At 45.1% G+C, this 887,954-nt stretch overlaps 1 protein-coding gene and 1 long non-coding RNA gene across 2 annotated transcripts; one reads left to right on the top strand and one right to left on the bottom strand.

Annotated features, from left to right (window-relative positions):
- Positions 1–75,310: 75,310 nt before the first annotated feature.
- LOC138510328 (uncharacterized) lies at positions 75,311–821,587 on the bottom strand. The gene is made up of 15 exons (XM_069625883.1): positions 821,469–821,587; positions 777,027–779,349; positions 763,911–764,025; positions 693,421–693,503; positions 670,007–670,147; positions 622,966–623,027; positions 581,057–581,210; positions 457,664–457,833; positions 409,897–410,051; positions 393,067–393,144; positions 252,164–252,353; positions 209,331–209,458; positions 182,524–182,640; positions 108,249–108,359; positions 75,311–75,711 (listed from the first exon to the last, which is right to left on the bottom strand). The coding sequence occupies exons 1-15, from the start codon at positions 821,481–821,483 to the stop codon at positions 75,585–75,587; spliced, it is 3,969 nt and encodes a 1,322-aa protein (XP_069481984.1). The 5' UTR covers positions 821,484–821,587; the 3' UTR covers positions 75,311–75,584.
- A 95-nt stretch (positions 821,588–821,682) lies between these two features.
- Positions 821,683–870,542, top strand: LOC138511029 (uncharacterized). The gene is made up of 2 exons (XR_011280547.1): positions 821,683–821,746; positions 869,869–870,542. It is a non-coding gene; the product is annotated as an uncharacterized lncRNA (long non-coding RNA).
- Positions 870,543–887,954: the final 17,412 nt, after the last annotated feature.

Raw genomic sequence — 887,954 nt, 5'->3', positions numbered from 1 at the left:
CACCACCGCAGTGATGCTTTTGTCAAAAGCTTTGCTCAGAGGATGGCCTTAAATAGATCGCAGCAAGGTAGCTGCTCTGCTACTTATGATACCCTGACCCAGAATAAGGTTATCCATGAATGATTTAGCACCAGGTACCCCACGAACATGCTGTGCACTACAGGTGAGATAAATGGTCCCCTTCTGTCCAAACTGAAGTTCCACGGAGAGCAGTTCTGCGCAGCAGCCCAGAGGCTGGCGTTCCTATGCCAACCGAGGCTCCACAGCACTACAGTATCATTACGGTTCAGAGAGAATTCTGACTTAAAGGTGTTCAGTCATAATCCCTCAGATGGTAACTTTGCCCCATTGGATCCTCAGTCAAGCACATACACCAAATGTCTGACCCTGCAGTTCCTCTCACACTGAGAAGGATTACTATTGCAACAACACACCATCAGTAGGGTAAAACTAACCTGCCTCAGGATGCTCTAAATCCAGCTCACGTTCCTAATTAGTGGGTGAAAAATCCAACAATTGGTGAATTCTGCTTTACACTGAGGAGCCAACAGGATCAAAAGCATTTTTGCTTCTGAACGGCAGTCACCCATCTCTTATGATATGATATGATATGATATGGCATTTGCAACGTGCCTATACACAAGTTGTTCTTAGGAACAACTAACCCATGTTTAACTGCTGTTCACATGGAACCCTTCTCTACTTAGGCCTTCAAAGTTCTTGTTTGAATATTTGTTAAAACTACCAAGATCTGCACCTGCAGCGCCTTCGCCCTGGGCTTCTGTGTGCACCGGAGTGGCCCTCCTACTTGTCGCAGCTTAGCCTGCGCATCTCTTAGCACTCCGGCAATGGGCAGGTATAGGCACGCCACTCCAGCAGCCTTCATTTTCAGGGCTTGTTGATTCAGCAGGTGAGTTTTTGCACACTCCTTAGCGGATTGTGACTTGGCCACTTTTCTGCTGTCTATATCAACCAAAATCTTTTCTGGGGCCTTATAAACAACAGCATCAGGCACATTAACTAGGCATTTGGTTCATCCCATGGCACCAGTTCTGCTTACAAAAAGTGGCCCACTGCGGACTTGTGTTCTATGACTGGCTCCAAATCAGCAAGCCAAGCTTCTTACCCATTTAAAGGTTGAGGATAGGTTGTGATAGTTTTGTCCCACTGACCTCTAATAATTTTCTTTGCTAGATAAAACTGGGGTTTCTGAGTGCCAGCTATGCTGAGGCGAAACTCGAGAAGGAACCAGCTATTGGATGGTTTCATTAGTCTTTTGCCCCTATACCCAAGTCAGAGGACCGATTTGCACGCCAGGACCACTACAGACCTCACCAGAGTTTTAGCTTGCTTCGCCCTGCCTAGGTATAGTTCACCATCTTTCGGGTCATATCACAGAAGCTCATGCTCCACTTTGCCAAATGAGCAGGCAAGATGGGCCAGTGGCGTGTCTGCCATTACAGGACCCTACCTCACCCAGCACATGCCAGACCTCACCTTCATTGTGCCACAGGGTTTCTCCTGTGGAATCAGAAAAAATACAATATTAAGGCTGTTACACCAAGCAAAGGAAAATACACCGACACAGGCTTGTAAAGATTCCCAGAATCTTTATTACAAAAACTGAACAGTATTGCACAGAGTACACAAATAGCTATTTGGCTGTGAATATATCAAAGAGACCACCAGCAGTGTTCAATGTGAGCAGTGAGCAGAATTTAATTGCTGGACATCGGCGTATTTATACAGTTTGTTATAATGATGTCCAGCCTCTTACAAGTTAATAATACATTGGGCTAAATTCACGCCAGGTTCACTTTCCTAATTTACATATCTCGTGCATGTGGTTTACTTTTGAATACATTTACTAACACACTCTATTATTCTTTAATTTAACGTTACACTCTTTATGTATCGTTTTAATACAGTTCAAACAAATGTTTCGCATATCGTATTTGGATAGCATTACTGTTCTTGTATACTTGTAGTTTAACATTGCTAATTTAAGTAATCCCCTGCTCCTGAGGTCAACAAAGAACAAGGTCTACATGACCCTAACATGTAGCCTGAAGGCAGGTTGGACATTAATCCTCCTACAGAGGTTGAAGAGGTTAAGGCAAGAACAAGAGCACACGAGACGGCCATTTTAGACTACAGGGTGACTTTTTACAAAAAATTAAAATGGCGATTCTAACCTAAAATGGAGGCTTGATTCACTTGAGGTCACAACCTTGTAATACGGGTTTCCTCACAAAAGCAACTGGGCATAGGCCAACATATACGATGAGGACGAAACAATATTATATCAGTTCTAACAAACCCTTCTTTTGGCCTATGCCAAGCGCTAAACTACCTTCAATCACTTTGCGACTAACTCCACATTTCAACATCTATACATCCCGAATCATTGTCTGACATATCTATTGCCATTAGATCTGACACCAGAGTTTCTTTCAACACATACTCTTGGGAAACCTTCTCTGGGGCGTATATTTTATGCCCTAATACACTTGTTGCTTGCGCGCAACATCCCCCTAATACTGAGCATATACCAGGGAGACACTGTATACAACAGCAAAGAAACAGAAAACTTCCCAAGATAATCAGCAGGGCCGAGAACAACTTCCATCCCCATGACTGTAGGAGGTCCCAAAACCATGCACTAAGTTCCCAGTTCCCCTCAGGAACATGTACTTCTAAACTAAGAACATGTAGATTTCGGATAGCCCTAAAGATTGTCGGAGAGGATCTGGTATGTAAACGCAGCAAGCGGACCCCACTAATTTACATACTCCTTCACGCTTGGCCAGAATGACATCTAATGCCATCCGGTTCTGAAGAGCCACTAGTCTTATCGCTTTCTGTTCTAAAGTCATATTATAGAGTATGTCAGTGGTCCGATTGATGGTTCTCTCCAATACTCTCGCTAGTCCCCTGATATCTTCTGAATTCGTAATTTGCCCAAAAAATGGCACAAAGGATTTCATGATATCTCCTAGAGTCTGCGCTGGAGTATCCCCTTTCACACCTCGTCGTGGACGAGTTTTTGAAACATCTGCAGTACTGGCGATAAATACCCCAGGTAGTAGAATCCCTAAATAGCAGGTTCCTTGCCAATCCCTGGGCAACCATGGAAATGCCACATTACCGCAAACAAAATAGACAGGTTTAATTAAGGTTTGTAGCCAGCTAAGCTCTACCTAGGTGACATGAAATAAGTTGTAAAAATGGACGTTAAGGTTGCGAGACTGTCAGCATGAGCGTACCCATACATTTGCGTGGCTACTGCACAAGCTAAATGAAAAAATAGATTGATATATGGGAATAAGGTTACTCAAATGCGCCAGCTCATAAGAAAATGAAAAATTTCTGTTTGGTGAGTCAAATTAGGTTTATTCACTTGATTTTCAATTCAGAAATCTATTCACAATGCTATCTTCACATTGATTCCAATAATTTCTTGGATTTTTTTTGCAGAAATAAATCCTCATGTCAAATTAAATCAAATATCAAAAACAAATCTCGACACATGTTTCCCCATTGACAATTACAATGGTTCCTCAGGAGAAAGTGAGATAGTATTGTTCTCCACTTAAGATGGCCAATTTACTTGTTGTTGGTTGTGCTTGATATCATGAGTCAAAGGTTGATATATTTGTCCCATAAATTTATACTTCACTATTATTTTTCAAGTTTTTTCAAGTTTTTTTTCCAAGTTATTTTCTGAAAAAAATGTGCCAATTTTCCAATAGCAGTGGCTAGACGAGGCTATGGTGAGCCACGCATCCTGTTCTGGTGCTTTCGCTGAAAAACTTGAAAAATAATAGTGAAGTATAAATTACAAATATATCAACCTTTGACTCATGATATCAAGCACAACCAACAACAAGTAAATTGCCCATCTTAAGTGGAGAACAATACTATCTCACTTTCTCCTGAGGAACCATTGTAATTGTCAATGGGGAAACACGTGTCGAGATTTGTTTTTGAGATTTGATTTAATTTGACATGAGAATTTACTTCTGCAAACAAAATCCAAGAAATTATTGGAATCAATGTGAAGATAACATTGTGAGTAGATTTCTGAATTGAAAATCAAGTGAATAAACCTGATTTGACTCACCAAACAGAAATGTTTCATTTTCTTATGAGCTGGCGCATTTGAGTAACCTTATTCCCATATATCAATCTATTTTTGAAAATAGACAGGTTCGCCTACGTACAGAGGTCTGTTCTCACTAGTAAAATTCGCAACGTTGGTGCACTTTCTAAAATTACCCATTGACGGTGTTGCGTTCCTCTGTATGCAGAAGGATACTGAATCGGGGCTATGGTTAACAGAATAAGATGGAGGCGTGGCATCCTTATTGCCTATAGGAGCCAGTTTGAAAGAGATTAAAGACTGAAAAGGACGAGACAATCTATCAGAGGGCCTAACATAAGCAATGTTTGGCTTACTTCCATTTGCAAAAAGCGAGCATCCCAGGGACATCAAAACATGCTTTTCAAAGCTATTTAAATGTGTACCGTCAAAATTGCCTGAGATGCTGTCATTCCATCGGCCAAAAAATAGTGCTCTAAGATAAGCGTAACAGGCAGTTGTCAAAGGTAAAGGATGAATATACCAACCTAGCCCCTTATCCCCATGTTGCGGTAGATGTGAACAGATCCAACAATTGGTCTTATTTAAAATTGCATGAGTGGCATTCATAATTAACAAAAGGGTATTATTCTGATAGTTCCGTCTATGCAAAGAATCTCTGAGCGATAAAGTATGCAATTGCACGGAAAAAGTGGGGACAACAGATACATTTTCAATAGGTAAAAAGTCCTCTAGCGGATATGCTTCCTCCAGATACCATAACCCAAAACCAACAGTTACTAAAAATCAAGTAATTATCACAAAAAGGCAACAATACATGTTGGGGGTCCCTTTACATGTTTGATTATTGTCTCTGCTAGTCACATTTGTATCTAAAAGTTCGGTACAAGCGGTAGCGGGTGCAGGCATTGTAGTCTTCAACTGAAAAAACACCAATTGTTTGTTTGCTGGCGACTCCAGTCGCACGTCTTCTTAATGTCTTTCCCACAACCCTTAGCCAACAGAAATCTTCCCGTACAGTCGGGCCAAAAGACAAGCCCTGAAATGATTTTTCTTCCCAATCGCACAGTCAGACCATGCTGTACGTTTACTTCCTTGGACGCAAATTATATTTCACAGTTTCTGGTGAAGACAAAGTGTCGTCACTTCCTCCTGCAAGTGGCGAATGAACGGAAATGGGAACAGAAAAGGATCGATCCGGAAGTTCCACTGTTGGAGAGTACGGAGACAAGATGGCCGTTTTGTCTGGCCTTGCGGATTCCGGAGCGGTCTCCGATTCTCCCTTGTTGGTTGCTGCTGTTTCAGGTACACTAGTTACAGCAGTGGGAAGGGATTCTGTATCTTCTGTATCGTATGGCACATGTTGTGGGATCCGTTTGGTGTGCGTCGCATGGATCCAGTTCTTACAACCCGCTACCAGCACGGCAGTCTGAGTGACTAGCAGGACTTGGTAGGGACCCCTCCACCGAGGTGCAAGGCACGACAACCTCTCAAAAACCTTCGTGAGGATCCAGTCCCCCAGTCATAGACTGTGACCGGGACCCTCATAGCGTACAGGTAATGCCTCTCGCACCTGGTGATAAATTGAAAACAGATTTTTAGTCAACTAGTTACAGTAATCTGAAAGAAGCACATTTTCTATGTCCCGCAGCGAACTGCTTTTTGGCAAACCCCAAATATTAGCAGGTCTCCCCATTACCACCTCAAAGGGAGAGAGCCCAGTCTTAGTTTGAGGGGTTGTTCTCATCGACAATAACACGATCGGTAAGGTGTCTGGCCATTTTAGCTTGGTGCCAGCACACGTCTTAGCGAGTTTATTCTTTATAATGCCGTTATGCCTTTCCACTAATCCAGCACTTTGGGCATGTCTGGCCGAATGGAACCATTTGTCAATCTGTAATCCTTTGCAAATTTGTAGGATTACAGTAGCGACAAAGTGTGGCCATTCCGACCAGATGACTCTCGCAGCCCGAACCTAGGAAAAAACTCTTTCAACAGAGTTTTTTGCCGTGGTTATGGCCATTGCATCTCTAACCGGGAAAGCCTCAACCCACTTACTAAAGGCACAAATGACAACCAATACATATTTAAGATTGTTACAACATTCCATTCCAATAAAATCAAAGTGAATAACCTCAAACGGGACAGAAGGTGGAGCGAAACTTCCTCTAGGAGTCGAGGTACCTTTTCCTACATTATGCTGCAAGCAGATCATGCTCCCTTGGACAAAACGCTCCGCGGTTTTGAAAATCTTATCATTGGCCCATACACTGTGTAGCATTTTTGTCAATTAACGCGCACAAACATGTGTCGGACCATGAGCCATAATAACCATCATTGTAATGTAGGCGTCAGGGAGTAACCATGTTCCTCCAATATTGTCCACCCAACACCCATCATCATCCAATCTCCCTGCGCCCTCGATCCATCTCTTAGTTTCCTCTATGGTAGCATCTGCTTGAATGTCTTTTACTGCATCGAGACTTTCACCCAAAGTGCAAATATTTACAGTCTCTTTTACAGCATACATTTCTGAACTAAAATCAGTGGCAGTTGTTTAGCTATCTGATCGGCGAAAGCATTTCCTTTTCCTTTATCATCTATAACCTTTTGATGTGCTGAACATTTGATAATAGCTAACTGAACAGGGAGTGCGAGTGCTGAAAGTAATCGCACTATTAAAGTGCCATGCTGGATTTTCGTTCCGTGCGAGGTCAAGAAACCTCGTTCTTTCCAAAGTCTACCGAAATTGTGGACCACCCCAAAAGCATACTGACTATCGGTATATATATTTACTGTAAGCCCTTCAGAAAGTTCACAAGCTTGAGTTAACACTATAATTTCTGCGGCCTGTGCAGAATTATGCATAATTCTTCTGGTTTCCACAATCGTGTTTAAAGTAGTGACAGCATAGGCAGCCGTGGATGTACCGTCTGGAAGTTTAAAACAAGAGCCATCACAAAATAACTCTCCTTGTGGGCTATCCAAAGGCGTGTCTTTCAGATCGATTCTGCCCTTAGTCTCTTGTTCTGTCACAAAAAGGCAATCGTGTGATGTTTGGTCACCATCAACAGTATCTTGCGAGACAGGTAATAGTTCAGCCGTATTTAATACACAACACCTCTGAATTTGAATGTGGGGGGCAAACAAGATTAGTTCATATCTTGTCAATCGTGGAGAAGTGAGGTGTTGCGTTTGAGTTCTATTCAATAAAATATCTACAGAGTGAGGTACCGTTAGGGTAAACGCATGACCCAGAACCATTCCCTCACTCTGTTTTACAGACGCAGCAGCAGCAGCAACGGCGCGCAAACATCTTGGCAAAGCGCATGCTACAGGATCAAGGGCGGAGGAATAGTAGCCGCATGGCCTATTCTTCCCTCCATGCTCCTGCGTTAATACAGCCAAAGCACATCCATCACGTTCATGCACAAACAATACAAAGGCCTTGTCATAATTCGGAGTTCCTAAAACCGGCGCTGAACGCAGCACGGATTTGAGCAAATCAAATGCTGTCTGGTGTTCCAAAGTCCATGGCAATGGCAAGGAAATGCCCTTCTTTGTCAAAGCCAGCATTGGTTTAATCGTTAACGAAAAGTTAGGGATCCACAATCTACAGTAAGAAGCCATACCTATCAGGGCTCTAACTTCCTTCTGCGTATTTGGGACAGACATGCCAGAAATAGTTTTTAATCATTCAGGTGTCAACCGTCTTCCCTCCTTTGACAGGAGGTAGCCTAAATAGGCCACTTCCTGACAACAATATTGGAATTTTTTAAGTGAAGGTTTGTGGCCATGTTTTGCTAGATGACAAAGCAACAACACGGTGCCTTCTTTACAGGCGCTCTCAGAATCAGCAGCCAAGAGGAGGTCATCTACATTTTGTAGTAATGTGCAAGTAGTAGGCAACTCGAGAGTATCGAGCTGCTCTTTCAATGCCCTACTATAAATACTTGGACTCTCAGTGTACCCTTGTGGTGCACGAGTGAATCTAAACGAGCGTCCACCTAGGGTAACTGCGAACAAGTACCTGCTATCCATGTGTATGGGAATACTGAAAAACGCGTTTTTGAGATCAACAACGCTAAAATGAGTGGCAGAAGCCGGAATCATGGTCAGTATCGTTGTAACATCAGGTACAATAGGACATTGAGGAGCCACAATTTTGTTAATAGCACATAAATCAATTATAAAACGAAAGGGAATCGTATTATCACCTTTTTTGTAAACTGGCAAAATGGGGTTGTTACATAGGCTACCCGTAATCTCCTCAATTACTCCACGATGTACAAAATCAGAAACTATACATTTCAAAGCCTGTTCGCCTTCAACTGAGATCTTATATTGCAGGATGCGAGGCAATTTTACTCCATGTTTCAAAATAATTTTAACAGGTTCAATTTGAAGAACGCCCACATCATTATCATCAATTGCCCATAAGCATTCTAGAACATTACTGAATTCTGACGGTAAAGGTCGAGTCAAAAACTGAGAGGCGAGTGATTGCTGAGGTGAAATCGTTAACCGAACTCCGTCTGGAGAACAACATATTACTTCATGCAATGCCTTCAACAAATTTAGCCCCACCAAGTTCTCCCCACAGTTTGTAGTAAGTAGAAATGGACACTGTTCCGTGAAGGGACCCAGTGTTATCGGTACCGGCAAAGAGACCGGACAAACTACAGGTGTGCCTGAAAACCCTACGGAAACGTTGGACTGCCCTGACAGGGGAATATTTGGAGCCTGTGAATGATCAATGGAACATTTCTGTGCTTCCGTATCTACTAAAAATAGATGCTTCCTATTTCCCACCACCATCTCAACGTAGAGGCCTTTCTGATGAATGGGAATAGGCGTAGGTTCCAAATCCTGCTTCGGGCAATCCTAGCGAAACAGAATATTATCAAAAGGAAGCTCTTCAGAGAGATATGCGGCAGAAGGGTGATCAAAAATGTTTCTATTATCCACATTCGAAACTTGCTTATCTTGTGAGGGAGGTTGCAGTGGTTCTGGTGCGAACTGACCTCTGCCAGGGTCCCCTGCACCTGGGCGACCTCTGGATAGTCTACCCATGTTCCCAAATGACCTTTGCTGCAAGGTCGGACATTGTGCGCGCCAGTGGCCTTCCTGCCGACAATAGGCACACTGGTTAATGGTTACCGGAGCCAACGGCGCACTTCCCTGTGGAATGTACTGACCTCTAAATTGGTTACCCTCTCTAGGGCTTTTAACAATCTGTTGCAATAAAACATTTGTCTTCAGGTCACCCTTTTTTTTCTCAAGTTTTTCCTTTTCGGTATTCACACGATTTTCATAGTACTGAGCCATATGCAGTACTTCTGATTGAGACTTCGCCTGCCAAGTGCTTTCAGAAGACATAATCTGTAACTGGATGTCAGGCAGCAATCCACGTACAAATTTGTCGACAAACAGCCTTTTCCCTGACTCTGTGCTTAAATCCTGTACACTGAAATCTGAAAATACCTGTTTCAACCGATTGAAGAAATCGGTAGCACCCTCAGACTTTCCTTGGACACAGGCCGTAAGCTTGTCCCAAATGATTCTTTTTTCAGGAACTATAGTTTTCAATTTTACAATGATTCTATCAGGCAAGGTTAATATCACTTGAGGCGGATGTTCGCCATCTGGTCTTTCTCTATCTAGCCTGACCATGCTATCCCATGTATCTCCAAACCCAGGTATGTCATCTATAGTCCTAATCCGTTTCCACAAATCGACTGGCAGGAGTACGGGAAATAATAGGTCAATATCACTTTAGGTGAATACCGACGACTGTAAGACCGATCGGATTCTTTCTTATATCGGGAATAGATTGTTTTATGGTGTTCACTTCCTGTCTTGAAAACGGGACGTGAACAAACTGTGACACATAATGTGCAGGAATATCTTGAGCAGCTGCACCCGTTGCAAGATTAGCCAGAATCTAAACCTTTGGGACAAATGTCGGAGGAACCTCTCTCATAGGCAACTGAGATGTAGGCAACTCCGAACGCTTACTAAGCAACAGAGCCAAGTCGAGCGCTAAAGCAGTCGAAGAAGTATCAACCGAAAAAGCTCTCTTATAAACACTCAACAATTCTGCGGGACAACAAATCTTCCTATTTACACACTCATTCTGCAGGTACTCTACGATCACCTGTATCACTTTCTTTTGCATTTCTAACGTATACTGACTATATGTGTCATATACTTCATCTGGAGTTATCGACATATCCGAAATCCATCTTATCGCATCCTTTATACAAATTCGCGCTTCCTCACCTTTTAATTCACGGCGAGGAGAAAACCATTTCTGGAAGTACATAATACCTAAACCACCACCATCTGCTTCCTCATTCTGTAACCCTTCCAACTCCTTCCTATACTCAAAAATCCTCTCAACATGCTCATATACCTTCTCCACAGTATCTCTAGACAACGCTAAAGCGTTCAAATCCCATAACCCTTGTGGGAAATCTACATCATTTAATCTATTCCACATTATACTCAAATGAGTCCCTAATCCTTCAATAAAAACATTTTTCTCAGGAATACCTTTTAAATTTTCGAGTGTGGAAAAAACATCGGCTTGTTCACCCTCCTCCATACAATGTTTAGCCCAAGCAATCAATTCATTCTTTTTTTCTGGGGGCACAGTGTTACAAGTCACAACCCTTGGTCTCGCTCCCTGGTCTACTACAAGCGATGCAGAATCACTTGTTAGAAGAAGAGTAGGCACATTCTGAATATCAACAGGTGGAGGCAAGGGGGCAGGCAAAGGAGCAACAGCTGGGAGAACAACAGGAAGAACAGCAGCGAGGATCGGAGGAACTATAGGAGGGGGAATGACAACGGGAAGGGGCAAAGCGCCGGGAGGAGGGACATACGGGGGTGGCGCGGAGGCATCGGGCCTTCGTTCATGCAAAAGTTTATTAATCAATTCATCTGACGTATGAAAATCTTTTGAAGGGTAGATTTTTTGAATGCCTAATTGAAACGCCCTGTCCGTGTTCCTAACTAACTCCAATTGTTTATTTTGATCATATAACCGTGCCTTTTCGACACTTGTCATATGTCTACGCATATGTTTCTCTCTACTCTTTTGTTGCTGCAAAGCATCTGTTTTCCAACTGTGCAATGCGTCAAATGTTGCAGGTCTAGCCTTTTTCTTTACTAATACAGACTCTAAATATTCTATACGAGGGATATCAAAACTACCATTGGTTGGCCACCGAAGATTAGAATTATGTCTGATCTGTCTGTGCCAAATGTCATTAAATGCTATACTACCAAAGCCTTTCTTACAGTACATAGAACATACCGGCGACCCCCCTGTGGTGCGGGACGGCTATCTTCCAAAGATTGTCTGTCGCTGCGGAATAATGCTCTAAAGCAGAAAGACAATTATCCAGGCATATCAAAGTTCTGGTGTTACCTGGTTAAATAATTGTGCTCGCGAGTACAATGCTCCAAATTCAAATTGTCAGGGTTAGATTAAGAATCGGGACACGATTCACCTGACCAAAGGACTGGGAGGGCCGATCGGGTTACTAAGGACAATGCTAAGGACCCACGTGTCTGGTGATTTTTGGCAAATTTACCCACCTCGAATGTATGGACCCTCGTCAAGACGTCGTCTCGGGCTGCAGCTCACCGTTCAGGGATTTGATCGTGCAGTTTCGTCGAGGAATTCGCTTCTCGTCTAGAGTGGCCGTTTCTGTTGGCACCGTCCGATCCTGGTCCGATAGCCGTGCCAACCTTCAACGAGACGAAGTCAATCTTGAGGGTCCCTATTCGGGCACCATCTGTGGAATCAGAAAAAATACAATATTAAGGCTGTTACACCAAGCAAAGGAAAATACACCGACACAGGCTTGTAAAGATTCCCAGAATCTTTATTACAAAAACTGAACAGTATTGCACAGAGTACACAAATAGCTATTTGGCTGTGAATATATCACAGAGACCACCAGCAGGGTTCAATGTGAGCAGTGAACAGAATTTACCAGCTGGACATCGGCGTATTTATACAGTTTGTTATAATGATGTCCAGCCTCTTACAAGTTAATAATACATTAGGCTAGGGTCACGCCAGGTTCACTTTCCTAATTTCCATATCTCGTGCATGCGGTTTACTTTTGAATACATTTGCTAACACACTCTATTATTCTTTAATTTAACGTTACACTCTTTACATATTGTTTTAATACAGATCAAACAAATGTTTCGCATATCGTATTTGGATAGCATTACTGTTCTTGTATACTTGTAGTTTAACATTGCTAATTCAAGTAATCCCCCGCTCCCGAGGTCAACAAAGAACAAGGTCTACATGACCCTAACATGTAGCCTGAAGGCAGGTTGGACATTAACCCTCCTACAGAGGTTGAAGAGGTTAAGGCAAGAACAAGAGCACACAAGACGGCCATTTTAGACTACAGGGTGACTTTGTACAAAAAATTAAAATGGCGGTTCTAACCTAAAATGGAGGCTTGATTCACTTGAGGTCACGACCTTGTAATACGGGTTTCCTCACAAAAGCGACTGGGCATAGGCCAACATATACGATGAGGACGAAACAATATTATATCAGTTCTAACACTCCGATCTCCAACTCGCTCAATTTTTAGACTCCCTGTTTGGGGTTTCCCATATATCGCTGAGCAGCCTCTGGGAAACAGAAGTCTTTGGGTTCCGTGGGAGGAAACACTGCCTGATTCTCTTGTGCAACATCACTAGAGGGAAGCAGATGTTGGTGAAACAGCTTGCAGAAAAGATTACACATCATATTCCACAGCCCTAGCTTCTTTAAGCATAAGCAATTGTGTGTTTTTGTACATACTCGTACGTTTATTCACGTTATAAATGCAAGACTAGAAGCGAGGATTGACAGATTATTTTGCATCTGATAAGGGCCAATTTGAGATTGCTCTAAACTGCCTTATGGATTATTTTACTTTTAATACACTGCCCAGAAGTGGCTGCGTGATTATGTTACCTGCTTTAGTTAATTGCTTAACAAGGCTTGCAAATTATTGTTTTTAATGATGTGAAAGGCATACACAAGTTCACAAAAAGTGAACCTTTTTGCATTTAATAAGGTACTATCATGGTCTAATTGGCATTTCAAAGATTTAAAAATGAAGTTCAAGTTATTATTCCATTTACTTTGCATGTCGTAGAGTCAAAACCTAAAGTGGGCTTGGAAATCCAAGTCTCAATGGAATTGCAAATTACCAATCATTAACCTTAATAGAAGCCATTTGGTCAGAGAATAGGATCTCCCCAACACTTTGTTCATCAGTAATACAAGTATCTCTGCTGCAGTAGGCCACCATTAGCAAAAGTACTACCTAAAGTAAATATTGTGTGCAAAAGACACAGTTATAGTTTTCAGAGTGACATAAGCTGCGGGAGCGGCTTCTGACAGCTTTGCCTGGGGCCACTTCATAATGCTTTTGTCAACATTATGGGAGTTACTTCTGTCTAGGACAGATCTCTTTAAAGTCCTATTAGAGGATGATATTAGCTTGTTAAATGCAAAAAGGTTCACTTGGTATTGCACTGTGTATGTCTTTCACATCATTAACAGCAATAGGTGTCATGCCTGTTTCAAACAAATAATTAATGTAGGTGATTTAATCACACAGGCTCTTCCCCCAGCAGAGAGACATAATCAGAACCCATGATCCGGTTCCCAGGGAACCCAAATTAGAATACCTCTACGGAAAGAAACCAATCACCTGTTCCTCAAGTGAACTACCAAGACAAGTTTCACCCACCTCCAGGCTCGAGGCTAACCGATCCCAATATCACGATGAGTAGAGGCTGAGCAATTCATACACCAGTTATCAGAATTATAAGAACTACTACCCTAGAAGACACAACTATATCCCATGGGATGAAGAGAGATAAGACATAATGCCAAACCACTGTTAAGTGGGTAGAGAAAATAGTTAGTTCCCTGAAGTGACAAGTCTAACAATTGGCAGAGAGCATTGGTCAAATAATGAGATACTAACAGGGAAATCCTAATTCTAATACTCCTAGAAACACTGTGCAAACTGAATTAACAGTTCAGACTGGGGAATGAGAGGAAGAACATATTACAAGTGAAAATACCCAAGGAGAAGAGGAATAGGGGGGAATAGAAGGCTTATAGGATACTGTGTTTACTCCCCATAAAAAGACACCTGTATTTGCTGAAAACACCTCCTCATTCCTTGAAAATAATATAATAAAAACAATAGTGTGACGTTCAGTGAAGAGAAAAATTTGAAAGTCACATTTGAGAACACATACAATCAGTAAAGATAGAGCTAAGCATATTCTCTTTGAAATATGCATTGCCAATTCCAAAAGAACATTAGATCAGACTTAAATAGACAACTGACAAATAATATAACAAGAATGTGACTGACCAAGAACCCCTGATCACAAGACACAAAAAGAAAAACAGAAATTACATTTGAGTGAGAGACCAAAAAAGAAGTATTCCTTCATCTCCAGATTTCTCCAGAGACTGTACTCGAAGCAGAAGGAGTGACCTGGAACATGTGGTGGGGGCAGGGCTTTAAGTGGGCCGGGGCCTGCCGGGGCTGGGCCCTGGCAGGCTCCGAAATTTCGTTTTGAGGCGGGGCCCTGCCGGGGCCCACTAATCTCCCCGGGCAGCCCCGGCCACTACACGAAAAGGCATTTTTTTTCTACAGCCTGAAGCTCTCGCTCGTGTGCGAGAGCTTCAGGCTTCAGAAAAAAATGCCTTTCAGCTATAATGGTGGCGCCGCACCTGCGAGGCATCCCTTTAATCAAGGGATGCACGTGGGCCGGCGCCACCATTATGGAGAAACGTGAGGCCGCTGGAAGCAGAGGCCTTGCTTTCTAAATACTGAAGCTCCCACGAATCCGCGGGAGTTTCAGTGTTTAGGAAAAAGGCCTCTGCTTCCAGTGGCCTCACCCTTTCAGCCTTAATGGTGACGCTGGCGAGGGGCAGCACCACCATTAAGGCTGAATAGGCGAGGCGCTGTCCCCTGACAGGCAAGCCTATACAAAATAAATGCAGAGATCAGCACCCTCTCCCCCGTAGGGGAGAGGGTGCTAATCTCTACAAAAGGCTGCCTGGCAGGGGTGCCAGTAGCCCATTGAGCCGGGGCTCGTCAAGGGGGCGTGGCCTAACGGCCCATCAAGACCCCGTTGTTAAGCCACGCCCCCTCGATGGGCCCCGGCTCGATTTGTAGTGCCACTTAAGGCACTGGGTGGGGGAAAGGAAGCCCCTGTTCCATTTGTGATTTCAAAATGTATTTTTGTTTCTACAGAGTGTTTGACCCACCCACCCAAATCTGAGCATGAGGAAAATGCCCACATGCTGGTGGCCAATGGTTCAGTAAACAAAACCCCAAACTCGAGAAAAATACATTCATAACTATCCACTAATTCACACTCGCTTTGTAAATTGGTAAAGAAAAATGACACGTTTGTCATTATTATCCAAGTTCAGGGACAAAGAGACGTATTGGTTCTCATAGATACAGGATATCAAGGGACCTTGATCTCTCGAGAAGTACTTGACACTTTGAACCAAGGAAAAGGTGAAAATAATTGCATTACCCTAAACCCCTTTCTTGGTGAACTACACAACTCTGATTGAAAGGAGATTCCAGTAGATGGAATTACCAAAGAAATTAAAATTGGGTGACATCGACTCACAAATCCAGTGTAAGTCATGGTTCCCTAGAGGACAACTGTCTTACTTGGCAATTATTTACTTTAAAGGCTTTGACTCTTGATTTGTTATGAGAATGAGCACCTCTGGACACAAACTAGTCACCTGATCAAGTTAAAAAGAAGTGACAATTATTTCAGAATTAATGGTACTCGTTATCTAATTGTAAAGCATCCAGACCAAGTGGAAATTAAGTTCCAGCATACCCATGTTCCTGACAGCACTATCATATCCGTGGAGGAACAAGATGAAAGCAAAGTGACTTCTATTGAACCGACAAAAATAAATCCTCCACTAAATAATGAGTTCTTCTCCACTCTGGGTGAAAACACATTGAAGTTCTATCCACGTTGGACCTCATACGGGCTCTAGGTCATCCAGTAGATAACTCAAAAGATAACCAGTCAAACTACTATTAAGAAAAGGAGAGCATACTGTACCCTTATCAAAGCAATGGAGATAAGGATTCAGTTTCTTCAGTTCCATCAAAAGTCACTTTGACCCAAGAAAGAAGTTTAATCAGTAAGAAACTGCTTAGATAATTACAGAAACATAAGAAGATTCACACATTTAATATGTTTGATAAATGAGAATTAATCTTGATACCGGATTACTAGCAGGTGCACATTGACGATCAGGATTGGATAAAAACAATCAATAATAGTTGCTGGGTCGTAAGAGATTTGATTTCTGATATTGGTAATGACATACTACATTGACCAGCAATTAGAATCAGTGAAAACCCAATTTATTTTAATCACCTTAAGAAAGCATTTTAGTCAGCACAATTGCTACCTTTGGTGCTGAAATCAAAGTGAAAGAATGGGTTACCATACCTGGAAATACCCGACAAAAAAACCCAACAATCATATTGGCCCTCATTACAAGTTTAGTGGTAATTCTGGGGTAAATCTTCCAAATTACTGTTCCTCCCACTTGGTCCTGTGGAGTTACCACAGTATTATAAACTGTGCTAATTCACCATTTATTGAGTACATAGGACTCCATAGGAATGTTTGGGTTCATTTACCTCTGGTCGAATTAAAACACAATAAATCCACAGATATTTGATGGTAAGGATTTACCTCTAACTTTTTCCTAGAGGAAAATCTTCCTCCCTGCTACCAAACTCTTAGTGTAGAGGAGCCGCATTGCGTCAGCAAAGGGCTAGTAACAAAATGACTGCCATTTTACCATAGTTTTTAACCGCAATGCAGTACTTGTAATGAAGTCCTATACTTTGCTGATAAATATCAGGAAAGGAAAAACCTTGTTTAATAAAGAAGCTTTCACTCATTTAAAATTCAAATGATATTCTTTAACAATAAAGACTTTCTCTACATCCAACTCATTGGTAGATTTCAATGATGATGACATTCAAATATTGATTGACAATATGATTCCAAAAGCATCATTCTGTCTCAAAACAACTTTATTGTAATGGTAATCAATTGCAAACATTTTTGAATGGATTTAGCAAATCATATCATTGGTCAAATAGCTCACGAGTGTTATAATTGTTATTAGTACCCGGCGAGAGTCAAGCAGAATGCAACACGCATTCTGATTGGCTCTCGCTGGCTCCTTACCCGGCCAAGAATCATTTGATTCTCGGCCGGGATTCCAGCCACCTTGTCCTCGGCGGAGGGCGTGGCAGCCCCTCAGCCAATCAGGAGGCTGGAAGTGGGGCCATCCCCACTCCGAGCCTCCCTGCGGCTGAGAGGCTGCCTTCGCCCTCCGCCGGGAACTCAGGAAAGGCTTTTTTTTTTATTCCCTTTCCTCTCTCCTCCATCCTCCCCCTACTTACCTTCTTGTTCCTGCTTCACCGGCGAGGGCCGAGGGAAGCCTCCAGCCGTGTGGAGACTCGGAGCGGGCCATCTCCCATGGAAATAATTTCACAAATGCAATTAAATAAGCAACCCTGTTCCGGCTATGCAAGTTATTCAACAGATCTTTCAAAAGGGTACTCTATCAAACCATTATTTTGTATTCACAAATGTCAACTCTTAGGTGATGTAACGCAAGATACTACAAGACAACATGCTTTAAACTTTCTTCAGCATAGCCATGGTTCCAGAAATGATCTATTCGAGACAAAGGGGGGTAGTACATTATTTCTTAAGCAAAATCTTTTCCTAGTTGGGATCAAATTAAGCTTCAACCTCATAAAAATATTTCTGACCTTGTGATCAGGGAGGTTTTCCAAATATTTCATGGTAATACCGAATTTTGTATTTTCCCATTCCAAATCCTTATACCATTTATAATTGTGTCTCCCTTCACAAGGCTTACACCAATCGTCTTGGTACAATTTCTTTTTTACCTTATTAACATTTGTCATTAGATAAGTACGGTTTTGATTTATTGATTCTAGGAGATCTAGACTTTTTTTTCAAGCACACGCAATAAACCCTCACTGTTATTAAACATTGGGTATGGAGGTCACTGTATGAGTTGTCTACCTCAGCCACAATAACACGCCTATACAAACTTAAAACCCTCCATAAATAATGCACAATTAGTGATCATATGCCTAATTCATACCTCAAAATCACTATTTGTACACAATTAGGCAAAGACAAGTCTGTACTCTTAATTTTGACCTCGATTCTCTCCAAGAACCGCAAATCCAACTGTTGATTCAAAGCCAGTCCATACATCACAATCGGGACAATCTTTGCGCGATAAAAGTTAATCAGCGACACTACAGTGAACTTGCCAAATCTAAATTTCAAGTGTTTCATTTGGGCCCTAAATTGAGAGATGTTTGCCACCAACCTGTCTTCTAAAATGCTTTTGAGTGGCTTTGACACCAAAGAAAAACCCAAATACTTAGGTTTGTGCACCACCTCCAGTTTCTATGTACCCAAACGCAGTTGGAAACTAGATATCCCCTTGCAACTGGAGAACTTCATAATTTTAGTTTTGTTTACATTTAACATTATTTTATTTTTGGCAGTATAATGGCTGAATTGATTGATTAAATGTTGAAGTACTACTTGTGTGTGGTCATTAAAATTATATTCTCAGCATAGGTAATCCAAAACATTCTTGTGTTTCCCAGTCTGGGTAGAACAAATGCTCAATTGTGCAAATATTCACGCAAATCTGACATGAATAGTTTAAATAGGCGGTGTCCAGTCAAAGTTTCGAAACAATAGTTTCGAATGTCAAAAGTTTTGACACATCCAAGGAGAAGCCCAAAAATTCATTACAGACTGGGGAACAGCACAAAAACATTTGCAAAGTGACTATTTGCTACAATGGTGCCCCCACAAAATCAGCATTCTGGACATGTTTAATTAAATGAAAACTTTTGAGGCCTCCATGTAAAATCAGGGACATTAGTTGTATTCCGGTGGGGTCTAGGGGGAGGGAAGGGAGGGAAAGAGTTAAGGGCTGAAGGCCAGTCCTATTGTTTTACTGTTTTGGTTGACTGTTTCAATATAAAAAACTAATAAAAACAACTTGAAAAAATAAATAAAATGTTCTGACACAAAAGTGTCGAAAAAAAAAGTTTTGAATGTATTTTCTCAGTTTCTTCTTCTTGTCTTAAAGAGAGAGGGTATGAATCTCTCAGATTCACCCCTGGAGCCACTGTTAAATTGTCCATCTCGACACAGCTCTAAGCCACTCAGATCGGCCTGTAGTATACGCAGCTCCATAGCGGCATCAACTCGTGAGCTAGCGATGGGCACTTCTCCAGCTGGCCGCCCCATACCATGTCGCACATGATGTCAACAGCCTCTGATGGTAACCTGGCCATAGAGAAGTGCCTTGGGGCCCACTGAGTGGAAGGAGGGGGCGTGAAGCCCCCCCCTTATTCCTATGATTCCTGGGGAGGCCCAGTCATGGCTGCATTGGGTCCAGGGCCCCGGTCCCGAGGTTCACATGAGCACCCTGCCCATGAACACTGGCCTTCCGCCTCCACTTGCTAACTCAAGATGCTGTCCGGAGCCAGGGCTATCTGTCTCTATGAACCTGCCCCGCACCCCACAGACCTCAGCCATAAAAATATAATCCCTGTGTACCCGAAAGAAGGGTGAACAAGTCAAAAGAAGGTTCTTAAATCAGTAAATCTAAACTTATCTTTTAGTCTTATGTAAAACATATACTAATGTGTCGATGAGCTGAGAAAGCCTTCGAGTAGGCAGTGTAAATACTATGCATGAATGACTGGAAGCTTTTATGTTCACCTGCTATATTGAAAATATAGTCAATGCTGACCTATATTGTTGAAGTTCCTGTAACATGGCTCATTGTATTACAATAGCTAGCAAAATGTATGTGTTTATGTGCTCACACTCTGCTACCTCACCTTTGACAAAATTAAATGCAACAGGATGAATGCAAATTAGAAGTTAGCCCATGAATCAATGGATTGCCCTTGTCATAGAAAAGACAGGTAGTCAGACAAAAATAAAAGCCATATCTTTTAACGTGTGATAATTGAGTACGAAACAGCCAGCCACATGGAGGAGACTGAATGCCAATCATGCTCTTGAGAGAAATTAAGCTATTGTGTAGTGCAAGACTAGATTGCAAAGGAGGCCCCAGTTCACCCTATTACCTTGACCCCAATGAAGAATTATTGATGTTTAGACATCCAAACCCTGAACCCCCATTAATGTAATGTCCATTTACCATGATATATGTTTTCCTGTAACCCGGCCAAACTGGCCATGCGTTTAGAAGTTCCCCATGCCAATGAAGAACAGACACCCCCGACCACCTATTGACCCCTTAACCTCCACCCCTTGTCTAGTATATCCTAAGTGTGTGTCGGTAGGAAAGCAATTCTGCGAGTGACAAGAAATAATTCACAATATCAAGCTTGTCTCAGACTCATGTTTTCTCAAGTGCAATGATACATGCCTTACCACTGGACAACAAAGTAAAGTTCTGGATGAATGGGAATGAATGGCCACAAGGGCAAATGTTGCAGATAGGGTGTCTACACGTCACTCTCAGGATGTCAAGACGCTGAGCCCAGCTGAACATTTGATCCGAGCATCATGTAATCTTGTCACGTGCCCATGGACCAATCCACCGTCTCCGACCCTACAGCAGCTATAGGTGCCAACCCTTAGTGACCAATCCCAATTGATTTTGTGCCCAGTAGGCCTTCCCCCTCCTGAATGGAAAAACTTGTATAAAAATGCATTGCAACATGTTTTCTGCAGAGTGCTCTCGGCGTGAGAAGAGTAGATTCTGTTTGCCCTAATTTAGATAAAACCTTTAACCGCACTCCCACTTGGTCTTGGTCTCATTCCCTTCTGGGACGTGTCTTAAATGACTCTGTTGGGTAATGGCCGGCAGGGCTGAGGGCCTCTCACCTTCATTGGTGACCCTGACGTGATACAGTTCTTTTCCCGTCCTTCTGGCACGAGACGCCCTGCTGCTTTGACCCTGAGTGTGCTCCTTCAAAAGCTACCCGCCAACGGCAACCGGTAGACAAGCGCACGCAGTCAGGGGAGTGGGTACGGGATCCCTCTTAACAAAACCCATATGTACCACTCGCTGGAGCCGGGCATGGTCTTTGAGCGAGGAGCAGTGCCCTGCCTGATCGGGTCCAGAGGGTCTTGGATCAAGACAGACACGTGAGTATCAAGTGCGAGTGATATTAAAGGCACGGGTGGGAGTCAGGTCAGGTCGTCTGGGGATAAAACGGTATAATTTTTGATAAAAAGTGTGAAGGGTTGCATCTCAGGGAGAGTGAAGGGATTCTGGGAGTGAGGGGCTCTTCTATACTTCCTACTGTTCTTATTCTATCGCATATGGCCATTAGGACTGTGGTAACGAAGTACAATGTTAAAAGAGGTTGGCAGGGATCCTATCTCCGTGGGGGGGCAGAAGACGAGCCGCATAGTGCTATCCCGATTAGTACAGGATATACGGGTATGAGAAATTGAGAAAAAGAGAAGATAACGTAGAGGTCCAAGGGGAGACCCGGAATAGTATTCACTTTAGGAAATTTTTTTTCCAACCTTTATCTCATCTATTCTCTCTCCCTCTCTCATGTGGGTGAACTGGAAGTAGAGTGGAGGGAGAGGTTAAAACTCAGAGAAGAACGGAGAACTGGACAAAAAGTAAAAGGGGTATTAGGGATGGTGGGAAGTAACCTGGGATGTTTTTGTTTGTCAGTGTCGGTGTGAATTGTTAACTGTTTTGTCTTGTGTCTTGTATACGGAAAGAATATTTTTTGCACAAAATGGTGAAACGCTGATTTGGTATTTGTACAATAAAAAATTGCATGCATGAGACTGCAGTTTTTAAGATATTGAATAAGAAAGCGAACACCCAGTTTAAAGTGGAAAGAAGTGGAAAGTGTTTTAAAGTGATTACAGGAGAAGTAAACAGGAACAAACAGAAGTGTGAGTTAAGGTGGACTGAAAGTAAGACACAATGGGTGCAGAAACGCCCCTTGCCCATATTTGTAAAACTCTACCAGGGTATGCAGATAAAATCAAAAAGTACCATGACCAGTGGGTTGTGGAGCTGAAGGGGGAGGGACTCCCCCAGGTATGGCCAGAGGGGGGCTTTTTTGATAAAGAGGTGTTAGGCATGGTTGCCACATGCCTGTTCATTAAATACAAGGGTAAACAATTGCAGAACCAATGAGAGGTATTAGACTTGTGGTGCCTATTTGAGGAGATTCCGCTGGAAAAGGGCGGCAAACTCACCACATCTCCTTTGACAACAGCTGGCAGTGTAGGGTCACCCACGCAGGACGAAACACCAATAGATGTTACGCACGTTTATCCCCTCCTATCAAAGCCAGTACCTGCAGAAGGGTATAGTGACCCTGAATATGTAGCACAGCCCACGGCATCCCCCACAATCAAACCATCCGGCATAGCGCCACCACCATACGAGAGTGAGAGAACAGTGAGACAGGTGAGTACTCCCTCAATTGACATTGAAATGCTCACACAAGATTTAGACTTGCATCTGACGATGGCTCAGGCAGAGTTGTCTCGTCTAAGGGCCATGGGCGAGCAAGGGGGGCCACTCACGCCTCGAGTCGAACGTAATGAGACACCTCAATCAAACATGGTGACGGAAGGGGACGGATGGAAAAAAGGTGAGATACCTTTTCGGATAAATGACACCCCTATGCGAATAATAGAAATACAACCAGCATACAGCGGTCGGGAGATAGGGGAAGGTGGGGCAGTGTCGGACCAGGAGGAAGAATGTTGGAGTGACATAGACGAACAAGAAGAAGAGAGGAGAAGATTAGATTCAGCCACTGGTGGAGTTTCCGGGCGGGAGGGAACGTCTCCCTCAGAAGAATGGAGGTGGAGGATAAGAAATAGGGCAGGGCGTATGGCAGTTGTCAGAAAGGCAGGGAAGAAGGTGAGTACCAAAAAGGGGGGAAAAATGTACAGCTGCCCTGATACACAGAGGAGCTGGAAGGCCAAATTACATACCTTGGGCTCAGGTGGACAAGGCCAACTTGCTTAAGCTGTCGAAAGAGAAAGTATATTGTGCCTCCTATTCTAATAAATATATTAATATTGGCCTACGCCAAGCTGCTCGAAAGTCGCTTGTGAAAGAAATCTGTGTTGCAAGGTCCTGACCTTAAATCCATGTACGCCGCCATTTTAGGTCAAACCGCCATTTTAGGATTCGTTGTGCAAAAGTCACCCTGTGAGCTAAAATGGTGGACGATGTAATTGCAGAATACAACATGGCCGTCTTGACCTCTGTGCATAGCTAATGTGTAATTTTCCTGCAGGCCACTTGTTGAGGTCGTGAACTGAGACCTTGTCCTTCGTTGACCTATGTGTAGAAGGATTACTCGTGCAATTAAACTAATCCACGAGCATATGTTGAGACAACGTATTCAAATACTGACCGAAGAACATCTGTTTAACTACATTGTATTAATGTTTAAGAAGACCTTCATGGAAAACCTTAGCATACAGTTATTGCATAGGCTTGTTGATACATGTATTAAAGGCAAACCAGTTATATGCGGTTGTTTGAGACTTGGCACGAACCCTAGATCGGTGATGTATTAAAAGGAATTTTAACCCAAAGTGGGGCGGACATTGCGCCCACCAAATGTATAAAAAGCGAATGTATTCTAATGTACAACGTCTCTCACTGAACACACTGAACCACGCTGGAGTTCGTTGTGTTGTACTGAGGGCCGATAGCTATCTGATTTTGCTCTGTTTTTGTAACAGGATTCAGTATAAAATAAAGTACTTTGTATGTTCATTTGTAACCCGTGTTCAGTGTATTTCCTTTTGGGGTACTCAGCCTCGATATTTAATTTCTGTTTTCACAGTTGGCGCCCGAATAGGGACCCTCAAGATTGATGCCGGATTGTTGACGGTTGATGCATGCTATCGGACCGGGATCGGACGGTGTGTTATAAGGGGCCCCCTGAACGAGACGCGACACCTCAGTAGCGCTGCACGACCCGATCCTTGGACAATAAGGGTGTGGTCCGAGATGGCATCTTGACGAGGGTCCACTTGTCGAGGCGGGCAGATTTGCCTAAATCACCATACACGAAGTAAGATTAGTTAGGTAAGATTCTAAGAAGTACCGATCGGTCCTCCTTAGGTTTGGTCAGGTGAGTCATGACCCGATTCTTAATTTAACCCTGACAATTTGAATTTTGGCGCATTGTATCTGCAGACACAATTATTGACCAGGTAATACCAAGAATGTGAGATATGCCTGGGAAATTGTCTACCTGCTTTAGGGCATTATTCCGCAGTGATAGACAATCTTTGGAATTTAGCCGTCCCGCACCACAGGAAGGGTCGCCGGCATGTACTATGTACTGTAAGCACGGCATTGGAAGTATAGTATTTAATGATATTTGGCACAGACAAACAAGACATGCCTCCGAACTTCAGTGGCCAATCAATGGTAGTTTTGAGATCCCTCGTATTGAATATTTGGAGTCAGTCTTGTTAAATAAAAAGGCTAGACCTGCAGCATTTGATGCTTTGCAGAATTGGAAAAAAGAAGTTTTGCAACAACTTAAAAGTAGAGAGAAACATGCACGACGTCATACAACGAACGCTGAAAAAGTGTTGTTATATGATCAAGACAAACAGTCTGAGGTGACTAAAAATATGGATAGGACTTTCTCACTCGGAATTCAGAAAATGTATCCTTCTACAGATCTTCATATTTCAGATGATTTTATTGACAAAATATTAAATGAACAAAGGCCTGGTGCCTCTGCGCCACCTCCGTATGTTCCTCTTCCCTCTGCTGTACCTCTTCCTGCTGTTGTTCCTGCTCTTCCTGCTCAACCTGCTGTTCCTATTCCTCCGGTTGTTGTCCCTCCACCTGCTCCTCCGCCTCTTTTTATCGCACCAGTTATAGTACCTCCATCGAATTTGCCTGCTCTCTCTCTTCCAAGTGGTCCTGAGCCGCTTGTAATCGATCGAGGTACAGGAACAAAGGTTGTCACTCGCAATACTTTACCGCCGGAGAAGAAATGTGAGTTAATTGCATGGGCTAAGCATTGTATGGAGAAGGATGATCAAGCTAGCGTTTTTGCCACACTTTGTAATACGGATAATTTTCCTGAGAAAAATGTTTTTATTGAAGGTTTAGGGATTCAGTTATGTATAATGTGGGGAAGATTAAATAATGCAGATGTTCCGCAAGGGTTAAGGGATCTAAATACTGTAGCGCTTTCTAGAGACACTGTGGAGAAGATAAATGAGCATGTCGAGAGGTTATTTGGGTATAGAAAGAAGTTAGAAAACTTACAGAATGAGGATGATGGAGAGGAAAATATGTATGTAAAGAAACGGTTACTTCCGTGTATTAAACCGATATCAGAAAAAATGCGAATTTGTAAGAAAGACGCGATTAGATGGATTTCAGACATATCGATAACTCCAGTTGAGGTATATAACACATATAGCCAATATACGCTAGAAATGCAGAGGAAAGTGATACAGGTAATGGTAGAGTACCTGCCGGATGAGTGTGTAAAAAGGAAGATTATTTGTCCCACAGAGCTATTGAGCATTTAAAAGAGAGCTTTTTCACTTGACACTTCTTCAACTGCTTTAGCGCTCGACTTGGCTCTGTTGCTTAGTAAGCGTTCGGAGTCACCTATTTCTCAGTTGCCTATGAGAAAGGTTCCTCCGACATTTGTCCCGAAGGTTGAGGTTGCGGCCGATGCTGCGCAGGGTATAGTTGCTGTGAACATTCCCGCACATTATGTATCACAGTTCGTTCACGTCCCGTTCTCAAGACAGGAAGTGAATGCTATTAGGCAATCAATTCCTGATATCAGGAAAAATCCGACAGGGTTCTATAAAGAGATAGAATCCGTTTTGCAGTCCTCAGTGTTCACCGTAGGTGACATTGATTTGTTGTTCCCTGTACTCCTGCCCGTAGATTTATGGAAACAAGTTAGAACTATTGACGGGGTTGGGAGATACATGGGTGAATATAACTAGACTCGATGGGTAAAGGCCAGCTGGTGAAAGACTGCCTGATAGAATCGTTGCTAAATTAAAAACCATAATTCCCGAAAAGAGAATTATTTGGGACAAGCTTACGGCCTGTGTCCAAGGAAAGTCTGAAGGTGCTACCAAGTTCTTTAATCGGTTCTAACAGGTATTCTCGGATTTCAGTGGACAAGACTTAGGCACAGAGTCTGGGAAAAGATTATTTGTGGACAAATTTGTACGTGGATTGCTGCCTGACATCCAGTCACAAATGATGTCTTCTGAGAGCGCTTGGCAGGCGAAATCACAATCAGAAGTACTGCACATGGCTCAGTACTATGAGAACCGTGTCAATAATGAAAAAGATAGGATTGAAAAACGGAAAGGCGATTTAAAAACTAAAGTGCTATTGCAGCAAATTGTTAGGGGCCCCAGAGGGGGTAGTTCTCAGGTTAGAGGTCAGTATGTCCCACAGGGGAATGTGCCCTTGGGTCCTGTGAACATTAACCAGTGCGCTTATTGTCGTCGAGAGGGTCATTGGCGAGCACAATGCCCCGTCCTTCAACAAAGGTTGAATAATACATTTGGTAATATGGGTAGGTGATCCAGAGGTCGACCGGGCGTATGGGCCCTGGTAGAGGTCAGTTTACACAGGTCCCTCAGCAACCTTTTTTTCGCAGGACAATCAGACTCCGAGTGTGGACACCAGGAACATATTTGATCATCCTTCTGCTGCATATTTATTTGAAGAGCTTCCTTTTGATGATATTCTGTTTCGTTAGGATTGCCCGAAGCAGGGTTTGGAACCTAGACCTATTCCCATCAATCAGAAAGGTCCCTACGTTGAAATGGTGGTGGGAAATAGGAAACATCAGTTTTTGATAGACACTGGAGCACAGAAGTGTTCCATTGATCATTCGCGGGTTCCAAACATTCCACTGTCAGGGCAAACCAATGTTTCTGTAGGGTTCTCTGGTACACCAGTTGTTTGTCCGGTTTCTATGCCGGTACCTATTTCTTTGAGTCCCTTTACGGATCAGTGTCCATTTCTGTTGACTTCGGATTGCGGAGAGAACTTGCTGGGGTTGAATCTGTTAAAAGAATTAAATGCAATGATTTATTGTTCTTCTGATGGAGTGCGCTTGACGATTTCACCACAGCGATTTTCTGCCTCGCAATTCTTGACTAGACCTTTGCCTCCAGAATTCATTGATGTACCAGAGAGCTTGTGGGCTGTCGACGACAATGATGTCGGCGTTTTACAGATTGAGACTGTCAAAATAGTTTTGAAACATGGAATTGAGCTGCCACGCATTCTCCAGTATAAGATTTCGGTTAAGGGCGAGCAGGCTTTGAAATGTATTGTTTCCGATTTTGTGCATCGCGGGGTGATTGAAGAAATTTCAGGAAGTTTGTGTAACAGTCTGATTTTACCTGTGTAAAGAAAGGCGATAATGTAATTCCATTCCGTTTCATAATTGATTTACATGCCATTAAAAAAGTTGTGGCACCACAATTTCCAATTGTGCCTGATGTAACGACAATCCTAACCATGATTCCAGCTACAGCTACTTACTTTAGTGTTGTGGACTTAAAGAATGCATTCTTTAGTATTCCTATACACAAGGATAGTAGATATTTGTTTGCGTTCACCTTAGGGGGACGCTCGTTTACATTTACTTGTACACCTCAAGGGTACACAGAGAGTCCTAGTATTTATAGTAGGGCTTTGAAAGAACAACTTGATACCCTTGAATTGCCCTCTACCTGTACTTTGCTTCAGTACGTTGACGATTTGCTTCTAGCTGCTGACTCTGAGAGTGCCTGTAAGGAGGGCACTGTGTTATAACTTATTCACCTAGCTAAACATGGTCACAAAGCTTTGCTTAAAAAATTTGAATATTGTTGTCAGGAGGTCACCTATTTAGGCTATCTCCTGTCAAAGGAGGGAAGAAGATTGACACCTGAAAGAATAAAACACATTTCTGGCATGTCTGTCCCAAATACACAGAAGGAAGTTAGGGCCTTGATAGGTATGGCTTCTTACTGTAGGTTGTGGATCCCACATTTTTCACTAGTGATCAAACCGATGTTGGCTTTGATGAAGAAGGGCATTTCTTTGCCATTGCCATGGAACGCGGTACACCAGCAGTCGTTTGACTTGCTTAAGACTGCATTATGCTCAGCACCAGTTTTGGGCACACCAAACTATGAAAAGGCCTTTGTGTTGTTTGTGCATGAATGTGATGGATGTGCTTTGGCTGTATTAAACCAGGAACATGGAGGGAAGAATAGGCCGCGCGGTTACTTTTCTTCCGCCCTTGATCCTGTAGCATGCGCTTTGCCAAGATGTTTGCGCGCTGTCGCTGCTGCTGCCACGTCTGTAAAACAGAGTGAGGGAATGGTCCTAGGCCTGATGGTGCCTCACTCTGTAGATGTTCTACTGAACCGAACTCAAACGCAACACCTCACTTCTGCACGGTTGACAAGATATGAATTGATCTTGTTTGCTGCTCACATTCAAATTAAGAGGTGTTGTGTCCTTAATCCGGCTGAACTCCTACCTTTTCCGCAAGATGCTACTTGCGGCAATGAAGTACCACATGATTGTTTGTATACGACCGAACAAGAGACAAAGGGTAGAATTGATTTGAAAGATACTCCCTTGGATAATCCGGAAGGAGAGCTGTTTTGTGACGGCTCTTGCTTTAAACATCCGGATGCTACATCCAAAGCCGCTTATGCGATCACTACATTGAGCACGGTTGTGGAAACTAAGAGAATCACGCATAATTCTGTGCAGGCCGCAGAGATTATAGCATTGACCCGAGCTTGTGAACTTTCTGAAGGGCTTGCAGTAAATATATATACTGATAGTCAGTATGCCTTTGGGGTGGTTCACAACTTTGGGAGACTTTAGTCAGAGAGAGGGTTCCTAACTTCGCATGGCACCAAAAACCAGCATGGCTCCCTAATAGTACAACTACTCTCAGCGCTTGCGCTCCCTACTCAGTTAGCAGTTATGAAATGGGCAGCACATCGAAAGATTGTAGATGATATTGGAAAAGGGAATGTTTTCGCTGATCAGATAGCTAGACAAACTGCCACTGATCTCTTTACGGAGATGTATGTTTCAAGAGAGACTGTATATGGCTATGCAATGGATGAGGGTGTTGGGTCTGTACGGGATATCCAATCTAATGCCACAATGGAAGAGTCTAAGAGGTGGGCTGAAGGCTTGGGGAAATTTGATGATGATGGGTGTTGGGTGGATATGGTCGAAGGGAAATGGCTGCTACCTGACGCCTATGTCATGATGATGGTTGTCATAGCACACGCCCCTACACATGTCTGTGCCCAGCAGGTTACGAAAATGTTAGAAAAAGATTGGGCAAATGACAAGATTTCGAAAATTGCCCAGCGCTATGTCCAGAACTGCATGATTTGCCTACAACACAATGTGGGAAAGGGGACATCAACTCCAAGGGGAAGTTTTGGGCCACCTTCCGTCCCCTTTGAAGTTATTCACTTTGATTTAATTTAAATGGAACGATGCAACAACCTAAAGTATGTCCTCGTGGTCATTTGTGCCTTTAGTAAATGGGTTGAGGCTTTGCCTGTTAAAGATGCTACAGCCATGACCAATGCGAAAACTATGTTAAAAGAATACTTCCCCCGGTTCGGTTTGCTGAGGGTTATCTGGTCGGACAATGGTCCACATTTTGTCGGCGCTGTAATTCTGCAGATATGTACAGCATTACGAATTGACAAACGGTTCCATTCGACCAGACATGCCCAGAGCGCCGGGCTAGTAGAAAGACACAACGGTATCATCAAGAACAAGCTCGCTAAGACGTGTGCCAGCACCAAACTAAAATGGCCGGACGCCTTACCGATCTTGTTACTAGCCATGCGTACAACCCCTCAAACTAAGACTGGGCTCTCTCCATTTGATGGGGAGGCCTGCCAATATCTGGAACCTTCCAAAATGTCGAACTTTAAAGAATGTTGAAAATGTACTACTTTCAGATTATTGTAGCCAATTGACTAAAAACCTGTATTTGATTTATCACCAGGTACGAGAAGCTTTACCTGTATGATAAGAGGGCCCAGGCCACGGCATACGGCCTGGGAGTTGGGTGCTCGTCAAATCATTTGAGCGCACCTCCTGCCTCGCGCCTCGCTGGCGTGGCCCATTCCAAGTCCTATTAGTCACCCAGACAGCGGTGCGGGTCGCTGCACGAAAGAACTGGATCCACGCGTCGCACATCAAGAAACTTCCTCACCCTGTGCCACACGATACAGAAGAAACAGAACCCCTCGCTGACACTGCAACCAATAATCCCAAAGCAGTAAGCAGCACTGAGAGTGTGTCGGAGAATATCTCTGAGCCCGGGAGGCTTGGGGAAGCTGCCATTTTGTCTCCGCACTCTCCACAAATTTTGCACCCGGAAATGGCTGTTTTTCGAATTCAGCCCCTTCACTTGCCTCCGACACGTTTCTTCCACCAGGAAGTGACGACATATTGTTTCCGGATCAATCAGCACCAGGAAAAGTATGATATAACCTACGACCATGAAGATAGACTTATGGCACGGTTTTGGCTATATTTGAGAGGTATTAGCAAAGTTAAAATGTAAACTTTGGAATGATTCAATGAGTATTGTGTAGAATTCGAATGTTTATGATGCTTTCACCTAAAATTGGCAACACACGAGGAAGATACCTTTGTGAATATATGCAAGGCCATTCCCCCTCCCTCCCTGCGAAGCCTGCCAGACGAGAGAGCAGAAGCCTGCGCCGCGCTGCTCCACCTCCCCCAACTAGGCTGGAGCCGCTTCAAAGATTTGTAGTTCCCTCTGCAGCACCCAAGGCCACGGCCCGCCACCTGCATTATTTACAGCCCAGCAGTAAACCTCTGCCTGAATACACAAATCCAGAGGCCCCCTCTCTTAAACCCCACAACCCACCGGATCACCTTAGGTTAATGGCCCCTGTAAAATTAGGACACCCAATATTATGGCAACATTACAGCAACACATTCATAACGACTTCTAACAAGACAGGAGGACATGTACCGTCTGTCCCATGCCCTGAGACCCAGCCCCACGACCTATGGTACCCGGTCAACAGGACACTGGTAACCATGTACTGATGAATCACCATCAAACCCCTCTCAAGGTGCATTCCTCCTGTGTTGCATTAACCTGTAGAATAACCTATTGGAAGATTTACTAAAGAAGATAATATTGCAAAAGACTGAATGACTGCAGTGTGCATGGCATAGGGCAGAGAAGTCAGGAAAAGACATTCATCTCTGACACTGGCCACAGTGGCACAACGACACCGCCCGGATGAACCCAGCTGACCCGCCAGGCCCACCCCATCCCACGAGGCTGACCAGTGACGTCCTCCAGCCAAGACCAACCACATCACAGCAGTACCTATAGCTAGTCGTCGCCACCCAATCCCATTGAACTTGTGCCCCCTATAGTGTGCAGGGTTTTATGACGTTTTTTGTAAATATATATGCCTGTCTTTGCTATTGTCAGACAGAGCGCTCTCAGAGTTTGCAGAGTTCTTTGCATGCCCTATTCTGATTGATAAACTCCCATTTACGCTCACCCGCACTTTGTCTTGGCCTTATTCCCATTCTGGGAGAGTCCATCATTGTCTCTCATTGCGGGGAGGATCGTGCTGGTTGGGGACGCTTGCCTTCAGTGGTGACCCCGAAAGCGTGATTATTATTTTCTCCCAACATATCCCTACCGTCCCCTTTGGCACGAAAATCTCTGGTCGAAGAGGGATACGCATGGTGCGCCGGCTCCGGGAGGCTGCCGCCAACGGCGACCGGTACGCTCAAAAGTGCGCACTCAACAGAGAGAGGGTACGGGATCCCGGTTGAAAAATCCCCTTTGAGTACCGCTCGCCGGAGCCGGGGCTGACTGTTGCGCGTACGGCAGCACTGCCTGGACGGACCCAGTTTCGGAGACTCTCGGTTCACGACGGGCACGTGAGTATTGAGTGCGAGCGATCATAAAGGGAGTAGAGGAGGAGATTTAGGACAGGGAACGAGGCGGAGTAAAAAGGGGGCACGTTGGGTCTACTAAGGACCATCTTAAACTTTCTTTGCTTTTTCTTTGCATATGGCCATTAGGATTAAGAAGTGAATAAGAGATAAAAGTGACGGGAACCTAGCTCCAAGAGGGGGTGGAAGACGGCGCGGCATAAGTGAAATCGCCGGCACAACCGCCCGTGAGGCGGCTTCATTCACTTTTATAAGGAGTGCTGTGTCTTCTCATTTCTTTCACCCTGCGCACCCCGTTGGCAGCACTGCGAGCGTTGCTCTTGCTGCAGTAACCGCTTCCTGGAGGGGGCGGAGCTGAACTCCGACACGTGTTTGGTCACGTGACTTCACCCAGCAGTGAAATCGCCGGCACAACCGCCCGTGAGGTGGCTTCATTCACTTTTATAAGGAGTGCTGTGTCTTCTCATTTCTTTCACCTTGCGCACCCCGTTGGCAGCACTGCGAGCGTTGCTCTTGCTGCAGTAACCGCTTCCTGGAGGGGGCAGAGCTGAACTCCGACACGTGTTTGGTCACGTGACTTCACCCAGCAGTGAAATCGCCGGCACAACCGCCCGTGAGGCGGCTTCATTCACTTTTATAAGGAGTGCTGTGTCTTCTCATTTCTTTCACCCTGCGCACCCCATTGGCAGCACTGCGAGCGTTGCTCTTGCTGCAGTAACCGCTTCCTGGAGGGGGCGGAGCTGAACTCCGACACGTGTTTGGTCACGTGACTTCACCCAGCAGTGAAATCGCCGGCACAACCACCCTTGCGGCGTTAAGCCCTGGAGGCAGTAAGGGCTGGAGTCGCTGTTGTGCTGTTTGACTCTGACCTGGGCAACTGGCACGAGCTAAGTTCTTGAGAAGTATTGTTGCCTGTTAGCACACAGTGCTGAATTCTTTGTTTACTTTGAGAAGGTTGTTACATCACGTTTTAATTTCCTGACTCATCATTAGGAAAGGTGTTTCCTTTTTAAGTTGACATTTTGTAAAAACTATTTTTAAATTTGGTGTACCTCCTCTTTACAATGGCCAATGGCCTGCGAAGTGGGCGTTGCATTGAGGCAATAACTAACATTTTAACATCTTCCAGCATTGACTCTACGGTATGTAAAGGTCGAACTTCATATCATGAAGTGCCATTAATTGACATGGTAGATGAGAATATTCCTATTGTCCCTGAGGTTTGTTTAGATACTGGTAACTGCTCTACTCATGCAGCCCAAGTGCATGCTACTTCCTCTGTTTGTATGTATGCCCCAACAAAGGTTGAGGAAAAGGAGATTGTAGATGTAAATATGAATGATAGTACGATTCGATCGGATTCATGTACCCCTAACAAAGTGCAATTTAGCACTACCTTGCAGAAGATGGCTGCATTAAATGCACAAGTCAATCAAACTATTAGTATGATGACTCCATTAGTATATGGTACAACAAATGTGGCCACCATAGGAAATACTAATAGGAGTTATCGTACTAAAATAGATGATGATGTATTGGATGAGGCACCAATTGGAGCAATTCCACGCACGCTTTCATTCTCGCCTGATCAATTTAATGTTTCAAATAAATTACCAATTGATGATCTTGGAGTAGGTACGAACAGTGTGCGCGGAATTGAAAATCAATCCCCAACCCCTCTTCCGGTGATCACCAAAATTCTAGATCTTCTTGATAAGGGTCACGAGCTCACTCATCTTGAATTAAAGGAAACTAAGGCCATCTTGCACTATCTTTGCTCCAAAATGGATAAAATCGAGGGGTTTATCACTGCAGTTGACACCCTAAGATCCATTCAATCTGAAATTAGCGGACAAGGCCATAGTAATGAAGAGGCAGGGAGGCATGATATATATGTAAATAGCTTGGAACAGTGCAATCAGGACGCATTAATTGAACCTGTGAAATGTAAGTGCGACAATGACTTGAAAGAAATTAAGGCATCAGTCGATGCACTGAATTTCACAATTGCAACTCACTTCTCCAAAATGGAACCTTTAATGCGGTTCCCTGATAGCCCATCTGCTCTCCTTGAAGAAATTGAATTACAAAAAAAAACAGAGACTGAACACTGCGTTACTGAGGAACCTTTTACTTTTATGTCCCGTCGAGTTAAAAAAAATCACTTGCGAGCCGTTAAGAGATATGCTAAGCGTAGGAAGGAAGCACTATTACATAAGAAAGATGGACGTGGAAAGGATACTTACTCGGTTCCTAGTACAGAAGTAACCGATGAAGATCATATTGATGTAGGACAACTGTCCAAAGAAAGCCAAGATGCTCTTACCCCGGTTACTAATTCATCGGAGGAAGTAAGTCAAAACGGTATTATTACCAAGTCACTAATGATGGGTGCTGCTCCTCCTAAGATTGCTAATCTTAAGTCTGGCATCGTTAATCCAGTGAATAGTACTTCTGAGAAAATTACGATTTCTAAACCTCTGATCAAATCAAAATTATGTGAAATGTCTCTAAAGGTGTTAGAAAATCAGGACAATGGATGTGCAACAACTCTAACCGAACCTGTTATTGGCTCTGTAGTAAAAAGTAACTTAAGGGACTTTTTCCCGATTATAGGGAGATGTCGTAAGATGAAAAATAACATTATTCACCTGGGCCCTCATGGTAGTGATAATTCGATTTCACTAACTAGGAAAACCTATAGTGAAGTATGTTTGAGGGATGTGACTACTGAACTCTCTGCGAACAATATCTCCGAACAGCCCAAAAACAAACCCTTAGTTGCTGTAAATGGCATTGGTAAAACAGGGAAGGTAGAGGTAGATGAAATAACTAATACCATAGAAGAGGAGGTGAATATGACCAAGTCGGTAATTGCAGTAAATGGCACGGGAAAAAGAACTACATTGGTTGAGGCATCGGCCGTGCTTCATAAGGAGAGTCCTAAGTTCAGTTGTTCCGATCAAGCTGGATCAATTGATAATGTAATGACTCCAAATCGTATATTTATACATGGCCCTGCGCAAAGCAGAACACTACCACAAAATATGAATACCAATCCTCTCTTGTATAAAAATGGCGAAGCCTCTGTAGCTCTGAGTAAAACTCTCTATGTGGACAATCAGAACACAAACAATTATAGCAAGACCTTATTAAAACAACCTAATAATTTATTAACCAATCCTGCTGTTGAAGCAGTAACTCCAGTTGTCTCAGCGTCAATCCCAGACAGGCCCTTGCAGTCAGATGAGATGAAGGAATACATTATAGGATTTGAAGGAAATGCTGAGGAACTGGTAGATAAACGTATTAATCGTTCATTTATCTTCTCCCTTTTCTCAAAAATACCTCAATTGAGAATGGTTAAATCTAATGATATTACCAGAGTCTCCCTGGCCAGAATCAACAACATCAGGGCCCTATGTTATCTTAGTTCTGAGGCAGTAATGAAATTTATTTGGTTCAATCGGGAGGAAATAAAAAGAGAGGGCTTGGTATTACTTACCTTCGGAACCGAGGATGACGCTGCTCTATTCCTAGATCCACCGAAGGTGATCGATGGAAATTGTATTGATATGACCTTACCCATTGTTAAAACAAATATGGGCTCTGAACTTGATTTGGCTGAGATTCTGAAAGTTGTAGCTCAAACAAATGGCCTTCCTTGGCTGGAACCCATGCTTTTGGCCATTTTGTCTTCTAATACTACCTCATTACCTATAAAACCAGTCACATAGCTATCTAATCACAAAGAACTTAAAATTATATCCTGGAATTCGTGTGGCTTTGTGAATTAATGAACTGGCATCTCAATCTTATAAGCGATGAACGACCAACGATAATCATAATTCAAGAGTCGATGAAAACAGAACCTCTACTTATCCCTGGTTATATTACTTTTAACTCATTAGCTAAGAGACATTTATCAGGCCGCCCATCTGGGGGCTTATCGATTGCAATAAACACTTCATTTAAAGTTCAACCTAATTTAGTTTGGAACTCTCCGAGTTTATTAGGGGTTCATCTTAACATACCCTCAATCAGATATTCATCATTAATTATCATCTCACTATATTGGAATCCTGCCAATTTAACTATTGATGAGATGTTTGATGACCTTGAAGCATGCTTAGAATTTTCCGCTAGTATGTATCAGAACTGTGAGATCATTCTTGGTGGCGATTTTAATTGTGACTGTAGAAATGTGAATGAAACTAGTCTATCTAAATCCGCAACCTTAGCATGCATTAGAGGAGCCAAGTTTAGAGAACTCTTAACTGATTGGGACATGGATCTCTTGGTGACATACGATATGAAATCAAAAATTACATGGGAAAGAGGAGTTAAGAATTCAATGATAGATTTTATCTTTGTATCTCGTAATCTTATAGCTTACATGGCCCCATTAGTAATAGATCCTATATTGATTGGTGATCATGCTCAACTTATAACATCATTGAAATTGAAATGTCAATTGCTAGGAGCAAATAGTTCACTAACAGCAGTAGAAATTGATCGCCCTCAGCACTCAATCAGGTGGAACAATGGGTTGTGCGATCAGATTGTTAAACATATATCTCGAGAAACACTGCGAGTTGACCAATATGGTGCCAATTTAAGAATAAAACTATCTGATAGGGATTACTCCAAAATAGTTGACACCGTTTTGCTCAAATTTTGTAAAAACCGCAGTTGTGTGAAACATATTCATATCTACGATCAGAAATGCAAACTGTTGAAAAGGGAAAAAAATAAAGCCCTAAGACAATTGAAATACAATGATTTAGGTACTGAAAGACTCAGAGAAAGGCGGAATCAAATCATTTCTCAGTACAAACAAAACTTAAGGTTCGCCCGGATCTCAAGACATAATGAGGAGAACTGTACTCTAATCCGTGCCATCACGTCACATGACACTCGAGTTATATGGCGTACTCTAAAAGCTGACCCAAAAAATGCCGTGTTATCTATGCCGAATTGTATTTCTGATCAGACATGGCAGATGTATATAACTGCCAAATATCAACTACCTTATAAGTTCCAATTTCTTCCTGGTATATTGCTAGACTCTACCAGGATCCCTCGGTTTAATTGGAGCATTAGTGACATAATTTGGGCAATCTCGAGGCTGTCGTATTCTAAGGCTGCAGGACCAGACGGGCTTCCCCCTTGTCTAAAGCGGATCCTGCCATGTGGGCAGAAATTATAAATACCAAATTCGAAACCATCTTCAACTCTGGGGAAATTCCATCATCTTGGTTAACTGCAAACATAGTCCCCATATTTAAGAGGGGTGATCCTTCCTGTCCTGAAAATTACCGCCCGATTTCCCTAATCGATACTGAGGCTAAAATCTTTGCGATTTTACTTCTTCACGATTTGGAGAAAATTATTGAGACCAAATTATTGAGACCAAGGGTCTTTATTCTAAATTTCAAACGGGTTTCAGAAAGAATATGAGTACCACTCTAAATGCAATTATCCTTGCGCACGTTATTGCTGGAGCAAAAAATAAGAACTCTAATCCGGTATATATCGCAATGATTGACATGAGTGCGGCCTTTGATAATGTTGTCCGCAACTTATTGTGGATGAAAATGTTGGCTTTCGGAATTCCAAATGATTTAATGTATTGGATTATGAAATTGCACACCAATACAACTTATAGAATAAAAATATCACAGGACGGGGGCACCACAGCTCCAATAGGAACAGCACTGGGTTTGAAACAGGGCTGCAACCTTGCAGCAACCCTGTTCAATCTATACATGGCGGATCTGGATAAGAACTGGGAAAATATGAACCTGTTTTCTGTGAAGGTTGGGAGTATATCTTTGCAATGGATTGCCTTTGCAGATGATATTATCTTGTTTGACCCTACTCCTGTAGGTTTACAAATGAAATTAACACTCTTTGAGGAATTTGCAAAGGATCACAATTTGACTCCCAACCCGGCAAAGACTGCCATCATGAAATTTGGAGTGAAGCAGAAAAAGGGCAGTTTTAGATGGCATATTATGGATACTCAGATATCTTGTATTAACAACGCTATTTACTTGGGGTATCATCTCTCTGATCAGAATTCCATCAAAGTATGGACAGACATTATCAAATGCAAAACCAGGCCACTCCTTTCGCAAATGAAAAGGATTTATACCCGGTTTTGCAAATTTTCATTAACTCCGTTAATTGAATTTATGTCCTTGAAGACTGAGAGTGTCATTCTTTATGCACTAGACATTTGTTTGTGTGATATGTCTAATATGTTGGATTGTTTACAAGGTTCACTTTTAAAAGCAGCAATGTTCTTGCCAATGTCCATTCCAAATGCCATCATCCGTCATGAATTGGGGTTGGTGGCACTATCGTCTAGATGGAAATGGAGACAGTTATCTCATTTTGCAAAAATGAATTACCCACCGACTAATTCATTATATGCGGATTTGAATAAGATGCTGGGTACCCACTGTCCTCTTTCTTTTTATAATTACCAACTGAAAATGCAACAACTTTTAAGTGAAGTGAATATTACAGTGAATGATGTCCATCTTCGCCCTTGCTATGCTAAAAAAAAACTTTTTGATTTAGACTGGTGTGTAACTATTGATCGGATTATGACATATAAATTTTATGAAGAATACGGTGCCTTTGTTAAACAGCGCATCCCTCGCTATGCACATATCACTTTATTCCCCTGTGAAACTACCAGGAAGGCATATATTCGATTTAGATTTAATCTTTACCATACTAGAGATAGAACTAAGAACTGGCGAACAAATGCCACCACATTTGCTGTGGGATGTCGATTTGATGAGTGTAATGAACCACACAAAACATTGAAGCATTTCATACTCTATTGTCCCCATTTAAAAAAAATTCGTACAGCAAGATTTATGAAATTTGTTGATATAGGGTTTGAGGATTGCCTCAAGTTTTTATGGTCTCGTATGATGCAAGGAGCTCACAACCGTCTAATTTATGAATTAGTAAGCTTTTGTAAGCATATAGAAAAAGAACTTATTTTGAGTGGAGAATGAAATGCTTAGTTGGTAAATTGATTGGTATATTTTCTCTTGCACCTGTATTTTAAATCATATTTTAAAGTATTGTGTGCTAATGTAAAATAATGTAATTTCAAATGTTTACATTTTTTTTCTTTACATGGATTTTAACTTGTTCTTTTGCAAAGGTTCTACTCGAAATTATTCTTGTAAATGAACTAAATGCAAATAAAAAAAAAAATGCTATCTTGACTAGTACTGGGAATATATGAAGAAGTGGAAAATAAGATAAAGGTGTCTGGCAAAGGGAGACACGGAGAATATATTAGTGACTGCTATTCTTTCTATTCTTTTCTTTAGGGTTATGGGAAAAATAAAAGTGGGTTAGTACAAAACCAAAGAGATAAGGTAAAGAGACAGAGAGTTTTACTCTAAAAATTGAAGATCAAACCTATATATATATATATACATATATCTGAATAAGACGGACAGGGACAGCCGGCCAGGGAGGAAAGCGAGGACAAACTGAACTGTGAATAGAGTGCTACATAGGGGTGTGTGAACATCGAATGTGTCAGGAGATAATTTGGTATAATGGTTATGTAAAAATGGTCAGAAATGTATAGCCATTGAGTGGTCATGGTAAGTGTAACCAGACAAAGTTCCATAAAGACAAGAGTAATGTGGTGAAGTGAGTGTGTACCTTTCTGATTTTTGGGTTAACATTGTTGAGATTTCTGACAGTTTGCTCTTGTACGTGCCCCCCAAAGAGAATAGAATAGAGGCTGTGCGCAGCCATTCTTATGGTGTGCAGGCGGGGGGAGGAACACGAAGGCCCCCACGATTCAGTAAGACATAAAATACGAGGACTCACATGGTGATACGTTTATATTGAATTATCGAGATACATAGAGATACACAAGTACCAGGAGGGCACAAAGTATGGGGGCAGAAACACCCTTATCACATATTTGCAAGAACCTACCTGGGTACGCGGAGCGGATTAAGAAATATCATGACCAATGAATCACAGAGTTGAAGAGGGAGGGGTTGCCTCAGATATGGCCCGAAGGCGGTTCATTTGACAAGAGTGTCCTAGATATGGTAGCCACATGCATTTGTTTGAAATACAAGGGGAAGCAGTTGCATAATAGGAGAGAAATATTAGACCTCTGGAGACTGTTTGAAGAGATACCGCCGCCTAAGGCAAGGGTATTAGATCCTGATCTACCGTCTACCACTGATAATCCACTAATGATACAAAAAGATGATAAGGTATTGCCAGAGGAAGAGCCACCGTTAGAAGTAACCAGGTTGTACCCAATACTAAACAAGCCAGTGCCCGCAGAGGGATACAGTAACCCTACTTATGTGCCCCCACCGACAACTATCACAACACAACCCAAGGGCCAAGAGCACCCCCTCCATACAAGAGTCATAGGGAGCGAGCTCAGGTGAGCACACCAATGGTGGACATAGAAAAACTAACAGACGATCTAGAATCAAGGCTCTCTATAGCCAAAGATGAGCTCTCGAGGATAAAAAGTATATGTGAGCGGACTGCACTTAATACAGCCAGATCAGAGCATGCGTCTAGAGCGCAGAGCGAGAGTAGAACATTTGAAGAAGGGTGGAAAAAAGGCGAGATACTGTTCAGAATAAAGGAAGAACCAACCCGAATAATTGAACTAGAGGCAAGAGAGGGATGTGCTGACAATGAAGAGAGGCCTATAGGAGACAGGGAGGAGCTACTGTGTGATATAAGGGATGATTTGGAAGAAAGCGACAGGTTGAGTATGGCAATGGGAGGGGGAAGCGAAGGGTTGGATGGTGCATGCTCAACGAGGACACTGGATGATGAGTGGACGGGGCGATTAAGGAACCGGGTGGGGAAAATGGCATCATTAGGAAAATCAGGAATGAAGGTAGTTACAGATACGACAACAAAGGGAAAGTTGCAGCTCCCGCTAATACATAGGGGAGGAGGGAGGCCGAATTACATACCCTGGGCTCAGATGGATAAGGCCAACTTACTAAAGTTATTGCCCCTGTTATCAGGAGGGGCGAGCAAGTGGATATATGCCTTTGAGAAACACACAGCCGGGGTACCCGTAGCAATAGGGGATGTGAAGAGCTTGCTCGTATCAGCAGTGGGGGATCAGGCCGACAGAGTATGGGTCAAGGCTGGTTTCCCGGGAGTAACATTAGACTGCGATCGCCATGATGGGGCCTCCTTTAACACAGTGCGTGCAAGGGTGTGGGATGCTTTGCGGGAAACGTTTCCAGATACCCCAGACTTACAGTCAGTAATGCAGTGTTCAATGAATGACGGGGAAGATGCTATGGATTACATTTTTCGGGTCCAAGAGATGTGGAGAGCAGAAACGGGCACGCCCTGGTATCAATCGACAATGTTATTTTACTTCATTATAAAGAGGGGGCTCCCAAAAGAGGTGCAGAAGGCGCTCGACAAGATAGCAGGTATTGAAGCAAAAGGATGGCCTGAGATTCAGAGCATAATAGTGCACCACTGTAAGCGAATAAAAGAAAGGGAGAAGGAGGTGGCGCAGAAAAGATTGGCAGACGAAGCGAAACTAGTGCAAACAAAGTTGGTGAAGGTCGCAGCAGCAGTAGGCGCGCTCCCACACAGCAGGGAGGGAGATGAGGAAGACGAGGGGCTGGTAGCAATACAAGGAAGGATGGCAACTAATTGGGCAGGAGCAGGACAGCGGCAGTGGAACGAGCAGGAGCAGGGCGGAGGTCCACAGTGGCAAGAGAGGGCCCCTCGAGGGGGACGAGGTGGGTACAGGGGCCGAAGAGGAGGTGGACAAGGGTACGGGGGAATGGGAGGAAATGGATGGCAGGGTCCCAGAGGTGCGCAAGGGAGTTGTTGGAACTGCGGGAGGTGAGGACATTACTCTAGGGAGTGCAGAAGCAGACCAAACAGCGGATTTCCAGAGGTAGAACATTATGGCCATCCCCATCCGGGGAGCCCATGTGGTCTCCCAATGGGACAACAACAAAGAAACACAGGGCAGGGGTACAATGAGCAACAACAGGGACACCAATACAGAACACAGAATCACCCACAAAACAATGACACTATGCACTACATGCCAGGCAACCCTTTCGCGACAACAGCAAACGGAGCCCCAGCACCAGGCCCTATAGTGGCGTGTCAGTGGTTTCAGGGAGCGTGTTCAACTAAGGGGGGGCAATTAGACACCCCGCATAGGACAGCCCACAGAGAACACTTGCGTGTCCAGGTCTATCTACCACCTACGATGCAGCAGAGGAACCATTGGTAGGGGCGCAGATAGGAGACAAGCAGTTCATATTCATGGTGGATTCGGGAGCGGAGAAATCATGTATTAGGGAGGGCCGGTTCCCGTTATGTAACCGGAAGTTAGAGACGCAGGGGTTCTCTGGGGCTGTAATTGAAGTTCCTTATACAGAAGCATTGGATGTAACGGTAGGGGGTAAAACTGTAAAAACACCCTTACTGTATTATGAACATTCGGCAATAAATTTACTAGGGAGAGATCTTCTTAGCAAACTCAACATGACGATATCATTCACTGAGAGAGGTATAGTGTGTTCAACACCAGGAATATGCCCATTACGTGTAATGCTGGTAGTACAGGCTCACACAACCGCACCAGAAATACGTGGTTTGCCAGTGGACGAGAGAATGTTTATTGAAGGACTAAAGACGCTGGCCCTCATAGTTCCTGAGCTAAAAAGAATGGATTGGAGAATACCGGCAGAATTCCTCTTCCACCCAATAGCACCCTGACATAGCACCAGGATCAGTGGTATCATTAGACTTGCACGCTGAACAGGTATCTGCAAAAAGGATCTCTGTGATTGGAATGGATATAGAAGGATGTGAGTGGCGTACAGTACTGTGTACCAATGCCAAAATTGCCCTGCGAGACTTAACTGATGAGGATCTCTTTTCAGATTTGGAAGGGGATGGTGAAATAGTAATGGGAATAGCAATGCCCTGTAACATTTTGATTCAGGCTAGAGAAATTCCTGTCCAGCTGATGGCAGTGGTGGGAGCACCACCGTCATTCTTCGATGATGACATGAGGCTAGTACCAAATAATTTGTGGACAAGAGGCCCCCATGACGTAGGGTTGTTGCATGGAGTACAACCACTGATAATAAAGCTCAAACAAGGAGCGATTCTACCCGAGTGAAACAATATCCATTGTCCGTGAAGCTGAAGAAGGGCTAAAAGAGACAATAAATGCACTACTAGCACAAGGGATAATAGTGCCTTCAAACTCCCCATGTAACACATGCATTTACCCAATTAAAAAAGCAAAGGGAGGGTCCTGGAGGATGATCCAGGATTTACGCCCCCTAAATGATGTAATACAGAAAGAGTTCCCTTTGGTCCCGAATCCTGCATCAATATTATGCAGCATCCCAAAAACAGCATCACATTTCACGGTGGTCGATTTGAAAAACTCATTTTTCTCCATCCCCTTGGCTGGAGAGAGCAGATACCTGACAGCATTTACACTAGGGGGGAAGAGATATGAACATTGTAGATTACCACAGGGATACTGTGAGAGCCCGAGCATATTCAACCGCATACTACATGAAGACTTAGGAAACTTATCAGTTGAGAGCACAATTATTCAGTACGTAGACAATTTACTCGTCTGTGCACAGGATGAAGAAAGATGCCGAAAAGATTCGATAACACTCCTGACCCTGTTGACTAATAAGGGGTACAAAGTAGACAAGGAAAAGCTACAATATTGTCTGATGGAAGTTCTATACTTGGGACAGCTAATATCAAAAGATGGAAAAAGAATAACCCCCGACATGGTAGAAGCAATAAGATCAGTAAGAGAACCCACAAAAGTGAAAGAGATGCAGAAATTCTTGGGAATGTGCAACTATTGCCGAGCATGGATATTAGATTATGCAGAATACACCAGAGCCTTACTGCAAATGCTCAAGGAGGCCCAACAGGAGAACAAGAAAATAGAATGGTCAGAAGAAATGAGCGCCTCATTCAAATCATTAAACGAGTTGATTTCAAGCTCTCCAGTGCTCGCAAATCCTGATTATGGACGCAAATTTTACCTGTTCTCACACTGCAAGGGGACACTCATGACAGCTGTACTGACACAAAAGACGTCCCTAGGACACAAACCATTGGCTTACTATAGTGGCACTTTGGATGCTGTGATGCAAGGACATTTTGCCTGCGAGCAATCGCTCGCTGCAGCCGCGTTCGCAATTGAGAAAAGTGCCACAATAGTAATGGGATGCCCTGTGACATTGTTTGTGGAGCATTCATTATTCGCAATACTTGAAAGGTCAAAGAGTACACTGACCACACAGCGGGCAACCGCTTATGAAATAATATTGTCCAGCGCCAATATCCATGTGGTGCAGGACAGTGAATCCGGCAACATTCATTACAGAAGCATGCACACTAGAGGACATGCAGGAACACGATTGTGCTATTTACACAGGAGAAAGAGGGGAGGACACAGTGGTGTGCGAGAATGCCCTGACAGAGTGGGAAGTGTACTTTGTAGACGGATCAGCATCAATTGACGTGGACACAGGAGAAAAACATGTGGGTATGGCAGTGGCGAGATTAGAAGACGGTGAGTATGAGACACTAGTGCAGTACCGCCTTCCATCACATTTCTCAGCACAAGCAGCAGAACTCATTGCCCTAATAGAAGCATTACATGCAGCTAAAGGGTGCGCGGTGACAATTTACACAGATTCAGCTTATATGACGACAACGGTACATGGAGGTCTGGCCAGATGGGGGCGGAGGGGGTTTCGACGAGCAGATGGGACTCAAGTGCAACATGCAGATTTACTGAAGGAGTTAATTGAAGCCCTACAAGATCCCACAATGGTAGCAATAGTGAAGTGCCAAGCACATACGTCCAACACAGACGTTGTGTCTTTGGGAAACGCGGCAGCGGACGCGGCCTCCAAAGAAGCCTCATACTTTGAGAAATACGAAGCAGGTGAGTACATGCTGCAGCACAAGACAAACGAGGAGCTTCCAGAAGGGTACAATGCAATGCCTATATCACAAATACTAGAGTTACAGGAAGGAGCAAGTGCAGATGAAAAGGTGATGTGGGTGAAACGAGGGTGCAGCCAATCAGCAACAGACTTACTGTGGTGACAAAATAACTCAGGAAAAGTTGTAATGCCAGTAAAATTATTAGAAATAGCATTTCAACAACTACACTTCCCAGCACACAACACAAAACAACACATTGCAGCAGAGATACAGGAAGAGTGGTTCGTGCCCTGTCTTCAGGAGCACTTATCTAGATTGACATTGGAGTGCACAACATGCCAGATATACAGTTCAGGAGTGACATTACGTACACTAAGGGGAACAATTCCAAAACCGATTGGGCCGTTCAGAGAGCTACATATCGACTACGCGGACAAGGGAGAAAGGTGTAATGGGGCACGTTACATGATTGTTGTGTGCCCATTTTCAAGGTGGGTGGAAGCAGGCCCATGTGCACGACCTGATGCTAAAAGCGCTGCAAAGTTCCTAGTGAGAGAAGTATTTCCGCACTGGGGAATTTGTGACGTGATTCGCTCAGACAACGGCACTCACTTTGCGAACAAACTCTTCAAGGAAGTAACGACACTATTGGGAATAAAGCATAAACTGTGCTTGATTTATCATCCTCAAAGTAATGGCGTGGTAGAAAAAATGAACGGCCTGTTAAAAGGAAGATTATCGAAACTATGCTTCTCATTAAAAAAGAACTGGATTTACTACTTGCCCCTTGCGCTGTTTGAACTGAGAAATCAGCCAAGCAAGGACCACCATTTGTCCCCGCACGAAATTGTGACCGGGAGACGAATGCACACAGCACACTCCCCACTGCGCGAACACTCAGATGCACACAGATGCGTTGCGATATTGGGAGATGAGTTCACGGACTACTTGAAAAAATTAACAAGGGCAGCGCGCGCAATATCAAAGCAGCTTTCACCACCGTTCACGAGAGAAGAGGGGAACACAACAGGGTCAGTTACGGAGCCTGAAGCCCAGGTACAACTGATGCCGGGTGAATTCATTTATGTCCGGAGCTTTGTGCGCCGGTGGAATGCACCACAGTTCCATGGCCCATACGAAGTGGTATTTTGCACGCCTACGGCTGTAAAAGTGAAGGGCCTAAAATAATGGATACATCTGACGGATGTACGAAGAGCATATAATAATGTGCAGGAAGAGGTGGATGAGGGGGCACAGACAACAGCAAACAATGCAAATGAAAAGAATGAGTGAACATGAACTTGTGTGTGGCAGAAATGCACTTGATTGAGAAAGTTGCTGACAAGTATAATTACATTTAAGGGTATTTAAAAAAAAAAGATTTTGTGAACTTATATGTAAATAATGATGTGATAAAAATATTTAGTGTCTACTCCCTTGTCTGTGCATCCCCAACCCTACTGCCCTACCCGCTTCCATTCCCTTTCAATATATACTGGCACTGGTAGTGCCAACAAAATGTTTACATTCATGCACTTAATGCACTTTTATATCTCAAACAGGAGCTACCATGGCATCTAACGGGCAGCCTGCAACGGATAGATTTATTAGATATAGAGAATTGTTAGCTGAGAGATGCAGATATTCATATGAGTGTGGATTGTCTGTGTGCATTACATTGTTTTTTATAATCATGTTTGGCCTGGTTACATATTGGTTCATAGCGTTCATCTCTATCGAGATGAACGAGGGGGGAGGGATTAACAGCACTAATGTGACCAATGCAACAGCAAGTGTAAATACTAAAGAAGGTGATTTTTTGGTATGGGACGGAACTAAACTTGTATGGGGATATTATACCACACCATCCAATGCTGTCATCTCGAAAAATGAAGGGCTGCAGGGAGAAATGCAAAACAACACAGTGTCTCCGCCAAAAATATCTAATTACAATGCCCGCAGTTTAAATGATCGAAACCCCTCCGCCATATCCTGGTTGTATAACACCCCCACCAGCCAGCCTGCCCCCATAGCCAAAAACACACTGTCAGGTAACATAAAGGAAGAAAATGAAAAAATGACAGCAACACATGAAATATTATATGATGATTGGGCAAAGGAGGGCGGGAAGGAGAAAAGGGGGCCCACTTTGTCCATCGCCCATGAAGCCGGGAAGTACATTAGGAACAGAATTAACAGACGGAGAAGGGAGGCGGGGAGGAGGAAGTATGATGAGTATTATGGGTTAGGACTAGATAAAATTAAAGTCCTGCGACACCCCCACCAGACAAATAAATGGTATGCGGATATGAGTGCAACAGCTAAACAAACAACAAATGAGAGCTGTTATGTCTGTTCCCTCATTCCCCATGCTTCAGGCACGCCCAAAGTATTGTTACCCAAAGAGTTGCCTATTGTAGATGCCCAATGTCTCCTTCATCTCACATTGTGCAGAATTAAGAACACCTTCCAGGCACATGAAGTTACTTTTAGAATGCTGCAGAACGAGAAAACCTGCTATCCAAAGACAGTAGGAGTGGTATGTCTGGAAGAACCATTTTTTATAATACAAGGGACACTTTTTTCAGACAACAAGTGGAAGGACGAAGAAGTAATGTGTAAGGCTGAAGCGCTGAGGGGTGTGGCACCAGAGAAATTGCAATGGATAGAAGAAACGTGCACACCAGTATGGAAGGAACACATTTCAAAACTAACTTGGGTAACAGCCATTGAAAAACCCTTCAAGCTGCAGAAGGAAATAGACTATGAACTGTGTTTTAAAGGAGAGGGGAAAGCCTCCATGGGGACAAACAAGAACTGTAACAAGACCCTCACCATCCCAGATTTAAGAAAAGGGACAGCGGCCCTGATGGGCACGTATTGGGTATGTGGCAACCAGGCATACCTGCACCTCCCACAATCATGGAGTGCCAGCTGCTCGATGGCCACTCTGCACTCAGCACTAATGGTAATCCCGGAAAGCCACATTGATGGGAGCAAAAGGATGCGAGAAAACAGCCAACTGAGTGCGGCCCAGCCAACTGCAGAGTCACAAATCTATGTCCTGTCTTCCGGGAACAAGGAAGAGGTGCTATCCCGAAACAGACGAGCATCGAACTACATATCAAAGGCATCGTCAGAGTTGTTGGCACAGATCCCAGACAGGTATCGATTATTTAGCTCGGCAGAAACATTCTTCGCCTCACTCATCCCCAGTATCCAGGCACGAGCAAACACAAAATGGCTCCAGATAACACGTTGGGAGCTGATCCAGCTGGCAAATGACACTGAAGAAGGGTTCAACGTAATACAAGTGGAACTAAGAGCATTACGGCTGATGACCATGCAAAACAGGTATATCTTGGACCTGTTGACAGCGATGGATGGAGGTGTTTGCCGAAAAATCGGAAGTGCCTGCTGCACTTTCGTACCTTCCGAAGATGCAGACAACGGCTCCCTGTCCCATGTGATCGAAGCAGTACATAATCTAGGAGAAAGAATGAGAATGGAAGGTGGTGCAGAAGAAAGCACTTGGTTTGACAATATTTTCTCCTGGGTTCCATCATGGCTGGGAATGACTGTGAAATTTTTGATGTGGTGTTCCTCCTCTTTATTTTTTGCCTGTGCCAGGTGGGTCTTCGATGTTGTGCTAACGCAGTACCGAATGGTGCAATGATGATGGTGACAATGGGCAACACCCGTGGCACAATACAAGCCATGCAGGAAGTGCAGGTACAAACAGGAACTGATGACACCCCAAGATATCAGCTAGTGCCTAGGTATCACAACAAGGACATAGTAGATAAACTATGGCATACTACCATTAGAGAGCCCCGTATACTAGAATGGTACAAGGAGGTATGGGTAGACTTAGAAGGAGAGAGCGGATGTATATATCTGACGTGTACCCCAGATGAATATGCTAGGAGAGGTGAGAGCTTAAGGGGGTGTGCAGAGCATGGATGCCCATAAAAGGCACACCTGCATGGGATGATGCAATAATTGACGAGGAAGAGTGTAGGAGATTGGAGGATTTAAAGAATTTGTTACTTAAGTAACGAAAGGGGGGAAATGTAGGGGAGGATTGGTCCAAAAAGACCCCCCCTCGCCTACATCCCCTCCCCGGTGAGGGCCATGGCTCATCAGGCGTACCCCCCTTACCACCAGGGCCCAGGTGGTGGATGGCTCACCTGCTGAAGACATTGCCCACACATATTGAATTTAGCTAGGCCTCAGAAACCATTTTGTCTAATAACGATGGTGTGAGCTCGGCGCACTGCAGCGCGACCCCCACCTTTGGAGAGTTTCAATTATCCCTGTGGCCGCAGCTCCCTGGCAGATCCGCTGAGAGCCCATTCCCAAGAACAAGACAGACATGAGCTAGTGTAAGATACTAACACTGTAACATTTCACCTTGCGCAGTGTATCGCTGCTCCCAGTATGACCCGGCCAGCAGAGCCTGGGTAGGAAAAGAACAGTAAAATGGCCCTCAGATAGATAAAAGCAAAAGTTCCCAAATACTAATGACAAAACTACCTGCAATGGACGCATTTTCTCCACAAACCTCTTTGACTAAAAAACCCGTAAAATGTATAGATATGGCAGAATGCATGTTCATATGGCATTAGCAATGAAGCACCCACACCACGGCAGTTATGTACAAATAGTGAAAGCGTCCCGGGGGATTATGTGTTATGCGTATCATTGAAAAGTTTACACCCCACAGTCCCGCGCCATAACCGAACTAATGCTGCTAGAGTGCAGAGAAAGACAAATGCAACCATATTGAGGGCTCATGTAAAGGGCGCGCGAGAATGCACCTTTCAAGTGTGTATGTCCAAGCCCCTTATGTGCCACTACCGTCACGTACGGTGGCGAGTCGTTTTCTATGTGCTCCACCAACCTCACTACTACCTCACTTACTGCAAATGTATATGCATATAACAAAATGTTGTAGTTGTTAAAACATAGTGTACAAATAATGTGCTCGGACTGGCTATATTTGAGAGGTATTAGCAAAGTTAAAATGTAAACTTTGGAATGATTAAATGAGTATTGTATAGAATTCGAATGTTTATGATGCTTTCACCTAAAATCGGCAACACACGAGGAAGATACCTTTGTGAATCTATGCAAGGCCATTCCCCTCCCTCCCTGCGAAGCCTGCCAGATGAGAGAGCAGAGGCCCGCGCCGCGCTGCTCCACCTCCCCCAACTAGGCTGGAGCCGCTTCAAAGATTTGTAGTTCCCTATGCAGCACCCAAGGCCACAGCCCGCCACCTGCATTATTTACAGCCCAGCAGTAAACCTCTGCCTGAATACACAAATCCAGAGCCCTCTCTTAAACCCCACAACCCACCGGATCACCTTAGGTTAATGGCCCCTGTAAAATTAAGACACCCAATATTATGGCAACATTACAGCAACACATTCATAACGACTTCTAACAAGACAGGAGGACATGTACTGTCTGTCCCATGCCCTGAGACCCAGCCCCACGACCTATGGTACTCAGTCAACAGGACACTGGTAACCATGTACTGATGAATCACCATCAAACCCCTCTCAAGGTGCATTCCTCCTGTGTTGCATTAACCTGTAGAATAACCTATTGTAAGATTTACTAAAGAAGATAATATTGCAAAAGACTGAATGACTGCGGTGTGCATGGCATAGGGCAGAGAAGTCAGGAAAAGACATTCATCTCTGACACTGGCCACAGTGGCACAACGACACCGCCCGGATGAACCCAGCTGACCCGCCAGGCCCAGCCCATCCCACGAGGCTGACCAGTGACGTCCTCAAGCCAAGACCAACCACATCACAGCAGTACCTATAGCTAGTCGTCGCCACCCAATCCCATTGAACTTGTGCCCCCTATAGTGTGTAGGGTTTTATGACATTTTTTGTAAATATATACGCCTGTCTTTGCTATTGTCAGACAGAGCGCTCTCGGAGTTTGCAGAGTTCTTTGCATTCTGATTGATAAACTCCCATTTACGCTCACCCGCACTTTGTCTTGGCCTTATTCCCATTCTGGGAGAGTCCATCATTGTCTCTCATTGCGGGGAGGATCGTGCTGGTTGGGGACGCTTGCCTTCACTGTGCATCGGATAGACTTACGGCACGGTTCGGCTGTGCATTCGGAGAAAGAAAAGAGTCATCGAGGGCTTGCTTTTTACCCAAATTTTAGAAAGGGGATTCTGTTGGCTGGAGTAGTGGAAGGACTAAGAAGTCACTCGACCGGGAGGTCGCCAGCAACAAACTTTGGAGTGTCCGTTTGAAGACTACGATGCCCGCCACCGCTACCTCTCGTATGGGACTTGTAAATAAGGGGGTGACCAACCGGGACAATGGACAAAATGCCTGGGCCCCGAAAACGAATTGCTGTATTCTTATAATGATATTTGGGTTTTTAATAGTCGCTGCCTTAGGATTGTGGTACCTCGAGGAAACTCACTCTTTAGAACTTTTGTTGCCTACTGAAAGTGCACCCATTGTTTCTACTCCCTTTGTACATTTGCATACTTTATCCCCTCGGGATTCCCAGCACAGACAAAGGTACCACAATAACACTTTACTGCTTATCATGAATGCTACACATGCCATTTTTAATAAATCTACCTGTTGGGTCTGCTCACATTTACCGCAACATGGGGATAAGGGGCTAGGTTGGTATATTCATCCTTTACCGTTGACAACTGCATGCTATGCTTCTCTTAGAGCACTGTTTTTTGGCCGATAGAATGATAGCATCTCAGGAAACTTTGATGGCACCAATTTGAATAGTCTTGAGAAACGTGTTTTGACTCCCCTGGGATGCTTGCTTTTTTCAAATAGGAGTAAACTGAATGTTGTTTCTATTAGGCCTTCTGATAAACTGTCTCGTCCTTTCCAAGCTTTGATTTCCTTTAAAATGGCTCCGGTAGGCAATAAGGATGCCATGCCTCCTTCTTACACTGTTAACCATAGCCCCGATTCAGTTTCTTTTTGCATACAGAAGAATGGAACTCAGTCAATGGGAAATTTTCTAGGTTGTGCCAACGTTGCAAATTTGACTGGGGAGAACAGACTTTTGTATGTAGGCGAACCTCTACTTTGTCTGCGGTAATGTAGCATTCCCATGGTTGCCCAGAGATTGGCAGGGAACCTGTTATCTGGGGTGTTTATAGCCAGTACAAAAGAAGTTTTGAAGGCTCGTCCAGGTCGGGATGAGAATGGCGACACCCGAGCACAAGTTTTGGGAGATATAGCTAAATCAGTTGTGCCATTTTGGGGGCAGATAGCGAATTCAGAAGATATCAGAAAACTAGCGAGAGTACTGGAGAGAACCATCAACCGGACCACGGACATACTCTATAATATGACGTTAGAACAAAAGGCGATAAGATTAGTAGCACTTCAAAATCGAATGGCATTAGATGTCATTCTAGCTGAGCGTGGTGGAGTATGCAAATTAGTGGGGTCCGCTTGCTGTGTTTTCGTACCAGATTCCTCTCCAACTATCTTCAAGGCAATACAGAATCTACACGTCCTTAGTTCCGAAGTGCATGTTCCCGAGGGAAACTGGGATCTGAGTGCTTGGTTCTGGGACTTCTTGCGATCTTGGTTTTGGAAGGTACTTTCGGTTTTACTAATTATTTTGGGAATCCTGTTGTTTCTTTGTTGCTGTATTCAGTATCTACCTGGTATGTGTTCGATGCTAGGGGGATGTTGCGCACAAGCGATAGGTTCGATAGGACATAAAGTGTATGCCCCAGATAAGACTTCCAAAGAATATGTATTGAAGGATATTTTAGCGAATGACCTAATGGCAATAGATATTTCCGATAGTGATTCAGGGTGCATGGACGATGATGCATGGAGTTATTTGCAAGGAGATTCAAAGTAGTTTTTAGCACTTGGCATAGGCCAAAAGGAGGGTTTGTCGAAAGAGAAAGTATATTGTGCCTCCTATTGTAATAAATATATTAATATTGGCCTACGCCCAGCTGCTCGAAAGTCGCTTGCGAAAGAAATCTGTGTTGCAAGGTCCTGACCTTAAATCCATGTACGCCGCCATTTTAGGTCAAGCCGCCATTTTAGGATTTGTTGTGTAAAAGTCACCCTGTGAGCTAAAATGGTGGACGATGTCATTGCAGAATACAACATGGCCGTCTTGACCTCTGTACATAGCTAATGTGTAATTTGCCTGCAGACCACTTGTTGAGGTCGTGAACTGAGACCTTGTCCTTCGTTGACCTATGTGTAGAAGGATTACTGGTGCAATGAAACTAATCCACAAGCATATGTTGAGACAATGTATTCAAATACTGACCGAAGAACATCTGTTTAACTACATTGCATTAATGTTTAAGGCCTGCATGGAAAACCTTAGAATACACAGTTATTGCATAGGCTTGTTGATACGTGTATTAAAGGCAAACCAGTTATATGCGGTTGTTTGAGTCTTGGCACGAACTTTAGATCGGTGATGTATTAAAAGGAATATTAACCCAGAGTGGGGCTGGACATCACGACCACCAAATGTATAAAAAGCGAATGTATTCTAATGTACAACGTCTCTCACTGAACACACTGAACCACGCTGGAGTTCGTTGTGTTGTACTGAGGGCCGATAGCTATCTGATTTTGCTCTGTTTTTGTAACTGGATTCAGTATAAATTAAAGTACTTTGTATGTTCCTTTGTAACCCGTGTTCGGTGTATTTCCTTTTGGGGTACTCAGCCTCGATATTTTAATTCTGTTTTCACAAAGCCGCTACCCCCACTATCCGGCGCCAGCAAGTGTATATATGCTTTTGAAAAGCATACGGCACGAGTGCCCTTGGCAGTGGGGGATGTTAAAAGCCTGCTGGTATCTGCGGTGGGAGACCAGGCCAACAGGGTTTGGGCAAAGGTTGGGTTCCCGGGAATAACATTAGATTGTGACCGACATGATGGAGCCTCGTTTAACACAGTACGAGCGCGCGTGTGAGATGCACTGACGGAGACATTCCCAGACACTCCTGATTTGCAGTCAGTGATGCAATGTACCATGAATGATGAGGAAGATGCGATGTCCTTTATTCTTCGGGTGCAAGGTATGTGGAGAGCGGAAACGGGTACGGCCTGGGATCAATCAACGTCCCAATTTTATTTCATTGTGAAAAGGGGACTCCCCAAGGAAGTGCAGAAGGCCCTTGACAAAATAGCTGGGATAGAAGCCAAGGGGTGGCCTGAAATTCAAAGCATCATAGTGCACTACTGCAAGAGGATCAAAGAGAAAGAAAAGGAGATAGCACAGAGACGGCTGGCAGACGAGGCTAAATTAGTGCAGAGCAAACTGTTGAAGGTCAGTGCGGTAGCGGCTTCCAGCGCAGCAGGACGGGAGCGAGAGGAAGAGGATGGACCGATGGGGATCCCAATTCAGATGATGGCAAATTGGACAGGTAATGGCCAAGATCAATGGGCAGGAGAAAATCAGTATGAATGGCAACAGTGGCCGCCAAGAGGGGGGTGAGGCAACAGAGGCGGATTTAGGGGATCAAGGGGAGGGGGTACAGGATACAGAGGGCCAAGGGGGGGATGCAAGGACAATGCTGGAACTGTGGGAGGTGGGGCCATTTCATGAGAGAATGTAGAAGCAGGCCAAGTAGCTCATACCCAAACGAACTCCAAGGTGGACACCCCCACCCAGGAAGCCCATATGGGCTGCCAATGGGAGGGAATAAATAGATGGGATGACCAACCCAATCCCAGGTACACGAGTGAGCACCCAGTTCCCCCACAAGACATATCCCCACACCCCCAATGCCATAGTCATACCGCCTCCATGCGCAATCACGCTTACGCCACCACAGCCAACAGGGCGCCAACTACACCATGAAGGGGGACAACCATGGTAACGGGAAACATTTTTGATGTAGATGAACACCCATGGCACTCAGCATAGGACAGCCCACAGAGAGCACTTGCGTGTCCAATACTATTGATAAGGCACGACGCAGCAGAGGAACCACTCGTCAGGGCAGCCTTAGGTAACAAACAATTTATTTTTATGGTGGATTTGGGAGCGGAAAAATCGTGCCTCAGCAAAGGCAGGTTCCTGCTTTCTAATTGGACCTGGGAAATGCAGGGGTTCTCTGGGGCGGTGGTCGAGGTTCCATACACTGAAGAATTGGACATAATGGTAGGAGGAAAAACCATTCGCGCCCCCGTGCAGTATCACGAGGGTTCGCCCGTAAACCTGCTGGAAGGGACCTACTCAGCAAACTTAACATGTGCGTCTCTTTCACTGAGAGAGGAATAGTGTATTCTACACCAGGCATATGCACACTCCGTGCCATGCTAGTAATACACACGCAGGCAGAGTTCCCACAAACACGAGGAGTACCGGTAAATCCATACATGTTTTTTCAAGGGCTGAGAGTGCTAACGCGTGTAGTGCCAGATCTCAAGAGCAAATCTCAAGAGCAAAAAATTCAGAGTTCCTTCAGAATTCATTTTCCGGCCTGTAGCAGACACAGAAAAAGTGCCAGGGTCCTTCGTGTCCTTGGAAATCCATGCAGTACAAGTGTCGACCCAGAGAATAGTAGTGATATCAATGGACATGCAGGGATGCCAGTGGAGGACAGTACTGTGCATCGACGCTAATAAGGCCATGCGAGATTTAACTGACGAAGATCTTTTCACTGATACAGAAGACGATGAGGAAATAATAATGGAGATTGTGATTCCTTGTGATGTCATGTTCCAAAGGCGAGAGGTGCAGCTATCTCTCGTGGCAATGATCAAAGGCCCACCAGCATACTTCAAGGAAGACATGTCCCAAATATCACAACAGATGTGGACTACCGGCCAACACGATGTAGGGATATTACATGAAGGGACACCCATAAAGATCAAACTCAAACAAGGAGCTATCCTACCCCGAGTACATCAATACCCGCTATCCAGGGAAGCAGAAGAAGGAATACAAGACACAATTTGCGCACTAATGGCACAGGGCATAATGGTTCCATCTAACTCACCTTGCAACACTTGCATTTACCCAATCAAAAAAGCAAAGGGCGGGGCATGTAGGATGATCCAAGACTTACGCCCACTTAATGACGTGGTACAGAAGGAATTCCCTCTCGCCCCAAATTGCCTCAATCCTGTGTAGCATCCCTACCGAAGCCACCCATTTCACGGTGGTGGATCTAAAGAATGCATTTTTCTCAATCCCACTTGATCGAGGCTCCTGGTATTTGACAGCATTCACTCCAGGGGGGACAAGATATGAACATTGCAGATTGCCCCAAGGGCACTGCGAGAGCCCCAGCATTTTCAACAGAATATTGCATGAAGACCTTGGAAACATACATACGACCAGCCCCATAATTCAGTATGTAGATGATCTATTGGTCTGCGGAAGAGGTGAAAATGAGTGCAGGGGAGATTCTATTACTCTCTTGACACATTTGGCACAGAAAGGCTACAAAGTAGACAGACAAAAATTGCAGTATTGCCTACCGGAAGTTTTATACTTGGGACAGCTAATCTCCAAGGAATGTTAAAAGAATCATACCAGACAGAGCAGCAGCAATAAAAGCAGTAAAAGAGCCCAATACTGTCAAAGAGATGCAGAAATTCCTCGGCATGTGCAACTACTGCCGTGCCTGGATACTTGACTATGCAGCTTACACCAGGCCCTTATTGCAAGCACTGAAAGAGGCTCAAAGAGATAACACTAAATTGAAATGGACACAGGAAATGCACACAGCTTTTAATACACTTAAGGAACTAATATCCACTGCCCCAGTCCTCGCGACCCCAAATTATGAGCAAGAATTTCACTGGTTCTCGCATTGCAATGGCACGCTCATGACAGCAGTACTGACAGAAAAGACATCCTTGAGCCATAAGCCTTTGGCGTTCTACAGCGGAACGCTTGATGCAGTCATGCAGGGACACTTCACGTGCTAACAGGCTCTCGCAGCCGCCGCATTCGACTTAGAAAAAAGTTCCACAATCATGATGGGATGCTCCGTCACGTTATACGTGGAACACTCCTTGTTTGCCATCCTCGAAAGATCGAAGAGTACACTGACCACTCAAAGGGCTACAGCATATGAACTGATTATTTCCAATGCCAACATTCATGTCGTGCGTTGTAAAAGTGTAAACCCAGCCACCTTTATCACAGAAGCATGCACTGTGGAAGACATGCAGCTGCACCATTGCACCACATACACAGGGAGTGATGATGACACTCCCAAAGCACATGAGGTTGCCTTATCAGAGGGAGAAATTTACTTTGTGGATGGGCCGCGTCCATAGACTGTGAAACAGGAGAGAAGCATGTAGGTGCAGAAGTAGTGCGGGTAGAAGATGGAGAGTTTGAAGTTATCATGCAGAAGAGGTTGCCATCACACTTTTCGGCCGAAGCAGCAGAACTCATAGCACTCATCAAGGTGCTACATGCAGCAAAAGGGTGTATGGTCACCATCTATACAGACTCCGCCTATATGGTGACCATGGTACACGGGGGACTAGCACAATGGGAGACAAGGGGATTCCGGAGAGCAGATGGGACCCCAGTACAACATGCAGCGCTACTCGGAGAGTTGATTGATGCCCTTGGGGAACCCACACTTGTCGCAGTCGTAAAGTGCCAAGCCCACACCCGAGATGATGACGTCATCTCATTAGGGAATGCGGCCGCAGAAGTTGCAGCAAAAGAAGCCTCATATTTACCGAGGGAATCTACAGGTGAGTACATATTGCAAAAGGTGATAGAAGAAACAAGGCCAGGGGGATTTAACTCACTACCAATTTCGCAAATAATTGAGCTCCAATACGATGCACCCAGACAAGAGAAAGAAATGTGGGTAAAAAAGGGATGCAGCCAGTCACCCACTGATTTATTATGGAGACAAAATATTACTGGCAAGGTGGTGATGGCAACAAAATTATTAGAAGTAGCATTCAAACAGTTACATTTCCCAGCTCACAATACAAAGCAACACATTATCACGGACATCGAAGAAGACTGGTTCGCCCCCGGGATACAGGAACACGTTACCAAATTGATAGTGGAGTGTATCACATGCCAGACGTACAACTCAGGCATGACTCTGCGAACCCTCAGAGGAAACTTGCCAAAACCAGAAGGGCCGTTCAGAGAATTACATATAGATTACGGCGACATGGGAGAGCGGTGTAATGGGGCCCGATACTTGATTGTTGTTGTATATCCATTCTCCCGGTGGGTTGAAGAAGGACCCTGCACACACCTCGATGCACGACGTGCTGATAAATTCCTAGTGAGAGAAGTGTTTCCCCGTTGGGGCATTTGTGACATCATACGGTCTGACAACGGCACTTATTTTGTAAATGCCATGTTTAAAAACATTACAGCAATGCTGGGCATAACCCATAAGCTCTGCACGATTTATCATCTGCAATCGAATGGGATTGTGGAGAAAATGAACCGGCTACTTAAGAGCAGGTTATCCAAACTGTGCCATACACTGCAGAAGAACTGGTTATACTGTCTACCCTTGGCACTCTTTGAAATGAGGAACCAGCCTAGTAAGGACCACCACTTGTCACTGCATGAAATAGTGACAGGTCGAAGAATGCACACAGCCCACTCCCCGTTGCATAGACAGTCAGACGCACACCAAAGCGCCACTGTCCTAGGTGAGGAGTTTCAGGAATACCTCTGAAATTTGACAAAAGCAGCATGTGCAATAGCAAAGCAAATGGCGCCCCCCCTTCATGCACGACACCTCGACAGACACAGGAGCCCCCACCACAGAGAATGCAGATTGCCAGCTGCTGACAAGTGACATGGTGTACGTACGAAGCTTTGTACGAAGATGGAACTGGCCAAAATTCTGTGGCACATACAAAGTAATATTTTGCACGCCCACGGCCATTAAGGTCCAAGGATTGAGGTACTGGGTACATCTGACAGATGTACGCAGAGCCCCTGGGGGAGGGAATGAACAAAGCGTCCGAGAAGGTGAGGATGAAAGTAGCACACAACCATAGCAAACAAGATGCTACACGGGCCAGATAATCAGAGGCGCAATGAAAAGGTATGAAATGACGTATGTAAATAAGGGAATAGTTTCTTACCTGTAACTCCATTTCTCCAGCATTGGTATCTTTCATGGATTCACATGCTTAGAATATTCCCCGTCGTCAGGCTGGGAATCCCCGGTACATTACATTATATAGACCCTTTCCCGTAGGAAAACTTTTTCGACGCTTATGCGTCCTATCCGCCTCGTTTTGTATCATGCATGCCCGCGGCGTCAGGACGCCATGATATAAATACAGGACCCTCCCCCGCGCTCCCTCAGATTTCGGCCCCCAAAGTAGTGGGGGAACCGGTTTGCATGTCCAGGGGAGGCAGGAGGGCGCATGTGAATCCATGAAAGATACTAATGCTGGAGAAATGGAGTTACAGGTAAGAAACTATTCCCTTCTCCAGCATTGGATCTTTCATGGATTCACATGCTTAGAATAGATTACATAGCAGTACCATCCCTAAAAGAGGAGGCGTGCATGCAAAACCGCATACTTCTCACAATGCCCGTTCCTTATGGTCGTGTACACATCATTAATCATTAGCATAGAAAAACGGACAATATTGAAACACAATTGCAACAGGATCTAACCCCTCAGCCGGGGCTTACCTTATTGGAATAGGTGTCGAAGCACCGCCTGTCCCATCCGGGTATCTTCGGCATGTTGTTGTGACAGGCAGTAATGGCGGGTAAAAGTGTGTGTAGCCGCCCAGGTTGCTGCCATGCAGATGTCCCCCAGCGGGACTCCAGACCACAGCGCCGTCGACGATGCCGCCGCTCTAGTTGAATGAGCTCTTGGCCGTCGTAGAAGAGGCTTCCCTGCCTTGGAATGGCAGTACGAAATGGTAGATGACACCCATCTTGACAGTCCTTGCTTTGAAATGGCTTTGCCTTTAGCACCCAACCCATAGGCCACGAACAACTGCCTCGTTTCTCTGAAAGGTTGCGTGCGATGAAGATAGAACTTGAGAGCCCTTTTTACGTCCAGTGTGTGTAACGTACGCTCGGCTCCCGAGCATGGTTCTGGAAAAAACGTAGGTAAGACAATAGAGGAGTGTTTATGGAACACTGATGGAGCTTTCGGTATGAACTGTGGGTTAGTGGCTAGGACCACCTTGTTCTTGAAAAAACGTAAGTACGGTGGGTCTACCATTAGAGCTTGGATTTCTGAAATACGTCGGGCTGAAGTGATGGCGACCAGGAAGGCCAACTTCCACGACAAAAACTTTAGAGACGATGATGACATTGGTTCAAAAGGAGGTTTCATAAGAGACGCTAACACCAGATTGAGGCTCCACGCCGGAGGAAATTTCTTCTCTGGAGGAAAACTCCGAAATAGGCCCTTAAGGAAGTGCTTAATCAGGCGGTCGCTGAATAATGGTGTGGAATGTCGTTGACGTGTAAACCTGGAAATGGCGGCCAGGTGTACTTTTATCGACGATACCGATAGGCCCTTTTGAGCTAAGAACAGCAAGTATGGAAGGAGCTGTTCTGGCTTGATCGACTGCGGAACCAAACCTGGTTGATCCGAGCACCACTGACAGAACCTCCTCCAATTGTACGAGTATGAGGTGTTTGTGGAAGGTGCTCTTGCCGCTTGCAGAATACGCTGACATTCCTCCGGAATCGTTAGCTGACCAAATTCAGCGAAGTCAGGAGCCAGGCCGTCAATTTGAGGCTGTCCGGGTCGTGATGCCAAACAACCCCCTCCTGTCGAGACAGAAGGTTGGGGGTCCTCTGGAACCTCATCGGTTCCGCCGCCGCTAGGTGCAGTAGGTCTGAAAACCACACCTGTCTGGCCCAGTACGGGGCCACCAGAATCACCCGACATGGGTACTTGAGGATCCATTGCAACGTCCTCCGGATAAGGGGAAATGGAGGGAATGCATAGAGGAATTTGTTCGTCCATGGAAAGGAGAACGCATCCCCCAGAGAGCCCTGCTGAGGCCATCTGCTTGCATACTGCAGGCATTTCCTGTTGTCCCTCATCGCGAACAGATCGATGGAGGGATGTCCCCACTTCTTGAATACGTGTTGTATTTGCTGGTCGTTCAGCACCCATTCGTGAACATCGTTCAGTTCTCTGCTGAGGGCATCGGCCTCCACATTTCTCACGCCTGGCAGGTGGAACGCCAAGATTTGCATGTTGTGTTGCAGTGCCCAATGCCAGATTTTTTGTGCCTCCGTCGACAGGGACCTGGACCGTGTCCCTCCTTGCTTCCTCAAGTAAAACATTGTAGTTGTGTTGTCCGTCATGACACGCACCACCGAGTTCCTCAACTGAGGAAGGAATGATTTTAGAGCCCAACGCACTGATCTCAGTTCCAGCAGGTTGATATGCAGGGAGGACTCTTGTAACGACCACCGGCCTTGTACCTGCAACGTATCCAGATGAGCTCCCCATCCGCTCAACGATGCATCCGTCACCACCGTCTTCTGGAACTCCGGTTCCACCAGAGGCATTCCTTTCGTTAGATGAGAAGACGCTTTCCACCAGCAGAGTGCTTATACTAGTTGCTCGTCGACGACCAGTCTGTCGGACCAGCGACCTTGACTCTGCGACCAACGGTCCGCTAGAAATTCCTGGCAAGGCCTCATAAACAGACGGCAGTTGTTTATCAACGGAATGCAGGATGACATAGTCCCTAGCAGGGACATGTATTTGCGCACCGATACCCTGGTACCGCATTGCCATTCCGACGCCTTGCTTTGTAATTTCTGTACTCTCTCGCTGGATGGTCTTACAAGGTTTGTTTGCGTATGAAACTCCGCTCCTAGAAAAACCAAAGTCCTCGAAGGCTCTAAGGAGGATTTTTTGAAGTTTATCGAGAAGCCCAGTTTCTGTAAGAGGGACAACGTGGCCCCCAGACTGTTTCGTGTTTTCTCCGTGGACGAACCTCTGATCAGCCAGTCGTCTAGGTAGGGATAGACGTGGTGACCTTCCTTTCTTAAATGGGCCACTATAGGGGCCAGACACTTGGTGAACGTCCTGGGGGAGGACTTGAGACCGAACGGGAGGACCTTGAACTGGAAATGCTTTCATCCGACGACGAACCTTAAATATCTCCTGTGTCGTGGACGTATTGGGATGTGAAAATAGGCGTCTTGAAGGTCCAACGACGACAGATAATCCTTGGGTTGCACCGACCTGATAACCTCCTGGAGCTTTAGCATTTTGAATTTTAAGCTCTTTAGCCATTTGTTGAGTACCCTCAGGTCGAGAATGGGCCTCCATTTTCCATTTGGCTTCTTGACAACGAAGAACCGGGAATAAACTCCGTTTCCTTCCTGTGTCACAGGAACCTTTTCTACCGCTCCATTTTTTAGCATAAGCTCCACCTCTTGTCGTAGGACCCGAAGGTGGGGCTGGGCCGAAAACACCGGCGGAAGACGTGGAGGCTTGTCTTTGAATTGCAGCGCATGACCCATGCGAATCGTGTCCAGAACCCATCGATCTGTGGTGATGCATTTCCATTGGTCGATATGATGAGAGACTCGGCCCCCCAGGACGTTCCGAAGGCCGTCTTTGGTTGCCGGTTTGCTTGCCCTTCGTCGAAGAGGAACCCGAGCTACGTCTTCTGGAGGCTTGATAATCTCTACCTCTTCGTGCCGACTGGGATGCACGTCTGAAACCTTGTGAAGAGTACGAGGACCTGTTAAATCCACGGTCCCTAGAGGCTCCAAAGCGGGAGTTTCCAGAAGCACCCCTGAATGGGCGAAAGGAGCGAAAATTTCTACCTGTCTGGAGGGCTCCCAGAGACCTAGCAGTATCCGTGTCTTCCTTCATCCCCTTCAAGGCTTCATCTACCTTTTCTCCGAACAGATGTTCTCCTTCACATGGCATGTCAAGGACTTTGTATTGGACTTCGGGACGGAAAGTAGTACATTTGAGCCACGCTTGTCGACGAAGTACTACGCCATGATTGATCTGTTTGAAACCAGACTCTGCTAGGTCAACTGCAATATTAATTGCGTGGTTCGAAGCCTCTTCGCCATCTCGTACAAGTAACATGGCTGCTTTTCGGTGTTCTTCTGGCAGATGTTCTAGGATAGGGGCTAGTTTGTGCCACATTTCTCCATCGTATCTTGATACGATAGCCAAAGAATTGGCTGCCCTTACCGTCTTCGCGCCAACTGAGAGCACCTTTTTTCCAAAGGCGTCCTGCTGCCTGGCCTCGCTTTCTGGTGGGGTCGAACATTTTTGCTGTACTCTGGCCTTCCGAGCCGCTGCCGCCGACACCACGGAGTCTGACAGAGGTTGTGCCGTTAGACATTTTGGAGTGGACTCCGGAGCTTTAAACTTTTTCTCAATACGCCCCTTGATAGCCGGCTCCGAGAACGGATGGCACATCGTCTCGAGGCCTTCTTGCCACACGTGGTCCAGAATTGGGATGGCAAAAACCGATTTCCTCCTTTGACCCATATGATCAAAAAGAAAACAGTCTTTCTTTTGTTCCTCAGGAATCAAGCCGAACTCGGAACACGCCTTTCCCATCATGGCGTGGAAGGCTCCCACATCATCCGGAGGAGACGGTTGTGCCTGGATCCTCGTAGCCTCTACCTCCACATCCAAATTCCATGTTGGGTCTCTCGACGGTGACAGGGAAATGTCTGACCCTGAGTCACCCTGGATAGAATCCAACTCCGATAGCTCACCCTCCTCCTGCGCTCGAGGACGATCCTTTGCCACCTGGGAGGCCGATGGGCTTTTGGTCGTCGAGCGGGCTGTTTGAGCTTGTTCGTCGACGGAAGGTACAGGAAATAGCGACGATGAGGTCCCAGGTTGAGGGATCTGCGTATCCAGACGCTGTAGGAGCTTCTGCAGCGTATTAAGCACATCCAGAGACAAGACCGTCTGGGGGGTCAGCAACGTCGAGGATAGAGGGACCATACCCCCACTCGCCGTCGTCGTCGACGAAGTGGAAGGCCGTAAACCCAAATCCGACGGCTGTAAAACCATGCCACATTCCCCTTCCGCCGACAGCGCCGACAAGGCCGTGTCCGGCTGCAGTAAGACTTCAGGGGGGACCGGGTCGTAGACCTCTGGTTGCCAAGCCATAGACTGAGTCGCCCTCGACGAAGGAATCCCCACCGCTGCAGCCTGAACAGTAATAGGCATCGTCAACGACACCGGTGTCGACGAGCAAGTAGCCAGCGCCGAGACTTTAGACTTGGAAGCCGATTTCGATGCCGATTTCCCGGCTGAAGAATCCCGACTCACGGAAGACCTATGACGGTCCCCTGAGGAGGATTTTGACGTCGCTTGCCTCACCGACTTAGATAATGAGGAGGAGGAGGACTTTTTGTGGGATGAGGAAGACCCAGCATGCTTCCCCGTATGCTTGTCATCAGGGAGGTTGTCGACCGGCCGTACCTTTTTCGAGGGAGGTTCCGACTTGCTCCTGGAGGCCGTTGAGCCAACTTCTGATGCCGGATAGGCACCCGCTCCATCGTTAAGCCAGTCGACCAACCTTCTTTTTCTGTCTTTAAGGTTTTTTTGGGAGAAACCCTGGCATATCTCACATGTATCCGCCGTGTGGTGCGGGTGGAGACAGTAGATACAATCCATGTGGGCATCACCTTCATAGACTTTTTTGAGTCCACATGTCGCACAAGGGCGAAATAACGCTTTTCCGGACATAATTCTCCAGAATATAACGTCGCCGAAGCGAAAGAAAAAACAACCTAATTTCTACTAGTAGTAACCACGAGGATCCCACTACTTTGAAAGACGGTTGAAATCTGAGGGAGCGCGGGGGAGGGTCCTGTATTTATATCATGGCGTCCTGACGCCGCGGGCATGCATGATACAAAACGAGGCGGATAGGACGCATAAGCGTCGAAAAAGTTTTCCTACGGGAAAGGGTCTATATAATGTACAGGGGATTCCCAGCCTGACGACGGGGAATATTCTAAGCATGTGAATCCATGAAAGAACCAATGCTGGAGAAATGCATAGTGCAAAAAGATTGAAACATGAAGCTAAAATCTTTGAAATCTCATTAAGGTCTATCATTCTATCGCTCTATCTCTCCCTCTCCCTCTTTGCTCATCTCAAAATGGTTAAGTCCAAAATGTAAATAACTGTTTGTAAATAACATTTTTTCCTCCTCAGGTAATGAAATTATGTGGTTGCATGTTTGCCTCCCTCGATCTTCCTCCCCCAGACTAATAGTGTGGGGAAGGGAAACAGAGGGACGCAGCATGGCATAATGCACACTGTGAAGGTGGCTTAAAATGAATGAAGCGTAGAAGAAGATAAGATAAAAAAAAATGTGTTGAAATAATCAAAGGTTGCGTTTGTAAAAAATGTACATATGAATGATTAACAAATGCTTATATCTCCTTTATTAGGAATATCACTGGGCATTGACGAGCCCCCGGCAGCAGCAAGTGATAGAGTAGATAGAGTAGACGGAGGAGAGAGGGATACCCTAGCTATTCATATGAGTGCTTGTTGTTTGTGTGTGCAGTAATATTCTTCTCAGTATTGTTTGGCTTGTTTCTGTATTGGGTGATTGCATACATTTCAATAGATGCCAGCCAGGGGGGTGCGGGCATCGACACAATTACAAAAGGTTCCCACCTAATTTGGGATGGTGCTAAGCTAATATGGGCCATTTGACCCCCAAAATTGAACATAATAACAATACTAATAACACAAATGTCACCCTTAATGCAACGACACAGAACACACCTCCACCCCTTAAAATGAACAAGTTTGATGTATGTATACACGATGAATGACAGAACTCCTTCAGAGCTCACATGGGTGCAGAACCATCTTTACCCAACAACTATATCAACATTAGCAGCAGCGTTGCCCACCAACTTGACTGCCCGAGAAGGAGGATGTGATAAGGGCGAGGCCACGTTAGGCTCCTACTACAATTTATACAAGTTATACAATTTATACAAGTTTGAGAATGACAAGCAGAGGCGGTCAGTTGAAGAGGGCAGGCTTAGGAGGAAGCGGAGAGGGGCACTGGTAAGTGACTGGGGAGAAGAGTATGATTTTGGCATGGATACAGTCGATCACCCCCAGCACCCTCACCAGTCAAACAAGCGGTATGCCGACATGAGTCACACAGCACAACAAACAACTAATGAGAGCTGCTATGTCTGCTCTCTTATTCCCCATGCATCAGGCACCACTAATGTACTTATGCCACAAGAAATACCATTTGCAGAGGCCCAATGTCTCCTACATCTCACGCTGTGCAGAATTAAGAACACATTCCAAGCCACACAGTCTCTTTTGAACTACTGCAAAACGAAGAAACATGTTACTCCCGGCTGCAACGGGCCATTTGTGTGAAGGAACCTTTGTTGGTGATAAAAGGGACACTGCATGCAGATAATAAATGGCAGAAAGAAGAAATATTGTGCAAGGCTGAAGCATTGCGGGGCCTGCCCGAGGAGAAGCTCGCCTGGATACAGAAGATGTGCACCCCCATTTGGACTGAACATATAAGCAAACTCACATGGGTCACTACCATTGAGAAACCCTTCAAGTTACAGAAAAATATCTCATACGAACTGTGCATTCACAAAGAAGTGAAAAGAGACATGGGGAGAACCGAGAACTGCAGCAAAACACTCATAATACCTGAAATGAAAAAAGGAACAACAGCGCTGATAGACACGTTTGCGGCAACGTGGCGTACCTGCATCTCCCGCAGTCATGGAGAGGAACATGCTCCATGGCGACACTGCATTCCGCTCGAATGGTGATCCCTAAAAGCCATGTTAGCAGAACGAACCAGCAAAAGGTGATTGAAGACGAACCATCCCCGTCACCACAGGAGACGTTTCATGTGGACACCATAACTAAGGAGGACAACCAACATCCAGTGAAAAGAAATAAATGATCATCCAAATACATTTCTGCCAAGTCCTCTGAACTCTTAGCACAAATCCCTGACAGATATCGGCTATTCAGCTCTGCAGAGACATTTTTTGCGTCCCTCATTCCCAGCATGCAGACAAGAGCTAATGGCAAGTGGCTTTAGATCACCAGGTGGTAACTCATTCAACTGGCCAACGACACTGAAGAGGGGTTTAATGTTATCAAGGTGGAACTTCGAGCCCTGCGGCTGATGACAGTGCAGAACCGATACGTGCTGGATCCACTAACAGCGATCAATGGAGGTGTTTGCTGAAAAATCAGAAGCGCATGCTGCACATTTGTACCCTCTGTAGCCGCTGAGAACGGCTCACTTTCACACGTGGAATGATAGCTGCGGTACACGACCTTGGTGAACGCATGAAAGAGGAGGGGGGAGCACAGCCCAGCCACCTCTCTTGACAGTCTTTTTTCTTGGGTACCGTCCTGGCTTGGAATGACGGTAAAACTCCTCGTACCACTCATCAGCTTTTTTCTTTGGATTTTTTGTGTGTGCCAGCTGGGACTCCGATTATGTACAAATGCAATACCAAACGGCACGCTAATGATGGTGACAATGGGACGTGCAAATGGTGTGGCACAAATTAAACATGAAGCAGAAGTACAAACTGACAACCACCCCGAACCCAAATATAGAATGACTGCTGTATACAGCACAGGACACATAGTAGATAGTTTATATTGCACTACCATAAAAGAACCCAGGGAGCTAGAATGGTATAAGGAGACATGGGTAGATTTAAAGGGTGATGGCGGGTGCATTTACCTAAGCTGCACCCCGGATGTATATGCAAGGAGGGGACATCGTCTCAGAGTGGTGTGCAGGGCATGGATGCTAATAAAAGGGACACCAGCATGGGACGAGGCAGTGGCGGAGGAAGTAGTAAGAAGAAGAAGTGTAAGAGATTAATGAGGTTACAGAACTTAAGTAACGAAAGGGGGGAATGAGTGGAATGAGTGGAAGGAGGGCGCGTGAAGCCCCTCCTTATTCCTATGCTTCCTGGGGAGGCCCAGTCATGGCTGTGTTGAGTCCAGGACCCCAGCCCCGAGGCACCCGTATGGGAGCACCTTCAGGAACCACAAATCCTTTAATTGGGAACTATCTCTGGATGCCACAAGGTTCATGTGAGCACCCTGCCCATCAACACTGGGGGCCTCACAGACTCCATTTTGCAAACCACAGACTCCATTGGGGGCCTCAGAGACTCCATTTTGCAAACCACAGACTCCATTTTGTAAAGGTAATGGACCAGCAGTGGCTCTCCAATGCTTGCAGCCGCTCCTCCGAGCACACACACACAGCACGCAAAATGATCCCCCCACCACCTCCCTTCTGCCGTCCACATAACTGCTCGGTTCCCATGAGAAGACTGACTGCGAAAACGCAACAACATCCACACTGTATCAATTGCCTTCCACCTCCCCTTGCTAACTGAAGATGCTGTCCGGAGCCAGGGATATCTGTCTCTATAAACCTGCCCCGCACCCCACAGACCTCAGCCATAAAAATATAATCCCTGTGTACCCGAAAGAAGGGTCAACAAGTCGAAAGAAGGTTCTTAAATCAGTGAATCTAAACATATCGTTTTGTCATATGTAAAACATACTAATGTGTCGATGAGCTGAGAAATCCTACGAGTAGGCAGTGTAAATACTATACATGAATGACTGGAAGCTTTTATGTCAGCCTGCTATTTTGAAAATATAGTCAATGCTGACCTATATTGTTGAAGTTCCTGTAACATGGCTCATTGTATTACAACAGCTAGCAAAATGTATGTCTTTATGTGCTCACACCCTGCTACCTCACCTTTGACAAAATTAAATGCAACAGGATGAATGCAAATTAGAAGTTAGCCTATGAATCAATGGATTGCCCTTGTCATAGAAAAGACATGTAGTCATACGAGAATAAAAGCCATATCTTTTAACATGTGATAATTGAGTATGAAACAGCCAGCCACATGGAGGAGACTGAATGCCAATCGTGCTCTTGAGAGAAATTAAGCTATTGTGTAGTGCAAGACTAGATTGCAAAGGAGGCCCCAGTTCACCCTATTACCTTGACCGCAATGAAGAATTATTGATGTTTAGACATCCAAACCCAGAACCCCCATCAATGTAATGTCCATTTACCATGATATCATTTTTCCTGTAACCCGGCCAAACTGGCTATGCGTTTTGAAGTTCCCTGTGCCAATGAAGAACAGACACCCCCGACCACCTATTGACCCCTTAACCTCCACCCCTTGTCTAGTATATCCTAAGTGTGTGTCGGTAGGAAAACAATTCTGCGAGTAACAAGAAATAATTCACAATTATCAAGCTTGTCTCAGACCCATGTTTTCTCAAGTGCAATGATACATGTCTTACCACTGGACAACAAAGTAAAGTTCTGGATGAATGGGAATGAATGGCCAGAAGGGCAAATGTTGCAGATAGGGTGTCTACACGTCACTCTCAGGATGTCAAGACGCTGAGCCCAGCTGAACATTTGACCCAAGCATCATGTCATCTCGTCACGTGCCCATGGACCAATCCACCGTCTCTGACCCTACAGCACCTATAGGTGCCAACCCTTAGTGACCAATCCCAATTGATTTTGTACCCAGTAGGCCTTCCCCCTCTTGATTTGAAAAACTTGTAAAAAAATGCATTGCAACATGTTTTCTGCAGAGCGCTCTCGGCGTGAGCAGAGTAGATTCTGTTTGTCCTAATTTGGATAAAACCTTTAACCACACTCTCACTTGGTCTTGGTCTCATTCCCTTCTGGGACGTGTCTTAATTGACTCTGTTGGGTAATTGCCGGCAGGGCTGGGGGCTTCTCACCTTCACCACCAATCCCATTTTGCAGATAAAGTGGCCACAGGACATGCTCAACTGTTCCCAGAGGACTCCCTTACAGGAAGGGCAATAGAGGAGATCCATGGTGAGTAGCGTCCACAAGAGGCAATGGGGATACCATACCGATAGCAGACGCCTGGTGTGTCAGGCTTTGGGTGTGCAAGTAGCGCTGCCATGGCCATGGAGGTGGGAAAACATGGTCCCACAATCCCAATAAGAAATGCTTTGACAGCCAAGCGAAGGTGAGGATCAGGTGGCACCAGTGGTATGGGCATGCATTTTTGTGCGGGCAGAAATACTGGGGACCTGCATTCCTTGCATTGATATGAATGCAGGCTCCTGAGCGGTTAGCGGCTACTGGCACTTCTCCTGGTCTAAACACTGGCTGGCTCAGGGATTTAGGGTCAGAAAGTATGTGCCTGCCAATCAAGAAAACAAAATTACAACAACAGACCCACCCCTAAACCAATGTTCTCCCAGGTCTGCCCCATCACATATTTGCAACTCAATGCCCACCATGGACTCCTATGCAAGTCGACAAACTGATGTTTGTTAATGTTAAAGGATATTTGTACTGCACACTATCACCACCAGAGTGGTCCCCTGGCGCTCTGGAGGGTCTGAAAAAGGGAAGGGGGGGTGAGTTAGTGGGAATAAGCTGGAGAAGTGCAAGAGAGCAGTGATGTGCTGTTTGCGGCCTCAGCCCGGTGGGTCCGTTGGCTGGGCTTGGGGTGCTTTCCGTTTGGTAGCAGTCGTGTACTGTTGTGCGAGTCTATGGCCCTCATTACGACCTCGGCGGTAGCCATGCCACCAAAATTGCATCCGGGTCCGGGTCCACAGAATGAGGAATTACCGGGCCAGTCCGAGTTCGGAAGGCCTGGTAATTCCTCCCTCCAACGACCCGGACCCGGTCCTTCCCCATTACCATTTCAGCCCCGATAGGGCTGAATGGGAATGGGAGAGGGAGCAAACAACGGGCCATTACGTGTTGGCCCGTTGTTTGCTCCCTCTTCTCCTCGCAGGACCTGGTAAGCATGCCTGGTTTTACCAGGCGTGCTTACCGGGTCCCTCGAGGGGACCTAGTAATGTGGCAGAATGGGTTTAACGGGTCTGCATCCTTTTGCGGCACCCGTTAACCCGTTCCGCCAGGGTTGTAATGAGGCCCTATGTGTGTTTTGTTTTGTTGTTGCAGTGTAGTAAAGTTTGTGCGGTTTGTTGTGCTATAGAGTTGTGGTTGTGTTTGTTTAGAGTTTGAGAGTTGTATGCAGAGGGGTAAGATTGTTAGTAAGTTGGTTATTGACTCATGATTGTACGCATGGTCCAGGCTCGGCAGGTGAATCGTATGTCAATCATTGAATCACATTTCTATCTAGATGCAATGCAGGCTAAACTCAAGAATTCCATCCAAGTGTGGCACATGCCAACATTCACACTTCTATCTAGATGTGGCACATGCTAACATTCACAGTTCTATCTAGACGCGATGCAGGCTAGGTTGAGGATTCCATCTAAGTGTGGCACATGGACTCCTGGGCAGAAAACAACACAGAACACAAATGGAAAATGACTACAGGCCAAGGACAGGGAGGCCCTGTCCCTCCAATGCATTTCCAGCATCAAACTCTTGCATGGAGATTTCTGGTGTGAGCCCCATCCCTTCAGGGACGCGTCCGTCGTCACCGTCTCCTGATGGGCTGGGGTCTGGAAGTCCATGCCCACCACTAGATGCACGTGGACGCCCCACCACCGAATCGCTAGACGGAATATCTCCTTGAGGGCGATCTTGTCCTCTGAGCTTCCCAATACTTGGATCCAACGGGTGTCGAGGAACTCTTGCAGTGGCTGCATCCGCAAGCCTGCACAGCCGAACGAGGTAAATGCATGATGACATCATGCCGAGCAGGGACTTGATGGACCTCACCCTGGCAATTTCCATGGTCAACAGCCGTTTTACCTTGCCCAGGTTGGCCTTTATCCTGTCCTCCGACAGCGAAGCCAGGTGCGACACAGTTGATCCTGGACCCCAGAAACCGAGCGTCCTGCGATGGCATCAAGCAGGACTTCGCATAGTTTATTGAGAACCCCAGATCCGTGAGCAGGCGAACGGTCCTCGCTGTGTGCTCGACGGCGAGTTCCCTTGACTTCGCTCAGATGAGCCATTCATCCAGGTAGGGGTAGACGTGGACCCCCTGCAGGTGCAGCGCCAACGGCGCCAGTCACTTGAAGATCCTCAGCGCCAACTTCAAACCGAAGGGAAGGGCCTTGAATTGATAGTTCTGCCCCTGGACCACGAAGCGTAGAAACTTTCGATGCCCCTTGTGGATGGGGATGTTAAAATAAGCATCCTCCAGGTCCAGTGACGACAGGAAATCCCCTTCCTCTAGTTGTCCCAGAACGTGCTGAAGGGTGACCATCCGAAACTTCTGGGACTTGATGTATTTGTTGAGGCGGCGGAGATCCAGGATGGGCCACCAACCGCCGGCCTTCTTCCTGACGAGGAAGTACTGCGAGTACACTCCGGAGCCTTTTCGGGACGAGCTCTATCATGCCCTTTTTCAGCATCGCTCGTACCTCTAGAAGCAGTTGTGGGACGTGGTTTTCTTGCCTGGCTACTGATGGAACGTGGGAACACTTCCTCTGGAATTACAGGGTGTGTCGACGAAGTTTGCCAGCCGGCTTCCCACCGGGGTGCTCGCGTGATGTCCCTACGTCACGGCCGGTTCAGTCCTGCTTTGTCGTGGATGTCCCACCTTGGGGGCCTTGGCGATGACGATTTACTCCGGCTTTGCTGCGGCCCCTGTAGGCTTCCTGGGCGGAGGAATGGGGTGTTTCACGGTACAAAGAGAAGTTGCCATTGAATCCTTTGGAGGCACAATGGGACTTGCCTCCGGATGCCCGAAAGGACGGCCATCGCTGTTGGTGTGCCCAAGGCACGAGCCGTCTCGGTATATGCCTTGATGGTCTGCAGAGATTCGTCCACCGTCTTGCCTAACAAGTTGTCCCCGTTGTAGGGCATGTCCAATACCCTTGTCTGGACGACCTGACAGAAATTGGTGGCCTTCAGCCAACCTCGCCGACTAAGGCAAATGCTATTGCCCATCTGACAGAAGCCGGTGTCGGCAATGTCCGTGGCCACCGTGATGGCATGGCCTGATGCCACCTCACCTTCTTTAGGATTTCAAAGGCCTCCGCCCTCTTGTCTGGAAGGAAGTCCAGGAGAGGGGCGATCTTAAACCAAAGCTCCCTGTCGCAGCGGGCCACGATGGCAAGAGCGTTAGCAACCTTAATGGTCGTTGCCGCCGACGAGATGACCTGTCGTCCCATGGCGCCCAGCTTCTTTTCCTCGCTGTCCGGTGGAAGTGGATGTCAAAGCCGGTGACCCTGCAGATTTCTTCATGGCCCCCGCCGAGACAGGGGACGGCTCAGATCTGAGATACTTCGGTGCAGAGTCTGGCACCCTGTATTTCTTCTTGTACCGATCCCTCTTTGCTGGGGCCGAAGACTGGATGTCATCCAACAGCGGGATCGAGAGCACAGTCTTCCTCTTGGCCTCTAGGCACTGATAAAGGAATCCCTCCTTTTCCTCGGGGTTCAGTTGAAATTGCGCAGAGGTCCTAGAGATCATGACATGGAACGAGCCGATCTCATTGACACAGTCAAGGAACTACTTTGCACTAGGGTAGACCGTATCAATGAAACCTGAGCTGCCTTTGGGAGCAAGCCCAATCTTGTATACCAGCTGTTGGTGTGATCTCCGTCCATTTTTGGGATGCCACTCCAAAGGTTTTTGGGCTGGGTTGTGGCAACCCTTTAAAGGCGAAATGGAGGCCTGTGTTGTCATGCTCAGGGAAGTACTTATTTCATCTATCCGCATTTTTCAGCCTCTCAAAAACTGTGGTACTGCATAGGGAAATGGGTGTGCAGGCAGCACTTGCACCAGTGTATACAATCATCTATGAGATAGAGGAAGAGAGTAATAGTCAAAGAGAGACAGAGAGAGAGAGAGGGAGAGAGAGAGAGAGAGAAAGAGAGAGGAGAAAGGGAGAGAGAGCTAGATAAAGGGTTCTATGTGAAAATACCTCATTTTAAAGGTCTCAAGACAAAAGGAACGATTTATAATGCCGGATTTTCTTTTGATCGTAAAAACAGTATTGTAGTTATTTTTCTCATGAGACCTTTAAAATGCGTTAAAAAATATATATATTTGAATGGTTTACCCCGAACCCCCCATTGTTCCTCACCCCCCGACACTCCACCCTAACCCCCACCTTCTCCCACAAAATTTCAGCCCGTGTGCGGCAGGGGCGTGACAGCTTGATTTAGAAAGACGAGCACAGAGCGGTCTTTCTAAATCTGTCTTTTTTAGTGAAAAGATCTTTTTAAAAAGATCTTTTCACATAGGACCAGATAAAGATTTAGTAACTGAGTTGCAGAGTTAAAATAGGAGCTGTTTGCAGAGGCTAATGGGAGGAATCTGTGGCAGTGAAGGTGCAGAAAGGGGATTGGGTGAGTGGGAAAACAAAAGAGCCATAGAACGCATTACCAAGTATCTGCATCATTGACAAGTTCCAAAGCTACGTTAAATAGGACATGAACACATAGTATGACACTGTGCACTATAGTCCCATGGATCATAGTGCCAGCACCTGCTGAGATTCAGGAATGATGGTTCTCCTGTATGAGAGTAATATGGTCCATTATGTGAGACTCTTGCTAGAGTGCACAAGCCACCGTTACACCAGGTTAGCAGAGCTCCATGGACCATTATATCCAACTCCTCCCTTAGCTCATGGATAACCAAAACACTCGTTCAGTGGAGTCATATAGGAGAGCTGCCTTGCTGTGCCTCCTGTCTAAAAGAGTGGAGGGCACCAAAGTCTTAGTGCAGTGTGTAAATACTAGCCCACTGTGGCAACATTGCTTCTGCTCTGCAGGAATACAAGGGTGAGTAGTAGCTAAACTGCATACCCAGCCCCCACACTTCCACAAACCAACAGTGATCCTAATCCTAAAGGTAAAGCAGGCACAACCAAGATATATAACTCCTTCACCTTTTGTGGCAACATGAGCCGAGGGAAGGCTATACTCTCAGAGGGGTTGTGAATGTGATCCAAAAGCAACCCCACCAGCAATAGCACAACAGTTCCAAAATAAAAGAATGTCCAAAAAATGTTCTATAAAAAATATATACTTTAATTAAACAAAACAATTATACAACGAACTATTAAAAACACGACCAAAAATCGGTATATCTCTCTGTTCTACACAATAATGTGTCTCTTTGTGCTTCGAGCTTGAGAGAGCAAGTTCAGCACTTTTGGTTGTATAAGTGCCAACTAGCAACTTGGGAAAAAGTGCACCTTTTCTTCAGAACATGATTAATGCTAAACATTTAATAATCACATTGGCTCTGCCTCCTTGCAATGACTATGGTCCCTTAGGAAGCAGAGTTCCACATCATGTCATTCCGCCATGGTATTCCAAGCTGGGATGGAGAGGTCATGGTACAGTTTCACAGATTTGTTGATCTGTTTTATAGAGTGCAGGTCAGGAGTTATCCGACAACCATAGAGATGAAGCGTCTTCAGCCTAAAGAGGAGACAAAGCCATGTTAAATTAGGTAAAAGAAACATGTTGACTGTTCCATAATGATGAACTATTCAACCATTTACTGGAATCGGTGAGAAACACAAGCACGCCAGTGGAGAATTTTCTTTAAACAAGAAGAGCAGAACATGGAAACTGAAATCTTTTGTTAAATGAAATAAAATAGCTTTTGATGCTATGCCTTCTCTTTGCATATTAAGTCACCTTGCTACAGCAGAACAACTTAAGGATAGTTTAAAGCGTTTCATCTACATGTATGCAGTTTAAACCATCATGTAAATGGTCCTTGGGTGGCCATCAGTAGGTGCTGGAGATGGTACCTACCGCAAGTGAAATAAACACCATTGCTTTTGATGGCGTCCTAAAGCAGCACCAGGGCTCCATTCTGTAAGTGACAAAAGGCTATCAAGCCATTCTGTCCCAAGTGATGTAGGGCTGCATGCAGATGGAGGTGGTTTGCAGAGCACACTTTGCTGGAAGGGGTCGGTGGCTGTGCTTAGCTGCATGTTGCAGAGACCAGAACCCTTGAAGAGGCCTCTGCTTGAGTGCAATGCCCCTACTGCCTTTTCTTTGGATACAGCCTGAGCTCTTGCTCTGATTTCTGACCAGTCCAATAACCAATCACTATCGGTTTGCAATTTATTTTTTATTTCCCATCATAATTATAAAAGGAAATATTATGAAACCTGAGAAATAATACCAAGTCAAATCAGTACTAAATATATTACTATATCATAAAAGCTGAGATCAGTACTTTTTTGCACCGTAAAGAAGATGGATGTGAGATCATCTGACCTGTCAGCAAATCAGGGTGATCAAAAAGCGGGCTTTATCAAATTGTACTGCCCACCTTCCGTTCCCCCGAACAGCTGGATTCTGCCATTTTCCTCCCGGGCCCCAACAGTTGCCTGGGCAACCACCTCGTTTCTACCAGGCCCCAAATCTCTTCGCCCCTAACCCCGGTACCTCTATGCTCCTCCTCTCCTACAGGTACCTCTGCAACCTCTCCATCGCTGCTCACCCACTTGCCTTCCCGCACCGTTCCTCCTCCAATGCCCACCATTGCAAATTAAGGAGGCACTAGTAGTAGATGCCTTCTCTTCTTTCTATGGTGGGCACGCAGTCAACTTCTTTTGTGGTTTCCTTAACTTGATAAATGGCCATCGTGCCTTGGTCAATCATGACAGGGTGCAAATAACCTGTGAAAGTCAAAAAGCTAATAGCTATAACCCCTTCAGTGATGGGCATTAAAGGGAGGTAATGGCACCAAGTCTCCTGCTAATAGCCCCCACAGAGGGGGTATTGGTTAAAAACTGCATTATATACCAAAGATTGTTTTAAGAATGCATACATGCAGTCAGACTATAAGGACTGCCATGTTAAGACATTTATACCCAAGATCAAATCAATCACAAAGTCGGCCTTCTATGAACTAGGGCTTTTGAAGGTTAAAAATGTCCGACTGGATTTCTCTGGTGGTCTTTGGAGAGCAATGTCTCACCTTGGCATCTTCATCAGTATCTATAAGGGGGACCCAACTAAATCACTGCACACTTTACAAATAGACCACTCCATCTTCCACATAAAACAGATGGACCACATCTCCCTTGCTATGAAATCCGTATGATGATTCCTGATGAAACACAGTCATAGTCAAAACTCTGCCCTGTGCATAGAGCCATCCATCGTCTAGCTCTAGGCTTTCTAGAGCACTCTCCTACTATCTGCTGCCAGTTGCTCAAGGTAGACCTCCAAGTACCTGCTTGTAAAACACCTGCGGTTTTATGAGCCCTTGTAGGCTCACGTCTATAGCGCCTCTTTCTGGAACTCTGCATACGTGCATGGAACCAAACGTATAGAAGTTAAAGAACGTGTTATAAAACACACATGGTATGCCAAGAGGGACTGTTGATGTCTCTCCGCAGTTGGCAGGCAGCCCCTTCAGTTGTGCATAATTCTGAAGGATCTGATTGCAAACACAAAAACATAGAGTGTCTTCAACATATTAGTCAAATGTCTTTATCCAGTGGAACACCTACCACAGCCATAGAGTACAGAGTCCAATGTAAGTCACTTGCAAGGCCTCTCACATGTGTCCTGTACATAATTGCATAGGTGTTGCATAATACTTTGGTACACATTTCATACTGATATTTAATCATTCACACTCTTAAACATTCTTTCATTTGGAGCGGCAATAGCATAGCTGCCTAGAGTTGAACCAGATTTTGATAAACTTTCATTTTGAATAAATGTAATATCTTGTTCTGTGCTGAGGATGAACACAGGTCATGTGTGAATGAAACATCAGAAGCGGAACGGCAGCGAAGCCTAATGATTGGTTGGCACTCAGAAGGGAAAGCTCATTGGACTGTGAGATGAGAATGCAGCAGGTCCTCAGAGCGAGACTCTGCTTCTGAAAGCACGAGGAAGGTATAACATGTCAAGGAGCGTTATGCTCTCGGTGAAACATTTATATAAAAGTGTGCTGAATCTTGGCGGTGGTAAGCCAATTGATCAAAATGGTTTGCTATGCCCGATTTTGTTTCCTTGCATTGCAATGAAATAAAGTTGTTTATCTTCAACACTGGCAAACTTAAACAATTCTGAATAGTACATAAACAATGGAAACTGAAGAGGTACCAACTGCACTGATAAGCGAATTTCTTTCTGCAAAAGGAGCTACTTTGCAGTGTATAAAATATTGTCACGTTTAAAAGCCGACATAAAACCAACAAAAGCCCACTTTTAACAGTCAATGGCCATCCTATAGCCCCACACTCATGCCATGTCATTTATCCTACATGCCTTAGTTTTTGTATTTGTATTTTGTTTATTTATTTAGCGTGCCGGGCCCAAAGGCATCTGGGCGTATATTTGTGCATGGGTCCTGGAATAAAGGCGGTCAGAAATGAAATCACGCCAAAGTTAATTTGTGAAAAATAATTTGATCCATAGTCTCCATGGTGTCCATTGTGGAGGTGTCCTCGGGCAAGAGCAGAAGTAGTCCTGGGCATCATCTTGCAGAGGACCCCTGTTTCGCCCCCAGTAAGGGTCTGAATCCTCCCCATTGCGCCTCAGGTAAGCCATCGCAAATGTGCACCAAACAATACCTAGCCTGCCCATTTCCTGTCATCACTTACATATGTAAACATCAAACTCGCAACTTCCACACATGCACTATCACACCCTACAATCGTGCAAACATTCTGATCCCCACCACTCCCTCGCTCTCTCAAAATAGAAATGACAATTCATGAAAGACAACATACACAAAGTATTACTTCATACCATAGGCATTGCTGTCAACAATCACTCTACCTTTGAACATATCATGGACACTCTCATCGGCACAGGCTACAACATAAAACACATTAACCACAGCAGCAGGCCTGCAGGACGCTTGACAGACCCACGTGGCAATGCACATTCTAAGAGTCCTCATCTCTGAACTCCATGGCACTTCTCACCTGTCATGTGATGACCACAATCACTTAGACCACCCCATCCAATAATATAGAGTCCCATCTAAAGAGCCTTCCTTGATGAAATCACGGACCCCCTCACATCCTAAAGCACCAACCACTCAAAGCAACATAGTCTTCATGAATTTCGTCATCCATGGGTAGTCTACCAGCAAAACGCTGATGCAGCACTCCTCGATTCCCTCGACATCTGAAACATCAAATTAGACTTCAGCATCAAATGCAATTCCCTGAACCAGATATTCACCAGATCAGCATCCATCCTGGGAAAACATCTAATATCACTGAACTCCATAGAATCTGTTGCAATCCCAAGCACCATCACCACACATCATAGTCAAGACAAACCCACCATGACACAACACCTTTCCTTGATGAATTTCGCCATCAACAAACTCAGACACAGACCTAACCAGCGCAGCTGGTGCATGTGACCCAACATCATCAATACTCTCCTGGACTCACTCAACCTCAGCTTGTCCAATACCATCTACATTCATGGTTTGCTGACACAGTGCTCAATTAAGAGGAACCCCCCACAAATACGGGTGTGTACACCCATGACAGCAAAGACATTCCTGCATAGCAATGTCATCACCGAAGCCACTTACTATAAGAGGCCATAGGCAAAGAAAGCAACACCCAGTAAGCCTTTCCTTAAGTAATTAGTCCCCTACCTGCATAAATATACCCTCTTCCACATGCAAATATAATACATTTTCCAAATAATAAAGGCATGATTGCGTTTCTTATCTACAGTATTAAGCAAATAACGACAGCCCACACAATTTGTACCTCACTGTCAATGGGTCAACATCCAAGACATTTTCATTCAAATATTTAACCAACACTGTCACACCTCAAGGAAATCATTGACAACGATGACATCTTACCAGCCGGTTTGGTGGTGTTTGATCGTCTGACAACTGATAGCGGCAAACAGACCGAAAATAAGCTGCCTGCATGCAAATAATTGTCAGAGGATCAAAGCGCAAACCAAAAGCGCACACACCAACCCACACCCCCACCCCACTCCCATACTGTTCCCTTCACCCCTGCAGCATCTGATCCGATGCCGCAGGGTCCCTTTTTCTTTTCTTTTTTCCCAGTCCCCTGCCTCCCACGTTGAGGAAGCAGAGTACACCCTCGCAACTCCCCCAGGCTAATACATAATGATAATAGGGAGCGGCGGATAACCCTGCAACGCCCGCTCCACATGTTCAGTATGTATTAGCCTAATTGTTTGTTTTTATTCGGTCAAATGGTACAGGCCAAATTCGTTCAAATGTAACATTGGACCAAATAAAAATGATGCTAATACCTACCAGCAACCATCATGAAAACCATCATGGGTAAGGCTCTCAAAATTCTCCTCAATATTTTCAACTTCACATTCACCCAAGCCTTTCACCGACTCACTGAACACATGACAGATCCTTCCACTGCTAACGGATCACACTCGACCTTTACACTCTTTGAAAGTACTGGCTTGTCACTCATTATTGGTAAGAGGGTTTATGAAGCAGTTGTGATACAGCTACAGGAAATAATTGAGCACTACTACTCCTACGTGAGTAATAATCAAACCAAGATGCAATAGCAAGGCTTACGCCTGTTCTTTTTAACTGGTTATCATCTTAACCTAACAATTGTAACCAGCTTATCCTAATGGGCCCAAGCATAAGCAAACAATGAGTAACTCACAGAGTACTCTGAATGTCCATTCTCTCCATGTCATTTTCAGCCTATACTAAAGCCACCTTTTGCACCATTACCCAACCATGACAGGAAAATCTGCCAGGACAGAGACGACAATAACTTATACCTAAAGCTCACCTCTGTCAATGGTATTTATGACCTCAAACTCTGCCTGGAAATCATCCAAGCCTAGCTGTGAAGGACCTACCTAAAACTGATCACCAGAAAAAGAGAATCAACCCGCACCACCAACTGTCCAATGAAATCTTTCTAGAATTGTCCTTCTGAATTTACGCTCAATAGATTCACTCCTCCACTTGCCCTCAAGCCTCTAGGATCCAACATAGAAAGGGAACTTTATTACACGACACACAAAATCAAGAAAGCCCAAACAGCCAGAAACTGCTTCCCTTTTTTCTGGAAATATACCTCAGGATCATCATTTTAGCCCTGTGGATAGCAGCACCACTCCCCTTGTCAATCGCCTTGAGCACACTGGCCCACCTGAAGAGCCAGGCTGAACCAGAGATTAAGGGAGTTCAACAACATTGCCTCTACCCTACAATGTGCACTGGCTCCTCTTGCAAGCATGCATCACCATCACAACCACCAGCATCACCTACAAAGTAATGACTCTCAAATCACCTGCTCACCTGGCCATAACAGGAGGACAATGAAAATCAAGAAGACGTGACATATTTTTGACTTGAAATTAAGAACGGTAAAAAGGAAAAGGCCAGGAAAAAGGCCTCTGCAAGCTATGTTCCAAGTCTTCCAAATGGCATTTTTTACCACATCAGAAAAGCCCCATCACTGCCGCACAAAAAGAAGGGACTGAAGATGCAAGTCTCCAAAGAGCACTACATCAGCTCTCAATAAGGACACCCCGCATGCCCAAGCCTTGTCAGCACTACATGTGCAACAACCCTACCTGCTCATCGCTTCCAGCTTGCCTATGATCCTCTGCTGTACAGGACCCTGAATCGTCTCTCCCCTCTTTGCACATGATTTGCTGAGGATTGCATGATTCAAATAGCATGCATTCATACCTTTTATTTTACTTAATTTTATATTTGCTCTCCAACCTCGATTCCAACACCCCTTGTGTCCTCATCTTACTTGATCTCTCTTCTGATTTGACATGGTCAACCATGCCATCCTGCTCAACCACCTGCGTGATAACCTGGGTATCACCGATCAGGCCCTGGTTTGGCTGACTTCTTTCCTCTCCGATCAACCCTCCCAGGTCCAACTTGGGTCCTTCCTCTCCTCTATCTCTATATCTCTACCTGTGGTGTTCCCCAGGGGTCTAATCTCTCTCCCTGGCTGTTCAACCAATACCTGGCACTTCTTGCTAACTGCATTGCCACCCTCTGCCCCAACTTTCAGTGCTATGCAGATGCCACCCATCTCATCTTCAGGCTCCCTTCCGCCACTTCTTCTCTTTGTCTCTTCTCTGACTTTCTGTCTGTTACCCAGGAGTGGTGTGCCACCAATGATCTCTGCCTTGATGCCAGTAAGACTGATATTCTCCTCATCGTCACACCTGCTCCCTCCTTTCCTGATACTCTCTGACCGACCTCTCTTGGCCCTCTTCCTGCTCCCACCTGTGAGGCTAAAAACATTGGGGTCATCTTTGACTCCACACTCTCCTTCTCTCCTCACATCTCTGATGTCTCTAAGAAGTCACATTACAAGCTGCACCTCCTCAGAGTTATCCTTCCTTTCCTCTCCTCTCCTCCTCCCAGAAGCTCACTGTCTGCAGAGCTCTGGTTCTCTCTAGGATGGACTACTGCAACAGCCTCTTTCTAAATTGGCCTGCTTCTACTCTCTGCAACTGATCCAGAACAGGACTGCGAGACGTGTCCTTGGCCTCAAGTCCAGTGATGGTATCTCTCCAGGACTGAAATCTCTGCACTGGCTCCCAATGGCTGCGAGCATAAAGTTCAAAACCATCTGCATTGTCCACAAGGCCTTCTGGGGCCTGGGGCCTCAATACCTTCAACACTCGCTTCCTAAATATCTTCCCTCTTGAGTTCTTAACTGATCCGCTCCAACTCCCTCAGGGTCAGTCGCTTCTCCAAGCAACAAGTTGGTGGTAGATCTCTTTCTTCGGCTGGGGCCTGCATCTGGAACAGCCTCCCTGCCTCCCTGAAATGTGAGAACCATCTCCGAGTCCTCAAGCACCTCAAAACCTTACTCTTTTCTTCTGCTTTCTCTCCTCCTCTCTCCTGCTGAATACTGGCTGAAATTGCACTGGTGAACTGGCTACCCTCTGATATTGGGCCCAGGTCTCCTCCTCCCCCACCAGTTGCACCTCTGCACTGCCTCCCGGGCATCCTCCGCACCTGGAGACTGTTTCTGTATCCCTATAGCCCCCTACCAGCACTTCACTCCTGATGCCTGCACTTACCCTTGCAATTGCAACCAGCTGGCCACCCTTTTACTTATTGCTTTATTTATTCTTTTTATTTTACTGTCATTCCCATGTACTGCACTGCTCCCTCCCCCTCCCCCACGCACTTTTCCCTTCCCCTTCACTTGCACAATCTCAATGTCACCTGGCCTAGTAAGATTGTTGTCTCTGTGTTCCCTCTGTTCCCCCTCCCTTGCCTCATCGTGCCTTGAAACACTTGTGTATAGGCGCGTTATAAATATCATATCATATCAAAACCCAAAGGATTCCACCAAGGGTTGTACATTGAATGAGATGGGCATGTTCGTAGCAGTAGCCATTAAATAGTGAGGTCTTGTCTAACCATCAATATCATCAGCGGATTGAAGGACTATGGAAAAGCGACAATATTGCACATGGAATTGGTGATGATGTTAAATATTCTGGGCTAGTGTACAGACCCGTGTACACGGGCCAAAGTGCAGGTTTTCATTGACACAGTAGGACTACTACATATCCTAAGCCTACAGTTCCCTCTAGCAGTGACAACAGGTGAAGCTATGCAAATTGGCATTACCTCTATCTATCTTAAGGCAACAGCTCCCTCTAGCATTGACAAAAGGTGAAGCTACTGTATCGGACAAACATACAGGGACAAACACACTTCTGGCCTTTTATTATATTGTTAGACATACACCTTTTTTCAGTCCAGTCGCAGATTAGCACTAAAGCAAGCGTTTTTTGTTGTATAGTATATTTTCCGCAGTTGGCAAAGGAGAATACACAATGCCTGCGCAATTAAACAATCACTTGCCTCGCGTTCACCAGTTAGTCGTGTGAACAGCAGCACATGCTCTTCAGGGATTATTTTACAGTGCATTATGGGACTGTCAATAATGGCTAGTAAGCATGATCACAACTACTGAGCAGCAGAGTTAAATAAAGTTTTTAGAAACACTTTACCACTTTTCACATTCAGAAGAACAACAAAATCCAGAAAACTGATAATAAACCATTCAAATCCCCAAGTGGAGCACGCGTAACAGGAAATAGTATCAAGCGGCAGCGACGAAGAGACAGCTGACAAAATGGAACCGAATCATGTTAGAGTCATTTGCTCTTCAAAATCAACTGATAACTGTATTGGGGGATGTTAGAAAGACAGGCACATCTATAGATTTTGATTCAAAACCAATGACCAATAAAGTGGATTATTTAGAAACCAGTACTTTTCGATGTCGGCAGAGAATAAAACGTCACTGCTTATGTCACACCGAATGCATCTAGGATGAGAGAAGACCGAATGATTGATGACACCAAAATAAGACCAGCCCGTCTAAGATTTCAATAATTATTACAAGGACAAGAGATAAATGCTAGGCCTAGCAAACCACAGGTGATGGGCAACACTTGGTTAACTAAGAGAGAGAGATATGGCACACCTCAGACAACAGTGGAACTACTTAAAAGTGTGTACATTGAGAAGCAATTAAATTGAAGCATGTACGGAAAGGCAACCACACAGCCATCGTCCAAGATCTCGCCAGATGGGTACTTGTCTAAAGGAAAAGTAACAATGGCATTAGAAGGTTCTCAAAGGAGCTAGGTATAGCAACATGTCTGAGTTCATCAGCCCCTTTACAGACTCATCGCCCACCAGTAATCAAATATGTAGACAGAAGCAAAAAGACATGATTTTTAATAAACAGCCACAAGGGATGTTAGAGGAATGTGTCCACGTTATTAGAGTTGTTTTACATCCCCGGGGTAAGGGTCATTCCCCAAGAGAATGTCATTTTCGCAGCATTGTGCCGGATAGAATCAGGGGGCCCTGACTAGCATCCGTGGATCCAAGATGGCAGTCGGACAAAAATGTAAACATTTGCATCAGCCAATTACATTCCTAAATTCAGAATTAAATTTGAAAGATGTGATCAGATGGAATACCTGATGGAATGAGGGGGAATCTGAGGGCCTGGGATCGCCACAAGTGATCTTATGTGCTACCCACATACGTACACATGGGATCCTTCCTACCACTGCGCCCTTCATGTCTGATGAGAGGACGCCCCACTAGTAGCACGCTGAACCAGCAACTACCCTTTCCAAGTTAACCAACCAGTTTGCTATGTCTGGGAAGCAGACATGTATTAACCATTAGCTCACACACTGACGGCTTCTACTCCCAAACCATGTTGTAGTATAATAATGGACCAAGCAAAATGATCAATCATAACTAAGGGATAGGATGCAATGAGAAGGACAATTAATTTGGAGTCTTACATTTTGATTGTTCAACTAGGTTATAAAGGCTACAGAAATGCATTATTACTTTTATAGCGAGTGCCCACCGAGGGCAGAGAAAGCTTTGCCCCCACATTATCTGTTCACTAGTTTCACAAGCCACTAGACCTCCAGGATAAGTTTGGTGTACATCCAGCCAGCGACTTACTGGGAGCAAACATTCCCTGTCAGAATTTTAATGTAAAATGCGGTTTTTGAACTGCATTCCTATGACTTTGCCCGTAATCCCTGCTCGGAGCTTTACAAAACTTTCCTCTATGCAGTTTAATCAAACGCAGCCAAAGTTATTAGCATCCCAAAAAGTGTTCTTTAATGGGGAGTTCAACTTAACCATAACCACAGAGTCACTGGGCCCGATTCATGGCATATTTGCCCGGTTCCAAGTGAATTTGCACTGCCGACACAATCCCTGATTCATGGAACCGTGCAAAGTGTATTTTTGCCATGCAAAGTCAGCGCATAGTCATTTTTTTTTTGCCAGTATTCCACGGCTCAGATGGGAGAGTTCTTCTGCGAGAAAAACCTAGAGGGGCAAGTTGGTCGGCAACCGACTGAGACGTTAATTGATAATAGGCGGTCAAACCATTTACCTCTGTAGAATTAGGTATTGTGCAAATTATACCAGAAGAGTTTAAACCCTCACTTAATTCAGTAGCTGAGACATTAGTAAAAACTTTGATATACTATCGGTGTAAGATTCCAGATCATACCAAGTGATTGGCAAACCAATTGAAGCATTGAGCTAAAATCTAAGGTAATATGAGCAGATCCAACATATTTCCAAATGTGTGGGTAGGTTAACTAATAGATTGTAACAAATCAAGATTGTTTTAGATGGATGACAACACATGGATGTACTATGGTCGTATGAAACATCCAAGTGAAGATTCAAATCTCCAAGAAAAAGATTGTTGTAGTGAGTTATAGAGTTGGTAGACAGTAATTCACATATAACTTGAATGGTATTCAGAGAAACTGCAGGGGGGCATAGCAAATAAATAAACATAAAATCTAGGGGAATGGGAAAGCACAGCAGCGAAGAGAACAATTAGAAATTAACTATTTTTAGATTAAAACTACTTCTTTTTTTTGTTATTCAAACCTTTGTTTGTAGTTTGATTAACACACTTTTACAACTTTCATTATTCATTTACAATTTTCAACAACAGATCTTCATTACAATCACTTTAAAAAAAGACAAAGGAAAGAGAGAAGGAACTCTTATAAAATATCTAGAACATCACAAGTGGCACTCCCTAAAATTGTTTCACATGGTATCTATGATAGCAACTTCTTGGTGGAATTCAACATCAAAGCCCCTTGCATGTTTGCCCATGTGTGTTTTTTCCTTTTAGCAAAGTTCCAGAACCTTCAACAAGAGCATATGTTGGAAAATTTCAACAATCAACAGTCGATATATGAAATCAAAATTGGGTCTTTACAACAAATCTGTTGCTATTATAGCAAGGTCAATTTTCATGGTAAACATTTTGTTTATCGAGTTCAACATTCAATATGGATAGAAAACGCATAAACCGTAATATGGCTTTGGTAGAAGAACCCCACATACATGATAGCCATAACCACTCACTTGCGGGACCCTGTGTGCCCAATAATTCATTTCCCAATATTTCTTTTCGTTGCTCTTGATAGTAGGCACAATCTGAAATCAAACGCTTGAGCGATTCCTGCGTGTTAGGCACCTTACAAAATCTGCATTCGTCCCCCGCTATTGCCTCATTGCAATTCAACCATATTTTTGCTCGTTCTAAGGTAGGAAGTTGATTTAGTTTGAACCTTAATATAAATCTCTGGCTTTAGAACATGGAAAATGCATTAGGTAGGGTTTGTGCGGTGTGCGTGCTGATACAAATTTAGTCGCCTCTTTATATGTTTTAAGTTTTTCCATGGCATTTATAGTAGCACACCAGTCATGCTCAAATAGGCGGTGCTTAACATATGCTTGGTGAAATTCCAAATCAAGAGGTGTAAGTGCTAGCTGGTGCAATATAGCACCCATTTTCATGTAGAAGATTTTGATTGAAACTAATTCTGAAAATTACAGGGAGACCACCCACCATTCTAGGGCAGAGCTCCTTTCTGAACTATTTTGTGCAAGAAGTGACTTGACTGGGGAAAAAGCTGGATAGAAATAGGCAGTGGCACCAGGACTTCATCATATTAAAATGTGCGAAAAGTACAACAGGTACAATAAAAAAAACACAGGAGATGCATAATATTTGACAGTGCCTTTGGCAGAAGGCTAACGGCTGTGCGGTGTGCGTGCTGATACAAATTTAGTCGCCTCTTTATATGTTTTAGGTTTTTCCATGGCATTTATAGTAGCACACCAGTCATGCTCAAATAGGCGGTGCTTAACATATGCTTGGTGAAATTCCAAATCAAGAGGTGTAAGTGCTAGCTGGTGCAATATAGCACCCATTTTCATGTAGAAGATTTTGATTGAAACTAATTCTGAAAATTACAGGGAGACCACCCACCATTCTAGGGCAGAGCTCCTTTCTGAACTATTTTGTGCAAGAAGTGACTTGACTGGGGAAAAAGCTGGATAGAAATAGGCAGTGGCACCAGGACTTCATCATATTAAAATGTGCGAAAAGTACAACAGGTACAATAAAAAAAACACAGGAGATGCATAATATTTGACAGTGCCTTTGGCAGAAGGCTAACGGCTGGACCTGGAAAGCTCTAAAAAGTTTTGTTCACCAAGCAGAAAAATATAAAGTGTCTGAGGACATGAAACACGTCACGCGTTGCTGTTGTTCAGTTCCTCTCGCTGTTGATTATGTACATGCGTTATGTGGGTACGGGAGAGGTGTACTATGTGTATTATTATTAGTAGTTGTTCCACTTGCTGCAGGATTTGGTGTGACTTTTAGATTGTTCTATAGGAAGTGCGTGAGCATGAAATGGCTCCCTGCATTTCCGTGGCTTCTACTCATATCAAGGGGTTCACCATACTAAAAATAAAGGCAAGGACTCGCCCCCTTTGTATGGAACCCTAAGAAAAACACAAACGTCCTCACAAATCCGTGAGGGCTTCAAACTCGAGCTCACCTCCTGCGCCACGACCCTCAGTTCCCTCAGGTTCCACATCAACAAACACCTCTCAGTCAAGACACACATAGCTAAGAAAACTCACACATCTTGGTATCAGCTCCCCCTCCTATGGAAAGTCAAGCCCTTCCTCCGTCCAGACGGCTTTAGATCCACTGTTCAAGCACTGGTCCTATCCCACCTGGATGGGGCAATTCCCTCCTCAAATGCCTCCTGTTGTCATCCCTTGTGCCCATGAGAAGTGTTCCACATGTGGCTGCATGCCTCATCAAGAGTCTTTTTTTTTATTTTTTATTTTTATTTATAGTTACGAAGTAACTTTTACAAAAACATCTTTAGGTTCCAACTAAAACAATACCAGCCTAAGCATGGTATGAACATTCATTACATTTTAGACGTGACATACAAAAGACAATATTGACATTATTTTCCAACCTTTGCTTAATAACAATATATCGACATATTTAAAATGTAAAATGATGCGATTCTTCATCATGATAAAACCATTTTAGAAAGTATAAAAGATACTTAAATTCCTATGAATAATGATATTTATCTGCCCTTCATCTCGGCTCGTTATTTCAAATTATTCCCCAAAACCTGGATTTCCCAGAAGATTAATGCAGGAGTATATCATATTGGAGTGCCAGATGGTTTTGTGATATTACTCACGTCACAAAACAGGAACCTAACAACCGCAATCTGTAGAGTCACTCTTTCCCCATATAACATTTCACACCACAGGAGCTCCAATTCAACTCGCTCAGTATTGGGCACAAACTTACTAAAATACTCAATACGCTCTTCTCTGGGCCCATCACATGTCGTCAGCCAATGGCACAATGATTCCACCTTGTCTTTTTGTTTACAAAACTTACAAAAGGAGTGACCTTTATGATTACCGTTCCTGATGTCCAAAATTTCTCCTGTTTCTAAGACATTAAATCTAAACCTCATAAAGGCCTGCCTCCAATCTCTGTTCGGAAATTTTAGTAAGTATGGAGCAGGTTCACCCGTCTTTTTATGGACATTTATGATTTGAGAATAGAGCTTGGTCTTCTGAATCTCATCGACAGTAAGATTCCAATCTGCGTGTGCTAATAGTAATTTTACTTTCATACGATTACTGATTAGGAGGTCTCTTGAGACTCCCAGGTTGTCAAGTATGTTGTTAACTTCCTCCATCAAATCCTTCAGATAGATAGATTGAGGAGGGAGCGCCTTTCTTGATGTTCCTTCCCAAGATATAATAAAGTGTACATTCTTGGCTCGTCATCAGTTTCCGATATAAGCATAATCTTCTCCATTCAAGAATACTCCTCAAGGAGTGAAGGCCTAGCTCGTACCTAATTGCCCCAATAGGGATGCATTTAGGAAGGCAACTTACCATGGATCTAACCAGCTTAGATTCATATTTCCCAACCTCGTTTCTACACCAAGACGGTACCAACTCCAGTCCATAACAGAACTGTGCTACGATTCTGCTGTTATATAACCGAATGATAGGTAGGAGGGAAAACTTGCCGTATTTCAGATCAATTTTACAGAGTTGAACAATCATATTTCTAGTCTTGGTTTCCAAGTGATCTCTTAAATTTGCTTTTTTTTTGTTTCCAAATATGGGATAACCAAGATATTTAAAAGAAGAACACCTTAAAAGTTTTTCGTGGTTTAGAAACCACGAGAAGTATTTGGAATTCTTCTTACTAGACAAGCATATTATTACCGTCTTAGTGAGATTGATTTTTAAGGCATTTTGGTTGATGTATTTACTAAAAGCTGATAAGAGTCGCTGTAGACCAATCGGGGTGTGGTCATATAAGGTAACGTCGTCGGCGTAAGCCGTCCACATTAGCTTACACCCTTCTATTTGGGGTGAAAAGACATTAAGATTTACAAAGTTGTTGCCTAGATCTGAAAAGTATAGATTAAAAAGGGTAGGGGCGTATATGCACCCTTGCCTAAGGCCATTTGTAACCTGAATCTCCTGGGTTAGGGTTCCCTCAGCACTAAGTCTTACTTTCAATCTGGAGTTTACATGCATGTAGTAAAGGATCGATAGCAACTGAGGCGGCATTCCCAAAAGGTCCAGTTTAGCCCACAAAATTGATCTGTCTACAAGATCAAATGCAGTGGTCAGGTCAATGGATGCGGCATAAATTGGAGTGTTGCCAGGAGTCCATGCAGTGTTTTGTAGAATGTTAATTATTAGGCCTCCTGCATCAGTGCCTACATTCTTCCTAAATCCGAATTGATATGGTGATATAATTTTAAATTTGTCAATCCATGTCTGGATATGTTCAAGGACAATTCCTGCAAAGATTTTCGAGTCGACATCTAAAAGGGCTATAGGCCTATAGCTAACCGGTACAGTCCTGTCCCCTTTTTTATATATGGGAATAATATAAGACATTTTCCAACTGGATGGCAGAGTCCTCGTGCGAATGACGTCTTTATATAACAGAAATAACATTTTAGCCCATAGTCTAGGGTTGTCTTTCATGACATTGTTACTAAGCCGATTCGGCCCCGGCGCCCTCGAGAATGTGCATCTGGTAATTCTATTTTCAACATCTTTAACCCCAAATGTGATGTTCCATTGGGTATTTACAATGTAAGACGAGGGATTCCAGGTTCCGGTTGAAGTGGAGTATAATACTCCAAAATGTCCTACCCATTTCTCTGCACTTACACAAGTTGTTAGGGCTTTGCTCTGTGAATACCCAGGCTTATTAATTAATGTCCTGAACCTGCCGGAATTCACTTCCTTAAGTGAAGTCAACATATCTATAGCGTCCTCCTGATATAATTGAGCACGTAAGAATTTAGCTTTTGTTTTCCATTTATTTTTTGCACTATTTAGATCCCGCCAATCTATATTCACTAGGCCTTGTTTGTGGGCACTTAGTATGCCCCGTATTTCGCGATTTTGTTTTTTTTAAGGCATTGCATCTCTTCCGAGAACGCGTGTTTGTGAGGCTCTTGTCTCCTCAAAACTATTTTATTATTTTTTTTCTTTAGTTTTGAGTGAATTGCAGAAGAGACGTACCCCGAAAAAGAGTTGTGGGTGTACAATGATTTTTGTGCCCGAAAGTAGAGCAATCAAAATCCTCCTGAAAATATCTATTTATTTTGGCTATATTAGCCTTGTGCCACACAACTCTATTGTGTTAGGCGTTAAGGAGTACCTGAACATCATAAACGGGGTCCTCACCCACGCTTTCCATCATTGCCATTGTAACAGTCAGCATCTTGTGATCACTTTCCATGGAGTCAATCAGGGTGAATCCCTCAATAAGAGCGAAGGTTTTTGTACAGACGAAAATATAGTCTATAGAGGAGCTCTACTTCCCACTTGACCATGTAGTAGTGTCTCCCAATCCCTCCATCAAATCATTTGCACATCTCATCCCCCAGCCTCCAAGAAACTGTGCCCATAGATTCCCTTGAGCAGATTTTCTCGCAAACCACCCTTTATTTTTACACATACTCCCCAGGTCACTACCACCTTCCTCTTCAATGCAAATTTCTGAATTGAAATCTCCACATAGGATGTAATAGAGCTCATTATCCAATTCAAGGCATTCATCAATAATAGAGCCAATCGAGTCGATAGAAGACTTTAGGTCCCTTCCTGGTTGCCAATATATATTGATGATTAGTAGGTGCTTCCCTGCGCCCTTCCTGTCCACCTTTACAAGGACCCCTATGCAGCTACTATTTATCTGAAAATTCTTAATAATATTAAGATTAATGATGTTCTTAATGGCAATTAATAGGCCCCCCACAGGTCTACCCAACGGTTGTTTAAGGGCTAGTTCTTGGAAAATAGTATATCCATCTAGTGATATGTTATTTACTGCCCATGTTTCCTAGATAGCTGGTATGGAGTAATTAAGCAGGTCCGTACAGACCTTACCCGAATATAGTAGCGGGCGGGATCCTAGAGAATTCCATGACAGCAAGTCCAACCTAGTAGTGCTTTAGTTGAAATTTTTCAATACCTGTATCTTCCCCAGGGCTTCCTTTAGGGACTCTGCCAACATTTTGAGTTCTGACACTTCGTTTAGAACTTTCCCCGGAAAAGTATTACACTCATCTGTGTTGCTCTCATATGGCCTTAAGGGATGACCCAATTTTTCCCGGGCCCCATCGGATTCTCTACCTTTACTGAAATCAACTATATCATATCCAAATCGTTGTAGGGCTGCCCCTTCTACCAAAACAAGTTCATAGGTTACCCTTGAATGAAATACGATCCTCACACAATCATATCTTGTGGGGTGAATAAAATCTATAAGTTTGATGTCCCCTGAATTTATTAAAGAGAGATGTGGGATTTCGTTGAACAAGGAGAGAATTCTCCCTCGATGTAAAGATGGCGGCCCCCCAACTGTAAGTACAAAGTTCAGCATCACGCTGGGATCTTCAGTGAACTTTGGTTCCCTCCAGTCTCTAATGTTTTCAAAACCTACCCCTTGAGACATAATGTTAGGTTCTTCCCACTTCATTTGTCTACCATGTCCCCACCTACTCCCGACCCCCCCTCGAATCACAGGCGGGCTGTCGGGCTCGTTATTGGAGTCTCTTACTCTTTCCCTGTCTTTATCCTGATTCCACAAATCAAATTTTTCTCTGATTCTGTCCTCAAAATCCTTATCTCCAAAACCAAAGGTACCTCCCCCCTGACCGTTCTTAGCCGGCTTGGGCGCAGACACCGGAGTCCTTTCTGGCTTCACTTCCTGATTTGTTACTATATCAGTTACAGTTTCCATTTCCCCAGATGTTTCTTCCTGGGAGGTTTGAGGTTTAATTGCTTCTCTATCCATAACAGGATTGTCCCTCCCCTGTTTATCTACCTGGCATTCACAGTCCAGCTGTGGCAACAGGCTCGATAAAGAAGTACCATGATTAGATGTATGCTGGAGAAGTTTGACAAGAGCTTCCTGCACCAGGTTTTTTATATCCTCACTGGGGGCCAAGGGATGCACCTTTACATTTATATCTCTCCCATCACTTGAACTTACATCTTCACTCCCCTCTTTCATATCCAAGGTACAGGGAGTCTCTATCTCCTTAACCAAAGCCGTTTTTACCCTTTCCCCTTTACCTGTTGTTTCATTTACACTCGGGGTCCTATCTTTAATTTTAGTATTAAAGAATTGTTGAATACTTCGCTTGTCTTTACTTATTTCCGTTTTATTCGAATTTGCTGTTATTATTATTTCATTCTTATTCTTTTTAGATACATCACTTTTTTGATTTTGTTTTGCGGATTTGGTGATTTTCCCTTTATGATTCATAGCCTCTGATAGGGTGTTTGTAGCTTCCCGAAACTCAGGCCTCAAAGAGTCTACCATGATTGATTTCAAATGGTTTCCCTCCATCCCAATCGGCGGGGTCCCTAAGACTACCTTTACTTCGAGGGCCAACTTGCTTTCTTCGTTTAGTTGAGTCAAGGATTCCCTCTTCCCCCGAGAGGGCACAGATGTCTTTGATGTTTGAGGTGGAGTTTTTTATTTTTGTAGCCGGTTGGTTTTGAGTTTTCTTAATTTGCATTTCTTTCACTACACCCTCGCTCTTTGCCCTTCTTTTGAGTGCCCGTGCTCTCATTTTCTTTTCTCTACGAGATATAACATGCACATATGGGTAGTCTATCTCCTGATTTGGTTCTTTGTTCTGGGCCACCTCCTTCTCTATTACTTTCAGTAGTGTGGAGGGGCTATCAGGTTTATTCCCGGGGCTTGAATCAGGAGTATTTGTAACTGTGTTTCCATTAGATTGCGGTGTACAGGCCCTAGAAGCTTCCACCAATTTGATTTTTTCTGAATTAATTAATATGAGTCTCAGCAATTCCTGTGTTTCTCCCCCCTTATTTGACAGCCATTGGTAGCTTTCCCTAGAGTCAGGGACAGTTTTAGTCTGATCTAAATTCTCCTTGGGCAATTTACAGTTTAGCCAGGGGTTTAGGGAGTATCTCATTTCCATATTCCCACCATTTGTTACCATCTCCTCTGTTTGAGACCCTACTTCATTTTTCGACGTTTGGACTATTGGGTGTTGTGGGGTAGGGTAGATGCTTTGGGCATGTACAAATCCTTCCAGTCTACTAAGTTTCCAAGAACACTCAGACAACATATGTCTCAGTTCTTGTATGTCACCATGGGTTCTTTCATGCCCTTTGTCCAAGAGGTTCAAAATCCTAGCAAGGACAGGAAAGGATTTCATTTGTGATTCATACTCCTCCGCCAAAAGTTCCTTTTCCAGCTCATTTGAGGACGATTCCCTAAAATCATGTTTTTGGGAGAGAACGGATATGGTAGGGCTTGAGCATGCATGGGAGCCTGGCTTGGTCACCCCTGTGTTAGTAGAACTAAACGTGCAACGTTCTCCTTTCAATGGATGCTCATCTGAACACATTTCCTCCTCTGGGCTACCCATCTGGGGTTTATGAAGATGTACGTTGTCAAGCCCTGCCCTCCTTCTCCTTACCGGTGTTGAGGGGGCAATTGAAAGTCTTACCCTTCTATCCAGTTCAGATGAAATCACTGGTGCAAGGAGGGATGTATCCTGGTGTGATATACCTGGTAAGGAGTTGTCCAGATTTAATACAGACGGTCTTACTGGGGGGTCGAGGCTATTCATATACTTAGGAGCCTCAGAGTCGGGTTGGTTATTACCGTCTTCCCTATAGACTCTTGGGGGGGTTCCCCCCGGATTTGGCAGCGGGGGGAAATCGATGTTACTCAAATCCCACTTTGCAGCCGCCTCCTCTCTCAGTTTTTCTTTTAGTTCAACGGTACTCATTGTCCCATCAAATGATACAGTTATCGAGGAATTAAGGGTATCTGGTAGGTTTGGGAATACGAACGTTCCGCAAGCAATTTGGGTGGGTTTTTTCCCTTGTTTATTGTTTTTTTTTTTAAGTCCCCACCCAGCATAGGAATCGTCCCACTCCGTAGGATTCCTACCATGCTCTGCGATGGGTAATACAAAACAGCCTTGGGAGCAGCACTTGCTACCACTAACTATATACAGTATTATTCATTTCCCCTCATAATTCACACCAGGTTTCGAGCATAGGCATCAACACATACGTGCCTTTCGAACATCCCAGTTGCATATACTGTAGCTTTGGCAATATGAAAAAATAAAACGCCCCTACTGCTAACTACAGATCACCACAGCCGCCTAGTCATAACTGGGTGAGAGTATAACCGGACAATAAGTCAAAATTGAAGTAGATCCAAACTACTCAGGACAACAATTCTACGTGCCATGCGAAAGTAACCTATATTGTCCTAAAAATACATTTTAACTTTTTACACAAATCCCAGCGCCCCGCGCCACGCACCGCGAACAGCAAACAGTACTTGCAGTGCTTGATTGGTGCGCGTGCGGGTGCGCTGGTGCCTGTGTTTTTATGCTCCTCCTCTTAGGGTGAGCACGCACAGGGGGGCGGAGTCACCACACTCTGGTCGCCCTTAAACAAATTAGAGAAAAGATGAATCAGCACGATGCTAAATAAGTTACAGCACAACGTGCGCAATAGGCACCACATGCACAACGAGCACAACTCTTAAAAGCTGCACAACGTGCACAACAGTCACCTTCTTTTGTTTCTACGGGTCAGGCAAGCTGGTGTAACTGAAATAGACGTCCTGTCCTCTCACTCAAGACGGCTCGGCAATATGAGCTTGCAGTCAGTGACCCAGTCCAAATCCAAACCCAGAAAACAAGTCTTCCAAGACACGGCGGCACCCGACGAGAATGCTGCCCCAGCAAACAGTACTTGCAGTGCTTGATTGGTGCGCGTGCGGGTGCGCTGGTGCCTGTGTTTCTATGCTCCTCCTCTCAGGGTGAGCACGCATGGGGGGGCGGAGTCCCCACACTCTGGTCTCCCTTAAACAAATTAGAGAAAAGATGAATCAGCATGATGCTAAATAAGTTACAGCACAACGTGCGCAATAGGCACAACGTGCACAACGAGCACAACTCTTAAAAGCTGCTCAACGTGCACAACAGTCACCTTCTTTTGTTTCTACGGGTCAGGCAAGCTGGTTTAACTGAAATAGACGTCCTCTCCTCTCACTCAGGACGGCTCGGCAATATGAGCTTGCAGTCAGTGACCCAGTCCAAATCCAAACCCAGAAAACAAGTCTTCCAAGACACGGCGGCACCCGACGAGAATGCTGCCCCAGCAAACAGTACTTGCAGTGCTTGAGTCTATGCAGATACAACTGCCTCACCCCGGTCCTCATCGGCTTTCACTGGTTCCCACTGCACACGTGAATCACCTTCAAGTCTTGCTGCATCATCTGTAAAACAGTCACCTCAAGTCACCCAGCTACCTCACAGAGAAACTCAGCATCTCCAACAGACAGCGCAACACCAGAAGCCAGGACACATGCAGACTTGAAATCCGCTACTACAAAAAGGAAAAAAAACAGAAAGCAAGCCTTCTTTGCCTACACTCTTGTCCCTGAAGCCTTCTAACTGCCAGGGAGACTTATGTCCAGCACAGCTTATAAAAGACGCTGCCCGCGATCTCTCCCCATTTATCACAAAGCTAATCAATGCCTCCTTCTCCACTGGGTCTATCCCAACCAATCTAAAACAATCCTGGGTATTACCATTACGAAAAAAACCTACACTTGACCCAGCTACCCCTACCAATTACATACCTATAACAACTGTACCATTCCTCCTGAAAATCCTGGACAAGGTTGCCTATGTTCAAATACAGAAGCACCTGGAAAAACATCACCTGTTAGGAGCCAGACAATCAGGTTTCCGACCCCAACACGGGACAGAGACAGCTCTTATTGACCTCAAAACACAAAGTGATCTGCTCAGAGACAATGGCCAAGCAGCCTTACTCCTCCTCCTCAACCTCTGTGCAGCATTTGACCTGGTTGACCACTCGGTCCTATGCACTCACCTACATACGGCCGCCCACTTCTCCCCCGAGGCCATTACATGGATCAGATCTTTCCTTAATGGCAGAACCATGAGGTTTTCTCGCCCACAGATGCTGCAGACCCCATACCCATCACCTGTGGCGTACCACAGGGTTCCTGTGTCTCCCCTGCACTGTATAACATATTTACCAAGCCCCTTTTCGATGATCTGGATCATCTCGGTATCACCTACACTAACTATGCAGATGATACCCAGATCCTCCTTCCGCTTTCTGGAGATTATGGAAAGGATTTGGCCTTGGTGAATAGGGTTTACATCATCATCCGGGCATGGATGGCCATTCATGGACTATGCCTGAATGATGATAAAACTGAACTCATCACCTTGGGTACCACTGCCAGCCTAAAGAAATTAAGTCCAGCCTACTCATCCTTCTTGATCGATGGCAACATTATTAGAGTGGGACACGAAGTCAAAACATTGGGCTTCTACCTGGATTCCAACCTCTCCTTCAACAGACAGGTGAACTCACTAGCCTCCTCCACGGCTTACACATGCAAATTGATCCGTGCAGCCAAACCTTTTCTATCAGAAACCAGCTGCCTGACCCTGGCCAGAGCCCTCATACTATCCCGCTTAGACTATTGTAACGCGCTTTATCTGGGGTCCTCCAAAGCCACCACCAGTAAGCTACAAATCCTCCAGAACAATGCACTAAGAGCGGCCCTGGGCATCTCAAGAAGAGACCACATCACAATACATAGCCAGCAGAACAATTGGACCCCCATCATAGACAAAATTTCCCTAAAAACTGCCTCACTCATCCACAAGTCCCTCAATAATGCGGCCCCCATTTACCTGATTGAAAGATTTTACAGACAGACACCTTTGAGACCGATAAGGACAGCATACAGAGACTGCCTCTCCGTCCCTCACTACAAACACACAACCATAGGAGGCAATACTTTCTCAGTGAAAGCGGCTAAACTGTGGAACTCCCTACCACCCACTCTTAGAATGGACTTACCCTACCAAAATTTCCGTTCTAAGATGATGTCTTGGCGTGAAACAGCCTCTGTCTAAACATACGTATTGGACATACCGGACACACTACTGTTAATTGTATATATGTACATTCTCCTCCATTATTACTGTGTATATGCCATGTATATATCTTATTGTCTGCAACTAAGCTTCGCAAATTCCTGTATCTGCTGCGCCTTGTTACCTTAGGGTATTCCGGCGCATTACAAATAATAAACAAACAAACAAACAAACTGTGGAAGCTCCTTCCCATCCGATTCAGACTCACCCCCCACCCTCCTACAATTCAGAAAATAACTCAAGACCCACCTCTTCAAGGAGTCCCTCCTCAACACCTAGACCATCATGTCAGCCCTGCGCCACCTGACTTGGTAGACACCGCCCCCTTCACCTCCTCGCCACCCTGTACAGCTGTACCCCTCCTCTCTGCAACTCTGTATCCTACCCCAGCTGTACATCTTTTCTGTTGTTACATCAGAAAAACTCTCCATTTTGCATCTGTACTGTTGTACACCTCTGAAAGTGCTATGTTGTGTATCTGTATTGTTGTATACCTCTGTAAAGCACTCCATTGTTTCTCATAGCTAGGTCCGTGCTCAATGAAAACCATAATAATAATAATAATAATAATAACAATAATAATAATAGGTAAGGCGCGAGGGCAGAGGGTGGGTGTTTTTTCGGTACCTGGGCTGCATCTGTCAGGTGCAGCCTGGGCGAGGAGGAGAGCGATGCTTTCAACATGGCTGCCAGAGCAGCACTCCTGTGAAGAGAGGGAGATCCACGCTCAGAGCCATGTGGTCAGTGCTTCCGCGCAGTGCACCCTCCCTTCTCAGGAGTGCAGCACTGAAAGCCATGTGATGTTGGCAGCTTGACTGTAAGTGTGGCGCTCTCATGATGAGAGGGACCACCAAGCTGAGAGTCTTGCCACCAGAGCAGCAACTGAAGGAGAATGGTGATGCTTCCGTTATTGGCCGGTATGGATCAGGAAATCAGTATAGCCTGCAAACTGGCAAATGGGGGAGTGCCACATCACACCCCTGCGATATGATACATCTTATGGTCCTGATGAAGGCAGGTGCTGGGAGTCTGGGACACAATTTGCCAAAACTGGTTGGCCAAGATGACTCCATTAAGTAGAATTGGTCATCAGAACTATTTCATTATTGTGACCTGATCATGAGACAGGAGTGATTTTCTTTATATATCATGAAGGATGTATGGCAATTGGTACCTTGTTATGTATATGTATTGAGGCGTACAGTCTATTTGATTGTTTTGATTGAATTGCTGAGTGCTGTTTGCATATGATATGTGTATGTGTGTGACTGTACATACTCTTGATCTTCGGATGCTGTCAGTGTTATATGAATTTGTATAGTATTTTTTGATAAAAATAGCTTTAATATTTTTTGGTTTATATCCGATTCACTTTGTTTATTTTGATCATGTTGTGCGTGTATAGCCATTTCTTACTTGGGAGGTGAGAGAACAGAGGTAAATATTTCAGGAATTATTCCTGAGACTTTGTATATCTTAATGCACTTCCCTGTTGTTTGTTCATTACACATGGGAAAGGCAGGCCTCTGGACATCCAAACATTGTTCCCGGGCTTTCAGCTCAGCCGGGGAACCTCTCAGCACAAAGGGTTACATGATCCGCAGCAAGAGTTGTTAGTCTTGAGAACGAGTGTTCACTGAAGATTTGCCTTTCAGGCTATTAGAATTTGAATGCACAGATTTGCATATTTGAAATGTTCTTTTCAATTGTTTTGAAATGTACTAAACCTATATGCAGATCCTCTACTATTGTAAGAGTATGTTCCAAATAATAGACACAACTCTTTGCTCGCTTATAGTTGGCTTCTGTAAAATCTGCTCGACTAGTATCATTCTGCCCTGGCTCTGAAGGCGATGCATTGGGTTGAAGAGCCAATCTGCAGACAGGACAATGGCAGATGGCAGCACACCCAATGTCTGTTGAGTTTCCAGCGTTCTCATATTTACAGAAACATCCAATGGGGATAATTACACACTGTACTATTAATCACAAATTATTTTTCAGAGTATTTTTCAGTTAATGAGCAAAACTGGAAAGAACGGGCTTAACTGTCTGTAACTCTTACTCACCAGTTTCTCTAGAAGACCCAAATGGTAGATTGTATAAAACAATCGCGAAGGTAAACATTTTTGCAATACACACATGAATTGAATAATAAACACAATTATGTTAACTAAATTCCAATAAAATCATATAAAAAAGCATATTTTTTACACAAGAAAATATACACGACTGACATTTGTGACAAAATTCCATCAGTACAATCCGTATATCTCAGCCTTTCATAAACCATGCATGAAGGCTGAGGGTCATGACCTCTGGATGGAGAACCCGACCTTCCTCTTGCGACAGAAGATCCTCTCTTTGTGGAAGACGCATTGGAGGGCAGATGGACATGTCCAGAGAGTCCAGGTACCACGTTCTCCTGGCCAAATCTGGCGCAATTAGGGTCATGGATTTCCCAATTTTTCTCAACCTCCTGATCATATGAGGAATGACAGGGACTGGAGGAAGTGCGTACAGGAGTGGAAATTCCCAGTCCACCACAAACGCGTCCTTTAGAGCTCCCCTTGGAGGAAATTCCCTGGAGCAAAACAAGTTGCACTTCCGGTTGACACTGGTCACAAACAGATCCACTTGAGGGGTTCCCCAAAGGGTGAAGATCTCTTGAAGGACTTCCTGAGCTAGTCCCCACTCATGGGGGACTGTGCTCTGCCTGCTCAGAGCGTCCGCCGCCGTGTTCTCCTGTCCGGCTAAGTGAATTGCTGATAGGGAGATTCCTTCTTGAATTGCCCAGAACCAGAGCTGGATTGCCTCTTTCCACAGTGATAGTGACCCTACACCTCCTCTCCTGTTGAGGTAGTACTTGGCCACTGTGCTGTGCGTCATTATCAGGACATTCTTTCCCCGTACAGACGGCAGACAGGCCTTCAGCGCTAGTCTGATTGCCCTCAGCTCCAAAAGGTTGATATGTAGATTGGACTCTGATGGAGACCAACGACCGGTGATTGTCAGATCGTTGGTGTGGACTCCCCATCCCGTGACTGAGGCATTGTCACTATTGTTATCTCCGGCCATGGTTGCCAAAAAGATTCTCCCTTTAGAATGTTGTCCTTTCAAGACCACCACTGAAGTTCCTGAGAGACTCTGCTTGGAACCTTCAGGTGGTCTGACATTTTGCCTGAATACTGGGACCATTGAGTCCTGAGAGCCCATTGGAGGGATCTCATTCTCAGGCGAGCCTCTGGCACCAGAAAAATGCAGGATGCCATGAGACCGAGCAACTTCAAAAATTCGAATGACGGAAGATGCTGGGCTCTCTGGAATTCGGTAACCATCTGCAGAATGTGTTGAGCACTCACCTAGGGTGGCGAGGCTTTCCCTGAGGAAACATCCAGGACTGCTCCAATAAATTGGAGTCTTTGAGATGGTATCATGTGAGACTTCTTGTAATTGAGGGAGAAGCCCAGTCTGTGGAGAGAGTGACAGGTTACGCTGAGATGTTCCCAGGCTTGTTCGGGTGAACAAGCCCTGATCAGCCAATCGTCTAGGTAGGGGTAGACATTAATCCCCCCTCTCCTAAGATTCGCTGCCACCACCACCATCAACTTGGTGAAAACCCTTGGGGCGGAGGTCAGTCCGAATGGCAGAATTGGAAACTGATAATGAGAACCACCAACCGCCAACCTCAGGTACTTTCTGTGCTTGGGATGGATAGGTACATACATCTCTCGACTCATCAATCTTTCTCGTAGAACTCTGCGAAGGAGACTTCGAAGGCAATCTCCCCACTGCCAATTTACCTTTACGCTCCCTGAGAGCCTTTTCAGTCCTCCCCTGACAGGAGCCACAGTCGGCAGTACTGTCTAGGTGCCAAGACACTAGAGACATATGCGGTGGGGGGCGGTGATCGACATCTTCAATGCACATTCTTGGCACTTCTTGAAGCCCATCTAGGCATTGAAAGAGCCGACAGGGAATACATTTTTTTAAACAAAAATAACAATCGAAATTCACAGAAGAAACAAAGAGCACTGTAATTCTCTTGAAGCGTTAGCTCTGAAAAACAGAACTCAAGCCAACGGGCGCTGCGTGCACTACTTATACTGATGATGGCATTGACAGTTGAACGGAGGCCCTCGAGGGACATCAGCGAGACGAGACAATACACAGCGCCCCCTGTCGAAATACATTTCCGAAGAAGCTGAAGCTGGAGGGATAATTATCATAAAATGAGGAATACGTGGGAGGACACAATCCATTTGAAACCTATATACAAAGAAAACAAGTAAGCAAATGAGTAATGAATGTATATATGCAGAAATGCAAGGTAAATGAGCCATATAGAAGCTTGCTGCAGTAGAAAACATAACACGGGTGAAGCAGCCATGTTCAAAAGATGGACACCGGCTCTCAATGCTAGTAAGCAAAGAGCTTGAAGGAGAGAGACCAGAGCTGCAGAGCTGACAGAGGCTGTAAATACAAATTCATGCATGAACAAAGAATAGCTGCGGGCCAGAGATCACGGATGCCACAGCAAGAAGCTACTGAAGGGTACAAGGGCAGTTAACCAGGATAAACAGCGTACGCAGCACATATTTCTCTTAGATTAAGTAAATGGGCAAACATTTGCAAGTGCCAAGTATTGACAATGAAAGATGAAACAACACTTATGTGAGGTAGAGCAACCAAGTCTCCAAAAGCCAAGAGGACTAATGACACCCAGCTTAATTTAATTAAATAGCATTAAATAAAAGGTTGCAATGGACAAAATCATGGTCTCCTCACACACAATTTAGAACTCCAATTCAAGGCATATTAATTAAGCTCCAAATGAGGAAAGTGGTGTACCTACACTCCCTTAAAAGTCTCAGAGAAGAGAACAGTCTGCAAGGTTAACTACAAAGAAGAGGCCTTGGCTTAGGGCCTGACCGATGAGAGATGATGGACTAATTGGGCAAGTGGGTAGCAGACTGATGTTTCTATCTGCACCTGAGCTTTGTTTTGATTACGTGCTGCTAGTGAGCCGAGTGTCCAAGGTTGTGAGAGGATGCCAACCTATCATGAGGGCCTATGCATCGATGAGCATACAATGTTGCATGAGCCAATCCAATACTGTTATACTGTAATAATCTGTATTATATGTAGTTAGAGGGAAGTTCGAGGCTTGCTCACCAGGGAGGAGCAGCCAATGAAGTAACTAACACTCATAGACTCGATAAGTAGATATGATCCCCTAACCAATCCCCAAACCCAATAGGCTTTATTATTTGCCACGTAGGATGATATCATAGCTGACGCACTTTGAGGTATAAAGCCTTTGCTAACCAAACTATCAGTGTGAGTGTGTGGACTATGAACCGTTGTTTGCAAGATTGCCCTACTTTATTAGCCTGATAATAAAGTAGTCTTTGCCATATTCTTTGAGTCTGTCTGATCATTTGGGTCCAAGACTGTTTATTATGGTAGTCCCATTCTGTGCGTAGATACGCCCAAAATGTGCTACTGAACAATTGCATTGTTGGAACCCATCAACACTTATCCCAGACAGTGCTGAAAGCACCCAGGCTTCTTGTTCGATGGCAAAAAGCCTGAGTCTTGTAAGAAAGGCATGGTATCAAAGTAAGACAGACACAAGTGATCACAATTCAAGGGTATTTATTAAACTGTAAAGTGGGTGAGATAAACGCCTAATCTAACCCTAAATCTAAGATGGGCGCAAACTACGACCCTCAAATCATAATAATCCAGTTCTAGGGGAGTCTAGTCAAATAAAAGGGCCTATACTAAGAAAACCTAATGCCAATCTTTACCGGTATTCTATAAAAGAGTATGGGATAATATTCACAAGAAAAGAAAGTGTTCACAAAATGATAAGTCAGGCTGTTATGGCCGGGGTCTCCCTTCCCCACGTTTTTAGCACGGGACAAAGTGGGACTCTTGAGCATAGAACACTCCTGGGCTTCTCTGGCATGAGCTTACAGTTCCTTTTCTCTATATCGGGGCCTTCTGTATCCAAGTCTCTTTTCAGACAAAGTCTCTTGCTTCAGAGGGCCTGATATGTTAATCTTCACGTTGGGTGATTATCCTTAACCCTTGGATCCCCCTTAGCCGGGATACAATACTTTTCTTAGTCGTCAGCCTCTCTCAGTCAGGTTCAGACTTTACCACGCTTGCCAATTGTAAACATAGACTTCCGAAGGGCGATCACGTATCGTCGGGTCACTCTGTTAGCTTGTGGCAAGTGTTGGCTTCGCAAACTTATTGTTCGCATAGCGTTCACCTCAGCAGGGCGCAAACGCCTGTTTCACAAATTCTCTCAATCAGGCTCACAGTCTTGCAATCATCAAAACTTCTGTAACGTATCAAGGAATTTCTATTGTACATGGGATTTTAGCTTGACCATTGTATGACCACCTTGACACTTCACACCGGTCTTCCCTATGGCCTCTTGGTATTCATATTTCTGATACTTTTGTAGCTTTCACATTCTCTTTGTTCATGAGAGGGGTACCAGCTAGAGACCTTCGAATGAGCGCCCACGTGACGCCGGACCACTCTATCTCTGGCACTAAGTTCGTTCACAAAAAAAAGACCTTTGCCCGTTTATCTTCCTAATGTTGCCGCTGCAACCTTGAGCCCAACACAGTCCGGTCCCCTATCAGGTTCTTTTGACTCACCTGCTCCGCTGAACTCGTTGGCATTTCTTCTGCCGCTGGAGTCAAGGATGGTACCATGATAGCAACCACGTCTCCCCGCCTTAGCTATCAGTGCGGGAGGGTTCCATGTACTGCTAACATCTGTCACACCATTCGCCAGCTGTGATTCCCGGTCTTATGTTTTCTTCATCAGAGGCTTTGCAGGCCTGCGTTGGATAGGGCAAGGGAAACTCCCTACTTGGCGTCAATTTCAGGTCTCGTTGCTTTTCCCCTTCATTTGAACTGCCGTCCCGGAATAGCTGCTTCCTTGTGTGGTCTGCCTTGCTCTGAGTGTGTCTGTAGTTGGCGGCAATTGCCTGACTACCTCACTCTTGTGTTGGAACATGTCAGGTAAACGGCTCTGGTCTTAATCCATTGTCGCTCACGTTGTGAGAGCGTGTTCATGTTGGAGAAGGTGGGGGGGGGTAGAGTTTCAAAATATCCTACCTGCCAGGATGGGGAAAAGGTGTCATAAGGAAGGGGATACCACGTCTTACACTTCGGTGTCACACTTCCACTCCCCGAAGAAACAAACCACATCCAGGTGATCCTCCCTCACTGGTCCACCCCAATGGACTGGATCCAATAGCAATGGCTATGTCCTGGCCACCTGGATGACAGAACCCTGGGGACTAGCGAGTGAGACACCTTCAGGTTTCTCACACTCTACACTGTTGAGCCCTGAAAGACAGGAACTAAAGGCATCTGAAGAGGCCCTGTCCCCTTGTGTGCCTTAACGGACTCTAGTGACTCTTAAGCCCCATTCTCTACCTTTTGAAAGATACATTAACTTTTACATTTTGCTACTGAGATCTTTGCTTGAGCACCCCTGACTACAAACCCAGAGTGCCACTTTATTCTTAAGTCTGCTTTCTGTGCGTTTCACTTACCGAGGTGGGCCAGTACTGTTAGTTAAAGATCCTATTTGTATAGGCTCTTGGTTGGACATTGTTTTATTTTGGTACCACAGTACTATTATCGTGTGGATTGCTTCTTTGCCAGCTAACACCCCTCCTAAAGAGTAAAGTCTGCCATCGGCCTGTGCTGCCCAAAACAGAGAAGAAGGTTGGCTTGCCTGTTTCACCTTTAGGAATGTGATCACTTCTGATTTGGTAGTAGTATGGAGCTATGCAGGAGCATTATTCACTACTAATCCCTGTACAACTGCAGAGTAGAAATCACTTCATCCCATCATTTGAAATATATTCTGACCAATAACAAGCACTAACCTGAAGGTATAATGCAAAGGGCATGGCAGGATTGTCACAGTATACATTTGACTGTCTCCCCGTACCTTTCTCTTTTAGGCTACATGAATGCAAACATTTTACACATGTCAACAACTATTATCGTAGTCAGCACTTACTCCCCTGTTGCCTTGTTCAGGCATTAACAAGTACAATCATTAGTGTTCAACCTAAATGTTTTCAATCTCTTGCCCAAGATTCTACCCAAAAATTGTTGGCAACCTTTGCTAAAGAATGATTTGTATTTTTGGTATCTTCGACCACTGAAATGCTGTCTATTCAAAAGATTGAACTATTTTGAAAACACGTATTTCCCCCAAAAATGAGGTCCCCAATGATGTATTGTATTGTATTGCATTGGTTCATTTGCATAGCGCCCTTCGCATTAGATATGGTCCCAACGAGCTGTAGGTTGAACGCCCTCGGTGGACCTAAGTCCAGGTATGAGAACATTCGAGAAGTGCTAGTATGCATGTCTGCATAACGGCCAGTACGAACATTTGAAGGGGAGGGCAAGTCTCTACTAGCCACCCATGTCGAGCTGGCATGTGGATGGGGGCGAGAGGCAGTCTAGAGAAGTGTGTGGGCAATTCTATAGTGCGTTCTCGTGTTAGTATTCAATACCCTGTCTTAGTCCTCTCTTTGTGCCCAACAAGATCAGAGGTGGTGGGTTCTGTAACTCGGTCACAAACCACGGCATACAAAATGGTGCATAGTTGTGATGTAGATCATGGTCCCTAAAAATTATAGGGATGTATTGATAAAGAGGAATGCAAGCTTTCTGCCCTGTTCTGCAATGGTCCGTCCATCTGCCTCTGACGTTTCCACTTTTAGGCCCGAACTTCTGGTTCACATCTGCTTATCTTATCACCCAGGAACACGGTTGCACCTAACAAAGACTCCTCCCTGAATAGGTCCTGGTGGGCCATAATGCAGATTGTGAGCTCGATGTGGGACCTGATTACTTCTGAGGTGGTGCATCTTTGCTTGGGTAGCCTGATGATGCTCCTGGCAATGGTATACTGGGCATTCTGCAGTTGGCTGTTAGCATAAGCCATTCAGTAGATAGTTGGTTTACACTTAACATCAGAGTAAAACAGCCATGATTTGGTGCTTATTGGTGATCAAGAATCAGCGTGATACTGAAGTGTGGGAGATCACCATTTGGTTCACAGGAATACTCTTCTCATTACAGTGGGATTGCGTTGCATAACTTGATATCAAGCAGTCCTTGGACTGCACCATGGTGTACCTGTATTGCCACGGTAATGAGATAGATACACGTTCAGTTGAAGACTATTATGTGCAAAACTCGACCAACTAAACTGCTGGTAGGTTTGCCTGGATTTAATGAAGGGCAAATATTTTATTTCAATAAAACACCCATATATCCATTATTAAAGCCATACAAAGCACTAAAATTAATTATTTACAACCTCAGAAACATCATAATGAAGAGCACGCCGTCACCAACTCCAACTCACATCACAATTTGTCAAATGCTGCCCTCCTCACTTCACAATAGAGACTCTAGTGTGCGCCCAGGGTATATCTGAGCTCCTAAAGCTGGAAGCTGGCACCAGCTTACCTTCTGCAGTTTTTGCAAAGCTTTTCCACGGCATCTGCGGTGACTTCGGTGCAGAAACTGAGTTTCAGGCATTCGAGCGTGCTGTGACAATAGCTGGCAAGCAAGCACACACTGTTGGAAATCAAAGAGAAACAAAGATATCAGATCTCATCTCTCAGAAACCATTTACTCGCAATGACCTAAATGAAAGTTTATACGCATAAAACGAAAGCATTGTTTCAAATCTGTTCAGAGTTGAAATGGGGGCATTTAAACCATGTCTAAACAGTTTGCACAGGGTTTGATGCCTACTTTACCGCCCTGGGCGATTTTTCTGTGTTTTCAGTAGTATTCTGTAACCATTGTAGCTTGTTTTCATCAAGCACTTACTGTAACCATATTCTTAAGCTAATGCGCCTAGATGCCTCTGGGCTTTGTGCGCTACATAAATAAATAAATAAATAAATAAATAAATAAATAAATGAATACATACATTTTGCCACCCTCTTCTGCTCCACCTGTGAACTTCTCCAACAACACCTGATTATGATGCTGACGGAAATGCTCTGGAATCATATGGAATCTGCCAAAGGTGGAGGATTACATATGAATCCGTGTAAAGGCCTCCTGCTCCATAGTTACTTGGTGGGGACACCTTCAGTGCAATATGTAGATGGTGTAAATGTAGCATGGAAACCAAGGTCCGCCAAGATTTTTGTGTTCTCTTTATATCCCCTTAAAAATGTATCAAAATTGCATCGAGGGGACTGCATGCACGGAGGTGCATATGGACGCGGTTCTCTACATGCACTTTGTGGGAAACCGCAAAACGACTCCCATAATGCCTACCAGCTGCCACAAAGGTTTTCTTATCTATCTAAATTCTCTGGAATCCTTCTTGTTGGGGGTGCATAGATTTCATGCTAAATGTGTCTTACTATGAGTCATTGGTATATATAGACCAGTTCCTCCAAAGACAGTGATGAGATTATTCTTTTGTTATGCCAGTGGATGGTTTACTTGCAAACTTTTCGAGACAACAGTGATCCTCCTCTGCGGACTGAAGCAACCAATGGAAAACAAGTTTAGTCTTTTCTCTACTGACCTGCATGGCCAATGCAAGGATTAAATTTACCTGCTTCGCGCAAAGTGCCATTTTGGAATACCCACCATTAAATGACAAAATGGCACCTTAGATCACTGCCTAGAATTGTTTTATTGTAGCACCAGCCTTGCCTAGTAATCTTTGATGAGAATTCCTTTTTAAAAAGACAAAAGCGCAATTTTAAGTCTTAGCTGTAATTTTTAAATAAAGCCCAGATGCCCTACAGAGCAAATCAGGATACGTATGGAATGTTGCATATCTTAACCATTTCTGCCAAATCTGGGAGCCAGCTTTAAGGCTGGGAGAAACTGAAACCCTGCCGTGCTCGCAGCTAGAACATAACAGGCACCTCTATTTTCTCGTGCAATCCCTTGTGATCTGTCCGCAGCCAAGAATGCTGCCCCTTATGCATCCTGCAGATTCGGCAGGGCAGAGTTCTGTTCAGCGAGCTAATCAGCAGTGGCGTGTCCAGGGAGGGGCTTAGGCTGGCACATGCTTCCCTGGGAAATCTGATTGGCCACCACAGGTGCCACCCCATTATCCTAAACTATGATCATTATGTGTGTGTGCACTCGTACTTCATGCCACCCCTACATAAGTCAGTACCCCACTTGGTCCACCCCATTCAAAAAGAGTCTGGAGTCGCCACTGCTAATCTCTGACGAGATTTGCTGTGCAATGAGAGGTTCCCCCAAAAAAGGATCAATTCACTTTCCCCTTCTACTCATGGGTTTGCATGGCAATCCTACAACTGTGTTTTAGAGAGGTTTTGTCAGATTGTGGGGAGAGTTTGTAATCTTTTTTGACAGTGCTTTGTACATGATTGTTTTTTTTTTTTTTTTTGCTTTCTGTTTATCTCCCTTTTTTCTGTTTGGGTATGTATTAAGCCCTTATGTTGTCTTACCTTTTTACTCTTGGTTTCCCTCACCCCAAAACGGCTTCCCTGTCCTTTCCCCGTTGTTTCATCCCAAAAATTAAAAGAAATAAAAAACAAATCCTTTTTTTCCCTTTTGTATTTTTAATCCTATTTGGCGCTGTGTGTTTGTCCTACTGGGACTTGTGTGCCATGCTTCATTTGTTTGCCTAACCTTTCCTTTAATCCCACAAAGAAACACACAGGAAAAACTGTTCCCTTTTCTATTCTCACTTGTTTGTAAAACCTAAATGGCAGCTTTCTGCCCGGCTTCTACATAAGGTATTTTCAGGTCCCTCTAATAACGACACAGGTGGAGGAAGCCTGTTAAAACCCATATGTAGAATAAAGGCAGAATGCTGCGATTATAATACATTTTTAAGGAAGACCTTGACTTTGTGACATAGGTACATCTTCATAAATAAGGTAGCACTGTTTGGCTCTGTCCCTCCTTTGCGGCCCAACCTGGTCTGTGGCCACGCCCCCTGGAGATCTCAAAACCAACACGAAAGGCATGCCAGCACCTGCACCAAGCTAGGCTGCACTGTTCAGCTGGGGCGCGGGCCAGGCTGCAGAGAGAGTGCCTCCGCGTCGGGATGGTACTCATCTGAATGTGGAATTCGGAAAGATAATGCTACAAAAAAGATCCTACTTTAAGGCCAAGTGCACTGCAGTACTTAATACGAACAGGCTCCTTCCACCTACTATAAAAGATGCACGGACGGGTCTTAGCAGGCGAGGTGGCACCATATCCTGGACCACGTTTTAGGTGGGCTAAAGTTACAAAGCGGGCCATTCATGCATGGTGGCAGGGGAAGCAGCTAAAGGATTTGTACCCAGCCCCACCTGCAGAGAGGGGATTTCCTTACAGGTAATGAGATTTGTGGCAGAAAGGGAGCCTGCGAGGTTCAGCGCAAGGTCAATGAAATTAGGTGGTTTGGATGGGCTGCGGGTGGGAGCAGTAGTGGGAACCTGCCTGATTACCCAATGAGTGAAGTGAACAAGGGAAGGTTGTTTTGCTCTCAAACTGCGCACACAAACAAAGTTTTGATAGCAGTTGCTTTTGTTGTAGGTTTAATCAACACAGTTGCAGCCTGACACGTGTTTCGAGCACCAAGCTCTTCGACTGAAGCTGCATAATGTTACATATAATTGATAAATGCCAAATAATACAGTTGATTACACCAAATGACAAAATTAAAACCTAAACCCAAAGAAACCGGGGAATTGTGATGGTACAAACAAACCAAAAACAGGTAAACATTGAACATATATATGCAATTTTTTCAAATAGAACAATTCATAAGAAGTTCAAAGGATATAATGTAGCGCAAACCAATTCATAAAAAAGGAGAAAAAGGTATAAGGAGGGAGAAACAAAGAGATGAACAAGTTACTTCTTACCTTGTAACGTTCTTTCGACGGGATGTTCCTCCGACGTATTCCTTATCTTAGATATCTCCTTCCAGCTCTGCTGGCCTCGGAAAATTTTTTCTCTCTAGAGGGCGCTGCGCGTCGACGTCCTCCGAGTCGATGTCCCTCGACAGCCGCCGTATCGACATCGACGTCATCCTGCCTATAAAGGCTGCGCGCAGCGTCCGTTGCTCGGTTCCGTTTTGTAGCCCACAATAATACTTTCTGGACTATCTAATCACCCTGAAAGAGCGTAAGCTGCAACAACAAGGGAAGTAGAACTGCGGGGATGGATGGGAAGGGTCGATGAGGAATACGTCGGAGGAACATCCCGTCGAAAGAACGTTACAAGGTAAGAAGTAACTTGTTCTTCGAAGGGATTGTGTCCTCCGACGTATTCCTCATCTTAGATAGGCTCCCATAGCAGTATTCTATTATCGGAGGAGGGAGTACTGACTTCACGCTGTCTTCTATTGATGAATAGAATGCAGTACAGCCCTTCCAAACCTAGTCTCTTGACTGGAGGAGGAGTCCAAATTGTAAAAACGTGTAAAGGTATGGACAGACAACCATGTAGCGGCCGCACAGATGTCTTTAACCGGCACGCCTCTTTTGAGGGCCGATGAAGCTGCAATACCTCTGGTCGAATGAGCCCTAAGGTTTTGAGGGGGCTCTTTCCCTGCCAGTTTATAACATTCCAGAATGGCTAGAATGATCCATCTGGAAATGGTCTGCTTAGTTATTGGTAACCCCAGCTTGTGACCTGCGTAACCTACAAACAGCTGGTCTGCCTGTCTTTTCCTGGCTAGTCTACTGATGTAAAAACTTAAAGCCCTCCTAGGGTCTAGCCTGTGTAACCTCTCTTCCTCTTTCCCCGGGTGAGGAGGAGGATAGAAAGATGGTAGAGTAATCTTCTGAGTGATATGGAATTCAGAAACCACCTTTGGGAGGAAATTAGGCTTCACTTGCAGGACAACTTTGTCTTTGTGAAATATTGTGTGAGGGGGTTTACAAGAAAGAGCTTGTAATTCGCTCACCCTTCTAGCAGATGTAAGTGCTATTAATAAAACAGTTTTAAGGGTAAGGAATCTTAACGAACAAGAATGGAGAGGTTCGAAAGGTGTGCCCATCAGGAAAGTTAGTACTAAGTTTAAATCCCATAGGGGAACTTGGAATGGTCTTGGGGGATAAACATTGGTTAACCCCTTTAAAAACTGTATTACCAAGGGTAATTTGAAATAGGATGGTTCTTCCGCAGTACGCTTAAAGATGGATAGCGCTGCGAGATAGCCCTTAATGGTGCCAACTTGAAGGCCTGAATTTGCCAAATATAGTAGGAAGGACAAAACCATTGGTGTACCACATGAAAAAGGGTTGATATTCTGTTCTCTACACCAGCTGCAAAATCTGTTCCAACGGCAGCGGTATAAAGACTTTGTTGCTGGCCTCCTTGCCAAAAGCAACACCTCCATAACATCATCAGGGAGGTCCCAATCCTTGTACCTCAACCTTTCAGAAGCCAAGCGTGAAGGTTGAGGGTTTTGATGTCTGGATGGAGAACCTGACCGCCCTTCTGTGAGAGTAGGTTCTCTCTGAGTGGAAGTCGAATTGGAGGGCAGATGGACAAGTCTAGAAGGTCCGGGTACCACGTTCTCCTGGCCCAATCCGGGGCAATTAGGATCATGGTTCTCCGGAATCTTCTCAACCTCCTGATCATTTGAGGAATGACAGGGACCGGTGGGAACGCGTACAGAAGCGGAAACTCCCAGTCCACTATGAACGCGTCTCCCAGAGCTCCTCTCGGGGGAAATTCCCTTGAGCAGAACAGGTCGCATTTCCTGTTTAGGCTGGTGGCGAACAGATCTACCTGAGGGGTCCCCCAAAGGGCGAAGATCTCTTGAAGGAATTCCTGAGCTAGCTCCCACTCGTGGGAGACTGTGTTCTGCCTGCTCAGAGCGTCCGCTGTCAAGTTCTCTCCGGCAAGGTGAACTGCCGATACAGAGATTCCTTCTTGGATTGCCCAAAACCAGAGCTGCATCGCCTCTCTGCACAGGGGTAGTGATCCTACGCCTCCTCTTTTGTTGAGGTAATGCATGGCCACCGTGTTGTCCGTCATTATCAGGACGTTCTTCCCTTGTACAGCTGGCAGGAACGCCTTCAGCGCAAGTCTGATGGCTCTCAGCTCTAACAGGTTGATATGTAGTGTGGACTCCGATGGAGACCAACGACCGCTGATGGTCAAGTCGTTGGCGTGGGCTCCCCACCCCGTGAGTGAGGCATCCGTGACTACTGTTATCTCCGGCCAGGGTTGCCAAAACTGTTCTCCTTTCAGAATGTTCTCCTGACAGGCCCACCACTGAAGGTCTCGAGCCACCCTGCCGGGAACCTGAAGAAGATCTGTCATTCTCCCTGAGAATTGTGACCACTGAGCCCTCAGTGCCCACTGGAGGGATCTCATTCTCAGGCAAGCCTCTGGCACTAGGAAAATGCAGGATGCCATGAGGCCTAGCAACCTCAAAAAGTCGAAGGCTGGGAGACGTTGGGCATGTTGGAACTTGGTAACTGTAACGCTCACCTGATTCCCACGGAGGCGCGGGTCTTGGCAGGAAGCTGTCTGTGACTCGAAAAGTGATGTTCAGGACTCGATTGGCTTCTGGGGTCGAACCTCTTCGCACTGTGTGTCGGACTCGAAGAGTGAGGTTTCTGCAGGTGAAAGAATATGGGGGTTAATGGTCTGGGTTGTTGAATGTCCCTCTCTCTCTCTCTCTTTTCCCAGCTTTTTCGTAGAGCCCCCAGGTCAACGTGCTCACCTTATATAGGTGAATGCTGGGCTCTCCATCTGCGTCTGGTGCAGGGTGCCGTTGCCAGTTCCTTCACTGGTGAAACACAGGCCTCTTGAATTTAGAGGATGGTTACCGTTGTTATCTGCACGAGCGGTGAGTTTCTGGACACCTTTTGTCTTTATAGTCTTTACATGCGTGGCACGTTTATGCAGACTCTGTATAATGCCTTTCCCTTATGTATTGCAGGGCTCTTGAGATGAAAGATGAAGTGAAGCGCCTGGAAGTTCGTAAGTATGGCAAGCGCTCTAACTGTCTCTTTCCTTGCAGCTTAGTTCGTGTTAAAGAGACGCAGGAGTATTCGCAGGCGTTTTATTGCGACGAGCGTGATGGACGTAAGTAAATACCTGCTTAATGTCTTTTCTTTTGCCTTTCAGATGTTGGGTTGTAGGGCCGGAGTCCGCGGAATGCCAGTAAGTTGTTAACGATACTTTGTCTTCACAGGCGGCGATGCAGAACGAAGAAATCCGGAATTCACAGCGTGCCGGTAAGTATGGCAATGCTTTTGTTCTTGCAGGTGGAGATGCGGCGTGAAGAAACGGCTGCCGCCGATGGATCAGGTAAGTAAGCACTGCGTGTAAAGTTCGCCTTGCTAACCTGTTGTTTCAGTTCTTTGCAGGTGCTGATGATGTCTGGATACTGAAATGGTAAGTAGGATTCTTGCAGGTCCAGGATCGGAAGAAGAAAGGCCGGAGCAGACTCGGTGAGCGTTCTGCTGCAGATGCAGAATAACACGAAGCACGCTTCATCTATCGGGTGTGGTTTAAATAGCCTTGGAGTGATGAGGCGTCTTCTTCCACGGCCCCGCCTAGGTAAGAAAAGAGTTCCAGTTTCCAGAAGAGTTCCAGTGCTGTATCCAGGGAGTGGAGCTGCCCCACCCAGGTAAGAAAGTAGTTCCTGTTCTCAGATGGCTTCTAAGTGGCTGGTAAGTAAGCAGCATGGTCTGCTGCAGGTACGTCCACCCAAGCATCTTCACACCTATTATGAGCCCGGCGCTTCCAGTGCCGGGACCAATGGTTTTGATGAGCCTGGTGCCACCGGCGCCAGGACAAGGTCCAAAAGGTCCCAGTGGGGACCGGCTGGTGCTTAGGATTAGGGTTAGGGGCCTGCTTCCAAGGACGTTGGGCTGGTCCTGGCTCCTTGGAAGCAGTGGAAGCAGTGATCATGACAGTAACCATCTGTAGAATATCTTGAGCCCTCACCTCTGGTGGCGAGGCTTTTCCTAGGGAAGTGTCCAGGATCGCTCCTATGAACTGGAGTCTCTGGGATGGTATAATTTGTGACTTCTTTAAATTGAGGGAGAAGCCCAGTCTGTGAAGGGAGTGGCACACGTGATTTAGCTGGATCTGAGCTTGTTCCGAAGAAACAGCCCTGATCAACCAATCGTCCAGGTAGGGGTAGACATGAATCCCTTCCCTCCTTAGACTTGCAGCCACTACCGACATTAACTTGGTTAAGACCCTCGGGGCGGAGGTCAGCACTCGAAATTGATAGTGAGAGTTGCCAATTGCGAACCTCAGGTATTTCCTGTGTTTGAGATGGATAGGCACATGGAAATAAGCGTCCTGAAGGTCCAGAGATACCAACCAGTCCTGGAACTGAAGGGCCTGGAGGATCTGAGAAAGAGTGACCATCTTGAATTTGTCTTTTCTGAGGAATTTGTTCAATTCTCGCAAGTCCAAGATGGGTCTCAGTCCTCCGTCTTTCTTTGGAATGAGAAAGTAAGGGGAGTACCAGCCCTTGTTCCTCTCCGCTACAGGTACCGGTTCTATGGCACCTTTCTCTAGCAGGTCCAAAATTTCCTGCAAGAGGAGCGGATCTGGAGCTTTCTGAGAGCTGATCCCCGGTGGATGACTTTGAGGTATACGTAGGAAAGGCAGGCAGTAACCTTGGGCAACTGTTTTCAATGCCCAAGCATCTGACGTGATAGCCTGCCATACCGCCAGATGTTGAGTCAACCTGCCTCCTACAGGTGTCCTGTGAGGGAAGTCCTCAGAGTGGTTTTGGTGCGGCTGATGCAGATGCCGATGGTAAAGAGGCACCTGCTGTTGCTGCGGCTTTTGAATATCTACCCCGTCCACCTCGGGTAGATCTTCTTTGTCCCCTTTGAGCCGGTCGTCCTCTACCTCTTCCGAATGCGGAGTAGAAGCGAAAGGACTTGCCCCTCGCAGAGGTTCCTGTGGGACGAAAAAGAGTCTGACGGATTGCAGCTCCTAAGGATTTTGCTGCTGCTTTTGAAGTTTGCAGTTTCTCTAAACTGTCATCCGCCTTTTTCCCGAACAAAGAAGAGCCATCGAATGGCATGTTCAAGAGCCTGGCTTGCACATCTGGGGCAAAACCAGACTTTCTCAACCAAGCGAATCTCCTGGTTGATGTACTTGCCGCCATTGCTCTGCTGATACTGTCAGCCGAATCAATGCCCGTCTGGAGGGATTCGCACATAGCGTCTTTACCGTCCTGTATAATATTCAGGAACGCATCCCTTTCTTCTCCCTCCGGGATGCAGTCAGCCGCTGTAGAAGCACACTCCGAAAGTGTATGGCTGAACCTAGCAAGGGTGCAAGTAGCATTAACAGATTTTAACGCCATGCTACATGCTGAAAAGACTTTCTTTGCCATCATATTTTTTATCGTCCCTGTCCTGTGGGACGGTAGGATAAGCCGTCTTGACATCGGTAGGGGATGCTGCCTGTACCACCAGACTTTCTGGGGATGGGAGTTCAGACAAAAACTCCGGGTCTGTAGAAGATACCCTGTACTTTGTAGACAGTTTTTTATTTACTGCTGGTACTACATCTGGGGTTTCCCAGTTTGTCATGATCTTCCTCTGAAGAGCTTTATGAAAAGGCACCACAGGATCCTCCTGTGGGCCTTTGTCAAGAATATCCGTGAGGTCATCTTGTTGGAAAGATTGTGAAGGTGCAGACCATTCCATGAACTCTGTGATCCTGGCCATTAAGGCTCTATAGGGGGTTTCAGCATGCTCCCCCGGGTCTGGCCTAGCAAACTCCACCTCAGGGGAAGTGTCTAACCCACTTGCCTCATGTAAGGAATCATGAAGATCCTTTAACCTGCGTTCTTCAGAGGAAAATTCCTCTCTAATTGGGGTTACAGGTCCCTGCAACTCAAATGTGTCTTCCTGTTCAGACAATTCACCCTCTTCCAAAATTGAGGACATAGTTCTCAATTGTTCTGAACTCATAAAGGGAGTAAATCCCATTTCCAAGGCAGAGGGTGCCGAACTTGTCATTATCGGCCTCGAAAATGTTGATGTCGTCGACGCCGACGTCGAAGGCTTCGAACGTGGCGTCGAAAACAAAGGCGGAGGCCTCGAAGACCTCGACAGAATTGGAATTCTACTCGACAATCTCGAAGCCATCGACGTCGAGGACCTGGGGATAGTCACTGGGTGTGTCGTAACCGTGACTTTTCTTGGCGTCGACGCCGGTGTCGAAGCTGGCGTCGAGTCGACAGACCCGTGTGTCGAAGGTCCCTTCGACAACGGCGTCGAAGACACCGACCTCGGCGTCGACGGAACCCTCGTCGACGGCGTCGACGGAACCTTCGAGGAAGGTTTGGAGGTCATAGTCCTACTCGAGGGTTCGAGACGCGCTCGAGAGGTTTCTTTCGCTGGGTACTGCGACTCGCGGCGTTTTTGACCTTCGGTTCTTTCGACCAGAGCATCGCTCTCAACAGTCTTCGAGGGGGTCAAGGCCGCTTTCTCGAAGATGCTCATCATATTTTTGCGGAATTCCTCCCATTCAGCCCGGGAACTATGTTTCGTGGGGCAAGGGATTCTTTTTGGCGAAACAGAGGAAGAGGAAGACGGAGAAGGAGATCTTCGACATCTCCTCTTCGAGTGCTTCGATCTCGAGTGATGGGACCCACTCTGAGACCTGGAGCGCGAATGGTGATGAGGAGACGAGTGTCTCGACTTCGTCGACGAAGAAGAAGCTTTAAAAGTCTTAACTTTCTCCAGCTTCCCCCTACGCTCCTTCAGGGCCTTAGCTGTCATGGACATACAGTCCTCGCATTCCGAACAATGGTGTTCAGCTCCCAAACACCACAGACAAACTCTGTGAGGGTCAGTCAACGACATCTTTTTCCCACAATCTCGGCATTTCTTGAAGCCGGATCGAGGAGTTGTCGGTTCCGACGAGGAAGCCATCGAGTACGGATCGAATGACTCGAGGTAAATAGGATTAATCTGACTAAGAACTGAGCAACGGTATTCCGAGGCACTGAGTAAGCGCGGAAAAACGGAACTGAGCAACGGACGCTGCGCGCTGCCTTTATAGGCAGAATGACGTCGACGTCGATACGGCGGCTGTTGAGGGACATCGACTCGGAGGATGTCGACACGCAGCGCCCTCTAGAGAGAAAACATTTTCCAAGGCCAGCAGAGCTGGAAGGAGATATCTAAGATGAGGAATACGGCGGAGGACACAATCCCTTCGAATGTTATTTTACCAAAAGCTATATAAGCTAGTAGTACAATGGTGATCATCCACTCAATACATGTGTTAAAGGATTGCCATGAGGATTGTACCTTAATCTTGGCTTCTCTTAGCTGAACACTAGGAGATTAAAATTGACAAAACAATTAATTAAATGCAGTAGTGGCCAGTGTTAATAGATTTAAGATGCTGCAGGCAAGTTCAAAAAAATCTGTTTGAACTATAGTGAAGATGCACGGCCATAGTTAAAGAGTTATACTCACTTACCCAACAGTTGGTATAACTAGGGTTAAGGATTAGATTTTATCACAGGCGCCACTGAAATAAAGTGAAAATAAATTGGCCGTTTGGATAGCGAACTAATAACATAAACAAGCACTATTGGATTGTAATGAAAGGTATTGACGATTAACATGTACCAATTAATTTGCAGTAGCAGGGACAGCTTTGTTTGTAAATTATTGCTTGTGCTGGTTTGGTCAAAGAGTTGAAGGCAAGTATCTAAGCTGAGCGAGCGCACAGATAAGAGGAAGAACAAAGTAAACCAATTAGCATTGTCATTCCGGATGCCCTCTAGACGCGCAGCTGATCTAGCGGAGACCCTCCAATTGTGTAAGGGGTCAGCAAAAAGTGCGTTACTCACCAGCGTGTATGCTGCAAAGTGACGAGCAGGAGCCTAGCGTTCGTGGCTCTTGCCGTGTATAACAACTTACGAAAAGCGTGGCAACGTAAGAAGATGGACGGCAAAAAGTCTCAAACGTACCGCCATCTTGGACGTATATGTGCCCACGATATTCAATGCAAAGTAAGTAGATCTATGTTAGGTGCTGGATCCATTGCACATAGCGCGGGTAAAATGAAGCAAATTAGTTAATATGAAATATAATGTTGAGACAACCACATTATATGTACATATTGTACAAGTTAGAAGGTATATATTTAGGGTTGCGAGGTCCTCGTGCTAAGGTCAAATCCACATAATCACAGCCCCTATGTGAGGGAAATAAGTAACTGGATGCATGCATCCACAATTTAGAATTGGTTATTTTTGTGAATCTAATAGCAAAGCACAAATAACAATGAAAGCAAAGTGCTGGGAATTGATATGCACACAGAAACCTGTGCATGCTAGTGGGTCATGCTTTGGGATCCTCTTTCTCCATTCCAATTTTTGAAAGTATATATATTGAAAAACACATGAGTTAAAAAACATAAGGACTGGCTGGATGGCCACCACTGGGTGAGGTTGATCAATTATGATACTGTGCAAGTAGACGTACGGCAGTACAGCAAATAAAAACCTTGGTCTATGCAAGTTAATACACGACCATGGTTGCAGATAAGTCACAAGAAAACAGATAGTTCATGGTCTGTGTTGAGGCCATTTTCAACAGTCTGATATTGACAAGCATTATGCAGCCCCAGTGGAAGAACTTGGTCCTCGAAACACGTGTCAGGCTGCAAATGTGTCGATTAAACCTATCACAAAAGCAACTGATCTTAAACCTTGTGTGTGTGCGCAGTGTGAGGGCAAAACAACGATTTCCTAACAGGGCCCACCTCTACCTTCTACACGCCCATGTGCGTTCACGATGGAGCAAGCTATACCGACCTCTCTTGAGGCTGTGTGGTGGATGAGGAAAAGGGAAATACATTTATTTAGTCATTAAATATTACATTTTTTGTTTAATGATTATTTGAAAATGCCACCTGTGATGTTTGCCACACCCACACTGAGTAAAAAGGAGTGCCCAAACAAACTGAGGTACGTTTTAAACATTATATATGTGTGATTAGGGATGCATGTGTTTTGGGTGGGGAACAGCAATATCCATCAGAGTATCTGACCACAAGTGTTGGGGTCAACAACGGGATCATCATGGGATTCCGGTTAAGGAGGCCTCAGTCGGTTTGAAATGGGGTAACTGTGTCCTTCTGGGATATGTCAGACCTCCCTTTGCCTAACAGCAATGCTGGGCTTGCTTGTTTTTGAAGCCAAGCATGAGCTTAAAGGTTAAACTGGAGATTGCATTTGATGTATAGTTCTAGAATACTTAGCGTTTGAAAGTCCAGCTCTTTACAGCATCCCTGTTAACAAGCGGGCTTAAGCCTTCCTTAAAATCTAGGTGAAAGAGCCTGATTTCAGGCACGAAATGCTGAAAAAAGTGGATGGTAATTCTCATTGAGGTCTTCACTGCTGGCATCGTCTCCAGCTGTCAAATGTTCTACTTGATAGCTTGTGGCCGGCGTGTTGTGAGGATATCTGGGCTCAGGTACCAGAAGCTCTGTTGAGGTCAGCGATTGCCACTGTAGTGCTCTGCATTTACCTGTGGCTCTGCTGGCTTCTTGTGGGTGCTCTCAAGGCTTGGGTATATGGCACAGCTTCCGGGCAGGTGAGGACAAATCTAACAAACAATGGCACCGCATGGCTGGTTGATATGCATCAAATGTCCTCAATGGAGAGGCTGATTATGTACAGGAATAAGAAGAGAAACCTCGATGAAGGCATTTGGGGGAGGTTTTTGGAGTTAAGTGCCAAGGACAAGTATGCATGATAGCCTGGCACTTAAGGGGTTCATTGAATCTCTCTCTCTCTCACTCTCTGTCATAGATACATTGTACCCCATGAGCAACAAAGCAAGTTGGCAGCTGAGGAAAAGGGGCTGTGTGGAAACTCAGACATTACCATAACCAGCCGTGGAGGGCGTGCAACTTGAATTTACGGCTGCACGGGGGTTGTAAAAGTGCAGCCGAGAGTTGTGCCAGGGCCCTATTCTGGTTCCAGTGCACCTGGAAATGTACTCCTTGTAGATGGCAGCTAACCAACCCCGGTCTCTGCATAAAGATGGACTAGGCAGCCAAGTAACCTCTTACTGTAGAAACCTGAAGTGCGTCCTTCTCTGGAGACAGTGTGGAATCCAGCACTCTATAACCCAAAGCAGCTAAAGGATAAAAACTAAACAATCTACAGGAACATACCCTGCTTTGCTCTCTAGTGCTCCACTGCGTCGTCTGAACTTTTAAAATCGCATGCAGGAGGGAGACGCAGCAGAACATAAGTGCTAACAGCGGCTGTCCCTTGCATGCAATTCATATTTTTTAGGAAATGACCCTGTCAGCTTACAAACTGGTGTATCCTGCGGAATAGTTGTGATGAACACTATGGAATTCCTCCGATGATTATACCTATAAACAATGGATGCAAAAGATGAACTAAAACGTGTAATTTGGCCATAAGATTGCACGTGCCCAAAGCCTTCGAAGGGTGCGCAACAGCATGCTCTTGTGTGGCCAATGATTCCGAAAGAAAATTCATAATAGGGAAAATTGAACTGTTGCTATCGTAACTCTAAAACCACAATCTAGCACTTAGTGCTTGGTTGCTCAGGATTAGAAATGGAAAGTGGACCGAAAAAAAAGCACTCCGGTTCCTTGCCCAGTCTCATCTGTATATTTTAATTAGCAGGCTCTTGGCTTCTGAAAAGATGGCAGAGTAATGAAAAGAGAGCTCGCTCTCATTACACCTGCTGATATTGAAGAATTCTATTGCCTCTGACGCATGTCGGTTCCTTAAGGAGGCACGATCTTCTTTTGTGAAGCAGATCATTCAGTGGTCAAAACAGACATAGGGTGAATCCCACAATCCCACGTCCCAAAATCATCAGGCTGCACTTGTAGCGCAGGCAACCGAGTTTGAATCACTGTTATGCTGCTCCATGTGCTAATCAGCACACTAAACCCTGGCCAGTTGTATTGCCATTAACATCCCCCACAGACAGCCATTGTTGCAGATGTTCGTGTCTTCATGTCGCACCAAACAGGGGTTTATTTTTTGTAAAATGTGCATCGCGCTGCAAGGTGCTGAGCGAGATTGTGAGCAGAGATTCTATCTGAGCCTATTTATGGATATATATGATTTATTCCAGGTGTTTTATATAGTAATGCATTCAGAAATACCCAGACCAAGCCTCTGTGGAAAGCATTGGGACGCACACATATGGCACTTCATTAATCTAACTTGCCTATTTCCTCTGGGCAAGTATTCAAGTTATGAACAGATTGCTACATTTTTTTGGCGCAAAGCAATGCTAATTGGATTGGATGCTTAGGCCTTCTTTATGGGATTTTGTGGAATTTTGTTCAAAGAAACTGCATGCATTAATTACGGTTACTACCTAGGGGAGGAGGGTTTGAGGATCTGCCTGAGATTATGGTTTTCATCCCCCAGTGGGTGGGGTGACATGGTCGGTAACTGCCCGTCAGCCCGAGACATGGTATGGCCGAGCGCAGCGTGGTCCTCGGCGAGGGCTGTTGGCTAACAGAGATAGAGGTGTCTATTGCTATTACATAGGCAGGACCCTTCCAAACAGGTGCCCAGGGAGGACCATGCCGGACACAAGTCTTACTCTCTGGTGAAATCTTCAGAAGTGCAAAAGCAAAACAAGGAATTTCCTATTTGAAGGTACTTTTGGACTGGTGCTGCAGTCTAAGTAGACTTTCACGCACAGGCACTCATGTACAGGCGCTTTATAAATGCCATATCATATCACTCCTCTTATTATGCTCATGGGGTATGGACCATCCTAGTTTTTGATGCACACCGCCTATGAGAAGAAGTCGCATTCTTTCCATACACCGCCTTCTTGATAGGGCATTTATCGGTTTTCTCTTATTTGACATTTAAGCAATATAACGCGTGCGGCGGGGGCATTACTGACTACACTCCAGTCGGTAATGCCCCCGTCGCGAGGGTCATATTGCTTTTAGTACCCCGGCCTACAAGATTTGTGCGACCAAGGCACTAAAAACATTTTTTTCTGTCCCAAAACGTTTCAGGACAGAAAAAATAAAAAAGACCAAGAAAATGGCAGCTGGGAAAGGGAAAACGGAGTCCATTTTCCCTTTCCATGGCGGCCTTTGGGAGCGGACGCGCTGGAAACAGAAGTGTTCCCAGTGCGTCTGTTCCCGAAAGAAGACTGAAGTGGGAGAATGGAATAACACCCTTCCCCCAATCTCATCCAGACCGTGGCCTAGGGGACCACGGCCCTGGCACCCCCCACGAGGGGAGTTTGCTTACTTACCAGATGACAAAGTATCCTGCTTCAAAAGAATACACATACGAGGAGTATGCCCACTAGCACGCCCGGGTCAGGCCGATGCCTGCGCCATGGACCAGCTCAATCAGACACCAACCAGGGAAATCATCATCGTTAGAGATGCCATGACAACATAGCCAACAGACAAGGTCACTCACACACCAACCAACACGAAGAATATACTCAGTACTATGACGTAGCAGACTGACATACCCACGGACATGCATCATTGTTATTTTTCACATATGCCTTCTACAGCACCGCAGAAACGCAAGACGCCTGAAGAGCTTGTGTATATGCTTGCCGATGCTTTCTCGCTACCTATCACTATGAAGATGCCACCATGTATCTCTAATGCTGCATATGACACTCTAGTATGGATTATGTACCGCCACCCATGAACTAGGCAAAAGTAGGCCGCAAGCAAGCATCCCCAGGCAGGAGCCTCGCAAGCGAAAATCCTCCCCGAACGAAAATGCAAGTGCTGACCATGCAGAACGAACCCCCAACGAGAGCCCACAGCCAAGGCCACGATGTTGCAACTCGCATGCCGCGCGCCCAGCGTCAAGGTTATACCTGCAGGTGCCCATCCCTCAGAGAGAGAATACAAAATGTAATGCTCATAATTCTACTGCAGCTGCGATCTCCCCACACGTGACCAAGCCAAACTGACAAGGTGCCAATCTTACGAGACAGAGAACCGCCAGGGTCCCACGTCTGGGACACAATTTGCAACAACGAAGCGACAAGTTGGACACCTACAGCGATGGGAAAGACATGCACACCAGCCCGTAAGCAGACCTGTCCATTGTCTACCACAACCACATAGTTGCACATTGTTGCTAATGTCAGGTACACCGCGAGCTGGGAATGGTGATGGTCCCAGCCTTGGGGGCTCGCGGGGGAACCAAATCAGAATACAGGGGGCTCAGCACTGACGCCATTACTCTTAACCAATCACCAAGGGTCCCCTTGTAACAATTCCAAGGTAGCAACTGTTAGGGACAGCCCAAATGTACCTCCTGACCCGTCCTCATCCACTAATATTTCTTCCCATAGGGTATCCATACTAACCCTACCACTCGGGAAACCAACCCAAAGTGGCGATAGGTTTTGTGATGATTTTCCCAGTTGATGCAAGTAGCGCGTCATACTGCTGTAAAAAGGGCCTGCGAGCCCCAATAACGATGAGAGCCTCTCCGGATGCATACGGTCTGAGCGTATCCCTGCCGTTGCTCTAATAACCAGCAGTAATTACCTTGCTCCTTGTGTGTATCTCATACTCCTTTTGGGATGAGGGAAGAGTTGGGGCCTCCCCAGCCCCGGAGGTCCGCGGACGGCTCTGCCGGCCCCAGGAAATCACCCCGACAAGTTGGAGGCACTGCTGAGATATGTTTGAGGTCTAGTCCCCTGAGAGCATCATTCCAGGGCCTCTTGCAGCGAGGCAACCCAGCAGCACGGCCCCCTCTGCCATCGCCCCCTTTTGAAGACTACAGGACCATCGCGGAACTGCGAGAAGACCGGACAGCGCAACCCGGATATTGCCCCTCGGGAGCCTCCTAGAGAAGTATCCCGCCCGCGGTTGGCGAGTGTCCAGGAGTGGTCCAGACGAGGGGAGGTGGTGAGCCGCTTTGGAGGGGTGCACGCGGTCGAGCGGCCCCGCCTCAAGAGGAATTGGTGAGTATGACACACCCAACAAGCAAGACCGATTGTAATAAGTTTCTTGAGTGCTGCATCCTCCACTATTGGCAATGTGGGAAGACAGCTGTGCGGTTTACGGGTAACAAGATGGTTAGAACATATTGCATGCTCTTTTTGATGTCATAAAAGTTTCCTTACCGGTAGTAGTTTGCAGGAGTTGGTGACGTCACCCGTAGGGCTTGTATAGGACACTGCGACCATCTCGTGTTGATCAAGGGGTGGCCAGGGACAGGAAGTGGGAAAGGGCGGGACAAAAAGGGGAGAGGTGGCCGTGCACGGTGAACGCTGATCACGCTCAGCAAGGGGTTGCTAAAGGGGAGGGAGAGATTTGACGAAGAAGAGAAGGTGGGGCAGCTGTAAAAGCACGCCACACAGGGCACACAGGTGCAGGGGGCTACATGCGCCACGGCCGCAGGGGGCCATACTAGTGACATCAAGGGGGACAAATAATAAAGGAGAAGGAACTGTATATTTGCAATTGTATTACTTTTCAGTGGACAGTCCGAAGTCCCCAGAATACGGGGCCAAGTAAAGAAGGTTGATATTGGGAAAAAGAAAACTGTAACATGGCCACATACTACGGGTCGGGGTCTGGAGTGAGGGGAAACGCTTTAACTACACCCCTCCAGCACATTTGCACGTCAGTATCACCACACAAGGAGAAAATTATCAAGTACAGTATTGACTGGAAACAAGGGACAGACAACAAAATACTAACACCGTGGCCGCCTAACGGCAGCTTTGACTCATACACCCAACACTCGCTATTGACATACATACACAACACGTACAAAGGAAAGAAATTAGCTCACCATATAGAGATGTTTAACTTATGGAAGATGTTCCAGGGAGCCAGGCCAGCGGCAATGGGAATGTTTACTATGGAAGGGGCAACAGAGGAGAAAGGGAGCAAAGAAACGAAGGAGAGTAAAGAGGAGAAAGAGAACGGAGGGGGCGTGGACAAGGTGAGCAGCAATGCACTATGCGCAGAAGAGGGAAAGAAGGAGAAAGAAGGATCGGCTGCAGAATCAGAGGTAAAGGTGAAAAAGGAAGGGACAGACGATACGCCTCTGGCTAAGGTAGTAAAAAAAGAAGAAGGAGGGTTGTGCCCAGTAACAGAATTAAGAGAAACAGCCAGACAACAATTAATAGCCGCTGAGGGGTACTCAAACCCTGTGTACAGCCCTCCACCATACGCCCCTACAGACAGTTATCAGAGGGGGGCGGCGGCAACGGGCACGATGGACTTAAGCACCACACAGGCAGGCATGGGGGGAGGGAAGAAAAGTGGGGAACACATCGCAAACATAGGACCAGATGAACGGATAGCAGCCCAGGTGCTCCTAAAGCTCCGAGGGACGCTAACAGGGGAAGAAGAGGACGCAGTGAGGAAGGTGAACAAGGAAGAAATGGACAACACACAGACAGGGACCGAGGTGAGTAAGACAAGAGAAGGCCAACTGTCACAGGCAGAGGAAGAAATGTTGGAGGAAAGGTTGGCTGAATTAAGAGAAGTACGAAGTGCACTGATCAGACAGTTAGAGCAAGAAACACGAGGAAGGAAGAAGGAAAGAAAGGAGAATAGGGAGGAGCAGGCGAGGATGAAGGAACGAACAGAAGAAAGGAAAAAGGAGGAGGAACGGTTGAGGGCAATAGCAGAGAGGGTGTCACACGCGGAGCAACGGGAAATGAAAAGGAAGGAGGGAGAGAAGGACAGGGAAATGGAACTGTGGAAAAAGAAGATATTATCTGAAAGTGCCCGGAAATATGAAGAAGGTAAGGTAATAGAGGGCATATTAAAAAGAGAAAGGGCAAAATGGGGGAGGAAGGAAGATGAAGAGAGGATATTAGTGAAGGTAAGTGCAGAGGTGCTGGAAGAGCTACACAGAAAGAGAGCGGAAATAGGTGGTGAAATAATAGGAAAGAAGGAAGAGGAGAGAGGAGATGGGAGAGTGGAGCACGGAGTAAGAACATACACACGCCAGGACTCGGAGGTGGCTACAACGTCAACAAAGGGGACAGCTGTTAAAGGAGGTGAGCACAAGGAAGTGGACTTAATAGATTTGAGAACGGTAACAGTGGGGGGAAAACACACAGAGTGGGGATTGTGTTTTCCTGATGGATTTTGCAGCGAGAAATAAGAATGTTTGGGAACAAGTGGAAGAGATGGCAATAGGGAAAGTTTAGATAAACTGTACATTACACGCACCAACTGCGAGTCACCATAGTCGTGCGGAAGAAGGGAAGAAGAAAACACAGGTGAAGGACAGGTAAGAGAGGTAGCAAGGAGAACGCCAGAACCATTAACACAGACACCAGTACAAACACCATGCCCTCTAACACCACCACGCCCACTGACACCAACCCCTGCAAACACCCCATATGTCAGCAGACTTAGGAACCTCCCAGGACACAGACAGGAAGAACGGGCAAGCACGCCCACAGTGAGAGGAGAGGGTAAAAGGAGAGGGAGGAAGGATGAAGGGGACGATAGAACAATCAACTGTAATATTGATATAATTGCAGAATTACCCGACACAGAGGAAGAGGATGAATACACAGACATAACTCCACGGGGGAAAATGAAGGAGTACAATTTAATGCCACTTCTGGAAAGGGGAGGGGCCAGACCACAATATGTCCCCTGGAAGCATGCCGATAAAGAGAACATAAAATGCAGACTCCCATCGCTAAGTGGAGGAGCAGGAAAGTGGATATATGAGATGGAAAAACACAATGCGTGGCAAAAATTAGCGGTGGCGGACGTGAAGGGACTCCTAATATCCATTTTGGGGGATGCTGAATATGGAATATGGAAAAGGGCGGGCTTCCCAGGGGTCACAATAACCGACACATCACATGATGGAGCGCCATTTGCCAACTGCAGACATGCGCTGTGGCAGGCTCTAAGGGTTCAGTACCCAGACACGTCAGACATAGGAGCTATAACGTCATGCAAGATGTGTGAGAATGAAGATCCTGTTGATTACATCCAGGAGATTCAGGAGAAGTGGCGCCTGGAAACGCGGGAGCTCTGGGATAAAACACTAGCAATTTTCTACCACATATTAATACAAGGGGTCCTGGAGCAAGTACAAAGGCAGCTGAAGAAAATAGTGGGGATGGAAGTTAAGGCCTGGCCGGAAATACAACTAACTATAGTCCACCACTGCAGGATGTGGCAGGAAAGGATGAAACAAAAGGAGGAAGCTAGAAAGGCAGAGGAGGCAAAATTGGTGCAGAAAAAGTATAAATATGCCATGGAAGGAGCACTAATAACAATGCCCGTGGTAGCAACACCAACCCCCACGCAAGTAACGGTTGCACAAGACACAACACAACAACAGGGAGCACAATTACAGCAGCCAACACAAATAATAACACAACAGATGCCCTCGCCCCCACCATACATGGCATACGCAGGAGGAGGATATATGCAGATGGGAAATGGGTACTCAAACAACTACAGGGGGAGGGACGGTATGATGAGAGGGAGGGGCTATGGCCCGCCTGCACAACAACAAGGGGGAGGGTTCCGGGGCTACTACCCAAACGGACACCAAGCATCCCAGCGGAAACGGAAACATCCCACACAGCTTTCAGAAAAGCTCTGAAAACTACCCTATTTAAGTAAATCCAGTTTCCAATTTTATCGCATGCAACAATGTCTGTAAATTACAACTGTATCATGATTACGGTTCCCATGTAACTTTGGAACCACAGCCATTCCTGTAACCGAATCAACATGCCAAGTAAACCTTCTTGTAACAGTGCCACGATGCCCGAGGGCAGCTGCTGCGCTTTAAAAATGCAAATAAATAAATAAATACCAAGACAACACAGGGGTTTCCCATAGCAGGCCAGAGAACCACCAATATGTTGGATTTGCGGGATGGTGGGAAACATGTCACGCACTTGCAGGATGAGGCCCACCCAAACAGCTTGGGGGGAACAAGGGCAACAAGGGCCTATGGGGGAACAAGTTTACCAACAACAACAAGGAATACAACAATGCCTTCCACAACAACAAGCACCACTGCAACAACCACAGCAACAGGTACAAACATATACACCACCACAGCAGCAGGTACAAACATACACACCACCACAGCAGCAGGTACAAACATACACACCACCACAGCTACAGGTGATAGCAACGCAACAACATCAAGTACAACTGGTACTGCAGCTTACACAAATACAGGACAATGCAGTATCAGCAACTGATGCACCACTACAGCAGACACAGCTGGGAAAGGTGACAATATTGGGTCACAACCCTTACACAGGAAGCGGTCAGTCACTATATCCACAATAGGACAGCCCACAAATGTCTTTGATGTGTCCCATCCTATCAGTAACACCTAATACTGCAGAGGAACCATACATACAGGTGATGATAGGTGACAAAAAATGTTCCTTCCTAGTTGACACTGGACCACTAGGTCTTGCATAAGGGAAGGAAAGTTTAAATTGTCAGGTGAAGCCATGCACACTGAAGGATTTTCTGGGGCTCGAGGCTTCGTTCCTTCACTGACAACATCTCCTTATCTATAAGAGATCACGACATGTCTCTTCCACTTCTGTACTCGAAGCAGTCACCAGTAAACATACTTGAAAGAGAAATAATGAGCAGATTGAATATGACCACCTCCTTCATGGAGAAGGGCATAATTTGCTCTACACCAGGCATCAACATGCTCACAGCACGACAAATATTGCAGGCTTCCTGCGGCCAAACAGTGGCCCGGGCTGAGCCAGTAGACAGAGACCTCTTCCAATATGGGACAGACATGGCAATAGCATGGTTGCCTGGAATTGAGGGCAAAATTTGGAGGAGGCCAGAAGCTTACCTATTCAGACCTGAAACACCAGCAAGTGAAAAGAAGTGGAAAAGGATTTCAGTAAGCATCGAGAGCATTATGGCAACTGCAGACTATATTGCAGTACATGCCCAGGACAGGGAGGGGAGGGTCTGGAGAGCTGTAATAGCACTGGCAGAGGGATGCAGGCTTACGAAGGTGTCTGAATGAGGAGCTCTTCTCAGATGACAATGGAGAAGGAGAGATGGTGTTTGGGATGAGCATTAACATTTGGTTGAAGGTAACATACAAGCAGGTGGCACAAAAAATGGCAATGGCACTGGAGGCACCTGCCCCTACACCAGTGCCATTTTACGAAGAAGACATGGCAGCTGTACCAACATCACTGTGGACCACCAGTCCATATGACATTGGCTGCATCAAAAGCATTGGAGGCGTAAAAATTAAACTGAAAAAAGGAGCAATGCTACCAAGCGTGAAACAATACCCACTATCAAAAGAGGCGGATGAGGACATATATGAAACAATAACAGCCCTAATAAACAATGGTATACTAGTACCATCAGAATCACCTTGCAACACTGCTGTGTACCCTGTACGCAAAGCAAAAGGAGGGTCTTGGCATTTTATCCAGGACCTGAGACCCTTGAACTACATTGTAGAAGCAGAATACCCCATAGCAGCTAACCCAGACACCATACTATGTGGGATACCAGCAGAGGCATCACGGTTTACTGTGATTGACCTAAAAAATGCTTTCTTCTCGATACCTTTCCACCCAGACTCACAGGATCTGACAAACTTCACATACCGCAATACAAAATGGAAACACACAAAGTTGCCCCAAGGGTACTGTGAGTCACCATCCATCTTTAACAGAGTGATACAAATGGATTTTGGAAACATTGAGATGGAGAGCACGGTGCTGCAATATGTGGATGACATAATGATCTGCAGCACCACAGAGGAGAGGTGTAGGAAGGACTCAGTAAAGATGCTCACAGTGTTAGCTGAGAAGGGGTACAAGGTAGACAAGGAAAAGTTGCAGTACTGCCAAGAACAGGTGTTCTTCATCAGTCAGCTCATTTCACAGCATCAAAGGAACATTGCACCACAAAGGGCACAAGCCATAACAAACACACCACAACCACATACAGTGAGAGAACTACAGCGGTTTCTGGGCCTATGCAACTACTGCAGGGCGTGGGTTTTCGACTACAGCTCATACATAGTACCCCTGCTGGAGGCCCTCAGAGAGGCACAAAAAGGGGACAAAAGGTTGGGGTGGACAAGAGAAATGAAAGAGGCATTTGACGAATTAACACACGCCATCTCAACAGCACCAGTGCTGGCCACTCCAAACTATGAACACCAATTTTTCATCTTCTCACATTGCAACTCAGCAGTAATGAAGGCAGTACTGACACAAAAACAAGCATGGGACACAAGCCTGTAGCATTTTACAGCAGACACTTGGACCCTGCAATGTTAGGTCACTTCCCTTGGGAACAGAGCCTGGCCGCCGCAGCCTTTGCGGTGGAAAAATCATCAACAATAACAATGGGGTGCCCTACCACACTATTTGCGTAACACGCCCTCTTTGCCATACAGAACAAGCCCAAATCAACATTGACCACACAGAGGGCATCAGGATATGAGATTATTTTGTCAAGACCAGAATTAACAATTGTTAGATGCAGTAATGTAAACCCAGCAAGATTTATAGCAGAAGTAGCTGAAGATGGTGACTACGCTCATGAGTGCCCACAGGCCATTGAAATTTACTCCAGCACAAGAAAGGTTGAGGAAAATGCCCTAGAGCGGGGAGAGATAATGTACATTGATGGGACCTCAACAATTGACCAGAGTGATGGGGTAAGACGGACAGGAGCAGCAGTGGTCAGGCTGACAGAGAATTGGATGTATGTACCAGTTACATGTGTCCAGCTACCACAACATTACTCGGCCCAAGCAGCAGAACTAGTGGCCCTAATTTTAGCACTAAAAGAGAGTAATGACAAGAGGGTAACAATATAGTCGGACAGTGCATACGTCACATCGACGGTGCACTCAGGGCTAATAAAATGGCAACAAAGGGGGTTCAGAGGAGCAGATGATACCCCAGTACAACATCCCCTCCCACTCGCTGAACTGATTGAAGTAATTAATGACCCTAGAGAAATAGCCCTGGTGAAGTGTCAGGCACACACTAACGGGGACAACCCTATCTCAAAAGGTAATGAAACAGCAGACGCACATGCCAAACATGCTGCGTACTTTGGCGAGATATGGACACTCCCAGAAAAACAAAAAGATAAGGGGAGGGCGGGAGCAAGACAGATGCTGATGAAGGAGCGGTACACACACATCCCTGAAACCCAAATCATGGAATTACAGGCAGCAGCACCCACGGCAGAAAAGGAGCTATGGGTCAAAAGAGGGTGCACAATGACACCCACAGATGCATTGTGGCATCAGAATAATACAGGCAAGATAGTGATGCCCCTAGCCCTATTGAAAACAGCCTGGCTCAGCTACACCATCCCACACACACAGGAAAGGAAGTGATTGCAGCACGAATAAAGGAGGCCTGGTTCTGTCCCGAATTCAATTCACATGTTGCAAACTTTATGAGCAAATGCCTAACCTGTCAACAGTTCACAGCCGGTCACACACTGCAAGTGATAAAAGGTACTATACCCCGGCCAGAAGGACCCTTTCTGCACCTGCACATTGACTACGTTGACATAATCAATGTATGTCAAGGACACGATACATGATCTTAGTGATATGCCCATTTTCCAGGTGGATAGAGGCTGGGCCCTGCTCTCATGCAGACGCCTTCAGAGCAGCCAAATTCCTGGTGAGGGAGGTCTTCCCCAGGTGGAGAGTTTGCGAACTGCTGTGGTCAGACAATGGGCCGCACTTTGCAAATGAAATGTTTGAACACGTAACTGCACAATATGGCATCAAACACAAGTTTGCATGCACGTATCACCCACAAGCGAACAGTTTTTGTGAACGTCTGAACGGACTACTGAAAGAAGAAATTGCTAAAATTCGGCAGACAACAAAGAAAAGCTGGTTCTACTGCCTCCCCTTGGCCCTGTTTCAATTAAGGAATAGGCCAGGGTCAGATCACCACCTCACACCCCACGAGGTGGTGACTGGATGTCAGATGCACCTTCAACTAATGCCACCATCAAGGGCCATGACCGATTATGATAGCTCTGCAAATGTCTTTGCTGATGAAATGTACCAATATGTGTCTTCTTTGATTACTAGTGTCGCCTTTATCTCTCAACAGCTCGAGCGCACGCAGGGCGGGTCGAAAAACACTCAACAAGAAGAAACAAATGAGGAACTGGGACAACAAACAAACTGGACTGTTGTGGAAGGGGACCACATTCTCCTCTGCAACTTCAACTGCTGGTGGAACAGACCCCGCTTCACTGGGCCCCACCAGGTGGAAGCAGTAGCTCCTAGAGCAATCAAACTGCGTGATAAGAGAGTGTGGAACCCCTTACACAACGTCAAGCCCTACGAAGATCAGACCTGCCCTTGCGTTGACGACAGGGCCAACGCAGCAACAACAACAATGAAGGACAACACAGCAGCACCTGCAACAAAAGACAATTGTGACATCGCCCCTGACCCCTCCCCAACCACAGACTATAAAATGTTTGGACATTCGCCCACAGCCCACCCCATGGCCACGAGATACCAGACCAAACAAAACCCTGCCCCGGCCAGCCCGGCCCTGCCACAACCCAAATAAAGGACATTGCCTAACAAATTGTCACGTTGCACCACACTTGTAGACACATGCATGTTATCTTTCTCTTTTTTTGTCTCGCACATGTAGGTACTGCACACAACTGTTTCTGTATAAGGAAAAGTGAAGAACTAACATTGCGTTTTGCTCAGGGGTAAATGCTACCCACAGACGATAACACCCCTGAAGCTCTGTCACACCAATTTGTATACGCTATATAAAGACCAAAATATCTAAAGAGGAGAAGGATACGTGTATATTACAACACGTTAATTTTGGCCATAGAACAATCATTCCCACACTCCACGAGCACTTACCAGCTCTGAGAGATAGGTCACTGAGATTAGCATGGGAACAGCTTTTCGCCGGGGCATTAAACGACTACCTGATAACCCACCAAAATTGCTTGAAATAGCCATTAATTGGCTTCTTTATGCCGATGACATGGTTCTTTTGTCTAAAACACCAGCAGGCTTGCGCACTATGTTGAAGGCGTTAGATACATATGCCAAGAAAAATTACATTAGTATTAACACTACAAAAACACAAGTGATGCAATTTGGTGTTAAAATAAGACAAAAATCATGTAGTTGGCAATTACAAGATACCGATCTTTTGGTTGTAAAATCATATATTTATCTAGGGGTATGTGTGAATAGTCATACACTTGACAAACCGTATGAAGATTATCTTCAGATGAAACATTTTAGTGCAATATCACAAGTCCGAATAATTCGGGCAAAATATTGTAAATTCACCATAAACCCCATGATTATATATTACAGGCAAAAATATATCCCCACAATTCTGTATGGGTCAGAAACAAAAAAATGTCAAGCTTATCACTATTGGACCAAATATGAAAGTTCTTTTTGGAAAAAATCACTCATGTTACCCAATTCAGAATCCATGCCGATTATTAGACATGAAATGGGTTTAATATCAATCTATGCAGTATATAAATGGAAAGTCTGCCAATTATACAGAAAATGTATTATGAAAGATAACACTAATGGGTTACTCGCCATCATATCTCGATATCTACTGCTAGCAAATGATATTTTTGCAAACGAATGGCGCAACTGTGCTAAAAACTTTCTACAAGGGGCTGATATCACTGAAATTTTACTTATTGAAAACCCAAATAAAGCCAAATCTAAACTATGGAGATCCGATTGGATTAAGACCAGGGAAGCGTGCATGAAAATATCGAAATTCAGTTTGAATCCGTTTGATTTAAAATCACAGGGACTTGTAGAGCAATACCTGAAGCAATCCCCTGCTCCTGGTCATCGATCGGATTTCCTACGCTTTAGATTGAATATATGGCCCACAAGAGAGATATTATACAGATGGAAGAAAATATCAGACCAAAATTGTCGATTTTGTAATCAAGAGATAGAGACGCTAAAACATTTGGTGGTTGAGTGTGTCAGTTTGTTAACAAAGAGGATATTCTACTTCAAACATTTGTTTAATAAACTGCAGTTATTATGCAGGAACAATTATGGTTAGTATTGTACACAGGACATTTAAAAAAATCAAGGTATGCAGTTGTAAATTATCTAAACTCTCTGAAAATTAAGATACATGATACAGACGATGGCTAACCATATAATTATACTTATACAACTGTTATATATGTGAAGTTGAATGAAAGTGAGAGTGATTAATGTAATGATGATCAATATTTTGGTTCATTGATGTATTATTGTACTTGTGTAAGAAATTAGAAAATGGTTTTGTCTTACTTAAATTATTCTGTAATAAATTTGTTGAGAGGTCAGGTCTAACTGACCAAAACAACAATAATAATAAAAAATAAAAAAGACTACCTGATAGAGAGAGCTTGATTAAAGAAAACTAACAAATTAACGCATATTTTCAGGAATTTTTAGGCGGGCATCTTTAACATCACAAAGAATAAGCTGCAGGACTGCAGCAAAGGTAAGAGCAAAATGCCAGTGATATTAGCTATCGTAATAAAGATTGTAGGAGTGTTGTCATCACTGGTCTACTTGCTGCCTCTGTCTGGCAGACACACTATGCTTCTTGAATTATGGCTGCACCTAAAATTAATGTTCCCCCTCCCACAGCTGCAACAGGTACGGTGTCAGGTGGTACAAGTAACCCAAGAGGTAATGGGAATAGGGTTAAACGTAGCACATATGGAGATAATAATGGGATCAATACATATCTCACAGATTCAGCACACGTCACGAACAACATGTGGTATCAGCACATGTCCAAAATTGGTAAGCAGTCAACTAAGGACAACTGCTATGTGTGCTTGTTGATCCCATACGCCATGAGCGCATCAAGGACGTTTGTAGCTACTGAAGTGCCAGCGAAGACAGTAGAATGCCTGATGTATCTGGCACTGTTTCAAACAAAAGGATGATTTAAAGGGACAGTGGTATCATTGCAATGGAAGACGAGATACTCATACCCATATGAAAATAACTTCAACAAAACATGGATGTAAAACAGCTACCACCTACAAGCTCAAGGGTTCAGATATGTGACAGATGGCCCTGAAAAAGGAGAGACGCAGAAAGTAACGTGAGAATACCTGCCGTGTGATTGGTATGCAAGTGAAGTTGCTGGTGAACAAGGTTGTTGGGAAAGAGCTCTCATTGTAATATATAGGAAGATATACACAAATGAAGGATGGACAGAGGGAGTGGTAGGGAGCAATATGGTAACAAATGAAAATGTGAACTCAATAAACGAAACAAAACACAAATGTTGGATGGAGTGGGTAAAAAGTGTACCACTGTTAACATGGCTGGAGAAAGACGAAGACCCAATTACTATACTACCGCTAACTGCACCCACACTGTGCTATCAACACAACAGCGATGTTGATGTTGCAAATAACAACAACTGTAAAAGTACAATATTGATACCTGAGGGGGGTGCCGGCACTGCAGTTCTAATGGACCACTATTGGGCCTGCGGCGATAATGCATACCACACATTACCTCCATCATGGAATGGAATATGCACTATGGTACACATCAACATACCATCTCTGGTTGTGCCTAAGAAACATGTCAACATGGCCAACTTCCCCAAGATGTAAAAGATCTGTGACGTTTGAAGAAGGTGACAAGAACAACGACACAAACATTATGTGAAAAGACAAGGAGAACCACTGACGGGAAACTACCTGTGGGGAAGATCGGAAACAGCTCTCACTGCCATTCCACCAGGACACAGGCTATTGAGAGCAGCAATGTTCTTCTCATCAATAATACATCCAGGACTGCAGGCATATGCAAATGCAAAATGGCTCCAAATAACCCGATGGGAGCTAATGATGACCATTAATTCCACCGTCAATGGATTCAATGCAATAAAAGAAGAACTGAGGGTGGTATGAATGGTAGCACTACAAAACAGATATGTACTAGACCTCCTTACTGCAATGGAAGGAGCAGTGTGTGCAAAAATTGGAAAATCATGTTGCACATTCAACCCAGCTAATGATGCAGACAATGGAATACTTACTGAAGCAGTATCACAACTTGCCCTGATGCACTCGAAAATGGTTGAAGAAAGTAAAGGAGTAAAGAAAGATGGCAGCTGGTTTTCCTTTTATCGTCATGGATGCCCTCATGGCTGTCAGATGGACTTAAATTGATAGTTGGCTGTTTAATAGTAGGAGAGGCTGTGTTAATAGGAATGAGGTTTTGGAAAGCAAGAAAAGCACGTACAACGGATGAGGTGATGGAAATGGTCGGCATGCACACCCTGCTACCAGCCGAAGACAACAAGCACACAGACATTATTATAGAAGAAAGAGAAAAGGTTTGCAAACAGATACTTGAAAATCACCTAGACCCGCCATCTGTGAAGGTGGAGAACCCAAGCAACCCGAGGAGCTATGTTGGAAGATCGGTATACTGTAAACCCGGCGGCGGCTGCATTTATATGTATTGGTCATTTGAAGATCATGTCAACCACTATGGACACCTGGCTGGAATAACGAAAGTATGCAGAGTGAAAGGAGATAAGGAAAAGGATGATTTTGTGGTCAACAAGTCGACCAGAGGGGGGACTGAAGTGGGAGAATGGGATAACACCCATCCCCCAATCTCATCCAGACCATGGCCTAGGGGACCACAGCCCAGGCACCCCCCACGAGAGGAGTTCGCTTACTTAGCAGATGGCAAAGTATCCTGCTTCAAAAGCATACACATACGAGGAGTATGCCCACTAGCACACGCGGGTCAGGCCGATGCCTGCACCATGGACCAGCTCGATTAGACACCAACCACGGAAATCATCATCGTTAGAGATGCCATGATGACATAGCCAACAGACAAGAACACACGTGCCACCATGCACACTGGTCACTCAAACACCAACCAACATGAAGAATATACTCAGTGCTATGACGTAGCGGACTGACATACCCACGGACATGCATCATTGTTATTTTTCACATAGGCCTTCTACAGCACCGCAGAAACGCAAGACGCCTGAAGGGCTCGTGAATATGCTTGACGATGCTTTCTCGCTACCTATCACTATGAAGATGCCACCATGTATATCTAATGCTGCATAAGACACTCTAGTATGGATCATGTACCGCCACCCACGAACTAGGCCCAAGTATGCCGCCAGCAAGAGTCCCCAGGCAGGAGCCTCGCAAGCGAAAATCATCCCAGAACGAAAATGCAAGTGCTGACCATTCAGAACGAGCCCCCAACGAGAGCCCACAGCCAAGGCCACGATGTTGCAACCCGCATGCCGCACACCCAACGCCAAGGTTATACCTGCAGGTGCCAAGCCCTCAGAGACAGAATACAAAATATAATGCTCATAATTCTACTCCAGCTACGGTCTCCCCACACGTGGCCAAGCCGACTGACAAGGTGCCAAGCTTACGAGACAGAGAACCGCCATGGTCCCACGTCTGGGACACAATCTGCAACAACGAAGCAACAAGTTGGACACCTACAGCGATGGGAAAGACATGCACACCAGCCCGTAAGCAGACCTGTCCATTGTCTACCACAACCACATAGTTGCACATTGTTGCTAATGTCAGGTACACCGCAAGCTGGGAACGGCGATGGTCCCAGGATTGGGGGCTCGTGGGGGAACCAATCAGAATACAGTGGGCTCAGCACTGATACCATTACTCTTAACCAAACACCAAGGGTCCCCTTGTAACAATTCCAATGTAGAAACTGTTAGGGACAGCCCAAGTGTACCACCTGACCCGTCCTCATCCACTAACATTTCTTCCCATAGGGTATCCATACTAACCCTACCACTCGGGGAACCAACCCAAAGTGGCGATAGGTTTTGTGATGATTATCTCAGTTGACGCAAGTAGCGCATCATACTGCTGCAAAAAGGGCATGCGAGTCCCACTAACGACAAGAGCCTCTCCGGATGCATACAGTCTGATCGTATCCCTGCCGTTACTCTAATAAACAGCAGTAATTACCTTGCTCCTTGTGTGTGTCTCATACTCCTTTTGGGCCGCGGGAGGAGTTCGGGCCTCCCCAGCCCCGGAGGTCCACAGACGGCTCTGCCGGCCCCACGAAATCACCCCGACAAGACAGAGAAGAAGGTAAGTGGGGTTGGGACAGAGGAAGGGAGGAGGGAAAACAAAAAAAAAAGCCTTACCCGAGTCCCCGACGGGGGGCAAAGCCAGCCGCGAAGACAGCCGCTCAGCTGGTGGGAGGCTCGCAGCGTGGATGGCCCAGCTTTGAGCCTCCTCATTGGCTGAGGGGCTGCCACACCCCCCGCCGGGGACAATGGCCGTGGAAGCCCGACGAGGTCCAATCAGAATGGTTGTTTCATTCTGATTGCGCCCTCGCCGGGTACTAAACTTGATTACTATAGCAATGTTCTTGTACGGTTGTACACTATTTCTGCTCTGTACTAAACGTTGCCAGCTTTTGGGCAGACATAGGTGGGTAGGAAAGTACTCCTGTTCGCACCACAGTTGATAATTGACGGGTTGCTAGGGCATTCCCATCATCTCTACAGCCACCACTTTCTGTGCCTTTAGATGATTTTCTGATACACAATCCCAACTTTGTGGACGATTGTGTAATGCAGTGTAATACTATATCTTATTAGAATGTCCGCAATGTGTTTGGCACATTCACCCATGGCGGTATCCTGAGCTCTAAAAAGCGTGGTAACGAGTTGATTTATTTGTGGTTCGACTACAATTGTTTTGGCCATTACAGATTGGTTCCTGAAATGTGTGCATTCCTTATTTAGAATTGTAGTAAAATAATGAATTTACTGGCCATTAGAATTAAAATGGCTATTATATATGCAGTTGCCAGAATTATAATTAAGATGGAAAAATACAACAACATTCTTGCACTATGCCTTTTCCTGCTTTATCCAAACACAGTAAACATAACATTTCTGATTGACTGTATGACAGACCTCACTCAATGCCTCCAGAATTCAGACACTCGGGCACCTCTATGACAGAATGCTGCCTTATCATTTTTTTCAATCCTTTTGCTGTGGCTTTTCAATACTTCCAACGTTTTAGGCCCCGACTTGTTTAGCTTGTTGTTTCTTTCAGTTCATAGAAAGCTCACTGGTGTAGCCAGGGAGTGGGACAGGAAGTTGCCCCTTATCCCCATCTATCCAATCATCATGCAGGAGTAAGTGACTGCTTACTTGAGCCCACCGACCGTCAGATAAACAAGCAGAGATCCCTCCTGGGGGCCCCAATTGTTCCATCTAGTGTGCTGGATGTCCACAACCTGGATCAAGTAAAGACCGAAGCAGTAGTGTGCAAAGGTACATTTAAATTCAAAACAGTGTTTGTATGTGTTTGACTGTAATGGGGTGCGTGTGTGTGGGTGTGGGTGTATGTGTTTGTGTGTGTCTCTGCATCTGTGTGTGTATGTGTGCCTATCACTAGAAAATGAAAGGTGCCAGGGTGGTATGTTTGGATGTCCTGGACACCCCCACTTGGTGTTAACTAGGGAAAGGGCCTTGTTAAGAGAAGTAGCCCTTACAACTGGGAAACAGAGATCACATGGGATGAGGGAAATCAGACTCTACCCAACAGCAAAGAACAGTGATTTTACTTCTCCTAAAGCTAAATGCTTTGTAGTTAGTACCCCTTTAAGGGAAGTGAGGTACAGTGGTCCTGAATAAGCCGACATTACGACCCACTGAGCTCCCTTTGTGCGGGTATTGTAATCCCATCTTAATCTACAGAGGGAACTAGAGGGGCCTGATTTAGAAGGGAATTTCAGGAGTCATCCAGCCATTCATCACACAAGGTCTCCACTCCCCAACAATGTAGGATAGGGAGTCTACGCGATGGGCAGGGTTAGAGTGGGACATCCAGAGAGGGTATTGCTCAAGAAGAGAGACTAGTCACATCAGAACTGGAAACCATCTTCAGGCTGGTGCCCTAAGCCAACCAGAACCCCCAGCTATCGGAGGAAACACACTTGAAGCTCCTTTTACCTGAGAGAGGTTGGAAAGCAGGAAGGGAGCACTATAAGAAAACACAGCCCCTGTCATTCAGTGGGGGAAGTTAGAGTAGGAGCTGGGAACTGGAAAGTGGAGACAGGGACTGTTTGGGAGAAGGCTGTGAGAGAGAGAGCAGGGGCCCAGGAGTTCAATCAGAACCCAGACATCTGACTGAGAACATAGAAGGCTGAGCCACACTGAAGCCTAGGAGTAGGAGTAGAGACTCAGGGAGACAACTTAGAAATCAAGAGATCTGGGGCTGCTACTAAGGAGCAGGTGAGTGGTGGACAAGAAGGACAACACTAGTAAGAGGGGAAGATGGAGATAGAGACAACTGTGCACAAATTGGTGAAGAAAGTGGGAATTGTGAAAACGCGTCCCACAGGGGTGAAGAAGGGGAGGACAGTGCCGATAGTGTCCAGAGAGGTGAAGAAGAAGAGGACAACAGCAGCAGTGCCCAGAGGACTGAAGAATCTATGGGAAGTGATAACAGTGGCAGTAGTGGAGAAGAAGGTGACAGTTATACTCAAAGGGGTGAGTGGAGAACGGGATCCAAAGAAGACTTGGAGTGTCATGATCAGATGTGGCTACAGAAGAAGAGAACCACGAAGAGGAGAGATAAGAAGAAGAGATTGTAATAGAAGAGTACACCATTGATGGGTGTAAAAAGGCATGTGAACGTGAGGGGTGAAATGCAAAGAGCTGGAGGGGGGATGGACTGGTAGATGTGAGGAGGGAGGAGAGGAACCCATGGAAATAAAGTGGCTTAAAGATGTTGAGGCGACCAAGAGGGAGTATAAATCTGGGCATTTCTAGCAATCAGGAAGATTGCAGGTTATTTGGACACCTTCAGACATGACATAGGAAAATCAAATATCTCGTTCCAAATAAAACATAGGAAAATTTAGACGTTTTCTACCAGGGACCCTCCCTAAATGTCTGCAAAGTGTCTGCCTCCATACAGTCAATACATAATTAGCATCAGTTGAACCAATATGGATAATCTTTTGACCCACTGAAACCCAGTGGATACAATTATAAAAAATAATGCATTTTTCATAGTATCCTTTATTTGGTGATCCTGAGAGATGATAAATTATGAAGCCGCTCCATGGTGAACCAGACACTTTGGGTGGCAAAGAAGATACATCTATTATCGTTAGACTTTGTTTTCCTTTTTTTAGGAGTTTAATTCTTGTCAATTCCCCTATAAAGTGAATTTAATAAAGAGCACAAGGTACATTATTTTTGCTGTGGAATAACACACCAATTTTAAAAAAATATAATGTTTTTTCTAGGCTAAATGAGTCAGATTAAGTGTATCATATTTTTCGGATGTATATATGCCTTGATGAAGATGCAGTCAAAAGATTGGCAGGCCTGGGGGTTAAAACTGGTCGGCTGTGAAATGGTTCCAATGATTGGAATCTGTTTGTACAATATTTTGACACTGTGTTCTGGAATGTTTGATTTCAAAGTTTCTTTAGTTCACTGTTATTTTCCTTTGCTGAACAATTATGATGATTTAGTTCTGGTTTCGATCATGTGTTGTATACATTACTTTTAATATTGTGTTAAATGTTTTGTACATAAGACTAGGATTACAATAGGTTTACCTTTGTATTTACATGATTTATGCTTTTAATTTGTTTTTTGTGATACTGTTTTATGTTTAAAGAGACGGGAATAAATATTTGGACAGAAATATGAATGATTTGATTTTGAATTACTCAAGAATGTAGTCATTGATTAATTGCTAAAAACCTTGTTATTTCTAATTTATGCATTGTCCGGGTGACATTAAAGGGACTTAAAATTTGATTGCAAGCATATACTGGTTTACAGTGGCAATGCTGGCATATTCTAGCACAGCTTTGTGAAAGTTATATAGAATGACAATACTGACATATGTGGACAGAGCTCCATAAAAGTGAACTTAAGTGGCAATGCTGGCAAATATTGTGGTTGCCGGATGTAAGATTTATTGAAAACCTTTCAGCCATCAAGCCTTTTATTTTGCTATTGTCCCCCCAATGGACAGGTGTGCCCAATCATGAGCCTTCTCGGCTTAGACACCAAAGTTACGCCTCACTTAAAACACCCAATGAGGCTAGAAATGTCTAGTTTTGCTTGTGGTATTATTCAGAAAGGGGTGGGACCAAGCAGTTCAGGCTGGACAGGCACTTCTGGGTTGGGACCAAGCCTGATTTGCATATGGTCATTCACCCTTCTATAATGGCATGTCAGACTGAAGAACAATGGTCTGAGGGGTTTTCCAAGAGCAACAATTGATTGAAAACCTTTAAGCCATTACTCCTTTTGTTTTGCTTTGCCATATATTGCGGGTGCAGTTTCATGAAAGTGATTTACACTGAAAATTATGGCAACATTGGGCCTCATTAGGAGTTTGGAGGTAGCCATGCCGTTCTTACCGGCATGGCTACCCCCAAACCGGGTCCCAAAAATAGAGAATTACCGGGCCATGAAGACTTTAGTGGACCCAGTATTTCCCATTCTCGGGACCCAGACCCGGTACATCCCCATTCCCATTTGAGCCCCCATAGGGCCCAATGGGAATGGGGAGGATGCTAACAACGGACCCATTAATGACGGGTCCGTTGTTAGCATCCTGGTTTGCTCGTGGGTGGCGGTATGCATGTCTGGTCTGGACCAGACGTGCATTCCGCCACCCGCGAGGAAACCCGTAATGTGGCGGGCCAGAATGAACAGTGCCGGTACCATACCGGCACTGTTCATTCCACGCCCGCCAGCCTCCTTATGAGGCCCATTGTGTGGGACGCTTGCTGAAAGTGGTATACAGTGGCAATGCGCTATATCGTGGGGGTAGCATTCTGAACGTGATATACAGTGACAATGTTGGCATATATTGTGGTTGCAACTTCATGAAAATGTTGTAGACGTTCCTGTGTACTGTCGGTCATCTGGAATCTATTGGCTGTTTTGTATGTCACTATTTAGAGCCAATTGTAAACTGTATGGCATTGCAAACCAATTTTCTCAAAACCTGTGCTGTATAATGAACCACTTAAAGCAATCATTTAAAAGGAAATCTCAGGATAAGACCCCCCTGAGCCCTCTCTACATTACTAAGAGCTCCATCACTATGCTCGGAGGTGCATGCTAATTCGAGGAGGATACTGATGCCCCTGCACTGAACTAACAACCACTTTCCTTGAGTTGTTTGCAATGCTGGTCTCCCCTCGGGAGCCACCTGTCTTCTCCTGGCACGAAAAGCTGCCTCCTTCATTGATCAAGCTGTTAAGACGTAAAGGTTTTAGTCAAAACCTCATGTCAGCCAGAGGTCATACTCACACAAAAACAGCCTTATCAAAACCACGGGTCCCTCAAAGTTCAGAGTCTTTGATTCAACACAACTGCTTCGAACATCTGAGAGCTTAGCTTTAACAAGAAAGTTGTGTCTTTGGCAGACCAGGAAGGGGAAGAAAATGTAATTGAACGCCTCTTTGCATAGTTTCTGAAAGTATATTGCTTTAAACTGTGTTTAATTAAATAGTCTAACTTGTTCCACATTTAAAAGCACATTGTGTCAGTGCTATCATTTAAACATTAAGGATATTTAGGGTAATGATCAAAATGAAATTCATGACAGAGTTGGTGGTAATGGGGCCATTGTGTATGCCTTTAGTTAACAGGCAACATTTCATTCAGACTATTTGGTTTACTTAAAATGGTGTTTTAGCTTAAGTGGGTATTTCGTTACTAGGCATTATGTCAGCTGTGTTCTTGAGAACGACCATTTCCTAGTTAGGCAACAGAAGCTAGATGATTTTATTTTGTACCTGAACACCAACCACTTATAGACATACACCAAATCCTGCGTTAGTAATCGTAATTACCCGGCCGTGTGGTTATGGTTGAGTTGCTCAACTCATAGGAAGAGCACTTTCTGGGCTGCTTATAACTTCACTCCCCCTGGACGAATCCTTACCAAACTTTGCAAAAAAGTATATGGCCCGCTCTGGATTTATTTGGAAAGTTTGGTGAGGTTTCGTCAAGGGGGGGCAAACGTATAGGGGAAGTCCCAAAAAATATTTGTTTCCATAGGCGCAGTGGAAAATGATTTTGCTCACGCCTACAGCCTAAACCGCAAGACGGATTTTCACCAAATTTATGCCAGGAGCGATGGCTTGGTCCTCAAATCGTGCTTTTGTAAATTTGGTGTAAATCCTTCCAGTAGTTTTCTTGAAAACAAACTAAAAGCAGGTATAAATAAATTAGTAATATCTGGGTTTGGACCGCAGACTTGTTTCCCTGTTCGGTCCACGGATGGGCATCCGATGGGCCTAGAGGGTGACGTGATATCTGTGCACATCGGACATGCCCACTGATTGGACGGTGAAAAGAGTGAAGTGCTTTGGAAACGCCTGCCATGTTGGATTCGCAGACAGTGGCCGATGTCTGTGGACATCCCAGTAAAAACATATTAAAAAACACAACTTTGCACTTGTCAAACTTATCAAACAATCTCTGTGGAGGTGAGGGGTGATGGGGATGGGATGGCATATGGCTGTAAGAAGCAAAAAAACTGGTGTTTATCACCCAAGAAGTTTGCAAACAGTCCGGATGTTAGGGGCAATCCTGTGATGTTCGCAAACGCTTCAGATGTTCGGGGGACATCTATGCCTATTTTTGGATTTCAGGGTTGGGGGAAAACAGTTTTTGGATGGCTATAACTTTGTCTCCACTCAATAAAACTGCATGTAATTTTAGATTTCTCTTCTCGACCTGATTCCGAATGGTTTTGCACATTTTGGTTGGATTCCATTAGAAGGGGGCAAAATTGGAGGGGGTTCCAAAATAGTGTGAAGGCTTATAAATGTGGTGCCATTTGACGAATCTACACAAAGTTAGCAAAAACATTTTAGATCTGGATATATATAATTTTCTAATGTTTGGTGGGATTTTGTCAAGATGGGGCCAAATTAGAGGGGGTCTCAACATTTTTAAATGGCTTATAACTTTGTTGCCGTTTGACGAATGTGGACAAAAGTGTCCAGAAAGATTATAGACCCAACCATGTGTAAAGCCTGGATGGGTTTCGTCAAGTGGGGGCTAGGTTATGTGACTATTGTATGTACATACATTTTGACACTTTTGAAAAAGTAAAACATGGACCGATTTCCAGCAAACTCATGTAAGGAGCATGGCATGGATCTTAAAGCATGGCTTTGCAAATGTGCCTGTGTTTTATATTTTGACAAGTGTCATAATGTAGGTACAAAAAATAGTGATATACATTTGGTGGCTGAGGCCTGTGGCCATGTGCAGTGGCCAGATGGTCCCGGTCGTGGCATAAGGTCATGACCAGGACAATCTGGCTGCTGGCCATGACCACGAGGGGCGACAAATGGGGTTAAAGTGGCCATGTCAACCTGGGACCGGATATGTGGTAAAGTTATTCGAAAGTGGGATAGGTTTGAAAGGGAAATATAATTGTGCTTGTGGTAATAAGGTCATAGGGTTCTCTCTTTGCTTTCTGCAGGCTACCATGGAAAGGGAAGAGGGGCTCTGTACGGAGCCCTGCCTTCCCTTTCCATGGTGGCCATCTTGGAAAAGGATTTTCCTTCCTACAGCGGGATGCCACAGGCGTCCCGGGGTAGGAAGAAAAATCCTTTATTTTATTTAGCACCACGGGTTACCACTTTGGGAACCCGGGATACTAATGGTCTTCATCTCCCATTGCCGGGGCTGGAATGGGGGATAACGGTCCTGAGTCCTCATTATCTGCCCTTGCTTCACTTGGGACACCGGGCCGTTATCCACTGTTCCAGTAACTGGAACAGGGGATGAACGCCACATTATTCACATTAGCATAACACAAAATGCTAATGGAAATGATGGAAAATCCTACTGAGTGTATGTAGTATAAGATTTATTTTTAGGTCTATTTTTTTACTTTGAAACGTGGTTCCTAAAGGAACCTTTCTTTTATTGTTGTTTGATGTATTTTCTGTTTTGTAGGAGAGGTTAGAACTTAAGGTGGGGAGGGAAATGAGGGAAGAGGCACCAACACTAATATGGAGGGGCAGGTGGACAGGGGAAGATGTTGCGCATGTGTTACTTCTATGGTAGGGGCAGTGTTTCTCATGCTTCTTGATTACAGCTTCCAAAGCACTTTGAAATGGGAAAGATATGGATCAACAGCCTCTTTTATTGCTTGCAAGGTAGCTGCTGGGAGTTTGTGTCCCACAGAAGTAGGCTGTGTGGTTACAGTATTGGTTTAGGAAGATGAGGTGTAGGAAGACAGCCTACTACTTGCTAAGAAAGGAGAAACCTTTCTGAGAGCATAGCAGTGGTAGGATTGGGTGTGGTCGTGCATGGAGGTGATCCCGTAGGAGTACTCTCCAGGTAGTCCACGAATGAGTGCACACTCAGTGCATTTCACTTTGGTAGCTTTAGCCTTTGGTACATTCCCAACAGTGGTAAAGAACTGCCACACCCATGATTCTCTCTGAGTTATAGAGGTAGGCACTTCCTCTACCCCATGTTCTTGGTCATCTTCATTGTCTTTGGTAGTACTGCGCTTTTTTTGTTGTGTAGGGCCTCCAGCTGGTGGTGGCTCTTGGGGGGGAGGGATGGCAATATCTGATGCCATTTGTAAGATAAATAGCAGTTGTAATAATATTCTTCCATGTATGTGCTTTGTACTAGATTGTTAATGGATAATGAGTAGGTTTAGGTGTAGGAGCTGTGCAAGGGTACATTTTGAGCTTGAAAGTTCCAAGATTGGTAGAAAATGCAGTTCCGTACTGTTCGCCAAGCACGGACCTGACCGCGAAGTGCAGACGCGTTCGCGGACACGTCATCATGTCACGCACAAGTGCATGGACACGTGACAATGTCCAGAAGGTCTGCAATGACGTCAGACGTTTGCGGATGTCAACGAATGCAAAAACAGTGGAAAGAGTTGCAAAAAGTGCATATAAGTGTTAAAAATGATGCTAGAAGGTGGGAAATGGCAGAGTTTTAAGGTGAAACTTTATAAACTGGACACACATGTTGCTATATTGGGGTAAGTATTATATTAGTAAGTTGTATGAAATAACATGCAAATAACATGCACTGGTAAAAACCCATGAAATTCACAGAAAAAAGTTTGTTAAAGGGTCGTTATGGTTAAGTTGCACTAATAAAAACCTATGAAATTCACTGAAAAAACATTGTAAAAGTCACATTATGGTTAAGTTGCACTAATAAAAATCTATGAAATTCAATGAAAAAACGTTGTTAAGGGAAGGGGACGTTATGGTTACAAGTAAAACCAGAAATTCACCAGTTATGGTAAGCTAAGCAGCCATAACTTGCGCCACCACTGTGCACTGCTAAGACTAACACCCAGGACATCAAAGATGACATCACAAATGTCATTGATGTCATCACTGATGACATCACATGTGAAATTAATTTTGATCAAAAGTCTCTACAAGGGGTTGTGTTTATAGTTTTGTTTCAGGGGTGATTGGGAGACCTATCATGAACTACTTGATCTATTAAAGAATGTACTCATCTAAACAACATTGTATTGGAGTTTTGTTGTTAAAACAGGAACCTAATCATACATAAACATAGGCAATGGCTGCAGTATGCAACATAGAAGTACACTATGTATAATGTTGTAATTTTGGATAGTAAAATAATGAATGCTACCTTATCAGAGTTCTGAGTAATGTTAAACATGTTAAACATGTAAATATGTAATAACTACCTAACAATTCAAGACTCTACACAGTTGTGATAGTACAAACAATACATATGAAGACCCACAATGCATACAAATCAGAGGCACATACAGGGAAACTAAAGTAAGAAAGAAAGAAACAGCATCATCAGAAAATGTTAATAACATTAAAGTTTATCTTCATGTATAAAAATGAATTGTAAGAAAATGTGACACGGTTAACGTCTAGATATATAGCACCTCTTGAATTTTAATATTCTGACTGAACAAAACAACCTGGCCTAGATATGTCAGTGAACAAAAACAAGTAGCCCAGATATGTGATGTCATCAGTGATGTCATCAATGACATTTGTGATGTCATCTTTTATGTCCTGGGTGTTAGTCTTAGCAGTGCACGGTGGTGGCGCGAGTTATGGTTACCAAGTTTACCATAACTGGTGAATGTCTGAGGTTTTTTGGTTTTACTTGTAACCATAACGACCCTTTAACAACGTTTTGTCATTGAATATATATAAATCTAAATTGGGTGAATTGCCTTACAGTTGTAAGTGAAGAAATGTTGGCTTCATCCTATAGAAGGCACTGTGAATAGATATCCTGTATACTCCTTTTCCATGATAACAATGTGTGTCAAGACCAGGTTTCTTTGGCTGTCTATAGAATTCAATAACCTTTCTGTTACTTTTGGCTGAGACCTGGAATTTGGTGGGTGGTGACAGTTTCTTGGGAGCTCTGTTCACCAGCTCGAGCAGCTGGTAATGTTTATGCTGGCATTCAGAACCGGTTTGGACAGACACAAGGCACTTCTGTGGGCTCTTCATGGTATATATATTCTATATTCCTTAGCAAGAGTTTCTGAAGGGGCCTTGACGTGTTTCTAGTTACTCTTACCGTAGGGATATGTTTGGGCAATTCTTTTTGGCTTCAGCACCAGTGATTTACAGTGAAATACATGCATGGTAGAACAAATTCGAACTTCGAATGAGGTTTCATTTGCATTATGTTTGTTAAAATGAAAGGTATGCAAATCTAGCCACTCAAAATACATAAAGTTTTCTATACAGGTGTAATTTAAATGTATTTTCTCTGTGCTTGGTACTTTGGAACAGAATACCGCATATGGCTGCAGTAATCCTTATATTTTGTAATGTTCTGTACTGTAAAATCCATAGTGAAGATATGATATGGCATTTATAATGCTCCTGTACACAAGTGTTTCTAGGTGCGACAAGACAAGGAGGAGGAGACAGAGGGAGGACAAAACAACGATCTTACTAGGCCTTGTGTCATTCAGATCGCGCAAGTACAGGGAAGTGGAAGGGGAGAAGTGCCAACAGAGGCGGGCGGTGGAGAAGTGCAGGTAATCAAAAAGTGCAACCATCAGGGGGCTCAGTGCAGGTAATCAGAAAGTGCAGCCAATGGGTGGCTCATAAGTACATAGAGAAGGGAGTGTGGGGTTACAGATACAGACCACAAGTGCTCGCAATGCCAAGAGGCAGTGCGAGGTGCAACTGGACAGGCAGGACCTAGGCCCAAGTTCAGAAGGTGGCCAGGTGACCAGTGCGTGGAGCAGATGGGTCATCAGCAGGGGAGAAGAAGAGAGAAAGCAGAAGTGAAGAGGAAGATCTTGAGTTGCTTCTGGAACTGGACATGTTTCTGCTCAAGTTTGAGAGAGGCAGGGAGGCTGTTCCAGAGGGAGGCCCAGCCAAAGAAAGCGATCTGCTGCCAACTCTCCGATTGGAAAAGCAACTGACCCTCAGAGAGGTGGATGAGCGGAGAGCTCGAGAAGGGAGATGTTTAGGAAGACGAGTTGGAGGTAGTGCGGTGCCAAGCCCCATAAAGCCTTGTGGACAATACAGAGGGGGGTCATTATGACCCGGGCGCAAAGGGATACCGGGCACCGGTAATGACACCGGTGCCGGTAATCCCTTTGCACCCTATTCCGAGGTCCCTTGCGGGTCCTTCCTTAATGCCTGGTTTTAGCAGGCATTAAGGACGGGACCCGCAAAGGGTCTTCACAGCTAATAATGGTACCGTAATTTACCGTACCGTTATTAGCACCCTCCCTATTCCCATTGAGCCCTATGGGGGCTCAATGGGAATGGGGAATGCAATTTTCAATGGGGACTTACCGGTCCCGCAAAGGTCGGACTAGACCGGTAAGTCCCCATTGAACCAGGGCGGACACGGTAATAGCGCCATGACTAGCACCAACCTCAGAATGAGGCCCAGAGGGTCTTAAACTTGATCCTTGCTGCCAATGGGTGTCAATTAAGAGATTTCAGAGCTGGAGAGATATGATACCTGGGCTTGAGGCCAAGGATATGTCTCGCAGTCCTGTTCTGGATAAGTTGAAGAGGACAGAGAGTAGAAGCAAGAAAAAGGCTGTTGCAGTAGTCCAGCCTTGAGAGGACCAGAGCTCTGGAGACAGTGAGCTTCTGGGGGAAAGTGAGGAAAGGAAGAATACATCTGAGGAGGTACAGATGATTGTTTGACTTTTTAGAGATGTTGGAGATGTGAGGTGAGAAGGAGAGGGTGGAGTCGAAGATGGCCCCTGGGTTCTTAGCCTTGCAGGTAGGAGCACAAAGAGGCCCCAGAGTGGACGGCGAAAGAGAGAGAGGAAAGGAGGCAGCTGGTGTTCCGATGAGGAGGATCTCCATCTTATTGGCATTAAGGCAGAGATCATTGATGGCACACCACTCCTGAATGGTGGACAGACAGTCAGGAATGAGAGAAGGAGTAGAAGCGGCCGAGGGAAGCTTGAAAGAGAGCTGGGTGTCATCCGCAGAACACTGAACGTTGGAACAGAGAGCAGCAATGCAGTGGGCAAGAGCTGCCATGTATTAGTTGAACAGCCAGGGAGAAAGGTTAGACCCCTGGGGAACACCAGAGGCAGAGAGAGAGATAGAAGAGAGGAAGGACCCCAACTGGAACAATGAAGGTCAAGATAAGGGGAAAAGGAGAGTCCAGGCTACCTTACCCTTGAACCTCCAAATATAGTTCATAGTTTATCAGTTGCATAGTCCAACTCAGAAAAGACTGATCCATGCCTCAACAAACTGTTTTTGTATATTAAAAACTGTGATAAACTATGATAAACTATGAACTATATTTGCATATGTTTCCGCATACACCATGCTGTTGTTATAATCTGCTGTCACAATTTTTTCCTGTTTTAGAATAAACATTGTTTTAACTATATGTGTGCTACACTAGTGTAATCTAATCACGATACCCTAGCTTTCTATTCAGGTGTATCAACGATCACCATAGCGCTTCAAGTGTGAGGTAGCCTGGACTCTCCTGTTCCCCTTATCTCTGTTACACCCTCATGAGCCAGGCCCCTCGTAACCAAAAAAGAGGGTATATAGCCTATTTCTTTCTCACTATGAGGGCCATGAGAAAGGAGGTCAGCCAGGCCAGGGCCTGATCAGTGATACCCAGGTTATCACGGAGGCGATTGAGCAGGATACCATGGTTGACCATATCAAAAGCAGAAGATAGATCGAGGAGAGGAGGACAGAAGGAAGGTTAGAATCAAGGTTAAAGAGCAGGTCTTCACGGATGTTCAGGAGAGCAGTTTCCATGGTTCTGGCCGCTCTGAAGCCAGATTGAAGGTCATGCGAAGGTTAGGCTAGGAGATGGCCAGATTTTCCAAGAGTTTGCCCAGGAAAGGTGTGATGGAGATTGGGTGATAGTTAGCCGGATAGGAAGGATCACGGAGGGGGCTTCTTTAGAAGGGATGCACAAGGGAGTGCTTCAGTGGGAAGGGGAAGGTTCCAGTGGAAACAGACTGATTGCAGAAATTGGCCAAGGCTGGAGCAAGGTTGTTGATGTGGTCCTTGATGATTCTGGATGAACAGAGAAGAACCTGTTTTGATTAGACTTTCATAGATCAGACTTGTCTAGAAACGTCATCAGGGGTGAACAAGCAAAAGGAAGAGAAGGTAGGAGGAGAGGCAGCGGCAGGCCAGGAGTGGAGGAGGTGGAAGAGGAGGAAGAAGAGGAGGAGAGGGAGGACTGGATGTCCTGAGTTTTTTGGTGATGAAATGAGAAGCCAAGGCCGTACAGAGGGCCTCCGAGGGAACAGGAGAGGTAAAGACTGCAACAGGATTGGCCAGCTCCTTGCAGATTTTGAAGTGTTTGGGCGAGTTGTTAGATGCCGCAGAGATGCAGCTTGGATGTGTGCGCTCTTCTTGGCAAGCACAGAGAGTCTGTACTGACTTTGGAGCAGGCGGCAGGCCATTTTGTCAGAGGGTGCACCTTTTGCCCTCCACTTCCTCTCAGCCACCCTGCACTTGCATTTGAGGGTGACTAGGTCCGAGTCGCACCAAGAGTTGCACTTGGATTTGGGCTTCAAGCGAATCCTCATGACGGGGGAAAGTACATCAATAGTGTCAGAGATAGAAAGATGAAGGTCAGAAAGGGCTGTGTCAGGATGTGAGTCAGCCAAAGGTGCAGAAAGAGGAGAGAAAGTAGCAGCGAAAGCCTCAACTGACACACATTATTGGGTTCAAATCCCTCGTGAAAAGTATTGGTCCCGTCTCCTCGTGTCGGCTGATGCGAAGAGACTGGACCAATACTTTTCAGGAGGGATTAGAACCCAATAATTTTCGAATATGACATGTTATGAAGATGGGAAAACAAACCATCAATCTGAGTTATCTGAATCTGGTCCAATTAAATTTGCCCTGATTTGAAAAAGGCACAATTCATGCTGAAACACGTGTAATCCAAAGGGCTTAACTTTTTCCTGTTATAATTAAAAACAACGAAGACCTCGTTTTCTTTGAAACATAGTGTGGTACATTTTTTTCTTTATGTGAGGAAACAATCTACTTGTCTTCTTAAATAGAGGTAGGGAACTTTGCCTCTTTTTTTCTTTGTGACTCCATAGTCAATTATAACTTGAACCGTGGGCGCAGGACCCTAGAAGGGTGGCACGACAAAACCCAAACTAATTTAATACAGTTAACCAAGAAGGTAGATGGCAGTGCTGGAGTCGGCTTGGCCTGAGTAGTAGAGAGAGAGAGATGGGAGGAAAGGAGGAAGTGGTCACTCCAGGAGAGCGTAGTGGTGAGAGGGTTGGAGAGGGGTAGTCTGAGGGGATCAGATCATCCTGGGTGTGCCCTGCAGGGTGAGTAGGGACAGAAGGAAGAATAGAGATAGAAAGAGAGAGCGAGAGTCACATAGGTTGCAAAAGAGTCCTGCAGAAGGACATGGAGCATTTAACTGGATGGTAAGGTCTCAGAGGAGGAGAAGTTGAGAAGTAGAGGTAGGAGGGAGGAGGAGCGGTCCGCCGACTCAGAGAGAAAGGAGGCTACCTGTCCAGGCAGACAGTAGATAGTGGCCACAGTGAGAGAAAGGCCAGGAGAGATTGAGAACCTGCAGACCAGACATTCAAAGGAGGAGCAGTCCTGCATAGGAATGATAGAAGAAGGGATCCATTCCACGATCCACTGGAATGGTTGGTTCTGGGAGCTGAGAGGATCTTGAAGCCATCAGGAAGGAGAGTGTCAAAGCTTGTGACAGAGTTGGCTGTGAACCACGTTGAACCACGTCTTGGTCAGTCTGAGTACATCCAGATCAAGTTCTTCCAGGAGACGGCAGGTGTCAGAGGAGTGTTTGACAACAGAGAGTTGATAGTAGCAATGTGAAGCAGGTTTCCCCCTTTGAAGGACTTCCGTGGAGGGGTACAGGTCAGAGGTATGCCCTGCGGAACTGTTGTAGGTGCCCGGGGATGTGCAGATGAGGAAGGAGGAGAGGGCAAGGTAGCCAAGGAGGAGGAATTGAGTGCCATAGGGGTGACAGAGGAATGAGGCAACAGGGTGGCTGGAGAAGCAGCAGAGGCTGCTGTAGAGGTGGCAGAGGATGGAGGAGGCAGAGGAGCCAGAGAGGGGAAAGAAAGGACAGCAGAAGAAAAAAGGAAGTTAACAAGATGCGGGAAGCGTCTTTCAAAAAGGATGGGGTTGGGCTGAGGGCCTTGGACCAAGACAGTGCTGTTTAGGTAAACATTAATGATGGTGTTTGAGGAGGGGCAGGGGGCCAGAAGGGCCTCCCATCGGGTGCCACCATTAATGGGTGAAGAGGAAAAGGGAGGAAGAACAGAGAGCATATGGGGGTCCATAGGCCTGGAGAGGGAATGACAAAGAGGATGTCGGTAAGGGTCTGTCTGGAAGAAGCACTAGTGTAGGTATTAGCAATAGGGAGGCCTGGGTTGGAGACCAGGACATCCCTTTTGAACTTCTCCCTGCCAGACTTAGTGAAAAGGAAAGGATAGTCAATAGAAAATCAGTTAGAGAGAATAGGTGAGACAGAGAGCATCATAGAGGGCGCAGAGAGGAGAGTGGGGGGAAAAGAGAGCCGACAGTGCAGGGGTGGTGAGCTAGAGAGCATCCAGGCGGGGGGGCACACTAGGGCAGGGGGGGCACATAAGGATGAGCGGCACACACAGGACAGAACGATGACAGAAAATCAGATGAAATATGTCAACAGAGTCAGTTGCCAACGGAACCTAGAAGTGAAGAATGAGCACAGCAGGGATGCAGGCTGTACAATGTAGCAACAAGCCAAGGAGAAACAAAAACGAGAAGAACCGAACAATCACTTAGGGAACCTAGACGTAAGGAAAAAAAACAGCAGGGATACAAGCAGAACAGTGTAAGCAAACAACCATGGATGACAAAAAGGCCAAAAAAAGGAACAATCTACCAGGGAACCTAGAAGAAAAGAATTAACATAGAAGGGATCAAGGCAGTCCAATGTAAGCAAAGAACCATGGAGAACAAGACCTCAGAACAGTACACAATAGGTCTGGGGAAGGGGGCTAGGTAAGGGGAAGGGGGCTAGTAATGGGGGAACTAGACGGTCCGCGGGGATGGTAGAGGGCGTGCAGCTGAGTGGAGAAGACCAATCTAGAGTTGCGAGGGATTGCACGCTATCAAGGATTGCAAGGGAACGCACATGGCCTAGGAAGCCGATGGAGTGCACACAGCCTAAGATGCGAGTGAGTGCATGCAATCTAGGATTGAGAAGGAATGTACGTGGCCCAGCATGCAAGGGAGTGCACACAGCCAAGGATGAGAGGGAGTGCACGCAGTCTAAGATGTGAGGGAGCACATGCAATATGGGATTTCAACGGAACGCACCTGGCCTGGGTTGCGAAGGAGTGCACTTAGCCTAAGATGCAGGGTAGCATACGCGGCCTAAGGTGTGAGGAGCATGCATGGCCTAAGATACGAGGGAGAATGCGCAGCCTAGAATACGACGAAGCACGAAAACCAAGATACGAGGTGGCGCATGTGGGCAAGATGGGAGAAAGCGCACGCAACCTATGATGCGAGTGGGTGCAAGTGAGCAGAGGGCAGGACAGGTCTCGGGAGGAAAACAATGCATTTGCAAGAGTGAGAAGGGGCACCAGGTCAGGGGAGGGTTACGTGGAGTGAAGCAAGCTAACTCTCCCCACAACTTATTACCTGGCCACTGCAGACACGAGGGTGAGCCGTCCACACTCACTGTCTATGCCGCGGTCCCATTGCCACAAAACACCTACATCACTCAACACTGTGGCCTTGTCCTGCGAGGGCTTTGCCGCAGAGGGTCCATACCTCGGTTGTTATAGGCATTGATACGTGGACATAGTGAAGCGAGCTATGCATAGTCAGGCAGCGTCTCCTACGCACCTGCGTATCTCAACACTGTGGCCTTGTCCTGTGAGGGCTTTGCCACAGAGGGTCCGTACCTCGGTTCTTATAGGCACAGATGTGTTGACGTAACAAAGCATGCTTGGCATAGTTGGGCAGCGTCTCCGGCGCACCTGCGTCGCTCAATACCGCACCTTTGTCCTGGGAGGGCTTTGCCGCAGAGGGTCCGTACCTCAGTTCTTATAGGCACAGATGTGTGGACGTAGCGAAGCATGCTACGCATAGTTGGCAGGATCTAAAGCGCACCTGCATCGCTCAACACTGCGGCCTTCACCTGCAAGGACTTTGCCACAGAGGGTCTGTACCTTGGTTCTTATAGGCACGGATGCCTGGACATAGCGAAGCATGCTATGTATAGTTGGGCAGCGTCTCCTGCACACCTGTGTCCCTCCACATCGCAGCCTTGTCCTTAAATCACATTTAAACTACACATATATCACAAAAGAGACTTGAACCATTACATAGTTACCCGTACTTAATATACGATCCCTATGGTCAGCATAGTTCCTATGTAACGGATCCTAGAGGATATGGAAATCCATCATGTGAGCTTGTCATAGATGTCAGTATTGTCCCATGTAGGGTGGGTTAATGACGACGCCCTAGTGCAACTATTAGATGCGGCCCCTTCTCTGGTATGATATATTTTGTTTTTCGACTGTTTGAGTAACCTGTAATATTGTCTGAGAGATCTACAATATTGTAACATTTACCAGTCCTAAAATTGGGTTGCCCTATTTAGAGAACAGTTGTAATAGGAGTCTTAACTGAATAATGCTTATTTGTATTTGTATTCCTATATGAGATTTACGCACTTAAATTACATTCTTTTTTCTTTTTTTGATTTAAATTGTACATAATGAACTGTTCCTTTTTATAATAATTATATTGAAAAGTTGTATAACAACTATATCAATTAAAAAAACAACACATATATTTTCTCTACACAGGGCATGTTTGTAATGCAAATGGATGTTCCTTGTATGTTTGATTCCAGGAACACTGCACTGCTGATGAAATGCCGGGTTTTTCCTGTATGTATGCCACGTTCTTCAGCATGCATTCTGAGCCTGCTTAATTACATTGGGAAGTCAATGAAATTCAAGGTTTTTGAACTTGTCTTTCCCACATGTGCCATAGTTCTTTTCTGGTTCTCAGCCTTGCTTTCAGTACTAATAAGCCAGTCTTGGAATTCAATGCAGTTGAGGAAAAATACACCTCCCACTAGTCCCTTTTATCTTGAGAGCAAGCTAAATGTGCAATTCAACAACATGCTCTTTTGAACAATGCCTCTGTTGCTTTTTGGTGAGGCTTTCTCGGTTCAGCTTATTATGGGCTATTATCCCTCACTCCAAGGTTTATGGCATGCTCTGAACCATAATTGGCCTGTGTTATATTACATCCATGTTAGAATGTGCAAGACATACAACTGTACAATATGTTTGTCATGTTTCTTTAAATAGGCGAGGAGACCTTTTTATTCTGACAGGAACTTTCTCATGATATACGTTTTAATGTCATACGTGATGTAATCTGTGATGCCATCAGTGTGCTCTATTTTGCAGTATTGTTATTCTTTATGTCATAAATTATGTTATTTGAGATTTCATCAGTAATATCAGCTGGCACGTCATCACTGTGCTTATAGGCTGTACAACGGGAGCTCAGAGTTAAGGTGGCATGGCGTCCAACACTAGCCGAATTTCATTGGTTTTGCTGCATCAAATCATCACCTTGATGTCACTTCAACTAACATTTTCAAACAGAATTTGAGTTTTTGTTTCATTGAACTGTTTCAACTTACTTTTCTGTCTTAACTAAAGTTTTTAGAGTGAATTTCAATGGTTCTGTTATGCTATGTCTCACAACACCTGTAGTAATGAAGATTGCTTTTTTCAGATCTCAAAGATATCACATTAATCATTAGCACTCTCTGAGGCTGCGAACGGCAATCAGGTTGCTTCAAAGCCAGACTCTGTCTATCGATGCAAGCCCAGGGACAGAGCTCTTCTCACCCACCCTCCACGGTGCCACTGTTTTCCCTCCCCTGTCTGCCACCCCCCCATCCAGCCCCTCAACAGCCCCCACCCCAACCAACTTACCTCAAATGGGCTCTTCCGCCAGCTCAGCCCATTCTGGTCCACTCCATCACCTAACTTCCCGGTAAGCCATGGAAATGGAAGAGCACCTTGAGGATTTGCCTCTAGGTGTCCATAGCAATAATCTTGCATTCTACCAGCTACAATGGCCTGGTAATGGCACCGGGCCCAGAGAAACGTTTGCCCATTATGGATCCGTGGCCATAGACCATAATCTTTGCCTGTGGCCAGTGGCCACTTTGCGATAACGAGGAACCGAGACAAGAATGCATACATTCTTTGGTATATTTTATAACACATTTTGAAAGGGTTTTCTATTAACCCCTTGTGTAATTTTATAATGAAAACTAAACACTGTTCCATTTATTGTGCAAATTTACTTTTGAAGCAAGACATGCTGCCCACGCATGATCCTCACGAATATGCCATTTATAATCGTGAGAAGACAAAAAAAATAAAAAATGAGCCCAACCAACGGTTTAGGCTGTGCTCCTGTTTAATGGCTGCTCATTTTCCCTATCAGAAATCCAATGCAAAAAAGTTTTTTTAAAACCCCTTTTTTCAATGCTTTAAAACTTTTAAACTTTTAAATTGTAACAAGAATTTTCACTGAACTTTCCAGTTTTGAGGGACTAGGCCGAGAAAGCATCTTTGAAAAATGTCAAACAGATCCGTCTAACGCAGGGGTGCACAACTGATTTTGACAGAGGGCCGAAAGTACCTTACATGAGGGCTATAGTAGGCTGAAAAGTAAAAGTGGGCGGGGCAGTAGGCGGGACATATCAGGAGGCTTTTTCAACCCCCAATTTGTATTAAACACATGGAAAAAGAATATGTTTTTGAGGGGTAACGATTTTTATTGCATTTCAAACTTACATTTTGTACTACACATTTTCCATTGTTATCATTTATTTCGATTTAGTTATTGTATATCGTCTGTTTAATTAAATTATATATATTTTATTGACCCTTGATTGGACATTCCGTTATTTTGGACTGCTATAGTTTGCTGTTTGGGTTGCCCAAGAGGAGTATGGCCTTCGTTGAGTCAGGTTTCCTCAAAAAAGCAAAGGATGAACATCTCCTAACTGTGCCTGTTTTAGCTTTATTATTGAGCTCACTCTTGGAGTGCAACACTATGCCCCATGGCTCCCACCCCCAACCAAACACTATGCCCCATGGCCCCCACCCCCAACCAAACACTATGCCCCTTTTCCCTCACCCCCAACCAAACACTATGCCCCATGGCCCCCTAAACCCCAACCAAACACTATGCCCCATGGCCCCCTCACCCCCAACCAAACACTATGCCCCATGGCTCCCACCCCCAACCAAACACTATGCCCCATGGCCCCCACCCCCAACCAAACACTATGCCCCCTTTCCCTCACCCCCAACCAAACACTATGCCCCATGGCCCCCTAACCCCCAACCAAACACTATGCCCCATGGCCCCCTCACCCCCAACCAAACACTATGCCCCATGGCTCCCACCCCCAACCAAACACTATGCCCCATGGCCCCCACCCCCAACCAAACACTATGCCCCCTTTCCCTCACCCCCAACAAAACAATATGCCCCATGGCCCCCTAACCCCCAACCAAACACTATGCCCCATGGCCCCCTCACCCCCAACCAAACACTATGCCCCATGGCTCCCACCCCCAACCAAACACTATGCCCCATGGCCCCCACGCCTCAAGCAAACACTATGCCCCCTGTCCCTCACCCCCTACCAAACACTATGCCCCCCTTCCCTCACCCCCCAAGCAAACACTATGCCCCATAGCCCCCTCACCCCCAACCAAACACTATGCCCCATGGCTCCCACCCCCAACCAAACACTATACCCCCTGTCCCTCACCCCCAAGCAAACACTATGCCCCATAGCCCCCTCACCCCCAACCAAACACTATGCCCCATGGCCCCCTCACCCCCAACCAAACACTATGCCCCATGGCTCCCACCCCCAACCAAACACTATGCCCCATGGCTCCCACCCCCAACCAAACACTATGCCCCATGGCCCCCTCACCCCCAACCAAACACTATGCCCCATGGCCCCCTCACCCCTAACCAAACACTATGCCCCAAACACACTCAAGCATGCACCCATACAGACCCGAACCCCCCCAATCAGCACACTCTCAAACATGCACCCATACAGACCCAAACCCCTGAAAGCAAGCGTCCCCAAACAGCACGATCCTCATCGCAATGAGAGACAATGAAGGACTCTCCCAAAATGGGAATAATGCCAAGACAGAGTGCGGGTGAGCGTAAATGGGAGTTTATCAATCAGAATAGGGCATGCAAAGAACTCTGCAAACTCCGAGAGCGCTCTGCCTGACAATAGCAAAGACAGGCGTATATATTTACAAAAAACGTCATAAGAACCTACACACCATAGGGGGCACAAGTTCAAGGGGATTGGGTGGCGACGACTAACTATAGGTGCTGCTGCGATGTGGTTGGCTTCGGCTGGAGGACGTCACTGGTCAGCCTCGTGGGTTGGGCTGGGCCTGGCAGGGTGGCAGAGTTCATCCGGGCGGTGTTGTTGTGCCATCGCGGCCAGTGTCAGAGATGAATGTCTTTTCCTGACTTATTTGCCCTAGGCCATGCACACCGCAGTCATTCAGTCATTTCAATATTATTTTCTTTAGTAAATCTTTCAATAGGTTATACCACAGGTTAATGCAACACAGGAGGAATGCACCTTGTGAGGGGTCTGGAGGTAATACGTCAAGACATGGTTACCAGTGTCCTGTGGACCGGGGCCTTAGGTCAAGGGGCTAAGCTTCAGGGCCTGGGACGGACGGTACAGGTCTTTCTGCCTTGTTAGAAGTTGTTATGGATGTTCCGCTGTGTGTTGTCAAAGTGTTGGGTGTCCTGATTGCACAGGGCCATAAGTCTGAGATGGTCCGGTGGGTTGTGAGGTTTACGAGGGGGCGCGTGTGTTCAGGCAGAGGTTTACTGCTGTGCTGTAAATAATGCAGGTGGCGGGTGGCGGCCTTGGGTGCTACAGAGGGGGTTACAAATCTTTGAAGCGGCTCCAGTCTGGTTGGGGGAGGTAAAGCAGCGCGGCGCGGCCTCTGCTCTCATGCCTTGGCAGCCTTCGCAGGGTGGGAGGGGGAATGGCCTTGCACGTATTTCACAAAGGTATCTCCCTCGTGTGTTGCCGATTTAGGTAAAGACATCACAAACATTTGAACACTCTATAATACTTATTCAAAGCAATACAAAACATACATTTAAACTTTGCTGGATGTGTCTCGATTATACCCAGTCTGAGCACCTTATTCATACATTATGTTTTAACAAGTACAGTATTTAGTTATATGCATATATATTTGCAGTAAGTGAGGTAGAATTAGGATTGGTGGAGAACATAGAAAGTAACCCGCCACTGTTCGTGACGGTGGTGGCACATGTGGGGCCTAGACATGCACACATAACATGCGCCTTCTCGTGCATCCTTCACATGGGCCCTCTGTATGGTGTAGGGGAGGACTGGCCGCGAGGCCCTCCTCACCTGCAGCCTTCTCCCCAGGTGAGGACCATGACTCGGTGGCCGTCCCCTCATGCCACCCGGGCCCAGGTGGAGGAGGGTTCACCCACCGACGACATTGCCCACACGTATCCGTTCCCTGCATATACCAAAATTCAGTTAGGCCTAGAAGCCATCTTGTCTAGCAAACATGGCGTGAGTTCAGCACACTGTAACGAGGCCCCCACCTTTGGAGGGCCTTTCATGCATCTCTGCCGCCGCAGTAGCCCTGGTAGATCCGCTGCGAGCGCGTTCCCATGAGAAAGTCGGGTATGAGCTAACCCAAGATGCTAACACTGTAACATTTTATCGTTCACAATGTAATGTTGCACCCCGCACGACCTGGTCCGCGAGGCCGGGGTGACGGGAAAAAAGCTGAAGCATCACTATCTGAAGAAAGTAGAAAATAATTCAAATATTGGTATTAACGAACTACCTCTGTTTAAACAGATCCTGTAAACTGTGAATAAACCATAGAGATATAACGTTACATGATACCACCCCAGGTCTGGACTAGTGCTGCTATAACCACAGAGAAAGATGTCGACCAAATGTATAGCCTTTATCTGTATAAGTGTTCTTACAATTTTATGTAGAAACCTGAACTCATATATGTTTTCTTAAATCACCTAAAGCAGCGAGCATCAATCTCTGTAGGCCATAACCTAGAACTACCTCGTGTAACGTCTAATGTACATAAAATAATCACACCATGTAGTAAATATAATGTTAGGTAATGAAAAGGTACTCGGACCGACTGTATTAAAGAAATGTGTAACGAAATTGAAATATATATGTGTGTTTAAATAACATCAAAGTAAGGCGGAACATTATAAAAGTTCTGCATTCAAAAGTTAGCAACGCACGAGGAAAAAACCTTTGTGAATATATGCAAGGCCATTCTCCCTCCCACCCTACCAAGCCTGCCAGATAAAGAAGCTAAGGCATGTGCCGCGCTCCCTCACCTCCCCCAACCAAGCTGGAGCCGCTTCAGAGAGTCAGAGGCCCCGGTACCGCACCCAAGGCCACAGCCCGCCACCTGTGTTATTTACAGCACGGTAATAAACCCACGTTTGAATCTACTGATCTACCAGCACCCTCTCGTAAATCCCACAACCCCCCCCCAGACCACCCCAAGAATCATGACCCCGTGCAAAGACGACCCCCATCACTGGGACAAGACACAGAGACCCATTTATATAATAACTTCTAACGTGGCAGACAGACATGTATCATTCGGCTCAGGCCCCAGAGCCCAGCCCCTCGACCTAAAATACCGGTCAATAGGACACAGGTAAATCTCACCCCAACCGACAACCACCGGACCTCTCACGAGGTGCATTCCTCATGTGTTGCGTTTATTTTATAAGACAAACTGCTGAGCGATTTATTGATGAACTTAGATGTCGGTTCTTGAATAACTGCAGTGTGCATGGCCTAGGGCAAACGAGTCAGGAAAGGTATTCATCTTTGTCACAGGCTGCCCCAGCATACCAACACCGCTCGGATGACCTCAAGCTGGCCTGCCAGGCCCAACCCAACCCACGAGGCTGACCAGTGACGTCCTCACGCCAAGACCAACCACGCTGCAGCAACACCTATAGTTAGTCGACGCCACCCAATCCCAATTAACTTGTGCCCCCTATAGTGTGTAGGTTCTGATGACGTTTTTTGTATTAGAAATACGCCTGTCTTTGCTATTGTCAGACAGAGCGCTCTCGGAGGTTGCAGAGTTCTTTGCATGCTCTATTCTTTGGATAAACTCCCACTTACGCTCACCCGCACTCTGTCTTGGTCTTATTCCCACTACGGGAGAGTCCATTATTGTCTCTCATTGCGGGGAGGATCGTGCTGAAATTGGGGGCGCTTCCTTTCAGTGGTGACCCCGATAGCGTGATATCTCCAAATTATTTTTCCTAACTCCTTTTTAACGACCCCCTTGTGGCACGAGAATCTCCGGTCGAGAAGGGATACGCACGGTGAGCCGGCTCCGGGAGGCTGCCCGCCAACGGCGACCGGCACAATAAGAAGTGCGCACTCAATGAGAAAGGGTACGGGATCCCGATTGGAAAAAAATCCCCTTTGAGTGCCGCTCGCCGGAGCCAGGGGCTGACCGTTGAGTTACCGGTGACACTGCCTGGACGGACCCAGTTTCGGAGACTATCGTTTCAAGACGGGCACGTGAGTACTGAGTGCGAGCGATCGTAAAGGGGAAGGGAGGGGAAATTGTGAACAGAAGAACGGGGACAGGTAGAGGAGAAGAATAACGGGGGTCTACTAAAGACGGGTCTTGAAACTTTCTTTATCTTTTCTTTGCATATGGCCATTAGGAGTAAGAAATAAGTGAAGTGGTAGAAGTGACGGAAACCTAGCTCCGAAAGGGGGTGGAAGGCGGCGCCGCATAGTGCTATCTAAACTAGTACTGGGAATATATGAAGAAGTAAGAAATAAGTTATTGGTGTCTGGCAAAGGGAGACACCGGGAATATTTTTTAGTGATTGCTACTCTCTCTATTTCTTTTTTCCATTCCACGGGGCAGGGGGAGAAAGCGAAAAGGGTATAAGATAAATATACTTGTAGAAGAACTATAAAATAGGGAGCACATTTGTAGGAGTGGGGATTAAGTAGTGGCACGTACAGACGTGAACATAGTAACTTTAGCAGAAAAACAGGGACAGCTGGCCAGGGAGGAAAGGGAGGAAAAAAAGACGAGGTGTGAGTGGAAAAGCATTGTGAAGGGTGCGCGCACCGTGTGAGTATTGGAGACGAACGGTTGACCGCGAGGTGGTGCCAGAGAGTGTTGGTCATAACTAGTAATTGATCAGTTGCAAGTGTACCACATGAGAGTGTATGGGAATGGGAAGGAGATGAGCTATGGTGAGTGAGAAAGGATTTGCGCAGTGAATAAAGTTGGGTGATAATTTTTGAGACGTCCGCTCTTGTCTGTGCCATAAAGGTATACATACACATATCTACACCTAACTAAAAGTAAAAAAGGTGGACACGGCTGTGTTAGTGATTTAGAGTATGGGGGCCGAAACTCCCTTGTCACATATTTGTAAGAGCTTACCGGGATACGCTGAACGAATAAATAAATATCACGATCAATGGGTAACAGAATTGAAAGGGGAGGGTCTGCCCCAGATTTGGCCCGAGGGAGGGTCTTTTGACAAAAGCGTTCTTGATATGGTACGAGCATGCATTAGCCTCAAGTATAAGGGGAAACAATGGCAAAATAGGAAGGAGATATTAGACCTCTGGAGATTGTTTGAGGAAGTACCCCCACCCAAAGCTCCGGCACCAAATATTGATCTACCGTCCACCACAGATAATCCACTGATGATTCCAAGAGAGGAAAAGGAACAGCTAAGTACAGAACAACCTGCGGAGGTGATTAGTTTGTACCCGATATTACCTAAACCAGCCCCCGCAGCAGGATATAGCGACCCTACTTATGTGCCTCCCCCCACAACTGGTACACCACAAAGACCAACAGCCCCCCCGCCATACGAAAGCACCAGAGAGCGCGCCCAGGGAAGCACACAGAGGGTGGATATAGAGAAGCTAACGAGTGACTTAGAGTTGAGGCTTACTGTGGCAAGGGATGAACTCTCAAGAATAAAAGACATATGTGAGCGCACAGCGTGCGCCCCTACACAATCGGGACGCACGTCTAGAGCGTCGAGCGAAAGTAGACAAATTGAGGAAGGATGGAAAAAGGGGGAAATACTGTTCAGAATTGAGGAAGAGCCGACACGAATAATAGAGGTAGGAGCAGTAGAAGGGAGCATTGGTGATGTATCACGAGAGAGAGGGATCAGAGAGGACTTGTTATGTGATGTCAGAGGAGGGTTGGATGAGAGTGATAGGTTGAGTATGGCAGTAGGAGGGGAAAGCGAGGAGGTGGACGGTGCATGTTCGCTAGGGACTATAGACGACGAATGGATGGGACGACTAAGAAATAGGATGGGGAAGATGGCGTCATTGGAGTCAGCAGCGACTAAGGAAAGGGAGGGTGCAACTGCAAAAGGGAAGTTACAACTTCCATTGATACACAGAGGGGGGGGGAGACCAAACTATATACCATGGGCTCAGATGGATAAGGCTAATTTAATGAAATTATTGCCCCAGCTGTCAGGAGGGGCGAGCAAGTGGATATATGCATTTGAGAAACATACCGCCGGCATACCGTTGGCAGTAGGCGATGTGAAAAGCCTACTAGTAACCGCAGTAGGAGATCAAGCGGACAGAGTATGGGCTAAGGCTGGTTTCCCGGCCGTGACGTTAGACTGTGATCGCCATGATGGGGCTTCCTTTAATACAGTACGAGCAAGGGTGTGGGACGCACTGCGGGAGACATTCCCAGATACCCCTGATTTACAGTCAGTAATGCAATGTACAATGAATGACGGGGAGGATGCTATGGATTACATTCTCCGGGTGCAGGAGATGTGGAGAGCGGAAACGGGCACGCCCTGGCACCAATCCACATCTCTATTTTATTTTATCATTAAGAGAGGGCTCCCAAAAGAGGTGCAGAAGGCACTCGATAAAATAGCGGGCGTTGAGGCAAAGGGGTGGCCAGAGATCCAAAGTATAATAGTGCACCATTGCAAAAGGATCAAAGAGAGAGAGAGGGAAGTAGCACAGAAAAGGTTGGCAGACGAGGCAAAGTTGGTACAATCAAAATTGGTGAAGGTTGCAGCAGCGGTAGCAGGGCTCCCACTCATGAGGGAGGGAGAGGAAGGAGAGGAGGGGCAAATAGCAATACAAGGAAGAATAGCAGCAAATTGGACAGGACAAGGACAACGACAGTGGACTGAGCAGGAGCAGAACGGAGGTCCAACGTGGCAAGAGTGGGCCCCAAGAGGGGGAAGAGGTGGGTACAGGGGCCGAAGAGGAGGACAAGGGTATGGAGGAATGGGAGGAAATGGGTGGCAGGGTCCCAGAGGTCCACAGGGGAGCTGCTGGAATTGTGGGAGATGGGGGCACTACTCAAGAGAGTGCAGGAGCAGACAAAACAACGGGTTCCAGGAGACAGAGCAGTACGGTCACCCCCACCCAGGAAGCCCCTACGGCCTCCCCATGGGACAATACCAGCAACCAGAAAATGTAGGACAAAGAAGTAACGCACAACTACACGGACATCAGTACAGAACACAAAACCACCCACAGAATAATGACAATATGCAATACACGCCAGGTAACACTTTCGCCACAGTAGCTAATGGAGCGCCTGCCCCCGCACCTTACAGCGGGGTGTCAGTAGTTTCGGGGAACATTTTTGATCAAGGGGGGGCAATGAGACACCCCGCATAGGACAGCCCACAGAGAGCACTTGCGTGTCCAGTACTATCTACGACCCACAATGCATCAGAGGAACCATTGATAGGAGCGCAGATAGGAGACAAGCAGTTCATATTCATGGTGGATTCGGGAGCGGAGAAATCATGCATTAGAGAGGGCCGGTTCCCGTTATCTAATAGAACGTTAGAGACGCAGGGGTTCTCTGGGGCTGTAATTGAAGTTCCTTACACAGAGGCATTGGATGTGACAGTGGGGGGCAAAACAGTGAAAGCACCCTTACTGTACTATGAACACTCTCCCATTAATTTGCTGGGGAGAGATCTCTTAAGCAAACTAAACATGACAATATCATTCACAGGGAGCGGTATCGTATGTTCGACACCAGGCATATGCCCCCTCCGCATATTAGCAGTAATACACGGCCACACAATCATGCAAGAGATCAGAGGGTTACCAAGAAACAAGGAGATGTTTGTTGAGGGCATGAGAACATTGGCTCTCATAGTACCAGAACTAAAAAGGATGGATTGGAGGATTCCAGCCGAATTCCTTTTCCGCCCCATAGCAAGCCCCGACACTGCTCCCGGGTCAGTGCTATCGTTGGATTTGCACGCAGTACACGTGTCAGCAAACAGAATATGTGTGATTGGCGTTGACATGGAAGGATGTGAGTGGCGGACAGTACTGTGTACAAATGCAAATATCCCACTGAGGGAGCTCTCGGACGAGGAGCTATTTTCTGACACTGAGACAGATGGCGAAATAGTGATGGAACTAGCAATGCCGTGCGACATTGTAGTTACAGCCAGAAAAACTCAAGTTGAATTAATGGCAGTAGTAGGAGCACCACATGCATTCTTTGATGACGACATGAGGTTAGTACCCACTAACATATGGACAAATGGCCCCCATGATGTGGGGTTATTACATGGGGTTCAGCCTGTGGTAATAAAACTGAAACAGGGAGCAATTCTACCCCGGGTAAAACAATATCCATTGTCACGCGAAGCAGAAGAAGGGATCAGAGAGACACTAGATGCACTGCTAGCACAAGGAATAATAGTGCCCTCAAACTCCCCATGCAACACATGCATTTACCCGATTAAAAAGGCGAAGGGAGGTTCATGGAGGATGATACAAGATTTACGCCCACTCAATGATGTGATTCAGAAGGAGTTCCCTTTAGTCCCGAACCCGGCGACAATACTGTGCAACATTCCGAAAACGGCATCCCACTTCACAGTTATTGACTTAAAAAATGCATTTTTCTCGATTCCCTTAGCAGAAGAGAGCAGGTACTTAACAGCGTTTACACTAGGGGGGAGGAGGTTCGAACACTGCAGACTACCACAAGGATATTGCGAGAGCCCAAGCATATTCAACAGGGTACTACATGAAGATCTGGGGAATTTGTCTGTAGAAAGCACAGTGATTCAGTACGTTGATGATTTATTGGTTTGTGCACAAACTGAGGAAGAGTGTAGAAAGGACTCAATAACACTCCTGACATTATTGGCCAATAAAGGGTACAAGGTGGACAAGGGGAAGTTACAATACTGTCTGACAGAGGTCCTATACTTGGGGCAGCTGATATCAAAGGATGGCAAGCGGATCATACCAGACAGGGCCCAGGCGATTAGAACAGTTGGGGAGCCCAAAACAGTAAAAGAGATGCAGAAATTTCTGGGTATGTGCAACTATTGCCGAGCATGGATATTGGATTATGCAGCGTACACAAGGCCCTTGTTACAGGCACTAAAAGAGGCACAGCAGGAAAACAAACACATAGAATGGACAGAAGAGATGAACACAGCATTTAACTCACTAAAAGAGCTGATATCAAGCGCTCCAGTACTGGCAAATCCAGATTATGGGCGCGAATTCTTCTTATTTTCACACTGCAAAGGAACACTGATGACAGCAGTACTGACACAAAAGACATCGTTAGGGCACAAACCACTGGCTTACTATAGTGGCACCCTAGACGCAGTAATGCAAGGTCATTTCGCGTGCGAGCAATCCCTAGCTGCAGCCGCGTTCGCGATTGAGAAAAGTGCCACGATAGTGATGGGCTGTCCTGTGACACTGTTTGTGGAACACTCACTCTTTGCAATATTAGAGCGATCAAAGAGCACATTGACGACACAACGAGCCACAGCATATGAAATAATACTGTCCAGCGCAAACATCCATATAGTAAGATGTAAAACAGTGAACCCGGCCACATTCATCACAGAGGCGTGCACCGTAGAGGACATGCAGAACCACAACTGCGCTACGTACACAGGTGACGAAGGTCAGGATCAAGTGATTTTTGAGAATGCCCTGAACGAGGGAGAGGTGTATTTCGTGGACGGGTCAGCATCCATAGACATGGAGACAGGAGAGAAACATGTGGGTATGGCAGTTGTACGATTAGAGGAAGATGAATACGAGACACTAGTGCAACACCGCCTCCCATCACACTATTCAGCCCAAGCAGCAGAACTAATAGCGCTAATAGAAGCATTGCATGCCGCCAAGGGGTGCGCAGTGACAATATATACAGACTCAGCATACATGACAACAACAGTACACGGCGGGTTGGCACGGTGGGGGCGGAGAGGGTTTCGACGAGCAGATGGAACACCGGTTCAGCATGCAGAATTATTGAAAGAACTGATTGAGGCCCTGCAAGACCCCACGGCAGTGGCCATCGTAAAATGCCAAGCCCACACCACAAATACAGATTTCATATCTTTGGGGAACGCGGCAGCAGACGCCGCTGCCAAAGAAGCTTCGTATTTACAGAAAGGTGAAGTAGGAGAGTACATGTTGCACCACACAGCAAGCCAAGAGGTCCCCACAGGATACAACATGATGCCCACACAGGAAATAATAGAGCTGCAAGAGGGAGCTAGTGCAGAAGAAAAATTGCTGTGGACTAAGAGGGGATGCAGCAAATCGCCGACTGATTTATTGTGGCGACAAAAAAGTTCAGGAAAAGCGGTAATGCCAGTTACATTGTTAGAAATAGCATTTCAACAACTACACTTTCCCGCACATAACGCAAAGCAACACATAATGGCGGACATACAAGAAGATTGGTTTGCACCTTGCCTCCATGAACACATCACAAGGCTAGCTTTAGAATGCACGACATGTCAGATTTACAACTCAGGTATGACATTGCGCACACTAAGAGGAACGATACCAAAACCAAATGGCCCATTCAGAGAGCTCCACATTGATTATGTAGACATGGGAGAAAGATGTAACGGGGCTCGCTACATGATTGTGGTTGTATGTCCATTTTCGAGGTGGGTGGAGGCAGGCCCCTGTGCGCGCCCTGATGCGAAGGGCGCCGCGAAGTTCCTAGTGCAGGAAGTATTCCCGCGCTGGGGGATTTGCGAAGTTATTCGCTCAGACAACGGCACGCATTTTGTTAATGAACTATTTAAGGAAGTGACTACGCTATTGGGAATAAAGCACAAATTATGTTCAATTTATCATCCTCAAAGTAATGGCGTAGTGGAAAAGATGAACGGTCTGTTAAAAAGCAGATTGTCAAAACTGTGTTTTTCCCTTAAAAAGACCTGGATGTACTGCCTGCCTTTGGCCCTGTTTGAGTTACGAAATCAGCCAAGTAAAGACCACCATTTGTCCCCGCATGAGATCGTCACGGGAAGGAGAATGCACACAGCGCATTCGCCTCTCCGTGAACGTTCTGATGCACACAGAAGTGCAGCGATATTGGGAGAGGAGTTCACAGAGTACTTGAAAAAACTGACACGGGCAGCGCGCGTAATTGCAAAGCAACTAGCCCCCCCCTCTACAAGAGAGGAGGGGAACACAACAGAAACAGAGACACTGCCTGAAAAACCATTACAACTAATGCCTGGTGACCTTATATATGTCAGAAGTTTTGTGCGAAGGTGGAATGCGCCACGTTTCCATGGCCCTTATGAGGTAGTGTTTTGCACACCCACAGCAGTAAAGGTGAAGGGCCTACGATACTGGGTGCATTTGACAGACGTACGCAGAGCCTATAGCGCCGTGGAAGGTGAGGTGCAGGACGAGGCACAGGCAAATGCGGACAATGAAGTTGTGCAGAATGAATGATGGGAATTTTGTGTGCATTAAGTGATGAACATTGAACGCGACTGGCGCACGACAAGTGTATTGAAATAAATATGTATATATATATATATATAATTTTTTTTACAACTTTTGAAGGTTTTTTGTGGGTTTTTTTTTGGTTTTGGAGAAGTTTTTTTTCTCTCGACTTTCCTTTTTATATATATGAAATAATGTACGGATAGTAATGATTGTAAAGTTACCTTGTCTGTGGACACACCCCCTCCCCCACCCACTCCCATACTTTGTCGAAACAATGTCACAACGTTAGAAATGTTTACATGCTTGTACTTAATGCACTTTTATGTTTCAAACAGGATTTACTATGGCATCGAATGGGCAGCCTGCAACTAATAGATTTGTTAGATTTAGAGAAATGTTAGTAGATAGATTGACATATTCATACGAATGTGGTTTATCAATGTGTGTTATTGTGTTCTTCATCTCAATATTTTGCCTGGTGACATATTGGTTCATAGCGTTCATCTCTACCGAGATGAACGAGTGGGGAGGGGGGAGTAACACCACCCTTGCCCCTGGCACGAATTCAATTACAAGTATGAATACTAGAGAAGGTGATTTTTTGGTCTGGGATGGATCACACTTTGTATGGGGTTACTATACTGCACCACCCACTGCTGCCCTGTCACAATCAAGAAATAAAGATATGGAAAATGACACAATGTTCCTACCTGAAATATATAACAGCCCCACTACCCTTCCCGCCCCGATACAAAACAGCGATCTGTTGTTTATTGAGGAAAATGGAAAAGTAATTACGATGACAGAACACAAGTTCCGATATGAGGAATTGGAAAAGGGGGGTGGGAATGAGAAAGGGGGGCCTATTATTTCACCTATCGAAACTAAAAGGTATAGGAGGGGGGAGAAAAGTAGGCGAAGAAGAGAGACAAGTAGGAGGGGGTATGATGAGTATTATGGGTTAGGATTAGACAAGATGGAAGACCCACGACACCCCCACCAAGCAAATAAATGGTATGCAGATATGAGTACAACAGCTAAACAGACAACCAATGAAAGCTGTTATGTCTGTTCGCTCATCCCCCATGCATCAGGAACACCCAAAGTGTTGTTGCCAAGAGAATTGCCCATTGTGGATGCCCAATGTCTCCTTCATCTCACGCTGTGTAGAATAAAGAACACCTTCCAAGCACACGATGTCTCTTTCAAAATGATACAGGACAACAAAACGTGCTATTCAAAAGTGGAGTGGTCTGTCTTAAAGAACCTTTCTTTGCAATACAAGGGACGCTGTTTTCCGAAAACAAATGGAAAGATGAAGAAGTACTGTGCAAAGCGGAAGCACTGAAAGGTGTCCAACCAGACAAGCTGCGGTGGATGGAAAAAACGTGCTTACCAATATGGAAAGAACACATCTCTAAACTAACATGGGTAACAGCGATGGAGAAACCCTTCAAGCTACAAAGTGAAATACAAAACGAACTATGTTTCAAGGGAGAAGGAAAAGTGGCAATGGGAACGAATAAAAACTGTAACAAAACTCTCACCATCCCAGACATGAAAAAAGGAACAGCAGCACTAATGGACACATACTGGGTATGCGGGAATCAGGCTTACTTGCACCTTCCCCAGGCATGGAGTGGCAGCTGCTCAATGGCCACTTTGCATTCGGCCCTAATGGTGATTCCAGAAAGTCACGTCGACGAAAATAAAAGGACGCAAGGAAACGTGAACCAGGATGTGACTTCTCCCACTGCAAAAGCGCACCTCTATGTCCTGTCCTCCGGAGGGAAAGAAGAGGAGCTATCACGGAACAAGCGAGCATCAAACTACATATCACAAGCATCATCCGATTTATTGGCACAGATCCCAGACAGGTATCGCCTGTTCAGCTCCGTGGAAACATTTTTTGCCTCACTAGTTTCAAGTGTCCAAGCAAGAGCAAATGCAAAATGGCTCCAGATCACACGGTGGGAACTGATTCAGCTGGCCAATGACACTGAAGAAGGGTTCAACATAATAAAGGTGGAACTACGAGCTCTGCGACTAATGACCATGCAGAACAGGTATGTTCTGGACCTGTTAACAGCGATCGATGGAGGTGTTTGCTGAAAAATAGGAAGTGCGTGCTGCACGTTCGTACCTTCTGAAGACGCAGAAAATGGGTCCCTGTCCCACGTCATTGAAGCAGTACATAACCTGGGAGAGAAGATGAAGATGGAAGGTGGGGCTAAAGATAGCTCATGGTTCGACAATATCTTCTCCTGGGTTCCCTCATGGCTTGGAATGGCAATGAAGTTCTTGATACCAGTTGTGGTGGTCCTCCTCGTGGTGTTCTGCCTGTGCCAGGTGGGCCTCCGATGTTGTGCTAACGCAGTCCCTAACGGTGCAATGATGATGGTGACAATGGGCAACTCTGGTGGTACAATTAAGGCGACACAAGAAGTACATGTACAGACAGGAATAGATAACACTCCCAGGTACCAGTTAGTGCCTATGTACCGTGATAAGTACATAGTAGATAAACTATGGCACACCACTATCAAAGAACCACGAGACGTGGAACTGGAATGGTATGAGGAGGTCTGGGTAGACTTGGAAGAAACTGGTGACTGTATATATTTAACATGTACACCAGATGAGTATGCTAGAAGAGGTGAGAGCTTGAGGGGGGTATGCAGAGCCTGGATGCCTAGAAAAGGAACACCTGCATGGGATGACGCAGTGATAGAGGAGCAAGAATGTAGAAGATTAGAAGAGCTAAAGAATTCGTTACTTTAGTAACGAAAGGGGGGAAATGTAGGGGAGGACTGGCCGCGAGGCCCTCCTCACCTGCAGCCTTCTCCCCAGGTGAGGACCATGACTCGGTGGCCGTCCCCTCATGCCACCCGGGCCCAGGTGGAGGAGGGTTCACCCACCGACGACATTGCCCACACGTATCCGTTCCCTGCATATACCAAAATTCAGTTAGGCCTAGAAGCCATCTTGTCTAGCAAACATGGCGTGAGTTCAGCACACTGTAACGAGGCCCCCACCTTTGGAGGGCCTTTCATGCATCTCTGCCGCCGCAGTAGCCCTGGTAGATCCGCTGCGAGCGCGTTCCCATGAGAAAGTCGGGTATGAGCTAACCCGAGATGCTAACACTGTAACATTTTATCGTTCACAATGTAATGTTGCACCCCGCACGACCTGGTCCGCGAGGCCGGGGTGACGGGAAAAAAGCTGAAGCATCACTATCTGAAGAAAGTAGAAAATAATTCAAGTATTGGTATTAACGAACTACCTCTGTTTAAACAGATCCTGTAAACTGTGAATAAACCATAGAGATATAACGTTACATGATACCACCCCAGGTCTGGACTAGTGCTGCTATAACCACAGAGAAAGATGTCGACCAAATGTATAGCCTTTATCTGTATAAGTGTTCTTACAATTTTATGTAGAAACCTGAACTCATATATGTTTTCTTAAATCACCTAAAGCAGCGAGCATCAATCTCTGTAGGCCATAACCTAGAACTACCTCGTGTAACGTCTAATGTACATAAAATAATCACACCATGTAGTAAATATAATGTTAGGTAATGAAAAGGTACTCGGACCGACTGTATTAAAGAAATGTGTAACGAAATTGAAATATATATGTGTGTTTAAATAACATCAAAGTAAGGCGGAACATTATAAAAGTTCTGCATTCAAAAGTTAGCAACGCACGAGGAAAAAACCTTTGTGAATATATGCAAGGCCATTCTCCCTCCCACCCTACCAAGCCTGCCAGATAAAGAAGCTAAGGCATGTGCCGCGCTCCCTCACCTCCCCCAACCAAGCTGGAGCCGCTTCAGAGAGTCAGAGGCCCCGGTACCGCACCCAAGGCCACAGCCCGCCACCTGTGTTATTTACAGCACGGTAATAAACCCACGTTTGAATCTACTGATCTACCAGCACCCTCTCGTAAATCCCACAACCCCCCCCCCAGACCACCCCAAGAATCATGACCCCGTGCAAAGACGACCCCCATCACTGGGACAAGACACAGAGACCCATTTATATAATAACTTCTAACGTGGCAGACAGACATGTATCATTCGGCTCAGGCCCCAGAGCCCAGCCCCTCGACCTAAAATACCGGTCAATAGGACACAGGTAAATCTCACCCCAACCGACAACCACCGGACCTCTCACGAGGTGCATTCCTCATGTGTTGCGTTTATTTTATAAGACAAACTGCTGAGCGATTTATTGATGAACTTAGATGTCGGTTCTTGAATAACTGCAGTGTGCATGGCCTAGGGCAAACGAGTCAGGAAAGGTATTCATCTTTGTCACAGGCTGCCCCAGCATACCAACACCGCTCGGATGACCTCAAGCTGGCCTGCCAGGCCCAACCCAACCCACGAGGCTGACCAGTGACGTCCTCACGCCAAGACCAACCACGCTGCAGCAACACCTATAGTTAGTCGACGCCACCCAATCCCAATTAACTTGTGCCCCCTATAGTGTGTAGGTTCTGATGACGTTTTTTGTATTAGAAATACGCCTGTCTTTGCTATTGTCAGACAGAGCGCTCTCGGAGGTTGCAGAGTTCTTTGCATGCTCTATTCTTTGGATAAACTCCCACTTACGCTCACCCGCACTCTGTCTTGGTCTTATTCCCACTACGGGAGAGTCCATTATTGTCTCTCATTGCGGGGAGGATCGTGCTGAAATTGGGGGCGCTTCCTTTCAATGGTTACATTCGTCTTCTTGTGTCCTCTAGCAGCATTAGTTCAGTTATGGCGCAAGCCCATGGGGTGTAAGTTTCCCAGTGATACACGTAACAAATAGATTCCTGGTGCGTTCCTTTATTATTAGCACCCAACTGCAATGGTGTGGGCTCGCCATTGCTTATATCATGGAAGCATGCTTTCTTATGTTTATACATTTTACAGGTTTTTGTAATATAAGGGATTTTGTGGAAGAAAGCATACTTTGCGAGTGGTCTCAACATTAATATATAAAGACTGTCTGCCACCTGATAACTATTTTACTGTTCTTTTCATTGCCCAGCCCTGCTGGCCGGGTCATGCTGGGAGCGATGATACACTGCGGGAGGTGAACTGTTACAATGTTAGTGTATTACGCTAGCTCATGTCCGTCTTGTTCGTGGGAACGTGCTCGCAGCGGATCTGCCAGGGTGCTGCGGCAACAAGGATGACTGAAACCCTCCAAGGGTGGGGGCCGCGCTACAGTGCGCTGAGCTCACACCATCTTTACCAGACAAAATGGTTTCTGGGCATAGCTAAATTTTAATACATGTGGGCAATTAATACGTGCGGGCAATGTCTCCAGTGGGTGAACCCTCCACCACCTGGGCCCGGGTGGCATGAGGGGACGCCCAAAGAGCCATAGCCCTCACCTGGGGAGAAAGCGCAGGCGAGGGGGGTCTCCTGGACCAGTCCTCCCCTACACCCCCCACCCCCAACTCAGCACACACACTCTCAAACATGCTCCCATACAGACCCGAACCCCCACCCCCCAACTCAGCACACACTCTCAAGCATACACCATGAACCCATACAGACCCAAAGCCCCCACCACCCCAACTCAGCACACACTCTCAAGCATACACCATGCACCCATACAGACCCGAACCCCCACCCCCCAAATCAGCACACTCTCAAACATGCACCCATACAGACCCGAACCCCCCACCCCCCAAATCAGCACACTCTCAAACATGCACCCATACAGACCCAAACCCCCCACCCCAAACTCAGCACACAAACTCTGAAGCATGCACCCATACATGCATCTCAACATACACAACACGAACATTCAAAAACAAACATTCATGCACATCCGACACCCCCCCGCCCCCCATCTCAACATACACAACACAAACACTCAAAATCAAACATTCATACACATCTGACACACCCCCTAACCCCCCATCTCAACATACACAACACAAACACTCAAAATCAAACATTCATACACATCCGACACCCCCCACGCCCCCATCTCAACATACACAACACAAACACTCAAAATCAAACATTCATACACATCCGACACCCCCCACGCCCCCATCTCAACATACACAACACAAACACTCAAAAACAAACATTCATACACATCCGACACGCCCCCCAACCCCCCATCTCAACATACACAACACAAACACTCAAAATCAAACATTCATACACATCCGACACCCCCCCACTCCCCCATCTCAACATACACAACACAAACACTCAAAAACAAACATTCATACACATCCGACACCCCCCACTCCCTCATCTCAACATACACAACACAAACACTCAAAAACAACCATTCATACACATCCGACACCCCCCACTCCCTCATCTCAACATACACAACACAAACACTCAAAAACAAACATTCATACACATCCGACACCCCCCCACGCCCCATCTCAACATACACAACACAAACACTCAAAAACAAACATTCATACACATCCGACACCCCCCACACCCCATCTCAACATACACAACACAAACACTCAAAAACAAACATTCATACACATCCGACACCCCCCACTCCCTCATCTCAACATACACAACACAAACACTCAAAAACAACCATTCATACACATCCGACACCCCCCACTCCCTCATCACAACATACACAACACAAACACTCAAAAACAACCATTCATACACATCCGACACCCCCCACTCCCTCATCTCAACATACACAACACAAACACTCAAAAACAAACATTCATACACATCCGACACCCCCCCACGCCCCATCTCAACATACACAACACAAACATACAGCAGAACAGACCCGACACACAAACAAACAGACCACTTACCGGAGACGTGCTGGAAGGCAGGTAAGCTGGAACGCTGGCGAGGTAAGTGGAATCGTACTACGGCTGGCGTGGCCAGCAAGGCTGAAATGCCTTCCGGCATCAAGCCTTACTGGCCTCGATAGCCGTAGTGCTGGCACTCCATTGGTGCAGCACACACGCACTAGGTGGCTGATAGGAGCGACGTGGTGCGTGTGTGCTGAGCCAATGAGGGCCAGTGTTTTGTCCGGCCCAGAAGACAACAGAGACTTTCCTAACGGAGGGCGACCGATGCTGCTTGCGGGCCGCACTCCATTAGGAAATTCTTTGTGCCTTGCGGGCCGGACAAAACAGCATGGTGGGCCGCAACTGGCCCGCGGTCCGTATGTTGTGCACCCATGGTCTAACGAGTTAAATGTTTTTAGGGACAGAATTATTGCAAAGTCAATGGATCTAAGGTTTCACCTTGACTATAGGAGGACGCCTGGCAGCCTGTTGCCGTATATAGACAGGTAAACAACTCACTGTTCCTTGCATGAGCATCCGCAATGTGATGCAATGCTGTCCTGTACTCATTCCTGTGGTTTGAGGGGGTTCCACTGTAACCTCACACTTTATAAAAACGTCAAAATAAATAAATACATACATGCTGAGAATTCAGACGTCATGACTCCTTTGGGTGAGGATGACAGAAAGAATTTAGGAGGAAATCCCTCAAGATTGAAGACCCAGGCCAAATGCAGGACAGAAAGGAATAGAGGAAAACACATTGCATTGATCAGTCCTAAACTCTCAAACAATTTCCTTTGAATATGAGATTGCAGAAGAACCATGTGAAGTTTCGAAGACAATACTTTTCCATCAAGCGTTTTGCCACCTACTCCAGACCTCATTGGACTACGAATGGGACAGAGACCTGAGCAAAGCTTGCACAAGGGATTCGGTGTTACATACCTATACGGGTAAACCTGTTTATCCCTGAAAGATCGTTCTTTATCCCCTTCCTTCACCCTTTCACTCTGCCCCCCTTTGGACTCCAACCACCCTCCCTCTTCTCCCAAGCCATCCCAAATCCTCTCTAGTACCACTTCCTCCTGCCTTTCGCCATGATTCGTGCCGGACCTCTATGCACACTTCGTGCTCTAAAGAGAATGATGTCAGGTGGTGCAGTACAACATTGCAGTAACTAAATAAATAATTATAGCAAATTGTGTATATTTCCATATTCAGATGTAAAAGTGATATATAGGGCTTTTTTCAATGGGTCAATCAGGGCCATAGTCTTTATATAACAAAGAAGGTTTTGGATCTTTTTGGAACAAAGGGTTATGCATTCTGAGGAAAAATCTATAGAATGCAGAATATCCAGCAATTTTGTATGATCTCAATACATTTAATGCATTTTTATTTTTGCGGTGTTGTGTGCGTGAAGCTAACAACAAAGCTTCATGAAGCACCAAACAAGGATATTAACACCCCAAAGGGATTTCATTACACATTCAACATAATATAAAATGTTACTTAGAAAGCTATACGAATGTTTAATGACTGTCTTAAGATAGGTTATTTATAACACGCTTAATACCCATAGGTTTCTAAGCACGGAAGGCTATATGGCCATTTTAACATAATAATACATAGGCCGGCAACATAGCTCAGCAGGTTGAGAGCTTGTTGCTACAATCCATGTGTGATCTGCACGTCACAGGTTCAAATCCTAGCAAAGCCAACATCCTTCCGAGGTCGATACATGAGTACCACCTGTGTTTGGTAGATAATAATTGCATGCAAATGTTCTGTGTACAGAGCTTTGGCAAACGCACTATATAGATAAAAAATCAAAATCAGAAGGCAGCCAATCAGAAAATAGTTCTGTGATAATATTTCCATAAATTGAACCTAAAATGCACCAGGGACATTTTCTGTTCCAAATCAGGTAGGGTTTTAATTCCTTCCTAAAGGAAAGAAGGGATGGCCAGCAAAATATGGGCATACTGGTGAAACATGTGTTAACCTACGGTATCTCAGGTCTTAAAATATTGGCACTTTGAAATGTTCGGGTACCATGAGAGCTGCGATGCTTTTCAGCCAAATATGCGGGTTTTCATGGACATTCTAGAGGTTTCTTTATGGGGACTGGGAAAATTCAAAAAATGTAATTTGAGCAATTAAGAAACAGTAAATGCAGTGAAAATGCGTGTATAATATAAAAATGTTTACGCAGGCTGTGGTGATTTATTAACTAATGCTCATGTCATTTAATGCAGAAAATGCTGGTTTGTTTTCATAATGGAACTCAGAGGGTTTCTGAAAAATGCCAACTTTCAACCGTGTATATTTTTTCTGCAGTTTACTCATCATTCTTCTCAAACATGTTGTTGCAGCTGTGAAGTGGGTGTCAAACATTCTGAGGAGAGACTAGCTCAGGCTTCTGATCTGATGTCATTGTCATGACCCAAAAAGAGCCTGGCCCACAAATTGGTAACCAATGGAAACCAATGGTAATCCAAAGGCTTAAAATGGCGGCTGAACTATCAATATACGCACTGCACTAAGACCAGCATCTCGCAACAACAGACAGAACCAGCTCATTATTCAGGTCATGGCCTAAATATGTGTTTCTGTCGAGAATGTCTGTTCTTTCAGAAAGGTGTTCTTCACACACATAGGAGATCATATTTGAGTCACCGGTATTTCGGCAGGGGGTACCTGTTACGGTTTGCAGTTTTGCTTGCAGAGGTCCCCGCCACCAAATGGTCCTCATTTGCAGGGTGGCGTGCAAAAGGGGAGGGTAAAAAGCTAGCATGCAAGCAGTAAGCATGGCAGGTGGAGTTTACAGTGGATTCCTATGGACTTCACCTAGTAGGTGGCCTCTAGAGCAATTCACAGCATAAAAATGCATGCTGGCACAAATGCTGGTGTATTTGTGTGGCGGAGGGGAAAAGAGGGAGGAAACGCAAATTATCATCCACCCCTCCTCTCTGACAAATGAATGCATGTAAATGAGCTGTGACGTGAATGAAAGGCGTAAAAGCCTTGCGCAAGTCTTTTATGCTATTCAGTTGCGTTACGTGCTCATTTAAAAAGAGCTCCATATTGTATTGCATGTCCCATCGCACAGCACTGCGCGTTGCTCAGCAGTATTTCAGTACACATAACTTCAACATCATTTCTTAAATCACTCCTTATCTGTTTTTCAGATACTTTTACACTGGACTGCTGCCACCACCTAGATTCTATTTGATATTGCGAGGCATGCCGTCCTGGTATTGGACAAGGGCTTGAAAATCCAAAAATACAAACAGCAAAATTAATCAGACTGTCCACTTACGCCAACCTCCAAATAGCAAAACGAATGTTTATAACAAGAAGAGACGTGGTTATACAGACACAAGAGCAAACCGTGAGGTCCGTACCCCCTTTTGCCAGTTCCTGTGGAGCTGAGGTCGAGATAGCCAAGCTGGTGGCAGCTTCTTGCTAGCGCCTGGATCCCAGTGTCTGTCACCTTTTTGCATCCACTCACATCAAGATATCTGTCGAGATTAGATGATATTCGGATTGTAAATCTTTGCATGTTTCAGTAAAATCTTATAAGAAACACAAAGGCGCACTTCAATTCGAATGCATTTGTATTTGGGGTAGAAATAGCATCGCTCTCATGCTGGCATAAAGTGTCTATAACAAACTACTTACGGTGAATACGCTAAAGGTAGGTGTCCTCTTGACCCACAGAAACCTGGGGCAAAATGTAAACATAAGAACTAGAAAACTGAATCCACAGGATACATTACATTTATAATACAAAACATTTATTCAGACAATGTTCAAAACAGAACTATAGAGTCCACAATGGAGAAGAGCTGTGTGTATATTCGATGTAATATACACGTAATGCGTTTTAACAGAAATACAGTAAACAGCATGTTAAGGTGCTAGGCGAAATATAAAGTGCATTTAGTATAAAGTGTCAGTAAATTCACTAGATAAGTGCCAATGATCAAAAAGTGCTGTTGCATAAAAAGATGTATTGGTCATCGACCAACACATAAATTGCAACGTCTTTAGAAATGCAAAGACACAGTTATTCATAAAACATGGTATAACAAGTCAGAAGTCTCCTAGCTGAGACATTCAGCCTGGTGTCTTCCAATGAGTCTGCTGGCGATGGCCATTTTAGAAACTCCAAAGAGCTAGTTTTGACAATGGTCATTGCACAATATGGATTAGCTGTCTTCTTCAGGAGAAAGACTAATGAAACAAAACAGGGAAACCTGTTAATCTCCCCATTGTGGCAATGTAATTATTATTTAAGATAGAGAATACATCATTATTTACCTCTCTGAATTAATCCAAGAGGTTACATTCCTAAGGATGATCCTTTTCTGTAAGCAATACCCCCCAAGTGAACAAAGAAAAGAAGAAAAAATATTGTTTTTCACAAGGGGCTCAATTAGAGTTCTGCCTGGGGACTGAAATTTAGAAATACGAGAGATGACTATAGATAGCTCTCACTTAATGCGGTGGGAATCCAATGTTCATATCATTAGCCGCAAACGTAATGAAGCATCTTCAATTGCTCGCCTCATCGATCTAGAAGCCCAACCGAGGTGCATATCAGTCGCAATTCAGCACACTATAAAAGACACGCAAACAGCGGCTAATCTATCAAGGTGGAAAATAGTTGATCTGTACAAATTGAGCGGTTATTAGTCTGTCCCTCTTTAAATTCGAGTACTGGGCAAGCTGGATATTTCTCAGTGCACGGCAAATATCGCCATACTTCTGCACTTAGTTCTGTGGCCATAAGTGCACAGGTGTGCAGTTCAGGATTACAACTTTAAGAGTGCCCACAGACCAGAGAGCTGGGCCTACACATATTTTGCTTAGAGGGAGTGCCCTGAATGTAAGCAGGGGGGGGGGGCAGAACTTCCTGCCAGACCCCCCCTCACGCCTCCAACTGAGAATGTACATAAAATGCATTGTGGATAAGCAAGACCACTTCTTTATGTGGTGCGTTTTTATACACGTCGTATCAGCATGCAATGGGTTAAATCTGATGCCATGGTGAGGAATTGGGGTAACACTGTTGTTTACCAATGAATACGGAGTGTCTCTGGGGGAATGGCTCCCAACCAATGGACGGAATATCAGCCCGGGATTTGCGCAACATCCATTTCCACATTATTTCCAACAATGGAAGCCTCTCAGGCAGGGGCGGCGGACGCTCTGAGTGGCGCTTCACGTTGAATACAGAGAGCAGCAGAGCAGAACATCATGTTTGGCATGCGCGTGGACGCGCGCAATGCGCTTCCTTGGTGAAGAGGCTCTTTCAGCAGCACCCGCCTAAACACTCCAGAAACTCGCAAACCAATATGACAGGACAGTAGTCATAGCTGGGAGCGCAATGTTTCCTTAACAGCACACAAAATGCCGAATATTGGTGTGCGTTATATTCCAAAGTACTCTGTGATGTCCAGTCATTGTGATGTTACAATTGGCCTATAATAAGAAAACTACGTCACTGCTCGGCAGTAATCACCCATACTAGGTAAATAGTTGTGGCACAGGGTCCCTTTTGGCCTCCAGCACACAGGCTACAGCCCCTTTCCCTCAGACATTCATGGAGGTGATGGTGAGTGGTCGTCTGGTAACGGTCTCTGTGTGACTGCCATCATATGACTGTGGTCGTCATGTAACTCGTATGCTTCCTTCAACAAAGACTGCTTTATTGTGCATGGTTCTCTAAATTACACTCACACCCTCCATCAGGATCACTCAGTAATGGCAGAAGGTAAATGCACGTGTCTGTACTGCCAAACACACTTCACTTGATTTATTTGCTTCAACAGATGCCAGCGTGATAAATCTCTGCGGCAGCAAAACCGGCAACCAACGCTGTTCCGGCCAAACATACCACTACAGAGCACTAAGAACGGATTTGCTACGTTTGAGCAACTTATAGAATACAACAGTCCCCAATGAATTGGAACTGAGCAAAGAATACACTTTGGGTGTTTTCCGTGGAAACAGTATCAATTACAGGTTTTAAATTCTGGTTGTATGTGTAATACATACCCTTTTGAGCACAAATTGTTGAAGAAATTGACATCTATTGAACATCCCCTGATGAATGTTCGACCAGCGTGGTAGCCACGAAAAGAAACATGTTGGGACTTTAATACCAAAACACTTTAGGAGTGTTCAAGTTTACATTATTATCATTGTGTATTTTGTACTTTGTGAATGTTGATACATTTTTTATTTTGTTTAAGTGTATTGAGTGATGACTCGCTTTGTGGCTTGTATAGGTTTTAACATTGAATTTTTGATTGTGGTATGATTTTTTCAGGACGTATAGCTGCGAGAGAGTGTCTGCCCGTTTCACCCTTTATGAGATAGTTATTTTTTAAATTGATGTATCCATCTCTTCTTTTATGCATATATATATTACATGGCCACGTTAGTGGCCATGTAGTTATGGTTAAGTTGCTGTTTCCATAGGAAGAGCACTTTTTGGGTGGCTTATAACTTCGCTCTCCCTGGAAGGATCCTCACCAAACTTTGCAAAAAAAAGTAGTTGGGTCACTCTGAATTTTTTTGCAAAGTTTGGTGAGGATTTGTCCAGGGGGGGCAAAGTTATAGGGGGGGTCCCAAAACTTTTTTTTTTCCCATAGACATAATGGGAAAAAACTTTGCTCACGCCTACAGCCCAAACCGCTGGACGGATTTACACCAAATTAGCGGCAGGAGCGGCGGCTTGGTCCCGAAAGCGTGCTTTGCTTTCTTTGGTGTAAATCCGTCCAGTAGTTTTTAAAAAAATGACAAAAATGTAAGTGAAAACAATTAGTGATATCTGTGTTCGCTTCGCGGACACACTTCCCTGTTCGCTCCGCGGACAGGACGGTGATTGGGCCAGCAGCTTGTGTGATGTCCGCGGACATCTGACGTGCTCTCTCATTGGATGCGTGGAAGCGTGCAGTGCGCCTGGCTTCAGAGACGCCCGCCATCTTTGTTCCTCGCATGAGAGGCTTTGTATCCCGCCTGCACAGTAAGTCCCCCACCCCCGCTCATGCCCGTGTCTGTCTCCTGTTCCTCCCACCCCTCGCTCATGTCCGTGTGTCTTTCTCCCTTACGCCCACCCCCCGCTCATGCCCCGCTCGTGGCCCGCTCATCTCTCCCAACCGCCCACCCCCCCGCTCTTGCCCCGTGTGTCTCTCCCCACCCGCCGCCCGCTCATGTCCGTATGTCTCTCCCCACCCGCCGCCCACCCCTCGCTCATGTCCGTGTGTCTATCCCCACCCGCCGCCCGCTCATGTCCGTATGTCTCCCCCCACCCGCCGCCCACCCCCGCTCATGTCCGTATGTCTCTCACCACCTGCCGCCCACCCCCGCTCATGTCCGTGTGTCTCTCCCCACCCGCTGCCCGCTCATGTCCGTATGTCTCTCCCCACCCGCCGCCCACCCCCGCTCATGTCCGTGTGTCTCTCACCACCTGCCGCCCGCCCCCGCTCATGTCCGTGTGTCTCTCCCCCTCCCGCCCACCCCCCGCTCATGCCCCGTGTGTCTCTCTCCCTCCCACCCCCCGCTCACCCCCCACCCATGCCCCGTGTGTCTCTCCCCCTCCCGCCCACCCCCCGCTCATGCCCCGCGTGTCTCTCCCCTTCCCCCACCCCCCGCTCATGCCTCGTGTGTCTGTCTCCCTACCCCCCACCCCCGCTCTTGCCCCGTGTGTCTGTCCCCCTCCCCCCCACCCCCGCTCTTGCCCCGTGTGTCTTTCCCCCTCCCGCCCACCCCCGCTCTTGCCCTGTGTGTCTTTCCCCCTGCCACCCACCCCCGCTCTTGCCCCGTGTGTCTTTCCCCCTCCCGCACACCCCCACTCATGCCCCGTGTGTCTGTCCCCCTCCCCCCCACCCCCGCTCTTGCCCCGTGTGTCTGTCCCCCTCCCGCACACCCCCGCTCTTGCCCCGTGTGTCTTTCCCCCTCCCGCCCACCCCCGCTCTTGCCTCGTGTGTCTTTCCCCCTCCCGCCCACCCCCGCTCTTGCCCGGTGTGTCTTTCCCCCTCCCGCCCACCCCCGTGTGTCTGTCCCCCTCCCGCCCACCCCCGCTCTTGCACCGTGTGTCTTTCCCCCTCCCGCCCACCCCCGCTCTTACCCCGTGTGTCTTTCCCCCTCCCGCCCACCCCCCGCTCATGCCCCGTGTCTCTTTCCCCCTACCCCCCACCCCCGCTCTTGCCCCGTGTCTCTTTCCCCCAACCCCACCCCCGCTCTTGCCCCGTGTCTCTTTCCCCCTCCCGCCCACCCCCGCTCTTGCCCCGTGTCTCTTTCCCCCTCCCGCCCACCCCCACTCTTGCCCCGTGTCTCTTTCCCCCTCCCGCCCACCCCCGCTCTTGCCACGTGTCTTTTTCCCCCTCCCGCCCATCCCCGCTCTTGCCCTGTGTCTTTCACCCTCCCGCCCACCCCCGCTCTTGCCCCTTGTGTCTTTCACCCTCCTGCCCACCCCCGCTCTTGCCCCTTGAGTCTTTCACCCTCCCGCCCACCCCCGCTCTTGCCCCTTGTGTCTTTCACCCTCCCGCCCACCCCCGCTCTTGCCCCTTGCGTCTTTCATCCTCCCGCCCACCCCCGCTCTTGCCCCTTGTGTCTTTCACCCTCCCGCTCATGCCCCGTGTGTCTCTCCCTCCCACCCCCCGCTCATGCCCTGTGTCTCTCTCCCTCCCGCCCACCCCCCGCTCATGCCCCGTGTGTCTCTCTCCCTCCCGCCCACCCCCATGTGTCTCTCTCCCTCCCCCTACCCCCGCTCATGCCCCGTGTCTGTCTCCTGTTCCCCCACACGCTCATGCCCCGTGTCTCTCTCTTGTTGCCCCCCACCCCCCTGCTGATGCCCCGTGTTTGTCTCCTGATCCCACCCCGCGCTCATGCCCCGTGTCTGTCTCCTGTTGGCCCCCACTGCCCCGCTCATGCCCGTGTGTTGTTCCCCCCACCCCCCGCTCATGCCCCGTGTCTGTCTCCTGTTCCCCCCACCCCTCGCTCATGCCCCGTGTCTGTCTCCTGTTGCCCCCTACCCCCCGCTTATGCCCCGTGTCTGTCTCCTGTTGCCCCTCACCCCCTGCTCATGCCCCGTGACTCTCCTGTTGCCCCCCACCCCCCGCTCATGCCCCTTGTCTGTCTCCTGTTGCCCCCCACCGCCCCGCTCATGCCCGTGTGTTGTTCCCCCCACCCCCCGCTCATGCCCCGTGTCTGTCTCCTGTTCCCCCCACCCCTCGCTCATGCCCCGTGTCTGTCTCCTGGTGCCCCCCACCCCCCGCTCATGCCCCGTGTCTGTCTCCTGTTGCCCCTCACCCCCCCGCTCATGCCCCGTGTCTCTCCTGTTGCCCCCCACCCCCTGCTCATGCCCCGTGTCTCTCTCCTGTTGCCCCCCACGCCCGGCTCATGCCCCATGTCTGTCTCCTGTACCCCCCACCGCCCGCTCATGCCCTGTGTCTGTCTCCTGTTGCACCCCCGCTCATGCCCCGTGTCTGTCTCCGGTTCCCCCCACCCGCTCATGCCCCGTGTCTGTCTCCTGTTGCCCCCCACCCCCCTCTCATGCCCCGTGTCTGTCTCCTGTTCTCCCCAACCCCCGCTCATGCTCCGTGTCTGTCTCCTGTTCCCCCCCACCCCCTGCTCATGCCCCGTGTCTGTCTCCTGTTGCCCTCACCCCCCGCTCATGCCCCGTGTCTGTCTCCTGTTGCCCCCCCACCCCCTGCTCCTGCCCTGTGTCTCTCTCCTGTTGCCCCCCACCCCCCGCTCATGCCCCGTGTCTGTCTCTTTTGTTCCCCCCCACCCCCTGCTCATGCCCCGTGTCTCTCTCCTGTTGCCCCCCACCCCCTGCTCATGCCCTGTGTCTGTCTCCTGTACCCCCCCGCTCATGCTCGTGTCTGTCTCCTGTACCCCCCCACCACCCGCTCATGCCCCATGTCTGTCTCCTGTTGCCCCCCTGCTCATGCCCCGTGTCTGTCTCCTGTACCCCCCCACACCCCGCTCATGCCCCGTGTCTGTCTCCTGTACCCCCCCACCCCCCCGCTCATGCCCGATGTCTGTCTCCTGTTGCCCCCCTGCTCATGCCCCGTGTCTTTCTCCTGTTCCCCCCACACGCTCATGTCCCGTGTCTCTCTCCTGTTGCCCCCCACCCCCCGCTCATGCCCCGTGTCTGTCTCCTGTACCCCCCCACCCCCCCGCTCATGCCCTGTGTCTCTCTTCTGTTGCCCCCCACCCCCTGCTCATGCCCCGTGTCTGTCTCCTGTACCCCCTCCCACCCCCCGCTCATGCCCCATGTCTCTCTCCTGTTGCCCCCCACTACCCCGCTCATGCCCCGTGTGTCTGTCCCCCTCCCGCACACCCCCACTCATGCCCCGTGTGTCTGTCCCCCTCCCCCCCACCCCCGCTCTTGCCCCGTGTGTCTGTCCCCCTCCCGCTCTTGCCCTGTGTGTCTTTCCCCCTCCCGCCCACCCCCGCTCTTGCCCCGTGTGTCTTTCCCCCTCCCGCCCACCCCCGCTCTTGCCCCGTGTGTCTTTCCCCCTCCTGCCCACCCCCGTGTGTCTGTCCCCCTCCCGCCCACCCCCGCTCTTGCACCGTGTTTCTTTCCCCCTCCCGTCCACCCCCGCTCTTGCCCCGTGTGTCTTTCCCCCTCCCGCCCACCCCCCGCTCATGCCCCGTGTCTCTTTCCCCCTACCCCCCACCCCCGCTCTTGCCCCGTGTCTCTTTCCCCCAACCCCCACCCCCGCTCTTGCCCCGTGTCTCTTTCCCCCTCCTGCCCACCCCCGCTCTGGCCCTGTGTCTCTTTCCCCCTCCTGCCCACCCCCGCTCTTGCCCCGTGTCTCTTTCCCCCTCCCGCCCACCCCCGCTCTTGCCCCGTGTCTTTTTCCCCCTCCCGCCCACCCCCGCTCTTGCCCCTTGTCTTTCACCCTCCCGCCCACCCCCGCTCTTGCCCCTTGTGTCTTTCACCCTCCCGCCCACCCCCGCTCTTGCCCCTTGCGTCTTTCACCCTCCCGCCCACCCCCGCTCTTGCCCCTTGTGTCTTTCACCCTCCGCTCATGCCCCGTGTGTCTCTCCCTCCCACCCCCCGCTCATGCCCTGTGTCTCTCTCCCTCCCGCCCACCCCCCGCTCATGCCCCGTGTGTCTCTCTCCCTCCCGCCAACCCCCGTGTGTCTCTCTCCCTCCCCCCACCCCCGCTCATGCCCTGTGTCTGTCTCCTGTTCCTCCACACGCTCATGCCCTGTGTCTCTCTCCTGTTGCCCCCCACCGCCCCGCTCATGCCCGTGTGTTGGTCCCCCCACCCCCCGCTCATGCCCCGTGTCTGTCTCCTGTTCCCCCCACCCCTCGCTCATGCCCCGTGTCTGTCTCCTGTTGCCCCCCACCCCCCGCTTATGCCCCGTGTCTGTCTCCTGTTGCCCCTCACCCCCCGCTCATGCCCCGTGTCTCTCCTGTTGCCCCCCACCCCCCGCTCATGCCCCTTCTCTGTCTCCTGTTGCCCCCCACCGCCCCGCTCATGCCCGTGTGTTGTTCCCCTCACCCCCCGCTCATGCCCCGTGTCTGTCTCCTGTTCCCCCCACCCCTCGCTCATGCCCCGTGTCTGTCTCCTGTTGCCCCCCACCCCCCGCTCATGCCCCGTGTCTGTCTCCTGTTGCCCCTCACCCCCCCGCTCATGCCCCGTGTCTCTCCTGTTGCCCCCCACCCCCTGCTCATGCCCCGTGTCTCTCTCCTGTTGCCCCCCACCCCCTGCTCATGCCCCATGTCTGTCTCCTGTACCCCCCACCGCCCGCCCATGCCCTGTGTCTGTCTCCTGTTGCCCCCCCTGCTCATGCCCCGTGTCTGTCTCCGGTTCCCCCCACCCGCTCATGCCCCGTGTCTGTCTCCTGTTGCCCCCCACCCCCTCTCATGCCCCGTGTCTGTCTCATGTTCTCCCCACCCCCCGCTCATGCTCCGTGTCTGTCTCCTGTTCCCCCCACCCCCTGCTCATGCCCCGTGTCTGTCTCCTGTTGCCCTCACCCCCCGCTCATGCCCCGTGTCTGTCTCCTGTTCCCCCCACACGCTCATGCCCCGTGTCTCTCTCTTGTTGCCCCCCACCCCCCTGCTGATGCCCCGTGTCTGTCTCCTGTTGCCCCCCACCGCCCCGCTCATGCCCGTGTGTTGTTCCCCCCACCCCCCGCTCATGCCCCGTGTCTGTCTCCTGTTCCCCCCACCCCTCGCTCATGCCCCGTGTCTGTCTCCTGTTGCCCCCACCCCCTGCTTATGCCCCGTGTCTGTCTCCTGTTGCCCCTCACCCCCCGCTCATGCCCCGTGTCTCTCCTGTTGCCCCCCACCCCCCGCTCATGCCCCTTGTCTGTCTCCTGTTGCCCCCCACCGCCCCGCTCATGCCCGTGTGTTGTTCCCCCCACCCCCCGCTCATGCCCCGTGTCTGTCTCCTGTTCCCCCCACCCCTCGCTCATGCCCCGTGTCTGTCTCCTGTTGCCCCTCACCCCCCCGCTCATGCCCCGTGCCTGTCTCCTGTTGCCCCTCACCCCCCCGCTCATGCCCCGTGTCTCTCCTGTTGCCCCCCACCCCCTGCTCATGCCCCGTGTCTCTCTCCTGTTGCCCCCCACCCCCCGCTCATGCCCCATGTCTGTCTCCTGTACCCCCCACCGCCCGCTCATGCCCTGTGTCTGTCTCCTGTTGCCCCCCCCGCTCATGCCCCGTGTCTGTCTCCGGTTCCCCCCACCCGCTCATGCCCCGTGTCTGTCTCCTGTTGCCCCCCACTCCCCTCTCATGCCCCGTGTCTGTCTCCTGTTCTCCCCACCCCCCGCTCATGCTCCGTGTCTGTCTCCTGTTCCCCCCCACCCCCTGCTCATGCCTCGTGTCTGTCTCCTGTTGCCCTCACCCCCCGCTCATGCCCCGTGTCTGCCTCCTGTTGCCCCCCCACCCCCTGCTCCTGCCCTGTGTCTCTCTCCTGTTGCCCCCCACCCCCCGCTCATGCCCCGTGTCTGTCTCTTTTGTTCCCCCCCACCCCCTGCTCATGCCCCGTGTCTCTCTTCTGTTGCCCCCCACCCCCTGCTCATGCCCCATGTCTGTCTCCTGTACCCCCCCGCTCATGCACGTGTCTGTCTCCTGTACCCCCCCAGCCCCCCGCTCATGCCCCATGTCTGTCTCCTGTTGCCCCCCTGCTCATGCCCCGTGTCTGTCTCCTGTACCCCCCACCCCCCGCTCATGCCCCGTGTCTGTCTCCTGTACCCCCCCACCCCCCGCTCATGCCCGATGTCTGTCTCCTGTTGCCCCCCCTGCTCATGCCCCGTGTCTGTCTCCTGTTCCCCCCCACACGCTCATGTCCCGTGTCTCTCTCCTGTTGCCCCCCACCCCCCGCTCATGCCCCGTGTCTGTCTCCTGTACCCCCCCACCCCCCCGCTCATGCCCTGTGTCTCTCTTCTGTTGCCCACCACCCCCTGCTCATGCCCCGTGTCTGTCTCCTGTACCCCCTCCCACCCCCCGCTCATGCCCCATGTCTTTCTCCTGTTGCCCCCCACTACCCCGCTCATGCCCGTGTCTGTCTTCTGTACCCCCCACCCCCCGCTCATGCCCCGTGTCTGTCTCCTGTTCCCCCACACCCCCCGCTCATGCCCCATGTCTGTCTCCTCTTGCTCCCACCCATGCCCCGTGTCTGTCTCCTGTAACCCCCCACTCCGCGCTCATGCCCGTGTCTCTCTCCTGTTGCCCCCCACACCCCCGCTCATGCCCCGTGTCTGTCTCCTGTTGCCCCCACCCCCTCGCTCATGCCCCGTGTCTGTCTCCTGTTCTCCCCACCCCCCGCTCATGCCCCGTGTCTGTCTCCTGTTCCTCCCACCCCCGCTCATGCCCTGTGTCTGTCTCTTGTTACCCCCCACCCCCCGCTCATGCCCCGTGTCTGTCTCCTGTTCTCCCCACCCCCCGCTCATGCTCTGTGTCTGTCTCCTGTTCCCCCCCACCCCCCGCTCATGCCCCGTGTCTGTCTCCTGTTGCCCCCACCCCCGCTCATGCCCCGTGTCTATCTCCTGTTGCCCCCCACCCCCCGCTCATGCCCTGTGTCTGTCTCCTGTTGCCCCCCACCCCCGCTCATGCCCTGTGTCTGTCTCCTGTTGCCCCCCACACCCTGCTCATGCCCCGTGTCTGTCTCTGTTGTTCCCCCACCCCCGCTCATGCCCCGTGTCTGTCTCCTGTTCCCCCCACCCCCTGCTCATGCCCCGTGTCTGTCTCCTGTACCCCCCCACCCCCGCTCTTGCCCCGTGTGTCTGTCTCCCTCCCGCCCACCCCCGCTCTTGCCCTGTGTGTCTGTCTCCCTCCCGCCCACCCCCGCTCTTGCCCCGTGTGTCTGTCTCCCTCCCGCCCACCCCCGCTCTTGCCCCGTGTGTCTTTCCCCCTCCCGCCCACCCCCGCTCTTGCCCCGTGTGTCTTTCCCCCTCCCGCCCACCCCCGCTCTTGGCCCGTGTCTCTTTCCCCCTCCCGCCCACCCCCGCTCTTGGCCCGTGTCTCTTTCCCCCTACCGCCCACCCCCGCTCTTGGCCCGTGTCTCTTTCCCCCTCCGCCCACCCCGCTCTTGGCCCGTGTCTCTTTCCCCCTCCCGCCCACCCCCGCTCTTGCCCCCTCCCGCCCACCCCCGCTCTTGCCCCGTTTCTCTTTCCCCCTCCCGCCCACCCCCGTGTCTCTTGCCCCCTCCCGCCCACCCCAACTCTTGCCCCCTCCCGCCCATCCCCGCTCTTGGCCTGTGTCTCTTTCCCCCTCCCGCCCACCCCCGCTCTTGCCCCGTGTCTCTTGCCCCCTCCCGCCCACCCCCGCTCTAGCCCCGTGTCTTCCCCCCTCCCGCCCACCCCCGGTCTTGCCCCGTGTGTCTTTCCCCCTCCCGCCCACCCCCGCTCATGCCCCGTGTCTCTTTCCCCTACCCCCCACCCTCGCTCTTGCCCCATGTCTCTTTCCCCCTACCCCCCACCCCCGCTCTTGCCCCGTGTCTCTTTTCCCCTCCCGCCCACCCCCGCTCTTGCCCCGTGTCTCTTTCCCCCTCCCGCCCACCCTCGCTCTTGCCCCGTGTCTTTTTCCCCCTCCCGCCCACCCCCGCTCTTGCCCCGTGTCTTTTTCCCCCTCCCGCCCATCCCCGCTCCTGCCCCGTGTCTTTCTCCCTCCCGCCCACCCCCGCTCTTGCCCCGTGTCTTTCACCCTCCCGCCCACCCCCGCTCTTGTCCATTGTGTCTTTCACCCTCCCGCCCACCCCCGCTCTTGCCCCCTGTGTCTTTCACCCTCCCGCCCACCCCCGCTCTTGCCACTTGTGTCTTTCACCCTCCCGCCCACCCCCGCTCTTGCCCCTTGTGTCTTTCACCCTCCCGCTCATGCCCCGTGTGTCTCTCCCTCCCACCCCCGCTCATGCCCCGTGTCTCTCTCCCTCCCGCCCACCCCCTGCTCATGCCCTGTGTGTCTCTCTCCCTCCCGCCCACCCCCGTGTGTCTCTCTCCCTCCCCCCACCCCCGCTCATGCCCCGTGTCTGTCTCCTGTTCCCCCCACACGCTCATGCCCCGTGTCTCTCTCTTGTTGCCCCCCACCCCCCGCTGATGCCCCGTGTTTGTCTCCTGTTCTCCCCACCCCCTGCTCATGCCCCGTGTCTTTTTCCTGTTCCTCCCACCCCCCGCTCATGCCCCGTGTCTGTCTCCTGTTGCCCCCCACCGCCCCGCTCATGCCCGTGTGTTGTCCCCCCCACCCCCCGCTCATGCCCCGTGTCTGTCTCCTGTTCCCCCCACCCCTCACTCATGCCCCGTGTCTGTCTCCTGTTGCCCCCCACCCCCCGCTCATGCCCCGTGTCTGTCTCCTGTTGCCCCTCACCCCCCCGCTCATGCCCCGTGTCTCTCCTGTTGCCCCCCACCCCCTGCTCATGCTCCATGTCTGTCTCCTGTACCCCCCACCGCCCGCTAATGCCCTGTGTCTGTCTCCTGTTGCCCCCCCGCTCATGCCCCGTGTCTGTCTCCGGTTCCCCCCACCCGCTCATGCCCCGTGTCTGTCTCCTGTTGCCCCCACCCCCCTCTCATGCCCCGTGTCTGTCTCCTGTTCTCCCCACCCCCCGCTCATGCTCCGTGTCTGTCTCCTGTTCCCCCCCACCCTCTGCTCATGCCCCGTGACTGTCTCCTGTTGCCCTCACCCCCCGCTCATGCCCCGTGTCTGTCTCCTGTTGCCCCCCCACCCCCCGCTCCTGCCCTGTGTCTCTCTCCTGTTGCCCCCCACCCCCTGCTCATGCCCCGTGTCTGTCTCTTTTGTTCCCCCCACCCCCTGCTCATACCCCGTGTCTCTCCTGTGTTGCCCCCCACCCCCTGCTCATGCCCCGTGTCTGTCTCCTGTACCCCCCCGCTCATGCTCATGTCTGTCTCCTGTACCCCCCCACCCCCCCGCTCATGCCCCATGTCTGTCTCCTGTTGCCCCCCTGCTCATGCCCCGTGTCTGTCTCCTGTACCCCCCCACCCCCCGCTCATGCCCCGTGTCTGTCTCCTGTACCCCCCCACCCCCCCGCTCATGCCCCATGTCTGTCTCCTGTTGCCCCCCCTGCTCATGCCCCGTGTCTGTCTCATGTTCCCCCCACCCGCTCATGTCCCGTGTCTCTCTCCTGTTGCCCCCCACCCCCCGCTCATTCCCCGTGTCTGTCTCCTGTACCCCCCCACCCCCCCGCTCATGCCCTGTGTCTCTCTTCTGTTGCCCCCCACCCCCTACTCATGCCCCGTTTCTGTCTCCTGTACCCCCTCCCACCCCACGCTCATGCCCCATGTCTCTCTCCTGTTGCCCCCCACTACCCCGCTCATGCCCCGTGTCTGTCTTCTGTACCCCCCACCCCCCGCTCATGCCCGTGTCTGTCTCCTGTTCCCCCCACCCCCCGCTCATGCCCCATGTCTGTCTCCTCTTGCTCCCACCCATGCCCTGTGTCTGTCTCCTGTACCCCCCACTCCGCGCTCACGCCCGTGTCTCTCTCTTGTTGCCCCCCACACCCATGCTCATCCCCGTGTCTGTCTCCTGTTGCCCCCACCCCCTTTCTCCATGCCCCGTGTCTGTCTCCTGTTCTCCCCACCCACCGCTCATGCCCCATGTCTGTCTCTTGTTCCTCCCACCCCCGCTCATGCCCTGTGTCTGTCTCTTGTTACCCCCCGCTCATGCCCTGTGTCTGTCTCCTGTTCTCACCACCCCCCGCTCATGCTCCGTGTCTGTCTCCTGTTCCCCCCACCCCCCGCTCATGCCCCGTGTCTGTCTCCTGTTGCCCCCCACCCCCCGCTCATGCCCTGTGTCTGTCTCCTGTTCCCCCCACCCCCCGCTCATGCCCTGTGTCTGTCTCCTGTTGCCCCCCACCCCCGGCTCATGCCCTGTGTCTGTCTCCTGTTGCCCCCCACCCCCCGCTCATGCCCTGTGTCTGTCTCCTTTTGCCCCCCACCCCCTGCTCATGCCCCGTGTCTGTCTCTGTTGTTCCCCCCACCCCCGCTCATGCCCCGTGTCTGTCTCCTGTTCCCCCACCCCCCGCTCATGCCCCGTGTCTGTCTCCTGTACCCCCCCACCCCCGCTCTTGCCCCGTGTGTCTGTCTCCATCCCGCCCACCCCCGCTCTTGCCCCGTGTGTCTGTCTCCCTCCCGCCCACCCCCGCTATTGCCCCGTGTGTCTGTCTCCCTCCTACCCACCCCCGCTCTTGCCCCGTGTGTCTGTCTCCCTCCCGCCCACCCCTGCTCTTGCCCCGTGTGTCTTTCCCCTTCCCCCTCCCGCCCTCACCCGCTCTTGCCCCGTGTGTCTTGCCCCCTCCCGCCCACCCCCGCTCTTGGCCCGTGTCTCTTTCCCCCTCCCGCTCACCCCCGCTCTTGGCCCGTGTCTCTTTTCCCCTCCCGCCCACCCCTGCTCTTGGCCCGTGTCTCTTTCCCCCTCCCGCCCACCCCCGCTCTTGCCCCGTGTCTCTTGCCCCCTCCCGCCCACCCCCGTGTCTCTTGCCCCCTCCCGCCCACCCCCGCTCTTGCCCCGTGTCTGTCTCTGTTGTTCCCCCCACCCCCGCTCATGCCCCGTGTCTGTCTCCTGTTCCCCCCACCCCCCGCTCATGCCCCGTGTCTGTCTCCTGTACCCCCCCACCCCCGCTCTTGCCCCGTGTGTCTGTCTCCCTTCCCGCCCACCCCCGCTCTTGCCCCGTGTGTCTGTCTCCCTCCCGCCCACCCCCGCTATTGCCCCGTGTGTCTGTCTCCCTCCTGCCCACCCCCGCTCTTGCCCCGTGTGTCTGTCTCCCTCCCGCCCACCCCTGCACTTGCCCCGTGTGTCTTTCCCCTTCCCCCTCCCGCCCTCCCCCGCTCTTGCCCCGTGTGTCTTGCCCCCTCCGGCCCACCCCCGCTCTTGGCCCGTGTCTCTTTCCCCCTCCCGCCCACCCCCGCTCTTTGCCCGTGTCTCTTTTCCCCTCCCGCCCACCCCCGCTCTTGGCCCGTGTCTCTTTCCCCCTCCCGCCCACCCCCGCTCTTGCCCCCTCCCGCCCACCCCCGCTCTTGCCCCGTGTCTCTTGCCCCCTCCCGCCCACCCCCGTGTCTCTTGCCCCCTCCCGCCCACCCCCGCTCTTGCCCCGTGTCTCTTTCCCCCTCCCGCCCACCCCCACTCTTGCCCCGTGTCTCTTGCCCCCTCCCGCCCACCCCCGCTCTTGCCCCGTGTCTCTTGCCCCCTCCCGCCCACCCCCGCTCTTGCCCCGTGTCTTCCCCCCTCCTGACCACCCCCGCTCTTGCCCCGTGTCTTCCCCCCACCCGCCCATCCCCGATCTTGCCCCGTGTCTTCCTCCCTCCCGCCCACCCCCGCTCTTGCCCCGTGTCTTCCCCCCTCCCGCCCACCCCCGCTCTTGCCCCTTGTGTCTTCCCCCCTCCCGCCCACCCCCGCTCTTGCCCCTTGTGTCTCTCCCCCTCCCGCCCACCCCCGCTCTTGCCCCTTGTGTCTCTCCCCCTCCCGCCCACCGCTCATGCCCCGTGTGTCTCTCTCCCTCCCCCACCCCCGCTCATGCCCCGTGTGTCTCTCCCCTTCCCCCACCCCCCGCTCATGCCCCATGTCTGTCTCCTGTTCTCTCTCAACCCCGCTCATGCCCCATGTCTGTGTCCTGTTCCCCTCCACCCCCCGCTCATGCCCCGTGTCTATCTCCTGTTCTCTCCACACCCCGCTCATGCCCCATGTCTGTGTCCTGTTCCCCCCACCCCCCGCTCATGCCCCGTGTCTATCTCCTGTTGCCCCCCACCCTCCCGCTCATGCCCCGTGTCTGTCTCCTGTTCCCCCCACCCGCTCATGCCCCGTGTCTGTCTCCTGTTCCCCCCACACGCTCATGCCCCGTGTCTCTCTCTTGTTGCCCCCCACCCCCCCTCTGCTCATGCCCCGTGTCTTTTTCCTGTTCCTCCCACCCCCCGCTCATGCCCCGTGTCTGTCTCCTGTTGCCCCCAACTGCCCCGCTCATGCCCCGTGTCTGTTCTCCCCACCCCCCGCTCATGCCCCGTGTCTGTCTCCTGTTCCCCCACCCCTCGCTCATGCCCCGTGTCCGTCTCCTGTTCCCCCCACCCCCCGCTCATGCCCCGTGTCTGTCTCCTGTTGCCCCTCACCCCCCGCTCATGCCCCGTGTCTCTCCTGTTGCCCCCACCCCCCGCTCATGCCCCGTGTCTGTCTCCTGTTGCCCCCCACCCCCTGCTCATGCCCCGTGTCTGTCTCCTGTTGCCCCCCACCCCCCGCTCATGCCCCGTGTCTGTCTCCTGTTGCCCCCCACCCCCTGCTCATGCCCCGTGTCTGTCTCCTGTTGCCCCCCACCCCCCGCTCATGCCCTGTGTCTGTCTCCTGTTGCCCCCACCCCCCGCTCATGCCCCGTGTCTGTCTCCTGTTGCCCTCCACCCCCCGCTCCTGCCCCGTGTCTGTCTCTGTTGTTCCCCCCACCCCCCGCTCATGCCCCGTGTCTGTCTCCTGTTCCCCCCACCCCCCGCTCATGCCCGTGTCTCTCTCCTGTTGCCCCCCACCCCCCGCTCATGCCCCATGTCTGTCTCCTGTACCCCCCACCGACCGCTCATGCCCCATGTCTGTCCCCTGTTGCCCCCCGCTCATGCCCCGTGTCTGTCTCCGGTTCCCCCCACCCGCTCATGTCCCGTGTCTCTCTCCTGTTGCCCCCCCACCCCCCGCTCATGCCCCGTGTCTGTCTCCTGTTGCCCCCCACCCCCCTCTCATGCCCCGTGTCTGTCTCCTGTTCTCCCCACCCCCCGCTCATGCTCCGTGTCTGTCTCCTGTTCCCCCCACCCCCTGCTCATGCCCGTGTCTGTCTCCTGTTGCCCTCACCCCCCGCTCATGCCCCATGTCTGTCTCCTGTTGCCCCCCACCCCCCGCTCCTGCCCTGTGTCTCTCTCCTGTTGCCCCCCACCCCCCGCTCATGCCCCGTATCTGTCTCTTTTGTTCCCCCCACCCCCCGCTCATGCCCTGTGTCTGTCTCCTGTTCCCCCCACCCCCGCTCATGCCCCGTGTCTCTCTCCTGTTGCCCCCCCACTCCCTGCTCATGCCCCGTGTCTGCCTCCTGTACCCCCCCACCCCCCGCTCATGCCCCGTGTCTGTCTCCTGTACCCCCCCACCCCCCCGCTCATGCCCCATGTCTGTCTCATGTTCCCCCCACCCGCTCATGTCCCGTGTCTCTCTCCTGTTGCCCCCACCCCCCGCTCATGCCCCGTGTCTGTCTCCTGTACCCCCCCACCCCCCTGCTCATGCCCTGTGTCTCTCTTCTGTTGCCCCCCACCCCCTGCTCATGCCCCGTTTCTATCTCCTGTACCCCCTCCCACCCCACGCTCATGCCCCATGTCTCTCTCCTGTTGCCCCCCACTACCCCGCTCATGCCCCGTGTCTGTCTTCTGTACCCCCCACCCCCCGCTCATGCCCGTGTCTTTCTCCTGTTCCCCCCACCCCCCGCTCATGCCCCATTTCTGTCTCCTCTTGCTCCCACCCATGCCCTGTGTCTGTCTCCTGTACCCCCCACTCCGCGCTCACGCCCGTGTCTCTCTCTTGTTGCCCCCCACACCCCTGCTCATGCCCCGTGTCTGTCTCCTGTTGCCCCCACCCCCTTTCTCATGCCCCGTGTCTGTCTCCTGCTCTCCCCACCCACCGCTCATGCCCCGTGTCTGTCTCTTGTTCCTCCCACCCCCGCTCATGCCCTGTGTCTGTCTCTTGTTACCCCCCACTCATGCCCCATGTCTGTCTCCTGTTCTCACCACCCCCGCTCATGCTCCGTGTCTGTCTCCTGTTCCCCCCCACCCCCCGCTCATGCCCCGTGTCTGTCTCCTGTTGCCCCCCATCCCCCGCTCATGCCCTGTGTCTGTCTCCTGTTCCCCCCCACCCCCCGCTCATGCCCTGTGTCTGTCTCCTGTTGCCCCCCACCCCCCGCTCATGCCCTGTGTCTGTCTCCTGTTGCCCCCCACCCCCCGCTCATGCCCTGTGTCTGTCTCCTTTTGCCCCCCACCCCCTGCTCATGCCCCGTGTCTGTCTCTGTTGTTCCCCCCACCCCCGCTCATGCCCCGTGTCTGTCTCCTGTTCCCCCCACCCCCCGCTCATGCCCCGTGTCTGTCTCCTGTACCCCCCCACCCCCGCTCTTGCCCCGTGTGTCTGTCTCCCTCCCGCCCACCCCCGCTCTTGCCCCGTGTGTGTCTCCCTCCCGCCCACCCCCGCTATTGCCCCGTGTGTCTGTCTCCCTCCTGCCCACCCCCGCTCTTGCCCCGTGTGTCTGTCTCCCTCCCGCCCACCCCTGCTCTTGCCCTGTGTGTCTTTCCCCTTCCCCCTCCCGCCCACCCCCGCTCTTGCCCCGTGTGTCTTGCCCCCTCCCGCCCACCCCCGCTCTTGGCCCGTGTCTCTTTCCCCCTCCCGCCCACCCCCGCTCTTGGCCCGTGTCTCTTTCCCCCTACCGCCCACCCCCGCTCTTGGCCCGTGTCTCTTTCCCCCTCCCGCCCACCCCCGCTCTTGGCCCGTGTCTCTTTCCCCCTCCCGCCCACCCCCGCTCTTGCCCCCTCCCGCCCACCCCCGCTCTTGCCCCATGTCTCTTGCCCCCTCCCGCCCACCCCCGTGTCTCTTGCCCCCTCCCGCCCACCCCCGCTCTTGCCCCGTGTCTCTTTCCCCCTCCCGCCCACCCCCACTCTTGCCCTGTGTCTCTTGCCCCCTCCCGCCCACCCCTGCTCTTGCCCCGTGTCTCTTGCCCCCTCCCGCCCACCCCCGCTCTTGCCCCGTGTCTTCCCCCCTCCTGCCCACCCCCGCTCTTGCCCCGTGTCTTCCCCCCACCCGCCCACCCCCGATCTTGCCCCGTGTCTTCCTCCCTCCCGCCCACCCCCGCTCTTGCCCCGTGTCTTCCCCCCTCCCGCCCACCCCCGCTCTTGCCCCTTGTGTCTTCCCCCCTCCCGCCCGCCCCCGCTCTTGCCCCTTGTTTCTCTCCCCCTCCCGCCCACCCCCGCTCTTGCCCCTTGTGTCTCTCCCCCTCCCGCCCACCGCTCATGCCCCGTGTGTCTCTCTCCCTCCCCCACCCCCGCTCATGCCCCGTGTGTCTCTCCCCTTCCCCCACCCCCCGCTCATGCCCCATGTCTGTCTCCTGTTCTCTCCACACCCCGCTCATGCCCCATGTCTGTGTCCTGTTCCCCTCCACCCCCCGCTCATGCCCCATGTCTATCTCCTGTTCTCTCCACACCCCGCTCATGCCCCATGTCTGTGTCCTGTTCCCCCCCACCCCCCGCTCATGCCCCGTGTCTATCTCCTGTTGCCCCCCACCCTACCGCTCATGCCCCGTGTCTGTCTCCTGTTCCCCCCACCCTCTCATGCCCCGTGTCTGTCTCCTGTTCCCCCCACACGCTCATGCCCCGTGTCTCTCTCTTGTTGCCCCCCACCCCCCCTCTGCTCATGCCCTGTGTCTTTTTCCTGTTCCTCCCACCCCCCGCTCATGCCCCGTGTGTCTCCTGTTGCCCCCAACTGCCCCGCTCATGCCCCGTGTCTGTTCTCCCCACCCCCCGCTCATGCCCCGTGTCTGTCTCCTGTTCCCCCACCCCTCGCTCATGCCCCGTGTCTGTCTCCTGTTCCCCCCACCCCCCGCTCATGCCCCGTGTCTGTCTCCTGTTGCCCCTCACCCCCCGCTCATGCCCCGTGTCTTTCCTGTTGCCCCCACCCCCCGCTCATGCCCCGTGTCTGTCTCCTGTTGCCCCCCACCCCCCGCTCATGCCCCGTGTCTGTCTCCTGTTGCCCCCCACCCCCCGCTCATGCCCCGTGTCTGTCTCCTGTTGCCCCTCACCCCCCGCTCATGCCCCGTGTCTGTCTCCTGTTGCCCCCCACCCCCCGCTCATGCCCCGTGTCTGTCTCCTGTTGCCCTCCACCCCCCGCTCCTGCCCCGTGTCTGTTTCTGTTGTTCCCCCCACCCCCCGCTCATGCCCCGTGTCTGTCTCCTGTTCCCCCCACCCCCCGCTCATGCCCCGTGTCTCTCTCCTGTTGCCCCCCACCCCCCGCTCATGCCCCATGTCTGTCTCCTGTACCCCCCACCGACCGCTCATGCCCCGTGTCTGTCCCCTGTTGCCCCCCGCTCATGCCCCGTGTCTGTCTCCGGTTCCCCCCACCCGCTCATGTCCCGTGTCTCTCTCCTGTTGCCCCCCACCCCCCGCTCATGCCCCGTGTCTGTCTCCTGTTGCCCCCCACCCCCCTCTCATGCCCCGTGTCTGTCTCCTGTTCTCCCCACCCCCCGCTCATGCTCCGTGTCTGTCTCCTGTTCCCCCCCACCCCCTGCTCATGCCCCGTGTCTGTCTCCTGTTGCCCTCACCCCCGCTCATGCCCCATGTCTGTCTCCTGTTGCCCCCCGCTCCTGCCCTGTGTCTCTCTCCTGTTGCCCCCCACCCCCCGCTCATGCCCCGTGTCTGTCTCTTTTGTTCCCCCCACCCCCCGCTCATGCCCTGTGTCCTTCTCCTGTTCCCCCCACCCCCCGCTCATGCCCCGTGTCTCTCTCCTGTTGCCCCCCACCCCCTGCTCATGCCCCGTGTCTGTCTCCTGTACCCCCCCACCCCCCGCTCATGCTCGTGTCTGTCTCCTGTACCCCCCCACCCCCCGCTCATGCCCCATGTCTGTCTCCTGTTGCCCCCCTGCTCATGCCCCGTGTCTGTCTCCTGTTCCCCCCACCCGCTCATGTCCCGTGTCTCTCTCCTGTTGCCCCCCACCCCCCGCTCATGCCCCGTGTCTGTCTCCTGTACCCCCCACCCCCCCGCTCCTGCCCTGTGTCTCTCTTCTGTTGCCCCCCACCCCCTGCTCATGCCCCGTGTCTGTCTCCTGTACCCCCCACCCCCGCTCATGCCCCATGTCTCTCTCCTGTTGCCCCCCACTACCCCGCTCATGCCCCGTGTCTGTCTTCTGTACCCCCCACCCCCTGCTCATGCACCGTGTCTGTCTCCTGTTCCCCCCACCCCCAGCTCATGCCCCGTGTCTGTCTCCTCTTGCTCCCACCCATGCCCCGTGTCTGTCTCCTGTTGCCCCCCACCCCCTGCTCATGCCCCGTGTCTGTCTCCTGTTGCCCCCCAACCCCGCTCATGCCCCGTGTCTCCCTCGTGTTCCCCCCACCCCCGCTCATGCCCCGTGTTTCCCTCATGTTACCCCCCGCCCCTGCTCCGTGTCTCCCTCGTGTTCCCCCCACCCCCTGCTCATGCCCCTTGTCTCTCTCCTTTCCTCCCCACCCCGCTCATGTCCCGTATGTGCCCTGTACCCCCCCGCTCATGCCCTGTGTCTCCCTCCCCACCCCCTGCTCATACCCCGTGTCTCCCTCATGTTCCTCCCCACCCGCTGCTCATGCCCCGTGTCTCTCTCGTGTTCCCCCCACCACCGCTCATGCCCTGTGTTTCCTTCCTTTTCCCCCCCAACCCCCTGCTCATGCCCCGTTTCTACCCTGTTCCCTCTCACCCCCCGCTCATGCCCATGTGTCTCCCCTGTGCCCCCCCAACCCCGCTCATGCGCTGTTGTGTTCTTTATACACCCCGCCTTCCCTTTCCACGGTGGCCATCTTGGTAAAAGATTTTCCTTCCTACACCGAGACGCCGCAGGCGTCCCGGCGTAGGAAGGAAAATCTTTTTGTTTTTTTTACCACCCGGCATTCCCACTTTGAGGACATAAGATGTTAGTGGTCTTCATCTATTGAAAAGGATGTTATGGTCATGTTGTACTAATAAAAACCTTTAAAATTTAGTTTAAAAAAATGTTACAGGGACGTTATGGTTAAGTTGCACTAATAAAAACCTATGAAATTCAATGAAAAAGCTTTGTTAAAGGGACGTTATGGTTAAGTTGCGCTACTAAAAACCTATGAAATTCAGGGAAAAAACTTTGTTAAAGGGACGTTATGGTAAAGTTGCGCTACTAAAAACCTATGAAATTCAGTGAAAAAACTTTGTCAAAGGAACGTTATGCTTCCAAGTAAAACTGAAAAACCCTTGAAATTCGCCAGTTATGGTAAGCTAAGCAACCATAACTCGCGCCACCACCGTGCACTGCTAAGACTAACACCCAGAACATCAAAGATGACATCACAAATGTCATTGATGACATCACTGATGACATCACATGTCTGGCTCACTCTTTTTTCTTTTGCTGACATATCTAGGCCACATGGTTTTCTTCAGTAACAGTCAGAAACTAAACATTTTATTTTATTTGTAGATGTATCCTTCAAGTAGGTTCTTACAGTAATTCTGTTAGAGTCCAGTCACATCATATGAAACATATACATACAGGAAGACACAAGCTTGAAAGACAGCAATCCTGTTTGTGCATAAAGATAATCAATAGACTTATGAGCACTTTCTGATAGTTCTGTTGTTTTTTTTATGGCTGTACTTTCCCTGTGGGTCCAATCACATCAAGTGATACATATACATAGGGTGAATAGCAGCTTTGAAACAGAGCAATCATTAATTTGCATGAAAATAATCAGTTAAGTTATGAATTGTTTCTGCTACTACTTGTGCTTTTTTGCTAACTTCACTTTCCCTGTATATACCCATATTGGTATGTGTTCTTGTGTCTTTGTGTTTTGTCTATAGTAATGTTTTATTAGCTACGTATTACATATTTCACAGTACACAAAAATCTATTAAGAAAACAATTATCATTTCATTATTCAACATATTAACATTATGAATATTATACCTTCATCTTGTACACTGCACACCATGTTATGTTTCTGTATCAGTAGCTTAGTATACTAGATAGAACCCCATAATAGAATGCTATTTATATCAATGCATCGTTCAATGCACTAATTAGGGTATGATATTTATTGCAATGATCCTTGACACTTGTTTCGCAACATTATAATAAGAATCCCTTGTACACATATTTCATGAAAAGTACATACACATGTGATGTCATCAGTGATGTCATCAATGACATTTGTGATGTCATCTTTGATGTCCTGGGTGTTAGTCTTAGCAGTGCACGATGGTGGCGCGAGTTATGGTTGCTTAGCTTACCATAACTGGCGAATTTCAAGGGTTTTTCGGTTTTACTTGGAACCATAACGTTCCTTTGACAAAGTTTTTTCACTGAATTTCATAGGTTTTTAGTAGCGCAACTTTACCATAACGTCCCTTTAACAAAGTTTTTTCGCTGAATTTCATAGGTTTTTAGTAGCGCAACTTAACCATACCATCCCTTTAACAAAGTTTTTTCATTGAATATATATATATATATATATATATATATATATATATAGGTTTACCCCGGACCGTAGAGTTAGGCTGACTCTTTTTAGGAGTCAACTTTTGGGGTACTGTATCTACATAATTTGGGGTGGGGGATGTCATGTTGACAATGAGGTTCCTGGGCAAGGGGGCAGGATGGGGCGGTGGCAGGGGCGGGAATGGAGTGACAGGGATAGAGGGGCACAGGCTTAGGGTTAAGCTAGATGTAGAGCAATAAAAATGGGTTAACTCGCACTTGTCTCTGTCCCGTCATTGTACTGTGATTGCGCGACTCTGGGTCGGGCGGGCCCTCACCCAGAGGGAATCCGACAACCGTAATGAGCACTTCACGTGCCATAATGACTGGCAAACCCCCGACCTTATACTCAGGCCTATCACTTCTTTATTCCAGCAGATTGCAGGAGCCCCTCGTTGTATTCACCCTGCACGGCGTATCAGCCACTACATAAAGTGGGTGAGCCTACCGGCCAACTTCCCACGACACTCTTTAGAGTAATGTGCCTTCAGAATGTTCACTAACGTGGCACCCGGGAACACATGGCATCGCATGGTTGGAAGCATATGAATGCAGAAGCTTTCACCTTTTTCTTGTCCTGCAGGCTACGAATATATATAGCTGCTTGTTTACAGTATGCCCAACAGGCATCATCGTTACACACTCGTGGAATTGAGATCACTAGTCATTCCCCGTAAGAATATCGATTTATATAGCACAGAAATACTTCACTTGGCACAGTTTATCTGGGAATTCCTAACGCATGTTCTTCTGCACACAGGCTCCCTAGAAGCATTCGGCCACTCAGGTATGGGGAGGTCTCCAATAACCGCCCATTTCAGCAATTTGACCGCCCACCTATCATCTGGACGGATTGCGCATAAAACTAAAAACTCTGATTTGCAAATGAGTGGCCCGCATTCCACAGGGTCACCCACAATGCCCCTAGCTTGGCACTGCATCCTTTAATCATAGGCACTACTCACGGGCACCCGCCTCGCTGCACGGGAAGCGCCACACCTCCGGTGCTGTCAATATAAGATTCCCGTTGAAGCATGCATCAGTCTGCAATGAACAGCAAGCACATTGTGCAACAGGGACGCGAATATGTCTGTCCATCCATTTTCATTCAGCTTTAATTAAAAGGTATCGAGCTTAGCATGAAATTGCAATATTGCAATTAATCGAAGAATGTTTTTCTCTCTCTCTGGTTCATTCTCCATGTTTTTGTTGCGTTTTGGTTTATGTTGGTATTTGCCCAATCGTCATTCGACTTGTAAACCGAATAATGATGTTACATTTCTTATACATTTTTATATTTACTTATTTCTTGCTTTTACATATCCTTGTCTGACATTATATTATGACTGTATAGCACAGCCCTGAAGAATAGTGGTTGCTAGAAACACGTGCTGGATGGGGAGACATGTTTGAACAATCAATCTCGCTTAACACGTGGCATTTCTTAGTTAAAATGTTTCTTTACATCATATGTTGGACAGCACCATGTCAATTTCTGTATCATTCACCCCCGTTATTTATTGACATTGTTTCCTAGTGCATTCAGCCATGATTTGGGCTCTCAAGATATATATAAAATTGTTTGCATAAAGGTACAACTTCAGAATGTAAGTCATCATTCTTGGTATATTTGCGTGAGTCGCTAGGTGTGACAGTGTGCTTGCACTACCCTCTGCCTTGAGTTACGAGAAATGGTACGCTGATTATCGGGGTGCAGTTTTGAGTTACTGGGGTTTGTACGCAGTGTCGCCAGGATGCTGCCTTGGTTGCGGGGGCATAGGGGTGGCCTGAGTATTGCAGGGGTGCTTGATGGTGGGGATAAGGTAGGCACCAAGGTTGGTATATGTCGCTAGTTTTGGTTTGCGTGGCGGCGTGTCATGGGAGTTCTGGGCGCTACTCTATTTTCTTTGCGCCTAGGGTTACTTTGCGTTTAGAATTCCATGAATACGCAGAATGCGCAAAACATACTTTTGCCCGCAGTTAGGCGCAAAGTTGTTTTACGAGCAAAGTACTTTGCAGGGACTTTGCACTTTTTCTATGAACCGGGATTTTTAGAAGGTTGAAGGTCCAACCCTTCATGTAATCCCTGAAATGTTTCTGAAGATTCACTGATAGTCCCCCTTAATGTTTTGGTGTTCGACATAGAGCCGCTCAACGGGTGGCCATGATTGTTTGCTGCGCTGGTTTTCTGACGTCCCCCAATTGTGCTAGATAGAAGAAAGAAAGGGACGCTGCTGTGGTGCCCTTATACTTCTGAAAGACGTGGTGCCGGTGGGATCGATGGCCGCCACAGTGCTGCCAGTCGTAAAAAGCAGCACTAAGTGTCCTCTCTCTGTGCCTTACGTCATTCCTGGAAAGGACACGCCAGAGTCATCTGGCCAAGCGGCGGGTTACTGGAAGCTTCTGTCCAGATGTAGCCATCAATGATTATGGATCCAGTTCCATACAGAGCGTGTACATATTTATGTACATTCTGAAGCCTGGTTTGTAACAAATAACAATCGAAACCCAGTAACAATGAGAGTTGCCATGTCTTTGGTGCTGTTTATTGTTTTATGAAAATGATGCCAATTAATGTCTGTATGGAGGTGGCTTTTCAGGGCAGTGGTCACTTTCTGGGCTCCTTACTTGCCGATCTGGTAGGCGGAGGCGTGTTTCTTTATATGGACAGGGGGGCAGGTAGGTGTTAATGTAGCAAATGGAATAAGCGTGCAATGGCAGGTGGCTGATGCGATTCTCACTCGCCCCTGAGCGGAATCTACATAATGACTGGAAAATGGGGTATCATGTGTATTAGGAGTCACCCAGGAGATTTATGACCATTGCCTCGCAAGGCTGCAGGGTGGGTGCCTGCAAGCGCAGTCCTCTAAAATGGCGTCTGATCTCCTTGTAATGTGCATTTGGTGGTGCTGTAATCGGTTTGGGTACTTTTGGCCATCTGAGAACTGATTGCGGCAAACTGACCGGAATAAAACAGCCTGCATGCGATCAGTTCTTAGAGGCTGAAACGCAATCAAACCAAGACCCCCACCGCCATCCCCTTCCCCACTTACCTGATTCCCGTAGCCTAGGCACTTCTTCAGCCCTGCGGCGTCAGATCAGATCAGATTTTTTTTTGTTGCCGTTACCCACCTCCAATATCGAGGAAGCAGGACACCCCTGCAACCCCCCAGGCTAAAGCACACGGAACATGGGGAGCGGAGAACACCCCCGCAACCCGCGCTCCACATTTTCTGTATCTATTAGCCAATTTGACCGAATATATTCGGTCAAATAGTACAGGCCAAATCCGGTCAAATGTACCACTCGGCCAAATGTATTCGGTCAAATAGGCTAATAGCCTGTATTCGTTTGCCAGATGACTTGAGTACTACATAGGGATATATTATGGTAAATTATGAGTGTGGTGTTAAGTGTGCCAGGAAATGACATTGTCACACGCTGACTGATTACCCACCTATTTCCAAGAGGGAATTAGACGAAACTCACCGGATCGTGGGCAGGTAGGTGCTGATCTCTACCAGGCTTACATCCGTCACTTGGGAGCAGGAGCTGATGGTCAGTGCTTCCAGCCTGGGACATTGCTTCACGATGTGATGGACAACCCGATCTCTAACCTAGAAAACCAGATCATAAAGAGGAGTTGTGGCAAGCTGTCTGCTGGTGTCTGGAGGAGTGCGTGCTACAGCCGTGCATTCAGAATCAGAACTCGTGCACTGGGATTACTCTGAGGGGCGCTGTTAGTCTGAAAGGTGCATTCCTTCAAGAGCTTATAGTAATAATTCCCTCTACATAATCACATTTTTCCCCAGAACCTTTTATTCAGTAAGATAGTAAACACCTATGACATGCAGGGCAACAGTTCAGTTAACATGAGTCTAACCATTTTTCAGAATGATTGTATAAAGCCTCCCAATACCCGCATCCCAATCCCCCCACCCCCAAAACAACAACACATGAAGCCAACTTAACACACGTTGGCCAGCAAAGTACATGTCTATAAAGCATACAATGAAGCGCCTCCCCTTACCCAGGAACTGCAAGAAAGGAGACCAAGCGGCTGATTTACAAAGTGTTTCTGAATGGGATTTTCAATTGCAAAAACGCTTTTATAAATCAGGCCCCAAGTGACTAGAAACATTTGGTTACAGTGCCGTAGAATTCCATAGTTTTTAGTTTGGCCTAAGCCTAAACTGTTGCATTGGAGTACAGATAGGGAGAAACAGCATATGTGGAGGGAAACAAAGCCAGGCCCACGCCGTTCCTGCCCCTCCGCTGCCAAAACACCTCCTCATGGCAGCGTCGGATTGGGTCGTCGGCCAATCGGCCCGTGGCCGATGCAAAATCATGGCCGGAGACCTGGGGGCCGGTTCCTGAAGCCCACGTGGGCCGGTTTCAGCCAAGGCGTGGGCTTCACACTTCAGGAACCTGCCCCCAGGGCCTCGGCCTCGCCAGGCGGATGCAAGTTGCAAAAGATCTGTAAGTAAGTAACTTACAGATCCTTTGCAATTGCAGCCCCACGCCCGCCTCCGCCGCCGGGCCGCCGCAGATGCAGAGAAAGGTAACACTGAAGTATTACCTTTCTTTGATAAATGCGGCGGGCCGGCGGCTAATTGCCTCGGCCCGCGACACCCTGGCACCAGCAGCAGTCATTGCTACAAAACACTGGGAGGGACGGGCAGGGCTGGGCGGGGCTGCCTCAGCCCAGCCTGCTCCCTCCCAGTGATTTGTAACAGACTCTGCTCGCCTCTCCACCGCACACCGCCACTGCCGCCGGCACCATAAGTTGCAACTTGCAGCAGTGAGCTGCTTTCGTCGCCGGAATGATTTCTGTGTCCTCTTTGCTCCACTCAGGACTCAGGAGGCATAGAGTGCCTGCCTGGGACCCCACAGGGAAGACCCCTAAGCGGTCCTAATGGTACGGTAGGCGGGATCTCCCTCCGTAACCGCGACTATGTATTTTGCTTTTCAAAAGTTGCAGTAATAGCATGTTTTTTCTGCCGTTGTCTCTGTTACGATCATACAAGACATTCCATCTCTTTGTCCTCAGTCACTTGACAAAATCCTTGTGCCTAAAAGCTTGTGTACAGTGTACAAATATTTGACCATAGCATCACGTGTTTGCATTATGCAGGCACCGTTGCAGTGGGTGCTTCTTTCGATCCAGTGTGTTTGGGGTTCAGTTTCACTGGTGGGTGTGCACGCAAACACAGTCACAGGGGGTTCGCTGGGAAGGGGGGTTGCTGGCGTGTAAAATAAAAAACTGATTTTGTCCAAAGAAAGGCCTTGATTCCGGCTGGATGTAATTGGTGTTACGTGAGGGTGTTGGATTGGGGGAGTTTTAAACATTATGTGTATGCAAGGCTTTCTGTGGGGCATGGTAGCCTAGTTATGTGCTAATTAATGGTCGCGTCCCTCGGATGTAGCCGTGATGTGTAGGCTACCAGTTTGAGTTGACACGAAGGAAGATCGATCCGGGAGGTGGAACTCTTGAGGGGGGACACGGGATGGCTTGCAGTGCAAGACCAGACTGCTTGGTAAGCCGTGCTGGGGGGGCGCCTTGAGTTGCCCCATGGCCCTAACTGGCATTCATTCCAACCTGGCATCCGAAACCCCCTCTCCTCACCCCCCCAAAATACGGGTAACTGTTGTTGTCCTAATGCTTGCATGTGTGTATGTGCGAATCGCCCTGGACTAGCTTGGGAGTTTAGCACTGCGTTGTACGTGTTAGAGTGGCTGCTCCACAATGCTTTGCATAGACGGATGTGGCAGGATACAGGCAAAGGCTTAGGGGGCCAGCACAAGGGTTTAGTATAGGGAATTGTCACCAATCTGCTGCAAGCTGGGACAGTAACCTCCTCTCCTCCTCCCGCAGCATTCTCCCAATCAGTGCCAGGAAGCCCCACTAAGGCGCGTGCTAACAGCACCAGATTTACCCCACCCCCGGAACTACAAATAAAATAATGGATTGGGGGAACACTCCAGCTAACCTCATCTGCCCAACCCAAAACATTTCAACCATTGGGGCTGAAAACAAACGACAGTGGTACATCTTGGAGTATAAGCCGTGGTGGTGAAGGCAGGCAAGGAGACGAAAGCAATAACTGCTTACATAGCCATACTTTCAATCATTTGCTACGATTGTGCACAACACTTACACTTTCATTCTGTAGATTGGTAAAGTGTGTTGGAGTGTAGAAGCATTAAGAACTATCAGGAACAGCCAATGGGATTCAGGTGTTACTGTGGTATAGAATTAGAAAAGGTCCCTGTTAGGCTATAGCACCACCACCACCATTTTAGGGATTTGCCTGGTCTTCTATTAGAATGGCCATGAACGGGTTCTAAATGTGCTGGAATAAACTTTGATGGGTGACATATGAGAAGGGTTCCAACTCTCTTTTCCTGTCCTCTGTTTTCAGATACACTCCCAACAGAACCCAAAACCACACTTAACCACAACCGCACAACACTGGAGCTATGGCAATACTCAAAGTATTGGGTAGTTCATTAGGGGGCAACTGGTGTGGGATAGCCCATCAAGTGGCTTACCGTTGACTTCAGTGTGCCAAAATTAATGTTTTGTAGTAATGTGGCTATTTTTCCCATCTCCCTGGCATGCTGTTCAGAATGTTTGTTTGCATGTATGAGGTAATGAGTGCTCAGAGTATTCAATGTCCTATTAGTACGCTGCTTTCCCTATTACGCCAACCTCTGAAGCCTGAAAAGTAGATGCATGCATGCGTGACATGCAGCCAAATTTGCACCAGACATGCAGATGAGCTAAACTGGTCTGCTGTTAAATCTCAGTTACCAGTTTAATGGTATTCACACTGCAGAATAAATGCTCATTTTACTCCAGCCGATATGATAGCTCAGTGGGTTGAGTGCTCGCTGCTGCGATGTGTGTGTGATCTGCAGGTTGCAGGTCCGAACCATCTCAGCCTTTCATCCTTCTGAGGTCGATACTTGAGTACCAACACAGGTTGGGTGATATTGTATGCAGATTTTGTTCTATAAAAAAGAGCTTAAGCGTAAGTGCTATACAATAACATATTATCATTTGGCCTTGGACGTCTGCTTGCATTCACAGTAATCTGACAATATGGATCCTACACACAGATATTAATGGTACATATGGTGATCCATTCTTGTATGAAATGTATGTCACATTAGTGAAATCATAACCATATTTTTCGTAGTGTACTTAGGAGCAATGCTATTTGATGCCACTTCCTGTTTTGTCAAGGGGTGAAAGGTCGTGTTCATGCTACTCCTGCTCGGAGCTGTGGACCCTGTCACAGAACTTTATGCAAAGTTATGTTATTTTATGTGTTGTAATGTAACAGACACTTGAACCCTCCATAAGTAGCATTTTCTGTAAAGTCATGAATTGACGCGATTCATGGATGATGGTTTGAGGGCCACTTTTTTGAGGCGAGGGGAGGGCCACTTTCTTTTGGTTGTCCGGGCCTATTTCTTGTCCCAGTCCGACCCTGCCTCATGGGAACTCTTTGAGCTAACTTTACTGAAGCCTTACCATCAAACTGCACTCGAAAATGCCTGCCAGTGTGTTTTCAAATCAGTCTTCTGATAGTTAATGGCTTAGTTAGAGTGTTAAACCCCTTATTGATGTATTACAAATGTCTTTACCAGGTTGCCTTCAGTCACTCGATTTATAAGCACACTTCGTGTCCTTCACTGAAGTCCTGTTAAGAAGAAGCATTGGCAAAGCAAACAGTTTTGGCTTGTATACAGTTATTAGGCATTTGCCAGGCACTGCTATTAGTTGCCCAGGGACTCACACCATTTTCTACCTGCTACCATCAGTGGCCAGCTGATACCACTAAGGCTGTGGCTGGCAAGTGCCTCTCCCATTCCTACACAAAACCCCAAATGCTTGTTTCTCTGGCCATAACGTACCACACCCTTGCTAGCCACTTTAGGGGAGATGGTGGTTCTGGATTTTTCCAGCATGCCGCCACTCTTTTGCTGCAATGAGGAATAGGCGTAACAACTTTCCCTCTCCACCACCCACCTTTGCTTCTTGTCTTACATCAACTCCTAAAAATATGTAGGCAGGATCCTCCAGAATTTCCTTTCTGATTATTTTCTTCGTTTTAGAACGTACTTCCAACCAACAGTGTTAAGGTTTAGGCCATGCCTAGAATATGTAATCACATTTAACAGAGCACAGCAGATTTTACTTCTGACAGAAGACATATGCACATATTCAAGCAACTGCAACCCTGATTCAGAATTGTATTCTTCTTATCCTGTTATTATCCACATAATGAAAATCAATTATATATATATTTTTTTTAATTTGAAGATTTTAGAACACAGCACAGAGCCATCAACCTGATGTATTTCATTGTGACTCTACGCGGCTTAGTCGAGTGCCTCCTCTTGAGAGCCTTGTGGAACGATGGGGTGCTGCTAACAGGCGACATCCTGTCCACCGAGGACGACCAAAACTCTTTCCGCTGAGCCACAAAGCCCAGGATGAGTGGGAATACGCAAAAGGTAATCCCACTCCAACTGAGTGAGTGGCTAAATGGCCACACGTCTCATCAACTGTGGTCCGAAGAGCACAAAATCCTTCTGTCAGCAGGAGGTGACCATGTGGAGCAACCCTCCATTGGAAGAGACCTTGATGGCCTCCCTTGTGCTGGGGGCAGGGCCTCTGGCAGTTTCCCATACGATGTGGGTTCAGGGAGAGTCTGATCAATGTTAGACCTACTAAAGTGAGTCTAAAATTGGGCAAATTTCCTTCCAGCATAATATCAATTTGCCATTCAGACCATGGCTCCACACTGTGAGGCAATTTATGGTTGTTTCATTGTGAACCCTCCTCAGTTGCCAGGAAAGCACAGGCGCTGGTCCCAAGTGTACTGCAGCTAGGTCACCAAGCTACACCACACAGGTGATGCTCATGAGGCTGCAACATGTGTGTTGGTTGCTTCCTGTCCCATGAAAAAGGGATGTGACATGGCTGTTCAGGCTGCACTGCCACTCTAGGAGTGGGACTGAGGCGGAATTGCATATAATTGTTCCCTTCTAGTACGTCACAGAAGTCTAAACAAAAGTGCAATGGAAAGCTACATATAGAACTTCCCAGTGATTGATTCAAATAATGTAATCCATCACATTTTGGTTGATTTGGTGATATCCCATTTAGAGCAAAGATGCACAGATATTCATAGATGTGGATCTTTACAAAAACTGTGAATATGGTCTCAAGCTACAACTCGATCATAAAACTCTACATGGTCAACATCTTTCTAGGGGTACTTTTGGTCCAGTGCAAAACGGAAGCGACCAGCAGTTTGGGTTGTACTGACCTTGTGGAGGAGGGAGCAAGGCAGGGCTGCATACTGTGTAAACACATTGGTCTCTATAAAGATTACTTAAGATGCAAGGCAAGGGGCCAGATTCTCAGAAAATAGTGCAAATGAAAGGGAGCGCAGCGAATTCACGCGTTTCATTTGTGCTATTTTCAGAAATGCTCAGGTCATCCTATTTACAAAGGTGAACTGAGCATTTCTGGAGGGGCTGAATAGTGGCACAAAGATACACTGTCCAGCCCCCTTGCATAGATTAGGTTCAGGAGCTTAATGTATGATAGGTTTCCAGCAACCATGTGGTTCCTGGGAGCGCATTTTGCTAAGACGGGCTGTTAAAGGGCTCGTCTCGGGGAAATGACAAAAAAAAGCATTTTCATCTCAGTTTGGTGGGTGGAAATGCTAGTGTGACATCAGCAGTTTAACCCTTGTCTCTCACAAATCAAAAACAATTCATCACAGGTCCAGCAATAACCATGCCATGATTTTCACCTCCCCTGCCCCTGTTTCAAAAGGTTCAGAGGATGCCCCACTTTTCTGGGCTTTTTAAAGTGCATCCTGTCTGCAAAATCGGAATGTGATTTGAAATACCCTGAAACGCCCCCTTATTTGTACAAATGCACAAAGGGGGAAACAGGCATCTGAATCAGCGCATTCAGATGTCCTTTGTGACAAAAGAAGTTCTGAATATCTAGCCCAAGGTCTCTGACATGGTGCATCGAGATCCACAGCTGTGTCTGTTTATTTCTCCCTTTTCAATGCTCTTCTTTGCTCACCAAGTTTGTGTGCTTTTAAAAAGAGTTAATTTGAAAAACAAATGAAAGATGTAGTTTTTCTTCCTCAAGAGACTGTCTTTTGGGAAGGGTGGCACTTTGTATGATTAACACAGACGGTGGAGCTTGGGGTAACTGCTGGGTCACAGATCACTGACACATTCAGGTGTGTGCAGTAAGCAACCTTTTCTTCTTAGCATAAGGTGTGATGGTATCTCATCTCAGTTGAATTAGGGGACTGACAAATGGGGGAAAATGAACAAGCCATACCCCTTCATTGGCTCTTAGTAATAACCAACCCAACCCAACGAGTCATTTTAGCAGTTAACCCCTTCCCCTGCCAAGCAAATGATATCTTCCTTGCCACTCAATATCCTCTCACACCACTAAGCCAGCAACACAACATGCATCTTTTGCACCACACCTCTTCTTCATTGCCCGCTACATTTGCCCCTTTTCTAAGTCAACGGGCCTCATTATAACTCCGGCGGTAGCCGTGCCGGTAAACACGGCAGGCTACCACCGGAGTTATGCTTTTTTTCTGGTGCCTGGCTTTGGGGAATCAACAGGGCATTACAGCCCGGGCGGTCCCTGAAACCAGGCCCCGGAAAAGGTAACTCCCCATTCCCATTCGAGTCCCATAGGACTCAATGGGAATGTGGAGGACGGATGCACCGGCACTGTGTGCAACAGGGCCGGTGCATCCGTCATAGTCTGCGAGCGGGTGCCTTTCCGCCCGCCAGGTTATACCTGACGAGTAGGAAAGGCACCCGCACACAGAACTCGGAGTGTGCCGGTCCAGTAACAATTGTGCCAGTAGCTTACTGGCACCGTTGTTACCGGACAGGCATACTCACAATGAGGCCCAACATGTTTTTGGATAACCTTACCTTCAGCATTAAACATGATTCAAAGTTCTTTGAAGATGTTCCAGTGTCCTGATACCATTTAAAGCAAGCTAGTCTGCCACTCAGAGGTTTAGACTATGCTTGTCCAATTAGTGATATCTATATAATGATTGGAATATAGCAGTGCAGTTCGCAAGATATAGGTTTCTTTAATAATAGCGCTAAGCCGACAAGTGTTTCGACATCTTATTATTCTAAAGGCTCCATAGATGAGTCTATGTCTGTCCTGCTGGTGATAATTTGTCCTGGTGTTTTATATATTCAAAATAAATAAGGCCCCTGATATTAGGGTTGTGTCCAGCATTCCCTTGTGCTGGTTCTCTTGATTCTCACAATGGTTTTCCAGTGTCCTCTCCATTAATTGTTAATAGAATTTAGTATATTATGGATAATTTCATGTACAGTGCTCTACTTGCAGCTTTACTGCAGCTTTACGTGATTCCTTACCGGACACCTGTCAGGAAGCGCTGGATATGGAATAATCCATAATCTACCTTTCGTCTGAGGTCCACACCACTGACAGAACCAAAACAAATGTGCGCTTATGGGATTCGACCATGTAGGTCACCCTTATTTGGCAGGTCCAATGTTTCACCGATTTGAATGGAAATACTACCCTAATAGGTTCCACACTCTTTAACAGTTCACCGTCTGGAACGTAAAACTTCATACTTGTTGGCAGACCAGGTGAAAGAAGTGTCTGTATCATTTATCCAGTGAAGGGACTTAACCTTAACGGGAGACTTGTTAAAGTCAAACATAAACTGTAGCTGTAGAATGACATGTGGACTGGGCAGGGAAGTGGGAAAAGTAGTAATAAAATGGGCTGGAGGGAGGCAAGAAGAACCCTCTCCCCTACGCACCACATGTTCCTACATGTGATGGTGACACAGAAAGTTCCTCCACAACCTCTCAAGGAAGGGCTGTCCAATAAAGTATTTTTTATTTCTTTCAAACTCGGGGCAGACCACGTCCGTAGAAAATGAAAGGCTATTGCAACCCCCTTCCTTTATTACCTGATCCCCGGGCTTTTCGACCCCTCAGTGACCCACTGGCCCAGTTGACAAGGCAAGACAGTGTTGCCATTGCAAGCACAGAAGCAGGATCCTCAAAGTCTGCAGCAGATCATAGTTGAATCAGAGAATGACTTGCTTTGCCACAGTGGTCAGCATGGGTTGTGGGCAGTAGTGGTGGCTACTGTTACATTGATACTACTAGCTCAGGTGGTGTGGATGATGGCGACAAAGTTGATGAACACACATTTTGATGATTCACCGCCCAAGAGTGTGAAGTGCATAATGCGCAACATTGTGTGTGTCTACTATCAATAGCACAGGTGTGCATGATCAACTTACCATAGATGTTCCATTGATGAAACGGTAATTCACACACTCAGTCTTTATGTCTCTCCTGTCTTGAAAGGGATGGGGCACACCCTCAATTTTTATGACTCTCCTTTCTGTCAGGGTTGACCACTCAAAATCAATGTTTACATGTCTCACATAAGTGGGGGCATACACTCAATTTGTATGTCTCTCCTGCATCACAGGGGTAAGGGCACACACTCCATTTTTACATTCCTCCTTTCTCAAAGGGGTGGGAGCATAGGTTCAAATCTTACATCACTTCTATCTCACAGGGGTAGGGAACAACCTAACTTTTTACATCTCTCCTGTGTCACAGGGTGATGACCCACAAACCATTTTAATGTATATCCTGTCTCGCAGGGGGTGGGGGCACTGCATGCATTATTAGATCACTCCTGTCTCACAGGGGTGAGGGCACAGATTCTGTTTTTATGCCTCCCCTGTCTCGCATGGGTGTGGGCATAGCCTGACATTTTTCATCTCTCGTATCTCATAGGAATGGGGCCACACATTCAATGTTTATGATTCTCCTGCCTCACAGGGGTGAGGGCACAGACTCAATGTGTATGTCGCTCCTGTTTTGCCTGAGTGGGAGAACACACTCAACTTGTATCTCACTCCTGTCCTGCACTGGTAATGGCATAGTTTCAATGTTTACATCTCTCCTGTCTAACAAGAGTGAAGGCACTGCCAGAATGTTTACATCTCTCCTATCTCATAGGGGTAGAGGCACACCTAAATTTATGTGTCTCCACTGTCTCGCTGGGTTAGGGCTCAGCCTGAGTTTTTTCATCTCTCTCAAGAGACGTGAGCCTGAAACATCATTAAGCATTCTCAACAAGGCACACTACATTATTGCCAGAGGGTAGACATGCTAACATCCTGAATTATTAGCCATTTTTGTGCTGGAAATAATATGCGGCCGGATACCTCCGGGTCTGGCGCTCGCTATAAATAAAATAAACAAACAAACAAACAAACTGCCCTTATTTACAGGCTCTCTCCCTAGACAACCAAATGAAGCACCACCTATCAAAAAGATGCTAGAGAGACTGAAGTCTCAGTGAGTGTCAAATTAATTACAATCTTTTCCAAAAGACTTCCATACTGAATACTGAAGTATGATATCTGTTTTTCAAATGTGTACCCTGAATTGAAGTTTTCTTTTCAAATGTTGATCTTTTGTAGTTTTTGTTTGAGGGAGGTAAGAAGAAAATGAAAACAACATAAATACCCCCTCCAGAAACAAAACGTATTTACAAATGTCCCCTGTGCCATGCCTTTCACAGCAAAACTCTTTGCATTTTTAAACGTTCTCGGGAGGTGGTTCTCAAAATGATGCTATACACTGACCATTATCTCTTCGTGCACCAATTCTCCTCAGCTGTAGATATGCCAGCACACCAGGCACAGTGTCCCAATGTTGCACATGGCATTGCCTTCCAGGACATTAACCAAGTCTCACGCATTCCCTATTATGGCACCTTGGGCTGGATTGGCCCTTCTGAGGGCAGGTACCAACCTGTCACTGTGTGTGCAGGACCCACTCATAGCTGGGAGACGTGAATGCTTCTGATGATGGTGTTGCCTTTCCCTGGTTTCCTCCTGGCAGTCTCATCATTATCATATTCGCGACAGCCACACGGCTGTATCACCACATTACACACATCAGACGAGACATGACTAGTCCCTTTTCTGTCTCTATGCCTTCGGTTTCATCACAGCCAGCGGTGACCGTCACACACACCGAGACTGCCAGAGATGCAAGAGGTAGCCCTGGTCAGATGTGAACACGACAGACGTACACGCAGCCATCCATGACATAAGTTAAGTCTAGCATCTGCTACACAACACTTTGACTCGATAGTCCACTTGATCATCCCAGCGTTACTACGAATGAAAAGTGCACTATTTTCTAAACTTGGGCACATAAACAACTGTGTCATTTTGAGTATGGTGTTTCACACACAGCGAGCTGTAACTACAGGCAGAGCTGTATGTTTTTCAGATCACTACAGATCGGGACATTTTGAAACCGCACCAGATTCAACCTATCTATAGTGATTGAAGCGCACCAAACACGACACCGGGACTCTTGATCTATACGACCCAGGCATACACTCACAAGTGAATATCCTTTTGTGAGACACAAATTTATGTGATCAAGGATATGGGCGTTTTATCGGACACAAAGGCCCTTGTGTTTGTTTCTTGCTCTGTAGGTGCGATTGATGTTGCCATCGAGCCATCTCTTGCCATAGTACATTTGAATTCCATGGATGAACATCTACAAGGCTAGACTTATTCCTAGCTGGAAGCACTAGAAGTAATTACCGTTTTGTGTAGTAGTATTCACGTGACCTAGGCAGGTCACAACATCGGACTAGTTGTTGGTCCTAAAACAGGCCATTGTGGTCTGTTTCTATTCTGTAGGAGTGTATACAGTTCTCTTCTACACCACATCACAGAATATACAATAAGGATATATCCCATTATCAAGTCACAGTCAAAGGAAATCCAGTGGAGGTGAGTCTGATATGAGCAACATATGGAGACGTTGTTGTTCACCCACATTAAATGTTTTACAGAAATTACTAAAGATGACAGACATTGGAACAATAGATTGTAATTAGTTTATCAATTTATTTTATAGATTTGTTTGGCTCATCCCATTCTCTCAAGAGGCATCGCACATTGGACAGTTGCACTCCGTCCTGATAAAGGTTGGCTAGAATATTGGGGCAAGGTGTTTCCCGCCCACAGTGGACTACAACCGAAACATGTGTCGACAGACATACAACCCCTGCAAAAAATACAGAGGGCTACATCTAAAAAGCACAGGCGTTTCGAATTTGAATTTCTAGTTCGGATTATGTTATGGGAACATTAACAAACCCAGATATGGAATATTTGTTGGTATGAAGATGGTATATATGAGTTATGAATGAGTCATGAATGATGGGATAAGTTTGTGTTGAGCATTTCTAGTGTGTTCAAATTGTATTTGATATGTGATATAAATATTATGTATTGTTAAGATTTGATAATTTAGTTGGAATGTTGTCATTTTTGTTCTATTGGTCCATTTCTCTGTTTTGTCCTAGTCCATTGTGACACAGGATGTTTGTAAAAGGTGGGTGCAAGACCAGTTGGGGCCTCCTCAAAACAAATCAGTGGTTTATTAAAGATAAAAAAGCATTTTTATTGTGTGCCACGTTCATTGTCAGGGGAAGGAATCCCTGGCTGGAGTGTGCAGTGTTCTAAAACCGTGACAATTGTGTTACTCTGAGAGGCTCTGATTGAATGTTCGTGTTTTAATTACATGGTAAATGTGTTCTGAGATGCAAGCCAAAACGGCATAATGTGGTATTGTAAATAAGATACCAGAAAGGGGATACGTTTGTTGTTTAGAGCGCATTAAGACCAGTATTTGCTTACCGTTAGTGATCCCGGTATAAGAACTATTATCAGGCAGTACTCTAAAGTTAGGCTCACCACTATACCATGAAATACCAAAAATACCACCAACCAAAGAAAACGCCCAATAATATCTCTTACAGCTTGGTGCATTGGCCAGGAATTCCTAAAACAATTATTGGGCGTGGCCTTGCATCATAAAGCATAACCATATTGTGCGCTCATTCTACAAATTAAAACTTTAAGCAAAACAACTGTGCTGGGTACACATCGACTTTTATTATTGTGGCATTAGCACTATTTCGACCATGTCTCAGATTCAGGCTGAATTTTCGGAATTATCAGACTATGTTGAGGCAAAATGTTTCGCTTTTGCAAACTGGTCATCTGAAAATCTGATAACATGGAAATACATGATTAATACTGAAGTGAAAAGAGAGACCCCAGAAACATATTTGGTAAAGGGAACATTATCTAGAAATGTCTTCTTAGGCCTTTTCGAGCATCAGAGTATAAAGATGAGAGAGATTGCATCATTTTATTATCTGCAAAATTATCGGTTTTGTTACATAAATTTGTAAAATTGCAGAAAAAAGATGCTAAGGTCATTCGCAAATTAAAGTGCAGTTTGGACAATGAATGTGATCCGGTGGAGCAATTGAAAGCAGAATTAAAACACAGAGAGTCAGACACAGTTCTACAAGCCCAATGTAGCAACCTCGATGCTCACTTGGCTCAGAGGGATAAACAATTTAATCAAAGTGAGAAAGAGTTATTCATTTAAAAACAGAACTAGATGATTTAAGGCAAGATAAATATGTTGCAATTTCATAGATCCAAGCCATTAGAAAAGATTATAGTCAGAAAGATAAGCACGTCTGTGCCATGGAACAGGAGGTATTTAAATTATTGGATGAACATTAAGTAAAAGCTAAAGCAACTGATCATTGTCAGACACAGATAAAGGAATTGCATGCAATAATCAATAAGATCATGGACTAGAATTCCGCCCTCTGCCATGAAGCAGAGCAGCTTCATTGACAGTGCAAAAACCTGGAACAGCAAATATTTAATTTCAAGTCTCAGGAAAAGTGACAGTATACCACATTCACTAGAGCTGAACTTAATCACAATCCTAGGCAAGGAAATTTACTAGCAGTTGTTTACCTGGCTGTTGTTTACCTGGCCGGTTATGATCCAATGTTCGATGTTTGGGTCTGAATCACCTGCAAATACTCACACACATTCTTACCCACAAGAGAACAGAGATGAGTGACAAAATGGCATATACCAGAATGCACCATGTAGTCGTTTAGAAATTAAGCAATTTAGCAAGGCCTTGATTAGACTGTTCAAAAAATGAGGAGATTGTTGCATAGAAGATCATTTGGATGTGGTCCATGATATATTGAAGACCCTTCAGATTCCTAGGGAACAATATGGACAGTATTTTGACCTCACTCTAGATGCGGCGTCTGCTAGTATCATCCATGGTCTCAATGAACAGGAACATTTGTCATGGGCAGACTTTGAGAAAGAGATTAGAGACCAATGCTCCCATTATCAGTCTGTACAGTAAACAAAGAAAGTGCTTATAGCATGGCTGCACAACAAAATGAATCCCCTCGTCAATTCTTTCAAAACTTAAAAAGGGCATTTTCACGTTTTGATGTGACCTTTATCCTAACTCAAAATAATTTAAAACAAATATTTTTATGGGCTCCAAAAAGAAATTGTCTCCCAATTGATTTGTGAATTTGACAGGCGAAAACAATTATAATGGATCATCGAATAGGCAACCAAGCAGTATGAGGTTATATTTAATCAGAAAGAGGAGGGCGCTAGAAGTAAAGAGGCAAAATCCAAGTCTAAGGAATCCACGCCAGCGATTTTGGAGGAAAAGTCTGTAAAGAAGCCGCTAGAATCAGCGCAAACACAGGCAAAGAATGACATGACACCTAATCAAAGGGGCGTGGCTCCACAGAGGACATCACTCCAGACTCCTATGTTCCAATCCATTGATCCCAGCGACAGAAATTTCTACATTAGTCCTTGTTACCTAGGTAGTTTCCCAAGGGTGGGTTTTTGCCATGATATGCCAGGCCTAAATAACAATCAAAATCAAATGTACAACGGCCCATACCAGACATAAGGGGCCCAGAGTAGATTTGACTCAAACACAAGACCAAGATATGGGGATAGATTCATTGAAAATGGAAATTCGCATACAGAACAGTTCCCATAAAATGAAAGGCAAAATATGAATAATGTACCTCGCCAATATAAACCATCTCCACCACAGTGGTTCGATGTTTTAATATCCCTGCATAAATATCGCCATACAAATATATAGCCATTTTTTGCAGCTATATTAAGGCATGGAACCTGTGGGGGACACCCCCTCAACCCCGGCATTATTTTTAAAGGAGCGGGGGACACCACTGCAACCCCTGCTCCCAAAAACCCCCAAAATTATCCCCCCAAAAATATCGTCTATGGCCGTTCCAGAAGACCATATATAGAGCGATATTTTTGGTGGGGATAATATGTAGTGATGCTCACCACAGGTTGACCATGGTCAAAGGATGGTCACTCCACATTCCCCACCTCCTGTGTCACTTGAATTCAGGGGAAACACAACCAGAAATGAGTCTCCTGAAAAATACCATACTAGTCCTAATCAGGGTGAGTTTAATCATTACCGACCCAGACCACAAAAAGAATAATTCAGAGAAATGGACAGGTATCAATGCTTAGAGGCCCAAATTAAAATGTTGTCTGAGCAAATAGTAAAATTATGTACAGTTCAAAAGCAACAACCAAGTGAAGGTGCAGAAAGTCATAGGAGTGTAGCGAAAAGTGACTAGCTAATCACCTCTGCCATGATCAAAACACAGATGCCCATGAATCACCTTTGAATAACAATACTGAATTGCTTGCCGATTCAAAAACAAGAAAACAAACAAATGGAAGTGGGACAAGGAATTATAACACACACAAAAAGGGAGTGTGGTTTAACTTGGAGTTGAACCAGACCATTCAGGTGTGTGAAGGTGAACAACAAAAAGAAGAAAATGAACACGAAGCACCCAATGAGCAGAGAAGTAGATTTAAAAAGAATATGCAAGGTGAAAATGAAAAACAAAATGAAAAGTCAGGATCAACAGATAGTTTATCCTTACTTGATAATCAAAATACTGTCGATACCCCCACAGAAAAAACAATTCCCCAAAAGGCAGGTGCAGGTTACTCACCTCAGGTGTATTATGAGCCACAGATATTCCAAGGGACAGAAATGACATGTGCTGTACAAAATGCAGATAAGTGTCACATACCAGAAATTGACATGCTGTCATGTGATACTTGTGAAAATAGACCGCCAATAGGTTGCAGTGTAGTAATAAGCAGAGAGGACCCAGGCAATGGGGAAGGCATAATGAGGAATTGGGGTGTGAACACTAGTTGTCCCAAGTTAGAGGGGCAGTCAGTGGCTACACCTCAAACGGGTTCTGAGCCAAGGAAAATAGACAAAGAAATTTAAAAAGAAGTGGGCAAAAAAAAGGGCAAACTATCATTTCAAATGCCTCCTTGCCTAGCAAAAAGTAAAAATGACCTAAGAAAAGTAAGTCCTGAAATTAGTAAAAATTCTCATTTTTTATGCATTCTAGAAGAGGTTGAGGATAGTTACCATACTCCTATTACTATTGAAGAAAAGTGCAATGCATTTGCAATGATTTAAACAGGTATCCAAGCAACAATAATCTCAAAGTAACTGGTGCAAAGTATCAAGCGATGGGGGATTCCCAGAAAACCATGTAAATGTGAGGCAAAGTGAATGACCCGTGCACATTTTCAATGGGGAAGAAATACCTATGGAAGGTGTTATTGAGGTTGACATAAAGATAGGGAAGCATAGATGAGACAGGAAGTGCTGGTCACCCCCATTAATGAAATACCATTCCTCACAGGGGCAAATCGCCTGAGGAGACTGTCACCCCTCATTGATGGGTAAATGGTGTATTGCGGTTCTTAGCCAAAAAATATTGAAACCTATACAAATAATGACCCAAAGCAACAGTGAAAAAGAATGCCACACTGTTGATAAATCAGAAAGTGCAGTGGAAGTATATCTTCAGAATGACTGTGTGCCTAGTAACACTGTCATTCTCATGTGTCAATGAAATGAGAGGAGAAAAAGAGAAGCAGTCGCTGGAGATTTATTTGGACCCTAAGAAAAACTTTCAAATAGAAATAGATGAAAACATGTGTTTTTATCTATATTAAGAAAGATACAAACCAAATATTACTCCAGATTCAGAACAAGAAAAATGCATTTCAACAATCGCAGAAATTACACATGGGAGAAGGGCAGCCATGGATCCCTATTCATGTGAATGGACATTCTAAAATGATTGAAGCCACTTTGGTGCTTGAGCAAGAAAAGAGTTTCATAAATGAAAAGGTACTCATGCAAATATTGGACAGAGAGGCGATCCCAAAGTTTAAAATAAAAAATCAACACATCTCTGGCCTAGATGACCCAGAATTGGGACAAAGAATTGTGGGAAGGTGCATGCTAAAGATTACAATTGGTTCCAAAAGTATTCATCACAATGTGTGGAGAGTGAGCGGAACACAAAACAAATTCTATTTGGGAAATTACATCATGCACAGAATGTGGATGGTGTTAAACTGTCAAAATCCAAATGTCTGGTCCAGATTTATTGGAGCTGCACCCAAATTTGAAGACAAGAAACAAGTTTACCATTGTGGCCAAATGATGAGATATGCAATTGAACTTCAGGTGAAAAATTATGTTACAATTCTGCGTTTACCAGACAATTTACAGTAGCATTAAAATACAGGAAGGGATAGCAGATGAAAGATTCTGGTGCATTTGTGTGCCTAAATGAATCCATAAACGGGCAAGGATTAGAATGTGAATATAGACCATTGGTAGAGATTGGGGATGGATCCATTCAAATCCTGGAGGACAATAAGGGGAGTCAAGACATTGATTTGGAAGAAAATACAGCATTAGGAAAGGCAGTGCAAGGATCTTGCTACACTGCTGATTTCAGTAACCCAGTGATCAGGACCATTCCTGAAAGCTATGTGACTGCAGAGTGTGAATTACCTGAATCATTGGATTCTAAACCAAAAGGAATCTTTAAAGTTCAGTCTGTGTACCCTTATCAGACAAGTGAAATCTTATGCTGTCGTCAGGATGATTGTGTACTATTTGAATTAGGTGAATCTAAAAGAGAAAAGCAGCAAATTGAGTAGAGGTTGTTAAGACGGATTTCTGAACTCTGTCCTGGTGGCGCAGAAGTTCAGAAGGCCAACCTAATTACTTGGAACAGGGTAACCTCTGGACGAGCCAGACCAATCAAGGTAGCGATCGCGGCGGTCAAGACTAGGTCTCAAGAGGGGTGAGGGTGACTGAAAGCCCGCAATGAGCACACAAAGCAAGAGCGCTTACAAACTACTCCAAACAGTTGTTATATCAAAAATATATACACATTTATTTTAAGGCCTTTAAAATAATGACCGTAGCGAGAAAATCACAATATCACAATATTAAGCCAACACATACCATACCAATACAATATATATACAAATACGACAGTCGCAAGCGTTATATGCACGAAATGTGTAGTCCACCTGCAAGGGAAGGAAAACAGGCAGTGCGATACAATGCTTTAGACTCAGTTCGCCTTCAGAGGCACCTAACTAGATGGAAGTCCGAGCCCTGCGAAGAGTGGAGCTTTGTGCTCAAAAGTACCTGCACACGCTGGTGCCAACGGGCAAAAGGAGAAGCTCTTCGGAGGAAGTCAGGCAGTTCGGGTTAGTGCACAACAGAAGAAGAACAGGTTCCGCGACTCAAGCGCAGCCTCCACAGTGAGCAGAAGCAGAGCGCGAGTACGGACAAAAGGGTGCTGTTTTTACACAGCGGGGAAAAGCAATGGGCTACTGCAGGAGGGCGACCAGATCCTAGCTATACTACTCACCGGTCCCCGATGCAAGCAGACCCAGGCTTCTCCACGTTAGTTTCAGCAGCTGGCAGGTTCAGAAGAGCCGGGAATGCCTCGTCGTCGTGTAGAGAAAAAAGACGTCCCAATCGAAGAAACCTGCACAGTTTTGTCACCACAGCAGGGCAACGGAGCGGCCGTGTGTATCTGAACCAAATGTACACTACTCACTTCAGACTTGGGAACGCCAAGTGTACGAAGCGTGTGAGAGTGACCAGGACTCGAAATACAACACAACCTGGCGGCGGTTACAGAGCAAGACTCCCTTGTAAGCTGGTCAGTCCACTGGATGGCCCAGAGACGCTTCCGAAGGCTTACTGGCAGGAGATGATGAAGTCGCCGAGAATAGCTGTTCCTGCTATTCCAAAGGTCGAAGCACCAGTACAGGCCTTCTGGTTCGATCAAAGGAGGAAAGGGTTTCACAGGACGACAGCAGTGCAAAGGAGGAGTCCTTCAGCGGGTCACCAGCGATTCCTCGGTCCAGCCTCTTGGTTGCAGGATACTTGGCTCCTGTATTCCTTCGTTCGTGAGAACTCAGGAGATCGACATGGTAGTGGTGTTTCCAGCCCCCTCTTATCCACGGTTCCCTTCGCGCCAAAACGGAGGGGAGCCAATGGGAGATCCGCTCATCAACACACACACCATTCGTGGACCAATCACGGACCACGGTGGTCCCAGGCATTCACACTACCCTAGACTCTCTGGCACCCAGGATGTGTATTGGGACCAGACATCCCAGCCCACACCCTGGAGGCACACAAAAGACATGTAGAAGCCCGCGAAAGCATCCATGTTTCGCGGGAAAGTACATGCCCAAATAAGGAAGGCCCCGGGTCGCTCGACCTGGGGAAGGTGAAGGGAGCAAGACGGTCAGTGGACAGGACAAAGGAGCCTCATGGTCTGGCCATTTTGGGAGCCAGGCCACCATTTTGGGTTCAGCGCGAAAAATGCGCTCAGAACGCCAAAAGGAGCTCAAAATACACAAAACGATCGCTGCCACCATTCCAGTCCCTGAATGACTTGCACCGATCAAATACCATCCTAAACGAGTATCTAGGGCCTGTAGAAGGCTAGAGACCCAAGAGAGCTGTAACTTAACTTACAGTGCCCTCTTGTGTCATGTTGCACTAAAGCCGCAACATGATAAAAGAAACTACAAGAAACAGCGTTCCCCGGTACTGACTGTCTTAAGGGCATGTCAGTTTCCCCATAAGAAAAGGAGCGAAAGCCCAGAGGAGTGCGGCAGAAGGCTGCACTTCTCTGGCAAAGTCAAGAACAAGGTGAAAAACAACAGCAAAAAGTTTAGGGGTTGCCACATGGAAGGAAAATTACCTACAATTACGAAATCTTTCCTAACACTCGCCCCTCCCAGACTATGGACAGGGGGAACTAATCCACCCCTGGATGAGTCTCTTGTTCAGGTCGGTTAAACATTCTGGACAACCCATCAGCATTGCTATGTTGGACACCTGGCCTATGCTCAATAGTGAAGTCGAAGCCTTGTAGACTTATGGACCACCTAAGCAACTTTGGATTCTCCCCCTTCATGTTCATTAGCCACTTTAACGGCTTATGGTCAGTCTGCACAGTGAAGTGGGTCCCATAGAGGTAGGGCCTCAGCTTCCTTAGGGCCCACACAACAGAGAAACATTCTTTCTCTACCGTGGACCATCTGAGCTCTCTGTCCTTAAGCTGGCGACTAATAAAACCGATAGGGTGTTCCTTACCCTTCTCATCTACTTGTGATAGTACAGCTCCTATCCCAGTGTCAGAGGCGTCTGTCTGCACGATAAAAGGTCTTTGATAATCAGGGGCCCTGAGGACAGGGGCCTGGCACAAGGAGTCTTTTAAGCCATTGAAGGCCTTTTCACACTCGTCGGTCCAAGTTACCTTCTTGGGTTTCTTCGGAGTTGTGAGGGCAGTCAGAGGAGCAGCTATGGTGCCATAGTCTGCCACAAAATTGCGGTAATACCCCGTGAGTCCTAAGAAGGCTCTCACTTGGGTTTGCGTAGTGGGGGTAGGCCAGTCTTGTACTGCTTGTACCTTACTGGGTAGAGGCTGTCTCCTCCCTCCACCTACTTCATGTCCAAGGTAAACCACTGAGCCTTGTCCATTTTGGTGAGGGGCCACTCGGACACCCTCAAAAGAGCTATCTGAAGGACTGCTTGGGAACAGGTCGGGGAGAGGTTCAGACTCCTCTTCCTCAACATCTGAAGCCAGTAGCAGTGCTGCGATTTCGACGCTTGGGACGAAAGCCTTCAGCCTATTCACGTGAAACACTTTTGGAGCCTGTCCAGGCCTTCCAAGGTCCACTGAATAGTTAACCTCACCCAGGGGCTCCACCACTGGGTAAGGGCCTGACCATTTGTCCTGGAAAGCTCGAGGCCTTATGAGATTCATGATCAGGACTTGCTGACCAAGTGTAAAGTTGATGAGGGAAGCTTTCTGGTCGTACCAATGTTTCACCAGCGCTTGCCCTGCCTTCAATTTATCACTAGTCAAGCCCATAAGAAGTACCATCCGTTTTCTGAGCCCTAGCACATAATCAACTACGTTGGTAGTAACAGGGGGAGTGAGCATCTCCCATCCCTCCTTGACGATGGCTAAGGGTCCCCGTACGGGATGACCGAACAGAAGTTCGAAGGGGCTGAAGCCAACACCCTCCTGTGGTACCTCTCGGTAGGCAAACAGTAAGCATGGTAAAAGAAGATCCCATTTTCTTCTCTGAGGCTCCTCCAGAGCCCCAATCATGCTCTTTAACGTTCTGTTGAAACGTTCCACCAGACCATTGTTCTGGGGGTGGTATGTAGAAGAGAACTTGTAGGTGACCCCACATTCTTTCCACGTAGCCTGCATATACTTCGACATAAAGTTGCTGCCACGATCTGACACAACTTCTTTAGGGAAGCCAACCCTAGTAAATATGCCAAGTAAAGCTTTTGCAACTGACTTGGCAGTTACAGTTTTCAATGGGATGGCCTCAGGATACCTGGTTGCATGGTCGACCAGCACCAGGATAAACCTATTGCCCGAGGATGTTTGCGGGTCAAGGGGACCAACGATGTCGATCCCTACCCTTTCAAATGGTACCCCCACAACTGGGAGCGGTACCAACGGAGCTTGGATTGTCGCGCCAACCTTACCAAACAACTGGCAGGAGGCACAACTCCTGCAGTGACTTTCTACTTGCACCCCCATCTTGGGCCAGTAGAAGTGCATGGATAACCTTTGCTTGGTCCTCTTCATACCAAGGTGACCAGCAAGGGGAACTTCATGCGCCAACTGCAGGAGGAAGGGCCTAACAGCAAGGGGAACCACCAACCTCCTATGGTCTCCTTCTGTAGACTCTGTGGGCTCACTATACAGGAGTCCACCTTCCCAATAAATCCTATGCGTCCCAGGAGGTTCACCCTCAAGCTGGGAGCAGGCCTGTCTCCTTAGGCCTTCCAGAGATGGGCACTCACATTGGCCTTTACTGAATTCGTCCCTATCAGGACCTCCTTCAACTAACAAGTCTTTTAGTTCAGGATGATCGTTGGGGTCGAATACTTCAGGCATCGCCACCTCCTCGTCAGGCCCGGGCGATTGACCAACTTCCTCCACCGCAGTGGTAGGCGAGCTCGGGGGAATATTCTCTTTCCCTCGTCGTGACTTGTTGACTCCTTTCGCCTTGGGTTTCCCCTTTGGCTGGGGCGGCGTATTGGACTTGGCCAATGCTGCCCGTGCTTGAGACCGTGTGTAGGGTCTTTCGGCAGTGTCTCCTACGAGCCCTAAAGCTCTGAGATCATTACCTAATAAGACCTTTCCCGGGACGTTTCTCTGAATGCTCACTGGAATCCTGACTGCTGTACCATTTAAAGTAAGATCTACAGGTATTACTGGAAACATACGGAGGGGGCCGTCAGCCAACTTAGTGGGCATCAGAGTAGCTCTGGCAACTTCCTCTGAGTCTACCAAGGTAGAATCCACTACAGTGCGACTGCACCCACTATCCCTAAGAGCTGGAGTATCCACTCCATTGATCAGCACACTGTCTTTAAAGTAGTGCTTGGTATTATCCGGAATCCTAGCATAAGCCTCTGCGACTTTAGGTTCCCAGGAACCCAGGGACACTAAAACTACCTCAGCCTCTATCCCGCTGGGAAATGAGTCTGAGGAGAAGGATGCTCCTGTAATCTCTTCTTCCTCGTAGGAGGAGAAGGCCAGATTAGCGGAGTGGACCCCCAAAGGTCTAACCTTACAACAGGGATCCCCCTTCACATGGTCAGTTGCTCCACAAGCAAAACACGATCCATTGGGTCTGTTTACATAAGGAGGCTTATTGTAACCAGAGTTCTGTTTCGGAGGCTGACCTCCACTACCCTGTGAGTTCTCTTGTGTCTTACCCTTATTTTTCTTTTTGTGGCCCTTTTGAGAAGAAGATTTATCAGATTCTCCACCCTCCTTATCTTTGGACTTTTTCCCTTCCTCCTGCTTACCAGGATGAGTTTTGTCCTTATGGGACACTCGATGTGACACCCATAAGTCTGCTGCAATGGCCAGCTTCTTAGGATCTATCTCCTTCGAATCGGCCAAATGCTGCTTAAGCTCCGGGGAAGAAGAAGCAAAAATGTGTTCCAGCATGACAAGATTTATCATGCCTTCGAAGGTAGAAACCTTATAACCTTTGACCCAGCCAGTTAAGTTTTTCAAGGATTCAGTGACATAAGATACCCAAGTACCACCTTCCTTTTTCTTATACTCTCTGAAACGTTTCAAATATTGGGCCGGAGTCTTCCCAAACTTTAAAATGAGAGTTTGCTTTAACATTGCGAAATCAGCTCGCTCAGCCTTCGACATTTCCATAATGGCACTACAGCCAGAATGGGGCAGTCTGCTGAGTAACCAGGCAATCTTATCAGCATTGTCAGCTTGTTGAACTTCGCATGCATACTCAAACGCATTCAGCCAGTCCATAATGTCATTCCTTTCCTCATACACACTGAGCAGATCTTTCGGAAACCGTGGATGAGAGGAAGCCCCAGACCCATGTCCAGGACCCTTGGACCCATTTGCAAACTGAAGCTTGGCCAGTTCCAACTGGTGATCCCTGTCTTTCTGTTTTTCTGCCTGTTCGATTTTTAGTTTGGCTATGCTGAATTCAAGCTCCTGCTGCCTAAACCGCAGCTCTTGCTTCTTGAATTCAAGCATAGCCTCCCCATCAGCACTGCCAGAGGAAACATTAGACATCTCGCCCTCCCTGTCCTCGTGGTCGCGATGGATCAGTGCGGCGGCAGAACCATCGGTTCTACCAGTGAGAGCAGCCCCACCACCTTCCGCACTGTCCTCAGAAGTTATAGCGTCAAGCTGCGCTTCTTGCCACGCCACGATTCTTTGGATCATTTCCAATTTCGTGCCTTGAGAGGAAACACCTCTCTCCGCACACATCTTCTTCAATGTTTCTGATTTGGAAGCATTTAAAGTTAACAAGGTATTTGTTTCCATACTGTTAGATAGGACTATGGCCTTTTTAAAGTTATACTACAACAATTCACTACGTGTCCTGGTTGGAATAACCTGAAATGCCTTAGTTCGTGCGCAACACTGGATACCTTCAGTCGTATCCCACCGCTGTACACCAATTTGTTAAGACGGATTTCTGAACTCTGTCCTGGTGGCGCAGAAGTTCAGAAGGCCAACCTAATTACTTGGAACAGGGTAACCTCTGGACGAGCCAGACCAATCAAGGTAGCGATCGCGGCGGTCAAGACTAGGTCTCAAGAGGGGTGAGGGTGACTGAAAGCCCGCAATGAGCACACAAAGCAAGAGCGCTTACAAACTACTCCAAACAGTTGTTATATCAAAAATATATACACATTTATTTTAAGGCCTTTAAAATAATGACCGTAGCGAGAAAATCACAATATCACAATATTAAGCCAACACATACCATACCAATACAATATATATACAAATACGACAGTCGCAAGCGTTATATGCACGAAATGTGTAGTCCACCTGCAAGGGAAGGAAAACAGGCAGTGCGATACAATGCTTTAGACTCAGTTCGCCTTCAGAGGCACCTAACTAGATGGAAGTCCGAGCCCTGCGAAGAGTGGAGCCTTGTGCTCAAAAGTACCTGCACACGCTGGTGCCAACGGGCAAAAGGAGAAGCTCTTCGGAGGAAGTCAGGCAGTTCGGGTTAGTGCACAACAGAAGAAGAACAGGTTCCGCGACTCAAGCGCAGCCTCCACAGTGAGCAGAAGCAGAGCGCGAGTACGGACAAAAGGGTGCTGTTTTTACACAGCGGGGAAAAGCAATGGGCTACTGCAGGAGGGCGACCAGATCCTAGCTATACTACTCACCGGTCCCCGATGCAAGCAGACCCAGGCTTCTCCACGTTAGTTTCAGCAGCTGGCAGGTTCAGAAGAGCCGGGAATGCCTCGTCGTCGTGTAGAGAAAAAAGACGTCCCAATCGAAGAAACCTGCACAGTTTTGTCACCACAGCAGGGCAACGGAGCGGCCGTGTGTATCTGAGCCAAATGTACACTACTCACTTCAGACTTGGGAACGCCAAGTGTACGAAGCATGTGAGAGTGACCAGGACTCGAAATACAACACAACCTGGCGGCGGTTACAGAGCAAGACTCCCTTGTAAGCTGGTCAGTCCACTGGATGGCCCAGAGACGCTTCCGAAGGCTTACTGGCAGGAGATGATGAAGTCGCCGAGAATAGCTGTTCCTGCTATTCCAAAGGTCGAAGCACCAGTACAGGCCTTCTGGTTCGATCAAAGGAGGAAAGGGTTTCACAGGACGACAGCAGTGCAAAGGAGGAGTCCTTCAGCGGGTCACCAGCGATTCCTCGGTCCAGCTTCTTGGTTGCAGGATACTTGGCTCCTGTATTCCTTCGTTCGTGAGAACTCAGGAGATCGACATGGTAGTGGTGTTTCCAGCCCCCTCTTATCCACGGTTCCCTATGCGCCAAAACGGAGGGGAGCCAATGGGAGATCCGCTCATCAACACACACACCATTCGTGGACCAATCACGGACCACGGTGGTCCCAGGCATTCACACTACCCTAGACTCTCTGGCACCCAGGATGTGTATTGGGACCAGACATCCCAGCCCACACCCTGGAGGCACACAAAAGACATGTAGAAGCCCGCGAAAGCATCCATGTTTCGCGGGAAAGTACATGCCCAAATAAGGAAGGCCCCGGGTCGCTCGACCTGGGGAAGGTGAAGGGAGCAAGACGGTCAGTGGACAGGACAAAGGAGCCTCATGGTCTGGCCATTTTGGGAGCCAGGCCACCATTTTGGGTTCAGAGCGAAAAATGCGCTCAGAACGCCAAAAGGAGCTCAAAATACACAAAACGATCGCTGCCACCATTCCAGTCCCTGAATGACTTGCACCGATCAAATACCATCCTAAACGAGTATCTAGGGCCTGTAGAAGGCTAGAGACCCAAGAGAGCTGTAACTTAACTTACAGTGCCCTCTTGTGTCATGTTGCACTAAAGCCGCAACATGATAAAAGAAACTACGGGAAACAGCGTTCCCCGGTACTGACTGTCTTAAGGGCATGTCAGTTTCCCCATAAGAAAAGGAGCGAAAGCCCAGAGGAGTGCGGCAGAAGGCTGCACTTCTCTGGCAAAGTCAAGAACAAGGTGAAAAACAACAGCAAAAAGTTTAGGGGTTGCCACATGGAAGGAAAATTACCTACAATTACGAAATCTTTCCTAACAGAGGTCAATATCCCAAAATATCTGAGGGTAGCAGCTCTCCAAAGTGACACTGACACACTGTTAGAGGAAAGTACAGAGGTTCCTCCTTTGGAGGATTTTCCAGAGTTTTCTAAAATGGTTGAGGATCAGATTCAAGCTGTCGATGCTTGCACAGAAGAAAAAGACCAAACGAGGAAAATATTTATGGAGTTAAAACAGGTTTTAGCCATAGATGCCTATGTCTGTGGGCTGAACAATTTGCATGCTGCCACACTACCAAAAGGACATAGTAGAGAGCCGGTATTTTTGCAGCAATATAGGTTGCCCCGGGCATGCCTGGAGACACTGGCTGAAATAATAAAAAATGTAGAATCGAGAGGAATCATTAGGCCTATTCATAATAATAATAATAATAATTTGGCATTTATATAGCGCTACGAACCCTCAGGTATCTGAGTGCTGCTTATTATTACCCATGGTGTGTGGCGCTCATTTATTGACCACGGAAGGATGAAAGGCTGAGCTTGGCCCTGCCGGGATTCGAACCTGCGTTAGCAAGCTCTGCACACAGATGTCAAAGCGAGCGCTCTACTCGCTGTGCCACTTGACTGACATAATCAAATTCTCCTACTGCCTGTTCCAAGGTGGCCCCTACCATTTATTGATCAGGGCCTTGCATAGGTTCATGGGTCAAAGGTATCTAACACCTTGGATCTTACAGCTGGATATTGGTGTGTCCCACTAGCTGAAGATATGAAAAATGTATTTGTATTTTCATTTGACAAATCACAATATGCATGGTCCCAGACCCCTTTTGGGTATGGCAATAGTGGGAGTGATTTTGGGATATTCCTGAGCAAGGCACTCCAGGATGCAGCGGAAAGGGGAACAATAGTTTATGTGCTAATTAAAAATGAAGATTTGAAAAGCCATTTCAATGGATTAGACATGTACTCAGTCAGCAACAGATGGCTGGGGCAAAAGTATCTTTACAGAAGGCGCAATGGTGCAGAAAAAGAGTAAACTTCCTAGTGACAGAACATGGATTAAACCCACAAAAGAAAAAGGTAGAAGCAATTCAAAAACTAAAAGATCCCATTAATTTGAAGAGTTTGAAAAGTCATTTGGCAATTAACAGTTACAACAGAATGTTTATTGAAAATGATGCAGAGATTACACAACCTTAGATGAGATTATTGAAGCAGGGTGTACCCTGGAAATGGTAAAAGGAGCGAAGTGAGGCAATAGCCATGTTAAAAAGTTGTCTAATGAAAGTGCCATGTTTGGCATATCCAATATAAAAAAAACAGTAGAAATAAGATTTACAGATCAATGAATGTCAGCAGTGTTATATTAAAAACACAATGCAAATAACAAAACCATTACATATGCTAGCAATGCATTGTCAGAGGTAGACACCAAATTCAGTGAATGCAAAAAAGCACTTCTCACCACTGTCTGGGCCTTACAATATTTCCGTCTCATAATTCAAGGGGAGCTGGTGATTGTTAAAACAAGTCACCAATCTTTTCAATTTTTGCAATCTTTGCTAAATAAAAGGATCAGATCAAGGAATTTGTCCCAGTCAAGAATCACTTCCTGGACATTAGCACTTCAGGGGATTTCAGTAGAAGTGAGATATGGACAGAAACAAGCGCCCAGTGAATTGCATGATTGTGCAGCTGTCTGTGCGCCTGATGACACAGAGCTAGAGACAAGTTTAAATTAATTTGAGCAATCCCCACACAAGGCTTTCAATGAAGAAACATGTAACGATTTACCAACTGTGTATGTAGATAGATGTGCATACCATGTAGTAAAAATGATGCTGAAAAAGAACTGGTGGCAGGAATAAGAAATGTGTGGTTTAAATGTGATGGCATTCCAAGAGAAAGCATGAGGATAGGCCCCAAATAAAATCAAGTTGCAGAATTGACTGCAATATAGGGCAATATCTACAGCAGTAGAAAATAGACTTAAAGAAGTAGTTTTAGTGACTATAAGGAAGGCATGGCATCAACAGTAAGGCAGACACAAATTACCACAGTTCAAGGGTGTTTATTGAACTTCAACACGGGTATCTAATCTTAAATCTACAGATGGGAACAAGCTACGACCATAAAATAATAATAACAGAGTCCTAATGGTGTCTTGTCAAATTAAAAAGGCCTATTCTAAAAAAACAATTACCAATCCTTACCTCTAAATATAAATAGTGTGGGGGTAGTGGTTATGAAAAAGAAACAAGTGTTCTCAAAAATGATATGTCAGGATTTTCAGGCCATTGGCCTCCCTTCCCCACGTTTTCAGCACGGGACAAGATGGTTCACTCGAGCGTAGCACAATTTCTGGTTTCTTCGGCACAAGGATATAGTTCAATCATTAGCATCAGGGCCTTCTGTGTCCAAGTCTCTTTACTTATCAAAGTCTCTTGATTCAGAAGGCCTGATGTACCAAGACAAACAAAAAGTTATTTTTCTCTTACAAGTACTCAATTCAGGTGATTCACTTCCCTCCTTTCAACCCTCTCCGGTATTGCCATCTTTCTCCTCATATTAACGTGCCATCTTGGAACTGTTGCTGCCTTGTGTGTTTTGCCTTGCTTGGAGTGTGCTTTCATGCTCCGCCTTTTATCCATGCGGGGAAGTGTGATGGAAGTCAGGTGTGTGTAATTATCAGTAATTGCTTGACTCTGCCTGACCATTGTATTGGGACATGTCAGGTATACGGCTCGGTGTTAGTCTGTTTTCTCTCACAGTGAGCTGTCATGAGAAAGTTTTTGTGCCGGGAAAGGGAAGGCGGTGAGTTTCTAAGTATCCCACTTGGTAGGATGGGGAAAAGGTGTTACAGGAAGAGGATACTGCGTCTCGCCATCTGGTGTCCCACTTCCAGTACCCGAAGACCCCTCATCCAGGCGATCCTTCCGAACTGGTCCACCCCCAGGAACTGGATCCAAAAGTGATGGCCGTGTCATGGCCACCTGGATGACAGATCCCCCGGGACTAGTGGATGAGACACCTTCAGGTTTCTCACAAATTCTTCCCCTATGTGATGTAGCCGCATCTGTTTCACAAGGAAACCAAGAAAGGAAAGCCTTTTCGGTGCTCCACAGTGAAACAGTAGGGTTGCAGGTCTAAGACTCAAGGGTCAGAATCTTTCTGTTGGCTAATTCAATACAAGCTAATCGAGAATGATTGTGACGAGTGTAAACTTTCTTCCTACAAGGTATTATCTAAGGTGGGTAATGGCCCAATTGATGGCAACGGTCTCTAATTCCAGAACAGAATAATTGTTTTCCTTCAGGGAAAAGTTTGCGACTTGTAAATAAGAAGGGACGTTCCATTGCGTCACAAATTTGTGACAACATTGCTCCTACCCTGTAAGGGATGCTTCTGTTTTGAATACAGATTCCTTTGAGAAATTAACTACCTTTAGGATCAGGTTCTGGCAAAGGGTTTGTTTTAGGTTGTTGTAACATATATCATCCTCGTCAGTCCAATGAATTTTCTGGGTTCAGCGTTCTTTACTTTGTCTGTCAGCCTAGCTGTCCTGTCCGAGAGGTTTGGGATAACCCTACGATAATAAACGATCAACCTTAAGAACGCACTGAGATCTCTTTTAGTTTTAGGTTTAGGGGTATCTAGGACGACCTTCACTTTCTCGCGTTGAGGTTGGACATTACCATTCCCTACAAAGAAGCCAATGTATTTCAAGACTGATTGGGCCAGTCTGCATTTGGATGGATTGGCAGTTAAGCCAGCTTCTCTGAGGGCTAAAGAGATGGAAAAGATGTTTTTCCCCGGTTTTACTATAAATTACCATATTGTAAATATAAACTCCACAGAAATCACAGTACGGCTGTAATATTTTGTCCAAAAGTCATTGGAAAGTGGATGGAGCACTGTGTAAGCCAAAAGGGAGGACTTTGAACTGGAACAGTCCTAGGGGTGTTGTGAAGGCTGCCTTTTCCTTATCAGGTCCATACACTGGGACTTGCCAGTACCCTTTGGTTAAGTCTAGGGTTGATAGAAAAGTGCTGTTTCCGACTTTATCAATCAGGTTGTCGATGCATGGCATGGGATAGGCATCAAAATCGGAAATGGCATTAACTTGGTGGAAGTCTATGCAAAACCTCCAGGAATGGTCAGGTTTGGTAACCAATACTATAGGGGAGGACCATGGGCTTGAAGATGGCTTGATAATATTTGCTCTTAACATTTTATTCACTTCCTCACCCACTATCTGTTTATGGGCTTCCAGGAGTATATATGGTTTAAGAGGGACCACTTTTCCCTTGGGTGTTCTAATGTAGTGATAGTGCCTTTCACTTTTCCTGGTTTCTCCGAGAATACATTGGGAAATGATATAACTAAATCCTTTAAATCTTCTTGCTGTTGATTAGCTAGCTCTTGAGGAATTCATTCAAAGTTATCTATTTCTTCAGGTACCAAACAGGATAGTATCGTGACATTGGTGTCAGATTGGTTTTCCTTCCACTCTTTTAAGAGACTTAAGTGATATAGATGGATCTTCTGTTTCCTGTCAGGTTGTGCTACCTTATAAGTACAGGTTACTATTTGTTCCAATATTTCATATGGCCCATGCCACTTAGAGACAAGTTTGTTTTCCGAGGTAGACAAGAGGACCAATACTTTTTGTCCTATGGAAAATGATCTTAAGTTTACCTTTTTGTCAAAGAGGGAGTTTTGTTGGATTTGGGCCTTTTGCATTTGAGTATATACTAGATTTCGAACAATTCTCATATGCTGGTAGCAGTTTGCAAAAGGGGAATGGGTGCCTCTTCTCTTTCTTTGCAGGTCTCCTGGAGCATGTCCAGGACATCTCTAAGTTCTCTTTCGTAAAGTAGTTCAAAAGGAGAGAATCCAGTGGATGTCTGTGGGGCTTTCCTCACTGCAAATAGTGCCCAGGGGATCATACAGTCCCAGTCCTTTCCGTCCTTACCTACCAACTTTCATAGGATCATTTTTAGTGTTTTGTTGAATATTTCTACCAATCCGTCTGTTTGGGGATGGTTAACTGAAGTGTGTGGCGTGGTTATATGGAGCAGCTCCTTGACTTCACCCATGAGCCTGCTCATGAAATTGGATTCTTGATCTGTCAGGATTTCATTAGGAAAGCCAACCCTGGAAAAATATGATAGGGCATGTTTTAGAATCTTCTGGGGAGTGTTGTTCCACATAGGGAATGCCTCAGGGTATCTGGTTGCGTAGTTGACAATCACAAGGACATATTTATTAGCCATTCTAGATGTTTCTAAAGGTCCAATGATGTCCAACACAATTCTTGAGAAAGCGACTTCTATTATTGGTAAAGGATTTACAGGGGCAGGCAAGGGGATTTGAGTACTGGTTTTCTGACATATTTCACATGTCTGAATAACATTTTCTATATAAGCATGGATACCTGGCCAGTAAAACGTCCCACTTATGTGTGCCTGGGTCTTGGATTGTCCGGAGTGTCCCGCTGTCAGATGGGAATTCACAATCTCTAGTGCGATCTTCTGGTGGGTTTAGGGGATTACTTACTGAGTTTTACTTAGGCCTTCTGTGGAGGTTTCTTTTCTATACAGCAATCCTTGCTTTAAGGAGAAAAAAGTACTTCCCTACTCTACTCCCTCTCCTTTGGGAATTGTTTGTAAGAAAGCCTCAGCGAGGGCTGGGTCATTTCGCTGTGTGAAAGCCAGGTCAGGAAAGATGGTAAGCTCTCCTTCCCTTTTTTCTTCCATGGTAGATGGCTCATCAGCTTCCCCAAAGCCTAAGGTACTTCTCTCCATTTCCTCTGGTTCACTCTCTTTAAAATAAGGAAATAGGGCTTTTTCAAGAATTCATTGTGCAATTTTGTCCCACAATGTATTAAAAATGGGATTTCACCATCACTCTGTAAGAGAACCTTTATGTCTCCCTGGAAGTCAGGATTGATGATGCCTGCTAGAACGTCTATACCGAACTTTCAGGCCAGACCAGATTTTGGGTCCAATCTTATATAACACCAATGAGGGGATATCAAAACTAAGTCTGTGGGAATCGTTTCCCTTTTCCCAGGGCTGCTACAGATGTTAAACCTATTGATTCTTTCATAGCAAAAGAGGGGTATGAGGCTCTATGACTGAGCCTTTTGAATTGTAGGGTTCCCCAATTTGTTTCAATTGAGTCACATCCCACTCCTGACACCACATGTAAGGAATGCATGGCAACAACAGTAAGACAGACACAAAGGTCCACAGTTTAAGGGTGTTTATTGAACTTCAACACTGGTATGATAAACACAAATCTAATCTTAAATATACAGATGGAGCAAGCTACGACCATCAAATAGTAATAATCCAGTGCTAGTGGTGTCTTGTCAAAATTAAAGGGCCTATACTAATAAACCTATTGCCAATCCTTACCTCTAAATACAAATACTGTGGGGGTAGTGTTTATGAAAAAGACAGAAGCAGTTACAAAAATGATATGGCAGGATGTTCAGGCCATTGGCCTCCCTTCCACACATTCTCAGCATGGGACAAGGCGGTTCACTTGAGCATAGCACAATCTCTGTTTTCTTCGGCACAATGGTACAGTTCAATCATTACCATCAGGGCCTTCTGTGCCCACGTCTCTTTACTTATCAAAGTCTTTTGATTCAAATGGCCTGATGTACAAAAACAAATGTAAAAAGTTATTTTCCTCTAACAAGTACTTAAGTCAGGTGATTCACTCTTCACCCTGGATCCCCCTCAGCGAGGCTCTGATCCCTTCAATACAATGATTGATACTTTGGATCCCTCTCTTCCGCTCTCAGATCCCCTTTTTACAATGTTCACTTGAGTGATTCACGGCTCACCCCGGATCCCCTTCAGCCAGGCTCAGATGCTTCCTCTTACACAGGTAGTCCCCCTCAGCCAGGTTCGGACCAATTAAAATTAGTTTCAACTATCAAAGACCTTCGAATGTACACAGGGTTTAGCTTGACCCATTGCAGGACCACTGCAATTCAACAATTCCTTTTACATTTGCCACCTCTCAGTTGGATACCTAACAGAGACCTTTGAATGAGCACCCATGTGGCGCTAGACCACTCTAGCGCTATCTCTTGGGAGGGTAGCACAGGGGCAACATGCTTGCCTTGGAAGCAAGACGACATGGAGCACCACATGTGTGTGTGTTTTGCCTTGCTCAGAGCGTGCTTTCATGCTCTGCCTTTTATCTGTGTGAGGAAGTGTGATGAAGTCAGCTGTGTGTAATTGTTAGGGAGATTTCTTCAGAATGGCTAATTTCCCTTACCTACTGAGTCCCTCAGCAGCTTTGCTGGATTTCTAGGATTTATTTTTTTCACCTGGTAAGAATGTGGGCCTTTTTTCCCACTCTTACATGTGTTTTGCTGTGTGTGCTTAACATTTTTATGTTCAGAGACTGTGGAGCTTCACCTACTCCATAGGCATAATCTTTTTACTGTGTGTCACACAGCACCTTTAGTGCAGTGACACAGGGTTATCTTTTTCAGACTTCCCACTCCGACTCCATTTTCTGGGACTGACTACTGTCTCCCAGAACATGTAAAGTTGCCATTGACTTTATTAGTCTTTTTAAATCCACAGACCCAGTACAAGCTATCTTACATAGAGTTCTGGAAAGGGTTAATAGTTTCCCTTTTGTCTGTTTCTCATGGAACGTTGTTTCATTCCCTTTTCATTAAGATTTGGCTGGTAGCAGTGGTAACTACCCTATTTTTCCGACTGCGGTTATTTCAAATAGCCTTGGTATTGTTTTAGGCTATCTTAGTAGCCTCAAACTTAAACCCACTGTACCACATTTATTTTTATATGGTTCCGGCTGGGTTTATTCACCATTTCTTTTTGTAAAAGTCTTTCTCGTGTTTTATTCTGTGCACCAAACCAGGTTTGGTTCCTTTGTTCGCCGTCCTTTGGCGGGCTTCTGTACAGAATCCCTCGTTAGGCGCCTGAATGTCTGAGGGGGACAGAATGTGAGGGAGGGGTTTCAGACTCCCTGCACAGGGTCTCCTTGGAGACCCATGTTGCACTCTGGTATGATTGGGTGAGGTGAATGTCCTGCCGGGACAGCCACCCTGCTGTGTGATTGACAGCCAGGCTGTATGAATGGGGGAAAACTGCATAAAAAAGCAGGTCTCATGGACTGAGAAGGCAGAGTCGCCACTGGATCGAGAGAACCAAAGAGAAGCTGACAGAAGAGGACCTCTACCATGACTGAACCTCCCGGTGAAGCCCTGCTGCGGGTCCAAATCTTCAAACTTCGATGACAGGGAAGACCTGCAGGGAATCTTCTCCCCCTGAGCTGGTGGGACCTGCAAGCCAGGCCTCCCTCCTCTGGTCGAATTTGCTGGGCACAGCTACAGTGAACCGGAATAGCCAGAAGGATCGGTCCCTGCTTGGGTTTTAAGGAGCGCACCTTCTATGTGTTGCTTTGCTCTGCTGCTGATTTCTTCCATGGGCAGTGCAGGACCCTCCAGTCTTCCTACTTCGTGTCAGTCCAGCATTCACTTCAGGAACCGTGAGCCTGCAGGACCTGCCAGGAACGTCCACCTCAGCTAGAGCCTTCTTCGCCATTTAAGGTACTGTTGAAATCCGGTTGTTCGTTCCGTCCGACCACAGTAAAAGTGCTTGCAATCTTTTGCCAATCCGAGGGCTTGTCCTTCTCTATTATTTAAAGTAACTTTTCATCCGACCAACTTCGTTCTGAGACTTAACCGCAAACTACTCTGAACTGTGTGATCCTCTGCAAAGACTTTGGTCCATTGACTTTGGCCCAGGCCTCTTGATTTGATTTCTTCACTGTAGTAACTTTTTCTAGATTGCCCTGCTTACTTACCTGTTGGTGCTGCTCAACTTTTGTCTAACTTTGTCTTTCCCTCTCTTTTAAATTACTGGAGTGCCTTTGTGCTCACACTTCATTTTAAGCTTAGTTTGTCCAGAATCTATTGGGTGTGGTGTAGTGTATTAAGATTGTGACATTTCAACTGCTTGATAAAAGTGAAAAAGTGAAATGTTGTATAACTGATGTGTAAATAAATGTATATTCTTTTACTCAGATACCTTGAGTCAGTGTTTGTTTGAACCATAGTAATTGCTGTCCTTTGTGTAACTATTGATACTGCTCACTTTACTCTTGAGATAACTCTGGCTGCTCAGCCATCGCTACCACTTTACTGTGTAGTACAGGATTGTACCAAAGGTGAATTTGTACTGTCACTTGTAGTCTTAATTGTGCGTGGTGTTCCCAAAGGGTAATGCATATGATTCGGCCTAATAGTAATGATCAGTAATTGCCTGACTCTACCTGATCATTGTATTGGGACATGTCAGGTATATGGCTCAGGTGTTAGCCCGTTTTCTCTCACAGTGAGCTGTCTGTGAGAAAGTGTTTGTGTCGGGAAAGGGGGCGGGGGTTGAGTTCCTAAGTATCCTACTTGGTAGGATGGGAAAAGGTGTTACAGGGAAGGGGATACAACGTCTTGCCGTCCGGTGTCCACTCCCTGAAGAGCCCTCATCTAGGTGATCCTCCCGCACTGGTCCACCCCCAGGAACTGGATCCAAAAGTGATGGCTGTGTCTTGGTCACCTGATGACAGATCCCCGGGGACTAGCGGGTGAGACACCTTCAGGTTTCTCACATCACTGATTCCGACTATGCACAATATAGTTTTGTGGAGTATTTACCTCGAAGGAAGGTGAGAGGTATGCTCACATATAGCAAGAAGCCACTTAAACATGGCACGATGATTCAAGCTGTGGACAAACTTGTTTCAGAAAATGACCTGATCATCCAAGTACTTGGTCATTTGAAAACACCAAGTGAGGATAAGGAAGGACATGACAAGGCAGATCAATTAGCCGAAATTGGAGCTGTAATGGGCCTTATTTTCTCTTGAACACCTGTTTGGTGAAATACAGGTAGATACGATTACAATCTCCAAAACTGTGAAAACAGTTGAACAGCTCATGGCACAATGGAGTTGTTATCCTCCTGATCATTACTTGATTAAGGCACAAAAGGAGGGTCTTATTTTAGGCCCATTTTACAAGCATTTGCTAGATGCAGAACAAAATCCTCTAACTGAAGAGGACTGCAAAGGGAAAGAAGAATTTAGGGTGTTATTAAAAAACAAAAAGAGAATTAGTTCACAGAATGAACTGATGATTAGGGAATCCTTGACAGGCCAAATCCAATGGGTAGTACCTTTGTCATTTTGGGGATTGATGTGGCATCATGTCCATGATGTGATAACTGCAGGCCACATAGGTTCCCAGAAAACACTGGACATTTTAAAAGAGTATGCCTATTGGCCACACATGTCCCAGGATGTTGAACTCTACACCAGAGGGTGTTTAGTGTGTGCACAGTTCAGCCTGCATCACTGTCTCACAGAGCACCATTAATGAAAAGGGGTTCGATACTCCCATGGTCTGAAGTACAAGTCAATTATGTAGGGCATGAGCGAAGACCAAGGGGAAACAGGTACATGTTAGCGGTCATTTGTTTAATGTTTAAATGGGTGGAGTGCATTCCAGCCCCAGACTGCAGTGCACAAACGGCGGCCACTTAACTTGTGAATCATATCTTTTCAGGATTTGGTTTAGCTCAAAGAATAGAATCGGACCATGGAAGTCATTTCACTAGTGCAGTAATAACAAAAATGTGGCAAATCTTGAGCGTGAAGAGGAAGCTACATATTTCTTACTGGCCCTTCACTTCAGGGGGAGTAGAATAGTGTAACAGATCAATAGTTGACATGTTAAAGAAGTTTGTAGCTGAAGCAGCATCTAGCTGGGATATGCCACTTATTTTGGTATTAATGTCTCTCAGTTCAATGCCATCTAGACCGATAATTATTTATTTAAAAAATCTTTATTTTGACATGTAGGAAAATGGTTTTGCCACAAGACCTACTTACAGAACAAATGAACAGGTCCTTGTAAATGCATCCACAATCCATGAATATGTGGAAGAATTGAGAAAGCACTTGCAATATGCTTTTGAATTTGGACAGCGAAATTTGGAAAAAGCTGTGACAGTGCAAAGTCATATTACTTTAGGACGACATCTGTGAGAGAATATGAGGTAGGCAACCAGATGTATAAGTTTAATTTTGGGAAAGGGAAACATAAAAACTCTAAATTGCTTGCATCATGGCACGGACCATATAGAATTGTAGATAAGGTTTCACCTGTGGTCTATAGAATTGCTAGAAAGGAGGGAAAATGAACAGTGGAACAACTTGTCCATGTTAATCAGGTTAAGCCCTTCCATCCGAAGCATGAGGTGAAAAGGCTAGAGCAAATTGAGACTAGCAGGGAGTGAAACATGTGATGGTGTTCTGAAAATAAAGCATGTGCACATTAAATATACATACCATAGCAAGTAAATAGGTGTAAATATTTAGAAAAATGTCAAATTGGTGTATAAAGGGGTCAGAAGGGAGAGATATGTCAGGTGAGTACATGAATGGAAATATGAGCCCAAAGGGTTCAGGAAGTAAACAAATATATAAATAGAAACATGGGTGTTGTGAATAGGTACATGCTTTGTTAAGTTGTGCTATTTTTTCATTAATTCTGTGTTGAGATTGCTTGTGTTTGAAACATACGCCTGGAAGAGTGCTGTGTTATGTTTGTGTGCTTAATTTATCTTATTTTCAGATGGCCCCGAACAGATGTCCTTGCTACATTATATTGTATTTTGTGTATAATGTGCATTTGTCTGTATAATTAATTTTTGATTTCAGACATCCAAATTAAAAGGAAAAAGTGAATGGTTTGATGTACTTGATTCTTAATTATTATTTTTTTCTTTGCCTTAGAAATGAACTGATTATCCCCATAGCGCTGTGGGAGTTGGAGTGCTCCGGGTCCCTGGAAGCCCGCCATCCATGGAGACCCCTGGAAAAAAACCCTGACTGAAAAATGGGGGGAAGATGATGACCCCAGAAGGAAGTCTCATTGCAGGGGATGGAGGTTTACTTCACCCAATACTATTTCCACAACAAGAGTATGACTGGATATTCTGACTGAATTTGCTGTGGCTTGAAGACTTTCCAACATCATATTTTATTTTTATTATTTTACACACATTGGGCCTCATCACGACTTCAGCGGTAACCCTTAAATCCCGCGGTAGCGCTTTTACCGCCGGATTTAAGGGTCTGCCGAATCAGGGCTTTGGTGGATTTCGCCCAGCTCTGAGCTGGGGGGAAATCTGCTGAAACTGTGCGCTATTACCGCCGGCGGTAAATCCACCGGCGGTATTAGCACGAAGATTCCCCATTGAGCCCAATTGGGAATGGGGCATTCCCGAATGGGCTCAGTGGGGAATGGGGACTTACATTACCGCCGAACTCGTGATCCGGCGCTATTAGCGCCAGGGAGTTCGGCGGTAGGGCTAATACCACCCGTGCTAATAGCATTACCGTTACCGCCCAAGTCGTGATGAGGCCCACTGACTTTTATGGATTAGTTTTATGTTTCTGATACAACTATGTGTACCAAAAAGATAAACTTTTTTTTAAAGATAAAAAAGGAAAAATCAAATAGGAGATCACTAAATAAAAGAAGATAAACGATAAAGATGATCAAAAGAGCATACTATAAGATAAAAATGTCAAAACCTATTCACAAAATACTTTAAAATACATATATATTAAAAAAAGAAAATATATACATATATATATATATACAATGTTTCCTTTCTTAATATGTATGAACGTTATCTATTGCATGTTTGTTTGATTCTTATAGCTCTATTTGACTGAATTAACTGTTAAAATAAAGGTACAATGGATTTCTTGTTGTGTGCCCAAGATCACATGGATGTATTGAAGCTGAGATTATTGCATGTTTGTTTTTTCCTGCAGTGATTCTTGGGTTTACACAGCAGAAAAAAAGGAGGGTGTGTAGGGAGATGTAGCCTGAAGTTCAACTAGTACTACGCATTTCAACAGGAGTAAAAGATTGGTCCCAGTTCGGGTGAGCAAGAGTGTGAGACTCATGTGTGAGACTCAGGCTGAATCTAGCAGATGTCAATATTGGAAATGCACAGAACACATGCTAAAAAATAAAGGTTTTGAATTGGGCATTGCGTAACAGGGTGTTATCACTTTGCACCACAACACAATTGCGGGCTGAGATGCATTAAAATAAAAACATGAGATTAACATACACTAATTTACCATATCCATCTAACATATAACATATTCCATAACAATCAGTGCAAATCAGTTCATGCATTTTAAGCTTAGTGCAGATTGATAAATGCAGATTGATAAATCCAGTGTGCAAGGCATTGGGGCTGTGCAGGGTTAGCTTCAAAATGCAATATATGTACAGAATTAAGGCTGTGCTGTGTTTGAATGAAGACATGACAAATCAGAAGTGTGGAATGTGAAATCTCTTCTGCTAAAGACACTGTATTGTTTAAAAGACTTTCAGAGCAGAAACACAACACTGAGGTGTAGCTATTTGCTTCCATTACTACCATTATAAGCAATCAGGAGGAGCACAGTCAGGGTTTTTGAAAGGGCTGGATGATCGACAAAAAGGGAGTTGGCTTAAAAAGGCTGGTCAGGAAAGGGCTAGGTCTTTTTCTCTCACTCACTGGCTCAGGAGCTGGTAGCTGTCTAAGAAGAGGTTGCAGTCCCAGGCGCTCTTATCCTCTGGCTGAGTTTGGGAGAAGCGTGTGGCAGAAAGGCTGCTAACGGGTTAATTCCAGGCGAAAAAGGAGTGGACCAGATAAAGAGTTCTTCTGTCCGACAACTAGACTGTAGTCAAAAGCAGTTAAGGACACACACACGATTAAAGATTATTCTGGTAAATTCAGTTAATTTGACAAGCATGCTACTGAGTGAATGCTTAATAATAGATAGCGTGGAGCGGGTAAATCATTTCATGTTTAGGTGCTGCACAGTGACATTTTTAACATGCATAACTGTGTTCATGTTTCTCCATTAATGTGATAAAACTCAGATGTGTCAGAAGCTTGTGCTCTGACAAGTTTTGTTGCGAAATTGAAGGCCAATGTTGGTGGAATTCTGGGCATTAACGCAAATAGAATGCTTTGAAACCCATTGCAGGAAAGGGTTAGTTTATGTTAGAACTGCAACATGGATGGCGTGCATTGTACATGTCATTCTGTGTAACTTGCATATTTCTAACTTCTGATGAAGAATAACAATTTGAAAAAGGTGAATTAGCCTCAGTGTACTTATTCTGTGCTCAGCTTAATTGAGTTGGCACACAGATAGATGCAGAACGTGTGGTAAAATATAACAGCAAAGTTAGTCACTGTAAATTGTGTTACTCCGAGAGGCTCTGAATGAATGTTTGTGTTTCATTTACATGGTAAATGTATGCTGAGATGCAAGCCAAAAGAGTGTAATGTGGTATTGTAAATACGATACTGCAAATGGGATAAGTTCACTGTTTAGAGTGTACTAAGTGCAGTATTTGCTTACCGTTAGTGATCCCGGTATAAGAACGATTATCAGGCGGTATTCTAAAGTTAAACTCAACACTTTACCATGAAATACCAAAAATACCACCAGCCAAAAATACCACCAACCAAAAATACTGCCAAAAAATATCTCTTACACTCACCCTTTCCAGTCCTCTGCCTCCATTTTTGCTCCTTTCTCCCGTTTTTCTACTTTTTCTCTCCTTTCATCCCTTTCTCAAGCCTTTGTCTCCAATTTCATTCCTTTCTGCTGTTTTTTCTGCTTTTCCACTCCTTTCACCCCATTTCTAGGCCACTGCCTCCACTTATGCTCCTTTCTCCTGCATTTCAGTCATTTTTGTCCTTTCATTACACCTTCTTTGTTCACTTTTCCAGGCATATCCTGTACCCGTTTTGTCTGGCAACCTCTGCCCGGCCCTCTTTCCCACCCCCGCCCACCTCCCTTTCCCTGAATGGGTCCACTTCAGAGGAATCAGCCTCTTAAAAGTGTCCCTGAGGGCAGCTCTGCCCCAGCAGCTCTCGGCTAAGGGCCAGAGGCAAACAGCAGCTCCTGAAGAAGCAGCTCCAGGCCATATTTGCCTTTGTTCAACTGGGAAGCATGTAGCTGTAAACCAGCAGCGACTGATAAGGTAAATGTGGTGTAGGTAGCGGGTACAGCCATTACTGTACTCAATTTACTACCCCAACTTGTATATAAGGCAGTCTTCTGATTCTAGCCTCAATATGTAAGATTATCTTACTTAGCATCATGACAATTAGGTTAGTCAGCCACAGTAAATGTTGTGCAGTTATGGATGGGGTAGAAATGTGTCACATCCAGACAGAATTGTGAATATTAGCTTGTGTCACATCTAGACAGAACTGTGAAGACTTGTCGGTGTCACATTCAGACAGAATTGTGAATATAAGCTTGCATCACATGCAGACAGAATTGTGAATATTAGCATGTGCCACATCTAGGCAGAATTGTGAATATTAGCTTGCATTATATCTAGACAGAATGTTAGCTTGTGTCACATCCAGACAGAATTATGAAGATTAGCCATTTTCACATCTAGACAGAAATGTGAATATTAGCATGCATCACTTCTAGATAGAATTGTGAAGATTAGGATGCATCACATCTAGATGGATTTGTGGATACCAGCATACGTCCCATCTAGATAGTGATGCCACTTAGTAACCCCACTAATAAAAAAAACTCACCCCTCTGCGTACACCTCTCAAACTCTGAACTAAACACAGCCATGCCTCTAAACACAACAAACCGCATGCACTTCATGACACCGCAACAACAAAACAAACCACACAAAGCCTCACTCAACAGCACATGAAGGCTACAAACCTGAAAAACACACCAAAGCTCAGCGAATGGTGTAAACCGACCTGAAGCTGCCAACAGCACATCACAGCTCTTTTCTCTGGTTCAGTCCTACTAACTTGATTTTCAGATCCACCAGAGCGCCAGGGTACCACTCTGGTGGTGACAGGGTGCGGTATAAATATCTTTTAACGTAACATAACAATAATATTTAGTATTTATACAATGCTTAGAATTTGGAGGAATCCAACATGATGCACTATATAAAACCCTGTTATTGAGGAGATTCAAATCCATTTTAGTCAACCAGGCATTTAATCTAGAGCACAACTAAAGTACTTAATGAGCAACAGGAGAGTTCAAGTCAAGACTGCTATTATGCCAATTGTATGATTCTGCTTTTTAATGAAGATAGATACGCCCTATTTTCTCCATATTCACCCTCGGGTAAATTTAGCTTCCTGAGAAATGTTATGGTCACATCCTGGCAGAGAAATATTTATTTTTCAACTATCATGGAAGATGTCAAGAAACACATCAATTTCTGGTGAGGAAAGGCTGCTTCTTGAGCAAGAAGAACTGATTTGTATGGAGCTCCTCAAGTTGATTCTCATATATAGGAAGTGCCTGCAAGCAAAGTGTCCACAAAAATTCTGGGAGCATTTGAAGGGAAAGTATTTCATCGATAAAATCTCAAAAATTATTTTTTGATATTTTGGGGATAGAAAGGCATCAGCTCTGATAAGATCAGGAGTTAGTACCACTTTTAAGAGTAGTAAAAAAAATCCTTGCACGCCAGATGCGCCACTGAAGCTCATCTCATGCTTTAAGGCCCACATTAGTTTGCAGTTGCAATACATACAGAAAGGATTTTTGCACTTGGATAGCAAACTACACACACACATCTGCATATATTTTAGTAGAAATAATGGGTCAAATTAGAGGGAAGGAAGATGAGAAGGAAGAGTGGACTTACCACATTGAGCCCTGTCAAATTGAGTGTGGTCAATTGTTTCAACGCAGCGGCGATCTTTGTAAGGCAACCATCAGTAACTTTAGGGACTCTACCAATGTTCAGAGTCTGGAGATGGATGCAGTCTGCAGCAACGGAGCTTAAACATTTTGGTGTTAGGGCATGGCAGCCAAAGACTTCCAATTTAGTCAAGCTGGAATAAAAGGAAGCATCCAATTACATTTCATGAATAGTATTTCTTTTTTAAGTTGAAATCAAATTAACAAACCCTGAGCTGTGTACAGACAGGCAATTTTACATATTAGTCTCACATGCAAATGTCAATATCTGCGTACAAATCACTCACCACAGCTGGCTGCCCAAATTATGTTGTAGTCTAGAAAACAGTCCTTTATTGTAAAGAAAAGAGGCCTGGGTCTGTCTGTACACCAATCACCAAATGAAATGAACATTGGACCACCAGGCTGGTACCTGTTATATGAATGGGGAATTTTCCAGTATGGTGTTTGCAAGGATTTGGGACATTCACAAGTTTTTGCATTTAAAAGGATTTCACCTCAGCCAGTGGAAATATTGTCAATGTGTCAGCCAAACTTTTGAAATCTGAATTTCCATTTATGTTTGTTTAAAGCAAGGACCTAGTTCGAGAGCATCAGAGCACTGTACAGTGTGTGAGTAGCCAGTGTTTGGTCTGAAATCTTGTTACAGCAGTGCATTACTGTGACTTGTGGTCTGTGCGTCATTCTGTGTGTCCATTGGGATTAGTACTTGGCCAGTTTTTGAAAAAACATTGTTTTGAGAGATTTGCCAAATTGGAGAATTGTGAGGGCATTCCTAGTCGATTCTAGAATGTTGTTTAATGGGTGAACCAAAGAGGACATATTCAGTCTTCCAGGAGTTATGTTTGGGGTAGGCAGTCAATATCCAGGACTGGATGATAGAAAGGTAATGGCAGAGATGACTGATGTCCTGTGGTATTTTGCTATCATGCACATTTGAGTATTCTCAGCATATTGGTGGGTGTCTATATAGGGATCTTTGAGGAGTGTGCCCAGAGGTTCCATGTAAAGGTTTAAAAGGATGAGTGCAGGAATCGAGCCTTGGGGAACTTTGCTGGAGCCTGGGGGTAGGATAGAATGGAACATGTTCATCTGGACGGTGTGGTGTCTGCCTGAGAGGTAGGAGTTAACCAATTTACGACAGTGCCAGAGATACCCATCTTGTTGGTGTGTAGGTAGAGGAGGATGTGATGGTTGACAGTGTTAAATGCAGCCGAGATGCTTAACATCCCGCAGAAGACACCATTAAAATACAGATAATTTCTCTTGTTCTGCACATGTATGGACAAACACTAGTCCCTCACATTTGCATCGAATTATGAAATCTATTTACAGGTGAAGCAATGCTGTACAAATTCCTTGGTTTGAGTTTGTTGTAAATGAACAACACAGTATCATACATATTAGCTGGAAGGAATAATAAGACAATTTGGACAAGGTGATCTGTGTAAAAGATTAAAGACATTTTTATACAGACTGGTTAAACAATTGTAGACATAATGCTGAATTTTTGAAATTATTTTTCTAGCTTCAATATCTAGTAAGGATGGTTTACAAGCTTATATAAACATGTCCAATTTAATTAAATTTAGAAGAATTATTACAAATTTGACAATGAATTATTTGGAATCAAATGCAATAACAGCAAGACAAGGTAAGAGAATCATTAGAACCAGCATTGTGCTTCTTTCGTGAGAGGGGACCAGACATTTTACTGCAATTTTTATTATTTTGTAATTCATGTAAGGCAGGTCACATTAGTCCCTGAGAAAGAATGGGTTTTTGCAATGCTATCCTCTGCTTGTGTTTATGTTATCAGTTTAGACTCAGGATGGTATGTGGGCTTTGTCCCTGTACACTAGTCATGCACTAGCCAGGAGGAAGCTGCATATTGAAAATCTGTCTATACTGACAATTATAATCAAGAGCTCTTGGCTAGTATATATTATTAGTTTGTGATTGTGTAGGTTTAAAAGATAGAATTTATGGACTAAACTGAGGGACAAAGTTTGTTTCCATAAGAAGTTTTATGACATGTGTGTACATATTTGTTTTTATATTCTTTAGTATTTTGTATTTTAGGATATGATTGTTTATGTGTTCTTAAATAGGATATCGTTCTATTGCTGCTCATAGAATTATTCATATGTCTGCAAAGTCTGCCTATGAGTGGGCTTTGTATTTGATGTAGTTAGGTTGGTGTATTGTTTCTTTTTGATCCGACCTTTAATGGGACAAATTATCCCGAAATAAAGAATAAAATGAATTGAATGTCCTGGCCCAATGTTTAAATCAATTGTGCAAAGATCCCTGGACAGTTCAATAAGAGGGAGGATAGTGTGTCTGTGGCTAACTATAGCACGTCTTTTAAAAGTACACAGAGATGAAAAGATTGTTCAAAACACAGCTGAGAACAGTTCTGTGGAGATATATGGCGTGACATTGAATAACAGCAGATGACCATACAGGTATATTAAGAAAGTAGAGAAGAAATTCAGGAGAGCAAAGGATTGCTCCCAACACTTCTATAAGACGTGTTCCTTAAAACTATGTGGCTATTGGAAGCACGTTTCACAGCAATAGACCCTTAAAAGGTTCATTATTGGGAGACAAAAATTCTATCCCTTTTTGGGGGATATACATTCGAGTGTGACAGCAGTGGTTCCTACAGCAGTAGGGGAATGTGCTTGTTTTCTGCACACCTTTTGTGAGTATTGGATGCATTATGAAATGCACATAAATGTCCCCCGACTTCCACTATGGGTCAGAAGGGCATCTGAATCTATGGTGCCCTTTTTGGACAGACGCCAATGCTTCTTTGCTGCAAGGGTGGGAGATGCACCGATCCATCTTATTGCCTGTGCCAATAAATGTTTTGAGAATCTACCACAGACTGGTACTTTATTTAGCCTGTGCGTATGCTACTATTATTCAATCCAATCGAATGTATTGCATCAATCTCTTTTGTGCATGACACACAATCAAGTGGGTGCACACCGATCTCTACATTAGATGCATTAACCCACAGTAGGCGCATACTACTTATAATAAAGACAAGGAAACTGCAAGTCCCAGAATGCAAACATGCAAAGAGCTGTTGGCCGAAAAGACAGAAATGGCTCATGGTTGGCACCTTAGCAGCGTTGATGGTAACTTGGTAAGTAGTTCCTCTACAAAATTAGTTGTTAGGTTTTTGTGACGAAATAAACATATCTAGTTATATTTACAACACTGCAACATTTTAAAATAAAACAGATTAATGTATGCATGTTTCAAGCTCAGTTTTGACATGCACCTTTAATCATCTGCACGCATACAGCAAGTACACAACTTAAGCCTAAAGCTAAACACACTAATAGTGAAGTGTGGATGATGGAGGTGTCACAAGAAGTTAACACTGATGTTCGTGGAGGGGCGTGGCCAGCAGCCGAGCGATGAAAACGTGAGCTTGCATCGCTCCCGGGCCGCCAGCCAGATCCTGAAACAATCCTGTTTTTCCTGCAAGACTAAAAGTACACAAAGTGCCTACTCGATGTGGGAACTTCTCTTGCACGTCCCTACCTGCTCCTGGTGAAAATCGGTGTCGGAAGACCCACTTAGCGAGACTTTCAAGAAAGCAAGCTTGTGCGCCACAGAGCACACAAAATGGCCGCTGTAGACCGCGGATGAACGGAGGACACCGTGCGTCACCACCAAACCCTGCCCGAGTACCGGCGGCTGGCGAGTGGAGTGTGGGGTACTGTGCTGAGCTATACGGCGGGCAAAGGACCCTAAAATAGAACCGAGTCACCACCGGTGCCGCTCCCGGACTGCGGGGAGCGGGACCCCGCTGGGTGCCTCCCCGCCTCCCACCGGTGAAACCCGCAGAGCCGTGAAAGTTCCCTCCAACGGCAGATCGAGGGGCGGAGGGGATACACCCTTGGAAGCAGCGCCGGCGGCTGTCGTTCACAGGCAGTCAAATCCGCACCAACGCAACGACGTACGCGCCCGTACACTACTTCTGCCGGCTGGCGCCATCGGGACGCCCGGAGCTGCCGGAGCTCCTCGAGCGCTCTACTTAGCGTTGAGCGCCTACCAGACTCCTGAGGTGGCCCCCGCTCACTGTCGGACAGCTACTACCTCAATCTTGTGGTAGGGAGAAGGGGGGACGGGAGAGCAGGCAACACACTTACGTGCTTCCCCCTCGCCGCCAGTGGGCCCTCTACAGGGACTCTTCCAGTTGCCCCATCATAGCGAAACAGATATGTCATACTGAGGCACACAGATATCCTTCATCCTCAACGAGAGCGAACGCGGGCTGAATTCAACGGACCCCGAGTAACCTGCATCTTCACCCCCCCACTGCCCAAGAGAAATGGTCGTTGTGGCCCCAATAGAAGCACACATGCTGGACTTACCACCACCTTCCCACCGAGCATAACGGAAGCGACCAAATTTCGACGAAATAAGCAACACTGGGCAAGGTGATCAGAACATAGTAGTGCACGGTGAAACTGTCTTACGACGCACCTGCCTGTGTGGGAACGCCGATACAGTTACGCCAAAGAAGTGCTGGAAGGTGCGGTGTGGAACGTTGTGTAATCCCAAGGTGTCACCAAACCCGGCTTCTGGCGCGGTGTTACAGTACACAGAGATGATACGATACACCCGCCTTCACGCAGGAAAACAAAGAGGAACAGGAAACAAAACACTACCCATATTGTGCCGGTACAGACCCGTGAACACTCCAAAAGACAAGACACAAGCCCCCTGAAGGCTAAAACTAGCTGCACATCAAACCTAACACAGTATCCGGCAGATTACACCCAGACCGGGGAAAAAAGTTCTATAGCGGAACAATCGCTCCCAGAACGGTCGCAACCCGCCTCGGATAAATAGGCAGAATGCGCACCGAACTGCCCACCGATTAACGTTACAGACCATGCCAGCTGCTATGGGGAAAGTTAAAACAAGAAAATTGACAAGTCAAAGCAAAATGGACCAATTCACCACGGCCACGGCGAGCACACAATTGGACCACGAACAATCAGACACCATGTTAGAAACAGAGCATAACATATCCCTGAAGGATATCATGGCTGCAATAACAAACTCCAGAACCTCCATGGAACAAAAGATGGATAGCATCAGCACAGACGTTTCGCTCCTCCACCATGATCTTCAGAAACTGTCCTCCCGCACAGGAGAAGCGGAACAGCGGATCTCTGGGACTGAAGATGGGCTGTGCACTATGGAACAAAGGATGGCTGGGGTAGTGGCACGTCTGAAAACACTGGAGGAGAAAGCAGAGGACAGTGAAGGCCGATCAAGACGAAATAACGTTCGCATCCTGGGTGTACCGGAAAAAACGGAAGGCCCTTCCATGGAACTGTTCCTTGAACAATGGATAACCGATATGTTTGAACCCCAGACATTCTCGAAGTTCTTTACAATCGAACGAGCGCACCGTGTGCCCACTGGAAGACCGATACCTGGTGCACCTCCACGCACCACAGTTGCAAAACTGTTGAATTATAGAGATAGAGATGTGTTACTCCAGACGGCACGGGCCAAAGGCACACTGACCTTCAATGGATCCAAGGTAACATTCTTCCCTGACTACACAAGGGAGGTTCAGAGAGCCAGGCAGTCTTTTGATCAGCTCAAAAGACAACTCCAGACCCTACACGTGAAATACGGCTTGCTATTTCCAGCCCAGCTCAAGATCTATCACGGCGGGACAGCGGTACACTTCACTGACCCAAAAGAAGCGTGGAACTGGGCAGAGAAACACATTGAAGGCGACTGGAGACTTGCAAGCAACAGAAGCAGAAACAGGAACCGGCGTGAGCCACTAGACAGAAGGCGCCCAGCTCCACAACCTCTGATGCAGGAACCACCACAACAAGAGGAAATGGGCTGAAACAGTGACACTAACAAGAAATACTACTCCGTCGCGGCCAATTAAAGGGACTATCATGCCACACCAATATAAATAAGGCATGCGGCACGCGAGGAACGGGAGTACTCATTGTATTGGCCAAAGCCATGCCCTCAACTCAAGACTTGAGACTCGGAACACCAGACTTGCTAAAGAACGGTAAGTCGAGAGGAAGGTGTAAACAGTTCACACTAAGTTAATCTGGCAATATAGTTGTTTGGCGCCAGTAGAGTTAGGGCGGCAGATACTTCATGTTGGGGAGGAGTATAGGAAGGGGGGGTGGGAATTTGTTTCATGTTAGTTATGTTCCAGGAAACCACACCATCTATAATGTTAAGAAGCACACCATCCCTAGCACACCAATTGTCACTCCACTCTTGCCAGCAGTCCACACAACACAAATGGAAACACATGTCCTGACAGGTAACCAGCCTGCTCTTAGCCATGGCAGATATTATTATAGCATGAAATACCACAATACTATCGAGGGCCCAACGCACACAGTTGTCATCCATACACGTGTCAAATGGCGGGAGTCACTAACGTGAACAAAAACAGGACAATCCGAGTGATGACATGGAATGTAAATGGGCTTGGCAATTGTATTAAAAGACGTCTAGTACTGCAAACACTGAATAGACACTCCCCGGATGTGGCAATCCTGACGGAGACACATCTAGCCGGTACCAATTGCTCATTCTTTAGAGGCACCAACTACAGACTAGAATTTCACGCCGGTTTTACCATGGGGTCACGAGGGGTACTGATCCTAGTACACAAAAGACTCCCCTTTGTGCCCGCATCCATTACGCAAGACACGGGAGGGAGGTTTGTGCTCACAACAGGTACAATTGGGGAACGCTCTGTGACCATGCTGGCGGTGTATGCACCTCCTAACCTACTGACCCCCCTGACTAATGACATTACGCCTCTAATTATGAATAATCTTGCAGACCTTACGTTGATTGGGGGAGACTTTAATGAGGTAATGAACGTGGACCTTGATAGAACGCATAGAAGATCCAGAAACTCGAACACACGTACAAAACTTGCCACATTCACTAGCGCATTGGGGCTGCAAGACGTATGGAGAATGCTGCACCCTGCCACAAGGGAATACTCATACCATTCTGAGCACACGCTCGCTGTGTAGGCTGGACTATCTTCTACTGCCACTAAATAACATGCACAAAGCATGTGAGGCACAATTTCTCCCCAGAGGTATATCGGATCATTCCCCACTTGTAATAACACTTAACACCAGCAGGACGATCCCCCCACCCAGCTGGCGATTGAACAGCTACTACCTAGGCTTTCCAGAGCTAGTTAAACACGTCCAAAAGACCACCGAAGAATATTTTGAGATGAATACTGACTCAGTGGATAACCCGGTAACATTATGGGAGGCATTCAAGACAGTACTCAGAGGGGAAATAATAGCCTGGACCACAGCCCATAAAAAAAACAATTAGAAGCAATACGCCATGCCGAAGCAAAAGTGCAAAAAGCAGAGACCGATCACCTAACCCATGACAATTCGGAAACGCATCGCGCACTACAACTAGCGCAGACACAACTTCAACACATAGCCCTAGACAATGCAAAGCAGGCACATACTGCGATGCGCGCAAAGATATACGAAATATACGAGGGGACAAAGCCGGAAAAATGCTGGCATGGCTGGAACGTAGAGACCTGGGCTTCAGCCAGGTCAGGCAACTGACAACAAAAGAATCAGAACTATTAGTGACAGACATAGACATAGCGGAGGGTTTTGCAAAATACTACACTGAGCTATACAAAGCACCAACCTCACCACCCGTAATGGACATCCTGGAGGAGATCACTCTCCCCACCCTAAACACAGAGCAGTCTACTCTACTAGAACAGATAATCACTGAGGAAGAACTAACCTAAGCCATGTCAGAACTCCAATCGGGCAAGACCCCAGGCCCGAACGGCTTCCCCATTGAAACATGGAAAAAAATAGGAGCAAATGTAATCTCCCCACACTTACTTCGTTTACTACAACACTCAAACTCACAGGGCTGTCTCCCTCCTGACTTAAGGAAAGCCACAATTATAGTTCTGCCCAAAGCAGATAAGCCACCCGATAAATGTAGCTCCTACAGGCCCATCTCTCTCCTAAACTGCGAGGCCAAAATATTGGCAAAGGCACTAGCCAACCGGCTCCAACAAGTCATACACACACTAATACATCCCGACCAGTGTGGATTCATGCCACAGAGTTCCACTAGACAAAATATATATAGGCTACACACAGCACTGGAGAAGCTACCTGAGATACAGGACCCCCTGGCTTTACTCGCCATAGACTTCGAGAAGGCGTTCGACTCTGTCTACTGGGAGGCAATATGGGCTATTATGCAACGCATGGGCATAGGACCGTACTTCATGAGTTGGGTCAAACTGCTATACAACCGCCCCGAAGCAGTCACAAAGGTAAACGGGCACGTCTCCAATCCCTTTCAACTAGGCAAGGGCACGAGACAGGGTTGCCCCCTGTCCTCCCTAATCTTTGCAATAGCAATTGAGCCACTAGCAATTCTATTAAGATCTACACAAACATGGAGCGGCTTCAGATGGTCAGACGACTGGGAGGACAGAGTATCCCTATATGCAGACGACTTGTTAGTATATCTGAAAGACCCACGCAAATCCTGCCCCATAGTGACGCGATTACTAATAAAATACGTTGCGTTTAGCGGCCTTCGCGTCAACTGGACTAAATCCATACTATTCCCACTGAAACAAATAGATAGCGCAGTGCCAGATGAGTGTCCATACTGTGTGGAAAAGGAGCAATTCAGATACCTAGGCATCCAAATTACGAATAACCTAACAGACTATGTGCCCAATAACCTGTACCCAATAATGACGAGATTTAAGGAAGACGTCCGTCACTGGATGTCCCTACCACTAACACTACTAGGCAGAGCCGCACTCTTAAGATGTTGGCGCTCCCCCGCTTTCTCTACATACTTCAAAACGCACCACTACCTATAGCGCCCAACGAATTCCATAAAATAGATCAGACGCTCAGAAAACTGCTATGGATTGGAGGTCACCCTCGCTTAGCATTAACCACACTACAAAGATCTGTATGGGAAGGCGGAATTGGACTGCCCCGATTGCAAACCTACTACTGGACTAGTCAGGTGGCAATAGTGAACGACAGACTCCATGCGGACATAACATTACTACACAACAGAGAACAAGATCCTAACCGAAATGAAAGATCCGTATTAAGATACCTCTACCGGAAAAAAGACTGATCTGCTGCCCCTTCCATGCTGTCACACATATCCCTAACATGGACAGACACCCACAAATACTTAGGCTGGGACAAAAAGCTGACCCAAGCTCAACCGTTCTGGAATAACAAACTACTCCCGGAAGTGAATAAACTTCCAAAATGGCACTCTTGGACCCAATCGGGCATCACTAAAATTGGCCATGTAGTGAAAGGGAACAAAATAATACCATTTGCGGACCTAATCACTACCTTCGCTCTGCCGATAAATGAGCAGTATCACTACACACAACTCCAACACGCACTACAGGCCCATCTCCCTGAGATGATTGACATGCCTGATTATACCCCTTTAGAACGTAACCTATTCCCGGATATGATTAAAAACAAAGTCACATCCACCATGTACAGTGCCATAACATCCTTTGCCACCGGGGAGCTATCGAGCCTGAAAGCCAAGTGGGAGGGGGACGTGGGTGACATACTCCCAGAGGAATGGGTAACTGCCCTGATGTTCCCCAGAGAAACAGCAATCTCCTCCAGGCTAAGATTGATCCAACTTAAAGTACTGCATAGAATATACTACCCGCGGGTAGCACTATTCAAATGGGGTAAGATCTCCTCTTCAGCCTGTCTGAGATGCAAACGAGAAGAGGGCTCATACTATCACATACTATGGGACTGTACCATAATCCAACAATACTGGCAGCAGTGCTGCGATGATCTCTCAAGGGTACTGGGTAGAACGATCCATAGAAATGCAAAACTGTTACTGCTGGGGATAGATGATGAGGTCGAACTGTCATGCTACGAAAAACTGCTCTTATTCACAACCACTGCGTTAATCAAGAGAAATATAGCGCAACTCTGGGGCTCTGAAACGGCACCAAGCTATGAGCAATGGACTACGGATGTGAACAGTTGTATTGCAATGGAGAAGAGAGTCTACACGGCCAGGGGCTGTCCTGAGAAAGGCCCAAAAATTTGGCAAAAGTGGGAGGTCGCACACTGAGAGGTAGCCCCGTCAGGAATTGGGCTGACATCCAAGGACATGCACAGAGATTGAAAATCACATACTACTGGCATAACAAAGGCAATTGACAGTGCTAAGAAGCTTCATTGTAATGGGTACGTGGAATGCGCTTGTTGGTGGGTGGGGAAGGGACATAACCTTTATCTCGCTGCGCGAGACGTATGTTTTCTTTATGCGTAAAAAACAATAACACATGTTGTATTAAAAAAAAAACAAACACTGATATTCGTAAGTTTCTGCTTGCCTCCTTGACTGAAGTCTGGGATGTGTGTTCATAATCTGAAACACAGAGTTCTCACTGGAGGAGGAAGGGAGACATGCTATGAATATGTATACAATTAACAGAATCATTTGAACGACAGTGTCTGTCAGTAACTGGCACATACAACCAAGAGCACACAATAACAACAGGGCTTGTTTCAATAAGAAAAAGCAAAAAAGATGACTGCTTTCCCTAACCGTAACATGAAAGTTGTCGTAACACAACCTACACGGTTCTTTGGGAGTAACAAGTGCAAGAAAAGGTCACATAAATGACAAACAAGGCAAGTAAGCATTCCACATGGGGAAGACGATGGCCTGTCTAGCCGTGAAGAAGAACACCCTAGCCCTAGCGGGGGTGCCTATCCCTAGATGGCGGGTGGTGCACCGCCTATCTAAAAGGAAAATGTCCCGTCTGATCAATTGTGTGGGCAGGACTCACACCATATAGTGTAGTCACAACAGAAAAAGCAGCATTGTCCAGAGTGAAACCACCATTTGGGAATTCAACAGCAAGTATTGTGATTAAATCTTGCGATTAAACAGCTAAGCTGAACATGTGGTTAGTGGTGCGATGGGAATTTCCATATTACATTTATTCACCCTAAGGCTGCCACTTATCCAGATGTTTGTGGTTTGTGTGTGAAACAAGAAACTCAGTGAAACAACAAGTAAAGTAAAAGAAAAAAGTAAAAGACTGGTCCTAACTGAATGTGGGATATCCTTGAAAGGCTCCCTCTGCGTGAGGAGAATGTACTGAACACTAGGAGTATCCCCTCCAACTCATGGGAATATCTCATAGGTTTATGTAAGCAATCACAACCCTAAAAAGGAGGTCGAACGGTTTCGATGGTGCCAATAATTTCAGACCATCTTCTTCAGGACTGGTGACTTTATGGAGAGATCAATACAGGTTCCAGAATGTCTCAATTACAGGATGCCTGGGCATGCTGCTTCGTTCCCTGTAAGGAAACATAAGAAAACAAAAGGGAGGCCAGGTCTTAATTCACCAGCAGACTAGTCCACAGTCATAACAATCCACTGACTTAAGTGAAAGACGGAAAAAATATCCAAAACAACAAAGATCGTGGGCATATGACTATGCTGCAACTTGTTGTGTGGCTAGGCGTATATATATAGTTCCAAGAAGTACCAACCACAAAAGGGGGGGTGGGTTGGGGGTGAGGTTTATTGAGGGGAGGAAGTCCAAGGGAGGCTGTGTACTAAAATGAAGCTGCCAAGCATACTGGTGCTGTCTGGAGGGGGGGGGGGGGAGAGAGTGTAAAAGCCACAGTTAACATCCTGTGATGTAGTGCAGGACAAACAAAGACCCAGCATGTTGTCTCACCTGCGATTAAGGGTCCGAAGGGTCAAAAAAACGGAATTTGGGTGATTTCCAGACCAGCAGCAGGGGCAGAGATGCGAGGGGACATAAAATAAAGAGACTAATGTATAGAGCGTTTGATGGTAAGTGTCCTTCTCTAGTCAGTGATCTGGCAAAAGAAGGCAAGCTACTGGATCCGTGCTTACCTCGGCAGGAAAGAAAGGAAGGAACAAATCCTCGATGCAACCGCCGTAACCGTAGCTGGAACGCATCCATAGTGTGGTTTATGGATGCGTTCATGAGCATAAAACTCTTCTGTGTATGACATGGTGGGCGGGCGTTCAACGTGGCCCTGGTGGGTACGCGTTCTGATTGGATCAGGCATATGGAAAACGAAATGCCCATCGGTGTGTCACGATGGGCGTAGGGGTGTGCCCTTACGTTGGTGTTTCTTATTGGATCAGACCTACCCATGTACTTGGTGCTTCCGTGTTCGTCATGGAAGGTGCAGTGTGAGATGTGATGCGCTTGGCCCTGATCATGCTGGTTGCTAGGGAACGCCCAGCGAAACAGCTGATCAGTCCGGGGAGCGTTCGAACAAGCCAAAATGTAACGAGAAACGCTTATTTGTGTAATGCCAGGAGGAGCCGAGGCACATGCTCACTGGGAGGTTGTACATGTCTGGGTGTGGGATTGCCTTGGCGCATGCTGTAAATCTGGTGACATACATGTTGGGAATATGCATGCAAATATGTGGTAAAGGTCCCGGGTATGAAAGTACCAGAATGCCCCAGACATCAGTATGATGTAGCGATGGCATCAAATATCATACTGCTGGGGTAATGATGAATGGTGTATTATGGGATCAGGCAAGGGGTCCTACTGTGGGGACCACTATTGAGTGGCCACAGTTATTAAGTGGGCACAGGTGTGTCTGCATGTCCAAGGAAAGATGTCAGACTGCTTGAAACATGTCCCTGGCATAGGGGGGTGCGTAGTGTTTTGGCTGGGGTGGTCGAGGAATGGGTTGGTCCTAACGTCATTACAGCAGGACACGCAGGGCAACGAGTGCTGGTCTAGCGATTGATAACTGCCAGTTCCTGCCACTGTATAGCCTCATTGAGCCCGTGTTGGCACGTATTGAGTTGAAAAATCCACCTTTGTTCTTGCCTGAACGGAATGTCATGGAAGTTGCCCCCGCGTATCAGGGGTTTGACCTTCTCGAGGACGGTCCATCTGAAGTTGTCCGCAGTGTGGCCCTCAGCCATAAAGTGTGACACTAGTGGTGCTGTAACTTTGCCAGTTCTGATGCATGAGCGGTGCTCTACCATGCGTTTTTTGACCTCTTGCAGGGTCATCCCTATATATCTAAGATTGCAGGGACATGTTATCATATAGATGACACCTTTTGTGTTGCATTTTGTAAAATGTTTTTGAATCCATGGGGTTTTCCACAAAATATCCACTGTGGTGGTCCGTGTGGTCTGGGTGCACATGGAGCATTGGCCACATGGAGAGTGACCAGTGCTGGAGCAAAGTTCCATAGAGTGGGCTGATAGCAAGAGGGGCCAATGCGATTGGTAGGTAATGTGTTGACCAATGTGTCTCTGATGTTGCGTCACCATTTGAGGGCAAAGAGGGGAGACAGTATTTGAGTTTTCCCAGTGTTCATAATGAGCCACAGCTTTTTGACTTCTTTTTTGATTTTGTTAAAGAGGGGAGAATAACTGAATACTGCTGTGACGGATGGATCATTCTTCGTTTTCTCATGTTGTTCCAAAGTGCAACCCTGAGAGATGTTCTTGGCCCTTTTGCACATTTGGTTGACAATTTTCATGGGGTAGCCGCGTTGACTCAGCTGTTTTTTTAAGAGCTTTCGAGTCCACTGTGTAATCTGTTGTCTTGCTGCATAGTCTCCGGTATCTGAGAAACTGACCAAAGGGTAAGTTGTCCTTGAGTGCCTGTGGATGATAACTTGAGTAACATAGGAGGGAATTCCAGTCGGTTGATTTCTTGTATACCCTGGAGATGAGGCCTCCGTTGTCTGTGGAGATGGCCAGGTCAAGAAAGTGTGTTCCATTCTTGCCCATTTCCATGGTGAATTCTAGGTGTGGGTTCTGCTGGTTTAACCACACATGAAAAGCCAGCAATTTGTCTTTTGTCCCTCTGAAGGTGATGAAAATGTCATCAATATAGCGACACCATATCAGGAGTTGGGCAAGAAATTGATTAGTATCTGGATAGATATACCTGCGCTCGAAAAGATCTACATATAGATTTGCCAAACTGGGGGCAAATATGGCCCCCATGGCTGTCCCAGATATTTTTTGGTAGTAGTAGTTGTTCAAAAAAAAAAATAATTTATGGTCAGAGCAATTTCGGCCAGAGAAGATGGTTCTATGTCATTTCATTGTCAGGCATTTCAAAGCCTGCAATTTAAACGTGTTTGACAGTAGTTTTTTGGCAGGAGGGCCCCCCAATTCCCCTCCTGCACCTATTTTTACCTATACCCAATCCCCCAACCACTTATCTGCCCTTTCCCGCCTCCGCCCCCCAAAATTTGATGAACTGGCAAACATGTTTAAACTGCAGGCTTTGAAATGCCTGACGATAAAAGAACTTCGTACCGAGAAAATATAAAGGAGGACGGGACTCCATAAAGATCGATACCAGAGTCTAGCAGGAGCTGGAGCACTTCCAAGGTGTCTTGCTGGGGAATTCTCGTATATAGAGATTCAATGTTGATAGTCACCAATCCAATCCAGAGCAGGGTCAAAAGAAAGTGAATCAAGAAGGACCAGCATAGCTGTGGAGTCTTTTATGTACGAGCGCATTTTTGGAATTTCATTCTTGATGAAATAATCTACATTCTGGGATAGGGGCTCTAGAATGGAATTTATGCTCGAAACGATTGGCCTGCCAGGAGTGGGGGTGAGTCATTTGTGAATCTTGGGGAGTGCGTACATGGCTGAATTCTCAGATGCGTGGGCATCAGAAATGCTGCTTACCTTGAGCTAATGTAGCCTTCCACTTCTGCCTCCTCAATAATTGGAGAGATCTGTGCCTGTAACCTGGATGTTGGATCTGTAGCAAGTACTCGGTAACTAGAGTTGTCACACAAGAGGGTTTTGACCATGTTGTTGTAGTCTTCAGTATTTTGAATGACAATTGCCCTACCCTTGTCGGCTGGTTTTATAGTAATCAGGGTGTTGGCAGCCAAGTCTGACAAGGCCTGTAGTCTTTGCTGCAGTTGTTGTGGATGAAAGGAATATTCATTTCCAGTTCTGTTATTTTCTTAAGGAGAGCCTGTTCAAAAGTGATGGATTCTGCTGTATTGGAACAAGAGGTTGCGCAGAACTGGGACGGAGGGCGTAGTCCTGTGACATCATGCTGGTCATAGTATTTTTCAGAAAATAATTGCGTTAGGCGAATCTTCCACAAGAGTTGTGTGCATTCCACCCTCATCTGGAAGGGGTTGTATCTGGCTGTTGGTATAAATGTGAGACCCTTTTGTAAAATGTCTTCTTCGTGTCATGTCAAGGTGTATTCTGACTGGTTTACAATAAGGGAGGGAGTAGAGTGGTATTGTCCCTAGTCCCCTGCTGCGAGTGACCACCGATAGTTGTTGCAGGGTCTGCCATCTGGGCTTTCTCTGCCCTCTTCCGCGTGGTCCTAAAAAAGGAACCGCAGTATTGTTATTTTGGAATGGGCCCATGAAATGGACCCGGTGATTTTGCTGGCCATAGTTGCCAGAGCTGTTGCTTGAATTGGAGCTTGAATTGGACCAGGATAGGTTGGTGCCTCTCTGAGTATTTTGGAAACGGAGTTGGGCAGCATCTCTTCTCGCTTGTCTGGCTTCATCCGTGATGTATTCATCGGTCACGTAAGGGTAAATCTTAACGTGTGTAAAGGCTTGTAAATCCTTCTTCAGTTTGGTAATTATCTATTCAAGTTGGTGTCTTTGAATTCTTTCAAGGATGTCTCGAAGCTGGCCAGTTTCACTGTGTAGATGTCCGCTGCTAGTTTGGTCTTCAGTAAGTCACTTTTTTGTAACAGTTCTGCTACAAGTTTATCGGTCACTGATTTAGCCGTATTAACAATCAACACTAACCAGTCTCTGGTACATTTATTGGCTATAAATGATCAATCCTTCCGAAATTGCAGATTGTCTAAGCGAATTTGTGGCTTGATGTGTATTATGAAGCCATTTGGTGCTGCATGGGCCCTTAGATATTCTGTCATTAGGGCCCCATGGAGTTCAGAACGTATTATTTTCTTTTTCAAGGTCTCAATATGATTCCATTCATCGGTATTTCCGATGTTGTTCTGAGTGAGATCCATCCCCAAAAGAGATGGATTGGCCAATATCCCATCGACCAGTTCCTCTGCAAAAGCTAAATAATATCCTTCTGTCATTTTGTATTGGCAAGACGTATGAGGGGGAGAAGTGAGTGTATAAAGTGGTGATTGAAGAAAATATATATTACGCTCTTAATGAAAAAAGTGACGAAAAAAGGGGTGCACCCTCTTTCCTAAACAGAGTTATCAAAACCCAAACAACTCAATGAGTTGCGCGAAGAGCACAAAATAACAACAGGGCTTGTTTCAATAAGCAAAAGCAAAAAAGATGACTGCCTTCCCTAACCATAACATGACAGTTATCGTAACACAACCTACACGGTTCTTTGGTAGTAACAAGTGCAAGAAAAGGTCACATAAATTACAAACAAGGCAAGTAAGCATGCCACATGGGGAAGATGATGGCCTGTCTAGCCCTAAAGAAGAACACCCTAGCCCTAGCGGGGGTGCCTATCCCCTATGTGGCATGCTTACTTGCCTTGTTTGTCATTTATGGTACCTTTTCTTGCACTTGTTACTCCCAAGGAACCGTGTAGGTTGTGTTACGACATACAACCAAGAGCCAGCCTTGACTCTGCAGAAGAGGACATAGTAAACATTTGAACAGTTGCTCAAATGTGTATTAAAATTGTTAAGGATCTAAAATCAATGGACATGGCAGACTCTCCTACTGGTGACATGCCTCCCCAACTCACTAACTTTCTTTGAAGAGGCGTGACACGAATATAGGTGCTTAAGTGACCAGATTGTTTTTTCTGAAAATAAGAACACTGAGTGGCAAATATGAATGTACCGGAGGGGGTGGAGTGGAAACAGAACGGATAGGAGTTGTGGAGTCAGGGTGGGGAAAGTAGTAGGCATAAAGGCGGATAGGGGAGGACGAAAGAAGGCTGCAGAAGAGTCTGGAAGATACATCTATGGTATTCAGATTATGCCGTACACTTATTTTGCATGCAATGAGATATTTAGCAAGTTAAGCCCTTGCCCGGAAGCCTGAAGGCCAGGTACTAATAAGGCAGAATGCCCAATTTTATATCTTGTACAGGACATATGTAGGTTCAGTACACAACGGCCAAAATCTTCAGCATTTTTTCAGTGCCACATGTAAAAATGTGCAGGTGCCGTGCAAAACTGGTGCTTATACGCAAAAGAGCAAAATGCACCACTCGCTGCTGGGTGTGGTAACAGCCATCGCACCTTTATGCTTCCGAAGCTTTGTTAGAAGCAAGTGGTCCAATATTGTGAATAAATATCACTTTGGTACGTTGGTATAGTCCCACTTTCACGTGCAAATGGCATGTGTTCAGATGTTACCTACCCTCGCCTGTGTCTCTTGCATGCAATGCCTAATACATGTTTTTAAATGTTTATTTATTGTGCATTTGTAAGGCGTTTATACAGCAAGTAAACACTACCAGTCGCCTTACTCAGTATTAGCCAGACCTCAGGCTTGGTAAAGGATGGTAGGAGTAGGACTTTCATAGTCGAAAGGGTTATATGGAATAAGTACCCTGTCAAAAATATCCCAAACATAAAATGAAGATGTAAAAACAGTCACAAATATCTAATTTCACACTGAAAACAATGTCAACAGTAAACCATAAAGATATTTTTTAATAAAGAAAGTAAATGTAGTAAATGTTAATATTTCACGTTTCTAAAAGGTATGACCAACTACATGTGCTTTGCTCTAAAAATATACATTTTCGTTGTGCTTTGTGCTTCCCTTCTTCTGCACTTGCCTATTTCCATCCATGAAAGCTACATATTTCAAACACGGAGCACCCCCATGACCCATAGGTACACTTCCTCCATCCACATCTGTAAAGGCTGGAGGAGAGGGGTGTTATCTGTACTCCTGCCCTCTATATGGCAGGGTAGAAGCACAGAGCACCCCAGCCAAGGTTCTCTATTGTGGTAGCAATGGACGAGCAACCAAGGCTTAAGCTCTCAGGAGGTGATGCAGGCTAGTTCTTAAGTGCAGTGTAGTTCCCAAGCCCCCACAAAGGAAAGTCCACACACTATTTTAAGTGCTAACACAGTTCTCTATATATAAATAAGGATCAAGTCATATACATCAATTAATATCACACTTTGTACTCTGGCAATTCTAATATGGCAAATATATACAATGTCTATGTGGTACCACACTTAGCATTGATTCCTTTAAAGTGCATCAACTGCTGACAGTTATAATGGCATACAAATCATATAACAATGTGTATCAGCGTAGATCATAGGAAGGAAGGTAAGTTAGATAAAAGAATGGCAGAATGGTTCTTTAGCTACTAAGACACAGTTCTGAGTGAGGATCCCCCCCACCTGGGCAATCTGTAATAAAGAGTATTAACATGCCCAGTCTATTCATATTTAAACAGTCTTGTTTTCTGGTTAAAATGCTCAACTACCCCAATGTACCTAAGTTAGAAGACTTTCTTCGATGGTTCGTGGACAGATCCCTTGAGAGTGGACTCCCTTTAAAGCAGGAGCCACAGGGTGTCGAGATTCCTCAAAGAAATGCGAACACTTACATTGAGATGGCAGCTTCGACCTTTGCGGTTCTCTTTAACGATCGATCGTGAAAGTCCTGTGAAGATGAGGCGTGCGGTCCACCTCGATGCAAAGAGTTTGGTGCTGCAAAGAAGACTTCGGTGAAGAACGTAGGCCCAGCAGCAGGCATTGCGATAGCTTTGGTGATAGGGACTCGACCATGGGTTGGACTTTGGACCTTCACTTGTCAGCGCATTTGTGCACTTGTGGTGGCGGGAAACCCACCGGCGGACTTTCCTCAGTCGTCAACGACCTCGACTTTCTCCGGTGGGACAAAGCGGTCGAAGGTGATGGCAAGGGGGCCCTTCGTTCAATGTTCTTAGGCAAGGTGGAGTGTTTTGCGGCTCCGGTCGTCAAGCAGCACAGCGTCAAGCTGTACCCGCTTCTGGAAAACAGGCTTTGACTGGCTTCCAGCCGTTACAGAAATCCTCCAAACCGCCGGTCGGCGGCAATGGACTTTGATTGGCCTCGATGTCCTGGTGCTTTACTTATAGATTCTCAGCGGGTCCCGTCTACGGTCCACAGCCTTTCGGGACTGGCTTCCAGGGTGCTTTGATGAAGATCAGCTTCTGCACGATGTTCCCTCGTAGCTGGGGAGAGGTCTCCTAGCCAGGTCCTCTCTCGGGTCAGTCCACGACAAACTTGACAGCTTTTATATTTCATCGAAGGAAAGCAGCAGCAATTTTTCTTTTTCTTCCAGCTTGGCTTCGAGGATAAGCAGCTTCAAGTTTCAACTTCAGATTCTGAACAAATTGGGAAGTGAGAGGTCCCCAGATATGCACATCTGTCCTTCATTCACACTGCTGAACCAAGCTCAGTCAGCCAATCAGACGGAAGGGCATTCATGCAGGTAGGCAACCAATCAGACTCACAGGCCTTCAGGCTATTCACTCCCACCCATACAACCATAACAAGGAATGTGGGTTGGAGCAAGCACCCAGCCTTTCAGCACACCATACTACATTCATGTCAGTTTCAGGCAGGGCTGTCTCATTCTTTGTGTCACTCACACAGAAACCAGACATCTATAACATAGAATGCGTATTGGGCGGACACTCTATTCACACAGGTCCCACCCCAAGGGTGTACCCACAACATACAGTCACTGGGAAGGCTCCAGTTGGTCTGGCCTTACCTGCCCCACAATACCATATATGGTTCTTTCACCCAACAGCCAGTCATGGGAAGGGGCAGAGTCAGGGCTTCCCAGGGTTTTGAGAAAACAAGGTAACAGGCAATAAAATCCAAGAGGCCACCGGGGCCACCTTGCCTTCCATCAGGAATCCACTGATTCTTATGGCAGGGCCTGGGTATCACAAAATGGAGGACACTAAGAGCACCTGTCAAATTTAGCATGGAGCTGCCACCAGCCCAGACTCTGCTCTGTGGGCCACACACGGGGGTCCAAAAACATACATAAGGGTATCCCATGGGTCTCTGTTCACCATGACCAAAAAGAGGAAGAGCTGCACTGCCAGGAGTCCCAACTAGACTCCTGTGCAGAAAACATCACAGAACACACATGATAAGGGAGTACAGAAACTGGGAGGCCTTTCCTTCCAGTGCATTTCCAGCATCACAATTTCTGCCCCAACTGCTCTAAACCATGTTCTTTCTTGCCAAAAACATTTATATTTTTATTTTGATAGATTTTTTGGATTTTTTTTCTATTAGACATTAAAGGAGAGTTATTGTTGCTTTCTTTAATTTTTGTAACATATTCATTTTCTATAAATAATATTTCTAGCTCTTTGGTACTTTACTTTTTAGAAGTTCTTTTTACTGTGTTGCACTACAGGTATAGTTATAGTGTGCCTGTGAGGCTTAATGTTCTAGGAAGGGAGAGAGCACTCAGTGTCTAAGATCTCTGGGAGCCACAGTATTTCTCTGCAGGTTTCTCTTCATAAATATTTTGCTTTTTTATGCGTTCAAGGAGTCAATTCACAAAGCGATTTTTCAGCTACATATGGATTTGTATGTGAAGTGAGCAGCAAAAAAAGCCTGTTTCGACTGGTCGCAGTGAAAGTGCAGCTAGGAAACGGTGCCGCAATTGCTCAGGCAGATGTGTGTATTTATGAGTGGAAGGTTGAGTACGGGTAGGATATCGCCATTAGGCCCCAGTATGATTTGATCACAAAGAAATTGACAAATAATCTTCTTGTCATTTTAGATCTCCAGGTTATACAGCACTCCAGCAAATATCCTTAATTTCAGCACAAAGAGACTGGTTCACAAAGCAGCCCTTTGGCCTCAAGTAAATTTGCGGATGCACTTTGCACCGATTAACAAATCCGCAAAATAGGTCACTTACGACCAGTTCCACAGAAAATTAGTTAACATGCACTTTTCATGTACAAAATGGGTGCGTTTGAAACAGTGGCAATGCAATGACAGACAAAACAACAAACACTGATGGAGCAGCTTGGTTTACAAAGAAGTAGCAAGCCATTTGCAACTATAGCAATCTACACCTTTTCCCAAATTTGGGACTGGAGTAAATTGGCAGGGACACATTTATTTTAATTTTATTTTTTTTATTTTTTTATTTGTGTTTAATCCAAATGGAGTTGAAAATAGCAGACATGCTTAGAGTAGCATAACTGTTTTCCTGAGAGTAAAGAGAAGAAAGGTCTTAAGTGAATGCAATCGGACCAGTGGTTGAGTCTTGAGGGAGAAGCATCACTTTGGTGATGTGTTGCATGATGTTTACTGTTGCCAGCAGCCAAGTTGGTTTATCCCCTCCGATCAATTTGTACCAACAATCTTCCTCGTCCTGAAGGGTGAAGTTGGAAAAGATGTTTTCCAAGTATAGCAGGCGGATGTCCTTTGTCACAGGGCAGGTCAAAAAGAGGTGTCGGATGGTTTCCTTTTTCAAAGTCGATTTGCAAAGCCGGCAACAATTTTCCAAAGATAGGCCTCTAATTGCCAGAACTTCATTTGTTTCCAGGCGGATTTTCAGAAAGAAGTTGCGTGCTGCTCTACTCGGGAACAATCTGAGGTAGGTTTGTAAATCGTCTAATTTCTTGAAGAACGGGGGAGATGAATAGCCAATTTGTTTTTGTTTGCTGTTTCTAAGGTCTTTATCCAGTCGAGTTCCCGGATATTTTTAGTGACTTTGACTGGATTGTTGATGAGTTTGTCATCGTTGCTTTCCACTAAATGTAGAAGAGCCATGTTCCTGGTTTCCCATTTGGACAACATTTTGCAGGATACAAGGCAAATTTCTTGATTTATCAAGCGGTTCAGGATGCATTTTCTGTATAGCATGATACTGTTCAAGTCTACCATTGTTTCCAAAGATGAGAGGCTGAGTTCACGTCTGATAAGTACGACAGAAGTTGATTTGGCTAGACCAAAGATGGATCTCCAGAAGATTGCTTCTAGTTTGGACCATAGCTCTTTAGGGAGATTAGGCATTGCTTCTGAACAGTAGGTTACAGATGGTATAACTTTCATTTTGTAGAAATCTCTAACCGGAATCGAGGAATAATGTCCGTATTTGATGTCGATGGCTTTCCCTTTCGTTTTCTCTTAATTTATTTCCAGATTGTTTTCCACCATGTATTCTTGTAAATTGTTAAGTTGACGTTGGAGGCCTAGTGGGGTGAAATCTAGGAGGATCAGATCGTCGGCATATAATAGTCAACTGATCTGATCTCCTCCAAGTTTTGGTGGAAATGATCGAATTGCTTTTTCAGATTCCTGGAAGTCGCCTAGGTATGTCCAGAACAGGGCCGGAGCCAAAGGGCAGCCTTGTTTAACACCTCTGGCTGCGCTGATCTTGTCAGAGAGGGTCCCTTGTTGGTTGAGTCGGACTCGCATGGAAGTGTTGGAATATAGGGCCTTGATCGGGTTAAGCAGTTTGTGGGGACATTTCCAGTTAGAGAGTTTCTGCCACAGTCTTGAGTGATCAACTCGGTCAAATGCCTGAGTTAGGTCCACAAATGCGATGAAAATTCTGGGTTGGCCTTCTAAGATCTTGCTTTTTAGCGCGCTCAAGATGAAGACATTCGCGTTTGTACCCATATTCTTTTTTAATCCAGTCTGTAGGTGGTCTTGACAGGGGGCGTTGTTTACCCAGACTGTGAAGTGTTGGAGAAGGAGAGACTCGAAGACCTTGCCTATGGGGTCTAGGAGGGCGATTGGGTGATAGTTTGCTGGATCAGCCCTATTTCCTTTTTTGTAGATGGGTACGATGTTTGCGCAGTTCCGTGATGGCATGATGGTGGGATGGATTTAGAGAAAGCACGGCGTCTGAAAATGACACTTAAGAGTGATGACCAGGCTTCAGGGTGAGTTTTCAAATCGAAGTTAGTTATACCATCCGGACCAGGAACGTGAGATGGTTTTAGTTTTCTTATCAGGTCCAGGATGTCTTCTTTGTTGTCTAGCTGTATCCATGGACTGTCGTGTGGGCCGTGTCCTCAAGGGCGGTTTTGGGGGGTTTGAAGATGGAGTGGAAATAGGCTTCCCAAGTAGAGTCTCCAATTCCGTTTAATTGAGAAGGAGGGGCACCTGCTGATGTTGAGTGTAAGAGTGACCAAAGTCCCTAGCGTGATTCCTGTTAATTTCTGCAAGAATGTTTTCAGCATCTTGTTGGTATAGAATGTGACAGTAGCCTCTCAACCAAGATTTATAGGATCTTTGTGCCTCACAGACAACGTTTGCTGTGATAGATGGTACTAGTTTGCGAGCCTGTCTCTTTGATCTTCTAAGGTACCTCTTTTTTTCCGCGATCAGTTTGTCGTAAACGTGTTTCTGTTGTGGCTTAAGGTGTTTCTTCTTTCCGTGCGGGACCCTGAATGTGTTCAGTAGCAGGATATAGTCCACTGCCATGGGGTTTTCATGATTTTTTAAGTCCCTGTATGCCACCGTTAGGGAGCTAATTGCTTTTATTGACATTCAAAGTCTTGTGGCTTGGCTGATAACCTCAAGATTAGGTGGCATGGTTGGATTTTTTGGAAGGTTTGAAGACCAAGAGGTTTGTAGAAGATTGTGATCACTTGCAGGTGTCCTCACCACTTCGAAAGATGTTATTTGTGGTAGTAATGATCTTGACGCAAAGATATGGTCGATTGATGATTTTGAGTTTGCTCTTTCCCAGGTCAGGGGTCTGTTAGGATCGTGGAAGACCGAATCTAGGTTTGAGAACGATCTTGACTTCATCCATTTCAACCATTTAATTGCCCTCTGGTCAAGTTGCGATGTCTTTGGCTTACTCATGGAAGTTATATTATTAACCTGACAGTTGATGTTGAGGTCACCGCATATCGCAATGTGGTCAGTTTTGAGGTTGACTTGAATCCAGTCGATTTCCATCTCTATCATGTTAATGAGTTTCGTGCAGTCAATAATAACAGGATTCCAGTAGATGTTAATAATGACCACCAACGTTGTCAGGACTATGTTTCTTTCCACATCAGTTGTTGACCAGTTTAGTTTAACCATCAGCATGGAGTTGTTTTCTTTCAATTTTTGAGTGCTCGTTTAGCCGTGTCCATTGCGTATTGCAATTAGAAGTCCCGCTGACACATTTAACTCTTTTACATTTTTTCCCTGAAAGTAGTTCACTATCTCCAAATGTCTAACGTCACTTACCGAAAAAAACATTTTTTTCCACTTTTCAAGTGATAATGAATGTTACTTCCAGGGACATGCGATTGGTGATGTGTTCTTTCTTTGTATTTCAGTCACATTTCCATGTACATGTACATGTTATGCCTGAATTGGGCATTGTGCATATCAGATGTGTTGTGAATTGCCATGAGTGGGCAAGTTAAGTGAGAACACCTGGGCAAATTGTATACATTCGGACTTTGCCAGCACACCTTTACTTACTTATGCCATGCAGTGATTATTTTTTTTAACTCATATTTTATTTTCACGGCTAGGCGACAATTGGTACCCAGTCAATATACCAAAAACATTACAGAGTGGTACATTTCAGACTGGACCATAATACTGAAGACAATGCAAACATTAATTAAATAAATAAAGGGTAGTGGGGTAAAGGGGTTAAAAATGGGTCAGGTTGGAGTTGGGGTGGCATTATAAGGGTAAACAAATGGGGGGCTTGAGGGGGAAAACCCCTCCAATTAAAATGTTATCCGCAATCAAATTTACCACTCTGTAATTGTGGTCAGTAAGATCACATATAACCACGACAATGATATGTTATGATACATCAGTGAAAACACTGCAAGCACTCACACATGTTACCATGGCTGTTCTGTTACGTTATTGGGATTTTTACCCTGTGGTGCTGCCATTTGCATGCTCTCCAGGCACGCTGGTGGGCCTCAAAGGAAGGGGGTGGATAAGTTTGAGAGAAGAGAGAGAAATTGTGAGAAAGCTTTGCACATGGATTGATGCATGCAGACCAGAAGTAACCTGAGCTATTTGTGCCGATCTGTTTGTGTGCCATCTCTATCGAGAGCATAGAGGAATTTGTGTCCTGAGGGGAAACTTAGGTGCCTGTGGTGCTAGGGTGCATTGCCAGAACGTTATGTGTAAGCTGATTGCAGTGGTGTAGCATTCTGTTGTTTAATCACTTTTGGGAGGCTAATTCAATTGCTGTGTGGTGGTGGCTTAGTTGGCACATGTACATAGTATTTCAGCATAGAGGTTAAGCATGTTAGCAAGGGTAAGTTAGTGGATGGCCCAATGGGGCTTGGAGCATCCATCCAGTGTGGCCATGGCGACAACTCGGTATGTTCCCCTGGAGGCTCACTAGTGGGGCCTTTGATTAAGGTACTTGTGCAGAGATGTCCTGAGGCACCATGGAGTGGGCTGGTATCTCTGGCAGTGAACAGCGACTGGTCAGGGCCAGGAGCAGGTGGAAGACACAGGAGGATATAGGGAAAATACAGCAGTGAACATGAAATAGACAGTGGGAGAGAATACTTTCTGAGGAAAGTTAAAAGTAAGGACTCCGTAGAGGGCAGTGTCCTGGTGGGTTTCGTAGGAAAAACTCATCATGCTACCAGGTTAAGGTGGGATATCTAGGAGACAGTCACATGAATTACATTGGCCAACAGAGAGCAAAAGCACAGTAGGACACTGATTGTATTAGAACCATTGGGTGAATCACAATGGGAGCAGCACCCCAGAGGGGCAAAATTAAAAGGAGACACAGAGGATCAAAATTACAAAAAGGACACCTGGGAAGCGTTTTATTATGAGGTAGAAAGTGGAATGGCGATCAGTTAGTGAGGGGGTAAAAACAATCAAGCCACATATAGCAAAGCAGTGCAGAACCTTGCAAGGCATGGAAAGGCATAGCAAGGCAAAACAACACTTCCCTGTACCAGACTCTTTCAGTTGCTGACATATATACATTGTCGTCTTCCTACAGCAAGGATCTGGGAATTGGCAGATGAGGAGAGGAGGCAGACTGTGGGCTCCATGCATTACCCTCAGCAAACTGCTAAGGGTTATGGGAGGAATATACTTGTTGGTTTAGAGAAAGAGTTGCCTGGGATATGAAATCCACAGGTTGGACTACGCCTTCCATATGTTGTTGGTTGGCAAGTTCAGTGCTGTCTGAGACCTCACTCTAACTTGCTCGGCTATTACGCTCAGTGGGACCTGCTGGGACTTTTGCCCATCGGGCAATGGATTACATGTATAAGGCATTCTTTAGGTCGATCTGGGTGAGGGCCATCATACTAGGCAATGAAATCTGACAGCTCTCACTGGAATGCTCTGCAAAAGGGCAAAGAAAATGAACCCTGGCAAAAGACAACAGGACTGATGATTTAATCACAAACGAAAACAAGATCTTTTACGTGAGAGGCAATGAATGTGAAGTCTAATCACATCAGGTGTCGGGTCATGACTGCACCTATTATTAAAGGAGGGTCGCCAATGTGTTCCACAAAGCAGAGTGCCTCGCCCCTCAGCATGGGGTTCGATAGTTCTCTAAAGCATCATAGATTCTCAAGTGGGTATGCAGTGTTTCTTTCATTTATAAGGGTTTGTCCTTAGGTAGCTACTGTCAGATGGTATCTGCACAAGCTGTTAACTGTCTCCAAAGGGGGTGTCCTGGTATCAGGGAGGAACCGCCTCACCCATTAACTAATATGTGTACTCAAAAAGGGGGAGGAAGGGGCAGGATTTCTAAAATATGGTGGTGCCTAAAAGATATATCGACCACAATATGCATTTATTAACACAATTTGGTATGATTTCTTGGATGACAGTGCAAAATGTGCGTGCATTGTTCTGAAGCTAGTGCCAAAAGCTACGAAATAGCATATGTTTTGCCATATGGGATCATTTTGATTGCATGGTCATATTCACATAATCCTAAAATCTCTTCAATCATGAGTATGTCATTGACTGTGGCATAAAGTTGCACATGGAAATATCCCACGTGGAGATTTGGACCTTCGGTTGGCATTTTGGCCCTCTGTGTCAGGCCAGCGTTTGTGAGATTCACCTCTGCCCCGGACGTGTCAGGCTTATATCAAAAAGTTCTTCGTCTCACCCGTTTGGAACCAGCCAATGCTTGTGCAACCCCCTCCTCATTAATTATGCAGATTTCAGACTTCCCCGAAACCCACATTTAAGGTGTCATTCCTTTAGCACGTCATCATATGGAGTGTTATTCACTGTTTATCTTATGTTATGCTAATCAGCTTTTTTACTGCGCCGGCCCCTTTATTGAGATTCATAATAATTGTCTTTCTGTACTTTACCCAAAGTGACTACACGAAGCATGTGAGGCAATAACTACATTAGGTGCTCTTACTACAGCATTCAAGCAGTGCTTGCCATATGTTAGGTTATGTTATGTAATGTTATGTTATGGGGATTTGCGCACCGCTGACAATCAGAAGACACGTCATTACTGTCATCATAAACCTGAAGTCGGTAAGAGAAAAAAGGAAGCATTGGCAAAGGTTTTTGCTTCTGTGCAGGCATGGGATACGCCTTTGCCAAGCACTGCCATAATTTTACTATTCGGCCATAAATTGGCAACAGCTGGACATATGATGAAAGTGTTTGGCAAATGCCTATCTGATACCAATATCAACACACACGCCAAAACTGTTGGCTTTGTCAATACTTGTTTTTAACATGACTTCCGTGCAAAACAGATACAAATCAAGTGGCTGAAGACACACTTAGTTAAGGTATTGTAATTGCACTTCTAGAGAGTTTACAGCTGCAATTTAGCAATGAACTGTTAACCGATTGCATAGAAATAATATGGGCAGGTCAAAGGTTGATGTTACTGCTTAAAAGAGGTAGGTAAAAGAGATCCCAGCAGAAGGTGTTTTGGGCAGAAAGGGGTAGGTAGTGGGTGGGAATGGCCATAGGGATTACCATGGCCATGGGCAGTGAATGAGTGGTTAAATAACCAAACAAGACTCACAAGCTGTGTACCCCACTGCACATGTCATCTCCTTGGATCCAAAATTATAAAGGGGGTAGGGGAATAAGTGTGATGGGAGAAAACTAGGATGAAGCTGGGTGAAGTTGCGAGATCCAATGGGCACATCCAATGGGCGCATTATATGTGTATCTGTCTTGAATACTACAGCAAATGGTATATCACACTAAAAGCGTGGACCAGATCATTTCATATTGTCTAATAGTGTTCTCTAATGCCATGGATAATCTGTTTCATATTCATGTAGAGTTGATGTTCTGTGCTAGGCGCTACCTTTCAACCACTTGAGAGCAGCATGAAAGAGGTTTAAACTGAGAACTGCTGCATGGGCAGGCAGGTCCTGGCGTGTGTCTGTGTCAGGGTCCCAATTCTGATGGCGAGCAGCTGGGCATTGCCCTCTATTAGCTCGTGCCATCCCCATAGAATATGTTAGATCTGTGGAGACAGATTAGGGTGGGAGGAGCCCAAGGAGTGTTAAGACTGAGGGTGGGACTGCGTCTTCTGCAGAACATATTAAAATTGCCGTTTTGGCGTATAATATTTACTGTAGGTGCAACTAATTCTGGTCTAGGCTGTAAATGTAAAAATCCACCAATTCCTCATTTTTACAGACAGGAAACGAGCACTGCGACCACCAATTTATAAGGTGAATTGTAAGGAATGAATCTGTTCTTTCTTTGCCTTTTGTGGGTGCATTTCCGAAATGTTTTGCCCATAAAATCATGTTCTTTACCAAGTGTTGGTGGCAGAGAGGGTTGAAAATCGGAGTGTGCAGCGATATATTGAGAGGCCACCCTTAACCTGGGGAGTTCCTTCTCCACCCCAATCAAGAAGCCCTACAATGATTTTCTTAAGTTATTAGCGCTGGCCCTATGGACGACTCATACAGAGCCATGTAAATCTGCCCCCTTGTGCCAACAGTGAGCCAAGAACCAGGCCGGGGTATAGAAAGAATGGGAGTAGTTTCTTACCTGTAACTCCATTTCTCCAGCATTGGTATCTTTCATGGATTCACATGCTTGGAATATTCCCCGTCGTCAGACTGGGAACCCTCGGTACACATATATATAGTCATTTCCAATAGGAAAAACTTCTGCCCTATACCCGTCTGCGTCCTCTACGGGGCCGCCCACGTACGCCCCGTTGGACGTGATGGTATATAAGCCCCGCCCCCGCGGGTCCCTTCAGATTTCGACCCCTCCAAGATAACGGGGGGAAAACTTGCTTACATACCAATCTTCCACATTGCAGTCCGGGGAGGCCGGAGGGCGCATGTGAATCCATGAAAGATACCAATGCTGGAGAAATGGAGTTACAGGTAAGAAACTACTCCCTTCTCCAGCATTGGATCTTTCATGGATTCACATGCTTAGAATAGATTGTAAAGCAGTAACATCAAGAAGGAGGTGAGAGTGCAATGTAACTTACATTCGTAGAGACACCCCCAAACACTACCGTTTACACCATGTATGTAAGCAACAACTTATTATACTGATACGAAACGGATTTTCGCCATACAATGCTATGTCATATGACTCAGTATGCACCCCTTGCGCACATATCTACCCAACCACTTATGTTTAGGTCAATAAACTATGCACATTCATGTATACACTCTGAAAAACCAGCTGAGGCCAAATAATAATAGGCAGCATTCTACTTGAAACTTTGGCTTACCTCATTGAAAAAGGTGGCGAAGCACTGCCCTTCCCATTTGTACCTCATCCGCGTGCTGCTTTTCCAGGCAGTAGTGGCGCGTAAACGTGTGCGGAACAGACCATGCCGCCGCCTGGCAGATGTCCGTCAGCGGAATTCCTGCCCATAGAGCCACGGAGGAAGATGTCGATCTCGTGGAATGGGCTCTGGGACGATGTAGTAGAGGTCTCCCGGCCTTGGAATGACACAGGGTAATCGCCGAGGAGACCCAGCGAGCCAGACCTTGTTTGGAGATAGCCTTACCCCTAGCCGAGGGGCCGTAGGCGACGAATAGCTGTCTGGTGGCTCTGATATCTTGCGTTTTTTGTAGGTAAAATTTTAGTGCCCTTTTGACGTCCAGAGTGTGAAGAGCCTTCTCCGCCGTCGACGAAGGAGATGCAAAGAAAGTAGGGAGTACCAGGGTCGAGTGCTTATGATAGACCGACGGTACTTTTGGGATGAATGAAGGGTTAGTTGATAAAATAACTTTGTCCTTAAAGAACCTCAGATATGGAGGGTCTATGACCAGTGCCTGTAGTTCCGACATTCTTCTAGCCGAAGTGATGGCAACTAGGAACGCGAGTTTCCAAGATAGAAATTGTAGAGATGAAGAGGACATTGGCTCAAAGGGAGGCTTCATTAAGGCAGCTAGAACCGTGTTCAGACTCCACGACGGTGGGAACCGTTTTTCCGGAGGGAAGGTTCTAAACAGACCCTTCATGAAATGCTTCACTAGCCTGTCACTGAATAGTGGAGGGGACTGTCTTCTTCTGGTAAATCTCGAAACAGCCGCCAGGTGTACTTTGATTGACGATGATGACAGTCCGCTTTCTGCAAGATGAAGAAGATACGGGAGGATTTGCTCCGGAGTTACTTCCAAAGGTTGTATATTTTGTTGTGTTTGACACCATATACAGAACCTTTTCCATTTGCTTACATATGATTTGTTAGTGGACGGGGCTCTGGCCGCCTGCAGAATCCTTCGGCAATCAGTCGAGACTTTTAGGTTCCCGAACTCCGAGAAGTCAGGAGCCATGCAGTTAAGTTCAGGCTGTCCGGATTGTGGTGCCACACGGTCCCCTCGTCCCTGGACAGGAGGTTCGGTACTTTCCTGAATGGTATCGGCTGATCCAGCGACAGATGAAGGAGGTCTGAGAACCATGGTTGCCTCGGCCAGCGCGGGGCCACTAGGATGACCCGGCAATTGTACCTGTGGATCCCCTGGATCGTCCTCCGTATGAGGGGAAATGGAGGGAAGGCGTAGAGGAACTTGCCTGTCCACGGAAACGAGAACGCTTCCCCCAGGGAGTCTGTTTGGGGCCATCTGCTCGCGAACTGAGCACATTTTCGGTTTCTTTCCGTGGCGAAGAGATCGATCGACGGGGTCCCCCATCTTTCGAAGATTTCCCCGAGTTGAGTGGAGTCCAGCTCCCACTCGTGTATTTGTGACATAGTCCTGCTCAGGGAATCCGCCTGTAAGTTCTTCGCTCCCGGTAGGTGGTATGCCACTAGGGAGATGTGGTGTTTTAAAGCCCAATGCCAGATCTTTTGAGCTTCCTTCGAGAGGGTCCTGGATCTGGTGCCACCCTGTTTTATCAGGTAGAACATAGCTGTCGTATTGTCCGTGAGCACTCTTACTTTTGACCCCTTGATGTGTGGGAGGAAAGATTTCAGGGCCCATCTCACCGCCCTTAGCTCCAGGACGTTGATATGTAGGCGAGATTCGGTCGACGACCACCTGCCTTGGGTTTGGTGACGTGACATGTGTGCTCCCCAGCCCGACAGAGAGGCGTCTGTAATGATGGTGTTCTGAAATTCCGGCTCCTGCAAGGGGACCCCTCTGTCCAGGTTGCACGCCACTTTCCACCATCGGATGGCTTTGATAACTCGTTCGTCGTCGACTATTATCTTGTCCGACCAGCGGCCTGTGGCCTGCTTCCATCTGTCTGATAGGAACTCCTGTAGAGGTCTCATGAACAACCGGCAGTTCGCGACTAGGTGGATGCACGATGCCATGGAGCCGAGGAGAGCCGCATATTTTCTTACTGACAACCTTCTCTGTAAACGAAGTTGGCTTGTCAGGTGTTTGATTTTCAACAACCTTTCCAGGGATGGTTTCACTAGTCCCGTGTGGGTGTCGAATTGAGCACCTAGGAACTTCAAGCTCTTCGAGGGCTTTAGTGAAGACTTTTCGTAGTTCACTGCAAATCCCAGACGCTGTAGCAGTCGCAAGGTGGTCAATACGCTGTCGTTGGTCGACGCTGGGGAGGATCCCCTCACGAGCCAGTCGTCGAGGTACGGGTAAACGTGATGCCCTTCCTTCCGCAGCCAGGCTGCTACGGGTGCTAGGCACTTTGTAAAGGTTCTTGGGGAGGACTTCAGGCCGAAAGGGAGCACAGTAAATTGGTAGTGTGTTTGGCCGACTAGGAACCTCAGGAACCTCCTGTGGTGAGTGCGCACCGGAATGTGAAAATACGCATCTTGGAGGTCCAGAGACGCCAGGAAATCGTTCTTTTGGACCGATCTGATTACCTCCTGTAGAGTAAGCATCTTGAACTTTTGACTCAGCAGGGTTTTGTTGAGGTCCCGTAGGTCGAGGATGGGGCGCCACTTCCCGTTTGGTTTCTTTACTACGAAGCAGCGTGAGTAAACCCCTAAGCCTCTCTGTGAAGCAGGGACTAACTCGATGGCGCCTTTTTTTAGCATGAGCGCAACCTCTCGACGCAAGACGCTTAGGTGTGGTTGAGACAGGCGTATCGGTGGACGTCTTGGAGGTCTGGATTTGAATCTTAGGGAATGTCCCAGTCTCACCGTGTCCAGAACCCACCGATCTGTCGTAATTGACTCCCATTCCTCGACGCAACTTGACACTCTCCCTCCTAGAACGTCATTGTTGATCTTTTTGTTTTCCCGTCGACGACGAGTAAGTGGGACGTCTCTTAGAGGCCTGGAAATTTCTGCGTCGGGTCGAGGACTGTGAGGCGCGTCTATAGCCTTGGGACGGATATGAAGACCTCCCGAATGCTCTATCCCTGGATCCCGCAAATCGTGCGTTTCCCGTAGCTCCTCTAAAGGGGCGAAAGGAACGAAAGGGCTTACCGCTTTGGAGAGAGCCCAGCGAGCGCGCCGTCTCAGAGTCCTCCTTCATTCCTTTCAAGGCCTCATCCACCTTTTCGCCAAACAGGTGGTCACCTTCGAAAGGCATGTCGACGACCTTATATTGCACCTCGGGTCTAAAGTTGGTGCACTTGAGCCAGGCCTGGCGTCGTAGAACCACTCCATTGTTAATTTGTTTGAACCCCGAGTCTGCCAGGTCCACCGCTATATTGATAGCATGGTTCGAGGCTTCTTCTCCTTCACGAACCAGGGACATAGCTGATTTTCTGTGTTCTTCGGGGAGGTGGTCCAAAATGGGTGCCAGTCTGTGCCACATCTCCCTGTCATACCTGGCCATGATTGCCAGGGAGTTCGCTGCTTTCACTGTTGACGCTCCCACTGACAGGATCTTCTTACCGAAAGCGTCTTGGCGTCTAGCTTCGGAGTCCGGCGGGGTAGAGCACTTATGCTGGGCCTTTGCCTTTCTCGTCGCCGCCGCCGATACCACCGAGTCAGGCGTGGGTTGCGCAGAGAGGCATTTTGGCGTTGAATCTGGAACTTTAAATTTTTTCTCTACGCGGCCTTTGACAGCAGGTTCCGAGAATGGATGCCGCATGGTTTGGACGCCCTCTTTCCATACGTGGTCCAGTATCGGTATCGAAAAAACGGAACGCCTATTCTTGCCCATGTGGTCAAAGAGGAAGCAGTCCTTCTTTTCTTCTTGTTGGGTCAAACCGAACTCCTTGCAGGCTTTTTCCATCATGGAATGGAAGGCCCCTATGTCATCCGGTGGAGATGGGTGAATGGGACTTTTCGGAGGATCCACCTCCACATCCGAAACCCATGACGGGTCTCTCGACGGCGAGAGGGAGATATCAGAAGCTGACCCCTGTTCAGAGAGGGAGTCCGAGAGCTCACCTTCTTCCTGGACTGTTGGAGCAGTTGGGCCCACGACCGATCTAGTCGGGCGGTGTGAAGGTCCGGGCTCGTCGACGAGGGGAGTCGTCGGAACAGGCGGGAGCCTTTCGTCCAGGGACTTCAAGAGCGAGTGTAAGGAGGAAAGTACCTCCATGGAGAGAGTAGCCTGGGCGTTTGGAGGCTGGGTGAAAACTTGAGAGCAGGTTGCACCAGAAGGAAATCTGGGCCGTAGCCCCAGGTCTTCCGGGCTCACTATTCTGAAGCCATCGTCTTCTTTGGAGGCGATCGAAACTGGCTGTTCTTGTAGCAGTGTGTCGGGTAGCCCCATGTCGAACGTTTCTGGCCTCCAGGCCTGGAACTCCGTCGACGAGGGAATCGTCGTCGACGATGAGCCCGTTTGAAAGGCGGGGGACTGTGACGGAGTGGGCACTTGGATCGTCGCCGTCGTCGTCGTCGACGGAGGGCCTGCAGGTGGCTTAGGCGGTCCCGCCTTCGCGGAGCTCTCCCTGTGTTTATCCGCCTCTCTACTCGTAGCTGATCTTTTCTGATCGCTCGAGGAGGATTTTGGCCTGTCCTTGTCTTTCTTCGACGAAGAAGAAGAGGAAGATGATTTCTTCGTCGATTCTTTCGATGAGGCCTTAGAGGAATGACTTCGAGGCACGTCCTTCCCCGTAGGTCGTGATTTTTTGGCCGGAGGTTCCGACGGATGTGAGCGTCGGGAGGCTTCTGATGTTTTCGCTGAGGCGATACTGCGCACCGATCCTACCTCCGACTGAGGGTACGCTCCAGCGCCGTCGTTCAGCCACGAGACCAGTCGCCGATTCCGGTCCTTCAGGGTTTTTTGGGAAAACCCCTTGCAGATATCACATTGGTCCGCCGAGTGGTGGGGGTGAAGGCAGTAGATGCAGTCAAGATGGCCATCCCCTTCATAAACCTTCTTTAGACCGCACGTGGCACACGGGCGGAAAAGAGGCTTACCCGACATTATTGCCAGACTAACTAACAAAACTCGTAGGAGTTGGAAGCGGACCAAACAGACCAACTCGCAGGAGTTAGAAACAATCGATAAGTATTTGAAGAAAATACACGAGGAGATCCCACTATCTTTGGAGACGGTTGAAATCTGAAGGGACCCGCGGGGGCGGGGCTTATATACCATCACGTCCAACGGGGCGTACGTGGGCGGCCCCGTAGAGGACGCAGACGGGGATAGGGCAGAAGTTTTTCCTATTGGAAATGACTATATATATGTGTACCGAGGGTTCCCAGTCTGACGACGGGGAATATTCTAAGCATGTGAATCCATGAAAGATCCAATGCTGGAGAAAAATAATTACTTAAATAATAAGCTCAATGAATAATAACATTACTTAAAGGTCCAGTAAAAAAATGTATTTAAAAAATAGATAGGCAACATTAAAAAAATAATACTAGCTCTTTTTTTTTTTTAAACTTCCTATGTAAAATTTTGAGCTATTCAAGCTCAAAATTCGCAAAAGCAAGCACATGGGCACATCCATTTTGTGAAATGGATGCCCGCCTGTGCTGGCTTTTGCTTTTGCGGCACTAATGAAGGAAAAGCCAGCCAGCTGTAGTAAACAAAAGCTACCGCTGGGTGGCTTTTCCTTCATTGGTGCTGTACGCGTAGGACGGGGACTGGAGACCAGAGCAGGAAAGCTGCAGCTGAATCTCGGTAAGTGCTATTTATTTTTAAAAAAAAATAAGCACTAGCTGCGTTTTTTTTTCTATGTTTTCCGGGCTGGAGGAGCCCGCAAAACTTAGAAATAAAACTGCAGCTTTAAAAACGTTGTATTTATGTTTGCGGTCGCTTCAAACGCTTCAAATGCTGCGGTTTTTCTTTCCGAGTTTCTCAGGCTCCTCCGAGCCGGAGGAGCCTGAGAAACTTGGAAAGAAAAACCGCAGCGTTTTCAAACACAATAACGTTGTATTTATGTTTGCGGTCGCTTCAAAAGCGACCGCAAACATAAATACAACGTTTTTAAAGCTGCGGTTTCATTTCTAAGTTTTCCGGGCTCCTCCAGCCCGGAAAACTTAGAAAAAAAAACACAGCTAGTGCTTATTTTTTAAAAAAAATAAATAGAACTTACCGAGATTCAGCTGCAGCTTTCCTGCTCTGGTCTCGGGTCCCCGTCCTCCGCGTACAGCACCAATGAAGGAAAAGCCACCCAGCGGTAGTGTTTGTTTATTACAGCTGGCTGGCTTTTCCTTCATTAGTGCCGCAAAAGCAAAAGCCAGCAGAGGCGGGCATCCATTTCACAAAATGGATGCGCCCATGTGCTTGCTTTTGCGAATTTTGAGCTTGAATAGCTCAAAATTTTACATAGGAAGTTTAAAAAAAAAGTGCTAGTATTATTTTTTTAATGTTGCCTATCTATTTTTTAAATACATTTTTTTACGTGACTATCCCTTTAATTACACACATCACCTCTCTGTGGCAGACAACAAAGCTTCAGTTACAAAACAGATAAATAGTAATTCCTGATGTCTAGAGTAAAACCAAAGCACCGTTTTAACATGAGAACACTTTACAACATGGTACATGCAGTCTGTTGTTTACTTTCCTGAACACTTTAAAATGCTTGAAGTTTTGGAAACACAGACCTGGACAAATGCATGTGGCAAGAGCACCCCTTTTGTTTAATGCAATCTTTAAGGAGTGGAGACAATTTAGATTTTCGTTTTAGGATGAGTATATCTTTTATTTAAAAGCAAGGTTTGGGAATGGGTATCAATTTGGATTTTAGTTTTAGTGACAAGGACCTTTTTGTTTTAAATAGAATGTTTAGGAACGGAACAAACACCTTTTTGGTCAAAAGGCAAGGTTTGGGAATGGTGCAAACACATTTTTGTTTTAAAGGCAAGAGTTGGGAATGGTGACAATTACAAGTTTCGTTTTTGTGGCCAGGACACCCCAATTACTTTATGTGACTATAACTTTGTTCCCGCTAGGAAAACGTTTGGAAGTTTCAAACACTTCCAAGCTCCCCCCCAGCATCAATCTAATTTGGAATTATTTACATTAATATTCTGTCAAATATGCTAAGGATCTATACATTTGGCCCCCCACTCACTATTAAGGGAACAAGATTAAGCCAGGCAGATCCCCCACACATTTAGCTTCAAATATATCAATTCAACTTACATTGGATCTCTGTTTTGGGGTACACAGGAAGGACTTTTCTGTGAACCCAGAGGGTCTGGTCACTTCCGTCCGCTGTTGGTTTCCCCAGTTTCTCTCTCCGAGGCAAAGTTTAAGGTCTCTCAATGTGAAGGCCTCTCCGCCCAAGATGGTTGTAGGCAGCTGTCTCAGGATACCCCCAGGGGAAGTTCTCCTTCATGATGTTTAGCAGATCTCTTTCCAATATGGTTTTTAAGCAGGATCTCCCCAGTTCTGTCCCCTCTTGCATAGAGCAAGTGCTTTTTTAATGTATAAGCCACACCTCTGAATATTACAATTAGGAGGTGCCAGTTGATTGGTGCTAACATTTCATTGGATGATTATCCTCTCTTTCACCTCCCATGAGCCCACCCCTCCCAACGGATAGGCTAGGGGAGTTCTGTGATTGAAGTGGAGAGGTACAAATCTCCTATCAATTGTATTTTTTTTTTAACATGACAGTTTTACACCCAAAAGTCCCTACGTGGCAAGATTTTGTAATTTACCAATAAATGCCATGATATATAGATCTTAATATTCCCATCCTCATGACGGATCAGTAGAAGTTATTTTGATTTCGGCACAGTGTAGCATGGGCACGCTATGCTTTTTTGCCATTTACACAATAAGTATAATAGTTATGAACATGAAATTTAATATCCAGATACCTAATTTAACAAGACATCGGGCCTCATTACACGGTAGGCGGTGGGCCATGGCGCTATTAGCGCCATGGCTCATGCCGGTAAAATACCGCCACCACCTTGGCGGAAAGGGGATTTACCACCCCATTCCAAGGTTGGAGGGGCGGTAAATCCCCTTTCCTCCATTGCCCTTCCCCATTCCCATTTCTGCCCCATAGGGCTCTATGGGAATGGGGAAGGCGCTAATTACGGCACCACAATTTTGCGGTGCCGTTATTAGCTCCGAGGTCCCTTAGCGGGTTGGATTTTAACGCCTGCAAAAAGCAGGCGTTAAATCCCCCAACCCGCAAAGGGACCTCGTAGTAAGGCGGTAAGGATTTACCGGTACCGGTATTTTACCGGTACCGGTAAATCCTTAACGCCATCCGTGTAATGAGGCCCATCAGCTTACTAATGCAAGATATTTTTGGGGAAGCTGAAAACACATTTTAGGTGGTAACTGAAATTCCCCAAATACCACATGAATGGCAATTACATCAATAGCGCTGCCTTGAAATTAGCTTTACAATAACACTGGAATTAACTTGGTGTGACTTATCGTTGCTGAGAAAATCACCAGTTATGATAGTGCATTTAAACTAATCGGAAATCTTCAATATTTATGCAAATCTTAACTCCCATTTCTCCACATAGGTTTAATTTCTCTTGAAATGCTCCCCCAAGCTTTGCGGCCTCATTGTTGGTTCAGCCTGCAGTACATCAATCACTCTTGTGGATCCCAAAGTTTAGTTAAAGGAGACAGCAAAGATTGTATCTTCTTTTATGGAATGCCCTCCCCAGTGAAGCTAGGACTTAGTCCACCAAATTTCTTCAATGGGCAATCAAGTTCAGCTTCACTTGATTGCAGCCTTTGTTTGTACATCCCATTAATAAATACCGGTCACGGGCTGGCCACATCCTTCTGCTTAGGCCTGAAAGGATCACAGCAATTGTTTATCAACTGGGGAAGGCTGAGTAAAGCCAGGAGTGGGGGAAGTTACAAAAGCCTTTCTCATTTCACCTGAAAGAAATCGCCTGTTCACTCTGTGACCAGTATTTTGCATGAGAAACCTATCATTCATTGTAATACATTGTACCTCACTGTCACACGCCAAGCCTTTTCCCTGATATTTGTATTTTAGCATATGTGATGAATCCTACGGATCCCTCACTAAACCCCTGCCTAAAGTCTCCTCCCAGGTGTCAAGGGTGTCTGGGGTATTCTGTCCCTGACCCTGGGGGTGGTGTACTGCGGGAAGATCACCTAGGAGGAGACACAGCCCAGGAAGGTGAGGAGATCCCGTGGGATGTGACACGTATTTGTCCTTTAAAAGGGTGAACCTCTTAAAATTGCCAAAAAAGGTAATGGTGTATTGTCATTATGATGTATCTGAACCACATACAAGATCTCTGGTTATGGGTAAAAATGACATGAAACATAAAAAAAATCTACCCTTAAAAGCAAGACGTTACCAAAAAGAACTGATTTTGTTGTTGGAGACTACAAGTCCCATAATCCTGTAAGCACTGGGACAACCAAGGCGGCTGAATAGTCATGTTGCTGTAGTAGTCAGGCAATTAAGCCTGATAGCCCACACCCGAGGGAAGCTTAGAGACTTAAAAGGCCCCCTAAGGTGCAGGCAATTAAAAGGAGCTGGAACTGTGGCTGGAGTGTATGCAGCAGTAGTAGAAGCAGAAGGAAGAAGGCATGGTGTTGGCAATCCAGGCAGAGGTGGGAGAACCAAAGGGACGTCAGGACTCCGATGCAGCAGATTTCACCTGCTTGTCCTATGAGGGACTTGTTCCCCCAAACTTTAATGTCCATAGGCTGCACAGTGTAAGGCATGCAGGAAGGCTGCCTTTCCCCATGTGAACCTAGTTGCAGAGATTGCGCAGCAGGAAGCATATCAGACACTGTGGCAAGAAGTTGTTGTGATGCTGTTAGTCTCAGGAGCGAGTGTGGCTCCGTAATATAGTGTCCAGACCAGAAATCCCTTCAGTGAGGAAGGGTGTGGGTCCTATTGAAACCAGATATCTTAGAGGTTGTGCAGCATGCAGATAAAGGAATACAGAAACCGGTGAGTTTAACCAGGTGTTCTGATTCCTACCGCAAACACTTCTTGCAACAGTATCCAGCTAAATAACCACTCATGTAGGAATAGAAGCGATGCAAATTTGATCATTAAGTATTTGACAATGGAACACTTGAATTGTAGCACTCGTGTTTGATCAAGCATTCTTCCTTTCACTTGCGTGATGAAAAACGCAGTGAAATTACATTGTTGAACTTAAAACATTGCAAAGAACACAAAGAAGTGGTTGTGCGTGCCTAATAAAATATTCTAAGAGTAAGAGTGACCTCTGAATCTGTAAAGCAGTTTACTATTTATAACAAGAGAGATCAAGTGTTTAAACATTGATATTTCAACAGGGAGAAAGCAAGCATTTGCCAAGCCAAGAGCAAACAAGGTATTTCCCCAATTAAGGCTGAAACCAGCCTTTCCCAGTGCAAAGTACAGTCTAAACCTTACTGTGAGCCAAATAAATAGCAGCATTGCCTAATACCAGGGTGTGGAAGCGTTACCTGAAGCCAATAGAGTAGCAACTAAGCTTCTGGGTAATTATTCTGGTTAACAACAGGCAGAGGGATAAAGGCAAGGTTGGGGAAGGGAAACCTGCTACCATTAATTGTTCTTCAAAGTGGATGCAACCTACATTGCCAATTCCAATAGGTGGAAGAGAGAAGTGTGTCCAAAAGGTAATTCTAGCTTGTTAGTTGTTGCAGACAAACATGAAAGGCCAAGAGGCTGCCCTTCTGGAAAAGGAGTAGTCAGAGGAAGAGTGCCTTGCCTACTTGAAGGTTTTGAAGAACAAGAAAGTGAATCTTGTTCTATCTGAACACTGTTCAAGATTATAACGTATGGAAACTGTGGTAGTGCATTATTGCAGACAGACAAAAAAGGCAAAGAGGTTGCCCGTCTGTAAAAGGGATATTCAGAGGAAGAGTGCCTTGCCTACTTGACGGAGCAGAAGTACCCGAAGGTGAATCTTGTCATAACAGAAAGATCTTTAGAGTCACAAAGTACTGAAGCTGTAGTAGTGCATTTGGTTGTCAGTAGATTTTAAACTTCAGTAGAACACTTGAGGGTGGAATATCATGAGGCAGAGGAGTAGATCCTCATGGTGAACTCGAGTAGACGTTGTATGAATTTAGATGTTGTTGAAGTGGAAGTAGAAGTGCTGTGAAGCTATCCTAACAAATACATCTACTGTGGCATCTAATTTTGTAAAGAGAGATCTACTAAGTTTTAACAAAGAACTGTGTTTCATTAACATTTGCAGACATTATATTTATGTTAAACTAACAAAGAACTGTGGTATTTCTTCTTGGACAATTGGAAGTTGTGGCAAGGTATTGTGGCTGGGAATGACATTCATGCTATTTTGAAGAAGTGGAAAGTCTGTATTTCACCAAGAAGAGAAGCTTTTCTGTTGTTTGAACTTTGGTTAACAGAACTTTACCATAACACTGAAGCAGTCAAGAACTGAACTGATACTGTATTACAAATACGTATTTCCTTGTTCCTTTTTTGTTGAACATTGAACTGAATAACCTTCAAACCTGGAGAAGGGAAGGTGACCCAGGTGACCAAGAGAGACTGTGAGTTACTGTGAATTGACATATATTTATTTATGTATTTATTGTGAGGGCCAGATATCCGATGTTAGAATGCTTTCCTTTAGTTTTGATAGGCAGGGAAATCCTCATTAGAGTACAGATAGTGAAGTGTTTTGATATCCTTTATGATTTAATAAATTGGCATATCTTGACACATAATCCTAAAGTTGTTCGCCTCACATTTCTGAACCCTCCCACATGGGAACATTTTTCTTCATGTCTTGATTTAACTGCATGTAAAAGTATTGTTACACTTTTTGCATTCATGCGCCAAAAAAGCAAAGAAAAATTCCACTCAATAGGAATGTAATTATTAAAGTTGTGTATTTATATGAACGAACGCCCTTTATGATGACACATGTTTCGATGGACTTGGCCGTCTTTTTCAAATCAGGGCTGAATTTTAATGCAAATTAAATGCAAATAACAAGTATAGCCATTCATTAAGCATTATACCATCATTGCAAAGAAGAAAACGTCAAATGAAAAATGAAAAACAGACATCAGGGGAGGTCTTGCACCAAAGGAAATGAAAAATTAATAATCGTTTACACCACAACTAATGCCTGAGAATCTAATAGATGCATTTTATAAATCAGTGACCAAGGACCTAAATGATGCCTTCGATGCAACAATAAGAAACAGAACATCCAAAGTCAAACATAAATTTGACAACTTGTCAAGAACAGAAAGGAAAGCTCTTCAAGAATTACAACAAGATTCCAAATTAACGATAAAGGCAGCCGACAAAGGTGAAAAAATTGTAGTGATGAACCGTGAAGATTATTTAACAATGGCTTATAATCATTTAACAATACCATCATGCTATGTCAAATTACCATCAAATCCTAAATTGGACATCGTCAAGGAACTTATAGAAGCAATCACATGTTGGCACCGTCAAGGACTCTTAACAGATGAAGAAAAACAAGCTTTGGAAATCAAATATCCCATATTACCAACGATGTACTTTCTACCTAAAGTCCACAAAACATTTGATTGAATTCCAGAAGGGAGGCCTATTTTGAGTGGAATAGGTTGGGCTACCGTCAATATGGCTGAATACATTGATAACATCCTTAGACCTAAAGTCAGCACAACTAAATCATTTCTTAAAGATACAACATCAATCATCAACAAACTAATAGGAATTGATTGGCAAGCTGGATATATCCTAGTTACATGGGATGTTACAGCACTTTACACATCGATCAAGCATGACACAGCTTTGGATGCAATAGATTACACTTTTTCTCAGGACACAGCATCAAGCTATCAATCTATACAAATGCTCAAAGATATGTTGCTCCTAAAATTGACCAATAACGTTTTTCTTTTCAATAAGGAGTATTACCGACAAACATGTGGCGTAGCTATGGGAGTTAAATATGCCCCAGCTTTGGCTAATCTTGTAATGGCTATGCATGAAGACCAACACATATACTCAGATGCAGACTATGAAGATAATGTTGTGCTATGGAACCAATATATAGATGATGTTTTTTTCATCTGGAAGGGGAATGATGACCAACTGCAAGCATTCAGACAAAGAGCATACCAAAACACCTTGTGAATAAAATTCACTGGAACCTCTAGCATATCAGAGGTCACCTTTTTAGACCTAAAAGTCTATATAGAAGAAAAAAAAAACAACTGATGACTAAAACCTACAGGAAACCAACAGAGGCCAACTCAACTCTATTTGCAACAAGCTTCCATTGCAATCCTGTAATCAAAAATATCCCAAAAGGGGAGTTTATACGAGCTCGAATAAACTGTTCGGCAAAAGCAGCCTTTGACGAAGAATGTAAGTTGCTCTCAACACGTTTTTTATCCAGAGGATATGCCAGGAAAGATATCACAAAAGCATGCTCTCAAGCGAGGGAACTTAACAGAGAGAATACATTGATCACCAACAAGCAAATCGGCGGTCAGCCAGAACGAATTAGATTCATCACAACATATTGCGCCAATAATTCAGTACTAAAAAAGATCTTAAAAAAGAATTGGGAACTTCTTAAATTAGATCCCCATATTAAAGATTACATTGAAGACAGTCCTTCAGTGACATTCAAAAGAGCAAGAACGCTGACAAATATTCTAAGCCCTTCACTTCTACCAGAAGGAAAAAGTACAGAAACAACATCATGGCTACCCCAGCTACCCATGGGCTTTTGAAAATGCAGCTCATGTTCCATGTGTCAATATGCAATGGACAATACAGATATATTTGAAGATTCCTTTGGCACTAAGTACAAAATTACAGACTTCATAAATTGCAAAATTAAATTTGTAGTTTACGCACTAATTTGTCAGTGTAAAAAAAATGTATATTGGAAGCACTATTAGAGAGATGAGAATAAGAATTCAGGAACATATGTCGACTATCGGAAGTCAGAATGTAAATTTACCCCTGGCAGCTCACTGGCAAAGAAAATATCAACTTAGCAGTAAAAAAGACATTAAATATTTGGCACTAAAGAAAGTAACCCTTGGACCAACAGGTGGAGATCAACAGATGAAATTAAGACAAGAGGAAGTCAAATTAATATGTCGTTTTCGAACAGTAGAAAGAGGTCTTAACTCGGACAATGAGATGTCCTCCTTCCTATGAAACAAGGAATTTTGGAATGGTTTTGAACTATATGTCATTTACAATCTATAAATTCAATATATATTTGATTTACCTCTCATTTCAACCAACGGCCCCAAAAATAAATAATATAATCTCAGCACATGACTTTAGAGTTTTGTATCTCAGTAGATCAATAAACAAGTGTTTAACCATTTAATCTACATCTGACTTAGCTTCTTGTATTGATTAGGAACTTCTTACATAATAATCAATCCCATTGGTCGTCTTGGCAACAATCCACGGTTCTATTAAGTAGTAAACATAAACCTTTATAGTCCTATATTCCTGTGATATATTTTTAATCGGATAATCAACACACATTATCTTTCAGACAGAAATACTTGTAACGCTTAACTGTATAATGGACATTATACCTAGTGTTTTGCAGGGATTAGCACTCTTTAACTGATTAACTATACTATTGGTCATCATGACAACTCCCAACGCTAGTATTTGAGATCAGGGACTAACCTTTGCACTTCCTTTTCCCCTCTTTAATATTTGTTCATACAATTAACACATTTTGAATTTCGGAAGAGGGTTAGAAGTTAACTGTAATACCAATAGACAACACGATCCCCAGCATAAACCACATGTATTCCGCTTCACTTTAAAGTATGGGCTTACATGAGGGAAACTAGTACTTTTTCTGTTTTCCAACCCCAAAAGATGGCGCCCGGAATAGAAACTGAAAAGGGACCATTACGGTCGCCGTAGCGACCGCACTAACAACAGTTAAGGCTTCCAATTTCTAGTCACACTCGAACGCGGACAGTTTTGCACGGAGCTGCTGTTTGAAAGACAGAGTTCAGACACAGGATGCCTGCAATCGTAGCTCGCATGAGAAGCAGAGCAATCAAAGAAACCACATTTACTAATTACTCACTTAACAATATAATGAGATAATAAGTCCACTTTAAGTGCCAAAATGTATAATCCTCGCTTAGCCTTGTGACCCACTGAATGGCACATGCACAAACTTTAGATGCTGTAAAACCCCCCATTTTCTTATTCACACATGGGCACGTTTAAACTGAAAGTTTAATCAAGAAAGTATTAGCACTTTGATCTATATATATATATATATATATATATATATATATATATATATATATATATATGCCAAACCAGTTTAGTGAGTTTAGAATTAATCACGTCAAGTTTAATTGGCAGGTTGGGATTGAGCCCATGACTTGTATGACTTGCTGAAAAGCTGTATTCCAAATTAGAAAACATACCATTTGGTAAGATGAATCCCCTTTTTGCTCTATATTTCAGATTACCTACTATTTGTCTTCAATTTTGCAAATGAATACCCAATAGACACATGAACTCACTATCATTTTTCTTTGTTCGTTTTTCTTTGTTCGTTTTCCCTTCCTCCCATTTGTCAATGGTTTCTCATTATGGTTATGTTGTTCATTTTCACATTGCGTCAAATGCTTCATGACTTATTTTCTATCCAAACCAATCCTCCCCAAGCACACATGTAAGACTCTTAATTTCTGGGCTGGTGAATGCCGCATTTCCCATGAAGAATGTTCCTTGTGTCAACTGCAGAAATACCCAAATTTAGATTTGTTAGGCCCATTTTGCAGTATTGAAGTTTTAAGGCAGGCTTTTCATTCACCAGTGGGCATAGCCTGGCCTTTCAGTTATATATGTTGGGGCTGTGATTTAACTCCACGAGTGGAAGTATGGGCAATAAACATATCTGGCTCTGCTTGATTTTTGAGCCAAAAGGTACCGATATATTGATGTTTACACTGGTCCTAGTGTAAATTACACACAACAAAAACACCTGTCATTTTGTATTAGCTGTGCTTGCATCCAATACAAGAAAAGACATGGGGGGTCGCGGGGATTGGGGAGGGGGTCTGGGGGGTAATTACAGAAACCGTGCACAAGTGCAAGTGACATTAGCACTAGGACAAATATTGCCCGTGTGTAACAAACATATTGGGTCAGATTTGAAAAAAGGGTTTTTCAATGGGGAAATCCCATTAAAAGGATTTGGCAAATCAGATCCATTGCCTCAATGCGTTTTTTCAATACTGTAAAGGTCTAAGACTAGGGCAAAGATTGCCTTGGTGCAAAAATGCATTGAAATCATTTTTTGGAACTAATGTATTTTTACCCTATTGCCACCTGCACTCCTGCACATTTTCTGTAATACAGTCCATGGAACTTAAGAGGAGGCAGGATACAATGCTGAGGCAAACTGTAGGTTATGCCCCAAGGTTGTCCTATGACCATCCCCAGAAGAATAGAAAACATGCATATAGTACAGATTACCAGCAGCAAATGCACAACTTTCTGACATGTGAGCACCTTTTTCGTAATTGAAAGAAACTCCCAGTAAATTGCGAAAATCTTTGCAGGCGATGGAATTAAAGGGACCGGTGATGTATGCACGACAGCAACGTGCACTGAAACTCCAGGCACAGACTAATGTTCATAAAAAGTGTCAGAAACCAATGTTGTTACAGAACCCTTGCAACATTCCCTCTTCACCCCACATAGAACGAGGCTCTTACTGTGTTGGGTGTGTTATATGTATTTGACCAGAAGGCAGGTGCAATGACAGCTGGCGAATGCAGTGGAGTGTCTTCCTGGTTAGGACCTGGGAGGGCTGTTCCATTTAGGGTGTTTGGACACCATAGGCAGGGCAAATAAGAAGAGACCTCAGGCATTTCTGATATTCTGAAAAGCTAGTTTTAGTTTTGCAGGTGCGCCAGTATAATCCAGGGAACAGCCCTATAGTTGGAGTCATTTGCACCTGATTCTCTTGTGTCTACTGGGGTGGACGTAGACTCTGAACTCTCTGGATGGATGGTAGCATTGAAAGACACTGAAATGGTAAGTTACGGTGTGGCCAATAAATGTTGTTTGGACCATGCACATGGTCTTGAATTGTGCCCTTTAGCTTTTTTCAGAGCCAGAGAATGACTGCCAGTAGAAACGTGACATGCACCACAGGCGAAAAAAGCAACGAGCAGTGCCATATAGGACTGTTTGGAGTTTAGATATAGTCTTCAATTGAAGTCAATGGATATATGAATGTTCAATTATTCAACTTTTGTTAAATAGAGGGCTTTTCAGAGATTTTCTCTGATGCAATAGACACAGTACAATAATGAGAACTTGTCTGACAGGTCAGGCATGAACACGCTAAATAGAAGTGTGTTAGAGGATTTGAGTCTGTTATGGAAGATTGAAAATATGTTAATTTTGAGTAGATTTTGAAATGCGTAAAGAAATGATAAGGCACACTTCATATTGAAGGAAGAGAATACTGTAGCAATTACCCATGCTTGGGGGGGGCGTAAAGGGAAGGGTAACAGCCCATCAGCCTGGCTCTGTATGCCCGCCTAAGCGGGGGTGATTTCTACCCACACCCCGGGTTTCATCTGGGATGCGAATAGATTAATTTTTTTATGGGACGTGGGCTCAGCACGTATTGCGCACGCCCAATATTGAATTAGAAAAAAGATGGCTGCTGCCATAACAAAATAGAAAAGGGACTGAGTCCCTTTACTATTTCCTAGGTGGTCGCGGGCAGGACAGAGCACAAGGTTTGGAGCACAAAGTGCCAGACCAGCAGTTAAGTGGGAAGGGAGGAGGTGGAGGTGGGTGCCAGATGTCTTGGGAGTGGGGGGAGAGCGGGGGTATGGGCAGGCAAGAGGGAGAGGCTTCCTGTTGCCTCCCCACAATCAAGATTGAGGCACACAAGGAATAGCCTTGGGTGACTGGAGAAAGGCAGGCGGTACACTGTCTGTTCACGCCCACATTTCCAGCTCCCTTCCCTCGGTGCGAATCAGCCATTTGTAAAGGCAATATAAAACCTAGGAACTGGCACTGATTTATGAGACATAGTGGAAGCATTGCTTACAACAGCTGTGTGCCCGACTGCAAGGTGGAGTCAATCATCCGATTAAAATATGGTTCCCCAGATTCTTTAATCGCTCTGGTGGAAGTCCTTCCAACCGGGGGAATAACTTGTGTAGCCAGGTGGCCACTCATGGCCATCTGGTAGTGCCCAGGCCACGGATCGGCCAACTTAGAGCCGGCGGGGGCAGCCCCCAGTCCACATCCTTCCTAGGATTAAGAGATATGTGCATGTAAAGGTGGAAGGAATCCCTTTGGATTGCCCGGGGCCTGGGGAAAAGTGGAAAGAGATTACCATCAGCCTGAGGTTGGTGGGACCGGTAGATTCACGACCAGAGACCAGGGTTCAGTACAAGACCCGGGAAGGAACAGTAAGCCTCAGCCATTCCAGTTTAGATGAAAGTAGAAAGCATGAATGCATATATGAGCAGGACAGCGCAAGTGATGATTTTATTTCCATTCATCTGATTGTTATTGGAGCACAACAAAGTGCTATATTTTCTGTCTTGCTTTCACAAAGTAGAACATCTTGATTATAAGTATTTTTCATGGATGCAAATTACTAAGCTATTGTTATCAACATGAATATCAATAGTATTTACAATATTATTATTAACAATGATAATAATAATAATATTAATAAAAATATCATGAACCATTGTTGTTGATCTTCCTTTATTTTCCTATCCACTATTAGTAATCTGAAAGCGCAGGCCTTTCATTAACCCATGGAGAGCTTTGAGAAGGTCACTACAAATGGGAAAAGCACTTGGCAAAGGCACTTCCCAGAAAGCATCAACTTCAGGTATGGCTGCAGCCAGTGAATAGAATGGCTCTGAAGAGCGCGCGCTGAGTCATCCTCTGCATCAAAAGAGCGCACGGCCCAGAAGCCACTTTGATCCTTGGAGTGAGTAGCGCATTGGGTAATCAATGAGCCCATTAACAGAGCGGAGGCTGAAGGGGAGGGGACGGGCTGAGCAGCTGCACAATCTAAAAATAATTGCCAATGAATATGACATTTTCCAGAAACCACAAGAGCTGCCCACTCTCTTTTCTCCCCCAAATCTCTCTCAAGATCACAAGATGAACACTTGTTGCTCCTTGGGTGAGTTGTTCATTTGTTGTTGATCTCGTGCCTGCCTGTTGTCTTTTGTAGGGACTATTTTGTCCAAAACCTGGAATGCTGCCATGGGAGCATCATTTAGTGGATTAATTAACGTGATCACAGAAAGAACACATTATCTTTTGCAACAAAGTCACAAGTACAGAGGGGTCATCTCGTGCAACATCCCTATCCACTTGCTTGATTGTCTCATCTAACTTTAAATTAAACCATACCTTTTAACGGTGTTCACATAGTCAGAAGCAGGCAATGTTAGTAACAACACTACATTAGTATTGTTTCTGTGTGAGTATAGTTTCCATACAAGTCTTAGTACGGCCATTTTCTTTTTCAGCTGATCTGTTCCTTTGCTAGATTTTTCATACTAAAACTATCCTTCGGTTTTGATTCGGCACTCTCCCCTTTATTTGGCGAAAATGCATATTGTTCTTTCCATGATGACATACAACTTTGCATGATACCGTGAGGGGGAGAGTTGGAAAACACAACTCAATATGTGCCTTCAGCATCAGGCATGCAAGAACACACCGTACAACTCATCTCCATCCACACATGGAATAACACATCTAAAAACTGCTGCCCCATCCCCTACTCCATCTCTCCTCTCAGCCATCAAATCGTCGATCAAACCTCCATCTATAAATCCCACCAAAGCACCAGCCAATGGCATCCACTCATTGAGCACCTCCTGAATCAGATCAATCCATATGGGAAACCCCATTAAACGAGCTGCCTCTTCCCACCATATCCTGAAAAGAAAGATAGGGTCCTGAAAAAAGTTAACGGAAGTCTTCTTTTTCTCTGAAGACAAAAATAAGTAACTCATCAACAAATATTGTTACAAGCCCCTATCTCCGCAGCCCAAATCGAAAATGTTTATAACATCAACCGAATCTTTAAGTTTAAAACCCCTAAAGCTGAGCCCATTCAAATGCTTTAAAAAAGTCTCCAAACCCTCAGCCTCTGCAGATATTGGCAAATCTTCTTAGAAAGTAAGATCACAACCAGACAGTTCTGCACTTAGATTGTTCTATCAATCTAAGTGCTAGGCACCAACAAACCCTCTTTGTTGAAATACCCACTCTAACATGGAGCTCTAGGAACATAACCGCAACCAGCATCTTACCACTGTTGGACAAGATTATCTTTCCCCTGACTCCGGTGGACTCATTACTATGGCTATTAACACTGTAACTCTGTTTATCCATCCAAAAGCCAAACCCCTATTGCACTGCAATTCTTGGTGCCCCCCCGGACCTTAACGCCGTATACCTGAAAAAATGAGAGGCTGGGGCCAATTGGAGGAACTTCCCGTCGGAGACTAACAAAGACTACAGCGAAGGCCTATAAAAATGCACTTCTCGTAGCCAAAAAAGGCACCTATAATGTAAGAGTTTCTATTGCTAGCTCCAGTTCCCATTAGCTCTTTGCTATTCTATGGGAATTAGAACCCCCCACACCTCTCACATCAAGCTGCAACAAACACAGCACATGGTGTGTCAATACCCAAAATGCCCTGGTTGATAAACTGGCCTCGCTCCAAAAGAAGATTCAAATTTTAAAAAACACCCTTGCTTCTACCCCCATTGATAGGGTAGCTTCTGCCCCATTAGCTGTTTGGGCATTGAACTTTAAACCAGTCACGTAAATAGAGACTTTAAAAATCATCAAAGGCCTTAAACCTTTGAGATGCCAAGACGATCTCTGCCCGGCAGCAGTGATTAAGGACTGCGCTGAAGCACTGGCACCCTTCTTCACTTCTCTTTTTAATGCCTCTTTAGCCACTAGCACAGTTCCAGCTAACCTAAAGGATGCTTGGGTCCTCCCATTATTCATAAACCAACGCTAGACCAGAATATCCCCTCCAAATCATCGCCTTATCACTACTGTCCCTTTACTCCTCAAAATACTTGACAGAGCACCACATATCCAAATCCAGTAATTCCTTGAAGCAAACAACCTCTTAAGTACTACGGAAATCAGGTTTTAGACCATGCCATGGCACGGAGTCGGCCCTATTAGAATTGAAAAACCAAATGAACGAAGTCAAAGACTCTGGTAAGGTGTCCATGATACTCCTGCTAGACATGTCAGCAGCGTTTGACCTCGTGGTTCACAAAATCTTGTGTCAACACCTTTCATCAGAAGCTCACATTTCAGAACAGGCCACCATCTGGATCTCCTCCTTCCTATCTAACAGATCATTCAGAGTCTTCTTAGATATGGCCTCTGTCCCACCTGCCCCATCTCCTACAGTGTCCACCAAGTTACCTTGCATAACATCTTCACCAAACCCCTATTCAATATCCTAGATCTGCCTCTAATGCACTGCGCTCTATTTACCAAACCATCCAAACTTGTTATGCCTCAAGAATGATAAGACAGAAATCCTCTTGACTGGCTCACAAACCACTCTTAAAAAACTTGACCAAAAATACAAATCCTTCAACATTGATGGCATCACAATACCAGTATCAAGCTTTGTCAAATCCTTGGGCGTTTACCTAGACGCCACTCTGTCACTAAACAGGTAGGTCAACACCATTGCATCTTTTGCTGCACATTCTAGGAAACTGACTAATGCCTGCAGCCCCTTTCTTTTGGCGGACAGCTGCCTCACTATTGCTCGGGTCTCATAGGGTCTAGATTGGACTACTGAAATGCACTTTTTGCAGGCACCTCTGCTCAAAATCTCAATAACCTGCAGATCATTCCGAATAATGCTCTCGGGGTCGCTTTGAACATCCCTAGTTGGGAGCATATTACTGTTGCCAGACAAAATGCACACTAACTCCCTATCCGACAGCGGATCATCTTCAAATCACTGCACCTAGGTACCTGTTCCAAAAACTTGTAATGACCGAATCAGCTAGGCCTACATAATCAATCTATACCAACCAACTGGTTACCCCAAGATTCAGACTTAAAAGATCTGGGCACTCAAGCTTCTCGCTCATTGCTACTGAGAATTGGAATACCCTTCCCCACAAGCTTAGATGTGAACAATCATATTGGGTTTTTCAGAAAACACCTTAAGACTTCCATCTTCTGGACCCCTTCCCTAAGACTCTGTGCACCCTCATGTTCTGGAACAAGTTATCCCTGTTATAATGTTCTCTGATGTTTTGCATCGCTTGTACGCTTGTAAGCATTGCCTTCATGGCTATGGGTTGGGTGTGCTTTATAAATGCTAAAATAAATAAATAAAATATTGAAGTCCAGGTCCACAAACTTCCCTCCTTCTCTCCTCTGCTGTCTGACCAGTTCAGGACTCATTTCACCAAATGCAAGGATCTAAATTCCCTAATCAGTTGGTCAGGTACGTAGGACTGCTTTGGTACAATGCTTTTGGGGTGCTAAAAAAGACCTCCAACCCCTTCATTAACATTGTGACCCACTCTGTGACTGCTGGATTTGTGCCCTATCCCCTAAACAAAAAGCTATGGCTGCATAACTAAATGGACTCACTGAGAGAGCCTCTGAACAAGAGAGCATCTATATTGGCCAATAATCCCCAAATGATCATAGCTTTCATGCCCCAGCTGGGGATTGGGCATGGGCTTTAACAGCCCATTCGCTCGGGCCTCAGCTTGGCCTGCGGACTGTTGAATCCCATATCTGCACCAGGGTGCGGAACTTTTTCTTTTTTTTTTCCGTTCGACAGGAGTTGAGCTCAGCGCAAGCTCATCTCCCCGTTGGAGAAAAAATAAATTTTTAAAAATGGTGGCGCCATTAAAATAGAAAAGAGATTAGATCCCTTGTTCGCATGACGGTGGCCATGGAAAACATGTTCCAAAACGGTTGCCGTCATCCGGAAAGGGGCCAAGTCCCTTTCTATTTTAATGATGGCGGCCAAGCGGGAGGAACATCAGGGCTTTGATTCCGCAGGTAAATTGGTGTGAGGGGAAGGGGAATTGTGTTTTTCTAATGTGGGGCGACAACAGGAAGAGCCTCCCTGTTGCCTTCCCATGTTAGAAGACAATGGAAAAAAGCACCATCTGGAGACGTGCCACGGGTGGCTGGACCAACTGGCAGGGATTGCGTATTCTTGCCTACTGTTCCAGCCACCTGATTCCCCGGGTGCAAAAACAAATTCGCTCACTGCTCTAAAAGCTAAAAGCATTACTCAATAACATAGAAATGTGAATGTCTCTGATACCAGTTTTCGGAAATATGTAGGCTGACTTACATTGAACATAACCCCGTTGCAAACCATACAGATACGGTAATAGGGCAGATACAAGAGCATTTGGTAATGTTTCTATGTCATTTCATCGACTCCCGTTTTTACGACAGGTGTTTGCCGCAGAACTTTTGCTCAAAAAACGTTTTGAAATGTTTGTAACATTATTTTTGGTGGGTTCCCCCCAATCCCCTGTCATTTAAATATTTCTTTTAGTTCCAAAAAAAAGCCCTAACATTTTATATGCCCTTGCCCGCACCCCAAAATACATTCTCAAATCATTTTTTTTTGGCAAACAAAAAACACCCGTCGTAAAAAAGGGTGTTGATGAAAGTATACTATACCTTGGTAATAATGTGTGGCCTGTCTAGTCTTCTAGAATGTTTATTTAGGTTTCATGTCACTCCATCAAAAGTAATTACTTCAATGCATTTGGGGGATCCACCGTCCCATATCCCCCTATCCTTACACTACAACCCCTATCTCAAGCCCCATCCACCCCCTTTAAATCCCTTTAACAACCAACCCTTATATGTTTCAGAGTATTTCCGAAGTAATTACTTTGAAGTAAATTACTTTGAAGTACATTTTTTTGAAGTGATTACTGTCGTTAGAACAATTGGAGACCATTTATTTATGAATATAATAAATTGTGTTTTCTAATGAGCTAAGATGCTTGCTAAAGCTGCTTCAGAGGGCAGGGAAAGAAGAGAAGAGGTCCTTGGGGTTGAGGAGCCAGGGTAATCAGGGCAGAAAGATTGGGAAGGGAGAAGCAATGAGGCGGAAAGGAAGAGTAGGTGGCTTGCACAACATTTCAGGTGCTCAGGTGTTTCACTGAGCTTTACAGTGCATGGCCAGAACTTGGAGTGTCAGTGGAGTTTCACTGGTTAGCAGGGAATGATTGATTGAGCAGATATAGTTTTGCTGCCTTTATGAACTTTAGGTGGTCTTCCCTGTGCCTCAATCAACCAGTAGGTTGTCCCACCACATCATTCCAGGTGATCCTCATCGTTTTACCATCACCTCAAACATGGAGTCACATGTGTTGGCAGAAATGCTCTTTCAGCCCGAGTTTGATTGTTCTTTGGTTGTAGAGACCTTGTGGTATGATTTAAATCCGGGATATTTATTCTCCTGGATTATGACAAAAAGACTCACCTTTTGATATTTCCATACCCCGTGTTTCCTCCCACATGTCTTCTTCACAGGTAACGGGGAAGCTAGCATTATGGTTTGGTACCTGTGGACTCTGTAGTCTTGTTCTAACTTCCAAAATCTCTTGGTAAGGTAGGCTGGATTGCTTTGGTGTAAGTCATTTTGGATAAAGAAAAACAACTTGAAAGCAATGGAAAGCAGTCATGGATGGTAGCATCTGACTTTTAACGTGGGGTGATAAGTGTTAATTCTGGCGGCATCAAATATCACATGCATTGACGGCACATGAGCCAATAAATATTGCATAACGGTCTTCACATAAACAACCATGCAACACGCCTAAAACGGCCTTGGTTGCATTTTTATGTGAATGTTGCTGGCCTGAGTCCACTCCCTGCATCATGGCACTTTGACGGGTGAGTGGTTGCCCACAGTAACAAGTTCAATATATTATTATTGTGTGGCTGCCACCACTTCCGAACACCTTTTTCTGCATTACCAACAAAGATGGCGCCCTTGTATGAGCATCCAGAGGGTGCATCCTAGACACATATCTGGTATGTATTGCAGTGCCCACTGAAGTCATGATGAAAACAGAATTGATCTATAGAGTGTATCATGCATTTGTCTATCACACCCATGCACTGCATGCTCATTATATGTACATAGCAATGTTGACTTGGATGCTAGAGGCGAATTTTCATGCGACACACACATTTGTCCATTTTGCAGCACACACAGACAGGGAACTATTGCAATGTATAAGAATGTTTCACATCCCTCACCTCTATGCAGAGGAGCATATAACGAAATGGTGCAGATGCATTAGGTCAGGAAAGGACAAGACTAGGGAACCTCCTCCCCATCAGCATCACACTCACCCCCATACTCCTACAATTCAGAAAAGAATTCAAGGCCCACCTTCAAGGAGTCTGTCCACAACACCTAGGCCTTCACGTCACCTCCGTGTCACATGACTCGCTAGACATCATCCACCCCTCTGCTCCCGCCACCCTGTACAGTTGCACCCCTCCTCTGTGTCCCTCTGTATCCTACACCACTGACTATCTGTTCTGTTGTTACCTCTGAAAAGCACTCTGTTATGCATCTGTACTGTTGTATACCCCTGTAAGGCGCTCTCTTGTGTATGTGTATTGTTGTATACCCCTGCTAGGGCCATGCTCAATTAATAATAATAATAATAATAATAATAATAATAATAATAATAATAATAATAATAATAATAATAATAAGTAGTATGCATGGTACAAGTGCAGGTCCACAAAATGACACCTCTTCAAACAACAGTCATGCTTGCAAACAGTGTTGTAATGTGGCATGAGAGAAATCCAGCTGCCAACTATTGTCACTGAATACTCTGAAGGTGACATGCTCCTCCTGCCCTTGGCATGGGATATCTGGACCTCAACAAGGCAGATCTATTGCTGTTATGCCAATAATAGATGTAAGCGTTATGCCAATATTGCACTCAGCTATAAAATTCTAAGGAACTGTGATGGGCATGCAGATAGAATAGGCAAACTACAGGCATTGTCACTGTTACAGTTGCCATTTTTGAGTGCCACTCGAGTGGTCCATTACACACTCTGTAGCACCAACACTTGATACATGGTCCTTATGAGGGTCAACTGTGTCATTGACGGGTCACTTAAGCAATAAGCGCCGAGACGGGGGCATTACTGTGTCAGGTAATGCCCCGTGGCCCATAGTTAACGAAGTCCTCGGGGAATTACCCAACATGGTAATGCCCCCCGTCGAGGGGATTATTGCTAATAGTACCTCCGCCCATTAGACCGGGATACTAATAGTGTATTTGTTAGTTGTGAGACGCTCTGGCGTTTCGTAACTGAAACCATTTATAAATAAATGCCATGGAATGGAAAACTAAGTCTGTTTTCCCTTTTTATGGTGGCCATTGAAAACGTTTTAAAAAACGTAAACAAAGAAAATGTCCACCAAGGAACGGGAGAGGGACAACATGTAGTCCCTTCTCCCTTTTCATAGCGGTGTGTAACACATTGGGAGTGGAGGCGCCAGGGACAGTAGTGTACCCGGCTCAACCGCTCGCGATCGGGACCAAAATGAATCTAAGTGGGGCGGGAGCAGTGGTCAAAGTGTACGAAAAGAAGTAGTGGAGCTATGTTCTCTGCTAGTCTGCCCCGCTCCCCACACACCCCATCCCTGTGCCCCCTCCCACACACAATCCAAACCCCCAAACAACACACACCTGCTATTTATGAGAATGTGCAGTGAATTGAACTTAAGTGCAAGCTTCAACTTCTTCCTACACTTTTATTTTAAAATGAAACCATTCCAAAATGGTTTCTTTTTAAAATCAAAGTATAGGAACAGTGAAACTTGAAAATAAAAAGTATGGGTCCTCTGGGCGGGAGGTGGAGGTAGGCAAATATGAGGTAAAGAGGGGTATGAGAGGGGAGGAAAGGGGGATGGGTGACGCCAATTACCTCATTCCCCGACTGGGAAAATGGTGGCCGCCATGCCCTGAGGAGGCTCAGGGTGGCTGATTTACCGTCTTGTAAGGCTCCTGTTCCGTGCCGCCTCACTGGCTGGGAGGCCGCCACACTCCCCTCGCTGGGTACTAATGTACAAGAAAGCACCTCCTCTGCTGGACAGTGACCTGGTTCTGCACCTGCTCAGTGGGACTGTGCAAAGCATCATACATTGGAAATGTATCTGGTGTTGTATAGTGATGCATTTCATCTTAGATAATGTAGATCCTCACAACTGGTTAGTTAACCAAGTGAACCAGGTGGCCTTTCACAGTTCAGAGGTGCTTAGGGTGGTTTCTAGAATACCTAGCAGAATGTGTGGAGGTTGTTGGTTAGGGCACAGTGACTCAACCCAAAGGTGGCTCCGACACCATACTATAGCAAGTGTTGGTATTCTCTGGTCACCAAAGCCATCATTGAATCCCTTCCCAAGAGGCCTCTCTAGCTATCTCTCACTCCTGGCCTGACGGAGATCCCCTTGTAGTGACTATGCCTCAATGTACTTCTGTTTTTCCGATGAGTGCCTCTGATTCCTGAGCCCTGGTTTTTGAGACATATGCATAGTGCATTGAGTGAATGAGCCATTTCTCTAGCTGTTTAAAGGAGAAAGTTTCACTCTTGTTTTAATGTGATACATATGTTTTTAGACTTGATACACATGCTGACCAGGAACGGTGGCATAGTTGTCACTTGGTATGAAAGAGTAACAGGAGCGCACACCTCTTATAATACATCCAATTAGGTCTGAGTATTAGAAATGCAAAAGAAGTTCACAGGTGCAGGGGAGAAAAATTTGACTCTGGCACAAAATGTCACCAATATATACAGAGGAAAAAAGTGTTGTAATGGACACTCGCGTTCCATGCACACCACAGTTACTGACACCACAGTCAGTCAAATCTTATGATAATTAATAAAATTGCTTTTAGTTGATTGAGTCCAGGCAGTATGGTTGTACCAAGTCAATGGCTACAATGTGTTCAAATAATTCTACAATTTAATAAACATATTGTAGCTATGAGGGATTCATATAACATAATTACATTTCAACCATCAGAAATTTAAAAGAGCCTGACGCGTTTAGGGAAGAAAATCCCTTCACCAGGAGCAACATGTTCATTAGATTCATGAAGTGCGTCAATCTTCTAGCTTCAATTTAAGTCTATAAAGCAAAACAAAAGGACCTGGTAAGTGTGATATTTCTACAAGTTAACATGACTTGTGAATAACTTATGATGTCTAAATAAGTAAATGTCACCTCGTTAGGAGTCATAGCAAGTTCCTCAGAGCATCCCAGTATGATTTATAAGAGTTATGATGTCAGGGAACAGAGACACTGGTCTGCGTGTGGTCTTCAATTGATAATGATGGAAGTAAGTGTCAAGAAAGGGAGGGGGTATCGACGTTATAGGGCAAGTTCATACTATGCCCACTGAACCTACCTCTATTGTTAGGTCTCATTGAGTTCTCAAAGTCAATAGATGGATCCCAAGATGAAATGGATGCGGTCTCTTTACTGTGGAGAATATAGAAAGGCACACTAGTGCCTGATTCTAGCTACTGCTAACAGATGCAGTTCAAGAAATACGTGTTTCAGCGGACACATACCTCCAAATGGAGTCTCAGCATATGCTTTCGGAGTTTAAGAAGTAGTAGATTCGGTATGCAAGCTATGCAGGAAAAGACTTGAGGTCAACTAATCTGTGGAGAAATAATAAGGGATCTTCATCAAGATCTCGGTCAGTAATGAACAGCCCTGTTGAATATATGTAGCCAAAAGTGGTCGCAATGTCACTAACCCGTGGATAGGGTATTCACGTGCGATTGCCTTTTTTCAGAGGCTCAAGGGGTGAGCTTTGATGAGAAGCTGTCTTATGTATGGCGCATAGTGTTCTGAGATCAGAGTGCTGCCGCAAGGGATGATTGGTGTGACGGTCAAAGAGGTGACTGCGATGGTGCCTGCGTCTAAATGAAGATTGGTGACGATTAATAATTAGCAGTTGGATTAGAGCGTTGCATCTCAGTGCTTATACCGTTACTTATTTTGAAAACTATCGTGGTATCTAGATATGTGATTTGTCATTTGTCAGCTGTGGGTCATCCTTATACCTTGACAGTTACTACTTGTGTGGGTATTATTGTTTTGGAAAAGACAGCCATACTAGGGTTCTAGGTAGGTGGAACCTCCATGTTCTCACTACCCAAGATTGTCTTTCTTTTCTCAAGAAGTGCTTACCTTTTATGACGATGGCCTTGGTGTCAAGGTATTTCTGGAGCTTTGAATACGACCATGGCATTCTGCTGTTTTTTGTGTAAGTCTTGCATTGTCCAGTCAGTGGTGCTTATTATGTGTTATTTTGCACGATGGTTGTGAGGCATGCATCTGGCATTGTTAGTTCTTCCCGCTATCATTTTTAAAGTTGTTTCCTAAATCCCTTGATGGCTTCTCTTGTCTTCATTTTCATTCATGGACACTTCCTTTGGCTCATCCTCATTTTCCTGACCTCATTCTGTGCGTGTACATGAATTGTTGTTATCTGTATGTTTCCTGCATGTCTTTGTGCTTAGTGTAGCTGCTGTTGGCCTATGCACCTCTGATTAGTTTCAAATTCCGGTTAGCCAATGGGAATGCTCGGATCGAATGTAACTGCAGGTAGAAGCCAGCATTCCAAGCTCCTTCCTATCTTGCCCCCCTCACCCAGTCCCCTTGTTGCACCCACCTACCACTCCCTCCTCCTCCCACATTTCTCTGTAAATAAAACAAAAATGTTTAAACTTACCTTCTATTGCCCCAGCTCTCCCATGCTGTGCCTGCCATAGAAATAGAAAAGGGCCTCTATTTTGAGATCCCCTTCATTGTTTCATGACAGCCATCTAGCTTTGGTCTCACTTTTCCATTAGGATTTCTTTGTAAATAAACCATTAACAGGCTAGTGCAGATAGCGACAAACACCTTAGAGGCAGCCTGTTTAAGGCGGGAATGACTCACAAACCTATGTAATAGACTACACGTGCAACGCCTCGTTAGCCCCACAGTGGCAATCGGAAAGCGCACCTTCCAAGTCGTCTCTCAGCAGCCATTCAGGGCGAAAGACACGGGCCTTTCACGCAGATTATAGGCGAAAACATCTGATCCACGGCGATTGTTCCGCTCCCCTTTGAACACACCCAGTACCACAGTAGCTGCAGGTTCATATTCTGTGTGTCCATCTCCTGTCTGACTGGGTAGTGCCTCGTCCAAACAAACAGCCGACCTCCTCCCAAGGCAAACACCAAACACTCGCCCCTTCCACTGCATTTCGGACGCTCTCTTTGGTTTCCATTTTTTTTTTGTCGGGGTCTCTCTCATTTTTCTTCTCGCCTCTTACCCCATACGACTCTCTCTCTCGCTCTTTTCACCCGGGTAGTCTTTCGCTGATCTCATTTCTTTGCCCAACTTCCTCTGACATATTCCTCTCCCAATTCACTCACCTGGTCTCCACCTCCTCACTCTATTTAGCACCTCCCCCCACTCCCCTTCACCTTCCTGTTTCTCGTTCCTGTCTCTTCTGTTCTTGTCTGTATCTCGCTCCCTTCTCATGTCCATGCATTCCATGTACCACAGTCTCTTCTCATGTGCGTTTGTCTCATCCCACCACTCTCTTAAATCCTAAGCCCCCTCCCTCACATATCACTTCTTATACATATAATACCTCCTCTTCATCCCACACCCACCTCCACATTTCTCACCTGCCTTCTCTCACACTCACTCCTTCCACACATTCCTTTCACACTCATCGCTAAGCTCTCCCACATTCCCTCACTTATACCCAGCTGTTTCACTGCTTGCTCTTCTACCCTAGTCTCCCTCCTCTTTCCCACGCTCCTTGCTCATACACACTGTTCTTGCTCACACACCACTCTTCTAATATACCCAGCTCTCTCCCCTGCCCCCATCTCCGTGGCCCTCCTGTACCTAGCTCACTGTTGGTATTTAGACTTGACATCGAAATCAAATTCATCTAAGACCTTTCCATCGAATTTTATTCAACGAAAATACTTTCCATCAAAATGCATTTTCATTGAATAAAATTTGATGGATATTCGATGGGTTTTTTAAATTTAAAATTAGGGCAAGGGTAAGGGTTAGGGCAAGGGTTAGGGTTCTTGTAAGAGGTAGGGCAAGGGTTAGAATTAGGGTAAGGGGTAGGGCAAGGGTTAGGGTTAGGGCAAGGGCTAGAGTAAGGGGTAGGGTAAGGGTTAGATTTAGGGTAAGGGTAGGGCAAGGGTTAAGGTTAGGATTAGGGCAAGGGGTAGGGCAAGGGTTAGATTTAGGGTTAGGGTAAGGGGTAGTGCAAGGGTTAGAATTAGGGTAAGGGGTTGGGCAAGGGTTAGAATTAGGCTTAGGGTTAGAGTTGGGTTAGAGTTAGGGTTAGAGTTAGGGGGGTGTCTTGAGTGTTGGAGAGGGTTGGGGGAAAAAAACAATGCAACGTTACATGAAGCTGGCCAGGGCCAAAATCCTTTGAAGATTTCAGCACTGGACAGCTCCGTGCAACATTTTAACTTTACAAAAAAATGCATCCAAATGCTATTTTTTACATTCAAAAGTCCATATCCATCCAAACTTGTCCATTTCTATATTCGATGGACAGGTTTCGATGGATATGCACTTTTACATGTAAAAGATAGCATTTCGATGGATTGTCATTCGATGCATTTCCATCGATGGAAAGACCATAAACCCTCACTGACCCTACATCTTTCTAACACAATAATCTCTATTTTATCTCGCATACTTTGCACAATTATGTCAACTCTTCTCATCTATTTCACACATTCTATACCTCTCTGACGAACTTCCCCAACTCGATTTCCCATACACTCAGAATTCTGAACCCTAGCTCGGGTCTCATCTAGATAGAAATGTGATTGTTAGCATGTGCCACACTCGTGTGGAATTCTGAACCCTAGCTTGCGTCGCATCTAGATAGAAATGTGACTGTTAGCATGTGCCACACTCAGGATTCTTAACTTTAGCTCGCTCCTCATCTAGATAGAATTCTATTCTTAACATGCACCACACTTAGAATTCTGAACCCTAGCTTGCGTCGCATCTAGATAGAAATGTGAATGTCAGCATGTGCCACACCTAGATGGAATCCCATAATTGCAGGGACAGCAATGCCAAGTAACCATCCAACTAACAATATCATCCCTCGGCATACACCTCTCAAACTCTAACCAAAGACAACCACAAGCCTTAAACGCAGCAATCCGCACAAACTTCACAACAATGCAACAACAAAACAAACCACACATAGACTTGCACAACAGCACACGACGACTATCGACTGTAAAACACCCCAAGCCCAGCCAACGGACCCACCGGGCTGAGGCTGCCAACAGCACATCACTGCACTCTTGCACTTTTCCAGCTTATTCCCACTAACCCGACCCCTCTCCTCCCCTTTTTCAGAGCTGCCAGAGTGCCAGGGGACCACTTCGGTGGTGATAGTGCGCGGTACAAATGTCCTTTAACATTAACATTAACATACCTGGACTCGCAAGGGCTTTCAACCTGCAACAGAGCGTTGGGAGCATAACAGTGGTGAAAGGCGCTATATACATCATGATGATGATGATGAGCATCTCTGCTCATTTCTTGTTTACTTTGCAATGACCCCACTGTTCTCTTACTTTGCACCAGCATGTTTCCCCTTTGTTGCATGCTTTGCACAAGTACAGTACTTGTCACCAACATTTGTAATATCAGTCGATTTGCGATGCAGCCTTTGCTGTGACACAAGCCCCTTTAGCTCGGAGAACGACATCTCGGGAATTAATTTCAGTGTTGCCCTAATCGCTGATAAGCGAATCAGAAATTAACGGGAACTCTACACCTTGGCACTGGATGAAAAATGCACTGCGTATGTGCAAGGTTTTTGATGTCTGGTGGTGTTAGAGCATATGTACTCGGCTTCGGGATTAAAAGTCATGCCATTGCTAGTGAAGTAGAATGCCTACTCACCTGCAAAAAGGGAGCTGGCATGGCATCTGGGTTTGAATGTAAATTCCTACAACATGTTTTATGGAAGAGATTACTTTTTTTGATGGATCTGAATTTGTAATTGTCTTCCATTTGAATTATTTAGGTTTGCACGTCCCATAGTGTATTTAGCAGAGGGAACGGAGCAGGACCAACCCCGGGCGAGTATTCAGTGTCTTAGGCCACAGACTAGTCTGGGATGCTCACTCAGACATAATCAGGAATGATTATGCAAAGTTCTGGGAGCACTTCTGAGAACAAACACATCCAAATAACCTGTCTATGAATAGGTTCCCATTCAGGAGGGTCAAAAACTACATTTTAGTTCAATGTGCCATTCACAGAGGAGGAATTTCCATTTGCATATCAGTCTGGTCCCACCCACCTGGGCAGGCCAGCACTGAAATGCTGAGCAATTCTCCTCTGAACAAAAGTACCATGAGCAACCCAGACATGTGTTTCGGTCTTGATGATCTCCTCAGTGAGGTGGAGCTGAGCCTCTCTAAGACACAGTGATCAAGTGGTCCACGTCTGCATCACCCTGGATTACTTAAGGTGAACCCCCAAGTTTTACAAATTGAACAAGAGCATGGGACCTCATCTAGTGAAAAGGGAAAGGGTTCAAACAACCTCTTCTATGGAATTTCCTGAACACATGAGGGTCCTCAACTATGTTTTACCTCACTGTACCATTCACAGAGGAGAAATATATATTTGCAGAAAGGTCTGGTCCCACCCACCTGGGCAGACCAGCACCGAAATGCTCGGCAATTCTCCTTTGAACAAGAACACCAACACAACCACAGACATGTGTTTTGGCCTTGTTTGGCCTCATCAGTGAGGTTAAGCTGAGCCTCTCTAAGCACAGTGAACAAGGGTCCCATGCACAAAGTGGTTGTAAACCTCCTTAGTTGAGTACACCCCATAAAACACGTTATTTAAACCATGTTCGTCCTCAGTAAAGGGGAACTCATACATCTTTAAATTTTGTAAAACTTGGAGTTTTACCCTAAGTAAATAAGTGTAATCCAGATGTGGACCCTTTGCCCACTGTGCATTAGGGAGGCTAAGGTTTGCCTCACTGATGAGGCCGAACAAGGCCGAAACATGTATCTGAGGCTGCTGATGGTACTCTTGTTCAGAGAAGAGCTGCCTAACATTCCGTGCTGGACAGCACTTCGGGTGGGAGGAGACTGATATGCAAATGAAAATCTCTCCTCTGTGAAGGGTGCAGCATGCTAAAATGGGGTTGCAGACCCTCCTGAATCAGCTATACACCATAGAGCAGGTTATTCAAACTATATGTTCGTCCTCTGTAGAGGGGCTCTTATATATCTGTACATTTTGTAAAAATGTGTGTTTTACCCTAAGTAAATAGGGGTAATACAGACATAGACACCTTGTTCACTTTGCAGTACAGGGGCTCACTTTCACCTCACTGATAGGGCCCAGCAACACTGAAACACTAGCTTTTCAGTGCTGGACTGTCCTTTGGTTGGGACCAGACTGATATGCAAATGACATCACTTCTCTTTGAAGGGTGCAGTGAGCTAAACGTGGTCTTAGACCCCCTTGAGTGGGGTAGACCCCATAGAACAGGTCATTTGAACCATTTTGGCCCTCAGTATAGGGGCTTCCTAACATCTGTATATTTTGTAAAACTTGGGGGTTTACTTTAAGTAACTAAGGGTAATCCAGAGGTGGACCCCTTGCTCACTTTTCCTTAAAGAGGCTCAACCTCACCTCACTGATGAGGCCCAGCAAGTCTGAAACATGTATCTGGTACTCTTGTTCAGAGGAGAGCTGCCTAGCATTTCGGTGCTGGACTGCACTTTCGGGTAAGATCAGATTGATATGCAAATGTATATCTCTCCTCTGTAAAGGGTTCAGTGAGCTAAAATGTGGTTGTAGACCCCTCTGAGTGGGGTATGCCCCAATTAACAGGTTATTTAAACCATGTTCATCCTCGATATAGGGGCTTCCACATATATGTAAATAATCAGGAATGTCTCAAAGTGATCGTCTGGGAAAAAGTAATTCAAGTGAACATTCTTTAAAAAATTTAATGTAGCTTTTATCCCTAATCTGCCCATTATGAAGTACTTTTCTTGAGACCGCTTGTTCTCCTGCACATGGTGTCAAAATTGGCACGTAGAGTCCGTATCAAGTGTCAACATGATGGAGATGTACTGAACAAGCACCAACACAAACAGGAAGGAAGGCTCCAGACTTGAGACTAAAATGAATGGGATTTGTGACCAGGCGAGACAAACACTGTCACACAGCGGATCTTCTTCCTGGGAGTTGAGTGCCACCGATGGTGAAGGATAGAAGGAGGAAGGCAAATTATTGAGGTCATAGGAAAAACCGTGTAAGCTGGAGGGATGGAGTATCTGGTGAAATGGTTGGTAGTGCAACAGGCTGAGAAAGATAGAAAGCATCAGAAAGACGAGGATAGATGCAGAGCATCAATATGAAGAACAAGAACAGATGTGGAGAAAACTGGTGGTTCTGCAAGAGAAAAGTATGGAGGACCTGCACAAACAATAGGATCAGCAAATGAAAGACTTGATAAAGTTTATGACATAAGAAACAACTCCACCAGCTCCATGCCCCGAAATATAAGTGATGTACACCTGAACTGCTTGGTCCCAGACGATGACGTTTAGGTATTCCTGAATATATCTGAGCGAGTGTCCAAGGCTATTCAGAGGCTGAAGATACAGTGGGTGATGCAATTAGTACCACTTTTGACTGCAAAGGCCCAAACTCACGCAGTGCTTTGAGACCTGAAGAAGTTGTTGAATGGGTAAAGTAAGCCATATACGGAAGATATAAGTCCAGATGCTTTTAGGGAAAATGTCATAAATCCACAATATAATATTTCAGAAGGACCCAAGGAGCTGCCTACTTAAGTGGGGAAGAGTTGGTATTTGGCAACCAACCCACTTAGATCCTTAGGCAGGAAGCATTGACCTGAATAAGATGATATGCCCTATAATCTGTATTGGTTGAGCAGATCATGGTACCCAGGGTATTTAGTCGAGAAATCCTTTTAATAGTTCAGAATGCTTTAAAGGGAGGGCACTGGGACAGGACACGACTTTAAGTCATATTTTGATGTGCTATTTTTGGCCCAAAGTTCACAAAGAGGTTGGGAAATATTGTGCCTCATGTTCTGTTCACCAGCGAGTGGCACCTGTTCATGTCTTGATAGAGGGACGTTGTTTCTGTTTCCAGTCAGGGAGGAGGCATTTAAGTGGGTGGCTATGGCTATTGTTTGGGTCATTCACCAAAAGTACCAAGGTCAATCAGTATATTTTTGTTCTTTGTGGTTATGCCCCCGGGTATGCAAAGGCTATAACCCTTGCCTAATGTGACAGCTAAACATGCAGCAACTATGTTGATGAAATTATTTGCTGGTGTGGGCATCCCTAAAGATTTTGACAGACCATGGATCGAGTTTTATGAATACCCTTACAAAGATGTCTTTCATCTGCTAGGAATTCCATCTGTATGCATGTCACCTAATCCAAAGACAGATGGATTAGTTGAGAAAATGAATGGTACCGTAAAATGAATTGCCAAAAAATGCGGTTGTAGAGCAACCAAATAGATAGGATCAGTGAGTACTTTATTTGCTCTTTGGTTATAGGGAAGTGCCCCAACCTTCAACTGGGTTTTCACATTTTGAGCACCTTTATTAAAGACTATTGCATTGTTTGTTACCTCTTACAAAAGATTCTTTGGTGGGGCAAGATCATTAGAAGAATACTTTCTCATGATATATATATAAATTAGATGAAGGACAAAATTGTCCGTAGGTGTTGCCCAATACAAATCTGATGGAGCCACAAATCCATCAAAAATACTGATATGACCAGAAATCCTGAGAAAGAACGTTTGAGCCTGGAGACAAGGTAATTCTGCTAATACCGGAATGTGGGAACAAATTGATTGTCAAATGGCAGGGCCCCTTTAAAATTGCACAGAGAAAGGGAAGGTGAACTATGAAGTCAGCATCCCTGGGATTTGGAATCATTCTGTACAGCAGGCAATCCTACACAAGAAACGGAAGGTGAGAAATAGTTTATCGAGTATGGTATTGAGGGAATTTAAACCAGGCATGGGTGGAGAGGTGCATCAAAGGTTGTAGAGTGAGGAGGTAGAAGGACATGTAGCCTACTGGAAGAACTCATTGTTTAGCATAAGGTTGAGTTTGAAAAACTGGTGTCACAGCTTAGCTCAGTGTTCACCAAATAGCTAGGGCATTCTCAAGCTGTACAAAGGATCGAGATGGGAGTTACTAGACCTATCCACACCCATGCATTCCATATTCCGAAGTGATGGAAAAAAAGTTTGTAGAGCAGGAAGTGGAATGAATGCTGAAGATGGGGGTGATAGCACCTTCCACTTCCGAAAGGTGCTTCCAGTAACTTTGGTTTCAAAGAAATATGGAACCATTTGGTTTTGTTTCGACCTTCGGAAAAGTGAATGAGGTGCCATCCTTTGATATGTATCCTATGCCCCAAATAGATTAACTATTGGTTCAGCAGTGTGGAGTGTGGTATATGAGTACCTTAGATTTAACCAAGAGTTATTGACTGATACCATTAGAAAAGTCTGCTAGGCCACAAACAAAATTGACAATAGTATGTATAAGGGAATATACCAATTTGTGATTATGCCCTTTGGATTGCATGGGCACCGGCCACATTTCAGAGAATGATGGATCTCCAACATCTACAAAAGGTAATTGATGTACCGGAAAAAAAAAGGAAGATGAACAATCCATCCTCCCAAGTGAACCATGGGGTTTATTTAAACCAAATACTTGGGCTATGGGTTCGGAAATGGGGAGGTGATACCTAAGGCTAGCAAAGTAGCAGAAGTCAAGATGGTGACCATTCCCCAAAATAGAAAATCAAGTGTATTCTTTTCTGAGCTGGTCCAGGTATTACTGTTGATTTATCCAGGATTGTTCATCGGTGGGGGCACCACTCACGAATCTGATGAAGAATAAGGAGAAGAATGTTGTGTGTTGCACACCCGAGTGTGATCTTGCCTTTACGAAATTGAAGAACATTGTGAGCAGTGATCCCGTTCTGAGGAGCCCTGCTTTTTCAGCAGCATTTATTGTACACTTTGATGCTTTTGAGGCTGGTCTGAGGGCTGTTCTGAGCCAGAGGCTTACAGGGTAGGAAAACCACATATTGTACATTAGCTGCCAGCTATTTCCTTGTGAGACTATATACACTACCTCAGCGAAATAATGTTTCATCGATTAAGTGGACGTTAAAGGTGTTGCAATGTTGCTTGCCATGGCAACAGTTTGCACTGGTTTCAGAGTACCATGCTCCCAACTGGCTTACTAATATGCCATGTTACAATGTCAGGGTGATTAAATGGTCCTAGCCCTACAATCCTTTAAGTTAACTGTGACCTATTGACCCGGGAAACAGAATCAGGATGTAGACATTTGCCCCGTTACAGGCCTGAAATCACACAGGGAGGGATTATCTAGTTGTTATTAATTTACGAGACATATTTGGGGTGGATGAGTAATTAATAAAATTGTCTGAGTCTAAAAGGCCTGGGTTTGGACTATTCAGAGTGGGTGGGTGGATATTCCCTAATCTTAACTATTATTTGGTTTGAGAACAGCCAATTCCTGTCTAAGATCTGAATAACACACAAAGGAGAAAAACAGTTCTGAATAAGGGGTTCCTTTTCATAAAGCAGCAAGGCACCATGCATGGTAAATAACACAAAGGAGATGATGTCCTTTAAATCCTGTTCTAGGGTCCATTTATCACAAGTGGCAATGTTAATGAAGGACTTAGAAGGAATCCTACCAATGGTAGCTTTAATGTAGAGTTCCCAGGATTCCTTGGAAGCCCCCACTGTTGTATTAGGACCGTAACTTAACCCATTAGCTAACTTCCAAAACTTCCACAAATCATTATAACTGCAAGTCTGAACCAGATCAGCCCATTGTGCTAACTTGAGTATTTTTATTGTCGTAGCCTTGCCTTGATCGATATTTGGCTTTCATATATTTGCATTGTGGAACAAGTCAGCAAATCTACATGTGCTTTAACTGCCTGATGTAGGTTGGCCCTCATCTCTCTCTTTTTATCTCTTATTACTGGGTCATGCCTACAAACAGGAAGGAAGGCTCCGGACTTGAGACTAAAATGAATGGGATTTGTGACCAGTCGAGACAAACACTGTCGCACAGCGGATCTTCTTCCTGGGAGTTGAGTGCCACCGATGGTGAAGGATAGAAGGAGGAAGGCAAATTATTGAGGTCATAGGAAAAACCGTGTCAGCTGGAGGGATGGAGTATCTGGTGAAATGGTTGGTAGTGCAACAGGCTGAGAAAGATAGAAAGCATCAGAAAGACGAGGATAGATGCAGAGCAGCAATATGAAGAACAAGAACAGATGTGGAGAAAACTGGTGGTTCTGCAAGAGAAAAGTATGGAGGACCTGCACAAACAATAGGATCAGCAAATGAAAGACTTGATAAAGTTTATGACATAAGAAACAACTCCACCAGCTCCATGCCCCGAAATATAAGTGATGTACACCTGAACTGCTTGGTCCCAGACGATGACGTTTAGGTATTCCTGAATATATCTGAGCGAGTGTCCAAGGCTATTCAGAGGCTGAAGATACAGTGGGTGATGCAATTAGTACCACTTTTGACTGCAAAGGCCCAAACTCACGCAGTGCTTTGAGACCTGAAAAAGTTGTTGAATGTGTAAAGTAAGCCATATACGGAAGATATAAGTCCAGATGCTTTTAGGGAAAATGTCATAAATCCACAATATAATATTTCAGAAGGACCCAGGGAGCTAGCTACTGAAGTGGGGAAGAGTTGGTATTTGGCAACCAACCCACTTAGATCCTTAGGCAGGAAGCATTGACCTGAATAAGATGAGATGCCCTATAATCTGTATTGGTTGAGCAGATCATGGTACCCAGGGTATTTAGTCGAGAAATCCTTTGAATAGTTCAGAATGCTTTAAAGGGAGGGCACTGGGGCAGGACACGACTTTAAGTCATATTTTGATGTGCTATTTTTGGCCCAAAGTTCACAAAGAGGTTGGGAAATATTGTGCCTCATGTTCTGTTCACCAGCGTGTGGCACCTGTTCATGTCTTGATAGAGGGACGTTGTTTCTGTTTCCAGTCAGGGAGGAGGCATTTGAGTGGGTGGCTATGGCTATTGTTTGGGTCATTCACCAAAAGTACCAAGGTCAATCAGTATATTTTTGTTCTTTGTGGTTATGCCCCCGGGTATGCAAAGGCTATAACCCTTGCCTAATGTGACAGCTAAACATGCAGCAACTATGTTGATGAAATGATTTGCTGGTGTGGGCATCCCTAAAGATTTTGACAAACCATGGATCGAGTTTTATGAATACCCTTACAAAGATGTCTTTCATCTGCTAGGAATTCCATCTGTATGCATGTCACCTAATCCAAAGACAGATGGATTAGTTGAGAAAATGAATGGTACCGTAAAATGAATTGCCAAAAAATGCGGTTGTAGAGCAACCAAATAGATAGGATCAGTGAGTACTTTATTTGCTCTTTGGTTATAGGGAAGTGCCCCAACCTTCAACTGGGTTTTCACATTTTGAGCACCTTTATTAAAGACTATTGCATTGTTTGTTACCTCTTACAAAAGATTCTTTGGTGGAGCAAGATGATTAGAAGAATACTTTCTCATGATATATATAAATTAGATGAAGGACAAAATTGTCCGTAGGTGTTGCCCAATAAGAATCTGATGGAGCCACAAATCCATCAAAAATACTGATTTGACCAGAAATCCTGAGAAAGAAAGTTTGAGCCTGGAGACAAGGTAATTCTGCTAATACCGGAATGTGGGAACAAATTGATTGTCAAATGGCAGGGCCCCTTTAAAATTGCACAGAGAAAGGGAAGGTGAACTATGAAGTCAGCATCCCTAGGATTTGGAATCATTCTGTACAGCAGGCAATCCTACACAAGAAACGGAAGGTGAGAAATAGTTTATCGAGTATGGTATTGAGGGAATTTAAACCAGGCATGGGTGGAGAGGTGCATCAAAGGTTGTAGAGTGAGGAGGTAGAAGGACATGTAGCCTACTGGAAGAACTCATTGTTTAGCATAAGGTTGAGTTTGAAAAACTGGTGTCACAGCTTAGCTCAGTGTTCACCAAATAGCTAGGGCATTCTCAAGCTGTACAAAGGATCGAGATGGGAGTTACTAGACCTATCCACACCCATGCATTCCATATTCCGAAGTGATGGAAAAAAAGTTTGTAGAGCAGGAAGTGGAATGAATGCTGAAGATGGGGGTGATAGCACCTTCCACTTCCGAAAGGTGCTTCCAGTAACTGTGGTTTCAAAGAAATATGGAACCATTTGGTTTTGTTTCGACCTTCGGAAAAGTGAATGAGGTGCCATCCTTTGATATGTATCCTATGTATCCCCAAATAGATTAACTATTGGTTCAGCTGTGTGGAGTGTGGTATATGAGTACCTTAGATTTAACCAAGAGTTATTGACTGATACCATTAGAAAAGTCTGCTAGGCCACAAACAAAATTGACAATACTATGTATAAGGGTATATACCAATTTGTGATTATGCCCTTTGGATTGCATGGGCACCGGCCACACTTCAGAGAATGATGGATCTCCAACATCTACAAAAGGTAATTGATGTACCGGAAAAAAAAGGAAGATGAACAATCCATCCTCCCAAGTGAACCATGGGGTTTATTTAAACCAAATACTTGGGCTATGGGTTCGGAAATGGGGAGGTGATACCTAAGGCTAGCAAAGTAGCAGAAGTCAAGATGGTGACCATTCCCCAAAATAGAAAATCAAGTGTATTCTTTTCTGAGCTGGTCCAGGTATTACTGTTGATTTATCCAGGATTGTTCATCGGTGGGGGCACCACTCACGAATCTGATGAAGAATAAGGAGAAGAATGTTGTGTTTTGCACACCCGAGTGTGATCTTGCCTTTAAGAAATTGAAGAACATTGTGAGCAGTGATCCCGTTCTGAGGAGCCCTGTTTTTTCAGCAGCATTTATTGTGCACTTTGATGCTTTTGAGGCTGGTCTGAGGGCTGTTCTGAGCCAGAGGCTTACAGGGTAAGAAAACCACATATTGTACATTAGCTGCCCGCTATTTCCTTGTGAGACTATATACACTACCTCAGCGAAATAATGTTTCATCGATTAAGTGGACGTTAAAGGTGTTGCAATGTTGCTTGCCATGGCAACAGTTTGCACTGGTTTCAGAGTACCATGCTCCCAACTGGCTTACTAATATGCCATGTTACAATGCCAGGGTGATTAAATGGTCCTAGCCCTACAATCCTTTAAGTTAACTGTGACCTATTGACCCGGGAAACAGAATCAGGATGTAGACATTTGCCCCGTTACAGGCCTGAAATCACACAGGGAGGGATTATCTAGTTGTTATTAATTTAGAGACACATTTGGGGTGGATGAGTAATTAATAAAATTGTCTGAGTCTAAAAGGCCTGGGTTTGGACTATTCAGAGTGGGTGGGTGGATATTCCCTAATCTTAACTATTATTTGGTTTGAGAACAGCCAATTCCTGTCTAAGATCTGAATAACACACAAAGGAGAAAAACAGTACTGAATAATGGGTTCCTTTTCATAAAGCAGCAAGGCACCATGCATGGTAAATAACACAAAGGAGATGATGTCCTTTAAATCGTGTTCTAGGGTCCATTTATCACAAGTGGCAATGTTAATGAAGGATTTAGAAGGAATCCTACCAATGGTAGCTTTAATGTAGAGTTCCCAGGATTCCTTGGAAGCCCCCACTGTTGTATTAGGACCGTAACTTAACCCATTAGCTAACTTCCAAAACTTCCACAAATCATTATAACTGCAAGTCTGAACCAGATCAGCCCATTGTGCTAACTTGAGTATTTTTATTGTCGTAGCCTTGCCTTGATCGATATTTGGCTTTCATTTATTTGCATTGTGGAACAAGTCAGCAAATCTACATGTGCTTTAACTGCCTGATGTAGGTTGGCCCTCATCTCTCTCTTTTTATCTCTTATTACTGGGTCATGCCTACGAGAGGGGAAGTTACTAATTTTAGGAGGTCTAGGTTACTGAGAGGGACGAGTGGGAAATATATGTCTTATAATGTTAAGGACGAATTCCTCATATTTTGGAAGGAAGTCCTCAATCATACAAGAAGAATCCACTAAACCCCCAGTGTGCTCCTGTGGGGAGGGATGGGTTCTCAGGCTTCCCGATAATAGCTCTGTTCCATAACTATTCAGGCATACATCAGCTACGTCCAGATGATATGGTCTCCAAGCAATCCAATTGCTTTTGTTATTGCGGCTAACAGGACCAGTTAAGTCATATTTTTTAACAAAAAAAGTCAGTGCAAAAAGGTTGTCAAAAATTGCACTGACTTTTTTTGTCCAACTGGTTTAGACATAAAGTGGTTATATGTATTGTATCTAGCAGTGTTTGATCAGATAGTTTTTAGACTTTTTCTAGAACTTATTTGATATATGTATTTATATGTATTTTAGAAAAGGTTATTGTGTGGACTAATAAAAATGTTTTTTATTGTGACTTTTGTACAAATTGAATAGAATATGTGAATATGATTTTTGACCTGTCTATGCCTCTTATCGCCCATTTACCCACTTGAGTCATTTAATGATTTGAATCTTTGTATTCATCGGTGTGACCTCTTACCCTGTCTTTTTGTTAATCACATAGTTCCCCTGGTCCACAGTGTAGGGGATACCCATCCGAATTACTATATTTTTTGAATGAGCCACACAAGTAATAATCATGCTCAATCATGAGTTTTAAAAAAAGGTCAAAAAGAGGTGCCTGTCCGAAACAATAATCTAGTGTAGAGGCACTTTTATAGGCAACCCTGGTATGTTTACCGGTAACGTCACCAGAACACCAACCATTTCACAAAGCAAAACGATGACTAGCTAATAATTCATAACATTTATATCCCTTATAGTTAAAAGAAGATAGTCTTAACAGTAGCAGAGGAATGTCAAATGCCAACTGAAGCTCACCATTACCAGAAATAGAGTGAAGTGACAGGGATGTTATTCGGGTATCGCTGCACTAAGTGTGAGTCACAGAGGACAATAGATTTTGATGACCAAGGTTTGTTCAAAGCTGCCTACCAATTATCACCAATTAAGTCAACCAAGATATAGGTAGAGTGAAGGGGAATATGCTTTCTAGTAAGTGTATTGAGCACACTCATCATTAAGCCGGCTTTCAGTCTACCTCTAACACCTTGTGTGGCAGCCATCTGAATGGAGCTTCTGCCATCACAATGCAATTTCTCCACAGCCCGTGTTTCCTGTAGAGCAATTAATATATACTCATGTGAGGTAGACCATAGACCCCCTTTTCTTAAATAATGGAATATACCCTGGTATTCCAAGATAGTACTCTATATGAATCTTTAGCGTCTATTGGGACCCCTAGATTGAAGAGCATCAGCAAGCCAAGACCAATCCGCCCTTTCCCCCACCACGTTGGGCAATTCACATTAGGTTTCAGAAATATATGCCTTTTGCAGTCCCTGTTAACCTCTACTCTAATTTTCTCCACTTTCCATTAATTGGGCAGAGGAGGAGTTGAAGGTCCACCTCACTGCCATGATAATCCAATTTCAGAAACAAATTTTGTTTAGAATTGTCTATTGATTCTATTGTCTAAAAATAATAGTTAACAATTTGGAATAACCTGAATCAATTTTCAAAATGTCTGATAATAGAAGTTATTAATGATTCAAACAATATCAAAATTAGATTCATATTTATACGTTATGTTCACGATAATCTGCGTAATTTACGCAATAGGCCCCAAAGGGCGGTGGCATTTCTACGTCAGGTAATGGCCTGGGGCAGAGATATAGGCCTGAGTGAAGTGAGGGCCTTAACGTAAGCACAAGGCCATTAACAGTGTGTTATGCTGGGAAAATAACTTAGTGGGCTGAAAGCTCACTGATGTGATCTTTGTTTGGTTTGCAGGTCGCAGGCTCGAATCCCAGAAACAGCAACTCAGCTTGTTTGCCATTTCTCAACTTAAAAAAAGAAAACACAAAACAAGATGGTCGCTATGGACAAGGGAGAAGGAAACAACTCATAGTTCCATCTCCCTTTCTTTGTTGGCCAATGCCATGCTGGAGAAATGCTGGAAAACAGAGTGTTCGAGGTGCCAGAGAGGGGCGAGGAAGCTGCAGGTAATTATGGTGTGGGGAGTGGACGAGGGAGGTGGAAATTGGGGTTGCAGATCGGGTGAAGGGGGTGCAGGAAAGAACTTACCTGCAGCCCAGCAGGCAAGATGGCGACCTCCCGCTTCTGAGGAGGCTCAGAACGCGGGCCTTACCATGAGGTATAAAGCCCCTGTTACAAGCTTCCTGATTGGCTGGGAGGCCCCCTGACTCCACCCTGATGGAGTGCTAATAAATTAAATGGTTAACAATGACATATACGATTCCATCAATATGGCCAGTCTTTTACAGGGTTTAAAGATTTGAAAGATGTGAAGGGCAAGTACATCAAGAAAGCCATCCATGAAATAGGATCTTTCTAGAACTGAAGCAGTATCTTACATTTTATGTTTTTAAGGAGAAATCTTTATTTAATCTACAGTTTCTTGTTGCCTGCATTGGCGAGCAGCAGATCTGATATTATCTTGTATATTAAGGGGGAGATTAGTAGGAAAGAAGAAGTCTGTACATTTAAATATAGTCGGTGAATGCTGATATACAGAATAAAGGGTCTGCAAAAAACAGAAAGAAGACTCTATTGAGGTTATAGGTTGTTGTTTAAAAAATGCAAAATACAGTTAAGTTCCTAAGGTAAGAGTTCAACGCACAAGAATGATGGCCATCTCCCTAGACATATGTACAGATTTCTTTCTCATAAAGCATTCTGCAGTTGCTGCATGCTCTATCATTTGCTAAAGGAGTCCAGGTGAACCACCACAGTTGTCTACACTATCTAGGTACTGATAGCTTTAGTTCTGTGAGAGAGAAAAAGAGACCCAAAAAACGGTGCTAATTTAGGATTAGAGCTGACCTTACGTTGTCTTTAGATCTAAAAGTGATACTTTAGGCTAGATGCAGGCAGTATAGAGTGCTTACATGGTTTCCAGGCTCTTGGCACGCAAAGAAAGAGGTGACCGTTGCTCGCACATCTGCTCTGCACTGCCAAACTGTGGGGCCACCATTTTGCTCCCATTCAAATAAGGAGTATGAGAGCATTCTAAAACTAGATTGCATCACACGGCCATACTGAAACGAAAGGTAATGGCAAATAAATGCATTTTTTTATGATCGAAAATGCCTAATTTGTCTATGCAAGGTTATAGCCCAGTTTAATAAACAACTACAATAAATAATGTCTCCCTACATTTTTTTATGACCGACTTAAGTAGCAAGAATTTTCCTTCAAACATAGTTTTACCAATGTGACTGTTGGCGCAACCATTGATTGAAGAATCAGGCAGGCGCTCCCACATTAAATGCATCGTATTAGTGGACGGTAGGAGCAACGGGCGGTGAAGTAAGCCACGAAGAGGTACGGCCAGCAGTAGTCAAACCTGTTTAACTTGGAATCTTACATTCATGGTCCAGAAGGGTAACTCTAGTGAGGTGGCCATGGTCTGTGGAGTCCTGCACTGCAATCTGCTCGTTCAGTCCAGTAATGTCTGGCTGTTCTTTAAGCATCCACCTCAGTCCTTCTCTGTGAATTAGGGCCTCTGTATTGTCCCCCAGTCATTTCTGATACTTATTCAATGATTACCCATTAGATTACATTTTTATTGTGCCCTGTATTCACAAAGTGGGGTAACATGGGTGCTTCCATTGTTTTGGATCTGAACGTTGATCTGTGCCGAGAAATTCTTTCATTCATGGTCTGGCCATCATGCCATAAATATATATAGCTTCCGGCATGGAGACTTTATTGCGTAGACTACATTAGTACATTAGAGACAAGGGAAATTGGGCAAAGAGGCCAGAAGATCCCAGCGCTTGCAACGTAATTCTAAGACGGCTGTGCGGCTGCGGTCAATTGTTAGTATGTGAATGCCTTGCCCAGCATCCACAGTGTGAAACAGGCTGTTCATGGCATTGATTAAATAACTGTACACTTGTACTTTGTGGCAGAAATCTTTTGTGCGTGGCGCAGTTCAATTGTTATACTTGGTCTAATTTCCTTACATTAGTACATTATCAAAGTGGAAATGTTTCCGTTCACATTCCATTATATATGTATAAATATGTATATATTACAGAGCCACAGTAGTGGCTGCGTAGTTACGGTAAAATTGCTAATCCCATAGGAAGAGCACTTTTTGGGTGGCTTATAACTTTGCTCCCTATGGACGAATCCTCACCAAACTTTGTAAAAAAAAAAAAGTGTATGGACCACTCTGGAATTTTTTGCAAAGTTTGATGAGATTTGGTGCAGGGGGGCAAAGTTATATGGGAAAAAACTTTGCTCACACCTACAGACCAAACCGCTGGATGGATTTTCACCAAATTTGCGGCAGGAGTGGCGGCTTGGTCCCGAAAGTGTTTGTTAATTTGGTGTAAATCCGACCAGTTTTTTTTTTAAATGACCAAAACGCGAGGCAAAAAAATGTGTGATATCTATGTCCGCTTCGTGGACTCACTTCCCTGTTCGGTCCATGGACTGGCCTCTGATTGGCTGTACTGTCCGTGGACTGGCTCCCAATTGGCCAAATCATTTTGCAGACTTTTGTGTGGTCCGCGGACATCGGGACACACTCGCTGATTGGCTGGTGGGAAAGTGTGAAATACGTTGGTTTTCCTGAAGCATCCGCCATCTTGGATTCACTGACTTTTTTGGGGTCCGCGGACAGTGCAGTGAAAACATTTTTAAAAAAGAACAAGTTACTTCTTACCTTGTAACGTTCTTTCAATGGGATGTTCCTCCGACGGATTCCTTATCTTGATAGATTACTTCCAGCTTGCTGGCCTCGACAGCCTCCGTATCAGCACCGATGTCATCGTGTGTATAAATAGACTTGCGCAGCATCCGTTGCTAAGTTCCATTGGATGGGAGGGGGCGATAAGGAATATGTCGGAGGAACATCCCATCAAAAGAAAGTTACAAGGTAAGAAGTAACATGTTCTTCGAAGGGATTGTGTCCTCCGACGTATTCCTTATCTTGATAGACTCCCATAGCAGTGGTGTGTAAACGGAGGTGGGAGTAAAATTGAAATATTTCCCTTTAAGAATGAACAGAGTGTAACACAGCTTTGCCAAATCTTGTCTCCTGGCTAGAGGAGGAATCCAGATTGTAGAATTTTGTAAAGGTATGTGCGGACGACCATGTGGCAGCTGCACATATGTCTCGAATCGGTACCCCTCTTTGGAGGGCCGAAGAGGCTGCGATACCCCTGGTTGAATGAGCCCTAAGGTGTTGAGGGCGCTCTTTCCCTGCCAATTTGTAGCATTCTAGAATGGCTAAAATAATCCACATCACCTGGAAATGGTCTGTTTTGTGATTGGCAATCCTAATTTATGTCCTGCATACCCTATAAACAGTTGGTCTGCTTGCCTAATCCTAGCAAGTCTGCTGATATAAAAACTCAAGGCTCCCCTTGGATCCAGCCTACGTAGCCTCTCTTCCTCTTTCCCAGGATGGGGAGGAGGATGTGGAATTCAGAGACTACCTTTGGGAGGAAATTAGGCTTCACTTGTAGGACAACTTTGTCTTTGTGAGAAATTGTATGAGGAGGTTTGCAAGATATAGCTTGTAATTCGCTCACTCTTCTGGCAGATGTGAAAGCCACTAGTAAGATTGTTTTAAGCGTGAGAAATTTTAATGAATAAGAATGGAGTGGTTCAAAGGGAGTATCCATCAGGAAATTTAAGACTAGATTTAAGTCCCACAAGGGAACTTGGAACAGCTTTGGCGGATAGACATTAGTCAACCCCTTCAGAAATTGGATTACTAGGGGTAATTTGAAATATGATGGCTCCTCCGCAGTGTGCTGAATATCGACAGCGCTGTGAGGTAGCCCTTGATCATACCAACTTGAAGACCTGAATTCGCCAAATAGAGCAAAAAAGATAACACCATTGGTGTACCACATGAAAAGGGTTCGATATTCTTTTCTCTACACCAGCTGCAAAACTTGTTCCAACGGCAGCGCTATAAAGTCTTTGTTGCTGGCCTTCTAGCCGAAAGCAACACCTCCATGACGTCATCTGGGAGGTCCCAATTCTTGTATCTCAACCTTTCAGAAACCAAGCGTGAAGGTTGAGGGTTCTGATGTCTGGATGGAGAACCTGACCTCCCTTCTGCGAGAGAAGATCCTCCCTGCGTGGAAGATGAATCAGAGGGCAGATGGACTGGAACAGAAGGTCCGGGTACCACATTCTCCTGGCCCAGTCTGGGGCAATTAGGATCATAGTCTTCCGGAACCTTCTCAACCTCCTGATCATCTGAGGAATGACAGGGACTGGAGGAAACGCGTACAGAAGTGGAAACTCCTAGTCCACTACAAACGCGTCCCTAGAGCTCCTCTCGGGGGAAATTCCCTTGAACAAAACTGATCGCACTTCCTGTTGATACTGGTGGTGAACAGGTCCACTTGAGGGGTTCCCCAAAGGGTGAAGATCTCTTGAAGGACTTCCTGAGCTATCTCCCACTCGTGGGAGACTGTGCTCTGCCTGCTCAGAGCGTCCACTGTCAAGTTCTTCTCTCCGACTAAGTGAACTGCTGATAGAGAGATTCCTTCTTGAATTGCCCAAAGCCAGAGCTGCATCGCCTCTCTGCACAGTGGCAGTGATCCTACGCCTCCTCTGTTGTTGAGGTAGTGCATGGCCCCACTGAGTTGTCCATCATTATTAGGACATTTTTCCCTTGTACAAATGGCAGAAAAGCCTTCAGCGCTAGTCTGATAGCTCTCAGCTCCAACAGGTTGATATGTAGTCTGGACTCCGCTGGAGACCAACGACCGCTGATGGTCAAGTCGTTGGCAGGGGCTCCCCACCCCGTGAGTGAGGCATCCGTGACTACTGTTATGTCCGGCCATGGTTGCCAAAACAGTTCTCCTTTCAAAATGTTCTCCCGACAGGCCCACCACTGAAGGTCTCGAGCCATTTCGTCTGGAACCTGAAGGAGATCTGTCATTCTTCCTGAGAATTGCGACCACTGGGTTCTTAGTGCCCACTGGAGAGATCTCATTCTCAGGCAACCCTCTGGCACAAGGAAGATGTAGAATGCCATGAGGCCTAGCAACCTCAAAAAGTAAAAGGATGGGAGACATTGGGCATTTTGAAACTTGGTGACCATCTGCAAAATATCTTGAGCCCTCACCTCTGGTGGCAAGGCTTTCCCCAGGGAAGTGTCCAGGACTGCTCCGATAAACTGGAGTCTCTGTGATGGTATCATCTCTGACTTCTTTAAATTGAGGGAGAAGCCCAGTTTGTGAAGGAAGTGGCAGACATAATCTAGATGGATCAAAGCTTGTTCCGAAGATATTGCTCTGATCAACCAATCGTCTAGGTAGGGGTAGACGTGGATCCCTTCCCTCCTTAGAATTGCAGCCACAACCAACATTAGCTTGGTGAAGACCCTCAGGCGGAGGTCAGCCCAAATGCCAGAACTCGAAATTGACAGTGAGAGTTGCCAATTGCGAACCTCAGGTTTTTCCTGTGTTTGATATGGATTGGCACATGGAAGTAAGCATCATGAAGGTCTAGAGATACCAGCCAGTCCTGAAGCTGGAGGGCCTGAAGGATCTGAGAGAGAGTCACCATCTTGAACTTGTCATTCATGAGGAATTTGTTCAATTCTCGTAAGTCCAAGATGGGTCTCAGTCCTCCGTCCTTCTTCGGTAATAGAAAATAGGGGGAATATCAACCCTTGTTCCTCTCCGCTACAGGTACCGGTTCTGTGGCACCTTTCTCTAGCAGGTCTAGAATCTCCTGCGAAAGGAGCCGATCTGGAAACTTCAAAGAGTTGTTCCCTGGTGGATGACTCTGGGGGGTGCGTAGAAAAGGCAGGCAGTAACCTTGGGCAACTGTCTCCAATGCCCAAGCATCTGACGTAATAGCATGCCATTCCGTCAGATGTTGAGTTAACCTGCCCCCTACTGGTGTCTTGTGAGGAGAGACCCCAGAGTGGTTTAGAGGCAGCTGACGCAGATGCCAAGGGCAAGTAGGCACCAGCTGCTGTTGTGGCTTTTGTACTTTTAACCCGTCCACCGCGGGTGAATCGTTTTTGGCCCCTTGGAGGCTGGCTGTCCTCTGCCTTTTCCGAATGCGGAATAAAAGCAAAAGGATCTAGCTCTCCAAGAGGTTCCTGAGGGGCGATATGGAGTTTGACTGCAAGTGTACAGTTATTTAGTCAGTGCCATGAACAGCCTGTTTCACACTGTGGATGCTGGGCAAGGCATTCACATACTAACAATTGACCGCAGCCGCACAGCCGTCTTAGAATTACGTTGCAAGCGCTGGGATCTTCTGGCCTCTTTGCCCAATTTCCCTTGTCTCTAATGTACTAATGTAGTCTACGCAATAAAGTCTCCATGCCGGAAGCTATATATATTTATGGCATGATGGCCAGACCATGAATGAAAGATCAACGTTCAGATCCAAAACAATGGAAGTCAAATGGATTGCAGCTCCAAGAGATTTTTCGCTGCTGCCTTGGATGTTTGTAACTTCTGTAGACTGTCATCAGCCTTTTTACCAAACAAAGAAGTGCCGTCAAAGGGCATATTCAAAAGTCTGGCCTGTACATCTGGAGCAAAACCAGACTTTCGCAACCACACAAATCTGCGGATTGTAGAACTTGACGCCATGGCCCTGCTGATACTGTCAGCAGAATCAATGCCAGTTTGAAGGGACTCACACATTGCATCTTTACCATCTTTAATGATGTTCAGAAATGCGTCCCTTTCCTCTCCTTCTGGGAGACAGTCAGCCGCAGATGAAGCACACTTCCAAAGTGTATGGCTGAATCTTGCGAGCGTGCAAGCAGCATTAATGAATTTAAACGCCATGCTACATGCCGAGAAGACCTTTTTTGACATAACGTCAAACCTTTTATCATCCCTGTCTTGTGGAATAGTAGGGAATGCAGATCTACTGTTCGAGGAAGTTGCTGCTTGTACAACCAAACTCTCTGGGATTGGGTGTTTGCTCAAATATTCAGGGTCAGAAGCAGATACCCTATATTTGGCAGATAGTCTTTTGTTAACTGCCGGGATAACCTCAGGGCCTTCCCAGTTGACAGATATTTTTCTCTGCAATGCAGTATGAAAGGGAACCACAGGATCTTCCTGTGGGCCTTTAAGTAAAATGTCCGTAAAATCGTCCTGTTGAAAAGAAGGTGAAGGTGTAGACCATCCCATGAACTCTATTATTCTGGCCATTAAGACCCTATAAGGGGACTCAGCATGTTCCCCTGGGTCTGGTTTAGTGAGTTCTACTTCTGGAGAAGTATCTAAACCACTTGCCTCATGCAAAGAGTCTTGAAGGTCCTTCAATCTATTCTCTTCAGAGATAAATTCCTCTGGTATAGGCCTAGTGGTCCTCTGTAACCCAAAGGGTCTTTCATGGTCAGAATCCTCCCCTTCCTCATATATAGAGGACATAGCTCTGAAATAATCTGACCTTGGGTATGGTTTAAAACCCATTTCTAAAGCAGAAGGGGCCAAACTTGTAATCACCGGTTGAGAAAACATCGAAGTTGTTGACGCGGAAGTCAAATGCTTTGACGAAACCGAAAAAGGTGTCGAAAAAGTATGAAGAGGCCTCAAAGAACTTGAGAGGATCGGGATCCTACTCGGAGTCATCAAGGTTATGGACGACATCCTCGAGGTAATGGTGGAAGCCCTTGGTACGTCTACTGACAGAGATGTAGTAACAGCAGTAGGTCTGTCCTTTATCGGTGTCGACAGCAGCGTCGAAGGCGGCGTCGATTCTACCGATTTGTGTGTCAACAGGCCCTTCGATAAAGGCGTCGATGACGCAGATTTATGAGTCGAAGGAACCTTCGACGACAGCATCGATGATGCGGTCTTACTGCCTTAGCTCGAGGGTTCATGACACTCTCGGCAGTTTCTTTCGCCGGGTGCAAAGGCTTGCAGCGTTTTGATTTTTTTAGGGTCTTTCACCTATGGTATCAACTTTAGCCGTCTCCGAGGGGGTCGAGGCCGCTTTCTCGAAGACGCTAAGCATTTTTTTGCGGAATTCCTCCCACTTAGCTGGAGAGCTGTGTTTTGTGGGGCAGGTGACCCTTTCCGGGGAAGTGGAAGAAGACGAAGAAGAGGGAGATCTACGACGCCTCTTTTTCGAGTGTTTGGATTTCGAAGACTGATGGGAACCACTTCGAGACCGTGAGCGGGAATGTTTCCTGTGACAGCGAGGAGACGAATGTCTCGACTCTGCCGAGGAAACTTTCGAAGAAGTAGAAGTTTTAAGAGCCTTACCTCTTTCTAGCTTCCCCTTACGCTCCTTCAAGGCTTTCACCGTCATGGACATACAGTCCTCGCATTCCAAACAGTGATGCTCTGATCCCAGGCACCACAAACAGATCCTATGAGGATCCATCAGTGACATTTTCTTCCCACAATCTCAACACTTTTTTAACCCAGACCGCGGGGTCGATGGTTCGGAAGAGGAAGCCATTGAATGAAGAAGATATCTTCGAGGAATAATAAGAATATACTTGAATAAAGAACTGAGCAACACGATTCCGAGGCCCACGAAGCGCGGAAAAACAGAACTGATATACGGACGGTGCGCAAGTCTATTTATACACACGATGATGTCAGCGCCGATACGGAGGCTGTCGAGGGACACCAACTCAAGAGACGTCGACGCGCAGCGCCCTCTACTGAAAAAAACTTCTGAGGCCAGCAAACTGGAAGTAATCTATCAAGATAAGGAATACGTCGGAGGACACAATCCCTTTGAAGCAGCATTTCACTTGTCACACTCAACAAACAATCTCTGGGGATGTGGGTGGGTGAGGATTGGATTGGATATGGCCATAAAAAGCCAAAAAACGGGTTGTTTCCCCCCCCAAAAGTCCGTGAACACTCCAGATGTCCTGGGGCAGTGCTGTGGTGTTCGCAGACACTTCAGATGTCCCAGGACATCTATATCTATTTCTGCATTACAGGGTTGGGGAAAAGCAGTTTTTGGATTGCTTATAACTTTTGCGCCATCCAATAGAACTGCATGTAATTTTGCAATCTTATTCTAGAACTAATCCTGAATGGTTTTGCAAAGTTTTGTGGGATTCTGTCAAGAGGGGGCAAAATTAGAGGTGGGTCCCAAAATATTGTAAAGACATATAAATGTGGTGTCATTTGACGAATCTGCACAACATTTGGCAAAACGATTTTGGATCTAGATATAAATGCTTTTCTAAAGTTTGGTGGGATTTTCTCAAGAGGGGGCAAAATTAGAGGGGGGGTCTTTACATTTTTAGATGGCTTATAACTTTGTTGTTATTTGACAAATGTGGACAAATATTTTGTGAAAGATTATAGACCCAACCTTCAATGTTTTTGTAAAGACTGAATGGATTTTGTCAAGTGGGGGCTAAATTATATGACTATTGTATGTACAGACATTTTGCCACTTTAAAAAAAATAAAACATGGCCAGATTTCAAGCAAACTCGTGAGGAGCATTGACAAGGACATTAAAGCATGGTTTTGCAAATCCGCCCGTGTTTTATTTTTTTACAAGTGTAATAATGTAGGTACAAAAAATAGTCATATACCTTTGGTGACTGAGGTATAGCCTGTGGCCGTGGGCAGTAGCCAGATTGTCTGGGTCATGCCATAAGGTCATGATGCGGACAATCTTGCTACTAGCCATGACCGCTATGGACGAAAAATGGTGTTAAAGTGGCTATGTCTACCTGGGACCGGCTATGTGGTAAAGTTACTAGAAGGTAGGATAGGTTTGAAAGGGAAAAAAAATGTTTGTGGTAATATGTTCATAGGGTTTTGCAAGCTGCCATGGCAAGGGAAGAGGGGCTGTGTACGGAGCCCGGCCTTCTCTTTCCAAGTTGTCTGTCTTGTAAAAGGATTTTCTTTCCTACAGCGGGAAGGATAATCCTTCCTTCTTACAGCGGGATGCCGCAGGCGTCCTGCAATAGGAAGAAAAATCTATGTTTTAGCACCCTGGGTTCCCACTTTGGGAACCCGGGGTGCTAATGGCCTTTATCCCCCATTTCAGGGGCTACAATGGACGATAATGGTCCGTAGCCCTCCTTATTTATTTATAACGTACCAATGCCCGTAGACATCAGGCTGCGTGGTTACAGTATTTGTTGAGGAAGATGACGTGGAGGAAGACAGCTTACTACTTGCTGAGAAAGGAACAACCTTTCTGAGAGCATTGCGGTCCTTGGATTTGGTGTGGCGGCGCATGGAGGTGGTCCCATTCGAGTACTGTCCAGGTAGTCATGCGACTGAGTGCACTCAGTGCATTTCACTTTGGTAGCTTTAGCTTTTGGTGCACTCCCAACAGTAGCAAAGAATTGGCACACCCATGATTCGATCTTGGTGCTAGAAGTAGGCACTTCCTCTACCTCATCTTCTTGGCCCTCTTCATTGTCTTTGAAAGTACTGCGCTTTTTTTGTTATGAAGGTCCTCCAGCTGGTGGTGGCTCTTGGGGAGGAGGGATGGCAATAACTGATGCCATTTTTAAGATAAATAGCAGTTTTGATAAAAAAAAGTCTTCCAAGTATGCACTGTGTACTAGATTGGTAATGGATAATGAGTATGAAAAGGTGTGGGTAGGAGGTGTGCAAGGGAAATTTTGAAGTTGAAAGTTCCTAGATCAGTAGAAAATGCAGTTCCGAACTGTCCACGAAGGATGGATCATATCGTGAAGTGTGGACGGGTTCTCGGACACGTCATCATGCCGCATGTCAGCGCATGGTCATGTGGCACTGTCCGGAAGGTCCGCAATGAAGTCAGATGTTCGTAGACGTCTATGGATGCAAAACTAGTTGAAATAGTTGCAAAAAGTGTATAGAAGTGTAAATAATGATTCTAGAAGGTGGCAAATGACAGAGTTTTAAGGTGACACTTTGTAAATTGGACACAAATATTGTTATATTTGGTAAGTATGATATTAGTAAGTTGTAGGAAAATAGCATGCACTTGTAAAAACCCATGAAATTCACCGAAAAAACATTGTTAAAGGGACATTATGGTTAAGTTGCACTAATAAAAACCTATGAAATTCACTGAAAAAACTTTGTTAAAGGGACATTATGGTTAAGTTGGACCAATAAAAACCTATGAAATTCAATGAAAAAACTTTGTTAAAGGGATGTTATGGTTAAGTTGCACTAATAAAACCTATGAAATTCAGTAAAAAACGTTATTAAAAGGACGTTATGGTTACAAGTAAAATAAAAAAAAAACTGAAATTCGCCAGTTATGGTAAGCTAATCAAACATAACTCGCCCCACCACTCAGCACTGCTAAGACTAACACCCAGGACATCAAAGATGACATCACAAATATCATTGATGACATCACTGATGACATCACATTTGCATTTACCTTTCATACAAGGGGTTGTGAATGTAATGTTGGCAAAAAAGTATCAGGGATTATCGGGAGATCTGTAATAAACTACATACTTCATTTCATCACGCAATGTAGTGTTCTAAAGAACATTCCATTTCAGTGTTCTTTCTAGTACAGGAACCTACTCTGTACAGAGGTGCTATATTTGTAATTTTCCAAAGTAATGTAATAAAACGGTGAATGCTTCTGTATCAGACTTTTCCGAACCATGAAACATGTACTAAGTAGCTAATAATGCATCACTTACTACATATTTCTACTAAATACACACAAAACATAAATAGACTACAATGCATATACATATGGGGCTTATATATGGAGAGTAAAGTAAGCAAACAAGAGGCAGTATCATTAGCAACTGTGTATAATCTATATGATTGTATTCACATACGAAAATGATTGCCGTGTTTCAGGCCTGCTTCTTCCCCCATATATATACATCATAAGATGCGATTAAATCCTAAGGAAAGTAGTGTAAGAACATGTGAGAATAGCAATATTTATAAATGTAATACCTTTTGAAAGTTACGTTTCTGACTGTCAGTAAATAAACCCACCTGGCCTAGATATTGCAGTGAACAAAAAAGAAGGGGCTAGACATGTGATATCATCAGTGATGTCATCAATGATATTTGTGATGTCATCTTTGATGTCCTGGGTGTTAGTCTTAGCAGTGCACGGTGGTGGCGCGAGTTAGTGCAACTTAACCATAACGTCCCTTTAACAAAGTTTTTACATTGAATTTCATAGGTTTTTATTAGTCCAACTTAACCATAACGTCCCTTTAACAAAGTTTTTTCAGTGAATATTTAATATAATTATTATAGAGTGGTTGTTAACCTATATTTAAGGTGAAACCTACCTAACATCCATTGACTTGCAAAAATTCTATTTCTAATAACTTTTGTCTCGTATGATATATTTGTATGACATTTTCCGAATGTGCTTTCTGGGACAGGCCACTCCTACCCCACTCCACTTCCCCCCACTACCGCCCTATTGGAAAGTATGGCGTACCTTTTTGCAACGGTTTAAAAGTTAAAGCATTACAAAAACTGTTTGATTTTTTTGCATAGGGAACATGAGCATTCATCCAACAGACATACAGCCCAAACTACTAGACAGATGTGCTTCAAATTTTAAAAGAAATTGACACAAAGTGGTGCCGATGTGCCTTCTGTAGTTTGATGCAAATCCATCTGATAGTTTTTTTTAAAACATTGACAGCGAGCAGGGTTCCCTGGAACCACAATCTTGTATATATCTCTCATTCCTCTACTGAAGCTTTTCAGAAATGAAAGGTCGCCATTTTTTCACCTTGCTTAAAATTATTTTGGAGAAGGAGATGTTTGCCTTCAAGGTGGATGTGGGGAGGGTGAAACTGGAGCCATTCGGTAGTTTGAGAGGGCGCAAGGACAATATTTTCCTGCATTTGTTGTTGTATTTTTGCACAAAAGGCAATGTTCTCGTGCTCTGTTCGTGAGAAATGTGATGTTCCCGTGAGAATTAATATTGACATTGGCAGTGTGTCATGAGAAAACAATGCGGTTGTTGTGTTAACCCATCACTTATTATCACTTCAACTAAAGTGTGTAGCTGAAATATGCATACACACACAATATATTGTCACCCCACTCTACAACATACCAAGGGCCATGGGAATTCTATTGCTCTGTAGCTGTACTTTGGGAATACACAAAAGTAATGAAGAAATGCTGAAAAATTGAGTCACACATGCAAGCAACTCAGAGTGGCAGCTGCCCGAATGGCAGAGGACAGACTGAAAAGTCTAAGAAGATGGGAGCAGGAAAAAAAAGACAGCAGATGTGTGCTCTGTGGTACTTTCATTCCATTTGTCAGTTACTTGAGATACCATTCATCTTACAGACATAGAAGGCCCCATTCAGTCCTACCCACTGCTGCTTAAAGGGCAACACAGTAAAGTGTGAATTGCAGTTGCACCCTGCAGTGGTTCCCGGGGCAACAGTGAGCATGTATATGGAAAGTCAAGGGCATTACAAGTCAGTACACCAGCCATCCTACTAATCCCTCAAATGTATGCGAAGTTGCAGTGCTATAAGTGGGGTGAGAAAAGGCTAAGTGCCAGAAGTGGTGTAAAGAGAGCGGGGAATAGCCAGCTTATTATATGTATACTTTTCAAGTCCGATCTACAAAGAGAATATTCTTGAAAGCCAACTACACATATGTGTACCAATAAGAGCTAGGAAGCTGTGTAGGCAATTACCTAAGATGCAGACTGGTCTCAAGTCTTGGCTTCACCCCTTAACTAAAGGGTGTGTTCCTGGACTTAAGTGGAAGGCTCAGCAAACACACTCACCTTGAGTCTACAGGAGACAGCCACATCAACATTCTATAATAGAGGAAGTTTCCAGGTGGAAGCCTAGAGTAGCAGCTGCCACCATTCAGTCGAAAGAACCTTCTGGACTGCATTCCAAGATGGTGGCTGCATTTTTAAAGGTGGCCTCCAGCGGGACAGGGTTACACAGTCTCCCTGTGGCTGAGTATGCTCAAACCCATTATGTGACCACTCCAAACAATCAGGCTGCATCCATTCCTGCCAACCCCTCTATAAGGACCAACTCTCAGTAGAGAAGTGGAAGGGAGGTTTGGAGCGGTGGAATTTCAGTTTGAAGACCGAGGATGCTGGTGGTGAGAGCAGAAGGAAGGAGATTGGAGAAAAGGTTGCCAGAGATCAGGAAAGGAGGCTGGTGGTGATGGACAGTAAGTAGGTGGTGGAGAGAGAGAAAGGTGGGTGTGGAGGAACAAGAGGGGCTGGGGTGTTTGCAGGGATACTCATAGTGGGAAAGGAAGAAGGAGAACAGATGAGATTGATAGCAACAGAGAGGGGAAGTATATTAAATTGGAGGTCAGAAGTGTATTTCATTGGAAAGATGAGGAGAGTAATATCAATTGGCTTAGAGGTTAAATCAAGGGAGAGGGTGAGGAATGTGCAAGACAGAGGTGAAAATAGGGGAGACGAGGAGGGTGATAAGAAGAGTCTTATGGAGGAGGTTGGAAGGAGAGTGAGGAGATGAATATTAATAAGGAGGTTGAAGGTTACATTAAGGGAGAGGAACAGGATTTTTTTAAGGAGGATTTTGGATGTGACAATGGAGTTGAGGGGGCGTTCAGGAGTGTATTATGAAAGAAGATGGAAGGAGACATGATGGACGAGCTGGAAGTGTGTTTGTCAAGGAGGAGAATAGATGAAGAGTTAAGGAAGGGAAAAAGTCTAAGAGAGTGAATGTCTGTGTCGTGGTTCTTCATTGGGCATGTTGATTTTTACTGGATTCTACTTGGAGGCTTGCTGGCTCCGCCCCTCTCCCTCAACAGACGGATAAAAACTGGGAGCGTGTGCAAAGCGCGCGCAAAGTGGCAGACAAGTGGTTGCAGTCCGCAGCACGCCGCAACAGAACAACCGAGGTACACAAGCTCACCCCCTTCACCGGTCATTGGTCTCCTGTTGAGAATCGTATTTTAACTTTCTTTGATTATTAACCCTGAATAATCAGAAATAGTCACTGCCATACTGAATCCATTTAAATAACATGTCATCGTCTCCTGCCGGCTACTATCTGAGTACTATGGATCACACTGTTGATAGCTATGTGCCTTCGGTAAATGAGAAAAATACTTTGGCACAAGGCCCTGAGGAGGCAGAAAATATGGCCAGCCACATCTCTACAGAATAAATAACTGATTATTGTTCACCCTACCAGGGGATTGATCACCCATCTGATCCAACAACCAGTGTAAAAAGTGAGCCCCCAGTCTCTCCCGCTAGTACTTCGCTACAGACACTCTGTCACTTGCTAAAAGAATCATATTAAGAATGTTATGTGCAGCTCACTGAAGACTACATTATTTATTCATGTATTTATTTATTTTAGCATTTATAGCAGCGCACAAAGCCCTGAGGCATCTAGGCAAGCTCAGCTCTCCTATATCATCTAAATATCTTGCTATCACATACATCTCCCGAGAAACCGGTTTAACATCTAAACAACAGTTTAAATGCCATCCAGATTTACGCCTGTTAACAGGTAGTGAAGTGTTGAGTATCCTTACATCTACACCATCATCATCATCATTGCCTCCTCTAGAAATGCCTATGCATGCGTTAGACTTCACACTTCTGCAGTAGTTTGCACACTGTGATATGTGTGCAGAAGGCTCTACTGTCTCGCGTGCATCAATTTATGTTACAGCACAAGTGGTTGAGCTCAACGTAGCTTATCTAGAAAAGCGACACAATTAAATAGTGACTCTAGCATTTTGAATATTAGTTATATGAGCGAAAGCTCTGGAACTAAATGCTATTGCATCACATAATGATGTAATTGATCACATCTATGTTGAAGAAAGTGTGTGCACGCCATTGACACGCGACAGTGAATTTTATCCGCTTAATGGAGAAAATATATGTGACAGGCAGAAAGCTGTTGCAAGAGAGGCCAATGAAATAGAGAACATCCAACCTGATCCACTTGATTTTCCAGGTTATGAGATAATGTCTGGACGTAATGTTGTAAGGAAAAATTGCAAAGGTAAAACAAACAAATCAAAAAAGCAGCCTCAGAAAACAGCATGCCATGTAGCCACTAATAAATTTGGAAATATGGTTATTGGCGGATCAACTACTCATAACTCACAGACTAGTAGTGACAGCCATTTTAGGTTGGTAAAGAAAACTGACAAATCCAATATAAACCAATGTATCATGAAACCCACTAAGGTCCTACAATCATATCTTGATAACTGGATTACAATAAGAGGCAAAAACACTACAGGCTGGATGAACAAGAACATATCATTGGCCATGTCACTCAGATGTGATATCACAATCCCGAAGTTGTGAGCAATACACAGACTACCTGTATCGCTGATATAAAGCAAGTAAATGATCAAAATGATGGTGTAATGGGGAGGATTATTAATGAGGTGGATAATAATGCACGAGTTGGTATGAATGCCTTGGAAACGTCAAATGTAATTAATAGACGGAGGTTGGAAAAATCTCGACATAATATGGACCCGACTGTATAGAAGGAATCCTGCACTTACAATAAGAGAAATGTTTCCTTCCCATGAAAGTGTGACTATATTTTACACTTGTTATTTACTATTCCCTAATTGCGAGTACTAATTAATTCATCTTTTATTACATGCTTAATAGAGACCAGTCTCTAAGCATGGACCGGGATTCAAACCTATGCTGCTTTGCATTATGTTGCTTCCAAGAAAAACATGTTGCCCCTAAGCTATCACCCCGGCCCACAAAAAGATATAGATTATATAGAATGGACTCAAGACTGTGGCTATCCAGCTACATCTGTCAGCTGCACATCCTATCATGTTTTTCAAGTTATATTCAATTACCACTCTTCTTTCTTAAAAATGGGCTGCGATGTGGAGGAATGTATTGATAATGATGGAAACTGAAGAGTTTATCTGATTTCAATGAATTTTGTAATATGCAGCAAGAATTTGAACTGACAAGACTGAAAGTTACTCATGAAGAGAATAATAGATATGCAGAGGAGATACATTTGAATGTAACTGTGTGTGAGGATGAGGAAATGAGGATGAGGAAATATGTGGGGGATGGTGATAGTTGGCTAGTGTGCTGTAATGATATTGAAAAACACGACCGTGCATTTTGACCTTGTTGTCATGGAACCCAAGAGGAAATAGTTACTTTCTTAGGAATTCTATGGGACTTAAAGAGATCATGAAATTTGATATATGTATGATACATAAGATTTGGGACACCACTAATATCTATATGGATAAACCATCGTAAACAACTTGGTCAATAGGGGATTTATGGAGCAACCCACTGGAGGGCTTTTAATTGTTGCGCGTACACATTTTCACATTCCTGAAATTAGGCTTCATTTACAAAATTGGAACCTAATTGCCTTCTTGCTAGTCAATATTTATGATTCACATGGCTCTAAAAGTACAAATGTTATCATGCCGGATATATATGATATTTTGGTATGGGGTTTAAAGAGGTTGTTAAATTTTTTGGAGACTGTAATGCTCACTTGGTAGGAAATCGTCTAGACAGCTGCACTAATAGAGTTCATGACTATATTAAAAGATTGGATTTACCGAAGGCCATCTTTAAACATAATTATGGCAATACCCATGGAGAAACATGGTATTAATTTACAGAAGATTGTGACGGGAGACTTAGAGGCAATATCCCAGTTAACTCAACATGGTGTGCAGTAAGTTTTTGTTCAACAATAGATATTTTTTTATGAAAGAGAATGATTTTGATAAGATATTTTTACTCGAGGTAGAAAAGGATGATAATAGTGGCCCTGCAAAGTTAAAATTGACTCTAAATATTTGTACGATTACGACTAAATGGTAGAAAACTGCACCTATTGTTATTAATGCCGGGTATAATAAGAAATCTTGGATATCTTGGAAAGCAGGTAACTTCCCCAAAATTAGTCATTATATTCAAGGATTGGATATGGCCAAGATTTATTTAACATATGTTCCTACACCAAACAATCTGGTGAAACATATCAGCAGCTTGATTAGTGCTACAGCCTTAAAGGTACCCTCCATGTCCATTGGGAACATGTGAAAAAATAGCACTAAGTTATCTGATACAAGTATAGCACGTGAAAAGCGGCTACTTGGACCATATATTTGTACTGTTGTCAAATCTAACAATCCGATTGAGGGTGAAGCTGTACAGTTTTTGAAAAAAGCCAAAATACACTATCGAAATTGGCTAAAAAGACACAGAAATTCCATCCCAAATGCAGAATGGCAGTAGATCTTAGGTGTCTTATGTAAAATGATACCAAAAAATGATGTGAGAGCTTTAATAGTTATAAGTGCCCAGTGCCCCATGCTTATGTTAATGCAATTGGTGAAACACTACGGAAAGCACCTATTGAAAGTAATTTGGCCGTATTCCTAAAGTAAATCTAGTTTGTGCTCATCAAATTGAAGTTACTTTTGACCTTGAATATACTCCCGATAACATTCATAACATAACACTAAAATAAAACAAATTGAAAGGCTCCTGGTCCAGATGGCCTATCAAATGCAGTATTGAAAGCAGACCCATGTTTTTGGGCTTCCTTGTACGTGCGACTATTCAATAGCATACTTGAAAGTGGCTTAATTCCTGCCTCGTAGGAACATTCTTTACTAGTTTCCATATACAAGAAAGGTGATCATCTTGAAATATGAAATTATAGACTTCTATCATTGCCAGATATTCACAGTAAGATCTTTGCTCCCATAATACTAGAGAATTTCAAACATGGGTTAAGAGAAATTCAATGCTAAGCCGATTTTAAGGTGGATTTCGCACATGGACTGCTACTAAACATGACATCTTAGCATTTATACATTGAAGAGGCAGGGTTTGCAAAAAGACAACTCCACCATATGTAATGTACATAGATTTTTCTGCTACATTTGATTGTGCCATTCAAGAACTACTTTGGGCAAAACATCAGAAGCGGACTATTAGACCTATGTACAAAGCAAAGGACGGCTTTTCGTTCAACTGTTTATGCTCGCCAACCTTACAATCTGAATATCTCGCTGATCAGGTTGTCGCGTCTTTGTAAAAGTATACCGTTAAAAAACCTAAGACCGCTTATACTAGTAACCTTTAAGATACTCTTATTAAAGACAAGCGCCACAAATAATTATTGTTGTAATTTATTTTCCATAAAATTCTTTGTCTTACGCCGGCTCTCTTTTTAAGAGAGCCGACGCTTAAGACAAAGAATTTTGATCCTACTGGGATGTATCCCATCAATAAGTCACAGTTAACTTAACCTAAAAAGGACAAATGTATTAATGAATATGCCCTGATTTGAGAAAGACCTACGGCTGAAACACGTGTCATCTAAAAGGGCACACTCTATGGAAAATAAATTACAATAATAATTATTTCTGGCGCTTGTCTTTAATAAGAGTATCTTAAAGGTTACGACCATTAGACCTACTTTATTAAATCTCCTTATTCAACTTCACACTGACATATGAATACAGATGAGGCTAATGCGGATGGGTATTACTCTGAGCGAGGCGCTACTTAACGGGATTTGAAGCAGTGGTGTGTACTGGCACCCCCTGCTACTCAACGTCTACGTTGCTGATTTACTGATAATATTACAACAGGACAGGAATTTTCAACCCAAAATAGGTAACCTTCATATACAATGGCTTGCATACAAGGACGATATTGCCTTGTTCGATCATACACCCATTGGATTTGCATGATCACTTGCCACATTGAATCAGTATGGAGTTGCAAATGGATTAAAGATCAATATTGGTAAATCGAAAATAATGTGTATTGCGACTACCGCGAAAAGCAACTTGCACTGGAATTTAGGGCCCACACCTGTAATGGTGGATAGTTATCTTTATTTAGGCTATTGTGAGAAACCGGAGGGTATTCTCACAAGTAGTCCCCGGGATCCATTGCCTAGGTGGCCAGGGAAGGGCCATTGCTCTTGGATCCCAACCATGGGGGTGGACCAGTGAGGGAATATTACCTGCATAGGGGATCCTCGGGGGCTGCAGGTAGGACGTCCGAAGTCAAGACATCGTATTCCCCACTTTCCTTGCCTCAATCCATCCTACCCAAACTTGTTGTTCATGGGATATGGTCACCCGATTCCTATCTTACCCCTCGACATTCCCTCATGAAAAGGGAAGATAGCAAATCCTGGATGGCTAGGGAGAATAAACCCTTCTACAACTCTTGACCCTAACAGTGTGTTTCCTTCCTCAAACCCCATTATTCTTGGTCTAAGTAAGAGGAGGAAATGAGTTAGGTACATGAGAAAGGGGGGAAGAAGACCCAAGTGACACAAGGGCAGAGTTCCTGTATTGAGATACCTTCATCCTCTACCTATCCGGTCATGAACCTCCTTAAGTCTCCTGTCCCTATAATCACTCAGCAGACAATATTAAAAGATTATCTTATGAACAAAGACCACTCTCTGGAGGGCTGGTGGGAATGCCATCTCCCCTACAATTCCATTCAACCTCAAGACCCTTTCGCTCAGCTTTTAGGGGGCATACCCATACTATCACCCCCTCCTCATTTTTAACAAATACTGGGACGAGGAAGAGGCAACCAGGAGTTGTGAAGATTTCTTATAGGAATAACATGGGGAGTGTAAGAGAAACCGGCTGCAGAAAGAACTTGAGTTGTCCCATTTATAAAGTCAGGCAGAGTAAGCAGTGGCGTCGCAAGGGTGGGCTGGGGGGGCCCCCCCGTGAAACACTGTGCCCCCCTATCTAAAATGAGCAGTGACTGTGTTCTCCCTCTACATTTGTCTGTGCCATCCCCCCTACTTTTGTATTTGGCCCCCTCTGTGCCCCTCCTAAATTTGATTCCTGGCGACGCCACTGAGAGTAAGGCATTCACTAATTATCATTCACATCTGACTGCACTTGATTGCTTTTCCAACTATAAAAGGTGTGGTTCTGCACAGCTGAATGAGCAAGCTGGGGACATAGTTTGGACCAGAGAAGCCATGGAGCAGAGAGCAGCAGGATTGACGACTCAGAGGAGAATGGCATGCCAAGACATTGGCCTGGTGTTTCTGACGGGCAGCAGCGTGGCTAGGGAGCCATGTCTCCAGAGAGCCGGAGTGAAACATCTTGCAAGCTGCTGTTGGCAGGTTAAACATTGCTCATTCCGTTAGGACCTGTGCCGGCCCCAAGGTTGTCTGAGGGGCAGGTGGTGAGACCCTAATCTCAGGCGCGCACAAGGAGGGACCACTTGTCACTGCGCCGCTGCCCGGGTCAGTCTCGTGAAGAGACAGAGAGAGAGAAAGAGAGAGAGAGGGAGAGAGAGAGAGAGAGAAACTAGGGAGCATGCGACTGACTGAAGGAGAGTGGGCAGAGGAAAATGGGTGAAATGGCATGGAGCGAAAAAGAGGAAATAAAAGGAAACTAGTGAAGAAATAGATTGAAGGAAAGGTGAAGAGATCAAGAGAAAAGTAAGAGAAAGTCAGAAAGGAGAGCGTGCAAGGGACGGGAAGGAAAAGCACTATAATGAAGAGAGTGCGTGAGCGACCCAAAAAGAGAAGGGAGCAAGCGACCCGAAAGAGTGTCATTGTGCATGGGTAAGCAAGAAGGGAGGTGCCAGTGGCCACAAAGAGGTAATGAAAATGCAAGTGTGCAGGAGGAGAAAGGTGCCAGTGGGCACGACGAGGACTAAGTGCAAGTGTGCAGGAGAAAGAGAGCAAAGTGCAAGTGTGCACAAAAAAGGAAAGAAAAGTGCCAGTGGGCACACAAAGGAAAGTCAAGAAAACAGACGGGAACAAGAAGGGGCACAAAAAGTCCCTGAAGGAAAAAGTCAAGAGCAGGAAATCAAAGAGAGGCATTAAACTCGGAGGGGTCGCTCCTAGACCGAGTAAATAACCTGGCGTTCTCGAAAGTCTCTGATGCTGACCCATTGAAAGGACTGTGTAGGAAAAATAAGGAACATCCTGACAAATTGAACTGAACTTGTGTTATCTTTTAACCTGAAGAGGGGCCTAATCTTGGGGAAGGGAACACAGAGAAGCCCAAGAACTGTATTTGTGTTTAAACTGGAAAGAAGCCTGAGCTTGGGATGGGGAACCTTGAGAGGCCAAAGAAGTGTATTTGTGTTTGAACTTGGAAGAGGCCTGTAGTGATACACAAAATTGCAAATTTGCCAATTAGGGCTTTAGATGACAGCATTAGCCGCTGAAAGCCAATAGTTTATTCAAAGTATGTGCCAAAAATGCTGACAGTAGTCTGTTGTAGCACTTCCATTACGCAGTAGTGAGCTACAAGGAATATGCAGGCCTAGTAGGAGTGGTAGGTCACATTATGCATTGTAGATAGACAGGCAGGGCGAAGGCCCCAGTTCTGTAGCTAATAGAAATTATTGGAGTGTTTGGAACATTATGGCACCTATATAGCGCCTAGATAGCCAATCTTAAGCGCTATGAACACTAAGCTATGAGTGCATGCCTTTTAGAGCTTGCTCACATAGGCTTAATTCATCTCGACGTCTCTTAGAATATTCTGCCTTTCTAACTGTAGCCCTGCATGGTTTCGTAAACAAATCCTCTTTTCTCTGGGAAGGCATTGATAAGACATTCCTGAGTTTTCACGCAGATGGGCTCCAAGCAGGGAGGGGCACAGAAAAGGAGCACAGTGAAAATTCACAGAGTTGGGTTTTTCCATGAGCAAGCCTATATTTTGCACAGGGAAGGTTCTGGAACTGTGCGTCATGGACTGACAGCACGAGATTATAAAAATGCATGCCCACATGACTCAGGTGGGAGATCAATCTGTGGACTTGGTTCGAGCAAAATCGAGTGCCCGGAACCTGCTGCTCTGTCGGCACCCTGCAGCGCTGTCCTCTGAGCGGGGCTCGCTACTGCTAGCTTATGAGGGCCAGGGTCTCCCAGTGCTGATTGAAGGGGCGTAAGACTGTGTTTCTCTATGTTTCTCTAAGTTCTATGTTTCTCTATATTTTGTATTTCTCTAAGTTTTGTGCTTTGTAATCTTCTCTAACTTGAATCCCAAGATGTTGCTGAAATTCACTGTTTAGAATAAATGCTAAAACTTTTTGAAGGTGTCATTTGTCACTAGCATGAGTTCACTGCTCGGCACAATAGAACCTGTATTTTGGGCTGAATTGGGTAATTTTTGCTCACAAGGGCTGGTCGCGAGGAACATTTTCCCAATATCAAGACATTTGGTGGCAGCTTGGGGATTTGTGCAGAGCAGTGCCTTGCTGTGAAATGACAAATTGTGTGAGAGAACACAGTGGAGAGTAATGAGTAGGCTGTCGCTTTTCCTTGGTGGTCTCACTGCAGCTCTGAGACTTCAAACAGACAGCATGTTGGTGTCGGCTTGCCGCGGCCGATAGCTTGTGTGGTTAAGACTTTCCCCCTCAGTAAATCAGTCGTGGCTGACTTATTGCTTGGGAACGAAGCCAGGGAGCACAAGGCGATAAACAAGCAGGAAATGGCTATGTTTAAAGTGCTCCGATGAATGGTCAAGAAAGATTTATGTTCAATTAGGAAAGAATTTTATCATGCGGTTTCCCCGGTTAAAGTTGCAATTTGAAATGCAAAGTGAGACGGAGTTCTCAACTCTATTCTGTCATGAGGGCAGGAAAATAGTTGCAAGGATTTGACATGCAAATTGTGAATAGATCTAACCATTGTAATCCAGCCCCAGTGTGCTAGCGAGTGGGGGGCTGTAATGTAAGGAGGCGAAGGTTCGCTTTTTAAATGTATGCTTTTGAAGTGTTGACATTCCTGAAGATAACGTGGGAATGAGCCGTGTTTAGGAGAAAGAGTAACATCTGTGTTGAGAGCCTAAAGGGTTTGTTTTTTTTGGCAAATGTAAATTCCATGTGCTGGTGGTGCATTCTGTTTAAGGAAACACTCTAAAATGGCTACATTGCATTTTAGCTGTGCCATGCTTACAACGGGTGAGAGACTCACTTAAAAAAGAAAGTGAGTGAATGGTATTTGGATTTTCTATTTTTGTTAATTGATTTGGAATTGCAGAATCAGTTTGCAATGGGTTGGGGAAAAAGACAATTTATATTTTTCTAAATTGCCTCTAAATTGCCCCTAGAGTATGTAACTGTTCCCACGCTATGCCATGGATCAAAGTACTGTTGCATTATAAGTGATGTATGTTTTGGAAATAGTGACCTGTTAACTGTGATATATGGTGAAAAATGTTGTTGACACATTAACAGCCCACAAGCAATATAGAGTGTGGGTTGCTCTTGCAGAGAAAAATCATGCAGGGAGCTGCACTACACATGACATGTTTTAAATGCACTGAAATAATTGGTTTTAATTTGGCAATGGTACAACAGAATGAAAAATCTGTGTGTGATAAGACAGCACAAAGATTTAGTGGGTTGCAGGTTCTTTTGAAAGATCGCACATTGCATTGGAGTGAGTTTATGAAGCCAAACTACAAGGTTACGAGGAAAAAGAAAAATGTATGCCTTTACATGGAACATTGATCAGTTCAAAACAGGCTAAAAAGACGCTTTGACATTTTGCAAAATTACATGGAGTTGATTCTGATGACAAGAAAAAGTGCCTCTTTTGAAAATAAGAGTCTTACTGTGCAGAGCTTGTGCATTGAAGATAACTTGCACTGTCTTGGGCGAGGTGCGCGAAAGAAAAAAAAAACTGTTGGAGGAAGGCAGGAAAGCAGAATGCCACGCTCCTGTTCAGTAAAATGGTGTTTATAAAAGCTGGCAGATATGGGAGCTTTTCTGAGTTGCTGAAGCTGTGCAGGAAACAGTTAATCTGGATGAACTGTCTGGAACGAGTGCCTTCCATTGAAGCCGCCCCAGTTTAAGAGTTATAGGCAAAGAGATAAGCTTGCTGCGTGGTATGGCGCTGCCATGCGCACAGGAAAGATAAACAATGACATTCCTGCATTCCATCCCCTGTGAGAGACACCATCAGTGTGAGCAAAAACTGAGGAGTGGGGTGCAAAGACAGAATGCTGAAACAGAACTGAAGGAAATAATTTCTGTGAGTGAGAAAATGAAAAAGAGCGCAATCTACTTTACACATGCTGATGTACGCATGCTTTCTGACACTGGCATGCAATAAAACAGCTGATCAGAAGTAAAGAATTTGCCCAGTATCAACACTGGAAGGAAAACAAATGCTGCAAGCAGAATGGCAAATGGGCGCATCGCATCTGAACATTTGGGGAACCTGTGCATCTGTGAATGGGCTAAGAAAAGACAGCTGCCCATTTCAAGAGACCTTGCTGTGCAAGCTGCATCCCCATGCCCCATGTGATGTGAAGTGAAGAGACATTGGCATGCAAGCTGCATCCCAGTACTCCATGTGATGTGAACTGAAGTAAAGCGCTGTGCACTGGAGAAGAAACCTCTAGGCGCTTTAAGAAGTGAAAATACACAGGTGGCAAAAATGCAAGCTACATTTCCAGGGCTGGAGTGACTGACAAAGACATTATGGCGTTCCAGATGGAAGCAAAACTGACAAAGGTAGCCGTTTTGCAAGAGACAACATGCAGAGCGGGGCTTTGGAGTATAACATGAACACTGCACACTAGCCATGATCCAGAAGCCTCACGGCTTAGTGCAAGAATGATTGATTTGTTGAAGCAAATAAAGGAACTGACTTAGACTATCGCGCTCAAAGGGGTGGCCCAAGAAATCAGCAGACACCCTTTGGGAAAATGACAAGTGGAAAACCAGAGGCTTGAAAGACACTAGCTGTATGGAGAAAAATAAACAAAGCTGCTTGTGCAACTGCAGGCGGTATGGGACTGAAGGACTTTACCTTTGAAAAATGGAGTGATGCCAGCAGGCCAACCTAAATCAAGATCATGAGACACTGGAAGCAAGTTGGCGCCTGGCATTCGTGATCGCTTTGGTGAAAAAGAAAAGCATTGATCCATTGAGAAGTGCGACCTGGGTACTTATTATACGGCTTTTGTAAAATCACAGATCAGTCTGAAGTACCATTGACCAACTATGATCGCATTGCACAAATGGGTTTATGATTAGGCAGTTACACCCCGTATGGTTGAGTGCAAATAAGCCCCCAGTAACATGCAGAAGGGTGACAAATAATTGTGGTAGCAATGATAAAGTGTGTAGTTACCCGATGAGACTTCTGAAGGTGGGGGTGGTGTTAAGGGAAGGGATGGATAACGCTGATATTGTAGTTTTGATGACATCCTAACGTGAAGAACAATGACATTGTACTTTTGATGAAATCCTAACATTTCTGTTCGTATTTTGCCTAGGCAAAAAACCAAGACAGTTGCGTGCCATGATTGGGGTAGATGTGTGCAATTTGCGGGTGACACTGATCAGTCAAGCAGACGCATTCTCAGAGAAAGCGAGTCACTGCAAGATGATATGTGAACTTTGAACCTGTCCTGCACCGCACTCAATGCTGGTAACATGCATGACGTATGAGGACATTTGTTCTGCAACCTGCGAGAAGTGTCCAACAGAGTAATAACTTTTGCTGAACTGACACAGTGCAGACTTGGCTAGTTATCAAACATTTGATGCTGCACATTCAAATGACTCCGTTGATGGTTTTAAATAACCTGGTTGATATGTTTTGCCTTTCTTGTTTAAAGGACTGTGGACAATGGGTTGTGGACTGTGACATCATGCACCACAAACAGCTGTGTGACACAGCACTTGAATGCTAACACATTGAAAAATGGTTTTTAAATGCACTTTTTGAGATGAATCTGAAAAAACGAAATGCTTTGCTCTTCCAACTTAATTGCTTTAACAAGAGATGTTTTGCCTTTTCTAAAACTACTACGTTGCACGTAGCCAGGAAAATGATTTATGAATTGTGTGGGCAGCAGGATTATGCAAGCAGGAGCGTAATATATTTTGAGATAAAATGAGTGCGCACACCAAAGTTAGCTGTGCGTAGGTTAAGGTTCTTAATTGGAAGTAATGCTGCCAAGTGTGTGAGCTCCAATTTGAGATGGTAACCTTTGAAACACTGGATACTTTTACAGCCAGCCTTAAGGCGGGTAAATGAAAACATGACTGACTTGATATTTGATTTTATGACACAGTGTGTGACACGGTTTTTGTTGAACCAACCAGTTTCATGTTTTTGTGGGGACGGCTGTCTCCAGCACACTGATGCAAAGAGTCACCTTTTGATTGTAGACATGTAGAATTCTTTCTTGGAAAAGCGCTACAAATGAGTATCCACATGGAATTGCTAGCGTACTGGCCTGGCACATTGTCGGGCATCTTTTGTCACTGACTCATATGACTGGTGCTTATGAAATCCTAGGCCCAAATGTTTCAGTGAATGGATCCAACGATTTGTTTTTCTGACCAAGAACTGCAGTGAGTGTTCTCGCCAAGATTTTATGGACTATACTTTGACTATATGCATTTCACACAATGGTGTGATGAAACAGCCACTGCTGGAGGGTAGTATGGTGTTTGTATCTAAAACTAATATTGTATATGTTAGGCATCCCACTTGGAGAAGAGTATACTCCAAGCCACACAAGGTAGAAACTATGAACATGTTAGATTTTCCAGTAGTAAGGCAACATTTAAATTGTAGGCTGGTAATGCACACCTCTATTATTACAGTGATACACTTAGACATAGATTTATCACGAGGCAATGTTTCCTTAGTACTACCAAGCTGCTACAAATGGAGTCAATTTCTATGGCCCATCACCAAAGTGAGCGTAGCTAGGGAGCTAGATTCATTAATTGCGGGAGCATCGGGGAGTAACAGGAGCTTTATACGCTTTTGACATAGAAACTGTGCGCAACAAGCTAGCCACTATGGGTTCTGATGCCAGCTCTGCTATAAAACGTCTGGTCTAGTGGGGCCCATTGATACGCCCAACACTGCTACAAGTATTGGCAACCACTGGAGATGGCAGAATTTTAGGTATGAAGACATTTTTTCTGCCATAGGGCAGGTCAACAAGACTGCTAAATACACACGATGCATTTTATGGCAAACATTGTTAAATCAGCAGGTGTTGGCATATGGATTAAACCGCTTGCTTTTGATTGCATGAATAACACATGCCAAGCTTTAATGCAAATTAGTAGAATTGTTTTTATTTAGATAACCTGGTGCCCATGGGTTCACCTTGCTCATGAAATTAGATGGTTTCTGGTTGGTTTCCACATACATGGGGGAAGTGTCTAATCACACAGCCCATAGTCACGTTTGAATGCCCTGGGATCAGGGGGAGGGTAGGCCCTTAGAGTGAAAGTCTGCCAGGTTTAGAATTGGTAACCATACATAAATGCAATAGTGCATTGTAGATTAGGCTACACCGGATTGCCTTGACATTCTAACTGCATGCTGCTTTTTAACTGACAATCAGTTATATAATAATTATTTAGGTATTTTTGTGTAGGTCAGGTTTTGGCTAGAGTAAATGTCCATGTTCACTTTGTGTAGGTATTTTTGTGTAGGCCAGGTTTTGGCAAGGGTATATGTCACTGTTCACTTTGTGTACATTTTTGTTTAGGTAGTGTTTTTACTAACCTTGCATGCCACGCTGACTAACCGCTAGAAGATAGTTTGCTTAAACCTTTTGCAAAGCCCCAAGGTCTTTATCACTGCACTACATACTATGTTGATGGGTATTAGCCAGCATTGTCGCACACACTTTGAATTGGGGTGGAGTGTAGTGATACACAAAATTGCAAATTTGCCAATCAGGGCTTTAGATGACAGCATTAGCCGCTGAAAGCCAATAGTTTATTCAAAGTATGTGCCAAAAATGCTGACAGTAGTCTGTTGTAGCACTTCCATTACGCAGTAGTGAGCTACAAGGAATATGCAGGCCTAGTAGGAGTGGTAGGTGGCATTATGCATTGTAGATAGACAGGCAGGGCGAAGGCCCCAGTTCTGTAGCTAATAGAAATTATTGGAGTGTTTGGAACATTATGGCACCTATATAGCGCTTAGATAGCCAATCTTAAGCGCTATGAACACTAAGCTATGAGTGCATGCCTTTTAGAGCTTGCTCACATAGGCTTAATTCATCTCGACTTCTCTTAGAATATTCTGCCTTTCTAACTGTAGCCCTGCATGGTTTCGTAAACAAATCCTCTTTTCTCTGGGAAGGCACTGATAAGACATTCCTGAGTTTTCGCGCAGATGGGCTCCAAGCAGGGAGGGGCACAGAAAAGGAGCACAGTGGAAATTCACAGAGTTGGGTTTTTCCATGAGCAAGCCTATATTTTGCACAGGGAAGGTTCTGGAACTCTGCGTCATGGACTGACAGCACGAGATTATAAAAATGCATGCCCACATGACTCAGGTGGGAGATCAATCTGTGGACTTGGTTCGAGCAAAATCGAGTGCCCGGAACCTGCTGCTCTGTCGGCACCCTGCAGCGCTGTCTTCTGAGCGGGGCTGGCTACAGCTAGCTAATGAGGGCCAGGGTCTCCCAGTGCTGATTGAAGGGGCGTAAGACTGTGTTTCTCTATGTTTCTCTAAGTTCTATGTTTCTCTATATTTTGTATTTCTCTACGTTTTGTGCTTTGTAATCTTCTCTAACTTGAATCCCAAGATGTTGCTGAAATTCACTGTTTAGAAAAAATGCTAAAACTTTTTGAAGGTGTCATTTGTCACTAGCATGAGTTCACTGCTCGGCACAATAGAACCTGTATTTTGGGCTGAATTGGGTAATTTTTGCTCACAAGGGCTGGTCCCGAGGAAGATTTTCCCAATATCAAGACAAGGCCTAAGCTTGGGAAAGGGAACCCTAAGAGGCCTATCAAAGTGGAATCTTGGTTATTTTGTTTTTTTTACTGAAGGAACTGAAGCTTGGAGGAGGGAACCTCAAGGCGTTAAATACATTGACAAAGTTTGAACTATCAAAGAGGTTCTATGAACAGACCCTTTTGATTGAACTTATCCTTTTGAGGCTGTCCAACCTATATCTGGTGAGAAGACCACCTAAAACCAAATTCTGGTTTCCTGTTTTTGTTGAACCGCCACCTCTTGCTTTTGAAAGACTTCCTAACACATTTTTGTCAACGAGTGAGGGCAAGCATAGATTTAGACACAACAGACTTTTATTTTGGGCTTCTAGACTTTGACGGCGCTTAGAAACATCAGTTAAGGGAACCATGCCTTTAGTGTTGTGGTCAGTTAGGCATTACACCAACCCAGGAACCGTTAGAAATAAAGATTTTGAAAATGTATCTTAGAATCTGTGGCTCTCTTGATACCATGCCTGTCTCAGTAATAAGATTGAAAATAATGAGCAGATCAGGAAAAAATCCACCAGAGCAAATTTCTTAATGTTGTGTATAAGACATTTTGCACATCTACCCTGAGGTAAGGTCCTCTTGCAGGCCTCCACTGCCATAATTTGTAATCTACGCTTACTGCGCACTGCTGTGCGCTCGCCCCTCTCCCGAGCCACTTCCTTGTTTCTTCGTGGACTCCCCTCCCAACCCGCCCTGACTCCTGATTGGGGCAGCAGGCCAAGCCCACTAGACTGCAAGGGTCCTGCCTGGCCCTCTGCACCGTAGCCACCATATGTTGCATCCAGTGGTCCAAGTGTACGAAAAGAAGTAGTGGAACTATGTTCCCTACTGGCCTGCCCCTGCACCCCACAAACCTCATCACTACGCCCCCCTCCCAGGCACAATACAAACTGCCAAAGACATGCGCCTGCTGTTTAAGGGAACATTCAGTGCAGTGCACTTTAGTGAAAGTTTAAACTTCTCTCTACTCTTTTATTTTTAAACAAAGCCATTCCAGAACGGTTTCTTTTTAAAATAAAAGTATAGGAACAGTAAAACTTAATTTAAAAAAGTAGACGAGCACTGCTCCCAATCGCTCCAGCCCACTTCCACCACTTCCACCACTGGCTGCATCTAAGTAAGGTACCCTGAAGGCATCTGCTGCCGTCATTTTTATTTGGGCTTTAAAATAGTGAAATCTACATTTACTGCGCTCCATTCTGCGCTCGCCCCTCTCCCCAGCCACGTCCTTGTTTCTCCACAGACTTCCCCTCCCACCCCGCCCAACCCCTGAGTGGCCTAGCAGGCCAAACCCACTAGACTGCGAGGGTCCTACCTCGCGCTCTGCGCCATAGCCACCATCCGCTGCATCTATCCCAGAGGTAAGGTCTTCTGCAGGCATCCACCACCATAATTTGTATTTTGGCTTCAAAATAGTGACATTTTAGTTTACTGTGCTCCATTGTGCACTCAACCCTCTCCCCAGCCACTTCCCCAGCCACTTCCCCAGCCACTTCCTTGTATCTACACAGACTCCCCCTGCCAGCCCGCCCTGACCCCTGATTGGTTGCTTCTCCTCACTTATGTGAGCACAATAGGGCAGCACCACTTCCTGTCACAGCCCCATGCCTCCAAGGACCCCAAGGCAAAGGACAGCTCCAGAGTAAACAGCTCCAGACCATGCTGGCCGTGTAAGCCTGTGGAGCTGGCAGCCATCAACCGGCAGCAACAGGTAAGGTACGCAAGGTCAGGACAGAGTGACCAGCAATCACTGTTCCCCATTAGACTGCCCGACCCAATCTCATCTTATCCTAGCAATAATTGCATTCAGCCTGATGTCTAAGTTAGCCATATCTCACATTTCGCCCAATTGAGTAAGTTAGCATAATTGTGTAAATTAGCAATATCTCCCATTTAGCCTGATTGTGTAAGTTAGCCATATTGTATTTATTTATTTAATTGTTTTTATAAGGTACATAATACCATACCTAAGTTTGGTTTCTAAGCGTGGATCCGGAATTTGAACTTCTGTTGCTCTGTGTGGTCTTGCTTCCAAGACCAGCGCGTTGCCCCTGTGCTAGCCTCACATTTAGCCTGATTGTGTAATGTGGCCAGATTGTAAAATATACCCGGATTGTGTAAATCATCCACATTGTGTAAATCAGACGGATTGTGTAAATTAGCTACATCTCATATTTAGACTGATTGTGTAAAATAGCCTGACCGTGTAAGTTATTCTGACAGTGTAGGTTAGCCATACCTCACATTTAGCCTGATTGTGTAAGTAAGCCTGATTGTGCAAGTTAGCCATATCTCACATTTAGCCTGATTGTGTAAATTACCCTGGTTGTGTAAGTTAGCCATACCTCACATTTAGCCTGATTATGTAAGTTAGCCTGATTGTGTAAGTTAGCCATATCTCACCTTTAGCCTGATTGTGTAAGTAAGCCTGATTGTGCAAGTGAATCATATCTAACATTTCGCCTGATTGTGCAAGCTAGCCTAATCGTGTATGTTAGCCATATCTCACATTAGCCCGATTGTGTAAGTTAGCCATATCTCACATTTAGCCTGATAACATAAGTTAGCCATATCTCACATTTACCCTGATTGTGTATGTTAGCCTGATCGTGTAAGTTAGCCATATCTCACATTCAGCCTGATAGTCTAAGTTAGCCATATCTCACATTTAGCCTGATTGTGTAAGTAAGCCTGATTGTACAAGTTAATCATATCTCACATTTAGCCTGATTGTGCAAATTAGCCTGGCTGTGTAAGTTAGCCATATCTCACATTTAGCCTGATTGTGAAAGTTAGCCTGATAGTGTATGTTAGCCACATCTCACTTTTAGCCCAATTGTATAAGTAAGCCTGATTATGCAAGTTAGCCATATCTCACATTTAGCCTGATTGTGTATGTTAGCCTGATTGTGTAAGTTAGCCTGATCGTGTAAATTAGCCATATCTCACATTTAGCCTGGTTGTGTAAGTTAGCCTGATCGTGTAAGTTAGCCATATCTCACATTTAGCCTGATTGTGTAAGTTACCCATATCTCACATATAGCCTGATTGTGTAAGTTAGCCATATAACACATTTAGCCTGATTGTTAAAGTTATCTTGAATGTGTAAGTCAGCCATATCTCCACATTTAGACAGACTGTGTTATCCAGGCATCTCCCACATGGAGACAGACTCTGAAAGCCAGCCATGTCTCCCATTTAGACAGACGGTTGTGGTAACACATAATATCAAAAGTGTTATGCCATTGACTGCTGTGACACCTCACAAGGCCTTTCTCCCTCTACCCAAGTGCCCCAAGCCTAAGGTTGCTACACTTACTGGTGTGGACCCCTTCCCAGGTGTCCCGAATCAAAATGTTATTGCATTGTGTTATTGGTTGCTGCATTCACTGTTGTGCCCCTATCTAAAGCAAATAATTATTGCATTGACTGTTGTGCCCCTACTTAGGCCTTTCTCCCTTTATCCAGGTGTACAAGGTCTAAGGTTGCTGCATTTACCGGTGTGGCCCTCTACTCAGCTGTCCCAAAACAAAGTGTCATTGCGTTGACTGTTGTGCCATCTTTGGGCCGTTCTCCCTCTATCCAGATGTCCCAGGTCTAAGGATGCTATATTTACTAGTGTGGCCCCCCTACCCAGGTTTCCCAAATCGAAGTGTCATTGCATTGACTGCTGTACTCTCTTTAGGCCTTTCTCCCTCTATCCAGATGTCCCAGACCGAAGGTCTAAGGTTGCTGCATTTACTGCTGTGGCCCTCTACCCATGTGTCCCAAATGGAAGTGCTGCTGCGTTGACTGTTGTGCCCTATTCTCCCTCTGTCCAGATGTCAACATTCTAGGTGTGACTGCTTTGTCTGTTGTGCCCCATGTGTAGGCACCCTTCCACTGCCCAGCTGTCCCAATCTAGGTGTGACTGAATTGACTGTTGGGTGCCTCTTTAGGAGCCCCTCTCCCTCTAGACAGGTGTCCCAAGTCTAAGCATTCTGCATTGACCGTTCTACCCCCTCTTTAGGCCCTTTCTCCTTGTCCAGGTACACAAGCCTAGGTGTGACTGCATTATCTGTTGACCCCCTTTAATTTCCCACCCTCTATCCAGGTGTCCCAAGTCTAGGTGTGAATGCACTGACTGTTGGACCCCACACAATCCCGCGTAGCTACGGTACAGATTCCCTTTTAGCAATCGCTGTGTCTCCAACCAAACATTCCCACCCACCGCGGGTTCGTACACCGGAGCCAGAAAGAAAAGCTTGCAGAGACAGAACTAAAACAAAAGAACTGTGAGGGTTTGCTACCCCTGGTTCAATGTCCATTAACAAATGACCCCAAGATAAATAACAAAGCAACACAGGAGCCAGAAAAGAAAGAGCAATAAACTAACCGAACCCTGAAGGTCTTTGAACAACAATATCAGCTACCCACAACCCCACCAACTACAAGCAACAACTAACCACAAACAGCAAGGACTGAACCACAAGGACCAGGAAACACACCAATCCAAAGAGGTGGCCCACTCAAAGAAATACAACCCACCACCCAAACATCATGCCTTGCTGCAAGAAAGATAAAGAAGCCAGAACAGACAACAGAAACAATAATGAAGTCCAAACCGCTCGGGAACGTGCCGACTAGCATGATCCCACTACTCGAAAGAACTGGACAATAAACTGCCCACACAGCCCAAGGAGACATACAAAGAACAGAGTAAAGACAGACTACATTGCTTGCTACCTCTCCACATTTGACTTTGTGGCAATCAACAACGAACCGACAGCCAACAAGTTTTACGAATACAGACCCAACCAGGACACCAAATGTAACTCGACAACTAACAAACCACAACCCAGTCTACACCCAGGACAACACCCCAACCAGAATCAGGGACAAGTTGGAATTCATCACCCTCTACACGCCCTAAATCACCAAAGAGCGGAACAACGTATGGGTACCTAGACAATCTACCACCCAAAATGATCTGAAACCAACCAACCCTACCATAAACATATCAGTAGACCGACGAAGAGACTGATCACCAAACAACCACATCACCCAACAGGTTCAACCAGGAAAAACCCACCTGCAACAGAAACCCAACTGACAAAGCCGGGCCAATCAAACAATACAAACAACAACCTGAAAGGAAAATCAAACAAACTACACTGCAGCTTTCTCAATGTTAGATCCACGGCAAAACACTCAACAGTAATCCACGACCTTCTAAGCGAAGGAGGCACAGATGTGCTCTTTCTCACAGAAACTTGGTTATCAGACAACTACAAGGCCATTGAGAATTAAGCGATACCGGGCAATCACAAATTAATACACATCAACAGAGAAAATCAAAGAGGAGGCGGAATCGCGATCATACACATAGAACATATCCGAGCATCGCCGCTCATTGCAAGCAAGACAGAAGACTATGAATACCTCCTCATCAAGATAGAACCCAACGACCAAACCAACATAGTATCCCTCCTGATCTACAGACCACCTTCTTAAAACCTCAACTTTGGCACGAAACTGGCGTATGCGGCCCCCATGCTATCAACCCACCATGACAACCTAGTCATACTGGGAGACTTCAACATATGGTTCGAAAGAGAAAACTAGTCCACCGCAAACTCACTCTGTACACATCTAGAAACTATCCATTTCAACCAAATAGTAAATGGATCCACCCATGACGCTGGATGCATCTTGGATGCAATTTTCTGCAGGGAAGGACTATGTGAATCCGTGCTACCTACACCAATTGTATGGAGCAACCACTACTTAATACCATCCTTCATCACATCCCAAACCAGCCTACCAGCCGAAAAGGAAATACTCCATAGCAGCAAAAAAAGAAATTGGAAGGACCTAGAGGCCCTAACAAACATTCTAGACTCAACCTTCCCAACTGAAACAGAACCCACCAAAACAACCATAGACACGGCAGAAGACACACTCAACAATTGGATCACCAAGGCCCTTGACCAACTGGCACCAGCTAAAACTTCCAAAGCAACAACAAAAAAACTGGCAGCAGAATGGTTCACAGGAGAATTGAAAGAATAAAAAACAAGAAACGCAAAATGGAAAAGAAATGGAGAGAACACTATACCTGATGAGACAAAATAAAATAGCAAAGACAACATAATCTATACCAATCAACAGTCCTCAGAGCAAAAAAGAATATAATCGGTAAACAATCCACAGAAATAACTCTTTGAAATCACCAAAGAGATACAAAAATCCTTCTGCCAGCAAGAATTCCATCACCTCGACACAAGCACTTTGTGACAACATTACCAACCACCTGAGAGCAAAAATGACACAATCCAGGAGACCCTCAACCAGCCTGGGCAAATACAACCAGGAGTGCTGGACCACAGAAACCTGGCTAATCACAGATTACAGCAAAACTCTCCAGCCTAGAACAAATCACAGAAGAAACCTTTGCCACACTGATTAAAGACACCAACCTTGGAGGATCCACAAGGGATCCCTGCCCGCCTGACATCTTCAAAGGAATTCTCAACCACAGAACCCCGGCAACAAACATCCGGAACCTAATGAATCTATCACTCAAGAGAGGAATAGTACTGTCCTCCTTCAAATCAGCATACATTAAACCACTAATAAAAAAGGGATCAGAAAGTGCAGAAGACTCGAGCTACTACAGACCGATATCCAACCTGCCCTACGCAGAAAATTTCCTGGAGAACCACATGTGTAAAATCCCTTTTAACTACGTCAAAACAAATTGAATACTCGACCTGTCACAAGGATTCAGACCAATGAAAGGAACAGAATCAGCACTTCTATAGATATTGGACGACCTGACAATAAACGCAGATGACGATACTACTACTGGACATATCAGCGGCTTTTAACACAATCAGCCACGCAACACTAATAAAAAGATTGATGGAATGTATCATACAGGAATCCGCACTAAAGTGGCTTACCTCATTCCTAACAAACTGAACCGTAATAACCTGCTTACCACTGTTCACGTAAAACACCAAAAATATATCCTGCGGTGTCCCACAGGGACACAGCCTCTCCCTGCTGCTTTTTAACATCTACATGTGCCCACTGATGAAAATCATTCGAGCCCATGGACCTACCACCTATAACTACGCAGATGACACCCAACTGATTGTGAAAACAAAAATAACAGCCTGAACAACTGCATCACAGACATCTACAATTGGATGACAACAAACAACCTTAAATTTAACCCAGCAAAAACAGAAATAATTCTCTCACACATAGGATTCGACAGAGGGAACCCACAACTGGACTGGCCAATCGCCATGGGAATGCAACCAGAGACTACTGATGTAATAAATAACCTAGGAATACTCATGGACAACAGACTATCACTGGGACCGCAAGTCAACACAATAGCCAAAAAATGCTTCTCAGAAGATTACTCCCCTACCTCCCCCTCCCCCACAGAACCCTCACAATCATATCCCTAATACTCACAGGAATTGACTATGCAAACAGCCTCTACTTAGGAATGCCAGAAAGACTTACCAAGAAACTCCAAAGGGTGCAACAGCAGCCAGAATCCTATTAAGAATAAACAGAAGAGACCACAGCATTGCAGCATTGAAAAGCCTACACTTGTTATCAGTAAAAAATTTCATCAAATTCAAAGCACTCTGCATTGCCCACCAGGCCTCACACAGACAAGGAGCAGAATTCCTCTGAGACAAGATCAGCTGGTAGCGCCCAGGAAGGGAACTAAGATCCAGCAATGACCTACAAATAGAGGCAAAATACTACGAAAAAAGAAAATTTGGTGGAACAGAGTTCTCGCATCTAATTGCTAACTTCTGGAACAACATGCCCAAAGAAATTAGAACCACAGAAGACCACATCACCTTCAGAAAATGGCTCAAAACATGGCTATTCAGCAGACAGGGACAACCTGAAAGGGACACCAAGAACAACAACAACACCACAGACAAACAACCTGTGATGAGACTAGATGGGTCAAAGCACCACAAACAGTAACCTGACTAGAAATGCTGAAGCAGCAACCAAAGGGCCGTGCCAGAGGCTCAAACAAACTGACTGACTTACTAACGCATTTTCCCCTTCCTGCTCCTCCAACAGAACTGACGCCACTACACCAGACCTTGGACTAGCCACACTATACATAAACAGAGAATCAATACTATGTTCATACCAAACATCTGTAGATGTTGAAGCACATCTAGAGTCAACCAGTCCACAAAACCATCAACAACACAACTACACACCAAGATACCAGATTAACTTACTGCTGCAGCCACACGTGACTCTGGATCCCTTATGGAGACTATCTAACTAGCGCACGGACAAAACCCACCATAACCCACATAACACACTAACACGAACACAAAACAATACAAAACAGCTAATGCACTGAATCTTAACCATACGGTTACAATGAACGAGGCCTCTGGCATAAACTACCACATGCAAAACAACACTGGCAGATGCCAGTTCCTCCTGGTGTTGAACCTATCCTCACTAACCTCCCCAAACCCCTCTCTTGCAGAGCCACGCAAGCGCCTGGAGACTGCCCCTGTGTGGTAGCAGTTCATGGTATAAATCTACATAACAAAAGAGAAGATGGCAGACTATAGCATGAAAGGCATGCTGTTAGCACATGTGCAAAGTGTGGTGCCTACTATACTTTATTTTCGTGAAGCCGATTATGCAGGCAATACCACATGGCTAAATAGAATTGAGGGTAACGCTTGGCAACTGGTGCTCTGTTTACCCCAAAGTGTACCAATACAGGCATTCAGATTAGAATTGGGATTTGGAGGCCTGTTACTATTCTTAAAATGCAGTCAGATTGCTTTGGTCCACATGCATATACTTACAACTTCTGCACCCAGATGCATTTCAGTCTGCCAGGAAATATTCAATTTAATTGATGAGAAAAGCCCAATTGTATTCAAAGATACACACTACTGCTGCTTGTCCTCTATTAAACACTATCAGTGAAGTATTTCAATCAAAAAGGAAACACATCTTTACTTATTTTGAGAAGGAAAATGAAAACGGCTTTGATAAATCGACTGAAAGTTGATTGGGCACTTGATTATTCTCACCTTAAAGATCAATTCGTGTGAAAAGTCACATTGTGGGATTGGTGCATTATGAACATGTATCAAAGTTGAAATCTCTGTCTTTGCATCTACCATTTGCTGCTATCATCAACCACACAAATATATAATAAAGTACCTGTCTGCCTGGTTTTCCGACTGTCCCTGCTTTCTGCACAGTAAATGGCACAAGCTGACCTCTGAGTGACACGTCCTCGACAAATACTAATAATCATCTTGTAGTGCTGGTCCCTACACCCATTGCACTATTCATCAAGAAGCAGCTGTCCCTCAGTCCACCAGTGCCCAACTCTACACCGCTCTCACTGTAATACCAATGCAGGCAACTTGATGGTTGCCCATCATAAGAGCCTATGGAGGATCAGTCCTTGAGCTGCTTTTCCTTCACATTCCGTCGCTCATTGATGTATCACCTGGTGAATATCGGGTAGAAATCTGTCATAGGTTATGTGTACCAGAGGCAGGTTTTAACATAGGAAATGTAATGTGTTTTGAATACATCTCATTGGCCAGTGGCATACTTGCTTCTGAATACCATGGGCTTCATCACAAGTTATTTGCATTAGCGCCCACCCGTCCGGTGGTGACTTTCCAGAGGTCAATCAAATGGCGGTCAAACCCTCAACTGTAAAAATTAAGAACTGAATCTTGGTTATTATTATTGTTTAGTTAGTGACATTCAGGCCCCTGCTGATATTGTGTTGGGTATTTCACCATAGGTTGGTCCTTTTTGAAAACTGTATCTAATTTTTATTTTCTCAAATGTGAACCTGGCTAAGTACTGTAGCAAGTATAGAAACAAGTTTGCCTCCCAGAGAATGAGTACAACGGGCAATATTACCGCCGGATCAAGAGTTTGGCGCTAACTGTTACTCTCCATTGGACCCAATGAGGAATTTCAGTGCAATTACTGCGCGGTAATACCGCTGGCATTAATTGTGCCAAAAATTGGCATTTTTCCAGCGTGTTTACACCCAGCTTTTAGACTCGAGATTGGCTGGAGCGGTAAATGCGGCAGTAACACCGTTACCACTACAATTAAGGGCTTCCGCCCAACTCGTGATGAGGCCCTATGACTTATTCTTATATAATAAATTGTTTCTATATTTGTGCATTAATATTTGTATCCCAAATTCATGCAGTCTTTGTCCCATCCCCTATCAGCATAATACATCCAGCAGTGAAAAGGAGAGACGCTCTTTCCCCAATGGAAACAGGAGTCACAAATGGAAAATATCTAAAACCCCACCACACATATTGCATCAGTTGAAAGATTCATAAACGTTTCATAAAAGATGAGAAGGCCCTCCTGAAAAAATAATTTTCTAACCCAATTTTTGCCATTGCTAAAATGAAATAGTAGTATCATAAACCGCCATCTTTACCACAGGTTTTAGATGAGTTCATAAGATTCATGAAATGGTCATCACATACCTATGACCTCAAAGGTTTAACATCGAGATTGTAGGTACCCTCTAAGAGAGCTGATGCTAGCATGGAGTTAGAAATTGACCCAATCCAGCAAATTTGGTGCTTTAATGAAGAATGAGGAACTGGTTCTAGAGTCAACCGTTGGAGAATAAAAGACAACAACATAGTCAAAAGGAGCTTTGAGGTGGGGGAAGGATGCCAAAGTCATGAAATACTGACTTTCTCCAGGGATAGTAATTCATTCAAGGAGTGCAATAATTCTGCTCAAGAGGCTTGAAACATTAGTCCATTATACACAGTCTTCTGTTTATAAAGGCAACACATCTTTATCCAAATAACTAACAAGTGTGCACTTATATCCCTCTAGTAGTGAGGAAGACAAAGTCCTTCTTCAATTGTATATATTTATGAACTACAATATTCAGTCATTGGATTGCACGTAGTGAAGCAGGAGATTAAAGACTCTTTTTATACGTAACAAAGGCAGAGTAAGAAAAGGCTGATGCAGAGTTTCGCCATTTGAGGCTATAAACTGAGGGGACAGTTGTAGCCCCTTCAGTTTCAGATAACCTAAAGATCTTAAATAGTGTAATAAATTCAACAGGTGATCAAATTTTACACTGCAGGTCAATGAAATCCACTCACAGTCAATCTGCAGTTTACAATATTCCATATGGACTATGCATTCCCCCTTCCGATTTGTCGTCACAGATGTAGACTTTGCAAGAGAGAATAATGAAAGAGGTCCTGCCACTCAGCTGCTCTGCCCACCATCAGTGTTCACACCCTCCAGTCTTCTACTTAAGGACTGGAGGCCAGCTCCAGGCAGACAGCCCTCTCATGTTGAACAATGCTTGCTCAGCAGTCACTCATGCTGCAGAGATCACTTACTGCATCTTGTACAACAAGCTTGATGCCTAGTTCATCACTGAAACATGGTTTACACCATCCTCCCCCCATGTTTTTGAAGTCCTTCTACCCGAAAGCTACTACATCCAACATGCCGACTGGTCAGGAAGGGCAGGAGGTGGAGTGGCAATCATCCACAGGAGCAATTAGCCATGCTCCATCATCCCATCTCCCAGAATAAGCTCATTTGACTTACTTACCTGCTGGTTCCCTTTATCATACAATGAATCCATAATATTCCACATCATCTACAGAACACCTTACAGGAGTGACTCTTTCATTGCCGACATCTCCAACTTACTCTCCTGTGCCTAATTAACACACAGTAATTATTTCTTTCTCAGAGATTTCAAAGTCCCTGAGTCACAAGCATGCAACCACATTCGAAGCATGAATTTAGCACTGCCCAGTTCCAAGGAACGTTAGCAAATTTTACTCTGCCCCATGCACAATAAAGGCAACTCTCATCACCTCTGCAGACCCTATCCCACTCGACTGGTCTGACCACGTAGTCGCTACACGGCTGCATTCGACACCGTCGATAATCACATTCCTCCTCTCCCTCCTTGCCGAGAGGATGAAATTCTCTGGCACTGTCCTGAATTGGTTTACCTCTTACCTCTCTGGCAGACACCAGGCCGTCCAAATGAACTTGTTGCATTATAAACAACTCCAGATCTCCTGCGTAGTCCCCCAAAGCTCCATCCTCTTGAAGCCTCTGAGCACTCTCCTTATAAATCCCCAAATAGCCATCCACCAATACGCAGATAATACTCAGTTGTGCATGCGAGTAGTAATGCACAGGACATCAATCATCTCTGTGATTACCTAGCCATCATACAGTCCTGGATGTCAACTACCTACTTCAAACTAAACCCATCCAAGACTGAATGTGTCCTCATCGGTCTGCTCGCTAAACAACAACTTGTTCAACAATGGCTGAATGATATGTGCCTTGAAGGGTTTGATCCACAACTCTCAGATTCAGCTAAATCCTTAGGCTTCACCATTGACAGCAGCATGTTCTTCCAGAAAAACATTGCCAGGAAGGCCCAAACAGCCAGGCTCCAAGAAGCGTCTGTCATGACATAAGAATCGCAAGTAGTGAAGGAACCATTAAAAGAGGTGTGACCTATGCAAATAAAGAAGATGTGCCTAACGGATGCAGTAGAGTTTTCATATCTGTCATGAAAGGGTGAAAAACCTAATGCTCTTGGACACCCCATTTTGTTTTCAAAATGTCCATTCTCCCAGAATATGCAGTTTGCTTTAAAGCTAGTCTCGAGGACAGGATTAAAGTAGGCAGCTTCCTTCTGCAACTAACCAATCTTCCTTTCTTTTTCTCTTCAGAGGTTGTGAAGAAAAATGAATCAAATTTTGCTGAATTCCAGTCACAGGTATATATTGGAAAACATGGAGATCCTTCCACCTAACTCTTTGAGGAAATATTGCCCTTTGTACTCCTCCACTGGGAGACAAACTTGTTTCTATACTTGCTACAGTACTTAGCCAGGTTCACTTTGAGAAAATACAAATTAGATACAGTTTTCAAAAAGGACCAACCTCTGGTCAAATACCCACCACAATATCAGCAGGGGCCTGAATGTCACTAACTAAACAATAATAATAACCAAGATTCAGTTCTTAATTTTTACAGTTGAGGGTTTGACCGCCATTTGATTGACCTCTGGAAAGTCACAGAGGAACGTCTAACTACAGCTTTTGCCTGTCTCCTTACTTGAGACTTGCGTATCGCTTTACCACTCACGTGACAGAGGAGTATTTCCTGGTACAGCAGAGCCAGGAAGTGAGCACAAAACCTCACAGGGAAAAGAGAGAAGGAGAAAGGGGGCAAGAGGAAGAAAGGGGCAAGGGGAGAGGTGTGGTAGGGTGAACGGGTCGAGCAATTGGAGACAACAAGCCCTGGGGTGGAGTTGGGGGAGGCATTGATAAATGTCTTTGCACAGAAACAGGGTTAGGGGGACCCTTGTGTGAAAGACACAGTAAAGCTAGGAGAAGGGAAAGGGAAAAGAGAAGGGGAAAAGAAGAGTGGGCAGGAGACAGGGGGGGAGGATGCAATACAGAAGGTGTTTTTGGTGTCTGTAACCCGTTTCAGAGTCCATACATGATGCAGCCCTCTAGCTCACTTTTGCTGAATGGCAACCTTGCCGAATTTGATTGTGTCCCATTGTTTTTGCCGATAGTTTTAGTTTTTTACCACAAACAGGTATATGATAAGTTGGGGTAAGGTATATAATGGAGGGGAGGACAGGGGGGTGAAGCAACACCTGTTCCCGCTGTTTGTGGTTACAGAAATCAGCAAAATCCATGAAAAATAAATCAGCGAAGTTGCCATTCGGTAACAAAAAGTTGCCCATGGTTCATAGTACTGATGCAGCAGTGACTCTAACCACATTATATATAACTTTAATCAGACTAGTTGGAGCATACATAGCTATGTTTCCCAGGTAAGAACTAGTTGTACAAAAAAATACAGACTCAGAAATTATTAAAAGTGGAAGAACTCAAGAAGATATGAAGGAAGCTATGCAGCTTCCCAAGTGCCCCTTGACGAGCTCCAATACATGTACGATGGCAACATTATTAATACTCTACAATTCTATCACTTGTTCCTTCCACATGGCGAACATGCTTACTCTTGTGCCGTATATCCTCTCCCGTATCCTACACCTTTACCGTTGCATCCACGACGCTGCACTAGTCTAAGTCGGTTGTGCACAGTGTGTTCTATAATGCACAATCAGCTGTGCACAAGTGTGTGCTACAATCACCTCCATAGGCTATTGCTCTGTAATAACGGCGTTCACTTCTTCCGTCAAGTGTTTCGAAAATAATGTCAGAAGAGTTTTCGCTAGTTACTATTTACTGATAAATTACGAATCAGGCGCAAAATAACAAAAATGCAGGGGCCAGATTATAATTTGCCCCAATGCTAAAATATTAGCAGGTGCTAAGATGATACGGAATAGAGCAAACAGGTTTTGTTACCATCAGTATTATCCAATCCATTTGCACTCAGGAAAAAAAGAATCAGACAATATTATGTTTGCCGAATGACCTAGAAAATGTGTTTACATTTAGTTACGTGTTATGCAGCAAACGTAGTAAATAAAACCACCTGCTTCATGTTTGCCTTTGTGCCAATTTGTTTAGATGATACAGATGTGAGTTAAACATGTTTGCTCCATTCGGTATTATCTAAGCAGACAAATTGGTGCACGATTCATTTGCTGCACATTTTTTGGCACAATGGAACATTTTTGATAATCTAGCTACAGGTGCCAAATAAGGAAAAGGGGAGTACACGTCTGTTTCTTAGGTACATCTGTGTTGTTGCAGAAATGTTTAGCAAAGAGGCACATTCCACCGGTGGATGTGCACATTTGCACAGTATTAACATATTGGGGCCATATTGATTAGTGCAATTAGAGCAACACAAAAGAGGTGATAGCTGAAAGGTTTACAATTAATCCTGTTGGGTGTCCTGACCCACGTTTCGACTATTATGCTGCAACATTTGGTGCTGTGGGCTTAGGAAATCCAAGATGGCAGAAAAACCCACATTTGCACCAGAATTCAGGAGAACCGTGCAGTTTTGCGCACACCAAAATGGGCCCCTGACCTGCCACCCACCAGTGCAAAGAAAGATGGTTCTGTTCAAAATCCGTTTTTATTAATGTCAAAAATTGCTAAAATCATGGGCCCGAAACCGCCAAACAAAGATCCAACTATGGTTGAGTGTTTTACTTTACTCTACTGCAGATCCACATCAATGCCATGTCAAGCAAGGATCATATACTATCAAGTAAAATCCTTTCTTTTTGAAATGTATTAATTCAAGACAGCTGTCAAAAATAGATGCAGTACCGGCATTGGACACTGACCGGCGCTGGCGCTCTATAAATCCTGACAGGAGAGCTGTCTTGCAGAACTGTGCAGTGAACAGGAGGGGGTCTTATGTAATTAAAAGTTCAAAAGACTTGCCTTTCCTGAGAACTCTTAACACCGCAGAGACCCACACCAGGAGGCAGGATATCACATGGCCCTGTTGATTGAGAGGGAGGGGACTTCCCTGCAGCCTGCTGGACCCAACACATTAGACCCTTTCAATTGAATGGGGTATGCTGGTTTTGGGTGTGGACTGTAAACAGAGCTCTGCCTGGAAGGAGAGACATGTGATCCCTGACTCACCCAGTTCCTAGGGGCGGGCCAGACTGGATTGTGGATTCATATTGCACCAAATATATGTTTAATTTACATTGCTTATAAAATCTTGTATCAAGCTCACAGAAATGTACAATTTGGGGGTCCTTAATATGGAAAATGCCCTCACGATCTGAGACCAAACTCCACTTTGTGCGGTGTTCTGGGACCGAACCCCGCTATTTATTAATATTGCAGACACTGTGTTTAGGATAGAGACTTAGTAATTTCCAGTAATATGCTCAGGGAAGGGGTGCAGGTCTGTGTAAACTTTGAGGAAAAACCAATATGGCGAAAGTCACTAAAAAGCACAAAATGTTGCCATTTTTTAACCCAAGCTCTTAGAAAGATCAGAGTTGGGCGAGAGTGTATCTTAAATTAATCTGTGAAATGTGTATGTAATTTCAACGACGTGTGTATCTGGGAAACCTGTTAGTTATGAAGAATTAATTTTCTAAGTAAAAGCAAAGGGGCGTTTCTTGAATAGACTGTAAGTATCTGACTCACTCTGACACACTATCCCTTCTCAAATCAGGTCACAGAGAATCCTTGACCTATCAAATCATGAGAGGGTTGGGCATGCAGAATGAGCCGACCCACCCACTTTCAAAACACATAAAAAGAGACCGCTTGGACAGGCAAGACATTCATTTTCCATTTTCTTGCAGAGCATTTTGCCGGACCACACAACATCTAGAAGGAACATCCAGAACTTAGATTCCAGATAGACTACAGAACTTAAAGCAAAGGCCTAACCCACAAGCTGAGAACTCTTCTCAGCAGGCCTTCAGAACCCAGCAATCCAACCAAACTATTCTACAGCCGGGCGAGCTGTTGGATTCTTTGTCCAGAAAACAGTGCTGTATCCAGAGAGACCAGAACCAGAGAGACCGAGACCAGATCGCTGTGAAGTGCAGAGCAGAGCCGACCCGGAGAGCTGTGACTTCAGAACCACCTGCCAGGAGTCCAGTCCAAACCTGATCAGACCTTGACGGCTTATTTCAAATTCATAGTGTGAGTACTCAGCCAGAACTGTGCAGAACCCATCTCTTAGTCTAAAATAATCTGATCCAAACCATTTTAACCTATCCAGAACTGCATCATAGAATTGTGTGTCCCTTCTCTGATTTTAAACCTGTAAAAGTGTCATTTTGCCATTTTGAATCATTATTTCGTTTCTGAAAAACAACCTTCATAAAATCGTCCGTATCTTTGGAATCGTAGGTGCTAGGAACGTGGTTTAACTTTCATCTTAAAGCTAAGATTGTAAGCTTTCCGAGGAGCCTAAAACCGACTTGTTATTCCTTATATTTCCTCCGTAATCGCGATTGACGCACTCGGAAAAAAGTGCCGCGAATTGACTGTTTGCTTCATTTCAACCAAGTGTAAAAATATCTGTCTTTTGCTTCCATTACTGAATCCCGTTTTCAACCTGATAACCATCCCTGAATCATTGGTAGGGCTGACCTGAACTGATTTAAAGTATCTCTCACTCACCCTGAACCTCTAGAGGGAACTAAAAGCATTTTCAGCATATTTTCACTGCATTGCCACCACATTTAAAAGGATCTTGCCTGCTTTAAAATCATACCTGTTTTCCTCTAAGCTCGCTGGGGGTAACTGGAAATTTGTATTGCATTTTGTATTCCTGAGAATTGTGTGCTCTCCTTCCATCTCCATATCTTGCATGGAGGGAATTGTCAAAGAAAAGGTGATCATTTTATCTTTTGTTGAAATCATATCAAGTTTATTTCTGTGCTGCATTTTTCCCTCATTGCTTTTCCTTGAAACCATAAAAGTATTTTCTGCTACCTTATCCTTCCTCTGCTAATTCTTCATTGATTGTAAAGAAGTTTGCTAGTGTCAGATTATCTATTGTTGATCAACATTATTTTCATAAGTGTGCTATCAATTATTAATTTATTCATAAAAGTGTGATATATATCTTGTTTACTTTCTCAATAAACCTTTTAAATTGCAAAACAAACCTACTTCTTGACTCAGTGAGATCAGGGGATTCATAGAGAGGGGTGTCATACAAGGGTTTATCATCCAGGGTATAACTTGCTATAAAAATATATATATAAGGGCTTCCCTTGAGCAATCCCAGACAAGCCACTGACTTAGTGGGAGTGCTTGATTGGAGTCACTTAACAATCCTAACCTCTGGTATGGTTCTTGCCAACCTTGCAGACCATTGTTCTTCAGCCTGCCAAGTCATTGCAGAAAGGGGAAAGACCATATGCAAATCAGGCTTCGTCCCACCCCAAAAATGACAAGCCAGCCCAAACTGCTTGATCAGATCCCTTCTGCACGAGACCACAAAACGGTACTATGGAAGATTACCCAGACCAGTGCCAGTGGTTCAGATTTATTCAAAACCTTCTCCCAACACTCTTTTTGGTTATAGTTTATCTCCCTGTGTGAGAGAGGGTATGCCCAGATGTGGTCCCTTTGCTTGCTGTTGTATAAGGAACCAGGCCGCACCTTACTGATAAGGGGAAACATGTCTGGGTTGCTTGAGCTTCTATGCAGCCAGGAACTGTCCTGGCAGTTCGGGCTGCACTGCTCCCATTGGTGGTAGTACCTGACTGATTTGCATACTGCTGGACCCCTTTAGCAATGATGCAGACGGGCTAAAAAACAGTGGTGTAGATGGTTGCCCAGAGCAGTGCTAGTGGTTCAGATGTATTCAAACCTTTCCACCCACCACCTGTTTGGTTATTTATCTATTTTTTATTTTCATTTTAGTAATGCACCACATGCCCATGGGCCTCCTCGCGCACAATAGTATATGCACAATACGGAACGGTATTAGCCCTAGGGAAAGCTAAAAGAATGCATTGAAATGATATGTTTTTTTTTCTCACTAGGGCAATGTTTGCCCTAGTGCTAATACCATGCAAAATTGAACTTTCCATGGTCCAAGGGCTTTCTAATGTGATCTCAATGTTTTTTTTTCCACTAGGGCAAATTGTACCCTAGTGCTAATACCATGCAAAATTGCACCTGCACTGGTGAAAAGTTTCTGTAATCTGGCCCTGGGTATACAAGGCAGGCACTGCAAGGGCATTCACCCTGGTAAGCCCTGGTTTTCATTGTAAAAAAGGGAGTAAAAATACAGCACCTTTGAGATGCCATTAACATCTACACCACATGTTTTGACTTCATAATTAAGGCACTTTCCAGTCTGCAGAACCACCTTTCTAATTTGCTGAAAGCTTAAGGACACTTTCATAAATCATAAAAGTAGCTGTCTTTTAAACAACGATAGATTTTGGCAGCTTTTTCTACTGGAAAGCATGACATCTCCCCTCCAATCCTTCCACACAGCTCAGAATGGTGGTGCTGGAAACTGGAGGAGAGAAGCCCACGACTTTTCTCGCAAGCTTAGAATCAGGCCCTCCGGGTATCTATACTGTGTCTGAGCCATTACACAAAGGTGCAGCAAAGAGGCGAAATATCAAATATCCATCCGTATTTGAGATGGTCATATCATAGTCAAAGGCCCTCATTACAACCTTGGCGGAGGACCATGGAGCTATTAGCACCATGGTCCATGCCGCTAAGGTTGCAATTCCGCCATGGTGGATGGCGGAATTACCGCCCCATTCCAAGGTGAGTGGGGCGGTAATTCCCCATTCACCAAAGGCCCCTTTCCCATTCCCATTTTTGCCCCATAGGGCATAATGGGAATGGGAAAAGGCGATAATTACGGCACCGTAAATTACGGTGCCGTAATTATCGCCACGGTCCCTTTGCGGCATGGCTTTTAACGCCTGCAAAAAGCAGGCGTTAAACAGCCATCCCGCAAAGGGAACCTTGTAATCAGGCGTTAAGGGTCGGCGCCGTTTACGGCACCGTAAACCCCTTAACGCCTGAGTCGGAATGAGGCCCAAAGCCTGCGTGTGAAATAATGTATCTCGTTAATGTTTTATTTTTCCAACGAAGATGCCACGACCATAGTCATTGAAAGAAGAGTGAATGTCAGGGGTTGAGTCTTAAAAATAAAAATTGGGGGGACTCATTAACATACACAATGGGATGTGATGTCACCAGAAATTAGCATATCAATGTGAAATATGCTAATGTCATTCAATTGCTTTTGCATAACCATACAAATTGCACAGAACGATTGGCATTCTCACACACACACACAAACACACACACACACAAAAACCAAGACAGAATATTTTCTTCCAATAGTGTTTGAAAATGTTAAAAGGTGTGTCAGTTTTAAACTCCAAGAATCAATACCAATGTTTGCCCTGGAACATGCAGTGCCGAAATGTGACCTTTCAACTTTAGTTGTTTATTATTTTTCATCAGGTTATATGGTGCAGTGGTGAAGTGCTTGACCTGTGAACAGTGGCGTCGCTAAGGGGGGGTGAGAGGGGCCCGGGCCCCTCCTCTGAAATCCTGGTCCCCCCTTGCCCCTCCCTACCTCAGCAGGGCAACTTTCTCTGCACTGTCTGCAGAGCTGTGTCCACCAGCACAGCACACACGGCCGCAATCAATGCTGCCCCACAACAATGAAGAGCTGTTAAGTCCCCCCTGCAGCCAAGAGCAGCCCCTCCAATCAGAATGTAGCGCTAATTTAGTTTAGTGCCTACATTCTGATGGGAGGGGAGGTGCAGTGGGGCGTTGTTGTTGGTGTGCACAAAAGATTTTCTGCAGGAGTGCTTCTGACGTCACACATTGCCCTTTTATAGGTGGCCCCCCTACTTTTGCCTGCGGCCCCCTTTGTGCCGCTCCTAAATTTGATTCCTGGCGACGCCACTGCCTGTGAACCCATAAATAAAAAAAAGACAAAGTTTCTCATTTTACATACACCTCTAAAATATCGAGAGGGAGGAGGGGGAAGGAGAGTTGGAGAAGGGGCGGTGTCCGCGTGTACCCGTGACTTTAGCCCTGAGCGTGATCGTGCAGCAGCAGCAAACAGGACATGCAAAGTGACCTTTCAAGAGGGCTTAAAAGGAACTTGGAAAGGAAGTGTTCCTGTTGACTGTCTTTCTTTTTCTTCTCGGGCTGGGTATGTCGAAATGCTTGGACGACCGAGTCTATTGTATGGGTCCTGGTGTAAGAAAGAGCTGAAGGAAAAAGTCCCACTGAAAATGTAGAACACATGGAAATGATTGGTTGATTAACCTGCTAAATGAATAAACTGTTCATTTGTAATGCACTCAGTGCTTCAGTTAAGCCCTTTTTGGATAATTTTAAGTCCAGATAAGGCCACCTAACAACACAAAACAATATGAGCAAGGGAGACAAAGACTTCCACAGAAGTAACAGTGCTTATAATATGAAAGCATGCTGTATTTTTTCCTGACAACATGTTTATGAATTGCATTTTAGGGTACATGTGCAATCTGATAGCATTAAACAAATGATTTGAAAATATACAGTTTGCCTGAACAAGTTGTGGGAGAAAAGGTTCAGTCGGAAACGGGCGGTTTCAGAGACACCAATCATTTAGGCAAAGTCAGGAAGGGAATTGAGTGTAAAGAAAAATATGGAGCCTGGCTTTGTCAAAATGCAAGTCAGGATTATGCAGGTCGCGACTCGCTCCCTCCATCACACATGAGCAGGTGTGCAACCTCATCAGTGTTCTTAAACGTGGTGATTGTATTTGTATTTTCCTTGAGCACATTCGAGATCCCTTTCTCCAATCCCTGTGGCCAGATTGAGATTTTTACAAATGCAGTTTCCGCTTTCTTTTCCATTTTGTTCTCAGGCTTGAAGAACATAGGGTGGTCATTCATGCTGTCTTTATTTAGTTAACGACTGACTTACTGTTATTTTGGTCAGAGCAGTCGTTTGCTCCCAACATTCTAAGCATGCAAGTAGTTTGTGGATTAAAAACATGGAATGGCTTCCAAGTGGGTGTTCATGACGACGCGTCCAGCATACACACTAAAGAGTTCTTTCTTTTGTGAGAAAGGTGTTCATAAATCTTTTTCCTGTTTATTCCTGGAACATCCTGTCGTTTGTGCTCTCCTTACATTATCAATGTGCAAGGCACGTCATTGTTTATATCAGAAAAAGCAAATGGCCGTCCGAAACGGGTGATTTAAAACTAGGAGCCACTGACGGTGGCCCAGCACCGTATCCGACTGGTTTCTCCCATAGCTGTTGGGGGGGCTGCTCCGGTCCACCGGGCAGCCCCATGCTCGGGTCGGGTGGCACCCGACAACACACACTCTTCGGCGGCGCCCATGCCGCATACTCAGGGGTGGGGGTTCCGCCCACCCCGCTCCAGAGCACCGGAGCCCCGCACACGTAGCCAGGTCCACCTGGCCACCGCGGCCCCGGCTCTGGGGGCACCCAGGCCGGGGTCGCCTCCCCAACCCGCCTCACATGGCTGGGGGACCCACAGGGACGGCGTTGCCCGGCAGGGGCACCGTCCGGACGGCGTTGCCCGGCAGGGGCACCGTCCTTAAGCTGGGCCCCGTTCGTGGGCCCAGCACCAACAGCGCAGCACCAGCCTGGTGCAACAGGAACGACGCTGGAGCCAGAATGGGAGTGACTGGCCAGCCGGAAGCGGCTGGCTTCTTTTATTATGTTGGTCACGTGGCTACTGCCACGTGACCCATTACAACATCCTGGGAGCTACCATGCTCCCAGGAGGGGTTCACATGCAACACCACTCCATTTTTTAATAAACAACAAACAAAACACATCCCGCTAACTACCCACTACTACTCCTACAACCACTCTACTAATACACCCTTTATTAACCTGGGTGAGTGGTTTCACTATTGCTGAACGCCGCCCTTGTTGATCCCCCCTGGCACCATTTAAAGCATGGCCACAATATGCAGGATCACAGCTTCCCACCGCCACTTGAATGGGCCGTTTTAAGCACGTCCAGGGTCTGCAGGATCCCAGTCTTCATGGGGGTGGCTACTGAGTCCACATTAAGCAACTGCGGGTCTGCAGGAAACCAGTCCGACATCATCCAGGGACAGCTATTCAGGACAGTTCAGTTCACAACTTAGGGCCGGCAAAGCCGCACCTGGGGGAACCCCAGGGGCCACATCGGCCAAGTCCAGAGTCAGGGCACCGACGACGGACAAACCGGCCACCTTTCGCACCTCCCCCTTCACATGGGGGTTGCTGGCGTTATGTTTGGCCAGCATCACAGTTTTTCATTCACCGCCGCGGGCCCAGTTGTTTCAATACAGCCACCTCGCTGCTCTTTGCCCGGGGTGGGGGAGGGGCCGGCGGCTCACTTCTTTGTTGCGGCAGAGTCGCATCTTCCTCCTGACAGCGGGGACGGAGAGGCGGCACCGGTCTTATTTCGTTTGCGGGCCCAGTTGGAGTCGGGCCCGCATCCATTTTCCCATGCGGCGATGTATGCCGCTCTTCATTGTTGCAGGGCAGAGACCATTGCGTGCGGCGTATGGGGGAGGGGCCGGCAGCCCACCTCCTTGTTGCGGGCCCAGTTGGAGTTGGGCCCGCCTCACCATTATCCTTCGGGGCGCACGGGTCGATCGGGGCAGCCGCACTGTGGTGGGCGGTCTGCTGGCATGCTGGGGGAGAGGCCGCTCACCTCTCCATCCGGGGCGACATCGCGTGTGCTGGTCCAGTCCGAGTGCCGGCAATTCCCTTCCTGTTGGTGGTGGGGGAGGGGTGAAGCCACCCACGCGGCCTATGCCGCGAACATCTTCCGTCTCCCTCGGGGGACGGGCGGGCCGCTCGCCCACCATGTTTTCCTTGCGGGCCCAGCTGGTGTTGGGCCCGCCTCCTTCTCTTTTTTCGCGGCGATGTCAGCCGCACCTCCCCTCTGCGGGTCGCGGATGGGCCTGCGCCTCCACGTTGCGGCCACCGCCACGGGCGCTTTTCTCTCCCTGGGGAGGGGAACCGGCATCCTCCCTCCTGCGGCGCTGTTAGCCGCTCCTCGTTGCGGCCGACGCCGGGGCACCCTCCCTCCCGACGGGGAAAGAGGCGGCCCCCCGCGTTCTTCACTGCGGCGCGGGCCGCACACTTCTCCCCCCTCTCGCGGCCGACGCCGCAGAAACTTCTCTCCCCCACGGGGATAGGGGGGACAGTCTTCTCCGCTCCTCCACATCGCGGCCGACGCCGCTTCACACGCAGGGCTCCAGCCCTCGTCGCCATTGTTGGGGGGGCTGCTCCGGTCCACCGGGCAGCCCCATGCTCGGGTCGGGTGGCACCCGACAACACACACTCTTCGGCGGCGCCCATGCCGCATACTCAGGGGTGGGGGTTCCGCCCACCCCGCTCCAGAGCACCGGAGCCCCGCACACGTGGCCAGGTCCACCTGGCCACCGCGGCCCCGGCTCTGGGGGCACCCAGGCCGGGGTCGCCTCCCCAACCCACCTCACATGGCTGGGGGACCCACAGGGACGGCGTTGCCCGGCAGGGGCACCGTCCGGACGGCGTTGCCCGGCAGGGGCACCGTCCTTAAGCTGGGCCCCGTTCGTGGGCCCAGCACCAACAGCGCAGCACCAGCCTGGTGCAACAGGAACGACGCTGGAGCCAGAATGGGAGTGACTGGCCAGCCGGAAGCGGCTGGCTTCTTTTATTATGTTGGTCACGTGGCTACTGCCACGTGACCCATTACAACATCCTGGGAGCTACCATGCTCCCAGGAGGGGTTCACATGCAACAATAGCCGACCTTTCACTTATCTGCCTTTCAGGCAATTATGAAGCTATTTACTCTCAGCCCCTCTTGGATAGAATGACTCACTTGTTTTCTGTCCACATGCAAGATGGCACAGACAATATTTTAAATGAAAAAGCTCTCTGCTTTAAGTGAATCACTGCTTTTTCACATGAGTGTTTCGCAATGTTTTTTTTTTCACCTGGATTAATTCGTTAAAAGGCCGCCCTTTAAGGTCACCTTTGTGTGGTTTTTAATTTTGGTTCAAAGAAAATAAACGTTGTTGGCCTGGTTCCATGTGCAAAATTACTTCAGCTGCAGTTCACCGTCACCTGCCAAATATCACGTCAGCCAACTGAGCAAGTTAAAGTACACCTTTATTTTATTTTAAAACGAATTTGCTGTAAGTCAATACTGGGCCGGAAGGATAGCTCAGGGGCAACACACTTGTCTTCTAAGCCAAACAACCCATTTTCATTTCGGCATGAAGCGCGATATAAAAACCCAATTTAATTTTCTTTTTTGTATACTATAAATAAGGAGCTGACTATATAGAAACATCATCTATGAATTGTACTGTTTCCCCTCTGGGTCATTTTAATTTACATGAAACTGCTTTGTGTTATAAAGTCCACTCCACGTCTTTCTCTACAGAGGTGGTTGAGGTGTTGTGGACTGAGGTAGCTCCCCTAAATGGCCTCTGCACCCAATCTGCAAGACTGAGAAGCTACCTATGCTCCAACATATGGGCCAGACCCTGAATTTTGGAACCCTGTTGGGATGCATGTTCAGCTCCCGTACCCTCTAGGCAATTTTAGTTTTAGGAAAATGTACATGCAAAGATGGACGTGAGGAATATGCAAAATAGGTGTGACATGTTGGGCAATTTTGTAACAAGTTGTGGAACTATGGTTAAGTCTAAGGCATAGGGTGTGTGTGTGTTAATAAAATATAATAGCTGAGAGACAGTGAAGAATAATGTAACAGCCAGCTGAGTCCTCGCTGCAGGAAATACTTAAGCACTGCCATGTTAGAGTGAGGTCTAGTTTGCCACAGGCTGTGGTGGAAGTAGCAGCGCAATATGGAAATGAGTCCCAAATCACTTTCCCATCCCATTCCCCAGCAAGGGAGCTGAACAATGAGGCCTTCAGGCCTATTAGACAAAACATAATTCTATTGTGTTGCAGGCCTGCGAAACCAGAAAGAAATGTGAATGGCCGAACATGGGTAGGGCTGCACCCGACCCGAAGGACAAACCCATCGGGGTCGGGGCAGAGGTCCCAAGCTGCCAAACAACCCAGCCCAGATTTAGGGCACTCGCGCCCCCGAAATAATGGTTGTCCCATTTGAACTGACAAACACTCACAAACATAACACCTCAATTCTTTACTATTTAGTTGATTAGTGTGGTTCTGTTGAGTCCGAGGTGAAGCTCTAGTGAGGGGAAGTTTACAAGCGGGAGCACAGAGTGAGCTGTCCCATAATGTGTACTACGAGGTGCAAGGGGTGATGCCAATGAGTTCAGTTCTGTGCCAGGGAGACATGGCGGGGCGCCTGCGTGTCTGGGATCATGAGAAGCTCTTCTCTATTCCAGAAGGCCAATTTGACCTTGAAAGTATCCACTGAGCTCATGTCAACGACCAGGTGCACACCACGTGCCTAGGCCCATGGGGAGGGTAACAGTTCCAGAGGTCCACCAGGCATGCAAGCAGAACCCAACGTGGTGGGGCAGAAGACTACGTGCCAGGGGGCTGGAGTAGATTAGATATGGCCAATCAGTCAAGGTACTATAGGGGACTGGTAGTATGTACATAGGGGATAACCAATGAGGGTTGGCCACAAGTAATATATACTGTGTGCATCATGAGTGATGATGATCTGTCTGTTTTGAACTAACCCAGAGAGCTCTGTGGAAATTGGGTTCTACGGAACCCTCTGTCACCTTTTTCCTTTTTGTATACAAAATAAATCTTGTTTTCCTAGCAAAGAGGTGCACCATGCTTTTTTCCTCAGAGGATTGTTTTTCTTGTATCTGGTTGTCTGTAGGCCTGCCTTACAAATTTAGTGACCCCCAACATGATCCCAGAGGCTTCGGAGGGATGGAAGATTCCTGGCCGCACATCCAGAGGGGCCATGCCCACCTGCAGCAACCAGTACCCTGTGCACAAACTGCAGAGGTTTACAGGAGCCGTGTTGCCAGAATTCCTGTCTGTTCTTTGGAGCGGAGCGGCACTCCCAGATTGTGCCGGCAGTTGATGAGACCCTGTGACAGAGTAATCGAAAGAGCATGTAGCTGTAAGTGCACCTTTTGCAAGAGAAAAGAACACAGATGCGGAGGGAGCGTGACTGTTTGTGAATGTGGAGGAGAGTGGTGACGCAGTGAATAAGGTGTGGTTGTTGAGTAAGAAGACCATGTGGCCTTTTGTATTTTCTTTGACTTCTTTTTTCTATTATATGGAGTAAAGAGGATAAAGGAGGAACAGGATCCTTCTCAATTGGGGGAAGAAGACAGCAGTGTATAACTAAGAGGAAAAGAGGAATAAGGGTAGTGGCTCTGTGTATTGAGTGGGTCTGGGATCTCTCTGCCTGATATAAAGGGGGCACAAGAATGAATAGTATTTTTGGTGTTTTTATTGATGGTTTTTATTGTGACGGTTTGGACCCGAGATTGCTGTATAGACCCATTGCATTAGAGTGGAGTGAGAGTGTGGATGGTGTGTACGATGCAGAGTGGGACATATTGGTATGCGAAAGGAATGAAATGTGTATGTGGGGCATGTGATGAGGGGAACGGGAGGGGAATAGGAAGGGGGAGGGGTAGAATAACAGGACGACAAGGTACCACTGGATCGGAACCTGAATGAGCAAGAGAGGTGGCTAAAAAGGAGCCAGTCACCCTACTGGAGTATACGTGCACAGCCCTCCTATTGTACAAGGACAAGATCATGAAAAATCATCGGGAGTGGGTTGCTGGGGGTATGTTCAAGCCATGGCCAGAACAGCGGACAAACAACAAGGATATTTTAGACAATATGTACATGTTTTTAGCAGCAAAATAGTGCTGGAATAATAGAAGAGAATAGAGGATTTACAAGAGGTCCCCCCTGGCCATGCGAAGACAGCGGGTGGACCACCTCTATTGTGTGCCCCAACCATGCCCACCACCCCTGCAATTAAGGAACCTTCAGCCCCATTGTGGAAGACACAAGTCACACTGCAGCCACAAGAAGCACAGCTGCCCCCACTGGGGTATTACCCAACACGCGCAGCATCAGAGTACCCGAACCCGACCTATGTCCCCCTGTCTGTCATTGCTCCTTCCCCTCTTTCCTCAAAGGCCCAGTATCAGGATCTCCCGAACCCCATAGCACCTACAGCCACTCAAGCTCAAGAACAAAGGGGCCTAGTTCGCAAGCCACAGAAGGAGTTGGAAGAAGCTTTGAGGAGGACAGAGGAATAATTGGCAAGGTTAAGATTGGATAGACGGGACGGTCAGCAGGCACCTGTTGGGACAGATGAGTGGAGAGCAGGAGACATTTTGTTCAGAATTGATAGTACAGCAATCCCAGATGAGCATATCGAGAAGGAAAATAGGGGACGAGGAAGACAGCGGGCACGAAGCGTGAATTAAGGGACGGTGTGATCCGAGGATGATGTGGTAGTGGTAGCGGGGGATGGGGAGTGGATTACGGTGGACGAGTTGGAGGAGGAAGAGGCCCCGCCCACAGTGTCACCACTGGTGTAGACTCTATAGGGGGTCCAGATTGAGGAACCGGTATGAGTCCATGGCGGTTGCCAAGGAAAAGCATGTGGAGAAAAAGAAAGTGACAAAGACAGTGGGGGCACAGTTCCCACTGTTGCAAAAAGGACTAGGGGGGACACAGTATGTGCCAGGGCCGCACATGGACAAAAATAACTTGATAAAGGTGTTTCCATCTCTCATGGCTGATACAAAAAAGTGATTTATGCAACTGAAAGCAGACAGCAGGTATAACTCTGGCCGTGGGTGACTTGAAAAGTTTGTTTGTCACGATATTAGGAGATCAGGTGCATAACACATGGGCTAAAAAAGGGTACACCGGGGTGCGATTAGGGGACGACAGTCACAATGGGGCCCATTTTAATGATATCAGGGCCTGAGTGTGGGTGGCACTGCGACACACCTATCCACTGAACCGCTTGTAGAAATGTATACCACAGAGATCTAGGACAGCAACTATGAAATCCTCATCTAGCTGCATAGCTGTGGACCTCAAGCTTACTAGACGCTGGCAGCAAAGGCAAAGTATAGACTCTTCTGTCATATGCATGAAGAAGTAAGTTTACAGGGAGTTTACAGGGAGTTTGGGAGATCTATCCCATGGCCAAAGTGATCATTAAGGTTAAGCTGCAACATTTTCCCATCCAAGTTGCAATGATGTCTGAAATCCCAGTACCTCTTATCTTCGAAGCAGATTCCACACCTTGATAATTGGCTTGTAAAAGCTAAGAGCTCACAGAGGGATGTGAGGCCTATTGGTCATTTGGTTACTACTGACCTTCGGGGGACTGCTTCCAGAATTGGCTTTAAGAATAAAAGAACTTCCGCTATAATCATCTCCCAGATTTACCCTAGGATTTTATTGGTATCATACTAGGGGATGGAGTATTTCCTGAAACCCAAAACACTTCCATCTATCTCAAGAGATTTAAACCAGATTGATTCCTCTACCCCTAGCAATCAGGGGACTTCTATTTCAAGCTGGGCAGAAACATTCGTACAAGAAGAAATAGGTGGAGAAGCAAGCAGGAGATGTAACAAACTCATGTGGATTATCTTTCCAGAAGTCTTCAAGAAATCCCAGAAACAAGACGAAGCCAGTTGAGGTTGAGAGAAACAGAAAACAAGAGAGAGGTGGTAGGAAAGTGCAGGTGTGTGTGATGACGTCAGCTCCCTTTTTCATGTACAGGTGCTGTTGAAGTACTGTGGAATGAGAAGGTTGCCCAAAATGTCTCTGCACCCATGCTGTAGGCTTGCGAAACTACTGGGATTCCAACATATGATGATGAGTCCGAACTTTGCTGCCCACTCTGACATTTGCCATTCTTATCAATGGGAACCTTAGTTTGCCGGACTTCTGGATATACTAGTCTAGAGCCCATTTATAGTGAGAGCCATGTGTTCCTGCATGTTGGAGGGGTCCGCGAATGAATCATGCGTATGAGTAAACCTCATGAAACCTGGTAAGAACAGGGAACCGATTTGTGGTCTCATAGGCAGAACAGACATATTGTACCATGGAGCCACTTGGAGCACAAATGAAAGCCAGGATTTATGCCTGACTCCAAAATGTCCTGCAGGCCTTTTGAAGTCTCAGAGCCAGCATGGACTGAGCATCTACAGGTAAATGGAATGAGAATGAAAGTGTATAAGGCTCACACTTTGAGAGAAAAAGAAGACGAGCAGGAGGAAAAAAAGGGACGAGGTAGACGTGAGCTAGAGGAAGCACGTGGCGAGCAGGGAGGGGCGAGGAAGAATGTCTGAGCTGGAGAGAGGCTCAAGGTGACCTATACTGCATAGTGAGCTGGGCACTATACCTCTGGAAGTCACAGTTCCAGATGTCGTGATGGTGGGGTGCTATATCCCTGATGACACTGTGAGAGCTGAACAGCAAGCTGGGAGCTGTATCCCTGAAAGCCACCATGCCAGACGCAGAGTGATCTATATCCCTGATGGCATGTCAGAGGCGTCTATTGGGCTGTGGGCTACATCCCTGCAAGCCACAGTTCCAGATGCAGAGCATAATCCGGCGCGGTATCCCTAATGACACTGTGAGAGCATCAGAGCGAGCTAGGTGTTATAGCCCTGCTGGCACTGTGAGAGTAGCATAGATAACAGAGAGCTATTTGCCTGTACCGCATGGTGAGATGGGCCCTACATCTGCCAGTGGGAGTAAGTGGGTTGCACTATTCCTCGATGCAGTGTGTGAGAGCAGCAGAGCAACCTTGGTGCTATATCCCTGAAAAGCACAGGGCAAGCTCCACTGTGTGGAGGCTAGCTACTGAGTTGGGTACTATATCCCCCGAGGCAATAATGAGCTGGTCATTATATATGGAAGCTGGATACATAGAGTCAAATAGGAACTACAGACATGAAGACAGGAGTGAGCTGGGCACTAGCTTTGTAGATGATAGGTCAAGAAGCATGTGGGTTCTATATGCCTGATAGAGAGAAGCCAAGAAGGGTCTGCATCCTAGTCTGAGTGCTATATCCCAGAGACAGACAAAAACAGAGGTGTGCCTGGTGCTTCATCATTGAGACTGTTAAAGAAGTGTGCTAGGTGCTATATCCCTGAGACTAAGGGGAGAGCTATTGGGTGTGTGATCCATGGGAGAAGGCAGCATTTCCCAGCACTATTTTCTGTAGGTCCCAGTACTTGACGCCCAAAGAACTGCATCAAGGAGCATGCTAGGCCCTAAATACTAAGATTGACAGGGAACCTGGTGATCTTCTGGATCCTTAAGGGGTGGAGCATTCCCTGAGCCCTATCAGGTTCCCTATATCTATTAGGATCATAACATTGAGAAAATTGATATGTTTGCTGATCTTTCGGAAAACCTTATGGTCCCATAGATAATTGGTTGGAAGGCATCTTGAGCATACTAATAAATTAGTACAGAACTATACATATGTGATCGCATGTGTTTTGCTGGTCTTCACATTTGTTGAAAAAGAACATCTCTTAGACCTCCCAATGAGGGCCTCATCTGATAGAAACACAAACTGCATTGTCAAAAGCATATACATTTGGAAGAACAGCGCCATTATTTTCCCAGATACTCACACCATTTACCAGCTGCTGACACCTTTTACGAGTACAAACAAATCTGCTATTTATTGCTATGATATGCCCACACACTCACATCATGTGCAAGATCATAAAGTAGGTATTGTTATCATATAACAGGCACTGCCAAAATATGTTCAGCTACCAAGATCATTCCTGTTCATTCCCATAATAAGTCAAGTAATCATAGCATTGTAATCAGAGCGCAAGGGCCGTGCATGTGCCTCACAATGTGACGGATGCTCTAGAGCGACTGCAGTAGGTTCACTCAAAGAACTACCAGCAGAGGGTTAACATCTACACAAGAGTTCAAAACAAGGCCCTCACAATCAGTTTGGTAGATGTTTTTTTTTCAATATAATTGTATTAAGCATTTCAAAGACATGCATTATCAGGTTTCAGCATCAACATTATGACCGCATCGGTGTGCCTTGTGACATGTCTGCAATAAACTTTCCCTCATCATTTTTAACTTTCCCCATCTCACCCATCCCCAACTCCCAACCTTCCCGCCCCTCCCACGCCCCCTTCAGAGAATAGACGGACAGCAGGACGGAATCTACTTATCATTACTTCTCGATATAACTGGGGATAGTGACGCAGAGTTTGTTCAAAGTAAATTGTAGGCTTGAAGGAATGGGGCCCATTCCATTTCTCTGCTTGGTGAGATGTCGTGTATGGCTCCATCTCGTACAGATCTTTAGCTTTACGGGCCCAGATAGCTTCTGTTGTGAGTTCATTGGATTTCCAGCTTATGGTGATGCAGAAAAAGGAGAAAATTATTCATGTGGGGAACTCGTATCCAGCAGCCCTCTTGCTCTTCCAGTCCAAATAGCACCAGTCTGGGGTCACTGGCTCTGGCAATTCCTTCACTTTTCCTTATCCATGTCAGGTCTTCTTTTCAATAGGGCTGCATTTTAGGCAAGACCACCACATATGCCCGTAGTCAGCTTGGGAGCCAGATCCCCTCCAGCATTGGGAGCTAGATCGGGCAAACATTTTAGATAGCCTCTTGGGGTCATATTGCCATCTGTGCAATCGTTTTATCCGGTGAAGCTTGTATTGTGCCAGTATTGGGGTTTCTTGTGCTGTTTTGCGCATGTGTGCCCACAATTGGTCCGTCAGAGCGGAGCCTAGGTCTTTCTCCCAGCTCTTTCGTAGGTGGTCAATTCTGCTCTCTAACTCATCTATCAGGGATCTGGTACATTTAATGAATTATTCCAGGCAGTAATAACCATCATTCTTGAAATTTGAATGATTTTAGGAAATGAGCCATGCTGGTGATGCATGACGTGGACTTCCAGAAATATGGCATTCAGTATTCCTGACAATGTGCATGCATGATTTTAAGCATGTTGCTTTCATGTTCACCCTCCTATATGTGGCGAAGCTATGGAGGACCTTTGTTCCAGAAGGTGAGATGTGTGATGCAGAGGGTTTTGAAGGGGAGTCAGCGTAGTGTTTTAACAGCAGCCGTGAGGTGCCCCCTTTGGATGCAATGGATCTGGGATTTGGGGGAGACCCACATAAAGGCTGTTACGGTAATCAATGCGGGCTGGGACCACAGCTCTGGTGGATTCGAGTTGTGTGCCATATTTACGAAAGGCAATGGGAATTTTATGAAATTGAGGTAATAAGATTTTTTGGTGAGATCTTGGATGTGTTGTGAGAAGCCCAGGATGTTATTAACAATTATTCTCAGGTTCCTTCCGTCAGCGGCATGAGTGGGTTGGGAGGCCCATGGTGGATGGGCATTCTCTGCATTACATCGAAATGAGAAATAAAGTTGGGTTTGGTACCCACTTCCTACCCATTTTTTGGAAGTTTCAATGCATATTTCTCTTTCCTGCTGTGAAGGGAAGCGCTTGCAATATTTACATTTCAGGCTCCATCGTCAAAAGTGCAAGGTGGTAAAAGCAGGTGTTTTTTGCAAATACTACATGTTTTTAGCATTACCGCCACAATCATAATGGAAGCCAAAGGCTCGCCAAGTCAGAATGTGGAACTCATTTTTGTGGGGAATGGAACAGATGTGTGTGGGTCCCCAGCCAACAAAGTCTATAATAGCAGAGTGAGAGATCCAGAGATGCCTATGAGGACCAAAGAAATGTCCTTTCAGAAGACGTAGGTCCTCTCATCACCCCAGCAGTGGTAGCAAGAGACCTCCTTATTTGTATTTAAGCACAATATGTAGATTCAAGACCGCCATTGACTAAATAAGCACCCTTTGATGATAAGCTCATTAACACAAAACCTTGGATGCAGTGGAGGTGAAAGCACTATTCTTTTAGCCAAAACAACACATGTGCAGATAGTAAATGTATACGCCACCTTTCAGGTTCCCTTCTTCAGGTAGGAACACATGTAAACACCCGATAAAGCCACTGCGTCACTTTCATCTCTGCCTGCTCAGCACACCCTGGGGGGCACCAGCAGACTGCCACCATTCAACCTGTGTAATCTATAGGTTGCACAAAAGCACAGGTCTAAGGAGATACTGTGCTTACGATTAACTATTTATTGTTTAACTATATAAAGTGCCAGCCTTAGCACTTCCGGTGCTTTGGGACAGTACAATATCAAACAAGCACTAAAGCCACTGAGTCACTTTCATCTCTGCCTGCTCAGCACACCCTGGGGGGCACCAGCAGACTGCCACCATTCAACCTGTGTAATCTATAGGTTGCACAAAAGCACAGGTCTAAGGAGATACTGTGCTTACGATTAACTATTTATTGTTTAACTATATAAAGTGCCAGCCTTAGCACTTCCGGTGCTTTGGGACAGTACAATATCAAACAAGCACTAAAGCCACTGGGTCACTTTCATCTCTGCCTGCTCAGCACACCTTGGGGGCACCAGCAGACTGCCACCATTCAACCTATGTAATCTATAGGTTGCACAAAAGCACAGGTCTAAGGAGATACTGTGCTTACGATTAACTATTTATTGTTTAACTATATAAAGTGCCAGCCTTAGCACTTCCGGTGCTTTGGGACAGTACAATATCAAACAAGCACTAAAGCCACTGCGTCACTTTCATCTCTGCCTGCTCAGCACACCTTGGGGGCACCAGCAGACTGCCACCATTCAACCTGTGTAATCTATAGGTTGCACAAAAGCACAGGTCTAAGGAGATACTGTGCTTACGATTAACTATTTATTGTTTAACTATATAAAGTGCCAGCCTTAGCACTTCCGGTGCTTTGGGACAGTACAATATCAAACAAGCACCCATGTAAAAGGGAATGGATTCAATGAATGCTGTTGTTGCTGGTATGCAAAACCAGTGCTCTGACGTGTAGCCTGCTACCGAATTGACAAACCCCTGTGCCATGGATGCACTTGAATGCACTTTGCTGAAACACACTTTCCAACAGAGGGACCAAAACGAGTGGGACATCATAGCCACACACTGCCCTAGCTACTCCTACCCTTGCCACTACTTGCTTTGTCAGCGCAATTGCATTCTGTACCTGCGACCCTTTTCGTGCATTCATTTTGTCCCAGTGCCCTTGTGTTGGTTCATGTTGACTGGCCAACATTTAGGTGCTACTGCAGAAAATGCTAGTTAGTTATCGGGTGGGAGTAGTGAAAACGTGGCTCTTGACTGATCACAGTGCCTGAAATGCTCGAACAATTCTTCTTCCTTCCAACATTGCAACTGTCCCTGTAACTTGAACTGGAACAGTGCCTTGATGCCCTTGGGTTTAGTGTGCTTCATAAATGTAAAAATAAATAAATAACATTTAGATGACTTGCATTGTTGGCAACTGACGAGACATTCCTTAGGGGGTCTTAATGATAAAGTGCAGAACATCATTAGACCATTGAGATATCTTGGGCACCAGAATAGCAATGTGCAATAATGTGTTTGCCTTGAAGATTGCTCCTTGCGTTGAGATGCCAGCTGCAAAATGAGTGTGCCCTGGCACAGCAGAGGTTTCTAAACACTGAGAAAGAAAAGTACAAAGTATGCCCTAGATTTTTGCACCATAGCAACATACTTGCCAACATTCTGTGACCAAAAAGATGTAGGATTTTTCATTGAAAAATAATAATTCCCATAACAATGACATCACAAGAATGTACAAAACATACAAACAGCACAACATGGAATGTATAATTGTGAATGCTAACACCAAATTGTCGGCAGATGCTGTGGGATGGTGTTACACTCTGCCACTTGCTTTCACTAGTGATTCACCTATGGGTTGTACCTGCAGGAGTGCAGGACAGAGTCACATAGCTGACAGGTCAGTGGATTGGTCTGAATGCAATCTATGTAATCACCTACCAGTCCACTGTATAGATAGACTAATTAATATGTTGCATGCTCTGTCCTGGAGCCTGCCTTAGAATCACATAAATTACTTGCCACTGTAAAAAGCAATAGGATCTGTCACTGAAATCTGTAGGCGGTAGGGCCACTTCAAAAGCAGTAGCCTACTGCCTAAATCTGTAGGGTTGGCAAGTATGTAGCAAATTAAATGCTCAGGACAGCCATTTAGAAAATGACAACAACCACATCAACCAATCCATGCCACCCAGGAACAGGAAATTACAACAACTGCATCAACCAATCCATGCCACCCAGGAACAGGAAATGAAAACAACCGCATCAACCAATCCATGCCACCAGGGATCAGGTGGAAGAATTTCCGTCACTCTCATGAAAGGATGGTGATACTGACTTCACATCTTTAAAAGTACAACATGTGCTGTTGGGATGCAGGGCTGGCAGGTTCCAGAGAGCAACACCCAATAGGTGCACATGAGAAACTGAAACAGGAGCTGAAGATCAGAAGGGTGTTCATTACCTTTTGCTGTGTTTCTTCAAGAGCACTGTGATGGCTTCGTCTGTGATCTTGCATCCATTGGCAGACAGGCACTGGAGGCTGGAAAGGGATTATTCCGCGGTTATTTATCATCATGAAATCACACTCATGGCAGTATTTGTCAATGAAAGGCGCTCACTTTTAAACCAATACAAAAGCCAGTGGAAGAGCATCCTCTGCTGGCCTTTGTATTGATATATTTACACGGCCCATGGTAGAGGGTTTTTGCACCAGAAGATTTTCAGCACATCAGTAATCCACGTACTGATGCATGTAACATTGATGTGCACCACATTGCATTGGTTCACTTTCAAACCACCCACTCGGGGCAAACAGAGCCTGCGTATGCAGGCGGGCTTTATGGTCATAATTCAAGATCCTTGAATCCCTGTATAGTCTATCAAAATGCATTCCTGTTTTCTATCTGAGGATGCATATATGGTGTCTCGAGATGCATGCATTACATACTACAACATCTGTGCTGTATACTGCGGTGCTTAGATCACTTTAGGTATTACAAGCTTGTCCTTTATGAAACATGAGCCTAGCAAAGGATTGGTAGAGTTTACAGGAATGCATTAGATGGATATGGGGAGAGGGGGAGGCAGTCCCAGCAACATTCCATTTGCAACTGGCAGACAATTTAGGATGGCAGGTAAAAGGCAGCATCTACAGCAAGAGACAACATGTACACGTGTCGATTGATGGGGGCTGTGGGATTGGGCAGCAGGGCGGGCTGCAGCAGGTGGCCATCAGTGGTATACTGAGCTAGGTCGGTTCCGGGGAGCGTATCTTACATTTCAGACTGAGATGAATGTAGTGTACTAGCTATTGAAATATACCCACTGCACACCGGGATACATTCATGGACAATGAAATGTATATGGTGAATATTGAGATGCATGCACCAACTATTGAAGTATATAAGTTGTACACTGAGATGCGCCATGCTCCAAAAAGATTTGCAAGGGGCATTGCTTACAACCTTTGATCACACCTCAATATCGCTTCACACAGAGTGCAAAAAACCTGTACACCTCCACCCCATTTTTTACATAAAAACACAGTTGTATCAGAAGCCAGAATAGCCCAATATTTACCAGGGTGAGACCAGGCCAATGCTCACTTCCCTTGATGTAGGTTGGCCAGCCTAGCCTCAATAATTGGCAGTGCTCCATGGGTTGTGGACATTTGTCTTAGTTTGGGCTATCCCTATCAGCTGAAACTATTGCCTCTAGATTACAGCTAGGGAGAAATGGCATATGAGTAGCGACACAAAGCTTGAAGGTGTTTGGTTGTTTGCCCGGCCATTGACTGGCCATACTAATCCCAATGGCCACTCCCACCCGATTTCTGCCCCTTACTGCCCAAAACCCTGCCTCATCGGAACTCTTTGATCTCAATTATATCAAGCCTTCCCATCAAACTGTACACTCAAAATGCTTGCCAGCGTTTCTTAAAGCAGTCTACTAATTAGTACATTATTTTAATTGGAGCTGTAAACACACTATTGGGGCAATAAAAATGTCTGAACCGGGTCTGCTTTCAGCCACTCGATTTATAAGCACTATCCATGCCCTTCACTGAAGTCCTGTAAAAAGCAAGCATTGTCAAAGCCAACAGTTTTGGCTTCTGTATAGGTATTAGGCATTTGCACACCACCTCTATTGTATGACCAGTTACACACACCATGTTGCAGCTACTACCATCGATGGCCAGTTAATGCCACAGTGCCTAACAAATGCCTTTCCCATACCTACACAAAAGCCCAAACTGTTGGCATTCCCAATGTGTGTTTCCTTAGACAATTAACCAATTAATCTTTCTCTGGTTCTACATCCTTTTTGAGAAAGGTTGGGCTTGTTTTTTTAATGTCCATGTGCTTTCAATGAGGTGCCAATTCTTCAGGTTCAGTTTTCTCAATTCACCCAGAGTTTTTGGAGTCGGTCGCCGTACATACAACATGCTGTTCTTTCTCTTTCTTTTTGGCCCCATTCAATAACACTACTCTATTGTTAAACCATGTTTGCTTGGTTTCTCATTGGACTAGCTTTGTGGAGTAGCCTCTCGCTATTCACGTGCCTTCATCTTTTCAGCCTGTCTGAAAAAGTATTTCTCTGAGCAGATGCAGTGCAACTTGTTGGATGTATGGAGTGTTGTCCTTTTGTAGGTATGGGTGGTGGCTCGTTTAGTCTTATACAGACATTGTACCCTGAGATAACTATGTAGTGTACAGATAGTGAAATGCACACATAACATGTTGCAACATCTAAGCAGTACACTGGGATATAGTCATTGGGTGCTGCCATACGTATACTGTATATTGAGATGCATAGATTTTATATTAAAATACATACAGTTCAAGTTGAAATTCATACATACAAACCAATGTATACTTTACCAACCTGTGTCTCCTATACGAGGTGTGCATGGTACATTTTAATAAATGCGTGGCCATTCCTTAAATGGATGCTGGTTTAATCGCAGTTGTATCTCCATTACAACAACCTTCCCCCTAATGATTAATAAACCAAGCAACAAACATCCATACGAAGTCAAACATATCTGGTGTCCTTTATAGCGGGTCATAGATCGCAGTAATTTTATTGGCACACCGCACTTTTACCGTAGTTACATTGCACTGGGTCCTACCACATCTCCTTCCTTGGGAGAACGAACCCGGTGTCGCAGCACTGCCAAGCCTGATTTCAGTCAAGTCCTCCAGCATGTCTTTGGCCCCTGCCGCAGTCTTGTCCCTTCATCTTCTTGGTGGCTTACTGATATGGCGATGCAGACCACCATCTGAGAAGCCTTCTACGGCATGTGTGTCCAACACTGTGCCCACTTGGTCACTAGTAATCGACGCAACGGTGCCTTGCTGATATTGCACCTCACTGGAGCGGTTATGCTGAGATTTCTTGCATTCTCTTTTAGTGGCCCTCAATCCATGTGTATGATCATTTTATTAATACAGTTTGACTAATAAATGGTCCCCTTGATAAATGCCTGCTCACGAGCCCTGGTGCACTGCTTCTGGCCCTCATGATGATGGCATGACCTTCTATCACTGGTTTGTAGATCTTCTGGAACGCAAACTAAGGAACTGCAATTGTTGTGGTCACGGCTCGACCGCACACCACCACGCAGAATGCTGCGATGCTTACCAGGATTGATTTACCTCTCCTGAGGACCTACATGCTGCTCCTTTTTTGCCAGCTCTTTGTTAAAACCTAATCCCTTTGTTGAATGTATTCATGAACCTTGGGACCTCTCCATTTGCTTGGAGCCAGCGTTGCATTATTCTATGAATGGAGTGGGTGGCCACTGTGTTAAGGTTGGCGTTGGCCAACTCTGCAGCCCTCGAGAAGGCCAACTGCACAGGTATTGTTTGACTTATAAGTGATAGAAGTCGACAGTCATGTTCTGTGCTTGCCAGGATCCCTCTTTTGATGGTCTCTGTGTTGATAAAGGTGGTAGTGCCATCTTCCCCAAGAAATTCCAACTACTTCCCTCATGGCTCGTATAGGTTAAGGGAACCATGTGTCCAGGTCCTTCCCATAAAAACTACACCCAGAGAAACTGGCGTGCATCCAGAGCCAGCTCTGTTTTCTTATGAGGATCAACATATATCATAGTCCTTTTTACAGGAAAGCACTGTGACGAAGGATCAAGTTACAGGTTTGCGCATGGGGTTGGGAGAGCCAGGGCAGTAGGCCCCAGTGGAGGTAAATGGGGTATCCTGCAGGTCCCCCTATCCATAGGTACCCGATTATGTTGGGAGGCGCACTTTAGAGGCAGGAAGACGTGACGTCGGATCTACATGAGCAGTCCCTCATAAAGTACCTGATGACACATTGCCTTCCAAGGGAACTGGGTTTAATTACATGGAAAGTTTTTCAACAATGCACAGGCTTCCAGTAAACATCTGCCCACTGCATTCCTAGAGCGTAGTGCCGCTTGCCGGACAAAACACAGGGCAACACTTGGCGCGAGCTGCAGTGAGAGACATTCAGTCATGCTACCACGGTGCTGCTTGCACGTTGGGTTTGCGTAACACCGCAGAAAGCAGCACAACGTGAAAGCACAAACACTAAAAAAAACAATGAAGGACGTTTTCCAGACACCTTGAAATCAGGATTGCGGGCATTCAACTTTCAAATTGTGGGTCATGAAGCTATGTTGACAGATGCAATGCAATGAAATTCAGTTGGGATTTCCTAGTCGAGAAGTGGGTCACTCAGTTATCATGCACTCTTAGCATGGGATGAGAGCCGAAAGCAATCATGCACATGAGATGGGAACGATCCAATGTACCTCCTTATGGAAGGACACAGGAGTTTGAGTCCGGTGTGGGATTCAGGAGTTGGAGGCTTAATGATGCCGCAGAGTGTGTCATGGGGCAGTGAGGAGGTTAGACATGCACAGGAAGTGGAAGAGAAGGAGCAGGAGGCACAGCAGAAGAAGCTTGTGCAGTTGGAGATTGTAGTGAAGGTGGAGGAAGAGGAAAGGAGTCATCAAAAAGGGTTAGAGGAGCTAACAAGTGAGGACAATTACATGGGAGGGAGCACACGGAGTGGAGAGTAGATGGAGGAGCGAGTGAGGAGGTGTCAAGAGAAACAGCAGAAGAGGAGGAGGGTGTTAAGGTGTACAGGAGGAGAAGGAGATATCAGCTAAGAAGATGGGGAAGGGTGAAGAGAACATCAGGGAGTTGGTATTACAAAACCTAAAAAGGAGCATGGGATTTCCCATAAATAGTAGGTCGCTATCCATGCAGGAATTGTGTTATGTGTGCAAAAACAATGAGAGGAAAGGAGATAGATCTGGGCCTACTCAAACCATGGCTACTCAAAGCATTTACAAATTGTATTTCATTTTTTTTTTAATGTAATACCGTGTCTATATGGTCTTAAATAGATGGGAAGACAGCGAGAGCTGTAAAAACTCGAATGATAGATCACAAGATTTCACATGGGTAGTGTTTCAACAAGTAAAGGGAAGAAATGTAGAAATAAGTAGAGGAACATTTGGGAAATTAGAGCAAAAATGATTGTCAGAGAATACATAGTGACACAACTGGACTAAACAAAAAAGTGGAATGGGAAATCTTGTACACATGAATTATCAGGACGAATTAACCCGTATGTACAAGAGGTAAAATGGTTCTAAATGGTAATACATACATTGATTATAATCATCTAAGATCCTTAGTCATTGTACTATAGAGACACCATGTTTACACTTTTAATAAGGGATAACACCATATTATGTACCCACAAAGTAAATAAGGAAATATGCGTGTGAGTAGCCGTTCCCCATATGGTTTCCTTTAAAATCAGAGAACTTGCAAAGCGCTAACAAAAACATGATACATTTTTTGCAGATAATAGTGCCTAGAAAGTGTCTCGACTCCTGTTATTCGTAAGAGCTGGTGTTTGGAAACCTGGCTAGGTCGGAGGTACAAACTACAATACCAACCACTCTTTGCAATGGGAAAGCGGACCCAGAAGTCCACATAAAGAGAAGCCAGGATCGGCTTGGTTTGCTTCAAACAATGCTGCCTCTAAAACGTGAGCCCATGAACATAAGCCATAACGTTGGTGATCTAGAAAGTAAACTATATTGTTTGAGGAATATGTGATTATATAGTTTAACCATATTCAATGGTTATTGACTTGCAGATCTGAGGTACCAAAGAAACCATTACAATACAACAATAACACAGGAACGCACGTTGTGACTACAATACACATCTACTTGCAAAACTACGCCTTTAAATGTGTTAAAAATAATTTGATCTCTAATTTATAAGGCTTGCATGTTTTCACCTGCCAGATGCTTTCAAGAAATCAACATATTGACTATAAAAGGAAAGATACATCTCTAATAAGCGAGAGCAAAGTGTTCATAGGTAAGGGACACATGAGTTCCCTCCATTTTTGAAAATGATGAAAATACAAAAATGTTAGTATCTGATAAGGTTGAATTATGTCATTTTTTTACAGACAGAATTGGAGTTATGGTGGCAGTAGCATCATAGGATAATTTAAAATATAAAAGATATCTTCCCCTGAAGAATGTCCAGCACAAAAGAGCAAAAGCAACAGAAGAACAAGTTACTTACCCCTGGTAAAGTTTTAGATTGGATTTTCCTCCAATGTATACCTCATTTTATGATATTTGTATCCAGCTTCAGAAAAAAAAATTGTTCTGACACTGTCGACTTGCTGTCCCTCGAGGGCCTCCACCACGGTTGACGCCATTGTCGAGTACATATACCTTGTGCAGCGCCCGTTGGCTTCAGTTCTGTTTTTACGCCACCCATATGCAGAATTTCCACCCTTATTAAGTGCCTTTAATTTATCAGATTCTAAAAGAGCGTTCAGTTTACTTTCTGGAAATTCTACAGCGGGGTAGGTTGGGAGGGTCGATGAGGAATGTGTCGGATGAACATCTAATCGAGAGAACATTACCAGAGTTAAGTAACTTGTTCTGCAAATGGATTGTGTCCTCCCATGTATTCCACATCTTATGATAGACTCCCAAAGCAGTATTACATTTTTGGAGGAGGGTGTATGAATATTTGAATTGTATTACTTGTCAAGGATAGAGCACAGAACTGCTTCCCGAACCTTCCCTCATTGTTAAAGGTATGTAAACAATAATCTTTTGTAAACATATGAATTGCAGACCAGGTGGCTTTCTCACAGATATCTTTTATCAGAATGTCCCTCTGACGGGCAGAGGAAGCTGCCATGCCCCCAGTGGAATGAGCCCTTAAGTCATCCAGGGGATCCTTTCCAGCTAGCCTGTAAAATTATGAAATAGCCAGAATTATCCATCTCGATAGAGTTTGTTTGGTAACCGATACACCAATTTTATGTCCTCTGTATCCAATAAACAGGCAGTCATGTTGTCGCAATTTTGACATTCTCCAAATATAGAAATGTAGGGCTCTCTCAGGATCGAGCCTATGAAGTCTTTCCTCTTCCTTGCTTGGGTGAAGTGGTGGAAAGAAAGTCACAAGCCCAATCTTCAGTGCTAAATGGTAGTCAGAAACAATTTTCGGTAGGAATGATGGTTGACCTTTAGAACAACCTTATCCTTATCAAAAATGGTAAACTGAGGTTTACCGGATAAGGCCTGCAACTCACTCACCCTGCAGGCTGAAGCTTTGGCTAACAACTAAATTGTTTGAGTGTTAGTAACCTTAATTATTTTTTTTTTATTGTGTTAACTGAATTTCAGTTTTTACAAACTCTTGTTTCCACTATTGTTTTATGGATGTTTTCCATTTAAAGTTTTCCAGATGAAGTGGTTTAGGCTAAGTCCTTTTGGTTGTGTTTGTTGGAAAAGAGAGTCCAGGTTCAAACTATGCAGGAAGTTTACCAACGCAATGACTGGTCTTCGACTTAGCCCATTCATCAAGAAGTACCACCAGTAGTCTTCGTCCATTCTTGAAAATTTGGAGTGCAAATGACCTAGATGAATTTCCCTTTTGCCAATGGTGCCAGGACAGTGGAGGATCAGATGTTTTAGGCTTTCCTTCGTGTCTTGGTCCAAACAATAGCGGCAGGAATCCATCCTAGTTTTTACCTCGGATTTTCAAGACCTCGTTTGTTTTTAAAATGTTCAATCTAGCTCGCAAGAACGTCGAACGAAAGGTCTTGTTAGGAAACTTCAATAGGTAACCGATGGGCTCATTTATGTTTTGAGCGAAGAGCGGAAGGTGGGCCGCTGCTTTGAAGTTCAGTGCTTTCAGCTGTGTATCACACCAGTCATTTTCTTTCAGTTTTTTTGCCGTCTTTGTTGGGTTAAATGCGAGCTCCTCCTCAGTACTTCCTATAGTTTTTAGAAGAGTTTGGTTTTTATGTACCCAGGCTTTGAGCATTTTGTTGTGACCTTTCTCAATTTCTTCTTGAATTAATACATAGATTTTTTCTTTAGATAGTCTCACTTCCCTGTAGAACATCAGGCTGTTGAGGGATACCGTGCCTTCAAGTGAGATTAAACCGAGTTCTCTTCTTATGAGGATTAATGGCGTGGAGATTGGAAGTCGAAGTACTTTTTTCCAAAGAAAACCTTCCAACTTAGGCCAAATTGAGTCTGGAATGTTTGGCATGGCTGCCACACCATAAGAGAGCGCAGGGACCGCTTTCATCCAGTAAAAGTTTATTGCAGCCTTGACTGAGAAAATACCACATTTTTGTCCACGATAATTAGTTGGTTGGTTAAGGTTTTATTTTTTTGGTCCAAGAAGTCTTGCATTGGTGATTCGTTCTTCTTGTTGCTAAACATGGTGCCCAAATATCTGAATGTTTCAACTTCTTCGAGACGTGCATTGTTGGAGAACCATGCCTTTGATGTTTTTCTTTTAGCCGCTTTTATAAGGCACATCACTTTTGTTTTCAGGCTGTTACTTTCCAGATCATTCTCTTTTAGATATTCGTTCAAATTGTCCAATTTTCTCTGGAGCCCTAACATTGTTTGATCAATCAGAATGATATATTCTGCGTAAATAAGTCTACTGATCTTTTCGGAGGCCAGAGAAGGTGGGAAGGCTTTTAATTTCTGTCGGATTGTTGATAATCGCCCGTATAGGCGTTGTACTGTGCCGGTGCCAGGGGGCATCCTTGTTTCACTCCGCAGCTTGTACGAATTGATGAAGAGAGTAGACCTGTGCCATTGAGTCGAACTCTCATTGATGTTTCGGAATAGAGGTCTTGTATTGGATCTAGCAAGGCGGGGGGACATTTCCAGTTGGTGAGTTTGCTCCATAGCTTCTCTTGATTTACTTTGTCAAACGCTTTGGAAAAGTCGATGAAAGCCAGACAAAGAGGGGAGCCCCCTTCCTGTACTCTTGCCTTGAGGATGTTAAGAGTAAACATATTAGCCATGGTGCTTAGGTTTTTCCTAAAACCCGTTTGGAAGTTGTCCCACCCCTCTGAAGGCATCCACGTCTTAAAGCTGTCAAGGAGGAAAGAGCCAAAGAGTTTCCCGATGCAATCAAGGAGTGCTATTGGTCAATAGTTGTTTGGATCACTTTTATCTCCTGATTTGTAAATTGGCACGACGTTAGCTGTCTTCCAGGACAATGGAATGGATCTGGATACCCTGCAGGATAAAAAAATTTCTGCTATCAGGATGGACCAACTGGCAGGGTCAGATTTTAAGTCCATGTTTGACAAGCCGTCTGGCCCAGGTGCTCGAGATGATTTTAGTTTTTTCATTTTGGATTCGATGCAGACTGGATCGAGTTTGATGTCCCAATGTGTATTTCGATCTTTGTAGAGTTTGGTCTTTTTTGAGGATGGATCAAAAAGAGCTGAAAAGTGGGAAATCCAAGGTTCTTCAGGGATACTAGATGTTAAAGTATCTTCACTTAGTGCTCCTTTTGAAGCAATCAGTGACCAGAAGCGAAACGTCTGGCTTTTATTTGGGCTCGTCTCATCGTGAGTCTTTTATCTCTGAGTGTTGGATTGTTATAGTGGTTGGTCTTTGCTTTCATACGGCTTCCCAGATTTGGAACCTGGTATGGCTGTAGTAGTGGACAATAGTCTGTAAGCCTGAATGAAGTTTTTGAATTTTCCAGAACTTTGGCTTGACGGTACTTTGTTGTTAATGTCGTGATGGTTGAGTTTTTCAATCTCAGGCGTGTGGAGTTAGCATAAGTCTCGACATTAGTTGTTCTGAGGGCACTCAGACTCTCGTGGACTGGTAAACAGGGGGCTGACCACTTCAGTTGCAGGAGATTATGATCACTGTTAAGAGTGTGAATAACCTCGAAACCTGTAACCTGCGTCAGAAGATCTCTAGAAAGGTAGACATGGTCTAGATAAGAGGATCCTATTGAAGGCCAAAAGGTGGAGTCTCATCTGATGGTTCATATCCCTCATAAATAGAGGTCAGAGACTTGAAAAAGTCCTTTTTTGGTAAGGGTTTATAGATATTTGGCCTTTCCATATGTTTTTGAGGTAAAGTCTTCAACACCTCGACTGCTGGCGTCGATGTTTTCTATATGGCTACTAACGAAGACTTCAGCGTTGAATGCACGATGAGTCGATGGAATCGATTATTTTGTCTTTGATGTGTGCATTGAGGGACTCAACCCGATGAAATTTTATATGATTTCTCATCTCGTTGAGTACTCGAAGTGTCTCAAGGTGTGTGAGGCTTATGACACAGGCTCGAGGGCACGCAGGTTTTTGCCTTGGCTTGTCTTCGACTGGAGCATGGCCACTTCATTTATGCTTCGTGGAGGACAGGGACTCATTTTCGCAGAGTTCAAGCATTTTCTTATGAACATTTTCCAACTCATCCTTTGTTGAGGATTTAGTAGGGCAGGTTATGCTTCTTTCCTGAGAAGAGTCTGGGGAAGAAGAAGAAGAGGGTTATCTATGGCGCATTTTCTTTGACTTTTTAGAGGATGAGGAAGAGTGCCTGGAGTGAGATTGTTTCTTCGATCTTTTTTATGGGGAGTCAAATCTCATGACTCATGGGAAGACCCAATTTTCAAAGGCGTAGAATCGGATTTTGGAACGAGTCTACCTGCTGATAATGTAGCTGTATGTTCTTTTAGGGCCTTACCTGTCATTGACTGACAAGATCGACAGTCAGAGGTTTCATGTTCAAGGCAAAGGCACCAAATACATATTTTATGCAGGTCCATAATAGACATCTTGGCGCTGCATTTTAGGCACTTTTTGAAGCCAGTCTTCGGAGTCGAAGAAAAGGCCGTTTCGAAACCATTTTCTGAAGAAAACTGCAGCGCGCTGTCATCGCATTCGTCGAAAAACAAAACTACAGCCTACGGGTGCTGCACGAGGTATATGTACTCGATGATGACGTCAACCAAGACGGGGGCTCTCGAGGGATATCGAGTCGACAGTGCTGACACACAGCACCCTCTGCCATGAAGAAAAAAGTGTGCCAAAGCAGCTGAAGCTGGGTAAGAATATCATAAAATGAGGAATTCATGGGAGGACACAATCCAATCGAAACATATCTATGTACGGATGAGATGCCAGTATAGAAACTGTGCATTCAGCTACAAAATGGAATTTAGATACTACCCATGGCAGACTGATTTGTTGTACAGCCCTTTCAGGATTTAGTGAAGAGTACACAGATTTAAGAATGTGTACATTTTTATGAAGCTATTTTTGTATTCTGAGATGCTTAGAACCTTTGTAGTTGTATACATTTGAGTGTAAAATGTGTGGATTGTTTATTTTGTATGTTTGGAAGAGATTGTATTTTTGAATGAAATGTGCATCATTTGGTTAACTGGATTCATTATTGTTGATTAGAGAAGTATAACAGCTGACACAAAACTCCTTTTCAGATTAAACTCTACTTAGTAATGCTAAAGCTTGTGCTGCTAGTAACCGGGTGGAACTACAGACTGGTAGCCCTCCCTATTAGACATTAGTCTGTCACTGTCTACACCAGAGGCGTGCCATATTTCCAGGTAGCTTCATTAACATGACACAATATATCAATTCTGACTGATATTAACATTAAAACTACTAATTCACGGAGACTACTGGAAAAGCCGAAGTCTCACACGCCCCGCCACCAAACCAGCACAGACCACCACCATATCATGGATTTATACTGATTTCAGGTGCATTTGAACTAAATGGATGAAGCCCACTCTCTGGGAGGATAATGCACACATTATGAAGCACTGTAGAGCCGAAGGAGAGCACTCGTAAGAAATAAAAGCTTCGGATACATCTGCTCACTAATGCTCTGAACACACACAAGTGGAGAGCGTTTTCTGACATCCTTCAGCTATTTTAATGGCACTGTACGGGTATTTGTCAGGAGAGCCATCATTGTGTTGAATGGGTCTGCACCATGTTATCTCTAGACCTTAAATATTTGTAATAGAATATTATCAGCACTTCTTAGAAGGGTTGCTATAACTGTGATGACAGAGGAACGGCAAATCTCAGGAGGAACACCAAACCCTTTTATTGGACAGAACCTGCACTTAGCCGAGCAGCTTTGCTGTGTGAGACATCATGCCACAGTTTGCAATTTAGCACCTCTAATGCTTGACATGCAATTGGCATTTCTCCAGCCCTTCTGACCTTTCAGAGCCCTTATCCTGTTTTAAATTCAATCTCACTCTCTCCATCTCTCCCTCTCTCTTTTTTTTCTCTCTCTCTAATATATGAATGCATCTGCCCTCAGAGTTTTCCGCAGGCACTAACATGTTGGGAAATATAGCTCCACAGGTGATGGACCTGCTGCAGAGAGCTATGCTTAGCATGCAATGCCTAGTTTTAGATCTTTGGGAGATAGTTGGGGGAGTTAATTTACATGCAGCAAAGAGATGTCTTTAACGTGCCGGTGATGGTATTGAAATCCTAGGTGAATCGACTTGTCCTATCACTTCTTAACAGAGCTTTAACACGTTTTAATTGGACAGTACCAACACTTATCCTGGCGTGTATATGTTTAATGAGACAGATCCCACACATTTCCGCTGTGCCGTCACTGGGAATTTATTTTAGCTTATTGTTTTTATATAGTGTTCAAAGCAGTGTCAGACTTTTCAGAACACCTTTAGGATACTTCTCAAAAGAGTTGCAAAGAATAATGGCACAGTAATAGCACTTCTTACAATGACTGGGCTATTTTTAGCCGGCTAGTATACATTTAATTGTATGGTACTGAACTTCTCCACGAGTCGGCAGTACTTTTGATGTGGGTCTTATGAGAGGTTTTAGCTGGACTGCTATATTTGTAAAGTGCATTTAGGCCACTTCTAAGGTGAGTCATTTTATGTCAATGAGAATGAACCACCACTTCTCAGGAAAACAGCACATTGTTCCCTGCTCCACTGCTTGATTGGTCCCTTGTCCAGTTATTCGTGTGCAGCATCTTATTGCTTGCCAGCTATGATTCCGCTTTACGAAGCCAGAAGAGTACTAGAATTTTAATAGGACAGTAGATATGGGAAACATTATTTCCTAAGGTGAATATGGTGGAATGACCACTGATTCTATCCAACCCACAATAGAATGCTTCCTTAGCTTCCAGAAGATGGCAGACCTTTGGCCAATCATATTGTAAGAAATGTCCTAGAACATTTTTTATTTATATTTTTATATCACTGAATTCTGGAAAATCATTGGAACAATACGACTATGTATTATTTTGTGATCAAGTGTTAATTTTACTATATTGCTTTATAATGTGTTTTTCTAATGTGTTAAAGTTTTATAAACTAATGACACAATAGAAAAATAAAGAAAATAAAGAAATGTCCTGCACAGTGGACAAAGGCTGTATGACTGCCTGGCTTGTCTCCAGAAGTTCCAGTTGGAGCATAAGATTCTGATTTTAATGCTAATGTCCAAAAATAAATGTTTGACTCAGTGTTAGGGACGGCACCTTGTTAAAGAAGCATTGAGTGACTCCAATGACAGAATCCAGCTGCCATGCTGGAGGAAGCTATCACACATGTATCATGTGAACTGGAAACTATGTGGGGATTCAGAGGATTCTGTTTTTGTAGCTCACGTAGCTGTTGGCTTCGGTGTGCAGTCATAATGTCGACTGCAAAAAAGTCGAAAACAAAAATGTCAACAAAAAAAAAATGTAGAAAAAAAAATAGAATGTTTTTTTTTATTTGTCATTTTTTTTTATTTGGGTAGTAAAAATAAACGGGTGCTGGGGGGAGAACCCCCCCCCCCCCCATTAAAAAAAAAACATTCGAATTTTTTTTTCCGACATTTTTGTATTCAACTTTTTTGAATTCGACATTATCACTCTGAACCATCAATGACTTTTGGGTCATTTCCAAGATGTCATTTTCTAATAAACTGGAAAGAGCAAAAGACTTCTACCATCAGATGCAGATACGCACAGTCCTGGGCAAACGGGTTCATCTTGGCTCATATCCCCTGCCAGAGGCTCACGGACAAGAGGTACAAGAGGAAGTCCAGGAGATGTTGGATGTGAGGATTATTGAACCCTCCCAGAGTCACTGGGCATCAGCCATTCTACTCATAGGAACATGTGACTGTTGTTGGCATTGTGTATCCATTTTAAGAAGGTGAAAAAAAATCTCCCTTTTTGACACATACTCGATGCTGAGAATTGAGGAAATGATCAAGAAGATCGGAAAGTCAATCTACTTCACAAAAGGCATCTCTTGCTGGCTCTTGAAAACAAGTAGAAGACAGTCTTCTTAACATTAAAGGCCTTATTCTAGTTTACTGTCTTGTGCTACGGTCTCCATAGAGTACCTGCTATGGACGAACACCTTATGCGCAGGTGCAATGCCTTCACCATGCCTATGCTGGGGCATATCTGGATGCAGCCATGCCCGGCGGGCAGTATACTAGGGGCATGACCATTGGTCAAGCCCTGGCACCCTCATGCCATCTGCTGTGCCCACAGGCACCCATGAGCCACCTGATGTGCCCAGCTGTCACTTTGCCAAGGCTGCGTTCTTCAACCAAGACCCAGAGCATCTTATAGACACCTGGGCACCTCAAGCCACACCATTTGCCCACTAGTAATGGTCTCTGCACCTCCCACAGAGCAATGAGCCCTCTGGGCATGGTCCACGCCACTGGCCATGTTGCCCTAGAAATTGTTTACTGTACTGGCCTGTCTAGCGTAAGCCATCTGATCTTCCCACTGCCCCATTACCCAGTGCATGGCAATGGTTCATACCCCAGTCACGTCCAAGCCATCTGCGTCTGAGCATGGGTTTCTGCCATGACTGAATCCACCATGCCAACTGAAGTGGCAACTGGGCATGAACATGACCCAGGCAACCACAAGCCACTTGATATGTGCAGTAGCCATAGCTGTTCCACTCGCCACCACTTGCCCCATGGACCCGGTCCGCGACTTTGAGTCCAGCACACAGGTGAGTTCTGGTCTTGAGCCGGGTTGAGACCTACCTCGGTTCCATGGACCTTATTTGAAACTCGGGCATGGACGGGACCCATACACTGGCTCCACTGGCCCTCACTGCGCGCATATTTCACCCCTCTGATATCCTCCCTGACCATAGGTAGGGTGCAGGGGAGTCACAGGAGACTGCAATATGCCACTTAGGAAAATAGTTCAGAGTGGCCACTGCAGGACCCAGCAGAAATCAGCACACAACAGGATTATGCGCAGTTTTGAGGGAATAAAAAAAAACGCCTCGATATATTTTCACCAATCAGGTGAAAGCACTTTTGGGACCAGACCTTCCCACGAATGATTGATGCAAAAAAATCATCCACACGTTGTTGCTGTAGGAAAGAGAACAATGTGTGCAATAAGAAATGACATGGGAAATGGTAAATTGTGGCACTCCACGAATGCGCACCCCTCCTGAACAGAACTTCACAAAACTATGCATAGCCATAGGGCGTGGAAGGTATATTCATTGTGAAAAGGTGTGTGCAGGTTAAAAGAACGGTGCCAAAGTTCTAAGTATCTGAAAAGGGCTTTTCCAATGGGAAGTCCGGCTTCACGATAATTACAGGCAATAGTGCCTCTTTGGTTACTGGTTAGTTGGACTCCCCAAAGGAAACATATTTGTTGAGAAGGCTATGGTCCTGATTTACAAAGCCTTTTTCTATGGGATTTTCCCATTCAGAAGTCCTTTTATAAATCAGGCATTATAACTATAACAAGACTGCACAAAACTAAATTCATCCAATTCCAAATTATGTTATGGAAAGTTTTATGCAGTTCCAACCAGTGGGATTGGAGTTAAAGGCCCCAAAACGTATGCTTCGAATACAAATTCTCATTTGCGGGAACCTTACATGAGACATTTGCATCTGGGCTGACTTGCAATCCTTTCTTGGTCCACTTAACATCTATCCAATATTTTTTTAAATTCATCTAACATGATGCCAAATTCCTGTTAGTGACCCGATTTGTGTACCCACAAAGTCAATTTTGGGCCCTAATTGGTCATTTGACATTCACTGACCAGGAATAGTCCATGAATTTTAATAAAGAGTAATGAGAATGGTTTGTCAAAAGCAGGCCATCCTGAATGGTTTGGGCATAGGGACATTTTTCCAGGTGGGTGCCATTGTGACACATGAACTTTTCTAGGGTCCAGCAAACACTATGTTGCAAAACATTTGAAAGTGTTCATATACCAGAACCCTGGGGAACCCCTTGACCATCGATAAAGTCAAGGGATCACAGAGAGGTTCAATGTGCCCCCCAAAAGAATGTAAATTGCAGTTTCTTGACAGGGCTTATTGTCCGAGGGCCGTATCTGCGGTAAAAGGCATGTTTTTCTTTTTTTCAGCCATATTGCACCCCTCTCTTGGGCAAGCCCCCACCCCCCTCGACCTTATTGAGCCCTCGAAAGTTCCAATGTTTCCTTTTTGAAGTGTTTGCAGTGCAGCGTCCGGTCATTCCCCGGGAAAAGTGCTTCTTTGGCATCAGGGAGGAGGAGACCCAAATATGCATAATATGCATCTGTCAAAATGCTATCTTCTACTGTTGCATGTTTTATTTGCAACAGCCATGGTATCAACTAAAGTTTGATGAGCAATTAAGAAATCTATGTAACAGCACAAAAGAGCGCTTATGTATTTATTTAATTGGTTATTTATAACGTCCTTAATACTCAGAGGTTTCTAACCGTGGCCCCGGGGATCAAACCTGTGTCATCTTGCTTCCAAGACATGCAAATTGCCCCTGAGCTGTCCTCCCGGGCCTTAATGGTAGCTCTCAGGATACGGGTTGTTTGTGATCACTGGCCAGAGTTTCATCCTCCAATTCATAGGTAATGGATACAATGAACTGTGATGCTTAGTTGGTCAGTACCTGGTGGATGCTTCGGCAAGAGCGATAACCCCATCATCGGTGGCCCCGGTCCAGCTTATGTCGACCCGCGTCAAGCGGTTGCAGTACTTGCTTGCGTTGAGTAGAACTGTATCCCCTTTGAGGCTGGGTCCACTGCAGCTTGTTATATTCAATTCCTAAAAGTAAAAGAACAGCATGATGGAACATCCCCCTATCAGAGCACGTCGTAATTAGGCTTTACTATGAAATAAAGGCATTATTTACAAAACATTAGATGTATAGGCATCAACATAATACGATTGGCTGGTGCGTCAGGGCCACCAGACCCACGCAGATGCCCCTTTCCCTGTTTGTTGCAACACTGTCTATTATACCACCTCTTTGGCTCCACCTGTGGCCATAGACAGTATTACCTTCTGTATGTGTCAGACGCCCTCTTGGAGTCTCACAGTGATTTTACACACACCACTCATAGTGGATGGGGCCTATTCTATGAAACATGAGAAGACAGGCAGCAATCTAGCAGGCAATATGTAGGAGCACTCACAGTAGAAGATTCTCTAGAACCACTGTTTACATTTCTAAGCAGCCACATTCTTTTTGGAAATATATTGGATAGCATTGTTCCATCCATCCGGGTCACACTTTTGGTACCTCCAGGAGAATTAATTTATTTCATTGGTTTTCTTGACCTGATCTACTTTAATAAAGTCGGGTTGCTGTAAAAAAACATAAAAATACACTCTGCATAGGCACCACTTAATAATACTTTCCCCTGAAGAAGGCACCATACTTCTCAGGAAACATGCATGGCGCAGTATAATACAGGGTATCTCTACAAGTGTGTTTTTACAATGTGTATATTTAGTTTCTTATGCAACATATACCTGTTCTCATTTTTATTGTAGTGGGATTTTGTCAACTTGTTTTGTAGTATATGCACAATATCACAACCATTGTTTATTGTGTGGAAATCTTATTTCTCTGAATTGATGTGAGTTGAAATGAAATGAAATTAATTGATATTTTATTTATATCGCGCTCGTACACAAGTGTTTCAGAGTGCAACCAGGCAAAAGGGAGGGGAACAAGGGAGGACAAAATATAAAACAGCGATTTTACTAGGCCCAGTGACATCTAACAAAGTGCAAGTGCATGGGAAAGGGAAAGGCGGAAAGTGCATGTAAGGGGGGGGGTGGAAAGTGTGAAGCAGAGGAGACAAAAACAGAATAAATATTACATTAAATAAATAAATAAATAAATGTGATAGAACCAAGGTAGTGCAGTCAGCAAGTGGCAGGTGAAAGTTGGTCAGATAAGGTATATATGATAAGTGCAGGAGAAAAGTGGGAGGGGGAATGCATGGGTACAGATATAGAACCCTAGTACACAGGGTGGCCTGGAGGCAGTGCAGGAGGGTGGCAGGGTGAGCGGGTACCTGTGCCTGAATGAAAGAGGGTGGCCAGGTGCACGATGCCAAGAGAAGAAACAGATCAACAGGGAACAGGGGGGCAAAGGCAGAGGCAAAAAGGAAGGTCTTGAGATGCTTCCGGAACTGGAGATGGTTTTCCTCAAGTATCAAAGTGGCCGGAAGGCTGTTCCAAAGGGAGGCACCAGCAGAAGACAGAGATCTACCCCCAGCTTGTTTCTTTGCAAAACGACTTAACCTCAGGGAGTTAGAAGTAGAGGAGCGAAGGGCTCGAGAGGGGAGGTATTTATGGAGGAATAGTTGAAGGTATTTTGGGCCCAGGCCCCAGAAAGCCTTGTGGACAATGCAGAGGGTTTTAGAATTAATCCTTGCATCCACTGGGAGCCAATGAATGGATTTCAAGGCTGGAGAGATACAATCCCAGGGTTTGAGGCCAAGGACAGGTCTCGCAGTCCTGTTCTGAATTAATTGTAGAGGGCGGAGAGTGGAGGCAGGAAGATTTATAAAGAGGCTGTTACAGTAATCCAGTCTGGAGAGAGCTTAGTAGACAGTGAGCTTTTGAGGGAAGGAGAGGAAAGGCAGAGTACCTCTAAGGAGGTGCAATAACAAGTTTTACTTTTTGGAGACGTCAGAGATATGTACGGAGAAGGAAAGTGTACAGTCAAAGATAACCCAGAGGTTCTTGGCCACGCAGGTGGGGGTAGGAGGAGGGCAAGGGAGGCCAGCCAGAGAGTGAGAGGAAAGGATGGAGATGGTGTACCAATAAGGAGGATCTCGTCTTGTTAGCATTTAGACATAGATCGTTGGCGGCACATCAATTTTGAATGGTGATTAGACAATCAGAGATGAGGGAAGGAGAGGAGGAGGCAGAAGGAAGCCTTAAAATGAGTTGGGTGTCATCAGCATAGCACTGGAAAGTTGAGATGAAAATGGAGATGCAGCAGGCGAGAGTTTCCAGGTATTGGTTGAAAAGCCAAAGCGAGAGGTTAGACCCCTGGGGGACATCGCAAGTGGAGAGGGAGATAGAAGATACAAAGGACCCAAGTTGATAGAAATTTGATTTTTTCCTTTTTCTTGTCTGAATGTTTTCACACAATGTACCCCAGAGTTCCTTGTTTTCCTTTTGTATTAAGATTTTGTCTGCCTGCTGTCTAACTCTTTTGTGCTTGTTGGGCTGCCTTCTCAGTTGTTCTTACAGTCTTGTAAATAGAACTATCTTAAGGGACTGGTAGCCCCATCATATATTGGTGCCTGGCATACATTTTCTGAAATCTAGCACTACTTGTCATGCCACTGGTTCTCCTAGTCCTCTTCTGTCATGATTTGCCAAAGTAATCACATTTGCCTTACCAATAATGTAGAACATACGGGATGTTTTACAAAAAATGGAAGAAGCTACGTTCAATTGCCAAGCAGCTGGAGCTTGTGTGAGATTATCTCCAGTTCCTGTTCAGCCCTTTGTGCCGACCAAGACGCTCATATTGTTTGCATGTTAAACAGAGCAGACATCTGAAAACCCACTGAAACTATTTGCTGATGACTTTACTGCATCTGTACCATTTCTGAAGTGACTCAAGACACGAAGTGGAAAACAGCCCGAAACATCATCTTGGTGTGATTCACCACTTTGCAAAGGTAATCCAGATGCTTATCTTCCCACATAGTAAGTATTCTGATGATAAGTTTGAGGCAGGCCACCGTACACACTTTACCTGCATCTACTAAAAGCAGGTGGCATTCATAGGGGCCTCTTGTAATGGCGGCTGCATACTTTTTCACAATGGGTGCCATTACTGATCCCTGCCGTGCATTGGTGCGCGCATGGCTGATGCTAAAGAGGAAACACTGCATGATGCAGTGTGATGCATGGGAACCACAGGTATGCCCGGGTTCCTGTTTCTAATGCTGCATCATGCAATTAATCATTGGAACCGATTAGAGAAACCCTACATCACAGTATCAAACGTGGACATTTGCAATGTATTCTACACCCCCATTACAATTAATCTGTAAGTATCATGGTATTTTTAACATACAAGTTATAGAAATAGGTAGGTACACTTTGAAAGATAAGGAGATTCAGAACAAGTATGTGCAAACATGAACATTACATGATATATAGCGGCATACCATTCCTTTGTGCGGCAATGCCCTGTACATTTAACAATGTTTAAATAGCCCTGTAAGAGGATTCAATTCAGCACTACAGCCAAGTTAACGCCTAGTCTAGAATACTGAATGAAAACCCTTATTGATATATCTTTAGGTCCAGTTCATGCGTTCTGGATGGCTACCCTTGTATAACACCCCTCTCTTGGAATCCCCCTGACCCCACTGAGCCAAGAAGTAATTCTGTTTTGCAAGTTTAAAAGGTTTATTTGATAAATTAAAATATATATCACACTTTTTAATAAATTAATAATTGAATATCACACTTAATCTGATATGGTAAGTATTAACAACGGAGAATCTGGCACTAGCACACTTCTTTAATCACTAATGAGTTGACATGAAATGGATAAGGTAGCACACTGGTAAATAGGAACAAAAGTATAATGTGGTAGAGGATGCTTTATGTAGGCTCAGGTGGATGCAATATTCAATGAATGCAGTACAGAAAATACGCAATATGATTTCAACCAAACAATGTAATCACTTTTCTCTGGCTACTCCCCTCCCCCCCTTGATGCAAGGCAAGGAAATGGAAGGAAAACACACAGTTCTCAGAATTGCAATCAACTGTAATTCAGTTCAATCCAGCAAGCTTAAACAGAAGTTTGAAAACACAGGCAAATGCTTTGATAGGTGCTAGCAATGAATGAGAAATATGCTGGAAACGCTTTTAATTCCCTTTTAGAGGTTCAGGATGAGTGGTATCTAGTTAATATTAGTCCAGGCTCACACTAGCAATGATGCAGGGATAGTTAGCAGGTTAAACGAATTTCTGGCAAATGAAATCAGGCAGCAGCAGTTTTTTTACATGTGAAGAAATTGCAAATCGCGGCAAAATTCGCGGATGCGCCGAGCGCTATTACAAAGGAACCGCAAGGACTATCTCTACCGTTTTGGGGTCTTGGGAAAGCCTGGGATCTCAGCTTCCAAATGAAAGTTATTGCAAGTCTCTAGCCCAAACGGTTGCGGAGATATGAGTAATTTAGTAAAGGTCGTTTTTGGTTTTGTAAATTTTAAACGCACACTTTTTCAAAATGACAAATTTTACTAGAAATGACAGGTGACAGATAGGAGGCAGTTCTACTTAGGTTAAATAGATTGAATTAGATGAATTTAAACTAAGAGATGTGTTCTGAGTTTTGCTAAGTACTCACAAGAGATTTTGAACAGGAAAGCGACTTGGTCACGATCTTCAGTCTGGTCAGGTCTTTCCGGATTCTGCTCACAGCGCCTGGTCTGGTCTCGGCTAGGCACAGCACTGCTTTCTCTCTGGTCTGGTCTCTGCTAGGCACAGCACTGCTTTCTCTCTGGTCTGGTCTCTGCTAGGCACAGCACTGCTTTCTCTCTGGTCTGGTCTCTGCTCTGGATAGATTGAAGTCTCTAGTTTGGCTTTCTGGAGTTTGATGGAGGTAAGTATGGATTTTTCCGGCAGGGCTTCCAGCGGCAGATGAAATTGAATGTCTCTATGTGTCCTGACTCTCTGCTTTTATCTGTTTCTTGAGAATGGGTGTGTATGTTGCATCACTAGACTTGCCCCTCTCATTCGTCATTGGTCAGGCTTCCATTCCTCCGCTTGATTGGCAAACTGAACTGTGAGTCAGATTGATGTCATTTTATGATCTCTTGAAACAACCTCCCTTATCATCTGTGCACCCAAATATATATATGATCAAAATCCATACTTCAGAGTTACACAGTTGTTTGAAATTACATATACATGGTGTGGCTGAATTTAGCCATGTCTATGTCCAAATCTGCTCATTCTCGGAGCTTGCATTCAAAGAGTGTACATAATTGACTTTTTAACTGCTTTTTCAATTTCCGACATGGACCCAACTTTACATACATGTGTGCAGGGGGTAGGGACATTAACTGATGAAGTTTCAGATTTTTAACATGCACACATTTAGAGTAATATCCACTTTTCCGCTAAAACCCCCCTGAACATACCACCGGTTCCTACCACGTCTTAAACTGTGGGCAGAAAAATCACAAGAATTATGGTATCATTTATAAAATTTTCACATGTCCGCACTATGAATTATCCCCCTTTTTATAAAACCATATCCTTGCTGCAGGGGTGTGTCTTTTCAGGTCACATGGTACAGAAACCAGTCTTTCCAGTTTCTGCCAAGCCAGCTTGCTTCTCACAGGCAGTGCCCCTCCCAGCTTCCCCAGGAGGAAGCCACTTTTTACGACGTCTGTAATAAAAACCTTTGCCTGAGTGGAGAGGGCTTTGTTCACTCTCTGGCAGAGCACAGGAAATTCAATTATCAGATAGATGGCATATCCTTAGTGTGGGCAGCAAAAGGAACATTGGCCTGGGAACATAGTTGTGACTCAAGTTTCACTCCTGATGGGATCCGTTGCTAGGCAAAATCAAGTTCCTTAAGCCAGACCTTCAGCTAACTTTTTGTTGCTTTTAAAATAACTTGTAATTTTACACATGCAGCTAGAATGCTGATTCTAAGTGCAAAACTATGACATTTCAACAGTTACAAAGGCATGTGACACCAAACATAGGTCACTCATTTAATTTAACATTTTCGATTTTGGTGGTTTTAAATCCAGTTGCAGTTAGGCTTAAGCTGCTGACTCCATAGCATTTTTGTTATAAGCATTGTTTTTGGGCTCTTCATTTCCCAGATTTTGTAGGCACACAAAACTCCATTCTGCCAAATGTCTGCTGGTGTTCAGTGAATATTTTGCACATGTTGCAAGGTTTGAAATAGGCATTTTGCTTGCCTTCAGAAAAACACACAGTGGGTTTTAAAACGCCGGCTTTTGGATAGTGGTGAGTACTGGTACTGCACCCATTTTTGGGATTTTCTTGGATTAATGCATTCTAAACAGGAATGGTTCTTACATGGTAGTAAATCCTTGCTTAACATTGTTTTGATGGGGCTCCTTACAGTAAGATGGTTATGTGGAACCCCACAAAAAGGGTTGAATCTTTAAAGTGGTCCAATGAGTCACGATTTCAGCAACTTTTTGACATCAGTAAAAGTGGATTTTGTTAACAAAGACCTTTCTTTACCCTGGTGGGTGGCAAGTTAGGTAACCATTTTGGTGTGCGCACAACTGCGCAGCTTTCCTGGATTTCGGCGCACATGTGGGTTTTCCGCCATCTTGAATTTCCTAAGCCCACAGCACCAAATGTTGTAGCAGGGTAGCTTAAACGTGGGTCAGGACACCCTACAAGCCCCCCCACGTGACTGCACTTTGAGTTTGGGTCGATGGGGAGTCGCATGCCCAAGGGTTTTGACCCACGCACCGGTCTGTCCGCATAATCTTCTTCCTCTTCTGTAGATGGCACAGTTCAGCATCTTCTTCTCCATCCGGTCAGATCGATCAGTTCTCCTCGCCGGTCCTGATGGGAAGATTGGGCGGTACCCCGGGCCCGTTGTGTCTTTGCTCCCGGTCTCCGGATCGTCCTTCTTGGTCATCCTTCATGGTTTCATCTCTCCTAGGATGATAAAGGAAGAGCGGCAATATCTACTCATAGACGATTTTTTTTTTTCCACCACTGTTGAGATAGTGGGGCAGCATATGCATTTCATCGTAACGAAATATTACATTCTTATTTTGGAAAAAAAAAAACAGCATCACTAGAGACAGTTTCATGTAAATCACAATATTTTAGAGACTAGATGTGGTAGGTTTTATGATTGAAACTGAATTAGTCTGATACAGTACCCGCTAGGATTCCAGAGGATTCCTCCAGTTGTTGCAGAGTGTGCCTGGGATGGCAACATTTCAACTGGTTTATGTGGACCCACTTGTCTTCCCCCTCTGCCGAACCACCTTTGGGGATGCGGATCTTGTAGGCCACAGGGGAGATCTTATCGACGATCTCAAAGGGTCCCTTCCATGTAGGCAAAAATTTGCGCTGCTTGGCCTGGTTCCTTTGGAAGTTGTATAGATAGACCCGGTCTCCCACCTGATATTCCTTCCTGGAAGTTTTCAGGTCATAATGGGTCTTCATGCTATCAGTCGATCTTTCTAGATTCCGCTGAGCATAAGCAAAAGCATGTTGGAGGTGTTTCCTTAAATTCTCTACATACTCATGAGTAGTGGAGGCATTTATCAGTGTCTGCTCTTGGGTCCTGTAGAGCAAATGCTGCGGAAGCACCATCTTGCGCCCAGTCATCAACTCAAATGGTGACATTTTGGTTGCAGATGAAGGGGTAGATCTGATGGCCATTAGGACCAGAGGTAATCGGATATCCCAACTTGGCCCAGAATCTGCCACAAACTTCTTTAATATGCTCACAATTGTCCGGTTATATCTCTCTACTGCCCCAGAAGAAGCTGGTCTATAAGCAATATGCAGCTTTCTCTTGACCCCCAGTATCTCCCACATCTTTGTCATTACTTCACTGGTGAAGTGGCTACCTCTGTCTGACTCAATCCTTTGAGGTAGACCAAAACGGGAAAAGATGTGGTTAATCATCAAGGCCGCTGCAGTTTCTGCCTTGCAATTTGGGGCTGGGAGACATTCCACCCACTTGGTAAACAAGCATGTCACGGTCAACATGTACTTATTCCCCCTAGCCGAGCGAATCACAGGGCCTACAAAGTCGATTTGTAAATCTGACCATGGCAGTGTCATTCCCCTCTTTTGTAAAGGCGCCCGGTGTGTGAGGGATGATGGCTGAAATTGTGCACACACAAGGCAACCCTTCAGGTACTGGTCGAGGTCCTGCCCCATGTGTGGCCAGTACGCAACCTCTCTTAGGATTTCCAATGTTGTGTGAAACCCCCTATGACCGGCAGTGGCCGCATCATGGGCGTGACTTAACATCAGGCTTCGGAATGAGGTAGGAACCACCCACTGATCGTGGCCAGCTTTGGATTTCCTTACCAACAAACCGTCTTGGATCCGGAACATTTTGGGACATTTCATCAACACTCTTAGGTCCTCTTTCCCAATGTAATCGGTATCCGTCAGGGGAAAGTTCTCAGGGTCCTCAAGGTGCTGGTAAAATTTACCAATTATTGGATCCCCCTTCTGAGCAGTAATCAAATCAGCATCAGGGGTCTCCTTACTCCATGGTGCAATTGAGAGGTCGTTGTGAGCATTTGTCTGGGACCTAGTGATGGCAGTGACCTGGATTTCCCCCAACAGGGACTCAATCTCAATTAGATCCCCTTGGATGGCCCCGGTTTTGGCCAGCTGATCAGCTAAGTCATTTCCAGTTTTGTCTGGTCCCTCTACTTTGGAATGACCCTTGATCTTCTTCCAATAGATGGTCATCCCATTCGAGGTGACCAGATCATCAATGTTTTGGATCAACTTCCCATGTTTCAAGGGTTTGTTGTTAGCACATACCATGCCTCTGGTCTTCCAATTAACCAGGTGCTCCATGAACCTGTTCCGTACATAATCCGAATCTGTGATTATGACCAGTTCGTGGAGTTGATGCTGGACAGCAGTGAGGATGGCCTGATGCACAGCCATCAATTCTGCCACCTGACTACTTCGGGGACCAATTTTGTATCCAGCGGAGGGTTCTGGGGACTCATTCACCCATGCATTCCCTACGCCGGCCACCAGTTCTTTCTCCCCGTTGTTGTCGACATGGTAAGAGCATCCATCCACATACACAGTGGGCATTCCCTCACACTTGTCTTCTTCAAAGACTTTGTGGGGGGAATTAAGGTATGCCTCCATGTTGTCCTTTATTTTTAGACTTTCGTCCTCGAGACAGTTTTCTCTGGCACAATCATGCAAGTCAGCCAGACCTTGCGCGAGGGGACTCTTCTTGTTTTGGCCATATCTGACCTCCACAGGAAAGCCTTGCATTGACAGAATCCAGGAAGTAATTCGGGAATTACTCACATTTCCGGCCCGGATTCTGTCACTTTGGAGATATTGCAGAGGCTGGTGTGGAGTCTCCACTATGATGTGTTCCCCCTGGATAAACGGGCGGTAATTCTTCAATGCCCACACCGTTGCCAGGAGTGCCTTCTCACAATCGTTGAATTTTTCCTCCACAGAGGATAAAGTTTTGCTCGCATAGGAGATTACTTTATTGACCTTGTCATGCTTTTGATATAATACTGCCGTCAAGCACGTATTAGAGAACCCCGTCTCCAGGAAGAACTCCTTGTTTCTGACAGGGTAAGCTAGGCAAGGCGCTTGTGAGAGGCTTCTTTTGAGTTGTTTTACTGCCTCGGCTTGTTCTGGACCCCATTCCCACTTGACCCCCCCCTTCAGGAGATGAATCAGGGGTCTGGTGATCTCTGCGTAGCCCTCAATGAACTTTCTGCTTTAATTAGTCAGTCCAAGGAGGCTCCTTAGTTCCCGCAGAGTTGTGGGGTCTTTCAGTTTCTGAAGTGCTTCCACTTTCTTTTCCTGGGGACAGAGACCCTGAGGAGTAATCTCATGCCCCAAGAAATTAACACGGGTTCTACACCACTGTGCTTTCTGAAAGGAAAGTTTTGCTCCGGCGGCCCTCAACTGTGTCAGAACATAAAGGATCTCTGCTATGTGTTCCTCCACAGATGAACTTTTGATGAGGACATCATCTACATAAGCCAGGTTACCCCTCGTACCCAGGTCGGGCATGGCCTTATGTAGGAAAATATTGAACTCATTACCGGAGTTAAGGTATCCGAAGGGAGTCCGGGTCCATGTGTACTGCTGGCCCCCAAAGGTAAAAGCCAGCTTGTATTGGTCCTCCCTACTGACAGGCACGGTCCAGTATCCATTGGTCAGGTCTATTGCAGTGAATACCTGTGACCCCTGAATCTGGGCCAGCCCTTGGTCAATGTAGGGAAGAGGCCATCGGGAAGTGTGGTCCCGTTTGTTGAGCTCCCTGAGGTCAGCGCAGAGTCTCCACTGGCCGTTTGGCTTCAATATTCCCAGCACCGGATTATTGAAGGTGCTGTGGACTGGACGGATTATTCCCCGGGACTCAAGGTTCTTAATTATTTCAGTAAGGGACTCCATTGATGCGAGAGGCAAGCGATATTGCTTCACAAACACTGGAGTCATGCCAGGGTCCGTGGGGATTGTTGTGGTGTGGATGTCGGTGCGACCACAGTCATATGAGTCTACCGCAAAGAGATCTTGGAAATCCAAGAAAACTTGTTTCAACTTTTGCTTTTGTTCCAGAGTCACACAGGCATCAGCTAGGTTGACTCTCTCTTCCACCATCTGCCTGAAGCCTGGAAAGACTTCTGGTTTGGCTATCTCCGCGGCCTCCTCCAGCTGGGTGGAGAAGTCCCTGGTCAGAGTGCTGATTTGGACCGGAGGCTTCAGGTGGGAAAGGCAGCCCTCATGGACCTGGAAAATCACCTCATCCCTCCTGAAGTCACAGGTCACATCTTCCTTACCATAGGGGCAGGAAGTGTACACCAGGAAGTTCCCCCCATGCCGGGTAAAAATCCTGTCTGGTGTTGCGTTGTCATCACTGTCACTGTCAAAACAGTCCTTGGGGATGGGTCCTAACAGTTCATTTACAAGATCAATGGAGAAATGTCGGTCATCAACCGCCATTCCAATAATGGTGCCTGCGGCTAGAGTAATACTCTTTAAGTCGCTGTTATCCACCTCTATTAGAATGGGGTCATGTTCTATGTTGACTAATGGAGTCGGGTTTACCCCCAACCCTTGCTGTTGGAGAGAAGCATTTAGATGTATGTAAGCATCAGGGTTTTTCAACTCTTGTCCCCTTTTAACTTTCACTTCCAGGGAGAATTGTCGGGTCCTTTCTGGGATGGTGACTTCCTCTTTAACCTGAATTTCAACTGCATAAGGTAGCAATTGAGCTGACCTAAATGCTTTTTCTGGATCATCAAAGCCCATGGGATTATCCGCTAATCGGGACCAAGCTTTGAAGTTTATTAGGTCCAAACTAATGGCAAAGCGATTGAGAATGTCACTGCCTAAGTAAAAGGCGGCAGGGACGTCTCGCACGACCCAACAATTGTGGACTATGCTCTTGTTGCCAATGGAGATTTTGAGCATACACCTGCTTGGCAGGAGATGTTTGGAATTAGGTGCTTCCAGGTCCATTTCCCATTTGTCTATCAGTTTGAAGGTGGGAATGGCTGGATCTTTTGGGAGTTGGCGAAACATGGCTTCGCTGATGAAGCTCTTACCGTTGTTCACACACACTCGAGCGAGAACAGAGTCCTTCCCATCATTTAACTGAACAGGGATGAACAACTGCTCTTCAATTTGCTGAATATCAGCCAGGCTCTGAGCTGATTTCACATCTTTCTGGACTATAGGAGTGTGAGTTTCTGATTGTGGATTAGTATAGAATCTCAGAGTGTTTCCTTCCAGCGTGGAATACCACCTTAAATTGGAAGGAAGGTTGATTTTCAGAAATAGAGAGGACCCCCCATCACCAGTCTGTTGTCCTACCGCTATTACTGTCACGTCTGGAATCTGGTTGTTCTGGAAGTGAAATTCTACTTGGTCAGATTTTTGTTCAACCATGTGGCAGGTGCCGTTTAAACTAACATGGTTAACACTCTGTTTTAATTTTATTGGTCGGCTAGTCTGGGTCCAGAGGACCTTGTTTACACAATCTATTAGGGGTGACAACCTTCTCAGGAGGTCATTCCCTAGTAAACAAGGGGTGCCCTCTGGGGTCACAACTATGACCGGGTGTTTCAACTTATGTCGCCCAATTTTAATGTCCAAGTCTGCAGTCCCCTCAACGGGAATTTCCTTCCCGTCAAAGTTCTGTAGTTGTCCCGGAAGAGAGGTGAGAGGAATTTGGTAATCCTCTCCCCTTCCTGCATTCAGTTCATCAAAGGCCCTTCTGGACAGAAGGGTAGCTTGAGATCCAGTGTCCACCAGTGCCGAGATTGTACCCTGCCCCTGTACTTGTACCGGGGCATAATATCTTCCCTCCTTCTCCTCAAGGGGGCACAGATAATGTACATTTTTGGACAACCGGTGGGCTAACTTTCTGGTTTTGGACATCGATAGCGAAGAGATTTGGGCAGAATTCTGTGGAGAGTCTTGGGAATCTGAAAGAAAAAGTTGGCAACTGGAGATCAGAGCCATTGTGGGTTCCCCTGGTTCCGGTTCTGGGCCGCCCCCCCCTTTTTGGAGGCAGTCGCCAGGATGGGTTTGAACCAGGGGATTTTCTTGCTGTTGGTTCTGGGATGAGATGGTGGGCGGCGGTAGCTCAGTCTCCACATCTCCCCAGTCTGGATTTGCATCCCTAGGGACCCATTTTTCTTTGGGAGGAGTTCCCCCCTCTCTGAAGGAGAAGATCCTTTTCCCAGGATCCTCTGAGGATCCCTCTCCCTCAAATTGGAAGATCTGTACCTCCTCCTCAAACTGAGTCTGTTTGGGTCTTTTGTTTCTCCTACCCCCCCTCTGCTCCTTAGGAGGCAGACTTTCAGGGGCAAGAGATTTCGTTTCCGGTTCCTGGGTTTCCAGGGGCTGTTTACAAGTGAGGAAGGAAGCTTCCTCCAAGGCTTTACACCCCCCTTCCCTTTGTGCCTCCTCCCTGGGAACCGGTGAGTTATCGGGGTGCTGCCCCCGTCATTGTTCTGGAGCACCAGGTCCAGAGTTGGGTGCGTTCTGCGCCGGCACGCCCATCTGAGGGTTCTGCCGAGCCCTCAGTATGTGACCCAGATCCCGCGCCATGTTTTGAACCTGGCGCTCTAACTGGGAAACCCGCTCAGGCTGATACGGGGCCCTGTTTTCTCCCCTGGGCTGATCCCGGGAAGGGTAGCTGTCCCTCCTCTGGTAATACCCCGGGTTGGGAAGATTTGGGTACCCCTCCACCCTTGGCCTCCCCTCTCCCGGATTCAGTGGTCTGGGCTCAGGGAATTGGGGAAAGAAGGATGGATGGTTTTGGGGCTGAAAGTCGGGTGGATATCTGGGGAAAAAGTTCTGCCCAGGGTTTGGTAATTTTCTGCCCTCCTGTGGGAAGTTTGGAGGGAAGTTCCCTGGGTTAGGTGCTTGGCTGGATCCCCCCCCTTGGGCTGGAGGAGTCCACACATAACCCAGGATGGGTCTGTTACCTTTGTAGCGAGGACTTACATAGTCAGGAGAGCGAGGGACCCCATTTGTGGGGCTGCCTCCCTGGCTCCCTGTCTGCGACTGGCCCGAGGACCTTCTGGGCCTAGCATTATTAGGTGCAGGTAGGTTTTTAGGCCCCCCCATCTCCAAATCCAAAACGGGGGTGACCTTTACCTCTGCCACCTTGGCAGCAGCAGGGGTGCTGTTGGCTTTGGGGTTTTTCTGGGCATTGCTTTTATTTTCTATGGGCTTCTGCACCTCATAGATGCGGGTAGCCTGTTCAATGACCCAGTCTAAAGATCTTTTCTCGTGAAAATCCCTCACGAGCTGGGTCATGATATATTTGGGCAAGGCATGGAAAAACGTGTTTATAAATTCACGGCTATCCGTGCGCACCCTTCTTGTGGTCTGTGCAAAAGCCCGCTTTAACTCCTGCACAAATTCTTGTGGGGCCTGATCCTCCCCACATTGCAAATTGTAGGCTGCCTTGCGAGCCTCTTGAGGATTTCTGTGAACAGAAAAATGTTTCAGGATGGCCGCCTTATAGGTGGACCATCTTAAATGATTTTGGTCCTCCAGCCCCGCAAAGAAACTGGAGTATTCCGGGGAGAAGGTCCACTTTACATATTGAATGCAGCTTTGGCTGTCCTTCAAATGGAAAGTCTCCATCATTTGTTCAAACAACTCTAAGTTCTCCCAAACAGAATACTTAGCGTTCTTATGGTAAGGCGTGATGACGCTCCTGATCGCCTTAATCTGCTTTAAGGGGTCCTTGAGCAAGGCCCTTTTTGCGTTATTGGCCTTTTTGGTTCGGGTAACCCTTGTCCATTCTTCGTCGGACTCAGAGGCACTGCTCCCAGAGGTTCCCGTCTGTTCTTCCAGGTTTTCCCGGATTCTGCGAGCCTGGGAATGGCTGGCAGAATGTGGGGACCTGGTCTCCTGTGTCCTGCGCAGTTCAGAGGAGTCTTCAGATTCCTCCTTGCTGTCAGGATTTGATGGGTACCCCCTCCACTGACCTAACTGGGCAGAGGTTTTCAGGATGCCCTTAATGGGCCTACTCTCCTGGGGTTCCCCACTGAACTGTATTGTACTTGGGTGCCCATACCCGGATGCCCACCCCTCCATTCCTGGATGGTACTGGCCTATGAGCCCCATGCTTCTGGCTGGATAGTAATCTGCCATCCCTGTGGCCCTGTGCTCATGTGCGCCAGGGGACATGGGGGTGGCAGAGTCCAGGGACTGAGAGGTATGAGGGCCTCTGGTACTAGGGCTCCTGAGGTTATGCTCCGGAGTTTCCATTTCCCAGCGAACCTCATCTCTATCCGCCCCTGCTCCCTGTTGCAATGCAAGAGCCTGCATTTGTGCCTTCAGTTCCTCAGTTAAGGCCTTACTCGACTCTATCAGTCTCTCCTGCATCGCTACCTGCTGTTGGAGCCTATCATTGTGTTGACAGAGGGCCTCATTTTCCCTCTGTGCTTCCTGGTTGGTCCTGGAGAACTGGGCCAGTCTTTGCTGCAGGAGGGTTACCTCCTGAGCTGTGTCCCTATTGGCCTGCTCCTTTCTTGCTAGAGCATCCTCCACCCTCCTGGTGTGCTCTAGCAAGTTCTGGTTTTCTTTTTGGAGGTCACCCAGTCCCTGGTGGGCCAGGTGATTTTCTTCCATTTTCCTTTTTAAATGGCAGACTTCCTGGCCTAAGGCGTCTCTTTCCTGACTAAGAGCCTGCATTTGTGCCGCCAGGTCGTCCCTTTGCCTTTGGAAGGCACCAGCTTTCTGGCGCTCCTGATCAAACTCTGCCTGGGTATCCAGGTCTTTCAGGATCAGTTTATTGCTCTCCTCTTTCTCTCTGTCTAGTTGGATTTGCAGGGTGGCTACCTGCTCTGTGCATGCCCTGTTGAAATTGATCTGTTGCTCCAGCTTTTTCTGGCTCTGCAGTAAGGAGTCCAAACTGTCTTGGTGCTCCTTCTGCAGGGCCAGAAATCTAGTATCCTGTTCTGACTTTTCCTTTTGCAGCACATCCATATCCTCCTTTATTTTAGTAATGTACAGTCTGCTGTCATTTTCTGACTCCTGGCTCCTCTGCAGCCTCTGCTCAGAAGAGTCCAGATCAGATTGGACCTTCTGTAATGCCATCTGTTGCCTATTTGCCAGATTTTGGCTTTCAGCACATCTATCCTGCATGTCTCCCATATATAGGTACAGGTATGCTGCTATCCTGGCGATCTTATTGTGTTCCTCTTTGGCTTTAGGAGCCATATATAGTTCACTCAGGGCCACATGTAAGGGACCCTGATCTCTATATATATCTGACCCTGTTTCAGTGACCTGTTGTGTGATGGCCTGCAACCACACATCCTGGCCCTGTTCGGTCCATTCACCTCTCACAAATAGCTTATGCAAGAGGTGCTCTCTGGCTATTTTCATGTCTACTAAGGTCGTCATTCTAGAGATTGGTCTCTGTCCTGACTTACAGAAGTTAGTATTTTATTTTTGCAGAACAGAACTTTTCTTGGAGTGTCCCTTTTGAGGAATGCTTCACAGCGTAATGCAGCGTGGTGATCCGACCGGGTGTATGTATCCCGTCAGTTAGCACACTGTATTAAGCTGCACAACTGGTAAATCTAACCCAACGTCTCGGCTCGAGCCCCCACTTTGTAAGAGGATTCAATTCAGCACTACAGCCAAGTTAACGCCTAGTCTAGAATACTGAATGAAAACCCTTATTGATATATCTTTAGGTCCAGTTCATGCGTTCTGGATGACTACCCTTGTATAACACCCCTCTCTTGGAATCCCCCTGACCCCACTGAGCCAAGAAGTAATTCTGTTTTGCAAGTTTAAAAGGTTTATTTGATAAATTAAAATATATATCACACTTTTTAATAAATTAATAATTGAATATCACACTTAATCTGATATGGTAAATATTAACAACGGAGAATCTGGCACTAGCACACTTCTTTAATCACTAATGAGTTGACATGAAATGGATAAGGTAGCACACTGGTAAATAGGAACAAAAGTATAATGTGGTAGAGGATGCTTTATGTAGGCTCAGGTGGATGCAATATTCAATGAATGCAGTACAGAAAATACGCAATATGATTTCAACCAAACAATGTAATCACTTTTCTCTGGCTACTCCCCTCCCCCCCTTGATGCAAGGCAAGGAAATGGAAGGAAAACACACAGTTCTCAGAATTGCAATCAACTGTAATTCAGTTCAATCCAGCAAGCTTAAACAGAAGTTTGAAAACACAGGCAAATGCTTTGATAGGTGCTAGCAATGAATGAGAAATATGCTGGAAACGCTTTTAATTCCCTTTTAGAGGTTCAGGATGAGTGGTATCTAGTTAATATTAGTCCAGGCTCACACTAGCAATGATGCAGGGATAGTTAGCAGGTTAAACGAATTTCTGGCAAATGAAATCAGGCAGCAGCAGTTTTTTTACATGTGAAGAAATTGCAAATCGCGGCAAAATTCGCGGATGCGCCGAGCGCTATTACAAAGGAACCGCAAGGGGTCCTAGCTAGGAAAGCCTGGGATCTCAGCTTCCAAATGAAAGTTATTGCAAGTCTCTAGCCCAAACGGTTGCGGAGATATGAGTAATTTAGTAAAGGTCGTTTTTGGTTTTGTAAATTTTAAACGCACACTTTTTCAAAATGACAAATTTTACTAGAAATGACAGGTGACAGATAGGAGGCAGTTCTACTTAGGTTAAATAGATTGAATTAGATGAATTTAAACTAAGAGATGTGTTCTGAGTTTTGCTAAGTACTCACAAGAGATTTTGAACAGGAAAGCGACTTGGTCACGATCTTCAGTCTGGTCAGGTCTTTCCGGATTCTGCTCACAGCGCCTGGTCTGGTCTCGGCTAGGCACAGCACTGCTTTCTCTCTGGTCTGGTCTCTGCTAGGCACAGCACTGCTTTCTCTCTGGTCTGGTCTCTGCTAGGCACAGCACTGCTTTCTCTCTGGTCTGGTCTCTGCTCTGGATAGATTGAAGTCTCTAGTTTGGCTTTCTGGAGTTTGATGGAGGTAAGTATGGATTTTTCCGGCAGGGCTTCCAGCGGCAGATGAAATTGAATGTCTCTATGTGTCCTGACTCTCTGCTTTTATCTGTTTCTTGAGAATGGGTGTGTGTGTTGCATCACTAGACTTGCCCCTCTCATTCGTCATTGGTCAGGCTTCCATTCCTCCGCTTGATTGGCAAACTGAACTGTGAGTCAGATTGATGTCATTTTATGATCTCTTGAAACAACCTCCCTTATCATCTGTGCACCCAAATATATATATGATCAAAATCCATACTTCAGAGTTACACAGTTGTTTGAAATTACATATACATGGTGTGGCTGAATTTAGCCATGTCTATGTCCAAATCTGCTCATTCTCGGAGCTTGCATTCAAAGAGTGTACATAATTGACTTTTTAACTGCTTTTTCAATTTCCGACATGGACCCAACTTTACATACATGTGTGCAGGGGGTAGGGACATTAACTGATGAAGTTTCAGATTTTTAACATGCACACATTTAGAGTAATATCCACTTTTCCGCTAAAACCCCCCTGAACATACCACCGGTTCCTACCACGTCTTAAACTGTGGGCAGAAAAATCACAAGAATTATGGTATCATTTATAAAATTTTCACATGTCCGCACTATGAATTATCCCCCTTTTTATAAAACCATATCCTTGCTGCAGGGGTGTGTCTTTTCAGGTCACATGGTACAGAAACCAGTCTTTCCAGTTTCTGCCAAGCCAGCTTGCTTCTCACAGGCAGTGCCCCTCCCAGCTTCCCCAGGAGGAAGCCACTTTTTACGACGTCTGTAATAAAAACCTTTGCCTGAGTGGAGAGGGCTTTGTTCACTCTCTGGCAGAGCACAGGAAATTCAATTATCAGATAGATGGCATATCCTTAGTGTGGGCAGCAAAAGGAACATTGGCCTGGGAACATAGTTGTGACTCAAGTTTCACTCCTGATGGGATCCGTTGCTAGGCAAAATCAAGTTCCTTAAGCCAGACCTTCAGCTAACTTTTTGTTGCTTTTAAAATAACTTGTAATTTTACACATGCAGCTAGAATGCTGATTCTAAGTGCAAAACTATGACATTTCAACAGTTACAAAGGCATGTGACACCAAACATAGGTCACTCATTTAATTTAACATTTTCGATTTTGGTGGTTTTAAATCCAGTTGCAGTTAGGCTTAAGCTGCTGACTCCATAGCATTTTTGTTATAAGCATTGTTTTTGGGCTCTTCATTTCCCAGATTTTGTAGGCACACAAAACTCCATTCTGCCAAATGTCTGCTGGTGTTCAGTGAATATTTTGCACATGTTGCAAGGTTTGAAATAGGCATTTTGCTTGCCTTCAGAAAAACACACAGTGGGTTTTAAAACGCCGGCTTTTGGATAGTGGTGAGTACTGGTACTGCACCCATTTTTGGGATTTTCTTGGATTAATGCATTCTAAACAGGAATGGTTCTTACATGGTAGTAAATCCTTGCTTAACATTGTTTTGATGGGGCTCCTTACAGTAAGATGGTTATGTGGAACCCCACAAAAAGGGTTGAATCTTTAAAGTGGTCCAATGAGTCACGATTTCAGCAACTTTTTGACATCAGTAAAAGTGGATTTTGTTAACAAAGACCTTTCTTTACCCTGGTGGGTGGCAAGTTAGGTAACCATTTTGGTGTGCGCACAACTGCGCAGCTTTCCTGGATTTCGGCGCACATGTGGGTTTTCCGCCATCTTGAATTTCCTAAGCCCACAGCACCAAATGTTGTAGCAGGGTAGCTTAAACGTGGGTCAGGACACCCTACAGCCCAAGTAATCCTACTATTTGATTAAGACACTATGCAGGTTCCCTTCAAATGGGAGTACTCATTGAAAATGTATTACATAACGCAAAATAACATACAAACATAAATTATGAAAAGAAATATGAATCCAAAAATATAAAAAAGCTAAACATGTTTATGGTTAAATGCTGCCATATATTGTGGGTGTAACATGATTAAAGGGTTTTAGAGAACAACGCTCGCACATATTGTAGGGGAAGAACCATTCAACTGTTTTGAGGTAGCACTTCGAGCTGGGGTATATTGTGGGTGCAGCATGACTAAAGTGTTTTAGAGTTGGATGCTGGCATATACTGTGAGTGCAGAATCATGAACGTTTTACAGTGGGAATGCTTGCATATACAGTCTTATAGGTGCAATATTATGAACGTGTGTTAAAACGAGAATGCTGGCTTTCATATATTTTAGGCACATCATCATCAAAGTGTTTTAAAGTGAGAAGGCTGTCATATATTGTGGGGATAGGCATCAAGATAGTTATTTATGGTGGGAATGCAGGTATATAGTGCGGGGGCAGCACCATGAAAGCTTTCCAGTTGGAATGCTAGCATGTCATTTTTGTGCAGTATCATGAAAATGATTTACATTAGGAATGCTGGCATATAATGTGGCCAATGTGTAAGGAAAGAGTGTTACAGTAGCTATGTTTGCATATATGTCAGCTACAGGCATCATACTAATGTGTAAAATGCCCCTGTTTAGTTACTGTCCAAACTTTAGACACTCCCATCCCCTGCACACCATAAATGCTGTAAAACAGCCAAGTACATTTACACATGTATACACAATTTTAAGGAACGTGTGATTCATTTATTCAAGTATATATTCAATGATAACATTTTCGACAATCAATCTTGCAATCTTCTTCCAATATTGTTCTATGTTTTCACAAAAAGCTATTCATGCTCTACGCGTTTCAGGGTCGTATGCCCCTTCTTCAGGAGCGGACTTCTGTAAGTACAAAACACAGCAAATCGAGGACCAATTTCCACCTTGCAACACTCTCTACATGAACAACAGTATATTCAACAGTCTAATGCCAATTTTCAGATGAAATATAATCAGTGTCCATTCACCACATCTACCGACAAGATAAGCAGTGCCAAATCTGCCTGTAGCCCTTGTGCTGCTGAACTGTGCTCATCACATGCATATCGTGTTTTCTACATGCAAAATGTATGAGTGCAGTGACTCTCTGGATATCCAGAGGTTTATGCATTTTATTTCACACAGTTTTTAAAGCTAGTATTGGAACTGTTAATGTTAATGGTATTTGTACTGCGCACCGTCAACACCGGAGTTCTCCCCAGGTACTCTGGCGGATCTCAAAAGGAGGTTGTTAAAAAAAAGGGAGGGGTTAGGGGGTTAGTAGGGTGCAGTGGGAATAGGAAAGTGAGAATTAAGATGTCCTGTTGGTAGCATCAGTTCGGTTTGCACAGTTTGCTGAGCTTAGGTGCGGTTTTTGGGACTGTGCGAATTCCCATGTGCTGTTGTGCTGGGTTATGTGTTGTTAGTCTGTTGTTGCAATGTGGTGAAGTACATGCCGATTGCTGTGCAGAGAAGTGGTTGTGTGAGTTTCTGTATGAGAAGAGTATGCAGAAAGTTGAGGTTTTAGAGTTGGGTTAGCAGGATTTCCTTACCGCTTTGTCTTTGCATTTCTGTGCTCAACATCTGTGATTATCCTGTATTATTGGTATTGTTGTTTGGCCACCTAGCAGGTAGGGATGTTGAGAAGTGGCAGTTTTCCTCTGTATACCACTTACTCTAGTGGTATGTATACTTGCCCCATGTAAGCGTGTTTCCCCCTCCCTGTGTTAGTGAACTATAGGTAAGAGATTTATGTACCTTCCTGGCCATCCCATTTGGGAAACTTATCTAGCTATTTTTCCTCTGAGGACTAGCGGTATGTGGGCACCCTCTGGTTTGGAAGATTGAGTAGGGGTAATGGGTTCTTGCTTGGGATTCTTCTTTCCCGCTAGGTCTATACTTCCTAGTCGTTTCCTTCTGGTTCTCAAATGGTAAGCAATGAGAAAAGGCCTGGGTTTCCCATGGTAGTAGACATTGAGAGACACACCTAGGTTTGGGAATTCCTAGATAGTGGGAGAAAGGCCAAGGTTTCGCAAATGGTAGACAGTGAGACACTTTGCAATTCTGTATAGATGTGACACCTTCTAAACCTTGCAATTCTAGCGAGATCTGATGCATGCCCAACCTCCCAAATCCATCTAGATGTGGTACATGCTAAACTTCACAATTCCATCTAGATGTGGTGCATGCCAAACTTCACCATTCCATCTAGAAGTGACGCATGATAAACCTCACAATTCTATCTAGATGTGGTACATGCTATTTTATTTACTTATTTATTTATGACATTTATAATAACGGGGTAGGTTACATGATTATGGAAGGCTTGCTGGTTACAGAGATGTACAAAATATTTAAATCGGGTAATTATTTACAAAGAGTTACATTATGTTCACTGGCAAAGGTGAATGGCAAAAATCACAGTGGCAGTGTAAACAATGGGTTAATAACGGTGCAACATATCCAAAGGTATGATAAACATTTAGGAGTATCATAGAGAAATTGAGTTGCATTTTCAACCCTCCCTATGGTGGTGGGTACATCTGAAATGTTGGTTAGTATTTATTAAACAGTCACGTTTTTAGGTGTTTCTTGAAAAGGGTATGGGAGGTCTCATTGCTTAGGTTTGCAGAGAGAGAATTCCATAATCTGGGAGCTGTTACACGAAAATGGATTGTCGTGTTCTGGTGTTCTTGAAACAGGGGATGAGTAGCTGCATGCTAGTGTTCGACCAAATGAGTCTGGTTGATGTTTTCAGTGAAAGACATTTGTTCAGGGACGTAGGGGCGTTTTGGGTGATGCATTTATGTGTGGTGGTGAGAGTTTTGTACAATATTCTGGCTTGTATGGGTAGCCAGTGTGCCTCTCTCCTGTACTGAGTTATGTGGTATCTTTTTTGATACCTACGGCTGCTCTAAGAGCTTTATTTTGCAAAAGTTGCAAGTTGGCCAGATTTTTCTTAGTAGTGCCTAGTAGGAGTATGTTACAATAGTCTAGTTTGCACATAATGAGCACTCTTGCCAAGGTGATGCAATTCTGTGAAGAAAGAAATTGTCTGCTGAAGGAAATGAGTTTTGCTGTACATGCTGTAGAGGAGGCTAGTGAATTAATGTGTTTATTCATGGTTAGGCTCCAGTCTAAATGTACCCCTACGGTTTTAACTTAGTTGGAGATGGGATAGGAGTACCATCTATAACAATAGAGGTGTAGTCATTATTACATTTTTTCATTTGGGTTGGGTATCCTACTATTAGGATCTCAGTCTTTTCGCCGTTCAGCCAGAGACTATTGGATGCCATCCAATTATAGATGAGAGGTTAGCTTTTGTTTACTAGAATAGTGTCCTGTTCTAAGTTGCCAGAGATTGGAATGAGTATCTGAGTATCATCCGCAAAATTGGTATATATAACTACCATGGCATATAGGGCTGCAAAGAGCAGTTTTGTGTATGCGTTATAGAGAGTGGGTTAGAGACATTATCCTTGCGGTACGCCTGTGGGGACTAATATAGGATCTGCCGCCTCCTCACCTATGGCTACTTTAGAAGTACATTCTGATAGAAACGATTTAATCCACATGGTAGCATTTTGAGAAAATTGAAAGTTCTTAGATAATGCTAGGCAGAGTTTGTTGTGGTCCACTAAATCAAAAGCGGACGAAAGGTCCAGTAGTAATAAGATGCAGAGGTTGCCTGAATCTCTGATAGTGTCCTTCTGGTTTTTCAAATCAAGCAGTGCTGTCTCGGTGCTGTGTTTGGGTTGGACCCCTGATTGTCTGTCCCCTAGTAAGTGATTGGTTTCTAAATGTGTTTGTACTTGGGTGTATGCAACTTTGTCAAATATTTTCAGGAGGAAGGGCACTGTGGTAATAGGTCTGTAGTTTGTTGGAATTGTAGTGTCTAGGGTGGGGTTTTTCAATAGTGGCATGACCCAAGCTTCTTTGATGTTAGATGGGACCGAGTTGGTACTGAAGGAAGAGTTGATAAAATTAGTGATGATGGGAGCTAGCATGAGGGTACAGGATTTACTAGTTTAGCCGGGAATCTGTCACCTTTACAGTGTGATGGTTTGAGTGAGGCGGTGGTTTTAACTACTTGTTCTTGGGTGACTGGGGGGAAGTCATTTTGTAATGAGGGATGTCATTTTAGTGGCTAGAGCGTTTTGAATAGTGGTGCACCATACCTTACTCGCAATGGCTGGACTGGGCGAGGTGATAGGAGATTCCAATTCTCTGAGAATTGTAAACAGTTCTTTACCGTTGGAAGCTGTGTTGGTGATACGTGAATTGAGGGTGCTGGCTTTGTGAGTGATAACTGTACATATGTAGTTTTGTGATACTACTTGGAGTTCTTTTTTGGACTCACTGGTGGTTTTTATTTCCAGTAAGGTGTTCTAGTGCTCTATTATTTCTTCATAGTTCGATGAGCTCATCATTGAACCAAGTTTTACTACATTTAGGTTTGGATAATTTAGATCTGAGTGGGGCTGCTTCATTGATGGCGTTGTTTACGCAGTTGTGATAGAAATGGGATATACTATGATAAACCTCACAATTCTCTCTAGATGTGGTGCATGCTAAACTTCACAATTCTATCAAGATGTGGTGCATGCTAAAATTCACAATTCAATCAACATGTGGTACATGCTAAAATGCACAATTCTGTCTAGATGTGGTACATGCTTTCATAGTTCTATCAAGATGTGACACCTGCTAAACTTCACAAATCCATCCAGATGTTCTACATGCTAAACTTCACAATTCCATCTAGATGTGGTGGATGCTAAACTTCACAATTCTATCAAGATGTGACACCTGTTAGACTTCGCAATTCTATCTTGATGTGACACCTGCTAAACATCACAATTCTATCAAGATGTGACACCTGTTACACTTTGCAATTCTATCTTGATGTGACACCTGCTAAACTTCACATTTCTATCTAGATGTGGTACATGCTAAACTTCACAATCCCATCTAGATGTGGTGCATGCTAAAATTCATAATTCTATCTAGATGAGACTGGTTACAAGATGATTAACCTTATAGATGTGAGAGGAAAGTTGGTTGTACTGCAAAAATTACTTTGTACTTACTTTGCACTAACTTTGCCCTGCAAAAATACACTTTGCACAGTTCCGTAAATAAGGGTTTGTGTCGGCAGTGCAAAGACTCTTTTCAGCAGTGCAAAGTCACTTTGAACCGTGTAAAATATTCCATGAATCAGGCCCTTAGTGTGCGCATTACAGATGTGATACATGCATCGCAGATGGGATTCATAAGTCAGACATATATATGTTATGATAACATCAGAATAATTATTAATATACTGGGACATACATTTAAGGATCACAATGCAGTCTTGATTTTTTTTAGATGGCAAGTAGGCATCTGATTGGGTTAACTGGGCTTTTTTAGAATTAATGTTCCACAAAATGGGTTTTGGAGAAACTTTCAGAAAAATGGTGCGTTGCCTGCATAATGGAGCTATAGCGAAAATCTGGGTCAGTGGCATTATATCTAGCGAGTTTAAATTTCAAGTGGGTACAAGGCAAGGTTGCTCAGTGTCTCCTTTAATAGTGCTTATAAGACAAAATACAAGGCTACAAGGATTGGGGATTGGTGCTTTTGACATTAGAGTTTTAGTTTATGCAAATTACTTAGTTATTGAGAGACATTTTGACAAAGTGGAGAAATTGTCAGGACACAAAATGAATTGGTCAGAAGCAGAGATATTCCCACTGTTCGACAGATGTCTCAGGACAGATTTCCTTGATTGAAGCTGTAAATGGTGTAAAGATAATGTAAAATACTTATGAATTACCTTAGTTCATGATTTTAAAATTGTTTTTGAGATGAATGTCAATAAGGAGGGAGCTGATATGAAACAAGTTATTTGCAAATGGAATAATACGAATTAGAATTTTTGGGACAGAATTAGTGCAATCAAAACGGCACTACTTCCTAAAGCACTCTATATGAGTCAGTCTCTACCCCCACACTTGCTAGATAAGATGGACAAGGTTTTAAAAGGGGTGATAAGAAAAATAAGAGAATTCCACAATACATTTTAGCTTGTGATGTGGCAAATGGAGGTTTTGGCTACCCGGATCTGAGAAAGTACCACAAGGACATTATTCTTAAAAAATCAGCAATGTATTTTATTAATACCAAAGAGGACATGCCACTCTGGTTACAAATAGAAGAGCAAGCAGCTTTACCCTTCAAACTTGCCAATCTCTATACTGTGTGTAGATAGCCGCATACTACTAGATCACTCCCTACTATATTACTAACAAGTCAAATATTATTTGGCTGATTGAAGGAGAATGATCAATGTGTGTGGAATATGGAATAATCCAGTCCTCCCATTGAATAACAAGATGTTATGTTGGAAAAGATGGATCGCTAAAGGAATTCTCGAGGTGAATGATCTGTTAGAGGATGGTTGTATGATTCATTTTAATGACTTACATAATAAATACGGGTTAAATGCAAGGGATAAGAAGTATTTCTCAGGTTTATGTAAGTTATTGGCTGAAAGACTTGCTTTAAAAGAGACCAGTGTTGTGTACAATATTTGATACTCTACCCAAGAAGGTGTCGCCCTTCATGCAGATTGTGCCCTTGGGATCTGAAATAATGGATGTTTGGGATAGATTGTGACAGACGTGGTCCATTGAATTGGGTTACGAATTGTCCCAAGGTGACTGGGACAAAGCAACTAAATTAGCAATTCTGGCAAAATTGGATCTTAATTTGCACCATGCACAACGAAATATTCTGGGTAGGTTGTATTGGACGCCGGAAAAGATGCTCACTCTGGGTCTCATAGGTAACGATTGTTACTGGGGATGTGGGGAATAGAGGGGGACACTGTTGTTATGGGATTGTTAGAGGGTCGCGAACCTCTGGATAGTTGTACTTAATAGAATAGATCTAGTGTGTAATGTTAGTATTCCAAGAAATCCTGGACGCTTAATAGTATTCTTAACAGGACATGACTTGGGAATCAACGTTGGTACTGATCTTTGTCAGAGCTCTTGTTCTGGTTCAGAACCAAATCCTACAGTTATGGAAAACTAGAAAAAAGCCACAATTAGATACTTGGCTAAATGATCTGCTTATCCTTTCTAATTATAATAATAATAATAATGTATTTCTTATACGCTACACACCCATAGGTCTCAGAGCGCTGAAATAACAGAAGACATTATTACTCAATTTATCGACCTCGGAAGGAGGAAAGGCTGAGTTGAACCTGCCACTGCAGGCTGCGCACAGATATCACGGACGAGCGATTAGTTTGCTGTGCTATCTGACCGGCTGACAGGTTATGAAAAGGTTACGTATAAAAAGGAAGAAAATGCTTGTTTGTATGAGGAAATCTGGTCATCATTTGATGAACTGTATGGTTAACCTCAAATTGTTCTCTGGTCTTGCAATGTGTGATATAGCAGTACGCAAGGTTTATTTTTTTTGGTGAGTTTAGTGTTTGTTTGTCGTGTATGGTTTGATTCTTCAAGCTGGACTGAGCTATAACTTGGAATTGTTAAAACCATTTTTTTTTACAATAATTAGAATTGGTTAGAATTAATTACTTTTAGTATTTCTTTTCAGTCATGGTTAGTCACAATATTGATATATGCATTTCCTTTATACCGGTTCTGATATTTTGAATGACTGTTGCTATGCAAAGTGTTATTATACTGGTTATGGCATCTGTTGTACAACAAAAAGTTATAAAGAAAGAAAAGTCAGCATGTTGATTCTGATATGTTATTTGGTCATACTTTTTTTTTTAAAACTCTTTATTGATTTTTAACAACATTACCAAAAAACAAACAAAACATATAACATTTAACCAACAACATAACTGGCCGTATGGCACTCGGCATAGATGTCATTTCATGTTTCCGCCTCAGAGTGGGTGGGGGGTCAAGTCTTTTGGACCACCTCATTTCTCATGGCCGTTTTAGTGTTCACTTTTCACGCCTCCCTGTTCTGGGGGCTTATCGAATGACTGTCCTTCACTGTTCCTCCCCGCCTCCCGGATTTTCTTCTTCACTGTCTTCTCTTTGTTCAAATAAATTCTGCATCAGAGAGTTCCATGCCATCATTCTCTGTCCCGTTTCCCCCACTCCTTTCTGTACCGCCTTTATCCACACTGCTGTCTCTGTCATTGCCCATTTCTTAAAGTCCGCCCACCATAGATCTATTTTTGGGCCCTCCCTTGAGTTCCCTAAAAGTTCTGCAGTTTAGCTAATATGCATAGTAGGTCTGTCATTTTAGCCCGGTGCGCCCTGTGTCTGCATCCTCTTGGGAAGAGACCCAGCAAGTACAGTTCAGGATTTTCTTCTTGTATTCGGAGTCCACTACTGGCCACTCTCTGTCTAATTTCAGCCCAAAAGACCTGTATCACTGGGCAGGTCCAGAACATGTGTATCATGTCTGCTTGCTCTTCCGGGCAACAGGGGCATGTGCGGGGGCCTCCCGGCATCATTGCGTGCATTCTCTTAGGCGTGATGTATGCCCTATGTGTGACGTATAGTTGTGCTTGTCTGAACCGTGCGTTCCTTGATACCTTCTTTGGGTATTTCAGCACCCTGGACCATTCCTCATCACCAAGGGGTCTCCCGAGTTCCTCTTCCCAGTTCTCTCTAGTGCGTAGCACTTGCGAATTGTTAGCTTTTAGCATTTGTTCATATAATCTGGAGGTCGTGTGTCCCCCTTCTGATATGTCGTACCATGCATCCAACTCCCCTTCCATGTCCTCTTGGTCCGGCCACTCTGGCCACCTCTTCCTGATTGTTAGTATTATCCTGTTATATAGGATGAATTGACCTTCGTGTATGTCGCAGTCCTCCACCATGTCCTAGAATTCTGCCCACTGCTCGTCTTTCCTCAAATCTCCAATTTCCCATTGGGATCTGTTTATTGCAAGTGTGTTGGGATCTGTGCCTACTAATCCCGCTAGTGGGATCTGAGCTGAACAAGGGTCTTTGATCTTCTGTAGTCTCCACGCCCTTGCCCACAATGCCATTGCGAGCTTCAGCATGTTTGGTAGGGTCTTGAGCAGGGATTTGTCGAGCCATGGGACTTCACGTAGATAGTAGGATTTCAGTGCTGGTTGGAGAAGTGTTTTATCTATTGACTCGTCTTCTCCCAGCCATTTAACCACAAATTGCAGTTGCCCTGCTAAATAGTACTTTTCAAAATCGGGCAGCCTGATGCCCCCCTCCTCGTACTCTCTCTGTAAGGTTGTCATGGCGATTTTGCACCTGCCCCCTTCCCCACAGGAACCCCCGTGTTATTGTGTTCAGTTTCTTAAAGAAGGCTCCGGGTATGGCGTGCGGAATGTTTGTGAAGTAATATAGCAATCTGGGGAGCACCACCATTTTCAGAATGGCCGCTCTACCCATCATCCCCAGTGGGAGTGTCCCCCAGAAGCCCATGGCCTTTTGTATTTTATCTAGGGCTGCTAGTGTGTTGCGTTCATGTGACTCTACAGTGTTGTGGTGTATTTCGATTCCTAGATACCGGAAGGAGTGCAGTGCCCACGCCAGACCCATGTCTGGGAGTTCATCCCGGGGCACTTGTTTTAATTCGGCCAGGGGGAAGAGGACAGATTTCTCTTTATTGATGGCAATCCCTGAGAGTCTAGTGGAGGCTTTCGCCGCCTCTAAGAGGCAGGGTAGGTTAACGCGCGGATTGTCCACAAAGAGGAGGATATCGTCTGCATACAGTGAGACCTGGTGTACCACTCCATATATATCTATTCCTGTGTCCTCGTATTCAGCCCTGAGGAACACAGCCCATGGCTCCAGGGCCAATATGTATAACATCGGTGATAGAGGGCAGCCCTGCTTGGTTCCCCTGTAGATTCTCCATGCTTTCGAGATCTGTCTCCCTGTTTTCACTCTTGCCCTGGGGTCTTTGTATAGCAATCTAATCCATCTAAGAAACCCTTCTCCCATGCCAAAGTGGGCCAAGACACCCAGCAGCCACTTCCAGCTAACTGAATCGAATGCTTTAACGGCGTCTAATGACACTACCGCACATTCGCCCTGTCTCTGGTTTGTCTGTTCTATAACATAATGTAGTCTGCGGAGGTTCCATGACGTGTTGCGCACTGGGACATAGCCCGTTTGGTCTGAGTGGATCAATGTGGGTATCACTAATTTCAGGCGGTTCGCTAAGACCGCTGTGAGCATCTTGACGTCTTGGTTGATAAGGGAAATTGGTCTATACGACGCACACTCCCCTAAGGGTTTTCCGGGCTTGAGGATCGGCACAATTGTCGTTTCCGACATGCTGTCTGGTAGTTGCGATTCCTCATATGCTTCCTGGTATGTTTCTAACAACTTCGGGGCGATAGAGCTCTTGTATGTCTTATAAAACTCCCCCGGAAGTGCATCGGGCCCGGGGATTTGCCTGAAGGGAGCTCGGAGATCACCGTCTCTATTTCTTCTACTGTAATAGGAGCATCTAATAGTTGGACTTGTTCTGCCATTAGTTTCGGTAATCTTATCTCCGCTAGGGCATCCGGAATGTCTTCCGGTTCCACTTCCGGGTTAGGGGCGTAAAGTTTCTCGCAGAAATCAGCAAATAGGGTGTTTATGTGTTCTTGTTTCCTGACCTCTGCCCCCGTTTCGTCTATTAGTACTGCTATGGGGTCTTTTTTGTTTTCTTGCTTAGTGAGCCATGCTAGGAGCCTGCTCGGTTTGTCTCCCTCTGCGTGCAGCCTCTGTAAGTATTTCCCGTAATTTAGCTTCCCCAGTTTCTCCCAGAGTTCCATACATCTTGTCCTTAGCGCTAGGAGTTCCCTGGGCTCTTCACCCGCCCGTTCTGCCCTTCTTTCCTCCCCCTTAATTTCTCTTTCTAGTTTGTCCAGTTCTCTCCTAATGGCTACTTTCAGCCCTCCTGTCTTCCCAATCGCCGCCCCCCTTATCACCACCTTAAACGCGTCCCAGAGCGTGGCACTACTTCCCACACTCCCCTCGTTGTGTTCGAAGTAGTCATCTATCGCCACTTGCAAATGTTCCTCCAGTTCGCTGTCCCCCAGTGCCTCCACTCAGAGACGCCATATCGGTATTGGGGTTCTCCTATGGGTATACGCCCATGTTGCTAGTATCGGGGCGTGGTCTGAGAGTGTGCGTGCCTTAATGTCAATGCCTGTGAATTCTATTAGAGATTCGGCACCCGTAAATAGGTAATCTATTTGTGTGAATATTCCGTGGGGTGCGCTATAGTGTGTGTACCCCCTCCCGCCTCCGTGTACCTGTCTCCAGACGTCCACCAGCTGCAGTTGTGCAAGGGTTTTCTGGAGCTCCCTGGCAGGGGGAGCTGGTTTTCTGTGCTTGTCATCTGATCTGTCAAGGAGTGGGTTCAAAGTACAATTAAAGTCTCCTGCCCAGATGAGCGTAGCTTCCCTATATTGGGCCAATTTGGGCCCTATGTTTCTGAAAAATTCTGTTGCGTCGTGGTTCGGAGCGTAGGTATTGATCAAGCATACCTCTTTATTTTCTAGCATACCATGCACTAGCACAAGTCTTCCCTCAGTGTCACTTTCTTGTTTTATTAGCTGGAACGGTACTCCTGGCGCAATCCATATTAGCGCTCCCCTTGCAGAGTTCGAATACGTGGTGCTATAAACTTGTCCTCCCCATTTCGTGCTCATTTTGGCTTGTTTTTCTGATGTCAAGTGCGTCTCCTGGAGCATTGCTATTTTGACTTTCAGTCTATTTAACCAGGCGTACACTCTGAGCCTTTTAACATACGCATTGAGGCCTCGCACATTCCAGGTTGCTATTGTTATCTCGTCAGGGTCCATGTGTGCTGCGCTTGTTCCGGCTCCGTCGTCCCATAGCCTTCGTTTTGTGCACTGCTCTGCTTATCTTTCTTCCTTCTAGATCTCGGGGTCTTCCTCTCCTCTCCAGGGCCACCCCGTCTTTGCATCCGAGGTAACTTCCCATGATTTGTTGCTGTGTGTCTTCTTGTTCCCCACCCTCTCGGGCCATTCTGTGGTCTCTGAAATTGTCTCTCCGATCGGTAGTGCCATGTGCCAGTCAGTCATACTTACTGCTAACCAATACATAAACCATAACCTTTAAACTAACGCCCAGCCACCCTACCCCTGCTCGGGCTTCGCCGCTTCTCTCGCTCTGTCCACCGAGGTTGGGCTGGCGTGCCACAGGGTGATGCTTCCAAACTAGCATCCTAACTTGTTGAACTTTCTTCTTCTTCAGGGGGGTGGTTTCTTGTGCGATTCTGCTGGAATGGGGCAAGTCGCTCCTCCGTCTAGTGCATCTGGCACGGTCATGTTTCTATATGTTGACGTCTTATTCTTTGGGCTAACGCTTCTTTTGTTTTCAGCGAGGCTGATTCTCGTTGTTATTTTGGTTCCTTCGACTTTGCTGGGGGAAGCCCTGCTGATCCATCCATGTGTGGACCTCTTCAGTCGAGTCGAAGAAACGTGATTTCCCTTGGTGTATTACTTTAAGTTTGGCTGGGTATAGGAGCATGTATCTTACACCAGCTGTCCTAAGGCGCTCTTTAGTTGGCCCAAATTTCGCCCTTTGCTTTTGAACCATCGCTGTATAGTCTGGGTAGATTGTGATCTTGGAGGAGACCTTCTAAATCACTCCACCCTCTCTCGAGAACGATAATATTTTCTCTCTGTCCTTGAAATTCATAATCCTGGCAATCATCGCTCTTTGAGGGGCACCGGGTTGCGGTCTTTTGGTCAATGCCCTGTGTGCCCTCTCCACCGAGAAGCCCTGGGACAGTTTTCCGGCACCAATCTCTTGGAGTAGCATAGTCTCAACATATTCTGTGGGGTCTCTACCCTCTTCGCCCTCCGGAAGTCCGAGTATACGGATGTTATTTCTGCGTGGACTTCCTTCCGCATCTTCTGCCCTTTGTTCAAGGATCTTGATCTTCTGTATTACCTCCAACATTTGCGTTTGTGCGACTGCAACGTCTGTGGTGTTTTGTTGCACTTGCTGTTCTGTTGTCGTTACCCTATCCGTCAGGTTTCTGGCGTCCTGGCGGAGAAGGCCTACATCTACCATGACGGTGTCGAGCTTGTTTTCTAAGGACGCCTTGGGGCGCCTATTGCTGTGTCCATTTTGGCCTTGAGGGATGTTTGCAGGGCTGCTATGGCTTCTAGGATCGGTCTATCATCTGCGTCTCCCAGCCGTTGTATTGTGCTTGAGGAGGCCATTGCTGCATCGGGCTCAACAGATTGCGTGTTCCCGGGTGTTTTGGCGAAGGTTTCTATGCGGTTTGCTTTGATTTACTTTCCGTTTTCCGGTTCGACATTATCTTTGGGGTCCAATTGAATTCTGCGTAGTGATCAATGGATCTAGGTCTGGTCCACTGTTAGTTGATAGGTGTCCCGGGCTTATTTTCCAGGTCTCCGGCCGTGGGCTTTGTCGTCCGTGTGTCCCAATGTACCTTCCTCCTTCTCCAAGTTTACGCCTCACCTTGTGATCCGCGCAGTTTGTAGCGGGTCTCCAGGCTATGGGGTCCTTATTTATCCTGCTGTTGCATTCGTCCCTTGTTGTGGTTTCAGAGAGGCGGTCGCGATCGGTGCGCTGCGCTCCCGTGTCGGGTCGGGTCGGTGCTCAGCTGGCCTTACTCCCCACTGGGCTTCCTCGGCCTCGTCTTCCCGCGATGTCCTTGTCCGCGCTCCTTGTTCTGCCACCTGGGTCGCCCTGGTTCGGCTCCACAACCTCTCCAGAGGGTCCCCGCTGTTATCGGCGTTGTTTCCCTCCCTGGTCGGTCGTGCAGCACCTGTGGACTTTTTCCTTTTGGGTTGCGGAGCTCCAACGTACTTTCTCGGCTGCTCAGGTCCTCACGCCCGCCGTTTTGTTTTTTGCAGGTGGCGCCTACTTTTGCTTTTTTCTCTGCGATCCTTACTCCGTTTTTCCTCGGGAGAATCAGCGAGTGCTCTGCTACTGTTCTGACATCTGTATCTGTTTGTCTGGGCTCCTTACCAGTCGTTTTGTGCCCGTGTGGTTAGAATCTCAGCAGGATCTCGGCGGAGCTCTGCGATCGTGCCTCCTACAGCATGGCCGCCTCTTGGTCATACTTATTGGTAATTCTCCCAGCCTCAGTATGCACACATTGAGTCAAAGTGTTTTTTACACTGTAAAATCAATTATGCTCTGAGGGTAGGCCCAAATGACAAAGTATTGGAGTCTTCATCTAAGTACAGCCTCCTATGTAGCATAAGAAACATATGTCAAGAGCATTCTCATATGCCCAGGTGCTGCCATCATATATCAGATGCAGCCTGAAATGCTCAGGCACAATTAGCACATGCTCATAGATAACCCTTTCCCATCCAGCCCGCTAAAAGTGTTAAACCTGAGAAAATTAACAGTGTTAGGTCATATAAAAAGGTACTGGATTTATGAGCCTGGGGATGCCTCTCTCACTTTCAGGGATCTTCTGCCTTGGTAGAGCAAGGAAAGACAGACCATAGGGTGGAGCCAAGGGGATGGGAGCAGAGCAGTGACCCAGTTGGGCGAAGTGAGCAGTGTTGCTCCTCCCCTCAGCATTGACCCTGTTCTCCCGCTACACACTTATGTGCAGGAGGCTAAGAGCTTTTCCTGTGCCCCAGGCATAGAGCAGAAGGCATTTGAGAGGGCATGCCCCTATGCCACGGCGAAGGAAGCCTTATTCTAGGGCTTCTCTTCCTGTAGCACAGCTGTGACAGGGAATGGAAACATGCAAGGAAGAAGAAAGGGCATTTTCTCTCTATGTCTACACTGTCAATTTCTCCCTCTGTACAAAGGGAGGTTAAGTCGCCACTCCTTGTCTGTTCCCGTTCCTTTGCTCAGCGAAAAGGAGGCAGCAGGTGATGGAAAAGGGAGAGGAAAGGGTAGCAGCTTTTAGCCATGGCAACCCAAAATGAGGTCCAGGGGTTCTGTTGTAAAGTCTGTATTAGGATTGCATAGGAACACTTCCCTGTCAATTATGTATCTATTTTGCATTGTCAGGACTCATGAGTGTCTGTCACCACAATCTCCATCATGTCTACTGATTGTGTACAGGCGCGTTATAAATGCCATATCATATCATATAGCCATTCACCATTCTGTGGTTATTTGTGCCACTTCTGGTTATTCCCCCTATTCTATGTCACTATTTCAGAGCTTGAAGTATTTTCATTGTCATAAAAGCAATTGTTCTAAAGTGCTAGTTTTCTGTGCTTTACAGGGGATCCCCCACATTCACCCTTCTTTTTATTTTTGTATTCCTCTTTCTTATCCTATATGTTTAATTCTCTAAGGATGTCTGCACAATGCGGCTATGCAGAGCCATCCTTACCCTGAGACCAGGCTTTCCCTCTAAGTCACTCGCATTTACATATTCAATGAGGAACACTTTGGAGTGGCAGATGTCGCAGCAATTTAATTCTCACATCTAGATCATGAAGCTTTCCGAATGAGTATATATGTTCACTTTAATGCTGGACTGAGAGTTGTAAAAGATTCCATGAGTACCAAGCCCAGTGTACATTATGTAGTTAGTCATTTGATCATACAACCCATCTATCACAGACATATTTGTCAAATGCAACGATCTGCAGTCATAATTATGTTCCCAAATGCTCTTTGGTTTTATTCTGGGTTATTGGGGTACAGCATGAGTGTACCAGACTGTCCATTTTGAAATTAAAACTTTCTATCAGAAAATCATTTATATGATTATTCTAGGATTTCATAATGTGCTTTACTCAGTAAGACAAGTGCAACATTCGAATAATTGCTACAATAGGTATGGGAACTGATCATTACAATGAACATTGTAAACTTTAAAAAAAAAAAGAACCCATTCACAGTTTGGTGCAATTAAATAATGTCCTTTTATTTTGAACGCTTATTTTGTGGAGAATGCAGACCATTGGGCCTCTCACCATGTCCTTCTTTCTCTCTCGGAAAGGGTCATGGCCAAATTAGAATCTGATCTGTTTCTTCCATGAGCACCAAGGCAATATGTTGCTTTGTATGCAGCCACTGATCATTGGCTAGTGCAGCTGAATCAGCCCATGTGTTACAGTATGCCAAAACACCAATAATTAAAAATGGAAAAGAAGTCTGCTCCTCTGGGCCATTACAAGGTCTGCCAGATTCAGAGCTCCTCCCCCCGCCGCCACCACAGAAACTAATCATGTCCCTCTCAGCTCCTCCATCTAGATAAAGTGCCCTCAGTGTGATGGCAACATTCCTGCAGGACACACGCATTGAGAATGTATGTCGGTGAATACCAGGCCAGTTCCCACCTCGGAGTATGCCTGTATTACTGCAGATCTAGTTTTATCTTTAACCCCCAAAAAATGCAGCCCCTTCCACCTGCACCTTTAAGGTATCTTTGTTGTTCCTGTGGTTGCGTTGCTGCCAGCGGTGGTGTCGCTCTAGCAAACGGTCACCTGATAACATGGCTCTCACCCAGAGGGAGATTGAGACAGAGAAACAGTCTTGAGTGAGACAGAGAGGGAAAAAGAGGAAAAGATAGACAGAGAGAGAGAAAGAGAGAGAGGGAGAGAGGGAAAGAGAGAGGAAGAGACATGAGTGAGTGCGCGAGAGGAGGAGGGAGAGTGAGCAAGAGCTAGGTACAGCAAGTTCTATTTTATTATGAAAAAGAAATCAATGTAAAATTGATAGTTGTATGCCGTTGTGAAGACATCCCGATGCCACAGTACTGACTTTATTCCATGTCACCAAGTGGTGATAATGCCTCGAGCGCAAATTGTGCTGAAACGCAACTCACACACTACCCTCAATATCTTGCTTATTGCCGTTCTTTAATTAGAGCGAAACAGGGTCCGAAGTAGGTAAACTAGTTAAAGCTAGCCAGGTAGGATATGCTTTGTGAGGTGGAATTTAGGTACTACTTTGGTGATTGTGGCATGACGGTTGACCCTTAAAATACTTTCCTGAAACTCAAAGGGCATGTTTTATGCAGGTCACAGTCCAATTTGCCTTAACAGCTTATCATTGTAGCTAACAGGCATTGCATATTGGAACTTATAAACGCCAAAGGTACTAGCCAAAGCCTAAATATAGTGCACGTATATCAGGGCAGAGCAAATGGCTTAGCACAATTAGCAGTATATTCCACCCGTAGATCAGGTGTTTTGATGTATCCAGGGTGGCATAAATTGCTTAAATGATCAGCCACCTTCGGCTTGTTTTAGCAAATGCTTTTCCAACTCCAAAAGGTCAAGTACTAGTGGCCTCTATTTATTTACAAAGCTCCTCCAGGGAGACAGTAAATGTGCCCCACCTACTGGGTAGTCTATAGTCTGTTCCTTTCCCAGGATCCAATGGGAACCTGCATTGGTCCACCTAGGAAATCCTACATGTGCACGAGGAACCTCTCCACTGAAAGTATCAATGAAGCATCTCTATAGCTTTCACTGCCACTGTGGGGGGGGTGGACATGGCCGGTAATGGCCTGCCAGCCCGAGTCTGGGAGGCTAGGGAGAAGCGCAGGAGGGCCTTGGCGACGGCTGGGGGCCATTACCAGCCATGTCCCCAACCCCACAACAGGGGTGAATGCCATTCGCACCCTGGGGTTTATCAGGGTGCAAATGGTTTATGTGTTTTCCTCAGGAGATTGGCGTTGCTTGCGCAGCCAATCACCCAAAGGAAAAAAAAAGGAAAAAGATGGCTGCCACCATAGGGAAAAGGGACTAAGTCCCTTTTCCATTTCTATGGTGGGAGACGGGAGGAGCGCCGGAACCAGAGCACAAAACTCTGGTCCAGCAGGTAAGTGAGGAGAGAGAAGAGGGTGGAGAAGGGTATGGATTGTTTTGGGAGGGTGAGGAGATGGGGAAGCAACAAGGAGAGGCTTCCTGTTGCCTCCCCACATTAATAAAAAAGATGCCATCCGAGGAAGGTCCTTGGGTGGATGGTAACTGCGGACGGAGAATATTTCACCACCCAAACAGGGCCGGTAACGGCCTGCCAGACCTAGCATAGGTTGCGAGGGCTCTGGGCCGTTACAGAAAGTGGAGAATGTGTATTCTCGCCCGCTGTAACAGCCCCCTGATTCCCCGGGTGAACATGTGGTATATTGACCACTGTGGAGCCCTTCTTTAATAATAATTTGTGCTTTAAATGCAACATGTACACCATTTCTTTAATACAGACTTTTTTCAAAATGTATACTGAGGTTTTTATCTCAAAAAATACATTTAGTGCATTAATGCCAAATCATATTTCTCAGTGTAATAATGACGCATGGTAATCTTCACCATTTTTGATGATTTGTTTCATTTTTGCTTTGTTCTGGCTCTACCTTGTGGAATTGCCCACTGTGTCCGATGGCACTGAATGATAATCTAGCAATATTCCTAACAGTACAGATATGGTAAACAGCGGATGCCCGTATTGAAATCTGTGCATTCACATCAGGTAACTGTCTTGTCTGGAGTGTTTTTCATCGTCTGTTGTGAGCTTCACAGATCCAAAGTGTATCACTCCATCTAGCTTGTGAATGCATCACTCCATCTAGCTTGTAAGTGTATCACTCCATCTAGCTTGTGAATGCATCACTCCATCTAGCTTGTGAATGCATCACTCCATCTAGCTTGTAAGTGTATCACTCCATCTAGCTTGTGAATGCATCACTCCATCTAGCTTGCAAGTGTATCATTCCATCTAGCTTGTGAATGCATCACTCCATCTAGCTTGTAAGTGTATCACTCCATCTAGCTTGTGAATGCATCACTTATTTATTTATTTATTTATTTTAATTCTTGTAATGTGCCAACATGCCCGTAGGCCTCAGGGCGCACATAAAACTGAACAAACAAACAAACACACATGGCAAAGAAGAAAGAGGTGTCAAAGAGTTATTCCAGATTGAAGTAGTGGGTTTTTACAGCACGTTTGAATGCAGTGTAGTCCTGAATCTGCCGCATCTGGGCTGGGAGTTTGTTCCATAGAAGGGGACCTTGAGCGTCAAGAGTGGTACCTCCAAATTTGGCTGTCCTGTATTTTGGATGCTTGAGAATAGTGGCAGAGGATCAACGAAGGTTCCTCGCGTTAGATTTAATGCTAATGCGGGCTGACAAATAAGTGGGGCTACAGAGGCTGAGGCATTTGTGGGTCGTGGTCAATATCTTGTGCGTTATCCGATGTTTAACGGGAAGCCAATGAAGTTTTTTCCTAAAGATGGAAATGTGTGTACGACGGGACTGATTGAAGATATTACGAACAGCATTGTTCTGAGCCACTTGTAATTATTGGATATTGGAGGCTTTGGTGCCCGCTAGGAGGCTGTTGCAATAATCCAATCTAGAATTGATCAGTGCAGTGGACAGAAGGGCACAGTTTTCTTCCGAGATGAATTGTCGAATATAGCCTATTCTTTTATTTATAAGAACGCAGCTAGATTTAATGCTGGAGACATGGGACTTCATAGAAAGTTCTTCGTCAAGAACGACGCCTAGGGTCTTGACTTTCTTCTGAACGAGAATGGTATTGTCGGCAATGTGTAAACTAGCATAGTTGGAGTCGAGTTTCGTCCGGGTGTTTTTAGATGCCACAATGAGGAGTTCAGTTTTTTTGTCGTTCAGGGCAAGTGAATTGCAGGCCATCCAATCTTGTATGGCTTTGTATAGTTTATTGATCGTTACTGTATCGCTGCTATAGGTGCCACTTAGCTGTATGACCACCTGAGTGTCATCAGCGTAGTTCACTCCATCTAGCTTGTGAATGCATCACTCCATCTAGCTTGTGAATGCATCACTCCATCTAGCTTGTAAGTGTATCACTCCATCTAGCTTGTGAATGCATCACTCCATCTAGCTTGTAAGTGTATCACTCCATCTAACTTGTGAATGCATCACTCCATCTAGCTTGTAAGTGTATCACTCCATCTAGTTTGTGAATGCATCACTCAATCTAGCTTGTAAGTGTATCACTCCATCTAGCTTGTGAATGCATCACTCCATCTAGCTTGTAAGTGTATCACTCCATCTAGCTTGTGAATGCATCACTCAATCTAGCTTGTAAGTGTATCACTCCATCTAGCTTGTGAATGCATCACTTCATCCAGCTTGCTAGCTTTAGTTCCAGAATGTGGGTTTCTCAAGATTGCTCCAGTGAACATGCTTTTAAGAGCATTTGGAAAAAACAGTTTGTCAGCGGTCCACTAGCACTGCGTCTGGACATGTGTCTTACCATGAAGCCTGTCTAGCTTAGCATTATTTACATCACACCCGGAACAGGCACTGGTGCACACAGAACAGTGCCTTTCCGTGCAGGTTAGGTTAAATGACTGTGCTTTTGTTTCCTTCCATGTGTGCTGTGTTTCCGTCCATGTTGCTCACAGAGACTGAAAAGTTATTTTAGTTATCATGTTACAAAATGATGTCTATGCTTAGTTCACTCATAACGCACTTGGGTATAAGGAAATGGGCACGTTGTTTACATTTGAAGGGATCCTTATGAAAATAGGTGGTTCAAAACGCCCCCCCCCCGACCCCATCACATGTGCAATTGCAGTGCGTGTATGTCGGGAGGCGTTCCTCCAAGGGAAAGCAAGGTTGGCCACACAGCAGGTGATGTACAAGATGAGCTCCCACAGGGAGGCCTTAGAAAGGGCCATGGCTGCCCCAGGTGCACTCCATACCCTGCCCCTTACAGCATGCAGTATGCAACTATCATCTTTGGGTTCAGAAGAGCCTGTCACGTCAAACAATGAAGACACTAAAGCGCCCTTACTTCAAGTAGAATGCGTGCCCTGTTAGCACGCACCAAGTCACACTGAAGAAAATGAGCTGCAGAGACACCACCAAAGGGTGCACTGACACACTGAAAGGAGATCCTTCAAAAAATGGGGCTTCTCAATACTGAATCTGTTCCCTGTGTACTGATCCATGACATCAGTGATATCTCTCCAGCCCAGGTGCAGGCTTATCCTATCCTGGGTTGTGAAAATGGTATCCTTTCCCCATCTCACCCGTTATCATTCAAAAGCCTGTGGACAGGAAGAATTAATCAGAACAACCTGTGACAGCAAGCAGCTGGAGAGGGGCTGCCTTTGAAATGCCCACCCCCAGCAGGCGCACTGACTCTATACCATCGTTCCCATGTGCCAAGAGTCTATTAGCCCATCAGATGCAGCCACAGAGGGCGAACCCTGACATTACTCCAAGGTTATTTTTCCAGGTAGCAGCCGTAGCCAGCTGAAGTCAATCCTTGGCCCCATCTCTCATCATAAAGAAGGCTAAGTGGGAAAAGCCCTGTCTGCTTATATCAGAGACTCCATGATGTCAAAGGAAGCACATCTCTACATCGGACAGAAACGCCAGCAAGAACCCGCCTGTCACCTGCGACCCTACCTCATTTGGCAGTATCCTCTGAGAATGATCATCTTGGTGGCCGTCTGGTGCTATCACCACTGGGAGGAAGACAGCAGCTGGATAGTGCTTCTCTCCCTACACAGCCTGTGGATGCCTTTGCAGTGGCAACTCTGTGTTCCCAGACTAATCAGGCAACTTCCCAAGTTTTTCAGCCGGTGCCCAAACCTATTTGGAGCATTAACAGACACACTCCTTCAGCATTGGGAAAGCGGTGTCCTTTACACATTCTTTCCCTTCGACATGATTGCCCAGACCCTCCTGAACGTTAAGAAGCAGGCAGCTGAACTGGTCCTCATCACTCCACTTTGGCCAGCACAGGCACGGATCCCAATTGCTTTGAGGTAAACTCAGAATATTCCCGCCCTTCTACGGAGAACGCAGGATATTCTTCTGAATGAGAAGGATCATTAACACCCTTTGATTTTGACAGTTGCCTTTCCTTTAATGGCCTGGCGGGTCACAAGGGCAGTTTGACCCCGACAGGTATTTGAACAATGACTGTGGAATTCATTGGTAGGGCTTGGGCCCAGAGCACGATCAAGGCTTACTGGAAAGCCTGGGCAAGTTGGGTTATTCGGTGTAATTGAATGTCTCTAGATCCTGTTCAGGCATATGTGATACAGGTGGTACGTTTCCTTGCTTCATTACCTTCTTCATCAGCCTATCAGACTATTAACTTGTTTATTTTACAAAGAAGTGTGCTCAACACTTTACATCATTATTCGTTATTTTAAATTACTTGTTCTTCAATAAATGAAAAAGGAATGTTTTGGGAACTCAGTATTTTTGACCTATTTGTCTGATTTATTGGTACTTTGTTACTTGTTTCATAGTTTTCATGCTTATAGTTTTGCATTTATAATTTCCCGCCACATTTTACTCTCCGCCATGTATCTACAAGAACTAAGCATTGCAAATGCTGTTCAGAATAGTTTCCGTTTTTTAGTTTGTAGACAAATTGAACATTAACTGGTTCAACACGAAATATCATACAACACATTAAGTATATCAAAAAACAAACAAGAGCAGAGGGTCTATTCCTCAGTTACCACCATGTGTTGTGATTCTGACTAATCACCCTGGTGTACATGTATAGTTATTTTCTTTCAAAAAGTAGGGTCTACGTCAACAAAACTATATTGATTTGATTTCTTCTATGTTGGTTGCTTGCAGCGAGGACTTCTTATCCCTCCCTGCCAGCTTGACGTTTCGGCAGTAATTATATTTGGCAGCCTTCCTCAGTACCTCTAGTTATTGCTTGACCCTGAAAAAACAATATAAAATTGTGTGTCAACTCGTTCTCTTCTAAAATGATATGCAAACATTTTTGAGTTCAAGTGAAAAAAGCTATCAATTAGTTCTACAATTTACTGGCCTTGGATCTCACTGTATCTCTCATCCCTTCCAGGTGTTCTCAATTTTCTGCACTTTATTGTTCTGCAGCTGTCGTCCATTAGACAAATGGTATCTTGAAAACGTCTATATGTATATATTTCTATAGCTGGTCTTTTCTAGGAAGTGCTATGGTTGGAGTAAGTTGCAAAGGCACGGACTTTCCCTCCTGGAGGGCCTTTCCAAAGCAAGGGCGTATGGTGCCTATTTCACTTATTTCTTGTGTTCCCTGTATGCGTAGGTATTGTCTGCTTGATTCAGATTCGTCCCGTCTGTGGCCTGCAAGACATGTGTGCAGTATATAAACATACACTTTCAACAGCTGTCTATATATCATCATCAAACTACAAGGAGTTGCTTGTGTTCAATGTAAATTCCTAGTGAGTAAAACAGAAGTTGGACCCGAATTTGGGTCAGCAGGGTGCTTGTCCTAGTGATCATCCCCCCTGTTGCTGGCTGGAAGCAATGTGCCCCCTCTTTGCTAGGATACCGGGAAATGCTTGTTGAACAGACAGGGTGCCATTTAAAGATTTTAACTTTCTAAATATTACTTGGATTGTCAAATACAACCCAAAGAGACAGGCATTCCATTTTTGTTCTTGCCTTTGCAAACCTCTTTGTTACACTGTAGCTTGCTTGATGCACAGTGGCGTTTGTGTTTCTGCTGGGGTGTATTCCAATGCGTAGTCATGGAAACCCGGCATTCGACATCCACGTCCATACATAGGCCGCTGCGCGTTCCTCCATGCCAGATGGGATTTCCTTTGAGTTTTTTACTCTCCGCTTCTGTTGGAGACTGCATGTTATGCCTTTTGCTCAGAAAATATCCATCTGGATTTCAAATCCTAACCCTGCCAAAGGCTGCCAAATCCTGTGCAATGTTTCTGTCACAATTCAATGTTGGAGTTTTAGCCCCGTTGTTTGAGTCTGACCGAATATACGCATCAAGTCACTTGTGTGACACCAACCCGATGATGGATTAGAATGCATTGCAGTGAAATAAACCTAAAATAGAATAAAAGGTTCAATCGGTTAAGGGGACCGAGTGGGGGATATTCCTCTGCAGTTGTGAACACTGCGTGTTTCTACTGCGCTCGGCTCTGTACTGCACCTATGTTTGCAGATTGTGAAGTCTGTATCAGGGTGTGGGCCTGTCAAGTATATTGATTTCACTGCCCGACTGTATGATTAAGTAATGTATATTCTGCATAGTGCCTTTAGTTGGCGTCACCTGTCTGTGGTCCCACCCGTCTACCTGGTTGAGCTACCTACTTTTGGTGGGGACCTTCCCTCTCTGATCTTCTTATTATGGGAAAATTAACTCTTCATTTAGGTCCGTGATGTGGGAGCCTAATTTGTAAATCCACCACGCTTCCTTGTGCAGGAGTGACTTGCATGTATTAGATATATTTTTCAATATGATCAGGATCCACCAGGTTAGGTCATCTGCTGAATGCTGATGCAAGATGTAGTGCTGCACCAAGGGTGCTGTTAGAGTGCTGCATCTGATTTGCGAGCAATGTTCTCCAATTCTTTTGTGGGCTGGTCTGGAGGTTTGTCCCACATATTTCTTTGGCACATGGCCACTGTATGCAGTAGAATGTGTTGGGGGTCTTACAGTTTATGAATTGTTTCAGTTCCCATTGGTGTCCATCCCCAGTAAACGATGTCATTTTTCTTGTGAACCTGCAGACTGTGCAGTTGCCACAGGGATGATGACCTGTGATCAGTCTTCGGTTCCATAGTGTATCTTTTGCTGCTTTCTTTTGGAACTGTGTGTGGGTCAGATACTCATTGAGATTCTTAGATATTTTAAGGGTCATTCTTGGGAGTGGTTCCTCTGGTAGTGCCAGCTTCACCAAGGGCCAGTATGTTTTAATGAGTGATCTTAACTTTGGTGTATTTGGGCTGTATGTTGTGACACACGTCATTTTGGAATCTTCAAGCTGTCCGCCTTAACCACTTGAAGTTAAAAGTGCCTCTATAGGGGTAAACCTTGCTCTATTCTGTGAATGGCAGAGTAGTTTCTTCGGGTATCCTCTGGCTTTGAGTCTCTGAGTCAGCGCTGTTGCATGTATCTGAAAATCAATGAGGGAGGTGCAGTTTTTGTGCACCCTCAAGTATTGGCCATAGAGGAGGTTTTGATTTAGAGACAGTCGGTGAAAGCTCTTATATTCCAACAGAGTGTTCCTCTCTGTTTGATTTCTGAACAGAGTACATTGTAAACTCCCATTCAGATTGCTGATGTTTAGATTAAGGAACTGAATTTCTTCCTTGATCAAGTTTATCTTAAATTTAATGTGGGGATCCTGATCATTGGCCCAATTCCAATTTCCATATGAAAATGATGTCATCTATGAATCTCCTCCAGTTGTGTATTTTAAGCATGAAGGGATTCACTGCAGAGTAGATGAACTTTTCCTCAAAGCAGGTCAGGTAGATAATGGTGAGGATAGGGGCAAATGCTGCCCACATCATCAGTACCATTAACCTGTTGATAGAATGTATTGTCAAATTTGAAGACATTTTTAGTCAATGCAATCTGGAGGAGTTCAATGATAAATTAAATCGGCACCCTTCTTTGTAAATCATGTGTAGTTTGTTGCAAATAGGCACATTCCATAGCTTCTTCCTGTGGGATGCTAGTATAAAGTGCTGTTATGTCCATTGTGACCAGTAGTTCCTCGCTAGGATCAAATCATATGCCCTCAAAGCAGCCGATGATAGCCGTCGCATCCTGTAGGTATAATCTGGCAAGCATGCTCTTGGGGTTCAGGAAGTAATCTAGGAAATTGGAGACACATCCCGAGACTATGGGATAACCTGGCAGTCTTTGCAAGTTCTTATGAGTTTTAGGTATTGCATAAAATAGCAGGGTTCTCCCCTCGGGTGATTCAAATAATCAAATTCTTTTTCTGTGATCCATTTTCTGCTTAGACCAAGTTGGGTTGCCTCAAGTACGAGTTGTTTTATTCATGGTGTCGGGTCGCTCTCTGTTAGTTTTCTAGATGTTGGAGCAGTTCCATAACCATGTTGAGATATTGTTCTTTGGTTTGCACTACAATGCCGCCTCCCTTATTAGTTGCTTTGATTGTTAGGTTGGGTTGAAGCTAAGTCTCTTGAGTGTTGTTCATTTCTGATTCATTAAGTTGTGTCTTATGGCTTGTTTTTTTTGTTTGTAAGTCCTCCATTTCTTTTAAAATGCATTTCTCAAAAGTCACAATTTACTTGGGCATCTGGTTTTCTTTTGGGTTAAATGTTGACTTTTTTCGTAGCCCTGTGTCTTCTAGGACAACATCTTCATCCATGTTTTGGAAGAACACTTTAAGCCTGATCGTTCCGAAGAAGTTCCTTATCTCTAATTCTGCTGTGTAGCTGTTTGTCGGGTTTGTCGGCACAAAGTATAGTCCTTTACCTGGAATTGAAACCTCTTCTTGTGACAGCTCATAGCCAGACAGATTGAAGTCACCCACCGCCTCTGTGGTTTTTGTGAGTATTGTTGTGTAAAATGTGCTTCCTTAGTCCTATTTTCTAACCAGATGTCTGTGAGATAGGGGAACACTGCTCCCAGCTTAAATTCTTTGATATCCCTTCCCAATTTGCATGATTTTTTATTTAGTGTTATGGTTTTGAATTGGTCAATTTGTGTGTTTGTTTCATTTAGTTTTGTCCTTGCAGTGGGGTCAGGACTGTCGCTTAATTTCTTTTCTTCCTCATCAAATTCTTTTTGTATCTTGTTGCAAGTTCTTTGAGCTGTCGTAATAATAAAGACCATAAGGTCCCTGCTACACTTTATAGCAATTTGACTAAAGTTCGTACAGTACTCCAGTTGATCCAGAAACAAGACTGGTTATTTTCTAATGACCAGACCCTCTGGTATAATATTTGCTTTTAGATATTTGCAGATAATTTGAACAAGTTTTCCCCTGAAACACCTCCTGGTTGGAGTGTGTTTCCTTCTATAGGGTTAAACAGAGATGGGCCCCTGAGTATTTCCAGCATCTGTTCGTCTGTTTAACTCAGAGTGTTGCCTTCCGTCATTCACTACTGCTCTAAGGTGACAATGTTTCCCTGTAGAGTGGCTATACATATATATATATGTGGAGCGAGAGGAGGGCACTAACTGATGCCTGGTTCTACTGCAATCCCACTATCGAGATAACTGATCTAAATGTTTTCTTTGATTATCAAAGTCCCTAATACAGTCACCTCTGTAATCTAAACCTGTGGAGGGTAACTTATTTCTTGGTATATCATTGCAAGGGGATCTGCATGGCCTATTCTCCGAAAACGGGTTGCTCTTGCTTCTGGGATGTGAACTTGGTGCTCTCTTTGTTTTAGTATTGGCTTGATAATTACAATTGCTGTTAGTCTATTGATGTAGACGTGTCTGGTATCTTTCTGACGATTGTTGGATGTACGGGTCTTGGATCGCTCAGGTAGGCAGTTTTAAATAGGGGGTGTGGGTTTCCACATTTCTCATAGGTCAGAGACGCCTTCGTATCTTATTGACTTACTAGAGTTTGTTCGGTGTCTGACATTGTGTGTGGTTTTTTGATTGCATTCCTACATGGCCCCAACAACTGCAACCAAAAGTTAATTTCTTCTGGTGTCCCCTCTGCCCATTTCCTCTCCTACTTTGGCCCATTGGGGTCATTGGGTTCTATGTCTGGCGGGGGAGAATGTTTCTGGATTTGGGGGTCATTCTGCTAGAGGTGCAATGACATCTAAGGCCTTTTGGGCACAGCTAGACTCAAAGTCGTCCTCAGGGCAGCTGACTGGTCTTTCTCTTTTAAACCTTTTAAACCTTTTGCATGCATCTTAGTTAGTTATAGCAAGGCATTGAACATGCATAATATTAAACCACTGTGCACCCAGGCTATTCCACTCCCCTCTAGTTGCCTAGCAGATATCACGCAGGACTCATACACCGAACAGTAGTTATTTTGATTGATATGGGAGACTTGGCCAGGGACTGACTATGGTGAGATTTGTGGGGAATGTAGTTGCCTTCTTGGGTTTCTTGCCACGTTTGGTGTCTTGAGAAGAAGTGTCTAACAGAGGCCAACTTTTGTTTGGACTTTTTTTTTTTGGATTGATCAGGGGCAGGGAGGTTATGTTGGTATTTTTTTCCTTTTTAGTAGTGCATTTCTTACTGTTGTTAGTGGAATAAAGGAAAAGTAGACTTTCTGTCGTTAATAGAATCTCTGTTCTCCATTAAAAATTCCTATGAACATTTCACATAATCCCACAAGGCAATACCACATGTCGTCGTCCCTGTTTGTGCTCTGCTTCTTGGCATCTGATACATCACTGCTTCTGTTACCAACATTTTTGTTTTGCTTAAGTATTCATAAAGAAACTTTTTAGGCGGCACAGGTGAAACAGGAAATACAGAAGCTGTAAATGTCAAGATCACTATTCATTTCATGTAAAAACGAGTCCAAATTCTAGTTGTATACCTTAAGTGTCTCCTTGCAGTTCTGGAAGAATTGATCAAGCCCCTGGTCTGTAATGCGCTGGCTTTCATCATGGCAGTGGTAGAGAGAGAATGACTTCGGGTGCCGGAGGCCTATGCTAACGAGCCAGTCATCGTTCAAGGAATGGCAATTTTGGATATGAACTATTTTCCCTGAAAGAAAAGAAGAAACATATTTTGCACAGATGTTCCAAATTCATCAAACAGATAGAAATATTGAACATTGGACGTTAATAAGGAGCACATTAAGTAGCATACTGAGTGTGTGACAGCCAATCAGATTCCTCAATATGCAGCTTTATACTGATGCACTGGAGACTCTCAAAACACAGAGATAATTTATAAATATGTCAATTAGCAGAGATTGATGGACAGGGGAGCCCTGGAGCGGGGCGTAAGCGAGTGGTGGAGGAGGGGTTGCAGTGCAGCGCTGGTACATGCTTTCATGTGCTTATAGGTGAACTGATCTTCGAGGAAGGCGAAGAAGCGAATTATTACCCCTCAGCCTCCTTGTACACCCTCCTCATTGGTTTGGGCTAAGTCAATTAAGGACCATTATCTAGGGTTATTACATGACTCATTCATTTAAAATACTGGAATGTGGCAAGCTCAATTCGAAACAATGGAGCAGCACCAATAGTTATTGACCGCTGGTCCAACTTGAAAATGTACTTATCTACAAGCCCTTCACTGGAAGCTAAACCAGCCGCTAGGTGCCCTTTATCTCTTAAATCGTGCAGGGGCATTGGTTGCCACATGACAGCGGGTATAGCCCAACATGTGGATACAATCATGGAATATGCAATTCTCAGTTATTTTTCATGAGTGCATTCAATATTGGCACAATCAACTATAAATGAACCTCAATTTTTGTTTGTAAGGGAAACCTCTGACAGTATGCGGGTGCACCACAAGACTTAATATTTACATTTCACGTAGTTATGTTTAGAACTACAAGTGTACTGCAGCTACTCAGTGGTTAGAGCAGCGAGGGAAAGAAAGTCACAGGCTTCATCACTAACTTTACATTGCATGACATGTTAGACACTGCAGAAAAGTGTCATGCTGCATGAACATGCGCAGCGGGCTGGGAAAGCATAACAGGTCCATTTTAAAGCACCTGCAAGTAAGAGGCCCGCAAGAGGTAAAGGCAGAAGAGAAAGGGGACAAGGATGCGGGGTGGTCCCCCACACACAGAAAAGAAAGGCAGTGGGGAAAGAGACGGACCCCATACTCAATAAGAAGAAACAGTTGAAGACCATGGGGGAGGGTTGCAAGGGTGTATTATGGGAGACGACTCCGGGAGCAGGAGCAAAAGGCACAAGAGAACGGACACGCGAGGGCAGACGACAGGACGGAAGTTGCAGACGAAATAAGAACAGTACAGAAAAAGGGCCTGGCGAGGAGGAAGGTTTCAGGAGATTTCTTGCACTAGAAAAGGCAAGGAGAAGGGGCAGTAGGGGGACACAGAGAGGAAAAAGGAGGTCAAAGAGTGAATGCCGTTTAATAATTTCATATTATCCAGTGACAAATGCCAAGAAAGGACAGTAATTAGATTCAGATTAGTAATTACATAAATAGCCACGATGAAACAATCGCCTGTGCTTTTGGGTTGAAAATCATGTTAAAACCGTTTTGTCATACAACCTGTGGCTCCACTTTGTGTTGCCCCTTTTTTTTCTTAAAATAAAAAAAGATACAAATGTTCTGTTATCTTATTTTGCATTTCACACAGGTTATCATGGAGCATGGCTTGAGCCAGGAGTTGTACAACTTTTAAACTTCATGAATGATCTATATAACTCTCACAACATGGGTTGCATAGCTACCAATTATCCTACTTCAAGTCTGGCGCTCTCAGTCACTTTCATCAGCAACACTTTACATGCCAGGACTTGAAGGCCCATCCCGTTACGAGTCGCAGGAAACTACAGTTCCCAGAATACAAGCTGGCGAAAAGCCAGAATTCCTGGAAGGTGTCACGCGTGATCGGGTTGCTTGGAAGATATAGTTTCACCACAGCATGTAATACCAGATAGGCAGTGTGCTAGGAAAACATACATTGATTTCAAAATCTCCTTCTAGAACGGTCTTGTTCAACATTTCACTTGGTGAGCAGCATTGACAAACGTCCTTGTAGCCATGCCACTCTACTCTAGCAGTTATTAAACAATGGCCAGTGCAAAGCCCTTACTATTCTAGAGGAGATGCTTGCCGAAAGATTCCTGCCTGCATTGCAGAATATTCAGCACACACAGTTTCCGGTCCAGAACATTAATCACTGAGAATTTCACCCACAATATATAACTACAAAAGCTACAGATACTAAGTTTGAGAAAAGGGATCACTTTTTTATGGTTATATGTGGCGTGTGGAATTAATGAAGGGGCGTGGAGCAGTTTGCTGCTGCTCTGAATTTAAAAATTCCTATTCCATGGCTGCCATGTTGGTACAGTATCTTCTTTGGTACATTATTTTCTCTCTGTGAACGGGACACCATTAGGTGTCCCGTTCACAGAAAGAAAATACTTTCCATTTTAAAAGAAACATTAACACCATGTAGCATGCTACACACTTCACTCTGGCTCTTCACGTGGGCGGCGTGCCATTACCCACAGGGTGGGCCCGCCACCTCAGGGTATATCACCTCATTAGGAGCCTAAAGAAGGTATTAACATGATTACACTTTACATGGATTATTGTGCTGTACCCAGAATTTCTTGCCTGGTTGGCCTTCAGGTAATACACAGATACCCAGAGCAGGGGTCCTCGCAACTATAGGAGAAATATGTATTTTTTTAGGTTTAGGTAATTTCTTTCACCTGCTCCTGTGGAGCAGGCTAAGGTTTGAACAATTCTAGGCCATTGAATATGTTTAATCAGTTAAAAGACTGAAACCAAATTCCCACTTCCACCGTCCTAGAACGCAAAGTAATGTGAAACCAAAATATAATCCCCTATGAGTTTTAGGACCTCACTTTTAAGACACATTTTAGGATATATCAGAGTCTCCTCCCTTTTGCAGAACCATGGTCCACAGGACAGAGACTCAGCCGTGTTATCACAAACATTCTTCCCTATCTGCATCCTTCCAACCCTGTATTCGTAGCATCCATTGCCTGCTTTTCCATCCTCTTATTTTCCCGCTCACATTTTTTCTTCCAGCAGACTAAGGTCTGGATACCCTGAGCAGAGATACAGTACACCACTCCATGGAAAAGTCAGACGTGGGTCTCGTGCCTACTGGGCCTGGAGACCCAAGCTACTCCTCATTGATGACACCCATTGAGGCTGAAACATGTCTGGGGATGCTTGTGGTCTCATGCAGAAGGGATGTGACCAAGCAGTTCGGGCTGGACCCAAGCCTGAATTGCATATGGTCTTTCCCCTTCAGTAATGGCTTGGCAGGCTGAAAGCAATGGTCTGGAGTGTTGCCCAGAGCTGTGCCGGCGGTTAAGATGAATTCTTTTTAAAATGTATTTATTTATTTACATTTTACAAACATAACATTAAACAATCATAAGATCAAGTGCACAGAGTCAAGTTACAAAAGTAATATACATGAAAGAAGGAACAGCAAAAACCTATAGAACTAGCCCTATCAAAACCACCCACCCCCTAAAAAAAAATATTATATTTTTTGTAAAAATCAACACATTTCCCCCAGATCTTATCATAAGAGGTCAGTTTGTTTTTCAGCTTATAGATCATCCTTTCCACCTTTGACAGTTTGTGCATCTCATCAACCCAATCATCCATTAATGGAGCTATGGTAGTTTTCCATCCCTGTAGAACCAGGCGCTTGCCTATTATAGCACCCCTGAACAACCACTTCTTTTGTGCGGAACTCAGTTCATTTAACTTCGTATCATCTCCCAGCATCATTGTTTTAAAATCCAGATCAAGACTCACATTCAGTATGGAAACACATGCCTCACACTCCTCTGCCCAAAAACCACCGACTCTTACACAGCTCCACAACATGTGCTCAAGGGAGCCAGCATCCTGTACACAGCCCCAACATTCATCCGTATTTGAAAGACCTCGCTGTTTCAATCTTTCCGGACACCAATAAACCTGGTTTAGTATTTTAATCTGTCGAGATCTCTCTCCAAGATTCATAGAGCATAAAAGCACATTCTTGTACATATTGTGCCAAACCTCAGGTGAAATATTAAAATCAATCCTCATACTCCATTCTTCCCGCAGTCTGTCAATACCATCATAGTTTGCAACAATCATTTTGTATAATCTGCTGGCCATTCCCCCTCTCCCTCATTCTGTTTTGCCAGAAAAATATCCAAATCCAGAGTTTTGGCCCAATCAACACTACCAACCGATGTCTTCAAATGCCTGTAGGCAGACTCCAAAAAGCCCCCAATGTCCCACTTCTCTTTCACCTCTTTCGCAGAAAGCATCTATCATCTTTCCCGAGATCACTAAGCCATCTGATTCCGCATAGAAACCATTCAGGCCAAAAAAGTGTTCTATCATTGTCTCTAATCTTTGGGTGCAGCCAAAGTGATGCCCGCTGACACTTAAAGGCATCTGTCCCTAACAGCTCCCACAAATCACACAATGCAGTACGCAGAAATCCTGTAAAAATTGATTTACTATCATGTTCTTTCGAAATGGTAGTCAACAGTGCCCCCGGACCTAGAGGTCCAAAGACATTACATTCCGCAATGGCCCAGGGGTCCGACACAGCACTCACAAATGGAATTAATGACTGGGCCGAAAAGGCCAAGTGATACGCTCTAAAATTTGGAACCGCAATCCACCTTGATCGACATGAAGTTGTAGTTTACAAATATGAGTCTAGGAGGCTTCCTATCCCAAATGAATTCCTGCATCATACGCTCCAGTTCCTTCCAGAAGCGATTATGGATTTTCAAGGGTAACATACCAGTAATTTAATTTACCTTGGGAGCTAAATTAATTTTTAAGATGAATTATAAACCTTCCTGCTGCCATTATCTTTTGGTCTGATACTACTATTCTGATGATGTGGTACAGTATAAATGCATATTAATATTTACATGAAAACAAAACTAAAGAAAATGTGTGTAGGGTACCTGCCTGTAGTTATCGTTTGGCAAGGGCATGCAGCTTTTTGTTGTGTGTGATTAGGTTGAGATTTGGGGAATAAAGGCTGGACCTTGCCATTGAGTTTATAGCTCTCTACATCACTGAAGGTGTAGTCCCACGAGCTGAACGCAAGCTAGATAGATGGGTGGAGGGTCAGGGACAGGAGCATGCGTGAGTAAGGACGTGTGCCTTCTTTCTCTGGAAGATGAAACTTGAATATTTCTTGCAAGTGTTTCACCCAATGGATGGCTTTTATCGACAATGAGAGAGTATTCTGGTAGAGTGGGCAAGTAGAGAGTCAATGAACATGGGAGGGAGTGTATGGAAGAGCGAGGGCTAATAGGTTACAGTCAGAAAAGGAGTGGATAGTCAGAGGAGGCGAATGCAGTGAGATGCAGTTAGTGGGATAACACAGGAACTACCATAGATGCATTTAAGTATGAGTACCTGGAACTTAAAGTGTGAGCAATTTTGCATTCAAAACCTGCTGGCATGGTAATGGTGTGAGGATCTGGGAAGGTTGAAGAGGGAGGGTGATGTCATATTTAGGAGAGTGAAACTGTCTGCAGTGGTAGTAGCTGTGATGAACTGGGAGAGGGTTAAGTCACAGTGAAAGAGAATCCCACGTTTACAAGCCATGGGTGCTGGGTGTGAGGATGTTTGGGTAAATGGGGTGTGAGAAGGCAGTGTAGATGCCATTGAAAGCTGAGATAAAATAACATCTGTCATTGAGGAGTTGAGCATGTGGCAGCATAGGGCCATCTAGTGGTAGACGGCAGTGAGGCAGGTGGTTATGCGCTTTACAGCTGCCGGAGTGAAGGAGAGGAAGATACATCAGTGCAGAGGGGATAGTTGAAGCCAAAGAAGAATATGAGTTTTCTGAGGTAGAATGTGTAAAGGATGGAGAGAAGCAGGCCCAGGACTGAGTCTCTGGGAACTCCCATGACAGAGAGGGTCAAGGAAGAACACAGGATTGAGTTCCACGACATGGAGAAAGAGCCTTCAGAGTGATAGAGGTACACCCAGGCAAGTGAATTATCTTTCAATTCAGGGGGGAGAGCATTTGACGGAGGGATGGATGATTCACAGTTTCAAAAGCTGCAGGCAGGTCAAGAAGAATGGGGTGAGAGTGGTGGGCAGGGATAAGGATGTTGTGGATGTAGGAACAATCTCTGAGGAGTGTTTCAACCGGAAACAAGGTTGTAGGGGATCACAACACAGTATGAGTCAGCCTCGAGTGCATACTATACAGTTGAACTCCATACATGTAGGGAGTCAGTATTACAACCTAAGTTGTGGGAATTAAATAATATTAACAAATGTACTATCTAGGTTAAGACCAATACACGTATTGTTTACATTTCATAATCTTATGCAGAATCATTTACATAAAGTCATCAAATTTCATCAAAATAGCATTTGCATGGTCAATTTTCCATTAATGACTTGGATTAATCAATAATGTAATCAATTGCCCATCTTTTGTATCTAGCATCTATTCCAATATTGCCACATACCTTCAATTGACCGAATTAATGCGTTATGACAATTCTTACAAAACAAAGGCATTCCAAAACCTGACCAATTAAATAAAAAATAGTAAATGTGATAAAAAAATTCAAATACAGATTTATATAGTTATAGTCACCTCATCCTGTTTAATGATCAAACGTGCATATTCAAATATAATCGCACAGTCTGCATCCCCATTCCAGGCTAATCTTCTTCGAGGAAAACTCTCTTCTCAATATTCCCCGAGATATTTATGCACTAGCTCACTGATAGTAATCTTTCTAGTGCCAGGTCATGTTATCTGCAGCCTGTCTAATCAGTTGTGTGGGTTGGTGGGAAGCCCCGAGAGACAGTTTGGCAGTGAAATTGGGTAGAGATGTCTGGGCGGAGAAACACAATGTGAATCGAAATTATCCGAAACCAAAGTGGGGCTGCAAAGGAGGTGCTCCACTTACCTGTAATCCCAAGATATTAGATAGTGTCCTTACAAGGAACAGCTATAAAGAAGAGATATTGAACAAGAACACAGAAAGGAGGTATATTTCAGATGCGCATTCTTGGCAAACTTCACTGAATATACACACTATAGTCCAAGAGATGTCAAAAATGCTTAGTTCAGAAGGTAAGAAGGTCCACTTGCAACTGCAGCTGAGGAACATGTTATGATATCTTTGGAATCTGGAAGGGTCCCATAGACAAATTACAGCTATTTTTGACATACCTTAATGAACGACACATGAGAATTAAATTCACACTAGAAATCGGCACCCCCAGTGTTCACTTTCTAGATGGACTCGTGACACCCTGCCGTAACCAACTTAACACCTCCATCTATTGCAAACCTATCGATGTAAATAGCACACTACATTACGCCAGCTATCACCCCCCAAACCTCACGAACAAGTTATCATTGACTCAACACATGACAATACAAAGGATCATCTTGATCCGACCTACCAAGAAGCCACTGAAGACATTACAAACAGATTTAGGACAGGGGGCTACCCGACAACAACCCTAGAGGAAGCCAAAAGGAAGACCAACACTAAAACTAGAAAGAATTTTCTAGCACCCAAGTTACATACTAATGATCCATCCCTTATTCACATGATGACATTCTCTAAACAAAGTAGTCAGATCAATGAACTAATAAAAAACAACTGGAAAATAACAAGACTAGATCCACAACTCTCAAAACTCTTTCCCAAACCACTGATGATAGCATACACACGTGGTGGGAACTTCAAAGACAGCCTAGTCATGGCCGAAAGGATCACTCAGACTACACAAGGTTTTTTATCCAAACCCAAGTATGGCAATTCCCGTGTCTACATTGTGGGCACTGCAACAACATCCAAAAAGGTGATTTTGTGAGACACCCCCCTATACTGGGCAAAAACTGAAACTATGACAATTTACTACATGCAACTCCAAATTTTTAATCTATGGACTGATATGCCTGTGTGGACTCTACTATGTAGGTCAGACTATACGTAAAATTAAAGACAGGACCACTGAACATAAATCCAACATCAGAACGCAAAATATCAAATCCCCAGTTGCAAGACACTTCATGGAAAAGAGACACTCAATAGCACAGTTAAAATTCAGAGTGCTAGAACTTGTCAGAACCCCTCAAATAGGTGGCAATACCCAGATATTACTATCCAAGCGAGAAATGTTTTAGATTCACAAATTGGTTTCAAGGAACCCGACTCGAATGAATGTGGAATTCTCACTTACTCCATTCCTATGAACCCTAGACCATATTGCACTCCTTAACATCTAGATATACTATTGTAGGTATTTAAAACTAATGGTCCCACTGGGACCTCTTTGTTTTGAAAATGTATCATCAGTTGAAGATTATTATACAGTTAACTGCATGCTTTGTGGAATATAATGCACTCTGTATGATTTGATGGATATAATGTATTATATTGCATCTCACAATGATATTAATAATGCAATTTCAATCCAAAAACTATTACTTTAGTGGATTCCATGAACAAGTATCACTCTATATAATGTCTCCTACCTCAAAAGAGATTAACAAGCCTAACAGTTAATTATTGTTTACTGTGACTATTCACAGGGACTCCCTAATCACTTGTAATTGAACAATTCTTTCCTACTTCTGTAGTAGACTTGTACACTATGTGTGATAGTATTACGGTTCCACATTGATGCCTTTGTTCTGAAATTGAGTCACTTATTGATGATTATTGGACAACAGTCGACTGCATGAGTTATTGAATTTAATGTACCCTGTATGTCTTTATGAACATAACGTACTCCATAACATCTTACAAACAATATCATTAAGAATATGATTCTGTTCCAGTTACCTATCATTTAGAGTTTAATTGTTAAAGTAAACAGAACATAACCATTTGCGAATGTAACTGCACTTAAGGATACTTCATCACGCCAATCAATTAAATTATATTGTTCTTCAATATCACTTCAACCTGAGGATTCAGTCAGGCACACATTAAAGCACCCCGGGGGCCTTCACACAACTTGTTTACATATGACGTGGGTCCGTCTGTGTCAATTTACGGCACATCATTCCGACGCAGTGCCGGTCCCTTAAAGTCCTATAACCTTGGTTACCATGACAGTCATCATATCCCTCAATCGATACAATTACTTTAAGCCAACACAATAACTCAACAATGAATGCCTTATTTAAACTCCCACTCAGGCATCATCGCGGTCACCCTAATAATCGTGACATAATTGCCTTTTCACATTGGCACGCCGTTTCAAGCAACGCTGTACGTGACATATAAGAATTTCTTTTCCACAACCTCATTCTTTGAGCCCCAGAACCCATTGTACTCTGGATGAACACTCCAACTATTGGTAAGCCTTTTTGCCACTTTGTACTTCTTGAAGTATAGGTTTCTGACAAAAGATCCTTACCCACGACCCTCGTTCTGATTACTATTTATCTCCTCATAGATAACACGTCCTCCTAAGGATTCCTCTACCAACTGTACACCTATGAAATCATTTTAGTACATACAGACACTCCATCTGGAGGTAGTACCCTTAAACACACATTACTTCAGTTGTAACATTTAGGACTTATTTGCTATTTGGTTTCTTCTATTCTTCACAGTTAAGAGACTCCAGCTATTTCTTAAACAGGACACACAAATAGGATCCAAGAATTCTTTGAGAAAGAACCAGAGAGGTATGTTCATCTGTATTACCATGGACTTGTCACAATACATTGACACCTTATACCAATTTTTGACCTGTGAACTTATTATTCTCATTTAGCAATCGCTGAAGAAATTGAAGACCTTACACAGACAATTGTCTCCGCCCGAGATTAAACAGTCTGGATAAATCAGACTATGGTACCTGGAGATTCCACTAATAAGGTAAAATTCATATAAAAATCATCAATCATTTACGAAAGTATCTACCATTAGAAGCATCACACTTGCGAGTTCCTTTTGTTTCACTTTAGAGATTAGAATTGAAGCTAGAAAATTGATGAACTTCATAAAATTAATGAAAATGTCGATACTGACGGAGGGATTATATTCCTGTAACGCATCAAGCTCATTTTAATTTTTTGACTGTCTAAATTGATGCTGTGTGACATGAATATTTTTTATGTATAAATTGATTTAAAAAGTTGTTACAATTGGAATCAACAACTTGATATGAAAATATTGCCTTGACCTAATTAACTGAATAACAATCCTAAAAATCGAAAAAGATTTAATAGATAATTGTATCAGTAAATGTGGTGTGCAGGGGACGCGAGTGTCCATTAGTTTAGGACACTTATTCTTCTCTGTATGAAGAGGTAGGCATACGTTGTCCACCTGGTATCGGACAGACAATAACAAGCCTAGCTCCTATATGATTCTATATGTAGATGTGTCCCTTAACCAATCCCAACCCTTGATACACTATTGCCACATAGCATGACATCATTCTGATGCATAATGAAGTATATAATTGTATTTTTGTGGAAATCGCTGAGAAAAAGAGCGTACCTCTGTTGATGTTCTGTTTTAGATAATTGCTAATAAAACATCAACTTGCCATCTTCTTGAGTTTGTCCGGTAATTTGGACTCGTTCCAGGGGCCATAAACTCATGTGGTAGAGGTGTAGATGGTTGCAGATCTAAACCAGTTTGACTTCAGAGTTTCGGACTATCGGGCATCCTCTGCCATTAGCTGGAAGATCGTGGAATTTCCTGTGGAGAGCGGCCGATAGAAATAAACCTGCAAGAAGATCAGAGACGGTGGGCATGTCTTTCTTTGAAGAAATCCCTGCTCGGTTACCGAAGGCCTCGAGTCGATTAAACGGATGTAAGTAGACCAAGAGAAATAGCAATATAAAGGGGAGGGATTGTGATAATTTTGGGTAACTGGAAGTTTTGTGTGAATAAAGGAACGCCTAGGTAATCCCACTTCAAGGGAGATAGAAGAAGACGTCTCAAAATCCAGTCAGAATATTAAGAGAGAGAACACGCATGGTCAGGATTATGTAAGGTGACCTCTTAAGCTCTGTACGGGGTAATATAATTAGAGGTGAAGAAAGAATACCTCTTACTATGAATGATTATAGGGAACAGAGAAGGTGGTTACAGGGGGTCTTAATGTGTATTGTGTTATCATTGTGATTGTTATTTTGATGTATGAAATTTTGAAAACCGATAAATTGTGAAAGTTAGAATTAAAGTTGGTTTGAGTTAAAGTGTAGTAGACGATTGGCGCCAGTCACAAGACAGATAGGTTGTTGAGACTAAAGAGGAATGAGCTGAGGGGCGTGGTCTGACGACGAAGATGATTGTCGCGTAGCCCACCCGCTCTGTCCCACCGTTATATAACAGACATCAAAACCATTATATTTACATATTTTTTCCTACCCTTTTCTTCTTCTGGATACATTTCAGTTGCTGCATGTGTGATTGCTCCTGTTTCGACATTGTTTTACTGCCGAGAGACGCGCTGTGTGTGCCGGCGCCACCGTAACAACTATTGCCTCAGTTGTATCCACTCTATGTGAGGAGACGCACAGCATCACTTCCACCGTGACGTTCCGGCTTCGGCCTGGGCGGCGCCTCCTCTGATGCAATGCCTCCACCCGCACTATCAATGAACTACAGGCTGAATTATATAAGTGAGAGGTTTTCTTTTTTTTTTCTCTTTCTCTTTCTTTTTTTTACACTGCGCTCCTCACAATCCAAAGGATGTTAATTTATTGCTATAGAGCAAAACCCACGTTATAAACTCTCCTCACAAGTATTATAGTGATTTTTTTTTTCTTCATTTAAATAGACCTATGAACCTACATTAAGATTCCTAACTGGTTTTATACATGGACACATTTATACTATCATCTCAGTTCATGCCAGCAGATGACTAAAGGATTTGCATAACCCAGTGAATTCATTTTCAGTCGCAATTTACCACATTCACATGTGGAGAATCCTATTTATAAAAAACCGTAGATACTTTTGTTACTGGGCTTCTTTGCATTAGTATTCCAGCTTTTGTAAGTGGATGCCGTAAGGAACTATTCCATCCAGACTGGTGTTGCCTCCTTCATGTTTTATGAATACAACTGAATTTGTCTGGATTTTGGCACTCCTCTGGAACTCTCTACTCTTCAATTATTGACTCATCTTTAAAAATATTGGAATCCAATAGTTTGCTGCCATATTTTAATTTGATGGTGCTGCACAGCTCATTTTCATATATAACTTGCTCCTTATTACTACCTATCTTTATGATTTGATCTCCAAGTATCGGAGGAAGGTGTAATATGGACATAATAATTGCAAATTGTAAGGAATAACATCACAGCAACTGGCCATCAGTCACTATGTGCAGTTGAAGGCACTGCTCCTTACCTTACTACTCTAAAAACTGTCCTTAATTTTAGGTTCAAGCATTGCCATTATCTCGTTGATCTACAACCTCTCGTGTTCATTCCACACACCATATTGGGCCAACTAGCTCAGTAACCATATATTTGTGTCCCCCGATGTGCCAGTCAAGTGGCACAGCGAGTAGAGCGCTAGCTTTGACATCCGTGCAGAGCTTGCTAACGCAGGTTCGAATCCCGGCAGTGCCAAACTCATCCTTCCGAGGTCGATAAATGACCACCACACACCGTAGGTGATAATAAGCAGCGCTCAGATACCTGAGGGTTCGTAGTGCTATATAAATGCGAAATTATTATTATTATTTAAATTAATTATTGAACACAATAAGAATGGCTAATAATAAAAACTCTAAAAAAAATGTTCTTTCACAAAATAATCCAATGTTTCTACATCAGACCCAAAAACGACTCACCACCCCCGCTTTATATATCTAATCCAGCTTTTGATGCCATTCTGTCTGAAATAAGAGCTCTCAAACCTTTTATTGAAACTACAAACTTAAAGCTACAACAATTAAACAACAGGAGGTTAGGCTTTGAAAACAGAATGGATGAGGTGGAGAGAAGAGTAGGCCTGGTGTAGGATATGTCTCCCAGAGTGGCGCTACTTAAGAAATAAGTCAAGGATCTCCAAAAACATAATGAAGACTTAGAAAATTGAATTTTGGATTTGCCAGAAGGTTCAGAAGGCGCAGTCCCCATTTCATTTCTACAAAAATTTCTACCAGCCTTACTTCACCTACCAATGGAAACTACGCTCAATATTCAGCGTGCTCGCCGAATTGGTCAACCTACCATCTCCAATTCCTCTCGCCCTTCATCAGGACACTTATATTCTATTTGCTTGAATACTCTCAGCTACAACTCATCCTTTCAACTGCCAAGGAACGTAAATCACTTATTTGACATGGCAGCAAACTATTAATCTCTCGAGATGTTGCCAAGAGCACAGCCCAGTGAAGAAAAGTATTTTTATCTCTCTGGTCGGCTTTGAAGCAGCTTAACATCCGGTATGGGCTATACCACCAGTGCTCCTTCAAAGTTACACATGTTGAGGATCCAGCTAATCTTAGGTCTTTTATCCGCTCCATCAAAACGAAGGCATGGCCACCTCTTCATCTGCTAAAGCTTCTACTTCTTCTATTACATGAATTTTCTAATTATCTACTTACCTGTTAAACTTATTTGATGTCATGATTATCCTTTATTCTAACTTGGTGGGACGGGCGCTGTTGCCACGTCCTCCTTCCACTGTGGGTCATTTTTTAAATTTTTTAATGACTCAGCAGGCGTCACCTATCCCTGCGTTTTTTTTCCCTTCCTTCCCATTTTGTCCTGGTCTGATCTCGCTTGTGCTCATCAGTTAATGTCCATATATTCACAGTATATGATTAGACTCCCTATTCCCTTCCCTGATTCCCAATGTGTTCTCCTTATGTGTCTTTTATTGAGTATATGCTATTTCAATTGCATGTTTACGGTATTATACCCTTACTTTCACCATGGGTTTAAGCTTTGTTCTATTACTATTCAAACGTTTGAATGATTTTTAAGTGTATTACTTGGAACATCAAAGGCTGCAATAACCCTATTAAACAATGTAAGATTGTTTCTCACCTAAATAAATTCAAACCATGAGTAGCCTGCATACAAGAAACACATCTTTCTAGTATAGAAGCAATGAAACTTAAATCCCTTTGGCTTACATATGTCATTTCAAGTCCTGCTGTTGGGAAAAAGAATGGAGTTGCCATATTAATTAGTCAAAAATGACTTTTCAAGATTCAGGATCAAGGTGCTGATACCAATGGTAGATGGGTATGGGTCAAACTCTTCATTGTATCCACATAATATATATGGTCCTACTCAACCTGATCCTGACTTTTGGATTTCTATCAAACAAATGATACTCAAAAATAATTTTACTAATCTAATTTTGTATGTCGATGTTAATCAGGTTCTTGATCCATTTCTAGATCAAAAATCCAGTTCTGCGTTTAAAACCAACAAATCTCACAAATCCTTTTTGAGTTGTCTCACTGAGACTGGTCTCGTGGACACTTGGAGGCTCTCCCACCCTCCTCAACTCGAATATACCTTTCCCTCACTCCCACACAACTCACTCTCACGCCTACATTATATCTTTTGCACTAAAACCCTTACAGGATCCATAGTAGATTCCAAGATCTCCAACATTATCATATCAGATCATGCTCCTATATGTACCTCGTTCAGTCTCTCTAACATTAACAAGACATCAACTTGCTGGAAACTTAATAACTTCCTGTTACAAGATCCAAAGTTCATTAGCTCTGTTCAATCCTTTGCTCAACAATTTTTCACGGACAATCAAGATCATGACACATCTGTTGTGAACAATTGGGACACATTCAAAGCAGCACTCAGAGGACATATCATGGCCTTCTCTGGGGAAAAAAAGCATTACAAATAAAACATCTTGATGATCTTTACTCCCAATTTATGGTAGCTGAGCAACATTACTATAGCAAACCTAATCCGGCCAATCTCCAACTAGTTATAGCCTTACGTTTCAAAATTAATAATGAAATTACGGATCTAGCCACGGGGACTATTCTTAAATATGAAACAAAAATGTACCACACATCCAATAAAGCTGGCAAAACACTAGCCTCTCATTTAAAAACAAAAAAAGAAAAACACTATATATCCCATATAAAGGACACTTATGGCACATCACATAATCACCCTGATGATATACTTAAGTGTTTTAAAAAGTTCAATACTGATCTTTATACCCCTGACACCTCTATTGCACATAACAATATCGTATCCTCATATCCACAAACTGATCTTTCGCATTTTGAGAATGATATCACACTTTCAGATATCACCAGAGCCATTAAAGGGCTAGGCAAAGGGAAAGCCCCTGGCCCAGACGGTCTGTCAACTGAATTTTATGAAAGCCTTTCTAACCTCCTTACTCCAAAACTTAAAACTCTTTTTTCTTGATTTATATCCCAAAAATCCTCTTCTGGTTCATTCTCCGAAGCTCTACTTATACTATCCCCAAACCGGATAAAGACCACACACTTCCCAGTAATTATCGGCCCATTTCCCTTATCAATATAGAAGCTAAAATTTTTGCAAAAATTCTAGCTAACAGAATTATATCCTCTCTTCCCAGTCTAATTAAGTCTGATCAAGTTGGATATGTTAAGGGACGCAACATCTCCTCCAATGCAAGGCTGCTACTGGATGCTATACATTTAGTAGCAAAAGATAAAAAAAGATAAACAGGGATATGCTGCAATTGCGTTGGATGCAGAAAAAGCTTTTGACAGCGTAAATTGGGACTTTATGTTCCAATCATTACAATGGCATGGTTGTGGTGCTAAGTTTATCTCCTTAGTTAGACTCCTTTACTCCTCCCCAAAGTCCTCAATTTATATTAATGGTCTATCTTCCCTCCTTCTTCCCTCTATTTAGAGGCACCAGACAAGGCTGTCTTTTCTCTCTGATCCTATATGTCCTTTCACTAGAACCACTATTAGAACTAATCAGATCTACTAAGAATATTCCTGGGATTTCAAGAGGAAACTCACATTTTAAAGTAGAACCTTATGCTGATGACATTCTCATCCTTATTAAAAATCCCAAACTTCACCTTCCCAACCTACTTAACGTAATACATAGGTTCGCCAAGGTGTCAGGATATAAATTAAACAAAGATAAATCTGAAATCATGCCTCTAAATTCATACTGTCTTCAACATGATATACATTTGGCTTTAAATGGTGTTGTGAATCAATTAAATATTTAGGCATCTGCTTTGCCCCTACAATCCATGGCACTGTTAAACTCAATACTCAAATCTTGCTGCATAAACTAAAAGACCTCACCTCCAGATGGTCCCCCCTATATCTCTCATGGCGGGAGCGTCTTGACACCATCAAAATGATGCTTTCCCCAATAGTTTTATATCATCTTCAACTTCTTCCTGTCCCTCTATCTCTTACCTTTCTTAAATCTATACACTCTATCATACTCAACTTTCTATGGGGAACTGGAAAAAGCAAAAGGATTGCCTTAACCAAATTTAAAGCACCTTGTGATATGGGTGGGGTGAGATTCCCTGATTTTAAATTATATCACTCTGCTTTCTTCCTCAAACAATCCTGTTGCTGGTTTGCCTGTCCTGAAAATGCTGACATTCCCACATGGTATATCCTAGAGAAACAATTAGTTATTCCTTTTAAAATTGCTGCCCTTATCTATATATCTAATTACTCCTCCTCCACTATCTCTGACCCTATTAAAGCCTCTATTTCAGCCCTGCAATTCTTTCTTTTCCCGCACACAAACCCCCCCCCAAAAAGTGCCTCTCCCCCCCTTCTTATGGAAAAATAAAAACATTATGATTAACAATAGAGTCTTGAATCGGAAGTGCTGGTTAATGAAAGATATTAGATTTATACAACAAATAGTCCACGGCCCTTCCATCCTTTCTTTTCAACAGCTAAAACATATATTCTCCATTCCCAATGTGGATTTTAACTTCTATAACAAACTAATAAACTCTTGCTTTGATGCACTTGATCGCTTTTCGAATGACATTCTTTCATCGGATGCCTTTAGACTACTGCAGTTGACAATGCCCTCTAATATCAAGGCTTCTAAATGTTACAGTATTCTGACTTCATCCTTCAAAGTTTATTCTGTGCGTCTTAAATGGGAAGATGATTTTAATTGTACTTTTGATGATCATATATGGTCCCTTCTCTTCTCCAAAATCAAATACATCTCTGTGTCAGCCAATATTACACAACATTTTTTTTTCTTTATTCATAGAGTGTTTATTACTCCTGTAAAACTGTTTAAATCTAAGACAAATGGTAATGATCAATGTTGGTCTTGTGGATATACTCCTGCCTCCTATACACATATGTTTTTTAACTGCCCTTTTACTTTTAGGTTCTGGCAGGAGGTATGGAATTACCTTAAACTTATTTTTTCAGTGGATATCCCATTATGTTTTTTTAATGTTTTTTTGGGAGGTTTGTGTCTCACTAGCACCTTATCACCTGACTCAATCAAACTTTATGATCTATTTATTTTCATTGCATTGAAAATGAACACCGCCAAATGGAAAGACTCTCGTTCACCATCCATCAGAGGTTGGTGGAACAACATTTGTCATATACAAAGAATGGAACTATGCATGGCTAATAATCTAAATGCTATTCCTAAGTAGAATGCTATTTTTTTTTATTCGCTATCTAGATTGTTTTAATGCTACTACTCATGGCTCATGAACTTATGCATATTGATATAAACTTCCATTGCTCCATCTACATATCAACTTGAAGTCATGCCTAATGCTTCATACCATTACTACTATGCTCACGAAACTATGTTTACTATACTGATTGCATATATTTCCGCATACTCTCCCTGCCCCCTCGCCCCTATGTTTCTTGTTGATATTTGTTGGTCTCCTTATCTGTCTTCCCCTGTCTTACATTTAGATTGCTATAATACTTGCAGTTGCAAGGTCTCCTATAAATTTTGGTCCCATATCTTTTAATCATTATTAAATTGCTCATTATACATACGTTACAGATACAGTATCAATTGATTGAGGTTTCCTAATGCTCCTTCCTTTATGTTTTCTATACCTAATGGACTTCTGCACTGTATTGAAAAACTGCATTATCGTTATAATTGTAAACTCTAATAAAAATGTATTAAAATGAAAACAAAGGAATGAGCTGCGATTGATGGTGCTTGCTCATATTTATTGTTTTGCGATTAAAAGAATTGAACAATAAGCTTTGAGATAAGTAGAAATGTATTAAATATAACAAGTGATACCAAAATAACCAGGATGGAGAGATCCAACAAGAAACAAAGTGATTCTGTGTACGTGTATTTATTTTGCATTAACACAGAAGGTTTTGGATGACTTGACAATTTACTTCACAATCCTTTCGATAAGCACGAAAGTTTAGGAAGTACAAACGGACAAGGCTGGTTGTGGATAGTGGTAACATGGATGAGTGTCGACCTCTGGGGTTATTGAGGTCAAAACTTCATTAGAATGCACATTTCCCAAAATGAATGAGGTAGGAAAACCCTACTATGCAGGGAAATATGCACCTGAGACTTAAACTGGTCCAAGGCATGGTTTACACATGGTGCACACAACACTATTTACATATAACATACACGAGGGGGGATGGTACAGTTGTGTCACGGGGATCGACACAGGGTGTGTTTCGGCCAAAAAAGGGGGCTTGATTGAAGCCTGTCTTTGTGCTGGCCTTCGTCAGGAGGGGCACCTGTGGGTTAAACAGAGCTGTGAGGATCTCAGAAACTACTGATTGACTAAGTACAAGAAGTATTCAATACTGGCAAAGTGGTGCCATGGTGATACATCGCGTGGTGTATCTGGAGAACAGCTTACCGACTACTGTGGTAGCAGAAGGTTGCTGTTTGGTAATCCTCAAAAGATGCAGGATTGCCGGTGTGACAATGGCACTGGGTGGGTCGGCTGTCGTTTCCTAAGAGCCGACGTCTCTCAGGGTCCCGCAAGACTGGAATAGGCCAGGAGTGGTCCCATGTCTGAGAGGAGAACAGAAAAATGGGAATCATGGTGCTAAATCCCCAAAGTTGTCTCAAACGGTGGCTGTCTGCACTCTACACAGGTCGTGATGGTGGGTGCCCGTGGAGTGAGGGTCCTAGGCACTGCAGTATCACACCGGGTGACTAGTATAACTGTAAGCCGTGACAGAGGAGCGTAGGTGCGCTGGTGCATCCTCATAGGTGCTAGGATCGTGATTCGGGGGGCGGGGTAGCGGATTTATGTGCAGCCTTGTGCTGGGTGGCCCCACGGGGGTGCATGGTGGCACATAGGAAAAGCTGTGTCCATCCGTGAACATTTTGAGCCATAGGGTCAAAAAGTTGCCGCCGGTCAAAGTCAAGGAAGCATGACCGGGGCCACTGAGAGTTAACGCTGCCTATCAAAGAGCAGTGCAGGGCGTGCGGGTGCCGTCGTGGGCTGAGTGACGGTGCCTAAAATTAATCAAGGCAAAATGGAGGGACCGTGGTGCCTTCGTAGTGGGTCCGGAATGCTTCCCAGTCCGTGTGGTGAAGAAATAGTTCAATAACACAATGTGCTCCCTATTTTAACTTACCGCAGTGTCTTCGTTAGTGCTGTGTCCTCGGGGGCCTCTGCTCGCAGTGGTTTCTGTGCGGCATAGCGTAGTGGCTTTGTCTAAAGAACATTCCCAGAGGCTTGGAATCAGCCAATGGGGATGCGTGGTGACAATGAGGCTGCTCACGGGAGCCAATCGCGTCTGGCTAGGCGTGATGCCCAACCGAGTGGCAGACGGTGGGCGGCAGAAGGCTAGCGGTGCCGCACTGTGTTATGGGAAAGGTATCAAGAGGAGAAAGAGGACCAACCACAGGAGGAGTGGATGCTTAATCAGCATAAAGGGGAGGACATTGAGCCCTCAGCTCCTCGTACTTCACCTGAAATTAAGAATGAAGATACAGAAGAGGCAGGATTTTATACTTTGAAAAAATAAAAAACAGCAATCGGGTATGTTAACCCGACATATGCACTGCCCGTTTATAGTAGCGATGAAAGTCTAGAAGAAAGTATAAAGAAGGAAAACGTGTGCAAGCTCATACAAGATAAAAGGAATGAGGTGAGAGATTGAATATATCAACAGATATAGACAGAGAAATTAAGAGATGGAAAGGAGAAAAGGATAGGGCCAACGAGGTAACACTTGTACAGAACGAATGGATTGGAGGACAGATACTACTCAAGTGAAATGGGAAAAGTATCGAGGAAGTTAGGAAAAAGGATGACAAAGACGGGCAAGAAAAGAAGGATAGAGAATGAAAAAAGCGGTTGAGGGACAATGAACAAGGAAGGAAAAGCAGGGAACAATGGGAAAAGATATATAGAGAATAACAAGAGAAAGACGAAAAGTGGCCAGAGGAACAAAGGAACTATGACATTCGGAAGAAAGAAATAGAAGAATGGGATAGGGGAGAAAGAAAGAGAGGAAGAAGAGGCACAAAGAGTGAAGGAAAAAAGAGTACAGAGAAGAAAGAAGGAAGGGAAGAAGAAGAACAAAGGAGCAATATGAAGGGAAGCAAGAAAGCAAGAAGAAGAGAGGGCAAGAAGGGATGTGAGAAAGCAAAGGGAAGTGGAAGAAGAAATAAAATAGAATAGAAGGTGGCGAGGTCTTGATGCCAGTCTCGTTCTTAAAGAATGAATAAGACCAAGCGACGAAATACAATGGCAAACAGGAAGCAAAGTTTTCCCAATGAGAGAAATGACTCAAGAAATACCTAAGGTAGCACACATAGAAGAAAGGTATGATGCAGAAAATATTGGAGAAAGGATTGATAAGATATATCAGCAAATAAGGCAGAACAGCAACTATGGGACTCAGGGGAGCGGACGACGATCCCTGATACCAAAACCATGGAATAAGGAGGAAAACATGTTTAGTGATGAATGCAGAGCATTGTCTTTATTAAATTAAGATTAAATTCACATAGGGAAGGGGAGGATGATAGTCACACTAATTGGGGGAAGAAAGGGAGTCAGGTCGCGAGATAGGAGGTCAGAGTCTAGACAAAGAGGTAAGATGGTCAGATCTGGAACACCGTAGGGAATGAATGCCAGATTCTGCACCATATCCCAAACGTCCCCAAAGATGATTTTGTAGTGAGAGAGGAGAATCTCCAGCTTATGCGAGTAGGTTAAGGTTGTTAGCAGCACAGACAAATAGGGTCAAATACCCCTGCATTGGGTAAATGAATAATGGGGTCCAATTATGGGATGGGGTTCTCAGAGTTCCCCTTGCTAGAGAAGGGGGGAGCGAGACCGCAATATATTCCATGGCCTCAGATTGATAAGAATAACTTAAAATGCAAGTCACCTAGTTTGACTTCGGGGCCTGGGAAGTGGATATACAAATTAGAGAAAATGACAATGGGAAATATGTTAGCCATAGGGGATATAAAAGGTCTGTTGGCAGCTATTCTTGGAGAGAGAGCTGATGGCATTTGGAGACGAGCGGGATATGCGGGAGGGACAGCACAAAACACAGCACATGATGGAGCGCCATTTAGTAATTGTAGAGCAGACGTTTGGAGGGCTCTCAGGGTACAGTATCCCGATACATTGGATGTGGTTGCAATTATAACACGTAAAATAAAAGAAGATGAAGACCCTATTGCTTATATTCAAGATATTCAAGAGAAATGGTAGCTTAAGACGCGTGAGCCCTGGGAAAAAACAATGGCATTATTCTATCATATTTTGTGTCAGGGGTTGCCAGAGCAAGTACAGAGACAAATGAAAAAACAAGTAGGAATGTAAGCGAACCCGTGGGCTGAGATACAGATGACTATTGTGCATCATTGCCGATTATTACAAGAGAAGAATAGAAAGAAAGATGAGAACAGAAAGATTGAGGGAGCTAAGTTAGTTCAGAAGAAATTGTCAAAATGTGCTATAGAAGGGGCAGTCTTGACAAGTAGAGAAGGAGAAGGAATGAAAGAAATAACGTGTGCATGTAAGGTGAATAATGTATACCTAATGGATCAAAGTGGGTATGAGTTTTGGCCATGAGGAAGGGGTTCCCTAGACTTCAGAGGAAGAGGAGGCGGATTTCAAACCACCCAATGTGGATTTCAAAATGCCCAGTGTGAAAGTCAGAATACTCAGGAAGGATATAATGGAGGGTTAGCCAGAGGGCCACCCCCAGTATGTTGGAATGGTGGGATATCAGGGCATATTGCACGCGTATGTAGAAGCTGAGGAAACATGCAACAAAATGGACAATCTTCAAGAGGTGGGACAGCTTATCCACCGCCATATAGTACACAAACACGAGAGGGCTTTGACCAGGATCACACATTTTATCAGACACAGGTGCCACAAGCACAGCAAGTACAGCAGCAGGGGTCAGCAAAAAATGTACCCACCGCAGGGGCAATCGCAACAAGCACCTATGCAAACACAACAGAATGTGATCACAGGGCAAATGTAAACACCTAGGGTATGGGGTGTCACTGTGGTGGGAGGGAACCCTTTCACAGGGACGGGATGTATTTGTACCCTCAATAGGACAGCTCACAGGGTGACGTGATGTGTTCAGTACTATCATTAACACCAGACCCCCAAGAGGAACCAAGGGTCGATGTAATGATATGAGGAAAATCTTTTTCTTTCCCTGTGGACACGGGTTGATTTACTCTTGTATAAGTGAGGGAAAATACCCAATGTCAGGTATTGCCATGAATGCTCAAAGGTTCTCTGGAGCTACACATTTAGTTCATTTCACTAATAAGCTACATGTTTCGATAGGGGAATGTGACGTGTCTGTCCCCTTGTTATATTCGCGACAAACGCCAGTTAACATTTTGGGTAGAGACTTCATGACAAAACGTAACATGACAATTTCATTCACTGATCAAGGAATAGTGTGCTCCACTCCAGGAATGTAGGAGAGTTTATACTGGCATTTACAGGACAAGTGGCTCTACGAGGAGTTCCGGTAGATCTGAAATTCTTCATGTATGGGGCGAGTAATTTATTAACATGACTACCTGGGCTAGTAGGGAAAATTGTGAGAATACCTCATGAATTATTATTTAGACCACAAGTAACTATGGATGAGGAAGAAGGGCAGACGATTCCTATAGCACTGGAAGCAACTGTAGTACGAGGGGAGATAGCAATGCTTGAAGGAGTAGATGATGAAGGCAGGACATGGAGAACAGTGATAGCTCTTGAGGAGGGCTACAGATTGACTGACATAACAGATGAAGATATGGTCAGAGATGAACATATGGATGATGAGGTAGTGTTTTTATAAGCATTACATATTGGATAAAGATGGAGAAAAGGGAAGTCCCACAGTGAATGGCAATGATGCAGCAAAGACCAGTGTTCTTTCAAGAAGACATAGAAAAGGTGCTAAGTGTCCTTTGGACTAAGGGCCCATGTGAAGTAAGCCTATTGAAAGGAATAGGGGATGTTAAAATAAAACTTAAGCCAGAGGTAATTTTCCCCCAAGCAAAACAGTACCCTGTGTCCTGAGAAACTGATGAAGGCATAGTTAAGGCTATCTCAGCATTGATGAATCAGGGAATCTTAGTGCCATCGGAGTCTCCGTGCAATACCCGTGTTTCCGATTAAAAAATCTAAACTGTAGTCATGGAGATTGTAAAAGCAGAGTTTCTGTTAGTTCTGAAACATGTGACAATATTGTGTAGCATCCCAGTTGAAGCCAAGTACTTCACGGTGATCGATTTGAAAAATGCGTTCTTCTCGATCCTGTTGCACAAAGACCCACAAGACCGTAATTATTTTACGTTCAGACAAAAGAGACTAAAACATACTTGTTTACCTCAAGGTTAATGTGAGTACCTGTCAATCCTTAATAGGGTCCTACAGATGGATTTAGGTAACATTGAGCTCAAGAGTGTGGTAATTCAGTAAGTAGATGACATATTAATCTGCAGTGAAACAGAGGATGAATGTAGGCAGGACTCTGTTCAGCTAATGACTATATTGGCAAACAAAGGATACAAATTCGACAAGGATAAATTACATTACTGACAGGAAGAGGTGTTGTACGTAGGCCAGTTAATGTTGCATGAAGGAAAGAAGGTGACACCTGAGAGAGCTGAGGCCATCATGAAGACACCAAAGCCAAATACAGTGAGGCAAATGCAACAATTTCTAGGATTATGCAATTCTAGGATTATGCAATTATTGGAGAGCCTGGGTGTTCGACTATAGCATGTTATCAAAAAACGCTTTTGCAAGCACTTAAGAAAGCACACATTGGTAAAGAAAAGATCAAATGGACTGAAGAAATGGAGGAAGGATTTGAGGAATTAAAAAGGGCAATTTGTACAGCTCCAGTTTTGGGAATCCTCAATTTTAGTGAAGAATTGTGTTTGTTTTCACACACTTATGGGTCAGTAATGAGAGCAGTACTCACACAAAGAACAACACTAGGGTATAAACCTCTGGCATATTATAGTAGGATTTTTGATCCAGTCATGAGAGGACATTTTCCATGTGAACAATCTTTGGCTGCTTCCACATTTGCAATTGAGAAGTCCACAAGATTTACCACGGACTGTGCTATGACATTATACTTGGAGCACGCCTTATTTGCCATTTCTGAGAAACCGAAAGGTACATTGATGACACAAAGAGCTTATGCTTATGAAGTGATGATTTCTAGTGCAGTGATTAAAATTGCAAGTTGTAAAATAGTGAACCCAGCCACGTTTAAAGCTGACCCTGTAAAAGAAAGTGATCAAGTGCATGACTGCGCTAATTATGTAGAATTCTATGACAATATACCCTTTGTGAAAGAAAATGCTTTAGCAGGAGGGGAGATTCTCTTGATTGATGGTACTTCAAAAATTGACCAGACTAGTGGGGAGAGACACTCAGGCAATGCAGTTGTCAGACACAGATTAAATGGTGAATTTGAGGTAGTGGTAAGTGCAAGAATACCGTCCCATTTTTCAGTGCAGGCAGCAGAATTTGTAGCGCTTATTGTTGCACTCAAGAAACATAAATGTAATTTGATAAATGTACCCAGTTTTTAACATGTGCAGCGCTTTGGCTAATAACCTCAATCTAAATTAACCTAATAAATACAATATAATACAAATACAATACAATAAAGATTGGGAAGTGACTCTGTACAGCGACTCCGCCTATGTCACATCAACCATACAGGCAGGACTGTCACATTGGAAAAGGAGGGGTTATCTCCATGCAGACGTCAATCCAGTGCAACATGAGTCTCTATTGGATAGGCTCATTAAGGCACTACAACTCCCAGTAGCCATTGCAGTTGTAAAATGCACAGCGCATACTACACAAACAGACTTTATCTCTCACGGAAACGAAGCCACAGACATAGTAGCCAAAAGGGTTGCATATTCCTCAGAAATTTCGAGTTTTCACACTGAAAAGGTATTGAGAAGAAGCATGCTGGTGCAAGAGGGATTTAATCTAACAGAGATACAGGGCAGAACCTCACAAGAAGAGCAGGAGTGATGGAGACGTATGGGATGTTCATTATCCCCTAAGGAAGCACTATGGAAACAGGAAAGCACTGGAAAGCCTGTGATGACAGCAGCATTACTGAAAGACGCACTTGAGCAGCTGCATTACCCCCCATATATAACCCGAGAAAGTCTTGCTGCCACCATTGCAGAGGACTGCTTTGTTCCCAATTTATTGAAACACGTTGCACAGTTCATTGTGAATTGCATCGTGTGTCAGAAGTTTACAGCTGGGCATATACTAAGAACAATCAGTGGAGTAATACCCTGTCCAAATGGCCCATTTCAGCATTTACATATTGACTATGTCGATATCCTGCAGATATGTAATGGATAGAGGTATAGATTAGTGGTGGTGTGTCTTTTTTCTCGATGGATTTAAGCCGGTCCGTGTACTCACCCTGATGCCACTTGCACAGTGAAGTTCCTAGTGCACAAAGTATTTCCAAGATGTGGTGTATGCCAAGTATCTCATGATGGTGGGAATGGCACTCTGATGGATGCTATAACATTGTTGACAGAATTGCGCACAAAAATGGAGGATATCATATCATATGGCATTTGTAACATGCCTAACGTGCCTATACACAAGTGTTTCAAGACGCGACATGGCAAGGGAGGGGGAACAGAGGGGGAACAGAGGGAAGACAAAGACAGTGATCTTAATGGGCCAGGTGACATTGAGAGTGCACACGTGCAGGGGAAGGGGAGAGGGTAAGTGCAGGGTGAGGGAGCAGTGCAATATAAAGAATAAATAAAATAAATAAAACAATGGCCCTCATTCCAACCCAGGTGGTAAGTTCCCTACTTTATTCCAAGGTGAGTGGGGCGGTAAATCCCCATTCCCCATTTACCCTTCCCCATTCCCATTTCTGCCCCATAGGGCATAATGGGAGTGGGGAAGGCGCTAATTACGGCACCGTAAATTACGGTGCCGTAATTAGTGCCAAGGACGCTTAGCGCCTTGGTACTTAACGCCTGCTAAAAGCAGGCGTTAAGGTGGAAATCAGGCGTTAAGGGTTAACGGCGCCGACGGCGCCGTTAAACCCTTAACGCCTGGGTTGGAATGAGGGCCAATAGGTAAAAATGCAGCCGGCTGGTGGCAAGTGCAGGAGTAAGTGCAGACATCAAGTGTGAAGGCTGGTGGGGACTGTAGAGATATAGAAACAGCCCCCAAGTGCATGGGTTGCCTGGGAGGCAGTGCTGGTGTGCAGCTGGTGGGGGAGGAGGCCTGGGCCCGATACCAGAGGGTAGCCAGGTGACCAGTGCAGTTTCAGTCAGGAATTCTGCAGGGGAGAGAAGGAGAGGTCTTGAGGTGCTTCCGGAACCGGAGATGGTTATCTTCAAGTTTCAGGGACGCAGGGAGGCTGTTCCAGAGGGAGGCTCCAGCCAAAGAAAGAGATCTACCACCAACTCGTTGCTTGGAGAAGCGACTGACCCTGAGGGAGTTGGAGGCAAATGAGCGAAGAGCTCGAGAAGGAAGATATTTAGGAAGCGGAGGAGACAGAGGCTATTGGAGATGACGATTGGTTCTCATACCTGTTTTCATGAATTCCCGACTGGATGGCGAGTATATTCAAGTTCCTTGTATCAATATTGTTGATGATAATGTTCAGATTCTGTGTTATAAGGATAGTAATTGGACAATTCCAGAAAACAGCAAAAAAGGCAGTGGAAATAAAGATCATGATTGATGTGAAGGATGAAACAGAAAATAACGCGCAAACTGAAAAAACCATTAGAGACCGCATAAAAGAAAGTATTGTGGCACCTGATGGAATAAAGTTCCTATATCTAAGAGATCCTAAGAATTACTTCGGACATTGGCTCTTCACTGCTCCAAGTGGAGAATGTAATTACATGACCTGGAGTGTGGATGAACGCATCAAAAATGTGGGGAACCTGAGGGGGGTGATGAAGCTATGGATACAAAAGAAACCTTTCTTCAAGAGTAGATTCAAAGAAGCAGGAAAACTTGAGGAGGTGGTCGAGGACTGGACCAGAGGGGGGAATGTAGAGGAGCAGACATACATATCCACAGGAGACCCTTCCCCCCTACCTCTCCTTTATTGGAGCTATGAGACAGTGCGCTGTCTAACACCAGCTATTGTACCAATACCGCAGCGAGTGTATGGAAGGCGGTATCCATTAAGAAAATCATATCGAATGTACTCTTGAGTTGATGACAGCCTACAGGAGGAACTCCATGAAAGAATATGAGAAAGAGCTAAGAAAATGGACTGATGATGTCATAAGAAAGAGTGCACAAGGCCCTGAAATACTGAATGAACACTATGTATGAATCCTAGAGAAGAAATGAGGAAGAAAATAATCAAGTGTACCTTAAAATGTAAAAGAAGAAGATTACACAGTAAAAAGTGCTACCAAAATCATAAACATGAAGAAGGTACAGATGCTGAAACACAAGATAGATCAAGTCATCATGTAGGCTAGCTATAAGTAGTGAATAGAATGCAGGCAGATCCGCCATTATACAGAAACTGGACATTGGTATCATGAAATAATAAGCCAAAGAATCATGGAGACAAAATGGAAGCTGTGTCGCAGTAGAATAGCAGGCTATTGGAGCAGCGTTGGGAAGCTGTCTGGCCTGAAGTCAAGAACTGAGAAGTCGAGGTCAGCTATCTACGCTGAAGAGGAGCGTATGTGCGGAGGATGAATCCTCTCACACTAAGGTGCAAGAACCAACACAAAAGATGCCAAGTATTAATTCATTTAAAACATTTAAAAGCTATCAGAATGAGCAGAATCATGGTCTATCACGTGAGTCAAAGATGGAAATAGGGCTTGAACTTGAAGTTCCAGATATGACAGCGAATGCCCTCACTCCCATTGTATTGCCAGGACGAGACTACACTGCAAGGCCAAGTACAAAGAGAATTTCATTGCAGAAGGCATGGGAGATGAGAGATGCTGGGCTAATTGGTTGGTAGAGCAGCCTCAGGTCCTATCTACTTGCACCTGGGTTTTGGTTTACGTGCTGCTAAACGAACTGAATGTTCCAGACATGGCACAAGCATGCCAAACCAATTGAATTAGTATGTATAACAAAGGACCTTACAGCTTAGAAAACCAATGAAACCCTTTGTAACTGATTTTTCTGAAATGGCACGCATGAAGAGGTAGGCATAAGTTGTCCACCTGATATCGGACAGCCAATAACAAACCTAGCTCCTAAATGATTGTATATCTAGATGTGTCCCTTAACCAATCCCAACCCTTGATAGGTTTTTCACTATTGCCACGTAACATGACATCATTCTGATACATAATGAAGTATATAATTGTATTTTTTGTGGAAATCGCTGAGAGAATGAGCGAACATCCGTTGATGTTCGTTGTATACTCCCTGTTTTAGATAATTGCTAATAAAACAGCAACTTGCCATCTTCTTGAGTTTGTCCAGTTATTTGGACTCAGATATGTTCTGGTGTAATCCCATCCAGTCATAAATGCACATTCCAAGGGCCTTAATCTCATCTTTTTGTCCATCGTAGGTCTTCCATTCAAAGATGCAATTATGGCAGTGTTGTGACTTAAGCACGGCTCCGTGCTGTCACATGTTGCTAGCCAAGTGATCACAGCACGTCTCTAACCAGGACAGGTGTGATCACATTTAGTTTGTTAATAAATGGGGCAAGCGGCCTTCCACTCGCCAGTTGCCTTCACCCCAAAGCTGACTGTGTGTTGTATTAGCGTTTGTGTCCATGTGTAGGGCCTGGCCTCCCCGGATCCCTTAAGAACTGGCAACGAGGAGACTTAAGGAACCCATGTGTGCACCAGCCTCCCCGGTCCACACCATGCCTGCCCCCTGAGAGGCTCCTGGCGCAGGAGTGATCTTGACATGTGACCGGCCTCCCCGGCACGTGGTGGAGCTTCCTATAGGAAGCGCTGCAGGAGAGTGGTGGTGCTCTCTGTGCTGGCAGGCTCCCCGCCTGTATTTCATTTACTTGGCCGGTACCCCCAGTGAGTACACACAGGGTATTGGGCATTAGAAAAAAAGAGGCCAACAAAAAGAGGACACCTGTGGTCTGCCGACGAGCAGAGCAGTTGCGCCCAGCAGTCCCCTGCACTCTTACCTCGGCGGTGGAGCGCAGGGCGGGAGTAGAGAAGGAGAGAGCAGGCACTCTCTGCGCCATTGGGCTCCCCACATGCAGAGTGCTCAGGTTCTGTCCTGGCTGAGTGCCTGGGGTAGGTGTGTGCCAGTGTGCACAATATTGGCCAAACAAAAAAAAGAAGGAAACAAAAAAAAGAGACGCCTCATGCGGAGGTCCCGCTCTGCAGTTAACTTCCCTCTGCTCCTGCCTGGGAGTGCATTTCGGCAGCAGCGTACCAGCCGAGAGAAGGGGGAAGGAAGGCACTGATCCACATGAGTCAAGGTATAGTCCCACACTAATAAACAGGGACAGGCTCTGCAGAGAGAAGAGGCCAGCTGCCAGCGCGGCCATACAGCAGGTCAACCCACAGGCTTATTACACAGTCCAGGGGTGGTCTGTGGAGCACCTCATTGAGAAAAGCGATAGTTACCATCAAGGGAGCCCAGCACCATCGCTCAGCTGCTTGTGGTCGACACTGAGCCCCTCTCACAAAGGGGAAGGGGCAGACCAGGAGAAACACAGTGACACCCGTCGCAGTCAGTTGGAGGCAGCACCCAAGCATATTGGCCTCTTCTGCCGTGGCCTTCAGTAAGGGTGCTCGTGTGGCCAGTATACCACAGGGTCGTGTTGCTGCTATCAAGGGTAGGCAGTGATTAGACACCCAGGCCTCTTCTGCTGTGGCCCTGATGAGGGTGCTTGTGTGCCAAGGTCCAACAGAGGTCAAAGGGGAAAGTATGGCTGTGCAGTAAGAAGGCCAGCAAGGGCTCATCATGCAGCAGGGCTCCAGGTGTGCCAACAGTGGCAGAGGTGCCATTGCCCAAGGGGCTGGGCTCACAACCGCACGACTTCTTAACTTTCAGACACCAAACCGGAGCCCAAGGGGTACAGTAATGCCCGTGGGCATGTTGATTCACAGCACCCAGTGCCAGAATTCGATATGAAGGTGATCCCGATGACCCTAGGACCAAGTTGGATGCACTGGCAGGAAAGGTTAGATATGCTTTTCGAAGTGGCTGCAATAACTGATGAGGCCAAAAAGAAGACACTCCTGCTGTTCTAGCAGGGAGCGAGGTTCATAAGCTGTACAGAGTGCTGCTGCCAGCTGATGTGTTTTATCGAACAGTGGGAAGGGTCCCCCAATTGTCAATATTGCCTACAAAACATTCCAGCTCCGACAGGCTGCTTAGTGGCCTGCTGAGTCCATGCACAGTCTACACCCCGTTCCGCCAGTGAGCACCGACTGTGCATTTGTTGACGAAGAGAAAGACTTGTGGTGCCAGGTAATTAAAAAATTCTGCTCAAACAAGCTGTGCACCCAGATCCGGAAGGAACCAGGAATTCCTCTGGAGGGAATCCTAGTGCTAACGAGAGCTCAATAGTTTAATGAGGTGTGGACGACCCCGGTGGAGATGGCCATGAAAGGCTGCAAGTGGAGGATGTGCACACCATCAGGACTCAGAGCAAGAAGGCCACTCCCATGACAAGGGCCGGAAGCAGAGCCACGCCAAGTAAGGGCAAAGATGAGGCACCCCCAGAGACTGTGCAACTTCTGTGGAGGGGGGTTGTCACATGCAGGGCTGTGTTCAGCGGTAGGGAAGGGATGTGGTAGGTGTCACAAGCCAGGACATTATGCCAACTTCTGCAAAACCTCCTGGGCATCAATTAGCGGGGGACAGCGAGCTTGAGCCATGGAGAAACATGCAGGCCGAAATAGCCACCAACATGGCACTAGTTGTGAAGGACGCCAACTAGCCAAAAGAGAATGGAGGGGGAACGCTAGAATGAGAAATAAGTGATATCCGTAGTCGAGTACTATTATGACGTTGGAGAGGTGTTCTTCCTGACAGAGCAGGTGCCAAGACCACTAGCAAGCGACGCAAGAGCGGCAGAGAGAAAAGAGCTGAAGAAGAGGGAGAAGAAAACCCACGCCCATCAATCAGCGCAGGAGGGCGAGTGGCAGGGCTAGCTGCACAAATGAACTCTGGAGCCGAGTCTTGCTGAAGGTACGAAGGTTGTGTTAACATTTTGTGTGTCTGCCCTTGGCATGGGATGTTGTCATGTGTTGCTGCTCAAGTGATTACAGCACATCTCTAACCAGGACGGTTGTGATCACGTGTAATTTGTTATTAAAAGGGGCGAGGGCCTTCCCGCTCACCAGTTGCCTTCACTCCGAAGCAGACTCTGTGTGTCATTAACGCATGTGTCCCTGAGTTGGGCCCGGCCTCCTTGGAGCCCTTAACAGGCAAACGACTTGGGCCGACTCGGCAATCAGTGTGTTTCTGAGGTTTGCTATGCAACACACGGAGGCCGGGAGGAAATGCATGAGGGTTTAAGTGTCGCACATGCTCTGAAAACATAGAAAAACATTTTGTAGAACATCTTTAAAAGTATCCCCCATGTATTTTTCTAATCTACGTGAAAAACTTCATCCCCGTTTGTGTCACTGCAAATACATTTGCGGCCTGATTTAGAAAAGCACTTTTGAATGGGAAAACCCCATTGAAAAAGGCTTTGTAAATCAGGCCTTTGCACTGTAGTTGCACTGCTGCTAATGCGAGTGTGCATGCACAAATATTGCACAATTCTTCCCATATTGTTTATATGCACTCCTGACACTTGCAAATCAGAATCAACAGGTCTTCAGACGAGTTGTATAATTCCTAGTGGATCTGTACTATAGAGTTGCGGTGCAGCTTGCAAGCCCCACTGCAGCACTGCTTTGATTCTATTTACATTTCCATATTGATTTTGAGAAAAGGTAAATTCATGTTCGCCTCAAGATCAAGGCACATTTGATGTGTCCGCAACAGCATGCCAGGCTTTGCTTAAAGTAGAGATGTGTTCACCATCCGTTATGCCTTTGTGCATCCAAAGGTCAGCTTGCACTGTTCAGCGTGTTCCCTTCACCTTTTCCAAGTAAAGGAGCAGCAGAGTTCCTCATGTGACAGAGTTGGGACTGAGATATTTAACCCTTTATGCAGCTTTAATTAACCCTGTATGCAGTAAATCTTTATGTGTAGCTCCAAGTGTGAAATAAGTGTCTTCCGGTCTGGGAATCATTGGAAAGGTTTTTCGTGGGTTATCTCCTTCAGTATTTTTACTTTTTGGAAAAGCAGTTATGCTGGAGGTTGTGTTCACTACGTGCTGGTGTTGAGTAATACCACACGTGATATTCACCGGCTTTCTTGCTGGTCGATCGCAAGTGGTCAAGTACGGCCGCTCATCTTGTTGCAGAGGCCCTGCTGGCCTGACAGATAGCTATTCAGCAGAGCCATCGTTCCAGAGCTCGTTATCTCACACGTTCTACCTTCCTGCTCTCTAACACATGCCTTGAGAAAGACCCCTGTTGGGTCGAAACACGCGTGTCGGCTTTTGTGTGTTAATAAACTACCGCTAAACTCTTAACCCAAGCAACAGGACCTCCCATTTTTTGCTTGGTATACTTGAGCTGATTCTAACAACTACATTATTAGAACTCTAGCGCCCAGGTGAATGTGGTTCTTACAAATAAACCCCTCTTGCTATATATACTTGTACAATAAACAGGAGAGTACCTGCAGGCTCTTAAGGTTCTTAAGAATATTTGTTAATATATGCATTAAAGAAAATATATAGTGTGTCTTGTTTGGGGCATAGTGAGCTGTGATCTATCAGCCCACACACTAAGGGCCTGATTCACAGAAGCGTTTCATAACGGTGCAATCCCCTAGGGAAACGCTCTGTGAATCAGGCCCCTAGTGGTGGCCTCTTCGCAAAAGGCAATGATTGATAAGCGACTCCTCAGGTTAAGTTTTGGGGGAGAATATTCCAAACTGTTCTCTTTGTTAATCTGTTTGAGATTTTGCTTTTATATGTGTAGACTAAGTAATATTTGATAGCGTAAAATGAAATTGCTAAAATGCAAAGGTGTTCCGAGAGTGTTAATGGACTGTAGATTAAGGGACTAGGCTGAAAGGGAACTGTATTTTGTCACTATCTATCAGTAGTTCAGTTCTTCGTGAGAATTACATGCTGGAAGCTGAATACATTATGGTAAACGTTTTAGTAGTTTGACAACTGATTTGCAGTTCTCAACATTCTATAAAAGGTGTGCTGCAGTTATGCTTTTTAAAAGAGTTTTCAGCACTTATAAGAGCAGGTTACTAATAACTCTGGTGTCTATGTTATTATATCATTCTTAAAATATATATTTGTGATGTCATCAGTGATGTCATCTTTGATGTCCTTGTTGTTAGTCTCGGCAGTGCATGGTGAAGGTGCAAGTTATGGTTGCATAGCTTACCATAACTGGCAAACTTCTTTGGTTTTTCGATTATACCCTGCAACCATAACATTCCTTTAAATACATTTTTTTCAATGAATTTCATAGTTTTTTATTAGTGCAACATAAACATAATTTCCCTTTAACGTTTTTTCAGTGAATTTCATGGGTTTTTGTTAGTGCAACTTAAACATAACGTCCCTTTAACAAAGTTTTTCAGTGAATTTCATAGATTATTATTAGTGACAATGTTTCATGATATTACAGCACAGTATATAAGTTATTAATAATTCCTCTTTTATCAAACATGAAAAAACTATAACTATAAACCTATGACAAACATTTTTTTTGCAGTGCACACTGACTTGTGTTGTTTTCAGCAGCTCATGCTGGGGATGCCAGTCATAGTTGAAAAGCCCAGGGCATGAGGCTTGACCATGACCCCAGTCCCACCAAACCACCGCTGTTATCCACTGCATCTAGCCTGTATTTTAGTCTGGTGTCCATGCCTCATGCCTCAATTAGCAAATCAGAGGAGACATTTGTCTTTGCCAAGGGCCAGGCCCACTGCCCAGGCACCAAAGTCATATCACTGTTTTTTGTACTTACATTTTGACACATTATATCATTATTTTTGGTACTTACATTTTGACACTTTGGAAAAAATAAAACACAGGACAGATTTACAAATGCATGCTTTCAAGTCCTTGCTGATGCTCCTATTGCAAACCGGTCCCTGGTGGCCATGCCCACGTTTACCATATTTCCTATCCCTGGGGCCATGGCCAACGGCCAGATTGTCCAGGGCATGGCCACGCCCTAGACAATCTGTCCACTGGCCATGGCCACATGCTATACATCAGTCACCAAAGGTATATCACTATTTTTTGCACCTCCATTATGACACTTTCCAAGAAATAAAACACAAACACATTTCTGAAACCATGCATTTGGGTCCTTGCAAGTGCTCCTCGCTGAGGTTTGCTACAAATCTGTATGCGTTTTATTTTTTGAAAAGTGTCAAAATGTAGGTACAAAAATATAGTGATATAACTTAGCCTCCACATGACAAAATCCGTTAAAATGTTGAACAAACATTCAAAGTTGGGTCTATAATCTTTTTGCAAACTTATATGCAGATTTGGCAAACAGAACCAAAGTTCTAAACCATCTAAATATGTTGGGAACCCCCTCTAATTTTGCCCACTCTGGACAAAGTCCCACCAAACTATGCAAAGACATTTGATGTTGGGTCTTAAATCTTTTTGCAAACGTGTATGCAAATTCTTCAAATGGCACCAAATTTATAAGTGGTTCAACCATTTTGGGACCCCCCTCTAATTTGGCTTCCTCTTGTTGAAAAGGCACCAATAGCAAAGTTGGTTCTACAATTATATTGCAAAATGTCATGCAGTTTCATTGAATGGCGCCAAAGTTATAAGCCATCTAAACAATGCTTTTACCCGACCCTGTAAAACAGAAAAGGGAATGGATGTCCTTGAACTTTTGTCAACTGCTCGAACATCCCATAAATGTCTCCAAACATCTGAGATGTTCGTGCAACTAGGAGAAGAAAAAGCACCTGATTTCTGGCTTTTTGTGGACATATCCCATCCCATCCTCATCACGCCTCACCTCCGCAGAGATTTTTTAATTATTTTGACAAGTACAATGTTGTGGTTTTTAATGTTTTACTGCGATGTCAGCGGACGCAGTTCCTGAATCCAATGCTTTTGGCGCACCTCACATTTTTAATTGACCAATCAATTTATGTGTATCCGGATTTCAAAGGTTTGGGGACACCACCTATAACTTTGCCCCCCCCCCCTTAACAAAACCGCACTAAACTTCGTAAAACTATTCAGAGGTGGCCATATACTTTGTTTTCCAGGTCTGGTGAGGATTCATTGAATGGTGCCAAAGTTATAAGCCACCCATAAAATGCTTTTCCTATGTGTTGAGCAACTTACGCATAACTACAGATCCACTACAGCAGACCCTGTAATATTATTGGACGTTTTTTGTACATAATGAGAATATATTTGCAAAAAGAATGTTGGACACAACTTTCATTTTCTATTAAAAGACACAAAGGATCACATTGTTGGACTTTTTCTGTAGGTATTGACATCCAAAATAAATGTAAAGATAAAATTGCTTTGCTGTGGATTCCATGAACAGATCTCTGCAAGATCTATTTCTTGTCCACACACCTGATATACTTGCAGTGCCTGAACTGGAGAGGTTTTCATATCGGCAAAGTTTCCAACCTTCTATTTATTATGGATTGTAGTTGGCACAACCTACAAAACAGCATAAAATCCTGCCGCAACATGTTTTACCCGAATATTGGAAAATGCATTTATTCACAAAATTTTTCAGAACCTGCATACGCTATTTACACAATATTTAGCTGTATTGATAGTTAGCCATGATTGATGTACGCTCACTCTCTCAGTGATCTCCACACAAGATACGAGTCATATACTTTCCATTATGCGTCAGACTGAGGTCATCCACATCTCCATATTGCCACTCTCGCTCAGCTGTCAAACACTCCTCTGACATCTGCCGTCTCCTGGAAGAACTCAACCTTGATGTTCTCGGTCTACCAGAGACATAGTTCACGGTCAGTTCTATCACGGATTTTGGCACTCTCTTCCCCGATGACTACAAGACGCTCTCCATGGCCAGATCCAACCGTTCCGTTGGTGGTGTAGCCTTGATTCTGACCTCTATTATTTCTGTGCAGGCCTACTCCTCCTTTGAATGCCTTGTCTGCAGGTGCAGGCTTCCACTCTCTCCTGGCTGCTCTCTCACTGTGGCTACTATCTACCGGCCACCTGGTCAAATAACCTCCTTCCTCTCCGAGTGGGCGGACCTCTCCTCCTCCCTCCTGGTCTTGACCACTCAACTCCTCCTCCTTGGAGACCTCTACATCGACCTGGCTGCTTCCGTCTGTCCTCTGGACTCTTTTGCAACCTCTTTGACTCTCTCTCTCTCTCTATTCTTCCCTTGAAACACTTGTGTATAGGTGCATTATAAATGCCATATCATATAACATCCCTCTGGCTGACTCATTCTGCAGGGCACACCCTGGATGTTCTGATCTCCTCAGACCTACCCCTCTCTAATCCTCTCACCTTCCCTCTCTCCTCAAGTGACCACTTTCTCTTTCCTCTCATCTCTCTCTCTAGACCCTCAGGCCGAGCCAACCCCCACATTGCCACCCACATTCTCAGTCATCCAACCCATGAGGTGTGTGTCAGTTGAGGCTTTCGCCGCCACTTTCTGTCCCCTTCCTGTGCCTTTGCCTGAATCACATCCTGACACAGCCCTTTCCAAGCTCCACTCTTCTATCTCTGATACTCTTGATGTACTTGCCCCTGTCATAAGGATCTGCTTGAAGCTAAAAGCCAAGTGCAACTCCTGGTACAACTCTGACCTCATCACCCTTAAACGCAAGTATATGGTGGCTGAGAGGAAATGCCTGGCATCTGGTACATCCTATGACAAACTGGGCTGCCGCCTGCTTCAAAGGCAATACCAACACTCTGTCCTCAGCAAGAAGAGAGCTCACATCAAAGCCTGCCTCTGCAGCATCTAACAACTCGGCCAAACTCTTTAAAATCTGCAAGGAACTGGCCAATCCTCCTGCAGTCTCTTCCTCTTCTGTCCCCTCCCAGGCCCTCTGCAGGGCCCTGGCCTCGCATTTCCTCTCTAATACCCAGGACATCCTCTCCACCCTCTCCTCCTCCACTCCTTCTCCCACTACCTTCTCCTCTATCTCCAGCCTACCTGCAGCCATCTCTCCTCTGCCCTTCTCTGCCTTTGCTCTGTTCAGCCATGACAAGGTTTCCAGACAAGTCCGATCTATGAAAGTCTTGTCAAAACAGGTTCTTCCCTGTTCATCCAAAACCATCAAGGAACACATTGGCACCCTCGTTCCATCCTTGGCAGACCTCTGCAATCACTCTTTCGCCACTGGAACCTTCCCTTCCCCCCCTGAAGCGCTTTCTTGTGCACCCCCTTCTCAAGAAACCCTCAGCCGACCCCTCCTGTCTGGCTAACTATCGCCCGATCTCCATTACTCCTTTCCTGGGCAAACTCTTGGAAAAGCTGGCCATCTCCCAGCTTAATTTTCACACTGAATCTGTTGGTTGTCTGCATGACCATCAGTCTGGCTTCAGAGCAGCCAGAAGCATGGAAACTGCCCCCCTGAACACTGTGAAGACTTGCTCTCTAACTGTGATGCTAATCACCCCTCTGTCCTCATTTTACTCGATTTCTCTTCTGATTTTGACAAGGTCAACCATGCCATCCTGCTCAACCGGCTCTGTGATAACCTGGGTATCACTGATCAGGCCCTGGCCTGCCTGACCTCTTTCCTCTCAGACCGACCCTCCCAGGTCCAATTTAGGTCCTTCCTCTCCTCAATCTCACTCTCTACCTGTGGTGTTCCCCAGGGGTCTAACCTTTCTCCCTGACTGTTAACCAATACCTGGCACCTCTTGCCCACCGCATTGTTGCTCTGTGCTCCAACTTTCAGTGCTATGCGGATGACACTCAGCTCGCTTTCAGGCACCCCTCTGCCGGCTCTTCTCCCTCCCTTATCCCGGATTGTCTGGCTGCAATCCAGGAGTGGTGTGCCGCTAATGATCTCTGCCTTAATGCCAGTAAGACGGAGATCCTCCTCATCGGCACACCTGCACGGTCCTTTCCTGTCACTCTCTGGCCGGCCACTCTTGGCCCTCTTCATGCTCCCAGCTGTGAGGCTATGAACCTCGGGGTCATCTTCAACTCCACACTCTCCTTCTCTCCTCACATCTCTGAAGTCTCTAAGAAGTCAAACTACCAGCTGCACCTCCTCAAAGGTATTCTTCCTTTCCTCACCTTCCCCTGGAAGCTCAGGTACTCTGCAGGCTGGACTACTGCAACAGCCTCTTTTTAAATCTGTGTGCTTCTACTCTCTGTCCTTTACAACTCATCCAGATCAGGACTGCAAGACTTGTCCTTGGCCTCAAGCCCAGGGATTGTATCTCTCCAGCCCTGAAATCTCTCCATTGGCTCCCAGTGGCTGCAAGGATCAAGTTCAAGACCCTCTGCATTGTCCACAAGGCCTTCTGGGGCCTGGGACCAAAATATATCCAACTCTCTCCACCTCCAACTCCTTGAGGGTCAGTCGCTTCTCTAAGCAATGAGTTGGGGGCAGATCTCTTTCCTCAACTGGCTCCTCCCTCTGGAACAGAATCCCTGCCTCTCTGAAACTTGAGCATAAACAATCTCCAGTTGCAGAAGCACATCAAGACCTTCCTCTTTGCTTCTGCCTTCACTCTTCCTCTCCCATGCGGATCTCCTGTCTGAGACTGCACTGGTCACCTGGTTACCCTATGAATTCGGGCCCAGGTCTCTGCCTGTCCAGTTGCACTCCTGCATGGACTCCTGGAAACCCCTGCATTTGTGGTCTGTATCTGCAACCCTACAGACCCCTTACCTGCACTTATTAGACACCTGTTGTCTGCACTACTTGTTTTGATCCCATGTCAGGCACTTTCCCAACCTCCCCTCCCCCTGGCACTTTTCCTCTCCCCTCTCCCCTGCACTTGCACGATCTCAATGTCACTAGGCCTTGTAAGATTGTTGTCTTTGTCCTCTGTCTGTTTACCCTTCCTTGCCTCATTGCGCCTTTAAACACTTGTGTATAGGCACGTTATAAATGCCATATCATACTATGTGGCAATAGTGATAAACCTATCGAGGGTCGGGATTGGTTACGGGAAACATCTAGATATACAGTCATGTACGAGCTACGATTGTTATTGGCTGTTCGATATCAGGTGGTCAACGTACACCTACCTCTTAAAACATGTAATTTCAGATACACAACTCCTCATTGGTCTAACGAGCTGTGAAGTCCTTCATTATACGGACTAATACAATTGGTTGGCACGCTTGTGCCATTTCTGGAATATTTGGTTCATTTAGCAGCACGTAAGGCCAGACCCAGGTGCAGGGAGATACACCTCACCACCCAAGTAGCCTAGCATCTCTCATCACCCATGCCTTCTTCCATAAAATTATCTTTGTACTTGGCCTTGCAGATTGTTCTTGTCTTGGGAATGCACAGGAGTTAGGGCACTCACTATTGTGTCTGGAACTTCAAGGTAAAGCTTTATTTCCATCCTTAGCTCATGTGAAAGGAGACCACCATCGGGTCCATTTTGCAGCTTTAAAATGCTCTAAATGAATTAAAACTTGGCATTCTTTGTGTTCTTTCTTGCACCTTAATGTGAGAAGATTCATCCTCTGCACACTTGATCTTCATAGTAGACAAATGACCTCGATCTCTCAGATCTTGACTTTAGGCCAGGGTGCCTCGCCACACAGCTCCATGAGCCTGCTATTTTACTACAACACAGTTTTCCATTCTTCCTTCATGGTTTCTGGCTTATTTATTTCATAATACCAATGCCCAGTTTCTATACAATGGTGGCTTTGTCTGCATTCTATTCACTACTCATAGCTAGCCTATATGATGACTTGATCTATCTTGCGTTTCAGCGTCTGTACATTTATTGAACTTCTGTTTTTCCCAGTACTTTGTTAACGTGCAATCTTCTTCGATCCTTTACTCCGTCATTTGTCCTCTAGGATCCATACATTGTCTTCAATCAGTATCTCGAGACGTCTGCACACTTTCTTATGACGTCATCAGTTAATTTTCTTTGCTCTTTCTCATATTCCTTCGGGAGTTCCTCCAGTAGGTTGTCATCACTTTAGGGTACATTCAATAGGGTTTTCTCAACAGATGTCTCCTCTCAAGTACTTGCTGCGGTATTGGCACGATAGCTGGTGTCAGTCAGGGCACGTCTCATATCTCCAATACAAAGGAGGTAAGGGGGCGGGATCTCCTGCAGATGTATACATCTGCTCCTCTTCACAGGGTTGCTAGAGTGTAACATGGACCTGACTTTACAGATAAGCAAATTAAATGAATGGAAACACATACATGAGCAATTCTTAAATACTGTTTTACATTTACTCAGAGTTTTTGTGGCTCATTTGCATGCCACTACTTCCATCAGCTTTTCAGCATTTTGGGTGCAGTGAGAGGGTAGGCTAAAATTAACCCATGTGTTCAAGGTATCAGCAACAATGTTGATGCTCTAGGAGGCTCAATGATTCTGCACCGTGGATACACCTCGTGACAGAGCCACACTTACACTGAGTTGCCACATGGCAGAATTAGTCCTCGGAACAAAACAACCCCGCATATTTATAAGCTAGATCGGTTGAGAGTTCATGGGTCAATGAATACATTCATTTCAGATACATTGAGTCAACTGCTTTACACGAGGTCTGCTCCACTGACGCCCAGAGCCGGGCCTCAAGTCTTTCTTTTGTATTGTGGTTTTGTTTCACATGTGCAGCTTTGGGAAAGGACCTGTCCACACTGGCACACATAATGGGCAATGTAAGCAGCAGAGGAGCTCTTCTCAGGCATGGCATGAAATAAGTCCCTCACTGGAATTGAGTTCCTTTTTGAATAAGCATAGCTTCGTTCATCACCATCATTTCAGTAGCGGGTTCATAGTGAGAAACATTTCACTCAAGGTCCTCCTCGAAGCAGATCACTTTCACAGAATGTCTGCAAAAAAATTGGCCAGAGACACAATCCTCATTACGACCCAGGCGGTAAGTTACCCCCTGGGCCGTGACTTTACCACCATGGCGTAAACTACGTTTACGCCATGGTGGTTGGCGGACTTACCGCCCCATTCCAACCTTGGCGGGGCGGTAAGTCCCCAATCCCCATTTACCCTTCCCCATTCCCATTTTTGCCCCATAGGGCATAATGGGAGTGGGGAAGGCGTTAATTACGCCACCGTAAATTACGGTGGCGTAATTAACTCCATGGTCCCTTAGCACCATGGATTTTAACACCTGCTAAAAGCAGGTGTTAAAAGCTCCATGGCGCTAAGGGACCTCGTAATTGGCGGTAAGGGGTCGGCGCAGCTAACGCTGGCGTAAACCCCTTACCGCCAGGGTCGTAATGAGGCCCAATATGATGTTAAGCACCGAGGAACATCATTTATCAGCGGAAGTGACATCACACGACCCTTGACATCTGATGACATCACAGGAAGTGATGTCATTTGATCTCACCCTAAGTGACATCACAGGAAGTGATGGCACACCACCTTTCACCCCTTGACAAAACAGGAAGTGGCATCACATAGCATTGTTCCTCAGAAAGAAAAATATGGCTACGATATCACTGAAATATGATATACATTTCATACAAGAATGGATAACCATATGTAGTGTTAATATCAGTGTTTATAGGCCCATATTACCAAATTACTGTGAATGTGAGCAGAGGTCCAACACAACAACCTGAACGATTGTACATGACTTGGGCTAAACTGCAAACTGACAGAGCATCTCGAAGAGGTTTAAATGCCAAAGCGCAGACATCCAGTGCCACGCAAGTTTCTGGCCACAGACTGGAAACAGCAACTGACCAACACAAGTCCAACCAGATACAACTATGGTCTGGAGGGTTACCCAGTGCTGTGCCCGTGCTTATGAATGATTTGAAACCTTCCAGCCATGGCCTTTCCGTTTTGCTTAAGTAACCCACAGTTTATTTTTTTTTGTTAGATGGGAGATAGAGGGGAAGGACGTGTTGCAGGTCATAGTAATTGTAGGCTTTTTTTATTTTAAAATGTAAACAGCAGCAGCTCCGCAACATCACCCCTACAAAAGCCTGCTGGACCGACAGGCCTAGGCTACTCATCACTGATGATGCCCAATGAGGCCGAAACATGTTTGGGGATGTTTGTGGTCTCGTGCAGAAGGGATGCGACCTAGCAGTTTGGGTTGGACTGCCCCTTTTGGGGTGGGACCAAGCCTGATTTGCATATGGTTTTACCCCTCCTCTACTGGCTTGGCTGGTTGGAAAATGATGGTCTGGTGTGTTGCCCAGAGCTGTGTCAGTGGTAATGAATGTTTATAAATCTTCCAGCTATCACCTTTCTGTTTTGCTTATTTGGTAAGTAACCCACATTTATTTTTGTTAGATGGGGGATAGAGGGGACGTGTTGGAGGATATGTTACAGGTCACATTAATTGCAGGGTTTTTTACTTTTAAATGTAAGCAGCAGCTCCACAACAACACCCATTCTGGGCCTAGAGACCTAGGCTACTCCTCAGTCATGATGCCCAAGAAGGCTGGAACATGACGGGGGATACTTGTGGCCTCATGCCAAAGGGATGTGACCTAGTAGTTTGAGCTAGACTGACCCTTTTTGGGTGGTACCAAGCATAATTTGCATATGGTCTTTCCCCTTCTGTAATACCTTGGCAGGCTGGAAAAACGGTGGTCTGGGGGGATTGGCCAGAGCTGTCCCAGTGTTTATGAAGGACTTGAAAGCTTCCAGCCATCACCTTTCTGTTATTTGGTAAGTAACCCACATTTTTATTTGTTAGATGGGAGATAGAGGGGAAGGATGCCTTGCAGGTCACAATAATTGCAGATTTTCTTTTTTTCTTTCAAAACGTAAACAGCAGCAGCCTCTCCATGACATCCCTCCTAGAAAAGGCCCATTTCATTATTTTCTTTGGTCCTTTATATCTTGCTTAATGCTTGCCTCCTCCAGCTTCTAAGTACTTGAAGAGGAACTAAACCCATGTTGTACTGCATGTTCTTGTTCCCAAAGAAAGTGTGTGCCCCTGAGCAATTCTTCCAAATATATATATTTTTCCTGGACCAAGCAGCAGATGGTTTACTTCAAAGGGCGGAGGGCAACTTCATGTACATTAATTATCTCACCTTGCATCTATATACAGTTTGCCTGTGATACAGGTATGGCAGATCTGGGTCAGGTCCCACAATGCCCAGGCAGGATTGGTGGCAGAAGCCACTGGGACACACCTCTCTCATCACAGGCCCATTGGCTCACTGGATGTGCAAAGCAGACGGGAGACAATGATGCTGTGCTGTCACCGAGTACTGCAGGCTGGCTTTACCCATTTCCAGCTAGCTAGATCTAGCCCCCATACCCTTCCTGTTGCTACAGTACTGGGTATGAGATGCACAGACCACCCCCACATCTGAATCCAACAACTCAGGCATTCTTCAATAATGCACTGCCAACCTGTTAGTGATGGCGGCTTCATGTTTTTTTCTGCATCACTGTTATTGCTCCAGCTAAGGAGATCAAGATTCCAGGTGAAAAAGGCGGTGGCACATTCAGCTGCTTTTTCAGGTGCAACACAGATATCTGCTCCTGGCACTGCCTCTTTATCCAGTGGCCCGGGGTCGCAAGGAAAGGTCTAGGGTAAGCAGAGGGGGAGCCGGGGTAGCAATTGCGACCCCTGACAGCCTCCAAATGGCGTCCATGTAAGCACCAGATTACAGTCTGACCTCAAATGATCCTTTACATTTGAAATGGTGCATTGGTTAGTGGGACTGCTATCCTCCCTGACAATGAGTTTTTAGTTACTAATTTCTGACAACTGGAGGACAGCCACAGCTCACTTCTTATCCGGGTCTGTAAACAGCTCATCATAGCCCATCTCTTGGGAGTTGCTACAGCATAAATGGCAAAACAAACCACCTGTATGGCGGTCAGCAGTTGCTTGCTCACTCAATGGTATTCCAATGGGGCATTGGTATGAGCAACTGGAAAAAGGAAGATGAAAGCTTGCAACGTTTTTGGCAAACTTTCTGCTTGAAAAGTGTTTTCTACTGCATGCTGGGTAATTCTCAATTTGTTCAAGAGCAACCACAAAACCTCCAATGGTGTTTGAAACAGCATTGCAGCCTTCGCTCTGCAAGAACACATTCATTCCGGTAACTATTTGAGGGCCAGAACTGGCAGCGTCCAAGCGATTACAGAACATTTCCAAGAACTGTATGGCGAGTACTACCCCCTTCAGAGAGAACATACAGTGTTTACAAGTAGCTTAAGAAAGAGGATCTAGCCAATAGGCAGCTTGCTGATTCCACTGTGCATAAATGACAATGACGTCCTATTGACGCTGTTTCTTTACAAGGCACCGGGCTTCTTCCTGTGCAGCTCCATCGTAGTAGTGAGTTGTCATCACAGCAGCAAGACCCTTTCGTGGTGCAATCACAAAGGGTGCAGAGCGTGTTCTATCCATCTGCAGGAGGGAATTCACTCTCTCCTGGGATTCAATGGACCGGACCCAGTATCTCACCAGTGATGCAACGTCATCATGATGCGGACAATCTGCACATCCATCCCCCATTGCATCAAAGCACTTCATACCACTAAACACTACTTTCCAGTTGTGCAACATTTCTAAATCCGCTGCATTCGTAAGATCATTTTGAATGATCCTGGAGACCAACATATTAATGAAAACAGGAGACACACACACAGAACCCCCACCACGTGGGTAGTGGAGGCTTGTCGCCCTGACCCCCGACCCCTTCCACACACAGCACAGGGCCAGAACGTCCAGGCGGGGTGTAACACTTCCCTCTTCCGCTTCACAAGCAGCCCTCAGCGGCGCAAGGCTTAGAAGAGGGGCAGGATAAGCAGCAGTGCCAACATCCAGAGTTCGATTGCGTCATCAGCGGTAGTACAAGCTTCACTGATGACCTTTGGAGAAACTTGTTCCGGCTGCATCTAGTGAGCTCAGTGTGGCTGGCTGCCTTTAAAACGACATCGTTGCATAAGCTTGCAGTAGACCCAAGTCTGCAGGACGCACCTCCCCCTCCCAATTCAGAGGTTGGTTTCCTTGCTTTGGTGTTTGGGCTACTTCGGTGGGCCGTAATGCTCACATGCCTTTATGTTCATGTTTATTTGCTTGCATAAAGCGAACCGCAGAGTAAATTGCTACTATAAGGAGGGCTGGATTAGTACCAAAATACCACCAAAATACTCCACATCGCACTTCCACAAGTGAAGCCGCTGCATTCATCGCCTTCCCCTCGGGCAATGAACCTGCGCGTAAGGTCGCCTTATACCTCTGAACTCTTTTGAGTTAGGTGGGAAAGGTGAATATTAGCTTGTGGGGGACAGTCAGCTTGCCAAGGAGATTCAATTCTCAAATGTTTTTTTATATTTTTTTATTTTTGGATAGGTGTATTTACACTTGTGGGGGGGTTGACGGGCAGACAGCACTAGCAATATTGAATGGTAATGGCTGAAAAGGTTTGAATGACTCATGACCACTGGTATTGCCCTGGGCAACACTCCAGGCCCTTCTTCTTCAGCCTGCCATGCCATTATAGAAGGTAAAAGAGACAAGCCCATATGCAAATCAGGCATTGCACCACCCTAAAACAAGCAGTCCAGTCTTAGCTGCTATGTCACATCCCTTCTGCACTAGAACACAAGCAAACCCAGAAGCGTTTTGGACTCATGGGGTGTCAATAGTGAGGTGCAGCTTGTGTCTGTCAAAGCAGGCTCGCGAATTACATGAAGGTGTTGAATGGATCATAATCACTGACATGGCGGTAGGCAAACCCCAAGGTCATCGTCTGCCCTGAGGCCACCTTGCCCAAGCTGGGTGTGGATGGGGGAACCGCCCCAAGCTTTTTTTTTTTTAAGTTTGAGAAGGAGGAAATGAGGTATTGCCAGGGAGGTGGCTTTGCTGGGTGATAAACACCTTGAGAAATCTGGAATTCTGTTGGTGAAGCAACAGTCAGTAGTGGCAAGGCGTGGCTTACCCAAGGAATAGTAGGATCTGTGGGGGTGAGGTGGCACTGGACAGGCACCAGTGCAGTGGACACCTGATGTAAGTGTAGTTGGGCAGTTAGCATTGCTGGGGGTAGCCTGGCCAAGTGTATTTGTATGGTGTGTGAGGGGAGAAGGGCAGGCACCTTTATTGTTCTGGGTGGGTGGGTCAGGTGGAATTGTTTTAGGTTTTAGGAAATGAGGTAAAGCAGCGTTCTGGGGACCCCTGGCCCAGGATATTCTTAGGTGTTGGGTTGCAGGCTTAATTTTTTTTGTTTTTCGGGCAGTGGAAGAGAGGCGAGATCCAGGGACCATGGATGTCAGAGAGGCAGCAGCCTACCGTGTTAGGCAATGGTGATGAAGGCCGGGGAGGTACAGGGAGAGTGGATCACCTGTGCTTTATCATGCTGCTTCCCCATCCGTCCTCACATAGGGCAGTCTTTAGCCAATGGTGGGAAAGGGACAAGATATTTCCCGTCGGTCTCATCAAGGCTAATTCTAACTTCCTGTCTCAGCACCCAGCCAATGCACAGATTCGAGCGGTGTGCCAGGAAGTCAGGAGGGTCAGGCACAGCCTACAGAGGCAAGAAAAGGCAGGCTCAACTGAGCAAAAATAACAAATATTCGGATTTGAAACTGTTACTGGACCTGCACTTTGGGCTGCAGGAGAACACCTGCAACTCGTGCTGCCGCTGTGCAAGAGCCAATGATTATGAGACTACATTAGAAAGAAATATCACAGAATATATTGAACAATCAGGACAGAAAGCATATGTTACTTTAACTTTCATCCATTGCTTTAAATTGACCGGTCCTATCGGCTCACAGGATCCTCACTTATCATTGTTCTCACTATTGAGTACCTGCACTTATCCACGCTAAAGGGGAGTGCCGGTACTCAAGGATATGGCACGTGGCAAAATTAAAGCTTTTTAAATACTGCGCGCGATAATAACTGCAGCCATTACTGCGTGTGGCAAGTTGTGCTCGCGCCCCTTCCTCTCGCTAGCAACCTTCAGCGCTGCATCCCTCAGTGCCTCCTTTCAGCCCCACCCTCCAGGAAGCCAAGGCCCCAATGTCTGCCTTCTTGGCATTGTTAGGATGTCAAGTCGTAATAAAGGCAGCACCAGCCCGGGCACTACAAGACGGCCCCATGCCGAGAAACAGGAGGTCCCCTGCTCATACCTCCTGCCATGCCCCTTTCGCCTTCTGACCTCTTCTTTATTGCCCTCCGCCCCCACTTGATAGATAATCTGCATCACAAAAGCTGGACAAGGCACCCCTGCAGTCCAGTTTACCAGATCCTCCACATGTAGCCTGGGCAGGTTCTGTTTTCTTATTTGGCCCATTATAAGTAAGGCTTGCCGCATATTTAATGATTTTTACACATAAATACAGACAGAAATCAATCTGCTTTCTGTTTGTATATATTTATAAAAATGGACAAAAACTGTAAAACAGGTCTTTCTGTCTGGTTCTCTATGATGTCACTCATACATCAGAAGCCAATCGCATTGCAGATTGGCAGCATGGACAGTGTAACAGTTGTATAAAAATAGCATAGAGTTCTTCATATTGCTGACAGCCTATATCTCAAGGCAGCAGCAGCAGTCACAGGAGTGAGGGTTTGTTGTTATGGAAAAAATGTAGCTAGCATTTCTTTCCTATATGGCTGCATGCCTGCTTTAATAAATACATTTTCTTATTAGAATAAATGTAGAAAAATACTGGCAGCGGATTATCTTTTTATATGACACAAATTAAATGTGGAAAAATACAGAAAAAAGGCCAACAAATAAATATGGATAAATACAGATGGAAATGGCAGAAAAATAAATACCATTAAACCAGAAGCCTTAAGTATAAACAAACTTAACTTAATACAATAAACAGGTTTGTGGTTTGCTTTCACTTCTATGGTAAGTCTGGGTTCATTTTCATCAGATGATTGTAGTAAGGCCTCTTTTTGGTCTTTGAGAATACACGGTTTGCTATAGGTTCAATCAAGCTGATTCCCACTGTATGGCGTAAAAACACAAACATTCTGTTGTTCTTTTCTCGAGTAAAAACACGCTTTATTTTGAAACCTAGTGGGCTATGATGTGCCTCCTTTACTTGGTCGTAAAAGCAGTGCGCATATTAGGCAATTATTATAGTGACTACATTTAGGCTTAGTTGTCTTTAGCATGTTTACTGTTTCTTTGTATTTTTGTCAGTGCCCGCTACTGACCATACAGACTGCTATAATAAAGAATTCTAATCCGGATGGAGTCTGCCAGAGGTTACCGAACAGCTTGGTCCAGGATTAATTACCAGTAACCTTCCTTACTTCTAGTCCTGCTCTACCTCGTCCCAGTACTGCATTTACTCTATGACGGCGTGCCACCTTCCTGACAACCTTATCCAGCCAAAAATCCAAAGTTTAGTGTAGGCTCCACCACTTTCTCCCCTTGCCCCCAGGGAAGCCTTCATAGAGCAACAGAAGTACTGGGATGAAGAAGAGGGACGTGGAGGTTAAGCTGGGCACCACAGGCTCTGGTATGAACGTTGTCATGGCAACCCTCTTGAGATTCCTTGGTGTTATTGTCAGGCTGCATTACCTTCTGTGTGTGTGAAGTATTGACATGCTGTATGAACATCATGGGCCTGATTCACAAAACGTGTCTTTCGGATTTGTCCCTTGAAATAAGTAAACCAGGCCCGCGTCCCATAGCGCCTCCAGCGCGCTGCTTCCTATCACAGCCAACAGTAGCTTTGCTCAGTTTCTCTACGCCATCTTTCCCCACATCTACAGGCGACTACAAGCGTTACCTGTCATGGCCCAATATTTCATTACGACTCCTTTTTCTGCAATTTACAGTGTTTTTAACCACTGCCAGGTGTACATATGTCTGGGCTGTGCAAACAAGTGACATACAATGGCGGGACGGTGGAAAAGGGTTCAGAGAGACAACTGGAAAGGGCCAGAATGCGGGTCATTAAGAATCAAAATGTTAGGCTTAGGGGAAAAGTAAGATGGAGAGCTACACCATCAGAGAGGGAGACAGACTGTGAGTTCAGATGTGGGGTGGGTAGGCCTGCCCGGGCCCAAGCACAAGAACAATATTTGGACACTGCCTAACCTGAGGCCCCGTACACTTAAATGTAGAGAGTTGAGTACCTGCACTTCTTTTTTTTCTCCATTTGAGGCACTGCTTTCACCCAAACACATTCAGATTATTAATTTCTCGGTTGGTGGTGCTGTCAACTAAACAAGTATTTTATTGCCGTTATTGTGATCATTCAGGTTTGGTCGCAATTGTCATGATTATGTGGTGTCAAAAACAAATGCCAAAAAATCAATCTGCGCGAATGTCCTAAAATGCGCGCTCTGTAAAGTGCACGCCGCTCTCCTTTGAGCCACATCAGTGCCGGCTCCTGGGGCACTGCGGGTGTGTTTGTCTTGGCGCAATGAAAAGGGCCTCCGCGGCGATTAAGCTCAAAACTTACTAAACGCCTCTGAAGGCTCTTGAACCAACATTTTCTCTGACTGGAAATTCTGGTTTGTCAGTGAGAATTTGCTGGAACAAATCGAACTTGCACCTCTCTTCCCAAGACTTGACCTGCGAGGGCTAGAGTGTATTGCAACGCATGTGCAAACGGGGGGTGCGCAAATCAATTTGTCAAGCAGCTCCACCCATGCTTCAAAACTACTCGCAAGAAAAATAATGGCAAAAAGAAATGCATAGCTCCGAACTGTTCTGCTACTAAAGGACATCACACAAACAAAAGAAACCACTCTGTATGAACTCTGCTTGACACATCACTGAGCTGCAGAGATGACCCCCACCCCCTCGCCAGTACAAAAATACATGACCACACTCATATGAAAATAGAGACGCCCAGTGACAGGATTACATACGCCGAAATGCAAGCCGCATAATGTACTAACTCCCTACAGATGCCCCCTCAGGAGTGCCTGTTGCAAATGACACTCTGCCTCGTTTACTAAGGTTGCCTTTCCAGGACTAGGCCTCTAAGAATTCACTCCGCCTCCCATAAGACTACACGTGGCATAGAACCAGCTCATGCCTCGCGCTTCAGAGGCCCCCACACATGCACATGCCCCCCCCCACTCTTTACAGATGCCCCCACGACAAATAAGACCGCATGGCTAATAAAACACATTGCTTCACTCATTAAAGAACTCCAAACATGAAAAACACTCCGCCACGCCACTACATGGCCATAAACAAAGCCCCTCGTTCATTACAGATGGCCCTCAAATCCAGGTGTACATATTCACACTCAGTGTAAAGGCCGCCAAACGACTACACGCGTCTAGGGGGGGACGCTGGGTATAACATGCTGCCTGTGACCACACATGGAGAGGCAGTGTTCATTCAGTTTGCCCCGGCAGTTGCACGTTCTCAATGTCACTGTTCCTAGTAAGTTCGTTGTTTTTGTCCTCCCTTGTCCCCCTCCCTTGCCTCGTCACGCTCTGAAACACTTGTGTATGAGCGCAATACAAATAAAATATCATATCATAACATACAAAAGGTATACTGCATACAAACTCAGCTTCTGTATGCTAATACAGCCATTACAAAATATCATAAGGTGTGGCAAGTACTCAGAGACTACTTAGAAAAGTCTGAAGTTAAGAAAATTTCTCGAGCACAATTTCTGTGATAATGTCTGTGTTAAATCCACCTATAGGACAGGCAATGGTGGGCAGTGACATACAAGCATTGGCAATGCCAACAGTTTAGACTTTTGTGTAGGCATGGGAAAGGCACTTGCAGGCACTGTTGTAGTGGTATGAACTGTATATTGATGGTAGCAGGTGCAAAATGGTGGACATCTGATAGCAGTGACTGGCAAATGCCTAATACGTATAGACAAGCCAAACTGTTGGCTTTGCCAATGCTTGTTTTTAACAGGACTTCAGTGAAGGACACGCATAGTGCTTATAAATCGAAGGCAGACCTGTAAACGTGCTAATGGTGTAATAAAAATATCTTATTACACCATTCGCACGTTTACAACTCCAATTAAGTCATTAACTCTCAGAAGACTTTTGAAAAAAAACTGGCAGGCACTTCGAGCGTAAAGTTTGATGGGAAGGCTTGATTAAACTGAGCTCAAGAGTTCCCAAGGGGAGGCGTCTTGGGCGGGGAGGGGCAGGAACTGGGTGTGAATGGCCATAGGGGTTAGCATGGCCATGGATGGTCAATGGGTGGAGAAAAAACCAAACACCTACAGGCTTTGTGTCCCTCCTCATATACCAAGTCTCCCCATGTGTACTCTAATGCAATAGTTTCCGCTTATAGGTGGTGCTAAAGTGCCACCTAATAGCCAAAACTAAAAAAAGGTCTCTGAAAGGAAACATTCTCATAAGAACAGACATCATCTGGGATGGCAGCTGTGCCCATGTACTCTGGTGATCACAAAGACATATAAAATATGCAAAAATAAAGGGGGCAAACAACACAGGAGAAAGACTAAGACCAAAGTAGCAAACATGCTTAACAGAGCGGGCTAGAAAACGTAGACAATCATACAGTTTCAAGTAGGTAAATACAGCAGCATACCAGACCGAGGAAAGAGCTGGAGAATAAAGAAAGATGGAGCAGAGAAACAAGCCAGTACGCCCCATCAATCCCTCAACCCCACACTCTGAATTGGAAATGAAAGATAAGTAGCAGACTAGGAACAAGGGCTGGAATGGGAAACACACTGCAAGCTTTTGGAACACGAGTTCACTGTTTTAAAGTCAATGGGTACTTTAAAACGAAGCTTATGTCGGGGATGTCCCAGCTTAAAGAGACCACCATCCACACCTCTTCCGATACTCCCCAAAAAAGACAAGAATCCTCACAAATCAGGGTAAAGGTGGGGAAAATAAATGGACCGCATCATTCATCCTCACTCCAGCTAGAAAAGAGAAACTCAAAGCAACCACATCCCACCTTCGGATGGCATCTGAAGTTCAGTTGGAGGATTAGGGCTCTGCTTAGCCCAAGGAGGTGGTCGTGTCCGGGAGTGACGAATTGGAAGGGGGTGGGGGTGATTCATCGAGCCCGCCAGTATGCAGATGACTACCCCGGGAGACCCATCAATCAGAAAGTGGTTGAAGCAAATGGAAGGTCCAAGTCCATGAACAAAATGAGGATGGAAAAATTAGGAAAGTCCGGGCAGTAATTCTAGAGACAGGAACCATTGGAAAAGAACGTAATAGATCAAGACAGCCAAGAGGTACAAAGCAGGAAGTATAGGGAAGTAGGGAACAGAAATGGAAATTTAACACCAATATAGACAAGGTGCAACCAGAGAAGAAACCATGAGACATGAAAACAAAAGAGACCTTGGCCGTGAGGCCAGGGGTGTGGGCTGCACACCCTTAAACCACTACACAGTGGTATGATTCAAATGGGTTGTAGGTCAAAGGATAGAAAAAAAAGGGCCGAATGACAAAAGGGTCGAATCAAAAGGACCAAAAACCAAAGGGTTGATTTTTTTTGGGTGATTTTTTTGTTTTTTTTTGTTTTTCTTGGGCCCCCCCAAACCCTCTTTTTTGTGGAAAAAAACACTTTTTTTTTACAAAAACGGTAACCCAAAAAAAAATATAACAAAAATAAAAAATCCGACCCTTTTGTTTTCAGTCAAATTGACTCTACCCTTTTGCATTCAACCCTTTTGTTTTCTAAACTTTAACTGGACACCATTCAAATGAATATCATTCTTCAAAATTAGTTTCTTTTTCCAAAGTTTTTAATTAATTTGGTGCTATTTGCAAATTATACCAGTCTTTCAAATACGCTTCTTGTGGCAGCAAAATCACATATATGGCCTATGCATTTCTGGTCAAAAACCCTTCCTCGGGGTCTGTGATTAGACCTGTGTATGATGTAAATGCAAAGATTAGCATAAACTCTCTCCGGCGGACGAGCTGCGGGATTAATAAACGATCGGCTTGAGTCTTTGGGTTCAATGTGTCTGGGCCCTGCTGGTGCCGAACGCCAATATAGACAAGGAGCAACCAGAGAAGAAACCCTGAGACACACAGAGGACAGATTTCACAGCAGAAAACAAGATCCAGACATAGAAAAAGTAAAAACCAGAAATCATCTGAAATATCCAATGGGAACAAAAGACTGGGCAACACAGAACTGAAGCCATCTCTGGCTCTTCACACTGAGGATCATACGTCTCGGGTGCGATCAGGCAAGGCTAGAAACTGCCAACCACATGTGCTGTTCTTCCCCCATTCTTCCTTGGCTAGAAAGGGTAGAGGCGAAGCTGTGTACAAGCGCTTCTGGGATATATGTAGTTTGTGAAAAGAAAGAGCATGTCGATGGTCACAATCCCGATATGGACCTAGACTGAAAGGAAAATCTCGGGTGAAATCGAAACACCACCCGCATTCCAAAAACTTCCGCGCACTCGTTCAGCTAAGAAGGCAGCAACTTGTAGCGTTGCACGCATTGAAGCATAGAAATGGTGCATCTAAATTAAAGCGGACAACAAGTCATCAGAACGGAACTTTCACTGAATATCGTTGCCATTAGGAAAAATAAACTTTCTCGTGGGAAACCCATTTTGAATGGCGGACTGATTTAAGTTTCACGATATTATATTATCGTCTACTTGCCCAAACCACATTAAACTCTGCAGCTACCTGAACATTTTCCTAAACCGGCTTGGTGAAATACCAGTTACTAGTTTGATATGTTTACGCCCTGAAGACGGCCCAGAAAGGTTTGAAACACGTGTCGGCGTGGCGGTTTTTTGGAATAATAACATAACTACCGATGCAAAGCATATAATTGTTAATTTGAAGTACTTTCTAGACCGGCATTTTGTCAATTATACACATGTACCTAAAACTGTATTAACCAGTAGTACTTTCCAGACTGGTAATTTACCAACCTTACATATGTGCTTAAAACTATTTTAATTGTTATCAAACAAATACCAGCTGGTAGCGCAGTTAGTGAGGTATCTTCTATTTATATTATCCAGTTTGTTTGAAGGGCTTCTTGAGAAATGACCCCTCAATCCTCACTACTGACGCATAACCACTTGTATACCCTTTTTGTGAAATCATTGTTTTTGTGCGCACCTCCAAGTATAGGATTCATTTCTCCATTTTGGTTTTTGCTGCAATCCCAGAGCTTTCACTTCACTTCAACCATCTGTGACACAAGTCAGAGGCAAAGTCTAACCCTAGGAACTAGTGGTGGGCACAAGAGTGAAAGATCTCAATCCTGACAACAGCTCCATGAGTCTAATTAAGGACCGGCAACCCTCACCCCAGGACTACATAACACAGGCAGTAGAGTGCCTCAGTAAGGATGACGCCATTGCCAGAATTAATTCTGCCTAACACGGATATATGTGATCACTGCATGTCCCAAATTTCCCACAACAAAAATATCGACTTTGAAAATCGTGCAGCGCAGTTATCACATAGATCACTTTTTCCCACTATCCCTTTATGTCCCTACTCACCTTTGGGCGGCACACTTCTTTGTGTGCCGCTGACTCCCCTCTATCCCTGCAACGTCAATTACCTTCCACTTACATGGGTAGGAACTGGAACCCATGAGTTATTGGGTGACTAACGGACGCAGACCCCAGAGTGATCCTTTATAGGGACACCCACAGGTACCCCCTCTTTATTTATGCTATACACTTATACTTTTAAATGCTCTTCCCTTTCCAATTCCCTTGGATTCCCCTAGCAGGAGCCCCAACTAAATGGGGAAATGCTACGTCAGCTTACCCTTCCTTTGAGGCGTCTGAGGGACCCTTAAAGTGAATCTGATGCAACAGACCCCTTAACTACACTACGTACCACCCACATGGAGTGTGAGGCCAGAGGATGGCCTATGTGGGTGATCCCATCTTGCTAGGTGGCCTCAGGCAGGTCACCACACTATCCTGCTAACTCACACCAGGGTACCTCCCCTGAATCCCCTTTTTCTTCTTAATGTCTCTATATATAGTTCATGTCCTACCCCTGCTTAACTTTTAAGTCTACACAACATTCCCTTTCTGTATAACCCCCATTCTACTTTCCCCTACTTTAAATCCTACTTAACAATATTTAAATATATACATATAAGTACACATGCATATATACATTGACATACACCATATACACAGCATGTAACACTATATAAACAGTATGTCACAAAGGGGGTGACTGCTGCAGTCAGTCAGCCCCTTAACAGTACCTTCAAGGGCTGTCTCTTGTGACCCTTGCACCTTGAGGACTGGCTGCTAAGCTGGAAGAAGGGCTAGCTGGGGGCCTGTCCCCTGATGATAGATGGGGGTCTAGGCCTGCTTCCTTCTTCAGGGTGGCCCGGTTCACCACATGAGGCCACCTGTGCTCTGCTTGTCTTCTGGGCAACCCCCTGCCAAGTTGGGGTCCACCCACCATCACCACGACTCTCCATGACCTCTTTCATTCATCTGGGTGGTCCGGTTGGAGTGGGGGCCACCAATGATCACCAGCGTACCTGCAGCCGTTTTTCATTCTTCTGGGCGGCCCCGTTGGCCGACATCCACCATGGCCCTGTGGCAGTCGACCTGCCCCTGGCATAAGCAATTCAGGCCCTTACTTCACTTTTCAGGGGGCTCTTAGCTTAAGCAGTTAGGTCCCTTGGTTCACGCTTCAAGGGGCTCCACACATGCCCACCATGCCTATATGCCTTGGGGGCCTCTGGATGCAGCGGCACCCGGTAAGTCTTTTTCTCCTCCTCTGCTGTCTTCTGCTGTCTTTTTCTAACTCTCACTTTACTTCAATCCTCTCAGGATTCTTTTCTCCCCTGGCCAGCCCATTCTTGAACAGGGGAGTTTTATTCCTTTCTTTTCCTTTCCTTTCTTTATTAACATTCCATCCAGACCCATACTGGGCTTGATGGTTTGATCTAAAGCCAAACACATTGAACACACACACATAAATAAAACATACCCAACAAATGTAACACAGTACTTTTATTACCCTGGTGTCCACGTCTTTATTTCTCTCAGGGAACAAGCACATAGCCCCTACTAGCCGGCACCTGTGGAGCCGTGGGCTACAAATAGGTTTCAGAATGCTTTTTACATCACTCATGGATTCTCAACCCTACATGTTGCAGAGGTTATTCTGACTCACTACATTAGAAGATCCCATGTGACTTCATCCCATAATGCACTTGCCTGCAGGATGAAGCAGGAATCAGTTGCATCTCTGATGGAGTCAGCACTGCTGCTCATCCAGCCCTGTTCCTAAGCTCATCCTCCCCAGATTTCCATTGGTGGAGTCCGGGGACACATGGCTTAGGGACATGCCTGTGTAGGATGAGGGGGAGCTGGTCTATCTGAAGCTAGGCAGCAGAATGTGGCCAGCCACTGGGTAAGCCAATGGCTGAGTGCCTCCTGCCTTCCTAACCTGCCATCTGTACTCCTTCATGAAAGGAGATACTTTGAACGATCAATGAAACAGCGCAGTGCGCTGAATGACGAATGGTAATTGCTGTACCTCACTTTGGCATCATGTAACTGTCATTCATCATTACAGACCCCTTATTAATGCCTGTGGTGTTTTTCTTTGCATACTGGTGGGGTAGCTCAGTCTATCATCACCTACGTAGATCTAAAAAAAAAAAATATGGGAACCTCAGTACCTTACGAATATCACGGCTATGGTGAAATCCGCATCTCTAGAAGGTGCCAAATAAAAGTCAAAGAAGTAACGCTTTACACAGATTACCTAATTTGAATACCAAAGTAAGTTTTATTTTTTTAACTTTTTTTATTTATATATAATCAAAAGATTTTTACAAAAAGGCAAAACATGTTTTTACGTGAAAATAAAGTCAGTGGATCATCTTAGTAGAAGTCAACTTCTTGTCCCCTTAGTTTATCTCTTAAGTAATGTTATCTCGAGAATTCGGCTCGCCACAGTAGAATATAGACAGGCTACGGCGTCAGAGGTGTTAATGGAAACATCACTTTCACTATGTGTTGCATAATGTTTACAGCAGCCAGTAGCCATGAGGTTCTGTCACCTCCTATCAATTTTTGCCAACATGTCTCTTTGTCCATAAGAGAAAAGTTGGACATGGTGCTGTGAAGATATTTAAAGCGGATGTCTTGGGTTGCAGGGCATACAAGAAGCAAGAGACAAATTGTTTCTTTAGCCGTTGAAGGCTTGCAGAGGCAACAAGTGTTTGTAGAAGCTAAACCTCTAATGGCCAATATTTCTTTCGTTTATAGCAGATTCAGCCGGATTCTCATTAAAAAGTTGCGTGCTGTTCTTTTTCGGGTATAGGCTGATGTAACTTTGGAGAACTTCCAGTTTTTTGAAGTTCTGTGGAAGGTGTGTCGTTAGTTTGTTTTGGTTAGCAGTTTCCAAAGTCCTTATCCAGTCGAGTTCTCTGATCTTTTTCAGAACTTTTACAGGATTGGTTGTGAGTTCCTCTTCAGAACTCTCCACAGAGGCTAGAAGGGCCACATTCTCAGCACTCCATCTGGTCAACATATTACAGGTAGAAGACGACAGTTCTTGATTTATCAAGTTGTACACATACGGGCTGTCTTTTAGTCTGCATTGCCTGTACAACATTAGGCTACTGCAATTTACCGATGACTGTAGTGATGAGAGACTGAGCTCTCGTCTGATCGATGCTACTGGCGTTGACTTAGGGAGTCCTAACACCGATCTCAAAAAGGTGGCTTCCAGCTTTGGCCATAGGACGCAGGGGAGGTTGGGCATGGCATCTGCGCCATAGGTTAAAGATGGTATCACTTTCTTTCTGTAGAATTCTCAAACCGCGTTTGTCGAGAATCGGGCAAATTTAATGTCAATTGCTTTCCCCTGTGCTGCAAGCTTTTTTGTTTTGTCATACGGTTGTTCTTGCATTGCTTTATCCTTCCCAGAACTATCTTAGGTTACCCCCAGATACTTGAAGTCACTTACTCTTTCTATTATGGCAGGGCACAGGCAAAGATGGGTTTTCTCATTCTTCCTGATAGTTTTTTCTATTATCATCATTTTTGTTTTATCTTCATTGATGTCCAAGTTGTTATCTGCCAGGTATCGTTGTAAGTTATTCATTTGTCTTTGCAGACCTATTGGTGTGTAGTGTAAGAGAATTAGATTGTCTGCTTATAATAACCACTGATCTTTTCTCCGACAATTTTTGGAGGGAAGGAACGTATGGTCTTCTCAGAGTCCTGAAAGTCTCACAGGTAGGCCCAAAACAAGGCCGGTGCCAGGGGGAAGCCTTGTTTCACACAATGGTTTTTGAGTCCACACAGCGGCTGAAGATCTTACTTAGCAGTGTTGACCAAGCTTCAGGATGGTTTTTCAGATCTAAATTAGTTATGCCATCTGGGCCTGGGGCACGAGAAGTTTTTAGTTTCTTTATTAGGTCGAAAATGTCTGATTTAATGTCCAGTCGTACCCATTGCATTGCGAATTAGGCCTCCAGTTATCCTGTTGACTGTTTTTTGGTGACTGAAAAAGGTTCTCAAAGTATTTCTCCCATGTTAATTTGCCTATTCTGTTGTGTAGGGGAGGTAGCACTCCTGCCAATGTTGAGTGGAGTAAGGTCTAGGCATGGTTACCATTAATGGCCTTGATAATTTTGTCTGCGTCATGTTGGTATAATAAGCCGCGATGAGCTCGCAGCCATGCTTTATTGGATCTTGTAGCGTCTGTGATAATGGTAGTCGCCGCCATCTCTAATTGAGTCGTCATCCTCTCAATGGAAGCTGTATTTGAGGACCAAGTTGTTAGTAAAAGGTTGTGGTCGCTAGCAGATGTCCTCACCACTTCGAAAGCCATTATTGATTGAAGCAGCGGTCGCGTCACAAAGATATGATCGATCGTGGATTGCAATCCTTCTCATTCCCAAGAGGCTATTTGATTTAAGTCAGGAAAGACTAAGTCAAGATGGAGCAGGTCTCTTGATTTCATTAATTTCATCCACTCGGTGGCCCGCTGTTCAGAGGGGGTTTTCTTAGTGTTCCCCTTCCCATCGTCACCTTTTTTTCGAGAGTTGGTGTTAAGGTCACCACAAATTAATATGTGGTCGACCTGATGGTCCACTTGTCCCGATGTCAATTACGGTCTCTATCATGGCTAAAAAATTTGCCAGTTCAATTATTGCAGGATTCCAATAGGTGTTTATAATTATGATTTCCTTTGTTAAACTTTTTTTTTCTTTTGTGTCAACCATGGACCAATTTAATTTCACTACCAACATTGATTGATTTTCCTTCAGCTTTTGGGTGAGTGTGATGCCGCTTCCATTTCGGATGGCCGTCAATAGGCCAGAGGTAGGACAGCCTACAATGTCTTTTTTAGCTGGTGCCAAACAGATTTCGTAGCCATCCAGGGTGGGAATTTGCATGAGCCATGTTTCCTGGAGGCATGTAATATCATAGTCTCCCAGCTGTATGTCGCCTGGGACTGTTAAGTGCAGAAATCCTTGAGTGTTCCATGAGCACATCCTAATTTGATGTTGGTGGAATGCAGGTTGAAGCTTATCTTCAGGACTGTGCTCTCTAGTCGCGAGAGGCTATCTTTGCCGGTGAAGTGTCAGGGCTTTCAGGAGCCATGACCACATGGCCTGCAGTGAAAGGCCAGTTTCAGAACTTGTAGGTGCTAATTGAATATCATTCTGCACTTTTCTCGAAAGCCAAGAAGTTGGTTTATTTGGTGTATTCTGGCTTAGCTTACTTGCATTTAATTTTTCTTCGACAGGAATTGATACCAAAGTAATTTCTAATTAGCATCATGGGCAGGCACGCCAGTCAATTAGGTTGCCCCAAACCCCGGCTGAATCTCATGTTCCAAGGCCTGGATTGGGGCAAGCCATGTTCTTGTGACACCCGCTCTCCAACCACTCGCATCCTGAATGTCACCCTGCAATCCTCTGCCTGAAGTCCCTGTCCCCAGGATCTGCCCCCCTGAGCCCATGACGCCACCTCCCTGCCTCCTTACCTTTCTATGGCTCTCCCCAACCGCAGATTCTGCTGCTGCCCGCATTTTCCATGGAAATGGAAGTGGGGCACCGAGTGATGGCCACCTTGAACCTCCGTGAAAGCCATGGGTCACTCGTACCTCTATGGGCCATGCGCACGCTGCAGCTTTTAAAATAAATTACTCCTAGCCTGCCCCCCCACCAAAGAGTTTGCCTCGAGGTGCTAATGGCAACAATCACCCGTTCTGACGCTGACCTGGCTGGTATTAACCTGGGGTCCCATGCTAAAGGCTTTTGCTGTGTGCTGGCCGAACCTTCCGTTCAGCCCCCCAAATCGGTGATTATTGCTATATTCTTTGCCTTGTGCCCAAATGTAAAATCCAGCAATGTCCTTACTTCATGGGTTTGCTGCACTTTTGCAACAATTATTGTCATTGGATTTTTTAAAATAATACATTAAAATGCTATTGTTGCAGTGTCCTCCAATATCAATTTTGGAATAGTGCCATTGTGGGGGGCAGTTGGGGAGGTCCCTTGGCCAGGCTGTCCCTCCAACCTCAGTGCCCAACCATACGAAACAGCACACACATACACACACAGAATTGTAGGAAGAGAAATAATAATGCTCGTGGGCAAAGAAAGACACAACAACATGGGTTTAAAATAGGCTCAAAATAGTATATCATTATTTAACATGAAAGTGTGAAATTAATAGGGCGAATAGCTCCCCCCCCTTTAGAAGAGTGTACATGCTTCCACCGGCCACAAAGATGACTACCTACAGGGATGCTTATCACATGTATGGGGCCCGCCCCCATTCCTTCTGAGTTGCAGCCCCCTTTTTATCAGTCTGGCACCCTTCTCCCAGGTCAAACTTCGGTTCAATTTTGCTAATTAAACGTTGGTTCATTTCACTGAACAAGCCCATTCCATGACACACTAAGAGGTTACTGACCTATATGGGTTCTGTATGGCACAATGGGTGGACCATGGTAGGGGGCTCAATAAGAGTTGTCAGGCACCAGATGATAGCATTGCTTGACCTCTCAGTTTCAGTAGCTCACCCTACTGATGAGAGGGTGCCTGGAATGCCCCCCCTCACCCCCAGGGACATGGGAGCCCAAAGAGTTAATAATGCACAAAGCAACTCATTATTTGGACAGCCTCCAGGAGGGCCAGTGACGTCCACATATGCGGACAGATACCCTCTTAGACAACCATTCAAACATTATCCAGCTAATGTGTTTCTGGACACAGATGCCTCAACACAGGTCATTGACCCAAATGCCTCAATGGATGACGTTGACTAATGCCGAGAAACCAGTGGGCTGATTTCATTAGTGACACCATGACATAGCAACGATAGTCACAAAGTAAACTCGCAGTCATGCACGAAGTTACACGAACATGTGCACACACGAAGAAAATGCTTACAGAGTTCTGTAGCTAAAAGACAGATACATATACATACTGTCAAAAGCTTTTTATTATTTTTTTTTCATTAGCCAATTGCAGAAACGCTGAATGCAAGTCAAACGAAGAGATGCAGAGCAAGCTTGCAGCCTCTCATCGTAAGTAACCTTATGGAACTACAGGCTCATATGAAGAGGCTGGAAAGACGAAGTATGACTAACCTGTGGGAAACATACAGTATAGATATCTAGAAATCATAGTATACTTATAATGAGGATTACATGAGACCACATGCCACAGGATGAGAGGCGAGGGAAAATAGAACCATGCTGCACAAAATAGCAGACCAGGGCTCGCAGCCAAGGTCAGAGACAAGCAACACATTCAAACCTAAAACGACAAAGGCCATCTGCAGAAAAACAGAATAAATCCTCATAAATTGCAGACCAGAAGAGCTCGATTTTGTGATCCTCAACTACGTGATGCTGCAGAGCTAGACAATGGTCATTGGGAATACATAGTCATTCTCATCACCTTGAGAAGGTGCACAGAGCGCTGAGAACAGAGCTGGATCCCAGGCTTGGGGAGATCAGCTCCATCCAATCAGGGAACAGAAATCTAGAGGTGGATGGCAGAGGACAAGGGATAATCATAATCCTGCGACCCCGCAACAATGTAATAGATAGTTGCTTGGGGAAGGGGCAGGCCAGCCGCCTGACAAGTGAAGACCAATAACACACTATCTAGAGGTGCAGTCCATAAGGGATACCACTCCAATCACCCAACCAGATGGACTGTTTTTTTTTTAGGAAGGGCCCATGTTGTAATGTTGAAATGTAACAAAACAGCCTGAACATGGGCTAGGGAGGGGTGATTCTGGGAATTTTCGAATGTCCTGTATGATCCCTGTCTGTTTGTGTAATAAACAACAGTTCTAAATTTGCCCTTTGGCCGAGTCCTCCATTTGTACACTGGGGAAGGGTTATTGGGCCCTGGAAGCTGAAATGGTGAGCTCATAGTAACCCACAGACCTCTGGCATACCTAAGCCAACACTGCCTACCCTGGTACCACTGGCGTAACAGGGGCCCCCGTAACCCTTGCAGCGCTTGATGGTTCTGGAGGAGCAGGCAAGCACCTGTTTCGATGACACTTCCATAGATGTGACTTGTCTATAAACCTTGTCAGGTGTTAGAGAGAAAGAGGAGTAAGGAGGAGGAGAGGGAGCGATGAACAAAGAGGGCCGAGAGATGGAGAGGAAGAGGAGATAGTGGACAGGATGTCCTGAGTTTTAGCAGAGAAGCGAGAGGCCAAAGCTGTACAGACAGCCTGTTGAGGGAACATTAGAGGTAGAGACTGCAACAGGATTGGCCAGTTCCTTGCAGATTTTATAGAGTTTGGCTGTGTTGTTAGAGGCTGCATCGACGCAAACCTGAATGTGTGCTATCTTCTTGATGAGTCGTATTGTTTCGACTGGCATTTTGGTGCAACCAGTCTGGGTATGTCTTAATGTGGCCTGGCATGCGCTACTGTAATGTTATTATGTGTCTACACTGGGCTACATTGTGCAGCCAGTTGGACATGTTTTCATTGCGGCATGGCATTTTTAATAGCAAAGCATTAATGTTCATGTGCACTGTTGTTGACTTTCATGTATTGGATTGGTGAAGTGTGCTGTATATTGCATTAAAACACATTGTTATATCTTTCTCCTAGTGCAGTGTGTGGCATACCCCTTCAGCAGCATGTTTGTGCGTATTGCGCAAGCATGGTAATCTAGACCAGCCCAGAGTGTGGCGCGACTTGTGATTTGTTGCCAAGTTGGGGGGGCCCCCTCAGCAAGGCTCGCAGAGGGGGCCACAGATCTTGTGTTACGCTACTTCCTGGTACTAAGCAAAATAAGAGGCTGCAGACACCAGGAAGTTGGTGTCAACAGGTGCCAATGAAGTCGGTGTCACCAGGTGCCTCAACTGGTACCAACAACTGAACTTGCTGCTGAGCAGTAGTTTCAGTTTTTATAATTATGAGTTGGTTCATCTCACTCAATAGCTCCATTCCATGATGCGCTATGAGCTTATCCGCCTGCCTCGCTTCTGAATGGCTCCATGGCCATACCATGGTACGGGGCACAATAACAGTTTAGAGACCCAAACAAAAGTGTTGCTTGATATCTCAGTTCAAGCAGCTCATCGTACCAACCACGGTAAGTAGGTAAATAAGATCTTACCAACACCGTTGGGAAGTTGGTGTCACAGGTGCTTCAACTGGTACTGCCAGAGCCTCCAAGCCATTAAATGCACCTTCCTTGCCTCCCATGGACACCAATCAGAACCTAACAATGCAAAGCATTTCCTAATATTCAGGTGCGCACAAGGTGATGATGTCATCATGCAGGGCCCCACATCGTGCATGGCCACTGCAGGGGACTTCCAGGCTCCAGGATATTTGGTGCACTCTACCTCACCTATAAGTTCCTCCGCAGCTTTCGTCCCAGGATAGAGTCATCATCCAGGGCGCAAAACTGCTCGCAGCAGCAATACGGCACATATTGTTTGACTGGATAGTGGTATCTTTCATCCGCATGCAACTGCATGACAAGTTGCTGTGCCCCAAGAGCCACTGAGCAAAGAGCAGGGAGACAATGAGCAATGTACAGGAGACATAACACTGCAATATCAAATACCGAGAGGCGCATGACAATGTGCAGGATAGACAACGAGCAATTTACAGCAGACATAGCACTGTTTAGCAAAACAGACACAGTAATGTCCAAGAGACAGAGCACTGCTGCAGCAAACACCCAGAGACACTTGGCAATGTGCAAGCACGATAGCATTGTTATACCAAAGAGACAAGCAATAGCAGAGTTGAACCGACCACAGAGAGATGGTACAGCATTACCACACAGGAGGGACTGCACTGGAGATGTGCCTTCTTTATATCAAGCCCCGGGAGGCAGTCACTGAGCCACAGCCAGCACTGCAGAAACATTGGGCAATGTGAGCGAGAGGTTCTACTGATGTGCCCGATGCAGAGAGCAACTGGACAATGGCAAGAGAGACACTAAGCAGCAGGCATAGGGTATCGAATACATTGGACTGTTCTGCAATGAGGAGTGGCGCCATTGCGGGAGCAAACGCAGGCGCGATAACAGTGGTGTCCAACACAGAACACAGCTGTACTAAATAAAGGAGAGAGGTTGCGGCTATCCCGTGGAGCAGAGAATTAGTGAGTCAAAGAGAGGTGGCAAGAAGGAATGCAACGCCGCGAGACAGTACCAGGCGTCTTGCAATGCACGTTTATCCAACCAGGCCAAAAGCAGACCTCCAAACCCCACCCAGCCCACCATGAGTTATGACACCCACAACTGTCCCAGCCCAAGAACCCTGCGCCAAAACAGCCACATAACCATTGTCAATATCTTTGGGGGCAGATTTATCAAACAGCTCCCGCTCTGCGTCTCAGTCGCTTATGTCACACCTTCCTAGCGCAACCCTCAATGTTTACACCACACTCCCGCCCAGTGCTGGGTTCGCAGAGTAAATGTCCATTTCCAGAACTGTCATTTGAATGGTGGGGTTCAGTCTTTCTCTTTTTTACCTGTAGTGATTTTAGCAGGCCGCTAACATGGCCGTTGTTTGAATGAAGCCAGTTTAATGAGTTGAGAGCAATTGATATTTGGTGTGAAATGTTAGCACTCGTAAGTTAGGAATTGGTAGGTGGCTGAGCAGCAAGGCTGCGTAAATACAAATGTTCACTCCACTTCCTGGAAACCATCCTTGTGCAACTATCAGTAAAGTAGGTGTTTATGGTCGCCATCTTATGTTGTCTAGCCTTTCTCACAAGCAGGATATTAAAGGCGTTATATGAGAAAACACTCGTCCAGACCATGACGTACTGAGATTTTGTGCCTATTTTAGCTTTTGCCATGGCCTAATATGCTATCAGGGCTTGTGTAACACTAATAACAAAGGCAAAGGGGAACTGCCTCCAGGTAGTAATAATACATAATAATAATGATAAGAGTAAGAGTAATGATAGAATATAAATGTTAACAGCATTCTTGGTTTAGGTAATCTGAAAGGCTCCAAGAGAAGATGAAGTCATACACCATTAGTGACCCTAACTGGTAAATCTGGTTGAGTGATGAAAGGTGATATGTCTCAGGATGGGCTGATAGGATAAAAGAAGCTGGAATACACTGGTTTGTCCTAATCTTGCATTAACCTTTATTCCGTTAGAGTGATCGGGAACACAGATTGTGTCACTGTGTTTCTTCATAGCAAAAGTTAAGAACTGTGCATGGTTTGAACTCAGAAAAGATTTCACTCTCTCTTTTGTGCACGCATCGGTTTACGGTGGCCAAGCATCGGTGTATCTTTGGTGGAACGGATGGTGACAGTGTGGCAATGCTTTAAAATGAGGTTGAGTGTTGCCTTGTCTGAACATATACAGTAAAAGCACCCGGTCATTCTGACATTTTCTTTACGTAAGTAAATTGAGGAGCACTTGGTTTAGCTCAAAACCTAAGTGCGTGCCTCAGTATCAGCCTGGACTTCTGAATTTCAGATCCTGGTGGAGATGGTGACCCAGTAAATCATCCTTTAAAGGTTGATAAATTAATTGAGCAATACATCCCGAGCTGGAGGGCCATAAATTAGAAGCTCGAGCGAAGCCGCGATAAAGGCCCCAGTAAATCCACCCCCACCCCAGCGAGGGGTGTATTGCTATTAGTATCCCGGCAAGTTGGGAAACAGTGTGTTTGCCGTTTCTCAACTTGGGAAGAAACTACAAAACAAGATGGCTGCCATGGATCAGGACAAAGGGAACTACAAGTAGTCCCTTATCCCTTTCTATGGCAGCCATTGCTGCGACGGAGCTACACTGAGAAGGAGGAGTGCAAGGTAAGTGGGGAGAGGATGCAGTGGATGAGGAATGTGGAAACTTACCTGATTCCCGGCTGCAAAGATGGTGGCCTCCCGCTTCCGATGAGCTTTGGCAAGTGGAAACCAAAGTCACAGCCAGTTGCAGAACACAAAATGTGGCGGCCCCCTGCAAGGACCGACCTTCAAAGATGCATATGCCGCTCCACTGACTTCTGGGCCATACTGGCCCAATATACATGAGCACAGAGCACAATGATCATGCTGTCGCAGAGGCGCACTGCACTTGGTGAACGTTGTGGGAATGTTTTTAATCAAAACTTACATCTTTCATCTAATGTGGAAACAGAAGGGGCACCTGTCACCACTGTTTGTGACCTGTAATCCTATTATCACTGCTATAATAATAAATGTGGGACCCCCCTAGAAAGCTGGAAGGGGAAGTCCAATGCAAGCTCCTCAAATAAGTGCATGCCATGCCACTGACTCCCTTCCTGTACTGGGCCACCATGCACATGCTGATGCAGTGGAACACCACAGTAGATGATAGCTGTTGTTACATTTTTTAACCAAACCTTACATCTTTCACCTAGCGTAGAAACATAGGGGGTGTCGCCTGGTACACTGTTTGTGGCCAGTAACATAATGTGCATGCCAGTGTCGGAAGCAGCTTTTGGTCCTTTGGGAGTAGTTGGCCCCTTAGAGGGCACTAGCATTTTAAAATATATGATGCTAGTGTTAACAGGTAAATATTTGTAGTGTGGGAGCATTAAATGCTACCACAAATTGGTGTGAGTGATCAAGCATAGCAAGGGGGCTTGAGAAGTTCGGGAGATCGCACTCCTCCCCCGCGCCAAGAAAATGTATAAAATAATGTGTGACAATTGTTTGTTTTTCATAAGATTTTTGAGAAAAAATAATACAAACCCTTACAATTTACAACTGTTTTTCCAGGATAATGCATGAACAATTCACTATAAGTCATGTCAGCAACAGTGCACAGACGCATTTTACATCGCTTTTATGATGCCTGTGTCCATAATGTATGCCAACATAGCCATTGTAAGTCATTTTCATGCAGCTGCCACTGCAAATCACTTCATGAAGATGTACACCTAATATCGGATAGCATTAACAGTCCAAAATACTTTGAGGTTGCTCTCTGAATCTATGCCAGTATGGTCATTTGAGATCACTTTTATGAAACTGTGTCTACAATCTATGCCAGTATGGTCGCTCTAAATCACTTTCAAGAAATATGGCACAAACTATGCTGGTATGGTCACTGTAAATGACTCGAAGTTGCGGCTGAAATCTATGCCAGAATGTTCAATACCCGGGTCACTGTAAATAACTTCACTGTAAATAACTTTCATGAAGCTGCTTCCAAAATGCAAAATGCAGCACTTTGATGGCTTTGCACATACAAAATAAGACTGTATTGTCACTGTGAATATGATACAGCTCTGGTCCCTACACTGCAAGACGCACACACACACACACAGAATCACTCTTAATAAAAAAAGACATTGATGCATACTATTGGATGCATACACCAACTTTTTTTGTTTTACTTTCCTCAAAGTTCACTATGAGGAGTCAGTAATGCAAGGCGGACAACTGCTTGTGGATTTATTAAGATATGCCATTTTATTTTAAAAAAAGGCATACATATCCCTACTCTGCTGATGAATTAACTTCCTAACTGAATCTAAGAGAATATTATCTAAAATACGATAACTGGCCGTCATACTAAACAACAAACACATAAAGGAAATATATGGCAACACAATATAACAAACAAAATTAACACAATGCCTGAATAACCTTCTCCTGTCCTGGGTAAGGTCCCTTATCGGGATTCAAAGTCAACTTTAAAATGTTCATCAAACGAAAGAAAGATTTTGACTGGTTCTTTATAGTTCAAAGTCAAAACAAAAGTAAATCAACAAAGTTCCACTGGTAACAAATCTTGGTTCCTGGATGAAAGATCCACTTCTGATTTTCAAGAAACAAATAATAGCATCAATGGTATTGCTGGTCACAATTTTGTGTCTCTTCTTCCAGTAGGTTTGCCACAGTTCCAAAAGAAAACATAGTATCCCCACTGTCAATAATACACCGTTCTTCATCAACAGTTGAGACGTCTTCGGTTACAGTTTAAATATTTATATTGCTATATTTGTCAGGATGCTTTCTTAGTGCTGCTGCTTCCACTTCAACAACCACACTTCTACTGGTGTTACTATGGGAACAGTCACTTTTGTCCTACAGTACTTTACTTGTTCAGACCACTGCAATGTGACACCCGCTGACAACTACAATGTACCACCATGGTTTCAGTACTTTAAACACGTATCACAGCTTCAGTACTTTGAAAGGTTAGACAGACTTCAACAAGATACACTTCAACCTTTTCAGTTAAGTAGGGCACTCTTCCTTTGGACAGCTTTCATCAAAAGGGGCAGCCTCTTTGCCTCTTATGTCTGTCTGCCTTAATAACAACCTGGTTCTGCCCATATGACTCACCTCTCTCTGGCTTTCACAGTCTTTGGTACCACAGGTTATGTCTACTTCAGGATATTCTTTACAATCAGTTAGTTCCCCTTGCCCAGCTTTACCTGTACCTTTCTGCCAGCTACCAACCCAATACCAACCCAAGTAATTATCCGGAAGCCATGGTGCCACTCTCTCAGCTTCAGGTAATACTTTCACACGTATATCTTAGGCCGTTTGAGTGTTAATAACTTCACAGTGCAGCTTGGTGTTTTATTTTTACTCTTAGAAAGGCTGGTTTCACTTTTAACAGGGGTGCCTCTTGGCTTGGTAATGCTTGTTAGTCTCAACAGTTTATATTCTTTACTTCGTAGAAATGAAAAGTATGTCAATTCTAGAAACGTACAAGATTCAGTTTGTCAGTTGAAAACACAATTAGGCACCCGCAAACTCTCTTTAAAGTAGATTTCTAGGTTTAAAGATGAATATAGAATTGTATTCCTGTGAAAAGGCAAAGGATAAAGTTCTGACCTCCTTTGGTAATCACAATTAGGCACATGCAACCTCCTTTTGCTGTAGTTTTCACATTTTGAAAAATGTAACTTGTGTATTGTCAAGGTTCGGTATTTGGGAATGGTTTGCACAGTGTTTCCTCATCTTAATTTGGTGACACACGGCCACTCAGTTAGATAGCAACAGTCTTTCAATAGTGAATCAATGGAGTTCTACATTTCCATTGTTAACAATACTTTGGATGCAACAAATAACTTTTACTAGCATACTGCGCAATGTGCTAGAACACTGTGCTTCATTCACCGGCTTGTTAGACACTTGCTTTGCAGGTTGCACTGCTTTCCCGACTTCCACTACAACATCTACTACAACTGGCTCACTGGGGGCCAAGATCTCGGCTTGCCACTTGCTTCTGGCCTTAGTCTCCTGCACGTTCACAGCTCGGCAATCAAGACAATCAGGCTCACATGGGGAAAACCGTTACTCCTGCATGTCTTCCGCTGCATAGCCTCTGCAATTCAGATTTTGGGAGACCAGGACCCTCTCAGAACTTGCAGGTGAAATCTGCTGTTTCCACTTTCCGGCATCCCCCTTGTTCTCCCACTTCTGTGTGGTTTGCCAGCCTTGTACCGTTCTGCTTCTACTACTACAGCCTGCACTCCAGTTCATGTTCCAGCTCCTTCCACTCCCTCCACTCTTTCTACTCCTTCTATCAACCTGCACCTGAGGGGGCCTTTTATGCCTCTCAGGTTCAGTGATATTTTTCAGGTGTGGGCTATTAGGCTCAGTTTCCTGACTACTGCAATGGCTACCAGGCTTAAATGCCTGACTTTGACAACTGCATGTCTCCTCAGCCCTCTTCCTCGTGCCAGTACCGCTAGGATTCAGAGACTTGTAGTTTCTTTCAGCAAAGTTAGTTATTTCAACTTCTAAATTACTTGCAAGGGTAGATTTAATTCCCTTACAATTCTGAAGAGAGGGGCTATGCGAATTAGCTGTTATAGAGGAAGGAGGTTTATTGAAGACAGCATTTCCATACTCCTTTACATTGTACCCTTGGGATTGAGGAAGGTGTTTAGTTTGGGATACCAAAAAAGATCTTTCCTTTAGTAAAATTTGCTCAGATTTAATAACCTTAGGGTTCACAACCAGAGATCTAATATGATGTTTAAAGACATTAAAATGACAATAAGCCATTACCTCTTTAGGTACACTGGGACGTGTCTTCCTGTCAGAGGAATAATACTGTGTCTCATCCCACGGAATCTCCTCACCACCCTGTGCCCTGTCTCCTGGGAGGAGACTTTACGCAGGGTTTCAGTGATGGATCCATAGGATTCTTCACATCACACATGGCTGCTTTGTTGATCATCTCTGGTGGAATTCTGCATAGCGACCCTCTCACTGGGCTTTTTATGGAGACCCTCTAGCCATCAGTGTGACTTAACACTTCTTTTGGGTTTGTCAGAAGGACATTAAGGTGTACTTCCTCTTTTTCAGGGAAGTATGCCCAAATGTTCTTAGAAATATCCCCAAAACCTGTACAAACCAACAACAGTAGCAACAATGGGTCAGGAAGCCTTGTGGGGCTTCTATCATACCAAGTGCCCAGCCATCAAGCCCCCTCCGCACCCCCACACCACAGGGTCGTGACCACTTGAGGGTTCTTACCTATTGTGGTTAATTTACATTTCTCCTTTTTTGTGTATGCACGATGGATACACAATTAAATCACATGGCTGCCATTTTTGCAGATAGTCTGAAGCTGTATCTCCACCTGTTTCGTATTCTTCTGAGTTTATAACTCTCATGCTACTGTACGTATGAAAAGCTCCTAGAATCCACAATGTCATGACACAGCCCCTGTTAGCCACACCAGCCACTCTGTCATACCCCAATAGTTTACCCAACCCCTCTCTAACACAGGGTATTGCTCCAAAGCATATCTCTTGTCCCACACCTTGTGCCTCTGTTAAAGGTCTCTATGTTAAGCAGCTTCCCTCTGGCTCTCGTGAAGCCCAGATTTCGGCAGTCTGTAACTCAAAGTTTTGCGGAAGATTCTTCCATTTCTTCCTACAGAATGCTGTATTAAGGTGGTTACCGCAGCAATAATGGGATCTATGGATTATTGTAACAGCATCTATTTGGGTCAACCACACTATCTGTTACAGTGGCTGCAAGCAAAAACATTCTAACTAACAACTTTCTGTTTTTGCAAGTCACCCCAAATGGGACGGGTTGGGTATGCCAAGATGTGGGTCCCTAACCTGCTGTGCCTAGTGACCCAAGCTACACCCTACTGATAATGTCCGTTCATACCGAAACATGTCTGGCGTTGCTTGTGGTCTTGTGCAAAAGGGATTCAACCTAGAAGTTCAGACTGGACTGCCCTTTTTGGCATGGGACCAAGACTGAATTACAATGGTCTTTCTCCCACTGTGCAGGCTGAAACTGGTCATCTGGAGGGCTGCCCAAAGCAACACCAGTGGGTCAGGTTGATTCAAAATCTTCCAGGCAGCATTAATCTCACCCATGGCCAGCCTCCACTAAAGGTGTGTATGCATGTCTTCCCACTGTAAATACTGTAAATACCCAACTCATGGACTAATGAAAAGCATATAGCAGATTTGCATCTACAGAGATACAAAAAATGCCTCAGGTCAGAGTCTTCCCCATGGCAGATCTGGGGAACCATTGTTCTGCGATCATATGCCAGGACGGTCAAACCACCAGGTCCCTGCAAAATGGCAGAGGTGACCTGAGGATAAGGGTCTCATCCTAAATGACTTTCGGCCATCACATCTTTGACCCTGGACAATATTCGTCAGAGCGATATACCCAACTCGTATCTTCCTCAAAACAACTGGCTGCTACTTTCTGGTAGAATTTACAATTTACTGTGCCCCATTATCTTCCCATGCTAAGCCCAGCCTAGAAACCCACTGGTGTAGTGGGGTACTACACAGTTCCCACCTTACATGGGGCCCCATCACGCCAGTTCTAGGCCCCCCGATCCTGAGTCCTCACGTTGACCACCAGCCACAGTCTGCCCTGGCCCAGCCCTCACCTTGACAGGGCAACAGTGTGAGGGCTGGGCTAGGGCCAAGTGTGGATGGTAGCATGGGATGGAGGTGCTCTGCACCAGACCGCCGCCCCATGCCACAGTTCTCACCCTGACTAACATAAGGGTGCAGGCTGGGTTGGGGCCCGACTGCGGCTGATGGTGCACTAAGGAGCTGCTTTGCTTGCAGCTTCCCTGCCGCATCATACAGGAACCAGGAAGCTCTTGCTGCATCCTGTTCCTGTGGCTTGGAGTGATGAAGTGGATCAGTAGACCGAAGCTGCAGTAAGAAAGATGGTAATAAAGCTTTTTTGTTTGTGTGTGTGTGTCATATCAATGTTAGGCATGCAGTGCATGTTGGGTGTAAGTATATGGTGTTTGGGTATGAATATGATTTTGTGTGTGTGTGTGTGTGTGTGTGTGTGTGTGTGTGTGTGTGTGTGTGTGTGTGTGTGTGTGTGTGTGTGTGTGTGTGTGTGTGTGTGTGTGTGTGTGTGTGTGTGTGTGTGTGTGTGTGTGTGTGTGTGTGTGTGTGTGTGTGTGTGTGTGTGTGTGTGTGTGTGTGTGTGTGTGTGTGTGTGTGTGTGTGTGTGTGTGTGTGTGTGTGTGTGTGTGTGTGTGTGTGTGTGTGTGTGTGTGTGTGTGTGTGTGTGTGTGTGTGTGTGTGTGTGTGTGTGTGTGTGTGAATGAGTGTGGGTGCATGTGTGTGTGTGAAGGGGTTGGGTGCTGAGTGTGCGTGCATGTGTATATGGGGTTGGGTGCTAAGTGTGTGTGTCTGTTATGTTATTTGTTATGTTATTTGGCATTTATAGAGTGCTCTATATATCATGGGTATGACCTCAAAGCGCTGGTAGGTTGAATGCCCTCAGGGACCGTAGTCCAGGTCAGTTGGAGGAGTAGAGTGTTGAAAAGTGCTTTAGTTGCTTGATGGTAGCTGCATTCTAGCATTAGGTGTGGTGGTAGTGGTATTGGTTCAATGTGTGCAGTCTGGCCGGTGGACATCAAGACTGGGTTCTGGCTGTGTTAGGCCTGTGGGATGCTTAGGTGTGCAGCTGGGCCAGTTTTTTGTGGGATATAGCTGCGTTTTATTAGAATGATGAGGTGTTTATGGGATAGTGTTCATATGTGGGCAGCTAGGCTGAATTGATCAAGGGGTGTAGCTTCACTCTAGTTGTCTGATGGTGTAGAGCAATGTTCCCTCTAAGCTGTGTGCATGTGCGCTTGCCCAGCTTCCTTCTGTGTGCCGCTCCGAAGATTTTTAGCAGCGAACACAGGCAATTCTCACCTATGCAAAAAGATTTAATAAGGCTCAAGCCACAGTAATTACCTGACATTTGCTTTCTCTTAAAATAATGAACTAGTCATGATAGTCTGGTGTAGCTCATTTACATTACCCTACTATGCAAGCATGATCGCAAAAACCTAAAAACAATGCAGCCACAAGAGCTAAAAACTAATATGAAAACGTTGCTCCATGAACAGAAAATACTAACTAAGATATGTTTGCACAAATTAACAAAATAATGTCCCCTCCCCACCCATGAATCCCATGCTTTAGTCTACAATGCGCGTACTCTAACCTCTATCCCAAAACATATATGTTACCAGACAGCCTTGACTCTTCCTCTCTTGGCTCTGCAAAAGGTTACAAGACATGTACATGCATCCACTTATTTTATGTTTATTGTAATTTGACTACTAAGTACCAGAAATTTTATTATTCATTGTGCCTTATAAAAAGTTCCCTTTTGGAAGGCCTTCCAGCGACTCCTTTGCACCCCTGAGATGTGTCCTGCATGCTGCAGCACGACTCATGAAAGCACTCTGAATCTTCCGCCCTGTCCCTCCTCTAACTGCACTGGCTCCTGCTGCAATCCTATATCATCTTCAAATCCTGTTACGTCATCTACAAGGCTGTCACACTGAAGTACCCAAGCTACCTCACTGAGAAACTCAGCCTCTCCAGTGGTCTGCAATCCACCAGAAGTAAGAAAAAGTGAAGGCTTGAACTCTGATGGTGCAGGAAGGAAAAAACTAGAACAGCAGCCTTCTCCAACTATGCTGCAAGACTCTGGAACCTCCTACCATCAACATCAGACTTACCCCATTGCTGCTACAATTCAGGAAAGAGCTCAAGACCTTCCTCTTCAAGGAATGGCTCCTCCATAACACAAAGGTCCACACACTCTCCACTTCCCATCGTACCCGAGACTCAGATCTGCCCCCCCCCATACCGCCCCCCTGGTTGCTTGTAGATCTCTTGCTGCAAATTGGCTGCCATTGCCCTCCCCTGTTAGCTCCCACTCCCTTATCTCTGTTTCCCTCACTGTGTTCTTCCCCCATACGATTGTAAAGCTTTCTGTTGATTCCCGAAGCAATGTCCGTGCTCAGTTCATACACCAATACTAATAATAATAAAAGCATCACTCACACTATAACCTAATTATCATCTCAAATAGTGCATACTGACTGTAGATAAACAAGATACTTGGATGTTAACGCATTATAAAACTCAAATATTAATTTGCTCTCTAAGAATTTTGAGAAGACCAATCTCATGCTCAGAGTCTCCTAATTTAGCATTGCTAACATTACCCTATAAGTGGAGAGCAACATTGCAATATCACTTACTTGCCCTGTAATGGATAAGGGGTATGAGCTATGCCAGATATTACTCGTCTATAGTATTAGGCCAACGTATATTCAGACATTAGAATGCTTTTCACACAATCTGCATCCTTTCAAAGTGTTCAGAGTTGCATTGGGCATAGACCTTAACATATTATATTGTAATTCGATGTTATACAATAGCGATTTCACTTATCAGTTGTATAATCCTACCCAACAATTTAATGGTGGAATAAGTTGCAAACAGCCTTGTATGCTCTGCAAAATAGTTGGGAACCGACAGATTCATGACATTTTCTTAAAATGCATATAATATCACAGCGAGGCACTAAATATGTCTTGCTTGCAAATATCCCACTGAGTGTTGCACTCATACAATCCCTCACGTTTTACAAAGCCCTGTCAACTAGTGTTGGAGGTGAGCACAGAAGCTGGGCAAGGGTATTAGTGAAAGGGCACAGGAGAACACTATTTGCGGGTGATGAACAAATCGGTATCTTTCAAAAACCAAGTCAGTTGTTTTGGCAGTACAATACAGTGTAGAAAATGTGCTTGTTTGCTGAAGGAAAGGAAACTCTAGTAACAGTCTAGGGAACTGCACTTTCTGTTTCTTTCTATGGTCAGTTGCTGAGGGAATTTCAATTTAAACTTGTGTTCTGTGTCTACTGCCTGTTGCATCCCCCTGCATCCTGTTTAACTGATAACAACGTATTAAAGAGGGATTCCAAGTTACATAAGAAGGCTCTCAAGCTGTTTTACCTCTGAACATTGATGCTATTAACCTAAAAGGCATGAATATGTGATTTACTTCAACAGGGCTCTATAAGAAACCTCAGGGTGGGCAAAACTATAGGCTGTATTATGTGCCCTGTCATTTTACTTCCTATGTCAGGGTTACAAGCAAGGTTCTGATAAGAATTTGCTTCCTACTTGGAGTGAAATAAATTTTCAGGGAGTAAAAAAAGTACTTCACTTTGCCAACAGGAATACTTTATGCTTATTAAAAGATGTTTTTTGCCCTTAACATTTGTCTTGAGATTAGTCAGAAATATTATTAGAGTTCCTTCCTATGCTACTGCTCTTTGATCACTGATTCTAAAACTATCAGTGGGGTTTTCGGGGCAGAAGCGAGGGGTTGGTTCCTATGTGTTCATTGTTTCCCATTTATATTGGGCAAATGTTTTGGTTTTTAGGGATTACAAATGGATGGTGTTTGTGTCTCTAAGCTTTAAGGCTGGTTTTGAGTAACTCACAGGACAACATAATGTTGATAACAAGTAGAAGCTGGGGAATTTTGACCATCATATTCTGTGGTGCGGTTTTTCTGACGCAAGTATCCTTACACAAATTACGAGAGGCATGTTCTCATGGCCCTTGAATTACTTCTTTTAAAATGGCACATGAACTCCTATTGGCATGTTTTCTGACACATTCCTTTTAGTTCCCTTTATTCCTTCAGAAAATATTGTATCTGGTCTGATTTTTGATATCCACATCAGTTATGAAAAGCAATATTTGTTTTTTTGTAATACACCCGAGTTTATCCAGCTACATAAAGCACACATATTTCTCTGCACACAAGTACTTTTGCTAGCTACTGTGGCATATTGCGAGGTCTTGAACTGGTTGATGAGTTCTCTTTATGATCACATATAAAACATATATTTTCTTTTAACCTGTGTGTTTGGAATAGGTGTTGTAAGATGCACCTTTTATGCATATTAGTGAAGAATTGCAGCGGTTTGGAAGGGGCAATTCCTTTCCAAACTCTTCTACATTGGTGTAGAGTAGAGAGTAAGCATAGTGATATGATATATGATGGTCCATCCACACAGTGCCCACACAACATGCGCTTCAAGCGCTCGACGACAAGGGAGGGAACAAGGGAGTACGCAAAGACACTCTCACAAGCCATGAACAGCAAGAAAGTGAAGACTAGCCACTGTAATCGGATTAGCGACACCCGGACAGTGCAGGTACCAAGACACAGACAGGAGGGAACGGTACACGGGACCGGATGGGCTGGGTCACATTGAGACATTGCGGGGAACTGGGGAGTTTGGGGGCATACAGCAACAGCATTGAGGGCCAGGGGATGCTAGGGGCACAGAGAGGGATCACGGGACCAGAGAGGGTGGGGGTACACAGCAACAAAAAGGGACCAAAGGGTGTTTGGGTGCTGAGCATATGCTTGTGGGGGGCATTTGGTGCTTAGTGTATGTGTGGGGTAGTGTGTGGGGGTTGGGGGCTGAGTGTGTGTGGGGGGTTGGGTGCTGTATGAATGTGTGGGGAGTGTGGGTGCTGTTTGTGCATGTATGGGGTTGGGTGATGTGTGTGAGTGGGTGGGGTGGGTGCTGAGAGTGTGTGTGTGTATGGGCAGGGTGTTGAGTGTGTGTGGGCAGGCAGGGTTCTGCAGTGTGTGTGGGCAGCCAGGCACTGAGTGTGTGTATGGGTGGGTAGGGCATTGTGGGCGTGCAGGGTGCTGAATGTGTGTTTGGGGGCAGGCAAGGTGCTGAGTGTGTGTGCAAGCGTGTGGGGGCTTGGTGGAGTTTGGGGGGCTGGGTGGAGTGTGAGTAGGTTCTGGGTGCTGAGTGTGTGTCGGAACAGCTAGGTGCTGAGTCTGTGTGTGTTGGCAGCAAGGTGCTCAGTGTGCATGTTTGGGTGGCTAGGTATTCTATGAGGTAGGGGGCTGGGTGATGTGTGTGTGAGGAGGTTGGGAGTGTTTAGGGTGGGGGCTCTATGTAGGGTAATGGGGCAGGGTGATGTGTGTATGCTGGGGCTGAGTGTATGTATGTGATGGTGGTGGCTGTGTGGGGGAGGGCTGAGTGTCTGTGTGGGGGACTAAGTAGCTGTGTGGGGGCAGGCAGGGTGTGAGTAGGTGGGTTGCTGAGTGTGTGGGTGGGTCCCTGAGAATGTGTGTGGGTAGGTCCCTGAACATGTTTGTGTTTGTTGGGGTCTCAGTTTGCTGAGGCTCTGTGTGTGGTGGGTTGGGGGGGGGGTCTATGTGTGTGTGTGATGGGTGTGGTGGGGCTGGGTGTGGGTCTGAGTGTGTGGGTGGGGAACAGAGTGCATGTTTGCAGGGGACCTGAGTGCAGATGTATGTGGGGTGTTGAATCCATGTGTGTGGGGGGATAATGTCAAGGGGTATGTTTTGTGTGTTTATTAAGGGGGGGTCTTTATTCTGAAAGTGTAGTCCTTAGTATTTAGGCAGTGTTCTGGGGGAGTTATTGCCTTAGTGTCAAGGGGAGCTTTGCATAAGACCTGGAGGTGGTTATTGGCTGGCTGGATGGCATTTTAATAAAGATTTTCTTTTACATTGTACACTTCCGTGTTGAAGTTGTCATGGAGTCATCCTGGAGCAATCCCGGCCCATCCTGAAGTTGTCATGGAGTAATCCTGGAGTAATCCCCATTTATCTTGAAGATGTCATGGAATCACACAGGAGTAATCACAACCCATCCTGAAGTTCTCATGGAGCCACCCTGGAGTAGTACGAGGTCATCCAAATTGCCAGTCAATCAATCAGGAACTCATCCTAATTATTGTGACTACTCTAGAGTTATCTCGTTTAAATAATGTGTCCTATACACATACTTGAGGTTGGCTTCAGATGATCTCCCAGAATTAGCATGGATGACTTCAAAATGATTCCAGGAAGATCTTCCTTTTTGACTTCTCTTGACATAGGTTTCTAAGAAAAATACTAGCTCATTTAATATTGCCATGAGACCTGTAGTGTATACTCAGTAAGCTTTTTTTGTCCGTTGTATGCCATGCAGGGCTGGTCCTAGAAGCCGCAGCACCCCGGGCAGCAAATCAAAAATGTGGCACTCCACCCGCACGCCCCCTAGTCATGCTGCGGTGGGTGGGGAGAGTACCACATTTTTCAATAGGCAAGGCAGACGCCCTAATATTATTAAATGCACTCTGCACCCGAGAGCGGAGCACATTTAATTTCAACAGGGCACCAGCCACGCATTCTCACACCATGCCAGCACATGGGAGACTTTGAAAGACGCCCCTGAGCTGGCGTGGCAGGGGTCTAATGGCAGAGCGCACTGGGCGGCTGTCCGGCCCGCAGGCCGGCTCTGGTGCTGGGCATGGCTGCAGTAACGAAATGCCTGCATACCAACAGGCACGCAACGTCATTGAGCTGTCCGGGCTTCAGCCCGCCCCCCCTGAAATTTGAGCGGTTGGCTGGGGCTTTTTGTTAGAGAGGGAAGAGAAGCCTTTTCCAAAACTGGCGGCTTTAAAATGTTACTGTGTACGTGCAGAAACATTTATTTGCACAAACGCAGCAAAACTTTAAAGATGCTAGTTTCAGGAAAGGCTTCCCTCACTGCACTGCCTTACAAAAATTAAATGTATTTATTTATTTATTTATTTATTTATTTATTTGGATTTATAAAGCTCCAGCAGCCCAAGGGCATTGTGGCACTGTTACAGGATACTTAGCTTGAGCGGAACATACAGTTTAGATAGTGAGACAGTCAAAAACAGTTTACATAATGAGATACAGCATACTTGTTTCAGCTAGCAGACAGATACGAGTCGAGCTACCATGAGGTGCAACATACAGTGGTAGCTGTACAGGCATGTCCCCCATTTAGAGTGGGAGGTGGGCTAGTGGAAGACTTGTGTTTTGAGTGCCTTGCAGAATAAGGTGATGGAGGGCTCTTTCCTGAGGGCGGGTGGTAGCGCATTCCAGTTCTTGGTGACTAGGGGGATAAATGCACACATTAGCCCCCCCCACAGATACAAGCGAACATATAACAACATTATGTGTTCTTTTCACATCCAAGGGAAGGGGGCTGAGGTGCACACTTGATTTTTGTTACAGGCGAGTAAAGCCTTTTCTGAAACTATCAGTGTGAGAGGGCGTTGCATGTTAGCTCATTATGTATGTATGCATGCATGTCTGCAAAGAGTGTGTATGTAATGTATGTATGAATGAGTGTGTGTGAATGAGTGTATAATGTATGGGGGGCTGGGTGTGCATGTAAATGAGCAAGTTTATGGTCAATGGGATGTTTAAATCATACCTGCCTAACCTCTGGGTTTTTCCCTGGAGAATCTGGGTTTTTAACCAATTCTCCAGGTCTCCGGGGAAGACCCTGGAATCTCAGGGTTTTTGATGCAGTTTATGGGTCCTGTCCGATTCTCCATCCAATTGGCTGCAAAAGACAGCTGCCGAGTGTCAGGAAAGATTACATATTGTAGGTAATTTTCCTTCCATGTGGCAACCCCCAAACTTTTTGCTGTTGTTTTACACCCTGATATAGACTTTGCCAGAGAAGCGCAGCCTTCCGCCACACTCCTCAGGGCTTTCGCTCCATTCTTACGGGGAAACTGACATGCCCTTAAAACAGTCAGTACCGGGAAATGTTGTTTTCCGTAGTTCTTTGCTCATGTTGCAGCTTTCGCGCAACATGGCACAAGAGTGCACCGTAACTTACATTACCGCGCTCTTGGGTCTCTAGTCATTCTACAGGCCCTATTAACTCTCGATGGATTTATAACGAACTGTGCAAGTATGTCACGGAAGGGACTGGTGGCAGCGATTGTTTCTTTGTGTTTTGAACTCCCTTTTGCCCTGTTAACCGCGCTTCTCGCGTTTGGCCAAAATGGGTGGCCTGGCTTCCAAAATGGCCATGCCACGAGGTTCTTTGTCCTGTCCATTGAAGTCTTGCCCCTTCAGCTTCCCCAGGTCGAGCCGACTCAGGGCCATCCTTATTTGGGCATGTACTTTCCCGCGAAACACAGATGCTTTCGCGGGCTTCTGCATGCCTTGTGTGTGCCTCCAGGATGTGGGCTGGGATGTCTGGTCACAATACACATCCTGGGTGCCAGAGAGTCTAGTGTGTCTTGAATGCCTGGGACCACCGTGGTCCGTGATAGGTCCATGTATGGTGTGAGTGTTTTGTGAGCAGATCTCAAATTGGGTCCTCTCCGTTTTGGAGCGAAGGGAACCCTGGATAAGAGGAGGCTGGAAACACCACTACCAGGTCGATCTTCTGAGTTCTCATGAACGACGGATACAGGAGCCAAGTATCCTGCAACTAAGAGGCTGAACCAAGGAATCGCTGGTGACCCACTGAAGGACTGCTCCTCTGCACTGCTGTCACCCTGTGAGACCATTCTGCCTCTGATCGAACGAGAAGGCCTGTACTGGTTCTTCGACCCTTTGGAATAGTGGGAACAACTATTCTCGGCATCTTCATCATCTCCTGCACGTAAGCCTTCGGAAGCGTCTCTGGGCCATCCAGTGGACTGACCAGCTTACCCAGGAGTCTTGCTCAGTCACCGTTGTCAGGTTGCTGCTGTATTCCGAGTCCTTGACACTCTCACACGATTCGTACACTTGGCATTCCCAGGTGTGAAGTGAGAAGTGTACATTGGGCTGAAATACACACAGCCGCTTCGTTGCCCTGCTGTGGTAACAAACTGTGCGGGTTCACTGCGTTTGGGACATGCTCAACTCTAACTTCTGCTGCCGCGGAATCTACATGACGCCAAGACGTCCCCTGCTCGTATCTGAACCTGCCAGCACTGAAACTGACGCGGAGAAGCCTGGGTCTGCCTGCATCGGGGACCGGTGAGTAGCAACGCTAGGAACCGGTCGCCCTCCTGCAGTAGCCTGTAGCTTTTCCTCGCTGTGTTAAACAGCACGCCTTTTTCGCACTCGCGCTCTGATTCTGCCCACAAGTGGAGGCCGCGCTTGAGTAGCAGAGATCTGTTCGTCCTCATTTGTTCACCGCTCTGAACTGCCTGAATTCCTTGAAGAGACTCCCCTTGGCCCATTGGCACCAGCGTGTGCAGGTACTTTTGAGCACAAGGCTCCACTCTTCGTAGGGCTGCACTGGTCCACCGCGACCATGAGGACAGGGGGGATGAGATGTCTAATGTTTCCTCTGCCAGTGTCGATGGGGAGGCCATACTTGAATTCAAGAAGCAAGAGCTGCTGTTTAGGCAGAAGAAGCTTGATTTCAGTATGGCCAAACTAAAAATCGAACAGGCAGAAAAACAGAAACATAGGGATCACCAGTTGGAACTGGCCAAGCTTCAGCTTGCAAATGGATCCAAGGGTCCTGGACATGGGTCTGGGGCCTCCTCTCATCCAAGGTTTCCAAAACATTTGCTCAGTGTGTGTGAGGAAAAGAATGGCATTATGGACTGGCTGAATACGTTTGAGTATGCATGTGAAGTTCAACAAGTTGACAATGCTGATAAAATTGCCTTGTTACTCAGCAGACTGCCCCATTCTGGCTGCAGTGCCATTATGGAAATGTCGAAGGCTGAGCAAGCAGATTTTGCAATGTTGAATCAAACTCTCATTTTAAAGTTTGGAAAGACTCCTGCCCAATATTTAAAACGATTCCGAGAGTATAAGAAAAAAGAAGGTGGTACTTGGGTATCTTACGTAACGAATCCTTAAAAAACTTGACTGGCTGGGTCGAAGGTTATAAGGTTTCTACTTTTGAAGGCATGATAAGTCGTGTCATGCTGGAACATATGTTTGCATCTTCTTCCCAGGAGCTTAAGCAGCATTTGGCCGATTCGAAGGAGATAGATCCTAAGAAGCTTGCCATTGCCGCAGATTTATGGGTGTCACATCAAGTGTCCCATAAGGACAAAACTCATCCTGGTAAGCAGGAGGAAGGGAAAAAGTCCAAAGATAAGGAGAGTGGAGAATCTGATAAATCTTCTTCTCAAAAGTGCCACAAAAAGAAAAATAAGGGTAAGACACAAGAGAACTCACAGGGTAGTGGAGGACAGCCTCCGAAACAGAACTCTGGTTATAATAAGCCTCCCTATGTAAACAGATCCAATGGATCTTGTTTTGCTTGTGGAGCAACTGACCACGTGAAGGGGATCCCCGGTGTAAGGTTACACCTTTGGGGGTCCACTCTGCTAATCTGGCCTTCTCCTCTACGAGGAAGAAGAGATTACAGGAGCATCCTTCTCCTCAGACTCCTTCCCCAGTGGGATAGAAGCTGAGGTAGTCTTAGTTTCCCTGGGTTCCTGGGAGCCTAAAGTCGCAGAGGCTTATGCTAGGATTCCAGATAACACCAAGCACTACTTTAAAGACAGTGTGCTGATCAATGGAGTATATACTCCAGCTCTTAGGGATAGTGGGTACAGTCGAACTGTAGTGGATTCTATCTTGGTAGACTCAGAGGAAGTTGCCAGAACTACTCTGATGCCCACTAAGTTGGCTGACGGCCCACCTCGCATGTTTCCAGTAATACCTGTAAATCTTACTTTAAATGGTACAGCAGTCAGGATTCCAATGAGCATTCAGAGAAACGTCCCAGGAAAGGTCTTGTTGGGCAACGATCTCAGAGCTTTAGGGCTCGTAGGAGACACTGCTGACAGACCCTGCACATGGTCTCAAACACGGGCAGCAGTGGCCAAGACCAATGTGCTGCCCCAGCCAAAGGGGAAACCCAAGGCTAAAGGAGTAAAGAAACCAAAACGAGGGGAAGAAAATATTCCCCCGAACTCACCTACCACTGCGGTGGAGGAAGTTGGTCAATCGCCCGGACCTGACGAGGAGGTGGCGATGCCTGAAGTATTTGACCCCAATGACCATCCTGGACTAAAAGACTTATTAGTAGAAGGTGGTCCTGACAGGGAAGAATTTAGTAGAGGCCAACGTGAGTGCCCATCACTGGAAGGCCTAAGGAGACAGGCCTGCTTCCAGCTTGAGGGTGAACCTCCTGGGAAGCATCAGATTTATTGGGAAGGTGGACTCCTGTATAGTGAGCCCACAGAGTCTACAGAAGGAGAGCATATGAGGTTGGTGGTTCCCCTTGCTGTAAGACCCTTCCTCCTGTAACTGGTGCATGAAGTGCCCCTTGCTGGTCACCTTGGTATTAAGAGGACCAAGCAAAGGTTATCCATGCACTTCTACTGGCCCAAGATGGGGGTGCAAGTAGAAAGTCACTATAGGAGTTGTGCCTCCTGCCAGTTATCTGGTAAGAGTGGTTCAACAATCCAAGCTCCATTGGTACCACTCCCAGTAGTGGGAATGACATTCAAAAGGGTAGGGATCGACATCGTTGGTCCCCTCGACACGCAAACATTCTCAGGCAATAGGTTTATCCTGTTGCTAGTCGACTATGCTACCAGATATCCTGAGGTCATCCTATTGAAAACTGTAACTGCCAAGTCAGTTGCAAAAGCGTTACTTGGCATCTTTACTAGGGTTGGCTTCCCTAAAGAAGTTGTGTCTGACAGAGGCAGCAACTTTATGTCAAAGTATATGCAGGCTATGTGGAAAGAATATGGGGTCACCTACAAGTTCTCTTCGGCATATCACCCCCAGACCAATGGTCTGGTGGAACGTTTCAACAGAACGTTAAAGAGCATGATTGGGGCTCTGGAAGAACCTCAGAGAAGAAAATGGGATCTTCTTTTACCATGCTTACTGTTTGCCTACCGAGAGGTACCACAGGAGGGTGTTGGCTTCAGCCCCTTCGAAATTCTGTTTGGTCACCCTGTGCGGGGTCCCATCGCCATAGTCAAGAAGGGATGGGAGATGCCCACTCCCCCTATTACTACCAACGTAGTCGACTATGTGTTAGGGCTCAGAAAACGGATGGTACTTCTGATGGGTCTGGCTAGTGACAAGTTGAAGGCAGGACAAGCACTGGTGAAACATTGGTATGACCAGAAAGCTTCCCTCATCAACTTTACACCTGGTCAGCAAGTCCTGATCATGAATCCCATTAGGCGTAGAGCTTTACAGGACAAATGGTCAGGCCCTTACACAGTGGTGGAGCCCCTGGGTGAGGCCAACTATTTAGTGGACCTTGTAAGGCCTGGACAGGCTCCAAAAGTGTTCCATGTAAATAGGCTGAAGGCTTTCCTCCCAAGAGTCAAAATCACAGCACAGCTACTGGCTTCAGATGTTGAGGAAGAGGAGTCCTAACCTCTCCCCGACCTGTTCCAAAGCGGTCCTTCAGATAACTCCTTTGAGGGTGTCCGAGTGGCCCTTCACCTGACTTCTGATCAGCAGGCTGAGGTGAAAAGTTTGCTTAGGCAATTTTCCCCCCTGTTTTCGCAGTCCCCTGGTTTGACACCTTGGTGCAAACATAACATAGACACAGGAGACAGCGTTCCTACCAAAAGTAGAGGATACAGGATGTCAGACAAAATACGGTCTTACATTAAGACAGAGGTCAACAAAATGTTAGATCTTGGGGTGATTGAACCCTCTAGTAGCCCTTGGTCCAGCCCTGTGGTTTTGGTTCCAAAAGCAGGCCCTTCTGAATTAAGGTTCTGCGTGGATTACAGGGCTCTGAATGCTGTCACCAAGACAGATGCACACCCCTTGCCTCGAACAGATGAGCTGGTGGATACCTTGGGTGCCTCCAAGTACCTCAGCACGTTTGAGCTCACTGCGGGCTATTGGCAAATAGCCTTAGCAGAACATGCCAAGGAGAAGACAGCGTTTTCCACTCCAGACGGTCTTTACCAATTCAGGGTAATGCCGTTTGGGTTGAAGAATGCACCTGCCACTTGCCAGAGGCTTGTGAATCATGTGTTGAATGGGTTGGATGAATTCTGTCTTGCATATCTGGATGATATAGCAGTTTTCAGTGCCACCTGGGAAGACCATGTGAAACACCTCAGGATTGTGCTACAGGCTCTTCAGAAAGCACACTTGACCATGAAGGCTAGTAAATGCCAGATTGGACAAGGCTCAGTGGTTTACCTTGGACATGAAGTAGGTGGAGGGAGGGTACAGCCTCTTCCCAGTAAAGTAGAAGCAGTACAAGACTGGCCTACCCCCACTACACAGACCCAAGTGAGAGCCTTCCTAGGACTCACCGGGTATTACCGCAACTTCATGGCCGACTATGGCACCATAGCTGCCCCTCTGACTGCCTTCACCACTCCGAAGAAATCCAAGAAGGTAACTTGGACCGACGAGTGTGAGAAGGCCTTCAACGGCTTAAAAGACTCCTTGTGCCAGGCCCCCTGTCCTTAGGGCCCCTGATTATCAAAGACCTTTTTTTTGTGCAGACAGACGCCTCTGACACTGGGATAGGAGCTATACTATCACAAGTAGATGAGAAGGGCAAGGAACACCCTATTGGTTTCATTAGTTGCCAGCTTAAGGTCAGAGAGCTCAGATGGTCCACAGTGGAGAAAGAATGTTTCTCTGTTGTGTGGGCCCTACGGAAGCTGAGGCCCTACCTCTATGGGACCCACTTCACTGTGCAAACTGACCATAAGCCCTTAGAGTGGCTGATGAACATGAAGGGAGAGAATCCAAAGTTGCTTAGGTGGTCCATAAGTCTACAAGGCTTTGACTTCACTATTGAGCATAGGCCACGTGTCCAACATAGCAGTGCAGATGGGTTGTCCAGAATGTTTAACTGACATGAACAAGAGACTCATACAGGGGTGGATTAGTTCCCCCTGTCCTTAGTCTGGGAGGGGCGAGTGTTAGGAAAGATTTCATATTGTAGGTAATTTTCCTTCCATGTGGCAACCCCCAAACTTTTTGCTGTTGTTTTACACCCTGATCTAGACTTTGCCAGAGAAGCGCAGCCTTCCGCCGCACTCCTCTGGGCTTTCGCTCCATTCTTACGGGGAAACTGACATGCCCTTAAGACAGTCAGTACCGGGAAACGTTGTTTTCCGCAGTTCTTTTCTCATGTTGCAGCTTTCACGCAACATGGCTCAAGAGTGCACCATAACTTACATTACCGCGCTCTTGGGTCTCTAGTCATTCTACAGGCCAATAGTAACTCTCGATGAATTTATAACGAACTGTGCAAGTATGTCACGGACAGGACTGGTGGCAGCGATCGTTTATTTATGTTTTGAACTCCCTTTTGCCCTGTTAACCACGCTTCTCACGTTTGGCCAAAATGGGTGGCCTGGCTTCCAAAATGGCCATGCCATGAGGTTCTTTGTCCTGTCAGTTGACCGTCTTGCCCCTTCACCTTCCCTAGGTCGAGCCGACCCGGGGCCATCCTTATTTGGGCATGTACTTTTGCGCGAAACACAGATGCTTTTGCAGGCTTCTGCATGCCTTGTGTGTGCCTCCAGGATGTGGGCTGGGATGTCTGGTCCCAAAACACATCCTGGGTGCCAGAGATTCTAGTGTGTCTTGAATGCCTGGGACCACCGTGGTCCGTGATAGTTCCACGTATGGTGTGAGTGTTTTGTGAGCAGATCTCCCATTGGGTCCTCTCCGTTTTGGCGCAAAGGGAACCCTGGATAAGAGGAGGCTGGAAACACCACTATCAGGTCGATCTCCTGACTTCTCACGAACGACGGATACAGGAGCCAAGTATCTTGCAACTAAGAGGCTGAACCGAGGAATCGCTGGTGACCCGCTGAAGGACTGCTCCACTGCACTGCTGTCGCCCTGCGAGACCATTCTGCCTCTGATCGAACGAGAAGGCCTGTACTGGTACTTCGACCCTTTGGAATAGTGGGAACAACTATTCTCGGCATCTTCATCATCTCCTGCACGTAAGCCTTCGGAAGCGTCTCTGGGCCATCCAGTGGACTGACCAGCTTACCCAGGAGTCTTGCTCTGTCACCGCCGTCAGGTTGCTGCTGTATTCCGAGTCCTTGACACTCTCACACGATTCGTACACTTGGCATTCCCAGGTGTGAAGTGAGAAGTGTACATTGGGCTGAAATACACACAGCCGCTTCGTTGCCCTGCTGTGGTAACAAACTGTGCGGGTTCACTGCGTTTGGGACATCCTCAACTCTAACTTCTGCTGCCGCGGAATCTACACAACGCCGAGATGTCCCCTGCTCATATCTGAACCTGCCAGCACAGAAACTGACGCGGAGAAGCCTGGGTCTGCCTGCATCGGGGACCAGTGAGTAGCAACGCTAGGAACCGGTCGCCCTCCTGCAGTAGCCTGTAGCTTTTCCTCGCTTTGTTAAACAGCACGCCTTTTTCGCACCCGCGCTCTGCTTCTGCCCACAAGTGGAGGCCGCACTTGAGTAGCAGAGATATGTTTGTCCTCATTTGTTCACCACTCTGAACTGCCTGATTTCCTTGAAGAGACTCCCCTTGGCCCGTTGGCACCAGCGTGTGCAGGTACTTTTGAGCACAAGGCTCCACTCTTCGTAGGGCTCGGACTTCCTTCTAGTTAGGTGGCCTCTGAAGGCGAACTGGGTCTATCGATTACTTGCACTGCCTGTTTTCCTCCCCATCTAGGTGGTCTGCATATTTCGTGCTTCTCACTCTTTAGACCCTTCTGTAATTGTATATATACTGTATTTGATTGTGATGTGTTGGTTTACTTGAGTTTTTCCGTGATTCTTTACTATGGTCAATGTTACAGAGGCCTTGTAATAAATGTGTCTATATTTTTAATATAACACCTGCCTGGAGTAATTTGTAAGTGTCCTTGCTTTGTGTGCTTATTGCGGGCTTTCAGTCACCCTCACCCCGCTTGAGACCTAGTCTTGACCGCCGCCATCGCTACCCTGATTGGTCTGGCTTGTCCAGAGGTTACCCTGTTCCAAGAAACTAGGCTGGCCTTCTGAACCTCTGCCCCTCCAGGACAGAGTTCAGAAATCCATCTTAACACCGATAGCCAATCGGGTGGAGGTATGGGCGGGACCCAGAAACAGCACGATTATTCCTCCCTGCGCACAATATGAGCCTGTTGCTGGCGGGTAGCTTTTACTATTTTTTTTTCCATCCTTGCAGGATTGCACCTCGGACTCCCGACCTGAGTTTGGAACGAAGAGCGACGTGCCTGAATCAATCTGCAGATTCCGACCAGACCGCAGCAGAGGGAGCTACCGCCCGCCGCAGCCAGCCCACAGAGCCTTCCTGCTGCCATCCATGTGCCGTGCCACTTCCTGAGATTGTGAGTCAGGAACCAAGGATCCACTAATTGAAGTGGATTTGTCTCTGCGGCAGTGACTGTGTTTATTTTGCATAAGCTTTCATTCCGGCTTTTGGCCTGTTTGCCTTGTTTTAGTCGCCCAATGTGAACGGTAAATACTGCTTTCAATCCGGTGTCCTTGGATTGAAAGCAGTTTTACTGTGTTTATTTTGCTTAAGCTATCATTCCCTTTAGCCAGTTTGCCTTGTTTTAGTCGCCCAATGCGAACAGTAAACACTGCTTACAATCCAGTGTCATGACACCGGATTGAAAGCAGGTGCCATGACACCGGATTGAAAGCAGTATTACCGCGTTTATTTTGCTTCAGCTTTCATTCTTTTCAGCCAGTTTGCCAGGGCTCAAGTGGGCACACGTTACCCATTACGAGAAACACTGAAGGCCCTCTTTGAATTCCTGAATTAAAGACGACCTTGGGGATTGAACCACAGCCATCAGGTTTGCAGGCTGGACAGCTCACCACTGCACTATACAACCTCATGAAAAATAAACAACTAAGGTGAAATGTCCAATTTCGGTACTGCAAGTTCCAGGGAAAACCTTTGCATTGCTTCTTGTAGTTTAAAACATTCACAGACATGTTAAAGTTTTCTAAAACACTATTTGAAGAAAATATCCTCTCTTGGTTTTGTCTGTGTATTGATTTTATGGAAGGTGAATGCAAACCCAATTTAATGAAATGTGCATATTTGAGGTTGAACTGCACATTTCTGACGACATCACGTTTGTTGATTTGCCCCTGCAGTTTGCCTTATGTTTTTGACCGGTGGTAGGGGTGTGTCGGCTGAGCCGTGTCCAAATTGGCAGAGTCTTGTCTGGCTGTGAGTGGGGCACAGATCTCAGGGTTTTCGATTTTCAAATTGTAGGCCGGTATGGTTTAAATGAGAGAGAGAACGCGCGCGCGCGCACCTGGCAGAGTCTCTAAGTTTGTCCCACCGCATTTCTAAAGTGGCCCATAACCTGTTAGCCCCACCTCCCCTCCTCGCGAAATGTAGGTTTCATTGCACTCCTGCATGCCAAATAGTTTCCCCTTTCATTGTTCCTTCTCCTCATCTCTTTGGCTTTTGTGTACCCTGCGAAAAAGTGCTTCGCCGGAATTAAAAGTATGCCTCGAGCCCGAAACTTCTCCAAGGTTATTAGTTGATCTGCTTTTTTACTGCCTGCGCCACACCCGGGGCCCCACACACTATCGGTACACAAAGACAGCTGGCAGCCCCAAATTCCCCTGCACAGCCCGCCCTGTCGCTAGGCAACCCTCCGAAACACGTGAGGCGTATCTGCGCGCGGAGATGTGGTGCCACCGCGACACTGAGTCACAGCTGTGAGAGGCTCGATCTTGGCCCCTGGCAGTTGTTCAGCAGCGGTGACGCTACGCAGAAGCTTTTTCGTGTTATTTGTTCAAGGTGTTCACTGTTTGCTCAGGAATTTACCGTGAGAATAGCACAGAGGCACAGACGACCAGCTAAGAGCAGGTCACCTGCTTCTGTGCTTGTTTTCCACCTGCCGCAACCTTGGGCATGTTCTATTTTTAGACGGCTTATTCTGGGGCTGGTGCATTCCAGAACTCTTGCTGGTTTGTATTTTGTTTCAATAGTCAGGGTTAGAGTGTGACGGTGAAGCCTTGTGCATGACACTCGATCCAACGGATACTGGTCCTAAGTCGCCGCCAATCACAAATGTGTCAAGGTAAGTATGCGATAAAATCACGCTTTTTTATAGCGCTTCGTGGCAGATTCCTCCACGTTCTAAGTGCTATAATAACAGGTGCGATTATTACCCAACCTGTCCTGGTAGTCAATGTTGAGACCGCAAAGGAGTGAAGGGGCTGATCAACCCTGGTAGGAAATAACCTGGGTCCTGCAGGGGGAACACACCTGTCAGAGGTGCGTGCTTAACTCTCTAACCCGACTGATGGGCTAAGGCGGAGCAAAGGCCAGTCCCCTTAAGCGTGACGAGACGTCACAAAACAATCTTTATTTGGGGGGCACAATTTAGGAGGTATAATAAAATGAGAACTTATAAGAAGAGGAGTGGCTTTTGAATAAAATACGTTTAAAATAGTATATCTAAACAACAGTCAAACAACAGTCCGAAAAGCTCTAACAAAAGATATTCCAACAGACACAAATAAAAATCAAGTGAAGTTAGTGCAGGTTCCAAACTAGGGCCTGGGTGTCCAAGGGGTCAATGTAGCAGAGTTCACAGCAGCGACCTGCAGGGCCCAGATGGCCGAAGATCTATGGTGATGCCCTCGCTATTCCACCCGTGCCAGGGTCGTACTTGGGCATGAAATCCGTCCAGTCACCAATGAAAAAGTCGCCCAAAATCACGCATTAAGATTCATTTAACCAGAACAGACTGAGTGCTTACACAGGATTTTTTTAAATCAAAAATGCATTTCAATAAATCATATTTGCTTAGTAACATTGGTTAAAACTAGTGTAGTATCTTACGAAACTGGCCAAATCTGTCCAATAAAGCTGTCCATTCTGTCAACAACAAAAGAAAAGCCCCATCTTGAATCATGGGCTGGCATCACCCTTTTGCCATAAAGGCCAGTGCCAGCCTGTGAGCCCAGCCACTTGAAACCGAAAAACTATACTTATGCATGCACATTTTTAGGTTTTGCATTGGTCAAAGGGAACATTCCATACCTTTCCTTGGAGCAATGCAAATGATATACCTGCAAATATAATCAGGAAGCCCCCTTCCATTTCTCCTAACATGTGATTGGTCAAGAGACACACGCTCTTTTACATCAGTGACGTGTGGGCGGTCACGTTACTATTTGACAGTTTCCTGTCGCAGCTTATTTGCCTATCAGAAAAGCACAGAGCAAACTGTTCATAACTTCCGGCCACTGTCCAATTGGTCTCATGTTGGTCGTAAATGTTGCAGAAAAAACAGGATAGGGCAGTTACAAAAAGAAGCGGATATTCTTTACTAAGGTGTTGGGCAAATGATTGCATGTCTATTTATTTATGTAGGGGTACAGTTCCCCTCCCAACCTCCCTGACACAGTGGCTGCGGGTAGTCCCACCCCTGTTCCCTCGGGCCCAATTGGATAGATTTGCCAGAGAGCACCAAGATACCCCTTAGTTAGGTGGAGGGACTGGGTGGCACATGCCCAATATGTATTTCAATGCATGGAGGGTAGGTTTGCTTAATTCAGTAAAGTAAAATGACCTCTAGCACAATACAGCCTTTGGACCGGGCCTCGCGTTATATTCCGCCCTTTCCGCTACCTAAAGGAGCTCCTGGGTCCATAAGCGCATATCATTGTATAGGAAACCATGAGCATGGTGATTTTTAAATGACAAACGCAGAAAGCAAATAAGTCTGCAGATTTAACAATGACTTGATGGCTTTATTACAAAACCGTTCAGTTAAAAAGTACTATTTTTTCATTAATAAGGTAGTAGGAAAAGAAATAACAATCATGTCAAATCTAAAAACATTTTTTTAAACGAAGTCTTTATTTATATGAAAATATAATAACGATTTATGACATGGGGACGTGTTTACTATCAACGGAGTCATCCCCGGAGGACAGAAAGGAGGCAAGGCAGGAAGGCTGGGGGGGGGGGAGTGGAAACGATAGAAAGGGGGAAGGCGATTGTGAGCGAGCGAAGAGTGTGAGGGACAGACTGGGGAAATCTCTTTGGGGAATGGCAGGATTGGATGGAAAATCGGAACTTGGCATTCCCGCCTTCATCATTGTAACGCCACAGTCTTGGAGGTAGGTAGGGGCGTGCAAACTTTTTTCCCCACTTGTGTAATTATGAAAAGATCCCTATGTTATTGCTACACAGAGTTGCAACGTTTGCTTTTTTTCCGCCAGTGGTGACTTTTTTTTTACCACAATCTTCCTTTAGCAGATGAAATTCCTCACTAATTCAGTTTGCAGCTAAAAGCAGCTGAAAACATGACGCAGTTCTGAGCAATGCAGCTGTGCTGAAGAATTGTGAAGCAGAACACCATGTGTTCAGTTTATTACTTGCTAAAGTACAGTCAGGGGCACAGGATCAACATACATAGCCACAAGTACAAACGCTATTACTGACTAAACTGACATTTAGCGGAAAACAAAAGATGCAGAGCTACATTTGCGGATCTATTTTAGCGCATATGACATAGGCCATAATAGACAAAATAAAATCGAATCAACAATGTTGTGCCCCTGACTTCCTCAACCCCCACCATCCGACTCATTCATTTGCCAAAAAGGTCAGAAAAAACCACTAATTGGCCAATTCATGGAATTTTTTGCACGATTCAAAGCGACTTTGCACTGCTGAAAAGTGACTTTGCACTTTTGAAAAGTGACACTGCACTGCTGACCCAAACCCTGATTCGTGGAACTGTGCAAAGTGTATTTTTGCAGGGTTTGTGTCGGCAATGCACAGTCACTTTTCAACAGCGCAAAGTCACTTTGAATAGTGCAAAGAATTCCACGAATCGAGCCCTAATATTGTACTCACTACTTGCAATACATGCAATTATTGCCTGGATTTTAATATGAAAACATTTGATCCTCAGTCGGCAGAGCAGGGAATGCAACCAGACTCTTCCGCTCATGAGGCTTCAATCAATCTCACCCCCAGACCAGCCACGACAGAAAACAGACATTGGCAAAGCCCACAGTTTTGGCTTTTGTGCAGGCATGGGATATGCATTTGTCAGTCTCTACTGCCGCAGAGGACACAGACATGTGTTCCGCCGGTATAGCTGGCTTAAATAGCTGGCTTAATCACAGACAATATCCATTCCAGATACAGCAGAACCTAACTCAGACGCTGTTGCCTACAGCTTGAACCCACAAAATATTTCATAATATACAGTGAAATATGTTGTGGGTTGAAGCTGTAGGCAACAGAATTTGAATTAGGTTCTGCAGTATTTGGCATGGGTATTGTATGCATTTGTCAGGCACTGCCATAATGGCATTGCTGATAATGATAAGTTGACAACAGCTGGTAAATTGTTCGTGAACCTGGGTATATGATAGCAGTGCCTGACAAATGCCTACACACAAGCAAACACTTTTAGCTTTGCCAATGCTTGCTTTTAGCAAGATTTCAGATTGGAGGACATACATACTGCTTATGAATGAAGTGGCCGATGGTGCAGATTTAGCTTTGGGAAGCAACAGAGCACTTCACAAGTCACGGAGAAGCACACAGCAAGGGAAGCAGATCACACAGGATCAATACAAGGCAGCGGGAAGCAGAGAAAAGGGGAGGATGAACAATTTGGCAGCCAGGGACCAACCAGCAGACGAAACAGTGGGGAGGGAATTCCCGTGTCTCAGGTTAGGTGGAGAGTGGAGGGGGTCATTGGTTCTAAGGAGGAACCGATTCTCGAAGAGGAGGATCTTGAGCTCCTTCCTGAAATGTATAAGCCAGGTGGTAAATCTGGTAGTGATAGGGATGCAGTTCCAGAGTCTGAGGGTTTACACAGAGAAGGCCTGTCTTCTGGTTCTTTCCTTCCTGCACTGGCAGAGTTCAAGTCTGCACATGTCCTTGATTGTGGCGGATAGTTGGCCTGCAGATATTTTGGTTCAGACATTTTTTATCGCACCAGTTCCCCATTTAAAACTGCACTTCAGTCATTAACTATCAGAAGACTGCTTTATAATAACTCTGGCAGGCACGTGAAACAAGTTTGATATTGCTGCTTGATAGAGCTAGTTCAAAGGGATCCCACTAGGATGTGTTTTGATTGGGGAGTGGAAGGTAGTGGGTGGGAATGGCCATCGAATTAACATGGCCATGGGCAGTCAGTGGTTGGGTAAATAACCAAAAAACACCCACAGGCTGTGTGTCCCTCCTCACATCTCTCCCATCTTCAGTTCCAACTATAATAGCATTGGCTTGTAGGCAGCACTTACTGCACCACCTAATAGCCGAAACTGAATAGGTATTGTAATTGTATACTGTACAGCCTACTTTATTCCTGCAGTACCAGGCATGCTCGCCTCCCTCATCCCTTTGGCCTGGAAGTAATTGGTTTGTGAGAAGAAGTTTCAGCAAACATTTTTGGAGTGTAACATTAATGGACTTTGTTTGCTTCTGTTACACCTGTTTGTTGAGGAGAAAAAGCATAGCACTTCCAGACCCTTGAAATATGCCTATTTATATGACTGCCAAACCCAATTTGCAGGCATTTATGGTGAACGTTAGAGCCCTGTTTAATAACAGGCATGCAGTGGATGGGAGACAGAATAACTCTGATGGCAAATAATCGAACCAACTCAGGAAGATGGCAAAGTAAAACAGGGATTTACAACGGACATCAACAGACGTTCAATCATGCTCTCAGCGCAAATCACATAAAAAACGTCTTTTATATTAAAAATTCATCATAAATGACGTCGTACTATGAGGCAAATAAAAAAAACCTACGAGGGATTGTGATAGGACTTAGGGGAACATCCACATATACTTTCTATAAGGGATTGGGCTGTGAATGGGTCTCTACTGTCAGGTGGACAACCTGTGCCCTCCTCTAGTGCAAGTCATCTTCAACACTTTTTAATAACGCAACTTATCATTGGCTCTCAAACTATAAGGCTCTTTGATATGTGGCCCTCTATAATTGGTTGGCACACTCGTGCCATGTCTGGAATGTCCGGTTCATTTAGCAGCACGTAAGCTCATACCTAGCTATTAGGAGGTGGATATGACCCTACCTCCCCATCCAATTAGCCCAACATCTCTCATCACCCATGCCTTCTGCCATGACGATTGTCTTTGAACTTGGTCTTGCGATGTATTAACTCAGAATATAAGGGAGAATGGGTACGCACTTATCTTAATTCTAAGACTGCATGCCCATCTCTATTCTTATTCTTAGCTCATGTGACAGTAGACCATGATCCGGTCCCATTTTGCAGTAATTTAATGTCCTTTAAACAAATAATCTTGGCACTCATAATGTACTTTTCTTTTCTCTAAACAAGGGAGGATTCGGCTTCTCATGTTCACTGCCTTTGAGAATAGATAACCAACCTTGGCTTGCTTCAACCTTGACATCAGTCCAGACAGCTTCACCGTCCAAGTCTGCAGCCTCCGCTAATTTCTTGCTGCGACACAGCTCGCGATCCTTCCTTCTCTGTGGGTTTGAGTTTACTAATATGTGACACCAATGTCCAGTTTCTATACATAATGGCGGCATCGCCTAAAGTCTATTTACTACGTATAACCTGCTTCTTTGATCACTTAATCTGCTTGCGTTACTGCATCTGTACAATTGTCTAACAGTCTGCATTTTCTTCAGTGCGTCACACACACATGCAATCTTCTTTCCGCCTATGTCAGTTTACTTGTTTCTTGACTTTGCCATCAGTTTCGATATGATCCATACTTTCTTTTCAGACAACCTTCTTAGTGCATCACTTCTCATCTCTTGTGACGTCATTAACACCTCTTTCGTTCTTTCTCATATTTCTTCGGGGAGTTCCTCCCTTAGATTGTCATCTCTTTGGGCATACATCTGGTATGGTCTTCTCAGTGGATACCTTTTCTCGAACACTCGTCGCGGGTTGGTCACAACTACTGGTGTCAAGCATGGTGCAGTTTCAGGCTTCCGACATATCAGGAGGGGGGTGGGACTTCCTGCAGAGGTATTCAGCTGCTCCTCTACAATGGTGCCTGCAAAAAACGTTGCGACCTTGTGAAGTTTGCGAAGTGTTGTGGGAAACTTCACGAAGTGTGAAGGCAAAGGGCAGGTACCTTGCACAGCCCTAGTTAGAAGTGATGAGCACAATGTCAATGGCAAGTTTGTGATGGGTATATTTCATGTGTTCTCTATCCACAGTCCATGTTTACTAGATGTGTATGTACTTTCAGGGAAAAATAAGATGCTTCTTCAAATACAGGCCTAAAAAGAAGTCTGGTGTCCCAAAAACCCAGACGTTTTTTAGGCATACCACTAGTATGATGACTTTTAAAAGAGACATTTGACCAATGGCCTTAAAATAAATCTTCTCTGGTATAAAGTAGTCTTTTAATGAATATTCAATAAGAACCCCAATATATAATGATTGCAAATGTAAAAATATGAAAAACTCATTTTTTTATTAGTTTCACGTGCAGCCATACATGAGACGTGCTGCATCCATGGAATCGACCCTGCAGAAGATCAAAAGGTCTACAAGACAGGAAGGCTGGGAAAAAGGTAACCTCAGAAAGAGGGACACATATTGCTCTGGACAACCTTCTGCACCCCTGTTTTAGCGCCTGTGCATCATTGCAGAAGGAAGCCAGCTATACGCACATCTGTATTGTTATTGCTTTCACTATTATCTGAATTGCTAGGCCACATCAACTCGGCACAGAGGCACAAGCAACACGACACATGTTTCGGCTTTACTGGGCCTCAGCAGTGAAATGCAGCTTGCGTCTCTTAGCGCTGTAAGCAAAGGGCCACTCTCACTTAGGATGGCAAACATACCCAAAAGGTGTGCCGGGTGGAAATGTTTACATTAATATTGACTGCTGGCATGACGTTCTTTCCACCCACTGTTTTTTAGCCTGTCGGTGCAATTGCAAACAGGGACCAGCCATGTGCAAGCCAGTGTGCACACACTACCACTGCTGGAGTCAGGGTCCATGTCTCTTGCCCTAGTAAGACCAGGGTTGGTCAGAAGAAAGGAAGAGTGGGATGCAAGAAATTGCACCCACCCAAGTAAGGAATGTGTTATGCCTCTCAGGCACCATAGACTTCACTTGCAGTAAATAACATGCCGCATGTTTAGAGAGAGAAGAGTGTCGTCCTCCTTATGCAATTGATTTTTGTAGCACTTCTGTGAGATATACAAGCTGCTGTATTGAAAGTAACTCATTCATCACCGCACCATTATGGTCTAAGGGTACGACGTCCTATCATCGACACACGTTTTTTCGACGGGTGATTTTCTGAACAATTTTTGCTGAAAAAACACACCAAAATGTTTTGTGGGGGGGTGGGGGGGGAAAGGTCATATGAAGGGTTGGGGTCTGGAACAGTAACAAATAGGGGGAGGAGTGGGATTGGGGGATCCCCCCAAAAATAAAATAAAAAAATGTCAATGAGATTTTTCGGCAAAAATTGTTCACAAGAACACCCATCGAAAATAACAGGTGTCCATGATATGACACAGAGCCGGTCTAATGAGTTTGGATGCGATGTCAATGGGAAGTTGGCAAAGGGAATATAGTATATGTTTTTACCCATAGTTCATAATTGTTATACGTATATGCCCATTCGGGTCAATGGAGAAGCTAGTGGTCCAGCTAAATAAGTCAATTACTTTCAAACATTAGCAAATACATGCTTCATTCATAAGGAAATCAAGAGATTCAGTTTTAATGTACAATATTTTGGGGAAATATTTGTCCATAGCCTAACACGGACCATATGAAGGCTTCTCAAGGCCGGACATGTCCGAATGACCTTCAAAGGAAATGGGGCCAAGGTAAATCTAAAGGCTGGTGATGTTTGAAAAACGACAGTCTTAACATTTTAAATTGTGACTGGGGTAAAGTCAGAAAGCACTCTGAGAAGTGAGGTGGCCTAACAAGCCCCACCAGATCCATTTTGCAATAGACAGTGAGTCCAACAAACACCTGCAAGGAATCCCGAAGTCTGAACATATACAGATTTTAGTAGGTTGAAGTAGGCTGCCTCAGGCATGTCACCTGTGCTGACCAGAGGTGGGGTACAGGTGCCTTTAAGGGGTTTTCAAGGTGGTGGGTATGTACCTCCTGGGGGGCATTGGGGTGGGAAAATGTGTCATTGCAAATTCAGGGATACTGGGCTTGCTGGTTGCAGGATCCAGTAGTAGTCACCTGTACCTGCTCACTTTTAGGGTGCTACTCTAAGTTCCTCTTGTGGGTTGCCAGTGGTACAAATCACCCTGTGGTGATGGTCTTAATCAAGTCCATAGGAATGCAGTGGAAAGCAGTGGGAATATCCAGGATCTTTCTTCTTGCAGGTAGTGCATCTGCCAGGATCTTGGTGCTCAGTGGCTGTCTCCTGTCTTTTTTAGCAAGCATGTAGGTAATAACTGCAGGCAGGTGTCTACTTAGTGTTCAACTCTGCCACACAGCCTTGCACTCTGTGATGCAAGGGTCACTAGGTTCCTTGAAACGGTATCTGGTCTTTTAATCGAAATCCAAGGCATCTAGGACCTTTCCATCGTATTCTATCCAACGAAAAGCATTTCCATCAAAATGCATTTTCATTGAATATAATTTGCTGGAAATTCGATGGATTTTTAAAATTTTAAAATTAGGGTTAGGGTATGGGGTAGGGCAAGGGTAAGGGTTAGGGGTAAGGGGCAGATTTAGGGTTAGGGTTAGTGTAAGGGGTAGGGCAAGGGTTACATTTAGGGTTAGGGTAAGGGGTAGGGCAAGGGTTGGAATTAGGGTTAGGTTAAGGTGTAAGGCAAGGGTTAGAATTTGGTTTAGGGTTTGAGTTGGTTTAGGGTTAGGGGGCTGTTTTGGGAGTTGGGGGGTTGGGAGGGACCCCCCCACACAAAAAAGGCAACGTTACATGGAGCTGGCCAGTGCTAAAATCCTTTGAAGATTTCAGCAATGGACAGCTCCATGTAATGTTTTAATGTTACAAAAAAAATGCCTCGAAATGCTGTTTTTTACATTTAAAAGTGCATATCCATCTAAACTTGTCTATTTAGAAATTCGATGGACTGGTTTCGATGGAAATGCACTTTTACATGTAAAAGATAGCATTTCAATGGAAAGACAATCGATGCTTTTGCATCGATGGAAATGCATTTCGATGCATTTGAAATTGATGGATTGACCATAAACCCTTGAAAGGGGTCAGCAGTCTGCACAGGGCTGCAACAGATGTCATTAATGTATCCTTTCAGCTAAAAGCAGGGTCAGAGTCCTAGGCACAAAACCAAAGGGAGAGGGTTCAAAGCAGGTTACAGCATCCCCCATTGAAAGTCTCTGAACCTCTGAGAGTGTGCTGAAGTCCCACCAAGGAATCTCTTGCTTTCTTCATTTTAAGGGAAAATGGTATCCCAATCCCAAGAGGCAGAGCTTGTAGCGCTCCATATAAAAGGACATAAAGTCATGAGATAAGGATTCCAAGTATTATTGCCTGCAGACATATAAACCCATGAATACATGCTCTCTCTACACTCCTGATCAGCACGGTATTAGCATATTTGGTCGAAAAACATTTGACTTTTTACTTTCGCCACATTTTTCTGAGTCGTTTAATCGAAATTCGGTCAAATTTAATTAAATATATATATGGAGTGGAGTAAGGGAATAGGGGATGGGGCTGTGGGGGGTCTCTACCCACATTTGTTACCAAAAATAAAGCAAATAAAATTCGGTCAAATGTGAAAAGGTCAAATATTTTCAACCAAGTAAAACCAAACCATTAGCACAGGTCTCCCATGCGTGAAGCGTATGACGTGGTTATCTTGAAAGATGCCACTCCTCTCCCCGAGGTGTCCAAGTCATGCTTCTTTGCCTGATTTTTCTTGTCATGAGGCAGTAGGAGAGTATCGGATGGGGCATGCCAGCATAGGTGCAAACTCGCAGTGGAAGTGACAACCCGATAACGATGTAACTTCTATGTGAATTATAGCAGGTGCTCCTGTGGTGAGGTGTGAACATTCATTCCTCCAAGCTTGCACAATGTCTTTAATGAGGGCGTTGTGTTTCTTTAGAAGTTCAGTTCCTATCTGCTTCTCCCACAGGCAAAACCTGGTCCGAATTCCCAGATGTTTCCAAACATGAAACCTAATAGGGACCTTTTTTTCTAAAAGAGCCTCCCTCCCAGGCCTTCTCCATAGGGTCGACCCACCATTTGAACCGTTCCAGCTTGATGAAGTGAGAGCAGTTTAGATTTATTTATCGGGATGTATATAGATCCCATCACAACTGACCTGCTTCATTCCACCCCTTCTAAGTCCTTTCACCATTTCCCCCAGCTACCATCTTAGGTTACAGTTTATTTTTAAGGAATTTGATGTCCTTTAGTCACATGCAGCCACTTTCCCAAAAGGAGACAAATAAAGTAAAATAAACTATCAGCATCTCGGTCGAAGGACTCATGGTGCTTACAGCTATCCCACTGATGTTCGGGGGTGGACCGTGGTGGTAATGTCCCAGAGCACCTGTCGAGGCCCTCACTTTGCTGGCTGACGCCTACTTTAGGCTTGGGATCATCGGCAATTACAGCCCCCTGGCAACTCCTGGAGACAAGGGGGTCACTATAGGACATCCATCTAAAAGTGTTTTGCTGGATTCCCACTATCTGGAGTGGTCAGGAGAGGAGATTAGCCACTGGAAGATACAGCTGTATAAAAGCAACTGCATGCTTTCTTGTCAGGAATCACAGACACTCTCCCTCGATATCTAGGAGCATTCATTTTGCACTTCTGGGTAGTCTGAAGCTGGACCGTCTGTCGTGAAACAAAACAGTTGATTAAGACTGTGTAACCAAATGCAGACACCAAGCCCAACCTCTCTAAAGAACGTTTGCGAGGGATCACCCCAAAAAATATTTTGAAAACAATGAGTCCAAATAGTGATGCAAAGCACATTTGCTAAATATAGGGATTGAAACTGTAGTGTAACATAACAAAAACCTAACATATAACATCTATTTGTGAAGCAGGAGTAAAAGCAAACTGGAAGCTATATAACAAATTATTTTCTCCAAAGGCCTGTGAGAGATTAGGCAATAGGGAAGGAAGGGCAGGATGATCGAGAGAGAGGGTACAAGGAGCAGAAAAGCAGGCAGCATCAACCTGGGTTTGCTGATGCAGAACTTCAGACTTCCCAGAGGCCTCTTTAAAGTGCTAAAGAAAGGTTGTCCACCTCCAGGCCTCGAGATCCGGAATCCTAATGTGCATACATTTAGAATCATTGTATGCAAATTTATCTCATGGATATTAATGTTGGTATCCTGACAATCTGACATATTTTTGGCACTCACGGCCTGGATTTTCACAACCCTGTGCTAAAGGAAAGGAGAGAGCAGGTGGGAGTTGGAGAGATCATACGAGGGCATTTACTGAATGTGTGGTGAAGGAGATTTCATGGGTGTTGATTGTTAATGCGACTAAAAGAGAGATTCTTGTCTACTGGTCTTGCCCGCCTCTTCACAGGGACATCAGTATGATCCTACACGCAGTAAACTCTGCCCAAAGTTGCAATAGGCAACAACTGAGAATTATGATGATGGGCTTGAGTAACCATGACGTAATTGAGACCTAGAAAATAAGAAACAATTGTTGACAGTAGTATGTGTTTCAGGATACGCAGTATCTGTCAGATCTGCTAGACCTGTGCAGATGAAGCATCAGTGTGCCTTGAAAGAGTTGCTTCACCTTGGGCGGTGTTTAGAAGTCTTCCTCCTGCAAACGTCAGCCAGTGCATGAGCAAAGTGACGCATTTCAGGGCCGGCATCCATGAGTAAGCAAAGCAGAGACCCGACTTTTGGTCTTGGCATCCCACCTACATTTTGGTATTTAAGGCCAGTACAAATATTCTCCCGGTATCCAGGTGGAACCTAGCTAGGTATACACGCTAGGCATACTTAGTATGTGTATAGGTGCCCATAACCAGAAATCTGCCAGTTTAGATCATGCCTCGTTTAATTTATGTCAAATCATGAACAAAGTACATTACTGACCATTACCCCATGTCTAGTATTATTCTATCGCTCATCATGTAGGCCTACAGCAGCATTCTCTAGCATATAGTTCTAATTTCTGCCGGTTTGTGCTGGTTCGTACACAGGCGAGTGCAAGAGGTCTTTGCATCCTGGTCCTCCCAGACGGCAAGCTACTTTTTATTGTAAGTTCTTACTTGGCCCTTTTTATTCTTTGCACAATGTCACGTAATGACTTTATTAGACGAATTCACCTCAACCGCAAAAAAAGGCTCCAAGCTGGGCAATATGATCTGGACTCAGATTTCTCTTCTCCTATGCTGGACAGGGCTTGCTGCAGTTTCCAACCTACTGGGCTGCCTGTACCTGCACCGGACATGCCGGTTGTAGAATCACCCTCTTGGATGTTGGCCTTGTTCAGTTGTCTACACCTGAACCTATCTGTACCCCGCTGAGCTGTAACACACCGCTAAAAACAGCCATTTTGAATATGCGTTCGCTGGTTGGACACTCAATGGAGATTGCCAACTATATCTTGTCCTGTAACCTCGATATCATGCTTCTTACAGAAAACAACTGGCTACATCTAAGGGCCACACAATTATGCATATCAATCAAATAGATCAGAAAGGTGGGGGTGTAGCTATTACCTTTAGGGAACATTTTAATTTCTTCTTATCCAGTACCCGGGAACTAGATGCCTGCAAAGATATGATGGTCAATCTTAGGGTTAGCTTTACGGCTACTCTTAGCCTTTTGATACTCTATCGCCCCCCTACTGACCTGCCAGATTTTCAGGAACAATTGGTCGCATTTCTTGGCTCCCACACCGAACAACAAACTTCCCTGCTGGTGACTGGTGACTTTAACCTGTGGGCCAATGATCCTCGGGACTCAGAGGCTGGTACTCTCTTGAATCTCCTGTAGGTCTTGGGATTTAAACAACATGTATTTTTTTAGTTTTCTTTTAAATTGTTTTATTGGTAAAACAGTTAAACCTTTAACAATTTTCAATTTGTTTACATTTCCCACTCTCTCCATCTCCAAACCTAATTTCAAGGATTCCACAAATTTTAGAGCATCAATTGTTCGGCCCACCTTTTCAACTGTCAATAGTCTCTCCCAGTAATTTCCTGGGGATTTTTTGTCCGTTTAACTCCCCATATCTGTCAAACGTTTCGATGCCAGGGCCGGGGAGGTTAGCATAACATGTCTGATGGACTCCAGGTGTTCTTTGTTTTCACAGAACCTACAGTACGCATTTGACTTTTCCATTAACTTTCTCCTCCATTTCTGCATCTCAATAGCAGGTCTCTGTAATGATTTGATGGAAACTTCTTCAGGTAAGGTGGGAGGGTATTCAGTGTTTTTCGCTCCCATATGATATTATGGCACATATTTTTCGCCAGTTTCTTCTTTTGAGTTTCTTCCCAGTCTTTTTCCTGGATAGGTCTTTTTGCCTTGTCAGGATTGTATTTCAAGGTATCCTCTGAGATATTAAACTCTTCCAAGGAGCTATTACATATGTTCTTCTAGCTTTGGAGTATCGTGTCTCTATTTGTTGGCTCTTTTTGTGCTAGGATTTCGTAAGGTTGTGGTGGTTTGTCGAGAATGCGTTTTTCGGTAAAAAGAGATAATGATTAACATAGTACTATAGACGCCAGGGATTGAAGCCTTAGTTCGGTTCTTATGAGCTCAACAGGCAGCGAGTTTGGAAGCTTCAATATTTTCCGCCAAAAATATGACTCTAGGCTCCAAACTTCCCAGCGCACGGCTAACAAGGCCTCTGCACCATAGGTAATTGCAGCTACTACCTTTTGTTTATAAAAGGTTAAGATGGGCGTCAAGGAGAACTTTCCATATCTTCGATTTATAACTAACCCCTGGTTAGTCAAGGTCATTAGCTTTTCCCGAATCAGTGCACATTGGCCTTCTTCATTGCAATTTTTATTTATCCTCACACCATGATATAGAGTAGTATCAACCACCTCCAATTTTTCGTTTTCTAAAGACCAGACAGGACCTTTCCTTGCCGTTCTTTTTCCACGGCTTGACTCCATTATTAATACCATGGATTTCTTGATGTTTATTTTCATATCATTTTCTGTTAGGAACTCATTGAAGGCCTCTATCCTTTGTCAAAGATCGATGGGCATTTGGTCGAGGAATACCGCGTCATCAGCGTACAGCATCCACAGCACTTTGATTCCATCGATCTTAGGGGCGAAGGCGCGGGTCTGGTCTTGTAAGATCTTCATGTCGGCCATGTATATGACAAAGAGGAAGGGTGCTAAAGCACATCCCTGTTTTATCCCTCGGGACAACATGTTTTGGCTCCTACCCACCAAGCAGGTAATATAATCGATTGGGTCTTATGTAGAAACCAACCGATTACACCCATTGACATAAGTATATGTTGTTGGTCAGACCATTACTGTTGGACTGGTCCAATCTCCTTCTACCCCCACTAAGGCTGTCTCTTGTGCAGTGCCCTCGCAAGACCTCTGTGATTCTCTCTCTTCCTTTTTCCATACTAAGCTTGAGACGATCCGCAATGACATTAGAGATGTGGTTGGTCAGTCTGCAGCTGCACCGACTCCTTTTGGTCTGCCTGCATCAAACGAAACATGGTCTGCTTTCCCCTCTTTCTCTGATCAGGTTATACTTAGGGCTACTCACTGTCTTAAATCCGCCTCCCCAGCTGATGCTATTCCTCTGACTCTACTCAAGGATATTTCGAGTGATTTGATTTCTCATATTACCACAGCAGTTAATGCCTCGTTTCATGATGGATTTATCGCTAGATCTCGGATACATGCCCTTGTGTTCCCCCTGCTGAAAAATCCTTCTTTAGATCCTGGAGTGCTTGCAAACTTTTGTCCCATTTCTCTTCTGCCTTTTCTGATGAAGGTTCTAGAGCCTCTTGTATCTCCTCTACTTTCATCCTTTTTGGAATCCTCTGGGTTCTTTGGGCCTCATTACACCTAAGGCGGTAAACCATGGTGCTATTAGCACCATGGTTGCCGCCGGTACCATACCGGCACCACCATGGAGAAAAGGGGAATTACCACCCCATTCCAAGGTTAGCGGGGCGGTAATTCCCCCTTTCTCCATGGCCCTTCCCCATTCCCATTTTTGCCCCATAGGGCATAATGGGAATGGGGAAGGAGCTAATTACGGTACCGCAAATTGCGGTACCGTAATTAGCACCAAGATCCCTTTGCGGGACCAACTTTAACGGCTGGTCTACACCAGGCGTTAAGGTCGGGTCCCGCAAAGGGACCTCGTAGTAAGGCGGTAAGGGTTAACGGTCACCGGTGACCGTTAACCCTTACAGCCTTCCGTGTAATGAGGCCCTTTGACTCCTTTCAGTCCGGCGTTCGGCCTGGGAGGAGTACTGAATCCGTCCTCAACTCTGTGCTGGATGATCTGGCTCACCTGGTCGATCAGGGTGGAGTCAGAACAGTACTTCTGTTAGATCTATCTGCTGCATTCGACACGGTTGATCATCCCACCCTGATTTCCCAGTTATCTGATGCCAGTCTGTCTGGCCAAGTCCTGGACTGGTTCCCTGCCTTCCTTGCCGACCATTCTCAGTCGGTCTTGCTTCCCCCTTTTCGTTCTTAATCAGTGTTGCTGTCTTGTGGGGTCCCTCTCCAATATTATTCAACATTTACATTAGGCCACTTCTCCATCTCATTCTATCCCACGGGTTCATGTACTACTCCTATGCTGATGACATTCAGGCCATGGTCCGTTTGGATCTCACTCCTTCAGATACTGCGGCACGGCTTAGGAGGTGTTTAGAAGACCTGGGCGCCTGGATGACAGCCAATTGGTTAAAATTGAGTGGCAACAAGACGGAGGTTCTCGTTGTTGGAACCTCCAGTCCTCTCTCCTTCTGAACAGCTGATTTTTGGCCAACCTCTCTTGGTCCGTTCCCCATAGCGTCCCCCTCAGTAAAAAAACCTGGGGGTGAGAATCTCATGTTCTCTCTCTATGGCGGAGCAGGTTGCGGCTGTTTGCAAATCCGGCCACTTTAAATTAAGTATCCTGCGGAAAGTCCTTCCTTTTATCTCTGTTCAATTTCAAGCCCCTGTGATGGCTGCGCTTGTTCTCAGTGCGGTTGATTATTGCAACTCGCTCTACTTTGGCCAACCACGCTATCTCACAAATCGGCTTCAGATGCTCCAGAATGCTGCTGCCAGATCTGTTCTGCACCCTCCATTTAGAGCACATATGTCTCTGCTGCTCAGACAACTTCACTGGCTGTCTATTGAGAAGCAGATTCTTTTCAAATCTATGGGTCTCATTACGACCCTGGCGGTAGGGGATTAACAGTGCCGGTAGAGCTGCCGGTGCCGTTAACCCCCTGCCACCTCATTACGTCCTTAGCGGGTCCCGCGAGCAGACCTGGATGCTAACAACGGGCCCGTCATTAATGGGCCCATTGTTAGCATCCTCCACATTCCCATTGAGCCCTATGGGGGCTCAAATGGGAATGGGGATGTACTGGGCCCGGGTTCCCTGAATGGGGAAATACTGGGCCTTCCAAGGTCGGAATGGCCCGGTATTTCCCCATTCAGGGAACCCGGACCCGAGTTTTGGGGTAGCCATGCCCTTGTTAAGGGCATGGCTACCCCCAAACTCGTAATGAGGCCCTATGTGTATTATGCACTGGGCATTTTATAAATTGGGGGCAGAATATCTTCACGGAAAGTTTCCTCGGTATGTTCCTGCTCGCCTCCTTCGCTCGCAGTCCGCCCTTCTGTTGTCTGTCCCCTGTGTCAGACTCTCCCGTATAGGTGATCGTGCCTTCTCTGTGACGGCAGTGAAGGCTTGGAATGACCTTTATCTTTCTCTCTGAGCTACTGCCGACCATCTTGCCTTCCGCCGTTCCCTGAAAACTTTACTGTTTTAGGCCTCTCTCCATAACTACTGCCACCCCTCTGCTACTTAGCGCCATGATGCCTTCGAGTGAACGTGCGCTTTACAAGTACACATAACATAACATTACACTGTATCATTCTCAATCCTGCTTTCCAACTATACAGCAGATATTGTACGGTCTCGCTCTGTGTCTAGCTTGTGTAGAGGCACTCGGTCCATATCAGAGGCAGCCTTCAAACTAGTGGTCTCTCCCCAGTCGGAGAACATTATGGTTGAGGGCACTCTGGAATCATCTGCTGCTCACCTGCGCCACATATTAAATGCTGCTTATGATAAACTACAACCTCTGAAAAGCATAACACAGAAAGAAGTCCACTCTACCGCCATACACTGGATCTCTCCGGTTGTCTTGGTTGCTAGACAAACTAAACGTGCCGCAGAAAGAGAATGGAGAAAAAATTCAGATAGAAACTCCCTAGCCCTCTATAAGGAATCAGCGAAATCCTATAAAGAGGCTATCTTGGCTGCTAAAAGAGTTAACCTGGAAAATCGTATTTTTGAAGCCAAATCAAGTTCCAGAGATCTATTTACCATTCTGAATGAACTTAGAGGAAAAAAAACAAGAACCACAGGTAACGGTGGATGACGCCTGGTGCCAAAGGATGCATGATTGTATGGTTCTAAAAGTCAGACAACACATAAATAGTATTCCGACAAACACTCAAACCTCTCAGGTGGCGATTATCGATATTGGAACTCACGACTCAGACAAATATGCTAAAAATGATTCTTTTTCTTTTAAACCTGTCTCAGCTGATGAACTGACCACACTGGTAGCTAACAAAAAACCTACCCAATGTAAAGGGGATATCTTTCCATCAATTCTGTTCTAGGAATTTTTCTCTAGCATTGCCACACAAGTCACGTCTATCATGAACCTGTCCTTTCAGGAGGGGAAGGGTCCAGACTGCATGAAGGAGGCCTGGATCACCCTCCCATTAAAAAAAGGAGGGCCTTGATCCTTTGGACCCCCTCAGCTACCGTACAATAACCAACGTTCCCTTCCTGCTGAAAATCTTTGTACTCAGTATAACACTTTTGTCGAGGACAAAGACCTTCTGTCCAGTAGTCAGTCTGGATTTAGAAAGAATTACAGAACTGAAATAGCCTTGGTGGAGGTCAGATCTATCATTGCTGAAATCTTTGACCGAGGCAAACTGGCTATGCTACTACTGTTAGACATGTCCACCGCATTTGATCTCGTGGATCACGATAAGCTGGCGGACAGATTAACTAAGGAGAGTAAATCTACCAAACTTGCTGCCAACTGGTTTAGATCTTTTTTGGGTCCTAAGAGAGCCAAAGTAGCCGTGGGTGACTACAAGTCTAAAGAGGTCCTCCTTTGCTGTGGGGTTCCGCAGGGGACTAGTGTTTCACCTCTGCTATATAACATATACTCCAAACCTTTTTTTGACTTACTGGACAGCATGGGTTTTAAACACGTAAATTAAGCAGATGACACCCAGATTGCCGATTATGAGGGAGACTCGTCTCTTATCAGCAGGGTGTTTGACTCTGTCAAAGACTGAATAACAAGAAAACTGAGTTCCTTATTGTTGGAAGCCCTGGTAATCTTAAGCTTTTAGGTTCACAATGCAAGGCCTTTCTTATTGGAGGAGACAGAATTCAGGTGTCTAGCCAGGTTAAAACCCTGGGAGGGTTTTTTGACTGCCAACTTCACTTCAAGAAACATGTCTCCTATGTAAACTCCAATTACAAATAGATGACCCAGCTCTTGCAGCAAATTAGGCCTTATCTGTCAGAAGACAATGAAGCTCTGCTAACTGCAGCAACCATTAACTCCAGGCTCGACTATTGCAATGGGCTTCTGGTTGGCACCACTCAAGTAAATGTCAGGAAAATGCAAGTTGCTCAGAACAGGGCTGTTAGAGCCGCTTGTGGCACCAGAAGGCGGGAACATGTCTCATGCCCAGAGAACATTGCATTGGCTACCGATACAGCAGAGAATTTGTTTTAAAGCATCCTGCATGGTTTATAAATGCTTGGCAGGGAATGCTCCCAGTTATTTCAAACCTCGAATTAACAGACCGCCGTGCAGGTGGGTTTTGCGATCCAATGACAAAGATCTACTTGTGCATGCTTGCACCAAACTTAAAAGGTTTGGTGATCTGAGCCTTAACGCATGGCGTCCAAGAGTCTGGAACAACCTTCCTTTAGCAATTAGGTAACTACATTTGCTGGCACAGTTTAAAAAAGCCCTCAAAACCTACCCATTTGATGGTGGAGAGATCTAGTATTATTTTCTGCCTTTGCTTTCACTCTGCTCTGACTTGTCTTGACCCTCAATGCATCTCTCTCTTTCTGTTTTATGTTGTATAGTCTGTCAGCGTTCTGAGTCCTGCGGGAGAGTTGGCGCTTTATAAATATTCTATAGAATAGAATAGAATAGGACATATCTCCATAAATCCATCCCGCCCATAGTGAGCCATTATTCTCCCCCCTGACCACTTACCCCTCTCTGCAACCAGCCTGGTCATTCACACTACGTACTGCTTTGAGAGCGATAAGATACAATTCATGAAATTATTTTGATTACTACTTCTACATTTTCTTCTGCAAAACTGGTGCAAGGTTCATAGAAGCAGTGCAGGTTACAAGTACTGACATGGTAATTTAACAATCCATTAGGCAAGAGGGTCAGACATTTCATCAAATTAAGTGAGTTTGCTTCAGAGATCTGTGTGCAACTGTGTGCAAGGCTCGAATCTTAGCAGGGCCTACTCAGCCCTTCATTCTTCCAGTGTTGAGAACCTGACAAAGAGTGAGTTGGGTAGTAATAGCACCTGTTATAATAGCACACAGAAATAGGAAGGAATAGGCATCAAGCAGTATATAGGACATGATATAACTATACTAGCCTGCAGGAAAAGAAATACCATAGACCCCATGGATGTTCGAAACAAAATGGAAGCCTGGAACACAGCACACATGTGCAAGGCTACAGAGGCGGATTTATTAGGCAGTTATACAGGTCCAGTTTTAGTAGTGAGGGTAACAGGCAACATTAGGAATTTACTTGTATAACCATTATCTGCCCCAAATAGGGAAGACGTCTGGTATTAAGAATATCAATGATAGAGCTATGACAGAGCTGCCATGCATCCATGTAGGGTGATTGTTAACATAGCCTTATAGACTGAGGGAGGGGTCGTTATCACTCATGCCTGGCCATAACTTGGTGGCAGGTTGTTATCCCAAGCGATAATGACCCCTCCCAAGATCTATAAGGCTTTTGGCACAAGGTGGTAGCAGCAAAACATGTTTAGGAGTTTGTTGGTAAAATAAAAAATGTTACTTTAAGAGTGAATAAATAGACAAACTGAGTTAATAATTTAAATGTGGTTTCATTTTGGAGTATTTAAATAACACGGTTATCTTCACAAGTTAAGCATTTTAATTGCAAACATGGAACAGGTTTAACCCCTTAAGTGCTCAGGGCTTCTATGTTCGTCCTGGATTCCAATAAGAGATCATTGCAGGCTCTGCCCACTCCAGCACTTTAACAAGTTCTGCATTAGGTGTCTTGTAAAAGTAAATGGTTTATCGATAAGAAAGTGACAGCATTTTCCAGTGTTTTAGCTTTTTCTTTCGTGTGTTAAAAAGCATGTTGCAGCCAAAAAAGGTTCTCCCTGAGAGGAAGTGTCTTGTAGAAAAACATCTTAGCTGGAAATTGCATTTTTTCCCCAGCTCTGCTTCGAAAAATAGAATGTTTATAGTGCAGTCAAAACCAGTACTTATTGACTGCAATGCACACATTCTGAATGGCTGAGAGGAGGTCAGTAACGATCTCCATGTGCTAATATGGCCTCATAGACAGAGGGAGGGGTAATTGTCGCGCGATAATGAACCCCCACTAAGTTAAGGCCAGAGTCAAAACCGAAGGGCATACGTTGGAGAAGGGCAATTATCAAAAGCAATAATGTCTCTCTCAAGGTTGAAAGGGCTATATGGACATACTGGTAGTAGCACTACATGTTTTGTAACTGTGGTCATGAAGTAACCATGTGAGTTTAATAATTAGACAATAAATCAACAAACTGAGCTAATACATTGAATGTGCTTTTATTGTGTAGTATTTAAATGGCAAACCTGGTTAAACTGGAGCGGGTTTAACATGAGCATGCAATAGGGGTCGTTTCAAAGTAAGCAGTTTTTCTATAAGAAAGTGAAAGCATTTTCCCATGTTTTAGCTTTCTTATTGTTCTGCTGAATAGGATGTTGTGAAAAAAGGCTCTCTTAGAGAAGAAGTGTCTTGTTAATGGAAATCCTTCCTGGGAACTGCATTATTGTTTCCCTATCTGCTTTTGAAGTCAGAATGTTCAGAATGCAGTGAATAGCAGTAGTTATTGACTGCACTCTGAATATTCAGATTGGCTGAGAGGAGGTCAATAACGATTTCCAAGTGCTCATTTAGAGTAGTGACAGCATTTAATTTCTTTAAAGGTCAAGATAAATATGACGCCTGCCTTGTGCGTTATTTGCCTGCTATTCACTGCAAAAATTAGATTGCGTCAGTGGTCTGATCTGGTGGATCCAGGATAAGACTTGCTAGGGAGTATATATGGTGCACGTATATTGCTCACGTGACATAGGCATAATAGACAGAAATGCGCCCAAGCAAACGAGTGGCCATCTAACACAAATTATTATTTGTTTTTGAGGTAATTCACGTGTGAAAATTGTACACCTCTAATATAGGGTTGTATTGTCAACGTGTTTGTGTTTAATATAGCGATCAAATTCAATTTTTGTATGACTTTATTGAATTGTCTTTTGGCATTTTACACCTGGCTTGTGCTGACATAGAATTCCAGACATACTTACCTATATGAAATGATAATATTTTACGGGTGTGGATTATAAAACAACACTTCCTGTGTTGTGGTAATTGTCTTTTGGGAATAATGGAATGAGCAATGAGTCACTGTGTGTTAAGCTATCTCTGAAAAGAGTATTATGCAGGACATTAGTTAGTAGTGTGGAAAAGGATGTGCTGAGGCCCTTTGGGATTTGGATGCACCCTGTGTGGTTCCAGTGCAGATTGCCAGTGCAGCTGGATGCAAAGGCTGTCACAGAACATGTCAGCGCTGGTTTTCAATGGTCACCGAAGACCGAAGGGGTCTTCACTTCGCACCGGGAATATGTTACACTCTCACAAATGACACATGTGGATGATACCCCTCATGGCTGTAAATGCCCTGGATTTGGATCTACTACAATGGCAATCCACAAAGATTGCTGTGGGGTCACGGACAGACATGCACTCATAAAAGGGTATGATTTGGGCACATGTAAACCATGCGTGATTCACAAAATCAACACTGCTTTAGATCCGCTCTACCTTATTTGTTCCTTGCGTTTGTGTGTGCGTGTGTGTGTATCCCATGCATACACAAACTATGGTCCTCATTACAAGTGAGGCGGTAAGGGGTTAACGGCACCGGTAAAGGTGCCGGCGCCGTTAATCCCCTACTGCCTCATTAAGAAGTCCACTCGTGGGACCCGCTAAGGACACCTGGTTTTACCAGACGTCCTTAGCGGGTCCGTCATAAACGGGCCCGTTGTTAGCATGCTCCCCATTCCCATTGAGCCCTATGGGGGCTCAAATGGGAATGGGGATGGTCCGGGTTCCCTGAATGCGGAAATACCGGGCCCTCCAAAGTCGGAATGGCCCGGTATTTCCCCATTCAGGGACCAAGGACCCGGACCCGAGTTTGGAGGCAGCCATGCCATTATTAAGGGCATGGCTGCCTCCAAACTCGTAATGAGGCCCTATGACTTGATGGCAAATGAAGGACAGGGGACGACTGGAACGGCAACATCTCTGCAACTTCATATGCACCGGAAGTGAGGTCGACACCTAAGAAGGGCAAACGCCATGGCGGGATATCCCGATTCACAAAGCCAGAGCAAAGCATCCGCTCTTTTTATCCTAGTTGTAAATTGCCCCCAACCGAAAGCTGGCGTAGTCCAACAACTGAACTTTAGTAAACAGAACAAATATGTTGTATTATTTATATATTTTCTGACAAAGGAACAGTTCTTCCAGGGTTACTCTGCACTTTTCCTAAGTGAGGAGAAATATGAGGGGTATTATTACCGAGACTTTGCATCAGTGCAAATGCAATTAGCACTAGGGCAAACGTTGCTCAAGGAGAAACATAAATGCTCTCCCAGTGTTTGTCTGCACCAGGGCAATGCTTGCCCTAGTTCTAGCACTAGCGGAAAGTGCAAAAATGGATTGAAGGAATATGGTTTTTGCACTTGGTCAATTTTCACCAGAGTGGCGGACACGCATCGACGTAAGGTTTTTGTAATATGATTCTGATGTTTTTCTGATGGTAAATTGCCGTGTTCTGCTTGGGGCCTGGGACTGTGCTTCTAGGTAGAGTGGTATTTTGTATGTAATGCAAAGAGCCCATGAGCATTTTAATCCAATGCTCTTGCAATTCAAAAAGGAACTTAAGACATTACTCTTCAGTCAATACATAGGTGGCACCCAGGCTCCTCGCGTTCCCGCATCCCATGCTAGCCCATGGCTGTAACATCACATGACACATATTGTAAACCTTTGTACCTCATATCTTACCCTCAATGACAAGTACAGCACTCGGTAACTTTCAGTCCACGTTAATACCATGCACATTTATGCCATCAAACTGTACTCCAATGGGGGGGTGTGGCCAGCAGCCATCCGATGAGGACGTGAGCCCGTGCTGCTCCCGCGCCACTGGCCTTATCCTGCCGAAATCCTGCTAAAATATATATCCGAGCTGAACCCTGAAATACTCCAGCGGTGTGTGAGACGCTCCTGCACCGAACCGCGGTGCTCCGACGCAAATCCGTAAAAGGAATCGCCGTCCAGATCGAGTAGAAGTTGCAGGAACCGTGACAAGCGCGGAGCCCAAGATGGCCGCCATAACTGCGATCGCGCACTAACTGTCGGCCGACACACGCCGGGCACAGCCCCACCGGGCTCTGCAGTAAATATCCTGACCGCGGCGGCGGGGCGGTGCAGCGATCGCAGGTCCAGCCCGCCTGGCGAACGCCTCTGCCAGCGCGAGAACCTCCTCGAACCAGGGGCCTGAAGAGGGCCCGGAGCGGGACGCTTGGTGTGTCAGTGTTGGCGCGGATGAAGACACACGGCGCAACGGCGGATGATCCGACTAGCGCGCCCCCTACAACCGGAGACGTGGACCCGCTGCTCGAGGCCTGGAACATCCGGCGATGTGTTAAGGAGTGGGGAAGGTGGGATAGAGAGCACCTCCCCTCCCCCCACGGGCAAAGGACCTCCAGACGGATCCCTACCGGCGCCTGCTGACAACTTGGGCTGTGAACCCCCCTCTCACTTCTGGGACACAACAACAGGCGCCCCCACAGCGGCGTGTGGCCGCTACCAGGGGACAGAACCACAGGGCCCCGGTGGATGCTATAAAGCGGTGACCGATTCGCAAATCACACACCCACACCGTCTTGGCCCCCAGAACTGCTGTAAGTGTGGCTAATAGACATTGTTTGGACAAGGGAACTGTAAAGCTAGCACAAGCATAAATACCCGCCGGTCGCAACGTGCCCGCCACCACCATCAATAACTTACCAATAGTGCCTACCCCCAGCACCTGCCGGACCCCCCTCCTCCGGGACCAGACATCAGCATACTGCAACAGTACCACAACAAGCAGAGAATGGGTAAGGAGAAGCCCAGGAAAACATCCACACAGAGCAGGATGGAGCAGTATGCAGCTATGCCAGCACCCCGCTCACCAGAGAGGCCACAGTCGGTCGACCCAAATCATGTGGACAATATTTCTCTAAGGGATATCATGAGCGCCATCACCAACTCCAGGACCTCGATGGAAAAAAAGATGGACAGTATTGGTGCAGACGTGTCCCTGCTACGCCATGATCTGCAAAAGCTGACCTCCCGTACGGGAGAGGCAGAGACACAAATCTCTGAAACCGAGGATGGCCTGAGAGGTGTAAATCGGCAAGTGGCGAGTATGCTAGCACGGATAAAGACCCTGGAAGCAAGAGCGGACGATAGCAAGGGTAGATCCCGGCGCAATAATATCTGCATAATCGGCCCGCCGTAAAAAGCCGAAGGGGAATGTATGGAACTCTTCCTTGAGGACTGGTTGACGAATATCTATGACGGAGAGGCATTCTCTAAATTCTTCTCTATCGAGCGGGCCCACCGCATCCCAGCTGGCAAAGTGACACCAGGAGCTCCACCACGCACAGTAATTGCCAAATTTTTGAACTATAGAGATAGGGACACAGTACTCCAACTGGCAAGATCGAAGGGCACGGTCACATTCAACGGATCCAAAATAGCCTTCTTCCCCGATTTCACCAGGGAGGTACAGAAAGCACGACAGTCATTTGACCCGCTCAAGAAACGTCTACAATCAATGGGTGTCAAATATGGGCTGCTCTTCCCTGCCCAACTCAAGATATTCTATGGGGGCACGACCGTGCACTTCACCGACCCCAGAGAGGCGTGGAACTGGGCCGAACGGCACATAGAAGGGGACTGGAACACGGAGGGAAGAAGGAGGGATAGACGCAATAGTCCTCGCCCAGAGCACCCGCCAGAACAGGGCCAACAGCAGTGGCCACAACCAGGAAATCCGCTGCGGGAAAAAATATGAAATGGGCGCAGTTTTGGGCAGAATGCCAAAGCTACTAAACCTAGGAGCACCACAAATCTCTCACCCCCCACGCCAATCTACGCACGGAATACAACCAGGCCAGTGGCCGAACAGCCACCCGCCCCACGAGCTAAGACTAAAACTAAAGAAGTCCGCGACAGCACCACGGACAGGTGCTGTGAAATTTACAAAGTTCATGTGCCACTGAGGGTGATTTAGTTAAGGTTTATTTGTCCTGTTCAAATTTCGGGCGACAGATACTCCAGGTTGGGTGGGAGTATAGGGAGGGGGGTTAGGTAACACTACCGAGGCAGTAGATGCCTCCAGGGGAACGAGAGATGGAGTTGGGGGGAAGGGGAGTTCTTATTCTTGCACTGGGGTTTGTCTTTATTTTTGTTCATGTATGGTCCGACAACACTAAATATTCACTCCTACGAACCCGCATCACACAGCAAAACAACAGACCGTGCTTCTTCCCGGAATCCTACATATACTGCCCAACAGTAACCCACCCCCCAAACCAGATGATGAATGCTAGATCTGATACAAAATCATTACGTCTCCTGACATGGAATGTCAATGGGTTGGGTAGTGGGATAAAACGCAGACTGGTCACCCAAGCGTTAAACAGGCAAGCGCCGGATGTGGCGTTGCTCACAGAAACACACCTGGCGCGCACCACATGCAACCTATTTAAACGTGGTAACTATCGCACAGCACTGCACTCGGGCTTTACTTCAGGCTCCAGAGGGGTCCTCATACTGATCCATAAGAAGCTGCCGCTCACACTTTCCAGTGTGTCACAGGACACAGGAGGCAGATTCGTGCATATGACAGGAACCCTATGGAATCAAACCATAACAATACTAGCTGTTTATGCACCACCCGCGCTGTTGCCAAATCTCATAGAAGAGATAACTCCCCTGATAGTACAGGACTCCTCAGACACACTAATTCTTGTTGGCGATTTTAATGATGTTATGAACCTGGGTATGGACCGTACACACCTAAGGGGCAGGAATCCCGACACGCACACAAGGCTAGCCACCTTCACATCAGCACTGGGACTGAGGGATGTATGGCGCGACCATCACCCCGAGAATCAAGAATACTCATTCCACTCGGGCGTCCACGCATCCCTCTCTAGACTGGACTATTTTTTCGTTCCAACCACAGAGGTGCATAGAGTACTTAACGCCACCCTGCTCCCACGTGGCATCTCTGACCACTCGCCCCTACTAATAGAGCTATCAACGTCAAGGCCAATCCCTCCACCTTCATGGCGCCTTAACAACTATTACTTAGGCTTCCCGGAGCTTGTAGAACGTATTCAAGAAACCACAACCAATTACTTCGAACTAAACGCAGGGTCAATTGATAACCCAGGATTGTTATGGGAAGCGTATAAGCCGGTATTGCGGGGAGAGATTATCTCCTGGACAACGGCGCACAAAAAAGCTCAAATGCAAAAAGTAAAAGAGGCTGAAGAACAGGTGGAACGTGCAGAGCGCGCACATCTGGCGCGAGACCTGCCTGAAACGAACCGAGCACTGGTCCTTGCCCAAAAAAAATGTACAATGTAGCCCTAGACAACGCTAAACAGGCGCACACCACGATGCGCGCCAGATTATATGAGACTGGAGATAAGGCTGGAAAAATGTTAGCCTGGCTGGAGCGCAGGGATGAAGGGCACAAACAGGTCAGGATGATTAAACCCGACAACTCGGAACCGCTGTGGACAGATCAGGATATTGCAGAAGGCTTCGCAGCCTACTATGCAACTCTCTATGGGTCACCGGAAGCCCCCACTAACCTCTCCGTGTTAAATGGGATCACCCTTCCTAGCCTAACGGGCACACAGAGAGATCTACTGGAGGCAACCATTACTGAAGAGGAACTAGGGTTGGCCATGGCACAATTACACCCTGGGAAAACACCGGGGCCGAACGGCTTCCTGGTGGAGACATGGAAAAGGATAGAACCAAGTGCGATACTCCCACATCTCCTGCAGATGTACACACACTCGAGGGAGCAAGGACAGCTCCCCCCAGACCTAAGGAGGGCAACCATAATAGTGATCCCCAAACCAGATAGGCCCCCAGAGAAATGTAGTTCGTACAGGCCGATTTTGCTAATCAACACTGAAACCAAAATCCTGGCGAAAGCATTAGCAAATCGACTGCAGAAAGCTATCCCGTCACTGATACATCCAGACCAATGCGGCTTCATGCCCCAGAGGTCTACGCGTATGAATATACACAGACTACACGCTGCACTCGAGAAATCCTCCCTCCTGCGAGGTCCCTTGGCGCTATTAGCAATAGACTTTGAGAAAGCCTTCGATTCGGTGCACTGGCCAGCACTGTGGGAAATAATGCGTCGAATGGGTTTCGGTGACCAATTCCTGGGATGGTTGCAATTGCTATACAAGTCCCCAGAGGCCATGACCAGAGTAAATGGGTGGCTCTCGCAGCCATTTAAATTGGGCAAGGGGACACGACAGGGCTGCCCCTTGTCTGCAATGCTTTTTGCGCTTGCCATAGAGCCGTTGGCGATTCTGTTAAGAGAATCACAAATGTGGAATGGCTTCCGGTGGACAGATGATTGGGAGGATAAGGTCTCACTATATGCGGACGACCTGCTCCTGTATCTATCAGACCCCATAACCTCTTGTCCTGCAGTGATACGCTTACTGAAGGAATACAAATCCTTAGTGGTTTGAAGGTAAACTGGTCGAAATCCACATTGTTTCCATTGAGAGAGATGGGTAGCATAGGGATACAGAATTGCCCCTTTCGTATAAAAGTCGACCAGTTTCGCTACCTGGGGGTTCAGATAACAACGAACCTAAACGATTACGTAGGAAAAAACCTCCACCCAAACATAAACCGCTTTGCAGAGGACGTCAAACACTGGAACGCCCTGCCACTGACCCTACTGGGGATAGCAGCACTATTTAAGATGTTGGCACTACCTAGATTCCTGTACATACTCCAAAATGCCCCGTTACACATCCCCAGACGGGAGTTTCACAAAATCGACAGAATCCTCCGGAAACTCCTGTGGAACAACGGCCATCCGAGAATAACACTCCACATCCTGCAGCGTTCCATCTGGGAGGGAGGCATAGGATTGCCGCGTATACAGACGTACTATTGGGCGAGTCAGATCGCAGTAATAAACGACCTATTACACGGCAACCCCTCGCTACCTCACATTAAATCTGATACCCTGGATGGAGCGAGCATAACCCCACTAGAGTCCCTATACCAGAAAACTAATATCAACACCACCAGAACAATGGCTGCTCACCGGGCACTAATCTGGGCAGAGGCGCATAAACATATAAACTGGGAAGGGAAAACCACACCGGTACAGCCACTGTGGGTAAATAAACACATCCCTGAGCTGGACAGGCTCCCAAAATGGCAGAACTGGATAACTGCGGGAATAACAAAAGTGGGGAATGTGATTCAGGACGGGGGAATTGTGCCATTTGAGGGGTTGGTGGAGGAGTTCAACCTCCCTGTCACCGACCGATACCGGCATATGCAATTAAGTCATGCCCTACAGCGGTACTTGCCTGACCTGCGTGACATGGCAGACTGCACCCCCATAGAGAGGAACCTGGTCCTAGATAGCATAGACGCCAAAATCACCTCGGTGATGTATAATGTTCTCACCTCGTTTGCCACACCGGAGCTGTCGAGTCTAAAGTCTAAATGGGAGAGTGATGTGGGAGAAATACTGCCTAAAGACTGGATAACAATCCTAATGTACCCGAGAGAAACCGCCATTTCGGCCAGATTACGCCTTGTCCAGCTCAAAATCCTGCATAGAGTTTACTATCCAAGGGTCGCACTGTACCGATGGGGTAAAACCACAGACCCGAATTGCCTGCGCTGCCACCAGGAAGAGGGCACCTTTTTCCACATTATATGGGGCTGTCCGCGCATCACGCTATACTGGCAACGCTGCTGCGACACACTTACTAAGGTACTGGGTCGGACCGTGCCCAGAGATCCGAAATTGATGTTGCTAGGTGTCGAGGACGAGGGTGAGATGTCTCGCACTGATAAGCTACTGTTTGCAACCACCACGGCACTGATCAAGCGCAACATTGCCAAGCTATGAGGTTCGGATGTAACCCCTGAGCATGCACAATGGATAGATGATGTAGATGCATGCATTGCGATGGAGCGAAGAGTATATGCGGCCAGAGGATGTCCTGGGAAAGCGGGGAAAATCTGGGAAAAGTGGGAGAAGGCACGATAAGACTTTTGTACGACACAGGCCTGTGGCCAGAACGCAACTGAAATGCAAGAGTGTACAAGTAACTGTTAACATAACCTTACGTTGTTGAAAGATGGACCTTATTTTCTTTTATGATGTTCTTGGTTGCTGGACCCCTTCAGGGTCATTGTTCTTTTTTGTGTATTATGCAATAAAATCAATAAAAGTGCTTAATCAAAAAAACTGTACTCCAATGGGAATGGTCAAGAATCACCAAAGATGTGCACTGTCTGAGCACTTGCATGCACATTTTGTATTTGCTGCATTTGATTTCTAAAATCTGGCTTCTTTCTCAATCCAGCCTTTAAAATTTGAAATTGACACTGGCATCAGTACCCTTAGCAATGGTGACGATAGATGGGAATTTGCAAATTGATGGTCATTCAGCACTGCAAACTATTTCTTCTTCATCGCTGGATAGAGAAATATGGCGTGAAGCGGTACATTGAATTTGGCGATTAATGAACCATCGTGTTCAAGTGCAAACCAATACATGCACACAGATTAAGTATCATAGCCGGGGAAGTAACCAGGGTTTAAACAAATCAAATGTAGGCTGTTCTCGTTGATGTTTTCTGTAAAATGCATCTCACTTAGAAACATAGGTTAGTGGTTTTCATCTTAAAAGGATGCAGTGTGCTAGTGTGCACGTGGTCTCCCGCAACACACGGCCAGGGCATAGCCCAGCATGAAGCTGCTTTGCCGTGTTGATTATTGTGTACCCCAAACTCGCGTCTGTGGAATGCATATCAGTCTGCAATGTATGTATGGCATGACATTTGCTGTGCAGTGACTGACCACAGTCTTCCAGTGTAAGTCCGCTCTCCTTCCTCGACAGACCGGGCACGATGCCATGCTAATGGCCGAGGAGCGCGTGCCCAATGACTTGCAACAACAGTTTCTAACAATCAACGTGGCCTCATAAAATACAACCAAAAACATGAATCTACACTATGCAAGCAAAAATAGGAGCCCACAGCCCCCCTCTGCCGTGCCACGCGTGGGCCTGCCGCCTGAAAACTAACACAAACGTGGCACCGACAACACACCAGGTACTGCTGGTGACGCAGATGATCCGCTCACCATGAAAATGCATAATACACCACCAAAGATGTACAAAGATAACACCTTAAAACTACACAGGCCATCTTTCCCAAAGTGCATTTAATATATCTATCATACAAAAAATCCCAGGCACATTGCAAAAGAACAGTGTCAATACATGAAGACATGTGTGTGTCGATTGCATTTGTCAATAACACTTTTCCTGGGGGATGAATGGAAAAGCACGAAAAACACATGGGGCCTCATTACACGGAAGGCGGTAGCCATGGCGCTATTAGCGCCATGGCTACCCCCTTACCGCCGTCAGAGGCCGGGTTCCTGGAATAGGGACTTACCGGCCTACTCCGACCTTTGTGGGACCGGTAAGTCCCCATTGCGGGAACCATTCCCCATTCCCCTTTGAGCCACCATAGGGCTCAATGGGAATGGGGAAGGAGCAAATAACGGTACCGCAATTTGCGGTACCGTTATTTGCACTGAAGTCCCTCAGCGGGTCTCTTCCTTAACGTGTGGTCTGACCACACGTTAAGGACGGGACCCGCTGAGGGACCTCGTAGTAGGGCGGTGGGGATTACCGGCACCGGTGCCCTTACCAGTGCCGGTAATCCACTACCGCCTTCCATGTAATGAGGCCCATGGCCTACTGGAATACATGTCTGAAAAGCATAATTGATTAGGAAAATGTGTAACATTTATTCTTTATCATATTACTAAGGACTATTACATGCATTTAGAACATGCATATGTTTCCTAAGGACTGCTGATTTAGGTTTCCTTGTGTCAGATGTTACATAATTACCAGATTTTGTAATCAAGTAAAATTCTGTTTCTCTTACAAACTCACATTTCTAGAGGACAGTGTTTTTCTTATAATTCTCTGATGTTCTAATAATGATCTGTGCGGTCCCGGGAGCGGTTGCCATTCTTTGCAGAAAATTATCTTGACTTCACAAACAAGACTAACTTCTATCCCACTGAAATCTGAAAACCTGCCAGATATCTCCAACTAATGGAGAGTAGTTCACACCTTTGCCAAATAGCCTCAAACAAAGCCTCACATCCTCAGTTCAACACCAATGCGGGGTACAGTACATCACCCCACGCACGGTGTATGCAGAAACGTCTTTATTCATTCTCGGTATTCATTTCACATTGTACAGAAGAAAGTGTACTCACACAAGGCATCATCCATAGTGAGTTGTCGGAAGCGGCGGCAGACTTGTGCAGTCTGAGAGAGATCCCCGTGGGAGAGCCATGTAAAAACTGCGATCCAGAGTTCATTGGGAAGTAACAGCCACATGGAGGGTAAGTGGAGATCACTCTCGGAGCCCTAAAATCAATGAGACCATTGCAGAGGTTATATAGCAATGCAAGTAGTGCGGACAAAAGGCTTCCAGTAGGACCCATACGAGCATATAAAGTATCACAAACGAGTATTATAATGAACGCACGGGAGAAACATTTGTTGTGTGATCACCATTATATGAGGGGATCAGTTCAGTGGGAACAGATTTACACCAGGAAAATGTTCTGGCTAACCAAACATGCAACAACTAACCAATACACAGTGGCTTGTCTTTAATGTTTTTGTTGGAGAGTTCCCTTCTGCTTTGCCACCAGTGAAATTCTTGATGTTTAGTATTGACCTTTCTTTGACACAATCCGTGTCAAAGCGGATTAAGCCATTTAAACCAAGTCACATATGCCACAGCACCATCCAGTAACCATCACTGGAAGTTCACCTCCAGTTCCGAGCCACATGAGCAAGGCATTGTGGGTATGTAAATCAGCCCAAATGCAAGCCTTTTGCCACAGAAAATTGTCTTTGTCTTAAATGGCCGTGCTATTTTATACATGGCTTAATCAATCCAAGATAGACATTGCTCAAGGCTGTCGGCAGCTGCCTACCTGGCTTAACACTTTTAGGGATCATCACTGTAGTATAAGTGGTAACGCCTTCCAGGTTTATTTTCTCGTCAGGTCTCTATGGTTGAGTGCTGTGTCTGTTATCCTCACTGTACTAAAGCATGCTTGAAGCACCCCCACGAGGCCAGTAATGCAGATGTCTACTTCGGTATAGCAAAGCCCTTTCTCCAAGATCTGCGGATCGATTTACTTATAGGTGTACATGAGAGATGTATAAGGATTGTTTGGGCAATCTTGAAGCCGAGTCCTTTTTCTCTTCCGCCTCAAGATCTTTCTGCCTGCTCGTTCTAAAATAGAAACAACAATTCAGCGCATTTGTGGACTGGAATCTTGATGGAGTCCCTGTTTTCCATTTCCTGGGATCGATTCCAGTTGACTTTGAGACTAATGGAAAATCAGCTGTAGTTTGGATCTAATTTAAACTTCACTTGTATTTCAATTAGCATGTAACCTTTGTCCAAGCTCTATCACGTGTTGCCCAATGTACATGCATGTAGGCATGTACATAATATTTTAGTAATTGTGCTACATCAACCTGTCCTTGGATTCATGTTCTGAGGGTTTTATTGCAATGTGAATGGGGGGAGGCAGAGGTGATTGACATCATCGTCCCATGTAGCCTGACTGGATATAAGGAGATTAAGTGCTTCCTAATGACTTCATCAGCAGACTGCAATGTCTATAGAGTACAGCTTTACTTATGCTGACTGAAAGCCCCAAAGAAGCCGCATCTCACTGGTCTTTGTAAACCTTCAGCGTTCCTCATTGATGAGTATATCAAGATCAAGGTGTGCTGCCAACAAGTGTAATACACTTAAGACCTAAGGTTTAATATCAAAACCAAACCCGTTATCTCACTGGACACAATCTCCGCTCATAGAAGATCACCAAAAATCCCCTGTCTCAAATCTCAGCAAACTAGACCCGCGGCGCCATAGGTCTGAAAGCACAGTCTACAACCCTGCACTGAGAGGGATCCTGAGTAATCGTACTGTTGTTGCAGTATTTGTGCACCGCTGTAAGGCTATCTTTGTGCTGGGAGGGATGTAACAGAGAAGACATGAAATATGATTCCAAGTAAACAAATAATAGCATTGAAACATATAAAGGACCACAGACCAGGAGAGGATTGAAAGATGACTTGACCATCGGAGGAATGCTCGTCCTGAAACACTTCTGGCAGCAGGAAGTGGTTCACGGCAGCACAGGGATCCACACTTTATAACACATTGTGCACATCCACCTTCCCTTCCGCCCTGTATCATTGGCCTTCAAATTGCTTCTGTGTTTACCTGCAGTCCCAGGCTCAGAACATAGAACCTCTGGTCAGGGCTTCCTGGGTCCCAGATGCTCCTTCACAAGCCTACATCCATGGATGCAAAATGGCTCTGTCAATGACTTCGCAATGCCGTCCAGGTGTTAAGTGCTCCACAGCCCCATCAGCAGTTGCCACACACTGATAGCACTTCATCCTCACTCGCTGGTTAGGAAAAGGCCAGCAATGGACAGGCCCTTGCTGGGTAGATCCCAGTGACAGGACACTCCCCATGTGAGCACCTGACATGATGCGAGCCCCGATGCAGAATCCCTGTCATCTCTTCTCATGCTGATTTTACATCAAATCTTCAGAGTGACCCTTGTTTTATCTGGACTGCTTAGACTTTAAGGCTTGAGTTTTCTTTCTTTTAGGTCCTTTCAGCACAATCTCCCTCATTCTCCCCCCACATTAATTATAAGGTTAACCCAAACCCCCACATATATCTGCATTGAAATTCAGCCAACAAACGCAAGGTTTTCGTCCTCGATGTTTTCTGCCACACAGTATTCAGCGAATACCTTTAAGGCACTGTCCAGGAGGTCAAATCTGTTTTACTGCAGATGAAAGGGTATTTAGCAGAATAAACAGAGCAGCCGCGTGGAGCAGCACTGAGTTATGATTCCATGACCCCACAGAGAGTCATGCCCCATTGAAACAATTAATGAGAGCTGGACAAGCCTATTCCAGGATTCGGAAATCAGCAATCCCAGTTTCCTCTAATCAGCACTCCTGCAGAAGTCACATTGCTTGGTGGAGTTCAATGGAAAAGTGTGTGAATTAAGTCGATTTATGAAGTAACGTCATATCTGAGCACGACAAAAAAACGAAGGCAGTGCATTCTATATGGCATATTCTGAGCAACCCAATAAACACTATTAGATATGCTGTGGTGCTTTAATTTAACCTCCATGTACCCCTACCATAATTACCACTCGTCCCTAACCGTAGGTATTATCCAGGCACATGCCTGGAAAATACCTGCGGTTAGTGACGATGCAATTATGAATATACGTACAGTACTTAATATAACTTTGAAGTCAATGGAGGGCAAGGAGATAGGAAGCAGAGAAAATGTTGGATCTTCCCGATGTATAAGGGAGGGGATAGGGTGGATCCTGAAAACGAATGCCCTATCACACTCTTAGACGTGCTAGGGAAGATTTTATGGGGTAATTCTCCTATCTCATTTACAAAAATGCATAGCAACTGCTGGTAGAGCTGATCCTAGACAAACATGATTCATAAAGAGTGTGGGGACAGATTTAAATGTGTTCCTTCTTAACATCTTGAAGGGCAAAGCTATGGAACAAGGGACACGAATATATATGGCCTTTGTAGACTTTAAAAAGGCCTCTGACAGCGTAGACAGGGAAAAGCTTTGGAGAAAAATGGAGGAGTGGAGCTGTCCTGAGAACCTGTTAGCAGCTATTAGATCGCTATAATTAGACACAAACGTCAAAATTAGGCTTAACGCACAAGGGCTCCTGTCTGATCCAATTGCAACGAAAAGGGGGCTGTAACAAGGATGCACACTTGCCACAACTCTTTTTAACCTGTTTCTGTCAGACCTGTCCATCACGTTGGATGGGGTGAATGCTTTCCACGGAAATTAGGCAAAAACAAGATCGGCAGAGTACTATTCGCAGACAACCTGGTTCTTCTGGATCAGACCCCTATTGGACTTCAGCGATCTTTGAATGCTCTGCTGGAGTACATGAAAAATAATGGTCTAGAAATCAATCCAGCAAAAACCAAAATCCTGACCTTTTGGAGGCATCGGGCCTCATTACGACCCTGGTGTTAACCATGGCGCTTTTAGCGCCATGGTTGACGCCGGTAAATTACCAACTCCGCCATGGTGAATGGCGGAATTACCGCCCCATTGAAAGGTTGGCGGGGCGGTAATTCCCCATTCACCATGGGCCCTTCCCCATTCCCATTTTTGCCCCCATAGGGCTCAATGGGAATGGGGAAAGCGCTAATTACGGCACTGTAAATTACGGTGCCGTAATTAGCTCCTAGGTCCCTTTGCGGGTTGGTTTTTTAACGCCTGCTAAAAGCAGGCGTTAAAGTGCAACCCGCAAAGGGACCTCGTAATCAGGCGTTAAGGTTTTAACAGCACCAACACCTTTTACGGCGCCATTAACCCCTTAACGCCTGGGTTGTAATGAGGCCCATTGCAAGAAGGGTGTGTCGGGACACAAATGGTTTCTGAAAAGTGCTCCTCTATTAGAAACCCAGTCACTGACTTAATTGGGTGCCCTTGTTAACAGCAGGAAGGATGACGGTCCAAGGTGCTTGGTCTTAAAAAGAAGAATTCCATGATGACATCCCAAGACTTACTGCTCCATAAGAAATTTGGCAAATTTTCTTTAGAACCGATCGTCATTTTTTTGTTGGGCCAAGGTATCTCCGGCTCTGATGTTTGCCGCAGAAGGATTTTTCTTCACGACTCGCAGGGTGTGGGTGTCTCTGGAAGGAACCTTCTGGAAAAAGCTCCTACAGTTGCCAAAATTGGTAGCAACTCTAGTGATAAGTTATGAGCTAGGCCGTATTTAATAATATGCCAAAACAGCTTGGAAGGCACTATCGCTATTTCACAAATGCATATTGATGCCATTCCCACCTCCATTTGAAATTCTCGCCCAGCAGTTGGTTGGGATGGAGCCCGGTATTCTGGTTCAATTGAAGGACCACTGCAGAGCCCTCTTAGAGTCGCTAGGTTCTAGTACTGAACTTCTAGTGACTAATCCGGACAAAGTCAAAGGGGAAATCTGGGTGCAAGACTGGATAAAAACTCTTGAGGATAGAAACTCCCATTGGTGGCAACTGGCACTGAGGAAAGAACTCAAAGCATTTGGTACAAGGCCCCGATACTTAAAGCTCTTCCCGTCCCCATGGTATAGAACTCAATCTGCTTCCCACTAATGAAATCCTGAAACGATATGGGAAATAAAAAGTAGATTAATGTAAATGTTGCCAATATGAAGGCCAGGTGAAAACATTGTGGCACATTTTGTTGGGCTGTAGGGGTCTGACCGAACGTAGAATTAAGTTCCAGGGAGAGTGCCTAAAAACAAGACAATGGGCCTCATTCCGAGTCCAGCGATAAGCCTGCCAGTGCTACCGGCGGGTTGCCGCCAGACTCAAAATGAATTTCCGGCACCTGATTTCCCAGTAAAACCGGGAGATTACAACCTCGGTGGTCCAGGAAGTCAGGCGATAGCAATTTGTAAGTCCTCATTCTGTGGAATGGGGACCACGGAAGCACCAGCACTGTTGTTAACGGTGCTGGTGCTTCCATGACGGCCTGCCTACCGTGGCCGCTGTGCCCTGGAGGGTCAGCCCTGTCGGGCACAGTGGCTCCGGCTGGCAAACCTGTAGTGTGCAGGTCTGGAAACAATGGTACTGGTAAGCTTACCGGTACCTTTGTTTACGACCAGCATACTTGTAATGAGGCCCAACGTGTGGAGGCGGAAAGCTTCTCGACACGCCTTTTGGGTGGCGAAGACTTTGGATTAAAATTTGCTTTGGTACAGTTTCTAAAAGAAGTGCTCCAGTTTTAAAAAGGGTGGATTTAATTGTTGAATGAATGTGTGTTGACTTGTGTTGATTTTGAGGGTAGTATGTTGACAAGTTTTAAAGGAATTGATAAAAGTTTGTAATAAAAAGTATGTAATTCATAAAAAATAAAAAAAATGTTGGATTTTCCAGTAGGCATTTGCCTGCTGTCCCCCACTTGTGGGGACTCCTCACTACCCCCCAATCTTATTGGCCCCTGCCAATGTATGTGCAGGCACGAAATCCTGCAGTGACTTTGGTTGCCCTCAAATTTCGGTGGTTCACTCAGGAGGCGGGTCAAGGAAGAGGAGTGATTGACACCTTTTCTGCTTACCCGGTTTCCTGTTTCAAGCCTTTGTTACCAGCATAGCCAGAACTGGTGCTGCAAAGAAGGGAAATGCAACCATAGCAGCTAGCAAAATAAATACCTGTTCAATGCATTAGGCCTCATTACAGGGTGCGAAGTAGCCTTGCCGATAAAACCGGCAAGGCTACCTCCAAATTCGCGGAAAAATCCGGCACCCAGCAATGAGGAATTACCGGGGTATTCCGACTTTGCCGGACCCGGTAATTCCTCCATTGCTGGGTACCGGTGCCTGTCGGTCCCCATTCCCATTTGAAACCCATAGGCCTCAATGGGAATGAGGACGTTAGATGCACCGGCACCGTTTACAACAGTGCCGGTGCATCCGACTTGCTGTGCTCACGGGTGCCGCTCTGCCCGCCAGGTCAGACCTGGAGGGCTGACAGGCACCCGCAAGCACAGCTCCTAGTATGGCAGTACGGTAGCAATGGTGCTGGTAGCGCTACCGGCACCGTTGTCACCGTACCGCCATACTTGTAATGAGGCCCATTATGTGTAGCATTGTATGGGTCTGTGTTTGATCTTTTCTCTTTTGTGTCTGTGTGTTTATATGTCGATGTGTGTGGGTGCACATGCTTGTGTGTGCGTGATGTGGCTGTGAACCTGTACGTTCTGCTGGAAGTATAACATATGGTATGGGCCGGTGAGAGAGGTGGAGGAGTTTTGGGGTGATATTCAAGGGACATTGTGCGAAACCCTGGCAACAATTTCAGGGGCAATTACAAAAAGGCATGTGGCAATGTTCAGAGGGAAATGTGATTAACGTGGACATTCTGAAAATAGCTTGACAATGGGTATAATGGCGTTAGGAATTTGAAGCTGACAGGCTGGCTCATTAGTCTAATCTCTTGCATATTTGAGTGTGCCATCCTCTGGTTGATCAGCATCCCTGACAGGGTGGCAAATTGTGAATCATGTTATTAGGAGTATCATGGAGTACCCGAGCAACACCCATGATGTTAGTGAAATACCCTAGATTTTTTGATCAGCACTCACATGAACCTTGGAAGTACCCTTGCATGTGTGGCTGGACCCTTCCATATAACAGAAGGTTGGATTATATTTTATATTCGGAAAATGTTGATTGTATTTTGATAACTACATTTGCTAGTGATATATATAATGTTTCTGCCACAGTATTTAAATCTGATGTAGTTACATGTCCTGGCACAATATTTGAAAATGGTGTAATTTCCATGATTAGCCTTGTTGGCAGCGTGGGGGCGGCGCACTGCATCAGGCACTCCTATTTTTCTAAATGTCCCCTTTCTAATGTAGTCAGTTCTGAGGCTGCTCTTCTGGCATTCCCTAGGAAGTGCCCCATCGCTTCTACAGTTCACGAAGGAGCTCTCCTCTTCATGGAATGGCTCTTTCCTAACGCTGAGCTCCACACACCCTCCACTCCTCTTTCCAGGAGACTGGGTGATCTGCTCCCCACGGTCTCCTACCCGGGTTTCTTGTAGAGCCCTTGCTGCCAATTATCCACCCTTCGCCCTCTCCTATTACCTTCTCGCTCCCTTTTTTCTTTGTTTCCCTCACTGCGTTCTTCCCCCTGCGATTGTAAAGCGCTGCGTTGCTTCCCGAAGCTCGGTCTACGCTCAATAAATACCCTGATAATACCGAAAAGAATAAAGTGCAGAACTTCTTTGCACAGTGGGGGGACCAGAATGAATCCACGTATGAAGAGTTACCCATGAATCATCCTCTTTCTCGTGCCAGCATTCGATGGTGCGATTAGGGTCAGGTGATATCTCAGCTCCAGGCTTCAAATGGCACCATTCCGAATGTTGATCAATACGAAAATAGGACTGAGTTCTTTGTTTGGGATCAAATTCTAGTGTCTTTGGTTTTGTTACCGGGCCAGAGGGATTTATTGAGATATGAGGATCCCTTTCCCTTGTCTCTAATGGCCGGGAATAGGATCAGGCGTTGACGAGAATTGATCGAGCTAAGAAAGGTGAAGACAAAACCGGGGTTTGTGCCCGATGACAGCTTTCTTTAAACACAGAGTTAGCAGAGACAGCGATGACAGACTACTTCTGCGACCTGCAGACTCCTCTAGGCTTTCCTGAAAGAAAGTTCTCAGCACCCCTTATCACCAGCGCCGCCGCCCATATGTATGAACCGCCAAGCACGATAATGGATCAGCCCAGTACAAAGAAAACGCATGAAAGTATAAAATGTTACAATTGTAAATGTGGGCAAAAGAGGTTTGATCAGTGCATTTGCCTGGGTGAACAGCAAACCAGATCATCAACAAGGCAAGCACAGACTAACTATACAGTGCAGTAGCTATTGTTAATGTTGTATGAATGTTGCTTCTTTCTTATATTATATAGCGCATAGTCACTGAGCTAAGCCCCTGCTGGGCATGTGCACACTATTAGACCCGGAGAGGGGTCAGATGCAAGTGCAGCACCAGATGAAGCGGCACAAGTAAGGACATTGCAGGGGGTGCCTTGTTTTTACTTGTGCCACTGTGAGGAAGAAGCAGTTCACCTTATTCATGAAGATGACCTGCACATGTCTTGGGTCCTATGCAAGGAGGCGGCCATCCTCCTTGTATACACTGGAGCAGGCGCATCCTGCGACGCTAATGCGTGATAGGCTCCCAGCATCGCTGTGGGTGCTCTGAGAACATTTCACAGTGCCAGGCCCCTAAAAACCCTGCCATTAAAAAATGTCAGATACAATAAGCTTTTCTATCCCTATTTGAAGGATAGAAATGCAAGTGTGACTGCAGAGTATTATACTGCTGTGGTCACACTTTAAACAACAAAAGCATGAAAGAGTCAGAAATTACGCATCCCAGTGGGGCAGAGGAAATACAATTGGTCTGTTTGGGATATGCATTCCAATACGCAGACACGCCCCCTGGTTCACCCAAATGCTTAAACGCAGTGAAAAACTCCACTGGAATGAGTACATACAATTGCACTTTCTGAATTGGGTACATCTTTTTTGGCCAAAGTGATAAAATATGCTTGTGCCCAAACATATTTTGTTAACCTAGCCCATTGTGTTCAACTGGAAACAGAATTTTCAGTACTTCGGCCTAAAAGCATACACACAATGACCATTCAATTCTTGGCCCCTCGAGGAATTAAGAGGTTTATTCGCAACCAAACGGAGACTAAGGAATGGATGTTACCAAAGAAATACACGGTCCTGATGAATGGGGACTTGAAAGCTGCATAATATGCATCTCAACGAAGCAAAGTTGAAAGTGATCTTGGCCGTTACAGGAAACTGAAGTCATGTGTGGAGTCTGAAGACACGTGATTGCAATTGATGTCACTCGCTGTTGCTCGTGGACCTTTGCGTTGGATATTTTTTCGGGAAGGACTAGCTAAAGGGCGGGGCTTCAGGCGGGTGCCAAGAACCTTCGGCGGTTATTAATGTTTCAACTAAAGTCTGGCTTTCCCAGAGAGAGGGATAACGGCACTCACTGATCACCTCCCTAAGTCATGCACGCTCAGCAATTCTGTAACTTCTTAAAAAATGTATTCATTTGCATCTTGACCAAAGAGCTTTCAGAGCAAAGCTGACCAATAAAGGGGCGCTCAAAAATGTGTTGATGCGAGTCAGACTGCTGATATCGAGCATTTAGTTACATTGTGAAAGGATCAATCATTTTTCTGTATTGATAAAACAGTTATTTAATATGCAACCATAGTATTTTTCACCTGGTTTCATTGAGTGAGTTTTCCAGAGTGATCACAGGTGTAAAATCCACTTATCACTACGATAGTTTAGTCCCTGCCACGTTTAATTAGGGGCTTCCACTACAGGCTCTAGCACCTGTTGATTATATGTTGAATGGTATGTTGAGTAATTTTCGTCCTCTGGCAAGGCTAACTTTTATAGAGAAACCGATAGAAAAGGCAGTATTTTTGCATATGTAGTATCAGTCAGCCTTCTGGCGTAATCCTGACGCCAAGAGTGCCAAGCTCCCAGTGGTGACGATATTCTCCCTACTACCAATGGTGGGGTACCTGTCTGCTGGTTCTCCGTATTCCGCTACAGAGTTTGGCGCAGTCTCCCATGAGGCACTACGTTCTGCTTGAGACACTACTTTCTGCTTTATGCGTAGTTATTGAGGATGTCGTCCTGGAGTACTTTTGATCTTTCCTGTCTGGCAGCTCTCACGCTTCCAGGTAGTCTCACACCCCACACCCCCTGTTTTGGAGCGTGCCTCAGGGGTCGATCCTGTCGCCCATGATTCTCCACCATTCATCGCCTCCTTGTACTGGCTTCATTTTGAAGCCGACATTTTGTTTAAGCTTGGCTGCTCTGCATATAAGGCAGTGCACTTTCAGTATCTATATGAAGGTTAGGAGAGGCGATCATGGGAATGTCCAGTTCCTGGCAGAGATTTCTTCAGTCCATAAAACTGAGACACATAGGAAGGGGTTTTCTTTGTCATTACCCTCATTTTGGAAGAGTTTACTTATCTCTCTTTGATTGACTCCATCGCTCCTGGCATTTCAATGCCAATTAAAAACCTTTCTATTTTCAAAGTAATCAACCATGGTATGTCATTACTTCTTCACGGGGTGGGTAGTTTAAGTAATTTGATCATGTTCATTAGCTGGTGGTTGCAGATTGTGTTACCCAAACTCTTGGATTAAACTGTTTTGAAATTTGACCCTACCATGCTCTTTAAATCAATTGTGATAAGATTCATGCGTTAGAAAAGATTTAAAAAATGCATAAAGATGGTGTGGTACTCCATGTTGAGATTGCATGTCCTGGAAGGCCACAGATGGGAGTGGAGAGCTCCAAAAAGGATCGGCTCCCCTTATAGTTGATATACAGAACTTTTTTTAACATCCAAATTGGGAATCTTTATTCACCAAATTCATGTGTGAGTCATGGAGAAGAAAGGAGACTATGACAAACTGACTGAGGTGGAATTGATGCGACAAATATGTTGTCCTGATTGAGTACAGTATGTTTGCAAGTGTCAGGGAAAGCCTTAATTTCCCTGACCTGCCTCGCAATAGTAATTTCCATTATCAATAGAGTGTTTTTATAAAGATCTGGACTTAAAAGACTAGACTCCAAGAAGGAGGAGGTTAGTCAGCTGTGAGTTTGAGGGAACAAGTTCTTATAACGCCTCATAACAGCCCTAATAGCACTAACAAAAGGAACAGAGATTACCCCAAATGTGTGCAGTAGGCATGAATACAACATGATTGTACCCTTAAAGTAGAAAATATAGGCGACGCAGCAGAACACCTCAGAACAGCAGTACAACCTAGCACAAAATCAACCGCCACTTACCCCTTGCGCCCAGAACTAGCCTCATCCTTTTCAGAATCCCCTCACTACACATGGGGGGGTTCACCAGGCGTGTGGGTTGGCCCCCCTCTTATTCGGCATGAATATTAATGTAATTATTGAGGACCTGTTAGTAGTAGTCTCGCCCCACCCAAACTGGGCAATGACAGGTTGCCTGGGTTATTCTACGCAGACGATGCAGTACTATCATCAACCACCCCTATGGGGCTAAGACAAAATCTGCAATTATTTGTTGGAAAAAGTAAAGAACAGTGTATGGTGCTTAAGTCTGAAAAAACGAAAGTGATGGGATTTGGCCAAAAGTCTTGTAAGAACATTAAATTGAAGAATGTAAATGAGGGCTGTGGTCTGGAACATGTGAGCTTGTATGACTACCTGAGGATCATGTTCTCGCAGGATCTTGCTTGGTCGGCTCACCACCTAAAGGCTGTGGCGACTCTAGAGAAACATAGTGGAGGAGTTTGCCATTTTTAGCATAAACACAGCAGGGGTGCAGTTTCGCCAGCTATTAAATTGTAAAAAGCTCAAGGATAGGCGGCAACCTTGTAGGGGGCTGAGGCACTGCCCTAGTGCCCCTTTAAATGTAGACAACACATTCTTAAGAGCACTTCTTCTGCAACCCAGGGTTCTATGTGATTTCATCGACGGACTTTTCATCGCGGGGTTTTTTTGCGCGGATTTTTAAAAAAAAAATACATCAATTTTTTTTTGTTTTTTGGGGGGGTTACGACCCCAAACCCCCCATCGATTTAATTATTTTAATATTCCCCTAGACACACACCAAATTTATTTAATTTTTAACCCCAAAAAAATCGATGTTTTTTTAAAAAATAAATCGCGGCAAAAAACCCCGCGATGAAAAGCCCGTCGATGAAATGACGGTATACCCAACCCAGAGGAGTACCCATGGCGAGTCTGCAGTGGTAAAGCGATCTTAAACCAATATCCGCGGTAGTGGTGAATAAACCTTTGCTATACTGGACTAGAATATTTTATTTATTTATTTCATTTGTAAAGCACGCATATAACCGGTAGGCAATGAGGCGCTGTTCCAAGCATAGAGTGCTAGTCAGGCTTATTGTAATATGGTGTGCGCCGGAGCGGAGTAAATATGGAGATGCATTAATTAGCCTGATGAATGTGCTGGGATCAGGCTCCTTGTCCTGGCTCAGGCAAATCCGTAATGGACTAGCGGGTTTGGACCTGGCTATATATGCTGGTCAAGCGCTGTAAGTCTGACCTCGAGTGTAAAGGAGGTGGTGAAAAAACAGTGCCACGAAACGACCATGAAAAGGGCATGCATTAAACTGAACACTGAGTTAAAACCTAATGTGGGCATTGAACCTTATTTAGATCATGTTGGCCCTCAATATGCACGAACCGTATATATCCAGTTGCATAATAATCCACTGCACCTGGACACATTACAGTGAAATGGTCACGTCTTATTGACTGTCAATGTAAGGTCTGTGGATTCCCTCAAGAAATAATGTATTTTTTACTGTTTTGCTCCGGTTATTAGGATTTGAGGGAACGCTATTTGCTGACACTCTTTAGGTCAAGGGATGTTAGACTGCCAATTGTAGCTGTACCTATTTGTAAAACTACGAATTATTTGAATGCAGTCTATTTTAAACCTGAAGTATGTTTTTGCAGCTAGGCTAAGAAGATCAAGCACTTTTAGATTTTTGTGTTAAAATTTGAATTCTTAATTCGCTGAATGAAATCAATAACGTTGGATCTGGTTTTAATGTACATGATATGACGTTGTTCAACTTTTTATAATTTGATAACTGCATGTGCAACATGTATTGTACTGCTGCTTTATGGTTTTATAGTTAAATACAGTTATGTTCAACACACATATCATGCACACCCTCAAAGCAATGAGCAAGATGAAAATCTCCAAAGCACAAACTATCTGGTAATCCTGCCACCTTGAAAAATCCCTGACCTCTCACCCGGGAAACCATCCTACTGCATCAATCCTCCACCCCAGGGAGGCTGGCACCTGCCCCCAAGTCTGTACTGGTTACTCACCTCCCTAAAAAGAGCAATGCAAACGCCTCTATCTTAGCCAATTACTGGCCCTTGACTAGCCTCCATTTTGAGGCTTAAATTTTGAAACACACGTCCATTAAAAACATCAAGGCTACAGTGACTCCAATGTACTATTCCTTGACAAATTATCTTGGTTATAGCCAGGAATAAGCATGGAATGCACTATGCTAGATACCAAAGAAGAACATGTGAAAAATACCAAAGACAGTCAACATACAGCAGTCATTCTTCCGAACCTCAGGGCGGCATATGATACGGTAGATCACTCCATTATGCTTTCTGACTGGAAACAATAGCTGGGCATAGAATGTGCAACCCTTTTACAGTTTACTTGCTTCCTGATAGACTGCACCGCAAAGTTAAAGAGGGCAATGTGTGTCTCCATCCCACAGCCCAAAACTATGGGGTTCCCAGCAATCATCTCTTCCACCCTGGCACTTCCATGTGTACATCAGCCCTCTGATCGAACATATTGAATACTTTAATCTGCCTTTTAATATGTATTCTTATGCTACCCAATTGCAAATACATCTTCAGGACAAACGTCCTATGTGTGCTAACGTAGCTGTCAGACAGCTGTCTCTGACAAAGCGCTCCGACACCAGAAAACCTGCTCTGTGGTCCAGCTCAAGCATTAGACATTCCAAGATCTTGGCTGAGTGATCAGGGTCGCTTCTCACCTTCAGTGTTTAAAGTCTGAAATATTGGGATAATGTTGATCCTACATCTTCCCTGATAAAAGACAAAAGCACCAGTGTCCAGCAACTGTTGTTGCCGTCGTCAGATTCAGGGTGGTATCATATCATCCCCTGGCACACAACAAAAAATCCAGATAATTCAGGCCCTATTCATTTCCAACTGGACTATTTCAGCAGCATGAACACTGGCCCTCCAAAAGAATAGAGAGATTCTCAGACTGAAAAAAAGAGATCACACCCCTATTGCACCCCAGACACCTCAATGGCTCCTATGCCCTTACTGCATAGAACTTAAGTTTCATTGCAACACCAGAAAAGCCACCTGGAACATAGACCCACGTGTATACAAATGCACCCCTTTACCTCCAGGACAGGTGCCATACTCACCTAATCAACTTATAAATGGAAACAACTCCCCGAACTTTGGAAATCAATATCCCCGGAAGTAAGACTAGAAGCGAATCACAGTGAGAAATGAGCTAATTTGACTAACTGCATCCAGTAAGTAGCCACCGATTGATGTTAAAATGAATACTACTGGAGACATACCAATATTGCAATTAAATAATGTATCAGAAACAACATTATAGCTGTTTACCAATTTTGTGTGGTCAATTTATGTCTATGTGAAGCTAGATGGGTAGAGATCAGTAGACAAATAAGTTGCTTTCCCCTGGTAATGTGCTTTCGACTGGATGTTCCTCCCACGTAGTCCTCATCTAAGATATATGTTAACCAGCTTTAGCTGCTTTGGAATTTTATTTTAGGCAGAAGGCATTGTGCTTCGATGGTGTCGACTCGATGTCCCTCGGAGGCCTCAGTCTTGAGGATGATGTAATCGAAGGCATATATAGCACGCGAAGCACCCATTGGGTTCAGTTCTGTTTATTTTCACTTACAGCAGAAATACCTGCAAAAGCACGGGAATTACAGTACTCAGCCTTGAAGGAACGAAAGCTGTAATAGGATAGGAAATTCTACTGTGGGGTAGGCTGGGAGGGCGATGAGGAATACGTGGGAGGATCATCCAGTCGAAAGAACGTTACCAGGGGTAAGTAACTTGTTCTTCGAATGGATTGTGCCCTCCCACATACTCATCATCTTTGATAGACGCCGAAAGCAGTATTTGATTTGAAGGCAGGAGTAGAATTTGATTTTAATTGTTTTTATGAACCGAGTGCAGGACTGCTTTAACAAAGCTACCATCCTGATCGAGTGAAGATTCCAGGCAGTAATACTTTGTGAACGTGTGGATAGTAGACCACGTTGCCGCTTCACAAATATTTGTTATTGGTACACCCCTTTTCAGGGCAGTAGGGGTAGCCATGCCCCTGGTGGAATGGGCCGGGCCCTTAAACCTTCCAGAGGCTCCTTTCCTGCCAACCTGTAACATTCTGAAATGGCAAGACTGATCCATCTGGATAAGGTCTGCTTAGAGACCGCCTGACCCAGTTTGTGGCCTGTATAGCCAATGAAAAGCTGATCAATACAGATCTTTGACAGTCTAGATATATAAAAGCTTAAAGCTCTACAAGGGTCCAACCTATGTAATCTCTCATCCTCCTGCTTGCTAGGATGAGGGGGGGATAGAAAGAAGGCAGAACAATGCTTTGTCCTATGTGGAAATCAGAAATGATTTTGGGTAAAAATGAAGGTTTGACCCTTAGAACAACCCTATCCTTGTGGAAGATAGTAAAGAGCGGCTTGGACGAAAGTGCCTGCAACTCGCTCACTCTACAGGCTGTTGTCAGAGCTACCAATAGAAGGGTTTTAAGGGTTAACAACCTTAAAGGACATGAGTGTAAAAGTTCAAAAGGTGCACACATTAGGAATTTCAGAAACATATTAAAGTCCCAAACTGGAAAGGAGATGGGGGAGCACATTAGTGAGCACCTTTAGAAATTGTGTCACCAGTTGAATTTTTAAGTATGACAGTGCCGCCAAATATCCTTAAATGGTACCAATCTGGAGCCCCAGATTGGCTCAAGATAGTAAAAAGGATAGGACATCCGGTGTTTTACATAGAAAAGGATCTACATTCTTTTCTCTGCACCAGTTGCAGAATTTATTACAATGTCAACAGACTTAGTTGCTGGCCATTACATAAACCGGGAGGTCCCAATCCATGTGTTTTAGCATTTCAGAAACCACACGTGAAGGTTGAGTGTCTTGACCTCTGGATGGAGAACCCGACCCTCCTCTCGCGAGAAAATTTCCTCTCTTTGTGGAAGACGTATTGGAGGACAGATGGACATGTACAGAAGATCTGGGTACCACGTCCTCCTGGCCCAATCTGGGGCAATTAGGATCATGTGTATCCCAAACTTTCACAACCTCCTGATCATGTGAGGAATGACGGGGACTGGAGGAACGGCGTACAGGAGTGGAAATTCCCAGTCCACCACAAACATGTCTCCTAGAGCTCTTCTTGAAGGAAATTCCCTGGAGCAGTACAGTACACACTTCCGGTTGATACCTGTCACAAACAGCTTGAAGGACTTCCTGAGCTAGTTCCCACTTGTGGGAGACTGTGCTCTGCCTGCTCAGAGCGTCTGCAGCTGTTTTCTCCTCTCCGGCTAGGTGAACTGCTGATAGGGAGATTCATTCTTGTATTGCCCAGTACCAGAGCTGCATTGCCTCTCTGCACAGTGGTAGTGACCCCACACCTCCTCTCTTGTTGAGGTATTACATGGACACTGTGTTGCCCATCATTATCAGGACATTCTTTCCCCGTACACAGGGCAGGAAGGCCTTCAGCGCTAGTCTGATTGTCCTCAGCTCCAAAAGATTGATATGTAGTTTGGACTCCGATGGAGACCAACGACCGCTGACTGTCAGATCATTGGTATGGGCTCCCCAACCCATGAGTGAGGCATCCGTTACTACGGTTATCTTCGGCCATGGTTGCCAAAATTGTTCTCCCTTCAGAATCTTGTCCTTGCAGGCCCACCACAGAAGATCCTGTGTGACCCTGCTGGGAACCTGCAGTAGGTCCGACATCTTTCCTGAGAACTGGGACCATTGAGTTCATAGAGCCTATTGAAGGGATCTCATTCTCAGGCGTGCCTCTGGCACTAAAAAAAATGCAGGCTGCCATGAGGCCGAGCAACCTCAAGACATCGAAGGCCGGGAGACACTGGGCACTTTGAAATTTGGTGACCATCTGAAGAATGTCTTGAGCCCTCCCCTCGGGTGGCAAGCTCTTTCCCAAGGATGTATCCAGAACAGCTCCGATGAATTGGAGTTTCTGAGAAGGTGTCATATGGGACTTCTTGTATCTGAGGGAGAAGCCCAGTCTGTGAAGGGAGTGACAGGTGACGTTGAGATGATCCAGGACTTGTTCTGGAGAATGTGCCCTGATCAGCCAATCGTCCAGGTAGGGATAGACCTCAACACCCCCTCTCCTGAGACTCACTGCCACCACCGCCATCAGTTTGGTGAAAACCCTTGAGGCGGAGGTCAGCCCGAATTGCAGAACTGGAAATTGATAATGAGAACCACCAACTGCGAACCTCAGGTATTTTCTGTGCTTGAGATGGATTGGCACATGAAAATAAGCATCCTGAAGGTCCAATGACACCAACCAATCCTGGAGCTGGATGGCCTGAAGGATCTGAGAAATTGTGACCATCTTGAACTTGTCCTTCCTGAGGAACTTGTTCAAGTATCTCAATTGCAAGATGGGTCTCAGTCCTCCGTCCTTCTTGAGTATTAGGAAATAAGGGGAATACCAACCCTTGTTCCTCTCCGCTACAGGCACTGGTTCTATAGCACCTTTCTCTAACAGGGTTAAAATCTCCTACACAAGGAACGGGTCTGGAATCCTCAAAGAGTAGTTCCTGGTGTATTGTTGTGGGGTCTCTGTATAAAAGGAAGGCAGTAACCTTGGGCTACGGTTTCCAAGGCCCACGCATCCAAAGTAATGTCTCACCATTCTTCTAGATGCTGAGACAGTCTGCCCCCACTGGTGACGTGTGACTCAAGACCTCAGAGGGGTTTTGAGGCGACTGATGCAGCGGCAGATGGTTAAGAAGCCCCTGCTTGAGTTGGCTCTGCACCCCTTCCGCATCCACCGCTAAGAAATCTTCTTTGGCCCCATTGACTGGCCATTCCTCTCGCCCTTCTGACTGAGGAGAAGTAGCAAAAAGATCTACCCCTCCAAAGTTGTCCACTAGGTCGAAAAGTCTAAGGTTGCCTAATAGCGGCGCCTAAAGATTTGGCTGCCGCCTTCGAGGTCAGCAACTTCTCAAGACTCTCGTCAGCCTCCGGTGCAAAACCTGACTTCTGCAACCATGCAAAACTGTGCATAACAGCACTGGTAGCCATGGCTCTGCTTATGCTATCAGCAGAATCCAAACCTGACTGAAGAGACTCACATATGGCTTCTTTGCCGTCTCTAACTATGGCTAAGAGCCTGTCTCTTTCATCCCTTTGGGAATGTGCTGTGCCGCCATGGAAATGCAGTCCCATAGAGTGAACGTCAACTTTGCGAGGGCACATGTGGAGTTGGCAGATTTGAGTGCCATGCTCCCTGCGGAAAAAAACCTTCTTTGCCCATCCATCTACTCGTTTTTCATCCCTATCTGGAGGGATGGTAGGGTAAACCGCTTGCTTAGATGTTGCAGTAGCTGCCTGCACCACCAGACTCTCTGGAGTGTGGTGTTTTGACAGGTTGCCAGGGTCACTACTGGAAGGGCGGTACATCTTATTCAAGCTTTTATTAACAGCCGGTTTGGTTTCCAGTGTCTTCCCAATTCGTTGCCACCCTTTTCTGAAAGGCAATATGAAATGGTAATATGGGATCTGACTGTAGACCTTTATCTAAGATGTCTGTTAGATCATCTTGTTCAAATGGCAATGGAGGCCTACTCCACCCCATGTAGTCCACTACCTTAGACATGAGTTGTCTGTAGGACGCATCTGCATGCTCGGCAGCCTCTCGTCTCCCAAACTCCAACTCAGGTGAGGTATCCACCCCACTTGCAGTCTGTAGGTTATCACAGTTACAAAATGGAGTCGACAGGTAATCACTTCCTGTTTGTACCCTAATCTTTTAACACATTATAAACAGAAGGAAATGTATTTAAAAGTTATTCCTGCAGCTGTGTCCCTATCATAACTAGTACTAGCCCTGTGTGTAAAATATCTATTGTGTAGATAGAGCCAGCCCTATGTGTTGGTGCGCCACCTACAAGGTAATATAGAGGTCCTCACCCTTTCCTCTCTCATTACTTTCCTCAATATCTAAAACATAAATGCACACTTACTGGTGGTTGGTTTCAATCTTTATTTGTACCTCCTCCAGTATGTGCGTCTTATCCAAAAAAGTATTTCTATGACCACTGAGGTCAGAGAACTGTAAAAAAGCTGAATTTCTATTCATCCAGTAAGTTATTTGTTATATTGGGTATTTACAGCTTGGATTGATTACTTATAGGATCCCTTTCATCTGTGTATATAGGGTCTCGGAGTATGGATTATCAGTCCAATACTACTACAACAATAGGTTCATCAAAAAGATCTTGGCTTGAAATGTTTGGTCTAACTTGGCGACATCTGATAATAATGAAAGAAAAACGAAGTTGCTCCAATCAGTATAATGAGTCCATTGAGTCGCGTCTCACCAGGTGCAGGGTTTAGTCAAATGAAAGACCCCTTGAAGAATATAAAGTGAGAGTAACCTGGAAAGAGACTGCGCCAAATCTTTGCAGGAAGCGTTTATTGTTCAAAAATGCCCTTAAAAAAGATGACACGTGTTTCGGCCCCCCTCGAGATTCTTAGCAACTTTGCGATCGAACGCTTGGAATAGGAACAGCAGGGATTAACCCGTTCAATATATGGAAGCTTGTTTTTCACACTGTGTGACAGGGGCACTTACATGGTTTCAAGATAAACCATTAGCCCTGATTTGAAAAAGGTCCTTGGAGGACCGAAACACGTGTCATCTTCTTTAAGGGCATTTTTGAACAATAAACGCTTTCTGCAAAGATTTGGCGCAGTCTCTTTCCGGGTTACTCTCACTTTATACTACTACAGTAGTCAACCGGTTTCAGCGGTGCAAGTTAGTAGCCACTTTCTTCAGGACGAATGCTTCTTAGTATTGCATTCTGCGTGCAATTCATTTCTTTTCCATGGATGCTGACAGGTATCTTCGGGCGTCCATTGGGCTTTAACGGGTTTGTCCCCGAGTCCTATGGGATTCAAAAACAAGGAAAAAGACAGATGTACTATCATCAGTCTTTGAGTGCTTTTTCAAGGTAAGTATCTTGTTTCCTCTAATGTAACTATTAATCCACATTGTATAGAGATGTTAGCCTTACCTATGTCTGTTTTGAGGTATCGTCTATATTCTTGCTGTATTGGAGTCTCGGAGGAGTCTATTATCACTTGACCAGCTTTCTGTGTCCTTTAGAATCTAAAAATAGATGGCATACAACTGCTGATATCTCTCATTCTGCTGGAGAATATCTTGGAAAGATAACTATATGCGGCTATTTCAAGGTTTTTACCTGTCTTGCATTTGTGTCTTGGTTCACAGTAGCTGTATAGAAGTTGTTCGTCTGTATCTATGGAGCCTATAACAAACAAAAAGGCCCCATCATCATAGAACCACGGTTCTTATCAGATATACATACTTTATTTGTTATCTCGGAGGAAAAGTCCCTGTTCGTATGGGTCCCCACCATTTTACCTATTGTGCATACAATGGTAATTGATGTCTCGCTGTCTATAGCAGCATATTGATTTCAGTCCCATAATATGAAGGGATGTTATTTTGCCAATATCAGGATTGTCCCATTGAAATTAACGCGGTATGTCAAAAAAGTATATTCATTGCATTGCATAGCAAACTACTTTGTCTATGGCCGCATCTAACAATGAGATGCTTATAGTGTTTTATGTCTATGTTTTCAAAATGACTGACGGCCCCCTCTTACATCGTAGTTGCTTTCTCTTAGTCTGCACTGCGTCTCGTCTCCTGCTTGGTTATTATTGCGATCGCCATCTTGAATTTCGGCGTGTGTTTACATGGACAATGTAATCACGTGACTTTGTTGTGTTTAGATGAAACTCTGGTCCGTTTATATAACTATAAAGTGCCGGATATTTTAGTATCTAGAATGCACTCCCTGTATTACATTCATTTGTTGACTTGTTTAATCTGAGTTTTTTCTCAAAATGTTACGTCCATAAAGGCTACATTTTATCCCCGGATCTCTCGGGAATTGTAGTTCAACGGTGATGGCTCCGCTTTCCAATGGATAATGTGGTGCATGATACACACTCTATTGATGTTGTGTTGATTTGCAATGCAAAACTTTTAATGATCATCAAGATGGCAATTGTCTTTTTGTCCAAACGGGAGCTTTTTGTGACTTATTTTAGAACGCTCATATTTGCTGCGATCTTATATTCCGGTGCAGGCTGCATTATGGGATATGTAGTGTGGTAGTGTTACACCACGTGTTTGACATGCAGGGCGGAAGCTGTTTCAGGCCATAGACAACAAAGTTATAGTCCTAAAGTAGTTAACATGTTTGTCATGGAAATCGGCGGTCACTCTTATATATAATGCAAAACTATATTGGCCGCAGAAAGTCTAAGCAGATATCTACTTAAATCGATGTCAGAACTGTCCATACCCTTATAGTGCAGGATACTGCATGTGACAATTTTAGATTCATTTTTACAATTCTTTTTTGTGCAAAAGAGTATGAGATGTTCTTGATAACTGAGAGGCTTAAACTGGATTTCGATTAATTCAAGATGGATGTTATTATTATGAAATATAAAGACAGAATTGGAACTGTCTTCTTTGTGCATTTCTTCTTTCATTGTACTGCCAAGGTTTGCCAGCAGATTTCCTCGTTTAAGCCAGACTTATGACTTTGAAGTCTGAAGATCCATAATTGTTCTCTTCTAAGTAAGAGTGCTGCTATGCTGCCACCTCTTTTTGGTACTCTAACTAGTTCAAGTATTGTCCAGGTAAGTTCATCTTCTGGATGTCCCATTTCGATGTAATGTTCGACAAGGGGTGCAGTGTGTTTCTTAGTCCTAATATTGGACCTATGTTCACCAATACGTGTCTTTATGGCCCTCTTGGTCATTCCAATGTATTTTTTATTACATGGACATTGGATCGGATATACCACATTTGTGGTGTTGCAATTTGTAAGATGTTTCTGTTGCCAGGGGTATTTCCAACCTATGTCGATAGAAGTTGTGCGTTTAGTGAATCTAAATACAGAGCAATTCCCACATGGTGTACGGCCCAGTGGTCTAGACGTATGCCATAGTGTCTGTGTATTCATATTGCTCGGTTCTTCTTTGTATGTATGTACTAAACAATCCCTGAGATGTTTCCTTCTTTTTATCGCAAATAAAGGTTCTGGTAAGCTGTTCTCTCCCACATTCAGTATGTGCCATGCTTTGCGAATTTCTTTTTTCAATCGATTAGTGACTGCTGAGTGGCTGAAAACTGCTGTGATCTTGTTATCACCTCTGCCTCTCTTATCATGTTGTATGAGAGTTGTCTCTCTAGGTATATTCCTAGCCCTCTTTCTGGCTGGTTTAATGATTCTGTGGGGATAATGTCTATCCTTAAGATTGTTAGCTAATCTTTCTGATTGTTGATCATACTCTATTCTAGTCGTGCAGTTCCTTCTAAATCGGAGGAACTGTCTGAACGGGAGGTTTTCTTTCAGTGATCTTTGATGATAGCTGTTATAATCAAGAAGGGAATTTCTGTCTGTTGGTTTTTGGAAGACAGTAGTTTCAAAAGATTGCCCTATCTTCATGATTTTCAGGTCTAGAAAAGTGGCTTCTGTTTTGCTAGCTTCATGTGCAAATTTGAGGTAAGGGTTTAATTCATTAATCCAGCAAATAAAGTTATCTAGAGTTGACCTGTCTCCATCAAATAGCAGTAGAATATCGTCAATGTATCGACACCAACTCACAATGTTCTTAATCAATGGATTACTCTCAGGGTAAATATATCTCTCCTCAAAATCTGCAACATATAAGTTGGCTTAGGTGGGTGCAAAAGTTGCACCCATCGCTGTTCCGGCTATTTGTTCATAATAGCTTTCTTTGTTGAGGAAATAGTTCTTCATTAATGCTATCTCTGCCAGTTGCATTATTAGCGAGATAGGCATATTGAGGGATTTGGTTTGTAGTACCTTTTCGATAACTAATAAGGTTTCTCTTTGTGGAATTTTGGAATACAATGATTCTATATCCATTGTACAATGAAGACGTCAGGGCTTGTTAGGTGGAGGCTTTCCAGATGTACAAGGACTGCCGTAGTGTCTTTGGTATATGAACGCATCTTCCTGATTTCTTCTCTTAGGAAGAAGTCATTAAATTGTGATAGAGGTTCTAATATGGAACCAATTCCAGATACTATTGGTCATCCAGGTGGTGGCGACACCCCCTTATGGATCTTGGGCAGAGCGTAGAAGGCAGGTCACCTGGGATTTTGTGGACTCAAAAAGGCTGCTTCTTTCGCACTTATGTGTCCTTCGGCTTCTGCTTCTTCTATGATAGGGTTGATCATATTCCTAAGTTTGTCAGTTGGGTCACTCCCCAATTTTTTATATGTAGTGCGATCTTCAATTAGGGTATTGACCATCCCTTCATAGTCTTGTTTATTCATGATGACAATAGCTCCCCCTTTATCAGCCGATTTTATGACTATTTCATCATTAGTTTGTAATTCTTTCAATGCTCTGATTTCTATTTTAGTCATATTGTGGAAATCGCTAGTTGTATCTGCCTCAATTTCTGCTCGTTTTTTTAGAATTAGTTTCTCAAAGGTCTGTGATTCCACTGTTATCGCATGGGGAGGAGGATAATATGTGGATTTGTTATGGAGTCCTGTGATATCGCGTATTCCTTCATAGCTGTTTTTAGAGAAGTATTGTTTCAACCTAATTTTTCTCATGAGCTGCGTTATCTCTATTCTAGCCTGGAAAGGGTCATGTGTAGCAGTGGGTACAAAAGACAGCCCTTTTTGAAGGACTCTTACGTGTGCAGGTGATAGGGGGAGAGTAGTAAGGTTCACGACGCGAGTCAGTGTACCAGGAGGACACTATAAATATTATGAATTACTAACAAGGATAAACGTGGATATCACGCTTGAGTGCGGCTTTCTAGAAAAGTGATCATCAGAGACACAATGGCAGAGGCCACATATTTGGCCTTTGCAGAGGAACCTATAGAAGGAATACTGGCCAATCCATCTATACTTGGCATAGAACAACAAGCTGCAATAGCTACCAAAGGAGATGATTGGAATGAACTAGAGATCTTACGGAAAAAACTGATTAGAACGGAACTCCATGGGGCCATCATGACTGAATATCTTCAGACCCACATAGCACCTAATGGACTGATTATCAGAATTGAACCCATAATTTTTCTGGAGGAACTCCAATTTGGGAAAGATTGGAGTTTCATAGCGAATAAATGTACAAGAGACTGGCTCATTCTTATTTTTAACACTGCAAAAACAGTATCAGAGAGAATAATGAACGAAATCATTACAAAACAGGACGCAATAACAGCCAAAATGATCATAGGTGACTATCCTAAAAGTATGGCAACCCTGGACAAAACCATCAAAGAATTTAAAGAGTTGAACCTGAATAAAAAAGTGACAAAGCTGAAAAAAGATATTCTAGCATTTACACATGAAAAGAAGTATCCCTATACGATGGATGCTTATTACGAAGAACAGGAACAGAATACCAATACACTAAACATGGGCCGCACGAGAGGGAGACCAAACCAGCAAAGAAATAGACCTAGACCTGGAAATTGGAATTTCTCCAGTGGCAGTTCGGACGAAGACACAGGCAGGACCAACAAAAACCTACGTTTTGAAGACCAAGAACAGAATCGAGGTGGAAAAACTCAGGGTTTTCAGGCCCCAAGAGGCTGTGGACGATTCAGAGGGTGGTGGCAGGAGCAGTTACCCAGGGTCACCAGGAACAGAGGGAGGGGATGGTACCAACAGAATGCCCCACAAGAATGAGAACGCACCCAGAGCAAATTGAGAAAGAATCACTGGTCATGAACCTTTCTACTCTCCCCCTATCACCTACACACTAAAGAATCCTTCAAAAAGGGCTGTCTTTCATACCCATTGCTACACATGACCCTTTCCAGGCTAGAATAGGGATAACGCAGCTCATGAGTAGAATTAGGTTGAAACAATACTTCTCTAAAAATAGATATGAAGGAATACGCGATATCACAGGACTCCATAACAAATCCACATATTATCCTCCTCCCCATGCGACAGTGGAATCACAGACCTTTGAGAAACTAATTCTAAAAAAACTAGCAGAAATTGAGGCAGATACAACTAGCGATTTCCACAATATGACTAAAATAGAAATCAGAGCATAGAAAGAATTACAGACTAATGATGAAATAGTCATAAAATCGGCTGATAAAGGGGAAGCTATTGTCATCATGAATAAACAAGACTATGAAGGGATGGTCAATACCCTTATTGAAGATCGCACTACATATAAAAAATTGGGGCGTGAAACAACTGACAAACTTGGGAATATGATCAACCCTATCATAGAAGAAGCAGAAGCCGAAGGACACATAAGTGTGAAAGAAGCAGCCTTTTTGAGTCCACAAAATCCCAGGCGACCTGCCTTCTACGCTCTGCCCAAGATCCATAAGGGGGTGTCTCCACCACCTGGACGACCAATAGTATCTGGAATTGGTTTCATATTAGAACCTCCATCACAATTTACTGACTTCTTCCTAAGAGAAGAAATCAGCAAGATGTGTTCATAAACCAAAGACACTACGGCAGTCCTTGTACATCTGGAAAACCTCCAACTAATAAGCCCTGACGTCTTCATTGTAACAATGGATATAGAATCATTGTATTCCAAAATTCCACAAAGAGAAACCTTATTAGTTATCGAAAGGTACTACAAACCAAATCCCTCAATATGCCTATCTTGCTAATAATGCAACTGGCAGAGATAGTATTAACGAAGAACTATTTCCTCAACAAAGAAAGCTATTATGAACAAATAGCCGGAACAGCGATGGGTGCAACTTTTGCACCCACCTTAGCCAACTTATATGTTGCAGATTTTGAGGAGAGATATATTTACCCTGAGAGTAATCCATTCATTAAGAACATTGTGAGTTGGCGTCGATACATTGACGATATTCTACTGCTATTTGATGGAGACAGGTCAACTCTAGATAACTTTATTTGCTGGATTAATGAATTAAACCCTTACCTCTAATTTACACATGAAGCTAGCAAAACAGAAGCCACTTTTCTAGACCTGAAAATCATGAAGATAGGGCAATCTTTTGAAACTACTGTCTTCCAAAAACCAACAGACAGAAATTCCCTTCTTGATTATAACAGCTATCATCAAAGATCACTGAAAGAAAACCTCCCGTTCATACAGTTCCTCCGATTTAGAAGGAACTGCACGACTAGAAGAGAGTATGATCAACAATCAGAAAGATTAGCTAACAATCTTAAGGATAGACATTATCCCCACAGAATCATTAAACAAGCCAGAAAGAGCGCTAGGAATATACCTAGAGAAACAACTCTCATACAACATGATAAGAGAGGCAGAGGTGATAACAAGATCACAGCAGTTTTCAGCCACTCAGCAGTCACTAATTGATTGAAAAAAGAAATTTGCAAAGCATGGCACATACTGCATGTGGGAGAGAACAGCTTACCAGAACCTTTATTCGCGATAAAAAGAAGGAAAAATCTCAGGGATTGTTTAGTACATACATACAAAGAAGAACCGAGCAATATGAATACACAGACACTATGGAATACGTCTAGACCACTGGGCCATACACCATGTGGGAATTGCTCTGTATGTAGATTCACTAAACGCACAACTTCTATCGACATTGGTTGGAAATACCCCTGGCAACAGAAACATCTTACAAATTGCAACACCACAAATGTGGTATATCTGATCCAATGTCCATGTAATAAAAAATACATTGGAATGACCACGAGGGCCATAAAGACACGTATTGGTGAACATAGGTCCAATATTAGGACTAAGAAACGAACTGCACCCCTTGTCGAACATTACATCGAAATGGGACATACAGAAGATGAACTTACCTGGACAATACTTGAACTAGTTAGAGTACGAAAAAGAGGTGGCAGCATAGCAGCACTCCTACTTAGAAGAGAACAATTATGGATCTTCAGACTTCAAAGTCATAAGTCTGGCTTAAACGAGGAAATCTGCTGGCAAACGCTGGCAGTACAATGAAAGAAGAAATGTACAAAGAAGACAGTTCCAATTCCGTCTTTATATTTCATAATAATAACATCCATCTTGAATTAATCGAAATCCAGTGTAAGCCTCTCAGTGATCAAGAACATCTCATACTCTTTTGCGCAAAAATGAATTGTAAAAATGAATCTAAAACTGTCACATGCAGTGTCCTGCACTATAAGGGTATGGACAGTACTGACATCGATTTAAGTAGATATCTGCTTAGACTTTCTGCGGCCAATATAGTTTTGCATTATATATAAGAGTGACTGCCGATTTCCATGACAAACATGTTAACTACTTTAGGACTATAACTTTGTTGTCTATGGCCTGAAACAGCTTCCGCCCTGCATGTCAAACACGTGGTGTAACACTACTACACTACACATCCCATAATGCAGCCTGCACCGGAATATAAGATCGCCGCAAATATGAGCATTCTAAAATAAGTCACAAAAAGCTCCCGTTTGGACAAAAAGACAATTGCCTTCTTGATGATCATTAAAAATGTTGTATTGCAAATCAACACAACATCAATACAGTGTGTATCATGTACCACATTGTCCATTAGAAAGCAGAGCCATCACTGTTGAACTACAATTCCCGAGAGATCCGGGGATAAAATGTAGTCCTTTATGGACGTAACATTTTGAGAAAAAACTCAGATTAAACAAGTCAACAAATGAATGTAATACAGGGAGTGCATTCTAGATACTAAAATATCCGGCACTTTATAGTTATATAAACGGACGAGAGTTTCATCTAAACACGACAAAGTCACGTGATTACATTGTCCATGTAAACACACGCCGAAATCCAAGATGGCGATCGCAATAATAGCCAAGCAGGAGACGAGACGCAGTGCAGACTAAGAGAAAGCAACTACGAGGTAAGAGGGGGGCGTCAGTCATTTTGAAAACATAGACGTAAAACACTATGATCATCTCATTGTTAGATGCAGCCCTAGACGAAGTAGTTTGCTATGCAATGCAATGAATATACTTTTTTGATATACTGCGTTAATTTCAATGGGACAATCCTGATATTGGCAAAATAACATCCCTCCATATTATGGGACTGAAATCAATATGCCGCTATAGACAGCAAGACATCAATTACCATTGTATGCACAATAGGTAAAATGGTGGGGACCCATACGAACAGGGACTTTTCCTCCGAGATAACAAATAAACTATGTATATCTGATAAGAACCATGGTTCTATGATGACGGGGCCTTTTTGTTTGTTATAGGCTCCACAGATACAGACGAACAACTTCTATACAGCTACTGTGAACCAAGAAACAAATGCAAGACAGGTAAAAACCTTGAAGTAGCCGCATATAGTTATCTTTCCAAGATATTCTCCAGCAGAATGAGAGATATCAGCAGTTGTATGCCATCTATTTTTAGATTCTAAAGGACACAGAAAGCTGGTCAAGTGATAATAGACTCCTCCGAGACTCCAATACAGCAAGAATATAGACGATACCTCAAAACAGACATAGGTAAGGCTAACATCTCTATAGAATGTGGATTAATAGTTACATTTGAGGAAACAAGATACTTACCTCGAAAAAGCACTGAAAGACTGATGATAGTACATCAGTCTTTTTCCTTGTTTTTTAATCCCATAGGACTCAGGGACAAACCCGTTAAAGCCCATTGGACGCCCGAAGATACCTCTCAGCATCCATGGAAAAGAATTGAATTGCACGAAGAATGCAATACTAAGAAGCATTTGTCCTGAAGAAAGCGGCTACTAACTTGCACCGCTGAAACCGGTTGACTATTGTTGTAGTAGTATTGGACTGATAATATATACTCCGAGACCCTACATACACAGATGAAAGGGATTGTATAAGTAATCAATCCAAGCTTTATATACCCAATATAACAAATAACTTGCTGGGTGAATAGAAATTCAGCCTATTTACAGTTGTCTGACCTCAGTGGTCATAGAAATACTTTTTGGATAAGACGCACATACTGGAGGAGGTACAAATAAAGATTGAAACCAACCACCAGTAAGTGTGCATTTATGTTTTTGATATTGAGGAAAGTAATGAGAGAGGAAAGGGTGTAGGTTATCACAACCTTGACTGCAATAAAACTCTCAGGTACATTAGGCCTACCAAATTGGAGGCCAAATGGAGCCTCATCATTTGACTGCTCATTTTCTTCATGTATGGAAGAAAGAGACTTAAAATAGCCATTTCTCGGTAATGGCACATAGGTTTTCTCAGCAATGGAAGATTTTGTAAATAAGGGGTTCAACGCTGTAAAAGTCATCCAAACTTTCTTCATTGGCGCCATAGGTTGGTTTTAATCAGGCGCTCGATGTCGATGGCGAAGCTGGCATCGATGCCTTCGGCGTTGATGTCGAGTGTTTGACTGGCATCAAAGGTGCCCCCGGGGTCGAAGGTGTCGATGACGTTGACGACCTTGACTTATGTGTCTTGCTCGACTGATCCTTCGATGAGACTTCATCGGATTGAGGCTTCGACCGCTCTTGATGCGGATCGGGCCTTTGTCTCGGGCTTGAGGGCACACAGGATTTAGGTTGAGCCCTTTCCTTCCCAGCTTCTTTCAAAGGCGCGGTAGGAGCGTGGCTTGCAGGCTTCTGTTTTTCAAATATTTTGAGCATCTCTGCTCTGATGGCCTGCCACTCAGCTGGAGTGGATTTTTTGGTTGGGCAAGAAACCATCTCAGGAGAAGCATCCCATGAGGAAGTCGACAATGGCGACCCATGGTGCCTTCTCTCCGATTTCTTCGAGGACGAAGAAGAGTGGTGGGAGCCACTCCTCGATCCCAACCATTGGGCCTTCCTCCTCTGAGGAGAGTCACCTCTTGACTCGTCGGTCAAAGGTTTCTTAGTTTGGGTAGGAGATTTAGGGATTCAGCCGACCTTCAACTTCTCCTTTCATTCCTTGAAGGCTTCTCCAGTCATGGACTGGCACTTGGATCAGTCCGAGGTGTTATGGTCCGCTCCGAGGCACCACAGATACGATGGGGATCGGTCAAAGACATTTTGACCCACGTCGCAACACTTTTTGAACCCAGTCTTCGGGGTTATCAGTGTTGATTGTCTCTCGATAATAACAAAGTTCATCACAAAAGTGATGAAGACGTGCGCGATATTTCTTCAGAGCTAAAGCTGTTGTGGAAAAACAGAACCGAAGCCAATGGGTGCTTCACTTGCTAAATATGCCTTCGATGACATCATCTTCGAGGGACATCGAGTCAATGCCAGCGACGCACAGCGCCCTCTGCCAAAACAAATTCCCAAGCAGCTGCAGCTGGATAACATATCTCAAAGATGAGGAATACGTGGGAGGACACAATCCATTTGAAAAGCCGTATACTGTGAGGTCGACTGATAACAGGGCCAGTGGGTAGCCAATCTGGTATTAATAATAGCCCTCTCTTAGTGAACCAGTGGAGGCATGAGTATTGAAGTCATCATATACACTTATGCAACATCTAAGAGCAGAGAGCAATCTGCGCTCAAGAAAGGAGTCACCTTGAAAGTAATTATGTTTCGAGCGATCCACTCATGTGCACTTCCAGTCTGGATGTAGGATGTCACAGATGGGGAATGCAGAGCCCATTTAAACAAAAGCCATCCAAGGAAGGGCTTAACGTGTGAAGCACAGTTAGTCTATCAAACTACGGCTATCGGTGATGGCAGAGGTAGTACCATACTCGGGTGGGTAAGGAGACGCTTGGGATTGCATCATTGAGCATTTACTCTGTATGTGATCCTCTTATTTCAAGTGATTATACATTGATTTACATTTATTTTTGGACATTAAAAGCAACAAAGAAAATACCCCTAAGAAAAGTGAAGTTTGCAAACAGGTACAACACAAAGGTAATGGTGGCATAAACATCACTTGAACAGAATAAGGACAGTGAATGTAAGATGTTTAAACAGCCACTCTTTTCACTTACAGAGGGGCAGGAAATCTACAATTGGCGCGTAAATCGCATGCAGCATGCCTGTCAGAAGTGGATCAACTGTTATCCAGTCAAAATGAAGGCAGGATATATGGTATATTTAGAAGGGATAATGACATATAATATATATGGCAAAGGGTTTCAATATTATCTTGTTGAATTTAGTTATTTAATGGAACATGCAAAGATTTGAAATCAAAAGACATCAAGTTTCAACACATATATATGTTTTGTCCAGATTAAGGCCCAGTACTTGATGCGTTACAAGATATCTCATCACGGGTTGGGTGGAGCAATAAAATGCAGCGGTAACGCTATTACCGCTGCATTACCACTCTGCCTCATCCGGAATTCGGGCGGAAAGTTGAAGATTTACCTCCAGCTTTATGTCCATTTTCGACGCTATTACTGTGCCTCTATTAGCACCTGCGGTAAAAGCACCAACAATGCCCCATAGAGTCATATGTACAAATGGGGGTGTACAGCCTTACTGCAACTCTGGATCTGGCGCTAATAACGCCAGACTGAATTGCGGTAATGCTATTTGTCTTGGGCGATATCCTGGCGGATTTACCGCTGGAAAACCACCCCAACTTGTGATGACGCTAATAGTGGGCCCACAACATGGCATCAACACGTTTTTAACATATATATTGTGTGACACTGGATATAGAGGTAATCTTCACTAGGAATGATTCCAGTTTTGTATTGGAGCAGATAGACAGAAATGCATAATGTACCCAACGCCTAACCATGAGATGTAAGCGTGTTATAGCCAGCTCCCTGGGTAAAACACCACTGCTGGTATTCACCACAGGCAGTACTTCAATGCTGCTATCGGCAGAACATAATATAGATAGCAGCCAGATTACTGCATACAGAGCAATAGTTCACCATTGGCTGCTTTTCTTACCAGATAAAGGCCTGGAGCCAGATCACGAAAAATGGACCAATGCCTACCAATGTTACAATAGTGCCAGACGATTTTACAATGGTGCTAGGCAATGCACCACCATATAATCCAACTACCAGTGCAAAAGGTGCATTTTGACTAACATTACAAACGTTGGCACAGCCTTGACTTGCATAAGTACATAGTTTCACATCAGTGGTGCACATTTTCCAGGTACACGTGCAATGTGTCTGATCCTACCCATAGGTATTTTGTATGTGGTATATGGAAACTGACAGGAGTAGATGTAGACCTATGTTGGTTGTAAAATACCTTGCATTCCACAAAGGGCAAATAATACAGTAAACTGCATTGTACTGGTGCTGGTGCACCACTGGAAAGTGTGTCAATGCTGGCAACAACTGTACCAGCACAAAAACGTCCTGGGCCCTGACCTCTAGCAATTTTCCGGAATGATTGCGACTGGGGCATTGCCTGTTTTCCCTTCCAATGTGACACATCTATTCATGCTGTATGTATCTTATATAATAGAAGGTGACATAAACATAAATTCACCAAACAACAATTATTTGTTACATAACACAAAAAAGTCCCAGGTCATAAAACATGAGACTCACTACTGCCAGAAATCTCCATCATAGACCAAAATATCGCCAAGTGATACTTATAATTGCCTCCAAAATAAGGTCCGCCCTGAGCTGGAAACTCTACATTGGTACAGGTAACAGGGTTCTCAGAAATGTGTTCTCACTAAGAAACGATAAGCAATCATCGAGTTCCTGTTCTCAGTTGTTGTGTCTAATCTCTACGCCAGGGGTCTGCAAACTACAGCTCGCAAGACTCCCATGATCCGTCATCATTGACAATGCTGGATCGGTCGATGGTGGCTGCAGTCCAAAACATCTGAAGGGTCAAAGGTCACACACCCCTTCTCTACACAACAGTACCTTTATTTATCACTCTCAGGAGCGTATATTTCCCTTCAAACAAAAAGTGTCTTGGGCAAGATTGCAGTGTCGGGAAGTTTTGCAGCTGTATAGAGCGATTTGACAATGGCATTTTCCGTGGCCAACTCATGCAACGGATCATGTTTGCACTACACAGTGCCATGCGAACACCGGTCAGAACGAGCAACTGGTGAAAACCTTACTTACACTGGTGGAAAAGTGCATGCCACTGTGTTGGGCAGAAACCTGTGCAGTTCCCTCTGGGACCACTGCAAAAGATTTAGGACTACAGGTGTTTGGCAGTAAACCCACTTGGTAGCAGTCTGTACCACACAGATTCACTTGGTAACTGTGGCTGAGCAGTCAGACTTCCCTCAAGAAGTGTTAGGCAGTATACAGAGTATTCACAATAGGTCAAGAGAACACAGTAGAACAAGTAAACACTGACCAGGGATTGGTGTAAAAGAGATATAATTATTTATTTAAAACCACATCTAGAAAAACACACAGGCACTAATAGTAAGCAATTCAAAAAACACGGTCACTAAAAGATATACACTCCCTTAAAAGAATATTAGACAAGTCTTAAGTAAAGCCCCACTTATTTTCAGACAGCGGTGAGCGCTTAACATAGATGGCACTCTAATAATTTGTTTTAAAAAGGGAGAGAAGAGCAGAGAATAAATTGAAACAGATCCCAACACTTTTTCATGAACACACAAGAGAGAAAGGCAAAGTAGCACCGTGAATTCTGAGTCAATAGGCTGGATCCGCTTTAAGAGGATCAAAACGAAATGTGTCCAAGGTCACAGGGTTGCAGTGCACAAAAGTCTTGTAACGGTTCAAAAAGGAGTTGGACCAAGGAAAGGGACCAGTTAGAGGGTCAAGGCGGCCAGCCCAGTCCAGAAGGTTAAGGAGTTGTTATTAACTTGTTGAAATCTTTAGAAAGGGAGGCCTGGCGGGCACGGTACCTTAAAGTGGTGAGAACGCTCCAGCGGGGGCAGTTGTTCCTGGCAGCAGGTGCAAGTCGGTGCTTCGTCCGGGGGAAGAGAGGATCTCGTCGTGGAGGAAGACAGGAGTCCGTTGCACTGCCAGGGAAGAAACCAGCCGCAGAGTTTCTCAGGTACAAGGAGCGGTCCGGTGATTCGCGGTTCAGTCCTGAGTGGCTATCCGGCTGCCGGTGTGCTTGGCACGGGCAGTTTGACCACAAACCGGGCTGGGGTGCGAAGAAAGAAAGGTAAACTGGTTGTGCCCACCAGTCAGGGGAAGAAGCCTCTCCAGCTGGAGATCTTCTCTGTCGTCGGGAAGTGGTGAGTCGGTTCTGCAGGGCTTCACCGGTGGTGTCGTCGTGGTAGGTCGGCTCAGCTTCTCCCTCGTCGGATTCTTAGGTCCTGTGGCGACTTCTGAAGTTCCTGTCCCCAAAGCCCTGCTTTTATGCAGAAAACCCCCATTCACTCAGCCTAGCTGTCACTCAAACATGCTAAGTGGTGAGCCGGCTGGCTCACCACTTGGGCCAATCACACATGAGTGCAACCTGAGTTACCAAGGTAACTTGGTCCAGGGTGCCTTAACCCCCTCCCACACCCCCTGTGGTACCCAGACAGAGTGGCACTACTTTTGGAGGCTTCTGTGGAGAAGCCCGCCAAAAAGTGGAACAAAGGGCTCGACTTGGGTTGGAGTCACAGAAGAGAACACAAACGCCATTTTAGAACCGAGTCTTGGCAAAAAATACCAACCAGAGAATTAATAGTAATTAAATAAACTGGCGGTATGTTCGAGGCTATGAGAATTAAATAATTAAAGTTGGTAGCCTCGAACAATGGGAAAATCCTATAGGAAAATATTCGCGGTCGAATATAAAAAGTAGTTTCCACTGCCACCAGCCAAAACTCGATCAGGGGGGACGGAGTCGTGCCCCCTGGACTAACAGACCCCGGGGCAACCGAATTGCCCCGACTAGTACGTCCACATTATGATGTTTGTACTGGTTTCTGTTAATAATTTGGGACTAGTAAAGCCAATGGTGACTTTACATGCCCTGGGAGACAGTAGTCAGTCCCAGGGTATGGAGTCTATGGTGGGGTGTCATTATGACACCCCGGTGTTACTGCACGGAGGGTGCTGTGTAACACACATAGGAAAAACACATGAGACCCTATGGAGTAAAGGACTCCATAGCCCATAAAACACATTACCAATCAAAGGAATACCATTAATCATGTCCAAGAGTGGGAGAAAAAGAGTCTCACTCTTGGCAGGAGGGAAAAAACAAACTCCAGAAATCCAGCAAAGCTGCTGGGGGACTCACTAGGTTAGGAAATTCAGTCTAAAGAGAGAATTCTCCCTAACACTCGCCCACCCCAGACTAAGGGACAGGAGGATTCAATCCACTCCTGGATGAATCTCATACCTCTATTCGATGACATACATCCTAGAGAGACCATCAGCATTTTGGTGGTGACACCTTGACCTATGTTCTAGGGTCAAATCAAAGGTTTTCCTTTGTAAGCTATATGACCTACAAACCCTTTGAGGAACATCAGTCTTTTTAAAGTTATAGGGGGATCTGGTTGACCAGTCCCTCAGAAGTTGGTAGAACTTCTGAACCTGTGTTAGGCTTTTTAAGGGGTCCTTATAAAGGATTCCCTTAGATCTAGAGGGGCCTCCAGAGGCCCTCACCACCTCTCTGCTGAGAGAAGGTTGGGTTTTAGGCCTCTTGGTTGGAGGGGATGGAGATAAGCAAGGTACATGCTTCTCCTTCCTCTTAGATCTACCTTTACCTACTTTAGGAGTTTCCCCCTTAAGTCTAGGAATTGGGTTGGAGTCTTCTGTGGAAAGTCCAACAGTCTGAAGGTTTTTGGCCTTAGACTTTTCTTTTCGGGTTTTCCACCAGCACTGAGAATTACCAATTCTCTTAGGCCTAGTTAGGGTTCCAGTAGGTCTATTCACCTCTTCCTCAGAAGCAGGGCGAGTCACAGACTCTATAACTGGGGGAACAATGATGGAGCTTGGTTGGGGCTCCCATTTCCCTAACATGTTAGCCTGAAATGTGCCTGGGTCAGAGGTCAAGTTACCAACACCAGGGCTTGTAGTGGGGTTCTCAGTAGAGGTTCCCACAGGCTTAGAGTGGTTCCTTAAGGTGGCCTCTCTAGCCAATTTGGTTTGGTTCTGGGTCTCCATACTGGGAGGCCTGGGGGTACTGGATACTACTCCTAGAGTTCTTAGATCATTCCCCAACAGGACTCTCCCAGGCATCTCAGTCTGAACACTGACAGGAATCAACACTGTCATGTCATTACACTGAATGAGGGCTGGTAGAATTGGAACCATTTTGACAGGGCCTCCAGACATCTTAGTGGGACCTTTGGGCGCCTTAGCAACATCCTTAGGACTGAAAAAGCTTTCATCCACTACTGTTCTGCTGGCCCCAGAGTCTCGCCTGGCATGGATATCCTGACCATTGACAAGAACACTGTCCATATAATAAACTTCAGGGTTTTCTGGTATGGAGTTGTACACACTCCTATTCTGATCACTAACCAGACCCCTGGCCTCTACTGTTACACTTGCTTGAAGACCCAAAGGTTCTTCAGCAAAGACTTCAAAGTGAGCACTAGCCATTTGGACTTCCTCCTCAGGAGTGAAGGCTAAGGAGACTGTGCTGATTTAGGTTTACCCTTACATCTGGGATCTCCTTTGATGTGGTCAGTTGCCCCACAGAGATAGCATGTTCCAAATGCTCTCTGGAAGGGTGGCTTGGCCTGACCTCCTTCTGGTTTGTGACCAGAAGGTACACTAGCCTGTTGTGGTTTACCCTGGGGCTTACCCTGGTTATTTTGTTGTTTGGGGCCCTCTTTGGTTTGGGAGGTATTAGAAATCTCTTGGTTCTCTTTTTGTGGCTGCTTTCCCTCATCCTTTTTCTGAGTGACCCCTGAATCCTTGTGAGTGGCCCTGTTGGCAACCCACAAGTCAGCAGCCTTAGCTAGCTTCCTGGCATCTAATTCCTTTGAATCAGCCAAGTGCTGTCTGAGCTCAGGAGAGCAGGCATCATAAATTGACTCCAAACTTAACAAGAATTCTCATTCCCCCATAAGTGTTCACCTTGTAACCCTTAATCCATCCCTCTAAGTTTTTCAAACTTTCACTCACCCCGGTAGCCCAAGGGGTACCATCATGCTTTTTGAGGGTCCTGAACCTCTTCAGGTACTGGGAAGGGGTCTTCCCAAATCTAGCTATCAAAGCTAGCTTCACACATTCATAATCCTTCTTATCCACCTCCCCCAACTCCATTACCAAATCAGTTGCAACAGGGGGAAGCCTAGAGAACAACCAGGGAAGTAACTCATTCCCTGTGATGTCCTGGAGCCCATGATTATACTCAACCATTTGTAACCAATCCAACACATCCAATCTAGGTTCATACATACCCACTAATTCCTTAGGCATCCGGGGTCTTTTGGGAATGGAACTCCTAGAAGAACCAGAGGAGAGAGAAGCATTTTCCACAGACAACTTTTTCATTTCTAATTCATGATTAAGCTCTATTTCTCTGAGTCTTAACTCAGCTTGCTTCTGCTCAGCCTGGGCATTCATTCTTCTGAACTCTAGCTCTTGGTTTCTTTCCGATTGAGCTAAAAAACGTTTGTACTCTAATTCAAGCTTCATTTTTTCAAGTTCAAAATAAGCAGGGTTACATGTGGGACCTGGTATAGGCCCAGTAGGTACAGTAGGTAAGACAGACAGAGGCTCAGAGTGGCTAACTTCATTAGGTTCACTTTCCTCTTCTGACTCATTCTCAAGACTTTGATTCAGATCAATACCATCACTGTTTTCTACATTTGCTGGGGTGGGGGTAGATTCCTCTGTACCACCCAGACTTTGGTTTTCTAACAATCTTTCTATAAGTTCCATTTTCTTGCCCTTCTCAGAGAGATTCTTATGTCTACACAATACTTTTAAGCAATCAGCAGTTTTGGCAGACAATGATTCTAGGGTATAACTCTCCATAGCAGACATAGTTAGAAAATCAGCTTTTTAGTGCTAAGCTCTGTGGTTAGTTGTCCTAAAGTGTTCAACAAGCACTCTAAAGTGTATACTCAATACAAATCCCACCGCTGTACACCAGTGTTAGGCAGAAACCTGTGCAGTTCCCTCTGGGACCACTGCAAAAGATTTAGGACTACAGATGTTTGGCAGTAAACCCACTTGGTAGCAGTCTGTACCACACAGATTCACTTGGTAGCTGTGGCTGAGCAGTCAGACTTCCCTTAAGAAGAGTTAGGCAGTATACAGAGTATTCACAATAGGTCAAGAGAACACAGTAGAACAAGTAAACACTGACCAGGGTTTGGTGTAAAAGAGATATACTTATTTATTTAAAACCACATCTAGAAAAACACACAGGCACTAATAGTAAGGAATTCAAAAAACACTGTCACTAAAAGATATACACTCCCTTAAAAGAATATTAGAGTCTTAAGTAAAGCCCCACTTATTTTCAGACAGCGGTGAGCGCTTAACATAGATGGCACTCTAATAATTCGTTTTAAAAAGGGAGAGAAGAGCAGAGAATAAATTGAAACAGATCCCAACACGTTTTCACGAACACACAAGAGAGAAAGGCAAAGTAGCACCGTGAATTCAGAGTCAATAGGCTGGATCCGCTTTAAGAGGATCAAAACGAAATGTGTCCTACGTCACACGGTTGCAGTGCACAAAAGTCTTGTAACAGTTCAAAAAGGAGTTGGACCAAGGAAAGGGACCAGTTAGAGGGTCAAGGCGGCCAGCCCAGTCCAGAAGGTTAAGGAGTTATTATTACCTTGTTGCAATCTTTAGAAAGGGAGGCCTGGCGGACACGGTACCATAAAGTGGTGAGAATTCTCCAGCGGGGGCAGTTGTTCCTGGCAGCGGGTACAAGTCGGTGCTTCGTCCGGGGGAAGAGAGGATCTTGTCGTGGAGGAAGACATGAGTCCGTTGCACTGCCAGGGAAAAAAACAGCCGCAGAGTTTCTCAGGTACAAGGAGCGGTCCGGTGATTCGCGGTTCAGTGTTGAGTGGCTATCCGGCTGCCGGGGTGCTTGGCACAGGCATTTCGACCACAAACCAGGCTGGGGTGCGAAGAAAGAAAGGTAAACTGGTTGTGACCACCAGTCAGGGGAAGAAGCCTCTCCAGCCGGGAGATCTTCTCTGTCGTCGGGAAGTGGTGAGCCGGTTCTGCAGGGCTCCACCGGTGGTGTCGCTGTGGTAGGTCGGTTCAGCTTCTCCCTCGTTGGATTCTTAGGTCCTGTGGCGACTTCTTAAGTTCCAGTCCCCAAAGCCCTGCTTTTATGCAGAAAACCCCCATTCACTCAGCCTAGCTGTCACTCAAACATGCTAAGTGGTGAGCCGGCTGGCTCACCACTTGGGCCAATCACACAAGAGTGCAACCTGAGTTACCAAGGTAACTCGGTCCAGGGTGCCTAAACTCCCTCCCACACCCCCTGTGGTACCCAGACAGAGTTGCACCACTTTTGGAGGCTTCTGTGGAGAAGCCCGCCAAAAAGTGGAACAAAGGGCTCGACTTGGGTTGAAGTCACAGAAGAGAACACAAACGCCATTTTAGAAGTGAGTCTTGGCAAAAAATACCAACCGGAGAATTAATATTAATTAAATAAACTGGCGGTATGTTCGAGGCTATGAGAATTAAATAATTAAAGTTGGTAGTCTCGAACAATGGGAAAATCCCATAGGAAAACATTTGCGGTCGAATATAAAAAGTAGTTTCCACTGCCACCAGCCATAACTCGATCAGGGGAGACGGAGACGTGTCCCCTCGACTAACAGACCCCGGGGCAACCGAATTGCCCTGACCAGTACGTCCAAAATATGATGGTTTGTACTGGTTTCTGTTAATAATTTGGGACTAGTAAACCCAATGGTGACTTTACATGCCCTGGGAGACAGTAGTCAGTCCCAGGGTATGGAGTCTATGGTGGGGTGTCATTATGACACCCCGGTGTTACTGCATGGAGGGTGCTGTGTAACACACATAGGAAAAACACATGAGACCCTATGGAGTAAAGGACCCCCTAGCCCATAAAACACATTACCAATCAAAGGAATACCATTAATCATGTCCAAGAGTGGGAGAAAAAGAGTCTCACTCTTCGCAGGAGGGAATAAAACAAACTCCAGAAATCCAGCAAAGCTGCTGGGGGACTCACTAGGTTAGGAAATTCAGCCTAAAGAGAGAATTCTCCCTAACACACTGGCGCAAAATTGCCTGATACGGGTACAATACACATGTATTCCTGTCATTCTATTGTTTTTCATTTTTTGTATTTGACCTGTAGTTGTGACTGCAGTTTTTTGTTCAGAATACTCCCAGAACAAATAGTGATGACAAATTTGAATGTGGCCAGAGTTCATTACTCCAAATGTACTTTAACAAACTTATATTTGCACAAGTATGACACATTAGGAGTTTTCAAGTAAAAATACTTTGCACCATATCAAGTTGCTTAGCAGATCCACAGGTAAAATTGAGCAGGAACTAACAGGAACTGAGTTCCAATACCTTTATTGTGTATGAGTGTTAGTTACACTACTCTTGCCATTTTCACAGTTCTGGAACTGTCATTGTTTGCAATAAAAGCACATCTTTGAAATTGATATGCGTTTTGAAACAAATCACTTCACTTGGGCCCCTGCTGAGCTGGTAAAGAGTAAAACAATGTGTAAGACCCTCCTTAGCTTCTATATGTCTCCTGTGTGGGTGTGAAAGGGACCTAAAGGGAGAACTTACTCCGCTGCCTAAAGACTCGCGTGTTGAGGTGTGAGCTGTGCAAGTGGAGACTTACATTTGCATCACATATTGCATCTTGCTTTCCTTCTTACAAACTATAGCCCAACTGTGATGGTCAAAATAAAACCTGTGTTTCTATAATCATTCTAGCCGATTAGTATTACATTGTGCACACATTCGTTCATGCTGACTCAAGGTACATGTATTGTTTAAACAGAAGGATACTGATCCTGGGGCAGTTTGGGGTTATTATCGGCTTCTCCATTGCAGAGGGGTATGGGCACAGTTGATGTGATGGTTCTGCTACTTTACAACGTCCAGACCTCCCTCATTCCCATGAGTTTATTTCTGGGCACTCCTAGCAGTCCCTGTTTCACCAGTTTTCTTTAACCTGTAACTATTGTACATTGAAAGAGTGTGGAAGTGTTGTACAACAATATGAAGTGCCAGGTGCGGTTTGATAGGAAACATGTACCCCGACACCTCCTCTCTGGCTTTTGTAGTATTTCTATACTTTGCCGTATACACATCCCCCAGAGAGCTCATAGCAATTACATCTAAACTGAAGAGAATACAATGACCAACAATCCAGGAGGACCACATTATTTTGTCCATTCTACTCACCTGGTCATCTACCCGCTGGCCCACCAACAAATTAACATGTGTGTTGCTCCGTGCTCTTGACCCACACTTCTCCTCTGCCCCCCATTGCTGGGGTCACATTTCCATTCGCTTGTTTTATTCCACTTCCATCCCTCGTGAGCCAGGCCTATTTGAGGGAACTCTGTGTGGTGCCTTCTTATTGTAGACAATCCAAATGTGGCAAAGATTCGGCCATTTAGGATAACCTCATACCGTGAGTGCTGTCTGTAATCTTCATGGTGCCATTTGACCTAAACATGATCCATGTGTCAGAGCGAAATTTATGAAGCTGTCTTTACATACCCCATTCCTTGCATCGCTGGCGTCCTGAAATGTCCTTTGGCATGGATCTTGAGGCACTGTCCCTGGTAAAGAAAAAGTTGTTTAAAAGATTTGAAACCTACAATCGTTTTTTTTTTCTTCAATAAACCAAATCCTACCTATCAAAGCATCAATACATTTTGAGTAAATTTGTCAACACATCATACGGACATGCTCGTTATATGCGCTTAGCAGTAGATCTCCAGAGAGCAGAAGGGACTATCCACTCCACGTGCCACCGGTCTTTGGGTTTCCTGGGGTACAGAGCTCAAGTCGAGGTAACACGCGGGTGGATGGAATCCGCCCACTTTTTTCACAGGGCACTTTGATATGCTCATTTCTGGTGAGGCCACATTCAATTGGTATGTTAACGAGTCCCCCCACTTTTTCTTAGGGCTTGACCCCTGAAATCATAACATTGAACTACGAAGGGGCTGCTGGTGTTGTTGTCAGATGTTGTCTGCTCTGGGCGCCAGCTCCAGCCTGGCATGTAGAGTTGCCAATGAGAAGGTTTGGGCCTGACATGCATGGAACTACAATTCATCTGTGACCTTGATTTATGAAAAACCACTAGCATTAGGGTTGTGAAAACAGACTGTGTGGAGAATTTTTTTTTTTTTAAAGTGTTAATTGCATGCAGGGGATCACTGCAGTTTTCAGCTCTTTCATTTTAGTGTCTGTTTTCTTAAACTTCTAAATACCGCCTGATCATTACGCTTTGCTGACGGCATTTAGAATTGAACCTTTTGGAATTTGCATGTTTTAAGCAGATACTAAATGAAGGAAGATTTTACAGGAATTCATTTGTTCTATGCCTTCATATACAAACGAATGCATGCATGACATAAATTACTCTTTGAAAGCACAGCTGAAACTTTTTTCTTCTTCAGTCCCCTTCTCTGCCTTCAAATTATAATTATAATTGGTTATTTATAATGCGCTTAATGCCCAGAGGTTTCTAAGCGCGGACCTGGGGATAGAACCTGTGTTGCTCTGCGTTGTCTTGCTTCCAAGACGAGTGTATTGCCCCTCAACTATCCTCGCTAGGAAAATGTCCAGTACCAGTAAAGCAAGTCATCAAAGCGTTATGCTTTATTTTTATTTGTATGCCTTCGGTATTGCTCCACCAAATGTAAAATGACACCCTTTATGCCATTCACCAAAAACTACTGAGTTGCCATAAACAATGCTCTGCGTAAATCCAGGCTTTACCCGCTGCTTACTTATCGTGTGGAAGAATAGGATAAAAGGTTGAGGCAAAGGCAACAAAGGTGTTCTTCAGAAGCCAACCAACAACTTGAATAGACAGAGGGAAATATAGAACCACCAATCGATCCCTCAACAAAGGTGAAGAAACCTTTAAACAACAGACATAACAAGCTTCTGGTTCAACAAGTTCATTATTCAGGGAAGACATTCACTTCTATCGCCTATATTGAGGCATCAAAGACTCATGAGCCAACTCATTAAGCAAAAAAATACATCTTAAGTGCCAGGCTATTATTGAAGTCTATGTAAAAAAGGACGAGCATACTCGTCCTTGGTAACTTTAGTTAAATAATACAATTTAAAACACATGAGGCTGGTTAATCAGCCACAACATTGATACACCATCACTAAATCCCAAGAGCATTCTGTATAAAACACATCCATTTGTTGAGCAGTCTATTCAGAATACTTGCTCCTAAAGTGGCCAGTGCTGTGCCATTCACACTGAACATACCTCATTCAAAAGCACTACTCGACTCACATACCATTCATACTGTTCTCTTCATACCAAATTCACACTCAATACGTAAAAAAAACATTTAGAAATGCCCAAAATGTTTCTTTCCCTAAAGTGTTGGTGTGCTAAATCACTGGAAATCCGTCAGGGACTATTGGTTTTGTACAAATTAGCTCTTTCACTTAGGATGAGCCATCTCAATTTTCAGTTACAGTTCAAACTCCCAAGTCTTCAGTCCTTGGTGAAAACTGGTACTGATGCAAATGTGGCTGTCTTTCCCTATAATAGAACAACAGACAGTGGAAATCAACAGTCCATATGTCTATGAATCTAACTTTCGAACTATCGTCTTTCTTCAATCAATCAAAAAAGACGTTGCCCCAATTAATTGCGCTGGTCATCTCAAACCCTGGTCACCATCTCTTCCTAAAAAAACTCCACAACATCAAAGCTACAACTACAGGTCTTCCACCCTTTTCTTATGGGTTGAGGCTCTAAACCGTATCTTTCCATATAGTCACTTATACTGGCCATCTGCCCTCACACGGTTAAATACCTGGATAGTGGTCAAGTTTAAATTATCTAGTTCATTATGCCTACAAACTTCTAGTGTAACTCATATTTCCCCTTTGGCTGCCTTTAAAAAGACCTTAGCAGTGAAGATGGAAAAATGCAGCGTATTTCTTACCAAGCTCACAACTTTCTCCAAGCCTCTGCAATCGGGCTAGGGTCCTTCCATCCACCGATAGGGCATATGACCAGAGAGTCTCCTCAAAAACTTCAATTGGGAACGCTGAAAACCAAATAAGAAGATTCTAGACGTTGCCCTTAATACGTATGTTATTTCAATCATTGTTGGTCAAGTCTTCTACTCCTGACGAGTGCACAGAGAAGTCAGGTCTTGTTGCCTGCTGATCACAGTGTGTGCCACTGTCGTCTAGGTTTCCTTTACGAGCTTCCGAAATGGAGCTGTGGGTGTGTTGCAGGGCGTGCCGTCGCCTCTATCTTCCATTGGCTAACATGTCCGAAATCATTAATATTCCTAGCACCCGAATGGCATCGCCGGCAGAGGACACATACCAAACTGTCAGACAATCAGAGTAAAGCATAAAATTAGTCACCAATGAGTGAGGTCAATTCCTGTTACAGGTGTCGCTAATACAAAGTCCTAAAATGCACCACATGTCATTAAATATACTACGTAGGCGTCTTACCCTAGTTGTTAATGGGAGACGTTTCTTACTGCTTATACATGCATGGAGCGGCGGGCCGCCCCTTACAGCATCAAAGATTGTAAGCTTTACAAGGATCGATCCCCACTGTATCTCGTTCTCAACATAAACGCCCTGCCAACGATTCTGCTCTTACTAAAGAAACAAAAACGGAAATGTAATTAAACGAGATGTTCTAATGTTAACTGTCTAAGGGCACACATCTAAGAGCAGCCTCCTCGGCACGTTGGTATGTCAGGCACCTTTGGTTGCTGCCTTTAACCTTCCGTCTCTCACATATCTCGATTCTCCTTGGAGCCTGTCATGTTTGTTGATAGAGACTATCCACACCTAAGGGCAATCCTCTTTCTACCATTAACCAAGTCATCCTCTGTGCGGTCTAGCCCTCTCGTTGCATTCCACCGGTACTGAAACAGCGACCCCAGTTAGCGAGCAGTGCTAATTGTCATGCTGTTCGTGTTTCTGAGGCGAATTCAATCAATCAAGAACTGATTCAGTAGGTGAAGAAGTATTCACAGGGTTCCACCAACTTTTGGGAAATCTAGCTACCCGAATAGCAAAGTAAAAATATTCTTCATCACTCGATCACCCACTCGATTTTTTCATTGAGTCCTGTGAGTGTTGTGTTGGTCAAAAAAATGAGCGGCTGTTCTTTTTTGCAGACCCTTTATCTTTATTACTATCCGTTCCAGTTTTCAGTTTGTAAATGATTGACCATTTAAGGTCCTCCACACAATGTATGTGTTCAATCCAGTGGTCAACAAGTGGGGCACTAGAAGTGCGGTCTTAATGCAACTCCTATGCTTACTTATTCTCAGCTTTGCTTTTCTGTCTGTTTTGCCGATATAAAGTTTCTTGCACGGGCACCATATCACATAAATGATCATACTCGACTTGCAATTCGTATGTATTTTTCGTAGCCATGAGGTTTGAAGACATATGTCTACCGAGGTGCTTTTACATGTGAACGGGCAACACGTGCACCGTCCACAAGGATGGTGACCTACCATCTCGGGAAGCCCCCATTGTTGGGGTAAAGTTCTTGATTTTGATGGTCTCAGGGTGACATTGTTATGTGTTACATGGTCTTTGATATTCTGACTTCTTTTGAAGGCAATTATCGGTCTCGATATTGGCTGGGGGCTTTTCTCCAAAAGGTTCGAGTTTTTACCAATCATTTTTTTGATTGGGTTAGACAGGCGACAAAACATGTTTACGAACACTATTCTTTCAATTTTTTCTTTTTCCGCTGGCTGTTCTTTATATTCAAGGAGAGCCTCCATGTTGTTCTTATTAGCTCTCTTCAATGCATTTGTTTGAACTCTGGCTGGGTAACCTCTTTTGGTCAGGCTTTCTTGCATTCTACTAGCTCTCTTGCTGCTGTTTCTTTGCAACCTCAGAAATTGCCCCAGCAGAAGATTGTCCCGTCTGTGTCGTGGGTGGAAACTTGTATAATGGAATACCGAGTTTTTGTCAGTCTGTTTGTTGAATGGCTTCACGTATAGTTTTTTGTTTTCCGAATCAACAGTAATAGTGATATCCAGGAAATCTAGTGAACTTATGCTATAGTTGGAGATAAACTGTAGAACTCTGTCTTGCATATTTAACAACAAGCAGAAATTCTCAAGTTCCTTTCCAGATGACAAAAATGTCATCAATATATCGTCTCCATATTTTAATGTTGTTCACAAAAGGGTTGACGACATTCATAATTTTAGTGGTCTCAAAAGCCTCCATCTACAGAAGTCAAAAAGTGAAACTTGCACAGGTAACAGTGAAGCACAACACCACTGTATCACGTCACACGGTGAGGGCCAGCATCATCCTGGGAAATGCACCAGTTAGACACTAGGGGTCAGTGTGAAGTTGCTTTTTTACTCGCCATGCACAGTCAGGAGGAGAATACTCCCCACAGGAGACCAGTCACAATGAAGTCTGCCCAGCTCAGAGACAAGATTCTGTTAAGGCTCTTGTGAAGGGTGTTCATCTGCTAGAGGAATCGCCCAGATTTGTTTGACATTTTATGAACTCTAGTAAATGGTTTCGGCCGTCACAGACAGATTTGCTATATTCTCACTTTCAGACAATGCTGTGTGTTTTAAAAAAACTGGTGTTGGTTGGCTTGTACCCAGATGGGCCTTGTGGCCATTGGGTGTAAAATTGAACTTATCAATATTCACGTATCAGGCACCTCATGCATACTTGCAGTTGGGCATCAATAATTGTCATGCTATCAGAATGTTAGCAGGGATGGGGCTACACTTTTAGAAAGTGCCTCTGCCGATTTGTTCACTTAAAAGGTGAAATCCTGTTTTTAGTTGGAAAAAACGTTGTGGGTTGTGTGCTGTGTTTGTCTCGCTTATATGATTCAAATTGTGGCTGCCTTGGTAAGTAGTGTGGGGCTGGGTAGAAGTTAAGAAACCACTACTCATCCCTGTACTCCTGCAGAGCAGTAGTCATTTGGCAAAGCTCTCCTCTGTGGAACAGTCATATAAGCGAAGTGATATGATGCTTCTCTGCAATTAAGCACTCACAAAGTGGTGATGTGACCCTTCTAAGTGGGGAAGGCCGGGACACGTGGTGATGCATTTCGACTCGGCGGCAGAGCTGTGGAAAATGCTGAAGCCATTTTCATGGCTAGGCGAGCGATGAACAATTGCAGATACACCCGTCACTAAATGGGAACATTTGGTGGTGTAGCTCATTTGTGGTGGGGGTTGCAATAAACACTGGAGGTGCAGATTTACTCAGAAAAGGAGCCTTTACAGACTTTATGGCTAGCCTTGTAAATTGCTCTGGCGGTTGTCTTCTGTGGGAGAGATAGCAAACATGGATCCTCCACCCCAGATATGTGGGTCAACATTGGCACTCAATATACCATGTTTGCTGTCGGTCAATGTCATCATCTACTGTGAAGGCTTGGGCTAATACATACATTCTGCCATGTTTCAGTTGCTTTCTGGGAGGCACTATTTGTATTGTTAATAACCCCCAGCACACATCAGTACACCAGCAGAGATGAAGCAATTAAGTTGGTCCCAAGCTTCCTATGGCATCTGTGATTAATGGCAACCGGTGCTGATGGGAGAAAGGCGCTGCTATTTCACTTGCATAACGAAATTCCAACTGTAACATTTGTCGTTTTTATTTAGACATGCTGTTTTCTATTTGGCAAGAATGTGACAGGCAAGGCCCCCTTCATCATGCCATGCATGTGCCATAGTTGAAGGCATCCACAGGCTCAAGGCCTGCCTCACCTTGATCCAATCATGGATGTCCAGTGCTTACCTGAAGCTCGACCACTCCAAGACCAAATTCCTACTACTGACCAACAACACCGAACACCCAGACATCCAGACATGGCTCTCTGCTATGAACCTCAAGGGCTCCACACCCTAGCTGGCCACCTGCAACAAGTGCCCTGAGTTTGCATAGTTTACATTGACAGACAACTTTCCTTCAAAAAGCAGACAGCAAGGAAGACACAAACTGCTTGGTGCCAACTTTTCGCTCCTGCAGAAATGTAAGCCCTTCCACCCATAAATCAACTTCAGATCTGCTGACCAAGCCTTGGCCTTCTCCCAGCTGGATGGTAGCAATGCCTTTTTGTAAGGCCTTCCCGCAACTGCCCTGGCATCCCAGAGATGTGTCCTGCATGCTGCAGCACAATGCATCAAAGGCAAATTCTAACAAATCAGCCAGACTCTCACTGAACTACACTGGCTCCCACTGCAAGCCTGCATCATCTTCAAATCCTGATGACTCATCTACAAGGCTGTCACCCTGAAGTCCGTAAGCTACCAGGAAACTCAGCATCTCCAGAGGCCTACGATCCACCGAAAGTAAAGACATGTGCAGACTTGAACTCTGCTAGTGCAGGAAGAAAATAACCACAGGACAGGCCATCTCTGTCTATGAACAAGACCCTGGAACCTCCTCCCTGTCAACATCAGACTCACTCCCTTATTTATTTATTTATTTTGGATTCATAAAGCGTGAACTGTGGTCCAAATGCATCAAGGCGCTGAGCGGGGGAGCAGTACACAGAACACAACCACAACCCAAGAAACAATGAGAGAACCGAAAAGATAGGTCTTTAGTAACTTCCTGAAAGGAAGCTAAACGGTCTGAGCTCACAAATGGAGTGACAAAGCATTCCATAAGGTGGGGGCCAATAACGAAAAGGATCGACCACCCAAACGGTTGCACCAAAATTTGGGAATTTCCAACAGGATATGTATTTCTGACCATAGGCTTCAGGCGGGATTATACCTCACCAATTTCTTTCCACAAATAGTGAGGCCCAACGTTATGGAAAGCATGTTGCATGATACACAACATCTTGAACCGAATCCTCGCTCCCATCGGAAGCCAGTGGAGCTGAAGAAACAGAGCAGAAGAAGAAGTCAGTCACAGGGCTTGAAGAGCAAGTCGAGCCGCCGCATTAATAGGACTTGAAGTCTCGGAATTTGATACTTCGGCTGTCCTAATACCGTTCCGTTGCTGTATTCTACTGATCTCATTACGGAAGAAGTTACTAGTGTAGTACGATTTTTCCTCGGAAGCAAGGGAAGAATTTTTTGCAGGGCTTTCAGTTTTACAAAGCCCGTCTCACATATAGTGGAAATTTGGGCTTCACGCGATCCGTCAGGTAAGAGTTTCACACCCAAGCTTAACAGAAGCACAGTGTACCAGACAGCAGCCTTAAGATTCTGGCCAGTATTGTGCATTTCAAAGAAGGTCACTACCAATCGGACCAACCACCAGCACCTCAGTTTTGTTTCCATTAAGCTGGAGCCAGTTTGCTGCCATCCAGCAACCCTCCCACTCCAGGCAGTTACGCAACTGACTGGGAGGCGTGTTCAGGGGGGAAACCAGTCGAAATATCAGCTGTGTGTCATCAGTATAGGAATAAAAGAGCACACCACACTCAGAGATAAGGTTGGCCAACATCCACACATATAAGTTAAATGATAAAGGGGATAAGGCCGACCCTTGCAGGACTCCACAAAGCAGCTGAACAAGGGAAGAGAAACATCCCTGAAAGGAGCCAGTCTGAGAACGGCCCTCAAGAAAGGACTTAAACCAGGCCAAAATGGGTCCGATGATACCCACCTGCTCCAGCATACCTAGCAATATATGATGATCTACTGTATCAAAGGCCGCAGAGAGAACAAGGAGGATAAGAACCCCATTCTCTCTGCGGTCCTACAACAGTGCAAGGTCGTCTAGTAGCAATATCATGACTGATTACATCCCCATTTTGGGGTGGAAGCAGACTGAAACAGATGAAGACAATCATTGGTGTCTAGAAAGCTCGGAATTTGAGGCGTGATCACCACCTCCATCAGCTTCATAATAGCCGGAAGCAGGGAAATAGGCCTATAGTTGGCCGAATCTCACAGATCCAGGTTGGCTTTCTTAAGAAGTGGCAAAACCACTGCATGCTTTAAAGCATCCGGGACACACCCTGTACAGAAGGAATGCTGTAAAGCAGCCATCAGCATGCTAGAAAAACTCTGCGGGAGGGTATTTAAGATGCGAAGGGGAACCACATCACAAGGCGAGGCAGATTTAAGGCCAGCAAGAGCCATCAGAATAGATGTTTCATAAATGGGATCCAGTTTAAAGAACTTAACCCCAGCCCGAATGGCTGGGCCACTACTCAGACCATTGAACCTTGTGTTCCCTTCTACTTGCTGAACCTTGATGCCCTTTCCGAATCTCAAGAATTTGTTCATAGAAAAAGGTGCTGATTTCATTGCACCTGGCTTGACTGTTCTGTGGCAGAACAGAGTCCCCCACAGGGCAAGCCAAAATCACTTTAGCCACTCTAAAAAGCTCACGAGAAGCACAAGCTGCTTCAGTGATTCTTGAAGCATAATATTTAGCCTTACCATCACAAATCATCTGATGATATCGAAGGGCTGCTTGCTTATATTGGCTAAGGGAAACTATCTTGTAGTGTCAAATGGGAAATTATATCGTGCCTCCTATTGTGATGAATATATGTATATTGGCCTACACCAAGGTGCTTTTAAGCCACTTGCAAAGAAATCCGTGTTGCAAGGTCCCGACCTTAGAATCAATGTAAGTCGCCATTTTAGGTTCTCTCTGCAAAGTCACCCTGTGAGCTAAAATGGTGGACAGTGTCATTCTGAAAATGTAACATGGCCGTCTTGACCTCTGTGAATAAACTAATGAACTAATGTGTAACTTGCCTGCAGGCCACTTATTAGGGTCATAAACTGAGAACTTGTTCTTCGTTGACCTGTGTGTAAAGGACTACTTGTGCCAATGAAGCTAATCCATGAGCATATGTTACGAACAATGTATTCAAATACTGAGCTGAGACATCTGTTTAAACTACATTGTACAGATGTTTGAGAAGGTCTCTATAAGAAATCCTAAAGTACACTGTTGCCATTAAGGCTTGTTGGCGAATGTATTAAAGGCAAACCCTAAGCGTACAGATGTGTGAACTCGGCACGAACCCTAGATCCGTAATGTATTAACAAATATTAACCCACAGTGGGGTTGGACATCATGTTCTCAAAGGTATATAAGGTACGACTATTCTAATGTACAGTCCCACTCACTGAGCACACTGAACCACGCTGGAGTTTGCTGTGTTGTACTGAGGGCCGATAGCTATCCGTTGTTTTGTCCTTTGAAACTGTTCAGTATAAAAAGATCTTTGTATGTTCCTTTGTAACCCATGTTCGGTGTTTTTCCTTTTGGGGTACTCAGCCTCAATATTTTCTCTTTGTTTTCCCAGTAGTTCCGTCGCCACTGTCGCTCCAAACGCCTGCATGACTGCTTCTGCAGCCGGAGTTCGGGAGAATACCAAGCCTCAGAGGGCTTCAGTCTTCCGAAGAAAGGAAGATTTGGGGCTACTTTATCAGCCTTTAGTTCCAGAGAATTAAGAAAGGAACATAAAGGGTCCAGCCCCTTTTCAATAGGACTGTGGCATTCCTCAGAGAGGTGTTCGGTTAACTCCACTGAATCGACCTTATGCCACCTTCTACGGAGCTGAATTCCAGTTCAAGAGAGAGAAGAGCACAATACCCTCTTCTTCAAAGAAGGGTTCCTTCATGATGCCTAGGTCCACGAATCCTCCACTCCCCACCCCTACTGAGACTGGGGGATCTGTTCCCCACTGTACACCGTTTGGTTGCTCATAGATCCCTTGCTGCTAACGCCCCCCTTCCCTGTTGTTACAACCCCACTCCCTTATGTCTCTTCTTACCTCACTGTGTTCTTCCCCCAATGATTGTAAAGCACTCTGTTGCTTCCTATAGCTAGGTCTGGGCTCAATAAATAACCTAATAATAATTTAAAAATCCTAATTAAGATAGCCATACCATGCATTGAGTTTTGGTGCTAGTACAAAACTAATACCTTTTGAAAAAAAAGTCAAAGCTGTCTGTGGAGTTCCTTTGTTATTTTATGTATATATATACTGTATTATATTTATATGAATGGTATTTTCGTTCCTCACATTGTGAAGTGCTTTACCTTTTCTTGGGTTTTGCAAATATGTTATTAATTTCCAATTAGCCTTAAATGTGAATTATTTCAAAATACAGCACCTCCATTGGTAGTTATATCCCATATGTGGTATTGTATTTGTATGTTGTATTTATTGAGCTAAAATAGCACTTTCTCCAACGCGCTGAACAAACATGTCAGAAATATAGAGAAAGAGGTCATAGAACGAATAAGGAGAAGAAACTGATTCCAATTCTAAGGAGCTACAAGTGGGAGTGACTGGAATGGGATTGAGCACAAGAAGGTCTAGGAAGAGCAGGGAGAACATGAGACTGGCAATGGAGAGAGTGAGAAGTATAGAGTATAGAGAGAAATGAGACAGGTGCAGCTTAAAGATGATACAGAGGAAATGAAACAGTAGCCGAAAGGGAGCCAGTGAAGAGAAGCAAGTGCAATAGAAACAGGATCCTGAGGTTAGAGGTGAGAAACCAAGCAAACAGACGTGTAAAGATAGAGCTGAAAGGGGCCAGCGAGTATACGGGAAGACCGGCCAAGAGAGCCGAGCAGCAGTCAAGAGATGGGAAGATTAACAAACACATGTCTCGTAGTTTGAAAGAACAGCAAAGGATGACGGGAGTGAGCAGTGATGGAAATATGAGAGGAGAAAGAAAAAGAAGAATCACATTTTACTTCAAGATTATGAGGAACAAAACAGGAAGCTGAGCAAAGGAAACAAGAAACACAATGGAGGAATAGACGGGGATGGTGCAGAGGCACGAACAAAAATGGAATTTCTTTATTGGGAGGATTCAGGTTGAGAGTAAGGCTAGACATACATGTCTGGGTGGCCAGGAGGCAGGATGAAAGAGTAGAATGAAAAGAATCCTAGAAAGAAGAGAAGAACAACAAGATTTGAGAGTCGTCAGTGTAGAAATGATAAGGAAGATGTAAGGAGCCAGGAATGAGACGCGGACACAGAGAGCTCATAGTTTTGGCTATAAAAATTTATTTTTAAAAAAGGGGGTTGGACAATGCCTAGCTGTCCCTACCCTAAGAGGTATTTCCCTACCTCAACCACAAACAAAGGGTCTGTCCCATGTCAAGATGCCCACAGCCAAATGTCCTGTGTCCGAAATACTATCCTAGCCCTCACCCTCTACAAGTAACTCTAATGTGATAAAGATAATGAGCCTCATTATGAGGGTAGCGGTAGCCGTGCCTGTCTTACAGGCACGGCTGCCGCCGGTATCCATTTAGTTTCCAGCACTCGCCATTGGGTAATTACCGGGTCATGCCGAGTTTGGCGGACCAGGTAATTGCCCATTCGCGTGTGCCAGTAATAAAGGACACCCCATCCCCATTCAGCCCCATAGGGCTGAATAGGAATGGGGAAGGTGGTAATAATGGTACCGGTGCTACCCTCATGTTCTGCTCGTGGGTGCCGGTACGGCCACCAGGTGAGACCTGGTGGCTCTAAGGGCACCTGCGAGCAGAATGCCTAGTATGGCGGTACGGTAGCAACGGTGCCGGTAGCGATACCGGCGCCATTGTTGCCTTACCGCCATACTTGTAATGAGGCCCAATGTCTTTGGGCTTGAAAGTGCACAAATGTTAAAGATCAAATGAAAAATGTAACTCCAACATGAAAGTTCACAATTCTGGGGATGGTTCCCTTCACCAGGTTTCTCTTCATCAACACAATGAATCAATTACACAACCAAAGTTATTTATAGCCGAAGAGGATAACAACCATCTCTTGGCATTACAGTTCACTCCTGGGGCGCGGTCTCCCTTCCCTAGGTTTCTTTAAAACACTAAGAAACTCCTGAGTCTTCCGTGGCGGGGGTTCTCTGGTCAACAAAACAACGTAGACTTGGCTTTGCCTGCTTTAATCCCTTGCCAGAACTTTATCATGTGATTCACAATACACCCTTGCAAACTTGACTTTGGGCCTCATCACATGGTAGGTGGTAAGGGATTACCAGCACCGGTAAGGGCACCGGGGCCGGTAATCCCTTACCGCCCTACTACGAGGTCCCTTAGTGGGTCCCTCCCCTAACGGCTGGTTTTATCAGGCGTTAGGGGGGGGACCCGCTAAGGTACTTCAGAGCTAATAACGGTACCGCAAATTGCGGTACCGTTATTAGCTCCTTCCGCATTCCCATTGAGCCCTATGGGGCTCAAATGGGAATGGGGAATGGTTCCCGGAATGGGGACTTACCGGGTCCTCCAGGGTCGGAATGACCCGGTAAATCTCTATTCCGGGAACACGGACCTGGAATGCGGTAAGGGGGTAGCCATGGCGCTAATAGCGCCATTGGCTACCACCTACCGTGTAATGAGGCCCTTTGTCTTGCATTCACCTTGGTGTATATTTTCTTGCATTCACTTTGTTATTATTCTGAAGACATTGGGTCTCAAATTCCATTTCATTCACTTTGCTTGCTTTCATCTGTCCTTTATAAAGTTTCTGGAGCGTCCCAGCTCCCCAGTTTTCTTTCTTTGGATTTACCGGCTTTCCTTGGCGTTCTCCAGCTCTTCCACAGTAAACAGGTTGCAGAGTTCCAGGGTCCTGCTTTCCTTTCACTGACTCGTTGGCTTTGCTCAGCTGCTCCCACGTCCCTCGAGGCTCCCGCTTTGCTGTGGGGCTCTTTTCCATGTTCGGGCGGCTTTGGTACTGCTGCTGGGCTCCCACAGCCACCAGGGAGACTTCCCTCTTCTTCCTGTCAAGGCTCTGACAGAGCGAGTGCAGTCTTCCTTCCTTCACTGTCCCCCTGCACCAGCAGGCTCCATGGTCTGCTTTGTGGCTCGGTTGTCCCTCAGTCCGCACCAAGAAGACAAAGCTTTCCCAGGCAGCGACTCTGCTGTCCATGCTGGTTGGGATGTTTAAATGTCCTGGGGCCTATCACAGGTTTGCAAACACTAGAGCAGGTGATGTGCTTTTCAGACTCATTGATCCTCATTACTCCATTCAGTCTCCTCATCCCAGTATTTCTATGCATATGGGATTGATAGGCAGTTCTTAGAAGCTTACTCATGGAGTATTGATAAATGCCATTAGTAGATTTGGTGGAGGTTTGAAGAGAACAATCACAGTAAGCCATAAGAGCTTGCGATATGGAGGGGACTTCCCTAAAAGAGAAACGGGGCTATATGCTCTCACCTGACGATGTTGTGTCATCTCACCTGACAATGTCGTGTCATCCCCGGAGGGTTGCCTTCACCCATGTGGTCCTCCCTCATATAGTCACCCTCAGGGCCAGGCACAGGTAGTGGCTGCTGTCCCCTGGCCACATTGGGAGAGGCTACCTCTGGGAAAGGAGTGATGACATTGTCAGATTCATCACAACGAATAAAAGAAAAGATAATTAATGAAAGAGGAAGTGTGTAAATGTGAGAACAAAAGTAGACCAGGACAAGACCTTGGGGACCCATATTGGAGAGGAGGCACAGAAAAGTGTTGGCCAGATCAGGAAGCAGAATAGGCCCGGTCAGTGGACAGCAGAGCCAGTAAACCTCAAAGAATGGAATGATCCACCATCTTGAAAGAAGCTGATAGGTCAAGCAAGACAAGAAGTGACTAATGTTTAGAGTGAGGAGCAGAGAGCAGAAAATTAGAGACATAAAGAAGGGCAGTTTCAGATGGCAAAAACCAGATTGGTATACATGTAAAATGAATGGTGATCAAGGTAGGAGAAGATTTGAATATATAGCACGTTCAAGTAATTTGGAAAGAAAGCAAAGGAGAAAATACAAATAGAAATTAGTTGGAGTTGAAGGATCAAGTTAAGGTTTTTTAAAGATAGGGTGGTAGTTACATACCTAAACTCAGAAGAACAGGTCCCCGATCATATTGAAATATTAGAGAGGGCAGTAAAGTAAAGAAGCAAGGAAGAGTATACTGAGGCTAAAAGAGGCAAGGGAAGGGAATCAGAAGAGGCACTCGTAGGGCCAGCATGTGACATAAAACTAGCCATGTCAGAATCAAATAAAAGGGACATATCAGAGAGAGAAACAGATGAACTTGGAAAGTTTGACTAAAGAGGTTAAGAGTGCAGAGAGGAAGGCAAGAAACAAGAATAAAGGAGGGAACGCTTCCTGATAAAGTAAGTTGCAAAGTTGCAAGCTACGAGAGATTATGAAAGAGAAGAATGCGTAGGTGGAGATTACCTAATCTAATTGAGAACCTGAAAAAGATGACAAAGATAAGCAGAGAGAGTAAGAGTACAATCAGCATAATATAGCTTCCTATCAAGAAATAAAGACGTGTCACAGAACACATGAAGTGAGGATTAAGATTCAAGGACAACAGAACGCTTGGATGTCTTCTGGTGTCTCTAGCGTAGCAAAAAGAGCAATAAAGAGAACGGAGTGCAGAAGCATGCGAAGGCTGAGGAGACTTACGTGAAAGAGAGCAATTTCTAGTCAGATGGAGAGTGTTCAGGGAAGAACAAAGATGAGATGAGAAAGTAGAAGCAACAGAATCAGTGGAAAGAAGAGCAACGTTACAAAGAGAGGGAAGAGAAGCAGAGAGAGAACAAAGAACATTACTTGTATCTAAAGACCAGGTCAACAAAAAGGAGCTATTGGGGAGTGAAAAAGAGTTGAATAAGGAGGAGAAATGCAAAAGGCGAGCAGAAAATAATCAAAGAAATGACTAGGAAATGTTGAACCTGTGAAAATGGGGGAAGTACAGGAAAACTGTAATCGAGAGAAGAAACAGATAGAGGAGTTGAAACTTGATAGAAATAGTGTTGAGCACAGAAAGAAAAGAAGACAAGACTCGTAAATATGGTTTTCAGTGCTGCATTGTGACTGTTTGTGTAACTACTGTACGCTTTGGGCCTCATTACAAGTACGACGGAGTGGGAAAATATTGGCGTTAACGGAATTACTGCCAATATTCCTGCTCTGCCATACTACGAGTATGGCCCGGGAGTGGAGGATTTACCTCCAGCATTGTGCTGGACGTAAATCCTCCAAGTCTCGGCCAACAAATCAGCACAATCGTCAGAATTACTGCTCCAGAATTACCACCCTGGTCATTCTGCCAAAAAAGCCCCATATAGCCCTATGGACTCATAATACATGGGGATTTACACCGGCACTTCCACTTGTAATCCGAAGATAATTTCGCCAGACCAAGTGGCGTTAATGGTAATTCAGTTGGACGGTATTGCAGAAGAATTACCGCTGGAATACCGCCCAACTCGTAATGAGGCCCTTTGTCTTTTTGCACCTAATAGTTGAGATACATTATCAAATAAAGTTTTGCCTACAGCTGAAAAATCCTAAAAGAAACATTTACATTCAAGGTCATTAATGTTCGTGTACTAGCAGTCTTACCAATTTCACAGCTTGAACATTTAGTAAAGAATTCCAGTTTAGTCCAATCAAACACTTTCTGTAAATATGCTGGCACAATGGGGGGGTTACGGTGGGCGTCAATAGCACTGAAACGTTTTATTATAAACTATCAATCTGCCTGTGTTTGCCATTTTCAGAAACACCACAACTCTGCATGATTGGCCATTACTGGATTTCATAAAGATATTGGAGCCCTTGGCTTGTATAACAACCGCCGTTGTCGACAATTATTTATCATGCATTAGACATTGGCATTCCGTATTTCTCTCAGAGCAGTTAAGCCATGTCAGACATACAACATGTATATACTGAATGTGGTCTGTTATTAGGCAAAGACAACATACTGCACTTTAGACAGACACACCAGCACATCTGTGCACTATTTTGGGCCTAAGTAGTCTCTTTCCATGCTGGGCATGGATGATGCTCATCATTTCATCATTAGGCTGCTCCATGTCATTTAACAGGGGGTCGCGGCACCTGCAACCTAACGCAGTGGCCCGGGCACAAAGGCACCACAAAGAGGAGGAGAGGCGATGTAGCCATTCTTTTAAGCACGTTGGTGTTAAGGCACTCGGCATTCTCTGTAGCAAGTGGTATAATGGGGCAGGGTTCAAACGTTGGCATGCTCTTCATCAACTCAGCGAGTACCTCATTCACTTGTTGATGCTTAAAATAAATGGTCCCAACTTTCGATCCAATCCACTAATGGTATTTTGAGCAAATTTAGAAAACAGAAAATGTTACAGTTTTTCATTTTGTATTTGTTTATTGAATTACTTCATCCACAGCTTTTTACTGGGTGGGTCTTTGTATAACGAATGATTTTGGGTGGTGCTGGAAATAAGCGAAGGGCACTTATGTTTTTTGGGAATTATTCATTCTTTTTATTTATTCACTGCACTTATTACAGTGCATTGTCAACTGGTCTTACAGTTTTTGATTATAATCATAGCTAATGAACATTTAATTTAAAACCCAGTACAGGGAACCTCAAAACCATACAGTAGGGTTGTAAGTACAAGTCACTTAGGGTGTCTGGAGTCCAGCATAATGTGTTTGTGGCAATACTGCAGAAGAACCTCTCACAGCTGGAATACTGCCTCATAGGTAAGCACCGGGACAAGGAAGAGGGACATGGAGGTAATGGTCTGTGCTTGGGTTTAATGCCTGGCTTACGTATTGGTAATCCTCATCACTGCCCCAAATTGTGTGCTGCGCCACTGGTTTACATCAAGGGTATTTGGCACTACATCCTTGCATGGCCTTCTCTGAAGAGTGTGGCGTAGGTGTTCATTCAAGCACACAGGCATTTGGTCACCCATTCTTCTCCGTAGTATTGGTGGCTTATGGGGTTGTGAGCCTGCATGGTGTACTTGTGGTAGATTGGAGAGTGGGGTTCAGACCTGGCGTACGCCTCATCAACTGGCTGAATAACTCAATAACTCTGTTACCCCCTAAATCAACTAGGGCTAAGCTTCCAGTCCACTCTACCAATGTTATTTGACTGTCTTTAGTAAACAGTACATTTTACATTGGAGTTACTTATTTATTATTGTTTTAATGTATCCCCTACTTTTAAATTGGTGTTTTTTTACATTGTCTAGTTTTTCTGGGTATGGGGAGTGGTAAATAGGCATAGGAGGTCATGTTTGTTTAAATCTATTGTTTGCATGTATTCCCTGAATAATAGGACAGTCAAGAGGTCAAGAAGTTGTTATGAAGTGTCTTTTGTCAGTGCGTTAGTGGACGCCGTGACAGATGAACATTTATTTCCCATCAGCGAGCTAACACTTTGTGTCCTAGAATAGAAATTGGGGCATATTTGCATGCACTACACAACTCACACAGGCATCCTGTGCTTGTGGAGGCCATTGAGAAGCCGTCCGGTAATGTTCATAAAATCGGTCTGCACTTTTCAAGTGCCCCCAGATTACCAGCCCCTTCGGAAGCAGTGTTCCCCTGAAGACGCCCTCTCCTCACTTCATTACGCCACCCGTTCAGATGCGAGTGCTCAGTGCCAAGGCCTATACCTAAGTAGCCAGAAATCGTGCATGTTAAATCTTGCCAACACCCTGTAAGAAACAGTAGGTTGTTGGACACTTGGCAGCAGGTTAACATCTGCGCTTCAATGGGGCGCTCCCACCCAAGAGCAAGCTAACACACATTGCAAACCTGGCGCTCATTCCAATAAATAGATAACAATAGACCATTCAAGAGTGTAATGTGCTAAGCAAGTGGTGAGGGACTTACTGTGACCTAAAACCCTACAAAGATTTAAAGGGAATACATTTTGAAAATGAGTGCAAACTGCACAGGTGGGGATTGGACCGGCCCCAGGTTTCAATTCAACTAATTATTAGTATTATGTAAAAAAGGAAAAACAACTTTGGAGGTCAAGGAGTGCCTTATGGGTGCTATTTGACCTCTAAATTGATTATTTCTAATTGTCCTGGGCATTTTGATAGATGGACTGTCTACCTGCAGTTAGTCAGTGTAAATGAGTGAACAGAAGCCCTTGGCCATCCAGGCAGTGGTTATAGTTGCTTTTGCAAGTGTATATAAGCTTCAATCCCATAATGGCTTCTTCTCATTTTTATTTAAAAAAAAAAAAGCCAATTCAAAAAGGAACTTTAGTGACTGAGATACAAACACAGATCCCATCAATGCATCTTTTTTTAGAGACGGGCAGTCACCCACTCTCCTACCAATGCCAGGACTTTGAAGCCCCTGGATCAGCTTTAGTGCACCCAGGCGCCCCCTCATAGGTCACCATGCACCAGGCTCAGAGCAAATCCAGCTCATGGGCAGCAGGTTTGCGCCTAGCGCCACACAGTGGAGAGAGTGGAGAAGTGCTACTTGTTGTCGTTTAGGCCTATTGATGATGGGGAAATGGAAATAAATTGAGTCAATGGGTCTCGTATTAGGTCTAAGGGTGCATCGTGTGACAGCTGTTGATGAGAAGAACTGTCCAATCGGTTTCCACCTGAGCTTTCTAAAAGGCTTTCTCGCTGCATGCCGGTCACTGGGAGGCCTGCTCATTCCTGCCATACCTTCCTTTTATTGAGCTCTGAAAGACTAGTATGCTTGGCTCAAAACGCAGGTGCAATGCACCGGCAATGTTTACTAGCATTTGATTGATGTAACAGGATCCTCTATTTGCCAAAACCTCTCCAACAAACGGACCTTAGAGCGTGGAGAACACAGTTATTATTTGACATCAAGGAAACCCGAGCACACAGTGGTATTTGTCTAAGGGAGCATGAACTGTGCTAGAGGCACACATGGACCATGCTTTAAGCAGAGCCAGGAATGAAATACATAGGATTGTGGAACTCTTCCTGGCAGCTAATTAGTGGCAGAGTGCCCTGAAAGGAAGCGCAGACATTTCCTAACATGCTGGTTCCAGAAGGGTGGACAAACGCACGCAGGAGTTCTCATTGCATGGGAATGCTATGACTCAGCCGTACTGGACCTGTAGAGGCACCAGCCTGTTACCCCTGGTTAGATAAAATAAATACCAAAGCCTGAAAAAACAATGGACTATTTTATTTCTGGTTGATTTGGTTGTATATTTAAATAGCATGGGAATTTGCTGCACCAGCTGTGCTGGCATAGCAGAGGCACCAGCCCGTAACTGTTGCTTAGATTAAATACAGACACACAGTGTTATGAGTTGATTAAGAATAAGGGCCTCATTACGAGTTGGGCGGTATTCTAGCGGTAACTGTGACAGAATACCGCCCAATGGAATTACTGTTATCGCCACTTAGTCCGGTAGAATTACCACTGGATTACAAGTGGGGTTGGCGGAGTTAATCCACATTTTTATAGAGTCCGCTGCAGTAATTCCCCGGATTTTGCTGATTTTCCGCAACAAGTGGGAGGATTTAACTCGAGCATGATGCTAGAGGTAAATCCCCCACTCCAGGGCCATACTCGTAGTATGGCGGTGCGGGAAAAGTGGCAGTAATTCCATTAATGACCATTTTTTTCCTGCACCTCCATACTTGCAATGAGGCCCATTGTATCTTAATCTGCTACCCGAGTCTCCTGTGGTGCAGTGTAGGCGTCTGCTTTTCAAAAGGAAAATTGTTGGTATAAATTGGTGCACAATTGTCTCAAAGGTCATCACACAGGTTGAATGTCCAACCTCGCAATGAATAACTAATATGGTGAAGGAGACACAGTTCTACTATGACTTGGGGGGTATTGTCTGATCAGAACAATCACCCCCCTTAAATGCTTCTCCCACTTTAACTTGCCCTAATAACATGCCTAATAACATGCCTTATGGAGAGCCCATTTCTGAGGCTACTACCATAGATGATTCAATGTTAAAGTGCAAACCAGTTCACAAGGAATGCACTCTGATGGCACTAGACTTTTTAGAGTCTCATCACAAGTTGGGTGGATTCCCAGCAGTAATTCCGCGGCGGATACCGGCCAATGCGCAACTCAGTCCGGCGCTATTAGTGCCGGATCCCGAGTTGCAGTGTGGGTGGTAACTCCCCATTTGGACCCAATGAGGCATTTTGGACGCTAGCGCCACGGTAATAGAGATGTAAATGAGCAGAAATTTGCAAGATTTACCTCCAACTTTCTGCCCAAACTCGGGATTAAGTGGAACAGTAATACAGTGATAATAGCATTACTGCTGTATTTTTACCGCTCTGTCCAACTCGTGATGAGGCCCTTTGACTTCCCAGACTACTGATAGAGCAAATGGTAATAACGTAGCATGTGTGCTTCTAAATACATGGTGCCACATTACGACCCTGGCGGTACGGGGTAAACAGCGCCGTAAAAGGTGCCGGCGCCGTTTACCCCGTACCGCCTCATTACGAGGTCCCCTCGTGGGACCCAGGAAGCAACGCCTGGTCAAACCAGGCGTGCTTACCGGGTCCCGCGAGGGGAAGAGGGACCAAATAACGGGCCAACTCGTAATGGCCCGTTGTTTGCTCCCTCTCCCATTCCCATTCAGCCCTATGGGGGCTGCAATGCGAATGGGGAAGGACCAGGTCCGGGTCCTTGGAGGGAGGAATTACCGGGCCTTCCAAACTCAGAATGGCCCAGTTATTCCTCATTCTGAGGACCCGGACGCGATTTCAGCGGCAGCCATGCCGCCGATAGCGGCTAATAGCGGCATGGCTACCGCCGAGGTCGTAATGAGGCCCATGGTCTTTAGTCACAGAAATGCCTGTGTATGCTACTGAAAACAGCACTGACATTCTTGCAATCATAGAGACCTGACTCTCAGACACTACTAGCCCGAATCTGACACTTGCTATTCTATTTTTGCCAAGGATAGGCTTGTGAACAAAGGAGGGGGGGGTGCATGTGATTTTTCATAAATTTCTTAACATACATTAAGTGTCAGCTGAAGCTCCAGATGGCTCAGAGTTTCTTTTGGTAAAACTGTTAGTCAACCCGTGTTTCATAACGTTTTTATATCCTGTATAGACCTCCGAATAATATCCCACGTTTATAAACTCAATTGGTAACTACTTTGACTTCAATTCTTGAACCCTCTTCAAAAATTCTGGTACTTGAGGACTTCAATTATTGGTTTGGTGATAGTGAAGACTCTACTGCCGATTCTCGTAACCAAGCACCTATTGATCTAGGCTCTACTCAGCATGTTATAGTTCCCACCCATAAAAAAGGTCATAACCTGGACTGGCTCTGCACACGCTGAGACGGTATGCGGCACATAGAAGGGCGAGATGTAACGCAATCAAAAAGTTACGGTAGGCATGGGAGGAGATGGCGACACAAGGCTATAGGTTTTGGGAAATAAGATTTGTAGCATGCAAATGGATCACACAAGCATGTTGGAATAGTGGTGTTTTGAGGTGGATTTTGGTTTATTTATTGCCCGACATGCGCACAGCATACTGACACGTTGTTTAAATCTGTAGGCGATATATAGTGACACAATGGGTTGATAACAAATCAGCCACACACCCACATGGAGTTTTGTATTGTCTTGCGCAGAGATTGAGCCCTGCATTTTTCAAAACACTTAAATATTGAGCAGACATAATTTAAGGGTCCAACCAGCGACAGCCCATTTGATTATATCAACTTAACCAATAAGATAATGAATGTTTCACCATGAGTTTGTATTATGTTTGCAATATTTTGCTAACAGTTTTGATATAAAGTGAATATAAATTTCATATAAAATCTATATATATATATATATATATATAGGAGAGCCAAGAGCGAAGTGAGCTCCGAAGATGAGGACTGTGAATCTAGGGTTTTGCAGAGTGATGCAGTTGTGATGTCACAGAGGCGTTCTGCACCGCTGCGATAGGAAGTGTAAAATTATATCAAGCAATTTCTATATCTTTTTAATATAAACATTGATATTTGTTGTTATAAAAAAAGTATATTAAAATAATTTAGTACCCGGCGAGAGTCGAGCAGAATGCAACATGCATTCTGATTGTCTCGCGTCGGGTCCTTACCCGGCCGAGAATCCTTCGATTCTCGGCCGGGATTCCTGCCGCCTTGACCTCGGCGGGGGGCGTGGCAGCCCCTCAGCCAATGAGGAGGCTCAAAGCGGGGCCATCCCCGCTCCGCGCCTCCACACGGCTGAAAGCTTCCATCGTCCCCCGCCGGGGACGCAGGAACGTTTTTTTTTCTTTTTTTTTCTTTTCATCCCCTCCCTCCCAACCCCACTTACCTTCTGCTTCTTTTTCGGGAGTGGACGTGCTGGGAACACTAGTGTTCCCAGCGCGTCTGCTCCCGATAGCCGCCATGGAAAGGGAAAACGGACTCTGTTTTCCCTTTGCATGGTGGGCATTTTCTTGGTCGTTTTTCTTTTTTTTTTTTTCTGTCCCGAAACGTCGCAGCATTTCAGGACAGAAAAAAATGCTTTTAGTGCCCCGGTCACGCACATAATGCGGGCCGGGGTACTAAAAGCTATATGACCCTCGTGGCGGGGGCATTACCGACTCAGGTAATGCCCCGGGGCCTTCGTTAACTATGGGCCCCGGGGCATTACCTGAGTCGGTAATGCCCCCGCCACTCGGGTCATGTTCCTTATATAAAACATATTTTTGTTATAAAAATGCACATAAAAATAATCTAAAATCAAGTGTATATGTATTTTATATTTTAAAAAAATAATAGAAACAATATTTTCTCATATAAAAATGTATGTAAAATAATATTAAAAATAATTTTTGTTTATATAGAATTGTATATACGCATTTATATTTTGGCATACAATATTTTAAATGTTGTATATACACTTTCCCTAAAATGTTGATATCAAAACATTTCTGATATCCATCTTGATATTAAAATGTATAACAATCTTACATGAACTGGCTTTTATAAAGAGTATAAATGATCAAAAGCAGTTTGCTTTATACGTAAAATGTGATTACCAGAATCTGTAAACAAGTTCAAACTATTGGCTTTGAAATAACTACAGCAGTTTACATTATAAGTAAACTGTGTTCCCCAGAGAGTGTGCAAAAGTCAAAGCATTGACTTGACAATCCAGCAACCTACGTGTGTCACTCTACCGCTATGCAAACCAACAAACAGCTGTGAAGCAACACTTGTATTTATCTATGATAAGGCCTAGGGAATCCCAGGAATGTGGTAACTCATAGAGGTGTATTCTAGCTGCATCAGCAGAAAACACAGATGGTCTTTATATTTTTTTTGTTGTTTAAGTGTTTATTGTTTTAGTTGATTTTACAACTGTTTCAGTTGTTTACAATTCATTTTTCACTTTATCATTTATCTCATTTATACACAAGGAAAAAAAGAAAAACATTTCATATACAGTTAAAATCATTGAACATCATTAAATAGCATAATATCAACACATTCATAATTAATTGATTAGACTGCATTTACTACACATAAAACATATTATATAAAATTCATTTTAAGAATGATCTAAAAATATAAATACATTCCTAATAATATAAATTGGCAATAAGCGTAGAAAAAAGGTAATTTCATTATATATGTAATTGTGACTAGAATACTCATACGTTATGTGTAAATTCTAGGATATCTCATAATAGGAATATCATTAATATAGTGATAACAATTTTAGCTCTTTCAGGAATTGAATAATATCAATAATCAAAGAGGTATTAGCAGTGTTAAAAATTGAATCCCACAGTTCATCTTTTGATATTAACAATCTGTACCTAAAATGTTTATATAAATACTGCATTCTAATATCTAAAAGTATTGGGCATTCAACCAAAAGGTGTCTTGTATTTTCAATAGCATCGCTTTCGGTACAATAAGAACATAGTCTAGATAGAGAGACTAAGTGGTTAATCAAGGCTATTTTATCTTTCGTAGGTATTAAATTAAACCTAAACCGTAGAAATGCATCGGCATATTTTCTGTCAGGGAATTTGATTAGATACTGTGGGAGGACATTGACTGCTCGCAATTGAAAGGCACCTTTTTTATAAGCCTGCTTTGTACTAATTTGTTCGATAGTACTGATCCAATCACTTCTCCAAAGTTTCAAATTGGCTTTGTCAGGAAAATGTATAACAATTTGAGCGGTATGTCAGCATCATTCAAGATTGATAGACAGGCACACTAAAAGTAATCTATAATAATAAACCGAAGCGCCATCCAGAGACTTGCAAATTAATCAGAGGGTGTGATACAAAAGTAACAAAATGTCGGGACATGCTTTAAAGCTCGTTGGCACTAGACCATGGCAAGGAATTATTAGCTGGCAGGAAAGGGATGTTATTTTTACCCCGATGTACAGGGCTGTATGTTTTGTGTTTCCAAAAAACAATAAAATGTTTTATTAAAAAAAAAAAGATTGATAGACAGCAGTTTTTCCATTGTAACAGTGGTTTATATAATGGTTTCACAAGAACTTTTTTTAAAACTGGAAATAGGTTCATATCTAAATCAGTGGCAATTAGGCATTTTCGATACAAAGATAACATAAACCAAGAAACTGTAGCCTTTAGTGACACAAGACCTAGTTTGAATCTAATGAGGGCAATGGGGGTACATACTGGTATTGGTAGAATATGTTTCCAAAATAGGCCCTCAATATAGTCCAATTTTATACATTTTGTGTTAATTTTAGTTTGGCTACCATAAGTTATTATTGGGACCACTTTCTGTAGATAGAATATTCTGGCTGGTATGTTCGAAAATTTACCATAGTTCTTTTGCAATGCTTTCCCTTGAATCGCAAGCAATTTCATTTTGCTAGCAATTTCGTCTTGGTACAGAGAGTCAGGCAAGTGCGAGTTAACATCAACACCTAGATATTTATATTCTTGGATCACATCAAGGTTACAGTTTCCTAGTTTCCAGCTAAAATTAGTTTTGGGTCGTAAACGACCATGATGGAACATCATTATATTTGGTTTTGAGGTGTTGATTGTTAATTTGTTTTTCAATATACAGTCATAAAGTGCTGTTAATTTCCTCTGCAACCCAATCAGGGTTTTGTCTATTACCACTAAATCGTCAGCGTATAATAGATATGACATTTCGCAGCCATCGATTTTTGGAGGAAAGGATCGCACAGAATTAAAAACAGTACAAATATCATTAATATACAGATTAAATAGTATTGCCGCAAAAGGACATCATTGTTTAAAACCAGAGTTTGTTCTAATTGGCTCTGATAATAGTCAGTTCCATGTAAGTTTGATTCTTATAAAAGTGTCAGAGTAAAATCTAGTAATTAAGAATCTAATGTATGTGGGGCACTTAATGTCTCTAAGTTTCTTCCATAAAACTACTCTTGACACCGAGCCAAAAGCTTGTTTAAAATCTATAAAAGCCATAAAAACCAGTTGTTTAGTTATAATCGCTTGATATTTTAATACTGATCAAATGAATAAATTACCACAAAACCAGATTGATTGATTGATGTCGAAATGTCGTTCTTTTTTCAACCATTTAGTGAAATCTCTAAGAATCAGTTTAGCAAAAATTTTCCCTAGAGCATCTAACAGTGCTATCGGTCTGTAATTCACAGGCTCTGATCTATTTCCTTTTTTAAATATCGGAATAATAATTGCTTGTTGCCATGACGGAGGTATTTGATTTGTGTCAATGACTCTCTTAAAAATAGATTTTAACACATTAGCCCACATTTCTGGGTTTTTCTTTAATATAGCGTTTGTGAGTAAATCAGGACCAGGAGCTCGAGATGAACTTAATTTTTTAATTTTCAATAAAATATCTACTTTGTCAAATACAAGGTCAGATAGACAAGGATTTGGTATAGATTGTAAATCCCAATTCTGATTTGGTTTTTGTAATAATGACTCAAAATGGATTGCCCAAAATGACTCATCAATAGGATTTAGCAGAATAGATCTGTGGGCATTACGAGGCATAGAGTTTAAAACTTTCCAAATCTCTCGAGTAGACTTGGAGACTAACGCTCTTAACATAGTTTCAGCTTTATCCTGATTATACTTGTACAAGAGTTGTTTGATTCGATTTTTATAGAGATTTCTTATTTGATTCTTGGTATTTGTACATGACTTTGCAGTTATGGTTCTCAATTCCTTATTCATTGCTTTCTTTAAATTAGCTACTTGTGTTAATCGTGGATATTTGTGTGAGTATCTCGTACACGGTAGTACAGTTGTTTCCTGATTTAAAATTTTAATGCAGTCATTGTAAAACAGATTATTTATAGCAGAGTTATCATTTGCTAATTCAGATATTTTTTTCTCCAGTTTAGCTATCTGTGAAGGGAACCATTTAAGACGGTTACCTTCATTGTTTGTTTCAATTGTCAAGTTATAGTAATCCTGATTTTTAACCTCATGGGGTGACCAAGAGACTTCTAGGATATTATGATCGCTGAGGTCAGTCATTAGTACCTTAAATGATGTTATTAAGGGGATGGCCTCAGTAGATATAAAAACATAATCTAATATGGAGCTACTATTGTGTCTTTCCCACGTCGGTTTGGGTGGAGTATCCGAAAAGAAAGATCCATTTAACATAGTCAACTTTCTATCCTCAGTTAGCTCCGACCACTTATAGGATCTTGAATTGTATTTTTTTCGTGCTCAAGCAATTTAGATTAAAATCACCTGCAATGATCACCGTTCTAATACTAGGAATGGATAAAGCTTGGTTTAATACATTTTCTATATATTCCACAAATCCAGATTCAGTTGGAGAGAGCAGATTCCAATAAATATTTAGTATCAAACAAGAGGGAAAAAAAGGGTGAAAATGATTTGTCGTTGATATTTGAATGACCTGAATTCCACTGTCAGGTGATGGCCAAGCTTTAAGAGTAAGCTGGCTATCATTCCGGACAGCAACCAAAAGGCCAGCAGCGGGGCACCCTCTAGTTGTCTTAGAGGCCAGAACAATAGAAAGTTGATGATCAATCCAACAAGGACTAGATTGTAGCCAGGTTTCCTGGAGTAGAACTACATCATAAGAATTGAGGTTCGATTTATTGGTGGATAATAAATGTGAAAACCCTCTCGTGTTCCACGATGCCAGAGAACAGGAGTGAGATCATTTAGGGAGCTTAGTCTAGTGATTTAGTTGGGAGCTTTTGACATTTTTAAGCCAATCCCATTTGGATGGTGGGGGTCCTTGATGTGGGCCTTTTTCTTTTTGACACGTACAGCAAGTTGATTCAGTATTGTGAGCATATGGTAGATTTGAATTTGTATTTTTAGGAATAGTTTTATCAATCATAGAAGATGGAAAGTAGGCTTTGATCTTTAACCCTCTGTTATACAGTTCCTGTCTTTCATTCCAGATAAGATTTTTAACAATTACCGAGTACGCATCCATCGCACTGATATCTTGTTTTGCTGGAATAGGATAACATAGAGAGGCAGTGCCATTTGAGCTAACTTGGGAAAGTGTAGGTATTGAATTCATTATATGTAGTATGTTCTTACGGTTTGGGAATGGGTCAGAGTATAACCTATCAAGCATTGTCATCTGCAAACATTCGTCACTTAACATTGGAGGATTAGGAAGATATGTATCCGGCCTATGCTCATCATGGATAGTATCCATGTTTGCTATAGATGGGACAGCGATTAGGCCCTTTTGTGCTACCTCTCCACAATGTTTAAGATTGGATAATATAGGAGTATCTAACCGTTCGGACCTATCCCGCAGGCATAGAGAGTTTACTTGCAATTTCTTCCACCTTTGATCAAGGGACTTGACATCTGTAGAGTTATTATCAAAATGAACATGAAATGCAGTTGGGCCCTGTTGATTCTTTGATGAGGGATTGTGTAGAGCGTGGTGAACCATTGATTGAATCATTAGGGTACACAGACATATTCAACAGCTCTTCTTTCATGTCATTTGACTCAGCTACATTTAGGTTTTCACTTACAGTAAAGGTTGGTTGAGGAAGAATGGGCTTCTTACCTTCAGAGATTTCTGGAGCTGAAGACAGAGGCGATGTAACAGCATTTGGATGTAGAGGGCCTTTAGTTGGTTCTTCTGACTCTTGAATCGATAGATCATGTGACAATGTATCCGCAGATGCTAAATTTGCAAGAAACTTTTTTGTTTTAGCTTTTTGATTCTTTTTATTTTTTGGAGATTTTTTTGTTGGTCTTTGTTCAATTTCAGGGTTTCTAGCTGAAAAATTCAAATGCTGTGATGTGCACTTTCTATTTCCTCTCCTCCTTCTTTTGGAGATTTGAGCTGGTTAAGTAAAAACTACATATAGAGGTTTCTCCACAATTTGCACATCCGGGGAATTTATGATTAATTCAGCCTCATTAGTTACTGGAGTAAGAGCAAGATTTGGCTGAACATCTTCAGTCTGTACTTCAGGACCAGAACTCTCCAAAGGCATCACAGGTTGAAGCTCACTTCTTTCTAAAGGAGAAATACACTTGATACATGAGGTGGCAATCCAGTCTACTTTCTTGTGCAAAAGAGCTAAGGAGTCTTGTTGACCTGTCGATCTATGGTCTAGCACTTCAAAGAGCTTGACTAGTGAAAATATAGTTGTGTTAATAGCTGTGAAGGCAGCGTCCAATGAGGGGTTGTTAACAGAAGGAAAGCCAAACGATGGACGTGGTGTTGGTTTAGAGAAAGAAGCAACAAAGGAAGAAGGAGATTCATTTAAGGAAATGATGTCGTCTGGAGCATCTGTTGTATAGAGCTCCAGAGTCTTGGAAAGAGCAGAAACCTCATTTGGAGAGATGATATTATCAGGAGCATCAGTTGTATATAGCTCCGGTGTCTTAATAGGTTCCGAAGTCTTAGAAGCATATGTCACTTCATTTTCAATCGGTAATCGATTCAAATTACCGTTATCAGGATTTTGTGTAGAGGAAGAGAGAGGAGCTGGAAGCAGGCAAGTATCAATTGCCATTATAGGTATTGTAGGCAAAGGTTTACTTATATCAAGGTTTACCATATCAGAGTAAAGAGGTTTTTGATTTCTGTCTTTAGCCATAGGTTAAGATGTGATTTGATGTGCTTCCATAGTTAATTCCGGTAAATAAATAGAAGTATGAAAAGGAGCAGTACTTGTGGGACTTGAGAAAAGCGATGCACAACGCTGCATGGTTTTATCAGACAAATACATTAAATGTTTGTCAGAGTTTTTGTGAAGATGATCAAGTAATGCCATGTTGGCCGGCACATTATTAATATCGCAGTCAGAGTGTGGGGTTGCCAAAAAATGGCGTATGTCTGGCGAGAAACCCAGATTTTTTTGTTGTTGATATAGTTTCCGGATTAGAAGTGCCAATATTGCTTGAGGACTTATTTAGGGTGTTACGCATTAATAGACTTGGGACCCGAGGCATCCCTGCAGGTAAGGGATTCATAGTCGCACTGCAGCACTAAAATGTAGTATGGCAGAGGTTGGTAAGTGGTAGCACAAAATAACTCTAATAGCAAACTTTAACACGAAATGTGATAAAGCAACTCAATTTAGAACTGTATTTATAAAGTTAGTTTAGATAATAACACAATGCAATTCAATACTGTTGACTCAGTCTACTCTATAAAGGGTAGAAAGAGAAAGAATTAAGAGGGAATAAAGAGGAATAAGGTTCTTACTTAGTAAAGTAACGGGCTGACTCGCTGCACCGCGGTGCAGCAGTCAGTAGTCAGTACTCGTCTGGTACTCTGCTGGGTGCACGCACGTCTCTGTATTTGAAAGGCCAAGGAAAGTTGGGGGCGTGGCTTGTAATCTACAAGGTAAAAATGCATATATTTAGTTAGAATTGTGATGTTAAAGTCCCAATAACGTCTGTTGTGGTATAAAGTCCTGTAAATAGTTCAGTGCTTGTACCAGAGAAACAGTTGAAAAAGAAACTGAAAGAAGCACTCGATCCTCGGGCGGCGTTGAAACAGGCAGGCAGACGTGCAGGTACTGCAGTCAGTACTCGTCTGGTACTCTGCTGGGTGGGCGCGCGCAGGTGCGCGCACGTCTCTGTATTTGAAAGGCCACGGAAAGTTGGGGGCTTGGCTTGTAATCAGAGAAACAGTTGAAAAAGAAACTGAAAGAAGCACTCGATCCTCGGGCGGCGTTGAAACAGGCAGGCAGTCGTGCAGGTACTGCAGTCAGTACTCGTCTGGTACTCTGCTGGGTGCGCGGTCTTTATATTTAATTCGCCATAATACAGGATGTTCTGTGCCAACTGTATAAGCACATCGTGCATGAAAATACACACGGGCATTGTTTAATTTTAGATGTTGCTATAAGGATACAGGAAGCTAACTATACACAATATATACAGTGCTGCTCTGTAATTCCTGTCAAGTATGCATGAAATCTGTGTGTGTTGACAGGGAAACAGCTTGGACCCATGAAACAGCTAAAATTAGATTTGTTACAAACCCCATAAATTAGTTCGAGAAATCTGTGTGTGTTTCTAATGAAATAACATTCACCATTTAAAAGGGGTTCTCTGACTCCAGCAGGGGTATTGTAAACCACAGTGCCAGAACACCTGCCTGATGATCACCTGCAGTGTCAATTAATTGACTTGGTACACTGGATTGCAGCTCTGCCCAGGGAGGCCTTGCTATTTGATTGGATTTGATTGTGGGTCTGTAAACATTGGGAGAAACCCTGCAAAGCCTGTTGATTGGAAACTGGGCCTGCCGTTTATTCGGAGTTTTATTTCAACAATGGCAAAAACAGTGAGTTTGGGCAGTATTTCAATACTTTCATGTATTGCTTTTGTGGTTTGTACAATTTATGTGGTTTTATTCAAGATTGATGAGGCTTTTCTTTACTGTATTTATCAATAGGCAGGCCCTTTTTGAGACATCCCATGAGGCAGGCCCTTCCTGACACAGGCCATGAGGCAGGCCCTTTCTGAGACAGGCTTTGCATTTTTAAACTAAACAGCTATGTTTGAAAATGTATAGTTTACTTAGAATTTTCTGTGGTTTGCATGTTAGCTAGGATAGCGCATAGATGTTGGTCATGCAGGATTCTATTTCTAAGTGTGGAGCTTATGTTCTAGAACTGTTTTTGAGATTTTGACTAAAGCACCTGGGAAGAAGTCGAAAATGTGTGTAGAGAGTTTTGGAAGTGTTTATGGTGCTGCTACACAATCATTCAGTCACTCACACAATCAATCGGACACTCGCACAATCATTCAGACACTTAAACACTCAGGCAGTGGAACAATCAATCAGACACTCACACAATCATTCAGACACTCGTACAATCATTCAGACACTTCAATATTAAAGCTTGGAACCTGCAGCCCTTATTGTCGTTCCAAACATTAAATGAAACATTAAATAAACCCTGACTGCACATTTGGTGAACTTGTCATTTTGTGATGCAGTATAATTGCACCTGCACAATGCCTTGTTTTAGCTTCACAGCGCCGATAAAGCTGCTGAAATATTTCAAATGCATGCAATGTGACATTGGTATTTGAGTATTTGAGTTTCTGCCATAGATCACACATGTTGTGCAAATGGTACAATGAAAAAATGCAAACAATCACTGAAAAGCATCCGTTTCAATAGACCAAAGAAACATATGAAACATCGTTTAGCACAGTATTCGTGGATATGGTTATTTTAATTACCATATCACCATCGGTTTTCAAAGTTAAATCCAGAAAGTAAATGTACATTTCCTGATAATGTTATACAGATCAGCGACATAGAAAAACATAACAAAACATAAAAACAAAATCATTGTGGTGCATACTCCAGTGTATGGACTAAGTTCTCACATGGCTTTGACATTCACACGAAACGCGTTGGTTACTTGTTATATTCCGGATTTAACTTTGAAAACCGATGGTGATATGGTAATTAAAATAACCATATCCCCGAATACTGTGGTAAATGTTGTTTCATAAGTTTCTTTGGTCTATTGAAACGCATGCTTTTCAGTGATTGTTTGCATTTTTTCATTGAATTATCGATTGAAGTAGTTATTGAAGAACCAGTCTATATTGAGTATACAAATCTCTCTAAGTGAGAATTATAAATATAAACTTGTAATGACATATAATCCGCCAATGTGGCAAGAATTTATGCTTTGAACTGAGGTTCTTTATGAGTGCATCTGGGCTTACTGCGTAGCAATATGCAGTTCAGGTTGTGTACTAATGTTGTGTCCCAAGTGGTCTTGTGACGTCAGCCCACCTGCACCAGAAATTATATGTGAATTTTATTATTAATTCAGTTATTTGATGCTCTTTTATTTATGTACTTTAGATAAATCTTTTTGAGCTGAACCAGCTGTGCACCCCCACCCCCACAATTTGCCTGTGCAAATGGTACAGCCATGATTTAGTGCTACAAAGTACTTGAAGTGATGAGATTTTAAGGGTGGCAATCATTCACACACTCACACAATCAATCAGACACTCACACAATCATTCAGACACTTGCACAATCATTCAGACACTTCAATATTAAAGCATGGAACCTGCCGCCCTTATTGCCAGTCCTAACATTAAATTAAACATTAAATAAACACTGACTGTACTTTTGGTGCATGTGTCTTTTTGTGATGCAGCATATTTGCATGCACACAATGCCTCGTCTCAGCTTCACAGTGCTGATAAAGTTGATGAAATATTTCAAATGCATGCAATGGGACCGTAGTATTTGAGTATTTGAGTTTCTAACAAAGATCACACGTGTTGCGAAAACGGTACAGCCACGATTTGTTGGTGCAAAGTACTAAAGCTGATGAAATTTTAAGGGTGGCGAATCTCAGGGTGTAATACAGGGCTCGAGATGTTTAGGGATGTGTACCCTGTCTGCAACAGAAGTGCAGATTGCTGGCCCGCATCTCTACATATGAAAACTACAATGTGTACTTTTAAAACACAATTGAAAGGCAGAAGTGTGCCTGGACTTTTAAAATAAAGTATGGTTTTACCTTTTGCAGTGTTTTATAGAATCTTAACACGCCTCAAAATGCAGTGGATTCGATTTTTTGCCAAAGATCACACCTTTGATGAAGTGGTGTATCTGCGATTCTTTTATATAAACGGATTGAAATTTCAATTTCTTACAGGCCCTGTATCTGTTTGTTACATTGTATTTAATTTGTTGACGCTGACATTGCAACACACTGTGTGGTGCAATAGTTGCATTATTGTTGGTGGATATTGTAAGGCACTAATGCTCACTGTGTAAAAGTTGCTTTATTCTGAATCTATATTTTTCTTGTATTTTTAGTGACATTGTGTACACCAACAGATGTTTAGCACAGCCAGCAGGGTCTCTGGATGTGGATTGTGGCAACCAACAACTGGCAGCCATTGGATTTATGGCAAATGATTCATCTAATGCAACACACATGAGGATGAAGGGGGCAGGTACAGTTTCAGAATGACCTATGGTGGTATTTTAACAAGGGTGAACTGAGAGTTCAAAGATGGAGATTGCTTTGTTTGATTTCTCAATGGAGCTCGGTTGTCAGTGTCGCAGGGATGTTTTGGCTTATGGATGCAGGCCCAAGGAACAGCCACGGATTTTGCTGCTCTGTTGACACAAGGGGTTATATATTTGGGACAGTGCAGCAAACACGGTTCAATCAGGGAGCACTATAGATAGTGGTATTGAACCCCAACCGCAGTTTTTAGGGTGTGTTGGATGCCACAACAGTTTTTAAGTGTGAAGCATTGTCCTGGAACTTTCAACCACCTCACTATTTCACAGACTCCCTGCTGTGTCTACCTTTAAATCATCTAAGTCACACAGACAATGTACCCATCCTTGCTGAGTGTCTGAGAGCTGGTTGTTGGAATCTACATGTTTATTCTTTGTTGCATTAAAACGTTTGTTCTCTGCATTGACCTAATTGTGCACAGTCTCTTTTCCTTTCTGTATTAAATATATCCTTCTATATAAATAAAATATTTTGTTCAAAATCATAAAATGGGTGGCTCTTTATTACTTGTTCCTTTCTATTATGTATAGTTACACCCATCGCTGGTTGATTTTTAAAAAGTTAGTCCATTTGGAGGTGTAACGCTAGGGTGTGCTGGGGGCCAGCAATCCGATACAGGCTAGAGAAACAGTTTCTATGAAGTTAAGACACAGAGTAGAACTATACTATAAAGCAAACTGCTTTTCATTTTTTATACTCTGTATCAAATCCAGTTCAAATAAGACTGATATACATTTTTATTTTATTTTACAATTTTTAAAATATGTTATATGCAAATAATATTAATTTTTATATACAATTCTATTTCATTTTTCTATACATTTTCATTTCAAGAAATATTCGTTTTTATTTACATTTTTTATATTAAAAATGTATTGAAATTGCTTGATATCATTTTCTGATTCCTATCGCAGCAGGCGGAACCCCTCTGTGATGTGATTACCGTGTCACTCTGCGAAACCCTAGATTCAAAGTCTTGTCTTCAGAGCTCGCTTCACTCTCAAAGCTCGACCGAACAACATCATTGAGTGCCGCTTACAGCCGCTCCCATCTATATATACATTTTATATAAAATGTATATTCACGTTATATCAAAACGGATACAAATTAGAAAACACTTACATCCAATATGTAATAGATTACATATCGGATGTAATCTATTACATATTGTAACATTTGATATAGAATTGATATCAAACATTTTTTATATCCTTTTTATATCAAATTTATATTAAATATATATAAAAGCACATCAAAAGGGGCAGGGACTAAGACCGGAAGCAGGGGGTGTGGCCACCTGTCAACATTTTGACTTCTGCCAAAGGGGACCACTTCGACTACTTTGATTGTTGGACAGCAAAACCAACCTGAATGGCCCATTTTCGGCTCATAGATTTCCTGCATCTGTTAATAAGCGGGAGAAAGTGCAAGAGAGCCATGATGTGCCATTGGCAGCCTCAACTCGGTTAACACAGTTTGCTGGGCTTGGGGTGTTTTCTGGTCGGTATCCGTCATGTGCTGTTGTGCAAGTCCATGTGTGGTTTGTTTTGTTCTTGCAGTGTAGTGACGTTTGTGCAGATTGTTGTGCTATAGGGTTGTGGTTGTGTTTGGTTAGAGTTTGAGAGGTGTATGCAGAGGGGTGAAATTGTTAGTGGATTGGTTAATTGGCATCGCTGTCTAGAAGCACCGTGCTGAACTTCCACATTCCCTTCAGGTGCGGTGCGTGAACATCTCTGCACCTCCATACAGATCTGACACCGGCCGACACCCACAATCCCCTCCACACATGACCCACACCAACATTCACAACCGTGTCCAAGTTCGGCTCCCGCCCATCTCCGACAAACCTGTCTGTATGCGAGGCAAGCAAGCGTTCGTGATTCCATCCAAATCTGGCCCTGATAGCATTCTCAATCTAGTCCAGGCGTGATATCAGTCAACCATCGCTACTCTATCCAAATGTGGCAATGATCGGTATTCACTATCCTATTCAACTGTTCACACACGCTACCGCTCACAGCCCCTTCCAAGTGTGGCAAACGCCAAAACTTAAAAATACGCCCATGTGCGGTACCTGCCATCATTCCCAACACCATCCGGTCCTGGCGCATGCCAACGTCCACAACTCCGTCCAAGTGTGGTGACTGCTAACATTCACACAATTCCATCCAAGTATGGTACTTGGTAGCGTTCATGGAGTGTGTTTGTAGGGTTTGGGCATGGATGCTAAATGTCTGTCCAACTGGGGGTGTCGCTTGTGTCCTATTCAACCTAGCGTAGTCTCTCTTGTTATTGTAGGAGTTTCCCTTAGTCGGTTCTGGGTGTTGTCAGTGTCATCCTAAATTCTGTCAACCTGTTCTTTGTCTTTCATGTTTGATTGTTTAGTTTCAATTTGAATCTGCAGTGTTGAAGAGCCAGGTTTTAAGTCGTTTTCTGAACTGTAGGTGGTCTTTGGTGTTTCTTATTTCTTTTCGGATGTTGTTCCAGGTTTTTGTGGCTATGTGGGTGAAGGAGGAGCCCCCTAGTTTTTGCTTAATGTATGGTTTTGGGTCCAGGCGGATTTCATTGCTTGATCTGAGGAGTCTCGTTGGCTTGTAGATTGTTGTTTTCTTTTGTAGGAATTCAGCTCCCTGTCCACTGATTGTCCTGTGTGTTATGCACATTGTTTTGAAGATGATGTGATGTTTGACTGGGAGCCATTTTAGTATTTTTAGTGCTGGAGTGATGTGGTCTCTTCTGGATAGTTTGAAGAGGAGTTTGGCTGCTGCATTTTGTATGCGTTGTAGGTTCTTCAGGAGGTATTCTGGCATCCCGAGGTAGAGGCTGTTTGCGTAGTTGATTCTTGACATGATGAGGGCGACGATTGTGAGTGTCTTGTGGGTGAAGGAGAGGAAAGGTAAGATTCATCTTGTTGTGTGAAGGAAGAAGCACTTCTTGATTATTGCATTTATCTGTGGTTCTAAGGTTAGGGTGTTGTCCATCAGGACTCCAGGATTTTTTACTACCATAGATGGTGTGGGCGCGGTTCCTATTTCCATCGGCCACCGAATGTAGGTGTTGTTCTCTTGGTTTTTGGATATAATCATGATTTCTGACTTTCATTGGTTGATTTTCAAGTTCAAGGTGTTCGTCCAGTTAAAGATTTCTTTTAGACACTCAATTAGGGTTGAGTGATCGGCTTGAGTGTCTTCGATTTTGTAGATGATTTGAGTGTCGTCTGCGTAGTTGTAGCATGTAACTTTTGTATTTTTTTAAGATTCTGATTATTAGAGTCTGGTAGATGTTGAAGTATAGTGGTGATAGTGAAGATCCTTGTGGTACTCCACAGTCGTTAACTCGTGGAGTAGATTTGAATGGTTTTATCCATACGGTTTCTGTTCTGTCTGCTAGGAATGATTTAATCCAGAGTATTGCCATGTCCGTTATACCCATATCTTCCAATCTTTTAAAAAGTCCAGAAAAAATTCTCCCATCATGAAGTCCACAAACCCATCTGCAGAATCTTTCCCTGGTATGGGCAAGTGCTTCGCAGGGGCTAATCAGTGGAGGTTCTTCAGCAGAGGGCTTCACATCATCGAACCTGGAGCCTATCACCAGTCTGGCAGCTACATGCAAAATAGCTCTTTAGGAAGGCAATGTGGAGGCGGGTAACCCAACAAAAGTACAATTTCCTGATTCCCAGCTAGAGATCACAAATGCATGGACAAAGGTGTTGAAATCAACTTTCTGTTTAATGACCTTTAAGGGGTAGGGAAAAAATCTACAGGCAATGGAAGTCTGCTGGACACAAGCCTTGAAAGACGGGGATGAGTCCAGCAGGAACCTAAGGACTTAGTGGAGGGAGCAGCAGATAATTATTATAAATGTTCTTTTATAATGCGCTTAATACCAGCGAGTGGTTGCTAAGCACGGGATCAGGATTCAAACCTGTGTTATGCTGCGTTGTCTTGCTATCAACACAAATGTGTTTCCCCTTAGCTATCCTTCCTCCCCCAGAATTGATAGAATAAGCCCATCCTCTTCCAGTTCCTGCATCCAAACCAGGGGAGGCATAATGTGACTAGCATATGCAGTAGACAGGTAACATGTCTGGGTGAGGTTATATTTTAGAAACTACTCGATATTCCACTGTCTGGTTTCCCTCAAAAAGGCCTTCAGCAATTCAATGACCCAAACAGAGGAAACTCGCAGGAAGAGCTGGATTTCGACCATTTACTGGGGCACTGGGATTTGACTTGTGCCAGGTAGATCCCCCAGTGGCTATGTAGAATGGTTGAAGAGCATAGGGGGACAGGATAGACCCCCATAGCCACACTCGAGGGCACTGGTACCGGGCTGATTCAAATTCCGCTCCATTCAAACCATCTGGGTAGGGCTGACAAGGAAGTAACAATTCCAACTCAAGACCACTCCATTGAACCCCATGCATGGTTGAATGTGTTGCATGCTGCAGAGAGATCCATCAACACCAGCAGTGAGTTCCCTATGCCCCTCAGCATCCAGCACGCGGAGGACCGCATCCACATCCTGGACTGTCACTTTCTTGGTGTTTAGGCAAGTGCAGAAGCCAGACTGATAAGAAGACGCGGTTGGCAGAGGTGACAAACCCAATCAGCTGAAGAGAGACTCCTGACTCCTTGTTTTTCCCCAAAAATGCTGTCCGGTGATAATGTGTCTTACAATATGGGTCCTGAGAAGCTTTCTTAAGGTTCTATGTGATTACATCGAGGAGATTTGGTCAAATCCAAAACCATCAAATTATTTTCACCCTTTTAATAAATTTGACTGCAAATATATGCGGGAGGAGACCTCCAAAGCCCCTCCCTTCTCCCCTTCCATCTTAATTATTACCATTGCCCACCCCGCCCCCCCCCACATATATTTGTGGCCGAATTCGGTCAAAAATATTTAATGGGTTTGTATTCGACCGACTCTCCTGCGCACTAAATTCCCTATGCCCTTCTTAATCGGGGATCATGCGTCCAGTTATTAACACCTGAGGAAGCGAAGAGATCAGCTGCATAAACGGTTGGTCTCATCTCATTGCTGATATTAGATTGACAGTAGAAAGTAGAAAATCTGGTAAGGTTAGACCAAGTCAGATCAGTTAGGGAGCGCATCAGAACTGTGAACTGGAAGACGCAAAGATATTATTTTTCATTAAAGCAAAGGTGGAGAAATCTGTGAGACATTCCACAAAGACCGCAGAAGGAGAGGGGGGAATGATGGGTTTCTGTAAAGAGAAAAGCACACGAATCCTACACACTGCAAGATTAACCAGAATGGAATAAAGGCATTCTGGATAAAAATAGTACCCTTTTCATCAGTAGCGCAGGCTTGTTTGCAAAATTGGCAATGTTCTGGTGTTTCATGTTTCCTTTCACATGTATGCCCATCTTCAGAAGTTTAATCAGGCCCAGAAAGAAGGAGAGTATAGTTTATAAAGTTCAAATGATCGCCAAGCTCAGTTATTACAAATACGTACCATTTAATATTAGCAGAGGAGGTATTGCTAAGGGTAAGACCTGCCACTGTGACATCCTTTAATGTACGTTTGAGAAGAGACAGTCTCTCAGGCCGTCCCTTAAGGAAAGTCTGCTTCCAGGAAAGGACACAATTTGATTAGACGATGATCAGTCTAATCGAGGGCCTAAGTGCTCAGGTGAGGAGCTGTAAACGCGGTACAGCGCCCTACAGTCGAGGAGGCTGTCCTTGCTATGGGTAGGTACAGAGCACAACTGCATATGTTTGGTTTTTGGGAGCGTGTGTGTGGTAATCGGGTTATAAAAGGAGTTCGGCAAAGATAAACTAAAATCTCCTGTACTGCACACAACATGCTGTAAGCAGTGGAAAGCAGGCTGTTCCTAAAGAGAAGACGTTCCACAGCAAAATTGGCATTATTACCAGGGTGAGGCATATAACAGATAGTACCCACTTGGGGAGTGAATAAAGAAACGCCAACTGGGGGGATTGAAGAAAAACAATGTACTAAGATGGGCATCAGACTCAGTCAGACTGTGGGCCAGTTTGGATTCAGATGCATCTCTCATGTGCCACGCCATCAGTCGTATGGAAATTAACAGGATGATGAGAAAGAGTGGTGGCTAGAGGATTTTTAAAAGTGTCGTGGCGTGTATCCCTCTCTTCCCGCAAATTAGTGCAAGCAAGTGAGTGATCCTGAAACCACCCAGCATGGCTGATGGTGATCCCCTATAAGAGAGTCTCTATTTAGTAACTAGTCCATGGGGTGCATTTTGCAGCACAAATTCAGGAGACGTGGATCAAAAGTCATAGGATTTACAAACCATTCTATAAGGGGTGAAGTTAAATATTCCTATAGAACAGATGCCAGATCACCACCTGCGCACAGGAGCATTTCATTGGAGCAAGTCATGGATCTGCCCACCAGGAAATTGTGCACCCCGAGGGAACAATGGAAGCACAGCACACACACATTTATTTGGGGCACATTATCACTGCAGCAGCACCAGTACAGGTGACAGTGTCACATTTGGAAAAATGTCAAATTAGGAAATTGCATGCCAGTAGGAATGACATCACTTGCCAACATGGAAGGGTGTGAAGATCTTCAGCATATAATTTTATAATTTGACTTGTTCATGCGAGGTCTCCTTTTTAAGCACTTTTTCTAAGCACATACACTGCACAGTGATGTTGAGGTAGAATCAGGAAGTAGCTTGATAAGACAGTTACTAATAATTAAGCGTGAAGACCCAATCATGAGGGTGTTTAACGGGGGTCCCCGGCCCAATAACAACTGATCCGGTACGCTGGAGAGTGTCTTAACGTAATTAGCATCCCGTTCATTGAATGAAAATACTTCAGTAAAATGGTCGCCATGGATCTGGATAGTGGGGCTCCGTATGGGCCCCTTCTTCAACTTCCATGGCGTCCACAATAGACCAGGACCGGAAGCAGCAGCGTCAGATGCTGCTGCCGTGATCAGATAAGTGGGGGTGTGGGAGGGGCAAGAGATGGTGGGGAGAAGATGGCGGGCGGGGGAAGCAGCCATCAGGCAGCTTGGAACACAGACTTACACCGGGAAAGACAGCCGGCATTCCGTGTCTCCTGATTGGCTACCTCTGCCGTGCCCGTTGCTAATGGTAGATTTATCTTTGATTAAGACAATGAAAACGTTTCAGGCATGACTTCCTGGTATTAGTATGACTAGGGTACAGATGATGCTTTATAGGAACTGTTTCTGTATCTAGGTGGTTGAGCTCGGAATACCTGCATTCTTTGTTATAAGTTTTATGGGGTGTCTGCAGAACAAAATACCATTTGGGTTTTGCCTAATAGAAAACCTTTTAATGGGACGTTGACTGTTTATTTCTATGCATTTATTTTGTTGTTTGCATTTTTCCTTGTCATTGACCTGTTTACCTTGCTTTAATTCTGCATCATTTTAGGCTGTTATACTTTAAGTCAAGTAGCTCTTAAAGTCCTGGAAGCTCTTCAGATAATCTGTCATTGGTGACAATGCCTGTCTGGCATATTAATGAAACAGAAGCCCCTGCAGCAGAGGAGCCACTACTCTGATCTCCAGTGTCAGAGCACATTCCTCTGCAATGTGCACTGTGGGCAGGACGTCCGACCTTTGAACTGGTCCAAAGGCCTTATGTGTGACACCCTGCACTAAAACAACATACAGATGTCTGTAATGCTGGTGGAGCAAGTTCTAAGATATAGGTAACACATCCATATGTTAATTCAGCGATATAGGCTCCATGAAGCACAGCAGAGAGGGCATTCACCGCTACAAGACCTGGAGAACAGAAATCAGATCACTGATGCACTATGATGGTAACACGATGGTTAGTTAGAGGTTCTGAGTGGTGGACAGGCCTGTCTTTTGGAAAACACACACTGACATACAGAAAACCGACCGTTGCAAACTAGGGCTAAAAGGGAAAATAATATGTAAACTAGCCTCCCTCGCCACCCAGTACCGATACACTCTCCAGTGACAGGTAGGCCCTCGGCCACAATGGAAGAGGCCTTCTCAAGTAGCCTAAAACAATCAAAGAGATGGTACACGAATGATGAATACACAAATCAGTCCCCATTCTCCTCCTGCAAGTACCGCAGCCATATTGTGCTCCCAACAGAATAACACTGATCACCACAACAAGCTCCAAACTCTTCAAACTCCAGCCAGTGCTCACGAGATTAAAAGCACAATCCAAGGCCAGCTGCATAGCCACAGAGCTGTGGAAAAGCCACCAGCCACTCCACTCTCAACAGGTCAAGCAGGCACAGTAGCCTGATGCCCCACTATACGCCATGATATCCATCTTCTCAGGTACTTCACAGTACCTCTGAAAATTGCTCCAGCCACTGTTCGGCCATGTAAATTAGCCAAGGGGTCAGGCTGATGAGAGACTGAACTGAAGGGCCCTGGCCAGCAAACCCTGTGCAGCGAAACTGTGAAATATTAACAGCAATGCGCATCACCCTGCCACCTCTGAGCCACAAATAGAATGCAGCAGCATGAGGACATGCAGAACATATGCAAAGGGGACCTACCGCTACACTTCACTAGACTTCCGTTCATCTTTTGGTGCATTATTAAGGCAAGAAACATTCAAAAGCTTTCAAATGACCCGAACTTGTTGGGGCAGGAGGGGGGGGGGGTCAGCATGTTCAGGTATCTTGCACAAAAATGATGTTTGATATTGGCTCCCTGCTGGACAATTCCAATGTTCATGTTCAGTTTTTTCAGAAAGGGGCGTCTTCACTGACCTTTTCAGGGAATCAACGATGTTTCCCACCCCCAATAAAGATGTAATGCAAAGTTGAATTACCAGGACTCAAAGGGCCTAATTCATGGAAGCGTTCTGTGAATAAGGGCCAAAGTATGAGTAGGGACCCAGAAAATGGACGGAGGACCATGACTTAATAAAATTAATTTGCATTGCTAGTCTGTGCAAAGTCTAGAACCAAACTCTTCCCCAGCACACAGTGGCATAGTTCTCCATTAAAAGAGAGACAGAAAAATGTCATGCAGTTTCTGGGTGTATTTTGCATGTCATCTTCTCCCAGTGGGGTTACCCCATGCCAGACTTTTTCACTACAGGAGAAAACAAGCAATGCCCAGACTATGTCCAGGTTCCCCCAACCATGCTCCAAGGGGAACGCCCTATGGATGAACTGTTCAGGGAAATTTGCTTACGCTATGCCCCACCGTCCCCATCCCCCCCCCCCACCAAACAAGCAGGACAGTGAACAAGATTCACAGGGAACAAATGCCGCTCATACTAGTTGCTCCCATGTGGGCAAGACAGCCATGGTATCCACATCTGCGCAAACTGGCTGTGCAATTCCCATCAAACTCCCGTGTCAGACGAACCTATTGACCCAACACGAGGGAATAACACAGTACACCCTCAACCACAATCAATTTTATTTATTGTATTTGATTACACGAACTTGGTTCAAATTAATGAAATGGATGAAATAAATGTAAGGACGAGAGGAACAAAATGGACGAGAGAAAAAAATGGAGAGGATACAAAAGATGAATACATGATACGAATGAGTACACAGAGTTCACGGAATAGGTAGAGTGCTTGGAACGGATGGATGGCATGGAATGTTAGAGGTATTATTTCAATAGTATAAATGGAAACAATATAATCGACGATTCAAGTGCTTGAGACGAGTGTAGTGCATGGGACAGATGGAGTGCGTAGGACGGATGGAATGCATGCAGCAAGTGACATAGGTTGATCCGATAATGCATGATGAATGGATGAAGTGAATAGAACAGACGAAATAGCATGAACGGATGAATGTCGGTGGAACGGATGAATGTCGGTGGAGCGGATGAAGTGCGTAGAGTGGATGAGAGCATAAAGCGGATGGGAGCATAAAATTAATGAGAGCATGGAGCGGATGAGAGCGTGGAGCAGATGTAGGGTCTGGTGCGGTTGCAGGGTGTGGAGTGAATGATAGCGTGGAGCAGATCTAGGGTGTTGAGCAGATGTAGGGTGCGGAGATGATGAGCAGTTGGAGGGTGTAGAGCAGATGTAGGGTCTGGAGCGGATGTAGGGTGTATAGAGTGTGTAGCGGGTGTAGAGTGTGGAGCGGGTGTGTAGAGTGTGGAGCGGGTGTGTAGAGTGTGGAGCGGGTGTGTAGAGTGTGGAGCGGCTGTGTAGGGTGTGGAGCGGGTGTGTAGGGTGTGGAGCGGGTGTATGGGGTGTTGAACTGGTGCATACAGTGTGGACGAAATGGGTGATGTATGTGGATGAAAGGGGTGATGTATGTGGACAGAACGGGTGATGTATGTGGAAGGAACAGGTGAAATGGGTGGAAGGAATGGGTGAAGTGGATGAATCAAGTGAAGTATGTGGTTGGAAGGAACAGGTGAAGTGGAAGAATCAAGTGAAGTATGTGGTTGGAACGTACGAAGTATGGGGTTCGAACAGATGAACTATGTGAGTGGAATGGATGAACTGGGTGGAATGGATGCAGGGCTTTAAGTGGGCCGGGGCCTGCCGGGGCTGGGCCCCGGCAGGCTCCGAAATTTCGTTTTGAGGCAGGGCCCTGCCGGGGCCCACTAATCTCCCCGGGCAGCCCCGGCCACTACACGAAAGGGCATTTTTTTCTACAGCCTGAAGCTCTCGCTCGTGTGCGAGAGCTTCAGGCTTCAGAAAAAAATGCCTTTCAGCTATAATGGTGGCGCCACACCTTCGAGGCATCCCTTTAATCAAGGGATGCACGTGGGCCGGCGCCACCATTATGGAGAAACGTGAGGCCGCTGGAAGCAGAGGCCTTGCTTTCTAAATACTGAAGCTCCCACGGATTCGCGGGAGTTTCAGTCTTTAGGAAAAAGGCCTCTGCTTCCAGTGGCCTCACCCTTTCAGCCTTAATGGTGACGCTGCCCCTCCCCAGCTGGCGAGGGGCAGCACCACCATTAAGGCTGAATAGGCGAGGCGCTGTCCCCTGCCAGGCAAGCCTATACAAAATAAATGCAGAGATCAGCACCCTCTCCCCCATAGGGGAGAGGGTGCTAATCTCTACAAAAGGCTGCCTGGCAGGGGTGCCAGTAGCCTATTGAGCTGGGGCTCGTAAAGGGGGCGTGGCCTAACGGCCCATCAAGACCCCGTTGTTAGGCCACGCCCCCTCGATGGGCCCCGGCTCGATTTGTAGTGCCACTTAAGGCACTGAATGGATGTATGTAGATGGAACGGGTGAAGTATGTGGATGAATGGAAAGAATGAAGTATGGAAGGAACGGGTGAAATTTGTGGATGGAACGGAGAAAGTGGGAGGATTGAACGGGTGATGCTGGTGGATGGAACGGGTCAAGTATGAGGATGGAACAGGTCAAGTATGAGGATGGAACGGGTCAAGTATGTGGATTGAACGGGTCAAATATGTGAATGGAACGGGTCAAGTATGTAGTTGGAACGGGTAAAGTGGATGGATGGAACGGGTGAAGTGGATGGATGGAACGGGTGACGTGGACGGATGGAACGGGTGAAGTTTGTGGAAGGATAACTGAATTATGTGGAAGGACGGCTGAAGTATGTGGAGGATGGGTGAAATATGTGGAAGGACGGGTGAAATATGTGGATGGAACGGGAATCGGATGGCTAGAACGATAGAAGTTTTGGATGGAGCGGGCGAAATATGCAGATGAAACGGCTGAAATGTGTGGATGGAACCGATGAAGTGTGTGGATGGAACGAATGAAGTGTGTGGATGGAACATCTGAAGTGTGTGGATGGAACGGCTGAAGTGTGTGGATGGAACGGCTGAAGTATGCAGATGGAATGGGTGAAGTGGGTGGAACGGAAGAAGTATGTGGATAGAACGAGTGAAGTGGATGGAACGAGTGAAGTGAGGGGGAACCGGAGAAGTGAGTGAAACGGGTTAAGTGCAACCAGTGAAGTGGGTGGAATGGGTGAAGTGGATGAAATGGGGGAAATGGGTGGAACGGATGAAGTAGGTGGATGAGCGGATGGCGTATGTGAATGGAACCGGTGAAACAGGGTATATGGAACGGGTCAAGCATGTGGATGGATGACATATGGAGAACGAATGAAATAGACAGACTGGATGATGAAGGACAACATGCATAGATCCGACGAAGTGCATTGATCAGAAGGAATTCATAGAACTGATCGAACTGATAGTGTGCATCGAACTGAGTGAGTACATGCAACGGAGGGACTGCACAGAACAGATAGAGAGCACAGAATGGACAGTGTACAAAAATGATTAGAGTGCATGGAACGATCTGAAGTGCATAAATCGGTTGGAGTACATAAAACGATCGAAGAACATAGAATGGTTGGAGTGCATAAATGGTTGGAGTGCATAAATGGTTGGAGTGCATTAAATGGGTGGAATGCATAAAATGGACGGAACGCTATAGAGTGATTGGAACGCTGTAGAGCGAATGGAATGCTCTATAGTGAATGGAACGGTTTGGAGAGAATCGAACAGCTTGCAGTGCATGGCACAGTTTGGAACGCATGAAACGGCTTGGAGTGCTTGAAATGGTTGGAATGCATGGAACGGGTGGAGTACATGGAACACTTGGAGTGCGCCCGATCTCAAGCACCATATCACATCTCCACGCTTACTCTCTTCTTTACACCACCACTCAACTAGAACACAACGAAACTATGACACCATTCGGTATAGCTGTTCTCATAAAATCACATACCTCATACTCCACAACATCCTAACTAAACACTGCTGGTTACACACCCTCCAGCCTAGGTGTTCTCCTCAGGCCTAACGCAGCCAGAATCGGTCTGGATAACAACATGCCAGAACGAACACATACTCTTGATCTCCTAACCACCACACCTACCGCTAAGAAGCAGCTATCACACGAATACCACACCTGCTACACACATATGCGGTGCTCAAATGCTCCCTATGACTCTCTCTCTCTCTACTGACTTGAACTTCGGTTCCCGAGGGCGTTCAACCTACCAGCGCCTTGAGACCATACCAATGGTACATGAGGCGCTATATAAATGCAAAGTAACATAACATAACATCTAACTGCATATTTGTAGGGAGAATGGATCTAACATGAGCACACGTCTGAGCTGTGTGAAGTACGCTGCTTTAACAAAATATATTTTTAAAAATCTGATCAACATGTTAAATCTACTCTTGCACAGGATTAGTCGAACTATGCCTACTTTGGGGAGAGCACAGAGCCCTTTCAAGCATAAAACAAGTGCCTGAAAACTGCAATAAATACGACAACTGAACTTTAGTATGAAGTAAAAAATAAAAATAAAATAAGATCACAGGCAACATGTCCACTCACAGGTTTGCACGGATCGCCGTTGCGCCACGCCCTTGTGGTGGTTGTCGCTAGGCTTCCGTAGCTCAGTAGCCCTGGTGTCTCCGCTGCTGGGCCTCTGACCAGGGTTTGCTTTGGTTATTTTAGATTTGGTTGTGGAAGCGCCTGTAACAATACAGAAACTGTGATGAGACAAAATAACTCTTGATGACCACTTTATCTGATAAGAGAATGCACCGTCCAGACAAGGAGTTAAGTTCCCTGGTCTTAGGTCCAGCCAACCGGTGAGAATTGCTCACTACTGAATCCCGTTGCAGGACATGTGTATTTGGACACCAGACCAGTGGAAACAGCAAGGGACTTTCTGCAGGTTAAGTAACCATGCCAAATGGAACCAATAGACACTATTTGCATCAGTATCTAGTTAAAAGATGTAGCTGAAATCAGCCAGATCTCAGAGCTGCTCAATAAATGCCCAAACGTTGCAAATACCAATAACATTATCCAACGCATAATGGGGCTGATTCATGGAATTATTTGCGCCCAAAAACGGGGATTTGTGCGCCATTCTGCCTGCAAATCCATGTTTAACAAATGGGGATTTGCAGGCAGAATGGCGCACAAATCCCTGTTTATAGGAGCAAATAATTCCAGGACTCAGCCCCAATGTTTCTAACAGGTGAAATTGAGTTTCCACTCGGGCTAGCAGTTTATCAAATGGGCGAGTGGATTCATCTCTGACCCTATTTCATTAAGGGAGGGTGCCAGCACTTGGCTGCAGGGTTGCTATGCTTTGAATGGCATAGCAATAGTACAGTGAAATGGAAGGACCCTGAGAGTTGTTTATGCCAGTTCCAGCACCGGCCTCTAGAGGGCATCATTCTCTTTGGCAGTCATGTGACGCAATACAAAAGACGTGTGCCCATTGGAACTGGCCAATTAAGTGAATGGATTGGACGATGGTAAGACAAAAGATACGGACTGTTTTTTACTTAAGAGCACTTTCCTTGCAGAACTGGACACAGCATATTAATTTCAATTGTCCAAAAGTGATCTGAGTTTCACTGATTTTTTTTGTATTCACAGTAGCAGAATCTTTGGATGATTTTGTGAGCTGTGATATCCCTGCCCTCTCTGGATTTATCATGTGCATGCATGCTTGCCCGTTAAACTGAGCAAGCGAATGCACCGCTGGACTGCAGCCCCAGGGCCTCGAGGTCTGATCTCCTGTTGACTGTGACTGTTACTGTCCTCCATTGCCCCTTGATGCACATCACACCCTCAAACCCCTGAGTCAGGTGCTTCCTGCTGAGACCTATGGTCATACTGGAGCTCACATGGTCAAGTTCCAGAAGGTCCAGCTCCATTTTCTCCTCTCTCTGTGGTTTATAAATTGTATGACATTGCTGTGGCTTAAAAAGTGTGAACTGCCGCACTTGCATTTATAGCGGGTGCCACAAGGATGTAGCTAACCACGTCCTGTGGAATAAATAGTTTCCACACAATGTGGGCAGCCACGTCCTGCCTAGTTAAGAGAATAACGTGTGCTGTGAACCAGGATAGCAAACACTATAGAAAAGCATAAGCTGATATCAGATATGTTTAGTTGTACCATTGCTAGTGCGGAGTGAAACACCCCTCTGGTGGTTACTGATATTCTGAGTTAAGTCTGATTGCCGAGCCCTGTTACAGAAATGAGGAGCGGGATTCCCAGGTAACTGAATGCTAATCAGTGTTCCACATTAGTTTCTGTTTTAAATCAGGACATGATGCAATTTCCCCAGCAGCAATCTGGCAGAATAGGTAGAGGAACACCCTGGGCTGTACTAGAAGGTGCGTGGAGTGATCATGTGAGTAACCTGATGTGGGAAGGAAATCATAGTCTGAACCCAGAGGATGTGGAAGGTTATTTTTTACTGTAAGCTCTCTCCTGTGATAATTGCAACCGAAAGTAAAGGTACCTTTATAGCCTGTGGCAGAGGGCCCCTCTTTATGGAGCATCCATGCATCCTCTCTACTGGATTATGCAGGGGGTCCCCTCCTCATGCCACCAACATATGCCATGGATCTGACCCCTTCCGGAGATCAACCCAAGAGAGATTAACTGTCAAATGTTAAACCAGCTGTGCCTCTGGATGGACTCTGGCACCCAGTGGAGTTAATGGAATCAGACAGGACCAATAACTGAGTGTTAACTCAACAGTGATCCTTTGTGTGTATGTTCTAGTCCAGCCAACTCTAGATTCGCCCCCAGAGACCTCAGTAGGCTTTTGTCCAACTTCTTTCTTCGGCCTTTCTATCATACTTCCCCCACAAAGATCCAAATCCTGCAAACCCAACATCTTTTCTCAAGTCCAGTCAGCCTAAAATAGTGAAAGCAGCTGGACGTTCCTCCAGGCTGAAGGAATATCTCAACCAAGATAGGAGGTCCCATGCATGCTGGAACCACCACACATTTTACTCATGTGTGCCGAGAAAGTACCAGCCTTTTTAAACATCCATGTTAGTAATTTGTAGTGTGACGTTTGGTGCAACATACTAGTAAATACTGTGTCCTTGTTTGTTCTATTTTTACAGTGGTATATATATGAGCACCTAGACATCTATTACTTGGGGGGGAGCTGCCCAGAGCTCAACTCCTTGATGGCCCCAGTTTGCCCAACAGAACAGATGGAGGCGCCATAGTGTTTGCATTCACTGACTGAGACACTAAAAAAAGGCATCTCCACAGTGTTAGAGAGAAAGGGTTTAAAGGATACCAAAGATAATTCAGGAGGATACATCCCTTAACCCATCTCCTGTGGGTCATTAACAGGTAGCACCACATTCCCCAAATGTCTCCCAAAATCAGGAAAGTTATTTTACAGTTGATAAATGATCAAATCACTGAACAGTTTAACAAGCCTCTGATATTTAGGGTGTGATAAGGTCTCTACTAACCAACAAACATTCTGATCCAGAGATTTTCGGTAACTTGCCACATATCCCAACACACTTTCCTTGCCAAACATTTGGAGAAGATGAAAATTCACCATCAAAAACTACTTGATCCTGGTCCACTAGGCTTCAGACCTGGTTGCAGTATGTCTTGGTGACACCCAGGATGGTTGATCAGATGTGGGTGGATCCTCACCTGCCCCAATGTTTGAGGTCACAAGCATCAGATGGTCACTGTGGTATTTGAGCATCAGGTATACACTCCTCATTCAGAAAATCTATCTCTGGAGATGCAGCTTCTTGCTGCTCACTCAGGTCCCTTAAAGGTCTTCCTTGGGCAATAAGCCAAATCAGACCCTTCTTCTCAGTGGTAGCACAAAGCATCTGAATAAAAGAATCCATGTTAAGTGTTACTTTGTGTGATGAATCCTGAAAAGTCCTCACAGAATCTCTGCCTAAAGTCTCCTCCCAGGTGGCCAGAGGAAGGCAGCCGCTACCTGATCCTACTTGATCCTAACCCTGGGTGTGGTATTAGCTGGGAGGATAACCTGGGAGGAGAAGGACCCCAAGGGGATAGGATGGATCTATTAGCAGAGACACAGTATTTATCTTCTTCAGAGGGGGAGATTTCCATGATGCCAGAATATTTAATTATTTAATGGCTTGCGGTCAGAGTGCGGCATTCCTTCCCAAAACTACCCAGCTTGTTGGTAGTGAAAACTGTTGTGATCAACATGGGAATAATATATATGGGAATCACAGCATGAATACCCTGGCTTCTGATGAATATGATTCTCCCTTAAGTCTGAAGCAGCCATTTATCCCTCTAAAATCCTTCCCTAATGGTGTATTCAATAAAAAGAGTGAATCAAATAAAGTTTGTGTCCCACAATGCCTTCATTACTGGGACGAGATAGGGGAGCTCAGAGGCACAGAACTACAGCATGCAGACTAGTGGATCTGATGACCCACACCCGAGCAGGACTTTTGAATATTTAAGGCCCCCTCAGGTGAAGGCCATTAGAACAAGAAGGTGGAGCAGTAGCAGGGGTTGCGAGTGGCAGTTGCAGCAGCAGAAGCAGAAAAATGAAGACACCAGAGCCACTGCTGTATTTGAAGCAGAGTTCAGCCCTGAGTGGGTCTTTGGAGTTGAAAACCTGAAATGCATAGTTGGCACAGCAGGAAGCAGTATTCTGACAGGCTGTCCCGTGAGAGAGAAGCTCGCCTTATTTCGTACCTAGTTCCAGTGGCTGAAGAGCACCAGAGTGCAGGAGGAGCAAGACAGTCTCCTTTCCCGAGTGGCACGAACTGCAGGAACATGATTGATGCTGTCAGATGTTCAGAAATCAACAGAAGATGTAGTGGCAGTAGTTCGAGCGGACGCGTGTAGACAGACCGGTGAGTTGGCCTGTATTAGGAAACCCCGGAACACTTCATAGATGAACGCTGACCGCTAACACATAAAGTCTTATTGGCAATATACTCACTTTGAAGGAAGGCCAGAAAAGAAAAGTAACAACTATTGTCGCCAAAACAAAGAGTAGGCAATATTGAAGCATGATAAAAACCTGCATTGCCAAAATAAAGAGGGCAATACTGAAGAGAAACTATAGCCACCATTGCCAAAGTAAAGAGGGGGAAATACTTCAGAAAGCATATGACCTGAATTGGCAAAGCAACAAGAGAACAATATTACAGAAAGATTGTCACCATTATTCGCAGAGTGAGGAAGAGGCAATAGTTAAGCAATACACCAACAAGCATTACCTAAGCCAAAAAAGGCAAGTGTAGTAAAGAGACATTGTCAGCAGTTGCTTGATGCAAAGTTAAGAAATCAAGAGGTTGTAGAGGTGGAGTCAAGTACCCTCATCAAGAGCTCCACCTCAATGTTGCCTATATGTTGGGAACCGGAAATGGCGACACGTGCAGTTCCAGTAAGAGTGCCTATACCGCAAGGAACCTTTGAGACTAGGTATCCATTGAGAAAACCCTATATAAATGCACAAAGAAATGGTGCCTGTCTGGTTGGCGTGCCAGAAGAAATGTGCATTTGAACATGAAAGGAGACTGAGGACATCATGCAAAGTGATAGTTGATGCACCCAGAAAACATAAACCTTCTCTAAGATCTCAAGTGAAGATGGTAAAGATGAGCAACATTTCAGGCTTGAGATGAAGATGCTCATGCTACAGAAACTCTGAAGAATACACTTGTACAGATGCAGTAATGCAAGTAGGGAAAGGTAATTGTAAAGGCTGGCTACATAGTGAATTAGATTGCAGTGTTGCGCCAATATATACGTATAGGACTGTACCGAACCTGTATAATCTACGATGCACTTTAGCAAGGCTTGAAACCCCATGGTTGGAAGGGATTTCAGTGTGTGGCAAAGTTGGAAATACTGATAGCAAGGTGAATTTCAAGAAAGGCTTCACTGGCCCAGCACTAAAAAGACGAGGCCGCAGTGAGTAGGGTGCCTGTCAAAAAGGCTACAATGAACATGAGAAAATAACAAACTCCTGTTTGAAGCAGAATGAAAAAACACTGAAGGAGTCAAGAGTTAATTATTTCATAGAATGAAATGCAGCAAAAGGCTCAAAAGAGTGGTCTTCAGTCGCATGGTTGAGATCAAAATAGCTTAGGTCAAGCTACACCAAAACCAGAAGACAGAACAATGCCACACTCCCTTTATTACTCAGGCGCAAGCAGCTTCTGCAAAGCCAAGTTCAAAGCCTTAATTGACTGGCAGACTGTAGGAGTGATGATAGATGTTGGGCTAATAGGTGGGTAGGCAAGACCACGCCAAACCTCCATGCACCTGGAATGGTAGCCTGCGTGCTGCTAGCATGTGGAATATTCCAGAAGGGTATAAGTGTGCCAAACCAATCATAGAGGGCCACGTAATAAAGTGCCCTATAGTTTGTGTAACCAATTAATCATCATGTATTTAGTGATGATAATGATGCTCTTTATTCAGGATGGGCTTAGTTGTCCACCTGACTTAAGATACCCAATCGCACTAGCCAATCACACTATCCAATGCTCATATCATGTCGAGATTAGATTATTGTAATGCCTTGTACTCAGGAGCTAACAAATATATCACAGATAAAATTCAAAGACTGCAGAATAACGCCCTGAGGGCAGCACTGGATATCCCCTACAGAGAGCACACTACCAAATTCAGGAAAGAGGTTAACTGGCTGAAAATAACGGATAGAATCCTCCCTAAAACAGCTTCCCTCACCTCCAAATGCTTGAACAACCTAGCACCTCCTTATTTAGCGTAAGAAATGACCAGGAGAACAGCCACCCACCCTACAAGATCTGCTAACACATTCATGCTGGAGATTCCTAAGTTCAAACAAACGACAGTGGGAGGAACTAGCTTCCCCGCTAAAGCTGCGCAATGCTGGAATAAGCTACCACATGACCTGACTAGAAAAACCCTACCCTAAATTTAGACATAAGGTACTCAAATGGTTGCGCACTAACAACACATAACATGATTTATACCGCTCCTACCACCCCTGGCCCTTATCCGACCTTGCATCCGCTGAATCACTCTGTACTTTAGGCAATTGTGCACGTATGGTTATTTATAATCTTATATATGTATATGCAATAGAGATATATGTTGTTGCATATGTATATGGTGTATATATGTATATATAGATATACTTGTCAGTGTTTCCTTGAACTCCAAGGCTATGCTCTGTTTTCTTATGTATTCATGTACCTGTTGTACATATTTGTGCTAAGTACTGTAACTAAGCTATAAGACTTCTTGTGTACTGTTGCGCCCCCGGCTACCTAAGGGTTTGGTGCGCATTACCAAATAAATAAACAAACAAACATACATACAAACAAACCTCCGGCTATATAGAACGTATACTCGGATGTTCCCTGAAAGCCAAACACTGTTACTCATATGTTTTTGTAGTTTGCCACATAGTGTCACGTCAGTAAAGACGAGTTTTTGTTATTAAAGAACTGTTTTTTTCTGAAATGTGTTGAGATCGTGCTGTGTCACATCGGATGATGTCCGTTGTACTCCCTGTTTTAGATAATTGATAATAAAACAGAACGTACGTTTGGCAACTTACTGAGTCGTTTTGATTTTTGATGTTTGAGTAACTTCTGCATCCCCATCCACCTCTAAGTATTGCTACCTCGTCCTAAAGGACTCTTCGGTCTATGAGTTCAAGTGGCAGGAGAGAAGCCCTCCTTGAAAGAGGTATCAAGGAGGAGAGGAGCAGACCCCGATTGCATGTGGCACATAAGTCAATGGAACAAATACTACAAATGTGTATTTGGTCCTCACAGAAGAACTTGTGGATCTCGATGTTATTGAAAGTCAAGGAATTTTCTAAAAGTGTGAAGCATGCCTCACCACAGAGTACTTGTAGTAGTACTTGTAGTAGTGTAAGGAGTTTTGATCCTCATAGGGGAGTATATCAGGAAATTGATTGTTAGTGGTAGTCCTGGCAGGTCAGTGGACCATGAAGGAGAAATTGAAGTACTGCATTGTGGTTGAAAGTTATGAAGGAAAGAAAGTGTCAAGGCCACTATTGTGTTTGATGAACTGTGGCAAAAACCATCCTGACAAAAACTTTGTTGTGAATCAAGAAGAATTTGAATTGTGGAAGTGTTGGTTTTTCATGGAGGAAATGGTGGTACAATTATCCTGACAAACACATTGTTGTGAATCAAAGACATTGTGGAAGTGTTTGTTTTCCAAGAAGGAGGAGTGATATTGACTATTAGTTTGAAGATAAAGACGTTTCTTTTTGTTGTGTGGAAACTGTGTCAAAATGACAAGTAGACTTTTTGAGTAAGGAACTTTAAAAAAAAGTTCAAAAAGGAACTTTATTTTGAACTTTGATTGGGAATCCTGCTTTGAGCCTGGGGAAGGGGATCCGGCCCAGGTTACAAGGATACATAGTTACCAGGTTCATGTTGGGCATAATTGTTATTTTTGTTAAACCTGAGTTCTCAAATCCTATGTAATGAATTTAATGTATGTCTAAATGTGAGGGGCTGATTCCTTTTATTAAAGTGTTTTCCTTTTGTTTCAGTTTGATAGGCAGGGAAATCCTTTTTAGGTTAGGGATAGTGAGGAATTTGTCACACCCATATGAGTTAATAAAATGGCTGCTTGTGAAAAACATTTAGCAAAATGAATGCCTCGCATTTCTGACCCCTCAAATTTGTTTATGCTTTCCATAACTAGGCCAATAAATCAAATTCCGTAACTCCTTCCAATCCTTTATTCTCTTCCTTAATATTAATCCTTTTTTTAGTTATTGAAAATCTGGCAGAACTTATTAGACAAAAGGGCTTCTATTTTCTAAATTATGCAGATGACACACAGATCCTGGTCATGTTTTCCAGAGACTGGGCTTTCATGAGTCCCCTGTCATTCAATCAGTGATGGACTCAACGGTTGTGTCACTTGTCTTCACTGCGTCAGCCCATTCCAAAATGGCAGAGCGGCATCAGCTTTTCAGCCCCTTGCAAGATGGCGACTCTCCTGGAACTGAGTCTGGACTTCTGGACGAAGGCTGACAGTGGCACATGCACGCAGGTATTTACTGCTGTGTCTCCATGGATCAGGTGTTACTTTATTTTCACGAGTTGCACTCTGTTCTGTTTGCTCTTCATTCTTTGTGATTATTCTGAACCTTTCTGGTACCTGCTGCCCCTCTCCTCCTACCTGCACGATTGCTCAAGCTAACAAGGTGGCTTCCTCAGAATGTAGGTCCTATTTTGCCAAGGAAAATGCACCACAAGTTTCAGGTAAGACCAGCTCTTGGCAATGGATGCATCTGCTCGGAAACTCAGAGAATGTCCAGTATCAGTTAAACACTTGATTGACATGAACTCGCCATAAATTACTCCCGACCAAAATGAGATACCTGTCAATGAACGTCATGTGGAGTCCATGGAATTCCATGTTTTGGCTGGAATCATTTGGTGAATGGCCCAAATGGGCCTGACTGTTGATTTGGACCTCTCATTGTTTCCTCAGTTTTTATCTGTGGTAGAAGCAGCATTTTGTCAATTATGATAGCTCAAACATCGTTTGCCGCTTTTTTTCTTTCCTGACAGGGTGACAGTCATGAACGCATTTGTATCTTCATGGCTGGACTTGGTTCATAATATACACCTGGACTTGCCAGAAATCAAATGATTTGAATGTAGAGAGTACAAAATACTGCAGCGAGGCTCCTTTTACAAAAACCAAAAATGGAAGCACATGACCGGTCCCACTGCATTAGCTGCCAGTGACGCAGAGGGTACTCTTTAGGACAACGCGTCTCATTTGCAGGGCCATTATGGAAGTAGAGGTTCTGTCTTAGCAGAGAGACAACAGGTGTGCCCACCGGGCCACGCTTCAGGATGTGAAGACAATCGCAGTGCCCCTTGAAGGTACCCAGGGTCCGCAAAGCCAGAAGGATGGTGCCTTTCTCCAGTCAGGAGATGGTAAACTGGTACTTATTTCCGCAACATTTGCAGTCACAGTTGAATCTTTTACTATTCCGAAATTGCCTCAAGACGTGGCTTTTGGAAGGAAATATCTCTGATTTATAACAGGTCTATACTCAGTTCTGTAGAGAGAGCAATGGGTGACACGTGTGCTTAATATAACCCTAAAAAAACGAATCAACTCAAATCCGTGTACCGATGGTTACATGTGGAAGTGTGTGTCTGTGGATGTGTAAAATGGTAAGAGTTTTGAAAATGGCCTGTAGTCTCGTAAGGCACGGGCTACTCGCGTCATCCTAGTGTGATCAAGCAGTGGGAGGTGAACATGTCAGTGCTAGAGGCTGAGATGCTTTTCTTGGCTTAATGTCTGTTTAAGACCCGGCCTCTCTGCAGAGCCAGCGTATTGCTGTGCCCTGGGACCTTCATGGAGCGCACACACACACACCTGTAGCATGCACTCAGCCAACCACATACAAGCTTCCTATGTTTATTGCTCAGATAAGGCACACAGGTGCCTCTACTTAAATGATTTGCACATGAATATGCACCTTAGAGGTAACATTTTCAATATAGTGATGTCAAATATGAGGGCCATTTATATTTTTCAGTCTGTGGCCACTGGGAGTCAGATGTCATGATTTAAAATGCTTAAAAAATGTCCCCACTAAGAATGCAATGCCAGAGATGTTGACCAAGCACGCCCTACCTAGAAGCTGGCACAGATAACAACTACACAAGCCACACCTCAATTGAAAAGTCCCTATTTGGATAGTTATTTTAAACCAATTTCTAGTGAAAATCACAAAAGAAAGAAAAAGAACATTCTAAAGTGTGTGTTTGCAATTGAATGGTTCTAGTTTAAGTGAGTCCGGTAGCCACTGCCCAAAGTACAAATGTAAACCAGCTGTCAAAGCGGTTCCAAACACCCCTTTGATGTGCTCAATTGTGTGAACAGGAGATTGTTGGAGCTCAGGGGTCAAGTCCTAAAAAAGAAAAGAGTGGGGGAACTCATCGACAAGCGCAATGGGATGTGCGTCACCAAAAATTAGCATATCAAGGTGAAATATGCACATTTCAATCAATTGGCTTTGCAATACCACCCAAATTGCACAGGACGAATGGCAGTTGCCTTTCATAAAATCAACACACACACACACAAAACCTAGAGAGGATATTTTCTTCTAACAGTGTTTTTAAGCATGAAAAGGTGTGCATGTTTTAAACTCCAAGAACCAATACCAATATTTTCCCTGAATATGCAGTACCGAAATGTGACATTTTAGTTGTTTTTTATTTTTCACCAGTTTATATAGTGGAGTGGTGAAGTTCTTTCTTGCGAACCTGAAGACCGCAGTTCGAGCCCCGAGGTCAGTGTTAATTCATAAATTCAAAGAAGAATGTAAATGTTGTTTGTTTTTTTTTTTTACACACAGGCCCTCGACTTGAACCGTGTTGGAGCTATGGAAGATTCTACGTTTTTAGATAAAGGCCCTGGAGGCCCCAGATTGTGCACTATTCAACCAGTCACCCATCTCTTGCCCCACAATTCTGCAGGCACCCACTCTTAAGAAGGGGAATTGCCTTAGGATTCTCTGCCCAAGAAACCCCCCTTTCGTGGGCCTGCTCCACATCTTCATATGCATTCAGTGCAAGTGCTGAGACACTGTGTATCATCCACAATTAAAGGGACCTATATTATCAGAGCTCTACTGCTACTGCTAAGTACCTTGAGGATAATGGCCTCAATCCATTTCGATCCGGCTTCTGCAGTAAACACTGCACTGAAAAGGCACTCATGCATGTCACCAACTGTCTCTCTGATGCTCACCAATATAAACTCTCTTCTATGCTCATCCTTTTGGACCTTTCTGTCGCTTTTGACACTGTCAACAACTCGTCTCTCTTCTCTCACTCTCCAGAACTTTGGGTTTCACAATTCTACACTTGTCTGCATCACCTCCCACCTGGAAGGTTGATCCTTTGAAATTCACTGCAGCACATAAACCTCTGACCCCACCCCTCTCCTTGTCAGCAGCCCCAAGAATCAGCCCTTCGACCTCTGGGCTTCCCCTCTGCCCAGAAACACGTATCTCATCCTCCATCTTTCACCAACACATTTTTTCTGATGACACGCACCTTTTTTCCTTCTTTCCCTGCATCAACCCCAGCCATATCAGAAAAGATTGCACTGTCTCACTGCAATTTGTTACTGCATGTCTCTCTGCTGCCTCATGCTGAACTTTTCAAAAACAGAAGTCATCTTTCTCCAAAGGCTTCACATGTCATCCCTCCACTCCCCTCTACTATCTCCTTCCGACCTGATCTTCTTGTTCCCTCTATGAAGGCTCGCAACCATGGGTTCCTCTTTGATAACAACCTCCAGCTGCAACAATTCATCACAGCCACTGACTTTTCTGCTCGCATTAACCACCTCAACATTTGGAAAATGTGTAAATGTGTCCTTTTATTACTAACAACTCTATGAAAACCGAAATCTCCACCCTTGTTCTTCCTAACTCTAGACAAAGGGCCTCATCATGAGTTGGGCGGTATCCTGGCGGTATTACCTCTAGGATACCATCCCCGCTAATAGCGTTACCACCACCCGGTCTGGCGCTTTTAGAGCCGGATCAAGGGTTGGCCGGTAATTGGTATTCCCCATTGGGTCCACTGGACCCAATGGGGCATTTTTGGCGCAATTAGCACGTGCTAATAGCGCCAGAAAATTGGCATTTTTCCAGCGCATTTACCCCGAGCATGGAGCTGGGGGTAAATGATGCCAGACTCATGTTAGGCGGACCCTTAAATGCAGCAGTAATAGTGTTACCACCGCATTTAAGGGCTATCATCCAGACTTTGCCATCTGCGCTCTCCACAACCTACCCAGATCCTCCCCCACCTTTTCTCCACCAGCAAAATGCTGATTGGCTCTCCATGCACAATCACTCCCTTTTCAAATTGTTATGCGCTTCAGTACCTCCCTGATGGTATCTTTGTTTACTCACCATCTCGTTCCCTCCAAACATCCTCTGCACTCAACCTAACTGTGTACCATGCCCCCCGTGCCTCATCTTGCTTTAGCTCCCCCCCCCATAATCCATAGGTCTGTCACTCCCAGGGGATGTAGGGGGCTTATCCTTTTTCAGAATGACTGAGATAATTGCATGACGAGTTGACTGAGCGAGAGTTCCTAGATCTCTCAAGGCCTTGTACATGCCTCTGGTTCACTTAAACACACTGGGCCTCATTACGACCCTGGCGGAAATCGTGGCGCAAAATGCACCATGGAGCACGGCGGAAAGCTGCCGATAGCGCCATGGGGGTTGGCGGATTTACCGCCCCATTCCGACCTTGGCGGGGCGGTAAATCCCCATTCCCCATTTTACCCTTCCCCATTCCCATTTTTGCCCCATAGGGTATAATGGGAGTGGGGAAGGCGTTAATTACGCCACCGTAAAATACGGTGGCGTAATTAACAACAAGGTCCCGTAGCGCCATGGATTTCTCCGCCCGGAAAAACCAGGCGGAAAACGCTCCATGGCGCTACGGGAACTCGTAGTAGGGCGGACGGGTCCGCCGCGAATACCGCTGGCGTAAACCCACTCCGCCAGGGTCGTAATGAGGCCCACTGTCTGGGATTATTCGATAACATTCCATAGGGAGACCGTCAGACCCAGGGCATTTCCCTGTGTTTAGGCTGTATACTGATTTTTCAACTCATCACATGAAAGCTAGTCATCTAAACGTGCCTTCTCCTGTTCAGTGAACTCTGGCAATGACAGGCGGCTTAAAATACCAGATGCTCCATTTGTTGTTTCTCAATCCGAAAAATACAGGTTTTGGTAAAAAGATTGAAACTCCTCATTAATCTCTTTAGGGGTCAAATGTCTGACCGCCTGGGACCTTCGTTATTGCTGCAATCACTCTATCATTCTCCAGAAGGGAGAAGCGGTGTGCAAGTAGCCTGTCACATATTTCTTCTCCCTCGTAATAGGCGCACCTGGTTCGGAACAGAGAGTATTCAGCTTTCTCAGAAAGCATTTCATTCAGATCATATTTCACCTGTCGCAATGAGCTTTTCTTGTCATCATCTGGTGATACTATGACCAAACTCTGAAGATCCTTAATCCTCAGCCCCATCGCTTTGATAGTTTCATCTTTGACTTTGCGCCTTGTGCTTCAGAGGCTCATACTGCATTTGAAGGACTTCCAACCCGTTCTTACTTCCACTTCACCATTCAAATTCGTATACAGAAAACATTAAGCCTCTTGTACAATCTTCTCCACCACTTCCCTCTCTTGCAGTATAGAAAAGTTCATCTTCCACATGGTATTCTTTTTTAAGTTAAATTGCAGAGAGCTGGTCACCTCAATTGGGGCATGATCTGAAATAGCAATACACCCTATATTGCTCTCCAAACAATGTGTAATGGCTAGGCCGACCGTCAATTTTAGTTCTTGAGTAGATGTCATGGGCCAATGAGTAAAAGCTACAATCCCTCTCAGAAGGATGTTCTAGCCGCCATACATCCACTAAATTGTGCTTAGACAACACATCCCTCATTGCCTCGCTTTGCTTATTATTAGTCCTCAATATACATGTATTACTTTGTTCTAAAAGGGGGCCAATTACCTAATTAAAATCTCCCCCCAGTAGTTTATTGTCAGACCTTCTATCCTCTAAAGTCTGATCCACGGTATTGAACACAGTCCCATCCCCAGCTGCGGGAGCATATATGTTACATACTGACATCAAGGTCCCTTGTATATGGACTGTTACTGTGATACTTCTCCTTTACTTGTCTCTTGGTCTCATTAGGAGTATGGCAGTAAGGCAACAACGGCGCCGGTATCACTACTGGCACCGTTGCTACCGTACCGCCACACTAGGACTTCTGCTCACGGGTGCCCTTGCAACCACCTGGTCTGAGCATAACATGATGGTAGCAACGGTACCGTTATAAACAGTACCGCTGCTACCATTCTCCCCATTCCCATTGAACCCTATCTGAGCTCAAATGGGAATGGGGACGTACCAGCTCCGGCACCCGTGCAAGGGGAATTACCGGGTCTGCCCAGGTTGGAATGGCCCGGTGATTCCCGTTTCGTGGGTGCCAGAGCCGGATGCGAGTTTGGGGGTAGCCTTGCCGGTAAAACCGGTAAAGCTACCTCCAACCTCGTAATGAGGCCCTGATGTCATAGCACATCTATGGGCATGTTCTCACATATCATAATCACCACCACTCTCGAACTTGAGTTAAAGGAGGACCCATACACCTGCCTAACCCAACTCCTTTGAAGCTTAGCAGTTTCCATCTCCAAGAGATTATTCTCCTGCAATAAAGCAATATCTGCTTTGAGGCTATTTAAATGGTTAACAAAATCTTCTTCATCTTGATAGGCTATTTAATTCCATTTACGTTCCAAGAGATGATGCGAACATTCTGTTTTGCACTACACATATTGTCAAATGCAACGTAAACTGTGCTGTATCCCGTATGAGGATAGACAATCCTACACACAAATAGGAATATATAGAGAAAAGAAAAATAAAGGTTGAGAAGAAGGATCATCAAAAACCCACTTGTGGCAATGCCAACCACGACCAGAAACTGCCTGATCACCAACATGGACCTCCACTCCCCCTCATTATACTCAATATTGCAAATCATCGGTAAATAAACCAAATTACCTGAACAGCAGACACCAGAATACCTACATATCACAGAAAATAAATAGAATAGTAACCCACGTTTGGCAATAAATAAACATCATATCCCTTCACCCCCCTCTTCTGCCCAAACAAAACCCTCCACCTCCTCATGTATTATATAGCTTCACTGTGTGCCATACCCACTCATACCATCATGACAACCCGTGTGTTGGTGTTGGCATGCACCTATAGATATGGGCAAACAAAAGGGACCAATCTGTACATATACAAGCTAATACATAGCTCAGAAATGTAAACAAAGTCACTGGCAGTACAAAACAGGTCTCTAGTAAAAACCTTATTTGAATGGAATGCACAAAACAGAATGTTGTCCCAGCATTCTACCACCCCTAAGCCAATGAATAAGTCAGTCACGCTCAAATATAGTTATGATATGATATGATATGATATGCATTTATAACGCGCCCATACACAAGTGTTTCAGGGCGCGACGAGGCAAGGGAGGGGAAAACAGTGGGAAACAGACAGCGATCCTACTAGGCCAGGTGACATTCAGATCGCGCAAGTGCATGGGTAGGGAGAAAGGGCAAGTGCCTGGGGGAAGGGAGAGGGGGAAAGTGCAGTGCAAGGGATGCAAAGAATAAATAAGATAATAAAAGCAGCCAGATGGTGGCAAGTGCAGGGTAAGTGCAGAATAAGTGCTAGTAGGGGACTGTAGGGATACAGAAAACAGTCCCCAGGTGCGATCGGTTGCCTGGGTGGCATGGCAAGTGGGCAAAAAGCGGGGCCTGGCCTGGACCCAAGATCAGAAAGATCAGTTCGTTTTTTGTCCCCTGAGAAACGTTGTCAAACAGGGACTTGCCTGCAGCATGTATGGCTAAGCATTCAATAATCCACTCTGTTGTAACATAACTCAGCATGGCCAATATAACAGCTATACAATTGGCATTTGTGTAAAAGAAACAGCAAACTGGTCAGATCACAGGAATCCAACCTCAACCACTTACCCCTACCGAGCACCCCTCGTGCCGCCGATGGTAAATGGAGGGCCAGCCGGAGAGTAAAAGATAGATGTGACACCTTAAGCACATCCGACGCAGCCTGAAGATGGCTTGTATATGAGGAAAAGGCCTGATATTGACTGCCTCAAGCGCAATATGTAGCTCAGCTCGCCGTGGCACGTCGGAGGATACGCAACAAACCAAAAACGGAAATTGTATCACATTTGAAGGACCGGGGGATGGGCAATTTATCACTCTACGATCCACACAGAGGGTGGGTATTTATTGCACTTAGATCCTATGTGAAATTAAGAAATTAAGCACTGGTCTTTGTACCTAGATGGAACCCATTGGGTAGACAATGTTGAATGCATAACTCACCCATGTATTCCTTTCACACTGCACACCTTCAGAACTTAGTCAAAGGCATGGCCTCACTCCCACACACATCTGCACTCACATATAACTCAAACACTGTCGCACAACACCCCTGCCATAAGAATGCAACTACCTTTCATGAGAGAAAATGTGAACTGTAGCTACTCACATAACTATATATCCTTTTATAACACTCTCATGCTCAGCTCCTAGTGTACCCCCTTCCACCGATCCACATGTGATTCGGACATGGGTGACTTGCAGGGTCTTGGCCACCCTCTCAAAACTTTAATGGGCAAAATGCACACACGCATAATAGCGCCTCCCAATTTTCCCATACTTTGGACTATGCCCCCCCCCCCCCGCCCCCCCGAGGGCATTCAACCACCAGCGCGTTGGGACCATAATTATGATGAAAGGCACTACACAAATGACTAAAATGAATGAATGAATGAATGAATGAATGAATGAATGAATGAATGAATGAACAAAGTTAACTGTTAACTGCAGCAAGGCGGTGGCACCGTTTTAACTCCATTATAATGGATGAAGCATGAAAGTAATAAAAATACAAGTGAAGAAAATAACCAGATAAACATTGATAAATCAGTGGGCGATTAGACACCATGTTCCACTTCTAGGTTCTTGATACCTTCAGCTCCATTTGAACATCCCTGCAGGTATTTCAGCATGATGAAAGCCTCCAAAGCATCCTCAGTGGCCCTCATGCCATCCGGCAAAAGCAATTTCATTATTGACAAATTTGTTGGGATGACCTTGACATGTTTTTCTTTGGCTAAAGCTTTGGCTTCCCTGAAGGTGTTCCTTTTTTCTATTACTTGCTTAGGTTAGTGAGGGTACATGGAAAATGGCTTGGCACCATACATCACATGACATTTCTCCCTTGCAGCTTGTAAAATCCGTTCCCTAATACAAACTTTCGTGAGGACCGTTGCGATTTGCCCAATACAGGTTTTCCCACTCTGTAAATCCACCACAGAAGAGGACAAAAATCCTGCCCCATACAACTCTGTAACCACTTTAACAATGTAAACCACAATACCAGAATTACCATCCTTGTTCATCAAGTCCCGTCAGTCGCAGGTTATGGCAGTGGGTCTTCAGTTCCAAGTCCATGGCTTTATTTCTCAATCTTGACAGCTCAGCTTTCAAATCATTGTATGCTCTAAAGCTGCCGTGATTTTAGATCCCAAACTTCCAGTCTCATTTTCAATTTTAGTAATCCAGCCTTCCAAATGGTTGATCTTCTGAGAGAGATCTAATAAGGTAGATTTCACATCTCCAACATCCTGAACCACCTTCAGCAATAGTGTATACATGTCCTGCAGACCTGGTACCTCCCCCATTTCTGCAGAGACTTGCTTGGACTTTTTGGGGGTTGGATTCTCTGCTGTGTGAATCCTCTTTTTAGCATTCATTATCCTTGAATAGATCCTTAAGAACGGAGTGCAGGAGCTGCTGGCTGAGGCTGCTGCTCTGTCGACTGGCATTGCAGAATCCTGTGTTTTCCTTCCCTTATTGTGTTCTTCTACTACTCTTTGCACCCGGATCATGTACCCAGCTCCAGCTTTTCTTGCCAAGCCTTGACTAGCTCCACCTCCTCAAGCTTTTCCCACCAAACAGTGACTGCTTAAGGGCTTGTTTTTCTTCCTACAATTTCAGCGTTCTTCCAAGAGGTTCAGAGTAGTGCCCCTGGTCACGTGGCTAGCTCTGCCTACTCCAGCTTTTCACACCAAACAGTGACTAGCACCACCTCTTCCAGCTTTTCAAGTCAAATAGGGACTAACCAAAGGCCTGTTTATTTTCCTTCTTTTGCAGTTTTCTTTCACCAGATTCAGAGGACTGGCCCTGATCATGTGTCAAGCTCCACCTTCTCCAGCCCACCGGTCAATCAGGTGCTCCAAGCCCTGGGCGTCCTCATCAGTGTCATCCTGAGCTAAGGACGAAGACAAGGACATTGCCTGTTGTGCTTGTTTGGGTCTGGACAGGGCCAGGGACCAGTGTCACTGATTCTGCAATGTCCGGCTGACGTTACAATGTGACTCCTACACTCAGAGTCCATTCCCACATTCATGAGTACACAAGCTCACAAACGCTTGCTGCACCAACACACTGCAAATCCTGTCAATCTTACCTATATCTCCATTGTTATCAGGCTATCTCTACCACCCCACCTCTGTCCTGCAAAACTACTGCAAAATCAACTGTCCTTGACACTGCCGACATTGCTGTTCTCATCACCAAGCAGAAACGCAATGCCATTTTTATCACATAAACATGGCTCTCCTTCATATCTACTCACATCTTTGATGTCCTCATCCCACCCAGGAATATCATCCAACATGATGAATGTACAGGGAAGATAGAGGGATATGTGGCACTTATCCACACATAAGACTGGACCTCTAGCATGCTCAGCCAAACATCCTTAGAACTTCTCTCATGCCTGCCACCTTCCACTATAACATAAAAAAGACTGCCACATTTCATATGATCTACCACCAATGTCACAAGTGTGGGTCAATATTCAATGAGATTTTCGACCACATCACCACAGCATCAATCACAAAATGTACAAATATCTTCCTTAGTAACTTCCATCTGCCAGAAACCCAAGCTACTAAAAGTACAAGGGATGCTCTCCTCCACCTCATGGTTTCCATGAACATAAAACAGCATGTACTAAACCTCCCCTACATCTAAGGAAATGTACTCAGTATTGTCTTCTCAGCATCTCCCCAATGCAAGGTTTTAGGCCTATCCTACTTGACTAGATGGACCATGGTACCATCCCTTCCTCCTTACGCATACCCTCAAATCCAACAAGGGACAGGGTAAGCCCACCATGTTCTCAAGTTACTCCTTTAAGGACTTCCACTCATAAGCCCTAGAACACAAACTATCAACTCAACCAAACCAACCACTCCCAATGCACTCTCATCAACTCTCAGACAAACAATAATGGAACTGATTGACACACATGCACTACATCTCTCATCAGTGTTAAACCCTCTGCCCCTTGTACCCAGAAAAACTAACAATAAGCACATCATCAGGTCACTTGAAATATCCAGGCCTAAAACAGAGAGAAATGAAAATCTTATCAAGGCCTCAAGCAGTGTATGCCAATTTCTCATTATAGAAGCAAAAAAGACATATTACTCATGAACTATCTTGGCAGCTGCCACAAAATCGGTCGCTCCCACAAAATCGGTCGCTCCCACTCTCAATCCCACAAACCTGGACTGGATTCACTCCCCCAGCACCAAGAATCTTGCTGAAACTTTTGTGTCACTTAAACCAACCGTATATAAAAGGTAACATCCCCCCTGCTGCCACCCGAAAGCAGATCAAGGAGACTATACTTAGCCCCTCCTTGAAATAGTAAATGCCTCACCTAAGCACTCTAAAAACAGGGTTTATCTGAACTCTCCTCCAAAAACCCACCTTAACACAGATGTTTATGAGAACTACTGACCGATCACTTGACTCACATTCATTGGGCAAGTCATTGGCAAGGCAGTTGCTAACCAACTCTATGATCACATTAACCAACAGGGCCTATTCCACAATTAACAATCTGTGTTCAGACAAAAATGTAGCACTAAAGCACTCACCATTCAGATCACAGACGACGCTCTTCAAATCATGCACAAAAGAGGCCCATGCCTCTTAGTCCTCCTGAACCTTTCTGTCACACTCGACATGGGTGACATTCTCCCGCTGACCAGCCTACTTACGAACCGAATGGGCTCAGTTCTCAACTGGTTCACATCTTACCTCTCAGACAGGCAACAAGTGATCCAGATGGGCAACTTCCGGTCAGGCCACCACCCAGTCACCTGTGGAGTCCCACAAGGTGCAAGACTCTCCCCAGTGACCTTTTAATCTCTAGATGGAGGCATTGGGATCACTTCTAAATGACCCTGACTTGTCACTCCACCAACGCATGTATAATACACAATCATCCCTAAAAGTCAGTGATACCTGGGACCCCTCATGTTTCATGAATTGCCTCGCCTTCTTGGAATTATGGATGACAATCACATACCTCAATCTTAATCCCACAAAGATGGAATTCGCCTTACTTGGTCACCCATCTAAGATGGTTACCATTCAAGGATGTCTAAATGATACGCACTTTAACAGCTTCACACTTCATTCGGCTGGGCTCGACTGCCAAATCACTCACTATTGACAACACTCTCCTTCTGTCAAGATATCAACAAAAAGGCCCAAACTGCCCGGTTCTAGCCTCCACAAAATAAAACTCGTCCTTCCTTAAAAGGACTTCAGAACCAAAGTCCAGGTTCTGGTAATGCCACACATCAATGGTGAAAATGCCCCCCACACAGGTGTTCCGGTGATGCACTTGGCACTTGGGCCCACTTAGGGCTGACCTAAGGGAGCTGTACTGGTTTCCCATCCCAGCCATAATTCTCTTCATGACGGCTGCCTTCATTAATTAAAAGGCAGCCACAACTCACGTACCTGCTTACCCAGCTGCAAAAAACTGTATCTCAGGTGAATCGCATTCCTCCAGTAGCCAAGCCATTGCTAGGCTCAAGACTATGCTGGCATGAAAGGGAACAAACAGAAGACAGGGATTCTCCTACTACACCCCTGCCGTCTGGAACACCATCTTGGTGACAATCTGGACTGCCCCAATGCTCTTGCATTTCAGGAAGGGACTTAACACCTTACTCTTCAGTCAATACTTAGGCTCCTTGTGTTCTAACATCCCATCCCACCCACATGGTCAAAACATCCCATGCCACCCGCTCCTTACCTTATATGTTACTCTCAATGACAGGTACAGCTCGCTGTTGCTGCCTAGGTTTTTGCTATATAAAACCCAAATACAAATATAAAATGTGAATGCTACTTTTGATCATCACAAGTACAGTACAGTACTTTTTCTGAATGCAGTACCTTTATCAACCCATAGTGGTTTTTAATCAACATTAATACAAATCAATTTATTTCACAAAGAATGGTTCAGTACCAATTCACGGAGCGCTGAAAAAACTTTGTTGACCCACACAAATGTGCCAAAGTGTAGCAGACATGGCGCCTGAACATGCCGACCACAGAGAACTGGTAATGACAATGAGGTTAAGCCTTGCATTTTAAAAGTGGGATCCAAGCCCCTTATCCCGTAAAAATCTAAATTAGAGCATGTATTGCTTTCATTTTAAACCTCCCTGTAGCCAATCAGATGCTTGGAATGGAATCTTCCTCTGATATAGACCTCATTCCAAACTTCTGATTTGAGGAGCAGCCTGACAGGCAGCACATAAACAAGTATCTTCAGCCGTTTAAAAGCAAAAAGGCGTGTGCACAATTCAATTTCTCAAATTTACAAAGAGCAAATGAAACACAAAATGTGTTAACTTTATTGTTACTAGTTCCATGTCAATTAAATTAACATTACAAGTTACTTGTGTATGCAGGTGTAGACTGGCCTATAGGGAACTCTGGAGATTTACCGGCAGGCATCTACACCCTGGGCCTCTTTTTTGTGGTATTTCCAAATTTCCCCATAGGAAAAGTGTTGGGCTTGCTAAACATGTGTGATATAGGGCCACTTGAACATTATTTCCAAGGCATTTTTTGGTTCCCAGTCCACCCCTTTGTGAATGCTCATTTTTTTTTACAACAAAAACAGTTGCAGAACTCTGGGTGCAAATAACCGCAAATACCCAAGAAAGATAATGACCCTTCCCCAACTTAGAGCCCTCAGCAAACGTGTCAGCTGTTAATTATCCCACAATAATGACCCCTCCATTGGTATACAAGGTTTAATTATATATCTGAAATTGGAACAGGCACACACTACCAATGATATGTTTCTAAAATATTTTGGGGAGAATGAAAAGGTTTACACGTGGGAAAAGTTCATGAATAAACAGCAATGCCACAGAATGCGAATGTTTAATGAATGTATCAGCAATTGGATCAGAAGTTTGAGATAATAAGGTGGATACGGCAGCGTACTGCTGTGAGTCACGCGTAGAACTAACCACAGCAATGTCAATATCGCATGCATACACATGGCTGCGATATTTACACAGAATGGGACCAAGAGCGGGATGCTATTGGCCCTAGTAACTCATTGTTTCAAGCTAAAACCCATATCCCGTGGTTTCACCGACGGAAATCATTTCTTAGTAATGTACTTCAAAATGATTACTTCGAAAATACTTTTCAAAAATATATGGAGTTGTGGTTTTAGGAGTAAAACGGGGGTGAGAAGGGGGTTCGGTAGGGGTAGTCGTGAAGGGGAAGGGTGAGTATGGGGATCGGGGGGGGGGGCCCTAATCTAAAAGAAAAAAAAATCGAAGTAAAATTTTGCATTAATCGCTTCGAAGTAAATTACTTCGAAGTGATTTCTGTCGGTGAAATGACATTGAAAAAAGTAGAACTTCAAGACTTCCAAATCCATGTTTGAGTACCTTACACACTATTGGGGCTGGCTTTGGGAGTTTGGGGGGCGGGGGGGCGCTATATACTGAGAACCACCTACGTGTTAAGCAGCCCTCTCCATGCAGCATTGATTGTGTGCTTGTTTATGTGTAAACCATGCATGCTTTGGATGGTCTCGAGTTTCCATTCATACCTTAACATGCAAATAATCCTCAATACCCGCCTGCCGTGTCCATGCCTTAGTGGGGGGCATTTCCAAACATTCCCAAAACATGTGAATTCTATAGGAACCCACACCATCTCCGTCTGCATCAGAATCAGTCAGTGCTGCAGTCGTATTTGTCTCAGAGAGTGGGGGAGGCGAAATAGGTCTTTCTGCCATGCTTAAAACGCTTTACGCACGCTATTCATGTGCCAGACCCACTCACCCTCCACCGCCATGAAAGGACCAATTATATCCCTGACCTGATTGGTTCTGTATCACTATTTTCAAATACTGTTTTATCACATACCCGCGGGAAGGCAACTCTGAGGAAACTCCTTTGCTGGTCTCTTCTCTGTAGCAGCTGAAAGTGGCCTTTGCAGGACCTGAGATCTGTAATATGCAAACATAAAAAGGCATACAATGTTAATTGCGTCATTTCCTCTTATCGGCTGTTCAGTGTGATGCTTAACAAGGACCCTATAAAGCAGCTGGGGGCTGTGGACGTCCCTGATAAATGTAATCACACACATGCATCAGCACAGCAGCCTCAATCATCTGTTTGTATGAAAGTCATATCTCAAAGCGCAGAGCTGACACTGTTATTGATGCTGGATATGGCATGTTCATTTATAGTGCAGATATTATTGTGTGCCTAACAGTGTTAATGGGCAAGGGCCTGTTGCTATCTGCTCTAGCATGGGGACATTCATAGCTCATAACACGCCACTCATTTGAAATTGTCCTCTTGATTCAAAAGGGACATGTGCTTGCTCCTCTGGTCATCACCCGTTCCACAATTAGTGGAATCTCCCTTGCTCTTCAATTGGGTTTCAAATGATTGAAGTCTCAGGTAAAACCCAATGCAAACAAGGGGGTCTACTCTGCAGAATTTCGATATGACGGAAGATGCCAGATGAGGGCCTGTAGCTGTTGTCTGATGGTAGATGGGTCATACCAGTTGGCAGAAAGAAGAGTGTCCGATGGTGAATGCCTCAGTTTGGTTACTATGGTAATCCTCTGCTTTCATGCAATGGGTCTTGTCCTCTTCTACTAACATCCTTATTTACCTCAGATTATTACAGCCAATCAGAGTATGTTTATCATGCTAATTAAACTAGTGCTATCTGAGCCCTGAGCTGATGCCACATTTTTAGACTGAGACCCGAAGCCTCTGTGACCTGTGATTGGTCTCAGACCAGACGTAGCACAAGAACAGGGCTAGTCATTTGGCAGGCTCTCACTGGATCCAAGATCCAGCCAGAGTCAGCTGCCCCAAACCCCTGCTCTGGGCGGGAAGAAGGAAAAAAAAAGCGCACACGAGCAAACTGTAACTTCCTCTGGTGACCCCATGCAAGAGGTCACAAGAGGAAGTTACAGTCCTCAGCCACGACCCAGTTTATTTATTTATGCAATGTTTTTCGGATATATGGACCCGGATTAATTTATTTATGCAATGTTTGTTCCATACTTGTAGCTGACAAACATTGCATAAATAAATAAATATACAGGTATCCAACAAACATTGCATACATAAATACCCCTATTAACATCACACACGATGCAGCCACCCAACTGTTTTCAGAGGGGAGCTGCAGGAGCTGTGCTGAGTGTGGTTCAAGCAAAGGAAAACTTTGCTTATGGCGAACAAAAATCACCATGTTTGAATAGTAGCCAAAGGGAAGTTTTTTAAAAAATAAAAAGGAATGCACATTGTGTATTTTAAAGAATATTTACTCAGCAACACTGGTGAAAACTATTATCCGCATAGTGAAGTAACTCATCACCAGTGCCATGGAAATGGTTTAAAGTGGAATTGATATATAGTTGGGAAAAGAAGCACCATGAAAGAAATAGTGCCGTTTTAAACTATTATTTTGAACATTTCCTTTGATCGGAGGTCAACTGCGAGCTCCGCCCCCCTTAACCCTACCTCCTCGGGCCCCTCCCCCCAAACACCGCCCCCACCGCGGCCCTTGTGGGATCCCCCACCAATTTATTTCAATTTCCACCACTGAACAAGAACTCGGGTTCTGCTGTCCATTAAAATGTGGAACCTGTATGCAGTTTGACCCACATTTCCAAAGGCATCTTCACCAGGCAGCATGGTGCCAACTCAACCACAAAACCCACACCTTGCTTCATAACTTTATCAATTTTAGCCCGCACCCTGGTTACTTTGATAAACTGTCTTTTGCATGTTACTGGCATGACATGAATGTGACCATGGCGAGTGCTGCCTAAACACAGTGCATTCAATGTTGAGACACTCCATCTTCCTACTGGTCCCTTTCCAGTTGCTCCTTGCTCTCAGCAATGATTAGACCTATAAATACATTCAGAACTTTGGGGAAGGTCCAGTGGAATAGTCCCCAAGGCATTCCACCACCCCCACTGTTCCACTTCACTGGTGTTTTACGTCCTCATCACATGCATGCAGGAACTCCTCATGAAATGTATTGTAGGCCAGGAGATACCCGGACGAAAGACACACAAAAACAATTGCAATTGTGTGACAACTGCCCACCCGGAAGAGGCGGGCCCTTTTATTTTGGGCCATACATCACACCCCCTCCCCTAAGTTACAACACGTGGGGGCAGAGAGTATCAAATCCCTTGCCAACATCAAAGTGAACAAAATCGTACAAACAACATTGACTGGGTTTCAGTAGTTTGTCGGATTAGTTTCTGCCCACCCTTTGTCTAGACCCTCCTTATCAATCATTTTCAATCATAAAAATATCCAGCCTGGCTGGCATCCTCTTGTGTTCTCTTCAGGGATATCTCCTCACCTGGCAGCTATCGTCTTCCTCACATCTCACCTCCAGATCTTCTTGTCCTGTATTATCCTGACCCATGACGTTAGGCAGGTGATATTCACCACCTCCGTTAGCCTGGTCATTATGCTCTTCCTCATCCTCACTCCTGCTGAGCTCTGGGGTTGACCTTGGTATCGCCTTATTAAACCAATTGGAATTACGGGTCAACTCTTCACCTTCCCTCCTGGCTGTGATTATAGACCCTTTCTTTTTTGTGATCCTCGACAGGGCCATTTTGTGAGGGAGATCCAACTTCTGGGTGATCTTCATGTTACACAGCAGTGCGGTATCCCCACCTGCACTAGGGATGGCACCAGATGCCTGTGGCTGGATTCTCTGTTATTGTTTCTCACCGCTTTTCTCTGGCTCCACTTACATCCAGCTTCTCACTTCTCTGGACCAATATTACGAAATCATCAAATGGACCTTGCGCTGTAGCAATGCCGCAGATGGAGAAATACAGCTAGACGGGTGAGGTGGAGTCCTATATGCCATCATAAATAGAGTCAGCGCTTTCTTGAGAGGTAGCCCTTCTTCCAGGGCAATCCAAAATATCACATGAACCCCTCCACATCACCATTGGCCCTGAGACAACATGGGGTAATGCGCTTGAGCTCCACATGCAGGACATCTAAGAATTCTTTAAATGCCATCCCCTGGAACGAGGGACAGTTGGGCACTGTAGTCCTGGTAACCATGTTAACAAGCTCCTCTGTCTCCAATGTATGTTCATCATCTCCCTGACCAGTAACCATGCAATGGGCCTCATTACAAGTTTGCCGGTCCGGCAAACTACGAGTTCTGCTCGCAGATGCCTTTTCGCCTGCCAGGACGGACGTGGCGGGTGGACCGGCACCCGCGAGCAGAGCATGTCGGATGCACCGGCACCATTCTGAATGATGCAGGTGCATCCAGCCTCCCCATTCCCATTGAGCCCTATAGGGCTCAAATGACAATGGGGAGCATTTTTTTACCGGTGCCCGGGAATGGCCAAATACCGGGTCCAGCAGGGCCGTAATGACCCGGTAAATGTCTGTTCCCGGGCACCAGTAAAAATCGAAGGTTTGGCGGCAGCCTGCCAGTTTTACCGGTAAGACTACTGCCGAACTTGTAATGAGGCCCAACGTCAAGAAAGGTAATCAGCAGGATTCGACAACTATGCTTCAAAATGCAGCATCACTCCAAAATCCTGTAGTTGCAGCATCCAACTCTCTAACCTCAGGGATGGACGCAGGGCCGTGCTATGCAGAATAGGCAGCAATGGTTTGTGGTCCGTGACCACGTGATGAGCCACCCAAAAACATAGGTATGAAAGTGACGGCAGCCCCACAGCACGGTCAGCGCCTCACGCTCAAGTTGCAAGTACCTTCTGTCCATACCCGTGAGAGCCTTACTGGCAAATGCAATGGGCTGTCGAACACCTTCTCCATCCACCTGTGTAAGCACTGGGCACCTTCTCCTCTCCTACCTCCCTCTCCACCTGTGATGTCCCCTAGGGTTCAATCCTCTCCCCCTGGCTCTTTAACATCTACCTTGCTCTGCTTGCAAGCCTCATCTCTTCCAACTTCCACTGTTACACAGATGACACACAGCTCTTTTTCAAACTCCTTGCCGACCCTCTTGCACTCTCCATCATCCCTGACTGCTTATCTGCCATCCAGTCCTGGTGCACCGCCAACGCTCTCTGCCTCAAAACTGAGATACTTCACATCGGGACCCCTGCTCTCTCCTTCTTCCCTTCACTCTGGCCTTCCTCTGTGGGCTCTCCCCCTGCGCCCTCTTCTGAAGCCAGAAACCTTGGAGTCATCTTAGACTCATCTCTCCCCTTCCTCCCTCACACTGAGGACATTGCCAAGAAATCCTACTTTCAGCTCTTCCTTCTCAAAGGAATTCTCGCTTTTCTCACTTTCTCCCAGAGGCTCAATGTGACCCAAGCCCTGGTTCTCTCTAGCCTATTGCAATAGCCTCCTCCTGAATCTACCATCTTCCACTCTGCAACCCCTCCAACTAATCCAGAATAGGACAGCAAGACTTATCCTTGGCCTTAAGCCCAGGGACCGCATCTCTCCTGCACTAAAAAGTCTTCACTGGCTCCCGGTTTCTGCACAGATTAAATTAAATCCCTATGCAGCATCCACAAGGCGATCTGGGCCTGGGGACTACACTATCTTCAACTTTATCTTACTAAAAACTCTCCCTCTAGACCACTAAGCTCCTCTGGCTCCAACTCTGTTTGTGTAAAGCATTTTGCTAAACAGAGGGCAAGTGATTGTTCGCTTTCCTCAGCTGGCTCTCTCCTATGGAACAGCCTCCCCCTCCCTCTGCGCCGTGAGCAGGATCTTCTTAAATCCCGGAAGCAACTTAAAATTCTCCTCTTTACCTCCTCCTTCCCTTCCTCTCTCCCCTGCTAATCCCACAGTTGCTGCGATTGCTGTCCTGGGCCCTTATGCATCCTCGGGGCCCTGACCTCCCGCACCCAATCGGCCCAGCTCTTATCTATCCTCTGTCCTTGCACTTGCACCCTCCACACTGGAGCCTTACACTTACACCCCTCGCGGCTCCAGGCCGTGTAGCACTCAACATTCCTAGCACTTCATCTGTCGCTCACCCATGAGTTCACACTCCCCAGCACTTACCTCCCTGCACTCGTCCTTGCTGCACTTGCACATTCTGAATACTCACAAGGCATAGTGGGTTTGTCCTCTTTTCCTTTTCCCCCACTGCTCTTAAGTATTGTGTTTTTATGTATTTAAATGTATTTCCCACTCCTGCTCCCTCCCTTGCCATGTGGGCACATTGAAACAGTATTTCTTATTGTATAATTGCCTAACAAGCGAACAATAAAATACATAAACAAAAATAAAATAAGCCTAAGGGGCTTGCATCAACTCTGATTTATGATTGCCAATGCAATGGAGAATGCCATTGTTGTGTCCTCAGCTAGGGCTGTTTTGGCCTTCTCAAATGCTTTCTGACTTAGAGTATTCATTCCCAAACTGTATCACTGCAGATAAGGTTCCTCTGGGGTTCTGTGATGGTAGTCAAATAGAGAATGGACCGACCACAGAAGTTTATCATTCCCAGAAAGCTCTGTACCTCAGACGGTGATGTCAGTGGTGCAAATATATTGATTGCCTCAACTTCATCAGATCCGCTGAGATTCATGGTTCCATGTACACGGAACCAAGAAACTGAACATGGAGTTGCATGAATGAGCACCTGCTTTTGTGGTGTGTGAAGCCTTTGTTTTATCACCTCAGGAAGACTGCTTTCAGCAGCTTTAAGTGTTTGTGTTCCATTTTGGCATATATAAGTACATAATCGCTCACTTTAATCACACCATCAAGTCCTGCCAGAACTCCTCACACCCTATGTTGGAATACCTGTGCAGCAGAAGATACCCCAAAACGTAACCTCTCATATCGAAACAGGCCAATGTGCATCTAGAACATTGTTATTAGCCTTGAGTCCCTGTCCAAAGGATTCCGGGGGTATCGTGCTTTCAGGTCTATGGTGAAAATGGTCTAGCCTCATGGAGAGCTGATAAGATGTCATCCAGGTTCGTTGTTGGGTGACGCTCCCTCTTTATAACCCTGTTTGGGATTTGCATTTCTAGACATATACATACAGCCCCGGGTGTTTTACACCCACGGGGTAGGACCATCAATTAGCTCGATGATGTCTCCCGACTCAAGCCTTTTGATCTCTTCTTCCACTCATTGTCGCAGGTGGAATGGTTGCAGGATGTATCATCTCATTGATATGCAAGTGCATCTCTAGTCCTCACAGCCACCCAATTCCTTGGAACAGGTTCTGGAAGTCCCTGAGGAGACTATTCAAGTCATGTGTGTATACATTCATGCAACATGTACCAGCCCCAATTCTTCCACTGTGTTACAGCTCAACAGTGTGTCTGATCTGACATAGGTGGTGGCAGGGATAGATGTGCGGTCACGTTCCACTTATGTGCAGAATGCCCCCTCCAACGGCAGCAGATGTGTCCCAGCGGAAGTGAAAATCCTGATCCTTGAAGTTGCAAAGTGTGGTATGAGAGACAGTTTCTGAAATTGATCAGATATCATAACGTTGACAGTATTTTTATTGCCTATTGTGGTTGTCTCCTCTTCCCTGGGACCTCGTCCGATATGTCTGATATGAAAAACACACCCTCATCAACGAATGTACTTCCCCCCCCCCATCTCCTTGTCCTCCAGAGGATCTTGGCACACTAGTGCTCCCCGCGCTTGAAGATTCCATGCTTGTATAGGGATGTGCTGAAACGGAGGCGGAGGCCATATCACCTGGCACATGCTTGCATATTGGTTCATCTTGTCACATTGTCCACATTGCCTCTCTGTCGCCAGACATTCCTGGGGATGGGAGAGCAGTCCACCACATTGGTCGCACAACGACTTTGCTGGTTCCTGATGTCCCTGTTGCAGTGGACATGCTTTTGTCCGACCTCTTCCCCTGCTCGGCCGCGTCAGGGGGGGGGGGTGTCGTCAATTTAATCACATGCACCTGTTCAATTTTCATGCCCTTCATTGCGTCTTCCATGTGTGATGCCCTCATGTTTGCCAGTTCTTGCGCAGGCCAGGCACCTTCAGAATCTTTTTTCTCAGCTGTGACGAGTGACACCTCTGGATGATTTGACCTCTAATCTCTCCTTCTTTATCCTGGAATGCACAAGCGGAAGCCAAATATCCTGGGGCAACGTTTTGAAAAGGCAATGTGCTTCACTGCCGGCATAAAAGAGCAGCATGGAGTGCTTGGTGTCATCGTCCCAAATGTTGACAGCCCCAGAGAACATGTCCAGATGCTCACACCATATTACCCATCTTGGTCCTGGCGTAGCCTGTAAGCAAGCCACATAGAATTCTGGGACTGGATTGCTATGAGAGTGTCTGTTGTAGTGCCATGCCGGATTGATGTCCTTGTCGCCACCGATCCATGGATGAATGCACATCCTTTCCACATTGCCTCCTCGTCCCTCATTTTACTCTGCTGGGACACACAAGCCCTCACCCTGTAGAGCAGCTAACACAGGTGCCTGCCAGAACACAGTTACAGGGGAGATGATGTGTTCAAACTGCTCTTCTGCCTGCCTTGGTCAGCACATCACGTAGTATGTGCGCTAAAAGGTCACTTGGGCCACTCTGTCTTCTACTGCTGCTTATAATATGAGGCAGAGGGAGATCATCTTCCCCTCTCCCTGGCGCAGACTGCTTGCTGCCTGGATTCAGGAACGTGCACTGCCTTTTCTCCCTTATTCCTTTATTTATTTATTCCACGGAGAGTGCACTGAACCATGCGTACCTCACTGGGTGTCCTGACCAGGCCCTTTTTGCAACACGCACTAGCGACACACGTGGTTGCATCTAGGTCACAGGGTTTGGTGCGACCACCTCATCGCCAAGTTGTTGTAGGCCTTTAGAGCACCAGACCAACGGCACACACAACAGTCGTACTAGCGCGACAACTGCCCTCCCCTGGAAGAGGCGGGCCCTTTTATTTCAGACCAGGCATCATGTCCACCCTACGTTACAGCACATAGGTGGGGACAGTTTCACAAAATGGATTGCATAGGATGGCTGGGCCCTCTTCCTCCCAGTTGCTTTTTGACGGATTGCGTTTGGCTTTACCTGGTTCAACAAATACTGGCATAACCTGCCTACGTGAACAGATGCTGTAGGCATAGGAACTTTCATGTGTTGCCACATGCAGTGCAACCGCACCTTTACAGGGGTTTCACAGATCTTCCATTTTTTGCATCATGCTATATAGAGCCAAGATGACCCTGCTATAAAGCTAAATTAGGGGGGTCTCTCTCTCTCTCTCTCTCTCTCTCTTCTCTCTCTCTCTCTCTCTCTCTCTCCTCCCCCCCAACAGCACAATTCCTGTCATCAAGACCTCACTAAGACAGCACAAATCGAGTCATTGCAGCTGCACTGTTAATTGTAGCCCCAGCAAAATGACCAAACATGACTGTATTTAGCCCAACGCAATGACAACATTCACAACAGTGAACTGAACTAACAAGCAAGCAAATAATTACCATTATTATTAGCAAGGAATCTACAAGCAGCCAGGCAAGCAAACAGTGGGAAGCTGATCCCCCAGCCTCAGGTAGGGTGGGAGTGGAGGGTCTGTGGACCTAGGTGTTTATGAGGAGCCATTCCTCGAAGAGGAAACTCTTGATATCCTTCCTGAACTGAAGAAGCGACAGGGAAAGTCTGATGTTGACTGGGAGGAGGTTCCATAAGTAAATGCAGAGGCGTAGACATGGTAGGGCCTGAGGGGCAAGGCCCACCCAAAATCTGTAAATGCCCACACTGCATCGCTGAGAGGGCATTTACATCTGCCCCTGAGCAGCAGGGTTCGCTCTCCGGGAAATCCGCGCATTGCGCAGATGAGCCAGAAAACGGACCCTGCTGCGTGCAGGTCAGGAACCAGGAAGCTATCTCTGCTTCCTGGTTTCATGCGGAGCAGCTGAGGAGCCAGTGGTGTGGCAAATCTTGAGGGAAAGAGGTAATGGAAGAAAACGTGTTTTTGTGTGTATACGTGTGTGAGAGGATTGTATGTAGGTATGAATTATGTGTGCATGCTTGGAAGGGTGTGGGCAAGTGCACGTGTGTGTGTATGTACATATGTATGTATTCGAGGGGGTGACTGTAAGTGCATTCGTATGAATTAATGTAGTGTGAATTATGTACATTGATGCGAGAACGGGTGTGAATGAGAATGCAGTATGAATGTTCTGGGTGCTTGTGTGAATGACAGAGAAACTGTATGGTATGTGACTGGTGGATGAATGTGTATAAATGTGCATGAGTTTGTGTGTCTGTATGTTTGTGTGTCTTAGTAGGTGTATGTGTGTCTGTGTATGAGAGTCTGGGGCCCGGGGAGGGTCATTGGACCATGAACAATTTTTAACAGGGACATGGCACGTCCCTCTGCAGACTCCCCTTAGGATGGGCCCTACTACACTAGTTCCAGGCCCCACTTGTTACACAATCCTGGCTACGCCTCTGAGTAAATGTAGATGCAAATGTAGTCATATCGCCAGCCCTAACACTTGCTGACATCCTTTCAATAAATCAGTGCTAAAATCAGTGTACATTTTGTGCTTTCTCTACAATCCGCAATTACGGTTTTCTATAATGGTATCCCAGAAACAAACCTCTGACAACCCCAATATACTCTCAATTTACACATGGCATATTATGACATGATTCGTCATGTCATATATGATCGGTATGAAACATTTAACAATATGACATGCCATGTGTACTGCCATGTCATGAAGTATTATGCAATGCATTATTCCATAAAATGATTGTCATATCATAATATATGCAATATGTCAAGGTATGTCATTGCATTGCATGACATGACATTTCAAGTCATTTTCCACTTTCTCATTCCCAGTATGTTATAAGATTGAAAACTATCCATCCATGTCCCTCTTTAGGCTGAATACTCATTCTCCATCTCCTGATCCCTCCACAACACAGCTATGCAAATGTAGTGGAGCCAAGTACCCCCACCTCAATTGACCCGCCCCTTTTACCTGTATGCCGGAAACCAGAGTATGTGATATGATATGGCATTTATAACGCGCCTATACACAAGTGTTTCAAGGCGCGACGAGGCAAGGGAGGGGGAAACAGAGGAAGACAGACAACAATCCTTCTAGGCCAGGTGTCATTAAGATCGCGCAAGTGCATGGGAGGGGAAGGAGGAGAAGTGCGGGGGGAAGTGGAAGAGGAAAGTGCGGTACATGGGATAAGACAATAGATAAGTAAACAATAAATAAACAATAATAAAAGTGCAGCCAGCAAGTGGCGAGTGAAAGGGTAAGTGCAGAGGTCCGGTGTCAAGTGCAGGAAGTGGGACCGTAGGGATACAGAAAACAGTGACCAAGTGCAGGGGTAGTCAGGAACCGACTGGCGGGGGAGGGATCTGGGCCCGAGATCGGAGGGTGGCCAGGTAAACCAGTGCAGTTTCCGTGTCAGCCAGGAAATCCGCAAGGGAGAAGAGGAGAAAAAGCAGACAAGAAGAGAAACGTTTTGAGGTGCTTACGGAACCGAAGATGATTCTCCTCAAGTTTCAGGGAGGCAGGGAGGCTGTTCCAGAGGGAGGCCCCAGCCGAAGAGAGAGATCTACCACCAGCTTGTTGCTTGGAGAAGCGACTGACCCTGAGAGAATTGGAGGCAGATGAGAGAAGAGCTCGAGAAGAAAGGTATTTAGGAAGAGAGAGTTGAAGGTATTGAGGCCCCAGGCCCCAGAAGGCCTTGTGGACGATGCAGAGGGTTTTGAACTTAATCCTCGCAGCCACTGGGAGCCAGTGCAGACGTGACATATAAAGAACAGCTGAATCGACAAAGAGCAGAATATGGACTCAGTCCAGTACCAGTGAAATGGCCAGTACTTAAGAGAATCTGGGAGCCAGGGTACCCATTGAGAAAACCTTATCTGCATACAAAGAAATATGATGGCCATCTGAATGAAATCCCTGAAAAAGCAGAGCCAATAAATGGCAAGGATGAATGATAGTATCACTAGCCATTGCCAAGTATATGTTACATGGAGCTGAAGATGAAGTACATAGAAAAGATGCAGTAATTAGAGAATGCAGATATTCTATAAGGCAACAAGAAAGCAATAAGGATAAGTGACATCTTGGGCTCAAGGTGAAGAAATGTATGCCACAGAAACAGATGAAGATAGCAAATCATTTTACACATGTCCAGATGCAGAAGAAATGTAAGCAGCAAAGGAATCGTGAAGCTAGCTCTACGCCTATAGTAAATAGATTGCGGCAAGCGCCAACGTATACATACATAGGAATGAGAGAATTATGGATGTTTCCACTAAACATATTGTAGCAGGTTGGACATTAGCAAAAAGGCCTCAGTTCAGTGTGTCACAGTTAAAAAGCAGACATTGAATTACAAGCAGAGCATCAGTGAAAGTCAAGGCTGAGCGAGCCAAGAAGCCAAGGTCTTATCAAAACTGGAGTAAACTGACTTTGAATACAAATTTGTGTGAAAGAACAAACCTCCTGTTCAAAAGGAATGAACATAACAAGGAAGACGTCAGAGGTCTACTAGAACAGAATATTAAATACACAAAAAGGCTCGATTTTATGGTCTCTAGTCACGTGGAAGCATGAAGTTGGATGAACGAGATGGTCACACCTACGCATGAAGGCAGACTGCTTCTCACTCCCTAATTTTCTCAGAGCTAAGAACACTCTCAAGGACGAAGTTCAAAGGCCTAATTGACAGTAGACCACTGAGGTGATGATGGATTGATATGCTAATTGATGGGAAGCTAAAGTTAAGGCAACCTCGCCAGCATCTGTATGGCCAGCCTGCAGGCTGCTAACGTACGTAGAAAAGTACTGAAGATGGATAGAGTGCCAACCAATTGTGGAGGACCTGCGTATTCAGAGGTCCTATATTGTGTAAAAAAATGGGACGTTGTGTATTTAGTGACGTTCATAGTGGTCATTTTTGAAGGGAGGGCTTAGTTGCCCCACCTGATGTTAAGTAACCAATCACATAGCTACACTTTTTAGACTAGTGTGGATCATATACTTAGACGTTCACTCAGAACCAATAGCCCATGCACATAGGTTTTTGTAGTGTGCCACGTAGGATGACATTAATACACATGTGATTTAGATGTCATTAATGACACATTTTGCTTATAAAAGTGCTGTTTTTTCTTAAAGTACTTTGAGATTGAAGATCGAGCGTTTGGGTTAATGTTCGTTATGCTCTCTGTTTTAGATAATTGATATTAAAACAGTCTTTCTTTTGTCAACTTCCTGAGTCGGCTCTATTATTGATGTATGAGTATGGTCTGCATCCCCATCCATCTCGATGGTAATTGCTGCTCATCAAAGGGGCTGGACTATCCAGTTCAAAACTATACACAGGACAACTGAGGGAGGAGATTTTGCAGCAACCAACATGGTGGGGTGTAGGTGGTTTTGGTCAGGTGTTAGTTGGTCTTTGAGAACTCCAGTGGGGATGGGGCAACTGAGAATGTGTGTACGTTTGGCAGCACGCAGTAGGGAACAACTCCTGGTTGCCCAGGCATCCTACATTAGGAAACATATGTTTCAAGAATCTCTGCCACATTTCTGGACCTATCCATACTAAGGGATATCACAAACCTCTCTTTTTCTGGCAGATATGACCTCCTTCACGGGATGGTGACAAATCTCTCCAAAAGCTTCAAGTTACTTCACACGAATCTCACATTATTGAACTCGCCTTCACGTCTATGCCAAGAAAGTCAGTATTCCCGAGGGTCGATTCACCATTCCTCCCTATTCCCACTCTCCTATGTTTGCAGTATTTACCTTTCCATAGTTACTTCTAGGTGGTCCCTAAATTCTTACCTGGCATTCAAGCCTCCACACTTCAAGGGCTGTCTTGAGCACATCTTGGGTCAAACACTCAACCTTGCCTTGACTCACTTCTAGTGCTACCTCCAAATGTACTAGAAACTCTCATCACTGGAAAATGCTCTTTACCCGAGAAATTGCATTTCCTTTCCTTCTGAACAGCACTCCATCAGAACCACTGTGAAAGACCGATACTTTCACAAATACACACTCTTTGCTTGAACCCCCTCATAGTTCTCCAGTTGTTGGTGTGTGTGCCTTCTATTCTACTCCTCCTACTCCTTCCCTCGTTCCTCCACCTTTAATTCACTTCCCTTTCCTCCAAAAGATCAGTGTCTGGTTACCCCTGGCAAAGCCACAATATGCCACTTTGCAGACAAGTTCTGGCACTGTAAGATACATACAGGACTTAAGAGAACAGTACAAAAGCTTATTAAAATAGCATGTTATAATGCCAGTAAGCTTGGCATTCATAGTATCCTCCAAGTTTTGCATTCACAGGAAGCTTGTATTCTGCTATTCGCAGACATTCCAGGTGAGCTCCCAGTTTGCCATTCCCAGTAAGATGCCAGTTTGACATTTCCAGTAAGCTTGATATTGGCTGCAAGCTGTATTTGCGGAAAGCTTTCAGTAAATTTGACATTTACAGCAAACTCACAGATTAACCTTCACAGTAATTTCCAGCATGATATTTCAACTAAGCTTGCCATTCATGGTAAACACTCAATTTGACATTTGCAGACAATTACCAGTATGATGTTCAAAGTCAGCTTTTCATTCTTGGTAAACTCTTAGTTTGACATTCTTAGTATGTTTCCAAATTTGACATCATGCGTGATCATGACATTCACAGTAAACTCCCAGTTCGACGTTCCCAGTAAATTCCTAGTTTCAGAATTGAAATGTTTCATAGTTTAAAAAATTGCAAATCAGACTCAAATATCTTGAGAGAGCAAACTGCCAGTGGTGAAGCCTGGCTGGCGCAGATCAAACTGAAAATACAACACACACTGCTAATCCCCATTAAAAAACGTGTGATTAATCTCGGGCCCCCAAACACATGTGACAAGGCTTTCCAAATAGTTATGACAACATGAGGACGTTCGGGCCCATATAGTGACAACAGCCTTGTTGGTGCTGCCTAACAACCCATGAAACCATTGGTACCTTAAACATTTCACTTGGTCACTGATGTGAACGGTGAAGATTTAAGAAATATGACCTGGGTGATCATTCGGGGAGTGTTATTGAAGTGAATGAAGAACATGAGATATTCATTATCAAATAACTGTCCTTACCTAGAGTTTATCCTGATGGGCACTTTCAAACAGGATCCCTAAAACGTTAATACTAGCATGCCAATCAATCGGATTGCTCAGAATGTTGTCAATAAACCCCGCGTGTGTGGCATAGTACTAAAAAAGGTCAGCTGCTCAAAGCACCACCTGAGTGGAGGAAGCATCGGAGGTGGTGGTAGTGCTGCCAGAAACCCTCCTTACCTCCATTGATATTATTGGCCATCAATGCTGCAATGATGGAGATAGAAAGAGGACTACTTCAGTTTTAAAGGTGCGACCTTTCAATTTCCATGGTGCACATCTTTTTTTTTTTTTTAAATGTGCTCCCAGAGTGTTTCATTTCGAACATCTAAAACGTGATAAAAAGCACTTTGGCATCCAGCCCGGGTGCTAACAACCTTGACATGTGCTCAATTAGTTTACACTTTATGTGAAACGCACTGGAGACCTCATTAAATTTGGTCTCCAGGACTTGAATGCATACCATAGCCTCCTCTGGTGGGCTTTAAGGGTGTAATATTTAGGAAAATCCAATTTCGATATATGGAAGAGTTTTAAAATGGTTTGCAAGGAGGTTTTCGGGAGTTGAGACGGGCACCTGGAGATGAAGTACTGAAAACATCTTTCTGTGTCACTCAACCTTTAATAACTAATACATGTGGAAGAGCTAGAAGGGGAATCGGTGCCTTAATTGCAACAAATCCTGATGGAGGCATAGCAAAATTGCTAAACTGGCCAGTTTAATCACATTTACAAGACAAGTGGCCTCATTATGAGTCTGGCAGTACCCTGCCGGTGCTACCGGCAGGTGGCAGCCGGACTCATTACACCATTTCAGCCACTTGAGATCCCTGTGCCACCGGGACATTACAAATCCCGAAGGCCCGGGATATCAGGCGGTGGAAAGTGTAAGTCCCCATTCCCATAGAGTCTTATGAATGGGGACACAGAAGCAACAAGCACCATTGCTAACGGTGCCAGTGATTCTGTGACAACTCTGTCTACCAGGGCCGTTGCACCCGGCAGGTCAGACATGCCGGGCGCAACAGCTCAGGAAGGCAGAGTTGTAGAGTGGCGGTCTGGAAAGGGTGCCGGTACGGTGTTACTGTGGACCGGCAAACTTGTAATGAGGCCCAATGTCTCCATTTGGGTGGAACAGACATTTCGAATATATATTAATTTACACCTCTAGTCGATTCATTTGGTAATAGAGATGGGGCCCTCTGACCCCTTCTGTAATAATAAACAACAACTGGTAGCACTAATTACTAATATGTCAAAGATATGTTCATGACTCCTGGCACTTTCAAGGGCAATAATAGAGGCCGGAGATGCCAGGAGAATCGTGGCATCTGCGTCTGGCAGGGCATCTCTTCATTTCCAAATATGTTCATGGTGCTACTTCATACATGGTACCTGTGCATGCTCTAGGTATTCAGAAGTAAACGCTTTATCAGCATGAACAGCATATGGCGTTTTACTCTTTTGAGTATCCTGCTTGAAAATATTCCATTTACTAGATTTGCACTTACGACTTGTACGCCTATGAGGAGCACAGTTTGCATCATCAGGGCACACAGGTCTCATTTGTGCACTTTCAGCAGTCTTGGGTGGTATTAAGGTATTGCAAGTATCAAATGGTGTAAATGTGTAGAAGTATCCCTCATTTTACTAGATGCAAGATCTGTAGCTACTTTATGTTTTGTCTTTATTTTTCTATTTATTGTGGTAGGATAATTTGGGAAAGAAGGTATGCATATTTTTCACCATATTATGTGTTGGGTATTCCAAGTAAAATAAGGTTGTTGGTATGATTTGTGAAGATATTAAGGTCTTTATTTACATTTCTTTGCACCTGTGTCTGTAGATTTACCTTGATTGTTTGGACGTTACAGGACAAAACAGGAAGGCGACGGGAATAGTAGGATATATATATATACATGTTATATTTAGTAATTTGTATATTACCCTGGGGTCACAATACAAATCGTGTACATGTTTTCCAGATGTTAGCCCTGAAGAAGGATCAGCAAGGTTCGAAACAAAGTGAATGTCTGTCTTTCTGTCTCTGAATGAATTCCAGATCTTAACTATTCATTAAAGAAGGTTATTTTATTAAGGACTGGCATCACAAACGCATGAATATGGACAGTTAACAGCAACGGAGGTTCTGCAAGGGCACACAGCACCAAGGACGGTTGCCTTGGTCGTTTTTTTTCAGATTGTTGTTGGCACAGGCGGACATAATACAAAAAACATGTTTGGTCATTGCCTCTAATCAAAACTTCAGAAAACAGTACTATGTTTATGCAGTGCTGTCATCTGAACTTCTTCCGGCCCTAAAGCTGATGTGACTGATCCTTCTTCATCCACCCCTTCATGCTCTGTACCTGGCTTCTGACGTGGTATCAGGAATCTCAAGAAGAAGTAAATACTGTGCATCTGGGTCCTTGTCATCGTTGAAATCTTCTCTAATGAGACCGTGTAATATGGAAAAGGGGCTGGTGTGGAAGTAATTGAGATATGATCCTGTGTATCGCTAGATGCCAAATCTCCCTGGCCTGTTTGTGGGTCACTCGCAAGGACTTCCAACACTGCCCCAAATCCAATGGTGTGATCCATGCCCTTTTACTGCTGTGCTTCTCCACTCAGACTGCTGATGAGAATTCAGACTGGTTTCAGAAAGTCCTAGTTTCCAACAGAGTTTATCTTGCAACTATGTTGTTATCCTTCAAGTGCTTTCGAGCTTCATGCTCTCATCGAGAAGGCTTTTGTAGGTGTTGATAATATTTACCACTCCCATAGGTTCTAGGGACTCTGGTCCTTGTATGTGCAGCCTTAGGCTGTTGGGAACCAATATTCGCCATTGCTAGTAGTAGTTATATGTCATTGGGGTGTGCAGGGAGGTGGATAACCAGCAGTGCAGCTTTCCTCTAAAGGGTGGAGTAGCCCTGGTGCCACCTCTTAGGAGTCCAGTTGGCCAGTGCATAATAAAGTCTTGGCGAGTGAAGGGCGTACTCCAGTTCCTAACTGAGTTCTCTTTGAAATTCTATGTTCTCCTGCAAGCACATTTGAGCCTCGCGCTCTCATCAGGAAGGTAGTTTCAAGTGTTGGTGGCATTTACCTTTCCCATATCTGCTAGGAATTCTTTTCCTTGGAGCTGCAGTGTTAGGTTGTGAGGAACCAGAACTCCCTCATTTCTTCTAGTAGTTCTACCTCAGTAGGTGGAAGGGAATAGCTAGCTGTGCAGTGCTCCCCTGTGAGGTACAGTACTACTGGTGCTGCTCCTCAGGGGGTTGGTTCTCCAGATCAAACTAATGTCTTGGCGAGTGAAGGGTGCATTTGAGTTCCCAACTGAGTTCTCTGTGAAACGTTATGTTCTCGTGCAAGCACTCTTGAGCATCGTGCTCTCATCAGGAAGGCAGTTTCAGGTGTTGATGGTATGTACCTTCCCCATATGTGCTAGAGATTCTGTTCCTTGTAGTTATAGTGTTAGGTACCAACATTCCCTCATTTCGTTATGCAGTTCTACCTCAGGAAGGGGAAAGGAATAGCCATCAGGGCAGCATTCCTTTGTGGGGTAGAGTAGTCCTGGTGGTGCCCCTCATGGGGTTCGGTTCTCCAGAACAAACAAATGTGTTGGAGTTGGAGTTCATGGAGTGTTTACCTTGAAACGCTCTGTTGTTCAAGTTCAAATGCTTTTGAGCCTCATACTCTCCCCGGGAAGGCTATTTCAGGTCCCTGTAGTCAGTCCCAGTGGCGAGTTATTGGAATCCAACACATATCCATTGCTTCAGGTAAATCTATCTTAGTAGGGGGAGGACACTGGCAGCAGTTCAGCACTCCACTGTGGGGTGGAGTATCCATGGTGCTGTCCCCTCACGAGGTTCTCAAGAGCAAAATAACAACTCAGCGATTGAAGGGCACACTCCAGTTTGCAACTAAGTTTACCTTGCAAGCCATGTTGAGCCATGTGCTCTCATCAGGAAGTGTGTCCTTCACCCAACAGTCGAGCTTGTTTCTCTGCAGATCTAAATTGCTGAGGAGCAGCACAAAAACGACTCCACCCCACATTCGAATGCTGCACTGGCAGCAATTACATCCCTCCATTACTGAAGTTCAGCTCCACTGATCAATGTGCGAATGTTGGTTCCCAACAACCAAACCCTGCAACTCCAAGGACTAGAACTCAAAGCATTCATGTGAATGTTACATACCATCAATACTTGAAACTACCTTCCTGAAGAGAGCACCAGGCTTGAACACACTGGGAGGACAAAACAACAGAGTTGCAAGGTATACTGATTTGGGAAATGGTGTATTCCCATCTTCCACCAAGCAACCTTACATCAGACTATGAATACATTTTTACAAGTGAGCTGGGAGCTGCTCCCATTGCAGAGCCTGATGCATTCACGTTGCAAGTTACATTTGTTGAAGTAGCCATCAACTACCAACCACGAATAGATATGAACTCCGTGGTATTGTCATGATTTTCATCATGGCCTGTGTGCCAGAGCCAACCCTCCACCCCAGATATGGTGTAACCCCACAGTGGAGAAAGTGGCAGGTTTCGCTGCAAAGAATAGTGCTAGATCCGACAAACAGCATTAAAGAGGATTGGATTTCTGCACAGTGCAAGGGAATCCACTAACTGTGAAGGCATCATGAGGAAGGACACAGAAAAAAGATTCAAAATTCAAAATAGACACTTATTAACTTAAATGTCAGGATGGAAAAAGGCATAACTTGCCCTATGCTAAGGTGGGATTTCCCTATCTAAAGAAAACAAGGGAAAGTCTGAGTCAGAGTTCAACTGAAGAATCTGTCTGTGTCCAAAACCTATACTTGCCCTCACAACTAAATCTGTACAATGTATAGGGTTATCAGCAACCAAAAATAAAACAGTGTTTAATTCAAAGTTCGGAGCTTCTTCCAGCTTGCAGCTTCCATTCATCCCCCTTCACCAAGTGAGAAACGGTTCCACAAAAAAAATTCAAAATTATCCTATGCAGGAAATAGTCTGAATCCGGACCAGGGGTTCACTTCACCAAGTATTCAATAACACAGTTCAACAGCAAGGTTTCCTTATTAAAGTTCCAAAGTTCAAGTTGCAACACCTTTTGTTTATAGGTTTCTTAAAGTCACATTCAATTTAGAACTTAACCTGCCATGTTTTTATTTTATTTTTTAAAGTTGTATTCTTTCCAGTATTTTAAATTACAATATGTTGTTTGAATTTGAGGTTCTGCTTGGCTTCAAAATGTCTTAATTCTGATTTGTAACAAGGTTCTGATTCAGTTCAGAATTCAATATTCATTGGTTTTGCTTATTATTCTTTTGTGCTTTATCTGTTATTCAATAAGCATTTATTTCTCTTTAATTGGATGGCCAAGTTGAAAACTATATTCGCATAATACCGTCTGATTATGAACATTGGCCTAAGCACATTCGCATTTGTACTGAAAACCGTGCTTAAACAGACCTGAATAGAGTTGACTTTGCCGCCATCTTAGAACCATATGCCATTTTGATTCTAACTCCTGCTTTCTGTCCTAAAATGTTAAACTGTGTTTTTGGCTGCACCAGAGCAAAATGAACTTTGAACTATGTCGACATTAAGGTTGCTGAGAGCAGAATGTTAGTCTTGTGCTAAGAAACCTTGGAGCCAAATTGAACCTCAATTCAAGTGTTGTCTGCACCAATAGCTTCATCCTTATACAAACACTGGAACTGAATGTTGGACAACTAAAACTATGTGCCTTTGCAGAAACCCATTGAATTTGTTTCTTGAAACTGGACTTACTTTAAGCTGGAAAACCAACATGACCAGACAGAACAAAGTTGTAACCATTGTGTTTTGTAGAGTGGAAAACATCTGAAGTATTTAAAGACAATATTGTTGTATTTGTCATGTGAACTGGGCATGAACCCTTGTAAGGTATTAACTTGGAGAAGGGCTGGATGATGTGGCCGGGACTGTGTATAAATAATGCATGCTTTGTGATGTCCAGCACTCTCTTCTCTCCTGGTGTCTGCTGGTACACACTGCGAGGTGCTTGAGAGCCAGATAGCTATCTGTACTTTGATTAAAAAGTATACTTATAACTCTGAACTCGTGATTGACGTATTTCATTTTGGTGGTACTAAGCCTCGATATTTTCTTTGGTCTTTCAGATGGCCCAAGATTGATGTCACCTCGCTGAACAAGGAGACACGCCTATCAAACCGGGATCAGATAGTGAAGGGGTCCCTTGTATGAGACACGACACCTCGACAGTACTGCACGAGCCAAACCCTGGGCGGTGAGCAAGCGGTTCCAGAGGACATCTTGATGAGGGTCCCCAAATCAAGGCGGGCTCTTTGCTGAAATCGCCAACCACGATGATCCTTTGTAATCCGATCGGACCTCTTTTTGTTTTTCGGGTGAGTCGTGCCCCGATTCCTGATATTGGTTGCAGTTTTGCACTTGAAAGTACAAACGACGCCAGGTAACACCAGTAATCTGACATGCCTGGAAAATTGTCATCCTGTTTCAGGTGATTATTCCGCAGAGATAGACAATCTTTGGGACAAGGCCAACCGGCGCCACCCGTTGGTTCACCGCCTGGTTTAATGTACTGTAGGTACGGCCTAAACAGTATTGTATTTAATGATATTTGGCACAGACAAACTAGACATGTTTCCGAACTTCCGTGGCCAGTTCATGGTAGTTTTGAAATTGCCCATTTGGAGTATTTAGAATCTATATTGTTGAAGAAAAAGGCTAGGCATGCAGCATTTGATGCAATTAAAGATTGGAGTAAGGAAGCTATGCAGCAACTCAGAAGTAAAGAAAAGCATGCACGTAGGCACATGACGAATGCTGAAAAAGCACTATTGTATGATCAACAGAAACAGTCAGAATCTATTAGAAGTATGGAAAGGGCTTTTTCACTTGATGTACAGAAGATATATCCGTCTCAGGATTTTCATACATCAGACAAACTAATTAACAAACAGTTGAATGAACGTAGAATTGTTGCAATTGCACCTCCTCCTTATGTGCCTCCTCCCGCTGTTGCGCCTCCTCCCGTTGTAGTTCCTCCTCCTCCTGCTGTTGTTCCTCTTCCTGATGTTATTCCTCTTCCTGCTGTTGTTCCTCCTCCTGCACCTCCACCCTTACTGACAGTTGCTGTTCCCTTAATTCCGTCTCCACCGCCAGTGGTAGTGTCTCTGCTACATATTGAACACAATATGTCTGAACTTTCTATTCTAAGTGGTTCTGCTCCACTTGTAGTGGTTGAAGGGGTGGGGGCTGATTCAAGAATAGTGACTCGTGGTACAGTATCTAAAGCTAGAAAAAGAGGATTGTATACCTGGGCTAAAAAATATATAGAAGAGGGTGAAAAATCAGCTGTTTTAGTTGCGATTTCTGTCCTAGAAAGTATTCCCGCACAAACTATTTTGATAGAAGGGATGGGAATGCATTTAGATGATATTTGAAGTGATTTGACGGATATGAATGTCCCACAGAGGTTGAGGGATTTGAATGTCCTTGCTCGCTCAAGGGACACTGCAGAGAAAGTACATGAGCATGTTGAGAAGGTATTTCAGTTTGAAAGGGAGCTAGATCGGTTACAGGAAGATGAATTAGATGGTAATAGAATGGAAGCCTCATATGTGCAGAAACAATTTCTTCCTCCATTTCAACCAATGAGTGAAGAAATGCGCATTTGCACAAGAGACGCTCTTAGATGGATTTCGGATGTTTCAATTTCTCCCAGTGAAGTGCATGACACGTTTAGTCAGTATGCCCCGGCAATGGAAAGGAAAGTGTTACAGGTGATGGTAGAGTATCTACAAGATGAGTTTATAAAGAGAAAGGTGTGTTGTCCCGCAGATTTGATGGTCATTTATAAGAGAACATTTTCGCCCGATACTGCTTTGACTACTTTCTGACTTGATTTAGCTTTGTTGCTTAATAAGCGTTCAGAATTGCCTATTTTTCAATTGCCAATGAGAGAGGTTCCTCCGAATTTTGTTCAGAAAGTAGAAATTCCAGCAAATGCTGTAGCAGGCACACCAGCCACTACTATTGAAGCACTTTATGTCTCACAGTTTGTCCATGTCCCATTTTCTAGACAGGAAGTGAATACCATTAGACAAACAAATCCAGATATTAGGAAGAATCCAACAGGATTTTATAAACAAATTGAATCTGTCTTGCATTCATCAGTTTTCACGCTGAGTGATATAGATTTGCTGTTTCCCGTGATCCTTCCTGCTGATTTATGGAAACAGATTAGAACTATAGATGATCAGGCAGGGATGGGGGATACATGGGGTAACTTGGTGTGGATATATGGAACAAGGAATGCTGGTGAGAAACCGCTGCATGTGATACTGATGTTGCCAGACAGAATATTAGCTAAATTGAAAACTCTGGTTCCTGAGAAAAGAATCGTATGGGATAAACTTACGGCTAGAATACAGTTGAAGTCAGTATTTTCTGATTTTAGTGGTCAAAACTTGAGTACAGAGTCAGGGAAAAGGCTATATGTAGACAAGTTTGTACGCGGATTATTGCCTGAAATCCAATCACAGATTATGACTTCTGAGAGTGCCTGGAAAGCGAAATCACAAACTCAAGTATTACATATGGCCCAGTACTATGAAAATAGAGTTAATTCAGAGAAGGAAAGAGTGGAAAAGAAGAAGGGAGACTTGGAAACTAGAGTACTGTTGCAGCAGATCACTAGAGGAGCCAAAGGTGGGAATACACAGTTTGGAGGCCAATTTACACCACAGAGTAATAGGCAACTGGGCCCTGTACACATGAACCAATGTGCCTAAAGTAGACAGGAAGGTCATTGGCAAGCACAATGCCTGATCCTTCAGCAGAGATCGAATAGCAGATGTGGTGTCATGGGTAGACGATCCAGAGGCTGTCCTGGGATAGGGGGTCCTGGTAGAAGTCAGTTCTCTCAGAATCAACAGTCATCTTCACAGGATAGTCAGCAAACATAGTGTTAATAGTGGGAACATTTTTGATAATCCTTCGACTGTCTAGTTTTCTGAGGATCTTGCATTTGATGATATACTGTTCAGAGTCTAGAACCAGTACATATTCCCGTTGATCAGAAAAGGCCCTACGTTGAAATGAAGGTGGGGAATAGAGAGCATCTATTTTGGATAGATACAGGAGCACAGAAGTGTTCTATTGATCATTCACGGGTTCCAGATATTTCCCTGTCAGGGCAGAACAACATTTCTGTAGGGTTCTCTGGTACACGAGTGGTTAGTCCGGTCTCTCGGCCGGTACCAATTTCACTGGGGCCATTTCCTGATTCATGTCCATTCCTTCTGATGACATATTGTGGCAAAAATTTGTTGGGATTGAATTTGTTGAAAGAATTGAATGCTGTAATTTACTTTTCTCTGGATGGAGTGTATTTAACAATTTCGCCTCAACAAAAGTCTGTTTGACAATTTTTGTCTAGACCTTTACCAACCGAATTGAATAAGGTTCCGACATGTCTATGGGCAGTTAATGACAATGACGTGGCATTTTACAAATTGAAACAGTTAAAATTGTATTGAAACCAGGTGTTAAATTACCACATATTCCACAATATAATATTTCGGTTGAAGGTGAGCAGGCTTTGAAGAGTATTATTTCTGATTTTGTACACATAGGTGTGATTGAGAAAATGCAGAGAGCGTGTGTAATAGTCTGATTCTACCTGTGTATAAGAAAGGAGATAATGTGATTCTTTTTCACTTTATTATTGATGTACATGCTATTAATAAGGTTGTTGCCCCACAGTTTCGGATTGTACCTGATGTTACTACAATATTGACCATGATTACAACTTCAGCTACTTATTTTAGTGTTGTGGATTTAAAGAATGCCTTTTTCAGTATTCCTGTATATGTTGACAGTAGATATTTGTTCACGTTCACCCTAGGGGGACACTCGTTTACATTTACTCGTGTGCCACAAGCGTACACTGAGAGTCCAAGCATTTATAGAAGAGCATTGAAGGAACAGCTTGATACACTTGAGTTACCTTCTACTTGCACATTGTTGCAGTATGTAGACGATTTGCTTCTAGCTGCAGATTCTGAAGTTGCTTGCAAGGACGGCACCATGTTGCTGCTTAATCATTTAGCAGAACATGGGCATAAGACTTCATTAAAAAAAGTTTCAGTATTGTCAACAGGAAGTCGCCTATTTAGTCTACCTCCTGTTGAAGGAGAGAAGAAGACCAACACCTGAACAGATACAAAACATCTCTAGCTTGTCTGTCCCAAAAACACAGAAAGAGGTCAGAGCCTTGATAGGCATGGCTTCATACTGTAGACAGTGGATCCCAAATTTTTCATTAATGATAAAACCTATGTTCGCACTGACAAAGAAGGGCATTTCTTTGCCTTTACCGTGGAACATGGATTGCCAGAAAGCTTTTGATCTGCTCAAGGTTGTGTTGTGTTCAACACCAGTTTTGGGCACACCAAATTACGAAAAGGCCTTTGTGTTGTATGTGCATGAATGTGATGGATGTGGTTTGGCTGTTTTAATGCAGGAAGATGGGGGTAAAAATCGAACATGCAGTTATTTTTCCTCCACGTTAGACCCTGTTGAATGCACTTTGCCATCTGTAAAATAAAGTGAGGATATGGTTCTGGGTCACTCTTTAACCGTGATGGTACCTCCCTCTGTAGACGTTCTATTAAACAGAACACAGATGCAACATCTCACATCAGCATGACTAACAAGGTACGAGCTGATTCTATTTGCACTGCATATTCAAATTAAGAGATGTTGCTCATTAAACCCGGCTGAACTATTGCCTCTTCCGCAAGGAATTGATTGCAGTGACAAAAAGTCACATGACTGTCTCTATACCACAGAAAAAGAGACTAAGGGCTGAATTGACCTAAGCGATACACCTTTAAAGAATCCACAAGGGGAGCTGTTTTGCGATGGCTCCTGCTTCAAACTTCCGGATGGTACATCCACTGCTGCTTACGCAATCACTACATTAAGCACTACAGTGGAGACCAAACGAATTCCGCATAATTCTGTGCAGGCCGCAAAGATTATTGCGTTGATTAGAACTTGTGAACTTTCTGAACGGCTTAGTGTGAACATATAGCCAGTATGCCTTTGGGGCAGTTCACAACTTTGGTCGACTATGGGCTGAGAGAGAGTTTTTGACCTCGCATGCAACTAAGATAGAGCATGGCACTCTAATAGTTCGGCTACTTTCAGCACTTGCGCTTCCTACACAGTTAGCAATAATGAAGTGCGCAGCACACCAGAAAGTAACGGACGATGTGGGAAAAGGAAACGCTTTTGCTGACAGAATAGCCTAACAGACTGCCACTGATTTGCATTCCAAAATGTATGTGTTAGAACCAACAAAAGGGGTCACTAACACTTGTGTAATAGATGAAGGAATTGGTTACATAAAAGAAATTCAGGCTGACACCACTCCAGATGAAATGAAACAGTGGGATGAGGGATGTTGGGTAGATAATGAAAAACAAAAATGGATGCTACCCAATGCCCATGTTACCACTATGGTGACAATGGCTCATGGTCCAACCCGCATATATGCCAAAAAGATTTGCAAATTTTTAGATCCTGTATGGTATAATACCAATATTTAAAAAACTGTTGAGCGTCTTGTCCAAAGTTGCGTGGTATGCTTACAGCATAACATTGACAAAGGTACATCGACACCAAAGGGTAGTTTTGGTCCCCCCTCCATGCCATTTGAGGTCATACATTTTGATTTTATCGAAATGGAGCACTGTCAAAATTATAAATATGTTTTTGTAGTCATCTGCACTTTTAGTAAATGGGTTGAAGCTTTTGCTCTAAGAGATGCCACAGCAATGTCAACAGCGAAAGTCATGCTTAAGGAATATTTTCCTAGGGTTGGCTTGCCGAAAGTCATATGGTATGATAATGGTCCACATTTTATCACTGCTGTCATCCTGCAAGTATGCACGGGATTACAGATCGATAAACGGTTCCATTCAGCCAGGCATGATCAGAGTGCCGAACTTATAGAACACCATAGCGGCATATTAAAAAATAAGATTGCAAAGTATCGCGCTCATAGCAACTTGAAATGGCCCGATGCCTTACCAATAGCCTTATTATCAATGTGGATGACTGCACAATCAAAGACAGGGCTCTCTCCTCATGAAATTGTCATGGGGAGACCAGCCAACATATGGAAGATGCCAAAACCCAAGTTATTGAAGGATGTTGAGCATGTACTTCTTTCTGAATATTGTGACCAGTTAACTCAAAAACTTGTATTTGATTCATCAACAGGTGTGAGAGGCCCTCCCAGCAAAGTACGAGGGTCCAGGTCATCGACTTCGACCTAGTCAATGGGTGCTACTAAAAGCCTTTGAAAGAGCCTCCTGTCTCACACATCGCTGGAGAGGACCACATCAAGTCCTCTTGGCCACAAAGACTGCTGTCCGAGTCACCGACAAGAAGAACTGGATCCACACGATGCACGTGAAGAGGATTCCTTTTCCTCTGGCCTATGACAAAGGGAATTGATGATCTTGATGCTCACAACAAGCCGGCTCTAATTGACACACAGCGTATCCCAGAAATCCTTCCTGAGCCCGTGGGGACTGGGGAGACTGCTGCTTTGTCTATGAAAGACCTTCCTAAGCCTGTGGGGAATGTGGAGATTGTTGCTTCTACTTCAAATTCTTCTTCACCATCAAGCAATCTTGCTTCTCCTTCCTCATTATCTTCATTGCCTTCAGGAAACGACGACACTCTGTTTGCAGATCACACCGTACCTGGAGTCTTAAGGTACAATCTGCGACCACGAAATCGAACTTACAGTACAGCATCGGCTGTGCCTACAAGAGACCATCGTTGAGCCAGTCCCTCGTCACTCGTCTGCTGAAAATAAATAAGAGGTGGGGAGCGGCAAAGTTACCTTCAATCAACATAGGCCACGTGGTCAGGAGCCACTGACGGATTAACAAAAAAAGCCTAACAGAGGGGCTTCTTAACAGACTGAGAAACAATGGCCAGTTTTAAAGCCACTCGTACGAAAATGAATGTTGGTCACTTCTCTGATGATGAATCTGCCCATCAAGGGTTATGGTCCCCAAGGATCAAATGTTTACTGGTCACAATAGCCGTTTGTTTAGTCATCGTATTTTCATTTGGGTTTTGGTATCTAGAAAGTGTGCATCCACTTGATAATTTATTACCGACTGCAAGTATCCCTACTGTGCCTTCACCTTATGTGCATCTGCACACTCTTCCTCTGCAAGACCTCCAACACAGAGGAGGTTATCATAATAAGACTCTTTTAATGATTATGAACGCTATCCATGCGATTCTAAACAAAACAATTTCCTGGGTGTGTTCGCATTTGCCACAGCATGGGGAAAAGGGACTAGGCTGGTATATTCATCCTCTCCCTTTAACTACTGCTTGCCATGCCTCACTCAGGGCACTATTCTTTGGCCATTGGAATGACAGTATTTCTGGGAACTTTGATGGGACTAATCTAAATGAATTTGAGAAACGAGTCTTAACACCTTTAGGATGTTCCCTCTTTGCAAACAGGAGCAAATTCAATGTTGCTTCTATTAGGCCTTCTGACAGATTTTCTAGACCTTTTCAAACATTAATCACCTTCAAGATGGCTCCCGTAGGTAATAGGGATGCCATGCCTCCTTCTTATACTATCAACCATAGTCCAGAAACTGTTTCATTCTGCATACAGAGAGAGGGATCCCGACCAATGGGGATGCACGAATATTGCAGTGTTAACTAGTGTGGATAGACCTCTGTATGTAGGAGATCCTGGGCCTCATTACGAGTGCGGTGGTAAGGGGTTAACAGCACCGGTAAGGATGCCGGTGCCGTTAACCTCTTACCGCCGCATTCCGAGGTCCCTTAGAGGGTCCCACTAAGGCCAGCTGGTTTTAACAGCCACCCTTAGCGGGAGCCGCTAAGGGGTCAGGGAGCTAATAACGGGCCCGCTTTATTAGCTCCTTCCTCATTCCCATTGAGCCCTATGGGGGCTCGAATGGGAATGGGGAATGGTTTTCAGAATGGGGACTTACCGGGTCCTTCAAGGTTGGAATGACCTGGTAAGTCCCTATTCCAAGAACCCGGACCAGGTATGCGGTAAGGGTGTAGCCATGGTGCTAACAGCACCATGGCTACCTCCTACCTCGTAATGAGGCCCCCTGTTTACTTTGTTTGTGGCAATGAGGCCTATCCATGGTTACCCAGAGATTGGCAGGGTACTTATTACTTGGGGATATTGTTGCCAGGAGTATATATTGCCACCACCACCGAAGTTTCTAGAGCTCGTCCAAGGCAGGATGAGAATGGTGATACTCCTTCACAAGTCTTGGGTGATGTTGCAAAATCCTTTGTGCCATTCTGGGGACAGATAATGAATTCTGAGGATATCAGAAGATTAGCAAGGGTATTAGCGAAAACCATCAATAGGACCACTGATATTTTGTACAACATGCCGCTAAAGCAAAAGGCAATTAGATTAATAGCCCTCCAAAATAGAATGGTGTTAGACATCATTTTAGCTGAGCATGGTGGAATATGCAAAATGGTGGGATCTGCATGTTGTGTTTTTGTACCCGATTCCTCCCCCACCATATTTAAGGCAATTCAGAATTTGCATACCTTAAGGACTGAAGTACATGCCCCAGAGGGAAATTGGAATCTAAGTACATGGTTCTGGGATTTTTTGCGATCTTGGGGTTGGAAAATGTTCACAGTCTTAATGGTGATCCTTGGTATTTTTCTGTTCTGCTGTTGTTGTATACAATGGGGGTCATTCTGAGGTTGGAGCTAAGTTCCAAACCATGCCGGTAACACTTTACCGGCATGGTTTTCCGCTCCATGCCATTCCGACCCCTCAGACCGTAAATTACGGCACCGTAAAATACCGTGCCGTAATTTACGGTCTATGGTAGCGCGCGCGACCCTCCATGCCGTAATTTACGGCATGACGTTAACTGGAGCTGATTCCAAGTAAGGACCACACATAAATTACGGCATCCCCAAGGCCGTAAAGTACCTTACCGGCATAGAGTACATACAGGCATCTCAGAGAAGGAGCAAAGAACCCTGAGCAGTGGTTCCGAGACCCACAGGTGCACACAATCAGCACAGGTGGACTCAATGCAGTCTGACACAGCCCAAAAGGAGCCCACCCACCCACCACACCCCCTCCCACACCAAGAAGACACCAATTGTAGCAGAATTACCAGAGCCGGAGGCCCTGCATGCAAGGCAGCAACCACAACAACAGCAACAACAACCACCACAGCCACCACCACAGAGGATACACAGGAGGAGAAGGAGGGTGCGACAGGCCCGGCATGCCCCACCGGCGCAGCCACCATCACCACGCCGGCAGCCCCCAATCACTCGCATCAGGGACTCACCCTTCAACCTCACACCAGAGCAGATCCACACCCTGTACCGCCCTGACCGGGACACCCTCACCACCATAGTGGACCTGACACATGACGACATAGTGAGCCTCATAGAAGGACACACTGCAAAACCCCCTGTACTCAAGGTAGTGTCTGCACCCAACTGCCTTGCCACAGGCACATAGCAGCATACAGTGGGGCACATGCACGGCATACCACAGGCCATATTTCCACAGATACTCAACCAAGTGCCGGATGCTCTCCTGAAACACACAAGGGACTACACATCCCTACCCAGGACACCCCAGGAGATATTGGATACATAGGTTGCCTACCATGCACTGGCAGGCATGCCAAATAGCATAAGTGTCCTCGACTGCACCCACGTGGAATTGAACTGCACACATGCAATGGTGGTGGCGTATCGCAACTGCAAACAATACCACTCCATTGACGTCCAGATGGTATGAAATGCCATTAAAGACATCCCACATTGCAGTGCCCAATACCCCCGATCAAGACATGGACCCCTGGTCCTGCGCAAACCCACGCTACCACGCTAGATGGAGCAACATGCTGGACAACGTGCCTGGCGGCCTGGTGAGTCACCTTATTGGGCCATGGCAGCGCATTGGTGCCATGATTGGGGTGGATGCATACCCCAACTTGGTGGGAAAGGGGGGGGTGCACACTACACCTGCGAGGGAATGTTGACGCCAGTGCACGATGTGCACCCCACAGAACACAGTGCCCCAAGGCAATCAACATGGCACATGACTGCCTAACCTCACAGCGATGCCAGAATGCAGAAAACACAACATTACTCGTCCGACAGGTAACCTGGCCCAGCACCACTCATCTGCGGAACACACACACCGTAAGGGCATCCAGCACCATGCACTGCATATGCACTATTTCGCAGCCTCCTGCATCCCACCACACAATACAGACGTTCCCGGGAGTGCATAGAAGTGAGCCCAACAGGGATACCGCAGCGTGTCCCTGGTTCCGCACACCCATAGTAGTGGTGCGAGTCACCATGGTACTGATCAGTGCAGCAAGACAAGTATGCTACTGACTACAGTCAACACCCCCTGCCACAAATTCACGCGGAACCCAACACATCAATGATTTCAGGCCAACACTGCTGCACGCATATACGGTGCACGTGCAACAAGATGTGGGTGCACGCCATGAGCCATCTGGAATAAGCTACCCCCTCCATCATTCCATGGCACAGGACACATAGCCGGGCCATGGATGGGGTTGATGCAACCAGGGACATGTGTGTATGGCCAGGTATCACCAGCTGCCATGCAAGACCGCTACAGTTCCCCACCATCAATGTACAAACACTTACCTTCATCCCCCTTCAATGCTGGTGATGGTGGCTACCCTTGGAAGCCGTGGCTCATGACCGCTATCCGCAACCCACAGAACAGGCATAAGGAGGACTACAAACGAGCCCATACCCGTACACGGGTGGCCATAGAGCAGACATTTGGCCTGTTGAAGGCAATATTTTGTTGCCACAGCCGTTCGGGTGGAGCACTCATCAACAGCCACGTGAAGGTTGTCAGGATCACCATGGCATGTGTAAAGCTGCACAATACGTGCATCCGTCGGAACGTGCCACTGCCCCCTGACCTGGAACTGCTACCACCAGATGATGATGAGGGGGTGGAGTAAGATTTGGCAGGACAGCATCACGGTGCAGATGCACAGGAGGGATGTGCCGTGTGGCAATCATTGATTGGACAATATTACTGACACTCAAGCCAGCTGAGGGTGTCAGGATGACAGGGCATCGGGCACTGGTTGTGGGGATACATGTACACCATGTACTGTGAGTCATTAGAAGACACATGCACATTGAACAATGTCCACTCTGATATTTGTATGCACAACCAGTGTATTGTATTAATAGGTTCCAACGTGAACAACACCACCACCACCCTCACCCCCCTCCCCCCAACTCCCATACACACCCTCACCCCCCTCCCCCCAACTCCCATACACACCCTCGCCCCCCTGCCCCCAACTCCCATACACACCCTCACCCCCCTCCCCCGAACTCCCATACACACCCTCACTCCCCCTCCCCCCAACTCCGCAACACTAGTCCCTTATAGCACAATGAGTCCACAGGTGCCAGCATTGCCTATTCATCCATGCTCCCAGGGCCCGGGGGGGGCATGTTCCTGCGCCGCTGGGAACGCAGCGAGCGGCGCACCGGGCTTGCCGGGGTGGGGCGACTGGTTGAGGGGTGTCCTCCTGCTGAGTCACATGGATGGGATGTGCTGCCACAAGGGCGTCTGCAATGTGTCCAAGTGCCTCACACACACGGTTGGTGCCTTCCGTGAACACCTGGCGCATTTGCCTGAGCTCCTCCATCAACTCCAACCTGCCCTGGCGATATTGCTCATTGAACTCGGTAATGAGGGCAGTGAGCTGTCCTGCACGTAGTGCATCCTGGGATGGCGTATCATCCCTGCAGGGGAATGGGGCACCATGCCCTGACAGGGCCTCAAATGGGGTACTGGGCGCGGGATCTGCGTCTCCCAGTGCATCTCCACGTGCACTTCGCACTGGTGTGTCACCCTCCTCTGTGTCACTGCATGACACCTGGGGGACATTGCAGGGCTCGGGGGTGTGTACAGTGGGGTAGTATTCCTCCTCTGACGCCCCACAAATTGACAAGGGGCTGTCCACGATTTGCAGAGGGGCCGTGGCTGCCACCTCCCCAGAGATGCTGGAATCCTCAGACCGTGGTGTGGCGATATTTGCAGGCGCAGGTGCAGTGAGGGATGGGGGTGGTGCAACCTCAATGTGCCTCTGAGGTGCTGTGGTGGTTTGGCCCTTCCTGGCCAGTACGCATTGGTCCCTGCCTTTGGCACTGGATGTGGTGGGACGGCTTCTCTCTGGCTCATCGCCCTCATGCTCACTGCCTGTGGGTGTAGAACAAAAGGTACAACATGAGTGGTTGTGTGGGACGCTAATGTCATTGATGGCAGCATTTACATATCAGTCATTTTGGGTTGGTGGCATTTTGGCCGTTACTCCATCACTGGATTGTACGCATGTGTCGGATATGTACGCAGGTGTGGGAGTCACTAATCCTGGCCTGGTCATGTGCAGTCTGACTCGCACACTGCCAAGCCTGCTGCACAGTGTGCTTATTGGGATGTGCCAGTTACTGCACTATGGTTGGTGGGCATTATGTGGTGGCACTTGTCCCTTGGTGGCAGTTGTCTTGCCATTATCAGAATGGGTGGAGCGCAGTATGACAGGGTGCATTGGACGGGGCTTGGAGGTGTATTCAGCATGTATACAGGGTGCATTGGCGGTGTTGACTTTGGACACTCACCTGCATCAGCGGACGACGGAGCCCCACACTCCATTTCTCCGACGCCCTCGATTGCTTCTGTGCCGATCAATGCAGCGCATGTCTCCTCCCATGGCGCTAGTTTCAATGGTGAGCTTGGTCCACCTCCAGTTTGCAGTGCCTGGCTGCGATTGGCTGAGAGGAGGCTCCGCACCCTCAAACGCAAATCGTCCCACCTTTTGCGGCAGTCCCTCGGGGTGCGTGGGGTGGTGCCTACCGCGCTCACCCTTTGGGCAAGTTCTGCCCATATTTGTTTTTTCCGGGCCACTGCCTCTCTGCGCATGTCACTACTGAACACGACATCTGCGTGTTCCTCCAGGTGGCCCACCATGGCCTGCAGCTCCTCGGGGCTGAAGCGCTGCTTGCGGAGGAGGTAATCTGACTTCTTAGGTGCTTTGGGCATGGCTGGAGGTAGTGTGGGCCTTTTCCAAGGTTCAGGTTCGTCCCAAGGTTGCTGCCTGGAGAGGATGGCAATGGATTGTGTTTTTAAAGATGGCCGCCGCGCTCCTTCCCGTTCCTGTGCGATGACGTAATTTCCGTATCCGTAAATTAGCGGTGACCATAATTTACGGTTATCGTAAATTACGGTCACCGCTAATTACGGTCTGCAAGGCTTCGATGGCGGTGTTGGTAAGTACGTCTCGCTTCATGCCGGTAAGGGGTTTAACGGGGCCTTTAGCGGTATGCCGCTAGAGTATTTACCGGCATGACGGAAAGCTCGTGCCCGCGAGGTCGGAATAGCCTGTAAATAGCGGCGTGGTACCAGATCGGACTCGCTCTTTCCGCCATGCCGGTAAATTCCGATACTTACCGCCGACCTCGGAATTAGGCCCAATGTCTGCCTGTCATATGTCCCATGATAGGAAGATGTTGTGCACAAGTAACAGGTGCACCAGGACCTAAGATACAAATGCCTGAAAAAAGCGACCAATGCCTTAGTAATGCAGGAAATTGCTATCAAAGAGTTAATGGTGATTGATGTCTTAGAAACCAGCGACTCAGGGTGCTCTAATTGCGATACATGGTCTTTTTACAGTCAAAATATTTGAGTAATCCTCTTGGCTTAGGCCAAAAGGAGGGTTTGTCAAACTATATTCGCATAATACCGTCTGTTTATGAACATTGGCCTAAGCGCATTCGCATTTGTACTGAAAACCGTGCTTAAACAGACCTGAATAGAGTTGACTTTGCCGCCATTTAAGAACCATCCGCCATTTTGATTCTAACTCCTGCTTTCTGTCTGAAATGTTAAACTGTGTTTTTGGCTGCAGCAGAGCAAAATTAACTTTGAACTATGTCAACATTGAGGCTGCTGATAGCAGAATGTTTGTCTTGGGCTAAGAAACCTTGGAGCCAAATTGAACCTCAATTCAAGTGTTGTCTGCACCAATAGCTTCATCCTTACAGAAACACTGGAACTGAATGTTGGACAACTAAAACTATGTGCCTTTGGAGAAACCCATCGAATTCGTTTCTTGAAACTGGACTTACTTTAAGCTGGAGAACAAAGATGACCAGACAGAACAAAGCTGTAACTATTGTATTTTGTAGACTGGAAAACATTTGAAGTATTTAAGAACAATATTGTTGTATTTGTCATGTGAACTGGGCATGAACCCTTGTAAGATATTAACTTGGAAAAGGGCTGGATGATGTGGCCAGGACTGTGTATAAATATTGCATGCTTTGTGATGTCCAGCACTCTCTTCTCTCACGGTGTCTGCTGGTACACACTGCGAGGCGCTTGAGAGCTAGATAGCTATCTGTACTTTTTGATCAAAGTATATTTGTAACTCTGAACTCGTGATTGGCGTATTTCATTTTGGTGGTACTAAGCCTCGATATTTCCTTTGGTCTTTCAAAGTGTTCAGAGACCTTCGAAAATGTGTTTCTTGCTACACTCGATCACTCCGACGCACAGGGCCTCATCACGAGTTGGGGGCGGTAACGCCAGCGCTGATAGCACTGGCGCTATCTGCTCTACCGCCAAGCCCACCGGCGCTATTAGCGCATGATCACGGGTTTGGCCGATTTGGAATTCCCCACTGAGCCCATTCGGGAATGCCCCATTCCCCATTGGGCTCAATGGGGAAATTTTGCGCTCATACCGCCGGCGGATTTCCCGCCGGCGGTATGAGCGCGAATTTTCTGCGGATATCCCCCCAGCTCAGAGCTGGGGAGAAATCTGCCAAAGCCCTGATTTGGCAGACCCTTAAATCCATCGGTAATAGCGCTGCCGCCGGATTGAAGGGTTACCACCAAAATCGTGATGAGGCCCACAGTACCCTCAGCTTTTCCCCACTCTTCGGTAATTGACACGAAAGGATCAGACACTTTCGAAAACGTGCTTAGTCAAAGCACGCAACCACTCTGATACAAACTATTCAACGTATAGCAAAGTTCACATGCTCATACACCGGGTTTCCTATGCATAAGAAACTCACTGGTCGCTTTCCCAGTTCTTATTGCAGGGCGGATCACACAGACTTCTGCTCACAGCCCTGGTTGCAGTGGAGATCCCACAGCCTTCTGGTTTTAGCTTTAGGGCTCCAACTCCTGCCCTTCAGTCACCCCTGTATAGGTTCTCTCACACAGGGGAACAAGCTTCTCAAGCAACGAGATAAGGGGCGGACTTCCTGCACGGCTGCCCTCACCATGCTCAGGCAGCTGCAGGGAATCCCAGCTCCCCCACCACGCTTCCATGGACTGCCTCTCTCCTTCATCCACAGCATCTCAGTGTCCCATTCCTGCTGCTTGCATCAGCCTCCTCGCTGCTGCTGCTCTTGTCGACCCTTTCACTACCTCTTCCACTGGCCAGGTCTCCTTTCATCCAACTGCAGCCCCTTTAGAGGATGCAGGTGTGAATGCTCAATTAGCCCACGCCTGACCACAATCAAAAGGGATATGCCTGACCTTCACCGATCTTAGCAGGCATCTTCCTTGTCCAGTACCAAAGTGGTAAACGCGCATAGTATTCATTGTTCTTAGTTTCGTCTTCTTCGTTTCAGTACTGTCAACTGTCAATTGTGGAGAAATGAGAGGAACTGGCTTATAACAACAACCTATGATCGGTGGGGAAATGTTGGGTTTGTTGTCAATAGAAAAAGGGGGATACCATGTCTTTCCCAAAGGGTACCCTATTATTTTACATCCTTCTTCTATATTTCCAAGGGTTTTTCATTTTTCCTAATCTAATGTAATTCTGACCAAAGGAAATAGGGTGACAATATCCCATCAAGGTTTCTGAGGACAAAGATTAATCCTGAACTGGAAAGTGGTAATACTATGTCTAACCTAAGGATTCTTCCTGTCCCTTTCCTCAGAACCCTCCACCCATGTGATCCTCCCTTCACGTTTCCACCCCCAGGGTCAGGATCCAAAAGCAATGGCCTTTCCCTGGCCACCTGCGAAGAGGATCTCTGGGAAATAGATGTGAGACCGGCCTCAGCTTTCTCGCATAACCTGCAGAAGCTTACAGTTTTACTATTGGACAGCAATATTGTCATGTGCCTTCCCTTCACCCAAAATATCTAGAAACCTATTACTGTCAACATTAGATATCATCAATACATCCCTGCACAGATGTATTACTAAAACAACAAGCATTTACGCTTGTAATAGAGTGCCTCTTTGTACTCATAAATAGAAGCTCTGAAAGAATGTTCCCACTCTTTGCTTTAGCATTTATGTATATTTATTCCCTTGTAGAGATAATATATAAGTAGTATCAAACAATAACTAGTCTTCAATACTAGCAATAATTAGTTGAATGTAGTCCTAACATCCTACCCTTCTCGTATTTGCGTCTGGGAATCTAAAGGCTACAGGTAATCAACAATATATGTTACCTAAAAACTTAAATATGTACTTCCAATAGATCTGTCCAGATCAGATTGGTGGGCCACTAGACATGTGATTTTACAATGGCCACTGTAAATGCATGTAATGGGAAGGGCTCAGAAAGTCTATCAAACTTCCTTTGCTTCTAAGGGCAATTACCTAATGCAATGATATGATAGTTTATTCATAAGCGCTTAATACCCAGAGCCAGAGGTTTCTAAGCGTGGACCCGGGGATCAAACATGTGTTGTTCTGTGTCTGTCTTGCATCCAAGGTGAGCACATTGCCCCCTGAGCTATCCTCTCGAGACTGGATAAAAAACAGATTAACAAAGTTGAAGCCCTCCCTTGAAGTCACTAATGTAAATGTCGGTCCACTCTTCCTGGCGGGGGAATTGCAAGGAAGAGCAAAGGCTTTCAAATGCACTTTGCCCTGACTTGAAGCAAAGAAAACTCAGGGTTTTTCCACACACCAGAGAATAGGATAGAAGCTAACATAACAAAAATATACCATGTACCCTACTGGCTCTCCAGGACCATGGAAAAGAAGAATATGTGGAAACAAATTGGGTAACATGCTTAATTCAGCCCCCAAAATATGCTATGGTATATGTGTTGGAATAGCTGATGCTTCTTAGTACAAAAGCCAGCTAGTGACCATATACAGCGCTGTGTTTCAGCTCTGTTGCTGCACGCTCAATCTGCTGACTGAAAACTACCAAGAAGCTATTTGTCTCAGCTCTTCTGGAAGTTTGCCTTATAGGGTCAAATCAGTATTATCAAAACCTCACATATTTCCTCACCAGCCAATCCTGCCCTGGGGCCATTTGTATCTGAATTTTAATTCTGATTGTTTGAAAAAGCTGGCTGGTCCCTTCTCCATAGACTTTCTATTGGTTTTCAAGAAAATACAGTGAACATGGTTAAACATGGTGATGTCAGGGATTAATCTGGGTTTCCTTCCATGGCACGTCCCACAACCATAGACAACCAGCTGCCTGCTTCAATGTTTTTACATTGTAAACAGTCTCTTTTTATACTTCATGTGCAATGCACTTTTCAGAATAGCTGAAAATTAAAATAAAACTTATCATGCACTTTTGCAATAGAGAAATTCAATTGCTTTACAAAATGCAGTATGTGCAGGATTCAAAAGCATGTAATAAAAAACAATGTTTTGGCACTAAGGTTTTTAGGTTCTATGTGAAAAGACCTAATTTTAAAGGTCTCAAGAAAAAAGGGCATTTACAATGCCCGATTTTCGTTTGATCGTAAAAACAGCATTGTAAAGATCTTTTTCTCTTGAGACCTTTAAAATGTGTTTAAGCCCTCCATTGTTCCTCCCCACCACCCTCAATCAAAACAAAACACATGCATACACACAACACATACACCAACACACACGCATCCACACACTTACTCGTTCTTCTCGCTCTCCGCTTCCGGGTCCCGCAGAGCCCGTCAGCCCCTGCGCGCACTCGTGTACGGCAGGGGCGTGACAGTTTGATTCAGACAGACCGCTCTTTGCGGGAACAGAACGGTCTTTCTAAATCGGTCTTTTAGTGAAAAGATCTTTATAAAAATATCTTTTCATAAGGAACGTTTATTAAGCTGAAGTTAAATTCTTTCTATTGGGGAATAGTCAATGATATATTAAAACAAAACCTTGCATTATTTCTGTGGCTTTCTGAACGCCGCAGACTTTGTGTAGGAGAAATGACACACTAACAATTAAAACAGAGCATACTTTCAACGGCCATGTATAAATGCTTGATTTCTTGAATGTGGAAATTAGGTCATGGAAATGACAGCTCACATATGTGTAGAGTGTGTTTTTATTTGATTCAGTGAACACTTAATTTTAAAGACAATACATAGAAAAAGCCATTTGTATTTCTGAGCACTTTGTTGAACAATACTGCAGATGATTGTCAAAATAACATTTCAAATCTGCATGTGCTCAGCTGTGCTTGTGTATGTATTTTACCATTCGAAAACAAATAAAATAATACTTTGCAGGTGTTTTAAACAATAGTGAGACACATGTGTGTGTTTGTGGTTTATGGATTTAGCTTGTAAATCATTCAGACCTTGCTTACAGCTTTCCAACAGGCAGGCCGCTGGCTCTAGCACAACACACACATTTAGGCTTCTCGAAGGCAAGGAGCAGAAGCTATTTTGGCAGCAAAATACCAACTAGTTCCATGTTCTATGCCACCCCTCAAATTTTTGGCAGAGGACTGGTTATGGATGAAATCCTATTGATGAATCATGAAGACATGTGTTCCATAACCAACCCTGGATTGCCTATCTGGCAAATGGGTTACTGTTGTGATATTTTTCTCTCTAGTTGTGTTCCCCCACATACCAACTCTTAAGTGCAGACCTCGTCTCCCAATGGCTGTCTCCTATATTACCATTGTCTTCAGGGAGACAGTTAAATACATCCTAATGTTTTGCCATGACCCAACTCTATTAGAATCCAACCTGCTGACCACCCTCTTTCCTATCATTTACATAGATATAAATTAGGGTAAAAGATGGAACAACAACATAAACTCCCCTCTCCAGAGGAAAATTGGCATTAACACACAGAACTATTGAATAGTTAAGGTTCAGTTCAGCAATAAAAACAGTCTAGCTTTCGACTCCTTTCTCCCTCTATCTTGAAACCTATCCCTTCCTCTGTAAGAGACTCTTCCATTCTGTCACTCACTCTCACCCCCTCCCTGTCGGCCAATCTAACTAAAGACATGAGATAACCTCCTACCTACTATCAGGTGACGCTATGCCCCACCTCCTCATCCAACACTGCATGTGATTTCCCATATTTCATACACAAAAATAAAACGTTGATGTCTATGCTCTTCTTAAGCATGGGCACCTTGAATGTCATATCTGCATACATGAGGTCAACATCCACAACCTGCTGGTAGACTTCAAAGTTGACTTCTGGGATGTCATAGAGATATGGTGTACTAGCAGTTACAGGTGGATAGCTGATATACGTCTCCCTGATGACTTCAAGATCATTGCTCTCAATAGACAAGTCAAAACATGGAGATAGGTAGAGGTGATGGGTTGCACTGAGCTTCCCATGGCATATCCCTGACAATATAACCGCTACACCCACCATCATCTCCTTTATTTGAAAGAAATACGCCTTAATGCTTGCTGCACAATAGTCCCCATTATGAGAGATTTCAAAATGTGGCTCAAACGTGCTACCATCGAAGTGTCCAACATATTCCTCAATTACTGTGATACAGTGGCCCTGAAAATCTGGCTTAACGGCCTAACTCAAGCAAGAGGCAAAATCCTGGATACCCCCATATCATCCTGTGACCTCATTCACCTAGCATTTAAGTCAGTCTCCTTCCTTTGCGAAGACCATCAGGTGCTCTTAACTTGTGTGATTAAAATGAAGGAATAATACAACCACCCACACACTCATAAGTGCCTAAGGGCACATCTATTCCCATTCCATTCCAAACCTTAGCAGATCACTGTTCATCCATTTTCTGTGGGAAGATCAGGACATCTCAGCTGAGCCCAGATCATTGGCCCCACCAACCTCAGAAGAGAATGCAGAAGCTTAATTTTTCTCCTTCAATCAAGTCACCAAATCTGACATCATTGAAATGACTAAGAAAATGAAAGCGTTCTTGCAGCAGGTCTTCCCCCGTCCTGCGATGGTTTTCAAAAAACATTTCCACCTTGGCCCATGCATTATCCACCCTTCTTAACAACTCCTTGAAACCAAGTGAGTTCCTCTCCATCCTGAAAAATATCTACCTCTCTCATTGCTTACCAAAAACAAATGCAGACTCTAGCATCCCAGCTAACTACCCTCCAACAGAAAACACACCATTCCTTGGCAAGATCATAGAAAAATAACAACTCAACAGTTCATGAATTACAGCAAGTCCATCGCCCTGCTGCATGATCAAAAGTTGGGTTTCAGGCTAACCAGAAGCACTGAATCAGCATTGCACAACAGGAAGGATGAGAACCTGGAGACCGTGAACAGAACAATTCCTACCACCTTCTTTCAGCTTGATCTCTTGGCACCTTTAATACCATCAATTATTCCACCTTAAGAAACCACCAAAAAGCCTCCTTTGGCAATAGAAATTATGGCCCTGAAGTGGATTTGCTCCTTCTTGTGTAACAGAGAATTCCAAGTGGGACCATACAACTCTGAGCCCAGTATACTTAAGTTTGGTGTTCCTCAAGACCCTATCCTCCCACCTTGGCTTTTTAATAGATAGCTCATCATGTGCCCTTTCTCAGTCACTTTTCAAAACGTGTTTCTAATGATATTTAGATTGCATTCAACTTGGTGGCTCCTTGTCAGATCTGCATTGCATCCCTACCTGCATGTTCAAGATCCAAGACCAGGTGATTGATAATATCTTTCTGAATGCATCAACACTGTGTTCATTTTCTCTGCCATTCTTCCTTAACTACCATTTTGCTGACCTTCTGACATGAACACAGGACCCCTCACAACCTCAGCAAAAACCTTGAGTGATATTGGTTAGACGTATGACATGCGCTCATCAGGTCCATGATGTTCGTCTTCCAATTGCATGTCCTCAAACACATGTTCTCTCTTTTAAGATGTCTTATGGAATCTATGTGAAGAGGCATGGGGAAGTGTACCTCCTCCTGCCCTTCTTCTAAAATACATGACACAGAAGAAGGCCAGGAGACACCGTGATCGCCCATTCTATTTCGGACCGATTCCCAGTGGTCCGATGATTGACAAGTATGTCAAGAGGTACCCTCTCAGCCAGCTCTACAGGCCAGGTGTGGTACAAACCCACCCCAGAGTGGACGAGGTGCCACGGGCTGCAACTAAAGACACCTCAATTGACAGTATTGATTAAAGTGCCAAGAAGCCATGTTGCTGAAGTCGATAGAGACACCACAACTTAGCAGTGTTAGACATGAAGCACACATGTCCCGCACTTCGGAACACAAACACACACTCAAATACACGAATAACATGAGCGTACAGTTCTATAGTTAGAGGACAGATACATATACATATGGTCAAGCTTGCAGATTCTTACATGCAAATAACCTTATGGAACTGCAGGAGCACCTATGGGATCTGACAGAACCAAGTGTGACTAACCTATGGAGAATATAGAATAGCGTGAACACTGTAGATGCCGCATTATGGTTTAGGAAAACTACAGCAGGCCACGGGCCTCTCAGCAAGAGCTGAGCTGAGCTGAATTCAGGATGAACAGAGAGCAAAACGTGTGGGACAGGGCCCACTGAATGACAGTAGCACCAGCTGCAATAAATGCGAATAATTCCTCATAATTCAGAGCTGGACAGCTCAAAATCATGGTCTCCGAATACATGACCCGGCCGATGCAGACAATGGATAGCAACCGGCGCTGGGAAAGGGAGCAGATCTTACACCACCAGACAGAGGACTGCAACAAAGATGTCACAATGTGAGACAAGTGTTGCACGGACCGAAAAAAACACTCTCATAGACTAAGATGGTACACACAAGTTACAATGCAGACACATAGTCATACTATTACCTTGAAAAGATAAATCAAGAGCTGAGAACCTTTGCGGATCCCAGGCCTGGGGACGTCAGCTCTAGCCAATCACAGTTTAGTATCCTTGTTGTGGGTAGCAACGGGCAAGAACCAATGGTAAGATCCTCACACTGCATCATTGTTATAGATAGTGACTCTGGGATGGACCAGGCCAGCCACCTGACATGGGAGGGCCAGTAGACTAACATGTATAGTGTCCACTATAGTTGGTCTATTACTCAGTACCCAATCCAGTGGTCCAATAGATTTTCTGGAGAAGGGCCAGGTTGTAATGTCACTCGGACGTAATTAGGGTACAAAACTGGCCTGCAAGCCGGCAGACGTTGGGATGTTCATGGATTTCTTCTGTCCCTTTGCTGACCCCTGTTGGTTTTGCCTGTAATAAACCGCAGTTTGAATTTGTCGTTGACTGAGTCCTCCGTTTGTCCTGTGGAAGGTGTTGGGCCTTCCGAGAGTCTGCATAATCTACTAGTGGCCCTCTGGCATACTTCAGAGTTTGTCCCAACAAGTTGGTAGCAGAGGTATGGTTGGCTGCGCCAGCCTGGCACCAGGTCATCTCCTTCGCTGCCAAACCTGAGAGGCTGCGGGACCCTCGCATATTTCGAGAAGACAGGAAAGCGCGTGCCTGTTTACAGGTCTTCAAGTGCCCCTTGTGAATTGTTCTGCCCGTAGTCAGCGAGTTGTCCAGGCAGACCGAGACGGGGAGGTGAGCAGCTTGAAGGGGAGCCAGCAGCCGAGCAGCGCTAGCACACCACGGAACATAAGTATTGACACAGTCTAACAGCAACTGTGGGTGTGAGGGAGGGTACTGAGTGTTGCAGAGTATTGTTTAGCATCATTGAGTATCGTCAAGTATTGTGTAGGATTGTTATAGTGTGTAGGGACAGGAGCAGAGGTAGAATTTGTATGTTTAGGACACATTCGGTCTTAGGGGTTAAAGGTTTTGGTGAATAACCAGACTATTGACTTGAGGGCTTGGATGACAAAAGTTATGTAAAAAAGATATTCCTGTGGGTTGGGCGTTTTAGCTCGGGTCATAGATGACGGTATCCCTGTGAGGGTTAGCAAGGGAGCTGGCCTAGATTGCGGAAGGTGAGTGGACTGGTTAAATCTCCTGGAGTGAGGCGTTTCACATATTAGGCGACGCAGCTGATGCAGTTCTATCACAAGAGAATATTGGTATATTCTGCATGGAGCGCAGGAAGACAGCTCTGGGGTTTTGTGTGGCTTTACGAGTAACAAGCTATTACAGTGTGCAATTGATTTACCTATGCTGTTTTGGTAGCTTGGTGACGTCACCCTTAGATTTGCACATAGAACACACATAGGACACAGAGAGTTTAAGATGGTGAGGAGCTAGTATTGGAAACTTGGGATTAGCAGATGAGGTGAACCAGTGACGGTGTACGGAAGGCGCACATGCAGGATTGTGAGTTTGCCGGAGGAGGCAACAATTGTGAAGGAGGGGCGGTGCGCGGAGCGTGCCTGATAAGTTGTAAGTTGTAGAGCCAGAGAGGCTCATAGAAATTGAAAAGTATTATCATTGCATAGTGCTTTTTTTTCCTAAACAACAGACTATCGAAACCCTCGACTTGAGGTCAGGTAAAAGGTATTGAAATGTATCAAGGCAACAGTGGGGGGAATACACCCCATAAACACCTGTGCAAGACACTTCCACCTTATAAGGAAATGATCTGTAAATACAGCATAGAATGGTCCAAAGGTACTGAGGGTAAATTAACCAAACCATGGCCGTATTCTGGCAGTTTCTCTAGAGACATGCAGCATTCACTATTGACACACATGCAGGGTACCTACAAAGGCAAAAAATTGATGAAACGCATGGCCCTATTTGAGTTGTGGTGCATGTTTCAGAAGGGCGAGGGGGATGCTGTGAGTCATCAGTGGATGCTAAGCCAGCTGGAGGTGAAGGACCAATTGACCCATCCCTCTGCACCTCCCTTAGCCCCTCTGAGTGTAAGCCACTCCGAGTGTAGCATCCAATGATACAGACGATTAACAGTGAATGTATCCAATGAGGGAACTAAGGGCAGCGGGGGGTATTCAAATCCGACATATAAGTCACCACCATATACTAAGGAGGAGAAGCCAAAAGGTGCAGGGCAGCCATCTAGTGATTCAGGGGCAAGCAGTGAGGTGCAGCAGCACGTGAAGGAGGAGCTTGAGGGCGTAAGCGCGAATGAATGGATAGCAGCGCAGGTACTTTTAAAGCTTCAATGGAAGACAAATGTAGAGGCAAAAGGGGTGACTGTGGTGATAGAAAGCCTGAAGAGGAACAGCGACACAACAGGGCAGAACTAATGGATGAGGAGTATAGGAGGGAGAAGGACAGGGAGGTGAGATTAGAGCACGTGGACAGAGAGAGAAGGAGAGAGGAGAAACTGGACCAGGAAGACAGGGAACCAAGATGAGAGGAAGAGAAGGAATACCTGGAAAGGGAACAGGAAGAAAGAATAGAGAGATCTCAAGGAAAGGAAGAGGGTGGGAAGGGAGATGAGGGAGAAAAGGGAGAGGGAGCTGGAGAAGGCAGAGAGATGGAGAGCGATAGCAGAGCAGGAAAAACACAAGTTAGCTGAGAGGGAACAGCAGAAGTTGGAGTTGGACAGACTGGCAAGTGAGCGAGCGTGCAGGGAGGATGACGAGAATAAGGGCAGAAAGACACAGGTAGTGCTGGATAGGGAAAGGAATAGATTTGAGGAGGACAGACAGACAGAACCAGACAGCACAAACTCTCAGGGCAGGAACGCAAATGAGGGAAGAGGAGCAGGCCTAGGGGCCTGGGCAGGAGGAAGCAGGGGTGACTTGAGAGACATCGACCTCAGCATGAAACCCAACACAGACTTGACATCAAGGAGAATGAGTTTTGCAGATGATTTTTGTAGCAACATGGACACAGGTTCTAAAACAAGGACAAATACAGTGGGGGAGAGAGCAGTACCGATCACAGTCCATGGGAACCGGGACACACAACCGGGTGTCATGGGAGTTCAGGATGCATACACAGGGAGAAGGGGAAGGTGGCTCAGATAAGCAGACACAACAGATGGGCAACGTTTGCACCTCAAACATCACCTATGTCAAAAGACTAAGGGATCTCCCAGGACAAAGGAGGGGGGAGATAGCCATAGTTTGTTTTGTTTGAGAGGACGATTGACTAGAGCTTCTGACGATAACAGGAGAATGCCTATACTGGAACCAGTAGATGTATGCACAGGCATTGAGGACAAGAGAGGGCCTCGACAAATTAGACTGACTAAAAGGTCACCTGAGGAAGAGACAGCATACACACAGATGCCTTTTATTTTATTTATTTTTGTAAAGCGCCTACAGCCCGGAGGCATCAAGGCGCTGTTTCAAGAAGATGTCTTAGTTGCATGAACAGGAGGCATTGCAGTGGTTACAGGGAGCATGTGCCTTATGGAATACAGTAATACAAACATGATACAAGGGTGCGTTGGGAAAACACATAGTCATACATACATGATACATGGGTGTTTAGAATAACTAAGTTAGAGCTAGTCTTACGGGTATCTGAATATCCATTGAGTAGATGTGGCAAGGGTAGAGTGTGTGGCATGGTTTTACACAAACAACAGCGTTTTAATTGCTTTCCTGAATGCTGTGTGTGACTCAATGCCTCTCAGTCGAGGGGAAGCGAGTTACAGTTGGTAGCTGCAATGACTGGGAAACTCGATCCCCCTGCTCGTGCCCTGACGCTTTTAGGGATGGTTACATAGTTAGTGTAGGCTGTTCTTGTGTGTCTGTCGGTGAGCTGTAAGGTGAATGTTTGAGAGAGGTAGCGGAGTGCTGAGTTATGGAGACATTTGTGGGTGAGTGCGAGAGTCTTGAAAATTATACATTCCTTGATGGGGAGCCAATTAACAGATTTCCTAGTGGCCGAGATGCGGTCTCTCCTTGAAGTGCCAGTGGCTGCTCTGAGGGCATTGTTTTGTACTGTCTGAAGTTTCTTAATGTTTTTTGCAGAGGTGCCTAGCAGAAGTGCATTGCAATAATCAAGTCGGGACCCAATTATTGCTATGGAGATGGTGAAGCAATTTTGTTGAGTCAGAAATGGTCTGGCTGCAGTGATTAATTTCGAAGGATAGGCCGATGCGGATTAGATGGCATTGACCTGCCTAACCATTGTGAGGTTAGAGTCTAGGTAAACGCCAAGAGTTTTTACTACCTGTGATACAGGGATGTGGGTATTGTCGAACAAGAAGGAGCTATATTTTGTATCCAGTTTCTTGAGTGTTTCTGGTGAGCCAATGAGTAGAAGTTATGTTCTTTCACTGTTTAGGCACAACCAATTCTCAGCCAAACAGGTTTGGATCGTGGCATAAATGGTGTCAAGGGATTCCTTGTCAGCCTCATAATCTCCAGTAAGGGGATGCGGACCTGTGTATCATCAGCATAATTAGTATATGCAATGCCTAGAGAGTCCAGAAAATTAAATAGCGACCTCATGAACAGGTTGTAGAGAGTGGGAGAGATACAAGATCCTTAGGGGACTCCACATTTGAATAATTCGGGCCTCACTCAGGCTTGGTCAGAGAATACTTTCATTGCTCTTTCCGTGAGAAAGGAAGAGATCCCGGTAGTGGCATTTGGCAAAAAGTTGGCGGCTGTGGAAAGGTGGTGGCATAGGGTATCATGGTCCACCAAATCAAAGGCCGTGGACAAGTCAAGGAGCAGCAGGAAGGCCGGTTTGCCTACATCTCTGAGGTCATCGATCTGGTTTTTAAGGTCCAATAAGGCGGTTTCCGTTCCGTGGTTTGGACGGAAGCTGAATTGTCATAGACCAAGTAGGTGATAAGTCTCCAGGTATTTATTGGAGCAAGGAGGGATGACAGCTCAGTACGTGCGATGGAAGCACACAGACAAGGAGAATGTGAAGTGTAGGTTACCATTGTTGTGTGCGGGAGCAGGGAAATGGATTTATGAGATGGAGAAGATGATAGCTGGCCATAGATTAGCGGTGGTCATGTAAAAGGGCTGTTAGTATCAATATTAGGAGACACAGCTGATGACATATGGAAGAGGGCGGGGTCCCCAGGGGTGATGACACAGAACACAGCACACAACCGGGTGCCATTTGCAAACTGCAGGGCAGTAGTATTGCCAGTATTAAGGACACAATACCCAGACACATCAGACATTGGAGCGATTACGTCACGGAAGATGAAGAAAGATGAGGGTCCTGTGCAGTACATCAGGAGATTCAAGAGCTTTGGCACCTCGAAACTCGAGAGCCTTGGGATAAAACAGTAGCAATATTTTACCACATATTAGTGCAGGGACTATCAGAGCCAGTTCAGAAGAGTTTGAAGAAACTGGTGGCGATGGAAGTGTAAGGATGGCCAGAGATACAGCTCATCATAGTGCATCATTGTAGGCTACGGCAGGAGAAGGTTAAGCAAAACGCGGAAGACAGGAAGGCAGATGAGGTGAAACTAGTGCAGAGAAAGCTATCAAAATATGCGATGGAAGGGGCAGTTATAACCAGCCCCACCCCACAAGCACAGCAACCGCCGCAGAGTCAACAGTCGTAACAGTTCTCACCGCCCATGGGAGAAGGCTATATGGGGCAGGGAAGCCCACAGCAGGGGTTTTGAGGAAGGGGAGGACTACAAAGGGGGTGTGGCTTCAGGCCACATATGCATCACAACCAAGGGGGCTTTCCAGGAGGGTTCCAGGGATATGGACAACAGATGCAGCAGAACACCGGGGATATTTCGGGAGGTTTTCCAGGGCAAGGAAGGGAGCCACCACAGTGTTGGACCTGTGGGCAGCTAGGGCACATTTCACGGGTGTGTTGGTTTACAGGGACGCAACAGAGTTGGGGAGAGCAGGGCCAGCAGCCATAGCAAGAGGGCCAAGAAGATTATTATGCACAGGACCAGCAACCACAAGGGCAGACGAAGAGTAAATATCAACCAGTGCTGCAAGCACAAGCACCAACACCAGCACCACCACCACAGATGCCAGCACCAATACCACAGTATTTACAAGCACCACAGATTAGAGGCGCACACAACAACTAGCGCAGATACAGAATGACGACGTGCCAACACACATGGACCCAGTGGCAACAGTACCCGTCCGATGACTGGGGGGAGTAACCATGGTAGGGAACAACCCCTTCACAGGAAATGGATTGTCCATGTACCCACAATAGGACAGCCCACAGATGAACTTGATGTGTCACATCCTGTCGATCACACTAAACCCTGCGGAGGAACCTCGCATAGGGGTGGCAATAAGTGACAAAACATTTTCCTTTTTTTGTTGACACCAGGGTGACTAGATCATGCATCAGGGAAGGACCATTTACATTGTCAGGCGATGCCATGAACACTCAAGGATTCTCTGGGGCTCAGGAAGTGGTTCTTTTTACTGATAACATCTCACTTTCTATAGGAGATCACAATCTATCACTACCTTTGCTCTACTCTCGACAGACACCTGTAAACATACTGGGCCTAGACATCATGAGCAGACTAAACATGACCATTCCATTAACAGACAAAGGCTGAACACCAGGCATAAACATGCTAAACGTAAGGCAGATAGTCCATGCATATTGTGGACACACAGTACAGAGGGGGCTGCCAGTGGACCCAGAGATGTTCCAGTATAGGACTGAGATGGCTATTGCATGGCTTCCAGGCATTGCGAGGAAAGTGTGGCGAGTTCCAAACGAATATCTGTTCAAGCCAGAAACAACATTGGACGAGACAGAAGGAACGATAGTGCATATAGAAATAGAGGCAGTGGTGGCAAGAGAGGATTGGATTGCAGTGCGCGGGATGGATGACACGGGGTGGGCACGGAGAGCAATACCTGCAGTGGCAGAGGGGTGCAGGCTGACTACAGTGACAGATGAAGAGCTATTCCAGGAAGATAGACAGGAACTGAAGATGGAGTTTGAAATGTGTGTAACCTATTCGTTACAAATACACTGCAGAGAGGTGCCACAGAGAATGACGATGGTGCTGGAGGCACCGCCCTCATTCTGGGAGGAGGACATTGCCAAGGTACCCAGCAGTTTATGGACCACAAGTCCGTAAAAAACGTGGGGTGCATAAAGAGCATAGGGGGAGTGAAGATCAAGTTGAAGCCAGGAGTGATTTTGCCAAGAGTAAAACAGTACCCCCTAACCAAGGAGGCAGATGAGGGCATTTATGAGACAATGACAGCCCTGATCTAGCGGGGCATTCTGGTACCATCAGAGTCCCCATGCAACACAGTAGTGTACCCCGTACACATGGCAAATGGGGGATCATGGCGCTTTATTCAGGATTTAAGACCTCTTAAACATACTGTAGAAGCAGAGTATTCTCTAGCTGCAAACCCATTGACAATTATGTGCAGCATTCCAGCGGAAGCTGCCTGTTTCACAGTCATTGATTTGAAGAATGCATTCTTCTCAGTGCCTCTATACCCAGACTCACAAGACATGACCAGCTTTATTTACAGAAACCAGAAGTGGAAACATTCTGTGTAACTACTGCAGAGCATGGGTCTTTGACTACATCACGTACACAAGGCCACTACTGTGTGCCCTGAAAGAAGCACAGAGGTCAACGGACACTGATATGGACCACAGAGATGACTGAGGCCTTTGAGGAACTGAAGGAAGCCATAAGCACTGCCCCAGTGTTAGGGACCCCAGACTACAAAAAGGAATTCTTACTACACTCACAAACTGACGGTGCGGTGATGAAGGTAGTACTGACACAGAAGACGAGCATAGGCCATAAGCCAATTGCTTACTACAGTGGGCAGCTTGATCCAGTGATGAGAGGACATTATCCATGCGGACAAGCTTAGGGGTGGCGAAAGGCAACAAAACATTTTCCTTTCTTGTTGACACCAGGGCGACTAGATCATGCATCAGAGAAGGAGCATTTACATTGTCAGGCGATGCCATGAACACTCAAGGATTCTCTGGGGCTCAGGAAGTGGTTCCTTTTACTGATAAAATCTCACTATCTATAGGAGATCACAATCTATCACTACCTTTGCTCTATTCTCGACAGACACCTGTAAACATACTGGGCTGAGACATCATTAGCAGACTAAACATGACCATTACATTCACAGACAAAGGCTCAACACCAGGCATACACATGCTAAACGTAAGGCAGATAGTCCATGCATATTGTGGACACACAGTACAGAGGGGGCTGCCAGTGGACCCATAGATGTTCCAGTCTAGGATTGACATGGCTATTGCATGGCTTCCAGGCATTGCGAGGAAAGTTTGGCGCGTTCCAAACAAATATCTGTTCAAGCCAGAAACAACATTGGACGAGCCAGAATGAACGATAGTGCACATAGAAATAGAGGCTGTGGTGGCAAGAGAGGATTGGATTGCAGTGCACGGGATGCATGACACAGGGTGGGCACGGAGAGCAATAACTGCAGTGGCAGAGGGGTGCAGGCTGACTACAGTGACAGATGAACTATTCCAGGAAGATAGACAGGAACTGGAGATGAATTTCGAAATGTGTGTAACCAATTGGTTGCAGATACACTGCAGAGAGGTGCCACAGAGAATGGTGATGGCGCTGGAGGAACCGCCCTCATCCTGGGAGGAGGACATGGCCAAGGTACCCAGCAGTTTATGGACCAGAGGTCCTTAAGACGTGGGGTGCATAAAGAGTATAGGGGGAGTGAAGATCAAGCTGAAGCCAGGAGTGATTTTGCGAAGAGTAAAACAGTACCCCCTAACCAAGGAGGCAGATGAGGGCATTTATGAGACAATGACAGCCCTGATCGAGCGGGGCATTCTGGTACCATCAGAGTCTCCATGCAACACAGCACCGTACTCGAGGCAAATGGGGGATCATGGGGTTTTATTCAGGATTTAATACCACTTAACCATATTGTAGAAGCAGAGTATCCTCTTGCTGCAAACCCAGTGACAATTTTGTGCAGTATTCCAGTGGAAGCTGCCTGTTTCACAGTCATTGATTTGAAGAATGCATTCTTCTCAGTGCCGCTACACCCAGACTCACAAGACATGACCAGCTTTATTTACAGAAACCAGAGTAGAAACATACTTGTTTGCCACAGGGATACTGCGACTCACCATCCATCTTTAACAGAGTGATACAAATGGATCTAAGTAACATACAGATGAAAAGCGCAGTTTTACAATATGTAGATGACATTTTGATTTGCAGTGACACAGAAGATAAGTGCAGGAGGGACTCAATGCACATGCTGACAGTGTTAGCTGACAAAGGGTACAAGGTGGACAAGGCCAAATTACAGTATTGCCAGAAGGAGGTGCTGTACATTGGACAGGTGATATCCAAGGACGGCCAACAGATCACCCCACAGAGGGAAGAGACAATATGCAAAACATCCCAGCCTATGACATTTAGGGAAATGCAACGGTTCTTGGGGTTGTGTAACTACTGCAGAGCATGGATCTTTGACTACATCACGTACACATCACGTGAAAGAAGCACAGAGGGGAACGGACACTGATATGGACCACAGAGATGACTGAGGCTTTTGAGGAACTGAAGGAAGCCATAAGCACTGCTCCAGTGTTAGGGACCCCAGATTACAGAAAGAAATTCTTCCTATCCTCACACACCGACGGTGTGGTGATGAAGGTAGTACTGACACAGAAGACGAGCATGGGCCATAAGCCAATCGCTTACTACAGTGGGAAACTTGATCCAGTGATGAGAGGACATTATCTGTGCGAACAAACTTAGAGGCAGCTGCAGCCTTCGCAGTGGAACCTCGAAGGCATCAGCAGTAACAATGGGGTGCACCACCACTCTGTACGTGGAGCACACCCTCTTTGTAATACTGCATAAACCAAAGAGCACACTGACCACACAGAGAGTACCAGGTTGCGGGGTGATACTGTTGAATGTAGGATTGATAGTAAGATGCAAGACAGTCAACCCAGCGATATGTGTGGCAGATGTATTACAGGCAGGAGACTATGTACACGACTGCACAAAGAACATAGAGATGTTCAGTGAGACACACAAGGTAGAGGAGGATGCACTTGAGTGGGGAGATGTGCTTTACATTGACGGTTCATCGGCAATTGATCAAACTGATGGGGTAAGGTGTACTGGGACTGCACTGGTAAGGCTAAAGGAGGATGGGGCAAGTGAGATGGTTGCAAGTGCGTGGCTATCATCCCATTATTCAGCACAAGCAGCAGAACTAGTGTCTCTCATATTAGCATTGGAAAGCAGCATAGAGAAAGAAGTGATGATTTATTCTGACTCCACCTGCATGACATCAACAGTACACTCAGGACTGGCGCGATGGCTCAGGGGAGGGTTCAGGAGAGCAGACAGGACCCCAATGCAGCATTCACTATTATTAGACAGACTGATCGAGGTGATCGCCTATCCAAAAAAGGTAGCACTAGTGAAATGACAGGCCCACACCAAAGGTGAAGACCCTATCTCAAGAGGAAATGGAGCAGCAGATTTTGAGGCAAAATGTGCAGCATATTTTGGGCAATTGGGAGTTGAGAGAGAGACAAAAGGCTCAGGGAGGGGTGTGGAACATGGTCATGAAGGAGGGCTGCAATGTATTACCAAAGACACAGATTATGGAGCTGCAGGTAGCTGTGCCCAAGGACGAAAAAGAGCTATGGGTGAAGAGAGGGTGCTCAATGTCTCCGACAAATGGCTTATGGCAACAGAACAAAGTAGTCATGCCACTAGCCTTATTGAAGACAGCATTAACACAATTGCACTATCCCACATGCACAGGGAAGGAGGTCATTGCTACATGCATTGGGGAAACATGGTTCTGTCCAAATTTAAGTGAACATGTAGCTGAATTCATAAGTAACTGCTTGACTTGCCAGCAGTTTACCGCAGGGCATACCTTAAGAGTTGTGAGAGGAGCCATACCATAACCTGTAGGCCCATTTCTGCCTCTCCATGTAGACTACATGACTATGATTCAAGTATGCCAAGGATACCACTACATGATCGTGGTTGTCTGCCCATTCTCTAGGTGGATCAAGGGAGGGCCCTGTTCACATGCTGACACCCTTTGAGCGGCCAGGTTTCTGGTCAGGGAGGTTTTCCCGAGATGGGACGTGTGTGAGGTCTTGCAGTCTGACAACAGCCTTCATTTCGCCAACAAACTATTTCAGCACATCACAACCCTGCTAGACATCAAGCATAAATTTACCTGTGCAAACCACCTGCAAGCAAACAGGATTTGTGAATGCCTGAATGGACTCCTAAAGGAGTGCACAGCAAAGACGCAGCAGATCACCAAGAAAAATTGGTTGATTGTCTACCCTAAGCCTTGTTTGAATTGCACAATAAGCCAGTGTCCGACCACCATTTAATGCCCCATGAGGTGGTGTCAGGACGGCACATGCATCTTCCCCTGGCTCCTCCCACAAGCGCACTAAAAGACTGTGAGAATAGTACAGATATGCTAGGACAGGAAATGTATGACTACATTACTTCTCTGGTTGCTAGCGCTTCTTTTATCTCTCGCCAGTTACAGTGAATCCAGGGGGGCCCCGAAGTCAGTGAGGAGACCGACTGTGACGATGCACCACAAGACTGTGAACTAAAGCATCCTGTGAAAGTGGGCAATATTGTTCTCCTGCGTAATTTTATAAGGCACTGGAATGCGCCTAGATTTACTGGACCCCATGTGGTCGAGGAGGTGGCAGACCGTGCTGTTAAGCTAGTAGGCAAGTCAGTGTGGAATCATCTACAGGACATCAAGCCCTACAAAGCAGTGACCTCACCAGGAAACAGAGTCTCTGTGACCAACAGGGCCAACGTTCAAGACCTGGATGAGCTGCAAGTGCATGTAGAGCTTACAAGAATAGGGAGACCCGGACATCCCATGGTCACACGATCTCAAGCAGCAGAAGTAGCAACTGGAATACTTGTACGAATTGACTAAGGATACACTGTCTGTTTGTTATTTTCCTTTCTGCGTACGCATGGTCTACGTGAATGTTGTGGGGATTGCATTGTTGTTTCTCCCATGTTACCTCCCACAGACCACCCAGAAGCTTTTACTAACCAGTTTGTACACTATGTGAGGAGACCCAACATATTCAGTGCTCGATCCCCTGGAGTATATTAACTTGTCTTTGTAGATTATCTGGCACAAACATCCCACAAGATGAGCATGGTAACGCTTTTTTCTGCGCATTTCAGGTGGGCAACTGTATCACCGGGCTGCAAGGATCAAGCAGAGTAAGTGGAAAGAAAAGGAACAATAAAGAACATTATTGTTATGTCGTGTCTATTGATTCCTAGTGGTTTGATGGGATTCATATTCTGGCAATTAAATGTTGTTGTTACTGCTACTGCTGTACCCTCTACTAACATTCCCCTGACCCCAGCAAGAGGGACGACCATCCATGTTAGGTGGACGAGAGAACACTGCTGATAAGGTAAGAAGAGCTAACCGCAGTGTTGACACAGACATGAAGGGAGTAGACATGTATCTCACCGACACTGCTCGAGTGTCTAACAACATGTGGTACAAACATATGACAAAAGTTGCTAGGGAAACCACCAGGGAGAGCTGTTATGTCTGCTCTTTAATCCCCTATGCCATGAGCAAATCTAGAACATTCATAGCAACTGAAATACCAGCAGCAAGGGCACAGTGCCTGATGGATCTTGCAATGGTGCAAATGGGATAACGATTCCAAGGGAAACAGCAACAATGAGAGGGATGTCCAAAGAAACATTCCCATACAAAGACAACTACATGAAGACATTGGACATAATGAACAATTACTGGCAGCTAGATGAAGCGATACAGTGCATAACTGATGGACCTGAGAAGGAAGAAGCGAAGGCTATCACATTGAAGTAACTGCCATGTCCCTGGACAAGAGTGAAGGAGATGGGAGGAGAGCCTGGCTGCTGGGAAAGGCCACAGATACTAGTGTATGGACGAGTGTACAATAACGATGGATGGCTGGATGGAGCGGTGAGAAGCAAGGCACTGACACTAGTCCAGTCATCGGTGAACAAGGCGCAGGAAGAGAACGACAACTGCCTGAAGGAATGGGACTTCAGTGCGAAATGGCTGACATGGGTAGAAAATGAAGCTGGGCCAATGCCGATAATCCCTCTGAAGACACAAGCCCAGTGCCATCAGAACACTAACGATGTTGAAGTGGGTGAGAACGTTGGTTGCAAGACAATTGAACAACTCACAGCAATGAGAGCAGGAACGGCAGTACTGATGGATCACTACTGGGCTTGTGGATCTAAAGCATATTAGAAGCTGCCACCCAAATGGGGAGGATTTTTCTCATTGGTACACATCAATATGCCCTCATTGGTCATATCCAAGAAGGATATAAAGCTCGATGAATTCCCGAAAGTGAACAACAATAAAAGAAGGAAAAGATCGGTAGGGGGACACCAATGGCTCAGGCGGAGAAGGCGGAGAAGCAGGATGATTGAGCAGAGTGAAACGAGGGGGGAATTACTTCTCAGAAGCATCAGAAGCAGCACTGGATGAGATGCCAGCAGAGCACAGGCTGTTCAGTAGGACACAGATGTTCTTCACATCAATAATACCAGGGATACAGACATACACAAACGTCAAGTGTCTTTCCTCTCTGATCGACCCTCCCAGGTTCAACCTGGGTCCTTGCTATCATCTATCTACCTCTCGCCCTGGCTTTTCAACCAATTACCATTGCCATTTCCTGCTCAAATTTCCAGTGCTACGCTGGAGACATTCAACTCATTTTCAGGCTGCCCTCGGCCACCTCCCTCTCTCATCTCTGATTGCCTAACTGCCATTCAAGATTGGTGTGCTGCCAATGATCTTTGTCTGAATGCCAGCAAGACGAAAATCCTCCTCATCGGCACACCTTCACCATCCTTTCCCCTCACTCTCTGGCTGGCATCCCTTGGCACTCCTCCTACCCCCATCTGCGAGGCTAAGAACCTCGGGCCATCTTTGACTCCACACTTTCCTTCTGCGCCCACATCTCTGATTTCTCTAAAAAGTCAAACTTCCTACTGCACCTCCTCAGAGGTACTCTGCCTCTCCTCTCCTTCCACCAGAAGCTCATGGTCTCCCAAGCTCTGGTTCTCTCTAGGTTGGACTATTGTAACATCCTCTTTATAAATCTACCTGCCTCTACTCTCCGCCCTCTGCCACTAATCCAGAACAGGACTGCGAGACTTGTCCTTAGCATCAAGCCTTGGGATCGTATCTCTCCAGCTCTGAAATCCCTCAATTGGCTCCAAGTGGATGCAAGGATTAAATTCAAAACCCTCTGAATTGTCCACAAGGCTTTCTGCGGCCTGGGTCCAAAATACCTTCAGCAAATACCTCCGCAAATACCTCCCCTCTCAAGCTCTTCGTTCCTCTACCTCTAACTCCCTCAGGGTCAGTCGTTTTTCAAAGAAACGAGCTGGGGGTAGATCTCGGTCTTCGGCGGGGGCCTCCCTCGGGAACAGCCTCCCTGCCACTCTAAAACTTGAGGAGAACCATCTGCGGTTCCGGAAACCCCTCAAGACCTTTCTCTTTTCTTCTGCCTTCGCTCCCCCTTTCCCCTGCTGATCTGTTCTCTCTTGGCACCATGCACCTGGCCACCCTCTGTCCTCCAGGCAAAGGTACCTGCTCACCCTGCCACCCTCCTCCATAGACTCCGGGCCACCCATTGCACTGGGGTCTGTATCTGTACCCATACAGTACCCGCCCTTTTTCTTCCTGCACTTATCAGACCTACTCTGCTGCCTTAAACCTAGCACTTGCCAATTGCTGGCTGCACTACCACTGTTTGTTGCCTTTATTATTTATTTTTATTATTCATCTGTTTCTCCTTTGCTTCACACTTTCCACTTCTCCCCTCTTCCATGCACTTTTCCCCTCCCCCTCTCCCATGCACTTACGGGTTCTCAATGTCACTAGGGCCTAGTAAGATCGTTGTTTAATCCTCCCCTGTTCACCTCCATTGCCTTGTCGTGCTCTGAAACACTTGTGTACGAGCGCGATAGAAATACAATATCAATATCAATATCAATGACATCCCCACCCATCTGGTCATAGGTGTGGGGCTATTTCGGATTGTGTGTGGGTAAGACTGTCAGGGGTTAGGAAGGCATAGTAGCATGCAACCTTTTCCAGAAGGCAGTAAAGTGGGGTAACCCCGAAAGAGCACCTTGGGCAACTCAGCGATGTGCAAGCACAATTTTGCTGTTGCAAAATGCTCTATACAAGGCACACACATCACATACCATGGACCCAGCTTCTGCAGCACCCTCCACCAGCATTGAACAAAGCGCAATGAGGTTGTTGCAGAAGACACCAGTTCATCAGCGGTCATGCTCTAGCAAGCCACCCTCAATCTCCCTCAGTCTTCAACAAGCCTAAATGTCTTCCTGGCCCACTGTGCCTAGCAAGTATCAGCCTGACCCACTGACACCATTGACTAACAGGGCCACTATTCCACCTCTAGCACTACAGCCTCCGAATGGTGGCAGTAGAGATCAGATGTAGTGCCATGTCTGGTCATACCCGTCCCACTCAGGGTGACTGCGTCCTGCGCTTGCCATACCTATAGACCAAAGCTACTTCTCTCTGACTCACTCAATGAGGCTAAGGCATGTCTGCGGTTTGCTTGTGGTCTTGTGCAGAAGAGATGTGACCTAGCAGTTTGGGATGGAATATCCCTTTTTTTGGTTGAACAAATCTGATTTGCACATGGTCTTTCCCACTTCTGTAATGGCATGGCAGGTGAAAAACGTAGTCTGAAAGGTTGCCCAGAGCAACGCTAGAGGGTATGATTCATTCAACACCTTCCAACCATCACTGCCATGGTATGTGGACCAGCAGGAAAGAGTTGCCCAAATTTGATCTGGCCTTCCGTTCCAAGACACTTTTTTGCATATGTGCCAGGTGGCAAGAACTAATTGTTGCTTTTCTGTTGTAAAAGAACTCCACATGCCTGCATTTCTGGAGGCTGAGACAGGCCCTAATCACTGCTGCTTCTTGGGGTCTGCTCAGAGTACTTTGCAGGGAATGCTTTCTGGGTGTTTGCTACTTGTCGGGCTGTTGGTGTGAATTATTGGGTCTGCTGATGTGAATTATTGCAAAGTTGTCCTATCATTATCATATGTTTTTTCAGACTTTATTTTTCAAAAGACTATACAGTGGTGCATGAGAGGTATCCGAGGTTTGCTACCTGTGCACAATGGTTGTACTTGACAATTGCTTGGGTTCTTCAATGCCTGCAACCACTTATTCAGTCTTGGTTTTTTTTCCTTCGCTATATTTGGTTTCTTCGAAGAAGAGGTGTCTGAGACTTGATGGTAAATCAGGAGACACAGCTCAATCTTTGGCATGTTCTTCATTGTCCTCTATATTCTAGAAAGTCAGAAGTGGGGAATTTTCAGGAATCGCCTCTTAATCATCATCTCTGGGTTGCTCTTGTTGTTGCTGTGGCGATTTAATCTCCTCTCCTTCATCTGGTGGGTGATTAGCTTACACCTCCTTGTGCCACTGAACTCCATCTTCTGTTGTCTGATAGAAGTGAAACATTGATGCATGCATAATTACATTTTTATTGCACCAGATTCACTTGAGACAGATATCTCTGTTCATTGCAGAGGAAGAGATCTGTGGCTACTGTTTGATCGGCATTGCCAGCGCACAGACCCGCGTACTATCTTGACGTATCCAATGCATACAGCTACTACTGTACAAGGTGAAAAACACCCAACAAATACATTCCTCCCCTAACATATGGAATACATTTTATTTTATTTTATTATTAGGCATGTTATAGCAAAAGCTTTTCACACTGTATCTTAAACAATTTTACACAAATAAAATTCAGTCTCATAAGTAAATGACAATAAATATATCACATTGTATATTTATTATAACGTGCTTAAATAAAATAAAAAGAAAGTAATTAGACTTATACAAATCTATCAAGTTAATAACATCATTCTAAAGTGCTTTGTTGACTTCCAACAAGTTTAAAAACTTCCTCCAGATATCATAAAGTGTAATTGTCAATGCTGGTATGTTACCCATCAGCACCAAAAAATGATGAACTCAAAATGTCATAAGCGATCTGCAGCTAATTTAGGACAGATGGTCAGAATATGCCGAAGTGTCTCTATGGTAACCCAATCATGACGTAATCGATAGATTCTCCAATATTTCTGAATTTGCATTCGAGCACCCATCGCCTCTAAACAAGGGAGTTCATCAAGTCTAGTCATCAGTAAAAATCATATCAATAGGGGACTGAGGTACTTCAGCAGATAATCGTGTGGTGTCCCTTGCTTATAAGTAAACTGGACCAAGGATTGAAGGGAGGAGTATTCAATCACATTTCACTGATTTTTTGGAAAGTCCCAAAGATGGGCCTTCTCTTTGAGACTCGAAATCATGGATTCCCAATCAAAACATTCAAAAAATGTGCTACGTTTTACACTCAGCCAATCTAGTTTTTCTTTTTTTGCCCTTGTTCACTGAGTGCTTCTTCTAATAGAACAATTATAGGAGTGTTTGCTCCTTTTGAATTTGTAACCATAGGCACCCCTGCCTGATTCCTACCAAAGTGTTTAAAGAGTTCAAGTTCAAGTATAATCATGTTCAGGGGAACCCCATTGGCCACGCTGAGAATGCGTCTCAATATGGAGCCTTCCAACTGATCTAACCATCCCATGTTTATTCCGTTCCAGGTCTCTAGGCCGTACAGAATCAAAGGGACAGAACTCTGTTTATATACCATCAAGGGTCCACCTTTGATGAAGCCGCTTCTAGATTTCAGAAAATGCATTATTGCACCAAGTTTCCTATGGGCTTTTAATTCTTTGGCTGACCTTCAAGCTTGCTCCGAATGTTTTATGGAGATAAATCTACTCATCGGTACCCTCAACCAGGATGTTATCTAGTTTAATAATATTAACGGATGCCTAATACTGTTGGAAGACCATCACACATGTCTTTTTAAGGTTTATTATGAAGTCATTTGGAGAGGCATAGTGCACTAGCATATGCATAGATCTGGTATACCAATGTTTGTGTGGCCAAGCAGAATTAAATCGTCTGCATAGGATAATAAAAAGGTACATGACAAGAGGCCCATGTTGGTGAAAAGTTTTTACCCTTATTTCTTGGCATGGGAGGATTGGCCAAATAGAGGGTAAATAACAGGGGTGCACGAATGCATGGAATACTGCAAAAGATTTAAACAAGTTAATTTTATTAAACTCCACTCCACAATAGGCAAACAGCCTAAGGCTGTTCTGCTCTTCTCCTCCGGTCACAAACTGTAAGTGGGGTTTTAAGTGTGTTGGCCTTCATCCTAATCTTCCCAGTGCTTTGGCCTTCTCCAGCTACAAAATCCAAGTGTGCCTAACTTCTTGCCCTCTGGCTACCAAATGCGCATGGGGTTCTCCTGTGTTGGCCTTCTCTTGTGACTACTAAATAAATGTGCAATCTCAGTGCTTTGGCCTTCTCCCTGTCAACAAAATACATGTGGGGTTCACAGTGCATTGGCCTTTACCCCCTCCTAGATTTTGCCTATTGGCCCAACGCTGTTCTGGCCTTCGTCTCCCCAAACTAAATGCATATGTGGCTCTCCGTGCTTTGGCCTCCTCCCATGCCTAGTGCATGCATGTGTACTTCTCATTGCTTCCCACGTCTACTATATTAACATGGAGTTCTCAGTGCTTTGACCTGCTTCTCTGCATACTAAAAGCACTTATGATTCTCGGCTCTTTGGCCTGCCTTCTATTCTGCATACAAAATGCACGTGGGGTTCCCAGTGCTTTGGCCTGCTCCACCTTAAAAATGCAAGTGCAGGTCTCACTGCTTTAGTCTTCTCCTCCACCAACTAAATGCATGTTGGGTTCGCACTACCTTGGCATTTCCCCCCAGCTACAAAAATCATGTGTGCCTAACGGTGGTCAGTCAAAAGGCCGAAAACAAAATCTCGAATGACAAAAAGCACGAAACAAAAATCTCGAAAAAAAATATATCGAATTTTTTATTTATTTATTTATATGTGTTTTTGGGGTCAGGTAAGTAAAAAAAAGGGGTAAAATAAAAAAAAAATGAAAAAGGGGGGTTGGGGGGGGAACCCCCCCATTTTGAAAAAAAACGCATTGAAAAAAAAATTCGATATTTTTTTTTTCGAGATTTTAAATTCGTGCTTTTTTTTCGAGATTGTAGTTTCGAGATTTTGACTATAAACCGTGCCTAACATTTCCTTGGTATTGCTCTCTGCCTACAAAATGCATATGGGTTCTCATTGCTTTGACATGCCTCTCCATCTGCTAAAAAACATGTGGGCCTAACACTGCTTTAGTCTCACTGGCTTGTTGCTCTACCCCTGCACCCACAAATCATATGCCTTATCCCTCCAACATTTTACCAAAATACCCTACCTCTACCTATGGCCTAGTATCAAATTAATTGTATTCTAGACTACACAATTACTAATCCTAAATTACCATCATCAACCATTCCCTTTCCTCACTAGCCAGAGCTGTCCCTACCTCTTCAGACGCCAACCACTTCCTGTTCAGAGTTTCTATTCGCCTGCCTTTGTTAGATACAAGGTCGAACTCTGCAGAACCTCTTATCTCGTGCCTTTGTAAAAACCCAGAAAGTTCGACCAGGCTGTACCAATGGAAATACATTCTAGGGGTTCCAGTTTTGTATGAACTGTCCAATCCGTGTATATTTCTAGACTGCCTAGAAGACGTAGAGACTTGAGACTTTTATGTACTACCAAATATTTCACCTCAAATTCTGAAAACGCATCAGGTATGGAAAGCATAAAATTGGATTAAAATGCAGGTTGTGTGCTTGAATCAAATTGCCCACGCCTTATTGGAATAGTGTGCGGGAGGTAATATTTTAACGTGAAAGTCAGACTACTTTTGTGAGTCTGGATTTTCAGAGCTACTCAGTGATAACAAATGTCGCTAATTCTTTTCAAAGATACCAAAGTTTTAATTATTAGGCTTTGTTGTCATTGATAATGTGACATATTGATAATACGATTTAGCCAAGATTTGCTTTTTGATTTTTCACATGTGGCCATACAAATCCTGGCAGGCTCATGCACAGCAACGCAGAGGAACTGAGACTCCTTATGTTGTTTGGCAATATTTCGGACCAAAATACCATCATTTACCATCCCTGGCACTTGGGCTGGAGGATGGACTGCCTGATCATGAGCGGCTTAATGGCAGAGTTGATCCCCATTCATGTTTGGAGTTGGTAGGACTCCTTGGGGATTTCGAGTAATGATCATGTCTGCTAATTCTGCTGGCAAGAATGAATTCCTCACATTTTGTGGGGGTAAAGTGGAGAGAAGATTTATGCCGGCGGAAGTTCTTCCTCTTCACCACCAAAGTTGGATTTCGGTGGTGCGGAAATGTGGTGGTAAAGTGACAGTTATTCCAAAAGCTTCACTTTTTCCTGCAGCGCCAAACTCGTATTGAAGCCCAACATGCCAAATATCCACTTTTCGCCATATTGAAAGAGAGCTGCTTACTTCTTTTGTGCCACTTTCGGGCTAGTCAATTAATAATTAAGCCAAGGTTATTGTTAGATTGCTTTAAAACTGGACACATTTCTTCAACTTTGAAAAAAAACATTTGACTTCCAAACCGTAGAGATGTAAACTCGTGGCTAATCAGACGTGTTGGTGCACCAATCAAAATTCATGAGTAGGGCTTACTTTTGCAGCCAGCAGCCACTGTACTCGCTGTGGGCTCTGCATTCTGGCTCTGCTGAGAAGGGAATGGCCATTTGCACCAAGTGCTGCTTGCGGTTTCTTTTGATCCTTTGTAACATCGGGTCCTTCGTTGCTTACATCACTCTGCAGGCTGCCATTTCAAGTACTCTGCAATCCTTTAATGCTTTCCTCCAGTCAAGGACCCCTGGACAGTAATTTACCACGAACCACATAATTCTGCACTTCCGTGGCACTTGCATTTCCTCCATTACATTTTTATCATTAGAAGAGCAAAGTGCAAAACAAACTCCCGTTAAATCTGGTGGATCCAGTAGGTTTGCTGTACACACCACAATTCAAAGAAGTGTAAGTGCCTCCCACAAGTTACCCTTTCTGGAGGCATTGTTTTCTAGAATCCGCCCGCAGGCACTAAAAGCAGGTGGATTCCATGTGAATTCATTGGTTTTATGCCAGCATAAAATTTTTTGCAGGTGGTGTGGGAACGCAGTGAACAAACGGTCATCCCTTTCCATGACCAACTTTGCCTGCAAACATTTTGAAAATGTTTCAGAGCATAAAAAAGGTTTTGAAATCTGGATAACACGTTGGGGCTCATTTTCGAATTCTCCAAAGATTCCATAGAGGGGACATATTAAATTTGCACTTTGGTGCAAACAGCTCTCCTCCATGTCATTTTCACCTTTACACAGGGGAGTGCAAATGAAGGGAGCAATAGGTGGAGGCAAAATCCCTTCTGCACCTCCCTTTTGCACTCTGCAGTGCAAGTTGAGTAAATAGCATCTGCCATTTACACATGGCAGGCAGCGTTTACAATGGATTCCGTGTGAATGCACAGCCTTTATATAAGTGTGAAAATGTCATGCTGGCGTTAAGGCGGTCGCCATACAAATACGTTAAAATATTGCACGCATTAAAATCCTCACCCATTAATTTTACTCCATGCCATCACCAACACGAGCCCCACTGTGAGTAACTCTGTCTTACTCCTGACTTATTCTTGACGTTCTAGTAGTACGTCAGAAAAGTCAGATTTACTTTTAACAAGGGCTAGAGATTGGTACTTGCGAATCGTGCTTTTGCCTCTGTAATAATAGTTGTATTATAAAGACACTACATTTAAATCTTCGTCTGTTAATGATTTATTTCCAAAGATCAGAATTTGGAACTGGTGACGCAGCTTGCCGCTTCATTGACTTTAAGTGGACATAGCGCACTCACGAGGGGTCAGACCCATAGACTCTTATTTTCAGACTTACAGATGTACTTTTAGTTAGTCTGTGAATCAAACAGCCCTACGCTGGTGTAATACAAGAGTAACTTAGAGGTAGTCATAGTCAATTCTTTGCTAATTTACCCCACTGGAAAGGCATTAACTGTTGATTTTGAAATGTTTGAATTATTATTTCACCTTGTAAGAACTGAGTGACCATAAAGCATAGTTGTGCAAAAGGATCAAATGGGATCTCAGAATGTGTTCAAAACAAGGCGAGGACAGGTTACAAAAACTGGGCTAGGCTGTGGCAATTAAAATCCTTTTGTTAAATGTTATCTCTTCATTCATTCTGTCATTTGTAAAGCGCCTTTCACCATAATTATGGTCCCAGGGTGCTGTTGGCTGAATGCCGGAGTCCACATTTGGGAGAATTAGGAGGTGCTATTATGCAAGTGTGCATTCCAGCCATTAAAGGTATGTGAGGGTGGCCAAGACCCTGGTAGTCACCATGTCTGAATGGCGTGTGGTTGTGCGCAGTGGAGGTAAACTATGAACTAAACAGGGGCGGGTAGTGTTTAAAGGGGATAGAGAATTATGTCAGACGCTACAGTTCAAATTGTTGTCTTTAATGGTAGCTTCATTCTTATGGCAGAGGTGTTGTGCAATAATGTTTGTGTTATGTGTGAGTGCAGGGTGTGTGGAATGAGCCCGTGCCTTTCGCGAAGTCACACAGGTGCAGTGTGCGAGGGGAGAAAAGGGGTTACAAACAACAATGTCTACATCCTGGGCTCCATCTGTGTACAAAGAGCAGGTCTACGCTTCACAGATGAACTACGTGCTGAATTAATACATAATGCAGGGGAAAATGGTGACAAAGTGCGGTTCCCAAGAACAATAAACACCTGTTATGCTTATTCATGAGATGATTTATTATTCCAGCCATGGGGCAAAGCAAATACAAAGTTGCAAGCTCCTAGCCAGCCATAAAAAGTCACTTGCGAGCCCAACTCTATGTGTATGCAGCACACCATTTCTTACTCTCCAAGAGTCAAACATCGTTACCCAATGGCTAGGGGTGTGTGCACATTTTGCACCCAGATCGCAGCACCTACGGTGGTGTTTAAATGGGCAATATGCTCTCACACAAAGGGATAGTGATCCTTCCATTACTTTCTCACAAGCGAGATCCGCATGGTCACAGCTTCACAGATTACCTTCAGAGGGCTGACACATGTCAACTTTGCAACATTGATGGCTCCATTGCCCATCGACCTGCGTGTGAATGGATGCCCAATAATGTTGCATTCGGAAAGTTACCTCTAACAATGGGATGTATTCCATCTTTCCTACTCTACAGATCCCTGCATATGGGTAATCTCTCTTCATTATTTTACCAGTCAACCTGCAAAACTTAACAACCATTATATGCAATATTTGTGTGCGATTCAGTGGAGCACAATAGCATTTCCGTACAATGTAGCACAACAATCTCAATTTGCCCCACCGAGGGCAGTTCATTTACTCAGGCCGCTGGAGCAACGCTGTTTATTGTCTGCAGGATGGACTGTAGCCTTCAAAAATACAACATATTTCGTTTAAGAGAGAGAGGAGAGCTTGCAAAGCAGACAATGTGTTCCAGCCCACTCGCTCTCTGGCACCTTGCAGAGGGCCAAGTGGTCATCAACACCCTTAGCTGTCTCTGCCAAAAGAAGACAATCCTGAACTCACAGGTGAATCATTGAAATGCCACTAGCAAGCATTGCTCTAACGCGCAGGCCGAGTTAAGGCGCGCACAGCGTGGATACTGATCTCCTTACCTCCAGCCCTAGAGATGCAAGACTAGTTTTGAGTAGTGGGGTAGTGGAGCTCCTTGGAAGTCTGCTACTGTGCCTCTTGACAGAATTATCTTCTAGTCGTTTCACAGAGAAGATTAGATCTGGGGTCATCACACAGAAAAGGTCAAATCCAGAGGCGTGCTTTACCACTGAAGGGAAATCACAGCACCAACGAACCCTTGAAAATTGCCACAAATGCAGAAATAATGTATGATTGGATCCGCGTCCAGGACCTGCTGTTTACTTGCTCCTCAATCGTTTGGACATTGATGAAGGACTACAAGGAGGGGAGTATTTAGCTGTATCCTTTCCCCCATCATCCTGCATCCATCTTTTTACACTGGGCCATCGTCCCTAATGTCAGCAAAGTACACAGTCGGTGCCAGGCTCCTGACCATGGGGCCAAAGAAAACGGAAACCTTGCGGAAACAGCAGATTAATGCTCACCTTTAGACCGTTGCTCTCTGAAGTCACTATATAGCCCCTCTTTTTTTCATGGAATGAAGTATTGTGGTGAGAGGGTTATGTAACATAAATGCTGGCCGGATACCTCAGCTGCAAGACGGGGGACTTGTAACCTACTCCTTTCACCCCTATCTGCAATCAATCCCAGGCCGAGGTCTGCTCAGCCCTTTACAGTTCACAGGTGGATTTACATGAATATCGATTATTGGGAATTATTGATTGCGCCTACCTAAAACTCTTAGAAATCTACACCAAGACATGAAGTGCTGTAAAAAAATGAAGTGTCATTTAACCTTAAGCAGAGAAGACAAGGGTCCTCATTGGGGGTTGGTCTGTATTAGGGGTGCTAATACCGACCAAACTGAATTACGGTTACTGGTGATTCTTTGCCCAATTAGTGTGTTACTCCCCATTCCGGAGGGCCATAGGGCTTCATTGGGGGATTGCCGTATTACCGCTGGTGGCCAGACCACCACTGTCAATACTGCCATATCACTGCACTGAATACCTCCATGCATATGCCGGAGATATTAACCCTGCACAGGTGTACGCACGCATAATGAGGTGGGCTGAAAAACCAGGTGGTAATACTGTTACTGCCCATTTCTCAGTTACCGCCCAAGGATTTTTCCTTTGGAAAAAACCTCAAATCACCCCAACTAGCCCATCTTCCAAAGAAACCTCCAAGTGTATTATAATATAACGGGCTTCCAGGGAAATGCCTCTGTGGGCATCGCTAAAGCATCATCATTGACATCTCGTAGGAGCAATGCTGTGGAGAACTGTCAAGTGCCACACACTAGCATCACATTATTTGCCCAGTAGTATTACCAACAGTTTGCACTAGTTCCCTTCATTCTTTGGCATTGCACATTTGACAATGTAAGGGTTGCTGTGTACAGATCTTGTCCAAGATCATTTTTCTGTAGAAACATATGCTTAGTCTATTGCTCTCCAGAGTTAGAGACACACTCTGGGAATGGAGTCCAGAACTATAGTCCGTCCAGGGTCCACAAGTCTGTATCAGATGGTATAGGTGGGGCTCAAAACGGGGGTTTTCCGGCTTCAGCTCTGGCATGCCTGTTTATTGTGTACACACGATAATGTGCAACCTGTCATGTTGCAGGGAGCTTAAACTGAAGTGGTGGGTGCAAATGTATTTCTCTTTTCACAAACATGCGATCTCATGTATGCCTTTTTTACATTTATAAAGTGCACTAAACCCTGGGGCATCAAAGCGCTGTTACAGTACAAGTTACATGCATGAAATAACACCAGGCAAGGCTTAAGCGAAGAGGCAGGGTTTGAAGGATTCCTGGAAGGTCCAATATGATTTTTAACATTCATTTGGAATGAGCACAATAACATTCTTTTGTTTGCAGTTAATAAAAGCACGCTTCCTTATTATAACCGATTTCCTCTCATGCCTTAGGTGTTTATTTAGCTTCATGTCTGAGAACCACTGCAGTGTTTAATTGAGTCATGAGAACTGCTGAGCCAGTGATCCTGAGCAAGGCCCCAGAGGTGTCATGAAGGTGAGGACTTGAGCAGGTAGTAATGGAACCTTACAGCTACGCGTGAGACAGAAGATGGTAGGATCCTTCAAGAAATATTTGAATTGTGTGATCAGTGCTGCAGAGACATCTGCATCGATGACCGACTTCTGGGCCTATTCAGCAGGAACTGGACAGGGGAAGGAGCCCCCACTTAGGTACTCAACTGTAGGTTTTGATTCTGAGTTTCTTCATTCGTTTCGGTTTATAATATGGTCTGATATGGCAATTGTAACGCGCCTGTACACAGGTGTTTGAGGGCGTGGTCGTGACCAGTATTGGTGGAGTTGTGGTGGGTGGTGCAGGATGTTGCAGGATTGTCCTAGTACCTTGAACATGTGGGTCTGTAGCCTTGTCATGCAAGACAATAAAACGGTCTCTTTGCTACTACCAGAATCATGGTGTGGGCCTATCGTCTGCTTGAATACATTGTTTTAATACCCATGTCTGCTCATTATAGTTGGGGAAACGATACTTACCCTTTTTAGAAATGCTCTGCCATTTAACATTTTTAAGGAAGGTATCCAGTTAATCTAATTAAATGTATGGAATCATGTACCAAATTTTATTTAAAAAGTAGTCATGGGCAGCACCATGAAGAATATCATTAGAGCACATGTGAAAATGCAAACGTGCCCCCAAAAGTACTCCTGTTGAAATCCGCTTTAGAATGTTTCTTTGCCATGGACATGCCCACTTGATTCAAATATTGCCAACATTAATGTGCATCTGCAGCAAACAAATGGTATCTGCGATTGTCTACTTCTGATTCAATTAAATATTATGGCATTCTTATCCCGAAACATGTAAACCAATATGATCAATAAGAACAATTTCTTATACCAATATGATCAACAAACTTTGATACCAGAATGTAAGCCAACACATGCTTCACAGCTCCAAGTGATGTTAGTATTGGGAAAGGGTGCTCAGCAAATCAGGTGGCCAAGAAAACACGGTGTACCGCCCTCGTTTTCCAGCCACCCGAAGCCCTTCTCAGGGTGCTGCCATATGGATTGTGGGGAGGCAACAGGGAGCCCCCCTCTGTTGTCCCCTGAGACCCCCACACCTGCAAGTCATCCCACACTCTTCTTCCACCCTCTACCAACCTTCCTTCTTACCTGCTGTGGATCGGAGCACAAAGCTAAGTCCCTTTTCTATTTGCTATGGCGGTGGCCATTTTTTTTAATAGGAAATTGGGCTCGAGCAAGGCGAGCGGAGGCCCTCTCCTGTAATAAAAGGAAAATCTATTCACACCCCAAATGAACATTAGTGGTGGGCAACATGGCCGGTAACGTGAGACTGTTACCTTGCACTACGCACAGTGCATAGGGCTTCGTGTAAAGGGACCTAGTGAGCGGACAGAGGAGGAAGTGGGGACTGTAAAAGATAGTGATGGGGTGAGGAGTGGAGGCATGGGGTAGTGGGACCATGCAGCAGAAGGGGAGATGCAGGGGAACCACCTGAAATGAAGAGGAGGAAAGCGGGAGGCATAAGACCGACCTTTCGGAGGCAGCTTTCACAGACTGGCTTCCACAACATTGGTCTTATGTGAGTGGTCTTCAGACCAAGTGCCCATGTTCCAGATATCTATATGAATGGTCCATCCATTGCTGCAGTGTGTCCCATGCAGCATCGCCACAATGCTGCTCTTTTTTTCCGTTTAGGAAAGTATGATCATGGTGATAGTAAGACACTTATGATTTCACATTGGATTATTTTCAAATTGATAAGCATTGACTTTACTAAATGATACTTTTTATTGACTATCATTGTCTCTGCAGAACCTATTCTGTCCAACCACTCAGGTGAAATGTATTCATTTTGGAACCGCGTAGGCCCTCACTTCTGAAGGGGAATCTCTGTTTCGGTCTGCTACCCTCAGAGAGCGTGAATGACTTCAGCAGGCCATTGTTCACTCTGTGTTCCAGAATGATTCTGCCGAATTTGGTAGGGGTTGCCTATAGGGGCTTGTCCCAATGCTCTCACTAGTTGAGGACTAGGCAGAATCCTCACTGATTCCTATAATTTCTCACTCCTATTCTTTGTTGTGATTTGGAACTCATACTACCACAAATGAGAGCATGACCTACTGAGTGTTACTGATGAAACAAGAGTAAAACATCTATGTGCAAATAACAGCAATAAAAATAAAGTTGCAATCAAACCTTGGCTTCAGTTCTCCATGTGTGTAGGATGACCACGCAATACTGGACTTCTCCCAATACCTCCCGGGGGCAGTCACCGTGGGCTTAAAGTGTTTGGTCTTGGGGTGCGTCCTATCTAGAAATATGTAACAACACTGGGTTACGAAAAGCCCTCATGTAAAAAATGGTTACAAGTAATGCTCTAGCTATAGGGGGAGGGACTAGCAAATTCACTTACTGTCACTATCAGCTACGTTTACCCAGATTTTCCTCAGGCCATAAAGGCTTGCATTCTGCGACCAATACAAGACATTTGCCCCAGGCACTATTCCTTCCGAAATTGATACTGAATAACACTCGGCTACTCCATACCACACACCTCATTCAGTAATGCAATGCACTCAAGTAACACTAACAGTCCAATGATGAGAGTATTTCAGTGTTATTTTATTTCAATACACAAACACAATACAGAAGGACTTGTGAAAATAATGTCTTTGAATTCTTCATGAAAAGAAATTGACAAATCATTTTTACATCATAAAACAATATGTTTTTGGAGATAAAAATCACACTTTTCAAAGGAAAGTACAATTACTGCACCAAAACCAATACTCATTTATGCATATAGACATAGCATAATTATTTTCAACGTTTTTGCATGGGATTTTATTTGTTTCAATTAGACAAATTAATCACGCATTTGATTTACGTATAAGGAGCCCATAGGTTCCCACTTAATAGCGACACTCATTATTGGGTGAATAGGTTTCTGTGGTAGGTTGAAGATCAGATTGCTAAATAAAGAGCGGAAACAAGGCAATCAACTCCTAATCAATTAGTTTTTCATTCACACCGGCATAATGTGGAAGCAAGAAATGCCATACCACAGATCCACAGCAACACAATGAATTGGGCCTGGCTTTACATTTCTATGTATTTATGTACGTGAGAAGTCTATGGACCTCATTACAAGTCCCTCGAGATCCCACCGGTAATTCTGGCAGGATAACGTGAGACTACTTTAACGTCTCCGCCGCCTGATATCCCAGTATTACCGGGGATATTACGGGTGGCAGGGACGCCAGAAAATCCACATTCCAATGGGATGCCGCAATCACAGGCACCGGTAATACCGGTGCCTAATACCGGTGCCTGTGATTGCGGCAATTGTCTGCCGGTAGGAGCCTGAGCTACCGCCAGGTAAGGCCTGCCAGTAGATCACAGACTCTACCAGCAGATATTGAGTTTCCCGGTGCAGACCGGTGCTGTTATTACCTGCACCATATTTCCATACCGGCAAACATGTAATGAGCCTCTATGAGTTACGAATTTCTCTGGATATTATTTCCATACATCCACCACATAAATTGCAGCAACAAATTTAGTGATGATGTTGTTGGGCCACGAGTGATATTAGGGGTCTCCCATGATGTTGTGGGGCCTGTCTGCCTATCCTTACACATGCTTTTCAGCTTTAGTTTTTGTGCAAGGTCAAATTCCTGAGGACTGTGCCGAGAAATTAGGGCCTGTTCTGTTAGGCTGTTAATTACCATTTTAGCTTTAGAATTGGGCACCTATTCATTCTGTCGACCCACCATGTCTGCTTCAAATTCCCACCTCCCTGCGGCCACGTCTGTCTGTTTCCATCCTTCTGGCTGCCATCTCACAGAAAACTGCCAGCAGATGCAATTTGACCACCAAAAAGAGGAACCAGCACCAGTGAGTTTAGGCGCCATGAAAAAGGAAATAAGGTAATGTAGCCCGTGGCTGTGTGGGCTTGTCCTGGCTGGCGGAATGTGTTGTCTGTAATGTAGCCCGTGGCTGTGTGTGCTTGTCCTGGCTGGCGGAATGTGTTGTCTGTAATGTAGCCCGTGGCTGTGTGTGCTTGTCCTGGCTGGCGGAATGTGTTGTCTGTAATGTAGCCCTTGGCTGTGTGTGCTTGTCAGAGCGATTTGTTTTCGGCATGAACTGATACCGAAATTCAGCTCAGCTCTCCCAAGCTTTGTAAATGTAGGCTACAGACCAAAGCCATGCAAACTCTTTTGTCTCTTTTCTGGCCTTCTGCTAAAGCAAAGATATATTGTTAGCACAATCTCTTGGGCTCTGGCAGCTTGAAGGGTGGATTTTTAAGGAAAATGGCTAGATAGTGATCAGGTGCTAGGCTGATGGGGCCCAGTACAGTATTTGTCAGGCTAACAGGATTTGCAACGATGAACCTTGGAGGCTCGTCTGGGTGCATCAACTATTTTAGCCCTGGTGGGGACTAAGACTGCTCTTGGTCTGCCTACTCTAGCCATGAGAAAAGGGTATTTGTGTTTAAATATCCCTGGGAACACTCTTAAACTCAAAGGTTCTCACTTCCCACAACCTACAGCATGTCAGGAGAGGTGTTTCTAGGCAGCCCTTCTATGTTGGCATTCCATGATCTTTGCTGAGTAGCCATATATTTCATTGATGGGCAGATTCCTAGTGTTCTTGTAACATTTCTTATCTGTTTTATGTGAAACATGGGGATAACCCAGTGCTCGCACTTTTTCTTACCTCTTTCTAATTCTTCATCAGTTTTCTTTTTTAGCATGTTTTTTTTTCTGTTGCTTGAAACTATCCCCTGTTAAAATGTCACCATCGTGAATGTGCACTGAGATCTGTTTGTAAGTAGGGAGGACCACCAATATGGGCATGTTCTTTGACAGAGGCGCAGCATTTCTACCGTCATTATTGGGAGAGCCAACATGACTGTTCTTATGTGAAGGGGTCCCGCATTGCTGCAGCCAGTATGAACATGTTTTCTTACAGTGGCATAATATTGTTAGTGGCATTATGTGCAAAGCCAACAAGATCAGTGTTCTGACATGGGCATAGTGAGCTACATTAGTGCAGTCAGCATGGACATCTTCTCCTATAGTGGAAAGGTATTTTTACTGGCATTACGGGCAAAACCAACATGAGTGTGCCTACTTGTGGATACCAGTCTACATTGATGCAGCCCATCTGTGCTTTTTTTTTCTTACAATGGCATTGCATTTTTATTGGAATTATACACAAAACGAACCTGATGAATGTTCCTAGATGGGGATACTGGCCTACACAGGTGCAGTCAGCATAGCTATGTTTTCCTATAGCATCATAACTGACATAATGTTCAAATCAAATATAAGTATGTTCTTACATGGGGTACTGGCCATATATTGGTGCAGCTAGCATGGACATTTTTGGGTAAAGGAAGCATAAGAATATTTTTTAAACTGACATATATTGTGAGCAGAGGGAAAAGGCATCTTAAAAATGCATCGAAAAATGTTTCTTTACGCTGTTGGTGATGAAGCATCTAATTGATTTTTTCATGTATTTCACTACAAAACGATTGGAAACTGTGGCTTTTTGCCCACTTTTACCCCTGGAAGTGTGTTGTAAAGCGCACCATTTTAACCCATTAGTTAAAAAATATTCTCTGGGGGAGAACCCACTCAAACCTGCTTTATTGGTTGAGGCTCCCTTGCTACACTCATTCACTTGCGCACCATCATGGGATATATTTACAGCCCCCCCCCCCAATCAAAATATTCACTTGCCTCCACCACTACAACACTCCTTTCCTACAATTATTTTAAACACAATATTTCTCATATTCAAGGTGAAAACAATTAACTAAAATGACACCCTGTCGATTAATTTTGGTAAACAGTATGGATGTGCACTACTAATATTCTGAGAGAGCATTTCAAATGACCGCCAACTTTCCATGCCGTCCGGTGTATTGGTAACTTTTTCACTTCATTAAATAACCACATACAATGACCAGCGGATGTGTAAAGCTAAAATAAGCAGTCACACCACATCATATAATGGCATAGAAACAAACCACTCATCTGGAGCAGATGCTAGCCAGATTGAAAACCCATTGCAATTAAAACACTCAACGCAAGAATATTTTATCAATCAATGACAGAGGACTACACCCTGATTTGAAAAAGGCAAATCCGGTGAAACTCGTGTCATCAGGAAGGGCATCATTTGTAATGAGATAATTAAAAATTTGGAGGACAAAACAATTTGCCGCAGTTCTCCGGGAGTTTCCTTTTGCCTTTTAATTTGCATTTGCTTGGAAAGGGTTAGCCAAGAGGTTCCTGTGAGGAAGCAGACAATCACAGTGGCTTGGTTTTAGAGATACACAAGCAAGTTGTTTTTCTGTGGGCGAACAGCATCAGTGACTGCTTTCAGAGACACGCAAATGTCTTTTTCCCAGAGGTGGATAACATTAGTGACTGGGCACAGAATTACATTAGAGCGTGCAGAAAAGTAGTGACATAGTTCAAATAGATAAGTGTCTTTTTATTAAGGGAGGAACAAATCAGTGGCTCACTTCAGATGGATGGATGCACTTTTTTTCTGTGGGAGTGAATGAGTTCAGAAAGATCCACATGATTTACCTCTGGACACAGAGTGAAAATCAGCGACTCACTTTTTATGTGATAGGTGTGTCACAGTGACTTGTTTCAGAGCGGAAGCAGGACATCACTATCAGTGGCTTTAGGGAAGGCTGAAAAGGGCCCCAACGTCTCTCCGAAGTTTCATGGCTCCAATTGGTTGGCCTGAATCACCTAAAGTTGATAGACATCTGAAATCGTAGCTCGAGATTCGACCCGTAGCTTGGGATGCAAAAAACGTGGGGGGACCTCATGACAGGTCTAACTCCTAACTCCCTTAAGCATGGTCAAGCGGCCTGTGGGTGTTTAGTAAGGAGTTTGACAAGAAGCGTCCGGACCGTGGGGATATGGGGCACAGCTTGCTCCCCGCCACACCCCCCACAGGGCTCCACAGTGCTAAACACCAGGACATTTTATAGGTGAACAGTATATTTTTCCCAGCTACTGCCTCATTTGAAAGGCCATGCAGCTCAAGACAATGCCCCGGCCGCTCATTCTCAGTCATCCTTGGCAGCAGTTTTCACTTGCGTCTTTTGTTTCAAATAATTCCCTGTCAATGGGCAGCCGTTTAAGTGCCACAGTCAACTCTTCACCATTTGGCCAATTGTTGAGGGACCTGCTCACCTTACCAGCTTAAGATACCTTAACAATAACATTGCAATTACTGCTGTAAAATATATATCTTTTGTTAGTATTGCCTTTCTATGGCTTTTAGTCAATTGGCACAGTGATGGGACATTGGCAAAGCAAAGGACTCACCCACACCCTGTAGTTACCTACCAAATCTGTCTGCTACCTATACAGTTCAAATGAGTAACGAAATAAAGCTCCTTATACAAATGTCAATTTGTATCCATTATGTCTACTAACAACATGCCAAAAAAACTTCTTTTCCCTTAACAACATGTTTCCATATATATCCTTATGGAAACATGTTGTTAATGGAAAATAATATCATTGACTTTATTTCTACATCCCAAATCGAAAACTACAAGTCCCAGAGTACAACATAATCCAAGTTCGAACATTCCCTGTTTCACACCACTGTAGTTTCAGCACTTTAAGGTGCACACTCAAATACTTTTGTAGGAAGGACACCTGGATATAGAGATTGTCACACACTTCAAGCTTGCCGTTACATGATATTATTATAGCCACATAAAAGCAAAACCCCCTTTTTCTGGCATGTTGTTAGCAGACATAATGGATACAAATTGACATTTGTATAAGGAGCTATATATATATATATATACACACACACATATATGCATACACACACACAACGTGATTATAAGACAAGACATTGAAGTAGTCCTTGAAAGCCATGTGCACCAAGTAAAGCTTAGAAAGTATGTGGTCAAGGGCATATATTTCAGAGTGGGCTACCCGCCTTGCTTCTGTGGTTAAACAAAGTGGGTGATCCTGGACAAATAATGTAATATCACTGTGCCTTCTACAGACATTGGATTCCTTAGAAGTTATTAAGTTTACACTATTCAAAATGATCTTCCTTACAATGGAGCTTATTTAATGATTTTAGGGACACAATGTTGTCCGCTTGTGCTCCTGTTTGTGGCCCCTGCGACTATCATCATAGTGGTATTGTTGTACTAGCTCTCCCTCCCTCACCTAACAATTAATTTGACAGGCAGATTTAAAGGCTCAGCAGGCAATCCATCAGTGCAACAGACCGTGGTAGAACCAGCATTCATTTCCTGTAGTGTTTCTGACAACCACCCAAGTCACTTGGCCTGCCCAGAGTACTTTCCCGCAGTCAAATGAATGATAACTCTTTAAAAAGCATTGCACACATTCTGCTCTTTTCATTGGTTCTTGGTATTTTATGATCTGCATTGAGCAGGGTAATGCTGATTTGTGGCAATGTTGATATGTGCAGATCTGAAAATATAGGGTTTGTTGTGGTGTGTAAATTCTAAATATGTTTTGAGTTGTTTGGAGCAGTGGTTAATCTACGCTCCAGGTTGCTAATGTAAATTGTTTACGTGGTTATCTGCAATGTCTATCAGAGTGGTGTTTAAGGAGTTTGGAGAGATGCACTGGCCTATCTGTGGTCAGTTAGTTTGGTGTACAAGGCAATTTAGTGTAGATACGTGTCTTCAAGTGGCGTTTCAGTGCATTGTAAAAACAAGCAATGCAATATCAGTCCACAGCCAAGAATGGCATGCTTAGATCAGAGTTACATTCAGAGAAAAAAGTAGTTTTAAGATTTTTCCAGAAAGTCCAACAAGATTGTACTGATCTAAGTGACGGGGGTAGAGAGTTCCAGTTTTTGGAGGCGATGACCAGGAAGCTCAACACTCCAGATCTCTCAGGATGATGTTTAAGTGGGAGTAGTGAGAGTGGGTAGGTGTAGCTGATTGTGCTTTTTTAGTTTTTGAGAGAGGAATCTGGGGGCCATCTCGACCAAACATTTGTGAGTAATGGCCAAAGTTATGAAAATAATTCTCTCCCGAATGGGTAACCAGTGCGCTCTTTTTCTAGCGGCAGAAATGTGATTGTGCATTGGGATGTTTAATGTGGCTCTTAATGCATGGTTTTGGATGACCTCTAGTTTCTACAGCAACTCCCTTCAAATTGCCCATTGACACCTCAAAGACATTCCAAATCTAGTGTCACTCAGTTCTGCATGGGAATATTGTACACTGCAGATGGACATGCACCATGCACTAGTATTTCACAAAGCTACTATTTTAAGTGTTAAGTTATCCTTACCCCAGAATGTTTTGGCTTAGTTTTGCCCATGGCAGAAGGCAAGCCTAACAGTACATGGGTAGCTATTTTATCTGACAAATCCCAGCTATCCTGAATTGTTGCAGATGATCGTTTGATGTGCCAAGGTTGTGTGCATGATGGATACCTTTGTCAAATAATGACTACATATAGATGGGCTTATCACAAAGGTTCTTCTGGGGGGTATAGGTCTTGAATATATTAAGACGTGCAGGACAGTTTAAGGTGGGATCTGCAACATTTAGCTCTCCAGGTGTACTGGGCAAAAAATGCCATCATCCATTGCTGCGTAGACCAAAATATCTGCAGAGACGCAGGATGCAGACTCCTGGTTCAAGTTTTCAAATGTCAGTTGTGAAATAATTAACCATACCTGGCTTTTAGGCTCATAAAAAATAAAATAAAACATGTTAAAAAAAAATGTGCCTGCATGTGTTTTTGTGTGAATGTGCTTGTGTGCAAATGAATGTATGCAATTGGGTGTGTATGTGTTTGGGGCCAAGATGACGCCTGTGGTCACTGAGAGCCACATAATGGACACCTTCGGACCATTTATTGAGAGAACTGCAGGACTGTATTAAGGCACCACCATGAAAGGTGGGCAGGGTGGAAACATATTGTTTAGACAGGTCTCTTTTTGGGTACTAGGAGCATGAGAATGTGGTTCACGGGGGCATTGCTGGCATGTATTTATTCAACACCAGCCTAATTACTTTCTTTGGATACAAAAAGCCTGAAGGGGGGGACATACATCATGATCTGGTCTGGGCAGTGCAGGCATATATTGTTGAGAGACCTAGTCTTTCCTAGGGACAGCCAGCATCAACACCTGTTACAAAATGTTCCTTGTACTATTGGAGTGTTTAATATGTTGCCCTGCAGAGCAGAGTGGAAATCCTACTTTGTTTCCCGCTTTTTCACAATCTTTTCCTGTGAAATGCACGGTTGCAGCCCATTATTTTATACATTTCAATGGGGAAGCAGCGGCCAAAAGCATACTGTGTTATGTACAGGTGTGCGTTCCTGGCAAAATGTTTACATGCATAAACATCACCATATTGTAACCAATTTGCATTCCTTTTGCCAAAACCAATACGGACTGAAATATGGTGTTGTTTATGCCGTAAAAGTGCAAAGTTAAATAAATACATTTATTTGTTCTGGTCTTGCCAGGCAAGACATTTCTTCACAAATATATAATTGCAATGAAAGTCGGCATTCCACACAGTGCCGCGTGATTTGCTGCGGGAGGAACCTGGAAATTAAAACGTCCCTCCCACATTGCTGATGGTCACACAATGCCTATATACTGGTCGTTTGGCATTTCCTCGGCTGAGGCCTGGATACAAAGGAAATCAGTGGTAGAAGGTGTGGGTTGTGTGCTTGCACCGCTCCTCTTTTCAGTATGTATAAATGAGATTGTATGCAATATCACTAAATTATGTAGCAGTTACCTAAAACCCCATCTGTGCTGCAGTCCCAACTCAACTTCCTGAATGATAATTGCTTTAAGGAAAGGCTAATAATTGAAACAAGAAAGAAAATATGGCATGCAATGCGTGATATTCCTGCAGACTTTTCTTTAAGCTGCGAGGTGAAAACAAAGAAAAGATTGATACATTTGATTATCTGGTGGTGTGATTAAATAAGTATGTTAGTTTGGGTAAGCAATTGCCTAAAACTGCTCTGATTTCGGAAAGGTGAAGCGATGGAACCAATATGTTTGCTTGAAGGTCTGGAAGCAAAGCTGTAAAACCTGCAAAGGAACGTTTCAGAGCCCAGGAGGTTCCTGCTGCCTTCCATGGGTCAGAGAAGTGGCACCTTGGAAACACATTCAGCTTTGTGGACAGGGGCAGAATGTTCTGGGATTTAAGTGGAGGAGAATTGCCTTGGAGGCCTAAAGGCAAGGGTTTTCTCAAGGAATGGCCCATCTATTGGTGACCTCAGCCACGTACGAGGACATGATTATGAGGGAAAAGGGCAGAGGGGATACGCTGAAGGATCCCTGTACATGATTCTTGAAAGTGTAAAACGTTTCCAAGTTTCTATAGCTTCATGTGCCTGCACCAAGAAACCTTTCTGATGGGTATTTGCACGGATTACGTTTGAAGAAGGTTTGCGGTGAACCTTGATTTAGTGGATTGGGAAGAAGGACAGATAAGGTTTGGGGAGATGGTTTTGCTTACTCTTATATCTCAGCTGAAGTTTGCATTTTACCGTTACAATCTTTGGAAAATCAAAGTAAAAACATGTTCTCAAAAAGACCTTGAGGTTTCACTAATGGGTCTCCTTCGACACCATTGTTTTTGGAGATGGGCTTTTTGAGGATTGATTTTACTATTACGTTAAATGTGCTGCTGTATTGGGTTAAGATCTGGACCTCCCCACAGTTAACAGAATACAGGCGTGCCCTAGAAGATGTCAAAGTTGCACAGTGCATAATCCTCTCTCTTGGCCAAAGCCTCTGCAACATTTTCTTAGGTGCCTAAACCCAAGCATGCTATGGCATAGTCCCGGCAGGTTGAACCATCGAATATGCAGAGAGTTGGAAATGGCACTTAGGGAATGGTATCTGAGAGATATGGTAGCACAGTCCAGATTTGGATTGCGTAGATCATTAACAAAATATGTGGAGGTGAAGGAAATATTGTATTTTGAACAACATCTCGACAGTATTAACCCAGCCCAACAATGAACACTCTACAATAAACTGCACCTGGCTATACTAGCTTTGGCAAACTTCACTGGAATCTGGGAAGCCGAACACCGGTTTTCATCCATACTCAAAAAGAGAAGTGGGTCCATGTCCCCCATATAAGAGAGCCTGAGGATTTTAGCGAAGACCGATACTGAAGAATTCTATGACTCCGGCATTCATTACAGCATTATTTTCTTGTACATCATAGGAGAAATCCTATGCGACTACAGGGTGCCTGCATATCTTCAGTGGGCATGGAGGTTGGGAACCAGGAGGTTACTAACGTGTGTAAAAGCATTTCATATGTTGTGGTAAAAATATAATTCAATTGGATTTGTTATTATTCAATATAGGCCTGGTGTTTTTTAAAGAACAATCTCAAGTGGGAAAAACTTTCTTTGATATTCATCTCTTGCATCCTGGTGGAACCAACATAGACATTTTTTAAATAATAATTAAAATGTTACATCGATGATGGGCTCGTTTAATACAATGGATTATGATGTGATGGTAGCTCTTTTTATGGACAGGAGATTTTAAAGATGAACATATTGTTCGATGGATGTCTAATTTCCAATAAACGTGATGGATTGATGATCAGAACAACATAGCTATAATTTTCATGTTTGAAATGTGCTCCAATGTGATGGGTCAAATGTGATCTTATACTGCAAAGGATCGTCACCAACCGCACAGTTCAGCACTAGAAGGCAGTAGCAGAGGCAGCTTTTGGTTCTGTGGGGCCGGATAATAGGGTGCCAGCGGGAGGCTGGAGGCACACTGTGCACACACTGGGCACCGGGGGAAGCGGCCCCCCCTTAACCCCACCCTGGCTCTGCCACTGCCAGAAGGTATTGGCGGGACCTCATATAAGGACGGGGAGCCACCTGTGAAAAAGATATGAGATGCTGGCGGTTGAAAGCGGGAAGGAAAATTGGTGAAGGACCAGCGGCTGGAAATGCAGAGGGGCGCAGAAAAGGAATCTGCCATGGAGGTGGCGAGCAAAGCAGGCTTAGATGTAGGTCAGCAAAAACACATGGAAACGGGAGGGTGGGGGGAATCAAAAATGAACAAGCTAGAAAAAAGGATGTAGCGCATTAAAGGAATCTGATGTGGCGGTGGTGAGGGGTCTCTGAGGAGGATTTGTGTTTGAAAAGAGATACCTGAAAACAGGCATTGGGTAAGAGCTGGAAGGCCTCATTCTTCTCTCATGGGAGAATCCGGCAGAAAAAGCCTCGTGGCATCTGCCTCCATGATCATGGCCTCTCCACCGCTTTCTGCACGATTCACTGTATGAAATGGTGTCCAGCATAGCCAAGCGGGCAGACCCCTGGGACCCACGTCCATCAACCTTATGTGTGGAATCCAAAAGGGTCTCCGTAATTTTTTTACACTTTTGGGAAGGTAAACTCTAGGTGTGAATCAAGATGCTGTTTCATTTTTTGCATTGTTATACTAAAGTGCGGCACACAGATAGTGTCCCTCCAGGTCACCAGAAACTCTGTCTTAACTTGAAAATCAGTGTCTGCATAGCAGTCAGACATAAATGCTTGAAAACGAATTTAGCGTGTTCATAGGCCGTGAACAAAGAAAGTGCCAGCCTTATGAAGACACGTAGAGTCTTTTGATGAGCTTCTTCTCAGCTACAAGAGGGTACACATGGCAAAGGACTATGGGCCTCATTACACCGGTGCCGGTAATCCCTTAGCGCCATACTACGAGGTCCCTCAGCGGGTCCCGTCCTTAACGTGTGGCCAGACCACACGTTAAGGAAGGGACCCGGTGAGGGACTTCAGGGCAAATAACCGTACCGCTCCTTCCCCATTCCCATTGAGCCCTGTGGGGGCTCAAATGGAAATGGGGAAGGGCCTTGGTGAATGGGGAATTACCGCCCCGCCAACCTTGGAATGGGGCGGTAATTCCCCCATTCACCAAGGCGGACTCTGTAAAATACTGGCGGCAACCATGGCGCTAACAGCGCCATGGTTACCGCCGTCCGTGTAATTAGGCCCTATGTCTGGAAAGCAAACAAACTTCACCATCCGTGTGTGTCTGTTTTGTCAGTCAAATAATGAATATGTGTAGAGCTCCGTTGTTTCCCAGTTAGGTTTGCGCTTTACAACTCCCATACATACATACATACATACAATGATTATTTACATTGTATAGAACTCGTTCATGAAGGGACATGGCAGCACATATCAATGTCTATGATTAGAGAAGATTAGGCCTACAGTCCCCCTCTAGTCTAACCATTTAGCTGCCTGTGTCTTTCCTATCTACCCCACTTGTTATCTGCAAACGAGATTGGAGCTCCCCACATTCTACTCCTCACGCATAGCCCACAAATGCTCATATGTACCCCCCATCCCACTCACTTCCACTACCCATCTCTCCACATATTGCAGCCTTATTGGAGATGGTATTACTAACAAGGAACGTAAATGTAGAGAAGGTGATGTACGTGGCTCAGTGGACTATGCAAAGGAGACCAATGCCCCATCTCCTATGGGTACAGTGATGTGCCATGGGTCATCATGTTCGAGTCTGGATCCATTCCAGCTCTCCCCCTTCATTTAATAAAAGAAACAAATATGATTGGGACAGAATCTAGCAGAGACTTAGGAAAAATCTTTGGTAAACATCTAAACTTATGAAATGCAGAAATGCTCATTTGAAGTGGGCAACACAAGAGTGTTGTTTGGTCATGAAAATATTTTTCAAAGAAAATGTCCATTTAACATTTTAACACTATGGGCATCATTATGGCCATGGCACTCCCGTAATGAAGGGTACCGGTACGGGACCGGCACCGTTCATTACGGGATGCCTCATTACGAGGTTCCCTTGCAGGACCCGGAACAGACGTCTGGTTTTACCAGACGTCCTTTCCGGGTCCCGCGAGGGGACCAAGGAGCCATTATAAACGGGCCTGTTATTAGCTCCATCCCCATCCCCATTCTCCATCCCCATTCTCATTGAGCCCTATGGGGGCTCAAATGGGAATGGGATGGGTTTTTTCAATGAGCAATTACCGGGTCCTCCAAGGTCCTCCAAGGTTGGAATGACCCCGTTATTCCTCATTGAAGGAACCCGGTACTGGAACCCGGTATGGAGGCTGAGCATGGCTACCTCCATACTCGTAATGAGGGCCCTATGGGTGTGTGTGTGTTTCCATTGCATATACGTGTGCGTGCGTAGCCATAACCATGCATTTACACAATTTAAATATGAATCAGATATCAAAGGGATCTTTACCTATGGAGGTCCTGTCTCTTGGATGATTCTTTGCTTCATTATTGTCTTTGTCAAAATCACCCAAAATGTCCTCAAGACTGAACGAAGCTGCTCTAGGATGAGATACGTCACATGGCTCAATATTGACATTGCCAAAACATGGAACCTCGCTCCCTCCACAGTCACTAATGTCAGTGTCAAGAGTTCCTTCTTGTTCAGTCCTATTTCCTTTAAAGGTGGTTTTCAGAAGCTGATTTTGTGAATAATTATCTTCCGAAAGCGTGTCCGACTCCTTTGATGTCCGGGGCCCTTCCCCCATGTTAATTTTCAGTTTGTTCATATAATAATAATATTTGTCTAGCACGCTTCCACAACCATCATGATCAGAAGGAACCTCAGACTCATCATCCCAACATAACCTCTGCTGGGTTGGCACTGCTTTCATCAGCCCGAAGGTCTCCTCCGAGCTGGATTTGGGGCTTTCTGTGGATTCAGTGCTAGACCTTGATGATAGTAGCTCACTGGCCAAGTCTTTTAGGAAGCCCGTTGCTAAGCACGTTCTACTAATTTTATCAGGTTCCATTGAGCACCCAACTAAGTTGCACCCACAGCCCATGCACCAGTTGTTCCTTGAAGGATTTTCACTTGAACAGATGGGACAAACTTTGATTGACGCTTTGCCTGTAGGCTCCAGTGCGATGCTCAACAAGGAACTGTTATCAGACATGAGGGGCTCTTCCTTGCAGATGCTGCGGCCAATATGCTCCAGTTCACTATTGCTGAAATTTCCTGTTTCAATGTACTTGTCAAAATCCAGTTCACTATCTTCGCTCCTTACTTCCCGCCGGTCATTTACTATAAAGGTCCTACCTGTTATATCCCCACATTCAGGTGTTGATTTGGCTCTCTGACCTACACAGCTGCCAGTCATTGCAAACCCATGCACTAGAGATTTCATGCCATTTTTATTTATGTGGTGCTCTACAAAGCAATGTCTGCTTTCTTGCTGCTTTTTAAGTTTGTCTTTGGTGCTCGCTCCTTCGGAGTTCTTGTACGCAGATGTGTAATCCGGATCCATGTATTTGTCAATAATTCCCATTGTCCACTTTGCTTCTCTGTTCCAGCCTTCACTTTTGCTACTTATCTCTGAGATGGACGAAGTGTTGCTTTCGGGGATACTGGTGCGCACATATGACACACGTTTTCCTGGCTGAGGCAATGCACCGTAGGACGACCCATAAATACCCTTGCTCTCGGTATCGTATCTGAAACCAGGTTCCATCTTTCTTATTCCAGGCACACATTCATCATCAGAGCTATCTTCCAGTGGCACCCAAAAATAATTTCCATCTCGAGTTCCAAGTGTGTCTTTAGTTAAAGAACGAACTGCTTCATAAACATTTCTGTCTTGGGACACTGCACAGGATGACTTGAAGTGTGCATCGCCCATTGCATTAGAACAATGCACCCTGTGTATGTTACCATCAAATTGATTTAATCCACCAAGTTGCATGACTCTGTTTTCCTTGTCTTTTCTTATTCTAGAATGATTGATGACTGGATGTTCTTTCCAGTCCTCTTTCTTTACATTATAGAGAGACTCCTTCCCAGAAAACATTGTGCCGTCCTTGTGATAGTAAGTCGGCTGGCCTCGGTCTTCAATGCTTCGCTTTACACCCACACAGGAGCTCCTGCAAGCATTGGATGCAGTGCTCGAGCTGTAATCCTGAGGCCAATGGGGCAATGAAGAATGTAGTCTGTTGGCCTCCCCCTCACACTCCTGTGATGCTCTCTTGCCTTCTTTTCTTTGAGAGAACTGAGCCTTGTGAGGTATAATTGAGCTTGTTTGTTTGTGGTCTTCAACGTGACACTTCTTGAGGAATTTCTGGGCCCAACCCATCACATGCTTGAGTTTCTGCGTTTCTGGGATGCAGCTATCCTCGAGTAAACTATCATCTAGATCAGAAACAAAACTCCTCCTCAGAAGGCTTCTGTTTGTCTCTAGGTTGTCGATAATTGTCTCTTGCTTTTTTATGGGTAAGTGTGGTCTTGGGGTCTCTTGGATGTCGTCGTCTTGTTCATTATCGCTTTGCTGGGGGTCCCCATACCTGGGAGATTCTTCTTGTTCATTGTCACCCTCAACAGGCTTCACAGCTGCAGGTTCAACAGCTGGTGAGCTCTGTTCATCATCCTTTTCAGCAAGGCTAGTGGTGGTCTTTTCACCACTGAAGAATGCCAAGCGTTTGGACCGGAGAAACTTTAGGTTCTGTGTGCGAGGTGTATCTACATCATTAACATCATCAGGGTGAGGCTGACTCTTTGCTTCTCTTCTCGAATGGTCCATCTGAAAAAAAGCACAGAAAAAGTTACTGTATTGATATTTTGTTGTTTCACAGCAAATCATTACTTTAAGAAGTCTTTCCAGTTGCATGGGCTTGTGTGTACTCAATTTTTTACTGTAGAAAATGTATGGGGCATTTTCCAAAGGCAGTCCAACTTTGTACCGGAAATACGATCATTGGAAATGGCTTTTAATATGCAAAGTTTATTTGCATACTAATAGTAAACATTGCTTCTTCAAACATTATTTTAAACTACTTACTGCTTACACATTGAATCACAGTGTGGTAGAGCAGGTGTGTGAGTACATAGAACACTATGGAACAAATCCTTCCTTTAACTGCTCAGATGATCAACTTAAATAGTCACTCTTATAATAATGCAGCCCTTTTATGTAAAGGGTGGTATTTAGGCCGCTGGTGGTAAAGCAGTAAGTGGTATATAATGCTGGAGGAGAAATAGTGCCCATTACTGAAGGGAAAAAAAAATCATTACCACCAGTGCTACCAGGGCACCAGTGCTACCATTTCTGCTGGTGATAACATTACCGCTAGTAATAAATGCATTACCGCTAGTTGTCACTCAATTACAGAAGAAAATTACACCTAAAAATAGTGGTAATTACCACTGGAAATAAGATGATCTTTAGCTACTCTTAAACTAGACAACATCAAAATCAAATCAGTTGACATTACCAGAAGTGTCAGTCAGGTGCCATACCTAAATGTTTTAAGGCATATGTAGGGGCGGGGAGCACCACATGAGTAACCATGTTCACTGACCTAGTTCAAGGAGTTCCAGAATCTTTGACACATTCTCGAATCTCCAAGAATCTCCCCTCAATTCTCGTTGGGGAAGTTTGAGGCAGCTGCAGAAATTTGAGTTGATTCACAAAGGGAAGTCTGAGTAGGTCTCAATTGCTCAGCAAACTAGCTCAGTGGATTAACATACCTCCTATAAGCACTTATGTGCAGTGTGTAGATCACGGGTTGGAATGCACCGAGGGAGCAAACAGACTTTTACCCTTCTGAACTCAGCAAAATTAGTACGACTGGAAAATGACTTGCGCTGTTGCGCCAAGAAACAATTCTGTTTGTGCCTTGCACTGCACAAACCTCAAGTGATATTTCTCAAATCAGCTTGAGAAGGTTGAAACTCAGAGTCCTCCCTTCCTAGAGTTAAACGTGTGCTCTACCGGGTTGGACACAGATGTCTGCAGCCCGTTCCCCAAAGCATTGCACAGTCTTGCCAAAGACTTATAGAAATGAATATTATATTAATATAGCACAAGTAACATAAGATACACGCAAGGCACATGTACGTATACCAGATGTCTCCACCTAGAACCAACCTTCAGTTATGACCTCAAACAACGCGTTAGTCTCAAGCTCCGCCCAGCCTATGTGAGGTTACAACTCGAGCTGTTAATGGCAGAGATTTCAGAGGCCAGGTTAGAGAAGGATTGCTTCCTAGCTGCATGAGACAGTGCAATCACAGCGTGTGTTGGAAGTATCTGCGGATCCGCCAGTGTCAGCTCGTGCACTTAAGAAGCTGTGTATGTCAGGTTGTCCACATCGTTGTGTGGGCGGGCCTCCGTTGAGGCCCAAAGGACATGACGGCCCGGACGTGATGTCAGGGGAAGGGGGAGGGACAGGGAAGGTTTCGGCAGTTCCGCCGATGTATTTAATAAAGAAGGTTGCAGCATACCCCGGCTCCCGCGTGACATTGCTGCGTAGGCAAGGGCCTACCCAGGGGACGCTTCAGTGAGAAGCGGAGCCCCAACACTGGCGACGAGCGGGCACGGACTCCCGCTGGCGCCGTGCAGAGGTCTGCGGTCGAGCAGTACAGCGCATCGGCGCGCCTCGGGCACAGCACGTCATTCTGTACGGCCCCGCCTCCCGCGTGACAAGGGCCCGGGAACAACACACGGGCACACGCGCTCACCTCTCTGCCACACGAGGGAGTGTATGCACGCCCGGTGAGCCCAGCGAACGGGGGAAAGCGCTCGGAGGAGTCCATCCTCTCGCTCCACGTCGTGGAACACGCCCCCCCCCCCCTCCCAAGAGCGATGGGAGGCCGGGCGGGCTCTGAGAACCAAAGCCGTGCCAAAAAGGGGTGAGTGAAGGAAGAAGTCCCTCCACACGCAGCAGGAGCGCTGCTAGAGCGGACACTCCGCCCCACGTGCAGCAAAGAAGCAGACGCTGCTCTGCCCAAGCCCAGTCACAACAGTGTACTGTGCAGAAGATAGGGCACACTTCTGAGACTGGGCCACGAGTCTCTTTGCTACTTTTCTTTTGCAAAGTACCTATGATTGCTATGCTCCCAATGCAATTTTAACTTTTACTCTGTGAAAGAACAGCTTAATAATTTAAGCTAATAACAATCGTGTTCTGTTTGGCAGTTGTTCTAATCAATAATAAATAACTATTCGTGTGCATTTAGGTGTGCATAAACCAACTAACAAATAGAATACCAACTTGTTATTAGACGTGAGACTCACTGACTCCATTTCTTATTTTTGAGCGCTTGTGAACGTTGTACTCATTGTTTACAACATTTTGAACTAAAATCGGCTGAAACCGTTTTTTACTGGACCACGTCAAACTCCGCGAGAATCAGGAGATTTGAGTTTTTCTCGAACCGGTCCACTCATGCTCAGAAGTGCTTTCCCTCTCCATGAATTTAGATGCTCACCACCAGTTATACATTTTTACTCCCAGCAGTATTCCTTTAACTAGAAAACTGCAACAATATGTCCTTTGACCGCAGGAGTTACTACCAGCCATAGTTGTTAAAATGGGACCAATGGTGTTTATACATCTTTTTTTGATATGCTGTGTGGTGGAAAAAAAAATGTTCGCCTATATTTGTTTGTTTTTTTGTTCCTGGGGATAATTCTATAGACTGTTTCTGCATTGTTCTTTTCACATCCGTTGCCTTCCTTTGGTATTTGCCAATGTTCCGGCTCTTAGTTTTATTTACCACCACATGGTGCCAGTGAAATGCTTTCGATTCCCTTGAGTGATAAATGCAGAACACACTCTATGCAGATGCCTCAATCTTACCTGTGCTTTGTGCAGGGGTTCATGTTGTTGCTACAAACTGGAGACTGCGGAATGGAAGAGGAGAATCCCCTCATCCACCAATGACATGTAGGTGACTGTAATGGACATAGAAACAGTCCACCACGGGGAAGCAGTTTCTCGGAGAAGAATTTCCTGAATCATATTTAGCCCTACGTCTATCAGGTCTTAACTCAAAAGCACTCCTCTGCTGAAAATGTTTCCATTGTCCTCTGTATTTTTATCCCTCTTTTCTCCCTTGCTTGCCTCGTCGCGCCTTGAAACACTTGTGTATAGGCGTGTTACAAATGCCATATCTTATCAGAGGTATTCTACTGTCTGCCTCATCTTGCGGATCTCTTTTCATGAATTCTGAGGCAGATCTTGCTCCTCTGATTATCTCCCATTGGGCCGACCCTAATATTATTATTCTTGCCAGGTGGACTGCGGAATTGGACAAATACACAAGATGAAACGCCCCCATTCATTCTAATACTGACCAGACAACTTCCATATTCTGCTAGCATAGCTAAACCTCTCATTAGCCAAGCCCAACATTGGCTCCTCATGCTGTTTTTAGTGCATTGTTTAGAAACCATGAAATAATTAGGTTAGATTATCTCAAGAGACCCTTTTTTGTCTCCATCTTCTCTTCTATATATTGTGGTGCCCCCCTATTAAGCACAGCCCACAATTCATGGTTTGCATTGGCTGCATTGAATCTTAAGTGCCACCTCTCCGAGTACTTTTCTAGCTGTACGTTTTCCTGAAATGCTGCAGTGAAGAATGCTGGCATTCTTGGCTTTCACAGACTCTCTGCAGTGCCTCTGATAAGGAGACTGATATCATCAAATGTTAAACTAAAATAAGTATCCATTGACACATGTAATTGACAACTTGTCGGAAGAATGTTAGTTGTTGCACCTCCAGATATAAAGAACCGAGTGCTTTGTGTGAAATGAAGAAATAGTTTCTGCCACTCCAGTGCCTGAGATGTTCACTGGGCGCCCTGACAGTCAAATCGCCACTGCCAGATTGTTCAGCAAATGAGAAACAAGGATTTTAAGGGAACGTCAGTACCGAAGGAAAACAATTTATTTCAGCTCTCTCTATGGTGCATGACCAGTCATTTAAATTCCTTTACATTCTGAAAACCAAGGCACCACATCTAATCTTATCATGAAACAGGAGTGGTTTTGAACATAAATCATAATTATTCAGCTTGTGGTAGCCTTGGAGACAAACACTAGTCGTCTAGCAACGCACATTCATGCAACATTCTCCACTTCTGTATATCATTCATAATACCATTACCATCGTGGCCCCCTTCTTCGACCCAGTACTTGCCTTTCGAGTTACCAACTTTTAGATTTCCTACACTGTTTCACCTCTAGAGGTAGAACACCTGCCATATTCTGCAGTCCTTAGTTAAATGTTTTCCTCTCGTCTTGAAGGGGACTGGCCCAGCTGGAGTGGCGGCATGAGCTCCATGCAGCGGGGCTCAGGGAGCAACTTTTTGAAGGCTCCCTTGAAGGGCTCGGGTTAGTCCAGGATGTGGAGGCAGCCCCCCGGGAGATGGTAACTGCCAGGGGGAAGCCGAGGGATGCATCATCCTTCCAGTAGAAATTAGATGGTAAGGAAGGTGCATTCAGTGGCCAGCAGCCTGAAATGGATAATCACTCTGCATACATGCATAGGTGAGGAACACTGATATTTAGGCAATAAGCCCCGAGACGGGGGGCATTACTGCATGAGATAATGTCCAGGGCTCACAGTTTCAGGCCTGAGTGAACTGAGGGCCTTAATGAGGGCCCAAGGCATTACCAGATGTGGTAATGCCCCCCCAGCAAGGGGCCTATTGCTATTAGTACCCTGGCCCGTTAGACCGGGGTACTAATAGTGTGTTTATTCGATTGTGAAACGCTCTGGCATTTTGCAACAGAAAAAACAAAAAAATGGCCGCCATGGACCAGGAAAGGAAGTCTGTTCTCCCTTTTAATGGCATCCATTTAAAACAGTGAAAAAAGCAAACAGAGAAGAGGGCCGCCATGGAACGGGACAAGGGGCTACACGTAGTTCCTTCTCCCTTTCCATGACGGCCATTGAAAAGATTGAAAAAAAAAAATGCCCACCATGGAAAGGGATATGGGACTACATGTAGTCCCATCTCCCTTTTCCATGGCTGCCGCTTGTGGAAGGGCGCAGCATCAAACAGAGCCTTGTCGAGATGGTAAGGACCAGTTGAGGGCCAATCAGAGAGTTTATAACAATCGGATTGTCCCTCACTGGGTACTTATGTGTGCACATTCCACTTTTCAATAGAGAAGAATGATAGTAGGCAGCTGATGGATGAGAGAAAAAGTGCAGATGAGGCCTTTTTTGCACTGTGTCTTTCCCTTGGGAGGTAAGGGTTCTGCGCTTATCTGATTGCCTTCCTCTATGAAAATCCCAATAAGGCAACTACAAGCGCAATAATGGCTGTAACATGGGTTTCCACCTTACGCTGTGAGCAGATGGAAAAGGGTTCTGCCATTAGCGGGCAACATGATGGGATTGCCATCTACGATCACAAACTGATCGACGCAGCAGACCTGGGTACCCATCGAAAATTGGCATTTGACAGATGGGTTCTGTCAATCATAAAGGTTTCCTACGCTGCATTTCTTCCGTCCAGGCAATCAGCCATGATGATTGGGATGATAGGACTGTGTTAGGGAGAATTCTCTGTTTAGGCTGAATTTCCTAACCTAGTGAGTCCCCCAGCGGCTTTGCTGGATTTCTGGAGTTTGTTTTTTTCCATCCTGCCAAGAGTGAGACTCTTTTCCTCCCACTCTTGGACATGAATGTGTGTAATTCCTTTGAATGTCAATGTGTTCCATGGGCTATGGGGTCTTTTACTCCATAGGGTCTCATATGTTTTTCTATGTGTGTTACACCGCACCCTACGTGCCGTAACACTGGGGCGTCCTAGCGGACCTCCACCATAGACTCCATACCCGGGGACTGACTACTGTCTCCCCGGGCATGTAAAGTCACCATTGGCTTTACTAGACCTAAATTTACTAACAGAACTAGTACCAACCATCTTATTGTGCTAGTAGGGGTAATTCGATTACTCCTAGATCTGTTAATCGAGGGGGCACTGTCCCGTCCCCCCTCGTCGAGTTTTGGCTGGTGGCAGTGGAAACTACTTGTTATGTTCGACCCCGAGCATAACCCTATGGGATTCGTCCCATTGTTGGAGATTGATACTTTTCCTCGTTAATCTCTAACGTACCACCGGTCTACTTATCTTAAATAAGTTTATCGGATGGTATTTTCTGCCAGAACTCGGTTTTTAAAATGGCGTCTGTGTTCGTCTCTGTGACTCTTAAACCAAAGGTTGAGCCCTTTGTTCCACTTTTGGCGGGCCTCTGTACAGAGACCCTCCAAAGTGGTGCCATTCTGTCTGGGTTACCACAGGGGTGTGGGAGGGGGTTTAGGCACCCTGGACCGAGTTGCCTTGCCAACTCCGGTCGCACTCTGGTGTGATTGGCCCAAGTGGTGAGCCTCCCGCTCACCACTTAGCATGTGTTGATTGACAGCTAGGCTGAATGAATGGGGGTTTTCTGCCTAAAAGCAGGGCTTTTGGGACTGGATCTTCAGAAGTCGCCACAGGACCTAAGAATCCGACGAGGGTAACGCTGAGCCGACCTGCACGACGACACCTCCGGTGGAGCCCTGCGGAACCGACTCACCACTTCCTGACGACAGAGGAGATCTCCCTGCCGGAGAGTCTCTTCCCCTGACTGGTGGGAACAACCAGTCCCCTTTACTTTTTCTTCACCTCAGGACGCAGTGGTCGAATTGCCCGTGCAGAGCACCTCGGCAACCGGATAGCCACTACCCCTGTACTGCGACCAAAAGGTGGTGCCTTGTGACGGAGCACTCCGCGGCTGGTCTCTTCCCTGGTGGTGCACCGGACTTCACTTTTCTTCGACGACGAGATCATCTCTACTCTTGGCAAAGACCCGACGTGCATCCACCACCAGGAACAACTGCCCCCGCCGGAGCTGTCTCTCCACAAACAAGGTACTGTGTCCACCTGGCTTCCCTTTCGATCGGTTCGAGTGAGGTGTCTTAATCCTCTCCTTTCCGTTGGGTCGCCTCCAAGCTTTTTCTCATGTATTGTTCTGAACTGGTTCAATCTGCCGATAACAATTTGCTACAAAGACTCAAACGCATTTCCACTAGAGACTTTTTGGGACATATCGCCTTGCCTCTCTCCAAGTGGGCCTGGCCTCTGAACTTTATGATCTATTGTGGTTCTTGCCTTCTTGCCTTGCATTTTTCCCAAGACGTATTGAACTGTGTTGATTTCGTAACCTGCCTATTTTTCTCTCCCGTCCTAACTAATATTAGAGTGCCATCTAGGTTGAGGCATACACCTCTGTCTGCAAATAAGTGATGCTGGTAGAACCTAGACTTGTCGAAATATTGTTAGGGGGATTGATCGTTTCTTCTTCGTAGAGTAATTGTGATTGAAGTGTTTGCCGTGATAGTGCCATAGTGTTTTCCATAGATGTTCCGTTATAAATAAATACCTTAATATCTTTACACTGAGCCTCATTGCGTGTTTGCTTGTCTTACTGTGAAGAATTGCCCTATATTGTATACTCCACATACTGCTTAACTCTTCTTGAGGGAAGTCTGACTGCTCAGCCACAGCTACCAAGTGAATCTGTGTGGTACAGACTGCTACCAAGTGGGTTTACTGCCAAACACCTGTAGTCCTAAATCTTTTGCAGTGGTCCCAGAGGGAACTGCACAGGTTTGCGCCTAACACTGGTGTACAGCGGTGGGATTTGTATCGAGTATACAGTTTAGAGTGCTTTCGACACTTTAGGATAACTAACCACAAAACTTAGCACTAAAAAGCAACTTTCAAAAACATGTCTACGATGGAAACTTACAGTCAAGAATCCTTGTCAGGTGAAAATAGTGAGAGTTTGCGAGCTCTCTGTAGGCAAGAGAATCTTTCTGTAAGAGGCAAGAAGTTAGAATTAATAGAGAGATTGCTGGCGAACCAAAGTCTGGGTACTGGTTCAGAGGAGCCAATTTCTCCAGCAAATGTAGATAACAGTGATGGTGTTGATCTGAATCGTGATTCTGATGATAGCGATGAAGAGGCTGACGAGGACGGAGAGGCTAACAAAACTGTCTCCCCTGCTCCTCTACCTGCCTTACCAGCTGTGCCTATGGGGCCCATACCAGGTCCCACAAGTAACCCTGCTTATTTTGAACTTGAAAAAATGAAGCTCGAATTAGAATACAAACGGTTCTTGGCTCAATCTGAACGAAAACAAGAGCTCGAGTTCAGACGGATGCATGCCCAGGCTGAGCAGAGGCAAGCTGAGTTAAGACTCAGGGAAATAGAACTTAATCACGAGTTAGAGATGAAAAAGTTGTCTATCGAAAATGCTTCTCTCTCCTCTGGTTCCTCTAGGAACTCCAGTCCCAAAAGACCCCGGATGCCGAAGGAATTAGTGGGTATGTATGAACCGAGATTGGATGTGTTAGATTGGTTAAAACTGTTTGAGTACAATCATGGGCTCCAGGACATCACCGGGAATGAGTTACTTCCCTGGTTGTTCTCTAGGCTCCCTCCTGTTGCGACTGATGTGGTAATGGAGTTGGGGGAGGCGGATAAGACGGATTACGAAAGTGTGAAACTAGCTTTAATAGCTAGATTCGGGAAGACCCCTTCCCAGTATCTTAAGAGGTTTAGAACCCTCAAAAAGCATGATGGTACTCCTTGGGCTACCTGGGTGAGTGAAGGGTTGAAAAACTTAGAGGGATGGATTAAGGGTTACAAAGTGAACACTTATGAGGGTATGAAGAATCTTTTTATGTTGGAGTCGATTTATGATGCCTGTTCTCCTGAGCTCAGACAGCACTTGGCTGATTCGAAGGAATTGGATTCCCGGACGCTAGCTAAGGCCGCTGACTTGTGGGTTGCCAACAGGGCTACTCATAAGGATTCTGGGGCAACTCAGAAAAAGGATGAGGGAAAACAGCCTAAAAAAGACTCAAAAGAGAATTTGAATAACTCAAATTCCAAAGAGGGCCCCAAACAAAACCAGAAGGGTAAGCCACCGGGAAAACCACAGCAGAATAGTGTGTCTTCTGGTGCCAAACCGGAAGGAGGTCAGAACAAGCCACCATTCCAAAAAGCATTCGGTAAATGCTTTGTTTGTGGCTCGACTGACCACGTGAAAGGAGATCCCAGATGTAAGGGTAAACCTTCAGGGGTCCAGCTTGTCTCCTTAGCCTTCGCTCCAGAGGAGGAAGTCCAAATGGCAAGTGGAAACTTTCTACTGCTAGCTGACGAACCCATTGGAGTCTCAGCCAGCGTTTCTTTAGTATCTCTGGGGTTGTGGGAACAACAGAATTTAGATGTCTATAATTCTATCCCCGATAATACTAAAGAGTATTATAAGGACAGTGTCCAGGTGAATGGTCAGGAGACTCCTGCCATTAGGGACACTGGGGCCAGCATAACTGTGGTGGATAAATCGTTTTTTCAGGCTGAGGATGTTGCTAAGGCACCCAAACGCCTCACCAAGTTAGCTGGAGGGCCTGTGCAGATGCTTCCCCAATTACCAGTTCTCATCCAGTGTAACGACATGACTGTAAAGATACCTGTCAGCATATAGAGTGAAGTACCAGGACGCGTACTGTTGGGTAACGATTTGAAAACTCTCAGAGTTGTATCGCATACTCCCAGACCTCCTAGTAAACGGTTACAGGAGCTAACCAGACCCGCAAGAGAGAGGACCATGCGCGGTACTCTCCAGGAGATGATGAAGAAGGAAATCACTCCTGCTCCACTGGAATTGTCGGCAGCTGTCTCCAAGAAATCAGAAGCGAAAGGGAAACCTAAGACTTCTATCCCGAAACCAGCAGCCAGCATTTCAGTGCAGCCAACACGGACTTCCCCGCGGTTGTCCAAAGTTACACCCGTAACTCCACCTCCAGCTGAGGCTGAGAGGGAGGTACAACCCTGTGTGGTAGAATTAGACTCTGAGGAAGAGCTAATGGAAGGCCAGGAACTCCTTGGAGATCTGGATCCTGTTGACCATCCTGAGCTGCAGTCTTTACTGGCAGAAGGTGGACCCAGCAGGGCAGACTTCAGTAAGGGACAGAGAGAATGTCCAACTCTGGAAGGTCTCCGCCACCAGGCAGAAGCTCAGGCTGAAGGACAAGAGCCTGGGAAATACAGGTTGCACTGGGAAGATGGCCTCTTCTACAGTGAACCGACCGAGTCTGCACCTGGAGACTACAAACGACTTGTAGTACCCCAAGAGAACAGACCACAGTTCTTGCAGTTAGCCCACGAGATTCCTTTGGCTGGTCACTTGAGTTTCAAGAAGACTAAGGAAAGGCTCTCTCTCTACTTCTATTGGCCAAAGATGGGGGCCGAAGTAGAAAAACACTGCAGGAGCTGCCACACCTGCCAGACCTCTGGTAAGGTTGGCTCCAAGAATGTGGCACCTTTAGTGCTTCTCCCAGTTGTGGGAGTCCGGTTTGAGAGAGTAGGGATTGACATCATTGGTCCCATTGATCCTCCAAACTCCTCAGGCAACAGGTTTATACTGGTTGTAGTAGACCATGCTACTAGGTATCCTGAGGCAATTCCTATGAGGACTGTTACAGCTCTATCTGTGGCTAAGGCCCTCCTTGGTATTTTTACTAGGGTCGGGTTTCCTAAGGAAGTAATCTCTGACAGGAGGTCAAACTTTATGTCCCACTACATGAAAGCCATGTGGAAAACCTGTGGAGTTACTTACAAGTTCTCAACAGCTTACCACCCACAAACCAATGGGTTGGTAGAACGGTTCAACCGAACCATGAAGAGCATGATAGGTGCTTTAGAGGAACCCCTTAAGCGTAAGTGGCACCTTCTACTGCCATCCCTTCTCTTTGCTTATAGAGAAGTCCCTCAGGAGGGAGTAGGTTACTCTCCCTTCGAACTACTCTATGGTCATCCCGTCAGAGGTTCATTGGCCCTGATTAAGAAGGGGTTGGAGAGTGCTCCTTCCCCCAAGCCAGTCAGAGTGACTGACTACGTGATAGGTCTCCGGAGGAGAATGTCGCACATGATAACGGAAGCAAGCGATAACTTAAAAGCTGGACAAGCATTGGTCAAGCACTGGCACGATCAAAAGGCTAACATGGTTGAGTTCGCTCAAGACCAGCTCGTTCTCGTTATGATCCCAACAAGGCAGAGGGCCTTGCAAGATAAGTGGATGGGACCCTTCAGAGTTGTGGGTAAACTCGGAGAGGTTAACTATCTGGTGGACTTGGGCAATCCCAAGGAGGCTCCAACAGTCTTCCACACCAACCGCCTTAAAGCATATGTCTCACGACCTGATGTAGGAGCGTTGCTTCTAGCATCATCCGAGGAAGAAGAAGAGAGTGAAGCTCTTCCGGATCTCCTCAGAGGCTTACCTTTATACGAACAAATTGAAGGAGTAAATCTCTCCTCCAATCTGACACCCGAGCAACAAGAAGAGTGCAAATCTATGTTGAATCAGTTTGCCTCTCTGTTCTCGCTTTCACCAGGCTTGACCCCTTGGGGCCAGCATGACATACTCACTGGTGACTGCCAGTCAAAAGCAGAGGATACCGAATGTCAGAAAACATACGAACCCACATCAAAGGTGAGGTCAGCAAGATGCTTGATCTCGGGGTAATAGAGCCCTCTACTAGTCCATGGTCTAGCCCAGTTGTGTTAGTGCCAAAGGCCGGATCTAAAGAGCTTAGATTCTGCGTGGATTATAGAGCTCTTAATGCAGTCACCAAGACTGATGCCCACCCTTTGCCAAGAACAGATGAGTTGGTGGATAAACTTGGCGCCGCCAAGTTCCTCAGCAAATTTGACTTGACATCAGGCTATTGGCAAATAGCCCTGACAGACCATGCCAAGGAGAAAACTGCATTTTCTACCCCCGTTGGCTTATACCAGTTTAAGGTAATGCCTTTCGGATTGAAGAATGCACCTGCTACGTTTCAACGGATGGTAAACCAGGTTCTGAATGGGATGGAGGACTTCTGCATGGCATACTTGGATGACATCGCAGTGTTCAGCAATTCCTGGGAAGAACATGTAACCCACCTAAGAGATGTTTTGCAGGCTCTTGGACGAGCCAATCTGACCATAAAGGCGAGTAAATGCCAAATCGGACAGAGTAAGGTAGTCTATCTTGGACATGAGGTAGGAGGTGGAGAAATAAGGCCTTTGCTCAGTAAGATTGAAGCTGTGCAAAATTGGACAACACCTACTACTCAAACCCAAGTGAGAGTCTTCCTAGGCCTCACTGGGTATTACAGGAATTTCATAGAGAACTATGGGACCATAGCTTCTCCACTGAATGTCATCTTCTCGCCCAAATTTCCTAAAAAGGTTTAATGGAAAGAGGAGTGCAATCAGGCTTTTGAAAACCTGAAAAAGGCTCTTTGCCAAGCCCAGTACTCAGAGCTCCCGATTACCGCCAACACTTCATTGTGCAGACAGATGCTTCAAATGTAGGGATAGGTGCTGTACTCAGTCAACTGGATGGGAAAGGTAGGGAGCACCCCATTTGCTTCATCAGCCGCAAGCTGAAGGATCCTGAAACAAGGTGGGCAACAATCGAAAGAGAGTGCTTTGCTATCGTGTGGGCTCTGAAGAAGTTTAGGCCGTACTTGTATGGTTCTACTTTCGTCATTCAGACTGACCACCAACCCTTGAGATGGTTAAAGCTAATGTAAGGGGAAAACCCAAAACTATTGAGATGGTCGATCTGCCTGCAAGGGTTTGATTTCACCATTGAGCACAGGTCAGGATGTCACCACCAAAATGCTGATGGTCTCTCTAGGATTTATGTCATCGACTAGAGGTATGAGATTCATCCAGGAGTGTATTAAATCCTCCTGTCCCTTAGTTTGGGGGGGGAGTATTAGGGAGAATTCTCTGTTTAGGCTGAATATCCTAACCTAGTGAGTCCCCCAGCGGCTTTGCTGGATTTCTGGAGTTTGTTTTTTTCCATCCTGCCAAGAGTGAGACTCTTTTCCTCCCACTCTTGGACATGAATGTGTGTAATTCCTTTGAATGTCAATGTGTTCCATGGGCTATGGGGTCTTTTACTCCATAGGGTCTCATATGTTTTTCTATGTGTGTTACACCGCACCCTACGTGCCATAACACTGGGGCGTCCTAGCGGACCTCCACCATAGACTCCATACCCGGGGACTGACTACTGTCTCCCCGGGCATGTAAAGTCACCATTGGCTTTACTAGACCTAAATTTACTAACAGAACTAGTACCAACCATCTTATTGTGGACGTGCTAGTAGGGGTAATTCGATTACTCCTAGATCTGTTAATCGAGGGGGCACTGTCCCGTCCCCCCTCGTCGAGTTTTGGCTGGTGGCAGTGGAAACTACTTGTTATGTTCGACCCCGAACATAACCCTATGGGATTCGTCCCATTGTTGGAGATTGATACTTTTCCTTGTTAATCTCTAACGTACCACCGGTCTACTTATCTTAAATAAGTTTATCGGATGGTATTTTCTGCCAGAACTCGGTTTTTAAAATGGCGTCTGTGTTCGTCTCCGTGACTCCTAAACCAAAGGTTGAGCCCTTTGTTCCACTTTTGGCGGGCCTCTGTACAGAGACCCTCCAAAGTAGTGCCATTCTGTCTGGGTTACCACAGGGGTGTGGGAGGGGGTTTAGGCACCCTGGACCGAGTTGCCTTGCCAACACCGGTCACACTCTGGTGTGATTGGTCCAAGTGGTGAGCCTCCCCGCTCACCGCTTAGCATGTGTTGATTGACAGCTAGGCTGAATGAATGGGGGTTTTCTGCATAAAAGCAGGGCTTTTGGGACTGGATCTTCAGAAGTCGCCACAGGACCTAAGAATCCGACGAGGGTAACGCTGAGCCGACCTGCACGACGACACCTCCGGTGGAGCCCTGCGGAACCGACTCACCACTTCCCGACGACAGAGGAGATCTCCCTGCCGGAGAGTCTCTTCCCCTGACTGGTGGGAACAACCAGTCCCCTTTGCTTTTTCTTCACTTCAGGACGCAGTGGTTGAATTGCCCGTGCAGAGCACCTCGGCAACCGGATAGCCACTACCCCTGTACCGCGACCAAAAGGTGCTGCCTTGTGACGAAGCACTCCACGGCTGGTCTCTTCCCTGGTGGTGCACCGGACTTCACTTTTCTTCGATGACGAGATCATCTCTACTCTTGGCAAAGACCCGACGTGCATCCACCACCAGGAACAACTGCCCCCGCCGGAGCTGTCTCTTCACAAACAAGGTACCGTGTCCGCCTGGCTTCCCTTTCGATCGGTTCGAGTGAGGTGTCTTAATCCTCTCCTTTCCGTTGGGTCGCCTCCAAGCTTTTTCTCACGTATTGTTCTGAACTGGTTCAATCTGCCGATAACAATTTGCTACAAAGACTCGAACGCATTTCCACTAGAGACCTTTTGGGACATATCGCCTTGCCTCTCTCCAAGTGGGCCTGGCCTCTGAACTTCATGATCTATTGTGGTTCTTGCCTTCTTGCCTTGCATTTTTCCCGTGACGTATTGAACTGTGTTGATTTGTAACCTGCCTATTTTTCTCTCCCGTCCTAACTAATATTAGAGTGCCATCTAGGTTGAGGCATACACCTCTGTCTGCAAATAGGTGATGCTGGTAGAACCTAGACTTGTCGAAATATTGTTAGGGGGATTGATCGTTTCTTCTTCGTAGAGTAATTGTGATTGAAGTGTTTGCCGTGATAGTGCCATAGTGTTTTCCATAGATGTTCCGTTATAAATAAATACCTTAATATCTCTACACTGAGCCTCGTTGCGTGTTTGCTTGTCTTACTGTGAAGAATTGCCCTATATTGTATACTCCACATACTGCTTAACTCTTCTTGAGGGAAGTTTGACTGCTCAGCCACAGCTACCAAGTGAATCTGTGTGGTACAGACTGCTACCAAGTGGGTTTACTGCCAAACACCTGTAGTCCTAAATCTTTTGCAGTGGTCCCAGAGGGAACTGCACAGGTTTCCGCCTAACAGACTGTTCAGAGCAGGTTCTGATGGGAGTTGCCAATTTAGGGTCTGAACAGTGCAGTAATCACAATGGTCTACACAAGGGAAGGAGAGTACCAGTTTATTCAGAAGAATGGTTTCTTCAAAGAATCCTGTTTCCCCAAACTAGAATGTCTAGAAGGCCGGTTGAATGGCTTGGGTACAGTATGATCGCCATAGGTTGGGCACAATGTTTTGTGTCAAGAGTTTATAACCCCCGTCAGGGCTGTGTCGATGTTTTCCCTCCCAGCGTTACAAATTAAGTTGTGCGATTACATAATAACATTATGTGTTTTGCAGCATTTAGAGGGAGTTCTTCCACATACATTGCTATAAAAATGTCATGCTATTATTGGGACAAAAGAGCTGGAGGGAAAACAAATTAATCAATTAGACCAACTAGCCCTACGGCAGTGAATTGTATGGGTGGCAGCAACATTGAGGGGCTCATTTTGCGTTTGGTGGTAAGCTGGAAAAGTGGCAGTCACAGAATTACTGCCACTTTTACCACAATGCCGAATTGCACACTTGTTCCAAATTCCATTGGTGGAATTACCACTGGCAGAATTACCTCTGGCGGAATTACCACTGAGATCCAGTGGAATCAGTGCCGGGGCGAATACTGCCGTTGGAATTACCGCCAGAACCAGAAATGGTATCCCACCGGATTACAAGATGAAAAACAGCTATATTACCACTGAAAATCAGCTGTAATTCAGCCAAAACACAGTGCAGTTACCTCCACCAAAAAGGTGGAGGTAAATGCACATAGTTGATGGAAATCAAGTCACAAATGCACCCAATCCACTCAGGAGGAGTATATAAGGTCCACACCTTCTCCAAACACACATTAAAGCAACATGCAGCTACAAGCAGACGTTGATTATGGGATCCACAGCCTGCTGCTATTCCTCCAGCTACAGAGGCATGCAAGACCTCAGCAGGGAAGGAGACAGGCACCGCAAAGGCGCAGGAGACGTGTGCTGCGGAGGGAACCCATACCATGTGCCCGCCCATCCCTTTAGACCAACGCGACAACCAATTAGTGACACTCTATCGCGTGGACTGGCATACAATCACAGACCTGCGCAGCCTGATCGAGGCAGATCTCCAGAGCGCCATCGCAATCAGAACTGCCACCGCCCGCCTCCTGGTAAAGCTTGTATCCGTCCTACAATTCAGTGCCACAGGTGGATTCCAGCACAGGTGTCCAGTGATAAATGTGCCTGGGAAATGGCCATCAGGGGGCGACATGTCCCAAAAAATGAAACCTCAATAAAATCCAAACCCTTTACCAAAATAATCTAGGATTGGATTTTATAATATAAAATGATACCCCTTCTAGAATATTTGGGCAAAGTATTTTAGGGGTCAGGAAAAAAAATCTGACTACCTGGCGACTTTTTCCAGTGACATTATCACATAGAACCCCTGCACACTGTTGGGACACTTTATGGGATGTCCCAGCCAACTTTCTCAAAGATGCTGGAACAAGTCCTGGATGCGCTCATGAGGCATGCCCATCAGCACATCTCCATGCCTACCACCTAGGTGCAGGTGCACGCAGCAAAGGCACGTTTCAACGACACTGCCCAGTTCCGCAACACCATAGCGGCAGTGGAACACACACATGTGGCATTAGTGCCCCATCCCCAGACAATGGAGCAGACATACCGAAACAGAAAACAATTCCATTCCATGAGTGTCCAAATGGCAAATGATGCCGACCTCACACTCAGCAACCGCTGGGCCTGATACCCTGTTGCCACACATGATGCCATGCTTCTAAGGAACAGCACCCTACCAGGGGACACACACTGAGTATGACGTACCTGGCTTGTGGGTAAGTAGTACAAAATAAGAAATGGCTAGACTGGCTGCATTGAAATGCCAGTCTAACTACATATTAACACTTATCATGCTTGCTTTATCAACCATGCCTAGTAAAAAATGCCATACCTGCTCCATGGGGCGCCAGCACCTTGCACTCAGACATAATCACATCAATGATGAATGTGATTATGTGTGATTGAGAGGTGCTGGGGGCCCAGGAGGCAGCTGCCTGTCAGGATCTCGGGTCCAGGGCCCCACACTCAGACGATGAATGTGATTGTGTGTATGCAAGGCGTTGAGGGGCACAGTGGTCAGACATGATCTTTTTTAATGGACATTCATCATAGATGCCCAGTAAAATAATAATATGCCTGTCCCCTGGGCCCCACAGCACCAACCACACGCACACAATCAAAGTGATTAAGTGTGTATGCAAGGCGGTGGGGGGCCCAGAGGGGCAGGTATGGTATTTTGTACAAGACATCTTGTCCAATAAAAAAATATAATGCCTGTCCCCTGGGCTCCACATCACCTAACACACACAAACACAATGGCCCTCATTACGACCCTGGCGGTAAGGGGTTTACGCTAGCGTTAGCTGCGCCGACCCCTTACCGCCAATTCCGAGTTCCCAGAGCGCCATGGTCATTTTTCCGCCCGCTTTTTGCGGGCGTAAAAATCCATGGCGCTATGGGACCTTGGTGTTAATTATGCCACCGTAATTTACGGTGGCGTAATTAACTCCTTCCCCACTCCCATTATACCCTATGGGGCCGAAATGGGAATGGGGAAGGGTAAATGGGTCAATGGGGACTTACCGCCCCGCCGACCTCGGATTGGGGCGGTAAGTCCACCATCCGCCATGGCGTAAACGGACTTTACGCCATGGCGGAAAAGTCCGTCGATGGCGGAAAAAATCCGCCAGGGTCGTAATGAGGGCCAATGTGATTATGTGTGTATGTGAGGTGCTGGGGTGCCCAGGAGGCAGACATGGTATTTTTGACTTTACATCTATGATAGATGTCCAGTAAAAAAATGCCATCCCTGTCCCCTGGGCCCCCCACAGCGCCAAATACACAAACACATGGGATTATGTGTGTATGCAAGGCGCTGGGGGAACAGGGGGGCAGGTATGGTATTTGCTACTAGACATCTATCATAGATGTCCAGTAAGAAAATACCATCCCTGTCCCCTGGGCCCAACAGCATCTCAGAAGGAGAGCTGATTATGGCCGGTGGGGAGAGGGATTGTGCAACAAAAGGCATTTTTAAAATGCTGGTTGTTGTACAAACCTCCTCCCCCCCCACTCGCCAAAATCAGTTCTGGCCAGCACAAACACACACATTTACAAAACATAAACACAGCAAGCACTCTCTCTCTCATTCACACGAGCACCCACCATGCACTCACTCATAACACAAGCATACTTGCATCCTTACACATGTTTAAATAATAAATAAATGAACATACAAACACACACATTTACACAATTAGCACACAGCAAGCACGCTCTCATTCACACCAGCATCCATCATCATACATTCACCTAACACAAGTATGCACGCATCCATACACATAATTTAAATTAAAAAATGCATGTACATAAACAAACTTACCTTCTGCCGTGGGTCTTTCCTCTCCAGCCCTGCTAGCATGAACAGGAATCAGGAAGCTTCCTGGTTCCTGCACATGCGTAGAGGGGCCCCAGCGTCAGTGATGAGGCGCGGCACTCCAGACTGCTCTGTCTGTATGTGGGAAGAGGAGCAGGAGTGACCCCTTGCACATACAGACATGCAGTTCCCCAGCCAGCATTTCCAATGAGCCATGCAAGGCTGGGGAAGCAAAACACCCCTAGTCTTCCATGGCTCATTGAGCTTGCACGGCTGGGGAACTGTAACTGTCAAAGGGAACAGTGTTTCCCTTTGGCAGTTCAGAGCGAGCAGTCAGCTGAGAAAAAACACCTGAGGGAGCGCTCTGTATTTCACTGGGCTGGCTCCTCCATAATGGGTGAGAAGGGGCCAAGACCCGGTGGGTCGCCGCCCCCTCGCCCATTATGGACAAGTCGCCCCTGTTCACTTTGACAGACCTATGGGGCAATCCTCTTTCTCATATTCATTTTGGTACATCTTCTCCCTTTGCTTATCGGTCGCCAAAGTGGGTAGCGCGAGGTTTTATCATTACTTCTGCTGCAATTTGACGCAAATATATGTGGGAGGTAGGTAAGGGTTATAAATAAGGTGGAGGGCAAGGCGTGGTGCACGGGGTCCACAGGCGTTTTTATGGGAGGGCAAAAGGGGCATGTGCCACGGGCCCCCACCCTTGAGGGGGCCCCCACATCGCTGCCTGATTGAAATCAGTCAGTGCCCATTTGTTTTACAAAACTAAAATAACCCATGCCATGTATGGTGGGAGTCATACAAAAATGTCGCCCTCATTTGTGCGCCCCCGAAGTTACTGCAACTTTGGGGGCACACAAAATGAGGGTGACATTTATTGCGTTCAAGCAGAGCGGGGTTGAGGGAGTGTCCCCCGCTCTGCTTGGGTGCCGTAATGGGAGTCGGGGGTTGCAGGGGTATCCCCCGCTTACCATTTTGGTAAGCGAGGGACACAAAAGAAAAAAAAAAGAAAAGCACCCTACGGCGTCAGCTCTAACCCACATTAGTAGGAGGAGCTGACACCGCAGGGATAGCAGGGTGTAGGCGGCACACACAGTAGTGTGCCGCTGTAAAAGGTAAGTTGGGGTGGGGGGTGGGAAGGGAAAAGCAGGCTGGGGAAGCGGGCACAGGGATCTATATGATTACTGAGCCGCGCCGTAACTGGCGTCGGCATTTCAGCCATCGCAGTGATGGGTGGCGCAGTGATCACATAGATCCTGTATGGTGCGCTGCGGAGGTGCCAAATGTGCAGTCAGGCTGTTGGTGAGCAGTACATTTGGTCGTCAATCCTATAATGCTTTTTGTGTTCACTGTAGTACACAGTTTGTGCAGTCATTATAGCACAACTCCTGTAGTTTTCTCACCCTTCTGTGGGTTATATATAGATCATGTGCCATACCGTGAGTTGAAACGCATATTGATATATTTGAGTGCCATGATTGCTCAGAAAATAGCTCAGTTTCTTAGGTACTGATTACAGAGATTTGTGTTCATATGCCAGATCACAGTGCTAAATTGCAGCAAGGCCGACTCAGCCTTTCCTATGTCTGAGGTTGATAAACAAGCATGTATATATACTTTTGTGATGGTAACACTTAACGTGTGCTACATACCAATTTAATTGCACCAGTTAGCGCCAGCTATAGAAAGTGACATAGCATCCAACTGGTGCAAGTCTAGAGCTTTGTTCCTCCAAATGAGGGTTCTTAAAACTGGCCACCACTTCCCAACAAGGAGCATAAAGTGTTAGTTGGGCAAGGTGATTAGGTTGTCAAATTCAAGACACTGGAACCAAAGTGTAAAGGCTCATATCCCGGCTTTTCCAGCAGAAGATACACTGATCCTGGACAAATCATCTTGTGCCACTGAATTATGCTGTGCCGTCTCCTGTGAAAAGGTTTGCCTTCTCACGTACGGGTGGCGTTGTTTAGCCTAGTGCTTAATCATTCTTTTCATGTAGGTCATTTGAGTGCAAGGGGCTCTAGACAGAAGTAAGCCAACCAAATTTCAAAGACCTCTGGCAAACATATTTTCTAGTCTGCTCATTTGGCAAAAAACAGTCTGCTTTATTATACAATTCGAAAGGTACTTCTGCACATACGAAATAACAGTCTTCAATTCTGTCTTTTGGGTGCATGTAAAGCTTTAAAATACAATTGAAAAACCCAGATGAAACCGTTAAAGCTCACATCAATTAATATTGTGGTGCTAATGTACTTGCCTTGGTGATAGTGAAAATGAAGCTAGAATCATTGGGCCTCATTACGACCCTGGCGGAGTGGGTTTACGCCAGCGGTATTCGCGGCGGACCCGTCCGCCCCACTACGAGTTCCCGGAGCGCCATGGAGCGTTTTCCGCCTGGTTTTTCCGGGCGGAGAAATCCATGGCGCTACGGGACCTTGTTGTTAATTACGCCACCGTATTTTACGGTGGCGTAATTAACGCCTTCCCCACTCCCATTATACCCTATGGGGCATAAATGGGAATGGGGAAGGGTAAAATGGGGAATGGGGATTTACCGCCCCGCCAAGGTCGGAATGGGGCGGTAAATCCGCCAACCCCCATGGCGCTATCGGCAGCTTTCCGCCGTGCTCCATGGTGCATTTGGCGCCACGATTTCCGCCAGGGTCGTAATGAGGCCCATTGTCCTTTTGCCTACAATACTTCATATTGGCTTAGTATGTGAAATTGCAAACTTTCCAAGTCAGTTCTTAAAACAATAAGGTATTATTTTAGTTCATGAAAGTGAAACACAAATATTTGCACCTTGCTCTATGATAAGAACTGGGAAACAATGTGGTCAAGTACAGAAATTGCAGATTTTGCTCAAATCTCAGCTTTACCTCTTAACCATCATGCGTGATCCTGGACAACTCATTTAATCTTGTTTTGACTAAATTGTCCACATTTCCAGTCTGTAAACTGTTGAAAACTCTCAGGGCTCGATTCTGTTCAAGACACAGTGAGCGTGGACAACACCATGCTTCATTGCGTCTTTTCATGATGCCCATGTACTGTCCTCATTCTCAGGGGGGTCCTGGGTGTCAGCGCAGAGGACGATACTGCTGTGTCACAAACGGTCTGCATTTCGCCTGTTTTTTTTTAATTTAATGGGCGGGTTGCAAATTTTCAACAGCAGTTTCGTATAGTTGCACAACATTCTCAATTTAACAAAAGCGTTGCCCAAAACACCCCTCTTTGAATTCCGTGTATTTTTAAGTTTTCCGTAGCACTGTGGAACAACCCTCACCAACCCATCCCTCCAACACCCCAAAAAACTATCCAGTCATTATAGACACGTTGCAGAGTTATTTTCAATTATGTGCAAAATATCTACTTAAACAAGCACAATTAGGACCAGGCGTACTTGTGCGATTTTTTGTTTTTGTTGAGAGCACTTAATCTGTTGGTTTACCCCTGTGAAAATGGATATGTCTAATTAGATGTGTACGGTAGGTTGTGACTGGGAAGGGGAGGGGGGTGACCTTGCCTCTTTTCTCTGGTAACACTCCTCCACAATAGCGAAAGTGCAATAAGAGGACCACCACCAAAGGGTATCATGAAATATTATCCCCACCAATAATGTTGGCATATATACAGTCGTCGGGAAACAGCATAGGCGATATTATTGATGGGGTTAAAATTAGGTTTCAATGGGAGCAGGTGTTGCGGGGTTGTCCCCCGCTCCCATTAACAAAAGATGGGTGTTCCTAGGGTGTCCCCCTCAGGTTCCAAGGGGTAATATCACAGCAGAAAATGTTTGCCATTCTTGTATGGCGACATTTTCGCTGCAATATTAACACATGGAACCCACCAAAGGAGGTAGTGTATGTGTCTGACATTTTTACACTGTCTGTCACTAATGTGGAGCAGTAACACCAGAATCCACATGCAAACGACCCGTTTACAGAACTGGTGATTGCCAGATTGGTTTCAAGCCAATGCTCGCAACAGGCGCAAAGGTTCCTGAACTGGTGCATTGTATGCTCAATCCGTGAAATCCAAGACCATCAGAATAGGTGTTAATTACCGAGCATGTCGGTAAAACATAATCCAAAATTTTCGGGAATTTACGCCAAGCCCAGAATCGGGAGCTCGGTCTCTAAGAGCCATTTAGTTCTAAGGGTTTGCTCTTCAAAACAAGTCTCCCTCATGGTTTTACTGGCTACAGTGTTGAATTGTATATAATAATCATGACCATTGATATATTGCACACCACAAAGTAATTTGTTCTTTGCAGACTAATAGCAAAACTTCTTGAAAACAATAGCTTCTAATTTTGTATCCACAATCTACGCAATCTGCCTCCATGGTTGGGCACTTTTAATTGTAATGAGCCTGCCAACCTGAGGCATCTTTCTAGACTGGGGTATGTGTGCCTTTTTCATACAGCTACGTATCTGTGCCCTGCATTTGAACTACACCTTTCTCGTAGCTGCTATTTCTAAAAATGTTCCTGTACCTATGCTCGAACACAACTAACCTCGTACTGGACTGAAAATGTTGCCCTTCAAATGCTTCTTGTTTATTATTCCGATTCCAGCTAGTCGGAAGAGGGTAAGGAAGACTGGTAGGCAGCCCCATGCATATTTTCATTGCTGCAGGAAAAAAAAAATCAACCTGGGGGATTTGATCGCGATGTGGGGACGGTGTCCAGGGATTTTGTATCCTGTAATTTCTTTGGTTGAGAGGGGTGGCCCCAAAGGGGTCTGTGCCCCGGGCCCCAGGATTCCTTAAGATGGCCCTGCGGGGGTCTCCCCTGCATATATTTGCAGCAAAATGGTTCAAACGAAAATGTGATAGATTTGGCTGCGACCAACTCTACACAACGTAATGACATAGAACCGCTAAAGTGCACCAAGGTAGAAAACAAAATGTGGGAGCCCCTTTTCCAAGAAAGTACATTGCTTAAATAACCTTCTCTAGGTGTTGGTTCCAGTTATGAAGGGCCTGCAGCCAGGTTTTAGCCCATTGCACCCTTCACAAAGGAGAAGGGAGTAGTTTCTTACCTGTAACTCCATTTCTCCAGCGTTGGTATCTTTCATGGATTCACATGCTTAGAATATTCCCCGTCGTCAGACTGGGAACCCTCGGTACACATATATAGTCGTTTCCTATAGGAAAAAACTTCCGACACTTGTGTGTCCTATCCACATCTACGTCCTCCCCGAGGACGTCCACGCATGCCCCATAGGACGTAATGGTATAAAAGCCCCGCCCCCGCGGGTCCCGTCAGATTTCGACCCCTCCAAAGAAGAAAGGGGGAAACCTGTTTATGCACATATCCTGCACATTGCATTTCGGGGAGGCTGGTGGGCGCATGTGAATCCATGAAAGATACCAACGCTGGAGAAATGGAGTTACAGGTAAGAAACTACTCCCTTCTCCAGCATTGGATCTTTCATGGATTCACATGCTTAGAATAGATTGTATAGCAGTATCCTAGAAGAAGGAGGTGAGAATGCAATGCAACATACATTACAAAAATAAACCACTCCCAGTCGAAATATATATATATATATATATATATATATATATATATATATATATATATATATATATATATATATATATATATATATATATGCGCACGTAAGCAGTAACATATTTATATAAAGGCGATACATCAAGGGAAAAACCAAACATCGGCAAGGTAAAAGACAACAGTTTCACCATTTGGCTTACCTCATTGAAAAAGATGGCGCAGCACTGCCCTTCCCATCTGTACTTCATCCGCATGCTGCCTTTCCAGGCAGTAATGGCATGTGAACGTGTGTGGGACTGACCACGCCGCCGCCTGGCAGATGTCTGTCAGAGGAATTCCTGCCCATAGCGCCGCGGAGGAGGCTGTCGATCTCGTGGAATGGGCTCTAGGGTGCCCTTGTAGGGGTCTCCCGGCCTTGGAGTGACTAAAAGCAATTGCCGACGAGACCCATCGGGCCAGTCCTTGCTTGGAGATTGCCCTTCCTCTCGTCGACGGACCATATGCAATGAACAGCTGTCTGGTAGTTCTGAGTTCTTGCGTTCTTTGCAGATAAAACTTTAACGCTCTTTTCACATCGAGCGTATGAAGAGCCTTTTCCGCCGTCGACGACGGGGTCGCAAAGAAAGTAGGGAGAGCAATGGTCGAGTGCTTGTGATAGACCATCGGTACTTTCGAGATGAAAGTAGGATTAGTTGATAGTATCACTTTATCTTTAAAGAATCTCATATATGGAGGGTCTATGACTAATGCCTGTAATTCCGACACTCTTCTAGCTGACGTAATGGCAATTAAGAAAGCCAGCTTCCACGATAGGAACTGCATGGATGAAGAGGACATTGGTTCGAAAGGAGGTTTCATTAAAGCCGCCAACACCACATTTAGACTCCACGACGGTGGGAACCGCTTCGTAGGGGGAAAAGTTCTAAAGAGACCCCTCATGAAATGTTTCACCAGTCTGTCGCTGAATAACGGTGCGGAATGTCTCCTTCTCGTGAACCTTGAGATGGCCGCCAGGTGCACCTTGATGGATGACGAGGATAGCCCACTCTCTGCTAGGTGCAGAAGATACGGTAAAATTTGTTCAGGAGTTACTTCCCCAGGCCGTATTTCGTGCTGTGTTTGCCACCACATACAGAACCTTCGCCACTTGCATATGTATGACTTGTTAGTGGAAGGAGCCCTAGCCGCCTGTAGAATTTTCCGGCAATCCGACGAGACTTTCAAATTGCCAAATTCTGCAAAGTCAGGAGCCATGCCGTCAGGTTGAGGCTGTCCGGATTGTGATGCCACACCGTTCCCTTGTCCCTGGATAGGAGATTCGGAACTTTCTGGAAAGTTATCGGTTTTTCCAACGATAGGTGTAGTAGGTCGGAAAACCACGGTTGTCTCGGCCAATACGGTGCCACCAGAATGACCCGCCATTTGTATCTGCGAATCCACTGTATTGTCCTCCGTATAAGGGGAAACGGAGGGAAGGCGTACAGGAACTTGTCTGTCCACGGAAATGAGAACGCTTCCCCTAGGGATCCTTTCTGAGGCCATCTGCTCGCGAACTGCTCGCATTTCTTGTTTTCTTTCGTTGCGAAGAGATCGACTGAGGGGTGACCCCACCTTTTGAAGATTCTTTGCAGCTGAATGGTGTCCATCTCGCACTCGTGTATCTGAGCCATGCTCCTGCTCAGGGAATCCGCTTGTACGTTCTTCACTCCTGGGAGATGGTGAGCCACTATAGATCTGTTGTGTTTCAAAGCCCAATGTCATACCTTTTGAGCCTCCACAGAAAGGGTCCTGGATCTCGTGCCTCCTTGTTTTATCAAGTAGAACATGGCTGTCGTGTTGTCTGTCAGCACTCTCACTCTCGACCCCTTGATATGTGGGAGGAATGATTTCAAGGCCCATCTCACTGCCCTCAGTTCCAGTACATTGATATGTAGGCGTGATTCGGTGGGAGACCATCTGCCCTGGGTTTGGTGGTTGTCCATGTGTGCTCCGCAGCCCGTCAGGGATGCGTCCGTGATGATGGTATACTGAAATTCGGGTTCTTGTAGAGGAACCCCTCTGTCCAGGTTGTGAAAGCTTTTCCACCATTGGAGGGCTCGGATGATTTCGTTGTCGTCGACGGTTAGCCTGTCCGACCACCGACCCGTGGACTGCTTCCATCTGTCCGCTAGGAATTCCTGAAGCGGCTTCATGAACAATCGACAGTTGGCTACTAGATGGATGCAGGAAGCCATGGAACCTAGGATCGCCACATACTTTCTCACTGAGAGTGTGCCATGTAGACGTAGTTGACTCGTCAGCCGATTGATCTTTGACATTCTGTCTAGGGAAGGCTTCACTATTCCCGACTGGGTTTCGAATTGAGCTCCCAAGAACTTTAAGTTCTTTGATGGCCTTAGAGAGGACTTTTCGAAGTTCATCGCGAACCCCAGTCGTTGCAGAAGCTGTAAGGTAGCCTGTACACTGTCGTTGGTCGACGCAGAGGAGGATCCCCTCACCAGCCAGTCGTCGAGGTACGGGTATACATGATGCCCTTTCTTTCTCAGCCAGGCTGCCACGGGCGCCAAACATTTTGTGAACGTTCTTGGGGAGGATTTGAGACCAAACGGGAGCACTGCGAATTGGTAGTGTGTCTGACCTACCATGAACCTCAGAAACTTCCTGTGTTTTTGACACATAGGGATGTGGAAGTACGCGTCCTGCAGATCTAGAGATGCCAAAAAAATCTCCCACTTGAACAGACCTGATCACTTCCTGCAGCGTGAGCATTTTGAATTTCTGGTTCTGTAAGGTCTCGTTGAGGTCGCGTAGGTCGAGAATGGGACGCCATTTTCCGTTCGGCTTTTTTACCACGAAACACCGCGAGTATACCCCTTGGCCTTTCTGCGATGCAGGGACTAACTCTATGGCACCTTTCTGTAACATAAGTGCTACTTCCTGCAGCAAATTGTCCAGATGTGGTTGGGGTAGGGGTATAGGTGGACACTTTGGAGGTTTGCATTTGAATAGTAGAGAATGTCCGTACCTCACTGTGTCCAACACCCACTGATCTGTTGTGATGTTTTCCCATTCTTTGACGCAGCTTGACACTCTTCCTCCCAGAACGGTGCGCTTTCCGTCATTGCTGGTCTTTCTGTTTGCTCGTCGACGACGAATAGGTCGGTCGTCTCTTGGATGACTGGAAGTTTCTGCGCCGGCTTGAGTTTTGAGAGGCGCGTCTATATCCTTGGGAAGGGTACGCCGATCTGCCGAAGGATCTATCCCTGGGTGTAGAAAATCTTGAGTTGCCAGATGCCCCTCTAAAGGGACGAAAGGATCGAAAGTGTTTACCACCCTGAAGAGCACCCAACGACCGTGCCGTATCCGAATCCTCATTCATGCCCTTCAAGGCCTCGTCCACCGTTTCTCCGAAAAGAAGGTCACCTTCGAAGGGCATGTCCAATACCTTATACTGCACCTCGGGTCTGAAGTTGGTGTACTTAAGCCAAGCCTGGCGTCTTAGAACAACTCTGTTGTTTATCTGCTTAAAACCCGAATCTGCCAGGTCCACCGCTATGTTAATAGCATGATTCGACGCCTCTTCGCCCTCTCGTACCAGAGACATCGCCGTTCTTCTATGTTCCTCCGGAAGGTGGTCCAGTATAGGGGCCAGTCTGTGCCACATCTCCCTGTCGTACCTGGCCACAATAGCCAGAGAGTTGGCTGCTTTCACAGTTGCAGCACCCACGGAAAGAACCTTCTTACCAAACACGTCTTGGCGTCTTGCCTCATTATCCGGAGGGGTAGAACACTTGTGTTGAGCCTTGGCTTTCCTCGTCGCCGCTGCCGACACCACTGAATCAGGTGTAGGTTGGGACGAAAGACACTTCGGGGTAGAGTCTGGCACTTTAAATTTCTTTTCAATGCGGCCTTTGACGGCCGGTTCAGAAAACGGGTGACGCATGGTTTGAACACCCTGTTTCCAGACATGATCTAAAATGGGTATTGAGAATATTGAGCGTCTATTCTTACCCATATGATCGAATAGAAAGCAGTCCTTTTTCTCCTCCTGCTGGGCCAGGCCAAACTCCTTACATGCTTTTTCCATCATTGAGTGAAAAGCGCCAATATCGTCTGGTGGCGATGGACGAGTGGGGCTCTTTGGTGTTTCCAGTTCCACATCCGAAACCCAGGATGGATCCCTAGATGGAGACAGGGAGATATCCGATGCTGACCCACGGTCAGATAAAGAGTCCGAAAGCTCACCCTCCTCCTGGACTACTGGAGTCACCGGAATTCCACTCGTTTTGGTTGGACGGTGTGACGGGCCGGGTTCGTCGATGGGGGGGGTCGACGCCACAGGTGGAAGCCTTTCATCCAACGATTTTAGCAGCGAGTGTAAGGAGGACAGGACCTCCATGGACAGGGCCGATTGAGCGTTTGGAATATTGGTAAATACCTGAGAGCAGGTTGCTCCTGATGGCGACTTGGCTCGTAGCCCAAGGTCTTCCGGGCCCGCAATCCTGAAACCGTCGTCTTCCTTCAAGGAAATCGACACTGCTTGTTCCTGCAGTAACGTGTCCGGCAACCCCATATCAAAAACTTCTGGTCTCCAGGCCAGAACTTCGGTCGACGAGGACATCGTCGCCGTCGTCATCGGGTTGATGACGGGGGAAACCAACTGCGTCAGAGGCAGTGAGGGCACTGACTGGTTCGTCGTCGTCGACGGTGGGCCTGCAGGTGGCTTAGGCGGTCCCGCCTTAACGGTGCTCTCCCTGCGTTTATCCGATTCTCTACTCGTGGCAGATCTATGAGGATCGCCCGAGGAGGATTTTGGCCTTTCCTTTCCTTGTTTTTTCGACGATGATGATGATGGTATCTTTTTTGAAGATTCTTTTGAAGACTCCTTGGAAGAGTGGCTTCGTGGAACATCCCTTTCCACCGGTCGAGTCTTCTTCGCCGGTGGTTCCGACGAGGTTGAACGGCGCGGGGATCCCGATGTTTTCGTCGAGGCGACGCTGCGCACGGAGCCCACCTCCGACTGAGGGTATGCTCCCGCCCCGTCAATTAACCACGACACCAGCCGCCGATTCCGATCTTTCAGGGTTTTCTGAGAAAAACCCTTACATATTTCGCACTGGTCTGCGGAATGGTGAGGGTGAAGGCAATAAATACAATCTAGATGGCCGTCCCCCTCGTAAACCTTCTTCAATCCGCACGTGGCGCACGGGCGAAACAACGGTTTGCCCGACATTCTGGTAAAACCAAAAAAACCTCAGAGGCTCGTTCGGTCAACCGAGCGAGTAATTTCAACGATAGCCTAGAAAGTAGAGACTACGCGAGGAGATCCCACTATCTTTGGAGACGGTTGAAATCTGACGGGACCCACGGGGGCGGGGCTTTTATACCATTACGTCCTATGGGGCATGCGTGGACGTCCTCGGGGAGGACGTAGATGTGGATAGGACACACAAGTGTCGGAAGTTTTTTCCTATAGGAAACGACTATATATGTGTACCGAGGGTTCCCAGTCTGACGACGGGGAATATTCTAAGCATGTGAATCCATGAAAGATCCAATGCTGGAGAAATATCCATTTGCGAATCTGACTTGTTAGACCCACAAGGCAGTCCCGCTGCTTGGCAATTCTGCCTCCGAACAAAGTACCATCAACAACCCCAGACCTGTGTCCTCAGTAATGTGAAGCCGAGCCTCTTTAAGGCACAGTCAGCAAGGGGTCCACGCCTGGATTACCTTTAATAACTTAGTGTAACACCCCACGTTTTACAAATGTTACATGTTTACTCTTCTTGGGCCTCATCACTGAGGTGAAACTGGGCCTCGACAAATGATGCTGTGAGCTAAAACGTGTTTGTAGACCCTCCTGAGTGGGAAACGTCCCTTTGAATAGGTTATGTAAGCCATGTTCATTCTCAGTAGAGGGGCAACCACTTTGTTTTGTAAATTATCCTGAATATACTTTGTACTTCATTTGATGAGAATATGAGTTTACAATCACGCAAAACAGAGAAAAGAAGGCTTCTGTATTGGCTGATCAGCCTCCAAATATAACAGATCATGATGTTCCTGTTTTATTAGAACAGTGGCATGCCGATCTCTGTGACCTTGCAGTGATCCAAATAGCGCACTCCACAAGTGCTACCCGGGAAGTGGAGCGCTGCTCTCAGCCGAATGGGTGCAGAAATTATCTCACGATTTTGTCATAACATGTTCTAGTCCTATAGACTTGCGCTGGTCATCTGACATCCTGCAATCAAAAGATAATCAACTTGACCTTAGGCAAGAATAACTGCATACTGGTTTTTAGTAAGGACATTGAAATGGGTACAGAGTTGATAAACATTTTACTGGAGTACACATCATTAGGGCTATTGCAAGCACTAGGCAAGCTAGGCACTTGCCTAGGTTGGCACAGTTAAGGGGGTGGCAGTGCACCGATGCCATTTGCGGAAGCATCAATTGTACTTCTATACTTCTTGTAAACTAACACAACCGAACTGAAACCTCATTAAGGGATTTGTAGTTGTTAAGGGGAGCAAAGTGTAGGCTGCATACCTGTGTTCCGCAGAGCTACATTCTCCAATTGCATTAGTAGGGTCCACGCTCGCAACCCAGAGTGTAGAAAGAGAGGTTTTGGGCTTTTGGCTTCCTGTCCGCTGCCTTCAAGTATGGGAGTACAGTAGCATCGTCCTTCTAGAACCAGGGGCTTCCAGGCAGCATGGCGCTGCCTTCCTTTCTCTGACGCAAGGTCCCTGGATGCTCCCCATCTAACCAAAGCATGATCAACCTACCCTGGTTGCGAAACTACGCTGCCCTGCATTGCAGCTTGTAGCCAGAGTACAAAAAGCAAGCTACAGTGTACACCAGTTGGAATTACAGGTGTATGTATGTGGGGAGAACAGGATAGGAGGAGATTGGTCCCTGCCTTATGGCCTTTCGTAAGGTGTATCCTGATCCAACTGTAAGATCTGTCAAACTCGAACAGAGAGCTACTCACCTGAACCACCTGCTGAGGTGAGTTAAGACGACATGGGGATAATGGGCAGTTTAGTGCTATTGAGCAACCATTAACCACCGACAAACATGTTTCCTTTGTCTGCGACCATCATGAATCTTGGCACTGTTAGTTCCGAGCAGTATGGTCCTCATTATGAGTTTTTGCAGAATTACTAGCAAACTCGTTTACTGTTCTGGCCACTCGGTCTGGCGCATTTACCATGATATTATGATTTGGTGGTAAGGTAGTATTGATCACCATTTTCTAAAGTCCACAGGAGTCCGTGGGGATTTTTGCAGATTTACCACGAGCATTAATTCTGCCATGGTAAATGGGAAGTTTTTTGGAGGTGAAGTGGAGAATTCAATCCTCCACTTCACCTCCAATCAAGGAATTCAGTGACACAGTCAATTTGGCAGTATTCCGGGACATCCCATTATAAGGATAGGGACTTTCACGCAGATTGCCTTTCCCGGGGGGCGGGCCCCAGAGCACCCGCCTACTCTGCAACCCCTACTTCCAGCCATTCAAAAAGACACGTCCAGTGTCGGGCTAGGGTGCTAGTGGTGTGACCGAATGCCAGTGTGATGAACTTATGTCAAATACCTTGCTCTGAGGGTCACCACTAACCATCCATCATCAAGGCACACGGCTGCAAAGGTAAGGAATGGACAGCAGCATTTTCATCTGCTCTTGAGAACATATAGCCAGTAGGGCAGAGGCAGCAGCACAGCAGCACTGCAACCCTATCCCACAAACACTATTGCATCATTGACAGAGGTGGTGCAAGCTTCTCTCAAACACACAGAATTGGTGCACCAAGGTCAGTATTATTATTATATTTATTGGGCATGGACCTAGCTTCGAGAATTAATAGAGAGCTTTACAGAGGTATACAACAGCAGCGCATGCTACTGATACACACACATAACAGGCACAACATGGGTAGCAGTGGATCATGCTTCCCTTCCCTCACCCAGATATAGCAATATTTGCAATAGTGAAAATGTCCCTTGCTGGCAGCCCAGGCAGACAAGCAGCTAGTGGCAGTGCAACCCTCCCAGACACAAACACACTCAGAACAAGTTCAGTATGGCAAAAACAGATGCAACCAAAACAAGTATAGCACGTGCAGCAGCAATGTAAGCTTCCTTCATGCACAACAAGTGTAGCATGAACAGCAGCAGCCCATGCTTTAATCACAACCAAAGAAACAATACAAAATGAGTAGGGGATGTACAAGCTTCCCTCAGAAGCATAATAGGCGTGGCAGTGGCAGCAAGCCGGTCACAGAAACATATGCATAGATGTTACATCGTGTGCATCCGCAGAGCCCTATTTTCTCACATACACACACAGGAAATATAATGCATGGAAAAGAACCAAATAAAACATCCTACACAGGGATACATTGCACAATTTAAGCTTCATATACATGGAACTGTAGAGGAGTAGGTGGATGCATTTTACCTAGCTCCTGCCCACTCACTGCTCTCATAATGGAACATCAGGAGAAGGGCTATATGTGAACCCCATCGAGTGTATGAGAGAAGATATGCCCTTAGACAGCCGTACCAAATGTGCCCTCACACTGAAAGGATGGAAAGATACCGTATGGAAGGATGTCAGCATGTACCACTGCACATTATGGAGCACTGAGTAAAATCTGACAAGGGCAGGGTGATGTCATGGAGAGGATGTATGAAGCCATGCTGAAATGATATGAAAATACAAAAGTAACGCTGTAACTGAAGTGACAAGAGAATCATGTACGAAACGATAAAGTAATCATGAACGCCAAAGAAGACGAAGTAACTTTCTGGCCAATAAACGTAAATATGAGGTAACTCAAGGTAGAAAGGATACATAGAAACTTGCTATAGAGGAATATATAACGTGGCTAGGTTGGCTATTACTGGAAAATGGACCCCGGCTCGTGTAAATATTCAATTCAACTACCTCAGGAGCCGATCAGAGTTGCAGAGTCAGAAGCGCTGAAAGAACAGCTTTGTGTGCGAAACAAAGAGGAGTCAATGTTGGCTTGGGATCAAGGAAGCTATTTTTAGGGAATAGCTGCAAAGCACGAAGGGAGGCAGATGGATGAGTCATTATGTAAGATATATTTCTGTGAGACTAAAAGAGAAGAACACATTTGCAAGAGTCAAGTATTGGATACTTAAAAGTATTTAAAGTCTATACAAGGTGGAGTGAGCAAGTCTCTAGAGGCCAAAATGAGCAATGATACTCAGAATAATTAAATCAAATAGCAGTAAATAAGAGACTGAAATGAAGTTGTGGTCTCTTCACATGCGACTCAGAAGTCGAAAACAAGAGCTATTCATTAAGCCTTGCATGAAGATAGTAATGTGCTTTCACTCCCTCGAATGTCCTCGAACAGAGAACAGGCTACAAGGTTAACTACAGATGGGAAACTTTAGCTCATGGCTGGTCTGATGAGAGATGATGGACTAATTGGGAAAGTGAGGCGTAATCTAACGTGATCCAAGCACCTGAGTTTCGGCTTAATTACGTGCTGCTAGCCGAGTCGAAAGTCAAAGGTTGGGTGAGAATGCCAACCAGTCAGTTGGTATATGGGGCAACCTTCTATACAATGTTGCATGGACCAACCCACAGCCATTTGGTTGCTATAACAGTATCATATACATATTTAGAGGTAGTTTGAGGGTTGTTTTACAGATAAGAGACAGCCAATTTAATACTAACCCATATCTATTCTATAAGTGTATATGTTCCCCTAATCCAATCTTTCCCGCTAATAACTTTTATGGTTTGTGATGCAGGATGACGTCATAGAGGAAGCATACTGGTGCATAAGACCCTTGTATATTCAAGTTTATGTGTGAGTGTGCAAGACCCTGTCTGATGTTTGTCAGTTGACCCTGCTTTATTTACTTGAGAATAAAGTAGTACTTTGCCATATTCCTTGAGTCTGTCAGGTTATTTGGTCTGAGATCTTTATTGGTAATTCCATCTAGCACAAGAGATGCTTCAAGGTGCTAGAGCACATGTTGGTAGCAGTGCAGATGTTTCAGGTCTAAGTGACCTAGGCCCAAATCCAAATTCTTGGACTGTTGGCTGCTCCCACCATTAGCCAGAAGACTGCAGAGCTTCCTGTGGAGAACGGTGCGCAACAAAAATCACATGATAAATGATGCAGTTGGCAGGTTACCCTTTCTGAGTCGGCAGCAGTGGTAGCTTCCCTTATGCAGGGAACAGATGGGCTGCCTGATGCAAATAAGCCAGCTCACATTTTCACCCCGATTCATGGAATTATTTGCGCGTAAAATGCCCTTTGCGCACCATTCTTCCCGAAATCCCCATACCTCAAACAAGGATTTTCGGGCAGAAAGTCACGCAAATGAGCATTTTAGGCTCAAATAATTCCATGAATCAGGCTGTTTGTTTTACAAAAGATTAATAACACGTCATGGTATTGTATAGTGTACTGCTGAGGCTCTGAGCCAACTGAGTGTCTGCTGTGACAAAATATCCAATATGATCAATTATTCTTGTAATTGGGAATGTAATGTGTAATAACTGAAATTGAAACACAGTTTGATATGCTTGACTGCCAGGATGATTCAGGGGATACCTCTGTTTGTTAAAACATGTTATATAGATATGTGTGCCTTTGTCAGATGACTGAAGCTTGATGACAATAACACCTACTGTGCTACAAAACAATGTACCTGCACCAGAAAGTGCAAGTTACAAAACTAACATAGCAACGGTATGGTGCTAGCCTAGAGCTCAAGTGTTGCAGGTCATACCCTGGCTTAGCTACCAGATAGCACTGTTATTCTGAACAGTTCACCTTATCTAATGGATTTAACTGTACTGTCGTTGGTGAAAGGTGTGACGTCTCAGATTCTGGTGGAACTCTTTAGCCCACTGCCTTCGCTTCCCTTTCAGCGTAGACATTTCAGTGGGCGGAGTCTTTAAATGGGTGAAAGCTAAACAAATAACACAGTCCTCTGATGAGCTTATTCTCAGGTCTCATTATTTGACACAAAAAAGTTTTGCTTTTTTCTACAATTTTAAATGTTCCTTTTCACATCATGAATAACAATCTACAAGTCTGTATCAAACAATAACTATAAGAAAGGGACCCTATGACACAGTAGTAATCAGCCTCATTACGAGGTGGGCGGTAAGGGAGGACCCGCAAAGGGACCTCGGAATACGGAGGTAAGGGATTACCGACATCGGCACCCTTACCGGTGCCGGTAATTCCTTACCTCCAACCTCGGAATGACCCCCATCATGTTGGTTTGGTTTGTAATTTGAAATTTCTAAGTCAGGTTTACAAAACAGGGTATTATTTTAGCTCAATAAAGTCAAACATCCAATAATTGCACCTTACTGTACAAAAGAACTGTAAAACAATTTGGGCATGGGCTGAAATTTAAGACTGGGCGCATACCCAAGCTTCACCCTTTAGTCAAAGTATGTCATTCGGTGCAAATCATGGAAACTCGTGATGTCTTACCTTCCAAAATTGGCAGGCCCTGAAGACTGGTTTAGGTTTCAGCGTAGACTCTTCAAAAAAGCCTCACTCGTAGTTTAATTGTGCCTACAGTGTTGTTTAATATAAATAATATTGACCCTGGATATATATATTGCACACCACAAAGACATTTGATTCTTGGCTCACTCATTTTAACACCATTTCAAAACTGTGGATCTCTTTTAATCTTAGTCTATGTTCAGATAAGGGCAACTTCCTTGTAAATTCTAATCTATATCATCTTTCCTTGCTATGGTAGGTGTTTACCTTGCTCGATGCTCCCTGTCTTTTCCCTGCACCTATGCTTGAGCATGTGTATGTTCTGTGAGGCTGCTAATCTGAGTTTGCTGTCTAAACTGGGGTGTTTATAGCTTTTGCATATGGCTACTGATATATGACTTTCATTTATACTGCATCTCAAATACCTTCCCCCTTAAAGCTATTGTTAAAATATGTCCTGTACCTAGGTTAGAACACAAGTACCATCATTGTGGACCTTGGAATGCCATTTGTTTATTATTGGGATTAGAGTATGGATGAAGGGTGTGAAAGGACTCCACAGGAGTTCAGGTGCTTATTTTGATCACTGCCAGTGCAGCATATCAGGTTGTGATACTAATGAGAGCGTGTAAGGGGGTTAACTAGATGTGACTGGATCAGTTCATTTCTTAGGTTTGGGGGTTCTAAATGTGTTTGTGCCCTAGTCCCCGGAATCCCTTAAAATTGTGCTAACCCATACAGAAAGGGCAGCAACCCAACAGGCAGCAAAAAATTAAGATTCTCTCAGACAGAAACACTGGTAAAACCGGCACAAAATATACAAGATTATCTAACATGTAGGTTACATTTCAGGTTTGTATCACATCAGCAGAATATGTTTTGCACTGGCAGGAGCAGTGAAAGCATCCCACGGACATACACAATACAGCGCAAACAGCACAGTGCATACTTACTTCACACTGACATAACAAAAAAACCTGTGCAAAAGCAGTAGAAGGCAGTCTCACAATAGCACATGAAACAGCAGTAGACTCTCCATTCAAATAGACAGGTCTTAGGTCAGGCCTGATCCCTTCATGGTACAGGTACAGTTAAGTGGGCGGCAGTGCAGATGTGCAATAATGAGATTGGAGAAATCATATCAAAACATTTATTGCAAAAGAGATCAATAATCTTTTCATGGCAATTGATTGGTTGGACACAAAGCAGTGTCTGAATGATAGTCAACACTATCCTGAGAAAACAGGAAATTCTCGTTTTCGTTCTAAATAGAGTGGAGTTGAGAGATATTTATTTCACCAATAGTTCTTCCCTTTGGGCTCTTTTGTACACTCTGGTGTTGTAGGGCAATCTAGATGGGGGTAGCGTATATGTTAGGAAAGCTGCGGGGCCAAGGCCAATGGTTAACTGGTCAACAGGGAAGTCTAGCGATGTCCTGGTGGGCCCCTACACAATAGGCCTCTTTATTCTGCGTCTACTTCCCTTACCTTACCATCTCTCCCCATCACCACATCCCTTTGAAACATTACATTTTTCATTGAGCTTTCAATGTGTTATTCCTCATTGTAAAAAAAAAGCATCATGTCAGTTTATTGTTAGGGGTTATTTATTTTATTTATTTATTGTTTATTTGTACTGAGCTTATACAGGAGTGAAGTGCTTCAAAGCCCTTCAAGGCGGGAAGGGAGCAAGGGAATACAGTAGTCATTCTTAGGCCTTGAAGTTTCCGAATGATCTAACAAAAAAGTAACTAGCGTACTAAGCCTGACAGCATTTCTCCTAGAGCAAGTGCATGAAGTGTTTCAGGCGCAACCAAACTAGGGATGGGAGCCAAAGGGGGAAGAAGACATAACTTACTAATCCTAGTAGATTCAGGTCATGCAAGTCTTCAGACGGACGTGCGGGGGCGGAATGTGGGGGGTAAGTGTGTCAAGTCCAACAGGGCCCTGGGTTAAGTGCAGAGAGGTTACACCTCTCATGATTGATAATTCATTATGTGCTTATACACACATGTTTCAAAGTGCAACCATGCATGGGAGGGGATAGGGAGGACAAGACAAACAATCTTGCTAGGCAAGGTACATTCAGATCATGCAGGAGAACAGAACAGGATGTGCATGGGGGAGGCAATAGGGATCAAGTGCGCCCAGCCCCGTCAGAACATGAGTTCAGTGCAGAGAGATACCACGTTCATGGGTCATAACAGAAGTGCAGTAGTGCTGCATCAAGTGCAAGGCCTGGGGGCAAGTGCAGAATGCTGGTGAGGAAAGCTTGGAACCTGTGAGGCTCTAAAGGTACACCAGGCAGTCAGTCAACGAAACTGAGCAGACGTAGAGGAGAGGGAGCGAGAGAGCAGAAGGCAGTGGTTAGCAGGGGAGATGAAGAGAGAAGGAGGAGGCGAAGAGGAAAGTCTTGAGAAGTTTCCGGAATTGAAGGAGATCCTGCTCAAGAAGGAGAGATACAGGGAGGCTGATCTAGAGGGAGGCGCCTGCAGTGGATAAAGATCTCCCGCCAATTCTCTGCTTGGAAAAGCGGCTCACCCACAGAGAGTTGGAGGAAGATGAGTGGAGGGCTCAGAAAGGACAGTATTTGGGAAGAGCATTGCAGGTAGAGTGGGGCCCAGGCCCCTGAAAGCCTTGTGGACAATGGTCCACAAGTGGGATCTTGAACTTAATCCTTGCAGCCAATGAAGGGATTTCAGTGCCAGAGAGATGCGGTCCCTGGGCTTAAGGCCAAGGATAAGTCTTGCGGTTCTGTTCTGGATGTGCTGAAGAGGACAGAGGGAAGAAGAGGGCAAGTTGAGAAAGAGGCTGTTGCAGTAGTCTAGCTTATAGAGGACCAGAGCTCTGGAGACGGTGAGCCTCTGGGGGAAAGTGAGAAGGTGCAGTTGGTAGTGGGACTTTTTAGAGATGTCCGTGATGTGAGACGAAAAGGAGAGAGTGGATCGAAGATGACCCCAAGATTTTTTGCCTGGTTGGTAGGTGGAGGCACAGGGCCAGGGAGGCTGACCAGAGGGAAAGAGGGAAGGTGGGAGCACAGGTCCCGATGAGGACACCCTCTGTTTTACTGGCGTTGAGCCTGAGGTTGTTTGCAGCACACCGTGACTGAATTGCAGACAGTCAGGTATGAGGGAGGAAGAGGCTGAGGGGAGCCTGAAGGAGAGCTGCCTGTCATCCGCATACCACTGAAAGTTGGCAGTGAAGGTGTCTATCATACAGGCCAGAGGGGGGCATGTAGTCATTGAAAAACAAGGGAGACAGGTTAGATCCCTGTGGGACACCGCACGTAGAGAGAGTGATAGAGGAGAGAAAGGACCCCAATTCCACCTGGGATGGCCGGTCAGAGAGAAAGGAGGTTATCCACAGCAGGGCCTGGTCAGGGATGCCAAGGGTGTCACAGAGACCTGCGATCAGGGTGTTGTGGTTCACCGTATAGAAGGCAGAGGCGAGGTCGAGTAGAATGAGGACAGAGGGAGAGTTAGAATCAATATTTGAGAGCAGATCTTCACAGGTGTTCAGAAGAGCAGTTTCCGTGCATCTGGATGCTCTAATGCCAGACTGGTGGTCATGGAAGCAACCAACAGATTCAGTGTGGAGGGTAAACTGAGAAATAGTCAACTTCTGCAGGAGTTTGCCCAGGAAAGGAGTGATAGAGATCAGGTGGTAGTTTGCCAGAATGGAAGGGTCAGCAGAATGTTTTTTGAGAAAGGGGTGCACAAGGGCGTGCGCAAGAGCGGTGTGGAAAACTCCAGTGGTGAAGGAGAGGTTGCAGAGGTCAGCCAAGGCTGGGGCATGAAAGTGAATGTTGTCCTTGATGGTTTTCAAGGCACAGGGGTCCACCTGTTTGGAGGAGGCTTTCATAGACCGGACTTGTCTAGTGACATCTTCAAGTGTGACAGGGGAGAGAGAAGAGAGAAGAAGGGGAGGGGTGGGGGTGGTGGTGGCCAAGGGCACTAAAGAGATGTTGGTGCATGAGGTGGTATGGAAGAGAGAGGATAGGATATCCTATGTTTTTGAGGTGATGTGTGCAGCCATGGCCGAGCAAAGGGCCTGTGAGGGTGCAATGGTGGAGGAGGCTGTGGCAGGATTGGCTAGTTCCCTGCAGACTTTGAAAAGTTTGGCCGTGTTATTGGATGCTGCAGAGATGCAGGCTTGAATAAAGACTCTTTTCTTGGAGCAGAAGCAGAGTCTATACTGCCTTTTTGGTAGGCTTTAGTCGTATTCTCATGACAGAGGCAAGAATATCAAGAGTGTTGGATACAGAGAGGTTTAAAGTTAGAGAGGGCTGTGTCAGTGTGGGAGTCAGCCACAGGAGTAGAAGGAGCAGAGTAGGTAGAGGCAAATGCAGCTACTGACACTCTTTTTATGGGTCGGATGACCTTGTAGACAGGAGGCAGTGCCTGGCTTACCAATGCAACAGGAGAAGAGAGCTTCAAGTGAGAAGATAGGAGGGAGTGATCAGTCCAGGAGAGAGAGCTAGTGAGAAGGATGTCAGTTGAGATGAGAGCATCCAAGGTGTGGCCAGCGGTGTGCGTTGGGACAGTGGGTAAGATGGAAATAGAGATAGAGTTGTAAAGATTGCGGAAAGGCCCTGAGGAGTCGGGTGAGTTGAGATGGATGTTGAGATCACCCAATAGGTGGAGTTGAGAAGAAGAGGAAAGGAGAGAGGAGGCCAGGTCAGCCCATTCCGAAAGGAAGAGGGAGGGCTGAACAGGTGGCCGATAGAAGGTGGCCAGCAGGAGTGAAGAGCTAGGATAGAGGGAGAGCCTGCAGACCAGGCACTCAAACGATGAATAGACCTGCGTGGGAATGACAGACACTGAGATCCACTCAGGGAAGATCAATCCTACTGCCCCACCTGGTCTGTTTAGTCTAGGCAGAGAGAGTATCTTGTAGCCTTCTGGGAGAAGTGTGTCAAAACTTGTGACAGAGCTATCATTGAACCAAGTTTCACTGAGGGCAAGAACATCAAGATCTAGGAGTTCATAAACAACACAATTCCCCCACAGTCTTGTTTGTCTGTTGTTATTTGTTTGATATATCTGGTTTGGTTTTAAGTTAATTTTACATTTTGATATGGTGGGATATGGGGTTATGGTATGAAATTCTGCTGTATTGCTTCCTGCTATTGTATATTTTGCAGTTCAATGACTTATGATGATGATACTGCTTGTTGAATATTGTTGAAAATGAGAAATAAAGAGTTGAAAAAAAAAAAAAAAGATCTAGGAGTTCAAGAAGGTTGCAGGTGTCAGAGGAGTGTTTGACAGCTGAGCAAGTGTTAAACATGGCAATGTGGAACAGATTGCCATCTGTATGCTGAAAGTGCAGTAGTCTGAACATAGTGCAGAGTTGGCAAGTGCAAAGACTGGCCGGGGAGCCTGGGATCTGTGAAGCCCTGAAGGTGAACCAGGCGACCAGTTAGTAAAACCTGAACAGAGGTAAGAAAAGGAGGAGGAGTGAGGCAGGAAAGAAAAAGAGAGGAGGTTAGCAGGGGAGAGGGAGAGAGAAGGAGGAAGCAAAGAGGAAGGTCTTGAGGAATTTCTGAAACTTAAGGAGCTCCGGCTCAAGGCGGAGAGAGGCTGATCCAGAGGGAGGCACCTGCAGAGGATAAAGATCTACCCCCAAATCTTTGCTTATAAAAATGGCTTACCAACAAAAAGTTGAGAGAAAGACAAGCGGAAGTTGGTGGTTAACCTCCGTATGGGGGCGAATGTGCTTTAAAATACACTATTTGGACGTATCATTGCAAATATCCTATTGTGGAGTACCCCCCTGAACCCACCCCAATAACCTCGCCACCTGCAAGCCACCCCAACTCCGCCGCGTCCCCCTCCTCCCGTGCCAACATTCTCACTAAAGTAGCTCGCACATGTAATATGGGGTCACCATGAAAAATATTTACATGGTCACTTTTGTTTCCCAGACTATCCATAGCTATGGCGATGTTAAATCCAGGTTCCCCAAGTAACACACTAAGCCGTTGGTTTGCAGCGCATAACTGGACCATCTGCTCATGCGCCGGCAGTGGCATTTACTGTAGTGGCAGTCTGCACATTACACATGTTGTTGTTGTATTGTCTTTTCGTCCAATCTGAAGCAACGGCTTCTGCTTTCATATGTCTTGGTGTGTCTCAAACCTCTCTATCGTCGCTCTCTTAGTCTACATAGTAAAACCACGTTATTTGTATGTGTATACATGGTTGTTTTTAAATAGAAAATTAAATGCGTTTCACTAAAAAAAGTTTTATATATACTGATATACTGAATAATGCTATATTTTGAGTTCACATATCATGACAAAGTCATCGAACGTGTTCTGTGATAAAACACATAACGTTGCATGCAATCAGATAACGTGCAGGACCCTTGGGACATAGCAGTGCATCCAGGCAAACATTACTGCATTGCAATGTATGTGGCGTAATATACGTATTTGAGGATGCATACCTTAATCCGGTGCATCAATGTTTTCAGCCGGCACAGGGCAGTGGTGCGATGATCATAGCAGTTTCAGTCAGCCCAGAGAACTACTCCAGAGTTTGCACGCCAAAAAGCAGCACTGTACATTCGACGGAAGCCGCGAAAGCGTCAACAGTGTCCATGGTAACCATCCTGGCCACTCAGACGCTAGGACGGTGAAATAGGAAGTGACGAAATGTTAAATCTATTGGCATGGCTACCGTACACCAGCGAAGGAGCGCCGAGGGATCGTGACAGGAATTAACGTAAGTGTACGTTGTAGCCACAACAAACTCACAACACATTCCTGTCAGCTCCGTCTCTCGGGTGGTAAGGCAAGAGCTTATTTGGAAACACATTCTGAGTGAACAATCACGCCACAAGAAAAACAGTGTTTTCTTCAACAACAAAAAAGTACATTACTTTGCACTCCTATTTCCTGTGAATGTAATGACAACACCAAAACATGCAGCTTGCAGCTCACCACCAAAGAGTCAACGTGAGCAGGAAAATGAATTCACTGCATTTCTGAAAATTAGCAAAACAACTCGCAACAAAATGCTGGCGTCCATCTGCTGTGACAGATTAGAAACTAACGAGCCCTTGAGCCTTCCGAGATAATAGAATTATGTCTCGGAATGCTTAGCAAGGGGGAGGGGAAGTCAATGGGAACAGCACTCACAGAAGTGTTTCTCTGAAACAAGGGCGGAATCTTTTCTTGCCGTCTTCTCTCCACAAATCTCAGGGTCAAAGACCCGAGGAGAAATCGTCTCAGGCTCATCCACTTTTCTCCCCAAAAAAGATAAATCAGTGGTGCAACACCATTCAGCTGTCTGGGCTTCAGCCCACCCTCCCCCCGAAATTTTGGGCTATGCTGACTAGATAAATGACTTAAGAAGACCTAAAGTTAGCTTATTAGAAATAGCTTATCAAAATGTATCGCTCATTAGGTTTCATAACAGACTGATATATACAATACATTCAATTGAAAAGAGTATTAGATTTATATTTGATAACACTTTTGTAGTTTGGATCATAATAATTTGGTGTTCTGTGGGCTTCCAATAGTTAGAAGTGCCAATAATACAAATAATTAAACTAGGATTTGGAATGTGTTGAGTAGTTCCAAATATCAGGACAAGATGTACACCAATGTGTGTTTCACCTCATCTACCCCCCTTCTCGTAACATTTATACAAACAAATTTAGTTTTTTGAGTGAATTGTGTATGCACTTTCTATTCATTTTTCCCAAGGCTGTGAAATAAGAATACTGTAATACTGTATTAGAGTCACAGGAGCACAGATTTGGAAACTTTGTAAAGCCTTGGAAAAGCCGCTGTTGGGGAAACCACCTGTTGGCAGGCTAGACTAGGACTATGAGCCTATGTTTTATCAGACTAGACTAGGATTATGCGACTATGTAAACAGTGTGATTTGATAGCTCCTCAAATAAAAGGAGATTATTGATTTGGTTGCAACAAAAGTCTTAGAATCATACCAAGTTTATTTTTATTATATTCACATTTAAATCTTATGGTGTTTGGAGTTTTCTTTGTGTATAGTATGCTTATGTATGGTTTTAGTATTAATTTATAGTGACAGTAACTAGGCCACTATTCATTGTATGTTTTGGCGCAATATCCATTCTCAGTATATATTGTATTCTGTATTACTGATAATGGCATAGGTTGATAGGGCCACCTTAATGGGAGTGTTTGTGGCAATTCAATCTCAGATCTAAACTAAGAGTCTAAGGGCCTAATTCACAGACAGGTTATACAATGGCAAACCTCCATTGGAAAACATGTATCCTCCCTCAAACAATTGCAAAACACAGAGGGCCTGCTTTAGAAATGGTTTCTCATTGGGATTGTGCCATTGTAAAACACTTTTGTAAATCAGGCCCTGAGTCTTCTTACATTGCCATACTGGCCCGCATTGGTGCAGCCAACCTGGACATATTTTCTTACTATGATATGATATTTTATTTGTATCGCGCTCATACACACGTGTTTCAGAGCGCAACGAGGCAAGGGAGGGGAAAACAAGGGAGGACAAAACAGCGATCTTACTAGGCCCAATGACATTGAGAACGCGCAAGTGCATGGGGGAGAAGTAAGGGGGAAAGTGCAAGGGAGAGGGGAGAAGTGGAAAGTGCTCAGCAAGGGATAAGAACAACAGCTGGTAGTGTAGCCCGCAGGGCGGCAAGTATGAGTTTTAAAGTGCAGACAACGGGTGTCTGATAAGTGCAGGTAATGGGACTGTAGGGTTGCAGATACAGACCTTAGTGCAACTGTTGCCAGGAGACAGTGCGGGTGTGTGGCTGGGTGGACAGGGACCTGGGCCCGAAGTCAGAGGGTAGCCAGGTGCACGGAGCCAAAGCAGAAAAATCAGCAGGGGAGAGGAAGAGTGTAGGCAGAAGCAAAGAGGAAGGTCTTGAGGTGCCTCTGGAATCGGAGATGGTTCTCCTTAAATTTCAGAGTGGCAGCGAAGGTGTTCCAGAGGGAGGCCCCAGCCAAGAAAAAGAGATCTACTCCCAACTCGTTGCTTGGAGAAACAACTGACCTTGTGGGAGTTGGAGATGGAGGAGCAAAGAGCTCGAGTGGGGAGGTATTTATGGAGGAAGAGTTGAAGGTATTTTGGACCCAGGCCCCAGAAAGTCTTGTGGACAATGCAGAGGGTCTTGAATTTAACCCTTGCAGCCACTGGGTGCCAATGAAGAGATTTCAGGGCTGGAGAGATACTATGCCAGGGCCTGAGGCCAAGGACAAGTCTTGCAGTCCTGTTCTGGATGAGTTGTAGAGGGCGGAGAATAGAAGCAGGCACATTTAGAAAGAGGTTGTTGCAGTAGTCTAGCCTAGAGAGAACGAGAGCTCTAGAGACAGTAAGCTTCTGAGGGAAGGAGAGGAAAGGAAGAATACCTCTGAGGAGGTACAGTTGATAGTTTGACTTCTTAGAGACGTCAGAGATGTAAGGAGAAAAGGAGAGTGTGGAGTCAAAGATGACCCTGAGGTTCTTAGCCTCACAGGTGGGAGCAGGAAGAGGGCCAAGGGAGGCCGGCCAGAGAGTGACAGTAAAGGAGGGTGCAGGTGTGGCGATGAGGAGAATCTCTGTCTTACTGGCATTAAGGCAGAGATCATTGGCGGCAGTCTGTGGCATTGCATTTTTAGCTAGGCATCAAAGGTAAAGCCAGCATGTTAAGGGGTTCTAAACCAGCCATACTGGTCTATATTGGTGCAGCCAGTCTGTTTTCTCACTGTGCAATGGAAATATTTACTGGCGTCAAGGGTAAAGCAAATATGATGCCAGGGCTGGACTGGGAACTAAAAGAGGCCCCGTAAATAATTACTGGGGACCAAAAGAGGCCCTGGAAATAAAGTTCAAAGTGGCCCTGTATGACACCTTTTCAGCAAGCCCAATGCTTTTCCTATGAGAAAATTTGGAAATACCACAGAAAAGACCACAGAAAAGAGGCCCAGGGTGCAGAGGCCCACCGGGAAATCTCCAGAGTTCCCTATGGGCCAGTCCACCCCTGTATGATGCGTGTTCTTACATGGCAATGCTGGCCTACATTGGTGTGGGCATTCTGTACCTGTTTTCTTACTGTGGCATGGCATTTTGTAGACAGGAGTATGCCCTTACACAGTAATACTGGCACATATTGGTGCAGCCTGAATAGACTTATATCGAAACAGCCAGAATGAAAATGTTTGTTAAATTGTCATATATTTTGGGCAACTCATCATGAAAATGCATTGGAGGATGCTCCTGTGCACTGTTGGTGACTTGCATCTATTTTATTTTTTCCATGTGTTACTCTTCAAAATTGATTGCAAACTGTGTGGCTTTTAACAACCTTTTTGACAGCAAGTGTGCTGTAAAATGTGCCATTTTAACCCATTACTTTAAAAATATTCTCGGGCGAGCCCCCTTGAAGCATCCTTGTTTATGTCTGGCTCCTTCACTACACTCAGTTGCTCCCACTTATTTATGGGAAACATTCACTCTCCTCCAATTAAAACATTCTCCAGTCACGACTGTTGAACGGTGTATCTTACAGGGCTTTCAAAGCCATCAGAAGATCACAAGCCAGGGAAAAGGGCCTTAAGCTTGGCGAAGAAATGGCAAAACTCTTAAAGAATCCTTTGATGATAGGAAGGTCTGCTGTATCCTCTAGCCAGGGCTCTCTAAAGGCTTGGATGCCGGCCCACTGGGCACTAATAGAAGCAGGTTCCAATTCTAGCTGGAACTCATCCAGCAGAAAGTGGGACACTGCTGGGGTGCTGGAATGCAGAGGAATAAACCCCCCTCTCCTTATGCTCCCTGACACAGGTCCCCCCAATGCCTTGAATATGTGCTCAAAGTGGCCAGCTTCTGACGTGTATGGAGTGCCACATATAGGGAGGAGAGCCCCTGCTGCTCTTCCCGTCTCTTGCATGATAGGCACAGGAGGAACTAGTACTTTGGTTAATACTTGAGGGGATGATCTTGGTCCGTTTATGAGGACTCCGAATTGGTAATGCATTGAGCCCACTGCAAATCTGACAAGCCACTAGTCATCGGTTGCTAGAAGGATGTGATGGCAGACATACAGAAGATTGAAACAGGCAAGGCAATCCCTAGGGACATGAGGGGAATGATCCTCTTCAATTATTCAATTTTTAACTCGATCTCATCATGAAGATATTCACCCCATCAGGCTCAGCACAAGTCTTCAACCTCCGTATGTCTTCTCTAGCAGAAATACAGTGAAATAGCATCACAAAAATGTCTCTATTTTTGGCACTGTGATAGGGGATTTCCTTACCAGCAAGGTATGGATTGCTGCTTCCATGCTTCCATGGTTCTGAGGCTAAGAAGTCACAACTGTTCCACTCCGAGGAGGAATATCAATGAATTATATTCCATAGCCCCTGCTGACAATGTCCTGAGTGCAGATAGCCCACACTTCCCTGAGCAACTGGGGAAGAAAAGACTTCAACTCACTTGCAGATCCTTGTGAGAGTCAGGACCATGGCTTCTTTCAGGGAGATCCCAGCCTCTTATTTCTTCAATTCACTGGTCAGTCTCTGGGCACATCCCTCCCTCTGCCTGAAAAGTATTAGTATTTTTCTCCTGCCCTACTGTTATTGCTGAGTACTTTGTGGATGCGATCTGGCCTTCCGGCCTTCCTATTGAGTATACCTGCATGCTTCTTCCCCCTTGTGTTTGGGATGCACCATGTCCTCCAACTGTTCCCTAAACAGTTTCCCCACCAGGAAGAAAAGGTAAAAGGCAACTGCCTTCTGAAAATTCTCTGTGGTCAATCCCCTAGCACAAGGGGCCTGTGGACACAGACTGCTGTACCCATGGTCATTGCAGCTTTTGCCTTGTAAGAAGTGCAGGTGTCTGTTTGAAATTAAAGCTGTTTACTGGCATAATTCTTTCATATTGCTGCATTGGCTTTATGATCTGTGGGGTCTCTTACAGCAGCTTCCAACAGACCCAGGGAGAGTTGCCTGTGAGGCTTGCTCAAAACGAGTCCACTGCTAATATATACTAGGCAATTAGCAAGTATGGCTATTCCAGGTACTGTTAATACATATGCTGAGCTTAGACAGGGCTATATCCTGGTTCCAATGCTTTTTAATCTTTGCATCGCAGACATAAATAATTTGTGAATAATATTAACTATTTACCGGTTGTGCTTGGCTCAATGACTTTGCATTGACTGGCCTTTGCAGGCAACTTAGTGTTTTTTGATCGTACTCCTCTTGGTCTGCAGAGGAAAATTGATGCCTTTACATCTCATGCCCGTCACAATAATTTATGAATAAACAGATCTATATCTAAGATCTTGATTTTTTTACGATAAAAGAGTACCAAAAATTGTGAACTACTCAGTTAGTAACATCAATTTCGAAAGAGTTGATGCTCTTTTCTATTTGGCCTTTATTATTTCTAATTCTGGTTTCCGCAATCAAATTGTTAGAAAATTGAAATCCTCTGTTGGCCCAATTCAAACGCATATATACTAATTATGAAAATTCTCTTTACTACATACCTTAAAATTTTAGTCTACGAAAAGATTTCTGGCCATAGTTCATGGTTTGGAAATTGTTTCCTTATTTTCTTGGACCTGGGAGCCTTTTTAAATTCTGTAGACGATATGGTATGGAAAACACTCTAGGATTAGCACAATCAATTCCTAATTGTATAATACATCACAAACTGGGTCTAACATCATTGCACGTTCTGTTTTTTGAGATCTTAAACAGGCCATTTTAGACATTTCTATCCCTTCACTTGTCGACTTTGCTAAGACTCAAATTCATTTGTTGGCAAAAATTGAATCCAACGAGTTGGAGTTTATAAATCACCCATCTAAAGTAAAAAAAAGAATATTCGAGAGAGATTGGAGATTCTCAATAGAACAATTGAGTTCGTAATCTCTATGCTTGGAGTACTTTAAGCTTTTCAGAAAACAAGATCACTTGCCTAAATAGTTAACTCTTTTCTTTACTTTGTACTCAGCGGTCCTCTGATCACAACATATAAAAATCTCGTATTTAAAAAGGAGCACACACCAGACAAGAAGCTGCGCTGTTTATTACAGCCAGGCAAGCACAAATCAAACAGACCAGTGGACTGCAACTGATTGATGAGAGCTGACATCTGGGCTTACAGCGAACATTAGTTTTAAACTATGAGTACAATAGGCCATACATTTGAAACTGTTACGGTTAGAATGTACATGTTTTCAACGTTTCCAGGACAGTCATTGGCTACGTTACGTCTTTTTCTTAGTGCTATGCGTATGTTAGTGAAACATGATTGGTGCGAACAGGTCAACAATATCCCAACACATTTCTCCCATGTGGTGCACGATGATTCTTACCCCTCCCAGGAACAATTTGCAATTAGTAATATAGCATTTGTTCTGACCGCTGGGCCTTTATTATTCTGCCATTGGTCAACACCATTGCGAAACAGACACAAGACACCCTGCTTCTGGTGGGAATAGAGACATTCACACGGTACCTACTGAATATTGTCCTTCTCAGAGCTTGTAGTGGATACTCTGAAGGCTGGCCTCCTCCCAGGGACACAAAATGTACTGCTTGATTGGTTCTTCCAGGAGCACCACTCTGCTAAGCTTCCTTTCAATAGCCACCTGCCGATAGGCATTTGTGGCCATGTGAACAAATCACTGGCTCACGTCCACCTCCCATCCATCCCTGAGTGCCTGCAGGATTGGCTTGCTGCCCCGTGTTGACATCACCCATTGGGCTCAGTCTGCATGTGATGCACAATGTGAACTCTGTCTCCCGCCTCCCTGGCCCACGGGAGGTTAATCATGTGTTAGGTGCGAGATTTCCCAGGTGGGACCCATGCATGTGGCTTTCTCTGTTAAATGTGTTCTATTTACGATAGTTCATCCCTATCATGTGCTGATCATATGTGGGTTCCTTGGGCTGTTAATACACATAATGCATCCCCACTTCCGCAGTCCCCCATGTGACCTTCTCCCATGCTGTGACTATAATTTTTTTGCCCTGTGTTTTATCCCCCTAGAGGGTGCCCCGTCCCTTTTGCTTACTCTCGCAGGTGGTAGGTCCGACCCCCTAGCGACACTGGTTCAGCACCTTCAATACACTGTCCCCTTCGATTTATCTTTCGATCGATATCTCTTTTCCACTCATTTCCTTACCTCTTTCCTTGCGTACACATACCTGTGTCATCCTGTTCATGCCCCATTCTTCCTCATACCCTTCCACATATTTTCCAAAAACTAGTATTTTCTCTCCATCAGGTGAGCACATAGGGACTTGCAGTTTTCCAAATAATGTGGGGTGCTGTAAAAATGATCTCCGTTACATCCTCACTTCTATTCAAATTTGGGGGTTGCTCACCTAAGATTTTATTGAGCTCTGTTTTATTTTCAGTCATTATATAACCAGTTTTTCTTTGCTGGCACTTGCACCAGCCGATGATCCACTGGCCGATGCAGATGAAGACGGACATCACGGCGAGCAAAGAGACAGTTATTTTGAACATCGCTGCCAACCAGTCCGGTACCCATGCAAATATGGTGTCCAACCAGGTGTTTGATGTAATGTCTTGTGTCCCCATCATTCTTTCGTGTATTATGCGTATGTCCCCAACAGCCTCTGTGAGTGTTTCATTTGTGGGTCTCACGGGGCAGCACGGGCTGCCAATTTTGTGGCACACACCCCCTTCCATTGCAGTCATATGGTCAAGTGTAAAGCGGTTCTGGATGGCCAAACGTTCGAAGTTCTTCTCAGAATGCATTTAGTCCCATTTTGGTTGCATTAGCCAATTGGAGCAGCCCATAATGTGCCATCTGGATCCATTTTTCGTTGGTGGCTGTTTGCACCCTGGGAAGTAGGAGGGAGGTGAAGAACACAGATGCCTTGCTGAAGAGTTTAACACGTGGTGGGATAGCATTCAAACTCAGAGTGGATTCTGCTGAGATGTAGTTGCTGGCTCTCTTCCTTCTTGTTATCTTGGCTTGTTCCTCTTGTGTCTCGCAGGGGCCAGTTGCTTCGTTCTTCCCTTTTTGTGCAAATAGGTTGTTAAATGGTGCCAAATCTATGCAAGGCACCACCAATGCAGGGCTGTGGAGCGTTGGTGGAGATCACACTCCACCCAAATTGCTTGCCAGCTGGACATATGTTCTTATCCCACAGGCCCACCAGATGTCGATCACTGCAGAGGTCTCTCTCTGCAACGCTCATTGCCCTCTTACAGCCAGTTTTCAACCGCAGCGCCACTGTTCTGTTAGCTCTAAAAAATACATTATACTGTGTAGGCGGTTTTATTTTAACAGGGTGATGTTTTTCATCTATCCACGTTAAGGCATGTATGTTGTTATTCCATATCTTCCCACACTCTGCATTTATTTTCTTCATTATCCTTTCTTCAAATCCCACCAACCCCTCTGCGTGACATTGTACCATCCTTCTTTCCCACTTTTCGTTGGATACACCGAACATCTTATTTGCATCAGGGGTCTGGTGTGGCACCATGCTGTTTCATGCCATGCTGCGTTCTTACAGAATATATTTTTTTGGGTAGTGTAAGGAACTCATGGTGGCAACAGTAAAGACAGACACAAGTGATCACAGTTCAAGGGTGTTTATTAAACTGTATGCATGGGTGAGGAAAACACCTAATCTAAACCTTAAGCTAAGATGGGTGCAAGCTACGACCATCAAATTATAATAAAGCAGTCCTAGTAGCATCTTGTCAAATAAAAAGGGCATGCACTAAAAAACATATTGCCAGTCCTTACCACTAAGTTGCAAAAAGAGTGTGGGATAATGTTCACCAGAAAAGAAAGAAGTGTTCACAAAATGATAAGTTAGGATGGTATGGCAGGGTCTCCCATCCCCACGTTTTTAGCACGGGACAAGGCGGGACTCCTCAGCACAGCACACTCCTGGGCCTTTACAGCACGAGGCTCACAAGTCCATTCCTTGATACCAGAACCTTCAAGGGCCAAGTCTCTTTTCTACAAAGTCTCTTGCCTTAGAAGGCCTTATGGATCAAAACAACAAACAAACAACCAAATGTTCTTCTGTCATCTTGAACCTTGGTCGATTGCTCTTCTCCCCTAGGTTCTCCCTCTGCCGGGCTTGGATCCTCCTTGCAAAGTGGGACTCCCTCCCTTGGGTTCACTATGGCCTTCTATAACACAGTTCATGAATTTCTAACACAGTTGATGTTTTGCTCAGTACCATCAGGAAGCCAGGGTCCCTTCTCCTAACTTTCTTTTGGCATCGCTCTGTCGGGTTCACACTTGCCTTTTTCCACAGTTTACAATCTTACCCGAAAGCGGGGTTCCCTTCCCATAGCTTTCTCTTGGCAACGGGTCAGAGACTTTCGATTGCAGAAGGGATTTGACTTGACCTTTGTAGGACTATTCTGACATCTCACGCCACCCTCTCCTAGGGCCTTCTGGTACTTGCTGTTTCAAGACAAAACAAAAGTGGCCAGCGAGAGTCCTTCGATTGAGCACTCCTGCGGCACCTGACCACTCTGCAGCCGGCCCTTGTCGGGGCTTTCCCAAAAGTTCAAACACACACACAAGTTATTTCTTCTCAAGCTCCTTGCATTCATATAATGTTGCCATTTGCAACCTTGGGCTCAACACAGTTCAGTTTGCTATCAGCTTCCTCCAACTCACTAGCTGTATTGAACCCGTTGGCTTGTCTTGCTTCTGGAGTCAAGGACGGTACCACGGTAGCCAGCATGCTTCACCGCCTGTGCTATCAATGCAGGAGGGCCCTGTGCACTGTTGACATCTGTTCCTTGACACGCCTGTAATTCCCGGTCTTACGATTTCCCTTTTGGAGTCGTCGCAGGTCTGAGTTGAAAAGGGCAAGGGCAGTTCCCCCTTCATTGTCCCTCCAGATCTCACCAACTTTCTCCTCCGTTTGAACTGTGAGTCCGGTATAGCTGTGTCCTCGTGCATTCAGCCTTGCTCGTAGTGTGCTCTCATGCTCTGCCTTTTATCCTCGTGGGGAAGGTAAAGGGCCATCAGGTGTGCTTGTTTATTGTCAATTGCATGACTCTGCCTGACCCGTGTGTTGGGACATGTTAGGTAAATGACTCTGGTGTTAGTCTCGTTGTCTCTTATGGTGTGAGAAAGTGTTTGAGCCGGAAAAGCTGGGGGTGGAGCGTCTAAATATCCTACAGGGTAGGATGGCGAAAAAGGTGTTACAAGGACGGGGGTACAGGAAGGGAGTACTGCATCTCGCCCGTCGGTGTCCCACTTCCACTCCCTGAATACCCCCCATCCAGGTGATCCTTTCCCACTGGAACTGGATGCAGTAGCGATGGCCGTGTCCTGGCCACCTGGATGACAGATGCCTGGGGACTAGTGGGTGAGACACCTTCAGTTTTCTCACAGTACCTCTGAACTCCTTTCCTTTCTGGGGCCCTTCTGTGTTATATTCTAATGTCATATGTTTGGGTGGCTTTTCCCAGGACTGAAGTTGTCCTCATAAACCTCTTCCCCTTCATCAATACATTATGCTACTTCATGTCCCTTGAATAGCCCCCTTGTTCTGCACAAAGACAAATGCAACAGACACCCCCATTCCTCTACCTACTCAAAATACTGTCACATTTTGTGGCAAGAATTGTTTTGGTATCGTTGCGTGGTGTGGGATGAGTGAGCTCACGTAGCAAGTGCCATTAATGCTCCCTCGGCCCACCTCCTTGATCTCCCTATACCAGGTGTTTTTTCGGAAGCCAGGTTCCCTCCCCCCAATGGAATTGAACAATTCTTCAATTTTGGATATACTCCTTTTAACGTGTGTCTCCCTTACACCATCAGCGGACCTAATACACCAATGCGACAAGAACAAACACACAATATTCCAATCCCCATTGTACTTGCATTATCCCTCCTCCCCCTATTTCCCTTAGTAGTCTCTTGCCCATGTTCTTGTACATTTGTGGGCCTTTTATACCATCTAATTGCAGTACAAAATATCCATGTTAACTCATATACACTTCCTATTAGGTGACACTTGTGGTTCTGCTGTGCTGCTGTTGTCTTTGCTGACTTTGGACATATGGATCCATGCCCATCTCTCCTTGATCTTCACTCCCATTGGTGTTACATACACCACTTTGAAGGGGCTGCAAAATCTCGGCTCCTTCTACTTTTGAACCATGTTGCGGATGAGGATTTGGTCCCCTGGATAAAGAGGCTGTTCTTCCCCTTATGGGCACTTGGGTAGTTTTCAGTGTTGATCGACCGACATGTAGGTCGCTGAAACTGTTAGGAGATGTAGCGGAGAACTTTGGTCATTTCAGTCATATATGCTATCATTTCTTCTCCAATGCTCTCAGAGCTAGGGTTAGCGTCCGAAATTGAACGTGTGGGAGGGACAGGCTCATGCCTCCTCCAACCTGTTACAATTTCGTGCAGAGTCAAGTGATGATCTGCATCACAACGGGTGAGTTACGTAGAGTGAAAAGGGCAAGAAGGAGGCAAAAAAGCCAGTTTTGGCATACAGAAGAGGTTAGCTTCGCCAAGCGTTCTTTTGGTAAGCCATTGTGCCTTTTGACAATCCTGTTTGCTTGCAGAGGGTACACTGTGTAAAGTTTGTGTTTTATTCCCATGAGGCGTGTAATCTCCGCCAAAAGGTCATTGGCGAAAGGCTGACCTTTTATCCAACCTTATTTCGTCGCATATACCCCATCTTGGGAACACCTCCCTCACTAAGAATTATGCCGCACTCCTTGCATCGTTCTTTGCACAGGGACCGGCCTCAAGCCACTGTGAGAAGGTACAGACAATGATTATCATATACCTTTAAGAGTCACATCTTTCTTTTATGTCAATGTAGTCAATATGCAAGTGCCGGAAGAGCCCTTCCAGCCGAGGGTTTGTTCCTTACACCATCTTTAAAGTATGGCCACGCAGTTCCCTACAAACTCTGCCACTCATGCAGATTCAGCACATTCCCACCCTCATTCATTTCTGCCACTATATTTCGTTTGGATGAATGGGTGGGGAAGTGCAGCTGCTCTAGTGCCACACGTAGCAATTTCCTGTGCATTACAGGCTTTCCAATGCTACTCTGCCTCCAGATCAGATTAGTTGGAGACAATGAACATCCACACTGTATCCATAGATCTTTTTCCTCTTTTGGTCTCTCTCCCCACAGCTTGATAATTTGAAAAATGGGTATTCTATTGAAATTCTCCTCTCTTTCTTCCTCCCCACCCACCTCCCTCTCTGTCGCCATGAGTGGGGTGTTTTCTTTCGTTCCTGGGTACCTTCTTGCACTTCCTTTGGGTAAATAGGCTACTTCCTTCATGGCTCTGTCTGCCATTTTGTTCCCCAGCAACTACCATCGCATTACCACCATTTCTTACCTACTCAAAATCCTAGAACGCACCGCATACATCCAACTCCAAGCCTACCTAGAATCCAACAACCTACTGGGCACCCACCAATCGGGGTTCAGACCCAGGCACAGCACAGAGACTGCCCTCCTCGACCTCAAAATCCATCTCAATGGCATCCACGATGCTGGCAAACTAGCCATCCTTCTCCTCCGCAACCTCTCTACAGCCTTCAATCTTGTTGATCACAACATTCTCTGCCAACACCTCTCCACCAAAGTTAATTTCACCAGGTAAGCCACCAGCTGGATCAAAGCCTCTCTCAGCGAACGATCATCAAGGGTCTTCGTAGGCTTGGAAGCTGCCAATCCCATACCTGTACCCTACGGTGTCCCTCAGGGTTCTTGCATTTCACCTACTCTGTACAACACATACACTAAGCCCCTGTTCGACCACCTCGACAACCTTGGGATCCTCTATACCACCTTCGCTGAAGACACCCAAATCTTGCTAACACTAACTGGTAACCACGTCACTGACTCCGCTAACATCAATCAAGTCTACAGCATCATTCGGGCCTGGATGGCGGAACACCATCTCTGCCTAAATGATGACAAAACCGAGCTCCTCATAGTAGGCTCCCCATACCATCTGAAACACCTAGACCCCGCTTATTCATCCTTCTGCATTGACGGAAACACTACCAGGATCTCAAACCATGTGCAAACACTGGGTGTTCACATAGATGCAGAATTATCTATGCACAAACACACGTCAAAGCCCTAGCCTCCTCAGCGACATACACCACTAGACTCATCAACCTCAGCAGAAAATTCCTATCCACTGACAACTGCCTCACACTTTCCAGGGCCATTATAGTTAGCAAACTAGACTACTGCAACACCATCCTTGTAAGCATCTCCTCTAAAACCCTGACCAAACTTCAGCTGATCCAAAACAATGCCCTCCGAGCTGTTTGGAGCCTCAAACGCTCAGACCACATCTCTCATGGAAGATGCGACACCCACTGGTTGCCCATCAAAGCACGCATTGATTTTAAGATTCTCTCCCTAACACACAGATGCATCCACAACACTGCAGCCGCATTCCACGCCCAACACATCTCCAAAAGAACCAAGCTCCACTGCATACGCTCCACCTTGTCACTTTCCATCCCGAGATTCTCGAAAAAAAGAGCTGGGGGCACCTGCTTCACAGTCATTGCCCCCACACATCCAAGAGCAGGATTCCTACCTCATCTTCATAAAACTGCTAAAAACCTGGCTCTTTGACAAATACGACTAACCTGATTTTGGGGCACCCCCTGTTCCCTACCGGTCTCTGCAACATTTATTATCATGCTTATGTACAATATTCTTCCCGTGCTCCTAAGTTACCAGTACTGTGATACTTACAGGTTTGGGCGCTGTCAATACATTAAATAAATAAATAAATTCTGTCTTGTTTACCTGTGTGGGCAGCACATTTTATTATTTCCACCTCTGCTGGTGCTTTTAGGGCCTCAATTAACTGTTTAAACAATTCTGCATGTTGCACAGGGGACCTGTCACTTCTTTTGAACCCTCTCCTTTCCCATCGTGCTAATCCTGAATGTATTGTTGAGGTAACATAGGCAGAATGTGAAAAGATGTTTGCGGCATGTCTTTCCATCATGTTTAATGCACTGATCATTCCCACCAATTCTGCTACTTGCGCTCAGTAGTGTGAGGGTAATCACAGTTGGGATGCTATTACATTTTCCCCATTTAAAGTGGAAACCAACGCTGCTCCAGTATGTATCTTTCCCGTCTATGGGTCTATACTCGATGGCCCGTCTATGTAAACAACGTCTGCACCCGCTATCTCCTATTCTTTTACCTGTATGCTCCCTTCCATTCTGTCTGTGTGGGCTGCACAATTGTGTATGTAATCGATTCCTCTACGGGCTCTAGTATGAAGATAGCTGGGTTGACCACTCTGCACCTCACTACTTCAATGTCTGGGTTAGTCAGTATTACCCCGTAGCCTGATGCCCTTTGTTTGGTTAGTGTGCTCCTGGATTTCTAGGGGATGGCAAATAATGCATGCTCCATGCACAGTACTACAGGGCACCCCATTGTGAATATTGCTGCCTTTTATAGGGCAAACACTACAGCCACAAGCACTTGTTTGCAGGGGAAGTGTCATTGCATTACTGGATCTAAGGTGCCACTGTAGTATGGTACTGGTTTGTGTCCGGTCGGTTATTTTGTGTGAGGACCGCCTTCATCAGTGAGCTCTCTGAGTATGAGAACAGCCAAAATGTCTCTCTGTAGTTTGGAGTTGCTAGCACTGGCAAGTGAGCCAATGCATCTTTTAGCTCTGTGAAGCTCATTCATTTCTGCTGTCCATTTTAGTTCCCTCTTCTCTTTTTGTGCCGCTTTTAGGCCCTGCAGCAGTGGTTTTGTGTATGTGGAATACTGGAACACCCATGCACTGCAATAGTTACATGGCCCCAGGAACCTTTGCACCTCTTTCAATGTGCGAGGGCGAGTGGTGGAATGAATCGCCTGCCTCCTTTCTGGTGTTATCCTGTGCCCCTCAATGGATATTATCTGTCACAGATATTCAAACTCTTACGGGCAATACTGCAGTTTTGCTTTGTCCATCTTATATCCCTTGTCTGCTAACAAGGTCAGAAGATGCACTCAATCTTTTCTACACTCTTCCTCTGTCTCACTTCATATCAACAAATCGCCAACATACTGGATCACTGGGCTAGACATGTGTGCATTACTGAGATCCATCTGGATCACTCTGTTAAAGATTCTGGGTGACTCACAGTACCCTTGGGGCAGCCAAGTGTGCTTGAATCTGGTCCCTTGATACGTAAATGCGGTCAAGTATCTTGAATCCAGGTGAAGTGGGATAGAAAAGAAGGCATTCTTCAAGTCAATGACTATGAAGTACTTTGCCTTTGTTGGGATGTTACAAAATATTGTAGTGGGATTCGGAACCAAGGCAAACTCCGCTTCAACCACATCATTCAGGGGGGCGTAAACCCTGGATGAAACACCTTTCATTTCTTTATCAGGTATATTGCCGTGTTGCATGAAGATGAGGAGGACTGGATGATGCCCTCTTGCCATAGTGCATGTAGGGTAGAGTATATTCCATCATCTGCTTCTCTGGACAATGGGTATTGTTTGCCCATGACAGCAGTGCCCCCTCCCTTCGTTTTATCTTTACTACCCCTACTCCCTTCAGTACTCCTACATCATGGGGTCCCTTGGCTCATAGTTTCTCTGGCACTTTCTTAAGATCTTCTTCTGTGTGTCTGTTCCCTCTCTTTACTAACTGCATTAGTATTGGTAGCTGTTTCTCCATTACTTGAACTGGACAAGGCATCTTTATCTCAAATACCATCTCTCCATCCTCCTCCTCATCATCAGAAAACAATTGTTCATCCGTTACTCCTGTGATTGTCAGTGTGGGGTCGATGCATAGTGCTGTACGCCATTCCATGCTGTCGTTGTCTCTCCCACACAGGATCATCATGTCTTTGCTTACTACCAAGTCCTCTAGTTGCAGCATGAGTGTGAGTCATTTTTTGTCATCTTTCTGGCACTGTGGTCTGAACATGAATTCTGAAACTAGTCGGAACACCTTCTGCTGTATCCCTGGGACACATCCTAGCAGAATCTGACCTCGTATCGGAACAAGGGCTGTGCTCGCAGTGTGCTTTGGGCATGTGCCACCAAGAGGTGTGTGGCTATGTGTCCTTTCTCCGTGAATGGGATTGTTGCATTTAGCTTGTTGAGAAAATGCCTCCCTAGTATGTTGATAGGGGTGTCTTTGGAGTACAGTAGGGGTGCTGCAAGATTTTGCATCTGTGCTCTAGAACCTTGAAGCATCTCGTGTGCTGTATGGAATTACCAATAAAGATTTCAGAACTGGACAGACTCCAGGAATATGGCAAAGTACTACTTTATTCTCAGATTAAATAAAGCAGGGTCCACTGACAAACATCAGACAGATGCTTGCACACTCACACATAAACTTGATTACTTGGAGGTCTTATACCCCAATATCCGTCATCTATGACATCATCATACGTGGCAAACCATAAAACCTATTTGTGGGAGGGATTGGATGACTTATCCACTTATATAATATCTACAGGTTAACACTTCATTGGCTGTCTCTTTGTAGGGCAACCCTCAAACTACCTCTAAATACGTATAATACTGATTATTGCAAACAAATGGCAGCAGATTGGTCTATGCAACATTGTATAGCAGGTTAACCCATAGACCCACTGATTGGCTGTCATTCTCACCCAACCTTCGAATTTCGTCTCTTCTAGCAGCATGTAAGGAAACTGAAACCCAGAGGCTTGGATTACATCATATTACTCCCCACTTTCCCAATTTGCCAAGAGCCAAAGCTTCCCGTCTGTAGTTGACCTTGTTGCCTGTTCTCTGTTCTAGGACATTCAAGGGAGTGAAAACACATCACTATCTTCATTCAAGGCTTAATGAATAGCCCTTGTTTTTGACTGGGGTTTCACCCCAAGTAACCCAGGCTAATCCAAGCGTGGACCTCTTGCTCAGTGTGCTCAGCTTCACCTCATTGATGGGGCCTGACTAGGCCAAAAAATCTGTCTGGGTTTGCTGATGGTACTCTTGTTCAGAGGGGAATTGCCTAGCATTTTGGTGCTGGACTGCCCTTGTGGGTGGGACAAAGACGGATATGCAAATGGATATTTCTCCTTTGTGACGGGTGCAGTGAGCTAAAACATGGTTGTAGACCCTCCTGAGTGGAATAAATTCCATGGAACAGGGTATTTGACTCATGTCCGTTCTCAGTAGAGTGGCCCCCAAACTCCTTTGTAAATGTGTGCCTGTTGTGTTTGTGCTGGAAGAAGCTGGACCTGCTGCCACTGGGTCAATGCTGTGTCAAACCCCTGTTGCTGGGCCGCCTCAATTGCCTGTGCCTTGCTGCATGAAAGGGCAGGTGCGTACCAGGTATCCCTTGTTTTGGCATATATAAGACAGTCCAAGACCCTGTACCCCGATCCTCTATATCCCCCTCTTCCTTGCTGTCGGTACCCTCTCCACATGTAATTCCCTTGTCGTGGGGTTCCCCATTGTGGCGTGTATTGCGGCTGCATGTAGTTACCTTGCTGTGGCAGGTTCCCCCACGGGAAACCCTCCCTGTGGGATTGGTGCAACTGCGGCGGTGTCCTGTACCAGCAATGCCCTTTCCATTGTATACTTATCCAGTTTCTTTTGTACTAGTTTATTTTGCGCGTTGGCAGCATTTTCTGCTGCCTGCCTCTCACTCTCCTGTTTCTGTTTGCAATAATGCACTATCATTGCCTGTATTTCTGGCCACCCCTTAGCTTCAATACCCACAATCTTGTCACATGATGCCTGTACTTCTGTCGGCAGCCCCTTTATCAGTATGTGATAGAACAATGGTATGCATTCATCCCAAAAACTCTGGGTCTCTTGTGTCCATAAATCTTGTACCCATTTTATATAATTGGCCCGGTCATTGTCGCTTTTCATTTTATAAGCCTTTACTGTCCCTAGGTCATAACTGTCAGGATACATACTTCTCAGAACCTCCCAGACATGCGCTCAGCAGTTATTAAAGGGAGCCCGTCATGAGCATTTGTGCTTAACTTCACTCTTTTGTATCCTGCCTGGGTCCATATTTTGTCTGCCTGCTCTCCTATTATGGTTGCGATCGCTAATGTCACCCCTGCTGTCTTTTACTCAAGCGCCTATATCCATTTACTGGCTCCTACAATGAGGGAAGGCAGGCTGCATATTGGATTGTCTCTGTTCATCGTCTTCCATGGCACATAATGCACATCCCCTCTCCCTTTCTGTAGTAATGGCAGTACTTGTGTCTTTGGACCTGTTCCTCCTTCCAGTGTAGTTGCTTGTTAGCCCTATCTGCGCCATCCCTACCCTGCTGCAGAGGGAGGTGGACCAGTCCCTGTCAGTCCCGTCACTGTCTTGTCGTTTTCGCTTTTTCCTTGCCCTCCTCCTTGTCTTGTCAGGTGTCCATTCGTCACTATCCCTATCGCTCCACTCGTCCCTTAACAGTCCGTCATCTGACGCGGCATCATCATCACCCCCTCATTCACCTTCTTCCTTCTTCCCGTCTTCCCCTTCTTCGTCTAACTTGAATTGTATTCTCCCTGATAGCCATTCCCCCTTATCTCCCTTGTTTTTACTTTGTACTTCCTCTTCTATCACTCTCTCGGCCTCACTGAATAATGCATCCACCTGTTGTCGTGTATTCCTGTCTATATCCGCTAGGTATTTCCTCTCTCCCCTTGCGTGCAGCTCCTCCCTTTGGGTGTCTTTGTCATTTTCTCCTACCCTTTTTGCTCCATCCTCTCCTGGTATTTCTCACTGGGGTTATTGTATCCTGCTGCAGGCCTTAACGATAGGTAGACACAATAGCTCAGTCCACTCCTTTCCGTGGTCTCCCCCTCCTCCTTTTTCATCTTTTCCCCTTTTGTCTCCTTCCATATCTCCAGTATGTTCTGTCTGTTTTTCAGCTTAGAGTCCTTGTATTTTGTTAAGAGATATGAGAACTTATTTTCTATTACTCTGCTGTCAAAAGTACCCTCCCCGGGCCATGCAGTCTCCTGGGCACATTGAAAGTTGTGTTTTAATCATTTTCACGATGCTGGGACAATTTGTGACACAAATAGTCCAGGGGGCTATCTAAATATGACAGTATTCCTCTGTTCCCCACTCTTTTGTATCCCTACTAACCGTTATTTTCTTCTCTTCCCCCGTTCTCCCGTTACCCACGCACTCACTCACCGCCTCAGTATTCACTCTGGCCTTCTCCACAGGCCTGACCAGGCACTCCACTTGTCACACTGGCCCTCTCCACAGGCCAAAGCATTCACTCAGTGTTAGTATCTGACAGCCTTTGCTGCGCTCCCTGCACACAACGCTCACTATAATGCCAAGCGCGCTATTTAACAATGAGGTACCTTCTGGTACCAACTCTTCCACCACAAGTATGCACTATAAAAAACAACACTAACTACCACACATGTGTCACTTTCTATACCTCCAAAAAAGACAAAAAGTTAATAACAGAGTTCTCACCCCAATGATGCAACTAACTCCCATCTAATGGGGCTCGCCACACACTACACACCTTTCCTGCTCTAATGCAGGCATGCACACACCTGTGTCCAATCCTTATTGGATGGCGCGCATTATTTTCTGAATATTACTTTGAGCAATCGTCCTCTCTCCTTAAAGATGCATCCTAGACACCATAAAAATGTATACCTCGCCCAACGTGGGCATGCTACCACTATACAGCACATTCCTGCATGGTTATACTTATGTCGTGGAGACCCTTGTGTCCCCTGAGCACTGAATCTGCAGTATGAGCTCACTCCTCCCACTGAGCATAGATGGCGCTCGGGACCTGGCAGACCTTTGTGATCTCGGCATCTGCAGGGCCTCCTCGTTGATGCGTGTTCATCAGGTCTGTGGTTGCCAAGCCCGTGCCCCCATGGAGGGCGGCTTGGATACCCTCAAGTAACCGGGAGGACTGAGGATCTCACTGGGGCATCCAAAAATGTACTCTGGGTCCTCGGATCACATCATATAAAAAACACACACTGGGCAAGAAGCTGCGCTGTTTATTACACCCGGGAAAGCACAAATCAAACAGAACAGTGGACTGGAACGGATTGATGAGAGCTGACATCTGGGCTTGCAGTGTACATTAGTTTTATACTATGAGTACAATAGTCCAAACATTTGAAACTGTTCCGGTTTGAATGTACATGTTTTCAACGTTCCCAGGACAGTTATTGGCTATGTTACGTCATATACTTAGTGCTATGCGTATGTTAATGAAACATGATTGTAACAAACAGGTCAACAGTATCCCAACACCTCTCTCCTGTGTGGTGCCACAACGTTTCCCACCCCTCCCAGGAACAGTTTGCAATTAGTAATATAACATTTGTGCTGACCTTTGGGGCTTTATTATTCTGCCATTGGTCAGTACCATTGAAAAAAGACAAGAGACACCCTGCTTCTGGTGGGAAGGGAGACATTCACATGATACCTACCGAATCTTGGCTTTCGAATTGCTTGTAGTGGATACTTTGAAGGCTGGTCACCTCCCAGGGACACAAAACGTACCGCTTGATTGGTTCTTCCAGGAATGCCAGTCTGCTCAACTTCCTTTCACATAGCCACCTGCTGATAGGCATTTGTGGCCATGTAAACCGATCGCTGGCTCAGGGCCACCTCCCCTCCATCCCGGAGTGCCCGCAGGATTGGCTTGCTGACCCGTGTTGACATCACCCAGTGTGGTTGTAACTGGCTCAGTTTGCCTGTCATTTGAAGCATGAGCTCTGTCTCCCCCACCCCCTTGCCCGCGGGAAGTTAATCATGTGTTAGGAGTGGGATTTCCCAGGCAGGCCCCATGCATGGGCCTTTCCCTGTTGCATGTGTTCTATTGAGGATAGTTCATCCCTGTCATGTGCTAATTATATAATTGGGTCCCTCGGGCTGTCAATACACATAATGCATCCCCACTCCCCGAATCCCCCATGCTGTGAGTATAGTTTGGTTGCCTCGTGTTTTACTCTCCTCCCGCCAGAGGGTGCCCCGTCCCCCCTTACTTACTCTCGCAGGTTGTAGGTCCAACCCGCTATCTGGTGCTGATTCAGCACCTTCAATACAACTTTAACTCAAGAATGTTATATATGAAATTCAAGTTCAACCAGAGCTCAAGTTTGGAGTGTCTGGGGCCCAGATTGGACATTAGACATTAGACATTTTTTTTTAATTAAAGGGGTTAGATAAAGGCCTTTCTGTCCCTATACTAGAGAGAGTTTCCCTACCTAGTAAACTAATGGTAAAGATCAGTCTGAATCTTGTCATTGGAATTGTGCAATAAGTCCTTGTCCAAAACATATCTGACCCTCCCACTTATATGAAAATTTAAAGGTGCAAGGTAAATGTTTACTTAATAAAAAGTGTATATACATCAAGTATGGAAATTCAACAAATAATTCTGAAATCCAGGAAGGGGTTCCCTTACCCTGGATTAATTTAAGTAGGATACCAAAAGTGTCCTTCTTTAAGAGTATTTGAAATGTCTCTTTCCCAAAACACTTTCTTAAGGATGGCAAAACGTGTCTTTTCCAACCAATGATTCCTCAGAAATAGTAGAAATGTCCTTTTCACATAACCCTGTTTGGAGTATAGCAAAAATAAGTATTTTGTGCATGAAAGTATGGCAAACATTTCTATTTTCCACAATTGTTTCATAAATGACAAATTGTCTCTTTTACTCAACTGTTCCAAGGATAGTTTTCCTGGTACACTCCCCTGCCAGGAATTCTTCAATGGATTCTTTCAATCTCCTGTTATACTCCCATGTCAGCAAATCCCCCTCGCCCCCACCCCTATTCTGGATCTTGCAGATCCCCTGGTGTACTCTCCTGCCAGGTATCTTTCTCCAAAAAGGTTTAACTGCCTGATGTGTTTCTTTCACCAGGTCTTTCTACAATGTTTACTTTCTTTCCAAGTATAACACAGTTGCACTCCTTCACTGTTCATACCTCATTGACTTCATGTACCACTTCTTTCAACCTCCCCCATTTTGACATCTCATGTATGGAGATATGTTGATCCTCTGTCTGTCATCCTCTTCATTAGTGTTTCTTTGCTTTTGGCAATACTTGTTTCAACTTTCCCCAAATTGACATTTCATATAAGGAGATGTATACAACATGTGCCCTTCAACTTCTTCATTAGTATTTCTTTGCTTGTGGCAATGCTTGTTCCAATTTTCCCCAAATTGACATTTCACAATGGAGATTTGTACAAGTTTTCCCTTTCAACTTCTTCATTAGTGTTTCTTTGCTTTTGGCAAAACTTGTTTTAACTTTCCCCAAATTGACATTTCATAAAAGGAGATGTGTAAAACCTTTGTCCTTCAACTTCTTTATTAGTAATTCTTTGCTTGTGGGAATGTGTGTTCCAATTTTCCCCAAATTATTTCATAATAAAAAAGTGTACAACTTTTGCCTTTCAACCTCTTCATTAGTATTTATTTGCTTGTGGCAATGTTTGTTCCAATTTTCCCCACATTGGCTTTTCACATAAAGAGATTTGTACAACTATCTATTTGGTCGATATTCCAAATCATGATTTAATTGTTCATGTGGTTGCTGGCTCTTCCTGGAATCCCCAACTTCTCTGGGTTGACTCACCTGTGTTACGTGTAGGTGCTGTGAAGTTCTGTCTTTGGGAAGGCTTCCCCTGCCTTGCATAGCCTCATTTATATCCCACGTCGGATTCTCAAACACTTGCCGATGGAACTGAGGCAGCCCTACAGGACTGCGTCTCCTACAGCCTCAAAGTGGTTGTCTGCCTTCCAGCGTTCCTTCCAAGGTTGGTCTCCCTTTCATCTGGTAAAATAAGCTTCTGGCTCTCCCAGCATGGCTTGGTATTGTGTCTCTGCTTCTGCTGCTGGTTCTGCTTCCTACTTCAGCTGCTCTGCAGCTCTCTTCTCCTCTCTCTAATCAAAGGCGTTTCTGAGGTTTAAACGTCCCGTGCAGCTGATTATTAGTATGGCAACTAGTCAGCATTTGTACTTTGATGTTTCCTTCATTCCACATTGACTCTTTCCTCTTTTTCCTCGTCTCAGTACTTGAGGCCTTATGGGAGTTGGAGTCCATAGAAGTTTTAAACCTTTTAAAGTTGCTTTGCTTTACATCTTTATTTAAAGATGATGTAATGTGGGTGTTAGGTACATATGAAGTGAGAATGGTGTTGGGGTTTACAACTGGAGGGATTTCAATAATAACAGCATGCTATCAGGAACTCTGGAATTATAGTGTCTTCTTCACATGATGGAGTCACCACATCTCCTCGACCGCCATCTCCTCTCACATGATCCTCTCTCATAATACCAACACCAGGGTCAGGATCAGGTAGCGGCTGTCTTCCCCTGGCCACATGGGAGGAGACTTTAGGATGGGGTTCATTGATGGCTCAGTAGGATTAATCACACTTTGTAGATCAGACACAGTACAAGAAACAATAAAACATTTAGTTTTTTTGTCCAAGCACCGCTGGTTTACGATTGTTTCCTTTTGAAAGGATCTCCGATTGTTCCTTTCTTCACGACGGCAAACGTCTATGGCTTGGATGTATGGAGTGAGATAACATCTTCCTATTGCTTGCATTAATTCAATTTTTAAGGATATTATCAAAATGTTGCCAGATATTGTTGTAGATAAGATGTAATACTCTCTGCTTGAATGTATTTTTTTGGATGAAATAGTCTTATTTATTGTACATTAATAAAATTGTATCATTGTAAACATTGTAGGCAGAGTGCCGCCCCTCCCGCTTCCCCAGCCACCCAAATGGATAAAACCTTGCCATACAATATGGCATAGTGATCCTTTATGGATCCTTCCACTCCATAAGAGTTTTGTTTGTGACACCCAGAATGAGGGTGAGCCTCTTCTTAGCTGTTTTCACAAACTGCTGAAACTGTTTGGGTAGTCTCAGGTCCAGGCAGAGGTAATTTGTCAAAAGCCATCTGCACTGAGGCTTTTGCCAGTACCGTGGCCACTTCTTCCCAAGTGAGAAACGCCCCCTTTACTTCTTCTGAGATCCTCAGAAGAAGACACAGGCAGCAGGGATGAGGAAGAGGAAGATGGTTGAGCCCTATGCTTCCTGCCCCTCAGATTCCTAGAGGCCTGTTCTTCTCTGAGGGTTTCAGAAATAATATCCTTTAAACTCTTTGACCTATGGTCCCACCTGAGAGTCCTCTTCCTTTGCTTTTGCTTCTCTCTATGCTTCCCCATAACCTCAAAGAATCAGCACTGCTCCACAGCTTATCACTCTCTATCCCTTTGTTTATTGCACAGGCGGTAACAATGCATCAATTATCTTCCATGCAGAGCTGGCCAAGACTTCTTGTGCTTTTTAACAGGATCCATAGCATTGCTGCTCCTGGTTTCCAAGCACACGTTTTTTGTGTAACTCACCAACATAAAACAGAGCACAGAGAAGACGCCTCCAAACGTCCCTGTATCAGCCCTTTCTACAGCCCCTGCCAGCCTTGCCTGCAGGAAGTGAGGGGACGGTGGGAGGTTCCCCAGCATGTGCCATTAACCCAGCCCAATGCGGACTCTTGGCACCACCCTTAATCACAGTGGGGACAGTTTCTCTCTGTCAGAAACCATTCCTGCTGCCCCCTCATGGGTCAGAGAGAGCTCTCATTTACTCTGCTGTTTTTTAGATGTGACAGCACGCAGCCTCAGTCAATAAAAATAAAATAAGTAAATAAAAGCAAAGATCAGAGGGAAGGGAAAACAATGAAATGAAGGGTGGGACCAGGGATCTTCTAGTTCCAGTCGGAAAAATATTTCAGCCATATCATATTGTGATGTCATCCCGTACCTTTAACCCTAGTGTTAATTAGTTTCCTTTTTTGATTTCTAGCAGACTTTGGTGTGGGCATCCCTCTGCCCCTATTTTCTAAAGGCAATGCTTGCTTATCATGAACTGGACAATGCATGAACTGAAGCTAATGGATCGGTACAAGCCGGCTGGGATATTGGAGCTCTCAATGGAGCTCTCATTAACACAAGAAGTTGTCATAGTGGTGGAGTCCTGAGGACCGGACAGGACGAACGAGCGAGTAGCCATCTTAACCCAGAACTGTCAGAACACATGGTATCTCTCACATTAACACAAACAATGGACTACTGTTCTCTAAGCAATAAGAATTATTGTTTTAGGCAGGAGGTGGGATAGCATACCGGAAGGCCCAGTAAGTCCCTAAAGAAAGTGTAAAGGTCATGTGCCCCGAAGAGGATAAAAGTAGCAGTTGTGGAGGGTCGAGTGGGTTAGTTGATTAGGAATGTGTTAATGGTTAGGATGCTGTCCCCAGCAAACGAAATAAACCCTTTTGCTTAATTCATTATCTGAAATTTAAGATAAATCATAGTGCCGATGATTTGGATCTGTCGTGCTACGTCATTACATGCTGGACTGGTGGGCTGCCTCCTCTTGAAGACCCCACATGCATGACAAGAACCGAAAGAAGTCCTTATTTAAAACTCCAAGGAGTTTATAGGGACGGGGATGCCCAGGTTAGTTGGCACTGAGCATGCATATCCACTCTCCGGAGCTGAGCCTTTTCACTTATATGATTAAGCAAATGGTGGATCTGTTTAGGGGATATGTGAACATGGATTCAAAATTCTTGGTTGGGTATGGTATCCTAATAATTGCTTTTGCATTTTTCACTGTGGTTATCTTGACTATTGTATATTTCTTGTACCCTGAAATAGATCTGGCAAAATACTGAGAATGGTCATTTAGTTAGGGTGGTCTGGTAACAAAACTCAGGTTTCTGATACATGTCTGAATTTGATCTGAGTGCATTCGGGGTCTGGTAGGAACAGACATCATATGAAGCCTCTCACCTATCTGTGTTTCTTTTCTAGATAGGGAAAATTAAATGGGATCTTGTGGGACAGTAATGCCTTATTTAAATAGGGAAGGATAGATGCTTGCAGGCTGAGTGCCCTTTAGCCCTTTCACGACCACTCTGCAGACTCTCTGGTAAATTACCCCTCCCGTCCCAGGACCGCAAAGGAGTGCAGTGAAATAGTGAGTGGTACATTTGTGACTGAGCACAGGGAATGTGAAGATAAAACGAGGGCTAGAAAATGGGCAAAGGGCAGTCGAGACAGGTAGAATCCCCTCAAAAGGGCTTTCCTGCACACTTTATGTTCACCAACTTTAACTATACCACTCGTGACTTTTTAGACTCTTGTCATTATCGGACACAACTTAACAAACACACCCAATACCCCATAGAGTGAACCTTTAACTTGGACAAATTAGCAACAGAAGGGTTAAATAAGCCCCTATCAGTAGGGGGCGTTTGAAACTTGGTTAGAAGAAGTGATATCTAGATGCAATGGCTGTAAGATTATGGGACTGAGAGAGGTCAATAACAGGCTGCTGGGACAATACACTTTTTGAGGTCCTGGGGTTCTTCAGACAAATTGACACACCTGTGCCCCCAGATTGTGAACTGGAAAATTGTCCTAGTCATAATAGCAGGATGACCAGGACAATGAGATGGCTCACGGGCCAAAGCAAGACAATGCAGAGCAACGCAGGTTTGAATCCCAGTCTCGTGCCTAAAGACTGGTCTCTGGTATTAAGTGTGTTATAAAAAATGGATTAATTAATTAATGTGATGGCAGATGAACTAATAGACTTTTTCACCAGTGTTTGTGCCGCACCAAGATCAGGCCAGTGGAAGCAGAGGCAAGGAGCACAGGTACCTGAAGCTGTCCAGTCTTCTTCTGCTGCCTCACCCCAAACTGAGAGACCCTCTGAAGCAGTGATTCCTGTGCAATCAATCTAGGCACCCAAGGGGGGGGGCTGTTATCTGATGCACCACACTCTCATACCCCGTCTGAGGCAAGGGGAAGCATGGTGCATGCAAGAGATCTTAAGGTCCTCCAGAAACCCTTGAAACAGATGACACTAGGGAACAAGGGGGAAGGGCAGGAACAGCCAAACCTCATCACATGTTCCATGGAGACCAGGTGACTTGCGAAGCCTGGTTAAGGAATTCCCACATATCAGGGAGGAAGCTCATTGGTTCATAGAAGAGCTGCCTACAGTCATTCCGTGCTACATCCCCATTTGGGCAGACATGAATCAGCTTATGAGAGTGGCAATGCCACCCGAAATGAGACAGAGACTGAACATTCTACTTGGCCTGATACATACGCCAGAATGGGGGATGCTTTTGTACAAGATAGGGAAAGAATAATTAATGCTATCCCTGAAATCTGAACTTGGAGGCCGATTGGGCCAAGATAGGGAACTTCAAAAAAAGGAGAATCACCAGCAGATTATCCAGACAACTCCTTTATAACTAAACCAGATGTGACCACACATGTGGCTATAGCCAGTCTTCTTCCAAGGATGCCTGCTCAGTTAAAGAGTGTATTCATCGGATGGCTGATCAAACTCTTAGCTGAGCTAATGGCAGATATGAATCGCTGCATAGTGTTTCAGGAGCTGAAGAAAGAGGCATTTGAGAACAAATTAATGTCCTTCCAAATGCAGAACCTATACAGACCGGTGCAGGGACAGGTACAGAATGCACAGAATGCTGCCCTGGGCAGAGGTCGAGGGGTAAAAACACAGAATAGGGAAAGAGGCGATCTTCCTAGTAAAGGAAGGAAGGCAGGTGGCTACCTGGGGCCAGCAGCATCAGTAGAGTCATTGGGCCAGCAGGATCAGCTGAGACAGTGAGGGCAACAAGACCAGCGGAGACAATTGGAACAACACAGACTAAAGGGAGCACTGACAAATCATCCTATGTGTAATTACTGTAAGCAGGTTGGGCATTGGAAGAATGAGTGCCTGTACTGACTGTAGCTGAGATCTTACTTCCTGGGCATTCGAGGACAAAGAAACACATAAAGTCCCCCCTGTAGACAATCCTGTCCCTTTCCCAGACACTAACCAAAGAGCCCCACCTCCCTTCCCAAATCTAAATGCTCCAGCCTTTGCACCCAGACCTCTTTGTCCCTCAGGGTGACCATGACCCGTTCTGACTAAAGCAGGAGTTTGATATCTTAAGGGATCCCCTAATCCTAATAGATCAGGAAGGACCGTACGTACAATGTAGTGTGGAAGAAATATCTGTACCTTGCCTACTGGCCACAGAGGCCATTAGGTCAGCCTTGCTTATGGACAGTTTACCCGATATGCCAGTGTCTACCGATACCATGAAAGTAGTTGGGATGTGCAATACTCCTGTCATACACTCAGTTACCTATCCCCTTATGATCACGCTAGGATGTTTCATTGACACACATGCTTTCCTCTTAATTTTTTTTTTTTTTTTAAATGTTTATTTATAGTATATACAATATATACAACATATCAGCCACTACATTAATACCTTTCAGCGCCAGTCAATTTCCTAGGCAAATACATATTGTGTAATTTCAGGTGCACTAAATAGTAAACTCCAGGGGGGGTATTCTTACATTTCCACCATACTAACACAAGATCACTCTCAGCGACCCTCCAGGGAAATCCAGAGGAAAGGCAAAGAAGCGATGCAGAATGGTCAGATGATTTGAAGGCCTTAGTTAATTCTATGTCTGCTTCTTTATGGTCAACTCATGATAGTGAGATAGGATAGATACATTCACACTGCTGAACCCGTTAAGAAGAAGGTGCACCCTTTTAAGAAACTGCTGTGCAACCGAGTACCCCTTAAAACCTGAAGCAGAACAAGGAATTATCCTGTCATTGAATCGCTCCTGAACCATGGTATGATTATCCCAACCACCAGTCCATGCAACACTGCGATGTTACATATCAAAAAGTCTGGGAACACCACTTTTAATTTTGCCCTAGACCTGAGAACTGTTAATGCTGTGGTAGTTCCTTCATTTCTGGTTGTGCGAAACCTGGCAACAATACTGTCATGCATCCCTCCCGAAGCTACTCATTTAACAGTATTGGATCTGTCCTCAGCCATCTTCTCCATACCTATAGACAAGGATAGCCAGTATCTATTCACATTTTTACATAGAGGAACAAAGTACACCTTGACAAGATTGCACCCGGAGTATACAGAGTTCCCTACTCTTTTCTCTCAACAACTAAAAAAAGATTTGGATGATATGCAATTCCCTTGAAAAGTAGTGGTAGTCCAATACACGGATGACTTATTGATAGCCTTGCCATCCTATGAGGGATTCGAGCAGGACACTCAGAACTTGCAGACCGCCCTCTCAGAGAAAAAACACAAGTTATCCAAGCAGAAGTTGCAGTTAAGTAGACTGATCGCCCATTTCATATCCCTGAAGGTCTCAGGCTTAGAGCCCTCTCCAGGAAAGAAGCAGTACATAAGGTCTTAAAACCCTAAACTATTCCACAGATGACAGCATTTATAGTGGTAGTCGGTATTGCTGACAGCAGATATTAGGATATGCTGATATTGTCAAACCCCTACAAAAGTATGCCTGGTATAATAACATAGAGCCACTACAGTAGACTCCAAAGGACAAAGACACATTTGTTTATATGAAGAACTGTCTAGCCAGTACACTGTGAGTGGAGGCAAAGGCAAAGGACGATCAGCTGAAATTAAAGTGTGAGGTGCCAGAATAATGCCTGTTTCCGATTCCACTTGCAGCATATTTATACCATTCTTATGACTATCATGCATCTGTGGGATGCAGGTATTCACCTGCACACCTGTGAGATAACACTTGACATATGGTGTAGATAGTAGCACAAACTAAACCATCTCAACAATGGCCTGTGAGTACCTTTCACCCAAAGACTGGGTTTTATCAGTGGAAAGTGAAAACAGGAGAACTGTGCCTGCCACACTTGAAGACTATGGCTGACAGCAATATACAAACTCAAAGTATTGGAGAGATACAGAGAACATGAAAACAGATTTTGCCTTTTTCCCGACCGATCGTGGAATTGCATTTCAAAAATAGAACATGGCATGTGATGCTGAAATTATCATTTTGAAGTGAAGAAGTTTCCCTGATGTACCTGGAAAAATGAAGACTAAGATGCATTCTTTCATGTATATAAAAAAAGAATAGTGACATTTTATAATTGCCTGTGAGGAGGTATGATAATTATTTAAGGATCTGCATGTGAAATATTTTTTTAAAAAAAGGAATAGATTATTGTAAATATTTAAGATAGAAAAAATCATGTTTTGTTCTGTCCTTTTCAGTCCGATTTTGTGTTGACTTCAAGTTGACCAGTGTTTCAAACCGGAGCAAAGTCAGACCCCACCCTTGGAACCATTTTCCAGGGGGCTCATGAAAAATAGTGTTTCAAATTTTTCCATGAAAAATGACCCGTTGTGCTCTGTTTGGTAATAAAGCCAGCCATTTGTAACCTAATGCAATGAGAACAAACGAGACCTGTCATTTTACTCAAAATATATAATTGACTAAGGCCTCACAAAGAGCTCTTTACATATATCTCGATCTGAAGAGGGTGCCTCAGTCAACAATTCAGATGCAAGCATGGAACTGTGTGCGTATTGGAGCTAAGAGTCCACTTTTCAATGTGACACCTGATTCCTCATGAATATTATACATTATTAAAATGGAACATATTAATAACTTTATGAAAGTTTACAGCACAAGTTCATGATCTATTTGCAGATGTGCGTCTTGGCAAGGATAGTACAGCAATCTATGTATTATTAGCATAGCAGGTTGCTGTCAGAAATTATAGAACAAAACATTCTTTGATCAAGAATATTAAGAGTGGATTGGGTCGTCACCTTTTTCTGGATACATTTATAGAAATTGTAATCATCCAACATACCCCCGCAACTACCACAAAAATCGGTAGAACAAGTGCTATTATCAAAGCCAAACACAGAACAAAATCATGATCAACCAGCGACAGAGAGCATTTATGAAAAAAATGGTTTACAGATAACGGTGCAATCAGCTCAAATAGAAAAATCAGCCCGAATCATCACTACTCAAAATCAACCAAAGAAATCAAAAATGGACACGAAAAATTGGGATTGGCTGGAAAAATCTCTTAATACGACACACTCACACTAGAATAAGGCATCGCCAGAGAACCAAACCATAGTGCTAGGCTCCTGGAACACAACAGGCAATCATCACTTATTCACCTCTGATACGCGGGCCTGGGACTATTTTGATATACTATGCCTCCAGGAAACTTGGCTGATTGATAAACCAATTGCAGACGAATATGAAGTTATTTTGAACCCAGCACGGAAAAGTCGCACGGGACGCGTATCGTCTGGGTTGCTAACAATGATAAAGAAAAAACTTGATTTAACTGTTCACTCTATTCAACATCCTAATGTGCATATGCAAATCATCATACTTAAAACAAACAGACCACTGGAAAAAACACATGAAGCATTAATTCGAGCAAACATTTGTTGGAACTCCGTCGACTAGGATTCAAATATATTCATTGAGACTATGATGTCAAATCTTGATGACTGTCTAGTAAATTACGATAATCCAAAAATTATAGTCGGTGGAGATTTCAATGCAAACTGCTTACCAAAAATACGACCTACAGTACGCGAGGTACAACAAATATCAACTCGCAACTGAAAATAGTGAAAGGAGAAATGTTGACGAAAGAACTTATCACCCACAACCTCCATGTGTTGAACGGTAACATTAATTGGAATCGTCCTCCCGCTACCACTTGGTAAAACTGACTCTCCAGCTCAACCATAGACTATTTTTTTGTATCTAGCAACCTAGTTGACCAAGCAAAGCTCCTAGAGATCACTGAAACAAACCGGAGAGATCACAGTGTACTTAAGCTCACACTGACCTGGCGCAATACACCCTTAACTCAAAAACACCATCACCAAGTCAAGCTTAATGCCAGTAGAAATCGACTCTTCATTACACCTGAAGGAGTTTAGCAATTAAGCAGAACATACACATTAGCCAAAACAAAGGAAAACACGGACTGTAATTATGTGCCCTTGCTGCAAATGTTTACACAAAAAAAATCACAACCATTTGAAGCCAACTTTTAAACACAAACACGTAACAAATGCATCTCTTAAACTTCAGAAACAAAACCTAAATAAAGCAATCAGAGAAATTCAAAAAAATAACTTGAGTACTAAGTACGTTGAAATAGCAAAATTAAAATAAAATACAAAAACTTGAAGATAGCACACAAAGTATGCAAGTGCAGCTTGATGCAGAGAGAATGATGGAAATATTAGCGAATAAGAACACAAAATCCTTCTGGTCGCTAGTGAACGAATCCACCACAGAACAAGCAGCACTAATCAGCAATCCAATACCAGGAAACATATGGATAACATTCTTTTCCACCTTGTATAATAACAGTATGGAACTACCACCACCTGCCTTATGTCAACAAGTCGATCCAGCAAAACTAGGACATAATGGGCCTCATTACGAGTCACCCGGTATAGAAATAACGGTGGCGGTAAACCCGCCGCCACTGTTGTTTCCATACCGGGTGATCTCGAGTCCTGCAGGTGGAGGTGTCATTCCCGCCAGGTTTGATCTGGACGGTTTAACACCACCCGGCTGCAGGCGGATGTGGAAACACCGGCACCATCACAAGATGGTGCCGGTGTTTCCACTTCCCCATTCCCATTGAGTCCTATGGGAATGGGGATTTACCGAATTCCGCCTCCAGAATTCCCGGGTCACCGGCATCGTAATGCCCCAGTAATTCCGGGAATCACGGAGGCGGAATGGTAATACGAGTCCGGGGTTAACCTGCCGGAATTTCAGGAACGGTTACCGCCGGACTCGTAATGAGGCCCAATGACATAGAAAAACGAGAGATAGAACAATCAACAACACCTGATTGGAATCTCAAAACGAGTACCAACGAAATTCTGGTCCAGATGGCCTTACCAACTTTATACTCAAGAAAGCCCCAGAAGAATGGGCAAACTTCTGCAAGACCCTATTTGATACAATAGCCACTACCAAAAAATGTCCTCTGTCATGGACATCCTCAGTAATCATACCAATCTTTAAAAAAGGCTTGAGAAATGACCCCAAAAACTACCGCCCTATAGCACTCTTAGGTGTGCTAGGGAAAATCTATGCAGCACTCCTGTTAGACCGGCTAAAGGATTGGAGCAGATCATCAGATCACTGCGACAACCGCCAATGCAGATTTGTAAAAGGTGTAGTGTGTGCACTGAATCTGCTTCTTCTAAATATTCTAAAGTCATGAAAAACAAGAACAAAACCTACATCGCTCTAGTGGACTTTGCACAAGCCTTTGACAGTGTCGGATCGATCGTCACAATGGGAAAAACTCTGCCTCTGGGAATGCCCTAAAAATGTATTAGAACCAATAATGGCCCTTTACACGAACACCATGGTCAGCATCAGACTGAATCAGAACGGCCTACTAACCAATAGTATTCAAACGGTGCCAGACAACTGCATCAAAGACCAACTCTGGTGCTCCAACATACAACAAGCTCTAGCCAACAAAGTCACTACCCTTCAAATAAAAATAGCCAAGAAAAAAGCCACACTCGCCGGCAACAAACCCATTAGCGTCAACCTAGAACAACTAAGTAACTCTACTAATCACCCCAGATTCAGGTTTTCCAAAGTCACCATAAAAGAAACAGAAAATACCATACTATCTCTCAAACCCACCAACTGTCAAGGAGACCTATGCCCCGCTCAACTCCTAAAGGATGCAGCCAGAGATCTGACCCCCTTTATCACAAAACTTATTAACTCATCCTTCTCCACCAATACCATCCCATCCAACCTCAAAGAATCATGGGTGCTTCCTCTACTGAAAAAGCAGTCCCTAGACCCACTAATACCCACTAATTACCGCCCGATTACTACAGTGCCATTTCTCCTAAAGATCCTAGATAAAATGGCATACTCCCAGATACAAAAATACTTGGAAACCAACTCTCTACTAGGAACTAGGCAATCAGGCTTCCGGCCCCAACATGGGACAGAAACAGCTCTCATAGACCTCAAGTCACAGATAGATGAACTCCGGGATGAAGGAAAATCAGCCCTCCTTCTGCTCCTAGATTTATCAGCTGCCTTCGACCTGGTCGACCACAGGGTCCTATGCAGCCACCTGGATTCGGCAGCTCATTTCTCCGAAGAAGCCACTGCATGGATACAATCATTCCTAACCAACAGGACTATGAGAGTCTTCTCTCCTATGGCAGCAGCCAACCCCATCCCAATAACTTGCGGAGTGCCCCAGGGATCTTGCGTCTCACCCACCCTCTACAATATCTTTACCAGGCCCCTGTTCGACAGTCTGGACCTTCTGGGTGTCACCTACACTAACTATGCAGATGACACTCAGATTCTCCTACCGCTTACCGGTGATTACGACAAGGATTTGGCATTGGTGAACAGGATATATCTCATCATCCGGGCATGGATGGCCACCCACGGTCTATGCCTGAATGATGACAAAACAGAGATCATCATCCTGGGCACTCCCTCGACCCTCAAAAAACTCAGCCCCGAATACTCAGCATTCAACATAGACAATAATATTATTACTGTCGCCAAGGAGGTCAAAACACTGGGTTTCTATCTGGACTCCACTCTCTCCCTCAGCAAGCAGGTCAATGCCTTGGCCTCGGCCACGGCATACACATGCAAGTTGATCAGAGCAGGCAAGGCCTTCCTGTCTCAGGACAGTTGCATCACCCTAGCCAGAGCCCTCATCTTATCCAGGCTGGACTACTGCAACGCGCTATACATAGGAGCCAATAAACAAACCATCAAAAAAATCCAACTCCTACAAAATAATGCGCTAAGAGCAGCCCTAGGAATCCCCAAGAGAGAGCATATCTCTAACACCAGAAGAGCCAACAACTGGCTCTCCACTCACGACAAAATAAAACTAAAAACTGCCTCCCTCACACACAAATGCTTGAACAATGCAGCACCCCGCTACCTATCCGACAGATTCACTTTGAAGCCTACCACAAGAATCACCAGACTCGCCAACACCAACTACCTCTGGATCCCCAGATACAAACATGTCAAAATAGGAGGCAGCAGCTTCCAGGTCAAGGCAGCACTCCTATGGAACTCACTACCTTCCCCTCTAAGAATCAATCAATCCTATCACAAGTTCCGTCAAAGCATCACTAGTTGGCTCAAAGTTGCAGACATCTAGGCATATACCTTGCTGACTTTGCCCGGCACCTCTCTCTACACCGCATGCACCAACCACTGTGTAAAACTATGCATGCCATCAATGTACCAGCCTGTATATATCGTAACTTCATTGTGCCAACATGTAACCAAGCGGCACTTGCACATAATTGTATTTTACATGTTGTAACCAAGCTTTGAATATCCTTATGCCTTGCGCCTGAATACCCTCGGGTCTGGAGCGCAATACAAATAATAAACTAAACTAAACTAAACAACCAAAGGTCTAAAACAGGGTTGGCCCCTGGCAGCAGAATTGTTTAAGTTATTTATATCGGACATAGAGATAACAATCGTAGAAAATTCCTCATTTTCGCCAAAGGTCAACGGACAAAGACTTGAAAGACTCTTATATGCGGATGACTTAATCCTATTAGACCAAACCAAAATTGGTCTACAGAGGAAATTAGATCTCTTAAATACTTATACAATTGAAAATAACCTCATAATCAATATGGAGAAAACTACAATACTTCTATTGGAACCCATACAAGGAAGACCAAAGAAGGAAACATTGTGATGGTACTTGGGAAAACAACCATTTCTCCAAGCACCAACAGCTAAATACTTAGGTGTGATGATTAATTCAAGTAAAAATGACACTCCCCAACATGCGGTGGTAAAAGCAAGTACACGAGTCTTGACAACACAAGGAAATATTTTACTAACAGAAAGTTTGCCCAGCAGTCACCTATGGCGTGGAGACCGCACTATGCCTGCCATGTGAAATCTGGCCTACCATCGAAAGGCACTTGTGGAAACAAATACTAAACCTACTTCAAAGCATACCAGTACAACTCATTAGACATCAACTGGGCCTACGATCACTAACTGCAATCGTCAAATGGAATGCCTTCTTGCTTTACCGAAAAACTCTACCCAATTGCGGCACTACCCAACATAACATCTTTAAGAGTGAACAGCCCAACCATAGCGATCCTGTCATACAATCATGGACTAAATGCTGTAAAAAATTGCTTGCTGAAGCAAACATTACTGAAGAACTGCTTATTACCAAGCCAAACGCGGCAACAACAAAAAAAAATGGATTTATGACTGGATAAGAACTGAAGACGAAAGAGTGAGGTTAAATCTCTTCAAAACAAAAGAAATATTAACACAGCGTAGACAGACTGACATGAATGATCACTTGTGTCGCCTATGTCATGGAGAAAGTGAGACATTAAAACACCTTGTACTACTCCGACAAGAACCAAATATTTGGACGCATTCATAAACAACACCCGTTTAACAGATGTCCATCATGGCCGCTTTCCCAGGATCACAGGAGCGGCACCATCAGGTGGAGGGAGCAAGGGGCACCATGGTTCACGCACGTCCCTTTGGGACATTTACACATTGGGGACCTGGTTTGACTCAGTCCTGGCGCCTTTGGCGCCAGGCTCATGAAAGAACATAAGCAAGACTCTCTTTATTATGGGCAGGAGGGCTTTCAAGAACTTTCCACTTGTGTGTAACCAGTCTGGGTGTGAACTTAAGAGCTCCGCTATAAAAGCCAGCCCAACCCAAAGGCACACCCTTCCCCTTAATCTGCATTCGCATGCAGGGTAACACTCACCGCCGCCTGGGTTAACTAGCACTTACCTTGGGATTCCAGTCTCCTGTCCCTACGCTTACCTCCTGGAGTCAGCTTACACCTGCATCCATCTCCGCTAAGCCTCGCATCCATGCTTCATCTTCCGGATAGCAGGATTTCAGCTCTGGGCACGACATCTTCTTTATCACTGGCACGCAGAACTCCAGCTCCCAGCACCTCAGATAAACATCTTCTACATCTCCGGCACGCAGAACTCCAGCGCTGGACTCCGCAGCACAACATCTTCTTCTTCCACGAAGGCGGACCCTGTAAAAGGACAAAAGACAAGGTTAGACATACAAACCTGCAGTTTAAGGTTGCGCTTGCAAAATACTCTGCGCTTGTCCTTAAAAGCACAATTACCTGCTGCCGGACCGCCGCGGAATCCTCCGCTCCTCATCTGGAGCCACTTCAGGCTCTGTTGCTCTGCTGGACCGCAATCACACCTATGTGGGGAGAAAGATAGACATTGTTACAGAGCTGACAACAGGCTGAGAACAAGACAATATCAATACTTCACGACAAACAGAAAACAGAAAGACACTTACCAGAAAGGCGTGGAATCATCGCAGCTGGACTGGACACCACGATTAAAGGACCAGTGAAGGAACTCGGTCCTCATTCTACATGTGCCCCTGCCAGAAGTAGCAGGACAGAGAGTTCACTCTTAATAATCTACAGGAGCAGGGTTCCAATTCATCGCAGCTATTTGCAGTGGCAGGAAGCAGATCGGGGTGTCCTACTTCCTGGGAGGGCTGCAACTGTGCCCTAACGTACCCGCAGAGACCAGGTGAGCGTAACGATGTCGATACCAGGTGGCACAAGTTGTGCGAAACAGAAAACGTAAAACTAATCTTCGCCCTAGGAAAACTACTACACAATGTATTTAAAAACTTCGAGAAAATACTTCTAAACCTCTCACTTTAACCTGAACTATAATGAAAGACTGTTCATCTTGTGACTGGCAAAGTTCTGTAATAAACCATGTGCCTATAAATACAAATAAAAAAATAAAAAATAAAAAAGATTGGGGGGGTGTATTCTCTGTGAGTGTCTGACTGTGGAGCAAGTCAGTGGAAGGACTTAGCCAATTAAACAGTGTGACATAATCATGACATACGCATAAAAATATTATAATCTTTAGAATGTGGGAACACACAGGAGATAGGATTCTGTCATTGGAAAAATCTGCAGGAAAAAACACCACCCAGGATTATTATGGATGGATGAATCAGAAAGGGACCAATTTAAGGGCTTCAGATAGAAGAATTTTGTTCCATGGGATTCATGTCTACAAGGGAACATACAGAGAAGAGAATGTGAGGCAGTCCTAGCATATACAAGTAGTTCAGGAGAAGCACTGCTGACTGAGAGATTCCCAATCTAAAAGGCCCAGACTGCTCCTAAAACTGAAAGCATCTCCTCAAAAGTGAATATGAGATTTCCCCAAAAGAAATTATGTATGCTCTCTACAACCATTTTCCTCCTAAGTACCAGAAAGGGGGTGGTCAGGAAGGTGTTATTTAAATGGGAAAACGAGAATGCAATCTTGCTACATGACACATTAAATGAGATATCAGTTCAATCCTACTTAAAATACATTTGTCTGTGGTGTACACAATGATATATATATAGCACTTCCGTGCATTCAGTGCGCTACTCTTTAAAAATCATAATCTCATTAAATTGTACTCAAAGGTTTGTCACAGAAATAGTTAAAATTGTGCTGTTGTATGAAGGCGTTCCATTGCAGAGGCTTATGTAGATTTGTATTGATAATATGTGTTCTGTGAATGCCATAGTTATCTCATAAAGAATGGGAAAGGAGAGCAAGTTCAATTGTATCATTTCTACTCCCATGAAAATTATGCAAATGGAAATCCCATCCCCCTGATTCTTAAAACTGCACAGTTGGACTCTATTAGTGAGGCGAGAGCGAGGAGCACTTATACCTGTTTAATAAAATTCTAAAATCATTCTCCCAGAAATAGGTGAGATGAAATAGTCTGTGCTTTCTAAATTGATAACACTGCAGTCCTAACCCAAACCTGCAAAGCTCAAATGCAATGCCTAATAGCCTACATTCAATTACATGCATAAGCTATACACCAATAACCCCAGATTTACACTAGAGAACTCATAGAAACATAGTGACAAACATATACGTATATAAGTGTCATTTTCCTATGCAACAGTTCCCTGATTCCATACATTATTGATGTTATTGGGGAAAGAAAGCTCTACATATAATTTGCAAATGTGACTTCATGTGTAATTTGCAGACACTATACAAGAGTTTTGATACATTGACCTACAAGCGGTGGAAGTACAACTAGAATGCCTAATGTTATTCAGAACTTAAGATGTATACAGAATTAAGTATGGAAATTAATGCTTTTGTGTGAGGAATAGTGAGATTTAAGCAGGCAGTTATTTTTTAGAGAAACTGCCTGTGGTTGCGTACTTATGTGGTGAATTGCCCTGCATAAAGCTTGGGGACTTAACTTTGAATCATTTATTTCAATACAGTTGAGCTGGGATCAAACCGTCTGTTTCTTGCCCAGAATTGTGGAGTGGCACTGTTTAATTAGGTTGCCCGCTTAATGAAGTAGCCATGCACTAATCAACATATATCTTGCAGCACCCCCATTAGAACTTCCTGATTATAAGAAAGCATTCACCATATACATCCAGGAGATAAACTGGTCTGCCCTAGCAGACCCACTCATAGTGATGGCATCCATCATAAACCTGTGGCTTATTACATCAAAGAACTTTACCTTATTTCTGCTGGAATGCCGCCTTGTTTAAGATCAGTTGCAGCAGCTGCACTAGCCATGGCACAGTGTGAGATTACTGTGCTGGGATTTCCCTTGGAGGTTGCAGTGCCATAATTAGTTGTCTCTTTTACTGAAAATCAAAGTACAACAGGTCTGTATCTTGAGCTAGCAACTATGAAATTCTTGTTTTGAGCTCCTCCAATGTTACTTAAACCACTACCCAGGATGGTGAACCACACGATACTAAACACCATGATTGTGTAGTGTAAGGAAGGCATGGTTTTAAACTGTGAAGACAGGCACAAGTGACCACAGTTCAAGGGTGTTTATTGAACGCCTATCTAACCCTAAATGTAAGGATGGGAGCAAGCTACGACCATCAAATAATAATAACACAGTCCTAGTGGAGTCTCTGTCAAAATAAAAGGGCCTATACTAATAAACCTATTGCCAATCCTTACTTCTAAATACAAATGGTGTGGGAAAACGATGTATGCAAAAGAAAAGTGTTCAAGAAACAATTTGTCAGGATAGTTGAGCAGTGGGCTTCCCTTCCCTGCGTTTTCAGCACGGGACAAGGTGGCACACTCGAGCGTCGCACAAACTCTGGATTCTCTGCCACAAGCATACATTTCAAAATATAGGGATCTGGGCCTTCTGCGCCAAATTCTCTTTCCCAATAAAAGTCTCTTATTTCAGAGTGCCTGGCGTAACAAACAAGTACCAACGTTCCTTTCTCATCAGGATTTTCACATTCACAAGTTCTCAGGTTTACTGTTCACCACAAGCCTCCCTCAGTCGGACTCGAACCCCCTTAAAAAAAGTTTGCAATTAGTCTCCCTCGATCGGGCTTGTACCACAGGTCTCCCTCCGTCGGTCTTGGATCTTATAATCTCACTTTCTTTGCTTTGTTTTTGTTATCAAAATTCGAAGACTTTTGACTGTGCGATGGGTTTTTCTTAAACCATTGCAGGACCACTTTGATTTACTTCATCTATAAGTTTCACTTTATTTCTTTTGTTTCTGCCACTTCTTGGCTGGGTACATCACACAAAGACCTTTGATTGAGCACACCCGCAGTGCTGGACCTCTATGTTAAGTTATCTCGTACCTTCTCTGATTCATATTAAAGTTGAAACATCCATCGGCAATTGAACTTTACTCGGGTCTTTCATCAGATATGTTAAAATTCTCTGCTTTTGCGCTCTTCATACAATGTTGCCACTTGCAACCTTGACTTCAACAAAGACTGGTCATGCATCAGTCTCCCCAACTCACTGGCTGTGTTGATCTCTCTGGCGCTGCTTTGATTATGGAGCCAAGGATGGTACCACAGCGGCTGCTGCTCCTCCCCAACTCGGCCAGTCATGCAGGAGGGCCCTGGGTATCTCGGACACAAAATGCAGGATTCTTTAGTCTGGTGTACTGGCCTTATGTCTTTTAATCTGAAAGTTTCTGGAAAGTAATGGTTTCTTGCCGGAAAGGTCAAGGGTATCTCCCTCATTGCTATCCCTTCTCAGTTTGCCGTCTTTCTCCCCTCGTTCAGCTGCCATCTGGAAAACGCTGTTCCTTCATGTGCTTTGCCTCACTCAGAGTGTGCTTTCGTGCTCTGCCTTTTATCCGTGTGGCAAAGCTTAATGGAAGTCAGGTGTGAGTTGTTAATAGTAATTGCCTGACTTTGCCTGACCATAGTAGTGGGACATATCAGGTACTTTGCTCAGGTATGAGTCTGTTTTCTCCAGAGCGGGCTGTCTGTGTGAAAGTGTTTGTGTAGGGAAGGGGGAGGGGTTACAGTTCCCAGGTAGCCTACCTGGTAGGATGGAGTTAAGGTGTTATAGCGGGGGATACCGCGTTTCACCATCAAGTGTTCCTCTCCCACTCCCCGAAGACCTTCCACCCAGGTGATCCTCCTGCACTGGTCCACCCCCAGGGTTTGGATCCAAAGGTGATGACCATGCCCTGGCCACCTGAGAGAGAGATCCTGAGGGACTAGAGGGTGAGACACCTTCTGGGTTCTCACAGTAGCTATTGACGATTTCTTATTGACACCCTGAACTGATTTAGCAGATCTGGTCTTCTTTGTTGATGGGACGTGTTACTGAGATAAAAATGGAAAACTGGATGTGGGGTGCACAGTGTGTGAGCCTGGGGAGGTGGTGAAAAGTGGGAAGTTACCCCAGTCACTTCCGCACAGGTTGCAGAGCTTTTGCATTCTCAAGGGCATGCAGACTAGCTGCCCAGCAATCTGTTAATATCCATACAAATTTCAAATATGCCTTCGTGGTAGCCCACAACTTTGGTCAGTTTTGGAAGCAGAAAGGGTTTCTGACATCAACAGGATCCCCAATTAAAAATAGCCAGTACGTTAAAGCACTCCTAGATGCCATTATGTTACTGAAAAGGATAGCTATCATCAAATGTGGTGCTCGTCATTCCCTATATAAAAGAATTAGTTGCGGCAATGATGTTGGAGACAGAACTGCAAAATTGGCAGCTGTGTCTGGATCAGAAGATGAATGCATTCTCCCTGTTAAAGACGGTCCTGATCCTTCCCCATATGAGACCCTGGAAAACCTCCATTGAGAAGGATAACTGGATAAAAAGAAAATCAGATTACATGATGTCTTTCTGTGGTAAGATGGCCAAGGTCAATAAGTGGTACCAAGGATATTATTGTGACATCTTGTCAGGATGTAGCATGATGTACCATGTCCAGTATCATGTGCAAAGGGGATGATTATGTCTCTGAATAAGTCCTGGCTTGGTTCAACAGAACTGCAGGCATTGCGCAATCTGCCTCTTGAATAATGCGGTGAAAACTGTACCTACATTTGAAACTGGGGGCTCACGTCCAGTATGGTAAATACTGCAACACAGTCATACATATTGAAGATTAATGATGTAACTTGACTCCTTCTTAAAAAACATTCTTCTTCATTCAGAGTGCTCTGTTACGGGTTCTTCAGTGGCAGAATATATGGCCAATGCATTTTAGACTGAACGTCTATCATCAGGGCAGGCTCTGTCCACAAGTGCAGCAAATACTCTGGCAAAAGCATTGTCTACTCTTTTCTAATGTGCCCCAACATGCATCTCAAAAGAAGAACCAGTATCCATGCAGTTACAATCCTCAGGCACAGGTGAACGGCATCAGGCATGCCTATCACCAAGGGAGCACGCCCTTATGGCCCGTTTTGTAGGCCTCAGATTGACTTTCCATAGCTCACTCGCTGCAGTAACTGGCAGAATCTCCTCGTTATTCTGTATGTATTCTGTTGGTGGGTGGAGACATACCCCTGTCAGAGGGCAGATACTGTAATTGTTGTTAAAATACTTGTCAAAGAATTTGTACCCAGGTCTGGAGTGCCAGTTAGTTGTTACGCTCACCTGGTATCCACGGGGATGCCACTCAGCCCTGATTGGATGACTTGCACCTCGAACCCTCTCCCCGATCCATGGATAATGTCTCAGACGAAGGTGAGGCCTGAAATACAGGAGGATTGGGTTCAAGTCTTGACTGTCTCCTGTGATGTGTTTTACCACCTCCCTTCGGTTCGAAACCTCCCCCGAGGGCTTCTCCTCACCTTGATTCTTTATAAGGCGTGTTCTCCGTCCTGCTCCTCGTGGCAGGGGCGCATAGCTTTGGAGGGCGTGCAGCGACCAAGTTGCTTCACTAGTGCGAGCCCTGCTGGAGTCCAGGCTTGGTGCGACTCCGTTTTGACAAGGTAGGTTTGCTGCTTTACAGTCTTTGTATTTAGTTCTTTCTTTCGTGTCCTTCTGTATTAAGAATAAAGTCTTTCTTTTTCCTCTTCCCTTAGGTATGGAAAGATGTTTTGGCGTTGTCGTGCAAATTGGAGATGGGCACGAGTCAGCAAGTGAAGGCGCAGTGAGCGCGATGCTGCCCGGTGAATAATGTGCAATGTGCAGTGCTGTTTTGTCCTTTTGCTAACCTGTGTTTTTTCTCCCTTCTTCGCAGGCCACTGTGTTCTTCGTCAAGCGCTGTAAGGTTCCCGGAATAAAGCTGACTAAGAGACGACTAACCAGGTACGGATCTCGTGGCTTTCGTCGTTCGGGAGGAAATGTGATTTAACACTCTCTAATGCTGTCTTTCTCTCTCTTCTTTCCAGGTTGCTGTATTCTGAAGACATGCGGCGCTGGAATAATGGAGTTTGCTGGATCGAGTATCTTCAAGGAAGCGGGTTGCAGCCGGTGATGAGTCAAGGCTACTCACAGGTAAGATTATACTAACAATGTTCTCTTTCCCTTCAGGTTCATGAAGACAGGATACGCGGACATCAAGGAACACTGGAGACCCGATTTAGGCACGGTGAGTATCACGCTGCAAACAGCAGAATAACGCAAAGCGTATTCTGCTGTTTGGGTGTGGTTTAAATAGTCTCAGGTAAAGTAGTCCTGATAAAGTAGTTCCAGGCCCTGCCACACCCTAAACGCTATACCGCATAGCTCAGTTCTTTGCACCTGAGTTATGTGAGTGCCTCCATGTTAGCTGAAGTCACGAAGAAGTAATCCCATGTAAATAGTCCAACCTAACAGCGATTTCCATAATGATTATGAGCCTGGCGCCAAAGGCACCAGGACTGACTCCAAGAGAGTTTTGGATGGGGTGTGAAGAGCCTTCAGGCCATAATGGATTCCCGGCACCTAGCCTTAGCTGGGAGGCTGACTTGCCAGTGAGGGCCAGGAGTAAGGGTCATGACATTAGTATCAAAAGCCACCAAGGGATGCATTTTTTTAATAATGTGGTAAAAGCTCTCCTGTCTTCTTTGAATATGCAACTCACCTTGCACTGCCCATACCATCTCCAATCAGCAGGTGCAGTAGAGAGACGTAATGGTATTATCACAAAAATATCCTATTCTTAAAAAGCCATCTCTTGACCCTTCTCTTCCTTCTAACTTCCGTCCAATTCTTCCCTGTCTCTTGAAATAACTTAGTCTATACTGAGGTTTCTATCTTTGTCAATAATAATTCTTCACTCTCTCCAGTCTGGCTTCTGTCCCTGTCACTCAACTGAGACTGCCCTCCGCTGTTTGTGATTCCTTGCTCTCTGCTCATTACGCCAAGCATTTCTCCCTTCTTATACTTTTAGATCTATCCGCTGCTTTCGACACAGTTGACCACACTCTGCGTTTGGCATCTTTGGCTTCTTTTGGACTCGCTCTTATCTTTCTAACAACATATATTCTGTCTCCTGGGCTGGTTCTTCCTCTCAAATGTTCCCCTTCTTCATGGCGTCACCCAAGACCCTTCCTCTTCTCCTTGCTACAAATATCTCGTCCTTTAGAATTTTCCACTACCTTTATGCTGATGGCACACAACTTTTTCTGTCTTTCTCCTCATTTACACCGGCTATCCACAATAACTTATCTTCTGTTTGCTTGCTGTCAAATCTTGGATGGCAGACCACTTTATGGTTCTAAATTCGTCACAAAACGGATGTTCTCTTCTCTGCCACCACTAATCCGTCCCTTAACCTCCCTCCTCTGTCTCCTTCTCTGCTTCTTCTCTATCTCTTTCCAGCAGAGCTCATGATTTCAGTTTTTATCTTGACACGGACCTATCCTTTTCCCTTCATATTTCTACTATTTCCAGTTCTTGTCACTTCCATCTTTTTAATATTCGCAAACCCACCTTTTTCTAACCTTTGGCGCAACTGAACTCTTGATTTCAGCTCTCATTTTCTCTCACCTTTTTTACTGTTATACAATTCTCTTTGGTCTTCCACTTTCTCATTTGGCCCCCCTTAACTCCATTTTCAATGCTTCTATTCACCTTCTCTACCAGTTATACCTCCATTTTGATTCCATTTTGCAATCTCTGCTCTCGCTTGGTTGGCTGTCTTTCTCTTCCCGGATCAGATTTAATTTTCTTTGTATAGTGTTTAAGTCCCTCTATGGTCTTGCTCACAATTATTTGTCATCTCTGGTCTCCTTCTACGCCGCTATTCATTCTCTTTGTTCTCAATCCCAGTTTTTACTAAATGTCCTTTGTCCTCCTTGTGCCCAATCCCGATTCTTTTTCATTTTCTCTTCTTGCTCCTTATCACTGGAATTCTCTCCCTCTCCCCCTCCCGTCTACTACTTCTTACCCTGTTTTCCATACTTCACTAAGGAACTATCTTCTCCAATCTTAATTCTTTCTCTGACAATGTTTTGTAACTGAATCAATCTCCATTTTATTGTACTGTCATGTTTTATGTATAGCGCTTTGGAGTAAAGCGTTCACAAAACAAATGCAAAATCACAAACAAGCTAGTAGAATTGTGCCGAAGAAACCAGAATGAAATGGCCTGTTACCCTTCCCTGTGTATTGTTCAGTATTGGAAGCACTCCCCGCTGGAAAACTGGGCTCAGCCCCCTACCAGATCTTATATGGGCAATGCATGAGTCAGCCCTTATCTCCACCCAGAGAACCTGTTGATTGATGATAACTTGCATCTGACAGATGACACATTATTGGGATATGTGAAGTCCTTCATTTCTTCTGTCAGCTTTGTCCATAGCTAAGTACAGGCAGCTCTGGCTAGAGAACCTCTGGCCAATCTCTACAAGCAGGAGATTTTATTCTGCTGAAAATACATTGGAGGATGCTGGATCTGGTTCCACGCTAGAAGGCACAGATGCAGGTTTTGTTGGTATCAAACTCAGCTGTTAAATTGAAATGGTACCCGATGTGGGTCCATGAGACCCACTGCAAATGGGTTGCAGCACCTGTGAATTGGAATTGAAATGTCTGATTTATTCATCTTAGTTTTACTACTTTATTTCCTGGTGTCTAATGTTACTTATGCCTCCTCCTCTTATGCCTCCTCCTCTGAACTGATGCAGAGCTATAACCTCTCTAACAAGGTCATCCCCTCAGAAATTGAGACATGGCCATGGTACCGGAGGAGTTACATAATCCACTGCCACGGAAGAGCACCTGTGAATTCATGGGAAGCTGGGAATGTCGGGTGGATTTTTTACCAGATTCCTCCCAAAGTCTGCGATGAGGCCATCTGTAATTGGATCTCTGACAAGGTCTACCTCCATGCTTTAAACACTGAGTCCTCAAAATTGACCCCCACTTACAATGTGTTGTTAAAGAATGACACCACTGTTACTAAAAACAACCCCCGCTCCTGGGATACACCCTGAACTGCCCCATGTCTCAGACCTAACCTATTACTGTCACTTTGCTTTACCCTCTAAATTGGGAAGAAAGGAAATCCTGAAGTCCATTTTATGGTGCCGAAATTCGATGAATACAACGGTGGTGGAGAGAGAAAGAGTGCAAAACTCTAATGAGAGCAGAGTGCAAAACTCTATTGAGAGCAGAGGCTCTGATACCATGCCCCTGCCCAAAGGTTTCCATCATGTGATTAAGCTAGGAAAGTGCAGTATTAGGGTGCAGAGTGTATTATTAGCAACTGACCCGGGAGCTAATCAGGTTGCAAACCTGGGCTGAATCGACCGGTATAAGCCTGGGTTTGGAGCAACCCAACGATTCCGCACACCCGTCCTCCACCCAGCGCTGCTCTGGATTCCCCTTCCCTGCCTCCCTTCATCAAATTCTGGCCCCTGATCACTCCCCACTCCCCTCTCCCTAACTCCAACGGGCTTCTCTGCAATGGACACCCTCAGTGAGCTTTGCTTTTCCACTAGAAGCCATGGAAATGGAAGAGGGGCTTCACTGGGAGCCCCTCTTTCATTTCCATAGCAACCCTGACACACCCTGCCCGCTGCTGCTACCGAGGCAGCACTGCTGTTTTTTTTTTCGTTTTTCTTTTTGCAAACTGCTATTAGCACCTTGAGGGTATCCCTCTGGGTGCTAATATCCTTAACAACATATTCTAAGGGCTAAACAGGCTGGTAATGGCACCAGCGTTATAGCTCTCGGTTTGCTGGGGCTGTAACTTGGGCCCCAGGCCATTACTGACTGGTGTAGCCCTTAGAACGCTTTGTTATTGCATTATTAGGAAAGGATTATAATCATTCTATGGAACTGTACTGCTGTTTGACAACTACTTTGACTTCAGAAACAGTACTGAAGGGGTAAAGGTGTCTTTGAACGGTACTGATGCTTTATGCCAATATAATGCAGACTCATAAAAAGTGTACTTTAATTCAGTATCTAGTATCACCTACATTTGAGTTGACTACTGGGGTCATGAAAACAAGCATGTGAGTAGTCTGACTCTTTGGTACGACACTGTGAGTAAGACAAATAGATTAGGGTTTTGTTATGTTAATCTAAACACTGCTCTGGCAACAATGTTTTTACCATACCCTTGTCTGCATTTCAGGTCACGACTCAGTTTCCGAACTGTACTGAGTGGGCTGCTATCTACCTTCAGCAGCAAACAGAGATGTTGTGCAAAAGAAGAAATAAATGAGAAGCAACTGATCGAATTTGGGATTGGGACAATAAAGGCCTTGCAGCTTTGCGTGCATATAAGGGGAAACATGTGGATGACCTTTTAGTTGGATTAGAATGAGAAACGTGATTTATCTCTGGAGGACAGCTCACCAACCCCTACACTAACATTGGGGAGATGCTTATAATAGGTTCTCTCAGCAATCTAATGAGAGCTGCCCTGATACAGCTGATAAATGGAATGTTGTTATTGTACATAGTTAGTTTTGGCAGTTACACTAAATTATGCTAATGCGCCCATTTCTCCAATGAAAGTCAAAAGAAAAAAGAAGAAAACATTCCAAAAGCCTCTTTTTGGTTCACAGTGTTTTTATATATTGTTGGGTTGCCCTTTTGTGATGACATGTGTTTCGACGGATTGTCCGTCTTTTTCAAATCAGGGCTAAGTACCAGAATTCAAAATAAAATACAATTGTTTGACAAAGTAAATCCAATATTTGTAAAACATAATTTTGCGCAATTTACATAGTCATTGCCAAGATTGAATTAAAAAGAAGAAATTCTACATTTTGTGCATCATATCCATTAAAAAAAAAAGAAAAATGAACAATTGTATATAGAAAATGAAAGATAAAAAATTGCCATTTTTAGGGAGTGGGATTGGTGGGAGGTTTGTGGGTATTCAAAAATAAAAACAAAAGAGAATAAAAGTATCTATTAGTATGGGATCAAGCATGCTATTGGATTGGCTCTTTGTGACAATACATTGGACTTGAAACCTTACCCGGTCTTTTGCAATACACTCAATATTCTTAACACCTTTTTCATCCAGTCATGGAGTAATCCCAGTTACACCTAATAGAAAAACCCCACATTTCATAAGCAAACTTATCCGTGTTTCTTTTTTCAACACAAAGCGCGTTACTGGCTGCTTGTTAATTTCTACTCTAGTCTCTGGTTATTAGGAAATGATATATGAGCTAATTTGGACAACAAACAAGTTCAATAATACATATATTTTTAGCCATATATTTTAGATTGCAATGACATTTCTGCCTGTTTAGTTAACTCTAGGGGTTAAATCTTCCTGGAAAGTCTCGCAATGTGATTGGAAAGAACGGTCTTCCGTGTGTGAAACTAAGGCCACGTCGTGTGCTGCCAACATGTGTTGCGTTCAGTGCGCTAATCTGCGTTCAGAACATTTAATATTCATTGTCAGTATGGAGCATGTGCACTTGGATCCACGTGCATCTATTTCAATATAAAGATGCTCAAAAGTAATAGCCATGCCATAACAAGTTCAATAATGCGTGTATTTTTGGCTGTATAATTTAGATTGCAATGAGATTTCTGCCTGTTCAGTTAAGTCTAGTGATTATATCTTCCTGTAAAGTCTCGCAATGTGATTAGTAAAAACAGTCTTCCGTGTATGAAACGAAGGTCGTGTAGTGTACTGGCAATAAGTGTTGCATTTAGTGCGCTGATCCGCATTCGGAAATTAGCCACATTTAATAATCATTGTCAGTATGGAGCATGTGCACTTGGATCCGCGTGCGTCGATTTCAATATAAAGGTGCTCGAAAATAATAGCCATGCTGTCCAGGAGCGTTTTACCTTAGTCTCAAGAGCTCTGTGTGAATCGGTCCACGTTTGGGTCTGTCCTCAAAGCAGACTACATATTGTTGTTGGTTCGGGTTGCTTAGCAAATAACAAGGGGGGTCCTGGGAGACTCTCTGCCAGACATGAGTCCTGGTTACAAGAGCCTTACCCAGAGTCTTTAGCTCACTATCTTTCACAGAGAAGAAATATCCCAAACATATCAGTCTTTGTCCTGCCATGGGGCAGTCCAGCACAGAAATGATAGGCAATTCTCCTCTGAACTAAAGTACCAACAGCAACCCCAGACACGTGTTTTGGTCTGGTTGAACCTCATCAGTAGAATGTAGCTGTGCCTCTTTAAGAATAGTGAGCAAGGGGTCCACGTCTGGATTCCCCTAGTAACTTAGGGTGAGACCCAAAGTTATTTGAAATATGCAAATAACAAGGGGGGTCCTGGGAGACTCTCTGCCAGACATGAGTCCTGGTTACAAGAGCCTTACCCAGAGTCTCTAGCTCACTATCTTTCACAGAGAAGAAATATCCCAAACATATCAGTCGTTGTCCTGCCCTGGGGCAGTCCAGCACCGAAATGATAGGCAATTCTCCTCTGAACAAGAGTACCAACAGCAACCCCAGACACGGTTTCAGTCTGGTTGATCCTCATCAGTAGGGTGTAGCTGTGCCTCTCTAAGAATAGTGAGAAAGGGGCCCACGTCTGGATTCCCCTAGTAACTTAGGGTGAGACCCAAAGTTACTTGAAATATGCCAGTAGAACAAGGTGGTCCAGAAAGCCACTAAGAACGACCAGCGCTAATGCCAATAGTTATAAATATAAAAGGCAGCGTTCAACATGAATTTTTGAGGGTACCTAGACCAAGTGCCCTCGGTAAGAAACAAGGTCAATATAATCAGTGAACTGCGCCAATTTACAATAATACATCAATCAGTTGAGTTATATTTTTAATTCCATTCCACAGCCTGACACGTGTTTCGAGCAGAGCTCTTCTTCAAAGGCGTTGATGCTTGTCGAAGGCGAATAATCAATAGTACGATTAATTCTAGGGTACAATTCCAGGACTTAATGTAAATTGCAATTGCAACGACTAATTATAGTAGACAGCCTTCCGGCAACAACTCTTGTTGCCGGAAGGCTGTCTACTATAATTAGTCAGGCTGTGGAATGGAATTAAAAATATAACTCAACTGATTGATGTATTATTGTAAATTGGCGCTGTTCACTGATTATATTGACCTTGTTACTTGAAATATGCAAATAACAAGGGGGGCCCTGGTAGACTCTCTGCCAGACATGAGTCCTGGTTACAAGAGCCTTACCCAGAGACTTTAGCTCACTATCTTTCACAGAGAAACGATATCCCAAACATATCAGTCGTTGTCCTGCCCTGGGGCAGTCCAGCACCGAAATGATAGGCAATTCTCCTCTGAACAAGAGCACCAACAGCAACCCCAGACACGGGTTTCGGTCTGGTTGATCCTCTTCAGTAGGGTGTAGCTGTGCCTCTCTAAGAATAGTGAGCAAGGGGTCCACGTCTGGATTCCGCTAGTAACTTAGGGTGAGACCCAAAGTTACTTGAAATATGCAAATAACAAGGGGGGTCCTGGGAGACTCTCTGCCAGACATGAGTCCTGGTTACAAGAGCCTTACCCAGAGTCGTTAGCTCACTATCTTTCACAGAGAAGAAATATCCAAAACATATCAGTCTTTGTCCTGCCCTGTCCAGCACCGAAATGATAGGCTATTCTCCTCTGAACAAGAGTACCTGGTCCTACCTTTGTGTTTGATACGGCCGCCAAGTTTTGGGCTATTGTTCATCTTGATATATGTAGTTTACGTATCTTTAAAGGCATACAGACAACGCTCTCTTGTTATTGTATACGATTAAAAACGTTATTTCAACCTTTTACACATAAAATAATTACCCATTTTCAAACTGCTATAATCAAATAGTTCACAATATGATTTAAAAAATCCTCTTGGAATACACTATCAAATCCATACTTTGATATTCCAGTGGACAACTTTATCTGAATGGAGAATATTATTTAACCTTTACCATTACAATGGAGTAATGTCTTGAAAAATGCTGCAATGGGGCATTGCTTGTGAAGAGGTGCAAGACTATCGGGATTCTGAAACATAAGAGCATCTGAGATGATGTGAAACAAAACAGCTGGCCAAGAATCCTGAGGAATCATTTGGAAGTCCCTGGGGTCCTGTGGCCCAGGAGAGACTTCTGGCTGCACAGCAAATGGTCCTGTGGGCACTGAGAGTGCACCTTCACAGCAAAGGGGCCAATCAAGGCCTCTCGGCCCCACCAGCAGAATCATACCTGGCCCTTGTGCTGGATGTAAATGGAAGTTGGTAACACACCAAAAACTGTGGGACGTGCGACCACCTGGCAGTTCGGCTAGATACTTTACCACTAACACCTGACTTTTAGTTAGGAAAAGGATTCACTTGGAATGTGTGGGTCCTTTAGACACCCCAGTTGCAATGCCTTAATAATGTAGAAAAATATCAGTTATTATTAGTGAGTAACAGGATTTGTCGAGAAGGGAACTGGGATATTAACTGGGCGGCTATTGTTTCATGGTCAGAACAAGTGTGTAGCATTGGTTTCAGTTCCCATGCATTATGTTTTGCAGACAGGAGCTCGACAGTTAAATGGGTATTAGACATCAGTAAAGAGTAATCTGTAAGTCACCATATAACATTTCTAAAGGGATGGCCAAAAGTAGCGCCTAGATGCTTGAAACATTTAGAGAGATTGTTACCAGACCTTGAGAAAATCCCAGAGATCCAAAAAGGTTTACAGGTATTAGACGTAGTGTTCAATGTGCAGAAAAATACATGAGGCAGCTCTCGGTACAGCCACTCTATCTTGATGATATAATGTGTGCCATTAGTAGTGAAGTCTCTGAACAACCCTATATCACCTCCACCACTTGCATAAGCATGCTCTTCTTCTTACTGGCAGGCATTGTTTCATGCTGCCACAGAGATTGTAGCAAGAAGGGGTCCATGGACATCTGTACAGCACCCTACAAATCAGCTCTCCACAGCTCTGCTCCTGACATGTACTCATCATTTGTCCCCCATAAAATGAGTGCATAATCACTTGCAGTACACCAAGAAATGGATGAGCTTACGAAGGTTTAAGGTGTGATTTTCATCAAATTCACAAGTGCTAATATTGCAGTATAGAGGAGCATTAAAGGCAGAAAGTATTTGGTCCTATTTCTACAAACCTCAACTCATTTAAACAACTGAAAAGAAAAAAACTTACTTCTTTCTAGAAGTGCAAAAGAGGGGAAGCGCGCAGCTACCAGTCAATTCAAATTAAATAAATAAATGCACCAATCTGAAAATTGAAAACAATGAAATGAAGGGGTGGGACTGGGAATCTTCCATTGCAAGTCAGAAAAAGAATATTTTCAACCCCATCATGATGTCAACTCGTACCCTTATCCCTAGTGCTTATTATTTTCCTTTTTTGTTTTCTAGTTGACTTTGGTTAGGACATCCCTCGGCCCCTATTTGCTAAAGGAAATGCTTACCTATCATAAAAAGGGCTGCGCATGTGCCACTTAAAAGCGTTGAGGGCCGACTTTATGGCTTGTCCAGTGTTAGTGGGACAATGCTATTGAACTGAGGCCACTGGATCGCACCAGTTCAAGCTGGCAGGGGCACTAGAACTCTCATTACCATTGGATGCTGTGATGGGGTAGAGGCCTACACGCCTTGCCTGAGGAGGTTGGGACCAGAAGTACAAGCGAGCAGCCAGCTTCACCCGGAACTTTCAGGATACGTGGTTATCTCTTGCCATGATCACAAACGATGGACTACAGCTCTCTAAACAGTGGGGATTATTGCTCTAGGAGAGAAACGCAATAGCATGCCGTAAGACCCTGTCAGGGACGTCATTTGGGGGTCGCCAGAGGACGCAAGTGCGACCTCTGAGGTCTCCCTTGCGACCTCTAAAAAAAAAAAATATATATATATACAGTAAAAAAACTTTGTTAAAGGGACGTTATGGTTAAGTTGCGCTACTAAAAACCTATGAAATTCAGTGAAAAAACGTTAAAGGGACGTTATGGTTCAAAGTAAAACCGAAAAACCCCTGAAATTTGGCAGTTATGGTAAGATAAGCAACCATAACTTGCGCCGCCACCGTGCACTGCTAACACTAACACACAGGACATCGAAGATGACATCACAAATGTCATTGATGACATCACTGATGACATCACATGTGCATTTACCTTTCATGAAAAGTCTGTACAAGGGATTCTTAGTGTAATGTTAATAAAAAAAGTGTCAAAGATGAAGGCGAGCGTCCCCCAAATAGCACGATCCTCCCCACAATGAGAGACAATAATGGACTCTCCCAGGAAGGGAATAAGGCCAGGACAAAGTGCGGGTGAGCTTAAATGGGAGTTTATCAATCAGAATAGGGCATGCAAAGAACTCTGCAAACTCCGAGAGCGCTCTGCCTGACAATAGCAAAGACGGGCGTATATATTTACAAAAAGCGTCATAAGAACCTACATGCTATAGGGGGCACAAGTTCGTGGGGATTGGGTGGCGATGACTAGCTATAGGTGCTGCTGCGATGTGGTTTGCCGTGGCTGGAGGACGTCACTGGTTACCCTCGTGGGTTGGGCTGGGCCTGGCAGGTCAGCTGGGCTCATCCGGACGGTGTTGTTGTGCCAGCCATGGCCAGTGTCAGTGATGAATGTCTTTCCTGGCTTTTTGCCCTAGGGCCACGCACACCACAGCCATTCAACATTGCAATATTATCTTCCCTGGTAAATCTTCCAATAGGTTATTCTACAGGTTAATGCAACACAGGAGGAATGCACCTAGAGTGGGGTCTGTTGGCGATACATCAATACATGGTTACCATCGTCCTGTTGACCGGGTAACATAGGTCGCGAGGTTGGGTCTCAGGGCATGGGACAGGCGGTCCGCGTTATTATGTCTCGTTAGAAGTCATTATGGATGTGTTCCTGTGGTGTTGCCATAATATTGGGTGTCCTAATTTTACAGGGGCCATTAACCTAAGGTGAGCCGGTGGGTCGTGGAGCCTAAAAAAGGGCGCCTTTGGATCTGTGTTTTAAGGCATGGGTTTACTGCTGGGTTGTAAATAATTCAGGTGGCAGGCCGTGGCTAGGGTGCTGCGGGGGAATGCGAATGTTTGAAGCGGCTCCAGCCGAATTGGGGGAGGTGGAGCAGAGCAGCACAGGCCTCTGCTTTTTCGTCTGGCAAGCTTCACTGGGAGGAAGGGGGAATGGCCTTGCATGTGCTCACAAAGGTATTTTCCTCGTGTGTTGCAGATTTAGGTGGAAGAGACATAAACATTCACATAATATACAATACTCATTGAGTCTTTTCAAAGCTTATGTTTGGACATTATTAGTGCCTTTCACATGGCCATTTAACACATGTTATCTATACGCTAAGTATTTAACACCCACAACATTCTGTTACATTTCTGTACATGTGCGGTAAGTGAGGTAGTAGTAAGCTTGGTGGAGCACGCAGGAACAAAACCGTCAACAAGGCTGACGGCAGTGACACATAGTGAGCTTGGACCTACATATAGTGCCTTTTCATGCACCCCTTACATGAGTTCTCAATATGGTTGCATTTGTCTTCCTTTGCACTCTAGCAGCATTAGTTCAGTTATGGCGCGGGACCGTGGGGTGCAGTCTTCGTGATGAAGCACATAACACAAAAACCCCCGGGACACTTTTACTATTTGTGCGTAGCTACAGGGATGTGGGCGCTTCATCCCTAATGTCATATAAGCACACATTCTGCCATTTGTATGGAGGTTACAGGTTTTTAATCAGAGAGGTTGTGAAGAGGAAAGTTTCATCACAGGTGGTTTGCTCGTTAGCATTTGGGGACTCTGCTTTTTGTCAGGGGACCATTTTACAGTTCTTTTCCACCCCGGCCCTGCTGGCCGGGTCATACTGGAAACAGTGATACACTGCGGAAGGTGAACTGTTACAGTATTGGTATCTAACACTAGCTCATGTTTGTCTGTTCGTGGGAACGGGCTCTCAGCGGATCTGCCAGAGGGCTGCGGCCACAGGGATAATTGAAACTCTCCAAGGGTGGGGGCCGCGCTGCGGTACACAGGGCTCAAACCATCTTTATTTCACAAAATGGTTTCCATGGCCTAGCTAAATTGAGCAGGTTTGGTCAATGTCTTCAACCAGCCGCCCCACCCACCACCTGGGCCCTGGTGGCAGGGGGACCCCTGACGAGCCATGGACTTCACCGGGGGAGAGGATGCAGGGGAGGGGGGTCTCTTGGACCAATCCTCCCATACATTTCCCCCCTTTCGTTACTTAAGTAACGAATACTTTAAATCCTCCAATCTCCTGCACTCTTTCTCGTCAATTATAGCGTCATCCCATGCAGGGGTGCCTTTTATGGACATCCATGCCCTGCACACCCCTCGCAAACTCTCTCCTCTCCTAGCATATTCATCTGGGGTGCAGGTCAGGTATATACAACCGCTCTCCCCTTCTAAGTCCACCCATACCATCTCGTACCATTCAGGTATACGGGGCTCTTTAATTGTAGTGTGCCATAATTTATCTACTATATCCTTGTCGTGGTACCTGGGCACCATCTGGAATCTTGACGTCTCATCTGTCCCTGTTTGTACCTGTACTTCCTGCATTGTTTGTATTGTACCGTGGGCGTTGCCCATTGTCACCATCATCATTGCACCATTCGGCACTCCATTAGCGCAACATCGAAGACCCACCTGGCACAGGCAAAAAATGAAAAGGAGGAACACTACTGCCGGCATCAAAAATTTAACAGTCATTCCCAGCCACGATGGGACCTAGGAGAAGATGTTGTCGAACCATGTGCTTTCTTCTGCTCCACCTTCCATTTTCATTCTTTCTCCTAGGTTATGTACTGCTTCGATCACATGGGACAGGGAACCGTTATCTGCGTCTTCGGAAGGTACGAAAGTGCAGCAGGCACTTCCAATTTTTCGGCAAACACCTCCTTCCATTGCTGTCAATAGGTCCAAGACATACCTATTTTGCATGGTCATTAGCCGCAGTGCTCGCAGTTCCACTTTTATTACGTTAAACCCTTCTTCAGTGTCATTTGCCAGCTAGATCGGCTCCCAGCGCGTGATTTGGAGCCACTTTGCATTTGCTCGCGCCTGGATGCTTGGGATGAGTGAGGCAAAGAAAGTTTCTGCAGAGCTGAATAATCGATATCTATCCGGGATCTGTGCCAGCAGTTCTGATGATGCTTTTGATATGTAGTTTGATGATCGTCTGTTTCGGTGCAGCACCTTCTCCTTGTTCCCGGAAGACAGGACATATACTTGTGACTCTGCAGTTGGCTGGGCCTCATTCTGCTGATGTTTTTCTTGCGTTTTCTTGTTCCCATCAATGTGGCTTTCCGGGATTACCATTAGTGCGGAGTGTATGGTGGCCAATGAGCAGCTGCCACCCCAGGATTGTGGGAGGTGTAGGTATGCCTGGTTGCCACATACCCAATAAGTGTCCATTAGGGCCGCTGTCCCTTTTCTCATGTCTGGGATGGTGAGGGTCTTGTTACAGTTTTTGTTTACCCCCATGATGGTTCTCCCGTCTCCCTTGAAACACAGTTCATAGTTTATTTCTTTCTGCAGCTTGAAGGGTTTTTCAATGGCCGTTACCCAAGTCAATTTTGAGATGTGTTCCTTCCATACTGGTGTGCACGTCTCTTCTATCCATTGCAGTTTCTCTGGTGCCACACCCCGCAGTGCTTCAGCCTTACACATTATCTCTTCGTCTTTCCACTTATTTTCTGAAAAAAGTGTCCCTTGTATTATAAAAAATGGCTCCTCCAAGCATACCACTCCTACCGTCTTCGGATAACAGGTCTTCTCATTCTGCAGCATTTTAAAAGTTACGTTGTGTGCCTGAAGGTGTTCTTAATCATGCACAACGTGAGATGAAGGAGACATTGGGCATCGACAATAGGCAACTCTTTGGGTAACAATACTTTGGGTGTACCTGAAGCATGGGGAATGAGGGCGCAGACATAACAGCTCTCGTTCGTGGTTTGCTTAGCCGTTGCACTCATGTCTGCATACCATTTATTTGTCTTGTGGGGGTGTCGTGGGTCTTCCATTTTGTCTAATCCCAACCCATAATATTCATCATATTTTCTCCTCCCCACCTCCCTTTTCCATCTGTTATTTCTTTTTCTAAGGTATTTCCCAGCTTCATGGGCGATGGACAGTGTGGGCTCCCCTTTCTCCCTCTCGCCCCCCTTTGCCCAATCATCATATAATACTTCATATCTCGCTGTCATTTTTTCATTCTCTTTCTTCATGCTTTCTAGCAGTGTGTTTTTTGTTACGGGAGCGGGCCGGCTGGTGGGGGTGTTATATAACCAGGATATAGCAGAGGGGTTACAGTCATTTAGACTACGGGCATTGTAATTAGATACTTTTGGCGGGGAAGTTGTGCTGCTTTGCATTGTTTCCTGCAAACCTTCATTTCGCGAGATAGCAACATTAGATGGTGTCGTGTAATACCCCCATACCAGTTTAGTTCCATCCCATACCAAAAAATCACCTTCTTTAGTGTTTACAATTGCTGTTTCATTTGTCACATTAATCCCGTTATAACCTCCCCCCTCGTTCATCTCGATAGAGATGAACGCTATAAACCAATACGTAACCAGGCCAAACAGTATTGTAAAAAATAATGTAATGCATACAGACAATCCACACTCATACGAATATCTACATCTCACAGCTAAAAATTCTCTATATCTAATAAATCTATCCGTTGCAGGCTGCCCCTTAGTTGCCATGGTATTTCCTGTTTGAGATATAAAAGTGCATTAAGTGCATGCATGTAAACATTTTTGTTGGCACTACCAGTGCCAAGAGGTCATGGAAGGGGGATGGGTTTGGGTAGGGGAGGGGGGTTGGGATGTACAGAGAAGGGAGCAGACAATATACATATCCTTCACATTATTATTTACACATAAACCTTTTTTTTTTTTTTTACAATCTTTTATCCTTATCAATAACCTGTAATGTAATGTTTCTCGTTAACCATTTTATCTGTCAGGTACACTTCTTCCACTCATATGTTCACGTTCACTCATCATTTTCATTAGTATTGTTTGCTGTTGTCTGTGCTTCCTCATCCACCTCTCCCTGCACACTATTATATGCCTTTCACACATCTGTTAAATGTATCCAGTATTTGAGCCCCTTAACTTTTACAGCTGTAGGGGTACAAAATACCACTTCATATGGTCCGTGGAACCGTGGGGCATTCCACCGGCGCACAAAGCTCCTGACATAAATGAACTCTCCTGGCACTAATTGTCCCTGTATTTGTTCTATGTTCGTCATGGGATCCTGTTGTGTTTCCTTCTTCCCTTGTGAAGGGTGGAGAGAGCTGCTTTGAGATTGCCCGCGCTGCCCTAGTTAGCTTCTTCAGGTATTCTGTGAACTCATCTCCCAATATCGTGGCGCTTCTGTTTGCGTCTGATTGTTGGCAAAGTGGGGAATGTGCAGTGTGCATCCGTCTCCCTGTCACTATTTCGTGCGGGGACAAATGGTGGTCCTTGCTTGGCTGATTCCTCAGCTCAAACAGCGCAAGGGGCAGACAGTAGATCCAGTTTTTCTTTAAGGAAAAACACAATTTGGACAATCTCCCTTTTAACAGTCCGTTCATCTTTTCTACCACGCCATTACTTTGAGGATGATAAATCGAGCACAATTTATGTTTTATTCCCAATAATGTCGTCACTTCTTTGAAGAGCTCGTTCACAAAGTGGGTGCCGTTGTCTGAGCGAATTACGTCGCGAATTCCCCAACGCGGGAACACTTCCCTTACTAGGAACTTTGCAGCGCTTTTAGCGTCAGGTCGTGCACATGGGCCTGCTTCCACCCACCTTGAAAATGGACACACAACCACAATCATGTAGCGTGCCCCATTACACCTTTCCCCCATATCTGCATAGTCTATGTGCAGTTCTCTGAAGGGCCCTATCGGTTTTGGAATTGTTCCCCTGAGGGTACGTAACGTCATTCCAGAGTTGTATATCTGGCATGTTGTGCACTCCATTGTCAATCTCGATATGTGCTCCTGGAGACAGGGCACGAACCAGTCTTCTTGTATCTCTTCTGCAATGTGTTGTTTGGTGTTGTGTGCAGGAAAGTGTAATTGCTGAAATGCTATTTCTAATAGTTTGACCGGCATTACTACTTTCCCTGAGTTATTTTGTCACCATAGTAAGTCTGTTGCCGATTGGCTGCACCCTCGTTTTTCCCACACCATCTTTTCATCACTACTTGCCCCTTCCTGCAGCTCTAGTATTTGTGATATGGGCATCGCATTGTATCCTTCTGGGAGCTTTTGTTTGTCTTGTGCTGTAGCATGTACTCACCTGTTTCATGTTTTTCAAAGTATAAGGCTTCCTTGGCAGCAGCGTCCGCTGCCGCGTTCCCCAAAGACACAACGTCTGTGCTGGACGTATGTGCTTGGCACTTCACTATTGCTACCACTGTTGGATCTTTCAGGGCCTCAATCAATTCCTTCAGTAGTTCTGCATGTTGCACTGGGGTCCCATCTGCTCTTCAAAACCCTCTCCGCCCCCATCTTGCTAGACCTCCATGTACTGTCGTCGTCATGTAAGCTGAATCTGTATATATTGTTACTGCACAACCTTTAGCTGCATGTAATGCTTCTATTAGGGCAATAAGTTCTGCTGCTTGTGCTGAGAAATGCGATGGAAGGCGATACTGCACTAGTGTATCATACTCACCTTCTAACCTCACCACTGCCAACCCCACGTTTCTCTCCCGTATCCATGTCAATCGATGCTGACCCATCCACAAAGTACACCTCCCCCTCACTCAGGGCATTCTCGCACACCACTGTGTCCTTCCCTGTTTCCCCTGTGTAAGTTGCACAATTGTGTTCTTGCATGTCCTCTAGTGTGCATGGTTCTGTGATGAATGTTGCCGGGTTTACTGTCCTGCACCGTACAACATGGATATTGGCACTTGACAGTATTATTTCATAGGCAGTCGCTCGCTGTGTGGTCAGTGTACTTTTTGATCTCTCAAGTATCGCAAATAAGGAGTGTTCCACGAACAACGTGACAGGGCATCCCATTACTATTGTGGCACTTTTCTCAATGGCGAACGCGGCGGCGAGAGATTGCTCGCACGCGAAATGTCCTTGCATCACTGCATCGAAGGTGCCACTATAGTAAGCCAATGGTTTGTGTCCTAGGGAAGTCTTTTGTGTCAGTACAGCTGTCATGAGGGTTCCCTTACAATGTGAGAACAGGTAAAATTCGTGCTCATAATCAGGATTGGCGAGTACTGGAGCACTCGAAATCAACTCTTTTAGTGACTTAAATGAGTCGGCCATCTCTTCTGACCATTCTATTTTCCTGTTCTCTTTTTGGGCCTCCTTGAGTGCTTGCAGTAATGGTCTGTTGTAGGCTGCATAGTCTAATATCCATGCTCTACAGTAGTTACACATTCCCAAGAATTTCTGCATCTCCTTCACTGTTGTGGGTTCTCTCACTGACCTTATTGCTTCTACCCTGTCAGGGATTATTCTTTTCCCGTCTCTTGATATCAGCTGTCCCAGGTACAGTACGTCTTTCTGACAGTATTGTAGCTTTTCCTTGTCCACTTTGTACCCCTTATTTGCCAGCAGCGTCAGGAGTGTTACTGAGTCTTTTCTGCACGTTTCTTCACTCTGCGCGCAGACGAGCAAATCGTCTACGTACTGAATGATTGTGCTTTCAACTGATAAATTACCCAGGTCTTCGTGTAGTATGTGGTTGAATATGCTTGGGCTTTCACAGTATCCCTGTGGTAATCTGCAATGTTCGTATCTCTTTCCCCCTAATGTGAATGCTGTCAGGTATCTGCTTTCTTCTGCCAAGGGGATGGAGAAGAATGCGTTTTTCAAATCGACCACTGTGAAATGTGATGCCGTTTTCGGGATGCTGCATAATATTGAAGCAGGGTTCGGGACCAAAGGGAACTCTGTCTGTATGACATCATTTAGGGGGCGTACATCCTGGATCATCCTCCAAGCCCCTCCCTTTGCTTTTTTGATCGGGTAGATACACGTGTTACATGGGGAGTTTGAAGGCACTATTATCCCCTGTGCTAGCAATGCATTTATTGTCTCTTTTATTCCTTCCTCAGCTTCACGGGACAATGGATATTGTTTCACTCGGGGCAGGATTGCCCCTTGTTTGACCTTTATTACCATTGGTGTCACTCCATGCAACAACCCCACATCATAGGGGCCTGTTGTCCACAAATTATTTGGCACCAGTTGCATGTCATCGTCAAAAAAGGATGGTGGCGTTCCCACCACTGCCATTAACTGGACGGGAATTTGTCTAGCCTGAATCAAAATGTCACAGGGCATTGCTATTTCCATTATTATTTCGCCATCACTTTCCGCATCAGAAAAGAGATCCTCATCAGACAAGTCCCGTAGGGCAATATTGGCGTTGATGCACAGTACAGTGCGCCATTCACATCCATCTATGTCCATCCCAATCACTGCAATCCTTTTCGCTGATACCTGTACAGCATGCAAGTCTAAGGATACCACTGACCCTGGTGCTATGTCTGGGCGCATTATTGGGCGGAAGACGAATTCTGCGGGTATTCTCCACTCCAGCTTTTTTAGCTCAGGAACTACTTGGGCCAGTGTTTTAAACCTTCAATGAACATTCTTTCGTCCACTGGCAGGCCACGTATTTCCTGAGCAGTTGTTTGAGCCTGTACTACCAGCATTACACGTAATGGGCATATTCCTGGTGTCAAACACACTATTCCTCTTTCTGTGAATGATATTGTCATGTTAAGTTTGCTAGGAAGGTCCCTTCCGAGCAAGTTTATTGGCGATTGTTCATAATACAGTAAGGGTGTTTTTACCGTTTTACCCCCCCACTGTCACATCCAAAGCTTCTGTGTAAGGAACTTCAATTACAGCCCCAGAGAACCCCTGCGTCTCTAACTTCCGGTTAGATAACGGAAACCGGCCCTCCCTAATACATGATTTCTCCGCTCCCGAATCCACCTTGAATATTAACTGCTTGTCTTCTATCTGCGCTCCTACCAATGGTTCCTCTGCTCCATCGTAGGTTGTAGATAGAACAGGACACGCAAGTGTTCTCTGTGGGCTGTCCTATGCGGGGTGTCTCATTGCTCCTCCCTGGTTGAACACACTCCCCGAAACTACTGATACACCACTATAGGGGGCTGGTGCTGGGGCTCCATTTGCTGCCGTTGCGAAAGGGTTGCCTGGGGTGTAGTGCATAGTGTCGTTGTTCTGTGGGTGATTCTGTGTTCTGTAGTGGTGTCCCTGCCTTTGCTCAGGGTACCCCTGCCCTGGTTCCCTTTGTTGTTGTCCCATTGGGAGACCATATGGGCTCCCCGGGTGGGGATGGCCATAGTGTTCTACCTCTGGAAACCCGTTGTTTGTTCTACTCCTGCACTCTCTGGAAAAGTGCCTCCACCTCCCGCAGTTCCAACAACTTCCTTGCGCACCTCTGGGACCTTGCCATCCGTTTCCTCCCATTCCCCCGTACCCTTGTCCACCCCCTCTTCGACCCCTGTACCCACCTCGTCCCCCTCGAGGGGCCCACTCTTGCCACTGCGGACCTCCACTCTGCTCCTGCTCATTCCACTGCCGTTGCCCTGCTCCTGCCCAACTTGTTGCCATCCTCCCCTGTATTGCTACCAGCCCCTCCTCCTCTTCGTCTCCCTCCCTGCTATGTGGGAGTGCGGCCACTGCTGCAGCGCCCTTCACCAGCTTTGTTTGTACTAGTTTTGCCTCGTCTGCCAATCTCCTTTTCCCTCTCTTTTATTTGTTTACAGTGGTGAACTATTATGCTCTGTATTTTGGGCCATCCTTTTGCTTCAATACCTGCTATTTTGTCAAGTGCTTTTTGCACCTCTTTTGGGAGCCCCCTCTTTATTATGAAGTAGAATAATGATGTTGATTGATACCAGGGCGTGCCCGTTTCTGCTCTCCACATCTCTTGGACCCAAAAAATGTAATCCATAGCATCTTCTCCGTCATTCATTGTACATTGCATTACTAACTGCAAATCTGGGGTATCTGGAACTGCCTCCCGTAAGGCGTCCCACACCCTGGCACGTACTGTGTTAAAAGAGGCACCATCATGGCGATCGCAGTCTAACGTTACTCCCGGGAAGCCAGCTTTTACCTATACTCCGTCAGCTTGATCCCCTACTGCTGATACTAGCAAACTCTTCACATCGCCTATTGCTAGAGGTACCCCGGCTGTGTGTTTCTCGAAGGCATATATCCACTTGCTTGCCCCTTCTGATAGCGGGGGCAATAACTTTAACAAATTGGCCTTATCCATCTGAGCCCAGGGTATGTAATTCGGCCTCCCTCCTCCCCTGTGTATTAGTGGGAGTTGTAACCTCCCCTTTGTCGTTGTATCTGCACTCACCTTCGTTCCCATTTTTCCTAATGGTGCCATCTTCCCCAACCTGTTCCTTAGTCGTCCTGTCCACTCTTCGTCCATTGTTCTCCCTGAACATGCACCATCCAACCCTTCGCTTCCTCCTCCCATTGCCATACTTAGCCTTTCACTTTCTTCTAAATCTTCTCCTATATCACACAGTAGCTCCTCTCTGCCTCCTGTAGTCCTTATCTCATCATCATCAGTGCACCCCTCTCTCCCCTCTAGTTCAATTATGCGTTTCGGTTCTTCTTGTATCCTAAACAATATCTCTCCTTTTTTCCACCCTTCTTCAATTGTTTTATTCTCACTCTGCGCTCTTGATGTAGGCTCTGATCTAGCACTATTGATTGCAGTCCGTTCACATATGCTTTTTATTCTCGAGAGCTCGTCTTTGGCTATAGAGAGCCTAGACTCTAGGTCTCCTGTTAATTTCTCTATGTTCACCATTGGTGTACTTACCTGGTCTCGCTCTCTATGACTCTCATATGGTGGGGGTGCTGTTGGCCCTTGAGTGGTAGTGGTTGTCGTTGGGGGTACATATGTTGGGTCACTGTATCCTTCTGCGGGCACTGGCTTATTTAATATTGGATACAACCTAGTTACCTCTATCAGTGGCTCCCCTTCTGGCAACCCCTTGTCATCTTTTGGTATCAATAATGGATTGTCAGTGGTCGGGGGCAGATCAGCATCTAATTCCCTTTTCTTCAGCGGGGGTATTTCTTCACACAATCTCCATAGGTCTAATATTTCTCTCCTATTATGTAGCTGCTTCCCCTTGTATGTCAAACAAATGCATGTAGCTACCATATTTAGGACACTCTTGTCAAAAGATCCCCTTTCGGGCCATATCTGGGGTAATCCTTCTCCCTTCAACTCTGTGATCCACTGGTCATGATATTTCTTAATCCTTTCTGCGTACCCAGGTAGACTCTTACAAATATGTGATAAGGGTGTTTCTGCCCCCATACTTCGTAGTTGCTCGATACTGATGTATGTCTATATATATATATATATATATATATTTATATATATATATATCTTAATATAGATGTATCACCATATGAATCCACGTATTTATGTCTTACTGAGCGTGGGGACCTGCGTGTTTTCCCGCCACCTGTAAAGTATGAGAATGGCTGCGCACAGCCTCTATTCTATACACCTTAGGGGGCACATACAAGAGCAAACCATCAATAACTTCAACAATTTTGCCCAACAAATCAAAGAAATAAACACTCACTTTACCACATTACACTCTTCTTTGTGATATTTCTTCTGGTCACACTTACCATAACCATACCATAATTATGCATTGATTGCTGACCACCTTTACACACTCATTATAACAAATACGTTCTGACACATACGATGCTTACACACCCATATGCAGCACTCTATTCATAGCCCAGTTTGTCCTCCCTTTTCTCCCTTGCCAGCTGTCCCTTTCCGTCTTACTCTGATATGTGTGTGTCTCCTAGTTTTGATGTAAACTTGTCTTTTTACTTAGATTATATCTTTGTTCGTACTAACCCTGTTTATTTTCCCGTAAACCCAGAGAGAAGAATAGAAAAGATAGCAGTCACTAATTTATTCTCTGTATCTTCCTTTACCAGACACCTTTATCTCATTTACCACTTCTTCATATATTCCCAGTACTAGTCAAGATAGTACTATGCGGCGCCACCTTCCACCCCCTCGCGGAGCTAGGTTCCCGTCTCTTTATTTCTGTTCACCTCTTAATCCTAATGGCCATATGCGAAAATAAAGCAAAGAAAGTTTAGAGTAGTCCTTAGTAGACCCAAAGTGTCCCCTTTCAACCAGCCACGTTTCCTGTCCTATATTTCCTCCCCTTCTCC

Source organism: Ambystoma mexicanum, chromosome 6p, assembly GCF_040938575.1.
Source record: "Ambystoma mexicanum isolate Mex_15411 chromosome 6p, UKY_AmexF1_1, whole genome shotgun sequence".
Lineage (NCBI taxonomy): Eukaryota > Metazoa > Chordata > Amphibia > Caudata > Ambystomatidae > Ambystoma > Ambystoma mexicanum.
The sequence above is the reverse complement of the archived record's forward strand: the minus strand, read 5'-3'. Positions and strand labels throughout refer to the sequence as shown.

Bases quoted from the DNA above. Each gene is read 5' to 3' on its own strand.
- LOC138510328 (XM_069625883.1), bottom strand. The intron at 393,145-409,896 runs GTACTGACCAAC...ATCCCTTTCCAG, and splicing joins CTTGCCGAAGCATCCACCAG to CCTCCAGTGCCTGTCTGCCA. The intron at 182,641-209,330 runs GTGAGTTTCGTC...TAATCTCGACAG, and splicing joins ACCTACCTGCCCACGATCCG to ATATCTTGATGTGAGTGGAT.